The sequence below is a fragment of the Pleurodeles waltl genome, unplaced genomic scaffold, assembly GCF_031143425.1.
Source record: "Pleurodeles waltl isolate 20211129_DDA unplaced genomic scaffold, aPleWal1.hap1.20221129 scaffold_71, whole genome shotgun sequence".
In the NCBI taxonomy this organism is placed as follows: Eukaryota; Metazoa; Chordata; class Amphibia; order Caudata; family Salamandridae; genus Pleurodeles; species Pleurodeles waltl.
This window is the reverse complement of record NW_027150392.1, coordinates 1,905,389-2,977,690: the sequence shown is the minus strand read 5'-3', so window position 1 is coordinate 2,977,690 and position 1,072,302 is coordinate 1,905,389. Positions and strand designations below refer to the sequence as shown.

General features: G+C 48.4%; 1 protein-coding gene across 1 annotated transcript; it reads right to left on the bottom strand.

Moving 5' to 3' along the window:
- Positions 1-301,626: 301,626 nt before the first annotated feature.
- LOC138280279 (CD5 antigen-like) lies at positions 301,627-828,883 on the bottom strand. Its single transcript, XM_069219469.1, has 5 exons — positions 828,570-828,883; positions 710,495-710,809; positions 633,700-634,020; positions 628,494-628,526; positions 301,627-302,340 (listed from the first exon to the last, which is right to left on the bottom strand). The coding sequence occupies exons 1-5, from the start codon at positions 828,697-828,699 to the stop codon at positions 301,817-301,819; spliced, it is 1,323 nt and encodes a 440-aa protein (XP_069075570.1). The 5' UTR covers positions 828,700-828,883; the 3' UTR covers positions 301,627-301,816.
- Positions 828,884-1,072,302: the final 243,419 nt, after the last annotated feature.

The window sequence follows — 1,072,302 nt, the reverse complement described above, 5'->3', positions numbered from 1 at the left end:
CATTGTTTGCACTGTTTTCTAAGACTATACTGCATATTTTTGCTATTGTGTATATATATCTTGTGTATATTTCCTATCCTCTCACTGAGGGTACACTCTAAGATACTTTGGCATATTGTCATAAAAATAAAGTACCTTTATTTTTAGTATAACTGTGTATTTTGTTTTCTTATGATATTGTGCATATGACACTAAGTGGTACTGTAGTAGCTTCACACGTCTCCTAGTTCAGCCTGAGCTGCTCTGCTAAGCTACCATTATCTATCAGCCTAAGCTGCTAGACACCCTATACACTAATAAGGGATAACTGGGCCTGGTGCAAGGTGCAAGTACCCCTTGGTACTCACTACAAGCCAGTCCAGCCTCCTACATTGGTTGTGCAGTGGTGGGATAAGTGCTTGAGACTACTTACCACTCTTGTCATTGTACTTTTCATAAGAGAAAAATATACAAAACAAGGTCAGTGTATATACACATAGCCAAAAAGTTTTGCATTTCCTCTTTTCACTCTTTTCTAAGTGCTGAAAAGTACTTCTAAAACTTTCAAAAAGTTCTTAAAAGTTTAAAAAGTTTTTTTTCTGTCTTTCCAAAAAGTTCTGAAAACTTTCTTCACTTTTTCTATCACTTTAACTCTCTCTAAAAATGTCTGGCACAGGCGAAAATGTTGAACTGTCCAAACTTGCATATGATCACCTTAGCTGGAAAGGAGCAAGGAGTCTCTGCATAGAGAGAGATTTGAGTGTAGGGAAGAATCCTTCCTTAGAACTGTTAATTAACATGCTTAGAGTACAGGATAAGGCCATAAGTGCCCAATCTGGTGAAAAAGTAGCTAATGGTTCTCAATCTGATCCAGGGACTCCCCCAGGAAAAGATTCAGGAAAGAAACTTCTCAGCCTGCCCATTACTAGACAGTCTAGCATAGTTGGTACAGAGGTTGAATCACACCATACTGATGGTGTGCTCTCACATTATACTGTTAGCCAAGCTGTTAGGGTGCCTTCTGTAAGGGACAGGTCTCCTTCTGTTCATTCCCATCATACCTCTGTATCTAGAAATGTCCCTCCCACCCACCCTGATGACAGATTGTTAGAAAGGGAGCTCAATAGATTGAGAGTGGAACAAACCAGACTGAAGCTCAAGAAGCAACAGCTGGATTTGGATAGACAGTCTTTAGAATTAGAGAAGGAAAGACAGAAGTTGGGTTTAGATACCCATGGTGGCAGCAGCAGTATTCCCCATAGTCATCCTGCAAAAGAGCATGATTCCAGGAATCTGCACAAGATAGTTCCCCCTTATAAGGAGGGGGATGACATTAACAAGTGGTTTGCTGCACTTGAGAGGGCCTGTGTTGTACAGGATGTCCCTCAAAGGCAGTGGGCTGCTATCCTATGGCTATCATTTAGTGGAAAGGGTAGGGATAGACTCCTTACTGTGAAAGAAAGTGATGCCAATAATTTTACAGTTCTTAAGAATGCACTCCTGGATGGTTATGGCTTAACCACTGAACAGTACAGGATAAAGTTCAGAGAGACCAAAAAGGAGTCTTCACAAGACTGGGTTGATTTCATTGACCATTCTGTGAAGGCCTTGGAGGGGTGGTTACATGGCAGTAAAGTTACTGATTATGAAAGCCTGTATAACACAATCCTGAGAGAGCATATACTTAATAATTGTGTGTCTGATTTGTTGCACCAGTACTTGGTGGACTCTGATCTGACCTCTCCCCAAGAATTGGGAAAGAAGGCAGACAAATGGGTCAGAACAAGGGTGAACAGAAAAGTTCATACAGGGGGTGACAAAGATGGCAATAAGAAGAAAGATGGTGAAAAATCTCAAGATAAGCATGGGGATAAGGGTAAAACCAAAGATCCCACTTCAAATCTTAAACACTCTTCAGAGGGTGGGGATAAAACAAATTCTTCCTCTTCTTCCCAACCTGCACACATTAAAAAGCCTTGGAGCTTTGTGTGTAAAAACAGAGGCCATAGGCCAGGGGATAAGTCCTGTCCAGGTAAACCCCCTGAGCCTACCACCACTAATACATCAAGCTCTAGTGCCCCTAGCAGTAGTGGTATAGTGGTGGGACTGCTGGCAACAGTCAAGCAAAGGGTGTAGTTGGGTTCACTTATGGGTCCATAGTGGAAACTGATGTAATCAGTCCCAAGACAGTTCTGTCACACCTAGTGGCATTGGCCTTGCCACACTGGCTGCTTGTCCCCTTACAATGGATAAGTACAGGCAGACAGTTGCAATAAATGGTGTTGAGGCCTTGGCCTACAGGGACACAGGTGCCAGTTTCACTTTGGTGACTGAAAACCTAGTGCCTCCTGAACAACACATCATTGGACAACAGTATAAGATTATTGATGTCCATAACTCCACTAAGTTTCTTCCCTTAGCTATAATTCAGTTTAGTTGGGGTGGAGTTACTGGCCCTAAGCAGGTGGTGGTATCACCTAGCTTACCTGTAGACTGTCTCTTAGGTAATGACCTAGAGGCCTCAGGTTGGGCTGATGTAGAGTTTTATGCCCATGCAGCCATACTGGGCACCCCTGAGGAATTGTTCCCTCTCATTTCTACTGAAATGAAAAAGCAAAGGAGAGAAGGCCTGAAAACTCAGGATCCCTCTCCATCAACAGGTAAAAAGGGTATCACAGTATCCCCTAACCACCCTACCATTCAGGATACCATTCCTGTGGTGGGAGAAACCTCTCCTGGGGTGGCACCTGTTCCAAGGGAATCATCAGCTGGCATAGCTGGACTCCCTGAGGTAGAAGTACCTCTCTGTGGGATAACTAACATTGGTGACAAAAAGAGCACCATTTTAGTTAACATGGAGCATCCCTCCAACCCTCCCAGAGAAACTTTAGTGCAGAAACCCTGTACTGCCTCACAACACTTAGGACAGCATCCCTGCCCTAGTGTGAAGCTCATAGGACAGCATCCCTGCCCTGCTCCAACTCAAGAGAAACAGCATCCCTGTTCTCTCTTCCAGCCAAATGGACAAAGTTTTTGCCCAGCTATGGCTTTACTGAGACAGCATCCCTGTCTGGCATTTCCATCATTACAAATAGGTTCAGTGGATAATTCCCACTGCTCTAAACTAAAACTTACTGATAGAAACTCTGAAAATACATCTTCACATTGTTGGTTAGCTAAAAAACTTCAAACAGGGTGGTTTACATCCCCACAGGGAAGTAACCATATAGTGGATGATAAAGGGAGTAACCAGTCTATTGCAGAGCTACTCTCTACTTATCACCACTTAGACAATAAAGTCTCAACTGGCCAAGGTTAGCCTTATTGTCCTTCGTTTGGGGGGGGGTTGTGTGAGAAGGTAGCCTCTTTCTAGCCTTGTTACCCCCACTTTTGGCCTGTTTGTGAGTGTATGTCAGGGTGTTTGTCACTGTTTTCACTGTCTCACTGGGATCCTGATAGCCAGGCCCCAGTGCTCATAGTGAAAACACTATGTTTTCAGTATGGTTGTTATGTGTCACTGGGATCCTGCTGGTCAGGACCCCAGTGCTCATAGGTTTGTGGCCTATATGTATGTGTCACTGGGACCCTGTCAAACAGGGCCCCAGTGCTCATAGGTGTGCATGTATGTGTTCCCTGTGTGGTGCCTAACTGTCTCACTGAGGCTCTGCTAACCAGAACCTCAGTGGTTATGCTCTCTCATTACTTTCAAATTGTCACTAACAGGCTAGTGACCAATTTTACCAATTTACATTGGCTTACTGGAACACCCTTATAATTCCCTAGTATATGGTACTGAGGTACCCAGGGTATTGGGGTTCCAGGCGATCCCTATGGGCTGCAGCATTTCTTTTGCCAGCCATAGGGAGCTCTGACAATTCTTACACAGGCCTGCCACTGCAGCCTGAGTGAAATAACGTCCACGTTATTTCACAGCCATTTTACACTGAACTTAAGTAACTTATAAGTCACCTATATGTCTAACCTTTACCTGGTAAAGGTTAGGTGCAAAGTTACTTAGTGTGAGGGCACCCTGGCACTAGCCAAGGTGCCCCCACATTTTTCAGAGCCAATTCCCTGAACTTTGTGAGTGCAGGGACACCATTACACGCGTGCACTACATATAGGTCACTACCTATATGTAGCTTCACAATGGTAACTCCGAATATGGCCATGTAACATGTCTATGATCATGGAATTGCCCCCTCTATGCCATCCTGGCATAGTTGGCACAATCCCATGATCCAAGTGGTCTGTAGCACAGACCCTGGTACTGCCAAACTGCCCTTCCTGGGGTTTCACTGCAGCTGCTACTGCTGCCAACCCCTCAGACAGGCATCTGCCCTCCTGGGGTCCAGCCAGGCCTGGCCCAGGATGGCAGAACAAAGAACTTCCTCTGAGAGAGGGTGTGACACCCTCTCCCTTTGGAAAATGGTGTGAAGGCAGGGGAGGAGTAGCCTCCCCCAGCCTCTGGAAATGCTTTCTTGGGCACAGATGTGCCCAATTCTGCATAAGCCAGTCTACACCGGTTCAGGGACCCCTTAGCCCCTGCTCTGGCGCGAAACTGGACAAAGGAAAGGGGAGTGACCACTCCCCTGACCTGCACCTCCCCTGGGAGGTGTCCAGAGCTCCTCCAGTGTGCTCCAGACCTCTGCCATCTTGGAAACAGAGGTGCTGCTGGCACACTGGACTGCTCTGAGTGGCCAGTGCCACCAGGTGACGTCAGAGACTCCTGCTGATAGGCTTCTTCAGGTGTTAGTAGCCTATCCTCTCTCCTAAGTAGCCAAACCCTCTTTTCTGGCTATTTAGGGTCTCTGTCTCTGGGGAAACTTTAGATAACGAATGCATGAGCTCAGCCGAGTTCCTCTGCATCTCTCTCTTCACCTTCTGATAAGGAATCGACCGCTGACCGCGCTGGAAGCCTGCAAACCTGCAACATAGTAGCAAAGACGACTACTGCAACTCTGTAACGCTGATCCTGCCGCCTTCTCGACTGTTTTCCTGCTTGTGCATGCTGTGGGGGTAGCCTGCCTCCTCTCTGCACCAGAATCTCCGAAGAAATCTCCAGTGGGTCGACGGAATCTTCCCCCTTCAACCGCAGGCACCAAAAAGCTGCATCACCGGTCCCTTGGGTCTCCTCTCAGCACGACGAGCGAGGTCCCTCGAATCCAGCGACTCTGTCCAAGTGACCCCCACAGTCCAGTGACTCTTCAGCCCAAGTTTGGTGGAGGTAAGTCCTTGCCTCACCTCGCTGGTCTGCATTGCTGGGAACCGCGACTTTGCAGCTACTCCGGCCCCTGTGCACTTCCGGCGGAAATCCTTTGTGCACATCCAAGCCTGGGTCCACGGCACTCTAACCTGCATTGCACGACTTTCTAAGTTGGTCTCCGGCGACGTGGGACTCCTTTGTGCAACTTCGGCGAGCACCGTTTCATGCATCCTTGTAGTGCCTGTTTCTGGCACTTCTCTAGGTGCTACCTGCTTCAGCGAGGGTTCTTTGTCTTGCGCGACGTCCCCTCTCTCTTCAGGTCCAATTTGCGACCTCCTGGTCCCTCCTGGGCCCCAGCAGCGTCCAAAAACGCCAAACAAACGATTTGCGTGTAGCAAGTCTTGTTGGCGTCCTTCCGGCGGGAAAACACTTCTGTACGACTCTCCACGGCGACAGGGATCCGTCCACCAAAGGGGAAGTCTCTAGCCCTTTTCATTCCTGCAGAAACCTCAGCTTCTTCTGTCCAGTCGAAGCTTCTTTGCACCCGCAGCTGGCATTTCCTGGGCATCTGCCCATCTCCGACTTGCTTGTGACTTTTGGACTTGGTCCCCTTGTTCCACAGGTACCCTAGATTGGAAATCCACAGTTGTTGCATTGCTGGTTTGTGTCTTTCCTGCATTATTCCTCTAACACGACTTCTTTGTCCTTAGGGGAACTTTAGTGCACTTTGCACTCACTTTTCAGGGTCTTGGGGAGGGTTATTTTTCTAACTCTCACTATTTTCTAATAGTCCCAGCGACCCTCTACAAGGTCACATAGGTTTGGGGTCCATTCGTGGTTCGCATTCCACTTTTGGAGTATATGGTTTGTGTTGCCCCTATCCCTATGTTTCCCCATTGCATCCTATTGTAACTATACATTGTTTGCACTGTTTTCTAAGACTATACTGAATATTTTTGCTATTGTGTATATATATCTTGTGTATATTTCCTATCCTCTCACTGAGGGTACACTCTAAGATACTTTGGCATATTGTCATAAAAATAAAGTACCTTTATTTTTTGTATAACTGTGTATTGTGTTTTCTTATGATATTGTGCATATGACACTAAGTGGTACTGTAGTAGCTTCACACGTCTCCTAGTTCAGCCTGAGCTGCTCTGCTAAGCTACCATTATCTATCAGCCTAAGCTGCTAGACACCCTATACACTAATAAGGGATAACTGGGCCTGGTGCAAGGTGCAAGTACCCCTTGGTACTCACTACAAGCCAGTCCAGCCTCCTATATGAGGTCATTAAGAGGGGCTGCAATGGAGCCATAGTTCTTAATGAACCTCCTGTAATACCCAGTGAGGCCCAGGAAGGCTCTCACCTGAGTCTGAGTGGTAGGGGGAACCCAATCAATAATAGTTTGGATTTTCCCCTGAAGTGGTGCAATCTGTTCCCCACCAACAAGGTGTCCCAGATAAACCACCTTACCCTGCCCTATCTGGCACTTTGAAGCCTTGATAGTGAGGCCTGCCTTTTGCAGGGCCTCCAAAACTTTCCATAGGTGGACCAGGTGATCATCCCAGCTGGAGCTAAAGACAGCTATATCGTCCAAATATGCTGCACTGAAAGCTTCCAGCCCTTGCAGGACTGTGTTCACCAACCTTTGAAAAGTGGCAGGTGCATTTTTCAAACCAAAAGGCATTACAGTAAACTGGTAATGTCCTCCAATGGTAGAAAATGCAGTCTTAGGTTTAGCATCTTCTGATAATTTGATCTGCCAATACCCTGCAGTCAAATCAAAAGTGCTTAGATACTTGGCAGATGCCAGTGTATCTATGAGCTCATCTGCCCTGGGTATAGGGTGAGCATCAGTTTTGGTTACCAAGTTGAGACCGCTATAGGCTACACAAAACCTCATTTCCTTCTTTCCCTCTTTGGAATGGGGTTTTGGTACCAGTACCACAGGAGAAGCCCATGGACTGTCAGAGTGCTCAACCACTCCTAGTTCTAACATTTTCTGCACCACTTACTTTATGCAGTCCCTGACATGGTCAGGCTGCCTATAGATCTTACTTTTGACAGGTAAACTGTCTCCAGTATCTATAGTGTGCTCACACCAAGAAGTGGTACCTGGCACAGTAGAGAAGAGTTCAGAGAATTGATCTAGGAGATTTATGCAATTATCTTTCTGCTCAGCAGTAAGACAATCAGCCAAAACTACACCTTCCACAAGAGCATCTTGTTCTGTGGAAGAGAAGAGATCAGGTAGAGGATCACTGTCTTCTTCCTGTCCCTCATCAGTTGCCATGAGCAGGGTGAGATCAGCCCTGTCATAGTAGGGTTTCAGGCGGTTGACATGGAGCACCCTAAGGGGACTCCTGGCAGTGCCTAAGTCAACTAAATAGGTGACTTCTCCCTTCTTTTCAACAATTGTGTGGGGACCACTCCATTTATCTTGGAGTGCTCTTGGGGCCACAAGCTCCAAGACCCACACTTTCTGCCCTGGTTGGTACTGAACCAAAACAGCCTTCTGATCATGCCATTGCTTCTGGAGCTCTTGGCTGGCCTGAAGGTTTTTACTGGCCTTTTTCATGTACTCAGCTATCCTTGATCTGAGGCCAAGTACATAATCCACAATATCCTGCTTAGGAGCTTTTAAAGGTTGTTCCCAACCCTCCTTTACAAGTGTGAGTGGACCCCTAACAGGGTGTCCAAAAAGAAGTTCAAAGGTGCTGAAGCCCACTCCTTTCTGGGGTACCTCCCTGTAGGCAAAAAGGAGGCATGGTAGAAGAATATCCCATCTCCTGCGGAGTTTTTCAGGGAGACCCATAATCATGCCTTTGAGAGTTTTATTAAATCTCTCCACCAGTCCATTTGTTTGTGGATGATAGGGTGTTGTGAACTTGTACGTTACACCACACTCCTTCCACATGGCCTTTAAGTATGCAGACATGAAATTGCTTCCCCTGTCTGATACTACTTCCTTTGGGAAGCCCACCCTGGAAAATATTCCCAGGAGGGCCTTTGCCACTGCAGGTGCTGTAGTGGTCCTTAAAGGAATAGCTTCAGGATATCTTGTGGCATGGTCCACTACCACCAAGATAAATCTATTGCCTGAAGCAGTAGGAGGGTCAAGGGGGCCAACTATGTCAACCCCTACCCTTTCAAAGGGAACCCCAACCACAGGCAGTGGAATAAGGGGTGCCTTTGGGGTGCCACCTGTCTTGCCACTGGCTTGACAGGTTTCACAGGACTTACAAAATTCCTTTGTGTCCTCAGACATCCTAGGCCAATGAAACAATGGAACCAATCTGTCCCAAGTTTTCATTTGACCCAGGTGTCCAGCTAGGGGAATGTCATGTGCCAGGGTTAGGAGGAACTTTCTGTACTCCTGAGGAATCACTAATCTCCTGGCAGCTCCAGGTTTAGGATCCCTATGCTCAGTGTACAAGAGGTTGTCCTCCCAGTCCCAGTAAACTCTGTGAGAGTCACTGACATCCCCATTAGCCTGTTTGACAGCTTGCTGTCTGAGACCCTCTAATGTGGGACAGGTTTGCTGTGCCACACTCAGCTCCGCTCTGGCAGGCCCCCCTTCACCCAAAAGCTCAGCAGTGTCTGCTTCCAGCTCCTCTGGTGTAGGTTCTGCACAGGGAGGGAATTCTTCTTCCTCAGAAGTTGAATCCACTGTAGAGGGAGGGATAGTAGGAAGTGGTTTGCTTCTACTAGCCCTAGCTTTAGGGAGCACTTGGTCCATTGTTCCAGGATCCAAGCTTCGCTGTCCTTTTTGCTTTTTGGCCTGAGCCCTTGTCAAAGCAAAAATATGCACTGGGATGCCCAGCATTGCTGCATGAGCCTCCAACTCCACATCTGACCAAGCTGATGTCTCCAAATCATTCCCTAATAGACAGTCTACAGGTAAATCTGAAGCTACCACAACTTTCTTTGGACCAGTAACCCCCCCCCCAGTTGAGATTAACAACAGCCATGGGGTGGCTAAGTGTGTTGTTGTGAGCATCCGTTACTTGGTACTGGTGACCAAGTAGGTGTTGTTCAGGGTGGACCAGTTTTTCTATGACCATAGTCACACTGGCACCAGTGTCCCTGTAGGCCTGAACCTCAACACCATTTATTAGGGGTAGCTGCTTGTACTTATCCATATTAAGGGGACAAGCAACTAAGGTGGCTAAATCAATAGCCCCCTCAGAGACTAACACAGCCTCTGTGGCCTCCCTAACAAGGCCAACCCCAACTAAGTTACCAATAGTGAGCCCAGTTACTCCCTTGGATTGGCTATTAGTAGGTTTGCTCCCACCACCACTGCTATTAGTAGGGACACTAGGTGTAGCAGTAGGGGTTGTAGTGGTAGGAGGCTTGGTGCCTTTCTTTGGACAACTGGGATCTGTTGTCCAATGGCCTTTTATTTTACATAAATAGCACCATGGTTTCTTTTCCTTGTTCTGATTAAAAGAGGATTTGGGCCCACCACCCCCACCAGAGTGTTTTTGTGGGCCTGATGAAGACTCATTTTTAGATTTGTCCCCACCCTTGTCAGAAGACTTACCATCCTTCTTTTTGTTGCCATCTTTGTCACCCCCTGTATGAACTTTTCTGTTCACCCTTGTTCTGACCCATTTGTCTGCCTTCTTTCCCAATTCTTGGGGAGAGGTCAGATCAGAGTCCACCAAGTACTGGTGCAACAAATCAGACACACAATTATTAAGAATATGCTCTCTCAGGATCAAGTTATGCAGGCTGTCATAATCAGTAACTTTACTGCCATGTAACCACCCCTCCAAGGCCTTCACTGAATGGTCAATGAAATCAACCCAGTCTTGTGAAGATTCATTTTTGGTCTCTCTGAACTTTATCCTGTATTGTTCAGTGGTTAAGCCATAACCATCCAGGAGTGCATTCTTAAGAACTTGGAAATTATTAGCATCATTTTCTTTCACAGTAAGGAGCCTATCCCTACCTTTTCCACTAAATGATAGCCATAGGATAGCAGCCCACTGCCTTTGAGGGACATCCTGTACAACACAGGCCCTCTCAAGTGCAGCAAACCACTTGTTAATGTCATCCCCCTCCTTATAAGGGGGAACTATCTTGTGCAGATTCCTGGAATCATGCTCTTTTGCAGGATGACTATGGGGAATACTGCTGCTGCCACCATGGGTTTCTAAACCCAGTTTCTGTCTCTCCTTCTCTACTTCTAAAGTCTGTCTATCCAAATCCAGCTGTTGCTTCTTGAGCTTCAGTCTGGTTTGTTCCACTCTCAATCTATTGAGTTCCCTTTCTAACAATCTGTCATCAGGGTGGGTGGGAGGGACATGCCTTGAAACAGAAGTATGGTGAGAATGGACAGAAGGCGACCTGTCCCTTACAGAAGCCACCCTAACAGCTTGGCTAACAGAAACATCACTACCAGTATGGTGAGAATAAATGCTTTTGCTATGATGTGAGACAACACTATTTATATGGTGTGGCTCATCATCATTACCAACTATGCTAGACTGTCTAGTAATGGGCAGGCTAGGAAGTTTCTTTCCTGAATCTTTTCCTGGGGGAGTCCCTGGATCAGATTGAGAACCATTAGCTACTTTTTCTACAGATTGGGCACTTATGGCCTTATCCTGTACTCTAAGCATGTTAATTAACAGTTCTAAGGAAGGATTCTTCCCTACACTCAAACCTCTCTCTATGCAGAGATTCCTTGCTCCTTTCCAGCTAAGGTGATCATATGCAAGTTTGGACAGATCAACATTTTGGCCTGTGCCAGACATTTTTAGAGAGAGTTAAAGTGATAGTAAAAGAAAAAAAAGTTTGTCAGAGCTTTTAGAAAGACAGAGAAAAAAACTTTTAAAACTTTTTAGAACTTTTTTGAAAGTTAGAAGTACTTTTCAGCACTTAGAAAAGAGTGAAAAGAGGAAATGCAAAACTTTTTGGCTATGTGTATATACACTGACCTTGTTTTGTATATTTTTCTCTTATGAAAAGTACAATGACAAGAGTGGTAAGTAGTCTCAAAGCACTTATCCCACCGCTGCACAACAAATGTAGGAGGCTGGACCTGCTTTTAGTGAGTACCAAGGGGTACTTGCACCTTGCACCAGGCCCAGTTATCCCTTATTAGTGTATAGGGTGTCTAGCAGCTTAGGCTGATAGATAATGGTAGCTTAGCAGAGCAGCTTAGGCTGAACTAGGAGACGTGTGAAGCTACTACAGTACCACTTAGTGTCATATGCACAATATCATAAGAAAACACAATACACAGTTATACTAAAAATAAAGGTACTTTTTTTTATGACAATATGCCAAAGTATCTTAGAGTGTACCCTCAGTGAGAGGATAGGAAATATACACAAGATATATATACACAATAGCAAAAATATGCAGTATAGTCTTAGAAAACAGTGCAAACAATGTATAGTTACAATAGGATGCAATGGGGAAACATAGGGATAGGGGCAACACAAACCATATACTCCAAAAGTGGAATGCGAACCACGAATGGACCCCAAACCTATGTGACCTTGTAGAGGGTCGCTGGGACTATTAGAAAATAGTGGGAGTTAGAAAAATAACCCTCCCCAAGACCCTGAAAAGTGAGTGCAAAGTGCACTAAAGTTCCCCTAAGGACAAAGAAGTCGTGTTAGAGGAATAATGCAGGAAAGACACAAACCAGCAATGCAACAACTGTGGATTTCCAATCTAGGGTACCTGTGGAACAAGGGGACCAAGTCCAAAAGTCACAAGCAAGTCGGAGATGGGCACATGCCCAGGAAATGCCAGCTGCGTGTGCAAAGAAGCTTCTACTGGACAGAAGACGCTGAGGTTTCTGCAGGAACGAAAAGGGCTAGAGACTTCCCCTTTGGTGGAAGGATACCTCTCGCCGTGTACAGTCGTGCAGAAGTGTTTTCCCGCCAAAAGCACGCCAACAAGCCTTGCTAGCTGCAAATCGTGCGGTTAGCGTTTTTGGACGCTGCTGAGGCCCAGGAGGGACCAGAAGGTCGCAAATTGGACCAGCAGAGAGAGGGAACGTCGAGCAAGACAAGGAGTCCTCTCTGAAGCAGGTAGCACCCGGAGAAGTGCCAGAAATAGGCACTACGAGGATGCGTGAAACGGTGCTCGCCGAGGTTGCACAAAGGAGTCCCACGTCGCCGGAGACCAACTTAGAAAGTCGTGCAATGCAGGTTAGAGTGCCGTGGACCCAGGCTTGGCTGTGCACAAAGGATTTCCACCGGAAGTGCACAGGGGCCGGAGTAGCTGCAAAGTCGCGGTTCCCAGCAATGCAGACCAGCGAGGTGAGGCAAGGACTTACCTCCACCAAACTTGGACTGAAGAGTCACTGGACTGTGGGGGTCACTTGGATAGAGTTGCTGGATTCGTGGGACCTCGCTCGTCGTGCTGAGAGGAGACCCAAGGGACCGGTAATGCAGCTTTTTGGTGCCTGCGGTTGCAGGGGGAAGATTCCGTCGACCCACGGGAGATTTCTTCGGAGCTTCTGGTGCAGAGAGGAGGCAGACTACCCCCACAGCATGCACAAGCAGGAAAACAGTCGAGAAGGCGGCAGTGTAGGAGGCTGGACTGGCTTGTAGTGAGTACCAAGGGGTACTTGCACCTTGCACCAGGCCCAGTTATCCCTTATTAGTGTATAGGGTGTCTAGCAGCTTAGGCTGATAGATAATGGTAGCTTAGCAGAGCAGCTTAGGCTGAACTAGGAGACGTGTGAAGCTACTACAGTACCACTTAGTGTCATATGCACAATATCATAAGAAAACACAATACACAGTTATACTAAAAATAAAGGTACTTTATTTTTATGACAATATGCCAAAGTATCTTAGAGTGTACCCTCAGTGAGAGGATAGGAAATATACACAAGATATATATACACAATAGCAAAAATATGCAGTATAGTCTTAGAAAACAGTGCAAACAATGTATAGTTACAATAGGATGCAATGGGGAAACATAGGGATAGGGGCAACACAAACCATATACTCCAAAAGTGGAATGCGAACCACGAATGGACCCCAAACCTATGTGACCTTGTAGAGGGTCGCTGGGACTATTAGAAAATAGTGAGAGTTAGAAAAATAACCCTCCCCAAGACCCTGAAAAGTGAGTGCAAAGTGCACTAAAGTTCCCCTAAGGACAAAGAAGTCGTGTTAGAGGAATAATGCAGGAAAGACACAAACCAGCAATGCAACAACTGTGGATTTCCAATCTAGGGTACCTGTGGAACAAGGGGACCAAGTCCAAAAGTCACAAGCAAGTAGGAGATGGGCAGATGCCCAGGAAATGCCAGCTGCGGGTGCAAAGAAGCTTCTACTGGACAGAAGAAGCTGAGGTTTCTGCAGGAAGGAAAAGGGCTAGAGACTTCCCCTTTGGTGGACGGATTCCTCTCGCCGTGGAGAGTCGTGCAGAAGTGTTTTCCAGCCGGAAGGACGACAACAAGCCTTGCTACACGCAAATCGTGCGTTTGGCGTTTTTGGACGCTGCTGGGGCCCAGGAGGGACCAGGAGGTCGCAAATTGGACCTGAAGAGAGAGGAGACGTCGAGCAAGACAAAGAGCCCTCACTGAAGCAGGTAGCACCCGGAGAAGTGCCAGAAACAGGCACTATGAGGATGCGTGAAACGGTGCTCGCCGAAGTTGCACAAAGGAGTCCCACGTCGCCGGAGACCAACTTAGAAAGTCGTGCAATGCAGGTTAGAGTGCCGTGGACCCAGGCTTGGCTGTGCACAAAGGATTTCCGCCGGAAGTGCACAGGGGCCGGAGTAGCTGCAAAGTCGCGGTTCCCAGCAATGCAGCCCAGCGAGGTGAGGCAAGGACTTACCTCCACCAAACTTGGACTGAAGAGTCACTGGACTGTGGGGGTCACTTGGACAGAGTCGCTGGATTCAAGGGACCTCGCTCGTCGTGCTGAGAGGAGAACCAAGGGACCGGTAATGCAGCTTTTTGGTGCCTGCGGTTGCAGGGGGAAGATTCCGTCGACCCACAGGAGATTTCTTCGGAGCTTCTGGTGCAGAGAGGAGGCAGGCTACCCCCACAGCATGCACAAGCAGGAAAACAGTCGAGAAGGCGGCAGGATCAGCGTTACAGAGTTGCAGTAGTCGTCTTTGCTACTATGTTGCAGGTTTGCAGGCTTCCAGCGCGGTCAGCGGTCGTTTCCTTCTCAGAAGGTGAAGAGGGAGATGCAGAGGAACTCGGATGAGCTCTTGCATTCGTTATCTAAAGTTTCCCCAGAGACAGAGACCCTAAATAGCCAGAAAAGAGGGTTTGGCTACCTAGGAGAGAGGATAGGCTACTAACACCTGAAGGAGCCTATCAGCAGGAGTCTCTGACGTCACCTGGTGGCACTGGCCACTCAGAGCAGTCCAGTGTGCCAGCAGCACCTCTGTTTCCAAGATGGCAGAGGTCTGGAGCACACTGGAGGAGCTCTGGACACCTCCCAGGGGAGGTGCAGGTCAGGGGAGTGGTCACTCCCCTTTCCTTTGTCCAGTTTCGCGCCAGAGCAGGGGCTAAGGGGTCCCTGAACCGGTGTAGACTGGCTTATGCAGAATTGGGCACCTCTGTGCCCAACAAAGCATTTCCAGAGGCTGGGGGAGGCTACTCCTCCCCTGCCTTCACACCATTTTCCAAAGGGAGAGGGTGTCACACCCTCTCTCAGAGGAAGTTCTTTGTTCTGCCATCCTGGGCCAGGCCTGGCTGGACCCCAGGAGGGCAGCTGCCTGTCTGAGGGGTTGGCAGCAGCAGCAGCTGCAGTGAAACCCCAGGAAGGGCAGTCTGGCAGTACCAGGGTCTGTGCTACAGACCACTGGGATCATGGGATTGTGCCAACTATGCCAGGATGGCATAGAGGGGGCAATTCCATGATCATAGACATGTTACATGGCCATATTCGGAGTTACCATTGTGAAGCTACATATAGGTAGTGACCTATATGTAGTGCACGCGTGTAATGGTGTCCCCGCACTCACAAAGTTCAGGGAATTGGCTCTGAACAATGTGGGGGCACCTTGGCTAGTGCCAGGGTGCCCTCACACTAAGTAACTTTGCACCCAACCTTTACCAGGTAAAGGTTAGACATATAGGTGACTTATAAGTTACTTAAGTGCAGTGTAAAATGGCTGTGAAATAACGTGGACGTTATTTCACTCAGGCTGCAGTGGCAGGCCTGTGTAAGAATTGTCAGAGCTCCCTATGGGTGGCAAAAGAAATGCTGCAGCCCATAGGGATCTCCTGGAACCCCAATACCCTGGGTACCTCAGTACCATATACTAGGGAATTATAAGGGTGTTCCAGTAAGCCAATGTAAATTGGTAAAAATGGTCACTAGCCTGTTAGTGACAATTTGAAAGTAATGAGAGAGCATAACCACTGAGGTTCTGGTTAGCAGAGCCTCAGTGAGACAGTTAGGCACCACACAGGGAACACATACATGCACACCTATGAGCACTGGGGTCCTGTGTGACAGGGTCCCAGTGACACATACATACAGGCCACAACCTTATGAGCCCTGGGGTCCTGACTAGCAGGGCCCCAGTGACACATAACAAACATACTGAAAACATAGTGTTTTCACTATGAGCACTGGGGCCTAGCCATCAGGATCCCAGTGAGACAGTGAAAACAGTGACAAACATCCTGACATACACTCACAAACAGGCCAACAGTGGGGGTAACAAGGCTAGAAAGAGGCTACTTTCTCACACAACCCCCCCCCAAACGAAGGACAATAAGGCTAACCTTGGCCAGTTGAGACTTTATTGTCTAAGTGGTGATAAGTAGAGAGTAGCTCTGCAATAGACTGGTTACTCCCTTTATCATCCACTATATGGTTACTTCCCTGTGGGGATGTAATCCACCCTGTTTGAAGTTTTTTAGCTAAGCAATAATGTGAAGATGTATTTTCAGAGTTTCTATCAGTAAGTTTTAGTTTAGAGCAGTGGGAATTGTCCACTGAACCTATTTGTAGTGATGGAAATGCCAGACAGGGATGCTGTCTCAGAAAAGCCATAGCTGGGCAAAAACTTTGTCCATATGGCTGGAAGAGAGAACAGGGATGCTGTTTCTCTTGGGTTGGAGCAGGGCAGGGATGCTGTCCTATGAGCTCCACACTAGGGCAGGGATGCTGTCCTAAGTGTTGTGAGGTAGTGCAGGGTTTCTGCACTAAAGTTTCTCTGGGAGGGTTGGAGGGATGCTCCATGTTAACTAAAATGGTGCTCTTTTTCTCACCAATGTTAGTTATCCCACAGAGAGGTACTTCCACCTCAGGGAGTCCAGCTTTGCCAGCTGATGATTCCCTTGGAACAGGTGCCACCCCAGGAGAGGTTTCTCCCACCACAGGAATAGTATCCTGAATGGTTGGGTGGTTAGGGGATACTGTGATACCCTTTTTACCTGTTGATGGAGAGGGATCCTGAGTTTTCAGGCCTTCTCTCCTTTGCTTTTTCATTTCACTTGAAATGAGAGGGAACAATTCCTCAGGGATGCCCAGCATGGCTGCATGGGCATAAAACTCTACATCAGCCCAACCTGAGGCCTCTAGGTCATTACCTAAGAGACAGTCTACAGGTAAGCTAGGTGATACCACCACCTGCTTAGGGCCAGTAACTCCACCCCAACTAAACTGAATTATAGCTAAGGGAAGAAACTTAGTGGAGTTATGGACATCAATAATCTTATACTGTTGTCCAATGATGTGTTGTTCAGGAGGCACTAGGTTTTCAGTCACCAAAGTGAAACTGGCACCTGTGTCCCTGTAGGCCAAGGCCTCAACACCATTTATTGAAACTGTCTGCCTGTACTTATCCATTGTAAGGGGACAAGCAGCCAGTGTGGCAAGGCCAATGCCACTAGGTGTGACAGAAACTGTCTTGGGCTGATTACATCAGTTTCCACTATGGACCCATAAGTGAACCCAACTACACCCTTTGCTTGACTGTTGCCAGCAGTCCCACCACTAGTACCACTACTGCTAGGGGCACTAGAGCTTGATGTATTAGTGGTGGTAGGCTCAGGGGGTTTACCTGGACAGGACTTATCCCCTGGCCTATGGCCTCTGTTTTTACACACAAAGCACCAAGGCTTTTTAATGTGTGCAGGTTGGGAAGAAGAGGAAGAATTTGTTTTATCCCCACCCTCTGAAGAGTGTTTAAGATTTGAAGTGGGATCTTTGGTTTTACCCTTATCCCCATGCTTATCTTGAGATTTTTCACCATCTTTCTTCTTATTGCCATCTTTGTCACCCCCTGTATGAACTTTTCTGTTCACCCTTGTTCTGACCCATTTGTCTGCCTTCTTTCCCAATTCTTGGGGAGAGGTCAGATCAGAGTCTACCAGGTATTGGTGCAACAAATCAGACACACAATTATTAAGTATATGCTCTCTCAGGATTGTGTTATACAGGCTTTCATAATCAGTAACTTTACTGCCATGTAACCACCCCTCCAAGGCCTTCACTGAATGGTCAATGAAATCAACCCAGTCTTGTGAAGACTCCTTTTTGGTCTCTCTGAACTTTATCCTGTACTGTTCAGTGGTTAAGCCATAACCATCCAGGAGTGCATTCTTAAGAACTGTAAAATTATTGGCATCATTTTCTTTCACAGTAAGGAGCCTATCCCTACCTTTTCCACTAAATGATAGCCATAGGATAGCAGCCCACTGCCTTTGAGGGACATCCTGTACAACACAGGCCCTCTCAAGTGCAGCAAACCACTTGTTAATGTCATCCCCCTCCTTATAAGGGGGAACTATCTTGTGCAGATTCCTGGAATAATGCTCTTTTGCAGGATGACTATGGGGAATACTGCTGCTGCCACCATGGGTTTCTAAACCCAACTTCTGTCTTTCCTTCTCTAATTCAAAAGACTGTCTATCCAAATCCAGCTGTTGCTTTTTAAGCTTCAGTCTGGTTTGTTCCACCCTCAACTTATTGAGTTCCCTCTCTAACATTCTGTCATCAGGGTTGGTGGGAGGGACATTCCTAGAAACAGAGCTATGATGGGAATGAACAGAAGGAGACCTGTCCCTTACAGGAGCCACCCTAACAGCTTGGTTTACAGAAACATTACTACCAGTATGGTGAGAATATATGCTTTTACTATGATGTGAGACAACACTATTTCTATGGTGTGGCTCATCATCATTACCATCTATGCTAGACTGTCTAGTAATGGGCAGGCTAGGAAGTTTCTTTCCTGAATCTTTTCCTGGGGGAGTCCCTGAATCAGATTGGGAACTATTAGGTACTTTTTCAACAGATGGGGCACCTATGGCCTTATCCTGTTCTCTAAGCATGTTAAGTAACAGTTCCAAGGAAGGATTCTTCCCTACACTCAAACCTCTCTCTATACAGAGACTCCTTGCTCTTTTCCAGCTAAGGTTGTCATATGCAAGTTTGGACAGATCAACACTTTGGCCTGTGCCAGACATTTTTTAGAGAGAGTCAAAGTGATAGAAAAAGAGAAAAAAGTTTTCAGAACTTTTTGGAAAGACAGAAAAAAACTTTTTAAACTTTTAAGAACTTTTTGAAAGTTTAGAAGTACTTTTCAGCACTTAGAAAAGAGTGAAAAGAGGAAATGCAAAACTTTTTGGCTATGTGTATATACACTGACCTTGTTTTGTATATTTTTCTCTTATGAAAAGTACAATGACAAGAGTGGTAAGTAGTCTCAAGCACTTATCCCACCACTGCACAACCAATGTAGGAGGCTGGACTGGCTTGTAGTGAGTACCAAGGGGTACTTGCACCTTGCACCAGGCCCAGTTATCCCTTATTAGTGTATAGGGTGTCTAGCAGCTTAGGCTGATAGATAATGGTAGCTTAGCAGAGCAGCTTAGGCTGAACTAGGAGACGTGTGAAGCTACTACAGTACCACTTAGTGTCATATGCACAATATCATAAGAAAACACAATACACAGTTATACTAAAAATAAAGGTACTTTATTTTTATGACAATATGCCAAAGTATCTTAGAGTGTACCCTCAGTGAGAGGATAGGAAATATACACAAGATATATATACACAATAGCAAAAATATGCAGTATAGTCTTAGAAAACAGTGCAAACAATGTATAGTTACAATAGGATGCAATGGGGAAACATAGGGATAGGGGCAACACAAACCATATACTCCAAAAGTGGAATGCGAACCACGAATGGACCCCAAACCTATGTGACCTTGTAGAGGGTCGCTGGGACTATTAGAAAATAGTGAGAGTTAGAAAAATAACCCTCCCCAAGACCCTGAAAAGTGAGTGCAAAGTGCACTAAAGTTCCCCTAAGGACAAAGTAGTCGTGTTAGAGGAATAATGCAGGAAAGACACAAACCAGCAATGCAACAACTGTGGATTTCCAATCTAGGGTATCTGTGGAACAAGGGGACCAAGTCCAAAAGTCACAAGCAAGTCGGAGATGGGCAGATGCCCAGGAAATGCCAGCTGCGGGTGCAAAGAAGCTTCGACTGGACAGAAGAAGCTGAGTTTCTGCAGGAACGAAAAGGGCTAGAGACTTCCCCTTTGGTGGACGGATCCCACTCGCCTTGGAGAGTCGTGCAGAAGTGTTTTCCCGCCGGAAGGACGCCAACAAGCCTTGCTACACGCAAATCGTGCGTTTGGCGTTTTTGGACGCTGCTGGGGCCCAGGAGGGACCAGGAGGTCGCAAATTGGACCTGAAGAGAGAGGGGAGGTTAGGGGAGAGGTCACTCCCATTTCCTTTGTCCAGTTTCGCGCCAGAGCAGGGGCTAAGGGGTCCCTGAACCGGTGTAGACTGGCTTATGCAGAATTGGGCACCTCTGTGCCCAACAAAGCATTTCCAGAGGCTGGGGGAGGCTACTCCTCCCCTGCCTTCACACCATTTTCCAAAGGGAGAGGGTGTCACACCCTCTCTCAGAGGAAGTTCTTTGTTCTGCCATCCTGGGCCAGGCCTGGCTGGACCCCAGGAGGGCAGCTGCCTGTCTGAGGGGTTGGCAGCAGCAGCAGCTGCAGTGAAACCCCAGGAAGGGCAGTCTGGCAGTACCAGGGTCTGTGCTACAGACCACTGGGATCATGGGATTGTGCCAACTATGCCAGGATGGCATAGAGGGGGCAATTCCATGATCATAGACATGTTACATGGCCATATTCGGAGTTACCATTGTGAAGCTACATATAGGTAGTGACCTATAAGTAGTGCATGCGTGTAATGGTGTCCCCGCACTCACAAAGTTCAGGGAATTGGCTCTGAACAATGTGGGGGCACCTTGGCTAGTGCCAGGGTGCCCTCACACTAAGTAACTTTGCACCCAACCTTTACCAGGTAAAGGTTAGACATATAGGTGACTTATAAGTTACTTAAGTGCAGTGTAAAATGGCTGTGAAATAACGTGGACGTTATTTCACTCAGGCTGCAGTGGCAGGCCTGTGTAAGAATTGTCAGAGCTCCCTATGGGTGGCAAAAGAAATGCTGCAGCCCATAGGGATCTCCTGGAACCCCAATACCCTGGGTACCTCAGTACCATATACTAGGGAATTATAAGGGTGTTCCAGTAAGCCAATGTAAATTGGTAAAAATGGTCACTAGCCTGTTAGTGACAATTTGAAAGTAATGAGAGAGCATAACCACTGAGGTTCTGGTTAGCAGAGCCTCAGTGAGACAGTTAGGCACCACACAGGGAACACATACATGCACACCTATGAGCACTGGGGTCCTGTGTGACAGGGTCCCAGTGACACATACATACAGGCCACAACCTTATGAGCCCTGGGGTCCTGACTAGCAGGGCCCCAGTGACACATAACAAACATACTGAAAACATAGTGTTTTCACTATGAGCACTGGGGCCTAGCCATCAGGATCCCAGTGAGACAGTGAAAACAGTGACAAACATCCTGACATACACTCACAAACAGGCCAAAAGTGGGGGTAACAAGGCTAGAAAGAGGCTACTTTCTCACAGGCAGGATCAGCGTTACAGAGTTGAAGTAGTCGTCTTTGCTACTATGTTGCAGGTTTGCAGGCTTCCAGCGCGGTCAGCAGTCGATTCCTTATCAGAAGGTGAAGAGAGAGATGCAGAGGAACTCGGCTGAGCTCATGCATTCGTTATCTGAAGTTTCCCCAGAGACAGAGACCCTAAATAGCCAGAAAAGAGGGTTTGGCTACTTAGGAGAGAGGATAGGCTACTAACACCTGAAGGAGCCTATCAGAAGGAGTCTCTGACGTCACCTGGTGGCACTGGCCACTCAGAGCAGTCCAGTGTGCCAGCAGCACCTCTGTTTCCAAGATGGCAGAGGTCTGGAGCACACTGGAGGAGCTCTGGACACCTCCCAGGGGAGGTGCAGGTCAGGGGAGTGGTCACTCCCCTTTCCTTTGTCCAGTTTCGCGCCAGAGCAGGGCTAAGGGGTCCCCTGAACCGGTGTAGACTGGCTTATGCAGAATTGGGCACATCTGTGCCCAACAAAGCATTTCCAGAGGCTGGGGGAGGCTACTCCTCCCCTGCCTTCACACCATTTTCCAAAGGGAGAGGGTGTCACACCCTCTCTCAGAGGAAGTTCTTTGTTCTGCCATCCTGGGCCAGGCCTGGCTGGACCCCAGGAGGGCAGATGCCTGTCTGAGGGATTGGCAGCAGCAGCAGCTGCAGTGAAACCCCAGGAAGGGCAGTTTGGCAGTGCCAGGGTCTGTGCTACAGACCACTGGGATCATGGGATTGTGCCAACTATGCCAGGATGGCATAGAGGGGGCAATTCCATGATCATAGACATGTTACATGGCCATATTCGGAGTTACCATTGTGAAGCTACATATAGGTAGTGACCTATATGTAGTGCACGCGTGTAATGGTGTCCCCGCACTCACAAAGTTCAGGGAATTGGCTCTGAACAATGTGGGGGCACCTTGGCTAGTGCCAGGGTGCCCTCACACTAAGTAACTTTGCACCTAACCTTTACCAGGTAAAGGTTAGATATATAGGTGACTTATAAGTTACTTAAGTGCAGTGTAAAATGGCTGTGAAATAACTTGGACGTTATTTCACTCAGGATGCAGTGGCAGGCCTGTGTAAGAATTGTCAGAGCTCCCTATGGGTGGCAAAAGAAATGCTGCAGCCCATAGGGATCTCCTGGAACCCCAATACCCTGGGTACCTCAGTACCATATACTAGGGAATTATAAGGGTGTTACAGTAAGCCAATGTAAATTGGTAAAAATGGTCACTAGCCTGTTAGTGACAATTTGGAAAGAAATGAGAGAGCATAACCACTGAGGTTCTGATTAGCAGAGCCTCAGTGAAACAGTTAGTCACTACACAGGTAACACATTCAGGCACACTTATGAGCACTGGGGCCCTGGGTTACCAGGGTCCCAGTGACACATACAACTAAAATAACATATATACAGTGAAAAATGTGGGTAACATGCCAGGCAAGATGGTACTTTCCTACAACAATACACAGTTATACTAAAAATAAAGGTACTTTATTTTTATGACAATATGCCAAAGTATCTTAGAGTGTACCCTCAGTGAGAGGATAGGAAATATACACAAGATATATATACACAATAGCAAAAATATGCAGTATAGTCTTAGAAAACAGTGCAAACAATGTATAGTTACAATAGGATGCAATGGGGAAAAATAGGGATAAGGGCAACACAAACCATATACTCCAAAAGTGGAATGCGAACCACGAATGGACCCCAAACCTATGTGACCTTGTAGAGGGTCGCTGGGACTATTAGAAAATAGTGAGAGTTAGAAAAATAACCCTCCCCAAGACCCTGAAAAGTGAGTGCAAAGTGCACTAAAGTTCCCCTAAGGACAAAGAAGTCGTGTTAGAGGAATAATGCAGGAAAGACACAAACCAACAATGCAACAACTGTGGATTTCCAATCTGGGGTACCTGTGAAACAAGGGGACCAAGTCCAAAAGTCACAAGCAAGTCGGAGATGGGCAGATGCCCAGGAAATGCCAGCTGCGGGTGCAAAGAAGCTTCTACTGGACAGAAGAAGCTGCGGTTTCTGCAGGAACGCAAAGGGCTAGAGACTTCCCCTTTGGAGGACTGATCCCTCTTGCCTTGTAGAGTCGTGCAGAAGTGTTTTCCCGCCGAAAGAACGCCAACAAGCCTTGCTAGCTGCAAATCGTGCGGTTAGCGTTTTTGGATGCTGCTGTAGCCCAGGAGGGATCAGGAGGTCTCAAATTGGACCAGGAGGTAGAAGGGATATAGAGCAAGACAAGGAGCCCTCTTAGCAGCAGGTAGCACCCGGAGAAGTGCCAGAAACAGGCACTACGAGGATGCGTGAAACGGTGCTCACCCAAAGTCGCACAAAGAAGTCCCACGTCGCCGGAGAACAACTTAGGAGGTCGTGCAATGCAGGTTAGAGTGCCGTGGACCCAGGCTGGACTGTGCACAAAGGATTTCCGCTGGAAGTGCACGGAGGCCGGAGTAGCTGCAAAAGTCGCGGTTCCCAGCAATGCAGTCTAGCGAGGTGAGGCAAGGACTTACCTCCACCAAACTTGGACTGAAGAGTCACTGGACTGTGGGGGCCACTTGGACAGAGTTGCTGGATTCGAGGGACCTCGCTCGTCGTGCTGAGAGGAGACCCAAGGGACCGGTAATGCAGCTTTTTGGTGCCTGTGGTTGCAGGGGGAAGATTCCGTCGACCCATGTGAGAAAGTAGCCTCTTTCTAGCCTTGTTACCCCCACTTTTGGCCTGTTTGTGAGTGTATGTCAGGGTGTTTGTCACTGTTTTCACTGTCTCACTGGGATCCTGATAGCCAGGCCTCAGTGCTCATAGTGAAAACAGTATGTTTTCAGTATGTTTGTTATGTGTCACTGGGATCCTGCTGGTCAGGACCCCAGTGCTCATAGGTTTGTGGCCTATATGTATGTGTCACTGGGACCCTGTCACACAGGGCCCCAGTGCTCATAGGTGTGCATGTATATGTTCCCTGTGTGGTGCCTAACTGTCTCACTGAGGCTCTGCTAACCAGAACCTCAGTCGTTATGCTCTCTCATTACTTTCAAATTGTCACTAACAGGCTAGTGACCAATTTTACCAATTTACATTGGCTTACTGGAACACCCTTATAATTCCCTAGTATATGGTACTGAGGTACCCAGGGTATTGGGGTTCCAGGAGATCCCTATGGGCTGCAGCATTTCTTTTGCCTCCCATAGGGAGCTCTGACAATTCTTACACAGGCCTGCCACTGCAGCCTGAGTGAAATAACGTCCACGTTATTTCACAGCCATTTTACACTGCACTTAAGTAACTTATAAGTCACCTATATGTCTAACCTTTACCTGGTAAAGGTTAGGTGCAAAGTTACTTAGTGTGAGGGCACCCTGGCACTAGCCAAGGTGCCCCCACATTGTTCAGAGCCAATTCCCTGAACTTTGTGAGTGCGGGGACACCATTACACGCGTGCACTACATATAGATCACTACCTATATGTAGCTTCACAATAGTAACTCCGAATATGGCCATGTAACATGTCTATGATCATGGAATTGCCCCCTCTATGCCATCCTGGCATAGTTGGCACAATCCCATGATCCCAGTGGTCTGTAGCACAGACCCTGGTACTGCCAAACTGCCCTTCCTGGGGTTTCACTGCAGCTGCTGCTGCTGCCAACCCCTCAGACAGGCATCTGCCCTCCTGGGGTCCAGCCAGGCCTGGCCCAGGATGGCAGAACAAAGAACTTCCTCTGAGAGAGGGTGTGACACCCTCTCCCTTTGGAAAATGGTGTGAAGGCAGGGGAGGAGTAGCCTCCCCCAGCCTCTGGAAATGCTTTCTTGGGCACAGATGTGCCCAATTCTGCATAAGCCAGTCTACACCGGTTCAGGGACCCCTTAGCCCCTGCTCTGGCGCGAAACTGGACAAAAGAAAGGGGAGTGACCACTCCCCTGACCTGCACCTCCCCTGGGAGGTGTCCAGAGCTCCTCCAGTGTGCTCCAGACCTCTGCCATCTTGGAAACAGAGGTGCTGCTGGCACACTGGACTGCTCTGAGTGGCCAGTGCCACCAGGTGACGTCAGAGACTCCTGCTGATAGGCTCCTTCAGGTGTTAGTAGCTTATCCTCTCTCCTAGGTAGCCAAACCCTCTTTTCTGGCTATTTAGGGTCTCTGTCTCTGGGGAAACTTCAGATAACGAATGCAAGAGCTCATCCGAGTTCCTCTGCATCTCTCTCTTCACCTACTGATAAGGAAACGACTGCTGACCGCGCTGGAAGCCTGCAAACCTGCAACATAGTAGCAAAGACGACTACTGCAACTCTGTAACGCTGATCTTGCCGCCTTCTCAACTGTTTTCCTGCTTGTGCATGCTGTGGGGGTAGCCTGCCTCCTCTCTGCACCAGAAGCTCCGAAGAAATCTCCCGTGGGTCGACGGAATCTTCCCCCTGCAACCGCAGGCACCAAAAAGCTGCATTACCGGTCCCTCGGGTCTCCTCTCAGCAAGACGAGCGAGGTCCCTCGAATCCAGCGACTCTGTCCAAGTGACCCCCACAGTCCAGTGACTCTTCAGTCCAAGTTTGGTGGAGGTAAGTCCTTGCCTCACCTCGCTGGGCTGCATTGCTGGGAACCGCGACTTTGCAGCTACTCCGGCCCCTGTGCACTTCCGGCGGAAATCCTTTGTGCACAGCCAAGCCTGGGTCCACGGCACTCTAACCTGCATTGCACGACTTTCTAAGTTGGTCTCCGGCAACGTGGGACTCCTTTGTGCAACTTCGGCGAGCACCGTTTCACGCATCCTCGTAGTGCCTGTTTCTGGCACTTCTCCGGGTGCTACCTGCTTCAGTGAGGGCTCTTTGTCTTTCTCGACGTCCCCTCTCTCTTCAGGTCCAATTTGCGACCTCCTGGTCCCTCCTGGGCCCCAGCAGCGTCCAAAAACGCCAAACGCACGATTTGCGCCTTGCAAGGCTTGTTGGCGTCCTTTTGGCGGGAAACCACTTCTGCACGACTCTCCACCACGAGAGGGATCCGTCCACCAAAGGAGAAGTCTCTAGCCCTTTTTGTTCCTGAAAAAAACTCAGCTTTTTCTGTCCAGTAGAAGCTTCTTTGCACCCGCAGCTGGCATTTCCTGGGCATCTGCCCATCTCCGACTTGCTTGTGACTTTTGGACTTGGTCCCCTTGTTCCACAGGTACCCTAGATTGAAAATCCACAGTTGTTGCATTGCTGGTTTGTGTCTTTCCTGCATTATTCCTCTAACACGACTACTTTGTCCTTAGGGGAACTTTAGTGCACTTTGCACTCACTTTTCAGGGTCTTGGGGAGGGTTATTTTTCTAACTCTCACTATTTTCTAATAGTCCCAGCGACCCTCTACAAGGTCACATAGGTTTGGGGTCCATTCGTGGTTCGCATTCCACTTTTGGAGTATATGGTTTGTGTTGCCCCTATCCCTATGTTTCCCCATTGCATCCTATTATAACTATACATTGTTTGCACTGTTTTCTAAGACTATACTGCATATTTTTGCTATTGTGTATATATATCTTGTGTATATTTCCTATCCTCTCACTGAGGGTACACTCTAAAATACTTTGGCATATTGTCATAAAAATAAAGTACCTTTATTTTTAGTATAACTGTGTATTGTGTTTTCTTATGATATTGTGCATATGACACTAAGTGGTACTGTAGTAGCTTCACCCGTCTCCTAGTTCAGCCTAAGCTGCTCTGCTAAGCTACCATTATCTATCAGCCTAAGCTGCTAGACACCCTATACACTAATAAGGGATAACTGGGCCTGGTGCAAGGTGCAAGTACCCCTTGGTACTCACTACAAGCCAGTCCAGCCTCCTACATTGGTTGTGCAGTGGTGGGATAAGTGCTTGAGACTACTTACCACTCTTGTCATTGTACTTTTCATAAGAGAAAAATATACAAAACAAGGTCAGTGTATATACACATAGCCAAAAAGTTTTGCATTTCCTCTTTTCACTCTTTTCTAAGTGCTGAAAAGTACTTCTAAACTTTCAAAAAGTTCTTAAAAGTTTTAAAAGTTTTTTTCTGTCTTTCCAAAAAGTTCTGAAAACTTTTTTCTCTTTTTCTATCACTTTAACTCTCTCTAAAAAATGTCTGGCACAGGCCAAAATGTTGATCTGTCCAAACTTGCATATGACAACCTTAGCTGGAAAAGAGCAAGGAGTCTCTGTATAGAGAGAGGTTTGAGTGTAGGGAAGAATCCTTCCTTGGAACTGTTACTTAACATGCTTAGAGAACAGGATAAGGCCATAGGTGCCTCATCTGTTGAAAAAGTACCTAATAGTTCTCAATCTGATTCAGGGACTCCCCCAGGAAAAGATTCAGGAAAGAAACTTCCTAGCCTGCCCATTACTAGACAGTCTAGCATAGTTGGTAATGATGATGAGCCACACCATACAAATAGTGTTGTCTCACATCATAGCAAAAGCATTTATTCTCACCATACTGGTAGTAATGTTTCTGTTAACCAAGCTGTTAGGGTGGCTCCTGTAAGGGACAGGTCTCCTTCTGTTCATTCCCATCATACCTCTGTTTCTAGGAATGTCCCTCCCACCAACCCTGATGACAGAATGTTAGAGAGGGAACTCAATACGTTGAGGGTGGAACAAACCAGACTGAAGCTTAAAAAGCAACAGCTGGATTTGGATAGACAGTCTTTTGAATTAGAGAAGGAAAGACAGAAGTTGGGTTTAGATACCCATGGTGGCAGCAGCAGTATTCCCCATAGTCATCCTGCAAAAGAGCATGATTCCAGGAATCTGCACAAGATAGTTCCCCCTTACAAGGAGGGGGATGACATTAACAAGTGGTTTGCTGCACTTGAGAGGGCCTGTGTTGTACAGGATGTCCCTCAAAGGCAGTGGGCTGCTATCCTATGGCTATCATTTAGAGGAAAAGGTAGGGATAGGCTCCTTACTGTGAAAGAAAATGATGCTAATAATTTCCAAGTTCTTAAGAATGCACTCCTGGATGGTTATGGCTTAACCACTGAACAGTACAGGATAAAGTTCAGAGAGACCAAAAAGGAGTCTTCACAAGACTGGGTTGATTTCATTGACCATTCAGTGAAGGCCTTGGAGGGGTGGTTACATGGCAGTAAAGTTACTGATTATGAAAGCCTGTATAACACAATCCTGAGAGAGCATATACTTAATAATTGTGTGTCTGATTTGTTGCACCAGTACCTGGTAGACTCTGATCTGACCTCTCCCCAAGAATTGGGAAAGAAGGCAGACAAATGGGTCAGAACAAGGGTGAACAGAAAAGTTCATACAGGGGGTGACAAAGATGGCAATAAGAAGAAAGATGGTGAAAAATCTCAAGATAAGCATGGGGATAAAGGTAAAACCAAAGATCCCACTTCAAATCTTAAACACTCTTCAGAGGGTGGGGATAAAACAAATTCTTCCTCTTCTTCCCAACCTGCACACATTAAAAAGCCTTGGTGCTTTGTGTGTAAAAACAGAGGCCATAGGCCAGGGGATAAGTCCTGTCCAGGTAAACCCCCTGAGCCTACCACCACTAATACATCAAGCTCTAGTGCCCCTAGCAGTAGTGGTACTAGTGGTGGGACTGCTGGCAACAGTCAAGTTAAGGGTGTAGTTGGGTTCACTTTTGGGTCCATAGTAGAAACTGGGGTAGTCAGTCCCAAGACAGTTTCTGTCACACCTAGTGGCATTGGCCTTGCCACACTGGCTGCGTGTCCCCTTACAATGGATAAGTACAGGCAGACAGTTTCAATAAATGGTGTTGAGGCCTTGGCCTACAGGGACACAGGTGCCAGTTTCACTTTGGTGACTGAAAACCTTGTGGCTCCTGAACAACACATCATTGGACAACAGTATAAGATTATTGATGTCCATAACTCCACTAAGTTTCTTCCCTTAGCTATAATTCAGTTTAGTTGGGGTGGAGTTACTGGCCCTAAGCAGGTGGTGGTATCACCTAGCTTACCTGTAGACTGTCTCTTAGGTAATGACCTAGAGGCCTCAGGTTGGGCTGATGTAGAGTTTTATGCCCATGCAGCCATGCTGGGCATCCCTGAGGAATTGTTCCCTCTCATTTCTACTGAAATGAAAAAGCAAAGGAGAGAAGGCCTGAAAACTCAGGATCCCTCTCCATCAACAGGTAAAAAGGGTATCACAGTATCCCCTAACCACCCTACCATTCAGGATACCATTCCTGTGGTGGGAGAAACCTCTCCTGGGGTGGCACCTGTTCCAAAGGAATCATCAGCTGGCAAAGCTGGACTCCCTGAGGTAGAAGTACCTCTCTGTGGGATAACTAACATTGGTGACAAAAATAGCACCATTTTAGTAAACATGGAGCATCCCTCCAACCCTCCCAGGGAAACTTTAGTGCAGAAACCCTGCACTACCTCACAACACTTAGGACAGCATCCCTGCCTTAGTGTAGAGCTCATAAGACAGCATCCCTGCCCTGCTCCAACTCAAGAGAAACAGCATCCCTGTTCTCTCTTCCAGCCAGATTGTAGGAGGCTGGACTGGCTTGTAGTGAGTACCAAGGGGTACTTGCACCTTGCACCAGGCCCAGTTATCCCTTATTAGTGTATAGGGTGTCTAGCAGCTTAGGCTGATAGATAATGGTAGCTTAGCAGAGCAGCTTAGGCTGAACTAGGAGACGTGTGAAGCTAATACAGTACCACTTAGTGTCATATGCACAATATCATAAGAAAACACAATACACAGTTATACTAAAAATAAAGGTACTTTATTTTTATGACAATATGCCAAAGTATCTTAGAGTGTACCCTCAGTGAGAGGATAGGAAATATACACAAGATATATATACACAATAGCAAAAATATGCAGTATAGTCTTAGAAAACAGTGCAAACAATGTATAGTTACAATAGGATGCAATGGGGAAACATAGGGATAGGGGCAACACAAACCATATACTCCAAAAGTGGAATGCGAACCACAAATGGACCCCAAACCTATGTGACCTTGTAGAGGGTCGCTGGGACTATTAGAAAATAGTGAGAGTTAGAAAAATAACCCTCCCCAAGACCCTGAAAAGTGAGTGCAAAGTGCACTAAAGTTCCCCTAAGGACAAAGAAGTCGTGTTAGAGGAATAATGCAGGAAAGACACAAACCAGCAATGCAACAACTGTGGATTTCCAATCTAGGGTATCTGTGGAACAAGGGGACCAAGTCCAAAAGTCACAAGCAAGTCGGAGATGGGCAGATGCCCAGGAAATGCCAGCTGCGGGTGCAAAGAAGCTTCGACTGGACAGAAGAAGCTGAGGTTTCTGCAGGAACGAAAAGGGCTAGAGACTTCCCCTTTGGTGGATGGATCCCTCTCGCCTTGGAGAGTCGTGCAGAAGTGTTTTCCCGCCAGAAGGACGCCAACAAGCCTTTCTAGACGCAAATCGTGCGTTTGGCGTTTTTGGACGCTGCTGGGGCCCAGGAGGGACCAGGAGGTCGCAAATTGGACCTGAAGAGAGAGGGCACGTCGAGCAAGACAACGAGCCCTCACAGAAGCAGGTAGCACCCGGAGAAGTGCCAGAAACAGGCACTACGAGGATGCGTGAAACGGTGCTCGCCGAAGTTGCACAAAGGAGTCCCACGTCGCCGGAGACCAACTTAGAAAGTCGTGCAATGCAGGTTAGAGTGCCGTGGACCCAGGCTTGGCTGTGCACAAAGGATTTCCGCCGGAAGTGCACAGGGGCCGGAGTAGCTGCAAAGTCGCGGACCCAGCAATGCAGCCCAGCGAGGTGAGGCAAGGACTTACCTCCACCAAACTTGGACTGAAGAGTCACTGGACTATGGGGGTCACTTGGACAGAGTCGCTGGATTCGAGGGACCTCGCTCGTCGTGCTGAGAGGAGACCCAAGGGACCGGTAATACAGCTTTTTGGTGCCTGCGGTTGCAGGGGGAAGATTCCGTCGACCCACTGGAGATTTTTTCGGAGCTTCTGGTGCAGAGAGGAGGCAGGCTACCCCCACAGCATGCACAAGCAGGAAAACAGTCGAGAAGGCGGCAGGATCAGCGTTACAGAGTTGCAGTAGTCGTCTTTGCTTCTATGTTGCAGGTTTGCAGGCTTCCAGCGCGGTCAGCGGTCGTTTCCTCATCAGAAGGTGAAGAGAGAGATGCAGAGGAACTCGGATGAGCTCTTGCATTCGTTATCTAAAGTTTCCCCAGAAACAGAGACCCTAAATAGCCAGAAAAGAGGGTTTGGCTACTTAGGAGAGAGGATAGGCTACTAACACCTGAAGGAGCCTATCAGCAGGAGTCTCTGATGTCACCTGGTGGCACTGGCCACTCAGAGCAGTCCAGTGTGCCAGCAGCACCTCTGTTTCCAAGATGGCAGAGGTCTGGAGCACACTGGAGGAGCTCTGGACACCTCCCAGGGGAGGTGCAGGTCAGGGGAGTGGTCACTCCCCTTTCCTTTGTCCAGTTTTGCGCCAGAGCAGGGGCTAAGGGGTCCCTGAACCAGTGTAGACTGGCTTATGCAGAATTGGGCACATCTGTGCCCAAGAAAGCATTTCCAGAGGCTGGGGGAGGCTACTCCTCCCCTGCCTTCGCACCATTTTCCAAAGGGAGAGGGTGTCACACCCTCTCTCAGAGGAAGTTCTTTGTTCTGCCATCCTGGGCCAGGCCTGGCTGGACCCCAGGAGGGCAGATGCCTGTCTGAGGGGTTGGCAGCAGCAGCAGCTGCAGTGAAACCCCAGGAAGGGCAGTTTGGCAGTACCAGGGTCTGTGCTACAGACCACTGGGATCATGGGATTGTGCCAACTATGCTAGGATGGCATAGAGGGGGCAATTCCATGATCATAGACATGTTACATGGCCATATTCGGAGTTACCATTGTGAAGCTACATATAGGTAGTGACCTATATGTAGTGCACGCGTGTAATGGTGTCCCCGCACTCACAAAGTTCAGGGAATTGGCTCTGAACAATGTGGGGGCACCTTGGCTAGTGCCAGGGTGCCCTCACACTAAGTAACTTTGCACCTAACCTTTACCAGGTAAAGGTTAGACATATAGGTGACTTATAAGTTACTTAAGTGCAGTGTAAAATGGCTGTGAAATAACGTGGACGTTATTTCACTCAGGCTGCAGTGGCAGGCCTGTGTAAGAATTGTCAGAGCTCCCTATGGGTGGCAAAAGAAATGCTGCAGCCCATAGGGATCTCCTGGAACCCCAATACCCTGGGTACCTCAGTACCATATTGTAGGAAAGTACCATCTTGCCTGGCATGTTACCCCCATTTACTAGGGAATTATAAGGGTGTTCCAGTAAGCCAATGTAAATTGGTAAAATTGGTCACTAGCCTGTTAGTGACAATTTGAAAGTAATGAGAGAGCATAACCACTGAGGTTCTGGTTAGCAGAGCCTCAGTGAGACAGTTAGGCACCACACAGGGAACATATACATGCACACCTATGAGCACTGGGGCCCTGTGTGACAGGGTCCCAGTGACACATACATACAGGCCACAAACCTATGAGCACTGGGGTCCTGACCAGCAGGATCCCAGTGACACATAACAACCATACTGAAAACATAGTGTTTTCACTATGACCACTGAGGCCTGGCTATCAGGATCCCGGTGAGACAGTGAAAACAGTGACAAACACCCTGACATACACTCACAAACAGGCCAAAAGTGGGGGTAACAAGGCTAGAAAGAGGCTACCTTCTCACACAACCCCCCCCCAAACGAAGGACAATAAGGCTAACCTTGGCCAGTTGAGACTTTATTGTCTAAGTGGTGATAAGTAGAGAGTAGCTCTGCAATAGACTGGTTACTCCCTTTATCATCCACTATATGGTTACTTCCCTGTGGGGATGTAAACCACCCTGTTTGAAGTTTTTTGGCTAAGCAACAATGTGAAGATGTATTTTCAGAGTTTCTATCAGTAAGTTTTAGTTTAGAGCAGTGGGAATTGTCCACTGAACCTATTTGTAGTGATGGAAATGCCAGACAGGGATGCTGTCTCAGTAAAGCCATAGCTGGGCAAAAACTTTGTCCATTTGGCTGGAAGAGAGAACAGGGATGCTGTTTCTCTTGAGTTGGAGCAGGGCAGGGATGCTGTCCTATGAGCTCCACACTAGGGCAGGGATGCTGTCCTAAGTGTTGTGAGGCAGTACAGGGTTTCTGCACTAAAGTTTCTCTGGGAGGGTTGGAGGGATGCTCCATGTTAACTAAAATGGTGCTCTTTTTGTCACCAATGTTAGTTATCCCACAGAGAGGTACTTCTACCTCAGGAAGTCCAGCTATGCCAGCTGATGATTCCCTTGGAACAGGTGCCACCCCAGGAGAGGTTTCTCCCACCACAGGAATGGTATCCTGAATGGTAGGGTGGTTAGGGGATACTGTGATACCCTTTTTACCTGTTGATGGAGAGGGATCCTGAGTTTTCAGGCCTTCTCTCCTTTGCTTTTTCATTTCACTTGAAATGAGAGGGAACAATTCCTCAGGGATACCCAGCATGGCTGCATGGGCATAAAACTCTACATCAGCCCAACCTGAGGCCTCTAGGTCATTACCTAACAGACAATCTACAGGTAAGCTAGGTGATACCACCACCTGCTTAGGGCCAGTAACTCCACCCCAACTAAACTGAATTATAGCTAAGGGAAGAAACTTAGTGGAGTTATGGACATCAATAATCTTATACTGTTGTCCAATGATGTGTTGTTCAGGAGCCACTATGTTTTCAGTCACCAAAGTGAAACTGGCACCTGTGTCCCTGTAGGCCAAGGCCTCAACACCATTTATTGAAACTGTCTGCCTGTACTTATCCATTGTAAGGGGACAAGCAGCCAGTGTGGCAAGGCCAATGCCACTAGGTGTGACAGAAACTGTCTTGGGACTGATTACATCAGTTTCCACTATGGACCCATAAGTGAACCCAACTACACCCTTTGCTTGACTGTTGCCAGCAGTCCCACCACTAGTACCACTACTGCTAGGGGCACTAGAGCTTGATGTATTAGTGGTGGTAGGCTCAAGGGGTTTACCTGGACAGGACTTATCCCCTGGCCTATGGCCTCTGTTTTTACACACAAAGCACCAAGGCTTTTTAATGTGTGCAGGTTGGGAAGAAGAGGAAGAATTTGTTTTATCCCCACCCTCTGAAGAGTGTTTAAGATTTGAAGTGGGATCTTTGGTTTTACCCTTATCCCCATGCTTATCTTGAGATTTTTCACCATCTTTCTTCTTATTGCCATCTTTGTCACCCCCTGTATGAACTTTTCTGTTCACCCTTGTTCTGACCCATTTGTCTGCCTTCTTTCCCAATTCTTGGGGAGAGGTCAGATCAGAGTCTACCAGGTACTGGTGCAACAAATCAGACACACAATTATTAAGTATATGCTCTCTCAGGATTGTGTTATACAGGCTTTCATAATCAGTAACTTTACAGCCATGTAACCACCCCTCCAAGGCCTTCACTGAATGGTCAATGAAATCAACCCAGTCTTGTGAAGACTCCTTTTTGGTCTCTCTGAACTGTATCCTGTATTGTTCAGTGGTTAAGCCATAACCATCCAGGAGTGCATTCTTAAGAACTGTAAAATTATTGGCATCATTTTCTTTCACAGTAAGGAGTCTATCCCTTCCCTTTCCACTAAATGATAGCCATAGGATAGCAGCCCACTGCCTTTGAGGGACATCCTGTACAACACAGGCCCTCTCAAGTGCAGCAAACCACTTGTTAATGTCATCCCTCTCCTTATAAGGGGGAATTATCTTGTGCAGATTCCTGGAATCATGCTCTTTTGCAGGATGACTATGGGGAATACTGCTGCTGCCACCATGGGTATCTAAACCCAACTTCTGTCTTTCCTTCTCTAATTCAAAAGACTGTCTATCCAAATCCAGCTGTTGCTTATAAGCTTCAGTCTGGTTTGTTCCACCCTCAACTTACTGAGTTCCCTCTCTAACATTCTGTCATCAGGGTTGGTGGGAGGGACATTTCTAGAAACAGAGCTATGATGGGAATGAACAGAAGGAGACCTGTCCCTTACAGAAGCCACCCTAACAGCTTGGTTTACAGAAACATTACTACCAGTATGGTGAGAATAAATGCTTTTGCTATGATGTGAGACAACACTATTTGTATGGTGTGGCTCATCATCATTCCCAACTATGCTAGATTGTCTAGTAATGGGTAGGCTAGGAAGTTTCTTTCCTGAATCTTTTCCTGGGGGAGTCCCTGAATCAGATTGAGAACTATTAGGTACTTTTTCAACAGATGAGGCACCTATGGCCTTATCCTGTTCTCTAAGCATGTTAAGTAACAGTTCCAAGGAAGGATTCTTGCCTACACTCAAACCTCTCTCTATACAGAGACTCCTTGCTCTTTTCCAGCTAAGGTTGTCATATGCAAGTTTGGACAGATCAACACTTTGGCCTGTGCCAGACATTTTTTAGAGAGAGTTAAAGTGATAGAAAAAGAGAAAAAAGTTTTCAGAACTTTTTGGAAAGACAGAAAAAAACTTTTTAAACTTTTAAGAACTTTTTGAAAGTTTAGGAGTACTTTTCAGCACTTAGAAAAGAGTGAAAAGAGGAAATGCAAAACTTTTTGGCTATGTGTATATACACTGACCTTGTTTTGTATATTTTTCTCTTATGAAAAGTACAATGACAAGAGTGGTAAGTAGTCTCAAGCACTTATCCCACCACTGCACAACCAATGTAGGAGGCTGGACTGGCTTGTAGTGAGTACCAAGGGGTACTTGCACCTTGCACCAGCCCCAGTTATCCCTTATTAGTGTATAGGGTGTCTAGCAGCTTAGGCTGATAGATAATGGTAGCTTAGCAGAGCAGCTTAGGCTGAACTAGGAGACGTGTGAAGCTACTACAGTACCACTTAGTGTCATATGCACAATATCATAAGAAAACACAATACACAGTTATACTAAAAATAAAGGTACTTTATTTTTATGACAATATGCCAAAGTATCTTAGAGTGTACCCTCAGTGAGAGGATAGGAAATATACACAAGATATATATACACAATAGCAAAAATATGCAGTATAGTCTTAGAAAACAGTGCAAACAATGTATAGTTACAATAGGATGCAATGGGGAAACATAGGGATAGGGGCAACACAAACCATATACTCCAAAAGTGGAATGCGAACCACGAATGGACCCCAAACCTATGTGACCTTGTAGAGGGTCGCTGGGACTATTAGAAAATAGTGAGAGTTAGAAAAATAACCCTCCCCAAGACCCTGAAAAGTGAGTGCAAAGTGCACTAAAGTTCCCCTAAGGACAAAGAAGTCGTGTTAGAGGAATAATGCAGGAAAGACACAAACCAGCAATGCAACAACTGTGGATTTCCAATCTAGGGTACCTGTGGAACAAGGGGACCAAGTCCAAAAGTCACAAGCAAGTCGGAGATGGGCAGATGCCCAGGAAATGCCAGCTGCAGGTGCAAAGAAGCTTCGACTGGACAGAAGAAGCTGAGGTTTCTGCAGGAACGAAAAGGGCTAGAGACTTCTCCTTTGGTGGACGGATCCCTCGCCTTGGAGAGTCGTGCAGAAGTGTTTTCCCGCCAAAAGAACGCCAACAAGCCTTTATAGACGCAAATTGTGTGTTTGGCGTTTTTGGACGATGCAGGGGCCCAGGAGGGACCAGGAGGTCGCAAATTGGACCTGAAGAGAGAGGGGACGTCGAGCAAGACAACGAGCCCTCACTGAAGCAGGTAGCACCCGGAGAAGTGCCAGAAACAGGCACTACAAGGATGCGTGAAACGGTGTTCGCCGAAGTTGCACAAAGGAGTCCCACGTCGCCGGAGACCAACTTAGAAAGTCGTGCAATGCAGGTTAGAGTGCCGAGGACCCAGGCTTGGCTGTGCACAAAGGATTTCCGCCGGAAGTGCACAGGGGCCGGAGTAGCTTCAAAGTCGCGGTTCCCAGCAATGCAGCCCAGCGAGGTGAGGCAAGGACTTACCTCCACCAAACTTAGACTGAAGAGTCACTGGACTGTGGGGGTCACTTGGACAGAGTCGCTGGATTCGAGGGACCTCGCTCGTCGTGCTGAGAGGAGACCCAAGGGACCGGTAATGCAGCTTTTTGGTGCCTGCGGTTGCAGGGGGAAGATTCCGTCGACCCACGGGAGATTTCTTCGGAGCTTCTGGTGCAGAGAGGAGGCAGGCTACCCCCACAGCATGCACAAGCAGGAAAACAGTCGAGAAGGCGGCAGGATCAGCGTTACAGAGTTGCAGTAGTCGTCTTTGCTACTATGTTGCAGGTTTGCAGGCTTCCAGCACGGTCAGCGGTCGTTTCCTTATCAGAAGGTGAAGAGAGAGATGCAGAGGAACTCGGATGAGCTCTTGCATTCGTTATCTAAAGTTTCCCCAGAGACAGAGACCCTAAATAGCCAGAAAAGAGGGTTTGGCTACTTAGGAGAGAGGATAGGCTACTAACACCTGAAGGAGCCTATCAGCAGGAGTGTCTGACGTCACCTGGTGGCACTGGCCACTCAGAGCAGTCCAGTGTGCCAGCAGCACCTCTGTTTCCAAGATGGCAGAGGTCTGGAGCACACTGGAGGAGCTCTGGACACCTCCCAGGGGAGGTGCAGGTCAGGGGAGTGGTCACTCCCCTTTCCTTTGTCCAGTTTCGCGCCAGAGCAGGGGCTAAGGGGTCCCTGAACCGGTGTAGACTGGCTTATGCAGAATTGGGCACATCTGTGCCCAAGAAAGCATTTCCAGAGGCTGGGGGAGGCTACTCCTCCCCTGCCTTCACACCATTTTCCAAAGGGAGAGGGTGTCACACCCTCTCTCAGAGGAAGTTCTTTGTTCTGCCATCCTGGGCCAGGCCTGGCTGGACCCCAGGAGGGCAGCTGCCTGTCTGAGGGGTTGGCAGCAGCAGCAGCTGCAGTGAAACCCCAGGAAGGGCAGTTTGGCAGTACCAGGGTCTGTGCTACAGACCACTGGGATCATGGGATTGTGCCAACTATGCTAGGATGGCATAGAGGGGGCAATTCCATGATCATAGACATGTTACATGGCCATATTCGGAGTTACCATTGTGAAGCTACATATAGGTAGTGACCTATATGTAGTGCACACGTGTAATGGTGTCCCCGCACTCACAAAGTTCAGGGAATTGGCTCTGAACAATGTGGGGGCACCTTGGCTAGTGCCAGGGTGCCCTCACACTAAGTAACTTTGCACCTAACCTTTACCAGGTAAAGGTTAGACATATAAGTGACTTATAAGTTACTTAAGTGCAGTGTAAAATGGCTGTGCAATAACGTGGACGTTATTTCACTCAGGCTGCAGTGGCAGGCCTGTGTAAGAATTGTCAGAGCTCCCTATGGGTGGCAAAAGAAATGCTGCAGCCCATAGGGATCTCCTGGAACCCCAATACCCTGGGTACCTCAGTACCATATACTAGGGAATTATAAGGGTGTTCCAGTAAGCCAATGTAAATTGGTAAAATTGGTCACTAGCCTGTTAGTGACAATTTGAAAGTAATGAGAGAGCATAACCACTGAGGTTCTGGTTAGCAGAGCCTCAGTGAGACAGTTAGGCACCACACAGGGAACATATACTTGCACACCTATGAGCACTGGGGCCCTGTGTGACGGGGTCCCAGTGACACATACATATAGGCCACAAACCTATGAGCACTGGGGTCCTGACCAGCAGGATCCCAGTGACACATAACAACCATACTGAAAACATAGTGTTTTCACTATGAGCACTGAGGCCTGGCTATCAGGATCCCAGTGAGACAGTGAAAACAGTGACAAACACCCTGACATACACTCACAAACAGGCCAAAAGTGGGGGTAACAAGGCTAGAAAGAGGCTACCTTCTCACACAGATGGACAAAGTTTTTGCCCAGCTATGGCTTTTCTGAGACAGCATCCCTGTCTGGCATTTCCATCACTGCAAATAGGTTCAGTGGACAATTCCCACTGCTCTAAACTAAAACTTACTGATAGAAACTCTGAAAATACATCTTCACATTGTTGCTTAGCTAAAAAACTTCAAACAGGGTGGTTTACATCCCCACAGGGATGTAACCATATAGTGGATGATAAAGGGAGTAACATGTCTATTGCAGAGCTACTCTCTACTTATCACGACTTAGACAATAAAGTCTCAACTGGCCAAGGTTAGCCTTATTGTCCTTCGTTTGGGGGGGGGTTGTGTGAGAAAGTAGCCTCTTTCTAGCCTTGTTACCCCCACTTTTGGCCTGTTTGTGAGTGTATGTCAGGGTGTTTGTCACTGTTTTCACTGTCTCACTGGGATCCTGATAGCCATGCCTCAGTGCTCATAGTGAAAACACTATGTTTTCAGTATGTTTGTTATGTGTCACTGGGATCCTGCTGGTCAGGACCCCAGTGCTCATAGGTTTGTGGCCTATATGTATGTGTCACTGGGACCCTGTCACACAGGGCCCCAGTGCTCATAGGTGTGCATGTATATGTTCCCTGTGTGGTGCCTAACTGTCTCACTGAGGCTCTGCTAACCAGAACCTCAGTGGTTATGCTCTCTCATTACTTTCAAATTGTCACTAACAGGCTAGTGACCAATTTTACCAATTTACATTGGCTTACTGGAACACCCTTATAATTCCCTAGTATATGGTACTGAGGTACCCAGGGTATTGGGGTTCCAGGAGATCCCTATGGGCTGCAGCATTTCTTTTGCCACCCATAGGGAGCTCTGACAATTCTTACACAGGCCTGCCACTGCAGCCTGAGTGAAATAACGTCCACGTTATTTCACAGCCATTTTACACTGCACTTAAGTAACTTATAAGTCACCTATATGTCTAACCTTTACCTGGTAAAGGTTAGGTGCAAAGTTAGTTAGTGTGAGGGCACCCTGGCACTAGCCAAGGTGCCCCCACATTGTTCAGAGCCAATTCCCTGAACTTTGTGAGTGCGGGGACACCATTACACGCGTGCACTACATATAGGTCACTACCTATATGTAGCTTCACAATGGTAACTCCGAATATGGCCATGTAACATGTCTATGATCATGGAATTGCCCCCTCTATGCCATCCTGGCATAGTTGGCACAATCCCATGATCCCAGTGGTCTGTAGCACAGACCCTGGTACTGCCAAACTGCCCTTCCTGGGGTTTCACTGCAGCTGCTGCCAACCCCTCAGACAGGCATCTGCCCTCCTGGGGTCCAGCCAGGCCTGGCCCAGGATGGCAGAACAAAGAACTTCCTCTGAGAGAGGGTGTGACACCCTCTCTCTTTGGAAAATGGTGTGAAGGCAGGGGAGGAGTAGCCTCCCCCAGCCTCTGGAAATGCTTTCTTGGGCACAGATGTGCCCAATTCTGCATAAGCCAGTCTACACCGGTTCAGGGACCCCTTAGCCCCTGCTCTGGCGCGAAACTGGACAAAGGAAAGGGGAGTGACCACTCCCCTGACCTGCACCTCCCCTGGGAGGTGTCCAGAGCTCCTCCAGTGTGCTCCAGACCTCTGCCATCTTGGAAAAAGAGGTGCTGCTGGCACACTGGACTGCTCTGAGTGGCCAGTGCCACCAGGTGACGTCAGAGACTCCTGCTGATAGGCTCCTTCAGGTGTTAGTAGCCTATCCTCTCTCCTAGGTAGCCAAACCCTCTTTTCTGGCTATTTAGGGTCTCTGTCTCTGGGGAAACTTCAGATAACGAATGCAAGAGCTCATCCGAGTTCCTCTGCATCTCTCTCTTCACCTTCTGATAAGGAAATGATTGCTGACCGTGCTGGAAGCCTGCAAACCTGCAACATAGTAGCAAAGACGACTACTGCAACTCTGTAACGCTGTTCCTGCCGCCTTCTCGACTGTTTTCCTGCTTGTGCATGCTGTGGGGGTAGCCTGCCTCCTCTCTGCACCAGAAGCTCCGAAGAAATCTCCCGTGGGTCGACGGAATCTTCCCCCTGCAACCGCAGGCACCAAAAAGCTGCATTACCGGTCCCTTGGGTCTCCTCTCAGCACGACGAGCGAGGTCCCTCGAATCCAGCGACTCTGTCCAAGTGACCCCCACAGTCCAGTGACTCTTCAGTCCAAGTTTGGTGGAGGTAAGTCCTTGCCTCACCTCGCTGGGCTGCATTGCTGGGAACCGCGACTTTGAAACTACTCCGGCCCCTGTGCACTTCCGGCGGAAATCCTTTGTGCACAGCCAAGCCTGGATCCACGGCACTCTAACCTGCTTTGCACGACTTTCTAAGTTGGTCTCCGGCGACGTGGGACTCCTTTGTGCAACTTCGGCGAGCACCGTTTCACGCATCCTCGTAGTGCCTGTTTCTGGCACTTCTCCGGGTGCTACCTGCTTCAGTGAGGGCTCGATGTCTTGCTCGACGTCCCCTCTCTCTTCAGGTCCAATTTGCGACCTCCTGGTCCCTCCTGGGCCCCAGCAGCGTCCAAAAACGCCAAACGCACAATTTGCGTCTAGAAAGGCTTGTTGGCGTTCTTTTGGCGGGAAAACACATCTGCACGACTCTCCAAGGCGAGAGGGATCCGTCCACCAAAGGAGAAGTCTCTAGCCCTTTTCGTTCCTGCAGAAACCTCAGCTTCTTCTGTCCAGTCGAAGCTTCTTTGCACCCGCAGCTGGCATTTCCTGGGCATCTGCCCATCTCCGACTTGCTTGTGACTTTTGGACTTGGTCCCCTTGTTCCACAGGTACCCTAGATTGGAAATCCACAGTTGTTGCATTGCTGGTTTGTGTCTTTCCTGCATTATTCCTCTAACACGACTTCTTTGTCCTTAGGGGAACTTTAGTGCACTTTGCACTCACTTTTCAGGGTCTTGGGGAGGGTTATTTTTCTAACTCTCACTATTTTCTAATAGTCCCAGCGACCCTCTACAAGGTCACATAGGTTTGGGGTCCATTCGTGGTTCGCATTCCACTTTTGGAGTATATGGTTTGTGTTGCCCCTATCCCTATGTTTCCCCATTGCATCCTATTGTAACTATACATTGTTTGCACTGTTTTCTAAGACTATACTGCATATTTTTGCTATTGTGTATATATATCTTGTGTATATTTCCTATCCTCTCACTGAGGGTACACTCTAAGATACTTTGGCATATTGTCATAAAAATAAAGTACCTTTATTTTTAGTATAACTGTGTATTGTGTTTTCTTATGATATTGTGCATATGACACTAAGTGGTACTGTAGTAGCTTCACCCGTCTCCTAGTTCAGCCTAAGCTGCTCTGCTAAGCTACCATTATCTATCAACCTAAGCTGCTAGACACCCTATACACTAATAAGGGATAACTGGGCCTGGTGCAAGGTGCAAGTACCCCTTGGTACTCACTACAAGCCAGTCCAGCCTCCTACAACCCACGGGAGATTTCTTCGGAGCTTCTAGTGCAGAGAGGAGGCAGACTACCCCCACAGCATGCACCACCAGGAAAACAGTCGAGAAGGCGGCAGGATCAGCGTTACAGAGTTGCAGTAGTCGTCTTTGCTACTATGTTGCAGGTTTGCAGGCTTCCAGCGCGGTCAGCAGTCGATTCCTTGGCAGAAGGTGAAGAGAGAGATGCAGAGGAACTCGGATGAGCTCTTGCATTCGTTATCTAAAGTTTCCCCAGAGACAGAGACCTTAGATAGCCAGAAAAGAGGGTTTGGCTACTTAGGAGAGAGGATAGGCTAGCAACACCTGAAGGAGCCTATCACAAGGAGTCTCTGACGTCACCTGGTGGCACTGGCCACTCAGAGCAGTCCAGTGTGCCAGCAGCACCTCTGTTTCCAAGATGGCAGAGGTCTGGAGCACACTGGAGGAGCTCTGGACACCTCCCAGGGGAGGTGCAGGTCAGGGGAGTGGTCACTCCCCTTTCCTTTGTCCAGTTTCGCGCCAGAGCAGGGCTAAGGGGTCCCCAGAACCGGTGTAGACTGGCTTATGCAGAATTGGGCACATCTGTGCCCAAGAAAGCATTTCCAGAGGCTGGGGGAGGCTACTCCTCCCCTGCCTTCACACCATTTTCCAAAGGGAGAGGGTGTAACACCCTCTCTCAGAGGAAGTCCTTTGTTCTGCCATCCTGGGCCAGGCCTGGCTGGACCCCAGGAGGCGGGCTGCCTGTCTGAGGGGTTGGCAGCAGCAGCAGCTGCAGTGAAACCCCAGGAAGGGCAGTTTGGCAGTACCAGGGTCTGTGCTACAGACCACTGGGATCATGGGATTGTGCCAACTATGCCAGGATGGTATAGAGGGGGCAATTCCATGATCATAGACATGTTACATGGCCATATTCGGAGTTACCATTGTGAAGCTACATATAGGTAGTGACCTATATGTAGTGCACGCGTGTAATGGTGTCCCCGCACTCACAAAGTCTGGGGAATTGGCCCTGAACAATGTGGGGGCACCTTGGCTAGTGCCAGGGTGCCCTCACACTAAGTAACTTTGCACCTAACCTTTACCAGGTAAAGGTTAGACATATAGGTGACTTATAAGTTACTTAAGTGCAGTGTAAAATGGCTGTGAAATAACGTGGACGTTATTTCACTCAGGCTGCAGTGGCAGGCCTGTGTAAGAATTGTCAGAGCTCCCTATGGGTGGCAAAAGAAATGCTGCAGCCCATAGGGATCTCCTGGAACCCCAATTCCCTGGGTACCTCAGTACCATATACTAGGGAATTATAAGGGTGTTCTAGTAAGCCAATGTAAATTGGTAAAAATGGTCACTAGCCTGTTAGTGACAATTTGGAAAGAAATGAGAGAGCATAACCACTGAGGTTCTGATTAGCAGAGCCTCAGTGAGACAGTTAGTCACTACACAGGTAACACATTCAGGCACACTTATGAGCACTGGGGCCCTGGGTTACCAGGGTCCCAGTGACACATACAACTAAAACAACATATATACAGTGAAAAATGGGGGTAACATGCCAGGCAAGATGGTACTTTCCTACACAACCCCCCCCAAACGATGGACAATAAGACTAGCCATGACCTGATGAGTCTTCATTGTCTAAGTGGAAATATCTGGAGAGTCCATCTGCATTGGAGTGGCTACTCCCAGGTCTATGTTCCACTGTATAGTCCATTCCCTGTAGGGATATGGACCACCTCAACAATTTAGGATTTTCACCTTTCATTTGTTTTAGCCAAAGTAGAGGTTTGTGGTCTGTCTGAACAATGAAGTGAGTGCCAAACAGGTATGGCCTCAACTTCTTCAGAGCCCAGACCACAGCAAAGGCCTCCCTCTCTATGGCAGACCAACGCTTTTCTCTAGGGGTCAACCTCCTACTAATAAAAGCAACAGGTTGATCCTGGCCCTCAGAATTAAGTTGTGATAGGACTGCCCCTACTCCTAATTCAGATGCATCAGTTTGGACATAGAATTTTTTAGAGTAACAAGGGCTTTTCAGGACAGGTGCAGAGCACATGGCCTGCTTCAGCTCCTCAAAAGCTTTCTGACAGTTTGCTGTCCATGATACCTTTTTAGGCATTTTCTTGGATGTGAGGTCATTAAGAGGGGCTGCAATGGAGCCATAGTTCTTAATGAACCTCCTGTAATACCCAGTGAGGCCTAGGAAGGCTCTCACTTGAGTCTGAGTGGTAGGGGGAACCCAATCAATAATTGTTTGGATTTTCCCCTGAAGTGGTGCAATCTGTTCCCCACCAACAAGGTGTCCCAGATAAACCACCTTCCCCTGCCCTATCTGGCACTTTGAAGCCTTGATAGTGAGGCCTGCCTTCTGCAGGGCCTCCAAAACTTTCCATAGGTGGACCAGGTGATCATCCCAGCTGGAGCTAAAGACAGCTATATCGTCCAAATATGCTGCACTGAAAGCTTCCAGCCCTTGCAGGACTGTGTTCACCAACCTTTGAAAAGTGGCAGGTGCATTTTTCAAACCAAAAGGCATTACAGTAAACTGGTAATGTCCTCCAATGGTTGAAAATGCAGTTTTAGGTTTAGCATCTTCTGACAATTTGATCTGCCAATACCCTGCAGTCAAATCAAAAGTGCTTAGATACTTGGCAGATGCCAGTGTATCTATGAGCTCATCTGCCCTGGGTATAGGGTGAGCATCAGTTTTGGTTACCAAGTTGAGACCTCTATAGTCTACACAAAACCGCATTTCCTTCTTTCCATCTTTGGAATGGGGTTTTGGTACAAGTACCACAGGAGAAGCCCATGGACTTTCAGAGTGCTCAACCACTCCTAGTTCTAACATTTGCTGCACCTCTTGCTTTATGCAGTCCCTGACATGGTCAGGCTGCCTATAGGTCTTACTTTTGACAGGTAAACTGTCTCCAGTATCTATAGTGTGCTCACACCAAGAAGTGGTACCTGGCACAGTAGAGAAGAGTTCAGAGAACTGATCCAGGAGATTTATGTAATGGTCTTTCTGCTCAGCAGTAAGACAATCAGCCAAAACTACACCTTCCACAAGAGCATCTTGTTCTGTGGAAGAGAAGAGATCAGGTAGAGGATCACTGTCTTCTTCCTGTCCCTCATCAGTTGCCATGAGCAGGGTGAGATCAGCCCTGTCATAGTAGGGTTTCAGACGGTTGACATGGAGCACCCTAAGGGGACTCCTGGCAGTGCCTAAGTCAACTAAATAGGTGACTTCTCCCTTCTTTTCAACAATTGTGTGGGGTCCACTCCATTTATCTTGGAGTGCTCTTGGGGCCACAGGCTCCAAGACCCACACTTTCTGCCCTGGTTGGTACTGAACCAAAACAGCCTTCTGATCATGCCATTGCTTCTGGAGCTCTTGGCTGGCCTGAAGGTTTTTGCTGGCCTTTTTCATGTACTCAGCCATCCTTGATCTGAGGCCAAGTACATAATCCACAATATCCTGCTTAGGAGCTTTTAAAGGTTGTTCCCAAACCTCCTTTACAAGTGTGAGTGGACCCCTAACAGGGTGTCCAAAAAGAAGTTCAAAGGGGCTGAAGCCCACTCCTTTCTGGGGTACCTCCCTGTAGGCAAAAAGGAGGCATGGTAGAAGGATATCCCATCTCCTGCGGAGTTTTTCAGGGAGACCCATAATCATGCCTTTGAGAGTTTTATTAAATCTCTCCACCAGTCCATTTGTTTGTGGATGATAGGGTGTAGTGAACTTGTAAGTTACACCACACTCCTTCCACATGGCCTTTAAGTATGCAGACATGAAATTGCTTCCCCTGTCTGATACTACTTCCTTTGGGAAGCCCACCCTAGAAAATATTCCCAGGAGGGCCTTTGCCACTGCAGGTGCTGTAGTGGTCCTTAAAGGAATTGCTTCAGGGTATCTTGTGGCATGGTCCACTACCACCAAGATAAACCTATTGACTGAAGCAGTAGGAGGGTCAAGGGGGCCAACTATGTCAACCCCTACCCTTTCAAAGGGAACCCCAACCACAGGCAGTGGAATAAGGGGTGCCTTTGGGGTGCCACCTGTTTTGCCACTGGCTTGACAGGTTTCACAGGACTTACAAAAATCTTTTGTGTCCTCAGACATCCTAGGCCAATGAAACAATGGAACCAGTCTGTCCCAAGTTTTCATTTGACCCAGGTGCCCAGCTAGGGGAATGTCGTGTGCAAGAGTTAGGAGGAACTTTCTGTACTCCTGAGGAATCACTAGTCTCCTGGCGGCTCCAGGTTTAGGATCCCTGTGCTCAGTGTACAAGAGGTTGTCCTCCCAGTAAACTCTGTGAGAGTCACTGACATCCCCATTAGCCTGTTTCACAGCTTTCTGTCTGAGACCCTCTAATGTGGGACAGGTTTGCTGTGCCACACTCAGCTCCTCCCTGGCAGGCCCCCCTTCACCCAAAAGCTCAGCAGTGTCTGCTTGCAGCTCCTCTGGTGTAGGTTCTGCACAGGGAGGGAATTCTTCTTCCTCAGAAGTAGAATCCACTGTAGAGGGAGGGATAGTAGGAAGTGGTTTGCTTCTACTAGCCCTAGCTTTAGGGAGCACTTGGTCCATTGTTCCAGGATCCAAGCTTCCCTGTCCTTTTTGCTTTTTGGCCTGAGCCCTTGTCAAAGCAAAAATATGCCCTGGGATGCCCAGCATTGCTGCATGGGCCTCCAACTCCACATCTGACCAAGCTGATGTCTCCAAATAATTTCCTAGTAGACAGTCTACAGGTAAATCTGTGGCTACCACAACTTTCTTTGGACCAGTAACCCCCCCCCCCAGTTGAGATTAACAACAGCCATGGGGTGGCTAAGTGTGTTGTTGTGAGCATCGGTTACTTGGTACTGGTGACCAAGTAGGTGTTGTTCAGGGTGGACCAGTTTCTCTATGACCATAGTCACACTGGCTCCAGTGTCCCTGTAGGCCTGAACCTCAACACCATTTATTAGGGGTAGCTGCTTGTACTTATCCATATTAAGGGGACAAGCAACTAAGGTGGCTAAATCAATAGCCCCCTCAGAGACTAACACAGCCTCTGTGGCCTCCCTAACAAGGCCAACCCCAACTAAGTTACCAATAGTGAGCCCAGCTACTCCCTTGGATTGGCTATTAGTAGGTTTGCTCCCACCACCACTGCTATTAGTAGGGACACTAGGGGTAGCAGTAGGGGTTGTAGTGGTAGGAGGCTTGGTGCTTTTCTTTGGACAACTGGGATCTGTTGTCCAATGGCCTTTTACTTTACATAAATAGCACCATGGTTTCTTTTCTTTGTTTTGATTAAAGGAGGATTTGGGCCCACCACCCCCACCAGAGTGTTTTTGTGGGCCTGATGAAGACTCATTTTTAGATTTGTCCCCACCCTTATCAGAAGACTTACCATCCTTCTTTTTGTTGCCATCTTTGTCACCCCCTGTATGAACTTTTCTGTTCACCCTTGTTCTGACCCATTTGTCTGCCTTCTTTCCCAATTCTTGGGGAGAGGTCAGATCAGAGTCCACCAAGTACTGGTGCAACAAATCAGACACACAATTATTAAGAATATGCTCTCTCAGGATCAAGTTATACAGGCTGTCATAATCAGTAACTTTACTGCCATGTAACCACCCCTCCAAGGCCTTCACTGAATGGTCAATGAAATCAACCCAGTCTTGTGAAGACTCCTTTTTGGTGTCTCTGAACTTTATCCTGTATTGTTCAGTGGTTAAGCCATAACCATCCAGGAGTGCATTCTTAAGAACTGTAAAATGATTGGCATCACTTTCTTTCACAGTAAGGAGCCTATCCCTACCTTTTCCACTAAATGATAGCCATAGGATAGCAGCCCACTGCCTTTGAGGGACCTCCTGTACAACACAGGCCCTCTCAAGTGCAGCAAACCACTTGTTAATGTCATCCCCCTCTTTATAAGGGGGAACTATCTTGTGCAGATTCCTGGAATCATGCTCTTTTGCAGGATGATTATGGGGAATACTGCTGCTGCCACCATGGGTTTCTAAACCCAGTTTCTGTCTCTCCTTCTCTACTTCTAAAGTCTGTCTATCCAAATCTAGCTGTTACTTCTTGAGCTTCAGTCTGGTTTGTTCCACTCTATCTATTGAGCTCCCTTTCTAACAATCTGTCATCAGGGTGGGTGGGAGGGACATGCCTTGAAACAGAAGTATGGTGAGAATGGACAGAAGGAGACCTGTCACTTACAGAGGGCACCCTAACAGCTTGGCTCACAGAAACATCAGTACCACTGTGGTGAGAATAAATGCTTTTGCTATGATGTGAGACAACACTATTTGTATGGTGTGACCCTACATCATTACCAACTATGCTAGACTGTCTAGTAATGGGCAGGCTAGGAAGTTTCTTTCCTGAATCTTTTCCTGGGGGAGCCCTGGATCAGATTGGGAACCATTAGCTACTTTTTCAACAGATGGGGCACTTCTTGCCTTATCTTGTTCTCTAAGCATGTTAAGGAACAATTCCAAGGAAGGATACTTCCCTACACTCAAACCTCTCTCTATGCAGAGACTCATTGCTCCTTTCCAGCTAAGGTGATCATATGCAAGTTTGGACAGATCAACATTTTGGCCTGTGCCAGACATTTTTTAGAGAGAGTTAAAGTGATAGAAAAAGAGAAAAAAGTTTGACAGAGCTTTTAGAAAGACAGAGAAAAAAACTTTTAAAACTTTTTAGAACTTTTTAGAAAGTTAGAAGTACTTTTCAGCACTTAGAAAAGAGTGAAAAGAGGAAATGCAAAACTTTTTGGCTATGTGTATATACACTGACCTTGTTTTGTATATTTTTCTCTTATGAAAAGTACAATGACAAGAGTGGTAAGTAGTCTCAAAGCACTTATCCCACCGCTGCACAACCAATGTAGGAGGCTGGACTGGCTTGTAGTGAGTACCAAGGGGTACTTGCACCTTGCACCAGGCCCAGTTATCCCTTATTAGTGTATAGGGTGTCTAGCAGCTTAGGCTGATAGATAATGGTAGCTTAGCAGAGCAGCTTAGGCTGAACTAGGAGACGTGTGAAGCTACTACAGTACCACTTAGTGTCATATGCACAATATCATAAGAAAACACAATACACAGTTATACTAAAAATAAAGGTACTTTATTTTTATGACAATATGCCAAAGTATCTTAGAGTGTACCCTCAGTGAGAGGATAGGAAATATACACAAGATATATATACACACTAGCAAAAATATGCAGTATAGCCTTAGAAAACAGTGCAAACAATGTATAGTTACAATAGGATGCAATGGGGAAACATAGGGATAGGGGCAACACAAACCATATACTCCAAAAGTGGAATGCGAACCACGAATGGACCCCAAACCTATGTGACCTTGTAGAGGGTCGCTGGGACTATTAGAAAATAGTGAGAGTTAGAAAAATAACCCTCCCCAAGACCCTGAAAAGTGAGTACAAAGTGCACTAAAGTTCCCCTAAGGACAAAGAAGTCGTGTTAGAGGAATAATGCAGGAAAGACACAAACCAACAATGCAACAACTATGGATTTCCAATCTGGGGTACCTGTGAAACAAGGGGACCAAGTCCAAAAGTCACAAGCAAGTCAGAGATGGGCAGATGCCCAGGAAATGCCAGCTGCGGGTGCAAAGAAGCTTCTACTGGACAGAAGAAGCTGCGGTTTCTGCAGGAACGCAAAGGGCTAGAGACTTTCCCTTTGGAGGACGGATCCCACTCGCCTTGTAGAGTCGTGCAGAAGTGTTTTCCCGCCGAAAGCACGCCAACAAGCCTTGCTAGCTGCAAATCGTGCGGTTAGCGTTTTTGGATGCTGCTGTGGCCCAAGAGGGACCAGGAGGTCGCAAATTGGACAAGGAGGTAGAGGGGACATCTAGCAAGAAAAGGAGCTCTCTTAGCAGCAGGTAGCACCCGGAGAAGTGCCGGAAACAGGCACTACGAGGATGCGTGAAATGGTGCTCACCCGAAGTCACACAAAGAAGTCCCACGTCGCCGGAGAACAACTTAGGAGGTCGTGCAATGCAGGTTAGAGTGCTGTGGACCCAGGCTGGACTGTGCACAAAGGATTTCCACCGGAAGTGCACGGAGGCCGGAGTAGCTGCAAAAGTCGCGGTTCCCAGCAATGCAGTCTAGCGAGGTGAGGCAAGGACTTACCTCCACCAAACTTGGACTGAAGAGTCACTGGACTGTGGGGGCCACTTGGACAGAGTTGCTGGATTCGAGGGACCCCGCTCGTCGTGCTGAGAGGAGACCCAAGGGACCGGTAATGCAGCTTTTTGGTGCCTGCGGTTGCAGGGGGAAGATTCCGTTGACCCACGGGAGATTTCTTCAGAGCTTCTAGTGCAGAGAGGAGGCAGACTACCCCCACAGCATGCACTACCAGGAAAACAGTCGAGAAGGCGGCAGGATCAGCGTTACAGAGTTGCAGTAGTCGTCTTTGCTACTATGTTGCAGGTTTGCAGGCTTCCAGCGCGGTCAGCAGTCGATTCCTTGGCAGAAGGTGAAGAGAGAGATGCAGAGGAACTCGGATGAGCTCTTGCATTCGTTATCTAAAGTTTCCCCAGAGACAGAGACCCTAAATAGCCAGAAAAGAGGGTTTGGCTACTTAGGAGAGAGGATAGGCTAGCAACACCTGAAGCAGCCTATCACAAGGAGTCTCTGACGTCACCTGGTGGCACTGGCCACTCAGAGCAGTCCAGTGTGCCAGCAGCACCTCTGTTTCCAAGATGGCAGAGGTCTGGAGCACACTGGAGGAGCTCTGGACACCTCCCAGGGGAGGTGCAGGTCAGGGGAGTGGTCACTCCCCTTTCCTTTGTCCAGTTTCGCGCCAGAGCAGGGCTAAGGGGTCCCCTGAACCGGTGTAGACTGGCTTATGCAGAATTGGGCACATCTGTGCCCAAGAAAGCATTTCCGAGGCTGGGGGAGGCTACTCCTCCCCTGCCTTCACACCATTTTCCAAAGGGAGAGGGTGTAACACCCTCTCTCAGAGGAAGTCCTTTGTTCTGCCATCCTGGGCCAGGCCTGGCTGGACCCCAGGAGGGCAGCTGCCTGTCTGAGGGGTTGGCAGCAGCAGCAGCTGCAGTGAAACCCCAGGAAGGGCAGTTTGGCAGTACCAGGGTCTGTGCTACAGACCACTGGGATCATGGGATTGTGCCAACTATGCCAGGATGGTATAGAGGGGGCAATTCCATGATCATAGACATGTTACATGGCCATATTCGGAGTTACCATTGTGAAGCTACATATAGGTAGTGACCTATATGTAGTGCACGCGTGTAATGGTGTCCCCGCACTCACAAAGTCCGGGGAATTGGCCCTGAACAATGTGTGGGCACCTTGGCTAGTGCCAGGGTGCCCTCACACTAAGTAACTTTGCACCTAACCTTTACCAGGTAAAGGTTAGACATATAGGTGACTTATAAGTTACTTAAGTGCAGTGTAAAATGGCTGTGAAATAACGTGGACGTTATTTCACTCAGGCTGCAGTGGCAGGCCTGTGTAAGAATTGTCAGAGCTCCCTATGGGTGGCAAAAGAAATGCTGCAGCCCATAGGGATCTCCTGGAACCCCAATACCCTGGGTACCTCAGTACCATATACTAGGGAATTATAAGGATGTTCCAGTAAGCCAATGTAAATTGGTAAAAATGGTCACTAGCCTGTTAGTGACAATTTGAAAGAAATGAGAGAGCATAACCACTGAGGTTCTGATTAGCAGAGCCTCAGTGAGACAGTTAGTCACTACACAGGTAACACATTCAGGCACACTTATGAGCACTGGGGCCCTGGGTTACCAGGGTCCCAGTGACACATACAACTAAAACAACATATATACAGTGAAAAATGGGGGTAACATGCCAGGCAAGATGGTACTTTCCTACACACCTGCAGTGGCAAAGGCCCTCCTGGGAATATTTTCCAGGGTGGGCTTCCCAAAAGAGGTGGTATCAGACAGGGGAAGCAATTTCTTGTCTGCTTACTTAAAGGCCATGTGGAAGGAGTGTGGTGTGACATACAAGCTCACTACACCCTATCATCCACAAACAAATGGACTGGTGGAGAGATTTAACAAAACTCTCAAAGGCATGATTATGGGACTCCCTGAAAAACTCTGCAGGAGATGGGATATCCTTTTACCATGCCTCCTTTTTGCCTACAGGGAGGTACCCAGGAAAGGAGTGGGCTTCAGCCCCTTTGAACTCCTCTTTGGACACCCTGTGAGGGGTCCACTAACACTTGTCAAGGAGGGTTGGGAACAACCTTTAAAAGCTCCAAAGCAAGATATAGTGGATAATGTACTTGGCCTCAGATCAAGGATGGCTGAGTACATGAAAAAGGCTAGTAAAAACCTTTAGGCCAGCCAAGAGCTCCAAAAGCAATGGCATGATCAGAAGGCTGTTTTGGTTCAGTACCAACCAGGGCAGAAAGTGTGGGTCTTGGAGCCTGTGGCCCCAAGAGCACTCCAAGATAAATGGAGTGGACCCCACACAATTGTTGAAAAAAAGCGTGAAGTTACCTACTTAGTTGACTTAGGCACTGCCAATAGTCCCCTTAGGGTGCTCCATGTCAATCGCCTGAAACCCTACTATGACAGGGCTGATCTCACCCTGCTCATGGCAACTGATGAGGGACAGGAAGAAGAAAGTGACCGTCTCCCTGATCTCTTCTCTTCCACAGAACAAGATGCTCTAGTGGAAGGTGTAGTTTTGGCTGATTGTCTCACTGCTGAGCAGAGAGACCATTGCATAAATATCCTGGGTCAGTTTTCTGAACTCTTCTCTACTGTGCCAGGTACCACTTCTTGGTGTGAGCACACTATAGATACTGGAGACAGCTTGCCTGTCAAAAGTAAAATCTATAGGCAGCCTGACCATGTCAGAGACTGCATAAAGCAAGAGGTGCAGAAAATGTTAGAACTGGGAGTGGTTGAGCACTCTGAAAGCCCATGGGCTTCTCCTTTGGTACTTGTACCAAAACCTCATTCCAAGGATGGAAAGAAGGAAATGCGGTTTTGTGTTGACTACAGAGGTCTCAACCAGGTAACCAAAACTGATGCTCACCCTATACCCAGGGCAGATGAGCTCATAGATACACTGGCATCTGCCAAGTATCTAAGCACTTTTGACTTGACTGCAGGGTATTGGCAGATCAAATTATCAGAAGATGCAAAAGCAAAAACTGCATTTTCAATCATTGGAGGCCATTACCAATTCACAGTAATGCCTTTTGGATTGAAAAATGCACCTGCCACTTTTCAAAGGTTGGTGAATACAGTCCTGCAAGGGCTGGAAGCTTTTAGTGCAGCATATTTGGACGATATAGCTGTCTTTAGCTCCAGTTGGGATGATCACCTGGTCCACCTATGGAAAGTTTTGGAGGCCCTGCAAAAGGCAGGCCTCACTATCAAGGCTTCAAAGTGCCAGATAGGGCAGGGGAAGGTGGTTTATCTTGGACACCTGGTTGGTGGAGACCAGATTGCACCACTTCAGGGGAAAATCCAAGCTATTATAGATTGGGTTCCCCCTACTACTCATACCGAGGTGAGAGCCTTTTTAGGCCTCACTGGGTATTACAGGAGGTTCATTAAGAACTATGGCTCCATTGCAGCCCCTCTTAATGACCTCACATCCAAGAAAATGCCTAAGAAGGTATAATGGACAGCTAGCTGTCAGAAAGCTTTTGAGGAGCTGAAGCAGGCCATGTGCTCTGCACCTGTCCTGAAAAGCCCTTGTTACTCTAAAAAATTCTATGTTCAAACTGATGCATCTGAATTAGGAGTAGGGGCAGTCCTATCACAACTTAATTCTGAGGGCCAGGATCAACCTGTTGCTTTTATTAGTAGGAGGTTGAGCCCTAGAGAAAAGCGTTGGTCTGCCATTGAGAGGGAGGCCTTTGCTGTGGTCTGGGCACTGAAGAAGTTGAGGCCATACCTGTTTGGCACTCACTTCATTGTTCAAACAGACCACAAACCTCTACTTTGGCTAAAACAAATGAAAGGTGAAAATCCTAAATTATTGAGGTGGTCCATATCCCTACAGGGAATAGACTATACAGTGGAACATAGACCTGGGAGTAGCCACTCCAAAGCAGATGGACTCTCCAGATATTTCCACTTAGACAATGAAGTCTCATCAGATCATGGCTAGTCTTATTGTCCTTCGTTTGGGGGGGGGGGGGTTGTGTAGAAAAGTACCATCTTGCCTGGCATGTTACCCCCATTTTTCACTGTATATATGTTGTTTTAGTTGTATGTGTCACTGGGACCCTGCTAGTCAGGGCCCCAGTGCTCATAAGTGTGCCTGAATGTGTTACCTGTGACTAACTGTCTCACCGAGGCTCTGCTATCCAGAACCTCAGTGGTTATGCTCTCTCATTTCTTTCAAATTGTCACTAACAGGCTAGTGACCAATTTTACCAATTTACATTGGCTTACTGGAACACCCTTATAATTCCCTAGTATATGGTACTGAGGTACCCAGGGTATTGGGGTTCCAGGAGATCCCTATGGGCTGCAGCATTTCTTTTGCCACCCATAGGGAGCTCTGACAATTCTTACACAGGCCTGCCACTGCAGCCTGAGTGAAATAACGTCCACGTTATTTCACATCCATTTTACACTGCACTTAAGTAACTTATAAGTCACCTATATGTCTAACCTTTACCTGGTAAAGGTTGGGTGCTAAGTTACTTAGTGTGTGGGCACCCTGGCACTAGCCAAGGTGCCCCCACATTGTTCAGGGCCAATTCCCCGGACTTTGGGAGTGCGAGGACACCATTACACGCGTGCACTACATATAGGTCACTACCTATGTGTAGCTTCACAATGGTAACTCCGAATATGGCCATGTAACATGTCTAAGATCATGGAATTGCCCCCTCAATGCCATCAAATCAAATCAAATCATTAACATTTATAAAGCGCGCTACTCACCCGTGCGGGTCTCAAGGCGCTAGGGGAAAGGGGGGGTTAGTGCTGCTCGAATAGCCAGGTTTTTAGGAGTCTCCGGAAAGCGGGGTGGTCCTGGGTGGTCCTGAGGCTGGTGGGGAGGGAGTTCCAGGTCTTGGCCGCCAAGAAGGAAAAAGACCTCCCACCCGCCGTGGAGCGGCGGATGCGAGGGACGGCAGCGAGTGCGAGACCAGAGGAACGGAGGAGGCGGGTGGGGACGTAGAAGCTGAGGCGTTGGTTGAGGTATTCCGGTCCCTTGTTGCGGAGGGCTTTGTGTGCGTGGGTGAGAAGTCGAAAGGTGATCCTTTTGCTGACTGGGAGCCAATGCAGGTGTCTCAGGTGTGCGGAGATGTGGCTGTTGCGGGGTACGTCGAGGATGAGGCGTGCCGATGCGTTTTGAATGCGTTGCAGGCGATTTTGGAGTTTGGCTGTGGTCCCGGCGTAGAGGGTGTTGCCGTAGTCCAGGCGGCTCGTGACGAGGGCGTGGGTCACGGTTTTTCTAGTGTCGGCGGGGATCCAGCGGAAGATCTTGCGGAGCATGCGGAGGGTGAGGAAGCAGGCGGAGGACACGGCGTTGACTTGCTTGGTCATGGTGAGAAGAGGGTCCAAGATGAAGCCAAGGTTGTGGGCGTGGTCTGTGGGGGTCGGTGCGGTGCCGAGGGCCGTGGGCCACCAGGAGTCGTCCCAGGCGGACGGGGTGTTGCCGAGGATGAGGACTTCCGTTTTTTCAGAGTTCAGCTTTAGGCGGCTGAGCCTCATCCAATCTGCGACGTCCTTCATACCCTCTTGTAGGTTGGTCTTGGCGCTGGCGGGGTCCTTGGGGAGGGAGAGTATAAGTTGGGTGTCGTCGGCGTAGGAGGTGATGATGATGTCGTGCTTGCGAACGATGTTGGCGAGGGGGCTCATGTAGACATTGAAGAGTGTCGGGATGAGCGATGAGCCTTGAGGTACGCCGCAGATGATCTCGGTGGGTTCTGAGCGAAACGGAGGGAGGTAAACTCTTTGGGAACGGTTTGAGAGGAAGGAGGCGATCCAGTCCAGGGCCTGGCCTTGAATCCCGGTGGAGCGGAGGCGGGTGATTAGGGTGCGGTGACAGACGGTGTCGAAGGCAGCCGAGAGGTCGAGGAGAATGAGGGCGACTGTTTCACCGTTGTCCATCAGGGTTCTGATGTCGTCAGTGACTGAGATGAGGGCGGTTTCCGTGCTGTGGTTGGTTCGGAATCCGGTTTGTGAAGGGTCGAGTAGGTTGTTGTTTTCCAGGAAGGTGGTCAGCTGTTTGTTGACGGTCTTCTCTATTACCTTGGCTGGGAAAGGCAGAAGAGAGATGGGGCGGAAGTTTTTCAGGTCGCTCGGGTCAGCCGTAGGTTTCTTTAGTAGGGCGTTGACTTCGGCGTGTTTCCAGCATTCGGGGAAGGTAGCAGAAGAAAAAGAAGAGTTGATGACGGTCTGGAGGTGCGGGCGATGATGTCGTCGGCTTTGTTAAAGATGAAGTGAGGGCAGGGCTCCGAAGGGGCGCCGGAGTGGATAGAGTTCATGATGGATTTGGTTTCTTCAGTGTTGATGTGGGTCCAGTTGTTGAGGGTAATGGCCGGTGGTGCGGGTTCGGTGGTGTTATGTTGGGTCTGGTGTCCGAAGCTGTCGTGGAGGTCGCTGATCTTGCGATGGAAGAAAGTGGCGAGGGATTCGCACAAATCCTGTGAGGGCGTGACGGCGTTGGCGTTGGGGTTGGAGAACTCCTTGACGATGCTGAAGAGTTCTCTGCTGTTGTGGCTGTTTTTGTCCAGTCTGTCGGTGAAAAAGTTCTTTTTAGCAGCGCGGATCAGGCGGTGGTGTTCGCGGGTAGCGTTCTTGAGGGCGGTCATGTTGTCAGCGGTGTGGTCCTTGCGCCAGGCCTTCTCGAGGGCGCGACAAGTTTTCTTTGATTCTTTGAGGGTGTCAGAGAACCAGAGAGGTTTTTTGGTGTTGGTCTGTCGATGCGTGCGTTTGAGGTGAGCAAGGTTGTCTGCGCAATTGGAGATCCAGTTTGTGAGGCTGAGGGCTGCGTCGTTGGGGTCGGTGGTGAGGGTGGGTTGGTTGGCGGCGAGTGCTGAGAAGAGTTGCTCTTCGGGGATCTTGTTCCACTGTCGACGAGGGATGGGTTGAGTGCGGAGGTGGCGGGTCTCGCGTCAGAATGTGAAGTGGACACAGCTGTGGTCGGTCCAGTGTAGAGCGGAGGTGTGGCTGAAGAAGACGTGTTTGCTGGCGGAGAAGATAGGGTCAAGCGTGTGTCCGGCGATGTGGGTGACGGTGTTCACCAGTTGTTTGAGGCCGAGGTTGGCGAGGTTGTCGAGCAGGGTGGTAGTGTTGGGGTCGTTGTTTTGTTCCAGATAGAAGTTGAGGTCGCCTAGGAGGATGTAGTCCGGTGAGGCGAGGGCGTGCGGGGAGATGAAGTCGGCTATGGCGTCGCTGAAGGGGGCGCGCGGTCCGGGAGGACGGTAGATGAGGGATCCTCTGAGGGTGGTCCTCGGGTCCGTGCGAATCTGAAAATGCAGGTGTTCAGCGGCGAGAGGGGTGTCTTCAGTGGAGGTGGTGACGCTGATGGAGTCTTTGAAGGCGATGGCGATACCTCCTCCTACTTGGTTGGTGCGGTCTTTTCTGGAGATCTTGTAGCCTTCGGGGATGGCGGTGGCGATGTCTGGAGCAGAGGAGGCGTTCATCCAGGTCTCCGTGATGAAGGCGACGTCCGGTGCTGTGGAGTCCAGGAGGTCCCAGAGTTCAACGGAGTGCTTGTGGACGGATCGAGCGTTGACCAGGATGCACTTGAGGTGGTTGATGGCGCGTGGGCTTGTGGTCGTGGTAGTTGCGTGGTGGAAGATGCGTTTGCAGGAGTTGCAGGCGAAGGGTCCATGGGTGCGTTTGGGGTGAGCTTGGAAGCAGGTGTTGGAGCGTCCTGGGTTGAGGGCGAGGAGGGTGGTGGGGTCGTAGCGGATCAGCGGGGTTTAGGAGAGCTGGGGTCCAGGGGTCATGGCGCTGGGCGCGGGCCAGGTGCGGCCGGGCGCAGACGGGCTTGCCTCTGGCGCGCCCGCTGCCGCCATATGAGGTAGGAGGGGGGGGAGGGGTCAGCTGGGGGCGAATGGGAGCTGGGGGGGCGGGGGTGTGCAGGAGGTCGCGGCGGGAAAGCGCGAGGGAGGGGGGGGACAGGTAGAGTGAGAAGAGCTGGGGGAGGGGGGTTTAAGGGTGGAGGGGGGAGAGTGTTAGGAGGTTTGGGAGATTAGGAAGAGAGATAGGAGTAGGGTTGTGAAAATAGGGGAGGGGGGGTTGTAGAGGTGGGTGAGGGTGAGAGGTAGAGTGAGAGGATAGGAAGAATAGGTAATAGAGGGGGTGGTGGGAAGGGGGGGAGAGATAGAGAAATAGATAGAGAAAATGGATAGATAGAGAAATCGATAGATAGAGAAATAGATAGATAGAGAGATAGGTAGATAGGAGGAGGTGGAGAGTGAGGGAGTTAGATAGTGAGATGGAGAGATAGAGAGATAGGTGGATAGGAGGAGAGAGGGAGGTAGATATCGAATGGGTTAGATAGGGGTGATAGAGAGGGGGAGGCGAGTGAGGGAGGGGGATGAGGCAGGAGCAGGAGGGCAGGCGCGGGGAGAAGAAGACGGAGGGGGCAGAGGAGCCGAAGACAGAAGATAGAAGACAGAAGAACAGAAGACAGAAGAACAGAAGACAGAAGAACAGAAGACCGGAAGAACAGAAGAACAGAAGACCGGAAGAACAGAAGAACAGAAGACCGGAAGAACAGGAGAACAGAAGCACAGGAGTCCAGAAGAACTCAGAAGAGCAGAAGTTCACAGAAGAGCAGAAGATCACAGATGAAGATACGAAGAACAGAAGGCAGAAGACCTCAGAAGAAGATGAAGAAGAAGAGAGGCGACGGGAGAGACAGAGAAGCACACAGAAGAAGAGAGAAGACGGGGAGAAGAAGAGTACAGAAGAAGATTACAGGCTAGGAGCGAGGAGGAAGAACAGAGAAGAAGAAAAGAAGAAAACAAGCAGGAGCAGGAGAGAGGGTGAGTAGCGCGGGGCAGGGCGAGGGGCTGAGAGGTGGGGGGTACTTACTGTGAGGTGGGTCTCAGGAACTCAGGAACCTGGAGGAGCTGGAGGAGCTGCAGCGGCAGGGGGAGCGACCTACCCTTGGGTCGCGCAGTGGCCGCCATATGAGGTAGGAGGGGGGGGAGTGGTCAGCTGGGGGCGAATGGGAGCTGGGGGGCAGGGGCGTGCAGGAGGTCGCGGCAGGAAAGCGCAAGGGAGGGGGGGACAGGTAGAGTGAGAAGAGCTGGGGGAGGGGGGTTTAAGGGTCGAGGGGGGAGAGTGTTAGGAGGTTTGGGAGATTAGGAAGAGAGATAGGAGTAGGGTTGTGAAGATAGGGGAGGGGGGGTTGTAGAGGTGGGTGAGGGTGAGAGGTAGAGTGAGAGGATAGGAAGAATAGGTAATAGAGGGGGTGGCGGGAAGGGGGGAGAGATAGAGAAATAGATAGAGAAAATGGATAGATAGAGAAATCGATAGATAGAGAAATAGATAGCTTGAGAGATAGGTAGATAGGAGGAGGTGGAGAGTGAGGGAGTTAGATAGTGAGATGGAGAGATAGAGAGATAGGTGGATAGGAGGAGAGAGGGAGGTAGATAGCGAATCGGTTAGATAGGGGTGATAGAGAGGGGGAGGCGAGTGAGGGAGGGGGATGAGGTAGGAGCAGGAGGGCAGGCGCGGGGAGAAGAAGACGGAGGGGGCAGAGGAGCCGAAGACAGAAGATAGAAGACAGAGGAACAGAAGACAGAAGAACAGAAGACCGGAAGAACAGAAGAAAAGAAGACCGGAAGAACAGAAGAACAGAAGACCGGAAGAACAGAAGAACAGAAGAACAGAAGAACAGGAGAACAGAAGAACAGGAGTCCAGAAGAACTCAGAAGAGCAGAAGTTCACAGAAGAGCAGAAGATCACAGATGAAGATACGAAGAACAGAAGGCAGAAGACAGGCAGAAGACCTCAGAAGAAGATGAAGAAGAAGAGAGGCGACGGGAGAGGCAGAGAAGCACACAGAAGAAGAGAGAAGACGGGGAGAAGAAGAGTACAGAAGAAGATTACAGGCGAGGAGCGGGGAGGAAGAACAGAGAAGAAGAAAAGAAGCAGGAGAGAGGGTGAGTAGCGCGGGGCAGGGCGAGGGGCTGGGAGGTGGGGGGTACTTACTGTGAGGTGGGTCTCAGGAACCTTGTTGGTGCAATCCCATGATCCCACGGGTTTCTAGCACAGACCCTGGCACTGCCAAACTGCCTTTCCCGGGTTTTCTCTGCAGCTGCTGCTGCTGCCAACCCCTCAGACAGGTTTCTGCCCTCCTGGGGTCCAACCAGGCCCTTTGGAAAATGGTGTGAAGGCAGGGGAGGAGTAGCCTCCCCCAGCCTCTGGAAATGCTTTCATGGGCACACATGGTGCCCATTTCTGCATAAGCCAGTCTACACCGGTTCAGGGACCCCTCAGCCCTGCTCTGGCGCGAAACTGGACAAAGGGAAGGGGAGTGACCACTCCCCTTACCTGCACCTCCACTGGGAGGTGCCCAGAGCTCCTCCAGTGTGCTCCAGACCTCTGCCATCTTGGAAACAGAGGTGCTGCTGGCACACTGGACTGCTCTGAGTGGCCAGGGCCAGCAGGTGACGTCAGAGACTCCTTCTGATAGGCTCCTTCAGGTGTTTCTAGCCTATCTTCTCTCCTAAGTAGCCAAACACTCTTTTCTGGCTATTTAGGGTCTCTGCTTTGGGGATTTCCTTAGATAACGAATGCAAGAGCTCATCCGAGTTCCTCTGCATCTCTCTCTTCACCTTCTGCCAAGGAATCGACTGCTGACCGCGCTGGAAGCCTGCAAAACTGCAACAAAGTAGCGAAGACGACTACTGCAACTCTGTAACGCTGATCCTGCCGCCTTCTCGACTGCTTTCCTGGTGGTGCATGCTGTGGGGGTAGTCTGCCTCCTCTCTGCACTAGAAGCTCCGAAGAAATCTCCCGTGGGTCAACGGAATCGTCCCCCTGCAACCGCAGGCACCAAAGAACTGCATCACCGGTCCCCTGGGTCTCCTCTCAGCACGACGAACGAGGTCCCTTGAATCCAGCAACTCTGTCCAAGTGACTCCCACAGTCCAGTGACTCTTCAGTCCAAGTTTGGTGGAGGTAAGTCCTTGCCTCCCAAGCCAGACTGCATTGCTGGGAACCGCGACTTTTGCAGCTACTCCGGCCTCCGTGCACTTCCGGCAGAAATCCTTTGTGCACAGTCCAGCCTGGGTCCACGGCACTCTAACCTGCATTGCACAACCTCCTAAGTTGTCCTCCGGCGACGTGGGACTCCTTTGTGCAACTTCGGGTGAGCACCGTTTCACTCCACTTTGTAGTGCCTGTTTCCGGCACTTCTGCGGGTGCTGCCTGCTTCTGAGAGGGCTCCTTGTCTTGCTCGACGCCCTCTCTGTACCCAGACGCAATTGGCGACATCCTGGTCCCTCCTGGGCTACAGCAGCATCCAAAAACCATAACGGCACGATTTGCAGCTAGCAAGGCTTGTTGGCGGTCTTTCTTCAGGAAAACACTTCTGCACGACTCTCCACGGCGTGAGTGATCGTTCCTCCAAAGGGGAAGTTCCTAGCCCTTGTCGTTCCTGCAGAAACCTCAGCTTCTACTGTCCAGTAGTAGCTTCTTTGCACCCACAGCTGGCATTTCCTGGGCATCTGCCCATCTCCGACTTGCTTGTGACTTTTGGACTTGGTCCCCTTGTTCCACAGGTACCCTCGACTGGAAATCCATCATTGTTGCATTGCTGGTTTGTGTCTCTCCTGCAGAATTCCCCTATCACGACTTCTATGTCCTTTGGGGAACTTTAGTGCACTTTGCACTCACTTTTCAGGGTCTTGGGGTGGGCTATTTTTCTAACCCTTACTATTTTCTAATAGTCCCAGCGACCCTCTACAAGGTCACATAGGTTTGGGGTCCATTCGTGGTTCGCATTCCACTTTTGGAGTATATGGTTTGTGTTGCCCCTATCCCTATGTGTCCCCATTGCATCCTATTGTAACTATACATTGTTTGCACTGTTTTCTAATACTATTACTGCATATTTTGGTATTGTGTACATATATCTTGTGTATATTTGCTATCCTCATACTGAGGGTACTCACTGAGATACTTTTGGCATATTGTCATAAAAATAAAGTACCTTTATTTTTAGTATATCTGTGTATTGTGTTTTCTTATGATATTGTGCATATGACACTAAGTGGTACTGTAGGAGCTTCACCCGTCTCCTAGTTCAGCCTAAGCTGCTCTGCTAAGCTACCATTATCTATCAGCCTATGCTGCTAGACACCCTATACACTAATAAGGGATAACTGGGCCTGGTGCAAGTACCCCTTGGTACTCACTACAAGCCAGTCCAGCCTCCTACATTGGTTGTGCAGTGGTGGGATAAGTGCTTTGAGACTACTTACCACTCTTGTCATTGTACTTTTCATAAGAGAAAAATATACAAAACAAGTTCAGTGTGTGTACACATAACCAAACAATTTTGCATTTCCTCTTTTCACTCTTTTCTAAAGTGCTGAAAAGTACTTCTAAACTTTCTTAAAAGTTCTTAAAAGTTTAAAAAGTTTTTTTTCTATCTTTCTAAAAGTTCTGAAAACATTTTTCTCTTTTTCTATCACTTAAACTCTTTCTAAAAATGTCTGGCACAGGCCAAAATGTTGATCTGTCCAAACTTGCATATGACCTCCTTAGCTGGAAAGGAGCAAGGAGTCTCTGAGTAGAAAGAGGTTTGAGTGTAGGGAAGAATCCTTCCTTGGAATTATTGCTTAACATGCTTAGAGAACAAGATAAGGCCACAAGGGCCCCATCTGTTGAAAAAGTAGCTAATGGTTCCCAATCTGATCCAGGGACTCCCCTAGGAAAAGATTCAGGAAAAAAACTTCCTAGCCTGCCCAATACTAGACAGCCCAGCATAGTTGGTACTGAGGTTGAGTCACACCATACAGATAGTGTTGTCTCACATCATAGCAAGAGCATTCATTCTCACCTCAGTAGAACTGATGTTTCTGTTAACCAAGCTGTTAGGATGCCTTCTGTAAGGGACAGGTCTCCTTCTGTCCATTCTCATCACACTTCTGTGTCAAGGAATGTCCCTCCCACCCACCCTGATGACAGATTGTTAGAAAGGGAGCTCAATAGATTGAGAGTGGAACAAACCAGACTGAAGCTTAAGAAGCAACAGCTGGATTTGGATAGACAGTCCTTAGAAGTAGAGAAGGAAAGACAGACGTTGGGGTTTGAAACCCATGGTGGCAGCAGCAGTATTCCCAATAGTCATCCTGCAAAAGAGCATGATTCTAGGAATCTGCACAAGATAGTTCCCCCTTATAAGGAGGGGGATGACATTAACAAGTGGTTTGCTGCTCTTGAGAGGGCCTGTGTTCTACAGGATGTCCCTCAAAGGCAGTGGGCTGCTATCCTATGGCTATCATTTAGTGGAAAGGGTAGGGATAGGCTTCTTACTGTGAAAGAAAGTGATGCCAATAATTTTACAGTTCTTAAGAATGCACTCCTGGATGGTTATGGCTTAACCACTGAACAATACAGGATAAAGTTCAGAGAGACCAAAAACGAGTCTTCACAAGACTGGGTTGATTTCATTGACCATTCAGTGAAGGCCTTGGAGGGGTGGTTACATGGCAGTAAAGTTACTGATTATGACAGCCTGTATAACTTGATCCTGAGAGAGCATATTCTTAATAATTGTGTGTCTGATTTGTTGCACCAGTACTTGGTGGACTCTGATCTGACCTCTCCCCAAGAATTGGGAAAGAAGGCAGACAAATGGGTCAGAACAAGGGTGAACAGAAAAGTTCATACAGGGGGGGACAAAGATGGCAACAAGAAGAAGGATGGTAAGTCTTCTGACAAGGGTGGGGACAAATCTAAAAATGAGTCTTCATCAGGTCCACAAAAACACTCTGGTGGGGGTGGTGGGCCCAAATCCTCTTCAAATCAAAACAAAGAAAAGAAACCATGGTGCTATTTATGTAAAATAAAAGGCCATTGGACAACAGATCCCAGTTGTCCAAAGAAAAGCACCAAGCCTCCTACCACTACAACCCCTACTGCTACACCTAGTGTCCCTACTAATAGCAGTGGTGGTGGGAGCAAACCTACTAATAGCCAATCCAAGGGAGTAGCTGGGCTCACTTTTGGTAACTTAGTTGGGGTTGGTCTGATTAGGGAGACCACAGAGGCTGTGTTAGTCTCTAAGGGTGCTATTGATTTAGCCACCTTGGTTGCTTGTCCCCTTAACATGGATAAGTACAAGCAACTAACCCCTAATAAATGGTGTTGAGGTTCAGGCCTACAGGGACACTGGAGCCAGTGTAACTATGGTGATAGAGAAACTGGTCCACCCTGAACAACACCTACTTGGTCACCAGTACCAAGTAACCGTTGCTCACAACAACACACTTAGCTACCCCATGGCTGTTGTAAATCTCAACTGGGGGGGTTACTGGTCCAAAGAAAGTTGTGGTAGCTTCAGATTTACCTGTAGACTGTCTATTAGGGAATGATTTGGAGACATCAGCTTGGTCAGATGTGGAGTTGGAGGCCCATGCAGCAATGCTGGGCATCCCAGGGCATATTTTTGCTTTAACAAGGGCTCAGGCCAAACAGCAAAAAGGACAGGGAAACTTGGATCCTGGAACAATGGACCAAGTGCTCCCTAAAGCTAGGGCTAGTAGAAGTAAAGCACTTCCTACTATCCCTCCCTCTACAGTGGATTCGACTTCTGAGGAAGAAGAATTTCCACCCTGTGCAGAACCTACACCAGAGGAGCTGGAAGCAGACACTGCTGAGCTTTTGGGTGAAGGGGGGCCTGCCAGGGAGGAGCTGAGTGTGGCACATCATACCTGTCCCACATTAGAGGGTCTAAGACAGCAAGCTGTCAAACAGGCTAATGGGGATGTCAGTGACTCTCACAGAGTTTACTGGGAGGACAACCTCTTGTACACTGAAGCAAGGGATCCTAAACCTGGAACTGCCAGGAGGTTAGTAATTCCTCAGGAGTACAGGAAGTTCCTCCTAACTCTAGCCCACGACATTCCCCTAGCTGGACATCTGGGACAAATTAAAACTTGGGACAGGCTTGTACCCTTGTTTCATTGGCCTAGAATGTCTGAGGACACAAAAGAGTTTTGTAAGTCCTGTGAAACCTGTCAAGCCAGTGGCAAGACAGGTGGCACCCCAAAGGCACCCCTTATTCCACTGCCTGTGGTTGGGGTTCCCTTTGAAAGGGTAGGGGTTGACATAGTTGGCCCCCTTGACCCTCCTACTGCTTCAGGCAATAGGTTTATCTTGGTGGTAGTGGACCATGCCACAAGATATCCTGAAGCAATTCCTTTAAGGACCACTACAGCACCTGCAGTGGTGAAGGCCCTCCTGGGAATATTTTCTAGGGTGGGCTTCCCAAAGGAAGTAGTATCAGACAGAGGAAGCAATTTCATGTCTGCTTACTTAAAGGCCATGTGGAAGGAGTGTGGTGTGACATGCAAGTTCACTACACCCTATCATCCACAAACAAATGGACTGGTGGAGAGATTTAACAAAACTCTCAAAGGCATGATTATGGGACTCCCTGAAAAACTCCGCAGGAGATGGGATATCCTTTTACCATGCCTCCTTTTTGCCTACAGGGAGGTACCCCAAAAAGGAGTGGGCTTCAGCCCCTTTGAACTCCTCTTTGGACACCCTGTTAGGGGTCCACTAACACTTGTCAAGGAGGGTTGGAAGCAACCTTTAAAAGCTCCAAAACAAGATATTGTGGATTATGTACTTGGCCTCAGATCAAGGATGGTTGAGTATATGAAAAAGGCCAGTAAAAACCTTCAGGCCAGCCAAGAGCTCCAGAAGCAATGGCATGATCAGAAGGCTGTTTTGGTTCAGTACCAACCAGGGCAGAAAGTGTGGGTCTTGGAGCCTGTGGCCCCAAGAGCACTCCTAGATAAATGGAGTGGACCCCACATAATTGTTGAAAAGAAGGGTGAAGTCACCTACTTAGTTGACTTAGGCACTGCCAGGAGTCCCCTTAGGGTGCTCCATGTCAATCGCCTGAAACCCTACTATGACAGGGCTGATCTCACCCTGCTCATGGCAACTGATGAGGCACAGGAAGTGACAGTGATCCTCTACCTGATCTCTTCTCTTCCACAGAACAAGATGCTCTAGTGGAAGGTGTAGTTTTGGCTGATTGTCTTACTGCTGAGCAGAAAGACCATTGCATAAATCTCCTGGGTCAGTTTTCTGAACTCTTCTCTACTGTGCCAGGTACCACTTCTTGGTGTGAGCACACTATAGATACTGGAGACAGTTTGCCTGTCAAAAGTAAGATCTATAGGCAGCCTGACCATGTCTGAGACTGAATAAAGCAAGAGGTACAGAAAATGTTAGAACTGGGAGTGGTTGAGCACTCTGAAAGTCCATGGGCTTCTCCTGTGGTACTTGTACCAAAACCTCATTCCAAGGAGGGAAAGAAGGAAATGCGGTTTTGTGTAGATTATAGAGGTCTCAACCAGGTAACCAAAACTGACGCTCACCCTATACCCAGGGCAGATGAGCTCATAGATACACTGTCATCTGCCAAGTATCTAAGCACTTTTGATTTGTCTGCAGGGTATTGGCAGATCAAATTATCAGAAGATGCTAAACCTAAAACTGCATTTTCAACCATTGGAGGCCATTAGCAATTCACAGTAATGCCTTTTGGATTGAAAAATGCACCTGCCACTTTTCAGAGGTTGGTGAACACAGTCCTGCAAGGGCTGGAAGCTTTTAGTGCAGCATATTTGGACGATATAGCTGTCTTTAGCTCCAGTTGGGAGGATCACCTGGTCCACCTATGGAAAGTTTTAGAGGCCCTGCAAAAGGCAGGCCTCACTATCAAGGCTTCAAAGTGCCAGATAGGGCAGGGGAAGGTGGTTTATCTGGGACACCTTGTTGGTGGGGAACAGATTGCACCACTTCAGGGGAAAATCCAAGCTATTATAGATTGGGTTCCCCCTACTACTCAGACCCAGGTGAGAGCATTTTTAGGCCTCACTGGGTATTACAGGAGGTTCATTAAGAACTATGGCTCCATTGCAGCCCCTCTTAATGACCTCACATCCAAAAAGATGCCTAAAAAGGTATTATGGACAGCAAACTTTCAGAAAGCTTTTGAGGAGCTGAAGCAGGCCATGTGCTCTGCACCTGTCCTGAAAAGCCCTTGTTACTCTAAAGAATTCTATGTCCAAACTGATGCATCTGAATTAGGAGTAGGGGCAGTCCTATCACAACTTAATTCTGAGGGCCAGGATCAACCTGTTGCTTTTATTAGTAGGAGGTTGAACCCTAGAGAAAAGCGTTGGTCTGCCATTGAGAGGGAGGCCTTTGCTGTGGTCTGGGCACTGAAGAAGTTGAGGCCATACTTGTTTGGCACTCACTTCATTGTTCAGACAGACCACAAACCTCTACTTTGGCTAAAACAAATAAAAGGTGAAAATCCTAAATTATTGAGGTGGTCCATATACCTACAGCGAATGGACTATACAGGGGAACATAGACCTGGAAGTAGCCACTCCAATGCAGATTGACTCTCCAGATATTTCCACTTAGACAATGAAGACTCATCAGGTCATGGCTAGTCTTATTGTCCTTCGTTTGGGGGGGGGGGTTGTGTAGGAAAGTACCATCTTGCCTGGAATGTTACCCCCATTTTTCTCTGTATATATGTTGTTTTAGTTGTATGTGTCACTGGGACCCTGCTATTCAGGGCCCCAGTGCTCATAAGTGTGCCTGAATGTGTTACCTGTGTTATGACTAACTGTCTCACTGAGGCTCTGCTAATCAGAACCTCAGTGGTTATGCTCTCTCATTTCTTTCAAATTGTCACTAACAGGCTAGTGACCAATTTTACCAATTTACATTGGCTTACTGGAACACCCTTATAATTCCCTAGTATATGGTACTGAGGTACCCAGGGTATTGGGGTTCCAAGAGATCCCTATGGGCTGCAGCATTTCTTTTGCCACCCATAGGGAGCTCTGAGAATTCTTACACAGGCCTGCCACTGCAGCCTGAGTGAAATAACATCCACGTTATTTCACATCCATTTTACACTGCACTTAAGTAACTTATAAGTCACCTATATGTCTAACCTTTCCTGGTAAAGGTTGGGTGCTAAGTTACTTAGTGTGAGGGCACCCTGGCACTAGCCAAGGTGCCCCCACATTGTTCAGGGCCAATTCCCCGGACTTTGTGAGTGCGGGGACACCATTACACGCGTGCACTACATATAGGTCACTACCTATATGTAGCTTCACAATGGTAACTCCGAATATGGCCATGTAATATGTCTATGATCATGGAATTGCCCCCTCTATGCCATCCTGGCATAGTTGGCACAATCCCATGATCCCAGGGGTCTGTAGCACAGACCCTGGTACTGCCAAACTGCCTTTCCCGGGGTTTCACTGCAGCTGCTGCTGCTGCCAACCCCTCAGACAGGCTTCTGCCCTCCTGGGGTCCAGCCAGGCCTGGCCCAGGATTGCAGAACAAAGGACTTCCTCTGAGAGAGGGTGTTACACCCTCTCCCTTTGGAAAATGGTGTGAAGGCAGGGGAGGAGTAGCCTCCCCCAGCCTCTGGAAATGCTTTCATGGGCACACATGGTGCCCATTTCTGCATAAGCCAGTCTACACCGGATCAGGGACCCCTTAGCCCTGCTCTGGCACGAAACTTGACAAAGGAAAGGGGATTGACTATTCCCCTGACCTGTACCTCCCCTGGGAGGTGCCCAGAGCTCCTCCAGTGTGCTCCAGACCTCTGCTATCTTGGAAACAGAGGTGCTGCTGGCACACTGGACTGCTCTGAGTGGCCAGTGCCAGCAGGTGACGTCAAAGACTCCTTCTGATAGGCTCCTTCAGGTGTTGCTAGCCTATCTTCTCTCCTAAGTAGCCAAACCCTCTTTTCTGGCTATTTAGGGTCTCTGTCTTTGGGGATTCTTTAGATAACGAATGCAAGAGCTCATCCGAGTTCCTCTGCATCTCTCTCTTCACCTTCTGCCAAGGAATCGATTGCTGACCGCGCTGGAAGCCTGCAAAACTGCAACATAGTAGCAAGACGACTACTGCAACTCTGTAATGCTGATCCTGCCGCCTTCTCGACTGTTTTCCTGGTGCTGCATGCTGTGGGGGTAGTCTGCCTCCTCTCTGCAGTAGAAGCTCCAAAGAAATCTCCTGTGGGTCGACGGAATCGTCCCCCTGCAACCGCAGGCACCAAAGAACTGCATCACCGGTACCTTGGGTCTCCTCTCAGCACAACGAGCGAGGTCCCTTGAATCCAGCAACTCTGTCCAAATGACTACCACAGACCAGTGACTCTTCAGTCCAAGTTTGGTGGAGGTAAGTCCTTGCCTCCCCACGCCAGTCTGCATTGCTGGGAACCGTGACTTTTGCAGCTACTCCGGCCTCCGTGCACTTCCGGCGGAAATCCTTTGTGCACAGTCCAGCCTGGGTCCACGGCACTCTAACCTGCATTGCACGACCTCCTAAGTTGTTCTCCGGCGACGTGGGACTCCTTTGTGCGACTTCGCGTGAGCACCTTTCACGCATCCTTGTAGTGCCTGTTTCTGGCACTTCATCGGGTGCTGCCTGCTGCTTAGAGGGCTCCTTGTCTTGCTCGACGCCCTCTCTGTCTCCTGACGCAATTGGCGACATCCTGGTCCCTCCTGGGCCACAGCAGCATCCAAAAACACTAACTGCACAATTTGCAGCTAGCAAGGCTTGTTGGCGGTCTTTCGGCGGGAAAATACTTCTGCACGACTCTCCACTGCGTGGGAGATCAATCCTCCAAAGGAGACGTTGTAGGAGGCTGGACTGGCTTGTAGTGAGTACCAGGGGGTACTTGCACCTTGCACCAGGCCCAGTTATCCCTTATTAGTGTATAGGGTGTCTAGCATCTTAGGCTGATAGATAATGGTAGCTTAGCAGAGCAGCTTAGGCTGAACTAGGAGACGTGTGAAGCTACTACAGTACCACCTAGTGTCATATGCACAATATCATAAGAAAACACAATACACAGTTATACTAAAAATAAAGGTACTTTATTTTTATGACAATATGCCAAAGTATCTTAGAGTGTACCCTCAGTGAGAGGATAGGAAATATACACAAGATATATATACACAATAGCAAAAATATGCAGTATAGTCTTAGAAAACAGTGCAAACAATGTATAGTTACAATAGGATGCAATGGGGAAACATAGGGATAGGGGCAACACAAACCATATACTCCAAAAGTGGAATGCGAACCACGAATGGACCCCAAACCTATGTGACCTTGTAGAGGGTCGCTGGGACTATTAGAAAATAGTGAGAGTTAGAAAAATAACCCTCCCCAAGACCCTGAAAAGTGAGTGCAACGTGCACTAAAGTTCCCCTAAGGACAAAGTAGTCGTGTTAGAGGAATAATGCAGGAAAGACACAAACCAGCAATGCAACAACTGTGGATTTCCAATCTAGGGTACCTGTGGAACAAGGGGACCGAGTCCAAAAGTCACAAGCAAGTCGGAGATGGGCAGATGCCCAGGAAATGCCAGCTGCGGGTGCAAAGAAGCTTCGACTGGACAGAAGAAGCTGAGGTTTCTGCAGAAACAAAAAGGGCTAGAGACTTCCCCTTTAGTGGACGGATCCCTCTCGCCTTGGAGAGTCGTGCAGAAGTGTTTTCCCGCCAAAAGGACGCCAACAAGCCTTTCTAGACGCAAATCGTGCTTTGGGCGTTTTTGGACGCTGCTGGGGCCCAGGAGGGACCAGGAGGTCGCAAATTGGACCTGAAGAGAGAGGAGACGTCGAGCAAGACAAAGAGCTCTCACTGAAGCAGGTAGCTCCCGGAGAAGTGCCAGAAACAGGCACTACGAGGATGCGTGAAACGATGCTCGCCGAAGTTGCACAAAGGAGTCCCACGTCGCCGGAGACCAACTTAGAAAGTCGTGCAATGCAGGTTAGAGTGCCGTGGACCCAGGCTTGGCTGTGCACAAAGGATTTCCGCCGGAAATGCACAGGGGCCGGAGTAGCTGCAAAGTCGCGGTTCCCAGCAATGCAGCCCAGCGAGGTGAGGCAAGGACTTACCTCCACCAAACTTGGACTGAAGAGTCACTGGACTGTGGGGGTCACTTGGACAGAGTCGCTGGATTCAAGGGACCTCGCTCGTCGTGCTGAGAGGAGACCCAAGGGACCGGTAATGCAGCTTTTTGGTGCCTGCGGTTGCAGGGGGAAGATTCCGTCGACCCACGGGAGATTTCTTCGGAGCTTCTGGTGCAGAGAGGAGGCAGGCTACCCCCACAGCATGCACAAGCAGGAAAACAGTCGAGAAGGCGGCAGGATCAGCGTTACAGAGTTGCAGTAGTCGTCTTTGCTACTATGTTGCAGGTTTGCAGGCTTCCAGCGCGGTCAGCAGTCGTTTCCTTATCAGAAGGTGAAGAGGGAGATGCACAGGAACTCGGATGAGCTCTTGCATTCGTTATCTGCCGTTTCCCCAGAGACAGAGACCCTAAATAGCCAGAAAAGAGGGTTTGGCTACTTAGGAGAGAGGATAGGCTACTAACACCTGAAGGAGCCTATCAGCAGGAGTCTCTGACGTCACCTGGTGGCACTGGCCACTCAGAGCAGTCCAGTGTGCCAGCAGCACCTCTGTTTGCAAGATGGCAGAGGTCTGGAGCACACTGGAGGAGCTCTGGACACCTCCCAGGGGAGGTGCAGGTCAGGGGAGTGGTCACTCCCCTTTCCTTTGTCCAGTTTCGCGCCAGAGCAGGGCTAAGGGGTCCCCTGAACCGGTGTAGACTGGCTTATGCAGAATTGGGCACCTCTGTGCCCAGCAAAGCATTTCCAGAGGCTGGGGGAGGCTACTCCTCCACTGCCTTCACACCATTTTCCAAAGGGAGAGGGTGTCACACCCTCTCTCAGAGGAAGTTCTTTGTTCTGCCATCCTGGGCCAGGCCTGGCTGGACCCCAGGAGGGCAGCTGCCTGTCTGAGGGGTTGGCAGCAGCAGCAGCTGCAGTGAAAACCCAGGAAGGGCAGTTTGGCAGTACCAGGGTCTGTGCTACAGACCACTGGGATCATGGGATTGTGCCAACTATGCCAGGATGGCATAGAGGGGGCAATTCCATGATCATAGACATGTTACATGGCCATATTCGGAGTTACCATTGTGAAGCTACATATAGGTAGTGACCTATATGTAGTGCACGCGTGTAATGGTGTCCCCGCACTCACAAAGTTCAGGGAATTGGCTCTGAACAATGTGGGGGCACCTTGGCTAGTGCCAGGGTGCCCTCACACTAAGTAACTTTGCACCTAACCTTTACCAGGTAAAGGTTAGACATATAGGTGACTTATAAGTTACTTAAGTGCAGTGTAAAATGGCTGTGAAATAACGTGGACGTTATTTCACTCAGGCTGCAGTGGCAGGCCTGTGTAAGAATTGTCAGAGCTCCCTATGGGTGGCAAAAGAAATGCTGCAGCCCATAGGGATCTCCTGGAACCCCAATACCCTGGGTACCTCAGTACCATATACTAGGGAATTATAAGGGTGTTCCAGTAAGCCAATGTAAATTGGTAAAAATGGTCACTAGCCTGTCAGTGACAATTTGGAAAGAAATGAGAGAGCATAACCACTCAGGTTCTGATTAGCAGAGCCTCAGTGAGACAGTTAGTCACTACACAGGTAACACATTCAGGCACACTTATGAGCACTGGGGCCCTGGGTTACCAGGGTCCCAGTGACACATACAACTAAAACAACATATATACAGTGAAAAATGGGGGTAACATGCCAGGCAAGATGGTACTTTCCTACAGACGTCTCTAGCCCTTGTCGTTCTTGCAGAAACCTACGCTTCTACTGTCCAGCAGCAGCATCTTTGCACCCACAGCTGGCATTTCCTGGGCATCTGCCCATCTCCGACTTGCTTGTGACTTTTGGACTTGGTCCCCTTGTTCCACAGGTACCCTCGACTGGAAATCCATCGTTGTTGCATTGTTGGTTTGTGTCTTTCCTGCAGAATTCCCCTATAAGACTTCTATGTCCTTTGGGGAACTTTAGTGCACTTTTGTAGGAGGCTGGACTGGCTTGTAGGGTGTACCAAGGGGTACTTGCACCTTGCACCAGGCCCAGTTATCCCTTATTAGTGTATAGGGTGTCTAGCAGCATAGGCTGATAGATAATGGTAGCTTAGCAGAGCAGCTTAGGCTGAACTAGGAGACGAGTGAAGCTCCTACAGTACCACCTAGTGTCATATGCACAATATCATAAGAAAACACAATACACAGATATACTAAAAATAAAGGTACTTTATTTTTATGACAATATGCCAAAGTATCTCAGAGTGTACCCCCAGTATGAGGATAGCAAATATACACAAGATATATATACACAATACCAAAATATGCAGTAATAGTATTAGAAAACAGTGGAAACAATGTATAGTTACAATAGGATGCAATGGGGACACATAGGGATAGGGGCAACACAAACTATATACTCCAAAAGTGGAATGCGAACCACGAATGGACCCCAAACCTATGTGACCTTGTAGAGGGTCGCTGGGACTATTAGAAAATAGTAAGGGTTAGAAAAATAGCCCACCCCAAGACCCTGAAAAGTGAGTGCAAAGTGCACTAAAGTTCCCCAAAGGACATAGAAGTCGTGATAGGGGAATTCTGCAGGAAAAACACAAACCAGCAATGCAACAATGATGGATTTCCAGTCGAGGGTACCTGTGGAACAAGGGGACCAAGTCCAAAAGTCACAAGCCAGTCGGAGATGGGCAGATGCCCAGGAAATGCCAGCTGTGGGTGCAAAGATGCTGCTACTGGACAGTAGAAGAGTAGGTCTCTGCAAGAACGACAAGGGCTAGAGACTTCCCCTTTGGAGGACCGATCCCTCACGCCGTGTAGAGTTGTGCAGAAGTGTTTTCCCGCCGAAAGACCGCCAACAAGCCTTGCTAGCTGCAAATCGTGTGGTAAGGGTTTTTGGATGCTGCTGTGGCCCAGGAGGGACCAGGATGTTGCAAATTGCGTCAGGGGACAGAGGGGACGTGGATCAAGACAAGAAGCCCTCTCAGCAGCAGGCAGCTCCCGGAGAAGTGCCAGAAACAGGCACTACAAGGATGCGTGAAACGGTGCTCATCCGAAGTCGCACAAAGGAGTCCCACGTCGCCTGAGAACAACTTAGGAGGTCGTGCAATGCAGGTTAGATTGCCGTGGACCCAGGCTGGACTGTGCACAAAGGATTTCCGCCGGAAGTGCACGGAGGCCGGAGTAGCTGCAAAAGTCACGGTTTCCAACAATGCAGTCTGGCGTGGGGAGGCAAGGACTTACCTCCACTAAACTTGGACTGAAGAGTTACTGGACTGTGGGAGTCACTTGGACAGAGTTGCTGGATTCAAGGGACCTCGCTCGTTGTGCTGAGAGGAGACCCAAGGTACCGGTGATGCAGTTCTTTGGTGCCTGCGGTTGCAGGGGGACGATTCCGTCGACCCACGGGAGATTTCTTCGGAGCTTCTAGTGCAGAGAGGAGGCAGACTACCCCCACAGCATGCACCACCAGGAAAACAGTCGAGAAGGCGGCAGGATCAGCTTTACAGAGTTGCAGCAGTCGTCTTTGCAACTATGTTGCAGTTTTGCAGGCTTCCACTGCGGTCAGCAGTCGATTCCTTGGCAGAAGGTGAAGAGAGAGATGCAGAGGAACTCGGATGAGCTCTTGCATTCGTTATCTAAGGAATCCCAAGAGACAGAGACCCTAAATAGCCAGAAAAGAGGGTTTGGCTACCTAGGAGAGAGGATAGGCTAGCAACACCTGAAGGAGCCTATCACAAGGAGTCTCTGACGTCACCTGGTGGCACTGGCCACTCAGAGCAGTCCAGTGTGCCAGCAGCACCTCTGTTTCCAAGATGGCAGAGGTCTGGAGCACACTGGAGGAGCTCTGGGCACCTCCCAGGGGAGGTACAGGTCAGGGGAGTGGTCACTCCCCTTTCCTTTGTCCAGTTTTGCGCCAGAGCAGGGCTAAGGGGTCCCTGAACCGGTGTAGACTGGCTTATGCAGAAATGGGCACCAAATGTGCCCATGAAAGCATTTCCAGAGGCTGGGGGAGGCTACTCCTCCCCTGCCTTCACACCATTTTCCAAAGGGAGAGGGTGTAACACCCTCTCTCAGAGGAAGTCCTTTGTTCTGCTATCCTGGGCCAGGCCTGGCTGGACCCCAGGAGGGCAGATGCCTGTCTGAGGGGTTGGCAGCAGCAGCAGCTGCAGTGAAACCCCGGGAAAGGCAGTTTGGCAGTACCAGGGTCTGTGCTACAGACCACTGGGATCATGGGATTGTGCCAACTATGCCAGGATGGTATAGAGGGGGCAATTCCATGATCATAGACATATTACATGGCCATATTCGGAGTTACCATTGTGAAGCTACATATAGATAGTGACCTATATGTAGTGCACGCGTGTAATGGTGTCCCCGCACTCACAAAGTCCGGGGAATTGGCCCTGAACAATGTGGAGGCCCTGGGCTAGTGCCAGGGTGCCCTCACACTAAGTAACTTAGCACCCAACCTTTACCAGGTAAAGGTTAGACATATAGGTGACTTATAAGTTACTTAAGTGCAGTGTAAGATGGCTTTGAAATAACGTGGACGTTATTTCACTCAGGCTGCAGTGGCAGGCCTGTGTAAGAATTGTCAGAGCTCCCTATGGGTGGCAATAGAAATGCTACAGCCCATAGGGATCTCCTGGAACCCCAATACCCTGGGTACCTCAGTACCATATACTAGGGAATTATAAGGGTGTTCCAGTAAGCCAATGTAAATTGGTAAAATTGGTCACTAGCCTGTTAGTGACAATTTGTAAAGAGAGAGCATAACCACTGAGGTTCTGGTTAGCAGAGCCTCAGTGAGACAGTTAGGCATCACACAGGGAACACATACCTATAGGCCACAACCTTATGAGCACTGGGGTCCTGGCTAGCAGGGTCCCAGTGACACATAACAAACATACTGAAAACATAGGGTTTTCACTATGAGCACTGGGCCCTGGCAAGCAGGATACCATTGAGACAGTGAAAACACCCTGACATACACTCACAAACAGGCCCAAAGTGGGGGTAACAAGGCTAGAAAGAGGCTACTTTCTCACAACTTTGCACTCGCTTTTCAGGGTCTTGGGGTGGGCTATTTTTCTAACCCTTACTATTTTCTAATAGTCCCAGTGACCCTCTACAAGGTCACATAGGTTTGGGGTCCATTCGTGGTTCGCATTCCACTTTTGGAGTATATGGTTTGTGTTGCCCCTATCCCTCTGTGTCCCCATTGCATCCTATTGTAACTATACATTGTTTGCACTGTTTTCTAATACTATTACTGCATATTTTGGTATTGTGTACATATATCTTGTGTATATTTGCTATCCTCATACTGAGGGTACTCACTGAGATACTTTTGGCATATTGTCATAAAAATAAAGTACCTTTATTTTTAGTATATCTGTGTATTGTGTTTTCTTATGATATTGTGCATATGACACTAAGTGGTACTGTAGGAGCTTCACTCGTCTCCTAGTTCAGCCTAAGCTGCTCTGCTAAGCTACCATTATCTATCAGCCTATGCTGCTAGACACCCTATACACTAATAAGGGATAACTGGGCCTGGTGCAAGGTGCAAGTACCCCTAGGTACTCACTACAAGCCAGTCCAGCCTCCTACATTGGTTGTGCAGCGGTGGGATAAGTGCTTTGAGACTACTTACCACTCTTTTCATTGTACTTTTCATAAGAGAAAAATATACAAAACAAGTTCAGAGTGTACACATAACCAAAAATTTTTGCATTTCCTCTTTTCACTCTTTTCTAAAGTGCTGAAAAGTACTTCTAAACTTTCTTAAAAGTTCTTAAAAGTTTAAAAAGTTTTTTTTCTGTCTTTCTAAAAGTTCTGAAAACTTTTTTCTCTTTTTCTATCACTTAAACTCTTTCTAAAAATGTCTGGCACAGGCCAAAATGTTGATCTGTCCAAACTTGCATATGACCACCTTAGCTGGAAAGGAGCAAGGAGTCTCTGTGTAGAAAGAGGTTTGAGTGCAGGGAAGAATCCTTCCTTGGAATTATTGCTTAACATGCATAGAGAACAAGATAAGGCCACAAGGGCCCCATCTGTTGAAAAAGTAGCTAATGGTTCCCAATCTGATCCAGGGACTCCCCTAGGAAAAGATTCAGGAAAGAAACTTCCTAGCCTGCCCAATACTAGACAGCCCAGCATAGTTGGTACTGAGGTTGAGTCACACCATACAGATAGTGTTGTCTCACATCATAGCAAGAGCATTCATTCTCACCACAGTAGAACTGATGTTTCTGTTAACCAAGCTGTTAGGATACCTTCTGTAAGGGACAGGTCTCCTTCTGTCCATTCTCATCACACTTCTGTGTCAAGGAATGTCCCTCCCACCCACCCTGATGACAGATTGTTAGAAAGGGAGCTCAATAGATTGAGAGTGGAACAAACCAGACTGAAGCTCAAGAAGCAACAGCTGGATTTGGATAGACAGTCCTTAGAAGTAGAGAAGGAAAGACAGAAGTTGGGTTTTGAAACCCATGGTGGCAGCAGCAGTATTCCCAATAGTCATCCTGCAAAAGAGCATGATTCTAGGAATCTGCACAAGATAGTTCCCCCTTATAAGGAGGGGGATGACATTAACAAGTGGTTTGCTGCACTTGAGAGGGCCTGTGTTGTACAGGATGTCCCTCAAAGGCAGTGGGCTGCTATCCTATGGCTATCATTTACTGGAAAAGGTAGGGATAGGCTCCTTACTGTGAAAGAAAGTGATGCCAATAATTTCCATGTTCTTAAGAATGCACTCCTGGATGGTTATGGCTTAACCACTGAACAGTACAGGATAAAGTTCAGAGAGACCAAAAAGGAGTCTTCACAAGACTGGGTTGATTTCATTGACCATTCAGTGAAGGCCTTGGAGGGGTGGTTACATGGCAGTAAAGTTACTGATTATGACAGCCTGTATAACTTGATCCTGAGAGAGCATATTCTTAATCATTGTGTGTCTGATTTGTTGCACCAGTACTTGGTGGACTCTGATCTGACCTCTCCCCAAGAATTAGGAAAGAAGGCAGACAAATGGGTCAGAACAAGGGTGAACAGAAAAGTTCATACAGGGGGTGACAAAGATGGCAACAAGAGGAAGGATGGTAAGTCTTCTGACAAGGGTGGGGACAAATCTAAAAATGAGTCTTCATCAGGCCCACAAAAACACTCTGGTGGGGGTGGTGGGCCCAAATCCTCTTCAAATCAAAACAAAGAAAAGAAACCATGGTGCTATTTATGTAAAATAAAAGGCCATTGGACAACAGATCCCAGTTGTCCAAAGAAAAGCACCAAGCCTCCTACAACTCCAACCCCTACTGCTACACCTAGTGTCCCTACTAATAGCAGTGGTGGTGGGAGCAAACCTACTAATAGCCAATCCAAGGGAGTAGCTGGGCTCACTTTTGGTAACTTAGTTGGGGTTGGTCTGATTAAGGAGACCACAGAGGCTGTGTTAGTCTCTGAGGGGGCTGTTGATTTAGCCACCTTTGTTGCTTGTCCCCTTAACATGGATAAGTACAAGCAACTAACCCTAATAAATGGTGTTGAGGTTCAGGCCTACAGGGACACTGGAGCCAGTGTAACTATGGTGATAGAGAAACTGGTCCACCCTGAACAACACCTACTTGGTCACTAGTACCAAGTAACCGATGCTCACAACAACACACTTAACCACCATATGGCTGTTGTAAATCTCAACTGGGAGGAGGTTACTGGTCCAAAGAAAGTTGTGGTAGCTTCAGATTTACCTGTAGACTGTCTATTAGGGAATGATTTGGAGACATCAGCTTGGTCAGATGTGGAGTTGGAGGCCCATGCAGCAATGCTGGGCATCCCAGGGCATATTTTTGCTTTAACAAGGGCTCAGGCTAAAAAGCAAAAAGGACAGGGAAACTTGGCTCCTGGAACAATGGACCAAGTGCTCCCTAAAGCTAGGGCTAGTAGAAGTAAAGCACTTCCTACTATCCCTCTGTAGGAGGCTGGACTGGCTTGTAGTGAGTACCAAGGGGTACTTGCACCTTGCACCAGGCCCAGTTATCCCTTATTAGTGTATAGGGTGTCTAGCATCTTAGGCTGATAGATAATGGTAGCTTAGCAGAGCAGCTTAGGCTGAACTAGGAGACGTGTGAAGCTACTACAGTACCACCTAGTGTCATATGCACAATATCATAAGAAAACACAATACACAGTTATACTAAAAATAAAGGTACTTTATTTTTATGACAATATGCCAAAGTATCTTAGAGTGTACCCTCAGTGAGAGGATAGGAAATATACACAAGATATATATACACAATAGCAAAAATATGCAGTATAGTCTTAGAAAACAGTGCAAACAATGTATAGTTACAATAGGATGCAATGGGGAAACATAGGGATAGGGGCAACACAAACCATATACTCCAAAAGTGGAATGCGAACCACGAATGGACCCCAAACCTATGTGACCTTGTAGAGGGTCGCTGGGACTATTAGAAAATAGTGAGAGTTAGAAAAATAACCCTCCCCAAGACCCTGAAAAGTGAGTGCAAAGTGCACTAAAGTTCCCCTAAGGACAAAGTAGTCGTGTTAGAGGAATAATGCAGGAAAGACACAAACCAGCAATGCAACAACTGTGGATTTCCAATCTAGGGTACCTGTGGAACAAGGGGATCAAGTCCAAAAGTCACAAGCAAGTCGGAGATGGGCAGATGCCCAGGAAATGCCAGCTGCGGGTGCAAAGAAGCTTCGACGGGACAGAAGAAGCTGAGGTTTCTGCAGGAACGAAAAGGGCTAGAGACTTCCCCTTTGGTGGACGGATCCCGCTCGCCGTGGAGAGTCGTGTAGAAGTGTTTGCCCGCCAAAAAGACGCCAACAAGCCTTGCTACACGCAAATCGTGCGTTTGGCGTTTTTGGACGCTGCTGGGGCCCAGGAGGGACCAGGAGGTCGCAAATTGGACCTGAAGAGAGAGGGGACGTCGAGCAAGACAAAGAGCCCTCACTGAAGCAGGTAGCACCCAGAGAAGTGCCAGAAACAGGCACTACGAGGATGCGTGAAATGGTGCTCGCCGAAGTTACACAAAGGAGTCCCACGTCGCCGGAGACCAACTTAGAAAGTCGTGCAATGCAGGTTAGAGTGCCGTGGACCCAGGCTTGGCTGTGCACAAAGGATTTCCGTCGGAAGTGCACAGGGGCCGGAGTAGCTTGCAAAGTCGCGGTTCCCAGCAATGCAGCCCAGCGGTTGAGGCAAGGACTTACCTCCACCAAACTTGGACTGAAGAGTCACTGGATTCGAGGGACCTCGCTTGTCGTGCTGAGAGGAGACCCAAGGGACCGGTAATGCAGCTTTTTGGTGCCTGCGGTTGCAGGGGGAAGATTCCGTCGACCCACGGGAGATTTCTTCGGAGCTTCTGGTGCAGAGAGGAGGCAGGCTACCCCCACAGCATGCACAAGCAGGAAAACAGTCGAGAAGGCGGCAGGATCAGCGTTACAGAGTTGCAGTAGTCGTCTTTGCTACTATGTTGCAGGTTTGCAGGCTTCCAGCGCGGTCAGCGGTCGTTTCCTTATCAGAAGGTGAAGAGGGAGATGCAGAGGAACTCGGATGAGCTCTTGCATTCGTTATCTGAAGTTTCCCCAGAGACAGAGACCCTAAATAGCCAGAAAAGAGGGTTTGGCTACTTAGGAGAGAGGATAGGCTACTAACACCTGAAGGAGCCTATTAGCAGGAGTCTCTGACGTCACCTGGTGGCACTGGCCACTCAGAGCAGTCCAGTGTGCCAGCAGCACCTCTGTTTCCAAGATGGCAGAGGTCTGGAGCACACTGGAGGAGCTCTGGACACCTCCCAGGGGAGGTGCAGGTCAGGGGAGTGGTCACTCCCCTTTCCTTTGTCCAGTTTCGCGCCAGAGCAGGGGCTAAGGGGTCCCTGAACCGGTGTAGACTGGCTTATGCAGAATTGGGCACATCTGTGCCCAAGAAAGCATTTCCAGAGGCTGGGGGAGGCTACTCCTCCCCTGCCTTCACACCATTTTCCAAAGGGAGAGGGTGTCACACCCTCTCTCAGAGGAAGTTCTTTGTTCTGCCATCCTGGGCCAGGCCTGGCTGGACCCCAGGAGGGCAGATGCCTGTCTGAGGGGTTGGCAGCAGCAGCAGCTGCAGTGAAACCCCAGGAAGGGCAGTTTGGCAGTACCAGGGTCTGTGCTACAGACCACTGGGATCATGGAATTGTACCAACAATGCCAGGATGGCATAGAGGGGGCAATTCCATGATCATAGACATGTTACATGGCCATATTCGGAGTTACCATGGTGAAGCTACACATAGGTAGTGACCTATATGTAGTGCACGCGTGTAATGGTGTCCCCGCACTCACAAAGTTCAGGGAATTGGCTCTGAACAATGTGGGGGCACCTTGGCTAGTGCCAGGGTGCCCTCACACTAAATAACTTTGCACCTAACTTTTACCAGGTAAAGGTTAGACATATAGGTGACTTATAAGTTACTTAAGTGCAGTGTGAAATGGCTGTGAAATAACGTGGACGTTATTTCACTCAGGCTGCAGTGGCAGGCCTGTGTAAGAATTGTCAGAGCTCCCTATGGGTGGCAAAAGAAATGCTGCAGCCCATAGGGATCTCCTGGAACCCCAATACCCTGGGTACCTCAGTACCATATACTAGGGAATTATAAGGGTGTTCCAGTAAGCCAATGTAAATTGGTAAAATTGGTCACTAGCCTGTTAGTGACAATTTGGAAGTAATGAGAGAGCATAACCACTGAGGTTCTGGTTAGCAGAGCCTCAGTGAGACAGTTAGGCACCACACAGGGAACATATACATGCACACCTATGAGCACTGGGGCCCTGTGTGACAGGGTCCCAGTGACACATACATATAGGCCACAAACTTATGAGCACTGGGGTCCTGCCCAGCAGGATCCCAGTGACACATAACAAACATACTGAAAACATAGTGTTTTCACTATGAGCACTGAGGCCTGGCTATCAGGATCCCAGTGGGACAGTGAAAACAGTGACAAACACTCTGACATACACTCACAAACAGGCCAAAAGTGGGGGTAACAAGGCTAGAAAGAGGCTACCTTCTCACACAACCCCCCCCCCAAACGAAGGACAATAAGGCTAACCTTGGCCAGTTGAGACTTTATTGTCTAAGTGGTGATAAGTAGAGAGTAGCTCTGCAATAGACTGGTTACTCCCTTTATCATCCACTATATGGTTACTTCCCTGTGGGGATGTAAACCACCCTGTTTGAAGTTTTTTAGCTAACCAACAATGTGAAGATGTATTTTCAGAGTTTCTATCAGTAAGTTTTAGTTTAGAGCAGTGGGAATTATCCACTGAACCTATTTGTAATGATGGAAATGCCAGACAGGGATGCTGTCTCAGTAAAGCCATAGCTGGGCAAAAACTTTGTCCATTTGGCTGGAAGAGAGAACAGGGATGCTGTTTCTCTTGAGTTGGAGCAGGGCAGGGATGCTGTCCTATGAGCTCCACACTAGGGCAGGGATGCTGTCCAAAGTGTTGTGAGGCAGTACAGGGTTTCTGCACTAAAGTTTCTCTGGGAGGGTTGGAGGGATGCTCCATGTTAACTAAAATGGTGCTGTTTTTCTCACCAATGTTAGTTATCCCACAGAGAGGTACTTCCACCTCAGGGAGTCCAGCTTTGCCAGCTGATGATTCCCTTGGAACAGGTGCCACCCCAGGAGAGGTTTCTCCCACCACAGGAATGGTATCCTGAATGGTAGGGTGGTTAGGGGATACTGTGATACCCTTTTTACCTGTTGATGGAGAGGGATCCTGAGTTTTCAGGCCTTCTCTCCTTTGCTTTTTCATTTCACTTGAAATGAGAGGGAGCAATTCCTCAGGGATGCCCAGCATGGCTGCATGGGCATAAAACTCTACATCAGCCCAACCTGAGGCCTCTAGGTCATTACCTAAGAGACAGTCTACAGGTAAGCTAGGTGATACCACCACCTGCTTAGGGCCATTAACTCCACCCCAACTAAACTGAATTATAGCTAAGGGAAGAAACTTAGTGGAGTTATGGACATCAATAATCTTATACTGTTGTCCAATGATGTGTTGTTCAGGAGGCACTAGGTTTTCAGTCACCAAAGTGAAACTGGCACCTGTGTCCCTGTAGGCCAAGGCCTCAACACCATTTATTGAAACTGTCTGCCTGTACTTATCCATTGTAAGGGGACAAGCAGCCAGTGTGGCAAGGCCAATGCCACTAGGTGTGACAGAAACTGTCTTGGGACTGATTACATCAGTTTCCACTATGGACCCATAAGTGAACCCAACTACACCCTTTGCTTGACTGTTGCCAGCAGTCCCACCACTAGTACCACTACTGCTAGGGGCACTAGAGCTTGATGTATTAGTGGTGGTAGGCTCAGGGGGTTTACCTGGACAGGACTTATCCCCTGGCCTATGGCCTCTGTTTTTACACACAAAGCACCAAGGCTTTTTAATGTGTGCAGGTTGGGAAGAAGAGGAAGAATTTGTTTTATCCCCACCCTCTGAAGAGTGTTTAAGATTTGAAGTGGGATCTTTGGTTTTACCCTTATCCCCATGCTTATCTTGAGATTTTTCACCATCTTTCTTCTTATTGCCATCTTTGTCACCCCCTGTATGAACTTTTTTGTTCACCCTTGTTCTGACCCATTTGTCTGCCTTCTTTCCCAATTCTTGGGGAGAGGTCAGATCAGAGTCTACCAGGTACTGGTGCAACAATTCAGACACACAATTATTAAGTATATGCTCTCTCAGGATTGTGTTATACAGGCTTTCATAATCAGTAACTTTACTGCCATGTAACCACCCCTCCAAGGCCTTCACTGAATGGTCAATGAAATCAACCCAGTCTTGTGAAGACTCCTTTTTGGTCTCTCTGAACTTTATCCTGTACTGTTCAGTGGTTAAGCCATAACCATCCAGGAGTGCATTCTTAAGAACTGTAAAATTATTGGCATCATTTTCTTTCACAGTAAGGAGCCTATCCCTACCTTTTCCACTAAATGATAGCCATAGGATAGCAGCCCACTGCCTTTGAGGGACATCCTGTACAACACAGGCCCTCTCAAGTGCAGCAAACCACTTGTTAATGTCATCCCCCTCCTTATAAGGGGGAACTATCTTGTGCAGATTCCTGGAATCATGCTCTTTTGCAGGATGACTATGGGGAATACTGCTGCTGCCACCATGGGTATCTAAACCCAACTTCTGTCTTTCCTTCTCTAATTCAAAAGACTGTCTATCCAAATCCAGCTGTTGCTTTTTAAGCTTCAGTCTGGTTTGTTCCACCCTCAACTTATTGAGTTCCCTCTCTAACATTCTGTCATCAGGGTTGGTGGGAGGGACATTCCTAGAAGCAGAGCTATGATGGGAATGAACAGAAGGAGACCTGTCCCTTACAGAAGCCAACTTAACAGCTTGGTTTACAGAAACATTACTACCAGTATGGTGAGAATAAATGCTTTTGCTATGATGTGAGACAACACTATTTCTTTGGTGTGGCTCATCATCATTACCATCTATGCTAGATTGTCTAGTAATGGGCAGGCTAGGAAGTTTCTTTCCTGAATCTTTTCCTGGGGGAGTCCCTGAATCAGATTGGGAACTATTAGGTACTTTTTCAACAGATGGGGCACCTATGGCCTTATCCTGTTCTCTAAGCATGTTAAGTAACAGTTCCAAGGAAGGATTCTTCCCTACACTCAAACCTCTCTCTATACAGAGACTCCTTGCTCTTTTCCAGCTAAGGTTGTCATATGCAAGTTTGGACAGATCAACACTTTGGCCTGTGCCAGACATTTTTTAGAGAGAGTTAAAGTGATAGAAAAAGAGAAAAAAGTTTTCAGAACTTTTTGGAAAGACAGAAAAAAACTTTTTCAACTTTTAAGAACTTTTTGAAAGTTTTAGGAGTACTTTTCAGCACTTAGAAAAGAGTGAAAAGAGGAAATGCAAAACTTTTTGGCTATGTGTATATACACTGACCTTGTTTTGTATATTTTTCTCTTATGAAAAGTACAATGACAAGAGTGGTAAGTAGTCTCAAGCACTTATCCCACCACTGCACAACCAATGTAGGAGGCTGGAATGGCTTGTAGTGAGTACCAAGGGGTACTTGCACCTTGCACCAGGCCCAGTTATCCCTTATTAGTGTATAGGGTGTCTAGCAGCTTAGGCTGATAGATAATGGTAGCTTAGCAGAGCAGCTTAGGCTGAACTAGGAGACGTGTGAAGCTACTACAGTACCACCTAGTGTCATATGCACAATATCATAAGAAAACACAATACACAGTTATACTAAAAATAAAGGTACTTTATTTTTATGACAATATGCCAAAGTATCTTAGAGTGTACCCTCAGTGAGAGGATAGGAAATATACACAAGATATATATACACAATAGCAAAAATATGCAGTATAGTCTTAGAAAACAGTGCAAACAATGTATAGTTACAATAGGATGCAATGGGGAAACATAGGGATAGGGGCAACACAAACCATATACTCCAAAAGTGGAATGCGAACCACGAATGGACCCCAAACCTATCTGACCTTGTAGAGGGTCGCTGGGACTATTAGAAAATAGTGAGAGTTAGAAAAATAACCCTCCCCAAGACCCTGAAAAGTGAGTGCAAAGTGCACTAAAGTTCCCCTAAGGACAAAGTAGTCGTGTTAGAGGAATAATGCAGGAAAGACACAAACCAGCAATGCAACAACTGTGGATTTCCAATCTAGGGTACCTGTGGAACAAGGGGACCAAGTCCAAAAGTCACAAGCAAGTCGGAGATGGGCAGATGCCCAGGAAATGCCAGCTGCGGGTGCAAAGAAGCTTCGACTGGACAGAAGAAGCTGAGGTTTCTGCAGGAACGAAAAGGGCTAGAGACTTCCCCTTTGGTGGACGGATCCCACTCGCCGTGGAGATTCGTGCAGAAGTATTTTCCCGCCGAAAGGACGCCAACAAGCCTTGCTACACGCGAATAGTGCGTTTGCGTTTTTGGACGCTGCTGGGGCCCAGGAGGGACCAGGAGGTCGCAAATTGGACCTGAAGAGAGAGGGGACGTCGAGCAAGACAAAGAGCCCTCACTGAAGCAGGTAGCACCCGGAGAAGTGCCAGAAACAGGCACTACGAGGATGCGTGAAACGGTGCTCGCCGAAGTTGCACAAAGGAGTCCCACGTTGCCGGAGACCAACTTAGAAAGTCGTGCAATGCAGGTTAGAGTGCCGTGGACCCAGGCTTGGCTGTGCACAAAGGATTTCCGCCGGAAGTGCACAGGGGCCGGAGTAGTTTGCAAAGTCGCGGTTCCCAGCAATGCAGCCCAGCGAGGTGAGGCAAGGACTTACCTCCACCAAACTTGGACTGAAGAGTCACTGGATTCGAGGGACCTCGCTCGTCGTGCTGAGAGGAGACCCAAGGGACCGGTAATGCAGCTTTTTGGTGCCTGCGGTTGCAGGGGGAAGATTCCGTCGACCCACGGGAGATTTCTTCGGAGCTTCTGGTGCAGAGAGGAGGCAGGCTACCCCCACAGCATGCACAAGCAGGAAAACAGTCGAGAAGGCGGCAGGATCAGCGTTACAGAGTTGCAGTAGTCGTCTTTGCTACTATGTTGCAGGTTTGCAGGCTTCCAGCGCGGTCAGCGGTCGTTTCCTTATCAGAAGGTGAAGAGGGAGATGCAGAGGAACTCGGATGAGCTCTTGCATTCGTTATCTGAAGTTTCCCCAGAGACAGAGACCCTAAATAGCCAGAAAAGAGGGTTTGGCTACTTAGGAGAGAGGATAGGCTACTAACACCTGAAGGAGCCTATCAGCAGGAGTCTCTGACGTCACCTGGTGGCACTGGCCACTCAGAGCAGTCCAGTGTGCCAGCAGCACCTCTGTTTCCAAGATGGCAGAGGTCTGGAGCACACTGGAGGAGCTCTGGACACCTCCCAGGGGAGGTGCAGGTCAGGGGAGTGGTCACTCCCCTTTCCTTTGTCCAGTTTCGCGCCAGAGCAGGGGCTAAGGGGTCCCTGAACCGGTGTAGAATGGCTTATGCAGAATTGGGCACATCTGTGCCCAAGAAAGCATTTCCAGAGGCTGGGGGAGGCTACTCCTCCCCTGCCTTCACACCATTTTCCAAAGGGAGAGGGTGTCACACCCTCTCTCAGAGGAAGTTCTTTGTTCTGCCATCCTGGGCCAGGCCTGGCTGGACCCCAGGAGGGCAGATGCCTGTCTGAGGGGTTGGCAGCAGCAGCAGCTGCAGTGAAACCCCAGGAAGGGCAGTTTGGCAGTACCAGGGTCTGTGCTACAGACCACTGGGATCATGGAATTGTACCAACAATGCCAGGATGGCATAGAGGGGGCAATTCCATGATCATAGACATGTTACATGGCCATATTCGGAGTTACCATGGTGAAGCTACACATAGGTAGTGACCTATATGTAGTGCACGCGTGTAATGGTGTCCCCGCACTCACAAAGTTCAGGGAATTGGCTCTGAACAATGTGGGGGCACCTTGGCTAGTGCCAGGGTGCCCTCACACTAAGTAACTTTGCACCTAACCTTTACCAGGTAAAGGTTAGACATATAGGTGACTTATAAGTTACTTAAGTGCAGTGTGAAATGGCTGTGAAATAACGTGGACGTTATTTCACTCAGGCTGCAGTGGCAGGCCTGTGTAAGAATTGTCAGAGCTCCCTATTGGTGGCAAAAGAAATGCTGCAGCCCATAGGGATCTCCTGGAACCCCAATACCCTGGGTACCTCAGTACCATATACAAGGGAATTATAAGGGTGTTCCAGTAAGCCAATGTAAATTGGTAAAATTGGTCACTAGCCTGTTAGTGACAATTTGGAAGTAATGAGAGAGCATAACCACTGAGGTTCTGGTTAGCAGAGCCTCAGTGAGACAGTTAGGCACCACACAGGGAACATATACATGCACACCTATGAGCACTGGGGCCCTGTGTGACAGGGTCCCAGTGACACATACATATAGGCCACAAACTTATGAGCACTGGGGTCCTGCCCAGCAGGATCCCAGTGACACATAACAAACATACTGAAAACATAGTGTTTTCACTATGAGCACTGAGGCCTGGCTATCAGGATCCCAGTGGGACAGTGAAAACAGTGACAAACACCCTGACATACACTCACAAACAGGCCAAAAGTGGGGGTAACAAGGCTAGAAAGAGGCTACCTTCTCACACCCTCCCTCTACAGTGGATTCGACTTCTGAGGAAGAAGAATTTCCACCCTGTGCAGAACCTAAACCAGAGGAGCTGGAAGCAGACACTGCTGAGCTTTTGGGTGAAGGGGGGCCTGCCAGGGAGGAGCTGAGTGTGGCACAGCATACCTTTCCCACACTAGAGGGTCTAAGACAGCAAGCTGTCAAACAGGCTAATGGGGATGTCAGTGACTCTCACAGAGTTTACTGGGAGGACAACCTCTTGTACACTGAAGCAAGGGATCCTAAACCTGGAACTGCCAGGAGGTTAGTGATTCCTCAGGAGTACAGGAAGTTCCTCCTAACTTTAGCCCACGACATTCCCCTAGCTGGACATCTGGGACAAATGAAAACTTGGGACAGGCTTGTACCCTTGTTTCATTGGCCTAGAATGTCTGAGGACACAAAAGAGTTTTGTAAGTCCTGTGAAACCTGTCAAGCCAGTGGCAAGACAGGTGGCACCACAAAGGCACCCCTTATTCCACTGCCTGTGGTTGGGGTTCCCTTTGAAAGGGTAGGGGTTGACATAGTTGGCCCCCTTGACCCTCCTACTGCTTCAGGCAATAGGTTTATCTTGGTGGTAGTGGACCATGCCACAAGATATCCTGAAGCAATTCCTTTAAGGACCACTACAGCACCTGCAGTGGCAAAGGCCCTCCTGGGAATATTTTCTAGGGTGGGCTTCCCAAAGGAAGTAGTATCAGACAGAGGAAGCAATTTCATGTCTGCTTACTTAAAGGCCATGTGGAAGGAGTGTGGTGTGACTTACAAGTTCACTACACCCTATCATCCACAAACAAATGGACTGGTGGAGAGATTTAACAAAACTCTCAAAGGCATGATTATGGGACTCCCTGAAAAACTCCGCAAAAATCCTTTTACCATGCCTCCTTTTTGCCTAAAGGGAGGTACCCCAAAAAGGAGTGGGCTTCAGCCCCTTTGAACTCCTCTTTGGACACCCTGTTAGGGGTCCACTAACACTTGTCAAGGAGGGTTGGAAACAACCTTTAAAAGCTCCAAAACAAGATATTGTGGATTATGTACTTGGCCTCAGATCAAGGATGGCTGAGTATAAGAAAAATGCCAGTAAAAACCTTCAGGCCAGCCAAGAGCTCCTGAAGCAATGGCATGATCAGAAGGCTGTTTTGGTTCAGTACCAACCAGGGCAGAAAGTGTGGGTCTTGGAGCCTGTGGCCCCAAGAGCACTCCAAGATAAATGGAGTGGACCCCACATAATTGTTGAAAAGAAGGGTGAAGTCACCTACTTAGTTGACTTAGGCACTGCCAGGAGTCCCCTTAGGGTGCTCCATGTCAATCGCCTGAAACCCTACTATGACAGGGCTGATCTCACCCTGCTCATGGCAACTGATGAGGGACAGGAAGAAGACAGTGATCCTCTACCTGATCTCTTCTCTTCCACAGAACAAGATGTTCTAGTGGAAGGTGTAGTTTTGGCTGATTGTCTTACTGCTGAGCAGAAAGACCATTGCATAAATCTCCTGGGTCAGTTTTCTGAACTCTTCTCTACTGTGCCAGGTACCACTTCTTGGTGTGAGCACACTATAGATACTGGAGACAGTTTGCCTGTCAAAAGTACGATCTATAGGCAGCCTGACCATGTCAGAGACTGCATAAAGCAAGAGGTACAGAAAATGTTAGAACTGGGAGTGGTTGAGCACTCTGAAAGTCCATGGGCTTCTCCTGTGGTACTTGTACCAAAACCTCATTCCAAGGAGGGAAAGAAGGAAATGCGGTTTTGTGTAGATTATAGAGGTCTCAACCAGGTAACCAAAACTGACGCTCACCCTATACCCAGGGCAGATGACCTCATAGATACACTGGCATCTGCCAAGTATCTAAGCACTTTTGATTTGACTGCAGGGTATTGGCAGATCAAATTATCAGAAGATGCTAAACCTAAAACTGCATTTTCAACCATTGGAGGCCATTACCAATTCACAGTAATGCCTTTTGGATTGAAAAATGCACCTGCTACTTTTCAGAGGTTGGTGAACACAGTCCTGCATGGGCTGGAAGCTTTTAGTGCAGCATATTTGGACGATATAGCTGTCTTTAGCTCCAGTTGGGATGATCACCTGGTCCACCTATGGAAAGTTTTAGAGGCCCTGCAAAAGGCAGGCCTCACTATCAAGGCTTCAAAGTGCCAGATAGGGCAGGGGAAGGTGGTTTATCTGGGACACCTTGTTGGTGGGGAACAGATTGCACCACTTCAGGGGAAAATCCAAACTATTATAGATTGGGTTCCCCCTACTACTCAGACTCAGGTGAGAGCCTTCCTAGGCCTCACTGGGTATTACAGGAGGTTCATTAAGAACTATGGCTCCATTGCAGCCCCTCTTAATGACCTCACATCCAAAACGATGCCTAAAAAGGTATTATGGACAGCAAACTGTCAGAAAGCTTTTGAGGAGCTGAAGCAGGCCATGTGCTCTGCACCTGTCCTGAAAAGCCCTTGTTACTCTAAAAAATTCTATGTCCAAACTGATGCATCTGAATTAGGAGTAGGGGCAGTCCTATCACAACTTAATTCTGAGGGCCAGGATTAACCTGTTGCTTTTATTAGTAGGAGGTTGACCCCTAGAGAAAAGCGTTGGTCTGCCATTGAGAGGGAGGCCTTTGCTGTGGTCTGGGCTCTGAAGAAGTTGAGGCCATACCTGTTTGGCACTCACTTCATTGTTCAGACAGACCACAAACCTCTACTTTGGCTAAAACAAATGAAAGGTGAAAATCCTAAATTATTGAGGTGGTCCATATCCCTACAGGGAATGGACTATACAGTGGAACATAGACCTGGGAGTAGCCACTCCAATGCAGATGGACTCTCCAGATATTTCCACTTAGACAATGAAGACTCATCAGGTCATGGCTAGTCTTATTGTCCTTCGTTTGGGGGGGGGGGGTTGTGTAGGAAAGTACCATCTTGCCTGGCATGTTACCCCCATTTTTCACTGTATATATGTTGTTTTAGTTGTATGTGTCACTGGGACCCTGCTAGTCAGGGCCCCAGTGCTCATAAGTGTGCCTGAATGTGTTACCTGTGCTATGACTAACTGTCTCACTGAGGCTCTGCTAATCAGAACCTCAGTGGTTATGCTCTCTCATTTCTTTCAAATTGTCACTAACAGGCTACTGACCAATTTTACCAATTTACATTGGCTTACTGGAACACCCTTATAATTCCCTAGTATATGGTACTGAGGTACCCAGGGTATTTGGGTTCCAGGAGATCCCTATGGGCTGCAGCATTTCTTTTGCCACCCATAGGGAGCTCTGAGAATTCTTACACAGGCCTGCCACTGCAGCCTGAGTGAAATAACATCCACGTTATTTCACAGCCATTTTACACTGCACTTAAGTAACTTATAAGTCACCTATATGTCTTACCTTTACCTGGTAAAGGTTGGGTGCTAAGTTACTTAGTGTGAGGACACCCTGGCACTAGCCAAGGTGCCCCCACATTGTTCAGGGCCAATTTCCCGGACTTTGTGAGTGCGGGGACACCATTACACACGTGCACTACATATAGGTCACTACCTATATGTAGCTTCACAATGGTAACTCCGAATATGGCCATGTAAAATGTCTATGATCATGGAATTTCCCCCTCTATGCCATCCTGGCATAGTTGGCACAATCCCATGATCCCAGTGGTCTGTAGCACAGACCCTGGTACTGCCAAACTGCCTTTCCCGGGGTTTCACTGCAGCTGCTGCTGCTGCCAACCCCTCAGACAGGCTTCTGCCCTCCTGGGGTCCAGCCAGGCCTGGCCCAGGATGGCAGAACAAAGGACTTCCTCTAAGAGAGGGTGTTACACCCTCTCCCTTTGGAAAATGGTGTGAAGGCAGGGGAGGAGTAGCCTCACCCAGCCTCTGGAAATGCTTTCATGGGCACACATGCTGCCCAATTCTGCATAAGCCAGTCTACACCGGTTCAGGGACCCCTTAGCCCTGCTCTGGCGCGAAACTGGACAAAGGAAAGGGGAGTGACCACTCCCCTGACCTGTACCTCCCCTGGGAGGTGCCCAGAGCTCCTCCAGTGTGCTCCAGACCTCCGCCATCTTGGAAACAGAGGTGCTGCTGGCACACTGGACTGCTCTGAGTGGCCAGTGCCAGCAGGTGACATCAGAGACTCCTTCTGATAGGCTCCTTCAGGTGTTGCTAGCCTATCTTCTCTCCTAAGTAGCCAAACCCTCTTTTCTGGCTATTTAGGGTCTCTGTCTTTGGGGATTCTTTAGATAATGAATGCAAGAGCTCATCCGAGTTCCTCTGCATCTCTCTCTTCACCTTCTGCCAAGGAATCGACTGCTGACCGCGCTGGAAGCCTGCAAAACTGCAACATAGTAGCGAAGACGACTACTGCAACTCTGTAACGCTGATCCTGCCTGTAGGAAAGTACCATCTTGCCTGGCATGTTACCCCCATTTTTCACTGTATATATGTTGTTTTAGTTGTATGTGTCACTGGGACCCTGGTAACCCAGGGCCCCAGTGCTCATAAGTGTGCCTGTATGTGTTACCTGTGTAGTGACTAACTGTCTCACTGAGGCTCTGCTAATCAGAACCTCAGTGGTTATGCTCTCTCATTTCTTTCCAAATTGTCACTGACAGGCTAGTGACCATTTTTACCAATTTACATTGGCTTACTGGAACACCCTTATAATCCCCTAGTATATGGTACTGAGGTACCCAGGGTATTGGGGTTCCAGGAGATCCCTATGGGCTGCAGCATTTCTTTTGCCACCCATAGGGAGCTCTGACAATTCTTACACAGGCCTGCCACTGCAGCCTGAGTGAAATAACGTCCACGTTATTTCACAGCCATTTTACACTGCACTTAAGTAACTTATAAGTCACCTATATGTCTAACCTTTACCTGGTAAAGGTTAGGTGCAAAGTTACTTAGTGTGAGGGCACCCTGGCACTAGCCAAGGTGCCCCCACATTGTTCAGAGCCAATTCACTGAACTTTGTGAGTACGGGGACACCATTACACGCGTGCACTACATATAGGTCACTACCTATATGTAGCTTCACCATGGTAACTCCGAATATGGCCATGTAACATGTCTATGATCATGGAATTGCCCCCTCTATGCCATCCTGGCATTGTTGGTACAATTCCATAATCCCAGTGGTCTGTAGCACAGACCCTGGTACTGCCAGACTGCCCTTCCTGGGGTTTCTCTGCAGCTGCTGCTGCTGCCAACCCCTCAGACAGGCATCTGCCCTCCTGGGGTCCAGCCAGGCCTGGCCCAGGATGGCAGAACAAAGAACTTCCTCTGAGAGAGGGTGTGACACCCTCTCCCTTTGGAAAATGGTGTGAAGGCAGGGGAGGAGTAGCCTCCCCCAGCCTCTGGAAATGCTTTGTTGGGCACAGAGGTGCCCAATTCTGCATAAGCCAGTCTACACCGGTTCAGGGACCCCTTAGCCCCTGCTCTGGCGCGAAACTGGACAAAGGAAAGGGGAGTGACCACTCCCCTGACCTGCACCTCCCCTGGGAGGTGTCCAGAGCTCCTCCAGTGTGCTCCAGACCTCTGCCATCTTGGAAACAGAGGTGCTGCTGGCACACTGGACTGCTCTGAGTGGCCAGTGCCACCAGGTGACGTCAGAGACTCCTTGTGATAGGCTCCTTCAGGTGTTAGTAGCCTTTCCTCTCTCCTAGGTAGCCAAACCCTCTTTTCTGGCTATTTAGGGTCTCTGTCTCTGGGGAAACTTTAGATAACGAATGCATGAGCTCAGCCGAGTTCCTCTGCATCTCCCTCTTCACCTTCTGATAAGGAATCGACCGCTGACCGCGCTGGAAGCCTGCAAACCTGCAACATAGTAGCAAAGACGACTACTGCAACTCTGTAACGCTGATCCTGCCGCCTTCTCGACTGTTTTCCTGCTTGTGCATGCTGTGGGGGTAGTCTGCCTCCTCTCTGCACCAGAAGCTCCGAAGAAATCTCCCGTGGGTCGACGGAATCTTCCCCCTGCAACCGCAGGCACCAAAAAGCTGCATCTCCGGTCCCTTGGGTCTCCTCTCAGCACGACGAGCGAGGTCCCTCGAATCCAGCGACACCGTCCAAGTGACCCCCACAGTCCAGTGACTCTTCAGCCCAAGTTTGGTGGAGGTAAGTCCTTGCCTCACCTCGCTGGGCTGCATTGCTGGGAACCGCGACTTTGCAAGCTTCTCCGGCCCCTGTGCACTTCCGGCGGAAATCCTTCGTGCACAGCCAAGCCTGGGTCCACGGCACTCTAACCTGCATTGCACGACTTTCTAAGTTGGTCTCCGGCGACGTGGGACTCCTTTGTGCAACTTCGGCGAGCACCGTTTCACGCATCCTCGTAGTGCCTGTTTCTGGCACTTCTCCGGGTGCTACCTGCTTCAGTGAGGGCTCCTTGTCTTGCTCGACGTCCCCTCTCTCTGCAGGTCCAATTTGCGACCTCCTGGTCCCTCCTGGGCCCCAGCAGCGTCCAAAAACGCCAAACGCACGATTTGCGTGTAGCAAGGCTTGTTGGCGTCCATCCGGCGGGAAAACACTTCTGCACGACTCTCCAAGGCGTGGGGGATCCATCCTCCAAAGGGAAAGTCTGTAGCCCTTGTCGTTCCTGCAGTATTCACAGTTCTTCAGCCTAGTAAGAGCTTCTTTGCACCAACCGCTGGCATTTCTTGGGCATCTGCCCATCCCCGAGCTGCTTGTGACTTTTGGACTTGGTCCCCTTGTTCCACAGGTACCTTCAGACAGGAATCCATCGTTGTTGCATTGCTGATTTGTGTTTTCCTTGCATTCTCCCTCTAACACGACTATTTTGTCCTTAGGGGAACTTTGGTGCACTTTGCACTCACTTTTCAGGGTCTTGGGGAGGGTTATTTTTCTAACTCTCACTATTTTCTAATAGTCCCAGCGACCCTCTACAAGGTCACATAGGTTTGGGGTCCATTCGTGGTTCACATTCCACTTTTGGAGTATATGGTTTGTGTTGCCCCTATCCCTATGTTTCCCCATTGCATCCTATTGTAATTATACATTGTTTGCACTGTTTTCTAAGACTATACTGCATATTTTTGCTATTGTGTATATATATCTTGTGTATATTTCCTATCCTCTTACTGAGGGTACACTCTAAGATACTTTGGCATATTGTCATAAAAATAAAGTACCTTTATTTTTAGTATAACTGTGTATTGTGTTTTCTTATGATATTGTGCATATGACACTAAGTGGTACTGTAGTAGCTTCACACGTCTCCTAGTTCAGCCTGAGCTGCTTTGCTAAGCTACCATTATCTATCAGCCTAAGCTGCTAGACACCCTATACACTAATAAGGGATAACTGGGCCTGGTGCAAGGTGCAAGTACCCCTTGGTACTCACTACAAGCCAGTCCAGCCTCCTACATTGGTTGTGCAGTGGTGGGATAAGTGCTTTGAGACTACTTACCACTCTTGTCATTGTACTTTTCATAAGAGAAAAATATACAAAACAAGGTCAGTGTATATACACATAGCCAAAAAGTTTTGCATTTCCTCTTTTCACTCTTTTCTAAGTGCTGAAAAGTACTTCTAAACTTTCAAAAAGTTCTTAAAAGTTTAAAAAGTTTTTTTCTGTCTTTCCAAAAAGTTCTGAAAACTTTTTTCTCTTTGTCTATCACTTTAACTCTCTCTAAAAAAATGTCTGGCACAGGCCAAAAAGTTGAACTGTCCAAACTTGCATATGATCACCTTAGCTGGAAAGGAGCAAGGAGTCTCTGCATAGAGAGAGGTTTGAGTGTAGGGAAGAATCCTTCTTTAGAACTGTTAATTAATATGCTTAGAGTACAGGATAAGGCCATAAGTGCCCAATCTGTAGAAAAAGTAGCTAATGGTTCTCAATCTGATCCAGGGACTCCCCCAGGAAAAGGTTCAGGAAAGAAACTTCTCAGCCTGCCCATTACTAGACAGTCTAGCATAGTTGGTACAGAGGTTGAATCACATCATACTGATGATGTGCTCTCACATTATACTGGTAGCCAAGCTGTTAGGGTGCCCTCTGTAAGGGACAGGTCTCCTTCTGTTCATTCCCATCATACCTCTGTATCTAGAAATGTCCCTCCCACCCACCCTGATGACAGATTGTTGGAAAGGGAGCTCAATAGATTGAGAGTGGAGCAAACCAGACTGAAGCTCAAGAAGCAACAGCTGGATTTGGATAGACAGTCTTTAGAAATAGAGAGGGAAAGACAGAAAATGGGTTTAGATACCCATGGTGGCAGCAGCAGTATTCCCCATAGTCATCCTGCAAAAGAGCATGATTCCAGGAATCTGCATAAGATAGTTCCCCCTTACAAGGAGGGGGATGACATTAACAAGTGGTTTGCTGCACTTGAGAGGGCCTGTGCTGTACAGGATGTCCCTCAAAGGCAGTGGGCTGCTATCCTATGGCTATCATTTACTGGAAAAGGTAGGGATAGGCTCCTTACTGTAAAAGAAAATGATGCTAACAATTTCCAAGTTCTTAAGAATGCACTCCTGGATGGTTATGGCTTAACCACTGAACAGTACAGGATCAAGTTCAGAGATACCAAAAAGGAGTCTTCACAAGACTGGGTTGATTTCATTGACCAGGCAGTGAAGGCCTTGGAGGGGTGGTTACATGGCAGTAAAGTTACTGATTATGACAGCCTGTATAACTTAATCCTGAGAGAGCATATTCTTAATAATTGTGTGTCTGATTTGTTGCACCAGTACTTGGTGGACTCTGATCTGACCTCTCCCCAAGAATTGGGAAAGAAGGCAGACAAATGGGTCAGAACAAGAGTGAACAGAAAAGTTCATACAGGGGGTGACAAAGATGGCAACAAAAAGAAGGATGGTAAGTCTTCAGACAAGGGTGGGGACAAATCTAAAAATGAGTCTTCATCAGGCCCACAAAAACACTCTGGTGGGGGTGGTGGGCCCAAACCCTCCTCTAATCAGAACAAGGAAAAGAAACCATGGTGCTATTTATGTAAGATAAAAGGCCATTGGACAACAGATCCCAGTTGTCCAAAGAAAGGCACCACAGCTCCTACCACTACAACCCCTACTGCTACACCTAGTGTCCCTACTAATAGCAGTGGTGGTGGGAGCAAACCTACTAATAGCCAATCCAAGGGAGTAGCTGGGCTCACTTTTGGTAATTTAGTTGGGGTTGGTCTGATTAGGGAGACCACAGAGGCTACTTTAGTCTCTGAAGGGGCTATTGACTTAGCCACTTTGGTTGCTTGCCCCCATAACTTGGAGAAGTACAAGCAACTAACCCTAATAAATGGTGTTGAGGTCCAGGCCTACAGGGACACAGGTGCCAGTGTCACAATGGTGATTGAGAAACTGGTGCACCCTGAACAACACATACTTGGACACCAGTACCAAGTAACCGATGCTCACAACATAACACAAAGCCACCCCATGGCTGTTGTAAATCTCAACTGGGGGGGGGGTATCTGGTCCAAAGAAAGTTGTGGTAGCTTCAGATTTACCTGTAGACTGTCTATTAGGGAACGATTTGGAGACATCAGCTTGGTCAGATGTGGAGTTGGAGGCCCATGCAGCAATGCTGGGCATCCCAGGGCATATTTTTGCTTTGACAAGGGCTCAGGCCAAAAAGCAAAAAGGACAGGGAAGCTTGGATCCTGGAACAATGGACCAAGTGCTCCCTAAAGCTAGGGCTAGTAGAAGCAAACCACTTCCTACTATCCCTCCCTCTACAGTGGATTCTAATTCTGAGGAAGAAGAATTCCCTCCCTGTGCAGAACCTACACCAGAGGAGCTGGAAGCAGACACTGCTGAGCTTTTGGGTGAAGGGGGGCCTGCCAGAGAGGAGCTGAGTGTGGCACAGCAAACCTGTCCCACATTAGAGGGTCTCAGACAGCAAGCTGTCAAACAGGCTAATGGGGATGTCAGTGACTCACACAGAGTTTACTGGGAGGACAACCTCTTGTACACTGAGCATAGGGATCCTAAACCTGGAGCTGCCAGGAGATTAGTGATTCCTCAGGAGTACAGAAAGTTCCTCCTAACACTGGCACATGACATTCCCTTAGCTGGGCACCTGGGTCAAATGAAAACTTGGGACAGATTGGTACCACTGTTTCATTGGCCTAGGATGTCTGAGGACACAAAAGAATTTTGTAAGTCCTGTGAAACCTGTCAAGCCAGTGGCAAGACAGGTGGCACTCCAAAGGCACCCCTTATCCCACTGCCTGTGGTTGGGGTTCCCTTTGAAAGGGTAGGGGTTGACATAGTTGGCCCCCTTGACCCTCCTACTGCTTCAGGCAATAGGTTTATCTTAGTGGTAGTGGACCATGCCACAAGGTATCCTGAAGCAATTCCTTTAAGGACCACTACAGCTCCTGCAGTGGCAAAGGCCCTCCTGGGAATATTTTCCAGGGTGGGCTTCCCAAAGGAAGTAGTATCAGACAGAGGAAGCAATTTCATGTCTGCATACTTAAAGGCCATGTGGAAGGAGTGTGGTGTAACTTACAAGTTCACAACACCCTATCATCCACAAACAAATGGACTGGTGGAGAGATTTAATAAAACTCTCAAAGGCATGATTATGGGACTCCCTGAAAAACTCCGCAGGAGATGGGATATCCTTCTACCATGCCTCCTTTTTGCCTACAGGGAGGTACCCCAGAAAGGAGTGGGCTTCAGCCCCTTTGAACTTCTTTTTGGACACCCTGTTAGGGGTCCACTCACACTTGTAAAGGAGGGTTGGGAACAACCTTTAAAAGCTCCTAAGCAGGATATTGTGGACTATGTACTTGGCCTCAGATCAAGGATGGCTGAGTACATGAAAAAGGCCAGTAAAAACCTTCAGGCCAGCCAAGAGCTCCAGAAGCAATGGCATGATCAGAAGGCTGTTTTGGTTCAGTACCAACCAGGGCAGAAAGTGTGGGTCTTGGAGCCTGTGGCCCCAAGAGCACTCCAAGATAAATGGAGTGGTCCACACACAATTGTTGAAAAGAAGGGTGAAGTCACCTACTTGGTTGACTTAGGCACTGCCAGGAGTCCCCTTAGGGTGCTCCATGTCAACCGCCTGAAACCCTACTATGACAGGGCTGATCTCACCCTGCTCATGGCAACAGATGAGGGACAGGAAGAAGACAGTGATCCTCTACCTGATCTCTTCTCTTCCACAGAACAAGATGCTCTTGTGGAAGGGGTAGTTTTGGCTGATTGTCTTACTGCTGAGCAGAAAGATAATTGCATAAATCTCCTAGGACAATTTTCAGAACTCTTCTCCATTGTGCCAGGCACCACTTCTTGGTGTGAGCACACTATAGATACTGGAGACAGTTTACCTGTCAAAAGTAAGATCTATAGGCAGCCTGACCATGTCAGGGACTGCATAAAGCAAGAAGTTCAGAAGATGTTGGAACTAGGAGTGGTTGAGCACTCTGACAGTCCATGGGCTTCTCCTGTGGTACTGGTACCAAAACCCAATTCTAAAGATGGAAAGAAGGAAATGAGGTTTTGTGTAGACTATAGAGGTCTCAACTTGGTAACCAAAACAGATGCTCACCCTATACCCAGGGCAGATGAGCTAATAGATACACTGGCATCTGCCAAGTATCTAAGCACTTTTGATTTGACTGCAGGGTATTGGCAGATCAAAATGTCAGAAGATGCTAAACCTAAGACTGCATTTTCTACCATTGGAGGACATTACCAGTTTACTGTAATGCCTTTTGGTTTGAAAAATGCACCTGCCACTTTTCAGAGGTTGGTGAACACAGTCCTGCAAGGGCTGGAAGCTTTCAGTGCAGCATATTTGGATGATATAGCTGTCTTTAGCTCCAGCTGGGATGATCACCTGGTCCACCTTTGGAAAGTTTTGGAGGCCCTGCAAAAGGCAGGCCTCACTATCAAGGCTTCAAAGTGCCAGATAGGGCAGGGTAAGGTGGTTTATCTGGGACACCTTGTTGGTGGGGAACAGATTGCACCACTTCAGGGGAAAATCCAAACTATTATTGATTGGATTCCCCCTACCACTCAGACTCAGGTGAGAGCCTTCCTAGGCCTCACTGGGTATTACAGGAGGTTCATTAAGAACTATGGCTCCATTGCAGCCCCTCTTAATGACCTCACATCCAAGAAAATGCCTAAAAAGGTATTATGGACAGCAAACTGTCAGAAAGCTTTTGAGGAGCTGAAGCAGGCCATGTGCTCTGCACCTGTCCTGAAAAGCCCTTGTTACTCAAAAAAATTCTATGTCCAAACTGATGCATCTGAATTAGGAGTAGGGGCAGTCCTATCACAACTTAATTCTGAGGGCCAGGATCAACCTGTTGCTTTTATTAGTAGAAGGTTGACCCCTAGAGAAAAGCGTTGGTCTGCCATTGAGAGGGAGGCCTTTGCTGTGGTCTGGGCTCTGAAGAAGTTGAGGCCATACCTGTTTGGCACTCACTTCATTGTTCAGACAGACCACAAACCTCTACTTTGGCTAAAACAAATGAAAGGTGAAAATCCTAAATTGTTGAGGTGGTCCATATCCCTACAGGGAATGGACTATACAGTGGAACATAGACCTGGGAGTAGCCACTCCAATGCAGATGGACTCTCCAGATATTTCCACTTAGACAATGAAGACTCATCAGGTAATGGCTAGTCTTATTGTCCTTCGTTTGGGGGGGGGTTGTGTAGGAAAGTACCATCTTGCCTGGCATGTTACCCCCATTTTTCACTGTATATATGTTGTTTTAGTTGTATGTGTCACTGGGACCCTGGTAACCCAGGGCCCCAGTGCTCATAAGTGTGCCTGTATGTGTTACCTGTGTAGTGACTAACTGTCTCACTGAGGCTCTGCTAATCAGAACCTCAGTGGTTATGCTCTCTCATTTCTTTCCAAATTGTCACTGACAGGCTAGTGACCATTTTTACCAATTTACATTGGCTTACTGGAACACCCTTATAATCCCCTAGTATATGGTACTGAGGTACCCAGGGTATTGGGGTTCCAGGAGATCCCTATGGGCTGCAGCATTTCTTTTGCCACCCATAGGGAGCTCTGACAATTCTTACACAGGCCTGCCACTGCAGCCTGAGTGAAATAACGTCCACGTTATTTCACAGCCATTTTACACTGCACTTAAGTAACTTATAAGTCACCTATATGTCTAACCTTTACCTGGTAAAGGTTAGGTGCAAAGTTACTTAGTGTGAGGGCACCCTGGCACTAGCCAAGGTGCCCCCACATTGTTCAGAGCCAATTCACTGAACTTTGTGAGTACGGGGACACCATTACACGCGTGCACTACATATAGGTCACTACCTATATGTAGCTTCACCATGGTAACTCCGAATATGGCCATGTAACATGTCTATGATCATGGAATTGCCCCCTCTATGCCATCCTGGCATTGTTGGTACAATTCCATAATCCCAGTGGTCTGTAGCACAGACCCTGGTACTGCCAGACTGCCCTTCCTGGGGTTTCTCTGCAGCTGCTGCTGCTGCCAACCCCTCAGACAGGCATCTGCCCTCCTGGGGTCCAGCCAGGCCTGGCCCAGGATGGCAGAACAAAGAACTTCCTCTGAGAGAGGGTGTGACACCCTCTCCCTTTGGAAAATGGTGTGAAGGCAGGGGAGGAGTAGCCTCCCCCAGCCTCTGGAAATGCTTTGTTGGGCACAGAGGTGCCCAATTCTGCATAAGCCAGTCTACACCGGTTCAGGGACCCCTTAGCCCCTGCTCTGGCGCGAAACTGGACAAAGGAAAGGGGAGTGACCACTCCCCTGACCTGCACCTCCCCTGGGAGGTGTCCAGAGCTCCTCCAGTGTGCTCCAGACCTCTGCCATCTTGGAAACAGAGGTGCTGCTGGCACACTGGACTGCTCTGAGTGGCCAGTGCCACCAGGTGACGTCAGAGACTCCTTGTGATAGGCTCCTTCAGGTGTTAGTAGCCTTTCCTCTCTCCTAGGTAGCCAAACCCTCTTTTCTGGCTATTTAGGGTCTCTGTCTCTGGGGAAACTTTAGATAACGAATGCATGAGCTCAGCCGAGTTCCTCTGCATCTCCCTCTTCACCTTCTGATAAGGAATCGACCGCTGACCGCGCTGGAAGCCTGCAAACCTGCAACATAGTAGCAAAGACGACTACTGCAACTCTGTAACGCTGATCCTGCCGCCTTCTCGACTGTTTTCCTGCTTGTGCATGCTGTGGGGGTAGTCTGCCTCCTCTCTGCACCAGAAGCTCCGAAGAAATCTCCCGTGGGTCGACGGAATCTTCCCCCTGCAACCGCAGGCACCAAAAAGCTGCATCTCCGGTCCCTTGGGTCTCCTCTCAGCACGACGAGCGAGGTCCCTCGAATCCAGCGACACCGTCCAAGTGACCCCCACAGTCCAGTGACTCTTCAGCCCAAGTTTGGTGGAGGTAAGTCCTTGCCTCACCTCGCTGGGCTGCATTGCTGGGAACCGCGACTTTGCAAGCTTCTCCGGCCCCTGTGCACTTCCGGCGGAAATCCTTCGTGCACAGCCAAGCCTGGGTCCACGGCACTCTAACCTGCATTGCACGACTTTCTAAGTTGGTCTCCGGCGACGTGGGACTCCTTTGTGCAACTTCGGCGAGCACCGTTTCACGCATCCTCGTAGTGCCTGTTTCTGGCACTTCTCCGGGTGCTACCTGCTTCAGTGAGGGCTCCTTGTCTTGCTCGACGTCCCCTCTCTCTGCAGGTCCAATTTGCGACCTCCTGGTCCCTCCTGGGCCCCAGCAGCGTCCAAAAACGCCAAACGCACGATTTGCGTGTAGCAAGGCTTGTTGGCGTCCATCCGGCGGGAAAACACTTCTGCACGACTCTCCAAGGCGTGGGGGATCCATCCTCCAAAGGGGAAGTCTCTAGCCCTTGTCGTTCCTGCAGTATTCACAGTTCTTCAGCCTAGTAAGAGCTTCTTTGCACCAACCGCTGGCATTTCTTGGGCATCTGCCCATCCCCGAGCTGCTTGTGACTTTTGGACTTGGTCCCCTTGTTCCACAGGTACCTTCAGACAGGAATCCATCGTTGTTGCATTGCTGATTTGTGTTTTCCTTGCATTCTCCCTCTAACACGACTATTTTGTCCTTAGGGGAACTTTGGTGCACTTTGCACTCACTTTTCAGGGTCTTGGGGAGGGTTATTTTTCTAACTCTCACTATTTTCTAATAGTCCCAGCGACCCTCTACAAGGTCACATAGGTTTGGGGTCCATTCGTGGTTCACATTCCACTTTTGGAGTATATGGTTTGTGTTGCCCCTATCCCTATGTTTCCCCATTGCATCCTATTGTAATTATACATTGTTTGCACTGTTTTCTAAGACTATACTGCATATTTTTGCTATTGTGTATATATATCTTGTGTATATTTCCTATCCTCTTACTGAGGGTACACTCTAAGATACTTTGGCATATTGTCATAAAAATAAAGTACCTTTATTTTTAGTATAACTGTGTATTGTGTTTTCTTATGATATTGTGCATATGACACTAAGTGGTACTGTAGTAGCTTCACACGTCTCCTAGTTCAGCCTGAGCTGCTTTGCTAAGCTACCATTATCTATCAGCCTAAGCTGCTAGACACCCTATACACTAATAAGGGATAACTGGGCCTGGTGCAAGGTGCAAGTACCCCTTGGTACTCACTACAAGCCAGTCCAGCCTCCTACACTGCCGCCTTCTCGACTGTTTTCCTGGTGGTGCATGCTGTGGGGGTAGTCTGCCTCCTCTCTGCATTAGAAGCTCCGAAGAAATCTCCCGTGGGTCGACGGAATCGTCCCCCTGCAACTGCAGGCACCAAAGAACTGCATCACCGGTACCTTGGGTCTCCTCTCAGCACGACGAGCGAGGTCCCTTGAATTCAGCAACTCTGTCCAAGTGACTCCCACAGTCCAGTGACTCTTCAGTCCAAGTTTGGTGGAGGTAAGTCCTTGCCTCCCCACGCCAGACTGCATTGCTGGGAACCGTGACTTTTGCAGCTACTCCGGCCTCCGTGCACTTCCGGCAGAAATCCTTTGTGCACAGTCCAGCCTGGGTCCACGGCACTCTAACCTGCATTGCACGACCTCCTAAGTTGTTCTCCGGCGACGTGGGACTCCTTTGTGCGACTTTGGGTGAGCACCGTTTCACGCATTCTCATAGTGCCTGTTTCTGGCACTTCTGCGGGTGCTGCCTGCTGCTGAGAGGGCTCCCTGTCTTGCACGACGCCCCCTCTGTCCCCTGACGCAATTGGCGACATCCTGGTCCCTCCTGGGCCACAGCAGCATCCAAAAATACTAACCGCACGATTTGGAGCTAGCAAGGCTTGTTGGTAGTCTTTCGGCGGGAAAACACTTCTGCACGACTCTCCACGGCGTGAGGGATCCCTTTTCCAAAGTAGAAGTCTCTAGCCCTTGTCGTTCTTGCAGAAACCTACACTTCTACTGTCCAGTAGCAGCATCTTTGCACCCACAGCTGGCATTTCCTGGGCATCTGCCCATCTCCGACTTGCTTGTGACTTTTGGACTTGGTCCCCTTGTTCCACAGGTACCCTCGACTGGAAATCCATCATTGTTGCATTGTTGGTTTGTGTCTTTCCTGTAGAATTCCCCTATCACGACTTCTATGTCCTTTGGGGAACTTTAGTGCACTTTGCACTCACTTTTCAGGGTCTTGGGGTGGGCTATTTTTCTAACCCTTACTATTTTCTAATAGTCCCAGCGACCCTCTACTAGGTCACATAGGTTTGGGGTCCATTTGTGGTTCGCATTCCACTTTTGGAGTATATGGTTTGTGTTGCCCCTATCCCTATGTGTCCCCATTGCTTCCTATTGTAACTATACATTGTTTGCACTGTTTTCTAATACTATCACTGCATATTTTGGTATTGTGTACATATATCTTGTGTATATTTGCTATCCTCATACTGAGGGTACTCACTGAGATACTTTTGGCATATTGTCATAAAAATAAAGTACCTTTATTTTTAGTATATCTGTGTATTGTGCATATGACACTAAGTGGTACTGTAGGAGCTTCACTCGTCTCCTAGTTTAGCCTAAGGTGCTCTGCTAAGCTACCATTATCTATCAGCCTATGCTGCTAGACACCCTATACACTAATAAGGGATAACTGGGCCTGGTGCAAGGTGCAAGTACCCCTAGGTACTCACTACAAGCCAGTCCAGCCTCCTACACACAGGAGATTTCTTCAGAACTCCTGGTGCAAGAAGGAGGCAGGCTACCCCCAGAGCATGCACCACCTGGAAACAGTCGAGAAAGCCGGCAGGATGAAGCGATACAAGGTTGCTAGTAGTCGTTTGGCTACTTTGTTGCGGTTTTGCAGGCATCCTGAGCAGTCAGCGGTCGATCCTTTGGCAGAAGGTGAATAGGGAGATGCAGAGGAACTCTGGTGAGCTCTTGCATTCGGTATATGAAGAATTCCCCAAAGCAGAGACCCTAAATAGCCAGAAAAGGAGGTTTGGCTACCTAGGAAGGAGGATTGGCCACTAAGAGAGGTAAGAGCCTATCAGAAGGAATCTCTGACGTCACCTGCTGGCACTGGTCACTCAGAGCAGTCCAGTGTGCCAGAAACACCTCTGTTTCCAAGATGGCAGAGGTCTGAGGCACACTGGAGGAGCTCTGGGCACCTCCCCTGGGAGGTGCAGGTCAGGGGAGTGGTCACTCCTCTTTCCTTTGTCCAGTTTCGCGCCAGAGCAGGGCTGGGGGATCCCTGAACCAGTGTAGACTGGCTTATGCAGAGATGGGCACCATCTGTGCCCCTCAAAGCATTTCCAGAGGCTGGGGGAGGCTACTCCTCCCCAGCCTTCACACCTATTTCCAAAGGGAGAGGGTGTTACACCCACTCTCAGAGGAAATCCTTTGTTCTGTCTTCCTGGGCCAGGGCTGCCTGGACCCCAGGAGGGCAGAAACCTGTCTGAGGGGTTGGCAGCAGCTGCAGTGGAGAACCCGAAAAGGCAGTTTGGCAGTACCCGGGTTCTGTGCTAGAGACTCGGGGGGTCATGGAATTGTCTCCCCAATGCCTGAATGGCATTGGGGTGACAATTCCATGATCTTAGACATGTTACATGAACATGTTCGGAGTTACCATTGTGACGCTATACATAGGTAGTGACATATGTCTAGTGCACGCGTGTAATGGTGTCCCCGCACTCACAAAGTCCGGGGAATTTGCCCTGAACAATGTGGGGGCACCTTGGCTAGTGCCAGGGTGCCCTCACACTAAGTAACTTTGCACCCAACCTTCACCAGGTGAAGGATAGACATATAGGTGACTTATAAGTTACTTAAGTGCAGTGGTAAATGGCTGTGAAATAACCTGGACGTTATTTCACTCAGGCTGCACTGGCAGGCCTGTGTAAGAATTGTCAGATCTCCCAATGGGTGGCAAAAGAAATGCTGCAGCCCATAGGGATCTCCTGGAACCCCAATACCCTGGGTACCTCAGTACCATATACTAGGGAATTATATGGGTGTTCCAGTATGTCAATGTGAATTGATGAAATTGGTCACTAGCCTGTTAGTGACAATTTGGAAAGCAGAGAGAGCATAACCACTGAGGTTCTGGTTAGCAGAGCCTCAGTGATACAGTTAGTCATCACACAGGGACCACATACAGGGCACATACTTATGAGCACTGGGGCCCTGTCTGGCAGGGTCCCAGTGACACATAGACTAAAACAACATATATAAAATGAAATATGGAGGTAACATGCCAGGCAAGATGCTACTTTCCTACACACATGGTGTAGCTGGAACTGGCTAGGGGTCTCACACAAGTAGGGCACCATTCACACCTAGAGGCCAGGTCACTAGGGTTACACCAGTTAGGGAGAGATCTACTTCTGCCCATTCTCACATCACCTCAGTCTCTGAAGGGTGTCACATCTCCCACCCTGAGGATAACTCCCTAGGTAGGGAACTCAGAAAGCTGAGATTGGAAGAGGCTAAACTGAGGCTGAAAAAGCAACAGCTGGCCCTAGATAGGGAAGCCTTAGCTGTAGAAAGATATAGGCAGGGTTTGGGGTTAGTTCCCCATGGTGGCAGCAACAATGAAAGTCTCAGGACTCATGAGGTCAGGGAGGACAACATTAGCTCCAGAAACTTACATAAAATTGTTCCCCCATACAAGGTGGGGGATGATATTCAAAAGTGGTTTGCTGCACGTGAGAGGGCCAGTAAGGTTCAAAGGGTCCCTCAAAAGCAGTGGGCCACTATACTTTGGTTCTCCTTCTCTGACAAAGGGAGGGACAGACTCCTCACTGTTAGGGAGGAGGATGCAGACATTTACAACATTTTAAAGAGTGCACTCATTGATGGTTTTGGCCTAATCACAGAGCAATACAGAATCAAGTTTAGGGAAACCAAGATACAATCTTCACAAGATTGGGTTGACTTTGTGGACTGTTCTGTGAAAGCTTTAGAGGGTTGGTTAAATGCCAGTATAGTGTCTGATTACCAGCGCATAAATTGAATAGTTGTGTGTCTGATTTGTTGCACCAATATCTTGTGGACTCAGATCTGACCTCTCCCCAAGTAGAAGGGAGCACCCGCAGAAGCCTCTGAACACGGGTTCAAAGGAGCTGAACGCAGCAGTCGTCTCAACACTGCAGAAAGGAGTCCCACATCGCCGGAGGTCAACTCAGGGAGCTGGGCATCGCAGGACGGAGTGCTGAGGACCTAGTGTAGGAAAGTACCATCTTGCATGGCATGTTACCCCCATTTTTCACTTTATATATGTTGTTTTAGTTGTATGTGTCACTGGGACCCTGATAACCCAGGGCCCCAGTGCTCATAAGTGTGCCTGAATGTGTTACCTGTGTAGTGACTAACTGTCTCACTGAGGCTCTGCTAATCAGAACCTCAGTGGTTATGCTCTCTCATTTCTTTCCAAATTGTCACTAACAGGCTAGTGACCATTTTTACCAATTTACATTGGCTTACTGGAATACCCTTATAATTCCCTAGTATATGGTACTGAGGTACCCAGGGTATTGGGGTTCCAGGAGATCCCTATGGGCTGCAGCATTTCTTTTGCCACCCATAGGGAGCTCTGACAATTCTTACACAGGCCTACCACTGCAGCCTGAGTGAAATAACATCCACGTTATTTCACAGCCATTTTACATTGCACTTAAGTAACTTATAAGTCACCTATATGTCTAACCTTTACCTGGTAAAGGTTAGGTGCAAAGTTACTTAGTGTGAGGGCACCCTGGCACTAGCCAAGATGCCCCCACATTGTTCAGAGCCAATTCCCTGAACTTTGTGAGTGCGGGGACACCATTACACGCGTGCACTACATATAGGTCACTACCTATATGTAGCTTCACAATGGTAACTCTGAATATGGCCATGTAACATGTCTATGATCATGGAATTGCCTCCTCTATGCCATCCTGGCATAGTTGGCACAATCCCATGATCCCAGTGGTCTGTAGCACAGACCCTGGTACTGCCAAACTGCCCTTCCTGGGGTTTCACTGCAGCTGCTGCTGCTGCCAACCCCTCAGACAGGCATCTGCCCTCCTGGGGTCCAGCCAGGCCTGGTCCAGGATGGCAGAACAAAGAACTTCCTCTGAGAAAGGGTGTGACACCCTCTCCCTTTGGAAAATGGTGTGAAGGCAGGGGAGGAGTAGCCTCCCCCAGCCTCTGGAAATGCTTTGTTGGGCACAGATGTGCCCAATTCTGCATAAGCCAGTCTACACCGGTTCAGGGGACCCCTTAGCCCTGCTCTGGCGCGAAACTGGACAAAGGAAAGGGGAGTGACCACTCCCCTGACCTGCACCTCCCCTGGGAGGTGCCCAGAGCTCCTCCAGTGTGCTCCAGACCTCTGCCATCTTGGAAACAGAGGTGCTGCTGGCACACTGGACTGCTCTGAGTGGCCAGTGCCACCAGGTGACGTCAGAGACTCCTTGTGATAGGCTCCTTCAGGTGTTGCTAGCCTATCCTCTCTCCTAAGTAGCCAAACCCTCTTTTCTGGCTATTTAGGGTCTCTGTCTCTGGGGAAACTTTAGATAACGAATGCAAGAGCTCATCCGAGTTCCTCTGCATCTCTCTCTTCACCTTCTGCCAAGGAATCGACTGCTGACCGCGCTGGAAGCCTGCAACACTGCAACAAAGTAGCAAAGACGACTACTGCAACTCTGTAATGCTGATCCTGCCGCCTTCTCGACTGTTTTCCTGGTGGTGCATGCTGTGGGGGTAGTCTGCCTCCTCTCTGCACTAGAAGCTCCGAAGAAATCTCCCGTGGGTCGACGGAATCTTCCCCCTGCAACCGCAGGCACCAAAAAGCTGCATTACCGGTCCCTTGGGTCTCCTCTCAGCACGACGAGCGAGGTCCCTCGAATCCAGCAACTCTGTCCAAGTGGCCCCCACAGTCCAGTGACTCTTCAGTCCAAGTTTGGTGGAGGTAAGTCCTTGCCTCACCTCGCTAGACTGCATTGCTGGGAACTGCGACTTTTGCAGCTACTCCGGCCTCCGTGCACTTCCGGCGGAAATCCTTTGTGCACAGTCCAGCCTGGATCCACGGCACTCTAACCTGCATTGCACGACCTCCTAAGTTGTTCTCCGGCGACGTGGGACTTCTTTGTGCGACTTCGGGTTAGCACTGTTTCACGCATCCTTGTAGTGCCTGTTTCTGGCACTTCTCCGGGTGCTACCTGCTGCTAAGAGGGCTCCTTGTCTTGCTCGACGTCCCCTCTACCTCCTGGACCAATTTGCGACCTCCTGGTCCCTCCTGGGCCACAGCAGCATCCAAAAACGCTAACAGCACGATTTGCAGCTAGCAAGACTTGTTGGCATTCTTTCGGCGGGAAAACACTTCTGCACGACTCTACAAGGCGAGAGGGATCCGTCCTCCAAAGAGGAAGTCTCTAGCCCTTTGCGTTCCTGCAGAAACCGCAGCTTCTGCTGTCCAGTAGAAGCTTCTTTGCACCCGCAGCTGGCATTTCCTGGGCATCTGCCCGTCTCCGACTTGCTTGTGACTTTTGGACTTGGTCCCCTTGTTCCACAGGTACCCTAGATTGGAAATCCACAGTTGTTGCATTGTTGGTTTGTGTCTTTCCTGCATTATTCCTCTAACACGACTTCTTTATCCTTAGGGGAACTTTAGTGCACTTTGCACTCACTTTTCAGGGTCTTGGGGAGGGTTATTTTTCGAACTCTCACTATTTTCTAATAGTCCCAGCGACCCTCTACAAGGTCACATAGGTTTGGGGTCCATTCGTGGTTCGCATTCCACTTTTGGAGTATATGGTTTGTGTTGCCCCTATCCCTATGTTTGCCCATTGCATCCTATTGTAACTATACATTGTTTGCACTGTTTTCTAAGACTATACTGCATATTTTTGCTATTGTGTATATATATCTTGTGTATATTACCTATCCTTTCACTGAGGGTACACTCTAAGATACTTTGGCATATTGTCATAAAAATAAAGTACCTTTATTTTTAGTATAACTGTGTATTGTGTTTTCTTATGATATTGTGCATATAACACTAAGTGGTACTGTAGTAGCTTCACACGTCTCCTAGTTCAGCCTAAGCTGCTCCGCTAAGCTACCATTATCTATCAGCCAAAGCTGCTAGACACCCTATACACTAATAAGGGATAACTGGGCCTGGTGCAAGGTGCAAGTACCCCTTGGTACTCACTACAAGCCAATCCAGCCTCCTACATTGGTTGTGCAGCGGTGGGATAAGTGCTTTGAGACTACTTACCACTCTTGTCATTGTACTTTTCATAAGAGAAAAATATACAAAACAAGGTCAGTGTATATACACATAGCCAAAACGTTTTGCATTTCCTCTTTTCACTCTTTTCTAAGTGCTGAAAAGTACTTCTAACTTTCTAAAAAGTTCTAAAAAGTTTTAAAAGTTTTTTTTCTCTGTCTTTCTAAAAGCTCTGACAAACTTTTTTCTCTTTTTCTATCACTTTAACTCTCTCTAAAAATGTCTGGCACAGGCCAAAATGTTGATCTGTCCAAACTTGCATATGATCACCTTAGCTGGAAAGGAGCAAGGAGTCTCTGCATAGAGAGAGGTTTGAGTGTAGGGAAGAATCCTTCCTTGGAATTGTTACTTAACATGCTTAGAGAACAGGATAAGGCTAGAAGTGCCCCATCTGTTGAAAAAGTAGCTAATGGTTCCCAATCTGATCCAGGGACTCCCCCAGGAAAAGATTCAGGAAAGAAACTTCCTAGCCTGCCCATTACTAGACAGTCTAGCATAGTTGGTAATGATGGAGAGCCACACCATACAAATAGTGTTGTCTCACATCATAGCAAAAGCATTTATTCACACCACAGTGGTACTGATGTTTCTGTTAGCCAAGCTGTTAGGGTGCCCTCTGTAAGGGACATGTCTCCTTCTGTCCATTCTCACCATACTTCTGTTTCAAGGAATGTCCCTCCCACCCACCCTGATGACAGATTGTTAGAAAGGGAGCTCAATAGATTGAGAGTGGAACAAACCAGACTGAAGCTCAAGAAGCAACAGCTGGATTTGGATAGACAGACTTTAGAAGGAGAGAAGGAGAGACAGAAACTGGGTTTAGAAACCCATGGTGGCAGCAGCAGTATTCCCCATAGTCATCCTGCAAAAGAGCATGATTCCAGGAATCTGCATAAGATAGTTCCCCCTTATAAGGAGGGGGATGACATTAACAAGTGTTTTGCTGCACTTGAGAGGGCCTGTGCTGTACAGGATGTCCCTGAAAGGCAGTGGGCTGCTATCCTATGGCTATCATTTAGTGGAAAAGGTAGGGATAGGCTCCTTACTGTAAAAGAAAATGAAGCTAATGATTACAAAGTTCTTAAGAATGCACTACTGGATGGTTATGGCTTAACCACTGAACAATACAGGATAAAGTTCAGAGAGACCAAAAAGGAGTCTTCACAAGACTGGGTTGATTTCATTGACCATTCAGTGAAGGCCTTGGAGGGGTGGTTACATGGCAGTAAAGTTACTGATTATGACAGCCTGTATAACTTGATCCTGAGAGAGCATATTCTTAATAATTGTGTGTCTGATTTGTTGCACCAGTACTTGGTGGACTCTGATCTGACCTCTCCCCAAGAATTGGGAAAGAAGGTAGACAAATGGGTCAGAACAAGGGTGAACAGAAAAGTTCAAACAGGGGGTGACAAAGATGGCAACAAGAAGAAGGATGGTAAGTCTTCTGACAAGGGTGGGGACAAATCTAAAAATGAGTCTTCATCAGGCCCACAAAAACACTCTGGTGGGGGTGGTGGGCCCAAATCCTCCTTTAATCAAAACAAGGAAAAGAAACCATGGTGCTATTTATGTAAAATAAAAGGCCATTGGACAACAGATCCCAGTTGTCCAAAGAAAAGCACCAAGCCTCCTACCACTACAACCCCTACTGCTACACCTAGTGTCCCTACTAATAGCAGTGGTGGTGGGAGCAAACCTACTAATAGCCAATCCAAGGGAGTAGCTGGGCTCACTATTGGTAACTTAGTTGGGGTTGGCCTTGTTAGGGAGGCCACAGAGGCTGTGTTAGTCTCTGAGGGGGCTATTGATTTAGCCACCTTAGTTGCTTGTTGCCTTAATATGGATAAGTACAAGCAGCTACCCCTAATAAATGGTGTTGAGGTTCATGCCTACAGGGAAACTGGAGCCAGTGTGACTATGGTCATAGAGAAACTGGTTTACCCTGAACAACACCTACTTGGTCACCAGTACCAAGTAACCGATGCTCACAACAACACACTTAGCCACCCCATGGCTGTTGTTAATCTGAACTGGGGGGGGGGGGGTTACTGGTCCAAAGAAAGTTGTGGTAGCTTCAGATTTACCTGTAGACTGTCTATTAGGGAATGATTTGGAGACATCAGCTTGGTCAGATGTGGAGTTGGTGGCCCATGCAGCAATGCTGGGCATCCGAGGGCATATTTTTGCTTTGACAAGGGCTCAGGCCAAAAAGCAAAAAGGACAGGGAAGCTTGGATCCTGGAACAATGGACCAAGTGCTCCATAAAGCTAGGGCTAATAGAAGCAAACCACTTCCTACTATCCCTCCCTCTACAGTGGATTCAACTTCTGAGGAAGAAGAATTCCCTCCCTGTGCAGAACCTACACCAGAGGAGCTTCAAGCAGACACTGCTGAGCTTTTGGGTGAAGGGGGGCCTGCCAGGGAGGAGCTGAGTGTGGCACAGCAAACCTGTCCCACATTAGAGGGTCTCAGACAGCAAGCTGTCAAACAGGCTAATGGGGATGTCAGTGACTCTCACAGAGTTTACTGGGAGGACAACCTCTTGTACACTGAGCATAGGGATCCTAAACCTGGAGCTGCCAGGAGATTAGTGATTCCTCAGGAGTACAGAAAGTTCCTCCTAACTCTAGCCCACGACATTCCCCTACCTGGGCACCTGGGTCAAATGAAAACTTGGGACAGACTTGTTCCCTTGTTTCATTGGCCTAGGATGTCTGAGGACACAAAAGATTTTTGTAAGTCCTGTGAAACCTGTCAAGCCAGTGGCAAAACAGGTGGCACTCCAAAGGCACCCCTTATTCCACTGCCTGTGGTTGGGGTTCCCTTTGAAAGGGTAGGGGTTGACATAGTTGGCCCCCTTGACCCTCCTACTGCTTCAGGCAATAGGTTTATCTTGGTGGTAGTGGACCATGCCACAAGATACCCTGAAGCAATTCCTTTAAGGACCACTACAGCACCTGCAGTGGCAAAGGCCCTCCTGGGAATATTTTCTAGGGTGGGCTTCCCAAAGGAAGTAGTATCAGACAGGGGAAGCAATTTCATGTCTGCATACTTAAAGGCCATGTGGAAGGAGTGTGGTGTAACTTACAAGTTCACAACACCCTATCATCCACAAACAAATGGACTGGTGGAGAGATTTAATAAAACTCTCAAAGGCATGATTATGGGTCTCCCTGAAAAACTCCGCAGGAGATGGGATATCCTTCTACCATGCCTCCTTTTTGCCTACAGGGAGGTACCCCAGAAAGGAGTAGGCTTCAGCCCCTTTGAACTTCTTTTTGGACACCCTGTTAGGGGTCCACTCACACTTGTAAAGGAGGGTTGGGAACAACCTTTAAAAGCTCCTAAGCAGGATATTGTGGATTATGTACTTGGCCTCAGATCAAGGATGGCTGAGTATATGAAAATGGCCAGCAAAAACCTTCAGGCCAGCCAAGAGCTCCAGAAGCAATGGCATGATCAGAAGGCTGTTTTGGTTCAGTACCAACCAGGGCAGAAAGTGTGGGTCTTGGAGCCAGTGGCCCCAAGAGCACTCCAAGATAAATGGAGTGGACCCCACACAAATGTTGAAAAGAAGGGAGAAGTCACCTATTTAGTTGACATAGGCACTGCCAGGAGTCCCCTTAGGGTGCTCCATGTCAACCGCCTGAAACCCTACTATGACAGGGCTGATCTCACCCTGCTCATGGCAACTGATGAGGGACCGGAAGAAGACAGTGATCCTCTACCTGATCTCTTCTCTTCCACAGAACAAGATGCTCTTGTGGAAGGTGTAGTTTTGGCTGATTGTCTTACTGCTGAGCAGAAAGACCATTGCATAAATCTCCTAGATCAATTCTCTGAACTCTTCTCTACTGTGCCAGGTACCACTTCTTGGTGTGAGCACACTATAGATACTGGAGACAGTTTACCTGTCAAAAGTAAGATCTATAGGCAGCCTGAACATGTCAGAGACTGCATAAAGCAAGAGGTGCAGAAAATGTTAGAACTAGGAGTGGTTGAGCACTCTGAAAGTCCATGGGCTTCTCCTGTGGTACTTGTACCAAAACCCCATTCCAAAGATGGAAAGAAGGAAATACGGTTTTGTGTAGACTATAGAGGTCTCAACTTGGTAACCAAAACTGATGCTCACCCTATACCCAGGGCAGATGAGCTCATAGATACACTGGCATCTGCCAAGTATCTAAGCACTTTTGATTTGACTGCAGGGTATTGGCAGATCAAATTGTCAGAAGATGCTAAACCTTAGACTGCATTTTCTACCATTGGAGGCCATTACCAGTTTACTGTAATGCCTTTTGGTTTGAAAAATGCACCTGCCACTTTTCAAAGGTTGGTGAACACAGTCCTGCAAGGGCTGGAAGCTTTCAGTGCAGCATATTTGGACGATATAGCTGTCTTTAGCTCCAGCTGGGATGATCACCTGGTCCACCTATGGAAAGTTTTGGAGGCCCTGCAGAAGGCAGGCCTCACTATCAAGGCTTCAAAGTGCCAGATAGGGCAGGGGAAGGTGGTTTATCTGGGACACCTTGTTGGTGGGGAACAGTTTGCACCACTTCAGGGGAAAATCCAAACAATTATTGATTGGGTTCCCCCTACCACTCAGACTCAGGTGAGAGCCTTCCTAGGCCTCACTGGGTATTACAGGAGGTTCATTAAGAACTATGGCTCCATTGCAGCCCCTCTTAATGACCTCACATCCAAGAAAATGCCTAAAAAGGTATTATGGACAGCAAACTGTCAGAAAGCTTTTGAGGAGCTGAAGCAGGCCATGTGCTCTGCACCTGTCCTGAAAAGCCCTTGTTACTCTAAAAAAGTCTATGTCCAAACTGATGCATCTGAATTAGGAGTAGGGGCAGTCCTATCACAACTTAATTCTGAGGGCCAGGATCAACCTGTTGCTTTTATTAGTAGGAGGTTGACCCCTAGAGAAAAGCGTTGGTCTGCCATAGAGAGGGAGGCCTTTGCTGTGGTCTGGGCTCTGAAGAAGTTGAGGCCATACCTGTTTGGCACTCACTTCATTGTTCAGACAGACCACAAACCTCTACTTTGGCTAAAACAAATGAAAGGGGAAAATACTAAATTGTTGAGGTGGTCCATATCCCTACAGGGAATGGACTATACAGTGGAACATAGACCTGGGAGTAGCCACTCCAATGCAGATGGACTCTCCAGATATTTCCACTTAGACAATGAAGACTCATCTGGTCATGGCTAGTCTTATTGTCCTTCGTTTGGGGGGGGGGGGGGTGTAGGAAAGTACCATCTTGCCTGGCATGTTACCCCCATTTTTCACTGTATATATGTTGTTTTAGTTGTATGTGTCACTGGGACCCTGGTAACCCAGGGCCCCAGTGCTCATAAGTGTGCCTGAATGTGTTACCTGTGTAGTGACTAACTGTCTCACTGAGGCTCTGCTAATCAGAACCTCAGTGGTTATGCTCTCTCATTTCTTTCCAAATTGTCACTAACAGGCTAGTGACCATTTTTACCAATTTACATTGGCTTACTGGAACACCCTTATAATTCCCTAGTATATGGTACTGAGGTACCCAGGGTATTTAGGTTCCAGGAGATCCCTATGGGCTGCAGCATTTCTTTTGCCACCCATAGGGAGCTCTGACAATTCTTACACAGGCCTACCACTGCAGCCTGAGTGAAATAACGTCCACGTTATTTCACAGCCATTTTACACTACACTTAAGTAACTTATAAGTCACCTATATGTCTAACCTTTACCTGGTAAAGGTTAGGTGCAAAGTTACTTAGTGTGAGGGCACCCTGGCACTAGCCAAGGTGCCCCCACATTGTTCAGAGCCAATTCCCTGAACTTTGTGAGTGCGGGGACACCATTACACGCGTGCACTACATATAGGTCACTACCTATATGTGGCTTCACAATGGTAACTCCGAATATGGCCATGTAACATGTCTATGATCATGGAATTGCCCCCTCTATGCCATCCTGGCATAGTTGGCACAATCCCATGATCCCAGTGGTCTGTAGCACAGACCCTGGTAGTGCCAAACTGGCCTTCCTGGGGTTTCACTGCAGCTGCTGCTGCTGCCAACCCCTCAGACAGGCATCTGCCCTCCTGGGGTCCAGCCAGGCCTGGCCCAGGATGGCAGAACAAAGAACTTCCTCTGAGAGAGGGTGTGACACCCTCTCCCTTTGGAAAATGGTGTGAAGGCAGGGGAGGAGTAGCCTCCCCCAGCCTCTGGAAATGCTTTGTTGGGCACAGATGTGCCCAATTCTGCATAAGCCAGTCTACACCGGTTCAGGAGACCCCTTAGCCCTGCTCTGGCGCGAAACTGGACAAATGAAAGGGGAGTGACCACTCCCCTGACCTGCACCTCCCCTGGGAGGTGCCCAGAGCTCCTCCAGTGTGCTCCAGACCTCTGCCATCTTGGAAACAGAGGTGCTGCTGGCACACTGGACTGCTCTGAGTGGCCAGTGCCACCAGGTGACGTCAGAGACTCCTTGTGATAGGCTCCTTCAGGTGTTGCTAGCCTATCCTCTCTCGTAAGTAGCCAAACCCTCTTTTCTGGCTATTTAGGGTCTCTGTCTCTGGGGAAACTTTAGATAACGAATGCAAGAGCTCATCCGAGTTCCTCTGCATCTCTCTCTTCACCTTCTGCCAAGGAATCGACTGCTGACCGCGCTGGAAGCCTGCAACACTGCAACAAAGTAGCAAAGACGACTACTGCAACTCTGTAACGCTGATCCTGCCGCCTTCTCGACTGTTTTCCTGGTGGTGCATGCTGTGGAGGTAGTCTGCCTCCTCTCTGCACTAGAAGCTCCGAAGAAATCTCCTGTGGGTCGACGGAATCTTCCCCCTGCAACCGCAGGCACCAAAAAGCTGCATTACCGGTCCCTTGGGTCTCCTCTCAGCACGACGAGCGAGGTCCCTCGAATCCAGCAACTCTGTCCAAGTGGCCCCCACAGTCCAGTGACTCTTTAGTCCAAGTTTGGTGGAGGTAAGTCCTTGCCTCACCTCGCTAGACTGCATTGCTGGGAACCGCGACTTTTGCAGCTACTCCGGCCTCCGTGCACTTCCGGCAGAAATACTTTGTGCACAGTCCAGCCTGGGTCCACGGCACTCTAACCTGCATTGCACGACCTCCTAAGTTGTTCTCCGGCGACGTGGGACTTCTTTGTGCGACTTTGGGTGAGCACTGTTTCATGCATCCTCTTAGTGCCTGTTTCTGGCACTTCTCTGGGTGCTACCTGCTGCTAAGAGGGCTCCGTGTCTTGCTCGATGTCCCCTCTACCTCCTGGTCCAATTTGCGACCTCCTGGTCCCTCCTGGGCTACAGCAGCATCCAAAAATGCTAACCGTACGGTTTGCAGCTAGCAAGGCTTGTTGGCGTTCTTTCGGCGGGAAACCACTTCTGCACGACTCTACAAGGCGAGCGGAATCCGTCCTCTAAAGGGGAAGTCTCTAGCCCTTTGCGTTCCTGCAGAAACCACAGCTTCTTCTGTCCAGTAGAAGCTTCTTTGCACCCGCAGCTGGCATTTCCTGGGCATCTGCCCATCTCCGACTTGCTTGTGACTTTTGGACTTGGTCCCCTTGTTCCACAGGTACCCTAGATTGGAAATCCACAGTTGTTGCATTGTTGGTTTGTGTCTTTCCTGCATTATTCCTCTAACACGACTTCTTTATCCTTAGGGGAACTTTAGTGCACTTTGCACTCACTTTTCAGGGTCTTGGGGAGGGTTATTTTTCTAACTCTCACTATTTTCTAATAGTCCCAGCGACCCTCTACAAGGTCACATAGGTTTGGGGTCCATTCGTGGTTCGCATTCCATTTTTGGAGTATATGGTTTGTGTTGCCCCTATCCCTATGTTTCCCCATTGCATCCTATTGTAACTATACATTGTTTGCACTGTTTTCTAAGACTTTACTGCATATTTTTGCTATTGTGTATATATATCTTGTGTATATTTCCTATCCTTTCACTGAGGGTACACTCTAAGATACTTTGGCATATTGTCATAAAAATAAAGTACCTTTATTTTTAGTATAACTGTGTATTGTGTTTTCTTATGATATTGTGCATATGACACTAAGTGGTACTGTAGTAGCTTCACATGTCTCCTAGTTCAGCCTAAGCTGCTCTGCTAAGCTACCATTATCTATCAGCCTAAGCTGCTAGACACCATATACACTAATAAGGGATAACTGGGCCTGGTGCAAGGTGCAAGTACCCCTTGGTACTCACTACAAGCCAGTCCAGCCTCCTACACCTAGGTTCTGCTGTGCCTGCAGGGATTCCTGGAAGGATGCACAGAAGCCTTTTGTAGCTGCAGATCACAAGGCACACAGTGGCACTGACTGGTGAGGGGAGGCAGGGACTTACCTCCACCAATTTTGTGTAGCTGGACCTCTGGACAGTCGGGGTCACTGGGGTCCACCACTTGTGTTCCAGGGATGACTCTCGTCAAAGACAGAGAAGTCCCAGGGTACCAGTGATGCTGTAGTTTGTTGCCTGCTGGAGCAGGGGGAAGATTCCATCAAGCCACAGGAGATTTCTTCGTGGCTTCCAGTGCAGGGTGAAGGCAGACAGCCCTCAGACCATGCACCACCGGGAAACAGTCGAGAAAGCCGGCAGGATTAAGCGCTACAATGTCGCAGTAGTCTTCTTGCTACTTTGTTGCAGTTTTGCAGGCATCCTGGAGCAGTCAGCAGAAGGCGAAGAGAGAGGTGCAGTGGAGTCCTGGTGGATTCTTGCAGGTTGAAATCTGATGAGAAGCCCAAAGCAGAGACCCTAAACAGCCCTGAGACGAGGAATGGCTACCTACCCAGGTGTGGACCTATCAGGAGGGGTCTCTGACGTCACTTGCTGGCACTGGCCACTCAGAGGTGTCCAGATTTTCCCCACACCTCTAAAAACAAGATGGCAGAGGTCTGGGACACACTGGAGAAGTCCTGGGCACCACCCCTGTGGTGGTGATGGACAGGGGAGTAGTCACTCCCCTTTCCTTTGTCCAGTTTCACGCTGGAGCACGGATTGGGGTTCCCTAAACAGGTGTAACCTGGCTTATGCAAGGAGGGCACCATCTGTGCCCTTCAAAGCATTTCCAGAGGCTCTGGTAGGCTACCGCTCCCAAGTCTGTAACACCTATTTCCAAAGGGAGATGGTGTAACACCCTCCTCCCAAGGAAATACAGTGTTCTGCCTTCCTAGGACTGAGCTGCTCAGACCGCAGGAGGGCAGAACCCTGTCTGTGGGGTGGCAAAAACTGTAGCTGCAGAGAACACCCCAGAGTGCTGGTTTGGCAGTATTGGGGGTCCATAGTGGAGCTGTAGGAAAGTACCATCTTGCCTGGCATGTTACCCCCATTTTTACTGTATGCATGTTTGTTTTGCCTATGTGTCACTGGGATCCTGCTAGTCAGGACCCCAGTGCTCATAAAGTATGCCCTGTATGTGTTCCCTGTGTAGTGCCTAACTGTATCACTGAGGCTCTGCTAACCAGAACCTCAGTGTTTATGCTCTCTCTACTTTCACAATTGTCACTGCAGGCTAGTGAATATCTTCACCAATTCTCATTGGCACACTGGAACACCCTTATAATTCCCTTGTATATGGTACCTAGGTACCCAGGGTATTGGGGTTCCAGGAAATCCCTATGGGCTGCAGCATTTCTTTTGCCACCCATAGGGAGCTCAGACAATTATTACACAGGACTGCCACTGCAGCCTGAGTGGAAAAACGTCCACGTTATTTCACAGCCATTTTTCACTGTACATAAGTAACTTATAAGTCACCTATATGTCTAACCCTCACCTGGTGAAGGTTAGGTGCCAAGTTACTTAGTGTGTGGGCACCCTGGCACTAGCCAAGGTGCTCCATATTGTTCAGGGCACATTCCCCGAACTTTGTGAGTGCGGAGACACCGTTACACGCATGCACTACACATAGGACACAACTCCGAACATGGTCAAGTAACATGTCTAAGATCATGGAATTGTCACCTGTAGGAGGCTGGACTGGCTTGTAGTGAGTACCAAGGGGTACTTGCACCTTGCACCAGGCCCAGTTATCCCTTATTAGTGTATAGGGTGTCTAGCAGCTTAGGCTGATAGATAATGGTAGCTTAGCAGAGCAGCTTAGGCTGAACTAGGAGACGTGTGAAGCTACTACAGTACCACTTAGTGTCATATGCACAATATCATAAGAAAACACAATACACAGTTATACTAAAAATAAAGGTACTTTATTTTTATGACAATATGCCAAAGTATCTTAGAGTGTACCCTCAGTGAGAGGATAGGAAATATACACAAGATATATATACACAATAGCAAAAATATGCAGTATAGTCTTAGAAAACAGTGCAAACAATGTATAGTTACAATAGGATGCAATGGGGAAACATAGGGATAGGGGCAACACAAACCATATACTCCAAAAGTGGAATGCGAACCACGAATGGACCCCAAACCTATGTGACCTTGTAGAGGGTCGCTGGGACTATTAGAAAATAGTGAGAGTTAGAAAAATAACCCTCCCCAAGACCCTGAAAAGTGAGTGCAAAGTGCACTAAAGTTCCCCTAAGGACAAAAGAGTCGTGTTAGAGGAATAATGCAGGAAAGACACAAACCAGCAATGCAACAACTGTGGATTTCCAATCTGGGGTACCTGTGGAACAAGGGGACCAAGTCCAAAAGTCACAAGCAAGTCGGAGATGGGCAGATGCCCAGGAAATGCCAGCTGCGGGTGCAAAGAAGCTTCGACTGGACAGAAGAAGCTGAGGTTTCTGCAGGAACAAAAAGGGCTAGAGACTTCCCCTGTGGTGGACGGATCCCTCTCGCCTTGGAGAGTCGTGCAGAAGTGTTTTCCCGCCGGAAGGACGCCAACAAGCCTTGCTACACGCAAATCGTGCGTTTGGCGTTTTTGGACGCTGCTGGGGCCCAGGAGGGACCAGGAGGTCGCAAATTGGACCTGCAGAGAGAGGGGACGTCGAGCAAGACAAAGAGCCCTCACTGAAGCAGGTAGCACCCGGAAAAGTGCCAGAAACAGGCACTACGAGGATGCGTGAAACGGTGCTCGCCGAAGTTGCACAAAGGAGTCCCACGTCGCCGGAGACCAACTTAGAAAGTCGTGCAATGCAGGTTAGAGTGCCGTGGACCCAGGTTTGGCTGTGCACGAAGGATTTCCACCGGAAGTGCACAGGGGCCGGAGTAGCTGCAAAGTCGCGGTTCCCAGCAATGCAGCCCAGCGAGGTGAGGCAAGGACTTACCTCCACCAAACTTGGGCTGAAGAGTCACTGGACTGTGGGGGTCACTTGGACAGCGTCGCTGGATTCGAGGGACCTCGCTCGTTGTGCTGAGAGGAGACCCAAGGGACCAGTAATGCAGCTTTTTGGTGCCTGCGGTTGCAGGGGGAAGATTCCGTCAACCCACGGGAGATTTCTTCGGAGCTTCTGGTGCAGAGAGGAAAACAGTCGAGAAGGCGGCAGGATCAGCGTTACAGAGTTGCAGTAGTCGTCTTTGCTACTATGTTGCAGGTTTGCAGGCTTCCAGCGCGGTCAGCGGTCGTTTCCTTATCAGAAGGTGAAGAGGGAGATGCAGAGGAACTCGGATGAGCTCTTGCATTCGTTATCTAAAGTTTCCCCAGAGACAGAGACCCTAAATAGCCAGAAAAGAGGGTTTGGCTACCTAGGAGAGAGGAAAGGCTACTAACACCTGAAGGAGCCTATCAGCAGGAGTCTCTGACGTCACCTGGTGGCACTGGCCACTCAGAGCAGTCCAGTGTGCCAGCAGCACCTCTGTTTCCAAGATGGCAGAGGTCTGGAGCACACTGGAGGAGCTCTGGACACCTCCCAGGGGAGGTGCAGGTCAGGGGAGTGGTCACTCCCCTTTCCTTTGTCCAGTTTCGCGCCAGAGCAGGGGCTAAGGGGTCCCTGAACCGGTGTAGACTGGCTTATGCAGAATTGGGCACATCTGTGCCCAACAAAGCATTTCCAGAGGCTGGGGGAGGCTACTCCTCCCCTGCCTTCACACCATTTTCCAAAGGGAGAGGGTGTCACACCCTCTCTCAGAGGAAGTTCTTTGTTCTGCCATCCTGGGCCAGGCCTGGCTGGACCCCAGGAGGGCAGCTGCCTGTCTGAGGGGTTGGCAGCAGCAGCAGCTGCAGTGAAACCCCAGGAAGGGCAGTCTGGCAGTACCAGGGTCTGTGCTACAGACCACTGGGATCATGGAATTGTACCAACAATGCCAGGATGGCATAGAGGGGGCAATTCCATGATCATAGACATGTTACATGGCCATATTCGGAGTTACCATGGTGAAGCTACATATAGGTAGTGACCTATGTGTAGTGCACGCGTGTAATGGTGTCCCCGCACTCACAAAGTTCAGTGAATTGGCTCTGAACAATGTGGGGGCACCTTGGCTAGTGCCAGGGTGCCCTCACACTAAGTAACTTTGCACCTAACCTTTACCAGGTAAAGGTTAGACATATAGGTGACTTCTAAGTTACTTAAGTGCAGTGTAAAATGGCTGTGAAATAACGTGGACGTTACTTCACTCAGGCTGCAGTGGCAGGCCTGTGTAAGAATTGTCAGAGCTCCCTATGGGTGGCAAAAGAAATGCTGCAGCCGATAGGGATCTCCTGGAACCCCAATACCCTGGGTACCTCAGTACCATATACTAGGGAATTATAAGGGTGTTCCAGTAAGCCAATGTAAATTGGTAAAAATGGTCACTAGCCTGTCAGTGACAATTTGGAAAGAAATGAGAGAGCATAACCACTGAGGTTCTGATTAGCAGAGCCTCAGTGAGACAGTTAGTCACTACACAGGTAACACATTCAGGCACACTTATGAGCACTGGGGCCCTGGGTTACCAGGGTCCCAGTGACACATACAACTAAAACAACATATATACAGTGAAAAATGGGGGTAACATGCCAGGCAAGATGGTACTTTCCTACACAACCCCCCCCCAAACGAAGGACAATAAGACTAGCCATTACCTGATGAGTCTTCATTGTCTAAGTGGAAATATCTGGAGAGTCCATCTGCATTGGAGTGGCTACTCCCAGGTCTATGTTCCACTGTATAGTCCATTCCCTGTAGGGATATGGACCACCTCAACAATTTAGGATTTTCACCTTTCATTTGTTTTAGCCAAAGTAGAGGTTTGTGGTCTGTCTGAACAATGAAGTGAGTGCCAAACAGGTATGGCCTCAACTTCTTCAGAGCCCAGACCACAGCAAAGGCCTCCCTCTCAATGGCAGACCAACGCTTTTCTCTAGGGGTCAACCTTCTACTAATAAAAGCAACAGGTTGATCCTGGCCCTCAGAATTAAGTTGTGATAGGACTGCCCCTACTCCTAATTCAGATGCATCAGTTTTGACATAGAATTTTTTAGAGTAACAAGGGCTTTTCAGGACAGGTGCAGAGCACATGGCCTGCTTCAGCTCCTCAAAAGCTTTCTGACAGCTTGCTGTCCATAATACCTTTTTAGGCATTTTCTTGGAAGTGAGGTCATTAAGAGGGGCTGCAATGGAGCCATAGTTCTTAATGAACCTCCTGTAATACCCAGTGAGGCCTAGGAAGGCTCTCACCTGAGTCTGAGTGGTAGGGGGAACCCAATCAATAATAGTTTGGATTTTCCCCTGAAGTGGTGCAATCTGTTCCCCACCAACAAGGTGTCCCAGATAAACCACCTTACCCTGCCCTATATGGCACTTTGAAGCCTTGATAGTGAGGCCTGCCTTTTGCAGAGCCTCTAAAACTTTCCATAGGTGGACCAGGTGATCATCCCAGCTGGAGCTAAAGACAGCTATATCGTCCAAATATGCTGCACTGAAAGCTTCCAGCCCTTGCAGGACTGTGTTCACCAACCTCTGAAAAGTGGCAGGTGCATTTTTTAAACCAAAAGGCATTACAGTAAACTGGTAATGTCCTCCAATGGTAGAAAATGCAGTCTTAGGTTTAGCCTCTTCTGACAATTTGATCTGCCAATACCCTGCAGTCAAATCAAAAGTGCTTAGATACTTGGCAGATGCCAGCGTATCTATAAGCTCATCTGCCCTGGGTATAGGGTGAGCATCAGTTTTGGTTACCAAGTTGAGACCTCTATAGTCTACACAAAACCGCATTTCCTTCTTTCCATCTTTAGAATTGGGTTTTGGTACCAGTACCACAGGAGAAGCCCATGGACTGTCAGAGTGCTCAACCACTCCTAGTTCCAACATTTTCTGAACTTCTTGCTTTATGCAGTCCCTGACATGGTCAGGCTGCCTATAGATCTTACTTTTGACAGGTAAACTGTCTCCAGTATCTATAGTGTGCTCACACCAAGAAGTGGTGCCTGGCACAGTAGAGAAGAGTTCTGAAAATTGTCCTAGGAGATTTATGCAATTATCAGCCCTGTCATAGTAGGGTTTCAGGCGGTTGACATGGAGCACCCTAAGGGGACTCCTGGCAGTGCCTAAGTCAACCAAGTAGGTGACTTCACCCTTCTTTTCAACAATTGTGTGGGGACCACTCCATTTATCTTGGAGTGCTCTTGGGGCCACAGGCTCCAAGACCCACACTTTCTGCCCTGGTTGGTACTGAACCAAAACAGCCTTCTGATCATGCCATTGCTTCTGGAGCTCTTGGCTGGCCTGAAGGTTTTTACTGGCCTTTTTCATGTACTCAGCCATCCTTGATCTGAGGCCAAGTACATAATCCACAATATCCTGCTTAGGAGCTTTTACAGGTTGTTCCCAACCCTCCTTTACAAGTGTGAGTGGACCCCTAACAGGGTGTCCAAAAAGAAGTTCAAAGGGGCTGAAGCCCACTCCTTTCTGGGGTACCTCCCTGTAGGCAAAAAGGAGGCATGGTAGAAGGATATCCCATCTCCTGCGGAGTTTTTCAGGGAGACCCATAATCATGCCTTTGAGAGTTTTATTAAATCTCTCCACCAGTCCATTTGTTTGTGGATGATAGGGTGTTGTGAACTTGTACGTTACACCACACTCCTTCCACATGGCCTTTAAGTATGCAGACATGAAATTGCTTCCCCTGTCTGATACCACTTCCTTTGGGAAGCCCACCCTGGAAAATATTCCCAGGAGGGCCTTTGCCACTGCAGGAGCTGTAGTGGTCCTTAAAGGAATAGCTTCAGGATATCTTGTGGCATGGTCCACTACCACTAAGATAAACCTATTGCCTGAAGCAGTAGGAGGGTCAAGGGGGCCAACTATGTCAACCCCTACCCTTTCAAAGGGAACCCCAACCACAGGCAGTGGGATAAGGGGCGCCTTTGGGGTGCCACCTGTCTTGCCACTGGCTTGACAGGTTTCACAGGACTTACAAAATTCCTTTGTGTCCTCAGACATCCTAGGCCAATGAAACAGGGGAACAAGCCTGTCCCAAGTTTTCATTTGTCCTAGATGCCCAGCTAAGGGAATGTCATGTGCCAGTGTTAGGAGGAACTTTCTGTACTCCTGAGGAATCACTAATCTCCTGGCAGCTCCAGGTTTAGGATCCCTATGCTCAGTTTACAAGAGGTTGTCCTCCCAGTAAACTCTGTGAGAGTCACTGACATCCCCATTAGCCTGTTTGACAGCTTGCTGTCTGAGACCCTCTAATGTGGGACAGGTTTGCTGTGCCACACCCAGCTCCTCTCTGGCAGGCCCCCTTCACCCAAAAGCTCAGCAGTGTCTGCTTCCAGCTCCTCTGGTGTAGGTTCTGCACAGGGAGGGAATTCTTCTTCCTCAGAAGTAGAATCCACTGTAGAGGGAGGGATAGTAGGAAGTGGTTTGCTTCTACTAGCCCTAGCTTTAGGGAGCACTTGGTCCATTGTTCCAGGATCCAAGCTTCCCTGTCCGTTTTGCTTTTTGGCCTGAGCCCTTGTCAAAGCAAAAATATGCCCTGGGATGCCCAGCATTGCTGCATGGGCCTCCAACTCCACATCTGACCAAGCTGATGTCTCCAAATCATTCCCTAATAGACAGTCTACAGGTAAATCTGAAGCTACCACAACTTTCTTTGGACCAGTTACCCCCCCCCCCAGTTGAGATTTACAACAGCCATGGGGTGGCTTTGTGTTATGTTGTGAGCATCGGTTACTTGGTACTGGTGTCCAAGTATGTGTTGTTCAGGGTGTGTAGGAGGCTGGACTGGCTTGTAGTAAGTACCAAGGGGTACTTGCACCTTGCACCAGGCCCAGTTATCCCTTATTAGTGTATAGGGTGTCTAGCAGCTTAGGCTGATAGATAATGGTAGCTTAGCAGAGCAGCTTAGGCTGAACTAGGAGACGTGTGAAGCTACTACAGTACCACTTAGTGTCATATGCACAATATCATAAGAAAACACAATACACAGTTATACTAAAAATAAAGGTACTTTATTTTTATGACAATATGCCAAAGTATCTTAGAGTGTACCCTCAGTGAGAGGATAGGAAATATACACAAGATATATATACACAATAGCAAAAATATGCAGTATAGTCTTAGAAAACAGTGCAAACAATGTATAGTTACAATAGGATGCAATGGGGAAACATAGGGATAGGGGCAACACAAACCATATACTCCAGAAGTGGAATGCGAACCACGAATGGACCCCAAACCTATGTGACCTTGTAGAGGGTCGCTGGGACTATTAGAAAATAGTGAGAGTTAGCAAAATAACCCTCCCCAAGACCCTGAAAAGTGAGTGCAAAGTGCACTAAAGTTCCCCTAAGGACAAAATAGTCGTGTTAGAGGGAAAATGCAAGGAAAACACAAATCAGCAATGCAACAACGATGGATTCCTGACTGAGGGTACCTGTGGAACAAGGGGACCAAGTCCAAAAGTCACAAGCAGCTCGGAGATGGGCAGATGCCCAAGAAATGCCAGCGGTTGGTGCAAAGAAGCTCTTACTAGGCTAAATAACTGTGAATACTGCAGGAACGACAAGGGCTAGAGACTTCCCCTTTGGAGGATGGATCCCCCACGCCTTGGAGAGTCGTGCAGAAGTGTTTTTCCGCCGGATGGACGCCAACAAGCCTTGCTACACGCAAATCGTGCGTTTGGCGTTTTTGGACGCTGCTGGGGCCCAGGAGGGACCAGGAGGTCGCAAATTGAACCTGCAGAGAGAGGGGACGTCGAGCAAGACAAAGAGCCCTCACTGAAGCAGGTAGCATCCGGAGAAGTGCCAGAAACAGGCACTACGAGGATGCGTGAAACGGTGCTCGCCGAAGTTGCACAAAGGAGTCCCACGTCGCCGGAGACAAACTTAGAAAGTCGTGCAATGCAGGTTAGAGTGCCGTGGACCCAGGCTTGGCTGTGCACGAAGGATTTCCGCCGGAAGTGCACAGGGGCCGGAGTAGCTTGCAAAGTCGCGGTTCCAAGCAATGCAGCCCAGCGAGGTGAGGCAAGGACTTACCTCCACCAAACTTGGGCTGAAGAGTCACTGGACTGTGTCGGTCACTTGGACGGTGTCGCTGGATTCGAGGGACCTCGCTCGTCGTGCTGAGAGGAGACCCAAGGGACCGGTAATGCAGCTTTTTGGTGCCTGCGGTTGCAGGGGGAAGATTCCGTCGACCCACGGGAGATTTCTTCGGAGCTTCTGGTGCAGAGAGGAGGCAGACTACCCCCACAGCATGCACAAGCAGGAAAACAGTCGAGAAGGCGGCAGGATCAGCGTTACAGAGTTGCAGTAGTCGTCTTTGCTACTATGTTGCAGGTTTGCAGGCTTCCAGCGCGGTCAGCGGTCGATTCCTTATCAGAAGGTGAAGAGGGAGATGCAGAGGAACTCGGCTGAGCTCATGCATTCGTTATCTAAAGTTTCCCCAGAGACAGAGACCCTAAATAGCCAGAAAAGAGGGTTTGGCTACCTAGGAGAGAGGAAAGGCTACTAACACCTGAAGGAGCCTATCAGCAGGAGTCTCTGACGTCACCTGGTGGCACTGGCCACTCAGAGCAGTCCAGTGTGCCAGCAGCACCTCTGTTTCCAAGATGGCAGAGGTCTGGAGCACACTGGAGGAGCTCTGGACACCTCCCAGGGGAGGTGCAGGTCAGGGGAGTGGTCACTCCCCTTTCCTTTGTCCAGTTTCGCGCCAGAGCAGGGGCTAAGGGGTCCCTGAACCGGTGTAGACTGGCTTATGCAGAATTGGGCACATCTGTGCCCAACAAAGCATTTCCAGAGGCTGGGGGAGGCTACTCCTCCCCTGCCTTCACACCATTTTCCAAAGGGAGAGGGTGTCACACCCTCTCTCAGAGGAAGTTCTTTGTTCTGCCATCCTGGGCCAGGCCTGGCTGGACCCCAGGAGGGCAGCTGCCTGTCTGAGGGGTTGGCAGCAGCAGCAGCTGCAGTGAAACCCCAGGAAGGGCAGTCTGGCAGTACCAGGGTCTGTGCTACAGACCACTGGGATCATGGAATTCTACCAACAATGCCAGGATGGCATAGAGGGGGCAATTCCATGATCATAGACATGTTACATGGCCATATTCGGAGTTACCATGGTGAAGCTACATTTAGGTAGTGACCTATATGTAGTGCACGCGTGTAATGGTGTCCCCGCACTCACAAAGTTCAGTGAATTGGCTCTGAACAATGTGGGGGCACCTTGGCTAGTGCCAGGGTGCCCTCACACTAAGTAACTTTGCACATAACCTTTACCAGGTAAAGGTTAGACATATAGGTGACTTATAAGTTACTTAAGTGCAGTGTAAAATGGCTGTGAAATAACGTGGACGTTATTTCACTCAGGCTGCAGTGGCAGGCCTGTGTAAGAATTGTCAGAGCTCCCTATGGGTGGCAAAAGAAATGCTGCAGCCCATAGGGATCTCCTGGAACCCCAATACCCTGGGTACCTCAGTACCATATACTAGGGAATTATAAGGGTGTTCCAGTAAGCCAATGTAAATTGGTAAAATTGGTCACTAGCCTGTTAGTGACAATTTGAAAGTAATGAGAGAGCATAACCACTGAGGTTCTGGTTAGCAGAGCCTCAGTGAGACAGTTAGGCACCACACAGGGAACATATACATGCACACCTATGAGCACTGGGGCCCTGTGTGACAGGGTCCCAGTGACACATACATATAGGCCACAAACCTATGAGCACTGGGGTCCTGACCAGCAGGATCCCAGTGACACATAACAACCATACTGAAAACATAGTGTTTTCACTATGAGCACTGAGGCCTGGCTATCAGGATCCCAGTGAGACAGTGAAAACAGTGACAAACACCCTGACATACACTCAGAAACAGGCCAAAAGTGGGGGTAACAAGGCTAGAAAGAGGCTACCTTCTCACACAACCCCCCCCCAAACGAAGGACAATAAGGCTAACCTTGGCCAGTTGAGACTTTATTGTCTAAGTGGTGATAAGTAGAGAGTAGCTCTGCAATAGACTGGTTACTCCCTTTATCATCCACTATATGGTTACTTCCCTGTGGGGATGTAAACCACCCTGTTTGAAGTTTTTTAGCTAAGCAACAATGTGAAGATGTATTTTCAGAGTTTCTATCAGTAAGTTTTAGTTTAGAGCAGTGGGAATTGTCCACTGAACCTATTTGTAGTGATGGAAATGCCAGACAGGGATGCTGTCTCAGAAAAGCCATAGCTGGGCAAAAACTTTGTCCATCTGGCTGGAAGAGAGAACAGGGATGCTGTTTCTCTTGAGTTGGAGCAGGGCAGGGATGCTGTCCTATCAGCTCCACACTAGGGCAGGGATGCTGTCCTAAGTGTTGTGAGGCAGTGCAGAGTTTCTGCACTAAAGTTTCTCTGGGAGGGTTGGAGGGATGCTCCATGTTAACTAAAATGGTGCTCTTTTTCTCACCAATGTTAGTTATCCCACAGAGAGGTACTTCTACCTCAGGGAGTCCAGCTTTGCCAGCTGATGATTCCCTTGGAACAGGTGCCACCCTAGGAGAGGTTTCTCCCACCACAGGAATAGTATCCTGAATGGTAGGGTGGTTAGGGGATACTGTGATACCCTTTTTACCTGTTGATGGAGAGGGATCCTGAGTTTTCAGGCCTTCTCTCCTTTGCTTTTTCATTTCACTTGAAATGAGAGGGAACAATTCCTCAGGGATGCCCAGCATGGCTGCATGGGCATAAAACTCTACATCAGCCCAACCTGAGGCCTCTAGGTCATTACCTAAGAGACAGTCTACAGGTAAGCTAGGTGATACCACCACCTGCTTAGGGCCAGTAACTCCACCCCAACTAAACTGAATTATAGCTAAGGGAAGAAACTTAGTGGAGTTATGGACATCAATAATCTTATACTGTTGTCCAATGATGTGTTGTTCAGGAGGCACTAGGTTTTCAGTCACCAAAGTGAAACTGGCACCTGTGTCCCTGTAGGCCAAGGCCTCAACACCATTTATTGAAACTGTCTGCCTGTACTTATCCATTGTAAGGGGACAAGCAGCCAGTGTGGCAAGGCCAATGCCACTAGGTGTGACAGAAACTGTCTTGGGACTGATTACATCAGTTTCCACTATGGACCCATAAGTGAACCCAACTACACCCTTTGCTTGACTGTTGCCAGCAGTCCCACCACTAGTACCACTACTGCTAGGGGCACTAGAGCTTGATGTATTAGTGGTGGTAGGCTCAGGGGGTTTACCTGGACAGGACTTATCCCCTGGCCTATGGCCTCTGTTTTTACACACAAAGCACCAAGGCTTTTTAATGTGTGCAGGTTGGGAAGAAGAGGAAGAATTTGTTTTATCCCCACCCTCTGAAGAGTTTAAGATTTGAAGTGGGATCTTTGGTTTTACCCTTATCCCCATGCTTATCTTGAGATTTTTCACCATCTTTCTTCTTATTGCCATCTTTGTCACCCCCTGTATGAACTTTTCTGTTCACCCTTGTTCTGACCCATTTGTCTGCCTTCTTTCCCAATTCTTGGGGAGAGGTCAGATCAGAGTCTACCAGGTACTGGTGCAACAAATCAGACACACAATTATTAAGTATATGCTCTCTCAGGATTGTGTTATACAGGCTTTCATAATCAGTAACTTTACTGCCATGTAACCACCCCTCCAAGGCCTTCACTGCCTGGTCAATGAAATCAACCCAGTCTTGTGAAGACTCCTTTTTGGTCTCTCTGAACTTTATCCTGTACTGTTCAGTGGTTAAGCCATAACCATCCAGGAGTGCATTCTTAAGAACTTGGAAATTATTAGCATCATTTTCTTTTACAGTAAGGAGCCTATCCCTACCTTTTCCAGTGAATGATAGCCATAGGATAGCAGCCCACTGCCTTTGAGGGACATCCTGTACAGCACAGGCCCTCTCAAGTGCAGCAAACCACTTGTTAATGTCATCCCCCTCCTTGTAAGGGGGAACTATCTTGTGCAGATTCCTGGAATCATGCTCTTTTGCAGGATGACTATGGGGAATACTGCTGCTGCCACCATGGGTATCTAAACCCAACTTCTGTCTTTCCTTCTCTAATTCTAAAGACTGTCTATCCAAATCCAGCTGTTGCTTCTTGAGCTTCAGTCTGGTTTGTTCCACTCTCAATCTATTGAGCTCCCTTTCTAACAATCTGTCATCAGGGTGGGTGGGAGGGACATTTCTAGATACAGAGGTATGATGGGAATGAACAGAAGGAGACCTGTCCCTTACCAAGGGCACCCTAACAGCTTGGCTACCAGCATAATGTGAGAGCACATCATCAGTATGATGTGATTCAACCTCTGTACCAACTATGCTAGACTGTCTAGTAATGGGCAGGCTGAGAAGTTTCTTTCCTGAACCTTTTCCTGGGGGAGTCCCTGGATCAGATTGAGAACCATTAGCTACTTTTTCTACAGATTGGGCACTTATGGCCTTATCCTGTACTCTAAGCATATTAATTAACAGTTCTAAGGAAGGATTCTTCCCTACACTCAAACCTCTCTCTATGCAGAGACTCCTTGCTCCTTTCCAGCTAAGGTGATCATATGCAAGTTTGGACAGTTCAACTTTTTGGCCTGTGCCAGACATTTTTAGAGAGAGTTAAAGTGATAGACAAAGAGAAAAAAGTTTTCAGAACTTTTTGGAAAGACAGAAAAAACTTTGTAAACTTTTAAGAACTTTTTGAAAGTTTAGAAGTACTTTTCAGCACTTAGAAAAGAGAGAAAAGAGGAAATGCAAATCTTTTTGGCTATGTGTATATACACTGACCTTGTTTTGTATATTTTTCTCTTATGAAAAGTACAATGACAAGAGTGGTAAGTAGTCTCAAAGCACTTATCCCACCGCTGCACAACCAATGTAGGAGGCTGGACTGGCTTGTAGTGAGTACCAAGGGGTACTTGCACCTTGCACCAGGCCCAGTTATCCCTTATTAGTGTATAGGGTGTCTAGCAGCTTAGGCTGATAGATAATGGTAGCTTAGCAGAGCAGCTTAGGCTGAACTAGGAGACGTGTGAAGCTACTACAGTACCACTTAGTGTCATATGCACAATATCATAAGAAAACACAATACACAGTTATACTAAAAATAAAGGTACTTTATTTTTATGACAATATGCCAAAGTATCTTAGAGTGTACCCTCAGTGAGAGGATAGGAAATATACACAAGATATATATACACAATAGCAAAAATATGCAGTATAGTCTTAGAAAACAGTGCAAACAATGTATAGTTACAATAGGATGCAATGGGGAAACATAGGGATAGGGGCAACACAAACCATATACTCCAGAAGTGGAATGCGAACCACGAATGGACCCCAAACCTATGTGACCTTGTAGAGGGTCGCTGGGACTATTAGAAAATAGTGAGAGTTAGCAAAATAACCCTCCCCAAGACCCTGAAAAGTGAGTGCAAAGTGCACTAAAGTTCCCCTAAGGACAAAATAGTCGTGTTAGAGGGAAAATGCAAGGAAAACACAAATCAGCAATGCAACAACGATGGATTCCTGACTGAGGGTACCTGTGGAACAAGGGGACCAAGTCCAAAAGTCACAAGCAGCTCGGAGATGGGCAGATGCCCAAGAAATGCCAGCGGTTGGTGCAAAGAAGCTCTTACTAGGCTAAATAACTGTGAATACTGCAGGAACGACAAGGGCTAGAGACTTCCCCTTTGGAGGATGGATCCCCCACGCCTTGGAGAGTCGTGCAGAAGTGTTTTTCCGCCGGATGGACGCCAACAAGCCTTGCTACACGCAAATCGTGCGTTTGGCGTTTTTGGACGCTGCTGGGGCCCAGGAGGGACCAGGAGGTCGCAAATTGAACCTGCAGAGAGAGGGGACGTCGAGCAAGACAAAGAGCCCTCACTGAAGCAGGTAGCATCCGGAGAAGTGCCAGAAACAGGCACTACGAGGATGCGTGAAACGGTGCTCGCCGAAGTTGCACAAAGGAGTCCCACGTCGCCGGAGACAAACTTAGAAAGTCGTGCAATGCAGGTTAGAGTGCCGTGGACCCAGGCTTGGCTGTGCACAAAGGATTTCCGCCGGAAGTGCACAGGGGCCGGAGTAGCTTGCAAAGTCGCGGTTCCAAGCAATGCAGCCCAGCGAGGTGAGGCAAGGACTTACCTCCACCAAACTTGGGCTGAAGAGTCACTGGACTGTGGCGGTCACTTGGACGGTGTCGCTGGATTCGAGGGACCTCGCTCGTCGTGCTGAGAGGAGACCCAAGGGACCGGTAATGCAGCTTTTTGGTGCCTGCGGTTGCAGGGGGAAGATTCCGTCGACCCACGGGAGATTTCTTCGGAGCTTCTGGTGCAGAGAGGAGGCAGACTACCCCCACAGCATGCACAAGCAGGAAAACAGTCGAGAAGGCGGCAGGATCAGCGTTACAGAGTTGCAGTAGTCGTCTTTGCTACTATGTTGCAGGTTTGCAGGCTTCCAGCGCGGTCAGCGGTCGATTCCTTATCAGAAGGTGAAGAGGGAGATGCAGAGGAACTCGGCTGAGCTCATGCATTCGTTATCTAAAGTTTCCCCAGAGACAGAGACCCTAAATAGCCAGAAAAGAGGGTTTGGCTACCTAGGAGAGAGGAAAGGCTACTAACACCTGAAGGAGCCTATCAGCAGGAGTCTCTGACGTCACCTGGTGGCACTGGCCACTCAGAGCAGTCCAGTGTGCCAGCAGCACCTCTGTTTCCAAGATGGCAGAGGTCTGGAGCACACTGGAGGAGCTCTGGACACCTCCCAGGGGAGGTGCAGGTCAGGGGAGTGGTCACTCCCCTTTCCTTTGTCCAGTTTCACGCCAGAGCAGGGGCTAAGGGGTCCCTGAACCGGTGTAGACTGCCTTATGCAGAATTGGGCACATCTGTGCCCAACAAAGCATTTCCAGAGGCTGGGGGAGGCTACTCCTCCCCTGCCTTCACACCATTTTCCAAAGGGAGAGGGTGTCACACCCTCTCTCAGAGGAAGTTCTTTGTTCTGCCATCCTGGGCCAGGCCTGGCTGGACCCCAGGAGGGCAGCTGCCTGTCTGAGGGGTTGGCAGCAGCAGCAGCTGCAGTGAAACCCCAGGAAGGGCAGTCTGGCAGTACCAGGGTCTGTGCTACAGACCACTGGGATCATGGAATTCTACCAACAATGCCAGGATGGCATAGAGGGGGCAATTCCATGATCATAGACATGTTACATGGCCATATTCGGAGTTACCATGGTGAAGCTACATATAGGTAGTGACCTATATGTAGTGCACGCGTGTAATGGTGTCCCCGCACTCACAAAGTTCAGTGAATTGGCTCTGAACAATGTGGGGGCACCTTGGCTAGTGCCAGGGTGCCCTCACACTAAGTAACTTTGCACCTAACCTTTACCAGGTAAAGGTTAGACATATAGGTGACTTATAAGTTACTTAAGTGCAGTGTAAAATGGCTGTGAAATAACGTGGACGTTATTTCACTCAGGCTGCAGTGGCAGGCCTGTGTAAGAATTGTCAGAGCTCCCTATGGGTGGCAAAAGAAATGCTGCAGCCCATAGGGATCTCCTGGAACCCCAATACCCTGGGTACCTCAGTACCATATACTAGGGAATAATAAGGGTGTTCCAGTAAGCCAATGTAAATTGGTAAAATTGGTCACTAGCCTGTTAGTGACAATTTGAAAGTAATGAGCGAGCATAACCACTGAGGTTCTGGTTAGCAGAGCCTCAGTGAGACAGTTAGGCACCACACAGGGAACATATACATGCACACCTATGAGCACTGGGGCCCTGTGTGACAGGGTCCCAGTGACACATACATATAGGCCACAAACCTATGAGCACTGGGGTCCTGACCAGCAGGATCCCAGTGACACATAACAACCATACTGAAAACATAGTGTTTTCACTATGAGCACTGAGGCCTGGCTATCAGGATCCCAGTGAGACAGTGAAAACAGTGACAAACACCCTGACATACACTCACAAACAGGCCAAAAGTGGGGGTAACAAGGCTAGAAAGAGGCTACCTTCTCACAGGGTGCACCAGTTTCTCAATCACCATTGTGACACTGGCACCTGTGTCCCTGTAGGCCTGGACCTCAACACCATTTATTAGGGTTAGTTGCTTGTACTTCTCCAAGTTATGGGGGCAAGCAACCAAAGTGGCTAAATCAATAGCCCCTTCAGAGACTAAAGTAGCCTCTGTGGTCTCCCTAATCAGACCAACCCCAACTAAATTACCAAAAGTGAGCCCAGCTACTCCCTTGGATTGGCTATTAGTAGGTTTGCTCCCACCACCACTGCTATTAGTAGGGACACTAGGTGTAGCAGTAGGGGTTGTAGTGGTAGGAGCTGTGGTGCCTTTCTTTGGACAACTGGGATCTGTTGTCCAATGGCCTTTTATTTTACATAAATAGCACCATGGTTTCTTTTCCTTGTTCTGATTAAAGGAGGATTTGGGCCCACCACCCCCACCAGAGTGTTTTTGTGGGCCTGATGAAGACTAATTTTTAGATTTGTCCCCACCCTTGTCAGAAGACTTACCATCCTTCTTTTTGTTGCCATCTTTGTCACCCCCTGTATGAACTTTTCTGTTCACTCTTGTTCTGACCCATTTGTCTGCCTTCTTTCCCAATTCTTGGGGAGAGGTCAGATCAGAGTCCACCAAGTACTGGTGCAACAAATCAGACACACAATTATTAAGAATATGCTCTCTCTGGATTAGGTTATACAGGCTGTCATAATCAGTAACTTTACTGCCATGTAACCACCCCTCCAAGGCCTTCACTGAATGGTCAATAAAATCAACCCAGTCTTGTGAAGACTCCTTTTTGGTCTCTCTGAACTTTAACCTGTACTGTTCAGTGGTTAAGCCATAACCATCCAGGAGTGCATTCTTAAGAACTTGGAAATTATTAGCATCATTTTCTTTCACAGTAAGGAGCCTATCCCTACCTTTTCCACTAAATGATAGCCATAGGATAGCAGCCCACTGCCTTTGAGGGACATCCTGTACAACACAGGCCCTCTCAAGTGCAGCAAACCACTTGTTAATGTCATCCCCCTCCTTATAAGGGGGAACTATCTTGTGCAGATTCCTGGAATCATGCTCTTTTGCAGGATGACTATGGGGAATACTGCGGCTGCCACCATGGGTATCTAAACCCAACTTCTGTCTTTCCTTCTCTAATTCAAAAGACTGTCTATCCAAATCCAGCTGTTGCTTTTTAAGCTTCAGTCTGGTTTGTTCCACCCTCAACTTATTGAGTTCCCTCTCTAAAATTCTGTCATCAGGGTTGGTGGGAGGGACATTTCTAGAAACAGAGCTATGATGGGAATGAACAGAAGGAGACCTGTCCCTTACAGAAGCCACCCTAACAGCTTGGTTTACAGAAACATTACTACCAGTATGGTGAGAATAAATGCTTTTGCTATGATGTGAGACAACACTATTTATATGGTGTGTCTCATCATCATTACCATCTATGCTAGATTGTCTAGTAATGGGCAGGCTAGGAAGTTTCTTTCCTGAATCTTTTCCTGGGGGAGTCCCTGAATCAGATTGGGAACTATTAGGTACTTTTTCAACAGATGAGGCACCTATGGCCTTATCCTGTTCTCTAAGCATGTTAAGTAACAGTTCCAAGGAAGGATTCTTCCCTACACTCAAACCTCTCTCTATACAGAGACTCCTTGCTCTTTTCCAGCTAAGGTTGTCATATGCAAGTTTGGACAGATCAACACTTTGGCCTGTGCCAGACATTTTTAGAGAGAGTTAAAGTGATAGAAAAAGAGTAAAAAGTTTTCAGAACTTTTTTGGAAAGACAAAGAAAAACTTTTTAAACTTTTAAGAACTTTTTGAAAGTTTAGAGGTACTTTTCAGCACTTAGAAAAGAGTGAAAAGAGGAAATGCAAAACTTTTTGGCTATGTGTATATACACTGACCTTGTTTTGTATATTTTTCTCTTATGAAAAGTACAATGACAAGAGTGGTAAGTAGTCTCAAGCACTTATCCCACCACTGCGCAACCAATGTAGGAGGCTGGACTGGCTTGTAGTGAGTACCAAGGGGTACTTGCACCTTGCACCAGGCCCAGTTATCCCTTATTAGTGTATAGGGTGTCTAGCAGCTTAGGCTGATAGATAATGGTAGCTTAGCAGAGCAGCTTAGGCTGAACTAGGAGACGTGTGAAGCTACTACAGTACCACCTAGTGTCATATGCACAATATCATAAGAAAACACAATACACAGTTATACTAAAAATAAAGGTACTTTATTTTTATGACAATATGCCAAAGTATCTTAGAGTGTTCCCTCAGTGAGAGGATAGGAAATATACACAAGATATATATACACAATAGCAAAAATATGCAGTATAGTCTTAGAAAACAGTGCAAACAATGTATAGTTACAATAGGATGCAATGGGGAAACATAGGGATAGGGGCAACACAAACCATATACTCCAAAAGTGGAATGCGAACCACGAATGGACCCCAAACCTATGTAACCTTGTAGAGGGTCGCTGGGACTATTAGAAAATAGTGAGAGTTAGAAAAATAACCCTCCCCAAGACCCTGAAAAGTGAGTGCAAAGTGCACTAAAGTTCCCCTAAGGACAAAGAAGTCGTGTTAGAGGAATAATGCAGGAAAGACACAAACCAGCAATGCAACAACTGTGGATTTCCAATCTAGGGTACCTGTGGAACAAGGGGACCAAGTCCAAAAGTCACAAGCAAGTCGGAGATGGGCAGATGCCCAGGAAATGCCAGCTGCGGGTGCAAAGAAGCTTCTACTGGACAGAAGAAGCTGAGGTTTCTGCAGGAAAGAAAAGGGCTAGAGACTTTCCCTTTGGAGGACGGATCCCACTCGCCGTGGAGAGTCGTGCAGAAGTGTTTTCCCGCCGAAAGGACGCCAACATGCCTTGCTAGACGCAAATTGTGCGTTTGGCGTTTTTGGACGCTGCTGGGGCCCAGGAGGGACCAGGAGGTCGCAAATTGGACCTGAAGAGAGAAGGGACGTCGAGCAAGACAAAGAGCCCTCACTGAAGCAGGTAGCACCCGGAGAAGTGCCAGAAACAGGCACTACAAGGATGCGTGAAATGGTGCTCGCCGAAGTTGCACAAAAGAGTCCCACGTCGCCGGAGACCAACTTAGAAAGTCGTGCAATGCAGGTTAGAGTGCCGTGGACCCAGGCTTGGCTGTGCACAAAGGATTTCCGCCGGAAGTGCACAGGGGCCGGAGTAGCTGCAAAGTCGCGGTTCCCAGCAATGCAGCCCAGCGAGGTGAGGCAAGGACTTACCTCCACCAAACTTGGACTGAAGAGTCACTGGACTGTGGGGGTCACTTGGACAGAGTCGCTGGATTCGAGGGACCTCGCTCGTCGTGCTGAGAGGAGACCCAAGGGACCGGTAATGCAGCTTTTTGATGCCTGCGGTTGCAGGGGGAAGATTCCGTCGACCCACGGGAGATTTCTTCGGAGCTTCTGGTGCAGAGAGGAGGCAGACTACCCCCACAGCATGCACAAGCAGGAAAACAGTCGAGAAGGCGGCAGGATTAGCGTTACAGAGTTGCAGTAGTCGTCTTTGCTACTATGTTGCAGGTTTGCAGGCTTCCAGCGCGGTCAGCAGTCGTTTCCTTATCAGAAGGTGAAGAGAGAGATGCAGAGGAACTCGGATGAGCTCTTGCATTCGTTATCTAAAGTTTCCCCAGAGACAGAGACCCTAAATAGCCAGAAAAGAGGGTTTGGCTACCTAGGAGAGAGGATAGGCTACTAACACCTGAAGGAGCCTATCAGCAAGAGTCTCTGACGTCACCTGGTGCCACTGGCCACTCAGAGCAGTCCAGTGTGCCAGCAGCACCTCTGTTTCCAAGATGGCAGAGGTCTGGAGCACACTGGAGGAGCTCTGGACACCTCCCAGGGGAGGTGCAGGTCAGGGGAGTGGTCACTCCCCTTTCCTTTGTCCAGTTTCGCGCCAGAGCAGGGGCTAAGGGGTCCCTGAACCGGTGTAGACTGGCTTATGCAGAATTGGGCACATCTGTGCCCAACAAAGCATTTCCAGAGGCTGGGGGAGGCTACTCCTCCCCTGCCTTCACACCATTTTCCAAAGGGAGAGGGTGTCACACCCTCTCTCAGAGGAAGTTCTTTGTTCTGCCCTCCTGGGCCAGGCCTGGCTGGACCCCAGGAGGGCAGATGCCTGTCTGAGGGGTTGGCAGCAGCAGCAGCTGTAGTGAAACCCCAGGAAGGGCAGTTTGGCAGTACCAGGGTCTGTGCTACAGACCACTGGGATCATGGGATTGTGCCAACTATGCCAGGATGGCATAGAGGGGGCAATTCCATGATCATAGACATGTTACATGGCCATATTCGGAGTTACCATTGTGAAGCTACATATAGGTAGTGACCTATATGTAGTGCACGCGTGTAATGGTGTCCCCGCACTCACAAAGTTCAGGGAATTGGCTCTGAACGATGTGGGGGCACCTTGGCTAGTGCCAGGGTGCCCTCACACTAAGTAACTTTGCACCTAACCTTTACCAGGTAAAGGTTAGACATATAGGTGACTTATAAGTTACTTAAGTGCAGTGTAAAATGGCTGTGAAATAACGTGGACGTTATTTCACTCAGGCTTCAGTGGCAGGCCTGTGTAAGAATTGTCAGAGCTCCCTATGGGTGGCAAAAGAAATGCTGCAGCCCATAGGGATCTCCTGGAACCCCAATACCCTGGGTACCTCAGTACCATATACTAGGGAATTATAAGGGTGTTCCAGTAAGCCAATGTGAATTGGTAAAAAATGGTCACTAGCCTGTCAGTGACAATTTGGAAAGAAATGAGAGAGCATAACCACTGAGGTTCTGGTTAGCAAAGCCTCAGTGAGACAGTTAGTCACTACACAGGTAACACATTCAGGCACACTTATGAGCACTGGGGCCCTGGGTTACCAGGGTCCCAGTGACACATACAACTAAAACAACATATATACAGTGAAAAATGGGGGTAACATGCCAGGCAAGATGGTACTTTCCTACAAGTACCATATACTAGGGAATTATAAGGGTGTTCCAGTAAGCCAATGTGAATTGGTAAAAAATGGTCACTAGCCTGTCAGTGACAATTTGAAAGAAATGAGAGAGCATAACCACTGAGGTTCTGATTAGCAGAGCCTCAGTGAGACAGTTAGTCACTACACAGGTAACACATTCAGGCACACTTATGAGCACTGGGGCCCTGGAGAACAGGGTCCCAGTGACACATACAACTAAAACAACATATATACAGTGAACAATGGGGGTAACATGCCAGGCAAGATGGTACTTACCTACAGCAACTCCGCCGGCTCCATTCGGAGCCGGCTTCATCGTTGCTGGGTCTTTCCCGGTGGGCCGGCGGGCGGCCTTTTGGCGGTCACCCGCCGGCCCAGCGGGAAAGCCAGAATGGCCGCCGCGGTCTTTTGACCGCGGGGCGGTCATTCGGCGGGGGAACTTTGGCGGGCGGCCTCCACCGCCCGCTGAAGTTGGAATGACCCCCATAGTTCTTTATGAACCTCCTGTAATACCCAGTGAGGCCTAAAAAGGCTCTCACCTGAGTCTGAGTAGTAGGTGGAACCCAATCTAAAATAGTTTGGATTTTCCCCTGCAGTGCTGCAATCTGTTCCCCACCAACCAGGTGTCCCAGAAAAACCACCTTCCCCTGCCCTATCTGGCACTTTGAAGCCTTGATAGTGAGGCCTGCCTTTTGCAGGGCCTCTAAAACTTTCCATAGGTGGACCAGGTGATCATCCCAGCTGGAGATAAAGACAGCTATATCGTCCAAATATGCTGCACTAAAAGCTTCCAGCCCTTGCAGGACTGTATTCACCAACCTTTGAAAAGTGGCAGGTGCATTTTTCAATCCAAAAGGCATTACTGTGAATTGGTAATGGCCTCCAATGGTTGAAAATGCAGTTTTTGCTTTTGCATCTTCTGATAACTTGATCTGCCAATACCCTGCAGTCAAATCAAAAGTGCTTAGATACTTGGCAGATGCCAGTGTATCGATGAGCTCATCTGCCCTGGGTATAGGGTGAGCATCAGTTTTGGTTACCTGGTTGAGACCTCTGTAGTCTACACAAAACCGCATTTCCTTCTTTCCATCTTTGGAATGAGGTTTTGGTACAAGTACCACAGGAGAGGCCCATGGACTTTCAGAGTGCTCAACCACTCCCAGTTCTAACATTTTCTGCACCTCTTCCTTTATGCAGTCTCTGACATGGTCAGGCTGCCTATAGATTTTACTTTTGACAGGCAAGCTGTCTTCAGTATCTATAGTGTGCTCACACCAAGAAGTGGTACCAGGCACAGTAGAGAAGAGTTCAGAAAACTGACCCCGGAGATTTATGCAGTGGTCTTTCTGCTCAGCAGTAAGACAATCTGCCAGTACAACACCTTCCACCATCGCCTCTTGTTCTGTGGAAGAGAAGAGATCAAGGAGAGGGTCACTCTCTTCTTCCTGTCCCTCATCAGTTGCCATGAGCAGGGTGAGATCAGCCCTGTCATAGTAGGGTTTCAGGCGATTGACATGGAGCACCCTAAGGGGACTCCTGGCAGTGCCTAAGTCAACTAAGTAGGTGACTTCACCCTTTTTCTCAACAATTGTGTGGGGTCCACTCCATTTATCTTGGAGTGCTCTTGGGGCCACAGGCTCCAAGACCCACACTTTCTGCCCTGGTTGGTACTGAACCAAAACAGCCTTCTGGTCATGCCATTGCTTCTGGAGCTCTTGGCTGGCCTGAAGGTTTTTACTGGCCTTTTTCATGTACTCAGCCATCCTTGATCTGAGGCCAAGTACATAGTCCACTATGTCTTGCTTTGGAGCTTTTAAAGGTTGTTCCCAATCCTCCTTAACAAGTGTTAGAGGACCTCTCACAGGGTGTCCGAAGAGGAGTTCAAAGGGGCTGAAGCCCACTCCTTTTTGGGGTACCTCCCTGTAAGCAAAAAGGAGGCAAGGTAACAGGATATCCCATCTCCTGCGGAGTTTTTCAGGGAGTCCCATGATCATGCCTTTGAGAGTTTTGTTAAATCTCTCCACCAGTCCATTTGTTTGTGGATGATAGGGTGTAGTGAACTTGTATGTCACACCGCACTCCTTCCACATGGCTTTTAAGTAAGCAGACATGAAATTGCTTCCCCTGTCTGATACCACCACTTTTGGGAAGCCCACCCTGGAAAAGATTCCCAGGAGGGCCTTTGCCACTGCAGGAGCTGTAGTGGTCCTTAGAGGAATTGCTTCAGGATATCTGGTGGCATGGTCCACTACCACCAAGATAAACCTATTACCTGAAGCAGTAGGAGGGTCAAGGGGGCCAACTATGTCAACCCCACTAGCAATAGGCCACTAACCTCCACTAAGGTCCAGTTAGGCCCCAGTAAATTAACCCCAGCTCAACCCTTGGTAGCTTGGCAACGAGCGTCAATGCTTAACTTAGGAGACAGAGTGTAAAGCATTCAAATATCACAAAACGGTATTTAAATAAAACACAGGAAACAGTTTAAAAATCCAAAACCAATTTATAAAAATAGATTATATTTTATCTTTAAAATGACACCAAAACGAATAAAATCAGATAAGGGGAACCGGAGATATGAATTTGTAAAGAATTTTTTTTTTTGCGCCTAGAAACAAAAAGCGCCAATCGGGTCATCTGGTTGCACCTCGACCGGGGCAAAGTCAAAGTTTCAGGCTGACCGCGATGGAGCCCTGCTCGGCTATAGGCCTCGGTTAAAAGTTTACCTTCACACTTAGGGGGTCATTCCGACTGCGGCGGCCATTCTGGCTTTCCCGCTGGGCCGGCGGGCGACCGCCAAAAGGCCGCCCACCGGCCCAGCGGGAAACCCCCTGCAACAATGAAGCCGGCTCCGAATGGAGCCGGCGGAGTTGTAGGGGTGCGACGGGTGCAGTGGCACCCGTCGCGATTTTCACTGTCTGCATAGCAGACAGTGAAAATCTTTGTGGGGCCCTGTTAGGGGGCCCCTGCACTGCCCATGCCAGTGGCATGGGCAGTGCAGGGGCCCCCAGGGGCCCCACGACACCCGTTCCCGCCATCCTGTTCCTGGCGGTAAAAACCGCCAGGAACAGGGTGGCGGAAAGGGGGTCGGAATCCCCATGGCGGCGCTGCAAGCAGCGCCGCCATGGAGGATTCCCTGGGCCAGGGGAAAACAGGTGGGAAACCGCTGGTTCCCCTTTTCTGACCGCGGCTTTACCGCCGCGGTCAGAATGGCCCAGGAAGCACCGCCAGCCTGTTGGCGGTGCTTCCGTGGTCGTTGACCCTGGCGGTCGGTGACCGCCAGGGTCAGAATGACCGCCTTAGTCTCTTTTTCGAAGATTTTCTTCAGCGGGACGAACCTGCCAGTCCAATCCGACCTCCTGGAGCCCTTCTCCGGATACGCGATGTTGGAATCCTCGTGGAGATTTTTACCTTCAGACTTAGTCGTTTTTTCGAGGTGAAAATCCTTCGACCGGGGTAAACCTGGATCTTGATCCGACGTCCATGGAACCCTCCTCGGGTACGCTGGCTGGGAGGTCCCAGTCAACTTTTTACCTTCAGACTTAGGGGGTCATTCTGACCTTGGCAGTAAAAGGCACTTACCGCCGGTCAGAAGGCCGCCATAACACCGCCACGGCCGCGGTAAACCGCCACGGTCATTCTGACCCGCAACCTGCAAACCGCCAACAACCCGACAACCACAAAAGTCCGCCACACCAAAGGTCAGTGAAAAAATGGCGATGACCAAACCTCCACCGTCACGCCAACAGAAATACGCCCATACCATTCCGACCCACAAATCCACGCGGCGGTCTTTCAAACGCGGTATTCCATTGGCGGTACACACCGCCGCGGTCAAAATACACACACACATAGAAAAGTCAGCCACATTGGTCAGTTTGAAACACGCACACCTGATACACATACTAACACCACTCCCACACACCCAACACAATATAAAACACACACCCACATCACCCACAAACCCCTACGACCCGAAATTATTGACGAAGGCTAGAGAGAGAGCACAGAATAAACAATCCCACGACACAGAGGCACACAACACCATCACCCACACAGAATCCACGCACCAAACACCACACACCACCACACGCACCACACTCATCACCACAAACGCCACCCCACACCTCATCCACACCACCCCATGGCACCCCAAAGACACCCCAGGTTCACTGACGCCGAACTGAGGGTCATGGTGGAGGAAATAGTCCGTGTAGATCCCCAGCTCTTCGGGGTACAGGTGCAGCACATCACAATTGCCAGGAAGATGGAGCTATGGCAAAGGATAGTGGACAGGGTCAACGCGGTGGGACAGCATCCACGCAATCGGGATGACATAAGGAAGCGCTGGAACGACCTACGGGGGAAGGTGCGTTCCATGGTATCAAGGCACAACATTGCGGTGCAGAAGACTGGCGGCGGACCCTCACCTACTCCCCCAGAATTTACAGCATGGGAGGAGGAAGTCTTGCACATCCTGCATCCTGAGGGCCTCGCCGGAGTAGGCGGAGGAATGGACTCTGGTAAGTCAAATCTTCACTACTGCTTCCCACCCCCTCCCCACCTGCATGCCAAATCATACCCCCACCCTCACCCCCACCCCCATCACACCAACCCCTAGCAAAAGGCTCACCATCACAACCCACCCATCCCAACACCAAGCCCTGCATGCGACCACAAAGCATGGACAACCATCACCAAAGCATGCCCACTGCACACACACATCACCCCCACAAGCCACCCTCACAAAAGCCCCCACAAGGGAATGCCTGCACTTGGGTACACGGACACCCACCCATCACACGAAATGCCACACACAGAAGCAATAACCATACCTTTATACCCCTGCAGGACCCGAACGCCACCACACCGCCACGGAGGGTCCAGAGATGTCCATCCCACCCCCAGAAGAGGCCCCTAGCTATGACAGCAGCTCTGTCTCCCTGGACCCAGATGACCAGCCCGGCCCATCGGGGACCTCTGGACAGTCGGTTCCCCACAGACAGCCACAGGCTACACCAGACCCAACCCCCTCTGGGAACACCAGCACAGCTCCCACCCAGCGGGCCCATGCCTCTGTCTCCAGGACACGTAAATCAGCGGTGTGTCCACCACTACAGGGCACCCAGGTTGACCCACCACCCCAACAACAACAGGGACCTGGGGGCAGTGGTAGTGGGCACACCGTCCAGGGGACAGAGGCCCAGGAACACAGGGGAACTGGGAGGGCTGCTGTGCGACAGGGGGGGGACAGGCCCAGGGAACCGACTCTCCAAGAGGCCCGCTCCTCCATCATGGGAGCTTACCACCACTCCCAGGAGACGATGGCGACGGTACTGGCCCGGTTCCAGGAGATCCAGGCACTGCAGGAGGAACGGTACATGGGGTTCAGAGAGGAACTGAGGAACATCGGTTCTGCAATGGGGACCATCGTCGTGGCCCTTACCCAGATAGTCACCACATTGCGGGACCATGTGGCACCCCAAAGGGCTCCTGTCACTAGCCCAGGCCAGGAACAGCCTACCACCTCCACCGGCGCTAGTGGACAGGAGGCCCCCACACAACAACAGGCCACCAGAACCCCACCTCCTGCAGAAGAAGAACCACCCCGCAAGCGGAACCTGAGATCTCACAAGAAGACAGAGTAGGATTGCAAGACCCCCGCCAGCCTAAGATACCCCCTGATGTCATCCCACTGTCCCACATTGTCACCCTGTCCAACCTTTAACTGCCCCTGCTCCATCCTTCCACAGGCATATGGACAATGCACCTGTGCGACTGAGAACTGGACTCTGCCATGGACATTACTCCACCCCCACCCATCACCCTTTTACAATCATGTACCTATATGTAGCACTTAAAATAAATCACTTATTGCACTTAAAATAACAGGAGTCTGCTTGTATTCTTAACAAATGTATTACACATAACGGTGCAATAATGTCCAGTTACTTTGTGATGACAACATACCAATTTCAATAAGCTTTAGTCCATGGGCAAACAAAGCTGAAGTCAGGCAGTGGGTCATACAGCTCTGAAAAGGGAAGGGAAAGTCACAAATCAGTTAACAGGAACTGGGGGGAAACACAGACAGTGGAGACGCATGAGGCCTTCAGTAAATGTAAAATGGCGTGGGTGATTCTTACCTGTGTGCTACTGAAAATATTGTTGTATGACTGTATCCCTGTTGTCCGTGTCGTCCCCGTTGTCTTCCTCCTCTTCACTCTCCACAGGCTCCACAGCTGCTACAACACCACCATCTGGACCATCCTCCTGCAGAAAAGGCACCTGGCGTCGCAAAGCAAGATTGTGAAGCATACAGCAGGCCACGATGATATGGCACACCTTCTTTGGTGAGTACATTAGGGATCCACCTGTCATATGGAGGCACCTGAACCTGGCCTTCAGGACCCAGAAGGTCCTTTCTATGATCCTCCTAGTTCTCCCATGGGCCTCATTGTACCGTTCCTCTGCCCTGGTCCGGGGATTCCTCACTGGGGTCAGTAGCCACGACAGGTTGGGGTAACCAGAGTCACCAATTAGCCACACACGGTGTCTCTGTAGCTGTTCCATCACATAAGGGATGCTGCTATTCCGCATGACATACGCGTCATGCACTGACCCAGGGAACTTGGCATTTACATGGGAGATGTACTGGTCAGCCAAACAGACCACCTGGACATTCATCGAATGATAACTTTTTCTGTTTCTGTACACCTGCTCACTTTCTTTGGGGGGAACCAAAGCCACATGGGTCCCATCAATGGCACCAATGATGTTGGGGATATGTCCAAGGGCATAGAAATCACCCTTCACTGTAGCCAATTCGCCCACCTCAGGGAAAATAATGTAGCTCCGCATGTATTTCATCAGGGCAGACAACACTCTGGACAAAACCTTAGAAAACATAGGCTGAGACATCCCAGATGATATGGCCACTGTTGTCTGAAAAGACCCACTTGCCAAAAAATTGAGTACTGACAGAACCTGCACCAGAGGGGGAATCCCTGTGGGCTGGCGGATGGGGGACATCAGGTCTGGCTCCAGCTGGGCACATAGTTCATGTATAGTTGCTCTGTCAAGCCTGTATGTAAGTATGATATGTCGTTCTTCCATTGTCGACAGGTCCACCAGCGGTCTGTACACGGGAGGATTCATCCTTCTCCTCGCAAGTCCCAGCGGACGGTGCCTAGGAAGGACAACATGGAGCACAGAGTCAAGCAACCCACAAGTTCGTTCACACAGCTTGCACAGTACACGAATCGCTATGCATTGAAAGGCTTGTATGAGTGGCAATGCAAGGCCTAGGCCTGTGTGACGCAGTAGAAATTATGCCATGTGGGCCCTTGAAATGGCGGCTGCCTGACCCGTGAAGTGTGACAGTGGGATGTGAGGTCACTGCGCTGGCGTGGCACACCGTGGCGGTAGGCGGTCGAAGACCGCGGCGCAAAGCAGCATTGGTTAACATTGAACCCTATGGGTCTCAGGAGCCAATGACGATGTGCGCCGGCGGTCGCGGTACGCACCGCTGCGGTACGCACCGCTGCGGGCGTGACCGCCATTTTCTAACTGCTTAATCACTTGAGACCTGATCATTCACAGGAGACAACCTATACTGCAAGTGCTGCTGTGACCTCGGTCTGGGAGATACAATGGCTGCTGCGACTGGGGAAAGGGCCCCTGCCTTCACTTCCGAAGAATTGGAGAAACTTGTTGATGGGGTCCTCCCCCAGTATGCGCTACTCTACGGTCCTCCAGACCAACAGGTTAGTACACAGGGTGCACGTTGAATGGGCTATGCCTGTGTTGAGTGGGGTGTAGGTAAGATGGTGGGGAGGGGAGCGAATGAGGAGTGCAACGCACGAAAGATGAGAGCATGTGCCACATGGCAATGTTGGGGAGGGGGGGGGCCACTCACATTGACCAGGCAGAAAACTGATGCGATTTCCTTTACCACCCTGTACATGTCATATAGGTCAGCGCCCATCAGAAGATCGACATTTGGCGTGCCATCGCCAAGGACGTCCGGGCCCTGGGGGTCCACAACAGACGGGGCACCCACTGCCGAAAGAGGTGGGAGGACATCCGCCGCGGGACCAGAAAGACCGCAGAGTCTCTGCTGGGGATGGCCTCCCAACGTAGGAGGGGTGCCAGCTGCCAATTGACCCCCCTGATGTCCCGGATCCTGGCGGTGGCCTACCCCGATTTGGATGGGCGCGTGAGGACATCACAGCAGACACAAGGGGGTGAGTATCAGCACATTCTGCTATCTTTGCGCGCAGTGAAGGTGTCTGGGTGGGGGAGGAGGGCTGTGGCTATCTCTAGGCCAGGGCGCATTCTGTAGGCTAGGCCCCTCCGTTAGACACGGCCCTGTGCCCCCGCCCCCCACCTCTGTAGGGTGCCAAGTACAGCTATCCATGGTCCGGCCTCACCAATGTGTGCATTTGTCGTCCATAGACCTGTAGGCCTAGTCACAATAACTAAGTAGTGTACCCCGATTGCGCGGCCTAGTGCAGGGGGCTTCTGTGTCTGTCCTCTCCGACAACGGTGTTGCCAATGCATGCACTCAACCTGTCTTCATTTCTCCCCCCCCCATTTTCTTTGTCTTCCTGTTCATGTGTGCATTAGCATCATCAGGCGGAGGAGAAGTGGCATCGGCGCACGAGGGAGCTGCATCTCACATGGCCCCGGAGGGCCATACAACAGACTCCGAGTACACCAGTGAGACGGAGGGCGAGTGGAGCTCCACAACGGGGACCCGTGGAGACGTCAGCGACACCGACACGTCCTCGAAAGGGAGCTCCCTAGCGGTGGCGGCAACATCCGTGCCCACCGCCACAACAGGTACAGCCGCCACCCAGCGCACCAGCCCCGCCCTACCAGCAGCCCCTCAGCCTTCGCTCCGTGCCCGCTCGCCCAGGAAGACGGGCATCTCCTTCGCCCCAGGCACCTCAGGCCCTGCCCCAGTTACCCCTGCTGCCCTCAGTGAGGAGGTCATTGACCTCCTCAGGACACTCATTGTTGGGCAGTCTACCCTTTTGAATGCCATCCAGGGTGTAGAAAGGGAGGTGCATCGGAGCAATGCATACCTGGAGGGCATTCATTCGGGTCAGGCTGCCCATCAGCGATCGTTCAACGCTCAGGCCTCAGCACTGACGGCAGCCATTGTCCCTGTCTCCAGCCTCCCTCTTCTGACTCCCTCCACCCAGTCCCAGTCTCCTGTTCCTCTGCCTATCCCATCCACACCATCAGACCAGCCTGCACACACCTCTACACCCAAGGGCAGCTCATCCAGACATAAGCACCACAGATCCCACAAGCATTCACCCAAGCAACATCCAGATGCAGACATGCCAACAGTCACTACCACCTCTGTGTCCCCCACCTCCTCATCTCCCTCCTCCCTCCCTGTGACGTCTCCACTCACACCTGCATGCCCACCACCATCAGCCAGTACTTCCATCACCAGCACACCCTCCATTACAGTCCGCACACGTGCAGTCACCACCCCCACTGCCATTTACACGTCCCCTGTGTCCTCTCCCAGTGTGTCTGTCACCCGCTCTTCCAAAGCACACAAACGCAGGCAGCCACCCACCCAACAGCCATCCACCTCACGACAGCCTCCGTCACAAGCACCTGCACCCAAAGACAGCACACTTGACTCTCCTACAACCACATCCTCTTCCTCCACTCCCATACCCACTACACCTACCCGTCCCTGTCCTTCCCAAGTCCTTTTCCTTTCCAACCTTGAGCTCGTTCCAATCACTGACCCACCCCCTCCATCTGGTAAGAGTAAAAAAAGCACCTCAGCCACCACCAGTCCTGCATCTACTGTGACCATAGTGCAGGGCTATTGGAGTCCACCAGCTCCTAGGGCAGGAACATCGGCCAGCAGCAAGGGGACAGCCAGCCCACCCCCTGGGAAGAGGACAAAAAAAAAGAAGAGCCGGCGCGACAAGCCTGAGACGGCTGCCACCAAGGACAGTAGCCTTGCCCCGTCACCTGCCACATCATCAAAGGGAGGCAAGGGCCACAGAGCTTCAGCGAAGGAGGGCAAGGGCAGCAGGGCGGAGAAGTCAGGCAGCAGGCGAGCTGCCCAGGAGGGCCCCACCAGCCCCATTCCGGTTGTGACGGACGACACCCATGGACCCAGGACTCCATCACAGGAGGGCCCCGCGACCGCAAGGTCGGAAGGCGACTGAGCGGGAAGTCTTGGCCAGGTCTGGCACCCTAGAAACACAGGACAAGCACCGCTGAACAGGGCCCCGCCGGGAGATGCACCGCTGAACAGGGCCCCGCCGGGAGAAGCACCGCTGAACAGGGCCCCGCCGTGACAAGAACCGCTGAACAGGGCCCCGCCGGGAGAAGCACCGCTGAACAGGGCCCTGCCGTGACAAGAACCGCTGAACAGGGGCCCGCCGGGAGAAGCACCGCTGAACAGGGGCCCGCCGGGAGAAGCACCGCTGAACAGGGGCCCGCCGTGACAAGAACCGCTGAACAGGGCCCCGCCGTGACAAGAACCGCTGAACAGGGCCCCGCCGTGACAAGAACCGCTGAACAGGGGCCCGCCGTGACAAGAACCGCTGAACAGGGGCCCGCCGTGACAAGAACCGCTGAACAGGGGCCCGCCGTGACAAGAACTGCTAAACAGGGCCCCGCCGGGAGAAGCACCGCTGAACAGGGCCCCGCCGGGAGAAGCACCGCTGAACAGGGGCCCGCCGTGACAAGAACCGCTGAACAGGGGCCTGCCGTGACAAGAACCGCTCCGCTGGGCCCTTCATCTCAAGCACCGCTCCGCTGGGCCCTTCATCTCAAGCACCGCTCCGCTGGGCCCCGCCATCTCTGCACCGCTCCGCTGGGCCCTGCCGTCTCTGCACCGCTACGCTGGGCCCTTCCTGTCAAGCACCGCTCCACTGGGCCCTTCATCTCAAGCACCGCTCCGCTGGGCCATTCATCTCAAGCACCGCTCCGCTGGGCCATTCATCTCAAGCACCGCTCCGCTGGGCCCTTCATCTCAAGCACCGCTCCGCTGGGCCCCGCCGTCTCTGCACTGCTCCGCTGGGCCCTTCCTGTCAAGCACCGCTCCGCTGGGCCCTTCATCTCAAGCACTGCTCCGCTGGGCCCCGCCGTCTCTGCACCGCGCCGATGGGCCCTTCCTGTCAAGCACCGCTCTGCTGGGCCCTTCCTGTCAAGCACCGCTCCGCTGGGCCCTTCATCTCAAGCACCGCTCCGCTGGGCCCTTCATCTCAAGCACCGCTCCGCTGGGCCATTCATCTCAAGCACCGCTCCGCTGGGCCATTCATCTCAAGCACCGCTTCGCTGGGCCCTTCCTGTCAAGCACCGCTCCGCTGGGCCCTTCATCTCAAGCACCGCTCCGCTGGGCCATTCATCTCAAGCACCGCTCCGCTGGGCCATTCATCTCAAGCACCGCTCCGCTGGGCCCTTCATCTCAAGCACCGCTCCGCTGGGCCCCGCCGTCTCTGCACCGCTCCGCTGGGCCCTTCCTGTCAAGCACCGCTCCGCTGGGCCCTTCATCTCAAGCACCGCTCCGCTGGGCCCCGCCGTCTCTGCACCGCTCCGCTGGGCCCTTCATCTCAAGCACCGCTCCGCTGGGCCCTTCATTTCAAGCACCGCTCCGCTAGGCCCCGCCGTCTCTGCACCGCTCCGCTGGGCCCTTCATCTCAAGCACCGCTCCGCTGGGCCCTTCATCTCAAGCACCGCTCCGGTGGGCCCCGCCGTCTCTGCACTGCTCCGCTGGGCCCTTCCTGTCAAGCACCGCTCCGCTGGGCCCTTCATCTCAAGCACCGCTCCGCTGGGCCCCACTGTCTCTGCACCGCTCCGCTGGGCCCCGCCGTCTCTGCACCGCTCCGCTGGGCCATTCATCTCAAGCACCGCTCCGCTGGGCAACGCCATCTCAAGCACCGCTGGCCCATTGACAGTGCCGGTTCTGTGTCGAGCAGGGCTTCACGAAGCACTCTGGGCACCATGCCTCCTCCATTAACAGTGGAGTCGGTAATCCATCTGATGGACTGTGGCTTGGCACTTCCCAGGATGGAACAGTGGGCAAGCCACCCACTGTAGAGACTTGAGAGACTGTGGCTTTGCACTCCCCAGGATGGCACAGTGGGCAAGCCACCCACTGTAGAGACTTGTGAGACTGTGGCTTTGCACTCCCCAGGATGAGACAGTGGGCATGGAGGCCCCTCGTGGATCTGGCGTCGTGGACTCATGTGGCTGAGGTGCCCCCCCTTCCCTTCCCCCTGAGGTGCCTGTAGTTTTATCATCTGATGCCCCAGCAGTGTTCTCTCCAATGGTATCTGGTCTCCTGTGTGGGCTTTGCACATGTGTTTGTGCACATTGGCCCACGGACTATGGAACTTTGACAGAATGTGCAGGACTTATTGCCTATGTATATGTTTTTGACTATGTTCATTCCTTATTTTGTATCATTCATATAGCATATTTCCCATACCTTCAATGGAGCTATTTATACATATATTTTATAGATCATTTTAATTGTGTCTTTGCATTATTCCGGTGGGTTTGGGGGGTGTCACTCTGACTTGTTGCTCTGCATTGGGGTGTAGGTATTTGGGTTGGGGGGTGGGTGTATGGCGCATGTGTGTGCCCGTAAGCTTTCCTCCTCCCCCCTCCCCTGTGTCGTAGGTGCAGTACTCACCGTTGTCGTCTGCGCCGGCGTTCGTACTCCTGGTAGATGAGCAGGTAGACAATAGCTGGTAGGATGTTTAATTCGGGTTCCATGCTGTCCTCCTTCCTCGTGGAGTGTGTAGAGGTGAGCGTTTTCCCGTTCGTAGTCTGTTTCCGCCGTGTTTTTATCGGCGGGGCTCCCGCCCCGGAAAAGGTGGCGGATTGGTGAGTTGTGATAGGGTGGGGGGTACATTGTCTGCCGCCTGCCTGTTGGCGGTGACCGCCGCGCTGTTTGTCTGTCCAGCCGTGGCGGTCGGAGTGTTAAAGTGGCGGCCTCTGTTGGCGGTTCCCGCCAGGGTCAGAATACCTTTTTTTTTACCGCCTGCCTGTTGGCGGGTTGGCTGCCGCTTTATCACCGACCGCCAGGGTTGGAATGACCCCCTTAGTCTCTTGTTTTGGAGATTTTCTTTACCGGGACGAACCAGCAAATCAGGCCGGGTCGCGGTTGAGGCAAGCCGGCTAGATTTGCCGCGGCGAGTCAGTCCCTCTATGGAGCTTTTTTACAAAAGTTGTCCAAACTTCTCCAAACTTCTGGGGCTTCTCCCAAATGTCCTTTTAAGGTTCTTTTGGGGTCCACAGCTCACCCCAAGGGTCCAGAAGTTCTGAGATGGTCCTTGGGGGGTGCGGACTACAACCCCCAGAATGCACCTGGCGCAAAATCCTTTTTTGCCACTGGGCAGTGGTCAGCTGGTCGCTTTCTTCAGGAGTTGGTGCAGGGTACTCTGGATAGCAATTTTTCACCTGTAGCAAACAGGGAGTCCCTCCTTGAACCAGTTGAAGCCAGGCAAAGTCCTTCTTGTGGTGAAGCCCAAGTGTGCAGCTGGTGCAGTCCTTCTGAGTGCAGGTTCCAGGTGCAGGCCAGGGGTCCAGCAGGGCAGTCCTTCTTCTTCTGTTGTTCTTCCTTGTTGGATGTGGTAGGCAACTGAGGTGTGGGTGCAGGTCTGCCAGTTTTATCCTTGCTCCTGGGTGAAAAGCAGGGGGGTCCTGGTTCTCCAATCAGGTGCAGGGTCCTTCCCCCTGTGATAACCACTTCCTGGGAAGTGAGGCAAAAATCAATCCCAGGAGGCAACATTCTCTAAAAATCCATCATGGCTGAATCTGATTTTTGGAGGTTACATCTGGCTGAGCCCACCCACTGGTGTGGCTAAAAATCATAAACACACCCCTCTCCTGCCCTCTCCTAATCTAATCAAGGGGGCACCTAGTTGTCTGGGGTTGCAGGATGTGGGGGTGTTGCTGGTTGCTCCAAATGTCCTTCTCTGCCTTTGAAGACCAGTTTGGCAGCCCTCCCCCTTCCTGCCTCACCATCTGCTGAGGCGAGATTCCTTCCCACAGGCACATTCCTTTGTGTGAAGCCCGGCCACTTCACACCTAATCAAGGCAGCTTGGCCAAGCTGCTAAAGGCTGGCCAATCAGAGCACAGCAGCAAAAACAATGCAGGGCTGAAATTGGCAACTTTTTAGGTAAAGTTTAAAACTCTTTACCTGAACAAGTTATATTAAATCCCACAACTGGAAGTTGTGGGATTCATTACAACAATTAATTTGATACCAAACTCTTGGTATGCATCATTTAAGGAGACTTTAAAAATTAAAATAACGTCTCCCCATTCTAGCCTATGAAGGCCATTTACTACAATGAGGGAAAAATGAATTTGGCTGTTTTTACCTCACCAGGGCTTATAAAACTATTTTTATAAAGTCCCTGTTTATAGTTACATGGCACCTAGCCCTGGGGGCACATAGGGCACACCTTAGGGGTGACTTATATGTAAAAATAAGGTAGTTTAAGACTTTGGAACTACTTTTAATTCCAAAGTCGAATTTGCATATAACTTTAATTTAAAAGCAGCCAGCAAGGCAGGCCTGCCTTTAAAATGACACTGGGCACCTCTGCAGTGCACCTATGGGTGCACCACCTATGCTGTGGTCCCTAAACCTACATGCCCTACCATATACTAGGGACTTATAGGTACGTTAACTTAGCTAATTATAATTAGCCTAATTTGCATATCCATTTTACACAGAGCACAGGCCCTGGGACTGGTTAGCAGTACCCAGGGCACCATCAGAGTCAGGAAAACACCAGCAAAAAGTGGGAAATGGGGGCAAAAAGTTAGGGGGCCTCTGCAATCAGCCCTGTTTTCTCACATAAAGATAATACTAAACAGCAACCTGAGTGTACTAAGAAACCCTGGGAGAAAAAACAACAAACACCTGAAAAAGAAAGGGGAGAATCTCCACGAGTGGAGACCCCACAGAATAGATGTAATCTCAGGAATAGAGATAATATAAAAACACCTGATAGATATCAATATTCTGATACACGCCAATCTCGTTCCTTTCAGGACTCGTCGGAAAAGAGAAATGAAAGAGGTGGGCGATCAGAGCGGAGAACAGAGTACGTGAAACCGAGACAGGAATCACAATGCTCTTCGGAGGTTTCTGTCAAAAAGGAAGAGAAACCTGTACAGCAAAAACAACAATTTAAAAAGAAAAAGGTGGCAGCAGTCTCAGTTCGACATGCCACTCAGGAAGAGGGTTCTCTTGAAGAACAAGAACTGGGCTCTAGCACTGCTATACAGCGCGGTAGAGGTCACAATATTTCGCCGGATTCTTCTAGAGCATCTGGAGGTGAAAGCAACTGATGACTTTATACAAGTAGAAACAGCGGACATGCGTGTCTCCGAACCCGATAAGGTATATAAAGTAACATTACAATTGGAAGGAGACATTGAACGCACTATGCACGCAATCTTTTGGGACCGTGTCGTCAAAGAATATGACATCATGTTGGCCGAACAGGATTGGCGTCCTGATTTTGTCCGCACCTGCCCATGTGGAGAATAGGTTATTAAACCTTCTTTTTCTCCCCTTGTTCCAGAGGAACTCGCCAAATCCTATTTGTAGGAGGCTGGACTGGCTTGTAGTGAGTACCAAGGGGTACTTACACCTTGCACCAGGCCCAGGTATCCCTTATTAGTGTAGAGGAGTGTCTAGCAGCTGAGGCTGATAGAAAAGGTAGCTTAGCAGAGCAGCTTAGGCTGAACTAGGAGACGAGTGAAGCTCCTACAGTACCACTAGTGTCACTTGCACAATATCATAAGAAAACACAATACACAGATATACTAAAAATAAAGGTATTTTATTTGTATGACAATATGCCAAAGTATCTCAGTGAGGACCCTCAGTATGAGGATAGCAAATATACACAAGATATATGTACACAATACCAAAAATATGCAGTATAGCAATAGAAAACAGTGCAAACAATGTATAGTTACAATTGGATGCAATGGGGACACATAGGGATAGGGGCAACACAAACCATATACTCTAGAATTGGAATGCGAACCACGAGTGGACCCCAAACCTATGTGACCTTGTAGAGGGTCGCTGGGACTGTAAGTAAACAGTGAGGGTTAGAAAAATAGCCCACCCCAAGACCCTGAAAAGTGAGTGCAAAGTGCACTGAAGTTCCCCAAAGAGCACAGAAGTCGTGATAGGGGAATCCTGCAGGAAAGACCAACACCAGCAATGCAACAACGATGGACTTCCAGACGAGAGTACCTGTAGAACAAGTGGACCAAGTCCAAAAGTCACGATCAAGTCGAGAGTGGGCAGATGCCCAGGAAATGCCAGCTGTGGGTGCAAAGAAGCTGCCACTGGACAGTAGAAGCTGAGGATTCTGCAAGAACGACAAGGGCTAGAAACTTCCCCTTTGGAGGATGGATGTTCCACGTCCAGAAGAGTTGTGCAGAAGTATTTTCCTGAAGAAAGACTGCAAACAAGCCTTGCTAGATGCAAAGCTCACAGTTAGGGTTTTTGGATACTGCTGTGGCTCAGGAGGGACCAGGATGTCACCAATTGCGTGAGGGGACAGAGGGGCCGTCCAGCAAGACAAGGAGCCCTCTCAGAAGCATGCAGCACTCGGAGAAGTGCCGGAACAGGCACTACAAAGTGGAGTGAAACGGTGCTCACCCGAAGTTGCACAAGAGAGTCCCACGCCGCCGGAGGACAACTCAGGGGGTCGTGCAATGCAGGTTAGAGTGCCGTGGACCCAGGCTTGGATGTGCACAAAGGAAATTCTGGAAAAGTGCATAGGAGCCGGAGTAGTTGCAAAAGACGAGGTTCTCAGCAATGCAGTCTGGCGTGGGGAGGCAAGGACTTACCTCCACCAAACTTGGACTGAAGAGTCAATGGACTGTGGGAGCCACTTGGACAGAGTTGCTGAGTTCAAGGGACCTCGCTCGTTGTGCTGAGAGGAGACCCAGAGGACCGGTGATGCAGTTCTTTGGTGCCTGCGGTTGCAGGGGGAAGATTCCGTCGACCCACGGGAGATTTCTTCGGAGCTTCTAGTGCAGAGAGGAGGCAGACTACCTCCACAGCATGCACCACCAGGAAAACAGTCAAGAAGGCGGCAAGATCAGCGTTACAAGGTCGCAGTAGTCGTCTTTGCTACTTTGTTGCAGTTTTGCAGGCTTCCAGCGTGGTCAGCAGTCGATTCCTTGGCAGAAGGTGAACAGAGAGATGCAGAGGAACTCTGATGAGCTCTTGCATTCGTTATCTAAGGAATTACCCAAAGCAGAGACCCTAAACAGCCAGAAAAGAGGGTTTGGCTACTTAGGAGAGAGGATAGGCTAGCAACACCTGAAGGAGCCTATCAGAAGGAGTCTCTGACGTCACCTGCTGGCACTGGCCACTCAGAGCAGTCCAGTGTTGGAGGAAAGTACCATCTTGCCTGGCATGTTACCCCCATTTTTCACTGTATATATGTTGTTTTAGTTGCATGTGTCACTGGGACCCTGGTAACCCAGGGCCCCAGTGCTCATAAGTGTGCCTGAATGTGTTACCTGTGTAGTGACTAACTGTCTCACTGAGGCTCTGCTAACCAGAACCTCAGTGGTTATGCTCTCTCATTTCTTTCCAAATTGCCACTAACAGGCTAGTGACCATTTTTACCAATTTACATTGGCTTACTGGAACACCCTTATAATTCCCTAGTATATGGTACTGAGGTACCCAGGGTATTGGGGTTCCAGGAGATCCCTATGGGCTGCAGCATTTCTTTTGCCACCCATAGGGAGCTCTGACAATTCTTACACAGGCCTGCCACTGCAGCCTGAGTGAAATAACGTCCACGTTATTTCACAGCAATTTTACACTGCACTTAAGTAACTTATAAGTCACGTATATGTCTAACCTTTACCTGGTAAAGGTTAGGTGCAAAGTTACTTAGTGTGAGGGCACCCTGGCACTAGCCAAGGTGCCCCCACATTGTTCAGGGCCAATTCCCCGGACTTTGTGAGTGCGGGGACACCATTACACGCGTGCACTACATATAGGTCACTACCTATATGTAGCTTCACAATGGTAACTCCGAATATGGCCATGTAACATGTCTATGATCATGGAATTGCCCCCTCTATACCATCCTGGCATAGGTGGCACAATCCCATGATCCCAGTGGTCTGTAGCACAGACCCTGGTACTGCCAAACTGCCCTTCCTGGGGTTTCACTGCAGCTGCTGCTGCTGCCAACCCCTCAGACAGGCAGCTGCCCTCCTGGGGTCCAGCCAGGCCTGGCCCAGGATGGCAGAACAAAGGACTTCCTCTGAGAGAGGGTGTTACACCCTCTCCCTTTTGAAAATGGTGTGAAGGCAGGGGAGGAGTAGCCTCCCCCAGCCTCGGGAAATGCTTTCTTGTGCACAGATGTGCCCAATTCTGCATAAGCCAGTCTACACCGGTTCAGGGGACCCATTAGCCCTGCTCTGGCGCGAAACTGGACAAAGGAAAGGGGAGTGACCACTCCCCTGACCTGCACCTCCCCTGGGAGGTGTCCAGAGCTCCTCCAGTGTGCTCCAGACCTCTGCCATCTTAGAAACAGAGGTGCTGCTGGCACACTGGACTGCTCTGAGTGGCCAGTGCCACCAGGTGACGTCAGAGACTCCTTGTGATAGGCTCCTTCAGGTGTTGCTAGCCTATCCTCTCTCCTAAGTAGCCAAACCCTCTTTTCTGGCTATTTAGGGTCTCTGTCTCTGGGGAAACTTTAGATAACGAATGCAAGAGCTCATCCGAGTTCCTCTGCATCTCTCTCTTCACCTTCTGCCAAGGAATCGACTGCTGACCGCGCTGGAAGCCTGCAAACCTGCAACATAGTAGCAAAGACGACTACTGCAACTCTGTAACGCTGATCCTGCCGCCTTCTCGACTGTTTTCCTGGTGGTGCATGCTGTGGGGGTAGTCTGCCTCCTCTCTGCACTAGAAGCTCTGAAGAAATCTCCCGTGGGTCGACGGAATCTTCCCCCTGCAACCGCAGGCACCAAAAAGCTGCATTACCGGTCCCTTGGGTCTCCTCTCAGCACGACGAGCGAGGTCCCTCGAATCCAGCAACTCTGTCCAAGTGGCCCCCACAGTCCAGTGACTCTTCAGTCCAAGTTTGGTGGAGGTAAGTCCTTGCCTCATCTCGCTAGACTGCATTGCTGGGAACCGTGACTTTTGCAGCTACTCCGGCCTCCGAGCACTTCCAGCGGAAATCCTTTGTGCACAGTCCAGCCTGGGTCCACGGCACTCTAACCTGCATTGCACGCCCTCCTAAGTTGTTCTCCGGCGACGTGGGACTTCTTTATGCGACTTCAGGTGAGCACCGTTTCACGCACCATCGTAGTGCCTGTTTCTGGCACTTCTCCGGGTGCTACCTGCTGCTGAGAGGGCTCCTTGTCTTGCTCGACGTCCCCTCTACCTCCTGGTCCAATTTGCGACCTCCTGGGCCACAGCAGCGTCCAAAAACGCTAACCGCACGATTTGCAGCTAGCAAGGCTTGTTGGCGTTCTTTCGGCGGGAAAACACTTCTGCACGACTCTCCACTGCGAGATGGATCCGTCCACCAAAGGGGAAGACTCTAGCCCTTTTTGTTCCTGCAGAAACCTCAGCTTCTTCTGTCCAGTAGAAGCTTCTATGCATCCACAGCTGGCATTTCCTGGGCATATGCCCATTTCCGACTTGCTTGTGACTTTTGGACTTGGTCCCCTTGTTCCACAGGTACCCTAGATTGGAAATCCACAGTTGTTGCATTGTTGGTGTGTGTCTTTCCTGCATTATTCCTCTATCACGACTTCTTTGTCTTTGGGGGAACTTTAGTGCACTTTGCACTCACTTTTCAGGGTCTTGGGGAGGGTTATTTTTCTAACTCTCACTATTTTCTAATAGTCCCAGCGACCCTCTACAAGGTCACATAGGTTTGGGGTCCATTCGTGGTTCGCATTCCACTTTTGGAGTATATGGTTTGTGTTGCCCCTATCCCTATGTTTCCCCATTGCATCCTATTATAACTATACATTGTTTGCACTGTTTTCTAAGACTATACTGCATATTTTTGCTATTGTGTATATATATCTTGTGTATATTTCCTATCCTCTCACTGAGGGTACACTCTAAGATACTTTGGCATATTGTCATAAAAATAAAGTACCTTTATTTTTAGTATAACTGTGTATTGTGTTTTCTTATGATATTGTGCATATGACACTAAGTGGTACTGTAGTAGCTTCACACGTCTCCTAGTTCAGCCTAAGCTGCTCTGCTAAGCTACCATTATCTATCAGCCTAAGCTGCTAGACACCCTATACACTAATAAGGGATAACTGGGCCTGGTGCAAGGTGCAAGTACCCCTTGGTACTCACTACAAGCCAGTCCAGCCTCCTACATTGGTTGTGCAGCGGTGGGATAAGCGCTTTGAGACTACTTACCACTCTTGTCATTGTACTTTTCATAAGAGAAAAATATACAAAACAAGGTCAGTGTATATACACATAGCCAAAAAGTTTTGCATTTCCTCTTTTCACTCTTTTCTAAGTGCTGAAAAGTACTTCTAACTTTCTAAAAAGTTCTAAAAAGTTTTAAAAGTTTTTTTCTCTGTCTTTCTAAAAGTTCTGACAAACTTTTTTCTCTTTTTCTATCACTTTAACTCTCTCTAAAAATGTCTGGCACAGGCCAAAATGTTGATCTGTCCAAACTTGCATATGATCACCTTAGCTGGAAAGGAGCAAGGAGTCTCTGCATAGAGAGAGGTTTGAGTGTAGGGAAGAATCCTTCCTTGGAATTGTTACTTAACATGCTTAGAGAACAAGATAAGGCAAGAAGTGCCCCATCTGTTGAAAAGTAGCTAATGGTTCCCAATCTGATCCAGGGACTCCCCCAGGAAAAGATTCAGGAAAGAAACTTCATAGCCTGCCCATTACTAGACAGCCTAGCATAGTTGGTACTGATGTAGAGTCACACCATACAGATAGTGTTGTCTCACATCATAGCAAAAGTATTCCTTCTCACCACAGTAGAAGTGATGTTTCTGTTAACCAAGCTGTTAGGGTGCCTTCTGTAAGGGATAGGTCTCCTTCTGTCCATTCTCACCACACTTCTGTTTCAAGGCATGTCCCACCCACCCACCCTGATGACAGATTGTTAGAAAGGGAGCTCAATAGATTGAGAGTGGAACAAACCATACTGAAGCTCAAGAAGCAACAGCTGGATTTGGATAGACAGTCCTTGGAAGTAGAGAAGGAGAGACAGAAATTGGGTTTAGAAACCCATGGTGGCAGCAGCAGTATTCCCAATAGTCATCCTGCAAATGAGCATGATTCTAGTAATCTGCACAAGATAGTTCCCCCTTATAAGGAGGGGGATGACATTAACAAGTGGTTTGCGGCACTTGAGAGGGCCTGTGTTGTACAGGATGTCCCTCAAAGGCAGTGGGCTGCTATCCTATGGCTATCATTTAGTGGAAAAGGTAGGGATAGGCTCCTTACTGTGAAAGAAAGTGAAGCCAATGATTTCAAAATTCTTAAGAATGCACTCCTGGATGGTTATGGCTTAACCACTGACCAATACAGGATAAAGTTCAGAGAGACCAAAAAGGAGTCTTCACAAGACTGGGTTGATTTCATTGACCATTCAGTGAAGGCCTTGGAGGGGTGGTTACATGGCAGTAAAGTTACTGATTATGACAGCCTATATAACTTGATCCTGAGAGAGCATATTCTTAATAATTGTGTGTCTGATTTGTTGCACCAGTACTTGGTGGACTCTGATCTGACCTCTCCCCAAGAATTGGGAAAGAAGGCAGACAAATGGGTCAGAACAAGGATGAACAGAAAAGTTCATACAGGGGGTGACAAAGATGGCAACAAGAAGAAGGATGGTAAGTCTTCTGACAAGGGTGGGGACAAATCTAAAAATGAGTCTTCATCAGGCCCACAAAAACACTCTGGTGGGGGTGGTGGGTCCAAATCCTCTTCTAATCAAAACAAAGAAAAGAAATCATGGTGTTATTTATGTAAAATAAAAGGCCATTGGACAACAGATCCCAGTTGTCCAAAGAAAAGCACCAAGCCTCCTACCACTACAACCCCTACTGCTACACCTAGTGTCCCTACTAATAGCAGTGGTGGTGGGAGCAAACCTACTAATAGCCAATCCAAGGGAGTAGCTGGGCTCCCTTTTGGTGACTTAGTTGGGGTTGGTCTGATTAGGGAGACCACAGAGGCTGTGTTAGTCTCTGAGGGGGCTATTGATTTAGCCACCTTGGTTGCTTGTCCCCTTAACATGGATAAGTACGAGCAACTACCCCTAATAAATGGTGTTGAGGTTCAGGCCTACAGGGACACTGGTGCCAGTGTGACTATGGTCATAGAGAAACTGGTCCACCCTGAACAACACCTACTTGGTCACCAGTACCAAGTAACCAATGCTCACAACAACACCCTTAGCCACCCCATGACTGTTGTAAATCTCAACTGGGGGGGGGGGGGGGTTACTGGTCCAAAGAAAGTTGTGGTAGCTTCAGATTTACCTGTAGACTGTCTATTAGGGAATGATTTGGAGACATCAGCTTGGTCAGATGTGGAGTTGGAGGCCCATGCAGCAATGCTGGGCATCCCAGGGCATATTTTTGCTTTGACAAGGGCTCAGGCCAAAAAGCAAAAAGGACAGGGAAGCTTGGATCCTGGAACAATGGACCAAGTGCTCCCTAAAGCTAGGGCTAGTAGAAGCAAACCACTTCCTACTATCCCTCCCTCTACAGTGGATTCAACTTCTGAGGAAGAAGAATTCCCTCCCTGTGCAGAACCTACACCAGAGGAGCTGGAAGCAGACACTGCTGAGCTTTTGGGTGAAGGGGGGCCTGCCAGAGAGGAGCTGAGTGTGGCACAGCAAACCTGTCCCACATTAGAGGGTCTCAGACAGCAAGCTGTCAAACAAGCTAATGGGGATGTCAGTGACTCTCACAGAGTTTACTGGGAGGACAACCTCTTGTACACTGAAGAAAGGGATCCTAAGCCTGGAACTGCCAGGAGGTTAGTGATTCCTCAGGAGTACAGAAAGTTCCTCCTAACTCTAGCCCACGACATTCCCCTAGCTGGACATCTGGGACAAATGAAAACTTGGGACAGGCTTGTTCCCTTGTTTCATTGGCCTAGAATGTCTGAGGACACAAAAGAATTTTGTAAGTCCTGTGAAACCTGTCAAGCCAGTGGCAAAACAGGTGGCACCCCAAAGGCACCCCTTATTCCACTGCCTGTGGTTGGGGTTCCCTTTGAAAGGGTAGGGGTAGACATAGTTGGCCCCCTTGACCCTCCTACTGCTTCAGGCAATAGGTTTATCTTGGTGGTAGTGGGCCATGCCACAAGATATCCTGAAGCAATTCCTTTAAGGACCACTACAGCACCTGCAGTGGCAAAGGCCCTCCTGGATGTGAGGTCATTAAGAGCTCCAAAAGCAATGGCATGACCAGAAGGCTGTTTTGGTTCAGGCTGTTTTGGTTCAGTACCAACCAGGGCAGAAAGTGTGGGTCTTGGAGCCTGTGGCCCCAAGAGCACTCCAAGACAAATGGAATGGTCCCCACACAATTGTTGAAAAGAAGGGAGAAGTCACCTATTTAGTTGACTTAGGCACTGCCAGGAGTCCCCTTAGGGTGCTCCATGTCAACCGCCTGAAACCCTACTATGACAGGGCTGATCTCACCCTGCTCATGGCAACTGATGAGGGACAGGAAGAAGACAGTGATCCTCTACCTGATCTCTTCTCTTCCACAGAACAAGATGCTCTTGTGGAAGGTGTAGTTTTGGCTGATTGTCTTACTGCTGAGCAGAAAGACAATTGCATAAATCTCCTAGATCAATTCTCTGAACTCTTCTCTACTGTGCCAGGTACCACTTCTTGGTGTGAGCACACTATAGATACTGGAGACAGTTTACCTGTCAAAAGTAAGATCTATAGGCAGCCTGACCATGTCAGGGACTGCATAAAGGAAGAGGTCCAGAAAATGTTAGAACTAGGAGTGGTTGAGCACTCTGACAGTCCATGGGCTTCTCCTGTGGTACTGGTACCAAAACCCCATTCCAAAGATGGAAAGAAGGAAATGCGGTTTTGTGTAGACTATAGAGGTCTCAACTTGGTAACCAAAACTGATGCTCACCCTATACCCAGGGCAGATGAGCTCATAGATACACTGGCATCTGCCAAGTATCTAAGCAATTTTGACTTGACTGCAGGGTATTGGCAGATCAAATTGTCAGAAGATGCTAAACCTAAGACTGCATTTTCTACCATTGGAGGACATTACCAGTTTACTGTAATGCCTTTTGGTTTGAAAAATGCACCTGCCACTTTTCAGAGGTTGGTGAACACAGTCCTGCAAGGGCTGGAAGCTTTCAGTGCAGCATATTTGGACGATATAGCTGTCTTTAGCTCCAGCTGGGATGATCACCTGGTCCACCTATGGAAAGTTTTGGAGGCCCTGCAAAAGGCAGGCCTCACTATCAAGGCTTCAAAGTGCCAGATAGGGCAGGGTAAGGTGGTTTATCTGGGACACCTTGTTGATGGGGAACAAATTGCACCACTTCAGGTGAAAATCCAAACAATTATTGATTGGATTCCCCCTACCACTCAGACTCAGGTGAGAGCCTTCCTAGGCCTCACTGGGTATTACAGGAGGTTCATTAAGAACTATGGCTCCATTGCAGCCCCTCTTAATGACCTCACATCCAAGAAAATGCCTAAAAAGGTATTATGGACAGCAAACTGTCAGAAAGCTTTTGAGGAGCTGAAGCAGGCCATGTGCTCTGCACCTGTCCTGAAAAGCCCTTGTTACTCTAAAAAATTCTATGTCCAAACTGATGCATCTGAATTTGGAGTAGGGGCAGTCCTATCACAACTTAATTCTGAGGGCCAGGATCAACCTGTTGCTTTTATTAGTAGGAGGTTGACCCCTAGAGAAAAGCGTTGGTCTGCCATTGAGAGGGAGGCCTTTGCTGTAGTCTGGGCACTGAAGAAGTTGAGGCCATACCTGTTTGGCACTCACTTCATTGTTCAGACAGACCACAAACCTCTACTTTGGCTAAAACAAATGAAAGGTGAAAATCCTAAATTGTTGAGGTGGTCCATATGCCTACAGGGAATGGACTATACAGTGGAACATAGACCTGGGAGTAGCCACTCCAATGCAGATGGACTCTCCAGATATTTCCACTTAGACAATGAAGACTCATCAGGTCATGGCTAGTCTTATTGTCCTTCGTTTGGGGGGGGGTTGTGTAGGAAAGTACCATCTTGCCTGGCATGTTACCCCCATTTTTCACTGTATATATGTTGTTTTAGTTGTATGTGTCACTGGGACCCTGGTAACCCAGGGCCCCAGTGCTCATAAGTGTGCCTGAATGTGTTACCTGTGTAGTGACTAACTGTCTCACTGAGGCTCTGCTAATCAGAACCTCAGTGGTTATGCTCTCTCATTGCTTTCCAAATTGTCACTAACAGGCTAGTGACCATTTTTACCAATTTACATTGGCTTACTGGAACACCCTTATAATTCCCTAGTATATGGTACCGAGGTACCCAGGGTATTGGGGTTCCAGGAGATCCCTATGGGCTGCAGCATTTCTTTTGCCACCCATAGGGAGCTCTGACAATTCTTACACAGGCCTGCCACTGCAGCCTGAGTGAAATAACGTCCACGTTATTTCACAGCCATTTTACACTGCACTTAAGTAACTTATAAGTCACCTATATGTCTAACCTTTACCTGGTAAAGGTTAGGTGCAAAGTTACTTAGTGTGAGGGCACCCTGGCGCTAGCCAAGGTGCCCCCACATTGTTCAGAGCCAATTCCCTGAACTTTGTGAGTGCGGGGACACCATTACACGCGTGCACTACATACTGTATAGGTCACTACCTATATGTAGCTTCACCATGGTAACTCCGAATATGGCCATGTAACATGTCTATGATCATGGAATTGCCCCCTCTATGCCATCCTGGCATTGTTGGTACAATTCCATGATCCCAGTGGTCTGTAGCACAGACCCTGGTACTGCCAAACTGCCCTTCCTGGGGTTTCACTGCAGCTGCTGCTGCTGCCAACCCCTCAGACAGGCATCTGCCCTCCTGGGGTCCAGCCAGGCCTGGCCCAGGATGGCAGAACAAAGAACTTCCTCTGAGAGAGGGTGTGACACCCTCTCCCTTTGGAAAATGGTGTGAAGGCAGGGGAGGAGTAGCCTCCCCCAGCCTCTGGAAATGCGTTGTTGGGCACAGAGGTGCCCAATTCTGCATAAGCCAGTCTACACCGGTTCAGGGACCCCTTAGCCCCTGCTCTGGCGCGAAACTGGACAAAGGAAAGGGGAGTGACCACTCCCCTGACCTGCACCTCCCCTGGGAGGTGTCCAGAGCTCCTCCAGTGTGCTCCAGACCTCTGCCATCTTGGAAACAGAGGTGCTGCTGGCACACTGGACTGCTCTGAGTGGCCAGTGCCACCAGGTGACGTCAGAGACTCCTTGTGATAGGCTCCTTCAGGTGTTAGTAGCCTCTCCTCTCTCCTAGGTAGCCAAACCCTCTTTTTCTGGCTATTTAGGGTCTCTGTCTCTGGGGAAACTTTAGATAACGAATGCAAGAGCTCATCCGAGTTCCTCTGCATCTCCCTCTTCACCTTCTGATAAGGAAACGACCGCTGACCGCGCTGGAAGCCTGCAAACCTGCAACATAGTAGCAAAGACGACTACTGCAACTCTGTAACGCTGATCCTGCCGCCTTCTCGACTGTTTTCCTGCTTGCGCATGCTGTGGGGGTAGCCTGCCTCCTCTCTGCACTAGAAGCTCCGAAGAAATCTCCCGTGGGTCGACGGAATCTTCCCCCTGCAACCGCAGGCACCAAAAAGCTGCATTACCGGTCCCTTGGGTCTCCTCTCAGCACGACGAGCGAGGTCCCTCGAATCCAGCGACTCTGTCCAAGTGACCCCCACAGTCCAGTGACTCTTCAGCCCAAGTTTGGTGGAGGTAAGTCCTTGCCTCACCTCGCTGGGCTGCATTGCTGGGAACCGCGACTTTGCAAGCTACTCCGGCCCCTGTGCACTTCCGGCGGAAATCTTTTGTGCACAGCCAAGCCTGGGTCCACGGCACTCTAACCTGCATTGCACGACTTTCTAAGTTGGTCTCCGGCGACGTGGGACTCCTTTGTGCAACTTTGGCGAGCACCGTTTCACGCATCCTCGTAGTGCCTGTTTCTGGCACTTCTCCGGGTGCTACCTGCTTCACCGAGGGCTCTTTGTCTTGCTCGATGTCCCCTCTCTCTTCAAGTCCAATTTGCGACCTCCTGGTCCCTCCTGGGCCCCAGCAGCATCCAAAAACGCCGAACGCACGATTTGCGTGTAGCAAGGCTTGTTGGCGTCCTTCCGGCGGGAAAACACTTATGCACGACTCTCCATGGCGAGAGGGATCCGTCCACCAAAGGGGAAGTCTCTAGCCCTTTTCGTTCCTGCAGAAACCTCAGCTTCTTCTGTCCAGTCGAAGCTTCTTTGCACCCGCAGCTGGCATTTCCTGGGCATCTGCCCATCTCCGACTTGCTTGTGACTTTTGGACTTGGTCCCCTTGTTCCACAGGTACCCTAGATTGGAAATCCACATTTGTTGCATTGCTGGTTTGTGTCTTTCCTGCATTATTCCTCTAACACGACTACTTTGTCCTTAGGGGAACTTTAGTGCACTTTGCACTCACTTTTCAGGGTCTTGGGGAGGGTTATTTTTCTAACTCTCACTATTTTCTAATAGTCCCAGCGACCCTCTACAAGGTCACATAGGTTTGGGGTCCATTCGTGGTTCGCATTCCACTTCTGGAGTATATGGTTTGTGTTGCCCCTATCCCTATGTTTCCCCATTGCATCCTATTGTAACTATACATTGTTTGCACTGTTTTCTAAGACTATACTGCATATTTTTGCTATTGTGTATATATATCTTGTGTATATTTCCTATCCTCTCACTGAGGGTACACTCTAAGATACTTTGGCATATTGTCATAAAAATAAAGTACCTTTATTTTTAGTATAACTGTGTATTGTGTTTTCTTATGATATTGTGCATATGACACTAAGTGGTACTGTAGTAGCTTCACACGTCTCCTAGTTCAGCCTAAGCTGCTCTGCTAAGCTACCATTATCTATCAGCCTAAGCTGCTAGACACCCTATACACTAATAAGGGATAACTGGGCCTGGTGCAAGGTGCAAGTACCCCTTGGTACTCACTACAAGCCAGTCCAGCCTCCTACAGTAGGGTTTCAGGCGATTGACATGGAACACCCTAAGGACACTCCTGGCAGTGCCTAAGTCAACTAAGTAGGTGACTTCACCTTTCTTTTCAACAATTATGTGGGTTCCACTCCATTTATCTTGGAGTGCTCTTGGGGCCACAGGCTCCAAGACCCGCACTTTCTGCCCTGGTTGGTACTGAACCAAAACAGCCTTCTGATCATGCCATTGCTTCTGGAGCTCTTGGCTGGCCTGAAGGTTTTTACTGGCCTTTTTCATATACTCAGCCATCCTAGATCTGAGGCCAAGTACATAATCCACTATATCTTCCTTTGGAGCTTTTAAAGGTTGTTCCCAACCCTCCTTGACAAGTGTTAGTGGACCCCTAACAGGGTGTCCAAAGAGGAGTTCAAAGGGGCTGAAGCCCACTCCTTTCTGCGGTACCTCCCTGTAGGCAAAAAGGAGGCATGGTAAAAGGATATCCCATCTCCTGCGGAGTTTTTCAGGGAGTCCCATAATCATGCCTTTGAGAGTTTTGTTAAATCTCTCCACCAGTCCATTTTTTTGTGGATGATAGGGTGTAGTGAACTTGTAAGTTACACCACACTCCTTCCACATGGCCTTTAAGTAAGCAGACATGAAATTGCTTCCCCTGTCTGATACTACTTCCTTTGGGAAGCCCACCCTGGAAAATATTCTCAGGAGGGCCTTTGCCACTGCAGGTGCTGTAGTGGTCCTTAAAGGAATTGCTTCAGGATATCTTGTGGCATGGTCCACTACCACCAAGATAAACCTATTGCCTGAAGCAGTAGGAGGGTCAAGGGGGCCAACTATGTCAACCACTACCCTTTCAAAGGGAACCCCAACCACAGGCAGTGGAATAAGGGGTGCCTTTGGGGTGCCACATGTCTTGCCACTGGCTTGACAGGTTTCACAGGACTTACACAATTCTTTTGTGTCCTCAGACATTCTAGGCCAATGAAACAAGGGAACAAGCCTGTCCCAAGTTTTCATTTGTCCTAGATGCCCAGCTAGGGGAATGTCGTGGGCTAGAGTTAGGAGGAACTTTCTGTACTCCTGAGGAATCACTAACCTCCTGGCAGTTCCAGGTTTAGGATCCCTTGCTTCAGTGTACAAGAGGTTGTCCTCCCAGTAAACTCTGTGAGAGTCACTGGCATCCCCATTAGCTTGTTTGACAGCTTGCTGTCTTAGACCCTCTAGTGTGGGACAGGTATGCTGTGCCGCACTCAGCTCCTCCCTGGGAGGCCCCCCTTCACCCAAAAGCTCAGCAGTGTCTGCTTCCAGCTCCTCTGGTGTAGATTCTGCACAGGGTGGAAATTCTTCTTCCTCAGAAGTAGAATCCACTGTAGAGGGATGTAGGAGGCTGGACTGGCTTGTAGTGAGTACCTAGGGGTACTTGTACCTTGCACCAGGCCCAGTTATCCCTTATTAGTGTATAGGGTGTCTAGCAGCTTAGACTGATACATAATGGTAGATTAGCAGAGCAGCTTAGGCTGAACTAGGAGACGTGTGAAGCTACTACAGTTCCACAAGTGTCACTTGCACAATATCATAAGAAAACACAATACACAGTTATACTAAAAATAAAGGTACTTTATTTTTATGACAATATGCCAAAGTATCTTAGAGTGTACCCTCAGTGAGAGGATAGGAAATATACACAAGATATATATACACAATAGCAAAAATATGCAGTATAGTCTTAGAAAACAGTGCAAACAATGTATAGTTACAATAGGATACAATGGGGACACATAGGGATAGGGGCAACACAAACCATATACTCCAAAAGTGGAATGCGAACCACGAATGGACCCCAAACCTATGTGACCTTGTAGAGGGTCGCTGGGACTATTAGAAAATAGTGAGAGTTAGAAAAATAACCCTCCCCAAGACCCTGAAAAGTGAGTGCAAAGTGCACTAAAGTTCCCCAAAGGACATAGAAGTCGTGATAGGGGAATTCTGCAGGAAAGACACAAACCAGCAATGCAACAATGATGGATTTCCAGTCGAGGGTACCTGTGGAACAAGGGGACCAAGTCCAAAAGTCACAAGCAAGTCGGAGATGGGCAGATGCCCAGGAAATGCCAGCTGTGGGTGCAAAGAAGCTTATGCTGGACAGAAGAAGCTGAGGTTTCTGCAGGAACGAAAAGGGCTAGAGACTTCTCCTTTGGTGGACGGATCCCACTCGCCGTGGAGAGTTGTGCAGAACTATTTTCCTGCCGAAAGAACGCCAACAAGCCTTGCTAGCTGCAAATCGTGCGGTTAGCGTTTTTGGACGCTGCTGTGACCCAGGAGGGACCAGGAGGTCGCAAATTAGACCAGGAGGTAGAGGGGACGTCGAGCAAGACAAAGAGCCCTCTTAGCAGCAGGTAGCACCCGGAGAAGTGCCAGAAACAGGCACTACAAGGATGCGTGAAACGGTGCTCACCCGAAGTCGCACAAAGAAGTCCCACGTCGCCGGAGAACAACTTAGGAGGTCGTGCAATGCAGGTTAGAGTGCCGTGGACCCAGGCTGGACTGTGCACAAAGGATTTCCGCCGGAAGTGCACGGAGGCCGGAGTAGCTGCAAATGTTGCGGTTCCCAGCAATGCAGTCTAGCGAGGTGAGGCAAGGACTTACCTCCACCAAACTTGGACTGAAGAGTCACTGGACTGTGGGGGTCACTTGGACAGAGTTGCTGGATTCGAGGGACCTCGCTCGTCGTGCTGAGAGGAGACCCAAGGGACCGGTAATGCAGCTTTTTGGTGCCTGCGGTTGCAGGGGGAAGATTCCGTCGACCCACGGGAGATTTCTTCGGAGCTTCTAGTGCAGAGAGGAGGCAGACTACCCCCACAGCATGCACCACCAGGAAAACAGTTGAGAAGGCGGCAGGATCAGCGTTACAGAGTTGCAGTAGTCGTCTTTGCTACTATGTTGCAGTTTTGCAGGCTTCCAGCGCGGTCAGCAGTCGATTCCTTGGCAGAAGGTGAAGAGAGAGATGCAGAGGAACTCGGATGAGCTCTTGCATTCGTTATCTAAAGATTCCCCAGAGACAGAGACCCTAAATAGCCAGAAAAGAGGGTTTGGCTACCTAGGAGAGAGGATAGGCTAGCAACACCTGAAGGAGCCTATCAGAAGGAGTCTCTGACGTCTCCTGGTGGCACTGGCCACTCAGAGCAGTCCAGTGTGCCAGCAGCACCTCTGTTTCCAAGATGGCAGAGGTCTGGAGCACACTGGAGGAGCTCTGGGCACCTCCCAGGGGAGGTACAGGTCAGGGGAGTGGTCACTCCCCTTTCCGTTGTCCAGTTTCGCGCCAGAGCAGGGCTAAGGGGTCCCCTGAACCGGTGTAGACTGGCTTATGCAGAATTGGGCACATCTGTGCCCAAGAAAGCATTTCCAGAGGCTGGGGGAGGCTAATCCTCCCCTGCCTTCACACCATTTTCCAAAGGGAGAGGGTGTAACACCCTCTCTCAGAGGAAGTCCTTTGTTCTGCCATCCTGGGCCAGGCCTGGCTGGACCCCAGGAGGGCAGATGCCTGTCTGAGGGGTTGGCAGCAGCAGCAGCTGCAGTGAAACCCCAGGAAGGGCAGTTTGGCAGTACCAGGGTCTGTGCTACAGACCACTGGGATCATGGGATTGTGCCAACTATGCCAGGATGACATAGAGGGGGCAATTCCATGATCATAGACATGTTACATGGCCATATTCGGAGGTACCATTGTGAAGCTACATATAGGTAGTGACCTATATGTAGTGCACGCGTGTAATGGTGTCCCCGCACTCACAAAGTCCGGGGAATTGGCCCTGAACAATGTGGGGCCACCTTGGCTAGTGCCAGGGTGCCCACACACTAAGTAACTTTGCACCTAACCTTTACCAGGTAAAGGTTAGACATATAGGTGACTTATAAGTTACTTAAGTGCAGTGTAAAATGGCTGTGAAATAACGTGGACGTTATTTCACTCAGGCTGCAGTGGCAGGCCTGTGTAAGAATTGTCAGAGCTCCCTATGGGTGGCAAAAGAAATGCTGCAGCCCATAGGGATCTCCTGGAACCCCAATACCCTGGGTACCTCAGTACCATATACTAGGGAATTATAAGGGTGTTCCAGTAAGCCAATGTAAATTGGTAAAATTGGTCACTAGCCTGTTAGTGACAATTTGAAAGAAATGAGAGAGCATAACCACTGAGGTTCTTATTAGCAGAGCCTCAGTGAGACAGTTAGGCACTACACAGGGAACACATACATATAGGCCACAAACTTATGAGCACTGGGGTCCTGACTAGCAGGGTCCCAGTGACACATAACAAACATACTGAAAACATAGGGTTTTCACTATGAGCACTGGGCCCTGGCTAGCATGAGCCCAGTGAGACAGTGAAAACACCCTGACATACACTCACAAACAGGCCAAATGTGGGGGTAACAAGGCTAGAAAGAGGCTACTTTCTCACACAGCCCCCCCCCCCCAAACGAAGGACAATAAGGCTAACCTTGGCCAGTTGAGACTTTATTGTCTAAGTGGTGATAAGTAGAGAGTAGCTCTGCAATAGACTGGTTACTCCCTTTATCATCCACTATATGGTTACTTCCCTGTGGGGATGTAAACCACCCTGTTTGAAGTTTTTTAGCTAAGCAACAATGTGAAGATGTATTTTCAGAGTTTCTATCAGCAAGTTTTAGTTTAGAGCAGTGGGAATTGTCCACTGAACCTATTTGTAGTGATGGAAATGCCAGACAGGGATGCTGTCTCAGAAAAGCCATAGCTGGGCAAAAACTTTGTCCATATGGCTGGAAGAGAGAACAGGGATGCTGTTTCTCTTGTGTTGGAGCAGGGCAGGGATGCTGTCCTATGAGCTCCACACTAGGGCAGGGATGCTGTCCTAAGTGTTGTTAGGCAGTGCAGAGTTTCTGCACTAAAGTTTCTCTGGGAGGGTTGGAGGGATGCTCCATGTTAACTAAAATGGTGCTCTTTTTCTCACCAATGTTAGTTATCCCACAGAGAGGTACTTCCACCTCAGGGAGTACAGTTTTGCCAACTGATGATTCCATTGGAACAGGTGCCACCCCAGGAGAGGTTTCTCCCACCACAGGAATGGTATCCTGAATGGTAGGGTGGTTACGGGATACTGTGATACCCTTTTTACCTGTTGATGGAGAGGGATCCTGAGTTTTCAGGCCTTCTCTCCTTTGCTTTTTCATTTCAGTAGAAATGAGAGGGAACAATTCCTCTGGGATGCCCAGCATGGCTGCATGGGCATAAAACTCTACATCAGCCCAACCTGAGGCCTCTAGGTCATTACCTAAGAGACAGTCTACAGGTAAGCTAGGTGATACCACCACCTGCTTAGGGCCAGTAACTCCACCCCAACTAAACTGAATTATAGCTAAGGGAAGAAACTTAGTGGAGTTATGGACATCAATAATCTTATACTGTTGTCCAATGATGTGTTGATCAGGGTGCACTAGGTTTTCAGTCACCAAAGTGATACTGGCACCTGTGTCCCTGTAGGCCAAGGCCTCAACACCATTTATTGAAACTGTCTGCCTGTACTTATCCATTGTAAGGGGACAAGCAGCCAGTGTGGCAAGGCCAATGCCACTAGGTGTGACAGAAACTGTCTTCGGACTGACTACCCCAGTTTCTACTATGGACCCATAAGTGAACCCAACTACACCCTTAACTTGACTGTTAACAGCAGTCCCACCACTAGTACCACTACTGCTAGGGGCACTAGAGCTTGATGTATTAGTGGTGGTAGGCTCAGGGGGTTTACCTGGACAGGACTTATCCCCTGGCCTATGGCCTCTGTTTTTACACACAAAGCACCAAGGCTTTTTAAATTGTGTAGGTTGAGAAGAAGAGGAAGAATTTGTTTTATCCCCACCCCCTGAAGAGTGTTTAAGATTTGAAGTGGGATCTTTGGTTTTACCCTTATCCCCATGCTTATCTTGAGATTTTTCACCATCTTTCTTCTTGTTGTTCTCTTTGTCACCCCCTGTATGAACTTTTTTGTTCACCCTTGTTCTGACCCATTTGTCTGCCTTCTTTCCCAATTCTTGGGGAGAGGTCAGATCAGAGTCCACCAAGTACTGGTGCAACAAATCAGACACACAATTATTAAGAATATGCTCTCTCAGGATCAAGTTATACAGGCTGTCATAATCAGTAACTTTACTGCCATGTAACAACCCCTCCAAGGCCTTCACTGAATGGTCAATGAAATCAACCCAGTCTTGTGAAGACTCCTTTTTGGTCTCTCTGAACTTTATCCTGTATTGTTCAGTGGTTAAGCCATAACCATCCAGGAGTGCATTCTTAAGTACTGTAAAATTATTGGCATCATTTTCTTTCACAGTAAGGAGCCTATCCCTACCTTTTCCACTAAATGATAGCCATAGGATAGCAGCCCACTGCCTTTGAGGGACATCCTGTACAGCACAGGCCCTCTCAAGTGCAGCAAACCACTTGTTAATGTCATCCCCCTCCTTATAAGGGGGAACTATCTTGTGCAGATTCCTGGAATCATGCTCTTTTGCAGGATGACTATGGGGAATACTGCTGCTGCCACCATGGGTTTCTAAACCCAGTTTCAGTATCTCCTTCTCTACTTCTAAAGTCTGTCTATCCAAATCCAGCTGTTGCTTCTTGAGCTTCAGTCTGGTTTGCTCCACTCTCAATCTATTGAGCTCCCTTTCTAACAATCTGTCATCAGGGTGGGTGGGAGGGACATGCCTTGAAACAGAAGTATGGTGAGAATGGACAGAAGGAGACCTGTCCCTTACAGAGGGCACCCTAACAGCTTGGCTAACAGAAACATCAGTACCACTGTGGTGTGAATAAATGCTTTTGCTATTATGTGAGAAAACACTATTTGTATGGTGTGAATCAACATCATTACCAACTATGCTAGACTGTCTAGTAATGGGCAGGCTAGGAAGTTTCTTTCCTGAATCTTTTCCTGGGGGAGTCCCTGGATCAGATTGGGAACCATTAGCTACTTTTTCAACAGATGGGGCACTTCTTGCCTTATCTTGTTCTCTAAGCATGTTAAGGAACAATTCCAAGGAAGGTTTCTTCCCTACACTCAAACCTCTCTCTATGCAGAGACTCCTTGCTCCTTTCCAGCTAAGGTGATCATATGCAAGTTTGGACAGATCAACATTTTGGCCTGTGCCAGACATTTTTTTTAGAGAGAGTTAAAGTGATAGAAAAAGAGAAAAAAGTTTGTCAGAGCTTTTAGAAAGACAGAGAAAAAAAACTTTTAAAACTTTTTAGAACTTTTTAGAAAGTTAGAAGTACTTTTCAGCACTTAGAAAAGAGTGAAAAGAGGAAATGCAAAACTTTTTGGCAATGTGTATATACACTGAACTTGTTTTGTATATTTTTCTCTTATGAAAAGTACAATGACAAGAGTGGTAAGTAGTCTCAAAGCACTTATCCCACCGCTGCACAACCAATGTAGGAGGCTGGACTGGCTTGTAGTGAGTACCTAGGGGTACTTGCACCTGGCACCAGGCCCAGTTATCCCTTATTAGTGTATAGGGTGTCTAGCAGCTTAGGCTGATAGATAATGGTAGCTTAGCAGAGCAGCTTAGGCTGAACTAGGAGACGTGTGAAGCTACTACAGTACCACAAGTGTCACTTGCACAATATCATAAGAAAACACAATACACAGTTATACTAAAAATAAAGGTACTTTATTTTTATGACAATATGCCAAAGTATCTTAGAGTGTACCCACAGTGAGAGGATAGGAAATATACACAAGATATATATACACAATAGCAAAAATATGCAGTATAGTCTTAGAAAACAGTGCAAACAATGTATAGTTACAATAAGATGCAATGGGGACACATAGGGATAGGGGCAACACAAACCATATATTCCAAAAGTGGAATGTGAACCACGAATGGACCCCAAACCTATGTGACCTTGTAGAGGGTCGCTGGAACTATTAGAAAATAGTGAGAGTTAGAAAAATAACCCTCCCCAAGACCCTGAAAAGTGAGTGCAAAGTGCACTAAAGTTCCCCTAAGGACAAAGAAGTCGTGTTAGAGGAATAATGCAGGAAAGACACAAACCAACAATGCAACAACGATGGATTTCCAATCTTGGGCACCTGTGGAACAAGGGGACCAAGTCCAAAAGTCACAAGCAAGTCGGAGATGGGCAGATGCCCAGGAAATGCCAGCTGTGGGTGCAAAGAAGCTTCTACTGGACAGAAGAAGCTGAGGTTTCTGCAGGAACGAAAAGGGCTAGAGACAGCGTTTTTGGACGCTGCTGTGTCCCAGGAGGGACCAGGAGGTCGCAAATTGGACCAGGAGGTAGAGGGGAAGTCGCGCAAGACAAAGAGCCCTCTCAGCATCAGGTAGCACCCGGAGAAGTGCCAGAAACAGGCACTACGAGGATGCGTGAAACAGTGCTCACCCGAAGTCGCACAAAGAAGTCCCACGTCGCCGGAGAACAACTTAGGAGGTCGTGCAATGCAGGTTAGAGTGCCGTGGACCCAGTCTGGACTGTGCACAAAGGATTTCCGCCGGAAGTGCACGGAGGCCGGAGTAGCTGCAAAAGTCGCAGTTCCCAGCAATGCAGTCTAGCGAGGTGAGGCAAGGACTTACCTCCACCAAACTTGGACTGAAGAGTCACTGGACTGTGGGGGCCACTTGGACAGAGTTGCTGGATTCGAGGGACCTCGCTCGTTGTGCTGAGAGGAGACCCAAGGGACCGGTAATGCAGCTTTTTGGTGCCTGCGGTTGCAGGGGGAAGATTCCGTCGACCCACGGGAGATTTCTTCGGAGCTTCTAGTGCAGAGAGGAGGCAGACTACCCCCACAGCATGCACCACCAGGAAAACAGTCGAGAAGGCGGCAGTATCAGCGTTACAGAGTTGCAGTAGTCGTCTTTGCTACTTTGTTGCAGTGTTGCAGGCTTCCAGCGCGGTCAGCAGTCGATTCCTTGGCAGAAGGTGAAGTGAGAGATGCAGAGGAACTCGGATGAGCTCTCGCATTCGTTATCTAAAGTTTCCCCAGAGACAGAGACCCTAAATAGCCAGAAAAGAGGGTTTGGCTACCTAGGAGAGACGATAGGCTAGCAACACCTGAAGGAGCCTATCAGAAGGAGTCTCTGACGTCACCTGGTGGCACTGGCCACTCAGAGCAGTCCAGTGTGCCAGCAGCACCTCTGTTTCCAAGATGGCAGATGTCTGGAGCACACTGGAGGAGTGCCCTCACACTAAGTAACTTTGCACCTAACCTTTACCAGGTAAAGGTTAGATATATAGGTGACTTATAAGTTACTTAAGTGCAGTGTAAAATGGCTGTGAAATAACGTGGACGTTATTTCACTCAGGCTGCAGTGGCAGGCCTGTATAAGAATTGTCAGAGCTCCCTATGGGTGGCAAAAGAAATGCTGCAGCCCATAGGGATCTCCTGGAACCCCAATACCCTGGGTACCTCAGTACCATATACTAGGGAATTATAAGGGTGTTCCAGTAAGCCAATGTAAATTTGTAAAAATGGTCCCTAGCCTGTTAGTGACAATTTGGAAAGAAATGAGAGAGCATAACCACTGAGGTTCTGATTAGCAGAGCCTCAGTGAGACAGTTAGTCACTACACAGGTAACACATTCAGGCACACTTATGAGCACTGGGGCCCTGGGTTACCAGGGTCCCAGTGACACATACAACTAAAACAACATATATACAGTGAAAAATGGGGGTAACATGCCAGGCAAGATGGTACTTTCCTACACAACCCCCCCCCAAACGAAGGACAATAAGACTAGCCATGACCTGATGAGTCTTCATTGTCTAAGTGGAAATATCTAGAGAGTCCATCTGCATTGGAGTGGCTACTCCCAGGTCTATGTTCCACTGTATAGTCCATTCCCTGTAGGGATATGGACCACCTCAACAATTTAGGATTTTCACCTTTCATTTGTTTTAGCCAAAGTAGAGGTTTGTGGTCTGTCTGAACAATGAAGTGAGTGCCAAACAGGTATGGCCTCAACTTCTTCAGAGCCCAGACCACAGCAAAGGCCTCCCTCTCAATGGCAGACCAACGCTTTTCTCTATGGGTCAACCTTCTACTAATAAAAGCAACAGGTTGATCCTGACCCTCAGAATTAAGTTGTGATAGGACTGCCCCTACTCCTAATTCAGATGCATCAGTTTGGACATAGAATTTTTTAGAGTAACAAGGGCTTTTCAGGACAGGTGCAGAGCACATGGCCTGCTTCAGCTCCTCAAAAGCTTTCTGACAGTTTGTTGTCCATAATACCTTTTTAGGCATTTTCTTGGATGTGAGGTCATTAAGAGGGGCTGCAATGGAGCCATAGTTCTTAATGAACCTCCTGTAATACCCAGTGAGGCCTAGGAAGGCTCTCACCTGAGTCTGAGTGGTAGGGGGAACCCAATCAATAATTGTTTGGATTTTCCCCTGAAGTGGTGCAATCTGTTCCCCACCAACAAGGTGTCCCAGATAAACCACCTTACCCTGCCCTATCTGGCACTTTGAAGCCTTGATAGTGAGGCCTGCCTTTTGCAGGGCCTCCAAAACTTTCCATAGGTGGACCAGGTGATCATCCCAGCTGGAGCTAAAGACAGCTATATCGTCCAAATATGCTGCACTGAAAGCTTCCAGCCCTTGCAGGACTGTGTTCACCAACCTCTGAAAAGTGGCAGGTGCATTTTTCAAACCAAAAGGCATTACAGTAAACTGGTAATGTCCTCCAATGGTAGAAAATGCAGTCTTAGGTTTAGCATCTTCTGATAATTTGATCTGCCAATACCCTGCAGTCAAATCAAAAGTGCTTAGATACTTGGCAGATGCCAGTGTATCTATGAGCTCATCTGCCCTGGGTATAGGGGGAGCATCAGTTTTGGTTACCAAGTTGAGACCTCTATAGTCTACACAAAACCGCATTTCCTTCTTTCCATCTTTGGAATGGGGTTTTGGTACCAGTACCACAGGAGAAGCCCATGGACTGTCAGAGTGCTCAACTACTCCTAGTTCTAACATTTTCTGGACCTCTTGCTTTATGCAGTCCCTGACATGGTCAGGCTGCCTATAGATCTTACTTTTGACAGGTAAACTGTCTCCAGTATCTGTAGTGTGCTCACACCAAGAAGTGGTACCTGGCACAGTAGAGAAGAGTTCAGAGAATTGATCTAGGAGATTTATGCAATTATCTTTTTGCTCAGCAGTAAGACAATCAGCCAAAACTACACCTTCCACAAGAGCATCTTGTTCTGTGGAAGAGAAGAGATCAGGTAGAGGATCACTGTCTTCTTCCTGTCCCTCATCAGTTGCCATGAGCAGGGTGAGATCAGCCCTGTCATAGTAGGGTTTCAGGCGGTTGACATGGAACACCCTAAGGGGACTCCTGGCAGTGCCTAAGTCAACTAAATAGGTGACTTCTCCCTTCTTTTCAACAATTGTGTGGGGACCACTCCACTTATCTTGGAGTGCTCTTGGGGCCACAGGCTCCAAGACCCACACTTTCTGTCCTGGTTGGTACTGAACCAAAACAGCCTTCTGATCATGCCATTGCTTCTGGAGCTCTTGGCTGGCCTGAAGGTTTTTACTGGCCTTTTTCATGTACTCAGCCATCCTTGATCTGAGGCCAAGTACATAGTCCACAATATCCTGCTTAGGAGCTTTTAAAGGTTGTTCCCAACCCTCCTTTACAAGTGTGAGTGGACCCCTAACAGGGTGTCCAAAAAGAAGTTCAAAGGGGCTGAAGCCCACTCCTTTCTGGGGTACCTCCCTGTAGGCAAAAAGGAGGCATGGTAGAAGGATATCCCATCTCCTGCGGAGTTTTTCAGGGAGACCCATAATCACGCCTTTGAGAGTTTTATTAAATCTCTCCACCAGTCCATTTGTTTGTGGATGATAGGGTGTTGTGAACTTGTACGTTACACCACACTCCTTCCACATGGCCTTTAAGTATGCAGACATGAAATTGCTTCCTCTGTCTGATACTACTTCCTTTGGGAAGCCCACCCTGGAAAATATTCCCAGGAGGGCCTTTGCCACTGCAGGAGCTGTAGTGGTCCTTAAAGGAATAGCTTCAGGATATCTTGTGGCATGGTCCACTACCACCAAGATAAACCTATTGCCTGAAGCAGTAGGAGGGTCAAGGGGGCCAACTATGTCAACCCCTACCCTTTCAAAGGGAACCCCAACCACAGGCAGTGGGATAAGGGGTGCCTTTGGGGTGCCACCTGTCTTGCCACTGGCTTGACAGGTTTCACAGGACTTACAAAATTCCTTTGTGTCCTCAGACATTCTAGGCCAATGAAACAGGGGAACAAGCCTGTCCCAAGTTTTCATTTGTCCTAGATGCCCAGCTAAGGGAATGTCATGTGCCAGTGTTAGGAGGAACTTTCTGTACTCCTGAGGAATCACTAATCTCCTGGCAGCTCCAGGTTTAGGATCCCTATGCTCAGTGTACAAGAGGTTGTCCTCCCAGTAAACTCTGTGAGAGTCACTGACATCCCCATTAGCCTGTTTGACAGCTTGCTGTCTGAGACCCTCTAATGTGGGACAGGTTTGCTGTGCCACACTCAGCTCCTCTCTGGCAGGCCCCCCTTCACCCAAAAGCTCAGCAGTGTCTGCTTCCAGCTCCTCTGGTGTAGGTTCTGCACAGGGAGGGAATTCTTCTTCCTCAGAAGTAGAATCCACTGTAGAGGGAGGGATAGTAGGAAGTGGTTTGCTTCTACTAGCCCTAGCTTTAGGGAGCACTTGGTCCATTGTTCCAGGATCCAAGCTTCCCTGTCCTTTTTGCTTTTTGGCCTGAGCCCTTGTCAAAGCAAAAATATGCCCTGGGATGCCCAGCATTGCTGCATGGGCCTCCAACTCCACATCTGACCAAGCTGATGTCTCCAAATCATTCCCTAATAGACAGTCTACAGGTAAATCTGAAGCTACCACAACTTTCTTTAGACCAATAACCCCCCCCCCCAGTTGAGATTTACAACAGCCATGGGGTGGCTAAGTGTGTTGTTGTGAGCATCGGTTACTTGGTACTGGTGACCAAGTAGGTGTTGTTCAGGGTGGACCAGTTTCTCTATGACCATAGTCACACTGGCACCAGTGTCCCTGTAGGCCTGAACCTCAACACCATTTATTAGGGGTAGCTGCTTGTACTTATCCATATTAAGGGGACAAGCAACTAAGGTGGCTAAATCAATAGCCCCCTCAGAGACTAACACAGCCTCTGTGGCCTCCCTAACAAGGCCAACCCCAACTAAATTACCAAAAGTGAGCCCAGCTACTCCCTTGGATTGGCTATTAGTAGGTTTGCTCCCACCACCACTGCTATTAGTAGGGACACTAGGTTTAGCAGTAGGGGTTGTAGTGGTAGGAGCATTGGCGCCTTTCTTTGGACAACTGGGATCTGTTGTCCAATGGCCTTTTATTTTACATAAATAGCACCATGGTTTCTTTTCCTTGTTCTGATTAAAAGAGGATTTGGACCCACCACCCCCACCAGAGTGTTTTTGTGGGCCTGATGAAGACTCATTTTTAGATTTGTCCCCACCCTTGTCTGAAGACTTACCATCCTCCTTTTTGTTGCCATCTTTGTCACCCCCTGTATGTACTTTTCTGTTCACTCTTGTTCTGACCCATTTGTCTGCCTTCTTTCCCAATTCTTGGGGAGAGGTCAGATCCGAGTCCACCAAGTACTGGTGCAACAAATCAGACACACAATTATTAAGAATATGCTCTCTCAGGATTAAGTTATACAGGCTGTCATAATCAGTAACTTTACTGCCATGTAACCACCCCTCCAAGGCCTTCACTGAATGGTCAATGAAATCAACCCAGTCTTGTGAAGACTCCTTTTTGGTCTCTCTGAACTTTATCCTGTACTGTTCAGTGGTTAAGCCATAACCATCCAGGAGTGCATTCTTAAGAACTTGGAAATTATTAGCATCATTTTCTTTCACAGTGAGGAGCCTATCCCTACCTTTTCCACTAAATGATAGCCATAGGATAGCAGCCCACTGCCTTTGAGGGACATCCTGTACAACACAGGCCCTCTCAAGTGCAGCAAACCACTTGTTAATGTCATCCCCCTCCTTATAAGGGGGAACTATCTTGTGCAGATTCCTGGAATCATGCTCTTTTGCAGGATGACTATGGGGAATACTGCTGCTGCCACCATGGGTATCTAAACCCAACTTCTGTCTTTCCTTCTCTAATTCAAAAGACTGTCTATCCAAATCCAGCTGTTGCTTTTTAAGCTTCAGTCTGGTTTGTTCCACCCTCAACTTATTGAGTTCCCTCTCTAACATTCTGTCATCAGGGTTGGTGGGAGGGACATTCCTAGAAACAGAGGTATGATGGGAATGAACAGAAGGAGACCTGTCCCTTACAGAAGCCACCCTAACAGCTTGGTTAACAGAAACATTACTACCAGTATGGTGAGAATAATTGCTTTTGCTATGATGTGAGACAACACTATTTGTATGGTGTGGCTCATCATCATTACCAACTATGCTAGACTGTCTAGTAATGGGCAGGCTAGGAAGTTTCTTTCCTGAATCTTTTCCTGGGGGAGTCCCTGAATCAGATTGAGAACTATTAGGTACTTTTTCAACAGATGAGGCACCTATGGCCTTATCCTGTTCTCTAAGCATGTTAAGTAACAGTTCCAAGGAAGGATTCTTCCCTACACTCAAACCTCTCTCTATACAGAGACTCCTTGCTCTTTTCCAGCTAAGGTTGTCATATGCAAGTTTGGACAGATCAACATTTTGGCCTGTGCCAGACATTTTTAGAGAGAGTTAAAGTGATAGTAAAAGATAAAAAGTTTGTCAGAGCTTTTAGAAAGACAGAGAAAAAAAACTTTTTAAACTTTTTAGAAAGTTAGAAGTACTTTTCAGCACTTAGAAAAGAGTGAAAAGAGGAAATGCAAAACTTTTTGGCTATGTGTATATACACTGACCTTGTTTTGTATATTTTTCTCTTATGAAAAGTACAATGACAAGAGTGGTAAGTAGTCTCAAAGCACTTATCCCACCACTGCACAACCAATGTAGGAGGCTGGACTGGCTTGTAGTGAGTACCAAGGGGTACTTGCACCTTGCACCAGGCCCAGTTATCCCTTATTAGTGTATAGGGTAGTCTAGCAGCTTAGGCTGATAGATAATGATAGCTTAGCAGAGCAGCTTAGGCTGAACTAGGAGACGTGTGAAGCTACTACAGTACCACTTAGTGTCATATGCACAATATCATAAGAAAACACAATACACAGTTATACTAAAAATAAAGGTACTTTATTTTTATGACAATATGCCAAAGTATCTTAGAGTGTACCCTCAGTGAGAGGATAGGAAATATACACAAGATATATATACACAATAGCAAAAATATGCAGTACAGTCTTAGAAAACAGTGCAAACAATGTATAGTTACAATAGGATGCAATGGGGAAACATAGGGATAGGGGCAACACAAACCATATACTCCAAAAGTGGAATGCGAACCACGAATGGACCCCAAACCTATGTGACCTTGTAGAGGGTCGCTGGGACTATTAGAAAATAGTGAGAGTTAGAAAAATAACCCTCCCCAAGACCCTGAAAAGTGAGTGCAAAGTGCACTAAAGTTCCCCTAAGGACAAAGAAGTCGTGTTAGAGGAATAATGCAGGAAAGACACAAACCAGCAATGCAACAACTGTGGATTTCCAATCTAGGGTACCTGTGGAACAAGGGGACCAAGTCCAAAAGTCACAAGCAAGTCGGAGATGGGCAGATGCCCAGGAAATGCCAGCTGCGGGTGCAAAGAAGCTTCTACTGGACAGAAGAAGCTGAGGTTTCTGCAGGAACAAAAAGGGCTAGAGACTTCTCCTTTGATGGACGGATCCCTCTCGCCTTGCAGAGTCGTGCAGAAGTGTTTTCCCGCTGAAAGGACGCCAACAAGCCTTGCTCGTCACAAATCGTGCGTTTGGTGTTTTTGGATGCTGTTGGGGCCCAGGAGGGACCAGGAGGTGGCAAATTGGACCTGAAGAGAGAGGGGACGTCGAGCAAGACAAAGAGCCCTCACTGAAGCAGGTAGCACCCGGAGAAGTGCCAGAAACAGGCACTACAAAGATGTGTGAAACGGTGCTCACCGCAGGTGCACAAAGGAGTCCCACGTCGCCGGAGACCAACTTAGAAAGTCGTGCAATGCTGGTTAGAGTGCCGTGGACCCAGGCTTGGCTGTGCACAAAGGATTTCTGCCGGAAGTGCACAGGGGCCGGAGTAGCTGCAAAGTCGCGGTTCCCAGCAATACAGCCCAGCGAGGTGAGGCAAGGACTTACCTCCACCAAACTTGGACTGAAGAGTCACTGGACTGTGGGGGTCACTTGGACAGAGTCGCTGGATTCAAGGGACCTCGCTCGTCGTGCTGAGAGGAGACCCAAGGGACCGGTAATGCAGCTTTTTGGTGCCTGCGGTTGCAGGGGGAAGATTCCGTCGACCCACGGGAGATTTCTTCGGAGCTTCTGGTGCAGAGAGGAGGCAGACTACCCCCACAGCATGCACAAGGAGGAAAACAGTCGAGAAGGCGGCAGGATCAGCGTTACAGAGTTGCAGTAGTCGTCTTTGCTACTATGTTGCAGGTTTGCAGGCTTCCAGCGCGGTCAGCAGTCGATTCCTTATCAGAAGGTGAAGAGAGAGATGCAGAGGAACTCGGATGAGCTCTTGCATTCGTTATCTGAAGTTTCCCCAGAGACAGAGACCCTAAATAGCCAGAAAAGAGGGTTTGGCTACCTAGGAGAGAGGATAGGCTACTAACACCTGAAGGAGCCTATCAGCAGGAGTCTCTGACGTCACCTGGTGGCACTGGCCACTCAGAGCAGTCCAGTGTGCCAGCAGCACCTCTGTTTCCAAGATGGCAGAGGTCTGGAGCACACTGGAGGAGCTCTGGACACCTCCCAGGGGAGGTGCAGGTCAGGGGAGTGGTCACTCCCCTTTCCTTTGTCCAGTTTCGCGCCAGAGCAGGGGCTAAGGGGTCCCTGAACCGGTGTAGACTGGCTTATGCAGAATTGGGCACCTCTGTGCCCAACAAAGCATTTCCAGAGGCTGGGGGAGGCTACTCCTCCCCTGCCTTCACACCATTTTCCAAAGGGAGAGGGTGTCACACCCTCTCTCAGAGGAAGTTCTTTGTTCTGCCATCCTGGGCCAGGCCTGGCTGGACCCCAGGAGGGCAGATGCCTGTCTGAGGGGTTGGCAGCAGCAGCAGCTGCAGTGAAACCCCAGGAAGGGCAGTTTGGCAGTACCAGGGTCTGTGCTACAGACCACTGGGATCATGGAATTGTACCAACAATGCCAGGATGGCATAGAGGGGGCAATTCCATGATCATAGACATGTTACATGGCCATATTCGGAGTTACCATTGTGAAGCCACATATAGGTAGTGACCTATATGTAGTGCACGCGTGTAATGGTGTCCCCGCACTCACAAAGTTCAGGGAATTGGCTCTGAACAATGTGGGGGCACCTTGGCTAGTGCCAGGGTGCCCTCACACTAAGTAACTTTGCACCTAACCTTTACCAGGTAAAGGTTAGATATATAGGTGACTTATAAGTTACTTAAGTGCAGTGTAAAATGGCTGTGAAATAACGTGGACGTTATTTCACTCAGGCTGCAGTGGCAGGCCTGTGTAAGAATTGTCAGAGCTCCCTATGGGTGGCAAAAGAAATGCTGCAGCCCATAGGGATCTCCTGGAACCCCAATACCCTGGGTACCTCAGTACCATATACTAGGGAATTATAAGGGTGTTCCAGTAAGCCAATGTAAATTGGTAAAAATGGTCACTAGCCTGTTAGTGACAATTTGGAAAGAAATGAGAGAGCATAACCACTGAGGTTCTGATTAGCAGAGCCTCAGTGAGACAGTTAGTCACTACACAGGTAACACATTCAGGCACACTTATGAGCACTGGGGCCCTGGGTTACCAGGGTCCCAGTGACACATACAACTAAAACAACATATATACAGTGAAAAATGGGGGTAACATGCCAGGCAAGATGGTACTTTCCTACAGTGACCAAGTAGGTGTTGTTCAGGGTGGACCAGTTTCTCTATGACCATAGTCACACTGGCTCCAGTGTCCCTGTAGGCCTGAACCTCAACACCATTTATTAGGGGTAGCTGCTTGTACTTATCCATATTAAGGGGACAAGCAACTAAGGTGGCTAAATCAATAGCCCCCTCAGAGACTAACACAGCCTCTGTGGCCTCCCTAACAAGGCCAACCCCAACTAAGTTACCAATAGTGAGCCCAGCTACTCCCTTGGATTGGCTATTAGTAGGTTTGCTCCCACCACCACTGCTATTAGTAGGGACACTAGGGGTAGCAGTAGGGGTTGTAGTGGTAGGAGGCTTGGTGCTTTTCTTTGGACAACTGGGATCTGTTGTCCAATGGCCTTTTATTTTACATAAATAGCACCATGGTTTCTTTTCCTTGTTTTGATTAGAAGAGGATTTGGGCCCACCACCCCCACCAGAGTGTTTTTGTGGGCCTGATGAAGACTCATTTTTAGATTTGTCCCCACCCTTGTCAGAAGACTTACCATCCTTCTTCTTGTTGCCATCTTTGTCACCCCCTGTATGAACTTTTCTGTTCACCCTTGTTCTGACCCATTTGTCTGCCTTCTTTCCCAATTCTTGGGGAGAGGTCAGATCCGAGTCCACCAAGTACTGGTGCAACAAATCAGACACACAATTATTAAGAATATGCTCTCTCAGGATCAAGTTATACAGGCTGTCATAATCAGTAACTTTACTGCCATGTAACCACCCCTCCAAGGCCTTCACTGAATGGTCAATGAAATCAACCCAGTCTTGTGAAGACTCCTTTTTGGTCTCTCTGAACTTTATCCTGCATTGTTCAGTGGTTAAGCCATAACCATCCAGGAGTGCATTCTTAAGAACTTTGTAATCATTAGCTTCATTTTCTTTTACAGTAAGGAGCCTATCCCTACCTTTTCCACTAAATGATAGCCATAGGATAGCAGCCCACTGCCTTTGAGGGACATCCTGTACAGCACAGGCCCTCTCAAGTGCAGCAAACCACTTGTTAATGTCATCCCCCTTCTTATAAGGGGGAACTATCTTATGCAGATTCCTGGAATCATGCTCTTTTGCAGGATGACTATGGGGAATACTGCTGCTGCCACCATGGGTTTCTAAACCCAGTTTCTGTCTCTCCTTCTCTACTTCTAAAGTCTGTCTATCCAAATCCAGATGTTGCTTCTTGAGCTTCAGTCTGGTTTGTTCCACTCTCAATCTATTGAGCTCCCTTTCTAACAATCTGTCATCAGGGTGGGTGGGAGGGACATGCCTTGAAACAGAAGTATGGTGAGAATGGACAGAAGGAGACCTGTCCCTTACAGAGGGCACCCTAACAGCTTGGCTCACAGAAACATCAGTACCACTGTGGTGAGAATAAATGCTTTTGCTATGATGTGAGACAACACTATTTGTATGGTGTGACCCAACATCATTTCCAACTATGCTAGGCTGTCTAGTAATGGGCAGGGTAGGAAGTTTCTTTCCTGAATCTTTTCCTGGGGGAGTCCCTGGATCAGATTGGGAACCATTAGCTACTTTTTCAACAGATGGGGCACTTCTTGCCTTATCTTGTTCTCTAAGCATGTTAAGTAACAATTCCAAGGAAGGATTCTTCCCTACACTCAAACCTCTCTCTATGCAGAGACTCCTTGCTCCTTTCCAGCTAAGGTGATCATATGCAAGTTTGGACAGATCAACATTTTGGCCTGTGCCAGACATTTTTAGAGAGAGATAAAGTGATAGAAAAAGAGAAAAACGTTTGTCAGAGCTTTTAGAAAGACAGAGAAAAAAACTTTTTAAAGTTTTTAGAACTTTTTAGGAAGTTAGAAGTACTTTTCAGCACTTAGAAAAGAGTGAAAAGAGGAAATGCAAAACTTTTTGGCTATGTGTATATACACTGACCTTGTTTTGTATATTTTTCTCTTATGAAAAGTACAATGACAAGAGTGGTAAGTAGTCTCAAAGCACTTATCCCACCGCTGCACAACCAATGTAGGAGGCTGGACTGGCTTGTAGTGAGTACCTAGGGGTACTTACACCTTGCACCAGGCCCAGTTATCCCTTATTAGTGTATAGGGTGTCTAGCAGCTTAGGCTGATAGATAATGGTAGCTTAGCAGAGCAGCTTAGGCTGAACTAGGAGACGTGTGAAGCTACTACAGTACCACTTAGTGTCATATGCACAATATCATAAGAAAACACAATACACAGTTATACTAAAAATAAAGGTACTTTATTTTTATGACAATATGCCAAAGTATCTTAGAGTGTACCCTCAGTGAGAGGATAGGAAATATACACAAGATATATATACACAATAGCAAAAATATGCAGTATAGTCTTTGAAAACAGTGCAAACAATGTATAGTTACAATAGGATGCAATGGGGAAACATAGGGATAGGGGCAACACAAACCATATACTCCAAAAGTGGAATGCGAACCACGAATGGACCCCAAACCTATATGACCTTGTAGAGGGTCGCTGCGACTATTAGAAAATAGTGAGAGTTAGAAAAATAACCCTCCCCAAGACCCTGAAAAGTGAGTGCAAAGTGCACTAAAGTTCCCCTAAGGACAAAGAAGTCGTGTTAGAGGAATAATGCAGGAAAGACACAAACCAACAATGCAACAACCCTGGATTTCCAATCTGGGGTACCTGTGGAACAAGGGGACCAAGTCCAAAAGTCACAAGCAAGTCGGAGATGGGCAGATGCCCAGGAAATGCCAGCTGCGGGTGCAAAGAAGCTTCTACTGGACAGAAGAAGCTGCAGTTTCTGCAGGAACACAAAGCGCTAGAGACTTCTCCTTTGGAGGACGGATCCCTCTCGCCTCGTAGAGTCGTGCAGAAGTGTTTTCCCGCCAAAAGAGCGCCAACAAGCCTTGCTAGCTGCAAATCGTGGGGTTAGGGTTTTTGGATGCTGCTGTGGCCCAGGAGGGACCAGGAGGTCGCAAATTGGAACAGGTGGTAGAGGGGACATCGAGCAAGGCAAGGAGTCCTCTTAGCAGCAAGTAGCACCCAGAGAAGTGCCAGAAACAGGCACTACGAGGATGCGTGAAACGGTGCTCACCCGAAGTCGCACAAAGAAGTCCCACGTCGCCGGAGAACAACTTAGAATGTCGTGCAATGCAGGTTAGAGTGCCGTGGACCCAGGCTGGACTGTGCACAAAGGATTTCCACCGGAAGTGCACGGAGGCCGGAGTAGCTGCAAAAGTCGCGGTTCCCAGCAATGCAGTCTAGCGAGGTGAGGCAAGGACTTACCTCCACCAAACTTGGACTGAAGAGTCACTGGACTGTGGGGGCCACTTGGACAGAGTTGCTGGATTCGAGGGACCTCGCTCGTCGTGCTGAGAGGAGACCCAAGGGACCGGTAATGCAGCTTTTTGGTGCCTGCGGTTGCAGGGGGGAGATTCCGTCGACCCACGGGAGATTTCTTCGGAGCTTCTAGTGCAGAGAGGAGGCAGACTACCCCCACAGCATGCACCACCAGGAAAACAGTCGAGAAGGCGGCAGGATCAGCGTTACAGAGTTGCAGTAGTCGTCTTTGCTACTTTGTTGCAGTGTTGCAGGCTTCCAGCGCGGTCAGCAGTCGATTCCTTGGCAGAAGGTGAAGAGAGAGATGCAGAGGAGCTCGGATGAGCTCTTGCATTCGTTATCTAAAGTTTCCCCAGAGACAGAGACCCTAAATAGCCAGAAAAGAGGGTTTGGCTACTTAGGAGAGAGGATAGGTTAGCAACACCTGAAGGAGCCTATCACAAGGAGTCTCTGACGTCACCTGGTGGCACTGGCCACTCAGAGCAGTCCAGTGTGCCAGCTGCACCTCTGTTTCCAAGATGGCAGAGGTCTGGAGCACACTGGAGGAGCTCTGGACACCTCCCAGGGGAGGTGCAGGTCAGGGGAGTGGTCACTCCCCTTTCCTTTGTCCAGTTTCGCGCCAGAGCAGGGCTAAGGGGTCCCCTGAACCGGTGTAGACTGGCTTATGCAGAATTGGGCACATCTGTGCCTAAGAAAGCATTTCCAGAGGCTGGGGGATTCTACTCCTCCCCTGCCTTCACACCACTTTCCAAAGGGAGAGGGTGTCACACCCTCTCTCAGAGGAAGTTCTTTGTTCTGCCATCCTGGGCCAGGCCTGGCTGGACCCCAGGAGGGCAGATGCCTGTCTGAGGGGTTGGCAGCAGCAGCAGCTGCAGTGAAACCCCAGGAAGGGCAGTTTGGCAGTACCAGGGTCTGTGCTACAGACCACTGGGATCATGGGATTGTGCCAACTATGCCAGGATGGCATAGAGGGGGCAATTCCATGATCATAGACATGTTACATGGCCATATTCGGAGTTACCATTGTGAAGCTACATATAGGTAGTGACCTATATGTAGTGCACGCGTGTAATGGTGTCCCCGCACACACAAAGTCAGGGAAATTGGCCCTGAACAATGTGGGGGCACCTTGGCTAGTGCCAGGGTGCCCACACACTAAGTAACTTAGCACCCAACCTTTACCAGGTAAAGGTTAGACATATAGGTGACTTATAAGTTACTTAAGTGCAGTGTAAAATGGCTGTGAAATAACGTGGACGTTATTTCACTCAGGCTGCAGTGGCAGGCCTGTGTAAGAATTGTCAGAGCTCCCTATGGGTGGCAAAAGAAATGCTGCAGCCCATAGGGATCTCCTGGAACCCCAATACCCTGGGTACCTCAGTACCATATACTAGGGAATTATAAGGGTTTTCCAGTAAGCCAATGTAAATTGGTAAAAATGATCACTAGCCTGTTAGTGACAATTTTGAAAGAAATGAGAGAGCATAACCACTGAGGTTCTGATTAGCAGAGCCTCAGTGAGACAGTTAGTCACTACACAGGTAACACATTCAGGCACACTTATGAGCACTGGGGCCCTGGGTTACCAGGGTCCCAGTGACACATACAACTAAAACAACATATATACAGTGAAAAATGGGGGTAACATGCCAGGCAAGATGGTACTTACCTACAAACACCAGCAATGCAACAACAATGGATTTCCAGACGAGAGTACCAGTGGAACAAGGCGACCAAGTCCAAAAGTCACGATCAAGTCGAGAGTGGGCAGATGCCCAGGAAATGCCAGCTGTGGGTGCAAAGAAGCTGCCACTGGACAGTAGAAGTTCAGGATTCTGCAAGAACGACAAGGGCTAGAATCTTCCCCTTTGGAGGATGGATGTCCCACGTCGTGAAGAGTTGTGCAGAAGTATTTTCATGAAGAAAGACCGCAAACAAGCCTTGCTAGCTGCAAAGATCGCGGTTAGGGTTTTTGGATGCTACTGTGGCCCAGGAGGGACCAGGATATCATCAATTGCGTGAGGGGACAGAGGGGGCGGCCAGCAAGACAAGAAGCCCTCTCAGAAGCAAGCAGCACCCAGAGAAGTGCCGGAACAGTCACTACAAAGTGGAGTGAAACGGTGCTCACCCGAAGTTGCACGAGAGAGTCCCACGCCGCCGGAGGACAACTCAGGAGGTCGTGCAATGCAGGTTAGAGTGCCGTGGACCCAGGCTTGGCTGTGCACAAAGGAAATCCTGGAAAAGTGCACAGGAGCCGGAGTAGTTGCAAAAGACGCGGTTCTCAGCAATGCAGTCTGGCGTGGGGAGGCAAGGACTTACCTCCAACAAACTCGGACTGAAGAGTCACTGGACTGTGGGAGTCACTTGGACAGAGTTGCTGAGTTGAAGGGATCTCGCTCGTCGTGCTGAGAGGAGACCCAGAGGACCGGTGATGCAGTTCTTTGGTGCCTGCGGTTGGAGGGGGAAGATTCAGTCGACCCACTGGAGATTTCTCGGAGCTTCTAGTGCAGAGAGGAGGCAGACTACCCCCACAGCATGAACCACCAGGAAAACAGTCGAGAAGGCGGCAGAATCAGCGTTACAAGGTCGCAGTAGTCGTCTTTGCTACTTTGTTGCAGTTTTGCAGGCTTCCAGCGCGGTCAGCAGTCGATTCCTTGGCAGAAGGTGAAGAGAGAGATGCAGAGTGTGAGAAAGTAGCCTCTTTCTAGCCTTGTTACCCCCACTTTTGGCCTGTTTGTGAGTGTATGTCAGGGTGTTTTCACTGTCTCACTGGGATCCTGCTAGCCAGGGCCCAGTGCTCATAGTGAAAACCATATGTTTTCAGTATGTTTGTTATGTGTCACTGGGACCCTGCTAGTCAGGACCCCAGTGCTCATAAGTTTGTGGCCTATATGTATGTGTTCCCTGTGTGGTGCCTAACTGTCTCACTGAGGCTCTGCTAACCAGAACCTCAGTGGTTATGCTCTCTCATTTCTTTCAAATTGTCACTAACAGGCTAGTGACCAATTTTACCAATTTACATTGGCTTACTGGAACACCCTTATAATTCCCTAGTATATGGTACTGAGGTACCCAGGGTATTGGAGTTCCAGGAGATCCCTATGGGCTGCAGCATTTATTTTGCCACCCATAGGGAGCTCTGACAATTCTTACACAGGCCTGCCACTGCAGCCTGAGTGAAATAACGTCCACGTTATTTCACAGCCATTTTACACTGCACTTAAGTAACTTATAAGTCACCTATATGTCTAACCTTTACCTGGTAAAGGTTAGGTGCAAAGTTACTTAGTGTGAGGGCACCCTGGCACTAGCCAAGGTGCCCCCACATTGTTCAGAGCCAATTCCCTGAACTTTGTGAGTGCGGGGACACCATTACACGCGTGCACTACATATAGGTTACTACCTATATGTAGCTTCACAATGGTAACTCCGAATATGGCCATGTAACATGTCTATAATCATGGAATTGCCCCCTCTATACCATCCTGGCATAGTTGGCACAATCCCATGATCCCAGTGGTCTGTAGCACAGACCCTGGTACTGCCAAACTGCCCTTCCTGGGGTTTCACTGCAGCTGCTGCTGCTGCCAACCCCTCAGACAGGCATCTGCCCTCCTGGGGTCCAGCCAGGCCTGGCCCAGGATGGCAGAACAAAGAACTTCCTCTGTGAGAGGGTGTGACACCCTCTCCCTTTGGAAAATAGTGTGAAGGCAGGGGAGGAGTAGCCTCCCCCAGCCTCTGGAAATGCTTTGTTGGGCACAGATGTGCCCAATTCTGCATAAGCCAGTCTACACCGGTTCAGGGGACCCCTTAGCCCTGCTCTGGCGCGAAACTGGACAAAGGAAAGGGGAGTGACCACTCCCCTGACCTGCACCTCCCCTGGGAGGTGTCCAGAGCTCCTCCAGTGTGCTCCAGATCTCTGCCATCTTGGAAACAGAGGTGCTGCTGGCACACTGGACTGCTCTGAGTGGCCAGTGCCACCAGGTGATGTCAGAGACTCCTTCTGATAGGCTCCTTCAGGTGTTAGTAGCCTATCCTCTCTCCTAGGTAGCCAAACCCTCTTTTCTGGCTATTTAGGGTCTCTGTCTCTGGGGAAACTTTAGATAACGAATGCAAGAGCTCATCCGAGTTCCTCTGCATCTCTCTCTTCACCTTCTGCCAAGGAATCGACTGCTGACCGCGCTGGAAGCCTGCAAACCTGCAACATAGTAGCAAAGACGACTACTGCAACTCTGTAACGCTGATCCTGCCGCCTTCTCGACTGTTTTCCTGCTTGTGCATGCTGTGGGGGTAGTCTGCCTCCTCTCTGCACCAGAAGCTCCGAAGAAATCTCCCGTGGGTCGACGGAATCTTCCCCCTGCAACCGCAGGCACCAAAAAGCTGCATTACCGGTCCCTTGGGTCTCCTCTCAGCACGACGAGCGAGGTCCCTCGAATCTAGCGACTCTGTCCAAGTGACCCCCACAGTCCAGTGACTCTTCAGCCCAAGTTTGGTGGAGGTAAGTCCTTGCCTCACCTCGCTGGGCTGCATTGCTGGGAACCGCGACTTTTACAGCTACTCCAGCCCCTGTGCACTTCCGGCGGAAATCCTTTGTGCACAGCCAAGCCTGGGTCCACGGCACTCTAACCTGCATTGCACGACTTTCTAAGTTGGTCTCCGGCGACGTGGGACTCCTTTGTGCAACTTCGGCGAGCACCGTTTCATGCATCCTCGTAGTGCCTGTCTCTGGCACTTCTCCGGGTGCTACCGGCTTCAGAGAGAGCTCCTTGTCTTGCGCGACGTCCTCTCTCTCTGCTGGTCCAATTTGCAACCTCCTGGTCCCTCCTGGGCCTCAGCAGCGTCCAAAAACGCTAACCGCACGATTTGCAGCTAGCAAGGCTTGTTGGCGTTCTTTCGGCGGGAAAACACTTCGGCACGACTTTCCACGGCGAGGGGGATCCGTCCACCAAAGGAGAAGTCTCTAGCCCTTTTCGTTCCTGCAGAAACCTCAGCTTCTTCTGTCCAGTAGAAGCTTCTTTGCACCCGCAGCTGGCATTTCCTGGGCATTTGCCCATCTCCGACTTGCTTGTCACTTTTGGACTTGGTCCCCTTGTTCCACAGGTACCCTAGATTGGAAATCCACAGTTGTTGCATTGTTGGTTTGTGTCTTTCCTGCATTATTCCTCTAACACGACTTCTTTGTCCTTAGGGGAACTTTAGTGCACTTTGCACTCACTTTTCAGGGTCTTGGGGAGGGTTATTTTTCTAACTCTCACTATTTTCTAATAGTCCCAGCGACCCTCTACAAGGTCACATAGGTTTGGGGTCCATTCGTGGTTCGCATTCCACTTTTGGAGTATATGGTTTGTGTTGCCCTTATCCCTATGTTTCCCCATTGCATCCTATTGTAACTATACATTGTTTGCACTGTTTTCTAAGACTATACTGCATATTTTTGCTATTGTGTATATATATCTTGTGTATATTTCCTATCCTCTCACTGAGGGTACACTCTAAGATACTTTGGCATATTGTCATAAAAATAAAGTACCTTTATTTTTAGTATACTTGTGTATTGTGTTTTCTTATGATATTGTGCATATGACACTAAGTGGTACTGTAGTAGCTTCACACGTCTCCTAGTTCAGCCTAAGCTGCTCTGCTAAGCTACCATTATCTATCAGCCTAAGCTGCTAGACTTCCACCTTAGGGAGTACAGCTATGCCAGCTGATGATTCCCTTGGTACAGGTGCCACCCCAGGAGAGGTTTCTCCCTCCACAGGAATGGTATCCTGAATGGCAGGGTGGTTAGAGGATACTGTGATACCCTTTTTACCTGTTGTTGGAGAGGGATCCTGAGTTTTCAGGCCTTTTTCTCTCCTTTGCTTTTTCATTTCAGTAGAAATGAGAGGGAACAATTCCTCAGGGATACCCAGGATGGCTGCATGGGTATAAAACTCTACCTCAGCCCAACCTGAGGTCTCTAGGTCATTACCTAAGAGACAGTCTACAGGTAAGCTAGGTTATGGCTTAACCACTGAACAATACAGGATAAAGTTCAGAGAGACCAAAAAGGAGTCTTCACAAGACTGGGTTGATTTCATTGACCATTCAGTGAAGGTCTTGGAGGGGTGGTTACATGGAAGTAAAGTTACTGATTATGACAGCCTGTATAACTTGATCCTGAGAGAGCATATTCTTAATAATTGTGTGTCTGATTTGTTGCACCAGTACTTGGTGGACTCTGATCTGACCTCTCCCCAAGAATTGGGAAAGAAGGCAGACAAATGGGTCAGAACAAGGGTGAACAGAAAAGTTCATACAGGGGGTGACAAAGATGGCAACAAGAAGAAGGATGGTAAGTCTTCTGACAAGGGTGGGGAAAATCTAAAAATGAATCTTCATCAGGCCCACAAAAACACTCTGGTGGGGGTGGTGGGCCCAAATCCTCTTCTAATCAAAACAAGGAAAAGAAACCCTGGTGCTATTTATGTAAAATAAAAGGCCATTGGACAAAAGATCCCAGTTGTCCAAAGAAAAGCACCAAGCCTCCTACCACTACAACCCCTACTGCTACACCTAGTGTCCCTACTAATAGCAGTGGTGGTGGGAGCAAACCTACTAATAGCCAATCCAAGGGAGTAGCTGGGCTCACTATTGGTAACTTAGTTGGGGTTGGCCTTGTTAGGGAGACCACAGAGGCTATATTAGTCTCTGAGGGGGCTATTGATTTAGCCACCTTAGTTGCTTGTCCCCTTAATATGGATAAGTACAAGCAGCTACCCCTAATAAATGGTGTTGAGGTTCAGGCCTACAGGGACACTGGAGCCAGTGTGACTATGGTCATAGAGAAACTGGTCCACCCTGAACAACACCTGCTTGGTCACCAGTACCAAGTAACCGATGCTCACAACAACACACTTAGCCACCCCATGGCTATTGTAAATCTCAACTGGGGGGGGGGGGTTACTGGTCCAAAGAAAGTTGTGGTAGCTTCAGATTTACCTGTAGACTGTCTATTAGGGAATGATTTGGAGACATCAGCTTGGTCAGATGTGGAGTTGGAGGCCCATGCAGCAATGCTGGGCATCCCAGGGCATATTTTTGCTTTGACAAGGGCTCAGGCCAAAAAGCAAAAAGGACAGGGAAGCTTGGATCCTGGAACAATGGACCAAGTGCTCCCTAAAGCTAGGGCTAGTAGAAGCAAACCACTTTCTACTATCCCTCCCTCTACAGTGGATTCTACTTCTGAGGAAGAAGAATTCTCTCCCTGTGCAGAACCTACACCAGAGAAGCTTCAAGCAGACACTGCTGAGCTTTTGGGTGAAGGGGGGGCCTGCCAGGGAGGAGCTGAGTGTGGCACAGCAAACCTGTCCCACATTAGAGGGTCTAAGACAGCAAGCTGTCAAACAGGCCAATGGGGATGTCAGTGACTCTCACAGAGTTTACTGGGAGGACAACCTCTTGTACACTGAGGCAAGGGATCCTAAACCTGGAACTGCCAGGAGATTAGTGATCCCTCAGGAGTACAGAAAGTTCCTCCTAACTCTTGCACACGACATTCCCCTAGCTGGGCACCTGGTACAAATGAAAACTTGGGACAGACTGGTTCCCTTGTTTCATTGGCCTAGGATGTCTGAGGACACAAAAGATTTTTGTAAGTCCTGTGAAACCTGTCAAGCCAGTGGCAAGACAGGTGGCACTCCAAAGGCACCCCTTATTCCACTGCCTGTGGTTGGGGTACCCTTTGAAAGGGTAGGGGTTGACATAGTTTGCCCCCTTGACCCTCCTACTGCTTCAGGCAATAGGTTTATCTTGGTGGTAGTGGACCATGCCACAAGATATCCTGAAGCAATTCCTTTAAGGACCACTACAGCACCTGCAGTGGCAAAGGCCCTCCTGGGAATGTTTTCCAGAGTGGGTTTCCCAAAGGAAGTAGTATCAGACAGGGGAAGCAATTTCCTGTCTGCATACTTAAAGGCCATGTGGAAGGAGTGTGGCGTGACTTACAAGTTCACTACAGCCTATCATCCACAAACAAATGGACTGGTTGTAGGAGGCTGGACTGGCTTGTAGTGAGTACCAAGGGGTACTTGCACCTTGCACCAGGCCCAGTTATCCCTTATTAGTGTATAGGGTGTCTAGCAGCTTAGGCTGATAGATAATGGTAGCTTTGCAGAGCAGCTTAGGCTGAACTAGGAGACGTGTGAAGCTACTACAGTACCACTTAGTGTCATATGCACAATATCATAAGAAAACACAATACACAGTTATACTAAAAATAAAGGTACTTTATTTTTATGACAATATGCCAAAGTATCTTAGAGTGTACCCTCAGTGAGAGGATAGGAAATATACACAAGATATATATACACAATAGCAAAAATATGCAGTATAGTCTTAGAAAACAGTGCAAACAATGTATAGTTACAATAGGATGCAATGGGGAAACATAGGAATAGGGGCAACACAAACCATATACTCCAAAAGTGGAATGCGAACCACGAATGGACCCCAAACCCATGTGACCTTGTAGAGGGTCGCTGGGACTATTAGAAAATAGTGAGAGTTAGAAAAATAACCCTCCCCAAGACCCTGAAAAGTGAGTGCAAAGTGCACTAAAGTTCCCCTAAGGACAAAGAAGTCGTGTTAGAGGAATAATGCAGGAAAGACACAAACCAGCAATGCAACAACTGTGGATTTCCAATCTAGGGTACCTGTGGAACAAGGGGACCAAGTCCAAAAGTCACAAGCAAGTCGGAGATGGGCAGATGCCCAGGAAATGCCAGCTGCGGGTGCAAAGAAGCTTCGACTGGACAGAAGAAGCTGAGGTTTCTGCAGGAACAAAAAGGGCTAGAGACTTCCCCTTTGGTGGATGGATCCCTCTCGCCTTGGAGAGTCGTGCAGAAGTTTTTTCCCGCCGGAAGGATGCCAACAAGCCTTGCTACACGCAAATCGTGCGTTTGGCGTTTTTGGACGCTGCTGGGGCCCAGGAGGGACCAGGAGGTCGCAAATTGGACCTGCAGAGAGAGGGGACGTCGTGCAAGACAAAGAGCCCTCACTGAAGCAGGTAGCACCTGGAGAAGTGCCAGAAACAGGCACTACGAGGATGCGTGAAACAGTGCTCGCCGAAGTTCCACAAAGGAGTCCCACGTCGCCGGAGACCAACTTAGAAAGTCGTGCAATGCAGGTTAGAGTGCCGTGGACCCAGGCTTGGCTGTGCATGAAGGATTTCCACCGGAAGTGCACAGGGGCCGGAGTAGCTGCAAAGTCGCGGTTCCCAGCAATGCAGCCCAGCGAGGTGAGGCAAGGACTTACCTCCACCAAACTTGGGCTGAAGAGTCACTGGACTGTGGGGGTCACTTGGACAGCATCGCTGGATTCGAGGGACCTCGCTCGTCGTGCTGAGAGGAGACCCAAGGGACCGGTAATGCAGCTTTTTGGTGCCTGCGGTTGCAGGGGGAAGATTCCGTCGACCCACAGGAGATTTCTTCGGAGCTTCTGGTGCAGAGAGGAGGCAGACTACCCCCGCAGCATGCACAAGCAGGAAAACATTCGAGAAGGCGGCAGGATCAGCGTTACAGAGTTGCAGTAGTCGTCTTTGCTACTATGTTGCAGGTTTGCAGGCTTCCAGCACGGTCAGCGGTCGATTCCTTATCAGAAGGTGAAGAGAGAGATGCAGAGGAACTCGGCTGAACTTATGCATTCGTTATCTAAAGTTTCCCCAGAGACAGAGACCCTAAATAGCCAGAAAAGAGGGTTTGGCTACCTAGGAGAGAGGAAAGGCTACTAACACCTGAAGGAGCCTATCAGCAGGAGTCTCTGACGTCACCTGGTGGCACTGGCCACTCAGAGCAGTCCAGTGTGCCAGCAGCACCTCTGTTTCCAAGATGGCAGAGGTCTGGAGCACACTGGAGGAGCTCTGGACACCTCCCAGGGGAGGTGCAGGTCAGGGGAGTGGTCACTCCCCTTTCCTTTGTCCAGTTTCGCGCCAGAGCAGGGGCTAAGGGGTCCCTGAACCGGTGTAGACTGGCTTATGCAGAATTGGGCACATCTGTGCCCAACAAAGCATTTCCAGAGGCTGGGGGAGGCTACTCCTCCCCTGCCTTCACACCATTTTCCAAAGGGAGAGGGTGTCACACCCTCTCTCAGAGGAAGTTCTTTGTTCTGCCATCCTGGGCCAGGCCTGGCTGGACCCCAGGAGGGCAGCTGCCTGTCTGAGGGGTTGGCAGCAGCAGCAGCTGCAGTGAAACCCCAGGAAGGGCAGTCTGGCAGTACCAGGGTCTGTGCTACAGACCACTGGGATCATGGAATTGTACCAACAATGCCAGGATGGCATAGAGGGGGCAATTCCATGATCATAGACATGTTACATGGCCATATTCGGAGTTACCATGGTGAAGCTACATATAGGTAGTGACCTATATGTAGTGCACGCGTGTAATGGTGTCTCCGCACTCACAAAGTTCAGGGAATTGGCTCTGAACAATGTGGGGGCACCTTGGATAGTGCCAGGGTGCCCTCACACTAAGTAACTTTGCACCTAACCTTTACCAGGTAAAGGTTAGACATATAGGTGACTTATAAGTTACTTAAGTGCAGTGTAAAATGGCTGTGAAATAACGTGGACGTTATTTCACTCAGGCTGCAGTGGCAGGCCTGTGTAAGAATTGTCAGAGCTCCCTATGGGTGGCAAAAGAATTGCTGCAGCCCATAGGGATCTCCTGGAACCCCAATACCCTGGGTACCTCAGTACCATATACTAGGGAATTATAAGGGTGTTCCAGTAAGCCAATGTAAATTGGTAAAATTGGTCACTAGCCTGTTAGTGACAATTTGAAAGTAATGAGAGAGCATAACCACTGAGGTTCTGGTTAGCAGAGCCTCAGTGAGACAGTTAGGCACCACACAGGGAACATATACATGCACACCTATGAGCACTGGGGCCCTGTGTGACAGGGTCCCAGTGACACATACATATAGGCCACAAACCTATGAGCACTGAAGTCCTGACCAGCAGGATCCCAGTGACACATAACAAACATACTGAAAACATAGTGTTTTCACTATGAGCACTGAGGCCTGGCTATCAGGATCCCAGTGAGACAGTGAAAACAGTGACAAACACCCTGACATACACTCACAAACAGGCCAAAAGTGGGGGTAACAAGGCTAGAAAGAGGCTACCTTCTCACACAACCCCCCCCCAAACGAAGGACAATAAGGCTAACCTTGGCCAGTTGAGACTTTATTGTCTAAGTGGTGATAAGTAGAGAGTAGCTCTGCAATAGACTGGTTACTCCCTTTATCATCCACTATATGGTTACTTCCCTGTGGGGATGTAAACCACCCTGTTTGAAGTTTTTTAGCTAAGCAACAATGTGAAGATGTATTTTCAGAGTTTCTATCAGTAAGTTTTAGTTTAGAGCAGTGGGAATTGTCCACTGAACCTATTTGTAGTGATGGAAATGCCAGACAGGGATGCTGTCTCAATAAAGCCATAGCTGGGCAAATACTTTGTCCATTTGGCTGGAAGAGAGAACAGGGATGCTGTTTCTCTTGAGTTGGAGCAGGGCAGGGATGCTGTCCTATGAGCTCCACACTAGGGCAGGGATGCTGTCCTAAGTGTTGTGAGGCAGTGCAGGGTTTCTGCACTAAAGTTTCTCTGGGAGGGTTGGAGGGATGCTCCATGTTAACTAAAATGGTGCTCTTTTTGTCACCAATGTTAGTTATCCCACAGAGAGGTACTTCTAACTCAGGGAGTCCAGCTTTGCCAGCTGATGATTCCCTTGGAACAGGTGCCACCCCAGGAGAGGTTTCTCCCACCACAGGAATGGTATCCTGAATGGTAGGGTGGTTAGGGGATACTGTGATACCCTTTTTACCTGTTGATGGAGAGGGATCCTGAGTTTTCAGGCCTTCTCTCCTTTGCTTTTTCATTTCAGTAGAAATGAGAGGGAACAATTCCTCAGGGATGCCCAGCATGGCTGCATGGGCATAAAACTCTACATCAGCCCAACCTGAGGCCTCTAGGGCATTACCTAAGAGACAGTCTACAGGCAAGCTAGGTGATACCACCACCTGCTTAGGGCCAGTAACTCCACCCCAACTAAACTGAATTATAGCTAAGGGAAGAAACTTAGTGGAGTTATGGACATCAATAATCTTATACTGTTGTCCAATGATGTGTTGATCAGGGTGCACTAGGTTTTCAGTCACCAAAGTGAAACTGGCACCTGTGTCCCTGTAGGCCAAGGCCTCCACACCATTTATTGTAACTGTCTGCCTGTACTTATCCATTGTAAGGGGACAAGCAGCCAGTGTGGCAAGGCCAGTGCCACTAGGTGTGACAGAAACTGTCTTGGGACTGATGACATCAGTTTCCACTATGGACCCATAAGTGAACCCAACTACACCCTTTGCTTGACTGTTGCCAGCAGTCCCACCACTAGTACCACTACTGCTAGGGGCACTAGAGCTTGATGTATTAGTGGTGGTAGGCTCAGGGGGTTTACCTGGACAGGACTTATCCCCTGGCCTATGGCCTCTATTTTTACACACAAAGCACCAAGGCTTTTTAATGTGTGCAGGTTGGGAAGAAGAGGAAGAATTTGTTTTATCCCCACCCTCTGAAGAGTGTTTAAGATTTGAAGTGGGATCTTTGGTTTTACCCTTATCCCCATGCTTATCTTGAGATTTTTCACCATCTTTCTTCTTATTGCCATCTTTGTCACCCCCTGTATGAACTTTTCTGTTCACCCTTGTTCTGACCCATTTGTCTGCCTTCTTTCCCAATTCTTGGGGAGAGGTCAGATCAGAGTCTACCAGGTACTGGTGCAACAAATCAGACACACAATTATTAAGTATATGCTCTCTCAGGATTGTGTTATACAGGCTTTCATAATCAGTAACTTTACTGCCATGTAACCACCCCTCCAAGGCCTTCACTGAATGGTCAATGAAATCAACCCAGTCTTGTGAAGACTCCTTTTTGGTCTCTCTGAACTTTATCCTGTACTGTTCAGTGGTTAAGCCATAACCATCCAGGAGTGCATTCTTAAGAACTGTAAAATTATTGGCATCATTTTCTTTCACAGTAAGGAGCCTATCCCTACCTTTTCCACTAAATGATAGCCATAGGATAGCAGCCCACTGCTTTTGATGGACATCCTGTACAACACAGGCCCTCTCAAGTGCAGCAAACCACTTGTTAATGTCATCCCCCTCCTTGTAAGGGGGAACTATCTTGTGCAGATTCCTGGAATCATGCTCTTTTGCAGGATGACTATGGGGAATACTGCTGCTGCCACCATGGGTATCTAAACCGAACTTCTGTCTTTCCTTCTCTAATTCTAAAGACTGTCTATCCAAATCCAGCTGTTGCTTCTTGAGCTTCAGTCTGGTTTGTTCCACTCTCAATCTATTGAGCTCCCTTTCTAACAATCTGTCATCAGGGTGGGTGGGAGGGACATTTCTAGATACAGAGGTATGATGGGAATGAACAGAAGGAGACCTGTCCCTTACAGAGGGCACCCTAACAGCTTGGCTACCAGTATAATGTGAGAGCACACCATTAGTATGGTGTGATTCAACCTCTGTACCAACTATGCTAGACTGTCTAGTAATGGGCAGGCTGAGAAGTTTCTTTCCTGAACCTTTTCCTGGGGGAGTCCCTGGATCAGATTGAGAACCATTAGCTACTTTTTCTACAGATTGGGCACTTATGGCCTTATCCTGTACTCTAAGCATATTAATTAACAGTTCTAAAGAAGGATTCTTCCCTACACTCAAACCTCTCTCTATGCAGAGACTCCTTGCTCCTTTCCAGCTAAGGTGATCATATGCAAGTTTGGACAGATCAACATTTTGGCCTGTGCCAGACATTTTTTAGAGAGAGTTAAAGTGATAGAAAAAGAGAAAAAAGTTTTCAGAACTTTTTGGAAAGACAGAAAAAAACATTTTAAACTTTTAAGAACTTTTTGAAAGTTTAGAAGTACTTTTCAGCACTTAGAAAAGAGTGAAAAGAGGAAATGCAAAACTTTTTGGCTATGTGTATATACACTGACCTTGTTTTGTATATTTTTCTCTTATGAAAAGTACAATGACAAGAGTGGTAAGTAGTCTCAAGCACTTATCCCACCACTGCACAACCAATGTAGGAGGCTGGACTGGCTTGTAGTGAGTACCAAGGGGTACTTGCACCTTGCACCAGGCCCAGTTATCCCTTATTAGTGTATAGGGTGTCTAGCAGCTTAGGCTGATAGATAATGGTAGATTAGCAGAGCAGCTTAGGCTGAACTAGGAGACGTGTGAAGCTAATACAGTACCACTTAGTGTCATATGCACAATATCATAAGAAAACAGAATACACAGTTATACTAAAAATAAAGGTACTTTATTTTTATGACAATATGCCAAAGTATCTTAGAGTGTACCCTCAGTGAGAGGATAGGAAATATACACAAGATATATATACACAATAGCAAAAATATGCAGTATAGTCTTAGAAAACAGTGCAAACAATGTATAGTTACAATAGGATGCAATGGGGAAACATAGGGATAGGGGCAACACAAACCATATACTCCAAAAGTGGAATGCGAACCACGAATGGACCCCAAACCTATGTGACCTTGTAGAGGGTCGCTGGGACTATTAGAAAATAGTGAGAGTTAGAAAAATAACCCTCCCCAAGACCCTGAAAAGTGAGTGCAAAGTGCACTAAAGTTCCCCTAAGGACAAAGAAGTCGTGTTAGAGGAATAATGCAGGAAAGACACAAACCAGCAATGCAACAACTGTGGATTTCCAATCTAGGGTACCTGTGGAACAAGGGGACCAAGTCCAAAAGTCACAAGCAAGTCGGAGATGGGCAGATGCCCAGGAAATGCCAGCTGCGGGTGCAAAGAAGCTTCTACTGGACAGAAGAAGCTGAGGTTTCTGCAGGAACGAAAAGGGCTAGACACTTCCCCTTTGGTGGACGGATCCCTCTCGCCTTGGAAAGTTGTGCAGAAGTGTTTTCCCGCCGAAAGGATGCCAACAAGCCTTGCTAGACGCAAATTGTCCGTTTGGCGTTTTTGGACGCTGCTGGGGCACAGGAGGGACCAGGTGGTCGCAAATTGGACCTGAAGAGAGAGGGGACGTCGAGCAAGACAAAGAGCCCTCACTGAAGCAGGTAGCACCCGGAGAAGTGCCAGAAACAGGCACTACGAGGATGCGTGAAACAGTGCTCGCCGAAGTTGCACAAAGGAGTCCCACGTCGCCGGAGACCAACTTAGAAAGTCGTGCAATGCAGGTTAGAGTGCCGTGGACCCAGGCTTGGCTGTGAACAAAGGATTTCCGCCGAAAGAGCACAGGGGCCGGAGTAGCTGCAAAGTCGCGGTTCCCAGCAATGCAGTCCCAGCGAGGTGAGGCAAGGACTTACCTCCACCAAACTTGGACTGAAGAGTCACTGGACTGTGGGGGTCACTTGGACAGAGTTGCTGGATTCGAGGGACCTCGCTCGTCATGCTGAGAGGAGACCCAAGGGACCGGTAATGCAGCTTTTTGGTGCCTGCGGTTGCAGGGGGAAGATTCCGTCGACCCACGGGAGATTTCTTCGGAGCTTCTGGTGCAGAGAGGAGGCAGACTACCCCCACAGCATGCACAAGCAGGAAAACAGTCGAGAAGGCGGCAGGATCAGCGTTACAGAGTTGCAGTAGTCGTCTTTGCTACTATGTTGCAGGTTTGCAGGCTTCCAGCGCGGTCAGCGGTCGATTCCTTATCAGAAGGTGAAGAGAGAGATGCAGAGGAACTCGGCTGAGCTCATGCATTCGTTATCTGCCGTTTCCCCAGAGACAGAGACCCTAAATAGCCAGAAAAGAGGGTTTGGCTACCTAGGAGAGAGGATAGGCTACTAACACCTGAAGGAGCCTATCAGCAGGAGTCTCTGACGTCACCTGGTGGCACTGGCCACTCAGAGCAGTCCAGTGTGCCAGCAGCACCTCTGTTTCCAAGATGGCAGAGGTCTGGAGCACACTGGAGGAGCTCTGGACACCTCCCAGGGGAGGTGCAGGTCAGGGGAGTGGTCACTCCCCTTTCCTTTGTCCAGTTTCGCGCCAGAGCAGGGCTAAGGGGTCCCCTGAACCGGTGTAGACTGGCTTATGCAGAATTGTGCACCTCTGTGCCCAACAAAGCATTTCCAGAGGCTGGGGGAGGCTACTCCTCCCCTGCCTTCACACCATTTTCCAAAGGGAGAGGGTGTCACACCCTCTCTCAGAGGAAGTTCTTTGTTCTGCAATCCTGGGCGAGGCCTGGCTGGACCCCAGGAGGGCAGATGCCTGTCTGAGGGGTTGGCAGCAGCAGCAGCTGCAGTGAAATCCCAGGAAGGGCAGTTTGGCAGTACCAGGGTCTGTGCTACAGACCACTGGGATCATGGGATTGTGCCAACTATGCCAGGATGGCATAGAGGGGGCAATTCCATGATCATAGACATGTTACATGGCCATATTCGGAGTTACCATTGTGAAGCTACATATAGGTAGTGACCTATATGTAGTGCACGCGTGTAATGGTGTCCCCGCACTCACAAAGTTCAGGGAATTGGCTCTGAACAATGTGGGGGCACCTTGGCTAGTGCCAGGGTGCCCTCACACTAAGTAACTTTGCACCTAACCTTTACCAGGTAAAGGTTAGACATATAGGTGACTTATAAGTTACTTAAGTGCAGTGTAAAATGGCTGTGAAATAACGTGGACGTTATTTCACTCAGGCTGCAGTGGCAGGCCTGTGTAAGAATTGTCAGAGCTCCCTATGGGTGGCAAAAGAAATGCTGCAGCCCATACGGATCTCCTGGAACCCCAATACCCTGGGTACCTCAGTACCATATACTAGGGGATTATAAGGGTGTTCCAGTAAACCAATGTAAATTGGTAAAAATGGTCACTAGCCTGTCAGTGACAATTTGGAAAGAAATGAGAGAGCATAACCACTGAGGTTCTGATTAGCAGAGCCTCAGTGAGACAGTTAGTCACTACACAGGTAACACATTCAGGCACACTTATGAGCACTGGGGCCCTGGCTTACCAGGGTCCCAGTGACACATACAACTAAAACAACATATATACAGTGAAAAATGGGGGTAACATGCCAGGCAAGATGGTACTTTCCTACACTGCAGGTTAGAGTGTCGGGGACCCAGGCTTGGCTGTGCACGAAGGAAATCCTGGAAGAGTGCACAGGAGCCGGAGCAGCTGCAAATCACGAAGTACCCAGCAATGCAGTCTAGCGTGGGGAGGCAAGGACTTACCTCCACCAAACTTGGACTGAAGAGTCACTGGACTGTGGGAGTCACTTGGACAGAGTTGCTGAGTTCCAGGAACCACGCTCATCGTGCTGAGAGGGGACCCAGAGGACCGGTTGTGAGAAAGTAGCCTCTTTCAAGCCTTGTTACCCCAACTTTTGGCCTGTTTGTGAGTGTATGCCAGGGTGTTTTCACTGTCTCACTGGGATCCTGCTAGCCAGGGCCCAGTGCTCATAGTGAAAACCCTATGTTCTCAGAATGTTTGTTATGTGTCACTGGGACCCTGCTAGTCAGGACCCCAGTGCTCATAAGTTTGTGGCCTATATGTGTGTGTTCCCTGTGTAGTGCCTAACTGTCTCACTGAGGCTCTGCTAACCAGAACCTCAGTGGTTATGCTCTCTCATTTCTTTTAAATTGTCACTAACAGGCTAGTGACCAATTTTACCAATTTACATTGGCTTACTGGAACACCCTTATAATTCCCTAGTATATGGTACTGAGGTACCCAGGGTATTGGAGTTCCAGGAGATCCCTATGGGCTGCAGCATTTCTTTTGCCACCCATAGGAGCTCTGACAATTCTTACACAGGCCTGCCACTGCAGCCTGAGTGAAATAACGTCCACGTTTCACAGCCATTTTACACTGCACTTAAGTAACTTATAAGTCACCTATATGTCTAACCTTTACCTGGTAAAGGTTAGGTGCAAAGTTACTTAGTGTGAGGGCACCCTGGCACTAGCCAAGGTGCCCCCACATTGTTCAGGGCCAATTCCCCGGAATTTGTGAGTGCGGGGACACCATTACACGCGTGCACTACATATAGGTCACTACCTATATGTACCTTCACAATGGTAACTCCGAATATGGCCATGTAACATGTCTATGATCATGGAATTGCCCCCTCTATGCCATCCTGGCATAGTTGGCACAATCCCATGATCCCAGTGGTCTGTAGCACAGACCATGGTACTGCCAAACTACCTTTCCTGAGGTTTCACTGCAGCTGCTGCTGCTGCCAACCCCTCAGACAGGCATCTGCCCTCCTGGGGTCCAGCCAGGCCTGGCCCAGGATGGCAGAACAAAGAACTTCCTCTGAGAGAGGGTGTGACACCCTCTCCCTTTGGAAAATGGTGTGAAGGCAGGGGAGGAGTAGCCTCCCCCAGCCTCTGGAAATGCTTTGTTGGGCACAGAGGTGCCCAATTCTGCATAAGCCAGTCTACACCGGTTCAGGGGACCCCTTAGCCCTGCTCTGGCGCGAAACTGGACAAAGGAAAGGGGAGTGACCACTCCCCTAACCTGCACCTCCCCTGGGAGGTGTCCAGAGCTCCTCCAGTGTGCTCCAGACCTCTGCCATCTTGGAAACAGAGGTGCTGCTGGCACACTGGACTGCTCTGAGTGGCCAGTGCCACCAGGTGACGTCAGAGACTCCTTCTGATAGGCTCCTTCAGGTGTTAGTAGCCTATCCTCTCTCCTAGGTAGCCAAACCCTCTTTTCTGGCTATTTAGGGTCTCTGTCTCTGGGGAAACTTTAGATAACGAATGCAAGAGCTCATCCGAGTTCCTCTGCATCTCTCTCTTCACCTTCTGCCAAGGAATCAACTGCTGACCGCGCTGGAAGCCTGCAAACCTGCAACATAGTAGCAAAGACGACTACTGCAACTCTGTAACGCTGATCCTGCCGCCTTCTCGACTGTTTTCCTGCTTGTGCATGCTGTGGGGGTAGTCTGCCTCCTCTCTGCACCAGAAGCTCCGAAGAAATCTCCCGTGGGTCGACGGACTCTTCCCCCTGCAACCGCAGGCACCAAAAAGCTGCATTACCGGTCCCTTGTGTCTCCTCTCAGCACGACGAGCGAGGTCCCTCGAATCCAGCGATTCTGTCCAAGTGACCCACACAGTCCAGTGACTCTTCAGTCCAAGTTTGGTGGAGGTAAGTCCTTGCCTCACCTCGCTGGGCTGCATTGCTGGGAACTGCAACTTTTGCAGCTACTCCGGCCCCTGTGCACTTCCGGCGGAAATCCTTTGTGCACACCCAAGCCTGGGTCCACGGCACTCTAACCTGCATTGCACGACTTTCTAAGTTGGTCTCCGGCGACGTGGGATTCCTTTGTGCAACTTCGGCGAGCACCGTTTCACGCATCTTCGTAGTGCCTGTTTCTGGCACTTCTCCGGGTGCTACCTGCTTCAGAGAGGGCTCCTTGTCTTGCTCGACGTCCCCTCTCTCTGCTGGTCCAATTTGCGACCTCCTGGTCCCTCCAGGGCCACAGCAGCGTCCATAAACGCTAACCGCACGATTTGCAGCTAGCAAGACTTGTTGGCGTTCTTTCGGCGGGAAAACACTTCTGCACGACTCTCCACGGCGAGAAGGATCCGTCCACTAAAGGGGAAGTCTCTAGCCCCTTTTCGTTCCTGCAGAAACCTCAGCTTCTTCTGTCCAGTAGAAGCTTCTTTGCACCCGCAGCTGGCATTTCCTGGGCATCTGCCCATCTCCGACTTGCTTGTGACTTTTGGACTTGGTCCCCTTGTTCCACAGGTACCCTAGATTGGAAATCCACAGTTGTTGCATTGCTGGTTTGTGTCTTTCCTGCATTATTCCTCTAACACGACTTCTTTGTCCTTAGGGGAACTTTAGTGCACTTTGCACTCACTTTTCAGGGTCTTGGGGAGGGTTATTTTTCTAACTCTCACTATTTTCTAATAGTCCCAGCGACCCTCTACAAGGTCACATAGGTTTGGGGTCCATTCGTGGTTCGCATTCCACTTTTGGAGTATATGGTTTGTGTTGCCCCTATCCCTATGTTTCCCCATTGCATCCTATTGTAACTATACATTGTTTGCACTGTTTTCTAAGACTATACTGCATATTTTTGCTATTGTGTATATATATCTTGTGTATATTTCCTATACTCTCACTGAGGGTACACTCTAAGATACTTTGGCATATTGTCATAAAAATAAAGTACCTTTATTTTTAGTATAACTGTGTATTCTGTTTTCTTATGATATTGTGCATATGACACTAAGTGGTACTGTATTAGCTTCACACGTCTCCTAGTTCAGCCTAAGCTGCTCTGCTAATCTACCATTATCTATCAGCCTAAGCTGCTAGACACCCTATACACTAATAAGGGATAACTGGGCCTGGTGCAAGGTGCAAGTACCCCTTGGTACTCACTACAAGCCAGTCCAGCCTCCTACATTGGTTGTGCAGTGGTGGGATAAGTGCTTGAGACTACTTACCACTCTTGTCATTGTACTTTTCATAAGAGAAAAATATACAAAACAAGGTCAGTGTATATACACATAGCCAAAAAGTTTTGCATTTCCTCTTTTCACTCTTTTCTAAGTGCTGAAAAGTACTTCTAAACTTTCAAAAAGTTCTTAAAAGTTTAAAATGTTTTTTTCTGTCTTTCCAAAAAGTTCTGAAAACTTTTTTCTCTTTTTCTATCACTTTAACTCTCTCTAAAAATGTCTGGCACAGGCCAAAATGTTGATCTGTCCAAACTTGCATATGATCACCTTAGCTGGAAAGGAGCAAGGAATCTCTGCATAGAGAGAGGTTTGAGTGTAGGGAAGAATCCTTCCTTAGAACTGTTAATTAACATGCTTAGAGTACAGGATAAGGCCATAAGTGCCCAATCTGGTGAAAAAGTAGCTAATGGTTCTCAATCTGATCCAGGGACTCCCCCAGGAAAAGATTCAGGAAAGAAACTTCCTAGCCTGCCCATTACTAGACAGTCTAGCATAGTTGGTAATGATGATGAGCCACACCATATAAATAGTGTTGTCTCACATCATAGCAAAAGCATTTATTCTCACCATACTGGTAGTGATGTTTCTGTTAGCCAAGCTGTTAGGGTGGCTTCTGTAAGGGACAGGTCTCCTTCTGTCCATTCTCACCATACTTCTGTTTCAAGGCATGTCCCTCCCACCCACCCTGATGACAGATTGTTAGAAAGGGAGCTCAATAGATTGAGAGTGGAACAAACCAGACTGAAGCTCAAGAAGCAACAGCTGGATTTGGATAGACAGACTTTAGAAGTAGAGAAGGAGAGACAGAAACTGGGTTTAGAAACCCATGGTGGCAGCAGCAGTATTCCTCATAGTCATCCTGCAAAAGAGCATGATTCCAGGAATCTGCATAAGAGAGTTCCCCCTTATAAGGAGGGGGATGACATTAACAAGTGGTTTGCTGCACTTGAGAGGGCCTGTGTTGTACAGGATGTCCCTCAAAGGCAGTGGGCTGCTATCCTATGGCTATCATTTAGTGGAAAAGGTAGGGATAGGCTCCTTACTGTGAAAGAAAATGATGCTATTAATTTCCAAGTTCTTAAGAATGCACTCCTGGATGGTTATGGCTTAACCACTGAACAATACAGGATAAAGTTCAGAGAGACCAAAAAGGAGTCTTCACAAGACTGGGTTGATTTCATTGACCATTCAGTGAAGGCCTTGGAGGGGTGGTTACATGGCAGTAAAGTTACTGATTATGACAGCCTGTATAACTTGATCCTGAGAGAGCATATTCTTAATAATTGTGTGTCTGATTTGTTGCACCAGTACTTGGTGGACTCTGATCTGACCTCTCCCCAATAATTGGGAAAGAAGGCAGACAAATGGGTCAGAACAAGGGTGAACAGAAAAGTTCATACAGGGGGTGACAAAGATGGCAACAAAAAGAAGGATGGTAAGTCTTCTGACAAGGGTGGGGACAAATCTAAAAATGAGTCTTCATCAGGCCCACAAAAACACTCTGGTGGGGGTGGTGGGTCCAAATCCTCCTTTAATCAGAACAAGGAAAAGAAACCATGGTGCTATTTATGTAAGATAAAAGGCCATTGGACAACAGATCCCAGTTGTCCAAAGAAAGGCACCACTGCTCCTACCACTACAACCCCTACTGCTACACCTAGTGTCCCTACTAATAGCAGTGGTGGTGGGAGCAAACCTACTAATAGCCAATCCAAGGGAGTAGCTGGGCTCACTATTGGTAACTTAGTTGGGGTTGGTCTGATTAGGGAGACCACAGAGGCTACTTTAGTCTCTGAAGGGGCTATTGATTTAGCCACTTTGGTTGCTTTCCCCCATAACTTGGAGAAGTACAAGCAACTACCCCTAATAAATGGTGTTGAGGTCCAGGCCTACTGGGACACAGGTGCCAGTGTCCCAATGGTGATTGAGAAATTGGTGCACCCTGAACAACACATACTTGGACACCAGTACCAAGTAACCGATGCTCACAACATAACACAAAGCCACCCCATGGCTGTTGTAAATCTCAACTGGGGGGCGGGTAACTGGTCCAAAGAAAGTTGTGGTAGCTTCAGATTTATCTGTAGACTGTCTATTAGGGAATGATTTGGAGACATCAGCTTGGTCAGATGTGGAGTTGGAGGCCCATGCAGCAATGCTGGGCATCCCAGGGCATATTTTTGCTTTGACAAGGGCTCAGGCCAAAAAGCAAAAAGGACAGGGAAGCTTGGATCCTGGAACAATGGACCAAGTGCTCCCTAAAGCTAGGGCTAGTAGAAGCAAACCACTTCCTACTAGCCCTCCCTCTACAGTGGATTCAACTGCTGAGGAAGAAGAATTCCCTCCCTGTGCAGAACCTACACCAGAGGAGCTGGAAGCAGACACTGCTGAGCTTTTGGGTGAAGGGGGGCCTGCCAGAGAGGAGCTGAGTGTGGCACAGCAAACCTGTCCCACATTAGAGGGTCTCAGACAGCAAGCTGTCAAACAGGCTAATGGGGATGTCAGTGACTCTCACAGAGTTTACTGGGAGGACAACCTCTTGTACACTGAGCATAGGGATCCTAAACCTGGAGCTGCCAGGAGATTAGTGATTCCTCAGGAGTACAGAAAGTTCCTCCTAACACTGGCACATGACATTCCCCTAGCTGGGTATCTAGGACAAATGAAAACTTGGGACAGGCTTGTTCCCCTGTTTCATTGGCCTAGAATGTCTGAGGACACAAAGGAATTTTGTAAGTCCTGTGAAACCTGTCAAGCCAGTGGCAAGACAGGTGGCACCCCAAAGGCACCCCTTATTCCACTGCCTGTGGTTGGGGTTCCCTTTGAAAGGGTAGGGGTTGACATAGTTGGCCCCCTTGACCATCCTACTGCTTCAGGCAATAGGTTTATCTTGGTGGTAGTGGACCATGCCACAAGATATCCTGAAGCTATTCCTTTAAGGACCACTACAGCACCTGCAGTGGCAAAGGCCCTCCTGGGAATATTTATCAGGGTGGGCTTCCCAAAGGAAGTGGTATCAGACAGGGGAAGCAATTTCATGTCTGCATACTTAAAGGCCATGTGGAAGGAGTGTGGTGTAACGTACAAGTTCACAACACCCTATCATCCACAAACAAATGGACTGGTGGAGAGATTTAATAAAACTCTCAAAGGCATGATTATGGGTCTCTCTGAAAAACTCCGCAGGAGATGGGATATCCTTCTACCATGCCTCCTTTTTGCCTACAGGGAGGTACCCCAGAAAGGAGTGGGCTTCAGCCCGTTTGAACTTCTTTTTGGACACCCTGTTAGGGGTCCACTCACACTTGTAAAGGAGGGTTGGGAACAACCTTTAAAAGCTCCTAAGCAGGATATTGTGGATTATGTACTTGGCCTCAGATCAAGAATGGCTGAGTACATGAAAAAGGCCAGTAAAAACCTTCAGGCCAGCCAAGAGCTCCAGAAGCAATGGCATGATCAGAAGGCTGTTTTGGTTCAGTACCAACCAGGGCAGAAAGTGTGGGTCTTGGAGCCTGTGGCCCCAAAAGCACTCCAAGATAAATGGAGTGGACCCCACACAATTGTTGAAAAGAAGGGAGAAGTCACCTATTTAGTTGACTTAGGCACTGCCAGGAGTCCCCTTAGGGTGCTCCATGTCAACCGCCTGAAACCCTACTATGACAGGGCTGATCTCACCCTGCTCATGGCAACTGATGAGGGACAGGAAGAAGACAGTGATCCTCTACCTGATCTCTTCTCTTCCACAGAACAAGATGCTCTTGTGGAAGGTGTAGTTTTGGCTGATTGTCTTACTGCTGAGCAGAAAGATAATTGCATAAATCTCCTAGATCAATTCTCTGAACTCTTCTCTACTGTGCCAGGTACCACTTCTTGGTGTGAGCACACTATAGATACTGGAGACAGTTTACCTGTCAAAAGTAAGATCTATAGGCAGCCTGACCATGTCAGGGACTGCATAAAGCAAGAGGTCCAGAAAATGTTAGAACTAGGAGTGGTTGAGCACTCTGACAGTCCATGGGCTTCTCCTGTGGTACTGGTACCAAAACCCCATTCCAAAGATGGAAAGAAGGAAATGCGGTTTTGTGTAGACTATAGAGGTCTCAACTTGGTAACCAAAACTGATGCTCACCCTATACCCAGGGCAGATGAGCTCATAGATACACTGGCATCTGCCAAGTATCTAAGCACTTTTGATTTGACTGCAGGGTATTGGCAGATCAAATTATCAGAAGATGCTAAACCTAAGACTGCATTTTCTACCATTGGAGGACATTACCAGTTTACTGTAATGCCTTTTGGTTTGAAAAATGCACCTGCCACTTTTCAGAGGTTGGTGAACACAGTCCTGCAAGGGCTGGAAGCTTTCAGTGCAGCATATTTGGACGATATAGCTGTCTTTAGCTCCAGCTGGGATGATCACCTGGTCCACCTATGGAAAGTTTTGGAGGCCCTGCAAAAGGCACGCCTCACTATCAAGGCTTCAAAGTGCCAGATAGGGCAGGGTAAGGTGGTTTATCTGGGACACCTTGTTGGTGGGGAACAGATTGCACCACTTCAGGGGAAAATCCAAACAATTATTGATTGGGTTCCCCCTACCACTCAGACTCAGGTGAGAGCCTTCCTAGGCCTCACTGGGTATTACAGGAGGTTCATTAAGAACTATGGCTCCATTGCAGCCCCTCTTAATGACCTCACATCCAAGAAAATGCCTAAAAAGGTTTTATGGACAGCAAACTGTCAGAAAGCTTTTGAGGAGCTGAAGCAGGCCATGTGCTCTGCACCTGTCCTGAAAAGCCCTTGTTACTCTAAAAAATTCTATGTCCAGACTGATGCATCTGAATTAGGAGTAGGGGCAGTCCTATCACAACTTAATTCTGAGGGCCAGGATCAACCTGTTGCTTTTATTAGTAGAAGGTTGACCCCTAGAGAAAAGCGTTGGTCTGCCATTGAGAGGGAGGCCTTTGCTGTGGTCTGGGCTCTGAAGAAGTTGAGGCCATACCTGTTTGGCACTCACTTCATTGTTCAGACAGACCACAAACCTCTACTTTGGCTAAAACAAATTAAAGGTGAAAATCCTAAATTGTTGAGGTGGTCCATATCCCTACAGGGAATGGACTATACAGTGGAACATAGACCTGGGAGTAGCCACTCCAATGCAGATGGACTCTCCAGATATTTCCACTTAGACAATGAAGACTCATCAGGTCATGGCTAGTCTTATTGTCCTACGTTTGGGGGGGGTTGTGTAGGAAAGCACCATCTTGCCTGGCATGTTACCCCCATTTTTCACTGTATATATGTTGTTTTAGTTGTATGTGTCACTGGGACCCTGGTAACCCAGGGCCCCAGTGCTCATAAGTGTGCCTGAATGTGTTACCTGTGTAGTGACTAACTGTCTCACTGAGGCTCTGCTAATCAGAACCTCAGTGGTTATGCTCTCTCATTTCTTTCCAAATTGTCACTAACAGGCTAGTGACCATTTTTACTAATTTACATTGGCTTACTGGAACACCCTTATAATTCCCTAGTATATGGTACTGAGGTACCCAGGGTATTGGGGTTCCAGGAGATCCCTATGGGCTGCAGCATTTCTTTTGCCACCCATAGGGAGCTCTGACAAGTCTAACACAGGCCTGCCACTGCAGCCTGAGTGAAATAACGTCCACGTTATTTCACAGCCATTTTACACTGCACTTAAGTAACTTATAAGTCACCTATATGTCTAACCTTTACCTGGTAAAGGTTAGGTGCAAAGTTACTTAGTGTGTGGGCACCCTGGCACTAGCCAAGGTGCCCCCACATGGTTCAGAGCCAATTCCCTGAACTTTGTGAGTGCGGGGACACCATTACACGCGTGCACTACATATAGGTCACTACCTATATGTAGCTTCAAAATGGTAACTCCGAATATGGCCATGTAACATGTCTATGATCATGGAATTGCCCCCTCTATGCCATCCTGGCATAGTTGGCACAATCCCATGATCCCAGTGGTCTGTAGCACAGACCCTGGTACTGCCAAACTGCCCTTCCTGGGGTTTCACTGCAGCTGCTGCTGCTGCCAACCCCTCAGACAGGCATCTGCCCTCCTGGGGTCCTGCCAGGCCTGGCCCAGGATGGCAGAACAAAGAACTTCCTCTGAGAGAGGGTGTTACACCCTCTCCCTTTGGAAAATGGTGTGAAGGCAGGGGAGGAGTAGCCTCCCCCAGCCTCTGGAAATGCTTTGTTGGGCACAGAGGTGCCCAATTCTGCATAAGCCAGTCTACACCGGTTCAGGGGACCCCTTAGCCCTGCTCTGGTGCGAAACTGGACAAAGGAAAGGGGAGTGACCACTCCCCTGACCTGCACCTCCCCTGGGAGGTGTCCAGAGCTCCTCCAGTGTGCTCCAGACCTCTGCCATCTTGGAAACAGAGGTGCTGCTGGTACACTGGACTGCTCTGAGTGGCCAGTGCCACCAGGTGACGTCAGAGACTCCTTCTGATAGGCTCCTTCAGGTGTTAGTAGCCTATCCTCTCTCCTAGGTAGCCAAACCCTCTTTTCTGGCTATTTATGGTCTCTGTCTCTTGGGAAACTTTAGATAACGAATGCAAGAGCTCATCCGAGTTCCTCTGCATGTCTCTCTTCACCTTCTGCCAAGGAATCGACTGCTGACCGCGCTGGAAGCCTGCAAACCTGCAACATAGTAGCAAAGACGACTACTGCAACTCTGTAACGCTGATCCTGCCGCCTTCTCGACTGTTTTCCTGCTTGTGCATGCTGTGGGGGTAGTCTGCCTCCTCTCTGCACCAGAAGCTCCGAAGAAATCTCCCGTGGGTCGACGGAATCTTCCCCCTGCAACCGCAGGCACCAAAAAGCTGCATTACCGGTCCCTTGGGTCTCCTCTCAGCACGACGAGCGAGGTCCCTCGAATCCAGCGACTCTGTCCAAGTGACCCCCACAGTCCAGTGACTCTTCAGTCCAAGTTTGGTGGAGGTAAGTCCTTGCCTCACCTCGCTGGGCTGCATTGCTGGGAACTGCAACTTTTGCAGCTACTCCGGCCCCTGTGCACTTCCGGCGGAAATCCTTTGTGCACAGCCAAGCCTGGGTCCACGGCACTCTAACCTGCATGGCACGACTTTCTAAGTTGGTATCCGGCGACGTGGGATTCCTTTGTGCAACTTCGGCGAGCACCATTTCACGCATCCTCGTAGTGCCTGTTTCTGGCACTTCTTCGGGTGCTACCTGCTTCAGAGAGGACTCCTTGTCTTGCTCGATGTCCCCTCTCTCTGCTGGTCCAATTTGCGACCTCCTGGTCCTTCCAGGGCCACAGCAGCGTCCAAAAACTCTAACCGCACGATTTGCAGCTAGCAAGGCTTGTTGGCGTTCTTTCGGCGGGAAAATACTTCTGCACGACTCTCCACGGCGAGTGGGATCCGTCCCCCAAAGGGGACATCTCTAGCCCCTTTTCGTTCCTGCAGAAACCTCAGCTTCTTCTGTCCAGTAGAAGCTTCTTTGCACCCGCAGCTGGCATTTCCTGGGCATCTGCCCATCTCCGACTTGCTTGTGACTTTTGGACTTGGTCCCCTTGTTCCACAGGTACCCTAGATTGGAAATCCACAGTTGTTGCATTGCTGGTTTGTGTCTTTCCTGCATTATTCCTCTAACACGACTTCTTTGTCCTTAGGGGAACTTTAGTGCAATTTGCACTCACTTTTCAGGGTCTTGGGGAGGGTTATTTTTCTAACTCTCACTATTTTCTAATAGTCCCAGCGACACTCTACAAGGTCACATAGGTTTGGGGTCCATTCGTGGTTCGCATTCCACTTTTGGAGTATATGGTTTGTGTTGCCCCTATCCCTATGTTTCCCCATTGCATCCTATTGTAACTATACATTGTTTGCACTGTTTTCTAAGACTGTACTGCATATTTTTGCTATTGTGTATATATATCTTGTGTATATTTCCTATCCTCTCACTGAGGGTACACTCTAAGATACTTTGGCATATTGTCATAAAAATAAAGTACCTTTATTTTTAGTATAACTGTGTATTGTGTTTTCTTATGATATTGTGCATATGACACTAGGTGGTACTGTAGTAGCTTCACACGTCTCCTAGTTCAGCCTAAGCTGCTCTGCTAAGCTACCATTATCTATCAGCCTAAGCTGCTAGACACCCTATACACTAATAAGGGATAACTGGGCCTGGTGCAAGGTGCAAGTACCCCTTGGTACTCACTACAAGCCAGTCCAGCCTCCTACAGTCACTTCCCTGCTTCAGCAGGCACCTCTCTGCAGCAACAACCAGTACTCTGCGTTGCCTCTCCTGACAACTAGCTCAGATCCTGGAACACAGGTGGTGGACTCACGTGACCCAGACTGTCCAAAGGTCCAACTGCCCAAATTTGGTGGAGGTAAGAGGTTGCCTCCCTGAGCCAGACAGTAACCCTGTGCACCGCATGTTTTGCAGCTCCTAGGGCTTCTGTGCACTTCTACTAGGAATCCTTCATGCACACCATAGTCCAGGTCCCCAGCACTCTATCCTGTGACGCTCAGCTCCCTGGGTTGTTCCCCGGTGTCATGGAATCCCTTTGTGTAGTGCTGCAATGACTGTGATTTGCAACTTCTTTGTCCCTGTGTCCTGGGACTCCTGTGGGTGCTGCCTGGTCTTCTGAGGGTTCTCTGAAGTACGGAGGGTCCCCTCTGTCTCCTCAGTCCAAGTTGAGACCTCCAGGTTCCTCCTGGGTCCAGGTAGCGCCTTTTCCCACCAAACAAGTCTTTTGGGTGAGCCAAGGCTTGTTGGTGGAATCCAATGACGAAAACTAGCGTGCATTCTTCTACTCGACGTGGGACATCTCTTGCACCAAGCAGGAACCCGCAGCTGTCTTCTTTGGTGTATTTCTGACTTTTTCTTCTAACCAGAGAATCCACTTTTGCACCTTCATCCGAGTTAGCAGGGGCTCCTGTTCTTCTTGGACTCTTCAGCTGTTCTTGGACTTGGTCTCCTCTCTCCGCAGGTCTTCAGGTCTAGGAATCCATCATTGGTGTCTTGCAGTCTTGCTTGGTTTTTGCATAATTCTTTATCACGACTTCTAGTGAGTTATGTAGAACTCCTGCTTTCCTGGGCTCTGGGGTGGGGTACTTTACTTACCTTTGGTCTTTTCTTACACTCCCAGAGCCTCTCAACACATTACTCTTGCCTGGTTGGGAAACTGACATTCAAATTTCACTATTTTAGTATATGGTTTGTGTTCCCCTTAGGCCCATTATAACCTATGGTGATTTTCACTATTTTATGACTGTTTACTTACCTGATTTTGGTTACTAGTGTATCTTTTGTGTATAATACTTACCTCGTAAGGGAGTACAGCCTCTAAGATATTTTCTTGTGTGTAAGGTCTGTGTGACTACATTAGTATTGCAAAGGCTTTCCATGTCTCCTAGTTCAGCCTTGGCTGCTCTGCCTACAGCTACCTCTAGACAGCCTGGGGTCTAGACACTGCCTACATTTCACTAATAAGGGATAACTGGACCCGCTACAAACCAGGCCAGCCTCCTACACGTGGCAGCCGCAGTGGTGGATGTTCCTTCTCTCGCATCGCCGCTATGACTTGGAATGTACTTCTCCTCCACCTTGGAACAGCACCCTCCCTTGCAGAATTCAGAAAGGAACTCAAGATATGGCTTTTAGACGGAGGCATCACACCCCAGCACCCAGATACCCCTGGGGAAGACAGTGCTGCGCTCTATAAATACTAACTGAATGATTGATTGAATGCATGCATGCGGCCCTGTCCCTTACTACTCTAACAAGAAGCCTGTGTCTGCTTGTAGTTCTGTCCCTTGTTCATGAAGGGAAGTAAACGGAAGATGATTCTGCATGTAGCCTAATCCTGGCTTTCTGTATGGATGTCATACGCCACCAATGTCTGCAGAGAGCTGTTCCCCTTGATCCTACATGGACATAATAGGGACTGATGTCTGAAGGGCCCTGACTCTTGTTGCTGAGTGAGTGTATTAGGGAGCTGATGTAGCTCTGTTCCTTGCTTCTGCATTTCCTCTGTCCTTTGTTCTTATATGGATGTAAAGGGGGGCAGTGCCTCTATGCAATCATATTCGTTGGTTCTGCAATAGAAGGCTGGTGTCTCCATTTATCCCTGTCCCTTTTGCGTAGATGAATGTGATTGGGAGCCTGATTCTGATGCAAGCCTGCCCTTGGTTCAGCAGGGCTTGTGACGAGAAAAGTGGCTGAATTGATCTTTTACTCCTACAGGAACCAACAGATTCCTTTCAGTTATGGATTCACAAGGGTGTGTTTCTTTTAAGTCCAACCCATTATTTCCTATGGGATTTATATTTTGGCGGACGGCATATCCATCACCGTCGTGAGGAAGTAACTCGTCCGCTGAAATCTAAATCAGGCCCATATTCTCACTACCGCTTCTGCAGTCTTCTCTCCTAATCTCAATTTTTTAAGTCAGAGTAGATGATAATGACCTAGCTCAGGCCTGACAAGCCCAGAGATCTTGTGACAGCATTGTTAATATTGAAAGAGAGGGAGTTTGTATCTAATCAAAGAGATCAGCAGATTGGCGCATGTGATCACAGTAGAGAACTGAAGATAATTTGTCTTCTAGAACATGTCTGAAAGCAATTCTGGGTTTCAATGTCATCTTAAAGGTAGTAGTTCAGCATCCACATCCTTCAAATGCCTTGTGTTTATTTATACTGTATCAAGGGATAAAGGGACTCGGGAAGACAGGAGGATGCACAGATGGATGGGGAGATGGATGGATAGAAGGGTGGGTGACAGAAAGAAGCTGGTGGCTTAGAAGGGGGGAGATAGATGAGACAGGAGGGACTGACAGCTGGACAGACTGACTCACCTATACAAACCTTCTCTTTCTCCTCAGAATCTCTCTTCTGGGATCCGGACACAGCTCATCCTTCGCAAGACATCTCCACGGATGGGAAACAAGTCACAAGGCTTTTTGTTGTAAAAAATGTTACCGAGAATATGAAAAGATTTCGTTATCCTTCTTGTGTCTTCGGAACTGTGGGCTTCACCTCTGGGAAGCATTACTGGGAGCTGAAGGTGCCCACACGCAGTGTCATTAATTATTATTTTCTGTTGTGGTATGTAGGGGTAGCCAGGCAGTCTGTTGCTAGAAAAAGAATCGAACAGAAAGTTGAGCCTGACAATGGCTTCTGGGTTTTGTGGCGTCATATACTGAGTCCTAAGATTTACAGCAAGCCTGACTCACTTTCGGGGCAGCTACCATTAGTACCTCACATTGGAGTTTACCTGGACTTTGAGGGAGGGCTGGTGTCTTTCTTCAATGCTGAGACCCAGGAGCACCTCTTCACCTACACAGACACCTTCACAGAGAAGGTCTTCCCTCTGGTTTGTAGCTACTATTCTTCCACTATTGAGCTGAATTAATCTGTGGAGGAGGGGGCCTGTGAATGTATTTCTTTCATCATTTCTATTATTCACTTCCTTGGAGGAAGTTTTGTTGTAAATCACGTTCAGAACTGATTTAGCTATTTCAAGGAAGTCTTTTGCATTTATAAAGATACAGGAATTTAAATTGGCATTGTTCCTGGACATTGCTACAAACATGCATACAAAAGTGCAGACATTTGTTTCTGCCACTTGAATATTTAAAATAAACATTCCACCAGTTTACAGATCATGGCAACTCTGTTCTCATTATTCGCTCCGAAAAACTCATTATGAATCACTTCATTTTCTACTGGACATTGTGCCTTAATCTGGTGGACTAGCTGACTGGGCCAAGCACCTGCTGCAGAACTTACTTTGCAAACTGCAGGCCACAGCAGCCTTCATGTTGTGTGCAAGAAGAAACTTCCATTTAGTTCAGAAATACCATCTCCTTCTCATTTTGTCAGTAATACTAGGCCAAATACCAAGCCCTTATCCACTAGATAGTACCATTGTGGGATTGAACCATGTAAGCAGTAACATCTTCACACTATTCCAATACTTGTGACTTCCTATCCAGCTCATTCCGTTGACTCTGTGCTTGTCACAGTCTGGACCAGACACCTTTGAGCCCATTGTGGATGCTCCACATTCTTATCCTTAGCCTGAGACAACCATAACTGTTTGGAAGAGTTTACTCCATCAGTGCACAGAGATTAGAAAGAGGTCACCCCCATCAGCTATGGTGTTGCTGCTGCGCTGGTGCTTGGATGCAGTGGTGTCCAGTTCACGTAGTCGGGGATGATGCTTCTGTAAATAAGGTTCAAAGCAACATTTCAAAGTAGAGTAAATAAAGAAAAGACTGATCTAAAAAGAGAATTTGAGACCAGTAATTTAGAAAAAACTATGAAGGTTTATTAAAATATAAAGGTACAATAGAGAAGGGAAATATAGCTCAGGTCAATAAAGCATCAAACATCCTTTGCTATTGGGTCTCTATGCTTTAAACATGGATGCAGTGTGAGAAAGTAGCCTCTTTCTAGCCTTGTTACCCCAACTTTTGGCCTGTTTGTGAGATTATGTCAGGGTGTTTTCACTGTCTCACTGGGATCCTGCCAGCCAGGGCCCAGTGCTCATAGTGAAAACCCTATGTTTTCAGTATGTTTGTTATGTGTCACTGGGACCCTGCTAGCCAGGACCCCAGTGCTCATAAGTTTGTGACCTATATGTATGTGTTCCCTGTGTGATGCCTAACTGTCTCACTGAGGCTCTGCTATCCAGAACCTCAGTGGGTATGCTCTCTCATTTCTTTCCAAATTGTCACTAACAGGCTAGTGACCAATTTCACCAATTCACATTGGCATACTGGAACACCCTTATAATTCCCTAGTATATGGTACTGAGGTACCCAGGGTATTGGGGTTCCAGGAGATCCCTATGGGCTGCAGCATTTCTTTTGCCACTCATAGGGAGCTCTGACAATTCTTACACAGGCCTGCCATTGCAGCCTGAGTGAAATAACGTCCACATTATTTCACAGCCATTTACCACTGCACTTAAGTAACTTATAAGTCACCTATATGTCTAACCTTTACCTGGTAAAGGTTAGGTGCAAAGTTACTTAGTGTGTGGGCACCCTGGCACTAGCCAAGGTGCCCCCACATTGTTCAGGGCAAATTCCCCGGACTTTGTGAGTGCGGGGACACCATTACACGCGTGCACTACACATAGGTCACTACCTATGTGTAGCTTCACAATGGTAACTCCGAATATGGCCATGTAACATGTCTATGATCATGGAATTGCCCCTTCTATGCCATCCTGGCATAGTTGGCACAATCCCATGATCCCACTGGTCTGTAGCACAGACCCCAGTTCTGCCAAACTGCCTTTTCAGGGGTTTCACTGCAGTTGCTGCTGCTGCCGACCCCTCAGACAGGTTTCTGCCCTCCTGGGGTCCAGCCAGGCTTGGCCCAGGATGGCAGAACAAAGGACTTCCTCAGAGAGAGGGTGTTACACCCTCTCCCTTTGGAAAATGGTGTTAAGGCAGGGGAGGAGTAGCCTCCCCAGCCTCTAGAAATGCTTTCATGGGCACAGATGGTGCACATTTCTGCATAAGCCAGTCTACACCGGTTCAGGGACCCCTCAGCCCTGCTCTGGCGCGAAACTGGACAAAGGAAAGCGGAGTGACCACTCCCCTGACCTACACCTCCCCTGGGAGGTGCCCAGAGGTCCTCCAGTGTGCTCCAGACCTCTGCCATCTTGGAAACAGAGGTGCTGCTGGCACACTGGACTGCTCTGAGTGGCCAGGGCCAGCAGGTGACGTCAGAGACTCCTTCTGATAGGCTCCTTCAGGTGTTGCTAGCCTATCCTCTCTACTAAGAAGCCAAACCCTCTTTTCTGGCTATTTAGGGTCTCTGCTTTGGGGAATTGCTTAGATAACGAATGCAAGAGCTCATCAGAGTTCCTCTGCATCTCTCTCTTCACCTTCTGCCAAGGAATCGACTGCTGACCGCGCTGGAAGCCTGCAAAACTGCAACAAAGTAGCAAAGACGACTACTGCAACACTGTAATGCTGATCCTGCCGCCTTCTCGACTGTTTTCCTGGTGGTGCATGCTGTGGGGGTAGTCTGCCTCCTCTCTGCACTAGAAGCTCCGAAGAAATCTCCCGTGGGTCGACGGAATCTTCCCCCTGCAACCGCAGGCACCAAAGAACTGCATCACCGGTCCTCTGGGTCTCCTCTCAGCACGACGAGCGAGGTCCCTTGAACTCAGCAACTCTGTCCAAGTGACTCCCACAGTCCAGTGACTCTTCAGTCCAAGTTTGGTGGAGGTAAGTCCTTGCCTCCCCACGCCAGACTGCATTGCTGGGAACCGCATGTTTTGCAGCTACTTCGGCTCCTGTGCACTTTTCCAGGATTTCCTTTGTGCACAGCCAAGCCTGGGTCCACAGCACTCTAACCTGCATTGCATGACCTCCTGTGGGTGCAAAGAAGCTGCTACTGGACAGTAGAAGCTGAGGTTTCTGCAGGAACGAAAATGACTAGAGACTTCCCCTTTGGAGGATGGATCCCCCACGCCGTGGAGAGTCGTGCAGAAGTGTTTTCCCGCTGAAAGACCGCCAACAAGCCTTGCTAGCTGCAAATCGTGCGGTTTAGGGTTTTTGGATGCTGCTGTGGCCCAGGAGGGACCAGGATGTCGCCAATTGCGTCAGGGGACAGAGGGGGCGTCGAGCAAGACAAGGAGCCCTCTCAGAAGCAGGCAGCACCCGCAGAAGTGCCAGAACAGGCACTACGAAGAAGCGTGAAACGGTGCTCACCCGAAGTCGCAGAAAGGAGTCCCACGTCGCCGGAGGACAACTTAGAAAGTCGTGCAATGCAGGTTAGAGTGCCGTGGACCCAGGCTTGGCTGTGCACAAAGGATTTCCGCCGGAAGTGCACAGAGGCCGGAGTAGCTGCAAAAGTCGCGGTTCCCAGCAATGCAGTCTGGCGTGGGGAGGCAAGGACTTACCTCCACCAAACTTGGACTGAAGAGTCACTGGACTGTGGGAGTCACTTGGACAGAGTTGCTGGATTCAAGGGACCTCGCTCGTCATGCTGAGAGGAGACCCAGGGTACCGGTAATGCAGTTCTTTGGTGCCTGCGGTTGCAGGGGGACGATTCCGTCGGCCCACGGGAGATTTCTTCTGAGCTTCTGGTGCAGAGAGGAGGCAGACTACCCCCACAGCATGCACAAGCAGGAAAACAGTCGAGAAGGCGGCAGGATCAGCGTTACAGAGTTGCAGTAGTCGTCTTTGCTACTATGTTGCAGGTTTGCAGGCTTCCAGCGCGGTCAGCAGTCGATTCCTTATCAGAAGGTGAAGAGAGAGATGCAGAGGAACTCGGATGAGCTCTTGCATTCGTTATCTAAAGTTTCCCCAGAGACAGAGACCCTAAATAGCCAGAAAAGAGGGTTTGGCTACCTAGGAGAGAGGATAGGCTAGCAACACCTGAAGGAGCCTATCACAAGGAGTCTCTGACGTCACCTGGTGGCACTGGCCACTCAGAGCAGTCCAGTGTGCCAGCAGCACCTCTGTTTCCAAGATGGCAGAGGTCTGGAGCACACTGGAGGAGCTCTGGGCACCTCCCAGGGGAGGTACAGCTCAGGGGAGTGGTCACTCCCCTTTCCTTTGTCCAGTTTCGCGCCAGAGCAGGGCTAAGGGGTCCCTGAACCGGTGTAGACTGGCTTATGCAGAAATGGGCACCATGTGTGCCCATGAAAGCATTTCCAGAGGCTGGGGGAGGCTACTCCTCCCCTGCCTTCACACCATTTTCCAAAGGGAGAGGGTGTAACACCCTCTCTCAGAGGAAGTCCTTTGTTCTGCCATCCTGGGCCAGGCCTGGCTGGACCCCAGGAGGGCAGAAGCCTGTCTTTGGGGTTGGCAGCAGCAGCAGCTGCAGTGAAACCCCGGGAAAGGCAGTTTGGCAGTACCAGGGTCTGTGCTACAGACCACTGGGATCATGGGATTGTGCCAACTATGCCAGGATGGTATAGAGGGGGCAATTCCATGATCATAGACATGTTACATGGCCATATTCGGAGTTACCATTGTGAAGGTACATATAGGTAGTGACCTATATGTAGTGCACGCGTGTAATGGTGTCCCCGCACTCACAAAGTCCGGGGAATTGGCACTGAACAATAAGGGGGCACCTTGGCTAGTGCCAGGGTGCCCTCACACTAAGTAACTTTGCACCTAACCTTTACCAGGTAAAGGTTGGACATATAGGTGACATATTGTACGAAAGTACCATCTTGCCTGGCATGTTACCCCCATTTTTCACTGTATATATGTTGTTTTAGTTGTATGTGTCACTGGAACCCTGGTAACCCAGGGCCCCAGTGCTCATAAGTGTGCCTGAATGTGTTACCTCTGTAGTGACCAACTGTCTCACTGAGGCTCTGCTAACCAGAACCTCAGTGGTTATGCTCTCTCATTTCTTTCCAAATTGTCACTAACAGGCTAGTGACCATTTTTACCAATTTACATTGGCTTACTGGAACACCCTTATGAAGGAGGCTGGACTGGCTTGTAGTGAGTACCAAGGGGTACTTGCACCTTGCACCAGGCCCAGTTATCCCTTATTAGTGTATAGGGTGTCTAGCAGCTTAGGCTGATAGATAATGGTAGCTTAGCAGAGCAGCTTAGGCTGAACTAGGAGACGTGTGAAGCTACTCCAGTACCACTTAGTGTCATATGCACAATATCATAAGAAAACACAATACACAGTTATACTAAAAATAAAGGTACTTTATTTTTATGCTGTAGGAGGCTGGACTGGCTTGTAGTGAGTACCAAGGGTACTTGCACCTTGCACCAGGCCCAGTTATCCCTTATTAGTGTATAGGGTGTCTAGCAGCTTAGGCTGATAGATAATGGTAGCTTAGCAGAGCAGCTTAGGCTGAACTAGGAGGCGTGTGAAGCTACTACAGTACCACTTAGTGTCATATGCACAATATCATAAGAAAACACAATACACAGTTATACTAAAAATAAAGGCACTTTATTTTTATGACAATATGCCAAAGTATCTTAGAGTGTACCCTCAGTGAGAGGATAGGAAATATACACAAGATATATATACACAATAGCAAAAATATGCAGTATAGTCTTAGAAAACAGTGCAAACAATGTATAGTTACAATAGGATGCAATGGGGAAACATAGGGATAGGGGCAACACAAACCATATACTCCAAAAGTGGAATGTGAACCACGAATGGACCCCAAACCTATGTGACCTTGTAGAGGGTCACTGGGACTATTAGAAAATAGTGAGAGTTAGAAAAATAACCCTCCCCAAGACCCTGAAAAGTGAGTGCAAAGTGCACTAAAGTTCCCCTAAGGACAAAGAAGTCGTGTTAGAGGAATAATGCAGGAAAGACACAAACCAGCAATGCAACAACTGTGGATTTCCAATCTAGGGTACCTGTGGAACAAGGGGACCAAGTCCAAAAGTCACAAGCAAGTTGGAGATGGGCAGATGCCCAGGAAATGCCAGCTGCGGGTGCAAAGAAGCTTCTACTGGACAGAAGAAGCTGAGGTTTCTGCAGGAACGAAAAGGGCTAGAGACTTCCCCTTTGGTGGATGGATCCCTCTTGCAGTGGAGAGTCGTGCACAAGTGTTTTCTAGACGCAAATCGTGCGTTTTACGTTTTTGGACGCTGCTGGGGCCCAGGAGGGACCAGGAGGTCGCAAATTGGACCTGAAGAGAGAGGGGGCGTCGAGCAAGACAATGAGCCCTCACTGAAGCAGGTAGCAACCGGAGAAGTGCCAGAAACAGGCCCTACGAGGATGCGTGAAACGGTGCTCGCTGAAGTTGCACAAAGGAGTCCCACGTCGCCGGAGACCAACTTAGAAAGTCGTGCAATGCAGGTTAGAGTGCCGTGGACCCAGGCTTGGCTGTGCACAAAGGATTTCCGCCGGAAGTGCACAGGGGCCGGAGTAGCTGCAAAGTCGCGGTTCCCAGCAATGCAGCCCAGCGAGGTGAGGCAAGGACTTACCTCCACCAAACTTGGGCTGAAGAGTCACTGGACTGTGGTGGTCACTTGGACAGAGTCGCTGGATTCGAGGGACCTTGCTCGTCGTGCTGAGAGGAGACCCAAGGGACCGGTAATGCAGCTTTTTGGTGCCTGCGGTTGCAGGGTGAAGATTCCGTCGACCCACTGGAGATTTCTTCGGAGCTTCTGGTGCAGAGAGGAGGCAGGCTACCCCCACAGCATGCACAAGCAGGAAAACAGTCGAGAAGGCGGCAGGATCAGCGTTACAGAGTTGCAGTAGTCGTCTTTGCTACTATGTTGCAGGTTTGCAGGCTTCCAGCGCGGTCAGCGGTCGTTTCCTTATCAGAAGGTGAAGAGAGAGATGCAGAGGAACTCGGATGAGCTCTTGCATTCTTTATCTAAAGTTTCCCCAGAGACAGAGACCCTAAATAGCCAGAAAAGAGGGTTTGGCTACCTAGGAGAGAGGATAGGCTACTAACACCTGAAGGAGCCTATCAGCAGGAGTCTCTGACGTCACCTGGTGGCACTGGCCACTCAGAGCAGTCCAGTGTGCCAGCAGCACCTCTGTTTCCAAGATGGCAGAGGTCTGGAGCACACTGGAGGAGCTCTGGACACCTCCCAGGGGAGGTGCAGGTCAGGGGAGTGGTCACTCCCCTTTCCTTTGTCCAGTTTCACGCCAGAGCAGGGGCTAAGGGGTCCCTGAACCGGTGTAGACTGGCTTATGCAGAATTGGGCACATCTGTGCCCAAGAAAGCATTTCCAGAGGCTGGGGGAGGCTACTCCTCCCCTGCCTTCACCCCATTTTCCAAAGGGAGAGGGTGTAACACCCTCTCTCAGAGGAAGTCCTTTGTTCTGCCATCCTGGGACAAGCCTGGCTTGACCCCAGGAGGGCAGATGCCTGTCTGAGGGGTTGGCAGCAGCAGCAGCTGCAGTGAAACCCCAGGAAGGGCAGTTTGGCAGTACCAGGGTCTGTGCTACAGACCACTGGGATCATGGGATTGTGCCAACTATGCCAGGATGGCATAGAGGGGCAATTCCATGATCATAGACATGTTACATGGCCATATTCGGAGTTACCATTGTGAAGCTACATATAGGTAGTGACCTATATGTAGTGTACGCGTGTAATGGTGTCCCCGCACTCACAAAGTTCAGGGAATTGGCTCTGAACAATGTGGGGGCACCTTGGCTAGTGCCAGGGTGCCCTCACACTAAGTAACTTTGCACCTAACCTTTACCAGGTAAAGGTTAGACATATAGGTGACTTATAAGTTACTTAAGTGCAGTGTAAAATGGCTGTGAAATAACGTGGACGTTATTTCACTCAGGCTGCAGTGGCAGGCCTGTGTAAGAATTGTCAGAGCTCCCTATGGGTGGCAAAAGAAATGCTGCAGCCCATAGGGATCTCCTGGAACCCCAATACCCTGGGTACCTCAGTACCATATACTAGGGAATTATAAGGGTGTTCCAGTAAGCCAATGTAAATTGGTAAAAATGGTCACTAGCCTGTTAGTGACAATTTGGAAAGAAATGAGAGAGCATAACCACTGAAGTTCTGATTAGCAGAGCCTCAGTGAGACAGTTAGTCACTACACAGGTAACACATTCAGGCACACTTATGAGCACTGGGGCCCTGGCTTACCAGGGTCCCAGTGACACATACAACTAAAACAACATATATACAGTGAAAAATGGGGGTAACATGCCAGGCAAGATGGTGCTTTCCTACACAACCCCCCCCCAAACGAAGGACAATAAGACTAGCCATGACCTGATGAGTCTTCATTGTCTAAGTGGAAATATCTGGAGAGTCCATCTGCATTGGAGTGGCTACTCCCAGGTCTATGTTCCACTGTATAGTCCATTCCCTTTAGGGATATGGACCACCTCAACAATTTAGGATTTTCACCTTTCATTTGTTTTAGCCAAAGTAGAGGTTTGTGGTCTGTCTGAACAATGAAGTGAGTGCCAAACAGGTATGGCCTCAACTTCTTCAGAGCCCAGACCACAGCAAAGGCCTCCCTCTCAATGGCAGACCAACGCTTTTCTCTAGGGGTCAACCTTCTACTAATAAAAGCAACAGGTTGATCCTGGCCCTCAGAATTAAGTTGTGATAGGACTGCCCCTACTCCTAATTCAGATGCATCAGTTTGGACATAGAATTTTTTAGAGTAACAAGGGCTTTTCAGGACAGGTGCAGAGCACATGGCCTGCTTCAGCTCCTCAAAAGCTTTCTGACAGTTTGCTGTCCATAATACCTTTTTAGGCATTTTCTTGGACGTGAGGTCATTAAGAGGGGCTGCAATGGAGCCATAGTTCTTAATGAACCTCCTGTAATACCCAGTGAGGCCTAGGAAGGCTCTCACCTGAGTCTGAGTGGTAGGGGGAACCAAATCAATAATAGTTTGGATTTTCCCCTGAAGTGGTGCAATCTGTTCCCCACCAACAGGGTGTCCCAGATAAACCACCTTACCCTGCCCTATCTGGCACTTTGAAGCCTTGATAGTGAGGCCTGCCTTTTGCAGGGCCTCCAAAACTTTCCATAGGTGGACCAGGTGATCATCCCAGCTGGAGCTAAAGACAGCTATATCGTCCAAATATGCTGCACTGAAAGCTTCCAGCCCTTGCAGGACTGTGTTCACCAACCTCTGAAAAGTGGCAGGTGCATTTTTCAAACCAAAAGGCATTACAGTAAACTGGTAATGTCCTCCAATGGTAGAAAATGCAGTCTTAGGTTTAGCATCTTCTGATAATTTGATGTGCCAATACCCTGCAGTCAAATCAAAAGTGCTTAGATACTTGGCAGATGCCAGTGTATCTATAAGCTCATCTGCCCTGGGTATAGGGTGAGCATCAGTTTTGGTTACCAAGTTGAGACCTCTATAGTCTACACAAAACCGCATTTCCTTCTTTCCATCTTTAGAATTGGGTTTTGGTACCAGTACCACAGGAGAAGCCCATGGACTGTCAGAGTGCTCAACCACTCCTAGTTCCAACATTTTCTGAACTTCTTGCTTTATGCAGTCCCTGACATGGTCATGCTGCCTATAGATCTTATTTTTGACAGGTAAACTGTCTACAGTATCTATAGTGTGCTCACACCAAGAAGTGGTGCCTGGCACAGTAGAGAAGTGTGAGAAGGTAGCCTCTTTCTAGCCTTGTTACCCCCACTTTTGGCCTGTTTGTGAGTGTATGTCAGGGTGTTTGTCACTGTTTTCACTGTTTCACTGGGAGCCTGATAGCCAGGCCTCAGTGCTCATAGTGAAAACACTATGTTTTCAGTATGGTTGTTATGTGTCACTGGGATCCTGCTGGTCAGGACCCCAGTGCTCATAGGTTTGTGGCCTATATGTATGTGTCACTGGGACCCTGTCACACAGGGCCCCAGTGCTCATAGGTGTGCATGTATATGTTCCCTGTGTGGTGCCTAACTGTCTCACTGAGGCTCTGCTAACCAGAACCTCAGTGGTTATGCTCTCTCATTACTTTCAAATTGTCACTAACAGGCTAGTGACCAATTTTACCAATTTACATTGGCTTACTGGAACACCCTTATAATTCCCTAGTATATGGTACTGAGGTACCCAGGGTATTGGGGTTCCAGGAGATCCCTATGGGCTGCAGCATTTCTTTTGCCACCCATAGGGAGCTCTGACAATTCTTACACAGGCCTGCCACTGCAGCCTGAGTGAAATAACGTCCACGTTATTTCACAGCCATTTTACACTGCACTTAAGTAACTTATAAGTCACCTATATGTCTAACCTTTACCTGGTAAAGGTTGGGTGCAAAATTACTTAGTGTGAGGGCACCCTGGCACTAGCCAAGGTGCCCCCACATTGTTCAGAGCCAATTCCCTGAACTTTGTGAGTGCGGGGACACCATTACACGCGTGCACTACATATAGGTCACTACCTATATGTAGCGTCACCATGGTAACTCCGAATATGGCCATGTAACATGTCTATGATCATGGAATTGCCCCCTCTATACCATCCTGGCATAGTTGGCACAATTCCATGATCCCAGTGGTCTGTAGCACAGACCCTGGTACTGCCAGACTGCCCTTCCTGGGGTTTCTCTGCAGCTGCTGCTGCTGCCAACCCCTCAGACAGGCAGCTGCCCTCCTGGGGTCCAGCCAGGCCTGGCCCAGGATGGCAGAACAAAGAACTTCCTCTGAGAGAGGGTGTGACACCCTCTCCCTTTGGAAAATGGTGTGAAGGCAGGGGAGGAGTAGCCTCCCCCAGCCTCTGGAAATGCTTTGTTGGGCACAGATGTGCCCAATTCTGCATAAGCCAGTCTACACCGGTTCAGGGACCCCTTAGCCCCTGCTGTGGCGCGAAACTGGACAAAGGAAAGGGGAGTGACCACTCCCCTGACCTGCACCTCCCCTGGGAGGTGTCCAGAGCTCCTCCAGTGTGCTCCAGACCTCTGCCATCTTGGAAACAGAGGTGCTGCTGGCACACTGGACTGCTCTGAGTGGCCAGTGCCACCAGGTGACGTCAGAGACTCCTTGTGATAGGCTCCTTCAGGTGTTAGTAGCCTTTCCTCTCTCCTAGGTAGCCAAACCCTCTTTTCTGGCTATTTAGGGTCTCTGTCTCTGGGGAAACTTTAGATAACGAATGCATGAGCTCAGCCGAGTTCCTCTGCATCTCCCTCTTCACCTTCTGATAAGGAATCGACCGCTGACCGCGCTGGAAGCCTGCAAACCTGCAACATAGTAGCAAAGACGACTACTGCAACTCTGTAACGCTGATCCTGCCGCCTTCTCGACTGTTTTCCTGCTTGTGCATGCTGTGGGGGTAGTCTGCCTCCTCTCTGCACCAGAAGCTCCGAAGAAATCTCCCGTGGGTCGACGGAATCGTCCCCCTGCAACCGCAGGCACCAAAAAGCTGCATTACCGGTCCCTTGGGTCTCCTCTCAGCACGACGAGCGAGGTCCCTCGAATCCAGCGACACCGTCCAAGTGACCCCCACAGTCCAGTGACTCTTCAGCCCAAGTTTGGTGGAGGTAAGTCCTTGCCTCACCTCGCTGGGCTGCATTGCTGGGAACCGCGACTTTGCAAGCTACTCCGGCCCCTGTGCACTTCTGGCGGAAATCCTTCGTGCACAGCCAAGCCTGGGTCCACGGCACTCTAACCTGCATTGCACGACTTTCTAAGTTGGTCTCCGGCGACGTGGGACTCCTTTGTGCAACTTCGGCGAGCACCGTTTCACGCATCCTCGTAGTGCCTGTTTCTGGCACTTTTCCGGGTGCTACCTGCTTCAGTGAGGGCTCTTTGTCTTGCTCGACGTCCCCTCTCTCTGCAGGTCCAATTTGCGACCTCCTGGTCCCTCCTGGGCCCCAGCAGCGTCCAAAAACGCCAAACGCACGATTTGCGTGTAGCAAGGCTTGTTGGCGTCGATCCGGCGGGAAAGTAAGAGCTTCTTTGCACCAACCGCTGGCATTTCTTGGGCATCTGCCCATCTCCGAGCTGCTTGTGACTTTTGGACTTGGTCCCCTTGTTCCACAGGTACCCTCAGTCAGGAATCCATCGTTGTTGCATTGCTGATTTGTGTTTTCCTTGCATTTTCCCTCTAACACGACTATTTTGTCCTTAGGGGAACTTTGGTGCACTTTGCACTCACTTTTCAGGGTCTTGGGGAGGGTTATTTTTCTAACTCTCACTATTTTCTAATAGTCCCAGCGACCCTCTACAAGGTCACATAGGTTTGGGGTCCATTCGTGGTTCGCATTCCACTTCTGGAGTATATGGTTTGTGTTGCCCCTATCCCTATGTTTCCCCATTGCATCCTATTGTAACTATACATTGTTTGCACTGTTTTCTAAGACTATACTGCATATTTTTGCTATTGTGTATATATATCTTGTGTATATTTCCTATCCTCTCACTGAGGGTACACTCTAAGATACTTTGGCATATTGTCATAAAAATAAAGTACCTTTATTTTTAGTATAACTGTGTATTGTGTTTTCTTATGATATTGTGCATATGACACTAAGTGGTACTGTAGTAGCTTCACACGTCTCCTAGTTCAGCCTAAGTTGCTCTGCTAAGCTACCATTATCTATCAGCCTAAGCTGCTAGACACCCTATACACTAATAAGGGATAACTGGGCCTGGTGCAAGGTGCAAGTACCCCTTGGTACTCACTACAAGCCAGTCCAGCCTCCTACATTGGTTGTGCAGTGGTGGGATAAGTGCTTGAGACTACTTACCACTCTTGTCATTGTACTTTTCATAAGAGAAAAATATACAAAACAAGGTCAGTGTATATACACATAGCCAAAAAGTTTTGCATTTCCTCTTTTCACTCTTTTCTAAGTGCTGAAAAGTACTTCTAAACTTTCAAAAAGTTCTTAAAAGTTTAAAAAGTTTTTTTCTGTCTTTCCAAAAAGTTCTGAAAACTTTTTTCTCTTTGTCTATCACTTTAACTCTCTCTAAAAATGTCTGGCACAGGCCAAAATGTTGAACTGTCCAAACTTGCATATGATCACCTTAGCTGGAAAGGAGCAAGGAGTCTCTGCATAGAGAGAGGTTTGAGTGTAGGGAAGAATCCTTCTTTAGAACTGTTAATTAATATGCTTAGAGTACAGGATAAGGCCATTAGTGCCCAATCTGTAGAAAAAGTAGCTAATGGTTCTCAATCTGATCCAGGGACTCCCCCAGGAAAAGGTTCAGGAAAGAAACTTCTCAGCCTGCCCATTACTAGACAGTCTAGCATAGTTGGTACAGAGGTTGAATCACACCATACTAATGGTGTGCTCTCACATTATACTGGTAGCCAAGCTGTTAGGGTGCCCTCTGTAAGGGACAGGTCTCCTTCTGTTCATTCCCATCATACCTCTGTATCTAGAAATGTCCCTCCCACCCACCCTGATGACAGATTGTTAGAAAGGGAGCTCAATAGATTGAGAGTGGAGCAAACCAGACTGAAGCTCAAGAAGCAACAGCTGGATTTGGATAGACAGTCTTTAGAAATAGAGAGGGAAAGACAGAAGATGGGTTTAGATACCCATGGTGGCAGCAGCAGTATTCCCCATAGTCATCCTGCAAAAGAGCATGATTCCAGGAATCTGCACAAGATAGTTCCCCCTTATAAGGAGGGGGATGACATTAACAAGTGGTTTGCTGCACTTGAGAGGGCCTGTACTGTACAGGATGTCCCTCAAAAGCAGTGGGCTGCTATCCTATGGCTATCATTTACTGGAAAAGGTAGGGATAGGCTCCTTACTGTAAAAGAAAATGATGCTAACAATTTCCAAGTTCTTAAGAATGCACTCCTGGATGGTTATGGCTTAACCACTGAACAGTACAGGATAAAGTTCAGAGAGACCAAAAAGGAGTCTTCACAAGACTGGGTTGATTTCATTGACCATTCAGTGAAGGCCTTGGAGGGGTGGTTACATGGCAGTAAAGTTACTGATTATGAAAGCCTGTATAACACAATCCTGAGAGAGCATATACTTAATAATTGTGTGTCTGATTTGTTGCACCAGTACCTGGTAGACTCTGATCTGACCTCTCCCCAAGAATTGGGAAAGAAGGCAGACAAATGGGTCAGAACAAGGGTGAACAGAAAAGTTCATACAGGGGGTGACAAAGATGGCAATAAGAAGAAAGATGGTGAAAAATCTCAAGATAAGCATGGGGATAAGGGTAAAACCAAAGATCCCACTTCAAATCTTAAACACTCTTCAGAGGGTGGGGATAAAACAAATTCTTCCTCTTCTTCCCAACCTGCACACATTAAAAAGCCTTGGTGCTTTGTGTGTAAAAACAGAGGCCATAGGCCAGGGGATAAGTCCTGTCCAGGTAAACCCCCTGAGCCTACCACCACTAATACATCAAGCTCTAGTGCCCCTAGCAGTAGTGGTACTAGTGGTGGGACTGCTGGCAACAGTCAAGCAAAGGGTGTAGTTGGGTTCACTTATGGGTCCATAGTGGAAACTGATGTAATCAGTCCCAAGACAGTTTCTGTCACACCTAGTGGCATTGGCCTTGCCACACTGGCTGCTTGTCCCCTTACAATGGATAAGTACAGGCAGACAGTTTCAATAAATGGTGTTGAGGCCTTGGCCTACAGGGACACAGGTGCCAGTTTCACTTTGGTGACTGAAAATCTAGTGCCTCCTGAACAACACATCATTGGACAACAGTATAAGATTATTGATGTCCATAACTCCACTAAGTTTCTTCCCTTAGCTATAATTCAGTTTAGTTGGGGTGGAGTTACTGGCCCTAAGCAGGTGGTGGTATCACCTAGCTTACCTGTAGACTGTCTCTTAGGTAATGACCTAGAGGCCTCAGGTTGGGCTGATGTAGAGTTTTATGCCCATGCAGCCATGCTGGGCATCCCTGAGGAATTGTTCCCTCTCATTTCAAGTGAAATGAAAAAGCAAAGGAGAGAAGGCCTGAAAACTCAGGATCCCTCTCCATCAACAGGGAAAAAGGGTATCACAGTATCCCCTAACCACCCTACCATTCAGGATACTATTCCTGTGGTGGGAGAAACCTCTCCTGGGGTGGCACCTGTTCCAAGGGAATCATCAGCTGGCAAAGCTGGACTCCCTGAGGTGGAAGTACCTCTCTGTGGGATAACTAACATTGGTGAGAAAAACAGCACCATTTTAGTTAACATGGAGCATCCCTCCAACCCTCCCAGAGAAACTTTAGTGCAGAAACCCTGCACTACCTCACAACACTTAGGACAGCATCCCTGCCCTAGTGTGGAGCTCATAGGACAGCATCCCTGCCCTGCTCCAACTCAAGAGAAACAGCATCGCTGTTCTCTCTTCCAGCCAGATGGACAAAGTTTTTGCCCAGCTATGGCTTTTCTGAGACAGCATCCCTGTCTGGCATTTCCATCACTACAAATAGGTTCAGTGGACAATTCCCACTGCTCTAAACTAAAACTTACTGATAGAAACTCTGAAAATACATCTTCACATTGTTGCTTAGCTAAAAAATTTCAAACAGGGTGGTTTACATCCCCACAGGGAAGTAACCATATAGTGGATGATAAAGGGAGTAACCAGTCTATTGCAGAGCTACTCTCTACTTATCACCACTTAGACAATAAAGTCTCAACTGGCCAAGGTTAGCCTTATTGTCCTTCGTTTGGGGGGGGGTTGTGTGAGAAGGTAGCCTCTTTCTAGCCTTGTTACCCCCACTTTTGGCCTGTTTGTGAGTGTATGTCAGGGTGTTTGTCACTGTTTTCACTGTTTCACTGGGAGCCTGATAGCCAGGCCTCAGTGCTCATAGTGAAAACACTATGTTTTCAGTATGGTTGTTATGTGTCACTGGGATCCTGCTGGTCAGGACCCCAGTGCTCATAGGTTTGTGGCCTATATGTATGTGTCACTGGGACCCTGTCACACAGGGCCCCAGTGCTCATAGGTGTGCATGTATATGTTCCCTGTGTGGTGCCTAACTGTCTCACTGAGGCTCTGCTAACCAGAACCTCAGTGGTTATGCTCTCTCATTACTTTCAAATTGTCACTAACAGGCTAGTGACCAATTTTACCAATTTACATTGGCTTACTGGATCACCCTTATAATTCCCTAGTATATGGTACTGAGGTACCCAGGGTATTGGGGTTCCAGGAGATCCCTATGGGCTGCAGCATTTCTTTTGCCACCCATAGGGAGCTCTGACAATTCTTACACAGGCCTGCCACTGCAGCCTGAGTGAAATAACGTCCACGTTATTTCACAGCCATTTTACACTGCACTTAAGTAACTTATAAGTCACCTATATGTCTAACCTTTACCTGGTAAAGGTTGGGTGCAAAATTACTTAGTGTGAGGGCACCCTGGCACTAGCCAAGGTGCCCCCACATTGTTCAGAGCCAATTCCCTGAACTTTGTGAGTGCGGGGACACCATTACACGCGTGCACTACATATAGGTCACTACCTATATGTAGCGTCACCATGGTAACTCCGAATATGGCCATGTAACATGTCTATGATCATGGAATTGCCCCCTCTATACCATCCTGGCATAGTTGGCACAATTCCATGATCCCAGTGGTCTGTAGCACAGACCCTAGTACTGCCAGACTGCCCTTCCTGGGGGTTCTCTGCAGCTGCTGCTGCTGCCAACCCCTCAGACAGGCAGCTGCCCTCCTGGGGTCCAGCCAGGCCTGGCCCAGGATGGCAGAACAAAGAACTTCCTCTGAGAGAGGGTGTGACACCCTCTCCCTTTGGAAAATGGTGTGAAGGCAGGGGAGGAGTAGCCTCCCCCAGCCTCTGGAAATGCTTTGTTGGGCACAGATGTGCCCAATTCTGCATAAGCCAGTCTACACCGGTTCAGGGACCCCTTAGCCCCTGCTCTGGCGCGAAACTGGACAAAGGAAAGGGGAGTGACCACTCCCCTGACCTGCACCTCCCCTGGGAGGTGTCCAGAGCTCCTCCAGTGTGCTCCAGACCTCTGCCATCTTGGAAACAGAGGTGCTGCTGGCACACTGGACTGCTCTGAGTGGCCAGTGCCACCAGGTGACGTCAGAGACTCCTTGTGATAGGCTCCTTCAGGTGTTAGTAGCCTTTCCTCTCTCCTAGGTAGCCAAACCCTCTTTTCTGGCTATTTAGGGTCTCTGTCTCTGGGGAAACTTTAGATAACGAATGCATGAGCTCAGCCGAGTTCCTCTGCATCTCCCTCTTCACCTTCTGATAAGGAATCGACCGCTGACCGCGCTGGAAGCCTGCAAACCTGCAACATAGTAGCAAAGACGACTACTGCAACTCTGTAACGCTGATCCTGCCGCCTTCTCGACTGTTTTCCTGCTTGTGCATGCTGTGGGGGTAGTCTGCCTCCTCTCTGCACCAGAAGCTCCGAAGAAATCTCCCGTGGGTCGACGGAATCGTCCCCCTGCAACCGCAGGCACCAAAAAGCTGCATTACTGGTCCCTTGGGTCTCCTCTCAGCACGACGAGCGAGGTCCCTCGAATCCAGCGACACCGTCCAAGTGACCCCCACAGTCCAGTGACTCTTCAGCCCAAGTTTGGTGGAGGTAAGTCCTTGCCTCACCTCGCTGGGCTGCATTGCTTGGAACCGCGACTTTGCAAGCTACTCCGGCCCCTGTGCACTTCCGGCGGAAATCCTTCGTGCACAGCCAAGCCTGGGTCCACGGCACTCTAACCTGCATTGCACGACTTTCTAAGTTGGTCTCCGGCGACGTGGGACTCCTTTGTGCAACTTCGGCGAGCACCGTTTCACGCATCCTCATAGTGCCTGTTTCTGTCACTTCTCTGGGTGCTACCTGCTTCAGTGAGGGCTCTTTGTCTTGCTCGGCGTCCCCTCTCTCTGCAGGTCCAATTTGCGACCTCCTGGTCCCTCCTGGGCCCCAGCAGCGTCCAAAAACGCCAAACGTACGATTTGCGTGTAGCAAGGCTTGTTGGCGTCCTTCCGGCGGGAAAACACTTCTGTACGACTCACCAAGGCGTGAGGGATTTATCCTCCAAAGGGGAAGTCTCTAGCCCTTGTCGTTCCTGCAGTATTCACAGTTCTTCAGCCTAGTAAGAGCTTCTTTGCACCAACCGCTGGCATTTCTTGGGCATCTGCCCATCTCCGAGCTGCTTGTGACTTTTGGACTTGGTCCCCTTGTTCCACAGGTACCCTCAGTCAGGAATCCATCGTTGTTGCATTGCTGATTTGTGTTTTCCTTGCATTTTCCCTCTAACACGACTATTTTGTCCTTAGGGGAACTTTGGTGCACTTTGCACTCACTTTTCGTGGTCTTGGGGAGGGTTATTTTTCTAACTCTCACTATTTTCTAATAGTCCCAGCGACCCTCTACAAGGTCACATAGGTTTGGGGTCCATTCGTGGTTCGCATTCCACTTCTGGAGTATATGGTTTGTGTTGCCCCTATCCCTATGTTTCCCCATTGCATCCTATTGTAACTATACATTGTTTGCACTGTTTTCTAAGACTATACTGCATATTTTTGCTATTGTGTATATATATCTTGTGTATATTTCCTATCCTCTCACTGAGGGTACACTCTAAGATACTTTGGCATATTGTCATAAAAATAAAGTACCTTTATTTTTAGTATAACTGTGTATTGTGTTTTCTTATGATATTGTGCATATGACACTAAGTGGTACTGTAGTAGCTTCACACGTCTCCTAGTTCAGCCTAAGCTGCTCTGCTAAGCTACCATTATCTATCAGCCTAAGCTGCTAGACACCCTATACACTAATAAGGGATAACTGGGCCTGGTGCAAGGTGCAAGTACCCCTTGGTACTCACTACAAGCCAGTCCAGCCTCCTACAAGAAGAGTTCTGAAAATTGTCCTAGGAGATTTATGCAATTGTCTTTCTGCTCAGCAGTAAGACAATCAGCCAAAACTACACCTTCCACAAGAGCATCTTGATCTGTGGAAGAGAAGAGATCAGGTAGAGGATCACTGTCTTCTTCCTGTCCCTCATCAGTTGCCATGAGCAGGGTGAGATCAGCCCTGTCATAGTAGGGTTTCAGGCGGTTGACATGGAGCACCCTAAGGGGACTCCTGGCAGTGCCTAAGTCAACCAAGTAGGTGACTTCACCCTTCTTTTCAACAATTGTGTGGGGTCCACTCCATTTATTTTGGAGTGCTCTTGGGGCCACAGGCTCCAAGACCCACACTTTCTGCCCTGGTTGGTACTGAACCAGAACAGCCTTCTGATCATGCCATTTTTTCTGGAGCTCTTGGCTGGCCTGAAGGTTTTTACTGGCCTTTTTCATGTACTCAGCCATCCTTGATCTGAGGCCAAGTACATAATCCACAATATCCTGCTTAGGAGCTTTTAAAGGTTGTTCCCAACCCTCCTTTACAAGTGTGAGTGGACCCCTAACAGGGTGTCCAAAAAGAAGTTCAAAGGGGCTGAAGCCCACTCCTTTCTGGGGTACCTCCCTGTAAGCAAAAAGGAGGCATGGTAGAAGGATATCCCATCTCCTGCGGAGTTTTTCAGGGAGACCCATAATCATGCCTTTGAGAGTTTTATTAAATCTCTCCACCAGTCCATTTGTTTGTGGATGATAGGGTGTTGTGAACTTGTATGTTACACCACACTCCTTCCACATGGCCTTTAAGTATGCAGACATGAAATTGCTTCCTCTGTCTGATACTACTTCCTTTGGGAAGCCCACCCTGGAAAATATTCCCAGGAGGGCCTTTGCCACTGCAGGAGCTGTAGTGGTCCTTAAAGGAATAGCTTCAGGATATCTTGTGGCATGGTCCACTACCACCAAGATAAACCTATTGCCTGAAGCAGTAGGAGGGTCAAGGGGGCCAACTATGTCAACCCCTACCCTTTCAAAGGGAACCCCAACCACAGGCAGTGGGATAAGGGGTGCCTTTGGGGTGCCACCTGTCTTGCCACTGGCTTGACAGGTTTCACAGGACTTACAAAATTCCTTTGTGTCCTCAGACATCCTAGGCCAATGAAACAGGGGAACAAGTCTGTCCCAAGTTTTCATTTGTCCTAGGTGCCCAGCTAAGGGAATGTCATGTGCCAGTGTTAGGAGGAACATTCTGTACTCCTGAGGAATCACTAATCTCCTGGTAGCTCCAGGTTTAGGATCTCTATGCTCAGTGTACAAGAGGTTGTCCTCCCAGTAAACTCTGTGAGAGTCACTGACATCCCCATTAGCCTGTTTGACAGCTTGCTGTCTGAGACCCTCTAATGTGGGACAGGTTTGCTGTGCCACACTCAGCTCCTCTCTGGCAGGCCCCCCTTCACCCAAAAGCTCAGCAGTGTCTGCTTCCAGCTCCTCTGGTGTAGGTTCTGCACAGGAAGGGAATTCTTCTTCCTCAGAAGTAGAATCCACTGTAGAGGGAGGGATAGTAGGAAGTGTTTTGCTTCTACTAGCCCTAGCTTTAGGGAGCACTTGGTCCATTGTTCCAGGATCCAAGCTTCCCTGTCCTTTTTGCTTTTTGGCCTGAGCCCTTGTCAAAGCAAAAATATGCCCTGGGATGCCCAGCATTGCTGCATGGGCCTCCAACTCCACATCTGACCAAGCTGATGTCTCCAAATCATTCCCTAATAGACAGTCTACAGGTAAATCTGAAGCTACCACAACTTTCTTTGGACCAGTTACCCCCCCCCCAGTTGAGATTTACAACAGCCATGGGGTGGCTTTGTGTTATGTTGTGAGCATCGGTTACTTGGTACTGGTGTCCAAGTATGTGTTGTTCAGGGTGCACCAGTTTCTCAATCACCATTGTGACACTGGCACCTGTGTCCCTGTAGGCCTGGACCTCAACACCATTTATTAGGGTTAGTTGCTTGTACTTCTCCAAGTTATGGGGGCAAGCAACCAAAGTGGCTAAATCAATAGCCCCTTCAGAGACTAAAGTAGCCTCTGTGGTCTCCCTAATCAGACCAACCCCAACTAAATTACCAAAAGTGAGCCCAGCTACTCCCTTGGATTGGCTATTAGTAGGTTTGCTCCCACCACTACTGCTATTAGTAGGGACACTAGGTGTAGCAGTAGGGGTTGTAGTGGTAGGAGCTGTGGTGCCTTTCTTTGGACAACTGGGATCTGTTGTCCAATTGCCTTTTATTTTACATAAATAGCACCATGGTTTCTTTTCCTTGTTCTGATTAAAGGAGGATTTGGACCCACCACCCCCACCAGAGTGTTTTTGTGGGCCAGATGAAGACTCATTTTTAGATTTGTCCCCACCCTTGTCAGAAGACTTACCATCCTTCTTTTTGTTGCCATCTTTGTCACCCCCTGTATGAACTTTTCTGTTCACTCTTGTTCTGACCCATTTGTCTGCCTTCTTTCCCAATTCTTGGGGAGAGGTCAGATCAGAGTCCACCAAGTACTGGTGCAACAAATCAGACACACAATTATTAAGAATATGCTCTCTCAGGATCAAGTTATACAGGCTGTCATAATCAGTAACTTTACTGCCATGTAACCACCCCTCCAAGGCCTTCACTGAATGGTCAATAAAATCAACCCAGTCTTGTGAAGACTCCTTTTTGGTCTCTCTGAAATTTATCCTGTATTGTTCAGTGGTTAAGCCATAACCATCCAGGAGTGCATTCTTAAGAACTTGGAAATTATTAGCATCATTTTCTTTCACAGTAAGGAGCCTATCCCTACCTTTTCCACTACATGATAGCCATAGGATAGCAGCCCACTGCCTTTGAGGGACATCCTGTACAACACAGGCCCTCTCAAGTGCAGCAAACCACTTGTTAATGTCATCCCCCTCCTTATAAGGGGGAACTATCTTGTGCAGATTGCTGGAATCATGCTCTTTTGCAGGATGACTATGGGGAATACTGCTGCTGCCACCATGGGTATCTAAACCCAACTTCTGTCTTTCCTTCTCTAATTCAAAAGACTGTCTATCCAAATCCAGCTGTTGCTTTTTAAGCTTCAGTCTGGTTTGTTCCACCCTCAACTTATTGAGTTCCCTCTCTAACATTCTGTCATCAGGGTTGGTGGGAGGGACATTTCTAGAAACAGAGCTATGATGGGAATGAACAGAAGGGGACCTGTCCCTTACAGAAGCCAGCCTAACAGCTTGGTTTACAGAAACATTACTACCAGTATGGTGAGAATAAATGCTTTTGCTATGATGTGAGACAACACTATTTATTTGGTGTGGCTCATCATCATTACCATCTATGCTAGATTGTCTAGTAATGGGCAGGCTAGGAAGTTTCTTTCCTGAATCTTTTCCTGGGGGAGTCCCTGAATCAGATTGGGAACTATTAGGTACTTTTTCAACAGATGGGGCACCTATGGCCTTATCCTGTTCTGTAAGCATGTTAAGTTACAGTTCCAAGGAAGGATTCTTCCCTACACTCAAACCTCTCTCTATACAGAGACTCCTTGCTCTTTTCCAGCTAAGGTTGTCATATGCAAGTTTGGACAGATCAACAGTTTGGCCTGTGCCAGACATTTTTAGAGAGAGTTAAAGTGATAGAAAAAGAGAAAAAAGTTTTCAGAACTTTTTGGAAAGACAGAAAAAAACTTTTAAAACTTTTAAGAACTTTTTGAAAGCTTAGAAGTACTTTTCAGCACTTAGAAAAGAGTGAAAAGAGGAAATGCAAAACTTTTTGGCTATGTGTATCTACACTGACCTTGTTTTGTATATTTTTCTCTTACGAAAAGTACAATGACAAGAGTGGTAAGTAGTCTCAAGCACTTATCCCACCACTGCACAACCAATGTAGGAGGCTGGACTGGCTTGTAGTGAGTACCAAGGGTACTTGCACCTTGCACCAGGCCCAGTTATCCCTTATTAGTGTATAGGGTGTCTAGCAGCTTAGGCTGATAGATAATGGTAGCTTAGCAGAGCAGCTTAGGCTGAACTAGGAGACGTGTGAAGCTACTACAGTACCACTTAGTGTCATATGCACAATATCATAAGAAAACACAATACACAGTTATACTAAAAATAAAGGCACTTTATTTTTATGACAATATGCCAAAGTATCTTAGAGTGTACCCTCAGTGAGAGGATAGGAAATATACACAAGATATATATACACAATAGCAAAAATATGCAGTATAGTCTTAGAAAACAGTGCAAACAATGTATAGTTACAATAGGATGCAATGGGGAAACATAGGGATAGGGGCAACACAAACCATATACTCCAAAAGTGGAATGTGAACCACGAATGGACCCCAAACCTATGTGACCTTGTAGAGGGTCGCTGGGACTATTAGAAAATAGTGAGAGTTAGAAAAATAACCCTCCCCAAGACCCTGAAAAGTGAGTGCAAAGTGCACTAAAGTTCCCCTAAGGACAAAGAAGTCGTGTTAGAGGAATAATGCAGGAAAGACACAAACCAGCAATGCAACAACTGTGGATTTCCAATCTAGGGTACCTGTGGAACAAGGGGACCAAGTCCAAAAGTCACAAGCAAGTCGGAGATGGGCAGATGCCCAGGAAATGCCAGCTGCGGGTGCAAAGAAGCTTCTACAGGACAGAAGAAGCTGAGGTTTCTGCAGGAACGAAAAGGGCTAGAGACTTCCCCTTTGGTGGACGGACCCTCTTGCCTTGTAGAGTCGTGCAGAAGTGTTTTCCTGCCAAAAGGACGCCAACAAGCCTTTCTAGACGCAAATCGTGCGTTTGGCGTTTTTGGACGCTGCTGGGGCCCAGGAGGGACCAGGAGGTCGCAAATTGGACCTGAAGAGAGAGGGGACGTCGCGCAAGAAAAAGAGCCCTCACTGAAGCAGGTAGCACCCGGAGAAGTGCCAGAAACAGGCACTACGAGGATGCGTGAAATGGTGCTCGCCGAAGTTGCACAAAGGAGTCCCACGTTGCCGGAGACCAACTTAGAAAGTCGTGCAATGCAGGTTAGAGTGCCGTGGACCCAGGCTTGGCTGTGCACAAAGGATTTCCGCCGGAAGTGCACAGGGGCCGGAGTAGCTGCAAAGTCGCGGTTCCCAGCAATGCAGCCCAGCGAGGTGAGGCAAGGACTTACCTCCACCAAACTTGGGCTGAAGAGTCACTGGACTGTGGGGGTCACTTGGACAGAGTCGCTGGATTCGAGGGACCTCGCTCGTCTTGCTGAGAGGAGACCCAAGGGACCGGTAATGCAGCTTTTTGGTGCCTGCGGTTGCAGGGGGAAGATTCCGTCGACCCACGGGAGATTTCTTCGGAGCTTCTGGTGCAGAGAGGAGGCAGGCTACCCCCACAGCATGCACAAGCAGGAAAACAGTCGAGAAGGCGGCAGGATCAGCGTTACAGAGTTGCAGTAGTCATCTTTGCTACTATGTTGCAGGTTTGCAGGCTTCCAGCGCGGTCAGCGGTCGTTTCCTTATCAGAAGGTGAAGAGAGAGATGCAGAGGAACTCGGATGAGTTCTTTCATTCGTTATCTAAAGTTTCCCCAGAGACAGAGACCCTAAATAGCCAGAAAAGAGGGTTTGGCTACCTAGGAGAGAGGATAGGCTACTAACACCTGAAGGAGCCTATCAGCAGGAGTCTCTGACGTCACCTGGTGGCACTGGCCACTCAGAGCAGTCCAGTGTGCCAGCAGCACCTCTGTTTCCAAGATGGCAGAGGTCTGGAGCACACTGTAGGAGCTCTGGACACCTCCCAGGGGAGGTGCAGGTCAGGGGAGTGGTCACTCCCCTTTCCTTTGTCCAGTTTCGCGCCAGAGCAGGGGCTAAGGGGTCCCTGAACCGGTGTAGACTGGCTTATGCAGAATTGGGCACATCTGTGCCCAAGAAAGCATTTCCAGAGGCTGGGGGAGGCTACTCCTCCCCTGCCTTCACACCATTTTCCAAAGGGAGAGGGTGTAACACCCTCTCTCAGAGGAAGTCCTTTGTTCTGCCATCCTGGGACAAGCCTGGCTTGACCCCAGGAGGGCAGATGCCTGTCTGAGGGGTTGGCAGCAGCAGCAGCCGCAGTGAAACCCCAGGAAGGGCAGTTTGGCAGTACCAGGGTCTGTGCTACAGACCACTGGGATCATGGGATTGTGCCAACTATGCCAGGATGGCATAGAGGGGGCAATTCCATGATCATAGACATGTTACATGGCCATATTCGGAGTTACCATTGTGAAGCTACATATAGGTAGTGACCTATATGTAGTGCACGCGTGTAATGGTGTCCCCGCACTCACAAAGTTCAGGGAATTGGCTCTGAACAATGTGGGGGCACCTTGGCTAGTGCCAGGGTGCCCTCACACTAAGTAACTTTGCACCTAACCTTTACCAGGTAAAGGTTAGACATATAGGTGACTTATAAGTTACTTAAGTGCAGTGTAAAATGGCTGTGAAATAACGTGGACGTTATTTCACTCAGGCTGCAGTGGCAGGCCTGTGTAAGAATTGTCAGAGCTCCCTATGGGTGGCAAAAGAAATGCTGCAGCCCATAGGGATCTCCTGGAACCCCAATACCCTGGGTACCTCAGTACCATATACTAGGGAATTATAAGGGTGTTCCAGTAAGCCAATGTAAATTGGTAAAAATGGTCACTAGCCTGTCAGTGACAATTTGGAAAGAAATGAGAGAGCATAACCACTGAGGTTCTGGTTAGCAGAGCCTCAGTGAGACAGTTAGTCACTACACAGGTAACACATTCAGGCACACTTATGAGCACTGGGGCCCTGGGTTACCAGGGTCCCAGTTACACATACAACTAAAACAACATATACACAGTGAAAAATGGGGGTAACATGCCAGGCAAGATGGTACTTTCCTACATATGCCAATATGCCAAAGTATCTCAGAGTGTACCCTCAGTGAGAGGATAGGAAATATACACAAGATATATATACACAATAGCAAAAATATGCAGTATAGTCTTAGAAAACAGTGCAAACAATGTATAGTTGCAATAGGATGCAATGGGGAAACATAGGGATAGGGGCAACACAAACCATATACTCCAAAAGTGGAATGCGAACCACGAATGGACCCCAAACCTATGTGACCTTGTAGAGGGTCGCTGGGACTATTAGAAAATAGTGAGAGTTAGAAAAATAACCCTCCCCAAGACCCTGAAAAGTGAGTGCAAAGTGCACTAAAGTTCCCCTAAGGACAAAGAAGTCGTGTTAGAGGAATAATGCAGGAAAGACACAAACCAACAATGCAACGACTGTGGATTTCCAATCTAGGGTACCTGTGGAACAAGGGGACCAAGTCCAAAAGTCACAAGCAAGTCGGAGATCGGCAGATGCCCAGGAAATGCCAGCTGCGGGTGCAAAGAAGCTTCTACGGGACAGAAGAAGCTGCGGTTTCTGCAGGAACGAAAAGGGCTAGAGACTTCCCCTTTGGTGGACGGATCCCGCTCGCCGTGGAAAGTCGTGCAGAAGTGTTTTCCCGCCGAAAGAACGCCAACAAGCCTTGCTAGCTGCAAATTGTGCGGTTAGCGTTTTTGGACGCTGCTGTAGCCCTGGAGGGACCAGGAGGTGGCAAATTGGACCAGGAGAGAGAGGGGACGTCAAGCAAGACAAGGAGTCCTCTCAGCAGCAGGTAGCACCCGGAGAAGTGCCAGAAACAGGCACTACGACGATGCGTGAAACGGTGCTCACCCGAAGTTGCACAAAGGAGTCCCACGTCGCCGGAGACCAACTTAGAATGTCGTGCAATACAGGTTAGAGTGCCGTGGACCCAGGCTTGGCTGTGCACAAAGGATTTCTGCCGGAAGTGCACAGGGGCCGGAGTAGCTGCAAAAGTCGCGGTTCCCAGCAATGCAGCCCAGCGAGGTGAGGCAAGGACTTACCTCCACCAAACTTGGACTGAAGAGTCACTGGACTGTGGGGGTCACTTGGACAGAGTCGCTGGATTCAAGGGACCTCGCTCGTCGTGCTGAGAGGAGACCCAAGGGACCGGTAATGCAGCTTTTTGGTGCCTGCGGTTGCAGGGGGAAGATTCCGTCGACCCACGGGAGATTTCTTCGGAGCTTCTGGTGCAGAGAGGAGGCAGACTACCCCCACAGCATGCACAAACAGGAAAACAGTCAAGAAGGCGGCAGGATCAGCGTTACAGAGTTGCAGTAGTCGTCTTTGCTACTTTGTTGCAGTGTTGCAGGCTTCCAGCGCGGTCAGCAGTCCATTCCTTGGCAGAAGGTGAACAGAGAGATGCAGAGGAACTCGGCTGAGCTCTTGCATTCGTTATCTAAAGTTTCCCCAGAGACAGAGACCCTAAATAGCCAGAAAAGAGGGTTTGGCTACCTAGGAGAGAGGATTGGCTAGCAACACCTGAAGGAGCCTATCACAAGGAGTCTCTGACGTCACCTGGTGGCACTGGCCACTCAGAGCAGTCCAGTGTGCCAGCAGCACCTCTGTTTCCAAGATGGCAGAGGTCTGGAGCACACTGAAGGAGCTCTGGACACCTCCCAGGGGAGGTGCAGGTCAGGGGAGTGGTCACTCCCCTTTCCATTGTCCAGTTTCGCGCCAGAGCAGGGCTAAGGGGTCCCCTGAACCAGTGTAGACTGGCTTATGCAGAATTGGGCACATCTGTGCCCAACAAAGCATTTCCAGAGGCTGGGGGAGGCTACTCCTCCCCTGCCTTCACACCATTTTCCAAAGGGAGAGGGTGTCACACCCTCTCAGAGGAAGTTCTTTGTTCTGCCATCCTGGGCCAGGCCTGGCTGGACCCCAGGAGGGCAGATGCCTGTCTGAGGGGTTGACAGCAGCAGCAGCTGCAGTGAAATCCCAGGAAGGGCAGTTTGGCAGTACCAGGGTCTGTGCTACAGACCACTGGGATCATGGGATTGTGCCAACTATGCCAGGATGGCATAGAGGGGGAAATTCCATGATCATAGACATGTTTCATGGCCATATTCGGAGTTAACATGGTGAAGCTTCATATAGGTAGTGACCTATATGTAATGCACGCGTGTAATGGTGTCCCCGCACACACAAAGTTCAGGGAATTGGCTCTGAACAATGTGGGGGCACCTTGGCTAGTGCCAGGGTGCCCTCACACTAAGTAACTTTGCACCTAACCTTTACCAGGTAAAGGTTAGACATATAGGTGACTTATAAGTTACTTAAGTGCAGTGTAAAATGGCTGTGAAATAACGTGGACGTTATTTCACTCAGGCTGCAGTGGCAGGCCTGTGTAAGAATTGTCAGAGCTCCCTATGGGTGGCAAAATAAATGCTGCAGCCCATAGGGATCTCCTGGAACCCCAATACCCTGGGTACCTCAGTACCATATACTAGGGAATTATAAGGGTGTTCCAGTAAGCCAATGTAAATTGGTAAAAATGGTCACTAGCCTGTTAGTGACAATTTGGAAAGTAATGGGAGAGTATAATCACTGAGGTTCTGATTAGCAGAGCCTCAGTGAGACAGTTAGTCACTACACAGGTAACACATTCACGCACACTTATGAGCACTGGGGCCCTGGGTTACCAGGGTCCCAGTGACACATACAACTAAAACAACATATATACAGTGAAAAATGGGGGTAACATGCCAGGCAAGATGGTACTTTCCTACACAACCCCCCCCCAAACGAAGGACAATAAGACTAGCCATGACCTGATGAGTCTTCATTGTCTAAGTGGAAATATCTGGAGAGTCCATCTGCATTGGAGTGGCTACTCCAAGGTCTATGTTCCACTGTATAGTCCATTCCCTGTAGGGATATGGACCACCTCAACAATTTAGGATTTTCACCTTTCATTTGTTTTAGCCAAAGTAGAGGTTTGTGGTCTGTCTGAACAATGAAGTGAGTGCCAAACAGGTATGGCCTCAACTTCTTCAGAGCCCAGACCACAGCAAAGGCCTCCCTCTCAATGGCAGACCAACGCTTTTCTCTAGGGGTAACCTCCTACTAATAAAAGCAACAGGTTGATCCTGGCCCTCAGAATTAAGTTGTGATAGGACTGCCCCTACTCCTAATTCAGATGCATCAGTCTGGACATAGAATTTTTTAGAGTAACAAGGGCTTTTCAGGACAGGTGCAGAGCACATGGCCTGCTTCAGCTCCTCAAAAGCTTTCTGACAGTTTGCTGTCCATAATACCTTTTTAGGCATCTTTTTGGAAGTGAGGTCATTAAGAGGGGCTGCAATGGAGCCATAGTTCTTAATGAACCTCCTGTAATACCCAGTGAGGCCTAGGAAGGCTCTCACCTGAGTCTGTGTAGTAGGGGGTACCCAATCAATAATTGTTTGGATTTTCCCCTGTAGTGGTGCAATCTTTTCCCCCCCAACAAGGTGTCCCAGATAAACCACCTTACCCTGCCCTATCTGGCACTTTGAAGCCTTGATAGTGAGGCCTGCCTTTTGCAGGGCCTCCAAAACTTTCCATAGGTGGACCAGGTGATCATCCCAGCTGGAGCTAAAGACAGCTATATCGTCCAAATATGCTGCACTGAAAGCTTCCAGCCCTTGCAGGACTGTGTTCACCAACCTCTGAAAAGTGGCAGGTGCATTTTTCAAACCAAAAGGCATTACAGTAAACTGGTAATGTCCTCCAATGGTTGAAAATGCAGTCTTAGGTTTAGCATCTTCTGACAAATTGATCTGCCAATACCCTGCAGTCAAATCAAAAGTGCTTAGATACTTGGCAGATGCCAGTGTATCTATGAGCTCATCTGCCCTGGGTATAGGGTGAGCATCAGTTTTGGTTACCAAGTTGAGACCTCTATAGTCTACACAAAACCGCATTTCCTTTTTTCCATCTTTGGAATGGGGTTTTGGTACAAGTACCACAGGAGAAGCCCATGGACTTTCAGAGTGCTCAACCACTCCTAGTTCTAACATTTTCTGGACCTCTTGCTTTATGCAGTCCCTGACATGGTCAGGCTGCCTATAGATCTTACTTTTGACAGGTAAACTGTCTCCAGTATCTATAGTGTGCTCACACAAAGAAGTGGTACCTGGCACAGTAGAGAAGAGTTCAGAGAATTGATCTAGGAGATTTATGCAATGGTCTTTCTGCTCAGCAGTAAGACAATCAGCCAAAACTACACCTTCCACAAGAGCATCTTGTTCTGTGGAAGAGAAGAGTTCAGGTAGAGGATCACTGTCTTCTTCCTGTCCCTCATCTGTTGCCATGAGCAGGGTGAGATCAGCCCTGTCATAGTAGGGTTTCAGGAGGTTGACATGGAGCACCCTAAGGGGACTCCTGGCAGTGCCTAAGTCAACTAAATAGGTGACTTCTCCCTTCTTTTCAACAATTGTGTGGGGTCCACTCCATTTATCTTGGAGTGCTCTTGGGGCCACAGGCTCCAAGACCCACACTTTCTGCCCTGGTTGGTACTGAACCAAAAGAGCCTTCTGATCATGCCATTGCTTCTGGAGCTCTTGGCTGGCCTGAAGGTTTTTACTGGCCTTTTTCATGTACTCAGCCATTCTTGATCTGAGGCCAAGTACATAATCCACAATATCCTGCTTAGGAGCTTTTAAAGGTTGTTCCCAACCCTCCTTTACAAGTGTGAGTGGACCCCTAACAGGGTGTCCAAAAAGAAGTTCAAAGGGGCTGAAGCCCACTCCTTTCTGGGGTACCTCCCTGTAGGCAAAAAGGAGGCATGGTAGAAGGATATCCCATCTCCTGCGGAGTTTTTCAGGGAGACCCATAATCATGCCTTTCAGAGTTTTATTAAATCTCTCCACCAGTCCATTTGTTAGTGGATGATAGGGTGTTGTGAACTTGTACGTTACACCACACTCCTTCCACATGGCCTTTAAGTATGCAGACATGAAATTGCTTCCCCTGTCTGATACCACTTCCTTTGGGAAGCCCACCCTGGAAAATATTCCCAGGAGTGCCTTTGCCACTGCAGGTGCAGTAGTGGTCCTTAAAGGAATAGCTTCAGGATACCTTGTGGCATGGTCCACTACCACCAAGATAAACCTATTGCCTGAAGCAGTAGGAGGGTCAAGGGGGCCAACTATGTCAACCCCTACCCTTTCAAAGGGAACCCCAACCACAGGCAGTAGAATAAGGGGTGCCTATGGGGTGCCACCTGTCTTGCCACTGGCTTGACAGGTTTCACAGGACTTACAAAATTCCTTTGTGTCCTCAGACATTCTAGGCCAATGAAACAGGGGAACAAGCCTGTCCCAAGTTTTCATTTGTCCTAGATGCCCAGCTAGGGGAATGTCATGTGCCAGGGTTAGGAGGAACTTTCTGTACTCCTGAGGAATCACTAATCTCCTGGCAGCTCCAGGTTTAGGATCCCTATGCTCAGTGTACAAGAGGTTGTCCTCCCAGTAAACTCTGTGAGAGTCACTGACATCCCCATTAGCCTGTTTGACAGCTTGCTGTCTCAGACCCTCTAATGTGGGACAGGTTTGCTGTGCCACACTCAGCTCCTCCCTGGCAGGCCCCCCTTCACCCAAAAGCTCAGCAGTGTCTGCTTCCAGCTCCTCTGGTGTAGGTTCTGCACAGGGAGGGAATTCTTCTTCCTCAGAAGTTGAATTCAATGTAGAGGGAGGGATAGTAGGAAGTGGTTTGCTTCTACTAGCCCTAGCTTTAGGGACCACTTGGTCCATTGTTCCAGGATCCAAGCTTCCCTGTCCTTTTTGCTTTTTGGCCTGAGCCCTTGTCAAAGTAAAAATATGCCCTGGGATGCCCAGCATTGCTGCATGGGCCTCCAACTCCACATCTGACCAAGCTGATGTCTCCAAATCATTCCCTAATAGACAGTCTACAGGTAAATCTGAAGCTACCACAACTTTCTTTGGACCAGTAACCCCCCCCCCAGTTGAGATTAACAACAGCCATGGGGTGGCTATGTGTGTTGTTGTGAGCATCGGTTACTTGGTACTGGTGACCAAGTAGGTGTTGTTCAGGGTGGACCAGTTTCTCTATGACCATAGTCACACTGGCACCAGTGTCCCTGTAGGCCTGAACCTCAACACCATTTATTAGGGGTAGCTGCTTGTACTTATCCATATTAAGGGGACAAGCAACTAAGGTGGCTAAATCAATAGCCCCCTCAGAGACTAACACAGCCTCTGTGGCCTCCCTAACAAGGCCAACCCCAACTAAGTTACCAATAGTGAGCCCAGCTACTCCCTTGGATTGGCTATTAGTAGGTTTGCTCCCACCACCACTGCTATTAGTAGGGACACTAGGGGTAGCAGTAGGGGTTGTAGTGGTAGGAGCATTGGTGCTTTTCTTTGGACAACTGGGATCTGTTGTCCAATGGCCTTTTATTTTACATAAATAGCACCATGGTTTCTTTTCCTTGTTCTGATTAAAAGAGGATTTGGGCCCACCACCCCCACCAGAGTGTTTTTGTGGGCCTGATGAAGACTCATTTTTAGATTTGTCCCCACCCTTGTCAGAATACTTACCATCCTTCTTTTTGTTGCCATCTTTGTCACCCCCTCTATGAACTTTTCTGTTCACCCTTGTTCTGACCCATTTGTCTGCCTTCTTTCCCAATTCTTGGGGAGAGGTCAGATCAGAGTCCACCAAGTACTGGTGCAACAAATCAGACACACAATTATTAAGAATATGCTCTCTCAGGATCAAGTTATACAGGCTGTCATAATCAGTAACTTTACTGCCATGTAACAACCCCTCCAAGGCCTTCACTGAATGGTCAATGAAATCAACCCAGTCTTGTGAAGACTCCTTTTTGGTCTCTCTGAACTTTATCCTGTATTGTTCAGTGGTTAAGCCATAACCATCCAGGAGTGCATTCTTAAGAACTTGGAAATTATTAGCATCATTTTCTTTCACAGTAAGGAGCCTATCCCTACCTTTTCCACTAAATGATAGCCATAGGATAGCAGCCCACTGCCTTTGAGGGACATCCTGTACAACACAGGCCCTCTCAAGTGCAGCAAACCACTTGTTAATGTCATCCCCCTCCTTATAAGGGGGAACTATCTTATGCAGATTCCTGGAATCATGCTCTTTTGCAAGATGACTATGGGGAATACTGCTGCTGCCACCATGGGTATCTAAACCCAACTTCTGTCTTTCTTTCTCTAGTTCAAAAGACTGTCTATCCAAATCCAGCTGTTGCTTTTTAAGCTTCAGTCTGGTTTGTTCCACTCTCAACTTATTGAGTTCCCTCTCTAACATTCTGTCATCAGGGTTGGTGGGAGGGACATTCTTAGACACAGAAGAATGAACAGAAGGAGACCTGTCCCTTACAGAAGCCACCCTAACAGCTTGGCTAACAGAAACATCACTACCAGTATGGTGAGAATAAATGCTTTTGCTATGATGTGAGACAACACTATTTGTATAGTGAGGCTCTCCATCATTACCAACTATGCTAGACTGTCTAGTAATGGGCAGGCTAGGAAGTTTCTTTCCTGAATCTTTTCCTGGGGGAGTCCCTGGATCAGATTGGGAACCATTTGCTACTTTTTCAACAGATGTGGCCCCTATGGCCTTATCTTGTTCTCTAAGCATGTTAAGCAATAATTCCAAAGAAGGATTCTTCCCTACACTCAAACCTCTCTCTATGCAGAGACTCCTTGCTCCTTTCCAGCTAAGGTGATCATATGCAAGTTTGGACAGATCAACATTTTGGCCTGTGCCAGACATTTTTAGAGAGAGGTAAAGTGATAGAAAAAGAGAAAAAAGTTTTCAGAACTTTTTAGAAAGACAGAAAAAAACTTTTTAAACTTTTAAGAACTTTTTGAAAGTTTAGAAGTAATTTTCAGCACTTAGAAAAGAGTGAAAAGAGGAAATGCAAAACTTTTTGGCTATGTGTATATACACTGACCTTGTTTTTAATATTTTTCTCTTATGAAAAGTACAATGACAAGAGTGGTAAGTAGTCTCAAAGCACTTATCCCACCGCTGCACAACCAATGTAGGAGGCTGGACTGGCTTGTAGTGAGTACCAAGGGGTACTTGCACCTTGCACCAGGCCCAGTTATCCCTTATTAGTGTATAGGGTGTCTAGCAGCTTAGGCTGATAGATAATGGTAGCTTAGCAGAGCAGCTTAGGCTGAACTAGGAAACGTGTGAAGCTACTACAGTACCACTTAGTGTCATATGCACAATATCATAAGAAAACACAATACACAGTTATACTAAAAATAAAGGTACTTTATTTTTATGACAATATGCCAAAGTATCTCAGAGTGTACCCTCAGTGAGAGGATAGGAAATATACACAAGATATATATACACAATAGCAAAAATATGCAGTATAGTCTTAGAAAACAGTGCAAACAATGTATAGTTACAATAGGATGCAACGGGGAAACATAGGGATAGGGGCAACACAAACCATATACTCCAAAAGTGGAATGCGAACCACGAATGGACCCCAAACCTATGTGACCTTGTAGAGGGTCGCTGGGACTATTAGAAAATAGTGAGAGTTAGAAAAATAACCCTCCCCAAGACCCTGAAAAGTGAGTGCAAAGTGCACTAAAGTTCCCCTAAGGACCAAGAAGTCGTGTTAGAGGAATAATGCAGGAAAAACACAAACCAACAATGCAACAACTGTGGATTTCCAATCTAGGGTACCTGTGGAACAAGGGGACCAAGTCCAAAAGTCACAAGCAAGTCGGAGATGGGCAGATGCCCAGGAAATGCCAGCTGCGGGTGCAAAGAAGCTTCTACTGGACAGAAGAAGCTGCGGTTTCTGCAGGAACGAAAAGGGCTAGAGACTTCCCCTTTGGTGGAGGGATCCCACTCGCCGTGGAGAGTCGTGCAAAAGTGTTTTTCCGCCGAAAGAACGCCAACAAGCCTTGCTAGCTGCAAATCGTGCGGTTAACGTTTTTGGACGCTGCTGTGGCCCTGGAGGGACCAGGAGGTCGCAAATTGGACCAGGAGAGAGAGGGGACGTCGAGCAAGACAAGGAGAACTCTCAGCAGCAGGTAGCACCCACAAAAATGCCAGAAACAGGCACTACGAGGATGCGTGAAACGGTGCTCACCAGAAGTCGCACAAAGGAGTCCCACGTCGCCGGAGACCAACTTAGAACGTCGTGCAATGCAGGTTAGAGTGCCGTGGACCCAGGCTTGGCTGTGCACAAAGGATTTCCACCGGAAGTGCACAGGGGCCGGAGTAGCTGCAAAAGTCGCGGTTCCCAGCAATGCAGACCAGCGAGGTGAGGCAAGGACTTACCTCCACCAAACTTGGACTGAAGAGTTACTGTACTGTGGGGGTCACTTGGACAGAGTCGCTGGATTCGAGGGACCTCGCTCGTCGTGCTGAGAGGAGACCCAAGGGACTGGTAATGCAGCTTTTTGGTGCCTGCGGTTGCAGGGGGAAGATTCCGTCGACCCATGGGAGATTTCTTCGGAGCTTCTGGTGCAGAGAGGAGGCAGACTACCCCCACAGCATGCACAAACAGGAAAACAGTCGAGAAGGCGGCAGGATCAGCGTTACAGAGTTGCAGTAGTCGTCTTTGCTACTTTGTTGCAGTGTTGCAGGCTTCCAGCGCGGTCAGCAGTCGATTCCTTGGCAGAAGGTGAAGAGAGAGATGCAGAGGAACTCGGATGAGCTCTTGCATTCGTTATCTAAAGTTTCCCCAGAGACAGAGACCCTAAATAGCCAGAAAAGAGGGTTTGGCTACTTAGGAGAGAGGATAGGCTAGCAACACCTGAAGGAGCCTATCACAAGGAGTCTCTGACGTCACCTGGTGGCACTGGCCACTCAGAGCAGTCCAGTGTGCCAGCAGCACCTCTGTTTCCAAGATGGCAGAGGTCTGGAGCACACTGGAGGAGCTCTGGACACCTCCCAGGGGAGGTGCAGGTCAGGGGAGTGGTCACTCCCCTTTCCTTTGTCCAGTTTCGCGCCAGAGCAGGACTAAGGGGTCCCCTGAACCGGTGTAGACTGGTTTATGCAGAATTGGGCACATCTGTGCCCAAGAAAGCATTTCCAGAGGCTGGGGGAGGTTACTACTCCCCTGCCTTCACACCAGTTTCCAAAGGGAGAGGGTGTCACACCCTCTCTCAGAGGAAGTTCTTTGTTCTGCCATCCTGGGCCAGGCCTGGCTGGACCCCAGGAGGGCAGATGCCTGTCTGAGGGGTTGGCAGCAGCAGCAGCCGCAGTGAAACCCCAGGAAGGGCAGTTTGGCAGTACCAGGGTCTGTGCTACAGACCACTGGGATCATGGGATTGTGCCAACTATGCCAGGATGGTATAGAGGGGGCAATTCCATGACCATAGACATGTTACATGGCCATATTCGGAGTTACCATAGGGAAGCTACATATAGGTAGTGACCTATATGTAGTGCACGCGTGTAATGGTGTCCCCGCACTCACAAAGTTCAGGGAATTGGCTCTGAACAATGTGGGGGCACCTTGGCTAGTGCCAGGGTGCCCTCACACTAAGTAACTTTGCACCTAACCTTTACCAGGTAAAGGTTAGACATATAGGTGACTTATAAGTTACTTAAGTGCAGTGTAAAATGGCTGTGAAATAACGTGGATGTTATTTCACTCAGGCTGCAGTGGCAGGCCTGTGTAAGAATTGTCAGAGCTCCCTATGGGTGGCAAAATAAATGCTGCAGCCCATAGGGATCTCCTGGAACCCCAATACCCTGGGTACCTCAGTACCATATACTAGGGAATTATAAGGGTGTTCCAGTAAGCCAATGTAAGTTGGTAAAATTGGTCACTAGCCTGTTAGTGACAATTTGGAAAGAAATGAGAGAGCATAACCACTGAGGTTCTGATTAGCAGAGCCTCAGTGAGACAGTTAGTCACTACACAGGTAACACATTCAGGCACACTTATGAGCACTGGGGCCCTGGGTTACCAGGGTCCCAGTGACACATACAACTAAAACAACATATATACAGTGAAAAATGGGGGTAAGATGCCAGGCAAGATGGTACTTTCCTACAGTTATCTAAGGAATCCCAAGAAACAGAGACCCTAAATGGCCAGAAAAGAGGGGTTGGCTACCTAGGAGAGAGGATAGGCTAGCAACACCTGAAGGAGCCTATCAGCAAGAGTCTCTGACATCACCTGATGGCACTGGCCACTCAGAGCAGTCCAGTGTGCCAGCAGCACCTCTGTTTCCAAGATGGCATAGGTCTGGAGCACACTGGAGGAGCTCTGGACACCTCCCAGGGGAGGTGCAGGTCAGGGGAGTGGTCACTCCCCTTTCCTTTGTCCAGTTTCGCGGCAGAGCAGGGCTAAGGGGTCCCTGAACCGGTGTAGACTGGCTTATGCAGAAATGGGCACCATGTGTGCCCATGAAAGCATTTCCAGAGGCTGGGGGAGGCTACTCCTCCCCTGCCTTCACACCATTTTCCAAAGGGAGAGGGTGTAACACCCTCTCTCAGAGGAAGTCCTTTGTTCTGCCATCCTGGGCCAGGCCTGGCTGGACCCCAGGAGGGCAGATGCCTGTCTGAGGGGTTGGCAGCAGCAGCAGCTGCAGTGAAACCCCGGGAAAGGCAGTTTGGCAGTACCAGGGTCTGTGCTACAGACCACTGGGATCATGGGATTGTGCCAGCTATGCCAGGATGGTATAGAGGGGGCAATTCCATGATCATAGACATGTTACATGGCCATATTCGGAGTTACCATTGTGAAGCTACATATAGGTAGTGACCTATATGTAGTGCACGCGTGTAATGGTGTCCCCGCAGTCACAAAGTCCGGGGAATTGGCCCTGAACAATGTGGGGGCACCTTGGCTAGTGCCAGGGTGCCCACATACTAAGTAACTTAGCACCCAACCTTTACCAGGTAAAGGTTAGACATATAGGTGACTTATAAGTTACTTAAGTGCAGTGAAAAATGGCTGTGAAATAACGTGGACGTTATTTCACTCAGGCTGCAGTGGCAGGCCTGTGTAAGAATTGTCAGAGCTCCCTATGGGTGGCAAAAGAAATGCTGTAGCCCATAGGGATCTCCTGGAACCCCAATACCCTGGGTACCTCAGTACCATATACTAGGGAATTATAAGGGTGTTCCAGTAAGCCAATGTAAATTGGTAAAATTGGTCACTAGCCTGTTAGTGACAATTTGAAAGAAATGAGAGAGCATAACCACTGAGGTTCTGTTTAGCAGAGCCTCAGTGAGACAGTTAGTCACTACACAGGTAACACATTCAGGCACACTTATGAGCACTGGGGCCCTGGAGAACAGGGTCCCAGTGACACATACAACTAAAACAACATATATACAGTGAAAAATGGGGGTAACATGCCAGGCAAGATGGTACTTTCCTACAGTTAGGTGATACTGTGATACCCTTTTCACCTGTTGTTGGAGAGGGATCCTGAGTTTTCAGGCCTTCTCTCCTTTGCTTTTTCATTTCAGTAGAAATGAGACGGAACAATTCCTCAGGGATACCCAGCATGGCTGCATGGGTATAAAACTCTACATCAGCCCAACCTGAGGCCTCTTGGTCATTACCTAAGAGACAGTCTACAGGTAAGCTAGGTGATACCACCACCTGCTTAGGGCCAGTAACTCCACCCCAACTAAGCTGAACTATAGCTAAGGGAAGAAACTTAGTGGAGTTATGGACATCAATAATCTTATACTGTTGTCCAATTATGTGTTGTTCAGGAGCCACAAGGTGTTCAGTCACCAAAGTGATACTGGCACCTGTGTCCCTGTAGTCCTGGGCCTCAACACCATTTATTGAAACTGTCTGTCTGTACCTATCCATTGTAAGGGGACAATCAGCTAGTGTGGCAAGGCCAATGCCACTAGGTGTGACAGAAACTGTCTTGGGACTGACTGTAGGAGGCTGGACTGGCTTGTAGTGAGTACCAAGGGGTACTTACACCTTGCACCAGGCCCAGTTATCCCTTATTAGTGTATAGGGTGTCTAGCAGCTGACAGTGAAAAATGGGGGTAACATGCCAGGCAAGATGGTACATTCCTACACAACCCCCACCCCCCCCCCAAACGAAGGACAATGAGACTAGCCATGACCTGATGAGTCTTCATTGTCTAAGTGGAAATATCTGGAGAGTCCATCTGCATTGGAGTGGCTACTCCCAGGTCTATGTTCCACTGTATAGTCCATTCCCTGTAGGGATATGGACCACCTCAACAATTTAGGATTTTCACCTTTCATTTGTTTTAGCCAAAGTAGAGGTTTGTGGTCTGTCTGAACAATGAAGTGAGTGCCAAACAGGTATGGCCTCAACTTCTTCAGTGCCCAGACCACAGCAAAGGCCTCCCTCTCAATGGCAGACCAACGCTTTTCTCTAGGGGTCAACCTCCTACTAATAAAAGCAACAGGTTGATCCTGGCCCTCAGAATTAAGTTGTGATAGGGCTGCCCCTACTCCTAATTCAGATGCATCAGTCTGGACATAGAATCTTTTAGAGGAACAAGGGCTTTTCAGGACAGGTGCAGAGCACATGGCCTGCTTCAGCTCCTCAAAAGCTTTCTGACAGTTTGCTGTCCATAATACCTTTTTAGGCATTTTCTTGGATGTGAGGTCATTAAGAGGGGCTGCAATGGAGCCATAGTTCTTAATGAACCTCCAGTAATACCCAGTGAGGCCTAGGAAGGCTCTCACCTGAGTCTGTGTAGTAGGGGGAACCCAATCAATAATTGTTTGGATTTTCCCCTGAAGTGGTGCAATCTGTTCCCCACCAACAAGGTGTCCCAGATAAACCACCTTACCCTGCCCTATCTGGCACTTTGAAGCCTTGATAGTGAGGCCTGCCTTTAGCAGGGCCTCCAAAACTTTCCATAGGTGGACCAGGTGATCATCCCAGCTGGAGCTAAAGACAGCTATATCGTCCAAATATGCTGCACTGAAAGCTTCCAGCCCTTGCAGGACTGTGTTCACCAACCTCTGAAAAGTGGCAGGTGCATTTTTCAATCCAAAAGGCATTACAGTGAACTGGTAATGTCCTCCAATGGTTGAAAATGCAGTTTTAGGTTTAGCATCTTCTGACATTTTGATCTGCCAATACCCTGCAGTCAAGTCAAAAGTGCTTAGATACTTGGCAGATGCCAGTGTATCTATGAGCTCATCTGCCCTGGGTATAGGGTGAGCATCAGTTTTGGTTACCAAGTTGAGACCTCTGTAGTCTACACAAAACCGCATTTCCTTCTTTCCATCTTTGGAATGGGGTTTTGGTACAAGTACCACAGGAGAAGCCCATGGACTTTCAGAGTGCTCAACCACTCCCAGTTCTAACATTTTCTGCACCTCTTGCTTTATACAGTCTCTGACATGGTCAGGCCGCCTATAGATCTTACTTTTGACAGGCAAGCTGTCTCCAGTATCTATAGTGTGCTCACACCAAGAAGTGGTACCTGGCACAGTAGAGAAGAGTTCAGAGAATTGATCTAGGAGATTTATGCAATGGTCTTTCTGCTCAGCAGTAAGACAATCAGTCAAAACTACACCTTCCACAAGAGCATCTTTGTAGGAAAGTACCATCTTGCCTGGCATGTTACCCCCATTTTTCACTGTATATATGTTGTTTTAGTTGTATGTGTCACTGGGACCCTGGTAACCCAGGGCCCCAGTGCTCATAAGTGTGCCTGAATGTGTTACCTGTGTAGTGACTAACTGTCTCACTGAGGCTCTGCTAATCAGAACCTCAGTGGTTATGCTCTCTCATTTCTTTCCAAATTGTCACTGACAGGCTAGTGACCATTTTTACCAATTTACATTGGCTTACTGGAACACCCTTATAATTCCCTAGTATATGGTACTGAGGTACCCAGGGTATTGGGGTTCCAGGAGATCCCTATGGGCTGCAGCATTTCTTTTGCCACCCATGGGGAACTCTGACAAATCTTACACAGGCCTACCACTGCAGCCTGAGTGAAATAACGTCCACGTTATTTCACAGCCATTTTACACTGCACTTAAGTAACTTATAAGTCACCTATATGTCTAACCTTTACCTGGTAAAGGTTAGGTGCAAAGTTACTTAGTGTGAGGGCACCCTGGCACTAGCCAAGGTGCCCCCACATTGTTCAGAGCCAATTCACTGAACTTTGTGAGTGCGGGGACACCATTACACGCGTGCACTACATATAGGTCACTACCTATATGTAACTTCACCATGGTAACTCCGAATATGGCCATGTAACATGTCTATGATCATGGAATTGCCCCCTCTATGCCATCCTGGCATTGTTGGTACAATTCCATGATCCCAGTGGTCTGTAGCACAGACCCTGGTACTGCCAGACTGCCCTTCCTGGGGTTTCTCTGCAGCTGCTGCTGCTGCCAACCCCTCAGACAGGCAGCTGCCCTCCTGGGGTCCAGCCAGGCCTGGCCCAGGATGGCAGAACAAAGAACTTCCTCTGAGAGAGGGTGTGACACCCTCTCCCTTTGGAAAATGGTGTGAAGGCAGGGGAGGAGTAGCCTCCCCCAGCCTCTGGAAATGCTTTGTTGGGCACAGATGTGCCCAATTCTGCATAAGCCAGTCTACACCGGTTCAGGGACCCCTTAGCCCCTGCTCTGGCACGAAACTGGACAAAGGAAAGGGGAGTGACCACTCCCCTGACCTGCACCTCCCCTGGGAGGTGTCCAGAGCTCCTCCAGTGTGCTCCAGACCTCTGCCATCTTGGAAACAGAGGTGCTGCTGGCACACTGGACTGCTCTGAGTGGCCAGTGCCAACAGGTGACGTCAGAGACTCCTTGTGATAGGCTCCTTCAGGTGTTAGTAGCCTTTCCTCTCTCCTAGGTAGCCAAACCCTCTTTTCTGGCTATTTAGGGTCTCTGTCTCTGGGGAAACTTTAGATAACGAATGCATGAGCTCAGCCGAGTTCCTCTGCATCTCCCTCTTCGCCTTCTGATAAGGAATCGACCGCTGACCGCGCTGGAAGCCTGCAAACCTGCAACATAGTAGCAAAGACGACTACTGCAACTCTGTAACGCTGATCCTGCCGCCTTCTCGACTGTTTTCCTGCTTGTGCATGCTGTGGGGGTAGTCTGCCTCCTCTCTGCACCAGAAGCTCCGAAGAAATCTCCCGTGGGTCGACGGAATCTTCCCCCTGCAACCGCAGGCACCAAAAAGCTGCATCTCCGGTCCCTTGGGTCTCCTCTCAGCACGACGAGCGAGGTCCCTCGAATCCAGCGACACCGTCCAAGTGACCCCCACAGTCCAGTGACTCTTCAGCCCAAGTTTGGTGGAGGTAAGTCCTTGCCTCACCTCGCTGGGCTGCATTGCTGGGAACCGCGACTTTGCAAGCTTCTCCGGCCCCTGTGCACTTCCGGCGGAAATCCTTCGTGCACAGCCAAGCCTGGGTCCACGGCACTCTAACCTGCATTGCACGACTTTCTAAGTTGGTCTCCGGCGACGTGGGACTCCTTTGTGCAACTTCGGCGAGCACCGTTTCACGCATCCTCGTAGTGCCTGTTTCTGGCACTTCTCCGGGAGCTACCTGCTTCAGTGAGGGCTCTTTGTCTTGCTCGACGTCCCCTCTCTCTGCAGGTCCAATTTGCGACATCCTGGTCCCTCCTGGGCCCCAGCAGCGTCCAAAAACGCCAAACGCACGATTTGCGTGTAGCAAGGCTTGTTGGCGTCCATCCGGCGGGAAAACACTTCTGCACGACTCTCCAAGGCGTGGGGGATCCATCCTCCAAAGGGGAAGTCTCTAGCCCTTGTCGTTCCTGCAGTATTCACAGCTCTTCAGCCTAGAAAGAGCTTCTTTGCACCAACCGCTGGCATTTCTTGGGCATCTGCCCATCTCCGAGCTGCTTGTGACTTTTGGACTTGGTCCCCTTGTTCCACAGGTACCTTCAGACAGGAATCCATCGTTGTTGCATTGCTGATTTGTGTTTTCCTTGCATTCTCCCTCTAACACGACTATTTTGTCCTTAGGGGAACTTTAGTGCACTTTGCACTTACTTTTCAGGGTCTTGGGGAGGGTTATTTTTCTAACTCTCACTATTTTCTAATAGTCCCAGCGACCCTCTACAAGGTCACATAGGTTTGGGGTCCATTCGTGGTTCACATTCCACTTTTGGAGTATATGGTTTGTGTTGCCCCTATCCCTATGTTTCCCCATTGCATCCTATTGTAACTATACATTGTTTGCACTGTTTTCTAAGACTATACTGCATATTTTTGCTATTGTGTATATATATCTTGTGTATATTTCCTATCCTCTCACTGAGGGTACACTCTAAGATACTTTGGCATATTGTCATAAAAATAAAGTACCTTTATTTTTAGTATAACTGTGTATTGTGTTTTCTTATGATATTGGGCATATGACACTAAGTGGTACTGTAGTAGCTTCACACGTCTCCTAGTTCAGCCTGAGCTGCTTTGCTAAGCTACCATTATCTATCAGCCTAAGCTGCTAGACACCCTATACACTAATAAGGGATAACTGGGCCTGGTGCAAGGTGCAAGTACCCCTTGGTACTCACTACAAGCCAGTCCAGCCTCCTACATTGGTTGTGCAGCGGTGGGATAAGTGCTTTGAGACTGCTTACCACTCTTGTCATTGTACTTTTCATAAGAGAAAAATATACAAAACAAGGTCAGTGTATATACACATAGCCAAAAAGTTTTGCATTTCCTCTTTCCACTCTTTTCTAAGTGCTGAAAAGTACTTCTAAACTTTCAAAAAGTTCTTAAAAGTTTAAAAAGTTTTTTTTCTGTCTTTCCAAAAAGTTCTGAAAACTTTTTTCTCTTTGTCTATCACTTTAACTCTCTCTAAAAATGTCTGGCACAGGCCAAAAAGTTGAACTGTCCAAACTTGCATATGATCACCTTAGCTGGAAAGGAGCAAGGAGTCTCTGCATAGAGAGAGGTTTGAGTGTAGGGAAGAATCCTTCTTTAGAACTGTTAATTAATATGCTTAGAGTACAGGATAAGGCCATAAGTGCCCAATCTGTAGAAAAAGTAGCTAATGGTTCTCAATCTGATCCAGGGACTCCCCCAGGAAAAGGTTCAGGAAAGAAACTTCTCAGCCTGCCCATTACTAGACAGTCTAGCATAGTTGGTACAGAGGTTGAATCACACCATACTGATGGTGTGCTCTCACATTATACTGGTAGCCAAGCTGTTAGGGTGCCCTCTGTAAGGGACAGGTCTCCTTCTGTTCATTCCCATCATACCTCTGTATCTAGAAATGTCCCTCCCACCCACCCTGATGACAGATTGTTAGAAAGGGAGCTCAATAGATTGAGAGTGGAGCAAACCAGACTGAAGCTCAAGAAGCAACAGCTGGATTTGGATAGACAGTCTTTAGAAATAGAGAGGGAAAGACAGAAGATGGGTTTAGATACCCATGGTGGCAGCAGCAGTATTCCCCATAGTCATCCTGCAAAAGAGCATGATTCCAGGAATCTGCATAAGATAGTTCCCCCTTACAAGGAGGGGGATGACATTAACAAGTGGTTTGCTGCACTTGAGAGGGCCTGTGCTGTACAGGATGTCCCTCAAAAGCAGTGGGCTGCTATCCTATGGCTATCATTTACTGGAAAAGGTAGGGATAGGCTCCTTACTGTAAAAGAAAATGATGCTAACAATTTCCAAGTTCTTAAGAATGCACTCCTGGATGGTTATGGCTTAACCACTGAACAGTACAGGATAAAGTTCAGAGATACCAAAAAGGAGTCTTCACAAGACTGGGTTGATTTCATTGACCAGGCAGTGAAGGCCTTGGAGGGGTGGTTACATGGCAGTAAAGTTACTGATTATGACAGCCTGTATAACTTGATCCTGAGAGAGCATATTCTTAATAATTGTGTGTCTGATTTGTTGCACCAGTACTTGGTGGACTCTGATCTGACCTCTCCCCAAGAATTGGGAAAGAAGGCAGACAAATGGGTCAGAACAAGAGTGAACAGAAAAGTTCATACAGGGGGTGACAAAGATGGCAACAAAAAGAAGGATGGTAAGTCTTCTGACAAAGGTGGGGACAAATCTAAAAATGAGTCTTCATCAGGCCCACAAAAACACTCTGGTGGGGGTGGTGGGCCCAAATCCTCCTTTAATCAGAACAAGGAAAAGAAACCATGGTGCTATTTATGTAAGATAAAAGGCCATTGGACAACAGATCCCAGTTGTCCAAAGAAAGGCACCACAGCTCCTACCACTACAACCCCTACTGCTACACCTAGTGTCCCTACTAATAGCAGTGGTGGTGGGAGCAAACCTACTAATAGCCAATCCAAGGGAGTAGCTGGGCTCACTTTTGGTAATTTAGTTGGGGTTGGTCTGATTAGGGAGACCACAGAGGCTACTTTAGTCTCTGAAGGGGCTATTGACTTAGCCACTTTGGTTGCTTGCCCCCATAACTTGGAGAAGTACAAGCAACTAACCCTAATAAATGGTGTTGAGGTCCAGGCCTACAGGGACACAGGTGCCAGTGTCACAATGGTGATTGAGAAACTGGTGCACCCTGAACAACACATACTTGGACACCAGTACCAAGTAACCGATGCTCACAACATAACACAAAGCCACCCCATGGCTGTTGTAAATCTCAACTGGGGGGGGGTATCTGGTCCAAAGAAAGTTGTGGTAGCTTCAGATTTACCTGTAGACTGTCTATTAGGGAACGATTTGGAGACATCAGCTTGGTCAGATGTGGAGTTGGAGGCCCATGCAGCAATGCTGGGCATCCCAGGGCATATTTTTGCTTTGACAAGGGCTCAGGCCAAAAAGCAAAAAGGACAGGGAAGCTTGGATCCTGGAACAATGGACCAAGTGCTCCCTAAAGGTAGGGCTAGTAGAAGCAAACCACTTCCTACTATCCCTCCCTCTACAGTGGATTCTACTTCTGAGGAAGAAGAATTCCCTCCCTGTGCAGAACCTACACCAGAGGAGCTGGAAGCAGACACTGCTGAGCTTTTGGGTGAAGGGGGGCCTGCCAGAGAGGAGCTGAGTGTGGCACAGCAAACCTGTCCCACATTAGAGGGTCTCAGACAGCAAGCTGTCAAACAGGCTAATGGGGATGTCAGTGACTCACACAGAGTTTACTGGGAGGACAACCTCTTGTACACTGAGCATAGGGATCCTAAACCTGGAGCTGCCAGGAGATTAGTGATCCCTCAGGAGTACAGAAAGTTCCTCCTAACACTGGCACATGACATTCCCTTAGCTGGGCACCTGGGTCAAATGAAAACTTGGGACAGATTGGTACCACTGTTTCATTGGCCTAGGATGTCTGAGGACACAAAAGAATTTTGTAAGTCCTGTGAAACCTGTCAAGCCAGTGGCAAGACAGGTGGCACTCCAAAGGCACCCCTTATCCCACTGCCTGTGGTTGGGGTTCCCTTTGAAAGGGTAGGGGTTGACATAGTTGGCCCCCTTGACCCTCCTACTGCTTCAGGCAATAGGTTTATCTTGGTGGTAGTGGACCATGCCACAAGATATCCTGAAGCTATTCCTTTAAGGACCACTACAGCTCCTGCAGTGGCAAAGGCCCTCCTGGGAATATTTTCCAGGGTGGGCTTCCCAAAGGAAGTAGTATCAGACAGAGGAAGCAATTTCATGTCTGTATACTTAAAGGCCATGTGGAAGGAGTGTGGTGTAACTTACAAGTTCACAACACCCTATCATCCACAAACAAATGGACTGGTGGAGAGATTTAATAAAACTCTCAAAGGCATGATTATGGGACTCCCTGAAAAACTCCGCAGGAGATGGGATATCCTTCTACCATGCCTCCTTTTTGCCTACAGGGAGGTACCCCAGAAAGGAGTGGGCTTCAGCCCCTTTGAACTTCTTTTTGGACACCCTGTTAGGGGTCCACTCACACTTGTAAAGGAGGGTTGGGAACAACCTTTAAAAGCTCCTAAGCAGGATATTGTGGATTATGTACTTGGCCTCAGATCAAGGATGGCTGAGTACATGAAAAAGGCCAGTAAAAACCTTCAGGCCAGCCAAGAGCTCCAGAAGCAATGGCATGATCAGAAGGCTGTTTTGGTTCAGTACCAACCAGGGCAGAAAGTGTGGGTCTTGGAGCCTGTGGCCCCAAGAGCACTCCAAGATAAATGGAGTGGACCCCACACAATTGTTGAAAAGAAGGGTGAAGTCACCTACTTGGTTGACTTAGGCACTGCCAGGAGTCCCCTTAGGGTGCTCCATGTCAACCGCCAGAAACCCTACTATGACAGGGCTGATCTCACCCTGCTCATGGCAACAGATGAGGGACAGGAAGAAGACAGTGATCCTCTACCTGATCTCTTCTCTTCCACAGAACAAGATGCTCTTGTGGAAGGTGTAGTTTTGGCTGATTGTCTTACTGCTGAGCAGAAAGATAATTGCATAAATCTCCTAGGACAATTTTCAGAACTCTTCTCCATTGTGCCAGGCACCACTTCTTGGTGTGAGCACACTATAGATACTGGAGACAGTTTACCTGTCAAAAGTAAGATCTATAGGCAGCCTGACCATGTCAGGGACTGCATAAAGCAAGAAGTTCAGAAGATGTTGGAACTAGGAGTGGTTGAGCACTCTGACAGTCCATGGGCTTCTCCTGTGGTACTGGTACCAAAACCCAATTCTAAAGATGGAAAGAAGGAAATGAGGTTTTGTGTAGACTATAGAGGTCTCAACTTGGTAACCAAAACAGATGCTCACCCTATACCCAGGGCAGATGAGCTAATAGATACACTGGCATCTGCCATGTATCTAAGCACTTTTGATTTGACTGCAGGGTATTGGCAGATCAAAATGTCAGAAGATGCTAAACCTAAGACTGCATTTTCTACCATTGGAGGACATTACCAGTTTACTGTAATGCCTTTTGGTTTGAAAAATGCACCTGCCACTTTTCAGAGGTTGGTGAACACAGTCCTGCAAGGGCTGGAAGCTTTCAGTGCAGCATATTTGGACGATATAGCTGTCTTTAGCTCCAGCTGGGATGATCACCTGGTCCACCTTTGGAAAGTTTTGGAGGCCCTGCAAAAGGCAGGCCTCACTATCAAGGCTTCAAAGTGCCAGATAGGGCAGGGTAAGGTGGTTTATCTGGGACACCTTGTTGGTGGGGAACAGATTGCACCACTTCAGGGGAAAATCCAAACTATTATTGATTGGGTTCCCCCTACCACTCAGACTCAGGTGAGAGCCTTCCTAGGCCTCACTGGGTATTACAGGAGGTTCATTAAGAACTATGGCTCCATTGCAGCCCCTCTTAATGACCTCACATCCAAGAAAATGCCTAAAAAGGTATTATGGACAGCAAACTGTCAGAAAGCTTTTGAGGAGCTGAAGCAGGCCATGTGCTCTGCACCTGTCCTGAAAAGCCCTTGTTACTCTAAAAAATTCTATGTCCAAACTGATGCATCTGAATTAGGAGTAGGGGCAGTCCTATCACAACTTAATTCTGAGGGCCAGGATCAACCTGTTGCTTTTATTAGTAGAAGGTTGACCCCTAGAGAAAAGCGTTGGTCTGCCATTGAGAGGGAGGCCTTTGCTGTGGTCTGGGCTCTGAAGAAGTTGAGGCCATACCTGTTTGGCACTCACTTCATTGTTCAGACAGACCACAAACCTCTACTTTGGCTAAAACAAATGAAAGGTGAAAATCCTAAATTGTTGAGGTGGTCCATATCCCTACAGGGAATGGACTATACAGTGGAACATAGACCTGGGAGTAGCCACTCCAATGCAGATGGACTCTCCAGATATTTCCACTTAGACAATGAAGACTCATCAGGTAATGGCTAGTCTTATTGTCCTTCGTTTGGGGGGGGGTTGTGTAGGAAAGTACCATCTTGCCTGGCATGTTACCCCCATTTTTCACTGTATATATGTTGTTTTAGTTGTATGTGTCACTGGGACCCTGGTAACCCAGGGCCCCAGTGCTCATAAGTGTGCCTGAATGTGTTACCTGTGTAGTGACTAACTGTCTCACTGAGGCTCTGCTAATCAGAACCTCAGTGGTTATGCTCTCTCATTTCTTTCCAAATTGTCACTGACAGGCTAGTGACCATTTTTACCAATTTACATTGGCTTACTGGAACACCCTTATAATTCCCTAGTATATGGTACTGAGGTACCCAGGGTATTGGGGTTCCAGGAGATCCCTATGGGCTGCAGCATTTCTTTTGCCACCCATAGGGAACTCTGACAAATCTTACACAGGCCTACCACTGCAGCCTGAGTGAAATAACGTCCACGTTATTTCACAGCCATTTTACACTGCACTTAAGTAACTTATAAGTCACCTATATGTCTAACCTTTACCTGGTAAAGGTTAGGTGCAAAGTTACTTAGTGTGAGGGCACCCTGGCACTAGCCAAGGTGCCCCCACATTGTTCAGAGCCAATTCACTGAACTTTGTGAGTGCGGGGACACCATTACACGCGTGCACTACATATAGGTCACTACCTATATGTAACTTCACCATGGTAACTCCGAATATGGCCATGTAACATGTCTATGATCATGGAATTGCCCCCTCTATGCCATCCTGGCATTGTTGGTACAATTCCATGATCCCAGTGGTCTGTAGCACAGACCCTGGTACTGCCAGACTGCCCTTCCTGGGGTTTCTCTGCAGCTGCTGCTGCTGCCAACCCCTCAGACAGGCAGCTGCCCTCCTGGGGTCCAGCCAGGCCTGGCCCAGGATGGCAGAACAAAGAACTTCCTCTGAGAGAGGGTGTGACACCCTCTCCCTTTGGAAAATGGTGTGAAGGCAGGGGAGGAGTAGCCTCCCCCAGCCTCTGGAAATGCTTTGTTGGGCACAGATGTGCCCAATTCTGCATAAGCCAGTCTACACCGGTTCAGGGACCCCTTAGCCCCTGCTCTGGCGCGAAACTGGACAAAGGAAAGGGGAGTGACCACTCCCCTGACCTGCACCTCCCCTGGGAGGTGTCCAGAGCTCCTCCAGTGTGCTCCAGACCTCTGCCATCTTGGAAACAGAGGTGCTGCTGGCACACTGGACTGCTCTGAGTGGCCAGTGCCAACAGGTGACGTCAGAGACTCCTTGTGATAGGCTCCTTCAGGTGTTAGTAGCCTTTCCTCTCTCCTAGGTAGCCAAACCCTCTTTTCTGGCTATTTAGGGTCTCTGTCTCTGGGGAAACTTTAGATAACGAATGCATGAGCTCAGCCGAGTTCCTCTGCATCTCCCTCTTCGCCTTCTGATAAGGAATCGACCGCTGACCGCGCTGGAAGCCTGCAAACCTGCAACATAGTAGCAAAGACGACTACTTCAACTCTGTAACGCTGATCCTGCCGCCTTCTCGACTGTTTTCCTGCTTGTGCATGCTGTGGGGGTAGTCTGCCTCCTCTCTGCACCAGAAGCTCCGAAGAAATCTCCCGTGGGTCGACGGAATCTTCCCCCTGCAACCGCTGGCACCAAAAAGCTGCATCTCCGGTCCCTTGGGTCTCCTCTCAGCACGACGAGCGAGGTCCCTCGAATCCAGCGACACCGTCCAAGTGACCCCCACAGTCCAGTGACTCTTCAGCCCAAGTTTGGTGGAGGTAAGTCCTTGCCTCACCTCGCTGGGCTGCATTGCTGGGAACCGCGACTTTGCAAGCTTCTCCGGCCCCTGTGCACTTCCGGCGGAAATCCTTCGTGCACAGCCAAGCCTGGGTCCACGGCACTCTAACCTGCATTGCACGACTTTCTAAGTTGGGCTCCGGCGACGTGGGACTCCTTTGTGCAACTTCGGCGAGCACCTTTTCACGCATCCTCGTAGTGCCTGTTTCTGGCACTTCTCCGGGTGCTACCTGCTTCAGTGAGGGCTCTTTGTCTTGCTCGACGTCCCTTCTCTCTGCAGGTCCAATTTGCGACCTCCTGGTCCCTCCTGGGCCCCAGCAGCGTCCAAAAACGCCAAACGCACGATTTGCGTGTAGCAAGGCTTGTTGGCGTCCATCCGGCGGGAAAACACTTCTGCACGACTCTCCAAGGCGTGGGGGATCCATCCTCCAAAGGGGAAGTCTCTAGCCCTTGTCGTTCCTGCAGTATTCACAGCTCTTCAGCCTAGAAAGAGCTTCTTTGCACCAACCGCTGGCATTTCTTGGGCATCTGCCCATCTCCGAGCTGCTTGTGACTTTTGGACTTGGTCCCCTTGTTCCACAGGTACCTTCAGACAGGAATCCATCGTTGTTGCATTGCTGATTTGTGTTTTCCTTGCATTCTCCCTCTAACACGACTATTTTGTCCTTAGGGGAACTTTAGTGCACTTTGCACTTACTTTTCAGGGTCTTGGGGAGGGTTATTTTTCTAACTCTCACTATTTTCTAATAGTCCCAGCGACCCTCTACAAGGTCACATAGGTTTGGGGTCCATTCGTGGTTCACATTCCACTTTTGGAGTATATGGTTTGTGTTGCCCCTATCCTTATGTTTCCCCATTGCATCCTATTGTAACTATACATTGTTTGCACTGTTTTCTAAGACTATACTGCATATTTTTGCTATTGTGTATATATATCTTGTGTATATTTCCTATCCTCTCACTGAGGGTACACTCTAAGATACTTTGGCATATTGTCATAAAAATAAAGTACCTTTATTTTTAGTATAACTGTGTATTGTGTTTTCTTATGATATTGGGCATATGACACTAAGTGGTACTGTAGTAGCTTCACACGTCTCCTAGTTCAGCCTGAGCTGCTTTGCTAAGCTACCATTATCTATCAGCCTAAGCTGCTAGACACCCTATACACTAATAAGGGATAACTGGGCCTGGTGCAAGGTGCAAGTACCCCTTGGTACTCACTACAAGCCAGTCCAGCCTCCTACAATCTTGTTCTGTGGAAGAGAAGAGATCAGGTAGAGGATCACTGTCTTCTTCCTGTCCCTCATCAGTTGCCATGAGCAGGGTGAGATCAGCCCTGTCATAGTAGGGTTTTAGGCGGTTGACCTGGAGCACCCTAAGGGGACTCCTGGCAGTGCCTAAGTCAACCAAGTAGGTGACTTCACCCTTTTTCTCAACAATTGTGTGGGGTCCACTCCATTTATCTTGGAGTGCTCTTGGGGCCACAGGCTCCAAGACCCACACTTTCTGCCCTGGTTGGTACTGAACCAAAAGAGCCTTCTGATCATGCCATTGCTTCTGGAGCTCTTGGCTGGCCTGAAGGTTTTTACTGGCCTTTTTCATATACTCAGCCATCCTTGATCTGAGGCCAAGTACATAGTCCACAATATCTTGTTTTGGAGCTTTTAAAGGTTGTTCCCAACCCTCCTTGACAAGTGTGAGTGGACCCCTAACAGGGTGTCCAAAAAGAAGTTCAAAGGGGCTAAAGCCCACTCCTTTCTGGGGTACCTCCCTGTAGGCAAAAAGGAGGCATGGTAGAAGGATATCCCATCTCCTGCGGAGTTTTTCAGGGAGACCCATAATCATGCCTTTGAGAGTTTTGTTAAATCTCTCCACCAGTCCATTAGTTTGTGGATGATAGGGTGTAGTGAACTTATAAGTCACACCACACTCCTTCCACATGGCCTTTAAGTATGCAGACATGAAATTGCTTCCCCTGTCTGATACTACTTCCTTTGGGAAGCCCACCCTGGAAAATATTCCCAGGAGGGCCTTTGCCACTGCAGGTGCTGTAGTGGTTCTTAAAGGAATTGCTTCAGGGTATCTTGTGGCATGGTCCACTACCACCAAGATAAACCTATTGCCTGAAGCAGTAGGAGGGTCAAGGGGGCCAACTATGTCAACCCCTACCCTTTCAAAGGGAACCCCAACCACAGGCAGTGGAATAAGGGGTGCCTTTGGGGTGCCACCTGTCTTGCCACTGGCTTGACAGGTTTCACAGGACTTACAAAACTCTTTTGTGTCCTCAGACATTCTAGGCCAATGAAACAAGGGAACAAGCCTGTCACATGTTTTCATTTGTCCTAGATGCCCAGCTAGGGGAATGTCGTGGGCTAGAGTTAGGAGGAACTTTCTGTACTCCTGAGGAATCACTAATCTCCTGGCATCTCCAGGTTTAGAATCCCTTGCCTCAGTGTATAAGAGGTTGTCCTCCCAGTAAACTCTGTGAGAGTCACTGACATCCCCATTAGCCTGTTTGACAGCTTGCTGTCTTATACCCTCTAATGTGGGACAGGTTTGCTGTGCCACACTCAGCTCCTCTCTGGCAGGCTCCCCTTCACCCAAAAGCTCAGCAGTGTCTGCTTCAAGCTCCTCTGGTGTAGGTTCTGCACAGGGAGGGAATTCTTCTTCCTCAGAAGTTGAATCCACTGTAGAGGGAGGGATAGTAGGAAGTGCTTTACTTCTACTAGCCCTAGCTTTAGGGAGCACTTGGTCCATTGTTCCAGGATCCAAGCTTCCCTGTCCTTTTTGCTTTTTGGCCTGAGCCCTGGTTAAAGCAAAAATATGCCCTGGGATGCCCAGCATTGCTGCATGGGCCTCCAACTCCACATCTGACCAAGCTGATGTCTCCAAATCATTTCCTAGTAGACAGTCTACAGGTAAATCTGTGGGTACCACAACTTTCTTTGGACCAGTAACCCCCCCCAGTTGAGATTTACAACAGCCATGGAGTGGCTAAGTGTGTTGTTATGAGCATCGGTTACTTGGTATTGGTGACCAAGTAGGTGTTGTTCAGGGTGGACCAGTTTTTCAATCACCATTGTGACACTGGCACCAGTGTCCCTGTAGGCCTGAACCTCAACACCATTTATTAGGGGTAGCTGCTTGTACTTATCCATATTAAGGGGACAAGCAACTAAGGTGGCTAAATCAATAGCCCCCTCAGAGACTAACACAGCCTCTGTGGTCTCCCTAACAAGACCAACCCCAACTAAGTTACCAAAGGTGAGCCCAGCTACTCCCTTAGATTGGCTATTAGTAGGTTTGCTCCCACCACCACTGCTATTAGTAGGGACACTAGGTGTAGCAGTAGGGGTTGTAGTGGTAGGAGGCTTGGTGCTTTTCTTTGGACAACTGGGATCTGTTGTCCAATGGCCTTTTATTTTACATAAATAGCACCATGGTTTATTTTCCTTGTTTTGATTAGAAGAGGATTTGGGCCCACCACCCCCACCAGAGTTCTTTTGTGGGCCTGATGAAGACTCATTTTTAGATTTGTCTCCACCCTTCTCAGAAGACTTACCATCCTTCTTCTTGCCATCTTTGTCACCCCCTGTATGAACTTTTCTGTTCACCCTTGTTCTGACCCATTTGTCTGCCTTCTTTCCCAATTCTTGGGGAGAGGTCAGATCCGAGTCCACCAAGTACTGGTGCAACAAATCACACACACAATTATTAAGAATATGCTCTCTCAGGATCAAGTTATACAGGCTGTCATAATCAGTAACTTTACTGCCATGTAACCACCCCTCCAAGGCCTTCCCTGAATGGTCAACAAAATCAACCCAGTCTTGTGAAGATTCCTTTTTGGTCTCTCTGAACTTTATCCTGTATTGTTCAGTGGTTAAGCCATAACCATCCAGGAGTGCATTCTTAAGAACTGTGTAATCATTGGCTTCACTTTCTTTCACAGTAAGGAGCCTATCCCTACCTTTCCCACTAAATGATAGCCATAGGATAGCAGCCCACTGCCTTTGAGGGACATCCTGTACAACACAGGCCCTCTCAAATGCAGCAAACCACTTGTTAATGTCATCCCCCTCCTTATAAGGGGGAACTATCTTGTGCAGATTCCTTGAATCATGCTCTCTTGCAGGATGACTATGGGGAATACTGCTGCTGCCACCATGGGTTTCTAAACCCAATTTCTGTCTTTCCTTCTCTACTTCTAAGGTCTGTCTATCCAAATCCAGCTGTTGCTTCTTGAGCTTCAGTCTGGTTTGTTCCACTCTCAATCTATTGAGCTCCCTTTCTAACAATCTGTCTTCAGGGTGGGTGGGAGGGACATTCCTAGACACAGAAGTATGGTGAGAATGGACAGAAGGAGACCTGTCCCTTACAGAGGGCACCCTAGCAGCTTGGCTAACAGAAACATCACTTCTACTGTGGTGAGAATGAATGCTCTTGCTATGATGTGAGACAACACTCTCTGTATGGTGTGGCTCTTCATCATTACCAACTATGCTAGACTGTCTAGTAATGGGCAGACTAGGAAGTTTCTTTCCTGATTCTTTTCCTTGGGGAGTCCCAGGATCAGATTGGGAACCATTAGCTACTTTTTCAACAGATGGGGCACTTTTAGCCTTATCTTGTTCTCTAAGCATGTTAAGTAACAATTCCAAGGAAGGATTCTTCCCTACACTCAAACCTCTTTCTACACAGAGACTCCTTGCTCCTTTCCAGCTAAGGTGGTCATATGCAAGTTTGGACAGATCAACATTTTGGCCTGTGCCAGACATTTTTAGAAAGAGTTAAAGTGATAGAAAAAGAGAAAAAAGTTTGTCAGAGCTTTTTAGAAAGACAGAGAAAAAAAAACTTTTTAAACTTTTTAGAACTTTTTGAAAGTTTAGAAGTACTTTTCAGCACTTTAGAAAAGAGTGAAAAGAGGAAATGCAAAACTTTTTAGTTATGTGTACACACACTGAACTTGTTTTGTATATTTTTCTCTTATGAAAAGTACAATGACAAGAGTGGTAAGTAGTCTCAAAGCACTTATCCCACTGCTGCACAACCAATGTAGGAGGCTGGACTGGCTTGTAGTGAGTACCAAGGGGTACTTGCACCTTGCACCAGGCCCAGTTATCCCTTATTAGTGTATAGGGTGTCTAGCAGCTTAGGCTGATAGATAATGGTAGCTTAGCAGAGCAGCTTAGGCTGAACTAGGAGACGTGTGAAGCTACTACAGTACCACAAGTGTCACTTGCACAATATCATAAGAAAACACAATACACAGTTATACTAAAAATAAAGGTACTTTATTTTTATGACAATATGCCAAAGTATCTTAGAGTGTACCCTCAGTATGAGGATAGCAAATATACACAAGTTATGTGTACACAATACCAAAAATATGCAGTATAGTCTTAGAAAACAGTGCAAACAATGTATAGTTACAATAGGATGCAATGGGGACACATAGGGATAGGGGCAACACAAACCATATACTCCAAAAGTGGAATGCGAACCACGAATGAACCCCAAACCTATGTGACCTGGTAGAGGGTCGCTGGGACTATTAGAAAATAGTGAGAGTTAGGAAAATAGCCCTCCCCAAGACCCTGAAAAGTGAGTGCAAAGTGCACTGAAGTTCCCCAAAAGACAAAGAAGTCGTGATAGAGGAATAATGCAGGAAAGACACAAACCAACAATGCAACAACGGTGGATTTCCAATCTAGGGTACCTGTGGAACAAGGGGACCAAGTCCAAAAGTCACAAGCAAGTCGGAGATGGGCAAATGCCCAGGAAATGCCAGCTGTGGGTGCAAAGAAGCTTCTACTGGACAGAAGAAGCTGAGGTTTCTGCAGGAACGAAAAGGGCTAGAGACTTCCTCTTTTGTGGACGGATCCCTCTCGCCGTGGTGAGTCGTGCAAAAGTGTTTTCCTGGCAAAAGAACGCCAACAAGCCTTGCTAGCTGCAAATCGTGCCGTTAGCGTTTTTGGATGCTGCTGTGGCCCAGGAGGGACCAGGAGGTCGCAAATGAGACCAGGATATAGAGGGGACATCGAGCAAGACAAGGAGCCCTCTTAGCAGCAGGTAGCACCCAGAGAAGTGCCAGAAACTGGCACTACAAGGATGTGTGAAACGGTGCTTGCCGAAGTTGCACAAAGGAGTCCCACGTCGCCGGAGACCAACTTAGAAAGTCGTGCAATGCAGGTTAGAGTGCCGTGGACCCTGGCTTGGCTGTGCACAAAGGATTTCCGCCGGAAGTGCACGGAAGCCGGAGTATTTGCAAAAGACACAGTTTCCAACAATGCAGTCTGGCGTGGGGAGGCAAGGACTTACCTCCACCAAACTTGGACTGAAGAGTCACTGGACTGTTGTAGTCACTTGGACAGAGTTGCTGGATTCAAGGGACCTCGCTCGTCGTGCTGAGAGGAGACCCAAGGGACCGGTAATGCAGCTTTTTGGTGCCTGCGGTAGCAGGGGGAAGATTCCGTCGACCCACGGGAGATTTCTTCGGAGCTTCTAGTGCAGAGAGGAGGCAGACTACCCCCACAGCGTGCACCACCAGGAAAACAGTCGAGAAGGCGGCAGGATCAGCGTTACAGAGTTGCAGTAGTCGTCTTTGCTACTATGTTGCAGTTTTGCAGGCTTCCAGCGCGGTCAGCAGTCGATTCCTTGGCAGAAGGTGAAGAGAGAGATGCAGAGGAACTCTGATGAGCTCTTGCATTCGTTATCTAAAGTTTCCCCAGAGACAGAGACCCTAAATAGCCAGAAAAGAGGGTTTGGCTACCTAGGAGAGAGGATAGGCTACTAACACCTGAAGGAGCCTATCAGAAGGAGTCTCTGACGTCACCTGGTGGTACTGGCCACTCAGAGCAGTCCAGTGTGCAAGCAGCACCGCTGTTTCCAAGATGGCAGAGGTCTGGAGCACACTTGAGGAGCTCTGGACACCTCCAAGGGGAGGTGCAGGTCAGGGGAGTGGTCACTCCCCTTTTCTTTGTCCAGTTTCGCGCCAGAGCAGGGCTAAGGGGTCCCCTGAACCGGTGTAGACTGGCTTATGCAGAATTGGGCACATCTGTGCCCAAGAAAGCATTTCCAGAGGCTGGGGGAGGCTACTCCTCCCCTGCCTTCACACCATTTTCCAAAGGGAGAGGGTGTAACACCCTCTCTCAGAGGAAGTCCTTTGTTCTGCCATCCTGGGACAAGCCTGGCTTGACCCCAGGGGGGAAGAAACCTGTCTGAGGGGTTGGCAGCAGCAGCAGCTGCAGTGAAACCCCAGAAAAGGCAGTTTGGCAGTACCAGGGTCTATGCTACAGACCACTGGGATCATGCAATTGTGCCAACAATGCCAAGATGGCATAGAGGGGGCAATTCCATGATCTTAGACATGTTACATGGCCATATTCGGAGTTACCATTGTGAAGCTACATATAGGTAGTGACCTATATGTAGTGCACGCGTGTAATGGTGTCCCCGCACTCACAAAGTTCAGGGAATTGGCCCTGAACAATGTGGGGGCACCTTGGCTAGTGCCAGGGTGCCCTCACACTAAGTAACTTTGCACCTAACCTTTACCAGGTAAAGGTTAGACATATAGGTGACTTATAAGTTACTTAAGTGCAGTGGTAAATGGCTGTGAAGTAACGTGGACGTTATTTCACTCAGGCTGCAGTGGCAGGCCTGTGTAAGAATTGTCAGAGCTCCCTATGGGTGGCAAAAGAAATGCTGCAGCCCATAGGGATCTCCTGGAACCCCAATACCCTGGGTACCTCAGTACCATATACTAGGGAATTATAAGGGTGTTCCAGTATGCCAATGTGAATTGGTGAAATTGGTCACTAGCCTGTTAGTGACAATTTGGAAAGAAATAAGAGAGCATAACCACTGAGGTTCTGGATAGCAGAGCCTCAGTGAGACAGTTAGTCATAACACAGGTAACACTTTCAGGCACACTTATGAGCACTGGGGCCCTGGCTGTTAGGGTCCCAGTGACACATACAACTAAAACAACATATATACAGTGAAAAATGGGTGTAACATGCCAGGCAAGATTGTTACTTTCCTACACAACCCCCCCCCCCCAAACGAAGGACAATAAGACTAGTCATTACCTAATGGGTCTTCATTGTCTAAGTGGAAATATCTGGAGAGTCCATCTGCATTGGAGTGGGTACTCCCAGGTCTATGTTCCACTGTATAGTCCATTCCCTGTAGGGATATGGACCACCTCAACAATTTAGGATTTTCACCTTTCATTTGTTTTAGCCAAAGTAGAGGTTTGTGGTCTGTCTGAACAATGAAGTGAGTGCCAAACAGGTATGGCCTCAACTTCTTCAGTGCCCAGACCACAGCAAAGGCCTCCCTCTCAATGGCAGACCAACGCTTTTCTCTAGGGGTCAACCTTCTACTAATAAAAGCAACAGGTTGATCCTGGCCCTCAGAATTAAGTTGTGATAGGACTGCCCCTACTCCTTATTCAGATGCATCAGTTTGGACATAGAATTTTTTAGAGTAACAAGGGCTTTTCAGGACAGGTGCAGAGCACATGGCCTGCTTCAGCTCCTCAAAAGCTTTCTGACAGTTTGCTGTCCATAATACCTTCTTAGGCATTTTCTTTGAAGTGAGGTCATTAAGAGGGGCTGCTAGAGAGCCATAGTTCTTTATGAACCTCCTATAGTACCCAGTGAGGCCTAAAAAGGCTCTCACCTGAGTCTGAGTAGTAGGGGGAACCCAATCTTTAATTGTTTGGATTTTCCCCTGAAGTGGTGCAATCTGTTCTCCACCAACCAGGTGTCCCAGATAAACCACCTTCCCCTGCCCTATCTGGCACTTTGAAGCCTTGATAGTGAGGCCTGCCTTTTGCAGGTCCTCTAAAACTTTCCATAGGTGGACCAGGTGATCATCCCAGCTGGAGCTAAAGACAGCTATATCGTCCAAATATGCTGCACTGAAAGCTTCCAGCCCTTGCAGGACTGTGTTCACCAACCTCTGAAAAGTGGCAGGTGCATTTTTCAATCCAAAAGGCATTACTGTGAACTGATAATGGCCTCCAATGGTTGAAAATGCAGTTTTTGCTTTTGCATCTTCTGATAATTTGATCTGCCAATACCCTGCAGTCAAGTCAAAAGTGCTTAGATACTTGGCAGATGCCAGTGTATCTATGAGCTCATCTGCCCTGGGTATAGGGTGAGCGTCAGTTTTGGTTACCTGGTTGAGACCTCTGTAGTCTACACAAAACCGCATTTCCTTCTTTCCATCTTTGGAATGAGGTTTTGGTACAAGTACCACAGGAGAAGCCTATGGACTTTCAGAGTGCTCAACCACTCCTAGTTCTAACATTTTCTGCACCTCTTGCTTTATGCAGTCTCTGACATGGTCAGGCTGCCTATAGATCTTACTTTTGACAGGCAAGCTGTCTCCAGTAACTATAGTGTGCTCACACCAAGAAGTGGTACCTGGCACAGTAGAGAAGAGTTCAGAAAACTGACCCAGGAGATTTATGCAGTGGTCTTTCTGCTCAGCAGTAAGACAATCTGCAAGTACAACACCTTCCACCAGATCATCTTGTTCTGTGCAAGAGAAGAGATCAGGAAGAGGATCACTGTCTTCTTCCTGTCCCTCATCAGTTGCCATGAGTAGGGTGAGATCAGCCCTGTCATAGTAGGGTTTCAGGCGATTGACATGAAGCACTCTAAGGGGGCTCCTGGCAGTGCCTAAGTCAACTAAGTAGGTGACTTCACCCTTTTTCTCAACAATTGTGTGGGGTCCACTCCATTTATCTTGGAGTGCTCTTGGGGCCACAGGCTCCAAGACCCACACTTTCTGCCCTGGTTGGTACTGAACCAAAACAGCCTTCTGGTCATGCCATTGCTTTTGGAGCTCTTGGCTGGCCTGAAGGTTTTTACTGGCCTTTTTCATGTACTCAGCCATCCTTGATCTGATGCCAAGTACATAGTCCACTATGTCTCGCTTTGGAGCTTTTAAAGGTTGTTCCCAACCCTCCTTAACAAGTGTTAGGGGACCTCTCACAGGGTGTCCAAAAAGAAGTTCAAAGGGGCCGAAGCCCACTCCTTTCTGAGGTACCTCCCTGTAAGCAAAAAGGAGGCATGGTAAAAGGATATCCCATCTCCTGCGGAGTTTTTCAGGGAGTCCCATAATCATGCCTTTGAGAGTTTTGTTAAATCTCTTCACCAGTCCATTTGTTTGTGGATGATAGGGTGTGGTGAACTTGTATGTCACCCCACACTCCTTCCACATGGCCTTCAAGTAAGCAGACATGAAATTGCTTCCGCTGTCTGATACCACCTCTTTTGGGAAGCCCACCCTGGAAAAGATTCCCAGGAGGGCCTTTGCCACTGCAGGAGCTGTAGTGGTCCTTAGAGGAATTGCTTCAGGATATCTGGTGGCATGGTCCACTACCACCAAGATAAACCTATTGCCTGAAGCAGTAGGAGGGTCAAGGGGGCCAACTATGTCAACCCCTACCCTTTCAAAGGGAACCCCAACCACAGGCAGTGAAATAAGGGGTGCCTTTGGGGTGCCACCTGTCTTGCCACTAGCTTGACAGGTTTCACAGGACTTACAAAACTCTTTTGTGTCCTCAGACATTCTAGGCCAATGAAACAAGGGAACAAGCATGTCCCAAGTTTTCATTTGCCCCAAATGTCTAGCTAGGGGAATGTCGTGAGCAAGAGTTAGGAGGAACTTTCTGTACTCCTGAGGAATCACCAATCTCCTGGCAGCTCCAGGTTTTGGATCCCTTGCTTCAGTGTACAAGAGGTTGTCCTCCTAGTAAACTCTGTGCGAGTCACTGACATCCCCATTTGCTTGTTTGACAGCTTGCTGCCTTAGACCCTCTAGTGTGGGACAGGTCTGCTGTGCCACACTCAGCTCCTCCCTGTCAGGCCCCCCTTCACCCAAAAGCTCAGCAGTGTCTGCTTCCAGCTCCTCTGGTGTAGGTCCTGTACAGGGTGGAAATTCTTCTTCCTCAGAAGTAGAATCCACTGTAGAGGGAGGGATAGTAGGTAGTGCTTTACTTCTACTAGCCCTAGCTTTAGGGAGCACTTGGTCCATTCTTCCAGGATCCAAGTCACCCTGTCCTTTTTGCTTTTTGGCCTGAGCCCTGGTCAAAGCTAAAATATGCCCTGGAATGCCCAGCAGTGCTGCATGAGCCTCCAACTCCACTTCTGCCCAAGCTGATGTCTCTAAATCATTCCCTAATGGACAGTCTACAGGTAAATCTGAGGCAACCACAACTTTCTTCGGGCCAGTAACCCCCCCCCCCCCCAGTTGAGATTCACAACACCCATGGGGTGGCTAAGGGTGTTGTTATGAGCATCGGTTACTTGGTACTGGTGACCAAGTAGGTGTTGTTCAGGGTGGACCAGTTTCTCTATTACCATTGTAACACTGGCTCCAGTGTCCCTGTAGGCCTGAACCTCAACACCATTTATTAGGGGTAGTTGCTTGTACTTATCCATGTTAAGGGGACAAGAAACCAAGGTGGCTAAAACAATAGCCCCCTCAGAGACTAACACAGCCTCTGTGGTCTCCCTAATCAGACCAACCCCAACTAAGTTACCAGAGGTGAGCCCAGCTACTCTCTTATATTGGCTATTAGTAGGTTTGCTCCCACCACCACTGCTATTAGTAGGGACACTAGGTGTAGCAGCAGGGGTTGTAGTGGTAGGAGGCTTGGTGCTTTTCTTTGGACAACTGGGATCTGTTGTCCAATGGCCTTTTATTTTACATAAATAGCACCATGGTTTATTTTCTTTGTTTTGATTAGAAGAGGATTTGGGTCCACCACCCCCACCAGAGTGTTTTTGTGGACCTAATGAAGACTCATTTTTAGATTTGTCCCCACCCTTGTCAGAAGACTTACCATCCTTCTTCTTATTGCCATCTTTGTCACCCCCTGTATGAACTTTTCTGTTCACCCTTGTTCTGACCCATTTGTCTGCCTTCTTTCCCAATTCTTGGGGAGAGGTCAGATCAGAGTACACCAAGTACTGGTGCAACAAATCAGACACACAATTATTAAGAATATGCTCTCTCACCATCAAGTTATATAGGCTTTCACAATCAGTAACTTCACTGCCATGTAACTACCCCTCCAAGGCCTTCACTGAATGGTCAACAAAATCAACCCAGTCTTGTGAAGACTCCTTTTTGGTTTCTCTGATCTTCATCCTGTACTGTTCAGTGGTTAAGCCATAACCATCCAGGAGTGCATTCTTAAGAACTGTAAAATTATTGGCATCACTTTCTTTCACAGTAAGGAGCCTATCCCTACCCTTTCCACTAAATGATAGCCATAGGATAGCAGCCCACTGCCTTTGAGGGACATCCTGTACAACACAGGCCCTCTCAAGTGTAGCAAACCACTTGTTAATGTCATCCCCCTCCTTATAAGGGGGAACTATCTTGTGCAGATTCCTGGAATCATGCTCTTTTGCATGATGACTATGGGGAATACTGCTGCTGCCACCATGGGTTTCTAAACCCAATTTCTGTCTTTCCCTTTCCACTTCTAAGGACTGTCTATCCAAATCCAGCTGTTGCTTTTTGAGCTTCAGTCTGGTTTGTTCCACTCTCAATCTATTGAGCTCTCTTTCTAACAATCTGTCATCAGGGTGGGTGGGAGGGACATTCCTTGATACAGAAGTATGGTGAGAATGAACAGAAGGAGACCCGTTCCTTACAGAAGGCATCCTAACAGCTTGGTTAACAGAAACATCACTTCTACTATGGTGAGAAGGAATACTCTTGCTATGATGTGAGACAACACTATCAGTATGGTGTGACTCTACATCAGTACCAACTATGCTAGGCTGTCTAGTAATGGGCAGGCTAGGAAGTTTATTTCCTGAATCTTTTTCTAGGGGAGTCCCTGGATCAGATTGGGAACCATTAGCTACTTTTTCAACAGAAGGGGCACCTCTGGCCTTATCCTGTTCTATAAGCATGTTAACCAACAGTTCTCTGGGGGGATTCTTCCCTACACTCAAACCTCTCTCTATGCAGAGACTCCTTGCTCCTTTCCAGCTAAGGTAATCATATGCAAGTTTGGACAGATCAACAGTTTGGCCTGTGCCAGACATTTTAGAAAGTGTTTAAGTGACAGAAAAAGAGAGAAAAAGTTTTTCTGAACTTTTAGAAAGACAGAAAAAAATCTTTTAAAACTTTTTAAGAACTTTTTAGAAAGTTTAGAGGTACTTTTCAGCACTTAGAAAAGAGTGAAAAGAGGACATGCAAAACTTTTTGGTTAGGTGTACATACACTGAACTTGTTTTGTATATTTTTGTCTTATGAAAAGTACAATGACAAAAGTGGTAAGTAGTTACAAAGCACTTATCCCACCACTGCACAACCAATGTAGGAGGCTGGACTGGCTTGTAGTGAGTACCAAGGGGTACTTACACCTTGCACCAGGCCCAGGTATCCCTTATTAGTGTATAGGGTGTCTAGCAGCTTATGCTGATAGATAATGGTAGCTTAGCAGAGCAGCTTAGGCTGAACTAGGAGACGAGTGAAGCTCCTACAGTACCACTAGTGTCACTTGCACAATATCATAAGAAAACACAATACACAGATATACTAAAAAATAAAGGTACTTTATTTTTAAGACAATATGCCAAAGTATCTCAGAGTGTACCCTCAGTATGAGGATAACAAATATACACAAGATATATGTACACAATACCAAAAATATGCAGTATAGTCTTAGAAAACAGTGCAAACAATGTATAGTTACAATAGGATGCAATGGGGACACATAGGGATAGGGGCAACACAAACCATATACTCCAAAAGTGGAATGCGAACCATGAATGGACCCCAAACCTATGTGACCTTGTAGAGGGTCGCTGGGACTGTAAGAAAACAGTGAGGGTTAGAAAAATAGCCCATCCCAAGATCCTGAAAAGTGAGTGCAAAGTGCACTAAAGTTCCCCAAAGGACATAGAAGTCGTGATAGGGGAATTCTGCAGGAAAGACACAAACCAGCAATGCAACAACGATGGATTTCCAGTCGAGGGTACCTGTGGAACAAGGGGACCAAGTCCAAAAGTCACAAGCAAGTTGGAGATGGGCAGATGCCCAGGAAATGCCAACTGTGGGTGCAAAGAAGCTGCTACTGGACAGTAGAAGCTGAGGATTCTGCAGGGACGACAAGGGCTAGAAACTTCCCCTTTGGAGGATTGATCCCCCACGCCGTGAAGAGTCGTGCAGAAGTCTTTTCCTGAAGAAAGACCGCCAACAAGCCTTGCTAGCTGCAAATCATGCGGTTAGGGTTTTTGGATGCTGCTATGGCCCAGGAGGGACCAGGATGTCGCCAGTTGCATCTGGGAACAGAGAGGGTGTCGAGCAAGACAAGGAGCCCTCTCAGAAGCAGGCAGCACCCGCAGAAGTGCCGGAACAAGCACTATGAAGAGGAGTGAAATGGTGCTCACCCGAAGTTGCACAAAGGAGTCCCACGCCGTCGGAGGACAACTTAGAAAGTCGTGCAATGCAGGTTAGTGTGCCGTGGACCCAGGCTTGGCTGTGCACAAAGGATTTCTGCCGGAAGTGCACAGAGACCGGAGTAGCTGCAAAAGTCACGGTTCCCAGCAATGCAGTCTGGCGTGGGGAGGCAAGAACTTACCTCCACCAAACTTGGACTGAAGAGTCACTGGATTGTGGGAGTCCCTTGGACAGAGTTGCTGGATTCAAGGGACCTCGCTCGTTGTGCTGAGAGGGGACCCAGGGGACCAGTGATGCAGTTCTTTGGTGCCTGCGGTAGCAGGGGGAAGATTCCGTCGACCCACGGGAGATTTCTTCGGAGCTTCTAGTGCAGAGAGGAGGCAGACTACCCCCACAGCATGCACCACCAGGAAAACAGTTGAGAAGGCGGCAGGATCAGCGTTACAGAGTTGCAGTAGTCGTCTTTGCTACTTTGTTGCAGTTTTGCAGGCTTCCAGCGCTGTCAGCAGTCGATTCCTTGGCAGAAGGAAGAGAGAGATGCAGAGGAACTCTGATGAGCTCTTGTATTCGTTATCTAAGGAATTCCCCAAAGCAGAGACCCTAAATAGCCAGAAAAGAGGGTTTGGCTACTTAGGAGAGGAGATAGGCTAGCAACACCTGAAGGAGCCTATCAGAAGGAGTCTCTGACGTCACCTGCTGGCCCTGGCCACTCAGAGCAGTCCAGTGTGCCAGCAGCACCTCTGTTTCCAAGATGGCAGAGGTCTGGAGCACACTAGAGGAGCTCTGGGCACCTCCCAGGGGAGGTGCAGGTCAGGGGAGTGGTCACTCCCCTTTCCTTTGTCCAGTTTCGCGCCAGATCAGGGCTGAGGGGTCCCTGAACCGGTGTAGACTGGCTTATGCAGAAATGGGCACCATCTGTGCCCATGAAAGCATTTCCAGAGGCTGGGGGAGGCTACTCCTCCCCTGCCTTAACACCTTTTTCCAAAGGGAGAGGGTGTAACACCCTCTCTCTGAGGAAGTCCTTTGTTCTGCCATCCTGGTCCAAGCCTGGCTGGACCCCAGGAGGGCAGAAACCTGTCTGAGGGGTTGGCAGCAGCTACAGTGAAACCCCTGAAAAGGCACTTTGGCAGTACCAGGGTCTGAGCTACAGACCCGTGGGATCATGGGATTGTGCCAACTATGCCAGGATGACATAGAGGGGGCAATTCCATGATCATAGACATGTTACATGGCCATATTCGGAGTTACCATTGTGAAGCTACACATTGGTAGTGACCTATGTGTAGTGCATGCATGTAATGGTGTCCCCGCACTCACAAAGTCCGGGGAATTTGCCCTGAACAATGTGGGGGCACCTTGGCTAGTGCCAGGGTGCCCACACACTAAGTAACTTTGCACCTAACCGTTACCAGGTAAAGGTTAGACATATAGGTGACTTATAAGTTACTTAGGTGCAGTGGTAAATGGCTGTGAAGTAACGTGGACGTTATTTCACTCAGGCTGCAGTGGCAGGCCTGTGTAAGAATTGTCAGAGCTCCCTATGGGTGGCAAAAGAAATGCTGCAGCCCATAGGGATCTCCTGGAACCCCAATACCCTGGGTACCTCAGTACCATATACTAGGGAATTATAAGGGTGTTCCAGTATGCCAATGTGAATTGGTGAAATTGGTCACTAGCCTGTTAGTGACAATTTGGAAAGAAATGAGAGAGCATAACCACTGAGGTTCTGGATAGCAGAGCCTCAGTGAGACAGTTAGTCGTATCACAGGTAACACTTTCAGGCACACTTATGAGCACTCGGGCCCTGGCTGTTAGGGTCCCAGTGACACATACAACTAAAACAACATATATACAGTGAAAAATGGGGGTAACATGCCAGGCAAGATGGTACTTTCCTACAGTTAGGTGATACTGTGATACCCTTTTCACCTGTTGTTGGAGAGGGATCCTGAGTTTTCAGGCCTTCTCTCCTTTGCTTTTTCATTTCAGTAGAAATGAGAGGGAACAATTCCTCAGGGATACCCAGCATGGCTGCATGGGTATAAAACTCTACATCAGCCCAACCTGAGGCCTCTAGGTCATTACCTAAGAGACAGTCTACAGGTAAGCTAGGTGATACCACCACCTGCTTAGGGCCAGTAACTCCACCCCAACTAAGCTGAACTATAGCTAAGGGAAGAAACTTAGTGGAGTTATGGACATCAATAATCTTATACTGTTGTCCAATTATGTGTTGTTCAGGAGCCACAAGGTGTTCAGTCACCAAAGTGATACTGGCACCTGTGTCCCTGTAGGCCTGGGCCTCAACACCATTTATTGAAACTGTCTGTCTGTACCTATCCATTGTAAGGGGACAAGCAGCCAGTGTGGCAAGGCCAATGCAACTAGGTGTGACAGAAACTGTCTTGGGACTGACTGTAGGAGGCTGGACTGGCTTGTAGTGAGTACCAAGGGGTACTTACACCTTGCACCAGGCCCAGTTATCCCTTATTAGTGTATAGGGTGTCTAGCAGCTTAGGCTGATAGATAATGGTAGCTTAGCAGAGCAGCTTAGGCTGAACTAGGAGACGTGTGAAGCTACTACAGTACCACTTAGTGTCATATGCACAATATCATAAGAAAACACAATACACAGTTATACTAAAAATAAAGGTACTTTATTTTTATGACAATATGCCAAAGTATCTTAGAGTGTACCCTCAGTGAGAGGATAGGAAATATACACAAGGTATATATACACAATAGCAAAAATATGCAGTATAGTCTTAGAAAACAGTGCAAACAATGTATAGTTACAATAGGATGCAATGGGGAAACATAGGGATAGGGGCAACACAAACCATATACTCCAAAAGTGGAATGCGAACCACGAATGGACCCCAAACCTATGTGACCTTGTAGAGGGTCGCTGGGACTATTAGAAAATAGTGAGAGTTAGAAAAATAACCCTCCCCAAGACCCTGAAAAGTGAGTGCAAAGTGCACTAAAGTTCCCCTAAGGACAAAGAAGTCGTGTTAGAGGAATAATGCAGGAAAGACACAAACCAGCAATGCAACAACTGTGGATTTCCAATCTAGGGTACCTGTGGAACAAGGGGACCAAGTCCAAAAGTCACAAGCAAGTCGGAGATGGGCAAATGCCCAGGAAATGCCAGCTGCGGGTGCAAAGAAGCTTCTACTGGACAGAAGAAGCTGAGGTTTCTGCAGGAACGAAAAGGGCTAGAGACTTCCCCTTTGGTGGACGTATCCCTCTTGCCGTGGACAGTTGTGCAGAAGTGTTTTCCCGCCGAAAGAACGCCAACAAGCCTTGTTAGCTGCAAATTGTGCGGATAGCGTTTTTGGACGCTGCTGAGGCCCAGGAGGGACCAGGAGGTCGCAAATTAGACCAGCAGAGAGAGGGGTCGTCGAGCAAGACAAGGAGCCCTCTCTGAAGCCGGTAGCTCCCGGAGAAGTGCCAGAAACAGGCACTACGAGGATGCGTGAAACGGTGCTCACCGAAGTTGCACAAAGGAGTCCCACGTCGCCGGAGACCAACTTAGAAAGTCGTGCAATGCAGGTTAGAGTGCAGTGGACCCAGGCTTGGCTGTGCACAAAGGATTTCCGCCGGAAGTGCACAGGGGCCGGAGTAGCTGCAAAGTCGCGGTTCCCAGCAATGCAGCCCAGCGAGGTGAGGCAAGGACTTACCTCCACCAAACTTGGACTGAAGAGTCACTGGACTGTGGGGGTCACTTGGACAGAGTCGCTGGATTCGAGGGACCTCGCTCGTCGTGCTGAGAGGAGACCCAAGGGACCGGTAATGCAGCTTTTTGGTGCCTGCGGTTGCAGGGGGAAGATTCCGTCGACCCACGGGAGATTTCTTCTGAGCTTCTGGTGCAGAGAGGAGGCAGACTACCCCCACAGCATGCACAAGCAGGAAAACAGTCGAGAAGGCGGCAGGATCAGCGTTACAGAGTTGCAGTAGTCGTCTTTGCTACTATGTTGCAGGTTTGCATGCTTCCAGCGCGGTCAGCAGTCGATTCCTTATCAGAAGGTGAAGAGAGAGATGCAGAGGAGCTCGGATGAGCTCTTGCATTCGTTATCTGAAGTTTCCCCAGAGACAGAGACCCTAAATAGCCAGAAAAGAGGGTTTGGCTACCTAGGAGAGAGGATAGGCTACTAACACCTGAAGGAGCCTATCAGCAGGAGTCTCTGACGTCACCTGGTGGCACTGGCCACTCAGAGCAGTCCAGTGTGCCAGCAGCACCTCTGTTTCCAAGATGGCAGAGGTCTGGAGCACACTGGAGGAGCTCTGGACACCTCCCAGGGGAGGTGCAGGTCAGGGGAGTGGTCACTCCCCTTTCCTTTGTCCAGTTTCGCGCCAGAGCAGGGGCTAAGGGGTCCCTGAACCGGTGTAGACTGGCTTATGCAGAATTGGGCACCTCTGTGCCCAACAAAGCATTTCCAGAGGCTGGGGGAGGCTACTCCTCCCCTGCCTTCACACCATTTTCCGAAGGGAGAGGGTGTCACACCCTCTCTCAGAGGAAGTTCTTTGTTCTGCCATCCTGGGCCAGGCCTGGCTGGACCCCAGGAGGGCAGATGCCTGTCTGAGGGGTTGGCAGCAGCAGCAGCTGCAGTGAAACCCCAGGAAGGGCAGTTTGGCAGTACCAGGGTCTGTGCTACAGACCACTGGGATCATGGGATTGTGCCAACTATGCCAGGATGGTATAGAGGGGGCAATTCCATGATCATAGACATGTTACATGGCCATATTCGGAGTTACCATTGTGAAGCTACATATAGGTAGTGACCTATATGTAGCGCACGCGTGTAATGGTGTCCCCGCACTCACAAAGTTCAGGGAATTGGCTCTGAACAATGTGGGGGCACCTTGGCTAGTGCCAGGGTGCCCTCACACTAAGTAACTTTGCACCTAACCTTTACCAGGTAAAGGTTAGACATATAGGTGACTTATAAGTTACTTAAGTGCAGTGTAAAATGGCTGTGAAATAACGTGGACGTTATTTCACTCAGGCTGCAGTGGCAGGCCTGTGTAAGAATTGTCAGAGCTCCCTATGGGTGGCAAAAGAAATGCTGCAGCCCATAGGGATCTCCTGGAACCCCAATACCCTGGGTACCTCAGTACCATATGCTAGGGAATTATAAGGGTGTTCCAGTAAGCCAATGTAAATTGGTAAAATTGGTCACTAGCCTGTTAGTGACAATTTGTAAAGAAATGAGAGAGCATAACCACTGAGGTTCTGATTAGCAGAGCCTCAGTGAGACAGTTAGGCACTACACAGGGAACACACACATATAGGCCACAAACTTATGAGCACTGGGGTCCTGACTAGCAGGGTCCCAGTGACACATAACAAACATACTGAAAACATAGGGTTTTCACTATGAGCACTGGGCCCTGGCTGGCAGGATCCCAGTGAGACAGTGAAAACACCCTGACATACACTCACAAACAGGCCAAAAGTGGGGGTAACAAGGCTAGAAAGAGGCTACTTTCTCACACTGACTACCCCAGTTTCTATGATGGACCCATAAGTGAACCCAACTACACCCTTAGTTTGACTGTTGCCAGCAGTCCCACAACTAGTACCACTACTGCTAGGGGCACTAGAGCTTGATGTATTAGTGGTGGTAGGCTCAGGGGGTTTACCTGGACAGGACTTATCACCTGGCCTATGGCCTCTGTTTTTACACACAAAGCACCAAGGCTTTTTAATGTGTGCAGGTTGTGAAGAAGAGGAAGAATTTGTTTTATCCCCACCCCCTGAAGAGTGTTTAAGATTTGAAGAAGGATCTTTGGTTTTACCCTTATCCCCATGCTTATCTTGAGATTTCTCACCATCTTTCTTCTTGCCATCCTTGTCACCACCTGTATGAACTTTTCTGTTCACTCTTGTTCTGACCCATTTGTCTGCCTTCTTTCCCAATTCTTGGGGAGAGGTCGGATCTGAGTCCACTAGATATTGGTGAAACAAATCAGACACACAATTATTAAGAATATGCTCTCTCAGGATTAAGTTATACAGGCTTTCATAGTCAGAAACGTTACTGCCATGTAACCACCCCTCCAAGGCCTTCACTGAATGGTCAACAAAGTCTACCCAGTCTTGTGAAGACTCCTTTTTGGTTTCTCTGAACTTGATCCTGTACTGTTCAGTGGTTAAGCCATACCCATCTAGGAGTGCATTCTTAAGAACTGTAAAATTATTGGCATCACTTTCCTTAACAGTAAGGAGCTTATCCCTACCCTTTCCACTGAAAGATAGCCATAGGATAGCAGCCCACTGTCTTTGAGGGACACCCTGTACATTACAGGCCCTCTCAAGTGCAGCAAACCACTTGTTAATGTCATACCCCTCCTTGTAAGGGGGAACTATCTTGTGCAGATTTCAGAATCATGCTCTTTTACAGGATTACTATCTGTAATACTGCTGCTGCCACCATGGGGTCCAAACCCCAACCTCTGTCTTTCTTTTTCTAAGTCAAATGCTTGTCTATCTAAATCCAGCTGTTGCTTCTTGAGCTTTAGCCTGGATTCTTCCACTCTCAATCTATTGAGCTCCCTTTCTAACACTCTGTCTTCAGGGAGGGTGGGTTGGGCATGCCTTGACACAGAAGAATGGTGAGAATGAACAGAGGGAGTCCTGTCCCTAACAGATGGCACTCTAACAACCTGGCCTAAAGGAGTGACCTCTATACTATGATGAGAACTCACATCAGTACCAGCCCTGCTAGGTGGCCTGCTAAGGGGCAGGTTGGGAAGCTCCCCTTCTAACCCTTTCACTGGGGGTGCCCCAGAATCAGAGTGGGAACCACCAGCCAATCTCTCACCAGAGGTGCCAACTAAGGTCTTATCCTGTTCAATGAGCATATTAAATAACAGTTCTCTTCAGGGATTCTTCCCTACCCCTAAACCTCTTTCAATGCAGAGACTCCTTGCTCCTTTCCAGCTAAGGTGGTCATAAGCAAGTTTAGTCAGATCACCAGTTTGACCTGTACCAGACATTATAGAAAAGGTTTAAGGGACAGAAAAAGAAAGAAAAAGTTTCAGAACTTTTTAAAGGACAGAAAAAACACTTTAAAAACTTTTTAATAACTTTTTGAAAGTTTTAGAGGTACTTTTCAGCACTTCGCAAAGGAATAAGAGAAGAAAAGCAAAACTTTTTGGTTAGGTGTACATACACTGTACTTGTTTTGTATATTTTTCTCTTATGAAAAGTACAAAATGACAAAGTGGTAAGTAGTTGCAAGTACTTATCCCACCGCTGCACAACCAATGTAGGAGGCTAGCCTGGCTTGTACTGGGTACCAAGGGGTACTTACACCTTGCACCAGGTCCGGGTATCCCTTTTTTGTGTAGAGGGGTGTCTAGCAGCTTAGGCTGATAGAAAAGGTAGCTTAGCAGAGCAGCTTAGGCTGAACTAGGAGACGAGTGAAGCTCCTACAGTACCACTAGTGTCATATGCACAATATCATAAGAAAACAAAATACACAGATATATTAAAAATAAAGGTACTTTATTTTTATGAGAATATGCCAAAGTATCTCAGTGAGTACCCTCAGTATGAGGATAGCAAATATACACAAGATATATGTACACAATACCAAAATATGCAGTAATAGCAATAGAAAACAGTGGAAACAATGTATAGTCACAATAGAATGCAATGGGGGCACATAGGGATAGGGGCAACACAAACCATATACTTTAGAAGTGGAATGCGAACCATGAACGGACCCCAAACCTATGTGACCTTGTAGAGGGTTACCAAAATAGCCCACCCCAAGACCCTGAAAAGTGGGTGCAAAGTGCACCTAAGTTCCCCAGAGAGCACAGAAGTCGTGATAGGGATATTCTGCAAGGAAGACCAACACCAGCAATGCAACAACGATGGATTTCCTGACAAGAGTACCTGTGGAACAAGGGGACCAAGTCCAAGAGTCACGATCAAGTCGGGAGTGGGCAGATGCCCAGGAAATGCCAGCTGTGGTTGCAAAGAAGCTACCACCGGATGGTAGAAGCTGTGGATTCTGCAAGAACGACAAGGGCTAGAAACTTCTCCTTTGGAGGATGGATGTCCCACGTCGTCAAGAAGCTTGCAGAGGTGTTTCCGTGCAAAAAGACCACAAACAAGCCTTGCTAGCTGCAAGGGTCGCGGTTAGGGTTTTTGGATGCTGCTGTGGCCCAGGAGGGACCAGGATGTCGCCAATTGCGTGAGGAGACAGAGGGGGCACCCAGCAAGACAAGGAGCCCACTCAGAAGCAAGCAGCACCCGTAGAAGTTCTGGAACAGGCACTATCAAGTGGAGTGAACCGGAGCTCACCCAAAGTCACAAAGGAAGGTCCCACGACGCCAGAGGACAACTCAGGAGGTCGTGCACTGCAGGTTAGAGTGCCGGGGACACAGGCTTGGCTGTGCACACAGGAAATCCTGGAAGAGTACACAGGAGCCGGAGCAGCTGCAAATCACGCGGTTCCCAGCAATGCAGTCTAGCGTGGGGAGGCAAGGACTTACCTCCACCAAACTTGGACTGAAGAGTCACTGGACTGTGGGAGTCACTTGGACAGATTTGCTGAGTTCAAGGGACCTCGCTCGTCATGCTGAGAGGAGACCCAGAGGACCGGTGATGCAGTCTTTTGGTGCCTGCTGTTGCAGGGGGAAGATTCCGTCGACCCACGGGAGATTTCTTCTGAGCTTCTAGTGCAGAGAGGAGGCAGACTACCCCCACAGCATGCACCACCAGGAAAACAGTTGAGAAGGCGGCCGTATCAGCATTACAAGGTCGCAGTAGTCGTCTTTGCTACTTTGTTGCAGTTTTGCAGGCTTCCAGAGCAGTCAGCGGTCGATTCCTTGGCAGAAGGTGAAGAGAGAGATGCAGAGGAACTCTGATGATCTCTTGCATTCGTTATCTAAAGAATTCCCCAAAGCAGACACCCTAAATAGCCAGAAAAGGAGGTTTTGCTACTTAGGAGAGAGGATAGGCTAGCAACACCTGGAGGAGCCTATCAGAAGGAGTCTCTGACGTCACCTGATGGTACTGGCCACTCAGAGCAGTCCAGTGTGCCAGCAGCACCTCTGTTTCCAAGATGGCAGAGGTCTGGAGCACACTGGAGGAGCTCTGGGCACCTCCCAGGGGAGGTGCAGGTCAGGGGAGTGGTCACTCCCCTTTCCTTTGTCCAGTTTCGTGCCAGAGCAGGGCTGGGGGATCCCTGAACCGGTGTAGACTGGCTTATGCAGAAATGGGCACCATCTGTGCCCATGAAAGCATTTCCAGAGGCTGGGGGAGGCTACTCCTCCCCAGCCCTAACACCTTTTTCCAAAGGGAGAGGGTGTAACACCCTCTCTCTGAGGAAGTCCTTTGTTCTGCCTTCCTGGGCCAAGCCTGGCTGGGCCCCAGGAGGGCAGAAACCTGTCTGAGGGGTTGGCAGCAGCTGCAGTGAAACCCCGGGAAAGGTAGTTTGGCAGTACCCGGGTCTGAGCTAGAGACTCGGGGGATCATGGAATTGTCTCCCCAATGCCAGAATGGCATTGGGGTGACAATTCCATGATCTTAGACATGTTACATGGCCATGTTCGGAGTTACCATTGTGACGCTATACATATGTTGTGACATATGTATAGTGCACGCGTGTAATGGTGTCCCGCACTCACAAAGTCCGGGGAATTTGCCCTGAACAATGTGGGAGCACCTTGGCTAGTGCCAGGGTGCCCACACACTAAGTAACTTAGCACCCAACCTTTACCAGGTAAAGGTTAGACATATAGGTGACTTATAAGTTACTTAAGTGCAGTGGTAAATGGCTGTGAAATAACGTGGACGTTATTTCACTCAGGCTGCACTGGCAGGCCTGTGTAAGAATTGCCAGAGCTCCCTATGGGTGGCACAAGAAATGCTGCAGCCCATAGGGATCTCCTGGAACCCCAATACCCTGGGTACCTCAGTACCATATACTAGGGAATTATAAGGGTGTTCCAGTATGCCAATATGAATTGGTGAAATTGGTCTTCAGTCCACCACCCATGTTGCAGGATCCAGGCAGCTCTACTGGAGAGGGGTCCCACATCACTGCTCATAGATGCAGAGGGTGTCTGCTAAAGGAGGGGGGTGACTCCCTTCACCCCAAGGGAGATTCCTTCTCTCTTCCTGTGCAGGTTGAAGACAGGCTGTCCTCAGAGGGTGCACGGCCGGGAAACAGTTGCAGTTGCTGGCAGGAGCTGAAGTTACAAAGTGGCAGAAGTCATCTTGGCCTCTTTGTTGCAGTTTGTAGAGTTCCTGGAGGTTCCAGATGAAGTTCCTTCAGTCAGAAGTTGAAGCAGAGGATACAGAGGACTCCTGCTGGAGTCTTGCAATCCAAATCTGAGGAAACACCCAGCAGAGAGACTCTAGATAGCCCTGGGAGGGGGACTGGTCAGTGAAGTGAGTGTCCACCTATCAGGAGGGGGCTCTGACGTCACCTGCCTGGCCTGGCCACTCAGATGCTCCCTGCCCACCTGGAAATCAGGATAGCAGAACCCAGGGACACTCTGTAGGAGCTCTGGGACCACCCCTGGGGTGTTGATGGACAGGGGAGTGGTCACTCCCCTTTCCTTTGTCCAGTTTCATGCCAGAGCAGGGACTGGGGGTCCATGAACCAGTGTAGACTGGTTTATGCAAGGAGGGCTCTAAATATGCCCTTCAAAGCAAAGCCAGTGGCTTGGGGAGGCTACCCTTCCCAAGCCTCTAACACCTATTTCCAAAGGGAGAGGGTGTAACATCCCTCTCCCAAAGGAAATTCTTTGTTCTGCCTTACTGGGCTTGAGCAGATCAAGCAACAGGAGGGCAGAAACCTGTCTGTGAGGTGGCAGCAGCTGGGGCTGCCTGGAAAACCTCAAAAGGCTGAAATGGCAATACTGGGGGTCCTCTAAGGAGCCCCCAGAATGCATGGGATCATACAACCAATGCTTTCAAAAGCATTGGGGTATGATTCCAACATGTTTGATACCAAACATGACCATATTCGGAGTTAACATTATGTAGCTGGGCATAGGTATTGACCTATGTCCATTACACGCATAAAATGGCGTCCCCGCACTCACGAAGTCTGGAAAAATGGTCCTGGAGTTCGTGGGGGCACCTCTGCTAATGCAGGGGTGCCCTCACACACAGGTACTTTGCACCCTGCCCCCTGGGCTAGAAGGCCTGCCATAGGGGTGACTTATAAGTGACCTGGTGCAGTGTAAAATGGCTGTGAAAGGGTGCTTGCACTTTTTCATGCAGGACCCACTGGCAGGCCTGCAGACACTTTGCATAGGCGCCCTATGGGTGGCACAATATATGCTGCAGCCCATAGGGATCCCCTGGTATCTCAATGCCCTGGGTACTTAGGTACCATATACTAGGTACTTATAAGGGGGCTCCACTATGCCAAATGAGGAGTGAAATACAGAGTTTAGGGAGAGAGAGCATAATCACTGGGGTCCTGGTTAGCAGGATCTAAGTGAACACAGTCAAATATACTGACAAACAGTTAAACATACTGACAAACAGGCAGGCCTGCCATTGCAACCTTTGTATGCAGTTTTAAACTGCCATTTTGACCGGGCAGTATGAACCTTTTGACAGGCTCAAATATTTATTTTTAATACATAAAAGTCACCTCTAGAGTAGGTCCTAAACAGCCCAGTCCGAAGGGTGAAGTGTATTTAAAATGTTGTACATGTACTTTTACATTTTACGCATCCTATTAGTGAAATACTCTTCAATTTTTTTTTTTTCACAACTGACTACCTCTCCCACAGGATAACATTGGGTTGCCTTATTCCATTTAATAAGTGATAAGTTTTGACTGGGCGCAGGTAGAATTGTTGAGATTGATCTCTAATTTAAAACCCTCCTTAATGATAAAGGTGGATTTTTTAAAGTTGTAATTTTCTTGTTCTACCTATTTTGTGCCTGCTGCCTGTTTCTTGGGTCACATGACTACCTGTAGTTGGCAGAGGGCCTTTGTGTATTCCTACCAGACAGTATCACAAAGGGGGACTGGATGTGAGCCGATTGGGCCATCTCTAGCAGGATGGAAGGGTGGAGCTGTCACCTACAACACTTGCATTTCAGAAGGATTTCACATTAGTCCATAGGGACCCTAGACAATCTAGGTCAAGGGCAGCAAGGAAGGAAATTCCAAGCACATCTGTGGCGGGAAAACTCTAGTTTCTCCCATTCAAAGGCTGGCATCAAGTATAAATATTGGATGCTGTATAAATACTTTATACATTGCCCGTAAATTAATCCTCACTGCTTTCATGCCAAGCTACCAGAGACTTAAGCACAGGTTAAATTAGTGACTTTTGTGGTTCCCCCTGACAGGGATTGTGATTGTTACTTAAAAAGGGCTCACACACCCCTCAACCAATAAACACATTGCTCATAATCGGAACTTAGGGCCTGATTTAGATCCTGGTAGATGGAATGCTCTGTCACAAAAGTGACAGATATCTCATCCGCCGTGTTACGATCCGCTTAGCATATAATGGGATCGTAATACAGCGAATGGGCTACCCGTCACTTTTGGGATGGAGTATTCCCCTCCGCCAGGATCTAGATCAGGCCCTTAGTCTTTTTCTACATTTTCCATGTTGCTGCATCCATGTTTAAAGCATAGAGACCCAATGGCAAAGGATGTTTGATGCTTTATTGACCTGAGCTATATTTCCCTTCTCTATTGTACCTTTATATTTTAATAAACCTTCATCGTTTTTTCTAAATTACTGGTCTCAAATTCTCTTTTTAGATCAGTCTTTTCTTAATTTACTGTACTTTGAAATGTTGCTTTGAACCCTATTAACAGGAGCATCATCCCCGACTACGTGAACTGGACACCACTACATCTGAGCACCAGCGCAGCAACAACACCATAGCTGATGGGGGTGACCTCTTTCTAATCTCTGTGCACTGATGGAGTAAACTCTTCCAAACAGTTAAGGTTGTCTCAGGCTAAGGATAAGAATGTGGAGCATCCACAATGGGCTCAAAGGTGTCTAGTCCAGACGGAGACAAGCACAGAGTCAACGGAATGAGTTGGATAGGACGACACAAGTATTGGAATAGTGTGAAGATGTTGCTGCTCACATGGTTCAATCCCACAATGGTACTATATAGTGGATAAGAGTTTGGTATTTGGCCTAGTACTACTGACAAAATGAGAAGGAGATGGTAGTTCTGAAATAAATGGAAGTTTCTTCTTGCACACAACATGAAGGCTGCTGTGGCCTGCAGTTTGCAAAGTAAGTTCTGCAGCAGGTGCTTGGCCCAGTCAGCTAGTCCACCAGATTAAGGCACAATGTCCAGTAGAAAATGAAGTGATTCATAGTGAGTGTTTCGGTGCGAATAATGAGAACAGAGTTGCCATGATCTGTTAACTGGTAGAATGTTTATTTTAAATATTCAAGTGGCAGAAACAAATGTCTGCCCTTTTGTATCCATGTTTGTAGCAATGTCCAGGAACAATGCCAATTTAAATTCCTGAATCTTTATAAATGCGAATGACTTCCTTGAAATAGCTAAATCAGTTCTGAACGTGATTTACAACAAAACTTCCTCCAAGGAAGTGAATTATAGAAATGATGAAACAAATACATTCACAGGCCTGCTCCTCCACAGATTAATTAATAGTTGAGGAATAGTAGCTACAAACCAGAGGGAAGACCTTCTCTGTGAAGGTGTCTGTGTAGGTGAAGAGGTGCTCCTGGGTCTCAGCATTGAAGAAAGACACCAGCCCTCCCTCAAAGTCCAGGTAAACTCCAATGTGAGGTACTAATGGTAGCTTCCCTGAAAGTGACGTAGGTGAGCTGTAAATCTTAGAAAACACTGCATTACGCCCCAAAACCCAGAAGCCATTGTCAGGCTCAACTTTCTGTTCGATTCTTTTTCTAGCAACAGACTGCCTGGCTACCCCTACAAACCACAATACAAAATAATATTTTCTGACACTGTTTGTGGGCACCTTCAGCTCCCAGTAATGCTTCCCAGAGGTGAAGCCCACAGTTCCGAAGACACAAGCAGGATGACGAAATCTCTTCATATTCTCGGTAAAAAAAATTTCAACAGAAAGCCATGTGACTTGTTTCCCATCCGTGGAGATGTCTTGCGAAGGATGAGCTGTGTCCTGATCCCAGAAGAGAGATTCTGAGGAGAAAGAGAAGGTTTGTATAGGTGAGTCAGTCTGTCCAGCTGTCAGTCCCTCCTGTCTCATCTATCTTCACCCTTCTAAGCCACCAGCTTCTTTCTGTCACCCACCCTTCTATCCATCCATCGCCCAATCCATCTGTGCATCCTCCTGTCTGTCCAAGTCTCTTTATCCCTTGATACAGTATAAATAAACACAAGGCATTTGAAGGATGTGGGTGCTGAACTACTACCTTTAAGATGACATTGAAACCCAGAATTGCCTTCAGACATGTTCTAGAAGACAAATTATCTTCAGTTCTCTACTGTGCTCACATGCGCCAATCTACTGCTCTCTTTGTTTAGATGCAAACTCCCTCTCTTTCAATATTAACAATGCTGTCACAAGATCTCTGGGCTTGTCAGGCCTGAGCTAGGTCATTATCATCTGCACTGACTTAAAAAATTGAGATTAGGAGAAAAGACTGCAGAAGTGGTAGTGAGAATATGGGCCTGATTTAGATTTCCGCGGACAAGTTACTTCGTCACGATGGTGATGGATATGCCGTCCGCCAAAATATAAATCCCGTAGGAAATAATGGGCTGGACTTAAAAGAAACACACCCTTGTGAATCCATAACTGAAAGGAATCTGTTGGTTCCTGTAGGAGTAAAAGATCAATTCAGCCACTTTTCTCGTCACAAGCCCTGCTGAACCAAGGGCAGGCTTGCATCAGAATCAGGCTCCCAATCACATTCATCTACGCAAAAGGGACAGGGATAAATGGAGACACCAGCCTTTCTATTGCAGAACCAACAAATATGATTGCATAGAGGCACTGCCCCCCCCTTTACATCCATATAAGAACAAAGGACAGAGTAAATGCAAAAGCAAGGAACAGAGCTACATCAGCTCCCTAATACACCCACTCAGCAACAAGAGTAAGGGCCCTTAAGACATCAGCCCCTATTATGTCCATGTAGGATCAAGGGGAACAACTCTCTGCAGACACTGGCGGCGTATGACATTGTAGGAGGCTGGACTGGCTTGTAGTGAGTACCAAGGGGTACTTGCACCAGGCCCAGTTATCCCTTATTAGTGTATAGGGTGTCTAGCAGCATAGGCTGATAGATAATGGTAGCTTAGCAGAGCAGCTTAGGCTGAACTAGGAGACGAGTGAAGCTCCTACAGTACCACTAGTGTCACTTGCACAATACCATAAGAAAACACAATACACAGATATACTAAAAATAAAGGTACTTTATTTTTATGACAATATGCCAAAGTATCTCAGTGAGTACCCTCAGTATGAGGATAGCAATTATACACAAGTTATATGTACACAATACCAAAAATATGCAGTATAGTCTTAGAAAACAGTGCAAACAATGTATAGTTACAATAGGATGCAATGGGGAAACATAGGGATAGGGGCAACACAAACCATATACTCCAAAAGTGGAATGCGAACCACGAATGGACCCCAAACCTATGTGACCTTGTAGAGGGTCGCTGGGACTATTAGAAAATAGTGAGAGTTAGAAAAATAACCCTCCCAAGACCCTGAAAAGTGAGTGCAAAGTGCACTAAAGTTCCCCTAAGGACAAAGAAGTCGTGTTAGAGGAATCATGCAGGAAAGACACAAACCAGCAATGCAACAACTGTGGATTCCCAATCTAGGGTACCTGTGGAACAAGGGGACCAAGTCCAAAAGTCACAAGCAAGTCGGAGATGGGCAGATGCCCAGGAAATGCCAGCTGCGGGTGCAAAGAAGCTTCTACTGGACAGAAGAAGCTGAGGTTTCTGCAGGAACGAAAAGGGCTAGAGACTTCCCCTTTGGTGGACGGATCCCTCTCGCCGTGGGGAGTCGTGCAGAAGTGTTTTCCCGCCGAAAGAACGCCAACAAGCCTTGCTAGCTGCAAATCGTGCAGTTAGCGTTTTTGGACGCTGCTGAGGCCCAGGAGGGACCAGGAGGTCGCAAATTAGACCAGCAGAGAGAAGAGACGTCGAGCAAGACAAAGAGCCCTCTCTGAAGCCGGTAGCACCCGGAGAAGTGCCAGAAACAGGCACTACGAGGATGCGTGAAACGGTGCTCGCCGAAGTTGCACAAAGGAGTCCCACGTCGCCGGAGACCAACTTAGAAAGTCGTGCAATGCAGGTTAGAGTGCCGTGGACCCAGGCTTGGCTGTTCACAAAGGATTTCCGCCAGAAGTGCACAGGGGCCGGAGTAGCTGCAAAAGTCGCGGTTCCCAGCAATGCAGCCCAGCGAGGTGAGGCAAGGACTTACCTCCACCAAACTTGGACTGAAGAGTCACTGGACTGTGGGGGTCACTTGGACAGAGTCGCTGGATTCGAGGGCCCTCGCTCGTCGTGCTGAGAGGAGACCCAAGGGACCGGTAATGCAGGTGTTTGGTGCCTGCGGTTGCAGGGCGAAGATTCCGTCGACCCACGGGAGATTTCTTCGGAGCTTCTGGTGCAGAGAGGAGACAGACTACCCCCACAGCATGCACAAGCAGGAAAACAGTTGAGAAGGCGGCAGGATCAGCGTTACAGAGTTGCAGTAGTCGTCTTTGCTACTATGTTGCAGGTTTGCAGGCTTCCAGCGCGGTCAGCAGTCGATTCCTTGGCAGAAGGTGAAGAGAGAGATGCAGAGGAACTCGGATGAGCTCTTTCATTCGTTATCTAAAGTTTCCCAAGAGACAGAGACCCTAAATAGCCAGAAAAGAGGGTTTGGCTACTTAGGAGAGAGGATAGGCTACTAACACCTGAAGGAGCCTATCACAAGGAGTCTCTGACGTCACCTGGTGGCACTGGCCACTCAGAGCAGTCCAGTGTGCCAGCAGCACCTCTGTTTCCAAGATGGCAGAGGTCTGGAGCACACTGGAGGAGCTCTGGACACCTCCCAGGGGAGGTGCAGGTCAGGGGAGTGGTCACTCCCCTTTCCTTTGTCCAGTTTCGCGCCAGAGCAGGGCTAAGGGGTCCCCTGAACCGGTGTAGACTGGCTTATGCAGAATTGGGCACATCTGTGCCCAAGAAAGCATTTCCAGAGGCTGGGGGAGGCTACTCCTCCCCTGCCTTCACACCATTTTCCAAAGAGAGAGGGTGTCACACCCTCTCTCAGAGGAAGTTCTTTGTTCTGCCATCCTGGGCCAGGCCTGGCTGGACCCCAGGAGGGCAGATGCCTGTCTGAGGGGTTGGCAGCAGCAGCAGCTGCAGTGAAACCCCAGGAAGTGCAGTTTGGCAGTACCAGGGTCTGTGCTACAGACCACTGGGATCATGGAATTGTGCCAACAATGCCAGGATGGCATAGAGGGGGCAATTCCATGATCTTAGACACGTTACATGGCCATATTCGGAGTTACCATTGTGAAGCTACATATAGGTAGTGACCTATATGTAGTGCACGCGTGTAATGGTGTCCCCGCACTCACAAAGTCAGGGAAATTGGCCCTGAACAATGTGGGGGCACCTTGGCTAGTACCACGGTGCCCTCACACTAAGTAACTTTGCACCTAACATTTACCAGGTAAAGGTTAGACATATAGGTGACTTATAAGTTACTTAAGTGCAGTGTAAAATGGCTGTGAAATAACGTGGACGTTATTTCACTCAGGCTGCAGTGGCAGGCCTGTGTAAGAATTGTCAGAGCTCCCTATGGGTGGCAAAAGAAATGCTGCAGCCCATAGGGATCTCCTGGAACCCCAATACCCTGGGTACCTCAGTACCATATATTAGGGAATTATAAGGGTGTTCCAGTAAGCCAATGTAAATTGGTAAAAATGGTCACTAGCCTGTTAGTGACAATTTGGATGAAATGAGAGAGCATAACCACTGAGGTTCTGGTTAGCAGAACCTCAGTGAGACAGTTAGGCACCACACAGTGAACACATACATATAGGCCACAAACTTATGAGCACTGGGGTCCTGACTAGCAGGGTCCCAGTGACACATAACAAACATACTGAAAACATAGGGTTTTCACTATGAGCACTGGGCCCTGGCTGGCAGGATCCCAGTGAGACAGTGAAAACACCCTGACATACACTCACAAACAGGCCTAAAGTGGGGGTAACAAGGCTAGAAAGAGGCTACTTTCTCACACAACCCCCCCCAAACGAAGGACAATAAGGCTAACCTTGGCCAGTTGAGACTTTATTGTCTAAGTGGTGATAAGTAGAGAGTAGCTCTGCAATAGACTGGTTACTCCCTTTATCATCCACTATATGGTTACTTCCCTGTGGGGATGTTAATCACCCTGTTTGAAGTTTTTTAGCTAAGCAACAATGTGAAGATGTATTTTCAGAGTTTCTATCAGTGTAGGAGGCTGGACTGGCTTGTAGTGAGTACCAAGGGGTACTTGCACCTTGCACCAGGCCCAGATATCCCTTATTAGTGTATAGGGTGTCTAGCAGCTTAGGCTGATAGATAATGGTAGCTTAGCAGAGCAGCTTAGGCTGAACTAGGAGACGTGTGAAGCTACTACAGTACCACTTAGTGTCATATGCACAATATCATAAGAAAACACAATACACAGTTATACTAAAAATAAAGGTACTTTATTTTTATGACAATATGCCAAAGTATCTTAGAGTGTACCCTCAGTGAGAGGATAGGAAATATACACAAGATATATACACAATAGCAAAAATATGCAGTATAGTCTTAGAAAACAGTGCAAACAATGTATAGTTACAATAGGATGCAATGGGGAAACATAGGGGCAACACAAACCATATACTCCAGAAGTGGAATGCGAACCACGAATGGACCCCAAACCTATGTGACCTTGTAGAGGGTCGCTGGGACTATTAGAAAATAGAGAGAGTTAGAAAAATAACCCTCCCCAAGACCCTGAAAAGTGAGTGCAAAGTGCACTAAAGTTCCCCTAAGGACAAAAGAGTCGTGTTAGAGGAATAATGCAGGAAAGACACAAACCAGCAATGCAACAACTGTGGATTTCCAATCTAGGGTACCTGTGGAACAAGGGGACCAAGTCCAAAAGTCACAAGCAAGTCGGAGATGGGCAGATGCCCAGGAAATGCCAGCTGCGGGTGCAAAGAAGCTTCGACTGGACAGAAGAAGCTGAGGTTTCTGCAGGAACGAAAAGGGCTAGAGACTTCCCCTTTGGTGGACGGATCCATATCGCCTTGGAGAGTCGTGCAGAAGTGTTTTCCCGCCGGAAGGACGCCAACAAGCCTTGCTACACGCAAATCGTGCGTTTGGCGTTTTTGGACGCTGCTGGGGCCCAGGAGGGACCAGGAGGTCGCAAATTGGACCTGCTGAGAGAGGGGACGTCGTGCAAGACAGAGAGCCCTTACTGAAGCTTGTAGCACCCGGAAAAGTGCCAGAAACAGGCACTACGAGGATGCGTGAAACGGTGCTCGCCGAAGTTGCACAAAGGAGTCCCACGTCGCCGGAGACCAACTTAGAAAGTCGTGCAATGCAGGTTAGAGTGCCGTGGACCCAGGCTTGGCTGTGCACGAAGGATTTCCGCCGGAAGTGCACAGGGGCCGGAGTAGCTGCAAAGTCGCGGTTCCCAGCAATGCAGCCCAGCGAGGTGAGGCAAGGACTTACCTCCACCAAACTTGGGCTGACGAGTCACTGGACTGTGGGGGTCACTTGGACAGCGTCGCTGGATTCGAGGGACCTCGCTCGTCGTGCTGAGAGGAGACCCAAGGGACCGGTAATGCAACTTTTTGGTGCCTGTGGTTGCAGGGGGAAGATTCCGTCGACCCACAGGAGATTTCTTCGGAGCTTCTGGTGCAGAGAGGAGGCAGACTACCCCCACAGCATGCACAAGCAGGAAAACAGTCGAGAAGGCGGCAGGATCAGCGTTACAGAGTTGCAGTAGTCGTCTTTGCTACTATGTTGCAGATTTGCAGGCTTCCAGCGCGGTCAGCGGTCGATTCCTTATCAGAAGGTGAAGAGGGAGATGCAGAGGAACTCGGCTGAGCTCATGCATTCGTTATCTAAAGTTTCCCCAGAGACAGAGACCCTAAATAGCCAGAAAAGAGGGTTTGGCTACCTAGGAGAGAGGAAAGGCTACTAACACCTGAAGGAGCCTATCAGCAGGAGTCTCTGACGTCACCTGGTGGCACTGGCCACTCAGAGCAGTCCAGTGTGCCAGCAGCACCTCTGTTTCCAAGATGGCAGAGGTCTGGAGCACACTGGAGGAGCTCTGGACACCTCCCAGGGGAGGTGCAGGTCAGGGGAGTGGTCACTCCCCTTTCCTTTGTCCAGTTTCGCGCCAGAGCAGGGGCTAAGGGGTCCCTGAACCGGTGTAGACTGGCTTATGCAGAATTGGGCACATCTGTGCCCAACAAAGCATTTCCAGAGGCTGGGGGAGGCTACTCCTCCCCTGCCTTCACACCATTTTCCAAAGGGAGAGGGTGTCACACCCTCTCTCAGAGGAAGTTCTTTGTTCTGCCATCCTGGGCCAGGCCTGGCTGGACCCCAGGAGGGCAGCTGCCTGTCTGAGGGGTTGGCAGCAGCAGCAGCTGGAGTGAAACCCCAGGAAGGGCAGTCTGGCAGTACCAGGGTCTGTGCTACAGACCACTGGGATCATGGGATTGTGCCAACTATGCCAGGATGGTATAGAGGGGGCAATTCCATGATCATAGACATGTTACATGGCCATATTCGGGGTTACCATGGTGAAGCTACATATAGGTAGTGACCTATATGTAGTGCACGCGTGTAATGGTGTCCCCGCACTCACAAAGTTCAGGGAATTGGCTCTGAACAATATGGGGGCACCTTGGCTAGTGCCAGGGTGCCCTCACACTAAGTAACTTTGCACCTAACCTTTACCAGGTAAAGGTTAGACATATAGGTGACTTATAAGTTACTTAAGTGCAGTGTAAAATGGCTGTGAAATAACGTGGACGTTATTTCACTCAGGCTGCAGTGGCAGGCCTGTGTAAGAATTGTCAGAGCTCCCTATGGGTGGCAAAAGAAATGCTGCAGCCCATAGGGATCTCCTGGAACCCCAATACCCTGGGTACCTCAGTACCATATACTAGGGAATTATAAGGGTGTTCCAGTAAGCCAATGTAAATTGGTAAAAATGGTCACTAGCCTGTTAGTGACAATTTGAAAGTAATGAGAGAGCATAACCACTGAGGTTCTGGTTAGCAGAGCCTCAGTGAGACAGTTAGGCACCACACAGGGAACATATACATGCACACCTATGAGCACTGGGGCCCTGTGTGACAGGGTCCCAGTGACACATACATATAGGCCACAAACCTATGAGCACACGGGCGTCCTGACCAGCAGGATCCCAGTGACACATAACAAACATACTGAAAACATAGTGTTTTCACTATGAGCACTGAGGCCTGGTTATCAGGATCCCAGTGAGACAGTGAAAACAGTGACAAACACCCTGACATACACTCACAAACAGGCCAAAAGTGGGGGTAACAAGGCTAGAAAGAGGCTACTTTCTCACAATCAGTAAGTTTTAGTTTAGAGCAGTGGGAATTGTCCACTGAACCTATTTGTAGTGATGGAAATGCCAGACAGGGATGCTGTCTCAGAAAGGCCATAGCTGGGCAAAAACTTTGTCCATATGGCTGGAAGAGAGAACAGGGATGCTGTTTCTCTTGAGTTGGAGCAGGGCAGGGATGCTGTCCTATGAGCTCCACACTAGGGCAGGGATGCTGTCCTAAGTGTTGTGAGGCAGTGCAGAGTTTCTGCACTAAAGTTTCTCTGGGAGGGTTGGAGGGATGCTCCATGTTAACTAAAATGGTGCTCTTTTTGTCACCAATGTTAGTTATCCCACAGAGAGGTACTTCTACCTCAGGGAGTCCAGCTTTGCCAGCTGATGATTCCCTTAGAACAGGTGCCACCCCAGGAGAGGTTTCTCCCACCACAGGAATGGTATCCTGAATGGTAGGGTGGTTAGGGGATACTGTGATACCCTTTTTCCCTGTTGATGGAGAGGGATCCTGAGTTTTCAGGCCTTCTCTCCTTTGCTTTTTCATTTCAGTAGAAATGAGAGGGAACAATTCCTCAGGGATGCCCAGCATGGCTGCATGGGCATAAAACTCTACATCAGCCCAACCTGAGGCCTCTAGGTCATTACCTAAGAGACAGTCTACAGGTAAGCTAGGTGATACCACCACCTGCTTAGGGCCAGTAACTCCACCCCAACTAAACTGAATTATAGCTAAGGGAAGAAACTTAGTGGAGTTATGGACATCAATAATCTTATACTGTTGTCCGATGATGTGTTGATCAGGGTGCACTAGGTTTTCAGTCACCAAAGTGATACTGGCACCTGTGTCCCTGTAGGCCAAGGCCTCAACACCATTTATTGAAACTGTCTGCCTGTACTTATCCATTGTAAGGGGACAAGCAGCCAGTGTGGCAAGGCCAATGCCACTAGGTGTGACAGAAACTGTCTTGGGACTGACTACCCCAGTTTCTATGATGGACCCATAAGTGAACCCAACTACACCCTTAACTTGACTGTTGCCAGCAGTCCCACCACTAGTACCACTACTGCTAGGGGCACTAGAGCTTGATGTATTAGTGGTGGTAGGCTCAGGGGGTTTACCTGGACAGGACTTATCCCCTGGCCTATGGCCTCTGTTTTTACACACAAAGCACCAAGGCTTTTTAATGTGTGCAGGTTGGGAAGAAGAGGAAGAATTTGTTTTATCCCCACCCTCTGAAGAGTGTTTAAGATTTGAAGTGGGATCTTTGGTTTTACCCTTATCCCCATGCTTATCTTGAGATTTTTCACCATCTTTCTTCTTATTGCCATCTTTGTCACCCCCTGTATGAACTTTTCTGTTCACCCTTGTTCTGACCCATTTGTCTGCCTTCTTTCCCAATTCTTGGGGAGAGGTCAGATCAGAGTCTACCAGGTACTGGTGCAACAAATCAGACACACAATTATTAAGAATATCCTCTCTCAGGATCAAGTTATACAGGCTGTCATAATCAGTAACTTTACTGCCATGTAACCACCCCTCCAAGGCCTTCACTGAATGGTCAATGAAATCAACCCAGTCTTGTGAAGACTCCTTTTTGGTCTCTCTGAACTTTATCCTGTATTGTTCAGTGGTTAAGCCATAACCATCTAGGAGTGCATTCTTAAGAACTGTACAATTATTGGCATCACTTTCTTTCACAGTAAGGAGCCTATCCCTACCTTTTCCACTAAATGATAGCCATAGGATAGCAGCCCACTGCCTTTGAGGGACATCCTGTACAACACAGGCCCTCTCAAGTGCAGCAAACCACTTGTTAATGTCATCCCCCTCCTTATAAGGGGGAACTATCTTGTGCAGATTCCTGGAATCATGCTCTTTTGCAGGATGACTATGGGGAATACTGCTGCTGCCACCATGGGTTTCTAAACCCAACTTCTGTCTTTCCTTCTCTAATTCTAAAGACTGTCTATCCAAATCCAGCTGTTGCTTTTTAAGCTTCAGTCTGGTTTGTTCCACTCTCAATCTATTGAGTTCCCTTTCTAACAATCTGTCATCAGGGTGGGTGGGAGGGACATTTCTAGATACAGAGGTATGATGGGAATGAACAGAAGGAGATCTGTCCCTTACAGAGGGCACCCTAACAGCTTGGCTAACAGTATAATGTGAGAGCACATCATCAGTATGGTGTGATTCAACCTCTGTACCAACTATGCTAGACTGTCTAGTAATGGGCAGGCTGAGAAGTTTCTTTCCTGAATCTTTTCCTGGGGGAGTCCCTGGATCAGATTGAGAACCATTAGCTACTTTTTCAACAGATTGGGCACTTATGCCCTTATCCTGTACTCTAAGCATGTTAATTAACAGTTCTAAGGAAGGATTCTTCCCTACACTCAAACCTCTCTCTATGCAGAGACTCCTTGCTCCTTTCCAGCTAAGGTGATCATATGCAAGTTTGGACAGATCAACATTTTGGCCTGTGCCAGACATTTTTAGAGAGAGTTAAAGTGATAGAAAAAGAGAAAAAAGTTTTCAGAACTTTTTGGAAAGACAGAAAAAAACTTTTTAAACTTTTAAGAACTTTTTGAAAGTTTAGAAGTACTTTTCAGCACTTAGAAAAGAGTGAAAAGAGGAAATGCAAAACTTTTTGGCTATGTGTATATACACTGACCTTGTTTTGTATATTTTTCTCTTATGAAAAGTACAATGACAAGAGTGGTAAGCAGTCTCAAAGCACTTATCCCACCACTGCACAACCAATGTAGGAGGCTGGACTGGCTTGTAGTGAGTACCTAGGGGTACTTGCACCTTGCACCAGGCCCAGTTATCCCTTATTAGTGTATAGGGTGTCTAGCAGCTTAGACTGATAGATAATGGTAGCTTAGCAGAGCAGCTTAGGCTGAACTAGGAGACGTGTGAAGCTACTACAGTACCACCTAGTGTCATATGCACAATATCATAAGAAAACACAATACACAGTTATACTAAAAATAAAGGTACTTTATTTTTATGACAATATGCCAAAGTATCTTAGAGTGTACCCTCAGTGAGAGGATAGGAAATATACACAAGATATATATACACAATAGCAAAAATATGCAGTATAGTCTTAGAAAACAGTGCAAACAATGTATAGTTACAATAGGATGCAATGGGGAAACATAGGGATAGGGGCAACACAAACCATATACTCCAAAAGTGGAATGCGAACCACGAATGGACCCCAAACCTATGTGACCTTGTAGAGGGTCGCTGGGACTATTAGAAAATAGTGAGAGTTAGAAAAATAACCCTCCCCAAGACCCTGAAAAGTGAGTGCAAAGTGCACTAAAGTTCCCCTAAGGACAAAGAAGTTGTGTTAGAGGAATCATGCAGGAAAGACACAAACCAGCAATGCAACAACTGTGGCTTTCCAATCTAGGGTACCTGTGGAACAAGGGGACCAAGTCCAAAAGTCACAAGCAAGTCGGAGATGGGCAGATGCCCAGGAAATGCCAGCTGCGGGTGCAAAGAAGCTTCTACTGGACAGAAGAAGCTGAGGTTTCTGCAGGAACGAAAAGGGCTAGAGACTTCCCCTTTGGTGGACGGATCCATCTCGCCGTGGAGAGTCGTGCAGAAGTGTTTTCCCGCCGAAAGAACGCCAACAAGCCTTGCTAGCTGCAAATCGTGCAGTTAGCGTTTTTGGACGCTGCTGAGGCCCAGGAGGGACCAGGAGGTCGCAAATTGGACCAGCAGAGAGAGGAGACGTCGATCAAGACAAGGAGCCCTCTCTGAAGCCGGTAGCACCCGGAGAAGTGCCAGAAACAGGCACTACGAGGATGCGTGAAATGTGCTCGCCGAAGTTGCACAAAGGAGTCCCACGTCGCCGGAGACCAACTTAGAAAGTCGTGCAATGCAGGTTAGAGTGCCGTGGACCAGGCTTGGCTGTGCACAAAGGATTTCCGCCGGAAGTGCACAGGGGCCGGAGTAGCTGCAAAAGTCGCGGTTCCCAGCAATGCAGCCCAGCGAGGTGAGGCAAGGACTTACCTCCACCAAACTTGGACTGAAGAGTCACTGGACTGTGGGGGTCACTTGGACAGAGTCGCTGGATTCGAGGGACCTCGCTCATCGTGCTGAGAGGAGACCCAAGGGACCGGTAATGCAGGTTTTTGGTGCCTGCGGTTGCAGGGGGAAGATTCCGTCGACCCACGGGAGATTTCTTTGGAGCTTCTGGTGCCGAGAGGAGGCAAACTACCCCCACAGCATGCACAAGCAGGAAAACAGTCGAGAAGGCGGCAGGATCAGCGTTACAGAGTTGCAGTAGTCGTCTTTGCTACTATGTTGCAGGTTTGCAGGCTTCCAGCGCGGTCAGCAGTCGATTCCTTGGCAGAAGGTGAAGAGAGAGATGCAGAGGAACTCGGATGAGCTCTTGCATTCGTTATCTAAAGTTTCCCCAGAGACAGAGACCCTAAATAGCCGGAAAAGAGGGTTTGGCTACTTAGGAGAGAGGATAGGCTACTAACACCTGAAGGAGCCTATCAGAAGGAGTCTCTGACGTCACCTGGTGGCACTGGCCACTCAGAGCAGCCCAGTGTGCCAGCAGCACCTCTGTTTCCAAGATGGCAGAGGTCTGGAGCACACTGGAGGAGCTCTGGACACCTCCCAGGGGAGGTGCAGGTCAGGGGAGTGGTCACTCCCCTTTCCTTTGTCCAGTTTCGCGCCAGAGCAGGGCTAAGGGGTCCCCTGAACCGGTGTAGACTGGCTTATGCAGAATTGGGCACATCTGTGCCCAAGAAAGCATTTCCAGAGGCTGGGGGAGGCTACTCCTCCCCTGCCTTCACACCATTTTCCAAAGGGAGAGGGTGTCACACCCTCTCTCAGAGGAAGTTCTTTGTTCTGCCATCCTGGGCCAGGCCTGGCTGGACCCCAGGAGGGCAGATGCCTGTCTGAGGGGTTGGCAGCAGCAGCAGCTGCAGTGAAACCCCAGGAAGGGCAGTTTGGCAGTACCAGGGTCTGTGCTACAGACCACTGGGATCATGGAATTGTGCCAACAATGCCAGGATGGCATAGAGGGGGCAATTCCATGATCTTAGACATGGCCATATTCGGAGTTACCATTGTGAAGCTACATATAGGTAGTGACCTATATGTAGTGCACGCGTGTACTGGTGTCCCCGCACTCACAAAGTCAGGGAAATTGGCCCTGAACAATGTGGGGGCACCTTGGATAGTACCACGGTGCCCTCACACTAAGTAACTTTGCACCTAACATTTACCAGGTAAAGGTTAGACATATAGGTGACTTATAAGTTACTTAAGTGCAGTGTAAAATGGCTGTGAAATAACGTGGACGTTATTTCACTCAGGCTGCAGTGGCAGGCCTGTGTAAGAATTGTCAGAGCTCCCTATGGGTGGCAAAAGAAATGCTGCAGCCCATAGGGATCTCCTGGAACCCCAATACCCTGGGTACCTCAGTACCACATACTAGGGAATTATAAGGGTGTTCCAGTAAGCCAATGTAAATTGGTAAAAATGGTCACTAGCCTGTTAGTGACAATTTGGATGAAATGAGAGAGCATAACCACTGAGGTTCTGGTTAGCAGAGCCTCAGTGAGACAGTTAGGCACCACACAGGGAACACATACATATAGGCCACAAACTAATGAGCACTGGGGTCCTGACTAGCAGGGTCCCAGTGACACATAACAAACATACTGAAAACATAGGGTTTTCACTATGAGCACTGGGCCCTGGCTGGCAGGATCACAGTGAGACAGTGAAAACACCCTGACATACACTCACAAACAGGCCTAAAGTGGGGGTAACAAGGCTAGAAAGAGGCTACTTTCTCACAGCCATTCAATAAATACGGCGCCCGCATGGCGCTTCAGAATGGCGTTAGCCGGCGCTAATTTTTTTGACGCAAAACTGCGTTAGCGCAGTTTTGCGTCTCAGTGTTACCAAAAATAAAGGTACTTTATTTATGTGACACAAGGCCAAAAATATCTTATAGGCTATACTCCCTTAGGAGGTAAGTATTATTCACAAAAGATACACTAGTAACCAAAATCAGGTAAGTAAACAGTCATAAAATAGTGCAAATAGTGAAAATCACCATAGGTTACAATGGGCCTAAGGGGAACACAAACCATATACTAAAATAGTGGAATTTGAATGTCAGTTTCCCACCTAGGCAAGAGTAATGTGTAGAGGGGTGCTGGGAGTGTAAGAAAACACCAAAGGTAAGTAAAGTACCCCACCCCAGAGCCCAAGAAATCAGTAGGAAAGTACAGCAAGTTTCCTCAGAACACACTAGAAGTTGTGATAAAGAATTATACAAAAAACAAGAAAGATTGCAAGACACCAATGATGGATTCCTGGACCTGAAGACCCGCGGAGAGAAGAGACCAAGTCCAAGAACAGCTGAAGAGTCCAAGAAGAACAGGAGCCACTGCTAACTCGGATGAAGGTGCAAAAGTGGATTCTCTGGTTAGAAGAAAAAGTCTGAAATACACCAAAGAAGACAGCTGAGGGGTTCCTGCTTGGTGCAAGAGCTGTCCCACATCGAGTAGAAGAATGCAGGCTGGTTTTCGTCATTGGATTCCACCAACAAGCCTTGGCTCACCCAAGACTTGTTTGGTAGGAAAAGGCGCTACCTGGACCCAGGAGGGACCTGGGGGTCTCAACCTGGACTGAGGAGACAGAGGGGACCCTCAGAACTTCAGAGAACCCTCAGAAGACCAGGCAGCACCCACAGGAGTCCCAGGACACAGGGACAAAGAGTTGCAAATCATTGCAGCACTACACAAAGGGATTCCACACCACCGGGGAACAACCCAGGGAGCTGAGCTTCACAGTATAGATTGCTGGGGACCTGGACTATGGTGTGCATGAAGGATTCCTTGGAGAAGTGCACAGCCCTAGGAGCTGCAAAACATGCGGTGCACAGGGAGGCAAGCTCTTACCTACACCAAATGTGGGCAGTTGGACCTTTGGACAGTCTGTGTCACTTCAGTCCACCACCTGTGTTCCAGGATCTGAGCAAGTTGTCAGGAGAGGTGTAGGAAGTTGGCTCTGTATGCACTATTTCAAAGTAAGGAATAGTATGCACAGAGTCCAAGGGTTCCCCTTAGAGGTGAGATAGTGGCAAAAAGAGATCATTCTAATGCTCTATATTCGGTAGTGTGGTCGAGCAGTATGCTTATCAAAGGAGTAGTGTTAAGCATTTGTTGTACACACACAAGCAATAAATGACAAACACACACTCAGAGACAATTCCAGGCCAATAGGTTTTAGTATAGAAAAATATATTTTTTAGTTTATTTTAAGAACCACAGGTTCAAAATTTACAAGTAATACTTCAAATGAAAGGTATTTCAGGTAGGTACTTTAGGAACTTTGAATTAGCAAAATAGCATATACAGTTTTCACATAAATGACATATAGCTATTTTAAAACTAGACACACTGCAATTTTCAACAGTTCCTGGGGGAGGTAAGTGTTTGTTAGTTTTTGCAGGTAAGTAAACCACCTACGGGGTTCAAGTTTGGGTCCAAGGTAGCCCACCGTTGGGGGTTCAGAGCAACCCCAAAGTTACACCAGCAGCTCAGGGCCGGTCAGGTGCAGAGGTCAAAGTGGTGCCCAAAATGCATAGGCTTCAATGGAGAAGGGGGTGCCACGGTTCCAGTCTGCCAGCAGGTAGGTACCTGTGTCTTTGGAGGGCAGACCAGGGTGATTTTGTAGGGCACCGGGGTGGGGGGACACAAGTCCACACAGAAAGTACACCCTCAGCGGCACGGGGGCGGCCGGGTGCAGTGTGCAAACAAGCGTTGGGTTTTCAATAGAAAGCAATGGGAGACCAAGGGGTCTCTTCAGCGATGCAGGAGGCAAGGGGGGGGCTCCTCGGGGTAGCCACCACCTGGGCAAGGGAGAGGGCCACCTGGGGGTCGCTCCTGCACTGGAGGTCAGATCCTACAGGTCCTGGGGGCTGCGGATGCAGTGCCTTTACCAGGTGTTGGGTCTTTGAAGCAGGCAGTCGAGGTCAGGGGAAGCCTCGGGATTCCCTCTGCAGGCGTCGCTGTGGGGGCTCAGGGGGGTCAACTCTGGCTACTCACGGTCTCGCAGTCGCCGGGGACTCCTCCCTGTGGTGTTTGTTCTCCACAAGTCGAGCCGGGGGCGTCGGGTGCAGAGTGCCAAGTCTCACGCTTCCGGCGGGAAACGCGTGTTGTTTCAAAGTTGCTCCTTTGTTGCAAAGTTGCAGTCTTTGGTGAACAGAGCCGCTGTCCTCGGGAGTTCTTGGTCCTTCTAGATGCAGGGCAGACCTCTGAGGCTTCAGAGGTCGCTGGTCCCTGTGGAAAGCGTCGCTGGAGCAGTGTCTTTAGAAGTGGGGAGACAGGCCGGTAGGGCTGGGGCCAAAGCAGTTGGTGTCTCCGTCTTCTCTGCAGGGTTTTTCAGCTCAGCAGTCTTCTTCTTAGGTTGCCGGAATCTGAGTTCCTAGGTTCTGGGGAGTCCCTAAATACAGTATTTAGGGGGGTGTTTTAGGTCTGGGAGGGCAGTAGCCAATGGCTACTGTCCTGGAGGGTGGCTACACCCTCTTTGTGCCTCCTCCCTGAGGGGAGGGGGGCACATTCCTATACCTATTGGGGGAATCCTCCATCTGCAAGATGGAGGATTTCTAAAAGTCAGAGTCACCTCAGCTCAGGGCACCTTAGGGGCTGTCCTGACTGGCCAGTGACTCCTCCTTGTTTTTCTCATTATCTCCTCCGGCCTTGCCGCCAAAATTGGGGCCGTGGCCGGAGGGGACGGGCAACTCCACTAGTTGGAGTGCCCTGTGGTGCTGTAACAAAGGGGGCGAGCCTTTGAGGCTCACCGCCAGGTGTTACAGTTCCTGCAGGGGGAGGTGATAAGCATTTCCACCCAGTACAGGCTTTGTTACTAGCCACAGAGTGACAAAGGTACTCTCCCCATGTGGCCAGCAACATGTCTGGTGTGTGGCAGGCTGCTAAAACCAGTCAGCCTACACGGGTAGTCGGTTAAGGTTTCAGGGGGCACCTCTAAGGTGCCCTCTGAGGTGTATGTTACAATAAAATGTACACTGGCATCAGTGTGCATTTATTGTCCTGAGAAGTTTGATACCAAACTTCACAGTTTTCAGTGTAGCCATTATGGTGCTGTGGAGTTCGTGCATGACAGACTCCCAGACCATATACTCTTATGGTTACCCTGTGTAGGAAAGTACCATCTTGCCTGGCATGTTACCCCCATATTTCACTGTATATATGTTGTTTTAGTTGTATGTGTCACTGGGACCCTGCCAGCCAGGGCCCCAGTGCTCATAAGTGTGCCCTGTATGTGTTACCTGTGTTATGACTAACTGTCTCACTGAGGTTCTGCTATTCAGAACCTCAGTGGTTATGCTCTCTCATTTCTTTCCAAATTGTCACTAACAGGCTAGTGACCAATTTCACCAATTCACATTGGCATACTGGAACACCCTTATAATTCCCTAGTATATGGTACTGAGGTACCCAGGGTATTGGGGTTCCAGGAGATCCCTATGGCCTGCAGCATTTTCTTTTGCCACCCATAGGGAGCCCTGACAATTCTTACACAGGCCTGCCACTGCAGCCTGAGTGAAATAACGTCCACGTTATTTCACAGCCATTTTACACTGCACTTAAGTAACTTATAAGTCACCTATATGTCTAACCTTTACCTGGTAAAGGTTGGGTGCTAAGTTACTTAATGTGTGGGCACCCTGGCACTAGCCAAAGTGCTCCCACATTGTTCAGGGCAAATTCCCCGGACTTTGTGAGTGCGGGGACACCATTACACGCGTGCACTACACATAGGTCACTACCTATGTGTAGCTTCACAATGGTAACTCCGAATATGGCCATGTAACATGTCTAACATCATAGAATTGCCCCACCAATGCCATCCTGGTATTGGGGAGACAATCCCATGATTCCCCGGGTCTCTAGCACAGACCCGGGTACTGCCAAACTGCCTTTTCAGGGGTTTCACTGCAGCTGCTGCTGCTGCCAACCCCTCAGACAGGTTTCTGCCCTCCTGGGGTACAGCCAGGCTTGGCCCAGGAAGGCAGAACAAAGGACTTCCTCAGAGAGAGGGTGTTACACCCTCTCCCTTTGGAAAAACGTGTTAAGGCAGGGGAGGAGTAGCCTCCCCCAGCCTCTGGAAATGCTTTCATGGGCACAGATGGTGCCCATTTCTGCATAAGCCAGTCTGCACCGGTTCAGGGACCCCTCAGCCCTGCTCTGGTGTGAAACTGGACAAAGGAAAGGGGAGTGACCACTCCCCTGACCTGCACCTCCCCTGGGAGTTGCCCAGAGCTCCTCCAGTGTGCTCCAGACCTCTGCCATCTTGGAAACAGAGGTGCTGCTGGCACACTGGACTGCTCTGAGTGGCCAAGGCCAGCAGGTGACGTCAGAGACTCCTTCTGATAGGCTCCTTCAGATGTTGCTAGCCTATCCTCTCTCCTAAGTAGCCAAACCCTCTTTTCTGGCTATTTAGGGTCTCTGCTTTGGGGAATTCCTTAGATAACGAATGCAAGAGCTCCTCAGAGTTCCTCTGCATCTCTCTCTTCACCTTCTGCCAAGGAATCGACTGCTGACCGCGCTGGAAGCCTGCAAAACTGCAACAAAGTAGCAAAGACGACTAATGCGACACTGTAACGCTGATCCTGCCGCCTTCTCGACTGTTTTCCTGGTGTTGCATGCTGTGGGGGTAGTCTGCCTCCTCTCTGCACTAGAAGCTCCGAAGAAATCTCCCGTGGGTCGACAGAATCTTCCCCCTGCAACCACAGGCACCAAAGAACTGCATCACCAGTCCTCTGGGTCTCCTCTCAGCACGACGAGCGAGTTCCCTTGAACTCAGCAACTCTGTCCAAGTGACTCCCACAGTCCAGTGACTCTTCAGTCCAAGTTTGGTGGAGGTAAGTCCTTGCCTCCCCACGCCAGACTGCATTGCTGGGAACCGCGTGTTTTGCAGCTACTCCGGCTCCTGTGCACTTTTCCAGGATTTCCTTTGTGCACAGCCAAGCCTGGGTCCACGGCACTCTAACCTGCATTGCACGACCTCCTGAGTTGTCCTCCGGCGGCGTGGGACTCTCTTGTGCAACTTCGGGTGAGCACCGTTTCACTCCACTTTGTAGTGCCTGTTCCAGCACTTCTGCAGATGCTGCCTGCTTCTGAGAAAGCTTCTTGTCTTGCTGGACGCCCCCTCTGTTCCCTCACACAATTGGCGACATCCTGATCCCTCCTGGGCCACAGCAGCATCCAAAAACTCTAACCGCAAGCTTTGCAGCTAGCAAGGCTTGTTTGCAGTCTTTCTGCGGGAAAACACTTCTGCACGACTCTCCACGGCGTGGGACATCCATCCTCCAAAGGGGAAGTTTCTAGCCCTTGTCGTTCAAGCAAAATCCTCAGCTTCTACCATCCAGTGGCAGCTTCTTTGCACCCACAGCTGGCATTTCCTGGGCATTTGCCCACTCCCGACTTGATCGTGACTTTTGGACTTGGTCCCCTTGTTCCACAGGTACTCTCGTCTGGAAATCCATTGTTGTCGCATTGCTGGTGTTGGTCTTTCCTGCAGAATTCTCCTATCACGGCTTCTGTGCTCTTTGGGGAACTTAGGTGCACTTTGCACCCACTTTTCAGGGTCTTGGGTTGGGCTATTTTTCTAACCCTCACTGTTTTCTTACAGTCCCAGTGACCCTCTACAAGGTCACATAGGTTTGGGGTCCATTCGTGGTTCGCATTCCACTTCTAGAGTATATGGTTTGTGTTGCCACTATCCCTATGTGCCCCCATTGCATTCTATTGTGACTATACATTGTTTGCACTGTTTTCTATTGCTATTACTGCATATTTTTGTATTGTGTACATATATCTTGTGTATATTTGCTATCCTCGTACTGAGGGTACTCACTGAGATACTTAGGCATATTGTCATAAAAATAAAGTACCTTTATTTTTAGTACATCTGTGTATTGTGTTTTCTTATGATATTGTGCAAGTGACACTAGTGGTACTGTAGGAGCTTCACTCGTCTCCTAGTTCAGCCTAAGCTGCTCTGCTAAGCTACCATTTTCTATCAGCGTAAGCTGCTAGACACCCCTATACACTAATAAGGGATACCTGGGCCTGGTGCAAGGTGTAAGTACCCCTTGGTACTCACTACAAGCCAGTCCAGCCTCCTACATTGGTTGTGCAGCGGTGGGATAAGTACTTTGCAACTACTTACCACTTTTGTCATTGTACTTTTCATAAGAGAAAAATATACAAAACAAGTTCAGTGTATGTACACCTAACCAAAAAGTTTTGCTTTTCTTCTCTCACTTCTTTGCTAAGTGCTGAAAAGTGCCTCTAAACTTTCTAAAAAGTTCTTAAAAAGTTTTAAAAGTTTTTTTTTCTGTCTTTTAATAAGTTCTGAAAACTTTTTCTCACTTTTTCTATCCCTTAAACACTGTCTAAAATGTCTGGTACAGGCCAAACTCTTGATCTGTCCAACATAGCTTATGATAACCTTAGCTGGAAGCAAGCAAGGAGTCTCTGTGTAGATAGAGGTTTAGGGGTAGGGAAGAATCCCTCAAGACAACTGTTGGTTAATATGCTCATTGAACAAGATAAGACCTTAGTTGGCACTTCTGGTGAGAAATTAGCTGATGGTTCCCACTCTGATTCTGGGGCACCCCTAGCAAAAGATTTGGGAGGGAATCTTTCCAACCTGCCCCCTAGCAAGCCACCTAGCATAGCTGGCACTGATGTGATTTCACACCACAGTAATAGTGTTATCTCACATCACAGTAAAAGTGTTCCTTCTCATCATAGTAGGAGTGTTCATTCTGTTAGCCAGGTTGTTAGAGTGCCATCTGTTAGGGCCAGGTCTCCTTCTGTTCATTCTCAGCATACTTCTGTTTCAAGACATGCCTCACCCACCCACCCTGATGACAGAATGTTAGAAAGGGAGCTCAATAGATTGAGAGTGGAACAATCCAGGCTGAAGCTCAAGAAGCAACAGCTGGATTTAGATAGGCAGTTGTAGGAGGCTGGACTGGCTTGTAGTGAGTACTAAGGGGTACTTACACCTTGCACCAGGCCCAGGTATCCCTTATTAGTGTATAGGGTGTCTAGCAGCTTAGGCTGATAGATAATGGTAGCTTAGCAGAGCAGCTTAGGCTGAACTAGGAGACGAGTGAAGCTCCTACAGTACCACTAGTGTCACTTGCACAATATCATAAGAAATCACAATACACAGATATACTAAAAATAAAGGTACTTTATTTTTATGACAATATGCCAAAGTATCTCAGGGTGTACCCTCAGTATGAGGATAGCAAATATACACAAGATATATGTACACAATACCAAAAATATGCAGTATAGTCTTAGAAAACAGTGCAAACAATGTATAGTTACAATAGGATGCAATGGGGACACATAGGGATAGGGGCAACACAAACCATATACTCCAAAAGTGGAATGCGAACCACGAATGGACCCCAAACCTATGTGACCTTGTAGAGGGTCGCTGGGACTATTAGAAAATAGTAAGGGTTAGAAAAATGGCCCATCCCAAGACCCTGAAAAGTGAGTGCAAAGTGCACTAAAGTTCCCCAAAGGGCAAAGAAGTCGTGATAGGGGAATTCTGCAGGAAAGACACAAACCAGCAATGCAACAACGATGGATTTCCAGTCGAGGGTACCTGTGGAACAAGGGGACCAAGTCCAAAAGTCACAAGCAAGTCGGAGATGGGCAGATGCCCAGGAAATGCCAACAGTGGGTGCAAAGAAGCTGCTACTGGACAGTAGAAACTTAGGATTCTGCAGGAACGACAAAGGCTAGAATCTTCCCCTTTGGAAGAGGGATCCCACGGGCTGTGGAGAGTCGTGCAGAAGTGTTTGCCTGTGGAAATACAGCCAACAAGCCTTGCTAGCTGCAAATCGTGCGGTATGGGTTTTTGCATGCTGCTGTGGCCCAGGAGGGACCAGGATGTCGCCAATTGCATCTGGGGACAGAGGGGTCATCGAGCAAGACAAGGAGCCCTCTCAGGAGCAGGCAGCACACGCAAAAGTGCCGGAACAGGCACTTCAAAGAAGAGTGAAACGGTGCTCACCCGAAGTTGCACAAAGGAGTTTCACTCCGCCGGAGGACAACTTAGAAAGTCGTGCAATGCAGGTTAGAGTGCCATGGACCCAGGCTTGGCTGTGCACAAAGGATTTCCGCCGGAAGTGCACAGAGGCCGGAGTAGCTGCAAAAGACGGTGTTCCCAGCAATGCAGTCTGGCGTGGGGAGGCAAGGACTTACCTCCACCAAACTTGGACTGAAGAGTCACTGGACTGTGGGAGTCACTTGGACAGAGTTGCTGGAATCAAGGGACCTTGCTCGTCGTGCTGAGAGGAGACCCAGAGTACCGGTAATGCAGTTCTTTGGTGCCTGCGGTTGCAGGGGGAAGATTCCGTCGACCCACGGGAGATTTCTTCAGAGCTTCTAGTGCAGAGAGGAGGCAGACTACCCCCACAGCATGCACCACCAGAAAAACAGTTGAGAAGGCGGCAGGATCAGCGTTACAGAGTTGCAGTAGTCGTCTTTGCTACTTTGTTGCAGTTTTGCAGGCTTCCAGCGCGGTCAGCAGTCGATTCCTTGGCAGAAGGTGGAGAGAGAGATGCAGAGGAACTCTGATGAGCTCTTGCATTCGTTATCTAAGGAATTCCCAGAGACAGAGACCCTAAATAGCCAGAAAAGAGGGTTTGGCTACCTAGGAGAGAGGATAGGCTAGCAACACCTGAAGGAGCCTATCAGAAGGAGTCTCTGACGTCACCTGGTGGCACTGGCCACTCAGAGCAGTCCAGTGTGCCAGCAGCACCTCTGTTTCCAAGATGGCAGAGGTCTGGAGCACACTGGAGGAGCTCTGGACACCTCCCAGGGGAGGTGCAGGTCAGGGGAGTGGTCACTCCCCTTTCCTTTGTCCAGTTTCGCGCAGGAGCAGGGCTAAGGGGTCCCTGAACCGGTGTAGACTGGCTTATGCAGAAATGGGCACCAAATGTGCCCATGAAAGCATTTCCAGAGGCTGGGGGAGGCTACTCCTCCCCTGCCTTCACACCTTATTCCAAAGGGAGAGGGTGTAACACCCTCTCTCTGAGGAAGTCCTTTGTTCTGCCATCCTGGGCCAAGGCTGGCTGGACCCCGGGAGGGCAGAAACCTGTCTGAGGGGTTGGCAGCAGCTGCAGTGAAACCCCTGAAAAGGCAGTTTGGCAGTACCCGGGTCTGAGCTACAGACCCGTGGGATCATGGGATTGTGCCAACAATGCCAGGATGGCATAGAGGGGGCAATTCCATGATCTTAGACATGTTACATGGCCATATTCGGAGTTACCATTGTGAAGCTACACATAGGTAGTGACCTATGTGTAGTGCACGCGTGTAATGGTGTCCCCGCACTCACAAAGTCCGGGGAACTTGCCCTGAACGATGTGGGGGCACTCTGGTTAGTGCCAGGGTGCCCACACACTAAGTAACTTAGCACCCAACCTTTACTAAGTAAAGGTTAGACATATAGGTGACTTATAAGTTACATGAGTGCAGTGAAAAATGGCTGTGAAATAACGTGGACGTTATTTCACTCAGGCTGCAGTGGCAGGCCTGTGTAAGAATTGTCAGAGCTCCCTATGGGTGGCAAAAGAAATGCTGCAGCCCATAGGGATCTCCTGGAACCCCAATACCCTGGGTACCTCAGTACCATATACTAGGGAATTATAAGGGTGTTCCAGTATGCCAATGTGAATTGGTAAAATTGGTCACTAGCCTGTTAGTGACAATTTGGAAAGAAATGAGAGAGCATAACCACTGAGGTTCTGGATAGCAGAGCCTCAGTGAGACAGTTAGTCATATACACAGGTAACACAGTCAGGCACACTTATGAGCACTGGGGCCCTGGCTGGCAGGGTCCCAGTGACACATACAACTAAAACAACATATATACAGTGAAAAATGGGGGTAACATGCCAGGCAAGATGGTACTTTCCTACAGCAGTCCTTAGAGATAGACAGAGAAAGACAGAACTTGGGTTTTGAAACCCATGGTGGAAGCAGCAGTATTCCAAATAGTCATCCTGCAAAAGAGCATGATTCTAGGAATCTGCACAAGATAGTTCCCCCTTACAAGGAGGGGGATGACATTAACAAGTGGTTTGCTGCACTTGAGAGGGCCTGTGTTGTACAGGATGTCCCTCAAAGGCAGTGGGCTGCTATCCTATGGCTATCATTTAGTGGAAAGGGTAGGGATAGGCTCCTTACTGTGAAAGAAAGTGATGCCAATCATTTTACAGTTCTTAAGAATGCACTCCTAGATGGTTATGGCTTAACCACTGAACAGTACAGGATGACGTTCAGAGAAACCAAAAAGGAGTCTTCACAAGACTGGGTAGACTTTGTTGACCATTCAGTGAAGGCCTTGGAGGGGTGGTTACATGGCAGTAAAGTTACTGATTATGAAAGCCTGTATAACTTAATCCTGAGAGAGCATATTCTTAATAATTGTGTGTCTGATTTGTTACACCAGTACCTGCTGGACTCTGATCTGACCTCTCCCCAAGAACTGGGAAAGAAGGCAGACAAATGGGTCAGAACAAGGATGAACAGAAAAGTTCATACAGGGGGTGACAAAGATGGCAAGAAGAAGGATGGTAAGTCTTCTGACAAGGGTGGGGACAAATCTAAAAATGAGTCTTCATCAGGCCCACAAAAACACTCTGGTGGGGGTGGAGGGCCCAAATCCTCTTCTAATCAAAACAAGGAAAAGAAACCATGGTGCTATTTATGTAAAATAAAAGGCCATTGGACAACAGATCCCAGTTGTCCAAAGAAAAGCACCAAGCCTCCTACCACAGCAACCCCTGCTGCTACACCTAGTGCCCCTAGTAATAGCAGTGGTGGTGGGAGCAAACCTACTAATAGCCAATCCAAGGGAGTAGCTGGGCTCACTATTGGTAACTTAGTTGGGGTTGGTCTGATTAGGGAGACCACAGAGGCTGTGTTAGTCTCTGAGGGGGCTATTGATTTAGCCACCTTGGTTGCTTGTCCCCTTAACATGGATAAGTACAAGCAACTAACCCTAATAAATGGTGTTGAGGTTCAGGCCTACAGGGACACAGGAGCCAGTGTTACAATGGTAATAGAGAAACTGGTCCACCCTGAACAACACCTACTTAGTCACCAGTACCAAGTAACCGATGCTCATAACAACACTCTTAGTCACCCCATGGCTGTTGTGAATCTCAACTGGGGGGGGGTGTTACTGGTCCAAAGAAAGTTGTGGTTGCCTCAGATTTACCTGTAGGCTGTCTATTAGGAAATGATTTAGAGACATCAGCGTGGGCAGATGTGGAGTTGGAGGCTCATGCAGCAATGCTGGGCATTCCAGGGCATAATTTTGCTTTGACCAGGGCTCAGGTCAAAAAGCAAAAAGGACAGGGTGACTTGGATCCTGGAAGAATGGACCAAGTGCTCCCTAAAGCTAGGGTTAGTAAAGGTAAAACACTAGCTACTATCCCTCCCTCTACAGTGGATTCTACTTCTGAGGAAGAAGAATTTCCACCCTGTGCAGAACCTACACCAGAGGAGCTGGAAGCAGACACTGCTGAGCTTTTTGGTAAAGGGGGGCCTGCCAGGAGGAGCTGAGTGTGGCACAGCATACCTGTCCCACACTAGAGGGTCTAAGGCAGCAAGCTGTCAAACAAGCGAATGGGGATGTCAGTGACTCTCACAGAGTTTACTGGGAGGACAACCTCTTGTACACTGAAGCAAGGGATCCAAAACCTGGAGCTGCCAGGAGATTGGTGATTCCTCAGGAGTACAGAAAGTTCCTCCTAATTCTAGCCCACGACATTCCCTTAGCTGGACATTTGGGGCAAATGAAAACATGGGACAGGCTTGTTCCCTTGTTTCATTGGCCTAGAATGTCAGAGGACACAAAGGAATTTTGTAAGTCCTGTGAAACTGTCAAGCCAGTGGCAAGACAGGTGGCACTCCAAAGGCACCCCTTATTCCACTGCCTATGGTTGGGGTTCCCTTTAAAAGGGTAGGGGTTGACATAGTTGGCCCCCTTGACCCTCCTACTGCTTCAGGCAATAGATTTATCTTGGTGGCAGTGGACCATGCCACCAGATATCCTGAAGCAATTCCTCTAAGGACCACTACAGCTCCTGCAGTGGCAAAGGCCCTCCTGGGAATCTTTTCCAGGGTGGGCTTCCCAAAAGAGGTGGTATCAGACAGGGGAAGCAATTTCATGTCTGCTTACTTAAAGGCCATGTGGAAGGAATGTGGTGTGACGTACAAGTTCACCACTCCCTATCATCCACAAACAAATTAACTTCTGGATAGATTTAACAAAACTCTCAAAGGCATGATTATGGGACTCCCTGAAAAACTCCGCAGGAGATGGGATATCGTGTTACCTTGCCTCCTTTTTGCTTACAGGGAGGTACCCCAAAAAGGAGTGGGCTTCAGCCCCTTTGAACTCCTATTTGGACACCCTGTGAGAGGTCCTCTAACACTTGTTAAGGAGGGTTAGGAACAACCTTTAAAAGCTCCAAAGCAAGACATAGTGGACTATGTACTTGGCCTCAGATCTAGGATGGCTGAGTACATGAAAATGGCCAGTAAAAACCTTCAGGCCAGCCAAGAGCTCCAGAAGCAATGGCATGACCAGAAGGCTGTTTTGGTTCAGTACCAACCAGGGCAGAAAGTGTGGGTCTTGCAGCCTGTGGCGCCAAGAGCACTCCAAGACAAATGGAGTAGACCCCACATAATTGTTGAAAAGAAGGGTGAAGTCACCTACTTAGTTGACTTAGGCACTGCCAGGAGTCCCCTTAGGGTGCTCTATGTCAATCGCCTGAAACCCTACTATGACAGGGCTGATCTCACCCTGTTCATGGCAACAGATGAGGTACAGGAAGAAGAGAGTGAACCTCTCCCTGATCTCTTCTCTTCCATAGAACAAGATGCTCTAGCGGAAGGTGTAGTTTTGGCAGATTGTCTTACTGCTGAGCAGAAAGACCACTGCATAAATCTCATGGGTCAGTTTTCTGAACTCTTCTCTACTGTGCCAGGCACCACTTCTTGGTGTCAGCACACTATAGATACTGGAGACAGATTGCCTGTCAAAAGTAAGATCTATAGGCAGCCTGACCATGTCAGAGACTGCATAAAGCAAGAGGTGCAGAAAATGCTGGAACTAGGAGTGGTTGAGCACTCTGAAAGTCCATGGGCCTCTCCTGTGGTACTTGTACCAAAACCTCATTCCAAGGATGGAAAGAAGGAAATGCGGTTTTGTGTAGACTATAGGGGTCTCAACCAGGTAACCAAAACTGATGCTCACCCTATACCCAGGGCAGATGAGCTAATAGATACACTGGCATCTGCCAAGTATCTAAGCACTTTTGATTTGACTGCAGTGTATTGGCAGATCAAGTTATCAGAAGATGCAAGAGCAAAAACTGCATTTTCAACCATTGGAGGCCATTACCAATTCACAGTAATGCCTTTTGGATTGAAAAATGCACCTGCCACTTTTCAAAGGTTGGTGAACACAGTCCTGCAAGGGCTGGAAGCCTTTAGTGCAGCATATCTAGATGATATAGCTGTCTTTAGCTCCAGCTGGGATGAAAACCTGGTTCACCTATGGAAAGTTTTGGAGGCCCTGCAAAAGGCAGGGCTCACTATCAAGGCTTCAAAGTGCCAGATAGGGCAGGGGAAAGTGGTTTATCTGGGACACCTGGTAGGTGGAGAACAGATTGCACCACTGTAGGAGGCTGGACTGGCTTGTAGTGAGTACCAAGGGGTACTTGCACCTTGCACCAGGCCCAGTTATCCCTTATTAGTGTATAGGGTGTCTAGCAGCTTAGGCTGATAGATAATGGTAGCTTAGCAGAGCAGCTTAGGCTGAACTAGGAGACGTGTGAAGCTACTACAGTACCACGTAGTGTCATATGCACAATATCATAAGAAAACACAATACACAGTTATACTAAAAATAAAGGTACTTTATTTTTATGACAATATGCCAAAGTATCTTAGAGTGTACCCTCAGTGAGAGGATAGGAAATATACACAAGATATATATACACAATAGCAAAAATATGCAGTATAGTCTTAGAAAACAGTGCAAACAATGTATAGTTACAATAGGATGCAATGGGGAAACATAGGGATAGGGGCAACACAAACCATATACTCCAAAAGTGGAATGCGAACCACGAATGGACCCCAAACCTATGTGACCTTGTAGAGGGTCGCTGGGACTATTAGAAAATAGTGAGAGTTAGAAAAATAACCCTCCCCAAGACCCTGAAAAGTGAGTGCAAAGTGCACTAAAGTTCCCCTAAGGACAAAATAGTCGTGTTAGAGGGAAAATGCAAGGAAAACACAAATCAGCAATGCAACAACGATGGATTCCTGACTGAGGGTACCTGTGGAACAAGGGGACCAAGTCCAAAAGTCACAAGCAACTCGGAGATGGGCAGATGCCCAAGAAATGCCAGCGGTTGGTGCAAAGAAGCTCTTACTAGGCTGAAGAACTGTGAATACTGCAGGAACGACAAGGGCTAGAGACTTCCCCTTTGGAGGATGGATCCCCCACGCCTTGGAGAGTCGTGCAGAACTGTTTTGCCGCCGGATGGACGCCAACAAGCCTTGCTACACGCAAATCGTGCGTTTGGCGTTTTTGGACGCTGCTGGGGCCCAGGAGGGACCAGGAGGTCGCAAATTGGACCTGCAGAGAGAGGGGACGTCGTGCAAGACAAAGAGCCCTCACTGAAGCAGGTAGCACCCAGAGAAGTGCCAGAAACAGGCACTAAAAGGATGCGTGAAACAGTGCTCGCCGAAGTTGCACAAAGGAGTCCCACGTCGCCGGAGACCAACTTAGAAAGTCGTGCAATGCAGGTTAGAGTGCCGTGGACCCAGGCTTGGCTGTGCACGAAGGATTTCCGCCGGAAGTGCACAGGGGCCGGAGTAGCTTGCAAAGTCGCGGTTCCCAGCAATGCAGCCCAGCGAGGTGAGGCAAGGACTTACCTCCACCAAACTTGGGCTGAAGAGTCACTGGACTGTGGGGGTCACTTGGACGGTGTCGCTGGATTCGAGGGACCTCGCTCGTCGTGCTGAGAGGAGACCCAAGGGACCGGTAATGCAGCTTTTTGGTGCCTGCGGTTGCAGGGGGAAGATTCCGTCGACCCACGGGAGATTTCTTCGGAGCTTCTGGTGCAGAGAGGAGGCAGACTACCCCCACAGCATGCACAAGCAGGAAAACAGTCGAGAAGGCGGCAGGATCAGCGTTACAGAGTTGCAGTAGTCGTCTTTGCTACTATGTTGCAGGTTTGCAGGCTTCCAGCGCGGTCAGCGGTCGATTCCTTATCAGAAGGTGAAGAGGGAGATGCAGAGGAACTCGGCTGAGCTCATGCATTCGTTATCTAGAGTTTCCCCAGAGACAGAGACCCTAAATAGCCAGAAAAGAGGGTTTGGCTACCTAGGAGAGAGGAAAGGCTACTAACACCTGAAGGAGCCTATCACAAGGAGTCTCTGACGTCACCTGGTGGCACTGGCCACTCAGAGCAGTCCAGTGTGCCAGCAGCACCTCTGTTTCCAAGATGGCAGAGGTCTGGAGCACACTGGAGGAGCTCTGGACACCTCCCAGGGGAGGTGCAGGTCAGGGGAGTGGTCACTCCCCTTTCCTTTGTCCAGTTTCGCGCCAGAGCAGGGGCTAAGGGGTCCCTGAACCGGTGTAGACTGGCTTATGCAGAATTGGGCACATCTGTGCCCAACAAAGCATTTCCAGAGGCTGGGGGAGGCTACTCCTCCCCTGCCTTCACACCATTTTCCAAAGGGAGAGGGTGTCACACCCTCTCTCAGAGGAAGTTCTTTGTTCTGCCATTCTGGGCCGGGCCTGGCTGGACCCCAGGAGGGCAGCTGCCTGTCTGAGGGGTTGGCAGCAGCAGCAGCTGCAGAGAAACCCCAGGAAGGGCAGTCTGGCAGTACCAGGGTCTGTGCTACAGACCACTGGGATCATGGAATTGTACCAACAATGCCAGGATGGCATAGAGGGGGCAATTCCATGATGATAGACATGTTACATGGCCATATTCGGAGTTACCATGGTGAAGCTACATATAGGTAGTGACCTATATGTAGTGCACGCGTGTAATGGTGTCCCCGCACTCACAAAGTTCAGTGAATTGGCTCTGAACAATGTGGGGGCACCTTGGCTAGTGCCAGGGTGCCCTCACACTAAGTAACTTTGCACCTAACCTTTACCAGGTAAAGGTTAGACATATAGGTGACTTATAAGTTACTTAAGTGCAGTGTAAAAATGGCTGTGAAATAACGTGGACGTTATTTCACTCAGGCTGCAGTGGCAGGCCTGTGTAAGAATTGTCAGAGCTCCCTATGGGTGGCAAAAGAAATGCTGCAGCCCATAGGGATCTCCTGGAACCCCAATACCCTGGGTACCTCAGTACCATATACTAGGGAATTATAAGGGTGTTCCAGTAAGCCAATGTAAATTGGTAAAATTGGTCACTAGCCTGTTAGTGACAATTTAGAAAGAAATGAGAGAGCATAACCACTGAGGTTCTGATTAGCAGAGCCTCAGTGAGACAGTTAGTCACTACACAGGTAACACATTCAGGCACACTTATGAGCACTGGGGCCCTGGGTTACCAGGGTCCCAGTGACACATACAAGTAAAACAACATATATACAGTGAAAAATGGGGGTAACATGCCAGGCAAGATGGTACTTTCCTACACAACCCCCCCCCCCCAAACGAAGGACAATAAGACTAGCCATTACCTGATGAGTCTTCATTGTCTAAGTGGAAATATCTGGAGAGTCCATCTGCATTGGAGTGGCTACTCCCAGGTCTATGTTCCACTGTATAGTCCATTCCCTGTAGGGATATGGACCACCTCAACAATTTAGGATTTTCACCTTTCATTTGTTTTAGCCAAAGTAGAGGTTTGTGTTCTGTCTGAACAATGAAGTGAGTGCCAAACAGGTATGGCCTCAACTTCTTCAGAGCCCAGACCACAGCAAAGGCCTCCCTCTCAATGGCAGACCAACGCTTTTCTCTAGGGGTCAACCTTCTACTAATAAAAGCAACAGGTTGATCCTGGCCCTCAGAATTAAGTTGTGATAGGACTGCCCCTACTCCTAATTCAGATGCATCAGTTTGGACATAGAATTTTTTAGAGTAACAAGGGCTTTTCAGGACAGGTGCAGAGCACATGGCCTGCTTTAGCTCCTCAAAAGCTTTCTGACAGCTTGCTGTCCATAATACCTTCTTAGGCATTTTCTTGGAAGTGAGGTCATTAAGAGGGGCTGCAATGGAGCCATAGTTCTTAATGAACCTCCTGTAATACCCAGTGAGGCCTAGGAAGGCTCTCACCTGAGTCTGAGTGGTAGGGGGAACCCAATCAATAATTGTTTGGATTTTCCCCTGAAGTGGTGCAATCTGTTCCCCACCAACAAGGTGTCCCAGATAAACCACCTTACCCTGCCCTATCTGGCAGTTTGAAGCCTTGATAGTGAGGCCTGCCTTTTGCAGGGCCTCCAAAACTTTCCATAGGTGGACCAGGTGATCATCCCAGCTGGAGCTAAAGACAGCTATATCATCCAAATATGCTGCACTGAAAGTTTCCAGCCCTTGCAGGACTGTGTTCACCAACCTCTGAAAAGTGGCAGGTGCATTTTTCAAACCAAAAGGCATTACAGTAAACTGGTAATGTCCTCCAATGGTAGAAAATGCAGTCTTAGGTTTAGCATCTTCTGACAATTTGATCTGCCAATACCCTGCAGTCAAATCAAAAGTGCTTAGGTACTTGGCAGATGCCAGTGTATTTATAAGCTCATCTGCCCTGGGTATAGGGTGAGCATCAGTTTTGGTTACCAAGTTGAGACCTCTATAGTCTACACAAAACCTCATTTCCTTCTTTCCATCTTTAGAATTGGGTTTTGGTACCAGTACCACAGGAGAAGCCCATGGACTGTCAGAGTGCTCAACCACTCCTAGTTCCAACATTTTCTGAACTTCTTGCTTTACGCAGTCCCTGACATGGTCAGGCTGCCTATAGATCTTACTTTTGACAGGTAAACTGTCTCCAGTATCTATAGTGTGCTCACACCAAGAAGTGGTGCCTGGCACAATGGAGAAGAGTTCTGAAAATTGTCCTAGGAGATTTATGCAATTATCTTTCTGCTCAGCAGTAAGACAATCAGCCAAAACTACACCTTCCACAAGAGCATCTTGTTCTGTGGAAGAGAAGAGATCAGGTAGAGGATCACTGTCTTCTTCCTGTCCCTCATCAGTTGCCATGAGCAGGGTGAGATCAGCCCTGTCATAGTAGGGTTTCAGGCGGTTGACATGGAGCACCCTAAGGGGACACCTGGCAGTGCCTAAGTCAACCAAGTAGGTGACTTCACCCTTCTTTTCAACAATTGTGTGGGGTCCACTCTATTTATCTTGGAGTGCTCTTGGGGCCACAGGCTCCAAGACCCACACTTTCTGCCCTGGTTGGTACTGAACCAAAACAGCCTTCTGATCATGCCATTGCTTCTGGAGCTCTTGGCTGGCCTGAAGGTTTTTACTGGCCTTTTTCATGTACTCAGCCATCCTTGATCTGAGGCCAAGTACATAATCCACAATATCCTGCTTAGGAGCTTTTAAAGGTTGTTCCCAACCCTCCTTTACAAGTGTGAGTGGACCCCTAACAGGGTGTCCAAAAAGAAGTTCAAAGGGGCTGAAGCCCACTCCTTTCTGGGGTACCTCCCTGTAGGCAAAAAGGAGGCATGGTAGAAGGATATCCCATCTCCTGCGGAGTTTTTCAGGGAGTCCCATAATCATGCCTTTGAGAGTTTTATTAAATCTCTCTACCAGTCCATTTGTTTGTGGATGATAGGGTGTTGTGAACTTGTAAGTTACACCACACTCCTTCCACATGGCCTTTAAGTATGCAGACATGAAATTGCTTCCTCTGTCTGATACTACTTCCTTTGGGAAGCCCACCCTGGAAAATATTCCCAGGAGGGCCTTTGCCACTGCAGGAGCTGTAGTGGTCCTTAAAGGAATAGCTTCAGGATATCTTGTGGCATGGTCCACTACCACCAAGATAAACCTATTGCCTGAAGCAGTAGGAGGGTCAAGGGGGCCAACTATGTCAACCCCTACCCTTTCAAAGGGAACCCCAACCACAGGCAGTGGGATAAGGGGTGCCTTTGGAGTGCCACCTGTCTTGCCACTGGCTTGACAGGTTTCACAGGACTTACAAAATTCCTTTGTGTCCTCAGACATCCTAGGCCAATGAAACAGGGGAACAAGCCTGTCCCAAGTTTTCATTTGTCCTAGATGCCCATCTAAGGGAATGTCATGTGCCAGTGTTAGGAGGAACTTTCTGTACTCCTGAGGAATCACTAATCTCCTGGCAGCTCCAGGTTTAGGATCCCTATGCTCAGTGTACAAGAGGTTGTCCTCCCAGTAAACTCTGTGAGAGTCACTGACATCCCCATTAGCCTGTTTGACAGCTTGCTGTCTGAGACCCTCTAATGTGGGACAGGTTTGCTGTGCCACACTCAGCTCCTCCCTGGCAGGCCCCCCTTCACCCAAAAGCTCAGCAGTGTCTGCTTCCAGCTCCTCTGGTGTAGGTTCTGCACAGGGAGGGAATTCTTCTTCCTCAGAATTAGAATCCACTGTAGAGGGAGGGATAGTAGGAAGTGGTTTGCTTCTACTAGCCCTAGCTTTAGGGAGCACTTGGTCCATTGTTCCAGGATCCAAGCTTCCCTGTCCTTTTTGCTTTTTGGCCTGAGCCCTTGTCAAAGCAAAAATATGCCCTGGGATGCCCAGCATTGCTGCATGGGCCTCCAACTCCACATCTGACCAAGCTGATGTCTCCAAATCATTCCCTAATAGACAGTCTACAGGTAAATCTGAAGCTACCACAACTTTCTTTGGACCAGTTACCCCCCCCCAGTTGAGATTTACAACAGCCATGGGGTGGCTTTGTGTTATGTTGTGAGCATCGGTTACTTGGTACTGGTGTCCAAGTATGTGTTGTTCAGGGTGCACCAGTTTCTCAATCACCATTGTGACACTGGCACCTGTGTCCCTGTAGGCCTGGACCTCAACACCATTTATTAGGGTTAGTTGCTTGTACTTCTCCAAGTTATGGGGGCAAGCAACCAAAGTGGCTAAATCAATAGCCCCTTCAGAGACTAAAGTAGCCTCTGTGGTCTCCCTAATCAGACCAACCCCAACTAAATTACCAAAAGTGAGCCCAGCTACTCCCTTGGATTGGCTATTAGTAGGTTTGCTCCCACCACCACTGCTATTAGTAGGGATACTAGGTGTAGCAGTAGGGGTTGTAGTGGTAGGAGCTGTGGTGCCTTTCTTTGGACAACTGGGATCTGTTGTCCAATGGCCTTTTATCTTACATAAATAGCACCATGGTTTCTTTTCCTTGTTCTGATTAAAGGAGGATTTGGACCCACCACCCCCACCAGAGTGTTTTTGTGGGCCTGATGAAGACTCATTTTTAGATTTGTCCCCACCCTTGTCAGAAGACTTACCATCCTTCTTTTTGTTGCCATCTTTGTCACCCCCTGTATGAACTTTTCTGTTCACTCTTGTTCTGACCCATTTGTCTGCCTTCTTTCCCAATTCTTGGGGAGAGGTCAGATCAGAGTCCACCAAGTACTGGTGCAACAAATCAGACACACAATTATTAAGAATATGCTCTCTCAGGATCAAGTTATACAGGCTGTCATAATCAGTAACTTTACTGCCATGTAACCACCCCTCCAAGGCCTTCACTGCCTGGTCAATGAAATCAACCCAGTCTTGTGAAGACTCCTTTTTGGTCTCTCTGAACTTTATCCTGTACTGTTCAGTGGTTAAGCCATAACCATCCAGGAGTGCATTCTTAAGAACTTGGAAATTATTAGCATCATTTTCTTTTACAGTAAGGAGCCTATCCCTACCTTTTCCAGTAAATGATAGCCATAGGATAGCAGCCCACTGCTTTTGAGGGACATCCTGTACAGCACAGGCCCTCTCAAGTGCAGCAAACCACTTGTTAATGTCATCCCCCTCCTTATAAGGGGGAACTATCTTGTGCAGATTCCTGGAATCATGCTCTTTTGCAGGATGACTATGGGGAATACTGCTGCTGCCACCATGGGTTTCTAAACCCAACTTCTGTCTTTCCCTCTCTACTTCTAAAGACTGTCTATCCAAATCCAGCTGTTGCTTCTTGAGCTTCAGTCTGGTTTGTTCCACTCTCAATCTATTGAGCTCCCTTTCTAACAATCTGTCATCAGGGTGGGTGGGAGGGACATTTCTAGATACAGAGGTATGATGGGAATGAACAGAAGGAGACCTGTCCCTTACAGAGGGCACCCTAACAGCTTGGCTACCAGTATAATGTGAGAGCACACCATTAGTATGGTGTGATTCAACCTCTGTACCAACTATGCTAGACTGTCTAGTAATGGGCAGGCAGAGAAGTTTCTTTCCTGAACCTTTTCCTGGGGGAGTCCCTGGATCAGATTGAGAACCATTAGCTACTTTTTCTACAGATTGGGCACTTATGGCCTTATCCTGTACTCTAAGCATATTAATTAACAGTTCTAAAGAAGGATTCTTCCCTACACTCAAACCTCTCTCTATGCAGAGACTCCTTGCTCCTTTCCAGCTAAGGTGATCATATGCAAGTTTGGACAGTTCAACATTTTTTCCTGTGCCAGACATTTTTTAGAGAGAGTTAAAGTGATAGAAAAAGAGTAAAAAGTTTTCAGAACTTTTTGGAAAGACAGAAAAAAACTTTTTAAACTTTTAAGAACTTTTTGAAAGTTTAGAAGTACTTTTCAGCACTTAGAAAAGAGTGAAAAGAGGAAATGCAAAACTTTTTGGCTATGTGTATATACACTGACCTTGTTTTGTATATTTTTCTCTTATGAAAAGTACAATGACAAGAGTGGTAAGTAGTCTCAAGCACTTATCCCACCACTGCACAACCAATGTAGGAGGCTGGACTGGCTTGTAGTGAGTACCAAGGGGTACTTGCACCTTGCACCAGGCCCAGTTATCCCTTATTAGTGTATAGGGTGTCTAGCAGCTTAGGCTGATAGATAATGGTAGCTTAGCAGAGCAGCTTAGGCTGAACTAGGAGACGTGTGAAGCTACTACAGTACCACTTAGTGTCATATGCACAATATCATAAGAAAACACAATACACAGTTATACTAAAAATAAAGGTACTTTATTTTTATGACAATATGCCAAAGTATCTTAGAGTGTACCCTCAGTGAGAGGATAGGAAATATACACAAGATATATATACACAATAGCAAAAATATGCAGTATAGTCTTAGAAAACAGTGCAAACAATGTATAGTTACAATAGGATGCAATGGGGAAACATAGGGATAGGGGCAACACAAACCATATACTCCAAAAGTGGAATGCGAACCACGAATGGACCCCAAACCTATGTGACCTTGTAGAGGGTCGCTGTGACTATTAGAAAATAGTGAGAGTTCGAAAAATAACCCTCCCCAAGACCCTGAAAAGTGAGTGCAAAGTGCACTAAAGTTCCCCTAAGGACAAAATAGTCGTGTTAGAGGGAAAATGCAAGGAAAACACAAATCAGCAATGCAACAACGATGGATTCCTGACTGAGGGTACCTGTGGAACAAGGGGACCAAGTCCAAAAGTCACAAGCAACTCGGAGATGGGCAGATGCCCAAGAAATGCCAGCGGTTGGTGCAAAGAAGCTCTTACTAGGCTGAAGAACTGTGAATACTGCAGGAACGACAAGGGCTAGAGACTTCCCCTTTGGAGGATGGATCCCGTACGCCTTGGAGAGTCGTGCAGAAGTGTTTTCCCGCCGGATGGACGCCAACAAGCCTTGCTACACGCAAATCGTGCGTTTGGCGTTTTTGGACGCTGCTGGGGCCCAGGAGGGACCAGGAGGTCGCAAATTGGACCTGCTGAGAGAGGGGACGTCTAGCAAGACAAAGAGCCCTCACTGAAGCAGGTAGCACCCGGAGAAGTGCCAGAAACAGGCACTACGAGGATGCGTGAAATGGTGCTCGCCGAAGTTGCACAAAGGAGTCCCACGTCGCCGGAGACCAACTTAGAAAGTTGTGCAATGCAGGTTAGAGTGCCGTGGACCCAGGCTTGGCTGTGCACAAAGGATTTCCGCCGGAAGTGCACAGGGGCCGGAGTAGCTTGCAAAGTCGCGGTTCCCAGCAATGCAGCCCAGCGAGGTGAGGCAAGGACTTACCTCCACCAAACTTGGGCTGAAGAGTCACTGGACTGTGGGGGTCACTTGGACGGTGTCGCTGGATTCGAGGGACCTCGCTCGTCGTGCTGAGAGGAGACCCAAGGGACCGGTAATGCAGCTTTTTGGTGCCTGCGGTTGCAGGGGGAAGATTCCGTCGACTCACGGGAGATTTCTTCGGAGCTTCTGGTGCAGAGAGGAGGCAGACTACCCCCACAGCATGCACAAGCAGGAAAACAGTCGAGAAGGCGGCAGGATCAGCGTTACAGAGTTGCAGTAGTCGTCTTTGCTACTATGTTGCAGGTTTGCAGGCTTCCAGCGCGGTCAGCGGTCGATTCCTTATCAGAAGGTGAAGAGGGAGATGCAGAGGAACTCGGCTGAGCTCATGCATTCGTTATCTAGAGTTTCCCCAGAGACAGAGACCCTAAATAGCCAGAAAAGAGGGTTTGGCTACCTAGGAGAGAGGAAAGGCTACTAACACCTGAAGGAGCCTATCACAAGGAGTCTCTGACGTCACCTGGTGGCACTGGCCACTCAGAGCAGTCCAGTGTGCCAGCAGCACCTCTGTTTCCAAGATGGCAGAGGTCTGGAGCACACTGGAGGAGCTCTGGACACCTCCCAGGGGAGGTGCAGGTCAGGGGAGTGGTCACTCCCCTTTCCCTTGTCCAGTTTCGCGCCAGAGCAGGGGCTAAAGGGTCCCTGAACCGGTGTAGACTGGCTTATGCAGAATTGGGCACATCCCAACAAAGCATTTCCAGAGGCTGGGGGAGGCTACTCCTCCCCTGCCTTCACACCATTTTCCAAAGGGAGAGGGTGTCACACCCTCTCTCAGAGGAAGTTCTTTGTTCTGCCATCCTGGGCCAGGCCTGGCTGGACCCCAGGAGGGTAGCTGCCTGTCTGAGGGGTTGGCAGCAGCAGCAGCTGCAGAGAAACCCCAGGAAGGGCAGTCTGGCAGTACCAGGGTCTGTGCTACAGACCACTGGGATCATGGAATTGTACCAACAATGCCAGGATGGCATAGAGGGGGCAATTCCATGATGATAGACATGTTACATGGCCATATTCGGAGTTACCATGGTGAAGCTACATATAGGTAGTGACCTATATGTAGTGCACGCGTGTAATGGTGTCCCCGCACTCACAAAGTTCAGTGAATTGGCTCTGAACAATGTGGGGGCACCTTGGCTAGTGCCAGGGGGCCCTCACACTAAGTAACTTTGCACCTAACCTTTACCAGGTAAAGGTTAGACATATAGGTGACTTATAAGTTACTTAAGTGCAGTGTAAAAATGGCTGTGAAATAACGTGGACGTTATTTCACTCAGGCTGCAGTGGCAGGCCTGTGTAAGAATTGTCAGAGCTCCCTATGGGTGGCAAAAGAAATGCTGCAGCCCATAGGGATCTCCTGGAACCCCAATACCCTGGGTACCTCAGTACCATATAGTAGGGAATTATAAGGGTGTTCCAGTAAGCCAATGTAAATTGGTAAAATTGGTCACTAGCCTGTTAGTGACAATTTAGAAAGAAATGAGAGAGCATAACCACTGAGGTTCTGATTAGCAGAGCCTCAGTGAGACAGTTAGTCACTACACAGGTAACACATTCAGGCACACTTATGAGCACTGGGGCCCTGGGTTACCAGGGTCCCAGTGACACATACAAGTAAAACAACATATATACAGTGAAAAATGGGGGTAACATGCCAGGCAAGATGGTACTTTCCTACAACCACTTCAGGGGAAAATCCAAACTATTATAGATTGGGTTCCCCCTACAACTCAGACTCAGGTGAGAGCCTTTTTAGGCCTCACTGGTTACTACAGGAGGTTCATAAAGAACTATGGCTCCATTGCAGCCCCTCTTAATGACCTCACATCTAAAAAAATGCCTAAGAAGGTATTATGGACAGCAAACTGTCAGAAAGCTTTTGAGGAGCTGAAACAGGCCATGTGCTCTGCACCTGTCCTGAAAAGCCCCTGTTACTCCAAAAAATTAATTGTCCAAACTGATGCATCTGAATTAGGGGTAGGGGCAGTCTTATCACAACTTAATTCTGAGGGCCAGGATCAACCTGTTGCTTTTATCAGCAGGAGGTTGACCCCTAGAGAAAAGCGTTGGTCTGCCATAGAGAGGGAGGCCTTTGCTGTGGTCTGGGCACTGAAGAAGTTGAGGCCATACCTGTTTGGCACTCACTTCATTGTTCAGACAGACCACAAACCTCTACTTTGGCTAAAACAAATGAAAGGTGAAAACCCTAAATTGTTGAGGTGGTCCATATCCCTACAGGGAATGGAATATACAGTGGAACATAGACCTGGGAGTACCCACTCCAATGCAGATGGACTCTCCAGATATTTCCACTTAGACAATGAAGACTCATCAGGGCATGGCTAGTCTTATTGTCCTTTGATTGGGGGGGGTTGTGTAGGAAAGTACCATCTTGCCTGGCATGTTACCCCCATATTTCACTGTATATATGTTGTTTTAGTTGTATGTGTCTATGGGACCCTGCCAGCCAGGGCCCCAGTGCTCATAAGTGTGCCCTGTATGGGTTACCTGTGTTATGACTAACTGTCTCACTGAGGCTCTGCTAACCAGAACCTCAGTGGTTATGCTCTCTCATTTCTTTCCAAATTGTCACTAACAGGCTAGTGACCAATTTCACCAATTCACATTGGCATACTGGAACACCCTTATAATTCCCTAGTATATGGTACTGAGGTACCCAGGGTATTGGGGTTCCAGGAGATCCCTATGGGCTGCAGCATTTCTTTTGCCACCCATAGGGAGCTCTGACAATTCTTACACAGGCCTGCCACTGCAGCCTGAGTGAAATAACGTCCACGTTATTTCACAGCCATTTTACACTGCACTTAAGTAACTTATAAGTCACCTATATGTCTAACCTTTACCTGGTAAAGGTTGGGTGCTAAGTTACTTAGTGTGTGGGCACCCTGGCACTAGCCAAAGTGCTCCCACATTGTTCAGGGCAAATTCCCCGGACTTTGTGAGTGCGGGGACACCATTACACGCGTGCACTACACATAGGTCACTACCTATGTGTAGCTTCACAATGGTAACTCCGAATATGGCCATGTAACATGTCTAAGATCATGGGATTGCCCCACCAATGCCATCCTGGTATTGGGGAGACAATCCCATGATTCCCCAGGTCTCTAGCACAGACCCGGGTACTGCCAAACTGACTTTTCAGGGGTTTCACTGCAGCTGCTGCTGCTGCAAACCCCTCAGACAGGTTTCTGCCCTGCTGGGGTGCAGCCAGGTTTGGCCCAGGAAGGCAGAACAAAGGACTTCCTCAGAGAGAGGGTGTTACACCCTCTCCCTTTGGAATAAGGTGTTAAGGCAGGGGAGGAGTAGCCTCCCCCAGCCTCTGGAAATTCTTTCATGGGCACAGATGGTGCCCATTTCTGCATAAGCCAGTCTGCACCGGTTCAGGGACCCCTCAGCCCTGCTCTGGCGCGAAACTGGACAAAGGAAAGGGGAGTGACCACTCCCCTGACCTGCACCTCCCCTGGGAGGTGCCCAGAGCTCCTCCAGTGTGCTCCAGACCTCTGCCATCTTGGAAACAGAGGTGCTGCTGGCACACTGGACTGTTCTGAGTGGCCAGGGCCAGCAGGTGACGTCAGAGACTCCTTCTGATAGGCTCCTTCAGGTGTTGCTAGCCTATCCTCTCTCCTAAGTAGCCAAACCCTCTTTTCTGGCTATTTAGGGTCTCTGCTTTGGGGAATTCCTTGGATAACGAATGCAAGAGCTCATCAGAGTTCCTCTGCATCTCTCTCTTCACCTTCTGCCAAGGAATCGACTGCTGACCGCGCTGGAAGCCTGCAAAACTGCAACAAAGTAGCAAAGACGACTACTGCAGCTCTGTAACGCTGATCCTGCCGCCTTATCAACTGTTTTCCTGGTGGTGCATGCTGTGGGGGTAGTCTGCCTCCTCTCTGCACTAGAAGCTCTGAAGAAATCTCCCGTGGGTCGACGGAATCTTCCCCCTGCTACCGCAGGCACCAAAGAACTGCATTACCGGTACACTGGGTCTCCTCTCAGCACGACGAGCGAGGTCCCTTGATTCCAGCAACTCTGTCCAAGTGACTCCCACAGTCCAGTGCCTCTTCAGTCCAAGTTTGGTGAAGGTAAGTCCTTGCCTCCTCACGCTAGACTGCATTGCTGGCAACCGCATCTTTTGCAGCTACTCCGGCCTCTGTGCACTTCCGGCAGAAATCCTTTGTGCACAGCCAAGCCTGGGTCCACGGCACTCTAACCTGCATTGCACGACTTTCTAAGTTGCCCTCCGGCGGCGTCGGACTCCTTTGTGCAACTTCGGGTGAGCACCATTTCACTCTTCTTCAAAGTGCCTGTTCCGGCACTTCTGTGTGTGCTGCATGCTTCTCAGAGGGCTCCTTGTCTTGCTCGACGCCCCCTCTGTCTCCAGACACAATTGGCGACATCCTGGTCCCTCCTGGGCCACAGCAGCTTGCAAAAACCCTTACCGCATGATTTGCAGCTAGCAAGGCTTGTTGGCTGTATTTCCACAGGAAAACACTTCTGTACGACTCTCAATGGTGTGCGGGATCAATCCTCCAATGGGGAAGTTTCTGGCCCTTGTCGTTCCTGCAGAATCCTAAGCTTCTACTGTCCAGTAGCAGCTTCTTTGCACCCACCATTGGCATTTCTTGGGCATCTGCCCATCTCCGACTTGCTTGTGACTTTTGGACTTGGTCCCCTTGTTCCACAGGTACCCTCGTTTGGAAATCCATCATTGTTGCATTGCTGGTTTGTGTCTTTCCTGCAGAATTCCCCTATCACGACTTCTGTGCTCTTTGGGGGACTTCAGTACACTTTGCACTCACTTTTCAGGGTCTTGGGGTGGGCTATTTTTCTAACCCTTACTATTTTCTAATAGTCCCAGCGACCCTCTACAAGGTCACATAGGTTTGGGGTCCATTCGTGGTTCGCATTCCACTTCTGGAGTATATGGTTTGTGTTGCCCCTATCCCTATGTGTCCCCATTGCATCCTATTGTAACTATACATTGTTTGCACTGTTTTCTAAGACTATACTGTATATTTTTGGTATTGTGTACATATATCTTGTGTATATTTGCTATCCTCATACTGAGGGTACTCACTGAGATACTTTGGCATATTGTCATAAAAATAAAGTACCTTTATTTTTAGTATATCTGTGTATTGTGTTTTCTTATGATATTGTGCAATTGACACTAGTGGTACTGTAGGAGCTTCACTCGTCTCCTAGTTCAGCCTAAGCTGCTCTGCTAAGCTACCATTATCTATCAGCCTAAGCTGCTAGACACCCTATACACTAATAAGGGATACCTGGGCCTGGGGCAAGGTGTAAGTACCCCTTGGTACTCACTACAAGACAGTCCAGCCTCCTACATTGGTTGTGCAGCGGTGGGATAAGTGCTTTGAGACTACTTACCACTTTTGGCATTGTACTTTTCATAAGAGAAAAATATACAAAACAAGTTCACTGTGTGTACACATAGCTAAAAAGTTTTGCATTTCCTCTTTTCACTTCTTTCTAAAGTGCTGAAAAGTCCCTCTAAACTTTCTAAAAGTTCTTAAAAAGTTTTAAAAGTTTTTTTTCTGTCTTTCTAAAAAGTTCTGAAAAACGTTTTCTCTTTTTCTGTCACTTAAACTCTTTCTAAAATGTCTGGCACAGGCCAAATTGTTGATCTGTCCAAACTTGCATATGACCACCTTAGCTTGAAAGGAGCAAGGAGTCTCTGTGTAGAAAGAGGTTTGAGTGTAGGGAAGAATCCTTCTTTGGAATTGTTGCTTAACATGCTTAGAGAACAAGATAAGGCCAAAGTGGCCCCATCTGTTGAAAAAGTAGCTAATGGTTCCCAATCTGATCCAGGGACTCCCCTAGGAAAAGATTCAGGAAAGAAACTTCCTAGCCTGCCCATTACTAGACAGTCTAGCATAGTTGGTACTGAGGTAGAGTCAAACCATACAGATAGTGTTGTCTCACATCATAACAAGAGTATTCCTTCTCACCACAGTAGAAGTGATGTTTCTGTTAGCCAAGCTGTTAGGGTGCCTTCTGTAAGGGATAGGTCTCCTTCTGTCCATTCTCACCATACTTCTGTGTCTAGGAATGTCCCTCCCACCCACCCTGATGACAGAATGTTAGAAAGGGAGCTCAATAGATTGAGAGTGAAGCAATCCAGACTGAAGCTTAAACAGCAACAGCTGGATTTAGACAATCCTTAGAAGTAGAGAAGGAAAGACAGAAACTGGGTTTAGAAACCCATGGTGGCAGCAGCAGTATTCCCCATAGTCATCCTGCAAGAGAGCATGATTCAAGGAATCTGCATAAGATAGTTCCCCCTTATAAGGAGGGGGATGACATTAACAAGTGGTTTGCTGCAGTTGAGAGGGCCTGTGTTGTACAGGATGTCCCTCAAAGGCAGTGGGCTGCTATCCTATGGCTATCATTCAGTGGAAAAGGTAGGGATAGGCTCCTTACTGTGAAAGAAAGTGATGCCAATAATTTTACAGTTCTTAAGAATGCACTCCTGGGTGGTTATGGCTTAACCACTGAACAATACAGGATAAAGTTCAGAGAGACCAAAAAGGAGTCTTCACAAGACTGGGTTGATTTTGTTGACCATTCAGTGAAGGCCTTGGAGGGGTGGTTACATGGCAGTAAAGTTACTGATTATGACAGCCTGTATAACTTGATCCTGAGAGAGCATATTCTTAATAATTGTGTGTCTGATTTGTTGCACCAGTACTTGGTGTACTCTGATCTGACCTCTCCCCAATAATTGGGAAAGAAGGCAGACAAATGGGTCAGAACAAGGGTAAACAGAAAAGTTCATACAGGGGGTGACAAAGATGGCAATAAGAAGAAGGATGGTAAGTCTTCTGACAAGGGTGGGGACAAATCTAAAAATTAGTCTTCATCAGGCCCACAAAAACACTCTGGTGGGGGTGGTGGGCCCAAATCCTCTTCCAATCAAAACAAAGAAAAGAAACCATGGTGCTATTTATGTAAAATAAAAGGCCATTGGACAACAGATCCCAGTTGTCCAAAGAAAAGCACCAAGCCTCCTACCACTACAACCCCTACTGCTACACCTAGTGTCCCTACTAATAGCAGTGGTGGTGGGAGCAAACCTACTAATAGCCAATCCAAGGGAGTAGCTGGGCTCACTTTTGGTAATTTAGTTGGGGTTGGCCTTGTTAGGGAGGCCACAGAGGCTGTGTTAGTCTCTGAGGGGGCTATTGATTTAGCCACCTTAGTTGCTTGTCCCCTTAACATGGATACGTACAATCAACTACACCTAATAAATGGTGTTGAGGTTCAGGCCTACAGGGACACTGGTGCCAGTGTTACTATGGTAATTGAGAAACTGGTCCACCCTGAACAACACCTACTTGGTCACCAGTACCAAGTAACCGATGCTCACAACAACACACTTAGCACCCCATAGCTGTTGTAAATCTCAACTGGGGGGGGGGGGTTACTGGTCCAAAGAAAGTTGTGGTAGCCTCAGATTTACCTGTAGACTATCTACTAGGAAATGATTTGGAGACATCAGCTTGGTCAGATGTGGAGTTGGAGGCCCATGCAGCAATGCTGGGCATTTCAGGGCATATTTTTGCTTTAACCAGGGCTCAGGCCAAAAAGCAAAAAGGACAGGGTTACTTGGATCCTGGAACAATGGATCAAGTGGTCCCTAAAGCTAGGGCTAGTAGAAGTAAAACACTACCTACTATCCCTCCCTCTACAGTGGATTCTACTTCTGAGGAAGAAGAATTCCCTCCCTGTGCAGAACCTACACCAGAGGAGCTTGAAGCAGACACTGCTGAGCTTTTGGGTGAAGGGGGGCCTGCCAGGGAGGAGCTGAGTGTGGCACAGCACACCTGTCCCACATTAGAGGGTCTAAGACAGCAAGCTGTCAAACAGGCTAATGGGGATGTCAGTGACTCTCACAGAGTTTACTGGGAGGACAACCTCTTGTACACTGAGGCAAGGGATCCTAAACCTGGAGCTGCCAGGAGATTAGTGATTCCTCAGGAGTACAGAAGGTTCCTCCTAACACTGGCTCACGACATTCCCCTAGCTGGGCATCTAGGACAACTGAAAACATGGGACAGGCTTGTTCCCTTGTTTCATTGGCCTAGAATGTCTGAGGACACAAAAGAATTTTGTAAGTCCTGTGAAACCTGTCAAGCCAGTGGCAAGACAGGTGGCACCCCAAAGGCACCCCTTATTCCACTGCCTGTGGTTGGGGTTCCCTTTGAAAGGGTAGGGGTTGACATAGTTGGCCCCTTGACCCTCCTACTGCTTCAGGCAATAGGTTTATCTTGGTGGTAGTGGACCATGCCACAAGATACCCTGAAGCTATTCCTCTTAGGACCACTACAGCGACTGCAGTGGCAAAGGACCTCCTGGGAATATTTTCCAGGGTGGGCTTCCCAAAAGAGGTGGTATCAGACAGAGGAAGCAATTTCATGTCTGCTTACTTGAAGGCCATGTGGAAGGAGTGTGGTGTAACGTACAAGTTCACTACACCCTATCATCCACAAACAAATGGACTGGTGGAGAGATTTAATAAAACTCTCTAAGGCATGATTATGAGTCTCCCTGAAAAACTCCACAGAAGATGGGATATCCTATTACCATGCCTCCTTTTTGCCTAGAGGGAGCTACCCCAGAAAGGAGTGGGCTTCAGCCCCTTTGAACTTCTTTTTGGACACCCTGTGAGAGGTCCCCTAACACTTGTTAAGGAGGGTTGGGAACAACCTTTAAAAGCTCCAAAGCGAGAAATAGTGGACTATGTACTTGGCCTCAGATCAAGGATGGCTGAGTACATGAAAAAGGCCAGTAAAAACCTTCAGGCCAGCCAAGAGCTCCAAAAGCAATGGCATGACCAGAAGGCTGTTTTGGTTCAGTACCAACCGGGACAGAAAGTGTGGGTCTTGGAGCCTGTGGCCCCAAGAGCACTCCAAGATAAATGGAGTGGACCCCACACAATTGTTGAGAAAAAGGGTGAAGTCACCTACTTAGTTGACTTAGGCACTGCCAGGAGTCCCCTTAGGGTGCTCCATGTCAATCGCCTAAAACCCTACTATGACAGGGCTGATCTCACCCTGCTCATGGCAACTGATGAGGGACAGGAAGAAGACAGTGATCCTCTACCTGATCTCTTCTCTTCCACAGAACAAGATGCTCTAGTGGAAGGTGTTGTACTAGCAGATTGTCTTACTGCTGAGCAGAAAGACCACTGCATAAATCTCCTGGGTCAGTTCTCTGAACTGTTCTCTACTGTGCCAGGTACCACTTCTTGGTGTGAGCACACTATAGATACTGGAGACAGCTTGCCTGTCAAAAGTAAGATCTATAGGCAGCCTGACCATGTCAGAGACTGCATAAAGCAAGAGGTGCAGAAAATGTTAGAACTAGGAGTGGTTGAGCACTCTGAAAGTCCATGGGCTTCTCCTGTGGTACTTGTACCAAAACCCCATTCCAAAGATGGAAAGAAGGAAATGCGGTTTTGGTTAGATTACAGAGGTCTCAACCAGGTAACGAAAACTGACGCTCACCCTATACCCGGGGCAGATGAGCTCATAGATACACTGGCATCTGCCAAGTATCTAAGCACTTTTGATTTGACTGCAGGGTATTGGCAGATCAAATTATCAGAAGATGCTAAAGCTAAAACTGCATTTTCAACCATTGGAGGCCATTACCAATTTACAGTAATGCCTTTTGGATTGAAAAATGCACCTGCCACTTTTCAGAGGTTTGTGAACACAGTCCTGCAAGGGCAGGAAGCTTTTAGTGCAGCATATTTGGACGATATAGCTGTCTTTAGCTCCAGTTGGGATGATCACCTGGTCCACCTATGGAAAGTTTTGGAGGCCCTGCAAAAGGCAGGCCTCACTATCAAGGCTTCAAAGTGCCAGATAGGGCAGGGGAAGGTGGTTTATCTGGGACACCTGGTTGGTGGAGAACAGATTGCACCACTTCAGGGGAAAATCCAAACTATTATAGATTGGGTTCCCCCTACTACTCAGACTCAGGTGAGAGCCTTTTTAGGCCTCACAGGGTACTATAGGAGATTCATAAAGAATTATGGCTCCATTGCAGCCCCTCTTAATGATCTCACTATCAAGAATATGCCTAAGAAGGTATTATGGACAGCTAGCTGTCAAAAAGCTTTTGAGGAGCTGAAACAGGCCATGTGCTCTGCACCTGTCCTAAAAAGCCCTTGCTACTCCAAGAAATTCATTGTACAAACTGATGCATCTGAATTAGGGGTTGGGGCAGTGCTATCACAACTGAATACTGAGGGCTAGGATCAACCAGTTGCTTTTATCAGCAGAAGGTTGACCCCTAGAGAAAAGCGTTGGTCTGGCATAGAGAGTGAGGCCTTTGCTGTGCTCTGGGCACTGAAAAAGTTGAGACCATACCTGTTTGGTACTCACTTTATTGTTCATACAGACCACAAACCTCTACTTTGGCTAAAACAAATGAAAGGTGAAAACCCTAAATTGTTGAGATGGTCCATATCCCTACAGGGAATGGACTATATAGTGGAACATGGACCTGGGAGTACCCACTCCAATGCAGGTGGACTCTCCAGATATTTCCACTTAGACAATGAAGACTCATCAGGACAAGGCTAGTCTTATTGTCCTTAGTTTGGGGGGGGGTATGTTTGTTTTTGCCCTTGTGTCACTGGGATCCTGCTAGGCAGGACCCCAGTGCTTATAGTGTGTGCCCTGTATGTGTTCCCTGTGTGGTGCCTAACTGCATCACTGAGGCTCTGTTAACCAGAACCTCAGTGTTTATGCTCTCTCTGCTTTCTAAAATTGTCACTGCAGTCTAGTGACTAATTTTACCAATTCTCATTGGCACACTGGTACACCCATATAATTCCCTTGTATGTGGTACTTAGGTACTCAGGGTATTGGGGTTCCAGGAGATCCCTATGGGCTGCAGCATTTCTTTTGCCACCCATAGGGAGCTCTGACAATTCTTACACAGGCCTGCCACTGCAGCCTGAGTGAAATAATAACAGTGTGCCCTGTTCAGCGGTCTTTGCCCTGTTCAGCGGTGCTTGACTTTGCTGTCTCTGACCTGTGCAGCGGTGTGTGGCATGACGGTCCCTCAGTGCCCAGCAGGGCTGTGGCTGCCGGGGCCCTCCAGGGCACTGACGGTGGCGGTGGTCTCCGTACCTGTGACGATAGTGCTGCCCTCCAGGGCACTGACTCTGGCGGTGGTCTCAGGACCAGTGACGATAGTGCTGGCGGTGGCGTCCCGGCCGGCGGGGAGGATGGCGGCCTTCTCTGCCGTGCTGCTCTTACCAGACTTTGGAGACTTCTTCTGCCCCTTCACCACCTTGGGAGGAGTCACAGCTGACTCGGCACTCCCCCCGGGACCCTTGTGAGCTGTTTTGCCGGCAGGAGTCTTCACCCTCTCCCGTCAGGCACTTTCCAACTTAAGGTGGTTTACAGGGGGTGGACTGGCAGTGCTTTGGCTCCGTGTCACACTGGCTGCCCTGGTGGCCGGTGCACTCCACAGACCTCTAACACGCACCACTGGTACCAGACTTTTTTTGGCTGAGGTGCTACTACGGGACCTATGAATTGGAGGGGTGGGGGTGGTGGCACAGAGGTCAACGTTGCTCAGGAAAAGTTTCTGACGAACATTTGGATGGGTAGTTGTAGGGGGTCTGGGAGTGGAGGAAGAGGAGGTGGTTGTAGGAGGTGTAACTTTAGGTGATTTGGGTGCAGGTGCAGGTACTGGAGGCTGTCGTGAGGTGGATGGATGTTGAGTGTGTGGGTGCCCACGTTTGTGTACTTTGGGAGGGGGCGTCTGTAGGAGGCTGGCCTGGCTTGTAGTGGGTACCAGAGTGTGAGAAAGTAGCCTCTTTCTAGCCTTGTTACCCCCACTTTTGGCCTGTTTGTGAGTGTATGTCAGGGTGTTTTCACTGTCTCACTGGGATCCTGCTAGCCAGGGCCCAGTGCTCATAGTGAAAACCCTATGTTTTCAGTATGTTTGTTATGTGTCACTGGGACCCTGCTAGTCAGGACCCCAGTGCTCATAAGTTTGTGGCCTATATGTATGTGTTCCCTGTGTGGTGCCTAACTGTCTCACTGAGGCTCTGCTAACCAGAACCTCAGTGGTTATGCTCTCTCATTTCTTTCAAATTGTCACTAACAGGCTAGTGACCAATTTTACCAATTTACATTGGCTTACTGGAACACCCTTATAATTCCCTAGTATATGGTACTGAGGTACCCAGGGTATTGGGGTTCCAGGAGATCCCTATGGGCTGCAGCATTTCTTTTGCCACCCATAGGGAGCTCTGACAATTCTTACACAGGCCTGCCACTGCTGCCTGAGTGAAATAATGCACACATTATTTCACAGCCATTTTCACTGCACTTAAGTAACTTATAAGTCACCTATATGTCTAACCTTTACCTGGTAAAGGTTAGGTGCAAAGTCACTTAGTGTGAGGGCACCCTGGCACTAGCCAAGGTGCCCCCACATTGTTCAAGGCTAATTCCCCGGACTTTGTGAGTGCGGGGACACCATTACACGCGTGCACTACATATAGGTCACTACCTATATGTAGCTTCACAATGGTAACTCCGAATATGGCCATGTAACATGTCTATGATCATGGAATTGCCCCCTCTATGCCATCCTGGCATAGTTGGCACAATCCCATGATCCCAGTGGTCTGTAGCACTGAGCCTGGTACTGCCAAACTGCCTTTTCAGGGGTTTCACTGCAGCTGCTGCTGCTGCCAACCCCTCAGACAGGTTTCTGCCCCCCTGGGGTCAAGCCAGGCTTGTCCCAGGATGGCAGAACAAAGGACTTCCTCTGAGAGAGGGTGTTACACCCTCTCCCTTTGGAAAATGGTGTGAAGGCAGGGGAGGAGTAGCCTCCCCCAGCCTCTGGAAATGCTTTCTTGGGCACAGATGTGCCCAATTCTGCATAAGCCAGTCTACACCGGTTCAGGGACCCCTTAGCCCCTGCTCTGGCGCGAAACTGGACAAAGGAAAGGGGAGTGACCACTCCCCTGACCTGCACCTCCCCTGGGAGGTGTCCAGAGCTCCTCCACTGTGCTCCAGACCTCTGCCATCTTGGAAACAGAGGTGCTGCCAGCACACTGGACTGCTCTGAGTGGCCAGTGCCACCAGGTGACGTCAGAGACTCCTTCTGATAGGCTCCTTCAGGTGTTAGTAGCCTATCCTCTCTCCTAGGTAGCCAAACCCTCTTTTCTGGCTATTTAGGGTCTCTGTCTCTGGGGAAACTTTAGATAACGAATGCAAGAGCTCATCAGAGTTCCTCTGCATCTCTCTCTTCACCTTCTGATAAGGAATCAACTGCTGACCGCGCTGGAAGCCTGCAAAACTGCAACAAAGTAGCTAAGACGACTACTGCAACTCTGTAACGCTGATCCTGCCACCTTCTCGACTGTTTTCCTGCTTGTGCATGCTGTGGGGATAGTCTGCCTCCTCTCTGCACCAGAAGCTCCGAAGAAATCTCCCGTGGGTCGACGGAATCTTCCCCCTGCTACCGCAGGCACCAAAAATCTGCATGACCAGTCACTTGGGTCTCCTCTCAGCACGACGAGCGAGGTCCCTCGAATCCAGCAACTCTGTCCAAGTGACTCCAACAGTCCAGTGACTCTTCAGTCCAAGTTTGGTGGAGGTAAGTCTTTGCCTCACCTCGCTAAACTGCATTTTTGGGAACCGCGACTTTTGCAGCTACTCCCGCCCCTGTGCACTTCCGGCGGAAATCCTTCGTGCACAGCCAAGCCTGGGTCCTCGGCACTCTAACCTGCATTGCACGACTTTCTAAGTTGGTCTCCGGCGACGTGGGACTCCTTTGTGCAACTTCGGCGAGCACCGTTTCACGCATCCTTGTAGTGCCTGTTTTTGGCACTTCTCTGGGAGCTACCTGCTGCTAAGAGGGCTCCTTGTCTTGATCGACGTCATCTCTATCTCCTGGTCCAATTTGCAACCTCCTGGTCCCTCCTGGGCCACAGCAGCATCCACAATTGCTAACCGCACGATTTGCAGCTAGCAAGGCTTGTTGGCGTTCTTTTGGCGGGAAAACACTTTTGCACAACTCTTCACGGCGAGAGGGATCCGTCCACCAAAGGGGAAGTCTCTAGCCCTTTTCGTTCCTGCAGAAACCGCAGCTTCTTCTGTCCAGTAGAAGCTTCTTTGCACCCGCAGCTGGCATTTCCTGGGCATCTGCCCATCTCCGACTTGCTTGTGACTTTTGGACTTGGTCCCCTTGTTCCACAGGTACCCTAGATTGGAAATCCACAGTTGTTGCATTGTTGGTTGGTGTCTTTCCTGCATTATTCCTCTATCACGACTTCTTTGTCTTTTGGGGAACTTCAGTGCACTTTGCACTCACTTTTCAGGGTCTTGGGGAGGGCTATTTTCCTAACTCTCACTATTTTCTAATAGTCCCAGCGACCCTCTACAAGGTCACATAGGTTTGGGGTCCATTCGTGGTTCACATTCCACTTTTGGAGTATATGGTTTGTGTTGCCCCTATCCCTATGTGTCCCCATTGCATCCTATTGTAACTATACATTGTTTGCACTGTTTTCTAAGACTATACTGCATATTTTTGGTATTGTGTACATATAACTTGTGTATAATTGCTATCCTCATACTGAGGGTACTCACTGAGATACTTTGGCATATTGTCATAAAAATAAAGTACCTTTATTTTTAGTATAACTGTGTATTGTGTTTTCTTATGGTATTGTGCAAGTGACACTTGTGGTACTGTAGTAGCTTCACACGTCTCCTAGTTCAGCCTAAGCTGCTCTGCTAAGCTACCATTATCTATCAGCCTAAGCTGCTAGACACCCTATACACTAATAAGGGATAACTGGGCCTGGTGCAAGGTGCAAGTACCCCTTGGTACTCACTACAAGCCAGTCCAGCCTCCTACACAGAGGTACTTACACCTTGCGCCAGGTCCAGTTATCCCTTATTAGTGTTGAATATGGTGTCACATGCACAATATCATAAGAAAACACAATACACAGATATACCAAAAATAAAGTTACTTTATTTTTATGACAATATGCCAAAAGTATCTTAGTGAGTACCCTCAGTATGAGGATAGCAAATATACACAAGATATATGTACACAATACCAAAATTATGCAGTAATAGCAATAGAAAGCAATGCAAGCAATGTACAGTCACAATCAATTGCAATGAGAGCACATAGGTATAGGGGCAACACAAACCATATACTCTAGAAGTGGAATGCAAACCACGAATGGACCCCAAACCTATGTGAGCTTGTAGAGGGTCGCTGGGACTGTAAGAAAACAGTGATTGTTAGAAAAATAGCCCACCCCAAGACCCTGAAAAGTGGGTGCAAAGTGGACCTAAGTTCCCCAGAGAGCACAGAAGTCGTGATAGGGGAATTCTGCAAGGAAGACCAACACCAGCAATGCGACAACGATGGATTTCCAGACGAGAGTACCTGTGGAACAAGGGGACCAAGTCCAAGAGTCACACTCAAGTCGGGAGTGGGCAGATGCCCAGGAAATGCCAGCTGTGGGTGCAAAGAAGCTGCCACCGGATGGTAGAAGCTGTGGATTCTGCAAGAACGAAGAGGACTAGGAACTTCCTCTTTGGAGGATGGATGTCCCACTTCGTGAAGAAGCTTGCAGAGGTGCTTCTGTGCAGAAAGACCACAAACAAGCCTTGCTAGATGCAAGGGTCGCGGTTAGGGTTTTTGGATGCTGCTGTGGCCCAGGAGGGACCAGGATGTCCCCAATTGCGTGAGGAGACAGAGGGGGTGTCCAGCAAGACAAAGAGCCCTCTCAGAAGCAAGCAGCACCCGCAGAAGTGCCAGAACAGGCACTATGAAGAATAGTGAACCGGAGCTCACCCGAAGTCACAAAAGAAGGTCCCACGACACCTGAGGACAACTCAGGAGGTCGTGCACTGCAGGTTAGAGTGTCAGGGACCCAGGCTTGGCTGTGCACAAAGGAAATCCTGGAAGAGTGAACAGGAGCCGGAGCAGCTGCAAATCACGCGGTACCCAGCAATGCAGTCTAGCGTGGGGAGGCAAGGACTTACCTCCACCAAACTTGGACTGAAGAGTCACTGGACTGTGGGAGTCACTTGGACAGAGTAGCTGAGTTCCAGGGACCACGCTAGTTGTGCTGAGAGGGGACCCAGAGGAGCGGTGATGCAGTCTTTTGGTGCCTGCGGTTGCAGGGGGAAGATTCCGTCGACCCACGGGAGATTTCTTCTGAGCTTCTGGTGCAGAGAGGAGGCAGACTACCCCCACAGCATGCACCACCAGGAAAACAGTCGAGAAGGCCGCAGGATCAGCGATACAAGGTTGCAGGAGTCGTCTTTGTTACTTTGTTGCGGTTTTGCAGGCGTCCAGAGCAGTCAGCGGTCGATTCCTTGGCAGAAGGTGAAGAGAGAGATGCAGAGGAACTCTGATGAGCTCTTGCGTTCGTTATCTAAAGAATTCACCAAAGCAGAGACCCTAAATAGCCAGAAAAGTAGGTTTGGCTACTTAGGAAGGAGGATAGGCTAGCAACAGAGATAAGAGCCTATCAGAAGGAGTCTCTGACGTCACCTGCTGGCCCTGGCCACTCAGAGCAGTCCAGTGTGCCAGCAGCACCTCTGTTTCCAAGATGGCAGAGGTCTGGAGCACACTGAAGGAGATCTGGGCACCTCCCAGGGGAGGTGCAGGTTAGGGGAGTGGTCACTCCCCTTTCCTTTGTCCAGTTTTGCGCCAGAGCAGGGCTGGGGGATCCCTGAACCGGTGTAGACTGGCTTATGCAGAGATGGGCACCATCTGTGCCCATCAAAGCATTTCCAGAGGCTGGGGGAGGCTACTCCTCCCCAGCCCTGATACCTTTTTCCAAAGGGGGAGGGTGTAACACCCTCTCTCTGAGGAAGTCCTTTGTTCTGCCTTCCTGGGCAAAGCCTGGCTGGACCCCAGAAGGGCAGAAACCTGTCTGAGGGGTTGGCAGCAGCTGCAGTGAAACCCCGGGAAAGGTAGTTTGGCAGTACCCGGGTCTGTGCTAGAGACTCGGGGGATCATGGAATTGTCTCCCCAATGCCAGAATGGCATTGGGATGACAATCCCATGATCTTAGACATGTTACATGGCCATGTTCGGAGTTACCATTGTGACGCTATACATATGTATTGACATATGTATAGTGCACGTGTGTAATGGTGTCCCCGCACTCACAAAGTCAGGGGAAATTGCCCTGAACAATGTGGGAGCACCTTGGCTAGTGCCAGGGTGCCCACACACTAAGTAACTTAGCAACCAACCTTTACCAGGTAAAGGTTAGACATATAGGTGACTTATAAGTTACTTAGGTGCAGTGGTAAATGGCTGTGAAATAACGTGGACGTTATTTCACTCAGGCTGCAGTGGCAGGCCTGTGTAAGAATTGTCAGAGTTCCCTATGGGTGGCAAAAGAAATGCTGCAGCCCAAAGGGATCTCCTGGATACCCCAATACCCTGGGTACCTCAGTACCATATACTAGGGAATTATAAGGGTGTTCCAGTATGCCAATGTAAATTGGTGAAATTGGTCACTAGCCTGTTAGTGACAATTTGGAAAGAAATGAGAGAGCATAACCACTGAGGTTCTGGTTAGCAGAGCCTCAGTGAGACAGTTAGTCATAACACAGGTAACACATACAGGGCACACTTATGAGCACTGGGGCCCTGGCTGGCAGGGTCCCAGTGACACATACAACTAAAACAACATATATACAGTGAATTATGGGGGTAACATGCCAGGCAAGATGGTACTTTCCTACTCAACCCCCCCCCACAAACGAAGGACAATAAGACTAGCCATTACCTGATGAGTCTTCATTGTCTAAGTGGAAATATCTGGAGAGTCCATCTGCATTGGAGTCGGTACTCCCAGGTCTATGTTCCACTGTATAGTCCATTCCCTGTAGGGCTATGGACCACCTCAACAATTTTGGATTTTCACCTTTCATTTGTTTTAGCCAAAGTAGAGGTTTGTGGTCTGTCTGAACAATGAAGTGAGTGCCAAACAGGTATGGCCTCAATTTCTTCAGTGCCCAGACCACAGCAAAGGCCTCCCTCTCTATGGCAGACCAACACTTTTCTCTAGGGGTCAACCTCCTGCTGATAAAAGCAACAGGTTGATCCTGGCCCTTAGAATTAAGTTGTGATAAGACTGCCCCTGCCCCTAATTCAGATGCATCAGTTTGGACAATGAATTTTTTGGAGTAACAGGGGCTTTTTAGGACAGGTGCAGAGCACATGGCCTGTTTCAGCTCCTCAAAAGCTTTCTGACAGCTAGCTGTCCACAATTCCTTTTTAGGCATCTTCTTTGAAGTGAGGTCATTAAGAGGGGCTGCAATGGAGCCATAGTTCTTTATGAACCCCCTGTAGTACCCAGTGAGGCCTAAGAAGGATCTCACCTGAGTCTGAGTTTTAGGGGGAACCCAATCTATAATAGTTTGGATTTTCCCCTGAAGTGGTGCAATCTGTTCTCCACCTACAAGGTGTCCCACATAAACCACTTTCCCCTGCCCTATCTGACACTTTGAAGCCTTGATAGTGAGCCCTGCCTTCTGCAGGGCCTCCAAAACTTTCCATAGGTGGACCAGGTGATCATCCCAGCTGGAGCTAAAGACAGCTATGTCATCTAGATATGCTGCACTAAAAGCTTCCAGCCCTTGCAGGACTGTGTTCACCAACCTTTGAAAAGTGGCAGGTGCATTTTTCAATCCAAAAGGCATTACTGTGAATTGGTAGTGCCCTCCAATGGTTGAAAATGCAGTTTTTGCTTTAGCATCCTCTGATAACTTGATCTGCCAATACCCTGCAGTCAAATCAAAGGTGCTTAGATACTTGGCAGATGCCAGTGTATCTATTAGCTCATCTGCCCTGGGTATAGGGTGAGCATCAGTTTTAGTTACCTGGTTGAGACCTCTGTAGTCTACACAAAATCTCATTTCCCTTTTCCCATCTTTGGAATGAGGCTTTGGTACAAGTACCACAGGAGAGGCCCATGGACTTTCAGAGTGCTCAACCACTCCCAGTTCAAGCATTTTCTGCACCTCTTGTTTTATGCAGTCTCTGACATGGTCAGGCTGCCTATAGATCTTACTTTTGAAAGGCATGCTGTCTCCAGTATCTATAGTATACTCACACCAAGAAGTGGTGCCTGGCACAGTAGAAAAGAGTTCAGAAAACAGACCCAGGAGATTTATGCAGTGGTCTTTCTGCTCAGCAGTAAGACAATCTGCCAGAACTACTCCTTCCACTAGAGCATCTTGTTCTGTGGAAGAGAAGAGATCAGGGAGAGGGTCACTCTCTTCTTCCTGTCCTTCATCTGTTGCCATGAGCAGGGTGAGATCAGCCCTGTCATAGTAGGGTTTCAGGCGATTGACATGGAGCACCCTAAGGCGACTCCTGACAGTGCCTAAGTCAACCAAGTAGGTGACTTCTCCATTTTTCTCAACAATAATGTGGGGTCCACTCCATTTGTATTGGAGTGCTCTTGGGGCCACAGGCTCCAAGACCCACACCTTCTGTCTTGGTTGGTACTGAATCAGAACAGCCTTCTGGTCTTGCCATTGCTTTTGGAGCTCTTGGCTGTACTGAAGGTTTTTGCTGGCATTTTTCAGATACTCAGCCATTCTGGATCTTAGGCCAAGTACATAGTCCACTATGTCTTGCTTAGTAGCTTTTAATTGTTGTTCCCAACCCTCCTTCACAAGTGTTAGAGGACCTCTTTCAGGGTGTCCAAATAGGAGTTCAAAGGGGCTGAAGCCCACTCCTTTCTGGGGTACCTCCCTGTAAGCAAAAAGGAGGGAAGGTAACAAGACGTCCCATCTCCTCCGGAGTTTTTCAGGGACTCCCATTATCATTCCTTAGAGAGTTTTATTAAACCTCTCAACCAGTCCATTTGTTTGTGGATGATAGGGTGTGGGGAACTTGTATGTCACACCACATTCCTTCCACATGGCCTTTAAGTAAGCAGACATGAAATTTCTTCCCCTGTCTGATACCACCTCTTTTGGGAAGCCCACCCTGGAAAAGATTCCCAGGAGGGCCTTTGCCACTGCAGGAGCTGTAGTGGTCCTTAGAGGAATTGCTTCAGGATATCTGGTGGCATGGTCCACTACCACTAAAATAAACCTATTGCCTGAAGCAGTAGGAGGGTCAAGGGGGCCAACTATGTCAACCCCTACCCTTTCAAAGGGAACCCCAACCACAGGCAGTGGAATAAGGGGTGCCTTTGGGGTGCCACCTGTTTTGCCACTGGCTTGACAGGTGACACAGGACTGACAAAATTCCTTTGTGTCCTCTGACATTCTTGGCCAATGAAACGAGGGAACAAGCCAGTCCCAAGTTTTCATTTGTCCCAAATGTGAAGCCAAGAGAATGTTGTGGGCTAGAGTTAGGAGGAACTCTCTGTATTGTAAGGGAATGACCAATCTCCTGGCTGTTCCAGGTTTAGGGTCCTTTGCTTCAGTATACAAGAGCTTGTCCTCCCAGTAAACTCTGTGAGAGTCACTGACATCCCCATTTTGCTGTTTGACAGATTGCTGTGTTAGACCCTCTAGTGTGGGACAGGTCTGCTGTGCCACACTCAGGTCCTCCCTGGCAGGCCCCCCTCCACCCAAAAGCTCAGCAGTGTCGGCTTCCAGCTCCTCTTGTGTAGTTTCTGCACAGGGTAGAAATTCTTCTTCCTCAAAAGTTGAATCCACTGTAGAGGGAGGGATAGTAGGTAGTGTTTTACCTTTACTAACCCTAGGTTTAGGGAGCACTTGGTCCATTGTTCCAGGATCCAAGTCACCCTGTCCTTTTTGCTTTTTGGCCTGAGCCCTTGTCAAAGCAAAAATATGCCCTGGAATGCCCAGCATTGCTGCATGAGCCTCCAACTCCACTTCTGCCGAAGCTGATGTCTCTAAATCGTTCCCTAGTAGACAGTCTACAGGTAAATCTGAGGCAACCACAACTTTCTTTGGACCAGTAACCTCCCCCAGTTGAGATTCACAACAGCCATAGGGTGGCTAAGAGTGTTGTTATGAGCATCAGTCACTTGGTATTGGTGACCAAGTGTAGGAGACTGGAATGGCTTGTAGTGAGTACCAAGGGGTACTTGCACCTTGCACCAGGCCCAGTTATCCCTTATTAGTGTATAGGGTGTCTAGCAGCATATGCTGATAGATAATGGTAGCTTAGCAGAGCAGCTTAGGCTGAACTAGGAGACGAGTGAAGCTACTACAGTACCACTAGTGTCACTTGCACAATATCATAAGAAAACACAATACACAGATATACTAAAAACAAAGGTACTTTATTTTTATGACAATATGCCAAAGTATCTCAGTGAGTACCCTCAGTATGAGGATAGCAATTATACACAAGTTATATGTACACAATACCAAAAATATGCAGGATAGTCTTAGAAAACAGTGCAAACAATGTATAGTTACAATAGGATGCAATGGGGACACATAGGGATAGGGGCAACACAAACCATATACTCCAAAAGTGGAATGTGAACCACGAATGGACCCCAAACCTATGTGACCTTGTAGAGGGTCGCTGGGACTATTAGAAAATAGTAAGGGTTAGAAAAATAGCCCTCCCCAAGACCCTGAAAAGTGAGTGCAAAGTGCACTGAAGTTCCCCAAAGGACAAAGAAGTTGTGATAGGGGAATAATGCAGGAAAGACACAAACCAGCAATGCAACAACGGTGGATTTCCAATCTAGGGTACCTGTGGAACAAGGGGACCAAGTCCAAAAGTCACAAGCAAGTCGGAGATGGGCAGGTGCCCAGGAAATGCCAGCTGTGGGTGCAAAGAAGCTTCTACTGGACAGAAGAAGCAGAGGTTTCTGCAGGAACGCAAAGGGCTAGAGACTTCCCCTTTGGAGGACGGATCCACCTCGTCTTGAAAAATTGTGCAGAAGTATTTTCCCGCCGAAAGATTGCCAACAAACCTTGCTAGCTGCAAATCATGTGGTAAGACTTTTGGGTGCTGCTGTAGCCCAGGAGGGACCAGGATGGCGCAAATTGCGTCAGGAGAGAGAGGGGACGACGAGCAAGACAAGAAGCCCTCTCAGCAGCAGGTAGCACCCAGAGAAGTGCCAGAAACAGGCACTACCAGGATGCATGAAATGGTGCTTGCCGAAGTTGCACAAAGGAGTCCCACGTCGCCGGAGACCAACTTAGAAAGTCGTGCAATGCAGGTTAGAGTGCCGTGGACCCAGGCTTGGCTGTGCACAAAGGATTTCCGCCGGAAGTGCACGGAAGCCAGAGTAGTTGCAAAAGACATGGTTTCCCACAATGCAGTCTGGCGTGGGGAGGCAAGGACTTCCCTCCACCAAACTTGGACTGAAGAGTCACTGGACTGTGGGAGTCACTTGGACAAAGTTGCTGGATTCAAGAGACCTCGCTCATTGTGCTGAGAGGAGACCCAAGGGACCAGTAATGCAGCTTTTTGGTACCTGCGGTTGCAGGGGGAAGATTCCGTTGACCCACAGGAGATTTCTTCTGAGCTTCTAGTGCAGAGAGGAGGCAGACTACCCCCACAGCATGCACCACCAGGAAAACAGTCGAGAAGGCGGCAGGATCAGCGTTACAGTGTTGCAGTAGTCGTCTTTGCTACTATGTTGCAGTTTTGCAGGCTTCCAGCACGGTCAGCAGTCGATTCCTTGGCAGAAGGTGAAGAGAGAGATGCAGAGGAACTCTGATGAGCTCTTGCATTCGTTATCTAAAGTTTCCCCAGAGAGAGAGACCCTAAATAGCCAGAAAAGAGGGTTTGGCTACCTAGGAGAGAGGATAGGCTAGCAACACCTGAAGGAGCCTATCAGAAGGAGTCTCTGACGTCACCTGGTGGCACTGGCCACTCAGAGCAGTCCAGTGTGCCAGCAGCACCTCTGTTTCCAAGATGGCAGAGGTCTGGAGCACACTGGAGGAGCTCTGGACACCTCCCAGGGAAGGTGCAGGTCAGGGGAGTGGTCACTCCCCTTTCCTTTGTCCAGTTTCGCGCCAGAGCAGGGCTAAGGGGTCCCTGAACTGGTGTAGACTGGCTTATGCAGAATTGGGCACAAATGTGCCCAAGAAAGCATTTCCAGAGGCTGGGGGAGGCCTGGGTCCACGGCACTCTAACCTGAATTGCACGACCTCCTAAGTTGTCCTCCGGCGACGTGGGACTCCTTTGTGCAACTTCGGGTGAGCACCATTTCACTCCTCTTCGTAGTGCCTGTTGTGGCACTTCTGCGGGTGCTGCCTGCTTCTGAGAGGGCTCCTTGTTTGCTCGACGCCCCCTCTGTCCCCAGACGCAATTGGCGACATCCTGGTCCCTCCTGGGCCACAGCAGCATCCAAAAACCCTTACCACATGATTTGCAGCTAGCAAGGCTTGTTTGCGGTCTTTCTTCAGGAAAACACTTCTGCACGACTCTTCACGACGTGGGACATCCATCCTCCAAAGGGGAAGTTTCTAGCCCTTGTCGTTCTTGCAGAATCCTCAGCTTCTACTGCCTAGTAGCAGCTTCTTTGCACCCACAGCTGGCATTTCCTGGGCATCTGCCCATCTCTGGCTTGCTTGTGACTTTTGGACTTGGTCCCCTTGTTCCACAGGTCCTCTCGTCTCGAAATCCATTGTTGTTGCATTGCTGGTTTGTGTCTTTCCTGCAGAATTCCCCTATCACGACTTCTGTGCTCTTTGGGGAACTTTAGTGCACTTTGCACTCACTTTTCAGGGTCTTGGGGTGGGCTAGTTTTCTAACCCTAACTGTTTTCCTACAGTCCCAGCGACCCTCTACAAGGTCACATAGGTTTGGGGTCCATTCGTGGTTCGCATTCCACTTTTGGAGTATATGGTTTGTGTTGCTCCTATCCCTATGTGTCTCCATTGCATCCTGTTGTAACTATACATTGTTTGCCCTGTTTTCTAAGACTATACTGCATATTTTTGGTATTGTGTACATATATCTTGTGTATATTTGCTATCCTCATACTGAGGGTACTCACTGAGATACTTTGGCATATTGTCATAAAAATAAAGTACCTTTATTTTTAATATATCTGTGTATTGTGTTTTCTTATGATATTGTGCAAGTGACACTAGTGGTACTGTAGGAGCTTCACTTGTCTCCTAGTTCAGCCTAAGCTGCTCTGCTAAGCTACCATTATCTATCAGCCTAAGCTGCTAGACACCCTATACACTAATAAGGGATACCCGGGCCTGGTGCAAGGTGTAAGTACCCCTTGGTACTCACTACAAGCCAGTCCAGCCTCCTACATTGGTTGTGCAGCGGTGGGATCAGTACTTTGCAACTACTTACCACTTTTGTCACTGTACTTTTCATCAGAGAAAAATATACAAAACAAGTTCAGTGTATGTACACCTAACCAAAAAGTTTTGCTTTTCTTCTCTCACTTCTTTTCTAAAGTGCTGAAAAGTACCTCTAAACTTTCTAAAAGTTCTTAAAAAGTTTTAAAAGTTTTTTTCTGTCTTTCCAAAAGTTCTGAAAAAAAAAATTCTCACTTTTTCTATCACTTAAACACTTTCTAAAATGTCTGGCACAGGCCAAACTGTTGATCTGTCCAAACAGGCTTATGATCACCTTAGCTGGAAAGGAGCAAAGAGTCTCTGCATAGAAAGAGGTATAAGTGTAAGGAAGAATCCCTCCAGAGAACTGTTGGCGAATATGCTTGTTGAACAGGATAAGGCCAATGGTGGCACTTCTGTTAAAAAGTTAGCTGATGGTTCCCAATCTGATCCTGGGGCACCCCTAGCAAAAGATTTAGAAGGGAAACTTCCTAGCCTGCCCATTAGCAGACCACCTAGCATAGCTGGCACAGATGTAGAGTCACATCATACTGATAGTGTTGTCTCACATCACAGTAAGAGTATTCATTCCCATCATAGTAGAAGTGCTGTTTCTGTTAGCCAGGTTGTTAGGATGCCATCTGTTAGGGACAGGTCTCCTTCTGTTCATTCTCACCATACTTCTGTTTCTAGGCATGTCCCTCCCACCCACCCTGATGACAGAGTGTTAGAAAGGGAGCTCAATAGATTGAGAATGGAGGAATCCAGGCTGAAGCCCAAGAAGCAACAGCTGCATTTAGATAGGCAGTCTCTAGAGATAGAAAGAGAAAGACAGAAAATTAGGTTTGAAACCCATGGTGGCAGCAGCAGTATTCCCCATAGTCATCCTGCAAGAGAGCATGATTCAAGGAATCTGCACAAGATAGTTCCCCCTTATAAGGAGGGGGATGACATTAACAAGTGGTTTGCTGCACTTGAGAGGGCCTGTGTTGTACAGGGTGTCCCTCAAAGGCAGTGGGCTGCTATCCTATGGCTATCATTTAGTGGAAAGGGTAGGGATAGACTCCTTACTGTGAATGAAAGTGATGCCAATAATTTTACAGTTCTTAAGAATGCCCTCCTGGATGGTTATGGCTTAACCACTGAACAGTACAGGATGAAGTTCAGAGAGACCAAAAAGGACTCTTCACAATACTGGGTAGACTTTGTTGACCATTCAGTGAAGGCCTTGGAGGGGTGGTTACAGGGCAGTAAAGTTACTGATTATGAAAGCCTGTATAACTTAATCCTGAGAGAGCATATTCTTAATAATTGTGTGTCTGATTTGTTGCACCAGTACCTGGTAGACTCTGATCTGACCTCTCCCCAAGAATTGGGAAAGAAGGCAGACAAATGGGTCAGAACAAGGGTGAACAGAAAAGTTCATACAGGGGGTGACAAAGATGGCAAGAAGAAGGATGGTAAGTCTTCTGACAAGGGTGGGGACAAATCTAAAAATGAGTCTTCATCAGGCCCACAAAAACACTCTGGTGGGGGTGGTGGGCCCAAATCCTCTTCAAATCAAAACAAAGAAAAGAAACCATGCTGCTATTTATGTAAAATAAAAGGCCATTGGACAACAGATCCCAGTTGTCCAAAGAAAAGCACCAAGCCTCCTACCACTACAACCCCTACTGCTACACCTAGTGTCCCTACTAATAGCAGTGGTGGTGGGAGCAAACCTACTAATAGCCAATCCAAGGGAGTAGCTGGGCTCACTTTTGGTAACTTAGTTGGGGTTGGTCTGATTAGGGAGACCACAGAGGCTGTGTTAGTCTCTGAGGGGGCTATTGATGTAGCCACCTTGGTTGCTTGTCCCCTTAACATGTATAAGTACAGGCAACTACCCCTAATAAATGGTGTTGAGGTTCAGGCCTACAGGGACACAGGTGCCAGTGTTACAATTGTAATAGAGAAACTGGTCCACCCTGAACAACACCTACTTGGTCACCAGTACCAAGTAACCGATGCTCATAACAACACCCTTAGCCACCCCATGGCTGTTGTGAATCTCAACTGGGGGGGGTTACTGGCCCAAAGAAAGTTGTGGTTGCCTCAGATTTACCTGTAGACTGTCTATTAGGGAATGATTTAGAGACATCAGCTTGGGCAGAAGTGGAGTTGGAGGCTCATGCAGCAATGCTGGGCATTCCAGGGCATATTTTTGCTTTGACCAGGGCTCAGGCTAAAAAGCAAAAAGGACAGGGTGACTTGGATCCTGGAACAATGGACCAAGTGCTCCCTAAAGCTATGGGTAGCAAAGGTAAATCAGTACCTACTATCCCTCCCTCTACAGTGGATTCAACTTCTGAGGAAGAAGAATTCCCACCCTGTGCAGAACCTACACCAGAGGAGCTGGAAGCAGATACTGCTGAGCTTTTGGGTGAAGGGGGGCCTGCCAGGGAGGAGCTGAGTGTGGCACAGAAGACCTGTCCCACACTAGAGGGTCTAAGACAGCAAGCTGTCAAACAAGCAAATGGGGATGTCAGTGACTCTCACAGAGTTTACTGGGAGGACAACCTCTTGTACACGGAAGCAAGGGATCCAAAACCTGGAGCTGCCAGGAGATTGGTGATTCCTCAGGAGTACAGAAAGTTCCTCCTAACTCTTGCTCACGACATTCCCTTAGCTGGACATTTGGGGCAAATGAAAACTTCAGACAGGCTTGTTCCCCTGTTTCATTGGCCTAGAATGTCAGAGGACACAAAGGAATTTTGTAAGTCCTGTGAAACCTGTCAAGCCAGTGGCAAGACAGGTGGCACTCCAAAGGCACCCCTAATTCCACTGCATGTGGTTGGGGTTCCCTTTGAAAGGGTAGGGGTTGACATAGTTGGCCCCCTTGACCCTCCTACTGCTTCAGGCAATAGGTTTATTTTGGTGGTAGTGGACCATGCCACCAGATATCCTGAAGCAATTCCTCTTAGGACCACTACAGCACCTGCAGTGGCAAAGGCCCTCCTGGGAATTTTTTCCAGGGTGGGCATCCCAAAAGAGGTGGTATCAGACAGGGGAAGCAATTTCATGTCTGATTACTTACAGGCCATGTGGAAGGAGTGTGGTGTGACATACAAGTTCACTACACCCTATCATCCACAAACAAATGGACTGGTGGAGAGATTTAACAAAACTCTCAAAGGCATGATTATGGGACTCCCTGAAAAACTCTGCAGGAGATGGGATATCCTATTACCTTGCCTCCTTTTTGCTTACAGGGAGGTACCCCAGAAAGGAGTGGGCTTCAGCCCCTTTGAACTCCTCTTTGGACACAGTGTGAGAGGTCCTCTAACACTTGTTAAGGAGGGTTGGGAACAACCTATAAAAGCTTTAAAAGCAAGACATAGTGGACTATGTACTTGGCCTCAGATCAAGGATGGCTGAGTACATGAAAAAGGCCAATAAAAACCTTCAGGCCAGCCAAGAGCTCCAGAAGCAATGGCATGACCAGAAGGCTGTTTTGATTCAGTACCAACCAGGGCAGAAAGTGTGGGTCTTGGAGCCTGTGGCCCCAAGAGCACTCCAAGATAAATGGAGTGGACCCCACACAATTGTTGAGAAAAAGGGTGAAGTCACCTACTTAGTTGACTTAGGCACTGCCAGGAGTCGCCTTAGGGTGCTCCATGTCAATCGCCTGAAACCCTACTATGACAGGGCTGATCTCACCCTGCTCATGGCAACTAATGAGGGACAGGAAGAAGAGAGTGACCCTCTCCCTGATCTCTTCTCTTCCACAGAACAAGATGCTCTAGTGGAAGGTGTAGTACTAGCAGATTGTCTTACTGCTGAGCAGAAAGACCACTGCATAAATCTCCTGGGTCAGTTTTCTGAACTCTTCTCTACTGTGCCAGGTACCACTTCTTGGTGTGAGCACACTATAGATACTGGAGACAGCTTGCCTGTCAAAAGTAAGATCTATAGGCAGCCTGACCATTTCAGAGACTGCATAAAGCAAGAGGTGCAGAAAATGCTAGAACTGGGAGTGGTTGAGCACTCTGAAAGTCCATGGGCCTCTCCTGTGGTACTTGTACCAAAACCTCATTCCAAGGATGGAAAGAAGGAAATGCAGTTTTGTGTTGACTACAGAGGTCTCAACCAGGTAACCAAAACTGATGCTCACCCTATACCCAGGGCAGATGAGCTAATAGATACACTGGCATCTGCCAAGTATCTAAGCACTTTTGATTTGACTGCAGGGTATTGGCAGATCAAGTTATCAGTAGATGCAAAAGCAAAAACTGCATTTTCAACCATTGGAGGACATTACCAATTCACGGTAATGCCTTTTGGATTGGAAAATGCACCTGCCACTTTTCAGAGGTTGGTGAATACAGTCGTGCAAGGGCTGGAAGCTTTTAGTGCAGCATATCTGGACGATATAGCTGTCTTTAGCTCCAGTTGGGATGATCACCTGGTCCACCTATGGAAAGTTTTAGAGGCCCAGCAAAAAGCAGGCCTCACTATCAAGGCTTCAAAGTGCCAGATAGGGCAGGGGAAGGTGGTTTATCTGGGACACCTGGTTGGTGGAGAACAGATTGCACCACTTCAGGGGAAAATCCAAACTATTTTAGATTGGGTTCCCCCTACTACTCAGACTCAGGTGAGAGCCTTTTTAGGCCTCACTGGGTGTGAGAAGGTAGCCTCTTTCTAGCCTTATTACCCCCACTTTTGGCCTGTTTGTGAGTGTATGTCAGGGTGTTTGTCACTGTTTTCACTGTCTCACTGGGATCCTGATAGCCAGGCCCCGGTGCTCATAGTGAAAACACTATGTTTTCAGTATGTTTGTTATGTGTCACTGGGATCCTGCTGGTCAGGACCCCAGTGCTCATAGGTTTGTGGCCTATATGTATGTGTCACTGGGACCCTGTCACACAGGGCCCCAGTGCTCATAGGTGTGCATGTATATGTTCCCTGTGTGGTGCCTAACTGTCTCACTGAGGCTCTGCTAACCAGAACCTCAGTGGTTATGCTCTCTCATTACTTTCAAATTGTCACTAACAGGCTAGTGACCAATTTTACCAATTTACATTGGCTTACTGGAACACCCATATAATTCCCTAGTATATGGTACTGAGGTACCCAGGGTATTGGGGTTCCAGGAGATCCCTATGGGCTGCAGCATTTCTTTTGCCACCCATAGGGAGCTCTGACAATTCTTACACAGGCCTGCCACTGCAGCCTGAGTGAAATAACGTCCACGTTATTTCACAGCCATTTTACACTGCACTTAAGTAACTTATAAGTCACCTATATGTCTAACCTTTACCTGGTAAAGGTTAGGTGCAAAGTTACTTAGTGTGAGGGCACCCTGGCACTAGCCAAGGCGCCCCCACATTGTTCAGAGCCAATTCCCTGAACTTTGTGAGTGCGGGGACACCATTACACGCGTGCACTACATATAGGTCACTACCTATATGTAGCTTCACAATGGTAACTCCGAATATGGCCATGTAACATGTCTATGATCATGGAATTGCCCCCTCTATGCCATCCTGGCATAGTTGGCACAATCCCATGATCCCAGTGGTCTGTAGCACAGACCCTGGTACTGCCAAACTGCCCTTCCTGGAGTTTCACTGCAGCTGCTGCTGCTGCCAACCCCTCAGACAGGCAGCTGCCCTCCTGGGGTCCAGCCAGGCCTGGCCCAGGATGGCAGAACAAAGAACTTCCTCTGAGAGAGGGTGTGACACCCTCTCCCTTTGGAAAATGGTGTGAAGGCAGGGGAGGAGTAGCCTCCCCCAGCCTCTGGAAATGCTTTGTTGGGCACAGATGTGCCCAATTCTGCATAAGCCAGTCTACACCGGTTCAGGGACCCCTTAGCCCCTGCTCTGGCGCGAAACTGGACAAAGGAAAGGGGAGTGACCACTCCCCTGACCTGCACCTCCCCTGGGAGGTGTCCAGAGCTCCTCCAGTGTGCTCCAGACCTCTGCCATCTTGGAAACAGAGGTGCTGCTGGCACACTGGACTGCTCTGAGTGGCCAGCGCCACCAGGTGACGTCAGAGACTCCTTGTGATAGGCTCCTTCAGGTGTTAGTAGCCTTTCCTCTCTCCTAGGTAGCCAAACCCTCTTTTCTGGCTATTTAGGGTCTCTGTCTCTGGGGAAACTTTAGATAACGAATGCATGAGCTCAGCCGAGTTCCTCTGCATCTCCCTCTTCACATTCTGATAAGGAATCGACCGCTGACCGCGCTGGAAGCCTGCAAACCTGCAACATAGTAGCAAAGACGACTACTGCAACTCTGTAACGCTGATCCTGCCGCCTTCTCGACTGTTTTCCTGCTTGTGCATGCTGTGGGGGTAGTCTGCCTCCTCTCTGCACCAGAAGCTCCGAAGAAATCTCCCGTGGGTCGACGGAATCTTCCCCCTGCAACCGCAGGCACCAAAAAGCTGCATCTCCGGTCCCTTGGGTCTCCTCTCAGCACGACGAGCGAGGTCCCTCGAATCCAGCGACACCGTCCAAGTGACCCCCACAGTCCAGTGACTCTTCAGCCCAAGTTTGGTGGAGGTAAGTCCTTGCCTCACCTCGCTGGGCTGCATTGCTGGGAACCGCGACTTTGCAAGCTTCTCCGGCCCCTGTGCACTTCCGGCGGAAATCCTGTGTGCACAGCCAAGCCTGGGTCCACGGCACTCTAACCTGCATTGCACGACTTTCTAAGTTGGTCTCCGGCGACGTGGGACTCCTTTGTGCAACTTCGGCGAGCACCGTTTCACGCATCCTTGTAGTGCCTGTTTCTGGCACTTCTCCGGGTGCTACCTGCTTCAGTGAGGGCTCTTTGTCTTGCTCGACGTCCCCTCTCTGTGCAGGTCCAATTTGCGACCTCCTGGTCCCTCCTGGGCCCCAGCAGCGTCCAAAAACGCCAAACGCACGATTTGCGTGTAGCAAGGCTTGTTGGCGTCCATCCGGCGGGAAAACACTTCTGCACGACTCTCCAAGGCGTGGGGGATCCATCCTCCAAAGGGGAACTCTCTAGCCCTTGTCGTTCCTGCAGTATTCACAGTTCTTCAGCCTAGTAAGAGCTTCTTTGCACCAACCGCTGGCATTTCTTGGGCATCTGCCCATCTCCGAGCTGCTTGTGACTTTTGGACTTGGTCCCCTTGTTCCACAGGTACCCTCAGTCAGGAATCCATCGTTGTTGCATTGCTGATTTGTGTTTTCCTTGCATTTTCCCTCTAACACGACTATTTTGTCCTTAGGGGAACTTTGGTGCACTTTGCACTCACTTTTCAGGGTCTTGGGGAGGGTTATTTTTCTAACTCTCACTATTTTCTGATAGTCCCAGCGACCCTCTACAAGGTCACATAGGTTTGGGGTCCATTCGTGGTTCACATTCCACTTTTGGAGTATATGGTTTGTGTTGCCCCTATCCCTATGTTTCCCCATTGCATCCTATTGTAACTATACATTGTTTGCACTGTTTTCTAAGACTATACTGCATATTTTTGCTATTGTGTATATATATCTTGTGTATATTTCCTATCCTCTCACTGAGGGTACACTCTAAGATACCTTGGCATATTGTCATAAAAATAAAGTACCTTTATTTTTAGTATAACTGTGTATTGTGTTTTCTTATGATATTGTGCATATGACACTAAGTGGTACTGTAGTAGCTTCACACGTCTCCTAGTTCAGCCTAAGCTGCTCTGCTAAGCTACCATTATCTATCAGCCTAAGCTGCTAGACACCCTATACACTAATAAGGGATAACTGGGCCTGGTGCAAGGTGCAAGTACCCCTTGGTACTCACTACAAGCCAGTCCAGCCTCCTACACTGGGTATTACAGGAGGTTCATAAAGAACTATGGCTCCATTGCAGCCCCTCTTAATGACCTCACATCCAAGAAAATGCCTAAAAAGGTATTATGGACAGCAAACTGTCAGAAAGCTTTTGAGGAGCTGAAGCAGGCCATGTGCTCTGCACCTGTCCTGAAAAGCCCATGTTACTCTAAAAAATTCTATGTCCAAACTGATGCATCTGAATTAGGAGTAGGGGCAGTCCTATCACAACTTAATTCTGAGGGCCAGGATCAACCTGTTGCTTTTATCAGCAGGAGGTTGACCCATAGAGAAAAGCATTGGTCTGCCATTGAGAGGGAGGCCTTTCCTGTGGTCTGGGCACTGAAGAAGTTGAGGCCATACCTGTTTGGCACTCACTTCATTGTTCAGACAGACCACAAACCTCTACTTTGGCTCAAACAAATGAAAGGTGAAAATCCTAAATTGTTGAGGTGGTCCATATCCCTACAGGGAATGGACTATACAGTGGAACATAGACCTGGGAGTACCCACTCCAATGCAGATGGACTCTCCAGATATTTCCACTTAGACAATGAAGACCCATCAGGTAATGACTAGTCTTATTGTCCTTCGTTTGGGGGGGGGTTGTGTAGGAAAGTACCATCTTGCCTGGCATGTTACCCCCATTTGTCACTGTATATATGTTGTTTTAGTTGTATGTGTCACTGGGACCCTGCCAGCCAGGGCCCCAGTCACTGGGATCATGGGATTGTGCCAACAATGCCAGGATGGCATAGAGGGGGCAATTCCATGATCTTAGACATGTTACATGGCCATATTCGGAGTTACCATTGTGAAGCTACACATAGGTATTGACCTATGTGTAGTGCACGCGTGTAATGGTGTCCCCGCACTCACAAAGTCTGTGGAATTGGCCCTGAACAATGTGGGGGCACCTTGGCTAGTGCCAGGGTGCCCTCACACTAAGTAACTTTGCACCTAACCTTTACCAGGTAAAGGTTAGACATATAGGTGACTTATAAGTTACTTAAGTGCAGTGAAAATGGCTGTGAAATAATGTGTGCATTATTTCACTCAGGCTGCAGTGGCAGGCCTGTGTAAGAATTGTCAGAGCTCCCTATGGGTGGCAAAAGAAATGCTGCAGCCCATAGGGATCTCCTGGAACCCCAATATCCTGGGTACCTCAGTACCATATACTAGGGAATTATAAGGGTGTTCCAGTAAGCCAATGTAAATTGGTGAAATTGGTCACTAGCCTGTTAGTGACAATTTGAAAGAAATGAGAGAGCATAACCACTGAGGTTCTGGTTAGCAGAGCCTCAGTGAGACAGTTAGGCACTACACAGGGAACACATACATATAGGCCACAACTTATGAGCACTGGGGTCCTGACTAGCAGGGTCCCAGTGACACATAACAAACATACTGAAAACATAGTGTTTTCACTATGAGCACTGGGCCCTGGCTAGCAGGATCCCAGTGAGACAGTGAAAATACCCTGCCATACACTCACAAACAGGCCAAAAGTGGGGGTAACAAGGCTAGAAAGAGACTACTTTCTCACAAAGGCAGGGGAGGAGTAGCCTCCCCCAGCCTCTGGAAATGCTTTCATGGGCACATTTGGTGCCCATTTCTGCATAAGCCAGTCTACACCGGTTCAGGGACCCCTTAGCCCTGCTCCTGCGCGAAACTGGACAAAGGAAAGGGGAGTGACCACTCCCCTGACCTGCACCTCCCCTGGGAGGTGTCCAGAGCTCCTCCAGTGTGCTCCAGACCTCTGCCATCTTGGAAACAGAGGTGCTGCTGGCACACTGGACTGCTCTGAGTGGCCAGTGCCAGCAGGTGACATCAGAGACTCCTTCTGATAGGCTCCTTCAGGTGTTGCTAGCCTATCCTCTCTCCTAACTAGCCAAACCCTCTTTTCTGGCTATTTTGGGTCTCTGCTTTGGGGAATTCCTTAGATAACGAATGCAAGAGCTCATTAGAGTTCCTCTGCATCTCTCTCTTCACCTTCTGCCAAGTAATCGACTGCTGACCGCACTGGAAGTCTGCAAAATTGCACCAAAGTAGCAAAGACGACTACTGCAACTCTGTAACGCTGATCCTGCCGCCTTCTCGACTGTTTTCCTGGTGGTGCATGCTGTGAGGGTAGTCTGCCTCCTCTCTGCACTAGAAGCTCCGAAGAAATCTCCCGTGGGTCGACGGAATCTTCCCCCTGCAACCGCAGGCACCAAAGAACTGCATTACCGGTACTCTGGGTCTCCTCTCAGCACGACGAGCGAGGTCCCTTGAATCCAGCAACTCTGTCCCAGTGACTCCCACAGTCCAGTGACTCTTCAGTCCAAGTTTGGTGGAGGTAAGTCCTTGCCTCCCCACGTCAGACTGCATTGCTGGGAACCGCAACTTTTGCAGCTACTCCGGCTTCCGTTCACTTCCGGCGGAAATCCTTTGTGCACAGCCAAGACTGGGTCCACGGCACTCTAACCTGCATTGCACGACTTTCTAAGTTGGTCTCCGGCGACGTGGGACTCCTTTGTGCAACTTCGGGTGAGCACCGTTTCATGCATCCTTGTAGTGCCTGTTTCTGGCACTTCTGCGGGTGCTACCTGTAGGAAAGTACCATCTTGCCTGGCATTACCCCCATTTTTCACTGTATATATGTTGTTTTAGTTGTATGTGTCACTGGGACCCTGGTAACCCAGGGCCCCAGTGCTCATAAGTGTGCCTGAATGTGTTACCTGTGTAGTGACTAACTGTCTCACTGAGGCTCTGCTAATCAGAACCTCAGTGGTTATGCTCTCTCATTTCTTTCCAAATTGTCACTGACAGGCTAGTGACCATTTTTACCAATTTACATTGGCTTACTGGAACACCCTTATAATTCCCTAGTATATGGTACTGAGGTACCCAGGGTATTGGGGTTCCAGGAGATCCCTATGGGCTGCAGCATTTCTTTTGCCACCCATAGGGAGCTCTGACAATTCTTACACAGGCCTGCCACTGCAGCCTGAGTGAAATAACGTCCACGTTATTTCACAGCCATTTTACACTGCACTTAAGTAACTTATAAGTCACCTATATGTCTAACCTTTACCTGGTAAAGGTTAGGTGCAAAGTTACTTAGTGTGAGGGCACCCTGGCACTAGCCAAGGTGCCCCCACATTGTTCAGAGCCAATTCACTGAACTTTGTGAGTGCGGGGACACCATTACACGCGTGCACTACATATAGGTCACTACCTATATGTAGCTTCACCATGGTAACTCCGAATATGGCCATGTAACATGTCTATGATCATGGAATTGCCCCCTCTATGCCATCCTGGCATTGTTGGTATAATTCCATGATCCCAGTGGTCTGTAGCCCAGACCCTGGTACTGCCAGACTGCCCTTCCTGGGGTTTCACTGCAGCTGCTGCTGCTGCCAACCCCTCAGACAGGCAGCTGCCCTCCTGGGGTCCAGCCAGGCCTGGCCCAGGATGGCAGAACAAAGAACTTCCTCTGAGAGAGGGTGTGACACCCTCTCCCTTTGGAAAATGGTGTGAAGGCAGGGGAGGAGTAGCCTCCCCCAGCCTCTGGAAATGCTTTGTTGGGCACAGATGTGCCCAATTCTGCATAAGCCAGTCTACACCGGTTCAGGGACCCCTTAGCCCCTGCTCTGGCGCGAAACTGGACAAAGGAAAGGGGAGTGACCACTCCCCTGACCTGCACCTCCCCTGGGAGGTGTCCAGAGCTCCTCCAGTGTGCTCCAGACCTCTGCCATCTTGGAAACAGAGGTGCTGCTGGCACACTGGACTGCTCTGAGTGGCCAGTGCCACCAGGTGACGTCAGAGACTCCTGCTGATAGGCTCCTTCAGGTGTTAGTAGCCTTTCCTCTCTCCTAGGTAGCCAAACCCTCTTTTCTGGCTATTTAGGGTCTCTGTCTCTGGGGAAACTTTAGATAACGAATGCATGAGCTCAGCCGAGTTCCTCTGCATCTCTCTCTTCACCTTCTGATAAGGAATCGACCGCTGACCGCGCTGGAAGCCTGCAAACCTGCAACATAGTAGCAAAGACGACTACTGCAACTCTGTAACGCTGATCCTGCCGCCTTCTCGACTGTTTTCCTACTTGTGCATGCTGTGGGGGTAGCCTGCCTCCTCTCTGCACCAGAAGCTCCGAAGAAATCTCCCGTGGGTCGACGGAATCTTCCCCCTGCAACCGCAGGCACCAAAAAGCTGCATTACCGGTCCCTTGGGTCTCCTCTCAGCACGACGAGCGAGGTCCCTTGAATCCAGCAACTCTGTCCAAGTGACCCCCACAGTCCAGTGACTCTTCAGTCCAAGTTTGGTGGAGGTAAGTCCTTGCCTCACCTCGCTAGACTGCATTGCTGGGAACCGCAACATTTGCAGCTACTCCGGCCTCCGTGCACTTCCGGCGGAAATCCTTTGTGCACAGTCCAGCCTGGGTCCACGGCACTCTAACCTGCAACCGCAGGCACCAAAAAGCTGCATTACCGGTCCCTTGGGTCTCCTCTCAGCACGACGAGCGAGGTCCCTCGAATCCAGCGACGCTGTCCAAGTGACCCCCACAGTCCAGTGACTCTTCAGCCCAAGTTTGGTGGAGGTAAGTCCTTGCCTCACCTCGCTGGGCTGCATTGCTGGGAACCGCGACTTTGCAGCTACTCCGGCCCCTGTGCACTTCCGGCGGAAATCCTTCATGCACAGCCAAGCCTGGGTCCACGGCACTCTAACCTGCATTGCACGTCTTTCTAAGTTGGTCTCCGGCGACGTGGGACTCCTTTGTGCAACTTCGGCGAGTACCGTTTCACGCATCCTCGTAGTGCCTGTTTCTGGCACTTTTCTAGGAGCTACCTGCTTCAGTGAGGGCTCTTTGTCTTGCTCGACGTCCCGTCTCTCTGCAGGTCCAATTTGCGACCTCCTGGTCCCTCCTGGGCCCCAGCAGCGTCCAAAAACGCCAAACGCACGATTTGCGTGTAGCAAGGCTTGTTGGCGTCTTTCCGGCGGGAAAACACTTCTGCACGACTCTCCAAGGCGAGATAGATCCGTCCACCAAAGGGGAAGTCTCTAGCCCTTTTCGTTCCTGCAGAAACCTCAGCTTCTTCTGTCCAGTCGAAGCTTCTTTGCAACCGCAGCTGGCATTTCCTGGGCATCTGCCCATCTCCGACTTGCTTGTGACTTTTTGACTTGGTCCCCTTGTTCCACAGGTACCCTAGATTGGAAATCCACAGTTGTTGCATTGCTGGTTTGTGTCTTTCCTGCATTATTCCTCTAACACGACTATTTTGTCCTTAGGGGAACTTTAGTGCACTTTGCACTCACTTTTCAGGGTCTTGGGGAGGGTTATTTTTCTAACTCTCACTATTTTCTAATAGTCCCAGCGACCCTCTACAAGGTCACATAGGTTTGGGGTCCATTCGTGGTTCGCATTCCACTTTTGGAGTATATGGTTTGTGTTGCCCCTATCCCTATGTTTCCCCATTGCATCCTATTGTAACTATACATTGTTTGCACTGTTTTCTAAGACTATACTGCATATTTTTGCTATTGTGCATATATATCTTGTGTATATTTCCTATCCTCTCACTGAGGGTACACTCTAAGATACTTTGGCATATTGTCATAAAAATAAAGTACCTTTATTTTTAGTATAACTGTGTATTGTGTTTTCTTATGATATTGTGCATATGACACTAAGTGGTACTGTAGTAGCTTCACACGTCTCCTAGTTCAGCCTAAGCTGCTCAGCTAAGCTACCATTACCTATCAGCCTAAACTGCTAGACACCCTATACACTAATAAGGGATAACTGGGCCTGGTGCAAGGTGCAAGTACCCCTTGGTACTCACTACAAGCCAGTCCAGCCTCCTACACTACCTGCTGCTGAGAGGGCTCCTTGTCTTGCTCGACGCCCCCTCTGTCCCCAGACGAAAGTGGCGACATCCTTTGCCCTCCTGGGCCACAGCAGCGTCCAAAAACCCTTTTTGCATGATTTGCAGCTAGCAAGGCTTGTTGGCTGTATTTCCACAGGAAAAGACTTCTGCATGACTCTCCACGGCATGGGGGATCCATCCTCCAAAGGGGAAGTTTCTAGCCCTTGTCGTTTCTGCAGAATCCTAAGTTTCTACTGTCCAGTAGCAGCTTCTTTGCATCCACCATTGGCATTTCTTGGGCATCTGCCCATCTCCGACTTGCTTGTGACTTTTGGACTTGGTCCCCTTGTTCCACAGGTACCCTCGTTTGGAAATCCATCGTTGTTGCATTGCTGGTTAGTGTCTTTCCTGCAGAATTCCCCTATCACGACTTCTTTGTCCTTTGGGGAACTTTAGTGCACTTTGCACTCACTTTTCAGGGTCTTGGGGAGGGCTATTTTTCTAACCCTTACTATTTTCTAATAGTCCCATCGACCCTCTACAAGGTCACATAGGTTTGGGGTCCATTTGTGGTTCGCATTCCACTTTTGGAGTATATGGTTTGTGTTGCCCCTATCCCTATGTGTCCCCATTGCATCCTATTGTAACTATACATTGTTTGCCCTGTTTTCTAAGACTATACTGCATATTTTTGGTATTGTGTACATATATCTTGTGCATATTTGCTATCCTCATACTGAGGGTACTCACTGAGATACTTTGGCATATTGTCATAAAAATTAAGTACCTTTATTTTTAGCATATCTGTGTATTGTGTTTTCTTATGATATTGTGCAAGTGACACTAGTGGTACTGTAGGAGCTTCACTCGTCTCCTAGTTCAGCCTAAGCTGCTCTGCTAAGCTACCATTATCTATCAGCCTAAACTGCTAGACACCCTATACACTAATAAGGGATACCTGGGCCTGGTGCAAGGTGTAAGTACCCCTTGGTACTCACTACAAGCCAGTCCAGCCTCCTACAACAAGCAACTAAGGTGGCCAAATCAATGGCACCTTCAGAGACTAACACAGCCTCTGTGGTCTCCCTAACAAGACCAACCCCAACTAAATTACCAAAAGTGAGCCCAGCTACTCCCTTGGATTGGCTATTAGTAGGTTTGCTCCCACCACCACTGCTATTACTAGGGGCACCAGGTGTAGCAGTCGGGGTTGTGGTAGTGGGAGGCTTGGTGCTTTTCTTTGGACAACTGGCATCAGTTGTCCAATGGCCTTTTATTTTACATAAATAGCACCATGGTTTCTTTACTTGATTAGAAGAGGATTTGGACCCACCACCCCCACCAGACTGTTTTTGGGGGCCTGATGAAGACTAATTTTTAGATTTGTCCCCACCCTTGTCTGAAGACTTACCATCCTTCTTCTTGCCATCCTTGTCACCCCCTGTAGGAGGCTGGACTGGCTTGTAGTGAGTACCAAGGGGTACTTGCACCTTGCACCAGGCCCAGTTATCCCTTATTAGTGTATAGGGTGTCTAGCAGCTTAGGCTGATAGATAATGGTAGCTTAGCAGAGCAGCTTAGGCTGAACTAGGAGACGTGTGAAGCTACTACAGTACCACTTAGTGTCATATGCACAATATCACAAGAAAACACAATACACAGTTATACTAAAAATAAAGGTACTTTATTTTTATGACAATATGCCAAAGTATCTTAGAGTGTACCCTCAGTGAGAGGATAGGAAATATACACAAGATATATATACACAATAGCAAAAATATGCAGTATGGTCTTAGAAAACAGTGCAAACAATGTATAGTTACAATAGGATGCAATGGGGAAACATAGGGATAGGGGCAACACAAACCATATACTCCAAAAGTGGAATGCGAACCACGAATGGACCCCAAACCTATGTGACCTTGTAGAGGGTCGCTGGGACTATTAGAAAATAGTGAGAGTTATAAAAATAACCCTCCCCAAGACCCTGAAAAGTGAGTGCAAAGTGCACTAAAGTTCCCCTAAGGACAAAGAAGTCGTGTTAGAGGAATAATGCAGGAAAGACACAAACCAACAATGCAACAACTGTGGATTTCCAATCTAGGGTACCTGTGGAACAAGGGGACCAAGTCCAAAAGTCACAAGCAAGTCGGAGATGGGCAAATGCCCAGGAAATGCCAGCTGCGGGTGCAAAGAAGCTTCTACTGGACAGAAGAAGCTGAGGTTTCTGCAGGAACGAAAAGGGCTAGAGACTTCCCCCTTAGTGGACCGATCCCGCTCGCCGTGGAGAGTCGTGCAGATGTGTTTTCCCGCCGAAAGAACACCAACAAGCCTTGCTAGCTGCAAATCGTGCGGTTAGCGTTTTTGGACGCTGGTGAGGCCCAGGAGGGATCAGGAGGTCGCAAATTGGACCAGCAGAGAGAGGGGACATCGAGCAAGACAAGGAGCCCTCTCTGAAGCCGGTAGCACCCAGAGAAGTGCCAGAAACAGGCACTACGAGGATGCGTGAAATGGTGCTCGCCGAAGTTGCACAAAGGAGTCCCATGTCGCCGGAGACCAACTTAGAAAGTCGTGCAATGCATGTTAGAGTGCCATGGACCCAGGCTTGGCGGTGCACAAAGGATTTCCGCCGGAAGTGCACAGGGGCCGGAGTAGCTGCAAAGTCGCGGTTCCCAGCAATGCAGCCCAGCGAGGTGAGGCAAGGACTTACCTCCACCAAACTTGGACTGAAGAGTCACTGGACTGTGGGGGTCACTTGGACAGAGTCGCTGGATTCGAGAGACCTCGCTCGTCGTGCTGAGAGGAGACCCAAGGGACAGGTAATGCAGCTTTTTGGTGCCTGCGGTTGCAGGGGGAAGATTCCGTCGACCCACGGGAGATTTCTTTGGAGCTTCTGGTGCAGAGAGGAGGCAGACTACCCCCACAGCATGCACAAGCAGGAAAACAGTCGAGAAGGCGGCAGGATCAGCGTTACAGAGTTGCAGTAGTCGTCTTTGCTACTATGTTGCAGGTTTGCAGGCTTCCAGCGCGGTCAGCAGTCGATTCCTTATCAGAAGGTGAAGAGAGAGATGCAGAGGAACTCGGCTGAGCTCATGCATTCGTTATCTGAAGTTTCCCCAGAGACAGAGACCCTAAATAGCCAGAAAAGAGGGTTTGGCTACCTAGGAGAGAGGATAGGCTACTAACACCTGAAGGAGCCTATCAGCAGGAGTCTCTGACGTCACCTGGTGGCACTGGCCACTCAGAGCAGTCCAGTGTGCCAGCAGCACCTCTGTTTCCAAGATGGCAGAGGTCTGGAGCACACTGGAGGAGCTCTGGACACCTCCCAGGGGAGGTGCAGGTCAGGGGAGTGGTCACTCCCCTTTCCTTTGTCCAGTTTCGCGCCAGAGCAGGGGCTAAGGGGTCCCTGAACCGGTGTAGACTGGCTTATGCAGAATTGGGCACCTCTGTGCCCAACAAAGCATTTCCAGAGGCTGGGGGAGGCTACTCCTCCCCTGCCTTCACACCATTTTCCAAAGGGAGAGGGTGTCACACCCTCTCTCAGAGGAAGTTCTTTGTTCTGCCATCCTGGGCCAGGCCTGGCTGGACCCCAGGAGGGCAGATGCCTGTCTGAGGGGTTGGCAGCAGCAGCAGCTGCAGTGAAACCCCAGGAAGGGCAGTTTGGCAGTACCAGGGTCTGTGCTACAGACCACTGGGATCATGGAATTGTACCAACAATGCCAGGATGGCATAGAGGGGGCAATTCCATGATCATAGACATGTTACATGGCCATATTCGGAGTTACCATTGTGAAGCTACATATAGGTAGTGACCTATATGTAGTGCACACGTGTAATGGTGTCCCCGCACTCACAAAGTTCAGTGAATTTGCTCTGAACAATGTGGGGGCACCTTGGCTAGTGCCAGGGTGCCCTCACACTAAGTAACTTTGCACCTAACCTTTACCAGGTAAAGGTTAGACATATAGGTGACTTATAAGTTACTTTAGTGCAGTGAAAAATGGCTGTGAAATAACGTGGACGTTATTTCACTCAGGCTGCAGTGGCAGGCCTGTGTAAGAATTGTCAGAGCTCCCTATAGGTGGCAAAAGAAATGCTGCAGCCCATAGGGATCTCCTGGAACCCCAATACCCTGGGTACCTCAGTACCATATACTAGGGAATTATAAGGGTGTTCCAGTAAGCCAATGTAAATTGGTAAAAATGGTCACTAGCCTGTTAGTGACAATTTGGAAAGAAATGAGAGAGCATAACCACTGAGGTTCTGATTAGCAGAGCCTCAGTGAGACAGTTAGTCACTCCACAGGTAACACATTCAGGCAGACTTATGAGCACTGGGGCCCTGGGTTACCAGGGTCCCAGTGACACATACAACTAAAACAACATATATACAGTGAAAAATGGGGGTAACATGCCAGGCAAGATGGTACTTTCCTACACCCCCTGTATGAACTTTTCTGTTCACTCTTGTTCTGACCCATTTGTCTGCCTTCTTTCCCAATTCTTGGGGAGAGGTCAGATCTGAGTCCACTAGATACTGGTGCAACAAATAAGACACACAATTATTAAGAATATGCTCTCTCAGGATTAAGTTATACAGGCTTTCATAGTCAGAAACTTTACTGCCATGTAACCACCCCTCCAAGGCCTTCACTGAATGGTCAACAAAGTCTACCCAGTCTTGTGAAGACTCCTTTTTGGTTTCTGTGAACTTGATCCTGTACTGTTCAGTGGTTAAGCCATAACCATCTAGGAGTGCATTCTTAAGAACTGAAAAATTATTGCCATCATTTTCCTTCACAGTAAGGAGCCTATCCCTACCCTTTCCACTGAAAGATAGCCATAGGATAGCAGCCCACTGCCTTTGAGGGACCCCCTGTACAACACAGGCCCTCTCAAGTGCAGCAAACCACTTGTTAATGTCATCCCCCTCCTTGTAAGGGGGAACTATCTTGTGCAGATTCCTAGAACCATGCTCTTTTACAGGATTAATATCTGTAATACTGCTGCTGCCACCATGGGGTCCAAACCCCAACCTCTGTCTTTCTTTTTCTAAGTCAAATGCTTCCCTGTCTAGATCCAGCTGCTGCTTCTTGAGCTTCAGCCTGGACTCTTCCACTCTCAATCTATTGAGTTCCCTTTCTAACATTCTGTCTTCAGTGTGGGTGGGTTGGGCATGCCTTGACACAGAAGAATGGTGTGAATGAACAGAGGGAGACCTGTCCCTAACAGATGGCACTCTAACAACCTGGCCTAAAGGAGTAACCTCTATACTGTGATGAGAACTCAAATCAGTACCAGCCCTGCTAGGTGGCCTGCTAAGGGGCAGGTTGGGAAGGTTCCCTTCTAACACTTTTACTGGGGCTACCCCAGAATCAGAGTGTGAACCATCAGCTAATCTCTCACCAGATGCGCCAGCTATGGTCTTATCTTGTTCAATGAGCATATTAACTAACAATTCTCTGGAGGGATTCTTCCCTACCCCTAAACCTCTTTCAATGCAGCGACTCCTTGCTCCTTTCCAGCTAAGGTGGTCATAAGCAGTTCTGGTCAGATCCAGAGTTTGACCTGCACCAGACATGATAGAAAAGGTTTAAGGGACAGAAAAAGAAAGAAAAAGTTTCAGAACTTTTTAAAGAACAGAAAAAAAAAACGTTTTCAACTTTTAAGAAACTTTTTGAAAGTTTTAAAGGTACTCTTCAGCACTTAGCAATAGAGTAAGAGAAGAAAAGCAAAACTTTTTGGTTAGGTATACATACACTGAACTTGTTTTGTATATTTTTCTCTTATGAAAAGTACAAAATGACAAAGTGGTAAGTAGTTACAAGTACTTATCCCACCGTTGCACAACCAATGTAGGAGGCTGGCCTGGCTTGTAGTGGGTACCAAGGGGTACTTACACTCTGTACCAGGTCCAGTTATCCCTTATTAGTGTAGAAGAGGTGTTTCTAGCAGCTTAGGCTGATAGAAAAGGTAGCTTAGCAGAGCAGCTTAGGCTGAACTAGGAGACATGCAAAGCTCCTACTATACCACTGGTGTCATATGCACAATATCATAAGAAAACACAATACACAGATATACTAAAAATAAAGGTACTCTATTTTTATGACAATATGCCAAAAGTATCTCAGTGAGTACCCTCAGTATGAGGATAGCAAATATACACAAGATATATGTACACAATACCAAAATTATGCAGTAATAGCAATAGAAAGCAATGCAAGCAATGTACAGTCACAATAGATTGCAATGAGAGGACATAGGTATAGGGGCAACACAAACCATATACTCTAGAAGTGGAATGCGAACCACGAATGGACCCCAAACCTATGTGAGCTTGTAGAGGGTCGCTGGGACTGTAAGAAAACAGTAAGGGTTAGAAAAATAGCCCACCCCAAGACCCTGAAAAGTGGGTGCAAAGTGCACCTAAGTTCCCCAGAGAGCACAGAAGTCGTGATAGGGGAATTCTGCAAGGAAGACCAACACCAGCAATGCAACAACAATGGATTTCCAGACGAGAGTACCTGTGGAACAAGGGGACCAAGTCCAAGAGTCACACTCAAGTCGGGATTGGGCAGATGCCCAGGAAATGCCAGCTGTGGGTGCAAAGAAGCTGCTACCGGATGGTAGAAGCTGTGGATTCTGAAAGAACGAAGAGGACTAGGAACTTCCCCTTTGGAGGATGGATGTCCCACGTCGTGAAGAAGCTTGCAGACGTGTTTCCGTGCAGAAAGACCGCAAACAAGCCTTGATAGCTGCAAGGGTCGCGGTTAGGGATTTTGGATGCTGCTGTGGCCCAGGAGGGACCAGGATGTTGCCAATTGCGTGAGGAGACAGAGGGGGCGTCCAGCAAGACAAAGAGCCCATTCAGAAGCAAGCAGCTCCCGCAGAAGTGCCGGAACAGGCACTACGAAGAAGAGTGAACCGGAGCTCACCCAAAGTCACAAAAGAAGGTCCCACGACGCCGGAGGACAACTCAGGAGGTCCTGCACTGCAGGTTAGAGTGTTGGGGACCCAGGCTTGGCTGTGCACAAAGGAAATCCTGGAAGAGTGCACAGGAGCCGGAGCAGCTGCAAATCACGTGGTACCCAGCAATGCAGTCTAGCGTGGGGAGGCAAGGACTTACCTCCACCAAACTTGGACTGAAGAGTCACTGGACTGTGGGAGTCACTTGGACAGAGTTGCTGAGTTCCAGGGACCACGCTCGTCGTGCTGAGAGGGGACCCTGAGGACCGGTGATGCAGTCTTTTGGTGCCTGCGGTTGCAGGGGGAAAATTCCGTCGACCCACGGGAGATTTCTTCTGAGCTTCTAGTGCAGAGAGGAGGCAGACTACCCCCACAGCATGCACCACCAGGAAAACAGTCGAGAAGGCCGCAGGATCAGCGATACAAGGTTGCAGTAGTCGTTTTTGTTACTTTGTTGCGGTTTTGCAGGCGTCCAGAGCAGTCAGCGGTCGATTCCTTGGCAGAAGGTGAAGAGAGAGATGCAGAGGAACTCTGATGAGCTCTTGCATTCGTTATCTAAAGAATTCCCCAAAGCAGAGACCCTAAATAGCCAGAAAATGTGGTTTGGCTACTTAGGAAGGAGGATAGGCTAGCAACAGAGATAAGAGCCTATCAGAAGGAGTCTCTGATGCCACCTGCTGTCCCTGGCCACTCAGAGCAGTCCAGTGTGCCAGCAGCACCTCTGTTTCCAAGATGGCAGAGGTCTGGAGCACACTGGAGGAGCTCTGGGCACCTCCCAGGGGAGGTGCAGGTCAGGGGAGTGGTCACTCCCCTTTCCTTTGTCCAGTTTCGCTCCAGAGCAGGGCTGGGGGATCCCTGAACCGGTGTAGACTGGCTTATGCAGAGATGGGCACCATCTGTGCCCATCAAAGCATTTCCAGAGGCTGGGGGAGGCTACTCCTCCCCAGCCCTGACACCTTTTTCCAAAGGGGGATGTAGGAAAGTACCATCTTGCCTGCCATGTTACCCCCATTTTTCACTGTATATATGTTGTTTTAGTTGTATGTGTCACTGGGACCCTAACAGCCAGGGCCCCAGTGCTCATAAGTGTGCCTGACTGTGTTACCTGTGTATATGACTAACTGTCTCACTGAGACTCTGCTATCCAGAACCTCAGTGGTTATGCTCTCTCATTTCTTTCCAAATTGTCACTAACAGGCTAGTGACCAATTTTACCAATTCACATTGGCATACTGGAACACCCTTATAATTCCCTAGTATATGGTACTGAGGTACCCAGATCCCTATGGGCTGCAGCATTTCTTTTGCCACCCATAGGGAGCTCTGACAAATGTTACACAGGCCTGCCACTGCAGCCTGAGTGAAATAACGTCCACGTTATTTCACAGCCTTTTTCACTGCACTTATGTAACTTATAATTCACCTCTATGTCTAACCTTTACTTAGTAAAGGTTGGGTGCTAAGTTGCTTAGTGTGAGGGCACCCTGGCACTAGCCAGAGTGCCCCCACATCGTTCAGGGCAAATTCCCCGGACTTTGTGAGTGCGGGGACACCATTACACGCGTGCACCACACATAGGTCACTACCTATGTGTAGCTTCACAATGGTAACTCCGAATATGGCCATGTAACATGTCTAAGATCATGGAATTGCCCCCTCTATGCCATCCTGGCATTGCTGGTACAATCCCATGATCCCACGGGTCTGTAGCTCAGACCCGGGTACTGCCAAACTGCCTTTTCAGGGGTTTCACTGCAGCTGCTGCTGCTGTCAACCCCTCAGACAGGTTTCTGCCCTCCTGGGGTCCAGCCAGGCTTGTCCCAGGATGGCAGAACAAAGGACTTCCTCTGAGAGAGGGTGTTACACCCTCTCCCTTTGGAAAATGGTGTGCAGGCAGGGGAGGAGTAGCCTCCCCCAGCCTCTGGAAATGCTTTCATGGGCACATTTGGTGCCCATTTCTGCATAAGCCAGTCTACACCGGTTCAGGGACCCCTTAGCCCTGCTGTGGCGCGAAACTGGACAAAGGAAAGGGGAGTGACCACTCCCCTGACCTGCACCTCCCCTGGGAGGTGTCCAGAGCTCCTCCAGTGTGCTCCAGACCTCTGCCATCTTGGAAACAGAGGTGCTGCTGGCACACTGGACTGCTCTGAGTGGCCAGTGCCACCAGGTGACGTCAGAGACTCCTTCTGATAGGCTCCTTCAGGTGTTGCTAGCCTATCCTCTCTCCTAAGTAGCCAAACCCTCTTTTCAGGCTATTTAGGGTCTCTGTCTCTGGGGATTCCTTAGATAACGAATGCAAGAGCTCATCAGAGTTCCTCTGCATCTCTCTCTTCACCTTCTGCCAAGGAATCGACTGCTGACTGCGCTGGAAGCCTGCAAAACTGCAACAAAGTAGCAAAGACGACTACTGCAACTCTGTAACGCTGATCCTGCCGCCTTCACAACTGTTTTCCTGGTGGTGCATGCTGTGGGGGTAGTCTGCCTCCTCTCTGCACTAGAAGCTCCGAAGAAATCTCCTGTGGGTCGACGGAATCTTCCCCCTGCAACCGCAGGCACCAAAGAACTGCATTACCAGTACTCCAGGGTCTCCTCTCAGCACGACGAGCGATATCCCTTGATTCCAGCAACACTGTCCAAGTGACTCCCACAATCCAGTGACTCTTCAGTCCAAGTTTGGTGGAGGTAAGTCCTTGCCTCCCCACGCCAGACTGCATTGCTGGGAACCGCAACTTTTGCTGCTACTCCGGCTTCCGTGCACTTCCGGTGGAAATCCTTTGTGCACAGCCAAGCCTGGGTCCACGGCACTCTAACCTGCATTGCACGACTTTCTAAGTTGGTCTCCGGCGACGTGGGACTCCTTTGTGCAACTTCGGGTGAGCACCGTTTCACGCATCCTTGTAGTGCCTGTTTCTGGCACTTCTGCGGGTGTTACCTGCTGCTGAGATGGCTCCTTGTCTTGCTCGACGTCTCCTCTGTCTCCAGACGCAATTGGCGACATCCTGGTCCCTCCTGGGCCAAAGCAGCATCCAAAAACTCTTTTCGCACGATTTGCAGCTAGCAAGGCTTGTTGGCTGTATTTTCACAGGAAAACACTTCTGCACGACTCTCCACGGCGTGGGCAATCCATCCTCCAAAGGGGAAGTTTCTAGCCCTTGTCGTTCCTGCAGAATCCTAAGTTTCTACTGTCCAGTAGCAGCTTCTTTGCATCCACTGTTGGCATTTCTTGGGCATCTGCCCATCTCCGACTTGCTTGTGACTTTTGGACTTGGTCCCCTCGTTCCACAGGTACCCTCGTTTGGAAATCCACCATTGTTGCATTGCTGGTTTGTGTCTTTCCTGCAGAATTCCCCTATCACGACTTCTTTGTCCTTTGGGGAACTTTAGTGCACTTTGCACTCACTTTTCAGGGTCTTGGGGTGGGCTATTTTTCTAACCCTTACTATTTTCTAATAGTCACAGCGACCCTCTACAAGGTCACATAGGTTTGGGGTCCATTTGTGGTTCGCATTCCACTTCTGGAGTATATGGTTTGTGCTGCCCCTATCCCTATGTGTCCCCATTGCATCCTATTGTAACTATACATTGTTTGCACTCTTTTCTAAGACTATACTGCATATTTTTGGTATTGTGTACATATATCTTGTGTATATGTGCTATCCTCATACTGAGGGTACACTCTGAGATACTTTGGCATATTGTCATAAAAATAAAGTACCTTTATTTTTAGTATATCTGTGTATTGTGTTTTCTTATGATATTGTGCAAGTGACACTAGTGGTACTGTAGGAGCTTCACTCGTCTCCTAGTTCAGCCTAAGCTGCTCTGCTAAGCTACCATTATCTATCAGCCTAAGCTGCTAGACACCCTATACACTAATAAGGGATACCTGGGCCTGGTGCAAGGTGTAAGTACCCCTTGGTACTCACTACAAGCCAGTCCAGCCTCCTACAGGGGAGGGTGTAACACCCTCTCTCTGAGGAATTCCTTTGTTCTGCCTTCCTGGGCAAAGCCTGGCTGGACCCCAGGATGGCAGAAACCTGTCTGAGGAGTTGGCAGCAGCAGCAGCTGCAGTGAAACCCCGGGAAAGGTAGTTTGGCAGTACCCGGGTCTGTACTAGAGACTCGGGGGATCATGGAATTGTCTCCCCAATGCCATGACAATTCCATGATCTTAGACATGTTACATGGACATGTTCGGAGTTACCATTGTGACGCTATACATATGTAGTGACATATGTATAGTGCACGCGTGTAATGGTGTCCCCGCACTCACAAAGTCCGGGGAATTTGCCCTGAACAATGTGGGAGCACCTTGGCTAGTGCCAGGGTGCCCACACACTAAGTAACTTAGCACCCAACCTTTGCCAGGTAAAGGTTAGACACATAGGTGAGTTATAAGTTACTTAAGTGCAGTGGTAAATGGCTGTGAAATAACGTGGACGTTATTTCACTCAGGCTGCAATGGCAGGCCTGTGCAAGAATTGTCAGAGCTCCCTATGGGTGGCAAAAGAAATGCTGCAGCCCATAGGGATCTCCTGTAACCCCAATACCCTGTGTACCTCAGTACCATATACTAGGGAATTATAAGGGTGTTCCAGTATTGCAATGTAAATTGGTGAAATTGGTCACTAGCCTGTTAGTGACAATTTGGTAAGAAATGAGAGAGCATAACCACTGAGGTTCAGGTTAGCAGAGCATCAGTGAGACAGTTAGTCATAACACAGGTAACACATACTGGGCACACTTATGAGCACTGGGGCACTGGCTGGCAGGGTCCCAGTGACACATACAACTAAAACAACATATATACAGTGAATTATGGGGGTAACATGCCAGGCAAGATGGTACTTTCCTACAGCGTCACAGACACACTGGGAGTGGACACAGGGGACGTGTAAATGGTAGTGGGGGTGGTGAGTGCAGGTGAGCGGGGTGGGGTGCTGGGTGTTCTGGTGCAAGTCCTAGTGGCTGTAGATGTAGTGCATGCAGGTGAGAGTGTAGACGACACTGGGAGGGATGAGGGAGATGATCAGGAGGGGGACACAGTGGAGGCAGTGGATGTTGTTGTGTCTGTATGTGGGTGATGCTTGTGTGAGTGCCTGTGGGATGTGTGGTGCCTATGTTTGCCTGAGCTACTTTTGTGTGTTGAGGTGTGTGCATGCTTGTCTGATGGTGTAGATGGGATAGGCTGGGGTACAGGGGATTGGGTCTGGGTGGAGGAAGTTGGAGGGGGGAGGCTAGACACAGGGACAATGGCTTCCATCAGTGCTGAGGCCAGAGATTGCAGGGTTCGATGATGGGCAGCCTGACCAGAATGAATGCCCTCCAGGAATGCATTAGTGTGTTGCAACTCCCTTTCTACACCCTGGATGGCATTCACAATGGTAGACTGCCCAACAGTGAGTGACCTGAGGAGGATCAATGGCCTCCTCACTGAGGGCAGCAGGGGTGACAGGGGCAGGGGCTGAGGTGCCTGGGGCGAAGGTGATGCCCACCCTCCTGGGTGAGCGGGCACGGTGCAAACGCTGAGGGGCTGCTGGGAGGGCGGTGCTGGTAGGGGGGGTTGGCAGCTGTACCTGTAGAAGTGGGGGGTACAGATGGTGCCGCCACCACAAGGGAGCTCCCATCGGCGGACGAGTCCGTGTCGCTGTTTGCGGATCCGGTGACCGACGTGAAGCTCCCCTCGCCCTCCGTCCCACTGGTGTATTCAGAGTCCGTGGTGTGGCCCTCCATGGCCATGTGGGATGCAGCTCCCTCGTGCTCCGGTGCCACTGTACCTACGCCTGATGATGCTGATGCACAAAATAACAGGGAGAGCACAAAAAGGGGGGGGGGACGACAGAAGAAAGACAGGTTGAGTGCATGGCTTACCGCTACCGTTGGCGGACAATACAGACACAGCAGCCCCCTGCACTACGCCGTGTTCTTGGCCTCTACAGATGCAATTCCTGCGATATGGCCTACATTGCTATGAGTGTCATCTGTCCACATAGATGACACAGGGGAATGTCTACCTGTACTTGGCACTCTACAGAGGTGGGGTGGAGTGGCACAAGGCCTGCATTCTGGTGGGGGCCTAGGCTACGTAACTCGCCCTGGCCTAGGGAAACCCACAGCGCTCCTCCCCCACCCAGACCCCTCCACTGCACGCAAAGTCAGCAGAATGAGAGTGTACTCACCCCATTGTGTCTGCTGTGATGCCCTCAAGCGCCCATCCAACTCAGGGTAGGCCACCGCCAGGATCCGGAACATCAGGGGGGTCATGGTGCGACAGGCACCCCTCCCACGTTGGGAGGCCATCCCCAGCTGAGCCTCTGCCGTCTTCTTGCTCCAGCAGCGAATGTCCTCCCATCTTTTACACCAGTGGGTGCTCCGTCTCTGGTGGACCCCCAGGGTCCGGACGTCCTTGGTGATGGCACGCCAAATGTCCTTCTTCTGGTGGGCGCTGACCTACATGACATGTACAGGGGAAGAAGTGAAGTCATTACCAACTGCACCGTCGAAGTGAGTGGCCCCCATCCCTACCCTTGCCATGTGGCACATGCATTCACAGTCCTTCATGCTCGCAGAACTCTGCCCCCTTCCTACTGACATCCAGCCCTCTCCACCCAGGCATAACCCATACAATGTGCTCCCTGTGTACTTACCTGTTGGTCTGGAGGACCGTAGAGTAGCGTGTACTGGGGAAGGACCCCATCCACGAGCTTCTACAACTCCTGAGCAGTGAAGGCAGGGGCCCTTTCCCCAGACGCGGCAGCCATTGTCTCTTCCAGACCGAGGTCACAGCAGCACTTGCAGTGTAGGTCCTCTCCTGTCGAAGATCAGGTATCGAGTGATTGAACAGATAGAAAATGGCGGTCACGTCCGCGGCGGTGACATCCGCGGCGGTGCGTATCATCACCACTGGCACACTTCATTATTGGCTCCTGGGACCCATATGGTCCAATGTTAACCAATGCTGCATTGCGCCGCCGTCTTCGACCGCCTACCGCGACGGTGTACAACACCAGCGCAGTTACCTCACATCCCATTGTCCCACTTTAAAGGTCAGGCAGCCGCCATTTCAGGGGCCCACATGGCTTCATTTACTACTGCGTCACACATACCTAGGCCTATACTCAACACACATACAGGAAGAGTTTTGTATTTGGTGTCGTGTTCTGTGTAGCTGTGGGTACATACCTGAGTATTTGTTGACTCTGTGGTCGCTGTTGTCCTTCTTAGGCACCGTCAGCTGGGACATTTGAGGAGATGGTGGAATCCTCCGGTGTAGCGACCGCTGGTGGACCTGTTAACAATAGGTTACCTATGTGTAGCGTCACAATGGTAACTCCGAACATGACCATGTAACATGTCGAAGATCATGGAATTGTCACCCCAATACCATTCTGGTATTGGGGGGACAATTCCATGATCCCCCGGGTCTCTAGCACAGAACCCGGGTACTGCCAAACTGCCTTTCCGGGGTTTCTACTGTATCTGCTGCTGCTGCCAACCCCTAAGACAGGATTCTCCCCCCCTGGGTTCTGGGCAGCCCCAGCCCAGGAAGGCTGAACAGATGATCTTTGTGGGCCTGATGAAGACTCAGTATGTTTACTTTTGTCCCCACCCTTGTCAGAAGACTTACCATCCTTCTTCTTGCCATCCTTGTCACCCCCTATATGAACTTTTCTGTTCACCCTTGTTCTGACCCACTTGTCTGCCTTTTTCCCAATTCTTCGGGATATGTCAGATCCGAGTCCACTAGGTATTGGTGCAACAAGTCAGACACACAGTTGTTCAGAATATGCTTTCTCAGAATAAGATTATACAGGCTTTCATAGTCAGACACTTTATTGCCATGTAACCACCCCTTCAAGGCCTTCACTGAACAGTCTACAAAGTCTGTCCAGTCTTGTGAGGACTCTTTTCTGGTGTCTCTGAACTTAATCCTGTATTGTTCAGTGGTTAAGCCAAATCCATACAAGAGTGCATCCTTCAAAACTGCAAAATTGTTAGCATCACGTTCTTTAACAGTACGGAGCCTATCCCTACCCTTTCCATTGAAGGATAGGCACAATATAGCAGCCCACTGCCTTTGAGGGACCCCCTGTACCATACAGGCCCTCTCAAGTGCAGCAAACCACTTGTTTATGTCATCCCCCTCCTTGTAAGGGAGGACTATCGTGTGCAGATTCCTGGAATCATGCTCTCTAACAAGAGTACTATCAGGAATACTGCTGCTGCCACCATGGGGTCCTAACCCCAACCTCTGTCTCTCCTTCTCAATGTCTAGGGATTCCCTATCAAAGGCCAGCTGTTGCTGTTTAAGCTTCAGTCTGGTCTCTTCAACCCTGAACTTTTTGAGTTCTCTTTCTAACAAGTTACCCTCAGGGTGGGTGGGTTGGGAATGCTTGGACACAGAAGACAAGTTTGAAACAACAGAGGGGGATCTGTCCCTAACTGACTGGACCCTAGCAACTTGGCCTCTAGGAATAAAGACTTCCCTACTGTGATGGGAACCTCTATTACTACCATCATTACTGGGTGTCCTGCTAGGGGCAGATCCTGTTCAGAACCCTCCCCACCTCCCTCAAGGAGATACCCTGAGTCAGAAGGGGAACCTTCTATTAACCTCTCACATGATGTGCCTCCTTTGGACTCATCATTTACAATAAGCATGTTAAATAGAAACTCTTTTGTAGGGTTCTTTCCTATCACTAAACCTCTATCTAAGCAGAGACTCCTTAGGCTCTTATAATTTAAAATGTCATAAGTAGTATTGACCATTTTAAGAGTAGAATCTACCACAGCCATGACAACAGGAGGTTTAGAGATAAAGGGGGTTATTACAACTTTGGAGGAGGTGTTAATCCGTCCCAAAAGTGACGGTAAAGTGACGGATATACCACCAGCCGTATTATGAGTCCATTATATCCTATGGAACTCGTAATACGGCTGGTGGTATATCCGTCACTTTACCGTCACTTTTGGGACGGATTAACACCTCCTCCAAAGTTGTAATAACCCCCAAAGTACCTTTATTTTTTGATAACTCTGAGTATTGTGTTTTCTTATGATATTGTGCTATATGATATAAGTGGTATAGTAGGAGCTTTGCATGTCTCCTAGTTCAGCCTACGCTGCTTTGCCATAGTTACCTCTAACAGCCTAAGCTGCTAGAAACACCTCTATTCTACTAATAAGGGATAACTGGACCTGGCACAAGGTGTAAGTACCTCTGGTACCCACTACAAGCCAGGCCAGCCTCCTACAGGTTCTGATTAGCAGAGCCTCAGTGACACAGTAAAACACTACAGACTACACACACATAGGCCACAAACTATAAGCACTGGGTTCCTGGCTAGCAGGATCCCAGTGAGACAGGCAAAACGCACTGACAAATATGATTTCCACTTGAGCACTGTGTTCCTGGGTAGCAGGATCCCAGTGACACAGGACAACCCACTGACACACACCCACAAACAGGCCAAAGGTGGGGGTAACAATGCTAGAAAGAGGCTATCTTCTCACAAGGGTGTAGTTGGGTTCACCTTTGGGTCCATTAAAGAAACTGGGGTAGGTGTAGAAACCCCCAAGACAGATTCTGTCTCACCTGGTGGCATTGGCCTTGCCACCTTGGCTGCTTGTACCCTTAACATGGGTAAGTACAAGCAGTGAATTGTAATAAATGGTGTTGAGGCCCAGGCCTACAGGGTCACAGGTGCCAGTATCACTTAGGTGACTGATCACTTAGTGCCCCCTGCACAACAGCTCATTGGGCAGTAGTACCAAGTTACTGATGTCAATAACTCCACTCAGTGCCTCTCCTTAGCTGTAGTGTGTAGGAAAGTAGCATCATTTTTGGCATGCTACCCCTAAATTTGCCTGTATGTCAGTATGTTTTTGCCTGTCTCACTGGGATCCTGCTGGTCAGGACCCCAGTGCTCATAGTTTGTGGCCTATGTGTGTGTTGTCTGTAGTGCTTACTGTGTCACTGAGGCTCTGCTAATCAGAACCTCAGTGCTTATGCTCTCTCTGCTTTAAATTTGTCACTGTAGGCTAGTGACTAAATTTACCAATTCCAATTGGCACATTGGAACCCCCTTATAAATCCCTAGTATATGATACCTAGGTACCCAGGGCATTCAGGTTCCAGGAGATCCTTATGGGCTGCAGCATTACTTTTGCCACCCATAAGGAGGTCAGACAAAACATTCACAGGACTGCCACTGCAGCCTGCGTGAAATAGTGCCCGCACTATTTCACAGCCATTTTACACTGCACTTAAGTAACTTATAAGTCACCTATATGTCCAACTCTGGCCAGGTGCAAAGTTACTGAGTGTGAGGGCATCCTTGCACTAGCAAAGGTGCCCCCACATTGTTCATGGCCATTTCCCCAGACTTTGTGAGTGCAGGGACGCCATTTTACGCATGCACGACATATAGGTCACCACCTATATGTAGCTGCACAATGGCAACTCCGAATATGGCCATGTGAGGCGTCTAAGATCTTGGAATTGTCCCCCATTCAAGTTCTGGTACTGGGGGGCCAATTCCATGCATCCTGGGGGCTCCTGTAGGAGGCTGGCCTAGCTTATAGTGGGTACCTTGTGGTACTTACACCTTGTGCCAGGTCCAGTTTTCCCTTATTAGTAGAATAGAGGTGTTCTAGCAGCTTAGGCTGATAGAGGTAGCTATAGCAGAGCAGCTTAGGCTGAACTAGGAGACATGCAAAGCTCCTACTATAACACTTATATCATATAGCACTATGGGGGTCATTACAACATTGGCGGTAAAAGGCGCTTACCGCCGTGCAGAAGACCGCCAATACACCGCGGCGGCGGCGGTATACCGCCACAGCTATTATGACACACATCTCGGAATCCGCCGAAATTCAGACACCCACACAACACCGCCACACCAAAGGTCAGTGATAAACTGGCGGAAACAAATCCTCCACCTCCACGCCAACAGAAGCACGCCCATGCTATTACGACGCACAAATCCACGCGGCGGTCATTCAACCGCGGTATTCCATTGGCGGTACACACCGCCGCGCTCAAAATACACACACATCTCCAAAACACCGCCACATTGGACAATTCAAAATACACACACCTGACACACATACAAACACCACTCGCACACACCCAACACAATATAAAATACACACCCACATCACCCACAAACCCCTACGACCAGAAATTCTGAAAGAAGGCCAGAGAGACAGCACAGCAATTGACAACCCCATCACACAGAGGCACACAACACCATCACCCACACAACATCCACGCACAAAACACCACACACCACTACACTCACCACACTCATCACCACATACACCACCCCACACATCACCCACACCACCCCATGGCACGCCAAAGACAATCCCGCTTCTCCGAGGAGGAGCTCAGGGTCATGGTGGAGGAAATCGTCCGGGTAGAGCCACAGCTATTTGGCTCACAGGTACAGCACACATCAATAGCCAGGAAGATGGAGTTATGGCGCAGAATAGTGGACAGGGTGAACGCCGTGGGACAGCACCCAAGAAATAGGGAGGACATCAGGAAGAGGTGGAACGACCTACGGGGGACGGTGCGTTCAACAGTCTCCAGGCACAACATCGCAGTGCAGCGGACTGGCGGCGGACCCCCACCTCCTCCCCCACAACTAACAACATGGGAGGAGCAAGTCTTGACCATCTTGCATCGTGAGGGCCTCGGAGGAGTCGGTGGAGGATGGGACACTGGTAAGTCAAATCTTAACAATCATATCCCCCACCCTACCTGCATGCTCTCACACATCCCCTCCCTCACCTCCTCCCCTATCACTACAACTCCTCACTAATGTACCCATGACACCAACCACCCATCCCAACACCAAGCCCTGCATGACACAACTAAGCATGGACACCCCTCACTAAAGCATGCCCACTTCACATACCCAGAACACCCCCCCAACCATCATCACACAAACCCACACACAGGAATGCTTGCACTGGGGTACACAAACACCCACCCATTGCACACCATGACACACACAAATGCAATAATCATGCTCTTATGCCCCTGCAGGAACCCGAAGGACCGTCACCACACCAGAGGGTCCAGACAACACCACTCCACCCCCAGAAGAGGCCCACAGTGACGAGAGCAGCTCTGCCCTACTGGATCTTGATGACCAGCCCGGACCATCGTGGGCCTCAGAACAGTCGGTTCCCCTTGCACAGGCACAGCCCAACACCGACCTTCCACCCTCTGGTAACACCAGCACAGCACCCACCCAGCGGGCCCAAACCTCCCGACCCAGGACAGGTCAATCAGCGGTGTGTTCACCACTACAGGGCACCCAGGGTAATCCACCACCCCAACAACAACAGGGACCTGGGGGCAGTGGTAGTGGACACACGGTCCAGGGCACGGAGGCACAGGAACACAGGGGAACTGGGAGGGCTGCTGTGCGACAGAGGGAGGACAGGCCAAGGGAACCAACTCTCCACGAGGCCCTCTCCTCCATCATGGGAGCATACCACCACTCCCAGGAGACGATGGCTACGGTACTGGACAAGTTGCAGGAGACCCTGCGCCTGCAGGAGGAGCAGTATTTGGGGTTCAGTGAGGAGCTCAGGACCATCGGCTCCGTCCTGGGCACCATCGTAGGGGTGCTGAAGGACATACAGCAGACCTTGAGGGACACCGTGGCACTCCAAGGGGCCCCTGACACTAGCCAGGACGATGAACTGCCACCACCTCCGCCGGCGCTAGTGGACAGGACGCACCGCCACAGGACCACCACACTTGCACCCCACCCCCTGCAGACGGACAACCACGACACAAGCGGTCTCTGAGATCCAGGAACAGGACAGAGCAAGATGGCAAGACCCCGCCAGGAAATGAGACCACCCTGATTGTCCTCCCACTGTCCCACTTTGTTACCCTGTCCATATTCGAACTGCCCCAGCTCCACTTCCTATGCCCAGATGGGCAGTGCACCTATGAGACTAATAGACTGGACTCAGCCATGGACATTCCTCCACCATCCCCCATCACCATTTTACAACCCCCCTTAATTTTTGAGCACTTAAATAAACACCATTGAAACACAAAACAATCTGGAGTCAGTCTATGATTTGGTCATTTGTATTATCAATGACAGTGTCATAATGGCTTTACCATTGTAAGGCTAACATACCTATGTCACACATCACAAGCCCTTGAAGGATGCAAGCAGTTGACACGTAGGTAACCACACCTGTGAAACCATAATGGTAGGGTACAACTCAGTTAACAAATAGTGATTTAAATCGAGGAACAGGATAGAGGTAGACGTGTGAAAGTGAATGTAATGTTAAACCAGAAAATGTTCTCACCTGTGTCTCACTGGAAATATTGCTGTATGACTGACTCCCTGTTGTCGTTTTCTTCTTCCTCAGCTTCATCCTCATCACTGTCCACAGGCTCCACAGACTCCACAGCTGCTACAACACCGTCATCTGGATCATCCTCCTGCAGAAAAGGCACCTGGCGTCGCAAAGCCAAATTATGGAGCATGGAGCAGGCGATGATGATGTCGCACACCCTCCTTGGTGAGTAGAATAGGGATCCACCTGTCATATGGAGGCACCTGAACTTGGCCTTCAGGAGGCCGAAGGTGCATTCGATCACCCTCCTAGTCCGCCCATGGGCCTCACTGTACCGTTCCTCTGCCCTGGTCCTGGGATTCCTCACTGGGGTCAATAGCAAGGAAAGGTTGGGGTAACCAGAGTCCCCCAATAGCCATACACGGTGCCTCTGGAGTTGACCCATCATATCAGGGATGCTGCTATTCCGCAGGATTTGGCGTCATGCACTGAGCCAGGGAACATAGCATTTACCTGCGAGATGTACTGGTCTGCCAAACACACCATCTGGATATTCATGGAATGATAACTCTTCCTGTTCCTGTACACCTGTTCACTCCTGTGGGGGGGGGGACCAGAGGTACATGGGTCCCATCAATGGCACCTATGGCGTTGGGGATATGTCCAAGGGCATAGAAGTCACCTTTCACTGTAGGCAAATCCTCCACCTGAGGGAAAATGACGTATCTCCTTACGTGTTTCAGCAGGGCAGACAACACTCTGGACAAGCCGTTGGAAAACATAGGCTGGGACATCCCTGATGCCATGGCCAAGGTAGTCTGAAATGACCCACTTGCAAGGAAATGGAGCACTGACAGCACCTGCACGTCAGGGGGGATTCCAGTCGGATGGCGGATCGGTGACATCTGGTCTGGCTCCAACTGGGTACATAGTTCCTGGATTGTGGCACGGTCAAACAGGTAGGTGACGATGACATGTCTCTTCCATTGTCAACAGGTCCACCAGCGGTCGGTACACCGGAGGATTCCACCATCTTCCCATATATCCCAGCTGACGGTGCCTATGAAGGACAACAGCGAAGAACCAGTCATTATTCCTCCAGGTATGTACCCACAGTTACACACAAGACTACACCAGACACAAAACCCTTCCTGTATGTGTGTTGAGTGTAGGCCTAGCTATGTGTGACGCAGTAGTAAATTAAGCCATGTGGGCCCCTGAACTGGCGGCTGCCTGACCTCTAAACTGGGACAATGGGATTGTGGGGTAACTGCGCTGGCGTTGTACACCGTTGCGGTAGGCGGTTGTAGACCGCGGCGCAATGCTGCATTGGTAAACATTGGACCTTATGGGTCCCAGGAGCCAATGAACAGGTGCGCCGGCGGTGATGATGCGCACCGCCGCGGACGTCACCACCGCGGACGTGACTGCCATTTTCTATCTGTTCAATCACTAGATACCTGACCTTCGACAGGAGAGGACCTACACTGCAAGTGCTGCTGTGACCTCGGTCTGGAAGCGACGATGGCTGCTGCGTCTGGGGAAAGGCCCCTGCCTTCACTGCACAGGAGTTGGAGAAACTTGTGGATGGGGTCCTCCCCTAGTACATGCTACTCTACGGTCCTCCAGACCAACAGGTTAGTACACAGGGAGCACGTTGTATGGGCTAGGCCTGGGTGGAGAGGGCTGGTTGGAAGAGGGAAGGGGGCAGAGTACATAGAACATTAATGCATGGGAATGAATGGGCCACATGGCCAGAGTAGGGAGGGGGCCACTCACATTGACGGTGCAATTGGTAATGACTGTTCCTCTTCCCTCGTGCATGTCATGTAGGTCAGCATCCACCAGAAGAGGGACATCTGGCGTGCCATCGCCAAGGAGGTTCGGACCCTGGGGGCCCACCAGAGATGGGGCACCCACTGCCGGAAGAGATGGGAGGACATTCCCCGCTGCAGAAAGAAGACGGCGGAGGCTCAGCTAGGGATGGCCTCCCAACGTGGGAGGGGTGCCCGTCGCACCATGACCCCCCTGATGTTCCGGCTCCTGGCGGTGGCCTACCCGGAGTTGGATGGGCGCTTGAGGACATCACAGCAGACACAAGGGGGTGAGTACAACCTCATTCTGCGGACTTTGCGTGCAGTGGCGGGGTCTGGGTGGGGGAGGTGGGCTGTGGGTGTCCCTAGGCCAGGGCGAGTTAGGTAGGCAAGGCCCCTCCGTAATGTAGGCCATGTGGCACTCTACCCCACCTCAGCAGAGTGGCAAGTCGAGGTATAGTTGCCCCTGTGGCACCCATGTGCGCAGATGTCCACCATTGCCATGTAGGCCATATCTCAGAAATTGCGAAGGCGGAGGTACAGTGGCACCGGAGCACGAGGGAGCTGCATCCCACATGGCCATGGAGGGCCACACCACGGACTCAGAATGCACTAGTGGGACGGAGGGCGAGGGGAGCTTCACGTCGGCCACCGGATCACCAACCAGCGACACGGACTCGTCCGCCGATGGGAGCTCCCTTGTGGTGGCGGCACCATCTGTGCGCCCCACTTCTACAGGTACAACCGCCACCTCCCCTACCAGCACCGCCCTCCCAGCAGCCCCTCAGCGTTCGCCCCGTGCCCGCTCACCCAGGAGGGTGAGCATCACCTTCGCCCCAGGCACCTCAGGCCCTGCCCCAGTCACCCCTGCTGCCCTCAGTGAGGAGGCCATTGACCTCCTCAGGTCACTCACTGTTGGGCAGTCTACCATTGTGAATGCCATCCAGGGTGTAGTACGAGAGTTGCAACACGGTAATGCATTCCTGGAGGGCATTCATTCTGGTCAGGCTGTCCTTCAGCGAACCCTGCAATCTCTGGCCTCAGCACTGATGGCAGCCATTATCCCTGTGTCTAGCCTTCCCCCTCCAACTTCCTCCACCCAGACCCAATCCCCTGTACCCCAGCCCATCCCAAGCACACCTACAGACCAGCATGCACACAAGTCAACACACGAAAGTAGCTCAAGCAAACATAGGCACCACACATCCCACAGGCACTCACACAAGCATCACACCCATACAGACACAGCAACATCCACTGTCTCCACTGTGTCCCCCTCCTCCTCTTCTCCCTCCTCCCTCCCAGTCTCGTCTACACACACACCTGCATGTACCACATCTACAGGCACTAGGAATCGCACCAGGACACCCAGCACCACAAGCCGCTCACCTGCACTCACCACCTCCACTGCCATTTACACGTCCCCTGTGTCCTCTCCCAGTGTGTCTGTGACGCCCCCTCCCAAAGTACACAAACGCCGGCAATCACTCACCCAACATCCATCCACCTCACGACAGCCTCCAGTACCTGCACCCAAAACAGCTAAAGTGACACCTCCGACAACCACCTCCTCTTCCTCCTCTCCCAGACCCCCTCCAGCTACCCATCCCAGTGTTCGTCAGAAACTGTCCCTCTGTAAAATTGACCTTTTTGCCCCCCCCTCCAATTCATCAGTCCCGTCGTAGCGCCTCAGCCAAAAAGCCTCAAATACCAGTGGTGTGTGTTCGAGGATTGTGGAGTGCACCAGCCACTAGGGCAGGCAGTAGGACCCGGAGCCAAGGCACTGGCAGCCCACCCCCTGTAAAGGCTCTAAAATTGGAGAGTGGACAACGGGACCGTGTTAAGACTCCTGGTGGGACAACAACTGACATGGGTTCGAAGGGGATTGGAGAGTCAGCTGTGACTCCACCAAAGGTGGGGAAGGGCCATAGGAAGTCTGCCCAGCCTCTTGTGAGTGTCACGGCGGAGAAGTACTCCATCATTTCCGGAGGTCCAGACACAACCGCCAGCACCGTCGTCACTGGTCCAGAGACCACCGCCAGAGTCACAGCCCAGGAGGGCTCAAGTATCGTCACTGGTCAGGAGACCACCGCCGGAGTCACAGCCCAGGAGGGCCCAAGTATCGTCACTGGTCAGGAGCCCACCGCCGGAGTCACAGCCCAGGAGGGCCCAAGTATCGTCACTGGTCAGGAGCCCACCGCCAGAGTCACAGCCCAGGAGGGCCCAAGTATCGTCACTGGTCAGGAGACCACCGCCAGAGTCACAGCCCAGGAGGGCCCAAGTATCGTCACTGGTCAGGAGACCACCGCCAGAGTCACAGCCCAGGAGGGACCAAGTATCGTCACTGGTCAGGAGACCAGTGCCGAAGTCACAGCCCAGGAGGGCCCAAGTATCGTCACTGGTCCAGAGACCACCGCTGGAGTCACAGCCCAGGAGGGCCCAAGTATCGTCACTGGTCCAGAGACCACCGCCACCGCCGGAGTCAGTGCCCAGGAGGGCCCAGGATGCCACAGCCCCGCTGGGCAATGATGGAACGTCATGCCACACACCAATGCCCAGTGTAGAGAACGTCATGCCACACACCAATGCCCAGTGTAGAGAACGTCATGCCACACACCAATGTCTGTATCAGAACCGCCATGTCAAAGCACCGCTGAACAGTCCAGAACCGCCATGTCAAAGCACCGCTGAACAGGGCAAAGACCGCCATGGCAAAGCACTGCTGAACAGTCCAGAACCGCCATGTCAAAGCACCGCTGAACAGGGCAAAGACTGCCATGGCAAAGCACCGCTGAACAGGGCAAAGACCGCCATGGCAAAGCACTGCTGAACAGGGGAAAGACCGCCATGGCAAAGCACCGCTGAACAGGGCAAAGACCGCCATGGCAAAGCACCGCTGAACAGTCCAGAACCGCCATGTCAAAGCACCACTGAACAGGGCAAAGACCGCCATGGCAATGCACCGCTGAACAGGGCAAAGACCGCTATGGCAAAGCACCGCTGAACAGAGCAAAGACCGCCATGGCAAAGCACCGCTGAACAGTCCAGAACCGCCATGTCAAAGCAACGCTGAAAAGGGCAAAGACCGCCATGGCAAAGCACCGCTGAACAGGGCAAAGACCGTCATGGCAAAGCACCGCTGAACAGGGCAAAGACCGCCATGGAAAAGCACCGCTGAACAGTGCAAAACCGCCATGTCAAAGCACCGCTGAACAGGGCAAAGACTGCCATGGCAAAGCACCACTGAACAGGGCAAAGACCGCCATGGCAAAGCACGGCTGAACAGGGCAAAGACCACCATGGCAAAGCACAGCTGAACAGTCCAGAACCGCCATGTCAAAGCACCGCTGAACAGGGGAAAGACCGCCGTGGCAAAGCACCACTGAACAGTCCACAACCGCCATGTCAAAGCACCGCTGAACAGGGCAAAGACCGACATGGCAAAGCACCGCTGAACAGGGTAAAGACCGCCATGGCAAAGCACCGCTGAACAGGGCAAAGACCGCCATGGCAAAGCACTGCTGAACAGTCCAGAACCGCCATGTCAAAGCACCGCTGAACAGTCCAGAACCGCCATGGCAAAGCACCGCTGAACAGGGCAAAGACCGTCATGGCAAAGCACCACTGAACAGGGCAAAGACCTCCATGGCAAAGCACCGCTGAACAGTCTAGAACCGCCATGTCAAAACACCGCTGAACAGGGCAAAGACCGCCATGGCAAAGCACCGCTGAACAGGGCAAAGACCGCCATGGCAAAGCATCGCTGAACAGGGCCAAGACCGCCATGGTGAAGACCGCTGAACAGGGCAAGCACCGTGTAGGAATGAATAGCCCGCCACATCAGGCATCCTTATCCCATGTGCAGCTGGGACAGTGACAGGACAGGAACTTTCACGGGGAGACTCATCCAGTCTGGGCACCAGTCCCACCCAGTACCAGTAGAGACCTGCATCTACTTGAGAGACTGTGGCTTTGCACTCCCCAGGATGGCACAGTGGGCAATCCACCCACTGTAGAGACTTGTGAGACTGTGGCTTTGCACTCCCCAGGATGGCACAGTGGGAAACCCACCCACTGTAGAGACTTGTGAGACTGTGGCTTTGCACTCCCCAGGATGGCACAGTGGGCAATCCACCCACTGTAGAGACTTGTGAGACTGTGGCTTTGCACTCCCCAGGATGTAACAGTGGGCAACCCACCCACTGTAGAGACTTGAGAGACTGTGGCTTTGCACTCCCCAGGAAGGCACAGTGGGCAACCCACCCACTGTAGAGACTTGAGAGACTGTGGCTTTGCACTCCCCAGGATACATCAATGGGCATGGAGCCCCGTTGTGGATCTGGCTTTGCATTCATCCGGCTGAGGTGCTCCCCCTTCCCTTCCCCCTGAGGTGCCTGTGGTATTTCGATCTGATGCCCCGGCAGTGTTCTCTCCGATTGTGGTCAGGTATCGTTTGTGGGCCTCGCCCATGCATTTTTGGACTGTTGGTGCACGGACATTGTTGTGTACATATCTACACTACTTCTCGTATTGTATATATAATTATGACTGATTTTCTAATATATATATGTATATTTTTGTATGACATGTATATTGGCACATTACAATGTCTGACCGAATTTCGCATTGTCTTTGCATTCTTCCGGGGGATTGTGGGTTGTTACTGTGATTTTTGTGAATGCATTGGTGTGTATGTTGGAATATGCAAGGGTGGGCGTGGGGGTGTTTGGTGTGTGTACCCCTAACTTTTGCCTCCCCCCCGTGTCGTAGGTGCAGTACTCACTGGTGTCTTCGGCGCCTACGTAGCTGTTGGTCGTAGAGGAGCAGAAAGACAAGAGCAGGGAGTATTTGTAATTCCGGCTCCATGGTGTCCTCCTTCCTCATGGGATGTGTTCAGGTGAGCGTTTTCCCATAGCAAAAGCTGTTTCTGCCGTGTTTTTATCTACGGTGAATCCGCACCGGAAAAGGTGGCGGATTGGCGTATTGTAATACTATGGGCGGTACATTTGTCTCCCGCCTGTCTGTTGGCGGTGACCGCTGCGCTGCTTGTCTGTACCGCCGTGGCGGGCGGTGTGTTAAAGTGGCTGTCTTTGTTGGCGGTTTCCGCCAGGGTCATAATTCCCTTTTTTTGTCTGCCGGCCTGTTTGCAGTATTTCCGCAGCTTTAACACCGTCCGCCAGGGTTGTAATGACCACCTATATCACAAGAAAACACAATACTCAAAGTTACTAAAAATAAAGGTACTTTATTTTAGTGACAATATGCCAAAAGTATCTCAGAGGATACACTCCCTTAGGAGGTAAGTAATATACACAAATTATATGCACACAAACCAAAATCAGGTAAGTAACAGTTAGAAAAGTAGTGCAAACAATGTAGAATCACAATAGAATGCAAGAGGGAGAAATAGGCCTAGGAGCAACACAAACCATATACTCCAAAAGTGGAATGCGAACCACGAATGGACCCCAGGCCTAGTGTAGTGTGTAGAGTGTCACTAGGAGTGTAAGAAAACACTAAGGGTGTCCAAGATACCTGTAGGAAAGTACCATCTTGCCTGGCATGTTACCCCCATTTTTCACTGTATATATGTTGTTTTAGTTGTATGTGTCACTGGGACCCTGTTCTCCAGGGCCCCAGTGCTCATAAGTGTGCCTGAATGTGTTACCTGTGTAGTGACTAACTGTCTCACTGAGGCTCTGCTAATCAGAACCTCAGTGGTTATGCTCTCTCATTTCTTTCAAATTGTCACTAACAGGCTAGTGACCAATTTTACCAATTTACATTGGCTTACTGGAACACCCTTATAATTCCCTAGTATATGGTACTGAGGTACCCAGGGTATTGGGGTTCCAGGAGATCCCTATGGGCTGCAGCATTTCTTTTGCCACCCATAGGGAGCTCTGACAATTCTTACACAGGCCTGCCACTGCAGCCTGAGTGAAATAACGTCCACGTTATTTCACAGTCATTTTACACTGCACTTAAGTAACTTATAAGTCACCTATATGTCTAACCTTTACCTGGTAAAGGTTAGGTGCTAAGTTACTTAGTGTGAGGGCACCCTGGCACTAGCCAAGGTGCCCCCACATTGTTCAGAGCCAATTCCCTGAACTTTGTGAGTGCGGGGACACCATTACACGCGTGCACTACATATAGGTCAATACCTATATGTAGCTTCACAATGGTAACTCCGAATATGGCCATGTAACATGTCTAAGATCATGGAATTGCCCCCTCTATGCCATCCTGGCATTGTTGGCACAATTCGATGATCCCAGTGGTCTGTAGCACAGACCCTGGTACTGCCAAACTGCCTTTTCTTGGGTTTCACTGCAGCTGCTGCTCCTGCCAACCCCTCAGACAGGTTTCTGCCCCCCTGGGGTCAAGCCAGGATTGTCCCAGGATGGCAGAACAAAGGACTTCCTCTGAGAGAGGGTGTCACACCCTCTCCCTTTGGAAAATGGTGTGAAGGCAGGGGAGGAGTAGCCTCCCCCAGCCTCTGGAAATGCTTTCTTGGGCACAGATGTGCCCAATTCTGCATAAGCCAGTCTACACCAGTTCAGGGACCCCTTAGCCCCTGCTCTGGCGCGAAACTGGACAAAGGAAAGGGGAGTGACCACTCCCCTGACCTGCACCTCCCCTGGGAGGTGTCCAGAGCTCCTCCATTGTGCTCCAGACCTCTGCCATCTTGGAAACAGAGGTGCTGCTGGCACACTGGACTGCTCTGAGTGGCCAGTGCCACCAGGTGACGTCAGAGACTCCTTCTGATAGGCTCCTTCAGGTGTTAGTAGCCTATCCTCTCTCCTAAGTAGCCAAACCCTCTTTTCTGGCTATTTAGGGTCTCTGTCTCTGGGGAAACTTTAGATAACGAATGCAAGAGCTCATCAGAGTTCCTCTGCATCTCTCTCTTCACCTTCTGATAAGGAATCGACTGCTGACCGCGCTGGAAGCCTGCAAAACTGCAACAAAGTAGCTAAGACGACTACTGCAACTCTGTAACGCTGATCCTGCCGCCTTCTCGACTGTTTTCCTGTCTGTGCATGCTGTGGGGGTAGTCTGCCTCCTCTCTGCACCAGAAGCTCCGAAAAAAACTCCCGTGGGTCGACGGAATCTTCCCCCTGCAACCGCAGGCACCAAAAAGCTACTCCGGCCCCTGTGCACTTCCGGCGGAAATCCTTTGTGCACAGCCAAGCCTGGGTCCACGGCACTCTAACCTGCATTGCACGACTTTCTAAGTTGGTCTCCGGCGACGTGGGACTCCTTTGTGCAACTTCGGCGAGCACCGTTTCACGCATCCTCGTAGTGCCTGTTTCTGGCACTTCTCTGGGTGCTACCCACTTCAGAGAGGGCTCCTTGTCTTGCTCGACGTTTCTCTCTCTCCTGGTCCAATTTGAGACCTCCTGGTCCCTCCTGGGCCACAGCAGCGTCCAAAAACGCTAACCGCACAATTTGCAGCTACCAAGGCTTGTTGGCGTTCTTTTGGCGGGAAAACACTTTTGCACGACTCTCCAAGGCGACTGGGATCCGTCCACCAAAGGGGAAGTCTCTAGCCCTTTTTGTTCCTGCAGAAACCGCACCTTCTTCTGTCCAGTAGAAGCTTCTTTGCACCCGCAGCTGGCATTTCCTGGGCATTTGCCCATTTCCGACTTGCTTGTGACTTTTGGACTTGCCCCCCGGTTCCACAGGTACCCTAGATTGGAAATCCATAGTTGTTGCATTGTTGGTTGGTGTCTTTCCTGCATTATTCCTCTATCACGACTCTTTGTCTTTTGGGGAACTTCAGTGCACTTTGCACTCACTTTTCAGGGTCTTGGGGAGGGCTAATTTTCTAACTCTCACTATTTTCTAATAGTCCCAGCGACCCTCTACAAGGTCACATAGGTTTGGGGTCCATTCGTGGTTCGCATTCCACTTTTGGAGTATATGGTTTGTGTTGCCCCTATCCCTATGTGTCCCCATTGCATCCTATTGTAACTATACATTGTTTGCACTGTTTTCTAAGACTATACTGCATATTTTTGGTATTGTGTACATATAACTTGTGTATAATTGCTATCCTCATACTGAGGGTACTCACTGAGATACTTTGGCATATTGTCATAAAAATAAAGTACCTTTATTTTTAGTATAACTGTGTATTGTGTTTTCTTATGATATTGTGCAAGTGACACTTGTGGTACTGTAGTAGCTTCACACGTCTCCTAGTTCAGCCTAAGCTGCTCTGCTAAGCTACCATTATCTATCAGCCTAAAGCTGCTAGACACCCTATACACAAATAAGGGATACCTGGGCCTGGTGCAAGGTGTAAGTACCCCTTGGTACTCACTACAAGCCAGTCCAGCCTCCTACAATACCCCACCCCAAGACCCTGAAAAGTAGGAGTAAAGTTACCCTACTACCCCAGAAAGACAGTAAAGTCGAGATAGGGGATTCTGCAAGAACAACAACTGACTGCAAAACACTGAAGATGGATTCCTGGACCTGAGGACCTGTAAAGGAAGGGGACCAAGTCCAAGAGTCACGCAAGTGTCCGGGGGGGGCAGGAGCCCACTAAACCCCGGATGAAGGTGCAAAAGGGCTGTCTCTGGGTGGAAGAAGCCAAAGATTCTGCAACAACGGTAGGTGCCACGAACTTCTCCTTTGGTCAGAAGGATGCTGGAGGATGCAGAGTTTCCACGCAGAAATACCGCAAACAGGCCTTGCTAGCTGGAAGAGTCCCTTTTGAGGATTTTGGGTGCTGCTGGGGACCAGGAAGGACCAGGATTTCGCCCCTTGGAGGAGGAGACAGAGGGAGCATGCAGCAACTCAGAGAGCCCCCACAGAAGCAGGCAGCACCCGCAGAAGTACTGGAACAGGCACTTAGAAGATCTGAGGACAGCGGTCGTCTCAGAGTCACAAAGGAGGGTCCCACGACGTCAGAGTCCAACTCAGCGAGTTGAGCAATGCCGGACGGAGTGCTGGGGATCTGGGCTAGGCCGTGCAGAAAGGAAGTCTTGGAAAAGTGCACAGAAGACCAAGCAGCTGCAGATCACGCAGTACCCAGGATTACTGTCTGGCGTGGGGAGGCAAGGACTTACCTCCACCAAATTTGGACAGCAGGGCCACTAGACTGTGAGAGACACTTGGATCCAGCTCCTGTGTTCCAGGGACCACGCTCGTCAGGATGAGAGGGGATCCAAAGGAACGGTTTCAGAAGTTTGGTGCCTGCGTTGACAGGGGGAAGATTCCGTCGACCCACGGGGATTTCTTCTTGGCTTCAAGTGCAGGGTGAAGGCAGACAGCCCTCAGAGCATGTACCACCAGGAAACAGTTGAGAAAGCCGGCAGGATGAGGCGCTACAATGTTGCTGGTAGTCTTCTTGCTACTTTGTTTCAGTTTTGCAGGCGTCCTGGAGCAGTCAGCGGTCGATCCTTGGCAGAAGTCGAAGAGGGAAGTGCAGAGGAACTCTGGTGAGCTCTTGCATTCGTTATCTGAAGAATACCCCAGAAGAGAGACCCTAAATAGCCAGAAAAGGAGGTTTGGCTACCAAGAAAGGGGGATTGGCTACTAAGAAAGTTAAGAGCCTATCAGAGGGGGTCTCTGACGTCACCTGCGGGCACTGGCCACTTAGACCAGTCCAGTGTGCCCCCAACACCTCTCAATCCAAAATGGCAGAGGTCTGGGACACACTGGAGGAGTTCTGGGCACCTCCCCTGGGAGGTACTGGTCAGGGGAGTGGTCACTTCCCTTTCCTTTGTCCAGTTTCGTGCCAGAGCAGGGCTGGGGGATCCCTGAACCGTTGTAGACTGGCTTATGCAGAGAGGGCACCATCTGTGCCCATCAAAGCATTTCCAGAGGCTGGGGGAGGCTACTCCTCCCCAGCCCTTCACACCTATTTCCAAAGTGAGAGGGTCTAACACCCTCTCTCAGAGGAAATCCTTTGTTCTGCATTCCTGGGACCAGGCTGCCCAGGCCCCAGGGGGGGGCAAAAACCTGTCAGAGTGGTTGGCAGCAGCAGTAGCTGCAGTGGAGACCCCGGAAAGGCTGTTTGGCAGCACCCGGGTTCTGTGCTAGAGACCCGGGGGATCATGGAATTGTCCCCCCAATACCAGAATGGTCAGACTCAGAGGACTTCCCTGAAGAGATTGTGGAGGGTTCTTACAAAGACCTGCCATCTAGCAGGCAACCTAGTGACACTGGTACTCCTACTTTTCAGGGTCTTGGGGTGGGGTATTTTGGACACCCTGACTGTTTTCTTACAGTCCCACCGACCCTCTACAAGCTCCCAGAGGTCTGGGGTCCATTCGTGATTCGCATTCCACTTTTGGAGTATATGGTTTGTCTTGCCCCTAGACCTATGTTTGCCTATTGCATCCTATTGTAATTCTACACTGTTTGCATTACTTTTCTTACTCTTACTTACCTGTTTTGGGTTTGTGTACATATAACTTGTGTATATTACTTACCTTCTAACTGAGGGTACTCATTGAGATACATTTGGCATATTGTCATAAAAATAAAGTACCTTGATTTTTAGTAACTCTGAGTATTGTGTTTTCTTATGATATTGTGCTATATGATATAAGTGGTATAGTAGGAGCTTTGCATGTCTTCTAGTTCAGCCTAAGCTTTCCCATAGCTACCCTCTATCAGCCTAAACTGCTCGAAACACCTCTATTCTACTAATAAGGGATAACTGGACCTGGCACAGAGTGTAAGTACCACAAGGTACCCACTATAAGCCATGCCAGCCTCCTACATTGGTGGTGCAGCGGTGGGACAAGTACTTGCAACTGCTTTACCACTTTGTCAGTTGGTACTTTTCATAAGAGAATCATATACCAAATAGTTCAGTATATGTACGCTTAACCAAAGAAGTTTACTTTTCTACTCTAAAACTTTTAACAAAGTTTCTGAAAAGTTTTGAAAACTTCTAAAAGTTTTCACAAAGTTTGAACAAGTTTTTTCTGTGCTTTCTAAAGTTCTTAAACTTTTTCTTTCTCACTATCCTTAAACCTATACTATCATGTCTGTTGTAGAGTCCACTCTCAAAACTGCTAATGCAACATATGAGAGTTTAAACTATAAGAGTTTGAGGGGTCTCTGCCTGGATAGAGGTTTGAGTATAGGAAAGAACCCTACAAAAGAGTTTATCTTTAACATGCTTGTTGTAGATGACCAGAACCAGTATGGACCATTACATGAGAGGTTAGAAAAGGGAGAAGCTTCCCAGTCTGATTCAGAGGAGTCCCCTGGAGAAGCTGGGGAGGGTTCTTACAAGGGTCTGCCCCCTAGCAGGGCACCTAGTGATGCTGGTAGCGATAGAGGTTCCCATAACAGTAGGGCATCCTTTATCCCTAGAGGCCAAGTTACTAGGGTCCACACAGTTAGGGACAGGTCACCCTCTGTTAATTCCCACATTTCCTCTGTGTCAAAGCATTCCCAACCCACCCACCCTGAGGATGACCTGTTAGAAAGGGAACTCAAAAAGTTGAGGGTTGAAGAGACCAGACTGAAGCTTAAACAGCAGCAGCTGACCTTAGATAGGGAATCCCTAGACATAGAGAGGGAAAGACAGAGGTTGGGGTTAGTTTCCCATGGTGGCAGCAGCAGTATTCCTGATAGCAATCCTGTTAGAGAGCAAGATTCCAGGAATCTGAAGAAGATAGTCCCCCCTTACAAGGAGGGCGATGACATTAATAAGTGGTTTGCTGCACTTGAGAAGGTCTGTGTGGTACAGTTGGTCACCCTCAAAGGGAGTGGGCTGCTATTTTTGTGGCTATCTTTCACTGGAAAGGGTAGGGATAGGCTCCTTGTAGGAAAGTACCATCTTGCCTGGCATGTTACCCCCATTTTTCACTGTATATGTTGTTTTAGTTGTATGTGTCACTGGGACCCTGTGTGAGAAAGAAGCCTCTTTCTAGCCTTGTTACCCCCACTTTTGGCCTGTTTGTGAGTGTATGTCAGGGTGTTTTCACTGTCTCACTGGGATCCTGCTAGCCAGGGCCCAGTGCTCATAGTGAAAACCCTATGTTTTCAGTATGTTTGTTATGTGTCACTGGGACCCTGCTAGTCAGGACCCCAGTGCTCATAAGTTTGTGGCCTATATGTGTGTGTTCCCTGTGTGGTGCCTAACTGTCTCACTGAGGCTCTGCTAACCAGAACCTCAGTGGTTATGCTCTCTCATTTCTTTCAAATTGTCACTAACAGGCTAGTGACCAATTTTACCAATTTACATTGGCGTACTGGAACACCCTTATAATTCCCTAGTATATGGTACTGAGGTACCCAGGGTATTGGGTTCCAGGAGATCCTTATGGGCTGCAGCATTTCTTTTGCCACCCATAGGGAGCTCTGACAATTCTTACACAGGCCTGCCACTGCAGCCTGAGTGAAATAACGTCCATGTTATTTCACAGCCATTTTACACTGCACTTAAGTAACTTATAAGTCACCTATATGTCTAACCTTTACCTGGTAAAGGTTAGGTGCAAAGTTACTTAGTGTGAGGGTACCCTGGCACTAGCCAAGGTGCCCCCACATTGTTCAGGGCCAATTCCCTGAACTTTGTGAGTGCGGGGACACCATTACACGCGTGCACTACATATAGTTCACTACCTATATGTAGCTTCACAATGGTAACTCCGAATATGGCCATGTAACATGTCTAAGATCATGGAATTGTCCCCTCTCTGCCATCCTGTCATTGTTGGCACAATTCCATGATCCCAGTGGTCTGTAGCACAGACCCTGGTACTGCCAAACTGCCTTTTCAGGGGTTTCACTGCAGCTGCTGCCAACCCCTCAGACAGGTTTCTGCCCCCCTGGGGTCAAGCCAGGCTTGTCCCAGGATGGCAGAACAAAGGACTTCCTCTGAGAGAGGGTGTTACACCCTCTCCCTTTGGAAAATGGTGTGAAGGCAGGGGAGGAGTAGCCTCCCCCAGCCTCTGGAAATGCTTTCATGGGCACAGATGTGCCCAATTCTGCATAAGCCAGTCTACACCGGTTCAGGGGACCCCTTAGCCCTGCTATGGCGCGAAACTGGACAAAGGAAAGGGGAGTGACCACTCCCCTGACCTGCACCTCCCCTGGGAGGTGTCCAGAGCTCCTCCAGTGTGCTCCAGACCTCTGCCATCTTGGAAACAGAGGTGCTGCTGGCACACTGGACTGCTCTGAGTGGTCAGTGCCACCAGGTGACGTCAGAGACTCCTTCTGATAGGCTCCTTCAGGTGTTAGTAGCCTATCCTCTCTCCTAGGTAGCCAAACCCTCTTTTCTGGCTATTTAGGGTCTCTGTCTCTGGGGAAACTTTAGATAACGAATGCAAGAGCTCATCAGAGTTCCTCTGCATCTCTCTCTTCACCTTCTGCCAAGGAATCGACTGCTGACCGCGCTGGAAGCCTGAAAAACTGCAACATAGTAGCAAAGACGACTACTGCAACTCTGTAACGCTGATCCTGCCGCCTTCTCGACTGTTTTCCTGGTGGTGCATGCTGTGGGGGTAGTCTGCCTCCTCTCTGCACTAGAAGCTCCAAAGAAATCTCCCGTGGGTCGACGGAATCTACCGCAGGCACCAAAAAGCTGCATTACCGGTCCCTTGGGTCTCCTCTTAGCACGACGAGCGAGGTCCCTCGAATCCAGCAACTCTGTCCAAGTGACTCCCACAGTACAGTGACTCTTCAGTCCAAGTTTGGTGGAGGTAAGTCCTTGCCTCCCCACGCCAGACTGCATTGTTGGAAACCGCATCTTTTGCAAATACTCCGGCTTCCGTGCACTTCCGGTGGAAATCCTTTGTGCACAGCCAAGCCTGGGTCCACGGCACTCTAACCTGCATTGCACGACTTTCTAAGTTGGTCTCCGGCGACGTGGGACTCCTTTGTGCAACTTCGGCGAGCACCATTTCACGCATCCTTGTAGTGCCTGTTTCTGGCACTTCTCCGGGTGCTACCTGCTGCTGAGAGGGCTCCATGTCTTGCTCGACGTCCCCTCTCTCTCCTGGTCCAATTTGCAACCTCCTGGTCCCTCCTGGGCCACAGCAGCGTCCAAAAACGCTAACCGCACGATTTGCAGCTAGCAAGGCTTGTTGGCGTTCTTTCGGCGGGAAAACACTTTTGCACGACTCTCCACGGCAAGTGAGGTCCGTCCACCAAAGGGGAAGTCTCTAGCCCTTTTTGTTCTAGCAGAAACCTCAGCTTCTTCTGTCCAGTAGAAGCTTCTTTGCATCCACAGCTGGCATTTCCTGGGCATATGCCCATCTCCGACTTGCTTGTGACTTTAGGACTTGGTCCCCTTGTTCCACAGGTACCCTAGATTGGAAATCCACCGTTGTTGCATTGTTGGTTTGTGTCTTTCCTGCATTATTCCTCTATCACGACTTCTTTGTCTTTGGGGGAACTTCAGTGCACTTTGCACTCACTTTTCAGGGTCTTGGGGCTTGCTAATTGTCTAACTCTCACTATTTTCTAATAGTCCCAGCGACCCTCTACAAGGTCACATAGGTTTGGGGTCCATTCGTGGTTCACATTCCACTTTTGGAGTATATGGTTTGTGTTGCCCCTATCCCTATGTGTCCCCATTGCATCCTATTGTAACTATACATTGTTTGCACTGTTTTCTAAGACTATACTTCATATTTTTGGTATTGTGTACATATAACTTGTGTATATTTGCTATCCTCTTACTGAGGGTACACTCTAAGATACTTTGGCATATTGTCATAAAAATAAAGTACCTTTATTTTTAGTATAACTGTGTATTGTGTTTTCTTATGATATTGTGCAAGTGACACTTGTGGTACTGTAGTAGCTTCACACGTCTCCTAGTTCAGCCTAAGCTGCTCTGCTAAGCTACCATTATTTATCAGCCTAAGCTGCTAGACACCCTATACACTAATAAGGGATACCTGGGCCTGGTGCAAGGTGTAAGTACCCCTTGGTACTCACTACAAGCCAGTCCAGCCTCCTACATTGGTTGTGCAGCGGTGGGATAAGTGCTTTGAGACTACTTACCACTCTTGTCATTGTACTTTTCATAATAGAAAAATATACAAAACAAGTTCAGTGTGTGTACACATAACTAAAAAGTTTTGCATTTCCTCTTTTCACTCTTTTCTAAAGTGCTGAAAAGTACTTGTAAACTTTCTAAAAAGTTCTAAAAAGTTTTAAAAGTTTTTTTTTTCTGTCTTTCTAAAAAGTTCTGAAAACTTTTTTCTCTTTTTCTATCACTTTAACTCTCTCTAAAAATGTCTGGCACAGGCCAAAATGTTGATCTGTCCAAGATTGCATATGATCACCTTAGCTGGAAAGGAGCAAGGAGTCTCTGCATAGAGAGAGGTTTGAGTGTAGGGAAGAATCCTTCCTTGGAATTGTTACTTAACATGCTTAGAGAACAAGATAAGGCTAAAAGTGCCCCATCTGTTGAAAAAGTAGCTAATGGTTCCCAATCTGATCCAGGGCCTCCCCCAGGAAAAGGTTCAGGAAAGAAACTTCTTAGCCTGCCCATTACTAGACAGTCTAGCATAGTTGGTACTGAGGTGGAGTCACATCATACAGATGATGTGCTCTCACATTACAATGTCAGCCAAGCTGTTAGGGTGCCCTCTGTAAGGGACAGGTCTCCTTCTGTCCATTCTCATCATACTTCTGTATCTAGGAATGTCCCTCCCACCAACCCTGATGACAGATTGTTAGAAAGGGAACTCAATAAGTTGAGGGTGGAACAAACCAGACTGAAGCTTAAAAAGCAACAGCTGGATTTGGATAGACAGTCTTTAGAATTAGAGAAGGAAAGACAGAAGTTGGGTTTTGAAACCTATGGTGGCAGCAGCAGTATTCCCCATAGTCATCCTGCAAGAGAGCATGATTCAAGGAATCTGCACAAGATAGTTCCCCCTTATAAGGAGGGGGATGACATTAACAAGTGGTTTGCTGCACTTGAGAGGGCCTGTGTTGTACAGGATGTCCCTCAAAGGCAGTGGGCTGCTATCCTATGGCTATCGTTTAGTGGAAAAGGTAGGGATAGGCTCCTTACTGTGAAAGAAAGTGATGTCAATAATTTTACAGTTCTTAAGAATGCACTCCTGGATGGTTATGGCTTAACCACTGAACAATATAGGATAAAGTTCAGAGAGACCAAAAAGGAGTCTTCACAAGACTGGGTTGATTTCATTGACCATTCAGTGAAGGCCTTGGAGGGGTGGTTACATGGCAGTAAAGTTACTGATTATGACAGCCTGTATAACTTGATCCTGAGAGAGCATATTCTTAATAATTGTGTGTCTGATTTGTTGCACCAGTACCTGGTAGACTCTGATCTGACCTCTCCCCAAGAATTGGGAAAGAAGGCAGACAAATGGGTCAGAACAAGGGTGAACAGAAAAGTTCATACAGGGGGTGACAAAGATGGCAATAAGAAGAAAGATGGTGAAAAATCTCAAGATAAGCATGGGGATAAGGGTAAAACCAAAGATCCTTCTTCAAATCTTAAACACTCTTCAGAGGGTGGGGATAAAAAAATTCTTCCTCTTCTTCTCAACCCACACACATTAAAAAGCCTTGGTGCTTTGTGTGTAAAAACAAAGGCCATAGGCCAAGGGATAAGTCCTGGCCAGGTAAACCCCCTGAGCCTACCACCACTAATACATCAAGCTCTAGTGCCCCTAGCAGTAGTGGTACTAGTGGTGGGACTGCTGGCAACAGTCAAGTTAAGGGTGTAGTTGGGTTCACTTATGGGTCCATAGTAGAAACTGGGGTAGTCACTCCCAAGACAGTTTCTGTCACACCTAGGGGCATTGGCCTTGCCACACTGGTTGCTTGTCCCCTTACAATGGATAAGTACAGGCAGACAGTTTCAATAAATAGTGTTGAGGCTTTGGCCTACAGGGACACAGGTGCCAGTATCACTTTGGTGACTGAAAACCTAGTGCATCCTGAACAACACATCATTGGACAACAATATAAGATTATTGATGTCCATAACTCCACTAAGTTTCTTCCCTTAGCTATAATTCAGTTTAGTTGGGGTGGAGTTACTGGTCCTAAGCAGGTGGTGGTATCACCTAGCTTACCTGTAGACTGTCTCTTAGGTAATGACCTAGAGGCCTCTGGTTGGGCTGATGTAGAGTTTTATGCCCATGCAGCCATGTTGGGCATCCCTGAGGAATTGTTCCCTCTCATTTCTTCTGAAATGAAAAAGCAAAGGAGCGAAGGCCTGAAAACTCAGGATCCCTCTCCATCAACAGGTAACAAGGGTATCACAGTATCCCCTAACCACCCTATCATTCAGGATACCATTCCTGTGGTGGGAGAAACCTCTCCTGGGGTGGCACCTGTTCCAAGGGAATCATCAGCTAGCAAAGCTGGACTCCCTGAGGTGGAAGTACCTCTCTGTGGGATAACTAACATTGGTGACAAAAAGAGCACCATTTTAGTTAACATGGAGCATCCCTCCAACCCTCCCAGAGAAACTAGTGCAGAAACCCTGCACTGCCTCACAACACTTAGAACAGCATCCCTGCCCTAGTGTGGAGCTTATAGAACAGCATCCCTGCCCTGCTCCAACTCAAGAGAAACAGCATCCCTGTTCTCTCTTCCAGCCATATGGACAAAGTTTTTGCCCAGCTATGGCTTTACTGAGACAGCATCCCTGTCTGGCATTTCCATCACTACAAATAGGTTCAGTGGACAATTCCCACTGCTCTAAACTAAAACTTACTGATAGAAACTCTGAAAATACATCTTCACATTGTTGCTTAGCTAAAAAACTTCAAACAGGGTGGTTTACATCCCCACAGGGAAGTAACCATATAGTGGATGATAAAGGGAGTAACCAGTCTATTGCAGAGCTACTCTCTACTTATCACCACTTAGACAATAAAGTCTCAACTGGCCAAGGTTAGCCTTATTGTCCTTCGTTTGGGGGGGGGGGGGGTTTGTGTGAGAAAGTAGCCTCTTTCTAGCCTTGTTACCCCCACTTTTGGCCTGTTTGTGAGTGTATGTCAGGGTGTTTTTACTGTCTCACTGGGATCCTGCTAGCCAGGTCCCAGTGCTCATAGTGAAAACCCTATGTTTTCAGTATGTTTGTTATGTGTCACTGGGACCCTGCTAGTCAGGACCCCAGTGCTCATAAGTTTGTGGCCTATATGTGTGTGTTCCCTGTGTGGTGCCTAACTGTCTCACTGAGGCTCTGCTAACCAGAACCTCAGTGGTTATGCTCTCTCATTTCTTTCAAATTGTCACTAACAGGCTAGTGACCAATTTTACCAATTTACATTGGCGTACTGGAACACCCTTATAATTCCCTAGTATATGGTACTGAGGTACCCAGGGTATTGGGGTTCCAGGAGATCCCTATGGGCTGCAGCATTTCTTTTGCCACCCATAGGGAGCTCTGACAATTCTTACACAGGCCTGCCACTGCAGCCTGAGTGAAATAACGTCCACGTTATTTCACAGCCATTTTACACTGCACTTAAGTAACTTATAAGTCACCTATATGTCTAACCTTTACCTGGTAAAGGTTAGGTGCAAAGTTACTTAGTGTGAGGGCACCCTGGCACTAGCAAAGGTGCCCCCACATTGTTCAGGGCCAATTCCCTGAACTTTGTGAGTGTGGGGACACCATTACACGCGTGCACTACATATAGGTCACAACCTATATGTAGCTTCACAATGGTAACTCCGAATATGGCCATGTAACATGTCTAAGATCATGGAATTGCCCCCTCTATGCCATCCTGGCATTGTTGGCACAATTCCATGATCCCAGTGGTCTGTAGCACAGACCCTGGTACTGCCAAACTGCCTTTTCAGGGGTTTCACTGCAGCTGCTGCTGCTGCCAACCCCTCAGACAGGTTTCTGCCCCCCTGGGGTCAAGCCAGGCTTGTCCCAGGATGGCAGAACAAAGGACTTCCTCTGAGAGAGGGTGTTACACCCTCTCCCTTTGGAAAATGGTGTGAAGGCAGGGGAGGAGTAGCCTCCCCCAGCCTCTGGAAATGCTTTCATGGGCACAGATGTGCCCAATTCTGCATAAGCCAGTCTACACCGGTTCAGGGGACCCCTTAGCCCTGCTCTGGCGCGAAACTGGACAAAGGAAAGGAGAGTGACCACTCCCCTGACCTGCACCTCCCCTGGGAGGTGTCCAGAGCTCCTCCAGTGTGCTCCAGACCTCTGCCATCTTGGAAACAGAGGTGCTGCTGGCACACTGGACTGCTCTGAGTGGCCAGTGCCACCAGGTGACGTCAGAGACTCCTTCTGATAGGCTCCTTCAGGTGTTAGTAGCCTATCCTCTCTCCTAGGTAGCCAAACCCTCTTTTCTGGCTATTTAGGGTCTCTGTGTAGGAGGCTGGACTGGCTTGTAGTGAGTACCAAGGGGTACTTGCACCTTGCACCAGGCCCAGTTATCCCTTATTAGTGTATAGGGTGTCTAGCAGCTTAGGCTGATAGATAATGGTAGCTTAGCAGAGCAGCTTAGGCTGAACTAGGAGACGTGTGAAGCTACTACAGTACCACTTAGTGTCATATGCACAATATCATAAGAAAACACAATACACAGTTATACTAAAAATAAAGGTACTTTATTTGTATGACAATATGCCAAAGTATCTTAGAGTGTACCCTCAGTGAGAGGATAGGAAATATACACAAGATATATATACACAATAGCAAAAATATGCAGTATAGTCTTAGAAAACAGTGCAAACAATGTATAGTTACAATAGGATGCAATGGGGAAACATAGGGATAGGGGCAACACAAACCATATACTCCAAAAGTGGAATGCGAACCACGAATGGACCCCAAACCTATGTGACCTTGTAGACGGTCGCTGGGACTATTAGAAAATAGTGAGAGTTAGCAAAATAACCCTCCCCAAGACCCTGAAAAGTGAGTGCAAAGTGCACTAAAGTTCCCCTAAGGACAAAGAAGTCGTGTTAGAGGAATAATGCAGGAAAGACACAAACCCGCAATGCAACAACTGTGGATTCCCAATCTAGGGTACCTGTGGAACAAGGGGACCAAGTCCAAAAGTCACAAGCAAGTCGGAGATGGGCAAATGCCCAGGAAATGCCAGCTGCGGGTGCAAAGAAGCTTCTACTGGACAGAAGAAGCTGAGGTTTCTGCAGGAACGAAAAGGGCTAGAGACTTCCCCTTTGGTGGAAGGATCCCACTCGCCGTGGAGAGTCGTGCCGAAGTGTTTTGCCGCCGAAAGAACGCCAACAAGCCTTGCTAGCTGCAAATCATGCGGTTAGCGTTTTTGGACGCTGCTGAGGCCCAGGAGGGACCAGGAGGTCGCAAATTGGACCAGCAGAGAGAGGGGACGTCGTGCAAGACAAGGAGCCCTCTCTGAAGCCGGTAGCATCCGGAGAAGTGCCAGAAACAGGCACTACGAGGATGCGTGAAACGGTGCTCGCCGAAGTTGCACAAAGGAGTCCCACGTCGCCGGAGACCAACTTAGAAAGTCGTGCAATGCAGGTTAGAGTGCCGTGGACCCAGGCTTGGTTGTGCACAAAGGATTTCCACCGGAAATGCACAGGGGCCGGAGTAGCTGCAAAAGTTGCGGTTCCCAGCAATGCAGCCCAGCGAGGTGAGGCAAGGACTTACCTCCACCAAACTTGGACTGAAGAGTCACTGGATTGTGGGGGTCACTTGGACAGAGTCGCTGGATTCGAGGGACCTCGCTCGTTGTGCTGAGAGGAGAACCAAGGGACCGGTAATGCAGCTTTTTGGTGCCTGCGGTAGCAGGGGGAAGATTCCGTCGACCCACGGGAGATTTCTTCGGAGCTTCTAGTGCAGAGAGGAGGCAGACTACCCCCACAGCATGCACCACCAGGAAAACAGTCGAGAAGGCGGCAGGATCAGCGTTACAGAGTTGCAGTAGTCGTCTTTGCTCATTCAAATCATTCTTCTGTGTCAAAACATTCCCAACCCACCCACCCTGATGACAAAATGTTAGAAAGGGAACTCAATAAGTGGAGAGTGGAAGAGACCAGGCTGAAGCTTAAACAACAACAGCTGACTCTAGACAGGGAATCCCTAGACTTAGAAAAAGAGAGACATAGGTTGGGGTTTGGACCCCATGGTGGCAGCAGCAGTATTCCTGATAGCAATCCTGTGAAAGAGCATGATTCTAGGAATCTGCACAAGATAGTTCCCCCTTACAAGGAGGAGGATGACATTAACAAGTGGTTTGCTGCACTTGAGAGGGCCTGTATGGTACAGGGGGTCCCTCAAAGGCAGTGGGCTGCTATCCTATGGCTATCTATCTTTCAGTGGAAAGGGTAGGGACAGGCTCCTTACTGTGAAGGAAAGTGATGCCAATAATTTTACAGTTTTGAAGAATGCACTCTTGGATAGATTTGGCTTAACCACTGAACAATACAGGATTAAGTTCAGAGAAACCAGAAAAGAGTCCTCACAAGACTGGGTAGACTTTGTTGACTATTCAGTGAAGGACTTGGAGGGGTGGTTATATGGCAGTAAAGTTTCTGACTATGAAAGCCTGTACAATCTAATCCTGAGAGAGCATATTCTGAATAACTGTGTGTCTGATTTGTTACACCAATATCTAGTGGACTCAGATCTGACCTCTCCAAAAGAATTGGGAAAGAAGGCAGACAAATGGGTCAGAACAAGAGTGAACAGAAAAGTTCATACAGGGGGTGACAAGGATGGCAAGAAGAAGGATGATAAGTCTTCAGACAAGGGTGGGGACAATTCTAAAAATGAGTCTTCATCAGGCCCACAAAAACACTCCGCTGGGGGTGGTGGGTCCAAATCCTCTTCTAATGAAGTAAAAAAAAACATGGTGCTATTTATGTAAAGTAAAATGCCATTGGACAACTGATGCCAGTTGTTTAAAGAAAAGCACCAAGCCTCCCACTACCACAACCCCTACTGCAACCTCTAGTGCCCCTAGTAATAGCAGAGGTGGTGGGAGCAAACCTATTAATAGCCAATCCAAGGGAGTAGCTGGGCTCACTTTTGGTAATTTAGTTGAAGTTGGTCTTGTTAGGGAGACCACAGAGGCTGTGTTAGTTTCTGAAGGTGCCATTGATTTGGCCACCTTGGTTGCTTGTCCCCTTAATATGGATAAGTACAAGCAACTCTCCCTAATCAATGGTGTTGAGGTTCAGGCCAACAGGGACACAGGTGCCAGTTTTACCATGGTAATAGAGAAACTGGTACACCCTGAACAACACCTACTTGGTCACCAGTACCAAGTGACAGACGCTCATAACAACACTCTTAGCCACCCCATGGCTGTTGTGAATCTCAACTGGGGGGGGGTTACTGTTCCAAAGAAAGTTGTTGTTGCCTCAGATTTACCTGTAGACTGTCTACTAGGGAATGATTTAGAGACATCAGCTTGGGCAGAAGTGGAGTTGGAGGCTCATGCAGCAATTCTGGGCATTCCTGGGCATATTTTTGCTTTGACAAGGGCTCAGGCCAAAAAGCAAAAAGGACAGGGTGACTTGGATCCTGGAACAATGGACCAAGTGATCCCTAAAGCTAGGGTTAGTAAGGGTAAATCCCTACCCACTATCCCTCCCACTACAGATGATTCTACTACTGAGGAAGAAGAATTCCCCCTCTGTGCAGAAGCTTCACCAGAGGAGCTGGCAGCAGACACTGCTGAGCTTTTGGGTGGAGGGGGGCCTGCCAGGGTGGAGCTGAGTGTGGCACAGCAATCCTGTCCCACATTAGAGGGTCTAAGACAGCAAGCTGTCAAACAGCAAAATGGGGATGTCAGTGACTCACATAGAGTTTACTGGGAGGACAACCTTTTGTACACAGAGGCAAGGGACCCAAAACCTGGAGCAGCCAGGAGATTGGTCATTCCCCTGCAGTACAGAGAGTTCCTCCTAACTCTGGCACATGACATTCCTTTGGCTGGACATTTGGGTCAGATTAAAACATAGGAAAGGCTAGTCCCCCTGTTTCACTGGCCTAGGATGTCAGAGGACACAAAAGACTTTTGTAAATCTTGTATGACCTGCCAAGCCAGTGGCAAGACTGGTGGCACCCCAAAGGCTCCCCTTATTCCACTGCATGTGGTTGGGGTTTCCTTTGAAAGGGTAGGGGTTGACATACTTGGCCCCCTTGACCCTCCTACTGCTTCAGGCAATAGGTTTATCTTGGTGGTAGTGGACCATGCCACAAGATATCCTGAAGCTATTCCTCTAAGGACCACTACAGCTCCTGCAGTGGAAAAAGCCCTCTTGGGAATCTTTCCAGGGTGGGCTTCCCAAAAGAGGTTGTATCAGACAGGGGTAGCAACTTTATGTCTGCATACTTGAAGGCCATGTGGAAGGAAGGTGGTGTAACATACAAATTGACCACACATTATCATCCACAATCAAATGGACTGGTAGAGAGGTTTTATAAAACTCTCAAAGGAATGATAATGGGACTCCCTGAAAAACTCAGGAGGAGATGGGATGTCCTGTTACCTTGCCTCCTTTTTGCTTACAGGGAGGTACCCCAGAAAGGAGTGGGCTTCGGCCCCTTTGAACTCCTATTTGGACACCCTGTAGGAGTTCCCCTAACACTTGTGAAGGAGGGTTTGGAACAACCTTTAAAAGCTCCCAAGCAAGAAGTAGTGGTCTATGTACTCGGCCTAAGATCAGGAATGGCTGAGTACATGAAAAAGGCCAGTAAAAACCTTCAGGCCAGCCAAGAGCTCCAAAAGCAATGGCATGACCAGAAGGCTGTTCTGATTAAGTACCAACCAGGACAGAAGGTGTGGGTATTGGAGCCTGTGGCCCCAAGAGCACTCCAAGACAAATGGAGTGGACCCCATCTCATTGTTGAAAAGAAGGTCGAGGTCACCTACTTGGTTGACCTGGGCACTGCCAGGAGTCCCCTTAGGGTGCTCCATGTCAATCGCCTAAAACCCTACTATGACAGGGCTGATCTCACCCTGCTCATGGCAACAGATGAAGGACAGGAAGAAGAGAGTAACCTTCTCCCTGATCTCTTCTCTTCCACAGAACAGGATGCTCTAGTGGAAGGTATAGTTTTGGCAGACTGTCTTAATGCTGAGCAGAAAGACAACTGCATAAATCTCCTAGGTCAGTTTCCTGAACTCTTTTCTACTGTAACAGGCATCACTTCCTGGTGTGAGCACACTATAGATACTGGAGACAGCATGCCTGTCAAAAGTAAGATCTATAGGCAGCCTGACCATGTCAGGGACTGCATAAAACAAGAAGTTCAGAAAATGTTTGAACTAGGAGTGGTTGAACATTCTGAAACCCCATGGGCCTCTCCTGTGGTGCTTGTACCAAAGCCTCACTCAAAAGATAGGAAAGGAGAGATGAGGTTTTGTGTATATTACAGAGTTCTCAACCAGGTAACTTAAACTGATGCTCACCCTATACCCAGGACAGATGAGCTCATAGATACACTGGCATCTGCCAAGTACCTAAGCACCTTTGATTTGACTGCAGGGTATTGGCAGATCAAGTTATCAGAGGATGCTAAAGCAAAAACTGCATTTTCGACTATTGGAGGGCACTACCAATTCACAGTAATGCCCTTTGGTTTGACAATGCACCTGCCACTTTTCAGAGGTTGGTGAATACAGTCCTGCAGGGGTTGGAGGCTTTTAGTGCAGCATATCTGGACGATATAGCTGTCTTTAGCTCCACCTGGGATGATCACCTGGTCCACCTCTGGAAAGTTTTGGAGGGGCAACACAAACAATATACTCCAAAAGTGGAATGCGAACCACGAATGGACCCCAAACCTATGTGACCTTGTAGAAGATCGCTGGGACTGTAAGAAAACAGTGAGGGTTAGAATAATAGCCCACCCCAAGACCCCGAAAGGTAGGTGTAAAGTGCACCTACTACCCCTAGAGAGCACAGAAGTCGTGATAGGGGGATTCTGCAGGAAGAACAAACACCAGCAATGCAACAACAGTGGATTTCCGGACCTGAGTACCTGTAAGACAAGGGTGTTGTAGTTTAGCAGCGATTAGATTAAGTATTAGCAGAAGACATCTTGTATTTAGTAACTATTGTGAACATTTCGCGGAATCCATTTTGTATTCATGGCAGCCATTTTCTCTGTCACATGCTGCCATGTGCTCACCATGTGCTCTGCCCTACCTTTCTGTTAACTACTCTTGAAAATCTGCCTAGTGACAAGTTATATTTAGCATCTTCCACTTTCGCACATGCTCAGTAAGGTCTGCAGCTGTTAGCCCTTGAAAACTGTTAGCTCCTCCTACCTGTCGACTGTGCATTTCCACATGACCTTACATGTATGCAAGTCTTGCTTCTATAATTGTACCACCTCATTTTAGCCCCTGCATGGGTATAAAAGGACCATGCTCTCTCAGTTCAGTGTGCTTCTTCAAAATTACCGAAGGGTGCTGTTTGAACTGTGGTACCACCTCATGAGGTTTAATAAACTTTGTCTTTTATTTCAGTTTCTGTGCCAACTTCTTCCTACATGGTCTGAGGACTTTGTGCAGAGAAAGGTGAACCCCTTGCACTAGTAGGCCTTGCTGAGGCTTACTTCAACAAATTGGCGCCCGAACAGGGACTCATCGGCGACTCGGATGCTCAAAGGATTGGTCGCGACAAAGGATTGGGATCTCGCTGCGGACGATCAATGCCTGAGGAGACCCGAGTCTTGGCAACCACGGCGTTTTTTCCTTCTTTCTGATTTGACCATCCAGGTGGCGCCGGTCCTCGATTGAGATCCTTTTTGTTCATTCGTCATGCAGTGACCATTTGGTCGATTTTAGAACTAGGCAGTTGGAACCTGGACACCCTGTGATTGGTAAGAGACGTTTTACGCACTTGCTGTGGGTCTTGATGCCTTTGTTTGGTAATGTAGTTTAGCACTACTTACTGTGGCTCTCGTGTTTTGGGTGACTAGTCAATTTGTGTCCTTTGAATTGATATATAAATTGCAATTTATATAGGCAGGTAATGAGGAGAATTTTCTCCAATTTAATTTTGATTTGAACGACACCTTAAGTGCTACTTTGATTATAATATTGCCTATTCTGCACTATTTTTTGGCATGCCTGTTTTTAGCGCACTTCGTAGGATGTGTTGCTTTTGTAATGGTACCAATTTGAGACTGGAAGAATCGCAACCGGCAACCCCAGAGGAGACGCCCAATAGAGATATGTATGTTAAACATGGTCTTTCTTCTATAATGTACAGCACATTATGGAATAAATACACTCGTGCGGATCCTGAGTTACGTTGACCTATGCATGGGTCATTTGATTTGTGAAAGATTGAGTATGTGGAACAATGTATGTGTAAACGAAAGTCTAGGTAAGATATGTTTGACTGTGTGCGAATGTGGGAGAAAGAAGTGCATGGACGAGTGAAGCGTGAGCAAGCCTTGCTTGAGAAAGAGCAGCGGAAGTATGTATATGTGAAAGCATTGGAAATGAGAAAGAAAGAAATAAATGACTTAAAGGAGCTAGAAGAGAAAGAACGTAAATTACAGGTAACTGGCCAATACACCGTTAGGCAACCTCTCTATCCCTTCCTTAATAAACCACATGATGATTTTTTGTTACTAGATCGCCCTCCACCGCCGTATGTTGTTCCTTCTGCCCCTCATGAGTTAGCTAAGGTCTCCAGTTCGGAGCAACAGAAGATGAGAGACAGTCGCTCTATGTTGCCTGCTGACCGTGCGTCTGAGCTTAGATCTATTGCTCGTAAAACAATTCGTAGCATTGTCTCTGCTTCTGAACTTTTAGACAACATGAAAGGGTGGACGGAAAAGGAGCAGCTATATTTTACTGAGGCATTTGGCTCAGAAGTTATTGAACTATATCGGAAATATTCTGATGAATTAGAGCCCGATGATGTAGCAGCTGATCATAAGCAAATGCGTGATGGTCTTTTTGTTTTCTCCCAGGTGGCTGATGCAATCCGGCGTTTGGTGAAATTATGTGCTGCGGCAGTCCGTTTGCAGGAGGAGAAAAGGGCTGTGGATGTAGTTGCACGGACATCTCAGACCGGTGGGGTGCAAGCTTCCATCTTCGGAACAGATAAGACTATGATAGTTCACGCGAAACCAATGCGGGAGGCCGCGCCTTTGTATGTTCCTCCTAAAGGATTGGGTACAAGTGATGATAAAACTTCTGTTGATGCGAAGGGTTATTTTATTTATAATTGGGTGTATACTCCTTGGAATAGGGCAGATGTAATGGCACTTAAAACAGCATTACCTGACCTGCAGAAAAATCCAGCCGCCTTTTATGAGGAAGTTGTGGGAGCTATTAGTTCTTGTACTATGACTTTGGCTGACATTGATTTATTTTTCGGATTGATATTACCGCCAGATATGTGGAGAATTGTTCGTAAAATTGATGATCGTGCAGTTTTTGGGGCTTCATGGAAAGAATTAGAACAGATGGACGGGGATAGGGAACCTGCGAAAAAGCCATATCAGTTGATTCTAGAGCTTCCTGCAGCCATATTAGTTAAGTTAAAAACAATTATTCCCCCTAAAAAGATAGATTGGGCTGTTTTAGCGTCTTGTAAGCAAAAGGCAGATGAATCGGTCTCTGATTTCTTTACACGCTTTGAAGAAGCATTTCATGAATTTAGCGGCCAGTTATTGTCAGATTATACGGGCAGACATTTGTTTGTCGATAAATATGTCACAAATCTGTTACCAGGAATAGCTAGTCGTTTAAAAGCTAGTGAAAGTTCATGGACTACATCTACTCGGGTTTCTCTTTTGACTATGGCTCAGTATTATGAACGTCAGGAACTAGAGGCAAAAGGTAGCTAGGATAAAAAGATTAAAGAATTAAAGACGAAGGTTATGTTGGCTCAAGCTTATGGTCTGCCTTTTAGAGGTAGTGATAGAGGTGGACGTGGACCTTATGGTTCTTCTTACACTCGTTCGAATTTGTCTGTTGATCAGTGTGCTTATTGTAAGAAATTTGGGCATTGGGCTGCCGATTGTCCAGCACTACGTGTTCAGCAGTGTTCACGTGGTCGGGGACAAATGAGAAATCGCTCAGGATATTCAGGACCTAGAAGAAGCACGAATGATCATGCTAGGGTTGATGCTAATGTACTAGGGCAGGATGGGTTTAACACTTTTGATAGACGGAACCAGTACCAGATGTCTAGCCATGTGCAGCCTGATTTCCAAGATTCTGCTTATGCATAGGATTGCCTAGGATGGGGTAAGGAATCAGTTGAAGTTCCAGTAGATCAGCAGGGTCCCTATGTTACAGCACATGTTTTGGGTTCTACTGATCAGTTTCTGGTTGATACAGGAGCTACTCGTAGCGCCTTGTCTAAACAATTGATTCCAAGGGCTCCCCTGTCTGGCTTAACCATTACATCGATAGGTTTCGATGGAACACCTTCCCCTAGCCCATTGTCACAACCACTTGCATTCCATGTTGATAAATTTACTGGTCCATGTCCATTTTTGCTTTCTCCAAATACACCAGACAATACTGTGGGTCTTGATATGCTCAAGTATTTCAGGGCTACAATACGATGCTCTCCTGAAGGGGTGCGTGTTATTTTAAATGATAATCATCCTGTGATGGAAAGAGTTTGTCTTGTTAAAGAGGATATTGCATTAGCTTCATTTCCTAGTACTTTGTGGGCTACTTCAGATACTGATGTGGGACAAATGATTATTCCACCGGTACATATTAGTGTCAAGGAGGGAGCTGTATTGCAACGTTTGCCGCAATACAAAATTTCACCGGAGGGGGAAGAAGTACTCACACGAATTGTGCATGATCTTATTGCAGTTGGAGTTGTTGAAGAAGTTCTGTATAATGTTTGTAACAGTCCAATTCTTCCTATTCTGAAAAAGGATACTGATACCAGGATTTACCGATTCATTATTGATTTACGAGAAGTCAATAAGATTGTGATACCACAATATCCTGTGGTATCTGACATCACGACACTTCTTACTTTGGTTCCCCCGACAGCAACTACGTTCTCTGTGATAGACTTGAAGAATACTTTCTTTTCGATCCCTATTCATCCTGACAGCCGATATTTGTTTGTTTTTACTTTGAATAAACGATCATGTAGATTTTGCAGAGTTCCTCAAGGCTATACTGAGAGTCCAAGTATTTATAGTCAAGCGTTAAAAGTTTTGTTTTGCCTGAAGTTGTGCCTCTCATACAATATGTCGATGATATTTTGTTGGCGGTTGATACCCCTGAGCAATGTGAAAAGTGCACTTTGTCCTTACTTTCTTTTCTTGCTTCACACCATCATAAAGTGTCCCGAAAGAAATTGCAATATTGTAGACCAAAGGTAACCTATTTAGGTCACCTTTTGTCTAAGGAGGGCCGTGCACTTACATCAGATTGTATTCAAGCAATTTTAGACACACCAGTACCCTCTACTCAGAAAGATGTTCGTGCATTCCTTGGTCTTACTTCATTTTGTAGGCAATGGATATTAGGGTTTTCACACATTGTCAAACCTTTGCTAGCACTTTTGACTAAAGATACTCCAATGCCCCTCCCATGGACAGATGAATGTGAGACTGCTTTCCGGCAGCTACGACAAGCCCTTTGTTCAGCACCAGTGTTAGGTACTCCAGATTACATGAAGCCTTTTGCACTTTACGTACATGAGAAAGATGGATGTGCATTGTCAGTTTTAGTGCAGGCACATGGCGATAAGCAGCGTCCCTGTGCATATTTTTCAGCAGTACTTGATCCTGTCGCTCGAGCGTTGCCTGGGTGTTTTCGTTCAGTTGCCGCAACAGTTGTGTCAATACGTCAGAGTGAAGGGATAGTGTTGTCACATAAGCTGTTGGTGTTAGTACCCCATGCGGTTGATGCTCTTTTAAATCAGACAAAGACACAACATTTAACTAGCGCTCGCATAACAGGATATGAATTGACATTGCTGGCTCCTCACATTACACTGAAGATTTTGTGCAACACTAAATCCAGCCACTTTGTTGCCATATCCGGTGACTCAGCCTCAGTCACTAGAAACACATGATTGTATATTCCTTACCGAAGAACAGACAAAGGGTCGTATAGATTTACAAGATACGCCCCTTCTAGATGTAGACGGGGAACTGTGGGTTGATGGGTCTTGTTTGAAGTTACCAGATGGTACGACCTCAGCTGCATATGCAATCACCACAATACACACGGTAGTGGAGACAGCTTGCATACCACAGAAGTCAGCTAAACCAGCTGAACTAATAGCGTTGACACAAGCATGTGAGCTTAGTACTGACTTATGTGTGAACATTTATACAGACAGCCGGTATGCTTTTGAAGTGGCTCATGATTTTGGTTTGCGTTGGAAGGAGAGAGGCTTTCTCACATCCCACGGGTTGAAGATAATGCACAGAGAATTAGTGCATAACTTTGAGAAAGTAGCCTCTTTCTAGCCTTGTTACCCCCACTTTTGGCCTGTTTGTGAGTGTATGTCAGGGTGTTTTCACTGTCTCACTGGGATCCTGCTAGCCAGGGCCCAGTGCTCATAGTGAAAACCCTATGTTTTCAGTATGTTTGTTATGTGTCACTGGGACCCTGCTAGCCAGGACCCCAGTGCTCATAAGTTTATGACCTATATGTATGTGTTCCCTGTGTGGTGCCTAACTGTCTCACTGAGGCTCTGCTAACCAGAACCTCAGTGGTTATGCTCTCTCTGTTCAAATTGTCACTAACAGGCTAGTGACCAATTTCACCAATTTACATTGGCATACTGTGTAGGAAAGTACCATCTTGCCTGGCATGTTACCCCCATTTTTCACTGTATATATGTTGTTTTAGTTGTATGTGTCACTGGGACCCTGTTCTCCAGGGCCCCAGTGCTCATAAGTGTGCCCGAATGTGTTACCTGTGTAGTGACTAACTGTCTCACTGAGGCTCTGCTAATCAGAACCTCAGTGGTTATGCTCTCTCATTTCTTTCAAATTGTCACTAACAGGCTAGTGACCAATTTTACCAATTTACATTGGCTTACTGGAACACCCTTATAATTTCCTAGTATATGGTACTGAGGTACCCAGGGTATTGGGGTTCCAGGAGATCCCTATGGGCTGCAGCATTTCTTTTGCCACCCATAGGGAGCTCTGACAATTCTTACACAGGCCTGCCACTGCAGCCTGAGTGAAATAACGTCCACGTTATTTCACAGCCATTTTACACTGCACTTATGTAACTTATAAGTCACCTATATGTCTAACCTTTACCTGGTAAAGGTTAGGTGCAAAGTTACTTAGTGTGAGGGCACCCTGGCAACTAGCCAAGGTGCCCCCACATTGTTCAGAGCCAATTCCCTGAACTTTGTGAGTGCGGGGACACCATTACACGCGTGCACTACATATAGGTCACTACCTATATGTAGCTTCACAATGGTAACTCCGAATATGGCCATGTAACATGTCTAAGATCATGGAATTGCCCCCTCTATGCCATCCTGGCATTATTGGTACAATTCCATGATCCCAGTGGTCTGTAGCACAGACCCTGGTACTGCCAAACTGCCTTTTCTGGGGTTTCACTGCAGCTGCTGCTGCTGCCAACCCCTCAGACAGGTTTCTGCCCCCCTGGGGTCAAGCCAGGCTTGTCCCAGGATGGCAGAACAAAGGACTTCCTCTGAGAGAGGGTGTTACACCCTCTCCCTTTGGAAAATGGTGTGAAGGCAGGGGAGGAGTAGCCTCCCCCAGCCTCTGGAAATGCTTTCTTGGGCACAGATGTGCCCAATTCTGCATAAGCCAGTCTACACCAGTTCAGGGACCCCTTAGCCCCTGCTCTGGCGCGAAACTGGACAAAGGAAAGGGGAGTGACCACTCCCCTGACCTGCACCTCCCCTGGGAGGTGTCCAGAGCTCCTCCAGTGTGCTCCAGACCTCTGCCATCTTGGAAACAGAGGTGCTGCTGGCACACTGGACTGCTCTGAGTGGCCAGTGCCACCAGGTGACGTCAGAGACTCTTTCTGATAGGCTCCTTCAGGTGTTAGTAGCCTAGCCTCTCTCCTAGGTAGCCAAACCCTCTTTTCTGGCTATTTAGGGTCTCTGTCTCTGGGGAAACTTTAGATAACGAATGCAAGAGCTCATCAGAGTTCCTCTGCATCTCTCTCTTCACCTTCTGCCAAGGAATCGACTGCTGACCGCGCTGGAAGCCTGCAAAACTGCAACATAGTAGCAAAGACGACTACTGCAACTCTGTAACGCTGATCCTGCCGCCTTCTCGACTGCTTTCCTGGTAGTGCATGCTGTGGGGGTAGTCTGCCTCCTCTCTGCACTAGAAGCTCCGAAGAAATCTCCCGTGGGTCGACGGAATCTTCCCCCTGCTACCGCAGGCACCAAAAAGCTGCATGATCGGTCCCTTGGGTCTCTTCTCAGCATGACGAGCGAGGTTCCTCGAATCCAGCAACTCTGTCCAAGTGACTCCCACAGTCCAGTGACTCTTCAGTCCAAGTTTGGTGGAGGTAAGTCCTTGCCTCCCCACGCCAGACTGCATTGTTGGAAACCGCGTCTTTTGCAAATACTCCGGCTTCCGTGCACTTCCGGCAGAAATCCTTTGTGCACAGCCAAGCCTGGGTCCACGGCACTCTAACCTGCATTGCACGACTTTCTAAGTTGGTCTCCGGCGACGTGGGACTCCTTTGTGCAACTTCGGCGACCACTGTTTCACGCATCCTCTTAGTGCCTGTTGCTGGCACTTCTCTGGGAGCTACCTGCTGCTAAGAGGGCTCCTTGTCTTGCTCGACGTCCCCTCTATCTACTGGTCCAATTTGAGACCTCCTGGTCCCTCCTGGGCCACAGCAGCATCCAAAAACGCTAACCGCACGATTTGCAGCTAGCAAGGCTTGTTGCCATTCTTTTGGCGGGAAAACACTTCTGCACAACTCTCCACGGCAAGAGGGATCCGTCCACCAAAGGAGAAGTCTCTAGCCCCTTTCGTTTCTGCAGAAACCGCAGCTTCTTCTGTCCAGTAGAAGCTTCTTTGCACCCACAGCTGGCATTTCCTGGGCATTTGCCCATCTCCGACTTGCTTGTGACTTTTGGACTTGGTCCTCTTGTTCCACAGGTACCCTAGATTGGAAATCCACTGGTGTTGCATTGTTGGTTTGTGTCTTTCCTGCATTATTCCTCTATCACGACTTCTTTGTCTTTTGGGAAACTTCAGTGCACTTTGCACTCACTTTTCAGGGTCTTGGGGAGGGCTATTTTTCTAACTCTCACTATTTTCTAATAGTCCCAGCGACCCTCTACAAGGTCACATAGGTTTGGGGTCCATTCGTGGTTCACATTCCACTTTTGGAGTATATGGTTTGTGTTGCCCCTATCCCTATGTGTCCCCATTGCATCCTATTGTAACTATACATTGTTTGCACTGTTTTCTAAGACTATACTGCATATTTTTGGTATTGTGTACATATAACTTGTGTATATTTGCTATCCTCTTGCTGAGGGTACACTCTAAGATACTTTGGCATATTGTCATAAAAATAAAGTACCTTTATTTTTAGTATAACTGTGTATTGTGTTTTCTTATGATATTGTGCAAGTGACACTTGTGGTACTGTAGTAGCTTCACACGTCTCCTAGTTCAGCCTAAGCTGCTCTGCTAAGCTACCATTATCTATCAGCCTAAGCTGCTAGACACCCTATACACTAATAAGGGATAACTGGGCCTGGTGCAAGGTGCAAGTATCCCTTGGTACTCACTACAAGCCAGTCCAGCCTCCTACATTGGTTGTGCAGCGGTGGGATAAGTGCTTTGAGACTACTTACCACTCTTGTCATTGTACTTTTCATAAGAGAAAAATATACAAAACAAGTTCAGTGTGTGTACACATAGCTAAAAAGTTTTGCATTTCCTCTTTTCACTCTTTTCTAAAGTGCTGAAAAGTACTTCTAAACTTTCAAAAAGTTCTTAAAAGTTTAAAAAGTTTTTTTTCTGTCTTTCTAAAAAGTTCTGAAAACTTTTTTCTCTTTTTCTATCACTTTAACTCTCTCTAAAAATGTCTGGCACAGGCCAAAATGTTGATCTGTCCAAACTTGCATATGACCACCTTAGCTGGAAAGGAGCAAGGAGTCTCTGTGTAGAGAGAGGTTTGAGTGTAGGGAAGAATCCTTCCTTGGAATTGTTGCTTAATATGCGTAGAGAACAAGATAAGGCCATTGGGGCCACATCTGTTGAAAAAGTAGCAAATGGTTCCCAATCTGATCCAGGGACTCCCCCAGGAAAAGATTCAGGAAAGAAAGTTCCTAGCCTGCCCATTACTAGACAGTCTAGCATAGTTGGTAATGATGAAGAGCCACACCATACAAATAGTGTTGTCTCACATCATAGCAAAAGCATTTATTCTCACCACAGTGGTAGTGATGTTTCTGTTAGCCAAGCTGTTAGGGTGGCTTCTGTAAGGGACAGGTCTCCTTCTGTTCATTCTTCTGTGTCTAAGAATGACCCTCCCACCAACCCTGATGACAGAATGTTAGAAAGGGAACTCAACAAGTTGAGAGTGGAACAAAACAGACTGAAGCTTAAAAAGCAACAGCTGGATTTGGATAGACAGTCTTTTGAACTAGAGAAAGAAAGACAGAAGTTGGGTTGAGATACCCATGGTGGCAGCAGCAGTATTCCCCATAGTCATCCTGCAAAAGAGCATGATTCCAGGAATCTGCACAAGATAGTTCCCCCTTATAAGGAGGGGGATTGTAGGAAAGTACCATCTTGCCTGGCATGTTACCCCCATTTTTCACTGTATATATGTTGTTTTAGTTGTATGTGTCACTGGGACCCTGGTAACCCAGGGCCCCAGTGCTCATAAGTGTGCCTGTATGTGTTACCTGTGTAGTGACTAACTGTCTCACTGAGGCTCTGCTAATCAGAACCTCAGTGGTTATGCTCTCTCATTTCTTTCCAAATTGTCACTGACAGGCTAGTGACCATTTTTACCAATTTACATTGGCTTACTGGAACACCCTTATAATCCCCTAGTATATGGTACTAAGGTACCCAGGGTATTGGGGTTCCAGGAGATCCCTATGGGCTGCAGCATTTCTTTTGCCACCCATAGGGAGCTCTGACAATTCTTACACAGGCCTGCCACTGCAGCCTGAGTGAAATAACGTCCACGTTATTTCACAGCCATTTTACACTGCACTTAAGTAACTTATAAGTCACCTATATGTCTAACCTTTACCTGGTAAAGGTTAGGTGCAAAGTTACTTAGTGTGAGGGCACCCTGGCACTAGCCAAGGTGCCCCCACATTGTTCAGAGCCAATTCACTGAACTTTGTGAGTACGGGGACACCATTACACGCGTGCACTACATATAGGTCACTACCTATATGTAGCTTCACCATGGTAACTCCGAATATGGCCATGTAACATGTCTATGATCATGGAATTGCCCCCTCTATGCCATCCTGGCATTGTTGGTACAATTCCATAATCCCAGTGGTCTGTAGCACAGACCCTGGTACTGCCAGACTGCCCTTCCTGGGGTTTCTCTGCAGCTGCTGCTGCTGCCAACCCCTCAGACAGGCATCTGCCCTCCTGGGGTCCAGCCAGGCCTGGCCCAGGATGGCAGAACAAAGAACTTCCTCTGAGAGAGGGTGTGACACCCTCTCCCTTTGGAAAATGGTGTGAAGGCAGGGGAGGAGTAGCCTCCCCCAGCCTCTGGAAATGCTTTGTTGGGCACAGAGGTGCCCAATTCTGCATAAGCCAGTCTACACCGGTTCAGGGACCCCTTAGCCCCTGCTCTGGCGCGAAACTGGACAAAGGAAAGGGGAGTGACCACTCCCCTGACCTGCACCTCCCCTGGGAGGTGTCCAGAGCTCCCCCAGTGTGCTCCAGACCTCTGCCATCTTGGAAACAGAGGTGCTGCTGGCACACTGGACTGCTCTGAGTGGCCAGTGCCACCAGGTGACGTCAGAGACTCCTTGTGATAGGCTCCTTCAGGTGTTAGTAGCCTTTCCTCTCTCCTAGGTAGCCAAACCCTCTTTTCTGGCTATTTAGGGTCTCTGTCTCTGGGGAAACTTTAGATAACGAATGCATGAGCTCAGCCGAGTTCCTCTGCATCTCCCTCTTCACCTTCTGATAAGGAATCGACCGCTGACCGCGCTGGAAGCCTGCAAACCTGCAACATAGTAGCAAAGACGACTACTGCAACTCTGTAACGCTGATCCTGCCGCCTTCTCGACTGTTTTCCTGCTTGTGCATGCTGTGGGGGTAGTCTGCCTCCTCTCTGCACCAGAAGCTCCGAAGAAATCTCCCGTGGGTCGACGGAATCTTCCCCCTGCAACCGCAGGCACCAAAAAGCTGCATCTCCGGTCCCTTGGGTCTCCTCTCAGCACGACGAGCGAGGTCCCTCGAATCCAGCGACACCGTCCAAGTGACCCCCACAGTCCAGTGACTCTTCAGCCCAAGTTTGGTGGAGGTAAGTCCTTGCCTCACCTCGCTGGGCTGCATTGCTGGGAACCGCGACTTTGCAAGCTTCTCCGGCCCCTGTGCACTTCCGGCGGAAATCCTGTGTGCACAGCCAAGCCTGGGTCCACGGCACTCTAACCTGCATTGCACGACTTTCTAAGTTGGTCTCCGGCGACGTGGGACTCCTTTGTGCAACTTCGGCGAGCACCGTTTCACGCATCCTCGTAGTGCCGGTTTCTGGCACTTCTCCGGGTGCTACCTGCTTCAGTGAGGGCTCCTTGTCTTGCTCGACGTCCCCTCTCTCTGCAGGTCCAATTTGCGACCTCCTGGTCCCTCCTGGGCCCCAGCAGCGTCCAAAAACGCCAAACGTACGATTCGCGTGTAGCAAGGCTTGTTGGCGTCCATCCGGCGGGAAAACACTTCTGCACGACTCTCCAAGGCGTGGGGGATCCATCCTCCAAAGGGGAAGTCTCTAGCCCTTGTCGTTCCTGCAGTATTCACAGTTCTTCAGCCTAGTAAGAGCTTCTTTGCACCAACCGCTGGCATTTCTTGGGCATCTGCCCATCTCCGAGCTGCTTGTGACTTTTGGACTTGGTCCCCTTGTTCCACAGGTACCTTCAGACAGGAATCCACCGTTGTTGCACTGCTGATTTGTGTTTTCCTTGCATTCTCCCTCTAACACGACTATTTTGTCCTTAGGGGAACTTTGGTGCACTTTGCACTCACTTTTCAGGGTCTTGGGGTGGGTTATTTTGCTAACTCTCACTATTTTCTAATAGTCCCAGCGACCCTCTACAAGGTCACATAGGTTTGGGGTCCATTCGTGGTTCGCATTCCACTTCTGGAGTATATGGTTTGTGTTGCCCCTATCCCTATGTTTCCCCATTGCATCCTATTGTAACTATACATTGTTTGCACTGTTTTCTAAGACTATACTGCATATTTTTGCTATTGTGTATATATATCTTGTGTATATTTCCTATCCTCTCACTGAGGGTACACTCTAAGATACTTTGGCATATTGTCATAAAAATAAAGTACCTTTATTTTTAGTTTAACTGTGTATTGTGTTTTCTTATGATATTGTGCATATGACACTAAGTGGTACTGTAGTAGCTTCACACGTCTCCTAGTTCAGCCTGAGCTGCTTTGCTAAGCTACCATTATCTATCAGCCTAAGCTGCTAGACACCCTATACACTAATAAGGGATAACTGGGCCTGGTGCAAGGTGCAAGTACCCCTTGGTACTCACTACAAGCCAGTCCAGCCTCCTACATTGGTTGTGCAGTGGTGGGATAAGTGCTTTGAGACTACTTACCACTCTTGTCATTGTACTTTTCATAAGAGAAAAATATACAAAACAAGGTCAGTGTATATACACATAGCCAAAAAGTTTTGCATTTCCTCTTTTCACTCTTTTCTAAGTGCTGAAAAGTACTTCTAAACTTTCAAAAAGTTCTTAAAAGTTTAAAAAGTTTTTTCTGTCTTTCCAAAAAAATTCTGAAAACTTTTTTCTCTTTGTCTATCACTTTAACTCTCTCTAAAAATGTCTGGCACAGGCCAAAAAGTTGAACTGTCCAAACTTGCATATGATCACCTTAGCTGGTAAGGAGCAAGGAGTCTCTGCATAGAGAGAGGTTTGAGTGTAGGGAAGAATCCTTCTTTAGAACTGTTAATTAATATGCTTAGAGTACAGGATAAGGCCATAAGTGCCCAATCTGTAGAAAAAGTAGCTAATGGTTCTCAATCTGATCCAGGGACTCCCCCAGGAAAAGGTTCAGGAAAGAAACTTCTCAGCCTGCCCATTACTAGACAGTCTAGCATAGTTGGTACAGAGGTTGAATCACATCATACTGATGATGTGCTCTCACATTATACTGGTAGCCAAGCTGTTAGGGTGCCCTCTGTAAGGGACAGGTCTCCTTCTGTTCATTCCCATCATACCTCTGTATCTAGAAATGTCCCTCCCACCCACCCTGATGACAGATTGTTGGAAAGGGAGCTCAATAGATTGAGAGTGGAGCAAACCAGACTGAAGCTCAAGAAGCAATAGCTGGATTTGGATAGACAGTCTTTAGAAATAGAGAGGGAAAGACAGAAAATGGGTTTAGATACCCATGGTGGCAGCAGCAGTATTCCCCATAGTCATCCTGCAAAAGAGCATGATTCCAGGAATCTGCATAAGATAGTTCCCCCTTACAAGGAGGGGGATGACATTAACAAGTGGTTTGCTGCACTTGAGAGGGCCTGTGCTGTACAGGATGTCCCTCAAAGGCAGTGGGCTGCTATCCTATGGCTATCATTTACTGGAAAAGGTAGGGATAGGCTCCTTACTGTAAAAGAAAATGATGCGAACAATTTCCAAGTTCTTAAGAATGCACTCCTGGATGGTTATGGCTTAACCACTGAACAGTACAGGATCAAGTTCAGAGATACCAAAAAGGAGTCTTCACAAGACTGGGTTGATTTCATTGACCAGGCAGTGAAGGCCTTGGAGGGGTGGTTACATGGCAGTAAAGTTACTGATTATGACAGCCTGTATAACTTAATCCTGAGAGAGCATATTCTTAATAATTGTGTGTCTGATTTGTTGCACCAGTACTTGGTGGACTCTGATCTGACCTCTCCCCAAGAATTGGGAAAGAAGGCAGACAAATGGGTCAGAACAAGAGTGAACAGAAAAGTTCATACAGGGGGTGACAAAGATGGCAACAAAAAGAAGGATGGTAAGTCTTCTGACAAGGGTGGGGACAAATCTAAAAATGAGTCTTCATCAGGCCCACAAAAACACTCTGGTGGGGGTGGTGGGCCCAAACCCTCCTTTAATCAGAACAAGGAAAAGAAACCATGGTGCTATTTATGTAAGATAAAAGGCCATTGGACAACAGATCCCAGTTGTCCAAAGAAAGGCACCACAGCTCCTACCACTACAACCCCTACTGCTACACCTAGTGTCCCTACTAATAGCAGTGGTGGTGGGAGCAAACCTACTAATAGCCAATCCAAGGGAGTAGCTGGGCTCACTTTTGGTAATTTAGTTGGGGTTGGTCTGATTAGGGAGACCACAGAGGCTACTTTAGTCTCTGAAGGGGCTATTGACTTAGCCACTTTGGTTGCTTGCCCCCATAACTTGGAGAAGTACAAGCAACTAACCCTAATAAATGGTGTTGAGGTCCAGGCCTACAGGGACACAGGTGCCAGTGTCACAATGGTGATTGAGAAACTGGTGCACCCTGAACAACACATACTTGGACACCAGTACCAAGTAACCGATGCTCACAACATAACACAAAGCCACCCCATGGCTGTTGTAAATCTCAACTGGGGGGGGGTATCTGGTCCAAAGAAAGTTGTGGTAGCTTCAGATTTACCTGTAGACTGTCTATTAGGGAACGATTTGGAGACATCAGCTTGGTCAGATGTGGAGTTGGAGGCCCATGCAGCAATGCTGGGCATCCCAGGGCATATTTTTGCTTTGACAAGGGCTCAGGCCAAAAAGCAAAAAGGACAGGGAAGCTTGGATCCTGGAACAATGGACCAAGTGCTCCCTAAAGCTAGGGCTAGTAGAAGCAAACCACTTCCTACTATCCCTCCCTCTACAGTGGATTCTACTTCTGAGGAAGAAGAATTCCCTCCCTGTGCAGAACCTACACCAGAGGAGCTGGAAGCAGACACTGCTGAGCTTTTGGGTGAAGGGGGGCCTGCCAGAGAGGAGCTGAGTGTGGCACAGCAAACCTGTCCCACATTAGAGGGTCTCAGACAGCAAGCTGTCAAACAGGCTAATGGGGATGTCAGTGACTCACACAGAGTTTACTGGGAGGACAACCTCTTGTACACTGAGCAAAGGGATCCTAAACCTGGAGCTGCCAGGAGATTAGTGATTCCTCAGGAGTACAGAAAGTTCCTCCTAACACTGGCACATGACATTCCCTTAGCTGGGCACCTGGGTCAAATGAAAACTTGGGACAGATTGGTACCACTGTTTCATTGGCCTAGGATGTCTGAGGACACAAAAGAATTTTGTAAGTCCTGTGAAACCTGTCAAGCCAGTGGCAAGACAGGTGGCACTCCAAAGGCACCCCTTATCCCACTGCCTGTGGTTGGGGTTCCCTTTGAAAGGGTAGGGGTTGACATAGTTGGCCCCCTTGACCCTCCTACTGCTTCAGGCAATAGGTTTATCTTGGTGGTAGTGGACCATGCCACAAGATATCCTGAAGCTATTCCTTTAAGGACCACTACAGCTCCTGCAGTGGCAAAGGCCCTCCTGGGAATATTTTCCAGGGTGGGCTTCCCAAAGGAAGTAGTATCAGACAGAGGAAGCAATTTCATGTCTGCATACTTAAAGGCCATGTGGAAGGAGTGTGGTGTAACTTACAAGTTCACAACACCCTATCATCCACAAACAAATGGACTGGTGGAGAGATTTAATAAAACTCTCAAAGGCATGATTATGGGACTCCCTGAAAAACTCCGCAGGAGATGGGATATCCTTCTACCATGCCTCCTTTTTGCCTACAGGGAGGTACCCCAGAAAGGAGTGGGCTTCAGCCCCTTTGAACTTCTTTTTGGACACCCTGTTAGGGGTCCACTCACACTTGTAAAGGAGGGTTGGGAACAACCTTTAAAAGCTCCTAAGCAGGATATTGTGGATTATGTACTTGGCCTCAGATCAAGGATGGCTGAGTACATGAAAAAGGCCAGTAAAAACCTTCAGGCCAGCCAAGAGCTCCAGAAGCAATGGCATGATCAGAAGGCTGTTTTGGTTCAGTACCAACCAGGGCAGAAAGTGTGGGTCTTGGAGCCTGTGGCCCCAAGAGCACTCCAAGATAAATGGAGTGGTCCACACACAATTGTTGAAAAGAAGGGTGAAGTCACCTACTTGGTTGACTTAGGCACTGCCAGGAGTCCCCTTAGGGTGCTCCATGTCAACCGCCTGAAACCCTACTATGACAGGGCTGATCTCACCCTGCTCATGGCAACAGATGAGGGACAGGAAGAAGACAGTGATCCTCTACCTGATCTCTTCTCTTCCACAGAACAAGATGCTCTTGTGGAAGGGGTAGTTTTGGCTGATTGTCTTACTGCTGAGCAGAAAGATAATTGCATAAATCTCCTAGGACAATTTTCAGAACTCTTCTCCATTGTGCCAGGCACCACTTCTTGGTGTGAGCACACTATAGATACTGGAGACAGTTTACCTGTCAAAAGTAAGATCTATAGGCAGCCTGACCATGTCAGGGACTGCATAAAGCAAGAAGTTCAGAAGATGTTGGAACTAGGAGTGGTTGAGCACTCTGACAGTCCATGGGCTTCTCCTGTGGTACTGGTACCAAAACCCAATTCTAAAGATGGAAAGAAGGAAATGAGGTTTTGTGTAGACTATAGAGGTCTCAACTTGGTAACCAAAACAGATGCTCACCCTATACCCAGGGCAGATGAGCTTATAGATACACTGGCATCTGCCAAGTATCTAAGCACTTTTGATTTGACTGCAGGGTATTGGCAGATCAAAATGTCAGAAGATGCTAAACCTAAAACTGCATTTTCGACCATGGGAGGACATTACCAGTTTACTGTAATGCCTTTTGGTTTGAAAAATGCACCTGCCACTTTTCAGAGGTTGGTGAACACAGTCCTGCAAGGGCTGGAAGCTTTCAGTGCAGCATATTTAGATGATATAGCTGTCTTTAGCTCCAGCTGGGATGATCACCTGGTCCACCTATGGAAAGTTTTGGAGGCCCTGCAAAAGGCAGGCCTCACTATCAAGGCTTCAAAGTGCCAGATAGGGCAGGGTAAGGGGGTTTATCTGGGACACCTTGTTGGTGGGGAACAGATTGCACCACTTCAGGGGAAAATCCAAACTATTATTGATTGGGTTCCCCCTACCACTCAGACTCAGGTGAGAGCCTTCCTAGGCCTCACTGGGTATTACAGGAGGTTCATTAAGAACTATGGCTCCATTGCAGCCCCTCTTAATGACCTCACATCCAAGAAAATGCCTAAAAAGGTATTATGGACAGCAAACTGTCAGAAAGCTTTTGAGGAGCTGAAGCAGGCCATGTGCTCTGCACCTGTCCTGAAAAGCCCTTGTTACTCTAAAAAATTCTATGTCCAGACTGATGCATCTGAATTAGGAGTAGGGGCAGTCCTATCACAACTTAATTCTGAGGGCCAGGATCAACCTGTTGCTTTTATTAGTAGAAGGTTGACCCCTAGAGAAAAGCGTTGGTCTGCCATTGAGAGGGAGGCCTTTGCTGTGGTCTGGGCTCTGAAGAAGTTGAGGCCATACCTGTTTGGCACTCACTTCATTGTTCAGACAGACCACAAACCTCTACTTTGGCTAAAACAAATGAAAGGTGAAAATCCTAAATTGTTGAGGTGGTCCATATCCCTACAGGGAATGGACTATACAGTGGAACATAGACCTGGGAGTAGCCTCTCCAATGCAGATGGACTCTCCAGATATTTCCACTTAGACAATGAAGACTCATCAGGTAATGGCTAGTCTTATTGTCCTTCGTTTGGGGGGGGGGTTGTGTAGGAAAGTACCATCTTGCCTGGCATGTTACCCCCATTTTTCACTGTATATATGTTGTTTTAGTTGTATGTGTCACTGGGACCCTGGTAACCCAGGGCCCCAGTGCTCATAAGTGTGCCTGTATGTGTTACCTGTGTAGTGACTAACTGTCTCACTGAGGCTCTGCTAATCAGAACCTCAGTGGTTATGCTCTCTCATTTCTTTCCAAATTGTCACTGACAGGCTAGTGACCATTTTTACCAATTTACATTGGCTTACTGGAACACCCTTATAATCCCCTAGTATATGGTACTAAGGTACCCAGGGTATTGGGGTTCCAGGAGATCCCTATGGGCTGCAGCATTTCTTTTGCCACCCATAGGGAGCTCTGACAATTCTTACACAGGCCTGCCACTGCAGCCTGAGTGAAATAACGTCCACGTTATTTCACAGCCATTTTACACTGCACTTAAGTAACTTATAAGTCACCTATATGTCTAACCTTTACCTGGTAAAGGTTAGGTGCAAAGTTACTTAGTGTGAGGGCACCCTGGCACTAGCCAAGGTGCCCCCACATTGTTCAGAGCCAATTCACTGAACTTTGTGAGTACGGGGACACCATTACACGCGTGCACTACATATAGGTCACTACCTATATGTAGCTTCACCATGGTAACTCCGAATATGGCCATGTAACATGTCTATGATCATGGAATTGCCCCCTCTATGCCATCCTGGCATTGTTGGTACAATTCCATAATCCCAGTGGTCTGTAGCACAGACCCTGGTACTGCCAGACTGCCCTTCCTGGGGTTTCTCTGCAGCTGCTGCTGCTGCCAACCCCTCAGACAGGCATCTGCCCTCCTGGGGTCCAGCCAGGCCTGGCCCAGGATGGCAGAACAAAGAACTTCCTCTGAGAGAGGGTGTGACACCCTCTCCCTTTGGAAAATGGTGTGAAGGCAGGGGAGGAGTAGCCTCCCCCAGCCTCTGGAAATGCTTTGTTGGGCACAGAGGTGCCCAATTCTGCATAAGCCAGTCTACACCGGTTCAGGGACCCCTTAGCCCCTGCTCTGGCGCGAAACTGGACAAAGGAAAGGGGAGTGACCACTCCCCTGACCTGCACCTCCCCTGGGAGGTGTCCAGAGCTCCCCCAGTGTGCTCCAGACCTCTGCCATCTTGGAAACAGAGGTGCTGCTGGCACACTGGACTGCTCTGAGTGGCCAGTGCCACCAGGTGACGTCAGAGACTCCTTGTGATAGGCTCCTTCAGGTGTTAGTAGCCTTTCCTCTCTCCTAGGTAGCCAAACCCTCTTTTCTGGCTATTTAGGGTCTCTGTCTCTGGGGAAACTTTAGATAACGAATGCATGAGCTCAGCCGAGTTCCTCTGCATCTCCCTCTTCACCTTCTGATAAGGAATCGACCGCTGACCGCGCTGGAAGCCTGCAAACCTGCAACATAGTAGCAAAGACGACTACTGCAACTCTGTAACGCTGATCCTGCCGCCTTCTCGACTGTTTTCCTGCTTGTGCATGCTGTGGGGGTAGTCTGCCTCCTCTCTGCACCAGAAGCTCCGAAGAAATCTCCCGTGGGTCGACGGAATCTTCCCCCTGCAACCGCAGGCACCAAAAAGCTGCATCTCCGGTCCCTTGGGTCTCCTCTCAGCACGACGAGCGAGGTCCCTCGAATCCAGCGACACCGTCCAAGTGACCCCCACAGTCCAGTGACTCTTCAGCCCAAGTTTGGTGGAGGTAAGTCCTTGCCTCACCTCGCTGGGCTGCATTGCTGGGAACCGCGACTTTGCAAGCTTCTCCGGCCCCTGTGCACTTCCGGCGGAAATCCTGTGTGCACAGCCAAGCCTGGGTCCACGGCACTCTAACCTGCATTGCACGACTTTCTAAGTTGGTCTCCGGCGACGTGGGACTCCTTTGTGCAACTTCGGCGAGCACCGTTTCACGCATCCTCGTAGTGCCGGTTTCTGGCACTTCTCCGGGTGCTACCTGCTTCAATGAGGGCTCCTTGTCTTGCTCGACGTCCCCTCTCTCTGCAGGTCCAATTTGCGACCTCCTGGTCCCTCCTGGGCCCCAGCAGCGTCCAAAAACGCCAAACGCACGATTTGCGTGTAGCAAGGCTTGTTGGCGTCCATCCGGCGGGAAAACACTTCTGCACGACTCTCCAAGGCGTGGGGGATCCATCCTCCAAAGGGGAAGTCTCTAGCCCTTGTCGTTCCTGCAGTATTCACAGTTCTTCAGCCTAGTAAGAGCTTCTTTGCACCAACCGCTGGCATTTCTTGGGCATCTGCCCATCTCCGAGCTGCTTGTGACTTTTGGACTTGGTCCCCTTGTTCCACAGGTACCTTCAGACAGGAATCCACCGTTGTTGCACTGCTGATTTGTGTTTTCCTTGCATTCTCCCTCTAACACGACTATTTTGTCCTTAGGGGAACTTTGGTGCACTTTGCACTCACTTTTCAGGGTCTTGGGGTGGGTTATTTTGCTAACTCTCACTATTTTCTAATAGTCCCAGCGACCCTCTACAAGGTCACATAGGTTTGGGGTCCATTCGTGGTTCGCATTCCACTTCTGGAGTATATGGTTTGTGTTGCCCCTATCCCTATGTTTCCCCATTGCATCCTATTGTAACTATACATTGTTTGCACTGTTTTCTAAGACTATACTGCATATTTTTGCTATTGTGTATATATATCTTGTGTATATTTCCTATCCTCTCACTGAGGGTACACTCTAAGATACTTTGGCATATTGTCATAAAAATAAAGTACCTTTATTTTTAGTATAACTGTGTATTGTGTTTTCTTATGATATTGTGCATATGACACTAAGTGGTACTGTAGTAGCTTCACACGTCTCCTAGTTCAGCCTGAGCTGCTTTGCTAAGCTACCATTATCTATCAGCCTAAGCTGCTAGACACCCTATACACTAATAAGGGATAACTGGGCCTGGTGCAAGGTGCAAGTACCCCTTGGTACTCACTACAAGCCAGTCCAGCCTCCTACAGGGATGACATTAACAAGTGGTTTGCTGCACTTAAGAGGGCCTGTGTTGTACAGGATGTCCCTCAAAGGCAGTGGGCTGCTATCCTATGGCTATCATTTAGTGGAAAAGGTAGGGATAGGCTCCTTACTGTGAACGAAAGTGATGCCAATAATTTCCATGTTCTTAAGAATGCACTCCTGGATGGTTATGGCTTAACCACTGAACAATACAGGATAAAGTTCAGAGAGACCAAAAAGGAGTCTTCACAAGACTGGGTTGATTTTGTTGACCATTCAGTGAAGGCCTTGGAGGGGTGGTTACATGGCAGTAAAGTTACTGATTATGACAGCCTGTATAACTTGATCCTGAGAGAGCATATTCTTAATAATTGTTTGTCTGATTTGTTGCACCAGTACTTGGTGGACTCTGATCTGACCTCTCCCCAAGAATTGGGAAAGAAGGCAGACAAATGGGTCAGAACAAGGGTGAACAGAAAAGTTCATACAGGGGGTGACAAAGATGGCAAGAAGAAGGATGGTAAGTCTTCTGACAAGGGTGGGGACAAATCTAAAAATGAGTCTTCATCAGTGTGAGAAAGTAGCCTCTTTCTATCCTTGTTACCCCCACTTTTGGCCTGTTTGTGAGTGTATGTCAGGGTGTTTTCACTGTCTCACTGGGATCCTGCTAGCCAGGGCCCAGTGCTCATAGTGAAAACCCTATGTTTTCAGTATGTTTGTTATGTGTCACTGGGACCCTGCTAGTCAGGACCCCAGTGCTCATAAGTTTGAGGCCTATATGTGTGTGTTCCCTGTGTGGTGCCTAACTGTCTCACTGAGGCTCTGCTAACCAGAACCTCAGTGGTTATGCTCTCTCATTTCTTTCAAATTGTCACTAACAGGCTAGTGACCAATTTTACCAATTTACATTGGCTTACTGGAACACCCTTATAATTCCCTAGTATATGGTACTGAGGTACCCAGGGTATTGGGGTTCCAGGAGATCCCTATGGGCTGCAGCATTTCTTTTGCCACCCATAGGGAGCTCTGACAATTCTTACACAGGCCTGCCACTGCAGCCTGAGTGAAATAACATCCACGTTATTTCACAGCCATTTTACACTGCACTTAAGTAACTTATAAGTCACCTATATGTCTAACCTTTACCTGGTAAAGGTTAGGTGCAAAGTTACTTAGTGTGAAGGCACCCTGGCACTAGCCAAGGTGCCCCCACATTGTTCAGGGCAAATTCCCCGGACTTTGTGAGTGCGGGGACACCATTACACGCGTGCACTACATATAGGTCACTACCTATATGTAGCTTCACAATGGTAACTCCGAATATGGCCATGTAACATGTCTAAGATCATGGAATTGCCCCCTCTATGCCATCCTGGCATTGTTGGCACAATTCCATGATCCCAGTGGTCTGTAGCACAGACCCTGGTACTGCCAAACTGCCTTTCCTGGGGTTTCACTGCAGCTGCTGCCAACCCCTCAGACAGGTTTCTGCCCCCCTGGGGTCAAGCCAGGCTTGACCCAGGATGGCAGAACAAAGGACTTCCTCTGAGAGAGGGTGTTACACCCTCTCCCTTTGGAAAATGGTGTGAAGGCAGGGGAGGAGTAGCCTCCCCCAGCCTCTGGAAATGCTTTCTTGGGCACATTTGTGCCCAATTCTGCATAAGCCAGTCTACACCGGTTCAGGGACCCCTTAGCCCTGCTCTGGCGCGAAACTGGACAAAGGAAAGGGGAGTGACCACTCCCCTGACCTGCACCTCCCCTGGGAGGTGTCCAGAGCTCCTCCAGTGTGCTCCAGACCTCTGTCATCTTGGAAACAGAGGTGCTGCCAGCACACTGGACTGCTCTGAGTGGCCAGTGCCACCAGGTGACGTCAGAGACTCCTTCTGATAGGCTCCTTCAGGTGTTGCTAGCCTATCCTCTCTCCTAGGTAGCCAAACCCTCTTTTCTGGCTATTTAGGGTCTCTGTCTCTGGGGAAACTTTAGATAACGAATGCAAGAGCTCATCAGAGTTCCTCTGCATCTCTCTCTTCACCTTCTGCCAAGGAATCGACTGCTGACCGCGCTGGAAACCTGCAAAACTGCAACATAGTAGCAAAGACGACTACTGCAACTCTGTAACGCTGATCCTGCCGCCTTCTCGACAGTTTTCCTGGTGGTGCATGCTGTGGGGGTAGTCTGCCTCCTCTCTGCACTAGAAGCTCCAAAGAAATCTCCCGTGGGTCGACGGAATCTTCCCCCTGCTACCGCAGGCACCAAAAAGCTGCATTACCTGTCCCTTGGGTCTCCTCTCAGCACGACGAGCGAGGTCCCTTGAATCCAGCATCTCTGTCCAATTGACTCCCACAGTCCAGTGACTCTTCAGTCCAAGTTTGGTGGAGGTAAGTCCTTGCCTCCCCACGCCAGACTGCATTGTTGGAAACCGCGACTTTTGCAACTACTCCGGCTTCCGTGCACTTCCGGCGGAAATCCTTTGTGCACAGCCAAGCCTGGGTCCACGGCACTTTAACCTCCATTGCACGACTTTCTACGTTGGTCTCCGGCGACATGGGACTCCTTTGTGCAACTTCGGCAAGCACCGTTTCACGCATCCTTGTAGTGCCTGTTTCTGGCACTTCTTCGGGGGCTACCTGCTGCTGAGAGGACTCCTTGTCTTGCTCGACGTCCCCTCTCTCTCCTGGTCCAATTTTCGACCTCCTGGTCCCTCCTGGGCCGCAGCAGTGTCCAAAAACGCTAGCCGCACGATTTGCAGCTAGCAAGGCTTGTTGGCGTTCTTTTGGTGGGAAAACACTTGTGCACAACTTTCCACGGCGAGTGGGATCCGTCCACCAAAGGGAAAGTCTCTAGCCCTTTTCGTTCCTGCAGAAACTGCAGCTTCTTCTGTCCAGTAGAACCTTCTTTGCACCCACAGCTGGCATTTCCTGGGCATCTGCCCATCTCCGACTTGCTTGTGACTTTTGGACTTGGTCCCCTTGTTCCACAGGTACCCTAGATTGGAAATCCCCAGTTGTTGCATTGTTGGTTTGTGTCTTTCCTGCATTATTCCTCTATCACGACTTCTTTGTCTTTTGGGGAACTTCAGTGCACTTTGCACTCACTTTTCAGGGTCTTGGGGAGGGCTATTTTTCTAACTCTCACTATTTTCTAATAGTCCCAGCGACCCTCTACAAGGTCACATAGGTTTGGGTCCATTCGTGGTTCACATTCCACTTTTGGAGTATATGGTTTGTGTTGCCCCTATCCCTATGTGTCTCCATTGCATCCTATTGTAACTATACATTGTTTGCACTGTTTTCTAAGACTATACTGCATATTTTTGGTATTGTGTACATATAACTTGTGTATATTTGCTATCCTCTTGCTGAGGGTACACTCTAAGATACTTTGGCATATTGTCATAAAAATAAAGTACCTTTATTTTTAGTATAACTGTGTATTGTGTTTTCTTATGATATTGTGCAAGTGACACTTGTGGTACTGTAGTAGCTTCACACGTCTCCTAGTTCAGCCTAAGATGCTCTGTTAAGCTACCATTATCTATCAGCCTAAGCTGCTAGACACCCTATACACTAATAAGGGATAACTGGGCCTGGTGCAAAGTGCAAGTACCCCTTGGTACTCACTACAAGCCAGTCCAGCCTCCTACATACTGGAACACCCTTATAATTCCCTAGTATATGGTACTGAGGTACCCAGGGTATTGGGGTTCCAGGAGATCCCTATGGGCTGCAGCATTTCTTTTGCCACCTAAAGGGAGCTCTGACAATTCTTACACAGGCCTGCCACTGCAGCCTGAGTGAAATAACATCCACGTTATTTCACAGCCATTTACCACTGCACTTAAGTAACTTATAAGTCACCTATATGTCTAACCTTTACCTGGTAAAGGTTAGGTGCTAAGTTACTTAGTGTGTGGGCACCCTGGCACTAGCCAAGGTGCTCCCACATTGTTCATGGCAAATTCCCCGGACTTTGTGAGTGCGGGGACACCCTTACACGCGTGCACTACACATAGGTCACTACCTATGTGTAGCTTCACAATGGTAACTCCGAATATGGCCATGTAACATGTCTAAGATCATGGAATTGCCCCACCAATGCCATCCTGGTATTGGGGGGACAATCCCATGATTCCCCGGGTCTCTAGCACAGACCCGGGAACTGCCAAAGTGCCTTTTCAGGGGTTTCACTGCAGCTGCTGCTGCTGCCAACCCCTCAGACAGGTTTCTGCCCTCCTGGGGTCCAGCCAGGCTTGGCCCAGGAAGGCAGAACAAAGGACTTCCTCAGAGAGAGAATGTTACACCCTCTCCCTTTGGAAAAAGGTGTCAAGGCAGGGGAGGAGTAGCCTCCCCCAGCCTCTGGAAATGCTTTCATGGGCACAAATGGTGCCCATTTCTGCATAAGCCAGTCTACACCGGTTCAGGGACCCCTCAGCCCTGCTCTGGCGCGAAACTGGACAAAGGAAAGGGGAGTGACCACTCCCCTGACCTGCACCTCCCCTGGGAGGTGCCCAGAGCTCCTCCAGTGTGCTCCAGACCTCTGCCATCTTGGAAACAGAGGTGCTGCTGGCACACTGGACTGCTCTGAGTGGCCAGGGCCAGCAGGTGACGTCAGAGACTCCTTCTGATAGGCTCCTTCAGGTGTTGCTAGCCCATCCTGTCTCCTAATTAGCCAAACCCTCTTTTCTGGCTATTTAGGGTCTCTGGTCTGGGGAATTCCTTAGATAACGAATGCAAGAGCTCATCAGAGTTCCTCTGCATCTCTCTCTTCACCTTCTGCCAAGGAATCGACTGCTGACTGCGCTGGAAGCCTGCAAAACTGCAACAAAGTAGCAAAGACGACTACTGCGACACTGTAGCGCTGATCCTGCCGCCTTCTCGACTGTTTTCCTGGTGGTGCATGCTGTGGGGGTAGTCTGCCTCCTCTCTGCACTAGAAGCTCCAAAGAAATCTCCTGTGGGTCGACGGAATCTTCCCCCTGCTACCGCAGGCACCAAAGAACTGTATCACCGGTCCTCTGGGTCTCCTCTCAGCACGACGAGCGAGGTCCCTTAAACTCAGCAACTATGTCCAAGTGACTCCCACAGTACAGTGACTCTTCAGTCCATGTTTGGTGGGGGTAAGTACTTGCCTCCCACGCCAGACTGCATTGCTGGGAACCGCGTCTTTTGCAGCTACTCCGGCTCCTGTGCACTTTTCCAGGATTTCCTTTGTGCACAGCCAAGCCTGGGTCCACGGCACTCTAACCTGCATTGCACGACCTCCTGAGTTGTCCTCCGGCGGCGTGGGACTCTCTTGTGCAACTTCGGGTGAGCACCATTTCACTCCACTTTGTAGTGCCTGTTATGGCACTTCTACGGGTGCTGCCTGCTTCTGACAGGGCTCCTTGTCTTGCCTGGTCCCTCTTCTGTCCCCTCACGCAATTGGTGACATCCTGGTCCCTCCTGGGCCACAGCAGCATCCAAAAACCTTAACTGCAATCTTTGCAGCTAGCAAGGCTTGTTTGCTGTCTTTCGGTGGGAAAACACTTCTGCACGACTCTTCATGATGTGGGACATCCATCCTCCAAAGGGGAAGTTTCTAGCCCTTGTCGTTCCTGCAGAATCCTCAGCTTCTACTGTCCAGTAGCAGTTTCTTAGCACCCACAGCTGGCATTTCCTGGGCATCTGCCCACTCTCGACTTGATCGTGACTTTTGGACTTGGTCCCCTTGTTCCACAGGTACTTTAGTCTGGAAATCCATTGTTGTTGCATTGCTGGTGTTGGCCTTTCCTGCAGAATTCCCCTATCACGACTTCTGTGCTCTTTGGGGAACTTCAGTGCACTTTGCACTCACTTTTCAGGGTCTTGGGGTGGGCTATTTTTCTAACCCTCACTGTTTTCTTAGAGTCCCAGCGACCCTCTACAAGGTCACATAGGTTTGGGGTCCATTTGTGGTTCGCATTCCACTTTTGGAGTATATGGTTTGTGTTGCCCCTATCCCTATGTTGTCCCATTGCATCCTATTGTAACTATACATTGTTTGCACTGTTTTCTAAGACTATACTGCATATTTTTGGTATTGTGTACATATATCTTGTGTATATTTGCTATCCTCATACTGAGGGTACTCACTGAGATACTTTTGGCATATTGTCATAAAAATAAAGTACCTTTATTTTTAGTATATCTGTGTATTGTGTTTTCTTATGATATTGTGCAAGTGACACTAGTGGTACTGTAGGAGCTTCACTTGTTTCCTAGTTCAGCCTAAGCTGCTCTGCTAAGCTACCATTTTCTATCAGCCTAAGCTGCTAGACACCCCTATACACTAATAAGGGATACCTGGGCCTGGTGCAAGGTGTAAGTACTCCTTGGTACTCACTACAAGCCAGTCCAGCCTCCTACAATAACCTCTTGACTGCATTGACATATCCAAAGAAACTAGCTATTGTGAAATGTAGTGCCCACAAGAAAGTGACCGATAAGATAGGGCAAGGTAATGCTCTTGCAGACCGTGTAGCACGTGTGTAGGAGGCTGGCCTGGCTTGTAGTGGGTACCAAGGGGTACTTACACTCTGTACCAGGTCCAGTTATCCCTTATTAGTGTAGAAGAGGTGTTTCTAGCAGCTTAGGCTGATAGAAGGTAGCTATAGCAGAGCAGCTTAGGCTGAACTAGGAGACATGCAAAGCTCCTACTATACCACTGGTGTCATATGCACAATATCATAAGAATGCACAATACACAGATATACTAAAAGTAAAGGTACTTTAATTTTATGACAATATGCCAAAAGTATCTCAGTGAGAACCCTCAGTATGAGGATGCCAAATATACAGAAGATATATGTACACAATACCAAAAATATGCAGTAATAGCAAAAGGAAGTAATGCAAGCAATGTAAAGTTACAGTAGATTGCAATAGAAGCACATAGGTATAGGGGCAACACAAACCATATACTCCAAAAGTGGAATGCGAACCACGAATGGACCCCAAACCTATGTGAGCTTGTAGAGGGTCGCTGGGACTGTAAAAAAACAGTGAGGGTTAGAAAAATAGCCCAACCTAAGACACTGAAAAGTAGGTGTAAAGTGCACCTATATTCCCCAGAGAACACAGAAGTCGTGATAGGGGAATTCTGTAAGGAAGACCAACACCAGCAATGCAACCAAAGTGGATTTCCGGATGAGAGTACCTGTTGAGCAAGGGGACCAAGTCCAAGAGTCGCGACAAAGTCGAGATTGGGCAGATGCCCAGGAAATGCCAGCTGAGGGTGCAAAGAAGCTGCCATCGGATGGTAGAAGCTGTGGATTCTGAAAGAACGAAGAGGACTAGGAACTTCCCCTTTGGAGGATGGATGTCCCACTTCGTGAAGAAGCTTGCAGAGGTCTTCCCACGCAGAAAGGCTGCAAACAAGCCTTGCTAGCTGCAAGGGTCGCGGTTAGGGTTTTTGGATGCTGTTGTGGCCCAGGAGGGGCCAGGATGTCGCCACTTGGATGAGGAGACAGAGGGGGCGCCCAGCAAGTCAGGGAGCCCTCACGGGAGCAGGCAGCACCTGCAGAAGTGCCAGAACAGCCACTACCAAGAGGAGTGAACCGGAGCTCACCCAAAGACACAAAAGGGAGTCCCACGACGCCGGAGGACAACTCAGGAGGTTGTGCACTGCAGGTTAGAGTGTCGGGGACCCAGGCTTGGCTGTGCACGAAGGAAATCCTGGAAGAGTGCACAGGAGCCGGAGCAGCTGCAAATCATGCGGTACCCAGCAATGCAGTCTAGCGTGGGGAGGCAAGGACTTACCTCCACCAAACTTGTTGCTGAGTTCCAGGGACCTCGCTCGTCGTGCTGAGAGGGGACCCAGAGGACCAGTGAAGCAGTCTTTTGTTGCCTGCAGTTGCAGGGGGAAGATTCCGTCAACCCACGGGAGATTTATTCAGAGCTCCTAGTGCAGAGAGGAGGCAGATCTACCCCCAGAGCATGCACCACCAGGAAAACAGTCGAGAAGGCGGCAAGATCAGCGATACAAGGTTGCAGTAGTGGTCTTTGCTACTTTGTTGCGGTTTTGCAGGTGTCCTGAGCAGTCAGCGGTCGATCCTTTGGTAGAAGGTGAAGAGAGAGATGCAGAGGAACTCTGATGAGCTCTTGCATTCGTTATCTAAAGAATTCCCCAAAGCAGAGACCCTAAATAGCCAGAAAAGGAGGTTTGGCTACCTAGGAAGGAGGATAGGCTAGCAACACAGGTAAGAGCCTATCAGAAGGAGTCTCTGACGTCACCTGCTGGCACTAGCCCCTCAGAGCAGTCCAGTGTGCCAGCAGCACCTCTGTTTCCAAGATGGCAGAGGTCTGGAGCACACTGGAGGAGCTCTGGGCACCTCCCCTGGGAGGTGCAGGTCAGGGGAGTGGTCACTCCCCTTTCCTTTGTCCAGTTTCGTGCCAGAGCAGGGCTGGGGGATCCCTGAAACGGTGTAGACTGGCTTGTGCAGAGATGGGCACCATCTGTGCCCTTCAAAGCATTTCCAGAGGCTGGGGGAGGCTACTCCTCCCCAGCCCTGACACCTTTTTCCAAAGGCAGAGGGTGTAACACCCTCTCTCTGAGGAAGTCCTTTGTTCTGCCTTCCTGGGCCAAGCCTGGCTGGACCCCAGGAGGGCAGAAACCTGTCTGGGGGGTTGGCAGCAGCAGCAGCTGCAGTGAAACCCCGGGAAAGGCAGTTTGGCAGTACCCGGGTCTGTGCTAGAGACTCGGGAGATGGCATTGGGGTGACAATTCCATGATCCTAGACATGTTACATGGCGATGTTCGGAGTTACCATTGTGACGCTGTACATAGGTAGAGACCTATGTACAGTGCACGCGTGTAATGGTGTCCCCGCACTCACAAAGTCTGGGGAATTTGCCCTGAATGATGTGGGGGCACCTTGGCTAGTGCCAGGGTGCCCACACACTAAGTAACTTTGCACCCAACCTTCACCAGGTGAAGGTTAGACATATAGGTGACTTATAAGTTACTTAAGTGCAGTGGTAAATGGCTGTGAAATAACGTGGACGTTATTTCACTCAGGCTGCACTGGCAGGCCTGTGTAAGAATTGTCAGATCTCCCTATGGGTGGCAAAAGAAATGCTGCAGCCCATAGGGATCTCCTGGAACCTCAATACCCTGGGTACCTCAGTACCATATACTAGGGAATTATAAGGGTGTTCCAGTATGCCAATGTGAATTGGTGAAATTGGTTACTAGCCTGTTAGTGACAATTTGTAAAGAGAGAGCATAACCACTGAGGTTCTGGTTAGCAGATCCTCAGTGAGACAGTTAGGCATCACACAGGGAACACATACATATAGGCCACAAACTTATGAGCCCTGGGGTCCTGACTAGCAGGGTCCCAGTGACACATAACAAACATACTGAAAACATAGGGTTTTCACTATGAGCACTGGGCCCTGGCTAGCAGGATCCCAGTGAGACAGTGAAAACACCCTGACATATACTCACAAACAGGCCAAAAGTGGGGGTAATAAGGCTAGAAAGAGGCTACTTTCTCACAAAGTGAGACTGCGATGCAGCGAAGTACTACTTCTATGTATGTAGTGAAGTCACAATCTGAACACTGGCATAATGCTAGACAAGACGTATTAGATATACAGAAATCTGCTTCTGTGAAAGAACGTGAGCAATGGTCTCAAGATGGAGAATTGGATGATGAGGGCTGTTGGCGGAATAAGCAGATGGATAAATGGAAATTGTCTATAGCTTTTGTACAACCTATGGTGCAGATGGCACATGGGCTGGCACATGTTGGAGCTTCAACAATAACGAAGTTGCTTACGCAAGTTTGGGAACATCCAGAAATTTCCAGTACAGCTAAGAGAGTAGTACAGTCTTGTTTGATCTGTTTACAAAACAATCCTGGAAAAGGGACACGTACTCCTGCGGGAGGGTTTGCTACACCAACTGCACCTTTTGAAGTTCTAGAAATGGATTATATTCAGCTTGAACGCTGCAACAATTTAAAGTATGTCTTGGTGGTGGTATGTGCCTTCAGTAAATGGATATAGGCATACCCCACAAAGGATAATACTGCCATTACCACAGCGAAGGTGCTTTTGAAAGAATTTTTACCTAGTTTTGGTGTTTGCAGACTTTTATGGAATGATAACGGACCTCATTTTGTTGGGGAAGTTAATAACTATGTCTTGAAAGGATTAGGGATCAAACAGAAGTTCCATAAGGTTTTTCACCCACAATCAGCAGGGTTGGTGGAAGGGTATAATGCTACTTTGAAGCTGAAGTTAGCGAAGATACAGGCTTCCACATCCTTAACTTGGCCGGATGCATTACCGTTGGCATTAATGTCTATTAGGTCGGTGTCCCACTCTTGACTCGCCCTTAGCCCATACGAAGTGGTATTTGGAAGGCCAATGAACATTTGGGGAGTTCCTATGCCAAATTCTGTATATGATGTACCTTGTGTCCTGATGAATGATTATTTGGCACAGTTAACCTTGGAATCAAGGTGGCGAGGCCCAGAACTGGTGCTCCTTGCGACAAGGACAGCAGTTCGAGTGACGAACCGAAAGAATTGGGTCCATAGTACTCACTGCAAGAGAGCACTACCGAACTTGGTGGAACCTGCTGTGCTGACCGATCATCGAGAGATTTTGACTACGGAGAAAGGCGTGCTATATCACCTGACGAATCTGCAGAGTTCTTTCCGGACCATACGACTTCTGGAGTGTTGTGATATAATTTGAGACCGAGGAAAGAATCTGAATTTTTTTGGGAAAAAACTGGTTGAGCTACCGCCCTGGGTTAGTGAAATGGAGAGCCAATGTGGCAAGGGGGGGTGTGTTCAGCCATGCATTAGAGTAGTGACACCCGTCTTGGCCCGTGGTGAAGAAATCAGCGGCTGCCCAGGGATAAGAGCTCCAACGATTGTTTTTAATTCATTTCTAAAAGGGTCGATTATCACTGTTGCTAAAATGAATAACAAACTGATCATTAGTACTGTGGGGTTTGTTGTTGTTTTGGTGGTTATAGCAATAATCACCTGGTTTGTTGAAAAGAAGGCTCCTGCTCGTGAGTTTTTTGTTGCCACCACTCCAGTACCAAAGGATCACTATTACTTTACGCTTCCCTATCAGGAGCAGAAGCACTGTCAATCGTACTTCAATAATACTTTCATTCAGATGTTGCATCATACTCATAATGCTACAAATACTACTAACTGTTGGGTATGTGGAATGATACCTGCGCATCAAAAGAAAGGAGGAACACCTTTCATTCCTCTTCCTTTTTCACACAATGGTTCTTGTCAAGCTTGGTACACGCTTTTGTTTGCATCTGGAAAACGTACAGAGGGCGGACTTCTTTTTCGCCTTATTATAGTATGCTACCAAGACAAAGATGGGTATCCCCAAGCCAAAGGAACTAAATGGGAATGGGAAGAGTATCAACCGGACAATGTTTCAATACCATATGTCTTCACAAATATAAGAGACTCTGACAAGAAAGAACAATTTGTGATTTCTGTTACAAAAACTAAAGCTGATTTATGTATACGTAGCATTGGGCAAATTCCAGTAGGGATAAGCGATTGTACCTTGATTTTAACTATTGAGGGTGTATATAATAGTAGTTTTACAGCTTCACATGATACATATTTTGTTTGTGGTAACTATGGATATTACCAACTACCTGTTGGGTGGTCAGGTGTGTGTTATGTATCTTTTCTATTACCCCCTGTGTTTTTGGCCCCTGCATCATATCACCGAGATTTTAAACTGTTCAATGACATCGTTAAAAATAGATATAAAAGGGCAATAAGTACAAATGAGGTAGACCAAATGGATACTAGCCTGCAACAATATGTTGATTTTAATTTAGGGTTATTCCCCTTTGTGGGTGCTGTGTTAAACAGTAGGAAAGTGAGACGATTGACTAGGGCTGTGGAAGCTGTTACCAATCAGCAGCTCTGGCACTTGGGAATATTACTGAGGAGCTCCAAATTGCGAGGATTGTAGCGCTCCAAAATCGTATGGTACTAGATGTGATATTAGCTGACCGAGGTGGTGCATGTCGCATCATCGGTAATAGTTCCTGTGTTTTTATTCCTGATCACTCCACTTCAGTATATGATGCAATATCTAAATTGCATGAAATTGCTGCCGAAATCCACACAGAGACTGGTACTTGGACTTTTTCTGGATGGTTTTGGTCTCTTGTTTCCGCCTGGGGCTGGAAACTACTGACTATCCTGTGTGTAATGATTGCAATATTTTTCACATGCTGTATCTGTATTCAGTGTGGTCCAATGTTCTGCTCCATGTGTATTACTGCTTGTATGCCTACCAAAAGAAATATTACAGAAATGAAAGCACAACATATGTTAGATAAGGAAATAGCTGAAATGATGAGCATAAATATACAAGATGAATATTTAGATTATCCCAGAAAGACGAATGTCTTCAGCTAATGCTGAAAGGGTCATCTGTTGTAGTTTAGCAGCGATTAGATTAAGCATTAGCAGAAGACATCTTGTATTTAGTAACTATTGTGAACATTTCGCGGAATCCATTTTGTATTCATGGCAGCCATTTTCTCTGTCACATGCTGCCATGTGCTCACCATGTGCTCTGTCCTACCTTTCTGTTAACTCCTCTTGAAAATCTGCCTAGTGACAAGTTATATTTAGCATCTCTCACTTTCGCACATGCTCAGTAAGGTCTGCAGCTGTTAGTCCTTGAATACTGTTAGCTCCTCCTACCTGTCGACTGTGCATTTCCACATGACCTTACATGTATGCAAGTCTTGCCTTTTATAATTGTACCAACTCCTTTTAGCCCCTGCGTGGGTATAAGAGGACCATGCTCTCTCAGTTCAGTGTGCTACTTCAAATATTACTGAAGGGTGCTGTTTGAACTGTGGTACCACCTCATGAGGTTTAATAAACTTTGGGGGTCATTACAACATTGGCGGTATAAGGCGCTTACCGCCGTGCAGAAGACCGCCAATACACCGTCGCGGCCGCAGTAGATCTCCACAGCTATTATGACACACATCACGGAATCCGCCGAAATTCAGACACCCACACAATCCCGCCACACCAAAGGTCAGCGATAAACATGCAGAAACAAATCCTCCACCTCCACGCCAACAGAAACACGCCCATGCTATTACGACCCACGAATCCACGCAGCGGTCTTTCAACCGCGGTATTCCATTGGTGGTACACACCGCCGCGCTCAAAATACACACACATCTCCAAAACACTGCCACATTGGACAATTCCAAATACACACACCTGATACACACCACTCCCACACACCCATTGAAATATAAAACAGACACACACATCACCCACAAACCCCTACGACCCAAAATTAGAGAGAAGGCCAGAGAGAGACAGCACAGAATAGAGAACCCCATCACACAGAGGGACACTACACCATCACCCACACAACATCCACGCACAAAACACCACATACCACTACACTCACCACACTCATCACCACATACACCACCTCACACATCACACACACCACCCCATGGCACGCCAAAGACACCCCCGCTTTTCCGAAGAGGAGCTCAGGGTCATGGTGGAGGAAATCGTATGGGTAGAGCCACAGCTATTTGGCTCACAGGTACAGCACACATCCATAGCCAGGAAGATGGAGCTATGGCAAAGAATAGTCGACAGGGTCAACGCTGTGGGACAGCATCCAAGACATAGGGAGGACATCAGGAAGAGGTGGAACGACCTACGGGGGAAGGTGCGTTCCACGGTATCCAGGCACCACATTGTGGTTCAGCGGACTGGCGGCGGACCCCCACCTCCTCCCCCACAACTAACAACATGGGAGGCAGCAAGTCTTGTCCATCTTGCATCCTGAGGGCCTCGCAGGAGTCGTTGGAGGAACGGACACTGGTAAGTCAAATCTTAACTATCATATCCCCCACCTTACCTGCATGCTATCACACACCCTCACCCTCACACCCTCCCCTATCACCCTAACTCCTCACTAATGTACCCATAACACCAACCACCCATCCCAACACCAAGACCTGCATGACACAACTAAGCATGGATACCCATCACTAAAGCATGCCCACTGAACATACCCAGAACACCCCCCAACCATCAGCACACAAGCCCCGACACAGGAATGCCTGCACTGGTGTACACGCACACCCAACCATTGCACACCATTACACACACACATGCAATAATCATGTACTTATACCCCCGCAGGAACCCGAAGGAACGTCACCACACCAGAGGGTCCAGACAACACCACTCCACCCCAGAAGAGGCCCACAGTGATGACAGCAGCTCTGCGCTACTGGATCTTAATGACCAGCCCGGACCATCGTGGGCCTCAGGACAGTCGGTTCCCCTTGCCCAGCCACAGCCCAACACTGAACTTACACCTTCTGGCAACACCAGCACAGCACCCACCCAGCGGGCCCATACCTTCCTACCCAGGACAGGTCAATCAGCGGTGTGTCCACCACTACAGGGCACCCAGGCTAACCCAAAACCCCAACAACAACAGGGACCTGGGCGCAGTGGTAGTGGGCACACGGTCCAGGGGACGGAGGCACAGGAACACAGGGGAACTGGGAGGGCTGCTGTGCGACAGAGGGAGGACAGGCCAAGGGAACCTACTCTCAACGAGGCCCTCTCCTCCATCATGGGAGTATACCACCACTCCCAGGAGACGATGGCAACGGTCCTGGACAAGTTGCAGGAGACCCTGCGTCTGCAGGAGGAGCAGTATTTGGGGTTCAGGGAGGAGCTCAGGACCATCGGCTCCGCCCTGGGCACCATTGTAGGGGTGCTGACGGACATTCAAAAGACCTTGAGGGACACCGTGGCACTCCAAGGGGCCCCTGACACTAGCCACGACGATGAAATGCCCACCACCTCCGCCGGCGCTAGTGGACAGGACGCCCCGCCACAGGACCAACACACCAGCACCCCACCCCCTGCAGACGGACAACCACCACGCAAGCGGTCCCTGAGATCCAGGAACAGGACAGAGCAAGATGGCAAGACCTCCGCCAGGAAATAAGACCACCCTGATTGTCCCCCCCACTGTCCCACTTTGTCACCCTGTCCAAATCGAAACTGCCCCAGCTCCACTTCCAATGGCCAAATGTGCAATGTACCTGTGAGACTAATGGACTGGACTCTGCCATGGACATTCTTCCACCATAACCCATCCCCATTTCACAACCCCCCTTCATTGTTATGCACTTAAATAAACACCCTTGAAACACTAATAAAACTGGAGTCAGTCAATGATTTTGAACTTTGTATTGTCAATTACAGTGTCAAAAATGGTTACCTATTGGAAGTCCAACATACCAATGTCACACATCACAAGCCTTTCAAGGGTGCAAGCTGTTGACATGTAGGGATGCTGCTATTCCGCAGGATGTAGGTGTCATGCACTGAGCCAGGGAACATAGCATTTACCTGCGAGATGTACTGGTCTACCGAACAGACCATCTGGACATTCATGGAATGATAACTCTTCCAGTTCCTGTACACCTGTTCGGTCCTGCAGGGGGGACCAGAGCTACATGGGTCCCATCAATGGCACCTATGACGTTGGGGATATGTCCAAGGGCATAGAAATCACCTTTCACTGTAGGCAAATCCTCCACCTCAGGGAAAATGATGTATCTCCTTACGTGTTTCAGCAGGGCAGACAACACTCTGGACAACACGTTGGAAAACATAGGCTGGGACATCCCTGATGCCATGGCCACTGTTGTCTGAAATGACCCACTTGCAAGGAAATGGAACACTGACAGCACCTGCACGTCAGGGGGGATTCCAGTCGGATGGTGGATTGGTGACATCAGGTCTGGCTCCAACTGGGTACATAGTTCCTGGATTGTGGCACGGTCGAACCAGTAGGTCACAATCAAATGTCTCTCTTCCATTGTCAACAGGTCCACCAGCGGTCGGTACACCGGCGGATTCCGCCATCTTCCAATATGTCCCAACTGACGGTGCCTAAGAAGGACAAGAGCGAAGAAACTGTCACCATACCTCCAGGTATGTACCCACAGTCACACACAAGACTACAACAGACAATTAACCCATCCGGGAAATGTTTTGAGTGTAGGCCTCGGTATGTGTGACGCAGTAGTAAATGAAGCCATGTGGGCCCCTGAAATGGCGGCTGCCTGACCTCCAAACTGGGACAATGGAATTGTGGGGTAACTGCGCTGGCGTTGGACACCGTCGCGGTAGGCAGTCATAGAGCGCGGCGCAATGCTGCATTGGTTAACATTGGACCCTATGGGTCCCAGGAGCCAATGAACAGGTGCGCTGGCGGTGATGATGCGCCCCGCCGCGGACGTCACCTCCGCGGACTTCACCACCATTTTCTATCTGTTCAATCACTAGATACCTGACCTTCGACAGGAGAGGACCTACACTGCTAGTGCTGCTGTGACCTCGGTCTGGAAGCGACGATGGCTGCTGCGTCTGGGGAAAGGGCCCCTGCCTTCACTGCAAAGGAGTTGGAGAAACTTGTGGATGGGGTCCTCCCCCAGTACATGCTACTCTACGGTCCTCCAGACCAACAGGTTAGTACACAGGGAGCACGTTGGATGGGCTAGGCCTGGGTGGACAGGGCTGGGTGGGAGAGGGAAGGGGGCAGAGTTCTTACAACAGAAATGCATGGGGATGAATGGGCCACATGGACAGAGTTGGGAGGGGGCCACTCACATTGACGGTGCAGTAGGTAATGACTGTTCCTCTTTCCTTGTGCATGTCATGTAGGTCAGCGCCCACCAGAAGAGGGACATTTGGCGTGCCATCGCCAAGGAAGTCCGGACCCTGGGGACCCACCAGAGATGGGGCACCCACTGTCGGAAGAGATGGGAGGACATTCGCCGCTGCAGCAAGAAGACAGCGGAGGCTCAGCTGGGGATGGCCTCCCAACGTGGGAGGGGTGCCCGTCGCACCATGACCCCCCTGATGTTCCGGATCCTGCCGGTGGCCTACCCGGAGTTGGATGGGCGCTTAAGGACATCACAGCAGACACAAAGGGGTGAGTACAACCTCATTCTGTGGACTTTGCGTGCAGTGGTGGTGTCTGGGTGGGGGAGGTGGGCTGTGGGTGTCCCTAGGCCAGGGCGAGTTAGGTAGGCAAGGCCCTTCCGTAATGTAGGCCATGTGGGACTCTACCCCAGCTCAGAACAGAGGAAAGTTGATGTATAGTTGCCCCTTTGGCACCCATTTGGGCAGATTTCTACCATTGCCATGTAGGCCATATCCCAGTAATTGCATGTGCAGAGGGCAGGAGCACGGCGTAATGCATGGGCCTGCTGCGTCTGTCTTGTCCGCCAACGGTAGCGGTATGCCATGCACTAAAACTCTCTTTCTTCTGTCTCCCCCCCTTTTCCTGCTCTCCCTGTCCTTTTGTACATCAGCATCATCAGGCGGAGGTACAGTGGCACCGGAGCACGAGGGAGCTGCATCCCACATGGCCATGGAGGGCCACACCACAGACTCTGAATGCACCAGTGGGACGGAGGGCGAGGGGAGCTTCACGTCGGCCACAGGATCACCAACCAGCGACACGGACTTGTCCGCCGATGTGAGCTCCCCTTTGGTGGCGGCACCATCTGTGCGCCCCACTTCTGCAGGTACAGCCGTCACCTCCCCTACCAGCCCCGCCCTCCCAGCAGCCCCTCAGCGTTCGCCCCGTGCCCGCTCACCAAGGAGGGTGGGCATCACCTTCGCCCCAGGCACCTCAGGCCCTGCCCCAGTCACCCCTGCTGCCCTCAGTGAGGAGGCCATTGACCTCCTCAGGTCACTCACTGTTGGGCAGTCTACCATTGTGAATGCCATCCAGGGTGTAGAACGAGAGTTGCAACACTGTAATGCATTCCTGGAAGGCATTCATTCTGGTCATGCTGTCCTTCAGCGAACCCTGCAATCTCTGGCCTCAGCACTGATGGCAGCCATTGTCCCTGTGTCCAGCCTCCCCCCTCCAACTTCCTCCACCCAGACCCAATCCCCTGTACCCCAGCCCCTCCCAAGCACACCTACAGACCAGCAGGCACACAAGTCAACACCCAAATGTAGCTCAAGCAAACATAGGCACCACACACACCACAGGCACTCACACAAGCATCACACCCATACAGACACAGCAACATCCACTGTCTCCACTGTGTCTCCTCCTCTTCTCCCTCCTCCTTCCAGTCTCGTCTACACACACACCTGCATGCACCACATCTACAGGCACTAGGACTCGCACCAGGACACCCAGCACCACAAGCCGCTCCCCTGCAGTCACCACCTCCACTGCCATTTACACGTCCCCTGTGTCCTCTCCCAGTGTGTCTGTGACGCCCCCTCCCAAAGTACCCAAACGCCGGCAATCACTCACACAACATCCATCCACCTCACGACAGCCTCCAGTACCTGCACCCAAAACACCTAAAGTGACACCTCCTACAACCACCTCCTCTACCTCCATTCCCAGACCCCCTCCAGCTAACCATCCCAGTGTCCGTCAGAAACTGTCCCTATGTCAAATTGACCTTTTTGCCCACCCCTGTAAAGGCTCTGAAATTGGAGAGTGGACGACGGGACCGTGTCAAGACTGCTGGTGGGACAACAACTGAAATGGGATCAAGGGCGATTGGTGAGTCAGCTGTAACTCCAAAAAAGGTGGGGAAGGTCCCGAGGAAGTCTGCCCAGCCTGTTGTGAGTGTCACGGCGGAGAAGTGCGCCATCATTTCCGGCGGTCCAGACACAACCGCCAGCACCGTCGTTACTGGTCAGGAGACCATCGCCAGAGTCACAGCCCAGGAGGGCCCAAGTATCGTCACTGGTCAGGAGACCACCGCCGGAGTCACAGCCCAGGAGGGCCCAAGTATTGTCACTGGTCAGGAGACCACCGCCGGAGTCACAGCCCAGGAGGGCCCAAGTATCGTTACTGGTCAGGAGACCACTGCCAGAGTCACAGCCCAGGAGGGAAAAGGATGCCACAGCCCCGCTGGGCAATGATGGAACGTCAAGCCACACACCAATGTCCAGTGTGGAGATCGTCATGCCACACACCAATGTCCAGTGTGGAGATCGTCATGCCACACACCAATGTCAGTATCCGAACCGCAATGTCAGAGCACCGCTGAACAGGGCAAAGACTGCCATGGCTAAGCACCGCTGAACAGGGCAAAGACCGCCATGGTGAAGACCGCTGAACAGGGCAAAGACCGCCATGGTGAAGACCGCTGAACAGGGCAAAGACCGCCATGGCTAAGCACCTCTGAACAGGGCAAAGACTGCCATGGCTAAGTACCGCTGAACAGGGCAAAGACCGCCATGGTGAAGACCGCTGAACAGGGCAAAGACTGCCATGGCTAAGCACCGCTGAACAGGGCAAAGACCGCCATGGTGAAGACCGCTGAACAGGGCAAAGACCTCCATGGTGAAGACCGCTGAACAGGGCAAAGACTGCCATGGCTAAGCACCGCTGAACAGGGCAAAGACCGCCATGGTGAAGACCGCTGAACAGGGCAAAGACCGCCATGGCTAAGCACTGCTGAACAGGGCAAAGACTGCCATGGCTAAGCACCGCTGAACAGGGCAAAGACCACCATGGTGAAGACCACTGAACAGGGCAAAGACTGCCATGGCTAAGCACCGCTGAACAGGGCAAAGACTGCCATGGCTAAGCACCGCTGAACAGGGCAAAGACCGCCATGGTGAAGTCCGCTGAACACGGCAAACACCGTGTGGGTATGAATAGGCCGCCACATCAGGCATCCTTATCCCATGTGCAGCTGGGACAGTGACAGGACAGTAACTTTCATGGCGAGACTCATCCTGTCTGGGCACCAGTCCCACCCAGTACCAGTAGAGAACTGCAGATACTTGCGAAAATGTAGCTTTGCATTCCCCAGGATGGTCTAGTGGGCAACCCACCCACTGTAAAGACTTGTGAGACTGTGGCTTTGCACTTCCCAGGATTGAACAGTGGGCAAACAACCCACTGTAGAGACTTGAGAGACTGTGGCTTTTCACTCCCCAGGATGTAACAGTGGGCAACCCACCCACTGTAGAGACTTGTGAGACTGTGGTTTTGCACTCCTCAGGATGTAACAGTGGGCAACCCAGCCACTGTAGAGACTTGTGAGACTGTGGCTTTGCACTCCCCAGGATACATCAATGGGCATGGAGCCCCGTCGTGGATCTGGCTTTGCATTCATCTGGCTGAGGTGCCCCCCCCTTCCCTTCCCCCTGAGGTGCCTGTAGTGTTTCTATCTGATGCCCCGGCAGTGTTCTCTCGGATTTTGGTCAGGTATCTATTGTGGGCCTCGCCCATGCATTTTTGGACTGTTGGTGCACGGACATTGTTGTGTACATTTGTGCACTACTTCTTATATTATATATATAATTATGACAGATTTCGAGATATATATCAGTATATTTTTGTATGACATGTATATTGGCACATTACAATGTTTGACCGAAATTCGCTTTGTCTTTGCATTCTTCCGGGGGGATTGTGGGTTGTTCATGTGATTTTTGTAAATGCATTGGTGTGTATGTTGTAATATGCGAGGGTGGGGGTGTTTGGTGGGTGTCCCCCAACTTTTGCCTCCCCCGTGTCGTAGATGCAGTACTCACCGGCATCTTCTGTGCCTACGTCGCTGTTGGTCGTAGAGGAGCAGAAAGACAAAGGCAGGTAGGATTTGGAGTTCCGGCTCCATGGAGTCGTCGTTACATAGACCGCCACTTTAACACTCCGCCCGCCATGGCGGTACAGACAAGCTGCTGGCGGTCACCGCCAACAGACAGGCGGGAGACAATGTACCGCCCACAGTATCACAACCCGCCAATCCGCCACCTTTTCCGGGGCGGATTCACCGTTGATAAAAACACGGCAGAAACAGCTTTTGCAATGGGAAAACGCGCACCTTAACACACTCCACGAGGAACGAGGACACCATGGAGCCGGAATTACAAATACTCCCTGCCCTTGTCTTCCTGCTCATCTACGAACACCAGCAACGGCGGCGCCGACCCCCACCCTCGCACATTACAACACACACACCAATGCATTTCCAAACATCACAGTAACAACCCACAACACCCCCCGGAAGAATGCAAAGACAAAAGGAAATCAGTTCAAACACTGTAATGTATCAAAATACAGTTACCAAATATATACAGATATATATACACATTCAAAATTATATACATTACGAGAAGTAGTGCAGGTATGAGCATATCAATGTCCGTGCACCACTGGGCCAAAAATGCATGGGCGAGGCCCACACTAGATACCTGTCCACAAACGGAGAGAACACTGCAGGGGCATCAGATAGAAATACAACAGTACCTCAGGGGGAAGGGAAGGGGGGGCACCTCAGCCGGATTGCAGCACCACGCCAGATCCACGACGGGGCTTCATGCCCATTGATGTATCCTGGGGAGTGCAAAGCCACAGTCTCTCAAGTCTCCACAGTGGGTGGGTTGCCCACTGTACCATCCTGGGGAGTGCAAAGCCACAGTCTCTTAAGTCTCTCCATTGGGTGGGTTGCCCACTGTACCATCCTGGGGAGTGCAAAGCCACAGTCTCTCAAGTCTCTACAGTGGGTGGGTTGCCCACTGTACCATCCTGGGGAGTGCAAAGCCACAGTCTCTCAAGTGGATAACAGTCTCCACTGGTTCTGGAGGGGGACTGGTGCCCAGACTGCATCAGGCTCCCCGTGACGGTTCCTGTTCCGTCACTGTCCCAGCTGCACATGGGATAACGATGCTTGATGTGGCGGTGATTTGCCTGTCCAGTGGTGCTTTGCTATGGCGGTCTCTGACCTGTTCAGCGGTGCTTTGCCCTGTTCAGCGGTGCTTTGCCCTGTTCAGCGGTGCTCTGCCCTGTTCAGCGGTCTTCACCATGGCGGTGTTTTCCTTGTTCAGCGGTGCTTTGCCATGGTGGTCTCTGACCTGTTCAGCGGTGCTTTGCCCTGTTCAGCGGTGCTCTGCCCTGTTCAGCGGTGCTCTGCCCTGTTCAGCGGTGCTTTACCATGGCGGTCTCTGACCTGTTCAGCGGTGCTTTGCCCTGTTCAGCGGTGCTCCGCCCTGTTCAGCGGTGCTTTGCCCTGTTCAGCGGTCTTCACCATGGCGGTGTTTTGCTTGTTCAGCGGTGCTTTGCCATGGCGGTCTCTGACCTGTGCATTGGTGTGTGGCATGACGGTCCCTCATTGCCCAGCGGGGCAGTGGCTGCCGGGGCCCTCCTGGGCACTGACTTCGGCGGTGGTCTCCTGACCAGTGACAATACTGCTGCCCTCCTGGGCACTGACTCCGGCGGTGGTGTCCTGATCAGTGACGACGGTGCTGGCAGTGGCATCCCGGCCGCCGGGGAGGATGGCGCCCTTCTCCGCCGTGCTGCTCTTACCAGACTGTGCAGACTTCTTCTGGCCCTTCACCACCTTTGGAGGAGTCACAGCTGACTCTGCAATCCCCCTGGGAACCTTGTGAGCAGTTTTGCCACCAGGAGTCTTCACCCTGTCCCGTCGGCCACTTTCCAACTTGAGGTGCTTTACAGGGGGTGGACTGGCAGTGCTTTGGCTCCATGTCACACTGGCTGCCCTGGTTGCCGGTGCACTCCACACACCTTTAACACGCACCGCTGGTACTGGAGTTTTTTTGGCTGAGGTGCTAATACAGGACTTATGAATTGAAGGGGTGGGGGTGGGGGCAAAGACGTCAACGTTGCTGAGGAAGAGTTGCTGACGAAGACTGGGATGGGTAGCTGGAGGGGGTCTGGGAGTGGAGGAAGAGGAGGTGGTTGTAGGAGATGTAACTTTAGGTGTTTTGGGTGCAGGTACTGGAGGCAGTTGTGAGGTGGATGGATGTTGGGTGTGTGGGTGCCCGCGTTTGTGTACTTTGGTAGGGGGCGTCACAGACACACTGGGAGTGGACACAGGGGATGTGTAAATGGTAGTGGGGGTGGTGAGTGCAGGTGAGCAGGGTGTGGTTCTGGGTGTTCTGGTGCGAGTCCTAGTGGCTGTAGATGTAGTGCATGCAGGTGAGAGTGTAGACGACACTGGGAGGGAGGAGGGAGATGACGAGGAGGGGGACACAGTGGAGGAAGTGGATGTTGCTGTGTCTGTATGTGGATGATGGTTAGGGGGTTGTTCTGGGTATGTGCAGTGAGCATGCTTTGGTGAGGGGAGACCATACTTAGCTGTGTCATGCAGGGCTTGGTGTTGGGATGAGTGGTTTGTGTTATTAGTACATTAGTGAGGATTTGGAGTGATGGGGAGGGGGTGAGGGTGGGGGTGTGTGATAGCATGCAGGTAGGGTGGGGGATATGATAGCTAAGATTTGACTTACCAGTGTCCATTCCTCCACCGACTCCTCCGAGGCCCTCTGGATGCATGATGGTCAAGACTTGCTCCTCCCATGTTGTTAGTTGTGGGGAAGGAGGTGGGGGTTCGCCGCCAGTCTGCTGTACCGCGATGTTGTGCCTGGAGATCACTGAACGCACCTTCCCCCGTAGGTCATTCCACCTCTTCCTGATGTCCTCCCGATTTCTTGGATGCTGTCCCACAGCGTTGACCCTGTCCACGATTCTGCGCCATAGCTCCATCTTCCTGGCTATGGATGTGTGCTGCACCTGTGAGCCAAATAGCTGTGGCTCTACCCATAGGATTTCCTCCACCATGACCCTGAGCTCCTCCTCGGAAAACCGGGGGTGTCTTTTTTCGTGACATGGGGTGGTGTGGGTGATGTTTGGGGTGGTGTAAGTGTTGATGTGTGTGGTGATGTGTAGTGGTGTGTGGTGTTTTGTGCATGGAATGTTGTATGGGTGATGGTGTTGTGTGCCTTTGTGTGGTGGGGTTCTCAATTGCTGTGCTCTCTGTCTCTCTGGCCTTCGTTTGTGAATTGTGGTCGTAGGGGTTTGTGGGTGATGTGGGTGTGTGTTTTATATTGAATTGGGTGTGTGGGAGTGGTGTTTGTATGTGTATCAGGTGTGTGTATTTGGAATTGTCCAATGTGGTGGTGTTTTGGAGATGTGTGTGTATTTTGAGCGCGGCGGTGTGTACCACCAATGGAATACCGCGGTTGAAAGACCGCCGCGTGGATTCGTGGGTCGTGATAGCATGGGCGTGTTTCTGTTGGCGTGACGGTGGAGGAATTGTTTCCGCCAGTTTAACACTGACCTTTGGTGTGGCGGACTTGTGTGGGTGTCTGAATTTCGACGGATTCCGAAATGTGGGTCATAATAGTTGTGGCGGAATTCCGCGGCCACGGCGGTGTTTTGGCGGGCATCTGCACGGCGGTAAGGGGCTTTTACCGCCAATGTTGTAATGACCCCCTAAGTAACTTTGCACCCAACCTTCACCAGGTGAAGGTTAAACATATAGGTGACTTACAAGTTACTTAAGTGCAGTGGTAAATGGCTGTGAAATAACGTGGACGTTATTTCCCTCAGGCTGCACTGGCAGGCCTATGTAAGAATTGTCAGAGCTCCCTATGGATGGCAAAAGAAATGCTGCAGCCCATAGGGATCTCCTGGAACCCCAATACCTCAGTACCATATACTAGGGAATTATAAGGGTGTTCCAGTAAGCCTATGTAAATTGGTAAATTTAGTCACTAGCCTGTTAGTGACAAATTTGGAAAGCAGAGAGAGCATAACCACTGAGGTTCTGGTTAGGAGAGCCTCAGTGAGACAGTTAGGCAGCACACAGGAAACATATACAGGGCACATACTTATGAGCACTGGGGCCCAGTGACACACGGACTAAAACATCATATATACAGTGAAATATGGGAGTAACATGCCAGGCAAGATGGTACTTTCCTACACAACCCCCCCCCAAACGAAGGACAATAAGACTAGCCATGACCTGATGAGCCTTCATTGTCTAAGTGGAAATATCTGGAGAGTCCATCTGCATTGGAGTGGGTACTCCCAGGTCTATGTTCCACTGTATAGTCCGTTCCCTGTAGAGATATGGACCACCTCAACAATTTAGGGTTTTCACCTTTCATTTGTTTTAGCCAAAGTAGAGGTTTGTGGTCTGTCTGAACAATGAAGTGAGTGCCAAACAGGTATGGCCTCAACTTCTTCAGTGCCTAGACCACAGCAAAGGCCTCCCTCTCTTTGGCAGACCAACGCTTTTCTCTAGGGGTCAACCTCCTGCTGATAAAAGCAACAGGTTGATCCTGGCCCTCAGAATTGAGTTGTGATAAGACTGCCCCTACCCCTAATTCAGATGCATCAGTTTGAACAATGAATTTCTTGGAGTAACATGGGCTTTTAGGACAGGTGCAGTGCACATGGCCTGTTTGAGCTCCTCAAAAGCTTTCTGACAGCTAGCTGTCCACAATACCTATTTAGGCATCTTCTTGCTAGTGAGATCATTAAGGGGCTGCAATGGAGCCATAGTTTTTAATGAATCTCCTGTAATACCCATTGAGGCCTAGGAAGGCTCTCACCTGGGTCTGAGTTGTAGGGGGAACCCAATCCATGCTTGTCTGGATTTTCCCCTGTAGTGGTGGAATCTGTTCTCCACCAACCAGGTGTCCCAGATAAACCAATTCCCCCTGCCCTATCTGGCAATTTAAAGCCTTTATAGTGAGGCCTGCCTTTTGCAGGGCCTCCAAAACTTTCCACAGGTGGACCAGGTGATCATCCCAGGTGGAGCTAAAGACAGCTATATCGTCCAGATATGGTGCACTAAAAGCCTCCAACCCTTGCCGGACTGTATTCACCAACCTCTGAAAAGTGGCAGGTGCATTTTTCAAACCAAAGGGCATTACTGTGAATTGGTAGTGCCCTCCAATAGTCGAAAATGCAGTTTTTGCTTTAGCATCCTCTGCCAATTTGATCTGCCAATACCCTGCAGTCAAATCAAAGGTGCTTAGATACTTGGCAGATGCCAGTGTATCTATGAGCTCATCTGCCCTGGGTATAGGGTGAGCATCAGTTTTTGTTACCTGGTTGAGACCTCTGTAATCTACACAAAACCTCATCTCCCTTTTTCCATCTTTTGAGTGAGGCTTTGGTACAAGCTCCACAGGAGAGGCCCATGGGCTTTCAGAAGGTTCAACCACTCCTAAGTCAAGCATTTTCTGAACTTCTTGCTTTATGCAGTCCCTGACATGGTCAGACTGCCTATAGATTTTACTTTTGACAGGGATGCTGTCTCCAGTATCAATTGTGTGTTCACACCAAGATGTGGTGCCTGGCACAGCTGAAAAGAGTTTAGAAAACTGACCTAGGCGATGTATGCAGTTGTCTTTCTGCTCAGCAGTAAGACAGTCTGCCAAACCTACACCTTCCACTAAAGCATCAGCTTCAGTGGAAGAGAAGAGATCAGGGAGAGGGTCACTCTCTTCTTCCTGTCCCTCATTTGTTGCCATGAGCAAGGTGAGATCAGCTCTGTCATAGTAGGGTATCAGGCGATTGACATGGAGCACCCTAAGGGGACTCCTATCAGACCCAGGTCAACCAAGTAGGTGACCTCGCCCTTCTTTTCAACAATGAGATGGGGTCCACTCCATTTGTCTTGGAGTGCTCTTGGGGCCACAGGCTCTAATACTTACACCTTCTGTCCTGGTTGGTACTGAATCAGAACAGCCTTCTGGTCATGCTATTGCTTTTGGAGATCTTGGCTGGCCTGAAGGTTTTTACTGGCTTTTTTCATGTACTCCACCATTCTGGATCTTAGGCCAAGTACATAGTCCACTATATCTTGCTTAGGAGGTTTTAAAGGTTGGTCCCAACCCTCCTTCACAAGTGTTAGAGGACCTATTACAGGGTGTCCAAATAGGAGTTCAAAGGGGCTGAAGCCCACTCCTTTCTGGGGTACCTCCCTGTAAGCAAAAAGGAAGCAAGGTAACAGGACATCCCATCTCCTCCTGAGTTTTTCAGGGAGTCCCATTATCATACCTTTGAGAGTTTTGTTAAATCTCTCCACCAGTCCATTTGTTTGTGGATGATAGGGTGTGGTGAACTTGTATGTCACACCACATTCCTTCCACATGGCCTTTAAGTAAGCAGACATGAAATTGCTTCCCCTGTCTGATACCACCTCTTTTGGGAAGCCCACCCTGGAAAAGACTCCTAGGAGGGCCTTTGCCACTGCAGGAGCTGTAGTGGTCCTTAGAGGAATTGCTTCAGGATATCTGGTGGCATGGTCTACTACCACCAAGATAAACCTATTGCCTGAAGCAGTAGGAGGGTCCAGGGGGCCAACTATGTCAACCCCTACCCTTTCAAAGGGAACCCCAACCACAGGCAGTGGAATAAGGGGTGCCTTTGGAGTGCCACCTGTCTTGCCACTGGTTTGACAGGTTTCACAGGACATACAAAATGCCTTTGTGTCCTCTGACATTCTAGGCCAATGAAACAAGGGGACAAGCCTGTCCCAAGTTTTCATTTGCCCCAAATGTCCAGCTAAGGGAATGTCGTGGGCTAGAGTTAGGAGGAACTTTCTGTACTCCTGAGGAATCACCAGTCTCCTGGCAGCTCCAGGTTCTGGATCCCTTGCTTCAGTGTACAAGAGGTTGTCCTGAGAGTCACTGACATCCCCATTTGCTTGTTTGACAGCTTGCTGCCTTAGACCCTGTAGTGTGGGACAGGTATGCTGTGCCACACTCAGCTCCTCCATGGCAGGCCCACCTTCACCCAACAGCTCAGCAGTGTCTGCTTCCAGCTCCTCTGGTGTAGGTTCTGCACAGGGTGGAAATTCTTCTTCCTCAGAATTAGAATCCACTGTAGAGGGAGAGATAGTAGGTAGTGTTTTACCTTTACTAACCCTAGCTTGAGGGAGCACTTGGTCCATTCTTCCAGGATCCAAGTCACCCTGTCCTTTTTGCTTTTTGGCCTGAGCCCTTGTCAAAGCACAAATATGCCCTGGAATGCCCAGCATTCTGCCCAAGCTGATGTCTCTAAATCATTCCCTAATAGACAGTCTACAGGTAAATCTGTGGCAACCACAACTTTCTTTGGACCAGTAACCCCCCCTCAGTTGAGATTCACAACAGCCATGGGGTGGCTAAGAGTGTTGTTATGAGCATCGGTTACTTGGTACTGGTGACCAAGTAGGTGTTGTTCAGGGTGGACCAGTTTCTCTATTACCATTGTAACACTGGCCCCAGTGTCCCTGTAGGCCTGAACCTCAACACCATTTATTAGGGGTAGTTGCTTGTACTTATCCATGTTAAGGGGACAAGCAACCAAGGTGGCTAAATCAATAGCCCCCTCAGAGACTAACACAGCCTCTGTGGTCTCCCTAATCAGACCAACCCCAACTAAGTTACCAAAAGTGAGCGCAGCTACTCCCTTGGATTGGCTATTAGTAGGTTTGCTCCCACCACCACTGCTATTACTAGGGGCACTAGGTGTAGCAGCAGGGGTTGTATTGGTAGGAGGCTTGGTGCTTTTCTTTGGACAACTGGGATCTGTTGTCCAATGACCTTTTATTTTACATAAATAGCACCTTGGTTTCTTTTCTTTGTTTTGATTTGAAGAGGATTTGGGCCCGCCACCCCCACCAGAGTGTTTTGTGGGCCTGATGAAGACTAATTTTTAGATATGTCCCCACCATTGTCAGAAGACTTACCATCCTTCTTCTTGCCATCTTTGTCACCCCCTGTATGAACTTTTCTGTTCACCCTTGTTCTGACCCATTTGTTTGCCTTCTTTCCCAATTCTTGGGGAGAGGTCAGATCAGAGTCTACCAAGTACTGGTGTAACAAATCAGACACACAATTATTAAGAATATGCTCTCTCAGGATTAAGTTATACAGGCTTTCATAGTCAGAACTTTACTGCCATGTAAGCACCCCTCCAAGGCCTTCACTGAATGGTCAACAAAGTCTACCCAGTCTTGTGAAGACTGCACTTGAGAGGGCCTATGTTGTACAGGATGTCCCTCAAAGGCAGTGGGCTGCTATCCTATGGCTATCATTTAGTGGAAAGGGTAGGGATAGGCTCCTTACTGTGAAAGAAAGTGATGCCAATAATTTTACAGTTCTTAAGAGAGGCCAAAAAGGAGTCTTCACAAGACTGGGTAGACTTTGTTGACCATTCAGTGAAGGCCTTGGAGGGGTGCTTACATGGCAGTAAAGTTCTGACTATGAAAGCCTGTATAACTTAATCCTGAGAGAGCATATTCTTAATAATTGTGTGTCTGATTTGTTGCACCAGTACCTGGTAGACTCTGATCTGACCTCTCCCCAAGAATTGACAAATGGGTCAGAACAAGGGTGAACAGAAAAGTTCATACAGGGGGTGACAAAGATGGCAAGAAGAAAGATGGTGAGAAATCTCAAGATAAGCATGGGGATAAGGGTAAAACCAAAGATCCTTCTTCAAATCTTAAACACTCTTCAGAGGATGGGGATAAAACAAATTCTTCCTCTTCTTCTCAACCCACGCACATTAAAAAGCCTTGGTGCTTCGTGTGTAAAAACAGAGGCCATAGGCCAGGGGATAAGTCCTGTCCAGGTAAACCCCCTGAGCCTACCACCACTAATACATCAAGCTCTAGTGCCCCTAGCAGTAGTGGTACTAGTGGTGGGACTGCTGGCAACAGTCAAGCAAAGGGTGTAGTTGGGTTCACTTATGGGTCCATCATAGAAACTGGGGTAGTCAGTCCCAAGACAGTTTCTGTCACACCTAGTGGCATTGGCCTTGCCACACTGGCTGCTTGTCCCCTTACAATGGATAAGTACAGGCAGACAGTTTCAATAAATGGTGTTGAGGCCTTGGCCTACAGGGACACAGGTGCCAGTATCACTTTGGTGACTGAAAACCTAGTGCACCCTGAACAACACATCATTGGACAACAGTATAAGATTATTGATGTCCATAACTCCACTAAGTTTCTTCCCTTAGCTATAATTCAGTTTAGTTGGGGTGGAGTTACTGGCCCTAAGCAGGTGGTAGTATCACCTAGCTTACCTGTAGACTGTCTCTTAGGTAATGACCTAGAGGCCTCAGGATGGGCTGATGTAGAGTTTTATGCCCATGCAGCCATGCTGGGCATCCCAGAGGAATTGTTCCCTCTCATTTCCACTGAAATGAAAAAGCAAAGGAGAGAAGGCCTGAAAACTCAGGATCCCTCTCCAGCAACAGGTAAAAGGGGTATCACAGTATCCATTAACCACCCTACCATTCAGGATACCATTCCTGTGGTGGGAGAAACCTCTCCTGGGGTAGCACCTGTTCCAAGGGAATCATCAGTTGGCAAAACTGTACTCCCTGAGGTAGAAGTACCTCTCTGTGGGATAACTAACATTGGTGAGAAAAAGAGCACCATTTTACTTAACATGGAGCATCCCTCCAACCCTCCCAGAGAAACTTTAGTGCAGAAACCCTGCACTACCTCACAACACTTAGGACAGCATCCCTGCCCTAGTGTGGAGCTCATAGGACAGCATCCCTGCCCTGCTCCAAATAAAGAGAAACAGCATCCCTGTTCTCTCTTACAGCCATATGGACAAAGTTTTTGCCCAGCTATGGCTTTACTGAGACAGCATCCCTGTCTGGCATTTCCATCATTACAAATAGGTTCAGTGGATAATTCCCACTCCTCTAAACTAAAACTTACTGATAGAAACTCTGAAAATACATCTTCACATTGTTGTTTAGCTAAAAAACTTCAAACAGGGTGGTTTACATCCCCACAGGGAAGTAACCATATAGTGGATGATAAAGGGAGTAACCAGTCTAATGCAGAGCTACTCTCTACTTATCACCACTTAGACAATAAAGTCTCAACTGGCCAAGGTTAGCCTTATTGTCCTTCGTTTGGGGGGGGGGGGGGTTGTGTGAGAAAGTAGCCTCTTTCTAGCCTTGTTACCCCCACTATTGGCCTATTTGTGAGTGTATGTCAGGGTGTTTTTACTGTCTCACTGGGATCCTGCCAGCCAGGGCCCAGTGCTCATAGTGAAAACCCTATGTTTTCAGTATGGTTGTTATGTGTCACTGGGACCCTGCTAGTCAGGGCCACAGGGCTCATAAGTTTGTGACCTATATGTATGTGTTCCCTGTGTGATGCCTAACTGTCTCACTGAGGCTCTGCTAACCAGAACCTCAGTGGTTATGCTCTCTCTTTACAAATTGTCACTAACAGGCTAGTGACCAATTTCACCAATTTACATTGGCATATTGGAACACCCTTATAATTCCCTAGTATATGGTACTGAGGTACCCAGGGTATTGGGGTTCCAGGAGATCCCCATGGGCTGCAGCATTTCTTTTGCCACCCATAGGGAGATCTGACAATTCTTACACAGGCCTGCCACTGCAGCTTGAGTGAAATAATGCACACATTATTTCACAGCCATTTTCACTCCACTTAAGTAACTTATAAGTCACCTATATATCTAACCTTTACGTAGTAAAGGTTGGGTGCTAAGTTACTTAGGCCCTCATTCTGACCCTGGCGGTCGGTGATAAAGCGGCGGCCAAGCCGCCAACAGGCCGGCGGTCTAAAATATGCAATTCTGACCCTGGCGGGAACTGCCAACACAGCCCGCCAACTTAACACTCCGCCCGCCACAGCGGTACAAACAAACAGCGCGGCGGTTCCCGCCAACAGCCAGGCGGCAGACAATGTACCGCCCACCCTATTACGACCCACCAATCTGCCACCTTTTCCGGGGCGGGAGCACAGCCGATAAGAACACGGCGGAAACAGACTACGAACGGGAAAACGCTCACCTCTACGCACTCCACGCGAGATTCCGGCAGTATGGAACCAGAGTTGCAGGTCATCCCCGCACTCCTATTCCTGCTCATATACCAGGAGCACGCCCGGCGGCGCGGAAGACATCGGTGAGTACTGCACCTACGACACAGGGGAGGGAAAAGATTACCGGCACACACCCACCCACCCACACCCACTACAACACACACATCAATGCATTCCCACAGATCACTGTCACAACCCACAAACCACCCCCCTCCGAAATAATGCAAAGACCAAAAGAAGAGATCATAAACGGGCAGATATATTGAAATATGTACACCAGTAATCCCAATAAATAAATAAACTATGTACAAAATATATACAGCTACTAAATGTAGTCCAACCACTGTCCGTGGATCAAAGGGGTCCTGTGCAAAGGGGCAAGGCCCAGTCCCACGACAAGAACTCCACGGAGAGAACACTGCAGGGGCATCAGAAAGAAAATAGGACAGGCACCTCAGGGGGAAGGGAAGGGGGGGCACCTCAGCCACTTGAGTACACAACGCCAGATCCACGAGGGGACTCCATGACCACTGGGCCATCCTGGGGAGAGCAAAGCCACAGTCCAAACAGTCCATACAGTGGGTGGCCTGCCCACTGGGCCATCCTGGGGAGAGCAAAGCCACAGTCCAAACAGTCCATACAGTGGGTGGCCTGCCCACTGGGCCATCCTGGGGAGAGCAAAGCCACAGTCCAAACAGTCCATACAGTGGGTGGCCTGCCCACTGGGCCATCCTGGGGAGAGCAAAGCCACAGTCCATACAGTCCATAACAGACCCCACTGCCACTGGAGGAGGCAAGTTGGCCAGAGGACATCCTGCAGCCCTGCCCAAGATAGATCCTGCCCTGCCACGTCTGCCAAAGGGCCAGCGGTTCTTGCCTTGAAGGGCCCAGTTCAGCGGTTCCTGAGACGGCGGGGCCCAGTTCAGCGGTTCTTGAGACGGCGGGGCCCAGCGGAGCGGTGCGTGAGACGGCGGGGCCCAGCGGAGCGGTTCTTGAGACGGCGGGGCCCAGCGGAGCGGTGCTTGAGACGGCGGGGCCCAGTTCAGCGGTTCTTGAGACGGCGGGGCCCAGTTCAGCGCTCCTTGCCTTGAAGGGCCCAGTTCAGCGGTTCTTGAGACGGCGGGGCCCAGTTCAGCGCTCCTTGCCTTGAAGGGCCCAGTTCAGCGGTTCTTGAGACGGCGGGGCCCAGTTCAGCGGTTCTTGAGACGGCGGGGCCCAGCGGAGCGGTGCGTGAGACGGCGGGGCCCAGTTCAGCGGTTCTTGAGACGGCGGGGCCCAGTTCAGCGCTCCTTGCCTTGAAGGGCCCAGTTCAGCGGTTCTTGAGACGGCGGGGCCCAGCGGAGCGGTGCGTGAGACGGCGGGGCCCAGTTCAGCAGTTCTTGAGACGGCGGGGCCCAGTTCAGCGGTTCTTGAGACGGCTGGGCCCAGTTCAGCGGTTCTTGAGACGGCGGGGCCCAGTTCAGCGGTTCTTGAGACGGCGGGGCCCAGCGGAGCGGTGCGTGAGACGGCGGGGCCCAGTTCAGCGGTTCTTGAGACGGCGGGGCCCAGTTCAGCGCTCCTTGCCTTGAAGGGCCCAGTTCAGCGGTTCTTGAGACGGCGGGGCCCAGCGGAGCGGTGCGTGAGACGGCGGGGCCCAGTTCAGCGGTTCTTGAGACGGCGGGGCCCAGTTCAGCGGTTCTTGAGACGGCGGGGCCCAGTTCAGCGGTTCTTGAGACGGCGGGGCCCAGTTCAGCGGTTCTTGAGACGGTGGGGCCCAGCGGAGCGGTGCGTGAGACGGCGGGGCCCAGTTCAGCGGTTCTTGAGACGGCGGGGCCCAGTTCAGCGCTCCTTGCCTTGAAGGGCCCAGTTCAGCGGTTCTTGAGACGGCGGGGCCCAGCGGAGCGGTGCGTGAGACGGCGGGGCCCAGTTCAGCGGTTCTTGAGACGGCGGGGCCCAGTTCAGCGCTCCTTGCCTTGAAGGGCCCAGTTCAGCGGTTCTTGAGACGGCGGCCGGTCTATGGCCAACTGCTAATTGCCTGGTGGTGCCCTCCTGGGCAGCGGGGATGGTGCTCCTTCACTGCCCACCTGGGCTGTGGGTGGTGGGGCCCTCCTGGCCAGCTGGGCTGGGTCCTCCCTGGGCAGCGGCTATGGGGGTGGTGGGCTCTCCCGGGGCAGCTGTGCCGGTTCCTCCCGGGGCAGCGGCTATGGGGGTTGTGGGCTCCTCCTGGGCAGCAGGCCTGCTGCCTGACCTCTCCAACTTGCTGCCCTTGCCCTCCTTAGTCGTGGGCCTGTGGCCCTTTCCTCCGTTTGGAGCTGTGGCTGGTGACTGTCTCTGGGTGGTGTCCGGGGGGGATGTAGAAGGCGGGCTCCTGCGGCGCCCCTTCCGCCTTCTGCTCCTCTTCCCAGGGGGTGGGCTGGCTGTCCCCTTGCTGCTGGGCGAAGATCCAGACATGCGGGCTGGCGGGCTCCAATACCCCTGCACCCTTGTCAAGGGGGCTGCAGGGCTGGTGGTGGCTGAGGTGCTCTTCTTACCCCGACGAGAAGGAGGGGGGGGCTCAGGGTCAGGAAAGAAGTTAGTAGTGGCGAGGAAGAGCTTCTTGGGACAATGGAGAGTGGTAGGTACAGTGGGAATGGGAGTGGAGGGAGAGGATGTGGTTGTAGGTGAGTCACGTTTGCTGTCTTTGGGTGCAGGTGCAGGAGGGATAGGCTGTCGTGAGGTGGATGGCTGTTGGGTGGGTGGGTGGCTGCGTTTGTGTGGTGTGGAAGAGGGGGTGACAGACACAGTGGGAGAGGACACAGGGGACGTGTAAATGGCAGTGGGGGTGGTGACTGCAGTGGAGGGTGTGCTGGTGATGGAAACACTGGCTGATGGTGAGGTGAATGGAGGTGTGAGTGTAGACTTCACAGGGAGGGAGGAGGGAGACGAGGAGGTGGGGGTCACAGAGGTGGTAGTGACTGTTGGCATGTCTGCATCGGAATGTTGCGTGTGTGAATGTCTGCGTGATCTGTGGTGCTTATGTTTGGATGAGCTTCTCTTGGGTGTTGAGGTGTGTGCAGGCTGGTCTGATGGTGTGGGTGGGACAGGCAGAGGAACAGGAGACTGGGAGGAGGGAGTTAGTAGAGGCAGGCAGGAGACAGGGACAATGGCTGCCGTCAGTGCTGAGGCCAGAGCCTGGAACGATCGCTGATGGGCAGCCTGACCCGAATGAATGCCCTCCAGGTACGCATTGCTGCGATGAACCTCCCTCTCCACCCCCTGGATGGCATTCAAAAGGGTAGTCTGCCCAACAATGAGCGTTCGGAGGAGGTCAATGACCTCCTCACTGAGGGCAGCGGGGGTAACAGGGGCAGGGCCTGAGGTGCCTGGGGCGAAGGAGATGCCCGGCTTCCTGGCAGAGCGGGCACGGGGCGAACGCTGAGGGGCTGCTGGGAGGGCGGAGATGGTGCGCTGGGTGGCGGCTGTACCTGTAATGGCGGGGGGCACGGATGGTGCCAACTCCGCAAGGGAGCCCCCTTCCGAGGACGTGTCCGTGTCGCTGCAGGGTCCAGTCGTCCCCGTCGTGGAGCTCCCCTCGCCCTCCGTCTCACTGGTCCAGTCTGACTCTGTGGCATGGCCCTCCTGGGCCATGTGAGATGCAGCTCCCTCCTGCCCCGATGCCACTTCTCCTCCGCCTGATGATGCTGATGCACACAAGCACAGAAAGACAAACAAAAAGGGGGGGGGGGACAGAGAAATAAAGGGATATTGAGTACATGGATCTCCGGTACAGTTAGCGGACATGACAGACACAGATGCCCCCTGCACTAAGTTGCGCACTTGGGGTCCGCTACGCATTCCGTGGAACATGCCCTACACGCCTAGAGTTGACAACTGCACCCATGGATGACACGGCCCAGGGATGGCTGTACTGACAAACTACTGAGGGTGGTGGCTGGGGACACAGGGGCTTACGGGGGTGCCCAGCCTACAGATATCGCCCTGGCCTAGGGGGACCCCCAGCCCTCCTCCCCCAACCAGACACCTCCACTGCGCGACAACAGAGTAGATAATGCTTGTACTCACCCCCTTGTGTCTGCTGTGCTGCCCTCACGCGCCCATCCAATTCAGGGTAGGCCACCGCCAGGATCCGGAACATCAGGGGGCTCAGTTGACGGCAGGCACCCCGCCTACGTTGGGAGGCCATCCCCAGCAGAGACTCGGCGGTCTTCTTGGTCCCGCGGCGGATGTCCTCCCACCTCTTGCGGCAGTGGGTGCCCCGTCGATGGTGGACCCCCAGGGTCCGGACTTCCTTGGCGATGGCACGCCAAATCCCGATCTTCTCATGGGCGCGGACCTATGTGACACGTACAGGGAGGGAGAAATACCACGTTCAAGTTTGTCTGCATTTTCGTTGCCAGTGGCCCAACGCCCCCAATCCCCGCCAGGCCCCCCGCCATGCCCCCCGCCAGCCCCAACATGCCCCCCATCCCCGCCAGGCCCCCCGCCATGCCCCCCGCCAGCCCCAACATGCCCCCCATCCCCGCCAGGCCCCCCCGCCATGCCCCCGCCAGCCCCAACATGCCCCCCATCCCCGCCAGGCCCCCCGCCAGCCCCAACATGCCCCCCATCCCCGCCAGGCCCCCGCCAGGCCCCCCGCCAGGCCCAACATGCCCCCCATCCCCGCCAGGCCCCCCGCCATGCCCCCGCCAGCCCCAACATGCCCCCCATCCCCGCCAGGCCCCCCGCCAGGCCCCCCGCCAGGCCCAACATGCCCCCCATCCCCGCCAGGCCCCCCGCCATGCCCCCCGCCAGCCCCAACATGCCCCCCATCCCCGCCAGGCCCCCCGCCATGCCCCCGCCAGCCCCAACATGCCCCCCATCCCCGCCAGGCCCCCCGCCAGGCCCCCCGCCAGGCCCAACATGCCCCCCATCCCCGCCAGGCCCCCCGCCATGCCCCCCGCCAGCCCCAACATGCCCCCCATCCCCGCCAGGCCCCCCGCCAGGCCCCCCGCCAGGCCCAACATGCCCCCCATCCCCGCCAGGCCCCCCGCCATGCCCCCGCCAGCCCCAACATGCCCCCCATCCCCGCCAGGCCCCCCGCCATGCCCCCCGCCAGGCCCAACATGCCCCCCCATCCCCACCAGGCCCCCCGCCAGGCCCCCAAGCCAGCCAGTGGCCCCAAATCCATATTGAATTAAACTCACTTGTTGGTCTGGAGGACCGTAGAGTAGCACATACTGGGGGAGGACCCCATCCACAAGTTTCTCCAACTCCTCTCCAGTGAAGGCAGGGGCCCTTTCCCCAGGCGCAGCAGCCATTGTCCCTTCCAGACCGAGGTCACAGCAACACTTGCAGTATAGGTCCTCTCCTGTGAAAGTTCAAGTCGCAAGTGGATAAGTAGATAGAAAATGGCGGTGACGTCCGCGGCGGTGCGTACCGCGGCGGTGCGTCCCGCCACCGCCGGCGCCCTTCGCCATTGGCTCCTGAAACCCATAGGCTTCAATGTTAACCAATGCGGCTTTGCGCCGCGGTCTTCGCCCGCCGCCCGCCGCGGTGTGCCACTCCAGCGCATTGACCTCACATCCCATTGTCACACTTCACAGGTCAGGCAGCCGCCATTTCCAGGGCCCACATGGCTCAATTTCAACTGCGTCACACAGGCCTAGGCCTTGCATAGCCACTCAGACACGCCATTCACTGCATAGAGAATCGTATACTGTGCTAGCTGTGAGTACGTACCTGTGGGTTGCTTGACTGTGTGCTCCATGTTGTCCTTCCTAGGCACCGTCCGCTGGGTTGGGCGAGGAGACGGATGAATCCTCCCGTGTACCGACCGCTGGTGGACCTGTCGACAATGGAAGAACGCCACATTATCCTGACCTACCGTCTTAACCGTGCCACTATCCATGAACTGTGTGCCCAGCTGGAGCCCGACCTGATGTCCCCCATCCGCCAACCCACAGGGATTCCCCCTCTGGTGCAGGTCATGTCAGTACTCCATTTCTTGGCAAGTGGGTCATTTCAGACAACCGTGGGAATTGCTTCTGGGATGTCTCAGCCCATGTTTTCGAAGGTGTTATCCAGAGTGTTGTCTGCCCTGATGAAATCCGTGAGGAACTACATCATTTTCCCTGAGGTGGGCGAATTGGCTACAGTGAAGGGTGATTTCTACGCCCTTGGACATATTCCCAACGTAATTGGTGCCATTGATGGGACCCATGTGGCTTTGGTTCCCCCAAGAGACAGGGAGCAGGTGTACAGGAACAGAAAAAATTACCATTCAATGAACATCCAGGTGGTGTGTTTGGCTGACCAGTACATCTCGCATGTAAATGCCAAATTCCCAGGGTCAGTGCATGACGCCTACATCCTCAGGAATAGCAGCATCCCTTACGTGATGGAACAGCTACAGAGACACCGTGTATGGCTAGTGGGGGACTCTGGGTACCCCAACCTGTCGTGGCTACTGACCCCAGTAAGGAATCCCCGGACCAGGGCAGAGGAACGGTACAATGAGGCCCATGGGCGTACTAGGAGGGTGATCGAACGCACCTTTGGCCTCCTAAAGGCCAGGTTTCGGTGCCTGCATATGACAGGTGGATCCCTAATGTACTCACCTAAGAAGGTGTGTCACATCATCGTGGCCTGCTGCATGCTTCACAACCTGGCTTTGCGCCGCCAGGTGCCTTTCCTGCAGGAGGATGGTCGAGACGGTGGTGTTGTGGCAGCGGTGGAACCTGAGGAGAGTGACGAGGAGGAAGACGACAGGGCTGAAACAGACAACAGGGACAGAATCATTGAACAGTACTTCCAATAGGACACAGGTAACATTTCAAAGATAATTTAGTAAATGTTAACTACTCTCCAGCATCTCTGCTGCCTGTCTATTTGCCCCAGTGTATGATGACTGAGTTTTGGCTTTTCCCTCCCTATTTCAGATCTGGGGTCCCCACTACGAGTCCTGTGCTTCGTTTCCCCATGGACTACAGCTTTGTGGCAGCTGTTTGTTGACTTCACCATGTACAAGGACATATTTGCACTGTCATGTCCATTACAATATATTGAAATCACAGCCAGACTCCAGATATTTTGGTGCAAAATAGGTGTTTATTGAAGTGCTCAAAATGGGATGGGTGGTTTCAAGTGGGTGGGGGCTATGGTGAAGGAATGTCCATGGCAGAGTCCAGAGTAACAGTCACACAGGTGCATTGTTCAGAGGCCTGTGGAGAGATGGAGCATGGGCAGTTCAAGGATGGACAGGGTGACTATGTGGGACAGTGGGATGACATCAGGTGGTATCCATTGCTGGCGGGGGTCTTGACATCCTACTCTGTCTTCTTGCGAGATCTCAGGGCCCTCTTGCGGGGTGGTTCTTCTCCTGCAGGAGGTGGGGGTCTGGTGGGCTGCTGCTGTGCGGGGGCCTCCTGTCCACTAGCGCCGGCGGAGGTGGTTGGCTGTTCTTGGTCCAGGCTAGTGGCAGGGGCCCTTGGGTGTTGTTGAGTGTCCGCCCTGTTGTTGACGAGGTCCTGCAGCAGCCCTACCATGGTAACCAGGGTGGTGTTGATGGCTCTGATGTCCTCCCTGTACCCCCGATAGTGTTCCTCCTGCAGTACCTGGATCTCCTGGAACCGGGCCAGTACCGTCGCCATCGTCTCCTGGGAGCGGTTGTATGCTCCCATGATGGTGGTGAGGACCTCGTGGAGAGTGGGTTCCCTGGGCCTCTCCTCCCCCCCCTGTCGCACAGCTGCCCTCCGAGTTCCCCTGTTTCCCTGGGCCTCTGCCCCCTGGCCGGTGTGCCCACTACCACTGCCCCCAGGTCCCTGTTGTTGTTGGGGTGGTGGGTTATCCTGGGTGCCCTGTAGTGGTAGACACACCGCAGATTGACGCGCCCTGGAGACAGAGGCATGGGCCCGCTGGGTGGGAGCTGTGCTGGTGTTCCCAGAGGGGTTTGGGTCTGTAGTGGCCTGGGCCTGTGTGAGGGGAACCGACTGTCCAGAGGTCCCCGATGGTCCGGGCTGGTCATCGGTGTCCAGGTCGACAGAGCTGCTGTCATCGCTGACGGCCTCTTGGGTGGGGTGTGGGGAGAATTCTGGCCCCTCCGCCGCGGTGTGTTGACGGTCGGGTCCTGCAGGGGTATAGAGGTATGGTTATAGTTTCAATGTGTGGCATATGGGTGTATCTGTGGGTTCTCGTGTCCCCAAGTGCTGGCATTCGTGTGTGGGGGCTTTGGTGAGGGTGGCTTGTGGGGGGATGTGTATATGCATTGGGCATGCTTTGGTGATGGGTGTCCATGCTTAGTGGACGCATGCAGGCCTAGGTTTTGGGATGTGTGGGTTGTGATGGTGAGACATTGGCGGGGAATAGGTGTGCTGGGGGTGGGGGTGAGGATGGTGGTGGGGGTGAGGATGGTGGTGGGGGTGAGGATGGTGGTGGGGGTGAGGGTGGGGGTGAGGATGGGGGTGGGGGTGAGGGTGGGGTTCGAGGATGGGGGTAAGAGTTGGGGTCTGATTTGGCATGCAGGTGGGGGGGAAGCAGTATTGAAGCTTCAACTTACCAGTATCCATTCCTCCGCCGACTCCTGCGAGGCCGTCAGGATGCAGGATGTTCAAGACTTCCTCCTCCCATGATGTGAATTGTGGGGGTTGAGGTGGGGGTCCTCCGCCAGTCTTCTGCACGGCGATGTTGTGCCTGGATACCATGGAACGCACCTTCCCCCGTAGGTCGTTCCATCGCTTCCTGATGTCTTCCCGATTTCTGGGGTGCTGTCCCACTGCGTTCACCCTGTCGACAATCCTCTGCCATAGCTCCGTCCTCCGGGCAATGCTGGTGTATTGTATCTGTGTGCCGAACAGCTGGGGCTCTACCCGAACGATTTCCTCCACCATGACCCTGAGTTCTTCGTCTGTGAAGCGGGGTTGTCTTTGGGGTGCCATGGGGTGGTGTGTATGATGTGTGGGGTGGAGTATGTGTATTTAAGTGAGTTGAGTGTGGTGGTGTGTGTTGTTTTGTGTGTGGATAGTGTGTGGGTGATGGTGTTGAGTGGCTGTGGCTGTTATTTTATGGATGCTGGTGTCTCGCTCTTGCCTTCTTTACGAATTTTTTAGCGTAGGGGTTTGTGGGTGATGTGGGTGGGTGTTTTATATTGTATTGTGTGTGTGGGAGTGGTGTGTGTATGTGTATCAGGTGTGTGGGATTCAAATCGTCCAATGTGGCTGAGTTTTGTTCGTTTGTGTGTATTCTGACCGCGGCGGTGTGTCCCGCCAATGGAATACCGCGTTTGAATGACCGCCGCGTGGATTCGTGGGTCGTAATGGCATGGGCGTATTTCTGTTGGCGTGACGGTGGAGGTTTTGTCACCTCCACCTTTCCGCCGACCGCTGGTCTGGCGGTCTGTTGTGGCGGTCGGATTTTCGGAGGTTTGCCTTCTGCGGGTCAGAATGACCGTGGCGGGTTTCCGCGACCGCGGCGGGATTATGGAGGATTTCTGACCGGCGGTAGGCGCCTTTTACCGCCGAGGTCAGAATGACCACCTTAGTGTTTGGGCACCCTGGCACTAGCCAAGGTGCTCCCACAACGTTCAGGGCAAATTCCCCGGACTTTGTGAGTGCGGTGACACCATTACACGCGTGCACTACACATAGGTCACTACCTATGTGTAGCTTCACAATGGTAACTCCGAATATGGCCATGTAACATGTCTAAGATCATGGAATTGCACCCTCTATGCCATCATGGCATTGTTGGCACAATCCCATGATCCCACGAGTCTGTAGCACAGACCCGGGTACTGCCAAACTGCCTTTTCAGGGGTTTCACTGCAGCTGCTGCCAACCCCTCAGACAGGTTTCTGCCCTCCTGGGGTCCAGCCAGGCTTGGCCCAGGAAGGCAGAACAAAGGACTTCCTCAGAGAGAGGGTGTTACACCCTCTCCCTTTGGAAAAAGGTGTGAAGGCAGGGGAGGAGTAACCTCCCCCAGCCTCTGGAAATACTTTCATGGGCACAGATGGTGCCCATTTCTGCATAAGCCAGTCTACACCGGTTCAGGGACCCCTCAGCCCTGCTCTGGCGCGAAACTGGACAAAGGAAAGGGGAGTGACCACTCCCCTGACCTGCACCTCTCCTGGGAGGTGCCCAGAGCTCCTCCAGTGCCTCTGCCATCTTGGAAACAGAGTTGCTGCTGGCACACTGGACTGCTCTGAGTGGCCAGGGCCGGCAGGTGACATTAGAGACTCCTTCTGATAGGCTCCTTCAGGTGTTGCTAACCTATCCTCTCTCCTAAGTAGCCAAACCCTCTTTTCTGGCTATTTAGAGTCTCTGCTTTGGGGAATTCCTTAGATAACGAATGCAAGAGCTCATCAGAGTTCCTCTGCATCTCTCTCTTCACCTTCTGCCAAGGAATCGACTGCTGACCGCGTTGGAAGCCTGCAAAACTGCAACAAAGTAGCGAAGACGACTACTGCAACTCTGTAACGCTGATCCTGCCGCCTTCTCGACTGTTTTCCTGGTGGTGCATGCTGTGGGGGTAGTGTGCCTCCTCTCTGCACTAGCAGCTCCGAAGAAATCTCCTGTGGGTCGACGGAATCTTCCCCCTGCAACCGCAGGCACCAAAGAACTGCATTACCGGTACTCTGGGTCTCCTCTCAGCACGACGAGCGAGGTCCCTGGAATCCAGCAACTGTGTCCAAGTGACTCCCACAGTCCAGTGACTCTTCAGTCCAAGTTTGGTGGAGGTAAGTCCTTGCCTCCCCACGCCAGACTGCGTTGCTGGGAACCGTGTCTTTTGCAGCTACTCCGGCCTCTGTGCACTTCTGGCGGAAATCCTTTGTGCACAGCCAAGCCTGGGCCACGGCACTCCAACCTGCATTGCACAACCTCCTAAATTGTCCTCCGGCGGCGTGGGACTCCTTTGTGCAACTTCGGGTGAGCACTGTTTCACTCCTCTTTGTAGTGCCTTTTATGGCACTTCTGCGGGTGCTGCCTGCTTTTGAGAGGGCTCCTTGTCTTGCTCGGCGCTCCCTCTGTCCACAGACGCAATTGGGGACATCCTGGTCCCTCGTGTGCCACAGCAGCATCCAAAAACCCTTACCGCACGATTTGCAGCTAGCAAGGCTTGTTTGCAATCTTTCTTCAGGAAAACACTTCTGCACAACTCTTCACCATGTGGGACATCTATCCTCCAAAGGGGGAGTTTCTAGCCCTTGTCGTTCATGCAGAATCCTCAGCTTCTAATGCCTAGTAGCAGCTTCTTTGCACCCACAGCTGGCATTTCCTGGGCATCTGCCCATCTCCGACTTGCTTGTGACTTTTGGACTTGGTCCCCTTGTTCCACAGGTCCTCTCGTCTGGAAATCCATTGTTGTTGCATTGCTGGTGTTGGTCTTTCCTGCAGAATTCCCCTATCACGACTTCTGTGCTCTTTGGGGAACTTTAGTGCACTTTGCACTCACTTTTCAGGGTCTTGGGGTGGGCTATTATTCTAACCCCCACTGTTTTCTTACTGTCCCAGCGACCCTCTACAAGGTCACATAGGTTTGGGGTGCATTCGTGGTTCGCATTCCACTTTTGGAGTATATGGTTTGTGTTGCCCCTATCCCTATGTGTCCCCATTGCATCCTATTGTAACTATACATTGTTTGCACTGTTTTCTAAGACTGTACTGCATATTTGTGGTATTGTGTACATATATCTTGTGTATATTTGCTATCCTCATACTGAGGGTACTCACTGAGATACTTTGGCATATTGTCATAAAAATAAAGTACCTTTATTTTTAGTATATCTGTGTATTGTGTTTTCTTATGATATTGTGCAAGTGACACTAGTGGTACTGTAGGAGCTTCACTCGTCTCCTAGTTCAGCCTAAGCTGCTCTGCTAAGCTACCTTTATCTATCAGCCTAAGCTGCTAGACACCCTATACACCAATAAGGGATACCTGGGCCTGGTGCAAGGTGTAAGTACCCCTTGGTACTCACTACAAGCCAGTCCAGCCTCCTACAACTATCTTGTGCAGATTCCTAGAATCATGCTCTCTTGCAGGATGACTATTGGGAATACTGCTGCTGCCACCATGGGGTTCACACCCCAATTTCTGTCTTTCTCTTTCTATCTCCAAGGACTGCCTATCTAAATCCAGCTGTTGCTTCTTGAGCTTCAGCCTGGCTTGTTCCACTCTCAATCTATTGAGCTCCCTTTCTAACACTCTGTCATCAGGGTGGGTGGGTGAGGCATGTCTGGAAACAGAAGTATGGTGCGAATGAACAGAAGGAGACCTGGCCCTAACAGATGGCACTCTAACAACCTGGCTAACAGAAGTAACACTCCTACTATGGTGAGAAGGAACACTCTTACTGTGATGTGAAATCACATCAGTCCCAGTTATGCTAGGTGGTCTGCTAATGGGCAGGTTGAGAAGAGTCCCTCCCAAATCTTTTGCTAGGGGTGCCCCAGGATCAGATTGGGAACCATCAGCTAATTTCTCACCAGAAGTGCCACCTAAGGTCTTATCTTGTTAAATGAGCATATTAACTAACAGTTGTCTTGAGGGATTCTTCCCTACCCCTAAACCTCTATCTATGCAGAGACTCCTTGCTTCCTTCCAGCTAAGGTTGTCATAAGCTATGTTAGACAGTTCAAGAGTTTGGCCTGTACCAGACATTTTAGACAGTGTTTTAGGGATAGAAAAAGTGAGAAAAAAGTTTTTCAGCACTTTTTGAAAGACAGAACAAAAAACTTTTTAAACTTTTAAAGAACTTTTTAGAAAGTTTAGAGGTACTTTTCAGCACTTAGTAAAGAAGTGAGAGAAGAAAAGCAAAACTTTTTGGTTAGGTGTACATACACTGAACTTGTTTTGTATATTTTTCTCTTATGAAATGTACAATGACAAAAGTGGTAAGTAGTTGCAAAGTACTGATCCCACCGCTGCACAACCAATGTAGGAGGCTGGACTGGCTTGTAGTGAGTACCAAGGGGTACTTACACCTTGCACCAGGCCCAGGTAGCCCTTATTAGTGTAGAGGGGTGTCTAGCAGCTTAGGCTGATAGAAAAGGTAGCTTAGCAGAGCAGCTTAGGCTGAACTAGGAGACGAGCGAAGCTCCTACAGTACCACTAGTGTCATATGCACAATATCATAAGAAAACACAATACACAGATATACTAAAAATAAAGGTACTTTATTTTTATGACAATATGCCAAAAGTATCTCAGTGAGTACCCTCAGTATGAGGATAGCAAATATACACAAGATATATGTACACAATACCAAAATATGCAGTAATAGCAATAGAAAACAGTGCAAACAATGTATAGTCACAATAGAATGCAATGGGGGCACATAGGGATAGGGGCAACACAAACCATATACTCTAGAAGTGGAATGCAAACCACGAATGGACCCCAAACCTATGTGACCTTGTAGAGGGTCGCTGGGACTGTAAGAAAACAGTGAGGGTTAGAAAAATAGCCCACCCCAAGACCCTGAAAAGTGGGTGCAAAGTGCACCTAAGTTCCCCAAAGAGCACAGAAGTTGTGATAGGGGAATTCTGCAGGAAAGACCAACACCAGCAATGCAACAACGATGGATTTCCAGACGAGAGTACATCTGGAATAAGGGGACCAAGTCCAAAAGTCACGATCAAGTCGGGAGTGGGCAGATGCCCAGGAAATGCCAGCTGTGGGTGCAAAGAAGCTGCCACTGGATGGTAGAAGCTGAGGATTCTGCAAGAACGACAAGGGCTAGAAACTTCCCCTTTGGAGGATGGATGTCCAACGTCGTGAAGAGTCGTGCAGAAGTGTTTTCCCACAGAAAGACCGCAAACAAGCCTTGCTAGCTGCAAGGATCGCAGTTAGGGTTTTTGGATGCTGCTGTGGCCCAGGAGGGACCAGGATGTCGCCAATTGCGTGAGGAGACAGAGGGAGCGTCCAGCAAGAAAAAGAGCCCACTCAGAAGCAAGCAGCACCCGCAGAAGTGCCGGAACAGGCACTACGAAGTGGAGTGAATCAGTGCTCACCTGAAGTTGCACAAGAGAGTCCCACGACGCCGGAGGACAACTCAGGAGGTTGTGCAATGCATGTAGGAGGCTGGACTGGCTTGTAGTGAGTACCAAGGGGTACTTACACCTTGCACCAGGCCCAGGTATCCCTTATTAGTGTATAGGGTGTCTAGCAGCTTAGGCTGATAGATAATGGTAGCTTAGCAGAGCAGCTTAGGCTGAAATAGGAGACGAGTGAAGCTCCTACAGTACCACTAGTGTCACTTGCACAATATCATAAGAAAACACAATACACAGATATACTAAAAATAAAGGTACTTTATTTTTATGACAATATGCCAAAGTATATCAGTGAGTAACCTCAGTATGAGGATAGCAAATATACACAAGATATATGTACACAATACCAAAAATATGCAGTATAGTCTTAGAAAACAGTGCAAACAATGTATAGTTACAATAGGATGCAATGGGGACACATAGGGATAGGGGCAACACAAACCATATACTCCAAAAGTGGAATGCGAACCACGAATGCACCCCAAACCTATGTGACCTTGTAGAGGGTCGCTGGGACTGTAAGAAAACAGTGAGGGTTAGAAAAATAGCCCACCCCAAGACCCTGAAAAGTGAGTGCCAAGTGCACTAAAGTTCCCCAAAGGACATAGAAGTCGTGATAGGGGGATTCTGCAGGAAAGACACAAACCAGCAATGCAACAACGATGGATTTCCAAACAAGGGTACCTGTGGAACAAGGGGACCAAGTCCAAAAGTCACAAGCAAGTCGGACATGGGCAGATGCCCAGGAAATGCCAGCTGTGGGTGCAAAGAAGCTGCTACTGGACAGTAGAAGCTGAGGATTCTGCATGAACGACAAGGGCTAGAGACTTCCCCTTTAGAGGATGGATCCCACACACCGTGGAAAGTTGTGCAGAAGTGTTTTCCTGAAGAAAAAATGCCAACAAACCTTGCTAGATGCAAATCGTGTGGAAAGGGTTTTTGCGTGCTGCTGTGGTGCAGGAGGGACCAGGATGTTGCCAATTGCGTCTGTGGACAGAGGGCGTGTCGAGAAAAACAAGGAGCCCTCCCAAAAGCAAGCAGCACTCGCAGAAGTGTCGGAACAGGCACTACAAAGAGGAGTGAAATGGTGCTCACCTGAAGTTGCACAAAAGAGTCCCACGCCGCCGGAGGACAACTTAGAAAGTCGTGCAATGCAGGTCAGAGTGCCGTGGACCCAGGCTTGGCTGTGCACAAAGGATTTCCCCGGAAGTGCACAGAGGCCGGAGTAGCTGCAAAAGACGCGGTTCCCAGCAATGCAGTCTGGCGTGGCGAGGCAAGGACTTACCTCCACCAAACTTGGACTGAAGAGTCACTCGACTGTGGGAGTCACTTGGACAGAGTTGTTGGAATCAAGGGACCGCGCTTCGTTGTGCTGAGAGGAGACCCAGAGTACCGGTAATGCAGTTCTTTGGTGCCTGCGGTTGCAGGGGGAAGATTCCGTCGACCCACGGGAGATTTCTTCGGAGCTTCTAGTGCAGAGAGGAGGCAGACTACCCCCACAGCATGCACCACCAGGAAAACAATCGAGAAGGCGTCAGGATCAGCGTTACAGAGTTGCAGTAGTCGTCTTTGCTACTTTGTTGCAGTTTTGCAGGCTTCCAGCGCGGTCAGCAGTCGATTCCTTGGCAGAAGGTGAAGAGAGAGATGCAGAGGAACTCTGATGAGCTCTTGCATTCGTTATCTAAGGAATTCCCCAAAGCAGAGACCCTAAATAGCCAGAAAAGAGGGTTTGGCTACTTAGGAGAGAGGATAGGCTAGCAACACCTGAAGGAGCCTATCAGAAGGAGTCTCTGACGTCACCTGCTGGCACTGGCCACTCAGAGCAGTCCAGTGTGCCAGCAGCACCTCTGTTTCCAAGATGGCAGAGGTCTGGAGCACACTGGAGGAGCTCTGGGCACCTTCCAGGGGAGGTGCAGGTCAGGGGAGTGGTCACTCCCCTTTCCTTTGTCCAGTTTCACGCCAGAGCAGGGCTAAGGGATCCCTGAACCGGTGTAGACTGTCTTATGCAGAAATGGGCACCATCTGTGCCCATGAAAGCATTTCCAGAGGCTGGGGGAGGCTACTCCTCCCCTGCCTTCACACCTTTTTCCAAAGGGAGAGGGTGTAACACCCTCTCTCTGAGGAAGTCCTTTGTTCTGCCTTCCTGGGCCAAGCGTGGCTGGACCCCAGGAGGGCAGAAACCTGTCTGAAGGGTTGGCAGCAGCAGCAGCTGCAGTGAAACCCCTGAAAAGGCAGATTGGCAGTACCCGGGTCTGTGCTACAGACCCGTGGGATCATGGGATTGTGCCAACAATGCCAGGATGGCATAGAGGGGGCAATTCCATGATCTTAGACATGTTACATGGACATATTCGGAGTTACCATTGTGAAGCTACACATAGGTAGTGACCTATGTGTAGTGCACGCGTGTAATGGTGTCCCCGCACTCACAAAGTCCGGGGAATTTGCCCTGAACGATGTGGGAGCACCTTGGCTAGTGCCAGGGTGCCCACACACTAAGTAACTTAGCACCCAACCTTTACTAGTAAAGGTTAGGCATATAGGTGACTTATAAGTTACTTAAGTGCAGTGAAAATGGCTGTGAAATAATGTGTGCATTATTTCACTCAGGCTGCAGTGGCAGGCCTGTGTAAGAATTGTCAGAGCTCCCTATGGGTGGCAAAAGAAATGCTGCAGCCCATAGGGATCTCCTGGAACCCCAATACCCTGGGTACCTCAGTACCATATACTAGGGAATTATAAGGGTGTTCCAGTATGCCAATGTGAATTGGTGAAATTGGTCACTAGCCTGTTAGTGACAATTTGGAAAGAGAGAGCATAACCACTGAGGTTCTGGTTAGCAGAGCCTCAGTGAGACAGTTAGGCATCACATAGGGAACACATACATATAGGTCACAAACCTATGAGCACTGGGGTCCTGGCTAGCAGGGTCCCAGTGACACATAACAAACATACTGAAAACATAGGGTTTTCACTATGATCACTGGGTTTTGGCTGGCAGGATCCCAGTGAGACAGTGAAAACACCCTGACATACACTCACAAACAGGCCAAAAGTGGGGGTAATAAGGCTAGAAAGAGGCTACTTTCTCACAATGCAGGTTAGAGTGCCGGGGACCCAGGCTTGGCTGTGCACAAAGGAAATCCTCGAAGAGTGCACAGGAGCCGGAGTGGCTGCAAAACACGTGGTTCCCAGCAATGCAGTCTAGCGTGGGGAGGCAAGGACTTACCTCCACCAAACTTGGACTGAAGAGTCACTGGACTGTGGGAGTCACTTGGACAGAGTTGCTGAGTTCAAGGGACCTCGCTCGTCGTGCTGAGAGGAGACCCAGAGGACCGGTGATGCAGTTCTTTGGTGCCTGCGGCTGCAGGGGGGAAGATTCCGTCGACCCACGGGAGATTTCTTCAGAGCTTCTAGTGCAGAGAGGAGGCAGACTACCCCCACAGCATGCACCACCAGGAAAACAGTCGAGAAGGCAGCAGGATCAGCGTTACAAGGTCGCAGTAGTCGTCTTTGCTACTTTGTTGCAGTTTTGCAGGCTTCCAGCGCGGTCAGCAGTCGATTCCTTGGCAGAAGGTGAAGAGAGAGATGCAGAGGAACTCTGATGAGCTTTTGCATTCATTATCTAAGGAATTCCCCAAAGCAGAGACCCTAAATAGCCAGTAAAGGAGGTTTGGCTACTTAGGAGAGAGGATAGGCTAGCCACACCTGAAGGAGCCTATCAGAAGGAGTCTCTGACGTCACCTGCTGGCACTGGCCACTCAGAGCATTCCAGTGTGCCAGCAGCACCTCTGTTTCCAAGATGGCAGAGGTCTGGAGCACACTGGAGGAGCTCTGGGCACCTCCCAGGGGAGGTGCAGGTCAGGGGAGTGGTCACTCCTCTTTCCTTTGTCCAGATTCGCGCCAGAGAAGGGCTGAGGGATCCCTGAACCGGTGCAGACTGGCTTATGCAGAGATGGGCATCTTTGCCCATCAAAGCATTTCCAGAGGCTGGGGGAGGCTACTCCTCCCCCGCCCTGACACCTTTTACCAAAGAGAGAGGGTGTAACACCCTCTCTCTGAGGAAGTCCTTTGTTCTGCCTTCCTGGGCCAAGCCTGGCTGGACCCCAGGAGGGCAGAAACCTGTCTGAGGGGTTGGCAGCAGCTGCAGTGAAACCCCGGGAAAGGTAGTTTGGCAGTACCCGGGTCTGAGCTAGAGACTCGGGGGATCATGGAACTGTCTCCCCAATGCCAGAATGGCATTGGGGTGACAATTGCATGATCCTAGACATGTTACATGGCCATGTTCAGAGTTACCATTGTGACGCTATACATATGTCGTGACATATGTATAGTGCACGCGTGTAATGGTGTCCCGGCACTCACAAAGTCCGGGGAATTTTCCCTGAACAATGTGGGAGTACCTTGGCTAGTGCCAGGGTGCCCACACACTAAGTAACTTAGCACCCAACCTTTACTAGGTAAAGGTTAGACATATAGGTGACTTATAAGTTACTTAAGTGCAGTGGTAAATGGCTGTGAAATAACGTGGCCGTTATTTCACTCAGGCTGCACTGGCAGGCCTGTGTAAGAATTGTCAGATCTCCCTATGGGTGGCACAAGAAATGCTGCAGCCCATAGGGATCTCCTGGAACCCCAATACCCTGGGTACCTCAGTACCATATACTAGGGAATTATAAGGGTGTTCCAGTATGCGAATGTAAATTGGTGAGACTGGTCACTAGCCTGTTAGTGACAATTTGGAAAGAAATGCGAGAGCATTACCACTGAGGTTCTGAATAGCACAGCCTCAGTGAGACAGTTAGTCATAACACAGGTAACACATACAGGGCACACTTATGAGCACTAGGGCCCTGGCTGGCAGGGTTCCAGTGACACATACAACTAAAACAACATATATACAGTGAAATATGGGGGTAACATGCCAGGCAAGATGGTACTTTCCTACACAACCCCCCCCAAACGAAGGACAATAAGTCTAGCCATGACCTGATGAGTCTTCATTGTCTAAGTGGAAATATCTGGAGAGTCCATCTGCATTGGAGTGGGTACTCCCAGGTCTATGTTCCACTTTATAGTCCAATCCCTGTAGGGATATGGACCACCTCAACAATTTAGGGTTTTCACCTTTCATTTGTTTTAGCCAAAGTAGAGGTTTGTGGTCTGTCTGAACAATGAAGTGAGTGCCAAACAGGTATGGCCTCAACTTCTTCAGTGCCCAGACCACAGCAAAGGCCTCCCTCTCTATGGCAGACCAACGCTTTTCTCTAGGGGTCAACCTCCTGCTGATAAAAGCAACAGGTTGATCCTGGCTCTCAGAATTAAGTTGTGATCAGACTGCCCCTTCCCCTAATTCAGATGCATCAGTTTGAACAATTAATTTTTGGGAGTAACAGGGGCTTTTCAGGACAGGTCCAGAGCACATGGCCTGCTTCAGCTCCTCAAAAGCTTTCTGACAGTTTGCTGTCCATAATACCTTCTTAGGCATTTTTTTAGATGTGAGGTCATTAAGAGGGGCTGCAATGGAGCCATAGTTATTTATGAACCTCCTGTAGTACCCAGTGAGGCCTAAAAAGGCTCTCATCTGAGTCTGAGTTGTAGGGGGAACCCTATCTATAATAGTTTGGATTTTCCCCTGAAGTGGTGCAATCTGTTCTCCACCTACCAGGTGTCCCAGATAAACCACCTTCCCCTGCCCTATCTGGCACTTTGAAGTCTTGATAGTGAGGCCTGCCTTTTGTAGGGCCTCTAAAACTTTCCATAGGTGAACCAGGTGATCATCCCAGCTGGAGCTAAAGACAGCTATATCATCTAGATATGCTGCACTAAAAGCTTCCAGCCCTTGCAGGACTGTGTTCACCAACCTCTGAAAAGTGGCAGGTGCATTTTTCAATCCAAAAAGGCATTACTGTGAATTGGTAATGGCCTCCAATGGTTGAAAATGCAGTTGTAGCTTTAGCATCTTCTGATAACTTGATCTGCCAATACCCTGCAGTCAAATCAAAAGTGCTTAGATACTTGGCAGATGCCAGTGTATCTATTAGCTCATCTGCCCTGGGTATAGGGTGAGCATCAGTTTTGGTTACCTGGTTGAGACCTCTGTAGTCAACACAAAATCTCATTTCCCTTTTACCATCTTTGGAATGAGGTTTTGGTACAAGTACCACAGGAGAGGCCCATGGACTTTCAGAGTGCTCAACCACTCCCAGTTCAAGCATTTTCTGCACCTTTTGCTTTATGCAGTCTCTGACATGGTCAGGCTGCCTATAGATCTTACTTTTGACAGGCAAGCTGTCTCCAGTATCTATAGTGTGCTCACACCAAGAAGTGGTGCCTGGCACAGTAGATAATGGTTCAGAAAACTGACCCAGGAGATTTATGCAGTGGTCTTTCTGCTCAGCAGTAAGACAATCTGCCAGTACTACACCTTCCACTAGAGCATCTTGTTCTGTGGAAGAGAAGAGATCAGGGAGAGGGTCACTCTCTTCTTCCTGTCCCTCATCTGTTGCCATGAGCAGGGTGAGATCAGCCCTGTCATAGTAGGGTTTCAGGCGATTGACATGGAGCACCCTAAGGGGACTCCTGGCAGTGCCTAAGTCAACTAAGTAGGTGACTTCACCCTTCTTTTCAACAATTATGTGGGGTCCACTCCATTTGTCTTGGAGTGCTCTTGGGACCACAGGCTCCAAGACCCACACTTTCTGCCCTGGTTGGTACTGAACCAAAACAGCCTTCTGGTCATGCCATTGCTTTTGGAGCTCTTAGCTGGCCTGAAGGTTTTTACTGGCCTTTTTCATGTACTCAGCCATCCTAGATCTTAGGCCAAGTACATAGTCCACTATGTCTTGCTTAGGAGCATTTAAAGGTTGTTCCCAACCCTCCTTAACAAGTGTTAGGGGACCTCTCACAGGGTGACCAAATAGGAGTTCAAAGGGGCTGAAGCCCACTCCTTTCTGGGGTACCTCCCTGTAAGCAAAAAGGAGGCAAGGTAACAGGATATCCCATCTCCTGCAGAGTTTTTCAGGGAGTCCCATTATCATACCTTTGAGAGTTTTGTTAAATCTCTCCACCAGTCCATTTGTTTGTGGATGATAGGGTGTGGTGAACTTGTATGTCACACCACATTCCTTCCACATGGCCTTTAAGTAAGCAGACATGAAATTGCTTCCCCTGTCTGTAGGAGGCTGGACTGGTTTGTAGTGAGTACCAAGGGGTACTCACACCTTGCACCAGGCCCAGTTATCCCTTATTAGTGTATAGGGTGTCTAGCAGCTTAGGCTGATAGATAATGGTAGCTTAGCAGAGCAGCTTAGGCTGAACTAGGAGACGTGTGAAGCTACTACAGTACCACTTAGTGTCATATGCACAATATCATAAGAAAACACAATACACAGTAATACTAAAAATAAAGGTACTTTATTTTTATGACAATATGCCAAAGTATCTTAGAGTGTACCCTCAGTGAGAGGATAGGAAATATACACAAGATATATATACACAATAGCAAAAATATGCAGTATAGTCTTAGAAAACAGTGCAAACAATGTAAAGTTACAATAGGATGCAATGGGGAAACATAGGGATAGGGGCAACACAAACCATATACTCCAAAAGTGGAATGCGAACCACGAATGGACCCCAAACCTATGTGACCTTGTAGAGGGTCGCTGGGACTATTAGAAAATAGTGAGAGTTAGAAAAATAACCCTCCCCAAGACCCTGAAAAGTGAGTGCAAAGTGCACTAAAGTTCCCCTAAGGACAAAATAGTCGTGTTAGAGGAATAATGCAGGAAAGACACAAACCAGCAATGCAACAACTGTGGATTTCCAATCTAGGGTACCTGTGGAACAAGGGGACCAAGTCCAAAAGTCACAAGCAAGTCGGAGATGGGCAGATGCCCAGGAAATGCCACCTGCGGGTGCAAAGAAGCTTCGACTGGACAGAAGAAGCTGAGGTTTCTGCAGGAACGAAAAGGGCTAGAGACTGCCCCTTTGGGGGACGGATCCCATTCGCCTTGGAGAGTCGTGCAGAAGTGTTTTCCCGCCGAAAGGACGCCAACAAGCCTTGCTAGGCGCAAATCGTGCGTTTGGCATTTTTGGATGCTGCTGGGGCCCAGGAGGGACCAGGAGATCGCAAATTGGACCTGAAAAGAGAGGGGACGTCGAGCAAGACAACGAGCCCTCACTGAAGCAGGTAGCACCCGGAGAAGTGCCAGAAACAGGCACTACAAGGATGCGTGAAACGGTGCTCGCCGAAGTTGCACAAAGGAGTCCCACGTCGCCGGAGACCAACTTAGAAAGTCGTGCAATGCAGGTTAGAGTGCCGTGGACCCAGGCTTGGCTGTGCACAAAGGATTTCCGCCGGAAGTGCACAGGGGCCAGAGTAGCTGCAAAGTCGCGGTTCCCAGCAATGCAGCCCAGCGAGGTGAGGCAAGGACTTACCTCCACCAAACTTGGGCTGAAGAGTCACTGGACTGTGGGGGTCACTTGGACAGAGTCGCTGGATTCGAGGGACCTCGCTCGTCATGCTGAGAGGAGACCCAAGGGACCGGTGATGCAGCTTTTTGGTGCCTGCGGTTGCAGGGGGAAGATTCCGTCGACCCACGGGAGATTTCTTCGGAGCTTCTGGTGCAGAGAGGAGGCAGACTACCCCCACAGCATGCACAAGCAGGAAAACAGTCGAGAAGGCGGCAGGATCAGCGTTACAGAGTTGCAGTAGTCGTCTTTGCTACTATGTTGCAGGTTTGCAGGCTTCCAGCGCGGTCAGCGGTCGATTCCTTATCAGAAGGTGAAGAGAGAGATGCAGAGGAACTCGGCTGAGCTCATGCATTCGTTATCTAAAGTTTCCCCAGAGACAGAGACCCTAAATAGCCAGAAAAGAGGGTTTGGCTATTTAGGAGAGAGGATAGGCTACTAACACCTGAAGGAGCCTATCAGCAGGAGTCTCTGACGTCACCTGGTGGCACTGGCCACTCAGAGCAGTCCAGTGTGCCAGCAGCACCTCTGTTTCCAAGATGGCAGAGGTCTGGAGCACACTGGAGGAGCTCTGGACACCTCCCAGGGGAGGTGCAGGTCAGGGGAGTGGTCACTCCCCTTTCCTTTGTCCAGTTTCGCGCCAGAGCAGGGGCTAAGGGGTCCCTGAACCGGTGTAGACTGGCTTATGCAGAATTGGGCACCTCTGTGCCCAACAAAGCATTTCCAGAGGCTGGGGGAGGCTACTCCTTCCCTGCCTTCACACCATTTTCCAAAGGGAGAGGGTGTCACACCCTCTCTCCGAGGAAGTCCTTTGTTCTGCCATCCTGGGCCAGGCCTGGCTGGACCCCAGGAGGGCAGATGCCTGTCTGAGGGGTTGGCAGCAGCAGCAGCTGCAGTGAAACCCCAGGAAGGGCAGTTTGGCAGTACCAGGGTCTGTGCTACAGACCACTGGGATCATGGGATTGTGCCAACTATGCCAGGATGGTATAGAGGGGGCAATTCCATGATCATAGACATGTTACATGGCCATATTCGGAGTTACCATGGTGAAGCTACATATAGGTAGTGACCTATATGTAGTGCACGCGTGTAATGGTGTCCCCGCACTCACAAAGTTCAGGGAATTGGCTCTGAACGATGTGGGGGCACCTTGGCTAGTGCCAGGGTGCCCTCACACTAAGTAACTTTGCACCTAACCTTTACCAGGTAAAGGTTAGACATATAGGTGACTTATAAGTTACTTAAGTGCAGTGTAAAATGGCTGTGAAATAACGTGGACGTTATTTCACTCAGGCTGCAGTGGCAGGCCTGTGTAAGATTTGTCAGAGCTCCCTATGGGTGGCAAAAGAAATGCTGCAGCCCATAGGGATCTCCTGGAACCCCAATACCCTGGGTACCTCAGTACCATATACTAGGGAATTATAAGGGTGTTCCAGTAAGCCAATGTAAATTGGTAAAAATGGTCACTAGCCTGTCAGTGACAATTTGGAAAGAAATGAGAGAGCATAACCACTGAGGTTCTGATTAGCAGAGCCTCAGTGAGACAGTTAGTCACTACACAGGTAACACATTCAGGCACACTTATGAGCACTGGGGCCCTGGGTTACCAGGGTCCCAGTGACACATACAACTAAAACAACATATATACAGTGAAAAATGGGGGTAACATGCCAGGCAAGATGGTACTTTCCTACACTGTCTGATACCACCTCTTTTGGGAAGCCCACCCTGGAAAAGATTCCTAGGAGGGCCTTTGCCACTGCAGGAGCTGTAGTGGTCCTTAGAGGAATTGCTTCAGGATATCTGGTGGCATGGTCCACTACCACCAAGATAAACCTATTGCCTGAAGCAGTAGGAGGGTCAAGGGGGCCAACTATGTCAACCCCTACCCTTTCAAAGGGAACCCCAACCACAGGTAGTGGAATAAGGGGTGCCTTTGGAGTGCCACCTGTCTTGCCACTGGCTTGACATGTTTCACAGGACTTACAAAATTCCTTTGTGTCCTCTGACATTCTAGGCCAATGAAACAAGGGGACAAGCCTGTCCCAAGTTTTCATTTGCCCTAAATGTCCAGCTAAGGGAATGTCGTGGGCTAGAGTTAGGAGGAACTTTCTGTACTCCTGAGGAATCACCAATCTCCTGGCAGCTCCAGGCTTTGGATCCCTTGCTTCAGTGTACAAGAGGTTGTCCTCCCAGTAAACTCTGTGAGAGTCACTGACATCCCCATTTTCTTGTTTGACAGCTTGCTGCCTTTGACCCTGTAGTGTGGGACAGGTATGCTGTGCCACACTCAGCTCCTCCATGGCAGGCCCCCCTTCACCCAACAGCTCAGCAGTGTCTGCTTCCAGCTCCTCTGGTGTAGGTTCTGCACAGGGTGGAAATTCTTCTTCCTCAGAATTAGAATCCACTGTAGAGGGAGGGATAGTAGGTAGTGTTTTACCTTTACTAACCCTAGCTTTAGGGAGCACTTGGTCCATTCTTCCAGGATCCAAGTCACCCTGTCCTTTTTTCTTTTTGGCCTGAGCCCTTGTCAAAGCAAAAATATGCCCTGGAATGCCCAGCATTGCTGCATGAGCCTCCAACTCCACTTCTGCCCAAGCTGATGTCTCTAAATCATTCCCTAATAGACAGTCTACAGGTAAATCTGAGACAACCACAACTTTCTTTGGACCAGTAACCACCCCCAGTTGAGATTCACAACAGCCATGGGGTGGCTAAGAGTGTTGTTATGAGCATCGATTACTTGGTACTGGTGACCAAGTAGGTGTTGTTCAGGGTGGACCAGTTTCTCTATTACCATTGTAACACTGGCACCTGTGTCCCTGTAGGCCTGAACCTCAACACCATTTATTAGGGGTAGTTGCTTGTACTTATCCATGTTAAGGGGACAAGCAACCAAGGTGGCTAAATCAATAGCCCCCTCAGAGACCAACCCAGCCTCTGTGGTCTCCCTAATCAGACCAACCCCAACTAAGTTACCAAAAGTGAGCCCAGCTACTCCCTTGGATTGGCTATTAGTAGGTTTGCTCCCACCACCACTGCTATTACTAGAGGCACTAGGTGTAGCAGCAGGGGTTGTAGTGGTAGGAGGCTTGGTGCTTTTCTTTGGACAACTGGGATCTGTTGTCCAATGGCCTTTTATTTTACATAAATAGCACCATGGTTTCTTTTCTTTGTTTTGATTTGAAGAGGATTTGGGCCCTCCACCCCCACCAGAGTGTTTTTGTGGGCCTGATGAAGACTGATTTTTAGATCCCCACCCTTGTCAGAAGACTTACCATCCTTCTTCTTGCCATATTTGTCACCCCCTGTATGAAGTTTTCTGTTCACCCTTGTTCTGACCCATTTGTCTGCCTTCTTTCCCAATTCTTGGGGAGAGGTCAGATCAGAGTCTACCAGGTACTGATGTAACGAATCAGACACACAATTATTAAGAATATGCTCTCTCAGGATTAAGTTATACAGGCTTTCATAGTCAGAACTTTACTGCCATGTAAGTACCCCTCCAAGGCCTTCACTGAATGGTCAACAACGTCTACCCAGTCTTGTGAAGACTCCTTTTTGGTTTCTCTGAACTTCATCCTGTACTGTTCAGTGATTAAGCCATAACCATCTAGGAGTGCATTCTTAAGAACTGTGAAATTATTGGCATCACTTTCCTTTACAGTAAGGAGCCTATCCCTACCCTTTCCACTGAAAGATAGCCATAGGATAGCAGCCCACTGCCTTTCAGGGACCTCTTGTACAACACAGACCCTCTCAAGTGCAGCAAACCACTTGTTAATGGCATCCCCTCCTTGTAAGGGGGAACTATCTTGTGCAGATTCCTAGAATCATGCTCTCTTGCAGGATGACTATTGGGAATATTGCTGCTGCCACCATGGGGTTCACACCCCAATTTCTGTCTTTCTCTTTCTATCTCCAAGGACTGCCTATCTAAATCCAGCTGTTGCTTCTTGAGCTTCAGCCTGGATTGTTCCACTCTCAATCTATTGAGCTCCCTTTCTAACACTCTGTCATCAGGGTGGGTGGGTGAGGCATGTCTGGAAACAGAAGTATGGTGAGAATGAACAGAAGGAGACCTGGCCCTAACAGATTGCACTCTAACAACCTGGCTAACAGAAGTAACACTCCTACTATGGTGAGAAGGAACACTCTTACTGTGATGTGAAATCACATCAGTCCCAGTTATGCTAGGTGGTCTGCAAATGGGCAGGTTGAGACGAGTCCCTCCCAAATCTTTTGCTAGGGGTGCCCCAGGATCAGATTGGGAACCATCAGCTAATTTCTCACCAGAAGTGCCACCTAAGGTCTTATCTTGTTCAATGAGCATATTAACTAACAGTTGTCTTGAGGGATTCTTCCCTACCCCTAAACCTCTATCTATGCAGAGACTCCTTGCTTCCTTCCAGCTAAGGTTGTCATAAGCTATGTTGGACAGATCAAGAGTTTGGCCTCTACCAGACATTTTAGACAGTGTTTAAGGGATAGAAAAAGTGAGAAAAAAGATTTTCAGAACTTTTTGAACAACAGAAAAAAAACGTTTTAAACTTTTAAAGAACTTTTTAGAAAGTTTAGAGGTACTTTGCAGCACTTAGTAAAGAAGTGAGAGAAGAAAAGCAAAACTTTTTGGTTAGGTGTACATACACTGAACTTGTTTTGTATATTTTTCTCTTATGAAAAGTACAATGACAAAAGTGGTAAGTAGTTGCAAAGTACTGATCCCACCCCTGCACAACCAATGTAGGAGGCTGGACTGGCTTGTAGTGAGTACCAAGGGGTACTTACACCTTGCACCAGGCCCAGGTATCCCTTATTAGTGTAGAGGGGTGTCTAGCAGCTTAGGCTGATAGAAAAGGTAGCTTAGCAGAGCAGCTTAGGCTGAACTAGGAGACGAGCGAAGCTCCTACAGTACCACTAGTGTCATATGCACAATATCATAAGAAAACACAATACACAGATATACTAAAAATAAAGGTACTTTATTTTTATGACAATATGCCAAAAGTATCTCAGTGAGTACCCTCAGTATGAGGATAGCAAATATACACAAGATATATGTACACAATACCAAAATATGCAGTAATAGCAATAGAAAACAGTGCAAACAATGTATAGTCACAATAGAATGCAAAGGGGGCACATAGGGATAGGGGCAACACAAACCATATACTCTAGAAGTGGAATGCGAACCACGAATGGACCCCACACCTATGTGACCTTGTAGAGGGTCGCTGGGACTGTAAGAAAACAGTGAGGGTTAGAAAAATAGCCCACACCAAGACCCTGAAAAGTGGGTGCAAAGTGCACCTAAGTTCCCCAAAGAGCACAGAAGTCGTGATGGGGAATTCTGCAGGAAAGACCAACACCAGCAATGCAACAATGATGGATTTCCAGACAAGAGTACCTCCGGAATAAGGGGACCAAGTCCAAAAGTCACGATCAAGTCGGGAGTGGGCAGATGCCCAGGAAATGCCAGCTGTGGGTGCAAAGAAGCTGCCACCGGATGGTAGAAGCTGAGGATTCTGCAAGAACGACAAGGGCTAGAAACGTCCCCTTTAGAGGATGGATGTCCAATGTCGTGGAGAGTCGTGCAGAAGTGTTTTCCCTCAGAAAGACCGCAAACAAGCATTGCTAGCTGCAAGGGTCATGGTTAGGGTTTTTGGATGCTGCTGTGGCCCAGGAGGGACCAGGATGCGCCAATTGTGTGAGGAGACTGAGGGGACATCCAGCAAGACCAAGAGCCCACTCAGAAGCAAGCAGCACCCGCAGAAGTGCCGGAACAGGCACTACAAAGTGGAGTGAATCGGTGCTCACCTGAAGTTGCACAAGAGAGTCCCACGACGCCGGAGGACAACTCAGGAGGTTGTGCAATGCAGGTTAGAGTGCCGGGGACCCAGGCTTGGCTGTGCACAAAGGAAATCCTCGAAGAGTGCACAGGAGCCGGAGTGGCTGCAAAACACGCGGTTCCCAGCAATGCAGTCTAGCGTGGGGAGGCAAGGACTTACCTCCACCAAACTTGGACTGAAGAGTCACTGGACTGGGGGAGTCACTTGGACAGAGTTGCTGAGTTCAAGGGACCTCGCTCGTCGTGCTGAGAGGAGACCCAGAGGACCAGTCATGCAGTTCTTTGGTGCCTGCGGTTGCAGGGGGGAAGATTCCGTCGACCCACGGGAGATTTCTTCTGAGCTTCTAGTGCAGAGAGGAGGCAGACTACCCCCACAGCATGCACCACCAGGAAAACAGTCGAGAAGGCGGCAGGATCAGCGTTACAAGGTCGCAGTAGTCGTCTTTGCTACTTTGTTGCAGTTTTGCAGGCTTCCAGCACGGTCAGAAGTCGATTCCTTGGAAGAAGGTGAAGAGAGAGTTGCAGAGGAACTCTGATGAGCTCTTGCATTCGTTATCTAAGGAATTCCCCAAAGCAGAGACCCTAAATAGCCAGAAAAGGAGGTTTGGCTACTTAGGAGAGAGGATAGGCTAGCAACACCTGAAGGAGCCTATCAGAAGGAGTCTCTGATGTCACCTGCTGGCACTGGCCACACAGAGCAGTCCAGTGTGCCAGCAGCACCTTTGTTTCCAAGATGGCAGAGGCCTTTGGCACACTGGAGGAGCTCTGAGCACCTCCCCTGGGAGGTGCAGGTCAGGGGAGTGGTCACTCCCCTTTCCTTTGTCCAGTTTCGCGCCAGGGCAGGGCTGGGGGATCCCTAAACCGGTGTATACTGGCTTATGCAGAGATGGGCACCATCTGTGCCCATCAAAGCATTTCCAGAGGCTGGGGGAGGCTACTCCTCCCCAGCCATCACACCTGTTTCCAAAGGGAGAGGGTGTCACACACTCTCTCAGAGGAAATTCTTTGTTCTGCCTTCCTGGTCAGGGCTGCCTGGACCCCAGGAGGGCAGAAACCTGTCTGAGGGGTTGGCAGCAGCAGCAGCTGCAGTGGAGACCCTGGAAAGGCAGTTTGGCAGTACCCGGGTTCCGTGCTAGAGACCTGGGGGATCATGGAATTGTCTCCCCAATGCCAGAATGGCATTGGGGTGAAATTCCATGATCTTAGACATGTTACATGGCCATGTTTGGAGTTACCATTGTGACGCTATACATAGGTAGTGACCTATGTATAGTGCACGCGTGTAATGGTGTCCCCACACTCACAAAGTCCGGGGAATTTGCCCTGAACAATGTGGGGGCACCTTGGCTAGTGCCAGGGTGCCCACACACTAAGTAACTTTGCACCCAACCTTTACCAGGTGAAGGTCAGACATATAGGTAACTTATAAGTTACTTAAGTGCAGTGGTAAATGGCTGTGAAATAACGTGGACGTTATTTCACTCAGGCTGCACTGGCAGGCCTGTGTAAGAATAGTCAGATCTCCCTATGGGTGGCAAAAGAAATGCAGCAGCCCATAGGGATCTCCTGGAACCCCAATACCCTGGGTACCTCAGTACCATATACTAGGGAATTATAAGGGTGTTCCAGTATGCCAATGTGAATTGGTGAATTTGGTCACTAGCCTGTTAGGGACAATTTGGAAAGCAGAGAGAGCATAACCACTGAGGATCTGGTTAGGAGAGCCTCAGTGAGACAGTGAACACATACAGGGCACACTTATGAGCACTGGGGCCCTGCCTGGCAGGGTCCCAGTTGACACATAGACTAAAACAACATATATACAGTGAAATATGGGGGTAACATGCCAGGCAAGATGGTACTTTCTTACAATAACCTTCTATAGCCAACCGGTAAACAAAGGAATCCGAATAAATGAATTTCGTATCTGTCAATAATATATGTAAATTTTCCATTGGTGGCAATTTAAAATAATATGACTCAGCATTTTTAACATTGTGCCCAGAAAAATATGCAATCTTTTCAGAATATGTTTTAGAACTCTCTTGTCGTGGAGTTGGACAATGTTCCCATTGTGTATAATTATAAATAGTCTTTGGAGTACTTGCTCTGTGAATGAAATGGTGCCCATAATAATTATAGCAAAACATATCACCATAATTCTCTTTAGATTGATAAACATCTTCACTTTTGAATACAGTGAAGTACTGCAATTTAGTCATCATAGAATCAACTGTTTTCACCTTCCTGTCACGAGAAACAACTCCGGGCATTATTACATCATTCATTGAAAGTTTAAACACATATCGTATTTGAATGACCTCCGTAGGGGCGTATATATCAAATGTGACTTTATCCCAAAGAATCCCATCAGGAATTGGTATAGCGGAAATGTTCACGAAAGACAAGTCTCTACGGACCTTGCGAGAAGAAAAATTGGGTTTTAGGACCTCATCCACCAGTTCAACCGTTGATCTTTCGGCAAGAAAATGACCATGTATTAATAGAAAGAATGTTATGACAAAGCCAATCCAAAGGAGGAAAGCTAATACTGTCAAGGAATGCCACAGATAGTTCCATGGGAAAATAAAGTAATTTGTTTTAAGCCAGTTTATCAGCGTACGTTTTTTTTTGGCAGTGCAGATGTAGAAGAGGCAAATGAGTCAGAGATAGTGTTGTTGACGTCGGCAAAGTATCCAGAAGCAGTTTGTGCAAAAATTACAGCCGTATTTGTAGGAGGAGAACTGGTAGGGGTCTCCTGTGATGGTTCTTAGTAAATGACGCCATCTGTCTGTGTTGAAGTTGTGTCAAATCGATCAGTAATTTCTGTATCGTCTGTTGCAACAGATGTTAGTGGAACTAATGCAAGATCATTTTCAACCCTCCCCACGTTCGGAGAGGTGTCAGTGTTGCTGCTCAAAACTTGTAGAGGGACGTCTTGACTAGTAGTGAGAGGGATTAAGAACTCCTGGCTGCTCCTCTTGGTCTGCTGTGCAGGATCGGCCACATGGTGTAACTTGACATTTTCGATTGATACAAAACGATTTTCTTCAGCACCAGCCAACGGCTGTAGAATGACAGTTCTGGTACTGTGTATTCCCAAGACTGGGACCGGTGCACGATAAGAAGGACCGAACTCCTTTTTAACAGCGACCTTTTCAAGTACTAGATCCCCAACTTTTGGAATCCAGCCGGTAGGTGTTATTGGTACATCCTTAATTCCTGTTGAGGCAGCACTTTCAGAAGCATTGTCGTCACGGAACTGTTGTAATTCCTGCAAGACAGTGACACATTAATTTATGTCAAAAGGTGTTTCTGCCGCCTCCACGCCAGGACCATCAAGATCTGCAACATACATTTGAGTTCTGAACAGGCACTCGTATGAAGTACGACCCATCCTAGGGACCTTCTAGGCAGATTGTTAAGTGCTCTCTGAACTCCATACAGGTGATTAAGCCAACTACGACCCGTACCTAAGACTCTAGCTGTTAAGGACTGCTTTAAATCACAGTTTCGTCTCTCCACTATGCTGTTTCCCTCGGGATGAAATGGAGATGAGTAATGGAGTTGGACCCCTAACAAATCCAAGGTGTCCCTGAATGCCCTTGAGGCGAAAGCAGGGCCCTGTTCTGAGTGGAAAGCCGCAACTGCTTATGTACTGATAAAGACTTGCAAATCTTTAAACAGTCCGAGCGTCAGCCGAGTGTTGTGGCCACACCCATAGAAATCTGGAGCAGGAGTCAACAGCAACTAAAATGTATTTGTATGCACTGTCAGGTGTTAGGGGACCACAATGGTCCAAGTACACACATTGTAATGGTTTGTTGGAAATTAGGAGGGGTGTCTTCGGTGGGCGTTTGACGGTGGAACTTTTAATTTGTTGGCAGATGTCACAACAAAGGACATACTGCTTGGCCTGTTTGTATAGACCTGGCTACTAATAATGTGCTTGCAACAATGATATTGTAGCCGCCTCACCAGCATGGGCAGATGCTACCTGTCATGCGCTGCTTTAATCAACTCTGATCTTATATCTTTGTTGGGGATTACCCGAACCCCCACGCCTGGTATTTTTACTTCGGCTTCAAGGTAGCCTCCCATTCGGTAGGAATATTTAACAGGAAATGCTTTTGGATAGGGCGTGCCTTCAGCCATGTCTTTCACGGCAGCCCGTATGTCATCGTCCGGTTTCGTCCCAGAACAGGTTACTGCAGCAACAGCAGCCGTAGCTACTGCTGATTTGGCGGCTTCATCAGCCAGTGTATTTCCAGCATCGTGTTTTCCAATGCGCTGGTGTCCAAGTGCATGTACAACATGGACATTTGGTAGCGTTTCCTTCAGATCCGCTACTTTCCCCCACAGAAGTCTGTGTTTGATGGTGTTGCCTTTAGAATCTCTGAACCCATTCTGGCGCCAGTAATGCAGGCATTCATCAGAGCCTTTAGCTATGCTAATTGTGCTGTGCAATCCCCTAGGGTTTGCGTAAATGTATCTTGGGGACAGAATGCGCTGGTGTCCAAGTGTATGTACAACATGGACATTTGGTAGCGTTTCCTTCAGATCCGCTACTTTCCCTCACAGAAGTCTGTGTTTGATGGTGTTGCCTTTAGAATCTCTGAACCCATTCTGGCGCCAGTAATGCAGGCATTCATTGAAGGACTGGACACAGTAATAAGAATCACAAACAATCAGTGTTAGCTGTGCAGGATCCGTATGTTCCAGTGCCATCACCAGAGCCTTTAGCTAAGCTAATTGTGCTGTTCAATCCCCTAGGGTTTGCGTAAATGTATCTTGGGGACAGAATTTGTTATCCTTCATGTAGCCACTTCAGACTGCGCAAGCAGCGTAGTATTGATGTTTTGTGCCTATTGCAGGTTCTGCTGAGCCATCGGTGTACATGACTCTTTGATATTGATCAATAGGCAATGTATTTGCTGGAACTGGGTATTCTAGTTCATATTGCAAAAATTCTTGAGTTCGTAACTTTGGGTCAAAAATGTAGTCAACATCAGTGGCTGTCAAAGACGTTGACGATTGAATCCAGCGTGGATGGAATGCTTAAGCATTTGTAACGCTGGCTTCGGTAACAGCCTCAAGGGCTGGGATTGGAGAGACGACAATAATGCATTTGCCTTGGGCTAGTGGTCTTTCTTTAATGACAGCCATCTGAACAACAGTGAGAATTTTCTCAGTGGGAGCAAAGCGTTGTTCTGCTGCTGAATACAAATGTGATTCGTATGCAATCGGGACTGTCTCACCCACTCAAAGGAGCCTAGTGAGCTGAAACTTGTTAAGTCTCTACTCTCAGGTGCTATATTTTGGCAGAAGAAACCATTGGAAATGCCCAGTGTCGTTTTGTATGTTTTGCGCACTATGTTGTTCATGAGTTCTGTGCTATGTGAGTTTTGTATAGCATATGTGCGTGTATGATTGTTTAAATGTCTGGAGTCTAAGACTATTCTGTACGAATGGGCCGGTTTAGCTACTAGGAATAAGGGATTATTCATAGGTGAGACACAGGGTTCGATTACGCCCTGGTACTCCAGTTGTGGGAGGATTTCCCTCACGGGTGCTTTTGCATGTTATTGGATATTGGGGTTGTGGTTGAGTTTTAATAGGTATTACATGATAGGGGGAATCTTTATCCCATCCTATGTGGTTGCGATATAATGCGGGTGCCTGCGCCAATGCCCAATCGATGGCGTAGGATTCTGAAAGCTCCTCTGGAACAAGAAGCAAAAAAGAAGGTTTGATAGCATCGTCCCCATATGGATAGGTACATTACTTTATACACCCTATCAGGCGTGGAGACACGCATGTCTGCAGTCTCTACTTGTGGGAAGTCATTAGTTGTTTTTACCTCCAGATGCTCTGGAAGATTCCAGCGAACTATTGTGACCTCTGAGGTGCTGTTTAATAGCGCTAATGCCCACTTCTTGTTCTTCAATAGAGCCCTCTTCTTGAGTGGCAGGATGAACTGCAACCGCTGCCACCTTTTTCTTTTTGAATTGGGGTTTTTGTTGGGGAAGTTTCTCTTCTTTTTTAACAGAAACTTATGTTGAGTGTTGTGATTCCTGTCTTAGTTTCACGTACTCAGTTCTTCGCTCTGACAGCCCACCTCTCTCACTGCGTTTTTCCGGTGAGTCCTGAAAGGAACGAGATTGGCGTGTATCAGTATATTGATATCTGTCAGGCGTTTTTATATTATCTCTATTTCTGAGATTAAATCTATTCTGTGGGTTCTCCGTATGTGGAGATTCTCCCCTTTCTTTCTTAGGTGTTTGTTGTTTTGTGTCCGAGGGTTTCTTAGTACCCTCAGGAGCTTGCTTGGTAGAATCTTTATTAGATTTACCCTGTAGTTGTGGTTTTGAGGGTCTGGTCCGACAAATACTAGAGTAGGTCTCCGCGATAATCTTTGGCAGCTCACGTTCTTGATCCTGTGGAGGAACGTCCCGGAGCCGCATGCGCACCGCTAGTGCAACTGCTTCCCCTTTAAGGTTTCTTAATATAATTGAGGATACTGTGGTGAAATTGCCCATTAGTTGCATCCCCAGGTCCAGGGCCGAGGCAGCCCTGTATTCATCTTGAATTTGTTTTAACACTTCTGGTAAATTGGTAAGTGTCGGTGTACCGTGTGTGGTAGTATAGAGCGTGGCAAATACCGTGCCCCAAATATTGCAGTTATTTATTTTGGGGACCATTCCAAATTGCAAGCACATAGTTAATATTCTGCGTTTATCCTGCGGTCCCGTATGGGGAAATACTGCTTCCAGTGCGTTTATTTTTGGGGATAACCAAAATGGAATTTCTTCTCGTTTGGTGGGTACCTTACCCATGATTGAATGAACAGTTGCAGGATTAATGCCTGGCGTTACTGCATGTGGTTGCACCGGAGCAGCACATGCTGGGTTTGTATTTAATGTTTGCATTACAAACTGTACTAGTCGTCTATATATTGCCGTCAGCTCAGCATATAAGCAGCAGACTTCAGCAGCAGTTAAGTTCGCCGCAGCAGGGTAAGGTGTGTAAGTGGCCAATAAAGGCCAGGTAGGACCATCATTACTTAGAGGACCTAATCTAACATGCAGAATTGTGTGGGGTAGGGAGCCATCGAGCTAATTATTATGTTCTTGATAAGATAGAGGTATTTCTAGATATGCATATGCTATATATTGTGCAGGTATGTTGAGTAGCGGAATTCTAAATTGATGGGGATACGAGTAATAGATAAGACTAATAAAGTTTAGGAATATAAGATGAGCTTCAGTTCCATTAAGAAAAAGCAAGAGTAATTGAGATAGCGGAATAAGAATCACGATTACTTTCAGCATCACACACAGGAGAATTCACGATACAGGAAAGAGTATAATTAGTACTCAAATATCAGGCAACAGACTAATGCACTAGTCCGCTCTCTAAGTTTGGAGAGGGCGGGTATATAAATAAGGAAAGAGAGAATGGACTCTGTTAGGACATTTCCGGTGTACTCTCTGTTCTGAACTACACGGGAGAAAATGAAGGAGACTGCAGGTGTGCGGTAGAGTTTAAATATACACTTTGACTATTAAGGAGTTATTTTTAGGGGTAAACTCAGTTTGTAATAGTGAATACTAATTTATTTGCAGGATACGCTTCGTACCACAAATAGATTGAGGCATCTTAGGGAGAAAGAGATTAATATAAATAAGCAAATGGTCAGGTAAGCGGAATGGGGCAGGGATTGCTAAGAGAATACTCAGAAAGAGATGAAGGATTTAAGTGTAAGATACTTGATAAATATTGGTTTCACTATACAGATATTATAACTGGCACCACTAAAATAAACATAAGCAGCGATAATTGAGACGACAAATCCAGTAGAGGTCAAATTCAGGTATAATAACAAAAGACAGGTACAGATTTTTCTTGTCATATTATAAAGGGAACACAAATTAAATTATATAAATCCCTAAGTAGGGGGATGTTTTTTCACTGGTGTGAGCATGATAAGAAGAAAACACGGATAAGAATTATTCACTTTGATTATCAAATAATAGGTGTCAAATATAGGAATAGAACTCTCACGAGTGGTGATAAACACGTATGATGTTTATAAATATGCTTTCCACTCTTTGCATTTAAACTATTGTATTACACTGCACGAGAATGGGAGGTAGAATGTGTAGAAGGCTGCCCTGGCTTATAGTGGGTACCCTGTGGTACTTACACCCTGTGCCAGGTTCAGTTATCCCTTATTAGTAGAATAGAGGTGTTTCTAGCAGTTTAGGCTGATAGAAGGTAGCTATGGCAAAGCTTAGGCTGAACTAGGAGACATGCAAAGCTCCTACTATACCACTTATCATATGCACAATATCATAAGAAAACACAATACTCAGAGTTACTAAAAATAAAGGTACTTTATTTTTATGACAATATGCCACAAGTATCTCAGTGAGTACCCTCAGTATGAGGATAGCAATTATACACAAGTTATATGTACACAATACCAAAAATATGCAGTATAGTCTTAGAAAATCGTGCAAACAATGTATAGTTACAATAGGATGCAATGGGGACACATAGGGATAGGGGCAACACAAACCATGTACTCCAAAAGTGGAATGCGAACCACGAATGGACCCCAAACCTATGTGACCTTGTAGAGGGTCGCTGGGACTATTAGAAAATAGTGAGAGTTAGAAAAATAGCCCTCCCCAAGACCCTGAAAAGTGAGTGCAAAGTGCACTGAAGTTCCCCAAAAGACAAAGAAGTCGTGATAGAGGAATAATGCAGGAAAGACACAAACCAACAATGCAACAACGGTGGATTTCCAATCTAGGGTACCTGTGGAACAAGGGGACCAAGTCCAAAAGTCACAAGCAAGTCGGAGATGGGCAGATGCCCAGGAAATGCCAGCTGTGGGTACAAAGAAGCTTCTACTGGACAGAAGAAGCTGAGGTTTCTGCAGGAACGAAAAGGGCTAGAGACTTCCCCTTTGGTGGACAGATCCCACTCGCCGTGGAGAGTTGTCCAAAAGTGTTTTCCCGCCGAAAGAACGCCAACAAGCCTTGCTAGCTGCAAATCGTGCGGTTAGCGTTTTTGGATGCTGCTGTGGCCCAGGAGGAACCAGGATATCGCAAATTGCGTCAGGAGAGAGAGGGGACGTCGAGGAAGACAAGGAACCCTCTCAGCAGCAGGTAGCGCCCGGAGAAGTGCCAGAAACAGGCACTACGAGGATGCGTGAAATGGTGCTCGCCGAAGTTGCACAAAGGAGTCCCACGTCGCCAGAGACCAACTTAGAAAGTCGTGCAATGCAGGTTAGAGTGCCGTGGACCCAGGCTTGGCTGTGCACAAAGGATTTCTGCCGGAAGTGCACGGAAGTCGGAGTATTTGCAAAAGACGCGGTTTCCAACAATGCAGTCTGGCATAGGGAGGCAAGGACTTACCTCCACCAAACTTGGACTGAAGAGTCACTGGACTGTCGGAGTCACTTGGACAGAGTTGCTGGATTCAAGGGACCTCCCTCGTTGTGCTGAGAGGAGACCCAAGGGACAGGTAATGCAGTTCTTTGGTGTCTGCGGTAGCAGGGGGAAGATTCCGTCGACCCACAGGAGATTTCTTCAGAGCTTCTAGTGCAGAGAGGAGGCAGACTACCCCCAAAGCATGCACCACCAGGAAAAAAGTCGAGAAGGCGGCAGGATCAGAGTTACAGAGTTGCAGTAGTCGTCTTTGCTACTATGTTGCAGTTTTGCAGGCTTCCAGCGCGGTCAGCAGTCGATTCCTTGGCAGAAGGTGAAGAGAGTGTTGCAGAGGAACTCTGATGAGCTCTTGCACTCGTTATCTAAAGTTTCCCCAGAGACAGCGACCCTAAATAGCCAGAAAAGAGGGTTTGGCTACTTAGGAGAGACGATAGGCTAGCAACACCTGAAGGAGCCTATCAGAAGGAGTCTCTGACGTCACCTGGTGGCACTGGCCACTCAGAGCAGTCCAGTGTGCCAGCAGCACCTCTGTTTCCAAGATGGCAGAGGTCTGGAGCACACTGGAGGAGCTCTGGACACCTCCCAGGGGAGGTGCAGGTCAGGGGAGTGGTCACTCCCCTTTCCTTTGTCCAGTTTCACGCCAGAGCAGGGCTAAGGGGTCCCTGAACCGGTGTAGACTGGCTTATGCAGAATTGGGCACAAATGTGCCCAAGAAAGCATTTCCAGAGGCTGGGGGAGGCTACTCCTCCCCTGCCTTCACACCATTTTCGAAATGGAGAGGGTGTAACACCCTCTCTCAGAGGAAGTCCTTTGTTCTGCCATCCTGGAACAAGCCTGGCTTGACCCCAGGAGGGCAGAAACCTGTCTGAGGGGTTGGCAGCAGCAGCAGCTGCAGTGAAACCCCAGAAAAGGCAGTTTGGCAGTACCAGGGTCTGTGCTACAGACCACTGGGATCATGGAATTGTGCCAACAATGCCAGGATGGCATAGAGGGGGCAATTCCATGATCTTAGACATGTTACATGGCCATATTCGGAGTTACCATTGTGAAGCTACATATAGGTAGTGACCTATATGTAGTGTACGCGTGTAATGGTGTCCCCGCACTCACAAAGTTCAGGGAATTGGCCCTGAACAATGTGGGGGCACCTTGGCTAGTGCCAGGGTGCCCTCACACTAAGTAACTTTGCACCTAACCTTTACCAGGTAAAGGTTAGACATATAGGTGACTTATAAGTTACTTAAGTGCAGTGTAAAATGGCTGTGAAATAACGTGGACGTTATTTCAATCAGGCTGCAGTGGCAGGCCTGTGTAAGAATTGTCAGAGCTCCCTATGGGTGGCAAAAGAAATGCTGCAGCCCATAGGGATCTCCTGGAACCCCAATACCCTGGGTACCTAAGTACCATATACTAGGGAATTATAAGGGTGTTCCAGTAAGCCAATGTAAATTGGTAAAATTGGTCACTAGCCTGTTAGTGACAATTTGAAAGAAATGAGAGAGCATAACCACTGAGGTTCTGATTAGCAGAGCCTCAGTGAGACAGTTAGTCACTACACAGGTAACACATTCAGGCACACTTATGAGCACTGGGGCCCTGGATGACAGGGTCCCAGTGACACATACAACTAAAACAACATATATACAGTGAAAAATGGGGGTAACATGCCAGGCAAGATGGTACTTTCCTACACAACCCCCCCCCCAAACGAAGGACAATAAGACTAGCCATGACCTGATGAGTCTTCATTGTCTAAGTGGAAATATCTGGAGAGTCCATCTGCATTGGAGTGGCTACTCCCAGGTCTATGTTCCACTGTATAGTCAATTCCCTGTAGGGATATGGACCACCTCAACAATTTAGGATTTTCATCTTTCATTTGTTTTAGCCAAAGTAGAGGTTTGTGGTCTGTCTGAACAATGAAGTGAGTGCGAAACAAGTATGGCCTCAACTTCTTCAGTGCCCAGACCACAGCAAAGGCCTCCCTCTCAATGGCAGAGCAACGCTTTTCTCTAGGGGTCAACCTCCTACTAATAAAAGCAACAGGTTGATCCTGGCCCTCAGAATTAAGTTGTGATAGGACTGCCCCTACTGCTAATTCAGATGCATCAGTTTGGACATAGAATTTTTTAGAGCAACAAGGGCTTTTCAGGACAGGTGCAGAGCACATGGCCTGCTTCAGCTCCTCAAAAGCTTTTTGACAGTTAGCTGTCCATAATACCTTTTTAGGCCTTTTCTTGGATGTGAGGTCATTAAGAGGGGCTGCAATGGAGCCATAGTTCTTAATGAACCTCCTGTAATACCCAGTGAGGCCTAGGAAGGCTCTCACCTAAGTCTGTGTAGTAGGGGGAACCCAATCAATAATTGTTTGGATTTTCCCCTGAAGTGGTGCAATCTGTTCCCCACCAACAAGGTGTCCCAGATAAACCACCTTACCCTGCCCTATCTGGCACTTTGAAGCCTTGATAGTTAGGCCTGCCTTTTGCAGGGCCTCCAAAACTTTCCATAGGTGGACCAGGTGATCATCCCAGCTGGAGCTAAAGACAGCTATATCGTCCAAATATGCTGCACTGAAAGCTTCGAGCCCTTGCAGGACTGTGTTCACCAACCTCTGAAAAGTGGCAGGTGCATTTTTCAATCCAAAAGGCATTACAGTGAACTGGTAATGTCCTCCAATGGTTGAAAATGCAGTTTTCGGTTTAGCATCTTCTGACAATTTGATCTGCCAATACCCTGCAGTCAAGTCAAAAGTGCTTAGATACTTGGCAGATGCCAGTGTATCTATGAGCTCATCTGCCCTGGGTATAGGGTGAGCATCAGTTTTGGTTACCAAATTGAGACCTCTGTAGTCTACACAAAACCGCATTTCCTTCTTTCCATCTTTGGAATGGGGTTTTGGTACAAGTACCACAGGAGAAGCCCATGGACTTTCAGAGTGCTCAACCACTCCTAGTTCTAACATTTTCTGCACCTCTTGCTTTATGTAGTCCCTGACATGGTCAGGCTGCCTATAGATCTTACTTTTGACAGGCAAGCTGTCTCCAGTATCTATAGTGTGCTCACACCAAGAAGTGGTACCTGGCACAGTAGAGAAGAGTTCAGAGAATTGATCTAGGAGATTTATGCAATGGTCTTTCTGCTCAGCAGTAAGACACTCAGCCAAAACTACTCCTTCCACAAGAGCATCTTGTTCTGTGGAAGAGAAGAGATCAGGTAGAGGATCACTGTCTTCTTCCTGTCCCTCATCAGTTGCCATGAGCAGGGTGAGATCAGCCCTGTCATAGTAGGGTTTCAGGCGATTGACATGGAGCACCCTAAGGGGACTCCTGGCAGTGCCTAAGTCAACCAAGTAGGTGACTTCACCCTTTTTCTCAACAATTGTGTGGGGTCCACTCCATTTATCTTGGAGTGCTCTTGGGGCCACAGGCTCCAAGACCCACACTTTCTGCCCTGGTTGGTACTGAACCAAAACAGCCTTCTGATCATGCCATTGCTTCTGGAGCTCTTGGCTGGCCTGAAGGTTTTTACTGGCCTTTTTCATGTACTCAGCCATCCTTGATCTGAGGCCAAATACATTATCCACAATATCTTGCTTTGGAGCTTTTAAAGGTTGTTCCCAACCCTCCTTAACAAGTGTGAGTGGACCCCTAACAGGGTCTCCAAAAAGAAGTTCAAAGGGGCTAAAGCCCACTCCTTTCTGGGGTACCTCCCTGTAGGCAAAAAGGAGGCATGGTAGAAGGATATCCATTCTCCTGCGGAGTTTTTCAGGGAGACCCATAATCATGCCTTTGAGAGTTTTGTTAAATCTCTCCACCAGTCCATTTGTTTGTGGATGATAGGGTGTAGTGAACTTATAACTCACACCACACTCCTTACAAATGGCCTTTAAGTATGCAGACATGAAATTGCTTCCCCTGTCTGATACTACTTCCTTTGGGAAGCCCACCCTGGAAAATATTCCCAGGAGGGCCTTTGCCACTGCAGGAGCTGTAGTGGTCCTTAAAGGAATTGCTTCAGGATATCTGGTGGCATGGTCCACTACCACCAAGATAAACCTATTGCCTGAAGCAGTAGGAGGGTCAAGGGAGCCAACTATGTCAACCCCTACCCTTTCAAAGGGAACCCCAACCACATGCAGTGGGATAAGGGGTGCCTTTGGATTGCCACCTGTCTTGCCACTGGATTGACAGGTATCACAGGACTTACAAAACTCTTTTGTGTCCTCAGACATCCTAGGCCAATGAAACAAGGGAACAAGTCTGTCCCAAGTCTTCATTTGTCCCAGATGTCCTGCTAGGGGAATGTCGTGAGCAAGAGTTAGGAGGAACTTTCTGTACTCCTGAGGGATCACTAATCTCCTGGCAGCTCCAGGTTTAGGATCCCTTGCCTCAGTGTACAAGAGGTTGTCCTCCCAGTAAACTCTGTGAGAGTCACTGACATCCCCATTAGCCTGTTTGACAGCTTGCTGTCTTAGACCCTCTAATGTGGGACAGGTTTGCTGTGCCACACTCAGCTCCTCCCTGGCAGGCCCCCCTTCACCCAAAAGCTCAGCAGTGTCTGCTTCCAGCTCCTCTGGTGTAGGTTCTGCACAGGGTGGAAATTCTTCTTCCTCAGAAGTAGAATCCACTGTAGAGGGAGGGATAGTAGGAAGTGGTTTGCTTCTACTAGCCCTAGCTTTAGGGAGCACTTGGTCCATTGTTCCACGATCCAAGCTTCCCTGTCCTTTTTGCTTTTTGGCCTGAGCCCTGGTTAAAGCAAAAATATGCCCTGGGATGCCCAGCATTGCTGCATGGGCCTCCAACCCCACATCTGACCAAGCTGATGTCTCCAAATCATTTCCTAGTAGACAGTCTACAGGTTAATCTGTGGCTACCACAACTTTCTTTGGACCAGTAACCCCCCCCCCCCAGTTGAGATTTACAACAGCCATGGGGTGGCTAAGTGTGTTGTTGTGAGCATCGGTTACTTGGTACTGGTGACCAAGTAGGTATTGTTCAGGGTGCACCAGTTTCTCTATGACCATAGTCACACTGTCACCAGTGTCCATGTAGGCCTGAACCTCAACACCATTTATTAGGGGTAGCTGCTTGTACTTATCCTTATTAAGGGGACAAGCAACTAAGGTGGCTAAATCAATAGCCCCCTCAGAGACTAACACAGCCTCTGTGGTCTCCCTAACAAGACCAACCCCAACTAAGTTACTAAAAGTGAGCCCAGCTACTCCCTTGGATTGGCTATTAGTAGGTTTGCTCCCACCACCACTGCTATTAGTAGGGACACTAGGTGTAGCAGTAGGGGTTGTAGTGGTAGGAGGCTTGGTGCTTTTCTTTGGACAACTGGGATCTGTTGTACAATGGCCTTTTATTTTACATAAATAGCACCATGGTTTCTTTTCCTTGTTTTGATTAGAAGAGGATTTGGGCCCACCACCCCCACCAGAGTTCTTTTGTGGGCCTGATGAAGACTCATTTTTAGATTTGTCCCCACCCTTCTTAGAAGACTTACCATCCTTCTTCTTGCCATCTTTGTCACCCCCTGTATGAACTTTTCTGTTCACCCTTGTTCTGACCCATTTGTCTGCCTTCTTTCCCAATTCTTGGGGAGAGGTCAGATCAGAGTTCACCAAGTACTGGTGCAACAAATCAGACACACAATTATTAAGAATATGCTCTCTCAAGATCACGTTATACAGGCTGTCATAATCAGTAACTTTACTGCCATGTAACCACCCCTCCAAGGACTTCACTGAATGGTCAACAAAATCAACCCAGTCTTGTGAAGACTCCTTTTTGGTCTCTCTGAACTTTATCCTGTATTGTTCAGTGGTTAAGCCATAACCATCCAGGAGTGCATTCTTAAGAACTGTAAAATTATTGGCATCACTTTCTTTCACAGTAAGGAGCCTATCCCTACCTTTTCCACTAAATGATAGCCATAGGATAGCAGCCCACTGCCTTTGTGGGACATCCTGTACAACACAGGCCCTCTCAAGTGCAGCAAACCACGTGTTAATGTCACCCCCCTCCTTATAAGGGGGAACTATCTTGTGCATATTCCTGGAATCATGCTCTCTTGCAGGATGACTATGGGGAATACTGCTGCTGCCACCATGGGTTTCAAAACCCAACTTCTGTCTTTCCTTCTCTAATTCTAAAGACTGTCTATCCAAATCCAGCTGTTGCTTCTTAAGCTTCAGTCTGGTTTGTTCCACCCTCGACTTATTGAGTTCCCTTTCTAACAATCTGTCATCATGGTTGGTGGGAGGGACATTCCTAGATACAGAGGTATGATGGAATGAACAGAAGGAGACCTGTCCCTTACAGAAGCCACCCTAACAGCTTGGCTAACAGAAACATCAGTTCTACTGTGGTGAGAAACAATGCTCTTGCTATGATGTGAGACAACACTATCTGTATGGTGTGACTCTACATCAGTACCAACTATGCTAGACTGTCTAGTAATGGGCAGGCTGAGAAGTTTCTTTCCTGAACCTTTTCCTGGGGGAGTCCCTGGATCAGATTGGGAACCATTAGCTACTTCTTCAACAGATGGGGCACTTTTAGCCTTATCTTGTTCTCTAAGCATGTTAAGTAGCAATTCCAAGAAAGGATTCTTCCCTACACTCAAACCTCTCTCTATGCAGAGACTCCTTGCTCCTTTCCAGCTAAGGTGATCATATGCAATCTTAGACAGGTCAACATTTTGGCCTGTGCCAGACATTTTTAGAGAGAGTTAAAGTGATAGGAAAAGAGAAAAAAGTTTTCAGAACTTTTTAGAAAGACAGAAAAAAAACTTTTTAAACTTTTAAGAACTTTTTGAAAGTTTAGAAGTACTTTTCAGCACTTTAGAAAAGAGTGAAAAGAGGAAATGCAAAACGTTTTAGCTATGTGTACACACACTGAACTTGTTTTGTATATTTTTCTCTTATGAAAAGTACAATGACAAGAGTGGTAAGTAGTCTCAAAGCACTTATCCCACCGCTGCACAACCAATGTAGGAGGCTGGACTGGCTTGTAGTGAGTACCAAGGGGTACTTGCACCTTGCACCAGGCCCAGTTATCCCTTATTAGTGTATAGGGTGTCTAGCAGCATAGGCTGTTAGATAATGGTAGCTTAGCAGAGCAGCTTAGGCTGAACTAGGAGACGAGTGAAGCTCCTACAGTACCACTAGTGTCACTTGCACAATATCATAAGAAAACGCAATACACAGATATACTAAAAATAAAGGTACTTTTTTTTTATGACAATATGCCAAAGTATCTCAGTGAGTACCTTCAGTATGAGGATAGCAATTATACACAAGTTATATGTACACAATACCAAAAATATGCAGTATAGTCTTAGAAAACAGTGCAAACAATGTATAGTTACAATAGGATGCAATGGGGACACATAGGGATAGGGGCAACACAAACCATATACTCCAAAAGTGGAATGCGAACCACGATTGGACCCCAAACCTATGTGACCTTGGAGAGGGTCGCTGGGACTATTAGAAAATAGTGAGAGTTAGAAAAATAGCCCTCCCCAAGACCCTGAAAAGTGAGTGCAAAGTGCACTGAAGTTCCCCAAAAGACAAAGAAGTCGTGATAGAGGAATAATGCAGGAAAGACACAAACCAACAATGCAACAACGGTGGATTTCCAATCTAGGTTACCTGTGGAACAAGGGGACCAAGTCCAAAAGTCACAAGCAAGTCGGAGATGGGCAGATGCCCAGGAAATGCCAGCTGTGGGTGCAAAGAAGCTTATACTTGACAGAAGAAGCTGAGGTTTCTGCAGGAACGAAAAGGGCTAGAGACTTCCCCTTTGGTGGATGGATTCCCCTTGCCGTGGAGAGTTGTGCAGAAGTGTTTTCCCGCCGAAAGAACGCCAACAAGACTTGCTAGCTGCAAATCGTTTGGTTAGCGTTTTTGGATGCTGCTGTGGCCCAGGAGGGACCAGAATATCGCAAATTGCGTCAGGAGAGAGAGGAGACGTCAAGCAAGACAAGGAGCCCTCTCAGCAGCAGGTAGCACCCGGAGAAGTGCCAGAAACAGGCACTACGAGGATGCGTGAAACGGTGCTCGCCGAAGTTGCACAAAGGAGTCCCACGTCGCCGGAGACCAACTTAGAAAGTCGTGCAATGCAGGTTAGAGTTCTGTGGACCCAGGCTTGGCTATGCACAAAGGATTTCTGCCGGAAGTGCACGGAAGCTGGAGTATTTGCAAAAGACGCGGCTTCCAACAATGCAGTCTGGCGTGGGGAGGCAAGGACTTACCTCCACCAAACTTGGACTGAAGAGTCACTGGACTGTGGGAGTCACTTGGACAGAGTTGCTGGATTCAAGGGACCTCGCTCGTTGTGCTGAGTGGAGACCCAAGGGACAGGTAATGCAGTTCTTTGGTGCCTGCGGTAGCAGGGGGAAGATTCCGTCGACCCACAGGAGATTTCTTCGGAGCTTCTAGTGCAGAGAGGAGGCAGACTACCCCCACAGCATGCACCACCAGGAAAACAGTAGAGAAGGCGGCAGGATCAGCGTTACAGAGTTGCAGTAGTCGTCTTTGCTACTATGTTGCAGTTTTGCAGGCTTCCAGCGCGGTCAGCAGTCGATTCCTTGGCAGAAGGTGAAGAGAGAGATGCAGAGGAACTCTGATGAGCTCTTGCATTCGTTATCTAAAGTTTCCCCAGAGACAGAGACCCTAAATAGCCAGAAAAGAGGGTTTGGCTACTTAGGAGAGAGGATAGGCTAGCAACACCTGAAGGAGCCTATCAGAAGGAGTCTCTGACGTCACCTGGTGGCACTGGCCACTCAGAGCAGTCCAGTGTGCCAGCAGCACCTCTGTTTCCAAGATGGCAGAGGTCTGGAGCACACTGGAGGAGCTCTGGACACCTCCCAGGGGAGGTGCAGGTCAGGGGAGTGGTCACTCCCCTTTCCTTTGTCCAGTTTCGCGCCAGAGCAGGGCTAAGGGGTCCCTGAACCGGTGTAGACTGGCTTATGCAGAATTGGGCACAAATGTGCCCAAGAAAGCATTTCCAGAGGCTGGGGGAGGCTACTCCTCCCCTGCATTCACACCATTTTCCAAAAGGAGAGGGTGTAACACCCTCCCTCAGAGGAAGTCCTTTGTTCTGCCATCCTAGGACAAGCCTGGCTTGACCCCAGGAGGGCAGAAACCTGTCTGAGGGGTTGGCAGCAGCAGCAGCTGCAGTGAAACCCCAGAAAAGGCAGTTTGGCAGTACCAGGGTCTGTGCTACAGACCACTGGGATCATGGAATTGTGCCAACAATGCCAGGATGGCATAGAGGGGGCAATTCCATGATCTTAGACATGTTACATGGCCATATTCGGAGTTACCATTGTGAAGCTACATATAGGTAGTGACCTATATGTAGTGCACGCGTGTAATGGTGTCCCCGCACTCACAAAGTTCAGGGAATTGGCCCTGAACAATGTGGGGGCACCTTGGCTAGTGCCAGGGTGCCCTCACACTAAGTAACTTTGCACCTAACCTTTACCAGGTAAAGGTTATACATATAGGTGACTTATAAGTTACTTAAGTGCAGTGTAAAATGGCTGTGAAATAACGTGGACGTTATTTCACTCAGGCTGCAGTGGCAGGCCTGTGTAAGAATTGTCAGAGCTCCCTATGGGTGGCAAAAGAAATGCTGCAGCCCATAGGGATCTCCTGGAACCCCAATACCCTGGGTAGCTAAGTACCATATACTAGGGAATTATAAGTGTGTTCCAGTAAGCCAATGTAAATTGGTAAAATTGGTCACTAGCCTGTTAGTGACAATTTGAAAGAAATGAGAGAGTATAACCACTGAGGTTCTGATTAGCAGAGCCTCAGTGAGACAGTTAGTCACTACACAGGTAACACATTCAGGCACACTTATGAGCACTGGGGCCCTGGATGACAGGGTCCCAGTGACACATACAACTAAAACAACATATATACAGTGAAAAATGGGGGTAACATGCCAGGCAAGATGGTACTTCCCTACACAAACATACTGACAACATAGGGTTTTCACTATGAGCACTGGGCCCTGGCTAGCAGGATCCCAGTGAGACAGTAAAAACACCCTGACATATACTCACAAACAGGACAAAAGTGGAGGTAACAAGGCTAGAAAGAGGCTACCTTCCTACATAATGCTATATGAATGATGGGTGTATACTTAAAGAATGTATGTTATATATTGTTTGCTGTTATAGAGAGCCCTGAGGAAGTCGAGGGGTAATCCCCAGACGAAAGTGGAACGAAGTTCAATGAGAAGAATAGAGATGAACATGTGCCAAATGTTGGATTCTATCTGATTCATTCGAGGACTTTTGAATATGTATTGAGAGATTACCTACTACTTAATCAAGGAATGTGACAAGTGTTTATTGTGATTAGAGTTGAGGATAACATTCTTAGATGTTATCATTGCTAGGTTTGAGTTGGGGAGGTTTTTTCTTAGCTTAAGCACCGTTGGATTAGAACTAGTAGGTATTTGTTGAGATATTATAATACTAATAGAAAGTTGAGCACCGGATCCCGGAAAGAAAAAAACACCCCTTAGTATTATTAGTTACAACTGCACTTTTAGGCTGACTATTGCCAGTAGTCCCACCACTACTATTACTACAACTAGGGGAACTAGGAGTGGAAGTGGATGTTTTATGGATCAAATCTGTTAAGTTTTCAATTATAGAACATCGCACATATATATGTACTACATCACAGTATTGCGAACAGGCACATAGTTAGCTTATTCCATGCGAAACAATAAAAGAAAAAAGATTATGGGGGTTATTACAACTTTGGAGGAGGTGTTAATCCGTCCCAAAAGTGACAGATATACCACCAGCCGTATTACGAGTTCCATAGGCTATAATGGACTCGTAATACGGCTGGTGGTATATCCGTCACTTTACCGTCACTTTTGGGACGGATTAACACCTCCTCCAAAGTTGTAATAACCCCCTATATATTTAACACAACTATGTTTCCCCACTGCTGGTTGGAAATACATTAATCAAACGATCTCAGGCTCTATTACCATATAGTTCTAGTTCAGAATAAACATCCCCTCGTAGATAACCTCCCGGGCAATCAATTCAAGTTCAGAACCCTCAGATAGGTTGGGCATGCCAGCTCTGAAAACTCCCCAGATAGAATACGTAAAAACGGTTGCCAAAGTTCCCTAAAGTCCCCACTCTGCAACTGTGAAGTCAGGATAAGCTTTTCCATGGCGAGGATAAACCAAAGCTTGTGCAGCCAAGAGACTGTTGACGGGATCTGCTCTGTCCCCCACACTGATAGCAAATGCAGTACGGCAGCATTCAAGGCCAAGGCAATCCGCCGACCCTTCAAAGATCTTAGGGGAAAAGTGAGCGGGTTGGGAAGACCCAGCAAAATATACGCAGGAAATCTAGGGATCTGAGTGTCAAAAGCCCTGTCCACAGTGTCTATTATATCCTTCCAATACCGGTGTAATTTGGGACAATGCCATAGTAGGTGCACACGCGAGCCCCCACCCCCACACTCCCTCCAGCAGAGACTAGATTTGTCATGATTCCAAGCATGGATCCTGTTAGGGGTGTAATACCAGGAGGAGGCTACTTTACAAGCTGTCTCTGTACCTGCTGAGTTATAAGCTGCGTGGTGCGCCCTATAGAAAACACTCTCCCACTCATCCTCCGATGACTCCCTCTCTAGTTCCTTCTCACATACCAATTGACCCTTAGTCTTGGTTGAACGGGTCTCTCCCTGCAGGAGGGCATAGAGTTCAGAAACCACACTCTTATCATCCTTTTTCATTAGAATCCATTTTTCAAATGGGGTCAACGTCCTATCGATTAATATCCTATTGGCTAGAAGCAGGGCCCATTGTCTTATTTGGTAGTACATCATCCTATCGGCCTCGATTAGGCCATATTCCTCCCTCAGTTGGTCAAAGGGGATAACCCCCTGCTCATCAAATAAGTATCTCACCCTTTTACATCCCCTCTCATACCACCGACGCAGTGCTTCCGGCTGTAGGCCAGGACCAAAATCAGGGTTCGCGCCCAGTGGAGTCATTGGGGACGGGAATGCCGTCAAACCCGCCCTGCCGGCCACCCGATCCCACACTCTCATCGTAACCTCTGTAACCGGTGATATATACACCCCCTGCACCCTGTGGCAGTGCCTAAGCCAGGGTACCTTCCATTTGTGAGAGCCCGCCACTGCTTGGTCCATGAAGCACCAATGCTTCTCCGAAGATGGCCAGCTCCATTCCAAAAGGAAGCGCAACTGTGCTGCCTAAGAGTATCGAAGGAGGCAGGGGACTGCCAGCCCCCCTACCTCTTAGGACGGTACAGAACCTGCTGTGATATCCGCGCCGCCTTCCCTTCCCAAATAAATCTTAAGACCGCCGTTTGGAGGGACGCTATCGTTTGCGGGCGAGGTTCCAGTGGGAGCACCTGGAACAGATAAAGTATACGTGGTAGGATGGTCATTTTCACCGCCGCAACCCTGCCCAGCCAGGACAATTTAAGCCTCCCATGACTTCAAGTCGCGCTGCACTTCTTGCGTTAGTTTCAAATAATTCAACTTCACTGTACTGGCGACCGTAGAGGCCAGTTCAATCCCCAAATATGGGAGCCCCGAAGAGGTCCATGTAAAATAGAAACTGGCCTTCAGGTCCCTTTCATGCTCCGCAGTGATAAACTTGCCCAGAGCCTGCGATTTAAGCATGTTCATTCGGAACCCCGAAACCTGCCCAAATTCCTCTATAACACCCATTGGCGCCGGTAGTGAGGTCATGGGCCCTGCCAAAGTAAAAATTACGTTGTCCGCATATAGCGAATTTGATGCTCATCCCCCCCAAACCTCATACCCGTGATCTGAGGGTTGTCCCGGAGCCTCTGCGCCAATGGCTCCATGTAAAGCGCAAACAGGAGGGGCGAAAGCGGACACCACTGCCTGGTGCCTCTTTGGACTACGAATGGCAAAGAGAGCGTCCCATTAACCCGGACCGCTGCCCGAGGCTCTTAATAAATGCATCAAATCCATGTCATAAAGCCTGAACCCAGTCCAAAGCGTTTGAGCACCCTGAACAGGTATGGCCAGTCTCATTGTCAACAGACAGGAAGAGCGCCGCCCTACGGGAACGTTCAGTTTTATCCAAGAGATGGAGCAATCGCTTGGTATTATCGCTGCACTGTCTATGGAGTATAAATCCCGACTGGTCGGGGTCCACAAGCCATGGCATATAATAGTTGAGACGGTGTGCCAAAATGCCAGTAAACAGTTTGGCATTGATATTCAGGAGGGAGATCAGCTTATACGAGGCGCATTCCTCGGGGTCCTTCCCCGGTTTCGGGATAACAACGATAGTAGCGTCTAACATACTAGGCGAAAGCACACCCGTTTGACGAAAAGGGTTAAAAAGTCACACAAGAACGGGAACAAGTTCCGCACAGCAGGATTTATAAAAAAGCGCAGAAAAACCATTGGGCCAGGTGACTTCCCGGTCTGCAAGCAAGCAATTGCAGATGTAACCTCCTCAGCCCTTATAGGTTGGTCTAACAAGGCTGATTCTGTCACAGACAAAGGCGTGATTGCTATGTCCTCTGTAAGGAAATGCCTCCTTGGCATGATTACCCCCTGACTTTTTGCCTTTGCTGATGCCAAGTTATGATTTGAAAGTGTGCTGAGGCCTGCTAATCAGGCCCCAGCACCAGTGTTCTTTCCCTAACCTGTACTTTTGTTTCCACAATTGGCACACCCTGGCATTCAGGTTTGTCCCTTGTAACTGGTACCCCTGGTACCAAGGGCCCTGATGCCAGGGAAGGTCTCTAAGGGCTGCAGCATATCTTATGCCACCCTGGGGACCCCTCACTCAGCACAGACACACTGCTTGCCAGCTTGTGTGTGCTAGTGGGGATAAAAAGACTAAGTCGACATGGCACTCCCCTCAGGGTGCCATGCCAACCTCACACTGCCTACAGGTATAGATAAGTCACCCCTTGTAGGAGGCTGGACTGGCTCGTAGTGAGTACCAAGGGGTACTTACACCTTGCACCAGGCCCAGGTATCCCTTATTAGTGTAGAGGGGTGTCTAGCAGCTTAGGCTGATAGAAAAGGTAGCTTAGCAGAGCAGCTTAGGCTGAACTAGGAGACGAGTGAAGCTCCTACAGTACCACTAGTGTCATATGCACAATATCATAAGAAAACACAATACACAGATATACTAAAAATAAAGGTACTTTATTTTTATGACAATATGCCAAAGTATCTCAGTGAGTACCCTCAGTATGAGGATAGCAAATATACACAAGATATATGTACACAATACCAAAATACGCAGTAATAGCAATAGAAAACAGTGCAAACAATGTATAGTCACAATAGAATGCAATGGGGGCACATAGGGATAGGGGGAACACAAACCATATACTCTAGAAGTGCAATGCGAACCACAAATGGACCCCAAACCTATGTGACCTTGTAGAGGGTCGCTGGGACTGTAAGAAAACAGTGAGGGTTAGAAAAATAGCCCATCCCAAGACCCTGAAAAATGGGTGCAAAGTGCACCTAAGTTCCCCAGAGAGCACAGAAGTCGTGATAGGGGAATTCTGCAAGGAAGACCAACACCAGCAATGCAACAACGATGGATTTCCTGACGAGAGTACCTGTGGAACAAGGGGACCAAGTCCAAGAGTCACGATCAAGTCGGGAGAGGAAATGCGAGCTGTGGGTGCAAAGAAGCTGCCACCGGATGGTAGAAGCTGTGGATTCAGCACGAACGACAAGGGCTAGAAACTTCCCCTTTGGAGGATGGATGTCCCACATCGTGAAGAGTGGTGCAGAGGTGTTTCCGTGCAGAAAGACCGCAAACAAGCCTTGCTAGCTGAAAGGGTCGCGGTTAGGGTTTTTGGATGCTGCTGTGGCCCAGGAGGGACCAGGATGTCGCCAATTGCGTGAGGAGACAGAGGGGGCATCCAGCAAGACAAAGAGCCCACTCAGAAGCAAGCAGCACCCGCAGAAGTGCCGGAACAGGCACTACGACGTGGAGTGAACCGGAGCTCACCTGAAGTCACAAAGGAGGGTCCCACGACGGCGGAGGACAATTCAGGAGGTCGTGCACTGCAGGTTAGAGTGCCGGGGACCCAGGCTTGGCTGTGTACAAAGGAAATCCTGGAAGAGTGCACAGGAGCCGGAGTAGCTGCAAAACATGCGGTTCCCAGCAATGCAGTCTAGCGTGGGGAGGCAAGGACTTACCTCCGCCAAACTTGGACTGAAGAGTCACTGGATTGTGGGAGTCACTTGGACAGAGTTGCTGAGTTCAAGGGACCTCGCTCGTCGTGCTGAGAGGAGACCCAGAAGACCAGTGATGCAGTTCTTTGGTGCCTGCCCCATGGGAGATTTCTTCGGAGCTTCTAGTGCAGAGAGGAGGCAGACTACCCCCACAGCATGCACCACCAGGAAAACAGTCGAGAAGGCGGCAGGATCAGCGTTACAAGGTCGCAGTAGTCGTCTTTGCTACTTTGTTGCAGTTTTGCAGGCTTCCAGCACGGTCAGCAGTCGATTCCTTGGCAGAAGGTGAACAGAGAGATGCAGAGGAACTCTGATGAGCTCTTGCATTCGTTATTTAAGAATTCCCCAAAGCAGAGACCCTAAATAGCCAGAAAAGGAGGTTTGGCTACTTAGGAGAGAGGATAGGCTAGCAACACCTGGAGGAGCCTATCAGAAGGAGTCTCTGACGTCACCTGCTGGCACTGGCCACTCAGAGCAGTCCAGTGGGCCAGCAGCACCTCTGTTTCCAAGATGGCAGAGGTCTGGAGCACACTGGAGGAGCTCTGGGCACCTCCCAGGAGAGGTGCAGGTCAGGGGAGTGGTCACTCCCCTTTCCTTTGTCCAGTTTCGTGCCAGAGCAGGGCTGGGGGATCCCTGAACCGGTGTAGACTGGCTTATGCAGAGATGGGCACCATCTGTGCCCATCAAAGCATTTCCAGAGGCTGGGGGAGGCTACTCCTCCCCAGCCCTGACACCTTTTTCCAAAGGGAGAGGGTGTAACACCCTCTCTCTGAGGAAGTCCTTTGTTCTGCCTTCCTGGGCCAAGCCTGGCTGGACCCCAGGAGGGCAGAAACCTGTCTGAGGGGTTGGCAGCAGCAGCAGCTGCATTGAAACCCCGGGAAAGGTAGTTTGGCAGTACCCGGGTCTGAGCTAGAGACTCAGGGGATCATGGAATTGTCTCCCCAATGCCGGAATGGCATTGGGGTGACAATTCCATGATCTTAGACATGTTACATGGCCATGTTCGGAGTTACCATTGTGACGCTATACATATGTCGTGACATATGTATAGTGCACGCGTTCAATGGTGTCCCCGCACTCACAAAGTCCGAGGAATTCGCCCTGAACAATGTGGGAGCACCTTGGCTAGTGCCAGGGTGCCCACACACTAAGTAACTTAGCACCCAACCTTTACTAGGTAAAGGTTAGACATATAGGTGACTTATAAGTTACTTAAGTGCAGTGGTAAATGGCTGTGAAATAACGTGGACGTTATTTCACTCAGGTTGCAAGGGCAGGCCTGTGTAAGAATTTTCAGAGCTCCCTATGGGTGGCAAAAGAAATGCTGCAGCCCATAGGGATCTCCTGGAACCCCAATACCCTGGGTACCTCAGTACCATATACTTGGGAATTATAAGGGTGTTCCAGTATGCCAATGTAAATTGGTGAAATTGGTCACTAGCCTGTTAGTGAGGATTTGGAAAGAAATGAGAGAGCATAATCACTGAGGTTCTGAATAGCAGAGCCTCAGTGAGACAGTTAGTCATAACACAGGTAACACATACAGGGCACACTTATGAGCACTGGGGCCCTGGCTGGCAGGGTCCCAGTGACACATACAACTAAAACAACATATATACAGTGAAATATGGGGGTAACATGCCAGGCATGATGGTACTTTCCTACACCCCTCTAGTAGACCTTACAGCCCTAAGGCAGGGTGCACTATACCCTAGGTGAGGGCATAAGTGCATGAGCACTATGCCCCTACAGTGTCTAAACAAAACCTTAGACATTGTAAGTACAGGGTAGCCATAAGAGTATATGGTCTGGGAGTCTGTCATGCACAAACTCCACAGCACCATAATGGCTACACTGAAAACTGTGAAGTTTGGTATCAAACTTCTCAGCACAATAAATGCACACTGATGCCAGTGTACATTTTATTGTAGGATACACCCCAGAGGGCACCTTAGAGGTGTCCCCTGAAACTTTAACCGACTACCCGTGTTGGCTGACTGGTTTTAGCAGCCTGCCACACACCAGACATGTTGCTGGCCACATGGGAAGAGTGCCTTTGTCACTGTGGGGCCAGGAACAAAGCCTGTACTGGGTGGAGGTGCTTCTCACCTCCCCCTGCAGGAACTGTAACACCTGGCGGTGAGCCTCAAAGGCTCCCCCCCTTTGTTACAGCACCCCAGGGCATTCCAGCTAGTGGAGTTGCCCGCCCCCTCCGGCCACGGCCCCACTTTTGGCAGCAAGGCCGGAGGAAATAATGAGAAAAACAAGGAGGAGTCCCCTAAGGGATCCTGAGCTGAAGTGACTCTGACTTTTAGAAATCCTCCATCTTGCAGAGAGGATTCCCCCAATAGGGATAGGAATGTGCCCCCCTCCCCTCAGGGAGGAGGCACAAAGAGGGTGTAGCCACCCTCAGGGCTTGTAGCCATTGGCTACTAACCCCCCAGACCTAAACGCAACCCTAAATTCTGTATTTAGGGGCTCCCCAGAACCTAGGAACTCAGATTCCTGCAACCTAAGAAGAAGAGGACTGCTGAACTGAAAACCTGCAGAGAAGACGGAGACACAAACTGCTTTGGCCCCAGCTCTACCGGCCTGTCTCCCCACTTCTAAAGACACTGCTCCAGTGACGCGTTCCCAGGGTCCAGCAACCTCTGAAGCCTCAGAGGACTACCCTGCATCTAGAAGGACCGAGAACTGCCTAGGACAGCGGCTCTGTTCACCAAAGACTGCAACTTTGCAACAAAGAAGCAACTGTGAAACAACACACGTTTCCCGCCGGAAGCGTGAGACTTTGCACTCTGCACCCGACGCCCCCCGCTTGACTTGTGGAGAACAAACACCACAGGGAGGACTCCCCGGCGACTACGAGACCGTGAGTAGCCAGAGTTGGCCCCCCTGAGCCCCCACAGTGACGCCTGCAGAGGGAATCCCGAGGCTCCCCCTGACCACGACTGCCTGCTTCAAAGACCCGACACCTGGTAAAGGCACTGCATCCGCAGCCCCTAGGACCTGAAGGATCTGACCTCCAGTGCAGGAGCGACCCCCAGGTGGCCCTCTCCCTTGCCCAGGTGGTGGCTACCCCGAGGAGCCCCCCCTTGCCTGCCTGCATCGCTGAAGAGACCCCTTGGTCTCCCATTGATTTCTATTGCGAACCCGACGCTTGTTTGCACACTGCACCCGGCCGCCCCCGTGCCGCTGAGGGTGTACTTTCTGTGTGGACTTGTGTCCCCCCCGGTGCCCTACAAAACCCCCCTGGTCTGCCCTCCGAAGACGCGGGTACTTACCTGCTGGCAGACTGGAACCGGGGCACCCCCTTCTCCATTGAAGCCTATGCGTTTTGGGCACCACTTTGACCTCTGCACCTGACCGGCCTTGAGCAGCTGGTGTGGTAACTTTGGGGTTGCCCTGAACCCCCAATGGTGGGCTACCTGGGACCCAACTTTGAACCCTGTAGGTGGTTTACTTACCTGCAAAACTAACAAACACTTACCTCGCCCCAGGAACTGTTGAAAATTGCACTGTGTCTAGTTTTAAAATAGCTGATTGGCATTTGTGTGAAAACTGTATATGCTATTTTGCTAATTCAAAGTTCCTAAGTGAAATACCTTTCATTTAAAGTATTACTTGTAAATCTTGAACCTGTGGTTCTTAAAATAAACTAAGAAAATATATTTTTCTATATAAAAACCTATTGGCCTGGAATTGTCTTTGAGTGTGTGTTCCCCATTTATTGCCTGTGTGTGTACAACAAATGCTTAACACTACCCTCTGATAAGCCTACTGCTCGACCACACTACCACAAAATAGAGCATTAGAATTATCTCTTTTTGCCACTATCTTACCTCTAAGGGGAACCCCGTGGACTCTGTGCATGCTATTTCTTACTTTGAAATAGTACATACAGAGCCAACTTCCTACACCTCTCGCATGCGATCTAAGTGGTTTCCCAGGCAGTTCTGGTCCTTCCTGCCGTCAAAGCATGCAGGGGTGGCAATACTCTTATCACGCTCATTCCCGGGGGAATTCATATCCAAATTGCATGAAGTTCCGGGGAGGCTCTTGGCCTTGCGGATTCGATTGGTGGGTTTCCCTTTCACGATCGCTTCCCTATATGCACCCAATTCCCAACAGGAAGCCTTCTTGAGACAGTCTCTGACTCCGCTGCTGCAGTCCCCTGATGGTGCTGTATTGCTGGGGGGTGATTTTAATTTGGTGATGGATGGGGACCTGGATCGCTCAGGTCAACGGTGTGGTCAGACTGGGTATTTGTCGGATTCTGGGCGGCAGTGGCTTAGTGAGTGTGGTCTGGTGGATGTGTGGAGGAGTGCGCACCCCACGTTGAGGGACTACTCCTTCTACTCACCGGCAACCAAAACATACGCTAGATTGGACCTTTTTCTGGCATCCCAGGAGCTTCTCTCCAGGGTTAGAGACCCGGCAATTGAGCCGCGTGCTTTGTCGGATCATGCTCCGGTAACAGTTGAGATTCACCGCGGACATAGAGAGGGTTAGTTCATCGGGATGGCAATTTAGGGACTCAATGCTTCAGAACGGCGCAACGGTAGAGGCGATTCGAAGGGCAATAATAGATTACCTTAGCTTTAACGACAACGGGACGACAAGCTTTGCAACACTGTGGGAGTCACTGAAGGCTGTCTTGAGGGGTGCGGTGATGTCGCTTTCTTCTAGGGATAATAAGGCGGGGATTCGACTCCAGGGAGACCTGGAGCAGTGAGTGAGGGTGTTAGAGCGCTCACATAAACGCACCGGTGCTCCTAGAATATGGCGAGAGCTCAAGAAGGTCCGAAAGCAACTGAGGAGGTTGGACTGGGACAGGGCAGAGTATGCATTAGTCCGCCTCAAACAAAAGTATTATGTAGGAAGTAATAAGTGCGGCAAGCTACTGGCGCATAGGTTGAGAGCACAGCTCCAGGCGGAATGGATGGCCCCAAGAGTAGGACACATTGTGCACCCTCAAGTGATCCGTGATCGGCCTAAACTCTCTCCGTCTCTGTAAAGTCCGCACAGATAAATCATGAAAGAGCTGGAGTTAATGCCCTCGAAAGAGGACACTCTGGAGGTTGCAGGCCCGCTGTAGAATCTTTTCTTTAAGGACAAAATTGTGGAGACAGGCTAAAATGTCTGGGGGGCGGTCTCCAGGGGACCCAGCGCACCCAACTCGATGTACCTGGTCTAGGACTACCACCTGTGTTTCTTCCTGTGCCAAGCAAGGACCGAAACAAATCCACCACGTAGCCCTCAATGTCCCCTTTTTCAGCGCCTACCGGGGCCCCTTGTATACGAATATTTTGTCTCCTCGAGCAATTTTCCAAGTCCTCGACCGCCATCTGAAGAAGGTCCTGTTGCTCTCGGAGGCGGACTACCTCCTGTTGCAGGCCCGCGACCTCTTCACCGCGAGGGATCTCACTGTCCTCTAGCTGCGATACATGTTCACCCAAGGAGGTAACCTCTCTTCGTATCTCCTTCACCTCCCGTGAGTTGGATATCGCCCCGGAGTGACTCAAGCAGGGAGGTCAGAAAGCCCTTCGTAACGGAAGAACTCTCCTCTGGCTCCGTCTCAACTCAACTCTCCAAGGCCCTCGTCTCAGGTAAGATCTCCATCATAGACCCAGGTGCAGAGCGCGCCCCTGCCAACATATCCCTCACTGAGCGCTTGTGAGAAGGTAGCCTCTTTCTAGCCTTGTTACCCCCACTTTTGGCCTGTTTGTGAGTGTATGTCAGGGTGTTTGTCACTGTTTTCACTGTCTCACTGGGATCCTGATAGCCAGGCCTCAGTGCTCATAGTGAAAACACTATGTTTTCAGTATGTTTGTTATGTGTCACTGGGATCCTGCTGGTCAGGACCCCAGTGCTCATAGGTTTGTGGCCTATATGTATGTGTCACTGGGACCCTGTCACACAGGGCCCCAGTGCTCATAGGTGTGCATGTATATGTTCCCTGTGTGGTGCCTAACTGTCTCACTGAGGCTCTGCTAACCAGAACCTCAGTGGTTATGCTCTCTCATTACTTCCAAATTGTCACTGACAGGCTAGTGACCATTTTTACCAATTTACATTGGCTTACTGGAACACCCTTATAATTCCCTAGTATATGGTACTGAGGTACCCAGGGTATTGGGGTTCCAGGAGATCCCTATGGGCTGCAGCATTTCTTTTGCCACCCATAGGGAGCTCTGACAATTCTTACACAGGCCTGCCACTGCAGCCTGAGTGAAATAACGTCCACGTTATTTCACAGCCATTTTACACTGCACTTAAGTAACTTATAAGTCACCTATATGTCTAACCTTTACCTGGTAAAGGTTAGGTGCAAAGTTACTTAGTGTGAGGACACCCTGGCACTAGCCAAGGTGCCCCCACATTGTTCAGAGCCAATTCACTGAACTTTGTGAGTGCGGGGACACCATTACACGCGTGCACTACATATAGGTCACTACCTATATGTAGCTTCACCATGGTAACTCCGAATATGGCCATGTAACATGTCTATGATCATGGAATTGCCCCCTCTATGCCATCCTGGCATTGTTGGTACAATTCCATGATCCCAGTGGTCTGTAGCACAGACCCTAGTACTGCCAGACTGCCCTTCCTGGGGTTTCACTGCAGCTGCTGCTGCTGCCAACCCCTCAGACAGGCATCTGCCCTCCTGGGGTCCAGCCAGGCCTGGCCCAGGATGGCAGAACAAAGAACTTCCTCTGAGAGAGGGTGTGACACCCTCTCCCTTTGGAAAATGGTGTGAAGGCAGGGGAGGAGTAGCCTCCCCCAGCCTCTGGAAATGCTTTCTTGGGCACAGATGTGCCCAATTCTGCATAAGCCAGTCTACACCGGTTCAGGGACCCCTTAGCCCCTGCTCTGGCGCGAAACTGGACAAAGGAAAGGGGAGTGACCACTCCCCTGACCTGCACCTCCCCTGGGAGGTGTCCAGAGCTCCTCCAGTGTGCTCCAGACCTCTGCCATCTTGGAAACAGAGGTGCTGCTGGCACACTGGACTGCTCTGAGTGGCCAGTGCCACCAGGTGACGTCAGAGACTCCTGCTGATAGGCTCCTTCAGGTGTTAGTAGCCTTTCCTCTCTCCTAGGTAGCCAAACCCTCTTTTCTGGCTATTTAGGGTCTCTGTCTCTGGGGAAACTTCAGATAACGAATGCATGAGCTCAGCCGAGTTCCTCTGCATCTCCCTCTTCACCTTCTGATAAGGAATCGACCGCTGACCGTGCTGGAAGCCTGCAAACCTGCAACATAGTAGCAAAGACGACTACTGCAACTCTGTAACGCTGATCCTGCCGCCTTCTCGACTGTTTTCCTGCTTGTGCATGCTGTGGGGGTAGTCTGCCTCCTCTCTGCACCAGAAGCTCCGAAGAAATCTCCCGTGGGTCGACGGAATCTTCCCCCTGCAACCGCAGGCACCAAAAAGCTGCATTACCGGTCCCTTGGGTCTCCTCTCAGCACGACGAGCGAGGTCCCTCGAATCCAGCGACACCGTCCAAGTGACCCCCACAGTCCAGTGACTCTTCAGCCCAAGTTTGGTGGAGGTAAGTCCTTGCCTCACCTCGCTGGGCTGCATTGCTGGGAACTGCGACTTTGCAAGCTACTCCGGCCCCTGTGCACTTCCGGCGGAAATCCTTCGTGCACAGCCAAGCCTGGGTCCACGGCACTCTAACCTGCATTGCACGACTTTCTAAGTTGGTCTCCGGCGACGTGGGACTCCTTTGTGCAACTTCGGCGAGCACCGTTTCACGCATCCTTGTAGTGCCTGTTTCTGGCACTTCTCCGGGTGCTACCTGCTTCAGTGAGGGCTCTTTGTCTTGCTCGACGTCCCCTCTCTCTGCAGGTCCAATTTGCGACCTCCTGGTCCCTCCTGGGCCCCAGCAGCGTCCAAAAAAACGCCAAACGCACGATTTGCGTGTAGCAAGGCTTGTTGGCGTCCATCCGGCGGGAAAACACTTCTGCACGACTCTCCAAGGCGTGGGGGATCCATCCTCCAAAGGGGAAGTCTCTAGCCCTTGTCGTTCCTGCAGTATTCACAGTTCTTCAGCCTAGTAAGAGCTTCTTTGCACCAACCGCTGGCATTTCTTGGGCATCTGCCCATCTCCGAGCTGCTTGTGACTTTTGGACTTGGTCCCCTTGTTCCACAGGTACCCTCAGTCAGGAATCCATCGTTGTTGCATTGCTGAGTTGTGTTTTCCTTGCATTTTCCCTCTAACACGACTATTTTGTCCTTAGGGGAACTTTGGTGCACTTTGCACTCACTTTTCAGGGTCTTGGGGAGGGTTATTTTTCTAACTCTCACTATTTTCTAATAGTCCCAGCGACCCTCTACAAGGTCACATAGGTTTGGGGTCCATTCGTGGTTCGCATTCCACTTCTGGAGTATATGGTTTGTGTTGCCCCTATCCCTATGTTTCCCCATTGCATCCTATTGTAACTATACATTGTTTGCACTGTTTTCTAAGACTATACTGCATATTTTTGCTATTGTGTATATATATCTTGTGTATATTTCCTATCCTCTCACTGAGGGTACACTCTAAGATACTTTGGCATATTGTCATAAAAATAAAGTACCTTTATTTTTAGTATAACTGTGTATTGTGTTTTCTTATGATATTGTGCATATGACACTAAGTGGTACTGTAGTAGCTTCACACGTCTCCTAGTTCAGCCTAAGCTGCTCTGCTAAGCTACCATTATCTATCAGCCTAAGCTGCTAGACACCCTATACACTAATAAGGGATAACTGGGCCTGGTGCAAGGTGCAAGTACCCCTTGGTACTCACTACAAGCCAGTCCAGCCTCCTACATTGGTTGTGCAGCGGTGGGATAAGTGCTTTGAGACTACTTACCACTCTTGTCATTGTACTTTTCATAAGAGAAAAATATACAAAACAAGGTCAGTGTATATACACATAGCCAAAAAGTTTTGCATTTCCTCTTTTCACTCTTTTCTAAGTGCTGAAAAGTACTTCTAAACTTTCAAAAAGTTCTTAAAAGTTTAAAAAGTTTTTTTCTGTCTTTCCAAAAAGTTCTGAAAACTTTTTTCTCTTTGTCTATCACTTTAACTCTCTCTAAAAAATGTCTGGCACAGGCCAAAAAGTTGAACTGTCCAAACTTGCATATGATCACCTTAGCTGGAAAGGAGCAAGGAGTCTCTGCATAGAGAGAGGTTTGAGTATAGGGAAGAATCCTTCCTTAGAACTGTTAATTAATATGCTTAGAGTACAGGATAAGGCCATAAGTGCCCAATCTGTAGAAAAAGTAGCTAATGGTTCTCAATCTGATCCAGGGACTCCCCCAGGAAAAGGTTCAGGAAAGAAACTTCTCAGCCTGCCCATTACTAGACAGTCTAGCATAGTTGGTACAGAGGTTGAATCACATCATACTGATGATGTGCTCTCACATTATGCTGGTAGCCAAGCTGTTAGGGTGCCCTTGGTAAGGGACAGGTCTCCTTCTGTTCATTCCCATCATACCTCTGTATCTAGAAATGTCCCTCCCACCCACCCTGATGACAGATTGTTAGAAAGGGAGCTCAATAGATTGAGAGTGGAGCAAACCAGACTGAAGCTCAAGAAGCAACAGCTGGATTTGGATAGACAGTCTTTAGAAATAGAGAGGGAAAGACAGAAAATGGGTTTAGATACCCATGGTGGCAGCAGCAGTATTCCCCATAGTCATCCTGCAAAAGAGCATGATTCCAGGAATCTGCACAAGATAGTTCCCCCTTATAAGGAGGGGGATGACATTAACAAGTGGTTTGCTGCACTTGAGAGGGCCTGTGCTGTACAGGATGTCCCTCAAAGGCAGTGGGCTGCTATCCTATGGCTATCATTTAGTGGAAAAGGTAGGGATAGGCTCCTTACTGTGAAAGAAAGTGATGCCAATAATTTTACAGTTCTTAAGAATGCACTCCTGGATGGTTATGGCTTAACCACTGAACAGTACAGGATAAAGTTCAGAGAGACCAAAAAGGAGTCTTCACAAGACTGGGTTGATTTCATTGACCATTCAGTGAAGGCCTTGGAGGGGTGGTTACATGGCAGTAAAGTTACTGATTATGAAAGCCTGTATAACACAATCCTGAGAGAGCATATACTTAATAATTGTGTGTCTGATTTGTTGCACCAGTACTTGGTGGACTCTGATCTGACCTCTCCCCAAGAATTGGGAAAGAAGGCAGACAAATGGGTCAGAACAAGAGTGAACAGAAAAGTTCATACAGGGGGTGACAAAGATGGCAATAAGAAGAAAGATGGTGAAAAATCTCAAGATAAGCATGGGGATAAGGGTAAAACCAAAGATCCCACTTCAAATCTTAAACACTCTTCAGAGGGTGGGGATAAAACAAATTCTTCCTCTTCTTCCCAACCTGCACACATTAAAAAGCCTTGGTGCTTTGTGTGTAAAAACAGAGGCCTTAGGCCAGGGGATAAGTCCTGTCCAGGTAAACCCCCTGAGCCTACCACCACTAATGCATCAAGCTCTAGTGCCCCTAGCAGTAGTGGTACTAGTGGTGGGACTGCTGGCAACAGTCAAGCAAAGGGTGTAGTTGGGTTCACTTATGGGTCCATAGTGAAAACTGATGTCATCAGTCCCAAGACAGTTTCTGTCACACCTAGTGGCATTGGCCTTGCCACACTGGCTGCTTGTCCCCTTACAATGGATAAGTACAGGCAGACAGTTTCAATAAATGGTGTTGAGGCCTTGGCCTACAGGGACACAGGTGCCAGTTTCACTTTGGTGACTGAAAACCTAGTGCCTCCTGAACAACACATCATTGGACAACAGTATAAAATTATTGATGTCCATAACTCCACTAAGTTTCTTCCCTTAGCTATAATTCAGTTTAGTTGGGGTGGAGTTACTGGCCCTAAGCAGGTGGTGGTATCACCTAGCTTACCTGTAGACTGTCTCTTAGGTAATGACCTAGAGGCCTCAGGTTGGGCTGATGTAGAGTTTTATGCCCATGCAGCCATGCTGGGCATCCCTGAGGAATTGTTCCCTCTCATTTCAAGTGAAATGAAAAAGCAAAGGAGAGAAGGCCTGAAAACTCAGGATCCCTCTCCATCAACAGGTAAAAAGGGTATCACAGTATCCCCTAACCACCCTACCATTCAGGATACCATTCCTGTGGTGGGAGAAACCTCTCCTGGGGTGGCACCTGTTCCAAGGGAATCATCAGTTGGCAAAACTGTACTCCCTGAGGTGGAAGTACCTCTCTGTGGGATAACTAACATTGGTGAGAAAAACAGCACCATTTTAGTTAACATGGAACATCCCTCCAACCCTCCCAGAGAAACTTTAGTGCAGAAACCCTGCACTACCTCACAACACTTAGGACAGCATCCCTGCCCTAGTGTGGAGCTCATAGGACAGCATCCCTGCCCTGCTCCAACTCAAGAGAAACAGTATCCCTGTTCTCTCTTCCAGCCAAATGGACAAAGTTTTTGCCCAGCTATGGCTTTACTGAGACAGCATCCCTGTCTGGCATTTCCATCATTACAAATAGGTTCAGTGGATAATTCCCACTGCTCTAAACTAAAACTTACTGATAGAAACTCTGAAAATACATCTTCACATTGTTGGTTAGCTAAAAAACTTCAAACAGGGTGGTTTACATCCCCACAGGGAAGTAACCATATAGTGGATGATAAAGGGAGTAACCAGTCTATTGCAGAGCTACTCTCTACTTATCACCACTTAGACAATAAAGTCTCAACTGGCCAAGGTTAGCCTTATTGTCCTTCGTTTGGGGGGGGGGGTTGTGTGAGAAGGTAGCCTCTTTCTAGCCTTGTTACCCCCACTTTTGGCCTGTTTGTGAGTGTATGTCAGGGTGTTTGTCACTGTTTTCACTGTCTCACTGGGATCCTGATAGCCAGGCCTCAGTGCTCATAGTGAAAACACTATGTTTTCAGTATGTTTGTTATGTGTCACTGGGATCCTGCTGGTCAGGACCCCAGTGCTCATAGGTTTGTGGCCTATATGTATGTGTCACTGGGACCCTGTCACACAGGGCCCCAGTGCTCATAGGTGTGCATGTATATGTTCCCTGTGTGGTGCCTAACTGTCTCACTGAGGCTCTGCTAACCAGAACCTCAGTGGTTATGCTCTCTCATTACTTCCAAATTGTCACTGACAGGCTAGTGACCATTTTTACCAATTTACATTGGCTTACTGGAACACCCTTATAATTCCCTAGTATATGGTACTGAGGTACCCAGGGTATTGGGGTTCCAGGAGATCCCTATGGGCTGCAGCATTTCTTTTGCCACCCATAGGGAGCTCTGACAATTCTTACACAGGCCTGCCACTGCAGCCTGAGTGAAATAACGTCCACGTTATTTCACAGCCATTTTACACTGCACTTAAGTAACTTATGAGTCACCTATATGTCTAACCTTTACCTGGTAAAGGTTAGGTGCAAAGTTACTTAGTGTGAGGACACCCTGGCACTAGCCAAGGTGCCCCCACATTGTTCAGAGCCAATTCACTGAACTTTGTGAGTGCGGGGACACCATTACACGCGTGCACTACATATAGGTCACTACCTATATGTAGCTTCACCACAGTAACTCCGAATATGGCCATGTAACATGTCTATGATCATGGAATTGCCCCCTCTATGCCATCCTGGCATTGTTGGTACAATTCCATGATCCCAGTGGTCTGTAGCACAGACCCTGGTACTGCCAGACTGCCCTTCCTGGGGTTTCACTGCAGCTGCTGCTGCTGCCAACCCCTCAGACAGGCATCTGCCCTCCTGGGGTCCAGCCAGGCCTGGCCCAGGATGGCAGAACAAAGAACTTCCTCTGAGAGAGGGTGTGACACCCTCTCCCTTTGGAAAATGGTGTGAAGGCAGGGGAGGAGTAGCCTCCCCCAGCCTCTGGAAATGCTTTCTTGGGCACAGATGTGCCCAATTCTGCATAAGCCAGTCTACACCGGTTCAGGGACCCCTTAGCCCCTGCTCTGGCGCGAAACTGGACAAAGGAAAGGGGAGTGACCACTCCCCTGACCTGCACCTCCCCTGGGAGGTGTCCAGAGCTCCTCCAGTGTGCTCCAGACCTCTGCCATCTTGGAAACAGAGGTGCTGCTGGCACACTGGACTGCTCTGAGTGGCCAGTGCCACCAGGTGACGTCAGAGACTCCTGCTGATAGGCTCCTTCAGGTGTTAGTAGCCTTTCCTCTCTCCTAGGTAGCCAAACCCTCTTTTCTGGCTATTTAGGGTCTCTGTCTCTGGGGAAACTTCAGATAACGAATGCATGAGCTCAGCCGAGTTCCTCTGCATCTCCCTCTTCACCATCTGATAAGGAATCGACCGCTGACCGCGCTGGAAGCCTGCAAACCTGCAACATAGTAGCAAAGACGACTACTGCAACTCTGTAACGCTGATCCTGCCGCCTTCTCGACTGTTTTCCTGCTTGTGCATGCTGTGGGGGTATTCTGCCTCCTCTCTGCACCAGAAGCTCCAAAGAAATCTCCCGTGGGTCGACGGAATCTTCCCCCTGCAACCGCAGGCACCAAAAAGCTGCATTACCGGTCCCTTGGGTCTCCTCTCAGAACGACGAGCGAGGTCCCTCGAATCCAGCGACACCGTCCAAGTGACCCCCACAGTCCAGTGACTCTTCAGCCCAAGTTTGGTGGAGGTAAGTCCTTGCCTCACCTCACTGGGCTGCATTGCTGGGAACCGCGACTTTGCAAGCTACTCCGGCCCCTGTGCACTTCCGGCGGAAATCCTTCGTGCACAGCCAAGCCTGGGTCCACGGCACTCTAACCTGTATTGCACAACTTTCTAAGTTGGTCTCCGGCGACGTGGGACTCCTTTGTGCAACTTCGGCAAGCACCGTTTCACGCATCCTCGTAGTGCCTGTTTCTGGCACTTCTCCGGGTGCTACCTGCTTCAGTGAGGGCTCTTTGTCTTGCTCGACGTCCCCTCTCTCTGCAGGTCCAATTTGCGACCTCCTGGTCCCTCCTGGGCCCCAGCAGCGTCCAAAAACGCCAAACGCACGATTTGCGTGTAGCAAGGCTTGTTGGCGTCCATCCGGCGGGAAAACACTTCTGCACGACTCTCCAAGGCGTGTGGGATCCATCCTCCAAAGGGGAAGTCTCTAGCCCTTGTCGTTCCTGCAGTATTCACAGTTCTTCAGCCTAGTAAGAGCTTCTTTGCACCAACCGCTGGCATTTCTTGGGCATCTGCCCATCTCCGAGCTGCTTGTGACTTTTGGACTTGGTCCCCTTGTTCCACAGGTACCCTCAGTCAGGAATCCATCGTTGTTGCATTGCTGAGTTGTGTTTTCCTTGCATTTTCCCTCTAACACAACTATTTTGTCCTTAGGGGAACTTTGGTGCACTTTGCACTCACTTTTCAGGGTCTTGGGGAGGGTTATTTTTCTAACTCTCACTATTTTCTAATAGTCCCAGCGACCCTCTACAAGGTCACATAGGTTTGGGGTCCATTCGTGGTTCGCATTCCACTTCTGGAGTATATGGTTTGTGTTGCCCCTATCCCTATGTTTCCCCATTGCATCCTATTGTAACTATACATTGTTTGCACTGTTTTCTAAGACTATACTGCATATTTTTGCTATTGTGTATATATATCTTGTGTATATTTCCTATCCTCTCACTGAGGGTACATTCTAAGATACTTTGGCATATTGTCATAAAAATAAAGTACCTTTATTTTTAGTATAACTGTGTATTGTGTTTTCTTATGATATTGTGCATATGACACTAAGTGGTACTGTAGTAGCTTCACACGTCTCCTAGTTCAGCCTAAGCTGCTCTGCTAAGCTACCATTATCTATCAGCCTAAGCTGCTAGACACCCTATACACTAATAAGGGATAACTGGGCCTGGTGCAAGGTGCAAGTACCCCTTGGTACTCACTACAAGCCAGTCCAGCCTCCTACAGCGCTCGCGTTTGGACTTTGATGTCGCCATGGCGCGCCGGCCTGATCTCACCTCACTGGTTCAGCTCTGCAAGTCCTCCAAGATCACTTTCCAAGGCCGGTCAGCGTGCACCGGTCTGTCCGGAACCGCGCCAAGGTACAGCTCCCAGCCGCCACCACATACAACGGTCCGCTCCTTTTGAAGGACTGCAGGTCAGGCTACTTAAAGGTTCCAGTGCTGGCGTTGTGCCATCCGGAAGCCAGGTAACCAGACCCCCCTTCTCCACCGGGGCCCTGCGCCTCACCGACCTCGTTCCATGGCGCCAGGGCGAGGAAGTTCCGCCAGGCGCTGCCTATCCAACAGGGCACACAGGAGCACCACTCACCCCTCAGGCGCTCCAATCACCAGGCGCCGGGTCCCGTGGTGATCTCCAATTATTAAGGGGCCCCGGGTAGGCCCCTCTGCCCTCAATCCCCGGCGCCCTGTCTGCAAGGGCCGCCATGGGAAAGGCCCGTCCCACGGCCCAGGCCGCACCGCGGGCGCACCCCGACTGCTGGGCCTAGCCCTGCTCCTCCCGCGGGAGCGGCGCTGTTGAAGTAAGCCTCAGCAAGGCCTACTAGTGCAAGGGGTTCACCTTTCTCTGCACAAAGTCCTCAGACCAAGTAGGAAGAAGTTGGCACAGGAACTGAAATAAAAGACAAAGTTTATTAACCTCATGAGGTGGTACTACAGTTCAAACAGCACCCTTAGGTAATGTCTCAAGTAGCACCCTGAACTGAGAGAGCATGGTCCTTTTATACCCACGCAGGGGCTAAAAGGAGGTGATACAATTATAGAAGCAAGACTTGTATACATGTAAGGTCATGTGGAAAATGCACAGTCGACAGGTAGGAGGAGCTAACAGTTTTCAAGGACTAAAAGCTGCAGACCTTACTGAGCATGTGCGAAAGTGGGAGATGCTAAATATAACTTGTCACTAGGCAGATTTCAAGAGTAGTTAACAGAAAGGTAGGACAGAGCACATGGTGAGCACATGGCAGCATGTGGCAGAGAAAATGGCTGCCATGAATACAAAATGGATTCCGCGAAATGTTCACAATAGTTACAAATACAAGATGTCTTCTGCTAATGCTTAATCTAATCGCTGCTAAACTACAACAGATGACCCTTTCAGCATTAGCTGAAGACATTTGTCTTTCTGGGATAATCTAAATATTCATCTTGTATATTTATGCTCATCATTTCAGCTATTTCTTTATCTAACATATGTTGTGCTTTCATTTCTGTAATATTTCTTTTGGTAGGCATACATGCAGTAATACACATGGAGCAGAACATTGGACCACACTGAATACAGATACAGCATGTTAAAAATATTGCAATCATTACACACAGGATAGTCAGTAGTTTCCAGCCCCAGGCGGAAACAAGAGCCCAAAACCATCCAGAAAAAGTCCAAGTACCAGTCTCTGTGTGGATTTCTGCAGCAATTTTATGCAATTTAGATATTGCATCATATACTGAAGGTGAGTGATCGGGAATGAAAACACAGCAACTACTACCGATAATGCGACATGCACCACCTCGGTCAGCTAATATCACATCTAGTACCATACGATTTTGGAGCGCTACAATTCTCGCAATTTGGAGCTCCTCAGTAATATTCCCAAGTGCCAGAGCTGCCTGATTGGTAACAGCTTCCACAACCCTAGTCAATCGTCTCACTTTCCTACTGTTTAACGCAGCACCCACAAAGGGGAACAATCCTAAATTAAAATCAACATATTGTTGCAGGCTAGTATCCGTTTGTTCTACCTCATTTGTACTTATTTCCCTTTTATATCTATTGTTAATGATGTAATTGAACAGTTTTAAATCTTGTGATATGATGCAGGGGCCAAAAACACAGGGGGTAATAGAAAAGATACATAACACACACCTGACCACCCAACAGGTAGTTGGTAATATCCATAGTTACCACAAACAAAATATGTATTATGTGAAGCTGTAAAACTACTATTATTTACACCCTCAATAGTTAAAATCAAGGTACAATCGCTTATCCCTACTGGAATTCGCCCAATGCTACGTATACATAAATCTGCTTTAGTTTTTGTAACAGAAATCACAAATTGTTCTTTCTTGTCAGAGTCTCTTATATTTGTGAAACATTGTCCGGTTGATACTCTTCCCATTCCCATTTAATTCCTTTGGCTTGGGGATACCCATCTTTGTCTTGGTAGCATACTTTATTAAGGCAAAAAAGAAGTCCGCCCTCTGTACATTTTCCAGATGCAAACAAAAGCGTGTACCAAGCTTGACATGAACCATTGTGTGAAAAAGGAAGAGGAATGAAAGGTGTTCCTCCTTTCTTTTGATGCGCAGGTATCATTCCACATACCCAACAGTTAGTAGTATTTGTAGCATTATGAGTACGATGCAACATCTGAATGAAAGTATTATTAAAGTACGATTGACGGTGCTTCTGCTCCTGATAGGGAAGTGTAAAGTAATAGTGATCCTCTGGTACTGGAGTACTGGCAACAAAAAACTCACGAGCAGGAGCCTTCTTTTCAACAAACCAGGTGATTGTTGCTGTAACCACCAAAACAACAACAAACCCCATAGTACTAATGATCAGTTTGTTATTCATTTTAGCAACAGTGATAATCGACCCTTTCAGAAATGGATTAAAAACAATCGTTGGAGCTCTTATCCCTGGGCAGCCGCTGATTTCTTCACCACGGGCCAAGAAGGGTGTCACTACTCTAATGCATGGCTGATCCCCCCCCTTGCCACATTGCCTCTCCGTTTCACTAACCCAGGGCGGTAGCTCAACCAGTTTTTTCAAAACATTTTCAGATTCTTTCCTCGGTCTCAAATTATATTGCGACACTCCAGAAGTCGTATGGTCCGGGAAGACCTCTGCAGATTTGTCAGGTGATATAGCACGGCCTTTCTCCATAGTCAAAATCTCTCGATGATCGGTCAGCACAGCAGGTTCCACCAAGGTAGGTAGCACTCTCTTGCAGTGAGTACTATGGACCCAATTCTTTCGGTTTGTCACTCGAACTGCTGTCCTTGTCGCAAGGAGCACCTGTTCTGGGCCTCGCCACCTTGGTTCCAAGCTGCTTGATCTTTCAAAAGACTTAATCATCACCTGGTCACCAGGTCGGAGTTCATGGCCTTCACCTGTAGATCTGTCAGGAAGTGCTTCTCGAAAATGTTGATGAATAGAAACCAAATTGTCGGTTAACTGTGCCAAATAATCATTCATCAGGACACAAGGTACATCATATACGGATTTGGCATAGGAACTCCCCAAATATTCATTGCCCACTCAAATACTATTTCGTATGGGCTAAGGCCGAGTCGAGAGTGTGGCACTGACCTAATAGACAATAATGCCAACTGTAATGCATCTGGCCAAGTTAAGGATGTGGAAGCCTGTATCTTCACTAACTTCAGCTTCAAAGTAGCATTATACCTTTCCACCAACCCTGCTGATTGTGGGTGGAAAACCGCATGGAACTTCTGTTTGATCCCTAATCCTTTCAGGACATACTTAATAACTTCCCCAACAAAATGAGGTCCGTTATCACTCCATAAAAGTCTGCAAACACCAAACCTAGGGAAAAATTATTTCAAAAGCACCTTCGCTGTGGTAATGGCAGTATTATCCTTTGTGGGATACGCCTCTATCCATTTACTGAAGGCACATACCACCACCAAGACATACTTTAAATTGTTGCAGCGTTCAAGCTGAATATAATCCATTTGTAGAACTTAAAAAGGTGCAGTTGGTGTAGCAAACCCTCCCGCAGGAGTAAGTGTCCCTTTTCCAGGATTGTATTGTAAACAGATCAAACAAGACTGTACTTAGCTGTACTGGAAATTTCAGGATGCTCGCAAACTTGCATAAGCAACGTCGTTATTGTTGAAGCTCCAACATGTGCCAGCCCATGTGCCATCTGAACCATAGGTTGTACAAAAGCTATAGGCAATTTCCATTTATCCATCTGCTTATTCCGCCAACAGCCCTCATCATCCAATTCTCTATCTTCAGACCATTGCTCACGTTCTTTCACAGAAGCAGATTTCTGTATATCTAATACGTCTTGTCTAGCATTATGCCAACGTTCAGCTTGTTACTTCACTACATACATAGAAGTAGTACTTCGCTGCATCGCAGTCTCACGTGCTACGCGGTCTGCAAGAGCATTACCTTGCCCTATCTTATCGGTCACTTTCTTATGTGCACTACATTTCACAATAGCTAGTTTCTTTGGATATGTCAGTGCAGTCAAGAGGTTATGCACTAATTCTCCGTGCATTATCTGCATCCCGTGGGATGTGAGAAAGCCTCTCTCCTTCCAAAGCAAACCAAAATTATGAGCCACTCCAAAAGCATAGCGGCTGTCTGTATAAATGTTCACACTTAAGTCAGTACTAAGCTCACATGCTCGTGTCAAAGCTACGAGTTCAGCTGCTTGAGGTGACTTCTGTGGTATACGAGCTGTCTCCACTACCGTGTGTATTGTGGTGATTGCATATGCAGCTGAGGTCGTACCATCTGGCAACTTCAAACAAGACACATCAACCCACAATTCCCCGTCTACATCTAAAAGGGGCGTATCTTGTAAATCAATACGACCCTTTGTCTGTTCTTCGGTAAGGAATATACAATCATGTGTTTCTTGTGACTGAGGCTGAGTCACCGGATATGGCAACAAAGTGGCTGGATTTAATGTTGAACATCTCTTCAGTGTAATGTGAGGAGCCAACAATGTCAACTCATATCCCGTTATACGAGCGCTAGTTAAATGTTGTGTCTTTGTTTGATTTAAAAGAGCATCAACCGCATGGGGTACTAACACCAACAGCTTATGTGACAAATCTATCCCTTCACTCTGACGTATTGACACAGCTGTTGTGGCAACTGAACGAAAATACCCAGGCAACGCTTGAGCGACAGGATCAAGTACTGCTGAAAAATATGCACAGGGACGCTGCTTATCGCCATGTGTCGGTACTAAAACTGACAATGCACATCCATCTTTCTTATGTACGTAAAGTGCAAAAGGCTTCATGTAATCTGGAGTACCTAACACTGGTGCGGAACAAAGGGCTTGTCACAGCTGCCTGAAAGCAGTCTCACATTCATCTGTCCATGGGAGGGGCATTGGAGTATCTTTAGTCAAAAGTGCTAGCAAAGGTTTGACAATGTGTGAAAACCCTAATATCCATTGCCTACAAAAAGAAGTAAGACCAAGGAATGCCCGAACATCTTTCTGAGTAGAGGGTACTGGTGTGTCTAAAATTGCTTGAATATGATCTGATGTAAGTGCACGGCCCTCCTTAGACAAAGGGTGACCTAAATAGGTTACCTTTGGTCTACAATATTGCAATTTCTTTCGTGACACTTTATGATGGTGTAAAGCAAGAAAAGAAAGTAAAGACAAAGTGCACTTTTCACATTGCTCAGGGGTATCAGCCGCCAACAAAATATCATCGACATATTGTATGAGAGCCACACCTTCAGGCAAAACAAAAGAATCAAGTTGTTGTTTTAACGCTTGACTATAAATACTTGGACTCTCCGTATAGCCTTGAGGAACTCTGCAAAATCTACATGATCGTTTATTCAAAGTAAAACCAAACAAATATCGGCTGTCAGGATGAATAGGGATCGAAAAGAAAGCATTCTTCAAGTCCATCACAGAGAACGTATTTGCTGTCGGGGGAACCAAAGTGAGGAGTGTTGTGATGTCAGATAAAACAGGATATGTGGTATCACAATCTTATTGACTTCTCATAAATCAATAATGAATCAGTAAATCCTAGTATCAGTATCCTTTTTCAGAATAGGAAGAATCGGACTGTTACAAACATTATACAGAACTTCCTCGACAACTCCAACTGCAATTAGATCATGCACAATTCGCGTGAGTACTTCTTCGCCCTCCTGTGAAATTTTGTATTGAGGCAAACGTGGCAATACAGCTCCCTCCTTGACACTAATATGTACCGGTGGAATAATCATTTGTCCCACATTAGTATCTGAAGTAGCCTACAAAGTACTAGGGAGTGAAGCTAATGCAATATCCTCTTTAACAAGACAAACTCTTTCCATCACAGGATGATTATCATTTAAAATAACACGCACCCCTTCAGGAGAGCATCGTATTGTAGCCCTGAAATACTTGAGCATATCAAGACCCACAATATTGTCTGGTGTATTTGGAGAAAGCAAAAATTGACATGGAGCAGTAAATTTATCAACATGGAATGCAAGTGGTTGTGACAATGGGCTAGGGGAAGGTGTTCCATCGAAACCTATCGATGTAATGGTTAAGCCAGACAGGGGAGCCCTTGGAATCAATTGTTTAGACAAGGCGCTACGAGTAGCTCCTGTATCAACCAGAAACTGATCAGTAGAACCCAAAACATGTGCTGTAACATAGGGACCCCTCTGATCTACTGGAACTTCAACTGATTCCTTACCCCATCCTAGGCAATCCTATGCATAAGCAGAGTCTTGGAAATCAAGCTGCACATAGTTAGACATCTGGTATTGGTTCCGTCTATCAAAAGTGTTAAACCCATCCTGCCCTCGTACATTAGCATCAACCCTAGCATGATCATTTGTGCTTCTTCTAGGTCCTGAATATCCTGAGCGATTTCTCATTTGTCCCCGACCACGTGAACACTGCTGAACACGTAGTACTGGACAATTGGCAGCCCAATGCCCAAATTTCTTACAATACGCACACTGATCAACAGACAAATTCGAACGAGTGTAAGAAGAACCATGAGATCCACGTCCACCTCTATCACTACCTCTAAAAGGCGGACCATAAGCTTGAGCCAACATAACCTTAGTCTTTAATTTTTTTGTCCTCGCTGCCTTTTGCTTCTAATTCCTGACGTTCATAATACTGAGCCATAGTCAAAAGAGAAACCGGAGTAGAGGTAGTCCATGAACTTTCACAAGCTTTTAGATGACTAGCTATTCCTGGTAACAGATTTGCGACATATTTATCGACAAACAAATGTCTGCCCGTATCATCTGACAATAACTGACCACTAAAATCATGAAATGCTTCTTCAAAGCATGTAAAGAAATCAGAGACCGATTCATCTGCCTTTTGCTTACAAGACGCTAAAACAGTCCAATCTATCTTTTTAGGGGGAATAATAGTTTTTAACTTAACTAATCTGGCTGCAGGAAGATCTAGAATCAACTGATATGGCTTTTTTGTAGGTTCCCTATCTCCGTCCATCTGTTCTAATTCTTTCCATGACGCCCCAAAAACTGCACGATCATCAATTTTACGAATAGTTCTCCACATATCTGGCGGTAATATCAATCCGAAAAATAAATCAATGTCAGCCAAATTCATAGTACAAGAACTAATTGCTACCTCAACTTCCTCATAAAAGGCGACTGGATTTTTCCACGGGTCAGGTAATGCTGTTTTAAGTGCCATTACATCTGCCCTATTCCAAGGAGTATACACCCAATTATGAATAAAATAACCCTTAGCATCAACAGAAGTTTTATCATCACTTGTACCCAATCCTTTAGGAGGAACATACAAAGGTGCGGCCTCCCGCATTGGTTTCGCGTGAACTATCATAGTCTTATCTGTTCCGAAGATGGAAGCTTGCACCCCATCGGTCTGAGATGTCCGTGCAACTACGTCCACAGCCCTTTTCTCCTCTTGCAAACAGACTGCCGTAACACATAATTTCATTAAATGCCTGATTGCATCAGCCACCTGGGAGAAAACAAAAAGACCATCATGCATTTGCTTATGATCAGCTGCTACATCATCGGGCTCTAACTCATCAGAATATTTCCGATATAGTTCAATAACTTCTGAGCCAAATGCCTCAGTAAAATATAGCTGCTCCTTTTCCGTCCACCCTTTCATGTTGTCTAAAAGTTCAGAAGCAGAGACAACGCTACGAATTGTTTTACGAGCAATAGATCTAAGCTCAGACGCACGGTCAGCAGGCAACATAGAGCGACTGTCTCGCATCTTCTGTTGCTCCGAACTGGAGACCTTAGCTAACTCATGAGGACCAGAAGGGACGACATACGGAGGTGGAGGGCGATCTAGTAACAATAAATCATCATGTGGTTTATTAAGGATAGGATAGAGAGGTTGCCTAACGGTGTATTGGCCAGTTACCTGTAATTTACATTCTTTCTCTTCTAGCTCCTTTAAGTCATTTATTTCTTTCTTTCTCATTTCCAATGCTTTCACATATACATTCTTCCGCTGCTCTTTCTCAAGCAAGGCTTGCTCACACTTCACTCGTCCACGCACTTCTTTCTCCCACATTCGTAGACAGTCAAACATATCTTGCCTAGACTTTCGCTTACACATACAATGTTCCACATGCTCAATCTTTCGCAAATCAAATGACCCATGCATAGGCCAACGTAACTCAGGATCCGCACAAGTGTATTTATTCCATAATGTGCTGTACATTATAGAAGAAAAACCATGTTTAACATACCTATCTCTATTTGGCGTCCCCTCTGGGGGTGCCGGTTGCGATTCTTCCAGTTTCAAATTGGTACCATTACAAAAGCAACACATCCTACGAAGTGAGCTAAAAACAGGCATGCCAAAAATAGTGCAAAATATGCAATATTATAATCAAAGTAGCACTTAAGGTGCTGTTCAAATCAAAATTAAATTGGAGAAAATTCTCCTTATTACCTGCCTATATAAATTGCAATTTATATATCAATTCAAAAGACACAAATTGACTAGTCACCCAAAACACGAGAGCCACAGTAAGTAGTGCTACACTACATTACCAAACAAAGGCATCAAAACCCACAGCAAGTGCCGTAAAACGGCTCTTACCAATCACAGGGTGTCCTGGTTCCAACTGCCAAGTTCTAAAATCGACCAAATGGTCACTGCATGACGAATTAACAAAAAGGATCTCAGTCGAGGACCGGCGCCACCTGGATGGTCAAATCAGAAAGAAGGGAAAAACGCTGTGGTTGCCAAGACTCGGGTCTCCTCAGGCATTGATCGTCCGCAGCGAGATCCTAATCCTTCGTCGCGACCAATCCGTTGGGCATCCGAGTCACCGATGAGTCCCTGTTCGGGCGCCAATTTGTTGAAGTAAGCCTCAGCAAGGCCTACTAGTGCAAGGGGTTCACCTTTCTCTGCACAAAGTCCTCAGACCATGTAGGAAGACGTTGGCACAGGAACTGAAATAAAAGACAAAGTTTATTAACCTCATGAGGTGGTACTACAGTTCAAACAGCACCCTTAGCTAATGTCTGAAGTCGCACCCTGAACTGAGAGAGCATGGTCCTTTTATACCCACGCAGGGGCTAAAAGGAGGTGGTACAGTTATAGAAGCAAGACTTTTATACATGTAAGGTCATGTGGAAAATGCACAGTCGACAGGTAGGAGGAGCTAACAGTTTTCAAGGACTAACAGCTGCAGACCTTACTGAGCATGTGCGAAAGTGGGAGATGCTAAATATAACTTGGTGAGCACATAGCAGCATGTGGCAGAGAAAATGGCTTCCATGAATACAAAATGGATTCCGCGAAATGTTCACAATAGTTACAAATACAAGATGTCTTCTGCTAATGCTTAATCTAATCGCTGCTAAACTACAACAGCGCAACCTGGGCCCGACCCTGAGCCGCCGCGCCCGGAACACCCAGGGGGAGCTGCGCGATGTGGGGAAAGCCTCCAGGCTTCCCCCAAGCTGGCCGCAGGACGCTTTCTCGGGCTGAGGTGGCGGAACGCAAACAGGAACGTCTTAGCGCTCCACCATCCTGAACACGCCCCCGAAGTGGATGTTTTAGTGGTGGAAGGCACAGGGTCTTTGTCAGGACAGGAGCTGTCTCCTGGCCTATGGTCTTTATTTCTGCACACATTGCACCAGGGCTTTTTAATGTGTGCAGAGGAGGAAGAGGTTTTAGTCCCACCCCCAGAGGAGTTTTGTGGGCCTGATGGGGATGTTAGAGGCTGGCCCTCTATGCAGTGTGCAAAATCAAACACACTATGCAGAGGGTTCAGGCAACCACACGTTGGTTTCCAGAGGTGAAAATTAGATCACCTAATGCTACAATTTTTAAGGTAGCTGGTCGAGCAGTTAGGCTAATCCAGGAGATGTGCTTAGTATTTGCTGTACTCACAAATCCAATCATGCTCCACACACACAATGAATAACTCAAGACCAGAATTTATAAAAAATACTTCAGACTTTTATATACATTTTAAGACCAAAATCTTTAGAATACGTGAAGTACTTTTTTTGTTATGACTTTTTGAAGTTTTAATAAAGTTGGTCTTTCTGTGCGTAATTACGCACCATAGGTTTCAATAGGCAGTCACTTTTAAAAATGCATTAAAAATCACACAGTTGGGTTACCAGTCTCTTCTTTTGCAGGGTGGTCGCAGCAGTCAATGGGTACCTCGTCCCAGCTGGAGAGCCTCATGTGGCTCCCGGTTCCAGCGGGAGCAGTGTTGGAAAACCTCATGGCGCAGGCACAGGGACACCTGCATGGGCCACTTGGAAAAGGAGCTAGTTTGAAGATTTAAAGTTGGTGCCTGGGGGTCCCCTTGGGCTGTTGAGGTCGCAAGGGGTTGGGGACTGGGGCACACAACAGATCCCATGATGCAAGGTCCAGGGCGGCCAGGTGCAGGGCGAGTTGGAGGTCCAGGAGCTGTGCGCAACTGAGTCCTTTGGAGCTGGAGGTGAGTCACTTTGAGGGCTGCTTACAGGAGGTCCAGGGTGTTCCTGAAGTCCCTCGACTGGGGCTTCCGCCTGATCCTTTTTCAGCTCTGGGGGAGCTGGTTTTCTGCTGGTCCAACGTCAGCTGACCTGTACCCAGGGTATTGCTATATCTCGGCCACTAGAGGGTGCAGTACCACCAAACTTGGCACCGATGTGGGTCATAGCCTGGTGGTTGTTGGTGTGTTGTTGGGTCCAGCTGTGACTTTTGGTCGCAGAGATATTGCCAATTCAGTAAAGTGACCCTCACTGGTTTGTTGGTCCTTTGCAGGTCTCTTGATTTTCTTGAGTGGTGCCTCCACTCAGGAGGGAGATCTGGGGAGATCCTTGAAGCCTGGAGGTCCCCTGGGTTTATTTGGGTTGGTCCAGTGTCCAGCTTCTCCGAAGCGGCGATTTTCAGGTCCTGGGTGCAGCAGGCAGGGTTTGGTGCCTTTTGTTGTGCAGCAGGTCCTCAGTTCTCTTCCTGTGGACTTATTTTGGGGCTGGTCTTCCTTTCTTCTTGGAATCCTTTTCAAATCTAAATTCTTTGTCTAGGAGAGCCCACTAAATACTGAATTTTAGTGGGCATTTTAGGGGAAACCTGGTACTGCCCAATGGGTGGCTACACACACTACAGTGACCACTTCCTGTGGGAAGGGTCACTTCCCTAAACCTGATTGGCTATTTTGCTTCATTCCAAGATGGAGAAAAATGAAATGAAGGGTCCACTTCGCCTGCAAGCCCCTAGGGGTGGTGCATGCTCAGTGAGGTCACTCCTCCTACCCTTTGTGTGGTTTCCCGCCTTTGCTCCCTCCAAGAGTGCGGGTTTGCAAAGGGGGAGGCCATCTGCTGCTAGCAGCAGGCCTGGGGGTCGAGTTTTAAAGGCGGTAGCCCTTTGAAGCTCACTGCCAGGGTAGTGCACATTCCTGAGGGAGGGGGAGTTAGCTCCTCCACCATGGAAGGGCTTTGTTTCACAAACCAGAGAGACAGGGCTCTCCCCCAGGATGTGGGTATTGGCTATCTGGTTGTGGCAGGCTTGCTGGAACCAGTCAGCAACCATGCCAGGACAGTTAGCTTTTTTAGAGGGTACCTCTAAGGTGACCCCTGGGTACTTTTTTATAATAAATCCAGTACTGATACCAGTTTCGATTTATCATTCTGAGTTGTTAAATACCAAACAACCCAGGGTTCAGAGTAGCCATTATGGCCCTCATTATGACCGTGGCGGTCGGCGGTATGTTGGCGGTAGTACCTCCAACAAGCTGGCAGTACATACCGCCATATTAAGACTTTGGCGGTTTGGCCAAAACCCGCCAATGTACCACACCAACCGCCACGACGGTAACGACCGCCGGGCTGGAGACTACAGTCTCCAGCCCGGCCGCCGTCAGTAGGCCGCCCGCGGGATTATGAACCCGCCTACAGCCATGGTTTCTGTGCCTTTCATACCACCACGAAAACCATGGCGGTAGGCACTATCAGTGCCAGGGAATTCCTTCCCTGGCACTGATAGGGGTCTGACCCCACCCCGCCCCCTCTCCCCAGGGTCCTCCCCCACCCTCCCCCTCCAGAACCCCCGACATCCACACACCTTCATGCGCATACATACACACATACACACATGCATACCCACATCCACCCACGCATGCATACATTCATACACACACATCGCAACACACACTAACATACATAGACGCACACACACATTTACATGACACAACATACACATACACTCACACCCATTCATGCACACATGCCTCACACCCGCATGCACGCATACAGAAACAATCACACACACACACACAACACCCCCAACCCCCCTCCCCTGTTGGAGAACCACATTTACCTGCTTTCAGTGGGCCCTCCAGCATGAGACGGGACGCGACGCTGCTGACAGAAGCAGCGTCCGCCAGCGGAACACCGCCAGGACGTATCATGTGTCATGATACGGCCGGCGGCGCTCTTCTGGCGTGGTGCTACTGCTGGCAGCAGCGCCACCTTACCACAGTCCGCCGCCATGACCATAGACGGAATACTGCCATCCTTCTGGCGGTATTCCGCCTACGGTCATAATATGCCAGTCACCTGGTAGCCACGGCAACGGTCTTTTGGCGGCCGTCGCCGTGGCGGTAGGCGGCATTTACACCCGCAGTTAAAATGACCACCTATGTAGCTGGGAAACTAGTATTTATTAGTGTCCAGCACATATATTAAAATGGATCCTCTGTTCACTCACTATGTCCAAGGTTTGGCAAGGACACAGTGGGGGCATATTGCTCCTGCAATTATGCCCTCACATATAGTATGGTGCACCCTGCCTTAGGGCTGAAAGGCCTGCTAGAGGGGTACTTACCCATAACATATGCAGTGTAGGGTGGACAGGGCACACATGGAGTGTGCCATGTCGAGTTTGTATTTTAGGTTTGCACCAGGACAGTCAGCCTGTTATGGCAGTGCTGGGTGCTGTGAGAAAGTAGCCTCTTTCTAGCCTTGTTACCCCCACTTTTGGCCTGTTTGTGAGTGTATGTCAGGGTATTTTCAATGTCTCACTGGGATCCTGCTAGCCAGGGCCCAGTGCTCATAGTGAAAACCCTATGTTTTCAGTATGTTTGTTATGTGTCACTGGGACCCTGCTAGTCAGGACCCCAGTGCTCATAAGTTTGTGGCCTATATGTATGTGTTCCCTGTGTAGTGCCTAACTGTCTCACTGAGGCTCTGCTAACCAGAACCTCAGTGGTTATGCTCTCTCATTTCTTTCAAATTGTCACTAACAGGCTAGTGACCAATTTTACCAATTTACATTGGCTTACTGGAACACCCTTATAATTCCCTAGTATATGGTACTGAGGTACCCAGGGTATTGGGGTTCCAGGAGATCCCTATGGGCTGCAGCATTTCTTTTGCCACCCATAGGGAGCTCTGACAATTCTTACACAGGCCTGCCACTGCAGCCTGCGTGAAATAATGCACACATTATTTCACAGCCATTTTACACTGCACTTAAGTAACTTATAAGTCACCTATATGTCTAACCTTTACCTGGTAAAGTTTAGGTGCAAAGTTACTTAGTGTGAGGGCACCCTGGCACTAGCCAAGGTGCCCCCACATTGTTCAGGGCCAATTCCCAGGACTTTGTGAGTGCGGGGACACCATTACACGCGTGCACTGCACATAGGTCAATACCTATGTGTAGCTTCACAATGGTAACTCCGAATATGGCCATGTAACATGTCTAAGATCATGGAATTGCCCCCTCTATGCCATCCTGGCATAGTTGGCACAATCCCATGATCCCAGTGGTCTGTAGCACAGACCCTGGTACTGCCAAACTGCCTTTCCTGGGATTTCACTGCAGCTGCTGCTGCTGCCAACCCCTCAGACAGGTTTCTGCCCTCCTGGGGTCAAGCCCCCTTTCATTTCTGTAATATTTCTTTTGGTAGGCATACAAGCAGTAATACACATGGAGCAGAATATTGGACCACACTGAATACAGATACAGCATGTTAAAAATATTGCAATCATTACACACAGGATAGTCAGTAGTTTCCAGCCCCAGGCGGAAACAAGAGCCCAAAACCATCCAGAAAAAGTCCAAGTACCAGTCTCTGTGTGGATTTCTGCAGCAATTTTATGCAATTTAGATATTGCATCATATACTGAAGGTGAGTGATCGGGAATGAAAACACAGCAACTACTACCGATAATGCGACATGCACCACCTCGGTCAGCTAATATCACATCTAGTACCATACGATTTTGGAGCGCTACAATTCTCGCAATTTGGAGCGCCTCAGTAATATTCCCAAGTGCCAGAGCTGCCTGATTGGTAACAGCTTCCACAACCCTAGTCAATCGTCTCACTTTCCTACTGTTTAACGCAGCACCCACAAAGGGGAACAATCCTAAATTAAAATCAACATATTGTTGCAGGCTAGTATCCGTTTGTTCTACCTCATTTGTACTTATTTCCCTTTTATATCTATTGTTAATGATGTCATTGAACAGTTTTAAATCTTGTGATATGATGAAGGGGCCAAAAACACAGGGGGTAATAGAAAAGATACATAACACACACCTGACCACCCAACAGGTAGTTGGTAATATCCATAGTTACCACAAACAAAATATGTATTATGTGAAGCTATAAAACAACTATTATTTACACCCTCAATAGTTAAAATCAAGGTACAATCGCTTATCCCTACTGGAATTCGCCCAATGCTACGTATACATAAATCTGCTTTAGTTTTTGTAACAGAAATCACAAATTGTTCTTTCTTGTCAGAGTCTCTTATATTTGTGAAACATTGTCCGGTTGATACTCTTCCCATTCCCATTTAATTCCTTTGGCTTGGGGATACCTATCTTTGTCTTGGTAGCATACTTTATTAAGGCAAAAAAGACGTCCGCCCTCTGTACGTTTTCCAGATGCAAACAAATGCGTGTACCAAGCTTGACATGAACCATTGTGTGAAAAAGGAAGAGGAATGAAAGGTGTTCCTCCTTTCTTTTGATGCGCAGGTATCATTCCACATACCCAACAGTTAGTAGTATCTGTAGCATTATGAGTACGATGCAACATCTGAATGAAAGTATTATTAAAGTACGATTGACGGTGCTTCTGCTCCTGAAAGGGAAGTATAAAATAATAGTGATCCTCTGGTACTGGAGTACTGGCAACAAAAAACTCACGAGCAGGAGCCTTCTTTTCAACAAACCAGGTGATTGTTGCTGTAACCACCAAAACAACAACAAACCCCATAGTACTAATGATCAGTTTGTTATTCATTTTAGCAACAGTGATAATCGACCCTTTCAGAAATGGATTAAAAACAATCGTTGGAGCTCTTATCCCTGGGCAGCCGCTGATTTCTTCACCACGGGCCAAGAAGGGTGTCACTACTCTAATGCATGGCTGATCCCCCCCCTTGCCACATTGGCTCTCCGTTTCACTAACCCAGGGCGGTAGCTCAACCAGTTTTTTCAAAACATTTTCAGATTCTTTCCTCGGTCTCAAATTATATTGCGACACTCCAGAAGTCGTATGGTCCGGGAAGACCTCTGCAGATTTGTCAGGTGATATAGCACGGCCTTTCTCCATAGTCAAAATCTCTCGATGATCGGTCAGCACAGCAGGTTCCACCAGGGTAGGTAGCACTCTCTTGCAGTGAGTACTATGGACCCAATTCTTTCGGTTTGTCACTCGAACTGCTGTCCTTGTCGCAAGGAGCACCTGTTCTGGGCCTCGCCACCTTGGTTCCAAGCTGCTTGATCTTTCAAAGACTTAATCATCACCTGGTCACCAGGTCGGAGTTCATGGCCTTCACCTGTAGATCTGTCAGGAAGTGCTTCTCGAAAATGTTGATGAATAGAAACCAAATTGTCGGTTAACTGTGCCAAATAATCATTCATCAGGACACAAGGTACATCATATATGGATTTGGCATAGGAACTCCCCAAATATTCATTGCCCACTCAAATACTATTTCGTATGGGCTAAGGCCGAGTCGAGAGTGTGGCACTGACCTAATAGACAATAATGCCAACGGTAATGCATCTGGCCAAGTTAAGGATGTGGAAGCCTGTATCTTCGCTAACTTCAGCTTCAAAGTAGCATTATACCTTTCCACCAACCCTGCTGATTGTGGGTGGAAAACCGCATGGAACTTCTGTTTGATCCCTAATCCTTTCAGGACATACTTAATAACTTCCCCAACAAAATGAGGTCCGTTATCACTCTATAAAAGTCTGCAAACACCAAACCTAGGGAAAAATTCTTTCAAAAGCACCTTCGCTGTGGTAATGGCAGTATTATCCTTTGTGGGATACGCCTCTATCCATTTACTGAAGGCACATACCACCACCAAGACATACTTTAAATTGTTGCAGCGTTCAAGCTGAATATAATCCATTTGTAGAACTTAAAAAGGTGCAGTTGGTGTAGCAAACCCTCCCGCAGGAGTAAGTGTCCCTTTTCCAGGATTGTATTGTAAACAGATCAAACAAGACTGTACTTAGCTGTACTGGAAATTTCAGGATGCTCCCAAACTGCATAAGCAACGTCGTTATTGTTGAAGCTCCAACATGTGCCAGCCCATGTGCCATCTGAACCATAGGTTGTACAAAAGCTATAGGCAATTTCCATTTATCCATCTGCTTATTCCGCCAACAGCCCTCATCATCCAATTCTCTATCTTCAGACCATTGCTCACGTTCTTTCACAGAAGCAGATTTCTGTATATCTAATACGTCTTGTCTAGCATTATGCCAACGTTCAGCTTGTGACTTCACTACATACATAGAAGTAGTACTTCGCTGCATCGCAGTCTCACGTGCTACGCGGTCTGCAAGAGCATTACCTTGCCCTATCTTATCGGTCACTTTCTTATGTGCACTACATTTCACAATAGCTAGTTTCTTTGGATATGTCAGTGCAGTCAAGAGGTTATGCACTAATTCTCCGTGCATTATCTGCATCCCGTGGGATGTGAGAAAGCCTCTCTCCTTCCAAAGCAAACCAAAATTATGAGCCACTCCAAAAGCATAGCGGCTGTCTGTATAAATGTTCACACTTAAGTCAGTACTAAGCTCACATGCTCGTGTCAAAGCTATGAGTTCAGCTGCTTGAGGTGACTTCTGTGGTATACGAGCTGTCTCCACTACCGTGTGTATTGTGGTGATTGCATATGCAGCTGAGGTCGTACCATCTGGCAACTTCAAACAAGACACATCAACCCACAATTCCCCGTCTACATCTAAAAGGGGCGTATCTTGTAAATCAATACGACCCTTTGTCTGTTCTTCGGTAAGGAATATACAATCATGTGTTTCTTGTGACTGAGGCTGAGTCACCGGATATGGCAACAAAGTGGCTGGATTTAATGTTGCACATCTCTTCAGTGTAATGTGAGGAGCCAACAATGTCAACTCATATCCCGTTATACGAGCGCTAGTTAAATGTTGTGTCTTTGTTTGATTTAAAAGAGCATCAACCGCATGGGGTACTAACACCAACAGCTTATGTGACAAATCTATCCCTTCACTCTGACGTATTGACACAGCTGTTGTGGCAACTGAACGAAAACACCCAGGCAACGCTTGAGCGACAGGATCAAGTACTGCTGAAAAATATGCACAGGGACGCTGCTTATCGCCATGTGTCTGTACTAAAACTGACAATGCACATCCATCTTTCTCATGTACGTAAAGTGCAAAAGGCTTCATGTAATCTGGAGTACCTAACACTGGTGCGGAACAAAGGGCTTGTCACAGCTGCCTGAAAGCAGTCTCACATTCATCTGTCCATGGGAGGGGCATTGGAGTATCTTTAGTCAAAAGTGCTAGCAAAGGTTTGACAATGTGTGAAAACCCTAATATCCATTGCCTACAAAAAGAAGTAAGACCAAGGAATGCCCGAACATCTTTCTGAGTAGAGGGTACTGGTGTGTCTAAAATTGCTTGAATACGATCTGATGTAAGTGCACGGCCCTCCTTAGACAAAGGGTGACCTAAATAGGTTACCTTTGGTCTACAATATTGCAATTTCTTTCGTGACACTTTATGATGGTGTAAAGCAAGAAAAGAAAGTAAAGACAAAGTGCACTTTTCACATTGCTCAGGGGTATCAGCCGCCAACAAAATATCATCGACATATTGTATGAGAGCCACACCTTCAGGCAAAACAAAAGAATCAAGTTGTCGTTTTAACGCTTGACTATAAATACTTGGACTCTCCGTATAGCCTTGAGGAACTCTGCAAAATCTACATGATCGTTTATTCAAAGTAAAACCAAACAAATATCGGCTGTCAGGATGAATAGGGATCGAAAAGAAAGCATTCTTCAAGTCCATCACAGAGAACGTATTTGCTGTTGGGGGAACCAAAGTGAGGAGTGTTGTGATGTCAGATACCACAGGATATTGTGGTATCACAATCTTATTGACTTCTCATAAATCAATAATGAATCAGTAAATCCTAGTATCAGTATCCTTTTTCAGAATAGGAAGAATCGGACTGTTACAAACATTATACAGAACTTCCTCGACAACTCCAACTGCAATAAGATCATGCACAATTCGCGTGAGTACTTCTTCGCCCTCCTGTGAAATTTTGTATTGAGGCAAACGTGGCAATACAGCTCCCTCCTTGACACTAATATGTACCGGTGGAATAATCATTTGTCCCACATTAGTATCTGAAGTAGCCTACAAAGTACTAGGGAGTAAAGCTAATGCAATATCCTCTTTAACAAGACAAACTCTTTCCATCACAGGATGATTATCATTTAAAATAACACGCACCCCTTCAGGAGAGCATCGTATTGTAGCCCTGAAATACTTGAGCATATCAAGACCCACAATATTGTCTGGTGTATTTGGAGAAAGCAAAAATTGACATGGAGCAGTAAATTTATCAACATGGAATGCAAGTGGTTGTGACAATGGGCTAGGGGAAGGTGTTCCATCGAAACCTATCGATGTAATGGTTAAGCCAGACAGGGGAGCCCTTGGAATCAATTGTTTAGACAAGGCGCTACGAGTAGCTCCTGTATCAACCAGAAACTGATCAGTAGAACCCAAAACATGTGCTGTAACATAGGGACCCCTCTGATCTACTGGAACTTCAACTGATTCCTTACCCCATCCTAGGCAATCCTATGCATAAGCAGAGTCTTGGAAATCAAGCTGCACATAGTTAGACATCTGGTATTGGTTCCGTCTATCAAAAGTGTTAAACCCATCCTGCCCTCGTACATTAGCATCAACCCTAGCATGATCATTTGTGCTTCTTCTAGGTCCTGAATATCCTGAGCGATTTCTCATTTGTCCCCGACCACGTGAACACTGCTGAACACGTAGTACTGGACAATTGGCAGCCCAATGCCCAAATTTCTTACAATACGCACACTGATCAACAGACAAATTCGAACGAGTGTAAGAAGAACCATAAGATCCACGTCCACCTCTATCACTACCTCTAAAAGGCGGACCATAAGCTTGAGCCAACATAACCTTAGTCTTTAATTCTTTAATTTTTTTGTCCTCGCTGCCTTTTGCTTCTAATTCCTGACGTTCATAATACTGAGCCATAGTCAAAAGAGAAACCGGAGAAGAGGTAGTCCATGAACTTTCACAAGCTTTTAGATGACTAGCTATTCCTGGTAACAGATTTGCGACATATTTATCGACAAACAAATGTCTGCCCGTATCATCTGACAATAACTGACCACTAAAATCATGAAATGCTTCTTCAAAGCATGTAAAGAAATCAGAGACCGATTCATCTGCCTTTTGCTTACAAGACGCTAAAACAGTCCAATCTATCTTTTTAGGGGGAATAATAGTTTTTAACTTAACTAATCTGGCTGCAGGAAGATCTAGAATCAACTGATATGGCTTTTTTGTAGGTTCCCTATCTCCGTCCATCTGTTCTAATTCTTTCCATGACGCCCCAAAAACTGCACGATCATCAATTTTACGAATAGTTCTCCACATATCTGGCGGTAATATCAATCCGAAAAATAAATCAATGTCAGCCAAAGTCATAGTACAAGAACTAATTGCTACCTCAACTTCCTCATAAAAGGCGGCTGGATTTTTCCACGGGTCAGGTAATGCTGTTTTAAGTGCCATTACATCTGCCCTATTCCAAGGAGTATACACCCAATTATGAATAAAATAACCCTTAGCATCAACAGAAGTTTTATCATCACTTGTACCCAATCCTTTAGGAGGAACATACAAAGGCGCGGCCTCCCGCATTGGTTTCGCGTGAACTATCATAGTCTTATCTGTTCCGAAGATGGAAGCTTGCACCCCATCGGTCTGAGATGTCCGTGCAACTACGTCCACAGCCCTTTTCTCCTCTTGCAAACAGACTGCCGTAACACATAATTTCATTAAATGCCTGATTGCATCAGCCACCTGGGAGAAAACAAAAAGACCATCATGATTTGCTTATGATCAGCTGCTACATCATCGGGCTCTAACTCATCAGAATATTTCCGATATAGTTCAATAACTTCTGAGCCAAATGCCTCAGTAAAATATAGCTGCTCCTTTTCCGTCCACCCTTTCATGTTGTCTAAAAGTTCAGAAGCAGAGACAACGCTACGAATTGTTTTACGAGCAATAGATCTAAGCTCAGACGCACGGTCAGCAGGCAATATAGAGCGACTGTCTCGCATCTTCTGTTGCTCCGAACTGGAGACCTTAGCTAACTCATGAGGAACAGAAGGGACGACATACGGAGGTGGAGGGCGATCTAGTAACAATAAATCATCATGTGGTTTATTAAGGATAGGATAGAGAGGTTGCCTAACGGTTATTGGCCAGTTACCTGTAATTTACATTCTTTCTCTTCTAGCTCCTTTAAGTCATTTATTTCTTTCTTTCTCATTTCCAATGCTTTCACATATACATTCTTCCGCTGCTCTTTCTCAAGCAAGGCTTGCTCACACTTCACTCGTCCACGCACTTCTTTCTCCCACATTCGTAGACAGTCAAACATATCTTGCCTAGACTTTCGCTTACACATACAATGTTCCACATACTCAATCTTTCGCAAATCAAATGACCCATACATAGGCCAACGTAACTCAGGATCCGCACAAGTGTATTTATTCCATAATGTGCTGTACATTATAGAAGAAAAACCATGTTTAACATACCTATCTCTATTTGGCGTCCCCTCTGGGGGTGCCGGTTGCGATTCTTCCAGTTTCAAATTGGTACCATTACAAAAGCAACACATCCTACGAAGTGAGCTAAAAACAGGCATGCCAAAAATAGTGCAAAATATGCAATATTATAATCAAAGTAGCACTTAAGGTGCTGTTCAAATCAAAATTAAATTGGAGAAAATTCTCCTTATTACCTGCCTATATAAATTGCAATTTATATATCAATTCAAAAGACACAAATTGACTAGTCACCCAAAACACGAGAGCCACAATAAGTAGTGCTACACTACATTACCAAACAAAGGCATCAAAACCCACAGCAAGTGCCGTAAAACGGCTCTTACCAATCACAGGGTGTCCTGGTTCCAACTGCCAAGTTCTAAAATTGACCAAATGGTCACTGCATGACGAATTAACAAAAAGGATCTCAGTCGAAGACCGGCGCCACCTGGATGGTCAAATCAGAAAGAAGGGAAAAACGCCGTGGTTGCCAAGACTCGGGTCTCCTCAGGCATTGATCGTCCGCAGCGAGATCCCAATCCTTCGTCGCGACCAATCCGTTGGGCATCCGAGTCACCGATGAGTCCCTGTTCGGGCGCCAATTTGTTGAAGTAAGCCTCAGCAAGGCCTACTAGTGCAAGGGTTTCACCTTTCTCTGCACAAAGTCCTCAGACCATGTAGGAAGACGTTGGCACAGGAACTGAAATAAAAGACAAAGTTTATTAACCTCATGAGGTGGTACTACAGTTCAAACAGCACCCTTAGGTAATGTCTGAAGTCGCACCCTGAACTGAGAGAGCATGGTCCTTTTATACCCACGCAGGGGCTAAAAGGAGGTGGTACAGTTATAGAAGCAAGACTTTTATACATGTAAGGTCATGTGGAAAATGCACAGTCGACAGGTAGGAGGAGCTAACAGTTTTCAAGGACTAACAGCTGCAGACCTTACTGAGCATGTGCGAAAGTGGGAGATGCTAAATATAACTTGGTGAGCACATAGCAGCATGTGGCAGAGAAAATGGCTTCCATGAATACAAAATGGATTCCGCGAAATGTTCACAATAGTTACAAATACAAGATGTCTTCTGCTAATGCTTAATCTAATCGCTGCTAAACTACAACAGCGCAACCTGGCCCCGACCCTGAGCCGCCGCGCCCGGAACACCCGGGGGGAGCTGCGCGATGTGGGGAAAGCCTCCAGGCTTCCCCCAAGCTGGCCACAGGACGCTTTCTCAGGCTGAGGTGGCGGAACGCAAACAGGAACGTCTTAGCGCTCCACCATCCTGAACACGCCCCCGAAGTGGATGTTTTAGTGGTGGAAGGCACAGGGTCTTTGTCAGGACAGGAGCTGTCTCCTGGCCTATGGTCTTTATTTCTGCACACATTGCACCAGGGCTTTTTAATGTGTGCAGAGGAGGAAGAGGTTTTAGTCCCACCCCCAGAGGAGTTTTGTGGGCCTGATGGGGATGTTAGAGGCTGGCCCTCTATGCAGTGTGAAAAATCAAACACACTATGCATAGGGTTCAGGCAACCACACGTTGGTTTCCAGAGGTGAAAATTAGACCACCTTATGCTACAATTTTTAAGGTAGCTGGTCGAGCAGTTAGGCTAATCCAGGAGATGTGCTTAGTATTTGCTGTACTCACAAATCCAAATTATGCACCACACACACAATGAATAACTCAAGACCAGAATTTATAAAAAATAGTTCAGACTTTTATATACATTTTAAGACCAAAATCTTTAGAATACGTGAAGTACTTTTTTTGTTATGACTTTTTGAAGTTTTAATAAAGTTGGTCTTTCTGTGCGTAATTACGCACCATAGGTTTCAATAGGCAGTCACTTTTAAAAATGCATTAAAAATCACACAGTTGGGTTACCAGTCTCTTCTTTTGCAGGGTGGTCGCAGCAGTCGATGGGTACCTCGTCCCAGCTGGAGAGCCTCATGTGGCTCCCGGTTCCAGCGGGAGCAGTGTTGGAAAACCTCATGGCGCAGGCACAGGGCCACCTGCATGGGCCACTTGGAAAAGGAGCTAGTTTGTAGATTTAAAGTTGGTGCCTGGGGGTCCCCTTGGGCTGTTGAGGTCGTAAGGGGTTGGGGACTGGGGCACACAACAGATCCCATGATGCAAGGTCCAGGGCGGCCAGGTGCAGGGCGAGTTGGAGGTCCAGGAGCTGTGCGCAACTGAGTCCTTTTGAGCTGGAGGTGAGTCACTTTGAGGGCTGCTTACAGGAGGTCCAGGGTGTTCCTGAAGTCCCTCGACTGGGGCTTCCGCCTGATCCTTTTTCAGCTCTGGTGGAGCTGGTTTTCTGCTGGTCCAACGTCAGCTGACCTGTACCCAGGGTATTGCTATATCTCGGCCACTAGAGGGTGCAGTACCACCAAACTTGGCACCGATGTGGGTCATAGCCTGGTGGTTGTTGGTGTGTTGTTGGGTCCAGCTGTGACTTTTGGTCGCAGAGATATCGGCAATTCAGTAAAGTGACCCTCACTGGTTTGTTGGTCCTTTGCAGGTCTCTTGATTTTCTTGAGTGGTGCCTCCACTCAGGAGGGAGATCTGGGGAGATCCTTGAAGCCTGGAGGTCCCCTGGGTTTATTTGGGTTGGTCCAGTGTCCAGCTTCTCCGAAGCGGCGATTTTCAGGTCCTGGGTGCAGCAGGCAGGGTTTGGTGCCTTTTGTTGTGCAGCAGGTCCTCAGTTCTCTTCCTGTGGACTTATTTTGGGGCTGGTCTTCCTTTCTTCTTGGAATCCTTTTCAAATCTAAATTCTTTGTCTAGGGGAGCCCACTAAATACTGAATTTAGTGGGCATTTTAGGGGAAACCTGGTAGTGCCCAATGGGTGGCTACACACACTACAGTGACCACTTGCTGTGGGAAGGGTCACTTCCCTAAACCTGATTGGCTATTTTGCTTCATTCCAAGATGGAGAAAAATGAAATGAAGGGTCCACTTCGTCTGCAAGCCCCTAGGGGTGGTGCATGCTCAGTGAGGTCACTCCTCCTACCCTTTGTGTGGTTTCCCGCCTTTGCTCCCTCCAAGAGTGCGGGTTTGCAAAGGGGGAGGCCATCTGCTGCTAGCAGCAGGCCTGGGGGTCGATTTTTAAAGGCGGTAGCCCTTTGAAGCTCACTGCCAGGGTAGTGCACATTCCTGAGGGAGGGGGAGTTAGCTCCTCCACCACAGAAGGGCTTTGTTTCACAAACCAGAGAGACAGGGCTCTCCCCCAGGATGTGGGTATTGGCTATCTGGTTGTGGCAGGCTTGCTGGAACCAGTCAGCAACCATGCCAGGATAGTTAGCTTTTTTAGAGGGTACCTCTAAGGTGACCCCTGGGTACTTTTTTATAATAAATCCAGTACTGATACCAGTTTGGATTTATCATTCTGAGTTGTTAAATACTAAACAACCCAGGGTTCAGAGTAGCCATTATGGCCCTCATTATGACCATGGCGGTCGGCGGTATGTTGGCGGTAGTACCTCCAACAAGCTGGCAGTACATACCGCCATATTAAGACTTTGGCGGTTTGGCCAAAACCCGCCAATGTACCACACCAACCGCCACGACGGTAACGACCGCCGGGCTGGAGACTACAGTCTCCAGCCCGGCCGCCGTCAGTAGGCCGCCCGCGGGATTATGAACCCGCCTACAGCCATGGTTTCTGTGCCTTTCATACCACCACGAAAACCATGGCGGTAGGCACTATCAGTGCCAGGGAATTCCTTCCCTGGCACTGATAGGGGTCTCCCCCACCCCGCCCCCTCTCCCCAGGGTCCTCCCCCACCCTCCCCCTCCCGAACCCCCGACATCCACACACCTTCATGCGCATACATACACACATACACACATGCATACCCACATCCACCCACGCATGCATACATTCATATACACACATCGCAACACACACTAACATACATAGACGCACACACACATTCACATGACACAACATACACATACACTCACACCCATTCATGCACACATGCCTCACACCCGCATGCACGCATACATAAACAATCACACACACACACACACAACACCCCCAACCCCCCTCCCCTGTTGGAGAACCACATTTACCTGCTTTCAGGGGGCCCTCCAGCATGAGACGGGACGCGACGCTGCTGACAGAAGCAGCGTTCGCCAGCGGAACACTGCCAGGACGTATCATGTGTCATGATACGGCCGGCGGCGCTCTTCTGGCGTGGCACTACTGCTGGCAGCAGCGCCACCTTACCACAGTCCGCCGCCATGACCGTAGACGGAATACTGCCATCCTTCTGGCGGTATTCCGCCTACGGTCATAATATGCCGGTCACCTGGTAGCCACGGCAACGGTCTTTTGGCGGCCGTCGCCGTGGAGGTAGGCGGCATTTACAGCCGCAGTTAAAATGACCACCTATGTAGCTGGGAAACTAGTATTTATTAGTGTCCAGCACATATATTAAAATGGCTGCTCTGTTCACTCACTATGTCCAAGGTTTGGCAAGGACACAGTGGGGGCATATTGCTCATGCAATTATGCCCTCACATATAGAATGGTGCACCCTGCCTTAGGGCTGAAAGGCCTGCTAGAGGGGTACTTACCCATAACATATGCAGTGTAGGGTGGACAGGGCACACATGGAGTGTGCCATGTCGAGTTTGTATTTTAGGTTTGCACCAGGACAGTCAGCCTGTTATGGCAGTGCTGGGTGCTGTGAGAAAGTAGCCTCTTTCTAGCCTTGTTACCCCCACTTTTGGCCTGTTTGTGAGTGTATGTCAGGGTATTTTCAATGTCTCACTGGGATCCTGCTAGCCAGGGCCCAGTGCTCATAGTGAAAACCCTATGTTTTCAGTATGTTTGTTATGTGTCACTGGGACCCTGCTAGTCAGGACCCCAGTGCTCATAAGTTTGTGGCCTATATGTATGTGTTCCCTGTGTAGTGCCTAACTGTCTCACTGAGGCTCTGCTAACCAGAACCTCAGTGGTTATGCTCTCTCATTTCTTTCAAATTGTCACTAACAGGCTAGTGACCAATTTTACCAATTTACATTGGCTTACTGGAACACCCTTATAATTCCCTAGTATATGGTACTGAGGTACCCAGGGCATTGGGGTTCCAGGAGATCCCTATGGGCTGCAGCATTTCTTTTGCCACCCATAGGGAGCTCTTACACAGGCCTGCCACTGCAGCCTGAGTGAAATAATGCACACATTATTTCACAGCCATTTTACACTGCACTTAAGTAACTTATAAGTCACCTATATGTCTAACCTTTACCTGGCAAAGTTTAGGTGCAAAGTTACTTAGTGTGAGGGCACCCTGGCACTAGCCAAGGTGCCCCCACATTGTTCAGGGCCAATTCCCAGGACTTTGTGAGTGCGGGGACACCATTACACGCGTGCACTGCACATAGGTCAATACCTATGTGTAGCTTCACAATGGTAACTCCGAATATGGCCATGTAACATGTCTAAGATCATGGAATTGCCCCCTCTATGCCATCCTTAGTGCATAGTTGGCACAATCCCATGATCCCAGTGGTCTGTAGCACAGACCCTGGTACTGCCAAACTGCCTTTCCTGGGATTTCACTGCAGCTGCTGCTGCTGCCAACCCCTCAGACAGGTTTCTGCCCTCCTGGGGTTAAGCCAGGCTTGTCCCAGAAAGGCAGAACAAAGGACTTCCTCTGAGAGAGGGTGTTACACCCTCTCCCTTTGGAAAATGGTGTGAAGGCAGGGGAGGAGTAGCCTCCCCCAGCCTCTGGAAATGCTTTCATGGGCACAGATGTGCCCAATTCTGCCCAATTCTGCATAAGCCAGTCTACACCGGTTCAGGGGACCCCTTAGCCCTGCTCTGGCACGAAACTGGACAAAGGAAAGGGGAGTGACCACTCCCCTGATCTGCACCTCCCCTGGGAGGTGTCCAGAGCTCCTCCAGTGTGCTCCAGTTTGGAAACAGAGGTGCTGCTGGCACACTGGACTGCTCTGAGTGGCCAGTGCCACCAGGTGACGTCAGAGACTCCTTCTGATAGGCTCCTTCAGGTGTTGCTAGCCTATCCTCTCTCCTAGGTAGCCAAACCCTCTTTTCTGGCTCTTTAGGGTCTCTGTCTCTGGGGATTCCTTAGATAACGAATGCAAGAGCTCATCAGAGTTCCTCTGCATCTCTCTCTTCACCTTCTGCCAAGGAATCGACTGCTGACCACGCTGGAAGCCTGCAAAACTGCAACATAGTAGCAAAGACGATTACTGCAACTCTGTAACGCTGATCGTGCCGCCTTCTTGACTGTTGTCCTGGTGGTGCATGCTGTGGGGGTAGTCTGCCTCCTCGCTGCACTAGAAGCTCCGAAGAAATCTCCCGTGGGTCGACGGAATCTTCCCCCTGCTACCGCAGGCACCAAAGAACTGCATTACCGGTCCCTTGGGTCTCCTCTCAGCACAACGAGCGAGGTCCGTAGAATCCAGCAACTCTGTCCAAGTGACTCCGACAGTCCTGTGACTCTTCAGTCCAAGTTTGGTGGAGGTAAGTCCTTGCCTCCCCATGCCAGACTGCATTGTTGGAAACCGCGTCTTTTGCAACTACTCCAGCTTCCGTGCACTTCCGGCGGAAATCCTTTGTGCACAGCCAAGCCTGGGTCCACGGCACTCTAACCTGCATTGCACGACTTTCTAAGTTGGTCTCTGGCAATGTGGGACTCCTTTGTACAACTTCGGCAAGCACTGTTTCACGCATCCTTGTAGTGCCTGTTTCTGGCATTTTTCTGGGTGCTACCTGCTGCTGAGAGGGCTCCTTGTCTTGCTCGACGTCCCTTCTCTCTTCTGACAAAATTTGCGACATCCTGGTCCTCGCTGGGCCATAGCTGCACCCAAAAACGCTAACTGCACGATTTGCAGCTAGCAAGGCTTGTTGGCATTTTTTCGGCGGGAAAACACTTCTGCACGACTCTCCATAGCAAGCGGAATCCGTCCACCGAAGGGGAAGTCTCTAGCCCTTTTTGTTCCTGCAGAAACCTCAGCTTCTTCTGTCCAGTAGAAGCTTCTTTGCACCCACAGCTGGCATTTCCTGGGCATCTGCCCATCTCCGACTTGCTTGTGACTTTTGGACTTGGTCCCCTTGTTCCACAGGTATCCTAGATTGGAAATCCACAGTTGTTGCATTGTTGGTTTGTGTCTTTCCTGCATTATTCCTCTATCACGACTTCTTTGTCTCGTGGGGAACTTCAGTGCACTTTGCACTCACTTTTCAGGGTCTTGGGGTGGGCTATTTTTCTAACCCTCACTATTTTCTAATAGTCCCAGCGACCCTCTACAAGGTCACACAGGTTTGGGGTCCATTCGTGGTTCGCATTCCACTTTTGGAGTATATGGTTTGTGTTGCCCCTATCCCTATGTGTCCCCATTGCATCCTATTGTAACTATACATTGTTTGCACTGTTTTCTAAGACTATACTGCATATTTTTGGTATTGTGTACATATAACTTGTGTGTAATTGCTATCCTCATACTGAGGGTACTCACTGAGATACTTTGGCATATTGTCATAAAAATAAAGTACCTTTATTTTTAGTATAACTGTGTATTGTGTTTTCTTATGATATTGTGCAAGTGACACTTGTGGTACTGTAGGAGCTTCACTCGTCTCCTAGTTCAGCCTGAGCTGCTCTGCTAAGCTACCATTATCTATCAGCCTATGCTGCTAGACACCCTATACACTAATAAGGGATAACTGGGCCTGGTGCAAGGTGCAAGTACCCCTTGGTACTCACTACAAGCCAGTCCAGCCTCCTACAGGTGCACCTTGATGTATAGCTCTCGAGGGTGGCACAATCAGTGCTTCTGCACTCAGAGGCTTACCTATAGTACCCTAATGCCCTGGGTACCTAAGTACCTTTTACTAGGGGCTTATAGTGGTAGCTAAATGTGTATCCAATTACTTTTACCATGTTTTAGGGAAAGAACACTGGCACTGGGAACCTGGTTAGCAGGATCCCAGTACACTCCAGTCCAAGTTGCATTCAGAAACCAGGCAAAAAGTGTGGGGGGGGGGGGTCAGTTTGTTTGACTGTGTCTACTGGGATCCTGCTAATCAGGACCCCAGTAGTTATGCTCTCTCCCCTAAATTGTGGTTATTTGGATACTGTTAACTCAGTATTTCAGCCACAATTGGCATACTGGTGCCCCCTTATAAGTCCCTAGTATATGGTACTCAGGTACCCAGGGCATAGGTGTTCCAGGGGATCCATGTGGGCTGCAGCATTTCTTTTGCTACCCATGGGGAGCCCATGCAAAGGCTTCTACGGGACTGCCATTGCAGCCTGTGTGAAAAGGTGCATGCACCCTTTAACTGCCATTTACGCTGCACCAGGACACTTATAAGTTACCCATATACTAAACCATACAACCTTGAAGGCTGGTGTAGGAGGCTGGCCAGAGGTGCTTACACCTTGTGCCAGGTCCAGTTATCCCTTATTAGTGTAGAAGAGGTGTTTCTAGCAGCTTAGGGTGATAGAAGGTAGCTATGGCAAAGCAGCTTAGGCTGAACTAGGAGACATGTAAAACTCCTACTATACCACGGGTGTCATATGCATAATATCATAGGAGAACACAAAGCACAGAAGTGCTAAAAATAAAGGTACCGTACTTTATTTTTATGACAATATGCCAAAAGTATCTCAGTGAGTACCCTCAGTATGAGGATGTTATATACACAAGATATATGTACACAAACCAAAAGTATGCAGGTAATAGCAAGAAAAGTAATGCAAGCAGTGTAAAGTTACAGTAGATTGCAATAGGAGCACATAGGTATAGGGGCAACACAAACCATATATTCCAAAAGTGGAATGCGAACCACGAAAGGACCCCATACCTATGTGAGCTTGTAGAGGGTCGCTGGGACTGTAAGAAAAAAGTGAGGGTTAGAAAAATAGCCCACCCCAAAACCCTGAAAGGTAGGTGTATAGTGACCTACTACCCCCAGAGAGCACAGAAGTCGTGATAGGGGGATTCTGCAGGAAGAACAAACACCAGTGGGTTTCCGGACCTGAGTGCCTGTAAGACAAGGGGAGCAAGTCCAATAGTCACAACAGTGTCGAGAGTGGACAGGAGCCCAGGAAGTCCCAGCTGAGGATACAAGGAAGCTGCAACCGGTTGGAAGAAGGTTGGAATTCTGCAAGAAAGAAGAGAGCTAGGGACTTCTCCTTTGGAAGACGGATGTCCCACGTCGCGATGAAGCTTGCAGAGGTCTTCCCATGCAGAAAGACTGCAAACAAGCCTTGCTAGCTGCAAGGGTCGGGGAAAAGGTTTTTGGGTGCTACTGTGGCCCAGGAGGGACCAGGATGTCGCCACTTGGAGGAGGAGACATTGGGGGCACCCGGCAACTCAGGGTGCCTTCACAGAAGCAGGCAGCACCCGCAGAAGTACCTGAACAGGCACTTAGAAGAAAAGTGAACCGGAGTCCACCCGAAGTCACAAAGGGGAGTCCCACGACACCGGAGGACAACTCAGAAGTTGTGCACTGCAGGTTAGAGTGTCGGGGGCCCAGGCTTGGCTGTGCCAAAGAAAATCATGGAAGAGTGCACAGGAGCCGGAGCAGCTGCAAATCATGTGGTACCCAGCAATGCAGTCTAGAGTGGGGAGGCAAGGACTTACCTCCAGCAAACTTGGACGCAAGAGTCACTGGACTGTGGGAGTCATTTGGACAGAGAAGGGACCCAGAGGACCAGTGATGCAGTCTTTTGGTGCCTGCGGCTGCAGGGGGAAGATTCCGTCTACCCACAGGAGATTTCTTCAGAGCTCCTGGTGCAGAGAGGAGGCAGGCTACCCCCAGAGCATGCACCACCTGGAAACAGTCGAGAAAGCTGGCAGGATGAAGCGATACAAGGTTGCTAGTAGTTGTCTTGCTACTTTGTTGCAGTTTTGCAGGCGTCCTGAGCAGTCAGCCGTCGATCCTTTGGCAGAAGGTGAAGAGGGAGATGCAGAGGAACTCTGGTGAGCTCTTGCATTCGTTATCTGGTGAGATCCCCAAAGCAGAGACCCTAAGTAGAAAGAAAAGGAATTTGGCTACCCAGGAAGGAGGATTGGCTACCAAGAGAGGTAAGAGCCTATCAGAAGGAGCCTCTGACGTCACCTGCTGGCACTGGCCACTCAGAGCAGTTCAGTGTGCCACAAACACCTCTGTTTCCAAGATGGCAGAGGTCTGGGACACTGGAGGAGCTCTGGGCACCTCCCCTGGGAGGTGAATGTCAGGGGAGTAGTCACTCCCCTTTTCTTTGTCCAGTTTCACGCCAGAGCAGGGCTGGGGGATCCCTGAACCGGTGTAGACTGGCTTATGCAGAGATGGGCACCACCTGTGCCCATCAAAGCATTTCCAGAGGCTGGGGGAGGCTACTCCTCCCCAGCCCATCACACGTATTTCGAAAAGGAGAGGGTGTAACACCCTCTCTCAGAGGAAATCCTTTGTTCTGCCTTCCTGGGCCAGGGCTGCCTGGACCCCAGGGGGGCAGAAACCTGTCTGAGGGGTTGGCAGCAGCTGCAGTGCAAACCCTGAAAAGGCAGTTTGGCAGTACCCGGGTTCTGTGCTAGAGACACGGGGGATCATGGAATTGTCCCCCCAGTGCCAGAGTGGCATTGGGGTGACAATTCCATGATCTTAGACATGTTACATGGCCAGGTTCGGAGTTACCATTGTGACGCTGTACATAGGTAGTGACCTATGTACAGTGCACACGTGTAATGGTGTCCCCGCACTCACAAGGTCCGGGGAATTTGCACTGAACGATGTGGGGGCACCTTGGCTAGTGCCAAGGTGCCCTCACACTAAGTAACTTTGCACCCAACCTTCACCAGGTGAAGGTTAGACATATAGGTGACTTATAAGCTACTTAACTGCAGTGGTAAATGGCTGTGAAATAACATGGCCGTTATTTCACGCAGGCTGCAGTGGCAGGCCTGTGTAAGAATTGTCAGAGCTCCCTATGGGTGGCAAAAGAAATGCTGCAGCCCATAGGGATCTCCTGGAACCCCACTACCCTGGGTACCTCAGTACCATATACTAGGGAATTATATGGTTGTACCAGTATGCCAATGTGAATTGGTAAATTTAGTCACTAGACTGTTAGTGACAAATTTGGAAAGCAGAGAGAGCATAACCACTGAGGCTCTGGTTAGCAGAGCGTCAGTGAGACAGTTAGGCATCACACAGGGAACACACACATATAGGCCACAAACTTATGAGCACTGGGGTCCTGACTAGCAGGGTCCTAGTGACACATAACAAACATACTGACAACATATGGTTTTCACTATGAGCACTGAGCCCTGGCTAGCAGGATCCCAGTGAGACAGTGAAAACACCCTGACATATACTCACAAGCAGGCCAAAAGTGGGGGTAACAAGGCTAGAAAGAGGCTACTTTCTCACACCTGGTACAGAGTGTAAGTACCCCTTGGCACTCAGTTTTCAGGGTCTTGGGGAGGGCTATTTTTCTAACTCTCACTATTTTCTAATAGTCCCAGCGACCCTCTACAAGGTCACATAGGTTTGGGGTCCATTTGTGGTTCGCATTCCACTTTTGGAGTATATGGTTTGTGTTGCCCCTATCCCTATGTGTCCCCATTGCATCCTATTGTAACTATACATTGTTTGCACTGTTTTCTAAGACTATACTGCATATTTTTGGTATTTTGGAGCAGCTGCAAATCACGCGGTACCCAGCAATGCAGTCTAGCGTGGGGAGGCAAGGACTTGCCTCCACCAAACTTGGACTGAAGAGTCACTGGACTGTGGGAGTCACATGGACAGAGTTGCTGAGTTCCAGGGACCATGCTCGTCGTGCTGAGAGGGGACCCAGAGGACTGGTGATGCAGTCTTTTGGTGCCTGCGGTTGCAGGGGGAAAATTCCGTCGACCCACAGGAGATTTCTTTAGAGCTCCTGGTGTACGAAGGAGGCAGGCTACCCCCAGAGCATGCACCACCAGGAAACAGACGAGAAAGCCAGCAGGATGAAGCGATACAAGGTTGCAGTAGTCGTCTTTGCTACTTTGTTGCGGTTTTGCAGGCGTCCTGAGCAGTCAGCGGTCGATCCTTTGGCAGAAGGTGAAGAGGGAGATGCATAGGAACTCTGATGAGCTCATGCATTCGGTATCTGAAGAATTCCCCAAAGCAGAGACCCTAAATAGCCAGAAAAGGAGATTTGGCTATTCAGGAAGGAGGATAGGCTAGTAAGAAAGGTAAGAGCCTATCAGAAGGAGTCTCTGACGTCACCTGATGGCAGTGGCCACTCAGAGCAGTCCAGTGTGCCAGCAACACCTCTGTTTCCAAGATGGCAGAGGTCTGGAGCACACTGGAGGAGCTCTGGGCACCTCCCCTGGGAGGTGCAGGTCAGGGGAGTGGTCACTCCCCTTTCCTTTGTCCAGTTTCACGCCAGAGCAGGTCTGGGGGATCCCTGAACCGGTGCAGACTGGCTTATGCAGAGATGGGCACCATCTGTGCCCATCAAAGCATTTCCAGAGGCTGGGGGAGGCTACTCCTCCCCAGCCCTGACACCTTTTTCCAAAGGGAGAGGGTGTAACACCCTCTCTCTGAGGAAGTCCTTTGTTCGGCCTTCCTGGGCCAGGCCTGGCTGGACCCCAGGAGGGCAGAAACCTGTCTGAGTGGTTGGCAGCAGCAGCAGCTGCAGTGAAACCCCGGGAAAGGCAGTTTGGCACTACCCGGGTCTGTGCTAGAGACTCAGGGGATCATGGAATTGTCTCCCCAATGCCAGAATGGCATTGGGGTGACAATTCCATGATCTTAGACATGTTACATGGCCATGTTCGGAGTTACCATTGTGACGCTATACATAGGTAGTGACCTATGTATAGTGCACGCGTAAAATCGTGTCCCGTACTCACAAAGTCCGGGGAATTTGCCCTGAACGATGTGGGGGCACCTTGGCTAGTGCCAGGGTGCCCACACACTAAGTAACTTTGCACCCAACCTTCACCAGGTGAAGGTTAGACATATAGGTGACTTATAAGTTACTTAAGTGCAGTGGTAAATGGCTGTGAAATAACGTGGACGTTATTTCACTCAGGCTGCAGTGGCAGGCCTGTGTAAGAATTTTCAGAGCTCCCTATGGGTGGCAAAATAAATGCTGCAGCCCATAGGGCTCTCCTGGAACCCCAATACCTGGGTACCTCAGTACCATATACTAGGGAATTATAAGGGTGTTCCAGTATGCCAATGTGAATTTGTGAAATTGGCCACTAGCCTGTTAGTGACAATTTGGAAAGCAGAGAGAGCATAACCACTGAGGTTCTGGTTAGCAGAGCCTCAGTGAGACACTCATCACACAGGGAACACATACAGGGAACACTAGTGAGCACTGGGGCCCTGGCTGGCAGGGTCCCAGTGACACATACACTAAAACAACATATATATAGTGAAATATGGGGGTACCATGCCAGGCAAGATGGTACTTTCCTACACTGGGCATCCAGGAACTCTGCAAAGCCTGCAACAAAGAAGCAAGAAGCCTTCTGCAAGACTGTATCTCCAGCACCTGCCAGCAACTACAACTGTTTCCCAGTCGTGCACCCTCAGAGGACAGCCAGTCTTCAGCCTGCACAGGAAGAGAGAAGGATTCTCCCTTAGGGTAGAAGGAGTCACCCCCCTGCTTCAGCATGCACCCTCTGCATCGATGACCGGTTGCTTGGACCTCCTCTCCAGCGGAGCTGAGGGGATCCTGCAACACAGGTGGTGGATAGAAGTGTACTGGATGGTCCCCTTGTCCAGCAGTGCGAGTTTGGTGTAGGTAAGAGCTTGCCTCCCCACTCCACGTAGCACCCCTGTGCACCGCGTGGCTTGCAGCTACAAAGGCTTGTTTGCACCTTTGCACAAAGTTTCAAGTGCATATCCAAGCCTGAGCCCCCAGCACACTATGCTGCAATGCGCAGCTCCCTGAGTGGAGCCTTTGTTGGGTTGCAAATCCTGTGTCCCCTTCCTGTGGGACTCCCGAGTGGGCTGCCTGGTCCGTTGTGGGCTCTCTAGAACGCCTAGAGCCCCCTTCGACTCCCCCACATGGGTAGAGTCCACCTGGTCCTACCTGGGCCTAGGCAGTGCCATTTTGTTCTTACCGTGAGCTTCCTGTGTGACACAGGATGTGGGTTGACTTCAGCGACGCAAACAAGACTGCAATACTCCATCCATTGTGGGACATCACCTGCACCAGCCAGGAAGCTGAAGCCATCTTCTTTGGTGCAATCCTGACTGTTCTTCTGCACCGGTAGTTCCACTTTTGCACCTTCTTCCAGGAAATCCGAGGCTCCTGCCCTTCCTGGGGTCTTCTGTGTTTCTTGGACTTGGTCCCCTTGTTTTACAGGTCCTCAGGTCCAGGAATCCACTGTTGGTGTCTTGTAGTCCCTCTTAGTTTTTGCATAATCCTGATTGCCATTTTTGTGTGTCTAAGAGTAAAGTTCCATCACTTTACTCCTACGTTTCTGGGGTCTGGGGTTAGTGCTATTACTTACCTTTGGGGTTTTCTGGTACTATCAGCTCCCTTCTACACACCACACTTGCCTAGGTGGGAAGTCGACATTCGCATTCCACTTTCTTAGTATATGGTTTGTCTTCCCCCTAGGCCATTTCTACCTATTGTATTTGACAGCATTTTCACAGTTTTCTAAGTATTTCTGTGACTATTGTATAAAATAAGTATATTATTTACCTCCTAAGAGAGTATAGTCTCTGATAGTATATTTGGTATTTTTGTCACCAAAAATAAATACATTATGTTTGTAACACTGAGTATTCTCTTTCACTGAGTGACTTTGCATGGCTCCTAGTTTAGCCTTGGCTGCTCATCCACTCTACCACTAGAGAGCCTGGCTTCTAGAACACTGTCTACACTACACTAATGAGGGGATAACTGGACCTGGTATAAGGTGCAAGCACCTGTGGTACCCACTACAAATCAGGCCCGCTTCTCACATGAAGTATATTAAAGGCTTTTTTGATGTCATCAGTGATGTCATCAATGATGTCATCAGCAATGTCATTTCAGATGTCATCTGTGATGTCACGTACCATGTCATAAATAATGTAATATGTGAGTGCATTGTGGGGACTTACGTTATAGTTAGCTCAGGGAACTATAACTGCTGAATTTCTATGGTTTTGTGTTTGTAAAATCTGAACCTAACTATAACATCCCTGTAACCTTTAGTTTGTTCAATGAATTTCTAAGGCTTTGTTAACCCCTTCGCTGCCAGGCCTTTTCCCCTCCTGTGCCAAGCCTTTTTTTGGCTATTTGGGGTAGTTCGCGCTTAGGCCCTCAAACGTTTTGTCCACAGAAGCTATCCATGCCAAATTTGTGTCCTTTTTTCCCAGCATCCGACGGTTTCTAAAGGTTCCCAGAGTTTGTGGTTTCCCTTGGAGGGGACCAAGAAATTAGCCAAAATACAGCTAAAATGTGTTTTTTTGGGGAAAAATGCGAAAAAAGTGCTGCAGAAAAAAGCATGTGTTTTTTTCCCTGCAAATGGCATCAACAAAGGGTATGCTGTGCTAAAATCATCATCTTCTCAGCTTTCAGGAACAGGAAGTCTTGAATCAGAAAACCAAATATTTCAACACAGTTTTGGCATTTTCCTGGGACATACCCCATTTTTACTACTTTTTGTGCTTTCAACCTCCTTCCAGTTTGTGACAGAAATTGGAGTGAAAGCAATGGTGGATCCCGGAAAGCTAAACATTTCCGAAAAGTAGGCAAACTTCTGCACCCAGCAAGGGGTCATTTGTGTAGGTCCTTCAATGTTTTCCTACAGAAACTAACAGCTGAAATAAAAAAAATATTAAAATTGAATTGAAAAAAAACAGCCATTTCAGTCTACGTTTTCTTCTGTAACTTTTCCCATCTATGGCAGATTTTTGAAAGCAATATATTGTTACGTCTGCTGGAGTCTTCTGGTTGCGGGGATATATAGGGCTTGTAGGTTCATCAAAAACCCTAGGTGCCCAGGGCCAATAAATTAGCTGCACCTTGCAATGGGTTTTCATTGCATACCGGGTATACTGCAATTCATTTGGTAAAATATAGAGAGTGAAAAATAGGTATCAAGGAAACCTTTTGTAGGAAAGTACCATCTTTCTTGTTGTGTTACCCCCAAATTTGCCTGTATGTCAGTATGTTTTTGCCTGTCTCACTGGGATCCTGCTAGTCAGGACCCCAGTGCTCATAGTTTGTGGCCTATGTGTGCGTTGTCAGTACTGCTTACAGTGTCCCTGAGGCTCTGCTAATCAGAACCTCAGTGCTTATGCTCTCTCTGCTTTAAATTTGTCACTGCAGGCTAGTGACTAAATTTACCAATTCTAATTGGCACATTGGAAAACCCTTATAATTCCCTTGTATATGGTACCTAGGTACCCAGGGTATTGGGGTTCCAGGAGATCCCTATGGGCTGCAGCATTACTTTTGCCACCCATAAGGAGCTCAGACAAACCTTTCACAGGACTGCCACAGCAGCCTGGGTAAAATAGAGTCCACACTATTTTACAGCCATTTTACACTGCACTTAAGTAACTTATAAGTCACCTATATGTCCAGCTCTGGCTAGGTGCAAAGTTACTAAGTGTTAGGGCACCCTTGCAGTAGCAAAGGTGCCCCAACGTTGTCCAGGGCCATTACACGCGTGCACAACACATAGGTGCCCACCTATCTGTAGCTGCACAACGGCTGAACCGACTGTGGCCATGTAATGTGTCTTAGATTGTGGAATTTCACCCCAGTCCGATTCTGGTACTGGAGGGAGAATTCCATGTACCCTGGGGGCTCCACTGTGGACCCCCAGTACTGCCAAACCAGCTCTCTGGGGTTTTCTTTGTAGCTACAGTTGCTGCCACCCCACAGACAGGGTCCTGCCCTCCTGGGGTCTAAGCAGCTCAGTCCCCGGAAGGCAGAACAATGCATTTCCTATAGGAGCAGGGTGTTACACCCTCTCCCTTTGGAAATTGGTGTTACAGGCTTGGGAGGGGTAGCCTCCCAGAGCCTCTGGAAATGCTTTGAAGGGCACAGATGGTGCCCTCCTTGCATAAGCCAGTTTACACAGGTTCAGGGAACCCCAGTCCCTGCTTTGGCACAAAACTGGACAAAGGAAAAGGGAGTGATTACTCCCCTGACCTGCACCTCCCTAGGGGTGGTGCCCAGAGCTCCTCCAGTGTGTCCCAGACCTCTGCCATCTCTTTTTCAGAGGTGTGGGGGCACTCTGGACACCTCTGAATGGCCAGTGCCAGCAGGTGACGTCAGAGACCCCTCCTGATAGGTCCACACCTGGGTAGACAAGCCAATCCTCCTCCGAGGGCTATTTAGGGTCTCTCCTGTGGGGGTTTTCTCAGATTTAGACCTCTGCACTTTTCTCTTCAACTTCTGCCAAGGATCAACCGCCGACTGCTCCAGGACACCTGCAAAACTGCAACAAAGTAGCAAGAAGACTACTGCGACATTGTAGCACCTAATCCGACCAGCTTTCTCAACTGTTTCCCGATGGTGCATGCTCTGAGGGTTGTCTGCTTTCACCCTGCACTGGTAGCCATGAAGAAATCTCCTGTGGGTTGACGGAATCTTCCCCCTGCTCCAGCAGGCAACAAACTACAGCATCACCGGTACTCTGGGACTTCTCTGTCTTCGATGAGCGTTGTCCCTGGAACACAAGTGGTGGACCCCAATGACCCTGACTGTCCAGAGGTCCAGCTGCACGAAATTGGTGGAGATAAGTCCTTGCCTCCCCTCACCTGTTAGTGCCATTGTGTGTCCCGTGATCTGCAGCTACAAGGGCTTCTGTGCATCCTTCCAGGAATCCCTGAATGCACAGCTGAGCCTAGGTCCCCAGCACTCCGTCCTGCGACACCCAGCTCCCTGAGTTGACCTCCAGCGACGTGGGACTCTGTTCTTCAGTGTTGAGATGACCGCCACGTTCAGCTTCTTTGAACCCGTGTTCAGAGGCTCCTGCGGGTGCTCCTTTCTTCTAAGTCGGCTCTTTTCCTTTCTGAGGCCCCCTTCTGTCTCCTCATCCCGAGTGGTGACATCCTGGTCTTTCCTGGGCCCAGGCAGCACACTTTTACTCCAACCTCGACTCTTGCGTGTAGCAAGGCTTGTTTGTGGTACTTTTACAAAGTAACCACCCTGCATCTTCCAGCACGACGTGGGACACCTTCTGCCCAAAGCAGAACCTCCTAGTTCACTCCGTGCAGAACCAGCATTTGCTTCTAACCGGAGGCACCTTCATCCGGGGTTTAGTGGGCTCCTGCCCCCCTGGACACTTTAGCAACTCTTGGACTTGGTCCCCTTCTTTTGCAGGTCTACAGGTCCAGGAATCCGTCTTCAGTGCTTTGCAGTCTTGTGTGGTCTTTGCAACATCTTCTATCATGACTTTAGTGTGTTTTGGGAGAAATAGTAGTACTTTACTCCTACTTTCCTGGGTCCTGGGGGGGGGTCTCCTTTCAACCTTTCTCACACTCCCAGCGATTTCCTACACACTACTCTTGTCTAGGGTGCACACATGCTTCCATTCCACTTTCTTAGTATATGGTTTGTGTTGCCACTAGGCCCATTGCAGTCTATTGTGATTTACAGTAATTGCACTGTTTTCTGACTGTTTTACTTACCTGATTTCATTATCTGTGTATATGTTATGTATGTTACTTACCTCCTAAGGGAGTATATCCTCTGAGATATTTTCTAGCATATTGTCACTAAAATAAAGTACCTTTATTTTTAGTAACACTGAGTATTGTCTTTTCTTCTGATATCGTACTAAGTGATAAGTGGTATAGTAGGAGCTTTATATGTCTCCTAGTTCAGCCTAAGCTGCTCTGCTATAGCTACCGCTATCAGCCGCTAGAACACTACTACATACACTAATAAGGGGATAACTGGACCTGGTATAAGGTGTAAGTATCCATTGGTACCCACTACAAGCCAGGCCAGCTACTCACACCTTTGTATTTCCAAAATGGGCACAAGCTAAGGAGTTGAGAAGCAGTGGTTATGTGCACATCTCTGAATTATGAGGGCTCCATACTAGCAAGTGAATTACAGGGCGTTTCTCAAATAGACGTCTTTTTTACACATTGTCTTTCATTTGGAAGGAAAAAATGTAGAGAAAGACAATGGGCAATAACACTTGTTCTTCTGTTCCATATTCCCCCAAGTCTCCCGATAAAAATGGTTTTTCCTCACATTTCGGTGATGGAAAGTTCTGGAATCTGAGGGGAGCCACAAACGTCCTTCCACCCAGCATTCCCCCAAGTCTCCTGATAAAAATGGTTCCTGACTTGTGTGGGTAGGCCTAGTGCCTGTGACAGGAAATGCCCCTAAAGGCAACATGGACACATCACATTTTTACATTGAGAACGGATGGGTTTTTTGGAAAGTGCCTAGTTGTGGATTTTGGGCTGTAGCTCAGCCGGCACTTAGGGAAACCTACCCAACACACACATTTTTCAAAACTAGACACCTAGGGGAATGAAGGATGGAATGACTTGTGGGGTTCTTACCAGGTTCTTTTACCAAGAATCTTTAGCAAATCTCAAAATGTAGCAAAAAAACACTTTTTCCTCACATTTCGGTGATTGAAAGTTCTGGAATCTGAGGGGAGCCACAAACTTCCTCCTACCCAGCATTCCCCCAAGTCTCCCCATAAAAATGGTACCTCACTTGTGTGGGTAGGCCTAGTACCCCCAACAGGAAATGTCCCTAAACGCAACATGGACACATCACATTTTTACATTGAAAACTGACTGGGGTGTTGGAAAGTGCCTAGCTGTGGATTTTGGGCTGTAGCTCAGCCGGCACTCAAATTTAGCTACAAAAATCACATTTTACTCTCATTTCTGTGTGGGAACACCTCAATGTCACAAATTTCTTCCACTCAATGTTCCCCTCGGTCTACCGATAAAAAGGATACCTCGCTTGTGTGGTTGGTCCAGGTGCCTGCAACAGGGAAGGGCCAAAAACCTGCAGAGATTGAGGGGGGGAACACACAAGTGAGGTATCATTTTACATGGGAGACCAAGGGGAACGTTGGGTGGTAGGAAATTTGTGCCAGCATGGTGATCCTACAAAGAAAAGTGAGGAAAATGTGCTTTATTAAGCAAATTTTGAGGTTTGCAGAGGAGTCTGGGTAAGAAAAAGTTGGGAGATCCACTCAAGCCACACCTCCCTGGACTCCACCGGGTGTCTAGTTTTAAAAAATGTCTGGGTTTGGTAGGTTTCCCTAGCTGACCGCCGCACCTGGGACCAAAAACTCAGATGCCCCCCTTGAAAAAACAGGTAGTTTTGTAATAGATAATTTTGTTGTGTTCATACTGTGTTTTGGGCCCTTCCCTGTCGTGGGCACTAGGCCTACCCAAACAAGTGAGGTAGCATTTTTATCAGGAGATTGGTGGGAACAGTGGGTGGTATAAGTTTCTGGTTTATTTTTTTGTGTGGAAGAATATGGTACAGAAATGCAAGAAAATTGTGTGATTTTAGTCACATTCTAAAGTTTACAGGACATTCTGGCTAAGAAACTTGTTGGGATCCACAAGAGGCACACCACCCTGTACTCCACCGGGGGTCTAGTTTTTTAACTTATCTCGAGTTGGTACTTTTTCCTTGAGAAGAAGTAAGCACACTACCAAGACTCTTTCTTTTGTGATGTTTCAAAAACTCAAATTGTGAAAAGAAACACCCTTAGGTTATGTTAAAAAGACCCCTCACCCACCAACGTAGTTGGTGGCATGCTTCATCATTGGGATCCCACCAGAGACACCTAGCATGTCACAGGTGTGCTTCGACGCCTAATTACAGTGAAGCAGGTTTTTTCATTTTTTTATTTTACCACACATACTGGTTGGATTTGGCATGAGGGTGAGTGATGGTTCAATAGATCAAATTTTATTTACAAGAGATTTCACAAAAATGAAATGCACTGTTAATAACTGAAAGGCCAAAAAAACTGAACCAATGACAATGCACCAACCGCTTTACAGTCCATTCACATACCTTTCATATGTGACATGCACACGACCATTCATGCCGCCAGCCGCAGGCCCAGCACATTAAAACACTCACATCAACAGACAGCGCCATTCAATGGCCCATCACTTTCATACACCTACATGCCTGACACAGCAATCCCACCAGCTGACAGAGTCAGTGGACTGGCGTTTGGCTAGCAGTGTGATGTAGTGGCCAACAGCAAGTCACTATTTACACCGCCAGCCAAGCGCCACTCCACGCACACCACCAGCCAAGCTCCACTCTACGCACAACGCCATCACTTTTTTTGAACAAAAAAGAAAACACTAACTAATTATAAGTAAGTAAAAAACTGCAAATACAAGCCTTACAAACAGCAGTGTAAGGTTCCAACCTCTGATCTACTCTATCTTATTGTAGTCTAAAATGCACACAGGTTTGTGCACTTCAGCAACCTGAACCCAAACAGTCACAGGCAGTTTACATTTACGCTCACGGTAGTTCCCAATAATTCTTTTGGGTGTGATAACTTCTGAAACAGCCACCCACACACAGCCCAGGATTAGAAGGACAATTGGGGTAGTACATGCGAGTCTCTCTCTGGATACCTCTTCGGGTACAGACTCTAAGGGGGTCATTCCGACCCTGGCGGTCCATGACCGCCAGGGCCGGGGACCGCGGAAGCACCGCCAACAGGCTGGCGGTGCTTCCTGGCCAATTCTGACCGCGGTGGTAAAGCCGCGGTCAGAAAAGGGGAACCGGAGGTTTCCCGCCGGTTTTCCCCTGGCCAAAGGAATCCTCCATGGCGGATGGGGATTCCGACCCCCTTCCCGCCAGCCTGTTCCTGGCGGTTTACACTGCCAGGAAGAGGCTGGCGGGAACGGGTGTCGTGGGGCCCCCTAACAGGGCCCCATAAAGATTTTCAGTGTCTGCAGACACTGAAAATCGCGACGGGTGCCACTGCACCCGTTGCACCGCAGCAAATCCGCCGGCTCCATTCGGAGCCGGCTTCATCTTTGCTGGGGCTTTCCCGCTGGGCTGGCTGGCGATCTTTTCCCAGCGGGAATGTCCCCCGCTGTCATCTGACCTCGGGCGGTGTTTGGGCGGTTTCCGCCCGGTGGGCGCCACCCGCCAGGGTCGGAATGACCCCCTAAATTTCTTAGTGGGAAAGTCTTTTTTGGGTGTCGGAGGAATGTGATAAGGAAAGTGGAGATATTTCAATCTAGACACATCCTCCACCACTGCTTCTATAGGAACTCTTGCCTGTTCCACCACAACAAGGCTTTCTATCACTGACTCCTGAAAATTAACAAATTTAATCTTTGACTCAGGGGAACAATTCTTGGACACAATAAAGGCATTAAAAGTTGCTAAGTGGAAGATATGTATAGCCGATTTTTTATACCAAACATAAGCCTTATGAACAGCAGTGTAAGGTTCAAACCTCTGATCTACTCTATCTACACCACCCGTGTGCTTATTGTAGTCTAAAATGCACGCAGGTTTGTGCACTTCAGCAACCTGACCCCAAACAGTCACAGGGGAAGTACGCTCATCATGGATGGTAGTCAGTATGTAGACACATGCAACAGTGTCCACTTTGAACAATTCCCTGAACAATTGCACTCCAGAGTAGAAGTTATCTAGGTACAAATGGTGATTTTTGTTAAACAGTCGTCTACCAAGTTCCCACACAATTTTCTCACTAACTCCAAAAGTGGACGGACAACCAGAGGGGTCAATACTGGAATCCCTACCAGTGTAGACCCGGAAATTATAAACATATCCGGTACTACTTTCAGATAGCATATACATCTTAATTCCATAACGTGCCCTCTTGCAAGGAATGCACCGCCTAAGAAACAAACGTCCCTTGAACTCGTCCACAGCTATTTCTTTCCCTGGAACATAGACCTCTGAAAACCAATCTACAAAATGATCAAGGAGAGTCCTAATCTTAAAAAGATGGTCAGAATCAGGGTGATCTTGTGGCAAAGCTAAAGCATTATCAATAAAATGCAGCATCTGAAGAAGCAAATACCGATTATGACTCATGGTTGCAGGAAATATAGCCGTTGCCATCAAGAGACTAGTAGACAATAATGAAGACAGTGATGGCTTCCTTATCAACCCAATCAAAAAGGTTAAACTTTTTTAACTCTTCCAGAGTGTGGCCTAAGTCTGGCACTGTTGTCCATCAAATACTGTTCACCATACAAATTAGTCTGCTCAACAATCTCTTCCAAAATACATTGTCCATAAACAATTGAAATAAATTAATAGGAAAATAGTTTTCCGTATTCACTCTACACCCCAGGAGACCAGTAAAGGCAGGCAACTCCGGCTGCTCCATGTTTGGGGCAACCCAGAGTTCAGGGAGTCTTTCAGCCCTGGGCTGCTGTACTATTGGCACATCGATGTCTTCCTCTAAAACAGGGACTTTATCCGCACTGCGAGTGGCTTCATCATCAGATGATTCCTCTGACAGAAAATTCACTGCCAGAATCTTGCACTTCCTCCGCTGCCTCAGATGCAGAGTCAGTCTCATAATCATGGTCAGAAGACGACTCAAAAAGCACACCAACAACCTGCTGAGCGGTCACTCTGCAGGTAGCCATGATCCTTTCTACGAAAAGTAACTTGACAAATGCGCCACCAACAACCAGCACTGTGTAAAATAAGTAATAAACAAGGGCCCATATTTATGAAAAATGACGCACAACTGCAATAAGGCAGTTGTGCGTAATTATTTTTAGCGCGAGCTAACGCCATTTCCTAACGCCATCCATGTGCCATATTTATAAAATGATGTACAATGGCGCTAAGGACTGGCTAGCGTCAAAGAAAATAGCTGGCTAGCCGGTCCTGAATGGTGTTAGGGAAGATGGCGTTAGCGGGTAAAAATGACACTAGACTGGTTTGCAGCAAAAATATTGCCGAAAATCAATCTAGTGCATTTTTTGACACCGAAGCTGCTACATATACCCACTGGCCCAATGCTCACCCCAAAGGACCAGTGTCCCTAAGGCATGCCCAAATACCCAGTGACAGGCAGGGGGCTCCATGTAAGGGGCCCCCAGTGGCACAACCCCGGAAAAAAAAAACTTACCTGAAACTTACCTGGAATAGGCTCCCTCCTCCTGTGGTGTCCCTAGGATGTGGCTGGTGGTGTTGCTGGGGGTTGGGGTTGGCATCTTTGTACCCATTCCATGGTGTTTCACCCTGGAAATGGGCCTACCTGGACCTTAACACCTGGTCTGACCCAGGCGTTAAAAAATGGCGCTTAGGGTCATTATTTAGGTCCGCCTCCAACCTGTACGTTATTCCTTGTCCAAGGAGTCACTGCCCTAAAAATAAAATGATAAACAATCTGTGGTGTTTAGTGGGTTTCGACCCCCCGGCGGATGGGGGGAGCAGCTCTTTTGAAAAAACGGGCGATCTAATGCCCAGGGGGGGCCGAAACATGGATCTTGTATGGCCCCCAGGGGAGCAAACCTTGCCTAAGGGGTTGCTCCCCTAAATAAACAAAAAAAATCCCTGGTGTCTAGTAGGTGGATTGCTGCTCCATGATCGTGGGCCTCGCCTGCTATTGTAGGGCAGTAATCCATTCAAAACAACCACAGGGGGAAAGGAAAAACTCTTTCCTTTCCCCCTGTGTCTGTTTTCCCCCGACCAACCGCCCCAGGAGAAGGACTCACCTCTAAAGAGTCCTTTCTTTCGATGCGCTGGAAGCAAATGTTTCTAGCACGTCCCTGGCAGCATCTGATGACGTTGGCACGCTGTGAGCTCACTGATGTCATCAGATCACTGAGGAGGGGTGTTGGGGTGGCAGCGGAAGGTCTTAAACTGCCATTCCCGGTGAGGGTGGGTGACTCATGGGGGGACCGCTAGCGCTTCCCCCGTGGATCAATGCCAGGACATAACCATTATGTCCCTGGCATACAAGGGGTTCATTCTATTTCCCAACTATAACGTCCCTGTAACCTTTGGTTTTTCAGTGAATTTCTAAGATTCATCAAATTCTATTTGCTAATTACAACATCCCTGTAACCTTTGTTTTTTTCAGTGAATTTCTAAGGTTTTTTTAATACAAATTGTGGTACAATTTCACCAATACATTCAATTGAGTAATATATATTTTCACAAGTTTATAAATACATTTTATTAACACACCTATTCTTGTAATGTATTTTAAAAGTAACAATTAACAAAACAACGTAGGGTAACGTATGTAAACTGTATATAAATGCAATACAGCACGTTTTTGTTTTCATTTTATGGATCCATGGATCTTCTGCAATGCCACCACGAATCTGCCCCAATTCCAAGAATGGACCAAAAATTAACTTATCAGTTGATAAAATATGCAGCCGATTAGGATTTTGGCGGTCCGACAGTCAGACCACCAATAGGGCAGTTGGGAGGATGCCACCAAGCCGGAGGCTTCCCAACTTTCGTATTATGGTGTTTCTGTGGGGCTGGAAAGTGCAGATGGTGCTGCCAGCCCAGTCGGAATGCGCACTGTTGCCATTACAGACAGTGCGCATTCCGACTGTGCTGACAGGGGGGCCACTGCACTGTCCATGACATGGACAGTGCAGGGGCCCCCCAGTGGCCACTTGTCTGCCTTTTCCGTCAACCTTTTCTTGGCGGTATCCCTGCCATGAAAAGGTCAGTGGAAAGGCAAGACGTGATCAGCATGGCAGTGCCAACATCAGCACCTTGGTGATTGACCATGGCTTTCTACACCGCTGTAACTGCGGGATCTGTGATCTTGGCGGTTGCGTAGATCTTGTGGCAGTCTGACTGCCAGCTTCATAATCTGGCAGTTAGCCTGCCAAGGAAGCGGCTCTCGGACCGCCACCGCCCATCCACATTGCAAACGATACCCTACATCAGTTATTTGGGTTTCACATCTCTCTGGAGACAGACTCAAAACCACAGCACCATCTTTTTTCTGGCTTTCCTTCAAAAGAAGAGTTTCAAAGTTTGGATGTCTTCTGCTGAAGATAGAAGAGAAGGATAAGAGCAGGACAAAGAAGAAGAAGGTTTACCACCTCAAAGAATTCATCTAACTTTTGAAAATATTTCTCCATTCCTTCAGAAGAAAAGAAAGTTCTATCTAAAATTTGTCCAATGCAACATATGCAGCAAAAAACTGTCAAGAGGTATGGTGAAGAAGTATTCACATGGCACATCCTCTCTTTGGAAACACCTGAAAACCATACATAGAAGGACATATCACAACATGATATGAGAGAGGGAATGTGTGCGTCATCATGAACAGCTGGACCATCTGTGGAACGCTTACCTCTTAACCAGATGGTTACCACCCCCTTCGTTTCACCAAAACTGGAAGACATGGTCACACATTATAGCAGATGCCATATGCCAGCTGCACAAAATTTTTTATCTGTTCCCCAGTTTATGGATACTGTCAACAAGCGTAATGTTTATTTTATTTTCACCTCACTCTTCCATATTCAATTTATCTTTAAACACAAGTATATATCTGAAACACAAATATAGAATACATTTACCTTTATATTGCACACCATTACATTACATGCTATAAGCAAATGAGTAGCTACATAAGTGGTTATGTCAGTGTACAAAAGGCTATGTAAGTGTTCAAGTATAGGTATATAAATGTTATGTGAGTGGTTGTACAGGCTGGTGACTGGGTGTGTCAGTGGTTGAGTGGACATGTGGTAAGTGTATCAGTGCCTCTATGGTTGTGTCACTGGATGTGTAAGTAGCTGTGTGCCTGGGTGTGTTAGTTATTGCGTGAGTGATTATGTGAGTGGCAGTATGGATTGGTAACTAGCGGTGTTAGTGGCTGTTTGGGTGTGTAACTGTATGAGGAGGTGTCTCTGTTAGAGGTGGATATATAAGTGATGTATGGGTGTGTGAGTGGATGTATAAGTGTATCTGTTGCTGTCTGGGTGTATGAGTGGCTGTATGGTTTTGTAAATAGGTATGTGAGTGCCTGTTTCGCCGGGTTACTGGATGTATAACCGGTGTATGGGTGTATAAGTGCATGTGTTACTGACTGTCTGAGTGGTGGGTGCATGAATGGCTGTATAGGTATAGGCTGTATAGGTGTGAGAGTAGATGTGCATGGGTGTGTGAATGACTAAGTAAGTGAATGTATAGGTGAGTAAATGAGTGTGTGAATGGTTTTATGGGTGTGTGACTGAGTGTTTCAGTGACTATTTGTCTATATGACTGGTAGGTACATAACTGCTTTTGTAGGAGTGTAACTGGGTATGTAACTACCTGCCTGACTGTGTGAGTAGGTGCAAATTACATACTAATAAATGATATACCATAAGCAAGCACCCACATCCAATTTCAAACACATTCATTCATAATTCCTTAATAAAATAAGTATATTTTCAGAAAAGCAATTCCTTTTCCTCCTTTGCTGCTCACTATCTTTTTTTAATATTCTCATTTAACCTCCCTTCTATTTTGCTTTTTACTGCAGTGTCTAGAAGCTACACATTTTCTTCAATTTTGCTTTTTACTGTAGTGTCTAGAAGCTACACATTTTCTTTCAGATTATAAACACTCATAGATTATTTTTAAATATACGTTTTTATAGTACAACCTAATTCACATACCCGAAAAATCTCTTTGCTTTTGTCAAACTTTTCTTTTAATATCTGTTAATATCTCTTTTCCACTACAAATCGGAAGTCAGAAATATGTAAACCCTCCTCTACTCTCAGTAGAAAAGTACCAGTAATATCTACCCTTCCCACTTGGCTCTCACTCATGCTGCTGTACTTATCAAATCACAGACTTCCTTTCAACTTTTATTTTTGATTTACCACTTCTAAATGATCACTATTTTTTAACCCTTTCCATGTTTTCTGTAAAGAAGTACAATCCAGTAACTTTTTTGCAGATCCACAGCTCCACTGCGGCGCTCAGCATAGCCCCTGTGTGAATTTGTGGCAGATCTGCGGATCTACACGGAAAACCTTAAAAGCATTCAACAATATGCAGTCAATGATTTTTATTTTATGTTGTTATTTTGTAAAATATCGTCAATTGCAAGATGTACACTCCCTACTGAGCAATTTATGTACAGCAGTCTGCTTTTCAGTTTTGCACTGCAGCCTCTTTTGCGCCTTCCCCCACACTCTGTTAGCTCCGTTTCCATAGTAGCCATGCTTCCAATAGTCTCTGCCTAGCATTAGGTCAAAAGTTAACAAGAGTTTCTCTCAAAAGCATTCTAGCTTCACATTAACTGTAGCAGGTGTGGTTGGCTGTGCAATACCAAGCATATCCCTAACAACATAGCTTTTTTTTATTTTTCAAACGTCAATCACAGAGTAAGTTACTTTTTTTACCTAAAGTCACTTCCTAATTTTAGTTCCCTGCACATTTCCACCAACAATCAAATATGTTATTTTATATTTCACTTGCTGCCCTCAGTTTTAACTGCTTTTCTTCTTCAAAACTGCCTCATTCTGCTGCAGCTGTTTCCAGTGTGCTACTCTTGCCTGTCTCCAAAATGGTCAGAGTCTGTATTGTGGGACATAGTTTTGTTTTTCTGAGCCAGGGAGATTGCTAGAAAGAGTGGCACTGACAGGGGCTTAGGTTGAGCTATTGGTGACTTTACTTGGGTTGGTCAGAGAGGATTAAATTAACATCAATTGCTGCCTTTGGTTGAAAGCAATGCTGCTTGCCAACATCCAGACCTCATGATTGTGCACTGTGGTGGCAATGTCCTAGGCACAAATACTGGGGTTGTACTGGAAATCCTAATGAAGGATACCTTACATAAATTAATGTAACTTTTACCACATACTGCCTTGGAGGTCTCGAATATTTGCCAAAGACAGGGGTGGTAGTGGCCTACCAAATTTTTCCACAGTTAGAGAAATCCAGGAAACATGTCAATGAAGCTGTTTCTGCATTCCTCTGAGACCACAACATGGGCTTTGTACAGCATAACAACTTACGCTTCAATATGGATGGAATATATTGAAAAGACAGAGTCCATTTCACAGATGGAGGCAACAGGGTGTTCTTCAACAACTTAAAAGACTGCATCCTGTTCTATGTGTAATTATCATCTGCACAAAAAAACAGCTGCTTTTTTGAAAGCCAACCCTTTTCCCAAACCCTGGTTCTTTTTGTTTTCAAATCCTTTTTTTTCAATTTCTCACTCGGATCTGCACATCCATCGCAGATTCCTGGCCAAAAAAGGGGTCTGCCTCTCATATTGTGGGAGGATCTTCAACGCCTCTGCGGATCTGATTTCACAGTATTGGTGTATAAGTGGCTGTATGAGCGTGAGAGTGGGTGTGCAAGTGGCTGTGTGGGTCTGTGAGTGGGTGTGTATGTGCCTGTGTGCATCTGTGAGTGGGAGTGTGAGTGGTTCTCTGGGTCTCTGAGTGGATGTATCAGTAACTGTATAGGTGTGTGAGTGTGTGAATGAATGTGTGAGTGGGTTTGTGAGTGGCTGTGTTGGTCTGTGAGTGAGTGTGGTAGTGTTTTGTGGGTCTGTGAGTAGGTGTGTATGAATGTGTGAGTGGGTGTGTGAATGGGTGTGTGAGTGGGGTGGGACTATGAGTGGGTGTGGTAGTGGGTGGTTGTGTTAGTGGGTGTGGGAGTAGGTATGTGAGTAGGTATGTGAGTGTGTGAATGATTGTGTGAATGGGTATGTGAGTGGCTCTGTAGGTCTATCAGTGAGTATGGTAGTGGTTTTGTGGGTGTTTCAGTGAGTGTCTGAGTAGGTCTGTGAGTTGGTGTATTATTTTGTTGATTGGGTTCTGGATCTGCAAATCAGTTGTGGATTGACACGGGGCAGCATTGAGCACAGCAGTGGACCATGGCTCTTCATGCACCCAGCTTTCTTTTTACATTTTTTTTTTTAATCCTTTAAGTTTTTTACATTTGGGCCCATCTGGTAGCCCTCAACATGATCCTGAGTGTCAAGGTACAATTACTCTTACCCCTTACACCTATTTGTTTTTAATTCTTAAGGCAAGGGAATAAGCCCTGTGTACTGAAATGACATTTCTCTTCACTTTCTTCTCTTTCTCAACTTTTCAATTCATTTTGTGGCATGCCGATCAGAATGCAAGCTCCCACAGGACTCCGAGAGAGTAAGATGGCCAATGGGGAAAAGCCCTCTCGATCAATCAGATGGCTCTATTTTTATTATATGCGACTGAGGGACTCTCACAATCTTCTCCCTCTGCATATGCAAATATATTTTGACCTTAATTTCTCAAAAACTACTGAATGGATTTATACCAAATCACAAAAAGCACGCTTTCTGGACCAAGATCTAGCTTCTTTGCCAAATTTGGTGTAATTCTGTTTAGCAGTTTAGGCTGTAGCCCATTCCAAAAATACCTATGGAAATTGCATTGGCAAATATAGTTTGGGACTCCCTCTTTCTTTGCCCCCCACTTGACAGATCACCCTGAAACTTTCCAGGAATGAGCTGAGGAAAAAAGAGCACATTTTTGGAAAGTTTGATGAAGATTGTAGTAATCTTCCATAGAAGAATTGCTGAATAAATTAATTGGAATTGTAACCCTACTCTGTAATTGCAAAATTGATATGATATGATATATGATATGATAATACATGACATGACAACTTGGCATGATATGATATGATGTGATATGATTGATATGATATGATATGATATGATATGGATTTGTATGGGAGCACAAATGTCTGCATCAAGGTGCTAAAACATTAGTCCAGCTATACAGCTAGGCCGTAAGCTAGTTCCTGATTGCACAGATTAAGCTAACCTCTTTACTGGGAGAAAGGTCAGGTCTTTAAAGCCTTCCTGAAAGGAGTATGCACCTTCAAACAAGTAAGACTACCTGACGCAACTGAAAAAGCTCTTCCTCTCCATCTCTTTTTCTGAATTCTGGGTGTTGCAACCCAATCATGAACTGCTGAGCAAAACTTTTTTCATTGGGATTTACCACTAAAACATGGTTTTGATTCCATAGGGATTCACATTATACAGAGCTTTATGAACGATACAAAGTGCCTTAAAAATAATGCACTTTTTCACTGGAAGCCAGTGAAGTTTGAGTAGTACTTTGGAGACCGACTGTGTGATTGACCTTGAGGTCTAGTAATAACTCACTATCCAGGATTACTCTTAGATTTTTCATTGGACTCTTTTGGAGCGGGTAGAGTGCCCAGCATATTTGGCCACTAGTTGCTATTCCAAATAGTTGGTTGGCTCCTAAAAATCAGAACCTCCATCTTTTTTTTATTTTTATTTTTTTTTAATTTTTTTTATTGTAGATTTTGCAAAAGTGATACAAAATCCAAACGGGATCAAAGTCCCAGCATTTACCAACAATGATACAGAAAAAACAGGAAATCCAAGCGATGGATGAGACATTGGAACATTGTCAGTTGTTCTTCGAAAACGTATCCTAGGAATCACAATAGTATCATTAGTAAGAATAGAAATCAAAACGTCAAAAAGACAAAAAGAAAAAAGGAACCGAAGGGTGGAAAAGAAGGGAGAAAGATAGAAATCGGGGATGGGGATTGAATAAAGCATAGTGTTATAGGACATCTTTGCAAAGGGGGGGTGGGGGGGGGGAACAAAGGGGATAGATGGTTTAATTTAGCATAGGAGGGAGGGATGAAAGTAAGAATAGTGTTTCATCATCAGGTCCCTTGGGGGTGAGGAGGTCATTCCTCCCTGCATCTATGTCCGGGTAGTGAGGAAGTTGTGATGATTGTAGGTGGCGTGATATCGATTTAAGGACGGGTATCCCTGTGTTGGGTGGCAGGATATCAGTGAGGTAGTATACGCCCTGGCGGCGAGTTGTCAGATTTGCGGATCAGTCTGGATATCGGGGCCTGAATTCTTTAGCTTCACTCGACACAGTCCATGTTTGATACTTAGGGCCTGATTCTAACCCTGGCGGTCGGTGTTAAAGCGGCGGCCAACCCGCCAACAGGCTGGCGGTCCAAAAAATGGAATTCTGACCCTGGCGGGAACCGCCAACACAGCCCGCCAACTTAACACTCCGACCGCCGCGGCGGAACAGACAAACAGCGCGGCGGTCACCGCCAACAGGCAGGCGGCAGACAATGTACCGCCCACACTATCATAACTCACCAATCCGCCACCTTTTCCGGGGCGGGAGCACCGCCGATAAAAACACGGCGGAAACAGACTACGAACGGGAAAACGCTCACCAAAACACACTCCACGAGTACGGAGGACAGCATGGAACCCGAATTAAACATCCTACCTGCTCTCGTCTACCTTCTCATCTACCACGAGTACGAAGTCAGGCGCAGACGACAACGGTGAGTACTGCACCTACGACACACGGGAGGGGGAGGACGAAAGGTTACGGGCACACACATATGCGACCCCCCCCCCCCAATCATGTACTCACCAATGCAGAGCACCAAGTCACAGTGACACCACCCAAACACCCCTGAAAAATGCTAGGACATAATCATATTTGGAATAAATATTTATGTACCAAAAAGCTCCAGAAAATTAGCGTACAACCATGAAAGATATCCACAACAAAACAAATGACATACACATCAGTGTATAACTGAAGTACCAAGTCCTGCACATCCTACGAATTCAGCATGTCCGTGGGCCAAAGTCTTGAGAAACAAGGGCAAAGCCCACACAGGAGACCTGAGTCCTTTGGAGAGAACACTGCAGGGGCATCAGATGTAAAAACTACAGGCACCTCAGGGGGAAGGAAAGGGGGGGGCACCACAGCCACATGAGTCCACGACGCCAGATCCACGAGGAGCCACCATGCCCACTGGACCATCCTGGGGAGTGCAAAGCCACAGTCTCTCAATGTCTCTACAGTGGGTGGGCTGCCCACTGGGCCATCCTGGGGAGTGCAAAGCCACAGTCTCTCAAGTCTCTGCAGTGGGTGGATTGCCCACTGGACCATCCTGGGGAGTGCAAAGCCACAGTCTCTCAATGTCTCTACAGTGGGTGGGCTGCCCACTGGACCATCCTGGGGAGTGCAAAGCCACAGTCTCTCAATGTCTCTACAGTGGGTGGGCTGCCCACTGGGCCATCCTGGGGAGTGCAAAGCCACAGTCTCTCAAGTCTCTGCAGTGGGTGGATTGCCCACTGAACCATCCTGGGGAGTGCAAAGCCACAGTCTCTCAATGTCTCTACAGTGGGTGGGCTGCCCACTGGACCATCCTGGGGAGTGCAAAGCCACAGTCCATCAGGTGGATGACAGTCTCCACTGGTCAAGGAGGAGGCATGGTGGGCACAGTGAACCATCAACGGTGCTTGAGACGGCGGTGCCCTGTTCAGCGGTGCTTGAGACGGCGGGGCCCAGCGGAGCGGTGCTTGAGACGGCGGGGCCCAGCGGAGCGGTGCTTGAGAGGAAGGGCCCAGCGGAGCGGTGCTTGAGAGGAAGGGCCCAGCGGAGCGGTGCTTGAGATGAAGGGCCCAGCGGAGCGGTGCTTGAGAGGAAGGGCCCAGCGGAGCGGTGCTTGAGAAGAAGGGCCCAGCGGAGCGGTGCTTGAGAAGAAGGGCCCAGCGGAGCGGTGCGTGAGAGGAAGGGCCCAGCGGAGCGGTGCTTGAGACGGCGGGGCCCAGCGGAGCGGTGCTTGACAGGAAGGGCCCAGCGGAGCGGTGCTTGAGAGGAAGGGCCCAGCGGAGCGGTGCTTGAGAGGAAGGGCCCAGCGGAGCGGTGCTTGAGACGGCGGGGCCCTGTTCAGCGGTACTCTTCTGCACCGCGGGCCCTGTTCAGCGGTGCCTATCTCCACGGCGGGGCCCTGTTCAGCGGTACTCTTCTGCACCGCGGGCCCTGTTCAGCGGTGCCTATCTCCACGGCGGGGCCCTGTTCAGCGGTGCTCTTCTGCACCGCGGGCCCTGTTCAGCGGTGCCTATCTCCACGGCGGGGCCCTGTTCAGCGGTACTCTTCTGCACCGCGGGCCCTGTTCAGCGGTGCCTATCTCCACGGCGGGGCCCTGTTCAGCGGTACTCTTCTGCACCGCGGGCCATGTTCAGCGGTGCCTATCTCCACGGCGTGGCCCTGTTCAGCGGTGCTCTTCTGCACCGCGGGCCCTGTTCAGCGGTGCCTATCTCCACGGCGGGGCCCTGTTCAGCGGTACTCTTCTGCACCGCGGGCCCTGTTCAGCGGTGCCTATCTCCACGGCGGGGCCCTGTTCAGCGGTACTCTTCTGCACCGCGGGCCCTGTTCAGCGGTGCCTATCTCCACGGTGGGGCCCTGTTCAGCGGTACTCTTCTGCACCGCGGGCCCTGTTCAGCGGTGCTCATCCAGCAGGTCAAGGGAGCCAGACCTGGCCTGGACTCCCTGTTCAGTCGCCCTCGGACCGTGACGTTTCTGGACCCTTCGGGGACGGACTCCTGGCCTCCTTAGTGTCCTCCTTCCCAGCTGGGATGTGGCATGTGGGGTCCACCTTCTCCGCGCTCCTGCTGCCCTTCCGCTCCTTTGATGGGGCTCTTGGGCCCTTGCCTCCCCCAGATGGTGTGGGTGGTGAAGTGGCCGCACATTGCTCCTTGGGGGCAGCCCTGTCGGTCCTCGCACGGCGGTCCTTGGTTTTGCGGGTCCTCTTGCCGGGGGGGGGGGCTGGACGTGTCCTTGCTGCTGATCGATGTGTCACTGCTGGCAAAGGGTGGGCTCCAGAACCCAGGCACAACAGTGACACCCGAAGCTGGGCTGGTGGTGGCTGCGGTGCTCTTGGGACTCTTTGAAGATGGATGGGGGAGGTCATCGGGGGGAAAGAGGTTAAGGTTAGCCAGGAAAAGTTTTTTAGGGCCAAGGTAAAGGGTAGGAGAAGTGGAGATGGAAGTGGAGGTAGAGGAGGTGGTTGTAGGAGAGTCAGGTGTGCTGTCATTGGGTGAAGGTGCTGGTGCTGTAGGCTGTCGTGAGGTGGATGGCTGTTGGGTGGGTGGCTGCCTGCGTTTGTGTCTTGGAAGAGGGGGTGACAGACACAGTGGGAGAGGACACAGGGGACGTGTACATGGCAGTGGGGGTGGTGACTTCACGAGTGTGGACTGTACTGGAGGGTGAGGTGGTGATGGAAGCACTGGCTGATGTTGGGGTGCATGCAGGTGTGAGTGTAGACGTCACAGGGAGGGAGGAGGGAGACGAGGAGGAGGGGGACACAGGGGTGGCAGTGGCTGTTGGCATGTCTGCATCTGGGTGTTGCTCGGGTGAGTGTTTGCGGGATCTGTGGTGCTTGTGTTTGGATGAGCTGCTCTTGGGTGTTGAGGTGTGTGCAGGCTGGTCTGATGGTGTGGATGGGATAGGCTGAGGAACAGGAGACAGAGACAGGCTGGAGGCAGTCAGAAGAGGGAGGCTGGAAACAGGGACAATGGCTGCCGTCAGTGCTGAGGCCAGAGCAGTGAACGCTCGTTGATGGGCAGCCTGACCCGAATGAATGCCCTCCAGGTACGCATTGCTCTGTTGCACCTCCCTTTGCACACCCTGGATGGCATTCAGAAGGGTCGTCTGCCCAACAATGAGCGTCCTTACCAGGTCAATGAGCTCCGCACTGAGGGCAGCAGGGGCAACAGGGGCAGGGGCTGAGGTGCCTGGGGCGAAGGAGACGCGCGCCTTCCTGGGCGAACCGGCACGGAGCGAAGACTGAGGGGCTGCTGGGAGGGCGGGGCTGGTGCGCTGGGTGGCGGCTGTACCTGTAGAGGCGGGGGGCACGGATGTTGCCGCCACCCCTAGGGAGCTCCCATCCGAGGACGTGTCGCTTTCGCTGCTCTCACCAGCGGTCCCCGTCGTGGTGCTCCCCTCGCCCTCCGGATCACTGGTGCCCTCAGTGTCTGTTCCTGGGCCCACCGGGGCCTTGTGTCCTGCAGCTCCCTCGTGCTCCGATGCCATATCTCCTCCGCCTGATGATGCTAATGCACACATGCACAAGAAGATGAAAGGGTGGGGGAGAAAAAAGAAGACCAGGTTGAGTGCATGCAATGTCAACACCGTTGGCGGAGAGGACAGACACAGGTGCCTAATGCACTAAGCCGCGCATTCGGGGTACACTACTCAGTACTACTGACTAAGACAACAGGCCAAGAGACGTCAAACGCGCACATGGGAGATGCTGGACCTTCAATGGCTGTACTTGTCACCCTACAGAGGTGGGGGCCGGGGGCACAGGGCCATGCCTAAGGGAGAGGACTACACTACAGAAAGCGCCCTGGCCTAATGTCACCCACAGCCCTCCTCCCCCACCCAGACGCCTCCACTGCGCAGAAAGATAGGAGAATGTGCTGATACTCACCCCCTTGTGTCTGCTGTGATGTCTTAAAGCGCCCATCCAATTCAGGGTAGGCCACCGCCAGGATCCGGGACATCAGGGGGGTCATGGTGCGACTGGCACCCCTCCTAGGTTGGGAGGCCATCCCCAGCAGTGTTTCTGCGGTCTTCCTTGTTCCGCGGCGGATGTCCTCCCACCTCTTGCGGCAGTGGGTGCCCCGTCTGTTGTGGACCCCCAAGGTCCGGACTTCCTTGGCGATGGCACGCCAAATGTCGATCTTCTGATGGGCGCTGACCTATTAGACATGTACAGGGTGGAAAGGAGGAAATCATCAATGGCCTGCATGTTAGATGTAATTGGCCCCCCCCCACCCACTTTGCCATATGGCACATGCTCTCATCTGTCGGGCGTTGCACTCCTCATTCGCCCCCCACCCCACCAACTTACATCCACCCCAATCCACACAGGCATAGCCCATTCCATTAGCACCCGGTGTACTCACTTGTTGGTCTGGAGGACCGTAGAGTAGCGCATACTGGGGGAGGACCCCATCCACGAGCTTGTCCAATTCTTCAGACGTGAAGGCAGGGGCCCTTTCCCCAGTCGCAGCAGCCATTGTATCTTCCAGACCGAGGTCACAGCAGCACTTGCAGTATAGGTCCTCTCCTGTGGATGATCAGGTCTCGAGTGATTAAGCAGATAGAAAATGGCGGTCACGTCCGCGGCGGTGCGTACCGCGGCGGTGCGTACCGCGACCGCCGGCGCACTTCGTTATTGGCTCCTGAAACCCATAGGCTTCAATGTTAACCAATGCGGCTTTGCGCCGCGGTCTTCGACCGCCTACCGCCACGGTGTGCCCCGCCAGCGCAGTGACCTCACATCCCATTGTCCCACTTCACAGGTCAGGCAGCTGCCATTTCAAGGGCCCACATGGCTTAATTTTGACTGCGACACACAGGCCTAGGCCTTGCATTGCCACACATACACGCCTTTCAACCCATTGCCATTCTTTAACTGTGCAAGCTGTCTGTACGTACCTGTGGTTTGGCTGACTCTGTGCTCCATGTTGTCCTTCCTAGGCACCGTCCGCTGGGACTTGGGATGAGAAGGAGGAATCCTCGCGTGTACCGACCGCTGGTGGACCTGTCGACAATGGAAGAACGCCATATAATCCTTCGATACCGACTTGACCGTGCCACTATCCATGAACTGTGTGCCCAGCTGGAGCCAGCCCTGATGTCCCCCATCCGCCAACCCACAGGGATTCCCCCTCTGGTGCAGGTTTTGTCAGTCCTCCATTTTTTGGCCAGTGGGTCATTCCAGACCACAGTGGCCATGTCATCTGGAATGTCTCAGCCTATGTTTTCTAAGATTTTGAGCAGAGTGTTGTCTGCCCTGATGAAACTCATGCGGAGCTACATCATTTTCCCCGAGGAGGGTGACTTGCCCACAGTGAAGGGTGATTTCTATGCCCTTGGACATATCCCCAACATCATTGGTGCCATTGATGGGACCCATGTGGCTTTGGTACCCCCAAAAGACGATGAGCAGGTGTACCGAAACAGAAAAAATTATCATTCGATGAATGTCCAGGTGGTCTGTTTGGCTGACCAGTACATCTCCCATGTAAATGCCAAGTTCCCAGGGTCAGTGCATGACGCGTATGTGATGCGAAATAGCAGCATCCCCTATGTGATGGAGCAGCTACAGAGACAACGTGTGTGGCTAATAGGTGACACTGGTTACCCCAACCTGCCGTGGCTACTGACCCCAGTAAGGAATCTCCGGACAAGGGCAGAGGAACGCTACAATGAGGCCCATGGGCGTACAAGGAGGGTGATTGAGCGAACCTTTGGCCTCCTGAAGGCCAGGTTTAGGTGCCTGCATATGACTGGTGGATCCCTAATGTACTCACCAAAGAAGGTGTGCCATATCATCGTGGCGTGCTGTGTGCTTCACAACCTGGCTTTGCGACGCCAGGTGCCTTTCCTGCAGGAGGATGGTCCAGATGGTGGTGTTGTAGAAGCCGTGGAGCCTGTGGAGAGTGAAGAGGAGGAAGACTCTGAGGACGACACAGACAATAGGGACAGAGTGATACAACAGTATTTCCAGTAACACCCAGGTAAGAATCACCCACGCCATTTCACAATTGCTTCTAGCCTCCTGCATCGATACTTTCTGTAGTTCCCCACAGATGTTTTTTATTAATTTATGCCTTTCCCTTCCCTTCTCAGTGCTGTCTGACTCAGTACCTGACTTCTGCTTGGTTCGCCCATGAAATACAGCGTATTGACATTGGTATGTTGTCATGACTAATCGACAGAACAGAAATTGAACAGTAATATGTTATCCCTTTGTTAATAATACAGCATGACTCAAAACAGGTTTGTGTGCAAAATGTGATTTATTTACAGTGCTAGATACCGGTACATGTGATTCTAAGGGTGATGGGTGGGGGTGGAGGAATATCCATGGCAGAGTCCAGTTCTCAGTCTCACAGGTGCATTGTTCTTTTGCCTGTGGAAGGATGGAGCATAGGCAGTTCATGGTTGGACAGGGTGGCAATGTGGGACAGTGGGAAGACTTGAGGGGGTATGTCCTGCTGGCGGGGGTCTTGACATCCTACTCTGTCTTTTTCTTTGGTCTCAGGCTCCTCTTACGGGGTGGTTGTTCTTCAGCAGGAGGTGGGGTTCTGGGGGGCTGTCGAGGTGTTGGGACCTCCTGTCCACTAGCGCCGGCGGAGGTGGTAGGCTGTTCCTGGTCCGGCCTAGTGACAGGGGCCCTGTGTGGTGCACCATGGTCCCGCAACGCGTCCTCTATCCTGTGGAGGGCCAGGACGATGGTCCCCATTGCGGTCCCGATGATTCTCAGCTCCTCCCTGAACCCCATGTAGCGTTCCTCCTGCTGTGCCTGGATCTCAGTGAACCTGGCCAGTACCGTCGCCATCGTTTCTTGGGAGTGGTGGTAGGCCCCCATGAGGGTGGTGAGGGCCTCTTGGAGAGTGGGTTCCCTGGGCCTCTCCTCCCCCCCCTGTCGCACAGCAGCCCTCCGAGCTGCCCGGTTTCCCCCGGCCTCTGTCCCCTGGCCGGTGTGCCCGCTCCCACTGCCCCCAGGTCCCTGTTGTTGTTGGGGTGTCGGGTTAGCCTGGGTGCCCTGTAGTGGCAGACACACCGCTGATTGAGCTGTCCTAGAGACAGAGGCATGGGCCCGCTGGGTGGGAGCTGTGCTGGTGTCGGCAGAGGGGGTCGGGTCTGGTGTGGCCTGTGGCTGCCTGAGGGGAACCGACTGCCCAGAGGTCCCCGATGGTCCGGGCTGGTCATCAGGTTCACTGTCGACAGAGCTGCTATCCTCAGTGTGGGCCTGTTCCGGTGGTGGGATGGACACTTCTGGACCCTCCTGGCTGGTGTGTTGTCGTTCGGGTCCTGCATGGGGTAAGAGAGTTTGGTTATTGTTTCTGTGTGTGCAATAGCATGCGTGTTGTGGGTGCCCTTGTCCCCCAGTGCAGGCATTCCCTGGAGGGAGGTGTTGTGAGGGTATTTAGTGGGGGGGAGGGGTTAGTGCAGTGGTCATGCTTAGGTGATGGGTGCCCATGGTTTGTGTTGGCATGCAGGAGTTGGTGTTGGGATGGGTGGGTTGTGCTGGTGAGACATTGTCAGGAAGGATGTGTGCTGGGGGTGAGGGTGGGGGTGTGGGTTGGCATGCTGGTGGGGTGGGGGGGATATAGTAGTTGAGATGGGACTTACCAGAGTCCATTCCTCCGGCTACTCCTGCGAGGCCCTGAGGATGCAGGATGGTCAAGACCTCTTGCTCCCACGATGTAAATTCGGGAGGGGTGGGTGAGGGTCCGCCGCCAGTCTTCTGGACCGCGATGTTGTGCCTGGAGACCATCGACCGGACCTTCCCCCGTAGGTCGTTCTATCTTTTGCGGATGTCCTCCCTATTCCTGGGATGCTGTCCCACCGCGTTGACCCTGTCCACGATCCGCTGCCATAGCTCCGCGTTCCTGGCTATACTGGTGTGCTGCACCTGCGAGCCGAAGAGCTGGGGTTCCACTCTTAGGATTTCCTCCACCATGACCCGGAGTTCTTGGTCCGAAAATCGTGGATGCCTTTGGGGTGCCATGGGGTGGTGTGGGTGAGGTGTGGGGTGGTGTATGTGATGAGGAGTGTGTTGGTGAGTGGTGCTTTGTGCTACTATGTGGTGTGTGTGATGGTGTAGTGTGCCTCAGTGTGTCTTGCTTTGGATTGTCTGCTGTGTCTCTCTCTCCTTCTCTCAGTAATTGGGGTCGCAGGGGTTTGTGGGTGATGTGGGTGTGTGTTTTATAGTTGGTTGATTGTGTGGGAGTGGTGTGTGTATGTGTATCAGGTGTGTGTTTTTCAAATTGTCCAATGTGGCTGTGTTTTGGTGATGTGTGTGTATTCTGACCGCGGCGGTGTGTAGCGCCAATGGAATACCGCGTTTGAATGACCGCCGTGTGGATTCGTGGGTCGTAATGGCATGGGCGTATTTCTGTTGGCGTGACGGTGGAGGTTTGGTCATCTCCAGTTTATCGCTGCCCGCCGATGTGGCGGGCTGCAGTGGAGGACGGATTTTTGGAGGTTTGGCCGTTGTGGGTCAGAATGACCGTGGCGGTTGACCGCGGCGGTGTTATGGCGGTCTTCTGAACGGCGGTAAGGGCATTTTACTGCCGAGGTCAGAATCACCCCCTTAGTGTGCTCATGCTGCCTCGGGTGGATGGGTCTACGAGTGACGTTTGTTAATGAGAGTAGGAGAGACCCAGGTCATGTCCCCGGTGGAGTTGGGGAAAGGGGTGAAGGAAAGAGGGGTGAAGAGAGAACAGAAGGTAGGGGTGAAAAAGGAAGAGGGAGAAGAAAGGAAGGAAAGGAGAAAGAGGAGCTAAGGAACTGACAAGAGAGGGGAGGGTAGTCCATCAAGGGAGAGGAAAAAGGGGGGGGAAGTTGAGGGGGAGGGGGAGTGGTTTCAGGCAGGCTGCTGGTGTCCCCCAGTGAGGAAGGGGGCCCATACTTGGTTGAACAGTTGGGCTTGATCTTGTAGGTTATAAATGATTCTTGTGTGCATGGCGATACGGGTCATAGCCACAATCCATTCCTCCGGAGTTGGTGAGGTAGCCTATCTCCAGTGACGTAGGATGTAAATTTTTGCAGTGGCTAGCGCTGTGTGCAGCAACCTCTTATGTGGTCTGGTTAAGTCTGGGAGGGATGTCATGTCATGTAGACGTATAAGAGAAAGAGGGAGGGGTGCCGGAAGTATCATGGATTCAGCCAGGGTGGAGCCTACCGTGTCCCATAGCGATCTGGTCGTTGGACAGTCGGTTAGAATATGTTTGAGGTCACAGTATGTCTCTGAACATCGCCAGCATTTCGCATGCGGGAGAAGTCCCGTCCTGTTTAGCTTCACTGGGGACCAGTGCCAGTCGTGTAGGACCTTAAAGAGGCAGAACTTTAGACGTGCCTCCCGGGTGCCTCTGTCCAGAGCCTCTAGGATGTCTCCCCAGTCCTCTGGGTCTAGTGTCTGTTGTAGTCAGGTTTTCCATTTTAAGCGTTGAGAGCTGCCGGATGATTAGATCGTATAAGCCCGCCATAACACCCCTGTGTTGTCCCCACTGTTGTAGGTAGGTCACTACAGGTGAGGGCTGTAGGAGGCTGGACTGGCTTGTAGTGAGTACCAAGGGGTACTTGCACCTTGCACCAGGCCCAGTTATCCCTTATTAGTGTATAGGGTGTCTAGCAGCTTAGGCTGATAGATAATGGTAGCTTAGCAAAGCAGCTCAGGCTGAACTAGGAGACGTGTGAAGCTACTACAGTACCACTTAGTGTCATATGCACAATATCATAAGAAAACACAATACACAGTTATACTAAAAATAAAGGTACTTTATTTTTATGACAATATGCCAAAGTATCTTAGAGTGTACCCTCAGTAAGAGGATAGGAAATATACACAAGATATATATACACAATAGCAAAAATATGCAGTATAGTCTTAGAAAACAGTGCAAACAATGTATAATTACAATAGGATGCAATGGGGAAACATAGGGATAGGGGCAACACAAACCATATACTCCAAAAGTGGAATGTGAACCACGAATGGACCCCAAACCTATGTGACCTTGTAGAGGGTCGCTGGGACTATTAGAAAATAGTGAGAGTTAGAAAAATAACCCTCCCCAAGACCCTGAAAAGTGAGTGCAAAGTGCACCAAAGTTCCCCTAAGGACAAAATAGTCGTGTTAGAGGGAGAATGCAAGGAAAACACAAATCAGCAATGCAACAACGATGGATTCCTGTCTGAAGGTACCTGTGGAACAAGGGGACCAAGTCCAAAAGTCACAAGCAGCTCGGAGATGGGCAGATGCCCAAGAAATGCCAGCGGTTGGTGCAAAGAAGCTCTTACTAGGCTGAAGAACTGTGAATACTGCAGGAACGACAAGGGCTAGAGACTTCCCCTTTGGAGGATGGATCCCCCACGCCTTGGAGAGTCGTGCAGAAGTGTTTTCCCGCCGGATGGACGCCAACAAGCCTTGCTACACGCAAATCGTGCGTTTGGCGTTTTTGGACGCTGCTGGGGCCCAGGAGGGACCAGGAGGTCGCAAATTGGACCTGCAGAGAGAGGGGACGTCGAGCAAGACAAGGAGCCCTCACTGAAGCAGGTAGCACCCGGAGAAGTGCCAGAAACAGGCACTACGAGGATGCGTGAAACGGTGCTCGCCGAAGTTGCACAAAGGAGTCCCACGTCGCCGGAGACCAACTTAGAAAGTCGTGCAATGCAGGTTAGAGTGCCGTGGACCCAGGCTTGGCTGTGCACGAAGGATTTCCGCCGGAAGTGCACAGGGGCCGGAGAAGCTTGCAAAGTCGCGGTTCCCAGCAATGCAGCCCAGCGAGGTGAGGCAAGGACTTACCTCCACCAAACTTGGGCTGAAGAGTCACTGGACTGTGGGGGTCACTTGGACGGTGTCGCTGGATTCGAGGGACCTCGCTCGTCGTGCTGAGAGGAGACCCAAGGGACCGGAGATGCAGCTTTTTGGTGCCTGCGGTTGCAGGGGGAAGATTCCGTCGACCCACGGGAGATTTCTTCGGAGCTTCTGGTGCAGAGAGGAGGCAGACTACCCCCACAGCATGCACAAGCAGGAAAACAGTCGAGAAGGCGGCAGGATCAGCGTTACAGAGTTGCAGTAGTCGTCTTTGCTACTATGTTGCAGGTTTGCAGGCTTCCAGCGCGGTCAGCGGTCGATTCCTTATCAGAAGGTGAAGAGGGAGATGCAGAGGAACTCGGCTGAGCTCATGCATTCGTTATCTAAAGTTTCCCCAGAGACAGAGACCCTAAATAGCCAGAAAAGAGGGTTTGGCTACCTAGGAGAGAGGAAAGGCTACTAACACCTGAAGGAGCCTATCACAAGGAGTCTCTGACGTCACCTGGTGGCACTGGCCACTCAGAGCAGTCCAGTGTGCCAGCAGCACCTCTGTTTCCAAGATGGCAGAGGTCTGGAGCACACTGGAGGAGCTCTGGACACCTCCCAGGGGAGGTGCAGGTCAGGGGAGTGGTCACTCCCCTTTCCTTTGTCCAGTTTCGCGCCAGAGCCTGGGCTAAGGGGTCCCTGAACCGGTGTAGACTGGCTTATGCAGAATTGGGCACCTCTGTGCCCAACAAAGCATTTCCAGAGGCTGGGGGAGGCTACTCCTCCCCTGCCTTCACACCATTTTCCAAAGGGAGAGGGTGTCACACCCTCTCTCAGAGGAAGTTCTTTGTTCTGCCATCCTGGGCCAGGCCTGGCTGGACCCCAGGAGGGCAGATGCCTGTCTGAGGGGTTGGCAGCAGCAGCAGCTGCAGAGAAACCCCAGGAAGGGCAGTCTGGCAGTACCAGGGTCTGTGCTACAGACCACTGGGATTATGGAATTGTACCAACAATGCCAGGATGGCATAGAGGGGGCAATTCCATGATCATAGACATGTTACATGGCCATATTCGGAGTTACCATGGTGAAGCTACATATAGGTAGTGACCTATATGTAGTGCACGCGTGTAATGGTGTCCCCGTACTCACAAAGTTCAGTGAATTGGCTCTGAACAATGTGGGGGCACCTTGGCTAGTGCCAGGGTGCCCTCACACTAAGTAACTTTGCACCTAACCTTTACCAGGTAAAGGTTAGACATATAGGTGACTTATAAGTTACTTAAGTGCAGTGTAAAATGGCTGTGAAATAACATGGACGTTATTTCACTCAGGCTGCAGTGGCAGGCCTGTGTAAGAATTGTCAGAGCTCCCTATGGGTGGCAAAAGAAATGCTGCAGCCCATAGGGATCTCCTGGAACCCCAATACCCTGGGTACCTCAGTACCATATACTAGGGGATTATAAGGGTGTTCCAGTAAGCCAATGTAAATTGGTAAAAATGGTCACTAGCCTGTCAGTGACAATTTGGAAAGAAATGAGAGAGCATAACCACTGAGGTTCTGATTAGCAGAGCCTCAGTGAGACAGTTAGTCACTACACAGGTAACACATACAGGCACACTTATGAGCACTGGGGCCCTGGGTTACCAGGGTCCCAGTGACACATACAACTAAAACAACATATATACAGTGAAAAATGGGGGTAACATGCCAGGCAAGATGGTACTTTCCTACAAGGGCACAGATCCCTGTCGAATGTTTTGGTCCCCTGGGAGATGCAGTGTTTAAGTTGTGAGTATCTCCACTCTTGGTTCGGTTGGAGATTGAATTCTTCCCGCAGTCTGCGGAAGGACTTGAGCGTGCTATTTTCCAAGATCTGGGAGATTGTATGGATGCAAGCCCTCCTCCATGGTGGCCAGTCAAGCACTTTGCCTCCTATCCGGAGCCCGCTGTTACGCCACAGAGGTGCTTGGGCATGTAACGGGGGTGGATCCCAAATAGGCGGTGGACCGTTCGCCAGGCCGCTCGTGTCGCCTTCAAGATAGGATTCACTGAGCTGACGGATGGGAGGTCATCTCGATAGGGCCCTCCTAGCCCCTCCTTCACGGATAGTAGTTGCTTCTCCACGGCGATCCACTGGGGCGGATCCAGCGCTGTGGACAAGGTATGGGACAGCTGGGACAAGTGCAGTGCAGTGCAATTGAATAGTGCTCTACTGATGGAAGCCCCATGCCCCCGTGGGAGCGGCGGGCTAGGAGTTTGGCGAGCGATAAGCGTGGTCGCATTGTGCCCCATACAAATGATCTGATGAGTGCATCTACGTTTCGTAGCGTATGGAGGGGCACCTGTAGGGGGAGGAGTCCCAGCACGTAGGTGAAGCGAGGCACCGTGCCCATCCTTACCGCCTGTACTCGGCCCCACATGGAAACGCTCCGTTTTGCGAAGTCAAGTTTCGCCCGTGCAATGAGGAGGTTGATATTATCCGCCACCATATGCACTAGGCCCGGGTTGACTAGCACCCCCAAGTATTTGAGATGTCTCGGTGTCCAACTAAACGGGAAACCTAAGAGTGCTGCTCTTGTAGTCATCCGTGAAAGGGCAAGCGCCTCGCTCTTATACCAGTTGATACTGTAGCTGGAAAGGGTTGCAAATCCATTGATAATCTCCAGCAGGGCTGGTATGGACCTTTCCAGGTCCGTAAGAGTTAATAAAAAGTTGTCGGCATATAGATAGATTTTGGAGATACCTACAGGCAGCGTGAGACCCGTGATGGAGGGGGAGGAGCGGATCGCCGCAGCGAGGGGCTCCATTGCTAGTAGGAACAGGAGTGGTGAAAGGGGGCAGCCCTGCCTTGTACCTCTGCGGATAGGGAAGGGGTCCAAAAGGAAGCCTCCACAGTTGACTCTTGCCGCAGGCTGGTCGTAAAGTAGCCGCACCATTGAGATAAAGCTGTCCCCCAGGCCGAACCTCTCTAGTGTCGTGAACAAGTATGAACACTCTATGCGGTCGAATGCCTTTTCCGCGACCAAGGACAGGGCCAGCGCCTCCTCTTGTAGGTCCCTAGCGGCCCACATTGTATGGCATAAGGTGCGTAGGTGGTTCCTTGAGGTGCGACCTGGTACAAACCCCACTTGCGTGTGATTGATCAGAGACGGTATGACTTTATGCAGTCTGTTAGCCAGGATGCTTGCTAGGATTTTAATGTCACTGTTTAAGAGGGAACTAGGCCGATAGCTACCACACTGCAGGGGATCCCTTCCAGGTTTTGGTATGATGGCTATCATGGCATTATTAGATATAGCCCCCAGGGACTGAGTCGAGCAGGCTTCGTTCAGAGCCGCGTGTAGTATGTCAATTGCCACCCTCCTTGTCCATTTATAGAATTCCGCCGGGAATCCATCTTCCCCTGGTGTCTTGTGGTAGGGGAGGTCGGAGATAACTCTCTCTATTTCCTGTCTGCTTTTTTTCCCTTCTAGGAGGTTGCGTCCCTCCTCTGACAGGGAGGGTAGGTCAAGAACCGCCAGGAAGGCTGTGCATTGTGCTGGGCTGGATATAGTCTCTGATGTGTAGAGGCGTCTGTAGAAGGACGCAAATTAGTTGGCGATAGCTTCTGGGTGTGTTAACAGTTCTCCGGAAGAGGCGCGAATAGCTGGAATGGCAAGGGCAGCTGTCCTCTGTCTGAGCTGAGCTGCCAACAAGCGCCCTGCCTTCTCTCTTTGTTCATAGTGCCTACCTTGTAGTCTCTGTAGAGCATATTCTGCCTGGGAGGTATATAACTCGTTGAGGGCCATTTGGGCATGTTCTAAGTTTCGACGCCCTGGGAGTGAGGGGTGTGCGGTGTATTGTCTGGTGAGCCGTCGGATATCAGATTCTAGTGCTGCCTGTTTCTCTTTTCTGTCTCTGTTCGCCAGCGCCGCGTCCCTCATGAGTTGTCCCCGTACCGAGGCCTTGGCTGCGGCCCACATGAATCGACTAGAGCTCACATAGCCTAGATTGTTTTGAGCAAAGGTGGCAGCATGGTCCTGCAGCTGCAGCTTGCCCTGGGGGGAGTGGTAGCGGTGTGTCGCAAATCTCCAAGGTTTACGGCCCGGGGATACCAGATTCAAGTGGATAGCTATGGTAATCGGAGAGTGGTCCGAGAGGCCACCCACCAGTATGCGGTCTCGTGGACACGGGCTACGAGGTGGTGGGACAGGAGGAAGTAGTTAAGCCGAGATTGGGTGCCATGCACCGGTGAGAGAAAGGTGTATTCCCGTTCCATAGGATGGGTCAGTCTCCAGTGGTCCACTAGGCCGTTATCCGATAGTATATCGGTTTGCAGGGCTCTGTCTGCATTGTTACTGACATCTAAGGGGCCAGTTCTGTCGAGTACTGCGTCTCTGACTATGTTCCAGTCCCCTCCTATTACATAGCGAGATCCCCCAATCTCGGTCAAGAGTCAGTTGATTTGTAAGAAAAAGAGGCGTTTCGGGCCCGTTGGTGCGTAGACCGAGCCCACACTGTGAGAAAGTAGCCTCTTTCTAGCCTTGTTACCTCCACTTTTGGCCTGTTTGTGAGTGTATGTCAGGGTGTTTTCACTGTCTCACTGGGAACCTGCTAGCCACGGTCCAGTGCTCATAGTGAAAACCCTCTGTTTTCAGTATGTTTGTTATGTGTCACTGGGACCCTGCTAGTCAGGACCCCAGTGCTCATAAGTTTGTGGCCTATATGTATGTGTTCCCTGTGTGGTGCCTAACTGTCTCACTGAGGCTCTGCTAACCAGAACCTCAGTGGTTATGCTCTCTCTGTACAAATTGTCACTAACAGGCTAGTGACCAATTTTACCAATTTACATTGGCTTACTGGAACACCCTTATAATTCCCTAGTATATGGTACTGAGGTACCCAGGGTATTGGGGTTCCAGGAGATCCCTATGGGCTGCAGCATTTCTTTTGCCACCCATAGGGAGCTCTGACAATTCTTACACAGGCCTGCCACTGCAGCCTGAGTGAAATAATGCACACGTTATTTCACAGCCATTTTACACTGCACTTAAGTAACTTATAAGTCACCTATATGTCTAACCTTTACCTGGTAAAGGTTAGGGTCAAAGTTACTTAGTGTGAGGGCACCCTGGCACTAGCCAAGGTGCCCCCACATTGTTCAGGGCCAATTCCCTGGACTTTGTGAGTGCGGGGACACCATTACACAACTTCACTACATATAGGTCACTACCTATATGTAGCTTCACAATGGTAACTCTGAATATGGCCATGTAACATGTCTATGATCATGGAATTGCCCCCTCTATGCCATCCTGGCATAGTTGGCCCAATCCCATGATCCCAGTGGTCTATAGCACAGACCCTGGTACTGCCAAACTGCCTTTCCTGGGGTTTCACTGCAGCTGCTGCTGCTGCCAACCCCTCAGACAGGTTTCTGCCCCCCTGGGGTCAAGCCAGGCTTGTCCCAGGATGGCAGAACAAAGGACTTCCTCTGAGAGAGGGTGTTACACCCTCTCCCTTTGGAAAATGGTGTGAAGGCAGGGGAGGAGTAGCCTCCCCCAGCCTCTGGAAATGCTTTCATGGGCACATTTGTGCCCAATTCTGCATAAGCCAGTCTACACCGGTTCAGGGACTCCTTAGCCCTGCTCTGGCGCGAAACTGAACAAAGGAAAGTGGAGTGACCACTCCCCTGACCTGCACCTCCCCTGGGAGGTGTCCAGAGCTCCTCCAGTGTGCTCCAGACCTCTGCCATCTTGGAAACAGAGGTGCTGCTGGCACACTGGACTGCTCTGAGTGGCCAGTGCCACCAGGTGACGTCAGAGACTCCTTCTGATAGGCTCCTTCAGGTGTTGCTAGCCTATCCTCTCTCCTAGGTAGCCAAACCCTCTTTTCTGGCTATTTAGGGTCTCTGTCTCTGGGGAAACTTTAGATAACGAATGCAAGAGCTCATCAGAGTTCCTCTGCATCTCTCTCTTCACCTTTTGCCAAGGAATCGACTGCTGACCGCGCTGGAAGCCTGCAAAACTGCAACATAGTAGCTAAGACGACTACTGCAACTCTGTAACGCTGATCCTGCCGCCTTCTCGACTGTTTTCCTGGTGGTGCATGCTGTGGGGGTAGTCTGCCTCCTCTCTGCACTAGAAGCTCCGAAGAAATCTCCCGTGGGTCGACGGAATCTTCCCCCTGCTACCGCAGGCACCAAAAAGCTGCATTACCGGTCCCTTGGGTCTCCTCTCAGCACAACAAGCGAGGTCCCTTGAATCCAGCAACTCTGTCCAAGTGACTCCCACAGTCCAGTGACTCTTCAGTCCAAGTTTGGTGGAGGTAAGTCCTTGCCTCCCCACGCCAGACTGCATTGTTGGAAACCGCGTCTTTTGCAACTACTCCGGCTTCTGTGCACTTCTGGTGGAAATCCTTTGTGCACAGCCAAGCCTGGGTCCACGGCACTCTAACCTGCATTGCACGACTTTCTAAGTTGGTCTCCGGCGACGTGGGACTCCTTTGTGCAACTTTGGTGAGCACAGTTTCACGCATCAACGTAGTGCCTGTTTATGGCACTTTTGTGGGTGCTACCTGCTGTTGAGAGGGCTGCTTGTTTTGCTCGACGTCCCCTCTCTCTCCTGGTCCAATTTGCGACCTCCTGGTCCCTCTTGAGCCACAGCATCGTCCAAAAACGCTAACCGCACGATTTGCAGCTAGCAAGGCTTGTTGGCGTTCTTTTGGCGGGAAAATACTTCTGCACGACTATCCACGACAAGAGGAATCCGTCCACCAAAGGAGAAGTCTCTAGCCTTTTTCGTTCCTGCAGAAACCTTAGCTTCTTCTGTCCAGTAGAAGCTTCTTTGCACCCACAGCTGGCATTTCCTGGGCATCTGCCCATCTCCGACTTGCTTGTGACTTTTGGACTTGGTCCCCTTGTTCCACAGGTACCCTAGATTGGAAATCCACAGTTGTTGCATTGTTGGTTTGTGTCTTTCCTGCATTATTCCTCTATCACGACTTCTTTGTCTTTTGGGGAACTTCAGTGCACTTTGCACTCACTTTTCAGGGTCTTGGGGTGGGCTATTTTTCTAACCTTCACTATTTTCTAATAGTCCCAGCGACCCTCTACAAGGTCACATAGGTTTGGGGTCCATTCGTGGTTCACATTCCACTTTTGGAGTATATGGTTTGTGTTGCCCCTATCCCTATGTGTCCCCATTGCATCCTATTGTAACTATACATTGTTTGCACTGTTTTCTAAGACTATACTGCATATTTTTGGTATTGTGTACATATAACTTGTGTATATTTGCTATCCTCTTACTGAGGGTACACTCTAAGATACTTTGGCATATTGTCATAAAAATAAAGTACCTTTATTTTTAGTATAACTGTGTATTGTGTTTTCTTATGATATTGTGCAAGTGACACTTGTGGTACTGTAGTAGCTTCACACGTCTCCTAGTTCAGCCTAAGCTGCTCTGCTAAGCTACCATTATCTATCAGCCTATGCTGCTAGACACCCTATACACTAATAAGGGATAACTGGGCCTGGTGCAAGGTGCAAGTACCCCTTGGTACTCACTACAAGCCAGTCCAGCCTCCTACATTGGTTGTGCAGCGGTGGGATAAGTGCTTTGAGACTACTTACCACTCTTGTCATTGTACTTTTCATAAGAGAAAAATATACAAAACAAGTTCAGTGTGTGTACACATAGCTAAAAAGTTTTGCATTTCCTCTTTTCACTCTTTTCTAAAGTGCTGAAAAGTACTTCTAAACTTTCAAAAAGTTCTTAAAAGTTTAAAAAGTTTTTTTCTTCTGTCTTTCTAAAAAAGTTCTGAAAACTTTTTTCTCTTTTTCTATCACTTTAACTCTCTCTAAAAAATGTCTGGCACAGGCCAAAATGTTGACCTGTCTAAGATTGCATATGATCACCTTAGCTGGAAAGAAGCAAGGAGTCTCTGCATAGAGAGAGGTTTGAGTGTAGGGAAGAATCCTTCCTTGGAATTGTTACTTAACATGCTTAGAGAACAAGATAAGGCTAAAAATGCCCCATCTGTTGAAAAAGTAGCTAATGGTTCCCAATCTGATCCAGGGACTCCCCCAGGAAAAGATTCAGGAAAGAAACTTCCAAGCCTGCCCATTACTAGACAGTCTAGCATAGTTGGTACTGATGATGAGTCAAACCATACAGATAGTGTTGTCTCACATCATAGCAAGAGCATTCATTCTCATCACAGTAGAAATTATGTCTCTGTTAGCCAAGCTGTTAGGGTGGCTTCTGTAAGGGACAGGTCTCCTTCTGTCCATTCTCACCATACTTCTGTGTCTAGGAATGTCCCTCCCACCCACCCTGATGACAGAATGTTAGAAAGGCAGCTCAATAGATTGAGAGTGGAGCAATCCAGACTGAAGCTTAAACAGCAACAGCTGGATTTAGATAGACAATCCTTAGAAGTAGAGAAGGAAAGACAGAAATTGGGTTTAGAAACCCATGGTGGCAGCAGCAGTATTCCCCATAGTCATCCTGTAAAAGAGCATGATTCCAGGAATCTGCACAAGATAGTTCCCCCTTATAAGGAGGGGGATGACATTAACAAGTGGTTTGCTGCACTTGAGAGGGCCTGTGTTGTACAGGATGTCCCTCAAAGGCAGTGGGCTGCTATCCTATGGCTATCATTTAGTGGAAAAGGTAGGGATAGGCTCCTTACTGTGAAAGAAAGTGATGCCAATAATTTTACAGTTCTTAAGAATGCACTCCTGGATGGTTATGGCTTAACCACTGAACAATACAGGATAAAGTTCAGAGAGACCAAAAAGGAGTCTTCACAAGACTGGGTTGATTTCATTGACCATTCAGTGAAGGCCTTGGAGGGGTGGTTACATGGCAGTAAAGTTACTGATTATGACAGCCTGTATAACTTGATCCTGAGAGAGCATATTCTTAATAATTGTGTGTCTGATTTGTTGCACCAGTACTTGGTGGACTCTGATCCGACCTCTCCCCAAGAATTGGGAAAGAAGGCAGACAAATGGGTCAGAACAAGGGTGAACAGAAAAGTTCATACAGGTGGTGACAAAGAGAACAATAAGAAGAAAGAAGGTGAAAAATCTCAAGATAAGCATGGGGATAAGGGTAAAACCAAAGATTCCACTTCAAATCTTAAACACTCTTCAGGGGGTGGAGATAAAACAAATTATTCCTCTTCTTCTCAACCTACACAATTTGAAAAGCCTTGGTGCTTTGTGTGTAAAAATAGAGGCCATAGGCCAGGGGATAAGTCCTGTCCAGGTAAACCCCCTGAGCCTACCACCACTAATACATCAAGCTCTAGTGCCCCTAGCAGTAGTGGTACTAGTGGTGGGACTGCTGGCAACAGTCAAGTTAAGGGTGTAGTTGGGTTCACTTATGGGTCCATAGTAGAAACTGGGGTAGTCACTCCCAAGACAGTTTCTGTCACACCTAGTGGCATTGGCCTTGCCACACTGGCTGCTTGTCCCCTTACAATGGATAAGTACAGGCAGACAGTTTCAATAAATGGTGTTGAGGCCTTGGCCTACAGGGACACAGGTGCCAGTATCACTTTGGTGACTGAAAACCTAGAGCATCCTGAACAACACATCATTGGACAACAGTATAAGATTATTGATGTCCATAACTCCACTAAGTTTCTTCCCTTAGCTATAATTCAGTTTAGTTGGGGTGGAGTTACTGGCCCTAAGCAGGTGGTGGTATCACCTAGCTTACCTGTAGACTGTCTCTTAGGTAATGACCTAGAGGCCTCAGGTTGGGCTGATGTAGAGTTTTATGCCCATGCAGCCATGCTGGGCATCTCAGAGGAATTTTTCCCTCTCATTTCTACTGAAATGAAAAAGCAAAGGAGAGAAGGCCTGAAAACTCAGGAACCCTCTCCATCAACAGGCAAAAAGGGTATCACAGTATCCCCTAACCACCCTACCATTCAGGATATCATTCCTGTGGTGGGAGAAACCTCTCCTGGGGTGGCACCTGTTCCAAGGGAATCATCAGCTGGCAAAGCTGGACTCCCTGAGGTAGAAGTACCTCTCTGTGGGATAACTAACATTGGTGACAAAAAGAGCACCATTTTAGTTAACATGGAGCATCCCTCCAACCCTCCCAGAGAAACTTTAGTGCAGAAACCCTGCACTGCCTCACAACACTTAGGACAGCATCCCTGCCCTAGTGTGGAGCTCATAGGACAGCATCCCTGCCCTGCTCCAACTCAAGAGAAACAGCATCCCTGTTCTCTCTTCCAGCCATATGGACAAAATGTTTGCCCAGCTATGGCTTTTCTCAGACAGCATCCCTGTCTGGCATTTCCATCACTACAAATAGTTTCAGTGGACAATTCCCACTGCTCTAAACTAAAACTTACTGATAGAAACTCTGAAAATACATCTTCACATTGTTGCGTAGCTAAAAAACTTCAAACAGGGTGGTTTACATCCCCACAGGGAAGTAACCATATAGTGGATGATAAAGGGAGTAACCAGTCTATTGCAGAGCTACTCTCTACTTATCACCACTTAGACAATAAAGTCTCAACTGGCCAAGGTTAGCCTTATTGTCCTTCGTTTGGGGGGGGGTTGTGTGAGAAAGTAGCCTCTTTCTAGCCTTGTTACCCCCACTTTTGGCCTGTTTGTGAGTGTATGTCAGGGTGTTTTCACTGTCTCACTGGGAACCTGCTAGCCAGGGTCCAGTGCTCATAGTGAAAACCCTCTGTTTTCAGTATGTTTGTTATGTGTCACTGGGACCCTGCTAGTCAGGACCCCAGTGCTCATAAGTTTGTGGCCTATATGTATGTGTTCCCTGTGTGGTGCCTAACTGTCTCACTGAGGCTCTGCTAACCAGAACCTCAGTGGTTATGCTCTCTCTGTACAAATTGTCACTAACAGGCTAGTGACCAATTTTACCAATTTACATTGGCTTACTGGAACACCCTTATAATTCCCTAGTATATGGTACTGAGGTACCCAGGGTATTGGGGTTCCAGGAGATCCCTATGGGCTGCAGCATTTCTTTTGCCACCCATAGGGAGCTCTGACAATTCTTACACAGGCCTGCCACTGCAGCCTGAGTGAAATAATGCACACGTTATTTCACAGCCATTTTACACTGCACTTAAGTAACTTATAAGTCACCTATATGTCTAACCTTTACCTGGTAAAGGTTAGGGGCAAAGTTACTTAGTGTGAGGGCACCCTGGCACTAGCCAAGGTGCCCCCACATTGTTCAGGGCAAATTCCCCGGACTTTGTGAGTGCGGGGACACCATTACACGCGTGCACTACATATAGGTCACTACCTATATGTAGCTTCACAATGGTAACTCTGAATATGGCCATGTAACATGTCTATGATCATGGAATTGCCCCCTCTATGCCATCCTGGCATAGTTGGCACAATCCCATGATCCCAGTGGTCTATAGCACAGACCCTGGTACTGCCAAACTGCCTTTCCTGGGGTTTCACTGCAGCTGCTGCTGCTGCCAACCCCTCAGACAGGTTTCTGCCCCCCTGGGGTCAAGCCAGGCTTGTCCCAGGATGGCAGAACAAAGGACTTCCTCTGAGAGAGGGTGTTACACCCTCTCCCTTTGGAAAATGGTGTGAAGGCAGGGGAGGAGTAGCCTCCCCCAGCCTCTGGAAATGCTTTCATGGGCACATTTGTGCCCAATTCTGCATAAGCCAGTCTACACCGGTTCAGGGACCCCTTAGCCCTGCTCTGGCGCGAAACTGGACAAAGGAAAGGGGAGTGACCACTCCCCTGACCTGCACCTCCCCTGGGAGGTGTCCAGAGCTCCTCCAGTGTGCTCCAGACCTCTGCCATCTTGGAAACAGAGGTGCTGCTGGCACACTGGACTGCTCTGAGTGGCCAGTGCCACCAGGTGACGTCAGAGACTCCTTCTGATAGGCTCCTTCAGGTGTTGCTAGCCTATCCTCTCTCCTAGGTAGCCAAACCCTCTTTTCTGGCTATTTAGGGTCTCTGTCTCTGGGGAAACTTTAGATAACGAATGCAAGAGCTCATCAGAGTTCCTCTGCCTCTCTCTCTTCACCTTTTGCCAAGGAATCGACTGCTGACCGCGCTGGAAGCCTGCAAAACTGCAACATAGTAGCTAAGACGACTACTGCAACTCTGTAACGCTGATCCTGCCGCCTTCTCGACTGTTTTCCTGGTGGTGCATGCTGTGGGGGTAGTCTGCCTCCTCTCTGGACTAGAAGCTCCGAAGAAATCTCCCGTGGGTCGACGGAATCTTCCCCCTGCTACCGCAGGCACCAAAAAGCTGCATTACCGGTCCCTTGGGTCTCCTCTCAGCACGACGAACGAGGTCCCTTGAATCCAGCAACTCTGTCCAAGTGACTCCCACAGTCCAGTGACTCTTCAGTCCAAGTTTGGTGGAGGTAAGTCCTTGCCTCCCCACGCCAGACTGCATTGTTGGAAACCGCGTCTTTTGCAACTACTCCGGCTTCCGTGCACTTCCGGTGGAAATCCTTTGTGCACAGCCAAGCCTGGGTCCACGGCACTCTAACCTGCATTGCACGACTTTCTAAGTTGGTCTCCGGCGACATGGGACTCCTTTGTGCAACTTCGGCGAGCACCGTTTCACGCATCTACGTAGTGCCTGTTTATGGCACTTTTGTGGGTGCTACCTGCTGTTGAGAGGGCTGCTTGTTTTGCTCGACGTCCCCTCTCTCTCCTGGTCCAATTTGCGACCTCCTGGTCCCTCTTGAGCCACAGCATCGTCCAAAAACGCTAACCGCACTATTTGCAGCTAGCAAGGCTTGTTGGCGTTCTTTCGGTGGGAAAATACTTCTTCACGACTATCCACGACGAGAGGCATCCGTCCACCAAAGGGGAAGTCTCTAGCCTTTTTCGTTCCTGCAGAAACCTTAGCTTCTTCTGTCCAGTAGAAGGTTCTTTGCACCCACAGCTGGCATTTCCTGGGCATCTGCCCATCTCCGACTTGCTTGTGACTTTTGGACTTGGTCCCCTTGTTCCACAGGTACCCTAGATTGGAAATCCACAGTTGTTGCATTGTTGGTTTGTGTCTTTCCTGCATTATTCCTCTTTCACGACTTCTTTGTCTTTTGGGGAACTTCAGTGCACTTTGCACTCACTTTTCAGGGTCTTGGGGTGGGCTATTTTTCTAACCTTCACTATTTTCTAATAGTCCCAGCGACCCTCTACAAGGTCACATAGGTTTGGGGTCCATTTGTGGTTCACATTCCACTTTTGGAGTATATGGTTTGTGTTGCCCCTATCCCTATGAGTCCCCATTGCATCCTATTGTAACTATACATTGTTTGCACTGTTTTCTAAGACTATACTGCATATTTTTGGTATTGTGTACATATAACTTGTGTATATTTGCTATCCTCTTACTGAGGGTACACTCTAAGATACTTTGGCATATTGTCATAAAAATAAAGTACCTTTATTTTTAGTATAACTGTGTATTGTGTTTTCTTATGATATTGTGCAAGTGACACTTGTGGTACTGTAGTAGCTTCACACGTCTCCTAGTTCAGCCTAAGCTGCTCTGCTAAGCTACCATTATCTATCAGCCTATGCTGCTAGACACCCTATACACTAATAAGGGATAACTGGGCCTGGTGCAAGGTGCAAGTACCCCTTGGTACTCACTACAAGCCAGTCCAGCCTCCTACACACACACAGTGTAGAATCGCTCATCTTTAATTTAGCGAAGACATAGCGGCCCTCAGGGTCAACCCATGATTTGAGAACAGTATGGGGGAGGGTTTTACGCAGCATTAGTGCCACACCGCATTTTCTTGGGGTAGTCTCTGCGTTGGGGGAGTGGGGGTTGCAGCTAAACAGGACGGTACCCACCCAGTTGCGTCGCAGTTTATCAGATTCCGGACCATCTAAATGTGTCTCTTGTAAAAGGGCAATGTCCACTTGTTTGGAATTGAGATAGGATAGAACTTTTTTTCGCTTTATGAAATGATTAAGGCCATTTACATTCCAGGATATAATCCGAAGAGGTGCTGTTGGCACCCTGCTCGGATCGGACATTCCTGTGCCTTATTGAGACCTATCTAAGTATGGAAGCACTCAAAGCAGGGCAGGGAGGAGATGCGGGGGGGAGTCTGTGGGAGAGGGGCTTGGTGGGAACTGTGGAGGTGAGGGTATCGGGTAATAGGGGGGAGAAGGGGAGCTGAAGGCAGATAGGGCGGGGGAGGAAGGGGGAGGGGAGAAAGGGGAAAGAGAGAGAGGGCAGCTGCTAAAGGGTGAAAGGGGGAAGCAAGACTAAAGATGGGGAGGGAGATTAGCGGAAATAAAAGAGAAAAAGAGAGAGACAGGACAAAGGTCCCAATGTTCCAAGACTGTAGCCTGCAGGTCCAAAACCTAGGTCCCTCGAGCTCCAGTGCCCAACCAGCGGGCCCCCGACCGGGGGGGGAGGCGGCGCACGCATGGCGCCTCGGCCCCCCCAAGCCAGCTAGTTTCCCCACCCACGTGCAGATCCGTGTAACACCCGGGGGGTATACAAAAGGGAGGGAGACTATTAGCCGGGCATATATGGCCACTTTTCGAGAAAGTAGGAGGAAGACAAGTGTCAGTATTATTGCTTTGATCGAAGCAGGGCAGGGGGAGGGTGGGGGGGGTTTGGGGTACAAATGGGCTGCTGAGAAAAAAGGGGGGGGAGAGAAGCGGTTCCCTGCCGCTGTGGGTCGTTCAAATGCAATAATATATTGTCGAAATTAAGGCAGGTTAGTGAATGAAAACAATGTGTCAGTTCTAGGGAGCTGCTCGATTTCTGTTTTGGTAGGCAGCCAGGTGTCGCGTTATTTGAAAGAGAGCGAGTTACTAGGCCTCTGAAAAAGAGAGAGGAGTAGGAGGGGGTATACTGTCACGTGTAATAATGATAATGAACAAAAATATTCAAGAACACTATCAAGAACACTATCAAAAACAAACAGAGGCAAAGGTCCCTCATAATAGTATGTCTATAAGTTCACAAAAAAACGGTATTCATCTCTCCCTTTCGTCTTCTTCGCAGCGATTCCCCTTTGGGACGGTCGCGTCTGCCCGTGGCTGGTAGTAGGGAGAGTTCTGAGAATTCTGGGGGGCATGAAGTTGTCTTGTCATCAGGTGGGGTCCGTTGTGGGTTTCAAAGGGGAGCGGCATTTGTCTCTGTCCGACAGCTGCATGTGCATCGCCACTGCTTGAAGTACTTGTCCCCTGTCGTCGTAGCTTTTTGCGAGTCTCTCAAGATCTCTTCCCCTGGTTTGAGGGTCTGTGGTGGAGCGCGCTTCAAGTTCAGATGTGGGTGCCGAGCGGCTGGCTCCCGAGGGTGGGCCCCATACCGGCTGGGTGGTCTGGGAAGTTGTTTCCATGGATTGGGTTTGACCTTGCATTTGGTCCTGCAGATTTTCTAGGAAGGCTCGCAGGTCCTCTGGGTTGTAAAAGTTCTGTGATTCCCCATTTTTGGTGATCCACATCCTGGCCAGCTAGTATAAACCAAACTTCACATCCAGGCGTCGGAGCTGGGCGCGGAGGGACAGGAAGGCTCTCCTCCGGTCTGTTGTCTCCTTGGAAAAGTCTGCCGATATCCAGATCTCCAGACTACCCAACCGGAGCGGCCCTTGCGTTCGCACCACCTGTAATAGCTGACGGGCCTGCATGTGTCGTAACATGCTGGCAATAATTGGACGAGGGCGGTCGCTTCCAACTTGTCTCTTATGACCCAACCTGTGCGCCCTCTGGAACTCCAGAGGGGGGTCAAATGTTATGCTTGTTAGCTTGGGTAATATGTCCCGCAGGTAGGAGAGTATGTCTGCGCCTTCGGCACCCTCTGGAAACCCAAGAAGGCGGACATTGTTCCTGCGGCTCCTGTCCTCCAAGTCCGTCAGCTTACTACAAAGGTGCGAGAGTTCGAGGTCTCTATCGGTCCAGGAGGCCATTTGAGTTTCCACCGTTGCCACTCGTTGGTCGAGTCCGGATATCTGCGATTGGAAGCCGGCTATGTCCAAGCCCATGGATCTCGTCTCCACCGTCAACGTCGCAATGGCGTTGTCCATACCTTCCAATTTACGGACTACCGCCGATATCTCCTGCAGTATGCGGTCCATTGTTGGCGCGGGGGGGACTGAGGGACCTCTGTTGGGGGGTGTTTCTGCTGGTGAAGGGCTTCAGAGAATAGTAGCTGTCGAGCTGTTTTGCCCGATGGTTTTCCTGTTGCCTTGCCTCTGGGCTTTGCGGGCCTCCCCCATTCAGGTTGGGATCTAAGAGGTGTCTGGCTGCGACGTGGCTGACGTTTGCCGCAGTATATCAAGGATCAAGGTACCGGGTATCCAAGCATAGGTACAGGCACAAGCACTCCCCCACCTGTCCAGGGGAGGTAGGGAATCAGTGCGGTGGAGAAACCAGGTGGGCGTTAGCTGTAGATGTGGAGAGTTGTCCCTGTCTCCCCCGCACCGTCTAGGTTCTGTCACGGTGGCCGTTGAGAGAGGTATATCTCGTCGCCAACAGCGTGAGGAGGAATGGGGCTCCCCTCTTATGCCTGTGCTCCTGGATGCATGGGCTATGGTTGTCCCTTTTGTCGTCAGCCTCGGCGGCAGTGAGGGTGCGGATGAGAGCCCAGGTGTCCCGGTAGGAGGACAGCTGAGGAGCGTCACGCCACTGCTGTAGAGCCCATGCAGTGTAGTGTATCCTTCCCCTCTCCGTCCGTGCTTCCTGGACGGCGAGCGCCACCCGTCCCCCGTCTGTCTAGGGGTCTCACAAGTGGTTGGTGTGGGCTGGGTCTAGTTCTTTTCCTTTGTTTTCTTCCCCTTTACTTCCGTGGCCAAACAAGTGGAGGGAGCCTCCAGGTTTCCGCCTCTCCCGGAGGTCAGAGAAGGGAGATGTGGTCCCCGTTCCGGGCCCAGTCAGAATTTGAGGCCGCGGTTCGGCCTCCCGCCACAGGCCCTAGCGCTCCTCGTCACGTTCCCAATGTGTTCAGAGGAAGGGGGGGGCGCCACTCACCCAAACTGCGCGTCGCCCCCTCGCCATCGGTCCTTGGCGTTGGCTCGATGCTGGTTGGGGGCGCCGCCGCCCCGGTTCTGTCTGCAGTTCGAGGCCGTGGCTCAGCCCTCTTCCGCAGGCCTCGGCGCTATCCTCCTTGGTCACGTATAGGGAGGGGGGGTGGCGCGCCGTCCCCGCACCGCCAATCCTCGTCGCCTCTCCCGCTGTCGGTCTGTTGTTGGTCGGGGTGGGGCGGCTCTCTCCACGCTCTGAACGCCGTCGCCCCGGGCCAGCCGCAACTTGAGGCCGTGGCTTAACTTTTTGCCGCAGGCCTCAGCGCCATCTTTAGTGGTTGCGTTGTGGAGAGGGGGAGCGCGCTCTTTCCCCATAGGCAGCGCACCGCTCACACGCCTCCGATCTGCTGCGCCCCACCTGCCGCTAACCTGCTGCTGGTCGGGGGGCCCTCAGCGCACCCCCACCGCCGCCGCCCCGGTCCACGCCCCGCCGCCGGCAGAGCCCGGCTCCTAGGCGGCCATCTTCGCTCGTGGCCAGACCACGCCCCCTAGAACCTCCGTCTTATCACCGTTGAGCTTCAATCAATTCTTGCCCATCCACGTGGTCACTGCCTTCATGCAGTTATTGAAATTAACTGCAAGGGCATCGGAGTCTTTTGAGATAAACACAATTCTCTGAGTGTCATCAGCCTGCAGTCCAAAGAAGCATTTAAGCTTGGCCAAAGGGGAGACATAGAGGATAAATAGTGAGGGGCTCAAGGACGAACTGGGGTAACCGGGACAAAATTGGTTATGTTTGTTTCTCTACCGGTGCAATAATATAAAAAAAAGGGGCAACTGCCTAAATCCAGGTCTGATTGATGTCAAACAGGGTGTTAGGCAAAGAATGTTAGTTGCTTGCAAAAATCTTTTAGTAGAAATGAAAGTCTTCAGCATCCGGTTATCGGACAATATTTAATTTTGTGTGAAACACTTCTATTGAGCCAGTTACATATCATGGGCTGAGAATGGAGCCTAAAGGGTCCTTCTGTTTGGCCGGAGTGGTGGAAATGCACATGATTATCTATAATGTAGATGTTCAATGCTTATCACAATATTCACTGTGTGCCAACTATCACTTATGATAATGTAGTTATACTCCAGTTATGGAAAGCATTGTTGAATATGTTCGGTGGCAAATCCTTCATATGAAAAATCAAGCAACCATCCTGCCAGATCTTAGCCTACTATATTTCAGTCTTGTCTTTTGAATATATTTCTTGTAATCTGTCAGACAGATTTTTGGCTCTATAAGTGTTAGACCTGTGAGCCGTAGGGTGGTCACCCTCCAGCTTCGCTGCATTGTGTAACTTTGTCGGGAAGTCATTCCGTAAGTAGAGTGTGAGCATTCCCACACACCCACCCATGGGTTTTGGCGCAGTCCCAGATATACTAAGAATAGTAAACCTGGGAATGCGCCCAAATAGTACATCATCCCAAAAGCGGTGTAACAAGGACAAATATGTTTATTTATACTTGTTATTTCCTCTTTATATGTGTGCTGCATTCTGCAGCACATGTATAAAGAGGAAAACACCTCAGAGGATTGTTTTTGTGCAGGAAGGTGTTCTATCCTGCACAAAAACAATCCTGCCCGTAACGCAGGCACCGTGGCACAAGGGTGCCTGTGTTGGTGCTCGGCAGCACTTAGTGACCCAGGGTGCAGAGAAAGAGAGCAGGAAGGCGCCATATCTTAGTAAATATGCCACATTCCTGATCTCTCTATTTGTTGCAGCTCAGCAAGTTGTCTTGCTGTTGTGAGCTGCACCAACTGTTAGTAAATCTGGGCCCTGGTTCCTAACTGGTCTTAAGCAATCTGGTGGAGCTACAAAGCAGCTATTTGACATCTAGTGGAAGCACTTACACCACGGTTTACTCAGAATCATGGCTACGTGCTAAGGGCATGTGGGTAGCGACACAAGGTAAGCGCATAGCACAGTTTAGTACTGCACTAGTATGATCAAAAGTGTACTAAGATAAATAAGTAAAAAAATATACAACCATTAATTCAAATATATGCTATAACACTAACAACTGTAAAGGTCTGCATACATTGTTCAATATGCATTTACCTTTGTATCTCTGTGGATGCAGTTTCCGCTTCTCTATAAAGAGAAAAAAATGAAGATAAGATCATTAAATTTGTTATAAATAAAAATAGAAATCTGGATAATAAATGTGTACAAACGCAGACTAGATCAGAAACAGCCTCACAGTGTGGTGAGGTGTAGAGGATACAGGCATACAGTCTGTGCTGATACCTTCCCTGGATTGCACCACCAAGCGAGTATGTTTGAGGATCAAAAGGAGCTTGTTCCAGAGTCTAAGACTATGTACAGAGATATGTTGATATAGGTGTTCTCTCTAAGGCTTTGGGATTTCCTGTCCGGCCATGAATGTGCTCCTGTTAGTGCATACGAAACAGGAAAGGCAGAGTTAGAGGCAAGATAGCCAGGTTTATTTGGGTGGAGTGTCTTGTAGATCACACAACAGGCTGTGAAATGGATTCGATCAGGGAGTGGGACCCAATGCAGTTCTTCCATTGTAGTGGAGTTGTTCTCAAAGTCTATTTGTTAAACTGTATTTGAGATACTGACTGAGGAAAGTTTTTTTCTTGGACTCTGGAAGACTAACAAGTACTGTGTTACACCCGTCCATGTATGATAATGTGAGGACCTCGAATGTGGACTAGAACATTTGAGGAAGAGAAGAAAGGCTGGATTTTTCAGAGGAATGTGGGCTAGAATCATGCTCTTTGGCCTTTTCTTGATATGGTCTTTTAGGACAAAGCTCAATGACAAAGCCTTGAACTTTAGCATTATATTCAAAACAAGGAAAGGAGTCTTCTTAACTCTTATTGTTGAGCCACAACTTGCTATAGGCCTCAAGATCCCCTCCTTCTATAAGGACTAAATCATTCTTAGGTTGAGTTTAACATTACCTGTTTGCAGACTTGCAGATTATCTGTTACATTAATACAGAGTCTTAGCATTACCTATTTGCAGACTTACAGATTAGCTGCCACATTAATACAGAGTCTTAGCATGTGGTAGTTGTTAGTTGACATCATAGTAAGATATTATTGGTTAGTTTTTTGGCATATTAGTGGACAGAAATGTCATCTTGGCTCTTTAGTACTCCTAGTGTCTCTAGTACAGACTGAAAATCTTAGGGGGCTTTGTCAAGTAAGACCTGCAGTTCAAAAGCATTAAACGCTGCTGACAGGTCGGATCAGATGCTGAGATCAGGTGTGGTGCAATGAGTGTAAGCAGAAATAAATAAAAAAACGTGCTCCCATTGAACCAGAATTTAAAAGAATGAAAATAGATGAGAGGAGGCTAAGAGACAGAAGAGGTGTTTCCAATCTTGCCTGACCTGCGCAGAAAGGCAGAGAGCTGAGGTGTACAAGCAGATAGTCCTAGTAATGGAGAAGAGACTGTACAGAGTAAGTCATGTGAAAACTTGACCCGGAGTATTGGATGACCTCAGTACAGGTTTCTCAAGCCGGTTGTGCTTCAAACACCTTTAACACTTGACGTTATCTACCTAATGAATTGGGCATTTCAGATGATAGAGACAAGAGAATAGATAGTTAGATTAATTTAGCTGCACCTTGTATAATGAAGACTGAGAACACTGGGGTGGTAGTGGGGCAGGGGTTCCCTACATGTGTAATATGTATCTTAAAACCTGGGCTCCTCTCACTGGACTCAAAGGTTAAGGATGTTATAATCTAAAGGTCTGGGATAACTCCTTGAAGAACGTGCAGAAAACAGAGGCCTCTCAGGTCAATCTGCCCTGGCCTGGGATATTTTTGCAAATACTATTATAAAGGGATTCCATGGCCTGATTAAAGGTTGCAAAATGGTCTAAAAAAACTCATAATTAGAGGGCAGATCTTGAATATTTGTTTTGCAGGTTTGCTTAAGTGTTTGCTGCAGCCCATGTTCTCTGGCCCCAGGGAGTTACCTAGGGCTTCAGATTAATTGCTCACCACCAGAGTGTCTAAGAAGTCCCAAGGGGAGACCACAGGAAGGATGGGTTTGGCCTCCTTTAGGCTAACCAACATACAAAGTACATAAGTGATTAAACACGTTTCCTAAAGGATCACAAAATTTCAAGAAGCACTGAGGAAACCAAGGCAACACACGCAAGAAAAAGCAGTCCCCAGGCGCAGGGTCTGGTTGATGTCTCCAGGTTGAAGGGCCTGTGTTGGAAATGCTGAAGGTCTAATTACTCATAAGGAAGATGAACAAAGCTATCCAAAAATGTCACCCAGTCACAGGCCCTATAACAGCACTAGAATGGTTTTTTAAATAATGTGGCCAAAGAGGAACTAGGGGCATAAGAAAGATTATCTCAGTTTACATGGGTGGATTTAAGAGGTACACAGACTTTGGCTCTAGAATCTGCTAATACTGTTAGGATGAACAGAACATCTTCGCCAGTGGAATTCTTGACACTATTCCGGGTGACACTGGAGCGAGCCTGTCTAAGGGAGAGGAAATGAAGATATTCCAAGGACAATATTTGATCCAGGTCAATGAGGAGAAATTAGGGTTACAATCACACTTGAATTTAACTTAAATTAACCAAGACCAGGAGCAGTGTCTTCTGAGAGAGCACAGGCCACTGAGTAAATGTTAACTGTCTGTAGTCTCTTATGAGTTTTCAGAATCTTTTTTTGAGTCTTCGACGTCTCTTATGAGCATTTACAATGCTCTTTTGTTGCTCACGTTGCTTAGAGGTGGAGACTGAAAAGTTAGGGTGCACAGTACCTGTGTGTGAGGGCACCCCTGCACTAGCACAGGTGCCTCCACGAACTCCAGGTCCAATTTCCTGGACTTTGTGAGAGCGGGGATGCCATTTTATGCGTGTACTGGACATAGGTCAATACCTATGTCCAGCTAAATAATGGTAACTCCGAATATGGGCATATTTGGTATCAAACATGTTGGAATCATACCCCAATGTATTTGCAAGCATTGGTTGTGTGAATCCATGCACTCTGGGGGCTTTGTAGAGGACCCCCAGTGTTGCCATTGCAGCCTTCTGAGGTTTTCCAGGCAGCCCAAGCTGCTGCCACCTCCCAGACAGGTTTCTACCCTCCTGTTGCTTGATCAGCTCAAGCCCAGGAAGGCAGAAAAAAAGGATTTCCTTTGGAAGAGGGGTGTTACACCTTCTCCCTTTGGAAATAGGTGTTAGGTGTTACAGGCTTGGGAGCGGTAGCCTCCCCAAGCCACTGGTAGTGCTTTGAAGGGCATTGGCACATGGTGCCCTCCTAGCATAAACCAGTCTACACCAGTTCGGGCACCCCCAGTCCCTCCTCTGGCGCAAAACTGGACAAAGGAAAGGGGAGTGACAACTCCCCTGTCCATCGCCACCCCAGGGGTGCTGCAGAGAGCTCATCCAGAGGGTCCCTGGGTTTTGCCATCTTGGAAACAAGGTTGGCAGGGAACTCTGGGAGCATCTGAGTGGCCAGTGCAGGTAGGTGACGTCAGAGCCCCCTCCCGATAGGTGGTCACTCAGCTAGGTGCCCAATCCCCCTTTCAGGGCAATTTAGGGTCTCTCTTGGGTGGTTCCTCAGATTTGTCTTGCAAGACTCCAGCAGGACTCCTCTGCAACCTTTACTTTGACTTCTGGTGGAAGAAACTGTATCAAGACGCTCCAGGACCCTGCAAGCTGCAACAAAGAAGCAAGACTCTGCCTGCAACATTGTATCTTCAGCTCCTGCCTGCAACTGCAACAATTTCCTGGTCGTGCATCCTCTGAAGACAGCCTGTAGACATTCTGCACAAAAAACCTTGGGGTGAAGGAGTCACTCCCCTGCATCAGCAGGCACCATCTGTAACGACGACTGGCTACGTAGATACCCTCTCCTGACGAGCTACGTGGATTCTGCAACACGGGTGGTAGACTGAGGTGGTCCCGATGGTCCTCTCTTCCAACTGTCTAACTTTGGTGAAGGTGAGCCCTTGCCTTCCCACGCAGGACAGTATCCCCGTGTACATAGTCATATGCAGCTGCCAAGGCTTGTTGGCATCCTTTCCACTGGATCGTCAGGCATCTTGAAGCTCCAGCCCTCAGCACTCCTTCCTGTGTGCGCTGCTGCACAATGTGCTCCCTGGCGCCAACGCAGGCACTCTTGCCCCATGGTGCTAGGGTACCTGCGTTGTAAACAGGAAAGTGCACCTTCCTGCACAAAAACAGTCCCCTGAGGCATTTTCTTTTTTCTATGTGTGCTGCAAAATGTAGCACACATAAAAAGAGGAAAAGACCAAGAGAAATAAACATATTTCTCCTCATTACACGTCACCTGGGGAGTGGTAGCAGTTTTGTTGCATACCCAGGTCTACCACATATGGGAAATCTGGAAATGCGTCAAAATCCACAGGTTTGCATGGGAACACCCAAGCACCATCCATGGAATGCCTCTCTGGAGCAGAGTGGCACATCGCAGCAATTTGCACTGCGTTTCGTTACTCTTGATTTATCAAGCCGATCAGAACCACGCAAGGTGGACTTGCATCGCTTAAGGGCTGCGTCGCAAGTGCAACCTGTTGCATGGTGCAAAAGCGACACAACCTATTCATAAATAAGGCCCACAGACTCCAGAAGAAACACCCTAGTACTGGATTTGAGCAATTAACCAACAGTGGCTTACAAAGGCTCTCAACTTCAGCCATTATAAACTTTATTTTAAATAAAATAAATCAACACAATGGAATGAAAAGGCACCTACAATCTCTTAACCCGGCTTGATAAATTACCTTGACAACTCTCTCTGCCTTCTTCTATCTGCCTATTTGTTCTGTCTTTTATCCTCCGGTTCACCTTCTATGCATCTCTAACCATCACCGGCCCAACTCATAATCTCCTTTGCAAGACCTAGGTATTGAATTTCTTCAGAAATCGACTGAATCCTACTGAAGATACCTGCTTGTTGATTGACTGTGTAAGCTGTGCTGCCTCCTCTCATGAATGACCTAGCAGAGGCATTTCTATTATAGGGTAAATACTTCCCATGATGCTACAGTGCACAAAAGAGACACAGACACTATGATTGGCTGGTACTATCAGTTAGTCATCCTACATCACTCTATGGGGTACCCAAATTGTTGTGAATCACCAAGTGATAGACTTGCAGATGAGTCATCACCACACAGCCACCACATCCAAGCACTGCCCATTGCTTCAACAATCACATTACTGCATTTTCATATTTCATGATATTAGTTTTCATAAATTAATTGTTCCTGTAAGGCTTCTTTCTCTTACCTGTACATATCACTCCAGCATCTTTTCTGAACGAGCAGTCATTATATCCCCATTCACCATGAGCACAATCGAAGAAAGATGTCTCCGCTCCTGTGCATTGAACCTGACTCAGCCACACTGGGTGCCATCCTCTTCCAAACACTCCATTGACCAATAGCACTCTTAAAGCAGATCCGCATCCAAGGTGTCTACAGACCACCTCAGCATCCTTCTTATCCCAGTCAGTATCGCAGACTGTTCCCCATCGGTTTCCATGCCTGACCTCCATCCTCCCACTGCATTCATCACCAGCATTGACCAAGCGGATCTCATCAGCATCACCTGTGACCAGTGGGAGAGAAGGGAACAGATACTGAGTACACTGACCACTTCCAGAAGGGAGACATTCAAAGGTGAATAAAGAGATATATCACCAGCCAGCAGGTTCCTCCTTGAGCTCACACACCAGCAAACAAATCTAAAAAGCTGCACATTGTCCAGCGCTAAACCTCAAATTTATATATTTGGATACGATCTAAAAGGTCAGAGACACATCTTAAAACCTCATAAAGTCCATGAAGCTAATACAACCTTTAGACATTCTGAAATATTAGCACAAGCTCACCGTTAAATACATAAGTTTATTAATTGTGTTCAAATAAGCTGTTTTTGATTCCTGGTACAACATTAGTTACTAGCCTTAGCCATCATGTGCACTTGCAAAATAAAATCATTTTCTTGGGAGCTTTTTGATTGGATAACTTTAACGACATTAGAGTCACTCTCAGAAGAATGTTTTATTATTAGACTGTAGAATTCAGCAGTGAGTAGTTTCACACTTAGGGCCCAATTTAGAGTTTGGCAGATGGAGAAAAGGCAGTCAAGGTGGTGGCGGACTTTACGTCCACCACACTACTTTTACTCCACCCTCAAGATTCAGAGTTCACCACCAGCCCTGTGGGAACTCTATGTGTTTGTATGAACCACTATCACTGTGCTTCATTGTGAGAAAGTAGCCTCTTTCTAGCATTGTTACCCCTACTTTTGGCCTGTTTGTGAGTGTGTGTCAGTGTGTTTTACTGTGTCACTGGGATCCTGCTAGCCAGGAACCCAGTGCTCATAGTTTGTGGCCTATGTGTGTGTAGTCTGTAGTGCTTACTGTGTCACTGAAGCTCTGCTAATCAGAACCTCAGTGCTTATGCTCTCTCTGCTTTACATTTTTCACTGCAGGCAAGTGACTTATTTTTCCAATTCCAATTGGCACTTTGGAACACCCTTTTAATTGTATATGGTACTTAGGTACCCAGGGTATTGGGGTTCCAAGAGCACCTTATGGGCTGCAGCATTACTTTTGCTACCCATAAGGAGCTCTGACAATTCTTACACAGGCCTGCCACTGCAGCCTGAGTGAAATAACGTCCACGTTATTTCACAGCCATTTTACACTGCACTTAAGCAACCTATAAGTCACCTATATGTCCAGCTCTGGCTAGGTGTAAAGTTACTAAGTGTGAGGGCACCCTTTCAGTAGCAAAGGTGCTCCCACATTGTCCAGGGCCTTTTCCCAGGACTTTGTGAGTGCGGGGACGCCATTACACGCGTGCATGACATATAGGTCACCACCTATATGTAGCTGCACGATGGCTGAACCGAATATGGCCATGTGAGGTGTCTGGAATTGTGGAAATTCACCCCCAGTCTGAATCTGGTATTGGGGGGGCAATTCCATGTACCCTGGGGGCTCCATCGTGGACCCCCAGTACTGCCAAACCACTTCTCTGGGGTTTTCTCTGAAGCTACAGTTGCTGCCAACCTCCAGACAGGTTTCTGCCCTCCTGGGGTCTGAGCAGCTCAGTCCCAGGAAGGCAGAACAATGTATTTCCTTTGGCAGGGGGGGTGTCACACCCTCTGCCTTTGGAAATAGGTGTCACAGGCTTGGGAGGGGTAGCCTCCCAGAGCCTCTGGAAATGCTTTGAAGGGCACAGATGGTGCCCTCCTTGCATAAGCCAGTTTACACAGGTTCAGGGAACCCCAGTCCCTGCTTTGGCGCGAAACTGGACAAAGGAAAAGGGAGTGACCATTCCCCTGATCTGCACCTCCCTGGGGGAGGTGCCCAGAGCTCCTCCAGTGTGTCCCAGACCTCTGCCATCTTCAATTCAGAGGTGTGGGGGCACACTGGACACCTCTGAATGGCCAGTGCCAACAGGTGACGTCAGAGACCCCTCCTAATAGGCTCAGACCTGGGTGGTAGCCGTACCTCTTCTTTGGGCTATATAGGTGCTCTCCTGTGGGGGTTTCCTCAGATAACGACTTGCGAGAATCCACCAGGACTCCTCTGCATCTTCCTCTTCGACTTTCATCAAGGATCGACCGCTGACTGACCCAGGACGCCTGCAAAACTGCAACAAAGTATCCAGACAGCTACTGCGACATTGTAGCCCGTAATCCTGCTGGCTTTCTCAACTGTTTCCTGATTGTGCATCCTCTGTGGGTTGTCTGCACTCAAAGTCCAGAAGAAATCTCCTGTGGGTCAACGGAATCTTCCCCCTGCTCCAGCAGGCAACCAAAAGCAGCAACACTGACCCTCTGGGTCTTCTCCCTCTTCAAAGAGCGTCATCCCCGGTACACGAGTGGTGGACCCAAGTGACCCCGACTGTCCAGAGGTCCAACTGCACGAAATTGGTGGAGGTAAGTCCTTGCCTCCCCTCACCAGTCAGTGCCACCATGTGTCCAGTGTCCAGCAGCTCCTAGGGCTGTGAGTCCAATCCAGAATCCCTTTGTGCACAGCCAAGCCGAGGTCCCCAGCACTCAGTCCTGTGACGTACAACTTTGTGAGTTGATCTCCAGCGGCGTGGGACTCCTCACAGCAGTTTTGAGACAACCGTCATGTTTAGCTCCTTTGAAACCATGTTCAGAGGCTCTTGTGGATGCTACCTTTTTAGTTGTGGGCCTTCATCCTTGCTGAGGGCCCCCTCTGTCTACGCAGTCTGAGTTTCGACATCCTGGTCCTTCCTGGGCCCGGGCAGCATCTTTTTCACCTAACCGCGACCCTTGCGTGTAGCAAGGCTTGTTTGCCGTGTTTTTGCAAAGTTTATTCACTGCATCTTCCAGCATCACGTGGGACAGCTCCTGCACGAATTTAGACCTCTTTGGTCATTTCGTCAGTGCAAAACCAGCATCTGTTTCCAACCGGAGGCAGCCATTTTGCACCTTCATCCGGGGTTCAGTGGGCTCCTGCCCCCCCTGGACACTCCAGTGACTTTGGACTTGGTCCCCTTTCTTTGCAGGTGTTCAGCTTCCATAATCCGTCTTCTGTGTCTGGCAGAGTGGTGTAGTTCTTGCAATATCCTTTACTTCGACTTCTTTGTGTCTTCTGGGAAAGTAGTATCACTTTACTCCTACTTTCCAGTGTCCTGGGGTGGGGTATCCTTTACTCCTTTGGTGTTTTCTCATACTCCCAGCGATTCTCTACACACCAGTCCTACCTAGGGGACATTTCATTTCGCATTCCACATTTTGAAGTATATGGTTTGTGTTGCCCCTAGGCCTATTACAGTCTATTGCATTCTATGGTAATTGCACTGTTTTCCTGACTGTTTACTTACCTGATTTCAGTATCTGTGTATATTTTATGCTTGTTACTTACCTCCTGTTGGATGATATCGTCTAAGATATCTTTTGGCATATTGTCATAAAAATAAAGTGCCTTTATTTTTAGTAACACTGAGTATTGTCTTTACTTATGATATAGTACAAGTGATAAGTGGTATAGTAGGAGCTTTATATGTCTCCTAGTTCAGCCTAAGCTGCTCTGCTATAGCTACCTCTATCGGCCTAAGCTGCTAGAACACTACTACATACACTAATAAGGGGATAACTGGACCTGGTGGAAGGTGTAAGTACCTCTGGTACCCACTACAAGCCAGGCCAGCTTCTCACATTCATACAAAGCCATTTAAAGCAGGAGTTATTTAAGGAAAAGTAAAAACTAATGCTCCAACACCATGGCAGTTTTATCCTATGGTGTGGGGGTAATTTGTTCATTGTAACTGACCCTCTGTCATGACTCCATCTTGTGCTCTATGTGCGGTGGGGTTTAATCACCAGGCTCCTGTCACTGTTCCCTTGTGGTCGGTTCCCAGCCCTGAGTACTTCAAGTCATGCTTCCCTTTGGCGCCTTCCAGTCTTGAGCACTCCATGATTCCCCGCCCTGGACACTTGGTGCCCTCCTTGCATAAACCAGTGTACACCGGTTCAGGAACTCCCCTGTCCATCACCACCCCAGGGGTGGTGCTCAGAGTTCCTCCAGAGGGTCCCTGGGTTTTGCCATCTTGGATTCAAGGTTGGCAGGGAACTCTGGAAGCATCTGAGTGGCCAGTGCAGGCAGGTGATATCAGAGCCCCCTCTTTATAGGTGGTCACCCAGCTAGGTGACTAATCCCCCTTTTAGGGCTATTTAGGGTCTCTTGCTTGGGTGGTTCCTCAAATTCAGCTTGAAGACTCCAGCAGGATTCCTCTGCAACCTTCACTTCGACTTCTGGCGGAAGAAACTGTATCCAGACCCTCCAGGACCCTACAAGCTGCAACAAAGAAGCAAGACTCTGCCTGCAACACTGTCACCACAGCTTCTGCCTGCGACTGCAACAATTTCCGGGTCCTGCATCTCCCTAAGACAACCCATCAACAGTCTGCACAAGAAAGAAGAAGGAATCTCCCTTGGGGTGAAGGAGTCACTCCCCTGCATCAGCAGGCACCAACTGCAACAACAACTGGCTGTGTGGATCCCGTCTACTGCTGAGCTGCATGGATTCTGCAACACAGGTGGTGTACTGAAGTGGTCGGGAGGGTCCTCTCTTCCAACTGTCCAACTTTGGTGAAGGTGAGTCCTTGCCTTCCCACGCAGAACAGTACCCCTGTATCCATCGCCATTTGCAGCTGCCAAGGCTTGTTGGCATCCTTTCCATGGGATCTTCAGGCATCTTGAAGCTCCAGCCCCCAGCACTCCTCCCTGTGATGCACAGCTTCCTGAGTGGTTCTCCTGTGGCGTGGTATCCCTTTTCATAGTGCTGCATGGGCTTGTTCTTTGACTTTTGTGTCCCTGTCCTGTGGGACTCCTGTGGGTGCTGCCTCTGCTTCTGTGGGCTATCTGTGTTGCTGAGAGTCCCCTCTGACTCTCTCTCCTGGGTAGAGTCCTCCTGGCCCTTCCTGGTCCCCGGCAGCACCACTTTCCGCAAACTCCAAGTTTTGCTTGTAACAAGGCTTGTTGGTGGAATCCAAAGACGCAAACCCGGCTGCAATCCTTCTTCCGGCATGGGACATCACCTGCATCCTCCAGGAACTCGACTCCGTCTTCTGGGGTGCAGCACTGACTCTTCTTCTCCACCGTTGACTCACTCCTTGCACCTTTCTTCTGGTGGGTAGTGGCTCCTGCCCTTCCTGGACTCTGCTGTGCTTGTTGGACTTAGTCCCCTGCTTCCACATGACCTCTTGTCCGGGAATCTACTGTTGGTGTTTTGCCGTCTCTTCTGGGTTTTGCATTCTTCTTATTTTCTTCCAAGTGGGTGTTTTGGGTAAACTTCAGTAACTTACTCCTGCTTTCCTGGTCGCTGGGGGTTGTTGTGGTACTTACCTTCAGCTTTCCTAGTCGTCCCACCTCCCCTCTACACACTCCACTTACCCAGTGACTGTCGCATTCCATTATTTTAGTATGTGGTTTGTGCTCCCCCAGGCCCATTATTCTCTATGTGATTTTAACTATACTGCACTGTTTTCTAAATATGTTTATGCCTATTTCTGCATACTAGTGTACATCATTTGTGTATCACTTACCTCCTAAGGGTGTATGTAGGAAAGTACCATCTTGCCTGGCATGTTACCCCCATTTTTCACTGTATATATGTTGTTTTAGTTGTATGTGTCACTGGGACCCTGGTAACCCAGGGCCCCAGTGCTCATAAGTGTGCCTGAATGTGTTACCTGTGTAGTGACTAACTGTCAGACTGAGGCTCTGCTAATCAGAACCTCAGTGGTTATGCTCTCTCATTTCTTTCCAAATTGTCACTAACAGGCTAGTGACCATTTTTACCAATTTACATTGGCTTACTGGAACACCCTTATAATTCCCTAGTATATGGTACTGAGGTACCCAGGGTATTGGGGTTCCAGGAGATCCCTATGGGCTGCAGCATTTCTTTTGCCACCCATAGGGAGCTCTGACAATTCTTACACAGGCCTGCCACTGCAGCCTGAGTGAAATAACGTCCACATTATTTCACAGCCATTTTTCACTGCACTTAAGTAACTTATAAGTCACCTATATGTCTAATCTTTACCTGGTAAAGGTTAGGTGCAAAGGTACTTAGTGTGAGGGCACCCTGGCACTAGCCAACGTACCCCCACATTGTTCAGAGCCAATTCCCTGAACTTTGTGAGTGCGGGGACACCATTACACGCCTGCACTACATATAGGTCACTACCTATATGTAGCTTCACAATGGTAACTCCGAATATGGCCATGTAACATGTCTATGATCATGGAATTGCCCCCTCTATGCCATCCTGGCATTGTTGGTACAATTCCATGATCCCAGTGGTCTGTAGCACAGACCCTGGTACTGCCAAACTGCCCTTCCTGGGGTTTCACTGCAGCTGCTGCTGCTGCCAACCCCTCAGACAGGCATCTGCCCTCCTGGGGTCCAGCCAGGCCTGGCCCAGGATGGCAGAACAAAGAACTTCCTCTGAGAGAGGGTGTGACACCCTCTCCCTTTGGAAAATGGTGGGAAGGCAGGGGAGGAGTAGCCTCCCCCAGCCTCTGGAAATGCTTTGTTGGGCACAGAGGTGCCCAATTCTGCATAAGCCAGTCTACACTGGTTCAGGGACCCCTTAGCCCCTGCTCTGGCGCGAAACTGGACAAAGGAAAGGGGAGTGACCACTCCCCTGACCTGCACCTCCCCTGGGAGGTGTCCAGAGCTCCTCCAGTGTGCTCCAGACCTCTGCCATCTTGGAAACAGAGGTGCTGCTGGCACACTGGACTGCTCTGAGTGGCCAGTGCCACCAGGTGACGTCAGAGACTCCTGCTGATAGGCTCCTTCAGGTGTTAGTAGCCTATCCTCTCTCCTAGGTAGCCAAACCCTCTTTTCTGGCTATTTAGGGTCTCTGTCTCTGGGGAAACTTCAGATAACGAATGCATGAGCTCAGCCGAGTTCCTCTGCATCTCTCTCTTCACCTTCTGATAAGGAATCGACTGCTGACCGCGCTGGAAGCCTGCAAACCTGCAACATAGTAGCAAAGACGACTACTGCAACTCTGTAACGCTGATCCTGCCGCCTTCTCGACTGTTTTCCTGCTTGTGCATGCTGTGGGGGTAGTCTGCCTCCTCTCTGCACCAGAAGCTCCGAAGAAATCTCCCGTGGGTCGACGGAATCTTCCCCCTGCAACCGCAGGCACCAAAAAGCTGCATTACCGGTCCCTTGGGTCTCCTCTCAGCACGACGAGAGAGGTCCCTCGAATCCAGCAACTCTGTCCAAGTGACCCCCACAGTCCAGTGACTCTTCAGTCCAAGTTTGGTGGAGGTAAGTCCTTGCCTCACCTCGCTGGGCTGCATTGCTGGGAACCGAGACTTTGCAGCTACTCCGGCCCCTGTGCACTTCCGGCGGAAATCCTTTGTGCACAGCCAAGCCTGCGTCCACGGCACTCTAACCTGCATTGCACAACTTTCTAAGTTGGTCTCCGGCGACGTGGGACTCCTTTGTGCAACTTCGGCGAGCACCGTTTCACGCATCCTCGTAGTGCCTGTTTCTGGCACTTTCCCGGGTGCTACCGGATTCAGAGAGGGCTCCTTGTCTTGCTCGACGTCCCCTCTCTCTGCTGGTCCAATTTGCGACCTCCTGGTCCCTCCTGAGCCTCAGCAGCGTCCAAAAACGCTAACCGCACGATTTGCAGCTAGCAAGGCTTGTTGGCGTTCTTTCGGCGGGAAAACACTTTTGCACGACTCTCCACGGCGAGAGGGATCTGTCCACCAAAGGGGAAGTCTCTAGCCCTTTTCGTTCCTACAGAAACCTCAGCTTCTTCTGTCCAGTAGAAGCTTCTTTGCACCCACAGCTGGCATTTCCTGGGCATTTGCCCATCTCCGACTTGCTTGTGACTTTTGGACTTGGTCCCCTTGTTCCACAGGTACCCTAGATTGGAAATCCACAGTTGTTGCATTGCTGGTTTGTGTCTTTCCTGCATTATTCCTCTAACACGACTACTTTGTCCTTAGGGGAACTTTAGTGCACTTTGCACTCACTTTTCAGGGTCTTGGGGAGGGTTATTTTTCTAACTCTCACTATATTCTAATAGTCCCAGCGACCCTCTACAAGGTCACATAGGTTTGGGGTCCATTCGTGGTTCGCATTCCACTTTTGGAGTATATGGTTTGTGTTGCCCCTATCCCTATGTTTCCCCAATGCATCCTATTGTAACTATACATTGTTTGCACTGTTTTCTAAGACTATACTGCATATTTTTGCTATTGTGTATATATATCTTGTGTATATTTCCTATCCTCTCACTGAGGGTACACTCTAAGATACTTTGGCATATTGTCATAAAAATAAAGTACCTTTATTTTTAGTATAACTGTGTATTGTGTTTTCTTATGATATTGTGCATATGACACTAAGTGGTACTGTAGTAGCTTCACACGTCTCCTAGTTCAGCCTAAGCTGCTCTGCTAAGCTACCATTATCTATCAACCTAAGCTGCTAGACACCCTATACACTAATAAGGGATAACTGGGCCTGGTGCAAGGTGCAAGTACCCCTTGGTACTCACTACAAGCCAGTCCAGCCTCCTACATTGGTTGTGCAGCGGTGGGATAAGTGCTTTGAGACTACTTACAACTCTTGTCATTGTACTTTTCATAGGAGAAAAATATACAAAACAAGGTCAGTGTATATACACATAGCCCAAAAGTTTTGCATTTCCTCTTTTCACTCTTTTCTAAGTGCTGAAAAGTACTTCTAAACTTTCAAAAAGTTCTAAAAAGTTTTAAAAGTTTTTTTTCTCTGTCTTTCTAAAAGCTCTGACAAACTTTTTTCTCTTTTTCTATCACTTTAACTCTCTCTAAAAAATGTCTGGCACAGGCCAAAATGTTGATCTGTCCAAACTTGCATATGACAACCTTAGCTGGAAAAGAGCAAGGAGTCTCTGTATAGAGAGAGGTTTGAGTGTAGGGAAGAATCCTTCCTTGGAACTGTTACTTAACATGCTTAGAGAACAGGATAAGGCCATAGGGGCCTCATCTGTTGAAAAAGTACCTAATAGTTCCCAATCTGATTCAGGGACTCCCCCAGGAAAAGATTCAGGAAAGAAACTTCCTAGTTGCCCATTACTAGACAGTCTAGCATAGTTGGTAATGATGATGAGCCACACCATACAAATAGTGTTGTCTCACATCATAGCAAAAGCATTTATTCTCACCATACTGGTAGTAATGTTTCTGTTAGCCAATCTGTTAGGGTGGCTTCTGTAAGGGACAGGTCTCCTTCTGTTCATTCCCATCATACCTCTGTATCTAGGAATGTCCCTCCCACCAACCCTGATGACAGAATGTTAGAGAGGGAACTCAATAAGTTGAGGGTGGAACAAACCAGACTGAAGCTTAAAAAGCAACAGCTGGATTTGGATAGACAGTCTTTAGAACTAGAGAAGGAAAGACAGAAGTTGGGTTTAGAAACCCATGGTGGCAGCAGCAGTATTCCTCATAGTCATCCTGCAAAAGAGCATGATTCCAGGAATCTGCACAAGATAGTTCCCCCTTATAAGGAGGGGGATGACATTAACAAGTGGTTTGCTGCACTTGAGAGGGCCTGTGTTGTACAGGATGTCCCTCAAAGGCAGTGGGCTGCTATCCTATGGCTATCATTTAGTGGAAAAGGTAGGGATAGGCTCCTTACTGTGAAAGAAAATGATGCTAATAATTTCCAAGTTCTTAAGAATGCACTCCTGGATGGTTATGGCTTAACCACTGAACAGTACAGGATAAATTTCAGAGAGACCAAAAAGGAGTCTTCACAAGACTGGGTTGATTTCATTGACCATTCAGTGAAGGCCTTGGAGGGGTGGTTACATGGCAGTAAGGTTACTGACTTTGAAAGCCTGTATAACTTGATCCTGAGAGAGCATATTCTTAATAATTGTGTGTCTGATTTGTTGCACCAGTACTTGGTGGACTCTGATCTGACCTCTCCCCAAGAATTGGGAAAGAAGGCAGACAAATGGGTCAGAACAAGAGTGAACAGAAAAGTTCATACAGGGGGTGACAAAGATGGCAACAAAAAGAAGGATGGTAAGTCTTCAGACAAGGGTGGGGACAAATCTAAAAATGAGTCTTCATCAGGCCCACAAAAACACTCTGGTGGGGGTGGTGGGTCCAAATCCTCCTTTAATCAGAACAAGGAAAAGAAACCATGGTGCTATGTATGTAAAATAAAAGGCCATTGGACAACAGATCCCAGTTGTCCAAAGAAAGGCACCACTGCTCCTACCACTACAACCCCTACTGCTACACCTAGTGTCCCTACTAATAGCAGTGGTGGTGGGAGCAAACCTACTAATAGCCAATCCAAGGGAGTAGCTGGGCTCACTTTTGGTAATTTAGTTGGGGTTGGCCTTGTTAGGGAGGCCACAGAGGCTGTGTTAGTCTCTGAGGGGGCTATTGATTTAGCCACCTTAGTTGCTTGTCCCCTTAATATGGATAAGTACAAGCAGCTACCCCTAATAAATGGTGTTGAGGTTCAGGCCTACAGGGACACTGGTGCCAGTGTGACTATGGTCATAGAGAAACTGGTCCACCCTGAACAACACCTACTTGGTCACCAGTACCAAGTAACCGATGCTCACAACAACACACTTAGCCACCCCATGGCTGTTGTTAATCTCAACTGGGGGGGGGTTACTGGTCCAAAGAAAGTTGTGGTAGCTTCAGATTTACCTGTAGACTGTCTATTAGGGAATGATTTGGAGACATCAGCTTGGTCAGATGTGGAGTTGGAGGCCCATGCAGCAATGCTGGGCATCCCAGGGCATATTTTTGCTTTGACAAGGGCTCAGGCCAAAAAGCAAAAAGGACAGGGAATCTTGGATCCTGGAACAATGGACCAAGTGCTCCCTAAAGCTAGGGCTAGTAGAAGCAAACCACTTCCTACTATCCCTCCCTCTACAGTGGATTCTACTTCTGAGGAAGAAGAATTCCCTCCCTGTGCAGAACCTACACCAGAGGAGCTGGAAGCAGACACTGCTGAGCTTTTGGGTGAAGGGGGGCCTGCCAGAGAGGAGCTGAGTGTGGCACAGCAAACCTGTCCCACATTAGAGGGTCTCAGACAGCAAGCTGTCAAACAGGCTAATGGGGATGTCAGTGACTCTCACAGAGTTTACTGGGAGGACAACCTCTTGTACACTGAGCATAGGGATCCTAAACCTGGAGCTGCCAGGAGATTAGTGATTCCTCAGGAGTACAGAAAGTTCCTCCTAACCCTGGCACATGACATTCCCCTAGCTGGACACCTGGGTCAAATGAAAACTTGGGACAGATTGGTTCCATTGTTTCATTGGCCTAGGATGTCTGAGGACACAAAGGAATTTTGTAAGTCCTGTGAAACCTGTCAAGCCAGTGGCAAGACAGGTGGCACCCCAAAGGCACCCCTTATTCCACTGCCTGTGGTTGGGGTTCCCTTTGAAACGGTAGGGGTTGACATAGTTGGCCCCCTTGACCCTCCTACTGCTTCAGGCAATAGATTTATCTTGGTGGTAGTGGACCATGCCACAAGATATCCTGAAGCTATTCCTTTAAGGACCACTACAGCACCTGCAGTGGCAAAGGCCCTCCTGGGAATATTTTCCAGGGTGGGCTTCCCAAAGGAAGTAGTATCAGACAGGGGAAGCAATTTAATGTCTGCATACTTAAAGGCCATGTGGAAGGAGTGTGGTGTAACGTACAAGTTCACAACACCCTATCATACACAAACAAATGGACTGGTGGAGAGATTTAATAAAACTCTCAAAGGCATGATTATGGGTCTCCCTGAAAAACTCCGCAGGAGATGGGATATCCTTCTACCATGCCTCCTTTTTGCCTACAGGGAGGTACCCCAGAAAGGAGTGGGCTTCAGCCCCTTTGAACTTCTTTTTGGACACCCTGTTAGGGGTCCACTCACACTTGTAAAGGAGGGTTGGGAACAACCTTTAAAAGCTCCTAAGCAGGATATTGTGGATTATGTACTTGGCCTCAGATCAAGGATGGCTGAGTACATGAAAAAGGCCAGTAAAAACCTTCAGGCCAGCCAAGAGCTCCAGAAGCAATGGCATGATCAGAAGGCTGTTTTGGTTCAGTACCAACCAGGGCAGAAAGTGTGGGTCTTGGAGCCTGTGGCCCCAAGAGCACTCCAAGATAAATGGAGTGGTCCCCACACAATTGTTGAAAAGAAGGGAGAAGTCACCTATTTAGTTGACTTAGGCACTGCCAGGAGTCCCCTTAGGGTGCTCCATGTCAACCGCCTGAAACCCTACTATGACAGGGCTGATCTCACCCTGCTCATGGCAACTGATGAGGGACAGGAAGAAGACAGTGATCCTCTACCTGATCTCTTCTCTTCCACAGAACAAGATGCTCTTGTGGAAGGTGTAGTTTTGGGTGATTGTCTTACTGCTGAGCAGAAAGATAATTGCATAAATCTCCTAGATCAATTCTCTGAACTCTTCTCTACTGTGCCAGGAACCACTTCTTGGTGTGAGCACACTATAGACACTGGAGACAGTTTACCTGTCAAAAGTAAGATCTATAGGCAGCCTGACCATGTCAGGGACTGCATAAAGCAAGAGGTCCAGAAAATGTTAGAACTAGGAGTGGTTGAGCACTCTGACAGTCCATGGGCTTCTCCTGTGGTACTGGTACCAAAACCCCATTCCAAAGATGGAAAGAAGGAAAGGCGGTTTTGTGTAGACTATAGAGGTCTCAACTTGGTAACCAAAACTGATGCTCACCCTATACCCAGGGCAGATGAGCTCATAGATACACTGGCATCTGCCAAGTATCTAAGCACTTTTGATTTGGCTGCAGGGTATTGGCAGATCAAATTGTCAGAAGATGCTAAACCTAAGACTGCATTTTCTACCATTGGAGGACATTACCAGTTTACTGTAATGCCTTTTGGTTTGAAAAATGCACCTGCCACTTTTCAGAGGTTGGTGAACACAGTCCTGCAAGGGCTGGAAGCTTTCAGTGCAGCATATTTGGACGATATAGCTGTCTTTAGCTCCAGCTGGGATGATCACCTGGTCCACCTATGGAAAGTTTTGGAGGCCCTGCAAAAGGCAGGCCTCACTGTCAAGGCTTCAAAGTGCCAGATAGGGCAGGGTAAGGTGGTTTATCTGGGACACCTTGTTGGTGGGGAACAGATTGCACCACTTCAGGGGAAAATCCAAACAATTATTGATTGGGTTCCCCCTACCACTCAGACTCAGGTGAGAGCCTTCCTAGGCCTCACTGGGTATTACAGGAGGTTCATTAAGAACTATGGCTCCATTGCAGCCCCTCTTAATGACCTCACATCCAAGAAAATGCCTAAAAAGGTATTATGGACAGCAAACTGTCAGAAAGCTTTTGAGGAGCTGAAGCAGGCCATGTGCTCTGCACCTGTCCTGAAAAGCCCTTGTTACTCTAAAAAATTCTATGTCCAAACTGATGCATCTGAATTAGGAGTAGGGGCAGTCCTATCACAACTTAATTCTGAGGGCCAGGATCAACCTGTTGCTTTTATTAGTAGGAGGTTGACCCCTAGAGAAAAGCGTTGGTCTGCCATTGAGAGGGAGGCCTTTGCTGTGGTCTGGGCTCTGAAGAAGTTGAGGCCATACCTGTTTGGCACTCACTTCATTGTTCAGACAGACCACAAACCTCTACTTTGGCTAAAACAAATGAAAGGTGAAAATCCTAAATTATTGAGGTGGTCCAAATCCCTACAGGGAATGGACTATACAGTGGAACATAGACCTGGGAGTAGCCACTCCAATGCAGATGGACTCTCCAGATATTTCCACTTAGACAATGAAGACTCATCAGGTCATGGCTAGTCTTATTGTCCTTCGTTTGGGGGGGGGTTGTGTAGGAAAGTACCATCTTGCCTGGCATGTTACCCCCATTTTTCACTGTATATATGTTGTTTTAGTTGTATGTGTCACTGGGACCCTGGTAACCCAGGGCCCCAGTGCTCATAAGTGTGCCTGAATGTGTTACCTGTGTAGTGACTAACTGTCTCACTGAGGCTCTGCTAATCAGAACCTCAGTGGTTATGCTCTCTCATTTCTTTCCAAATTGTCACTAACAGGCTAGTGACCATTTTTACCAATTTACATTGGCTTACTGGAACACCCTTATAATTCCCTAGTATATGGTACTGAGGTACCCAGGGTATTGGGGTTCCAGGAGATCCCTATGGGCTGCAGCATTTCTTTTGCCACCCATAGGGAGCTCTGACAATTCTTACACAGGCCTGCCACTGCAGCCTGAGTGAAATAACGTCCACGTTATTTCACAGCCATTTTTCACTGCACTTAAGTAACTTATAAGTCACCTATATGTCTAACCTTTACCTGGTAAAGGTTAGGTGCAAAGTTACTTAGTGTGAGGGCACCCTGGCACTAGCCAAGGTACCCCCACATTGTTCAGAGCCAATACCCTGAACTTTGTGAGTGCGGGGACACCATTACACGTGTGCACTACATATAGGTCACTACCTATATGTAGCTTCACAATGGTAACTCCGAATATGGCCATGTAACATGTCTATGATCATGGAATTGCCCCCTCTATGCCATCCTGGCATTGTTGGTACAATTCCATGATCCCAGTGGTCTGTAGCACAGACCCTGGTACTGCCAAACTGCCCTTCCTGGGGTTTCACTGCAGCTGCTGCTGCTGCCAACCCCTCAGACAGGCATCTGCCCTCCTGGGGTCCAGCCAGGCCTGGCCCAGGATGGCAGAACAAAGAACTTCCTCTGAGAGAGGGTGTGACACCCTCTCCCTTTGGAAAATGGTGTGAAGGCAGGGGAGGAGTAGCCTCCCCCAGCCTCTGGAAATGCTTTGTTGGGCACAGAGGTGCCCAATTCTGCATAAGCCAGTCTACACCGGTTCAGGGACCCCTTAGCCCCTGCTCTGGCGCGAAACTGGACAAAGGAAAGGGGAGTGACCACTCCCCTGACCTGCACCTCCCCTGGGAGGTGTCCAGAGCTCCTCCAGTGTGCTCCAGACCTCTGCCATCTTGGAAACAGAGGTGCTGCTGGCACACTGGACTGCTCTGAGTGGCCAGTGCCACCAGGTGACGTCAGAGACTCCTGCTGATAGTCTCCTTCAGGTGTTAGTAGCCTATCCTCTCTCCTAGGTAGCCAAACCCTCTTTTCTGGCTATTTAGGGTCTCTGTCTCTGGGGAAACTTCAGATAACGAATGCATGAGCTCAGCCGAGTTCCTCTGCATCTCTCTCTTCACCTTCTGATAAGGAATCGACTGCTGACCGCGCTGGAAGCCTGCAAACCTGCAACATAGTAGCAAAGACGACTACTGCAACTCTGTAACGCTGATCCTGCCGCCTTCTCGACTGTTTTCCTGCTTGTGCATGCTGTGGGGGTAGTCTGCCTCCTCTCTGCACCAGAAGCTCCGAAGAAATCTCCTGTGGGTCGACAGAATCTTCCCCCTGCAACCGCAGGCACCAAAAAGCTGCATTACCGGTCCCTCGGTCTCCTCTCAGCACGACGAGCGAGGTCCCTCGAATCCAGCGACTCTGTCCAAGTGACCCTCACAGTCCAGTGACTCTTCAGTCCAAGTTTGGTGGAGGTAAGTCCTTGCCTCACCTCGCTGGGCTGCATTGCTGGGAACCGCGACTTTGCAGCTACTCCGGCCCCTGTGCACTTCCGGCGGAAATCCTTTGTGCACAGCCAAGCCTGGGTCCACGGCACTCTAACCTGCATTGCACGACTTTCTAAGTTGGTCTCCGGCGACGTGGGACTCCTTTGTGCAACTTCGGCGAGCACCGTTTCATGCATCCTGGTAGTGCCTGTTTCTGGCACTTACTCGGGTGCTACCGGCTTCAGAGAGGGCTCCTTGTCTTGCTCGACGTCCCCTCTCTCTGCTGGTCCAATTTGCGATCTCCTGGTCCATCCTGGGCCTCAGCAGCATCCAAAAATGCTAACCGCACGATTTGCAGCTAGCAAGGCTTGTTGGCGTTCTTTTGGCGGGAAAACACTTTTGCACAACTCTCCACGGCAAGAGGGATCTGTCCACCAAAGGGGAAGTCTCTAGCCTTTTTCGTTCCTGCAGAAACCTCAGCTTCTTCTGTCCAGTAGAAGCTTCTTTGCAGCCACAGCTGGCATTTCCTGGGCATTTGCCCATCTCCGACTTGCTTGTGACTTTTGGACTTGGTCCCCTTGTTCCACAGGTACCCTAGATTGGAAATCCACAGTTGTTGCATTGCTGGTTTATGTCTTTCCTGCATTATTCCTCTAACACGACTACTTTGTCCTTAGGGGAACTTTAGTGCACTTTGCACTCACTTTTCAGGGTCTTGGGGAGGGTTATTTTTCTAACTCTCACTATTTTCTAATAGTCCCAGCGACCCTCTACAAGGTCACATAGGTTTGGGGTCCATTCGTGGTTCGCATTCCACTTTTGGAGTATATGGTTTGTGTTGCCCCTATCCCTATGTTTCCCCATTGCATCCTATTGTAACTATACATTGTTTGCACTGTTTTCTAAGACTATACTGCATATTTTTGCTATTGTGTATATATATCTTGTGTATATTTCCTATCCTCTCACTGAGGGTACACTCTAAGATACTTTGGCATATTGTCATAAAAATAAAGTACCTTTATTTTTAGTATAACTGTGTATTGTGTTTTCTTATGATATTGTGCATATGACACTAAGTGGTACTGTAGTAGCTTCACACGTCTCCTAGTTCAGCCTAAGCTGCTCTGCTAAGCTACCATTATCTATCAGCCTAAGCTGCTAGACACCCTATACACTAATAAGGGATAACTGGGCCTGGTGCAAGGTGCAAGTACCCCTTGGTACTCACTACAAGCCAGTCCAGCCTCCTACAGTGTACAGTCTCTATTGTATTTTTGGTGTTGTGTCAACAAAATAAAGTACCTTTATTTTTGTAACACTGAGTATTTTCTTACATGTGTATGTAAGTACTGTGTGCGACTACAGTGGTATTGCATGAACTTTGCATGTCTCCTAGATAAGCTTTGGCTGCTCATCCACACTACCCCTAGATAGCCTGGCTTCTAGACACTGCCCACACTACACTAATAAGGGATACCATTACCTGGTAATCTGGAATTGCATTTCACTCTTACTGTCAGGTGCTAGCCGGCGCCTACAGGGCCGATCGGGAGATTGTAGTCATTAAGGACTACACTTCCCATGAAGCCCAGAGCGGTAGAGATCGCGTAAAAGTCGGCGCACCCTGGAGAGGGTGTGCGTTATTTGTGCTAATGAGGCAGGTCGGAGCCTCAACGAAGTTGGAGCGGACGGCGTTCCCCAGGGGGGAATTCATCGGCGGCCCGAAAAGAGGAATGCGATTCAGCAAGGCCCCCTCATGGAAACTGACCTTTTACCGGTAGAAGGAGTTCCGAGCTGCTCCTCCTTTTCGAATTCCAAGTACTAAGAAGGTGGTAGGCGGCAAGCTTGCTACTTGCCGGAGGCTATCGCCTTTCTTTATTTCTGCATTCCTTACGGACAGGTTGGGGGTGACTGTTATAAATTGGAGCACTTTACTTTTTGAAGTACCATAATAAAGGAACGGCGATCTTATGAGACATAATCTTTTGGCTTTTTGTTGGCTGCGATTCAGAATGAGATTTACTGTTTGCAGGATTCCAAACAGCCGGGACAAATAATTCTTGTCAACATTCACTGAGATATGAACGAAGTACTTCTTCAAATATACGTGACAGAATAACGCACCCACGAATAATACTCCTCCTGCTCGGTGTGATGCAAAGATGGCATCTATGGATGATGTATTACAGGCGTTAGTGTTAGTGCAGCAAGAGTTGGCAGATTCTAGGGTGGAGGCAGCGGCACTAAGGGACAAGGTAGAAAGGCTTACTAGGAATCCCTTCGATGCCTCAGCATCTACACCGCAGATAACCGTGAACGTCTCCCCTCCAATTCCTTTGGCCAGTCCGGAACGGTTTTCAGGGGACCCCAGGAAAGTTCAGGCTTTTTTAACGCAGTTATCTCTTCAATTCTCATGTAGACCGGCGTCTTTTCCCTCTAACCTTTCCAGGGTAATGTTCGCTATTTCTTATCTCTCGGGAGATGCAGCCAACTGGGCAGTGCCGTTAGTTAGAAACGATGACCCATTATTATCGGATTGGAATGCCTTTCGGTCGGCCTTTGAGAAGGTGTTTGATCACAGAACAACCACCTTTAGTGCTGATAGAGAACTGCTGGAACTGAGACAGGGGAGGTCTGACCTGGTTACTTATCTTACCACCTTCAATAGACTGGTAGCGGAATCAGAGTGGCCAGAGGAGAAGAGAATGTCTCTCTATTATCAAGGATTAAGAGACGACATGAAGGATATCCTAGCCCAAATAGATCCACAGCCTTCCACGTGTACTGAACTTGTGAATCTTACCTTGAGATTGAATCATCGGCTAGCAGAGAGAAGGGGAGAGCGTAGAGCGGGTGATAGGCGGCCGGTCATTCCAGAAAGAGAGGGGCGACCAGTTCCTAATTCCCCTGATTTATGCGGGGAACCTATGGAAGTGGGAGCCGTTAGGGCACCTCTGTCAAAGGCCGAAAAAGAGAGTAGGAGGGTACAGGGGTTGTGCATGTATTGCGGCAGGAAGGGTCATTATGTGAGAGAATGTCCCCAAAAACCAAGAAAAAGGTTCTCCTACTCCCCCACTCAAAAGGCCGCGGTGACGTCAGGGAAGATATCAGAGAAAGAGGATTTGCCCTTTATAGAACCCCTATCGGGGTTCCGGTTGACTTCTTTAACCCTCTTGCCACCAGAAGAAAAGGCGTCACACCGAGTCTGAGGAGTACCTACACCGTGACACTTACCTCCATTTGGGCCCACTAGGCCCTGTGATACTCAATGATAACAAGGCCTGTTTGTTGAACTGCTCATGACTGATATACAAATGAATAGTATTTACTGTTATTATGTAGCTTCACTTGGAGCGCATTATGTTGCAAGGCTTGCCAGTAAGACAGCGCTCATGAGATATCAATGCACGCTAAGCTGGAGCAATATGCATGATGAAATGTACCATCCTGTGTACCTGCTGCCTCTCTCAGATGGAAAGTTCCAACTTACAGTATGAAAAACGTAGACTATGTTCTGCAACTTCCCTCAAGTATTCTATCATACCTTATTTGGTATGGTACCTAGACATTAACGGTAACACCTACCTCAATGTTCAAGAAATTACCATATATTGGTAATGATAAGAATTGATGTAATGTATGAACACGACTTGTGGTTTGCACGAATAAAAGATCATGTATTACTTCCTGTATGTAAACTCAAGCCACTCAAGCCCCAGTCTCCGTGCATGTAATAAATCCTTCTGCTTGTATCTTAAGGCTACCTGGTCTTTGGTTTGTTCCTGAGCTAAAGGAAGCTTCAACATCTTGGTGGAGAATGCGGAGCTGCTTGGATTGACGGCCTCCCCTGCCTGGCTCCCAGCTGTTTGGGGGGCCATCCGGCTCCTGTGGTCTTTCCGCTCTGCTGCGTGGGCCCTTCGAGGAGGGGAGCCAGTGCTGTGGTGGGTATCTGTCAACTCCTGGTCACCTCTCCTTTATTACGCTATGCCTTGGTCTTGCCTGGCAGGGGATTGGAGATTTAAAGGGGAGAAGTGGAGCTATTGCCTGTATGGATTCTGTTTTTGTTCTGATCTTCACCACCTCCTTTCTCCTGAGCCTGTTTTTCTTTCTGGTTTGTTTGCTCCTTTGTCTTTGGTGCCATGCCTGTTGTGCCACCGCTGTTCAAGTGCCTGCTCCTTATTTTCCATTGGTGGCCGTCCACCACGCGTCCGATTCTGGGATTCTGTGCTAATGTGCTACTTTCCCTCTTCACAAATCGTTTCCTTACTCCTTTCTTTCTTAGCTAATACTGTTATTTGTTTCCTCGGCTCCGGGGATGTGAATGAGTGTCATATTTTGGGGATGTCCGTAGCCTGCGGGCTGCAGTCTGGTTTTCTGGACAGCATGAGGGCTTGTCCAGGGTGGCAGCCAGAGGGGGTGTAACAGTGGAGCTGTCAGCCAGTGGGTGTCAACATCAGGGCAGTGCGCGCTCTACGGGCGACCAGAATGCAAAAACCTAATGATTTCAAGCTAACATAATTTATGCATTGTGCTGATATAATGTTGTTTAACTTTTTACATTGCAGTGTTTCATCCTGAAGACTTATGTTCAGCTTGCATATAAATACTGTTTACATGTAATGTACTGTTGCAGGTATTCAGAGTGTGTCAGGGTGTGGTCCCCTTTCCAGGGCCTTCTAGAAGCTTCCCTGCAGTATGCCTAGGTGTGGTTAGTGGGCTGGGCTAAGACTCTGTAAAAGGGTGCCAGCCCAGCGCCACGTTGCTCACTATTCAGAGGTCCCGGTGCAGAGCCTGAGCTCCTGTTCCGGAGGCCTACTTGGATATTCCAGGCCTCGCCATTTCACTTCACTTGGTCATTCTTGATCAGGGCGGTAAGACGGAGGTCGGGCTGAGCCCCTGACCCCGTTTTCGAAGGATTTCGAGTTCTTGGGCATAATTACAATAATAAGATCTTTTGACTCTTGTGTGTGTGTGAAAGTGCGCTTGATGTTTATTGGGCATTTTCATGTTGGTATTCGAATCGGCTTGACGTACGATTCTTTCCGCGTGCTTTAACCCTTGATATTCATTGTGCGTTACCATTTCCAGGCATTCATATGGTGACATTCGAATAGGCAAGTTGCGCGATTCTTTCCTCGTGCTTTAACCCTTAATATTCATTGTGCGCTACCATTTCCTGGCATTTACATGGTGGCATTCGAATCGGCGAGAAGCGCGATTAATTTCTCGTGTGTAATTCATGTTATTCATTGTGCGCTACCATTTCCTGGCATTTACATGGTGGCATTCGAATCGGTGAGAAGCGCAATTCATTTCTCGTGTGTAGTTCATGTTGTTCATTGTGCGCTCCCATTTTCTGTCATTTTCATGGTGTCATTCGAATCGGCGAGAAGCGCGATTCATTTCTCATGTGTAATTCATGTTATTCATTGTGCGCTAACTGTTTTCTGGCATTTTCATGGTGATCTTCGAATCAGCAAGAAGCGCGATTCTTTTGCTTGTGTTTTAAAATCACAGTGTTCATAATGAGCTCCCTCTTCATGCCATTTACGAGGTAGCTTTCTAGTCAGCAAGACGCGTGATTTACTTCTCGAGTCTAACTTATGTTATTCATGGTACACAATCATCCTATGGTATTTACAACCTTGATGAAAGTATACAATGCGCACAATTCATGTTTTCTGACAGTTCTTGAAAGAATAAAATGCTAGAGTTCTAGATATGACATTCTAGAAATTATACAGAAGTTTTATCCTTGATCCTCAAGCAAAAGATAATGTTTTGAATCTGAACATTGCATTTAACCATTCCTTGATTTCCTCTCAGGTATCCAGTAATCTTGAAGCCTAATTGTTTAAGTCCATTCATTGGTTGTTTATGATTTTCAGAATGATAATGCTTAGAGTTATAATCTAGTACTGATTAATAAAATATAATCTTGATATTGTGTGTTTTAACCTTTTCCTTCCTACAGGTCTCCTTCCCAGCTGTTCCCTTTCTAATCCGTATTTCCCCACTTGGATTCTCTTAGACTCTGTGACATTCTAATCAGAGTATTGACGTTGTCCTTTGGTGGAAGTGTTGGGAACGTGCACAGACCCCGAGGATCTGGTGACTCGGACAGAATAGTGAGCCCACTAATTATTATCCTCCTGGTTTGTGTATGTTCTCAGCATGGCCACACTGGATGAGCTAGTCAAGGCTATCACTCAGCTCCAGGCAGAGGTGGTATCATCAAAAGATTTGGCATCTAGTCTAGCTGAGAGAGTAAGTCACTTACAGGATAAGGTAAAGAAGAAAGAACAACATCCCACAGGTGTGTCTTGGCCAGGTCCTTCTTCTCAAACTTCTGGAGGTAATCTGACAAACATTTCCCTCAATGTCCCTTCAGCCATTCCTTTAGCTCCCCTTGAACGTTTCTCAGACGACCCCTTGAAAGCGCAATCTTTCCTGGTTCAAGTGGAACTAAATTTTACCTGCAGACCACAGACTTTTCCTGATGTCCAGTCCAAAGAAGCTTTCTTGTTATCCTATCTGACTGGAGACGCAGCTACCTGGGCTATTCCTCTTGCGCGTAAAGGCAGTCCCTTGTTGTACAAATGGAGGAATTTTGTTCACAAGTTTGAACGAGTTTTTGATCGTAGAACAGTAACATTGTCGGCAGATCGTGAATTATAAGACTTGCGGCAAGGGAATCAGGACTTAGGTGGTCATTACAGCCCTGGCGGTCGGTGTTAAAGCGGCCGTAAGACCGCCAACAGGCCGGCAGTAATAATTTTGCAATTATGACTGTGGTGGAAAACGCCAACAAAGACAGCCACTTTGACACTTCGACCACCACGGCAGTACAGACAAACAGCTTGGCGGTCACCGCCAACAGACAGGCGGAGGACAAAGTACCGCCCACAGTATCACAACCTACCAATCCGCCACCTTTTCCGGGACGGATTCACCGCGGATAAAAACACGGCAGAAACAGGAATCCGAAGGGAAATCGCTCATCTCTACACACCCCACGAGGAACCAGGACACCATGGAGCCGGAACTCCAAATTCTCCCTGCAATAGTCTTCCTGCTCCTCTACCAGGGACACGCAACACGCAACACCCCCACCCTCACCCACTACAACACACACACACCAATAGAGCATGATACATTACAGTTACATCCCCCAACCCCCCGGAAGAATGCAAAGACAAAAGGAAATGAGTGTAACCATTGTAATATATTAAAAGCAACTATGCAAAAATATATATATATATATACACCAAGCATAGTAGTCCAGGTAGTGTTCCAATTAAGTCCGTGGAACACTGGGCCCACGCGGTATGGGCGAGGCCCACACAAGATCCCCGACCATGACGCAGAGAACACTGCAGGAGCATCAGAGAGCAAGAAAACAGGCACCTCAGGGGGAGGAAAAGGGGGGGCACCTCAGCCGGTTGAGTGCACAACGCCAAATCCACGAGAGGGCCACAGTCTCTAAAGTCACTACAGTGGGTGGGTTGCCCACTGTTCAATCCTGGGGAGTGCAAAGCCACAGTCTCTCAAGTCTCTACAGTGGGTGGATTGCCCACTGCTTTATCCTGGGGAGTGCAAAGCCACAGTCTCTCGAGTCTCTACAGTGGGTGGTTTGCCCACTGCTCTATCCTGGGGAGTGCAAAGCCACAGTCTTTCGAGTCTCTACAGTGGGAGGGTCGCCCACTGCTCTATCCTGGGGAGTGCAAAGCCACAGTCTCTCAAGTCTCTAAAGTGGGTGGTGTGTAGGAAAGTACCATCTTGCCTGGCATGTTACCCCCATATTTCACTGTATATATGTTGTTTTAGTTGTATGTGTCACTGGGACCCTGCCAGCCAGGGCCCCAGTGCTCATAAGTGTGCCCTGTTAGTGTTACCTGTGTTATGACTAACTGTCTCACTGAGGCTCTGCTATCCAGAACCTCAGTGGTTATGCTCTCTCATTTCTTTCCAAATTGCCACTAACAGGCTAGTGACCAATTTCACCAATTTACATTGGCATGCTGGAACACCCTTATAATTCCCTAGTATATGGTACTGAGGCACCCAGGGTATTGGGGTTCCAGGAGATCCCTATGGGCTGCAGCATTTCTTTTGCCACCCATAGGGAGCTCTGACAATTCTTACACAGGCCTACCCCTGCAGCCTGAGTGAAATAACGTCCACGTTATTTCACAGCCATTTACCACTGCACTTAAGTAACTTATAAGTCACCTATATCTCTAACCTTTACCTGGTTAAGGTTGGGTGCTAAGTTACTTAGTGTGTGGGCACCCTGGCACTAGCCAAGGTGCTCCCACATTGTTCAGGGCAAATTCCCCGGACTTTGTGAGTGCGGGGACACCATTACACGCGTGCACTATACATATTTCACGACATATGTATAGCGTCACAATGGTAACTCCGAACATGCCCATGTAACATGTCTAAGACCATGGAATTGTCACCCCAATGCCATTCTGGCATTGGGGAGACAATTCCATGATCCCCCGAGTCTCTAGCTCAGACCCGGGTACTGCCAAACTACCTTTCCCGGGGTTTCACTGCAGCTGCTGCTGCTGCCAACCCCTCAGACAGGTTTCTGCCCTCCTGGAGTCAAGCCAGGCTTGGCCCAGGAAGGCAGAACAAAGGATTTCCTCAGAGAGAGGGTGTTACACCCTCTCCCTTTGGAAAAAGGAGTAGCCTCCCCCAGCCTCTGGAAATGCTTTGATGGACACAGATGGTGCCCATCTCTGCATAAGACAGTCTACACCGGTTCAGGGATCCCCCAGCCCTGCTCTGACGTGAAACTGGACAAAGGAAAGGGGAGTGACCACTCCCCTGACCTGCACCTCCCCTGGGAGGTGCCCAGAGCTCCTACAGTGAGCTCCAGACCTCTGCCATCTTGGAAACAGAGGTGCTGCTGGCACACTGGACTGCTCTGAGGTGCCAGTGCCAGCAGGTGACGTCAGAGACTCCTTCTGATAGGCTCCTCCAGGTGTTGCTAGCCTATCCTCTCTCCTAAGTAGCCAAACCTCCTTTTCTGGCTATTTAGGGTCTCTGCTTTGGGGAATTCTTTAGATAACGAATGCAAGAGCTCATCAGAGTTCCTCTGCATCTCTCTCTTCACCTTCTGCCACGGAATCGACCGCTGACTGCTCTGGAAGCCTGCAAAACTGCAACAAAGTAGCAAAGACGACTACTGCGACCTTGTAACAATGATCCGGCCGCCTTCTCGACTGTTTTCCTGGTGGTGCATGCTGTGGGAGTAGTCTGCCTCCTCTCTGCACTAGAAGCTCCGAAGAAATCTCCCGTGGGTCAACGGAATCTTCCCCCTGAAACCGCAGGCACCAAAGAACTGCATCACCGGTCCTCTGGGTCTCCTCTCAGCACGACGACCGTGGTCCCTGGAACTCAGCAACTCTGTCCAAGTGACTCCCACAGTCCAGTGACTCTTCAGTCCAAGTTTGGTGGAGGTAAGTCCTACCTCCCCACGCTAGACTGCATTGCTGGGTACCGCGTGATTTGCAGCTGCTCCGGCTCCTGTGCACTCTTCCAGGATTTCCTTTGTGCACAGCCAAGCCTGGGTCCCCGGCACTCTAACCTGCAGTGCACGACCTCCTGATTTGTCCTCCGGCGTCGTGGGACCCTCCTTTGTGACTTCGGGTGAGCTCCGGTTCACTCCACTTTGTAGTGCCTGTTCCAACACTTCTGCGGGTGCTGCTTGCTTCTGAGTGGGCTCTTTGTCTTGCTGGACGCCCCCTCTGTCCCTCTAGGGCCACAGCAGCATCCAAAAACCCTAACCGTGACCCTTGCAGGTAGCAAGGCTTGTTTGCATTCTTTCTGCACGGAAACACCTCTGCAAGCTTCAACACGACGTGGGACATCCATCCTCCAAAGGGGAAGTTTCTAGCCCTTGTCGTTCTTCCAGAATCCACAGCTTCTACCATCCGGTGGCAGCTCCTTTGCACCCACAGCTGGCATTTCCTGGGCATCTGCCCACTCCCGACTTGATCGTGACTCTTGGACTTGGTCCCCTTGTTCCACAGGTACTCTCGTCAGGAAAATGCATCGTTGTTGCATTGCTGGTGTTGGTCTTCCTTGCAGAATTCCTCTATCACGACTTCTGTGCTCTCTGGGGAACTTAGGTGCACTTTGCACACACTTTTCAGGGTCTTGGGGTGGGCTATTTTTCTAACCCTCACTGTTTTCTTACAGTCCCAGCGACCCTCTATGAGCTCACATAGGTTTGGGGTCCATTCATGGTTCGCACTCCACTTCTAGAGTATATGGTTTGTGTTGCCCCTATACCTATGTGCTCCCATTGCATTCTATTGTGACTATACATTGTTTGCACTGTTTTCTATTGCTATTACTGAATATTTTGGTATTGTGTAAATATATCTTGTGTATATTTGCTATCCTCATACTGAGGGTACTCACTGAGATACTTTTGGCATATTGTCATAAAAATAAAGGGGGTTATTCTAACTTTGGAGGAGTGTTAATCCGTCCCAAAAGTGACGGTAAAGTGACGGATATACCACCAGCCGTATTACGAGTTCCATAGGATATAATGGACTCGTAATACGGCTGGTGGTAAATCCGTCACTTTTCCGTCACTTTTGGGACGGATTAACACCTCCTCCAAAGTTAGAATAACCCCCAAAGTACCTTTATTTTTAGTATATTTGTGTATTGTGTTTTCTTATGATATTGTGCATATGACACTAGTGGTACTGTAGGAGCTTCACTCGTCTCCAAGTTCAGCCTAAGCTGCTCTGCTAAGCTACCTTTTCTATCAGCCTAAGCTGCTAGACACCCCTCTACACTAATAAGGGATACCTGGGCCTGGTGCAAAGTGTAAGTACCCCTTGGTACCCACTATAAGCCAGTCCAGCCTCCTACAGTTGCCCACTGCCATATCCTGGGGAGTGCAAAGCCACAGTCTCTCAACTGGATAACAGTCTCCACTGGTTCTGGAGGGAGGTTGGTGCCCAGAGTGCTTCATCCTGCTAAGGACAGTGGTAGTGGATGGATCTCTCCACTGGTTCTGGAGGGGGCTTGGTGCCCAGAGTGTTTAGCCCAGAGTGCTTCATCCTGGTAAGGACAGAGGTAGTGGATGGATCTCTCCACTGGTTCTGGAGGGGGTTTGGTGCCCAGAGTGCTTCATCCTGCTAAGGACAGAGGTAGTGGATGGATCTCTCCACTGGTTCTGGAGGGGGCCTTGTGCCCAGAGTGCTTCATCCTGCTAAGGACAGAGGTAGTGGATGGATCTCTCCACTGGTTCAGGAGGGGGCCTTGTGCCCAGAGTGCTTCATCCTGCTAAGGACAGAGGTAGTGGATGTATCCCTCCACTGGTTCTGGAGGGGGCATTGTGCCCACAGTGCTTCATCCTGCTAAGGACAGAGGTAGTGGATGTATCTTTCCACTGGTTCTGGAGGGGGCATGGTGCCCAGAGTGCTTCATCCTGCTAAGGACAGAGGTAGTGGATGGATCTGTCCACTGGTTCTGGAGGGGGCATGGTGCCCAGAGTGCTTCATTCTGCCCGTGACGGACTCAGTAGCATCAGTGCCATTGGCGCTCATGGGCCAGCATTGCTTGAAGCGGCGGTGCCCTGTTCAGCGGTGCTTGAGACGACGGTGCCCTGTTCAGCGGTGCTTGAGACGGCGGTGCCCTGTTCAGCGGTGCTTGATACGGCGGTGCCCTGTTCAGCGGTGCTTGATACGGCGGTGCCCTGTTCAGCGGTGCTTGAGACGGCGGTGCCCTGTTCAGCGGGGCTTGATACGGCGGTGCCCTGTTCAGCAGTGCTTGAGACGGCTGTACCCTGTTCAGCGGTGCTTGGAGCGGCGGGCTCCTTTGCAGTGACTCAGCTGCTGGCGGTCCTTCATGGCCCAGCGGGGCTTGTGCTGGCGGTCCTCTCTGTCCCAGCATGGCTTGTGCTGGTGGTCCTCTCTAGCCCAGCGGGGCTTGTGCTGGCGGTCCTCTCTGTCCCAGCGGTTCTTGTGCTGTTGGTCCTCTCTAGCCCAGCAGGGCTTGTGCTGGCGGTCCTCTCTGTCCCAGCAGGGATAATGGCTGTGGCCTCCTGGTCAGCGGGGATGACAGCTGTGGCCTCCTGGGCAGCGGGGATGACGGCTGTGGCCTCCTGGGCAGCGGGGATGACGGCTGTGGCCTCCTGGGCAGCGGGGATGATGGCGGTGTCCTCCGCCGTGCTGCTCTTTCCAGACTTTCCTGGTTTCTTGTGGCCCTTCCCCACCTTGGAAGGTGTCGCAGCTGACTCCACACTCCCACCGGGACCCCTGGGAGAGGCTTTGGTGGCTGGAGTCTTCCCCCTCTCCCGCTGGGCAGTGGCCAACTTCTGATGCTTCACAGGTGGGGGACTGTCTGTTCTGTGGCTCTGTGCCACACTGGCTGCCCTGGTGGCCGGTGCACTCCAGATTCTGGTGACTACAGGCACCACTGGTCCCGGAGATGTTGTGGCTGAGGTGCTAGTTCGGGCCCTAGGAGACAGACGGGGTGGGGGAGGTGTGGGAAATAGATCAAGGTTGGACAGGAAAAGGTTTTTGGAGACACTGGGACGGATAGCTGGAGGGGGTTTGGGAGTGGAGGAAGAGGTTGTGGTTGTAGGAGGTGTTCGTTTGCTGACTTTGGGTGAAGGTGCATGGGTTGGAGGCTGTCGTGAGGTGGATGGCTGTTGGGTGGGTGTGTGCCTGCATTTGTGTATCTTGGGAGGTGGGCTCACAGACACACTGGGAGAGGACACAGGGGACGTGTGAATGGTAATGGGGGTGGTGACTGCACGTGAGCGGGGTGTGGTGGTGGGTGTGCTGGTGATGGCAGTAGTGGCTGTAGAGGTAGTGCATGCAGGTGTGAGTGTAGACGAGACTGGGAGGGAGGAGGGAGACGTGGAGGAGGGGGACACAGTGGAGGCAGTGGATGTTGGTGTGTCTGCATGTGTCTGATGCTTGCGTGAGTGCCTGTGGGATGTGCAGTGCTTATGTTTGCCTGAGCTTCCCTTGTGTGTTGACGTGTGTGCATGCTGGTCTAGAGGTGTGCTTTGGGTCTGGGTGGAGGAAGTTGGAGGGGGGAGGCTAGACACAGGGACAATGGCTGCCATCTGTGCTGAGGCCAGAGTCTGAAAAGCTTGCTGAAGGGCCGCCTGACCAGAATGAATGCCCACCAGGAATGCATTGGTTTGTTGCAACTGCCTCTCTTCACCCTGGATGGCATTCAAAATGGTAGACTGCCCAACATTGAGGGACCTGAGGAGGTCAATGGCCTCCTCACTGAGGGCAGCAGGGGTGACTGGGGCAGGGACTGAGGTGCCTGGGGCGAAGGTGATGCCCACCCTCCCGGGTGAGCAGGCACGGGGCAAAGGCTGAGGGGCTGCTGGGAGGGCGGTGCTGGAAGGGGGGGCGGCGGCTGTACCTGTAGATGGGGGGGCACAGATGTTGCCTCCACCACAAGGGAGCTCCCATCAGAGGATGAGTCCGTGTCGCTGGTCTCAGCTCCTGTCCCCGCCGTGGTGCTCCCCTCGCCCTGCGTCCCACTGGTGAAGTCCGATTCCATAGTGTGGCCCTCTGTAGGAGGCTGGACTGGCTTGTACTGAGTACCAAGGGGTACTTGCACCTTGCACCAGGCACAGTTATCCCTTATTAGTGTATAGGGTGTCTAGCAGCTTAGGCTGATAGATAATGGTAGCTTAGCAGAGCAGCTCAGGCTGAACTAGGAGACGTGTGAAGCTACCACAGTACCACTTAGTGTCATATGCACAATATCATAAGAAAACACAATACACAGTTATACTAAAAATAAAGGTACTTTATTTTTATGACAATATGCCAAAGTATCTTAGAGTGTACCCTCAGTGAGAGGATAGGAAATATACACAAGATATATATACACAATAGCAAAAATATGCAGTATAGTCTTAGAAAACAGTGCAAACAATGTATAGTTACAATAGGATGCAATGGGGAAACATAGGGATAGGGGCAACACAAACCATATACTCCAAAAGTGGAATGCGAACCACGAATGGACCCCAAACCTATGTGACCTTGTAGAGGGTCGCTGGGACTATTAGAAAATAGTGAGAGTTAGCAAAATAACCCTCCCCAAGACCCTGAAAAGTGAGTGCAAAGTGCACTAAAGTTCCCCTAAGGACAAAGAAGTTGTGTTAGAGGAATAATGCAGGAAAGACACAAACCAGCAATGCAACAACTGTGGATTTCCAATCTAGGGTACCTGTGGAACAAGGGGACCAAGTCCAAAAGTCACAAGCAAGTCGGAGATGGGCAGATGCCCAGGAAATGCCAGCTGCGGGTGCAAAGAAGCTTCTACTGGACAGAAGAAGCTGAGGTTTCTGCAGGAACGAAAAGGGCTAGAGACTTCCCCTTTGGTGGACAAATCCGTCTCGCCATGGAGAGTTGTGCAGAAGTGTTTTTCCGCTGAAAGGACGCCAACAAGCCTTGCTAGTTGCAAATCGTGCGATTGGCGTTTTTGGACGCTGCTGGGGCCCAGGAGGGACCAGGAGGTCGCACATTGGACCTGAAGAGAGAGGGGACGTCGAGCAAGATAAAGAGCCCTCACTGAAGCAGGTAGCACCCGGAGAAATGCCAGAAACAGGCACTACGAGGGTGCGTGAAACAGTGCTCGCCAAAGTTGCACAAAGGAGTCCCACGTCGCCGGAGACCAACTTAGAAAGTCGTGCAATGCAGGTTAGAGTGCCGTGGACCCAGGCTTGGCTGTGCACAAAGGATTTCCGCCGGAAGTGCACAGGGGCCGGAGTAGCTGCAAAGTCGCGGTTCCCAGCAATGCAGCCCAGCGAGGTGAGGCAAGGACTTACCTCCACCAAACTTGGACTGAAGAGTCACTGGACTGTGGGGGTCACTTGGACAGAGTTGCTGGATTCGAGGGACCTCTCTCGTCGTGCTGAGAGGAGACCCAAGGGACCGGTAATGCAGCTTTTTGGTGCCTGCGGTTGCAGGGGGAAGATTCCGTCGACCCACGGGAGATTTCTTCGGAGCTTCTGGTGCAGAGAGGAGGCAGACTACCCCCACAGCATGCACAAGCAGGAAAACAGTCGAGAAGGTGGCAGGATCAGCGTTACAGAGTTGCAGTAGTCGTCTTTGCTACTATGTTGCAGGTTTGCAGGCTTCCAGCGCGGTCAGCAGTCGATTCCTTATCAGATGGTGAAGAGAGAGATGCAGAGGAACTCGGCTGAGCTCATGCATTCGTTATCTGAAGTTTCCCCAGAGACAGAGACCCTAAATAGCCAGAAAAGAGGGTTTGGCTGCCTAGGAGAGAGGATAGGCTACTAACACCTGAAGGAGCCTATCAGCAGGAGTCTCTGACGTCACCTGGTGGCACTGGCTACTCAGAGCAGTCCAGTGTGCCAGCAGCACCTCTGTTTCCAAGATGGCAGAGGTCTGGAGCACACTGGAGGAGCTCTGGACACCTCCCAGGGGAGGTGCAGGTCAGGGGAGTGGTCACTCCCCTTTCCTTTGTCCAGTTTCGCGCCAGAGCAGGGGCTAAGGGGTCCCTGAACCGGTGTAGACTGGCTTATGCAGAATTGGGCACATCTGTGCCCAACAAAGCATTTCCAGAGGCTGGGGGAGGCTACTCCTCCCCTGCCTTCACACCATTTTCCAAAGGGAGAGGGTGTCACACCCTCTCTCAGAGGAAGTTCTTTGTTCTGCAATCCTGGGCCAGGCCTGGCTGGACCCCAGGAGGGCAGATGCCTGTATGAGGGGTTGGCAGCAGCAGCAGCTGCAGTGAAACCCCAGGAAGGGCAGTTTGGCAGTACCAGGGTCTGTGCTACAGACCACTGGGATCATGGGATTGTGCCAACTATGCCAGGATGGCATAGAGGGGGCAATTCCATGATCATAGACATGTTACGTGGCCATATTCGGAGTTACCATTGTGAAGCTACATATAGGTAGTGACCTATATGTAGTGCACGCGTGTAATGGTGTCCCCGCACTCACAAAGTTCAGGGAATTGGCTCTGAACAATGTGGGGGCACCTTGGCTAGTGCCAGGGTGCCCTCACACTAAGTAACTTTGCACCTAACCTTTACCAGGTAAAGGTTAGACATATAGGTGACTTATAAGTTACTTAAGTGCAGTGTAAAATGGCTGTGAAATAACGTGGACATTATTTCACTCAGGCTGCAGTGGCAGGCCTGTGTAAGAATTGTCAGAGCTCCCTATGGGTGGCAAAAGGAATGCTGCAGCCCATAGGGATCTCCTGGAACCCCAATACCCTGGGTACCTCAGTACCATATACTAGGGAATTATAAGGGTGTTCCAGTTAGCCAATGTAAATTGGCAAAAATTGTCACTAGCCTGTTAGTGACAATTTGGAAAGAAATGAGAGAGCATAACCACTGAGGTTCTGATTAGCAGAGCCTCAGTGAGACAGTTAGTCACTACACAGGTAACACATTCAGGCACACTTATGAGCACTGGGGCCCTGGGTTACCAGGGTCCCAGTGACACATACAACTAAAACAACATATATACAGTGAAAAATGGGGGTAACATGCCAGGCAAGATGGTACTTTCCTACACCCTCCATGGCCATGTGGGATGCAGCCCCCTCGTGCTCCGGTGCCACTGCTCCTCCGCCTGATGATGCTAATGCACACAAGAACAGGGAGATCACAAAAAGGGGGGTACGACAGAAGAAAGACATGTTGAGTGCATGCATTACCGCTACCGTTGGCGGACACAACAGACACACAAGCCACCTGCACTACGCCGCGCTCTTGGTTTTCACAGTTCAATTCATGGGAAATGGCCTACTAGGCTATGGGTGACATCTGCACACATAGATGACACAGGGTCATGACTAGGTGTACTTGGCACTCTACAGAGGTGCGGTGGGGTGCCACATGGCCTGCCTTACGGAGGGACCTTGCCTACGGAACTCGCCCTGGCCTAGGGAAACCCATAGCCCACCTCCCCCACCCAGACCCCTCCACTGCACGCAAAATCAGCAGGATGAGAGTGTACTCACCCCCTTGTGGCTGCTGTGATGCCCTCAAGCGCCCATCCAACTCCGGGTACGCCACTGCCAGGAACTGGAACATCAGGGGGGTCTTGGTGTGACGGGCACCCCTCCCACGTTGGGAGGCCATCCCCAGCTGAGCCTCTGCCGTCTTCTTGCTCCAGCAGCGAATGTCCTCCCATCTTTTCCGGCAGTGGGTGCTCCGTCTGTGGTAGACCCCCAGGGTCCGGACGTCCTTGGCGATGGCACGCCAAATATATTTTTTCTGGTGGGCGCTGACCTACATGATTTGTACAGGGGGAAGAGAAACTTATTAGCAACTGCACAGTCACAGTCATTGGACCCCATCCCTACCCTTGCCATGTGGCACATGCACTCACGTCGTTTCATGCACGCCGCACTCTCCCCCCTTCCTTCTTACACCCACCCCTCTCCACAAAGGCATAGCCCATACAGCAAGCTCCCAGTGTACTTACCTGTTTGTCTGGAGGACCGTAGAGTAACATGTACTGGGGGAGGACCCCATCCAAGAGTTTCTCCAACTCCTCTGATGTGAAGGCAGGGGCCCTTTCCCCAGTCACTCGAGCCTTTGTCTCTTCCAGACTGAGGTCACAGCAGCACTTGCAGTGTAGGTCCTCTCCTGTCGAAGATCAGGTATCGAGTGATTGAACAGATAGAAAATGGCAGTCACGTCCGCAGCGGTGCGTACCGTCACTGCCGGCGTACATCGTCATTGGCTCCTGGGACCCATGGGGTCCAAGGTTAACCAATGCAGCATTGCGCCGCGGTCTTCGACCGCCTACCGCAACGGTGTACAACGCCAGTGCAGTTACCTCACATCCAATTGTCCCAGGCAGCCGCCATTTCAGGGGCCCACATGGCTTCATTTTTAACTGTGTCACACATACCTAGGCCTAGACTCAACACACATACAGGCCACTTTTTAGATTATGATTGGTGTTCTGTGTAAGCTGTGGGTACGTACCTCTGAGTTGTTTGACTCTGTGCTCACTGTTGTCCTTCATAGGCACCGTCCGCTGGGACATGTGAGGAGATGGCAGCATCCTCCAGTGAACCGACCGTTGGTGGACCTGTTGACAATGGAGGAAAGACATGTGATCATCACATACAGGCTTGACTGTGCCACAATCCAGGAACTGCGTACCCAGTTGGAGCCAGACCTGATGTCAGCTATTCGCCATCCCACAAGAATCCCCCCTCATGTGCAGGTGCTGTCAGTGCTCCATTTCCTTGCAAGTGGGTCATTTCAAACAACAGTGGCCATAGCCACAAGGATGTCCCGGCCTATGTTTTCCAACGTGTTTTCCAGAGTGTTGTCTGCCCTGCTGAAACACATGCGGAGCTACATCGTTTTCCCTCAGGTGGAGGATTTGCCTACAGTGAAAGGTGATTTCTATGCCCTGGGACATATCCCCAACATCATAGGTGCCATTGATGGGACACATGTGGCTTTGATCCCCCCCCCACAGGAGTGAACAGGTGTACAGAAACCGGAAGAGTTACCATTCCATGAATGTACAGATGGTATGTTTGGCAGACCAGTACATCTCCCATGTGAATGCCATGTTCCCTGGCTCAGTGCATGACGCCTACATCCTGCGGAATAGCAGCATCCCTTATGTGATGGGTCAACTCCAGAGAAACTGTGTGTGGCTATTAGGTGAGCACCTGGAAGCAAGACAGTGGGAATGGTTGTCTGGGTCTGGGGAAATCCCTATAGGTTAGTGTGTGTCTAACAGTTGTCCCTGGCCATTAGCAGGTGACTCTGGTTACCCCAACCTGTCATGGCTACTGACCCCAGTGAGGAATCCCAGGACAAGGGCAGAGGAACACTACAATGAGGCCCATGGGCGAACTAGGAGGGTGATCTAGTGGACCTTCGGCCTCCTGAAGGCCAGGTTCAGGTGCCTCCATATGACAGGTGGATCCCTATTCTACTCACCAAAGAAGATGTGCCAGATCATCGTGGCCTGCTGTATGCTTCACAACTTGCCTTTGCGACGACAGGTGCCTTTTCTGCAGGAGGATGGTCCAGATGGCGGTGTTGTTGCATCTGTGGAGCCTGTGAACAGTGAAGACGAGGAAGCAGAAGAAGAAGACATGGACAACAGGGACTCAGTGATCCAGCAATATTTACAGGTAAGAATACAAACCTGCCTACTACATGTACTTAAACACTACTACCTCTCTACTGTCTGTCGTTTTCACCCAGTGTATGGTCACTGAGTTGTCATTTTCCCTTACGATTTCACAGATGTGGGTCCCAATGTGTGACTCCAGATTGTTTTGTGCTTTAAGGGTGTTTATTTAAGTGCTCAATATTTGAGGGGATAGCAAAATGGTGAGGGGTGATGGTGGAGGAATGTCCATGGCAGAGTCCAGTCTATTAGTCTCACCGGTGCATTGCCCTAATGGGCATAGGAAGTGGAGCCGGGGCAGTTTATTGATGGACAGGGTGACAAAGTGGGACAGTAGTATGACATTCAGGGTGGTCTAATTTCTTTGCGGGGGTCTTGGCATCGTTCTCTGTCTTTGGCCTGGATCTCAGGGACCGTTGGGAGGTGGTTCTCCCTCTGCAGGGGGTGGGGTGCTGGTGTGGTGGTTCTGTGGCGGTGCCTCCTGTCCACTAGCGCCGGCAGAGGTGGTGGGCAGTTCATCGTCTATGCTAGTGTCAGGGGCCCCTTGTAGTGCCACAGTGTCTCTCCTGGTGTTGAGTACTTCCTTCAGCACCCCTACTATGGTGCCCAGGGTGGAATTGATTGTTATGAGTTCCTCCCTGAAGCCCGAATACTGTTCCTCCTGCAGGCGCTGGGTCTCCTGAAACTTGGCCAGTACCGTTGCCATCGTCTCCTGGGAGTGGTGGTAGGCTCCCATGATGTTGGAGAGGGCCTCGTGGAGAGTGGGTTCCCTGTGCCTGTCCGCCCCCTTTTGCACAGCAGCCCCTGTGTTCCTGGGCCTCCGTCCCCTGGACCGTGTGCCCACTACCACTGCCCCCAGGTCCCTGTTGTTGTTGGGGTGGTGGGCTAGCCTGGGTTCCCTGTAGTGGTGGACACACTGCTGATTGACGTGTCCTGGGGACGGAGGTATGGGCCCGCTGGGTGGTGCTGTGCTGGTGTTTCCAGAGGGGGGAAGGTCTGTGGTGGCCTGTGACTGGGTGAGGGGAACTGACTGTCCAGAGGTCCCCGATGGGCCGGGCTGGTCATCTAGTTGGACAGAGGTGCTGTCATCACTGTGGGCCTCTTCTGTTGGTGGTGTGGACATGTGTGGACCCTCCTGTCCGGTGACGTTGGGTAGGGGCCCTGCAGGGGTATAAAAGGATGCTTATTACATCTGGGTGTGCCATGGTGTGCAATAGGTGGGTGACTGTGTACCCCAGTGCTTGCATTCCTGTGTGGGACCTTGTCTGATGATGGTTTAGGGGGGTGTATGGGTATGTGCAGTGGGCATGCTTTAGTGATGGGTGTCCATGCTTTGTTGTTGCATGCAGGGCTTGGTGTTAGGATGTGTGGTTTGTGATGTTGGGACATTTGTGAGGAGTTAGAGTGATGGGGGTAAGGGTGGGAGCATGTGCTGGCATGCAGGTAGGGTGGGGATGTAATAGTTAAGATTTGACTTACCAGAGTCCATTCCTCCACCTACTCCAGCGAGGCCCTCAGGATGCAGAATCGCCAAGACCTGCTCCTCCCATATTGTTAGTTGTGGGGGAGGAGGTGGGGGTCCGCCACCAGTCCGCTGAACCGCAAGGTGGTGTCTTGAGACCACGGAACACACCTTCCCCGTAGATCGTTCCACCTCTTCCTGATGTCCTCCCAATTTCTTGGGTGCTGTCCCACTGCGTTGACCCTGTCCACTATTCTTCGCCATAGCTCCATCTTCCTTGCAATTGAGGTGTGCTGCACCTGTGCTCCGAATAGCTGTGGCTCTACCCGGACGATTTCTTCCACCATGACCCTGAGCTCCTCCTCCGAGAACCTGGGGTGTGTTTGCCGTGCCATGGGGTAGTGTAGGTGATGTGTGGGGTGGTATGTGGGGTGCAATGTGTGCTGATATGTAGTGGTGTGTAGTGTGAGGTGTGTAGAAGTTATGTGAGTGATGGTGTTGTGTGCCTGTGGATGCTAGTATTGTTGATGGTGGTGTCTCTCTCTCTGGCTCTTCGAACAGTAGTAGTCCCCCCTCCCTAAGCGCCTTGGAACCCTAACGGGTAAGTAGCGCGCTCTACAAATGTCTGTGATTGATTGATTGATTGATTGATTGGCCTTCTCTCAGTAATTGTGGTCGTAAGGGTATGTGGGTGATGTGGGTGTGTGTTTTATATTGTAATGGGTGTGTGGGAGTGGTGTGCGTATGTGTATCAGGTGTGTGTATTTTGAATTGTCCAATGTGGCAGTGTTTTGTAAATGTGTGTGTATTTTGAGCGCAGCGGTGTGTACCGCCAATGGAATACCGTGGTTGAAAGACCGCCGCATAGATTTGTGGGTTGTGATAGTGTGGGCATATTTCTGTTGGCGTGACGGTGGAGGATTTGTTTTCGCCAGTTTATCATTGACCTTTGGATGGGGCGGACTTGTGTGGGTGTCTGAATTCTGGTGGATTTCGTGCTGTGGGTCATAATAGCTGTGGCGGATTTCCACTGCTGCAGCGGTGTGTTGGCAGTCTTCTGCACAGCAGTAAGCGGCTTTTACCGCCAATGTTGTAATGACCGCCTTTGTGTCATATTTGGCCTGCACATACAGAAGCTAGGGCACAACATAACACTACACCAACAACCGTCCCATGGGGGCATCCTGTTATGCCAACAATGGAGCAAAGGGAAAGCCTCAACAGGAGGGAAGGCCACTACGTCAAACTTACATCCTGGCACTCGTCAGCCAAATTATCTCCTACATTAACTAGGGCCCTATCAGCAATCCTCTAGCCAAAACAACAACTGCAATGTAACTGCAACAACAGTTGACACTACCACCTCTGATCTCTGTGCAGCTATAGTAGCCAATGGCAGTAAACTCCCCATGGAACATACATACCTAAATTAGGGGGTGAGGATGACATCTGCAACAATCCCCTGAAACAAGACAAAGGCCCCAGTACACTCAAATGTCAATGCCCATAGTTGTCACATACATCAGCCAAAGTAAACAGCAATAGAAGCGACACAGCACTAAGGACACACCCATGCTGCATATGTCAGGGTCCTTCCCGTGCCTGGCAAACAAGGCAACATCACAAATGTCATACTGCTCAGACAACAGCATTGAGGAGGGGACACATGGAACTGGTCACTGAAATACACCTGCTCAGTCAGAGGACGAAATAGGACACTGATACGATAATCAGGGCAATCCAATGTAACACACATTACCCAACATCAGCAAGACCAATTAACAATGTCAACATCCATCTCAGATCATAACATTGCCATGCATGGGATATGCCACATGTCAAATACATTTAAGTCAATGTGAACAATCAGGGATTGGGGCAGGTCCTGAGATGCAATTGTGCTGCCAGGACCATCAGAACACCCACAGCCAGTGAAAGGTCTCACCATGAGAATGGATATACACGGAGGGTTGATTAAGACAAAAATCTGGCTATTCTCTATTTGGTATAAAGCAACACCTAGAGGCAAGTAGGCAGACAAGTCTGATAACTCAATATCATACATGTGACACACAGGTGGGCCATAGGCCTATAACAATGCCCATATGAAGGACAGCAGATACAAATACCAAACAAGATCACACAGTGAATTCATCAAAAGGTAGGCATGTTACGTCAAAATTGTCACAACACAGACACACTAATTGTACCCTGTTTCATTGCAGAGGAAGATGGATCTCCTACCGATATGCCTGTCCCAGATTTCCCTGATGACATGGATGACGAGCCCATAAACATTCCCCAGGAGACCATCCAAAAGGTCCTTGAAACCCTCCAGACCCCACCTTCAGTCACAATGAGGAGCACAGAACAAGAAGCCAGCGCAGAGGAACCACCCATCACCCCAATTGCAAGACCTGCCAGCTCCAATACAGCTGAGGACTCTGACGACACTGGCACCAGCTTTGAAAGAACTGTAGTTGGAGTACAGCGGGAGCTGGCCAAGGAGGTGCAGGTGGGGATGCAAACTATGGCAGCCAGCCTTGAGGGGGTGCATTCGTGCATGATGTCATCTGCAGATCAGGCAGCAGCTATGCAAGCCCTAACATCCATACTGCAAGGACTACAAGAAACTGTCAAGGAATTCACCACTGCAGTAAGGGAGTTGCCACAACACCTCGCACCCCAAACATTCCACTGCATGCACAAATGCAATCATGACTCCCTCAGGGCCGACCTGGCTGCCTACCATCGTGATGTGGCTGCTATTCTCAAAAACCAGCAGACCCTCCTTGCTGCAGTACTGCCCTTAAGACCTTCACAGGCAGCAGCGACCGGGATGTCTGACTCCACGTCTTCTAACACTGAGGTGTGTGTTGCCCCTTCACAACCAACAACAACAAGGACGTGTAGGAGGCTGGGCTGGCTTGTAGTGAGTACCAAGGGGTACTTGCACCTTGCACCAGGCCCAGTTATCCCTTATTAGTGTATAGGGTGTCTAGCAGCATAGGCTGATAGATAATGGTAGCTTAGCAGAGCAGCTTAGGCTTGTGAGAAGGTAGCCTCTTTCTAGCCTTGTTACCCCCACTTTTGGCCTGTTTGTGAGTGTATGTCAGGGTGTTTGTCACTGTTTTCACTGTCTCACTGGGATCCTGATAGCCAGGCCTCAGTGCTCATAGTGAAAACACTATGTTTTCAGTATGTTTGTTATGTGTCACTGGGATCCTGCTGGTCAGGACCCCAGTTCTCATAGGTTTGTGGCCTATATGTATGTGTCACTGGGACCCTGTCACACAGGGCCCCAGTGCTCATAGGTGTGCATGTATATGTTCCCTGTGTGGTGCCTAACTGTCTCACTGAGGCTCTGCTAACCAGAACCTCAGTGGTTATGCTCTCTCATTACTTTCCAAATTGTCACTGACAGGCTAGTGACCATTTTTACCAATTTACATTGGCTTACTGGAACACCCTTATAATTCCCTAGTATATGGTACTGAGGTACCCAGGGTATTGGGGTTCCAGGAGATCCCTATGGGCTGCAGCATTTCTTTTGCCACCCATAGGGAGCTCTGACAATTCTTACACAGGCCTGCCACTGCAGCCTGAGTGAAATAACGTCCACGTTATTTCACAGCCATTTTACACTGCACTTAAGTAACTTATAAGTCACCTATATGTCTAACTTTTACCTGGTAAAGGTTAGGTGCCAAGTTACTTAGTGTGAGGGCACCCTGGCACTAGCCAAGGTGCCCCCACATTGTTCAGAGCCAATTCCCTGAACTTTGTGAGTGCGGGGACACCATTACACGCGTGCACTACATATAGGTCACTACCTATATGTAGCTTCACCATGGTAACTCCGAATATGGCCATGTAACATGTCTATGATCATGGAATTGCCCCCTCTATGCCATCCTGGCATTGTTGGTACAATTCCATGATCCCAGTGGTCTGTAGCACAGACCCTGGTACTGCCAGACTGCCCTTCCTGGGGTTTCACTGCAGCTGCTGCTGCTGCCAACCCCTCAGACAGGCAGCTGCCCTCCTGGGGTCCAGCCAGGCCTGGCCCAGGATGGCAGAACAAAGAACTTCCTCTGAGAGAGGGTGTGACACCCTCTCCCTTTAGAAAATGGTGTGAAGGCAGGGGAGGAGTAGCCTCCCCCAGCCTCTGGAAATGCTTTGTTGGGCACAGATGTGCCCAATTCTGCATAAGCCAGTCTACACCGGTTCAGGGACCCCTTAGCCCCTGCTCTGGCGCGAAACTGGACAAAGGAAAGGGGAGTGGCCACTCCCCTGACCTGCACCTCCCCTGGGAGGTGTCCAGAGCTCCTCCAGTGTGCTCCAGACCTCTGCCATCTTGGAAACAGAGGTGCTGCTGGCACACTGGACTGCTCTGAGTGGCCAGTGCCACCAGGTGACGTCAGAGACTCCTGCTGATAGGCTCCTTCAGGTGTTAGTAGCCTATCCTCTCTCCTAGGTAGCCAAACCCTCTTTTCTGGCTATTTAGGGTCTCTGTCTCTGGGGAAACTTTAGATAACGAATGCATGAGCTCAGCCGAGTTCCTCTGCATCTCTCTCTTCACCTTCTGATAAGGAAACGACCGCTGACCGCGCTGCAAACCTGCAACATAGTAGCAAAGACGACTACTGCAACTCTGTAACGCTGATCCTGCCGCCTTCTCGACTGTTTTCCTGCTTGTGCATGCTGTGGGGGTAGCCTGCCTCCTCTCTGCACCAGAAGCTCCGAAGAAATCTCCCGTGGGTCGACGGAATCTTCCCCCTGCAACCGCAGGCACCAAAAAGCTGCATTACCGGTCCCTTGGGTCTCCTCTCAGCACGACAAGCGAGGTCCCTCGAATCCAGCGACACCGTCCAAGTGACCCCCACAGTCCAGTGACTCTTCAGCCCAAGTTTGGTGGAGGTAAGTCCTTGCCTCACCTCGCTGGGCTGCATTGCTGGGAACAGCGACTTTGCAAGCTACTCCGGCCCCTGTGCACTTCCGGCGGAAATCTTTCGTGCACAGCCAAGCCTGGGTCCACGGCACTCTAACCTGCATTGCACGACTTTCTAAGTTGGTCTCCGGCGACGAGGGACTCCTTTGTGCAACTTCGGCGAGCACCGTTTCACGCATCCACGTAGTGCCTGTTTCTGGCACTTCTCTGGGTGCTACCTGCTTCAGTGAGGGCTCTTTGTCTTGCTCGACGTCCCTTCTCTCTGCAGGTCCAATTTGCGACCTCCTGGTCCCTCCTGGGCCCCAGCAGCGTCCAAAAACGCCAAAAGCACGATTTGCGTGTAGCAAGGCTTGTTGGCGTCCATCCGGCGGGAAAACACTTCTGCACGACTCTCCAAGGCGTGGGGGATCCATCCTCCAAAGGGGAAGTCTCTAGCCCTTGTCGTTCCTGCAGTATTCACAGTTCTTCAGCCTAGTAAGAGCTTCTTTGCACCAACCGCTGGCATTTCTTGGGCATCTGCCCATCTCCGAGTTGCTTGTGACTTTTGGACTTGGTCCCCTTGTTCCACAGGTACCCTCAGTCAGGAATCCATCGTTGTTGCATTGCTGATTTGTGTTTTCCTTGCATTTTCCCTCTAACACGACTATTTTGTCCTTAGGGGAACTTTAGTGCACTTTGCACTCACTTTTCAGGGTCTTGGGGAGGGTTATTTTTCTAACTCTCACTATTTTCTAATAGTCCCAGCGACCCTCTACAAGGTCACATAGGTTTGGGGTCCATTCGTGGTTCGCATTCCACTTTTGGAGTATATGGTTTGTGTTGCCCCTATCCCTATGTTTCCCCATTGCATCCTATTGTAATTATACATTGTTTGCACTGTTTTCTAAGACTATACTGCATATTTTTGCTATTGTGTATATATATCTTGTGTATATTTCCTATCCTCTCACTGAGGGTACACTCTAAGATACTTTGGCATATTGTCATAAAAATAAAGTACCTTTATTTTTAGTATAACTGTTTATTGTGTTTTCTTATGATATTGTGCATATGACACTAAGTGGTACTGTAGTAGCTTCACACGTCTCCTAGTTCAGCCTGAGCTGCTCTGCTAAGCTACCATTATCTATCAGCCTAAGCTGCTAGACACCCTATACACTAATAAGGGATAACTGGGCCTGGTGCAAGGTGCAAGTACACCTTGGTACTCACTACAAGCCAGTCCAGCCTCCTACATTGGTTGTGCAGTGGTGGGATAAGTGCTTGAGACTACTTACCACTCTTGTCATTGTACTTTTCATAAGAGAAAAATATACAAAACAAGGTCAGTATATATACACATAGCCAAAAAGTTTTGCATTTCCTCTTTTCACTCTTTTCTAAGTGCTGAAAAGTACTTCTAAAACTTTCAAAAAGTTCTTAAAAGTTTTTTTCTGTCTTTCCAAAAAGTTCTGAAAACTTTTTTCTCTTTTGCTATCACTTTAAACTCTCTCTAAAAAATGTCTGGCACAGGAAAAAATGTTGAACTGTCCAAACTTGCATATGATCACCTTAGCTGGAAAGGAGCAAGGAGTCTCTGCATAGAGAGAGGTTTGAGTGTAGGGAAGAATCCTTCCTTAGAACTGTTAATTAATATGCTTAGAGTACAGGATAAGGCCATAAGTGCCCAATCTGTAGAAAAAGTAGCTAATGGTTCACAATCTGATCCAGGGACTCCCCCAGGAAAAGGTTCAGGAAAGAAACTTCTCAGCCTGCCCATTACTAGACAGTCTAGCATAGTTGGTACAGAGGTTGAATCACACCATACTAATGGTGTGCTCTCACATTATACTGGTAGCCAAGCTGTTAGGGTGCCCTCTGTAAGGGACAGGTCTCCCTCTGTTCATTCCCATCATACCTCTGTATCTAGAAATGTCCCTCCCACCCACCCTGATGACAGATTGTTAGAAAGGGAGCTCAATAGATTGAGAGTGGAACAAACCAGACTGAAGCTCAAGAAGCAACAGCTGGATTTGGATAGACAGTCTTTAGAAGTAGAGAGGGAAAGACAGAAGTTGGGTTTAGAAACCCATGGTGGCAGCAGCAGTATTCCCCATAGTCATCCTGCAAAAGAGCATGATTCCAGGAATCTGCACAAGATAGTTCCCCCTTATAAGGAGGGGGATGACATTAACAAGTGGTTTGCTGCACTTGAGAGGGCCTGTGCTGTACAGGATGTCCCTCAAAAGCAGTGGGCTGCCATCCTATGGCTATCATTTAGTGGAAAGGGTAGGGATAGACTCCTTACTGTGAAAGAAAGTGATGCCAATAACTTTACAGTTCTTAAGAATGCACTCCTGGATGGTTATGGCTTAACCACTGAACAGTACAGGATAAAGTTCAGAGAGACCAAAAAGGAGTCTTCACAATACTGGGTTGATTTCATTGCCCATTCAGTGAAGGCCTTGGAGGGGTGGTTATATGGCAGTAAAGATACTGATTATGAAAGCCTGTATAACACAATCCTGAGAGAGCATATACTTAATAATTGTGTTTCTGATTTGTTGCACCAGTACCTGGTAGACTCTGATCTGGCCTCTCCCCAAGAATTGGGAAAGAAGGCAGACAAATGGGTCAGAACAAGTGTGAACAGAAAAGTTCATACAGGGGGTGACAAAGATGGCAATAAGAAGAAAGATGGTGAAAAATCTCAAGATAAGCATGGGGATAAGGGTAAAACCAAAGATCCCACTTCAAATCTTAAACAGTCTTCAGAGGGTGGGGATAAAACAAATTCTTCCTCTTCTTCCCAACCTGCACACATTAAAAAGCCTTGGTGCTTTGTGTGTAAAAACAGAGGCCATAGGCCAGGGGATAAGTCCTGTCCAGGTAAACCCCCTGAGCCTACCACCACTAATACATCAAGCTCTAGTGCCCCTAGCAGTAGTGGTACTAGTGGTGGGACTGCTGGCAACAGTCAAGCAAAGGGTGTAGTTGGGTTCACTTATGGGTCCATAGTGGAAACTGATGTAATCAGTCCCAAGACAGTTTCTGTCACACCTAGTGGCATTGGCCTTGCCACACTGGCTGCTTGTCCCCTTACAATGGATAAGTACAGGCAGACAGTTTCAATAAATGGTGTTGAGGCCTTGGCCTACAGGGACACAGGTGCCAGTTTCACTTTGGTGACTGAAAACCTAGTGCCTCCTGAACAACACATCATTGGACAACAGTATAAGATTATTGATGTCCATAACTCCACTAAGTTTCTTCCCTTAGCTATAATTCAGTTTAGTTGGGGTGGAGTTACTGGCCCTAAGCAGGTGGTGGTATCACCTAGCTTACCTGTAGACTGTCTCTTAGGTAATGACCTAGAGGCCTCAGGTTGGGCTGATGTAGAGTTTTATGCCCATGCAACCATGCTGGGCATCCCTGAGGAATTGTTCCCTCTCATTTCAAGTGAAATGAAAAAGCAAAGGAGAGAAGGCCTGAAAACTCAGGATCCCTCTCCATCAACAGGTAAAAAGGGTATCACAGTATCCCCTAACCACCCTACCATTCAGGATACTATTCCTGTGGTGGGAGAAACCTCTCCTAGGGTGGCACCTGTTCCAAGGGAATCATCAGCTGGCAAAGCTGGACTCCCTGAGGTGGAAGTACCTCTCTGTGGGATAACTAACATTGGTGAGAAAAACAGCACCATTTTAGTTAACATGGAGCATCCCTCCAACCCTCCCAGAGAAACTTTAGTGCAGAAACCCTGCACTACCTCACAACACTTAGGACAGCATCCCTGCCCTAGTGTGGAGCTCATAGGACAGCATCCCTGCCCTGCTCCAACTCAAGAGAAACAGCATCCCTGTTCTCTCTTCCAGCCAGATGGACAAAGTTTTTGCCCAGCTATGGCTTTTCTGAGACAGCATCCCTGTCTGGCATTTCCATCACTACAAATAGGTTCAGTGGACAATTCCCACTGCTCTAAACTAAAACTTACTGATAGAAACTCTGAAAATACATCTTCACATTGTTGCTTAGCTAAAAAACTTCAAACAGGGTGGTTTACATCCCCACAGGGAAGTAACCATATAGTGGATGATAAAGGGAGTAACCAGTCTATTGCAGAGCTACTCTCTACTTATCACCACTTAGACAATAAAGTCTCAACTGGCCAAGGTTAGCCTTATTGTCCTTCGTTTGGGGGGGGGGTTGTGTGAGAAGGTAGCCTCTTTCTAGCCTTGTTACCCCCACTTTTGGCCTGTTTGTGAGTGTATGTCAGGGTGTTTGTCACTGTTTTCACTGTCTCACTGGGATCCTGATAGCCAGGCCTCAGTGCTCATAGTGAAAACACTATGTTTTCAGTATGTTTGTTATGTGTCACTGGGATCCTGCTGGTCAGAACCCCAGTGCTCATAGGTTTGTGGCCTATATGTATGTGTCACTGGGACCCTGTCACACAGGGCCCCAGTGCTCATAGGTGTGCATGTATATGTTCCCTGTGTGGTGCCTAACTGTCTCACTGAGGCTCTGCTAACCAGAACCTCAGTGGTTATGCTCTCTCATTACTTTCCAAATTGTCACTGACAGGCTAGTGACCATTTTTACCAATTTACATTGGCTTACTGGAACACCCTTATAATTCCCTATTATATGGTACTGAGGTACCCAGGGTATTGGGGTTCCAGGAGATCCCTATGGGCTGCAGCATTTCTTTTGCCACCCATAGGGAGCTCTGACAATTCTTACACAGGCCTGCCACTGCAGCCTGAGTGAAATAACGTCCACGTTATTTCACAGCCATTTTACACTGCACTTAAGTAACTTATAAGTCACCTATATGTCTAACCTTTACCTGGTAAAGGTTAGGTGCCAAGTTACTTAGTGTGAGGGCACCCTGGCACTAGCCAAGGTGCCCCCACATTGTTCAGAGCCAATTCCCTGAACTTTGTGAGTGCGGGGACACCATTACACGCGTGCACTACATATAGGTCACTACCTATATGTAGCTTCACCATGGTAACTCCGAATATGGACATGTAACATGTCTATGATCATGGAATTGCCCCCTCTATGCCATCCTGGCATTGTTGGTACAATTCCATGATCCCAGTGGTCTGTAGCACAGACCCTGGTACTGCCAGACTGCCCTTCCTGGGGTTTCACTGCAGCTGCTGCTGCTGCCAACCCCTCAGACAGGCAGCTGCCCTCCTGGGGTCCAGCCAGGCCTGGCCCAGGATGGCAGAACAAAGAACTTCCTCTGAGAGAGGGTGTGACACCCTCTCCCTTTGGAAAATGGTGTGAAGGCAGGGGAGGAGTAGCCTCCCCCAGCCTCTGGAAATGCTTTGTTGGGCACAGATGTGCCCAATTTTGCATAAGCCAGTCTACACCGGTTCAGGGACCCCTTAGCCCCTGCTCTGGCGCGAAACTGGACAAAGGAAAGGGGAGTGACCACTCCCCTGACCTGCACCTCCCCTGGGAGGTGTCCAGAGCTCCTCCAGTGTGCTCCAGACCTCTGCCATCTTGGAAACAGAGGTGCTGCTGGCACACTGGACTGCTCTGAGTGGCCAGTGCCACCAGGTGACGTCAGAGACTCCTGCTGGTAGGCTCCTTCAGGTGTTAGTAGCCTATCCTCTCTCCTAGGGAGCCAAACCCTCTTTTCTGGCTATTTAGGGTCTCTGTCTCTGGGGAAACTTTAGATAACGAATGCATGAGCTCAGCCGAGTTCCTCTGCATCTCTCTCTTCACCTTCTGATAAGGAAACGACCGCTGACCGCGCTGCAAACCTGCAACATAGTAGCAAAGACGACTACTGCAACTCTGTAAAGCTGATCCTGCCGCCTTCTCGACTGTTTTCCTGCTTGTGCATGCTGTGGGGGTAGCCTGCCTCCTCTCTGCACCAGAAGCTCCGAAGAAATCTCCCGTGGGTCGACGGAATCTTCCCCCTGCAACCGCAGGCACCAAAAAGCTGCATTACCGGTCCCTTGGGTCTCCTCTCAGCACGACGAGCGAGGTCCCTCGAATCCAGCGACACCGTCCAAGTGACCCCCACAGTCCAGTGACTCTTCAGCCCAAGTTTGGTGGAGGTAAGTCCTTGCCTCACCTCGCTGGGCTGCATTGCTGGGAACCGCGACTTTGCAAGCTACTCCGGCCCCTGTGCACTTCCGGCGGAAATCCTTCATGCACAGCCAAGCCTGGGTCCACGGCACTCTAACCTGCATTGCACGACTTTCTAAGTTGGTCTCCGGCGACGTGGGACTCCTTTGTGCAACTTCGGCGAGCACCGTTTCACGCATCCTCGTAGTGCCTGTTTCTGGCACTTCTCCGGGTGCTACCTGCTTCAGTGAGGGCTCTTTGTCTTGCTCGACGTCCCCTCTCTCTGCAGTTCCAATTTGCGACCTCCTGGTTCCTCCTGGGCCCCAGCAGCGTCCAAAAACGCCAAACGCACGATTTGCGTGTAGCAAGGCTTGTTGGCGTCCATCCGGCGGGAAAATACTTTTGCACGACTCTCCAAGGCGTGCGGGATCCATCCTCCAAAGGGGAAGTCTCTAGCCGTTGTCGTTCCTGCAGTATTCACAGTTCTTCAGCCTAGTAAGAGCTTCTTTGCACCAACCGCTGGCATTTCTTGGGCATCTGCCCATCTCCGAGTTGCTTGTGACTTTTGGACTTGGTCCCCTTGTTCCACAGGTACCCTCAGTCAGGAATCCATCGTTGTTGCATTGCTGATTTGTGTTTTCCTTGCATTTTCCCTCTAACACGACTATTTTGTCCTTAGGGGAACTTTAGTGCACTTTGCACTCACTTTTCAGGGTCTTGGGGAGGGTTATTTTTCTAACTCTCACTATTTTCTAATAGTCCCAGCGACCCTCTACAAGGTCGCATAGGTTTGGGGTCCATTCGTGGTTCGCATTCCACTTTTGGAGTATATGGTTTGTGTTGCCCCTATCCCTATGTTTCCCCATTGCATCCTATTGTAATTATACATTGTTTGCACTGTTTTCTAAGACTATACTGCATATTTTTGCTATTGTGTATATATATCTTGTGTATATTTCCTATCCTCTCACTGAGGGTACACTCTAAGATACTTTGGCATATTGTCATAAAAATAAAGTACCTTTATTTTTAGTATAACTGTGTATTGTGTTTTCTTATGATATTGTGCATATGACACTAAGTGGTACTGTAGTAGCTTCACACGTCTCCTAGTTCAGCCTGAGCTGCTCTGCTAAGCTACCATTATCTATCAGCCTAAGCTGCTAGACACCCTATACACTAATAAGGAATAACTGGGCCTGGTGCAAGGTGCAAGTACCCCTTGGTACTCACTACAAGCCAGTCCAGCCTCCTACAAGGCTGAACTAGGAGACGTGTGAAACTACTACAGTACCACAAGTGTCACTTGCACAATACCATAAGAAAACACAATACACAGTTATACTAAAAATAAAGGTACTTTATTTTTATGACAATATGCCAAAGTATCTTAGAGTGTACCCTCAGCAAGAGGATAGCAAATATACACAAGTTATATGTACACAATACCAAAAATATGCAGTATAGTCTAAGAAAACAGTGCAAACAATGTATAGTTACAATAGGATGCAATGGGGACACATAGGGATAAGGGCAAAACAAACCATATACTCCAAAAGTGGAATGCGAACCACGAATGGACCCCAAACCTATGTGACCTTGTAGAGGGTCGCTGGGACTATTAGAAAATAGTGAGAGTTAGAAAAATAGCCCTCCCCAAGACCCTGAAAAGTGAGTGCAAAGTGCACTGAAGTTCCCCAAAAGACAAAGAAGTCGTGATAGAGGAATAATGCAGGAAAGACACAAACCAACAATGCAACACCGGTGGATTTCCAATCTAGGGTACCTGTGGAACAAGGGAACCAAGTCCAAAAGTCACAAGCAAGTCGGAGATGGGCAAATGCCCAGGAAATGCCAGCTGTGGGTGCAAAGAAGCTTCTACTGGACAGAAGAAGCTGCGGTTTCTGCAGGAACAAAAAGGGCTAGAGACTTCCCCTTTGGTGGACGGGTCCCTCTTGCCGTGGAGAGTCGTGCAGAAGTGTTTTCCTGCCGAAAGAACGCCAACAAGCCTTGCTAGCTGCAAATCGTGTGGTTAGCGTTTTTGGATGCTGCTGTGGCCCAGGAGGGACCAGGAGGTCACAAATTGAACCAGGAGATAGAGGAGACGTCGAGCAAGACAAGGAGCCCTCTTAGCAGCAGGTAGCACCCGGAGAAGTGCCAGAAACAGGCACTACAAGGATGCATGAAACGGTGCTCGCCGAAGTTGCACAAAGGAGTCCTACGTCGCCGGAGACCAACTTAGAAAGTCGTGCAATGCAGTGCACGGAAGCCAGAGTATTTGCAAAAGACCCGGTTTCCAACAATGCAGTCTGGCGTGGGAAGGCAAGGACTTACCTTAACCAAACTTGCACTGCAGAGTAACTGGACTGTGGGAGTCACTTGGACAGAGTTGCTGGATTCGAGGGACCTCGCTCGTCGTGCTGAGAGGAGACCCAAGGGACCGGTAATGCCGCTTTTTGGTGCCTGCGGTAGCAGGGGGAAGATTCCGTCGACCCACGGGAGATTTCTTCGGAGCTTCTAGTGCAGAGAGGAGGCAGACTACCCCCACAGAATGCACCACCAGGAAAACAGTCGAGAAGGCGGCAGGATCAGCGTTACAGAGTTGCAGTAGTCGTCTTTGCTACTATGTTGCAGTTTTGCAGGCTTCCAGCGCGGTCAGCAGTCGATTCCTTGGCAGAAGGTGAAGAGAGAGATGCAGAGGAACTCTGATGAGCTCTTGCATTCGTTATCTAAAGTTTCCCCAGAGACAGAGACCCTAAATAGCCAGAAAAGAGGGTTTGGCTACCTAGGAGAGAGGATAGGCTACTAACACCTGAAGGAGCCTATCAGAAGGAGTCTCTGACGTCACCTGGTGGCACTAGCCACTCAGAGCAGTCCAGTGTGCCAGCAGCACCTCTGTTTCCAAGATGGCAGAGGTCTGGAGCACACTGGAGGAGCTCTGGACACCTCCCAGGGGAGGTGCAGGTCAGGGGAGTGGTCACTCCCCTTTCCTTTGTCCAGTTTCGCGCCAGAGCAGGGCTAAGGGGTCCCCTGAACCGGTGTAGACTGGCTTATGCAGAATTGGGCACATCTGTGCCCATGAAAGCATTTCCAGAGGTTGGGGGAGGCTACTCCTCCCCTGCCTTCACACCATTTTCCAAAGGGAGAGGGTGTAACACCCTCTCTCAGAGAAAGTCCTTTGTTCTGCCATCCTGGGACAAGCCTGGCTTGACCCCAGGGGGGCTGAAACCTGTCTGAGGGGTTGGCAGCAGCAGCAGCTGCAGTGAAACCCCAGGAAAGGCAGTTTGGCAGTAACAGGGTCTGTGCTACAGACCACTGGGATCATGGGATTGTGCCAACTATGCCAGGATGGCATAGAGGGGGCAGTTCCATGATCATAGACATGTTACATGGCCATATTCGGAGTTACCTTTGTGAAGCTACATATAGGTAGTGACCTATATGTAGTGCACGCGTGTAATGGTGTCCCTGCACTCACAAAGTCCGGGGAATTGGCCCTGAACAATGTGGGGGCACCTTGGCTAGTGCCAGGGTGCCCTCACACTAAGTAACTTTGCACCTAACCTTTACCAGGTAAAGGTTAGACATATAGGTGACTTATAAGTTACTTAAGTGCAGTGTAAAATGGCTGTGAAATAACGTGGACGTTATTTCACTCAGGCTGCAGTGGCAGGCCTGTGTAAGAATTGTCAGAGCTCCCTATGGGTGGCAAAAGAAATGCTGCAGCCCATAGGGATCTCCTGGAACCCCAATACCCTGTATGATGTGACTCCACCTCAGTACCAACTATGCTAGACTGTCTAGTAATGGGCAGGCTAAGAAGTTTCTTTCCTGAACCTTTTCCTGGGGAAGTCCCTGGATCAGATTGGGAACCATTAGCTACTTTTTCAACAGATGGGGCACGTTTTGCCTTATCTTGTTCTTTAAGCATGTTAAGTAACAATTCCAAGGAAGGATTCTTCCCTACACTCAAACCTCTCTCTACACAGAGACTCCTTGCTCCTTTCCAGCTAAGGTGATCATATGCAATCTTGGACAGGTCAACATTTTGGCCTGTGCCAGACATTTTTAGAGAGAGTTAAAGTGATAGAAAAAGAGAAAAAAGTTTTCAGAACTTTTTAGAAAGACAGAAATTTTTTTTAAAAAACTTTTTAGAACTTTTTAGAAAGTTTAGAAGTACTTTTCAGCACTTACAAAAGAGTGAAATGAGGAGATGCAAAACTTTTTAGTTATGTGTACACACACTGAACTTGTTTTGTATATTTTTCTCTTATGAAAAGTACAATGACAAGAGTGGTAAGTAGTCTCAAAGCACTTATCCCACCGCTGCACAACCAATGTAGGAGGCTGAACTGGCTTGTAGTGAGTACCAAGGGGTACTTGCACCTCGCACCAGGCCCAGTTATCCCTTATTAGTGTATAGGGTGTCTAGCAGCATAGGCTGATAGATAATGGTAGCTTAGCAGAGCAGCTTAGGCTGAACTAGGAGACGAGTGAAGCTCCTACAGTACCACTAGTGTCACTTGCACAATATCATAAGAAAACACAATACACAGATATACTAAAAATAAAGGTACTTTATTTTTATGACAATATGCCAAAGTATCTCAGTGAGTACCCTCAGTATGAGGATAGCAATTATACACAAGTTATATGTACACAATACCAAAAATATGCAGTATAGTCTTAGAAAACAGTGCAAACAATGTATAGTTACAATAGGATGCAATGGGGACACATAGGGATAGGGGCAACACAAACCGTATACTCCAAAAGTGGAATGTGAACCATGAATGGACCCCAAACCTATGTGACCTTGTAGAGGGTCGCTGGGACTATTAGAAAATAGTAAGAGTTAGAAAAATAACCCTCCCCAAGACCCTGAAAAGTGAGTGCAAAGTGCACTGAAGTTCCCTAAAAGACAAAGAAGTCGTGATAGAGGAATAATGCAGGAAAGACACAAACCAACAATACAACACCAGTGGATTTCCAATCTAGGGTACCTGTGGAACAAGGGGACCAAGTCCAAAAGTCACAAGCAAGTCGGAGATGGGCAAATGCCCAGGAAATGCCAGCTGTGGGCGCAAAGAAGCTTCTACTCGACAGAAGAAGCTGAGGTTTCTGCAGGAACGAAAAGGGCTAGAGACTTCCCCTTTGGTGGACGGATAACGCTTGCAATGGAAAGGCGTGCAGAAGTGTTTTCCTGCCAAAAGAATGCCAAGAAGCCTTGCTAGCTGCAAATCGTGCGGTTAGCGTTTTTGGGTGCTGCTATGGCCAAGAAAGGACCAGGATGTCGCAAATTGCGTCAGGAGAGAGAGGAAATGTAGAGCAAGACAAAGAGTCCTCTCAACAGCAGATAGCACCCAAAGAAATGCCATAAACAGGCACTACAAAGGATGCGTGAAATGGTGCTCGCCGAAGTTGCACAAAGGAGTCCCACGTCGCCGGAGAACAACTTAGAAAGTCGTGCAATGCAGGTTAGAGTGCTGTGGACCCAGGCTTGGCTGTGCACAAAGGATTTCCGCCGGAAGTGCACGGAAGCCGGAGTATTTGCAAAAGACGCGGTTTCCAACAATGCAGTCTGGCGTGGGGAGGCAAGGACTTACCTCCACCAAACTTGGGCTGAAGAGTCACTGGACTGTGGGAGTCACTTGGTCAGAGTTGCTGGATTCAAGGGACCTCGCTCATTGTGCTGAGAGGAGACCCAAGGGACCGGTAATGCAGTTCTTTGGTGCCTGCGGTAGCAGGGGGAAGATTCCGTCGACCCACGGGAGATTTCTTCGGAGCTTCTAGTGCAGAGAGGAGGCAGATTACTCCCACAGCATGCACCACCAGGAAAACAGTCGAGAAGGCGGCAGGATCAGCGTTACAGAGTAAATGTTAGACATATAGGTGACTTATAAGTTACTTAAGTGCAGTGTAAAATGGCTGTGAAATAACGTGGACGTTATTTCACTCAGGCTGCAGTGGCTGGCCTGTGTAAGAATTGTCAGAGCTCCCTATGGGTGGCAAAAGAAATGCTGCAGCCCATAGGGATCTCCTGGAACCCCAATACCCTGGGTACCTCAGTACTATATACTAGGGAATTATAAGGGTGTTCCAGTAAGCCAATGTAAATTGGTAAAATTGGTCACTAGCCTGTTAGTGACAATTTGAAAGAAATGAGAGAGCATAACCACTGAGGTTCTGGTTAGCAGATCCTCAGTGAGACAGTTAGGCATCACACAGGGAACACATACCTATAGGTCACAAACTTATGAGCACTGGGGTCCTGACTAGCAGGGTCCCAGTGACACATAACAAACATACTGAAAACATAGGGTTTTCACTATGAGCACTGGGCCCTGGCTGGCAGGATCCCAGTGAGACAGTGTAAACACCCTGACATACACTCACTAACAGGCCCAAAGTGGGGGTAACAAGTCTAGAAAGAGGCTACTTTCTCACAGGGTGGAGTTACTGGCCCTAAGCAGGTGGTGGTATCACCTAGCTTACCTGTGGACTGTCTCTTAGGTAATGACCTAGATGCCTCAAGTTGGGCTGATGTAGAGTTTTATGCCCATGCAGCCATGCTGGGCATCCCCGAGGAATTGTTCCCTCTCATTTCTACTGAAATGAAAAAGCAAAGGAGAGAAGGCCTGAAAACTCAGGATCCCTCTCCATCAACAGGTAAAAAGGGTATCACAGTATCCCCTAACCACCCTACCATTCAGGATACCATTCCTGTGGTGGGAGAAACCTCTCCTGGGGTGGCACCTGTTCGAAGGGAATCATCAGCTGGCAAAGCTGGACTCCCTGAGGTAGAAGTACCTCTCTGTGGGATAACTAACATTGGTGAGAAAAAGAACACCATTTTAGTTAACATGGAGCATCCCTCCAACCCTCCCAGAGAAACTTTAGTGCAGAAACCCTGCACTGCCTCACAACACTTAGGACAGCATCCCTGCCCTAGTGTGGAGTTCATAGGACAGCATCCCTGCCCTGCTCCAACTCAAGAGAAACAGCATCCCTGTTCTCTCTTCCAGCCATATGGACAAAGTTTTTGCCCAGCTATGGCTTTTCTGAGACAGCATCCCTGTCTGGCATTTCCATCACTACAAATAGGTTCAGTGGACAGTTCCCACTGCTCTAAACTAAAACTTACTGATAGAAACTCTGAAAATACATCTTCACATTGTTGCTTAGCTAAAAAACTTCAAACAGGGTGGTTTACATCCCCACAGGGAAGTAACCATATAGTGGATGATAAAGGGAGTAACCAGTCTATTGCAGAGCTACTCTCTACTTATCACCACTTAGACAATAAAGTCTCAACTGGCCAAGGTTAGCCTTATTGTCCTTCGTTTGGGGGGGGGGGGGGGGGGGGATTGTGTGAGAAAGTAGCCCCTTTCTAGCCTTGTTACCCCCACGTTTGGCCTGTTTGTGAGTGAATGCCAGGGTGTTTTCACTGTCTCACTGGGATCCTGCTAGCCAGGGCCCAGTGCTCATAGTGAAAACCCTATGTTTTCAGTATGTTGGTTATGTGTCACTGGGACCCTGCTAGCCAGGACCCCAGTGCTCATAAGTTTGCGGCCTATATGTAAGTGTTCCCTGTGTGATGCCTAACTGTCTCACTGAGGCTCTGCTATCCAGAACCTCAGTGGTTATGCTCTCTCATTTCTTTCAAATTGTCACTAACAGGCTAGTGACCAATTTTACCAATTTACATTGGCTTACTGGAACACCCTTATAATTCCCTAGTATATGGTACTGAGGTACCCAGGGTATTGGGGTTCGAGGAGATCCCTATGGGCTGCAGCATTTCTTTTGCCACCCATGGGGAGCTCTGACAATTCTTACACAGGCCTGCCACTGCAGCCTGAGTGAAATAACGTCCATGTTATTTCACAGCCATTTTACACTGCACTTAAGTAACTTAAAAGTCACCTATATGTCTAACCTTTACCTGGTAAAGGTTAGGTGCAAAGTTACTTAGTGTGAGGGCACCCTGGCACTAGCCAAGGTGCCCCCACAATGTTCAGGGCCAAATCCTCGGACTTTGTGAGTGCGGGGACACCATTGCACGTGTGCACTACATATAGGTCACTACCTATATGTAGCTTCACAATGGTAACTCCGAATATGGCCATGTAACATGTCTATGATCATGGAACTGCCCCCTCTATGCCATCCTGGCATAGTTGGCACAATCCCATGATCCCAGTGGTCTGTAGCACAGACCCTGGTACTGCCAAACTGCCTTTCCTGGGGTTTCACTGCAGCTGCTGCTGCTGCCAACCCCTCAGACAGGTTTCTGCCCCCCTGGGGTCAAGCCAGGCTTGGCCCAGGATGGCAGAACAAAGGACTTCCTCTGAGAGAGGGTGTTCCACCCTCTCCCTTTGGAAAATGGTGTGAAGGCAGGGGAGGGGTAGCCTCCCCCAGCCTCTGGAAATGCTTTCATGGGCACAGATGTGCCCAATTCTGCATAAGCCAGTCTACACCGGTTCAGGGGACCCCTTAGCCCTGCTCTGGCGCGAAACTGGACAAAGGAAAGGGGAGTGACCACTCCCCTGACCTGCACCTCCCCTGGGAGGTGTCCAGAGCTCCTCCAGTGTGCTCCAGACCTCTGCCATCTTGGAAACAGAGGTGCTGCCAGCACACTGGACTGTTCTGAGTGGCCAGTGCCACCAGGTGACATCAGAGACTCCTTCTGATAGGCTCCTTCAGGTGTTGCTAGCCTATCCTCTCTCCTAGGTAGCCAAACCCTCTTTTCTGGCTATTTAGGGTCTCTGTCTCTGGGGAAACTTTAGATAACGAATGCAAGAGCTCATCAGAGTTCCTCTGCATCCCTCTCTTCACCTTCTGCCAAGGAATCGACTGCTGACCGCGCTGGAAGCCTGCAAAACTGCAACAAAGTAGCAAAGACGACTACTGCAACTCTGTAACGCTGATCCTGCCGCCTTCTCGACTGTTTTCCTGGTGGTGCATGCTGTGGGGGTAGTCTGCCTCCTCTCTGCACTTGAAGCTCCGAAGAAATCTCCCGTGGGTCGACGGAATCTTCCCCCTGCAACCGCAGGCACCAAAAAGCTGCATTACCGGTCCCTTGGGTCTCCTCTCAGCACAACAAGCGTGGTCCCTTGAATCCAGCAACTCTGTCCAAGTGACTCCCACAGTCCAGTGACTCTTCAGTCCAGGTTTGGTGGAGGTAAGTCCTTGCCTCCCCACGCCAGACTGCATTGTTGGAAACCGCGTCTTTTGCAACTACTCCGGCTTCCGTGCACTTCTGGCGGAAATCCTTTGTGCACAGCCAAGCCTGGGTCCACGGCACTCTAACCTGCATTGCACGACTTTCTAAGTTGGTCTCCGGCGACGTGGGACTCCTTTGTGCAACTTCGGTGAGCACCGTTTCACGCATCATTGTAGTGCCTGTTTCTGGCACTTCTCCGGGAGCTACCTGCTGCTGAGAGGGCTTCTTGTCTTGCTCGATGTCCCTTCTCTCTCCTGACGCAATTTGCGACATCCTGGTCCCTCCTGGGCCACAGCAGCATCCAAAAACACTTACCGCACGATTTACAGCTAGCAAGGCTTGTTGGCGGTCTTTTGGCAGGAAAATACTTTTGCACAACTCTCCACGGCAAGGGAGATTCGTCCATCAAAGGGGAAGTCTCTATCCCTTTTCGTTCCTGCAGAAACCTCAGCTTCTTCTGTCCAGTAGAAGCTTCTTTGCACCCACAGCTGGCATTTCCTGGGCATCTGCCCATCTCCGACTTGCTTGTGACTTTTGGACTTGGTCCCCTTGTTCCACAGGTACCCTAGATTGGAAATCCATCGTTGTTGCATTGCTGGTTTGTGTCTTTCCTGCATTATTCCCCTATCACGACTTCTTTGTCCTTTGGGGAACTTCAGTGCACTTTGCGCTCACTTTTCAGGGTCTTGGGGAGGGCTATTTTTCTAACCCTTACTATTTTCTTATAGTCCCAGCGACCCTCTACAAGGTCACATAGGTTTGGGGTCCATTCGTGGTTCACATTCCACTTTTGGAGTATATGGTTTGTGTTGCCCCTATCCCTATGTGTCCCCATTGCATCCTATTGTAACTATACATTGTTTGCACTGTTTTCTAAGACTATACTGCATATTTTTGGTATTGTGTACATATAACTTGTGTATAATTGCTATCCTCATGCTGAGGGTACTCACTGAGATACTTTGGCATATTGTCATAAAAATAAAGTACCTTTATTTTTAGTATATCTGTGTATTGTGTTTTCTTATGATATTGTGCAAGTGACACTAGTGGTACTGTAGGAGCTTCACTCGTCTCCTAGTTCAGCCTAAGCTGCTCTGCTAAGCTACCATTATCTATCAGCCTATGCTGCTAGACACCCTATACACTAATTAGGGATAACTGGGCCTGGTGCAAGGTGCAAGTACCCCTTGGTACTCACTACAAGCCAGTCCAGCCTCCTACACCTATTACTTCTTTGGAGAATTCTGACATACCATTTAGCATTGATTTAATAGCAAATTCTCAACGTTCCTAATGTCATGATAGCAAATAGGTTTTTGATGTATGTGGCCCTTTATGCATTACCTGGTTTAGTGGCATGTTTCAATCTTCCTGCTAGGTCACTACTGGGGCACTACTGTGATGGGCTGCTTGCAAACATTTTGTTGATTGGATGGTACATGTACATGTGTGTGGTCTAATGTTGATCCAGTATCAACTGTTAAGGTGTATGTTGTCACTGTAACGTCCAGGTCTTATCATGAGTTATTGGCAGCTAATCGTGTATCTAATGAGTATCGTTTGTAGCTAAATGTGAGTAAAGTCATTGAGGACATGGTAACCTACACGTGGATGGTCCCACCCTGTCACTGTGGATGGTGTAATGAGAGTTTCAACTGGGCAACCGTGGTGTGCTGAGAGAGAGAATGTCTCAGGTGTCTGGATCCGGCATGTGTTATTGCAACATTTGTACTCAAGTTGGCCTCTGTGGATGGAAATGCATCAGGAAACATCATAGCCTCTGTGCAGAAGTAAATGGCTGGTATTCACCACACATGAGCCATCTCTATTATTTGAACAATTTTACTCAGCGTGTGAACTGTCAGGGTCCTCATATGTGTCGACTTTTCATGGACATTATCTGAGGTTGCTGGTTCTGCTGGAGGCCACGTACACCATCAAAGGCTATGGCCCAGGTACACTGTCACACTTTGTAGTTTAGGCATTAATGAGGCCCAGACAACGGATGGGCCATGATTTAGCTATTCAAGGGCACTGCCACAAATATGATACAAAGAAAAGTCAGATGATGCAATACAATGTATTTGAGTATACATTGATGAGGCAAATGACAAATTAGCCTCTGAGGAAAGAGAGGTTTTGGACAGCAAGTGTGGTCCATAGGTGGCCACCAGGTATCTTTAGGGTGACCCACGGACAGGTGCCAGTAAGGCTGACAGGATGCTGGGTCAATCAGGAGCCAGCTCTTTCACAAATGACATGATCAGTGGTCTGACTAGGACTGGTCAGAGGGAGCAGTAGACAGTTGACATGTCACACTGTGTATGTCCTGTGTTGATTTGAAGGTGACACATGAACCCTGATAAAGTGTTACACGGCAACATTAGTAGCAACGCTTAGTGGTGTAATTGCCCAAATGTCAACATCTATGCTGTAGGAGGCATCAGCAGGGACGGGCATGTAAATTTGGGTGGTGTGCATGGAGGGGATCACTGGTGTGGCCTCCATCAGTGTCTCACAAGTCCTGTTGGATGAGATTTGCTTTAAAATGGCCTACAGTACCTTTCATACGAGAATCAATCTACAGGTGATACCAGGCCTTAAAAACTCCAAGCCAGTGTATTATTTGAGCTGACTTCCATGCAGTGAGATGGTACTATGACAATGGTAGGCATAGGAAAGGGTGTGGCACACTGGATGACTCTTGTGAGTGTGTGTGTGTAGATGAGGGAATCTCAAGGTACACATATCAGCATTCCAGGGACCTCTTCAGACAGGTGGGCTCTGACCAGGCGCATGGGTGTGTCAGGTTTTTAGAAAAGGGCTGACATGTAGATGGGATGTGATGTGCTGGATGCTTGTCATATGTGTGACACTTGTGCTGTGTATGTTCTGCTTATGTGTAACTCTAGTGACAGATAGTCATTGCAAAGATTGTATGTAGTTGGAATTACTGCTGCCAAGAGTCTGGTCATACATTCCTGTTCCTGAAGCAAAAGCATGTCAACTGCCTGATGTATGAGGCCTGTTTTCCCCTAGTTGAGTGATGATGTTTTAGTTGTGTGCCCTCTGCTGCGATGAACCATGTTTCCTACATGTATGTGTGTAATAGGTGTGGTCCTCACCTATTGCCCTTCAAAGGTGAACTGTACAGGATGTCAGTCATTTACATTGTGTGTGTATGTGACCGTTGTATGATAGGCATCACATTTGTAGTGTATTTTTCTGTGTCCTGATTGTTATATCATTAATGCTCCATGAGGCGACACTCTTCTTCTGATATTTAGAGCTAAAGGTGTGCAGAAATGAATAGCCAGACCATGATGTGGTGTTTGTTATCAGTGTTTATTTACAATAGTTCATTAAGTGGTGATGGTGATAATAATTTAAAAAAATTGTTCACAATGTGTTGGCGCCTACGCACTCCAGCAGCAGTGTTTGGTTGTTCCCCCTCCTGTTGCAGGGCAGCATCCTCCTCTTCCTCGTCTTCAGGCATGTATGGTTCTGGTTCCAGGAGGGGAATGTTCCTTTTGAGACAAATGTTGTGCAATATTGCACATGTGAGGATGATCCTACAGACCATCTCGGGGGAATATAGTAGGCTACCACCAGTGATGTCGAGGCAGCAGAACCTTGACTTGAGGATGCCGAAGGTCCAATCGACAATGCTGCGTGTCCTCTTATGAGCCTCGTTGAATGCACGGTCTGCAGCAGTACTCGGGTTGCCAAATGGTGTCATTATCCATGGCTGGATGCCATACCCCTGATCAGCTGAAAGAGAAAAAGAATGGGATCATGTTGATGTAGCTGGCACTATTTAAAAGAGCTTTCATGGCAGTAGTAGTCTTGTGTTGTCTTTGACTCTTTTGTGTACTGATGTGACATCCTATACTTGTAGGCTATACCATCTGCATTGTGTTGTTTCCTTGGCTGAGCAAGTGTTTGTCTGCTAACCGTTTGTCATCAGTATGTTTTGGGATTTTCAGTGCAGTGTGCCCTCCCTAGCATTGTGACTTGTGATATAGGTGTCCTTGTGCCTTCACTTGGGGTGAGTTGATAGTTCAATGTAGAGTTTAATTTATAAGTGTTTTTAACAAGTCCATAGCAAAGTACCCTGGACATCCCATACCTTTAGGCTTATGCAGTATATTAATGTACAGGTCATTGGGACACTTACAATTTGCAAGGTGACATTTCGGCAACCACACTCATTAATGTCTTCACATTAGACTGTACAGTAAATTCCGATGTGTGACAGGTTCAATGGTGACTTAAGAAACATGGCTAGTGATATAAGGACCTCAGTGTGTTCCTGTTGACATGTTGCTGTTGTGGTGGATGTGTTGTGTGTCCTAGAGGGTTGCTGTGCAGTGTGTATATAAGTAGGTTTTTGTACTTACCAACAAGTAGTCCATTGCCATACCGTCCATCCTGGAAGTGTTGGTTGATGGTGCAGTGACGGAAGATGAATGAGTCATGTACACTCCCAGGATATTTAGCCACGATGTTGGTGAACATTCCTTGGTGATCGACTATGGCCTGCACGTTGATTGAATGTGTGTGCTTCCTGTTGCGGTAGAGGTGTTCAGTTGCAGCAGGTGGCAGAAGGCGTACATGTGTGCAGTCGATTGCACCAAGGACGTGTGAGAAGCCACTGATTGCGTAGAACCCCTGTTTAGTTTCCTGCTGCTTCTGCAGTGTGTTAGGGAAGCAGATGTGACGGTGTGTCAGGCAAATGATGGCATCCAGTACTTTGGGCAGAAATGCGGAGAATGATGGTTGTGATATTCCGCCTACCAAGGCACCAGTTGTTTGAAAAGAGCCACTTGCCAGCATGTGGAGTACGGCAAGCAGCTTTGTTTCTGTTGGTATGGTGTGGGGTGTCACCAAAGTGGGGGCCAACTGCTGTTCAATGTTTTGCAGCAGCTGCTGAATGGCCTGCCAGTTCAACCGGTACCTCTGTATGATGTCGTGTTCCCTGAGGCCCTGCAGGGTGGTTCTTGGGCGGAATATCCTCTCCTGCCTTCTGTGCTGCCTTTGGGGTCCCTGCTGGTGTTGTTGTAGCTGCTGTTGTTGCTGCTGAGCTCTGCGTCTGCGTGTACGCTGGATTAGAATCACCTCCATGGCTCCCTGTTGCTGCTCTGCTGCTCTGCTGTTTGTTCTGTGTGTTCTGATTAAATACAGGTGTGTTTGCCCCATTTTAACGCCTACGCTGTCGCGCTGTGCGACATTTTCTTGCTCCGCCTCCCGGCTGTGCGTCATTTTTGCCCAAAAGCATAAATACGACGCACTGCCGTTTAAGTCATTTTTTGGACGGGAATGCCTACCTTGCATATCATTAACGCAGGGCGGGTTGCCGCATCCAAAAAATGACGCACACGGCGAAATTTTGTCGTCCGCGGGCTCGGGTGTCAAAGTTTAAATACAGGGCAACGTTTGCGCTGATTGTGCGTCAAAATCTTTGACGCACAATCGGCGCAAACGGAGTATAAATATGCCCCTTTGACTCTTGTGTGTGTGAAAGTGTGCTTGATGTTTATTGGGCATTTTCATGTTGGTATTCGAATTGGCTAGACGCGAGATTCTTTACTCGTGTTTAATTCATGATATTGATTGTGCGTTACCATTTCCAGGCGTTCAAATGGTGACAGTCGAATCGGCAAGATGCACAATTCTTTCCTCGTGCTTTAACCCTTGATATTCATTGTGCGTTACCATTTCCAGTCATTCATATGGTGACATTCGAATCGGCAAGTTGCGTGATTCTTTCCTCGTAATTTAACCCTTGATATTCATTGTGTGTTACCATTTCCAGGCATTCATATGGATACATTCGAATCGGCAAGTTGCGCGATTCTTTCCTCGTGCTTTAACCCTTGATATTCATTGTGGCATACCATTTCCTGGCATTTTCATGGTGGCATTCGAATCGGCGAGAAGCGCGATTCATTTCTCATGTGTAATTCATGTTATTCATTGTGCGCTAACTGTTTTCTGGCATTTTCATGGTGATCTTCAAATCGGCAAGAAACGCGATTCTCTTGCTTGTGTTTTAATATAACAGTGTTCATAATGAGCTCCCTCTTCATGGCATTTACGAGGTAGCTTTCTAGTCAGCAAGATGCGTGATTTATTTCTCGAGTCTAACTTATGTTATTCATGGTACACAATCATCCTATGGTATTTACAACCTTGGTGAAAGTATACAATGCGCACACAATTCATGTTTTCTGACAATTCTTGAAAGAACAAAATGCTAGAGTTCTAGATATGACGTTTTAGAAATTATAGGGATGTTTTATCCTTGATCCTCATGCAAATTATAATGTTTTTAATCTAAACATTGCATTTAACCATTCCTTGATTTCCTCTCAGGTAGCCAGTAATCTTGAAGCCTAATTGTTTAAGTCCATTTATAGGTTGTTTATGATTTTTAGAATGATAATGCTTAGAGTTATAATCTAGTACTGACTAATAAAATATAATCTTGATATTGTGTGTTTTAACCTTTTGCTTCCCACAGGTCTCCTTTCCAGTTGTTCCCTTCCTAATCCCCTTTTCCCAACTTGGACTCTGTTATAATTCTAATCAGAGTATTGGAGCTGTCTTGTGGTGGAAGTGTTGGGAACGTGCACAGACTCCGAGGATCTGGTGACTCTGACAGTGGGGCTAATGTGCTTGTTTTCCAGGACACCCAGTGAGGTGGTCTCTGGTCACAGCTGGAGGGGTTGTGACAGTCATGTACCCAGCTGGAGGGGCTTAAGTGGAAACATGGCCAGAGGGGCAGTAGAGGTCTTCCTCAGTACAGCAGGGAGGGGGTGCTCTGCTGGTTTGCCTGCCTACACCTCAGACTGGTTAATTTTGCTCCTTTCTTCTAGACGCTTATACCCCGGGGGCCTCTGGTTTGTCCACGAGAGCTCACTAGGGCACAGGGGAGGCGGGTGGTGGTTTTTGATTATTTTGTGTCTTAAAGAGGATTCTACTGTCTTGGTACCATTGTTTGCTGTATAGATATTTTGCTCTCTTTGAATGCTTTGTATGCAGGAGGTAATGTTGCATTGTGTGAAATATTAGCTTTTTGTGTGATGTTGAATGTCTGAGCACACGTCTGTAGGCCGAATGAGCGGATGATTATGGTAAGTACATTATCTTTGTCTAAAGGGGTATTCTGACATTCTACAGAAAATTACACTTCTAGGCTGCTACCCTTACCAGAACAGGGTTTCCTTTTAGGACTGTGACAGATATATTAAGATTACTGATGCCGTCAGATGACAAGGTATCCATCACTGAGACATTACTTCTCACTACCCTCTTCTGTGTAATGTTGTTCATGCTTGGGCTCCTACTCCACAGAAGGGGCTGGCAGAAAAACTGCAAAGGGTAGATCACACTGTACTAGTTGAGGGATAGTCCCCCGCTTCTTGTATTGTCTGTATGAATATCAGTGCCTCCAGTGTTCACCATCTACTGCTTTACCTGTGTGATGTCTCCTGTGGATTTGGTAGGCTTAACGCTCTTACAGCCGCACCTTGGCCTCTTTGGTCAAGAACGCAAGGGTGTGGGATTTTTACCTTCCATCGCTACTTTCTGTCATCTCTTCTGGCTGTGTAAGGACACCGGTAAAACTGCACCTTTGGCCTCTTCCTATTTCTAACTTGTGAATGCTTACGGTGAACTAGTACCAAGTGTAATGTGGCATAATTGAAATGCTCTCTCTGCTTGACTAATAATATTTGCGCTGCTGGCAGGTGAGTGCCTGATTGCTTGTGGTTTCCACTGTCTGCTCCCTCATGTTCCATTGGGCATAAGCAGCAGAAACAGCCTGTCGACACCCTTTGTTTCCCCACGCTAAGTACAGCTGGATTGTCTGTGTAGCACCACAAGGGAAGATTACATCCCAACTATGGGTAACCCTCAAAGTAAAAGGGATTTGGGTACCAATCGCCCCTCACCGCCTCGGGATTCCCCAGCGCACCAGGTCGCAGTTAAACAAGGCTTTAAGACACTGTTCTTCCTTGATAAGTGGAACAGGTTGATGGCCAAGAGACCAGACTTGCAGTACCCTAAAACAGGCACCTATGATATAAATAAATTGACCTTTTTGAGACAGATTTTGATTGTTAAAGAGTGGAAAGTTCGACCTCTTGAATGGGACGCATTCTGGATGTGCGATACTGTGTTGAGTGACTTGCGTGTGACTAGCGATGTGACAGAGAAAGTGCATAAGGAATTGTTGGAATTGAAATAGGGCTTCTATTCTGAGATAAAAAGACAAAGGGAAAATGGAGGAGTGGAGAGAAAGGGCACTAGAGGTAGTAGGGACATTCCTATCTCTTCCTGTGGTAGGTGCACAACCACAGGAACAAAGCATAGAAGGGGAAGAGGGAGAAGACCAACTGATGGAAGACATACTAATGGGGAGAATGAGAAATACAAATAACGTAGTTGCTCCAGTGAAGAAAGACACTCCGGAGCACTCAGTGACAGGGACTGAACCCTCTCCGCTGTCCACAGCTGAGAAGGCAGCTTTTTGTGCCTTGGCGCAGCACCTGGTAAAAGAGGAAGTACAGAGAATGGAACTTAAGAAAGTGACAGACACAGTGTTGCTGAAAGAAATTAGAGAGGAAGTAGCTCATGCTGCTGGAAAACTCAGCAACATTAGCACGTAGTTACAAAAAGAATGTGAGGGAAGGGGGGAGAAGATGCCCCTCCTGGTCAAAACAAACTGGGTACAATATTTTGATGATAACTCAGGGGACAGTGCTTTGGATGCCGATGGGATGCAGCAACGAATATGGGAAATATGCATAAATGCACATCACAAACAGCACAACATTAATATGCCTGCAGAGGCTTCACAGGGCACTACCACTATAACAGGCAGGAGGAGGGAAAGCATTTCACAGCCCGCGTCTTAAAGGTCCACCCCGACACCACCCCACGCGGCTCCCCTGCAGCACAAAATAAAATGTTGCTTAGAGCAGACAGTGCCAAATGCCGCACATTATTAACAGATCTAATAGACAAAAGGATAACGCTGGCAGACGTAAATGAAAATGATAAGAGATCACATAGGGAGGAAATTGGCGCCTGCTGACTTAATGATCCAACATCCCCAAGTTCACCCCAGCTACACTCAGCACACCAAGAGTGCATCCCCCCTACCACAAGCATACACCTGGGATGCATCCCAGCTCAGCTTCACAGACAGTGAACTGCACTCCTGGGACGATGCTCAATTAACACAGAAATTGCAGTTCTGCCAGGAAAAAGTACAGTATTTAGGCAATGAACTACCCCAGCGGACACGGAAGTTACTTCCAGACAGGATAGCAGTCAACACAATATCCCAGACCACAGACGCAGAAGGAAGCGAGGGCCTTTCTGGGAGTAGCAGGCTACTGCAAGCACTGAGTCCCAGATATTTCCCTTGTAGCGCCCACTCCAGAAACTCACACACAAAGAAGTGCCAGATGAAGACCCCTGGCCCCAAGACTGTGAGGAAGACTTTTAAAAGTTGAAAAGAGAACTGTGTGCAGCACTAGCACTAGGGCTCCCAGATTATACAAAAGACTTCCACTTATTCTGTCATGAGAAGGGAGGCTGCTCCTTGGGAGTGCTGGCCCGGAAACATGGCTCCTTCTACCACCCAGTGGCCTACTACTCTGCCACCCTAGAACCTGTTGCGGCAGCACTTCCACCATGTCTGAGGGCGGTGGCTGCCACTTCCCTGGCAGTGGAGCAGTCAGAAAATGTTGTGCTGGCACACAATGATTTTACACGTTCCACATGCCGTGGACACATTACTGATTACCACAAAAACACAGCACCTAACAAACGCTTGCCTCTCTCGATATGAGTTGACATTACTGGCACCAATTATCATCATTAAAAGATGCACCACACTGAAGACTTCCTGTCTCCTTCCAACAGAACGAGATCATGATGACCCCTCCATAGACAACTCCTTCCATGACTGCATCTTGGCAGTTGATAGTCACACAAAAGTAAGACCAGATATCAGAGATACCCCATTTCCAGATGCAGAGGGGGACATTGCAGGCTGCTTATGCCGTAGGTACAGCAAAGAGACTGCTGGAAGGAGGAAGGTTGGCAACAGTAAAAAGTGACCAGGCAGCAGAATTAATTGCACTGACGAGGGCCTGCAAACTGGCGGAGGGAAGGTCAGTAAATATCTACACAGACAGTCAATATGCTTTTGGAGTAACACATGACTTTGGCCAGCTGTGGGCAATGTGGGGATTCCTCACTTAAGCTAGCCAACACATACAACATGCATCATTGATTGCCGAGCTGTTGCAGGCATTGCTCTTACCAAAAAGGGTTGCCATTGTAAAGTGTGCAGCTCACACCTCTGCCAAGGATTATGCCTCCATCGGTAATGCATTCATTGACAGGGAAGCAAGGAGAATAGCCCTAAGTGGGTGCGAGTAAGAAATGGTGCAGGTGACATTTGCCCCACTGGTTAAAGAGGAATGCACATACTTTAATGCTAAATGTTTTCAGGAACAGGCTGGGGAACAGGAGTTAGAGGAATGGAAGAGGGGACGATCTATACAGAATGGGGGGGGGGTTTGGGTAGCCCCAAATGGTAAAATATGCCATCAGTGTTGCTCTCCTCCATGGCCCACCTCTTCCATGGTCCCTCGCATGTGGGGCGAGATGGAATGATCCGTTTGTTTTCCCAATGTTGGTTCAGCCCAAGATTTCGCCAGTATGCAGAACATTTATGCAAGCAATGCACTATTTGTGCTCAGCACAACACAGGCAAAGGCACACCCACTGCATCAGGCCACTTTCCATTGCCGTATGGACCCTTCAATAACCTACAAATGGACTTCATTGAAATGCCCCGACACACAAGTTTAGACATGTTTTGGTCATTGTGTGCATGTTTAGTAAATGGACAGAAGCCTATCCCACAAAGAATTGTGATTCACAGACAGTAGCTAAGTGCCTGTTGAAAGGACTTATCCCAGGTATGGGGTCCCAGCACTCCGGAGTTCTGACAACAGACCAGGGTTAATTACTCAGGTAATACAGGGACTCTGCACAAGGCTAGGGGTCACCCAGAAATTGCATTGTGCATACTATCCACCTGCAGCAGGAGCTGTTGAAAGAAAGAATGGTGTAACAAGATAGGGAAGATCTGTGCATCCACCCAACTCTCCTGGATTGATGCGCTACCATTGGCACTGATCATCATGAGAAGTACCCCCGACAGAGTGACAAAGCTGAGCCCGCATGAGATGCTGTTTGGCTGCCCCATGCACATCCCTGGCCACATGTCTGTGGCACCATTAGCAGTAACAGATGATCTATTGTTACAGTACTGCAAGAAAATAAAAGAGACCCTGTGTAATCTCCAATGCCTGGTGCTGCAGGCCTTACCAGAGGAGGAAACACCACCAGAACACGGACTGCAGTCTGGAAAATGCCATTGCCTACAGCCCCGGTGGAAGGGACCTTACCAGGTCCTTCTGACAACAGCTACTGCAGTCAAGTGTGAGGGGCTAACATCCTGGACACACAGCTCCCACACCAAAAAAGCAGCGGGACCAACGGAGTTGCAACAACCACCTGTGGTGCCAACAAGGGTTCAGCCACCACCGCCGGAATACAACCTTCGACCAAGGAACAAGACAAGGGGACACTGACAGGACTGCTCGTGCTGCATCCTCACCAAAGTGAAGGGGCGCAAGCGGGTAGTGTGGTGACTCTTCATAGGACTGCTCGTGCTGCACCCTCGCCAAAGTGAAGGGGCGCAAGCGGGTACTGTGGTGACTCTTCATAGGACTGCTCATGCTGCACCGCGCCAAAGTGAAGGGGCGCAAGCGGGTACTGTGGTAACTCTTCATAGGACTGCTTGTGCTGCATCCTCGCCAAAGTGAAGGGGCGCAAGCGGGTACTGTGGTGACTCTTCATAGGACTGCTCGGGCTGCACCCTCGCCAAAGTGAAGGGGTGCAAGCGGGCACTGTAGTGACTCTTCATAGGACTGCTCGGGCTGCACCCTCGCCAAAGTGAAGGGGCGCAAGCGGGTACCGTGGTGACTCTTCATAGGACTGCTCGGGCTGCACCCTCGCCAAAGTGAAGGGGTGCAAGCGGGCACTGTAGTGACTCTTCATAGGACTGCTGGTGCTGCATCCTCGCCAAAGTGAAGGGGCGCAAGCGGGTACTGTGGTGACTCTTCATAGGACTGCTCGTGCTGCACACCTTTGAAAATACAGGGAGCAAGCGGGTGCTGTCTGGATTCTGGATTTGCCTATAAATGTACCGGAATGGGCATTAAGTGCTGGATAACCTCTGATGCCACCTTCTAGAGTACCATAGATGAAATAACAACACACTTATTAGAGGACACTGGAAATAAATTAACTGTGGTGGGAAAAAAGGGAACATCTTCTGGTCACTGATACCAATGGCAAGAACAATGCCTAAAAAAAAGAATGACAAGAGGAAATGGCCTGCAGTGCTGAAAGCTATCTGCACCCCGGTCCCAGAAATATTATAGACAATTATATTAATACTGTTTGCAGACAAAACATACATACCATTTCTGGATGATAATAATTATGTTAATAAGAGTGGAGGACAGCATGTCAGTGTATCAGAGGGAATGGAGACAGGGATATTAGGAGACGAGAAAAAGGGGGGACAGGTACCATGGAGTGAGAACAAGGAGATATATACAACAGGTTTATGCAAACAGTCAAGTTGTACGTAGAAACGGCAAATGTATCAGACTGTTATGTATGTACCCATTTGCCCACGCACCTCCAAAGCGCCATGAATCATAGAGCCATTACACTTAGCAAGTATGTGGCGTGCAACGTGGTGAACATACTCATAGAGCAGCAGCTCCAGACACCTGTTAAGAGCAGCCAGAGAGTATACGGAAGGGACAGACCTTGAAATTCATCAGCATGTAGGGGGCTGACCCCTCAGCAGAGGATCATCTGATCCTGGCCCAACTTCAGGGTACTAGCAATTGGGCAGGGATACCAAAACGGTAGACGAGGAGGGGCAGGCGCCCAGTGACAGGACTGCAGGAAGTATGGGCACCCCATTCCTTAGGATAGATGGATATAAAAAGGCACCATGGTGCATTAAATACACAAAGGGTTCCGCACCAGTAGAAAAGAAAATAGCAGAGAATGATAGAAAGTACCTGTGCCCTATCTTGAAATTCTCTGCACGTAATCCCCAGGTTGACCCCCGTTGTCAGGAGGGTACCACTGATGCCAATGTCAACATACAAGTGGGCACCAGTGACTGCCTCAGCTATACCAACTTAGATAAGATAAGGGTGGGCCCCAAAAGGCTGTCCGTGGGTCTGTCAGGGCCCAGGGGTTTTTGCTTTGTGTGTGGCAATAACGCCTACTTCAGACTACTGGCTGGATGGCGAGGTACCTTCTACCCAGCACTGGTGTTGCCATGCATAATACATGTAACTAGCCTGTCCCAGATAACAGATCTAACACAAAGGAAGAAAAGCAAAAAGAGAACCCCTTCTTGGATAGACCAGGTATTAGCAGTAATGGGAGTGATGGTGCCACCACTAGAAGTTATGCATTCTGAAAATAAAAAACACAGACTGGCCGGGCTGGTTGAGACATTGGCAGATCTCCACAGCGACAGCTCTGGGAAATATCACAGAGGAGCTCACCGACTTAAGAGCTGTCCGACCAGAATGGCATTAGACATCATCCTCACAAAGGATGGTGGGGTATGTGCCGTGATCCATCAGTATTGCTGTTCATATACCGGACAATAGTGGCAACATCAATAAAGCAATAGGAAATATAAAGGAAGTAGATGAAGAGGCAAAGGAAGTATTTGCATCTACGGACCCCGGGGGGATTTGGGAACAATTAGGGTCATGGTTCAGCAATTGGGGTTCTTGGTTCATAGAGGCGCTAATAATAGGAGTAGTGGCTTTGATAACGATCTGTGGGCTAATACAGGTGTGTCCCACGTGTATAAAGATAAGGCTGCACCAAAGCTGTAAGAGGAATGATGCATATCACCAGCTGCACTATGGAGACGCTGCCCCTGAGGCGAAAGTTACCCCTGAGACTATTCTGCTCCAAAGGACAGTGTAGGTTATAATTGAGTATCAGAGGGCGGAATGTGGAAATGCATTTCACTCTTACCTCCATTTGGGCCTACTAGGCCCTGTGATACTCAATGATAACTAGGCCTGTTTGTTGAACTGCTCATGACTTATATACAAATAAATAGTATTTACTGTTATTATGTGTCTTCGCTTGGAGCTCATTATGTTGCAAGACTTGCCAGTAAGACAGCGCTCATGAAGTATCAATGCACGCTAAGCTGGAGCAATATGCATGATGAAATGTACCATCCTGTGCACTTGCTGTCTCTCTCGGATGGAAAGTTCCACCTTACAGTGTGAAATGCGTAGGCTATGTTCTACAACTTCCCTCAAGTATTCTATCATACCTTATTTGGTATGGTACCTAGACATTAACGGTAACACCTACCTCAATGTTCAAGAAATGACCATATATTGATGACAAGAATTGATGTAATGTATGAACACGACTTGTGGTTTGGACAAATAAAAGATCATGTATTACTTCCTGTATGTAGACTGTTGGACTTGGCCACTCAAGCCCCAGTCTCCGTTCATGTAATAAAGCCTTCTGCTTGTATCTTAAGGCTGCCTGGTCTTTGGTTTGTTCCTGAGCTAAAGGAAGCTTCAACACTATAAGGTGTAAGTACCATAGGTACCCACCACACATCAGGCCAGCCTCCTACACAGATCCTCCAAAGTTTCGGCGCAAGTATCATCCCTACACTCATCTCCTGAGTCGCCTGGAACTACCTGTGCTCTAGTCTTCCAAGCCATCCTGATGATTCCATGGTCCTGGCCTCTGAGACACTTCCAGTGTTTTCCTTCATGAGCTACAATTCCACCTCCTCTTGAGCTCCTGAGCCTCCTGCCATCTTCAGATTCCTGTTAAAGTAAGTACCTTCCCTTCAGGTTAGTGTGCACTAATGCTTTATAGTAGTAAGCAGGCCGGACATTCAGTTGCTCCAAGACTCTAGACTCCTCTCCAGTTCCTTCTCCGTGATTTTTTCTTCATCACTCCTTCTTTGTCTTTCCTCTAGATCATCTCTCCAACCCTGGCGCTTGATCTCTTGTTGCTCATGGACTAGAGACTTAGGCCCATATTTATACTTTTCTAGCAGCTCATTTGCATAATTTTTTGACGCAAAAGCGGCGCAAACTTAGAAAATTCAATTATATTTTGCAAGTTTGCACTGCTTTTGCATACAAAAATGACACAAACGTGGTGCTAAAAAAGTATAAATATGGGCCTTAGGGCCTAAGTGAGATCTTGACGGACCACAATGGTGATGGATATTCTGGCTGCTGAATATATAAGTTCCATAGGATATAATTGGATTTATATTTCGGAGAACAGGATATCCATCACTGTTGTGACAGAGTAAGTCATCCGCCAAGATCTCAATCAGGCCCTTAATTCTGTGTTTCTCTGTTGAACTCAAGTGTCAAGAAGAATGTTCTTTTAGATGTGTTTGATATTTTGTGAACCTCGTAACCTCAGTCTGTGTTTCTAGCATACATTGGGAGTGTCATTAACTCCAATCTATGTACCGAGAGTAACCTTTGGGGTGTCAGCAACTCCAGTCCCTATTCCAAGTACAACCCTGTAGGAAAGTACCCTCTTTCTTGGCATGGCTACCGACATTTTCTGTCTGTTTGTTATTATGTTTAATTGTTTGTCAGTATGTTTGAGTGTGTTAACTGGGATCCTGCTAACCATAACCCCATTAACTATGCTCTCTCTCCCAAAACGCTGTATTTCACTCCACATTTGACATACTGGTGCCCCTTTGTAAGTTTCTAGAATATAGTACCTAGGTACCCAGGGCATTGGACTACCGGGAGAAACCCTATGGGCTACAGCATATATTATGCTATCCGTAGGGAGCCCATGGAAACTGGTCTGCAGGCCTGCCATTGCAGCCTGCATGAAAAGGTGCAAGCACCCTTTCACTGCCATTTCACTGCACTCAGGTCACTATAAGTCACCCCTAGGCAGGCCCTCCTAGACCAGAGGGCAGGGTGCAAGTACCTGTGTGTAAGGGCACCCCTGCACTAGCAGAGGTGACCCTCCAAACTCCAGCCCCATTTCCCTGGACTTCATGAGTGCGGGGACGCCATTTTATGCGTGTACTGGACATACGTCACTACCTATGTCCAGCTACATAACGGTAACTACAAACATGGGCATGTTTGGTATCAGACATGTTGGAATCATACCCCAATACATTTGCAACTATTGGTTGTATAATACCATGCACTCTGGGGGCTCCTTAGAGGACCCCCCACTATTACCATTATAACCTTCTGAGGATGTCTAGGCAGCCCACCTCACAGACAGGTTTCTGCCCTCCTGTTGCTTGATCCTGTTGCTTGATCAGCTCAAGCCCAGGAAGGCAGAACAAAGGATTTCCTTTGGGAGAGGGGTTTTACACCCTCTCCCTTTGGAAATAGGTGTTACAGGCTTGGGAGGGGTAGCCTCTCCAAGCCACTTGTATGCTTTGAAGGGCTCATTTGATGCTCTCCTGGCATAAACTAGTCTACATCGGTTCAGGGACCTCCACTCCCTCCTCTGGCACAAAACTGGTCAAAGGAAAGGGGAGTGAGCACTCCCCTGTCCATCACCACCCCAGGGGTGGTGCCCACAGCTCCTCCAGAGGTTCCCTGGATTTTGCCATCTTGAATCCAAGGTTGGCAAGGAACTCTGGGAGCATCTGAGTAGCCAGTGCAGGCAGGTGACGTCAGAGTCCACTTCTGACATGTGGTCACCCAGCTGGTGACCAATCCCCCTTTCAGGGCTACTTAGGGTCTCCCTCTTGGGTGGTTCCTCATATTAAGCATGCAAGATTCCAGGAGGATTCCTCTGAAATCTCCACTTTGATTTCTGACCAAAGAAACTGTATCCAGACGCTCCTATTTCCAAAGGGAGAGGGTGTAACACCCCTCTCCCAAAGAAAATCCATTGTTCTGCCTTCCTGGGCTGGTATTGACCTATGTCCAGTACACGCATAAAATGGCATCCCCACACTCATGAAGTCTGGGAAAATGGGCCTGGGGTTCGTGGGGCCACCTCTGCTAGTGCAGGGGTGCCCTCACACACATGTACTTGTCTTCTGTCCTGGACTGGCTGTCATATCATCCTTTGCATTTCTTGCAGGGTTATGAGAGCAGGTATCCCTGAATGAGGGCACCTCACTCTCACTCTCCTTGCTGAGATCAGTTCCTTGTCCTCCGGTGAAGTAGATAAGACATGCGTTCCCTTTGTAAGTCTTTTACTCTTTGTACACACACATGACCAAGGAGGAAAAAATATGTAGGCTTAAATCCCCTTATGAGGCAGACGAGTAAGGAATTCATCCAATTATTTCAAAAGCCTCTGAAACCCTCAAAGCTAACACATTTGTATTACTTTGCCCCTCCAGGCTTTTACTTTCTGTTGATAGTGGCACTGCCTTCTGTCATCCCTGTAGCAGGTACTGGGGGGCGCTTCCCTTCGGCTTGGATGGTGGAGGCCCAGCCACACATGATCCTACCAAACCCTGTCATGGCCGCTATAGAGGGAGGGCCACCTTCCTGCAGAGCAGTGAGTTTAGACGCCTCCCGCTGTCCTTCTCCCCTGTCCCCCACCCCACAGACATCACAAACGGGATCCTCTTTCCACAGAGGGTCACTCCAACAACTACAAATACACGTCATGAGACCCCCTTCAGCAGCAGGTGTGGGTGTCTCTTGAGACAACGAGGAAGGGAAGGAGTGGTGGGGGGCATTTCTGCTAAAGGTTCTAGGGGTGTGGTGTATACAGAGGCAAGACTGCCTCATGTCATCATGAATTGAAGCAGGGGAGGGACTCTCCTCTCTAACCCCTTCCTACCCAGGATACTGTCAATGTGGCAATACTGCCACATGCAGGATGAGCAGAGGAAGGCAAATCCCAAAACACAGTGGGGATTTAGTTGATGGGTGTTCTCTAAGGGAATTATATTTATAGAAATGCCTTTGCATTGTTGATAAAAATAATTCACAATGATTTCCCAGAGTGTGTCTGGAACCAGAGACTGTTTCAGGTGTGACAGTAGGGGTCATTCTGACTCCTGCCGGCCGCGGTAACCGCAGGGCCGGCGGGAGCCGCCAGAATACCGCTGCGCGGTCAGAAGACCGCCGCGGTTATTCTGAGTTTCCCGCTGGGCGGGCGGGCGACCGCCAGAAGGCCGCCCGCCTGCCCGCCCAGCGGGAAACCCCGTTCCACGAGGATGCCGGCTCCGAATGGAGCCGGCGGAGTGGAAAGGGTGCGACGGGTGCAGTTGCACCCGTCTCGATTTTCAGTGTCTGCATGGCAGACACTGAAAATCTTGGTGGGGCCCTGTTAGGGGGCCCCTGCAGTGCCCATGCCATTGGCATAGGCACTGCAGGGGCCCCCAGGGGCCCCACGACACCCGTTACCGCCATCCTGTTCCTGGCGGCGAAAACCGCCAGGAACAGGATGGCGGTAAGGGGGTCGAAATCCCCATGGCGGCGCTGCAAGCAGCGCCGCCGTGGAGGATTCCCCAGGGCAGCGGGAAACCGGCGGGACACCGCCGGTTTCCCGTTTCTGACCGCGGCTGAACCGCCGCGGTCAGAATGCCCATGGATGCACCGCCAGCCTGTTGGCGGTGCATCCGCGGTCCCCGGCCCTGGCGGATTTTACCGCCAGGGTCGGAATGACCACCAGTGTCTTTTGTTGCTACATTATCCACAACACACAAACAGTTTCAAAATAGCCAACTTTTTTACTTTGAATATCCAATCTAGTTATGCAATTCACGGCTGACTCTAGAGTTTTTGCTGATGCTGGCTGAACCATCCACCTCATAACTCCTTCACATGCATGCACATGAACACACATACACACATGCACGCACACACACACACACACAAACGCCTATAAACGCACACAGGCACATGAGCAAATCACCAAACCATATTAATTACCATACAATTTAAGCTCTGGTGCCTTTTACAATAATCATAAATAGACACCGACCTGTTGAAAGAACATATATGTATAATTTTCAGCTATGCATTGCAACTGAGTCCTAAGCACTGTAGGAAAAATATACTGTTATAATCAAGGACCACGTAATGGGATTTATTGCTTAGTGCAGGCTAACACTCTGTAAATGTGTTTGGATCACTGCACCAGTATGCATGATTAGATGCAGTTTTCTCTGCTAATGCCTCCAGCACTTACAGAACTGTAGACAAACTGCTCTGGTGGATATAAGCATAATCTATAATCATGACATGTGGGCCTCTGTGAATATCTGCATGTAGGGTAATTACAGAGAGCAAACCTAGCTACAGGGCTATTGAGCACTGTGCATGAAGGCAGACAGTACAGGTTATCATGGGATTCAGGATAATGGGTCACTTGTAGAATCACATCCAGTGCTGGGACTGTAGGAGGTGTTCATACTGGAAATCAAGATGTTTCTTACAGAGGTGAAGGAGTGATGGCGTTACACAGGTCCAGGATTCATCTGTGTGTTCTTCCTCAGCCCTTCAGTGAATCTGGCAGCTATGTGGTGGATGCTCTTCAATGGTACCAGATCTGTCTGTGGGATACTGGCAAGTGGAGTACTGCCACCATCAGGGGTGGTGATCACCAACTGCCTGCATAGCTGTCCTAAAGACATGTTTTAATTCTTTGCAGAAGTGAGAGTTGTTGTGAGGATGCCTGTGTCAGGGTATCTGCTGTCTGTGAGTTGTGTGAAAATATGTGAGGTTTCTTAGAGGAGAGCAAGTCTAGAACATACATATCTGTAGTTATTGAATTCAGTTATTGTTTGTTGTAATTTTTCACTTTGCATCTTGCATCAAATATGTGTCTTCCACTGTTAGTTCCTTCCATTTCTTGAGCAAAGATATGTTTGTTGCATTTCCATTGCATATCTTACCTGTACAGGTCACCCCAGAATCCCGTCCTGTAGGACAGGTATTGTGCTCCCAGCCTTGCTGTGGGCACTCCCATGGAGCAGCCTCATCTCCTGTGCATTGAACATTACTCATTAAAACAGGCAGGGAGCTCTTTCCAAACGTTGGGTTGTACTCATGTTCTTGTACTGAAATACAGCCAAGCTGCCTGTAGACTACTGAAACATCCTTCAGATCCCAGGAGTCATCACACACGGTCTCCCAGACTCCATTGTGTTTTACCTCCACTCTCCCGGAGCAGATGGATGTGCCGTTCACCAACCGGACCTCATCAGGACCTGGAAACAGCAGGATGGGAAAGAGATGTCAAGCAACGACTGCAAAATCAGGCAAAGTCTCAACATTTTACTTTTGTCTGAGAGGTGCAAATCATCAGTTAAAACACTGCAGATACAGTGGGAATATAGCAATACAAACATCAAACTAAAGCAACACAGGTCTGGGCTTTTGGTGGTTCATTGTAGACTGATGGGTAAGGAAAGCAAGAGCAGCAGGAAAAGTGTCATAAAATGTCCATTCTAGTCAAGCTCAAGCGAACTGTAGCTAAATATTAAGGCCCATATCCATGGGAAAGTGGGGCAGAGCAGCCAGTCACCTTACTGTGCTGCACTGCGTCACTGGAAAAGGGCAGGAATGCAAGGTATTTAAGTCATAGTGTGCACTCCTGTCATTTCTCCCAGCATCGGTGCTTTTTGGCAGCCTAGCACCATTGCAGGCATCCTTGTACCATGGTGCAAGGGCGCCTGTGTTGCAGGCAGGATTGCAATCCTGAGAGGCATATTCCTCTATCTATGTGTGCTGCAGAATGCAGCACATGTAGAAAGAGGAAATAATGTGGAGAAATAAAGAGATTTATCCTCGTTACGCCTCTCCTGGGGAGACACATCGCTTTGGTGTACTCCATGGTTTACCAGGTTGTGTAAATCTCGAAATTCATCAAAAGCCATGTTTGCGTCACAATGTTTAAATATGGGCCTAAGTGCTCTTAGAGACCCTAGAAGATGTATAGAATGTACTGACAGCCTTTTATCTTGCAGGATGCTTTTGGCCTTGTGCAGGAAAGTACCATCTTGCCTGGCATGTTACCCCCATATTTCACTTTATATATGTTGTTTTAGTCTATGTGTTACTGGGACCCTGCCATGCAGGGCCCCAGTGCTCATAAGTATGTGCCCTGTATGTGTTCCCTGTGTGATGCCTAACTGTCTCACTGAGGCCCTGCTAACCAGAACCTCAGTGGTTATGCTCTCTCTGCTTTCCAAATTTTTCACTAACAGGCTAGAGACTAAATTTACCAATTCACAGTGGCATACCGGTACACCCATATAATTCCCTAGTATATGGTACTGAGGTACCCAGGGTATTGGGTTTCCAGGAGATCCCTATGGGCTGCAACATTTCTTTTACCGGCCATAGGGAGCTCTGACAATTCTTACACAGGCCTGCCATTGCAGTCTGCGTGAAATAACGTCCACGTTATTTCACAGCCATTTACCACTGCACTTAAGTAACTTATAAGTCACCTATATGTCTAACCTTTACCTGGTGAAGGTTGGGTGCAAAGTTACTTAGTGTGTGGGCACCCTGGCACTAGCCAAGGTGCCTCCACATCGGTCAGGGCATATTCCCCAGACTTTGTGAGTGCGGGGACACCATTACACGCGTGCACTGTACTTAGGTCACTACCTATGAACAGCGTCACAATGGTAACTCCGAACATGGCCATGTAACATGTCTATGATCATGGAATTGTCACCCCAATGCCATTCTGGCTATGGGGGGGACATTTCCGTGATCCCCCAGGTCTCTAGCATAGTTTGATGGGCACAGATGGTTCTCATCTCTGCATAAGCCAGTCTACCCAGGTTCAGGGATCCCCCAGCCCTGCTCTGGCATGAAACTGGACAAAGGAAAGGGGAGTGACCACTCCCCTGACCTGCACCTCCCAGGGGAGGTGCCCAGAGCTCCTCCAGTGTGTGCCAGACCTCTGCCATCTTGGAAACAGAGGTGTCTGTGGCACACTGGACTGCTCTGAGTGGCCAGTGCCAGCAGGTGACGTCAGAGGTTCCTTCTGATAGGCTCTTACCTCTCTTGGTAGCCAATCCTCCTTCCTAGGTAGCCAAACGTCCTTTTCTGGCTATTTAGGGTCTCTGCTTTGGAGAATTGTTTAGATACCGAATGCAAGAGCTCACCAGAGTTCCTCTACATCTCCCTCTTCACCTTCTGCCAAAGGATCGACCGCTGACTGCTCAGGAAGCCTGCAAAACCGCAACAAAGTAGCAAGACGACTACTAGCAACCTTGTATTGCTTCATCCTGCTGGCTTTCTCGACTGTTTCCAGGTGGTGCATGCTCTGGGGGTAGCCTGCCTCCTCTCTGCACCAGGAGCTCTGAAGAAATCTCCTGTGCGTCGACGGAATCTTCCCCCTGCAACCGGAGGCACCAAAAGACTGCATCACTGGTCCTCTGGGTCCCCTCTCAGCATGACGAGCGTGGTCCCTGGAACTCAGCAACTCTGTCCAAGTGACTCCTACAGTCCAGTGACTCTTCAGTCAGTCAGTCAGTCAGAACAAGAGTGAACAGAAAAGTTCATACAGGGGGTGACAAGGATGGCAAGAAGAAGGATGGTAAGTCTTCTGACAAGGGTGGGGACAAAAGTAAAACTGAGTCTTCATCAGGCCCAAAAAAAACCTCTGGTGGGGGTGGTGGCTCCAAATCCACTTCCAATAATCAACCTAAAAAGCCTTGGTGTTATTTGTGTAAAGTCAAAGGCCATTGGACAACTGATGCCAGTTGTCCAAAGAAAAACACCAAACCTCCCACTACCACAACCCCTACTGCAAATTCTAGTGCCCCTAGTAATGCCAGTGGTGGTGGGAGCAAACCTATTAATAGCTAATCCAAGCGAGTAGCTGGGCTCACTTTTGGTAATTTAGTTGGGGTTGGTCTTGTTAGGGAGACCACAGAGGCTGTGTTAGTCTCTGAAGGTGCCATTGATTTGGCCACCTTGATTGCTTGTCCCCTTAATATGGATAAGTACAAGCAACTTCCCCTAATAAATGGTGTTGAGGTTCAGGCCTACAGGGACTCAGGTGCCAGTGTTACCATGGTGATAGAGAAACTGGTGCACCCTGAACAACACCTAATTGGTCAGCAGTACCAAGTGACAGACGCTCATAACAACACTCTTAGCCACCCAATGGCTATTGGTCCAAAAAAGTTGTGGTTGCTTCGGATTTACCGGTAGGCTGTCTACTAGGGAATGATTTAGAGACATTAGCTTGGGCAGAATTGGAGTTGGAGGCTCATGCAGCAATGCTGGGCATTCCTTGGCATATTTTTGCCATGACAAGGACTCAGGCCAAATAGCAAAAAGGACAGGGTAACTTGGATCCTGGAACAATGGACCAAGTGCTCCCTAAAGCTAGGGGTAGCAAGGGTAAATCCCTACCCACTATCCCTCCCTCTACAGATGATTCTCCTTCTGAGGAAAAATAATTTCCTCCCTGTGCAGAACCTTCACCAGATGAGCTGGCAGCAGACACTGCTGAGCTTTTGGGTGGAGGGGGGCCTGCCAGTGAAGAGGTGAGTGTGGCACAGCAAATCTGTCCCACATTAGAGGGTCTCAAACAGCAAGCTGTCAAACAGCAAAATGGGGATTTCAGTGACTCACATAGAGTTTACTGGGAGGACAACCTCTTGCACACAGAGGCAAGGGACCCAAAACCTGGAGCAGACAGGAGATTGGTTATTCCCCTGCAGTACAGAAAGTTCCTCCTAACTCTTGCACATGACATTCCTTTGGCTGGGCATTTGGGCCATATCAAAACATGGGAAAGGCTTGTCCCCCTGTTTCGCTGGCCTAGGATGTCAGAGGACACAAAAGACTTTTGCAAGACTTGTGTGACCTGCCAAGCCAGTGGCAAGACTGGTGGCACACCAAAGGCTCCCCTTATTCCACTACCTGTGGTTGGGGTCCCCTTTAAAAGGGTTGGGGTTGACATAGTTGGCCCCCTTGACCCGCCTACTGCTTCAGGCAATAAGAATTATCTTGGTGGTTGTGGATCACAAGATATCCTGAAGCAATTCCTATAAGGACCACTACAGCTCCTGCAGTGGCAAAGGCCCTCCTGGGAATCTTTTCCAGGGTGGGTTTCCCAAAAGAGGTTGTATCAGACAGGGGTAGCAACGTTATGTCTGCATACTTGAAAGCTATATGGAAGGAATGTGGTGTAACCTACAAATTCACCACTCCTTATCATCCACAGACTAATGGACTATTAGAGAGATTTAATAAAACTCTCAAAGGTATGATAATGGGACTCCTTGAAAAACTCAGGAGGAGATGGGATGTCCTGTTACCTTGCCTCCTTTTTGCTTACAGGGAGGTACCCCAGAAAGGAGTGGGCTTCAGCCCCTTTGAACTCCTCATTGGACACCCTGTAAGAGGTCCACTAACACTTGTGAAGGAGGGTTGGGAACAACCATTAAAAGCTCCCAAACAGGACATAGTGGACTATGTACTTGGCCTAAGATCCAGAATGGCCGAGTACATGAAAAAGGCCAGTAAAAACCCTTAGGCCATCCAAGAGCTCCAGAAGCAATGGCATGACCAGAAGGCTGTTCTGATCCAGTACCAACCAGGACAGAAGGTGTGGGCATTGGAGCCTGTGGCCCCAAGAGCACTCCAGGACAAATGAAGTGGACCCCATCTAATTGTTGAGAAAAAGGGTGAGGTTACCTATCTGGTAGACCTGGGCACTGCCAGGAGTCTCCTTAGGGTGATTCATGTCAACCGCCTAAAACCCTACTATGACAGGGCTGATCTCACCCTGCTCATGGCAACAGATGAGGAACAGGAAGAAGAGAGTGACCCTCTCCCTGATCTCTTTTCCACCACTGAATCTGATGCTTTAGTTGAGGGAGTCGTTTTGACAGACTGTCTTACTGCAGAACAGAAAGACAACTGCATAAATCTCCTAGGACAGTTTTCTGACCTCTTTTCAATTGTGCCAGTAACAACTTCCTGGTGTGAACATACAATTGATACTGGAGACAGCTTGGCTGTCAAAAGTGAAATCTATAGGCAGCCTAACTATGTCAGGGACTGCACAAAACAAGAGGTGCAGAAAATGCTTGATCTAGGAGTGGTTGAACCTTCTGAAGCCCATGATCGAGTCCTGTGGTGCTTGTACCAAAGCCTCACTCAAAAGATGGAAAAAGGGAGATGAGGTTTTGTGTAGACTACAGAGGTCTCAATCAGGTAACAAAAACTGATGCTCACCCTATACCCAGGGCATATGAGCTCATAGATACACTGGCATCTGCCAAGTATCTAAGCACCTTTGATTTGACTGAAGGGTATTGGCAGATCAAATTGGCTGAGGATGCTAAACCTAAAAATGCATTTTCAACTATAGGAGGGCACTACCAATTTACAGTGATGCCCTTTGGTTTGAAGAATGCACCTGCCACTTTTCAGAGGTTGATGAACACAGTCCTGCAAGGGTTAGAGGCTTTTAGTGCAGCATATCTTTATGATATAGCTGTCTTTAGCTCCACCTATGATGAGCACCTGGTCCACCTTTGGAAAGTTTTGGAGGCCCTGCAAAAGGCAGGCCTCACTCTCAAGGCCTCAAAGTGCCAGATAGGGCAGGGAAAGGTGATTTATCTGAGACACCTGGTAGGTGGAGAACAGATTGCACCACTTCAGGGGAAAATCCAGACAATCATGGATTGGGTTCCCCCTACAACTCAGACCTAGGTGAGAGCCTTCCTAGGCCTCACTGGGTATTACAGGAGATTCATTAAAAACTATGGCTCCATAGCAGCCCCTCCTAATGATCTCACTAGTAAAAAGATGCCTAAAAAGGTATTATGGACAGCTAGCTGTCAGAAAGCTTTTGAGGAGCTCAAACAGGCCATGTGCCGTGCACCTGTCCTAAAAAGCCCATGTTACTCCAAGAAATTAATTGTTCAAACTGATACATCTGAATTAGGGGTAGGGGCAGTCTTATCACAACTGAACTCTGAGGGCCAGGATCAACCAGTTTATTTTATCAGCAGAAGGTTGACCCATAGAGAAAAGCGTTGGTCTGCCATTGAGAGGGAGGCCTTTGCTGTGGTCTGGGTACTGAAGAAGTTGAGGCCATACCTGTTTGGCACTCACTTTATTGTTTAGACAGACCACAAACCTCTACTTTGGCTAAAACAAATGAAAGGTGAAAACCCTCAATTGTTGAGGTGGTCCATATCTCTACAGGGAATGGACTATACAGTGGAACATAGACCTGGGAGTACCCACTCCAATGCAGATGGACTCTCCAGATATTTCCACTTAGACAATGAAGACTTATCAGGTCATGGCTAGTCTTATTGTCCTTTGTTTGGGGGGGGGGGGTTGTGTAGGAAAGTACCATCTTGCCTGGCAAGTTAACCCCATATTTCACTGTATATATGTTGTTTTAGTCTATGTGTCACTGGGACCCTGCAAGCCAGGGCCCCAATGCGCATAAGTATGTGTCCTGCATGTGTTCCCTGTGTGATGCCTAACTGTCTCACTGAGGCTCTGCTAACCAGAACCTCAGTGGTCTGCCATTGCAGCCTGCATGAAATAACGTCCACGTTATTTCACAGCCATTTACCACTGCACGTAAGTAACTTATAAGTCACCTATATGTCTAACCTTCACCTGGTGAAGGTTGGGTGCAAAGTTACTTAGTGTGTGGGCACCCTGGCACTAGCCAAGGTGCCTCCACATCGGTCAGGACATATTCCCCAGACTTTGTGAGTGCGGGGACACCATTACACGCGTGCACTGTACTTAGGTCACTACCTATGAACAGCGTCACAATGGTAACTCCGAACATGGCCATGTAACATGTCTAAGATCATGGAATTGTCACCCCAATGCCATTCTGGCTATGGGGGGACAATTCCGTGATCCCCCAGGTCTCTAGCATAGTTCCCGGGTACTGCCAAACTGCCTTTCCGGGGTCTCCACTGCAGCTGCTGCTGCCAACCCCACAGACAGGCAGCCCTGGCCCAGGAAGGCAGAACAACGGGCTTCCTCTGAGAGAGGGTGTAACATCCTCTCCCTTTGGAAATTGGTGTGAAGGCTGGGGAGGAGTAGCCTCCCCCAGCCTCTGGAAATGCTTTGATGGGCACAGATAGTGCCCATCTCTGCATAAGCCAGTCTCCACCGGTTCAGGGATCCCCCAGCCCTGCTCTGGCATGGAAGTGGACAAAGGAAAGGGGAGTGACCACTCCCCTGACCTGCACCTCCCAGGGGAGGTGCCCAGAGCTCCTCCAGTGTGTCCCAGACCTCTGCCATCTTGGAAACAGAGGTGTCTGTGGCACACTGGACTGCTCTGAGTGGCCAGTGCCAGCAGGTGACATCAGAGGCTCCTTCTGATAGGCTCTTACCTCTCTTGGTAGCCAATCCTCATTCCTAGGTAGCCAAACCTCCTTTTCTGGCTATTTAGGGTCTCTGCTTTGGGGATCTCACCAGATAACGAATGCAAGAGTTCCTCTGCATCTCTCTCTTTACCTTCTACCAAAGGATCGACCGCTGACTGCTCAGGAAGCCTGCAAAACCGCAACAAAGTAGCAAAGACGACTACTGCAACCTTGTATCGCTTCATCCTGCCAGCTTTCTCGACTGCTCTCAGGTGGTGCATGCTCTGGGGGTAGCCTGCCTCTTCTCTGCACCAGGAGCTCTGAAGAAATCTCCTGTGAGTCGACAGAATCTTCCCCCTGGAACCTCAAGCACCAAAAGACTGCATCACTGGTCCTCTGGGTCCCCTCTCAACACAACAAGCTTGGTGCCTGGAACTCAGGAACTCTGTCCAAGTGACTCCCACAGTCCATTGACTCTTCAGTCCAAGTTTGGTGGAGGTAAGTCCTTGCCTCCCCACGCTAGACTGCATTGCTGGGTACCGTGTGATTTGTAGCTGCTCCAGCTCCTGTGCACTCTTCCAGGATTTCCTTCATGCACAGCCAAGCCTGGGTTCCCGACACTCCTTCCTGGAGTGCACAAACTTCTGAGTTGTCCTCCGGCGTCGTGGGACTCCCTTTTGTGACTTCGGGTGGACTCCGGTTCACTTTTCTTCCAAGTGCCTCTTCAGGTACTTCTGCGGGTGCTGCCTGCTTCTGTGAGGGCTCCCTGACTTGCTGGACGCCTCCTCTGCCTCCTCCTCCAAGTGGCAACATCCTGGTCCCTCCTGGGCCACAGCAGTACCCAAAAACCTCTACCATGAACCTTGCTGCTAGCAAGGCTTGTTTATGGTCTTTCTGCATGGGAACACCTCTGCAGGCTTCATTGCAACGTGGGACATCCATCCTCCAAAGGAGAAGTTCCTAGTCTTCTTCTTTCTTGCAGAACTCCAAGCTTCTTCCAACAGGTGGCAGCTTCCCTGCACCCTCAGCTGGCATTTCCTGGGCTCCTGCCCCCTCTCGACACTGTCGCGACTATTGGACTTGGTCCCCTTGTCTTACAGGTACTCAGGTCCGGAAATTCACTGGTGTTGCATTGCTGATGTTTGTTCTTCCTGCAGAATCCCCCTATCACGACTTCTGTGCTCTCTGGGAGTAGTAGGTGTAGTTTACACCTACCTTTCAGGGTCTTGAGGTGGGCTGTTTTTCTAACCCTTACTGTTTTCTTACAGTCCCAGCGACCCTCTACAAGCTCACATAGTTTTGGGGTCCATTCGTGGTTCACATTCCACTTTTGGAGTATATGGTTTTATGTTGCCCCTAAACCTATGTGCTCCTATTGCAATCTACTATAATTTTACACTGTTTGCATTACTTTTCTTGCTATTACCTGCATAAGTTTTGTTTGTGTACATATGTCTTGTGTATATAACTTATCCTCGTACTGAGGGTACTCAATGAGCTACTTTTGGCATATTGTCATAAGAATAAAGTACCTTTATTCTTAGTACTTCTGTGTATTGTGTTTTCTTATGATATTGTGCATATGACACCAGTGGTATTGTAGGAGCTTTACATGTCTCCTAGTTCAGCCTAAGCTGCTTTGCCATAGCTACCTTCTATCAGCCTAAGCTGCTAGAAACACCTCTTCTACACTAATAAGGGATAATTGGACCTGGCACAAGGTGTAAGTACCTCTGGTACCCACTACAAGCCAGGCCAGCCTCCTACACCTTGGCTTCCCTTACTGACATTTTGGTCTGGTGTGGGTCAGGAAGGAGCGGGACATGAATGGAAGTGTCAAGTCCCTTAAAGGAAGAGTTTTCTGAGTTCAGTGGTTTATTAGTCTTCCCCTGGGCCCATTTCTACCTATTATATTTTACAGCATTTTCACTGTTTTCTAAGTATTTCTGTGACTATTTCTGTGTACTACTGTATATAATAAGTATATTACTTACCTCCTAAGTGAGTATAGTCTCTGATGGTATATTTGGTATTTGTGTCACCAAAAATAAATACTTTATTTTTGCAACACTGACTATTCTCTTTCATGTGTGTAAGTGCTGTGTGACTACAGTGATATGGTATGAGCTTTGCATGTCTCCTAGTTTAGCTTTGGCTGCTCATCCACTCTACCACTAGAGAGAGCGGCTTCTAGAACACTGTCTACACTACACTAATAAGGGGATAACTGGACTTGGTATTAGGTGCAAGTACCTGTGATACCCACTACAAACCAGGCCAGCTTCTTACAGAAACTAGCAGAATAAGGCAAAATAGAGTGCAGAAAAGGCAGAAATATGAACAGAAAAGGAAGAAAAACAAGAAGAAAAGGAGCAGAAGAGGCAGAAATATGAGCAAGAAAGTCAGAAAAACAATCAGGAAAGGAGCAGAAAAGGAGCAGAACAGGCAGGAAAATGAGAAGAAAAGGAGCAGAAGACATTGGCTTAACCATAGCTCCGCAGCCCCTGTGGTGCAGGTGTGCCCCCAGCTCCAGAGGGACTTTTCTGGAATTGTGCATGTTTTTTTGCAAGGGGACCCCCTCAAGTTTCATTACACCACTGGCAGAAGAGGCAGAAAAATGAGCAGAAAAAGTCGAAAAAGAGTGCAGATAAGGAGTAGAAAAGACAGAAAGAGCAAGAAAGGAGCAGAAAAGGCAGACAAAATGAGCAGAAAAGGAGAAGAAAATGTAGAAAAATGAGCAAATAACAAGCAGAAAACGAGCAGAAAAGGCAGAAAAAAACAGAAGAAAAGGAACAGAAGGGGCAGAAAAGGAGCAGAGAAAGCAGAAGAGGTAGAAATATGAGCAGAAAAGGAACAGAAAATGAGAAGATAGAAAAACAAGAGGAAAAGGAGAAGAAGAGGCATAAAAAGGCAAAATAGAGTGCAGAAGAAGAAAAGGGAGCAGAAAAGATAGTAAAAATAGTGGAAAAGGAGCAGAAAAGGAGCAGAAGTGGCAGAAACATGTGCAGAAAATGAGCAGAGGAGTCACAAACAGAAAGCAGCAGAGGGTAGCAGACTGCAGGCAAGATGTACAGGAGAACTGTTGCAGGGGGAGACGGCACCAGGACATTTGGAGCTGCACCGCAACAAGTGGCCCTTTCTGCCATTATTCAGTCCTCTGATGTAGGCCTTTGATGTCAGGCCCCTGATGTCAGGCCCCCATGTTCGTGACCCACTTCTCAGAAAGGCTGGGGTCCTGCACTCTGGGCTGAGCTAAGCAGGCAAGGTGATAGTGATCAGTGGTGTAACAAAGGCCCCCACAGGCTGCGCTGGAGCCCCTTCTCCACAGTACCCTGGCCTGAGTGCTCCTGAGTGAGTTTGCCAGTGATGTAGCAGACAGATGGAGTGTCTTAGGCCAGAGTGCTCCTGAGTGAGTTTGCCAGTGATGTAGCAGACAGATGGAGTGTCTTAGGCCAGAGTGCTCCTGAGTGAGTTTGCCAGTGATGTAGCAGACAGATGAAGTGTCTTTGGACACTCTGGGGCTTGGAGCTTGGTGATGCGCTTACTAGCAGTACCAGCAGCTAAAGACTGAAGGCAAGGCATAGTAGACCACTACCTGCCACCACAAGGTCTGGACAGTGCAGGGAGCAATGCAGATGCAAGCCACACCTGCTTCTAAGCCTGCATCTTCTGTGACCATGCAGTGCTCCACCCTACTCATCGAGTGCCTACTGCAGCACACTCACACCTGACTTGGGGCTGCCTGGTTACCCGGATGTCTCACAGAGGGTTTTCTAGCCCTCCTCCACTCCCCTGTACCTCTGTGAACTGCTGTACCTCCTGTACTCCTGTCACTCTTCTCTCCACTCTCCACTCACCGCTCTTCGCCTCCACACGCCCCTCTACCTCCTAGTGTAACCTCACACGGGCACTTTGTCTAAAAATATTTCAACCATTTCTTTGTTTTAGCAACATTTTACTAAATCCAGGCAAATTCATTGCTAAGACCCAAAGATCTTAATACAAATGAATGTATTGTTTCATATCTCACATCAAATCATTTATTAAATCTTGTTTTCAACATCTTGCAAAGAGTGTACAACTTTGTTGGGGAAATGCTGTTTTGTGTTATCTTGTGTTATTTCCATTTGTGATGGATATTGACCCTCAGTGAGGACTCTCTCAAAGTGAGAGAATAACCTGTGAAAACCAAGATTGTTAGATCAGTGAGGCCTTGGTGGTAAGAGGACATCACAGGTTGAACCTCAGCAGCTGCGGACAAGCTGCTCACTCTTGGAATGCTATAGTACAGATTGGACAAAACTTGAAGAAAGCAGACAGACAAGAGTGATCAGTTATATGACTCTGATGAAAAGGTACCATAAAATAAAATACAATTACTCAAGTGGACAGAGATGCAATAATTATTTGCCTCTTTCTCTTTAATCACATATCAGATATTCTGTGCATATGTTTGGAACATCCATTTAAACCAAGTCAAGTAGGTGAAGATTAAATGCAGGGTATGCGTGGGACTGGAAGGGAAGAAGTGCTGTAGATAAATATGTAATCACACAGGATGAAAAGGGAGTAAGTGCTGCAGGAGGTGTAATCATACTGGATGAAAAGGGAAGAAGTGTACTAGGAGGAGGATGAATCACACTGGAAGGAAATAGAAGAAGTGCTGTAGGAGGAGGTGTAGTCACACTGCATGCAAAGAGAAGAAGTGTTGTAGGGGGAAGTGTAATCACATTGGATGGAAAGAGAAGAAGTGCTGTAGGAGGAGGTCTAATAACAATGGATGAAAAGGGATGAAGTGCTGTAGAAGGAGGTGTAATAACACTGGAGGGAAATGAAAGAAGTGTTGTTGGAGGAAGTGTAATCACACTGGATGGAAAGGAAAGAACTACTGGAGGAGGTGTGACAGGGATGAAATGCTGCAGGAGTAGGTGTAATCACACAGGATGAAAGGGAAGAAGTGCTGTAGGAGGAGGTGCAACCACACTGGAAAGAAAGGGAAGAAGTGCTGCAGGAGGCGGTCTAATAACACTGGATGGAAAGGGAAGAAGTGCTGTAGGAGGAGATGTAATCACACCAGATGGAAACAGAAGAAGTGCTGTAGGAGGAGGTGTAATCACACTGGATGAAAGGGATGAACTGCTGGAGGAGGTGTAATCATACTGGATGAAAGGGAAGAAGTGCCGTAAGAAGTAGTGTAATCACACTGGATCAAAAGAGAAGCAGTGCTGCAGGAGGCAGTCTAATAACACTGGATGGAAAGGGAAGACGTGCTGTAGGAGGAGATGTAATCACACCAGATGGAAACAGAAGAAGTGCTGTAGGAGGAGGTGTAATCACACCGGATGGAAACAGAAGAAGTGCTGTAGGAGGAGATGTAATCACACCGGATGGAAACAGAAGAAGTGCTGTAGGAGGAGGTGTAATCACAGTGGATGAAAGGGAAGAACTGCTGGAGGAGGTGTAATCATACCGGATGAAAGTGAAGAAGTGCTGTAGGAAGTAGTGTAATCACATTGGATCGAAAGAGAAGCAGTGCTGCAGGAGGCGGTCAAATAACACTGGATGGAAAGAGAAGAAGTGCTGGAGGAGGAGATGTAATTACACTGGATGGAAACAGAAGACGTGCTGTAGGAGGAGGTGTAATCATACTGGATGACAGGGAAGAAGTGATGTAGGAAGCAGTGAAATCACACTGGATGGAAAGAGAAGAAGTGTTGAGGAGGAGATGTAATCACACTGGACAGAAAGGAAAGAAGTGCTGTAGGAGGAGGTGTTTTCTCTCTTGGTGAACGGGAAGAAGAGCTGTAGGTGGAGGTGTAATTACATTGGCTGGAAAGAGAAGAAGTGCTGTAGAAGGAGGTGTAATCACACTGGATGGAAAGTTAACACATGCTGTAGGAAGAGGTATAATCACACTGGATTGAGAGTGAAGAAGTGCTGTAAGGGAGGTGTGATCACACTGGAGGGAATGGGAAGAAGTGCTGTAGAAGGAGGTGTACTTCATATGAAATGGCATACAATAGGGAAATATATATATATATACATTAATCACTGGGAAATAATAATTACTTTTATCTAGAATTATTTCCACAATTTATTGCTATCTCACACAATCCTACCCTTCAACCTAAAATAGATTACACATACAAAGTACAATGCAAGCTATACATCAACATATAAGGGATACGATACAAAGTATACATATAAAAACATAGGTGTATATCGACAAAATACTATTGACGAAAAAGTCCAGAAAAACAATGTGGCAGAGTCACCACCGTGCTCCAATCTTCCTGCGTTATTTAAACACAAAGTGGTTGTAAAGCAGTTTTGTAAAGCACAGTCTACATGGTACTGAGGTAGTTGGAAAAAATAGTCTTCCTCCGTAGTTGTTTGTTGTGGTATGGGAAGAAGGAGGTGTATTCACCGTGGACGGAAAGGAAAGAAGTGCTGTGTAATCACACTGGATGGAAAAAGAAGTGCTATAAGAGGAGGTGTATTCACACTGGATGGAAAGGGAATAAATACTGTAGGAAGTGGTGTAACCACACTGGATGGAAAGAGAAGTGCTGAAGGGAGGCAGTGTAATCAGACTGGATGGAAAGGAAGAAGTGCTATAAAAAGTGGTGTAATCACACTAGAGGGAAAGGGAAGAAGTGCTGTAGGGGAAGTGTAATCACACTGGAAGGAAAGGAAAGAAGTGCTGTAGGGGACGTGTAATCACACTAAATAGAAGGGGACAAAGTATTGTAGGAGGAGGTGTAATCACACTGGAGGGAAAGAGAGGAAGTGCTGCGGAAGGAGGTGTAATAACATTGGACGGAAAGGGAAGAAGTGCTGTAGGGAAAGTGTAATCACACTGGATGGAAAGGAAAGGGAAGAAGTGCTATTGGAGGAGCTGTAATCACACTGGATGGAAAAGTAAGAAGTGCTTAATAGGGAGGTGTAATCACACTGGATGGAAAGGTAAGAAGTGCTGTAGGAAGCAGTGTAATCACACTGGATTGAGAGTGAAAAAGTGCTGTAGGAGAAGGTATAATAACACTGGAGGGAAAGGGAAGAAGTGCTGTAGGAGGATGTGTAATCACACTGGATGGAAAAGCAAGAAGTTCTGTAGGGGACGTGTGATCACTGGATGAAGGGTAAGAAGTGCTGTAGGAGGAGTTATAATTAAATTGGATAGAAAGAGAAGAAGTGCTTTAGAAGGAGGTGTAATCACACATGTAGGAAAGAGAAGTGGTGAAGGAGGAGGTGTAAAGGGAAGTAAGAGGAGGTGTATTCACACTGGATGGAAAGGGAATAAGTGCTGTAGGAAGTGGTGTAACCACACTGGATGGAAAGAGAAGAAGTGCTGAAGGAGGAAATGTAATCAGACTGGATGGAAAGGAAGAAGTGCTATAAAAAGCGGTGTAATCACACTAGAGGGCAAGGGAAGAAGTGCTGTAGGGGAAGTGTAATCACACTGGAAGGAAAGGAAAGAAGTGCTGTAGGGGACAGGTAATCACACTAAATGGAAGGTGACAAAGTATTGTAGGAGGAGGTGTAATCACACTGGAGGGAAAGAGTGGAAGTGCTGTAGAAGGAGGTGTAATAACATTGGACGGAAAGGGAAGAAGTGCTGTAGGGAAAGTGTAATCACATTGGATGGAAAGGAAAGGGAAGAAGTGCTATTGGAGGAGCTGTAATCACCCTGGATGTGTGGAATCGCATTTTACAGTTCTTAGGTATGCTATGCCTATTGGCCCCTGTGATACACAATGACAATCTCTGCACAGGCCTATCATTAAGTAAAGAGGCCTACAAATGTAATTCGCTACTGCTAGGAACGCATTATGTTGCAAGGCTTGCTCTCTGAACAGCCACCATGAAATATCATCGTCATTGCATGCTAACTGAAGCAATATCCCTTCTGGACAGTACCAGTCTGAGTACGTGATGTCAGCCATAATGGAGAAATAATCATACGTCAATCATACGTCAATGTTTGTGGTTTAATACTATAAAAGATCGTGTATTACTTCCTTTAATTAGGCTGTTTGTGTACAACTAGTACCGAGCATCCTCCATGTACATGTCTTTCTATCTCTAATAAATTCTTTATGTTTACCTAGAAGAGCTGGCTATCGGTCGTTTGTATCCTGAATGGGTGCTGAATAATTAGGCTTCTACATTTGGTGAAGAATTGCGGATAGCTCCCTTCAGCCCGGCTCCTGTTTCGGTTGGGGTGACAGCTGACCCATTGGACAGGGCCCCTCCTGTGACGGCGGCTGGAGCTGTCGTGAGTATCTATTGCTTCGTGGTCCTGCTCTCGCTGTTTGCTCTACTGTATTTTCTGTGTAAATATTGAGAAACAGGGAGGTAACTGGGGTGTTTTGTTAATATGTTTCCTGCATACAGTGGTATGCATTTATGGTTAATATTTCTATTTGCCGTACCCCTTAGCCTGCTCTTCTTTATAATGACATTTTTCTTTCTCTGTCTGCAGTGGCATGCCAAGGGCATTTCTTCCTCTGTTGTCCTCTGTTGCGGGCTCCGCTAATGCACCTTGGGAAAACATTCAGATGGTTACCTAAAACCATTCGTCGGCTGCTAGCATTCTGTGTTAATTCAGTCCTTCCATTGTATTACACCATTTCCTTCCTCCCTGCGCTGCAGCTGTACACTTAGAATAGCTTCCTGTATTTCATGTAGCTTGTTACTTTTAAAAACAAAGTCCGAGGAATAGAGGCAACTAGCGGTGTTGCTTCAGAACACAGCGCGAGTCGCTGTTTGCAGTCCCCAGCCGGAGGGGCTGGGGCGGATAACTCTGGACAGAGAGGGTGTTGTAGGCGCCAAGCCAACCCCAGGTTAAAAGGGCGTTGCCCAGATGTGGAATGGTAGTGGTCCATTCCAGAACAACTGGCAGGTGGTGCCAGGGTCTATGTGTCTATGTGTATGAGAATGGTAGTGGTCCATTTAAGAGGAACTGGCAGGTGTTGTCAGCGTCCGTGTGTATAGGAATGATATAGAAATGATAGTGGTTAATTCCAGTATCGGAATGATAGTGGTTCATTTCAGTGGAGCAGGCAGGTGGTGCCAGGCTCTGTTTGTCATATTATCCGTTTGTCATGTTATCTGTTTCCGGTGATATTGGAGCGCTGTGAACTATGCCTACTACATATTGAACTATCTGATTTTCCTGTCCAAATACTGAAAAAAGAGAGTGAAATATAGATGCTGATTGCGTGTGTGTGTGAAAGTGGTTTTGATTCCTGAGTGACGGGTTCACCACAAGGTGGTGTACTGTGATTTATTTTGACTGCATGCATTTGTGCTTTAGGATAAGAATGTTTAGAAAATTTAAGACTAGGTGGGTGGACTCCTGGGGGACCTAATACAGATTTTTATGACAATTGACTGATTTAATCTGCAAACATCATACAGTACAAACACCACCCTGCACTCACTACATATTTGATACAAGGGGTGGGAGTAGGATCACCCCACAGGGCAAGTTGTACTGTGTTGTACTGTGACCCTTGTCTATGGTTCTGCCATCACATGTGGTTGCCTGACTTGTTCACAGCTATTGCATTATCTGTGTGTCACTGGCCAAGGATCTGGTCCAGTTTCCAATATCATACAGCCGCACCCTGCCGCAGGGCAGGAAAGCAAGGGTGTGATATTCTTATCTTTCCCTCCTGACTATTCTGTCATCTCTTGATTCGCCCCAAAGGAAGCCAGTGTAGACGCCGTCACTAGCACCTTGGGTACTGTCTGATTTCAAACTTTGTGTGTGCTAAGGTGGACATGGCTGTGTGAGTTGTAGCATGAATGCAGACCGGCTTCCTGCTTTTACCAATAAATGATTGTTGTTGGCAGAGAGAAGCTCTGTGTGTGAATGCACACATTGTTATCCCTTCTGTGTCACGGGGTATGAGCAGTGTAAAGAATACACCGACATCCTACTGTTTTCTGGAGCGATTGTAATTGTCTTCGTGTTATGTAACAAAAGGCTAGGGTAAGACAGTCATGGGGAACCCTCTTAGTAAAGGCAAGCTAGAGACACATCAACCTAGCCCCCAAGGACAGTCCAGCATACCAAATAGCGGCGAAAGAAGGCCTACATCCACTACTGTACTTAGACTTTGACTTTGCAAGGAAACTGACAGTAGTGTTTCTGTGGCTTTGCGTACATGTGCTGTTCTTTACAATGCCGCCTACATACTAGTAGCATATGGGATGTCCCTTGAATGTGGGGCTGTCCTGTATGTGGAGGATAATCTAAAAATAAAAAATGCCTGAACTGAAGAATGGTTTCCTCCACATGGTGGGGGGGGGCTGACAAGAGCAGGGAAGATTGGAGGACATTGGTGCACAGTCACGGAACAAAACATCGATTTTGCTTGAGGACATTTGGGAAATACACTACAGCCTGAGGGCACCACAACAGGGACCAAACACTCTGAGCTGCCTCTACAACAGCAGGCAGAGACGGAACGTGAAAGCCGCACCCTGGCATGGCGTTTGATGGATGAGGAAGTGAAAAATAAAAAGCAAAACGTAAGAGACCTTGTGAAAGAATTAGACAGTTATTCCATAGCCAGGGTAAAGAGGAAGTGGCTAACGCCATTAGAAAACATGAACAGAAGTACGAACAGATAACAAATGAAAAGAAAGGTGTATTGGAAAGGGGCGTGAAGGATCACACAATTTACTATGGGATATGTCCACGTATGCACATCACACAATCCATAACATCAAGATGTGGAAGGAGGTGCTCAGCAATACAAACACACAGCTGTAGATCACAAGACACAGTCTCTCGACGTACATAAAAATGTACAGATACAGAGTTAAACAGAATAAAAGCCGTGGGAAGGGCTGCTTTGGAAGGATCTGGATACATTGTTTAGCATTATTGTACCATGAGATTTGTGGGAGGATTGTAAGAAAGTGTGAGAAGGTAGCCTCTTTCTAGCCTTGTTACCCCCACTTTTGGCCTGTTTGTGAGTGTATGTCAGGATGTTTGTCACTGTTTTCACTGTCTCACTGGGATCCTGATGGCTAGGCCCCAGTGCTCATAGTGAAAACACTATGTTTTCAGTATGTTTGTTATGTGTCACTGGGATCCTGCTGGTCAGGACCCCAGTGCTCATAGGTTTGTGGCCTATATGTATGTGTCACTGGGACCCTGTCACACAGGGCCCCAGTGCTCATAGGTGTGCATGTATATGTTCCCTGTGTGGTGCCTAACTGTCTCACTGAGGCTCTGCTAACCAGAACCTCAGTGGTTATGCTCTCTCATTACTTTCAAATTGTCACTAACAGGCTAGTGACCAATTTTACCAATTTACATTGGCTTACTGGAACACCCTTATAATTCCCTAGTATATGGTACTGAGGTACCCAGGGTATTGGGGTTCCAGGAGATCCCTATGGGCTGCAGCATTTCTTTTGCCACCCATAGGGAGCTCTGACAATTCTTACACAGGCCTGCCACTGCAGCCTGAGTGAAATAACGTCCACGTTATTTCACAGCCATTTTACACTGCACTTAAGTAACTTATAAGTCACCTATATGTCTAACCTTTACCTGGTAAAGGTTAGGTGCAAAGTTACTTAGTGTGAGGGCACCCTGGCACTAGCCAAGGTGCCCCCACATTGTTCAGAGCCAATTCACTGAACTTTGTGAGTGCGGGGACACCATTACACGCGTGCACTACATATAGGTCACTACCTATATGTAGCTTCACCATGGTAACTCCGAATATGGCCATGTAACATGTCTATGATCATGGAATTGCCCCCTCTATGCCATCCTGGCATTGTTGGTACAATTCCATGATCCCAGTGGTCTGTAGCACAGACCCTGGTACTGCCAGACTGCCCTTCCTGGGGTTTCACTGCAGCTGCTGCTGCTGCCAACCCCTCAGACAGGCAGCTGCCCTCCTGGGGTCCAGCCAGGCCTGGCCCAGGATGGCAGAACAAAGAACTTCCTCTGAGAGAGGGTGTGACACCCTCTCCCTTTGGAAAATGGTGTGAAGGCAGGGGAGGAGTAGCCTCCCCCAGCCTCTGGAAATGCTTTGTTGGGCACAGATGTGCCCAATTCTGCATAAGCCAGTCTACACCGGTTCAGGGACCCCTTAGCCCCTGCTCTGGCGCGAAACTGGACAAAGGAAAGGGGAGTGACCACTCCCCTGACCTGCACCTCCCCTGGGAGGTGTCCAGAGCTCCTCCAGTGTGCTCCAGACCTCTGCCATCTTGGAAACAGAGGTGCTGCTGGCACACTGGACTGCTCTGAGTGGCCAGTGCCACCAGGTGACGTCAGAGACTCCTGCTGATAGGCTCCTTCAGGTGTTAGTAGCCTTTCCTCTCTCCTAGAAAGCCAAACCCTCTTTTCTGGCTATTTAGGGTCTCTGTCTCTGGGGAAACTTTAGATAACGAATGCATGAGCTCAGCCGAGTTCCTCTGCATCTCTCTCTTCACCTTCTGATAAGGAAACGACCGCTGACCGCGCTGGAAGCCTGCAAACCTGCAACATAGTAGCAAAGACGACTACTGCAACTCTGTAACGCTGATCCTGCCGCCTTCTCAACTGTTTTCCTGCTTGTGCATGCTGTGGGGGTAGCCTGCCTCCTCTCTGCACCAGAAGCTCCGAAGAAATCTCCCGTGGGTCGACGGAATCTTCCCCCTGCAACCGCAGGCACCAAAAAGCTGCATTACCGGTCCCTTGGGTCTCCTCTCAGCACGACGAGCGAGGTCCCTCGAATCCAGCGACGCTGTCCAAGTGTCCCCCACAGTCCAGTGACTCTTCAGCCCAAGTTTGGTGGAGGTAAGTCCTTGCCTCACCTCGCTGGGCTGCATTGCTGGGAACCGCGACTTTGCAGCTACTCCGGCCCCTGTGCACTTCCGGCGGAAATCCTTTGTGCACAGCCAAGCCTGGGTCCACGGCACTCTAACCTGCATTGCACGACTTTCTAAGTTGGTCTCCGGCGACGTGGGACTCCTTTGTGCAACTTCGGCGAGCACCATTTCATGCATCCTCGTAGTGCCTGTTTCTGGCACTTCTCCGGGTGCTACTTGCTTCAGTGAGGGTTCTTTGTCTTGCACGACGTCCCCTCTCTCTGCAGGTCCAATTTGCGACCTCCTGGTCCCTCCTGGGCCCCAGCAGCGTCCAAAAACGCCAAACGCACGATTTGCGTGTAGCAAGGCTTGTTGGCGTCCTTCCGGCGGGAAAACACTTCTGCACGACTCTCCAAGGCAAGAGGGATCCGTCCACCAAAGGGGAAGTCTCTAGCCCTTTTCGTTCCTGCAGAAACCTCAGCTTCTTCTGTCCAGTCGTAGCTTCTTTGCACCCGCAGCTGGCATTTCCTGGGCATCTGCCCATCTCCGACTTGCTTGTGACTTTTGGACTTGGTCCCCTTGTTCCACAGGTACCCTAGATTGGAAATCCACAGTTGTTGCATTGCTGGTTTGTGTCTTTCCTGCATTATTCCTCTAACACAACTCTTTTGTCCTTAGGGGAACTTTAGTGCACTTTGCACTCACTTTTCAGGGTCTTGGGGAGGGTTATTTTTCTAACTCTCACTATTTTCTAATAGTCCCAGCGACCCTCTACAAGGTCACATAGGTTTGGGGTCCATTCGTGGTTCGCATTCCACTTTTGGAGTATATGGTTTGTGTTGCCCCTATCCCTATGTTTCCCCATTGCATCCTATTGTAACTATACATTGTTTGCACTGTTTTCTAAGACTATACTGCATATTTTTGCTATTGTGTATATATATCTTGTGTATATTTCCTATCCTCTCACTGAGGGTACACTCTAAGATACTTTGGCATATTGTAATAAAAATAAAGTACCTTTATTTTTAGTATAACTGTGTATTGTGTTTTCTTATGATATTGTGCATATGACACTAAGTGGTACTGTAGTAGCTTCACACGTCTCCTAGTTCAGCCTAAGCTGCTCTGCTAAGCTACCATTATCTATCAGCCTAAGCTGCTAGACACCCTATACACTAATAAGGGATAACTGGGCCTGGTGCAAGGTGCAAGTACCCCTTGGTACTCACTACAAGCCAGTCCAGCCTCCTACATTGGTTGTGCAGTGGTGGGATAAGTGCTTGAGACTACTTACCACTCTTGTCATTGTACTTTTCATAAGAGAAAAATATACAAAACAAGGTCAGTGTATATACACATAGCCAAAAAGTTTTGCATTTCCTCTTTTCACTCTTTTCTAAGTGCTGAAAAGTACTTCTAAAACTTTCAAAAAGTTCTTAAGAGTTTAAAAAGTTTTTTTCTGTCTTTCCAAAAAGTTCTGAAAACTTTTTTCTCTTTTTCTATCACTTTAACTCTCTCTAAAAATGTCTGGCACAGGCCAAAATGTTGAACTGTCCAAACTTGCATATGATCACCTTAGCTGGAAAGGAGCAAGGAGTCTCTGCATAGAGAGAGGTTTGAGTGTAGGGAAGAATCCTTCCTTAGAACTGTTAATTAACATGCTTAGAGTACAGGATAAGGCCATAAGTGCCCAATCTGGTGAAAAAGTAGCTAATGGTTCTCAATCTGATCCAGGGACTCCCCCAGGAAAAGATTCAGGAAAGAAACTTCTCAGCCTGCCCATTACTAGACAGTCTAGCATAGTTGGTACAGAGGTTGAATCACACCATACTGATGGTGTGCTCTCACATTATACTGTTAGCCAAGCTGTTAGGGTGCCCTCTGTAAGGGACAGGTCTCCTTCTGTTCATTCCCATCATACCTCTGTATCTAGAAATGTCCCTCCCACCCACCCTGATGACAGATTGTTAGAAAGGGAGCTCAATAGATTGAGAGTGGAACAAACCAGACTGAAGCTCAAGAAGCAACAGCTGGATTTGGATAGACAGTCTTTAGAAGTAGAGAAGGAAAGACAGAAGTTGGGTTTAGATACCCATGGTGGCAGCAGCAGTATTCCCCATAGTCATCCTGCAAAAGAGCATGATTCCAGGAATCTGCACAAGATAGTTCCCCCTTATAAGGAGGGGGATGACATTAACAAGTGGTTTGCTGCACTTGAGAGGGCCTGTGTTGTACAGGATGTCCCTCAAAGGCAGTGGGCTGCTATCCTATGGCTATCATTTAGTGGAAAAGGTAGGGATAGGCTCCTTACTGTGAAAGAAAATGATGCCAATAACTTTACAGTTCTTAAGAATGCACTCCTGGATGGTTATGGCTTAACCACTGAACAGTACAGGATAAAGTTCAGAGAGACCAAAAAGGAGTCTTCACAAGACTGGGTTGATTTCATTGACCATTCAGTGAAGGCCTTGGAGGGGTGGTTACATGGCAGTAAAGTTACTGATTATGAAAGCCTGTATAACACAATCCTGAGAGAGCATATACTTAATAATTGTGTGTCTGATTTGTTGCACCAGTACCTGGTAGACTCTGATCTGACCTCTCCCCAAGAATTGGGAAAGAAGGCAGACAAATGGGTCAGAACAAGGGTGAACAGAAAAGTTCATACAGGGGGTGACAAAGATGGCAATAAGAAGAAAGATGGTGAAAAATCTCAAGATAAGCATGGGGATAAGGGTAAAACCAAAGATCCCACTTCAAATCTTAAACACTCTTCAGAGGGTGGGGATAAAACAAATTCTTCCTCTTCTTCCCAACCTGCACACATTAAAAAGCCTTGGTGCTTTGTGTGTAAAAACAGAGGCCATAGGCCAGGGGATAAGTCCTGTCCAGGTAAACCCCCTGAGCCTACCACCACTAATACATCAAGCTCTAGTGCCCCTAGCAGTAGTGGTACTAGTGGTGGGACTGCTGGCAACAGTCAAGCAAAGGGTGTAGTTGGGTTCACTTATGGGTCCATAGTGGAAACTGATGTAATCAGTCCCAAGACAGTTTCTGTCACACCTAGTGGCATTGGCCTTGCCACACTGGCTGCTTGTCCCCTTACAATGGATAAGTACAGGCAGACAGTTTCAATAAATGGTGTTGAGGCCTTGGCCTACAGGGACACAGGTGCCAGTTTCACTTTGGTGACTGAAAACCTAGTGCCTCCTGAACAACACATCATTGGACAACAGTATAAGATTATTGATGTCCATAACTCCACTAAGTTTCTTCCCTTAGCTATAATTCAGTTTAGTTGGGGTGGAGTTACTGGCCCTAAGCAGGTGGTGGTATCACCTAGCTTACCTGTAGACTGTCTCTTAGGTAATGACCTAGAGGCCTCAGGTTGGGCTGATGTAGAGTTTTATGCCCATGCAGCCATGCTGGGCATCCCTGAGGAATTGTTCCCTCTCATTTCAAGTGAAATGAAAAAGCAAAGGAGAGAAGGCCTGAAAACTCAGGATCCCTCTCCATCAACAGGTAAAAAGGGTATTACAGTATCCCCTAACCACCCTACCAGTCGGGATACTATTCCTGTGGTGGGAGAAATCTCTCCTGGGGTGGCACCTGTTTCAAGGGAATCATCAGCTGGCAAAGCTGGACTCCCTGAGGTGGAAGTACCTCTCTGTGGGATAACTAACATTGGTGAGAAAAACAGCACCATTTTAGTTAACATGGAGCATCCCTCCAACCCTTCCAGAGAAACTTTAGTGCAGAAACCCTGCACTACCTCACAACACTTAGGACAGCATCCCTGCCCTAGTGTGGAGCTCATAGGACAGCATCCCTGCCCTGCTCCAACTCAAGAAAAACAGCATCCCTGTTCTCTCTTCCAGCCAGATGGACAAAGTTTTTGCCCAGCTATGGCTTTTCTGAGACAGCATCCCTGTCTGGCATTTCCATCACTACAAATAGGTTCAGTGGACAATTCCCACTGCTCTAAACTAAAACTTACTGATAGAAACTCTGAAAATACATCTTCACATTGTTGCTTAGCTAAAAAACTTCAAACAGGGTGGTTTACATCCCCACAGGGAAGTAACCATATAGTGGATGATAAAGGGAGTAACCAGTCTATTGCAGAGCTACTCTCTACTTATCACCACTTAGACAATAAAGTCTCAACTGGCCAAGGTTAGCCTTATTGTCCTTCGTTTGGGGGGGGGGTTGTGTGAGAAGGTAGCCTCTTTCTAGCCTTGTTACCCCCACTTTTGGCCTGTTTGTGAGTGTATGTCAGGATGTTTGTCACTGTTTTTACTGTCTCACTGGGATCCTGATGGCTAGGCCCCAGTGCTCATAGTGAAAACACTATGTTTTCAGTATGTTTGTTATGTGTCACTGGGATCCTGCTGGTCAGGACCCCAGTGCTCATAGGTTTGTGGCCTATATGTATGTGTCACTGGGACCCTGTCACACAGGGCCCCAGTGCTCATAGGTGTGCATGTATATGTTCCCTGTGTGGTGCCTAACTGTCTCACTGAGGCTCTGCTAACCAGAACCTCAGTGGTTATGCTCTCTCATTACTTTCAAATTGTCACTAACAGGCTAGTGACCAATTTTACCAATTTACATTGGCTTACTGGAACACCCTTATAATTCCCTAGTATATGGTACTGAGGTACCCAGGGTATTGGGGTTCCAGGAGATCCCTATGGGCTGCAGCATTTCTTTTGCCACCCATAGGGAGCTCTGACAATTCTTACACAGGCCTGCCACTGCAGCCTGAGTGAAATAACGTCCACGTTATTTCACAGCCATTTTACACTGCACTTAAGTAACTTATAAGTCACCTATTTGTCTAACCTTTACCTGGTAAAGGTTAGGTGCAAAGTTACTTAGTGTGAGGGCACCCTGGCACTAGCCAAGGTGCCCACACATTGTTCAGAGCCAATTCACTGAACTTTGTGAGTGCGGGGACACCATTACACGCGTGCACTACATATAGGTCACTACCTATATGTAGCTTCACCATGGTAACTCCGAATATGGCCATGTAACATGTCTATGATCATGGAATTGCCCCCTCTATGCCATCCTGGCATTGTTGGTACAATTCCATGATCCCAGTGGTCTGTAGCACAGACCCTGGTACTGCCAGACTGCCCTTCCTGGGGTTTCACTGCAGCTGCTGCTGCTGCCAACCCCTCAGACAGGCAGCTGCCCTCCTGGGGTCCAGCCAGGCCTGGCCCAGGATGGCAGAACAAAGAACTTCCTCTGAGAGAGGGTGTGACACCCTCTCCCTTTGGAAAATGGTGTGAAGGCAGGGGAGGAGTAGCCTCCCCCAGCCTCTGGAAATGCTTTGTTGGGCACAGATGTGCCCAATTCTGCATAAGCCAGTCTACACCGGTTCAGGGACCCCTTAGCCCCTGCTCTGGCGCGAAACTGGACAAAGGAAAGGGGAGTGACCACTCCCCTGACCTGCACCTCCCCTGGGAGGTGTCCAGAGCTCCTCCAGTGTGCTCCAGACCTCTGCCATCTTGGAAACAGAGGTGCTGCTGGCACACTGGACTGCTCTGAGTGGCCAGTGCCACCAGGTGACGTCAGAGACTCCTGCTGATAGGCTCCTTCAGGTGTTAGTAGCCTTTCCTCTCTCCTAGGTAGCCAAACCCTCTTTTCTGGCTATTTAGGGTCTCTGTCTCTGGGGAAACTTTAGATAACGAATGCATGAGCTCAGCCGAGTTCCTCTGCATCTCTCTCTTCACCTTCTGATAAGGAAACGACCGCTGACCGCGCTGGAAGCCTGCAAACCTGCAACATAGTAGCAAAGACGACTACTGCAACTCTGTAACGCTGATCCTGCCGCCTTCTCAACTGTTTTCCTGCTTGTGCATGCTGTGGGGGTAGCCTGCCTCCTCTCTGCACCAGAAGCTCCGAAGAAATCTCCCGTGGGTCGACGGAATCTTCCCCCTGCAACCGCAGGCACCAAAAAGCTGCATTACCGGTCCCTTGGGTCTCCTCTCAGCACGACGAGCGAGGTCCCTCGAATCCAGCGATGCTGTCCAAGTGTCCCCCACAGTCCAGTGACTCTTCAGTCCAAGTTTGGTGGAGGTAAGTCCTTGCCTCACCTCGCTGGGCTGCATTGCTGGGAACCGCGACTTTGCAGCTACTCCGGCCCCTGTGCACTTCCGGCGGAAATCCTTTGTGCACAGCCAAGCCTGGGTCCACGGCACTCTAACCTGCATTGCACGACTTTCTAAGTTGGTCTCCGGCGACGTGGGACTCATTTGTGCAACTTCGGCGAGCACCGTTTCACGCATCCTCGTAGTGCCTGTTTCTGGCACTTCTCCGGGTGCTACTTGCTTCAGTGAGGGCTCTTTGTTTTGCTCGACGTCCCCTCTCTCTGCAGGTCCAATTTGCGACCTCCTGGTCCCTCCTGGGCCCCAGCAGCGTCCAAAAACGCCAAACGCACGATTTGCGTGTTGCAAGGCTTGTTGGCGTCCTTCCGGCGGGAAAACACTTCTGCACGAGTCTCCAAGGCGAGAGGGATCCGTCCACCAAAGGGGAAGTCTCTAGCCCTTTTCGTTCCTGCAGAAACCTCAGCTTCTTCTGTCCAGTCGAAGCATCTTTGCACCCGCAGCTGGCATTTCCTGGGCATCTGCCCATCTCCGACTTGCTTGTGACTTTTGGACTTGGTCCCCTTGTTCCACAGGTACCCTAGATTGGAAATCCACAGTTGTTGCATTGCTGGTTTGTGTCTTTCCTGCATTATTCCTCTAACACAACTCTTTTGTCCTTAGGGGAACTTTAGTGCACTTTGCACTCACTTTTCAGGGTCTTGGGGAGGGTTATTTTTCTAACTCTCACTATTTTCTAATAGTCCCAGCGACCCTCTACAAGGTCACATAGGTTTGGGGTCCATTCGTGGTTCGCATTCCACTTTTGGAGTATATGGTTTGTGTTGCCCCTATCCCTATGTTTCCCCATTGCATCCTATTGTAACTATACATTGTTTGCACTGTTTTCTAAGACTGTACTGCATATTTTTGCTATTGTGTATATATATCTTGTGTATATTTCCTATCCTCTCACTGAGGGTACACTCTAAGATACTTTGGCATATTGTCATAAAAATAAAGTACCTTTATTTTTAGTATAACTGTGTATTGTGTTTTCTTATGATATTGTGCATATGACACTAAGTGGTACTGTAGTAGCTTCACACGTCTCCTAGTTCAGCCTAAGCTGCTCTGCTAAGCTACCATTATCTATCAGCCTAAGCTGCTAGACACCCTATACACTAATAAGGGATAACTGGGCCTGGTGCAAGGTGCAAGTACCCCTTGGTACTCACTACAAGCCAGTCCAGCCTCCTACAGAAAGCGATACACTGGCCTGAAATATGTGACCACTACTCCAATTACTACACTATCATTTGGCACTAGACTAAGTATGGGAAAGGTTTGCAAGTAGACAAGGGATGGCTGTAACATGCTTACACACGGTAGAAAAAGTAAGTTCAATTGTTAAGTTATCACACGTAATAAGACACAAGCTTCTGACTTTATTACTTGTTAGTGGCTTTAGGTTAAGATCATCAGGGGGGCATTTCACTGTACAGCTGTTGATAGTGTTCAACAGTGGTTCCCAACCTATAGTCCGTGGACCCACTGAGGTCTGTGGCACATTCCCAGGGGGTCCCCAGGCCTGGCTGGGAGGAAGTCACTTCTCTAGCTGGTGCCTCTACAGAAACATATGTGTGAGTGTTTTTATATTTATTACTTCTTTTCTTCAGCACGTTTAAAAGCACTGCAAAGATCATTGTACAGCGAAAATAAAAGCGTCAAGATAACTGCAGTGATTAATGTACCTGCTGGGGAGGAATGAGAGTTTTGAACAGTGGCAGTTTAGAACTGAAAGGTAGTGCAGATGGTTAATATGCCCGCTGCAAAGGATGTGTATCATGCAAAGAACAGTATTTTATGTGGATGGCACAGTAGGTAACTGCTTTTGTCACAAAGATTCTTTAGTTACTGTACAGTTCATAATCGTAATCTAGCACAGTGAGCTATGAACTGCAATTAGGGAGCTGCATGCCAACTGCATAGCACAAATTAGAAAGCTGTTTTTTCCCAGTCTTTCATTTTCCTTATGCTGCTCAAAAGAAAAAAAAAAAAAAAAAGGGGGTTTGCCTGTGTAGAAATACATTCTTATTATTAAAGACAACGCTAACGACTGTGTAGTGTTCTGAATGCTGAGTTTGTGCTTCTCCAGACCAAGCACTCTTAGCAAAATGCCTACCAGTGTGGATGCCAGGTGAATCCTACACCTTGTACTCCCCTGTAAAGTGCTCCAACACCTACTCTGGTATGAGAGATGCTATAATAAAAATTAATTACATGTGCCAAAAAGGATAGGGAGAGAAGAGAGGCACTTATGGTTTACTTCCTTTCCCCACCACATATTTATGTATAAAAGCTTTCTTAGATCTTATGTACCTAAAAATAATAACAGAAATAGCCCCGGAAATAATTAAAGAAATTGCCAGAAGGATTCACCTTTCCTAAATGAGACTAAAGATTGAAAAGTTAGTCGCTGAGATGCAGCACCAACATTCCCAATAAAATGTTTAGATTTTTGCATATTTTTTCAATATAAAAGAATTATGTCATGTTTGAAATTTAAATTGTGCAAACTGCTTGGGGGAACCTGGCTTGCAGTAATGTTTCACTGGTGGTCCCCAGGAGTAAAAAGGTTAGGTACCACAGGTGTACAAAAAATAATAACTTTCTTATGTAGGGATTACATTTAAAAATATTTGACCCATGCAAAGGTTGCCAAAATTCTTACAGTGAACAAATTTATTCTTGAGGGAACAGAGGATTCATTTGCAGCAGTTAACAATATGTTGTCAGGAGTGTGGAATTTTATAAAATGTCTACTTGTCCATGGGACAGTTTGTGTCATCAGTCTACTGGTAAAAACACATGCATATTTTCTCCTGCTGAAATGATGTTTACAAATATTGCGTAGGAGTCCGATTTTCGGGTCTGCCTCGTTAAATGCTAGCTCATGCATAAAAGCTGTAAATCTGCACTAATGCAGGAACAGATACCATGGGTGCACTTTGTGATTTTCTTTAAGAATTCTGCCACAAACTGGTTATCACAGACCTTTTGTTATTTGAATTCTGTCTCTCTGTTTATTGACTGGCTTCAGTGGTAGTGACACCATTCTACTCTTCCATACAAAGCATATTGGCACAAAGTACTTTTGGCACAAAGTAGTTTTGTTCATGCCAGGAACTACTGTGGCAATGTTTAACTTTGCTGAAAAGGTTACATTGATTTTTCCATTATGAATATAAATTTTGGAAATACCACCATGCATCCGCACATTTTACTAAATGACTCTTCAAAGAAATGACACCTAAAATATCATGGTAGTTTAGCAGAATGTTTCTTTCCTAGTTACTTTGTTTGTGAAGATATTTTGAAAGCAAAGAATAGCAAATTTTGCTTTCAAGCTTCTGCAGATAGTTGCATCTGATGAGAGAGCATTCTGGAAGAATTGTGCTGGGCATTTGTTTGCGGTAATTCCATACCCCTGGTTGTGTATTTCTTCATAGCTCTATAGAGTGCATACTAATAATTTAGTCATGTTCAGTGACAGAAGAGATATAGGGGGTCATTCTAACTTTGGCGGGCGGCGGAGGCCGCCCGCCAAAGTTCCCCCAACAGAATACCGCACCGCGGTCAGAAGACCACCGCGGTTATTCTGTGTTTCCCGCTGGGCTGGCGGGCGACCGCCAGAAGGCCGCCCGCCAGCCCAGCGGGAAACCCCTTCCCACGAGGAAGCCGGCTCCGAATGGAGCCGGCGGAGTGGGAAGAGTGCGACGGGTGCAGTTGCACTGGTCGCGAATTTCAGTGTCTGCTAAGCAGACACTGAAATTCTTTGTGGGGCCCTCTTACGGGGGCCCCTGCAGTGCCCATGCCATTGGCATGGGCACTGCAGGGTTCCCCAGGGGCCCCACGACACCCCATACCGCCATCCTGTTCCTGGCGGCCGAACCGCCAGGAACAGGATGGCGGTATGGGGTGTCGGAATCCCCATGGCGGCGCAGCAAACTGCGCCGCCATGGAGGATTCCTTTGGGCAGCGGAAAACCGGCGGGAGACCGCCGGTTTTCCCTTTCTGACCGCGGCCAAACCGCCGCGGTCAGAATGCCCTTGAGAGCACCGCCAGCCTGTTGGCGGTGCTCTCGCGGTCGTTGACCCTGGAGGTCAATGACCGCCAGGGTCAGAATGACCCCCATAGAAATTAACAGAAGAGTTACTATGTGCTGAATTGTAAATAATATAAGGAAATAATAGATATATAAAAATGTGGGTTCTTGTTGGGATGTAGAGTGAGTTAGTTATGTGATAACAAACTTCTACTAAGGTGTATTGATATTTAAAATAAACATATTAGTGCAGTAATAATAATGACACATGACGTGTTAGTGACTGATCGATTTCACTTAATAAGAGGCTAAAAGAAAATAACACAAGTGGATGTTTAAACATCTGCAGTACATGTAGTATGTTGAAGTCATGTGAGTGCAACCAAAGTATCAAAAGAGCAATGAATAAATAAAAATGCAACACATTTGTCACAAATGTATTTTATTTTATAGCAGTAACGGCAATACTGCTTATATTGTATCAGGACAGTAGATCTTGTGTAAATATTAATGGATTCTTTAATGGATCCACCTAATTAATGTGCATTGCAAATTAGTTGTGGAAGTTAAGATTACCTTCCCCATTTCTGAAAACCACAGACTCTGGGCATGGCTCCAAGGGCAAAGCCACGGATTGTTGCGATATGTCACCATGACGGACAAAGTAGAAGTGTGAAATAAATAATTGTACAGCTGAATGTTACAGTTAATTTTAAAGTTTAGAGGATTTTTTTTATATACACCCTGGACGCAGGATGTATGTATCTATGTATATATATGTGTATATAATTGGTGGCAGGAGGAGTGTTTTTCTATCTATGTTTTTTCCTAGGTTTCAGAACATGGACGAGGAGATGTGGTTTCTGTATCCGTCTGTCTATGTTACGTTTTATGTTTTCATAATTAATGGGAGTCTTCCGTGGTACATCTTAATGTGCACAGTGATATGAATTGCCTTCATGTGTTGGTAGATTGCAACTAAATATTCTCCAAACTGATTTTGGGTACTGAACATACCTATATTAGGATAGAGTTATTACTACCTTAGGATGTGCTATGTAGTACTGCAATACAGCTATGAGTAATATACTTCTGATGATGAGGGTGCCAAATATAAATAAATAAAATAAATATAATATCTCAAAGGAACATCTGCATTTCAGAACATCACACTTGTACGAGAAAGGGGAAGTGACTTCTGATGGTGGTGATGCCTGCAAAGTCCCAACCCTTCCAGCATTGATGCAGATATTCTGTGTGTTGAAATAGAATAATAGGATACAATGCTGTGTTCCAAAAATACTGGCTGTATACCAGTGTAACATGTGTTTTCTCCTGACCTCTGGATCACCATTTGTTTGGTGAAATAGTTTGTGTGAATATTCCACTGTTACTGAGTGTAATTGTTATTTATTTTTTGAGTGTTGATTTCCGTTTAAGAGTGTACTAGTTACCCCATAAACCAGTCAGATATGTCCCTTTATAAGATTTTGTGCATCTGCTGAGCGGTTCTAGATTGATGCACTACCGCTTGCTTCATTGGTCAAGAGAGGCACCCTTGACAAAGTTGTCAAACTGAGCACCAACTGAAATACTGTTTGACTGGCCTATGAACATGTCTGGTGCTGAGAAGTTATTATCTGATAAGGCATTTTGACAGACGTTTGCATTACCTTCAGCATTAGGTGCTGCAGGCCCTTCCTGGCTGGACAACACTACCTGGACATGATCTCCAACAGGGAGATTGGGCTTGGGTCACCTGAAAAGTAGGAGGGACTGATCTCCTGGATCCACAGCTATTACACCAAGAAGGTACACCACCGGAACACGACTGCATCCTGGAGACTGGGTGTGGGTAAAGGCCACACCAGATGTCACCCCCTTCAACCACGGTGGAAGGGACCACACCAAGTCCTGTTGACAACAGCCACAGCAGTCAAGTGTGAGGGCATCACATCCTGGGTCCATACCTCACACACCAAGAAAGCCGCTGGACCAAAGGACGACCAGCCGCCAACAAAGTTGCCGATGAGAGTAATGCCACCTTCACCACAGCGGTACAACCTTCGTTCAACAAGCGCCACCAGCCAACACTGACGGAACTGCTTGTGCTACACTCCCACAGGAGTCGGAGAGTGTAAGCGGGTTCCCCAGTACACAGGAACATTGTTTATGGACTGCTCGTGCTGCAACCCCACAGGAGTCGGAGGGTGCAAGCGGGTCCTTCAAGACACCAGGATACTCTTTCAGAACTGCTCGTGCTACTCTCCACAGAAGTCGGAGAGTCAAGTGAGCCCCCTTAAGTATTAAAGACATCAGGATATAAACGAACAGAATACTAAAAGTCCGCAAGAAAAATTTGCACCGAATGTTACAGATCCCAGTCCTACGGAAGCGGCCGGTCACTAGGATCGGTGCGGCTTGTAGCCCCATTGGGAGGTGCCTCTTCCAATTAGGAATATAGCAAAAATAGGACAAAAGGGCCATCCCTCGGGTCAGTGGACTATCGCACCCAACTCCCTTAGAACTGGACATTGAGATTCATCCCTTTATACTCTGCATAACTACAAGTGTCAAATAGCATTCAACGTCGCCCCGAAAATATACCGAAGGAATAGACTACTCGTGTGGCACTCCTACAGGAATAAGGAGGTACCAAAGGTTACATACCAATAGAACTGTTTTCAAGTGCTAGTCACATCCGACCACACCCTATAAGGCGACATGGATTTCAGATTACAACGTAAGAAAAAGGAGCAGAAGAAGTGGCCCGTGGTGGTCACAGCATTACTCACCCAGGTAGCAGCTATAATAATAACAACGTTCCTGATAGTATATAAAGACGACATACATATTCCATGGATCGACCAGGAACACTACATACCCAAAAATGGCCAAGGTGAAGGAGCAACCGGTGGTGAGAACAACAATAACTCAAAACAACATGAGAGGGTGGAGGATAAAACAAAATGGGTGAAATATACAAAATGGAAAGAAGATGGAGAAGATTATAAGGACAATACATTTGTGCAAATGGTATCAATGTACAAAGAACTAGCAAATGTGTCTGATTGTTATATCTGTACCCACCTACCGACCACTAGCCAGGAGAAAAGAAATTACACTCAGATGTCCCTCACAGAATTCGTGGCATGTAATATATTAGATAATATGTTAAGGGGAAATTTAAAAGAAATGAGAACAAGGAAAAGTGAAAAGGAGAGAATAAGAGAAAAAAAATAAACATAGGAGAAATAAAAACATGGGTGATGAGGAGAAAAAGGGATGACTATGGTTTGGACGATGAACCTTATCTAGGAGATATGGAAGAAAAATTGGTAGAAAGAGTGTAAAATAAATTGAAGGAAGAAGATAGAAGGAGAAGAAAGAAGTGTAGGAGATTAGATCCGAAGAAAGGAGAAGAGAATTTATTGAATGCATTTACAACAGAAAGAGGGAAGGGTTACACTGAAAGGGATCATGGCTCAGAACAACGAATACCATGCCTGGCCATAGATACAGAAATAAAGGCACCATGGTGTTTCAAATACTCAAGAGGTAACGCAGACACTAGCAAAAACGGAATTGATGTGGGACAGAGTATTTGCAATACAACATTGAGCCTGGACTACAAAAGAAATGACACAACAGGCTTGTCCATAGGCCTGATACCTCCGAAAGGAATATTTATTATATGTGGGACATCGGCATTTTTTTAAATTGCCAGTAGGAGGGCAAGGTACCTGCTACCTAGCATTCGTGCTACCAAAAATGGCACATAGAACAGAATTACAGAAGGGGGGAAAGAAAACACTTGGCGGAGTGCGCAGGAAGAGGACACCAACGTGGGTGGATGAGGTAATAGCAATAGAGGGGATCATAGTGATGCCATTAGGGATAGCACACTCACAATATGAAATTCACAGATTGGCCGAATTAGTGGAAGGGCTAGCCAGCAACACCGCAGCAGCCTTAGGGAACATCACTGAGGAACTCACAGACATGAGGGCACTTGTAATCCAGAATAGGCTTGCGCTAGACACCATCCTGGCAAAAGAGGGAGGGGTCGGTGCCGTGATCCATCAGGAATGCTGCGTGTATACACCGGATAACAATGGGAATGTAAGAAAGGAAATAGAGAACATAAAAAAGGTAGAAGAAGGAGCTGGGAAAGTGGCAGATGGGACAGACGTTGGAGGAATGCTGAATGGAATAGCAGCATGGTTCAGGGGTTGGGGTACCTGGTTGGTAGAGGTACTAGTGATAGGATTGTGGCACTGATAACACTATGTGTGCTCATACCAGTTTGTCCATCCTTCCTGGCCCTACTCTTGAAAAAAAAAAAAAAAACCTATCACCAGAAACAAACACATTATCAAAGAAAAAGATATAAGGATGACAACAGGGACGAGCAAGAGGTAGAAATGAGAGCAATACACCATGACCCTTAGATTTGTCATCGAGTATCAGAGGGCGGAATGGGGAATCGCATTTTACAGTTCTTAGGTATGCTATGCCTAGTGGCCCCTGTGATACACAATGACAATCTCTGCACAGGCCTATCATTAAGTAAAGAGGCCTACAAATGTAATTCGCTACTGCTAGGAACGCATTATGTTGCAAGGCTTGCTCTCCGAACAGCCACCATGAAATATCATCGTCATTGCATGCTAACTGAAGCAATATCCCTTCTGGAAAGTACCAGTCTGAGTACGTGATGTCAGCCATTATGGAGAAATAATCATACGTCAATCACACGTCAATGTTTGTGGTTTAATACTATAAAAGATTGTGTATTACTTCCTTTAATTAGGCTGTTCGTGTACAACTAGTACCGAGCATCCTCCATGTACATGTCTTTCTATCTCTAATAAATTCTTTATGTTTACCTAGAAGAGCTGGCTAACGGTCGTTTGTATCCTGAATGGGTGCTGAATAATTAGGCTTCTACAGATGGAAAGGTAAGAAGTGCTTTAGAGGGAGGTCTAATCACACTGGATGTAAAGGTAAGAAGTGCTACAGGAAGCAGTGTAATCACACTGGATTGAGAGTGAAAGAGTGCTGTAGGAGAAGGTATAATCACACTGGAGGGAAAGGGAAGAAGTGCTGTAGGAAGATGTGTAATCACACGGGATGGAAAAGTAAGAAGTGCTGTAGGGGACATGTGATCACTCTGGATGAAGGGTAAGAAGTGCTGTAGGAGGAGGTGTGATTGCTCTGGATGAAAGGGAAGAAGTGCTGTAGGAGGAGTTATAATTAAATTGGATAGAAAGAGAAGAAGTGCTTTAGAAGGAGGTGTAATCACACATGAAGGAAAGAGAAGTGGTGAAGGAGGAGATGTAAAGGGAAGTAAGAGGAGGTGTATTCACACTGGATGGAAAGGGAATAAGTGCTGTAGGAAGTGGTGTAACCACACTGGATGGAAAGAGAAGAAGTGCTGAAGGAGGAAGTGTAATCAGACTGGATGGAAAGGAAGAAGTGCTATAAAAAGCGGTGTAATCACACTAGAGGGAAAGGGAAGAAGTGCTGTAGGGGAAATGTAATCACACTGGAAGGAAAGGAAAGAAGTGCTGTAGGGGACGTGTAGTTACAGTAAAGGGAAGGGGACAAAGTATTGTAGGGGGAGGTGTAATCACACTAGAGGGAAAGAGAGGAAGTGCTGTAGAAGGAGGTGTAATAACATTTGACGGAAAGGGAAGAGGTGCTGTAGGGAAAGTGTGATCACACTGGATGGAAAGGAAAGGGAGGAAGTGCTATTGGAGGAGCTGTAATCACACCGGATGGAAAGGTAAGAAGTGCTTAAGAGGGAGGTGTAATCACACTGGATGGAAAGGTAAGAAGCGCTATAGGAAGCAGTGTAATCACACTGGATTGAGAGTGAAAGAGTGCTGCAGGAGAAGGTTTAATCACACTGGATGGAAAAGTAAGAAGTGCTGTAGGGGACTTGTGATCACTCTGGATGAAGGGTAAGAAGTGCTGTAGGAGGAGCTGTGATTACTGTGGATGAAGGGTAAGAAGTGCTGTAGGAAGAGTTATAATTAAATTGGATAGAAAGAGAAGAAGTGCTTTAGAAGGAGGTGTAATCACACATGGAGGAAAGAGAGGTGGTGAAGGAGGAGGTGTAATCGCACTGGATGTAAAGGGAAGAAGTGCTGTAGGAATCAGTGTAATCACACTTGTTTGAAATGGTGTCTCTAGTTGGCAGAGGTATACACCCTTTTATACAACTTTGAGGGAATGTGTAAAGTATCTGTGCAATAAATCATACAGTAACACAGTGAAAACACCACAGAAATACACCACACAGGTTTGAGAAAAATAGATAATATTTATCTGAATAGGATAAGGTAAAAACAACAAAGATCCAATGAATATAAGTTGAAATATCACTTTAAAAAGATTTGAATGAGTCTTATTCCTAAGAAATAAACAGTTGTCTTTTGGTTACACAAAGTATCTGGTTTGCGTCAAAAATAACACACAAGGAGACTACAGAGGAGAAGATGTGTGGAAAAATAAGGTGTGCGTCGTGTTTTCTGACGCGGCACAGACGTTGCATTGTTTCTTTCCAAGGGGTTTGCATTGTTTTTCGGCGCACAGACTTGGTTCCTCACCGGGATGCAGGGATCTTTTTGATGCCCAGAGACGATGCGGGAAAATCATTGATGCGCTGGAAGAAGGCACGCGCATTGCGTCGATCTGGTAGGTGATGTGTTGAATTTCCACTCTGGAAGTTGGGCTGCATCATTCCGGTTTGGCTGTGCGGTGATTTCTCGGTTGCAAGGCAGGCTATGCGTCGTTTCTGGCAGGCCTTGCATCTATTTTCAATGCACAAGAAGTTTCCTGAAGGGATGAAGTCTTTTTGGCCCTGAGACTTCAGAAAACAGAGGCAAGCTCAATCCAATCCCTTGCAGAGCACTTGTCAGCAAAGGGGCCAGCAGGGCAACAGCAAAGCAGTCCAGATTAGTCCTTTGGGCAACCAGGCAGTTCCTCTTGACAGGGTGCAGGTGTAGGTCCTGAAGTGTCTGAGTTGGTGGGGTCAGAGACCCAGTTTATATACCCAAAATGCCTTTCAAATGAGGGAGAAGTCAAAGAGTGGGTTTGAAGTGCACAAGTTCCCCTTTCAGTACAGTGCTGTCTGCCAGGGTCCCAGTAGGGGATTTGGAAGTCCATTGTGCGAGAGAAGGCCACTGGCCTTTGAAATGTAAGTTTCAGGCCCTCCACCCTTCCAGCCCAGGAAGAACCATTCAATATGCAGATGAGTGCAGGTGTAACTGAGTGTTTGGTGTTTGTGGTTGCCTGGCTGAAATGCACAAGGGAGCTGTCAACCAGCCCAGCCCAGACGTGGATTGGAGGCAGGCTGTAAGGCACAGATGGTTTTAAAGTGCAGAGTAATGCCCACTGTCTAAAAGTGGTACTTCTAAAATACTAATATGCAATCCAACCTCACCAATAAGCTGGATTTTCTATTACCATTCGGGTCATATTAAATATAACCTGGTTACCTCTTTCAGATCAGAATCTACCACTCAAAAAGTATTTGAGGGCAGTCCTAATGCTAGCCTATGAAAGGAGCAGGCCTCACAGTAGTGGACAACGAATTTAGGAGTTTTTCACTACCAGGAGATATAAAACACACATGTTTATGTCCTGCTTTTTACCTACACAGCACCCTGCCCTATGAGTTACCAAGGGCCTACCTTAGGGGTCACTTATATGTAGAAAAGGGGAGTTTAAGGATTGGCAAGAACTTTTAAATGTCAAGTAGAAGTGGCAGTGAAACTGCACACGCAGGCCTTGCAATGGCAGGCCTGAGACATGGTTAAGGGGCTACTCTTGTGGGTGGCACAATCAGTGCTGCAGGCCCTCTGGTAGCATTTAATTTACAGGCCCTGGACACATGTAGTGGACTGTACTAGGGACCTATAAGTAAATCAACTATACCGTTTGGGAATGAACCAATGATACCATGTTTAAGGGAGAGCATATGCACTTTAGCAGTGGTTAGCAGTGGTAAAGTGTGCAGAGTCCTAAAATCAGCAATAACAGTGTCAGAAAAGTGGAGGGAGGTAGGCAACACGTTGGGGGATGACCACCTAAAGGCTGTCAGGTCTAACATGTGCCCCCCCAACTGAAAGTGGGGAGAGCTACCCAACCCTCTGGGAGCTCTCATCACTAAGTGTGAGAAAGTAGCCTCTTTCTAGCCTTGTTACCCCCACTTTTGGCATGTTTGTGAGTATATGTCAGGGTTGTTTTCACTGTCTCACTGGGATCCTGCTAGCCAGGGCCCAGTGCTCATAGTGAAAACCCTATGTTTTCAGTATTGTTTGTTATGTGTCACTGGGACCCTGCTAGCCAGGACCCCAGTGCTCATAAGTTTGTGGCCTATATGTATGTGTTCCCTGTGTGATGCCTAACTGTCTCACTGAGGCTCTGCTAACCAGAACCTCAGTGGTTCTGCTCTCTCTGCTTTACAAATTGTCACTAACAGGCTGGTGACCAATTTTACCAATTCACATTGGCATACTGGAACACCCTTATAATTCCCTAGTATATGGTACTGAGGTACCCAGGGTATTGTGGTTCCAGGAGATCCCTATGGGATGCAGCATTTCTTTTGCCACCCATAGGGAGCTCTGACAATTCTTACACAGGCCTGGCACTGTAGCCTGAGTGAAATAACGTCCACGTTATTTCACAGCCATTTACCACTGCACTTAAGTAACTTATAAGTCACCTATATGTCTAACCTTCACCTGGTGAAGGTTGGGTGCAAAGTTACTTAGTGTGTGGGCACCCTGGCACTAGCCAAGGTGCCCCCACATCGTTCAGGGCAAATTCCCCGGACTTTGTGAGTGCGGGGACACCATTTCACGCGTGCACTATACATAGGTCACTACCTATGTATAGCGTCACAATGGTAAATCCGAACATGGCCATGTAACATGTCTAAGATCATGGAATTGTCACCCCAATGCCATTCTGGCATTCGGGAGACAATTCCATGATCCGCCAAGTCTCTAGCACAGACCCGGGTACTGCCAAACTGCCTTTCCCGCGGTTTCACTGCAGCTGCTGCCAACCCCCCAGACAGGTTTCTGCCCTCATGGGGTCCAGCCAGGCCTGGCCCAGAAAGGCAGAACAAAGAACTTCCTCAGAGAGAGGGTGTTACAACCTCTCCCTTTGGAAAAAGGTGTCAGGGCTGGGGAGGAGTAGCCTCCCCCAGCCTCTGGAAATGCTTTGATGCATAAGCCAGTCTACACCGGTTCAGAGATCCCCCAGCCCTGCTCTGGCGCGAAACTGGACAAAGGAAAGGGGAGTGACCACTCCCCCGACCTGCACCTCCCAGGGGAGGTGCCCAGAGCTCCTCCAGTGTGCTCCAGACCTCTGCCATCTTGGAAACAGAGGTGTTGCTGGCACACTGGACTGCTCTGAGTGGCCAGGGCCAGCAGGTGATGTCAGAGACTCCTTCTGATAGGCTCGTACCTGTGTTACTAGCCTATCCTCCTTCCTAGGTAGCCAAACCTCCTTTTCTGGCTATTTAGGGTCTCTGCTTTGGGGAATTCTTCAGATACCGAATGCAAGAGCTCATCAGAGTTCCTCTGCATCTCTCTCATCACCTTCTGCCAAAGGTGACCGCTGACTGCTCAGGACGCCTGCAAAACCGCAACAAAGTAGCAAAGACGACTACTGCAACCTTGTATCGCTGATCCTGCCGCCTTCTCGACTGTTTCCTGGTGGTGCATGCTCTGGGGGTAGTCTGCCTCCTTTCTGCACCAGGAGCTCTGAAGAAATCTCCCGTGGGATGACGGAATCTTCCCCCTGCAACCGCAGGCAACAAAAGACTGCATCACCGGTCCTTCGGGTCCCCTCTCAGCACGACGAGTGTGGTCCCTGGAACTCAGCAACTCTGTCCAAGTGACTCCCACAGTCTAGTGACTCTTCAGTCCAAGTTTGGTGGAGGTAAGTCCTTCCCTCCCCACGCTAGACTGCATTGCTGGGTACCGCATGATTTTCAGCTGCTCCGGCTCCTGTGCACTCTTCCAGGATTTCCTTTGTGCACAGCCAAGCCTGGGTCCCCGACACTCTAACCTGCAGTGCACAACCTTCTGAGTTGTCCTCCGGCGTCGTGGGACTCCCTTTTGTGTCTTCGGGTGGACTCCGATTCACTCCTCTTCCAAGTGCCTATTCCGGTACTTCTGCGGGTGCTGTCTGCTTCTGTGAGGGCTCCCTGACTTGCTGGGCGCCCCCTCTGTCTCCTCATCCAAGTGGCGACATCTTGGTTCCTCCTGGGCCACAGCAGCATCCAAAAACCCTAACCGCGACCCTTGCAGCTAGCAAGGCTTGTTTGCGGTCTTCCTGCGTGGGAACACCTCTGAAAGCTTCTTCACGACGTGGGACATCCATCCTCCAAAGGGGAAGTTTCTAGCCCTCTTCGTTCTTGCAGAATCCACAGCTTCTACCATCCGGTGGCAGCTTCTTTGCACCCTCAGCTGGTATTTCCTGGGCATCTGCCCACTCTCGACATTGTCGAGACTCTTGGACTTGGTCCCCTTGTTTCACAGGTACTCAGGTCCGGAAATCCACTGTTGTTGCTTTGCTGGTGTTGGTCTTCCTTGCAGAAACCCCCTATCACGACTTCTGTGCTGTTTGGGGGCTATAGGTGAACTTTACACCTACTTTTCAGGGTCTTGGGGTGGGCTATTTTTCTAACCCTCACTGTTTTCTTACAGTCCCAGTGACCCTCTACAAGCTCATATAGGTTTGGGGTCCATTTGTGGTTCGCATTCCACTTTTGGAGTATATGGTTTGTGTTGCCCCTATACCTATGTGCTCCTTTTGCAATCTACTGTAATTTTACATTGCTTGCATTACTTCCTTTTGCTATTACTGCATATTTTTGGTATTGTGTACATATATCTTGTGTTTATTTGGCATCCTCATACTGAGGGTACTCACTGAGATACTTTTGGCATATTGTCAAAAAAATAAAGTACCTTTATTTTTAGTATATCTGTGTATTGTGTTTTCTTATGATATTATGCATATGACACCAGTGGTATAGTAGGAGCTTTGCATGTCTCCTAGTTCAGCCTAAGCTGCTCTGCTATAGCTACCTTCTATCAGCCTAAGCTGCTAGAAACACCTCTTCTACACTAATAAGGGATAACTGGACCTGGTACAGAGTGTAAGTACCCCTTGGTACCCACTACAAGCCAGGCCAGCCTTCTACACTAAGGCAGAAGATTCTGGAGAGAACTTCAGCATTGGCGATGCTCCAGTGTAAAGTCCATCCCCTGTAGGGAAATGGACCAACTCAAGAGTTTAGGATTTTTGCCCCCCATATGCATGAGCCATTTGAGTGGCCTGAGGTCTGTCTGAACCCGGAAGTAAGTCCAAAACAGGTTTGGTCTCAGCTTCACCACATCTTCAACAAAGTAGACACGGCCATCACACCACACCTACAGAAAGCCATCAACATCTCCTTTGAAACTGCAAGATTCCCGGACAGCTGGAAACATGCCAAAATCAACGCCCTCCTCAAGAAACCAAAGGCGGACCCCAAGGACCTGAAAAACTTCCGGCCCATCTCTCTGCTCCCATTCCCGGCTAAGGTCATCGAGAAAATCGTCAACACTCAGCTCACTCGATACCTCGAAGACAACAGCATCCCCGGCCCCTCCCAGTCCAGCTTCAGACGCAACCACTGCACCAAAACCGCCCTCCTTGCCGTCACAGATGACATCAGAAGCCACCTCGACAATGGAGAAACATCAGCCCTCATCCTCCTAGACCTATCAGCCGCCTTTGACACCGTATGTCACCACACCCTAAAATCCTGCCTCCACACAGCAGGAATCCAGGACCAGGCCCTCGAATGGACCGCATCCTTCCTCACCGGCAGAACCCAAAGAGTCTGCCTCCCCCCCCATACCAATCTAAAGCCTCCAACATTATCTGCGGCGTACCACAGGGCTCATCCCTCAGCCCGACGCTGTTCAACATCTACATGGCCCCCCTCGCACAAGTGGCCCGGCAGCACAACCTCAACATCATCTCCTAAGCCGACGACACCCAACTCATCCTCTCCCTCACCAAGGACCCGCACACTGCCAAAACCAACCTCCACGAGGGACAAAAAGCCATCGCCGACTGGATGAGAGACAGTTGGCTAAAACTGAACTCTGACAAAACAGAGGTCCTCATCCTTGGGCGCACCCCCTCCGCCTGGGACAACTCACGGTGGCCGTCCACGCTGGGTCCCCCACCGAAGCCCACCGACAGCGCACGAAACCTAGGCTTCACCCTCGACTCCTCTCTCTCCATGTCAAAGCAGGTCAGCGCCATCTCCTCCTCCTGCTACACCACCCTCTGCATGCTTTGCAGAATTTACAAATGGATCCCAACAGAAACAAGAAAAACAGTAACCCAGGCCCTCGTCAGCAACAGACTTGACTACGGCAACGCCCTCTACACCGGTATCTCATCCAAACTCCTCCAACGCCTCCAACGCATCCAAAACGCCTCCGCCTGACTCATCCTCAGCATCCCTCACCACTGCCACATCACCCCCCACCTAAGAGACCTTCACTGGCTCCCCGTCAACAAGAGGATCACCTTCAAGCTCCTCACCCACGCACACAAGGCACTCCACAACACCAGACCATCATACCTGAACAACAGACTCAGCTTCTACACCCCCACCCGACATCTCCGCTCCGCTAACCTCGCCCTCGCCTCCGTCCCCAGCATCCGACGCAAATATTCCGGCGGCAGACCATTCCCGTACCTCACAGCCAAGACCTGGAACACCCTCCCACCAGTTCTTCGACAGACCCAGGACCTCCTTTCCTTCAGAAAACTCCTCAAGACTTGGCTCTTCGAGCAGTAGCAGCACCCCCCCCCAGTGCCTTGAAACCCTCACGGTATGTAGTGCGCTTTACAAATTAACTGATTGATTGATTGATTGAGCTTCTTCAGTGCCCAGACCACAGCGAATGCTTCTCTTTCAATGGCAGTCCACCTTTGTTCTCGTGATAAGAGCCTTCTGCTAATAAAGGCTACTCTTTGGTCTAGTCCCTCCTCATTCAGCTGTGCTAGAACCACCCCTATGCCATGCTCTGAATCGTCTGCCTGCACGATGAACTCCTTGGAGTAGTCAGGGGCCCTGAGCACGGGTGCCAGCGCCTTGAGAACCGCACAGGTGAGTGGCCATGATTTACAAAAACTGATTGATTGATTCATGGCTTCCTTTAGAGAGTCAAAGGCTTTCTGACAAGCCTATGTCCAATACACCAACCTAGGTTGCTTTTTGGAAGTAAGTTCTGTTAAGGGGGACACTATGGTGCCATAACCCTTAACAAACCTATGGTAGTATCCAGTGAGGCCTAGAAAGGCTCTCACTTCTGTTTGGGTTCTAGGTGGTTGTCAGGCCGTGATTGTCTCAAGCTTGGGCTGGAGCGGCTGCACCTTGCCACCACTTACTAGGTGTCCCAAGTACACCACAGAACCCTGTCCAATGTGGCGCTTACTGGCCTTGATTGTCAGGCCTGCTCCCCTGTCAGGGGAATGTCATGAGCCACGCCCAGTAGGAAGGCCTGGTAACACTGGGGGTCCACTAGCACACATGCTGCCACAGCCTCCAGTACCTTAGGCTCACTGTAAAGGAGATAATTCTCCCAATAGATAAGGTGATCACCAAAGGCTTTGCCTGCTGCTTGGGCTGAGGCCTGTTGCCTCAGACCCTCAAGAGTGGGGACCTCTTTCTGTGCATTGCAGAATTCTTCCCTGTTGGGCCCACCCTCAACTTGCCAGCCAGCAAGCTGAGGTAGGTCACCTAGGGCAGCAATATCCTCCCCGGTTGGCTCAAGGGCCTCCTCCTCAGGGACCCCGTCAACCACTGCTGGAACTTCTGGGAGTAGTTTCCTGTGCCTCTGGCCCCTCGCCTTGGCAGCTATCTGGGCCATTGTTCCAGGCTCCAGACTCCCTTGACTCCCCTCCCGGGCAGCCATGGACTCTGTGGTCATGCAGACCCACCCAGGCAATCCCAGCATCTCCAAGTGAGACCTTAGCTCAACTTTCCTCCAGGTAGTGTGCTCAAGGTTGTTGCCTAACAGACAACCTACATGATAGCAGGACTCAAAGCTACTTTCAGAGTACCAGAAACCCCCCCAACTCAAAGGGAACAGGAGCTACCAGTAGGTGGCTCTCACAATTGTCGGGGACAATGACTCAGGAATGTGTTCAATAGGATCTGCTCTGCTGACACCAGCTGACCCCTGACAGTAGTCATGCTGGCTCCTGTGTCACGCCGAGACTCCACCCGTTGTGCATTAATAGCGACCCACTGCCTACACTTGGAAATATTAGCTGGCATGTGGGCTTTTAGAACCATTTCTGCATCCCCCAGGGACACTAGGGTTACCTCGATCTGTTCTCCAAAACTAACTGTGACTACCTCCTCCCCGAGCGCTACACTAGCCAACCCAGGTGTCTTCCCCCCAGTGGGGGGCTGTGCCCTCTTGGGACATTTGGAGTCACCCTTAGAGTGACCATACTTAGTGCACTCTATGCATTGGTGTACAAACCTCCCTGTCTTACTGTCAAAGAACCCCTTTCTTTTAGACTCAGACTGGGACTGGTTACCACTATTCCCTTCGGAATTATTTCAGGGGCCTTTTGAGAACCCCCTATTTTCAAGTTTTTGTCTCCCCTCGTTCTTCTGTTGGGAACCCTGACCACCTTTGTGGGTGCCCCCCCCAGATACCTTTTTGCACACTCTCGTGCTACGCCAGAGGTCCGCCTCCTCAGCAAGCTTCCTATGATCAGTCAGCTTATTGTCAACTAGAAAAAAAAAAATAGCGGAGGACTCAAAAACTCTTTTTTAATTCATATTATAGTCATCATTGGGACCATCTGAGAGAATGGATTAAGTCAATGTATGATGAGAGAGAAAAAGACACATGAAGAGTTAAATACAAAAACAAATGGGTGTCAACATTCTCTTGATCGTTAACATCTTTAATGCTAATATATTTCTGTATATTAAAAAGCAGTATATTTTTCCAATTTGAAACTGCGAAAGGATTAATGTCCATTTATATAAAATTCCATTTGGCCGTGGAGCCCGGATTTTCAGTCTTTATAAATCCTCAACCAATGGAAGTAAGTTTGAGCCTGTACGATGTTTAGCCATGTCCATTCATATAAAATTCTGTTTGCCCGTGGAGCCCAGATGTTCAGTCTTTATAAATCCTCAATCAATGGAAGTAAATTTCAGCCTGTACGATATTTAGCTGACACGTGTTTCGTCCTATTCCTGGACTTTTCAAGGCTGATAAGATATCAATACCGAAAAAAGCAAAAAATATTCTGTCACCTATTACATATGCCCACGGACTCAAAGATACTTATTAAGAGCAACTAGTGTTTAATAGATTAACAACTATCAATGTCACCTTATACTCCAGTGTCCTATAATGTATCTTGTGTTCAAAATCACAGTACCAGACATATGTGAGAAAGACTTAAATGAAGAAACAATCCAACACCCATAAGTTCAATAAACAATTACAGAAAAGAGGAGATGCTCAGTGATCCTTTATAACATAGAATATACTTTGTTAATGTTGATGTGTAAAATTAGAGAATCAGAGTTGAGAAATAACCATAATGTCCCATAAGGTAGAATTTCTAAGTATACCTTATATTTTATTCATAATGAACTTCAAATTCCAAATCCACTAGAATCCAACTCTGTAAGATAGTGTCCAAAATTCGTAAAGTATCCCACATTTTACTGAAATTCTAAATATATGTCCACATATAGCACGTGAACCAACCTTGTCATTTTTTTTTTTTTTTTTTTTTACTCATTTACTTTTCAATATCCTGGTTTAGCTCGTTATTTATTGTTCAACCCTCATCAGGGATTCCAGACTCTATATAATGGTCCATATTAAGCGTGCATTATATTATGCATGTCTGAGCGAAATAAACAACACATATGATTTAATTAAATGTTGTGACAGAGGACCAAAAAATACGAATGCAGAATACAAAAAGGTTGATGATTAATTGTCAACATCAGGGCGTTGCGCGCTCTACGGGCGACTAGAATGCAAAAACCCAGCCTTTATACATGAGCGTAATTCATGCATTATGTTTATGTGCAGTTTATTAACCTTTTGCATTGCAGAGTTTAATCTTGAAGACTTCTATTACAGGTGCTTGCAAATACTGTTCATTTGCCAGGTATTGCTGCAGGCTTTCAGAGTGTGTCAGGGGTGGTCCCTTTCCAGGGCTTTCTAGAAGCTTTCCCAGCAGTATGACTCGGTGTGGTTTGTGGGCTGGGCTTGAATCTATATAAGGGAGCCAGCCCAGCTCCACGTGCTCACTATTCAGAGGTCCTGGTGCAGAGCAGCAGCAACTTCCTGAGCTCCTGTCCCGGAGGCCTACGTTGACTTTCCAGGCCTTGCCCTTCATTGTATTGGTGATCTTTGAACAGGGCGGTAAGATGGAGGTTGGGCTGGGACCCGGACCCCCCTTTCAACGGCATTCGAGTTTTGGGCCTAGTTCATAAAAATTCCTTGTGCGTGTGAATGTGCTCGTCTTGGCATTTGCATACTCGTGTTTTGAATCGGCAAGGTGCGCAATTCATTCTTGGCATTTAACCCTAGATATTCGGGTCGGCAATAGAATGCGCGACCATTTCTTGGCATTTGCATGTTGCCATATGAATCAGCAAGACGCGCGATTCATTCCTGGCTATTATCCCTTGATGTTCAGGTCAGTAACAGTGTGCGCAACAATTTCTTGGCATTTGCATGGTGGCATTCGAATCGGCAAGACACGTGATTCATTCCTGGAATTAATCCCTTGGTATTCAGATCGGCAGCATGCAAATAATTTTCATGGCATTTGCATCGTGTATTTTGAATCGGCAACAGTGTGCGCGATTCATTCCTGGCATTAAAACTTCTGACATTCAGTTCGGCAGTGTGTGCGATCATTCCTTGATTTTGTACCGTGTATTTTGAATCGGCAACAGCGAGCGCGATTCAGTCCTGGCATAAAACTCTTGGCTGTTTGATTGGCAGTGCGCATGATTATTTTGTGCCGTCTTTCCTGGTGTGTTTCAAAACGGCAGCAGATGCGCGATTCATTCCTGGTAGAGAATTCGAGTTTTCTAGATCGGCTGTGCGCCCGATCTTTTCTTGACGATGTGAATTTTGGTGCGCTGTGTTTTCAGAGGTGAACACATGTATTCCTGAACTTATGATTTCTTGATAACGCTTTATTTAAAGTGTGACATTTTCTTGCGCAGTCAAACTTTCAGTGTTGGTTCTGATGATTCAGGAATCCTACAGTCAGTCTGTGAATGTATGTGATAATGCAATGTTTATCCTGTAAAACTTATTTCAAGAAGGTTCTTGTATTATAAGCATAATATGATATTTTTCTAAGATGCTCATATGAACCTTTGTAATTATTCTATTCTTAATTTCCAGGTACCTAGATTCGTTGAGGCCTAGTCCTATTCATGTTCTAGGTTGTTCATGATTACAGTATAAGATTCTCTTAGAATCATAGGGGGTCATCACAACATTGGCGGTAAAAGGCGCTTACCACTGTGCAGAAGACCACCAACACACCGCCGCGGAAATCCGCCACAGCTATTATGACCCACATCTCGGAATACGACAAAATTCAGACACCCACACAAGTCCGCCACACCAAAGGTCAGTGATAAACTGGCGAAAACAAATCCTCCACCGTCACGCCAACAGAAACACGCCCATGCTATCACGACCCACGAATCCACGCGGCGGTCTTTCAACTGCGGTATTCCATTGGCGGTACACACCGCTGCGCTCAAAATACACACACATGTCCAAAACACCGCCACATTGGACAATTCCAAATACACACACATGATACACATACAAACACCACTCCCACACAATCAATACTATATAAAACACACACCCACATCACCCACAAACCCCAACGAACAAAAATGTTGACGAAGGCCAGAGAGACTGCACAGCATAGACAACGCCACCACACAGAGGCACACAACACCATCACCCACACAACATCCACGCACAAAACACCACACACCACTACACATCACCACACTCATCACCACATACACCACCCCACACATCATCTACACCACCCCATGGCACGGCAAAGACACCCCAGGTTCTCGGAGGAGGAGCTCAGGGTCATGGTGGAGGAAATCGTACGGGTAGAGCCACAGCTATTTGGAGCACAGGTGCAGCACACCTCCATAGCTAGGAAGATGGAGCTATGGCGAAGAATAGTCGACAGGGTCAACGCAGTGGGACAACACCCAAGAAATCGGGAGGACATCAGGAAGAGGTGGAACGACCTACGGGGGAAGGTGCGTTCCGTGGTCTCCAGGCACAACATCGTGGTACAGCGGACTAGCGGCGGACCCCCACCTCCTCCCCCACAACTAACGACATGGGAGGAGCAGGTCTTGACCATTATGCATCCTGAGGGCCCCGGAGGAGTCGGTGGAGGAATGGACTCTGGTAAGTCAAATCTTAACTATAATATCCCCCACCCTACCTGCATGCTATCACAGACCCCACCCTCACCCCCTCCCCTATCACTCCAACTCCTCACATATGTACTACTAACACAAACCACCCATCCCAACACCAAGCCCTGCATGACACAACAAAGCATGGGCACCCATCACTAAAGCATGTCCACTGCACATACCCATAACACCCCCCTCAACCATCATCACACAAGCCCCCACACAGGAATGCTAGCACCGGGGTACACAATCACCCACCCATTGCACACCATGACACACACACATGCAATAATCATGCTTTTACACCCCTGCAGGACCACTACCCAACGTCACCAGACAGGAGGGTCCAGACATCTCTACCCCACCCACAGAAGAGGCCCACAGTGATGACAGCAGCTCTGGTCAACTGGATCCAGATGACCAGCCCGGACCATCGTGGGCCTCGGGACAGTCAGTTCCCCTCGCACAGGCACAGCCCACCACAGACCTGCCACCCTCTGGTAACACCAGCACAGCACCCACCCAGCGGGCCCATACCTCCGTCCCCAGGACATGTCAATCAGCTGTGTGCCCACCACTACAGGGAACCCAGGATAACCCACCACCCCAACAACAACAGGGACCTGGGGGCAGTGGCAGTGGGCACACGGTCCAGGGGACGGAGGCACAGGAACACAGGGGAACTGGGAGGGCTGCTGTGCGACAGGGGGCAGACAGGCCAAGGGAACCCACTCTCCACGAGGCCCTCTCCTCCATCATGGGAGCCTACCACCACTCCCAGGAGACGATGGCTACGGTCCTGCCCAAGTTTCAGGAGACTCAGCGCCTGCAGGAGGAACAGTATTTGGGGTTCAGGGAGGAACTCAGAACCATCAGCTCCGCCCTGGGCACCATCGTAGGGGTGGTGAAGAAGATACTTAACACCAGGAGGGACACCGTGGCACTCCAAGGGGCCCCTGACACTAGCATGGACGATGGACTGCCCACCACCTCCGCCGGCGCTAGTGGACAGGAGGCACCGCCACAGGACCACCACACCAGCACCCCACCCCCTGCAGATGGAGAACCACCCCGCAAGCGGTCCCTGAGATCCAGGAACAGGACAGAGCACGATACCAAGACCCCCGCCAAAAAATGAGACCACCCTGATTGTCATCCCACTGTCCCACTTTGTAACCCTGTCCATAGTGGAACTGCCCCAACTCCACTATCTATGCCCATATGGGCAGTGCACCTGTGAGACTAATAGACTGGACTCTGCTATGGAAATTCCTCCACCATCACCTCTCCCCATTTTACAACCCCCCTCCAATATTTAGCATTTCAATAAACACCCTTGAACCACAAAACAATCTGGAGTCAGTCTGTGATTTTGAAAATGTGTATTAGCAATGACTGTGACAAAATGCGTTCTTAAATGTAATGTCAATGTCAACATACCTATGTCACACATCACAAGTCCATGAGGAATCTAAGCAGATGACACACGTTGGTAACCGCACCTGTGAACCTGTAAGGGAAATGTACAACTCAGTTACTTTATACTGGTTGAAATTGACAGACAGGATAGAGTTACAAGTGTGAAAGTACTTGTGGTAGGCAGGAATGTGTTCTCACCTGTGTGTCACTGGAAATATTGCTGGATAACTGAGTCCCTGTTGTCAATGTCTTCTTCCTCTGCTTCCTCCTCATCACTGTCCACAGGCTCCACAGCTGCCACAACACCGTCATTTGGACCATCCTCCTGCAGAAAAGGCACCTGGAGTGTGAAGCATACAGCAGGCGATGATGATCTGGCACACCTTCCTTGGTGAGTAGAATAGGGAACCACCTGTCATATGGAGGCACCTGAACCTGGCCTTCAGGAGGCCGAAGGTGCGTTCAATCACCCTCCTAGTCCATGGGCCTCATTGCAGCGTTCCTCTGCCCTGGTCCTGGGATTCCTCACTGGGGTCAGTAGCCATGACAGGTTGGGGTAACCAGAGTCCCCTAATAGCCACACACGGTGCCTCTGGAGTTGACCCATCACATAAGGGATGCTGCTATTCTGCAGGATTTATGCGTCATGCACTGAGCCAGGGAACATAGCATTTACCTGGGAGATGTACTGGTCTGCCAAACATACCATCTGTACATTCATCGAATGATAACTCTTCCGGTTCCTGTACACCGGTTCACTCCTGTGGGGGGGGACCAGAGCTACATGGGTCCCATCAATGGCACCTATGATGTTGGGATGTTATGATGTCCAAGGGCATAGAAGTCACCTTTAGCTGTAGCCAAATCCTCCACCTGAGGGAAAACGATGTAGCTCCTCATGTGTTTCAGCAGGGCAGACAACACTCTGGACAACACGTTGGAAAACATCTGTGTGCCATGGCCACTGTTGTTTGAAATGACCCCCTTGCAAGGAAAAGGAGCACTGATAGCACCTGCACTTGACGGGGGATCCCTGTGGGATGGCAAGTAGCTGACATCAGGTCAGGCTCCAACTGGGTACACAGCTCCTGGATTGTGGCACGGTCAAACCTGTAGGTGATGATGAAATGTCGCTCCTCCATTGTCAACAGGTCCACCAGCGGTCGGTACACTGGAGGATTCCGCCATCTCCTCACATGTCCCAGCTGACGGTGCCTAGGAAGGACAACAGCGACCACAGAGTCAAACAACTCAGAGGTATGTACCCACAGTGTACACAGAACACGAAACAAAATCCAAAAAGTTGTCTGTATTTGTGTTGAGTCCTGGCCTAGGTATGTGTGACGCAGTTGAAAATGAAGCCATGTGGGCCCCTGAAATGGCGGCTGCCTGACCTCTAAACTGGGACAATGGGATGTGAGGTAACTGCGCTGGCGTTGTACACCGTCGCGGTAGGCGGTCGAAGACCGCAGCGCAATGCTGCATTGGTTAACATTGGACCCTATGGGTCCCAGGAGCCAATGAGGAAGTGCGCCGGCGGTGATGATACGCACCGCCGCAGACGTGACAGTCGCGGACGTGACCGCCATTTGTGGTGGCGGTAAAATCTGTGCCCCCCACTTCTACAGGTACAGCTGCCACCCCCCCACCGGCATCGCCCTCCCAGCAGCCCCTCAGCCTTCGCCCCGTGCCCACTCACCCAGGAGGGTGTGCATCACCTTCGCCCCAGGCACCTCAGCCCCTGCCCCTGTCACCTCTGCTGCCCTCAGTGAGGAGGCCATTGACCTCCTCAGGTCCCTCACTGTTGGGCAGTCTACCATTTTTAATGCCATCCAGGGTGTAGAAAGAGAATTGCAACACACAAATGCATTCCTGGAGAGCATTCATTCTGGTCAGGCTGCCCTTCATCGAACCCTTCAATCTCTGGCCTCAGCACTGATGGCAGCCATTGTCCCTGTCTCTAGCCTCCCCCTCCAACTTCCTCCACCCAGACCCAATCCCCTGTAACCCAGCCTGTCCCAAGCACACCATCAGACCAGCCTGCACACACATCAACACACAAGGGAGCTCAGGCAAACATAAGCACCACACATCCCACAGGCACTCACACAAGCATCACACACATACAGACACAGCAACATCCACTGCCTCCACTGTGTCCCCCTCCTCGTCGTCTCCCTCCTCCCTCCCAGTCTCGTCTACACTCTCACCTGCATGCACTACCACAACAGCCACTAGGTCCCGCACAAGCACACTACCACCACACCCCGCTCACCTGCACTCACCACCCCCACTACCATTTACACGTCCCCTGTGTCCTCTCCCAGTGTGTCTGTGACGCCCCCTCCCATAGTACACAAAGGCAGGCACACACCCACCCAACAGCCATCCACCTCACGACAGCCTCCAGCGCATGCACCTGCACCCAAAGCCACAAATGTTACACCTCCTACAACCACCTCCTCTTCCTCCACTCCCAGACCCCCTCCAGCTACCCGTCCCAGTGTTCCTAAGAAACTTTTCCTGAGCAAGCTTGACCTTCTCCCCCCCCTCCAATTCATAGGTCCTGTACTAGCACCTCAGCCAAAAAATCGCCGGTACCAGTGGTGCCTGTTAGAGGTATGTGGAGTGCACCGGGCACCAGAGCATCCAGTGTGACACAGAGCCACAGCACAGCCAGTCCCCCCCCTGTGAACACCAGAAGTTGGACAGTGCCCGACGGGAGAGGGTGAAGACTCCAGCAGGCAAAGCCGCTCACAAGGGTCCCGGGGGGAGTGTCCACTCAGCTGTGACTCCTCCTAAGGCGGCTAAGGAGCAGAAGAAATCGCCAAAGTCTGGGAAGAGCAGCACGGCGGAGAAGACCGTCATCATCCCCGCTGCCCAGGAGGCCACCGGCAGCCACATCGTCAGTGGCCAAGAGGCCACTGCCAGAGTCAGTGCCCAGGAGCGCCCCGGCAGCCACAGCCCCGCTGGGCAATGAAGGACCACCATGGCAAGCACCGCTGAACAGGGCACAGACTGCCATGGCAAGCACCGCTGAACAGGCCAAGCACCGCTGAACAGGGCACAGACCGCCATGGCAAGCACCGCTGAACAGGGCACAGACCGCCATGGCAAGCACCGCTGAACAGGGCAAGCACCACTGAACAGGGCACAGACCGCCATGGCAAGCACCGCTGAACAGGGCAAGCACCGCCAACTCAAGCACCGCTAGCCCATGTGCGGCAGGGACAGTGACGGAACTGGGACCGTCACGGGAGAGTGATGCACTCTAGGCACCAGTCCCCCTCCAGAACCAGTGGAGAACAGCATCCACTCTGTCTGACCTTACCAGGATGAAGCACTCTGGGCACCAGTCCCCCTCCAGAACCAGTGGAGAACAGCATCCACTCCGTCTGACCTGCACAGGATGAATCACTCTGGGCACCATTCGCCCTCCAGAACCAGTGGAGACGGTTATCCACTTGAGAGACTGTGGCTTTGCACTCCCCAGGATTGAACAGTGGGCAAACCACCCACTGTAGAGACTTGAGAGACTGTGGCTTTGCACTCCCCAGGATATGGCAGTGGGCAAACCACCCACTGTAGAGACTTGAGAGACTGTGGCTTTGCACTCCCCAGGATTGAACAGTGGGCAAACCACCCACTGTAGAGACTTGAGAGACTGTGGCTTTGCACTTCCCAGGATATGCCAGTGGGCAAACCACCCACTGTAGAGACTTGAGAGACTGTGGCTTTGCACTCCCCAGGATATGGCAGTGGGCAAACCACCCACTGTAGAGACTTGAGAGACTGTGGCTTTGCGCTCCCCAGGATTGAACAGTGGGCAAACCACCCACTGTAGAGACTTGAGAGACTGTGGCTTTGCACTCCCCAGGATATGGCAGTGGGCAAACCACCCACCGTAGAGACTTGAGAGACTGTGGCTTTGCACTCCCCAGGATATGGCAGTGGGAAAACCACCCACTGTAGAGACTTGAGAGACTGTGGCTTTGCACTCCCCAGGATTGAACAGTGGGCAAACCACCCACTGTAGAGATTTGAGAGACTGTGGCTTTGCACTCCTCAGGATACATCAATGGGCATGGAGCCCCCTCGTGGATCTGCCGTTGTGCACTCATCCGGCTGAGGTGCCACCCCTTCCCTGCCCCCTGAGGTGCCTGTTGTATTTCTATCTGATGCCCCAGCAGTGTTCTCTCCGTTTTGATCAGGTGTCTGATGTGGGCCTCGCCCATGCATTTTGGGCCCAGTGGTCCACGGACATTGAATGGTGCATTGCCTGCACTACTAATCGTGATGTATATTTTGTTGAATGTGTCTATTGATCTGTATATATTTGGTTACTGTATTTTGATATATTACAATGGTTGCACTCATTTCCTTTTGTCTTTGCATTCTTCCAGGGGGTTTGGGAATTGTTACTGTAATGTTTGGATATGCATTGGTGTGAGTGTTGTAGTGGGTGAGGGTCGGGTGTTGCGTGTGTGTGTCCCTGACTTTTCCCTCCCCCTCCCCTATGTCGTAGGTGTAGTACTCACCGTTGTCTTCGGCGCCGATGTTGATGATGGTCGTACAGGTGCAGGAAGACTATTGCAGGGAGTATTTGGAGTTCCGGCTCCATGGTGTCCTGATTCCTCATGGGATGTGTAGAGGTGAGCGTTTTCCCTTTGAAATGTCTGTTTCTGCCGTGTTTTTATCCACAGTGAATCCGCCCCGGAAAAGGTGGCGGATTGGTAGGTTGTGATACTGTGGGCGGTACTTTGTCTTCCGCCTGTCTGTTGCTGGTGACCGCCGCGCTGTTTGTCTGTACCGCCGTGGCGGTCGGAGTGTTAAAGTGGCTGTCTTTGTTGCCGGTTTCCGCCACGGTCATAATTCCCAATTTTTTTCCACCGTCCTGTTTGCGGTCTTACCGCCGCTTTAACACCGTCCGCCAGGGTTGTAATGACCCCCATAGTCTTTTGATGTTCACTGTGATTTTATCTTGCCATTGTGTTTTGTTTAACTCTTGCTTCTTGCAGGTCTCCTTCCCAGCTGTTCCCTACCTAATCCCCGGTTACCCTACTAGGACTCTCTCAGACTCTGTGGCATTTTTGGATACTGAAGTTTGGAGCTGCCTAGGGGTGGACATGTTGGGAGCATGCGCAGGCCCTGAGGATCTGGTCTCCCTGACATTAATGCCGTATTTGGCTATATTATGATCAATCAAACCCTGCCCATACTATATCGCTTTATCCACTGTCTCTAATTTTATTTCAAAATTGTAAAGATACAAAATCATATCATTACACGTTCATCAATATCTAATACAGATTTTTACTATAGACAATGCCTATTATGTCACTTCCCATCGTGTGATAAAGCTCATATCAATTTAGCATGCCAATATCTATATATCACCTTTCATAATTTGTCCTTAGAAAGCCAGTCAACTTCAAATAATTCTATTGACTCACAAGTTAAAATGAAGTATGGTTACTTAATGGTGATGATCAAAGAAACGGGTAGACAATGGTTCGTCATATTTGTCTCATATTATTTGAAAAAATCTAACTAGACAATCTATTTATCCAAAAATGAACTCAACGTCCTGGCAATTAATTTGCATTGTTATCTCATTGTTCTTACCTCTAACTTGTCCGAGACCTCATAGACGGCGTTCAATATATGTGATCAAACCCAGATAGGTAAAGAGGAACAATTTTAAAAGACCCGCTGACCAATCCACACACAGTCTGTATAATACCATGTGGGTACAAAAAACGAACATTGTTTACATTATCACGGCTGCCATTTTGTAAAAGGCAAATTTTCATGTACAGATGTTTTATAACACGAAAACCTTTGCGGAACACAAAAATTATTCTTATATTGTCATCCGCACTCTTTTTCAAAATAGAATTATATGGCTACATCGATAATTATAATTTCAAATTACAAAGCGTTTTTTATGAGTTATCTTGGTTCCACAATTCCCTCGTAGTATATGAGAATCCAACCCCAGCATGACAACTACCAATCACAGTGAGACAAATGTACTTAGTTCCGATTTCTACCTATAATGTCGAAATCGCCATACAAACTCGTTTGCCACGGACTAGTCAGTCATAAAAACCATTGCAAACATTTGAATCATGAAACGTACGCCATCTTAGGTGAGGCCATCCTCTGTTAATATGCATATTTCAGCATTTTGTTACAAGCCAATTGATCCAATAATGTGTACATTTAGGGGCTCCATTTTAGAAAGCATATTATAAATCTCTCTCAGTTTTCATAAGTGTACATGTTATTTCCGCATATAACTTCCATTTTTGGAATCATTATGCTGTGTTATTTTTAACCCGCAAATATCTCGTATTATGCGACCATATAAACAAAAGCGAGACATCAGACAAAATACCATGACCCAATATTAATTTGCTTGAATTGTTATGTATATCCTAGATGTAAATTAAGACACATGCCGTTATTCCTCCCAAATGTAACCATTCCATCCAGTGTTCAGAAGATTGTATCCTATAGTCGAAAAGCACATTGGAAGAAGCGGTAGACTCATAGCAATCACAATGTGTGCATTTCATCCAGCATGTCACACAACCTATATCTTAACCCCATATACATGATCAATAGTTAAAATACAAACTCCTAAATCTATGTAGAATGTATTTAAAGAAAGAATAGGTGAGGAAGAAATATAATTTAATACTGGGTCATGGTATTTTGTCTGATGTCTCGCTTTTATTTATAAGGTTGCGTAATACGAGATATTTGTTGGTTAAAAATAACACAGCATTATGAGTCAAAAAATGGAGGTTATATGCTTATAAATAACATGTGCCCTTATGAAAACTGACAGAGATTTATAATATGCTTTTTAAAACAGAGCGCCTAAATGTACACATTATTATTGGATCAATTATCTTGTAACGAAATGCTGAAATATGCATATTAACAGAGGATGGCCTCACCTAAGATGGCGTACGTTTCACGATTCAAATGTTTCCAATGGTTTTTATGGCTGACTAGTCTGTGACAAACGAGTTTGTATGGCGATTTCGACATTATAGGGAGAAATCGGAACTAAGTACATTTGTCTCACTGTGATTGGTAGTTGTCATGCTGGGGTTGGATTCTCGTATACTACGAGGGAATTGTGGAACCAAGATAACTTAAAAAAAACACTTTGTAATTTGAAATTATAATTGTCGATATAGCCATATAATTCTATTTTGAAAAAGAGTGCGGATGACAATATAAGAATTATTTTTGTTGGGTTTTTGTGTTATAAAACATCTGTACATGAAAATTTGCCTCTTACAAAATGGCCGCCGTGATAATGTAAACAATGTTCGGTTTTTGTACCCATGTGGTATTATACAGATTGCATGTGGATTGGTCAGCAGGTCTTTTAAAATTGTTCGTCTTTGCCTATTTGGGTTTGATCACATATATTGAGCGCCGTCTATGATGTCTCAGACAAGTTAGAGGTAAGAACAATGAGATAACAATGCAAATGAATTGCTAGGAAGTTGAGTTCATTTTTGGATAAATAGATTGTTTTAGGAGGCTGGACTGGCTTGTAGTGGGTACCAAGGGGTACTTACACCTTGCACCAGGCCCAGGTATCCCTTAATAGTGTAGAGGGGTGTCTAGCAGCTTAGGCTGATAGAAAAGGCAGCATAGCAGAGCAGCTTAGGCAGAACTAGGAGACGAGTGAAGCTCCTACAGTACCACTAGTGTCATATGCACAGTATCATAAGAAAACACAATACACAGATATACTAAAAATAAAGGTACTTTATTTTTATGACAATATGCCAAAGTATCTCAGTGAGTAGCCTCAGTATGAGGATAGCAAATATACACAAGATATATGTACACAATACCAAAATATGCAGTAATAGCAATAGAAAACAGTGCAAACAATGTATAGTCACAATAGAATGCAATGGGGGCACATAGGGATAGGGGCAACACAAACCATATACTCTAGAAGTGGAATGCGAACCACGAATGGACCCCAAACCTATGTGACCTTGTAGAGGGTCGCTGGGACTGTAAGAAAACAGTGAGGGTTAGAAAAATAGACCACCCCAAGACCCTAAAAAGTGGGTTCAAAGTGCACCTAAGTTCCCCAAAGAGCACAGAAGTAGTGATAGGGGAATTCTGCAAGGAAGACCAACTCCAGCAATGCAACAACCATGGATTTCCTGACAAGAGTACCTGTGGAACAAGGGGACCAAGTCCAAGAGTCACGATCAAGTCGGGAGTGGGCAGATGCCCAGGAAATGCCAGCGGTGAGTGCAAAGAAGCTGCCACAGGATGGTAGAAGCTGTGGATTGTGCAAGAACGACAAGGGCTAGAAACTTCTCCTTTGGAGGATGGATGTGCCACATCGTGAAGAGTCGTGCAGAGGTGTTTCCGTGCAGAAAGACCGCAAACAAGCCTTGCTAGCTGCAAGGGCCGCCGATAGGGTTTTTGGATGCTGCTGTGGCCCAGGAGGGACCAGGATGTCGGCAATTGCGTGAGGAGACAGAAGGGGCATCCAGCAAGACAAAGAGCCCACTCAGAAGCAAGCAGCACCCGCAGAAGTGCTGAAACAGGCACTACGAAGTGGAATGAACCGGAGCTTACCCGAAGTCACAAAGGAGGGTCCCACGACGCCGGAGGAAAACTCAGGAGGTCGTGCACTGCAGGTTAGAGTGCCGGGCACCCAGGCTTGGCTGTGCACAAAGGGACTCCTGGAACAAAGCACAGGAGCCGGAGCAGCTGCAAAACATGCGGTTCCCAGCAATGCAGTCTAGCGTGGGGAGGAAAGGACTTACCTCCACCAAACTGGGACTGAAGAGTCACTGGACTGTGGGAGTCACTTGGACCGAGTTGCTGAGTTCAAGGGACCTCGCTCGTCGTGCTGAGAGGAGACCCAGAGGACCGGTGAAGCAGTTCTTTGGTGCCTGCAGTTGCAGGGGGAAGATTCCGTCGACCCACAGGAGATTTCTTCAGAGCTTCTAGTGCAGAGAGAAGGCAGACTACCCCCACAGCATGCACCACCAGGAAAACAGTCGAGAAGGCAGCAGGATCAGCGTTACAAGGTCGCAGTAGTCGTCTTTGCTACTTTGTTGCAGTTTTGCAGGCTTCCAGCGCGGTCAGCAGTCGATTCCTTGGCAGAAGGTGAAGAGAGAGATGCAGAGGAACTCTAATGAGCTCTTGCATTCGTTATCTAAGGAATTCCCCAAAGCAGAGACCCTAAATAGCCAGAAAAGGAGGTTTGGCTACCTAGGAGAGAGGATAGGCTAGCAACACCAGAAGGAGCCTATCAGAAGGAGTCTCTGATGTCACCTGCTGGCACTGGCCACTCAGAGCAGTCCAGTGTGCCAGCAGCACCTCTGTTTCCAAGGTGGCAGAGGTCTGGAGCACACTGGAGGAGCTCTGGGCACCTCCCAGGGGAGGTGCAGGTCAGGGGAGTGGTCACTCCCCTTTCCTTTGTCCAGTTTCGCGCCAGAGCAGGGCTGGGGGATCCCTGAACCGGTGTAGACTGGCTTATGCAGAGATGGGCACCATCTGGTCCCATCAAAGCATTTCCAGAGGCTGGGGGAGGCTACTCCTTCCCAGCCCTGACACCATTTTCCAAAGGGAGAGGGTGTAACACCCTCTCTCTGAGGAAGTCCTTTGTTCTGCCATCCTGGGACAAGCCTGGCTGGACCCTAGGAGGGCAGAAACCTGTCTGAGGGGTTGGCAGCAGCAGCAGCTGCAGTGAAACCCCTGAAAAGGCAGTTTGGCTGTACCCGGGTCTGAGCTACAGACACGTGGGATCATGGGATTGTACCAACAATGCCAGGATGGCATAGAGGGGGCAATTCCATGATCTTAGACATGTTACATGGCCATATTCGGAGTTACCATTGTGAAGGTACACATAGGTAGTGACCTATGTGTAGTGCACGCGTGTAATGGTGTCCCCGCACTCACAAAGTCCGAGGAATTTGCCCTGAACGATGTGGGGGCACTCTGGCTAGTGCCAGGGTGCCCTCACACTAAGTAACTTAGCACCCAACCTTTACTAAGTAAAGGTTAGACATATGGGTGACTTATAAGTTACATAAGTGCAGTGAAAATGGCTTTGAAATAACGTGGACGTTATTTCACTCAGGCTGCAGTGGCAGGCCTGTGTAAGAATTGTCAGAGCTCCCTATGGGTGGCAAAAGAAATGCTGCAGCCCATAGGGATCTCCTGGAACCCCAATACCCTGGGTACCTCAGTACCATATACTAGGGAATTATAAGGGTGTTCCAGTATGCCAATGTGAATTGGTAAAATGGTCACTAGCCTGTTAGTGACAATTTGTAAAGAGAGAGCATAACCACTGAGGTTCTGGTTAGCAGAGCCTCAGTGAGACAGTTAGGCATCACACAGGGAACACATACATATAGGTCACAAACTTATGAGCACTGGGGTCCTGGCTAGCAGGGTCCCAGTGACACATAACAAACATACTGAAAACATAGGGTTTTCACTATGAGCACTGGGCCCTGGCTGGCAGGATCCCAGTGAGACAGCGAAAACACCCTGACATACACTCACAAACAGGCCAAAAGTGGGGGTAATAAGGCTAGAAAGAGGCTACTTTCTCACACAACCCCCCCCCCCCCCCAAACGAAGGACAATAAGGCTAACCTTGGCCAGTTGAGACTTTATTGTCTAAGTGGTGATAAGTAGAGAGTAGCTCTGCAATAGACTGGTTACTCCCTGTATCATCCACTATATGGTTATTTCCCTGTGGGGATGTAAACCACCCTGTTTGAAGTTTTTTAGCTAAGCAACAATGTGAAGATGTATTTTCAGAGTTTCTATCAGTAAGTTTTAGTTTAGAACAGTGGGAATTGTCCACTGAACCTATTTGTAGTGATGGAAATGCCAGACAGGGATGCTGTCTCAGTAAAGCCATAGCTGGGCAAAAACTTTGTCCATATGGCTGGAAGAGGGAACATGGATGCTGTTTCTCTTTAGTTGGAGCAGGGCAGGGATGCTGTCCTATGAGCTCCACACTAGGGCAGGGATGCTGTCCTAAGTGTTGTGAGGTAGTGCAGGGTTTCTGCACTAAAGTTTCTCTGGGAGGGTTGGAGGGATGCTCCATGTTAACTAAAATGGTGTTCTTTTTCTCACCAATGTTAGTTATCCCACAGAGAGGTACTTCCACCTCAGGGAGTACAGTTTTGCCAACTGATGATTCCCTTGGAACAGGTGCCACCCCAGGAGAGGTTTCTCCCACCACAGGAATGGTATCCTGAATGGTAGGGTGGTTAGGGGATACTGTGATACCCCTTTTACCTGTTGTTGGAGAGGGATCCTGAGTTTTCAGGCCTTCTCTCCTTTGGTTTTTCATTTCAGTAGAAATGAGAGGGAACAATTCCTCTGGGATGCCCAGCATGGCTGCATGGGCATAAAACTCTACAACAGCCCAACCTGAGGCCTCTAGGTCATTACCTAAGAGACAGTCTACAGGTAAGCTAGGTGATACCACCACCTGCTTAGGGCCAGTAACTCCACCCCAACTAAACTGAATTATAGCTAAGGGAAGAAACTTAGTGGAGTTATGGACATCAATAATCCTATATTGTTGTCCAATGATGTGTTGATCAGGGTGCACTATGTTTTCAGTCACCAAAGTGATACTGGCACCTGTGTCCCTGTAGGCCAAGGCCTCAACACCATTTATTGAAACTGTCTGCCTGTACTTATCCATTGTAAGGGGACAAGCAGCCAGTGTGGCAAGGCCAATGCCACTAGGTGTGACAGAAACTGTCTTGGGTGTGACTACCCCAGTTTCTACTATGGACCCATAAGTGAACCTAACTACACCCTTAACTTGACTGTTGCCAGCAGTCCCACCACTAGTACCACCACTGCTAGGGGCACTAGAGCTTGATGTATTAGTGGTGGTAGGCTCAGGGGCTTTACCTGGACAGGACTTATCCCCTGGCGTATGGCATCTGTTTTTACACACAAAGCACCAAGGCTTTTTAATGTATGTGGGTTGAGAAGAAGAGGAAGAATTTGTTTTATCCCCACCCTCTGAAGAGTGTTTAAGATTTGAAGAAGGATCTTTGGTTTTACCCTTATCCCCATGCTTATCTTGAGATTTTTCACCATCTTTCTTCTTATTGCCATCTTTGTCACCCCCTGTATGAACTTTTCTGTTCACCCTTGTTCTGACCCATTTGTCTGCCTTCTTTCCCAATTCTTTGGGAGAGGTCAGATCAGAGTCCACCAAGTACTGGTGCAACAAATCAGACACACAATTATTAAGAATGTGCTCTTTCAGGATCACGTTATACAGGCTGTCATAATCAGTAACTTTACTGCCATGTAACCACCCCTCCAAGGCCTTCACTGAATGGTCAACAAAATCAACCCAGTCTTGTGAAGACTCCTTTTTGGTCTCTTTGAACTTTATCCTGTATTGTTCAGTGGTTAAGCCATAACCATCCAGGAGTGCATTCTTAAGAACTGTAAAATTATTGGCATCACTTTCTTTCACAGTAAGGAGCCTATCCCTACCTTTTCCACTAAATGATAGCCATAGGATAGCAGCCCACTGCCTTTGAGGGACATCCTGTACAACACAGGCCCTCTCAAGTGCAGCAAACCACTTGTTAAAGTCATCCCCCTCCTTATAAGGGGGAACTATCTTGTGCAGATTCCTTGAATCATGCTCTCTTGCAGGATGACTATGGGGAATACTGCTGCTGCCACCATGGGTTTCTAAACCCAGTTTCTGTCTTTCCTTCTCTACTTCTAAGGATTGTCTATCTAAATCCAGCTGTTGTTGTTTAAGCTTCAGTCTGGATTGCTCCACTCTCAATCTATTGAGCTCCCTTTCTAACATTCTTTCATCAGGGTGGGTGGGAGGGACATTCCTAGACGCAGAAGTATGGTGAGAATGGACAGAAGGAGACCTGTCCCTTACAGAAGGCACCCTAACAGCTTGGCTAACAGAAACATCACTTCTACTGTGGTGAGAAACAATGCTCTTGCTATGATGTGAGATAACACTATTTGTATGGTGTACCTCCACATCAGTACCAACTATGCTGGACTGTCTAGTAATGGGCAGGCTGGGAAGTTTCTTTCCTGAATCTTTTCCTGGGGGAGTCCCTGGATCAGATTGGGAACCATTAGCTACTTTTTCAACAGATGTGGCCCCTTTGGCCTTATCTTGTTCTCTAAGCATGTTAAGCAACAATTCCAAAGAAGGATTCTTCCCTACACTCAAACCTCTTTCTACACAGAGACTCCTTGCTCATTTCCAGCTAAGGTGGTCATATGCAAGTTTGGACAGATCAACAGCTTGGCCTGTGCCAGACTTTTTAAAAAGAGTTTAAGTGACAGAAAAAGTGAAGAAAAAGTTTTTCAGAACTTTTAGAAAGACAGAAAAAAAACTTTTAAAACTTTTTAAGAACTTTTTAGAAAGTTTAGATGTACTTTTCAGCACTTAGAAAAGAGTGAAAAGAGGAAATGCAAAACTTTTTAGTAATGTGTACACACACTGAACTTGTTTTGTATATTTTTCTCTTATGAAAAGTACAATGACAAGAGTGGTAAGTAGTCTCAAAGTACTTATCCCACCGCTGCACAACCAATGTAGGAGGCTGGACTGGCTTGTAGTGAGTACCGAGGGGTACTTGCACCTTGCACCAGGCCCAGTTATCCCTTATTAGTGTATAGGGTGTCTAGCAGCATAGGCTGATAGATAATGGTAGCTTAGCAGAGCAGCTTAGGCTGAACTAGGAGACGAGTGAAGCTCCTACAGTACCGCTAGTGTCACTTGCACAATTTCATAAAAAAACACAATACACAGATATACTAAAAATAAAGGTACTTTATTTTTATGACAATATGCCAAAGTATCTCAGAGTGTACCCTCAGTATGAGGATAGCAAATATACACAAAATATATGTACACAATACCAAAAATATGCAGTATAGTCTTAGAAAACAGTGCAAACAATGTATAGTTACAATAGGATGCAATGGGGACACATAGGGATAGGGGCAACACAAACCATATACTCCAGAAGTGGAATGCGAACCACGAATGGACCCCAAACCTATGTGACCTTGTAGAGGGTCGCTGGGACTATTAGAAAATAGTAAGGGTTAATAAAATAGCCCACCCCAAGACCCTGAAAAGTGAGTGCAAAGTGCACTAAAGTTCCCCAAAGGACAAAGAAGTCGTGATAGGGGAATTCTGCAGGAAAGGCACAAACCAGCAATGCAACAACGATGGATTTCCAAACGAGGGTACCTGTGGAACAAGGGGACCAAGTCCAAAAGTCACAAGCAAGTCGGAGATGGGCAGATGCCCAAGAAATGTCAACGGTGGGTGCAAAGAAGCTGCTACTGGACAGTAGGAGCTTAGGATTCTGCAGGAACGACAAGGACTAGAAACTTCCTCCTTGGAGGATGGATCCACCACGCCGTGGAGAGTCGTGCAGAAGTGTTTTCCTGTGGAAATACAGCCAACAAGCCTTGCTAGCTGCAAATCGTGCGGTAAGGGTTTTTGCGTGCTTCTGTGGCCCAGGAGGGACCAGGATATCGGCAATTGCGTCTGGGGACAGAGGGGGCGTCGAGCAAGACAAGGAGGCCTCTCAGAAGCAGGCAGCACATGCAGAAGTGCCAGAACAGGTACTTTGAAGAAGAGTGAAACGGTGCTCATCCGAAGTTGCAGAAAGGAGTCCCACGCCACCGGAGGACAACTTAGAAAGTCGTGCAATGCAGGTTAGAGTGCCGTGGACCCAGGCTTGGCTGTGTACAAAGGATTTCCACTGGAAGTGCACAGAGGCCGGAGTAGCTGCAAAAGACGCGGTTCCCAGCAATGCAGTCTGGCGTGGGGATGCAAGGACTTACCTCCACCAAACTTGGACTGAAGAGTCACTGGACTGTGGGAGTCACTTGGACAGAGTTGCTGGAATCAAGGGACCTCGCTCGTCGTGCTGAGAGGAGACCCAGAGTACCGGTAATGCAGTTCTTTGGTGCCTGCGGTTGCAGGGGGAAGATTCCGTCGACCCACAGGAGATTTCTTCGGAGCTTCTAGTGCAGAGAGGAGGCAGACTACCCCCACAGCATGCACCACCAGGAAAACAGTTGAGAAGGCGGCAGGATCAGCGTTACAGAGTTGCAGTAGTCGTCTTTGCTACTTTGTTGCAGTTTTGCAGGCTTCCAGCGCGGTCAGCAGTCGATTCCTTGGCAGAAGGTGAAGAGAGAGATGCAGAGGAACTCTGATGAGCTCTTGCATTCCTTATCTAAGGAATTCCCCAAAGCAGAGACCCTACATAACCAGAAAAGAGGGTTTGGCTACTTAGGAGAGAGGATAGGCTAGCAATACCTGAAGGAGCCTATCAGAAGGAGTCTCTGACGTCACCTGCTGGCACCGGCCACTCAGAGCAGTCCAGTGTGCCAGCAGCACCTCTGTTTCCAAGATGGCAGAGGTCTGGAGCACACTGGAGGAGCTCTGGACACCTCCCAGGGGAGGTGCAGGTCAGGGGAGTGGTCACTCCCCTTTTCTTTGTCCAGTTTTGCGCCAGAGCAGGGCTAAGGGGTCCCTGAACCGGTGTAGACTGGCTTATGCAGAAATGGGCACCAAATGTGCCCATGAAAGCATTTCCAGAGGCTGGGGGAGCCTACTCCTCCCCTGCCTTCACACCATTTTCCAAAGGGAGAGGCTGTAACACCCTCTCTCAGAGGACGTCCTTTGTTCTGCCATCCTGGGACAAGCCTGGCTGGACCCTAGGAGGGCAGAAACCTGTCTGAGAGGTTGGCAGCAGCAGCAGCTGCAGTGAAACCCCTGAAAAGGCAGTTTGGCAGTACCCGGGTCTGAGCTACAGACCCGTGGGGTCATGGGATTGTACCAACAATGCCAGGATGGCATAGAGGGGGCAATTCCATGATCTTAGACATGTTACATGGCCATATTCGGAGTTACCATTGTGAAGCTACACATAGGTAGTGACGTATGTGTAGTTCACGTGTGTAATGGTGTCCCCGCACTCACAAAGTCCGGGGAATTTGCCCTGAATGATGTGGGGGCACTCTGGCTAGTGCCAGGGTGCCCTCACACTAAGTAACTTAGCACCCAACCTTTACTAAGTAAAGGTTAGACATATAGGTGACTTATAAGTTACATAAGTGCAGTGAAAATGGCTGTGAAATAACGTGGACGTTATTTCACTCAGGCTGCAGTGGCAGGCCTGTGTAAGAATTGTCAGAGCTCCCTATGGGTGGCAAAAGAAATTCTGCAGCCCATAGGGATCTCCTGGAACCCCAATACCCTGGGTACCTCAGTACCATATACTAGGGAATTATAAGGGTGTTCCAGTATGCCAATGTGAATTGGTAAAATGGTCACTAGCCTGTTAGTGACAATTTGTAAAGAGAGAGCATAACCACTGAGGTTCTGGTTAGCAGAGCCTCAGTGAGACAGTTAGGCATCACACAGGGAACACATACATATAGGTCACAAACTTATGAGCACTGGGGTCCTGGCTAGCAGGGTCCCAGTGACACATAACAAACATACTGAAAACATAGGGTTTTCACTATGAGCACTGGGCCCTGGCTGGCAGGATCCCAGTGAGACAGCGAAAACACCCTGACATACACTCACAAACAAGCCAAAAGTGGGGGTAATAAGGCTAGAAAGAGGCTACTTTCTCACACTTTGCAACTACTTACCACTTTTGTCACTGTACTTTTCATAAGAGAAAAATATACAAAACAAGTTCAGTGTATGTACACCTAACCAAAAAGTTTTGCATTTCCTCTTCTCACTTCTTTTCTAAGTGCTGAAAAGTACCTCTAAACTTTCTAAAAGTTCTTAAAAAGTTGAAAAAGTTTTTTTTCTGTCTTTCAAAAAGTTCTGAAAACTTTTTCTCACTTTTTCTGTCACTTAAACATTTTCTAAAATGTCTGGCACAGGCCAAACTGTTGATCTGTCCAAACTTGCTTATGATCACCTTAGCTGGAAAGGAGCAAGGAGTCTCTGCATAGAAAGAGGTTTAAGTGTAGGTAAGAATCCCTCCAGAGAACTGTTGGTTAACATGCTTGTAGAACAGGATAAGGCAAAAGGTGCCCCTTCTGTGGAAAAAGTAGCTAATGGTTCCCAATCTGATCCAGGGACTCCCCTAGAAAAAGGTTCAGGAAAGAAACTTCCTAGCCTGCCCCTTATCAGACAGCCTAGCATAGTTGGTACTGATGTAGAGTCACACCATACTGATAGTGTGGTCTCACATCATAGCAAGAGTATTCCTACTCACCACAGTAGAAGTGATGTTTCTGTTAACCAAGCTGTTAGGGTGCCTTCTGTTAGGAACAGGTCTCCTTCTGTCCATTCTCACCATACTTCTGTGTCTAGGAATGTCCCTCCCACCCACCCTGATGAAAGAATGTTAGAAAGGGAGCTCAATAGATTGAGAGTGGAGCAATCCAGACTGAAGCTTAAACAACAACAGCTGGATTTAGATAGACAATCCTTAGAAGTAGAGAAGGAAAGACAGAAACTGGGTTTAGAAACCCATGGTGGCAGCAGCAGTATTCCCCATAGTCATCCTGCAAGAGAGCATGATTCCAGGAATCTGCACAAGATAGTTCCCCCTTATAAGGAGGGGGATGACATTAACAAGTGGTTTGCTGCACTTGAGAGGGCCTGTGTTGTACAGGATGTCCCTCAAAGGCAGTGGGCTGCTATCCTATGGCTATCATTTAGTGGAAAGGGTAGGGATAGGCTCCTTACTGTGAAAGAAAGTGATGCCAATAATTTTACAGTTCTTAAGAATGCACTCCTGGATGGTTATGGCTTAACCACTGAACAGTACAGGATGAAGTTCAGAGAGACCAAAAAGGAGTCTTCACAAGACTGGGTTGATTTTGTTGACCATTCAGTGAAGGCCTTGGAGGGGTGGTTACATGGCAGTAAAGTTACTGATTATGACAGCCTGTATAACTTGATCCTGAGAGAGCATATTCTTAATAATTGTGTGTCTGATTTGTTGCACCAGTACCTGGTAGACTCTGATCTGACCTCTCCCCAAGAATTGGGAAAGAAGGCAGACAAATGGGTCAAAACAAGGGTGAACAGAAACTTTCATACAGGGGGTGACAAAGATGGCAATGAGAAGAAAGATGGTGAAAAGTCTCAAGATAAGCATGGGGATAAGGGTAAAACCAAAGATCCTTCTTCAAATCTTAAACACTCTTCAGAGGGTGGGGATAAAACAAATTCTTCCTCTTCTTCTCAACCCACACACATTAAAAAGCCTTGGTGCTTTGTGTGTAAAAACAGAGGCCAAAGGCCAGGGGATAAGTCCTGTCCAGGTAAACCCCCTGAGCCTACCACCACTAATACATCAAGCTCTAGTGCCCCTAGCAGTAGTGGTACTAGGGGTGGGACTGCTGGCAACAGTCAAGTTAAGGGTGTAGTTGGGTTCACTTATGGGTCCATAGTAGAAACTGGGGTAGTCAGTCCCAAGACAGTTTCTGTCACACCTAGTGGCATTGGCCTTGCCACACTGGCTGCTTGTCCCCTTACAATGGATAAGTACAGGCAGACAGTTTCAATAAATGGTGTTGAGGCCTTGGCCTACAGGGACACAGGTGCCAGTATCACTTTGGTGACTGAAAACCTAGGGCATCCTGAACAACACATCATTGGACAACAGTATAAGATTATTGATGTCCATAACTCCACTAAGTTTCTTCCCTTAGCTATAATTCAGTTTAGTTGGGGTGGAGTTACTGGCCCTATGCAGGTGGTGGTATCACCTAGCTTACCTGTAGACTGTCTCTTAGGTAATGACCTAGAGGCCTCAAGTTGGGCTGATGTAGAGTTGTATGCCCATGCAGCCATGCTGGGCATCCCAGAGGAATTGTTCCCTCTCATTTTGTAGGAAAGTACCATCTTGCCTGGCATGTTACCCCCATTTTTCACTGTATATATGTTGTTTTAGTTGTATGTGTCACTGGGACCCTGGTAACCCAGGGCCCCAGTGCTCATAAGTGTGCCTGAATGTGTTACCTGTGTAGTGACTAACTGTCTCACTGAGGCTCTGCTAATCAGAACCTCAGTGGTTATGCTCTCTCATTTCTTTCCAAATTGTCACTGACAGGCTAGTGACCACTTTTACCAATTTACATTGGCTTACTGGAACACCCTTATAATTCCCTAGTATATGGTACTGAGGTACCCAGGGTATTGGGGTTCCAGGAGATCCCTATGGGCTGCAGCATTTCTTTTGCCACCCATAGGGAGCTCTGACAAATCTTACACAGGCCTGCCACTGCAGCCTGAGTGAAATAACGTCCACGTTATTTCACAGCCATTTTACACTGCACTTAAGTAACTTATAAGTCACCTATATGTCTAACCTTTACCTGGTAAAGGTTAGGTGCAAAGTTACTTAGTGTGAGGGCACCCTGGCACTAGCCAAGGTGCCCCCACATTGTTCAGAGCCAATTCACTGAACTTTGTGAGTGCGGGGACACCATTACACGCGTGCACTACATATAGGTCACTACCTATATGTAGCTTCACCATGGTAACTCCGAATATGGCCATGTAACATGTCTATGATCATGGAATTGCCCCCTCTATACCATCCTGGCATTGTTGGTACAATTCCATGATCCCAGTGGTCTGTAGCACAGACCCTGGTACTGCCATACTGCCCTTCCTGGGGTTTCTCTGCAGCTGCTGCTGCTGCCAACCCCTCAGACAGGCAGCTGCCCTCCTGGGGTCCAGCCAGGCCTGGCCCAGGATGGCAGAACAAAGAACTTCCTCTGAGAGAGGGTGTGACACCCTCTCCCTTTGGAAAATGGTGTGAAGGCAGGGGAGGAGTAGCCGCCCCCAGCCTCTGGAAATGCTTTGTTGGGCACAGATGTGCCCAATTCTGCATAAGCCAGTCTACACCGGTTCAGGGACCCCTTAGCCCCTGCTCTGGCGCGAAACTGGACAAAGGAAAGGGGAGTGACCACTCCCCTGACCTGCACCTCCCCTGGGAGGTGTCCAGAGCTCCTCCAGTGTGCTCCAGACCTCTGCCATCTTGGAAACAGAGGTGCTGCTGGCACACTGGACTGCTCTGAGTGGCCAGTGCCACCAGGTGACGTCAGAGACTCCTTGTGATAGGCTCCTTCAGGTGTTAGTAGCCTTTCCTCTCTCCTAGGTAGCCAAACCCTCTTTTCTGGCTATTTAGGGTCTCTGTCTCTGGGGAAACTTTAGATAACGAATGCACGAGCTCAGCCGAGTTCCTCTGCATCTCCCTCTTCACCTTCTGATAAGGAATCGACCGCTGACCGCGCTGGAAGCCTGCAAACCTGCAACATAGTAGCAAAGACGACTACTGCAACTCTGTAACGCTGATCCTGCCGCCTTCTCGACTGTTTTCCTGCTTGTGCATGCTGTGGGGGTAGTCTGCCTCCTCTCTGCACCAGAAGCTCCGAAGAAATCTCCCGTGGGTCGACGGAATCTTCCCCCTGCAACCGCAGGCACCAAAAAGCTGCATCTCCGGTCCCTTGGGTCTCCTCTCAGCACGACGAGCGAGGTCCCTCGAATCCAGCGACACCGTCCAAGTGACTCCCACAGTCCAGTGACTCTTCAGCCCGAGTTTGGTGGAGGTAAGTCCTTGCCTCACCTCGCTGGGCTGCATTGCTGGGAACCGTGACTTTGCAAGCTTCTCCGGCCCCTGTGCACTTCCGGCGGAAATCCTGTGTGCACAGCCAATCCTGGGTCCACGGCACTCTAACCTGCATTGCACGACTTTCTAAGTTGGTCTCCGGCGACGTGGGACTCCTTTGTGCAACTTCGGCGAGCACCGTTTCACGCATCCTCGTAGTGCCTGTTTCTGGCACTTCTCCGGGTGCTACCTGCTTCAGTGATAGCTCCTTGTCTTGCTCGACGTCCCCTCTCTCTGCAGGTCCAATTTGCGACCTTCTGGTCCCTCCTGGGCCCCAGCAGCGTCCAAAAACGCCAAATGCACGATTTGCGTGTAGCAAGGCTTGTTGGCGTCCATCCGGCGGGAAAACACTTCTGCAAGACTCTCCAAGGCGTGGGGGATCCATCCTCCAAAGGGGAAGTCTCTAGCCCTTGTCGTTCCTGCAGTATTCACAGTTCTTCAGCCTAGTAAGAGCTTCTTTGCACCAACCGCTGGCATTTCTTGGGCATCTGCCCATCTCCGAGCTGCCTGTGACTTTTGGACTTGGTCCCCTTGTTCCACAGGTACCCTCAGACAGGAATCCATTGTTGTTGCATTGCTGATTTGTGTTTTCCTTGCATTCTCCCTCTAACACGACTATTTTGTCCTTAGGGGAACTTTAGTGCACTTTGCACTCACTTTTCAGGGTCTTGGGGAGGGTTATTTTTCTAACTCTCACTATTTTCTAATAGTCCCAGCGACCCTCTACAAGGTCACATAGGTTTGGGGTCCATTCGTGGTTCGCATTCCACTTCTGGAGTATATGGTTTGTGTTGCCCCTATCCCTATGTTTCCCCATTGCATCCTATTGTAACTATACATTGTTTGCACTGTTTTCTAAGACTATACTGCATATTTTTGCTATTGTGTATATATATCTTGTGTATATTTCCTATCCTCTCACTGAGGGTACACTCTAAGATACTTTGGCATATTGTCATAAAAATAAAGTACCTTTATTTTTAGTATAACTGTGTATTGTGTTTTCTTATGATATTGTGCATATGACACTAAGTGGTACTGTAGTAGCTTCACACGTCTCCTAGTTCAGCCTAAGCTGCTCTGCTAAGCTACCATTATCTATCAGCCTAAGCTGCTAGACACCCTATACACTAATAAGGGATAACTGGGCCTGGTGCAAGGTGCAAGTACCCCTTGGTACTCACTACAAGCCAGTCCAGCCTCCTACACATTTCTACTGAAATGAAAAAGCAAAGGAGAGAAGGCCTGAAAACTCAGGATCCCTCTCCATCAACAGGTAAAAAGGGTAGCACAGTATCCCCTAACCACCCTACCATTCAGGATACCATTCCTGTGGTGGGAGAAACCTCTCCTGGGGTGGCACCTGTTCCAAGGGAATCATCAGCTGGCAAAGCTGTACTCCCTGAGGTGGAAGTACCTCTCTGTGGGATAACTAACATTGGTGAGAAAAAGAGCACCATTTTAGTTAACATGGAGCATCCCTCCAACCCTCCCAGAGAAACGTTAGTGCAGAAACCCTGCACTACCTCACAACACTTAGGACAGCATCCCTGCCCTAATGTGGAGCTCATAGGACAGCATCCCTGCCCTGCTCCAACTAAAGAGAAACAGCATCCCTGTTCTCTCTTCCAGCCATATGGACAAAGTTTTTGCCCAGCTATGGCTTTACTGAGACAGCATCCCTGTCTGGCATTTCCATCATTACAAATAGGTTCAGTGGATAATTCCCACTGTTCTAAACTAAAACTTACTGATAGAAACTCTGAAAATACATCTTCACATTGTTGTTTAGCTAAAAAACTTCAAACAGGGTGGTTTACATCCCCACAGGGAAGTAACCATATAGTGGATGATAAAGGGAGTAACCAGTCTATTGCAGAGCTACTCTCTACTTATCACCACTTAGACAATAAAGTCTCAACTGGCCAAGGTTGGCCTTATTGTCCTTCGTTTGGGGGGGGTTGTGTGAGAAAGTAGCCTCTTTCTAGCCTTCTTACCCCCACTTTTGGCCTGTTTGTGAGTGTATGTCAGGGTGTTTTCACTGTCTCACTGGGATCCTGCTAGCCAGGGCCCAGTGCTCATAGTGAAAACCCTATGTTTTCAGTATGTTTGTTATGTGTCACTGGGACCCTGCTAGCCAGGAACCCAGTGCTCATAAGTTTGTGACCTATATGTATGTGTTCCCTGTGTGATGCCTAACTGTCTCACTGAGGCTCTGCTAACCAGAACCTCAGTGGTGATTGTGAGAAAGTAGCCTCTTTCTAGTCTTGTTACCCCCACTTTTGGCCTGTTTGTGAGTGTATGTCAGGGTGTTTTCACTGTCTCACTGGGATCCTGCTAGCCAGGGCCCAGTGCTCATAGTGAAAACCCTATGTTTTCAGTATGTTTGTTATGTGTCACTGGGACCCTGCTAGTCAGGACCCCAGTGCTCATAAGTTTGTGGCCTATATGTATGTGTTCCCTGTGTGGTGCCTAACTGTCTCACTGAGGCTCTGCTAACCAGAACCTCAGTGGTTATGCTCTCTCATTTCTTTCAAATTGTCACAAACAGGCTAGTGACCAATTTTACCAATTTACATTGGCTTACTGGAACACCCTTATAATTCCCTAGTATATGGTACTGAGGTACCCAGGGTATTGGGGTTCCAGGAGATCCCTATGGGCTGCAGCATTTCTTTTGCCACCCATAGGGAGCTCTGACAATTCTTACACAGGCCTGCCACTGCAGCCTGAGTGAAATAACGTCCACGTTATTTCACAGCCATTTTTCACTGCACTTAAGTAACTTATAAGTCACCTATATGTCTAACCTTTACCTGGTAAAGGTTAGGTGCAAAGTTACTTAGTGTGAGGGCACCCTGGCACTAGCCAAGGTGCCCCCACATTGTTCAGGGCCAATTCCCTGAACTTTGTGAGTGTGGGGACACCATTACACGCGTGCACTACATATAGGTCACTACCTATATGTAGCTTCACAATGGTAACTCCGAATATGGCCATGTAACATGTCTAAGATCATGGAATTGCCCCCTCTATGCCATCCTGGCATTATTGGTACAATTCCATGATCCCAGTGGTCTGTAGCACAGACCCTGGTACTGCCAAACTGCCTTTGCTGGGGTTTCACTGCAGCTGCTGCTGCTGCCAACCCCTCAGACAGGTTTCTGCCCCCCTGGGGTCAAGCCAGGCTTGTCCCAGGATGGCAGAACAAAGGACTTCCTCTCAGAGAGGGTGTTACACCCTCTCCCTTTGGAAAATGGTGTGAAGGCAGGGGAGGGGTTGCCTCCCCCAGCCTCTGGAAATGCTTTCATGGGCACAGATGTGCCCAATTCTGCATAAGCCAGTCTACACCGGTTCAGGGGACCCCTTAGCCCTGCTCTGGCGCGAAACTGGACAAAGGAAAGGGGAGTGACCACTCCCCTGACCTGCACCTCCCCTGGGAGGTGTCCAGAGCTCCTCCAGTGTGCTCCAGACCTCTGCCATCTTGGAAACAGAGGTGCTGCCAGCACACTGGACTGCTCTGAGTGGCCAGTGCCACCAGGTGACGTCAGAGACTCCTTCTGATAGGTTCCTTCAGGTGTTAGTAGCCTATCCTCTCTCCTAAGTAGCCAAACCCTCTTTTCTGGCTATTTAGGGTCTCTGTCTCTGGGGAAACTTTAGATAACGAATGCAAGAGATCATCAGAGTTCCTCTGCATCTCTCTCTTCACCTTCTGCCAAGGAATCGACTGCTGACCGCGCTGGAAGCCTGCAAAACTGCAACATAGTAGCTAAGACGACTACTGCAACTCTGTAACGCTGATCCTGCCGCCTTCTCGACTGTTTTCCTGTTGGTGCATGCTGTGGGGGTAGTCTGCCTCCTCTCTGCACTCGAAGCTCCGAAGAAATCTCCCGTGGGTCGACGGAATCTTCCCCCTGCTACCGCAGGCACCAAAAAGCTGCATTACCGGTCCCTTGGGTCTACTCTCAGCACAACGAGCGAGGTCCCTCGAATCCAGCAACTCTGTCCAAGTGACTCCCACAGTCCAGTGACTCTTCAGTCCAAGTTTGGTGGAGGTAAGTCCTTGCCTCCCCACGCCAGACTGCATTGGTGGAAACTGCGTCTTTTGCAAATACTCCGGCTTCCTTGCACTTCCGGTGGAAATCCTTTGTGCACAGCCAAGCCTGGGTCCACGGCACTCTAACCTGCATTGCACGACTTTCTAAGTTGGTCTCCGGCGACGTGGGACTCCTTTGTGCAACTTCGGCGAGCACCATTTCATGCATCATCGTAGTGCCTGTTTCTGGCATTTCTCTGGGAGCTACCTGCTGCTGAGAGAGCTCCTTGTCTTGCTCGACGTCCCATCTCTCTCCTGGTCCGATTTGCGACCTCCTGGTCCCTCCTGGGCCGCAGCAGCATCCAAAAACGCTAACCGCACGATTTGCAGCTAGCAAGGCTTGTTGGCGTTTCTTCGGCGGGAAAACACTTCTGCACGACTCTCCACGGCGAGAGGGATCTGTCCACCAAAGGGGACGTGTCTAGCCCTTTTCGTTCCTGCAGAAACCGCAGCTTCTTCTGTCCAGTAGAAGCTTCTTTGCACCCACAGCTGGCATTTCCTGGGCATTTGCCCATCTCCGACTTGCTTGTGACTTTTGGACTTGGTCCCCTTGTTCCACAGGTACCCTAGATTGGAAATCCACGGTTGTGGCATTGTTGGTTTGTGTCTTTCCTGCATTATTCCTCTATCACGACTTCTTTGTCTTTTGGGGAACTTTAGTGCACTTTGCACTCACTTTTCAGGGTCTTGGGGAGGGCTATTTTTCTAACTCTCACTATTTTCTAATAGTCCCAGCGACCCTCTACAAGGTCACATAGGTTTGGGGTCCATTCGTGGTTCACATTCCACTTTTGGAGTATATGGTTTGTGTTGCCCCATCCCTATGTGTCCCCATTGCATCCTATTGTAACTATACATTGTTTGCACTGTTTTCTAAGACTATATTGCATATTTTTGGTATTGTGTACATATAACTTGTGTATAATTGTTATCCTCATACTGAGGGTACTCACTGAGATACGTTGGCATATTGTCATAAAAATAAAGTACCTTTATTTTTAGTAAATCTGTGTATTGTGTTTTCTTATGATATTGTGCAAATGACACTTGTGGTACTGTAGTAGCTTCACACGTCTCCTAGTTCAGCCTAAGCTGCTCTGCTAAGCTACCATTATCTATCAGCCTAAGCTGCTAGACACCCTATACACTAATAAGGGATAACTGGGCCTGGTGCAAGGTGCAAGTACCCCTTGGTACTCACTACAAGCCAGTCCAGCCTCCTACATTGGTTGTGCAGCGGTGGGATAAGTGCTTTGAGACTACTTACCACTCTTGTCATTGTACTTTTCATAAGAGAAAAATATACAAAACAAGTTCAGTGTGTGTACACATAGCTAAAAAGTTTTGCATTTCCTCTTTTCACTCTTTTCTAAAGTGCTGAAAAGTACTTCTAAACTTTCAAAAAGTTCATAAAAGTTTTAAAAGTTTTTTTTCTGTCTTTCTAAAAAGTTCTGAAAACTTTTTTCTCTTTTTCTATCAATTTAACTCTCTCTAAAAATGTCTGGCACAGGCCAAAATGTTGATCTGTCCAAACTTGCATATGACCACCTTAGGTGGAAAGGAGCAATGAGTCTCTGTGTAGAGAGAGGTTTGAGTGTAGGGAAGAATCCTTCCTTGGAATTATTGCTTAATATGCTTAGAGAACAAGATAAGGCCAAAGGGCACATCTGTTGAAAAAGTAGCAAATGGTTCCCAATCTGATCCAGGGACTCCCCCAGGAAAAGGTTCAGGAAAGAAACTTCTTAGCCTGCCCATTACAAGACAGTCTAGCATAGTTGGTACTGAGGTGGAGTCACATCATACAGATGATGTGCTCTCACATTACACTGTCAGCCAAGCTGTTAGGGTGCCCTCTGTAAGGGACAGGTCTCCTTCTGTTCATTCCCATCATACTTCTGTGTCAAGGAATGTCCCTCCCACCAACCCTGATGACAGATTGTTAGAAAGGGAACTCAATAAGTTGAGGGTGGAACAAACCAGACTGAAGCTTAAGAAGCAACAGCTGGATTTGGATAGACAGTCTTTAGAATTAGAGAAGGAAAGACAGAAGTTGGGTTTTGAAACCCATGGTGGCAGCAGCAGTATTCCCCATAGTCATCCTGCAAAAGAGCATGATTCCAGGAATCTGCATAAGATAGTTCCCCCTTATAAGGAGGGGGATGACATTAACAAGTGGTTTGCTGCACTTGAGAGGGCCTGTGTTGTACAGGATGTCCCTCAAAGGCAGTGGGCTGCTATCCTATGGCTATCATTTAGAGGAAAAGGTAGGGATAGGCTCCTTACTGTGAAAGAAAGTGAAGCCAATGATTACAAAGTTCTTAAGAATGCACTCCTGGATGGTTATGGCTTAACCACTGAACAATACAGGATAAAGTTCAGAGAGACCAAAAAGGAGTCTTCACAAGACTGGATTGATTTCATTGACCATTCAGTGAAGGCCTTGGAGGGGTGGTTACATGGCAGTAAAGTTACTGATTATGAAAGCCTGTATAACTTGATCCTGAGAGAGCATATTCTTAATAATTGTGTGTCTGATTTGTTGCACCAGTACTTGGTGGACTCTGATCTGACCTCTCCCCAAGAATTGGGAAAGAAGGCAGACAAATGGGTCAGAACAAGGGTGAACAGAAAAGTTCATACAGGTGGTGACAAAGAGAACAATAAGAAGAAAGATGGTGAAAAATCTCAAGATAAGCATGGGGATAAGGGTAAAACCAAAGATTCCACTTCAAATCTTAAACACTCTTCAGGGGGTGGAGATAAAACAAATTCTTCCTCTTCTTCCCAACCTACACAATTTAAAAAGCCTTGGTGCTTTGTGTGTAAAAATAGAGGCCATAGGCCAGGGGATAAGTCCTGTCCAGGTAAACCCCCTGAGCCTACCACCACTAATACATCAAGCTCTAGTGCCCCTAGCAGTAGTGGTACTAGTGGTGGGACTGCTGGCAACAGTCAAGTTAAGGGTGGAGTTGGGTTCACTTATGGGTCCGTAGTAGAAACTGGGGTAGTCAGTCCCAAGACAGTTTCTGTCACACCTAGTGGCATTGGCCTTGCCACACTGGCTGCTTGTCCCCTTACAATGGATAAGTACAGGCAGACAGTTTCAATAAATGGTGTTGAGGCCTTGGCCTACAGGGACACAGGTGCCAGTATCACTTTGGTGACTGAAAACCTAGTGCATCCTGAACAACACATCATTGGACAACAGTATAAGATTATTGATGTCCATAACTCCACTAAGTTTCTTCCCTTAGCTATAATTCAGTTTAGTTGGGGTGGAGTTACTGGCCCTAAGCAGGTGGTGGTATCACCTAGCTTACCTGTAGACTGTCTCTTAGGTAATGACCTAGAGGCCTCAGGTTGGGCTGATGTAGAGTTTTATGCCCATGCAGCCATGCTGGGCATCCCTGAGGAATTGTTCCCTCTCATTTCTACTGAAATGAAAAAGCAAAGGAGAGAAGGCCTGAAAACTCAGGATCCCTCTCCATCAACAGGTAAAAAGGGTATCACAGTATCCCCTAACCACCCTACTATTCAGGATAACATTCCTGTGGTGGGAGAAACCTCTCCTGGAGTGGCACCTGTTCCAAGGGAATCATCAGCTGGCAAAGCTGTACTCCCTGAGGTGGAAGTACCTCTCTGTGGGATAACTAACATTGGTGACAAAAAGAGCACCATTTTAGTTAACATGGAGCATCCCTCCAACCCTCCCAGAGAAACTTTAGTGCAGAAACCCTGCACTGCCTCAAAACACTTAGGACAGCATCCCTGCCCTAGTGTGGAGCTCATAGGACAGCATCCCTGCCCTGCTCCAAATCAAGAGAAACAGCATCCCTCTTCTCTCTTCCAGCCATATGGACAAAGTTTTTGCCCAGCTATGCCTTTTCTGAGACAGCATCCCTGTCTGGCATTTCCATCACTACAAATAGGTTCAGTGGACAATTCCCACTGCTCTAAACTACAAATTACTGATAGAAACTCTGAAAATACATCTTCACAATGTTGCTTAGCTAAAAAACTTCAAACAGGGTGGTTTACATCCCCAAAGGGAAGTAACCATATAGTGGATGATAAAGGGAGTAACCAGTCTATTGCAGAGCTACTCTCTACTTATCACCACTTAGACAATAAAGTCTCAACTGGCCAAGGTTAGCCTTATTGTCCTTCGTTTGGGGGGGGGTTGTGTGAGAAAGTAGCCTCTTTCTAGTCTTGTTACCCCCACTTTTGGCCTGTTTGTGAGTGTATGTCAGGGTGTTTTCACTGTCTCACTGGGATCCTGCTAGCCAGGGCTCAGTGCTCATAGTGAAAACACTATGTTTTCAGTATGTTTGGTATGTGTCACTGGGACCCTGCTAGTCAGTACCCCAGTGCTCATAAGTTTGTGGCCTATATGTATGTGTTCCCTGTGTGGTGCCTAACTGTCTCACTGAGGCTCTGCTAACCAGAACCTCAGTGGTTATGCTCTCTCATTTCTTTCAAATTGTCACTAACAGGCTGGTGACCAATTTTACCAATTTACATTGGCTTACTGGAACACCCTTATAATTCCCTAGTATATGGTACTGAGGTACCCAGGGTATTGGGGTTCCAGGAGATCCCTATGGGCTGCAGCATTTCTTTTGCCACCCATAGGGAGCTCTGACAATTCTTACACGGGCCTGCCACTGCAGCCTGAGTGAAATAACGTCCACGTTATTTCACAGCCATTTTTCACTGCACTTAAGTAACTTATAAGTCACCTATATGTCTAACCTTTACATGGTAAAGGTTAGGTGCAAAGTTACTTAGTGTGAGGGCACCCTGGCACTAGCCAAGGTGCCCCCACATTGTTCAGGGCCAATTCCCTGAACTTTGTGAGTGCGGGACACCATTACACGCGTGCACTACATATAGGTCAATACCTATATGTAGCTTCACAATGGTAACTCCGAATATGGCCATGTAACATGTGTAAGATCATGGAATTGCCCCCTCTATGCCATCCTGGCATTATTGGTACAATTCCATGATCCCAGTGGTCTGTAGCACAGACCCTGGTACAGCCAAACTGCCTTTCCAGGGGTTTCACTGCAGCTGCTGCTGCTGCCAACCCCTCAGACAGGTTTCTGCCCCCCTGGGGTCAAGCCAGGCTTGTCCCAGGATGGCAGAACAAAGGACTTCCTCTCAGAGAGGGTGTTACACCCTCTCCCTTTGGAAAATGGTGTGAAGGCAGGGGAGGGGTAGCCTCCCCCAGCCTCTGGAAATGCTTTCATGGGCACAGATGTGCCCAATTCTGCATAAGCCAGTCTACACCGGTTCAGGGGACCCCTTAGCCCTGCTCTGGCGCGAAACTGGATAAAGGAAAGGGGAGTGACCACTCCCCTGACCTGCACCTCCCCTGGGAGGTGTCCAGAGCTCCTCCAGTGTGCTCCAGACCTCTGCCATCTTGGAAACAGAGGTGCTGCCAGCACACTGGACTGCTCTGAGTGGCCAGTGCCACCAGGTGACGTCAGAGACTCCTTCTGATAGGCTCCTTCAGGTGTTAGTAGCCTATCCTCTCTCCTAAGTAGCCAAACCCTCTTTTCTGGCTATTTAGGGTCTCTGTCTCTGTGGAAACTTTAGATAACGAATGCAAGAGCTCATCAGAGTTCCTCTGCATCTCTCTCTTCACCTTCTGCCAAGGAATCGACTGCTGACCGCGCTGGAAGCCTGCAAAACTGCAACATAGTAGCTAAGACGACTACTGCAACTCTGTAACGCTGATCCTGCCGCCTTCTCGACTGTTTTCCTGGTGGTGCATGCTGTGGGGCTAGTCTGCCTCCTCTCTGCACTAGAAGCTCCGAAGAAATCTCCCGTGGGTCGACGGAATCTTCCCCCTGCTACCGCAGGCACCAAAAAGCTGCATTACTGGTCCCTTGGGTCTCCTCTCAGCACAACGAGCGAGGTCCCTCGAATCCAGCAACTCTGTCCAAGTGACTCCCACAGTCCAGTTACTCTTCAGTCCAAGCTTGGTGGAGGTAAGTCCTTGCCTCCCCACGCCAGACTGCATTGGTGGAAACCGCGTCTTTTGCAAATACTCCGGCTTCCGTGCACTTCCGGCGGAAATCCTTTGTGCACAGCCAAGCCGGGGTCCACGGCACTCTAACCTGCATTGCACGACTTTCTAAGTTGGTCTCCGGCGACGTGGGACTCCTTTGTGCAACTTCGGCAAGCACCGTTTCACGCATCCTTGTAGTGGCTGTTTCTGGCACTTCTCTGGGTGCTACCTGCTGCTGAGAGGGCTCCTTGTCTTGCTCGACGTCCCCTCTCTCTCCTGTTCCGATTTGCAACCTCCTGGTCCCTCCTGGGCCGCAGCAGCATCCAAAATTGCTAACCAAATGATTTGCAGCTAGCAAGGCTTGTTGGCGTTCTTTCGGCGGGAAAGCACTTCTGCACAACTCTTTACGGCAAGTGGGATCGGTTCACCAAAGGGGAAGTCTCTAGCCCTTTTTGTTCCTGCAGAAACCGCAGCTTCTTCTGTCCAGTAGAAGCTTCTTTGCACCCACAGCTGGCATTTCCTGGGCATTTGCCCATCTCCGACTTCCTTGTGACTTTTGAACTTGGTCCCCTTGTTCCACAGGTACCCTAGATTGGAAATCCACAGTTGTGGCATTGTTGGTTTGTGTCTTTCCTGCATTATTCCTCTATCACGACTTCTTTGTCTTTTGGGGAACTTTAGTGCACTTTGCACTCACTTTTCAGGATCTTGGGAGGGCTATTTTTCTAACTCTCACTATTTTCTAATAGTCCCAGCGACCCTCTACAAGGTCACATAGGTTTGGGGTCCATTCGTGGTTCACATTCCACTTTTGGAGTATATGGTTTGTGTTGCCCCTATCCCTATGTGTCCCCATTGCATCCTATTGTAACTATACATTGTTTGCACTGTTTTCTAAGACTATACTGCATATTTTTGGTATTGTGTACATATAACTTGTGTATAATTGTTATCCTCATACTGAGGGTACTCACTGAGATACGTTGGCATATTGTCATAAAAATAAAGTACCTTTATTTTTAGTATATCTGTGTATTGTGTTTTCTTATGATATTGTGCAAATGACACTTGTGGTACTGTAGTAGCTTCACACGTCTCCTAGTTCAGCCTAAGCTGCTCTGCTAAGCTACCATTATCTATCAGCCTAAGCTGCTAGACACCCTATACACTAATAAGGGATAACTGGGCCTGGTGCAAGGTGCAAGTACCCCTTGGTACTCACTACAAGCCAGTCCACCCTCCTACAGTTATGCTTTCTCTTTACAAATTGTCACTAACAGGCTAATGACCAATTTTACCAATTCACATTGGCATACTGGAAAACCCTTATAATTCCCTAGTATATGGTACTGAGGTACCCAGGGTATTGGGGTTCCAGGAGATCCCTATGGGCTGCAGCATTTCTTTTGCCACCCACAGGGAGCTCTGACAATTCTTACACAGGCCTGCCACTGCAGCCTGAGTGAAATAATGCACACATTATTTCACAGCCATTTTCACTGCACTTAAGTAACTTATAAGTCACCTATATGTCTAACCTTTACTTAGTAAAGGTTGGTGTGAGAAGGTAGCCTCTTTCTAGCCTTGTTACCCCCACTTTTGGCCTGTTTGTGAGTGTATGTCAGGGTGTTTGTCACTGTTTTCACTGTCTCACTGGGATCCTGATAGCCAGGCCTCAGTGCTCATAGTGAAAACACTATGTTTTCAGTATGTTTGTTATGTGTCACTGGGATCCTGCTGGTCAGGACCCCAGTGCTCATAGGTTTGTGGCCTATATGTATGTGTCACTGGGACCCTGTCACACAGGGCCCCAGTGCTCATAGGTGTGCATGTATATGTTCCCTGTGTGGTGCCTAACTGTCTCACTGAGGCTCTGCTAACCAGAACCTCAGTGGTTATGCTCTCTCATTTCTTTCCAAATTGTCACTGACAGGCTAGTGACCATTTTTACCAATTTACATTGGCTTACTGGAACACCCTTATAATTCCCTAGTATATGGTACTGAGGTACCCAGGGTATTGGGGTTCCAGGAGATCCCTATGGGCTGCAGCATTTCTTTTGCCACCCATAGGGAGCTCTGACAATTCTTACACAGGCCTGCCACTGCAGCCTGAGTGAAATAACGTCCACGTTATTTCACAGCCATTTTACACTGCACTTAAGTAACTTATAAGTCACCTATATGTCTAACCTTTACCTGGTAAAGGTTAGGTGCAAAGTTACTTAGTGTGAGGGCACCCTGGCACTAGCCAAGGTGCCCCCACATTGTTCAGAGCCAATTCACTGAGCTTTGTGAGTGCGGGGACACCATTACACGCGTGCTCTACATATAGGTCACTACCTATATGTGGCTTCACCATGGTAACTCCGAATATGGCCATGTAACATGTCTATGATCGTGGAATTGCCCCCTCTCTGCCATCCTGGCATTGTTGGTACAATTCCATGATCCCAGTGGTCTGTAGCACAGACCCTGGTACTGCCAGACTGCCCTTCCTGGGGTTTCACTGCAGCTGCTGCTGCTGCCAACCCCTCAGACAGGCAGCTGCCCTCCTGGGGTCCAGCCAGGCCTGGCCCAGGATGGCAGAACAAAGAACTTCCTCTGAGAGAGGGTGTGACACCCTCTCCCTTTGGAAAATGGTGTGAAGGCAGGGGAGGAGTAGCCTCCCCCAGCCTCTGGAAATGCTTTGTTGGGCACAGATGTGCCCAATTCTGCATAAGCCAGTTTACACCGGTTCAGGGACCCCTTAGCCCCTGCTCTGGCGCGAAACTGGACAAAGGAAAGGGGAGTGACTACTCCCCTGACCTGCACCTCCCCTGGGAGGTGTCCAGAGCTCCTCCAGTGTGCTCCAGACCTCTGCCATCTTGGAAACAGAGGTGCTGCTGGCACACTGGACTGCTCTGAGTGGCCAGTGCCACCAGGTGACGTCAGAGTCTCCTGCTGATAGGCTCCTTCAGGTATTAGTAGCCTTTCCTCTCTCCTAGGTAGCCAAACCCTCTTTTCTGGCTATTTAGGGTCTCTGTCTCTGGGGAAACTTTAGATAACGAATGCATGAGCTCAGCCGAGTTCCTCTGCATCTCTCTCTTCACCTTCTGATAAGGAAACGACCGCTGACCGCGCTGGAAGCCTGCAAACCTGCAACATAGTAGCAAAGACGACTACTGCAACTCTGTAACGCTGATCCTGCCGCCTTCTCGACTGTTTTCCTGCTTGTGCATGCTGTGGGGGTAGCCTGCCTCCTCTCTGCACCAGAAGCTCCGAAGAAATCTCCCGTGGGTCGACGGAATCTTCCCCCTGCAACCGCAGGCACCAAAAAGCTGCATTACTGGTCCCTTGGGTCTCCTCTCAGCATGACGAGCGAGGTCCCTCGAATCCAGCGACTCTATCCAAGTGACCCCCAAAGTCCAGTGACTCTTCAGCCCAAGTTTGGTGGAGGTAAGTCCTTGCCTCACCTCGCTGGGCTGCATTGCTGGGAACCGCGACTTTGCAGCTACTCCGGCCCCTGTGCACTTCCGGCGGAAATCCTTCGTGCACAGCCAAGCCTGGGTCCACGGCACTCTAACCTGCATTGCACGACTTTCTAAGTTGGTCTCCGGCGACGTGGGACTCCTTTGTGCAACTTCGGTGAGCACCGTTTCACGCATCCTTGTAGTGCCTGTTTCTGGAACTTCTCCGGGTGCTACCTGCTTCAGTGAGGGCTCTTTGTCTTGCTCGACGTCCCCTCTCTCTGCAGGTCCAATTTGCGACCGCCTGGTCCCTCCTGGGCCCCAGCAGCGTCCAAAAACGCCAAACGCACGATTTGCGTGTAGCAAGGCTTGTTGGCGTCCTTCCGGCGGGAAAACACTTCTGCACAACTCTCCAAGGCGAGGGGAATCCGTCCACTAAAGGGGAAGTCTCTAGCCCTTTTCGTTCTTGCAGAAACCTCAGCTTCTTCTGTCCAGTCGAAGCTTCTTTGCACCCGCAGCTGGTATTTCCTGGGCATCTGCCCATCTCCGACTTGCTTGTGACTTTTGGACTTGGTCCCCTTGTTCCACAGGTACCCTAGATTGGAAATCCACAGTTGTTGCATTGCTGGTTTGTGTCTTTCCTGCATTATTCCTCTAACACGACTATTTTGTCCTTAGGGGAACTTTGGTGCACTTTGCACTCACTTTTCAGGGTCTTGGGGAGGGTTATTTTGCTAACTCTCACTATTTTCTAATAGTCCCAGCGACCCTCTACAAGGTCACATAGGTTTGGGGTCCATTCGTGGTTCGCATTCCACTTTTGGAGTATATGGTTTGTGTGGCCCCTATCCCTATGTTTCCCCATTGCATCCTATTGTAACTATACATTGTTTGCACTGTTTTCTAAGACTATACTGCATATTTTTGCTATTGTGTATATATATCTTGTGTATATTTCCTATCCTCTCACTGAGGGTACACTCTAAGATACTTTGGCATATTGTCATAAAAATAAAGTACCTTTATTTTTAGTATAACTGTGTATTGTGTTTTCTTATGATATTGTGCATATGACACTAGGTGGTACTGTAGTAGCTTCACACGTCTCCTAGTTCAGCCTAAGCTGCTCTGCTAAGCTACCATTATCTATCAGCCTAAGCTGCTAGATACCCTATACACTAATAAGGGATAACTGGGCCTGGTGCAAGGTGCAAGTACCCCTTGGTACTCACTACAAGCCAGTGCAGCCTCCTACATTGGTTGTGCAGTGGTGGGATAAGTGCTTGAGACTACTTACCACTCTTGTCATTGTACTTTTCATAAGAGAAAAATATACAAAACAAGGTCAGTGTATATACACATAGCCAAAAAGTTTTGCATTTCCTCTTTTCACTCTTTTCTAAGTGCTGAAAAGTACTTCTAAAACTTTCAAAAAGTTCTTAAAAGTTAAAAAAGTTTTTTTCTGTCTTTCCAAAAAGTTCTGAAAACTTTTTCTCTTTTTCTATCACTTTAACTCTCTCTAAAAATGTCTGGCACAGGCCAAAATGTTGAACTGTCCAAACTTGCATATGATCACCTTAGCTGGAAAGGAGCAAGGAGTCTCTGCATAGAGAGAGGTTTGAGTGTAGGGAAGAATCCTTCCTTAGAACTGTTAATTAACATGCTTAGAGTACAGGATAAGGCCATAAGTGCCCAATCTGGTGAAAAAGTAGCTAATGGTTCTCAATCTGATCCAGGGACTCCCCCAGGAAAAGATTCAGGAAAGAAACTTCTCAGCCTGCCCATTACTAGACAGTCTAGCATAGTTGGTACAGAGGTTGAATCACACCATACTGATGGTGTGCTCTCACATTATACTGTTAGCCAAGCTGTTAGGGTGCCCTCTGTAAGGGACAGGTCTCCTTCTGTTCATTCCCATCATACCTCTGTATCTAGAAATGTCCCTCCCACCCACCCTGATGACAGATTGTTAGAAAGGGAGCTCAATAGATTGAGAGTGGAACAAACCAGACTGAAGCTCAAGAAGCAACAGCTGGATTTGGATAGACAGTCTTTAGAATTAGAGAAGGAAAGACTGAAACTGGGTTTAGAAACCCATGGTGGCAGCAGCAGTATTCCCCATAGTCATCCTGCAAAAGAGCATGATTCCAGGAATCTGCATAAGATAGTTCCCCCTTATAAGGAGGGGGATGACATTAACAAGTGGTTTGCAGCACTTGAGAGGGCCTGTGTTGTACAGGATGTCCCTCAAAGGCAGTGGGCTGCTATCCTATGGCTATCATTTAGTGGAAAGGGTAGGGATAGACTCCTTACTGTAAAAGAAAGTGATGCCAATAATTTTACAGTTCTTAAGAATGCACTCCTGGATGGTTATGGCTTAACCACTGAACAGTACAGGATAAAGTTCAGAGAGACCAAAAAGGAGTCTTCACAAGACTGGGTTGATTTCATTGACCATTCAGTGAAGGCCTTGGAGGGGTGGTTACATGGCAGTAAAGTTACTGATTATGAAAGCCTGTATAACACAATCCTGAGAGAGCATATACTTAATAATTGTGTGTCTGATTTGTTGCACCAGTACCTGGTAGACTCTGATCTGACCTCTCCCCAAGAATTGGGAAAGAAGGCAGACAAATGGGTCAGAACAAGGGTGAACAGAAAAGTTCATACAGGGGGTGACAAAGATGGCAATAAGAAGAAAGATGGTGAAAAATCTCAAGATAAGCATGGGGATAAGGGTAAAACCAAAGATCCCACTTCAAATCTTAAACACTCTTCAGAGGGTGGGGATAAAACAAATTCTTCCTCTTCTTCCCAACCTGCACACATTAAAAAGCCTTGGTGCTTTGTGTGTAAAAACAGAGGCCATAGGCCAGGGGATAAGTCCTGTCCAGGTAAACCCCCTGAGCCTACCACCACTAATACATCAAGCTCTAGTGCCCCTAGCAGTAGTGGTACTAGTGGTGGGACTGCTGGCAACAGTCAAGCAAAGGGTGTAGTTGGGTTCACTTTTGGGTCCATAGTAGAAACTGGGGTAGTCACTCCCAAGACAGTTTCTGTCACACCTAGTGGCACTGGCCTTGCCACACTGGCTGCTTGTCCCCTTACAATGGATAAGTACAGGCAGACAGTTTCAATAAATGGTGTTGAGGCCTTGGCCTACAGGGACACAGGTGCCAGTTTCACTATGGTGACTGAAAACCTAGTGCCTCCTGAACAACACATCATTGGACAACAGTATAAGATTATTGATGTCCATAATTCCACTAAGTTTCTTCCCTTAGCTATAATTCAGTTTAGTTGGGGAGGAGTTACTGGCCCTAAGCAGGTGGTGGTATCACCTAGCTTACCTGTAGACTGTCTCTTAGGTAATGACCTAGAGGCCTCAGGTTGGGCTGATGTAGAGTTTTATGCCCATGCAGCCATGCTGGGCATCCCTGAGGAATTGTTCCCTCTCATTTCTACTGAAATGAAAAAGCAAAGGAGAGAAGGCCTGAAAACTCAGGATCCCTCTCCATCAACAGGTAAAAAGGGTATCACAGTATCCCCTAACCACCCTACCATTCAGGATACCATTCCTGTGGTGGGAGAAACCTCTCCTGGGGTGGCACCTGTTCCAAGGGAATCATCAGCTGGCAAAGCTGGACTCCCTGAGGTGGAAGTACCTCTCTGTGGGATAACTAACATTGGTGACAAAAAGAGCACCATTTTAGTTAACATGGAGCATCCCTCCAACCCTCCCAGAGAAACTTTTATTGCAGAAACCCTGTACTGCCTCACAACACTTAGGACAGCATCCCTGCCCTAGTGTGGAGCTCATAGGACAGCATCCCTGCCCTGCTCCAACTCAAGAGAAACAGCATCCCTGTTCCCTCTTCCAGCCAAATGGACAAAGTTTTTGCCCAGCTATGGCTTTACTGAGACAGCATCCCTGTCTGGCATTTCCATCATTACAAATAGGTTCAGTGGATAATTCCCACTGCTCTAAACTAAAACTTACTGATAGAAACTCTGAAAATACATCTTCACATTGTTGGTTAGCTAAAAAACTTCAAACAGGGTGGTTTACATCCCCACAGGGAAGTAACCATATAGTGGATGATAAAGGGAGTAACCAGTCTATTGCAGAGCTACTCTCTACTTATCACCACTTAGACAATAAAGTCTCAACTGGCCAAGGTTAGCCTTATTGTCCTTCGTTTGGGGGGGGGTTGTGTGAGAAGGTAGCCTCTTTCTAGCCTTGTTACCCCCACTTTTGGCCTGTTTGTGAGTGTATGTCAGGGTGTTTGTCACTGTTTTCACTGTCTCACTGGGATCCTGATAGCCAGGCCTCAGTGCTCATAGTGAAAACACTATGTTTTCAGTATGTTTGTTATGTGTCACTGGGATCCTGCTGGTCAGGACCCCAGTGCTCATAGGTTTGTGGCCTATATGTATGTGTCACTGGGACCCTGTCACACAGGGCCCCAGTGCTCATAGGTGTGCATGTATATGTTCCCTGTGTGGTGCCTAACTGTCTCACTGAGGCTCTGCTAACCAGAACCTCAGTGGTTATGCTCTCTCATTTCTTTCCAAATTGTCACTGACAGGCTAGTGACCATGTTTACCAATTTACATTGGCTTACTGGAACACCCTTATAATTCCCTAGTATATGGTACTGAGGTACCCAGGGTATTGGGGTTCCAGGAGATCCCTATGGGCTGCAGCATTTCTTTTGCCACCCATAGGGAGCTCTGACAATTCTTACACAGGCCTGCCACTGCAGCCTGAGTGAAATAACGTCCACGTTATTTCACAGCCATTTTACACTGCACTTAAGTAACTTATAAGTCACCTATATGTCTAACCTTTACCTGGTAAAGGTTAGGTGCAACGTTACTTAGTGTGAGGGCACCCTGGCACTAGCCAAGGTGCCCCCACATTGTTCAGAGCCAATTCACTGAACTTTGTGAGTGCGGGGACACCATTACACGCGTGCACTACATATAGGTCACTACCTATATGTGGCTTCACCATGGTAACTCCGAATATGGCCATGTAACATGTCTATGATCATGGAATTGCCCCCTCTATGCCATCCTGGCATTGTTGGTACAATTCCATGATCCCAGTGGTCTGTAGCACAGACCCTGGTACTACCAGACTGCCCTTCCTGGGGTTTCACTGCAGCTGCTGCTGCTGCCAACCCCTCAGACAGGCAGCTGCCCTCCTGGGGTCCAGCCAGGCCTGGCCCAGGATGGCAGAACAAAGAACTTCCTCTGAGAGAGGGTGTGACACCCTCTCCCTTTGGAAAATGGTGTGAAGGCAGGGGAGGAGTAGCCTCCCCCAGCCTCTGGAAATGCTTTGTTGGGCACAGATGTGCCCAATTCTGCATAAGCCAGTCTACACCGGTTCAGGGACCCCTTAGCCCCTGCTCTGGCGCGAAACTGGACAAAGGAAAGGGGAGTGACCACTCCCCTGACCTGCACCTCCCCTGGGAGGTGTCCAGAGCTCCTCCAGTGTGCTCCAGACCTCTGCCATCTTGGAAACAGAGGTGCTGCTGGCACACTGGACTGCTCTGAGTGGCCAGTGCCACCAGGTGACGTCAGAGACTCCTGCTGATAGGCTCCTTCAGGTGTTAGTAGCCTTTCCTCTCTCCTAGGTAGCCAAACCCTCTTTTCTGGCTATTTAGGGTCTCTGTCTCTGGGGAAACTTTAGATAACGAATGCATGAGCTCAGCCGATTTCCTCTGCATCTCTCTCTTCACCTTCTGATAAGGAAATGACCGCTGACCGCGCTGGAAGCCTGCAAACCTGCAACATAGTAGCAAAGACGACTACTGCAACTCTGTAACGCTGATCCTGCCGCCTTCTCGACTGTTTTCCTGCTTGTGCATGCTGTGGGGGTAGCCTGCCTCCTCTCTGCACCAGAAGCTCCGAAGAAATCTCCCGTGGGTCGACGGAATCTTCCCCCTGCAACCGCAGGCACCAAAAAGCTGCATTACCGGTCCCTTGGGTCTCCTCTCAGCACGACGAGCGAGGTCCCTCGAATCCAGCGACTCTGTCCAAGTGACCCCCACAGTCCAGTGACTCTTCAGCCCAAGTTTGGTGGAGGTAAGTCCTTGCCTCACCTCGCTGGGCTGCATTGCTGGGAACCGCGACTTTGCAGCTACTCCGGCCCCTGTGCACTTCCGGCGGAAATCCTTCGTGCACAGCCAAGCCTGGGTCCACGGCACTCTAACCTGCATTGCACGACTTTCTAAGTTGGTCTCCGGCGACGTGGGACTCCTTTGTGCAACTTCGGCGAGCACCGTTTCACGCATCCTCGTAGTGCCTGTTTCTGGCACTTCTCCGGGTGCTTCCTGCTTCAGTGAGGGCTCTTTGTCTTGCTCGACGTCCCCTCTCTCTGCAGGTCCAATTTGCGACCTCCTGGTCCCTCCTGGGCCCCAGCAGCGTCCAAAAACGCCAAACGCACAATTTGCGTGTAGCAAGGCTTGTTGGCATCCTTCCGGCGGGAAAACACTTCTGCACAACTCTCCAAAGCGAGAGGGATCCGTCCACCAAAGGGGAAGTCTCTAGCCCTTTTCGTTCCTGCAGAAACCTCAGCTTCTTCTGTCCAGTCGAAGCTTCTTTGCACCCGCAGCTGGTATTTCCTGGGCATCTGCCCATCTCCGACTTGCTTGTGACTTTTGGACTTGGTCCCCTTGTTCCACAGGTACCCTAGATTGGAAATCCACAGTTGTTGCATTGCTGGTTTGTGTCTTTCCTGCATTATTCCTCTAACACGACTATTTTGTCCTTAGGGGAACTTTGGTGCACTTTGCACTCACTTTTCAGGGTCTTGGGGAGGGTTATTTTGCTAACTCTCACTATTTTCTAATAGTCCCAGCGACCCTCTACAAGGTCACATAGGTTTGGGGTCCATTCGTGGTTCGCATTCCACTTTTGAGTATATGGTTTGTGTTGCCCCTATCCCTATGTTTCCCCATTGCATCCTATTGTAACTATACATTGTTTGCACTGTTTTCTAAGAGTATACTGCATATTTTTGCTATTGTGTATATATATCTTGTGTATATTTCCTATCCTCTCACTGAGGGTACACTCTAAGATACTTTGGCATATTGTCATAAAAATAAAGTACCTTTATTTTTAGTATAACTGTGTATTGTGTTTTCTTATGATATTGTGCATATGACACTAGGTGGTACTGTAGTAGCTTCACACGTCTCCTAGTTCAGCCTAAGCTGCTCTGCTAAGCTACCATTATCTATCAGCCTAAGCTGCTAGACACCCTATACACTAATAAGGGATAACTGGGCCTGGTGCAAGGTGCAAGTACCCCTTGGTACTCACTACAAGCCAGTCCAGCCTCCTACAGTTGGGTGCTAAGTTACTTAGTGTGTGGGCACCCTGGCACTAGCCAGAGTGCTCCCACATCGTTCAGGGCAAATTCCCCGGACTTTGTGAGTGTGGGGACACCATTACACGCGTGCACTACACATAGGTCACTACCTAGGTGTAGCTTCACAATGGTAACTCCGAATATGGCCATGTAACATGTCTAAGATCATGGAATTGCCCCCTCTATGCCATCCTGGCATTGTTGGCACAATCCCATGATCCCACGGGTCTGTAGCTCAGACCCGGGTACTGCCAAACTGCCTTTTCAGGGGTTTCACTGCAGCTGCTGCTGCTGCCAACCCCTCAGACAGGTTTCTGCCCTCCTGGGGTCCAGCCAGGCTTGGCCCAGGAAGGCAGAACAAAGGACTTCCTCAGAGAGAGGGTGTTACACCCTCTCCCTTTGGAAAAAGGAGTGAAGGCAGGGGAGGAGTAGCCTCCCCCAGCCTCTGGAAATGATTTCATGGGCACAGATGGTGCCCATTTCTGCATAAGCCAGTCTACACCGGTTCAGGGACCCCTCAGCCCTGCTCTGGCGCGAAACTGGACAAAGGAAAGGGGAGTGACCACTCCCCTGACCTGCACCTCCCCTTGGAGGTGCCCAGAGCTCCTTCAGTGTGCTCCAGACCTCTGCCATCTTGGAAACAGAGGTGCTGCTGGCACACTGGACTGCTCTGAGTGGCCAGTGGTAGCAGCTGACGTCAGAGACTCCTTCTGATAGGCTCCTTCAGGTGTTGCTAGCCTATCCTCTCTCCTAAGTAGCCAAACCCTCTTTTCTGGCTATTTAGGGTGTCTGCTTTGGGGAATTCCTTAGATAACGAATGCAAGAGCTTATCAGAGTTCCTCTGCATCTCCCTCTTCACCTTCTGCCAAGGAATCGACTGCTGACCGCGGAAGCGTGCAAAACTGCAACAAAGTAGCAAAGACGACTACTGCAACTCTGTAACGCTGATCCTGCCGCCTTCTCGACTGTTTTCCTGGTGGTGCATGCTGTGGGGGTAGTCTGCCTCCTCTCTGCACTAGAAGCTCCGAAGAAATCTCCAGTGGGTCGACGGAATCTTCCCCCTGCAACCGCAGGCACCAAAGAACTGCATTACCGGTACTCTGGGTCTCCTCTCAGCACGACGAGCGAGGTCCCTTGATTCCAGCAACTCTGTCCTAGTGACTCCCACAGTCCAGTGACTCTTCAGTCCAAGTTTGGTGGAGGTAAGTCCTTGCCTCCCCACGCCAGACTGCATTGCTGGGAACCACGACTTTTGCAGCTACTCCGGCCTCTGTGCACTTCCGGCAGAAATCCTTTGTGCACAGCCAAGCCTGGGTCCACGGCACTCTAACCTGCATTGCACGACTTTTTAAGTTGTCCTCCGGCGGCGTGGGACTCCTTTGTGCAACTTCGGGTGAGCACCATTTCACTCTTCTTCGAAGTGCCTGTTCTGGCACTCCTGCGTGTGCTGCCTGCTTCTGATAGGGCTCCTTGTCTTGCTCGACGCCCCCTCTGTCCCCAGATGCAGATGGCGACATTCTGGTCCCCCCGGGGCCACAGCAGCATGCAAAAACCCTTACTGCTCAATTTGCAGCTAGCAAGGCTTGTTGGCTGTATTTCCACAGGAAAACACTTCTGCACGACTCTCCACGGCCTGGCGGATCCATCCTCCAAAGGGGAAGTTTCTAGCCCTTGTCGTTCCTGCAGAATCCTCAGCTTCTACTGTCCAGTAGCAGCTTCTTTGCACCCACCGTTGGCATTTCCTGGGCATCTGCCCATCTCCGACTTGCTTGTGACTTTTGGACTTGGTCACCTTGTTCCACAGGTACCCTCGTTTGGAAATCCATCGTTGTTGCATTGCTGGTTTGTGTCTTTCCTGCAGAATTCCCCTATCACGACTTCTTTGTCCTTTGGGGAACTTTAGTGCACTTTGCACTCACTTTTCAGGGTCTTGGGGTGGGCTATTTTTCTAACCCTTACTATTTTCTAATAGTTCCAGCGACCCTCTACAAGGTCACATAGGTTTGGGGTCAATTCGTGGTTCGCATTCCACTTTTGGAGTAAATGGTTTGTGTTGCCCCTATCCCTATGTGTCCCCATTGCATCCTATTGTAACTATACATTGTTTGCACTGTTTTCTAAGACTATACTGCATATTTTTGGTATTGTGTATATATATCTTGTGTATATTTGTTATCCTCATACTGAGGGTACTCACTGAGATACTTTGGCATATTGTCATAAAAATAAAGTACCTCTATTTTTAGTATATCTGTGTATTGTGTTTTCCTATGATATTGTGCAAGTGACACTAGTGGTACTGTAGGAGCTTCACTCGTCTCCTAGTTCAGCCTAAGCTGCTCTGCTAAGCTACCATTATCTATCAGCCTAAGCTGCTAGACTCCCTATACACTAATAAGGGATACCTGGGCCTGGTGCATGGTGTAAGTACCCCTTGGTACTCACTACAAGCCAGTCCAGCCTCCTACAGAAGGTCACTCTCTTCTTCCTGTCCTTCATCTGTTGCCATGAGCAGGGTGAGATCAGCCCTGGCATAGTAGGGTTTCAGGCGATTGACATGGAGCACCCTAAGGGGACTCCTGGCAGTGCCTAAGTCAACCAAGTAGGTGACTTCTCCCTTCTTTTCAACAATTATGTGGGGTCCACTCCATTTGTCTTGGAGTGCTCTTGGGACCACAGTCTCCAAGACCCACACTTTCTGCCCTGGTTGGTACTGAATCAGAACAGCCTTCTGCTCATGCCATTGCTTTTGGAGCTCTTGGCTGACCTGAAGGTTTTTATTGGCCTTTTTCATATACTCAGCCATCCTAGATCTTAGGCCAAGTACATAGTCCACTATGTCTTGCTTAGGAGCTTTTATAGGTTGTTCCCAACCCTCCTTCACAAGTGTTAGAGGACCTCTTACAGGGTGTCCAAATAGGAGTTCAAAGGGGCTGAAGCCCACTCCTTTCTGGGGTACCTCCCTGTAAGCAAAAAGGAGGCAAGGTAACAGGACATCCCATCTCCTGAGGAGTTTTTCAGGGAGTCCCATTATCATTCCTTTGAGAGTTTTATTAAACCTCTCAACCAGACCATTTTTTTGTGGATGATAGGGTGTGGTGAACTTGTATGTAACACCACATTCCTTCCACATGGCCTTTAAGTAAGCAGACATGAAATTGCTTCCCCTGTCTGATACCACCTCTTTTGGGAATCCCACCCTGGAAAAGATTCCCAGGAGGGCCTTTGCCACTGCAGGAGCTGTAGTGGTCCTTAGAGGAATCGCTTCAGGATATCTGGTGGCATGGTCCACTACCACCAAGATAAACCTATTGCCTGGAACAGTAGGAGGGTCAAGGGGGCCAACTATGTCAACCCCTACCCTTTCAAATGGAACCCCAACCACAGGCAGTGGAATAAGGGGTGCCTTTGGAGTGCCACCTGTCTTGCCACTGGCTTGACAGGTTTCACAGGACTTACAAAATTCCTTTGTGTCCTCTGACATTCTAGGCCAATGAAACAAGGGGACAAGCCTGTCCCAAGTTTTCATTTGCCCCAAATGTCCAGCTAAGGGAATGTAGTGGGCTAGAGTTATGAGGAACTTTCTGTATTCCTGAGGAATCACCAATCTACTGGCAGCTCCAGGTTTTGGATCCCTTGCTTCAGTATACAAAAGGTTATCCTCCCAGTAAACTCTGTGAGAGTCACTGACATCCCCATTTGCTTGTTTGACAGCTTGCTGCCTTATACCCTCTAGTGTGGGACAGGTATGCTGTGCCACACTCAGCTCCTCCCTGGCAGGCCCCCCTTCACCCAAAAGCTCCGCAGTGTCTGCTTCCAGCTCCTCTGGTGTAGGTTCTGCACAGGGTGGAAATTCTTCTTCCTCAGAAGTTGAATCCACTATAGAGGGAGGGATAGTAGGTAGTGTTTTACCTTTACTAACCCTAGCTTTAGGGATCACTTGGTCCATTCTTCCAGGATCCAAATCACCCTGTCCTTTTTGCTTTTTGGCCTGAGCCCTGGTTAAAGCAAGAATATGCCCTGGAATGCCCAGCATTGCTGCATGAGCCTCCACCTCCACTTCTGCCCAAGCTGATGTCTCTAAATCGTTCCCTAGTAGACAGTCTACAGGTAAATCTGAGGCAACCACAAGTTTCTTTGGACCAGTAACCCCCGCCCCCCACCACCCCCCCCCCAGTTCTGATTCACAACAGCCATGGGGTGGCTAAGAGTGTTGTTATGAGCATCAGTCACTTGGTACTGGTGACCAAGTAGGTGTTGTTCAGAGTGGACCAGTTTCTCTATTACCATGGTAACACTGGCACCTGTGTCCCTGTAGGCCTGAACCTCAACACCATTTATTAGGGGAAGTTGCTTGTACTTATCCATGTTAAGGGGACAAGCAACCAAGGTGGCCAAATCAATGGCCCCCTCAGAGACTAACACAGCCTCTGTGGTCTCCCTAACAAGACCAACCCCAACTAAGTTACCAAAAGTGAGCCCAGCTACTCCCTTGGATTGGCTATTAGTAGGTTTGCTCCCACCACAACTGCTATTACTAGGGGCACTAGGTGTAGCAGCAGGGGTTGTAGTGGTAGGAGGCTTGGTGCTTTTCTTTGGGCAACTGGGATCAGTTGTCCAATTGCCTTTTATTTTACATAAATAGCACCATGGTTTCTTTTCTTTGGTTTGATTTGAAGAGGATTTGGGCCCACCACCCCCACCAGAGTGTTTTTGTGGGCCTGATGAAGACTCATTTTTAGATTTGTCCCACCCTTGTCAGAAGACTTACCATCCTTCTTCTTGTCATCCTTGTCACCCCCTGTATGAACTTTTCTGTTCACCCTTGTTCTGACCCATTTGTCTGCCTTCTTTCCCAATTCTTGGGGAGAGGTCAGATCAGAGTCTATCAGGTACTGGTATAACAAATCAGACAAACAATTATTAAGAATATGCTCTCTCAGGATTAAGTTATACAGGCTTTCATAGTCAGAAACTTTACTGCCATATAACAACCCCTCCAAGGCCTTCACTGAATGGTCAACAAAGTCTACCCAGTCTTGTGAAGACTCCTTTTTGGTTTCTCTGAACTTGATCCTGTACTGTTCAGTGGTTAAGCCATAACCATCAAGGAGTGCATTCTTAAGAACTGTAAAATTATTGGCATCACTTTCCTTAACAGTAGGGGGCCTATTTCTACCCTTTCCACTGAAAGATAGCCATAGGATAGCAGCCCACTGCCTTTGAGGGACCTCCTGTACAACACAGGCCCTCTCAAGTGCAGCAAACCACTTGTTAATGTCATCCCCTTCCTTGTAAGGGGGAACTATATTGTACAGATTCCTAGAATCATGCTCTTTTGCAGGATGACTATTTGGAATACTGCTGCTGCCACCATGGGGTCCTAACCCCAACCTCTGTCTTTCTTTTTCTAAGTCAAATTCTTCCCTGTCTAGATCAAGCTGTTGCTTCTTGAGCTTCAGCCTGGATTCCTCCACTCTCAATCTATTGAGCTCCCTTTCTAACACTCTGTCATCAGGGTGGGTGGGTTGGGCATGCCTTGACACAGAAGAATGGTGAGAATGAACAGAGGGAGACCTGTCCCTAACAGATGGCACTCTAACAACCTGGCTAATAGAAGTAACACTCCTACTGTGGTGAGAACTCACATTAGTACCAGCAATGCTAGGTGGCCTGCTAATGGGCAGGTTGGGAAGGTTCCCTTCCAAATCTTTCACTGGGGGTGCCCCAGAATCAGAGTGGGAACCATCAGCTAATTTCTCACCAGAAGTGCCAACTAAGGTCTTATCTTGTTAAATGAGCATATTAACTAATAGTTGTCTTGAGGGATTCTTACCTACCCCTAAACCTCTATCTATGCAGAGACTCCTTGCTTCTTTCAAGCTAAGGTTGTCATAAGCTATGCTGGCCAGATCAAGAGTTTGGCCTGTACCAGACATGATAGACAAGAGTTTAAGGGACAGAAAAAGAAAGAAAAAGTTTCAGAACTTTTTAAAGGACAGAAAAAAACTTTTAAAACTTTTTAAGGACTTTTTGAAAGTTTTAGAGGTACTTTTCAGCACTTAGTAAAAGAGTAAGAGAAGAAAAGCAAAACTTTTTGGTTATGTGTACATACACTGAACTTGTTTTGTATATTTTTCTCTTATGAAAAGTACAATATGACAAAGTGGTAAGTAGTTGCAAAGTACTTATCCCACCGCTGCACAACCAATGTAGGAGGCTGGACTGGCTTGTAGTGGGTACCAAGGGGTACTTACACCTTGCACCAGGCCCAGGTATCCCTTATTAGTGTAGAGGGGTGTCTCGCAGCTTAGGCTGATAGAAAAGGTAGCTTAGCAGAGCAGCTTAGGCTGAACTAGGAGACGAGTGAAGCTCCTACAGTACCACTAGTGTCATATGCACAGTATCATAAGAAAACACAATACACAGATACACTAAAAATAAAGGTACTTTATTTTTATGACAATATGCCAAAGTATCTCAGTGAGTACCCTCAGTATGAGGATAGCAAATATACACAAGATATATGTACACAATACCAAAATATGCAGTAATAGCAATAGAAAACAGTGCAAACAATGTATAGTCACAATAGAATGCAATGGGGGCACATAGGGATAGGGGCAACACAAACCATATACTCTAGAAGTGGAATGCGAACCACGAATGGACCCCAAACCTATGTGACCTTGTAGAGGGTCGCTGGGACTGTAAGAAAACAGTGATGGTTAGAAAAATAGCCCAAGACCCTGAAACGTGGGTGCAAAGTGCACCTAAGTTCCCCAAAGAGCACAGAAGTAGTGATAGGGGAATTCTGCAAGGAAACCAACACCAGCAATGCAACAACAATGGATTTCCTGACGAGAGTACCAGTGGAACAAGGGGACCAAGTCCAAGAGTCACGATCAAGTCGGGAGTGGGCAGATGCCCAGGAAATGCCAGCTGTGGGTGCAAAGAAGCTGCCACTGGATGGTAGAAGCTGTGGATTCTGCAAGAACGATAAGGGCTAGAAACTTCTCCTTTGGAGGATGGATGTCCCACGTCGTGAAGAGTCGTGCAGAGGTGTTTCCGTGCAGAAAGACGGCAAACAAGCCTTGCTAGCTGCAAGGGTCGCGGTTAGGGTTTTTGGATGCTGCTGTGGCCCAGGAGGATGTCGCCAATTGCGTGAGGAGACAGAGGGGGCGTCCAGCAAGACAAAGATCCCACTCAGAAGCAAGCAGCACCCGCAGAAGTGCCGGAATAGGCACTACGAAGTGGAGTGAACCGGAGCTCACCCGAAGTCACAAAGGAGGGTCCCACGACGCCGGAGGACAACTCAGGAGGTTGTGCACTGCAGGTTAGAGGGCCGGGGACCCAGGCTTGGCTGTGCACAAAGGATATCCTGGAAGAGTGCACAGGAGCCGGAGTAGCTGCAAAACACGTGGTTCCCAGCAATGCAGTCTAGCGTGGGGAGGCAAGGACTTACCTCCACCAAACTGGGACTGAAGAGTCACTGGACTGTGGGAGTCACTTGGACCGAGTTGCTGAGTTCAAGGGACCTCGCTCGTCGTGCTGAGAGGAAACCCAGAGGACCAGTGATGCAGTTCTTTGGTGCCTGCGGTTGCAGGGGGAAGATTCCGTCGACCCATGGGAGATTTCTTCGGAGCTTCTAGTGCAGAGAGGAGGCAGACTACCCCCACAGCATGCACCACCAGGAAAACAGTCGAGAAGGCAGCAGGATCAGCGTTACAAGGTCGCAGTAGTCGTCTTTGTTACTTTGTTGCAGTTTTGCAGGCTTCCAGCGCGGTCAGCAGTCGATTCCTTGGCAGAAGGTGAAGAGAGAGATGCAGAGGAACTCTGATGAGCTCTCGCATTCGTTATCTAAGGAATTCCCCAAAGTAGAGACCCTAAATAGCCAGAAAAGGAGGTTTGGCTACCTAGGAGAGAGGATAGGCTAGCAACACCTGAAGGAACCTATCAGAAGGAGTCTCTGACGTCACCTGCTGGGACTGGCCACTCAGAGCAGTCCAGTGTACCAGCAGCACCTCTGTTTCCAAGATGGCAGAGGTCTGGAGCACACTGGAGGAGCTCTGGGCACCTCCCAGGGGAGGTGCAGGTCAGGGGAGTGGTTACTCCCCTTTCCTTTGTCCAGTTTTGCGCCAGAGCAGGGCTGGGGGATCCCTGAACCGGTGTAGACTGGCTTATGCAGAGATGGGCACCATCTGTGCCCATCAAAGCATTTCCAGAGGCTGGGGGAGGCTACTCCTCCCCAGCCCTGACACCTTTTTCCAAAGGGAGAGGGTGTAACACCCTCTCTTTGAGGAAGTCCTTTGTTCTGCCTTCCTGGGCCAAGCCTGGCTGGACCCCAGGAGGGCAGAAACCTGTCTGAGGGGTTGGCAGCAGCAGCAGCTGCAGTGAAACCCCGGGAAAGATAGTTTGGCAGTACCCGGGTCTGAGCTAGAGACTCGGGGGATCATGGAATTGTCTCCCCAATGCCAGAATGGCATTGGGGTGACAATTCCATGATCTTAGACATGTTACATGGCCATGTTCGGAGTTACCATTGTGACGCTACACATATGTTGTGACATATGTATAGTGCACACGTGTAATGGTGTCCCCGCACTCACAAAGTCCGGGGAATTTGCCCTGAACAATGTGGGAGCACCTTGGCTAGTGCCAAGGTGCCCACACACTAAGTAACTTAGCACCCAACCTTTACCAGGTAAAGGTTAGACATATAGGTGACTTATAAGTTACTTAAGTGCAGTGGTAAATGGCTGTGAAATAACGTGGACGTTATTTCACTCAGGCTGCACTGGCAGGCCTGTGTAAGAATTGTCAGATCTCCCTATGGGTTGCACAAGAAATGCTGCAGCCCATAGGGGTCTCCTGGAACCCCAATACCCTGGGTACCTCAGTACCATATACTAGGGAATTATAAGGGTGTTCCAGTATGCCAATGTAAATTGGTGAAATTGGTCACTAGCCTATTAGTGACAATTTGGAAAGAAATGAGAGAGCATAACCACTGAGGTTCTGGATAGCAGAGCCTCAGTGAGACAGTTAGTCATAACACAGGTAACACATACAGGGCACACTTATGAGCACTGGGGCCTTGGCTGGCAGGGTCCCAGTGACACATACAACTAAAACAACATATATACAGTGAAATATGGGGGTAACATGCCAGGCAAGATGGTACTTTCCTACAATTGTCCAGTTAGATTTTTTCAAATAATATGAGACAAATATGACAAACCATTGTGTAGCCGTTTCTGTGATCATTACTATTAAGTGACCATACTTCCTTTTGACTTGTGATTTGATAGAATTAATTGAAGTTGGCTGGCTTTCTAAGGACAAATTATGAAAGGTGATATATAAATATTGGGATGCTAAATTGATATGAGTTTTATCACAAGATGGGAAGTGGCATTGCCTATAGTAAACATCTACATTAGATATTGATGAACGTGCAATGATATGATTTACAATTTTTAAATAAAATTAGGTACAGTGGATAAAGCAATATAGTATGGGCAGGGTTTGATTGATCATAATATAGCCAACTACAGCATTAATCATTAACCTTTTTGGATTCTGCATTCGTATTTTTTGGTCCTCTGTCACAACATTCAATTAAATCATAAGCGTTGTTTATTTCGCTCAGACATGCATAAGATAATGCACGTTTAATATGGAACGTTATATAGAGTCTGGAAACCCTGATGAGGGTTGAACAATAAATAACAATGAGCCAAACCAGGATATTGAAAAGTAAGTGAGTTAAAAAAATAACAAGGTTGGTTCATGTGCTATATTTTGATTTTTAGTAAAATGTGGGATATTGTATACATTTTGGACATTATCTTACAGAGTTGGATTCTATTGGATTTGGAATTTGGAGTTCATTATGAATAAAATATAAGGTATGCTTTTTCTACCTTATAGGACATTATGGTTATTTCTCAACTCTGATTCTCTACTTTTACACATCAATATTAACAAAGCATGTTCTTTGTTACAAGGGATCACTGAGGGTCTACTCTTTTCTGTAATTGTTTTTTGAACTTATGGGTGTTAGATTGTTTCTTCATTTAAGTCTTTCTCACATATGTCTGGTACTGTGATTTTGAACATAAGATACATTATAGGGCACTGGAGTACAAGGTGATGTTGATAGTTGTTAATCTATTAAACACTAGTTGATCTTAATAACTATTTATGAACCAGTGGGCATATGTAATAGGTGACAGAATATTTTTTGCTTTTTTCAGTATTGATATCTTATAAGCCTTGATAAAGTCCTGAAATAGGACGAAACACATCGTACAGGCTGAAATTTACTTCCATTGGTTGAGGATTTATAAAGAGTGAACATCTAGGCTCCACGGCCAAACAGAATTTTATATGAATGAACATGGCACAACATCGTAGAGGATGAAACTTTCTTCCATTGGTTGAGGATTTATAAAGACTGAACATCTGGGCTCCACGGCCAAATGGAATTTTATATGAATGGACATTAATCCTTTCGCAGTTTCAAAGGGGTAAATATACTGCTTTTTTAATATACAGAAATATATTATTATTAAAGATGTGAACGATCAAGAGAATGTTGACACCCATTTGTTTTTGTATTTAACTCTTCATGGGTCTTTTTCTCTCTCATCATACTTTGACTTAATCAATTCTCCCAGATGGACCCAATGATTAATATAATAATATGATTCAAAAAAGAGTTTTTGAGTGCTCCACTATTTTTTGTTTTTGTTATTAACTGGTTCTTTGATTCCAGCTCACACATGGAGGCAACAGATGTGTTATAGTGTATTGAGCACAATTAAGTGATATATTAGGTTTTGAAGTAATTATAGGGATGTGCTACTATTTTGAAGTCATTGTTGCCATGTTATTACTGTCAACTAGATGCTGGTGCAACTCTGTAAAGCAAATACTGAGCATATGCTTTCTCAGGATCAAATTGTACAAAACCATGTAATCATTTACCGTACTGCCCCGCACCCAACCATTCACTGCCTTACTAGAAGAATCAAAACAATCTTCCCAGGTTTGGTTGGGGAGCTTGATGCTGTCCCTAAATCTTTGGCGATACTTTTCAGGGGTCAAAATGGCTTTCATAGGGTCATAATTGTCCTGGTCCCCAACCTCTAGTGTAAGAAGTGTGTCCCTCCCAAGTATTGACATGTGTTTCCACAAGCCCGTCCCCCATTGCTCTTCAGGAACCCCATGTGCCCTTAGTGCAATTTCATATGCAGCAAACCACTTATCAATGTCATATCCCACTACATAACTTGGCACCAAATCCTTGGGTATACAAACGTTCTTGTCTCCAGCAGGTCCAGTATGTGTGCTGCCAACATCACTGCTGGACTCAGACCGCCTAGATTTGGACTCCAGCTCTTTCAGACTCAGTTCATGAGCCAAGATTAGTTTCTTTTCTGCCAAGGCCCTCTCAGCCTCAGCTCTCCTCTCCTCTGCCTCTATTTCAATCTTGCCAACTGTAGTTGAAATTCTCTCTCCTCCCTCCTTTCCTCTGTGGTCAGGCTGTGACTTGAGACACTGCTCCCTGGTTTGGCAGGGGGCACAAATTCAGGGTTTTCACCCCCACTACTGTTGGCAAATCCTCGCTCTCCCAGCTCAACATTCTCTTGTGAACGGGCTTCTGCCCAGGCCCTCAGTGCCTGTTGGTGCTCCTTCTTCTTGGAGGCTCCCAGGGTAGGTACTCCCATTCCCTTGAAGAACCCTTTCAGCTGGTTGACAGTGTATGCCTCCAGCTTGGCTTGGTCAAACTATCCAGCCAGAGACAGGTTGTATAGGATACTGAATAAAGAATGTCAAGCAGGGAAATTGCAGCAAAAAGCATCGATCCGGTAGGTGATGCATTGAATTTTCCATCGCAAGGCAGGCACTGAGTCGAATTTCCACTCTGGAAGTCGGGCTGCGTCGTTCTGGTTCAGCTCTGTGGTGATTTCTCGGTTGCAAGGCAGGCAGTGCGTCGCTTCAGGCAGGCCGTGTGTCGATTTTCAATGCACAATGAGTTTCCTCAAGGGATGAAGTCTTCTTGGCCCTGAGACTTCAGAAAACAGGAGGCAAGCTTAATCCAAGCCCTTGGAGAGCACTTCTCAGAAACGTCAGAGACTAGCAGGGCAGCAGGGCAACAACAGGGCAGCAGTCCTTATCAGCAAATCAGTCCTGATGAGTCATTTGGGCAGCCAGGCAGTTCCTCTTGACAAGGTGCAGGTGTAGGTCCTGAAGTGTCTGAGTTGGTGGGGTCAGAGACCCAGTTTATATACCCAAAAATGCCTTTGAAGTGAGGGAGGCTTCAAAGAGTGTTTTTTGAAGTGAACAAGTTCCCCTTTCAGTACAATTCTTTCTACCAGGGTCCCAGTAGGGGGTTTGGCAGTCCATTGTGTGAGGGCAGGCCACTGGACTTTGAAATGTGTCGGCCATCCACCCTTCCGGCCCAGAAAGACCCATTCAATATGCAGATGAGTGCAGGTGTGACTGAGTGTACTGTGTCTGTGGTTGTCTGGGTGAAATGCACAAGGGAGATGTCAACCAGACCAGCCCAGACATGGATTGGAGACAGGCTGTAAGGCACAGCTAGTTTTAAAGTGCAGAGAAAAGCCCACTTTCTAAAAGTGGCAATTCTAAATTATTAGTAATATAAAATCCAACCTCGCTAATGTAGGAAAGTAGGCCTTTTCTAGACTGTCCCCTGTTTGTCAGTGTGTTTTACTGTTTGTCAGTGTGTTTGACTGTGTTCACTGAGATCCTGCTAACATGATCCCAGTGATTATGCTCTCTCTCCCCAAACTCTGTCTTTCACTCCACATTTGGCATACTGGTGCCCCTTTGTAAGTCCCTAGTATATGGTACCTAGGTACTCAGGGCATTGGGGTACCGGGGGATCCCTATGGGCTGCAGCAAATCTTTTGCCACCCATAGAGAGCCCATGCAAAATGTTTGCAGGACTGCCATTGCAGCCTGCATGAAAAGGTGCAAGCACCCTTTCACTGCCATTTTTCACTGCACCAGTCACCTACAAGTCACCCCTATGGCAGGCCTTCCAGGCCAGAGGACAGGGTGCAAAGTACCTGTGTGTGAGTGTGAGAAGGTAGCCTCTTTCTAGCCTTGTTACCCCCACTTTTGGCCTGTTTGTGAGTGTATGTCAGGGTGTTTTGTCACTGTTTTCACTGTCTCACTGGGATCCTGATAGCCAGGCCTCAGTGCTCATAGTGAAAACACTACGTTTTCAGTATGTTTGTTATGTGTCACTGGGATCCTGCTGGTCAGGACCCCAGTGCTCATAGGTTTGTGGCCTATATGTATGTGTCACTGGGACCCTGTCACACAGGGCCCCAGTGCTCATAGGTGTGCATGTATATGTTCCCTGTGTGGTGCCTAACTGTCTCACTGAGGCTCTGCTAACCAGAACCTCAGTGGTTATGCTCTCTCATTACTTTCAAATTGTCACTAACAGGCTAGTGACCAATTTTACCAATTTACATTGGCTTACTGGAACACCCTTATAATTCCCTAGTATATGGTACTGAGGTACCCAGGGTATTGGGGTTCCAGGAGATCCCTATGGGCTGCATCATTTCTTGTGCCACCCATAGGGAGCTCTGACAATTCTTACACAGGCCTGCCACTGCAGCCTGAGTGAAATAACGTCCACGTTATTTCACAGCCATTTTACACTGCACTTAAGTAACTTATAAGTCACCTATATGTCTAACCTTTACCTGGTAAAGGTTGGGTGCAAAGTTACTTAGTGTGAGGGCACCCTGGCACTAGCCAAGGTGCCCCCACATTGTTCAGAGCCAATTCCCTGAACTTTGTGAGTGCGGGGACACCATTACACGCGTGCACTACATATAGGTCACTACCTATATGTAGCTTCACAATGGTAACTCCGAATATGGCCATGTAACATGTCTATGATCATGGAATTGCCCCCTCTATGCCATCCTGGCATTGTTGGTACAATTCCATGATCCCAGTGGTCTGTAGCACAGACCCTGGTACTGCCAAACTGCCCTTCTTGGGGTTTCACTGCAGCTGCTGCTGCTGCCAACCCCTCAGACAGGCAGCTGCCCTCCTGGGGTCCAGCCAGGCCTGGCCCAGGATGGCAGAACAAAGAACTTCCTCTGAGAGAGGGTGTGACACCCTCTCCCTTTGGAAAATGGTGTGAAGGCAGGGGAGGAGTAGCCTCCCCCAGCCTCTGGAAATGCTTTGTTGGGCACGGAGGTGCCCAATTCTGCATAAGCCAGTCTACACCGGTTCAGGGACCCCTTAGCCCCTGCTCTGGCGCGAAACTGGACAAAGGAAAGGGGAGTGACCACTCCCCTGACCTGCACCTCCCCTGGGAGGTGTCCAGAGCTCCTCCAGTGTGCTCCAGACCTCTGCCATCTTGGAAACAGAGGTGCTGCTGGCACACTGGACTGCTCTGAGTGGCCAGTGCCACCAGGTGATGTCAGAGACTCCTGCTGATAGGCTCCTTCAGGTGTTAGTAGCCTTTCCTCTCTCCTAGGTAGCCAAACCCTCTTTTCTGGCTATTTAGGGTCTCTGTCTCTGGGGAAACTTTAGATAACGAATGCATGAGCTCAGCCGAGTTCCTCTGCATCTCCCTCTTCACCTTCTGATAAGGAATCGACCCCTGACCGCGCTGGAAGCCTGCAAACCTGCAACATAGTAGCAAAGACGACTACTGCAACTCTGTAACGCTGATCCTGCCGCCTTCTCGACTGTTTTCCTGCTTGTGCATGCTGTGGGGGTAGTCTGCCTCCTCTCTGCACCAGAAGCTCCGAAGAAATCTCCCGTGGGTCGACGGAATCTTCCCCCTGCAACCGCAGGCACCAAAAAGCTGCATTACCGGTCCCTTGGGTCTCCTCTCAGCACGACGAGCGAGGTCCCTCGAATCCAGCGACACCGTCCAAGTGACCCCCACAGTCCAGTGACTCTTCAGCCCGAGTTTGGTGGAGGTAAGTCCTTGCCTCACCTCGCTGGGCTGCATTGCTGGGAACCGCGACTTTGCAAGCTTCTCCGGCCCCTGTGCACTTCCGGCGGAAATCCTGTGTGCACAGCCAAGCCTGGGTCCACGGCACTCTAACCTGCATTGCACGACTTTCTAAGTTGGTCTCCGGCGACGTGGGACTCCTTTGTGCAACTTCGGCGAGCACTGTTTCACGCATCCTCGTAGTGCTTGTTTCTGGCACTTCTCCGGGTGCTACCTGCTTCAGTGAGGGCTCTTTGTCTTGCTCGACGTCCCCTCTCTCTGCAGGTCCAATTTGCGACCTCCTGGTCCCTCCTGGGCCCCAGCAGTGTCCAAAAACGCCAAACGCACGATTTGCGTGTAGCAAGGCTTGTTGGCGTCCATCCGGCGGGAAAACACTTCTGCACGACTCTCCAAGGCGTGGGGGATCCATCCTCCAAAGGGGAAGTCTCTAGCCCTTGTCGTTCCTGCAGTATTCACAGTTCTTCAGCCTAGTAAGAGCTTCTTTGCACCAACCGCTGGCATTTCTTGGGCATCTGCCCATCTCCGAGCTGCTTGTGACTTTTGGACTTGGTCCCCTTGTTCCACAGGTACCCTCAGTCAGGAATCCATCGTTGTTGCATTGCTGATTTGTGTTTTCCTTGCATTTTCCCTCTAACACGACTATTTTGTCCTTAGGGGAACTTTAGTGCACTTTGCACTCACTTTTCAGGGTCTTGGGGAGGGTTATTTTTCTAACTCTCACTATTTTCTAATAGTCCCAGCGACCCTCTACAAGGTCACATAGGTTTGGGGTCCATTCGTGGTTCGCATTCCACTTTTGGAGTATATGGTTTGTGTTGCCCCTATCCCTATGTTTCCCCATTGCATCCTATTGTAACTATACATTGTTTGCACTGTTTTCTAAGACTATACTGCATATTTTTGCTATTGTGTATATATATCTTGTGTATATTTCCTATCCTCTCACTGAGGGTACACTCTAAGATACTTTGGCATATTGTCATAAAAATAAAGTACCTTTATTTTTAGTATAACTGTGTATTGTGTTTTCTTATGATATTGTGCATATGACACTAAGTGGTACTGTAGTAGCTTCACACGTCTCCTAGTTCAGCCTAAGCTGCTCTGCTAAGCTACCATTATCTATCAGCCTAAGCTGCTAGACACCCTATACACTAATAAGGGATAACTGGGCCTGGTACAAGGTGCAAGTACCCCTTGGTACTCACTACAAGCCAGTCCAGCCTCCTACATTGGTTGTGCAGCGGTGGGATAAGTGCTTTGAGACTACTTACCACTCTTGTCATTGTACTTTTCATAAGAGAAAAATATACAAAACAAGGTCAGTGTATATACACATAGCCAAAAAGTTTTGCATTTCCTCTTTTCACTCTTTTCTAAGTGCTGAAAAGTACTTCTAAACTTTCAAAAAGTTCTTAAAAGTTTAAAAAGTTTTTTCTGTCTTTCCAAAAAGTTCTGAAAACATTTTTCTCTTTGTCTATCACTTTAACTCTCTCTAAAAATGTCTGGCACAGGCCAAAATGTTGAACTGTCCAAACTTGCATATGATCACCTTAGCTGGAAAGGAGCAAGGAGTCTCTGCATAGAGAGAGGTTTGAGTGTAGGGAAGAATCCTTCTTTAGAGCTGTTAATTAATATGCTTAGAGTACAGGATAAGGCCATAAGTGCCCAATCTGTAGAAAAAGTAGCTAATGGTTCTCAATCTGATCCAGGGACTCCCCCAGGAAAAGGTTCAGGAAAGAAACTTCTCAGCCTGCCCATTACTAGACAGTCTAGCATAGTTGGTACAGAGGTTGAATCACACCATACTAATGGTGTGCTCTCACATTATACTGGTAGCCAAGCTGTTAGGGTGCCCTCTGTAAGGGACAGGTCTCCTTCTGTTCATTCCCATCATACCTCTGTATCTGGAAATGTCCCTCCCACCCACCCTGATGACAGATTGTTAGAAAGGGAGCTCAATAGATTGAGAGTGGAACAAACCAGACTGAAGCTCAAGAAGCAACAGCTGGATTTGGATAGACAGTCTTTAGAAATAGAGAGGGAAAGACAGAAGTTGGGTTTAGAAACCCATGGTGGCAGCAGCAGTATTCCCCATAGTCATCCTGCAAAAGAGCATGATTCCAGGAATCTGCACAAGATAGTTCCCCCTTATAAGGAGGGGGATGACATTAACAAGTGGTTTGCTGCACTTGAGAGGGCCTGTGCTGTACAGGATGTCCCTCAAAAGCAGTGGGCTGCTATCCTATGGCTATCATTTAGTGGAAAAGGTAGGGATAGGCTCCTTACTGTGAAAGAAAATGATGCCAATAATTTTACAGTTCTTAAGAATGCACTCCTGGATGGTTATGGCTTAACCACTGAACAGTACAGGATAAAGTTCAGAGAGACCAAAAAGGAGTCTTCACAAGACTGGGTTGATTTCATTGACCAGGCAGTGAAGGCCTTGGAGGGGTGGTTACATGGCAGTAAAGTTACTGATTATGAAAGCCTGTATAACACAATCCTGAGAGAGCATATACTTAATAATTGTGTGTCTGATTTGTTGCACCAGTACCTGGTAGACTCTGATCTGACCTCTCCCCAAGAATTGGGAAAGAAGGCAGACAAATGGGTCAGAACAAGGGTGAACAGAAAAGTTCATACAGGGGGTGACAAAGATGGCAATAAGAAGAAAGATGGTGAAAAATCTCAAGATAAGCATGGGGATAAGGGTAAAACCAAAGATCTCACTTCAAATCTTAAACACTCTTCAGAGGGTGGGGATAAAACAAATTCTTCCTCTTCTTCCCAACCTGCACACATTAAAAAGCCTTGGTGCTTTGTGTGTAAAAACAGAGGCCATAGGCCAGGGGATAAGTCCTGTCCAGGTAAACCCCCTGAGCCTACCACCACTAATACATCAAGCTCTAGTGCCCCTAGCAGTAGTGGTACTAGTGGTGGGACTGCTGGCAACAGTCAAGCAAAGGGTGTAGTTGGGTTCACTTATGGGTCCATAGTGAAAACTGATGTCATCAGTCCCAAGACAGTTTCTGTCACACCTAGTGGCATTGGCCTTGCCACACTGGCTGCTTGTCCCCTTACAATGGATAAGTACAGGCAGACAGTTTCAATAAATGGTGTTGAGGCCTTGGCCTACAGGGACACAGGTGCCAGTTTCACTTTGGTGACTGAAAACCTAGTGCCTCCTGAACAACACATCATTGGACAACAGTATAAGATTATTGATGTCCATAACTCCACTAAGTTTCTTCCCTTAGCTATAATTCAGTTTAGTTGGGGTGGAGTTACTGGCCCTAAGCAGGTGGTGGTATCACCTAGCTTACCTGTAGACTGTCTCTTAGGTAATGACCTAGAGGCCTCAGGTTGGGCTGATGTAGAGTTTTATGCCCATGCAGCCATGCTGGGCATCCCTGAGGAATTGTTCCCTCTCATTTCAAGTGAAATGAAAAAGCAAAGGAGAGAAGGCCTGAAAACTCAGGATCCCTCTCCATCAACAGGTAAAAAGGGTATCACAGTATCCCCTAACCACCCTACCATTCAGGATACTATTCCTGTGGTGGGAGAAACCTCTCCTGGGGTGGCACCTGTTCCAAGGGAATCATCAGCTGGCAAAGCTGGACTCCCTGAGGTGGAAGTACCTCTCTGTGGGATAACTAACATTGGTGAGAAAAAGAGCACCATTTTAGTTAACATGGAGCATCCCTCCAACCCTCCCAGAGAAACTTTAGTGCAGAAACTCTGCACTGCCTCACAACACTTAGGACAGCATCCCTGCCCTAGTGTGGAGCTGATAGGACAGCATCCCTGCCCTGCTCCAACCCAAGAGAAACAGCATCCCTGTTCTCTCTTCCAGCCATATGGACAAAGTTTTTGCCCAGCTATGGCTTTTCTGAGACAGCATCCCTGTCTGGCATTTCCATCACTACAAATAGGTTCAGTGGACAATTCCCACTGCTCTAAACTAAAACTTACTGATAGAAACTCTGAAAATACATCTTCACATTGTTGCTTAGCTAAAAAACTTCAAACAGGGTGGTTTACATCCCCACAGGGAAGTAACCATATAGTGGATGATAAAGGGAGTAACCAGTCTATTGCAGAGCTACTCTCTACTTATCACCACTTAGACAATAAAGTCTCAACTGGCCAAGGTTAGCCTTATTGTCCTTCGTTTGGGGGGGGGTTGTGTGAGAAGGTAGCCTCTTTCTAGCCTTGTTACCCCCACTTTTGGCCTGTTTGTGAGTGTATGTCAGGGTGTTTTGTCACTGTTTTCACTGTCTCACTGGGATCCTGATAGCCAGGCCTCAGTGCTCATAGTGAAAACACTATGTTTTCAGTATGTTTGTTATGTGTCACTGGGATCCTGCTGGTCAGGACCCCAGTGCTCATAGGTTTGTGGCCTATATGTATGTGTCACTGGGACCCTGTCACACAGGGCCCCAGTGCTCATAGGTGTGCATGTATATGTTCCCTGTGTGGTGCCTAACTGTCTCACTGAGGCTCTGCTAACCAGAACCTCAGTGGTTATGCTCTCTCATTACTTTCAAATTGTCACTAACAGGCTAGTGACCAATTTTACCAATTTACATTGGCTTACTGGAACACCCTTATAATTCCCTAGTATATGGTACTGAGGTACCCAGGGTATTGGGGTTCCAGGAGATCCCTATGGGCTGCAGCATTTCTTGTGCCACCCATAGGGAGCTCTGACAATTCTTACACAGGCCTGCCACTGCAGCCTGAGTGAAATAACGTCCACGTTATTTCACAGCCATTTTACACTGCACTTAAGTAACTTATTAGTCACCTATATGTCTAACCTTTACCTGGTAAAGGTTGGGTGCAAAGTTACTTAGTGTGAGGGCACCCTGGCACTAGCCAAGGTGCCCCCACATTGTTCAGAGCCAATTCCCTGAACTTTGTGAGTGCGGGGACACCATTACACGCGTGCACTACATATAGGTCACTACCTATATGTAGCTTCACAATGGTAACTCCGAATATGGCCATGTAACATGTCTATGATCATGGAATTGCCCCCTCTATGCCATCCTGGCATTGTTGGTACAATTCCATGATCCCAGTGGTCTGTAGCACAGACCCTGGTACTGCCAAACTGCCCTTCTTGGGGTTTCACTGCAGCTGCTGCTGCTGCCAACCCCTCAGACAGGCAGCTGCCCTCCTGGGGTCCAGCCAGGCCTGGCCCAGGATGGCAGAACAAAGAACTTCCTCTGAGAGAGGGTGTGACACCCTCTCCCTTTGGAAAATGGTGTGAAGGCAGGGGAGGAGTAGCCTCCCCCAGCCTCTGGAAATGCTTTGTTGGGCACGGAGGTGCCCAATTCTGCATAAGCCAGTCTACACCGGTTCAGGGACCCCTTAGCCCCTGCTCTGGCGCGAAACTGGACAAAGGAAAGGGGAGTGACCACTCCCCTGACCTGCACCTCCCCTGGGAGGTGTCCAGAGCTCCTCCAGTGTGCTCCAGACCTCTGCCATCTTGGAAACAGAGGTGCTGCTGGCACACTGGACTGCTCTGAGTGGCCAGTGCCACCAGGTGATGTCAGAGACTCCTGCTGATAGGCTCCTTCAGGTGTTAGTAGCCTTTCCTCTCTCCTAGGTAGCCAAACCCTCTTTTCTGGCTATTTAGGGTCTCTGTCTCTGGGGAAACTTTAGATAACGAATGCATGAGCTCAGCCGAGTTCCTCTGCATCTCCCTCTTCACCTTCTGATAAGGAATCGACCGCTGACCGCGCTGGAAGCCTGCAAACCTGCAACATAGTAGCAAAGACGACTACTGCAACTCTGTAACGCTGATCCTGCCGCCTTCTCGACTGTTTTCCTGCTTGTGCATGCTGTGGGGGTAGTCTGCCTCCTCTCTGCACCAGAAGCTCCGAAGAAATCTCCCGTGGGTCGACGGAATCTTCCCCCTGCAACCGCAGGCACCAAAAAGCTGCATTACCGGTCCCTTGGGTCTCCTCTCAGCACGACGAGCGAGGTCCCTCGAATCCAGCGACACCGTCCAAGTGACCCCCACAGTCCAGTGACTCTTCAGCCCGAGTTTGGTGGAGGTAAGTCCTTGCCTCACCTCGCTGGGCTGCATTGCTGGGAACCGCGACTTTGCAAGCTTCTCCGGCCCCTGTGCACTTCCGGCAGAAATCCTGTGTGCACAGCCAAGCCTGGGTCCACGGCACTCTAACCTGCATTGCACGACTTTCTAAGTTGGTCTCCGGCGACGTGGGACTCCTTTGTGCAACTTCGGCGAGCACCGTTTCACGCATCCTCGTAGTGCCTGTTTCTGGCACTTCTCCGGGTGCTACCTGCTTCAGTGAGGGCTCTTTGTCTTGCTCGACGTCCCCTCTCTCTGCAGGTCCAATTTGCGACCTCCTGGTCCCTCCTGGGCCCCAGCAGCGTCCAAAAACGCCAAACGCACGATTTGCGTGTAGCAAGGCTTGTTGGCATCCATCCGGCGGGAAAACACTTCTGCACGACTCTCCAAAGCGTGGGGGATCCATCCTCCAAAGGGGAAGTCTCTAGCCCTTGTCGTTCCTGCAGTATTCACAGTTCTTCAGCCTAGTAAGAGCTTCTTTGCACCAACCGCTGGCATTTCTTGGGCATCTGCCCATCTCCGAGCTGCTTGTGACTTTTGGACTTGGTCCCCTTGTTCCACAGGTACCCTCAGTCAGGAATCCATCGTTGTTGCATTGCTGATTTGTGTTTTCCTTGCATTTTCCCTCTAACACGACTATTTTGTCCTTAGGGGAACTTTAGTGCACTTTGCACTCACTTTTCAGGGTCTTGGGGAGGGTTATTTTTCTAACTCTCACTATTTTCTAATAGTCCCAGCGACCCTCTACAAGGTCACATAGGTTTGGGGTCCATTCGTGGTTCGCATTCCACTTTTGGAGTATATGGTTTGTGTTGCCCCTATCCCTATGTTTCCCCATTGCATCCTATTGTAACTATACATTGTTTGCACTGTTTTCTAAGACTATACTGCATATTTTTGCTATTGTGTATATATATCTTGTGTATATTTCCTATCCTCTCACTGAGGGTACACTCTAAGATACTTTGGCATATTGTCATAAAAATAAAGTACCTTTATTTTTAGTATAACTGTGTATTGTGTTTTCTTATGATATTGTGCATATGACACTAAGTGGTACTGTAGTAGCTTCACACGTCTCCTAGTTCAGCCTAAGCTGCTCTGCTAAGCTACCATTATCTATCAGCCTAAGCTGCTAGACACCCTATACACTAATAAGGGATAACTGGGCCTGGTACAAGGTGCAAGTACCCCTTGATACTCACTACAAGCCAGTCCAGCCTCCTACAGTGAGGGCACCCCTGCACTAGCAGAGGTGCCCCCATGAACTCCAGGCCCATTTTCCCAGACTTCGTGAATGCGGGGAACTCATCATTTTACGCGTGTACTGGACATAGGTCAATACCTATGTCCAGCTACATAATGGTAACTCCGAATATGGTCATGTTTGTTATCAAACATGTTGGAATCATACCCCAAAGCTTTTGCAAGCGATGGTTGTATGATCCCATGCACTCTGGGGGCTACTTAGAGGACCCCCAGTATTGCCATTTCATCCTTCAGAGGTTTTGCAGGCAGCCACAGCTGCTGCCACCTCACAGACAGGTGTCTGCCCTCCTGTTGCTTGATCAGCTGAAGCCCAGGAAGGCAGAGCAAAGGATTTCCTTTGGGAGAGGGGTGTTACACCCTCTCCCTTTGGAAATAGGTGTTTGGGAGGGGTAGACTTCCCAAGCCACTGGTAATGCTTTGAAGGGCACATTTGGTGCTTTCCTTGCATAAACCAGTCTACACCAGTTCAGGGACCGCCAGTCCTCACTCTGGTGCAAAACTGGACAAAGGAAAGAGGCGTGACCACTCCCCTGCCCATGACGACCCCAGGGGTGGTGCTCAGAGCTCCTCCAGATGGTCCCTGGGTTTTGCCATCTTGGAAACAAGGTTGGCAGGGAACTCTGGGAGCATCTGAGTGGCCGGGCCAGGCAGGTGATGTCTGAGCCCCCCCTGATAGGAGCTTACCTTGTTAGGTGACCAATCCCCCTTTCAGGGCTATTTAGAGTCTCTCTCTTGGGTGGTTTCTCAGATTCATTTTGCAAGACTCCAGCAGGATTCCTCTGCAAACTTTACTTCAGCTTCTGGCTGAAGAAACTGTATCCAGACGCTCCAGGCACCTACAAGCTGCAACAAAGAAGCCAGACTCTGCCTGCAACAATGTATCTTCGACTCCTGCCCGCAACTGGAACAATTTTCCGGTCCTGCAACCTCTGAAGACAGCCCGACTTCAATCTGCACAGGAAGGACGAAGGAATCTCCCTTGGGGTGAAGGAGTCACTACCCTACATCAGCAGGCACCATCTACAACGATGACTGGTTGCATAGATCCCCTCTCCTGATGAGCTGCGTGGATCCTGCAACATGTTGGGTAGACTGCAGTGGTCCCGACGGTCCTCAAGTCCAGCTGTCCAAGTTTGGTGGAGGTAAGTCCTTGCCTTCCCACGCAGCACAGTACTTCCGTGTCCATCGCCATTTGCAGCTGCCAAGGCTTGTTGGCATCCTTTCACCGGATCTTCAGGCATCTGGAACCTCCAGCCACCATCACTCCTTCCTGTGACGCACAGCTTCCTGAGTAGTTCTCCTGCGGCATGGGATCCCTTTTCGTAGTGCTGCACGGGCCCCTTCCTCGACTTCTGTGTCCCCGTCCTGTGGGTCTCCTGTGAGGGCTGCCTCTGCTTCTGTGGGCTCTCTGAGTTGCTGAGAGCCCCCTCTGATTCCGCCTCTTGTGTAGAGTCATCCTGGGCCTTCTTGGTCCCCGGCAGCACCACTTTCCACCAACCGCGAGTTTTGCATGCACCAAGGCTTATTGGTGGAATCCAAAGACGCAAACCCAACTGCAATCCTTCTTCCGGTGTGGGACAGCACTTACATCCTTCAGGAACTCGACTCCGTCTTCCAGGGTGCAGCAGTGACTCTTCAGCCTCACTGTTGACACTCTTCTTGCACCTTCAGCCTGGTGGGTAGGGGCTCCTGACCTTTCTGAACTCTTCTGTGCTTCTTGGACTTGGTCCTCTCTTCCACATGTCTTCTGGTCCAGGAATCTACTGTTGGTGTCTTGCAGTCTCTTTGCAATGTTCCTCTTTTCTTCTAAGTGGGTGGTTTGGGGAAACTACAGTGTGTTACTCTGTTCCTGGACGCTGGGGGGTATTGTGGTACTTACCTTTGTGCTTTTCTAATACTCCCAGCTCCCCTCTACACACTCCACTTATCTAGGTGGGGGGCCGACTTTTGAATTCCATTTTTTTAGTATATGGTTTGTGCTCCCCTAGGCCTATTATTCTCTATGGGATTTTCACTATATTGCACTGTTTTCTAACTGTTTTATGACTATTTCTGCATGCTAGTGTATATATTTTGTGTATTAGTTACCTCCTAAGGGACTATGACCTCTTTGGTATTTTTGGTATTTGTGTCACCACAATAAAGTACCTTTATTTTTGTAATACTGAGTGTTTCTTTCATGTGTGTAAGTACTAAGAGTGACTACAGTGGTATTGCATGAGCTTTGCATGTCTCCTAGATAAGCCTTGGCTGCTCATCCACAGCTACCTTGAGAGAGCCTGGCTTCTATACAGTGACTACACTACACTGATAAGGGGATACCTGGACCTGATGCAAGGTGTAGGTTCTATAGGTACCCACCACACATCAGGCCAGCTTCCTACAGCAAGTAAGCAGGAGGTTCTATTATCATTCCGGCCATACTAAATATTACCTGGTTACCCATTTCAGATCAGAATCTACCACTCAAAAAGTATCTGAGGGCAGTCCTAATGCTAGCCTATGAAAGGAGCAGGCCTCACAGTAGTGGAAACAAATTTAGGAGTTTTTCACTACCAGGACATATAAAACACATATGTTCATGTCCTGCCTTTTCTTCATGTCCTGCCTTTTATCTTAAGAAGTGCTGTGGGGGAGGTGTAATCACACTGGATGGAAATAGAAGTGTTTTGGGAGGTGGTGTAATCACACTGGATAGAAAAGTACAAAATGCTGTAAGAGGAGGTGTAATCATACAGGAGGGTAAGAGAAGAAGTGCTATAGGAGGAGGTGTATTCACCGTGGATGTAAAGAGAATAAGTGCTGTAGGAGGAAGTGTAATCAGACTGGATGGAAAGGGAAGAAGTGCTGTAGAAGGCGGTGTAATCACACTGGATGGAAGGAGAAGAAGTGCTGTAGGAGGAGGTATAATCACTGTGGATGGAAAGAGAAGTGCTGTAGGAGGAAGTGTAATTAGACTGGATGGAAAGAGAAGAAGTGCTGTAGGAGGAAGTGTAATCACACTGGCTGGAAAGGGAAGAAGTGCTGTAGGAGGAGATGTAATCACACTGGATGGAAAGAGAAGAAGTGCGGTAGGAGGAGGTGTAATCACACTGGAGGTAAAGGGAAGAAGTGCTGTAGAAAGCGGTGTAATCACACTGGATGGAAAGGGAAGAAGTTCTGTAGAAAGCGGTGTAATCACAATGGATGGAAAGGGAAGAAGTGCTGTAGGAGGAAGTGTAATCACACTGGATGGAAAGAGAAGAAGGGCGGTGGGAGGAGGTGTAATCACACTGGATGGAAAGGGAAGAAGTGCTGTAAGAAGTGGTGTAATCACACTGGAGGTAAAGGGAAGAAGTGCTGTAGAAAGCAGTGTAATCACACTGGAGGTAAAGGGAAGAAGTGCTGTAGGAAGTGGTGTAATCACACTGGATGGAGAGAGAAGAAGTGCAGTAGGAGAAAGTGTGATTGCTCTGGATGAAAGGGAAGAAGTGCTGTAGAGGAGGTTTAATCACACTGGAGGTAAAGGGAAGAAGTGCTGTAGAAGGAGGAGAGGTGTGGTCCTTACCTGTGCAGTTCACAGCTGCAAACCTCCCGTCATAACAAAAACGCTGTATTGTGGTGCTGTAGGGACACTGCCACAGGCTGCCTTCATCTCCTCTGCACTGGACATCAGAAATCGCAACTGCGTCAGTCATTGCTGCCCTGAAGGCTGAGGCTGGAGGGACTGAATAGGGAACTCCACATCCCAGCTCCTGACACACCACAGCAGCGTCCTGCAGGTCCCATTGGCTGTCACAGACTCTTTTCCATATACCAAACACCTTCACCTGTACAACCCCAGCACAGGGGGCTTTGGAGCCTGTCAGTCGAACACGAGCGTTGTAGGCTTCAAAGAAACAGAATATATTTACAGTTACTCATTAATGTTATTTATTCCCTGTTTTCATTAATATTGTTCCACTGACTGGCAAGAATAGAGGAACACAGCGACAGAGACAGGAAAAGAAAGCGGTGTTAATCGCTCTTACACAGACTTTGATTTCTCCTGAGGTCAGAGGTCAGCTCCCATCATCCTGTTCTTTATTAATAAATGCCTCTAAAGTGTTCACACCTCAATCTCGTTACATATAATTGAGTAGAAAGCACATGATGGGAAACAACCACACAACAGATTAGTCTCGCAGGATTTGTTTCATAATCCTGCACTCAGTGGGACTTCAGTGGTGACAAGTAGATTTCATTCACACACTGACTTCCCATGCATTCTTGGGCAGGCAGTGGTCTGAGGCTGGCGGATGGATATTCTGGCTTCTCTCCAAGATTGTACCTTGTCCTTGTCAGTGGTTGAAAATCTGCCACATTTACACATTTGAGTTTTATTAACGCGTCAGCAGCTATTGTTCTGGGTCAAGTTGTCCTGGGCAGAGGATTTTACCTGATTCTTCCATTTCCAATCAACCATGTTCAGTGCATCAGACAAGACGATACAAGAATTATGCAAATAAAATATCAAAATGCGCAACACAGAACATTAAATTGTAGGAATTTCTGGCACAGAACTTTTAAAAACAAAACTTAACCAATGGAATGGGATGGATATGATAACCCCATCTTGAACTTGGCCCTTTCTGCAGGGTCATCTCCACATTTGGTGCCTTCACCCTCGTGTTTTCTGAACCCATTTTTGTTGGTTTTTAGGACCCTCCCTCTGCTAACCAGTGCTAAAGTGCTTCTGCTCTCTTCCTTTAACCATGGTGGAATTTGCTCACAATCAATTGGCATTTTTAATGTACTTATAGGTCCCTAGTAAAGTACCACTGCATGTACTCAGGGCCTGTAAATGAAATGCTGCTAGTGGGCCAGAAGCGCATGAGAGACTTTTTCCACATGATGTTGGGCTGCCCGGTCAATGATACTGGCTGAACATAATCAGGACCTTCTTGAAGGTGCTGGGCCTGACATTGAGGCCTCCCCAAAAATTGCCCTGCTTGGTCTCCTGGACAACCTGGCTAGCCAAAGGGGTGACAGACCTCCGGTAGGTCTGGGAACACTACTGGCAAAATGGGGCCTCACCAAGCATGAGAAGGTGCCAGATGCCCCCCACCCTTCCCCCCCAACCGAGGAAATGGAGAACAGGTATAGTCAGATGTGTGAAATTAGAAGAGCCCATCTACTTAGCACATAGATGCCCCAAGAAACATTCCAAAATTTGAGGGAAATGGTGGAAATACCACAGAGTCAGCTTGGGGAGCGCCTAAGATGAGGGAAGCTGTTCCACACAGAGGAGAGATTTACTGTAACTGGCCCCTGGGAGCCCCTTTTAGGGACTGCAAAGTGTGTTCGTTTTCTGTGCTGATGATACCAAAAGGAATAAAATGTAAAAAAAAAAGTCTGACTACTTTGTGCCAAACTACTAGAACGTTAAGCACAGGTTTATTTAGGATTTATTTGTGACTTCAACCTGACAAGAATTGTGGTAGCTGCTTGAGTAGGGTTTCACCCCCCACAACCAGTAACCCAATTTCCCACATCTGAGGAGATATATTATAGTGATGGAATGTGCCTATGTGTACCGTCCTTGCAAAGACAGATGGCGATTTGTGAGGGTACTTTGTAAGTTCTAGCTCACCAGCTCACTCTACTAAACAAGCAGACAATTCCTCCCCGAAGGTGATCGCTCAATAGCTGTGCAGCCTGTTTGTCAGTCTGTTTGACTGTGTCTACTGGGATCCTGCTACCCAGGCAGCCTGGCGGTGTAGACGGTTTGACCATGGCGGCTCCGCCACGGTCACAATGTCACAGTCGGATCGCCACTTTTTTGTCATAAAGACCCCCTTAGTCTCTAATGGTAGTTTTGGTATTGTGTCACTAAAATAAAGTACCTTTATTTTTCTAACACTGGGTATTTTCTTTCATGTGTGTGAGTACTGTGTGACTACAGTGGTATTGAATGAGCTTTGCATGTCTCCTAGTTAGGCCTTGGCTGCTCATCCACTCTACTACTAGAGAGCTTCTAGACACTGCCTACATTTCACTAATATGAGATAACTGGACCTGGTATAAGGTGTAAGTACCTTAGGTGCCCACTACAAACCAGGCCAGCCTCTTACATTGATGGCAGCGGTGGGATAAGTACTTGCAATTGCCTTATCACTCCGTCACCGGTGCTTTACACAGGAAAGATTACTCTGACACCTAGAGCTATACACTATACCTAGTGCAAAAACACAAAAATATTTTTTTCTCTCTTGTTAGGTAGAGTAGGTTACCTCACTTACACTACATTAACACTCATACCACACCATGTCGACAGCTGAACTTAACTCTGAGGTAGTAAACCCTCAATATGAGGACCTTACCTTTAAGAAGTTAAGGGAGATATGTTCAAAGAGGAAGCTAGTTGTGGGGAAGAACCCAAGCAGGGAGTTCCTATTGAACCTCCTTCTCCAGGCTGAACAGGACGAGACTGGTAGTCAGGAGGAGGAAGAGGAAACTTCTACAGCCATAGAGATAGAAACGGATCTTCCATCTCCAGGGGAGGGTACTTCCAATGATGGAGTACCTAGCAAACCCTCTAGTGTTTCTGGGAGTGGGAGGGGTAGTCACACAAGCAGGGCTCCCTTCACTTCCAAAAGGCAGGTAGTCAGGGTTACTAAGCCTAGGGAAAGATCTGCTTCTGCACATTCCCATATCACCTCAGTTTCTGAGGGATCCCATGGTTCCACTCTAGGTGAATGCTCCTTAGATAGAGAGCTCAGAAAGCTGAGGGTGGAGGAGGCCAGGCTGAGGCTGCAGCAGCAACAGCTAGCCCTAGATAGGAAGGCCTTAGCTGTGGAAAGGGAAAGGCAGGGTTGGGGTTAGCACCCCTTGGTGGCCGCAGCAGTTTCAGGAGTTATGGAGTTAGGGAGGACACCATTGACTCCAGAAACTTACACAAAATTATTCCCCCACACAAGGTGGAGGATGACATTCACAAGTGGTTTTCTGCACTTAAGAGGGCCTGCAAAGTTCAGAGGGTCCCTAATAGGCAGTGGGCTGCTATTCTGTGGTTGTCCTTTTCTGACAAGGGGAGGGATAGACTTCTCACTGTCAGAGAAGAAGACTCTCTGACTTCTCACTGTCAGAGAGGGCCTGCAAAGTTCAGAGGGTCCCTAATAGGCAGTGGGCTGCTATTCTGTGGTTGTCCCTTTCTGACAAGGGGAGGGATAGACTTCTCACTGTCAGAGAAGAAGACTCAGACAACTACAACATTCTTAAGAATGCATTCTTGGATGGGTTTGGCTTAACCACTGAAAAATACAGGATAAAGTTCAGAGACACCAGAAAAGAGTCTTCACAAGATTGGATAGACTTTGTGGAGTGTTCTGTGAAGGCGTTAGAAGGTTGGTTACATGGCAGCAAAGTGTCTGACTATGAGGGTCTATATAATCTAATTCTGAGAGAGCATATTTTGAATAGCTGTGTATCTGATTTGTTACACCAAAAATTGGTAGACTCAGATCTGACTTCTCCCCAAGAAAGGGGAAAGAAGGCTGACAAATGCATCAGAATACGGGTGAGCAGAAAAGCTCATACAGGGGGTGACAAAGAAAAGAAGAAGGATGGTAAGTCTGGTGAAAAGGCTGGGGAGAAAGAAAAAAGTAAGGATTCCCAGTCCGTTTCAAACAACACCTCTGGGGGTGGGACTAATACCTCTTCCTCTTCTTCACAAAATAAAAAGCCCTGGTGCTATGTGTGCAGAAATAAAGGCCATAGTCCAGGGGACACTACCACTACTACACCCGCTTCCACTTCTAGTGCCCCTAGTCGTAGTAGTAATAGTGGTGGGACTACTGGCAATAGTCAAATCAAAGGTGTGGTCGGGTTTACTTTTGGGGCAATCATAGAAACTGGGGTAGGTGTAGAAACCCCCAAGACAGTTTCTGTCTCACCTGGTGGCACTGGCCTTGCCATCTTGGCTGCTTGTCCCCTTAACATGGATAAGTACCAGCAGTCAATTGAAATAAATGGTGTTGAGGCCCAGGCCTACAGGGACAAAGGTGCCAGTATCACTTCAATGACTGAAAACCTGGTGTCACCTGCACAACAGCTCCTTGGACAGAAATACCACGTTACTGATGTCAACAACTCCACTCAGCATCTCCCCTTAGCTGTAGTGCAACTTAGTTGGGGTGGAGTTACTGGCCCTAAGCAGGTGGTAGCGTCACCTAGCTTACCTATAGACTGTCTAGGAAATGACCTAGAGGCCTTAGGTTAGGCTGAAGTAGAGTTTATGACCTATGCATCCATGCTGGGCAAACCCAAGGAATTGCTTCCTTTAATATCAAGTGAGATGAAAAAGCAAAGAAGAGAAGGACCCCTGAAGTCTCAGGATCCTCCTCGCCCCACACATAAAAAGGGTATCAAAGTATCCCTTCCCCACCCTACCACTAAGGATACCATTCCTGTGGTGGGAGACACCTCTCCTAGGGTGGGACCTGTACCAAAAGAGTCTACAGCTACCACAGCTGAACTCCCAGAGGTAAAAGTACCTCTCTGTGGAAACACTAAAACAGACAAGCATACCGGCCCTGTTTTAGTAACTTTGGAGAAACCCTCCAGCCCTCCCAGAAAAACTTTAGTGCAACACCCCTGCACTACCTCTACAAATATAGCACAGCAGTCCTGTCCTTGTGTAGGAAGGTAGCTTCTTCTAGCATGGTTACCCCATTTTTGGCCTGTTTGTCAGTGTGTTTGACTCTGTCTACCAGGACCCCAGTAGTTATGCTCACTCCCTTAAATTATGGTTATTTTGATACTGTTAACTCAGTTTCTCACCCACAATTGGCATATTGGTGCCCCCTTATAGATCCCTAGTATATTGTACCTACGTACCCAGGGCATTGGGGTTCCAGGGGATCCCTATGGGCTGCACCAATTCTTTTGCCACACATAGGGAGCCAATGCAAAGGCTTCTTCAGGACTGCCATTGCAGGCAGTGTGAAATGGTGCATGCACCCTTTCACTGCCATTTACACTGCACCAGGTCACCTATAAGTCACCCATATACTCGGCCTTCCAACCCTGAAGGCTGGGTGCAGAGTATCTGTGTGTAAGGACACCCCTGCACTAGCAGAGGTGCCCCCAAGTTGCCCAGTGCCATTTCCTCAGACCTCTTGACTGCGGGAACGCCATTACACGAGTGCACTGTACATAGGTCACTACCTATGTACAGCTTCACAATGGTAACTCCGAAAATGACCATGTTTGGTATCAACCATGTAGGAATCATACCCAATGCTAACCCAAGCATTGGTTTTATGATTCCATGCACTCTGGGGACTCCACAGTGGACCCCCAGTACTTCCATACCAGCCTTCTGGGGTTTTCAAGGCAGCCCCGCTGCTGCCACCCCACAGACAGGTTTCTGCCTTCCTGTTGCTTTGTCTGATCAAGCCCATGAAGGCAGAACAAAGGATTTCCTTTGAGAGAGAGGTGTTACACCCTATCCCCTTGGAAATAGGTGTTAAAGGCTTTGGAGAGGTAGCCTCCCCAAGCCACTGGCTTTGCTTTGAAAGGCACATTTGGTGCCCTCCTTGCATAAGCCAGTCTACACCAGTTTAGGGTCCCCCAGTCCCTGCTCTGGCGCGAAACTGGACAAAGGAAAGGGGAGTGACCACTCCCCTGTCCATCACCACCCAAGGGGTGGTGTTCAGAACTCCTCCAGAGTGTCCCTGGGTTCTACTATCTTGATTTCTAGATGGGCAGGGCACTCTGGGAGCATCTGAGTGGCCAGGCCAGACAGGTGATGTTAGAGCCCCCTCCTGATAGGTGGACACTCACTTCACTGACCAGTCCCCCTCTCAGGGTTATTTAGGGTCTCTCATCTGGATGTTTCTTTAGATGTGGATTGCAAGACTCCAGCAGAGATCCTCTGCATCCTCTACTTCAACTTCTGACCGAAGCAACTGCATCTGGCCTCTCCAGGAACTCTACAAACTGCAACAAAGAGGCCAAGACAACTGAACTTTGTAACTTCAGCTCCTGCCAGCAACTGCAACTGTTTCCTAGTTGTGTATTCTTCAAAGGACAGCCTGTCCTCAGCCTACACAGGAAGAGCGAAGAAATCTCCCTTGGGGTGAAGGAGTCACCCGCCTGCTTCAGCAGGCACCCTCTGCATCGACGATCAGTGGCGTGGATCTCCTCTCCAGTGGAGCAGCGTGGATCCTGCAACACGGGTGTGTAGGAGGCTGGACTGGCTTGTAGTGAGTACCAAGGGGTACTTGCACCTTGCACCAGGCCCAGTTATCCCTTATTAGTTTATAGGGTGTCTAGCAGCTTAGGCTGATAGATAATGGTAGCTTAGCAGAGCAGCTTAGGCTGAACTAGGAGACGTGTGAAGCTACTACAGTACCACAAGTGTCACTTGCACAATATCATAAGAAAACAATACACAGATATACTAAAAATAAAGGTACTTTATTTTTATGACAATATGCCAAAGTATCTCAGTGAGTACCCTCAGTATGAGGATAGCAATTATACACAAGTTATATGTACACAATACCAAAAATATGCAGTATAGTCTTAGAAAACAGTGCAAACAATGTATAGTTACAATAGGATGCAATGGGGACACATAGGGATAGGGGCAACACAAACCATATACTCCAAAAGTTGAATGTGAACCAAGAATGGACCCCAAACCTATGTGACCTTGTAGAGGGTCGCTGGGACTATTAGAAAATAGTGAGAGTTAGAAAATTAGCCCTCCCCAAGACCCTGAAAAGTGAGTGCAAAGTGCACTAAAGTTCCCCAAAAGACAAAGAAGTCGTGATAGAGGAATAATGCAGGAAAGACACCAACCAACAATGCAACAACTGTGGATTTCCAATCTAGGGTACCTGTGGAACAAGGGGACCAAGTCCAAAAGTCACAAGCAAGTCGGAGATGGGCAAATGCCCAGGAAATGCCAGCTGCGGGTGCAAGGAAGCTTCTACTGGACAGAAGAAGCTGTGATTTCTGCAGGAACGAAAAGGGCTAGAGACTTCCTCTTTGGTGGACGGATCCCACTCGCCGTGGAGAGTCGTGCAGAAGTGTTTTCCCGCCAAAAGAACGCCAACAAGCCTTGCTAGCTGCAAATAGTGCGGTTAGTGTTTTTGGATGCTGCTGAGGCCCAGGAGGGACCAGGAGGTCGCAAATTGGACCAGAAGAGAGAAGGGACGTCAAGCAAGACAAGGAGCCCTCTCTGAAGCAGGTAGCACCCTGAGAAACGCCAGAAACAGGCACTACAAGGATGCGTGAAACAGTGCTCGCCGAAGTTGCACAAAGGAGTCCCACGTCGCCAGAGACCAACTTAGAAAGTCGTGCAATGCAGGTTAGAGTACCGTGGACCCAGGCTTGGCTGTGCATGAAGGATTTCCGCTGGAAGTGCACAGGGGCCGGAGTAGCTGCAAAAGTCGCGGTTCCCAGCAATGCAGCCCAGCGAGGTGAGGCAAGGACTTACCTCCACCAAACTTGGACTGAAGAGTCACTGGACTGTGGGGGTCACTTGGACAGAGTTGCTGGATTCGAGGGACCTTGCTCGTTGTGCTGAGAGGAGACCCAAGGGACCGGTAATGCAGCTTTTTGGTGCCTGCGGTTGCAGGGGGAAGATTCCGTCGACCCACGGGAGATTTCTTCGGAGCTTCTGGTGCAGAGAGGAGGCAGACTACCCCCACAGCATGCACAAGCAGGAAAACAGTCGAGAAGGCGGCAGGATCAGCGTTACAGAGTTGCAGTAGTCGTCTTAGCTACTTTGTTGCAGTTTTGCAGGCTTCCAGCGCGGTCAGCAGTCGATTCCTTATCAGAAGGTGAAGAGAGAGATGCAGAGGAACTCTGATGAGCTCTTGCATTCGTTATCTAAAGTTTCCCCAGAGACAGAGACCCTAAATAGCCAGAAAAGAGGGTTTGGCTACCTAGGAGAGAGGATAGGCTACTAACACCTGAAGGAGCCTATCAGAAGGAGTCTCTGACGTCACCTGGTGGCACTGGCCACTCAGAGCAGTCCAGTGTGCTGGCAGCACCTCTGTTTCCAAGATGGCAGAGGTCTGGAGCACACTGGAGGAGCTCTGGACACCTCCCAGGGGTGGTGCAGGTCAGGGGAGTGGTCACTCCCCTTTCCTTTGTCCAGTTTCGCACCAGAGCAGGGGCTAAGGGGTCCCTGAACCGGTGTAGACTGGCTTATGTAGAATTGGGCACATCTGTGCCCAAGAAAGCATTTCCAGAGGCTGGGGGAGGCTACTCCTCCCCTGCCTTCAAACCATTTTCCAAAGAGAGAGGGTGTAACACCCTCTCTCAGAGGAGGTCCTTTGTTCTGCCATCCTGGGCCAAGCCTGGCTTGACCCCAGGGGGGCAGAAACCTGTCTGAGGGGTTGGCAGCAGCAGCAGCTGCAGTGAAACCCCAGGAAAGGCAGTTTGGCAGTACCAGGGTCTGTGCTACAGACCACTGGGATCATGGAATTGTCCCAATAATGCCAGGATGGCATAGAGGGGGCAATTCCATGATCTTAGACATGTTACATGGCCATATTCAGAGTTACCATTGTGAAGCTACATATAGGTAGTGACCTATATGTAGTGCATGCGTGTAATGGTGTCCCCGCACTCACAAAGTTCAGGGAATTGGCCCTGAACAATGTGGGGGCACCTTGGCTAGTGCCAGGGTGCCCTCACACTTAGTAACTTTGCACCTAACCTTTACCAGGTAAAGGTTAGACATATAGGTGACTTATAAGTTACTTAAGTGCAGTGTAAAATGGCTGTGAAATAACGTGGACGTTATTTCACTCAGGCTGCAGTGGCAGGCCTGTGTAAGAATTGTCAGAGCTCCCTATGGGTGGCAAAAGAAATGCTGCAGCCCATAGGGATCTCCTGGAACCCCAATACCCTGGGTACCTCAGTACCATATACTAGGGAATTATAAGGGTGTTCCAGTAAGCCAATGTAAATTGGTAAAATTGGTCACTAGCCTGTTAGTGACAATTTGAAAGAAATGAGAGAGCATAACCACTGAGGTTCTGATTAGCAGAGCCTCAGTGAGACAGTTAGTCACTACACAGGTAACACATTCAGGCACACTTATGAGCACTGGGGCCCTGGAGAACAGGGTCCCAGTGACACATACAACTAAAACAACATATATACAGTGAAAAATGGGGGTAACATGCCAGGCAAGATGGTACTTTCCTACTGGGTGGTGGACTGAAGTGATCGCAGCGGTCCCCTGGTCCAGCTGTGCAAGTTTGGTGGAGGTAAGAGCCTGCCTCCCTCTGCATATTTTGCAGCTACCAAGGCTTGGCTGCATACGTCCACGAAGTTTCACATGCATCATCAAGCCTGGGTCCCCAGCACTCTATCCTGAGTGAAACTCCAGCGCCGTGGAGGCCTCTGCTGTGGTGCTGTGTGGGCCTCTTCTGCAGCTTCTTTGTCCCCCTGTTGTGGGACTCCTGAGTGGGCTGTCTGGTCTGCTGTGGGGTCTCTAGGTTGCGGAAAGCCCCCTTCGACTCCCACACATGGGTAGAATCCACCTGGTCCTTCCTAGTCCCTGGCGGCGCCATTTTCTTCCAACCGCGAGCTTCCCGTGTCCCATGGCTCATGAGTTGACTTCTGTGACGCCACCCATACTGCAATCATCCATCCAATGTGGGATGTCAGCTGCACCAACCAGGAAGCCAAATCCATCTTCTTTGGTGCAATCCTGACTGTTTTGCTTCACTGGTGGTTCTTTTCTTGCCCATTCATCCTGGTTAGCAGGGGCTCCTGTTCTCCCTGGACTCTTCTTTGCTTCTTCGACTTGGTCCCTTTCTTAAACAGGTCTTCAGGTCCAGGAATCCACTAATGGTGTCTTGCAGTCTCTTATGGTTCTTGCATAATCCCGATTGTCGTTTTTGTGTGTACGTAGGAAATGTTACTATACTTTACTCCTACTTTTCTGGGGTTGGTTGTAGTACTTACCTTTGGGGTTTTCTAATACTCCCAGTGCCCCTCTACACACTACACTTGCCTAGGTGAGAAGCCGACTTTCACATTCCACTTTCTTAGTATATGGTTTGTGTTCCCCCTAGGCCCATTTCTACCTATTGTGTTCTATGGTAATTGCCCTGTTTTCTACGTATTTCTGTTACTATTTCTATGTACTAGTGTATATAATAAGTGTATTACTTACCTCCTAAGGAAGTATAGTCGCTAATGGTATTTTTGGTATTGTGTCACTAAAATAAAGTACCTTTATTTTTCTAACACTGAGTATTTTCTTTCACATGCGTGAGTACTGTGTGTCTACAGTGGTATTGCATGAGCTTTGCATGTCTCTAGTTAGGCCTGGGCTGCTCATCCACTCTGTAGGAAGGTAGCCTCTTTCTAGCCTTGTTACCCCCACTTTTAGCCTGTTTGTGAGTATATGTCAGGGTGTTTCTACTGTCTCACTGGGATCCTGCTAGCCAGGGCCCAGTGCTCATAGTGAAAACCCTATGTTGTCAGTGTGTTTGATATGTGTCACTGGGATCCTGCTAGCCAGGACCCCAGTGCTCATAAGTTGTGGCCTATATGTGTTCCCTGTGTGGTGCCTAACTGTATCACTGAGGCTCTGCTAACCAGAACCTCAGTGTTTATGCTCTCTCTGCTTTTAAAATTGTCACTACAGGCTAGTCACTAATTTGACCAATTCTGATTGGCACACTGGAACCCCCTTATAATTCCCTAGTATATGGTACCTAGGTACCCAGGGTATTGGGGTTCCAGGAGATCCCTATGGGCTGCAGCATTTCTTTTGCCACCCATAGGGAGCTCAGACAATTCTTACACAGGCCTGCCACTGCAGCCTGAGTGAAATAACGTCCACGTTATTTCACAGCCATTTATCACTGCACATAAGTAACTTATAAGTCACCTATATGTCTAACCCTCACTTGGTGAAGGTTAGGTGCAAAGTTACTTAGTGTGTGGGTACCCTGGCAAGAGCCAAGGTGCCCCCACATGGTTCAGGGCAAATTCCCCAGACTTTGTGAGTGCGGGGACACCATTACACGCGTGCACTACATATAGGTCACTACCTATATGTAGCGTCACAATGGTAACTCCAAACATGGCCATGTAACATGTTTAAGATCATGGAATTGTCCCCCCAATACCATTCTGGTATTGGGGGGACAATTCCATGATCCCCCGGGTTTCTAGCACAGAACCCGGGTACTGCCAAACTGCCTTTCCAGGGTTTCCACTGCAGCTGCTGCTACTGCCAACCCCTCAGACAGGTTTCTGCCCTCCTGGGGTCCAGGCAGCCCTGGCCCAGGAAGGCAGAACAAAGGATTTCCTCTGAGAGAGGGTGTTACACCCTCTCCCTTTGGAAATAGGTGTGAAGGGCTGGGGAGGAGTAGCCTCCCCCAGCCTCTGGAAATGCTTTGATGGGCACAGATGCTGCCTATCTCTGCATAAGCCAGTCTACACCGGTTCAGGGATCCCCCAGCCCTGCTCTGGGGCGAAACTGGACAAAGGAGAGTGACCACTCCCCTGACCAGTACCTCCCAGGGGAGGTGCCCAGAGCTCCTCCAGTGTGTCCCAGACCTCTTCTATCTTAGAAACAGAGGTGTTGGGGACACACTGGACTGCTCTGAGTGGCCAGTGCCAGCAGGTGACGTCAGAGACCCCCTCTGATAGGCTCTTACCTTTCTTACTAGCCTATCCTCCTTCCTAGGTAGCCAAACCTCCTTTTCTGGCTATTTAGGGTCTCTGCTTTGGGGATCTCACCAGATACCGAATGCAAGAGCTCACCAGAGTTCCTCTGCATCTCCCTCTTCACCATCTGCCAAAGGATCGACCGCTGACTGCTCAGGACGCCTGCAAAACCACAACAAAGTAGCAAAGACAACTACTACAATCTTGTATCGCTTCATCCTGCTGGCTTTCTTGCCTATTTCCTGGTGGTGCATGCTCTGGGGGTAGCCTGCCTCCTCCCTGAACCAGGAGCTCTGAAGAAATCTCCCGTGGGTCGATGGAATCTTCCCCCTGCAACCGCAGGCACCAAAAGACTGCATCACTGGTCCCCTCTCAGCATAACGAGTGTGGTCCCTGGAACTCAGCAACTCTGTCCAAGTGACTCCCACAGTACAGTGACTCTTCAGTCCAAGTTTGGTGGAGGTAAGTCCACGATAGACTGCATTGCTGGGCACCACATGATTTGCAGCTGCTCCGGATCCTGTGTACTTTTCAAGGATTTCCTTCATGCACAGCCAAGCCTGGGTCCCCGACACTCCTTCCTGCAGTGCACAACCTTCTGAGTTGTCCTCCGGCATCGTGGGACTCCCTTTTGTGACTTCGGGTGGACTCCGGTTCACTTTTCTTCCAAGTGCCTGTTCAGGTACTTCTGCGGGTGCTGCCTGCTTCTGTGAGGGCTCCCTGAGTTGCTGGGCACGCCATCTGTCTCCTCCTCCAAGTGGTGACATCCTGGTCCCTCCTGGGCCACAGCAGCACCCAAAAACCTCTACAGCAACCCTTGCAGCTAGCAAGGCTTGTTTGCGGTCTTTCTGTGTGGGAACACATCTGCATGCTTCATCGCGACGTAGGACATCCATCCTCCAAAGGGGAAGTTCCTAGTCCTCTTCTTTCTTGCACAACTCCAAGCTTCTTCCAACAGGTGGCAGCTTCCTTGCACCCTCAGCTGGTATTTCCTGGGCTCCTGCCCACTCTCGACACTGTCACGACTATTGGACTTGGTCCCCTTGTCTTACAGGTACTCAGGTCCAGAAATCCACTGTTGTTGCATTGCTGGTTTTTGTTCTTCCTGCAGAATCCCCCTATCACAACTTCTGTGCTCTCTGGGGGTAGTAGGTGCACTTTATACCTACTTTTCAGGGTCTTGGGGTGGGCTATTTTTCTAACCCTCACTGTTTTCTTACAGTCCCAGTGACCCTCTACAAGCTCACATAGGTTTGGGGTCCATTCGTGGTTCTCATTCCACTTTTGAATTTTATGGTTTGTGTTGCCCCTATACCTATGTGCTCCTATTGCAATCTACTGTAATTCTACACTGCTTGCATTACTTTTCTAGCTATTACCTGCATAATTTTGGTTTGTGTACATATATCTTGTGTACAGATCTTATCCTCATACTGAGGGTACTCACTGAGATACTTTTGGCATATTGTCATAAAAATAAAGTACCTTTATTTTTAGAACTTCTGTGTATTGTGTTTTCTTATGATATTGTGCATATGACACCAGTGTTTTAGTAGGAGCTTTACATGTCTCCTAGTTCAGCCTAAGCTGCTTGCCATAGCTACCTACTATCAGCCTAAGCTGCTAGAAACACCGCTTCTACACTAATAAGGGATAACTGGACCTGGTACAAGGTGTAAGTACCTCTGGTACCCACTACAAGCCTGGCCAGCCTCCTACATTGGTGGCAGCGGTGGGATAGTAGGAGCTTTACATGTCTCCTAGTTCAGCCTAAGATGCTTTGCCATAGCTACCTTCTATCAGCCTAAGCTGCTAGAAACACCTCTTCTACACTAATAAGGGATAACTGGACCTGGCACAAGGTGTAAGTACCTCTGGTATCCATTACAAGCCAGGCCATCCTCCTACAAAATGCTGCAGCCCATAGGGATCTCCTGGAACCCCAATACCCTGGGTACCTCAGTACCATATACTAGGGAATTATATATGGTGTACCAGTATGCCAATGTGAATTGGTAAATTTAGTCACTAGCCTGTTAGTGACAAATTTGGAAAGCAGAGAAAGCATAACCACTGAGGTTCTGGTTAGCAGAGCCTCAGTGAGACAGTTAGGCATCACACAGGGAATACATACAGGGCACATACTTATGAGCACTGGGGCCCTGCCTGGCAGGGTCCCAGTGATACACAGACTAAAACAACATATATACAGTGAAACATGGGGGTAACATGCCAGGCAAGATGGTACTTTCCTACATCTACCCCCTAGTAGGGCACCTAGTGATGCTGGTAGTGCTAGAGGCTCCCATAACAGTAGGGCATCCTTTATCGCTAGTGGCTAGGTTACTAGGGTCCACGCAGTTAGGGACAGGTCCCCCTCTGAAACTTCCTACATTTCCTCTGTGTCAAAGTGTAGGAGGCTGGACTGGCTTGTAGTGAGTACCAAGGGGTACTTGCACCTTGCACCAGGCCCAGTTATCCCTTATTAGTGTATAGGGTGTCTAGCAGCTTAGGCTGATAGATAATGGTAGCTTAGCAAAGCAGCTCAGGCTGAACTAGGAGACGTGTGAAGCTACTACAGTACCACTTAGTGTCATATGCACAATATCATAAGAAAACACAATACACAGTTATACTAAAAATAAAGGTACTTTATTTTTATGACAATATGCCAAAGTATCTTAGAGTGTACCCTCAGTGAGAGGATAGGAAATATACACAAGATATATATACACAATAGCAAAAATATGCAGTATAGTCTTAGAAAACAGTGCAAACAATGTATAGTTACAATAGGATGCAATGGGGAAACATAGGGATAGGGGCAACACAAACCATATACTCCAGAAGTGGAATGCGAACCACGAATGGACCCCAAACCTATGTGACCTTGTAGAGGGTCGCTGGGACTATTAGAAAATAGTGAGAGTTACCAAAATAACCCTCCCCAAGACCCTGAAAAGTGAGTGCAAAGTGCACTAAAGTTCCCCTAAGGACAAAATAGTCGTGTTAGAGGGAGAATGCAAGGAAAACACAAATCAGCAATGCAACAACGATGGATTCCTGTCTGAAGGTACCTGTGGAACAAGGGGACCAAGTCCAAAAGTCACAAGCAGCTCGGAGATGGGCAGATGCCCAAGAAATGCCAGCGGTTGGTGCAAAGAAGCTCTTACTAGGCTGAAGAACTGTGAATACTGCAGGAACGACAGGGGCTAGAGACTTCCCCTTTGGAGGATGGATCCCCCACGCCTTGGAGAGTCGTGCAGAAGTGTTTTCCCGCTGGATGGACGCCAACAAGCCTTGCTACACGCAAATCATGCGTTTGGCGTTTTTGGACGCTGCTGGGGCCCAGGAGGGACCAGGAGGTCGCAAATTGGACCTGCAGAGAGAGGGGACGTCGAGCAAGACAAAGAGCCCTCACTGAAGCAGGTAGCACCCGGAGAAGTGCCAGAAACAGGCACTACGAGGATGCGTGAAATGGTGCTCGCCGAAGTTGCACAAAGGAGTCCCACGTCGCCGGAGACCAACTTAGAAAGTCGTGCAATGCAGGTTAGAGTGCCGTGGACCCAGGCTTGGCTGTGCACACAGGATTTCCGCCGGAAGTGCACAGGGGCCGGAGAAGCTTGCAAAGTCGCGGTTCCCAGCAATGCAGCCCAGCGAGGTGAGGCAAGGACTTACCTCCACCAAACTTGGGCTGAAGAGTCACTGGACTGTGGGGGTCACTTGGACGGTGTCGCTGGATTCGAGGGACCTCGCTCGTCGTGCTGAGAGGAGACCCAAGGGACCGGTAATGCAGCTTTTTGGTGCCTGCGGTTGCAGGGGGAAGATTCCGTCGACCCAACGGGAGATTTCTTCGGAGCTTCTGGTGCAGAGAGGAGGCAGACTACCCCCACAGCATGCACAAGCAGGAAAACAGTCGAGAAGGCGGCAGGATCAGCGTTACAGAGTTGCAGTAGTCGTCTTTGCTACTATGTTGCAGGTTTGCAGGCTTCCAGCGTGGTCAGCGGTCGATTCCTTATCAGAAGGTGAAGAGGGAGATGCAGAGGAACTCGGCTGAGCTCATGCATTCGTTATCTGCCGTTTCCCCAGAGACAGAGACCCTAAATAGCCAGAAAAGAGGGTTTGGCTACCTAGGAGAGAGGAAAGGCTACTAACACCTGAAGGAGCCTATCACAAGGAGTCTCTGACGTCACCTGGTGGCACTGGCCACTCAGAGCAGTCCAGTGTGCCAGCAGCACCTCTGTTTCCAAGATGGCAGAGGTCTGGAGCACACTGGAGGAGCTCTGGACACCTCCCAGGGGAGGTGCAGGTCAGGGGAGTGGTCACTCCCCTTTCCTTTGTCCAGTTTCGCGCCAGAGCAGGGGCTAAGGGGTCCCTGAACCGGTGTAGACTGGCTTATGCAGAATTGGGCACCTCTGTGCCCAACAAAGCATTTCCAGAGGCTGGGGGAGGCTACTCCTCCCCTGCCTTCACACCATTTTCCAAAGGGAGAGGGTGTCACACCCTCTCTCAGAGGAAGTTCTTTGTTCTGCCATCCTGGGCCAGGCCTGGCTGGACCCCAGGAGGGCAGATGCCTGTCTGAGGGGTTGGCAGCAGCAGCAGCTGCAGTGAAACCCCAGGAAGGGCAGTTTGGCAGTACCAGGGTCTGTGCTACAGACCACTGGGATCATGGGATTGTGCCAACTATGCCAGGATGGCATAGAGGGGGCAATTCCATGATCATAGACATGTTACATGGCCATATTCGGAGTTACCATGGTGAAGCTACATATAGGTAGTGACCTATATGTAGTGCACGCGTGTACTGGTGTCCCCGCACTCACAGAGTTCAGGGAATTGGCTCTGAACAATGTGGGGGCACCTTGGCTAGTGCCAGGGTGCCCTCACACTAAGTAACTTTGCACCTAACCTTTACCAGGTAAAGGTTAGACATATAGGTGACTTATAAGTTACTTAAGTGCAGTGTAAAATGGCTGTGAAATAACGTGGACGTTATTTCACTCAGGCTGCAGTGGCAGGCCTGTGTAAGAATTGTCAGAGCTCCCTATGGGTGGCAAAAGAAATGCTGCAGCCCATAGGGATCTCCTGGAACCCCAATACCCTGGGTACCTCAGTACCATATACTAGGGGATTATAAGGGTGTTCCAGTAAGCCAATGTAAATTGGTAAAAATGGTCACTAGCCTGTCAGTGACAATTTGGAAAGAAATGAGAGAGCATAACCACTGAGGTTCTGATTAGCAGAGCCTCAGTGAGACAGTTAGTCACTACACATGTAACACATTCAGGCACACTTATGAGCACTGGGGCCCTGGGTTACCAGGGTCCCAGTGACACATACAACTAAAACAACATATATACAGTGAAAAATGGGGGTAACATGCCAGGCAAGATGGTACTTTCCTACACAACCCCCCCCCAAACGAAGGACAATAAGACTAGCCATTACCTGATGAGTCTTCATTGTCTAAGTGGAAATATCTGGAGAGTCCATCTGCATTGGAGTGGCTACTCCCAGGTCTATGTTCCACTGTATAGTCCATTCCCTGTAGGGATATGGACCACCTCAACAATTTAGGATTTTCACCTTTCATTTGTTTTAGCCAAAGTAGAGGTTTGTGGTCTGTCTGAACAATGAAGTGAGTGCCAAACAGGTATGGCCTCAACTTCTTCAGAGCCCAGACCACAGCAAAGGCCTCCCTCTCAATGGCAGACCAACGCTTTTCTCTAGGGGTCAACCTTCTACTAATAAAAGCAACAGGTTGATCCTGGCCCTCAAAATTAAGTTGTGATAGGACTGCCCCTACTCCTAATTCAGATGCATCAGTCTGGACATAGAATTTTTTAGAGTAACAAGGGCTTTTCAGGACAGGTGCAGAGCACATGGCCTGCTTCAGCTCCTCAAAAGCTTTCTGACAGTTTGCTGTCCATAATACCTTTTTAGGCATTTTCTTGGATGTGAGGTCATTAAGAGGGGCTGCAATGGAGCCATAGTTCTTAATGAACCTCCTGTAATACCCAGTGAGGCCTAGGAAGGCTCTCACCTGAGTCTGAGTGGTAGGGGGAATCCAATCAATAATAGTTTGGATTTTCCCCTGAAGTGGTGCAATCTGTTCCCCACCAACAAGGTGTCCCAGATAAACCACCTTACCCTGCCCTATCTGGCACTTTGAAGCCTTGATAGTGAGGCCTGCCTTTTGCAGGGCCTCCAAAACTTTCCAAAGGTGGACCAGGTGATCATCCCAGCTGGAGCTAAAGACAGCTATATCATCCAAATATGCTGCACTGAAAGCTTCCAGCCCTTGCAGGACTGTGTTCACCAACCTCTGAAAAGTGGCAGGTGCATTTTTCAAACCAAAAGGCATTACAGTAAACTGGTAATGTCCTCCAATGGTAGAAAATGCAGTCTTAGGTTTAGCATCTTCTGACATTTTGATCTGCCAATACCCTGCAGTCAAATCAAAAGTGCTTAGATACTTGGCAGATGCCAGTGTATCTATTAGCTCATCTGCCCTGGGTATAGGGTGAGCATCTGTTTTGGTTACCAAGTTGAGACCTCTATAGTCTACACAAAACCTCATTTCCTTCTTTCCATCTTTAGAATTGGGTTTTGGTACCAGTACCACAGGAGAAGCCCATGGACTGTCAGAGTGCTCAACCACTCCTAGTTCCAACATCTTCTGAACTTCTTGCTTTATGCAGTCCCTGACATGGTCAGGCTGCCTATAGATCTTACTTTTGACAGGTAAACTGTCTCCAGTATCTATAGTGTGCTCACACCAAGAAGTGGTGCCTGGCACAATGGAGAAGAGTTCTGAAAATTGTCCTAGGAGATTTATGCAATTATCTTTCTGCTCAGCAGTAAGACAATCAGCCAAAACTACACCTTCCACAAGAGCATCTTGTTCTGTGGAAGAGAAGAGATCAGGTAGAGGATCACTGTCTTCTTCCTGTCCCTCATCTGTTGCCATGAGCAGGGTGAGATCAGCCCTGTCATAGTAGGGTTTCAGGCGGTTGACATGGAGCACCCTAAGGGGACTCCTGGCAGTGCCTAAGTCAACCAAGTAGGTGACTTCACCCTTCTTTTCAACAATTGTGTGGGGTCCACTCCATTTATCTTGGAGTGCTCTTGGGGCCACAGGCTCCAAGACCCACACTTTCTGCCCTGGTTGGTACTGAACCAAAACAGCCTTCTGATCATGCCATTGCTTCTGGAGCTCTTGGCTGGCCTGAAGGTTTTTACTGGCCTTTTTCATGTACTCAGCCATCCTTGATCTGAGGCCAAGTACATAATCCACAATATCCTGCTTAGGAGCTTTTAAAGGTTGTTCCCAACCCTCCTTTACAAGTGTGAGTGGACCCCTAACAGGGTGTCCAAAAAGAAGGTTAAAGGGGCTGAAGCCCACTCCTTTCTGGGGTACCTCCCTGTAGGCAAAAAGGAGGCATGGTAGAAGGATATCCCATCTCCTGCGGAGTTTTTCAGGGAGTCCCATAATCATGCCTTTGAGAGTTTTATTAAATCTCTCCACCAGTCCATTTGTTTGTGGATGATAGGGTGTTGTGAACTTGTAAGTTACACCACACTCCTTCCACATGGCCTTTAAGTATGCAGACATGAAATTGCTTCCTCTGTCTGATACTACTTCCTTTGGGAAGCCCACCCTTGAAAATATTCCCAGGAGGGCCTTTGCCACTGCAGGAGCTGTAGTGGTCCTTAAAGGAATAGCTTCAGGATATCTTGTGGCATGGTCCACTACCACCAAGATAAACCTATTGCCTGAAGCAGTAGGAGGGTCAAGGGGGCCAACTATGTCAACCCCTACCCTTTCAAAGGGAACCCCAACCACAGGCAGTGGGATAAGGGGTGCCTTTGGAGTGCCACCTGTCTTGCCACTGGCTTGACAGGTTTCACAGGACTTACAAAATTCTTTTGTGTCCTCAGACATCCTAGGCCAATGAAACAGTGGTACCAATCTGTCCCAAGTTTTCATTTGACCCAGGTGCCCAGCTAAGGGAATGTCATGTGCCAGTGTTAGGAGGAACTTTCTGTACTCCTGAGGATTCACTAATCTCCTGGCAGCTCCAGGTTTAGGATCCCTATTCTCAGTGTACAAGAGGTTGTCCTCCCAGTAAACTCTGTGTGAGTCACTGACATCCCCATTAGCCTGTTTGACAGCTTGCTGTCTGAGACCCTCTAATGTGGGACAGGTTTGCTGTGCCACACTCAGCTCCTCTCTGGCAGGCCCCCCTTCACCCAAAAGCTCAGCAGTGTCTGCTTCCAGCTCCTCTGGTGTAGGTTCTGCACAGGGAGGGAATTCTTCTTCCTCAGAAGTAGAATCCACTGTAGAGGGAGGGATAGTAGGAAGTGGTTTGCTTCTACTAGCCCTAGCTTTAGGGAGCACTTGGTCCATTGTTCCAGGATCCAAGCTTCCCTGTCCTTTTTGCTTTTTGGCCTGAGCCCTTGTCAAAGCAAAAATATGCCCTGGGATGCCCAGCATTGCTGCATGGGCCTCCAACTCCACATCTGACCAAGCTGATGTCTCCAAATCGTTCCCTAATAGACAGTCTACAGGTAAATCTGAAGCTACCACAACTTTCTTTGGACCAGATACCCCCCCCCAGTTGAGATTTACAACAGCCATGGGGTGGCTTTGTGTTATGTTGTGAGCATCGGTTACTTGGTACTGGTGTCCAAGTATGTGTTGTTCAGGGTGCACCAGTTTCTCAATCACCATTGTGACACTGGCACCTGTGTCCCTGTAGGCCTGGACCTCAACACCATTTATTAGGGTTAGTTGCTTGTACTTCTCCAAGTTATGGGGGCAAGCAACTAAGGTGGCTAAGTCAATAGCCCCTTCAGAGACTAAAGTAGCCTCTGTGGTCTCCCTAATCAGACCAACCCCAACTAAATTACCAAAAGTGAGCCCAGCTACTCCCTTGGATTGGCTATTAGTAGGTTTGCTCCCACCACCACTGCTATTAGTAGGGACACTAGGTGTAGCAGTAGGGGTTGTAGTGGTAGGAGCTGTGGTGCCTTTCTTTGGACAACTGGGATCTGTTGTCCAATGGCCTTTTATTTTACATAAATAGCACCATGGTTTCTTTTCCTTGTTCTGATTAAAGGAGGATTTGGGCCCACCACCCCCACCAGAGTGTTTTTGTGGGCCTGATGAAGACTCATTTTTAGATTTGTCCCCACCCTTGTCAGAAGACTTACCATCCTTCTTTTTGTTGCCATCTTTGTCACCCCCTGTATGAACTTTTCTGTTCACTCTTGTTCTGACCCATTTGTCTGCCTTCTTTCCCAATTCTTGGGGAGAGGTCAGATCAGAGTCCACCAAGTACTGGTGCAACAAATCAGACACACAATTATTAAGAATATGCTCTCTCAGGATCAAGTTATACAGGCTGTCATAATCAGTAACTTTACTGCCATGTAACCACCCCTCCAAGGCCTTCACTGCCTGGTCAATGAAATCAACCCAGTCTTGTGAAGACTCCTTTTTGGTATCTCTGAACTTTATCCTGTACTGTTCAGTGGTTAAGCCATAACCATCCAGGAGTGCATTCTTAAGAACTTGGAAATTGTTAGCATCATTTTCTTTTACAGTAAGGAGCCTATCCCTACCTTTTCCAGTAAATGATAGCCATAGGATAGCAGCCCACTGCTTTTGAGGGACATCCTGTACAGCACAGGCCCTCTCAAGTGCAGCAAACCACTTGTTAATGTCATCCCCCTCCTTGTAAGGGGGAACTATCTTATGCAGATTCCTGGAATCATGCTCTTTTGCAGGATGACTATGGGGAATACTGCTGCTGCCACCATGGGTATCTAAACCCATTTTCTGTCTTTCCCTCTCTATTTCTAAAGACTGTCTATCCAAATCCAGCTGTTGCTTCTTGAGCTTCAGTCTGGTTTGCTCCACTCTCAATCTATTGAGCTCCCTTTCTAACAATCTGTCATCAGGGTGGGTGGGAGGGACATTTCTAGATACAGAGGTATGATGGGAATGAACAGAAGGAGACCTGTCCCTTACAGAGGGCACCCTAACAGCTTGGCTACCAGTATAATGTGAGAGCACATCATCAGTATGATGTGATTCAACCTCTGTACCAACTATGCTAGACTGTCTAGTAATGGGCAGGCTGAGAAGTTTCTTTCCTGAACCTTTTCCTGGGGGAGTCCCTGGATCAGATTGAGAACCATTAGCTACTTTTTCTACAGATTGGGCACTTATGGCCTTATCCTGTACTCTAAGCATATTAATTAACAGTTCTAAGGAAGGATTCTTCCCTACACTCAAACCTCTCTCTATGCAGAGACTCCTTGCTCCTTTCCAGCTAAGGTGATCATATGCAAGTTTGGACAGTTCAACTTTTTGGCCTGTGCCAGACATTTTTAGAGAGAGTTAAAGTGATAGACAAAGAGAAAAAAGTTTTCAGAACTTTTTGGAAAGACAGAAAAAAACTTTTTAAACTTTTAAGAACTTTTTGAAAGTTTAGAAGTACTTTTCAGCACTTAGAAAAGAGTGAAAAGAGGAAATGCAAAACTTTTTGGCTATGTGTATATACACTGACCTTGTTTTGTATATTTTTCTCTTATGAAAAGTACAATGACAAGAGTGGTAAGTAGTCTCAAAGCACTTATCCCACCGCTGCACAACCAATGTAGGAGGCTGGACTGGCTTGTAGTGAGTACCAAGGGGTACTTGCACCTTGCACCAGGCCCAGTTATCCCTTATTAGTGTATAGGGTGTCTAGCAGCTTAGGCTGATAGATAATGGTAGCTTAGCAAAGCAGCTCAGGCTGAACTAGGAGACGTGTGAAGCTACTACAGTACCACTTAGTGTCATATGCACAATATCATAAGAAAACACAATACACAGTTATACTAAAAATAAAGGTACTTTATTTTTATGACAATATGCCAAAGTATCTTAGAGTGTACCCTCAGTGAGAGGATAGGAAATATACACAAGATATATATACACAATAGCAAAAATATGCAGTATAGTCTTAGAAAACAGTGCAAACAATGTATAGTTACAATAGGATGCAATGGGGAAACATAGGGATAGGGGCAACACAAACCATATACTCCAGAAGTGGAATGCGAACCACGAATGGACCCCAAACCTATGTGACCTTGTAGAGGGTCGCTGGGACTATTAGAAAATAGTGAGAGTTACCAAAATAACCCTCCCCAAGACCCTGAAAAGTGAGTGCAAAGTGCACTAAAGTTCCCCTAAGGACAAAATAGTCGTGTTAGAGGGAGAATGCAAGGAAAACACAAATCAGCAATGCAACAACGATGGATTCCTGTCTGAAGGTACCTGTGGAACAAGGGGACCAAGTCCAAAAGTCACAAGCAGCTCGGAGATGGGCAGATGCCCAAGAAATGCCAGCGGTTGGTGCAAAGAAGCTCTTACTAGGCTGAAGAACTGTGAATACTGCAGGAACGACAGGGGCTAGAGACTTCCCCTTTGGAGGATGGATCCCCCACGCCTTGGAGAGTCGTGCAGAAGTGTTTTCCCGCCGGATGGACGCCAACAAGCCTTGCTACACGCAAATCGTGCGTTTGGCGTTTTTGGACGCTGCTGGGGCCCAGGAGGGACCAGGAGGTCGCAAATTGGACCTGCAGAGAGAGGGGACGTCGAGCAAGACAAAGAGCCCTAACTGAAGCAGGTAGCACCCGGAGAAGTGCCAGAAACAGGCACTACGAGGATGCGTGAAACGGTGCTCGCCGAAGTTGCACAAAGGAGTCCCACGTCGCCGGAGACCAACTTAGAAAGTCGTGCAATGCAGGTTAGAGTGCCGTGGACCCAGGCTTGGCTGTGCACACAGGATTTCCGCCGGAAGTGCACAGGGGCCGGAGAAGCTTGCAAAGTCGCGGTTCCCAGCAATGCAGCCCAGCGAGGTGAGGCAAGGACTTACCTCCACCAAACTTGGGCTGAAGAGTCACTGGACTGTGGGGGTCACTTGGACGGTATCGCTGGATTCGAGGGACCTCGCTCGTCGTGCTGAGAGGAGACCCAAGGGACCGGTAATGCAGCTTTTTGGTGCCTGCGGTTGCAGGGGGAAGATTCCGTCGACCCAACGGGAGATTTCTTCAGAGCTTCTGGTGCAGAGAGGAGGCAGACTACCCCCACAGCATGCACAAGCAGGAAAACAGTCGAGAAGGCGGCAGAATCAGCGTTACAGAGTTGCAGTAGTCGTCTTTGCTACTATGTTGCAGGTTTGCAGGCTTCCAGCGCGGTCAGCGGTCGATTCCTTATCAGAAGGTGAAGAGGGAGATGCAGAGGAACTCGGCTGAGCTCATGCATTCGTTATCTGCCGTTTCCCCAGAGACAGAGACCCTAAATAGCCAGAAAAGAGGGTTTGGCTACCTAGGAGAGAGGAAAGGCTACTAACACCTGAAGGAGCCTATCACAAGGAGTCTCTGACGTCACCTGGTGGCACTGGCCACTCAGAGCAGTCCAGTGTGCCAGCAGCACCTCTGTTTCCAAGATGGCAGAGGTCTGGAGCACACTGGAGGAGCTCTGGACACCTCCCAGGGGAGGTGCAGGTCAGGGGAGTGGTCACTCCCCTTTCCTTTGTCCAGTTTCGCGCCAGAGCAGGGGCTAAGGGGTCCCTGAACCGGTGTAGACTGGCTTATGCAGAATTGGGCACCTCTGTGCCCAACAAAGCATTTCCAGAGGCTGGGGGAGGCTACTCCTCCCCTGCCTTCACACCATTTTCCAAAGGGAGAGGGTGTCACACCCTCTCTCAGAGGAAGTTCTTTGTTCTGCCATCCTGGGCCAGGCCTGGCTGGACCCCAGGAGGGCAGATGCCTGTCTGAGGGGTTGGCAGCAGCAGCAGCTGCAGTGAAACCCCAGGAAGGGCAGTTTGGCAGTACCAGGGTCTGTGCTACAGACCACTGGGATCATGGGATTGTGCCAACTATGCCAGGATGGCATAGAGGGGGCAATTCCATGATCATAGACATGTTACATGGCCATATTCGGAGTTACCATGGTGAAGCTACATATAGGTAGTGACCTATATGTAGTGCACGCGTGTACTGGTGTCCCCGCACTCACAGAGTTCAGGGAATTGGCTCTGAACAATGTGGGGGCACCTTGGCTAGTGCCAGGGTGCCCTCACACTAAGTAACTTTGCACCTAACCTTTACCAGGTAAAGGTTAGACATATAGGTGACTTATAAGTTACTTAAGTGCAGTGTAAAATGGCCGTGAAATAACGTGGACGTTATTTCACTCAGGCTGCAGTGGCAGGCCTGTGTAAGAATTGTCAGAGCTCCCTATGGGTGGCAAAAGAAATGCTGCAGCCCATAGGGATCTCCTGGAACCGCAATACCCTGGGTACCTCAGTACCATATACTAGGGGATTATAAGGGTGTTCCAGTAAGCCAATGTAAATTGGTAAAAATGGTCACTAGCCTGTCAGTGACAATTTGGAAAGAAATGAGAGAGCATAACCACTGAGGTTCTGATTAGCAGAGCCTCAGTGAGACAGTTAGTCACTACACAGGTAACACATTCAGGCACACTTATGAGCACTGGGGCCCTGGGTTACCAGGGTTCCAGTGACACATACAACTAAAACAACATATATACAGTGAAAAATGGGGGTAACATGCCAGGCAAGATGGTACTTTCCTACACAAAGCATTCCCAACCCACCCACCCTGAAGATAACTGGTGTGAAGGCAGGGGAGGAGTAGCCTCCCCCAGCCTCTGGAAATGCTTTGTTGGGCACAGATGTGCCCAATTCTGCATAAGCCAGTCTACACCGGTTCAGGGACCCCTTAGCCCCTGCTCTGGCGCGAAACTGGACAAAGGAAAGGGGAGTGACCACTCCCCTGACCTGCACCTCCCCTGGGAGGTGTCCAGAGCTCCTCCAGTGTGCTCCAGACCTCTGCCATCTTGGAAACAGAGGTGCTGCTGGCACACTGGACTGCTCTGAGTGGCCAGTGCCACCAGGTGACGTCAGAGACTCCTTGTGATAGGCTCCTTCAGGTGTTGCTAGCCTATCCTCTCTCCTAGGTAGCCAAACCCTCTTTTCTGGCTATTTAGGGTCTCTGTCTCTGGGGAAATTTTAGATAACGAATGCATGAGCTCAGCCGAGTTCCTCTGCATCTCTCTCTTCACCTTCTGATAAGGAAACGACCGCTGACCGCGCTGGAAGCCTGCAAACCTGCAACATAGTAGCAAAGACGACTACTGCAACTCTGTAACGCTGATCCTGCCGCCTTCTCGACTGTTTTCCTGCTTATGCATGCTGTGGGGGTAGCCTGCCTCCTCTCTGCACCAGAAGCTCCGAAGAAATCTCCCGTGGGTAGACGGAATCTTCCCCCTGCAACCGCAGGCACCAAAAAGCTGCATCACCGGTCCCTTGGGTCTCCTCTCAGCACGACGAGCGAGGTCCCTCGAATCCAGCGACTCTGTCCAAGTGACCCCCACAGTCCAGTGACTCTTCAGCCCAAGTTTGGTGGAGGTAAGTCCTTGCCTCACCTCGCTGGGCTGCATTGCTGGGAACCGCGACTTTGCAGCTACTCCGGCCCCTGTGCACTTCCGGCGGAAATCCTTTGTGCACAGCCAAGCCTGGGTCCACGGCACTCTAACCTGCATTGCACGACTTTCTAAGTTGGTCTCCGGCGACGTGGGACTCCTTTGTGCAACTTTGGCGAGCACCGTTTCACGCATCCTCGTAGTGCCTGTTTCTGGCACTTCTCCGGGTGCTACCTGCTTCAGTGAGGGCTCTTTGTCTTGCTCGACGTCCCCTCTCTCTTCAGGTCCAATTTGCGACCTCCTGGTCCCTCTTGGGCCCCAGCAGCGTCCAAAAACGCCAAACGCACGATTTGCGAGTAGCAAGGCTTGTTAGAGTCCTTCCGGCGGGAAAATACTTCTGCACGACTCTGCAAGGCGAGAGGGATCCGTCCACCAAAGGGGAAGTCTCTAGCCCTTTTCGTTCCTGCAGAAAACTCAGCTTCTTCTGTCCAGTTGAAGCTTCTTTGCACCCGCAGCTGGCATTTCCTGGGCATCTGCCCATCTCCGACTTGCTTGTGACTTTTGGACTTGGTCCCCTTGTTCCACAGGTACCCTAGATTGGAAATCCACAGTTGTTGCTTTGCTGGTTTGTGTCTTTCCTGCATTATTCCTCTAACACGACTACTTTGTCCTTAGGGGAACTTTAGTGCACTTTGCACTCACTTTTCAGGGTCTTGGGGAGGGTTATTTTTCTAACTCTCACTATTTTCTAATAGTCCCAGCGACCCTCTACAAGGTCACATAGGTTTGGGGTCCATTCGTGGTTCGCATTCCACTTTTGGAGTATATGGTTTGATTGCCCCTATCCCTATGTTTCCCCATTGCATCCTATTGTAACTATACATTGTTTGCACTGTTTTCTAAGACTATACTGCATATTTTTGCTATTGTGTATATATATCTTGTGTATATTTCCTATCCTCTCACTGAGGGTACACTCTAAGATACTTTGACATATTGTCATAAAAATAAAGTACCTTTATTTTTAGTATAACTGTGTATTGTGTTTTCTTATGATATTGTGCATATGACACTAGGTGGTATTGTAGTAGCTTCACACGTCTCCTAGTTCAGCCTAAGCTGCTCTGCTAAGCTACCATTATCTATCAGCCTAAGCTGCTAGACACCCTATACACTAATAAGGGATAACTGGGCCTGGTGCAAGGTGCAAGTACCCCTTGGTACTCACTACAAGCCAGTCCAGCCTCCTACATTGGTTGTGCAGTGGTGGGATAAGTGCTTGAGACTACTTACCACTCTTGTCATTGTACTTTTCATAAGAGAAAAATATACAAAACAAGGTCAGTGTATATACACATAGCCAAAAAGTTTTGCATTTCCTCTTTTCACTCTTTTCTAAGTGCTGAAAAGTACTTCTAAACTTTCAAAAAGTTCTTAAAAGTTTAAAAAGTTTTTTTCTGTCTTTCCAAAAAGTTCTGAAAACTTTTTTCTCTTTTTCTATCACTTTAACTCTCTCTAAAAAATGTCTGGCACAGGCCAAAGTGTTGATCTGTCCAAACTTGCATATGACAACCTTAGCTGGAAAAGAGCAAGGAGTCTCTGTATAGAGAGAGGTTTGAGTGTAGGGAAGAATCCTGCCTTGGAACTGTTACTTAACATGCTTAGAGAACAGGATAAGGCCATAGGTGCCCCATCTGTTGAAAAAGTACCTAATAGTTCCCAATCTGATTCAGGGACTCCCCCAGGAAAAGATTCAGGGAAGAAACTTCCTAGCCTGCCCATTACTAGACAATCTAGCATAGATGGTAATGATGATGAGCCACACCAAATAAATAGTGTTGTCTCACATCATAGCAAAAGCATTTATTCTCACCATACTGGTAGTAATGTTTCTGTAAACCAAGCTGTTAAGTTGGCTTCTGTAAGGGACAGGTCTCCTTCTGTTCATTCCCATCATAGCTCTGTTTCTAGAAATATCCCTCCCACCAACCCTGATAACAGAATGTTAGAGAGGGAACTCAATAAGTTGAGGGTGGAACAAACCAGACTGAAGCTTAAAAAGCAACAGCTGGATTTGGATAGACAGTCTTTTGAATTAGAGAAGGAAAGACAGAAGTTGGGTTTAGATACCCATGGTGGCAGCAGCAGTATTCCCCATAGTCATCCTGCAAAAGAGCATGATTCCAGGAATCTGCACAAGATAGTTCCCCCTTATAAGGAGGGGGATGACATTAACAAGTGGTTTGCTGCACTTGAGAGGGCATGTGTTGTACAGAATGTCCCTCAAAGGCAGTGGGCTGCTATCCTATGGCTATCATTTAGTGGAAAAGGTAGGGATAGGCTCCTTACTGTGAAAGAAAATGATGCCAATAATTTCCAAGTTCTTAAGAATGCACTCCTGGATGGTTATGGCTTAACCACTGAACAGTACAGGATAAAGTTCAGAGAGACCAAAAAGGAGTCTTCACAAGACTGGGTTGATTTCATTGACCAGGCAGTGAAGGCCTTGGAGGGGTGGTTACATGGCAGTAAAGTTACTGATTATGACAGCCTGTATAACTTGATCCTGAGAGAGCATATTCTTAATAATTGTGTGTCTGATTTGTTGCACCAGTACTTGGTGGACTCTGATCTGACCTCTCCCCAAGAATTGGGAAAGAAGGCAGACAAATGGGTCAGAACAAGAGTGAACAGAAAAGTTCATACAGGGGGTGACAAAGATGGCAACAAAAAGAAGGATGGTAAGTCTTCTGACAAGGGTGGGGACAAATCTAAAAATGAGTCTTCATCAGGCCCACAAAAACACTCTGGTGGGGGTGGTGGGTCCAAATCCTCCTTTAATCAGAACAAGGAAAAGAAACCATGGTGCTATTTATGTAAAATAAAAGGCCATTGGACAACAGATCCCAGTTGTCCAAAGAAAGGCACCACAGCTCCTACAACTACAACCCCTACTGCTACACCTAGTGTCCCTACTAATAGCAGTGGTGGTGGGAGCAAACCTACTAATAGCCAATCCAAGGGAGTAGCTGGGCTCACTTTTGGTAATTTAGTTGGGGTTGGTCTGATTAGGGAGACCACAGAGGCTACTTAAGTCTCTGAAGGGGCTATTGATTTAGCCACTTTGGTTGCTTGCCCCCATAACTTGGAGAAGTACAAGCAACTAACCCTAATAAATGGTGTTGAGGTCCAGGCCTACAGGGACACAGGTGCCAGTGTCACAATGGTGATTGAGAAACTGGTGCACCCTGAACAACACATACTTGGACACCAGTACCAAGTAACCGATGCTCACAACATAACACAAAGCCACCCCATGGCTGTTGTAAATCTCAACTGGGGGGGGGGGTAACTGGTCCAAAGAAAGTTGTGGTAGCTTCAGATTTACCTGTAGACTGTCTATTAGGGAATGATTTGGAGACATCAGCTTGGTCAGATGTGGAGTTGGAGGCCCATGCAGCAATGCTGGGCATCCCAGGGCATATTTTTGCTTTGACAAGGGCTCAGGCCAAAAAGCAAAAAGGACAGGGAAGCTTGGATCCTGGAACAATGGACCAAGTGCTCCCTAAAGCTAGGGCAAGTAGAAGCAAACCACTTCCTACTATCCCTCCCTCTACAGTGGATTCTACTTCTGAGGAAGAAGAATTCCCTCCCTGTGCAGAACCTACACCAGAGGAGCTGGAAGCAGACACTGCTGAGCTTTTGGGTGAAGGGGGGCCTGCCAGAGAGGAGCTGAGTGTGGCACAGCAAACCTGTCCCACATTAGAGGGTCTCAGACAGCAAGCTGTCAAGCAGGCTAATGGGGATGTCAGTGACTCTCACAGAGTTTACTGGGAGGACAACCTCTTGTACACTGAGCATAGGGATCCTAAACCTGGAGCTGCCAGGAGATTAGTGATTCCTCAGGAGTACAGAAAGTTCCTCCTAACACTGGCACATGACATTCCCTTAGCTGGGCATCTAGGACAAATGAAAACTTGGGACAGGCTTGTTCCCCTGTTTCATTGGCCTAGGATGTCTGAGGACACAAAGGAATTTTGTAAGTCCTGTGAAACCTGTCAAGCCAGTGGCAAGACAGGTGGCACTCCAAAGGCACCCCTTATCCCACTGCCTGTGGTTGGGGTTCCCTTTGAAAGGGTAGGGGTTGACATAGTTGGCCCCCTTGACCCTCCTACTGCTTCAGGCAATAGGTTTATCTTGGTGGTAGTGGACCATGCCACAAGATATCCTGAAGCAATTCCTTTAAGGACCACTACAGCTCCTGCAGTGGCAAAAGCCCTCCTGGGAATATTTTCCAGGGTGGGCTTCCCAAAGGAAGTAGTATCAGACAGAGGAAGCAATTTCATGTCTGCATACTTAAAGGCCATGTGGAAGGAGTGTGGTGTAACGTACAAGTTCACAACACCCTATCATCCACAAACAAATGGACTGGTGGAGAGATTTAATAAAACTCTCAAAGGCATGATTATGGGTCTCCCTGAAAAACTCCGCAGGAGATGGGATATCCTTCTACCATGCCTCCTTTTTGCCTACAGGGAGGTACCCCAGAAAGGAGTGGGCTTCAGCCCCTTTGAACTTCTTTTTGGACACCCTGTTAGGGGTCCACTCACACTTGTAAAGGAGGGTTGGGAACAACCTTTAAAAGCTCCTAAACAGGATATTGTGGATTATGTACTTGGCCTCAGATCAAGGATGGCTGAGTACATGAAAAAGGCCAGTAAAAACCTTCAGGCCAGCCAAGAGCTCCAGAAGCAATGGCATGATCAGAAGGCTGTTTTGGTTCAGTACCAACCAGGGCAGAAAGTGTGGGTCTTGGAGCCTGTGGCCCCAAGAGCACTCCAAGATAATTGGAGTGGACCCCACACAATTGTTGAAAAGAAGGGTGAAGTCACCTACTTGGTTGACTTAGGCACTGCCAGGAGTCCCCTTAGGGTGCTCCATGTTAACCGCCTGAAACCCTACTATGACAGGGCTGATCTCACCCTGCTCATGGCAACAGATGAGGGACAGGAAGAAGACAGTGATCCTCTACCTGATCTCCTCTCTTCCACAGATCAAGATGCTCTTGTGGAAGGTGTAGTTTTGGCTGATTGTCTTACTGCTGAGCAGAAAGACAATTGCATAAATCTCCTAGGACAATTTTCAGAACTCTTCTCTACTGTGCCAGGCACCACTTCTTGGTGTGAGCACACTATAGATACTGGAGACAGTTTACCTGTCAAAAGTAAGATCTATAGGTAGCCTGACCATGTCAGGGACTGCATAAAGAATGAAGTTCAGAAAATGTTGGAACTAGGAGTGGTTGAGCACTCTGACAGTCCATGGGCTTCTCCTGTGGCACTGGTACCAAAACCCAATTCTAAAGATGGAAAGAAAGAAATGCGGTTTTGTGTAGATTATAGAGGTCTCAACTTGGTAACCAAAACTGATGCTCACCCTATACCCAGGGCAGATGAGCTTATAGATACACTGGCATCTGCCAAGTATCTAAGCACTTTTGATTTGACTGCAGGGTATTGGCAGATCAAATTATCAGAAGATGCTAAATCTAAGACTGCATTTTCTACCATTGGAGGACATTACCAGTTTACTGTAATGCCTTTTGGTTTGAAAAATGCACCTGCCACTTTTCAGAGGTTGGTGAACACAGTCCTGCAAGGGCTGGAAGCTTTCAGTGCAGCATATTTGGACGATATAGCTGTCTTTAGCTCCAGCTGGGATGATCACCTGGTCCACCTATGGAAAGTTTTGGAGGCCCTGCAAAAGGCAGGCCTCACTATCAAGGCTTCAAAGTGCCAGATAGGGCAGGGTAAGGTGGTTTATCTGGGACACCTTGTTGGTGGGGAACAGATTGCACCACTTCAGGGGAAAATCCAAACTATCATTGATTGGGTTCCCCCTACCACTCAGACTCAGGTGAGAGCCTTCCTAGGCCTCACTGGGTACTACAGGAGGTTCATTAAGAACTATGGCTCCATTGCAGCCCCTCTTAATGACCTCACATCCAAGAAAATGCCTAAAAAGGTATTATGGACAGCAAGCTGTCAGAAAGCTTTTGAGGAGCTCAAGCAGGCCATGTGCTCTGCACCTGTCCTGAAAAGCCCTTGTTACTCTAAAAAATTCTATGTCCAAACTGATGCATCTGAATTAGGAGTAGGGGCAGTCCTATCACAACTTAATTCTGAGGGCCAGGATCAACCTGTTGCTTTTATTAGTAGGAGGTTGACCCCTAGAGAAAAGCGTTGGTCTGCCATTGAGAGGGAGGCCTTTGCTGTGGTCTGGGCTCTGAAGAAGTTGAGGCCATACCTGTTTGGCACTCACTTCATTGTTCAGACAGACCACAAACCTCTACTTTGGCTAAAACAAATGAAAGGTGAAAATCCTAAATTGTTGAGGTGGTCCATATCCCTACAGGGAATGGACTATACAGTGGAACATAGACCTGGGAGTAGCCACTCCAATGCAGATGGACTCTCCAGATATTTCCACTTAGACAATGAAGACTCATCAGGTCATGGCTAGTCTTATTGTCCTTCATTTGGGGGGGGTTGTGTAGGAAAGTACCATCTTGCCTGGCATGTTACCCCCATTTTTCACTGTATATATGTTGTTTTAGTTGTATGTGTCACTGGGACCCTGGTAACCCAGGGCCCCAGTGCTAATAAGTGGGCCTGAATGTGTTACCTGTGTAGTGACTAACTGTCTCACTGAGGCTCTGCTAATCAGAACCTCAGTGGTTATGCTCTCTCATTTCTTTCCAAATTGTCACTGACAGGCTAGTGACCATTTTTACCAATTTACATTGGCTTACTGGAACACCCTTATAATTCCCTAGTATATGGTACTGAGGTACCCAGGGTATTGGGGTTCCAGGAGATCCCTATGGGCTGCAGCATTTCTTTTGCCACCCATAGGGAGCTCTGACAATTCTTACACAGGCCTGCCACTGCAGCCTGAGTGAAATAACGACCACATTATTTCACAGCCATTTTACACTGCACTTAAGTAACTTATAAGTCACCTATATGTCTAACCTTTACCTGGTAAAGGTTAGGTGCAAAGTTACTTAGTGTGAGGGCACCCTGGCACTAGCCAAGGTGCCCCCACATTGTTCAGAGCCAATTCCCTGAACTTTGTGAGTGCGGGGACACCATCACACGCGTGCACTACATATAGGTCACTACCTATATGTAGCTTCACCATGGTAACTCCGAATATGGCCATGTAACATGTCTATGATCATGGAATTGCCCCCTCTATACCATCCTGGCATAGTGGGCACAATCCCATGATCCCAGTGGTCTGTAGCACAGACCCTGGTACTGCCAAACTGCCCTTCCTGGGGTTTCACTGCAGCTGCTGCTGCTGCCAACCCCTCAGACAGGCAGCTGCCCTCCTGGGGTCCAGCCAGGCCTGGCCCAGGATGGCAGAACAAAGAACTTCCTCTGAGAGAGGGTGTGACACCCTCTCCCTTTGGAAAATGGTGTGAAGGCAGGGGAGGAGTAGCCTCCCCCAGCCTCTGGAAATGCTTTGTTGGGCACAGATGTGCCCAATTCTGCATAAGCCAGTCTACACTCGTTCACGGACCCCTTAGCCCCTGCTCTGGCGCGAAACTGGACAAAGGAAAGGGGAGTGACCACTCCCCTGACCTGCACCTCCCCTGGGAGGTGTCCAGAGCTCCTCCAGTGTGCTCCAGACCTCTGCCATCTTGGAAACAGAGGTGCTGCTGGCACACTGGACTGCTCTGAGTGGCCAGTGCCACCAGGTGACGTCAGAGACTCCTTGTGATAGGCTCCTTCAGGTGTTGCTAGCCTATCCTTTCTCCTAGGTAGCCAAACCCTCTTTTCTGGCTATTTAGGGTCTCTGTCTCTGGGGAAATTTTAGATAACGAATGCATGAGCTCAGCCGAGTTCCTCTGCATCTCTCTCTTCACCTTCTGATAAGGAAACGACCGCTGACCGCGCTGGAAGCCTGCAAACCTGCAACATAGTAGCAAAGACGACTACTGCAACTCTGTAACGCTGATCCTGCCGCCTTCTCGACTGTTTTCCTGCTTGTGCATGCTGTGGGGGTAGCCTGCCTCCTCTCTGCACCAGAAGCTCTGAAGAAATCTCCCGTGGGTCGACGGAATCTTCCCCCTGCAACCGCAGGCACCAAAAAGCTGCATCACCGGTCCCTTGGGTCTCCTCTCAGCACGACGAGCGAGGTCCCTCGAATCCAGCAACTCTGTCCAAGTGACCCCCACAGTCCAGTGACTCTTCAGCCCAAGTTTGGTGGAGGTAAGTCCTTGCCTCACCTCGCTGGGCTGCATTGCTGGGAACCGCGACTTTGCAGCTACTCCGGCCCCTGTGCACTTCCGGCGGAAATCCTTTGTGCACAGCCAAGCCTGGGTCCACGGCACTCTAACCTGCATTGCACGACTTTCTAAGTTGGTCTCCGGCGACGTGGGACTCCTTTGTGCAACTTCGGCGAGCACCGTTTCACGCATCCTCGTAGTGCCTGTTTCTGGCACTTCTGCGGGTGCTACCTGCTTTAGTGAGGGCTCTTTGTCTTGCTCGACGTCCCCTCTCTCTTCAGGTCCAATTTGCGACCTCCTGGTCCCTCCTGGGCCCCAGCAGCGTCCAAAAACGCTAAACGCACGATTTGCGTGTAGCAAGGCTTGTTGGCGTCCTTCCGGCGGGAAAACACTTCTGTACGACTCTCCAAGGCAAGAGGGATCCGTCCACCAAAAGGGAAGTCTCTAGCCCTTTTCGTTCCTGCAGAAACCTCAGCTTCTTCTGTCCAGTCGAAGCTTCTTTGCACCCGCAGCTGGCATTTCCTGGGCATCTGCCCATCTCCGACTTGCTTGTGACTTTTGGACTTGGTCCCCTTGTTCCACAGGTACCCTATTTTGGAAATCCACAGTTGTTGCATTGCTGGTTTGTGTCTTTCCTGCATAATTCCTCTAACACGACTACTTTGTCCTTAGGGGAACTTTAGTGCACTTTTCACTCACTTTTCAGGGTCTTGGGGAGGGTTATTTTTCTAACTCTCACTATTTTCTAATAGTCCCAGCGACCCTCTACAAGGTCACATAGGTTTGGGGTCCATTCGTGGTTCGCATTCCACTTTTGGAGTATATGGTTTGTGTTGCCCCTATCCCTATGTTTCCCCATTGCATCCTATTGTAACTATACATTGTTTGCACTGTTTTCTGACTATACTGCATATTTTTGCTATTGTGTATATATATCTTGTGTATATTTCCTATCCTCTCACTGAGGGTACACTCTAAGATACTTTGGCATATTGTCATAAAAATAAAGTACCTTTATTTTTAGTATAACTGTGTATTGTGTTTTCTTATGATATTGTGCATATGACACTAGGTGGTACTGTAGTAGCTTCACACGTCTCCTAGTTCAGCCTAAGCTGCTCTGCTAAGCTACCATTATCTATCAGCCTAAGCTGCTAGACACCCTATACACTAATAAGGGATAACTGGGCCTGGTGCAAGGTGCAAGTACCCCTTGGTACTCACTACAAGCCAGTCCAGCCTCCTACAAAAGGGAACTCAAAAAGGTGAGGGTTGAAGAGACCAGACTGAAGCTTAGATAGAAAATCCCTAGACATAGAGAGGGAAAGACAAAGGTTGGGGTTAGTTCCCCATGGGGGCAGCAGCAGTATTCCTGATAGCAATCCTGTTAGAGAGCAGGATTCCAGGAATCTGCACAAGATAGTCCCCCCTTACAAGGAGGGGGAGGACATTAATAAGGGGTTTGCTGCACTTGAGAGGGCCTGTATGGTACAGTTGGTCCCTCAAAGGCAGTGGGCTGCTATTTTGTGGCTATCCTTTACTGGAAAGGGTAGGGATAGGCTCCTTACTGTTAGAGAAAGTGAAGCCAATAACTACAAAGTTTTGAAAGATGCACTCTTGGATGGATTTGCCTTAATCACTGAACAATGCAGGATTAAGTTCAGAGACACCAAAAAAGAGTCTTCTCAAGACTGGACAGATTTTGTGGACTGTACAGTGAAGGCCTTGGAAGGGTGGTTGCATGGCAGTAAGGTATCTGACTATGAAAGCCTGTACAATCTTATTCTGAGAGAGCATATTCTTAACAATTGTGTGTCTGACTTGTTGCCCCAGTACCTAGTAGACTCTGATCTGACCTCTCCCAAGAATTGGGAAAGAAGGCAGACAAATGGGTCAGAACAAGGGTGAACTGAAAAGTTCATACAGGGGGTGACAAGGATGGCAAGAAGAAGGATGGTAAGTCTTCTGAGAAGGGTGGGGACAAAAGTAAGCATTCTGAGTCTTCATCAGGCCCACATAAATCCTCTGGGGGTGGTGGGTCCAAATCCTCTTCCAATAATCAACCTAAAAAACCTTGGTGTTATTTGTGTAAAGTCAAAGGCCATTGGGCAAGTGATTCCACTTGTCCAAAGAAAAACACCAAACCTCCCACCACCACAACCCCTGCTGCAAATTCTAGTGCCCCTAGTAATAGCAGTGGTGGTGGGAAATCTACTTCTAATAGCCAATCCAAGGGTGTAGCTGGGCTCACTATTGGCAATGTAGTTGGGGTTGGTCTTGTTAGGAAGACCACAGAGGCTGTTTTAGTCTCTGATGGTGGCATTGATTTTGCCACCTTGGTTGCTTGTCCCCTTAATATTGATAAGTACAAGCAACTTCCCCTAATCAACGGTGTTGAGGTTCAGGCCTACAGGGACACAGGAGCCAGTGTAACTATGGTGATAGAAAAACTGATCCACCCTGAACAACACCTACTTGGTCAGCAGTACCAAGTGACAGACGCTCATAACAACACTCTTAGCCACCCCATGGCTGTTGTAAATCTCAACTGGGGGGGGTTTACTGGTCCAAAGAAAGTTGTGGTTGCCTCAGATTTACCTGTAGACTGTCTGCTAGGGAACGATTTAGAGACATCAGCTTGGGCAGAAGTGGAGTTGGAGGCTAATGCAGCAATGCTGGGCATTCCTCTGCATATTTTTGCTTTGACAAGGGCTCAGGCCAAAAAGCAAAAATGACAGGGTAACTTGGATCCTGGAACAAAGGACCAAGTGCTCCCTAAAGCTAGGGGTAACAAGGGTAAATCCCTACCCATTATCCCTCCCTCGACAGATGATTCCCCTTCTGAGGAAGAGGAATTCCGTCCTTGTGCAGAACCTTCACCAGAGGAGCTGGCAGAAGACACTGCTGAGCTTTTGGGTGTAGGGGGGCCTGCCAGGGAGGAGCTGAGTGTGGCACAGCAAACCTGTCCCACATTAGAGGGTCTCAGACAGCAAGCTGTCAAACAGCAACATGGGGATGTCAGTGACAGTCATAGATTATACTGGGAAGACAACCTCTTGTACACAGAGTCAAGGGACCCAAAACCTGGAGCAGCCAGGAGATTGGTCATTCCCCTGCAGTACAGAGAGTTTCTTCTCCCTCTAGCACATGACATTCCTTTGGCTGGGCATTTGGGCCAGATGAAAACTTGGGAAAGACTTGTCCAGCTTGTTTGGCTGGCCACATATGTCAGAGGACACCATAGATTTTTGCAAGTCTTGTAAGACCTGCCAAGCCAGTGGCAAGACTGGTGGCACTCCAAAGCCCCCTTTAATTCCACTTCCAGTGGTGGGGGTGCCCTTTGAAAGGGTAGGGGTTTACATAGTTTGCCCCCTTGACCCTCCTACTGCTTCAAGCAATAGATTAATCTTATTGGTAGTGGACCATGCCACAAGATATCCTGAAGCCATGCCTTTAAGGACCACTACAGCTCCTGCAGTGGCAAAGGCCCTCCTAGGAATCTTTTCCAGGGTGGGTTTTTCTAAAGAGGTGATGTCAGACAGAGGAAGCAACTTCATGTCTGCATACCTAAAAGCAATGTGGAAGGAGTGTGGTGTTACCTACAAGTTCACCACCCCTTACCATCCACAAACAAATGGTCTGGTTGAGAGGTATATTAAAACTCTCAAAGGTATGATAATGGGACTCCCTGAAAAACTCAGGAGGAGATGGGATGTCCTATTACCTTGCCTCCTTTTTGCTTACAGGGAGGTACCCCAGAAAGGAGTGGGCTTCAGCCCCTTTGAACTCCTTTTTGGGCACCCTGTAAGAGGTCCACTTATTATTGTGAAGGAGGGTTGGGAACAACCTTTAAAAGCTCCCAAACAGGACATAGTGGACTATGTACTTGGCCTAAGATCCAGAATGGCTGAGTATATGAAAAAAGCCAGGAAAAACCTTCAGGCCAGCCAGGAGCTGCAAAAGCAATGGCATGACCAGAAGGCTGTCCTGAGCCAGTACCAACCAGAACAGAAGGTGTGGGTATTGGAGCCTGTCATCCCAAGAGCACTCCATGACAAATGGAGTGGACCCCATCTAATTGTTGAAAAGAAGGGTGAGGTTACCTATTTGGTAGACCTAGGCACTGCCAGGAGTCCCCTTAGGGTGATTCATGTCAACCGCCTGAAACCCTACTATAACAGGGCTGATCTCACCCTGCTCATGGCAACAGATGAGGGACAGGAAGAAGAGAGTGACCCTCTCCCTGATCTCTTCTCCACCACTGAAGCAGATGCCTTAGTGGAGGGAGTAGTTTTAGCAGATTGTCTGACTGCAGAACAAAAAGACAACTGCATCAATCTCCTAAGCCAATTTTCAGACCTCTTTTCACTTGTACCAGGTACAACATCCTGGTGTGAACATACAATTGACTCTGGAGACAGCCTGTCTGTCAAAGGTAAAATTTATAGGCAGTCTGACCATGTCAGGGACTGCATTAAACAAGAGGTGCAGAAAATGATGGACTTAGGGGTGATTGAACCTTCTGGGAGCCACTGTGCTAGCACAGTTGTGCTTGTACCAAAACCTCACACCAAAGATGGAAAGAGAGAGATGAGGTTTTGTGTAGATTACAGAGGGCTCAATCAGGTAACCAAAACTGATGCTCACCCTATACCCAGGGCAGATGAGCTCATTGATACACTGGCTTCTGCCAAGTATCTTAGCACTTTTGATCTAACTGCAGGGTATTGGCAGATTAGATTGGCAGAAGATGCTAAACCCAAGACTGCATTTTCTACCATTGGAGGGCACTACCAATTCACAGTAATGCCCTTTGGTTTGAAAAATGCACCGCCATTTCTTAGAGGTTGGTGAACACAGTCCTGCAAGGGTTGGAGGCTTTCAGTGCAGCATATCTAGATGATACTGCTGTCTTTAGCTCAACCTGGGATGCTCACCTGGTCCAGCTATGGAAAGTTTTGGAGGCCCTGCAAAAGGAGGGCCTCACTATCAAGGCCTCAAAGTGCCAGATAGGGCAGGGGAACGTGGTTTATCTGGGCCACCTGGTTGGTAGAGAACAGATTGTACCACTACAGGGGAAAATCCAGACTATCATGGGTTGGGTTCCCCCTACCACTCAGACCCAGGTGAGAGCCTTTTTAGGCCTCACATGGTACTACAGGAGATTCATCAAGAATTATGGCTCCATAGCAGCCCCTCTTAATGATCTCACTGGCAAGAAAATGCCTAAGAAGGTGTTATGGGCAGCTAGCTGTCAGAAAGCTTTTGAGGAGCTCAAAGAGGCCATGTACTCTCCACCTGCCCTAAAAAGTCCATGTTACTCCAAGAAATTCATTGTTCAAACTGATGCATTTGAATTAGGGGTAGGGGCAGTACTATCACAACTGAATTCTGAGGGCCAGGATCAACCAGTTGCTTTTATCAGCAGAAGGTTGACCCCTCGAGAAAACCGTTGGTCTGCCATAGAGAGGGAGGTCTCTGCTGTGGTCTGGGCACTGAAAAAGTTGAGACCATACCTGTTTGGTACTCACTTTATTGTTCAGACAGATCACAAACCTCTACTTTGGCTAAAACAAATGAAAGGTGAAAACCCTAAATTGTTGAGGTAGTCCATATCTCTACAGGGAATGGACTATACAGTACAGTGGAACATAGACCTGGGAGTACCCACTCCAATGCAGATGGAATCTCCAGATATTTCCACTTAGACAATGAAGACTCGTCAGGACAAGGCTAGTCTTATTGTCTGTCGTTTGGGGGGGGGGGGGGTTGTGTAGGAAAGTACCATCTTGCCTGACATGTTACCCCCATTTTCACTGTATGTATGTATGTTTTAGACAGTGTGTCACTGGGATCCTGCCAGGCAGGACCCCAGTGCTCATAGTATGTGCCCTGGATGTGTTCCCTTTGTGGTGCCAAACTGTATCACTGAGGCTCTGCTAACCAGAACCTCAATGTTTATGCCCTCTCTGCTTTCTAAATTTGTCACTGCAGACTAGTGACTAAATTTACCAATTCTCATTGGCACACTGGTACACCCATATAATTCCCTTATATATGGTACTGAGGTACCCAGGGTATTGGGGTTCCAGGAGAGCCCTATGGGCTGCAGAATTTCTTTTGCCACCCATAGGGAGCTCAGGCAATTCTTACACAGGCCTGCCATTGCAACCTGAGTGAAATAACGTCCACGTTATTTCACAGCCATTTTTCACTACACATAAGCAACTTATAAGTCACCTATGTGTCTAACCTTCACTTAGTGAAGGTTGGGTGCCAAGTTACTTAGTGTGTGGACACCCTGGCACTAGCCAAGGTGCCCCCACATTGTTCAGGGCAAATTCCCCAAACTTTGTGAGTGCGGGGACACCATTACACCCGTCCACTATACATAGGTCACTACCTATGTATAGCGTCACAATGGTAACTCTGAACATGGCCATGTAACATGTCTAAGATCATGGAATTGTCATCCCAATATCATTCTAGTATTGGGGGGACAATTCCATGATCCCCCGGGTCTCTAGCACAGAACCCGAGTACTGCCAAACTGCCTTTTCAGGGTTTGCACTGCAGCTGCTGCTGCTGCCAAACCCTCGAGACAGGTTTCTGCCCCCCTGGGGTCTGGGCAGCCCAGGAAGGCACAACAAAGGATTTCCTCTGAGAGAGGGTGTTACACCCTCTCCCTTTGGAAATAGGTGTGAAGGGTTGGGGAGGAGTAGCCTCCCTCACTTTCTGGAAATGCTTTTATGGGCACAGATGCTGCCCATCTCTGCATAAGCCAGTCTCCACCAGTTCAAGGATCTCCCAGCCCTGCACTGGCGCGAAACTGGACAAAGGAAAGGGGAGTGACCACCTCCCTGAGCAGTACCTCCCAGGGGAGGTGCCCAGAGCTCCTCCAGTGTGTCCCAGACCTCTGCCATCTTGGATTCAGAGGTGTTGGGGGCACACTGGACTGCTCTGAGTGGCCAGTGCCAGCAGGTGACGTCAGAGACCCCCTGTGATAGGCTCTTACCTTTTTTTGGTAGCCAATCCTCCTTTCTTGGTAGCCAAACCTCCTTTTCTGGCTATTTAGGGTCTCTCCTCTGGGGAATTCTTCAGATAACGAATGCAAGAGCTCACCAGAGTTCCTCTGCACTTCCCTCTTCGACTTCTGCCAAGGATCGACCGCTGACTGCTGCAGGACGCCTGCAAAACTGCAACAAAGTAGCAAGACGACTACCAGCAACATTGTAGCGCCTAATCCTGCCGGCTTTCTCGACTGCTTCCTGGTGGTGCATGCTCTGAGGGCTGTCTGCCTTTACCCTGCACTGGAAATCCGAAGAAATCTCCTGTGGGTTGACGGAGTCTTCCCCCTGCTAACGCAGGCACCAAACTTCTGCATCACCAGTCCTCTGGGCCCCCTCTCATCTTGACGAGCGTGGTCCCAGGAAGCAGTTTGCTATTTGGCCATAAAAAATAAACAGGTCAGAATAGTGACCCATCCTGAACAAATAGTTTAAGTTTTTGGGCAGTTTTCTGAGGGAAAGTATGATTTGGATGCAGCAGAAGAAATTGGACTGTTGATAATTCTTTAACTCTCCACAGCTACCCACATTGGGAGAGATGAGCAGAGACTTCTTGAGCAGATGCATCAACATAGAAAAGATCAAAGAGTCAATATTGGCACTACTGTGTGAAAATCCGCTGAGGGTTTCCCACAAAGTTCAGACAATCCCCCTACTACAGGAAGCCTTCAGAGAACAGGGTACTCTCGATTCCTACCACTAGACACCTTCAAAGGAGAATCAGAGGATTCAGGCTCCCTAGGGCATATAGCCAAGCATGCAATTTGTACATGACTGCCAAAAGCTGACAGGAACGTCTTAGAGAATGAAAGCTATGGACCCATCATACTTATAGATGCAGACATTTAAAACTGACCAGCGTGACTGAGCAGTCAGTAACATGACCGAGCAGTTTCAGAGCGACTATCATACACCCTTCCCAAGTGGAGTTGTGCTGGCCATGTCTTCAAGAAATCATTATCAAACATTATCCCACCTTCAGTAGAACTCCTGGGACGCTCATGAAGAAGAACTCACTCTATTCTTAGATGGAGAAAAACCTCTTGACCATGTAGAATGGGGGTGCCATTTCACAACACTTGAGATATTCAGCTTAGGAACAAACTTCATTTCAAGAGTAAAATTGTCCCACTAGATACTCACAGCATACATAAACTGCAGTTGGTTTTAATCCCGCACAGTAGAAAACAAACAGGGAAGTAGATAAGGGTGTCCGCTATCACCACTGGTCTGCCTCATAGCACTAGAGCCTTTCATCAATGTAAGGAGATCTAAGGTAGAGCACAAGGGGATACTTACACCCTCAGGTTCAGCCAAGTCACTCTCTGTGGCATTTTCTTGACTATTAAGCAGCCTGATGCTACCATCCCAACCCTGATGAAACCAATATACACATTTTCCCAGTAATCTGTGGAAGAGTGAGCCACTTCCCATTTCTCAAGCATGAGCTTAAGCCTAGAGGACTTCCTCATCAAATGAGTGTGACAGGGACCGAGATACTTCAGAATTTTCGGCAACTGAGGGATGGAGGGTAAACATGAAGGCAATCCGAGGCTACTGATGGAGAAAACAGGCAGGATTTTGAGAAGAGGTCCAATTTGCAGTTATTACTATTGGAAAGGGTGAAAGCAAAATGTTTGTTGCACCCCGATAAAATGATGTCCTTGGTTTGCTCCCCCCATTATAGGGAAAGCCCTAATGAACCAGATAGACACAGACATAAAGAACTTCATCTGGGGGGTGGAAACCAAGACTGAAGAGTGACAAACTGTAAATCGAAAGAGAAGCAGGGGGCTTATGCCTACCACACTTGAAGCTGTACATAGCTCATCACATCTCCCAACTAATATATATGGATCCCATCAGCCTGCACCCCCCCTCCACTATGGTTCTGGTTAGAAGAAGCAATACTGGGCTACAACAGAGGACTAAAGACAGATGAAAGGGCCTGCACTCCATGATCATATGGCACCAACTATTAATCCAGCAATGGCCTAGTTAGGTGGAAGTTAATCAACCCTGATAAAAGGAGGTCCACTTTGGATGCACTGACTGTGTACAGCACAGTCTAGAACTCTTGCAGAGCAGCACAGAAATCATAGAGAGCATTTGTCACACAAGCCATCTGCACAGTCCAGCTAGTTGAGCAGAATGTTGAAATGATGAGTACGAGAAAATGTAGTGATGATGTCAGGTATGGTAGTCCATACTTTAGGAGACACTTTCCTTTCAGCAGCTCAAAGTCAGCTAGAAGTCAAAGCTCGGCCCATGGCCTGATATGAACTCTCAAAGCTGTTCAAGAATTACTGACACGTCTCGCTCTGTCTGGGGGTTTTCAGTGTGAAACAGTTTATTCGTTTACTTGCAGATTAATATAGCTTGAGCCAGTATGATGTATACAATATATGAGGTGTACAATATACAATATATGAGCCGGCGGAGTGGGAAGGTGCGATGGGTGCAGTCGCGAATTTCAGTGTCTGCAAAGCAGACACTGAAATTCTTTTTGGGGCCCTCTTACGGGGGCCCCTGCAGTGCCCATGCCATTGGCATGGGCACTGCAGGGGCCCCCAGGAGCCCCACGACACCCCATACCGCCATCCTGTTCCTGGCGGGAGAACCGCCAGGAACAGGATGGCGGTATGGGGTGTCAGAATCCTCATGGCGGCGCAGCGAGCTGCGCCGCCATGGAGGATTCTAATGGGCAGCGGAAAACCGGCGGGAGACCGCCGGTTTTCCACTTCTGACCGCGGCCAAACCGCCGCGGTCAGAATGCCCTGCGGGGCACCGCCAGCCTGTCGGCGGTGCTCCTGCCAACCCTGGCCCCGGCAGTCTATGACCGCCGGGGTCAGAATGACTCCCTTTGTCTTCACCAACTTCAGGATGGATTCAGCCAAATACTGTTTTAGATGCAGTTCATCATTTCTTCTTGACTCGTCAAACCTTGGCCTCCCTTGCAGGATTCACCTCCATTGAGTGTAAATTGAGGGGTATCTGGCAGTCAATGTTAGTGTAATTGTATATTCCAATTATCCACTTCAGTAGAAAAGATAACATACACCACATGTTCTTGACAGAGCTTTAGGAGGGATCATCCCAAGAGGGGATGGAGATGAAGAACATGTGGGTATCCAGGTCCAGGTGCCTGCTGAGGAGAGCCCACTTCTAGGGGTTACTGGTTTTATGTAAAAACTCAGAATGATGTCAGAGTCTGAAGGGAGTGTTACTTACACCAAACCTGCCTCTCAGTAGGGAATGTGCAGAGTTGAAGGGACAGCTCAATAAATGCATTCCTTTTGCTCCTTGAGCACCTTGAGGGTCACAGGTGTGAATGGTGTTGGGGGTGTTTAGAAGTGGTTACTTGATGTACTTATATGGTCATTAAGTACATTAATTACTAGTACAAGTTGTCTGCCTTTCACTGTCTTGGAATCTCATCACCAGAGGAAGCAGCTCAGACAAATACATTGCAGTAGTCACTAATCTTATAGTTTATTTAAAAAAAATATTTTTCACTCGAATGGAACTTGGATCACAAGTGCTGTGTGATTAGAAGCACTTTAGAAGGTTTTTAAGTGAGCTTTCAGTTGTACACTCTACTTTTCTAGGTCACGTTAAGGTTAATTTCAGCAGCCTTTGGTCATCACTACATGATATTACTATCCCTTCCTCAGACTGAGTCCACACTCACCATAACCAGAATAAATGACCACAACACTCAGGACCTGAAGAAGGCAAGCAGTCTTCACCAGCGTGATGGAGGCTCTGAAAAAAGAATGAAAATATTAGTTTTCTCTAGACCGGGATTCTCCAATAGGTAGCTCTGAAGCTACCAGTAGCTCTCATGGTACCCATGAGTGGCTCTCCTGTGTGCAGCCCGGTCTCCAAACATGGAAGCTTTTCCTGGGTTGAATGAATATATATATATATGAAAATTCAAACGTGTGTATTCAAGACAAAAATGTAAACTTGTCTGATGCGGTCAGTATTAGAATTCTAGTAAAATAAGTAGCTCTTACTACAGAAAGGGTTGGAGACCCCCTGTTATAGACCGACCTCTTTCATTCTCTATCTCTCGGTAACCCAGGGCTCATATGAATACTATACCCTATTTAAAACATTTTAGTGATAGTGATAATAAACACCTCCCTTTTCTGTGTAGTATCCTGAAAGTTAAAGCAGCAATGCTCAAAAAAGAGAAGCATTTAAAAGGAGATGGGAAGGGTGAGTCCTCAAATCTCTGTAAAAAGTGCTTAATACAGAAAATTGTTTAGTAGTTGCGAAGGACATGAAGCCTTAACTATTAATAAGTCCACTAATGTTTCTTTACTGGGAGCCAAGTAACTCATAGCAGCATTTGACTCTCCCAGGGTAGCGAGGCAGAGCAGTCCAAGGCCTACTCAAGGGGAGTGGTGTGGGCTCGTAATCTAGAACTAAATATTTGTTCTCTGAACCAAGAAAATGCACATATCTCTTTCAGTCACAGAAGCAAAGATCACATCACTTACCTTGAAGTGTTAGTATTTCTAGTCAATCATTAAACAGAAACTAACATATATAGGAGAGGAATCCATCTCTTTACCATGTTTGTCATCCTGACAGTCTGTAAAGATATCTACAGTTTTCTCGATTCACTCAAATGAACAACTCAGAGCAATACAAGATCATGTTTAAAGGTTCAAAAGAAGAAGTTATCGAGAATATGCCTGGAAGGCGTCTGTGGTGTTCCACCACTTGGAATTCTGTGGAGTGAAGAAAAAACTCTGCGAACTCCGCCTAACTCTGCGTGAGGGCGCAAAGTTGTGATTGGCCACCTGTTCGCGGTGATTAGTGCAAGTCGCGCACACTGCCATCTTGTGTTTCCTATTCTGTACATGGTGCTGGGCCTACTTTTCACTCCATACTTTATCTTAGCCATCCTTACTTTATCCAAATTAGCATCCCCAGTTTTACATTTATTCCCTTTGTGTTGGTGTATTTTATCTTTTTGCCTCTTTTATTTATTTTCTGTTACTTTTTTGTCCCTTCCTTAGTTTTCCTGTAACTCCCCTAACTTAATTTCTCCCTCTCTATTCTTTCTTTTCCCACTGTCTTTTTTTATATTCCACCCAGCGCCATGGCAAAACGTGGGGGACAAGGAGGCACTAATGCAGGAGATGCAGCGAACAGCACACCCTGCTGTCACCCGCCCCGCCAAGAGGTGCAACCTCGCACCATTTTTAGTGAGGAGGAGGTGATGCCACTTGTTTTTCTTTGTGCAGCGCCTCCTCCCCTCCATGCTGGCAGCAGGTGGCAGGCCCCCGTGTAGGGACGGCATGAGGGAGCGTCGGCTGCTTGGGGGAGGTACACCATTGCGTCCACCGATATACTGGGTTCCGGTGCACCCAGCTGCAGCTGATGCACTGCTGGGCCAATATCCTTGACTCGGAGTGGGACCTCCTCAACCTGCTGGACGTCCAGGTTACGGGGCTTGGTGAGTATTTGTAATTAATTATTACTGGTTTTGTTGTGTCCTATACTACAATGCAATTTTTTTCAACTAACGTGATGCTTACACTCAGAGGTAAATTAAGATCATGCAATATAAGGTTACAAATATTATGTGATCCAATTTGATTGAGCCAGAAAATCAGTGCTACCTAGTTCTGCTCGTTGCTGTAGACGCGCGCTTGGTCTGACTATTTAAGAAGTTATACTGACTTCTCTGTCCGCCTGCCACTAAGATAGTGGTACTGTGGTAGTCGTAGGAAGTAACATATATCAGTGAGTTAGCGTTCTCTGTGTCTTTCTTTTTGTGTAGCTCATACTGTCTCAAGCAATCGTCCAGTGATGTGTCCATGCATCTATGCATTGAAAAGGGAAACTGACTGTATTGGCCCAGCAAAGGGAGTTGTGAATGCGCTTTGGGAAGCAAAGATCATTTGTTGCAATGCATCCGTTTTTCCAAATGTAGATTAGGAAATTTGAAATAGGCCTTAGGTAAGGTGTCAGAAATCAGGAATAGGCCAACTCGATCATGTAGGTAATCTGATTTTGAAAAGTAAAATGTCAATAGGTTACTGCGTCTGCCTTTGCCTGTCAAAATATTTTCTAGGAGATCAACTGTATCACTAATCAATTTTTGTTACCTTCTTTATTTCTTACATTAGCACCCAAGGGCAAGAAGAGGGCATCAGAGGCGGGGCCGAGGAGGGTGCCACAAGCAGTGCTGCGGCAGGTGGAAGATCCACCACCAGTGCCACGGCAGACGGCTCTGCTGGCCCCAGTAAGTTCTTCTTAATATTTATTTCTCTTTTAACCCTCCCCAATACATTAATTTTTTCAAATGCTCTTCATTCTATTTCATGTTTTTTCTTGTTATCTCACCCTGCATTATCTTTTTTTCTATATTTTGTGTTTCTGTAGCTGAGTTCCTCCTGTTTCTACACTAATCTGTAGCTGAAGCTTTCATCTGCTTGGTTATGCTGCCCCTAAGACTAAGACACGTGGGGCCAGATTTACAAGGCCCTATCGCCACCAGAGCGTCACTTTCAGTGACGCTCCGGTGGCGCTTTTCACTGCACCATATTTACAAGGAGGCGTTAAGTCACTTTTTTGTAGCGTAACACCTCCTTGTATATATGGCCCCCAATGCAGTTTTCTGCGTCAGAGGGGCATGCAATGAGTGTTGCTGTGAGCGTTCCACCACAACACCCACTGCTTTTGACGCTGCCCGAGTTTTACAAGAAGGTGTAAATCTGAGGCAGCACCAAAAACGAATGCCACCACAGTGGTGATGTTAGCATGGTGCAACGAGGAGGAATACTTTTACTCCTCCTCTGCAGTACACATAGAAGGAGCGAAACCCCATGAATGGTTGGTTATGTGCAGGAAGGTGTCTCTTCCTGCACATAAACAATCATTTCAAAATTACGCTTTGGTACTTCTATGAGTGTTGCATTTTGCCAAATCGCCATTGTAGATTGTTTATGAGCAGGAAGGGACACCTTCATGCACATAACCAATCTATCCCCTCAACACAGACACCCTTGCACTATGGTGCAAGGGTGCCTGTGTTGGTGCAGGCAACTTAATTCAGCGCCGGCGCAGGGGGAAGCTCAGGGCTGCGCCGTATTCCTGTAAATAAGGCGCATCCATGCGTTTCAAAAGTGGCGTAGCACAGCGCTGCTATTCTTGGTGCAGCACCGCGCTGCACCACTGTGTCGGAAATCTGGACCTAGATTAGGTAGTCTACTGTGAAGATTGCAGAGTATGCAGACCCAAGCAAGGTCTTCTATGCTTGTTTGTAGAGAAGGCTTTCTATTTCTTGTTCAAATGACTACAAAGTGGCCGAGGTTATGGTGACCCCCGTGCTGTGTTGTATTATCCCATCAGTTTTGATGGCAGTAAAGTAGATTGAAGACGGCCCCATTGCATTTAACAAAATTAGCAACTAAAACCAAACCATATGTCTTTCATTGACCAATTCATTCTACCCCTTCATTGCGCATCATATGACTCACAGTCATCATCCTATCTCTGCCCCTCCATTATGGTTGGCTCGACTACTGGCTTTTCTACATTGTCAACCAGGAAAATTCCCAAAGTAATATTTTAGATGGGAGAGGAGAAACTGCGAACTCTAGTGCCTGGATAACCTATTGGGTGATTAGCCACACTTTAAAAATCCTGATTGATTGATTGAACTGCAGTCATGGGTTGCATTTTATTTAAAAAAGGGGGGAGGTGTATATGGCATACAAAATGTGTAATGTTTTTTCTAGCTGCACAGATCACCAGGACGATGGGTGATGGTAAGTCACATTGCTTGTTTATTGACAATTTCTAGTGTACCCGCTGTATTTGTTATGTCAGGCAGATCCCACCTGTGGTGGGTCCATTTTAGTACCTTGCTTGCATGTGGGCTAGATGATCTGGCAGCTACAGAGTGGAGGCATCCATGGTCTGTGACAGAAAGAACCTTGGGCCCCCGGGCTGGAGACCCACACTCTGAGATGGCCATCCGAGGCCATTGACTGTTGGAGAGGTGCTGACCTGAACAATGAAGCAGCACAATGGCGAGTGGCTCAGTAGGAGACTATCAAGAATTGACCCTGTCGCCCCACAGATGGCAGAGCTGGCAGTAGCAATGAAGCAGGTGTAATGGGCCCAGAGTCAGCACGACGGGGGCTCTGATACTCACACTGGTATTGGCAACACGTAAATGGGACCACCTCCCCGGGGACTGTCCCAGGAATCAGTGCTGTGAGAGGGGGCTGGAGACCGCCCAGCACTGATTCCAGTGAGAGACAGCTGAAGTAAGTGGCAGCTGTGAAGCGGGAGAGATGACCCTGGCTCCGCTGTGAGGGGTAGAAAAACTTCTCAAAATCTGGCCTGACATGAGAGGAGAATTCCCTGGGGAAGAGACAGTCCAATAAAGGAGTCCACATCAGAAACTGTAACTTGAATTGCTATCTCTGCACAACAGGGGGCACCCTGGACAGGCAAACGAACGTCAGTTTATTTCCGCTCTGGGATTGGTCTGACTTGAGAAACTGCAGCACTCTGTGGGATATAAGGAGGAGATCACTGCAGTGAGGGCATTGCTGTACCCAGGGAATACGCTCTACGTAGGTGCAGGAAACTGCTGCCTTGCGGGGAACCTCTGGAGGCGTCGGCTTCAATACCACCGTTGGGGTAGTTGCTGTAGAAAAGTACTCTCTTATTGGGATGTTATCCCCATTTTCTGCCTGATGTCAGTGTGTTTGACTGTGTTCACTGGGATCCTGCTAACCAGGACCCCAGTGATTATGCTCTCTCTCCTCTAAATTTGGTCACTGCATACTGTTAACTCAGTATTTCATCCACAATTGGCATACTAGTGCCCCCTTATAAGTCCCTAGTATACGGTACCCAGGTACCAGGGCATTGGGGTTCCAGGGGATCCCTATGGCTGCAGCATTTCTTTTGCCACCCATAGGGAGCCCTGCAAAGGCTTTGGCAGGACTGCCATTGCAGACTGCGTGAAAAGGTGCAAGCACCTTTTCACTGCCATTTACACTGCACCAGGTCACTTATAAGTCAACCATATACTTTGCCTTTCATCCCTCAAGGCTGGGTGCAGAATAACTGAGTGTGAGGGCACCCCTGCACTAGCAGAGGTGCTCCCACATTGTCCAGGGCCAATTCCCCGGACTTCGTGAGTGTGGGGACGCCATTTTAAGTGTGCACTGGACATAGGTCAATACCTATGTACAGGTTCACAATGGTAAGTCTGAATATGACCATGTTTGGTATCAAACATGTAGGAATCATACCCCAATGCTAACCATGGCATTGGTTTTGTGATTCCATGCACTCTGGGGGCTCCACAGTGGACCCCCAGTACTGCCATACCAGCCTTCTGGGGATTTCAGAGGCAGCCCAGCTGCTGCCACCACACAGACAGGTTTCTGCCCTCCTGTTACTTGATTTCATTAAGTCCAGGAAGGCAGAACAAAGGACTTCCTTTGGGAAAGGGATGTTACACCCTCTCCCTTTGGAAAAGGTGTTAGAGGCTTGGGAGGGGTAGCCTCCCCAAGCCACTGGCTTTGCTTTGAAGAGCACATTTGGTGCCTTCCTTGCATAAACCAGTCTACACCGGCCCTGGGACCCCCAGTCCCTGCTCTGGCGTGAAACTGGACAAAGGAAAGTGGAGAGACCCCAGGGGTGGGGCTCAGAGCTCCTCCAAAGTTTTCCTGGGTTCTGCCATCTTGATTTACAGATGGGCCGGACACTCTGGGAGCATCTGAGTGGCCAGGCAAGACAGATGACGTCAGAGCCCTCTCCTGATAGGTGGACACTCACTTCATTGACCACTCCTCCTCTCAGGGCTACTTAGGGACTCTCTGCTGGCTGTTTGATCATATTCGGATTGCAAGACTCCAGCAGGAATCCTCTGCATCCTCACTTCAACTTCTGACCCGAAAAAACTGCATCTGGAACCTCCAGGAACTCTACAAACTGCAACAAAGAAGCAAGAAGCCTTCTGCAAAATTGTATCTCCAGCTCCTGCCAGCAACTGCAACAGTTTCCCAGTTGTGCATCCTCAGAGGACAGCCGCTCTTCAGCCTGCACAGGAAGAGCGAGGGAATCTCCCTTGGGGTGAAAGGAGTCGCCCCACTCATTCAGCAGGCACCCTCTGCATTGACAACCAGTAGATTGGACCCCTGCTCCAGTGGAGCTGAGTGGATCCTGCAACACAGGTGATGGACAGAAGTGTTCCAGACAGTCCCCTTATCCAGCAGTGTGAGTTTGGTGTAGGTAAGAGCTTGTCTTCCTACTCCATGCAGCTACCCCCTTGCACCACGTGTTTTGCAGCTCAAAAGGCTTGTTTGCACCTTTGCACAAAGTTTCAAGTGCATATGCAAGCCTGAGCCCCCAGCATACTATTCTGTGACTTACAGCTCCCTGAGTGGACTGATGGCGATGTGGAAATCTTTGTTGTATTGCTGCATGGGCTCCTTTTGCAAATCCTGTGTCCCCTTCCTGTGGGACTCCTGAGTTTGCTGCCTGGTCTATTGTGGGCTCTCTAGAATGCCTAGAGCCCCCTTTCACTCCCCCACATGGGTAGAGTCCACCTGGTCCTTTCTGGGCCCGAGCAGCGCCATTTTGTCTTAACCGCGAGCTTCCTGTGTGACGCAGGACATGGGTCAACTTCAGCAACGCAAACAAGACTTCAATACTCCATCCATCGTGTGACATCACCTGCACTAGCCAGGAACCCGAAGTCGTCTTCTTTGGTGCAATCCTTACTGTTCTTCTGCACCGGTGGTTCCACTTTTGCACCTTCTCCCAGGAAATCCGGGGCTCCTGCCCTTCCTGGGGTCTTCTGTGTTTCTTGGACTTGGTCCCCTTCTTTTACAGGTCCTCAGGTCCAGGAATCCACTGTTGGTGTCATGCAGTCCCTCTTAATTTTTGCACAATCCTGATTGTCGTTTTTATGTGTCTAAGAGTAAAGTTCCCTCACTTTACTCCTACTTTTCTGGGTTCTGGGGTTAGTTCTATTACTTACCCTTGGGGTTTTCTAGTGCTCCCAGCTCCCCTCTACACACTACACTTGCCTAGGTGGGAATTCGACATTCGCATTCCACTTTCTTAGTATATGGTTTGTCTTCCCCCTAGGCCCATTTCTACGTATTGTATTTTATGGCATTTTCACTGTTTTCTAAGTATTTCTGTTATTATTTCTGTGTACTATTGTATATAATAAGTATATTACTTACCTCCTAAGGGAGTATAGTCTCTGATGGTATATTTGGTATTTGTGTCACCAAAAATAAATACTTTATTTTTGCAACACTGAGTAATCTCTTTCAAGTGTATAAGTGCTGTGTGACTACAGTGTGTGTGAGCTTTGCATGTCTCCTAGTTTAGCCTTGGCTGCTCATCCACTCTACCACTAGAGAGCCTGGCTTCTAGAACACTGTCTACACTACACTAATAAGGGGAGAACTGGACCTGGTATAAGGCGCAAGTACCTGTGGTACCCACTACAAACCAGGCCAGCTTCAATACCACTGTTGGGGAAATTGCACACTGGACCCGGACTGATTCCTTCTCCACAGAGGGAGGTCCCTACATGGTGGAGTGGTTGAACAGTAACTGCGCAATACATGTAAGAAGCAGAGAAAGCAACCAGCCTCTGGAGGGAGCTTCCATGGAAGGGAGGGTGGCAGCTACACTAGGAGACAGGAGTCAGCCTAAAGCTTTGGGGCAAGAGCATGATTCTAGGCAGAAAGAGGGCTGGACGGATGTTGAAATGCGAATGAGGAATACTCCATGCTCAGATCTAGACTGGAGTAACACTTAGGGATCTTCAGCACATCACCTCATACAGGGATTGAGGTGGTGACTCCTGGGTAAGCGAGGGCCCTGTACTGCACCCATGCCCTGGGCTCGAACGTTAATGCAGACTGAGGATGAAGGGGTTCACTCGGTTGCAACAATGGGCAAGCCGCGCACTGTGAAAGGAGGACCCCCAGATGCAAGAGTGGAGACCACCGGGGAGGGCTGGCCCGAACAGACGGAGGAGCACACGTCCCTGGCTGCAAACACAGTGACTATTTTGGAGCCCATTAGAGACACAAAGACTTCCTTGGACATGCAGAGGTGAGTGAAGAGGGACTACTGAGGGATGATAACAAAAGTCTGGCTGACTGAGTTAAAGAGACAGAGACCAGCTGTGTATCACCATGCCAGATCTGAAGGAGTTTACACTGAAATGTACTGCCATGCAGAAAGAGGTAAAACTGCTGTCACACAGAGTGGAGGACTCAGAGGGCAGGTCCAGTCATCAAAGTGTCAGGCTAGTCAGGGTACCCGAAAAAAACGGAGGGACCAAACACAGAGCTAGTCGTGGAAGAGTAGTTAAAAAAGTGTTTTGGTGGAAAATCCGTCCAGCTTCTTCTCTGTAGAATGACCACATAGATTCATTTTAGTGCCTTTCTTTGGCATGTGTATTTTAGCTTAGCTTAGGCCAGATAATATGTTCTATTCTCATTTTTTCATTTTAGGATAGATTGCTGTTAGTGTGGATGATTTATTTTTCCTAATCAGCTGTTATTTTGCGAGAGCGTTGTTATTAATATTGCGCACAACATGTTCTCATCATGTTCCTGGCCCAAGGTTGACAGGGAACAGTACGGGACCAACACAAGATAATGTTTGGTGTTGCCACCACAAGACCACGCACACAGTCTAACACTTAGGCACATGCCCACATCATCCCTATTTCGCAGAACAAAACATGTTTTCCTATAAAAAACACCATGTGGCCCAAAAGGGGCTGAGATGGGTAATTCCTACCAGGATATCCAATTATGCTGCATGCCATTTTACAACTGACCTCAGCCTTGTCTCTGCCAGCCAGCTAAGGAGACGTTCATTCTAAGGTAATGGGGTGGGTGCTCCTCTCATGGACTATGTATGGATATATTGGCCTATCACCACTGTGGTCTCGCTAGAAGCTAGACGCTAGGCATTAGGTAAGAATTCTGCAGACATGTTTATTGCAATATGTTGGGATTGTTCATCTTTTTCTAATTAAGCGTCACAATAGTTAATTTTGTTATGCCTCATTATCCTAATAATTCCAACTCATATATTTTATCATAGATTACAGTCTATTCAATGGATGTATTGAAAACCATCCTCCATCTCTTCATTGCCTGTGTGTGTGTATGAGATCTTTGCTGTAAGATTTGTTGTAAGATCTGTCACCACCATTTCCCTGAAAGATCATTTGAGTGTCATGCGATAGGCTGCCACAAGTCCCCTTTCCTTTTTGGACTGAATGAGGTGCTACTAGCAAGCGAGAAGGGTTGGGTTAACAACCGCCAACTGCTGTGGGAATGACTCAGTCGCCCACAAGTGGTGGCGCTGCCGCCCTGAATCCAGCAGTCTCATTCAAACAAGAGCCCTACTACACCCCCATCCACCACCATCCATGACCTCCCCGCCCATGACACTTTGCGAGTCATGATGATGATGATGACCCCTCCCAGCTGCGACATGGTACAATCAGGTGCTGCAGTGTTGGCTGTGCAATGTGCGTCTCATTCTTTTAATGCAGCATTTACAAAGCTTTCAGCTTTCAGTGGATTGCAAACCAAAAAAAACAAGGTGTCTTTCTTTTCCCTCTCAGTGCCCACTCAGTCACCCCCCTTAGTACTGCACTCCTTTATACGTTCCTAAGTTCTGTCCACATTAAAGAAAACATTTTTGGCATGTATCAGATGTTACAGCCCAGGCAAGTGGTTCATACTGCACACTTCATATGGCTTCCATAATGGATTTACGCCTTTTCAAATGTGACATTCTTCAGCTTTCATTTTCAACCACATCGACTGATTAAGCCTAAGCTACATCATCAGTGAACCGCCCCTCCCAGTATTCTAGAGCAAAACCTCTATCGTACCTACTCAGACTTTCCCCTGTACCTCACACTGCTGCAGCAGACTAAGGGCCTGATTTCGAGTTTGGCAGAGAGGGTTACTCCACTATAAGTGTGACGGATATCCCATCGGCCCCATTATGAATTGTAATACGTTTGTGACGGAGTAGCCCCTCTGCCAAACTCTAGTCTAAAATCTAAATCAGTCCCTAAGTCAAGTTCTTTATCTTCCCTTACTGCCAAGCGAACGTATTTGATTTAAATAATTTGCGTGAGGGCGAGGCCAGGAAGTAAAGCGGGATTAAGTGTCTGTGATTTCCTGTTTTGCGTATGGGATACTCTGTGACGAATGTGACCAATACAATCTATATATCCCATTCCTTTCCCTATATTGCAGTGCATCATTTTCCCCACCATCTACTTACGTCAGACAAGATATCTATTATTCCCATGTTATACATGACATATGTGACATATAATCGTCATCTGCCTTTTTAGAGCCAGGGCAGAATTGAAAGGTTTTTGGAAAAGAGCAGGGCCATTGGAATCCAAAATAATTTTTTGTTCATTGCCGCTGCCCCATCTGCAGACTGCAGAGAGTAGCACATTTGTACCCGATGTGTTAGCTAGCACGCTTCCAGTCATTTAGCACAACAAGAATAGAATACTTGCACTCGATAGTGGATGATGTCTTACTCATTAAACAGAGTTCTTTTTAATTTTTCCACAAAAAGTGTCTGTGTGCTTTAATTTTTTAGAAAATCCTTTCCCAGAAAACAAATCACTCTTTTTTGGTTAATCTTAAACTGTCTCATTTTAGCCAGTCAATGGTTTTATGTGAGGCATGTGTTGTTAAAATCATGTCCTTCCCTGTGACTGACTTTCCTAATCATCACATCAAAAGTTCCAATGGCCCTAGGGGGCCAGCAGCAATGTACTTATATTGTGCCACTATGTAGTTTAGAAAACAAGCGTTTGCAATGAACATTCTTTACAATTTGTCTTTTTTCTTTCTTGATATACCTACTCCTGTTAGTTCATCACCACCACCGACCTGGCAGGAGATCGTGGCCTGGCTCTGCTGGCAGAGGGTGGAGGCCACCAGGGCACATTGCCAGTGGCTGGTGGACAAAGAGAAGAAGTAGAGTTCCTCCTTAAAGTCAGGTGGTTCACCCTGAAGTTGGTCAGCTAACACCCTTGGGGGCATATTTATACTTTTTCACGCAAAACTGCGCTAACGCAGTTTTGCGTGAGAAAGTATACCGCCGGCTAGCGTCATTCCTGGACGCCAGCCAGGCGACATATTTATGGAATGATGCTAGCCGGTGGTAAGGCCTGGTTAGCGTCAAAATAAATGCCGCTAACTGGGTGAGGGAGGCGTAGGGGAATCAGGAGGTTGTGCGTCAAAGAATGGTGCTAGTCAGGTTAGAGTCCGAAAATGACTGTAACCTGGCTAGCGTCATTCTTTGACACACAACACCCATGAACATGACTCCTGTCTAAGTAAAGACAGGAGTCATGCCCCACAGCCCAATGGTAATGCCCAGGGGACTTATGTCCCCTACGCAAGGCCATTGGGCCCAGTGCCTTGTAGGGGGGCCCAAGTTAGGCCCCCCATGGCACTTTAAAAAGAAATTGTAAATACTTACCTCTACTTCCCTGTGCTTACCTGGGATGGGGTCCCCCATCCCCTGGTGTCCTCCTGGTGTGGGTGGGGGTGTCCCTGGGGCTAGGAAGGGCTCCTGTGCGCTCTTTCCATGGTCTCTGACCATGGAAATAGGCCCACAGGTCCCCTAATGCCTGCCTTGACCCAGGCCTTAAATAATGGCGCTAAGCAAGCTTAGCACCATTATTAGTGCCCCCCCCCCCCCTGTGCATGATATTGGCACAAAGGGATAAATATGGCACTAAGGCCATAGCAGCATTTTTCGCCCGGGAACGCCTACCTTGTATCTCATTGACGCAAGGTAGTTTCCTGCAAACAAAAAATGTCCAGTTTGCTATGAATTAGCATAAAACAATTACGCTAATTTGCAAACCGAGAATAAATATGCCCCTTAATTCTGACCAATCATCTTCCGCTTCCTGTGCTGTTTCAGCAACGGTGTAATCAGGTGGTATGAAATCTTGGTTCATTTTCATCATGGTCAATCTCTACATGTTTTGAGGTGAGAGACTAGTCCTTCTCACTGTAACAACTGTGCCAGCTGCACTGAAAAAATGCTCAGCAGACACACTGGTGACAGGACAAGCCAGATACTTTATTGCCTGCCTGCTGATCTCTTCCCATACCAATACATCAAAGGGTTTGATCCACATAGACCTCTTGTGGGTTATCCAGATACACCTGAAACATCATCTGAATGGTCATTGGTGCTGCCAAAGTAGAGGCAAAGGGTCTGATTCTTCTGTTGCTGCCGGTGTTCTTGTTGCTGGTGTTGGCTGCTGTGAGACAAGACTGCCCTCTCTGGAAGTTGAAGATGGCACCCCAGAACTGGTGAGTGGGACTCTAAGGGCCTGATTATGAGTTTAGCACTCCCAACTTGCGGGGAGGACACCACCACCATGGTGGTGGCGTCCCCCGCTCTATTTCCATTGGTCTGACTGGCGGAAACATTGAAATAGAGCGTTCCCGCTGGTCTGACTGGTGGGAACTGTGCTACGGGATAGCACTCGGCTCCCTTAAAGAAGCCAAGTGCTATCTTGTAGCACAGAGGGGGCCGTCCAGCACCCTCGGAATGCGCACTGTCTGAAAAGCAGACAGTGCATATTCCGGGGGTGCTGGCGGAGGGCCCCTGCACTGCACATGCCATGGGCATGGGCAGTGCAGAGGCCCCCCTATGGCCTCCTGCTTTTGTTCATCACCAGCCTTTTCAGGGTGAGGAAACCTCCATGAAAAGGCTGGCAAAGAACAAGGTTGTAGTCAGCAGGGTGGTGCTGAGTTCAGCGCTGCCCTGGCTGATTACAACCAAGATCAACATCAGCCCGTCAGGATCTTGGATCCTGGTGGAGATGGAGGTCTGTTGGCAGGTCAGCTTCCGTGGTCCAACCGTTGCAGCGGGTTTGGCAGTCTTGTGACCGCCAGACTCATAATCAGGCCTCAAGTTCTAACTGTTCTTATTGTATTTTGAAACATCCAGTTCAGAAAAAGGAATGAAAGTGTGCAGCATTTTTTTTATACTATGGATCAAGTAGTACGGCACAGATGTACTCTTTGGATGAAACAATGTCATTTTGCAACCTTGCATTACAAGCCAAGCGAAAGATTAATCTCTCAACCAAGGCATGCGCTTCTGGGTTTTCGTTCACACCTGCGAGTGTGAACCTTGGAGACACCTTCTTTAGCTAATCCTGTAGCAGATGCACCAACAGGATTGCTTGGCCCATTGTACTGTTCTTCTTGCTAACTTCTCATGTGAAAATCTCAAAAGGGATTAGCATCTGCGTCAGGCATTTGACTAGGCCTCATTGGTCCGCAATCCATGGTCATAGCTTTCCCAATTGCATTACCTCCTCTCTGAATTACATAGTCATTGATCTGTCTATACTGCTCAAATAGACGTTGCAACATGTAATAGGTCGACTTCCAATGTGTTGGCACCTCCTGTATCATGGCTCTAACTGGTACTCTCTTAGCATGCTGAATAATCCACAACTGCTTCCGGGCTTTAAAAGAATGGCTGAAACTAGTGCGCATTCGTCTGTATGTGGTCATTATGTTGCTGACTATGTCTTCTTTTTTTAGAGAGTCTTCCACAACCAGGTTGATGCAATGCACAAAACACAGGACCCTGAAATAGTCACAGTCTGCCATGGCCTTGACTATGTTACTGGCATTGTCTGTAGCAACAAATCCAATTCGGAGACCCCTGGGTTGCAGCCATTCAGGCACCTTGCTGTTAAATTCATCCATGATATTTGCAGCTGTATGTGAGTTCTCCATGGTGAACATGGCTACTGTTGCATGCCTCCTAATGCTCCTAAAATTAAAACTTTTGTCAGGGTCAGGGTTTGCTATACCCCCAGAAAAGAGATCCATTGTGCAGTGATGCACATTTGATCAGTCGCCTGACAACTGGTTCACATTTCTGTTGTCAGGTGGATAGTGCGGAAAACACTTCGCTGAAAAGCTTGTCCAACAAATAGCAGCACATCACAATGCAGTGCTGGAACAGATACTCTGGCAAAATAGGTCTGACTTGAAACCTTCCATTTCAGGCAGAGGGCTGCCACAAACTCTAAGAATCCCACTCTTTCCACAAAAGAGGTCGTAGGGCCCCTCCTGCCTAAACATGCTTGTAATAGTAGCCTGGATTTTCTTCTTTTCTGGGACCACTGATGCAAGCCACTTTCAAGACGTAGGTGGTGGTAGACTCAATATGCGTCATGGGGCAATCGCCATATGCTGTGGTGTCCCCATCTGACTTTGAGTCTTCCTGTGCCATTGTGAGGTAGCTGAGGCAGGTGATTCTGATGCACTGCTGGGAACAGGGCTGCTTAGCATTAGGATGTCACCCTCTTCTTTCTCATCATCACCTCCCTCTGTGAACAGACTTGTAGCTGATGTTTCCCGGCTCACCTACCCAGGCTTACCTCGACGAACACCTGTCTGGCAAATGAAGCATATTGTAGTGTTCTCCTCTGGTTTGCTAGTCATAAAAAAGTCTCAAACTGGAGAGAAGTAGTTTCTTAGTGGGCCACTGCCAATGCCTGAAGAAGAACTGGAACTAGGTATTTGTGTCGTCGGTTGCCTCTCTGTAGTGAATACTTCTACTGAGGTAGGATTTGATGCAGGTCTCTGCTGGGGCCTTACAAATATGGGAGCTGGCGGTGCTGCCTGTGCCACATCCCTAGGAACAGTTTGGATAGTACTGTCGGGCTCCTCTGTGCCAGCTTTCACAGTGACTGGCTCGTCATCATATTCCTCCTCATCATCCCCTTTTATTATTGTAAGGCTTTCAGGAACTTTTCTTTTCCCTTGTCTCTCCTGGTTTTTCCCAGACTCTGCCGGGGTCCACTCCATGTCCCTATCAGCATCATCAGAAGTGGTGCTTGGAAAAGATGGTGGAGTAGTACCCTTCCTTTTCCTTGCTGGAGATCTTGGAGCCAATGATTCTAAAAGAGGAGGATCTAGCTCGGCAGGAAACTTGACCTCCTGTTCTGCTCCAACATCAGGAAGATCTACTGTTGCTGGCTGAAGCTGCTGTCCACTTTGCTCAGATTCCTGAAACAATTGGGTGCTACTTTGTGAAAGGGACAAATCCAATTCAACGTCACTGCTCGTGGGCGTCGCCATTATTTCAGTGGCTGCATCACTGACAGACATGGTCTTGGGCTCAGGCTGGGGAGGTGTTGTTGATAGGGGAGTGCTGCTCCCAGGTTCCTCTGCGGAAGCCAATGTGGCAGGCACACGTCTTCTGAAAAAGGTTGTGGTTGGCACGCCACTGTTGGAAAGCTGCTTCTTCTCACTGTCTTGGAAGCAACTTTCTTGGGGGCCATCTTAAAGCCTTCAGTTGGCAGTGACACTACGCTGCACAAGCGGAAGAGAGTGGAGGACTGAAGTAACTGTACAGGCCTTTTGTTTGGTAGTACTGCTTGTGATGTCTCTTCTTCTCTTGTACACATCAAAGCACCAAGGTAAAAAAACATGTAGTTAGTGAAACATGCTATTGTTGTAGGTTGAAATAGTATAGACAAAGACAATATTAGTGTGGTTGGTTCCTTACATCATAAATAACAATTTATCCAAACATTGTCAAGTCAAACCACCCCACCATACCATGAAATTTCACTTCAAATCAGGCAACACAACATATAGATATAGCTCTTTGCTCTATGTCCATCTATTCTAAATAAGACACCTGTGGTAGTCAGAGAGGTGCATGGGTAAATGGAATAATCATTACAAAAAAGAATGATGTTGATGTGTCTGCAGTGCACCACAGCCAGGGTGTCCAGGAGGAAATTGAATTATACCTGTGCGCCTATGGTGGGTGAATCGATCCAGGCGAAATGTGAAAAAATAAATGAATAAATATGTTAAAAAAATATAAAAATGTAATCAAATTTAAAAAAAATCTAAAATAAAAATTTAAGAAAATTTAAATAACAAATAAAAAAATAAACAAATAAAAAATAAAAATGTAAAAATGAATTTAAAATTAAAATAAAATATTAAATTGAAAAAGGATCAATAATTGCCGATGTTTGTATGGAAGGATGGGAAGAAAGAAACCTATTGTGAGGAAAGGTGGTGCAAAATAAAAAATGCAAAAACAACATATTATATTATAAGCACTGTTGATCAAAATCATATTCTTAATATTCAAATACTACAATGATCCTCAATACTTATTCAACTGATATCACATCCATCCTTGCAAGCCTACGGCAAAGGCACACTGGCTGGATGCACAAAATGCCTGCCACATGGTCAAACAAAGAGAACAAGGAGGCATGGAGAACAAAGAACACCTGCAAGCCTATGGAAAAACTCACTGACTGGACACTCAAAATAGCTGCCAGCCACATAGTCAAACAACAACAACAAGCTAGGAGGCATATGGAACAAAGAACACATGCAAGCCTATGGCACAGGCACACTGGCTGGATGCACAAAATGCCCGTCAACCATGTGGTGAAACAACAACAGTAAGCAAAGAGGCATAGAGAGCAAAGAACACAAGCAAGCCCATGGCAAAAGCACACTGGATGGATGCGCAAAATGGCTGCCTGCCGTGTGGTCAAACAACAACAATGAGCAGGGAGGCATGGAGAACAAAAAACACATGTACGCCTATGGCAAAAAAACACACTGACTGGATTCACAAAAGGGCTACCGGCCACATGGTCAAACAACAGCAAGTAAGGAGGCATGGGAAACAAAGAACACATGCATGCCTATGGCAAAAACATGCTGGCTGGATGCACAAAATGGTTGCCAGCCACATGGTCAAACAACAACAGCGAGCAATGAGGCATGAGGAACAAAGAACACATCCAGGTCTATGGCAAAAACACACTGGCTGTAAGCAAAAAATGGCTGCCAGACACATTGTCAAGCAACAATAGCGAGCAAGGAGGCATGGAGGACAAAGAAAACATGCAAGCCTATGGCAAAAAAAACACTGGCTGCATGCACACATTGGCTGCCAGCCACATTGTCAAACAATAACAGCGAGCAAGGCAGCATGGGGACCAAGGAACACATTTAGGCCTTTGGACTTAGACTACCCATAATGGCCCCTGGCCACATGGCATGGAGAACAAACAAAGGGTGACTGATGACAAACACACACACACGCACACACAATGACCAGAAAAAGGAGGCAGGGAGGAAACACTGAAGAAAATCAACTGAGCTACAACATTTTTACAGCAAACAAATCCTCCTATGCCTTCAAATATTACCCCACATATACACTTTTTGCAGAAATAAATGAATTTCAAACAATAGCCAACGTTTTTAATTTAATCCAATGACATCCCTGACCTAAATGAATTTTTAAAACCGTATTCCACTGAAACATTTGTTTCATACACTGATGATTAGTACTGGGCGTACTAGCTAGATGGCCTGTTGGAAGTCTAGACCACATAGTAAAATAAATGAATATTGCAAATGTAACAAACATGGTCAAAAGGTACAGACTGAGTTGTGTAACAATTTTCCTTTACAAAAGATGAAAAATCAACGAAATGCAAAAAAAAAAAAAAAAAAAAAAAAAACTAGGCTACTACTTTAAGTCAGGGCCACCCATTAAAATGAAATGTAATTATCAAATTAAAGTACAAAGAAATACTCTTATACAATAGTTTTCAAAGTACTTGTGTGATAGCACAAAAGCAAAGTCTTTAAATCCAAACATATATATCCAGGAGTCAAAGAGAGTGATCCTCCCACCTCGAAATCCAAATGAAAAGTGACCAGGAAATGGAAAAAGCACTGAAAGGAGCATGCTGGGAGTAGGCTGCTGTGGGACACTTCCTTCCTGTTGGAAAAAAAGTTTACAAAAAGCCTTCTCACACTAATAAAATAACATAAATGGTCATTTGGAGAAGAAAATCCACTCAAAAATCTATTTTTGAGTATTTTTAGCTGCTTCGTGAGTAGAAAATATACTTGAGGTGCATTCGCACTTGCAAATCATGTGTGAGCTCGCGAGCAGCCTGAGAATATATTAGCACGAGCGAGCGCCAAAAACAAATCTTTTGCGTATGAACAAAAAAAATATATCTCTGCCTCGCACCGGAATTCGGAAAGTCTGTGCAACTTCTCGTAGTGCGAAGTCCCCGAATTCCACAAACTCCGCCAGCAGAGAGGAGTTTTGCTCCCAGGCATATAAATAATCACAAAAAGCACACTTTCTGGACCGAGAGCTAGTTGTTTGCTAAATTTGGTGTAATTCCATCCAGCGGTTCGGGCTGTAGTCGTGTCTAAAATCTTTATAGGAATAATTTGTTATTATTATTATTATTATCCAATATTTTCACTGTCACCCACGTCTTGCTGTAAAGGCTCTTAATGGCTCTCATAGGATGTTCCAGGATGTCCCAGTTATGCAGCTTCTGCCACAGTCTCAATCCATTCACTTTATTGAATGCAGTCTCCCTTAATAAATAATACAACAAGTGGAGTATCTCTTGACCTAATACCTTATGGAACCTCCCACCAGTAATGGGCCACTTTCCTTGTGGCCAATGTGCAGTGTGCCCACTTAAGAAACATTCCAAGACTCTAGACCTGGGCCTCCCCACCCCATGGGAACAGCGTACGCACACAAGCTGCAATTCTGAAAATGTGGTCTACCTGATTGAATGTCTGTGCAACCTAAGGTACATAGGTCTGATGACATGAAAAGTGAAAATCAGGATTGGAGAGCACAGGAGCATTATCTGCTCTTCAAAGGTCTCTACTAGACTTACAGCCCATTTCTTGGAGAAGATGCACACCAATAATGAAATGTCTTGGACGATCATAGAGAAAATTTCATACCTGTAAGGGAACATAAAGCCCCTCTTGGAAAAAGAACAAAGTTGAATTTATACAAAATATATGCACAGTTTCGGCCTCAATGAGGAGATCCCATGGAACTACCTCAATTCCTCGCATTAAACACTGTAACAGCTTTACCATGACCTTATTCTTCCCACCTGATACCTAAGACTCGCATCATTAGCTCCCCGTGTATGGTTTATTCAAGCGCTGAGTGAACTAATACGCTAGTTTTTCAAGGACAATAGGTTTCGCCTTCAAGATATTTTTATAGTCATCCCTCAAGAGATCCCTTCTGAGGACCAAAATCCAGCATAATATAGACCAGAAATAATAACTTCTGTGTCTGTAAATTACACAATTTGTTGTAAACACGACATCACCTGTCTTTCTGATGAAACATGGTCATGCTTCAAGCAATTACTCATGACCCGTATTGCATCAGTGTTGAGATTTGTAGTATCAAACCAGTTTGTTCTTTCTTTTTGTTTTCCCCCTTTATGTCCTTCTTCCTCAAAACTTTTTTTCTTGTTATGAAATATTTTTTGTTATTTTTCAATTCTGAATTTCCAGCACAGTTTAATATACTGATGCATTTATGTCGCATATTTTTTGTGTGAAAGGCATGCTATCCTTGAGGACGTGGCCAGGGGATCTTGTCTCCAAGGATTTCATCAATAACTCGCCAATGTCAGCTTTGTTTTTAGTATTACCCATCTGTCTGTAAGGAAAACCTTTTTTCTTTAATTTTAATTTTATGAGGGTGTTTATTAAATCCCTTGGCAGTGTGTGACTACAGGGACAGGGTCCCCCGCTCTCGAGTAGCAGGACCACTATCCCAACTGGGGTAAGTGAGAGTGTGAATGCTGACGCTTTTTCCTCTTTTGTGTGTTTACTCCACTTGTCAGTACAGTACCTAAGCATGGATTGTATTTAATGCATAACTATGTATGACCACGAAATACTTGTGTAATCTAGAATATGCAATGCACAGTGTGAAATACCAGCTGCTATTCTTTCATCGTAATACTGCTGAGTACAGCATTACACATCTTTGTGAATTGCTCATGTCTTGGCACCACACATGTGATGACAAATTTCATCAAACAGTGCCCTTAGAGCAGACAATGTCTACATTATGTTTTCCTTTTCCACACGGTGATTTCCACATAATATGAAAGCTGTATATGAAAGTTATTTGATGCTTTGTTATTTCTGTTACAGGAACAATGATGCCATATTGAGGCGAGTGGTTTAAACTTACCTTGCATGTGATTTTAGGACTGCATGCTTTATGTACAGGCCACTAATTACTGAATGTACACTACACCGGGCATTGAATATCCTTACGTCCCGAAGAAAGCCCTGGACCTGATAGGCCATAGTATAGGGTATGAAGCATGTCAGCAATCGTTTTAGGGTTATAGGATGGATCATTATATCCTAAGTACCCCATTTATTGATTTTTTAAACCATATACTCTCAGACCACAAATAAGGGGATACTTTGGTCTGTTTGAGATATTTTTATTGTTTTCCCAGTAGAACTAGTATCGAAAGCGCTCCTTGGAATATGGTTGAGCCTATCCTGGCTTTTAGGGGCCTACGAGGACCCGATGAAGAAGCATGAGACTATTAGAGTGTGTGAGGGTCATATTAAAAGAAGGAAGAGTCTCCACTGCTTCATTAAACACTGACCGCGTTCCCATGTGGGCTAGGATCTTTCTCATAGATCCAGACCTCAACCTAACACACCACACCACCAAATTGACAAGAGCATCCTCCATTAAACAACACCTTCTGAAAAAGCTAATCCCCATATTGACATCAAACCTCTTTACATTCCTGCCTCAATGTCTCATGTCTAGATGCCAAGAATGCAGCAGGCTCCATAGGGTGTGTCTCAATGATGTGACTCCTGCCCATGGCCGTATCTGTAGTAGTTTTACTCTTTTAACTATGCTTCAAGCACAATCCTACAAGTTGTCTACTTGGACCTACTGTAGAACTTGTTCGGAGACTTGGTGGTTCTCTCCACCGTCACTTCCTCTGTGGGGGATGTTTCTTCTCAATCCCATCCCTTGAGTGGTAACAGCCAGCCACCTTGTTGCCTGTTTTCCAATGGGCACCATCCCTTTAATCATTCCAAAGACTCTTCAGGTGTGCAGAAGGGTCAGCATTTTCCTTCTGACAGAACTTTAAGTTTGGGGGGGATCATCATATACTGTAGGGTGGGCTTTACCTTACCAGAGGATCTTCCTGCACTTCCTGAGTATAATCCAGAAAGTTCATAATGGAATGGTTCTCGAACTGTAATAGATCACATAGGCAAGCCAACCCTATGTTTGCGCCCTGACTCGGAAATTCATGATACATGCTATAATAGGCCTTGATCCCATCTCATGTCTTAGAGTGGCACTTGGCACTCAGTGAGCTCATTTTGAAGTGTGAGGATAGGTCTTCTGGTTTCAGTATAGTTTGTACAATGTTCTAGACAGAGTTTGGTGCTGTTGTTGCCCCATCTTTTCTGTAAAGCCCACAATCAGTATGTTGTTGTGGTGGAATCACTCCTTCACATCTTCCACCCTGGCATGGAGGTGACGGGTGGTCTTCTGAAGTATTTGTACTAACTTCAGCACCATTCTGATGGATTCAGCGTGACCCCATTGAGCAGATCCCTGACCCAGCTCTTCCCATGCTGCTGCATCGCTCCCACTCCTGTCTTCTCTTTGTTTCTTCAGCGCCTTGAGACTCTCATGGGTGATTTGCCGAGCTTTATAAATCCTTGATTGATTGCTTTCTCCTTGCTTTCCTCACAGTTTCTTGTGTGCCTCCTTCTTGCTTTTTCCTTGTTTTCACTGCTTTCTCCTTGCCTTTCCCCCCATTTTTGTGTGCCTTGCCCTATTTTTGCCCTGTTTTTGTGTGCCTTCATCTTGCTTTTTCAACTGTTTTTTGTGTGCCTTCCCCTTGCTTGGCCCTCATTTTCACTGCTTTCTCCTTGCTTTATTCCTCATTTTTTGCTTGCCATCTCCTTGCTTTTTACCTAATGTTTTGGGTGTCTTCTGTTTGCTTCTTCCACCATTTTCTGTGTCTTCTTGCTTTCACCTCATTTTCACTGTTTTCTTATTGCTTTTTCCTTGCCGCTTCTGCATGCCACCTGTTATTTCCCACCTCCTGCCTAGCCCCACCCACTGCCTCCCAGCACCTCTCTTCCCCCCATGACCAACTTAATGGAGGCCTCAGCACAACCCCATTGAGCAGGTCCCAAGCCCATCTCTCTCCATGCTGCTGCTTCGCTCTTGCTCCTATCTTATCCTTGCTATTTCAGTGCCGTGAGACCCTCATGGGTAATTTGTTGTGCTTTATTGATTGATTGATTTAGTGTGATTGTTGATTGCGCTCACCTTGTAGAATCTAGCTGTAATTTTCCCGACATCTATCCGGAGCAAGAAGAAGCCCAACATCACCTTGCAAATTTTATTCACCAGGGCTGATCTGGTTCCCATAATCCCCACCAGCAATTCCTTGAGTGAGGATCTTGTTCCTAACTGTCCACTTGTTTGGAGAGCCCTCCCATTTCTGCATCTTGCATGTTTCTCCACCCCAGAATGCATTATTTTCCAATTTGTTGCTTTGTTCGGTTGTTTGACCCTTGTTGGATAATCATGAGTGTTCTCTCACCGGAGGTGGGAGGGTCTGCATACATCTCACTCTGGAACTGCTGTGATGGTGGCATGGTTACTGCTCCTTATGATATAAATGTCTGAGAAAGTGAGGAGGTGTACAGAGAGACCCACCTGGGACCGCCTGAGTGCTGGGTCCCTCCTTGATCTTTACCAATTTCTCTGTCTTTGCCTCACTATGTGTGCTAATGGTATTTTCAACAGCTTTCCAGAAGTTCCCTTTTGGAATGATATACTTTCACCTGGTTTTTGTTTCAACAGACTTCACAGGAGGCTTTCAGGATTAGGTACTGCCTCTGTGTTCCTTCACTCCCAAATGGGAACTGAAGGGCCCGTGAGAGGGCTGCTGTTATCAGTTGTGGCGTATTGGGCTCAGTTTGTTTAGTGCATCCAGTGGCCAGGAGGATCTCAGTCTGTTTCCTTTGGGGCTGTCTCAGCAATCCCACTCATCACAGCCCGGCATGCAATCTTTGTCATCGACTGTTGCTGAATGTGCTCCAAGCAACATGCCAGCAGCAGAATATTACTTTTTTCCCAAGGTGATTCCAGCAGTCCCGGTGACTCCTTTTACCTGCTGCTACCTGATCCTGCCTGTTACGCTGGAGAAACTATGGAAAAGTGCTGGTTCCAATCTTCATCACCTGGAAAATACTCGCTGTGCACCATCTTCCTTCAATGTTGTAACCATGCCCCCATACTTGTCAACCTTTTAACTTAACATTTTAGGTAATATGAAGCCTTTAAGAGGTTGTAGGAAGGTAGCCTCTTTCTAGCCTTGTTACTCCCACTTTTGGCCTGTTTGTGAGTACATGTCAGGGTGTTTTCACTGTCTCACTGGGATCCTGCTAGCCAGGGCCCAGTGCTCATAGTGAAAACCCTATGTTGTCAGTGTGTTTGTTATGTGTCACTGGGATCCTGCTAGCCAGGACCCCAGTGCTCATAAGTTTGTGGCCTATATGTGTTCCCTGTGTGGTGCCTAACTGTCTCCCTGAGGCTCTGCTAACCAGAACCTCAGTGTTTATGCTCTCTCTGCTTTCTAAATTTGTCACTGCAGGCTAGTTACTAAATTTACCAATTCTCATTGGCACACTGGTACACCCATATAATCCCCTTGTATATGGTATTTAGGTACCCAGGGTATTGGGGTTCCAGGAGATCCCTATGGGCTGCAGCATTTCTTTTGCCCCCATAGGGAGCTCAGACAATTCTTACACAGGCCTGCCACTGCAGCCTGCGTGAAATAACGTCCACGTTATTTCACAGCCATTTACCACTGCACATAAGTAACTTATAAGTCAACTATATATCTCACCTTCACCTGGTGAAGGTTGGGTGCCAAGTTACTTAGTGTGTGGGCACCCTGGCACTAGCCAAGGTGCCCCCACATCGTTCAGGGCAAATTCCCCGGACTTTGTGAGTGCGGGGACACCATTACGCATGTGCACTATACATAGGTCACTACCTATATATAGCGTCAAAATGGTAACTCAGAACATGGCCATGTAACATGTCTAAGATCATGGGATTGTCACCCCTGTACCATTCTGGTATTGGGGGGATAATTCCATGATCCCCCGGGTCTCTAGCACAGAACCTGGGTGCTGCCAAACTGCCTTTCCAGGGTTTCCACTGCAGCTGCTGCTGCTGCCAACCCCTCACACAGGTATCTGCCCCCCTGGGGTCCAGGCAGCCCTGGCCCAGGAAGACAGAACAAAGGATTTCCTCTGAGAGAGGGTGTTACACCCTCTCCCTTTGGAAATAGGTGTGAAGGGCTGGGGAGGAGTAGCCTCCCCCAGCCTCTGGAAATGCTTTGATGGGCACAGATGGTGCCCATCTCTGCGTAAGCCAGTCTACATGGGTTCAGGGATCCCCCAGTCCTGCTCTGGCACGAAACTGGACAAAGGAAAGGGGAGTGACCACTCCCCTGACCAGTACCTCCCACCGGAGGTGCCCAGAGCTCCTCCAGTGTGTCCCAGACCTCTGCCATCTTGGAAACAGAGGTGTTGGGGGCACAGTGGACTGCTCTGAGTGGCAAGTGACACCAGGTGACGTCAGAGACTCTCTAGGTAGCCAATCCTCCTTCCTTGGTAGCCAAACATCCTTTTCTGGCTATTTACGGTCTCTGCTTTGTGGAATTCTTCAGATAACGAATGCAAGAGCTCACCAGAGTTCCTCTGCATCTCCCTCTTCGACTTCTACCAAGGATCGATCGCTGACTGCTCCAGGACACCTGCAAAACCACAACAAAGTAGCAAGACGACTACCAGCAACATTGTAGCGCCTCATCCTGCCGGCTTTCTCGACTGTTTCCAGGTGGTGCATGCTCTGGGGGTAGCCTGCCTTTACCCTGCACCAGAAGCTCCGAAGAAATCTCCCAGGGGTCGACGGAATCTTCCCCCTGCTAACGCAGGCACCAAAAGACTGCATCACTGGTCCTCTGGGTCCCCTCTCATCCTGACGAGCGTGGTCCCTGGAACACAGCAACTCTGTCCAAGTGACTCCCACAGTCCAGTGACTCTTCAGTCCAAGTTTGGTGGAGGTAAGTCCTTGCCTCCCCACGCTAGACTGCAAAGCTGTGTACCGCGTGATCTGCAGCTGCTCCGGCTCCTGGATTTCCTTCATGCACATCTTAGCCTGGGTCCCTAGAACTCCGTCCTGCAGTGCACAACCTTCTGAGTTGTCCTCCAACGTCATGGGACTCCCTTTTGTAACTTTGCATGGACTCTGGTTCACTCTTCTTCCAAACCAAAAATAGGTGAGTAAGAGCAAGAAAAGTAATGCAAGCAGTGTAGAATTACAGTAGATTGCAATAGGAGCACATAGGTATAGGGGCAACACAAACCATATACTCCAAAAGTGGAATGCGATCCACGAATGGACCCCAAACCTATGTGAGCTTGTAGAGGGTCACTGGGACTGTAAGAAAACAGTGAGGGTTAGAAAAATAGCCCACCCCAAGACCCTGAAAAGTAGGTGTAAAGTGCACCTATAACCCCCAGAGAGCACAGAAGTCGTAATAGGGGGTTTCTGCAAGGAAGACCAACACCAGCAAAGCAACCAAAGTGGATTTCCGGACCTGAGTACCTGTGGAACAAGGGGACCAAGTCCAAGAGTCGCGACAATGTCGAGAGTGGGCAGATGCCCAGGAAATGCCAGCTGAGGGTGCAAAGAAGCTGCCACCGGATGGTAGAAGCTGTGGATTCTGCAAGAACGAAGAGGGCTAGAAACTTCCCCTTTGGAGGATGGATGTCCCATGTCATGAAGAAGCTTGCAGAGGTGTTCCCACGCAGAAAGACCGCAAACAAGCCTTGCTAGCTGAGGAGGGACCAGGATGTCGCCACTTGGATGAGGAGACAGAGGGGGCGTCCAGCAAGGCAGGGAGCCCTCACAGAAGCAGGCAGCACCCGCAGAAGTACCGGAACAGGCACTTGGAAGAGGAGTGAACCGGAGTCCACCCAAAGACACAAAAGGGAGTCCCACGACGCCGGAGGACAACTCAGAAGGTTGTGCACTGCAGGTTAGAGTGTCGGGGGCCCAGGCTTGGCTGTGCACGAAGGAAATCCTGGAAGAGTGCACAAGAGCCGGAGCAGCTGCAAATCACGTGGTACCCAGCAATGCAGTCTAGCGTGGGGAGGCAAGGACTTACCTCCACCAAACTTGGACTGAAGAGTCACTGGACTGTGGGAGTTACTTGGACAGAGTTGCTGAGTTCCAGGGACCACACTCGTCGTGCTGAGAGGGGACCCAGAGGACCGATGATGCAGTCTTTGTTGCCTGCGGTTGCAGGGGGAAGATTCCGTCGACCCACGGGAGATTTCTTCAGAGCTCCTGGTGCAAGAAGGAGGCAGGCTACCCCCAGAGCATGCACCACCAGGAAACAGACGAGAAAGCGGCAGGATCAGCGATACAAGGTTGCAGTAGTTGTCTTTGCTACTTTGTTGCGGTTTTGCAGGCGTCCTGAGCAGTCAGCGGTCGATCCTTTGGCAGAAGGTGAAGAGAGAGATGCAGAGGAACTCTGATGAGCTCTTGCATTCGGTATCTGAAGAATTCCCCAAAGCAGAGACCCTAAATAGCCAGAAAAGGAGGTTTGGCTACCTAGGAAGGAGGATAGGCTAGTAACACAGCTAAGAGCCTATCAGAAGGAGTCTCTGACGTCACCTGATGGCACTGGCCACTCAGAGCAGTCCAGTGTGCCAGCAACACCTCTGTTTCCAAGATGGCAGAGGTCTGGAGCACACTGGAGGAGCTCTGGGCACCTCCCCTGGGAGGTGCAGGTCAGGGGAGTGGTCACTCCCCTTTCCTTTGTCCAGTTTTGCACCAGAGCAGGGCTGGGGGATCCCTGAACCGGTGTAGACTGGGTTATGCAGAGATGGGCACCATCTGTGCCCATCAAAGCATTTCCAGATGCTGGGGGAGGCTACTCCTCCCCAGCCCTGACACCTTTTTCCAAAGGGAGAGGGTGTAACACCCTCTCTCTGAGGAAGTCCTTTGTTCTGTCTTCCTGGGCCAGGCCTGGCTGGACCCCAGGAAGGCAGAAACCTGTCTGAGGGGTTGGCAGCAGCAGCAGCTGCAGTGAAACCCCGGGAAAGGCAGTTTGGCAGTACCCGGGTCTGTGCTAGAGACTCGGGGGATCATGGAATTGTCTCCCCAATGCCAGAATGGAATTGGGGTGACAATTCCATGATCTTAGACATGTTACATGGCCATGTTCGGAGTTACCATTGTGACGCTATACATAGGTAGTGACCTATGGCTAGTGCACGCGTGAAATGGTGTCCCCGCACTCACAAAGTCCGGGGAATTTGCCTTGAACCATGTGGGGGCACCTTGGCTAGTGCCAGGGTGCCCACAAACTAAGTAACTTAGCACCCAACCTTCACCAGGTGAAGGTTAGACATATAGGTGACTTATAAGTTACTTAAGTGCAGTGGTAAATGGCTGAGAAATAACATGGACGTTATTTCACTCAGGCTGCAGTGGCAGGCCTGTGTAAGAATTGTCAGAGCTCCCTGTGGGTGGCAAAAGAAATGCTGCAGCCCATAGGGATCTCCTGGAACCCCAATACCCTGGGTACCTCAGTACCATATACTAGGGAATTATAAGGGTGTTCCAGTATGCCAATGTGAATTGGTGAAATTGGTCACTAGCCTGTTAGTGACAATTGAGAAAGCAGAGAGAGCATAACCACTGAGGTTCTGGTTAGCAGAGCCTCAGTGAGACAGTTAGTCATCACACAGGGAACACATACAGGGCACACTTATGAGCACTGGGGCCCTGGCTGGCAGGGTCCCAGTGACACATACTCTAAAACAACATATATACAGTGAAATATGGGGGTAACATGCCAGGCAAGATGGTACTTTCCAACAGTGAACAACAGGAGTTACTTGTTTTCTAAATGTTAGTTCTCATCTGATTTCAACTCCTGTCTATAACGTAACTTTAACCTTTCATTTTTTCAGAGATTTACTGTTTTTATATATGTTAAGATTTAATTCACATACCTAATTATACTAATTATAAATCTATATTAACACTTGTTTTTTAGTGCATAAACGTGCTTATTTATCATAATCAAAGTCAGCCATGTGCCCAACCCTCTTGTTCAAACTGTGCCCAACCTCGATGGGTTCCCAACCACCTTCTATGCACATCCTTTTGCCATGCACAGTGGAAGGTTGGATGCAGGACCTGTCCTCTGGCCAAGCCCTGTGCCTGTCTTTCTGTGGGCACCCAACCTGTGGGGGGCAGCAAATCCCTACAGTGTATTGCGTTTGGCTTTGGGCAGTGGCGGTTGGCTGCAAAGCCCAGGATGTACCCTGTAACCCACCCTATATTGGTGGCCAAGCCTATTGTGTAAAGTTAAGGTCTTTGCTTGGCCACGTGGTTTGGCCTCAGGCCAGGCTCTGCACTCCACACTCCACACAACCTGTCTTCCGGCACAAGGGGTTGGCTGTAGAGTTTGATGTCTGGCCAGAGCAGCTTTTAACAGTTCAGGGACAGCCAACCCCCAATGCTCACAGCCACAATCTTGTTACAACATAAGTTGACCATTGAACATGCCCTGTTGCCAGACCCAGTATCCCAAATTGCAAAGGTGGCCATCCCCCACTGTGCATGGGATTTGGCAATGCACAGAAGGGATCGGCTGTAGGGACTGGCCTTCTCCCAACCAACCATGTGTGGCCAGTGCCCATGTGGGGCTGTTGGCCAAGCACTTCAACAGCACCCTAAATACTTGTTTCTACTTTTTTTATCCACAATTCATAAAACCTGCCAACTCTCTGGGTTCTACCAGCCGGTATAGGATCTGCAAATGTAGCAACACAAGTATATTATTAATCATTACTTTTTTGCTGACACAGTCCCTTGGGGGACCCTAGAAGGCCTGGGGATCGAGGTAGGTTAGCCCCGTCCCTTTTGCTTTTTGCTTTTGGCTCTGGGAGCAAAAAGAAGGTACTGCAGGGCCCTTCTTCGGGGACTTTGGGTGTTAAGAAAGAGGGAACCACTCTCCCTTAGTAATCTGTCACATTAAAAAAAGTATCCCATACCTTTTCCCATTTCTTAAGAAAACCAGTGTGCCCTCTGGCTATCACCCTGCTATGAAAGAAATAGTTTTCTTTGTTAGACCCTCGACCACTCTAGTATTTTTATTATGACTTTTTCATTTTTCTCCGGCTTTCTGCTTGTCCACCGAGTTGACTAATAGCAGCTGCAACATGAAACCTGCTATGAAAATCTCAAAGTGGATGCACATTTTTGGAATACGAAAAACAGTACCAACGTTATTAAGAAAACAAACAAAAATGCCTTTTGGATGTAACCTCTGAGCTAACTATAACATTCACAACAAATAAAGTAAATAACTTAGATTCTGTGTTTGATTGCCTAGCACAACAGCGGCGCCTTAGGATCACAAACATACTGCAGATGTCCTTCATGTAATCTTCCACCTATGTAGTCCCACGAGAAAAACAAATGTTACAAAAACATGTGAAATAAACTCATCATTTCAAGGTCTGATTCAGAACATAGTCCGCAGAGTGGACAATCTTAGGGAGTTTGTGATTGAGGAGGACTAGGACTTTTGACCTCACCTCTATTTCTTGAGTAAATCAATAACCAGCAGTGACTGTCCTCCCCAAAACAAGAAACTCACTATTTTGAATTTCTCGTCTAATCACTGTCACAGATTCCCCACTAAAGGATGAAATACACAAACTGCCTGGAGTTAACAGTCTTTAACTCAGCTGTCTCCTCAGGTAGTGAAATAAAGTTTACTTACCGTCTGGATTCACAGACACGTCCAGGAAAGAGCTGTGTTTCTTGTCTGCTGGCGTAGATCAAGTAGAATATTTATCCAGTTAGAATTGTGATGAACAAAACACTTCTAATCATTAACTTGTAGCTCTGAAGAGAGAAAAACAAGGCAACTGATTATGTATAGTCTGGTTTGCAGTAGACTCCACTTACTCGCCACCCACTCTCCACCCACCTTTTACCACCTCTTCTACCTGAGAAAATGCAAGTTACATGCTTTCTGACTGTACATAAACCTAAATATAAACAGAAGCAAACCCAAACAGAAATACAGGCAGATGCAGCAACCAGAAGCAATACTGACACATAAATATAGAGTGAAATACTGACACAAGTAGACTCACAGAAGCAAGCACACACAGACCCAGTCACACAGGATCACACTTGTACTCACACATAAATATAGATTGAAATACTGACCGTAGATTCACAGACGCAAGCACACAGACACCTGTGCACACAGGCTCACACTCGTGCACACACATAAATTTAGAGTGAAATACTGACAATAGATTCGCAGGAGCAAGCACACACAGACCCAGGCACATAGGCTGACACTCGGGCTCACACATAAATATAGACTGAAATGTTGACACAAGTAGATTCACAGAAGCAAGCACACACAGACCTGGGCACACAGGCTCACACTCTTGCTCACACATAAATATAGAGTGAACTACTGACAGTAGATTCACAGGAGCAAGCACACAGAGACCCGGGCACATAGGCTCACACTCCTGCTCACACATAAATGTAGATTGAAATACTGACCCTAGATTCACAGAAGCAAGCACACACCGATCCGGGCACACAGGCTCACACTCGTGCTCACACATAAATGTAGATTGAAATACTGACCCTAGATTCACAGAAGCAAGCACACACAGACCTGGGCACACAGGCTCACACTCATGCTCACACATAAATATACAATAGAGTGAAATACTGGCACAGTAGATTCACAGGAGCAAGCACACGCAGACCTGGGAACTCAGGCTCACACTCGTGCTTCCACATAAATATAGATTGAAATACTGACACAAGTAGATTCACAGAAGCAAGCACACGCACACCCGGTCACACAGGCTCACACTCGTGCACACACATAAATATAGAGTGAAATACTGACACAAGTAGATTCACAGAAGCGAGCACACGCAGACACGGGCACACAGGCTCATAATCATGGTCACACATAAATATAGATTGAAATACTGACAGTAGATTCACAGAAGCAAGCACACACAGACCTGGGCACACAGGCTCACACTCGTGCACACACATAAATTTAGATTGAAATACTGACAATAGATTCGCAGGAGCAAGCACACACAGACCCAGGCACATAGGCTGACACTCGGGCTCACACATAAATATAGACTGAAATGTTGACACAAGTAGATTCACAGAAGCAAGCACACACAGACCTGGGCACACAGGCTCACACTCATGCTCACACATAAATATAGAGTGAACTACTGACAGTAGATTCACAGGAGCAAGCACACAGAGACCCGGGCACATAGGCTCACACTCCTGCTCACACATAAATGTAGATTGAAATACTGACCCTAGATTCACAGAAGCAAGCACACACCGATCCGGGCACACAGGCTCACACTCGTGCTCACACATAAATGTAGATTGAAATACTGACCCTAGATTCACAGAAGCAAGCACACACAGACCTGGGCACACAGGCTCACACTCATGCTCACACATAAATATACAATAGAGTGAAATACTGGCACAGTAGATTCACAGGAGCAAGCACACGCAGACCTGGGAACTCGGGCTCACACTCGTGCTTCCACATAAATATAGATTGAAATACTGACACAAGTAGATTCACAGAAGCAAGCACACGCACACCCGGTCACACAGGCTCACACTCGTGCACACACATAAATATAGAGTGAAATACTGACACAAGTAGATTCACAGAAGCGAGCACACGCAGACACGGGCACACAGGCTCATAATCATGGTCACACATAAATATAGATTGAAATACTGACAGTAGATTCACAGAAGCAAGCACACACAGACCTGGGCACACAGGCTCACACTTGTGCTTTCACATAAATATAGAGTGAAATACTGACACAAGTAGATTCACAGAAGCAAGCACACACAGACCTGGGCACACAGGCTCACCCTCGTGCTCACACATAAATATAGAGTGAAATACTGACACAAGTAGATTCACAGAAGCAAGCACACACAGACCTGGGCACACAGGCTCAAACTCGTGCTCACACATAAATATAGAGTGAAATACTGTTCACACGCAGACCTGGGCACTCAGGCTCACACTTGTGCACACACATAAATATAGAGTGAAATACTGACACAAATAGATTCACAGAAGCAAGCACACGCAGACCTGGGCACACAGGCTCACACTCGTGCTCACACATAAATATAGAGTGAAATACTGACACAAGTAGATTCACAGAAGCAAGCACACGCAGACCTTGGCACACAGGCTCACACTCGTGCTCACACATAAATATAGAGTGAAATACTGACACAAGTAGATTCACAGAAGCAAGCACACACAGACCTGGGCACCCCGGCTCACACTCATGCTCACACACAGGTATGCATTGGCACACATTAACATTAACACTGACAAAAATAGTCACAAACAGAGTAAGATAAAAAGAGACCCACACATACTCAATAGAGCATGGATAATTATTTACATACTTATAGAAACACACACTAATAGGCATGAACATACTAACAGAAGCAAACACACACAAATACATGTAGAACAAACAAACTCTGTTCCCATACTGGTCCTCTTTCACTTGAAGCAGCCTGTAGGTTTATTCATTGGTGTTCAGGAGACTTGTATTTGGTGTTCAGAACTATTCATTCAACGAGATTCTTATTTAGCATAGCCCTTCTTACCTTTTATTGAGACTTCACAAAACAACGATGCAGACCACTTCAGGCATGCTCAGCCAGCTGTAATTGTAGTAGGACCATGTAGGATTTCTATTGCAACACATACAAAGTTCTACCTCCAGGCGTCAAGGTGCCTAAGTGGAACATCAGACCCTGTCCCCTTCCTTACACTTAGATTCGGCCTCCAATAGCTTCTGTCAAAGCAGCTCCGTTCTTGCTGAGGCATTGGCACTGCGGGGGAAGCCTCAAGGCTTCCCCCGCAGAGCCAGGTAGCCCGTAAGGGCTTCGTATTAAAAAACAAAAATAAAAAGTAGGGACCACGGGGGGAGCTCTTGAGGGCTCCCTCGTGGTCCTACATAGCCCGTAAAGGGCTTTATAATAAAATGTTTAAAAAAAAATTTCAATAAAAAAAATAATTAGGGGCTGTGGGAGATCCCTTAAGGGCTCCACCCGCTGTCCCTACTTTTAATATATATTTTTTCACTACAAAGCCCACAAAGGGCTAAAAAAAAAATCTAACACCCCCATAGCTCAGTGTTAGGGTCAGAGACTTTCACAATAAACTATGGGGGTTTGAGTCCAGCGGGACTCCTTTTCCTTTTTTTTTTTATAAATGAAAAAAAAAAAAAATTATATTAAATACTTTATGTTCCTAAATCTAACAAAAATATCTCATTCTAAGTATATGAGATTAAAGCCTAAAAAAAACCTCTTCCTCTCTCACTTTCTCTCTTTCTCTCTTTCAATCAATTTCTCACACACCCACTTAAACACTTACGCACCCACTCACAGACCCACTCAGACACTCACGCAACAACTCACAGACCAACTGAGACCCTCTTGCAGCCACTCAGAGACCAGCGCACAGGCTGACACACCCACTAAAACAATGATGTACGCACTCTCACACCCAGACAGACAATCTGACAGCCACTCTCACCCCCAGATACACCCTCTCACATCTATTCTCACACCCACAGAAGATGCAGCTAAATCCTGCCGCCACAGTGAAAGGGCTGTGCACAGCATGAGTTTAGGTGGTTGGGGAGTGATTGCCGCAGGGTCTGGCTGCAGGCCAGGTCCTGTGGGCAACCTCCTCTGCGCATGGGTGAAGGACATGCACGGTTGGAAGCTTATAGGGGGTTGGCCTCAGGGCCTGGCCTAACCGCAGCCACACATGGCCAAAGGCCGTGCGCTGTGGTGGTTGAATTAACGTATAGTAATTAAAATTACTATTCGTTAAAAAAAACATAGAAATTCACTGAAAAAAACAAAGGTTACAGTGAGGAGATAGAATTAAAAAAACACAGAAATGCACTGAAAAAACTAAAGGTTACAGGGAGGTTATAGTAAGAAAATAGAATTTAAACAACCTTAGAAATTCACTGAAAAAAACAAAGGTTACATGAATGTTATAGTTAGGTTCTGCATTTACTCGTACAAAACCGTAGAAATTCACAACAAGCACTGGCAAGAAACTATAGAAAATAGTTAGGGCCCTGGGGAGGGCAAAACCATATACTAAAATAGTGGAATGTGAAGTGAAGTCCGCCACCCAAGGCTATAGAGTCATTAGAGAGGAGCTTGGAGAACTCGGGACCCCAAGAGGTGAGTACCTATGTGACACCCAGCGACCAAGAGAGCAGCGGTAAGTACCTGTTCTTTCCAAGGAGTAACAAGAGGGCTTAGAAAAGGAACTTTGCAAGAACAGGACCAGATCAAAGGAACCCAAAGGTGGATTTTAGAAGAAGAGGACATGTAAAAGAAGAGTACGGAGTCCAGTCCATGATGGAGTGTCCAGACAGGGCAGGAGCCACTACCCACCCTTCTGTGGATGAAGCTTCGGGTTGACAGGGGAGGAAGAAGAACAGCTGTGGAGCCCAGGAGCTGCAGAGAAGTCCTTGGGGCCATGCAGGTGATGTCCCACGTCAGTTGCCAGGTTGCCGTTGGTCAGTGGTCAGGAAGACCACCAACAAGCCTTGGCAAATGCAAGTCAGAGCAAAAGAAGAGTTGCATGGGTGAAGAGGACCAGCAAGGTCCAAGGAACTTGACCCTTGGAGAGGAGTCTGGGCTGCCCTCAGCAGTTGGGAGAGTCAGAAGAAGCAGTTGCAGCCCCCACAGGCAACCCACTGGCAGCAGGCACATTAAGTTGCGGTGAAGCCCAATCAGCACACCTAGAGAGGAGTCCCACACCACTGGAGCAGCAGAGAGGAGACTGTACTGTGTTAGAAATGGGGTTTCTGGTTGGCTAGGGTATGCACCTAAGCCAGGCAGAACTCACCCACTCTAGTCAGGGTGAGGGGGTCACACACCCAGGATAACCCCTGCTCACCCCCTTGGTAGCTTGGCACAAGCAGTCAGGCCTAACCCGGAGACAATGTGTAGAGCAATTGCACAAAACACACAACACACGTGATGCACTATCCCCACCACAAAGGAAACACAACATCATGTTATATAAAAATAAACTGTATTGCACAAAACATAATTAGATCAAACACAACATGTATCAGTAGTGCTACTCAAGCAGAACATCCCTCAGGTTACTAGTACTTTGCAGAAGTAAGCAGTAGTCATAATAAAACACATAGGTCAGGTAGGCATATAGGTTACTGGTTGTCCTACAACATAAATTGTAAGCAGGTTGTCATTATCATAAGAATGCACATATCAGGGTAAAACATATGATCAGAATGGCCACTACATTATCATGGAGGAGTATAACATGACAGACCCCCCAAGAATGCACATGGCGCGATAGGCGTATAATCATAGGCCAAGATAGTATCATAAGAACTGTAGGAAGCTGGCCAGATGTGTGGTGGGTACCTATTTTACTTACACCTTATATCAGGTCCAGGTATCCCCTTATTAGTGTAGTGTAGTGAGTGGCTAGAAGCCAGGCTCTCTAGAGGTAGCTGTGGATGAGCAGCCAAGGCTTATCTAGGAGAGATGCTTAGGCTCATATTTATACTTTTTGACGCACAACTGCGCCAACGCAGTTGTGCGTCAAAAAATTTACCGCCGGCTAACGCCATTCCAACGCACCATGCGGGCGCCTTATTTATGGAATGACGTTAGCTGGCGCTGCGGACTGGTGTGCGACTCACACCAGGCAGCGCCTTCGTATGGGAAAATGGGGGTTGTGCGTCAAAAAATGGGGCAAGTCAGGTCTGAGGCAAAAATCAGGCCTCAAACCGGATTTGCGCCATTTATTTTGATGCCCAACCTCCATTGACATGACTCCTGTCTTAGCAAAGACAGGAGTCATGTCCCCTTGCCCAATGGCCATGCCCAGGGGACTTATGTCCCTTGGGCATGGTCATTGGGCATAATGGCATGTAGGGGGGCCCAAATCAGGCCCCCCTATGCCACAAAACAAATCGGAAAAAAATAGTTACCCGAACTTACCTTTACTTCCCTGGGATGGGTCCCTCCATCCTTGGGTGTCCTCCTGGGGTGGGCAAGGGTGGCGGGGGTGTCCCTGGGGGCAGGGGAGGGCACCTCTGGGCTCCTTCCAAGCCCACAGGTCCCTTAACACCTGCCCTGACCCAGGCGTTAAAAAACGGCACCCATCGGGCTGTGCGCCGTTTTTCAAGGCCCACCCCCTCCTGTGCATCAAAATAACGTCAGAGTATAAATATGGGGCACAGGCCTTAAAGTCATTTTTATGGAAGGGAACGCCTACCTTGCATATAATTAACGCAAGACTGGTTCCCCCTTCCAAAAAATGACGCACATGGTGTAATTTTGACGCCCGAGGGGTCGGACGTCAAAGTATAAATATGGGGCAGGGTTTGCGCCGATTGTGCGTCAAAATCTTTGACGCACATTCGGCGCAAACAGAGTATAAATATGCCCCTTAGTACTTACACACATCAAAGAATACACTCAGTGTTACAAAAATAAAGGTACTTAATTTTGGTGGAACAAATACCAAAAATGCTATAGAGGCTACACTTCCTTAGGAGGTAAGTAATACACAAAATATAGGGCTGCGTTGATTCCTCTCAGGAAGTCGGGCTGTGTCGTTCTGGGTCGGCTTGCGTCAATCAGTAGGGCCGTGCGTCGATGTTCCGGTTGCGTCGCTGGCGCTGCGTCGATCCTCCGTCGCGAAGTCGGCCTGCATTGATCCGGTCTCGGTGTGTGGTGAATTTTTCACCGTAAGCAGGCTGTGCGTCGTTTTTGGCAGGTGGTGCATCGAATTTTCACCGAACAGGGATTTCAGTTGCAGGAGAGAAGTCTTTTTGGTCCTGAAACTTCAGGGAACAGGAGGCAAGCTCTATCCAAGCCCTTGGAGAGCACTCCTTCAGCACAGCAAGAGAGCAGCAAGGCAGCAGGGCAACAGCAAGACAGCAGTCCTTCATAGAAAGCAGTCAGGTGAGTCCTTTGGGCAGCCAGGCAGTTCTTCTTGGCAGGTTGCAGGTTCTGGTCCAGTGGTTCCTTCCCAGGTAGTGTCTGATTTGGTAGGGCAGAGGCCCTGTTTAAATACCCAATTGTGACTTGGGGGGAGACTTCAAAGAGTGGCTTAGAAGTGCACAAGTTCCCCTTTCAGTTCCATCCTGTCTGCCAGTGGTCCCAGTAGGGGATGTGGCAGTCCTTTGTGTGAGGGCAGGCTACTGTCCTTTGACATGTAAGTGTCAGGCCCTCCACCCTCCCATCCCAGGAAGACCCATTCAAAATGCAGATGTGTGCAAGTGTGACTGAGCATCCTGTGTTTGGTTTTTTTTCTGAGTGAATGCACAAAGGATCTGTCAACTAAACCTAGCCAGACGTGGATTGTATGGCACAAAAGGATGTAAGTGCAGAAAAAATGCTCACTTTCTAAAAGTGGCATTTCTAAAATTAAATCCAACTTCACCAGTCAGCAGGATTTTGTATTACCATTCTGGCCATACTAAATATGACCTGTCTACTCCTTTCAGATCAGAATCTACCACTAAAACAGTATATGAGGGTAGCCCTAAGGTTAGCCTATGAAAGGAGCAGGCCTCACAGCAGTGTAAAAACAAATTTAGGGGTTTTACACTACCAGGACATGTAAACTATACCGGTACATGTCCTGCCTTTTGCCTACACACCACCCTGCCCTAGGGGTTACCTAGGGCCCAACTTAGGGGTGACATATGTAGAAAAAAGGGTGTTTTAGGCTTGGCAAGTACTTTTAAATGCCAAGTCGAATTGGCAGTGAAACTGCACACACAGGCCCTGCAATGGCAGGCCTGAGACATGGTTAGGGGGCTACTTATGTGGGTGGCACAACCACTGCTGCAGCCCACTAGTAGCATTTAATTTACAGGCCCTGGCACATGTAGTGCACTAGACTAGGGACTTACAAGTAAATTAAATAAGCCAATTGGGTATGAACCAATGTTACCATGTTTGAAGGAAGAGAGCATATGCACTTTAGCACTGGTTAGCAGTGGTAAAGTGGGCAGAGTCCTAAAACCAGCAAAAACAGTGTCCAAAAAGTGGGGGGAGGCAAGCAAAAAGTTAGGGGTGACCACCCTAAGGCTGTCAGGTCTAACATGTGTCCCCTCCAGTTGAAAGTGGGGAGACCTACCCAATCTCCTGGGAGCTCTCATCGCTAAGGCGGAAGTATCTGGAGAGTCCATCAGCGTTTGCATGGTCAATCCCCGGACGATGCTCCACCGTAAATTCCATCCCCTGTAGGGAAATCCACCTCAAGAGTTTAGGATTTTTTCCCCTCATCTGCATGAGCCATCTGCGGGGCCTGTGGTCTGTCTGAACCCGAAAGTGAGTCTCAAACAGGTATGGTCTCAGCTTCTTCAGTGCCCAGACCACAGCAAATACTTCTCTTTCAATAGCACTCCACCTCTGTTCCAGTGGTAATAGTCTTCTGCTAATAAAGACTACTGGTTGGTCTAGGCCCTCCTCATTTAGCTGTGCTAGGACCGCCCCTATGCCATGCTCTGAAGCGTCTGTCTGCATGATAAATTCCTTGGAATAGTCAGGGGCCCTGAGCACGGGGGCCGTGCACATGGCTTCCTTGAGAGAATCAAAGGCGTTCTGACAAACCTCTGTCCAATTCACCAACCTAGGTTGCTTTTTGGATGGCAGCTGTCAAGGGTGTCACAATGGTTCCATAGCCCTTGACAAATCTGCGGTAGTAACTAGTGAGGCCCAAGAAGGCCCTCACCTCGGTTTGGGTTTTAGGTGGTTGCCAGGCCTCGATAGTTTCAATCTTGGCCTGGAGGGGCTGCACCTTGCCAAAATCTACTAGGTGTCCCAAGTACACCACGGAACCCTACCCAATCTGGCACTTACTAGCCTTGATGGTCAGGCCTGCCTGTTGCAGGGCCTGAAGCACCTCCTGGAGGTGGAGCAGGTGTTCCTCCCAGCTGGAACTGTAGATGGAAATGTCGTCCAAGTAGGCTGCACAGAAGGCATCCTTGCCAGCTAGGACCCCGTTCACCAACCTTTGGAAGGTAGCGGGGGCATTCTGCAGCCCAAAGGGCATCACCCGGAATTGGTAATGGCCCTCTGGTGTGGAGAATGCAGATCTCTCTTTAGCCCCCTCAGTCAAGGCGATCTGCCAGTACCCTGATCTGAGATCAAAGGTACTGAGGAACTTGGCAGCGCCTAGCCTGTCTACGAGATCATCAGCTCGGGGGATGGGGTGAGCGTCAGTCCGTGTGACTGAGTTGAGACCCCGGTAGTCCACGCAGAACCAGAGTTTTGGCTTGGCACCGGGTGCAACAGACTTGGGTACCAGCACTAGGGGCTGGACCAGGGACTACTGGACTACTCAATAACCCCTAGAGTCAGCATCTTGGAGACTTCCTCCTTGATGCTGGCCTTCACCTTATCTGACAACCTGTAAATTTTGTTCTTTACAGGGGGACTGTCTCCTGTGTCAATGTCATGGACACACAGATGTGTGAGTCCAGGGGTGAGGGAAAACAGGGAGGAGTACTGTTCCAGTAACTGGTAGCAGTCCCCTCTCTAGTCCAGGGTCAGGGAGTCAGAGAGAATGACACCCTCCACTGACTCATCACCTTCCTTAGCAGAGTGGAGGTCGGGGAGAGGTTCACTCTCCTCCTCCACAACCTCATCTGTCACCAGAAGCATGAAGACTTCAGTCCTCTCAAAGGGAAGCTTCAGTCTCTTGACACGGAGCACCCTTAGGGGGTTCCTAGGGGATTGGAGGTCCACTAAGTAAGTGGCCTCCCCTTTCTGCTCCTTAATCTCGAATGGGCCAGACCAGCGGTCCTGGAGAGCTCTAGGCTCTACTGGCTCCATTACCCACACTTTGTCTCCAGGTTGAATCTTCACCAGAGCGGCCTATTGGTCATACCAGTGTTTCATTACCTCTTGACTGGCCTCAAGGTTACTTTTGGCCGTTTTCCAGAAGCGGTGCATCTGGTTGCCGAGGGCCAGCATGTAGCTGACCACGTCCTGAGGGGGTGCCTTGGGAGCTTTCTCCCACCCGTCCTTGACAATGCTTAAGGGTCCCCTGACAGGGTACCCATAGAGGAGCTCAAAGGGGCTGAACCCCACCCCTTTCTGGGGTACTTCTCTGTAAGCAAAGAGAAGGCATGGTAAGAGGACGTTCCACTGATGCCTCAAGGCCTCAGGGAGGCCTGTAATCATGCCTTTCAAGGTTTTGTTGAATCTCTCCACAAGACCATTAGATTGGGGATGATAGGGTGTGGTGAACTTGTAGATTACACCACACGCATCCCACATGGACTTCATGTACTCAGACATGAAGTTTGTGCCTTTGTCAGACATAGGTGGTCATTACAACCCTGGCGGACGGTGTTAAAGCGGCGGTAATACCGCAAACAGGCCGGCGGACAAAAAAAGGGAATCATGACCCTGGCGGAAACCGCCAACAAAGACAGCCACTTTAACACAACGCCCGCCACGGCGGTACAGACAAGCATCGCGGCGGCCACCGCCAACAGACAGCCAGAAGACAATGTACCGCCCATAGTATCACAACCCGCCAATCCGCCACCTTTTCCGGGGCGGTTTCACCGTGGATAAAAACACAGCGGAAACAGTTTCTACAATGGGAAAACGCTCACCTGAACACATCCCACGAGGAAGGAGGACACCATGGAGCCGGAATTACAAATCCTCCCGGCCCTTGTATTCCTACTCATCTACGAAGACCAACGCCAGCGCCGGCAAAGACAACAGTGAGTATTGCACCTATGACATAGGGGAGGGGGGAGGCAAAAGTCAGGGGGACACACATGCAACACCCCCACCCCCACCCTCGCACATTACAACACACACACCAATGCATTTACAAACATCACAGTGACAACCCACAACCCCCCCAGAAGAATGCAAAGACAAAACGAAATCAGTTCAAACATTGTAATGTATTAATATACATGTTTCAAATATATACAGATATATCATAAAATCATTCAAAAATAAATACATAACGAGAAGTAGTGCAGATATGCACATATCAATGTCCGTGCACCACTAGTCCAAAAATGCATGGGTGAGGCCCACACAAGATACCTGTCCACAAACAGAGAGAACACTGCCAGGGCATCAGAGAGAAATACAACAGGCACCTCAGGGGGAAGGGAACCGGGGGGCACCTCACCCAGATGAGTGCAAAGCCAGATCCACGACGGGGCTCCATGCCCATTGATGTATCCTGGGGAGTGCAAAGCCACAGTCTCTCAAGTCTCTACAGTGGGTGGTTTGCCCACTGTACCATCCTGGGGTGTGCAAAGCCACAGTCTCTCAAGTCTCGACAGTGGATGGGTTGCCCACTGTACCATCCTGGGGAGTGCAAAGCCACAGTCTCTCAAGTGTATGCAGGTCTCCACTGGTTCTGGAGGGGGAATTGTGCCCAGAGTGCATCACGCTCCCCGTGGCGGTCCCAGTTCCGTCACTGTCCCAGCTGCACATGGGCTAACAATGCTTGATTTGGAGGTCTTTGCCCTGTTCAGCGGTGCTTTGCCATGGCGGTCTTTGGCCTGTTCAGCGGTGCTTGCCTTTGCTGTCTGTGACCTGTTCAGCGGTGCTTTGCCATGGAGGTCTTTGCCCTGTTCAGCGGTGCTTTGCCCTGTTCAGCGGTCTTCACCATGCCGGTCTTTGGCCTGTTCAGCAGTGCTTTGCCATGGCGGTCTTTGCCCTGTTCAGCGGTGCTTTGCCCTGTTCAGTGGTCTTCACCATGGTGGTCTTTGCCCTGTTCAGCTTTCTTCACCATGGCGGTCTTTGCCCTGTTCAGCGGTGCTTGCCTTTGCTGTCTCTGACCTGTGCAGCGGTGTGTGGCATTACGGTCCCTCAGTGCCCAGCGGGGCTGTGGCTGCCGGGGCCCTCCAGGTCACTGACGCTGGCGGTGGTCTCCGGACCAGTGACGATACTGCTGCCCTCCAGGGCACTGACTCTGGCAGTGGTTTCCTGACCAGTGACGATACTGCTGCCCTCCAGGGCACTGACTCTGGTGGAGGTCTCCGGACCAGTGATGACAGTGCTGGCAGTGGCGTCCCGGCCGCCGGGGAGGATGGTGCCCTTCTCCGCCGTGCTGCTCTTACCAGACTTTGGAGACTTCTTCTGCCCCTTCACCACCTTGGGAGGAGTCACAGCTGACTCGGCACTCCCCCCGGGACCCTTGTGAGCAGTTTTGCCGGCAAGAGTCTTCACCCTCTCCCGTCGGCCACTTTCCAACTTAAGGTGCTTTACAGGGGGTGGACTGGCAGAGCTTTGGCTCCGTGTCACACTGGCTGCCCTGATGGCCGGTGCACTCCACACACCTGTAACACGCACCACTGGTACTGGACTTTTTTGGGCTGAGGTGCTACTACGAGACCTATGAATTGGAGGGGTGGGGGTGGTGGCAAAGAGGTCAACGTTGCTGAGGAAGAGTTTGTGACGAAGACTGGGATGGGTAGACGGAGGGGGTCTGGGAGTGGAGGAAGAGGAGGTGGTTGTAGGAGGTGTAACTTTAGGTGATTTGGGTGCAGGTACTGGAGGCTGTTGTGAGGTGGATGGATGTTGGGTGTGTGGGTGCCCACGTTTGTGTACTTTGGGAGGGGGCGTCACAGACACACTGGGAGTGGACACAGGGGACGTGTAAATGGTAGTGGGGGTGGTGAGTGCAGGTGAGCGGGGTGTGGTGCTGGGTGTTCTGGTGCGAGTCCTAGTGTCTGTAGATGTAGTGCATGCAGGTGAGAGTGTAGACGACACTGGGAGGGAGGAGGGAGACGAGGGGGACACAGTGGAGGCAGTGGATGTTGTTGTGTCTGTATGTGGGTGATGCTTGTTTGAGTGCCTGGGGGTTGTGTGGTGCTTATGTTTGCCTGAGCTACTTTTGTGTGTTGAGGTGTGTGCATGCTTGTCTGATGGTGTGCTTGGGATAGGCTGGGGTACAGGGGACTGGGTCTGGGTGGAGGAAGTTGGAGGGGGGAGGCTAGACACAGGGACAATGGCTGCCATCAGTGCTGAGGCCAGAGATTGCAGGGTTCGATGAAGGGCAGCCTGACCAGAATAAATGCCCTCCAGGAATGCATTACCGTGTTGCAACTCCCTTTCTACACCCTGGATGGCATTCACAATGGTAGACTGCCCAACAGTGAGTGACCTGAGGAGGTCAATGGCCTCCTCAGTGAGGGCAGCAGGGGTGACTGGGGCAGGGGCTAAGGTGCCTGGGGTGAAGGTGATGCCCACCCTCCTGGGTGAGCGGGCAAGGATCGAAGGCTGAGGGGCTGCTGGGAGGACGGTGCTGGTAGGGGAGGTAACGGCTGTACCTGTAGAAGTGGGGGGCACAGATGGTGCCGCCACCACAAGGGAGCTCCCATCGGGGGACGAGTCTGTGTCGCTGTTTGGTGATCCGGTGACCGACGTGAAGCTCCCCTCGCCCTCCGTCCCACTGGTGTATTCAGAGTCTGTGGTGTGGCCCTCCATGGCCATGTGGGATGCAGCTCCCTCGTGCTCCGGTGCCACTGTACCTCCGCCTGATGATGCTGATGCACACAAGAACAGGGAGAGCACAAAAAGGGGGGGGAGAACAGAAGAAAGACAGGTTGAGTGCATGGCTTACCACTACCGTTGGCGGACAATACAGACACAGCAGCCCCCTGCACTACGCCGTGCTCTTGGCCTCTACAGATGCAATTTCTGGGATCTGGGCTACATGGCTATGGTGGACATCTGCACACATAGATAACACAGGGACATGTATACCTGTACTTGTCACTCTACAGAGGTGGGGTGGAGTGCCACATGGCCTGCATTCGGGAGGGGCCTAGCCTACGTAACTCGCCCTGGCCTAGAGAATCCTACAGCCCTCCTCCCCCACCCAGACCCCTCCACTGCGCGCAAAGTCCTCAGAATGAGAGTGTACTCACCCCATTGTGTCTGTTGTGATGCCCTCAAGCGCCCATCCAACTCCGGGTAGGCCACCACCAGGATCCAGAAAATCAGGGGGTCATGGTGCGACAGGCACCCCTCCCACTTTGGGAGCCCATCCCCAGCTGAGCCTCCGCCGTCTTCTTGCTCCAGCGGCAAATGTCCTCCCATCTTTTATGGCAGATGGTGCCCCGTCTCTGGTGGACCCCCAGGGTCTGGACGTCCTTGGCGATGGCACGCCAAATGTCTTTCTTCTGGTGGGCGCTGACCTACATGACATGTACAGGGGAATAAGAGAAGTCATTACCAACTGCACCGTCGAAGTGAGTGGCCCCCATCCCTACCCTTGCCATGTGGCACATGCATTCACAGTCCTTCATGTTCGCTGAACTCTGCCCCCTTCCTACTAACATCCAGCCTTCTCCACCCAGCATAGCCCATACAATGTGCTCCCTGTGTACTTACCTGTTGGTCTGGAGGACCGTAGAGTAGCGTATACTGGGGGAGGACCCCGTCCACGAGCTTCTCCAACTCCTGAGCAGTGAAAGCAGGGGCCCTTTCCCCAGATGCAGCAGTCATTGTCTCTTCCAGACCGAGGTCACAGCAGCACTTGCAGTGTAGGTCCTCTCCTGTCGAAGATTGAACAGATAGAAAATGTCGGTCACGTCCGCGGCGGTGATGTCACCGCCGGCGCACTTCATCATTGGCTCCTGGGACCCATAGGGTCCAATGTTACCCAATGCAGCATTACGCCGTGGTCTACGACCGCCTACCGTGACGGTGTACAACGCCAGCGCAGATACCTCACATCCTATTGTCCCACTTTAGAGGTCAGGCAGCCGCCATTTCAGGGGCCCACATGGCTTCATTTAGTACTGCGTCACACATACCTAGGCCTACACTCAACACACATACAGGAAGAGTTTTGTATTTGGTGTTGTGTTCTGTGTAGCTGTGGGTACATACCTGGGAATTTGTTGACTCTGTGGTCGCTGTTGTCCTTCTTAGGCACCGTCAGCTGGGTCATTTGAGGAGATGGCGGGATCCTCCGATGTACCGACTGCTGGTGGACCTGTTAACAATGGAGGAGCGACATTTGATCATCACCTACTGGTTTGACCGTGCCACAATCCAGGAACTGTGTACCCAGTTGGAGCCAGACCTGATCTCACCAATCCGCCATCCCACAGGAATACCCCCTGAAGTGCAGGTGCTATCTGTGCTCCATTTCCTTGCAAGTGGATCATTTCAAACAACTGTGGCCATGGCATCAGGGATGTCCCAGCCTATGTTTTCCAACGTGTTGTCTAGAGTGTTGTCTGCCCTGCTGAAACACGTAAGGAGCTACATCGTTTTCCCTCAGGTGCAGGATTTGGCTACAGTGAAAGGTGACTTCTATGCCCTTGTACATACACCTAACATCATAGGTGCTATTGATGGCACCCATGTAGCTCTGGTCCCCCCCACAGGAGTGAACAGGTGTACAGGAACCGGAAGAGTTATAATTCCATGAATGTACAGATGGTGTGTTTGGCAGACCAGTGCATCTCCCAGGTAAATGCAATGTTCCCTGGCTCAGTGCATGACGCCTACATCCTGCGGAATAGCAGCATCCTGTATGTGATGGGTGTAGGAAAGTACCATCTTGCCTGGCATGTTACCCCCATTTTTCACTGTATATATGTTGTTTTAGTTGTATGTGTCACTGGGACCCTGCCAGCCAGGGCCCCAGTGCTCATACGTGTGCCTGACTGTGTTACCTGTGTAGTGACTAACTGTCTCACTGAGGCTCTGCTATCCAGAACCTCAGTGGTTATGCTCTCTCATTTCTTTCAAATTGTCACTAACAGGCTAGTGAACAATTTTACCAATTTACATTGGCTTACTGGAACACCCTTATAATTCCCTAGTATATGGTACTGAGGTACCCAGGGTATTGGGGTTCCAAGAGATCCCTATGGGCTGCAGCATTTCTTTTGCCACCCATAGGGAGCTCTGACAATTCTTACACAGGCCTGCCACTGCAGCCTGAGTGAAATAATGCACACATTATTTCACAGCCATTTTCACTGCACTTATGTAACTTATAAGTCACCTATATGTCTAACCTTTACCTGGTAAAGGTTAGGTGCAAAGTTACTTAGTGTGAGGGCACCCTGGCACTAGCCAAGGTGCCCCCACATTGTTCAGGGCCAATTCCCCTGACTTTGTGAGTGCGGGGACACCATTACATGCGTGCACTACACATAGGTCACTACCTATGTGTAGCTTCACAATGGTAACTCCGAATATGGCCATGTAACATGTCTGAGATCATGGAATTGCCCCCTCTATGCCATCCTGGCATTGTTGGTACAATCCCATGATCCGACGGGTCTGTAGCTCAGACCCGGGTACTGCCAAATACCTTTTCAGGGGTTTCACTGCAGCTGCTGCTGCTGCCAACCCCTCACACAGGTTTCTGCCCCCCTGGGGTCAAGCCAGGCTTGTCCCAGGATGGCAGAACAAAGGACTTCCTCTGAGAGAGGGTGTTACACCCTCTCCCTTTGGAAAATGGTGTGAAGGCAGGGGAGGAGTAGCCTCCCCCAGCCTCTGGAAATGCTTTCATGGGCACAGATGTGCCCATTTCTGCATAAGCCAGTCTACACCGGTTCAGGGACCCCTTAGCCCTGCTCTGGCGCGAAACTGGACAAAGGAAAGGGGAGTGACCACTCCCCTGACCTGCACCTCCCCTGGGAGGTGTCCAGAGCTCCTCCAGTGTGCTCCAGACCTCTGCCATCTTGGAAACAGAGGTGCTGCTAGCACACTAGACTGCTCTGAGTGGCCAGTGCCACCAGGTGACGTCAGAGACTCCTTCTGATAGGCTCCTTCAGGTGTTGCTAGCCTATCCTCTCTCCTAGGTAGCCAAACCCTCTTTTCTGGCTATTTAGGGTCTCTGTCTCTTGGGATTCCTCAGATAACGAATGCAAGAGCTCATCAGAGTTCCTCTGCATCTCTCTCTTCACCTTCAGCCAAGGAATAGACTGCTGACCGCGCTGGAAGCCTGCAAAACTGCAACAAAGTAGCAAAGACGACTACTGCAACTCTGTAACGCTGATCCTGCCGCCTTCTCGACTGTTTTCCTGGTGGTGCATGCTGTAGGGGTAGTCTGCCTCCTCTCTGCACTAGAAGCTCCGAGGAAATCTCCCGTGGGTCGACGGAATCTTCCCCCTGCAACCGCAGGCACCAAAGAACTGCATTACCGGTCTCCTGGGTTTCCTCTCAGCACGACGAGCGAGGTCCCTTGAATCCAGCAACTCTGTCCAAGTGACTCCCACAGTCCAGTGACTCTTCAGTCCAAGTTTGGTGGAGGTAAGTCCTTGCCTCCCCACGCCAGACTGCATTGCTGGGAACCGCAACTTTTGCAGCTATTCCGGCTTCCGTGCACTTCCGGTGGAAATCCTTTGTGCACAGCCAAGCCTGGGTCCACAGCACTCTAACCTGCATTGCACGACGTTCTAAGTTGGTCTCCGGTGACGTGGGACTCCTTTGTGCAACTTCGGCGAGCACCATTTCAAGCATCCTCGTAGTGCCTGATTCTGGCACTTCTGTGGGTGCTACCTGCTGCTGAGAGGGCTCTTTGTCTTGATCGACGTCCCCTCTGTCCCCAGACGCAATTAGCGACATCCTGGTCCCTTCTGGGCCACAGCAGCGTCCAAAAACCCTTTTCAAATGATTTGCAGCTAGCAAGGCTTGTTGGCTGTATTTCCACAGGAAAATACTTCTGCACAACTCTCCACGGGGTGGGGGATCCATCCTCCAAAGGGGAAGTTTCTAGCCCTTGTCGTTCCTGCACAATCCTAAGTTTATACTGTCCAGTAACAACTTCTTTGCATCCACCATTGGCATTTCTTGGGCATCTGCCCATCTTCGACTTGCTTGTGACTTTTGGACTTGGTCCCCTTGTTCCACAGGTACCCTCATTTGGAAATCCATCGTTGTTGCATTGCTGGTTTGTGTCTTTCCTGCATAATTCCCCTAGCACGACTTCTTTGTCCTTTGGGGAACTTTAGTGCACTTTGCACTCACTTTTCAGGGTCTTGGGGAGGGCTATTTTTCTAACCCTTACTATTTTCTAATAGTCCCAGCGACCCTCTACAAGGTCACATAGGTTTGGGGTCCATTCGTGGTTCGCATTCCACTTTTGGAGTATATGGTTTGTGTTGCCCCTATCCCTACGTGTCCCCATTGCATCCTATTGTAACTATACATTGTTTGCACTGTTTTCTAAGACTATACTGCATATTTTTGGTATTGTGTACATATAACTTGTGTATAATTACTATCCTCATACTGAGGGTACTCACTGAGATACTTTGGCATATTGTCATAAAAATAAAGTACCTTTATTTTTAGTATATCTGTGTATTGTGTTTTCTTATGATATTGTGCAAGTGACACTAGTGGTACTGTAGGAGCTTCACTCTTCTCCTAGTTTAGCCTAAGCTGCTCTGCTAAGCTACCATTATCTATCAGCCTAAGCTGCTAGACACCCTATACACTAATAAGGGATAACTGGGCCTGGTGCAAGGTGCAAGTACCCCTTGGTACTCACTACAAGCCAGTCCAGCCTCCTACATTGGTTGTGCAGCGGTGGGATAAGTGCTTTGAGACTACTTACCACTCTTGTCATTGTACTTTTCATAAGAGAAAAATATACAAAACAAGTTCAGTCAGTGTGTGTACACATTGCTAAAAAGTTTTGCATTTCCTCTTTTCACTCTTTTCTAAGTGCTGAAAAGTACTTCTAAACTTTCTAAAAGTTCTTAAAAAGTTTTAAAAGTTTTTTTTCTGTCTTTCTAAAAGTTCAGAAAAACTTTTTCTTCACTTTTTCTGTCACTTAAACTCTTTCTAAAATGTCTGGCACAGGCCAAAATGTTGATCTGTCCAAAATTGCATATGACCACCTTAGCTGGAAAGGAGCAAGGAGTCTCTGTGTAGAAAGAGGTTTGAGTGTAGTGAAGAATCCTTCTTTGGAATTGTTGCTTAACATGCTTAGAGAACACGATAAGGCCAAAGTGGCCACATCTGTTGAAAAAGTAGCTAATGGTTCCCAATCTGATCCAGGGACTCCCCCAGGAAAAGATTCAGGAAAGAAACTTCTCAGCCTGCCCATTACTAGACAGTCTAGCATAGTTGGTACTGAAGTTGAGTTACACCATACAGATAGTGTTGTCTCACATCATAACAAGAGTATTCCTTCTCACTACAGTAGAAGTAATGTTTCTGTTAGCCAAGCTGTTAGGGTGCCTTCTGTAAGGGACAGGTCTCCTTCTGTCCATTCTCACCATACCTCTGTGTCTAGGAATGTCCCTCCCATCCACCCTGATGACAGAATGTTAGAAAGGGAGCTCAATAGATTGAGAGTGGAGCAATCCAGACTGAAGCTCAAACAGCAACAGCTGGATTTAGATAGACAATCCTTAGAAGTAGAGAAGGAAAGACAGAAACTGGGTTTAGAAACCCATGGTGGCAGCAGCAGTATTCCCCATAGTCATCCTGCAAGAGAGCATGATTCAAGGAATCTGCACAAGATAGTTCCCCCTTATAAGGAGGGGGATGACATTAACAAGTGGTTTGCTGCACTTGAGAGGGCCTGTGTTGTACAGGATGTCCCTCAAAGGCAGTGGGCTGCTATCCTATGGCTATCATTTAGTGGAAAAGGGAGGGATAGGCTCCTTACTGTGAAAGAAAGTGATGCCAATAATTTTACAGTTCTTAAGAATGCACTCCTGGATGGTTATGGCTTAACCACTGAACAATACAGGATAAAGTTCAGAGAGACCAAAAAGGAGTCTTCACAAGACTGGGTTGATTTTGTTGACCATTCAGTGAAGGCCTTGGAAGGGTGGTTACATGGCAGTAAAGTTACTGATTATGACAGCCTGTATAACTTGATCCTGAGAGAGCATATTCTTAATAATTGTGTGTCTGATTTGTTGCACCAGTACTTGGTGGACTCTGATCTGACCTCTCCCCAAGAATTGGGAAAGAAGGCAGACAAATGGGTCAGAACAAGGGTGAACAGAAAAGTTCATACAGGGGGTGACAAAGATGGCAATAAGAAGAAGGATGGTAAGTCTTCTGACAAGGGTGGGGACAAATCTAAAAATGAGTCTTCATCAGGCCCACAAAAGAACTCTGGTGGGGGTGGTGGGCCCAAATCCTGTTCAAATCAAAACAAAGAAAAGAAACCATGGTGCTATTTATGGAAAATAAAAGGCCATTGTACAACAGATCCCAGTTGTCCAAAGAAAAGCACCAAGCCTCCTACCACTACAACCCCTACTGCTACACCTAGTGTCCCCACTAATAGCAGTGGTGGTGGGAGCAAACCTACTAATAGCCAATCCAAGGGAGTAGCTGGGCTCACTATTGGTAACTTAGTTGGGGTTGGTCTGATTAGGGAGACCACAGAGGCTGTGTTAGTCTCTGAGGGGGCTATTGATTTAGCCACCTTGGTTGCTTCTCCCCTTAACATGGATAAGTACAAGCAACTACCCCTAATAAATGGTGTTGAGGTTCAGGCCTACAGGGACACTGGTGCCAGTGTTAATATGGTAATTGAGAAACTGGTCCACCCTGAACAACACCTACTTGGTCACCAGTACTAAGTAACCGATGCTCACAACAACACACTTAGCCACCCCATGGCTGTTGTAAATCTCAACTGGGGGGGGGGTTACTGGTCCAAAGAAAGTTGTGGTAGCCACAGATTTACCTGTAGACTGTCTACTAGGAAATGATTTGGAGACATCAGCTTGGTCAGATGTGGAGTTGGAGGCCCATGCAGCAATGCTGGGCATCCCAGGGCATATTTTTGCTTTAACCAGGGCTCAGGCCAAAAAGCAAAAAGGACAGGGAAGCTTGGATCCTGGAACAATGGACAAAGTGCTCCCTAAAGCTAGGGCTAGTAGAAGTAAAGCACTACCTACTATCCCTCCCTCTACAGCGGATTCTACTTCTGAGGAAGAAGAATTCCCTCCCTGTGCAGAACCTACACCAGAGGAGCTTGAAGCAGACACTGCTGAGCTTAGGGGTGAAGGGGGGCCTGCCAGGGAGGAGCTGAGTGTGGCACAGCAAACCTGTCCCACATTAGAGGGTCTGAGACAGCAAGCTGTCAAACAGGCTAATGGGGATGTCAGTGACTCTCACAGAGTTTACTGGGAGGACAACCTCTTGTACACTGAGGCAAGGGATCCTAAACCTGGAGCTGCCAGGAGATTAGTGATTCCTCAGGAGTACAGAAAGTTCCTCCTAACACTGGCTCATGACATTCCCCTAGCTGGGCATCTAGGACAAATGAAAACATGGGACAGGCTTGTTCCCTTGTTTCATTGGCCTAGAATGTCTGAGGACACAAAAGATTTTTGTAAGTCCTGTGAAACCTGTCAAGCCAGTGGCAAGACAGGTGGCGCTCCAAAGGCACCCCTTATTCCACTGCCTGTGGTTGGGGTTCCCTTTGAAAGGGTAGGGGTTGACATAGTTGGCCGCCTTGACCCTCCTGCTGCTTCAGGCAATAGGTTTATCTTGGTGGTAGTGGACCATGCCACAAGATACCCTGAAGCTATTCCTCTTAGGACCACTACAGCTCCTGCAGTGGCAAAGGCCCTCCTGGGAATATTTTCCAGGGTGGGCTTCCCAAAAATTGGTGGTATCAGACAGAGGAAGCAATTTCATGTCTGCTTACTTAAAGGCCATGTGGAAGGAGTGTGGTGTGACTTACAAGTTCACTACACCCTATCATCCACAAACAAATGGACTGGTGGAGACATTTAATAAAACTCTCAAAGGCATGATTATGGGTCTCCCTGAAAAACTCCGCAGGAGATGGGATATCCTGTTGCCATTCCTCCTTTTTGCCTACAGGGAGGTACCCCAGAAAGGAGTGGGCTTCAGCCCCTTTGAACTTCTTTTTGGACACCCTGTTAGGGGTCCACTCACACTTGTCAAGGAGGGTTGGGAACAACCATTAGATCAAGGATGGCTGAGTATATGAAAAAGGCCAGTAAAAACCTTCAGGCCAGCCAAGAGCTCCAGAAGCAATGGCATGATCAAAAGGCTGTTTTGGTTCAGTACCAACCAGGGCAGAAAGTGTTGGTCTTGGAGCCTGTGGCCCCAAGAGCACTCCAAGATAAATGGAGTGGTCCCCACACAATTGTTGAAAAAAAGGGTGAAGTCACCTACTTAGTTGACTTAGGCACTGCAAGGAGTCCCCTTAGGGTACTCCATGTAAACCGCCTGAAACCCTACTATGACAGGGCTGATCTCACCCTGCTCATGGCAACTGATGAGGGACAGGAAGAAGACAGTGATCCTCTACCTGATCTCTTCTCTTCCACAGAACAAGATGCTCTTGTGGAAGGTGTAGTTTTGGCAGATTGTCTTACTGCTGAGCAGAAAGACCACTGCATAAATCTCCTAGATCAATTCTCCGAACTCTTCTCTACTGTGCCAGGTACCACTTCTTGGTGTGAGCACACTATATATACTGGAGACAGCTTGCCTGTCAAAAGTAAGATCTATAGGCAGCCTGACCATGTCAGAGAATGCATAAAGCAAGAGGTGCAGAAAATGTTAGAACTGGGAGTGGTTGAGCACTCTGAAAGTCCATGGGCTTCTCCTGTGGTACTTGTACCAAAACCTCATTCCAAAGATGGAAAGAAGGAAATGCGGTTTTGTGTAGATTACAGAGGTCTCAACCAGGTAACCAAAACTGACGCTCACCCTATACCCAGGGCAGATGAGCTCATAGATACACTGGCATCTGCCAAGTATCTAAGCACTTTTGATTTGACTGCAGGGTATTGGCAGATCAAATTATCAGAAGATGCTAAAGCTAAAACTGCATTTTCAACCATTAGAGGACATTACCAATTTACAGTAATGCCTTTTGGATTGAAAAATGCACCTGCCACTTTTCAAAGGTTGGTGAACACAGTCCTGCAAAGGCTGGAAGCTTTCAGTGCAGCATATTTGGACAATATAGCTGTCTTTAGCTCCAGTTCGGATGATCACCTGGTCCACCTATGGAAAGTTTTGGAGGCCCTGCAAAAGGCAGCCCTCACTATCAAGGCTTCAAAGTGCCAGATAGGGCAGGGAAAGGTTGTTTATCTGGGACACCTTGTTGGTGGGGAACAGATTGCACCACTTCAGTGGAAAATCCAAACAATTATTGATTGGGTTTCCCCTACTACTCAGACTCAGGTGAGAGCCTTCCTAGGCCTCACTGGGTATTACAGGAGGTTCATTAAGAACTATGGCTCCATTGCAGCACCTCTTAATGACCTCACATCCAAGAAAATGCCTAAAAAGGTATTATGGACAGCAAACTGTCAGAAAGCTTTTGAGGAGCTGAAGCAGGCCATGTGCTCTGCACCTGTCCTGAAAAGCCCTTGTTACTCTAAAAAATTCTATGTCCAAACTGATGCATCTGAATTAGGAGTAGGGGCAGTCCTATCACAACTTAATTCTGAGGGCCAGGATCAACCTGTTGCTTTTGTTAGTAGGAGGTTGACCCCTAGAGAAAAGCGTTGGTCTGCCATTGAGAGGGAGGCCTTTGCTGTGGTCTGGGCACTGAAAAAGTTGAGGCCATACCTGTTTGGCACTCACTTCATTGTTCAGACAGACCACAAACCTCTACTTTGGCTAAAACAAATGAAAGGTGAAAATCCTAAATTGTTGAGGTGGTCCATATCCCTACAGGGAATGGACTATACAGTGGAACATAGACCTGGGAGTACCCACTCCAATGCAGATGGACTCTCCAGATATTTCCACTTAGACAATGAAGACCCATCTGGTAATGATTAGTCTTATTGTCCTTAGTTTGGGGGGGGGGGGTTGTGTAGGAAAGTACCATCTTGCCTGGCATGTTACCCCCATTTTTCACTGTATATATGTTGTTTTAGTTGTATGTGTCACTGGGACCCTGCCAGCCAGGGCCCCAGTGCTCATAAGTGTGCCTGACTGTGTTCCCTGTGTGGTGCCTAACTGTCTCACTGAGGCTCTGCTATCCAGAACCTCAGTGGTTATGCTCTCTCATTTCTTTCAAATTGTCACTAACAGGCCAGTGAACAATTTTACCAATTTACATTGGCTTACTGGAACACCCTTATAATTCCCTAGTATATGGTACTGAGGTACCCAGGGTATTGGGGTTCCAAGAGATCCCTATGGGCTGCAGCATTTCTTTTGCCACCCATAGGGAGCTCTGACAATTCTTACACAGGCCTGCCACTGCAGCCTGAGTGAAATAATGCACACATTATTTCACAGCCATTTTCACTGCACTTATGTAACTTATAAGTCACCTATATGTCTAACCTTTACCTGGTAAAGGTTAGGTGCAAAGTTACTTAGTGTGAGGGCACCCTGGCACTAGCCAAGGTGCCCCCACATTGTTTAGGGCCAATTCCCCTGACTTTGTGAGTGCGGGGACACCATTACATGCGTGCACTACACATAGGTCACTACCTATGTGTAGCTTCACAATGGTAACTCCGAATATGGCCATGTAACATGTCTAAGATCATGGAATTGCCCCCTCTATGCCATCCTGGCATTGTTGGTACAATCCCATGATCCCACGGGTCTGTAGCTCAGACCCGGGTACTGCCAAACTGCCTTTTCAGGGGTTTCACTGCAGCTGCTGCTGCTGCCAACCCCTCACACAGGTTTCTGCCCCCCTGGGGTCAAGCCAGGCTTGTCCCAGGATGGCAGAACAAAGGACTTCCTCTGAGAGAGGGTGTTACATCCTCTCCCTTTGGAACATGGTGTGAAGGCAGGGGAGGAGTAGCCTCCCCCAGCCTCTGGAAATGCTTTCATGGGCACAGATGTGCCCATTTCTGCATAAGCCAGTCTACACCGGTTCAGGGACCCCTTAGCCCTGCTCTGGACAAAGGGGAGTGACCACTCCCCTGACCTGCACCTCCCCTGGGAGGTGTCCAGAGCTCCTCCAGTGTGCTCCAGACCTCTGCCATCTTGGAAACAGAGGTGCTGCTAGCACACTGGACTGCTCTGAGTGGCCAGTGCCACCAGGTGACGTCAGAGACTCCTTCTGATAGGCTCCTTCAGGTGTTGCTAGCCTATCCTCTCTCCTAGGTAGCCAAACCCTCTTTTCTGGCTATTTAGGGTCTCTGTCTCTTGGGATTCCTCAGATAACGAATGCAAGAGCTCCTCAGAGTTCCTCTGCATCTCTCTCTTCACCTTCTGCCAAGGAATCGACTTCTGACCGCGCTGGAAGCCTGCAAAACTGCAACAAAGTAGCAAAGACGACTACTGCAACTCTGTAACGCTGATCCTGCCGCCTTCTCGACTGTTTTCCTGGTGGTGCATGCTGTGGGGGTAGTCTGCCTCCTCTCTGCACTAGAAGCTCCAAAGAAATCTCCCGTGGGTCGACGGAATCTTCCCCCTGCAACCGCAGGCACCAAAGAACTGCATTACCGGTCTCCTGGGTCTCCTCTCAGCACGGCGAGCGAGGTCCCTTGAATCCAGCAACTCTGTCCAAGTGACTCCCACAGTCCAGTGACTCTTCAGTCCAAGTTTGGTGGAGGTAAGTCCTTGCCTCCCCACGCCAGACTGCATTGCTGGGAACCGCGACTTTTGCAGCTACTCCGGCTTCCGTGCACTTCCGGCGGAAATCCTTTGTGCACAGCCAAGCCTGGGTCCACGGCACTCTAACCTGCATTGCACGACGTTCTAAGTTGGTCTCCGGCGACGTGGGTCTCCTTTGTGCAACTTCGGCGAGCACCGTTTCACGCATCCTCATAGTGCCTGTTTCTGGCACTTCTGCGGGTGCTACCTGCTGCTGAGAGGGCTTCTTGTCTTGCTCGACGTCCTCTCTGTCCCCAGACGCAATTGGCGACATCCTGGTCCCTCCTGAGCCACAGCAGCGTCCAAAAACCCTTTTCTCACAATTTGCAGCTAGCAAGGCTTGTTGGATGTATTTCCACGGGAAAGCACTTCTGCACGACTCTCCACGGTGTGGGGGATCCATCCACCAAAGGGGAAGTTTCTATCCCCTGTCGTTCCTGCAGAATCCTAAGTTTCTACTGTCCAGTAGCAACTTCTTTGCATCCACCGTTGGCATTTCTTGGGCATCTGCCCATCTCCGACTTGCTTGTGACTTTTGGACTTGGTCCCCTTGTTCCACAGGTACCCTCGTTTGGAAATCCATCATTGTTGCATTGCTGGTTTGTGTCTTTCCTGCATAATTCCCCTAGCACGACTTCTTTGTCCTTTGGGGAACTTTAGTGCACTTTGCACTCACTTTTCAGGGTCTTGGGGAGGGCTATTTTTCTAACTCTCACTATTTTCTAATAGTCCCAGCGACCCTCTACAAGGTCACATAGGTTTGGGGTCCATTCGTGGTTCGCATTCCACTTTTGGAGTATATGGTTTGTGTTGCCCCTATCCCCATGTGTCCCCATTGCATCCTATTGTAACTATACATTGTTTGCACTGTTTTCTAAGACTATACTGCATATTTTTGGTATTGTGTACATATAACGTGTGTATAATTACTATCCTCATACTGAGGGTACTCACTGAGATACTTTGGCATATTGTCATAAAAATAAAGTACCTTTATTTCTAGTATATCTGTGTATTGTGTTTTCTTAAGATATTGTGCAAGTGACACTAGTGGTACTTTAGGAGCTTCACTTGTCTCCTAGTTCAGCCTAAGCTGCTCTGCTAAGCTACCATTATCTATCAGCCTAAGCTGCTAGACACCCTATACACTAATAAGGGATAACTGGGCCTGGTGCAAGGTGCAAGTACCCATTGGTACTCACTACAAGCCAGTCCAGCCTCCTAGAATGGGTCAACTCCAGAGGCACCTGGTGTGGCTATTAGGGGACTCTGGTTACCCCAACCTGTCATGGCTATTGACCCCACTGAGGAATTCCAGGACCAGGGCAGAGGAACGCTACAATGAGGCTCATGGGCGGACTAGGAGGGTGATCGAACGCACCTTCGGCCTCCTGAAGGCCAGGTTCAGGTGCCTGCATATGACAGGTGGTTCCCTATTCTACTCACCAAGGAAGGTGTGCCAGATCATCATCGCCTGCTCGATGCTTCACAATCTTGCTTTGCGACGCCAGGTGCCTTTGCTGCAGGAGGATGGTCCAGAAAACGGTGTTGTGGCAGCTGTGCAGCCTGTGGACAGTGATGAGGAGGAAGCTGACGAAGAAGACATAGACAACAGGGAGTCAGTCATACAGCAATATTTCCAGTGACACACAGGTGAGAACAATTTTTTTACTATTACATTCACTTTCACACTTCTACCTCTATCCTGTCTGTCAATTAGTAGCAGTATTTGGTAACTGAGTTGTACCTTTCTATTACGGTTTCACAGGTGTGGTTACCAACGTGTGTCATCTGCTTGCATCCTTCATGGACTTGTGATGTGTGACATAGGTATGTTGGCATTACATTTGAAAACGCATTTTGTCATTGTCATAGCTAAAACACTTTTTCAAAATCACAGACTGACTCCAGATTGTTTTGTGGTTCAAGGGTGTTTATTGAAGTGCTAATTATTGGAGGGGGTGGCAAAATGGTGATGGGTGATGGTGGAGGAATGTCCATGGCAGAGTCCAGTCTGTTGGTCACACAGGTGCACTGCCCATATGGGCATAGGAAGTGGAGCAGGGGAAGTTCCAATCTGGACAGGGTAACAAAGTGGGACAGTGGGAGGACAATCAGGGTGGTCTCATTTCCTGGCGGGGGTCTTGCCATCTTGCTCTGTCCTGTTCCTGGATCTCAGGGACCTCTTGCGTGGTGGTTGTCAGTCTGCAGGGGGTGGGGTGCTGGTGTGGTGGCCCTGTGGCGGGGCGTCCTGTCCACTAGCGCCAGCAGAGGTGGTGGGCAATTCATCGTCCATGATAGTGTCAGGGGCCCCATGGAGTGCCCCAGTGTCCCTCATGGTCTTTTGTATGTTCTTCAGCACCCCTACGATGGTGCCCAGGGTGGAGCTGATGGTTCAGAGCTCCTCCCTGAACCCCAAATACTGTTCCTCCTGCATGCGCTGGGTCTCCTGAAACTTCCCCAGGACCGTAGCCATCGTCTCCTGGGAGTGGTGGTATGCTCCCATGATGGAGGAGAGGGCCTCATGGAGGGTGGGTTCCCTTGGCCTGTCCGCCCCCTGTCGCACAGCAGCCCTCCCAGTTCCTCTGTGTTCCTGTGCCTTCGTCCCCTGGACCGTGTGCCCACTACCACTGCCCCCAGGTCCCTGTTGTTGTTGGGGTGGTGGGTTACCCTGGGTTCCCTGTAGTGGTGGACACACCGCTGATTGACGTGTCCTGGGTACGGAGGTATGGTCCCGCTGGGTGGGTGTTGTGCTGGTGTTACCAGAGGGTGGAAGGTCAGTGTCGGGCTGTGCCTGTTCAAGGGGAAACGACTGTCCCAAGGCCCACGATGGTCCGGGCTGGTCATCTGGATCCAGTTGGCCAGAGCTGCTGTCATCGCTGTGGGCCTCTTCTGTGGGTGGAGTGGAGATGTCTGGACCCTCCTGTGTGGTGACGTTACGTAGTGGTCCTGCAGGGGTATAAGAGCATGATTATTGCATGTGTGTGTGTCATGGTATGCAATGGGTGGGTGTTTGTGAACCCCTGTGCAAGCATTCCTGTGTGGGGGCTTGTGTGATGCTTAGTTGTGTCATGCAGGGCTTGGTGTTGGGATGGGTGGTTTGTGTTATTAGTACATTAGTGAGGAGTTGGAGTGATAGGGGACGGGGCGAGGGTGGGGGTCTGTGATAGCATGCAGGTAGGGTGGGGGATATGATAGTTAAGATTTGACTTACCAGTGTCCATTCCTCCACCGGCTCCTCCGAGGCCCTCTGGATGCATGATGGTCAAGACTTGCTCCTCCCTTGTTATTAGTTGTGGGGGAGGAGGTGGGGGTCCGCTGCCAGTCCGCTGAATCGCGATGTTGTGCCTGGAGACCACAGAACGCACCTTCCCCCGTAGGTCGTTCCACCTCTTCCTGATGTACTCCTGATTTCTTGGATGCTGTCCCACAGCGTTGACCCTGTCCACAATTCTGCGCCATAGCTCCATCTTCCTGGCTATGGAGGTTTGCTGCACCTGTGCTCCAAATAGCTGTGGCTCTACCCGGATTATTTCCTCCACCATAACCCTGAGCTCCTCCTCGGAAAACCTGGGGTGTCTTTGGCGTGACATGGGGTGGTGTGGGTGATGTGTGGTGGTGTATGTGTTGATGAGTGTGGTGATGTGTAGTGTTGTGTGGTGCTTTGTGCGTGGAATATTGTATGGGTGATGGTGTTGTGTGCCTCTGTGTGGTGGGGTTCTCTAATGCTGTGCTCTCTGTCGCCTTCGTCTCTGATTTTGGGTCGTAGGGGTTTGTGGGTGATGTGGGTGTGTGTTTTATATTGTGATGGGTGTATGGGAGTGGTGTTTGTATGTGTATCAGGTGTGTGTATTTTGAATTGTCCAATGTGGCGGTGTTTTGGAGATGTGTATGTATTTTGAGCGCAGCAGTGTGTACTGCCAATGGAATACCGCGGTTGAAAGACCGTCGCGTGGATTCGTGGGTCGTGACAGCAAGGGCGTGTTTCAGTTGCCGTGACGTTGGAGGTTTTGTTTTCGGCAGTTTAACACTGACCTTTGGTGTGGCGGACTTGTGTGGGTGTCTGAATTTCGGCGGTTTCCGGATTGTGTGTCATAATAGCTGTGACGGTATCCTGGCAGATTGAAGTGCCACCCTAATTTTAGGGAAATCAGATTTCCTCCTGAGCAGAATGGCAGAGGGAATTGATGTAAAAGCATTAGCTACTATTTTGGAAGGTCTGCAGAAACAATTAAGTAGCACCATAGAAGAAACAGTCCAAATAAAACAGCGAATAAATGAATGAGGAAACACATCCAAATCCAGTGATTCTGCGTTTTCACAAACCCCTAGCCCTTCACAGTCCGCAGGTATATCCACTCAAGTCATTCATGCAATTTCCCCTATTATTCCTTTGGCCCAACCTGAGCGCTTTGGTGGAGATCTGAATAAGGCGCAGATTTTTCTAACTCAATGCTCATTGCATTTTTTTTATGTAGACCAGTAATTTTTTCCGAAGACCAGTCCAAAGTGGCATTTATATTGTCTTATCTGACAGGTGATGCGGCTGCATGGTCCATGCCAATAGTTTCCAGAAATGATCCCGTATATAATTTTCAACCTTTCAAAGTTTCTTGAGAACATTTGATCGTTGAACTGCAGCTCAAGCCACTGACAATGACTTATTGGAAATCGAGCAGGGTAATAAAGATCTAGTAGCCTAAATGGCTCATTTCAATAAACTCATAGTAGAAACTACTTTGCCGGAATCAAAAAGGGCTGCCATATTTTATCGTGGGTTGAAGGATGAATTGAAAGATGCTTTTGCGCAAATTCCAAATAGACCCACCAAAATCTCAGAGCTAATTGATCTTGTGCTGCAGATTGACCATCGGTTAACCGAACGAAAAGCAGAAAAGAGAAGAGATTATCGACCTCGTCCTCTGAGATTTGATCGTGTAAGAAATGATCATCTGAGAGCCGGAGAATGGATAACAATAGAAGAGCCAATGCAAATTAGCTCCATTCGAGGTCGGTTATCTAAGGAAGAGAAAGAGAAAAGAAGAATGAATCAACTGTGTTTGTATTGTGGCACATCCGGACATTTTGTTAAAAACTGTCCCAAGAAACCCAAGACTATTCAGTCGGGAAAAGGCCAGCTTCATCAGTATGGGGAGTTGCCCTGATGAAAGCAGAATCCAAGATAACTCCCTCAGAACAACGAGTGGCAAATACCTTGCAAACAGCAGCGCCACATTTGGTACAAACAGTATCAGTCAAGACACCTGAGAAGGAAATTCAAGGAATGTCAGTTATGATTGATTCTAGAGCTACAGGCAATTTCTGTGGCATCAAATACGCTCGTAAAATGGGTATTCGATTTATTATGAAATCTATTCTGGAAATGGTAAGAGCTGTGGATGGTACCAGTCTTTCTTCAGGTCCCATTACTCATGAGACCGAACCAATTCAATTGCGAGGCTTTGGTAGACATCAGGAACAGATAATTCTCAATTTAATAGATGCTTCACAATTTCAACTAATTTTGGGTCTACCCTAATTTTGGGTCTACCCTGGCTTACAGAACATAATCCACAAATTGATTGGAGCAAGAGAACAATCAAAATAAATTCCTCTTACTGCAAAGAGAATTGCTTTCATGGTGAAGAGGAAGTGTTCACTAAGTCCCAAGCGGCCTGTTTATCATCACATTCTCCAATGATTTGTGCACTTGAAATAATAGGAATCCCAAAAGAATATGAAGATTTAGTTGCAGTTTTTGACGAAAAGGAAGCTGAGAAATTGCCGGCACATCCACCCTATGACTGCAAAATTGAACTGGAGCCAGGTGCGATATTGCCATGTAGCCAAATATATGCGTTGACCGAAGCAGAGAACCGACATTTGAAGGAGTATTTGGATCAATATCTTGCTAATGGGTTTATTCCACCTTCTAAATCCCCGGTTTCATCCACACTATTTTTCATACTGAAGAAGGATGGGGGACTTCGAGCTTGCATAGATTATCGAGCCCTCAACCAGGTTACTATCAAAAATCGATACCCACTGTCCTTGGTGTCAGTTTTATTAGACCAAGTAAAGAATGCTAAAATCTACACCACATTGGATTTGCGAGGAGCATATCATTTGATACGAGTGGCATCTGGAGATGAATGGAAAACCGCTTTTCGAACTCAGTACAGATTATTTGAATATCAAGTAATGCCTTATGGGTTATGCAATGCTCCCGCTGCTTTCCAGCATTTCGTTAATGATATATTACGAGAATTCCTCGACAGGATTGCTGTGGTATATATAGATGACATTTTGATCTTTTCTGACAATCTGCAGGAACATGTTTCCCATGTACGATCCATCCTCACAAGGCTGCAAGAGTACCATCTCTATGTGAAATTGGAGAAGTGTGCATTTCATGTGGAATGAGTAGAGTTCTTAGGATTCATTTTGTCACCGGAAAGAGTTAGTATGGACCCAACCAAGATAAAGGAAGTACAACATTGGCCTTCTTCTTGTAATGTCAAAGAAATACAGAGTTTCTTGGGGTTTGCCAATTTTTATCGAAGCTTCATATCAAATTTTTCTCAAACAGTTACACCCATTACACAATTGTTGAAGAAAGGAGTGAAGTTTGAGTGGACAAAAGAAGCAGAAGATGCTTTTAATTTTTTGAAAAACTCCTTCATCACAGCTCCATTATTGCTCCACCCCAATCCAGATGAGCCATATTATGTGGAGGCAGATGCTTCAGATGTTGGAATAGGAGGTATCTTTTCCCAGCGCCATAAAGATACAGGTCAGTTACATCCAGTTGCCCATTTCTCTAGAAAATTGACTTCACCAGAGATAAATTATTCAATTGCGGATAAGGAGCTGTTGGTGGTCAAAGAAACTTTTCGTGAGTGGAGACATTATATTCTGGGAGCTAAGCATAAAGTGACCGTCTACACGGACCACCGAAATCTACAATTCTTAAAATCAGCTCGAACTTTGACCGCAAGGCAACTGCATTTGTCTCTTTATTTTGCAGACTTCGATTTTGTTATCACCTTTAGACCAGGAAAAGTAAATGGTAAAGCAGATGCTCTGTCTCGAATTGATACCGGTGCATCTAATGAGCCTCCAGAAAGAGATCCAATTATTCCACAAGAGAAGTTCATATTCACCATATTGTATGAAGACTTGATCAGAGAAATCCAAGAAAACTTAACCTTTGATGGAATGCTGAAGTGGTCCAAAGAAGACCGAGGAAGAGAAATAAAAAATGCCTTACCATATTACAAAGGTGCTCTGTATGTGCTGACTGTGGAGCTGCAAGAAAAGATTCTTCAGGCCTATCATGATGATCAGTTGGCTGGACATAAAGGAATTAAAAAACTCAGAAATTGATTCAACGAGAATTTTGGTGGCCACAAATGACAACTCAGATAAGATAATATGGTGGTCATTACAACATTGGCGGTAAATCCCGCTTACCGCCATGCAGAAGACCGCCAACACACCGCTGTTGCCGTGGAATTCCGCCACAGCAATTATGACCCACAGTCCTGAATCCGCCAAAATCTAGACACCCGCACAAGTCCCCCACGCCAAAGGTCAGTGATAAACGGGCAAAAACAAAACCTCCACCGTCACGCCAACAGAAATACGCCCACATTATCATGACCCACGAATCCACACACTCTTACAAAGCACTACCTCATTGGACTATTCAAAATACACACACCTGATACACATACACACACCACTCCCACACACCCAATACAATATAAAACACACACCCACATCACCCACAAACCCTTACGACAACAATTCATGAACGAAAGCCAGAGAGAGACAGCACCAGCAAGAACAACAGCATCCACAGGCATACAACACCATCACCCACAACCAGAAGGAAGTGTTTGCAACGCAAAGTGGAACAAGACTGACTGACTTATATACTGAGAAAAGGGAAGTGACATCACAGGAAAAGGAAAGAACACCATCTTGAATTGGGAAGAGCCCATAGACCAGTATAGGAAAACGTAAGTAGTATGAAAGAAAAACAGAGCATGTTGGGACAAAAACACGAAGAAGACAAGATGGACACAACATGTACAGAGACAGGGAAAAAAACCAGACAAACCCACTACCAACAACAAAAAGAAGAAAAAAGGGCTACAGGTAAGTGTAGCGTGACCGGGAGCGAAATATATGCTTCCCAGAATGTGTAGTCAAAAAACACAGGGAACGGGCGCTCCGTGTATCAGTAGCGCGTTCCATCCGTGAGGACAGAAAGAGATGCCATGTCTTAGCGTGGTGTTACAGTAGGTCCCCTCCCCGAGGCACCAGGTTTGTCAGGATGGCGGTCAAAAAACAGGCGGACCAAATGGGGAGCATGGATGGAGGAAGCATCCTCCCAAGAACAGTCACTGAGAGGGTATCCTTTCCAATGGACCAAAAAATGTAGTTTGTGTCGAAAAATTCTGGAATCACAGATTTCCTGGACTTCATACTCAGGCTGTCCGTTAATAGAAAGAGGAGGTGGACGCTGGAACTGACGATGGTATGGATCAGGAACAAAGAGTTTTAACTGGGACACATGGAAAACAGGATGAACCCTCCAGGTATGAGGTAAGCGGAGACGCACAACTACAGGATTTAGGACTTGCGAAATCCGAAAGGGTCCATAAAAATGTGGCTTGAACTTATTAGTGGAAAACCGGGAAGGTGGAAATCTGGAAGAAAGCCATACCTTTTAGCCCACTTGATACAAAGGTGCGGCTTGTCAATAGCGATCCGCCTTTCGTTTCATTGCTTGTTTAGAAGTTAGGAGAGTTGTGTGAAGTAGGCCCTGGATTCGACAGATCTGTCGTGAAAAAGAAATGACAGCAGGCACAGAAGAGGAGGTTCAGGAAACAGTAGTGAAAGTCCTCGGATGAAATCCATAGGTACAATAAAAGGGTGTGGTCTTGGTCGCACTATGTATTGTGTTGTTATAGGAGAACTCGGCAAGAGCAAGATACTCCGACCAATTGCTTTGTGTGGCATTACAGTAACATCTCAGATACTGCTGAAGTTCTTGATTCACTCCTTCAGTTTGCCCATTAGTTTGTGGATGGAAACCAGAGGATAAAGAAATCTCAATGTTAAATAAGGCACAAAAAGCTCTCCAGAAACGTGATACATATTGAGGCCCTCTGTCCGAAATGACCTCTTGCTGAAGACCATGGAGGTGAAAAATATCCCCAAGAAAAATGTGACTCATTTCTGGGGCCGTCGGTAATTTCTTCAAGGCTGAGAAATGGGCCATCTTGGTGAATGAATCTACGGTCACCATGATTACTTGGTTACCAGAGGAGGTAGGTAGAAAGCAAATGAAATCCGTGGATAGAGTACACCAAGGGGCGGTAAGGAACCGGTAAAGGTCTTAATAAACCTGCCACCTTAGTTAGGGGTGTCTTAGTCTGAGCACAGACTGGGCATGCTGACACATAGGTTTCAGTGTCTATCTTAAGCAAAGGCCACCAAAAAGATTGTTGAAGCAGCTCCTGGGTCTTCCTGATCCCTCGATGAACGGCTATAGGAGAATGATGGCACATTTGTAGAGCTTCTGTCTGCACTTTCTAGGTAGGTAGGAAAAGAGCATGTTGACGATAGAAGTAATTGTCCTTCTTCTGCAAAAAAGGAGTCACTCTATCCCATTCTGAAGCAGACAGAAACTCGTACTCGGATTGAACGCGTTCTTGAAAAGATTGAGTAGCTCCCATGATTCTGCTAGACTCAATAAGATGTGGAGAGGAGTTCTGGGCTATGTCAGGATATCTGCGGGATAAGGCATCTGCCACTGAATTCTGGGAACCAGGTATGTACGTGCTCACGAAATCGTACAGGCTAAAGAAGAAAACCCATCGAGCCTGATGACTATTGCGACACTAAAAACTCCGAAGACATTGGAGATTACGATGATCAGTCCTGGCTTCAAAAGGCTCTCTGGAACCCATAAAGAAATTCCTCCATTCTTTACAAGCTACATTGAGAGCGAGTAGTTCTCGTTCCAGTACAGAATAATTGCGTTCAGCCTCTGATAGGATATGAGACAGATAAAAGATAGGATGTTCCAATCCATTGTTGTCTTGTTTCTGTAGCAGAACTGCCCCAATAGCTCTGTCTGAGGCATCAGTCACAACGATAAATTTCTTGGTATTGTCAGGATGACGCAGCACGGGAGCTTGGGTAAAGGCTGTCTTCAATTCTTGAAACGCGCGTTCAGCATCCTTGGTCCAAACAAAACCCTTCTTCAGGTTCTCTTTCTTAATTGTTTGTGTTATGAAACTTTGTAGGTGTAGGAAAGTACCATCTTGCCTGGCATGTTACCCCCATATTTCACTGAATATATGTTGTTTTAGTGTATGTGTCACTGGGACCCTGCCAGGCAGGGCCCCAGTGCTCATATGTATGCCCTGTATGTGTTCCCTGTGTGATGACTAACTGTCTCACTGAGGCTCTGCTAACCAGAACCTCAGTGGTTATGCTCTCTCTGCTTTTCAAATTGTCACAAACAGGCTAGTGACCAATTTCACCAATTCACATTGGCATACTGGAACACACTTATAATTCCCTAGTATATGGTACTGAGGTACCCAGGGTATTGGGGTTCCAGGAGATCCCTATGGGCTGCAGCATTTCTTTTGCCACCCATAGAGAGCTCTGACAATTCTTACAACGTCCACGTTATTTCACAGCCATTTACTACTGCACTTAAGTAACTTATAAGTCACCTATATGTCTAACCTTCACCTGGGGAAGGTTGGGTTCAAAGTTACTTAGTGTGTGGGCACCCTGGCACTAGCCAAGGTGCCCCCACATCGTTCAGGGCAAATTCCCTGGACTTTGTGAATGCGGGGACACCATTTCACGTGTGCACTATACATAGGTCACTACCTATGTATAGCGTCAAATGGTAACTCCGAACATGGCCATGTAACATGTCTAAGATCATGGAATTGTCACCCCAATGCCATTCTGGCATTGGGGAGACAATTCCATGATCCCCCGAGTCTCTAGCACAGACCCGGGTACTGCCAAACTACCTTTCCCGGGGTTTCACTGCAGCTGATGCTGCTGCCAAACCCTCAGACAGGTTTCTGCCCTCCTGGGGTCCAGCCAGGCCTGGCCCAGGAAGGCAGAACAAAGGACTACCTCAGAGAGAGGGTGTTACACCCTCTGCCTTTGGAAAAAGGTGTCAGGGCTGGGGAGGAGTAGCCTCTCCCAGCCTCTGGAAATGCTTTGATGGGCACAGATAGTGCCCATCTCTGCATAAGCCAGTCTACACCGGTTGAGGGATCCCCCAGCCCTGCTCTGGCGCGAAACTGGACAAAGGAAAGGGGAGTGACAACTCCCCTGACCTGCACCTCCCAAGGGAGGTGCCCAGAGCTCCTCCAGCATGCCCCAGACCTCTGCCATCTTGGATTCAGAGGTGTGCTAGCACACTGGACTGCTCTGAGTGGCCAGGGCCAGCATGTGATGTCAGAGCTTCCTTCTGATTGGCTCTTACCTTTCTTACTAGCCTATCCTCCTTCCTGGTTAGCCAAACCTCCTTTTCTGCCTATTTAGGGTCTCTGCTTTGGGGAATTCTTCAGATACTGAATGCACGAGCTCACAAGAGTTCCTCTGCATCTCCCTCTTCACCTTCTGCCAAAGGATCGACCGCTGACTGCTCCGGACGCCTGCAAAACCGCAACAAAGTAGCAAAGACGACTACTGCAACCTTGTATTGCTTCATCCTGCTGGCTTTCTCGCCTGTTTCCTGGTGGTGCATGCTCTGGGGGTAGCCTGCCTCCTTCTTGCACCAGGAGCTCTGAAGAAATCTCCTGTGGGTCGACGGAATTTTCCCCCTGTAACCGCAGGCAACAAAGGACTGCATCACCGGTCCTCTGGGTCCCCTCTCAGCACGACGAGCGTGGTCCCTGGAACTCAGCAACTCTGTCCAAGTGACTCCCACAGTCCAGTGACTCTTCAGTCCAAGTTTGGTGGAGGTAAGTCCTTGCCTCCCCACGGTAGACTGCATTGCTGGGTACCGCGTGATTTGCAGCTGCTCCGGCTCCTGTGGACTCTTCCAGGATTTGCTTTGTGCACAGCCAAGCCTGGGTCCCCGACACTCTAACCTGCAGTGCACAACCTTCTGAGTTGTCCTCCGGTGTCATGGGACTCCCTTTTGTGTCTTCGAGTGGACTCCGGTTCACTCCTCTTCCAAGTGCCTGTTCCGGTACTTCTGCGGGTGCTGCCTGTTTCTGTGAGGGCTCCCTGACTTGCTGGGCGCCCCCTCTGTCTCCTCATCCAAGTGGCAACATCCTGGTCCCTCCTGGGCCACAGCAGCATCCAAAAACCCTAACGGCGACCCTTGCAGCTAGCAAGGATTGTTTGCAGTCTTTCTGCATGGGAACACCTCTGCAAGCTTCTTCACGACGTGGGACATCCATCTTCCAAAGGGGAAGTTCCTAGTCCTCTTCGTTCTTGCAGAATCCACAGCTTCTACCATCCGGTGGCAGCTCCTTTGCACCCTCAGCTGGCATTTCCTGGGCATCTGCCCACTCTTGACACTGTCGTGACTCTTGGACTTGGTCCCCTTGTTTTACAGGTACTCAGGTCCGGAAATCCACTGTTGTTGCTTTGCTGGTGTTGGTCTTCCTTGCAGAATCCCCCTATCACGCATTCTGTGCTCTCTGGGGGTTATAGGTGCACTTAACACCTACTTTTCAGGGTCTTGGGGTGGGCTATTTTTCTAACCCTCGCTGTTTTCTTACAGCCCCAGCGACCCTCTACAAGCTCACATAGGTTTGGGGTCCATTCGTGGTTCGCATTACACTTTTGGAGTATATAGTTTGTGTTGCCCCTATACCTATGTGCTCCTATTGCAATCTACTGTAACTTTACATTGCTTGCATTACTTCCTTTTGCTATTACTGCATATTTTTTCTATTGTGTACATATATCTTGTGTATATTTGGGATCCTCATACTGAGGGTACTCACTGAGATACTTTTGGCATATTGTCATAAAAATAAAGTACCTTTATTTTTAGTATATCTGTGTATTGTGTTTTCTTATGATATTGTGCATATGACACCAGTGGTATAGTAGGAGCTTTGCATGTCTCCTAGTTCAGCCTAAGCTGCTTTGCTATAGCTACCTTCTATCAGCCTAAGCTGCTAGAAACACCTCTTCTACACTAATAAGGGATAACTGGACCTGGTACAGAGTGTAAGTACCCCTTGGTACCCACTACAAGCCAGGCCAGCCTCCTACATTGGTTGTGCAGCGGTGGGATAAGTACTTGTAACTACTTACCACATTGTGTACTTTTCATAAGAGAATAATATACAAAACAAGTTCAGTGTATGTACACCTAACCAAAAAGTTTTGCTTTTCTTCTCTTACACTATCTGTTAAGTGTTGAAAAGTACTCCTAAACTTTCAAAAAGTTTCTAAAAAGTTGAAAAAGTTTTTTTTCTGTTTCCTTAAAAAGTCCTGAAACGTTTTCTCTCTTTTTTCTGTCCCTAAACCTTTTCTATCATGTCTGATGTAGGAACTCCTCTTAATGTGGTCAATACAGCTTATGACCACCTTAACATTAAGGGCCTAAAGAGTCTCTGCATTGATAGAGGTTTAGTGGTAGGAAAGAGCCCCTCTAGAGAATTATTGTCTAACATGCTTATTGAAAATGATAAGACCTTAGCTGGCACTTCAATTGATAAGTTAGGAGATAGCTCACACTCTGACTCAGGGGAGCCCCCAGTAAGAGTGTTAGAGGGTGCCCTTCCTAACCTGCCCCTTAGCAGACCACCTAGCATAGCTCGTAGAAATGGAAGCTCCCATCACAGTAGGGATGTTTTTGTTCCTGGAGGCCAGGTTGTTAGAGTGCCAACTGTTAGGGACAAGTCTCCCTCTGCTCATTCACATCATTCTTCTGTGTCAAAGCATTCCCAACCCACCCACCCTGATGACAGAATGTTAGAAAGGGAACTCAATAGATTGAGAGTGGAAGAGTCCAGGCTGAAGCTTAAACAGCAACAGCTGGCTCTAGACAGGGAATCCCTAGACTTAGAAAAAGAGAGACAGAGGTTGCGGTTAGGGCCCCATGGTGGCAGCAGCATTATTCCTGATAGTAATCCTGTGAAAGAGCATGATTCTAGGAATCTGCATAAGATAGTTCCCCCTTACAAGGAGGGGGATGACATTAACAAGTGGTTTGCTGCACTTGAGAGGGCCTGTATGGTACAGGGGGTCCCTCAAAGGCAGTGGGCTGCTATCCTATGGCTATCTGTAGGAAAGTACCATCTTGCCTGGCATGTTACCCCCATTTTTCACTGTATATATGTTGTTTTAGTTGTATGTGTCACTGGGACCCTGGTAACCCAGGGCCCCAGTGCTCATAAGTGTGCCTGAATGTGTTACCTGTGTAGTGACTAACTGTCTCACTGAGGCTCTGCTAATCAGAACCTCAGTGGTTATGCTCTCTCATTTCTTTCCAAATTGTCACTGACAGGCTAGTGACCAATTTTTACCAATTTACATTGGCTTACTGGAACACCCTTATAATTCCCTAGTATATGGTACTGAGGTACCCAGGGTATTGGGGTTCCAGGAGATCCCTATGGGCTGCAGCATTTCTTTTGCCACCCATAGGGAGCTCTGACAATTCTTACACAGGCCTGCCACTGCAGCCTGAGTGAAATAACGTCCACGTTATTTCACAGCCATTTTACACTGCACTTAAGTAACTTATAAGTCACCTATATGTCTAACCTTTACCTGGTAAAGGTTAGGTGCAAAGTTACTTAGTGTGAGGGCACCCTGGCACTAGCCAAGGTGCCCCCACATTGTTCAGAGCCAATTCACTGAACTTTGTGAGTGCGGGGACACCATTACACGCGTGCACTACATATAGGTCACTACCTATATGTAGCTTCACCATGGTAACTCCGAATATGGCCATGTAACATGTCTATGATCATGGAATTGCCCCCTCTATGCCATCCTGGCATTGTTGGTACAATTCCATGATCCCAGTGGTCTGTAGCACAGACCCTGGTACTGCCAGACTGCCCTTCCTGGGGTTTCACTGCAGCTGCTGCCAACCCCTCAGACAGGCAGCTGCCCTCCTGGGGTCCAGCCAGGCCTGGCCCAGGATGGCAGAACAAAGAACTTCCTCTGAGAGAGGGTGTGACACCCTCTCCCTTTGGAAAATGGTGTGAAGGCAGGGGAGGAGTAGCCTCCCCCAGCCTCTGGAAATGCTTTGTTGGGCACAGATGTGCCCAATTCTGCATAAGCCAGTCTACACCGGTTCAGGGACCCCTTAGCCCCTGCTCTGGCGCGAAACTGGACAAAGGAAAGGGGAGTGACCACTCCCCTGACCTGCACCTCCCCTGGGAGGTGTCCAGAGCTCCTCCAGTGTGCTCCAGACCTCTGCCATCTTGGAAACAGAGGTGCTGCTGGCACACTGGACTGCTCTGAGTGGCCAGTGCCACCAGGTGACGTCAGAGACTCCTGCTGATAGGCTCCTTCAGGTGTTAGTAGCCTTTCCTCTCTCCTAGGTAGCCAAACCCTCTTTTCTGGCTATTTAGGGTCTCTGTCTCTGGGGAAACTTTAGATAACGAATGCATGAGCTCAGCCGAGTTCCTCTGCATCTCTCTCTTCACCTTCTGATAAGGAAACGACCGCTGACCGCGCTGGAAGCCTGCAAACCTGCAACATAGTAGCAAAGACGACTACTGCAACTCTGTAACGCTGATCCTGCCGCCTTCTCGACTGTTTTCCTGCTTGTGCATGCTGTGGGGGTAGCCTGCCTCCTCTCTGCACCAGAAGCTCCGAAGAAATCTCCCGTGGGTCGACGGAATCTTCCCCCTGCAACCGCAGGCACCAAAAAGCTGCATTACCGGTCCCTTGGGTCTCCTCTCAGCACGACGAGCGAGGTCCCTCGAATCCAGCAACTCTGTCCTAGTGACCCCCACAGTCCAGTGACTCTTCAGCCCAAGTTTGGTGGAGGTAAGTCCTTGCCTCACCTCGCTGGGCTGCATTGCTGGGAACCGCGACTTTGCAGCTACTCCGGCCCCTGTGCACTTCCGGTGGAAATCCTTCGTGCACAGCCAAGCCTGGGTCCACGGCACTCTAACCTGCATTGCACGACTTTCTAAGTTGGTCTCCGGCGACGTGGGACTCCTTTGTGCAACTTCGGCAAGCACCGTTTCACGCATCCTCGTAGTGCCTATTTCTGGCATTTCTCTGGGTACTACCTGCTTCAGTGAGGGCTCTTTGTCTTGCTCGACGTCCCCTCTCTCCGCAGGTCCAAATTGGGACCTCCTGGTCCCTCCTGGGCCCCAGCAGCGTCCAAAAACGCCAAACGCACAATTTGCGTGTAGCAAGGCTTGTTGGCGTCTTTCCGGCGGGAAAACACATCTGCACGACTCTCCAAGGCGAGGTGGATCCGTCCACCAAAGGGGAAGTCTCTAGCCCTTTTCGTTCCTGCAGAAACCTCAGCTTCTTCTGTCCAGTCGAAGCTTCTTTGCACCCGCAGCTGGCATTTCCTGGGCATCTGCCCACCTCCGACTTGCTTGTGACTTTTGGACTTGGTCCCCTTGTTCCACAGGTATCCTATATTGGAAATCCACAGTTGTTGCATTGCTGGTTTGTGTCTTTCCTGCATTATTCCTCTAACACGACTCTTTTGTCCTTAGGGGAACTTTTGTGCACTTTGCACTCACTTTTCAGGGTCTTGGGGAGGGTTATTTTTCTAACTCTCACTATTTTCTAATAGTCCCAGCGACCCTCTACAAGGTCACATAGGTTTGGGGTCCATTCGTGGTTCGCATTCCAATTTTGGAGTATATGGTTTGTGTTGCCCCTATCCCTATGTTTCCCCATTGCATCCTATTGTAACTATACATTGTTTGCACTGTTTTCTAAGACTATACTGCATATTTTTGCTATTGTGTATATATATCTTGTGTATATTTCCTATCCTCTCACTGAGGGTACACTCTAAGATACTTTGGCATATTGTCATAAAAATAAAGTACCTTTATTTTTAGTATAACTGTGTATTGTGTTTTCTTATGATATTGTGCATATGACACTAAGTGGTACTGTAGTAGCTTCACACGTCTCCTAGTTCAGCCTGAGCTGCTCTGCTAAGCTACCATTATCTACCAGCCTAAGCTGCTAGACACCCTATACACTAATAAGGGATAACTGGGCCTGGTGCAAGGTGCAAGTACCCCTTGGTACTCACTACAAGCCAGTCCAGCCTCCTACATTGGTTGTGCAGTGGTGGGATAAGTGCTTGAGACTACTTACCACTCTTGTCATTGTACTTTTCATAAGAGAAAAATATACAAAACAAGGTCAGTGTATATACACATAGCCAAAAAGTTTTGCATTTCCTCTTTTCACTCTTTTCTAAGTGCTGAAAAGTACTTCTAAAACTTTCAAAAAGTTCTTAAAAGTTTTAAAAAAGTTTTTTCTGTCTTTCCAAAAAGTTCTGAAAACTTTTTACTCTTTTTCTATCACTTTAACTCTCTCTAAAAAATGTCTGGCACAGAAAAAAATGTTGAACTGTCCAAACTTGCATATGATCACCTTAGCTGGAAAGGAGCAAGGAGTCCCTGCATAGAGAGAGGTTTGAGTGTAGGGAAGAATCCTTCCTTAGAACTGTTAATTAATATGCTTAGAGTACAGGATAAGGCCATAAGTGCCCAATCTGTAGAAAAAGTAGCTAATGGTTCTCAATCTGATCCAGGGACTCCCCCAGGAAAAGGTTCAGGAAAGAAACTTCTCAGCCTGCCCATTACTAGACAGTCTAGCATAGTTGGTACAGAGGTTGAATCACACCATACTGATGGTGTGCTCTCACATTATGCTGGTAGCCAAGCTGTTAGGGTGCCCTCTGTAAGGGACAGGTCTCCTTCTGTTCATTCCCATCATACCTCTGTATCTAGAAATGTCCCTCCCACCCACCCTGATGACATATTGTTGGAAAGGGAGCTCAATAGATTGAGAGTGGAACAAACCAGACTGAAGCTCAAGAAGCAACAGCTGGATTTGGATAGACAGTCTTTAGAAATAGAGAGGGAAAGACAGAAGTTGGGTTTAGATACCCATGGTGGCAGCAGCAGTATTCCCCATAGTCATCCTGCAAAAGAGCATGATTCCAGGAATCTGCACAAGATAGTTCCCCCTTATAAGGAGGGGGATGACATTAACAAGTGGTTTGCTGCACTTGAGAGGGCCTGTGCTGTACAGGATGTCCCTCAAAAGCAGTGGGCTGCTATCCTATGGCTATCATTTACTGGAAAAGGTAGGGATAGGCTCCTTACTGTAAAAGAAAATGATGCTAATAATTTCCAAGTTCTTAAGAATGCACTCCTGGATGGTTATGGCTTAACCACTGAACAGTACAGGATAAAGTTCAGAGAGACCAAAAAGGAGTCTTCACAAGACTGGGTTGATTTCATTGACCAGGCAGTGAAGGCCTTGGAGGGGTGGTTACATGGCAGTAAAGTTACTGATTATGACAGCCTGTATAACTTAATCCTGAGAGAGCATATTCTTAATAATTGTGTGTCTGATTTGTTGCACCAGTACTTGGTGGACTCTGATCTGACCTCTCCCCAAGAATTGGGAAAGAAGGCAGACAAATGGGTCAGAACAAGAGAGAACAGAAAAGTTCATACAGGGGGTGATAAAGATGGCAACAAAAAGAAGGATGGTAAGTCTTCAGACAAGGGTGGGGACAAATCTAAAAATGAGTCTTCATCAGGCCCACAAAAACACTCTGGTGGGGGTGGTGGGTCCAAATCCTCCTTTAATCAGAACAAGGAAAAGAAACCATGGTGCTATTTATGTAAAATAAAAGGCCATTGGACAACAGATCCCAGTTGTCCAAAGAAAGGCACCACAGCTCCTACCACTACAACCCCTACTGCTACACCTAGTGTCCCTACTAATAGCAGTGGTGGTGGGAGCAAACCTACTAATAGCCAATCCAAGGGAGTAGCTGGGCTCACTTTTGGTAATTTAGTTGGGGTTGGTCTGATTAGGGAGACCACAGAGGCTACTTTAGTCTCTGAAGGGGCTATTGATTTAGCCACTTTGGTTGCTTGCCCCCATAACTTGGAGAAGTACAAGCAACTAACCCTAATAAATGGTGTTGAGGTCCAGGCCTACAGGGACACAGGTGCCAGTGTCACAATGGTGATTGAGAAACTGGTGCACCCTGAACAACACATACTTGGACACCAGTACCAAGTAACCGATGCTCACAACATAACACAAAGCCACCCCATGGCTGTTGTAAATCTCAACTGGGGGGGGGTAACTGGTCCAAAGAAAGTTGTGGTAGCTTCAGATTTACCTGTAGACTGTCTATTAGGGAATGATTTCGAGACATCAGCTTGGTCAGATGTGGAGTTGGAGGCCCATGCAGCAATGCTGGGCATCCCAGGGCATATTTTTGCTTTGACAAGGGCTCAGGCCAAAAAGCAAAAAGGACAGGGAAGCTTGGATCCTGGAACAATGGACCAAGTGCTCCCTAAAGCTAGGGCTAGTAGAAGCAAACCACTTCCTACTATCCCTCCCTCTACAGTGGATTCTAATTCTGAGGAAGAAGAATTCCCTCCCTGTGCAGAACCTACACCAGAGGAGCTGGAAGCAGACACTGCTGAGCTTTTGGGTGAAGGGGGGCCTGCCAGGGAGGAGCTGAGTGTGGCACAGCAAACCTGTCCCACATTAGAGGGTCTCAGACAGCAAGCTGTCAAACAGGCTAATGGGGATGTCAGTGACTCTCACAGAGTTTACTGGGAGGACAACCTCTTGTACACTGAGCATAGGGATCCTAAACCTGGAGCTGCCAGGAGATTAGTGATTCCTCAGGAGTACAGAAAGTTCCTCCTAACACTGGCACATGACATTCCCTTAGCTGGGCATCTAGGACAAATGAAAACTTGGGACAGGCTTGTTCCCCTGTTTCATTGGCCTAGGATGTCTGAGGACACAAAAGAATTTTGCAAGTCCTGTGAAACCTGTCAAGCCAGTGGGAAGACAGGTGGCACCCCAAAGGCACCCCTTATCCCACTGCCTGTGGTTGGGGTTCCCTTTGAAAGGGTAGGGGTTGACATAGTTGGCCCCCTTGACCCTCCTACTGCTTCAGGCAATAGGTTTATCTTGGTGGTAGTGGACCATGCCACAAGATATCCTGAAGCTATTCCTTTAAGGACCACTGCAGCTCCTGCAGTGGCAAAGGCCCTCCTGGGAATATTTTCCAGGGTGGGCTTCCCAAAGGAAGTAGTATCAGACAGAGGAAGCAATTTCATGTCTGCATACTTAAAGGCCATGTGGAAGGAGTGTGGTGTAACTTACAAGTTCACAACACCCTATCATCCACAAACAAATGGACTGGTGGAGAGATTTAATAAAACTCTCAAAGGCATGATTATGGGACTCCCTGAAAAACTCCGCAGGAGATGGGATATCCTTCTACCATGCCTCCTTTTTGCCTACAGGGAGGTACCCCAGAAAGGAGTGGGCTTCAGCCCCTTTGAACTTCTTTTTGGACACCCTGTTAGGGGTCCACTCACACTTGTAAAGGAGGGTTGGGAACAACCTTTAAAAGCTCCTAAGCAGGATATTGTGGATTATGTACTTGGCCTCAGATCAAGGATGGCTGAGTACATGAAAAAGGCCAGTAAAAACCTTCAGGCCAGCCAAGAGCTCCAGAAGCAATGGCATGATCAGAAGGCTGTTTTGGTTCAGTACCAACCAGGGCAGAAAGTGTGGGTCTTGGAGCCTGTGGCCCCAAGAGCACTCCAAGATAAATGGAGTGGACCCCACACAATTGTTGAAAAGAAGGGTGAAGTCACCTACTTGGTTGACTTAGGCACTGCCAGGAGTCCCCTTAGGGTGCTCCATGTCAACCGCCTGAAACCCTACTATGACAGGGCTGATCTCACCCTGCTCATGGCAACTGATGAGGGACAGGAAGAAGACAGTGATCCTCTACCTGATATCTTCTCTTCCACAGAAAAAGATGCTCTTGTGGAAGGTGTAGTTTTGGCTGATTGTCTTACTGCTGAGCAGAAAGATAATTGCATAAATCTCCTAGGACAATTTTCAGAACTCTTCTCTATTGTGCCAGGCACCACTTCTTGGTGTGAGCACACTATAGATACTGGAGACAGTTTACCTGTCAAAAGTAAGATCTATAGGCAGCCTGACCATGTCAGGGACTGCATAAAGCAAGAAGTTCAGAAAATGTTGGAACTAGGAGTGGTTGAGCACTCTGACAGTCCATGGGCTTCTCCTGTGGTACTGGTACCAAAACCCAATTCTAAAGATGGAAAGAAGGAAATGAGGTTTTGTGTAGACTATAGAGGTCTCAACTTGGTAACCAAAACTGATGCTCACCCTATACCCAGGGCAGATGAGCTCATAGATACACTGGCATCTGCCAAGTATCTAAGCACTTTTGATTTGACTGCAGGGTATTGGCAGATCAAATTGTCAGAAGATGCTAAACCTAAGACTGCATTTTCTACCATTGGAGGACATTACCAGTTTACTGTAATGCCTTTTGGTTTGAAGAATGCACCTGCCACTTTTCAGAGGTTGGTGAACACAGTCCTGCAAGGGCTGGAAGCTTTCAGTGCAGCATATTTGGATGATATAGCTGTCATTAGCTCCAGCTGGGATGATCACCTGGTCCACCTTTGGAAAGTTTTGGAGGCTCTGCAAAAGGCAGGCCTCACTATCAAGGCTTCAAAGTGCCAGATAGGGCAGGGTAAGGTGGTTTATCTGGGACACCTTGTTGGTGGGGAACAGATTGCACCACTTCAGGGGAAAATCCAAACTATTATTGATTGGGTTCCCCCTACCACTCAGACTCAGGTGAGAGCCTTCCTAGGCCTCACTGGGTATTACAGGAGGTTCATTAAGAACTATGGCTCCATTGCAGCCCCTCTTAATGACCTCACATCCAAGAAAATGCCTAAAAAGGTATTGTGGACAGCAAGCTGTCAGAAAGCTTTAGAGGAGCTGAAGCAGGCCATGTGCTCTGCACCTGTCCTGAAAAGCCCTTGTTACTCTAAAAAATTCTATGTCCAAACTGATGCATCTGAATTAGGAGTAGGGGCAGTCCTATCACAACTTAATTCTGAGGGCCAGGATCAACCTGTTGCTTTTATTAGTAGGAGGTTGACCCCTAGAGAAAAGCGTTGGTCTGCCATTGAGAGGGAGGCCTTTGCTGTGGTCTGGGCTCTGAAGAAGTTGAGGCCATACCTGTTTGGCACTCACTTCATTGTTCAGACAGACCACAAACCTCTACTTTGGCTAAAACAAATGAAAGGTGAAAATCCTAAATTGTTGAGGTGGTCCATATCCCTACAGGGAATGGACTATACAGTGGAACATAGACCTGGGAGTAGCCACTCCAATGCAGATGGACTCTCCAGATATTTCCACTTAGACAATGAAGACTCATCAGGTAATGGCTAGTCTTATTGTCCTTCGTTTGGGGGGGGGGTTGTGTAGGAAAGTACCATCTTGCCTGGCATGTTACCCCCATTTTTCACTGTATATATGTTGTTTTAGTTGTATGTGTCACTGGGACCCTGGTAACCCAGGGCCCCAGTGCTCATAAGTGTGCCTGAATGTGTTACCTGTGTAGTGACTAACTGTCTCACTGAGGCTCTGCTAATCAGAACCTCAGTGGTTATGCTCTCTCATTTCTTTCCAAATTGTCACTGACAGGCTAGTGACCATTTTTACCAATTTACATTGGCTTACTGGAACACCCTTATAATTCCCTAGTATATGGTACTGAGGTACCCAGGGTATTGGGGTTCCAGGAGATCCCTATGGGCTGAAGCATTTCTTTTGCCACCCATAGGGAGCTCTGACAATTCTTACACAGGCCTGCCACTGCAGCCTGAGTGAAATAACGTCCACGTTATTTCACAGCCATTTTACACTGCACTTAAGTAACTTATAAGTCACCTATATGTCTAACCTTTATCTGGTAAAGGTTAGGTGCAAAGTTACTTAGTGTGAGGGCACCCTGGCACTAGCCAAGGTGCCCCCACATTGTTCAGAGCCAATTCACTGAACTTTGTGAGTGCGGGGACACCATTACACGCGTGCACTACATATAGGTCACTACCTATATGTAGCTTCACCATGGTAACTCCGAATATGGCCATGTAACATGTCTATGATCATGGAATTGCCCCCTCTATGCCATCCTGGCATTGTTGGTACAATTCCATGATCCCAGTGGTCTGTAGCACAGACCCTGGTACTGCCAGACTGCCCTTCCTGGGGTTTCACTGCAGCTGCTGCTGCTGCCAACCCCTCAGACAGGCAGCTGCCCTCCTGGGGTCCAGCCAGGCCTGGCCCAGGATGGCAGAACAAAGAACTTCCTCTGAGAGAGGGTGTGACACCCTCTCCCTTTGGAAAATGGTGTGAAGGCAGGGGAGGAGTAGCCTCCCCCAGCCTCTGGAAATGCTTTGTTGGGCACAGATGTGCCCAATTCTGCATAAGCCAGTCTACACCGGTTCAGGGACCCCTTAGCCCCTGCTCTGGCGCGAAAGTGGACAAAGGAAAGGGGAGTGACCACTCCCCTGACCTGCACCTCCCCTGGGAGGTGTCCAGAGCTCCTCCAGTGTGCTCCAGACCTCTGCCATCTTGGAAACAGAGGTGCTGCTGGCACACTGGACTGCTCTGAGTGGCCAGTGCCACCAGGTGACGTCAGAGACTCCTGCTGATAGGCTCCTTCAGGTGTTAGTAGCCTTTCCTCTCTCCTAGGTAGCCAAACCCTCTTTTCTGGCTATTTAGGGTCTCTGTCTCTGGGGAAACTTTAGATAACGAATGCATGAGCTCAGCCGAGTTCCTCTGCATCTCTCTCTTCACCTTCTGATAAGGAAACGACCGCTGACCGCGCTGGAAGCCTGCAAACCTGCAACATAGTAGCAAAGACGACTACTGCAACTCTGTAACGCTGATCCTGCCGCCTTCTCGACTGTTTTCCTGCTTGTGCATGCTGTGGGGGTAGCCTGCCTCCTCTCTGCACCAGAAGCTCCGAAGAAATCTCCCGTGGGTCGACGGAATCTTCCCCCTGCAACCGCAGGCACCAAAAAGCTGCATTACCGGTCCCTTGGGTCTCCTCTCAGCACGACGAGCGAGGTCCCTCGAATCCAGCGACTCTGTCCTAGTGACCCCCACAGTCCAGTGACTCTTCAGCCCAAGTTTGGTGGAGGTAAGTCCTTGCCTCACCTCGCTGGGCTGCATTGCTGGGAACCGCGACTTTGCAGCTACTCCGGCCCCTGTGCACTTCCGGCGGAAATCCTACGTGCACAGCCAAGCCTGGGTCCACGGCACTCTAACCTGCATTGCACGACTTTCTAAGTTGGTCTCTGGCGACGTGGGACTCCTTTGTGCAACTTCGGCGAGCACCGTTTCATGCATCCTCGTAGTGCCTGTTTCTGGCACTTCTCCGGGTGCTACCTGCTTCAGTGAGAGCTCTTTGTCTTGCTCGACGTCCCCTCTCTCTGCAGGTCCAACTTGCGATCTCCTGGTCCCTTCTGGGCCCCAGCAGCGTCCAAAAACGCCAAACGGACGATTTGCGTGTAGCAAGGCTTGTTGGCGTCTTTCCGGCGGGAAAACACTTCTGCACGACTCTCCAAGGCAAGAGAAATCCGTCCACCAAAGGGAAAGTCTCTAGCCCTTTTCGTTCCTGCAGAAACCTCAGCTTCTTCTGTCCAGTCGAAGCTTCTTTGCACCCGCAGCTGGCATTTCCTGGGCATCTGCCCATCTCCGACTTGCTTGTGACTTTTGGACTTGGTCCCCTTGTTCCACAGGTATCCTAGATTGGAAATCCACAGTTGTTGCATTGCTGGTTTGTGTCTTTCCTGCATTATTCCTCTAACACGACTCTTTTGTCCTTAGGGGAACTTTTGTGCACTTTGCACTCACTTTTCAGGGTCTTGGGGAGGGTTATTTTTCTAACTCTCACTATTTTCTAATAGTCCCAGCGACCCTCTACAAGGTCACATAGGTTTGGGGTCCATTCGTGGTTCGCATTCCACTTTTGGAGTATATGGTTTGTGTTGCCCCTATCCCTATGTTTCCCCATTGCATCCTATTGTAACTATACATTGTTTGCACTGTTTTCTAAGACTATACTGCATATTTTTGCTATTGTGTATATATATCTTGTGTATATTTCCTATCCTCTCACTGAGGGTACACTCTAAGATACTTTGGCATATTGTCATAAAAATAAAGTACCTTTATTTTTAGTATAACTGTGTATTGTGTTTTCTTATGATATTGTGCATATGACACTAAGTGGTACTGTAGTAGCTTCACACGTCTCCTAGTTCAGCCTGAGCTGCTCTGCTAAGCTACCATTATCTACCAGCCTAAGCTGCTAGACACCCTATACACTAATAAGGGATAACTGGGCCTGGTGCAAGGTGCAAGTACCCCTTGGTACTCACTACAAGCCAGTCCAGCCTCCTACACTATCTTTTAGTGGAAAGGTTAGGGATGGGCTCCTTACTGTAAAGGAAAGTGAAATATTGTAGACCAAAGGTAACCTATTTAGGTCACCTTTTGTCTAAGGAGGGCCGTGCACTTACATCAGATCATATTCAAGCAATTTTAGACACACCAGTAACCTCTACTCAGAAAGATGTTCGTGCATTCCTTGGTCTTACTTCTTTTTGTAGGCAATGGATGTAGGAGGCTGGACTGGCTTGTAGTGAGTACCAAGGGGTACTTGCACCTTGCACCAGGCCCAGTTATCCCTTATTAGTTTATAGGGTGTCTAGCAGCATAGGCTGATAGATAATGGTAGCTTAGCAGAGCAGCTTAGGCTGAACTAGGAGACGAGTGAAGCTCCTACAGTACCACTAGTGTCACTTTCACAATATCATAAGAAAACACAATACACAGATATACTAAAAATAAAGGTACTTTATTTTTATGACAATATGCCAAAGTATCTCAGTGAGTACCCTCAGTATGAGGATAGCAATTATACACAAGTTATATGTACACAATACCAAAAATATGCAATATAGTCTTAGAAAACAGTGCAAACAATGTATAGTTACAATAGGATGCAATGGGGACACATAGGGATAGGGGCAACACAAACCATATACTCCAAAAGTGGAATGTGAACCACGAATGGACCCCAAACCTATGTGACCTTGTAGAGGGTCGCTGGGACTATTAGATAATAGTGAGGGTTAGAAAAATAGCCCACCCCAAGACCCTGAAAAGTGAGTGCAAAGTGCACTAAAGTTCCCCAAAGGACAAAGAAGTCGTGATAGGGGAATTCTGCAGGAAAGACACAAACCAACAATGCAACAACGATGGATTTCCAAACGAGAGTACCTGTGGAACAAGGGGACCAAGTCCAAAAGTCACAAGGAAGTCGGAGATGGGCAGATGCCCAAGAAATGCCAACGGTGGATGCAAAGAAGCTGCTACTGGACAGTAGAAACTTAGGATTCTGCAGGAACGACAAAGGCTAGAAACTTCCCCTTTGGAGGATATATCCCCCACGCCATGCAGAGTTGTGCAGAAGTGTTTTCCTGTGGAAATACAGCCAACAAGCCTTGCTAGCTGCAAATTGTGCGAAAAGGGTTTTTGGACGCTGCTGTGGCCCAAGAGGGACCAGGATGTCGCCAATTGCGTCTGGGGACAGAGGGGACGTCGAGCAAGACAAGGAGCCCTCTCAGCAGCAGGTAGCACCCGCAAAAGTGCCAGAAACAGGCACTAAGAGGATGCGTGAAATGGTGCTCGCCAAAGTTGCACAAAGGAGTCCCACGTCGCCGGAGACCAACTTAGAAAGTTGTGCAATGTAGGTTAGAGTGCCGTGGACCCAGGCTTGGCTGTGCACAAAGGATTTCCGCCGGAAGTGCACGGAAGCCGGAGTAGCTGCAAAAGTCGCGGTTCCCAGCAATGCAGTCTGGCGTGGGGAGGCAAGGACTTACCTCCACCAAACTTGGACTGAAGAGTCACTGGACTGTGGGAGTCACTTGGACAGAGTTGCTGGATTCAAGGGACCTCGCTCGTTGTGCTGAGAGGAGACCCAGGGGACCGGTAATGCAGTTCTTTGGTGCCTGCGGTTGCAGGGGAAAGATTCCGTCAACCCACGGGAGATTTCTTCAGAGCTTCTAGTGCAGAGAGGAGGCAGACTACCCCCACAGCATGCACCACCAGGAAAACAGTCGAGAAGGCGGCAGGATCAGCGTTACAGAGTTGCAGTAGTCGCCTTTGCTACTTTGTTGCAGTTTTGCAGGCTTCCAGCGCGGTCAGCAGTCGATTCCTTGGCAGAAGGTGAAGAGAGAGATGCAGAGGAACTCTGATGAGCTCTTGCATTCGTTATCTGAGGAATCCCTAGAGACAGAGACCCTAAATAGCCAGAAAAGAGGGTTTGGCAACCTAGGAGAGAAGATAGGCTAGCAACACCTGAAGGAGCCTATCAGAAGGAGTCTCTGACGTCACCTGGTGGCACTGACCACTCAGAGCAGTCCAGTGTGCCAGCAGCACCTCTGTTTCCAAGATGGCAGAGGTCTGGAGCACACTAGAGGAGCTCTGGACACCTCACAGGGGAGGTGCAGGTCAGGGAGTGGTCACTCCTCTTTCCTTTGTCCAGTTTCACGCCAGAGCAGGGCTAAGGGGTCCCTGAACCGGTGTAGACTGGCTTATGCAGAAATGGGCACCAAATGTGCCCATGAAAGCATTTCCAGAGGCTGGGGGAGGCTACTCCTCCCCTGCCTTCACACCTTATTCCAAAGGGAGAGGGTGTAACACCCTCTCTCTGAGGAAGTCCTTTGTTCTGCTTCCTGGGCCATGCCTGGCTGGACCCCAGGAGGGCAGAAACCTGTCTGAGGGGTTGGCAGCAGCAGCAGCTGCTGTGAAACCCCAGGAAAGGCAGTTTGGCAGTACCAGGGTCTGTGCTACAGATAACTGGGATCATCGAATTGTGCCAACAATGCCAGGATGGCATAGATGGGGCAATTCCATGATCTTAGACATGTTACATGGCCATATTCGGAGTTACCATTGTGAAGCTACATATAGGTATTGACCTATATGTAGTGCACGCGTGTAATGGTGTCCCCGCACTCACATAGTTCAGGGAATTGGCTCTGAACGATGTGGGGGCACCTTGGCTAGTGCCAGGGTGCCCTCACACTAAGTAACTTTGCACCTAACCTTTACCAGGTAAAGGTTAGACATATAGGTGACTTATAAGTTACTTAAGTGCAGTGTAAAATGGCTGTGAAATAACGTGGACGTTATTTCACTCAGGCTGCAGTGGCAGGCCTGTGTAAGAATTGTCAGAGCTCCCTATGGGTGGCAAAAGAAATGCTGCAGCCCATATGGATCTCCTGGAACCCCAATACCCTGGGTACCTCAGTACCATATACTAGGGAATTATAAGGGTGTTCCAGTAAGCCAATGTTAATTGGTAAAATTGGTCACTAGCCTGTTAGTGACAATTTGAAAGATATGAGAGAGCATAACCACTGAGGTTCTGGTTAGCAGAGCCTCAGTGAGACAGTTAGGCACCACACAGGGAACACATACATATAGGCCACAAACTTATGACCACTGGGGTCCTGACTAGCAGGGTCCCAGTGACACATAACAAACATACTGAAAACATAGGGTTTTCACTCTGAGCACTGGGCCCTGGCTAGCAGGATCCCAGTGAGACAGTGAAAACACCCTGACATACACTCACAAACAGGCCAAAAGTGTGGGTAACAAGGCTAGAGAGAGGCTACTTTCTCACACAACCCCCCCCCAAACGAAGGACAATAAGGCTAACCTTGGCCAGTTGAGACTTTATTGTCTAAGTGGTGATAAGTAGAGAGTAGCTCTGCAATAGACTGGTTACTCCCTTTATCATCCACTATATGGTTACTTCCCTGTGGGGATGTAAACCACCCTGTTTGAAGTTTTTTAGCTAAGCAACAATGTGAATATGTATTTTCAGAGTTTCTATCAGTAAGTTTTAGTTTAGAGCAGTGGGAATTGTCCACTGAACCTATTTGTAGTGATGGAAATGCCAGACAGGGATGCTGTCTCAGAAAAGCCCTAGCTGGGCAAAAACTTTGTCCATATTGTTGGAAGAGAGAACAGGGATGCTGTTTCTCTTGAGTTGGAGCAGGGCAGGGATGCTGTCCTATGAGCTCCACACTAGGACAGGGATGCTGTCCTAAGTGTTGTGAGGCAGTGCAGGGTTTATGCACTAAAGTTTCTCTGGGAGGGTTGGAGGGATGCTCCATGTTAACTAAAATGGTGCTCTTTTTCTCACCAATGTTAGTTATCCCACAGAGAGGTACTTCCACCTCAGGGAGTACAGTTTTGCCAACTGATGATTCCCTTGGAACAGGTGCCACCCCAGGAGAGGTTTCTCCTACCACAGGAATGATATCCTGAATGGTAGGGTGGTTAGGGGATACTGTGATACCCCTTTTACCTGTTGTTGGAGAGGGATCCTGAGTTTTCAGGCCTTCTCTCCTTTGCTTTTTCATTTCAATTGAAATGAGAGGGAACAATTCCTCAGGGATGCCCAACATGGCTGCATGGGCATAAAACTCTACATCAGCCCAACCTGAGGCCTCTAGGTCATTACCTAAGAGACAGTCTACAGGTAAGCTAGGTGATACCACCACCTGCTTAGGGCCAGTAACTCCACCCCAACTAAACTGAATTATAGCTAAGGGAAGAAACTTAGTGGAGTTATGGACATCAATAATTTTATACTTTTGTCCAATGATGTGTTGTTCAGGATGCACTAGGTTTTCAGTCACCAAAGTGATACTGGCACCTGTGTCCCTGTAGGCCAAGGCCTCAACACCATTTATTGAAACTGTCTGCCTGTACTTATCCATTGTAAGGGGACAAGCAGCCAGTGTGGCAAGGCCAATGCCGCTAGGTGTGACAGAAACTGTCTTGGGACTGACTACCCCAGTTTCTACTATGGACCCATAAGTGAACCCAACTACACCCTTAACTTGACTGTTGCCAGCAGTCCCACCACTAGTACCACTACTGCTAGGGGCACTAGAGCTTGATGTATTAGTGGTGGTAGGCTCCGGGGGTTTACCTGGACAGGACTTATCCCCTGGCCTATGGCCTCTGCTTTTACACACAAAGCACCAAGGCTTTTTAAATTGTGTAGGTTGAGAAGAAGAGGAAGAATTTGTTTTATCCCCACCCCCTGAAGAGTGTTTAAGATTTGAAGTGGGATCTTTGGTTTTACCCTTATCCCCATGCTTATCTTGAGATTTTTCACCATCTTTCTTCTTATTGTTCTCTTTGTCACCACCTGTATGAACTTTTCTGTTCACCCTTGTTCTGACCCATTTGTCTGCCTTCTTTCCCAATTCTTGGGGAGAGGTCAGATCAGAGTCCACCAAGTACTGGTGCAACAAATCAGACACACAATTATTAAGAATATGCTCTCTCAGGATCAAGTTATACAGGCTGTCATAATCAGTAACTTTACTGCCATGTAACCACCCCTCCAAGGCCTTCACTGAATGGTCAATGAAATCAACCCAGTCTTGTGAAGACTCCTTTTTGGTCTCTCTGAACTTTATCCTGTATTGTTCAGTGGTTAAGCCATAACCATCCAGGAGTGCATTCTTAAGAACTGTAAAATTATTGGCATCACTTTCTTTTACAGTAAGGAGCCTATCCCTACCTTTTTCACTAAATGATAGCCATAGGATAGCAGCCCACTGCCTTTGAGGGACATCCTGTACAACACAGGCCCTCTCAAGTGCAGCAAACCACTTGTTAATGTCATCCCCCTCCTTATAAGGGGGAACTATCTTGTGCAGATTCCTGAAATCATGCTCTTTTGCAGGATGACTATGGGGAATACTGCTGCTGCCACCATAGGTTTCTAAACGCAACTTCTGTCTTTCCTTCTCTAGTTCTAAAGACTGTCTATCCAAATCCAGCTGTTGCTTTTTAAGCTTCATTCTGGTTTGTTCCACCCTCAACTTATTGAGTTCCCTTTCTAACATTCTGTCATCAGGGTTGGTGGGAGGGACATTCTTAGACACAGAAGAATGAACAGAAGGAGACCTGTCCCTTACAGAAGCCACCCTAACAGCTTGGCTAACAGAAACATCACTACCAGTGTGGTGAGAATAAATGCTTTTGCTATGATGTGAGACAATACTATTTGTATGGTGTGGCTCTTCATCATTACCAACTATGCAAGACTGTCTAGTAATGGGCAGGCTAGGGAGTTTCTTTCCTGAATCTTTTCCTGGGGTAGTCCCTGGATCAGATTGGGAACCATTTGCTACTTTTTCAACAGATGTGGCCCCTATGGCCTTATCTTGTTCTCTAAGCATATTAAGCAACAATTCCAAGGAAGGATTCTTCCCTACACTCAAACCTCTCTCTATGCAGAGACTCCTTGCTCCTTTCCAGCTAAGGTGATCATATGCAATCTTAGACAGGTCCACATTTTGGCCTGTGCCAGACATTTTTAGAGAGAGTTAAAGTGATAGAAAAAGAGAAAAAAGTTTTTAGAACTTTTTAGAAAGACAGAAAAAAAACTTTTTAAACTTTTAAGAACTTTTTGAAAGTTTAGAAGTACTTTTCAGCACTTTAGAAAAGAGTGAAAAGAGGAAATGCAAAACTTTTTAGCAATGTGTACACACACTGAACTTGTTTTGTATATTTTTCTCTTATGAAAAGTACAATGACAAGAGTGGTAAGTAGTCTCAAAGCACTTATCCCACCGCTGCACAACCAATGTAGGAGGCTGGACTGGTTTGTAGTGAGTACCAAGGGGTACTTGCACCTTGCACCAGGCCCAGTTATCCCTTATTAGTGTATAGAGTGTCTAGCAGCTTAGGCTGATAGATAATGGTAGCTTAGCAGAGCAGCTTAGGCTGAACTAGGAGACGTGTGAAGCTACTACAGTACCACAAGTGTCACTTGAACAATATCAGAAGAAAACACAATACACAGTTATACTAAAAATAAAGGTACTTTATTTTTATGACAATATGCCAAAGTATCTTAGAGTGTACCCTCAGTATGAGGATAGCAAATATACACAAGTTATATGTACACAATACCAAAAATATGCAGTATAGTCTTAGAAAACAGTGCAAACAATGTATAGTTACAATAGAATGCAATGGGGACATATAGGGATAGGGGCAACACAAACCATATACTCCAAAAGTGGAATGCGAAACACGAATGGACCCCAAACCTATGTGACCTTGTAGAGGGTCGCTGGGACTATTAGAAAATAGTGAGAGTTAGAAAATTAGCCCTCCCCAAGACCCTGAAAAGTGAGTGCAAAGTGCACTAAAGTTCCCCAAAAGACAAAGGAGTCGTGATAGAGGAATAATGCAGGAAAGACACAAACCAACAATGCAACAACTGTGGATTTCCAATCTAGGGTACCTGTGGAACAAGGGGACCAAGTCCAAAAGTCACAAGCAAGTCGGAGATGGGCATATGCCCAGGAAATGCCAGCTGTGGATGCAAAGAAGCTTCTACTGGACAGAAGAAGCTCAGGTTTCTGCAGGAACAAAAAGGGCTAGAGACTTCCCCTTTGGTGGACGGATCCCTCTCGCCGAGGAAAATTGTGCAGATGTGTTTTTCCGCCGAAAGAACGCCAACAAGCCTTGCTAGCTGCAAATTGTGCAGTTAGCGTTTTTGGACGCTGCTGAGGCCCAAGAGAGACCAGGAGGTCGCAAATTGGACCAGGAGAGAGAGGGGACGTCGAGCAAGACAAGAAGCCCTCTCTGAAGCAGGTAGCACCCAGAAAAATGCCAGAAACAAGCACTACAAGGATGCGTGAAACGGTGCTCGCCGAAGTTGCACAAAGGAGTCCCACGTCGCCGGAGACCAACTTAGAAAGTCGTGCAATGCAGGTTAGAGTGCCGTGGACCCAGGCTTGGCTGTGCACAAAGGATTTCCACCGGAAGTGCACAGGAGCCAGAGTAGTTGCAAAAGACGCGGTTTCCAACAATGCAGTCTGGCGTGGGGAGGCAAGGACTTACCTCCACCAAACTTGGACTGAAGAGTCACTGGGCTGTGCAAGTGACTTGGACAGAGTTGCTGGATTTGAGGGACCTCGCTCGTTGTGCTGAGAGGAGACCCAAGGGACCGGTAATGCAGCTTTTTGGCGCCTGCGGTAGCAGGGGGAAGATTCCGTCGACCCATGGGAGATTTCTTCGCAGCTTCTAGTGCAGAGAGGAGGCAGTCTACCCCCACAGCATGCACCACCAGGAAAACAGTCGAGAAGGCGGCAGGATCAGCGTTACAGAGTTGCAGTAGTCGTCTTTGCTACTTTGTTGCAGTGTTGCAGGCTTCCAGCGCGGTCAGCAGTCGATTCCTTGGCAGAAGGTGAAGAGAGAGATGCAGAGGAACTCTGATGAGCTCTTGCATTCGTTATCTAAAGTTTCCCCAGAGACAGAGACCCTAAATAGCCAGAAAAGAGGGTTTGGCTACCTAGGAGAGAGGATAGGCTACTAACACCTGAAGGAGCCTATCAGAAGGAGTCTCTGACGTCACCTGGTGGCACTGGCCACTCAGAGCAGTCCAGTGTGCCAGCAGCACCTCTGTTTCCAAGATGGCAGAGGTCTGGAGCACACTGGAGGAGCTCTGGACACCTCCCAGGGGAGGTGCAGGTCAGGGGAGTGGTCACTCCCCTTTCCTTTGTCCAGTTTCGCGCCAGAGCAGGGGCTAAGGGGTCCCTGAACCGGTGTAGACTGGCTTATGCAGAATTGGGCACATCTGTGCCCAAGAAAGCATTTCCAGAGGCTGGGGGAGGCTACTCCTCCCCTGCCTTCACACCATTTTCCAAAGGGAGAGGGTGTGACACCCTCTCTCAGAGGAAGTCCTTTGTTCTGCCATCCTGGGACAAGCCTGGCTTGACCCCAGGGGGGCAGAAACCTGTCTGAGGGGTTGGCAGCAGCAGCAGCTGCAGTGAAACCCCAGGAAAGGCAGTTTGGCAGTACCAGGGTCTGTGCTACAGACCACTGGGATCATCGAATTGTGCCAACAATGCCAGGATGGCATAGATGGGGCAATTCCATGATCTTAGACATGTTACATGGCCATATTCGGAGTTACCATTGTGAAGCTACATATAGGTATTGACCACAAAGTTCAGGGAATTGGCTCTGAACAATGTGGGGGCACCTTGGCTAGTGCCAGGGTGCCCTCACACTAAGTAACTTTGCACCTAACCTTTACCAGGTAAAGGTTAGACATATAGGTGACTTATAAGTTACTTAAGTGCAGTGTAAAATGGCTGTGAAATAACGTGGACGTTATTTCACTCAGGCTGCAGTGGCAGGCCTGTGTAAGAATTGTCAGAGCTCCCTATGGGTGGCAAAAGAAATGCTGCAGCCCATATGGATCTCCTGGAACCCCAATACCCTGGGTACCTCAGTACCATATACTAGGGAATTATAAGTGTGTTCCAGTAAGCCAATGTTAATTGGTAAAATTGGTCACTAGCCTGTTAGTGACAATTTGAAAGATATGAGAGAGCATAACCACTGAGGTTCTGGTTAGCAGAGCCTCAGTGAGACAGTTAGGCACCACACAGTGAACACATACATATAGGCCACAAACTTATGAGCACTGGGGTCCTGACTAGCAGGGTCCCAGTGACACATAACAAACATACTGAAAACATAGGGTTTTCACTATGAGCACTGGGCCCTGGCTAGCAGGATCCCAGTGAGACAGTGAAAACACCCTGACATACACTCACAAACAGGCCAAAAGTGGGGGTAACAAGGCTAGAAAGAGGCTACTTTCTCACAAGGGGAAATTCCAGACAATCATGGATTGGGTTCCCCCTACAACCCAGACCCAGGTGAGAGCCTTCCTAGGCCTCACAGCGTATTACAGGAGATTCATTAAAAACTATGGCTCCATTGCAGCCTCATTTAATAATCTCACTAGTAAGAAGATGCCTAAAAAGGTATTATGGACAGGTAGCTGTCAGAAAGCTTTTGAGGAGCTCAAACAGGCCATGTGCACTGCACCTGTCCTAAAAAGCCCATGTTATTCCAAGAAATTCATTGTTCGAACTGATGCATGAATTAGGGGTAGGGGCAGTCTTATCACAAGTCAATTCTGAGGGCCAGGATCAACCTGTTGCTTTTATCAGCAGGATGTTGACCCCTAGAGAAAAGCGCTGCTCTGCCATAGAGAGGGAGGCCTTTGCTGTGGTCTGGGCACTGAAGAAGTTGAGGCCATACCTGTTTGGCACTCACTTCATTTTTCAGACAGACCACAAACCTCTACTTTGGCTAAAACAAATGAAAGGTGAAAACCCTAAATTGTTAAGGTGGTCCATATCTCTACAGGGAATGGACTATACAGTGGAACATAGACCCTGGAGTACCCACTCCAGTGCAGATGGACTCTCCAGATATTTCCACTTAGACAATGAAGACTCATCAGGTCATGGCTAGTCTTATTGTCCTTCGTTTGGGGAGGGGGTTATGTAGGAAAGTACCATCTTGCCTGGCATGTTACCCCCATATTTCAAAGTATATATGTGGTTTTAGTTGTATGTGTCACTGGGACCCTGCCAGCCAGGGCCCCAGTGCTCCTAAGTGTGCCCTGTATGTGTTCCCTGTGTGATGACTAACTGTCTCACTGAGGCTCTGCTAACCAGAACCTCAGTGGTTATGCTCTCTCTGCTTTCTCAATTGTCACTAACAGGCTAGTGACCAATTTCACTAATTCACATTGGCATACTGGAACACCCTTATAATTCCCTAGTATATGGTACTGAGGTACCCAGGATATTGGGGTTCCAGGAGATCCCTATGGGCTGCAGCATTTCTTTTGCCACCCATAGGGAGATCTGACTATTCTCACACAGGCCTGCCAGTGCAGCCTGAGTGAAATAACGTCCACGTTATTTCACAGCCATTTACCACTGCACATAAGTAACTTATAAGTCACCTATATGTCTAACCTTCACCTGGTAAAGGTTGGGTGCAAAGTTACTTAGTGTGTGGGCACCCTGGCACTAGCCAAGGTGCCCCCACATTGTTCAGGGCAAATTCCCCGGACATTGTGAGTGCGGAACACCATTTCACGCGTGCACTATACATAGGTCACTACCTATGTATAGCGTCACAATGGTATCTCCGAACATGGCCATGTAACATGTCTAAGATCATGGAATTGTCACCCCAATGCCATTCTGGCATTGGGGAGACAATTCCATGATCCCCCGGGTCTCTACCACAGAACCCGGGTACTGCCAAACTGCCTTTCCCGGGGTTTCACTGCAGCTGCTGCTGCTGCCAACCCCTCAGACAGATTTCTGACCTCCTGGGGTCCAGCCAGGCCTGGCCCAGGAAGGCAGAACAAAGGACTTCCTCAGAGAGAGGCTGTTACACCCTCTCCCTTTGGAAATAGGTGTCAGGCCAGGGTAGGAGTAGCCTCCCCCAGCCTCTGGAAATGCTTTGATGGGCACAGATGGTGCCCATCTCTGCATAAGCCAGTCTACACCGGTTCAGGGATCCCCCAGCCCTGCTCTGGCGCGAAACTGGACAAAGGAAAGGGGAGTGACCACTCCCCTGACCTGCACCTCCCAGGAGAGGTGTCCAGAGCTCCTCCAGCACGCCCCAGACCTTTGCCATCTTGGATTCAGAGGTGTGCTGGCACACTGGACTGCTCTGAGTGGCCAGGGCCAGCAGGTGACGTCAGAGACTCCTTGGTACCCACTACAATCAGGCCAGCCTCCTACACTCCTGTTCCCTAAAGTCTCAGGATCAAAAAGACTTCTCTCCTGCAGCTGAAATCCCTGTGCGGAAAAAATTCTACGCACCGCCTGCCAAAAACGATGCACAGCCTGCTCGTGGTGAAAAATTCACTGCACGCCGAGACCAGAACGACGCAGCCCGACTTTGCGACAGAAGATCGATGCAGCGCCAGCGACATGACCGGAACTTCGGCGCGCGGCCCTACTGGATCGACGCAAGCTGACCCAGAACGACGCAGCCCGACTTCCTGAGAGAAATCGACGCAGCGGCTGCCGTGTGGGAGACATTTCCACGCATCGGCGACCGGAATCGACGCAGCACCTGTGACTTCGTTCCGTGAGCCCAGGATTCAACGTATCGTCCCCGGGGCGTCCAAAAACCCTGCAAACCGAAGAGGATCCAAGTCCGCGTGCCAGAAATCGACGTAACTTCTTCCCCGCGTCGAAAATATTGACGCAAGTCCGTGTGCAAAGGTACAAAACTGACGCACACCTGCCTTTTTTCCACGCATCTCCTGCTCTGCGGTCCCTTGCGATGATTTTTCAATGCAAACCAGGTACTTTGCCCTGCAAGCGACACTTGTTGTTTCTTGGAGAACTTAGGACACTTGTTATTGCTTTTACAGTGAAAATTAAACTCTATAGACACTTTATATTGCTTTTACAGTAATATCTCAGTGTATACTCATTGCATTTTAATCGTTTTGACCTGCAAATATTCAGATAAATATTCTATATTTTTACAAACACTGTGTGGTGTATTTTTGTGGTGTTATTGTATGATTATTGCACAAATACTTTAAACATTGCCTTCTAAGGTAAACCTGACTGCTCGGTGCTAAGCTAGCAGATGGAGGGCAAAGGATCATTTGGATTGTGTGTGACTTACCCTGACTAGAAAGAGGGTCCTTGCTTGGACAGGGGGTAGCCTGACTGCCCACCAAAGACCCTATTTCTAACATTGGTGATCAGCGGTGAGGATAGGACTTGTATTTATGCAGTGACATACAGTAGCTACGTGTACACTACCTACCCACAGTTGAAGGTCAACTTGATTTTTATCCTTTTTTTCTGCAATTTCGTTTTTCTGCTTGAGTTTAACTAAATGCTCATTTTCAACATGTCTCTGGCTGGGTCTCAAACAGGATCTAAAGATTTTGATCTAGCCAGGCTGGAGATATATACTGTTAAACAGCTGAAGGGGTTCTGCAAGGATATGGGTGCACACACCCAAGGTGCCTCCAGAAAGGGGGAAATTCAAAAGGTGCTCAGGGCCTGTGCAGAAGCCCATTCTGAAGAGAATGTTGAGGAGGAGGGTCCAGAGGATGGCCCCTCATAGGATTTTTCGCCATTAGTGGCGGAAGTTACCACTGTGATTGTGTCCCATGCCAAACCAGGGAGCAGTGTCTCTAGCCACGGTCTGACCGCAGAGGAAAGGAGGGAAGAAAGAGAGTTTCAATTACAAATGGCAAAGTTAAACCTGGAAGCAGAGGAAAGGAAAGCTCAAAGAGCAGCAGAAGAGAGGAGAGCTGAGGCTGCTGCTGAGAGAGCCTTGGCAGAAAAAAAACGTTTGTTGGCTTATGAACTGAGTCTCAAGGAACTGGATCTGAAGGCGAAGCAGTCTGAATCCAGCAGTAATGGTGGTAGCATACATGCAGGACCTGCTGGAGAGAAGAAGGTTTGTATACCCAAAAGCGTGGTGCCCAGTTTTGTGGTGGGAGATGACATTGATAAATGGCTAGCTGCTTATGAAGTTGCACTAAGGGCTCATGGGGTTCCTGAAGAGCAATGGGGTACAGCTATGTAGGGGTATGTACCAGCAATTGGGAGGGACACACTCCTTACATTGGACCCAAAGGATCAAAACACATACCCACTCATGAGAGCCATTTTACTTGCCAAGTTTGGACTGACCCCTGAGAAATACCGTCAGAGGTTCAGGGACAGTACCAAACAGTCCACACAAACATGGGTAGATTTCTTTGACTTTTCCAATAAGGCACTGAATGGATGGGTGCAGGGTTGCAAAGTAAATGATTACACAGGATTGTATAATTTGAGAGAGCATAGTACTTGTTTTACAGAGTTGCACCAGCACCTAATAGACAGTAAGCTGACTGACCCCAGGAAGCTTGCTGAGGAGGCGGACCTCTGGACTAGCACCAGAGTGTCCAGAAAGGTATCAGGGGGGGCACCCACAAAGGTGGTCAGGGTTCCCATCAGAAGAAAGAGGGGGGAGAAAAACTTAAAAACAAGGAGTTCTCAAAAGACCCCCAAAATAATTCCCAAGGAAATAGTGGTAACCAGTCCTGGTCTGACTCTAAGAAGAGAGGGTTCACTGACCATAAGACAGGGAGGTTTGTACCCCAATGTGCAAAGTGCAATAAGTATGGGCACTCTGAGGGCGACTCCAAGTGCCCCAAGAAGGCAAAGCCCCCTAAAGGAGGGCAGACACCTGGGTTGGCTAGTGTAGCGCTCGGGGAGGAGGTAGTCCCAGATAGTTTCGGGGAGCAGACAGAGGTAACCCTAGTGTCCCTGGGGGATGCAGAGATGGTGCCAAAAGCCCACATGCCTGCCAATACTTCTAAGTATAGGCAGTGGGTCACCATCAATGGGCAACGGGTGGAGGCTCTGTGTGACACAGGAGCCAGCATGACTACTGTCAGGGGTCAGCTGGTGTCAGCAGAGCAGGTCATCCCAAATACATTCCACCAAGTCATAGTTGCCGACAATCGAGAGAGCCACCTACCGGTAGCTCTGGTTCCCTTTGAGGGGGGGGGGGGTCTCTGGTACTCTGAAAGTAGCTGTGAGTCCTGCCATGCCTGTAGATTGTCTGTTAGGCAATGACCTTGAGCACACTACCTGGAAGGAGGTGGAGTTAAGGTCTCACTTGGAGATGTTAGGGTTGCCTGAATGGGTCTGCATGACCACACGGTCCATGGCTGCCCAGGAGGGAAGTCAAGGGCGTCTAGAGCCTGGAACAATGGCCCAGACAGCTGCCAAGAAGAGGGCAAGGGCCATGGGAAACCGGTCCCAGAAGTTCCAGGGGTGGTTGACGGGGTTCCCGAGGAGGAGGCTCCCGACCCAACTGGGGAAGACATTGCCACCCTACGTGACCTACCTGAGCTTGCTGGCTGGCAAGTTGAGGGTGTGCCCACAAGGGAGGAATTCTGCAAGGCGCAGAAAGAGTGCCCTACTCTAGAGGGATTGAGGCGACAGGCCTCAGCCCAGGCAGCAGGTGAAGCCTCTGGCGATCACCATATCTATTGGGAGAATGATCTCCTTTACAGTGAGCCTAAGGTTCCGTCCATTGGGGCAGCGCATGCGCTGGTGGTCCCCCAGTGTTACCGAGCCTTCCTACTGGGTTTGGCCCACAACATTTCCCTGGCAGGACATCTGGGGCAAGACAAGACCTTTGCCAGGCTTGTCACCCACTTTTATTCTCCCCAGATGAGGAATAACTCAGATGCGTTCTGTAGGTCCTGCCCTAACTGCCAGGCCAGTAGGAAAACAGGTAAAAAGCTAAAAGCTCCCCTGATCCCAGTCCCTGTCGTTGGCACCCCCTTTGAAAGGGTAGGCATCGACGTGGTTGGTCCCTTGGACCAAAACACTGCCCTACGCAACAGGTTCATCCTGGTTTTGGTGGACCATGCCACCCATTACCCAGAGGCAATCCCTCTGAGAACCGTAACTGCACCGGTGGTGACAAGAACTCTAATGGGAATATTTATCCGTGTGGGATTCCCAAAGGAGATTATGGGGGTCATTATAACATTGGCGGTAAAAGGCGCTTACCGCCGTGCAGAAGACCGCCAATACACCGCCGGCGCCGTGGAACTCTGCCACAGCTATTATGACCCACATCTCGGAATCCGCCGAAATTCAGACACCCACACAAGTCCGCCACACCAAAGGTCAGTGGTAAAGTGTCGAAAACAAAACCTCCACGCCAACAGAAACACGCCCATGCTATTACAACCCACAAATCCACTCAGCGGTGTTTCAACCGCGGTATTCCATTGGCGGTACACACCGCCGTGCTCAAAATACACACACATCTCCAAAACACCGCCACATTGGACAATTCAAAATACACACACCTGTACAAAACCACTCCCACACATCCAGCACTATATAAAACACACTCCCACATCACCCACAAACACCTACGACCAAAAATTTGTCACGAAGGCCAGAGAGACAGCACAGAATAGACAACCCCACCACACAGAGGCACACAACACCATCACCCACACAACATCCACGCACAAAACACCACTACACATCACCACACATATCAACACTGACACCGCCCCACACATCACCGCTTTTCCGAGGAGCAGCTCTGGGTCATGGTGGAGGAAATCCTACGGGTAGAGCCACAGCTATTTGGCTCACAGGTGCAGCACACATCCATAGCCAGGAAGATGGAGCTATGGCGCAGAATAGTCGACAGGGTCAACGCTGTGGGACAGCATCCAAGAAATCGGGAGGACATCAGGAAGAGGTGGAACGACCTACGGGGGGAAGGTGCGTTCAGCGGTCTCCAGGCACAACATTGGGGTTCAGTGGACTGGCGGCAGACCCCCACCTCCTCCCCCACAACTAACAACATGGGAGGAGCAAGTCTTGAACATCATGCATCCAGAGGGCCTCAGAGGAGTCGGTGGAGGAATGGACACTGGTAAGCCAATTCTTAACTATTATATCCCCCACCCTACCTGCATGCTAATGCACACCCCCACCAACACCACCTCCCCTATCACTCCAACTCCTCACTAATGTACTCATAATACAAACCACCCATCCCAACACCAAGCCCTGCATTACACAACTAAGCATGGACACTCATCACTAAAGCATGGCCACTGCACATACCCATGCACCCACCCTAAACCATCATCACACAAGCCTCAACACAGGAATGCTTGCACTAGGGTACACAGTGAGCCACCAATTGCACACCATGACACACACACATGCAATAATCATGCACTTATGCACCTGCAGGAACACGAAGGACCGTCACCACCCCGGAGGGTCCAGACAACTCCACTCCACCCACAGAAGGGGCCCACAGTGACAATAGCAGCTCTGCCCTACTGGATCCTGATGACCAGCCCGGACCATCGTGGGCCTCGGGGCAGTCGGTTCCCCTTGCACAGGCACAGCCCAACACTGACCTTCAAACCTCTGGTAACACCAGCACAGCACCCACCCAGCGGGCCCAAACCTCCCTACCCAGGACAGGTCAATCAGCGGTGTGTCCACCACTTCAGGGAACCCAGGATAATCCACCACCCCAACAACAACAGGGACCTGGGGGCAGTGGTAGTGGGCACACGGTCCAGGGGACGGAGGCACAGGAACACAGGGGAACTGAGAGGGCTGCTGTGCGACAGGGGGTGGACAGGCCAAGGGAACCCACTCTCCACGAGGCCCTCTCCTCCATCATGGGAGCATATCACCACTCCCAGAAGACGATGGCGACGGTCCTGGTCAAGTTTCAGGAGACCCAGCGCCTGCAGGAGGAATAGTTTTTGGGGTTCAGGGAGGAGCTCAGGGCCATCAGCTCCGCCTTGGGCACCATCGTAGGGGTGCTGAAGGACATACAGCAGACCTTGAGGGACTCCGTGCAGACTGACAACCACCACACAAGCAGGCCCTGAGATCCAGGAACAGGACAGAGCAAGATGGCAAGACCCCCACCAGGAAATGAGACCACCCTGATGTTCTCCCACTGTCCCACTTTGTTACCCTGTCCATACTTAAACTGCCCCAGCTCCACTTCCTATGCCCATATGGGCAGTGCACCTGTGTGACCAATAGACTGGACTCTGCCATGGACATTCCTCCACCGTCCATTTTACAACCCCCTTCCATTTTTGAGCACTTAAATAAACACCCTTGAAACACAAAACAATCTGGAGTCAGTCTATGATTTGATAAAATGTATTATCAATGACAGTGTGAAAATGCGTTTCTAGTTGTAAAGGCAACATACCTATGTCACACATCACAAGTCCTTGAAGGATGCATGCAGATGACACACGTTGGTAACCACACCTGTGAAACCGTAATGGAAAGGTACAACTCAGTTACCAAATAATGCTATGAAATTACACACAGGATAGAGGAAGACGTGTGACAGTGAATGTAATGGTAAAAATGGAAATGTTCTCACCTGTTTGTCACTGGAAATATTGCTGTATGGCTGACTCCCTGTTGTCATTGTCTTCTACCTCAGCTTCCTCCTCATCACTGTCCACAGGCTCCACAGGCTCCACAGCTGCCACAACACCACCATCTGGACCATCCTCCTGCAGAAAAGGCACCTGGCGTCGCAATGCAAGATTGTGAAGCATCGAGCAGGCGATGATGATCTGGCACACCTTCTTCGGTGAGTAGAATAGGGAACCACCTGTCATATGGAGGCACCTGAACCTGGCCTTCAGGAGGCCGAAGGTGCGTTCGATCACCCTCCTAGTTCGCCCATGGGCCTCATTGTAGCGTTCCTCTGCCCTGGTCTTGGGATTCCTCACTGGGGTCAATAGCCAGGACAGGTTGTGTAGGAAAGTACCATCTTGCCTGGCATGTTACCCCCATTTTTCACTGTATATATGTTGTTTTAGTTGTATGTGTCACTGGGACCCTGGTAACCCAGGGCCCCAGTGCTCATAAGTGTGCCTGAATGTGTTACCTGTGTAGTGACTAACTGTCTCACTGAGGCTCTGCTAATCAGAACCTCAGTGGTTATGCTCTCTCATTTCTTTCTAAATTGTCACTAACAGGCTAGTGACCATTTTTACCAATTTACATTGGCTTACTGGAACACCCTTATAATTCCCTAGTATATGGTACTGAGGTACCCAGGGTATTGGGGTTCCAGGAGATCCCTATGGGTTGCAGCATTTCTTTTGCCACCCATAGGGAGCTCTGACAATTCTTACACAGGCCTGCCACTGCAGCCTGAGTGAAATAACGTCCACGTTATTTCACAGCCATTTTACACTGCACTTAAGTAACTTATAAGTCACCTATATGTCTAACCTTTACCTGGTAAAGGTTAGGTGCAAAGTTACTTAGTGTGAGGGCACCCTGGCACTAGCCAAGGTGCCCCCACATTGTTCAGAGGCAATTCACTGAACTTTGTGAGTGCGGGGACACCATTACACGCGTGCACTACATATAGGTCACTACCTATATGTAGCTTCACCATGGTAACTCCGAATATGGCCATGTAACATGTCTATGATCATGGAATTGCCCCCTCTATGCCATCCTGGCATTGTTGGTACAATTCCATGATCCCAGTGGTCTGTAGCACAGACCCTGGTACTGCCAGACTGCCCTTCCTGGGGTTTCTCTGCAGCTGCTGCTGCTGCCAACCCCTCAGACAGGCAGCTGCCCTCCTGGGGTCCAGCCAGGCCTGGCCCAGGATGGCAGAACAAAGAACTTCCTCTGAGAGAGGGTGTGACACCCTCTCCCTTTGGAAAATGGTGTGAAGGCAGGGGAGGAGTAGCCTCCCCCAGCCTCTGGAAATGCTTTGTTGGGCACAGATGTGCCCAATTCTGCATAAGCCAGTCTACACCGGTTCAGGGACCCCTTAGCCCCTGCTCTGGCGCGAAACTGGACAAAGGAAAGGGGAGTGACCACTCCCCTGACCTGCACCTCCCCTGGGAGGTGTCCAGAGCTCCTCCAGTGTGCTCCAGACCTCTGCCATCTTGGAAACAGAGGTGCTGCTGGCACACTGGACTGCTCTGAGTGGCCAGTGCCACCAGGTGACGTCAGAGACTCCTTGTGATAGGCTCCTTCAGGTGTTAGTAGCCTTTCCTCTCTCCTAGGTAGCCAAACCCTCTTTTCTGGCTATTTAGGGTCTCTGTCTCTGGGGAAACTTTAGATAACGAATGCATGAGCTCAGCCGAGTTCCTCTGCATCTCCCTTTCACCTTCTGATAAGGAATCGACCGCTGACCGCGCTGGAAGCCTGCAAACCTGCAACATAGTAGCAAAGACGACTACTGCAACTCTGTAACGCTGATCCTGCCGCCTTCTCGACTGTTTTCCTGCTTGTGCATGCTGTGGGGGTAGTCTGCCTCCTCTCTGCACCAGAAGCTCCGAAGAAATCTCCCGTGGGTCGACGGAATCTTCCCCCTGCAACCGCAGGCACCAAAAAGCTGCATTACCGGTCCCTTGTGTCTCCTCTCAGCACGACGAGCGAGGTCCCTCGAATCCAGCGACACCGTCCCAGTGACTCCCACAGTCCAGTGACTCTTCAGCCCAAGTTTGGTGGAGGTAAGTCCTTGCCTCACCTCGCTGGGCTGCATTGCTGGGAACCGCGACTTTGCAAGCTACTCCGGCCCCTGTGCACTTCCGGCGGAAATCCTTCGTGCACAGCCAAGCCTGGGTCCACGGCACTCTAACCTGCATTGCACGACTTTCTAAGTTGGTCTCCGGCGACGTGGGACTCCTTTGTGCAACTTCGGCGAGCACCGTTTCACGCATCCTCGTAGTGCCTGTTTCTGGCACTTCTCCGGGTGCTACCTGCTTCAGTGAGGGCTCTTTGTCTTGCTCGACGTCCCCTCTCTCTGCAGGTCCAATTTGCGACCTCCTGGTCCCTCCTGGGCCCCAGCAGCGTCCAAAAACGCCAAACGCACGATTTGCATGTAGCAAGGCTTGTTGGCGTCCATCCGGCGGGAAAACACTTCTGCACGACTCTCCAAGGCGTGGGGGATCCATCCTCCAAAGGGGAAGTCTCTAGCCCTTGTCGTTCCTGCAGTATTCACAGTTCTTCAGCCTAGTAAGAGCTTCTTTGCACCAACCGCTGGCATTTCTTGGGCATCTGCCCATCTCCGAGCTGCTTGTGACTTTTGGACTTGGTCCCCTTGTTCCACAGGTACCCTCAGTCAGGAATCCATCGTTGTTGCATTGCTGATTTGTGTTTTCCTTGCATTTTCCCTCTAACACGACTATTTTGTCCTTAGGGGAACTTTGGTGCACTTTGCACTCACTTTTCAGGGTCTTGGGGAGGGTTATTTTGCTAACTCTCACTATTTTCTAATAGTCCCAGCGACCCTCTACAAGGTCACATAGGTTTGAGGTCCATTCGTGGTTCGCATTCCACTTCTGGAGTATATGGTTTGTGTTGCCCCTATCCCTATGTTTCCCCATTGCATCCTATTGTAACTATACATTGTTTGCACTGTTTTCTAAGACTATACTGCATATTTTTGCTATTGTGTATATATATCTTGTGTATATTTCCTATCCTCTCACTGAGGGTACACTCTAAGATACTTTGGCATATTGTCATAAAAATAAAGTACCTTTATTTTTAGTATAACTGTGTATTGTGTTTTCTTATGATATTGTGCATATGACACTAGGTGGTACTGTAGTAGCTTCACACGTCTCCTAGTTCAGCCTAAGCTGCTCTGCTAAGCTACCATTATCTATCAGCCTAAGCTGCTAGACACCCTATACACTAATAAGGGATAACTGGGCCTGGTGCAAGGTGCAAGTACCCCTTGGTACTCACTGCAAGCCAGTCCAGCCTCCTACAGGTTGGGGTAACCAGAGTCTCCTAATAGCCACACACGGTGCCTCTGGAGTTGACCCATCATATCAGGGATGCTGCTATTGCGCAGGATGTAGGAGTCATGCACTGAGCCAGGAAACATTGCATTTACCTGAGAGATGTACTGGTCTGCCAAACTTACCATCTGTACATTCATAGAATGATAACTCTTCCGGTTCCTGTACACCTGTTCACTCCTGTGGGGGGGGACCAGAGCTACATGAGTCCCATCAATAGCACCTATGATGTTGGGGATATGTCCAAGGCTATAGAAGTCACCTTGAACTGTAGCCAAATCTTCCACTTGAGGGAAAATGATGTATCTCCTAACGTGTTTCAGCAGGGCAGCCAACACTCTGGACAGCACGTTAGAAAACATAGGCTGGGACATCCCTGATGCCAGGGCCACTGTTGTCTGAAAAGACCCACTTGCAAGGAAATGGAGCACTGACAGCACCTGCACGTCAGGGGGGATTCCTGTGGGATGGCGGATTGGTGACATCAGGTCTGGCTCCAACTGGGTACACAGTTCCTGGATAGTGGCACGGTCAAACCTGTAGGTGATGATTAAATGTCGCTCCTCCATTGTCAACAGGTCCACCAGCGGTCGGTACACCGGAGGATTCCGCCATCTTCTCAATTGTCCCAAATGACGGTGCCTAGGAAGGACAACAGCGACCACAGAGTCAACTGTTTTCCAGGTATGTACCCACAATTACACAGAACACGCCACCAAACACAAAACCCTTCCTGTATGTGTGTTGAGTGTAGGCCTAGCTATGTGTGACGCAGAAGTAAATGAAGCCATGTGGGTACCTGAAATGGCGGTTGTCTGACCTCTAAACTGGGACAATGGGATTGTGGGGTAACTGCGTTGGCGTTGCACACCATCGCGGTAGGCGGTCGTAGACCACGGCGCAATGCTGCATTGGTTAATATTGGACTTGTAGGAGGCTGGACTGGCTTGTAGTGAGTACCAAGGGGTACTTACACCTTGCGCCAGGCCCAGGTATCCCTTATTAGTGTATAGACTGTCTAGCAGCTTACGCTGATAGATAATGGTAGCTTACCAGAGCAGCTTAGGCTGAACTAGGAGACGAGTGAAGCTCCTACAGTACCACTAGTGTCACTTGCACAATATCATAAGAAAACACAATACACAGATATACTAAAAATAAAGGTACTTTATTTTTATGACAATATGCCAAAGTATCTCAGAGTGTACCCTCAGTATGAGGATAGCAAATATACACAAGATATATGTACACAATACCAACAATATGCAGTATAGTCTTACAAAACAGTGCAAACAATGTATAGTTACAATAGGATGCAATGGGGACACATAGGGATAGGGGCAACACAAACCATACATTCCAAAAGTGGAATGCGAAACACGAATGGACCCCAAACCTATGTGACCTTGTAGAGGGTCACTGGGGCTATTAGAAAATAGTGAGGGTTAGAAAAATAGCCCACCCCAAGACCCTGAAAAGTGAGTGCAAAGTGCACTAAAGTTCCCCAAAGGACATAGAAGTCGTGATAGGGGAATTCTGCAGGAAAGACACAAACCAGCAATGCAACAACGATGGATTTCCAGTCGAGGGTACCTGTGGAACAAGGGGACCAAGTCCAAAAGTCACAAGCAAGTCGGAGATGGGCAGATGCCCAGGAAATGCCAGCTGTGGGTGCAAAGAAGCTGCTACTGGACAGTAGAAGCTGAGGATTCTGCAAGAATGACAAGGGCTAGAGACTTCCCCTTTGGAGGATGGATTCCCCACGACGTGGAGAGTCGTACAGAAGTGTTTTCCCGCCAAAAGACTGCCAACAAGCCTTGCTAGCTGCAAATCGTGCAGTTAGGGTTTTTGGATGCTGCTGTGGCCCAGGAGGGACCAGGATGTCGCCAATTGCGTCTGGAAACAGAGGGGGCATCGAGCAAGACAAGGAGCCCTATCAGAAGCAGGCAGCACCCGCAGAAGTGCCAGAACAAGCACTACAAATAAGAGTGAAACGGTGCTCACCCGAAGTTGCACAAAGGAGTCCCACGTCGCCGGAGGACTACTTAGAAAGTCGTGCAATGCAGGTTAGAGTGCCGTGGACCCAGGCTTGGCTGTGCACAAAGGATTTCCACCGGAAGTGCACAGAGGCCGGAGTAGCTGCAAAAGTCGCGGTTCCCAGCAATGCAGTCTGGCGTGGGGAGGCAAGGACTTACCTCCACCAAACTTGGACTGAAGAGTCACTGGACTGTGGGAGTCACTTGGACACAGTTGCTGGATTCAAGGGACCTCGCTCATTGTGCTGAGAGGAGACCCAGGGGACCGGTGATGCAGTTCTTTGGTGCCTGCGGTAGCAGGGGGAAGATTCCGTCGACCCACCGGAGATTTCTTCAGAGCTTCTAGTGCAGAGAGGGGGCAGACTACCCCCACAGCATGCACCACCAGGAAAACAGTCGAGAAGGCGGCAGGATCAGCGTTACAGAGTTGCAGTAGTCATCTTCGTTACTTTGTTGCAGTTTTGCAGGCTTCCAGCGCGGTCAGCAGTTGATTCCTTGGTAGAAGGTAAAGAGAGAGATGCAGAGGAACTCTGATGAGCTCTTGCATTCGTTATCTAAGGAAATCCCCAAAGCAGAGACCCTAAATAGCCAGAAAAGAGGGTTTGGCTACTTAGGAGAGAGGATAGGCTAGCAACACCTGAAGGAGCCTATCAGAAGGAGTCTCTGACGTCACCTGCTGGCACTGGCCACTCAGAGCAGTCCAGTGTGCCAGCAGCACCTCTATTTCCAAGATGGCAGAGGTCTGGAGCACACTGGAGGAGCTCTGGGCACCTCCCAGGGGAGGTGCAGGTCAGGGGAGTGGTCACTCCCCTTTCCTTTGTCCAGTTTCGCGCCAGAGCAGGGCTGAGGGGTCCCTGAACCGGTGTAGACTGGCTTATGCAGAAATGGGCACCATCTGTGCCCATGAAAGCATTTCCAGAGGCTGGGGAAGGCTACTCCTCCCCTGCCTTCACACCATTTTCCAAAGGGAGAGGGTGTAACACCCTCTCTCTGAGGAAGTCCTTTGTTCTGCCATCCTGGGCCAGGCCTGGCTGGACCCCAGGAGGGCAGAAACCTGTCTGAGGGGTTGGCAGCAGCAGCAGGTGCAGTGAAACCCCTGAAAAGGCAGTTTGGCAGTACCAGGGTCTGTGCTACAGACCTGTGGGATCATGGGATTGTACCAATAATGCCGGGATGGCATAGAGGGGCCAATTCCATGATCTTAGACATGTTACATGGCCATATTCGGAGTTACCATTGTGAAGCTACACATAGGTAGTGACCTATGTGTAGTGCACGCGTGTAATGGTGTCCCCGCACTCACAAAGTCCGGGGAATTTGCCCTGAACAATGTGGGGGCACCTTGGCTAGTGCCAGAGTGCCCTCACACTAAGAAACTTTGCACCCAACCTTTACCAGGTAAAGGTTAGACATATAGGTGACTTATAAGTTACTTAAGTGCAGTGAAAATGGCTGTGAAATAATGTGTGCATTATTTCACTCAGGCTGCAGTGGCAGGCCTGTGTAAGAATTGTCAGAGCTCCCTATGAGTGGCAAAAGAAATGCTGCAGCCCATAGGGATCTCCTGGAACCCCAATACCCTGGGTACCTCAGTACCATATACTAGGGAATTATAAGGGTGTTCCAGTATGCCAATGTGAATTGTTGAAATTGGTCACTAGCCTGTTAGTGACAATTTGGAAAGAAATGAGAGAGCATAACCACTGAGGTTCTGGTTAGCAGAGCCTCAGTGAGACAGTTAGGCACCACACAGGGAACACATACATATAGGTCACAAACTTATGAGCACTGGGGTGCTGGCTAGCAGGGTACCACTGTGTAGGAAAGTACCATCTTGCCTGGCATGTTACCCCCATTTTTCACTGTATACATGTTGTTTTAGTTGTATGTGTCACTGGGACCCTGGTAACCCAGGGCCCCAGTGCTCATAAGTGTGCCTGAATGTGTTACCTGTGTAGTGACTAACTGTCTCACTGAGGCTCTGCTAATCAGAACCTCAGTGGTTATGCTCTCTCATTTCTTTCCAAATTGTCACTAACAGGCTAGTGACCCTTTTTACCAATTTACATTGGCTTACTGGAACACCCTTATAATTCCCTAGTATATGGTACTGAGGTACCCAGGGTATTGGGGTTCCAGGAGATCCCTATGGGCTGCAGCATTTCTTTTGCCACCCATAGGGAGCTCTGACAATTCTTACACAGGCCTGCCACTGCAGCCTGAGTGAAATAACGTCCACGTTATTTCACAGCCATTTTACACTGCATTTAAGTAACTTATAAGTCACCTATATGTCTAACCTTTACCTGGTAAAGGTTAGGTGCAAAGTTACTTAGTGTGAGGGCACCCTGGCACTAGCCAAGGTGCCCCCACATTGTTCAGAGCCAATTCCCTGAACTTTGTGAGTGCGGGGACACCATTACACGCGTGCACTACATATAGGTCACTACCTATATGTAGCTTCACAATGGTAACTCCGAATATGGCCATGTAACATGTCTATGATCATGGAATTGCCCCCTCTATGCCATCCTGGCATTGTTGGTACAATTCCATGATCCCAGTGGTCTGTAGCACAGACCCTGGTACTGCCAAACTGCCCTTCCTTGGGTTTCACTGCAGCTGCTGCTGCTGCCAACCCCTCAGACAGGCATCTGCCCTCCTGGGGTCCAGCCAGGCCTGGCCCAGGATGGCAGAACAAAGAACTTCCTCTGAGAGAGGGTGTGACACCCTCTCCCTTTGGAAAATGGTGTGAAGGCAGGGGAGGAGTAGCCTCCCCCAGCCTCTGGAAATGCTTTGTTGGGCACAGAGGTGCCCAATTCTGCATAAGCCAGTCTACACCGGTTCAGGGACACCTTAGCCCCTGCTCTGGCGCGAAACTGGACAAAGGAAAGGGGAGTGACCACTCCCCTGACCTGCACCTCCCCTGGGAGGTGTCCAGAGCTTCTCCAGTGTGCTCCAGACCTCTGCCATCTTGGAAACAGAGGTGCTGCTGGCACACTGGACTGCTCTGAGTGGCCAGTGCCACCAGGTGACGCCAGAGACTCCTGCTGATAGGCTCCTTCAGGTGTTAGTAGCCTATCCTCTCTCCTAGGTAGCCAAACCCTCTTTTCTGGCTATTTAGGGTCTCTGTCTCTGGGGAATCTTCAGATAACGAATGCATGAGCTCAGCCGAGTTCCTCTGCATCTCTCTCTTCACCTTCTGATAAGGAATCGACTGCTGACCGCGCTGGAAGCCTGCAAACCTGCAACATAGTAGCAAAGACGACTACTGCAACTCTGTAACGCTGATCCTGCCGCCTTCTCGACTGTTTTCCTGCTTGTGCATGCTGTGGGGGTAGTCTGCCTCCTCTCTGCACCAGAAGCTCAGAAGAAATCTCCCGTGGGTCGACGGAATCTTCCCCCTGCAACCACAGGCACCAAAAAGCTGCATTACCGGTCCCTTGGGTCTCCTCTCAGCACGACGAGCGAGGTCCCTCGAATCCAGCGACTCTGTCCAAGTGACCCCCACAGTCCAGTGACTCTTCAGTCCAAGTTTGGTGGAGGTAAGTCCTTGCCTCACCTCGCTGGGCTGCATTGCTGGGAACCGCGACTTTGCAGCTACTCCGGCCCCTGTGCACTTTCGGCGGAAATCCTTTGTGCACCGCCAAGCCTGGGTCCACGGCACTCTAACCTGCATTGCACGACTTTCTAAGTTGGTCTCCGGCGACGTGGGACTCCTTTGTGCAACTTCGGCGAGCACCGTTTCACGCATCCTTGTAGTGCCTGTTTCTTGCACTTCTTTGGGAGCTACCTGCTTCAGAGAGGGCTCCTTGTCTTGCTCGACGTCCCCTCTCTCTGCTGGTCCAATTTGCGACCTCCTGGTCCCTCCTGGACCTCAGCAGCGTCCAAAAACGCTAAAACCAAGATTTGCAGCTAGCAAGGCTTGTTGGCGTTCTTTCGGCGGAAAAAGACTTCTGCACAACTCTCCATGGCGAGTTGGATCCGTCCACCAAAGGGGAAGTCTCTAGCCCTCTTCGTTCCTGCAGAAACCTCAGCTTCTTCTGTCCAGTAAAAGCTTCTTTGCACCCGCAGCTGGCATTTCCTCGGCATTTGCCCATCTCCGACTTGCTTGTGACTTTTGGACTTGGTCCCCTTATTCCACAGGTACCCTAGATTGGAAATCCACAGTTGTTGCATTGCTGGTTTGTGTCTTTCCTGCATTATTCCTCTAACACGACTTCTTTGTCCTTAGGGGAACTTTAGTGCACTTTGCACTCACTTTTCAGGGTCTTGGGGAGGGTTATTTTTCTAACTCTCACTATTTTCTAATAGTCCCAGCGACCCTCTACAAGGTCACATAGGTTTGGGGTCCATTCGTGGTTCGCATTCCACTTTTGGAGTATATGGTTTGTGTTGCCCCTATCCCTATGTTTCCCCATTGCATCCTATTGTAACTATACATTGTTTGCACTGTTTTCTAAGACTATACTGCATATTTTTGCTATTGTGTATATATATCTTGTGTATATTTCCTATCCTCTCACTGAGGGTACACTCTAAGATACTTTGGCATATTGTCATAAAAATAAAGTACCTTTATTTTTAGTATAACTGTGTATTGTGTTTTCTTATGATATTGTGCATATGACACTAAGTGGTACTGTAGTAGCTTCACACGTCTCCTAGTTCAGCCTAAGCTGCTCTGCTAAGCTACCATTATCTATCAGCCTAAGCTGCTAGACACCCTATACACTAATAAGGGATAACTGGGCCTGGTGCAAGGTGCAAGTACCCCGTGGTACTCACTACAAGTCAGTCCAGCCTCCTACACAGTGACACATAACAAACATACTGAAAACATAGGGTTTTCACTATGAGCACTGGGCCCTGGCTAGCAGGATCACAGTGAGACAGTGAAAACACCCTGACATACACTCACAAACAGGCCAAAAGTGGGGGTAACAAGGCTAGAAAGAGGCTACTTTCTCACAGGACTCCCAGGAGCCAATGAACAAGTGCGCCACCGGTGATGATACGCACCGCCGCGGACGTCACCGAGCAGATGTCACCGCCATTTTCTAGCTGTTCAATCACTAGATACCTGATCTTTGACAGGAGAGGACCTACACTGCAAGTGCTGCTGTGACCTCGGTCTGGAAGCGACGATGGCTGCTGCGTCTGGGGAAAGGGCCCCTGCCTTCACTGCTCAGGAGTTGGAAAAACTAGTAGACGGGGTCCTCCCCCAGTACACGCTACTCTACGGTCCTCCAGACCAACAGGTGAGTACACAGGGAGCACGTTGTATGGGTTAGGCCTGGGTGGAGGGGGCTGTTTGTAAGAGGGAAGGGGGCAGAGTTCAGGGAACATGAATGCATGTGAATGAATGTGCCACATGGCTAGGGTAGGGAGGGGAGACACTCACATCAACGGTGCAGTTGATAATGACTTCTCTTCTTCCCTTGTGCATGTCATGTAGGTCAGCGCCCACCAGAAGAAGAACATTTAGCGTGCCATCGCCAAGGACGTCTGGACCCTGGGGTCCACCAGAGACGGGGCACCCACTGCCGGAAAAGATGCTTCGCTGCTGGAGCAAGAAGACGGCGGAGGCTCAGCTGGGGATGGCCTCCCAACGTGGGAGGGGTGCCCGTCGCCCCATGACCCCCCTGATGTTCCGGATTCTGGTGGTGGCCTACCCAGAGTTGGATGGGCGCTTGAGGGCATCACAGCAGACACAAGGAGGTGAGTACAACCTCATTCTGGGGACTTTGGGCGCAGTGGAGGGTCTGGCTGAGGGAGGAGGGCTATGGGTGTACTTAGGCCAGGCAGAAATACGTAGGCTAGGCCCCTCCGTAATGCAGGCCATGTGGCACTCTACCCCATCGCAGTATAGTGCCAAGTACAGGTATACATGCCCCTGTGGCATCCATGTGTGCAGATGTCCACCATGGCCATGTAGGCCAGATCCCAGAAATTGCATATGTGGAGGCCAGGAGCACGGCGTAGTGCAGGGAGCTGCTGTGTCTGTATTGTCCGCCAACAGTAGCGGTATGCCATGCACTCAACCTGTCTTTCTTCTGTCTTCCCCCACTGCTTTTTTTGCTCTCCCTGTTCTTTTGTGCATCAGCATCATCAGGCGGAGGTACAGTGGCACCGGAGCACGAGTGAGCTGCATCCCACATGGCCATGGAGGGCCACACCACGGACTCAGAATGCACCAGTGGGACGAGGGCGAGGGGAGCATCACGTCGGCCACCAGATCACCAGCCAGCGACACAGACTCGTCTGCCGATGGGAGCTCCCTTGTGGTGGTGGCACCATCTGTGCACCCCACTTCTACAGGTACAGCCGCCACCACCCCTACCAGCACCGCCCTCCCTGCAGCCCCCCTGCGTTCGCCCCGTGCCCGCTCACCCAGGAGGATGGGCATCACCTTCGCCCCGGGCACCTCAGGCCCTGCCCCAGTCACCCCTGCTGCCCTCAGTGAGGAGGCCATTGACCTCCTCAGGTCACTCACTGTTGGGCAGCCTACCATTGTGAATGCCATCCAGGGTGTAGAAAGGGAGTTGCAACACGGTAATGCATTCCTGGAGGGCATTCATTCTGGTAAGGCTGTCCTTTAGCGAACCCTGCAATCTCTGGCCTCAGCACTGATGGCAGCCATTGTCCCTGTCTCTAGCCTCCCCCTCCAACTTCCTCCACCCAGACCCAGTCCCCTGTACCCCAGCCTATCCGAAGCAGACCATCAGACCAGCATGAACACACCTCAACACACAAAAGTAGCTCAGGCAAACATAAGCACCACACAACCCACAGGAACTCACACAAGCATCACCCACATGCAAACACTGCAACATCCACTGCCTCCACTGTGTCCCCCTCCTCGTCATCTGCCTCCTCCCTCCCAGTGTCGTCTACACTCTCACCTGCATACACTACATCTACAGGCACCAGGGCTCGCACCAGAACACCCAGCACCACACCCCGCTCACCTGCACTCACCACCCCCACTACCATTTACACGTCCCCTGTGTCCTCTCCCAGTGTGTGTGTGACGCCCCCTCCCAAAGTACACAAACGCGGGCACCCACACACCCCACATCCATCCACCTCACGACAGCCTCCAGTACCTGCACCTGCACCCAAAACACCTAAAGTGACACCTCCTACAACCACCTACTCTTCCTCCACTCCCAGACCCCCTCCAGCTACCCATCCCAGTGTTCGTCAGAAACTGTCCCTCTGTAAAGTTGACCTTTTTGCACCCACCCCTCCAATTCATCAGTCCCGTCGTAGCGCCTCAGCCAAAAAGCCTCCAGTACCAGTGGTGCGTGTTACAGGTGTGTGGAGTGCACCGGCCACCAGGGCAGGCAGTGTGACACGGAGCCAAGGCACTGCCAGTCCACCCCCTGTAAAGGCTCTGAAGTTGGAAAGTGGCCGACAGGACCGTGTGAAGACTCCTGGAGGCAAAACAACTCACAGGGGTCCCAGGGGGATTGCAGAGTCAGCTGTGACTCCTCCAAAGGTGGGAAAGGGCCAGAAGAAGTTTGCACAGCCTGGTGTGAGCATCACAGCGGAGAAGGGCGGCATCCTTCCCGGCGGCCGGGACGCCAGCACCGTCGTCACTGGTCAGGAGACCACCGCCGGAGTCATTGCCCAGGAGGGCCTAAGTATCATCACTGAACAGGAGACCACCGCCGGAGTCGTTGCCCAGGAGGGCACAAGTATCGTCACTGGTCAGGAGACCACCGCCGGAGTCAGTGCCCAGGAGGGCCCAGGTATCATCACTGGTCAGGAGACCACCGCCGGAGTCAGTGCCTAGGAGGGCACAAGTATCGTCACTGGTCAGGAGACCACCGCCGGAGTCAGTGCCCAGGAGGGCCCAAGTATCGTCACTGGTCAGGAGACCACCGCCGGAGTCAGTGCCCAGGAGGCCACAAGTATCGTCACTGGTCAGGAGACCACCGCCACCGCCGGAGTCAGTGCCCAGGAGGGCCCCGGCAGCCACAGCCCCGCTAGGCAATGAGGGACCGTCATGCCACACACCAATGCCCAGTCCAGAGAACGTCATGCCACACACCAATGCCCAGTCCAGAACCGCCATGGCAAAGCACCGCTGAACTGTCCAGCACCGCCATGGCAATGCACAGCTGAACATGGCAAAGCACCGCTAAACAGTCCAGAACCGCCATGGCAAAGCACCGCTGAACAGGGCAAGCACCGCTGAACAGTCCAGAACCGCCATGGCAAAGCACCGCTGAACATGGCAAAGCACCGCTGAACAGGGAAAGCACCGCTGAACAGGGCATGCACCACTGAACAGGGCAAGCACTGCTGAAGAAAGAAAAGACCGCCACATCAAGCATCGTTATCCCATGTGCAGCTGGGACAGTGACGGGACAGGAACTGTCACGGGGAGAGTATTCCAGTCTGGGCACCAGTCCCCCTCCAGAACCAGTGGAGACATGCATCCACTCTGTCTGTCCTGCGCAGGATGAAGCACTCTGGGCACCAGACCCCCTGCAGAACCAGTGGAGACATGCATCCACTCTGTCTGTCCTGCACAGGATGAAGCACTCTGGGCACCAGTCCCCCTCCAGAACCAGTGGAGGCTGTTATCTACTTGAGAGACTGTGGCTTTGCACTCCCCAGGATGGTCCAGTGGGCAACCCACCCACTGTAGAGACTTGAGAGACTGTGGCTTTGCACTCCCCAGGATGGTACAGTGGGCAACCCACCCACTGTAGAGACTTGAGAGACTGTGGCTTTGCACTCCCCAGGAGCAAGCAGTGGGCAACCCACGCACTGTAGAGACTTGAGAGGCTGTGGCTTTGCACTCCCCAGGATGGTACAGTGGGCAAACCACCCACTGTAGAGACTTGAGAGACTGTGGCTTTGCACTCCCCAGGATGGTCCAGTGGGCAACCCACCCACTGTAGAGACTTGAGAGACTGTGGCTTTGCACTCCCCAGGATGGTACAGTGGGCAACCCACCCACTTGTGAGACTTGAGAGACTGTGGCTTTGCACTCCCCAGGATGGTACAGTGGGCAAACCACCCACTGTAGAGACTTGAAAGACTGTGGCTTTTCACTCCCCAGGATACATCAATGGGCATGGAGCCCCATCGTGGATCTGGCTTTGCACTCATCCGGCTGAGGTGCCCCCCGTTCCCTTCCCCCTGAGGTGCCTGTTGTATTTCTCTCTGATGCCCCGGCAGTGTTCTCTCCGTTTGTGGACAGGTATCTTGTGTGGGCCTCTGCCATGCATTTTTGGACTAGTGGTGCACGGACATTGATATGTGCATATCTGCACTACTTCTCGTTATGTTTATATTTTTGAATGATTTTATGATATATCTGTATATATTTGAAAAATGTATATTGATACATTACAATGTTTGAACTGATTTCGTTTTGTCTTTGCATTCTTCCGGGGGGGTTGTGGGTTGTTACTGTGATGTTTGTAAATGCATTGGTGTGTGTGTTGTAATGTGCGAGGGTGGGGGTGGGGGTGTTGCGTGTGTGTCCCCCTGACTTTTGCCTCCCCCCTCCCCTATGTCGTAGGTGCAGTACTCACCGTTGTCTTCGCCGGCGCCGGCGTTGGTCTTCGTAGATGAGTAGGAATACAAGGGCCGGTAGGATTTGGCATTCCGGCTCCATGGTGTCCTCCTTCCTCGTGGGATGTGTTCAGGTGAGCGTTTTCCCATTGCAGAAACTGTTTCCGCCGTGTTTTTATCCCCGGTGAAACCGCCCCGGAAAAGGTGGCGGATTGGCGGGTTGTGATACTATGGGCGGTACATTGTCTTCCGCCTGTCTGTTGGCGGTGACCGCCCGATGCTTGTCTGTACCACTGTGGCAGACGGTGTGTTAAAGTGGCTGTCTTTGTTTGAGGTTTCCGCCAGGGTCATGATTCCCTTTTTTTGTCCGCCGGCCTGTTTGCGGTATTACCGACGCTTTAACACCGTCCGCCAGGGTTGTAATGACCACCTATGTCTGACAAAGGCACAAACTTCATGTCTGCGTACATGAATTCCATGTGGGATGCGTGTGGTGTAAGCTACAAGTTCACCGCACCCTATCATCCCCAATCTAATGGTCTGGTGGAGAGATTCAACAAAACCTTGAAAGGCATGATTACAGGCCTCCCTGAGGCCTTGAGGCATCAGTGGAACGTCCTCTTACCATGCCTTCTCTTTGCTTACAGAGAAGTACCCCAGAAAGGGGTGGGGTTCAGCCCCTTTGAGCTCCTCTATGGGTACCCTGTCAGGGGACCCTTAAGCATTGTCAAGGACGGGTGGGAGAAAGCTCCCAAGGCACCCCCTCAGGACGTGGTCAGCTACATGCTGGCCCTCGGCAACCAGATGCACCGCTTCTAAGGGTGCTCCATGTCAACAGACTGAAGCTTCACTTTGAGAGGACTGAAGTCAACATGCTTCTGGTGACAGATGAGGGTGTGGAGGAGGACAGTGAACCTCTCCCCGACCTCCACTCTGCTAAGGAAGGTGATGGGTCAGTGGAGTGTGTCATTTTCTCTGACTCCCTGACCAAAGACTAGAGAGGGGACTGCTACCAGTTACTGGAACTGTACTCCTCCCTGTTTTCCCTCACCCCTGGACTCACACATCTGTGTGTCCATGACATTGACACGGGAGACAGTCCCCCTGTAAAGAACAACATTTACAGGTTGTCAGATAAGGTGAAGGCCAGCATCAAGGAGGAAGTCTCCAAGATGCTGACTCTAGGGGTTATTGAGAAGTCCAGTAGTCCCTGGTCCAGCCCTCTAGTGCTGGTACCCAAGTCTGCTGCACCCGGTGCCAAGCCAAAACTCCGGTTCTGCGTGGACTACAGGGGTCTCAACTCAGTCACACGGACTGACGCTCACCCCATCCCTGAGTTGATGATCTCGTAGACAGGCTAGGCGCTGCCAAGTTCCTCAGTACCTTTGATCTCACATCAGGGTACTGGCAGATCGCCTTGACTGAGGGGGCTAAAGAGAGATCTGCATTCTCCACACCAGAGGGCCATTACCAATTCCGGGTGATGCCCTTTGGGCTGCAGAATGCCCGTGCTACCTTCCAAATTTTGGTGAACGGGGTCCTAGCTGGCAAGGATGCCTTCTGTGCAGCCTACTTGGACGACATTTCCATCTACAGTTCCAGCTGGGAGGAACACCTGCTCCACCTCCAGGAGGTGCTTCAGGCCCTGCAACAGGCAGGCCTGACCATCAAGGCTAGTAAGTGCCAGATTGGGTAGGGTTCCATGGTGTACTTGTGACACCTAGTAGATTTTGGCAAGGTGCAGCCCCTCCAGGCCAAGATTGAAACTATCGAGGCCTGGCAACCACCTAAAACCCAAACCGAGGTGAGGGCCTTCTTGGGCCTCACTAGTTACTACCGCAGATTTGTCAAGGGCTGTGGAACCATTGTGACACCCTTGACAGCTGCCATCCAAAAAGCAACCTAGGTTGGTGAATTGGACAGAGGCTTGTCAGAACGCCTTTGATTCTCTCGAGGAAGCCATGTGCACGGCCCCCGTGCTCAGGGCCCCTGACTACTCCAAGGAATTTATCATGCAGACAGACGCTTCAGAGCGTAGCATAGGGGCGGTCCTAGCACAGCTAAATGAGGAGGGCCTAGACCAACCAGTAGTCTTTATTAGCAGAAGACTATTACCACTGGAACAGAGGTGGAGTGCTATTGAAAGAGAAGCATTTGCTGTGGTCTGGGCACTGAAGAAGCTGAGACCATTCCTGTTTGGGACTCACTTTCGGGTTCAGACAGACCACAGGCCCCGCAGATGGCTCATGCAGATGAGGGGCAAAAATCCTAAACTCTTGAGGTGGATTTCCCTACAGGGGATGGACTTTACGGTGGAGCATAGTCCGGGGACTGACCACGCCAACGCTGATGGTCTCTCCAGATACTTCCTTAGCGGTGAGAGCTCCCAGGAGGTTGGGTAGCTCTCCCCACTTTCAACTGGAGGGGACACATGTTAGACCTGACAGCCTTAGGGTGGTCACCCCTAACTTTTTGCTTGCCCCCCCCACTTTTTGGACACTGTTTTTGCTGGTTTTAGGACTGTGCTAAAGTGCACATGCTCTCTTCCTTCAAACATGGTAACATTGGTTCATACCCAATTGGCTTATTTAATTTACTTGTAAGTCCCTAGTCTAGTGCACTACATGTGCCAGGGCCTGTAAATTAAATGCTACTAGTGGGCTGCAGCAGTGGTTGTGCCACCCACATAAGTAGCCCCCTAACCATGTCTCAGGCCTGCCATTGCAGGGCATGTGTGTGCAGTTTCACTGCCAATTCGACTTGGCATTTAAAAGTACTTGCCAAGCCTAAAACACCCCTTTTTCTACATATAAGTCACCCCTAAGTTGGGCCCTAGGTAACCCCTAGGGCCGGGTGCTGTGTAGGCAAAAGGCAGGACATGTGCCGGTATAGTTTACATGTCCTGGTAGTGTAAAACCCCTAAATTTGTTTTTACACTGCTGTGAGGCCTGCTCCTTTCATAGGCTAACATTAGGGCTACCCTCATATACTGTTTTAGTGGTAAATTCTGATCTGAAAGGAGTAGACAGGTCATATTTAGTATGGCCAGAATGGCAATGCAAAATCCTGCTGACGGGTGAAGTTGGGTTTAATTTTAGAAATGCCACTTTTAGAAAGTGAGCATTTCTCTGCACTTACATCCTTTTGTGCCGTACAATCCACGTCTGGCTAGGTTTAGTTGACAGATCCTTTGTGCATTCACTCAGACAAACCCCAAACACAGGATGCTCAGTCACACTTGCACACATCTGCATTTTGAATGGGTCTTCCTGGGATGGGAGGGTGGAGGGCCTGACACTTACATGTCAAAGGACAGTAGCCTTCCTTCACACAAAGGACTGCCACACCCCCTACTGGGACCACTGGCAGACAGGATGGAACTGAAAGGGGAACTTGTGCACTTTTAAGCCACTCTTTGAAGTCTCCCCCCAAGTCACATTTGGGTATTTAAACAGGGCCTCTGCCCTACCAAATCAGACACTACCTGGGAAGGAAACTCTGGACCAGAACCTGCAACCTGCGAAGAAGAACTGCCTGGCTGCCCAAAGGACTCACCTGACTGCTTTCTATAAAGGACTGCTGCCTTGCTGTTGCCCTGCTGCCTTGCTGCTCTCTTGCTGTGCTGAAGGAGTTCACTCCAAGGGCTTGGATAGAGCTTGCCTCCTGTTCCCTGAAGTTTCAGGACCAAAAAGACTTCTCTCCTGCAGCTAAAATCCCTGTGCGGTGAAAATTCGATGCACCGCCTGCCAAAAATGACGCACAGCCTGCTCGCAGTGAAAAATTCACCGCACGCCGAGACTGGAACAATGCAGCCCGACTTTGTGACGGAGGATCGACGCAGTGCCAGCGACGCGACCAGAACATCGACGTACGGCCCTACTGATTGATGCAAGCCGACCCAGAACGACACAGCCCGACTTCCTGAGAAGAATCGACGCAGCCCTATATTTTCTGTATTACTTACCTCCTAAGGAAGTGTAGCCTCTACAGCATTTTTGTATTTGTTTCACCAAAATAAAGTACCTTTATTTTTGTAACACTGAGTGTATTCTTTGATGTGTGTAAGTACTAAGCATCTCTCCTAGATAAGCCTTGGCTGCTCATCCACAGCTACCTCTAGAGAGCCTGGCTTCTAGACACTCACTACACTACACTAATAAGGGGATACCTGGACCTGATATAAGGTGTAAGTAACATAGGTACCCACCACACATCTGGCCAGCTTCCTACAGTTCTTATGATTCTATCTTGGCCTATAATTATACGCCTATCGCGTCATGTGTATTCTTGGGGGGTCTGTCATGTTATACTCGTCCATGATAATGTAGTGGCCATTATGATCATATGTTTTACCCTGATATGTGCATTCTTATGATAATGACAACCTGCTTACCATTTATGTTGTAGGACAACCAGTAACCTATATGCCTACCTGACCTATGTGTTTTATTATGACTACTGCTTACTTCTGCAAAGTACTAGTAACCTGAGGGATGTTCTGCTTGAGTAGCAGGGTACTACTGATACATGTTGTGTTTGATCTAATGATGTTTTGTGCAATACAGTTTATCTTTATATAACATGATGTTGTGTTTCCTTTGTGGTGGGGATAGTCCATCACGTGTGTTGTGTGTGTTGTGCAATTGCTCTACACATTGTCTCCGGGTTAGGCCTGACTGCTCGTGCCAAGCTACCAAGGGGGTAAGCAGGGGTTATCCTGGGTGTGTGACTGTAGGAAAGTACCATCTTGCCTGGCATGTTACCCCCATTTTTCACTGTATATATGTTGTTTTAGTTGTATGTTGTGAGAAAGTAGCCTCTTTCTAGCCTTGTTACCCCCACTTTTGGCCTATTTGTGAGTGTATGTCAGGGTGTTTTCACTGTCTCACTGGGATCCTGCTAGCCAGGACCCAGTGCTCATAGTGAAAACCCTATGTTTTCAGTATGTTTGTTATGTGTCACTGGGACTCTGCTAGCCAGGACCGCAGTGCTCATAAGTTTGTGACCTATATGTATGTGTTCCCTGTGTGATGCCTAACTGTCTCACTGAGGCTCTGCTAAACAGAACCTCAGTGGTTATGCTCTCTCATTTCTTTCCAAATTGATACTAACAGGCTAGTGACTAATTTTACCAATTCACATTGGCATACTGGAACACCCTTATAATTCCCTAGTATATGGTACTGAGGTACCCAGGGTATTGGGGTTCCAGGAGATCCCTATGGGCTGCAGCATTTCTTTTGCCACCCATAGGGAGCTCTGACAATTCTTACACAGGCCTGCCACTTCAGCCTGAGTGAAATAATGCACACATTATTTCACAGCCATTTTTCACTGCACTTATGTAACTTATAAGTCACCTATATGTCTAACCTTTACCTAGTAAAGGTTGGGTGCTAAGTTACTTAGTGTGTGGGCACCCTGGCACTAGCCAGAGTGCTCCCACATAGTTCAGGGCAAATTCCCCTGACTTTGTGAGTGCGGGGACACCATTACACGTGTGCACTACACATAGGTCACTACCTATGTGTGGCTTCACAATGGTAACTCCGAATATGGCCATGTAACATGTCTAAGATCATGGAATTGCCCCCTCTATGCCATCCTGGCATTGTTGGTACAATCCCATGATCCCACGGGTCTGTAGCTCAGACCCGGGTACTGCCAAACTGCCTTTTCAGGGGTTTCACGGCAGCTGCTGCTGCTGCCAACCCCTCAGACAGGTTTCTGCCCTCCTGGGGTCCAGCCAGGCTTGTCCCAGGATGGCAGAACAAAGGACTTCCTCTGAGAGAGGGTGTTACACCCTCCCCCTTTGGAAAATGGTGTGAAGGCAGGGGAGGAGTAGCCTCCCCCAGCCTCTGGAAATGCTTTCATGGGCACATTTGGTGCCCATTTCTGCATAAGCCAGTCTACACCGGTTCAGGGACCCCTTAGCCCTGCTCTGGCACGAAACTGGACAAAGGAAAGGGGAGTGACCACTCCCCTGACCTGCACCTCCCCTGGGAGGTGTCCAGAGCTCCTCCAGTGTGCTTCAGACCTCTGCCATCTTGGAAACAGAGGTGCTACTGGCACACTGGACTGCTCTGAGTGGCCACTGCCACCAGGTGACGTCAGAGACTCCTTCTGATAGGCTCCTTCAGGTGTTGCTAGCCTATCCTCTCTCCTAGGTAGCCAAACCCTCTTTTCTGGCTATTTAGGGTCTCTGTCTCTTGGGATTCCTTAGATAACGAATGCAAGAGCTCATCAGAGTTCCTCTGCATCTCTCTCTTCACCTTCTGCCAAGGAATCGACTGCTGACCGCGCTGGAAGCCTGCAAAACTGCAACAAAGTAGCAATGACGACTACTGCAACTCTGTAACGCTGATCCTGCCGCCTTCTCGACTGTTTTCCTGGTGGTGCATGCTGTGGGGGTAGTCCGCCTCCTCTCTGAACTAGAAGCTCCGAAGAAATCTCCCGTGGGTCGACGGAATCTTCCCCCTGCAACCGCAGGCACCAAAGAACTGCATTACCGGTACTCTGGGTCTCCTCTCAGCACGACGAGCGAGGTCCATTGATTCCAGCAACTCTGTCCAAGTGACTCCCACAGTCCAGTGACTCTTCAGTCCAAGTTTGGTGGAGGTAAGTCCTAGCCTCCCCACGCCAGACTGCATTGCTGGGAACCGTGACTTTTGCAGCTACTCCGGCTTCCGTGCACTTCCGGCAGAAATCCTTCGTGCACAGCCAAGCCTGGGTCCACGGCACTCTAACCTGTATTGCACGACTTCCTAAGTTGGTCTCCGGCGACGTTAGACTCCTTTGTGCAACTTCAGGTGAGCACCGTTTCACGCATCCTTGTAGTGCCTGTTTCTGGCACTTTTGCGGGTGCTACCTGCTGCTGAGAGTTCTCCTTGTCTTGCTCGATGTCCCCTCTGTCCCCAGACGCAATTGGCGACATCCTGGTCCCTCCTGGGCCACAGCAGCGTACAAAAACCCTTACAGCACGATTTTCAGCTAGCAAGGCTTGTTGGCTGTATTTCCATGGGAAAACACTTCTGCACAACTCTCCACGGCGTGGGGGATCTATCCTCCAAAGGGGAAGTTTCTAGCCCTTGTTGTTCCTGCAGAATCCTAAGTTCTACTGTCCAGTAGCAGCTTCTTTGCATCCACCGTTGGCATTTCTTGGGCATCTGCCCATCTCCGACTTGCTTGTGACTTTTGGACTTGGTCCCCTTGTTCCACAGGTACCCTCGTTTGGAAATCCATCATTGTTGCATTGCTGGTTTGTGTCTTTCCTGCAGTATTCCCTTATCACGACTTCTTTGTCCTTTGGGGAACTTTAGTGCACGTTGCACTCACTTTTCAGGGTCTTGGGGAGGGCTATTTTTCTAACCCTTACTATTTTCTAATAGTCCCAGCGACCCTTCACAAGGTCACATAGGTTTGGGGTCCATTTGTGGTTCGCACTCCACTTTTGGAGTATATGGTTTGTGTTGCCCCTATCCCTATGTGTCCCCATTGCATCCTATTGTAACTATACATTGTTTGCACTGTTTTCTAAGACTATACTGCATATTTTTGGTATTGTGTACATATAACTTGTGTATAATTGCTAGCCTCTTACTGAGGGTACTCACTGAGATACTTTGGCATATTGTCATAAAAATAAAGTACCTTTATTTTTAGTATATCTGTGTATTGTGTTTTCTTATGATATTGTGCAAGTGACACTAAGTGGTACTGTAGGAGCTTCACTCGTCTCCTAGTTCAGCCTAAGCTGCTCTGTTAAGCTACCATTATCTATCAGCCTATGCTGCTAGACACCCTATACACTAATAAGGGATAACTGGGCCTGGTGCAAGGTGCAAGTACCCCTTGGTACTCACTACAAGCCAGTCCAGCCTCCTACATTGGTTGTGCAGCAGTGGGGTAAGTGCTTTGAGACTACTTACCACTCTTGTCATTGTACTTTTCATAAGAGAAAAATATACAAAACAAGTTCAGTGTGTGTACACATTGCTAAAAAGTTTTGCATTTCCTCTTTTCACTCTTTTCTCAGTGCTGAAAAGTACTTCTAATTTTCTAAAAAATTCTTAAAAAGTTTTAAAAGTTTTTTTCTCTTTCTAAAAGTTCTGAAAACATTTTTCTTCACTTTTTCTGTCACTTAAACTCTTTCTAAAATGTCTGGCACAGGCCAAAATGTTGATCTGTCCAAACTTGCATATGACCACCTTAGCTGGAAAGGAGCAAGGAGTCTCTGTATAGAAAGAGGTTTGAGTGTAGGGAAGAATCCTTCTTTGGAATTGTTGCTTAATATGCTTAGAGAACAAGATAAGGCCTTAGGGGCCACATCTGTTGAAAAAGCAGCAAATGGTTCCCAATCTGATCCAGGGACTCCCCCAGGAAAAGATTCAGGAAAGAAACTTCTCAGCCTGCCCATTACTAGACAGTCTAGCATAGTTGGTACAGAGGTTGAATCACAGCATACAGATGGTGTGCTCTCACATTACACTGTTAGCAAAGCTGTTAGGGTGCCTTCTGTAAGGGACAGGTCTCCTTCTGTCCATTCTCACCATACGTCTGTGTCTAGGAATGTCCCTCCCACCCACCCTGATGACAGATTGTTAGAAAGGGAGCTCAATAGATTGAGAGTGGAACAAACCAGACTGAAGCTCAAGAAGCAACAGCTGGATTTGGATAGACAGACCTTAGAAGTAGAGAAGGAGAGACAAAGGTTGGGTTTAGAAACCCATGGTGGCAGCAGCAGTATTCCCCATAGTCATCCTGCAAGAGAGCATGATTCAAGGAATCTGCATAAGATAGTTCCCCCTTATAAGGAGGGGGATGACATTAACAAGTGGTTTGCTGCACTTGAGAGGGCCTGTGTTGTACAGGATGTCCCTCAAAGGCAGTGGGCTGCTATCCTATGGCTATCATTTAGTGGAAAAGGTAGGGATAGGCTCCTTACTGTGAAAGAAAGTGATGCCAATAATTTTACAGTTCTTAAGAATGCACTCCTGGATGGTTATGGCTTGACCACTGAACAATACAGGATAAAGTTCAGAGAGACCAAAAATGAGTCTTCACAAGACTCGGTTGATTTTGTGGACCATTCAGTGAAGGCCTTGGAGGGGTGGTTACATGGCAGTAAATTTACTGATTATGACAGCCTGTATAACTTGATCCTGAGAGAGCATATTCTTAATAATTGTGTGTCTGATTTGTTGCACCAGTACTTGGTGGACTCTGATCTGACCTCTCCCCAAGAATTGGGAAAGAAGGCAGACAAATGGGTCAGAACAAGGGTGAACAGAAAAGTTCATACAGGGGGTGACAAAGATGGCAATAAGAAGAAAGATGGTGAAAAATCTCAAGATAAGCATGGGGATAAGGGTAAAACCAAAGATCCTTCTTCAAATCTTAAACACTCTTCAGGGGGTGGAGATAAAACAAATTCTTCCTCTTCTTCTCAACCTACACAAGTTAAAAAGCCTTGGTGCTTTGTGTGTAAAAACAGAGGCCATAGGCCAGGGGATAAGTCCTGTCCAGGTAAACCCCCTGAGCCTACCACCACTAATACATCAAGCTCTAGTGCCCCTAGCAGTAGTGGTACTAGTGGTGGGACTGCTGGCAACAGTCAAGTTAAGGGTGTAGTTGGGTTCACTTATGGGTCCATAGTAGAAATTGGGGTAGGCAGTCCCAAGACAGTTTCTGTCACACCTAGTGGCATTGGCCTTGCCACACTGGCTGCTTGTCCCCTTACAATGGATAAGTACAGGCAGACAGTTTCAATAAATGGTGTTGAGGCCTTGGCCTACAGGGGCACAGGTGCCAGTATCAATTTGGTGACTGAAAACCTAGTGCACCCTGATCAACACATCATTGGACAACAGTATAAGATTATTGATGTCCATAACTCCACTAAGTTTCTGCCCTTAGCTATAATTCAGTTTAGTTGGGGTGGAGTTACTGGCCCTAAGCAGGTGGTAGTATCACCTAGCTTACCTGTAGACTGTCTCTTAGGTAATGACCTAGAGGCCTCAGGTTGGGCTGATGTAGAGTTTTATGCCCATGCAGCCATGCTGGGCATCCCAGAGGAATTGTTCCCTCTCATTTCTACTGAAATGAAAAAGCAAAGGAGAGAAGGCCTGAAAACTCAGGTTCCCTCTCCATCAACAGGTAAAAGGGGTATCCCAGTATCCCCTAACCACCCTACCATTCAGGATACCATTCCTGTGGTGGGAGAAACCTCTCCTGGGGTGGCACCTGTTCCAAGGGAATCATCAGTTGGCAAAACTGGACTCCCTGAGGTGGAAGTACCTCTCTGTGGGATAACTAACATTGGTGAGAAAAAGAGCACCATTTTAGTTAACATGGAGCATCCCTCCAACCCTCCCAGAGAAACTTTAGTGCAGAAACCCTGCACTACCTCACAACACTTAGGTCAGCATCCCTGCCCTAGTGTGGAGCTCATAGGACATCATCCCTGCCCTGCTCCAACTAAAGAGAAACAGCATCCCTGTTCTCTCTTCCAGCCAAAATGACAAAGTTTTTGCCCAGCTATGGCTTTACTGAGACAGCATCCTTGTCTGGCATTTCCATCACTACAAATAGGTTCAGTAGACAATTCCCACTGCTCTAAACTAAAACTTACTGATGAAAACTCTGAAAATACATCTTCACATTGTTGCTTAGCTAAAAATCTTCAAACAGGGTGGTTTACATCCCCACAGGGAAGTAACCATATAGTGGATGATAAAGGGAGTAACCAGTCTATTGCAGAGCTACTCTTTACTTATCACCACTTAGACAATAAAGTCTCAACTGGCCAAGGTTAGCCTTATTGTCCTTCGTTTGGGGGGGGGGGGGGTTGTGTGAGAAAGTAGCCTCTTTCTAGCCTTGTTACCCCCACTTTTGGCCTATTTGTGAGTGTATGTCAGGGTGTTTTCACTGTCTCACTGGGATCCTGCTAGCCAGGACCCAGTGCTCATAGTGAAAACCCTATGTTTTCAGTATGTTTGTTATGTGTCACTGGGACCCTGCTAGCCAGGACCCCAGTGGTCATAAGTTAGTGACCTATATGTATGTGTTCCCTATGTGATGCCTAACTGTCTCACTGAGGCTCTGCTAACCAGAACCTTAGTGGTTATGCTCTCTCATTTCTTTCCAAATTGTCACTAACAGGCTAGTGACTAATTTTACCAATTTACATTGGCATACTGGAACACCCTTATAATTCCCTAGTATATGGTACTGAGGTACCCAGGGTATTGGGGTTCCAGGAGATCCCTATGGGCTGCAGCATTTCTTTTGCCACCCATAGGGAGCTCTGACAATTCTTACACAGGCCTGCCACTGCAGCCTGAGTGAAATAATGCACACATTATTTCACAGCCATTTTTCACTGCACTTATGTAACTTATAAATCACCTATATGTCAAACCTTTACCTAGTAAAGGTTGGGTGTTAAGTTACTTAGTGTGTGGGCACCCTGGCACTAGCCAGAGTGCTCCCACATAGTTCAGGGCAAATTCCCCTGACTTTGTGTGTGCGGGACACCATTACACGCGTGCACTACACATAGGTCACTACCTATGTGTAGCTTCACAATGGTAACTCCGAATATGGCTATGTAACATGTCTAAGATCATGGAATTGCCCCCTCTATGCCATCCTGGCATTGTTGGTACAATCCCATGATCCCACGGGTCTGTAGCTCAGACCCGGGTGCTGCCAAACTGCCTTTGCAGGGGTTTCACTGCAGCTGCTGCTGCTGCCAACCCCTCAGACAGGTTTCTGCCCTCCTGGGGTCCAGCCAGGCTTGTCCCAGGATGGCAGAACAAAGGACTTCCTCTGAGAGAGGGTGTTACACCCTCCCCCTTTGGAAAATGGTGTGAAGGCAGGGGAGGAGTAGCCTCCCCCAGCCTCTGGAAATGCTTTCATGGGCACATTTGGTGCCCATTTCTGCATAAGCCAGTCTACACCGGTTCAGGGACCCCTTAGCCCTGCTCTGGCGCGAAACTGGACAAAGGAAAGGGGAGTGACCACTCCCCTGACCTGCACCTCCCCTGGGAGGTGTCCAGAGCTTCTCCAGTGTGCTTCAGACCTCTGCCATCTTGGAAACAGAGGTGCTGCTGGCACACTGGACTGCTCTGAGTGGCCAGTGCCACCAGGTGACGTCAGAGACTCCTTCTGATAGGCTCCTTCAGGTGTTGCTAGCCTATCCTCTCTCCTAGGTAGCCAAACCCTCTTTTCTGGCTATTTAGGGTCTCTGTCTCTTGGGATTCCTTAGATAACGAATGCAAGAGCTCATCAGAGTTCCTCTGCATCTCTCTCTTCACCTTCTGCCAAGGAATCGACTGCTGACCGCGCTGGAAGCCTGCAAAACTGCAACAAAGTAGCAATGACGACTACTGCAACTCTGTAACGCTGATCCTGCCGCCTTCTCGACTGTTTTCCTGGTGGTGCATGCTGTGGGGGTAGTCCGCCTCCTCTCTGCACTAGAAGCTCCGAAGAAATCTCCCGTGGGTCGATGGAATCTTCCCCCTGCAACCGCAGGCACCAAAGAACTGCATTACCGGTACTCTGGGTCTCCTCTCAGCACGACGAGCTGGGTCCCTTGATTCCAGCAACTCTGTCCAAGGGACTCCCACAGTCCAGTGACTCTTCAGTCCAAGTTTGGTGGAGGTAAGTCCTAGCCTCCCCACGCCAGACTGCATTGCTGGGAACCGCGACTTTTGCAGCTACTCCGGCCTCTGTGTACTTCCAGCAGAAATCCCACGTGCACAGCCAAGCCTGGGTCCACGGCACTCTTACCTGTATTGCACGACTTCCTAAGTTGGTCTCCGGCGACGTGGGACTCCTTTGTGCAACTTCAGGTGAGCACCGTTTCATGCATCCTTGTAGTGCCTGTTTCTGGCACTTTTGCGGGTGCTACCTGCTGCTGAGAGGGCTCCTTGTCTTGCTCGATGTCCCCTCTGTCCCCAGACGCAATTGGGGACATCCTGGTCCCTCCTGGGCCACAGCAGCGTCCAAAAACGCTTACCGCACGATTTGCAGCTAGCAAGGCTTGTTGGCTGTATTTCCACGAGAAAACACTTCTGCACAACTCTCCACGGAGTGGGGGATCCATCATCCAAAGGGGAATTTTGTAGCCCTTGTCGTTCCTGCAGAATCCTAAGTTTCTACTGTCCAGTAGCAGCTTCTTTGCATCCACCGTTGGCATTTCTTGGGCATCTGCCCATCTCCGACTTGCTTGTGACTTTTGGACTTGGTCCCCTTGTTCCACAGGTACCCTCGTTTGGAAATCCATCGTTGTTGCATTGCTGGTTTGTGTCTTTCCTGCAGAATTCCCCTATCACAACTTCTTTGTCCTTTGGGGAACTTTAGTGCACTTTGCACTCACTTTTCAGGGTCTTGGGGAGGGCTATTTTTCTAACCCTTACTATTTTCTAATAGTCCCAGCGACCCTCTACAAGGTCACATAGGTTTGGGGTCCATTCGTGGTTCGCATTCCACTTTTGGAGTATATGGTTTGTGTTGCCCCTATCCCTATGTGTCCCCATTGCATCCTATTGTAACTATACATTGTTTGCACTGTTTTCTAAGACTATACTGCATATTTTTGGTATTGTGTACATATAACTTGTGTATAATTGCTAGCCTCATACTGAGGGTACTCACTGAGATACTTTGGCATATTGTCATAAAAATAAAGTACCTTTATTTTTAGTATATCTGTGTATTGTGTTTTCTTATGATATTGTGCAAGTGACACTAAGTGGTACTGTAGGAGCTTCACTCGTCTCCTAGTTCAGCCTAAGCTGCTCTGCTAAGCTACCATTATCTATCAGCCTATGCTGCTAGACACCCTATACACTAATAAGGGATAATTGGGCCTGGTGCAAGGTGCAAGTACCCCTTGGTACTCACTACAAGCCAGTCCAGCCTCCTACATATGTGCCACTGGGACCCTGCCAGCCAGGGCCCCAGTGCTCATATGTGTGCCTGACTGTGTTACCTGTGTATATGACTAACTGTCTCACTGAGGCTCTGCTATCCAGAACCTCAGTGGTTATGTTCTCTCATTTCTTTCAAAATTGTCACTAACAGGCTAGTGACCAATTTTACCAATTCACACTGGCATACTGGAACACCCTTATAATTCCCTAGTATATGGTACTGAGGTACCCAGGGTATTGGAGTTCCAGGAGATCCCTCTGGGCTGCAGCATTTCTTTTGCCACCCATAGGGAGCTCGGACAATTCTTACACAGGCCTGCCACTGCAGCCTGAGTGAAATAATGCACACATTATTTCACAGCCATTTTCACTGCACTTATGTAACTTATAAGTCACCTATATGTCTAACCTTTACCTAGTAAAGGTGGGGTGCTAAGTTACTTAGTGTGTGGGCACCCTGGTACTAGCCAGAGTGCTGCCACATCAGTCAGGGCAAATTCCCCAGACTTTGTGAGTGCGGGGACACCATTACACGCGTGCACTACACATAGGTCACTACCTATGTGTAGCTTCACAATGGTAACTCCGAATATGGCCATGTAACATGTCTAAGATCATGGAATTGCCCCCTCTATGCCATCCTGGCATTGTTGGTACAACCCCATGATCCCACGGGTCTGTAGCTCAGACCCGGGTACTGCCAAACTGCCTTTTCAGGGGTTTCACTGCAGCTGCTGCTGCTGCTGCTGCCAACCCCTCAGACAGGTTTCTGCCCTCCTGGGGTCCAGCCAGGCTTGTCCCAGGATGGCAGAACAAAGGACTTCCTCTGAGAGAGGGTGTTACACCTTCTCCCTTTGGAAAATGGTGTGATGGCAAGGGAGGATTAGCCTCCCCCACCCTCTGGAAATGCTTTCATGGGCACATTTGGTGCCCATTTCTGCATAAGCCAGTCTACACCGGTTCAGGGACCCCTTAGCCCTGCTCTGGCACGAAACTGGACAAAGGAAAGGGGAGTGACCACTCCCCTGACCTGCACCTCCCCTGGGAGGTGTCCAGAGCTCCTCCAGTGTGCTCCAGACCTCTGCCATCTTGGAAACAGAGGTGCTGCTGGCACACTGGACTGCTCTGAGTGGCCAGTGCCACCAGGTGACGTCAGAGACTCCTTCTGATAGGCTCCTTCAGGTGTTGCTAGCCTATCCTCTCTCCTATGTAGCCAAAAACTCTTTTCTGGCTATTTAGGGTCTCTGTCTCTAGGGATTCCTCAGATAACGAATGCAAGAGCTCATCAGAGTTCCTCTGCATCTCTCTCTTCACCTTCTGCCAAGGAATCGACTGCTGACCGCGCTGGAAGCCTGCAAAACTGCAACAAAGTAGCAAAGACGACTACTGCAACTCTGTAACGCTGATCCTGCCGCCTTCTCGACTGTTTTCCTGGTGGTGCATGCTGTGGGGGTAGTCTGCCTCCTCTCTGCACTAGAAGCTCCGAAGAAATCTCCCGTGGGTCGACGGAATCTTCCCCCTGCTACCGCAGGCACCAAAGAACTGCATTACGGGTACTCTGGGTCTCCTCTCAGCACGACGAGCGAGGTCCCTTGATTCCAGCAACTCTGTCCAAGTGACTCCCACAGTCCAGTGACTCGTCAGTCCAAGTTTGGTGGAGGTAAGTCCTTGCCTCCCCACGCCAGAGTGCTATGCTGGGAGATGCGTCTTTTGCAGCTACTCCGGCCTCTGTGCACTTCTGGCGGAAATCCTTTGTGCACAGCCACGCCAGGGTCCACGGCACTCTAACTTGCATTGCACGACTTTCTAAGTTGGTCTCCGGCGACGTGGGACTCCTTTGTGCAACTTTGGGTGAGCACTGTTTCACTCTTCTTCGAAGTGCCTGTTCCGGCACTTCTGCATGTGCTGCCTGCTTCTGATAGGGCTCCTTGTCTTGCTCGACGCCCCCTCTGTCCCCAGACGCAATTGGCGACATCCTGGTCCTTCCTGGGCCACAGCAGCATGCAGAAACCCTTACCGCACGATTTGCAGCTAGCAAGGCTTGTTGGCTGCATTTCCACAGGAAAACACTTCTGCACAACTCTCCACAGCGTGGGGGATCCATCTTCCAAAGGAAAAGTTTCTAGCCCTTGTCATTCCTGCAGAATCCTAAGCTTCTACTGACCAGTCGCAGCTTCTTTGCACCCACCGTTGGCATTTCTTGGGCATCTGCCCATCTCCTACTTACTTGTGACTTTTGGACTTGGTCCCCTTGTTCCACAGGTACCCTCGTTTGGAAATCCATTGTTGTTGCATTGCTGGTTTGTGTCTTTCCTTCAGAATTCCCCTATCACGACTTCTTTGTCCTTTGGGGAACTTTAGTGCATTTTGCACCCACTTTTCAGGGTCTTGGGGTGGGCTATTTTTCTAACCCTTACTATTTTCTAATAGTCCCAGCGACCCTCTACAAGGTCACATAGGTTTGGGGTCGAGTCGTGGTTCGCATTCCACTTTTGGAGTATATGGTTTGTGTTGCCCCTATCCCTATGGGTCCCCATTGCATCCTATTGTAACTATACATTGTTTGCACTGTTTTCTAAGACTATACTGCATACTTTTGGTATTGTGTACATATATCTTGTGTATATTTGCTATCCTCATACTGAGGGTACTCACTGAGATACTTTGGCATATTGTCATAAAAATAAAGTACCTTTATTTTTAGTACATCTGTGTATTGTGTTTACTTATGATATTGTGCAAGTGACACTAGTGGTACTGTAGGAGCTTCACTCGTCTCCTAGTTCAGCCTAAGCTGCTCTGCTAAGCTACCATTATCTATCAGCCTATGCTGCTAGACACCCTATACACTAATAAGGGATAACTGGGCCTGGTGCAAGGTGCAAGTACCCCTTGGTACTCACTACAAGCCAGTCCAGCCTCCTACATTGGTTGTGCAGTGGTGGGATAAGTGCTTTGAGACTACTTACCACTTTTGTCATTGTACTTTTCATAAGAGAAAAATATACAAAACAAGTTCAGTGTGTGTACACAGTGCTAAAAAGTTTTGCATTTCCTCTTTTCACTCTTTTCTAAGTGCTGAAAAGTACTTCTAAACTTTCTAAAAGTTCTTAAAAAGTTTTTAAAAAGTTTTTTTCTGTCTTTTTAAAAAGTTCTGAAAAACTTTTTCTTCACTTTTTCTATCACTTTAACTCTTTCTAAAATGTCTGGCACAGGCCAAAATGTTGATCTGTCCAAACTTGCATATGATCATCTTAGCTGGAAAGGAGCAAGGAGTCTCTGTGTAGAAAGAGGTTTGAGTGTAGGGAAGAATCATTCTTTGGAATTGTTGCTTAACATGCTTAGAGAACAAGATGAGGCCAAAGGGGCCACATCTGTTGAAAAAGTAGCTAATGGTTCCCAATCTGATCCAGGGACTCCCCCAGGAAAAGATTCAGGAAAGAAACTTCCCAGCCTGCCCATTACTAGACAGTCTAGCATAGTTGGTACTGATGTGGAGGTACACCATACAAATAGTGTTATCTCACATCATAGCAAGAACATTGTTTCTCACCACAGTAGAAGTGATGTTTCTGTAAGCCAAGCTGTTAGGGTGCCTTCTGTAAGGGACAGGTCTCCTTCTGTCCATTCTCACCATACTTCTGTGTCTAGGAATGTCCCTCCCACCCACCCTGATGACAGAATGTTGGAAAGGGAGCTCAATAGATTGAGAGTGGAGCAATCCAGACTGAAGCTTAAACAGCAACAGCTGGATTTAGATAGACAATCCTTAGAAGTAGAGAAGGAAAGACAGAAACTGGGTTTAGAAACCCATGGTGGCAGCAGCAGTATTCCCCATAGTCATCCTGCAAGAGAGCATGATTCAATGAATCTGCACAAGATAGTTCCCCCTTATAAGGAGGGGGATGACATTAACAAGTGGTTTGCTGCACTTGAGAGGGACTGTGTTGTACAGGATGTCCCTCAAAGGCAGTGGGCTGCTATCCTATGGCTATCATTTAGTGGAAAAGGTAGGGATAGGCTCCTTACTGTGAAAGAAAGTGATGCCAATAATTTTACAGTTCTTAAGAATGCACTCCTGGATGGTTATGGCTTAACCACTGAAACAGGCTAATGGGGATGTCAGTGACTCTCACAGAGTTTACTGGGAGGACAACCTCTTGTACACTGAGGCAAGGGATCCTAAACCTGGAGCTGCCAGGAGATTAGTGATTCCTCAGGAGTACAGAAAGTTCCTCCTAACACTGTCTCACGACATTCCCCTAGCTGGGCATCTAGGACAAATGAAAACATGGGACAGGCTTGTTCCCTTGCTTCATTGGCCTAGAATGTCTGAGGACACAAAAGATTTTTGTAAGTCCTGTGAAACCTGTCAAGCCAGTGGCAAGACAGGTGGCACCCCAAAGGCACCCCATATTCCACTGCCTGTGGTTGGGGTTCCCTTTGAAAGGGTAGGGGTTGACATAGTTGGCCCCCTTGACCCTCCTACTGCTTCAGGCAATAGGTTTATCTTGGTGGTAGTGGACCATGCCACAAGATACCCTGAAGCTATTCCTCTTAGGACCACTACATCTCCTGCAGTGGCAAAGGCCCTCCTAGGAATCTTTTCCAGAGTGGGCTTACCAAAAGAGGTGGTATCAGACAGAGGAAGCAATTTCATGTCTGCTTACTTGAAGGCCATGTGGAAGGAGTGTGGTGTGACTTACAAGTTCACTACACCCTATCATCCACAAACAAATGGATTCGTAGAGAGATTTAATAAAACTCTCAAAGGCATGATTATGGGTCTCCCTGAAAAACTCCGCAGGAATTGGGATACCCTGTTACCATGCCTCCTTTTTGCCTACAGGGAGGTACCCCAGAAAGGAGTGGGCTTCAGCCCCTTTGAACTTCTTTTTGGACACCCTATTAGGAGTCCACTCACACTTGTCAAGGAGGGTTGGGAACAACCTTTAAAAGCTCCAAAACAAGATATTGTGGATTATGTACTTGGCCTCAGATCAAGGATGGCTGAGTACATGAAAAAGGCCAGTAAAAACCTTCAGGCCAGCCAAGAGCTCCAGAAGCAATGGCATGACCAGAAGGCTGTTTTAGTTCAGTACCAACGAGGACAGAAAGTGTGGGTCTTGGAGCCTGTGGCCCCAAGAGCACTCCAAGATAAATGGAGTGGACCCCACACAATTGTTGAGAAAAAGGGTGAAGTCACCTACTTAGTTGACTTAGGCACTGCCAGGAGTCCCCTTAGGGTGCTCCATGTCAATCGCCTGAAACCCTACTATGACAGGGCGGATCTCACCCTGCTCATGGCACCTGATGAGGGACAGGAAGAAGACAGTGATCCTCTACCTGATCTCTTCTCTTCCACAGAACAAGATGCTCTAGTGGAAGGTGTTGTACTGGCAGATTGTCTTACTGCTGAGCAGAAAGACCACTGCATAAATCTCCTAGGTCAGTTCTCTGAACTCTTCTCTACTGTGCCAGGTACCACTCCTTGGTGTGAGCACACTATAGATACTGGAGACAGCTTGCCTGTCAAAAGTAAGATCTATAGGCAGCTTGACCATGTCAGGGACTGCATAAAGCAAGAAGTGCAGAAAATGTTAGAACTGGGAGTGGTTGAGCACTCTGAAAGTCCATGGGCTTCTCCTGTGGTACTTGTACCAAAACCCCATTCCAAAGATGGAAAGAAGGAAATGTTGTTTTCTGTAGATTACAGAGGTCTCAACCAGGTAACCAAAACTGACGCTCACCCTATACCCAGGGCAGATGAGCTCATAGATACACTGGCATCTGCCAAGTATCTAAGCACTTTTGATTTGACTGCAGGGTATTGGCAGATCAAATTATCAGAAGATGCTAAAGCTAAAACTGCATTTTCAACCATTGGAGGACATTACCAATTTACAGTAATGCCTTTTGGATTGAAAAATGCAGCTGCCACTTTTCAGAGGTTGGTGAACACAGTCCTGCAAGGGCTGGAAGCTTCTAGTGCAGCATATTTGGACGATATAGCTGTCTTTAGCTCTAGTTGGGATGATAACCTGGTCCACCTATGGAAAGTTTTAGAGGCCCTGCAAAAGGCAGGCCTCACTATCAAGGCTTCAAAGTGCCAGATAGGGCAGGGGAAGGTGGTTTATCTGGGACACCTTGTTGGTGGGGAACAGATTGCACCACTTCAGGGGAAAATCCAAACAATTATTGATTGGGTTCCCCCTACTACTCAGACTCAGGTGAGAGCCTTCCTAGGCCTCACTGGGTATTACAGGAGGTTCATTAAGAACTATGGCTCCATTGCAGCCCCTCTTAATGACCTCACATCCAAGAAAATGCCTAAAAAGGTATTATGGACAGCAAACTGTCAGAAAGCTTTTGAGGAGCTGAAGCAGGCCATGTGCTCTGCACCTGTCCTGAAAAGCCCTTGTTACTCAAAAAAATTATATGTCCAAGCTGATGCATCTGAATTAGGAGTAGGGGCAGTCCTATCACAACTTAATTCTGAGGGCCAGGATCAACCTGTTGCTTTCATTAGTAGGAGGTTGACCCCTAGAGAAAAGCGTTGGTCTGCCATTGAGACGGAGGCCTTTGCTGTGGTCTGGGCACTGAAGAAGTTGAGGCCATACCTGTTTGGCACTCACTTCATTGTTCAGACAGACCACAAACCTCTACTTTGGCTAAAACAAATGAAAGGTGAAAATCCTAAATTGTTGAGGTGGTCCATATCCCTACAGGGAATGGACTATACAGTGGAACATAGACCTGGGAGTACCCACTCCAATGCAGATGGACTCTCCAGATATTTCCACTAACACAATGAAGACCCATCTGGTAATGATTAGTCTTATTGTCCTTCGTTTGGGGGGGGGGTTGTGTAGGAAAGTACCATCTTGCCTGGCATGTTACCCCCATTTTTCACTGTATATATGTTGTTTTAGTTGTATGTGCCACTGGGACCCTGCCAGCCAGGGCCTCAGTGCTCATAAGTGTGCCTGACTGTGTTACCTGTGTATATGACTAACTGTCTCACTGAGGCTCTGCTATCCAGAACCTCAGTGGTTATGTTGAGGAAATTCGATTTTTAATACGATCGTATCGACCCGCCATTTTGTGGCCCGCCGCCATTTTATGTTGCCTTCACTCAGGCAGCACAGCGAACGAAGTCCATTCTGCCTTTTCTGCTTATTCTGCAACATGGTGTTCAAAACAGCCTTCTGCCTCTATCTTTACAAGGCTGGTATTAAGGTCTGACCGAGTACACTAATCCCTGTCTGGTTTTCTAATCCTTGTTTCAACTATCTGTAGGCTCACACTATTCTACGCCGATCTTATCTTATCGTCTGGCCTTCGCTGTCCTTTGCTAGTATTCTCTCATTTCACAACTGTCCTCCAAACGCACACAAACTTATCACACCACATGCAACTTCGTTGTGGATCGGTTAATGAATTAGTTCAAGGGAGGGGTGACAAACACAGCTGGAGGGGAGGCAACCTTAAGTCACTTGATACTTTGTTTTCCAATTCCTTCTATTGGTGCTGTCTTGTTTTCCGACATTTCTATTGGCTCTGTTCTATCTTTACATTATTCTTACTGGCTCCTTTCTATGTGTTCTGGGAGTGTATGTAGTTAATAAATGGTTTTTATACAGTATATAAGATTGTGCGCCACAAAGTAAAGTGGCAGTCTCCTGAGAACATACCTTGTGTACTTCTTGGACAACTGTACTAGCTGCAGCTAATAAAATCTGATCTTTTACGCCTGACAGAGTGTCCCGTGTCTCTGTTAGTTGAGGCAGGTGAATCCAAGGAGATTTTAGGCGTACCCTGCGCCGCCAGGCCCAAAAGGTTCTGGTTCTTCAACTGGCGCCCAACGTGGGGCGGCTTCAGCGGTACCGGTTCTGCCTGAAGGTCGTGAGGAACCCCGCAAGAAAATTCTGGAGGAATCGCGAGCCACGTCAAGCGACCCCTGTATGTCGAAGTGGTCCGAAGGTCTTTTTCAGCGCGGTTACTCCTTCCTGACGGCTACTGACGACTGCTGCCCTGACTGCCGCCCTGCCTTGGCCCTTTCTTTGATGATGTATGGTAAAGCGAGACGATAGACGGGCCTCTGTTGGTGTAAGAAGACATCCTTAGTTAAGTATTTGGTGGGTCGCGCCCACAAATTTTGGTCTTTGTTTTGTCCTTAGGTCCTTAGATTTGGCCATTGCAGTGGCCAAAGCCGAGGGGTAAGTGCATTTGTGCTGTGTAAACTGAAAGTTTTACCCCCTTGATGTTTGTGAACAGCCAGTAAAAATCGTGAGATGTCTGGTCTGACTAAGTTTGGAAAACTTTGTTGCTTTGGTTGTAATAGGGACTCCCAGCTTGAGGACTCCTGTCCGATTCCTTCGGTTGGAACTCCCACATATGAGCTCTATTCTAAACATGGTGTTGGTCCTATTGCCTTTAATAAGACATGGACCCGATATACAAAGAAAGATGGTGTTTTAAAATGGCCAGAAAATGGTAGTTTCGAAACTGATGTGCTAAATCATTTAGAAGCAACGTTATTTAAAAGAAAAGCCCGGCCGGCAATGTTTGACTCTTTTCGCCTTTGGCGTAAGGAAGCCAAACAGAGAGAAATTAAACAAGCGAAACGAGATAGGAAAACACAGGGAATGACGATTATACAGGCTGCTCAGCAATTCAAAGATGATGAAATAGATAATGCAATGGAAATTTCAGACAGACAGCATCGAATGGCAATAGATAAATGCTATCCGACGTTGCCTATCTCTTCCCTTGATAAGAGAAAAGATTTTGAGGAAGATTCCTTAATGTCCCACTTATTGAAATTGCCTCCGCCCTATGTACAAGGTGCTAATGCACCCCCGATGTTACAGCCTGTTCAGCCGCCAGTTGTGCTTCCGCCTGCTCCAGCTTTTCCACATTTGCCTCCTCAAGTATTGCCTATGCCAGCTTTGCCTTTAACTCCTTTGCCTTCTGCTCCTTTGGCAATTCCTAATGCTCCTTTAGTTAATTCACCTAATACCTTGTCCCCTATCCTTATGTCAAATTCTCCATCTATGCGTAAGCGATTTACCGATACTGTCTCTGGTCTCTTATCACCTTTCTTTGAAGCTTTAAACGTGTCTCCAGCTTTTTCTCGAAGACAGTCTCGTAGTCAATTCCCAGACTCCGAAGAGCGAGAAAAATTGGACTCACTTGCTTGTAGATGGATCAAGAAGGGTCCCCAATATAGTACGTCTGATATTATGTCCACCTTTCTGCAATGGAATGCACCTACGCAGAGATATGTTTTTAAAGTTATGTGCGATACTCTCGCTAAAGAATGGGAGGATATGAATTTGGGTTCGGTCCCACAGGATCTGTTAGATGTTCAGGCTGACTTTGACAAAGGACTTATTGTGGGTCCTATGGTTGAAAACGCTGTCAGAACACTTATTTCTTTCAGATCCCTATTGTTCTCACAGACTTTTCCTGATTCTGATCCTTCAGTTAGGACAACACTGAAAAACTATCCCATGAGAGAGGTTTCTCCAATATGGAAGGAAGAAGTTGCAGCAGCAGGTGCTAATCCAGCTATTCCTGCGCATTTTCAGCGCATATGGATACATGTCCCCTGGAAAAGGTCTGAAGTTTTAGCACTTAAACAGTCACTACCAGATCCACGCAAAAATCCTGCTGGTTACTATAAAGAGTTGTCGCAAACAGTTGATGCATGTACTATGAATCTAGCAGATATTGACATGTTGATGGGAAATGTAGTTCCACAGACAATATGGGCTAAAATTCGTAGAGAGGATCACGCTCAAGAATTAGGCGGCGATTGGAACGCTATTATTGCCGCAGATAGAGGTCAAGTAGGTGGTGCAAAGCCCGACGCTTTGATCTCAGAACTCCCTGGTAGGATTATTACATTAATGAAAACAATGATGCCTGCTTTGAGAGTTAATTGGGATAAGCTAGCAGTATGTAAACAAAAGAAAGATGAAAGTGTTTCCGATTTCTTTACCCGATTCGAGGAGACATTCATTGATCACAGTGGTCAAGATATGGCTACAGAAGGGGGACAGCGATTATTTGTGGATAAGTTCGTATATAACTTGCTTCCTGAACTATCACACAAGCTAAAAGACTCCGAGAGTTCATGGGCAGTTTCTTCTTCCGCCCAGATATTGGCTACTGCACAATATTATGAAAATAGAGACAAAGAAGAAAGGGAAAAACAAGAGAAAAAGACGAAAGAATTAAAAACTAAAGTTCTCTTGCAACAGGCTTATCCTCCTCGTTATGTTCAGCCTCAGTTTCAACAGCCTCCGCAGTTTCAGAGGTTGTATCAAAAGCCTGAACCATTCATTCCAAGACCTTTGCTAGGTCCCAATCAATGTGCTTATTGTAGGGAGGAAGGTCATTTTAAGAACAATTGTCCGGCATTGTTGCAGCGTAATGGAGCAACATCTGCTTCACGAGGTCGTGGTGGTCTTCAGTCAGCAAATAGAGGTAGAGGTCGAGGTGTGTTAACCCAAGAGCAGCGTTCTTTTGTTCCTCCAAATTCCGGAAATTACTTTGACCAGCAAAATGTTAGGTCTACACAGTATTACAGTGAGGATCAGTATATTGAAGGAGGGAATGAAAGTCTTCATTTTGAATAGGACAGCCATGGACAAAGTAAGGGGGTTACGTCAATTCCAGTGGATCAGAATGGACCTTATGTTAATGTCACTACAATGGGTGTTTCAGAGCCATTTCTTTTAGATACTGGTGCCATGAGAAGCTCTATCATTCATTCTAAACTCCCTGGCGCACCTTTGTCTGGCTTAACAAATGTATCTGTAGGATTTTCTGGCGCCCCTGTTCGCAATCCAGTTTCTTGCCCTTTGCCTGTTTCAATAGGCCCTTATGATTTAGAAGCTCCGCTTCTTCTGACGAATGGTTGTGGTGAAAATCTGTTGGGTTTAGATCTATTAAAAAGAATGCATGCTACGATATATTGTTCACCTTCTGGTGTATACCTCACTCTAGGACAGAAAATGACTAGTCCAATGTACTTATCAAAAGATCAATTCCCACCTGAATTGCTTTCTCTTCCCGAAACGCTTTGGGCTACGGGTCCGAATGACGTTGGTTGTCTTGAGATCCCACCTTATGTTGTTACTCTTAAGCCCAATGCTGAAATGCCACGTATTCCGCAATACAGAATCTCTACTGAAGGTGAGAAAGCACTTCTGGAAATTGTCCATGATTTGATTCAGAAGGGTGTGGTTGAGGAAACGAGAGGAAATACATGTAACAGTCCTGTTCTTCCGGTTCTTAAACGCACTGATCCTTCTCAGCCTCCTGTTTATCGTTTTATAATTGATCTTCGGGAGGTAAACAAGATTGTCGTACCGCAGTTTCCTGTAGTCCCAGATATCACTGCTCTGTTGACGATGATACCTTCTACAGCGACTTGGTTTTCAGTTATTGATCTAAAGAATGCTTTCTTTAGTATTCCCATCGCCGAAGAGAGTAGAGATATTTTTGGTTTTTCCCTCGGAGGCCGAAGCTTCCGGTTTAAACGCGCACCTCAAGGTTATTGTGAAAGTCCCTCTATTTACAGTCAAGCTCTAAAATGTCATCTTGATGCCTTTTCCTTACCGTCCGGTGCCGCTCTCATTCAGTACATGGATGACTTATTAGTTGCCGCTGATTCAGAGGAGATTTGCAAAAACGTGACCGTTGCACTGTTGCGTCATTTGTTTGATCTAAATCACAAGGTTTCTCCTTCTAAATTACAATATGTCTGTCGCGAGGTGACTTATTTGGGTCATCTCTTGTCAAAGGAGGGACGACGATTGACCCCCGAACGAATTCAGGCAATTGCACAAATGTCAGTGCCATCCACACAAAGAGAGGTACGTGCTTTTTTGGGCATTACTTCTTATTGTAGACAGTGGATTCCGAGTTTCTCTTTATTGGCTAAACCGCTGTTGGCGCTAACTTTAAAAGATACGCCTCAGCCTCTTCCGTGGACTGACGAATGTCAGAAGAGTTTTACTGATTTGCGTATTGCTTTGTGTTCTGCTCCTGTATTGGGTACTCCTGATTACAGTAAGCCCTTTACGCTCTATGTCCACGAAAGAGAGGGTTGTGCATTGTCAGTCTTAACGCAGCGTTTTGGAGATCAACAGCGACCATGCGCATATTTCTCAGCTACGTTAGATCCAGTAGCTAAAGCATTGCCTAGTTGTCTTAAGGCGACAGCGGCAGCAGCAATTTCTATTCGACAGTCTGCTGGAGTAGTGCTAGATAATACTCTCATTGTTATGGTGCCACATGCAGTGGATACTTTACTAAATAGGACAAAAACGCAGCATCTTACGAGTGCTCGGTTGTCCGGATATGAGCTGACGCTTTTGGCTAGTCACATACACATCAAACGATGTAATACCCTGAATCCAGCTACTTTGTTGCCTCTTCCAGAAGAGAGAGATGTCTCTGAACAGCATGATTGTTTTCTCCGTACTGAAGAAGAGACTAAGGGTAGAATTGACCTAAAAGACACGCCATTAGTGAATCCAGATGGAACACTATGGGTAGATGGTTCTTGTTTCAAGCTCCCGAATGGAGATACAGTTTCAGCCTACGCTATTACTACTTTGCATACGATTGTGGAGACAGCACGCATTAGACATAATTCAGCTCAGGCAGCTGAATTGATAGCCTTAACTAGAGCGTGTGTGTTATCCAAAGGAAAAAGAGTAAACGTGTACACTGATAGCCAATACGCTTTTGGTGTAGCGTTTAACTTTGGGCGTTTATGGAAGGAAAGAGGATTCTTTACTTCCCATGGTACTAAGATACAACATGGTCAATTAGTGACTGAACTTCTTGAGTCACTTACAATGCCTACTCAGATAGCGATCGTGAAGTGTAGTGCACACAAAAAGATTGTGGACGATGTTGGTCGAGGAAATGCATTTGCAGATGAGGTAGCGAAAAAGACAGCCAGAGACAACACAAGTCGAATGTATGTTGCAGGTCCCGCAAACTGCGTAAGAGAAAAGGGAATGTGTGAAGATACAGTAGAGAGTGTGAAATCAATTCAAGGAGAGGCTACGGAGAATGAGTTGAGAAAGTGGAAGGAAAGTACAGGAATGTTAGATGAGATGGGATGTTGGGTTGAATTATCAGAACATCAACGTTGGCTGTTACCAGATGCTTATGTACTACCTGTAGTTACTATGGCACATGGTCCAGCTCACCTAAGTGCAAAAGGAATATGTAAACTTCTGGCTCCAGTGTGGCAAAATGAGGGGATCCCAAAGTGTGCAAATAATGTAGTAAAACATTGTATTGTTTGCTTGATGTACAATCCGGGAAAGGGAACCCCAACTCCAGCAGGTCATTTTGCTCCTCCAACATATCCATTTGAGGTGTTGCAGATCGATTATATTCACATGGAACGATGCAACAACCTCAAATATGTTCTGGTGGTAGTATGTGCTTTTTCTAGATGGGTAGAAGCCTACCCTCTGAAGGACAATACTGCTTTATCAACTGCCAAAATACTTTTGAAAGAATTCTTCCCTAGGTTTGGTTTGCCGCGCATTGTCTGGAGTGACAATGGGAGCGAATTTGTGGGTCAAGTCATGCAAAAAGTTTGTGCAGGTCTTGGCATAAAACAGAAGTTCCACGCGGCGAATCACCCACAGTCGGCTGGTTTAGTAGAATGCTACAATGGAACCTTGAAGCTTAAAATTGCTAAGGTGCAAGCTAGCACAGGACTTAATTGGCCTGATGCTTTACCATTGGCTCTTCTGTCCACCAGAACAGCAGTACACTCTCGTTTGGGGCTTAGCCCTTACGAAGTGATATTTGGTCGCCCAGCTAATGTATGGGGAGTTCCTCGCCCTAAGAAATACTCAGACTTGCCATACCCGATGTTGATTGACTACTTGCATGACCTTACAACTAAATTGCGTGTTCTTCATCAACAGGTTCAGAGTGCTCTACCAGAGGCTTCCACAGACCCAGGTCATTCCATCCGACCAGGTGACTGGGTCTGCACGAAAAATTTCCAACGACAGAGAAATTTGGAGCCCAGATGGAGAGAGCCACGCCTGGTTCTTTTGACCACAAGAACAGCAGTTAAAGTCGAAGGAAAGAAAAACTGGGTGCATGCCGTGCACTGCAAGAAAGTGCCTTTGCCCTTGCCTTTCGATCAGTGGGTCCGTAGAGGCATCAGTGACTCTGAAAGTGAGAAAGTTCCGCAATTTGTACCATTCAGTGATGCGCGTCTAATTGGAACACTTTCTGAGAAAGAGGACGACGACATCCTTCAAGAAGCAATACCATCGCATCGTCGCTTGAACACGACAAATCCAGGAACATTGTTTCAAAACCAGACTGCCTCTGGACAGGAACGCTATAATTTGAGACCAAGACCAAAGAATTTGTAAATTTCTCTTCTATGTAGTACTCTATCCCGGTTGCAGGGTCACGGTAGGAGTCTTAGTTACGACCTGAGTAAGTGGCAATAGGCCTGCAGGACCTCACAGTGTCATAGGACGGTAGATAATCGTGACTACAGTGATTGAGGAAGATTGCCGTGAGCATCCACTTAGAAAGATGGAGGCTACATTAGATAAAAGAGAAAGTAAAAATGTAAAGAATAATTGTAAAGAAATATATAGTCGTTGTAGTATTGCTCTATGCGTCATTATATTGTCGTGTATTCTTTTGGCATCTGTAAACTGGATCATTATTACTCTGCAGCAAAAAGTTGTCTCTTCTCCTACCTCTACATCTTCTTCTACTATCTCTCCGCACCTATTTCACACTCTTCCCCAGCATGAACTCATCAGAAGAACTGAATACTTTAACAATTCCTTCGTCCAGTTGTTACATCAACATCAGTTAGTGATCAATACAACTGACTGTTGGGTGTGTGGACTCATACCACATACGGTAGAAAAAGGAATGCCATATTTAGTTCTTCCATTCTCCTATGAAGGTTCCGCTTGGGCTTATTTTGTCATTTTCAATAATGCATATCAAAGTAAAATTAAACAACCTGTCAGTTCACATAGTGTTGGTTCAGATTTCAGTCATAGTTTATTGATAAAGGGAATGGTAGCTATGGCTAAAATCATGGAAAAAAGTGAAGCTTCCATAGATGAAAGAAAAGCATATACCAATTGGAACATAACTAATTACATTTCCAGCCTCAATGATAAGGTTAAGCAAGGAAAATCTCCTCCGATACGGGTCATACCCCAACAAGGAAATTTCTGTCTGCAAATAAATGGTAGAACTCCAAACACCGGACAAAGAGAAAGTTTATGTTCCCATACATATGTTTATTCAGCCCTGAATTCACTGCCGTTAGTACCATCTCAAAGTACATACTTCGTTTGCCACGATAGGGCTTATACATGGTTGCCAGCTGATTTCTCTGGTACTTGTTATATAGCCTTTCTTCTTCCCCCTACATACACCGCTCCTGCGAACCATCATAAAAATAGATATGGCAGAGGGATTGTGGATTTGAAAGACACAGCAGGACAAGAGGGAGGAGATTTCCTCAAAGGATTTCTTCCCTTCTGGGGTCCAATGGCCAACAGCAGAAATATAAGGCAATTGGTTCGTGTCGTAGAAACCACCATAGACATCACTGTAGGAGCTTTAAGTAACATTACAGCTGAACTACAGGCTGATCGTCTTATGACCTTGCAGAACCGTGTTGCCTTAGACTTTGTTCTTGCGGACCGTGGTGGAGTATGCAAATTGATCGGATCAAGTTGCTGTATTTTCATACCTAATGACGCTCCGACAGTATACCAAGCTATCTCTAAGTTACACATAATCTCCGAGTCGATTCATCAGGACGAAGGAGATTGGTCCTTTTCAGAGTGGTTTTGGGGATTACTGTCCAAATGGGGTTGGAAGGTATTGACATTCTTTGGAGTAATTTTAGCTTTTATATTCTCTTGTTGTCTTTGTATGCACTGCGGTCCTGCCATCTGTAACCTATGTGCTACTGCATGTATTCCCAAACCCAAGTCACAAAGAGCAGAGAATATCAAAATGATGGTACAGCAACAGCTTGATGACCTCATGGCCATAGACATCGACTCAGATTAACATGAGTTTGTGTATCTTGCCTGAGTTCTGGCAAAAGGAGGGTCTGAGGAAATTCGATTTTTAATACGATCGTATCGACCCGCCATTTTGTGGCCCGCCGCCATTTTATGTTGCCTTCACTCAGGCAGCACAGCGAACGAAGTCCATTCTGCCTTTTCTGCTTATTCTGCAACATGGTGTTCAAAACAGCCTTCTGCCTCTATCTTTACAAGGCTGGTATTAAGGTCTGACCGAGTACACTAATCCCTGTCTGGTTTTCTAATCCTTGTTTCAACTATCTGTAGGCTCACACTATTCTCCGCCGATCTTATCTTATCGTCTGGCCTTCGCTGTCCTTTGCTAGTATTCTCTCATTTCACAACTGTCCTCCAAACGCACACAAACTTATCACACCACATGCAACTTCGTTGTGGATCGGTTAATGAATTAGTTCAAGGGAGGGGTGACAAACACAGCTGGAGGGGAGGCAACCTTAAGTCACTTGATACTTTGTTTTCCAATTCCTTCTATTGGTGCTGTCTTGTTTTCCGACATTTCTATTGGCTCTGTTCTATCTTTACATTATTCTTACTGGCTCCTTTCTATGTGTTCTGGGAGTGTATGTAGTTAATAAATGGTTTTTATACGGTATATAAGATTGTGCGCCACAAAGTAAAGTAAAGTGGCAGTCTCCTGAGAACATACCTTGTGTACTTCTTGGACAACTGTACTAGCTGCAGCTAATAAAATCTGATCTTTTACGCCTGACAGAGTGTCCCGTGTCTCTGTTAGTTGAGGCAGGTGAATCCAAGGAGATTTTAGGCGTACCCTGCGCCGCCAGGCCCAAAAGGTTCTGGTTCTTCAACGTTCTCTCATTTCTTTAAAAATTGTCACTAACAGGCTAGTGACCAATTTTACCAATTCACATTGGCATAATGGAACACCCTTATAATTCCCTAGTATATGGTACTGAGGTACCCAGGGTATTGGGGTTCCAGGAGATCCCTATGGGCTGCAGCATTTCTTTTGCCACCCATAGGGAGCTCTGACAATTCTTACACAGGCCTGCCACTGCAGCCTGAGTGAAATAATGCACACATTATTTCACAGCCATTTTCACTGCACTTATGTAACTTATAATTCACCTATATGTCTAACCTTTACCTAGTAAAGGTGGGGTGCTAAGTTACTTAGTGTGTGGGCACCCTGGCACTAGCCAGGGTGCTCCCACATCGTTCAGGGCAAATTCCCCGGACTTTGTGAGTGCGGGGACACCATTACACGCGTGCACTACACATAGGTCACTACCTATGTGTAGCTTCACAATGGTAACTCTGAATATGGCCATGTAACATGTCTAAGATCATGGAATTGCCCCCTCTATGCCATCCTGGCATTGTTGGTACAATCCCATGATCTCACGGGTCTGTAGCTCAGACCCGGGTACTGCCAAAGTGCCTTTTCAGGGGTTTCACTGCAGCTGCTGCTGCTGCCAACCCCTCAGACAGGTTTCTGCCCTCCTGGGGTTCAGCCAGGCTTGTCCCAGGATGGCAGAACAAAGGACTTCCTCTGAGAGAGGGTGTTACACCCTCTCCCTTTGGAAAATGGTGTGAAGGCAGGGGAGGAGTAGCCTTCCCGAGCCTCTGGAAATGTTTCATGGGCACATTTGTTGCCCATTTCTGCATAAGCCAGTCTACACCGGTTCAGGGACCCCTTAGCCCTGCTCTGGCGCGAAACTGGACAAAGGAAAGGGGAGTGAACACTCCCCTGACCTGCACCTCCCCTGGGAGGTGCCCAGAGCTCCTCCAGTGTGCTCCAGACCTATGCCATCTTGGAAACAGAGGTGCTGCTGGCACACTGGACTGCTCTGAGTGGCCAGTGCCAGCAGGTGACGTCAGAGACTCCTTCTGATAGGCTCCTTCAGGTGTTGCTAGCCTATCCTCTCTCCTAAGTAACCAAACCCTCTTTTCTGGCTATTTAGGGTCTCTGCTTTGGGGAATTCCTTAGATAACGAATGCAAGAGCTCATCAGAGTTCCTCTGCATCTCTCTCTTCACCTTCTGCCAAGGAATCGACTGCTGACCGCGCTGGAAGCCTGCAAAACTACAACAAAGTAGCAAAGACGACTACTGCAACTCTGTAACGCTGATCCTGCTGCCTTCTCGACTGTTTTCCTGGTGGTGCATGCTGTGGGGGTAGTCTGCCTCCTCTCTGCACTAGAAGCTCCGAAGAAATCTCCCGTGGGTAGACGGAATCTTCCCCCTGCTACCGCAGGCACCAAAGAACTGCATTACCGGTACTCTGGGTCTCCTCTCAGCACGACGAGCGAGGTCCCTTGATTCCAGCAACTCTGTCCAAGTGACTCCCACTGTCCATTGACTCGTCAGTCCAAGTTTGGTGGAGGTAAGTCCTTGCCTCCCCATGCCAGACTGCATTGCTGGGAACCACGTCTTTTGCAGCTACTCCGGCCTCTGTGCACTTCCGGTGGAAATCCTTTGTGTACAGCCAAGCCTGGGTCCACAGCACTCTAACCTGCATTGCACGACTTTCTAAGTTGGTCTCCGGCGACGTGGGACTCCTTTGTGCAACTTCGGGTGAGCACCATTTCACTCTTCTTCGAAGTGCCTGTTCTGGCACTTCTGCATGTGCTGCCTGCTTCTGAGATGGCTCCTTGTCTTGCTCGACGCACTCTCTGTCCCCAGACGCAATTGGCGACATCCTGGTCCTTCCTGGGCCACAGCAGCATGCAGAAACCCTTAACGCACTATTTGCAGCTAGCAAGGCTTGTTGGCTGTATTTCCATAGGAAAACACTTCTGCACAACTCTCCACGGCGTGTGAGATCCATCCTCCAAAGGGGAAGTTTCTAGCCCTTGTCGTTCCTGCAGAATCCTAAGCTTCTACTGACCAGTAGCAGCTTCTTTGCACCCACCGTTGGCATTTCTTGGGCATCTGCCCATCTCCGACTTACTTGTGACTTTTGGACTTGGTACCCTTGTTCCACAGGTACCCTCGTTTGGAAATCCATCGTTGTTGCATTGCTGGTTTGTGTCTTTCCTGCAGAATTCCCCTATCACGACTTCTTTGTCCTTTGGGGAACTTTAGTGCACTTTACACCCACTTTTCAGGGTCTTGGGGTGGGCTATTTTTCTAACCCTTACTATTTTCTAATAGTCCCAGCGACCCTCTACAAGGTCACATAGGTTTGGGGTCCAGTCATGGTTCGCATTCCACTTTTGGAGTATATGGTTTGTGTTGCCCCTATCCCTATGTTTCCCCATTGCATCCTATTGTAACTATACATTGTTTGCACTGTTTTCTAAGACTATACTGCATACTTTTGGTATTGTGTACATATATCTTGTGTATATTTGCTATCCTCATACTGAGGGTACTCACTGAGATACTTTGGCATATTGTCATAAAAATAAAGTACCTTTATTTTTAGTATATCTGTGTATTGTGTTTTCTTATGATATTATGCAAGTGACACTAGTGGTACTGTAGGAGCTTCACTCGTCTCCTAGTTCAGCCTAAGCTGCTCTGCTAAGCTACCATTATCTATCAGCCTATGCTGCTAGACACCCTATACACTAATAAGGGAACTGGGCCTGGTGCAAGGTGCAAGTACCCGTTGGTACTCACTACAAGCCAGTCCAGCCTCCTACAGTGACCCCCTCACCCTGACTAGAGTGGGTGAGTTCTGCCTGGCTTAGGTGCATACGCTAGCCAACCAGAAACCACATAATTCACACAGTACAGTCTCCTCTCTGCTGCTCCAGTGGCGTGGGACTCCTCTCTAGGTGTGCTGATTGGGCTTCACCGCAACTTAATGTGCCTGCTGCCAGTGGGTTGCCTGTGGGGGCTGCAACTGCTTCTTCTGACTCTCCCAACTGCTGAGGGCAGCCCAGACTCCTCTCCAAGGGTCAAGTTCCTTGGACCTTGCTGGTCCTCTTCACCCATGCAACTCTTCTTTTGCTCTGACTTGCATTTGCCAAGGCTTGTTGGTGGTCTTCCTGACCACTGACCAATGGCAACCTGGCAACTGACGTGGGACATCACCTGCATGGCCCCAAGGACTTCTCTGCAGCTCCTGGGCTCCACAGCTGTTCTTCTTCCTCCCCTGTTAACCTGAATCTTCATCCACAGAAGGGTGGGTAGTGGCTCCTGCCCCGTCTGGACACTCCATCATGGACTGGACTCCGTCCTCTTCTTTTACAGGTCCTCTTCTTCTAGAATCCACCTTTGGGTTCCTTTGATCTGGTCCTCTTCTTGCAAAGTTCCTTTTCTAAGCCCTCTTGTTACTCCTTGGAAAGAACAGGTACTTACTGCTGCTCTCTTGGTCGCTGGGGGTCACATAGGCACTCACCTCTTGGGGTACCGAGTTCTCCAAGCTCCCCTCTAATGACTCTATAGCCTTGGGTAGGGGACTTCACTTCACATTCCACTATTTTAGTATATAGTTTGGCCCTCCCCAGGGCCCTAACTATTTTCTATAGTTTCTTGCTAGTGCTTGTTGTGAATTTCTACGTTTTGTACGAGTAAATGCAGAACCTAACTATAACATTCATGTAACCTTTGTTTTTTTCAGTGAATTTCTAAGGTTGTTTAAATTCTATTTCCTAACTATAACGTCCCTGTAGCCTTTAAATTTTTCAGTGAATTTCTACATTTTTTTTATTCTATCTCCTCACTGTAACCTTTGTTTTTTTCAGTGAATTTCTATGTTTTTTTTAACGAATAGTAATTTTAATTACTATACGTTAATTCAACCACCACAGTGCACGGCCTTGGCCATGTGCGGCTGCGGTCAAGCCAGGCCCTGAGGCCAACCCCCTATAAGCTTCCAACGGTGCATGTCCTTCACCCATGCGCAGAGGAGGTTGCCCACAGGACCTGGCCTGCAGCCAGACCCTGCGGCAATCACTCCGCAACCACCTAAACTCATGCTGTGCACAGCCCATTTGCTGTGGTGGCAGGAGTTAGCTGCATCTTCTGTGGGTGTGAGAATAGATGTGAGAGGGTGTATCTGGGGGTGAGAGTGGCTGTCAGATTGTCTGTCTGGGTGTGAGAGTGCGTACATCATTGTTTTAATGGGTGTGTCAGTCTGTGCGCTGGTCTCTGAGTGGCTGCAAGAGGGTCTCAGTTGGTCTGTGAGTTGTTGCGTGAGTGTCTGAGTGGGTCTGTGAGTGGGTGTGTAAGTGTCTAAGTGGGTGTGTGAGAAATTGATTGAAAGAGAGAAAGAGAGAAAGTGAAGGAGGAAGAGGTTTTTTTTAGGCTTTAATCTCATATACTTAGAATGAGATATTTTTGTTAGATTTAGGAACAAAAAGTATTTAATATATTTTTTATTTTTTTCATTTATAAAAAAAAAAGGAAAATGAGTCCCGCTGGACTCAAACCCCCATAGTTTAGTGTGAAAGTCTCTGACCCTAACACTGAGCTATGGGTGTGTTAGAATTTTTTTTTAGCCCTTTGTGGGCTTTGTAGTGAAAAAATATATATTAAAAGTAGGGACTGCGGGTGGAGCCCTTAAGGGATCTTCCACGGCCCCTAATTATTTTTTTTATTGAAAAAAAAAAAATGTTAACATTTTATTATAAAGCCCTTTACGGGCTATGTGGGACCGCGAGGGAGCCCTCAAGGGCTCCCCCCGTGGTCCCTACTTTTTATTATTTTTTTGTTTTTTAATACAAAGCCCTTACGGGCTACCTGGCTCTGCGGGGGAAGCCTTGAAGCTTCCCCCGCAGTGCCAATGCCTCAGCAAGAACGGAGCTGCTTTGACAGAAGCTATTGGAGGCCGAATCTAAGTGTAAGGAAGGGGACAGGGTCTGATGTTCCACTTAGGCACCTTGACGCCTGGAGGTAGAACTTTGTATGTGTTGCAATAGAAATCCTACATGGTCCTATTACAATTACAGCTGGCTGAGCATGCCTGAAGTGGTCTGCATCGTTGTTTTGTGAAGTCTCAATAATAGGTAAGAAGGGCTATGCTAAATAAGAATCTCATTGAATGAATAGTTCTGAACACCAAATACGAGTCTCCTGAACACCAGTGAATAAACCTACAGGCTGCTTCAAGTGAAAGAGGACCAGTATGGGAACAGAGTTTGTTTGTTCTACATGTATTTGCGTGTGTTTGCTTCTGTTAGTCTGTTCATGCCTATTAGTGTGTGTTTCTATAAGCATGTCAATAATTATCTATGCTCTGTTGAGTATGTGTGGGTCTCTTTGTATCTTACTCTGTGACTATTTTTGTCAGTGTTAATGTTAATGTGCGCCAATGCATACCTATGTGTGAGCATGAGTGTGAGCCGGGGTGCCCAGGTCTGTGTGTGCTTGCTTCTGTGAATCTACTTGTGTCAGTATTTCACTCTATATTTATGTGTGAGCACAAGTGTGAGCCTGTGTGCCCAGGTCTGTGTGTGCTTGCTTCTGTGAATCTATTTGTGTCAGTATTTCACTCTATATTTATGTGTGAGCATGAGTTTGAGCCCGTGTGTAGGAAAGTACCATCTTGCCTGGCATGTTACCCCCATGTTTCACTGTATATATGTTGTTTTAGTTGTATGTGTCACTGGGACCCTGCCAGCCAGGGCCCCAGTGCTCATAAGTGTGCCCTGTATGTGTTACCTGTGTTATGACTAACTGTCTCACTGAGGCTCTGCTATCCAGAACCTCAGTGGTTATGCTCTCTCATTTCTTTTCAAATTGTCACTAACAGGCTAGTGACCAATTTCACCAATTTACATTGGCATACTGGAACACCCTTATAATTCCCTAGTATGTGGTACTGAGGTACCCAGGGTATTGGGGTTCCAGGAGATCCCTATGGGCTGCAGCATTTCTTTCGCCACCCATAGGGAGCTCTGACAATTCTTACACAGGCCTGCCACTGCAGCCTGAGTGAAATAACGTCCACGTTATTTCACAGCCATTTACCACTGCACTTAAGTAACTTATAAGTCTCCTATATGCCTAACCTTTACCTGGTAAAGGTTGGGTGCTAAGTTACTTAGTGTGTGGGCACCCTGGCACTAGCCAAGAAGCTCCCACATTGTTCAGGGCAAATTCCCCGGACTTTGTGAGTGCGGGGACACCATTACACGCGTGCACTACATATAGGTCACTACCTATATGTAGCTTCACAATGGTAACTCCGAATATGGCCATGTAATATGTCTATGATCATGGAATTGCCCCCTCAATGCCATCCTGGCATTGTTGGCACAATCCCATGATCCCAGGGGTCTCTAGCACAGACCCGGGTACTGCCAAACTGCCTTTTCAGGGGTTTCACTGCAGCTGCTGCTGCTGCCAACCCCTCAGACAGGTTTCTGCCCTCCTGGGGTCCAGCCAGGCTTGGCCCAGGAAGGCAGAACATAGGACTTCCTCAGAGAGAGGGTTTTACACCCTCTCCCTTTGGAAAAAGGTGTTAAGGCAGGGGAGGAGTAGCCTCCCCCAGCCTCTGGAAATGCTTTCATGGGCACAGATGGTGCCCATTTCTGCATAAGCCAGTCTACACCGGTTCAGGGACCCCTCAGCCCTGCTCTGGCGTGAAACTGGACAAAGGAAAGGGGAGTGACCACTCCCCTGACCTGCCCCTCCCCTGGGAGGTGCCCAGAGCTCCTCCAGCGTGCTCCAGACCTCTGCCATCTTGGAAACAGAGGTGCTGCTGGCACACTGGACTGCTCGGAGTGGCCAGTGCCAGCAGGTGACGTCAGAGACTCCTTCTGATAGGCTCCTTCAGGTGTTGCTAGCCTATCCTCTCTCCTAAGTAGCCAAACCCTCTTTTCTGGCTATTTAGGGTCTCTGCTTTGGGGAATTCCTTAGATAACGAATGCAAGAGCTCATCAGAGTTCCTCTGCATCTCTCTCTTCACCTTCTGCCAAGGAATCGACTGCTGACCGCGCTGGAAGCCTGCAAAACTGCAACAAAGTAGCAAAGACGACTACTGCGACCTTGTAACGCTGATCCTGCGGCCTTCTCGACTGTTTTCCTGATGGTGCATGCTGTGGGGGTAGTCTGCCTCCTCTCTGCACCAGAAGCTCCGAAGAAATCTCCCGTGGGTCGACGGAATCTTCCCCCTGCAACCGCATTCACCAAAGAACTGCATCATGGGTCCTCTGGGTCTCCTCTCAGCACGACGAGCGAGGTCCCTTGAACTCAGCAACTCTGTCCAAGTGACTCCCACAGTCCAGTGACTCTTCAGTCCAAGTTTGGTGGAGGTAAGTCCTTGCCTCCCCACGCTAGACTGCATTGCTGGGAACCGCGTGTTTTGCAGCTACTCCAGCGCCTGTGCACTCCTCGAGGATTTCCTTTGTGCACAGCCAAGCCTGGGTCCACGGCACTCTAACCTGCATTGCACAACCTCCTGAGTTGTCATCCGGCGGCGTGGGACTCTCTTGTGTAACTTCGGGTGAGCACCGTTTCACTCCACTTCGTAGTGCCTGTTCCGGCACTTCTCCGGGTGCTGCTTGCTTCTGAGTGGGCTCCTTGTCTTGCTGGACGCCCCCTCTGTCCCCTCACGCAATTGGTGACATCCTGGTCCCTCCTGGGCCACAGCAGCATCCAAAAACCCTAACTGTGAGCTTTGCAGCTAGCAAGGCTTGTTTGCGGTCTTTCTGCATGAAAGCACTTCTGCACGACTCTTCACGACGTGGGACATCCATCCTCCAAAGGGGGAAGTTTCTAGCCCACTCCCGACTTGATCGTGACTTTTGGACTTGGTCCCCTTGATCCACAGGTACTCTCGTCTGGAAATCCATCGTTGTTGCATTGCTGGTGTTGGTCTTTCCTGCAGAATTCGCCTATCACGACTTCTGTGCTCTTTGGGGAACTTCAAGTGCACTTTGCACTCACTTTTCAGGGTCTTGGGGTGGGCTATTTTTCTAACTCTCACTATTTTCTAATAATCCCAGCGACCCTCTACAAGGTCACATAGGTTTGGGGTCAATTCGTGGTTCGCATTCCACTTTTGGAGTATATGGTTTGTGTTGCCCCTATCCCTATGTGTCCCCATTGCATCCTATTGTAACTATACATTGTTTGCACTGTTTTCTAAGACTATACTGCATATTTTTGGTATTGTGTACATATAACTTGTGTATAATTGCTATCCTCATACTGAGGGTACTCACTGAGATACTTTGGCATATTGTCATAAAAATAAAGTACCTTTATTTTTAGTATATCTGTGTATTGTGTTTTCTTATCATATTGTGCAAGTGACACTAGTGGTACTGTAGGAGCTTCACTCGTCTCCTAGTTCAGCCTAAGCTGCTCTGCTAAGCTACCATTATCTATCAGCCTATGCTGCTAGACACCCTATACACTAATAAGGGATAACTGGGCCTGGTGCAAGGTGCAAGTACCCCTTGGTACTCACTACAAGCCAGTCCAGCCTCCTACATTGGTTGTGCAGCGGTGGGATAAGTGCTTTGAGACTACTTACCACTCTTGTCATTGTACTTTTCATAAGAGAAAAATATACAAAACAAGTTCAGTGTATGTACACATAACTAAAAAGTTTTGCATTTCCTCTTTTCACTCTTTTCTAAGTGCTGAAAAGTACTTCTAAACTTTCTAAAAAGTTCTAAAAAGTTTAAAAAGTTTTTTTTTCTGTCTTTCTAAAAAGTTTTGAAAACTTTTTTCTCTTTTTCTATCACTTTAACTGTCTCTAAAAAAATGTCTGGCACAGGCCAAAATGTTGATCTGTCCAGAATTGCATATGATCACCTTAGCTGGAAAGGAGCAAGGAGTCTCTGCAGAGAGAGAGGTTTGAGTGTAGGGAAGAATCCTTCCTTGGAATTGTTACTTAACATGCTTAGAGAACAAGATAAGGCTAAAAGTGCCCCATCTGTTGAAAAAGTAGCTAATGGTTCCCAATCTGATCCAGGGACTCCCCCAGGAAATGATTCTGGAAATAAACTTCTTAGCCTGCCTATTACTAGACAGTCTAGCATAGTTGGTACTGAGGTTGAGTCACACCATACAGATAGTGTTGTCTCACATCATAGCAAGAGCATTCATCCTCATCACAGTAGAACTGATGTTTCTGTTAGCCAAGCTGTTAGGGTGCCCTCTGTAAGGGACAGGTCTCCTTCTGTCCATTCTCAACATACTTCTGTATCTAGGAATGTCCCTCCCACCCACCCTGAAGACAGATTGTTAGAAAGGGAGCTGAATAGATTTAGAGTGGAACAAACCAGACTGAAGCTCAAGAAGCAACAGCTGGATTTGGAAAGACAGACCTTAGAAGTAGAGAAGGAAAGACAGAAATTGGGTTTAGAAACCCATGGTGGCAGCAGCAGTATTCCCCATCGTCATCCTGCAAAAGAGCATGATTCCAGGAATCTGCATAAGATAGTTCCCCCTTATAAGGAGGGGGATGACATTAACAAGTGGTTTGCTGCACTTGAGAGGGCCTGTGTTGTACAGGATGTCCCTCAAAGGCAGTGGGCTGCCATCCTATGGCTATCATTTAGTGGAAAAGGTAGGGATAGGCTCCTTACTGTGAAAGAAAGTGAAGCCAATGATTACAAAGTTCTTAAGAATGCACTCCTGGGTGGAAATGGCTTAACCACTGAACAATACAGGATAAAGTTCAGAGAGACCAAAAAGGAGTCTTCACAAGACTGGGTTGATTTCATTGACCATTCAGTGAAGGCCTTGGAGGGGTAGTTACATGGCAGTAAAGTTACTGATTATGACAGCCTGTATAACTTGATCCTGAGAGAGCATATTCTTAATAATTGTGTGTCTGATTTGTTGCACCAGTACTTGGTGGACTCTGATCTGACCTCTCCCCAAGAATTGGGAAAGAAGGCAGACAAATGGGTCAGAACAAGGGTGAACAGAAAAGTTCATACAGGGGGTGACAAAGAGAACAATAAGAAGAAAGATGGTGAAAAATCTCAAGATAAGCATGGGGATAAGGGTAAAACCAAAGATCCTACTTCTAATCTTAAACACTCTTCAGGGGGTGGGGATAAAACAAATTCTTCCTCTTCTTCTCAACCTACACAATTTAAAAAGCCTTGGTGCTTTGTGTGTAAAAATAGAGGCCATAGGCCAGGGGATAAGTCCTGTCCAGGTAAACCCCCTGAGCCTACCACCACTAATACATCAAGCTCTAGTGCCCCTAGCAGTAGTGGTACTAGTGGTGGGACTGCTGACAACAGTCAAGTTAAGGGTGTAGTTGGGTTCACTTATGGGTCCATAGTAGAAACTGGGGTACTCAGTCCCAAGACAGTTTCTGTCACACCTAGTGGCATTGGCCTTGCCACACTGGCTGCTTGTCCCCTTACAATGGATAAGTACAGGCAGACCGTTTCAATAAATGGTGTTGAGGCCTTGGCCTACAGGGACACAGGTGCCAGTATCACTTTGGTGACTGAAAACCTAGTGCATCCTGATCAACACATCATTGGACAACAGTATAAGATTATTGATGTCCATAACTCCACTAAGTTTCTTCCCTTAGCTATAATTCAGTTTAGTTGGGGTGGAGTTACTGGCCCTAAGCAGGTGGTAGTATCACCTAGCTTACCTGTAGACTGTCTCTTAGGTAATGACCTAGAGGCCTCAGGTTGGGCTGATATAGAGTTTTATGCCCATGCAGCCATGCTGGGCATCCCTGAGGAATTGTTCCCTCTCATTTCAACTGAAATGAAAAAGCAAAGGAAAGAAGACCTGAAAACTCAGGATCCCTCTCCATCAACAGGTAAAAAGGGTATCACAGTATCCCCTAACCACCCTACCATTCAGGAGACCATTCCTGTGGTGGGAGAAACCTCTCCTGGGGTAGCACCTGTTCCAAGGGAATCATCAGTTGGCAAAACTGTACTCCCTGAGGTGTGTGAGAAAGTAGCCTCTTTCTAGCCTTGTTACCCCCACTTTTGGCCTATTTGTGAGTGTATGTCAGGGTGTTTTCACTGTCTCACTGGGATCCTGCTAGCCAGGGCCCAGTGCTCATAGTGAAAACCCTATGTTTTCAGTATGTTTGTTATGTGTCACTGGGACCCTGCTAGTCAGGACCCCAGTGCTCATAAGTTTGTGGCCTATATGTATGTGTTCCCTGTGTGGTGCCTAACTGTCTCACTGAGGCTCTGCTAACCAGAACCTCAGTGGTTATGCTCTCTCATTTCTTTCAAATTGTCACTAACAGGCTAGTGACCAATTTTACCAATTTACATTGGCTTACTGGAACACCCTTATAATTCCCTAGTATATGGTACTGAGGTACCCAGGGTATTGGGGTTCCAGGAGATCCCTATGGGCTGCAGCATTTCTTTTGCCACCCATAGGGAGCTCTGACAATTCTTACACAGGCCTGCCACTGCAGCCTGAGTGAAATAACGTCCACGTTATTTCACAGCCATTTTACACTGCACTTAAGTAACTTATAAGTCACCTATATGTCTAACCTTTACCTGGTAAAGGTTAGGTGCAAAGTTACTTAGTGTGAGGGAACCCTGGCACTAGCCAAGGTGCCCCCACATCGTTCAGGGCCAATTCCCCTGACTTTGTGAGTGCGGGGACACCATTACACGCGTGCACTACATATAGGTCACTACCTATATGTAGCTTCACAATAGTAACTCCGAATATGGCCATGTAACATGTCTATGATCATGGAATTGCCCCCTCTATGCCATCCTGGCATAGTTGGCACAATCCCATGATCCCAGTGGTCTGTAGCACAGACCCTGGTACTGCCAAACTGCCTTTCCTGGGGTTTCACTGCAGCTGCTGCTGCTGCCAACCCCTCAGACAGGTTCTGCCCCCCTGGGGTCAAGCCAGGCTTGTCCCAGGATGGCAGAACAAAGGACTTCCTCTGAGAGAGGGTGTTACACCCTCTCCCTTTGGAAAATGGTGTGAAGGCAGGGGAGGAGTAGCCTCCCCCAGCCTCTGGAAATGCTTTCATGGGTACATTTAGTGCCCATTTCTGCATAAGCCAGTCTACAACGGTTCAGGGACCGCTTAGCCCTGCTCTGGCGCAAAACTGGACAAAGGAAAGGGGAGTGACCACTCCCCTGACCTGCACCTCCCCTGGGAGGTGTCCAGAGCTCCTCCAGTGTGCTCCAGACCTCTGCCATCTTGGAAACAGAGGTGCTGCTGGCACACTGGACTGCTCTGAGTGGCCAGTGCCACCAGGTGACGTCAGAGACTCCTTCTGATAGGCTCCTTCAGGTGTTGCTAGCCTATCCTCTCTCCGAGGTAGCCAAACCCTCTTTTCTGGCTATTTAGGGTCTCTGTCTCTGGGGAAACTTTAGATAACGAATGCAAGAGCTCATCAGAGTTCCTCTGCATCTCTCTCTTCACCTTCTGCCAAGGAATCGACTGCTGACCGCGCTGGAAGCCTGCAAAACTGCAACAAAGTAGCTAAGACGACTACTGCAACTCTGTAACGCTGATCCTGCCACCTTCTCGACTATTTTCCTGGTGGTGCATGCTGTGGGGGTAGTCTGCCTCCTCTCTGCACTAGAAGCTCCGAAGAAATCTCCCGTGGGTCGACGGAATCTTCCCCCCTGCTACCGCAGGCACCAAAAAGCTGCATTACTGGTCCCTTGGGTCTCCTCTCAGCACGACGAGCGAGGTCCCTTGAATCCAGAAACTGTGTCCAAGTGACTCACACAGTCCTGTGACTCTTCAGTCCAAGTTTGGTGGAGGTAAGTCCTTGCCTCCCCACACCAGACTGCATTGTTAGAAACCGCATCTTTTGCAAATACTCTGGATTCCGTGCACTTCCGGCGGAAATCCTTTGTGCACAGCCAAGCCTGGGTCCACTGCACTCTAACCTGCATTGAACGACTGTGAGAAGGTAGCCTCTTTCTAGCCTTGTTACCCCCACTTTTGGCCTGTTTGTGAGTGTATGTCAGGGTGTTTGTCACTGTTTTCACAGTCTCACTGGGATCCTGATAGCCAGGCCTCAGTGCTCATAGTGAAAACACTATGTTTTCAGTATGGTTGTTATGTGTCACTGGGATCCTGCTGGTCAGGACCCCAGTGCTCATAGGTTTGTGGCCTATATGTGTGTGTCACTGGGACCCTGTCACACAGGGCCCCAGTGCTCATAGGTGTGCATGTGTATGTTCCCTGTGTGGTGCCTAACTGTCTCACTGAGGCTCTGCTAACCAGAACCTCAGTGGTTATGCTCTCTCATTACTTTCAAATTGTCACTAACAGGCTAGTGACCAATTTTACCAATTTACATTGGCTTACTGGAACACCCTTATAATTCCCTAGTATATGGTACTGAGGTACCCAGGGTATTGGGGTTCCAGGAGATCCCTATGGGCTGCAGCATTTCTTTTGCCACCCATAGGGAGCTCTGACAATTCTTACACAGGCCTGCCACTGCAGCCTGAGTGAAATAACGTCCACGTTATTTCACAGCCATTTTACACTGCACTTAAGTAACTTATAAGTCACCTATATGTCTAACCTTTACGTGGTAAAGGTTAGGTGCAAAGTTACTTAGTGTGAGGGCACCCTGGCACTAGCCAAGGTGCCCCCACATTGTTCAGAGCCAATTCCCTGAACTTTGTGAGTGCGGGGACACCATTACACTAGTGCACTACATATATGTCACTACCTATATGTAGCTTCACCATGGTAACTCCGAATATGGCCATGTAACATGTCTATGATCATGGAATTGCCCCCTCTATGCCATCCTGGCATTGTTGGTACAATTCCATGATCCCAGTGGTCTGTAGCACAGACCCTGGTACTGCCAGACTGCCCTTCCTGGGGTTTCACTGCAGCTGCTGCTGCTGCCAACCCCTCAGACAGGCAGCTGCCCTCCTGGGGTCCAGCCAGGCCTGGCCCAGGATGGCAGAACAAATAACTTCCTCTGAGAGAGGGTGTGACACCCTCTCCCTTTGGAAAATGGTGTGAAGGCAGGGGAGGAGTAGCCTCCCCCAGCCTCTGGAAATGCTTTGTTGGGCACAGATGTGCCCAATTCTGCATAAGCCAGTCTACACCGGTTCAGGGACCCCTTAGCCCCTGCTCTGGCGCGAAACTGGACAAAGGAAAGGGGAGTGACCACTCCCCTGACCTGCACCTCCCCTGGGAGGTGTCCAGAGCTCCTCCAGTGTGCTCCAGACCTCTGCCATCTTGGAAACAGAGGTGCTGCTGGCACACTGGACTGCTCTGAGTGGCCAGTGCCACCAGGTGACGTCAGAGACTCCTGCTGATAGGCTCCTTCAGGTGTTAGTAGCCTATCCTCTCTCCTAGGTAGCCAAACCCTCTTTTCTGGCTATTTAGGGTCTCTGTCTCTGGGGAAACTTTAGATAACAAATGCATGAGCTCAGCCGAGTTCCTCTGCATCTCTCTCTTCACCTTCTGATAAGGAATCGACCGCTGACCGCGCTGGAAGCCTGCAAACCTGCAACATAGTAGCAAAGACGACTACTGCAACTCTGTAACGCTGATCCTGCCGCCTTCTCGACTGTTTTCCTGCTTGTGCATGCTGTGGGGGTAGTCTGCCTCCTCTCTGCACCAGAAGCTCCGAAGAAATCTCCCGTGGGTCGACGGAATCTTCCCCCTGCAACCGCAGGCACCAAAAAGCTGCATTACCGGTCCCTTGGGTCTCCTCTCAGCACGACGAGCGAGGTCCCTCGAATCCAGCGACACTGTCCAAGTGACCCCCACAGTCCAGTGACTCTTCAGCCCAAGTTTGGTGGAGGTAAGTCCTTGCCTCACCTCGCTGGGCTGCATTGCTGGGAACCGCGACTTTGCAGCTGCTCCGGCCCCTGTGCACTTCCGGCGGAAATCCTTTGTGCACAGCCAAGCCTGGGTCCACGGCACTCTAACCTGCATTGCACGACTTTCTAAGTTGGTCTCCGGCGACGTGGGACTCCTTTGTGCAACTTCGGCGAGCACCGTTTCACGCATCCTTGTAGTGCCTGTTTCTGGCACTTCTCCGGGTGCTACCTGCTTCAGTGAGGGCTCTTTGTCTTGCTCGACGTCCCCTCTCTCGGCAGGTCCAATTTTAGAACTCCTGGTCCCCCCTGGGCCCCAGCAGCGTCCAAAAACGCCAAACAAACGATTTGCGTGTAGCAAGGCTTGTTGGCGTCCTTCCGGCGGAAAAACACTTCTGTACGACTCTCCAAGGCAAGAGGGATCCGTCCACCAAAGGGGAAGTCTCTAGCCCTTTTCGTTCCTGCAGAAACCTCAGCTTCTTCTGTCCAGTCGAAGCTTCTTTGCACCCGCAGCTGGCATTTCCTGGGCATCTGCCCATCTCCGACTTGCTTGTGACTTTTGGACTTGGTCCCCTTGTTCCACAGGTACCCTAGATTGGAAATCCCCAGTTGTTGCATTGCTGGTTTGTGTCTTTCCTGCATTATTCCTCTAACACGACTCTTTTGTCCTTAGGGGAACTTTAGTGCACTTTGCACTCACTTTTCAGGGTCTTGGGGAGGGTTATTTTGCTAACTCTCACTATTGTCTAATAGTCCCAGCGACCCTCTACAAGGTCACATAGGTTTGGGGTCCATTCGTGGTTCGCATTCCACTTTTGGAGTATATGGTTTGTGTTGCCCCTATCCCTATGTTTCCCCATTGCATCCTATTGTAACTATACATTGTTTGCACTGTTTTCTAAGACTATACTGCATATTTTTGCTATTGTGTATATATATCTTGTGTATATTTCCTATCCTCTCACAGAGGGTACACTCTAAGATACTTTGGCATATTGTCATAAAAATAAAGTACCTTTATTTTTAGTATAACTGTGTATTGTGTTTTCTTATGATATTGTGCATATGACACTAAGTGGTACTGTAGTAGCTTCACACGTCTCCTAGTTCAGCCTAAGCTGCTCTGCTAAGCTACCATTATCTATCAGCCTAAGCTGCTAGACACCCTATACACTAATAAGGGATAACTGGGCCTGGTGCAAGGTGCAAGTACCCCTTGGTACTCACTACAAGCCAGCCTAACCTCCTACATTGGTTGTGCAGTGGTGGGATAAGTGCTTGAGACTACTTACCACTCTTGTCATTTTACTTTTCATAAGAGAAAAATATACAAAACAAGGTCAGTGTATATACACATAGCCAAAAAAGTTTTGCATTTCCTCTTTTCACTCTTTTCTAAGTGCTGAAAAGTACTTCTAAAACTTTCAAAAAGTTCTTAAAAGTTTAAAAAGTTTTTTCTGTCTTTCCAAAAAGTTCTGAAAACTTTTTTCTTTTTTTTCTATCACTTTAACTCTCTCTAAAAATGTCTGGCACAGGCCAAAATGTTGAACTGTCCAAACTTGCATATGATCACCTTAGCTGGAAAGGAGCAAGGAGTCTCTGCATAGAGAGAGGTTTGAGTGTAGGGAAGAATCCTTCCTTAGAACTGTTAATTAACATGCTTAGAGTACAGGATAAGGCCATAAGTGCCCAATCTGGTGAAAAAGCAGCTAATGGTTCTCAATCTGATCCAGGGACTCCCCCAGGAAAAGGTTCAGGAAAGAAACTTCTCAGCCTGCCCATTACTAGACAGTCTAGCATAGTTGGTACAGAGGTTGAATCACACCATACTGGTGGTGTGCTCTCACATTATACTGTTAGCCAAGCTGTTAGGGTGCCCTCTGTAAGGGACAGGTCTTCTTCTGTTCATTCCCATCATACCTCTGTATCTAGAAATGTCCCTCCCACACACCCTGATGACAGATTGTTAGAAAGGGAGCTCAATAGATTGAGAGTGGAACAAACCAGACTGAAGCTCAAGAAGCAACAGCTGGATTTGGATAGACAGTCTCTAGAATTAGAGAAGGAAAGACAGAAGTTGGGTTTAGAAACCCATGGTGGCAGCAGCAGTATTCCCCATAGTCATCCTGCAAAAGAGCATGATTCCAGGAATCTGCACAAGATAGTTCCCCCTTACAAGGAGGGGGATGACATTAACAAGTGGTTTGCTGCACTTGAGAGGGCCTGTGCTGTACAGGATGTCCCTCAAAGGCAGTGGGCTGCTATCCTATGGCTATCATTTAGTGGAAAGGGTAGGGATAGACTCCTTACTGTGAAAGAAAATGATGCCAATAATTTTACAGTTCTTAAGAATGCACTCCTGGATGGTTATGGCTTAACCACTGAACAGTACAGGATAAAGTTCAGAGAGACCAAAAAGGAGTCTTCACAAGACTGGGTTGATTTCATTGACCATTCAGTGAAGGCCTTGGAGGGGTGGTTACATGGCAGTAAAGTTACTGATTATGAAAGCCTGTATAACACAATCCTGAGAGAGCATATACTTAATAATTGTGTGTCTGATTTGTTGCACCAGTACCTGGTAGACTCTGATCTGACCTCTCCCCAAGAATTGGGAAAGAAGGCAGACAAATGGGTCAGAACAAGGGTGAACAGAAAAGTTCATACAGGGGGTGACAAAGATGGCAATAAGAAGAAAGATGGTGAAAAATCCCAAGATAAGCATGGGGATAAGGGTAAAACCAAAGATCCCACTTCAAATCTTAAACACTCTTCAGAGGGTGGGGATAAAACAAATTCTTCCTCTTCTTCCCAACCTGCACACATTAAAAAGCCTTGGTGCTTTGTGTGTAAAAACAGAGGCCATAGGCCAGGGGATAAGTCCTGTCCAGGTAAACCCCCTGAGCCTACCACCACTAATACATCAAGCTCTAGTGCCCCTAGCAGTAGTGGTACTAGTGGAGGGACTGCTGGCAACAGTCAAGCAAAGGGTGTAGTTGGGTTCACTTATGGGTCCATAGTGGAAACTGATGTAATCAGTCCCAAGACAGTTTCTGTCACACCTAGTGGCATTGGCCTTGCCACACTGGCTGCTTGTCCCCTTACAATGGATAAGTACAGGCAGACAGTTTCAATAAATGGTGTTGAGGCCTTGGCCTACAGGGACACAGGTGCCAGTTTCACTTTGGTGACTGAAAACCTAGTGCACCCTGATCAACACATCATTGGACAACAGTATAAGATTATTGATGTCCATAACTCCACTAAGTTCCTTCCCTTAGCTATAATTCAGTTTAGTTGGGGTGGAGTTACTGGCCCTAAGCAGGTGGTGGTATCACCTCGCTTACCTGTAGACTGTCTCTTAGGTAATGACCTAGAGGCCTCAGGTTGGGCTGATGTAGAGTTTTATGCCCATGCAGCCATGCTGGGCATCCCTGAGGAATTGTTCCCTCTCATTTCAAGTGAAATGAAAAAGCAAAGGAGAGAAGGCCTGAAAACTCAGGATCCCTCTCCATCAACAGGTAAAAAGGGTATCACAGTATCCCCTAACCACCCTACCATTCAGGATACTATTCCTGTGGTGGGAGAAACCTCTCCTGGGGTGGCACCTGTTCCAAGGGAATCATCAGCTGGCAAAGCTGGACTCCCTGAGGTGGAAGTACCTCTCTGTGGGATAACTAACATTGGTGAGAAAAACAGCACCATTTTAGTTAACATGGAGCATCCCTCCAACCCTCCCAGAGAAACTTTAGTGCAGAAACCCTGCACTACCTCACAACACTTAGGACAGCATCCCTGCCCTAGTGTGGAGCTCATAAGACAGCATCCCTACCCTGCTCCAACTCAAGAGAAACAGCATCCCTGTTCTCTCTTCCAGCCAAATGGACAAAGTTTTTGTCCAGCTATGGCTTTACTGAGACAGCATCCCTGTCTGGCACTTCCATCATTACAAATAGGTTCAGTGGATAATTCCCACTGCTCTAAACTAAAACTTACTGATAGAAACTCTGAAAATACATCTTCACATTGTTGGTTAGCTAAAAAACTTCAAACAGGGTGGTTTACATCCCCACAGGGAAGTAACCATATAGTGGATGATAAAGGGAGTAACCAGTCTATTGCAGAGCTACTCTCTACTTATCACCACTTAGACAATAAAGTCTCAACTGACCAAGGTTAGCCTTATTGTCCTTCGTTTGGGGGGGGGTTGTGTGAGAAGGTAGCCTCTTTCTAGCCTTGTTACCCCCACTTTTGGCCTGTTTGTGAGTGTATGTCAGGGTGTTTGTCACTGTTTTCACTGTCTCACTGGGATCCTGATAGCCAGGCCTCAGTGCTCGTAGTGAAAACACTATGTTTTCAGTATGGTTGTTATGTGTCACTGGGATCCTGCTGGTCAGGACCCCAGTGCTCATAGGTTTGTGGCCTATATGTATGTGTCACTGGGACCCTGTCACACAGGGCCCCAGTGCTCATAGGTGTGCATGTGTATGTTCCCTGTGTGGTGCCTAACTGTCTCACTGAGGCTCTGCTAACCAGAACCTCAGTGGTTATGCTCTCTCATTACTTTCAAATTGTCACTAACAGGCTAGTGACCAATTTTACCAATTTACATTGGCTTACTGGAACACCCTTATAATTCCCTAGTATATGGTACTGAGGTACCCAGGGCATTGGGGTTCCAGGAGATCCCTATGGGCTGCAGCATTTCTTTTGCCACCCATAGGGAGCTCTGACAATTCTTACACAGGCCTGCCACTGCAGCCTGAGTGAAATAACGTCCACGTTATTTCACAGCCATTTTACACTGCACTTAAGTAACTTATAAGTCACCTATATGTCTAACCTTTACCTGGTAAAGGTTAGGTGCAAAGTTACTTAGTGTGAGGGCACCCTGGCACTAGCCAAGGTGCCCCCACATTGTTCAGAGCCAATTCCCTGAACTTTGTGAGTGCGGGGACACCATTACACGCGTGCACTACATATAGGTCACTATCTATATGTAGCTTCACCATGGTAACTCCGAATATGGCCATGTAACATGTCTATGATCATGGAATTGCCCCCTCTATGCCATCCTGGCATTGTTGGTACAATTCCATGATCCCAGTGGTCTGTAGCACAGACCCTGGTACTGCCAGACTGCCCTTCCTGGGGTTTCACTGCAGCTGCTGCTGCTGCCAACCCCTCAGACAGGCAGCTGCCCTCCTGGGGTCCAGCCAGGCCTGGCCCAGGATGGCAGAACAAAGAACTTCCTCTGAGAGAGGGTGTGACACCCTCTCCCTTTGGAAAATGGTGTGAAGGCAGGGGAGGAGTAGCCTCCCCCAGCCTCTGGAAATGCTTTGTTGGGCACAGATGTGCCCAATTCTGCATAAGCCAGTCTACACCGGTTCAGGGACCCCTTAGCCCCTGCTCTGGCGCGAAACTGGACAAAGGAAAGGGGAGTGACCACTCCCCTGACCTGCACCTCCCCTGGGAGGTGTCCAGAGCTCCTCCAGTGTGCTCCAGACCTCTGCCATCTTGGAAACAGAGGTGCTGCTGGCACACTGGACTGCTCTGAGTGGCCAGTGCCACCAGGTGACGTCAGAGACTCCTGCTGATAGGCTCCTTCAGGTGTTAGTAGCCTATCCTCTCTCCTAGGTAGCCAAACCCTCTTTTCTGGCTATTTAGGGTCTCTGTCTCTGGGGAAACTTTAGATAACGAATGCATGAGCTCAGCCGAGTTCCTCTGCATCTCTCTCTTCACCTTCTGATAAGGAATCGACCGCTGACCGCGCTGGAAGCCTGCAACATAGTAGCAAAGACGACTACTGCAACTCTGTAACGCTGATCCTGCCGCCTTCTCGACTGTTTTCCTGCTTGTGCATGCTGTGGGGGTAGTCTGCCTCCTCTCTGCACCAGAAGCTCCGAAGAAATCTCCCGTGGGTCGACGGAATCTTCCCCCTGCAACCGCAGGCACCAAAAAGCTGCATTACCGGTCCCTTGGGTCTCCTCTCAGCACGACGAGCGAGGTCCCTCGAATCCAGCGACACTGTCCAAGTGACCCCCACAGTCCAGTGACTCTTCAGCCCAAGTTTGGTGGAGGTAAGTCCTTGCCTCACCTCGCTGGGCTGCATTGCTGGGAACCGCGACTTTGCAGCTGCTCCGGCCCCTGTGCACTTCCGGCGGAAATCCTTCGCGCACAGCCAAGCCTGGGTCCACGGCACTCTAACCTGCATTGCACGACTTTCTAAGTTGGTCTCCGGCGACGTGGGACTCCTTTGTGCAACTTCGGCGAGCACCATTTCACGCATCCTCATAGTGCCTGTTTCTGGCACTTCTCCGGGAGCTACCTGCTTTAGTGAGGGCTCTTTGTCTTGCTCGACGTCACCTCTCTCTGCAGGTCCAATTTGCGACCTCCTGGTCCCCCCTGGGCCCCAGCAGCGTCCAAAAACGCCAAACGCACGATTTGCGTGTAGCAAGGCTTGTTGGCGTCCTTCCGGCGGGAAAACACTTCTGCACGACTCTCCCAGGCGAGAGGGATCCGTCCAACAAAGGGGAAGTCTCTAGCCCCTTTCGTTCCTGCAGAAACCTCAGCTTCTTCTGTCCAGTCGAAGCTTCTTTGCACCCGCAGCTGGCATTTCCTGGGCATCTGCCCATCTCCGACTTGCTTGTGACTTTTGGACTTGGTCCCCTTGTTCCACAGGTACCCTAGATTGGAAATCCCCAGTTGTTGCATTGCTGGTTTGTGTCTTTCCTGCATTATTCCTCTAACACGACTCTTTTGTCCTTAGGGGAACTTTAGTGCACTTTGCACTCACTTTTCAGGGTCTTGGGGAGGGTTATTTTGCTAACTCTCACTATTGTCTAATAGTCCCAGCGACCCTCTACAAGGTCACATAGGTTTGGGGTCCATTCGTGGTTCCCATTCCACTTTTGGAGTATATGGTTTGTGTTGCCCCTATCCCTATGTTTCCCCATTGCATCCTATTGTAACTATACATTGTTTGCACTGTTTTCTAAGACTATACTGCATATTTTTGCTATTGTGTATATATATCTTGTGTATATTTCCTATCCTCTCACAGAGGGTACACTCTAAGATACTTTGGCATATTGTCATAAAAATAAAGTACCTTTATTTTTAGTATAACTGTGTATTGTGTTTTCTTATGATATTGTGCATATGACACTAAGTGGTACTGTAGTAGCTTCACACGTCTCCTAGTTCAGCCTAAGCTGCTCTGCTAAGCTACCATTATCTATCAGCCTAAGCTGCTAGACACCCTATACACTAATAAGGGATAACTGGGCCTGGTGCAAGGTGCAAGTACCCCTTGGTACTCACTACAAGCCAGCCCAGCCTCCTACAACGACTTTCTAAGTTGGTCTCCGGCGACGTGGGACTCCTTTGTGCAACTTCGGTGAGCACCGTTTCACACATTCTCGTAGTGCCTGTTTCTGGCACTTCTCCGGGTGCTACCTGCTGCTGAGAGGGCTCCTTGTCTTGCTCGACGTCCCCTCTCTCTCCTGACACAATTTGCGACATCCTGGTCATTGCTGGGTCATAGCAGCATCCAAAAATGCTAACTGCACGATTTGCAGCTAGCAAGGCTTGTTGGTGTTCTTTTGGCGGGAAAATACTTCTGCACGACTCTTCACTGCGAGCAGGATCCGTCCAGCAAAGGGAAAGTCTCTATCCCTTTTCGTTCCTTCAGAAACCTCAGCTTCTTCTGTCCAGTAGAAGCTTCTTTGCACCCACAGCTGGCATTTCCTGGGCATTTGCCCATCTCCGACTTGCTTGTGACTTTTGGACTTGGTCCCCTTGTTCCACAGGTACCCTAGATTGGAAATCCACCGGTGTTGCATTGTTGGTTTGTGTCTTTCCTGCATTATTCCTCTATCACGACTTCTTTGTTTTTTGGGGAACTTCAGTGCACTTTGCACTCACTTTTCAGGGTCTTGGGGTGGGCTATTTTTCTAACCCTCACTATTTTCTAATAGTCCCAGCGACCCTCTACGAGGTCACATAGGTTTGGGGTCCATTCGTGGTTCACATTCCACTTTTGGAGTATATGGTTTTTGTTGCCCCTATCCCTATGTGTCCCCATTGCATCCTATTGTAACTATACATTGTTTGCACTGTTTTCTAAGACTATACTGCATATTTTTGGTATTGTGTACATGTAACTTGTGTATAATTGTTATCCTCATACTGAGGGTACACACTGAGATACTTTGGCATATTGTCATAAAAATAAAGTACCTTTATTTTTAGTATATCTGTGTATTGTGTTTTCTTATGATATTGTGCAAGTGACATTAGTGGTACTGTAGGAGCTTCACTCGTCTCCTAGTTCAGCCTAAGCTGCTCTGCTAAGCTACCATTATCTATCAGCCTATGCTGCTAGACACCCTATACACTAATAAGGGATAACTGGGCCTGGTGCAAGGTGCAAGTACCCCTTGGTACTCACTACAAGCCAGTCCAGCCTCCTACAAGGTGGAAGTACCTCTCTGTGGGATAACTAACATTGGTGAGAAAAAGAACACCATTTTAGTTAACATGGAGCATCCCTCGAACCCTCCCAGAGAAACTTTAGTGCAGAAACTCTGCACTGCCTCACAACACTTAGAACAGCATCCCTGCCCGAGTGTGGAGCTCATAGCACAGCATCCCTGCCCTGCTCCAACTCAAGAGAAACAGCATCCCTGTTCTCTCTTTCAGCCATATGGACAAAGTTTTTGCCCAGCTATGGCTTTTCTGAGACAGCATCTGTAGGAGGCTGGACTGGCTTGTAGTGAGTGCCAAGGGGTACTTGCACCTTGCACCAGGCCCAGTTATCCCTTATTAGTGTATAGGGTGTCTAGCAGCTTAGGCTGATAGATAATGGTAGCTTAGCAGAGCAGCTTAGGCTGAACTAGGAGACGTGTGAAGCTACTACAGTACCACAAATGTCACTTGCACAATATCATAAGAAAACACAATACACAGATATACTAAAAATAAAGGTACTTTATTTTCATGACAATATGCCAAAGTATCTCAGTGAGTACCCTCAGTATGAGGATAGCAATTATACACAAGTTATATGTACACAATACCAAAAATATGCAGTATAGTCTTAGAAAACAGTGCAAACAATGTATAGTTACAATAGGATGCAATGGGGACACATAGGGATAGGGGCAACACAAACCATATACTCCAAAAGAGGAATGTGAACCACGAATGGACCCCAAACCTATGTGACCTTGTAGAGGGTCGCTGGGACTATTAGAAAATAGTGAGAGTTAGAAAATTAGCCCTCCCCAAGACCCTGAAAAGTGAGTGCAAAGTGCACTGAAGTTCCCCAAAAGACAAAGAGTCGTGATAGAGGAATAATGCAGGAAAGACACCAACCAACAATGCAACAACTGTGGATTTCCAATCTAGGGTACCTGTGGAACAAGGGGACCAAGTCCAAAAGTCACAAGCAAGTCGGAGATGGGCAAATGCCCTTGAAATGACAGCTGCGGGTGCAAAGAAGCTTCTACTGGACAGAAGAAGCTGCGGTTTCTGCAAAAACGAAAAAGGCTAGAGACTTTCCCTTTGGCGGATGGATCCCACTCGCCTTGGAGAGTCGTGCAAAAGTGTTTTCCCGCCGAAAGAACGCCAACAAGCCTTGCTAGCTGCAAATCGTGCGGTTAGCGTTTTCGGATGCTGCTGCAGCCCAGGAGGGACCAGGAGGTCGCAAATTGGACCAGCAGAGAGAATGCACGTAGAGCGAGAAAAGGAGCCCTCTTTGAAGCAGGTAGCACCCGGAAAAGTGCCAGAAACAGGCACTACAAGGATGCGTGAAACGGTGCTTACCGAAGTTGCACAAAGGAGTCCCACGTCGCCGAGGACCAACTTAGAAAGTCGTGCAATGCAGGTTAGAGTGCCGTGGACCCAGGCTTGGCTGTGCACGAAGGATTTCCGCCGGAAGTGCACAGGGGCCGGAGTAGCTGCAAAAGTCGCGGTTCGCAGCAATGCAGCCCAGCGAGGTGAGGCAAGGACTTACCTCCACCAAACTTGGACTGAAGAGTCACTGGACTGTGGGGGTCACTTGGACAGAGTTGCTGGATTCGAGGGACCTCGCTCGTCGTGCTGAGAGGAGACCCAAGGGACTGGTAATGCAGCTTTTTGGTGCCTGCGGTTGCAGGGGGAAGATTCCGTCGACCCACGGGAGATTTCTTCGGAGCTTCTGGTGCAGAGAGGAGGCAGACTACCCCCACAGCATGCACAAGCAGGAAAACAGTCGAGAAGGCGGCAGGATCAGTGTTACAGAGTTGCAGTAGTCGTCTTAGCTACTTTGTTGCAGTTTTGCAGGCTTCCAGCGCGGTCAGCAGTCGATTCCTTATCAGAAGGTGAAGAGAGAGATGCAGAGGAACTCTGATGAGCTCTTGCATTCGTTATCTAAAGTTTCCCCAGAGACAGAGACCCTAAATAGCCAGAAAAGAGGGTTTGGCTACCTAGGAGAGAGGATAGGCTACTAACACCTGAAGGAGCCTATCAGAAGGAGTCTCTGACGTCACCTGGTGGCACTGGCCACTCAGAGCAGTCCAGTGTGCCAGCAGCACCTCTGTTTCCAAGATGGCAGAGGTCTGGAGCACACTGGAGGAGCTCTGGACACCTCCCAGGGGAGGTGCAGGTCAGGGGAGTGGTCACTCCCCTTTCCTTTGTCCAGTTTCGCGCCAGAGCAGGGGCTAAGGGGTCCCTGAACCGGTGTAGACTGGCTTATGCAGAATTGGGCACATCTGTGCCCAAGAAAGCATTTCCAGAGGCTGGGGGAGGCTACTCCTCCCCTGCCTTCACACCATTTTCCAAAGGGAGAGGGTGTAACACCCTCTCTCAGAGGAAGTCCTTTGTTCTGCCATCCTGGGACAAGCCTGGCTTGACCCCAGGGGGGCAGAAACCTGTCTGAGGGGTTGGCAGCAGCAGCAGCTGCAGTGAAACCCCAGGAAAGGCAGTTTGGCAGTACCAGGGTCTGAGCTACAGACCACTGGGATCATCGAATTGTGCCAACAATGCCAGGATGGCATAGAGGGGGCAATTCCATGAGCTTAGACATGTTACATGGCCATATTCGGAGTTACCATTGTGAAGCTACATATAGGTATTGACCTATATGTAGTGCACGCGTGTAATGGTGTCCCCGCACTCACAAAGTTCAGGGAATTGGCTCTGAACAATGTGGGGGCACCTTGGCTAGTGCCAGGGTGCCCTCACACTAAGTAATTTTGCACCTAACCTTTACCAGGTAAAGGTTAGATATATAGGTGACTTATAAGTTACTTAAGTGCAGTGTAAAATGGCTGTGAAATAACGTGGACGTTATTTCACTCAGGCTGCAGTGGCAGGCCTGTGTAAGAATTGTCAGAGCTCCCTATGGGTGGCAAAAGAAATGCTGCAGCCCATAGGGATCTCCTGGAACCCCAATACCCTGGGTACCTCAGTACCATATACTAGGGAATTATAAGGGTGTTCCAGTAAGCCAATGTAAATTGGTAAAATTGGTCACTAGCCTGTTAATGACAATTTAGAAAGAAATGAGAGAGCATAACTGTGAGAAGGTAGCCTCTTTTTAGCCTTGTTACCCCCACTTTTGGACTGTTTGTGAGTGTATGTCAGGGTGTTTGTCACTGTTTTCACTGTCTCACTGAGATCCTGATAGCCAGGCCTCAGTGCTCATAGTGAAAACACTATGTTTTCAGTATGTTTGTTATGTGTCACTGGGATCCTGCTGGTCAGGACCCCAGTGCTCATAGGTTTGTGGCCTATATGTATGTGTCACTGGGACCCTGTCACACAGGGCCCCAGTGCTCATAGGTGTGCATGTATATGTTCCCTGTGTGGTGCCTAACTGTCTCACTGAGGCTCTGCTAACCAGAACCTCAGTGGTTATGCTCTCTCATTTCTTTCCAAATTGTCACTAACAGGCTAGTGACCATTTTTACCAATTTACATTGGCTTACTGGAACACCCTTATAATTCCCTAGTATATGGTACTGAGGTACCCAGGGTATTGGGGTTCCAGGAGATCCCTATGGGCTGCAGCATTTCTTTTGCCACCCATAGGGAGCTCTGACAATTCTTACACAGGCCTGCCACTGCAGCCTGAGTGAAATAACGTCCACGTTATTTCACAGCCATTTTACACTGCACTTAAGTAACTTATAAGTCACCTATATGTCTAACCTTTACCTGGTAAAGGTTAGGTGCAAAGTTACTTAGTGTGAGGGCACCCTGGCACTAGCCAAGGTGCCCCCACATTGTTCAGAGCCAATTCCCTGAACTTTGTGAGTGCGGGGACACCATTACACGCGTGCACTACATATAGGTCACTACCTATATGTAGCTTCACAATGGTAACTCCGAATATGTCCATGTAACATGTCTATGATCATGGAATTGCCCCTCTATGCCATCCTGGCATAGTTGGCACAATCCCATGATCCCAGTGGTCTGTAGCACAGACCCTGGTACTGCCAAACTGCCCTTCCTGGGGTTTCACTGCAGCTGCTGCTGCTGCCAACCCCTCAGACAGGCAGCTGCCCTCCTGGGGTCCAGCCAGGCCTGGCCCAGGATGGCAGAACAAAGAACTTCCTCTGAGAGAGGGTGTGACACCCTCTCCCTTTGGAAAATGGTGTGAAGGCAGGGGAGGAGTAGCCTCCCCCAGCCTCTGGAAATGCTTTGTTGGGCACAGAGGTGCCCAATTCTGCATAAGCCAGTCTACACCGGTTCAGGGACCCCTTAGCCCCTGCTCTGGCGCGAAACTGGACAAAGGAAAGGGGAGTGACCACTCCCCTGACCTGCACCTCCCCTGGGAGGTGTCCAGAGCTCCTCCAGTGTGCTCCAGACCTCTGCCATCTTGGAAACAGAGGTGCTGCTGGCACACTGGACTGCTCTGAGTGGCCAGTGCCACCAGGTGACGTCAGAGACTCCTTGTGATAGGCTCCTTCAGGTGTTGCTAGCCTATCCTCTCTCCTAGGTAGCCAAACCCTCTTTTCTGGCTATTTAGGGTCTCTGTCTCTGGGGAAACTTTAGATAACGAATGCAAGAGCTCATCCGAGTTCCTCTGCATCTCCCTCTTCACCTTCTGATAAGGAAACGACCGCTGACCGCGCTGGAAGCCTGCAAACCTGCAACATAGTAGCAAAGACGACTACTGCAACTCTGTAACGCTGATCCTGCCGCCTTCTCGACTGTTTTCCTGCTTGTGCATGCTGTGGGGGTAGTCTGCCTCCTCTCTGCACCAGAAGCTCCGAAGAAATCTCCCGTGGGTCGACGGAATCTTCCCCCTGCAACCGCAGGCACCAAAAAGCTGCATTACCGGTCCCTTGGGTCTCCTCTCAGCACGACGAGCGAGGTCCCTCGAATCCAGCGACTCTGTCCTAGTGACCCCCACAGTCCAGTGACTCTTCAGTCCAAGTTTGGTGGAGGTAAGTCCTTGCCTCACCTCGCTGGGCTGCATTGCTGGGAACCGCGACTTTGCAGCTACTCCGGCCCCTGTGCACTTCCGGCGTAAATCCTTTGTGCACAGCCAAGCCTGGGTCCACGGCACTCTAACCTGCATTGCACGACTTTCTAAGTTGGTCTCCGGCGACGTGGGACTCCTTTGTGCAACTCCAGCAAGCACCGTTTCACGCATCATTGTAGTGCCTGTTTCTGTCACTTCTCTGGGTGCTACCTGCTTCAGTGAGGGCTCTTTGCCTTGCTCGACGTCCCCTCTCTCTGCTGGTCAATTTGCGACCTCCTGGTCCCTCCTGGGCCCCAGCAGCGTCCAAAAATGTCAAACGCATGATTTGCAGCTAGCAAGGCTTGTTGGCATTCTTTCAGCGGGAAAACACTTCTGCACGACTCTCCTCGGCGAGAGGGATCAGTCCACCAAAGGGAAAGTCTCTAGCCCTTTTCGTTCCTGCAGAAACCTCAGCTTCTTCTGTCCAGTCGAAGCTTCTTTGCACCCACAGCTGGCATTTCCTGGGCATCTGCCCATCTCCGACTTGCTTGTGACTTTTGGACTTGGTCCCCTTGTTCCACAGGTACCCTAGATTGGAAATCCACAGTTGTTGCATTGCTGGTTTGTGTCTTTCCTGCATTATTCCTCTAACACGACTACTTTGTCCTTAGGGGAACTTTAGTGCACTTTGCACTCACTTTTCAGGGTCTTGGGGAGGGTTATTTTTCTAACTCTTACTATTTTCTAATAGTCCCAGCGACCCTCTACAAGGTCACATAGGTTTGGGGTCCATTCGTGGTTCGCATTCCACTTTTGGAGTATATGGTTTGTGTTGCCCCTATCCCTATGTTTCCCCATTGCATCCTATTGTAACTATACATTGTTTGCACTGTTTTCTAAGACTATCCTGCATATTTTTTCTATTGTGTATATATATCTTGTGTATATTTCCTATCCTCTCACTGAGGGTACACTCTAAGATACTTTGGCATATTGTCATAAAAATAAAGTACCTTTATTTTTAGTATAACTGTGTATTGTGTTTTCTTATGATATTGTGCATATGACACTAAGTGGTACTGTAGTAGCTTCACACATCTCCTAGTTCAGCCTAAGCTGCTCTGCTAAGCTACCATTATCTATCAGCCTAAGCTGCTAGACACCCTATACACTAATAAGGGATAACTGGGCCTGGTGCAAGGTGCAAGTACCCCCTTGGTACTCACCACAAGCCAGTCCAGCCTCCTACATTGGTTGTGCAGTGGTGGGATAAGTGCTTGAGACTACTTACCACTCTTGTCATTGTACTTTTCATAAGAGAAAAATATACAAAACAAGGTCAGTGTATATACACATAGCCAAAAAGTTTTGCATTTCCTCTTTTCACTCTTTTCTAAGTGCTGAAAAGTACCTCTAAACTTTCAAAAAGTTCTTAAAAGTTTAAAAAGTTTTTTTCTGTCTTTCCAAAAAGTTCTGAAAACTTTTTTCTCTTTTTCTATCACTTTAACTCTCTCTAAAAAATGTCTGGCACAGGCCAAAGTGTTGATCTGTCCAAACTTGCATATGACAACCTTAGCTGGAAAAGAGCAAGGAGTCTCTGTATAGAGAGAGGTTTGAGTGTAGGGAAGAATCCTTCCTTGGAACTGTTACTTAACATGCTTAGAGAACAGGATAAGGCCATAGGTGCCCCATCTGTTGAAAAAGTACCTAATAGTTCTCAATCTGATTCAGGGACTCCCCCAGGAAAAGATTCAGGAAAGAAACTTCCTAGCCTGCCCATTACTAGACAATCTAGCATAGATGGTAATGATGATGAGCCACACCAAATAAATAGTGTTGTCTCACATCATAGCAAAAGCATTTATTCTCACCATACTGGTAGTAATGTTTCTGTAAACCAAGCTGTTAGGGTGGCTTCTGTAAGGGACAGGTCTCCTTCTGTTCATTCCCATCATAGCTCTGTTTCTAGAAATGTCCCTCCCACCAACCCTGATGACAGAATGTTAGAGAGGGAACTCAATAAGTTGAGGGTGGAACAAACCAGACTGAAGCTCAAAAAGCAACAGCTGGATTTGGATAGACAGTCTTTTGAATTAGAGAAGGAAAGACAGAAGTTGGGTTTAGATACCCATGGTGGCAGCAGCAGTATTCCCCATAGTCATCCTGCAAAAGAGCATGATTCCAGGAATCTGCACAAGATAGTTCCCCCTTATAAGGAGGGGGATGACATTAACAAGTGGTTTGCTGCACTTGAGAGGGCCTGTGTTGTACAGGATGTCCCTCAAAGGCAGTGGGCTGCTATCCTATGGCTATCATTTAGTGGAAAAGGTAGGGATAGGCTCCTTACTGTGAAATACAATTATGCTAATAATTTCCAAGTTCTTAAGAATGCACTCCTGGATGGTTATGGCTTAACCACTGAACAGTACAGGATAAAGTTCAGAGAGACCAAAAAGGAGTCTTCACAAGACTGGGTTGATTTTATTGACCATTCAGTGAAGGCCTTGGAGGGGTGGTTACATGGCAGTAAAGTTACTGATTATGACAGCCTGTATAACTTGATCCTGAGAGAGCATATTCTTAATAATTGTGTGTCTGATTTGTTGCACCAGTACTTGGTAGACTCTGATCTGACCTCTCCCCAAGAATTGGGAAAGAAGGCAGACAAATGGGTCAGAACAAGGGTGAACAGAAAAGTTCATACAGGGGGTGACAAAGATGGCAATAAGAAGAAAGATGGTGAAAAATCTCAAGATAAGCATGGGGATAAGGGTAAAACCAAAGATCCCACTTCAAATCTTAAACACTCTTCAGAGGGTGGGGATAAAACAAATTCTTCCTCTTCTTCCCAACCTGCACACATTACAAAGCCTTGGTGCTTTTTGTGTAAAAACAGAGGCCATAGGCCAGGGGATAAGTCCTGTCCAGGTAAACCCCCTGAGCCTACCAACACTAATACATCAAGCTCTAGTGCCCCTAGCAGTAGTGGTACTAGTGGTGGGACTGCTGGCAACAGTCAAGTTAAGGGTGTAGTTGGGTTCACTTTTGGGTCCATAGTAGAAACTGGGGTAGTCAGCCCCAAGACAGTTTCTGTCACACCTAGTGGCATTGGCCTTGCCACACTGGCTGCTTGTCCCCTTACAATGGATAAGTACAGGCAGACAGTTTCAATAAATGGTGTTGATGCCTTGGCCTACAGGGACACAGGTGCCAGTTTCACTTTGGTGACTGAAACCCTAGTGCACCCTGATCAACACATCATTGGACAACAGTATAAGATTATTGATGTCCATAACTCCACTAAGTTTCTTCCCTTAGCTATAATTCAGTTTAGTTGGGGTGGAGTTACTGGCCCTAAGCAGGTGGTGGTATCACCTAGCTTACCTGTAGACTGTCTCTTAGGTAATGACCTAGAGGCCTCAGGTTGGGCTGATGTAGAGTTTTATGCCCATGCAGCCATGCTGGGCATCCCTGCGGAATTGTTCCCTCTCATTTCTACTGAAATGAAAAAGCAAAGGAGAGAAGGCCTGAAAACTCAGGAACCCTCTCCATCAACAGGTAAAAAGGGTATCACAGTATCCCCTAACCACCCTACCATTCAGGATACCATTCCTGTGGTGGGAGAAACCTCTCCTGGGGTGGCACCTGTTCCAAGGGAATCATCAGTTGGCAAAACTGTACTCCCTGAGGTGGAAGTACCTCTCTGTGGGATAACTAACATTGGTGAGAAAAAGAGCACCATTTTAGTTAACATGGAGCATCCCTCCAACCCTCCCAGAGAAACTTTAGTGCAGAAACTCTGCACTGCCTCACAACACTTAGGACAGCATCCCTGCCCTAGTGTGGAGCTGATAGGACAGCATCCCTGCCCTGCTCCAACCCAAGAGAAACAGCATCCCTGTTCTCTCTTCCAGCCATATGGACAAAGTTTTTGCCCAGCTATGGCTTTTCTGAGACAGCATCCCTGTCTGGCATTTCCATCACTACAAATAGGTTCAGTGGACAATTCCCACTGCTCTAAACTAAAACTTACTGATAGAAACTCTGAAAATACATCTTCACATTGTTGCTTAGCTAAAAAACTTCAAACAGGGTGGTTTACATCCCCACAGGGAAGTAACCATATAGTGGATGATAAAGGGAGTAACCAGTCTATTGCAGAGCTACTCTCTACTTATCACCACTTAGACAATAAAGTCTCAACTGGCCAAGGTTAGCCTTATTGTCCTTCGTTTGGGGGGGGGTTGTGTGAGAAGGTAGCCTCTTTTTAGCCTTGTTACCCCCACGTTTGGCCTGTTTGTGAGTGTATGTCAGGGTGTTTGTCACTGTTTTCACTGTCTCACTGAGATCCTGATAGCCAGGCCTCAGTGCTCATAGTGAAAACACTATGTTTTCAGTATGTTTGTTATGTGTCACTGGGATCCTGCTGGTCAGGACCCCAGTGCTCATAGGTTTGTGGCCTATATGTATGTGTCACTGGGACCCTGTCACACAGGGCCCCAGTGCTCATAGGTGTGCATGTATATGTTCCCTGTGTGGTGCCTAACTGTCTCACTGAGGCTCTGCTAACCAGAACCTCAGTGGTTATGCTCTCTCATTACTTTCAAATTGTCACTAACAGGCTAGTGACCAATTTTACCAATTTACATTGGCTTACTGGAACACCCTTATAATTCCCTAGTATATGGTACTGAGGTACCCAGGGTATTGGGGTTCCAGGAGATCCCTATGGGCTGCAGCATTTCTTTTGCCACCCATAGGGAGCTCTGACAATTCTTACACAGGCCTGCCACTGCAGCCTGAGTGAAATAACGTCCACGTTATTTCACAGCCATTTTACACTGCACTTAAGTAACTTATAAGTCACCTATATGTCTAACCTTTACCTGGTAACGGTTAGGTGCAAAGTTACTTAGTGTGAGGGCACCCTGGCACTAGCCAAGGTGCCCCCACATTGTTCAGAGCCAATTCCCTGAACTTTGTGAGTGCGGGGACACCATTACACGCGTGCACTACATATAGGTCACTACCTATATGTAGCTTCACAATGGTAACTCCGAATATGGCCATGTAACATGTCTATGATCATGGAATTGCCCCCTCTATGCCATTCTGGCATAGTTGGCACAATCCCATGATCCCAGTGGTCTGTAGCACAGACCCTGGTACTGCCAAACTGCCCTTCCTGGGGTTTCACTGCAGCTGCTGCTGCTGCCAACCCCTCAGACAGGCAGCTGCCCTCCTGGGGTCCAGCCAGGCCTGGCCCAGGATGGCAGAACAAAGAACTTCCTCTGAGAGAGGGTGTGACACCCTCTCCCTTTGGAAAATGGTGTGAAGGCAGGGGAGGAGTAGCCTCCCCCAGCCTCTGGAAATGCTTTGTTGGGCACAGAGGTGCCCAATTCTGCATAAGCCAGTCTACACCGGTTCAGGGACCCCTTAGCCCCTGCTCTGGCGCGAAACTGGACAAAGGAAAGGGGAGTGACCACTCCCCTGACCTGCACCTCCCCTGGGAGGTGTCCAGAGCTCCTCCAGTGTGCTCCAGACCTCTGCCATCTTGGAAACAGAGGTGCTGCTGGCACACTGGACTGCTCTGAGTGGCCAGTGCCACCAGGTGACGTCAGAGACTCCTGCTGATAGGCTCCTTCAGGTGTTAGTAGCCTATCCTCTCTCCTAGGTAGCCAAACCCTCTTTTCTGGCTATTTAGGGTCTCTGTCTCTGGGGAAATTTTAGATAACGAATGCAAGAGCTCATCCGAGTTCCTCTGCATCTCCCTCTTCACCTTCTGATAAGGAATCTACTGCTGACCGCGCTGGAAGCCTGCAAACCTGCAACATAGTAGCAAAGACGACTACTGCAACTCTGTAACGCTGATCCTGCCGCCTTCTCGACTGTTTTCCTGCTTGTGCATGCTGTGGGGGTAGTCTGCCTCCTCTCTGCACCAGAAGCTCCGAAGAAATCTCCCGTGGGTCGACGGAATCTTCCCCCTGCAACCGCAGGCACCAAAAAGCTGCATTACCGGTCCCTTGGGTCTCCTCTCAGCACGACGAGCGAGGTCCCTCGAATCCAGCAACTCTGTCCAAGTGACCCCCACAGTCCAGTGACTTTTCAGTCCAAGTTTGGTGGAGGTAAGTCCTTGCCTCACCTCGCTGGGCTGCATTGCTGGGAACCGTGACTTTGCAGCTACTCCGGCCCCTGTGCACTTCCGGCGGAAATCCTTTGTGCACAGCCAAGCCTGGGTCCACGGCACTCTAACCTGCATTGCACGACTTTCTAAGTTGGTCTCCGGCGACGTGGGACTCCTTTGTGCAACTCCGGCGAGCACTGTTTCATGCATCATTGTAGTGCCTGTTTCTGGCACTTCTTCGGGTGCTACCTGCTTTAGTGAGGGCTCTTTGTCTTGCTCGACGTCCCTTCTCTCTTCAGGTCCAATTTGCGACCTCCTGGTCCCTCCTGGGCCCCAGCAGCGTCCAAAAACGCCAAACGCACGATTTGCAGCTAGCAAGGCTTGTTGGAGTTCTTTCAGCGGAAAATCACTTCTGCACGACTCTCCACGGCGAGGGGGGTGCGTCCACCAAAGGGGAAGTCTCTAGCCCTTTTCGTTCCTGCAGAAACCTCAGCTTCTTCTGTCCAGTCGAAGCTTCTTTGCACCCACAGCTGGCATTTCCTGGGCATCTGCCCATCTCCGACTTGCTTGTGACTTTTGGACTTGGTCCCCTTGTTCCACAGGTACCCTAGATTGGAAATCCACAGTTGTTGCATTGCTGGTTTGTGTCTTTCCTGCATTATTCCTCTAACACGACTACTTTGTCCTTAGGGGAACTTTAGTGCACTTTGCACTCACTTTTCAGGGTCTTGGGGAGGGTTACTTTTCTAACTCTTACTATTTTCTAATAGTCCCAGCGACCCTCTACAAGGTCACATAGGTTTGGGGTCCATTCGTGGTTCGCATTCCACTTTTGGAGTATATGGTTTGTGTTGCCCCTATCCCTATGTTTCCCCATTGCATCCTATAGTAACTATACATTGTTTGCACTGTTTTCTAAGACTATCCTGCATATTTTTGCTATTGTGTATATATATCTTGTGTATATTTCCTATCCTCTCACTCAGGGTACACTCTAAGATACTTTGGCATATTGTCATAAAAATAAAGTACCTTTATTTTTAGTATAACTGTGTATTGTGTTTTCTTATGATATTGTGCATATGACACTAAGTGGTACTGTAGTAGCTTCACACGTCTCCTAGTTCAGCCTAAGCTGCTCTGCTAAGCTACCATTATCTATCAGCCTAAGCTGCTAGACACCCTATACACTAATAAGGGATAACTGGGCCTGGTGCAAGGTGCAAGTACCCCCTTGGTACTCACTACAAGCCAGTCCAGCCTCCTACAATAACCACTGAGGTTCTGATTAGCAGAGCCTCAGTGAGACAGTTAGTCACTACACAGGTAACACATTCAGGCACACTTATGAGCACTGGGGCCCTGGTGAACAGGATCCCAGTGACACATACAACTAAAACAACATATATACAGTGAAAAATGGGGGTAACATGCCAGGCAAGATGGTACTTTCCTACACAACCCCCCCCCAAACGAAGGACAATAAGACTAGCCATGACCTGATGAGTCTTCATTGTCTAAGTGGAAATATCTGGAGAGTCCATCTGCATTGGAGTGGCTACTCAGAGGTCTATGTTCCACTGTATAGTCCATTCCCTGTAGGGATATGGACCACCTCAACAATTTAGGATTTTCACCTTTCATTTGTTTTAGCCAAAGTAGAGGTTTGTGGTCTGACTGAACAATGAAGTGAGTGCCAAACAGGTATGGCCTCAACTTCTTCAGTGCCCAGACCACAGCAAAGGCCTCCGTCTCAATGGCAGACCAACGCTTTTCTCTAGGGGTCAACCTCCTACTAATAAAAGCAACAGGTTGATCCTGGCCCTCAGAATTAAGTTGTGATAGGACTGCCCCTACTCCTAATTCAGATGCATCAGCTTGGACATAGAATTTTTTAGAGTAACAAGGGCTTTTCAGGACAGGTGCAGAGCACATGGCCTGCTTCAGCTCCTCAAAAGCTTTCTGACAGTTTGCTGTCCATAATACCTTTTTAGGCATTTTCTTGGATGTGAGGTCATTAAGAGGGGCTGCAATGGAGCCATAGTTCTTAATGAACCTCCTGTAATACCCAGTGAGGCCTAGGAAGGCTCTCACCTGAGTCTGAGTAGTAGGGGGAACCCAATCAATAATTGTTTGGATTTTTCCCTGAAGTGGTGCAATCTGTTCCCCACCAACAAGGTGTCCCAGATAAACCACCTTCCCCTGCCCTATCTGGCACTTTGAAGCCTTGATAGTGAGGCCTGCCTTTTGCAGGGCCTCTAAAACTTTCCATAGGTGGACCAGGTTGAAGACTATATCGTCCAAATATGCTGCACTAGAAGCTTCCAGCCCTTGCAGGACTGTGTTCACCAACCTCTGAAAAGTGGCAGCTGCATTTTTCAATCCAAAAGGCATTACTGTAAATTGGTAATGTCCTCCAATGGTTGAAAATGCAGTTTTAGCTTTAGCATCTTCTGATAATTTGATCTGCCAATACCCTGCAGTCAAATCAAAAGTGCTTAGATACTTGGCAGATGCCAGTGTATCTATGAGCTCATCTGCCCTAGGTATAGGGTGAGCATCAGTTTTGGTTACCTCTATAGTCTACACAAAACCGCATTTCCTTCTTTCCATCTTTGGAATAGGGTTTTGGTACAAGTACCACAGGAGAAGCCCATGGACTTTCAGAGTGCTCAACCACTCCTAGTTCTAACATTTTCTGGACTTCTTGCTTTATGCAGTCCCTGACATGGTCAGGCTGCCTATAGATCTTACTTTTGACAGGTAAACTGTCTCCAGTATCTATAGTGTGCTCACACCAAGAAGTGGTACCTGGCACAGTAGAGAAGAGTTCAGAGAATTGATCTAGGAGATTTATGCAATTATCTTTCTGCTCAGCAGTAAGACAATCAGCCAAAACTACACCTTCCACAAGAGCATCTTGTTCTGTGGAAGAGAAGAGATCAGGTAGAGGATCACTGTCTTCTTCCTGTCCCTCATCAGTTGCCATGAGCAGGGTGAGATCAGCCCTGTCATAGTAGGGTTTCAGGTGGTTTACATGGAGTACCCTAAGGGGACTCCTTGCAGTGCCTAAGTCAACTAAGTAGGTGACTTCACCCTTTTTTTCAACAATTGTGTGGGGACCACTCCATTTATCTTGGAGTGCTCTTGGGGCCACAGGCTCCAAGACCCACACTTTCTGCCCTGGTTGGTACTGAACCAAAACAGCCTTTTGATCATGCCATTGCTTCTGGAGCTCTTGGCTGGCCTGAAGGTTTTTACTGGCCTTTTTCATATACTCAGCCATCCTTGATCTGAGGCCAAGTACATAGTCCACAATATCCTGCTTAGGAGCTTTTAAAGGTTGTTCCCAACCCTCCTTTACAAGTGTGAGTGGACCCCTAACAGGGTGTCCAAAAAGAAGTTCAAAGGGGCTGAAGCCCACTCCTTTCTGGGGTACCTCCCTGTAGGCAAAAAGGAGGCATGGTAGGAGGATATCCCATCTCCTGCGGAGTTTTTCAGGGAGACCCATAATCATGCCTTTGAGAGTTTTGTTAAATCTCTCCACCAGTCCATTTGTTTGTGGATGATAGGGTGTTGTGAACTTATAAGTTACACCACACTCCTTCCACATGGCCTTTAAGTATGCAGACATAAAATTGCTTCCCCTGTCTGATACTACTTCCGTTGGGAAGCCCACCCTGGAAAATATTCCCAGGAGGGCCTTTGCCACTGCAGGAACTGTAGTGGTCCTTAAAGGAATAGCTTCAGGGTATCTTGTGGCATGGTCCACTACCACCAAGATGAATCTATTGCCTGAAGCAGTAGGAGGGTCAAGGGGTCCAACTATGTCAACCCCTACCCTTTCAAAGGGTACCCCAACCACAGGCAGTGGAATAAGGGGTGCCTTTGGAGTTCCACCTGTCTTGCCACTGGCTTGACAGGTTTTACAGGACTTACAAAAATCTTTTGTGTCCTCAGACATCCTAGGCCAATGAAACAAGGGAACAAGCCTGTCCCAAGCTTTCATTTGTCCTAGATGCCCAGCTAGGGGAATGTCGTGTGCCAGAGTTAGGAGGAACTTTCTGTACTCCTGAGGAATCACCAATCTCCTGGCAGCTCCAGGTTTAGGATCCCTTGCCTCAGTGTACAAGAGGTTGTCCTCCCAGTAAACTCTGTGAGAGTCACTGACATCCCCATTAGCCTGTTTGACAGCTTGCTGTCTCAGACCCTCTAATGTGGGACAGGTTTGCTGTGCCACATTCAGCTCCTCTCTGGCAGGCCCCCCTTCACCCAAAAGCTCAGCAGTGTCTGCTTCAAGCTCCTCTGGTGTAGGTTCGGCACAGGGAGGGAATTCTTCTTCCTCAGAAGTAGAATCCACTGTAGAGGGAGGGATAGTAGGAAGTGGTTTGCTTCTACTAGCCCTAGCTTTAGGGAGCACTTGGTCCATTGTTCCAGGATCCAAGCTTCCCTGTCCTTTTTGCTTTTTGGCCTGAGCCCTGGTTAAAGCAAAAATATGCCCTGGAATGCCCAGCATTGCTGCATGGGCCTCCAACTCCACATCTGACCAAGCTGATGTCTCCAAATCATTTCCTAGTAGACAGTCTACAGGTACATCTGTGGCTACCACAACTTTCTTTGGACCAGTAACCCCCCCCCCCCAGTTGAGATTAACAACAGCCATGGGGTGGCTAAGTGTGTTGTTGTGAGCATCGGTTACTTGGTACTGGTGACCAAGTAGGTGTTGTTCAGGGTGGACCAGCTTCTCTATGACCATAGTCACACTGGCACCAGTGTCCCTGTAGGCCTGAACCTCAACACCATTTATTAGGGGTAGCTGCCTGTACTTATCCATATTAAGGGGACAAGCAGCTAAGGTGGCTAAATCAATAGCCCCCTCAGAGACTAACACAGCCTCTGTGGCCTCCCTAACAAGGCCAACCCCAACTAAATTACCAAAAGTGAGCCCAGCTACTCCCTTGGATTGGCTATTAGTAGGTTTGCTCCCACCACCACTGCTATTAGTAGGGACACTAGGTGTAGCAGTAGGGGTTGTAGTGGTAGGAGGCTTGGTGCTTTTTTTGGGACAACTGGAATCTGTTGCCCAATGGCCTTTTATTTTACAAAAATAGCACCATGGTTTCTTTTCCTTGTTCTGATTAAAGGAGGATTTGGACCCACCACCCCCACCAGAGTGTTTTTGTGGGCCTGATGAAGACTCATTTTTAGATTTGTCCCCACCCTTGTCTGAAGACTTACCATCCTTCTTTTTGTTGCCATCTTTGTCACCCCCTGTATGAACTTTTCTGTTCACTCTTGTTCTGACCCATTTGTCTGCCTTCTTTCCCAATTCTTGGGGAGAGGTCAGATCAGAGTCCACCAAGTACTGGTGCAACAAATCAGACACACAATTATTAAGAATATGCTCTCTCAGGATCAAGTTATACAGGCTTTCAAAGTCAGTCACTTTACTGCCATTTAACCACCCCTCCAAGGCCTTCACTGAATGGTCAATGAAATCAACCCAGTCTTGTGAAGACTCCTTTTTGGTCTCTCTGAACTTTATCCTGTATTGTTCAGTGGTTAAGCCATAACCATCCAGGAGTGCATTCTTAAGAACTTGGAAATTATTGGCATCATTTTCTTTTACTGTAAAGAGCCTATCCCTACCTTTTCCACTAAATGATAGCCATAGGATAGCAGCCCACTGCCTTTGAGGGACATCCTGTACAACACAGGCCCTCTCAAGTGCAGCAAACCACTTGTTAATGTCATCCCCCTCCTTATAAGGGGGAACTATCTTGTGCAGATTCCTTGAATCATGCTCTCTTGCAGGATGACTATGGGGAATACTGCTGCTGCCACCATGGGTTTCTAAACCCAATTTCTGTCTTTCCTTCTCTACTTCTAAGGTCTGTGTTTCCAAATCCAGCTGTTGCTTCTTGAGCTTCAGTCTGGTTTGTTGCACTCTCAATCTATTGAGCTCCCTTTCTAACAATCTGTCTTCAGGGTGGGTGGGAGGGACATTCCTAGATACAGAAGTTTGTTGAGAATGGACAGAAGGAGACCTGTCCCTTACAGAGGCCACCCTAACAGCTTGGCTAAAAGAAACATAATTTCTACTGTGATGAGAATGAATGCTCTTGCTATGATGTGAGACAACACTATCTGTATGGTGTGACTCAACCTCAGTACCAACTATGCTAGACTGTCTAGTAATGGGCAGGCTAAGAAGTTTCTTTCCTGAATCTTTTCCTGGGGGAGTCCCTGGATCAGATTGGGAACCATTAGCTACTTTTTCTACAGATGGGGCACTTTTAGCCTTCTCTTGTTCTCTAAGCATGTTAAGTAACAATTCCAAGGAAGGATTCTTCCCTACACTCAAACCTCTCTCTATGCAGAGACTCCTTGCTCCTTTCCAGCTAAGGTGATCATATGCAATCTTGGACAGATCAACATTTTGGCCTGTGCCAGACATTTTTTAGAGAGAGTTAAAGTGATAGAAAAAGAGAAAAAAGTTTTCAGAACTTTTTAGAAAGACAGAAAAAAAACTTTTAAAACTTTTTAGAACTTTTTAGAAAGTTTAGAAGTACTTTTCAGCACTTAGAAAAGAGTGAAAAGAGGAAATGCAAAACTTTTTATTTATGTGTACACACACTGAACTTGTTTTGTATATTTTTCTCTTATGAAAAGTACAATGACAAGAGTGGTAAGTAGTCTCAAAGCACTTATCCCACCGCTGCACAACCAATGTAGGAGGCTGGACTGGCTTGTAGTGAGTACCAAGGGGTACTTGCACCTTGCACCAGGCCCAGTTATCCCTTATTAGTGTATAGGGTGTCTAGCAGCATAGGCTGATAGATAATGGTAGCTTAGCAGAGCAGCTTAGGCTGAACTAGGAGACGAGTGAAGCTCCTACAGTACCACTAGTGTCACTTGCACAATATCATAAGAAAACACAATACACAGATATACTAAAAATAAAGATACTTTATTTTTATGACAATATGCCACAGTATCTCAGTGAGTACCCTCAGTATGAGGATAGCAATTATACACAAGTTATATGTACACAATACCAAAAATATGCAGTATAGTCTTAGAAAACAGTGCAAACAATGTATAGTTACAATAGGATGCAATGGGGACACATAGAGATAGGGGCAACACAAACCATATACTCCAAAAGTGGAATGTGAACCACGAATGGACCCCAAACCTATGTGACCTTGTAAAGGGTCGCTGGGACTATTAGAAAATAGTAAGGGTTAGAAAAATAGCCCTCCCCAAGACCCTGAAAAGTGAGTGCAAAGTGCACTGAAGTTCCCCAAAGGACAAAGAAGTCGTGATAGGGGAATAATGCAGGAAAGACACAAACCAGCAATGCAACAACGATGGATTTCCAATCTAGGGTACCTGTGGAACAAGGGGACCAAGTCCAAAAGTCACAAGCAAGTCGGAGATGGGCAGTTGCCCAGGAAATGCCAGCTGTGGGTGCAAAGAAGCTTCTACTGGACAGAAGAAGCTGAGGTTTCTGCAGGAACGAAAAGGGCTAGAGACTTTCCCTTTGGTGGGCGGATTCCACTTGCCGTCGGGAGTCGTGCAGAAGTGTTTTCCCGCCGAGAGACTGCCAACAAGCCTTGCTAGTTGCAAATCAAGCAGAAAGCGTTTTTGGATGCTGCTATGGCCCAGGAGGGACCAGGATGTTGCAAATTGCGTCAGGAGAGAGAGAGTTTGTCGAGCAAGACAAAGAGCCCTCTCAGCAGCAGGTAGCACCCAGATAAGTACCAGAAACAGGCACTACAAGGATGCGTGAAATGGTGCTTGCTGAAGTTGCACAAAGGAGTCCCACGTCGCCGGAGACCAACTTAGAAAGTCGTGCAATGCAGGTTAGAGTGCCGTGGACACAGGCTTGGCTGTGCATGAAGGATTTCCACCAGAAGTGCACGAAAGTTGGAGTAGTTGCAAAATACGCGGTTTCCAACAATGCAGTCTGGCGTGGGGAGGCAAGGACTTACCTCCACCAACCTTGGACTGAAAAGTCAGTGGACTGTGGGAGTCACTTGGACAGAGTTGCTGGAGTCAAGGGACCTCGCTCGTCATGCTGAGAGGAGACCCAAGGGACCGGTAATGCAGCTTTTTGGTGCCTGCGGTTGCAGGGGGAAGATTCCGTCGACCCACGGGAGATTTCTTCGGAGCTTCTAGTGCAGAGAGGAGGCAGACTACCCCCACAGCATGCACCACCAGGAAAACAGTCGAGAAGGCTGCAGGATCAGCGTTACAGAGTTGCAGTAGTCGTCTTTGCTACTATGTTGCAGTTTTGCAGGCTTCCAGCGCGGTCAGCAGTCGATTCCTTGGCAGAAGGTGAAGAGAGAGATGCAGAGGAACTCTTATGAGCTCTTGCATTCGTTATCTAAAGTTTCCCCAGAGACAGAGACCCTAAATAGCCAGAAAAGAGGGTTTGGCTACCTAGGAGAGAGGATAGGCTAGCAACACCTGGAGGAGCCTATCAGAAGGAGTCTCTGACGTCACCTGGTGGCACTGGCCACTCAGAGCAGTCCAGTGTGCTGGCAGCACCTCTGTTTCCAAGATGGCAGAGGTCTGGAGCACACTGGAGGAGCTCTGGACACCTCCTATGGGAGGTGCAGGTCAGGGGAGTGATCACTCCCCTTTCCTTTGTCCAGTTTCGCGCCAGAGCAGGGCTAAGGGGTCCCCTGAACCGGTGTAGACTGGCTTATGCAGAATTGGGCACAAATGTGCCCAAGAAAGCATTTCCAGAGGCTGGGGGAGGCTACTCCTCCCCTGCCTTCACACCATTTTCCAAAGGGAGAGGGTGTAACACCCTCTCTCAGAGGAAGTCCTTTGTTCTGCCATCCTGGGACAAGCCTGGCTTGACCCCAGGGGGGCAGAAACCTGTCTGAGGGGTTGGCAGCAGCAGCAGCTGCAGTGAAACCCCAGGAAAGGCAGTTTGGCAGTACCAGGGTCTGTGCTACAGACCACTGGGATCATGGGACTGTGCCAACTATGCCAGGATGGCATAGAGGGGGCAATTCCATGATCATAGACATGTTACATGGCCATATTCAGAGTTACCATTGTGAAGCTACATATAGGTAGTGATCTATATGTAGTGCACATGTGTAATGGTGTCCCCGCACTCACAAAGTCCAGGAAATTGGCCCTGAACAATGTGGGGGCACCTTGGCTAGTGCCAGGGTGCCCTCACACTAAGTAACTTTGCACCTAACCTTTACCAGGTAAAGGTTAGACATATAGGTGACTTATAAGTTACTTAAGTGCAGTGCAAAATGGCTGTGAAATAACATGGACGTTATTTCACTCAGGCTGCATTGGCAGGCCTGTGTAAGAATTGCTAGAGCTCCCTATTGGTGGCAAAAGAATTGCTGCAGCCCATAGGGATCTCCTGGAACCCCAATACCCTGGGTACCTCAGTATCATATACTAGGGAATTATAAGGGTGTTCCAGTAAGCCAATGTAAATTGGTAAAATTGGTCACTAGCCTGTTAGTGACAATTTGAAAGAAATGAGAGAGCATAACCACTGAGGTTCTGGTTAGCAGAGCCTCAGTGAGACAGTTAGGCACCACACAGGGAACACATACATATAGGCCACAAACTTATGAGCACTGGGATCCTGACTAGCAGGGTCCCAGTGACACATAACAAACATACTGAAAACATAGGGTTTTCACTATGAGCACTGGGCCCTGGCTCGCAGGATCCCAGTGAGACAGTGAAAACACCCTGACATACACTCACAAACAGGCCAAAAGTGGGGGTAACAAGGCTAGAAAGAGGCTACCTTCTCACACAACTACTTACCACTTTTGTCATTGTACTTTTCATAAGAGAAAAATATACAAAACAAGTTCAGTGTATGTACACCTAACCAAAAAGTTTTGCTTTTCTTCTCTCACTTCTTTACTAAAGTGCTGAAAAGTACCTCTAAACTTTCTAAAAGTTCTTGAAAAGTTTAAAAAGTTTTTTTCTGTTCTTTAAAAAGTTCTGAAAACTTTTTTCTCACTTTTTCTGTCCCTTAAATACTTTCCATCATGTCTGGTACAGGCCAAACTCTTGAACTGTCCAACATAGCTTATGACAACCTTAGCTGGAAGGAAGCAAGGAGTCTCTGCATAGATAGAGGTTTAGGGGTAGGGAAGAATCCATCAAGACAACTGTTGGTTAATATGCTCATTGAACAAGATAAGACCTTAGTTGGCACTTCAGGTGAGAAATTAGCTGATGGTTCCCAATCTGATCCTGGGGCACCCCTAGCAAAAGATTTGGGAGGGAATCTTTCCAACCTGCCCCCTAGCAAGCCACCTAGCATAGCTGGCACTGATGTGATTTCACACCACAGTAATAGTGTTATCTCACATCACAGTAAAAGTGTTCATTCTCATCATAGTAGGAGTGTTCTTTCTGTTAGCCAGGTTGTTAGAGTGCCATCTGTTAGGGCCAGGTCTCCTTCTGTTCAGTCTCAGCATACGTCTGTTTCTAGACATGCCTCACCCACCCACCCTGATGACAGAATGTTAGAAAGGGAGCTCAATAGATTGAGAGTGGAACAATCCAGACTGAAGCTCAAGAAGCAACAGCTGGATTTAGATAGGCAGTCATTGGAGATAGAAAGAGAAAGACAGAAATTGGGATTTGAATCCCATGGTGGCAGCAGCAGTATTCCAAATAGTCATCCTGCAAAAGAGCATGATTCTAGGAATCTGCATAAGATAGTTCCCCCTTACAAGGAGGGGGATGACATTGTGTGTTGTACAGGATGTCCCTCAAAGGCAGTGGGCTGCTATCCTATGGCTATCATTTAGTGGAAAGGGTAGGGATAGGCTCCTTACTGTGAAAGAAAGTGATGCCAATAATTTTGCAGTTCTTAAGAATGCACTCCTTGATGGTTATGGCTTAACCACTGAACAGTACAGGATGATGTTCAGAGAGACCAAAAAGGAGTCTTCACAAGACTGGGTAGACTTTGTTGACCATTCAGTGAAGGCCTTGGAGGGGTGGTTACATGGCAGTAAAGTTACTGATTATGAAAGCCTGTATAACTTAATCCTGAGAGAGCATATTCTTAATAATTGTGTGTCTGATTTGTTACACCAGTACCTGGTAGACTCTGATCTGACCTCTCCCCAAGAATTGGGAAAGAAGGCAGACAAATGGGTCAGAACAAGGGTGAACAGAAAAGTTCATACAGGGGGTGACAAGGATGGCAAGAAGAAGGATGGTAAGTCTTCTGACAGGGGTGGGGACAAATCTAAAAATGAGTCTTCATCAGGCCCACAAAAACACTCTGGTGGGGTGGTGGGCCCAACTCCTCTTCAAATCAAAACAAAGAAAAGAAACCATGGTGCTATTTATGTAAAATAAAAGGCCATTGGACAACTGATCCCAGTTGCCCAAAGAAAAGCACCAAGCCTCCTACCACTACAACCCCTGCTGCTACACCTAATGCCCCTAGTAATAGCAGTGGTGGTGGGAGCAAACCTACTAATAGCCAATCCAAGGGAGTAGCTGGGCTCACTTTTGGTAACTTAGTTGGGGCTGGTCTGATTAGGGAGACCACAGAGGCTGTGTTAGTCTCTGAAGGGGCTATTGATTTAGCCACCTTGGTTGCTTGTCCCCTTAACATGGATAAGTACAAGCAACTACCCCTAATAAATGGTGTTGAGGTTCAGGCCTACAGGGAAACAGGTGCCAGTGGTACAATGGTAATAGAGAAACTGGTCCACCCTGAACAGCACCTACTTGGTCACCAGTACCAAGTAACCGATGCTCATAACAACACCCTTAGCCACCCCATGGCTGTTGTGAATCTCAACTGGGGGGGGTTACTGGCCCAAAGAAAGTTGTGGTTGCCTCAGATTTACCTGTAGACTGTCTATTAGGGAATGATTTAGAGACATCAGCTTGGGCAGAAGTAGAGTTGGAGGCTCATGCAGCAATGCTGGGCATTCCAGGGCATATTTTTGCTTTGACAAGGGCTCAGGCCAAAAAGCAAAAAGGACAGGGTGACTTGGATCCTGGAAGAATGGACCAAGTGCTCCCTAAAGCTAGGGTTAGTAAAGGTAAAACACTACCTACTATCCCTCCCTCTACAGTGGATTCTAATTCTGAGGAAGAAGAATTTCCACCCTGTGCAGAACCTACACCAGAGGAGCTGGAATCAGACACTGCTGAGCTTTTGGGTGAAGAGGGGCCTGCCAGGGAGGAGCTGAGTGTGGCACAGCAGACCTGTCCCACACTAGAGGGTCTAAGGCAGCAAGCTGTCAAACAAGCAAATGGGGATGTCAGTGACCCTCACAGAGTTTACTGGGAGGACACCCTTTTGTACACTGAAGCAAGGGATCCAAAACATGGAGCTGCCAGGAGATTGGTGATTCCTCAGGAGTACAGAAAGTTCCTCCTAACTCTAGCCCACGACATTCCCTTAGCTGGAAATTGGGGCAAATGAAAACTTGGGACAGGCTTGTTCCCCTGTTTCATTGGCCTAGAATGTCAGAGGACACAAAGGAATTTTGTAAGTCCTGTGAAACCTGTCAAGCCAGTGGCAAGACAGGTGGCACCCCAAAGGCACCCCTTATTCCTCTAAGGACTACTACAGCTCCTGCAGTGGCAAAGGCCCTCCTGGGAATCTTTTCCAGGGTGGGCTTCACAAAAGAGGTGGTATCAGACAGGGGAAGCAATTTCATGTCTACTTACTTAAAGGCCATGTGGAAGGAGTGTGGTGTGACATACAAGTTCACCACACCCTATCATCCATAAACAAATGGACTGGTGGAGAGATTTAACAAAACTCTCAAAGGTATGATAATGGGACTCCCTGAAAAACTCCGCAGGAGATGGGATATCCTGTTACCTTGCCTCCTTTTTGCTTACAGGGAGGTACCCCAAAAACGAGTGGGCTTCAGCCCCTTTGAACTCCTATTTGGACACCCTGTGAGAGGTCCTCTAACACTTGTTAAGGAGGGTTGGGAACAACCTTTAAAAGCTCCAAAGCAAAACATAGTGGACTATGTACTTGGCCTAAGATCTAGAATGGCTGAGTACATGAAAAAAGCCAGTAAAGAGCTCCAAAGGCAATGGCATGACCAGAAGGCTATTTTGGTTCAGTACCAACCAGGGCAGAAAGTGTGGGTCTTGGAGCCTGTGGCCCCAAGAGCACTCCAAGAGAAATGGAGTGGACCCCACACAATTGTTGAAAAGAAGGGTGAAGTCACCTACTTAGTTGACTTAGGCACTGCCAGGAGTCCCCTTAGGGTGCTCCATGTCAATCGCCTGAAACCCTACTATGACAGGGATGATCTCACCCTGCTCATGGCAACAGATGAAGGACAGGAAGAAGAGAGTGACCCTCTCCCTGATCTCTTCTCTTCCACAGAACAAGATGCTCTAGTGGAAGGTGTAGTTTTGGCAGATTGTCTTACTGCTGAGCAGAAAGACCACTGAATAAATCTCCTGGGTCAGTTTTCTGAACTCTTCTCTACTGTGCCAGGGACCACTTCTTGGTGTGAGCACACTATAGATACTGGAGACAGTTTGCCTGTCAAAAGTAAGATCTATAGGCAGCCTGACCATGTCAGAGACTGCATAAAGCAAGAGGTGCAGAAAATGCTTGAACTTGGAGTGGTTGAGCACTCTGAAAGTCCATGGGCCTCTCCTGTGGTACTTGTACCAAAACCTCATTCCAAAGATGGTAAAAGGGAAATGAGATTTTGTGTTGACTACAGAGGTCTCAACCAGGTAACCAAAACTGATCCTCACCCTATACCCAGGGCAGATGAGCAAATAGATACACTGGCATCTACCAAGTATCTAAGTACTTTTGATTTGACTGCAGGGTATTTGCAGATCAAATTATCAGAAGATGCAAAAGCAAAAACGGCATTTTCAACCATTGGAGGCCATTACCAATTCACAGTAATCCCTTTTGGATTGAAAAATGCACCTGCCACTTATCAAAGGTTGGTGAATACAGTCCTGCAAGGGCTGGAAGCTTTTAGTGCAGCATATCTAGATGATATAGCTGTCTTTAGCTCCTGCTGGGATGATCACCTGGTCTACCTATGGAAAGTTTTGGAGGCCCTGCAAAAGGCAGGCCTCACTATCAAGGCTTCAAAGTGCCAGATAGGGCAGGGGAAGGTGGTTTATCTGGGACACCTGGTAGTTGGAGAACAGATTGCACCACTTCAGGGGAAAATCCAAACTATTATAGATTGGGTTCCCCCTACTACTCAAACTCAGGTGAGAGCCTTTTTAGGCCTCACTGGGTACTATAGGAGGTTCATAAAGAACTATGACTCCATTGCAGCCCCTCTTAATGACCTCACATCTAAAAAATGCCTAAGAAGGTATTATGGACCGCAAACTGTCAGAAAGCTTTTGAGGAGCTGAAGCAGGCCATGTGCTCTGCACCTGTCCTGAAAAGCCCCTGTTACTCCAAAAAATTAATTGTCCAAACTGATGCATCTGAATTAGGGGTAGGGGCAGTCTTATCCCAACTTAATTCTGAGGGCCAGGATCAACCTGTTGCTTCCTATCAGCAGGAGGTTGACCCCTAGAGAAAAGCGTTGGTCTGCCATAGAGAGGGAGGCCTTTGCTGTGGTCTGGGCACTGAAGAAGTTGAGGCCATACCTGTTTGGCACTCACTTCATTGTTCAGACAGACCACAAACCTCTACTGTGGCTAAAACAAATGAAAGGTGAAAATCCTAAATTGTTGAGGTGGTCCATATCCCTACAGGGAATGGACTATACAGTGGAACATAGACCTGGGAGTACCCACTCCAATGCAGATGGACTCTCCAGATATTTCCACTAAGACAATGAAGACTCATCAGGTCATGGCTAGTCTTATTGTCCTTCGTTTGTGGGGGGGGGGGGGGTGGTTGTGTAGGAAAGTACCATCTTTCCTGGCATGTTACCCCCATATTTCACTGTATATATGTTGTTTTAGATGTATGTGTCACTGGGACCCTGCCAGCCAGGGCCCCAGTGCTCATAAGTGTGCCCTGTATGTGTTACCTGTGTTATGACTAACTGTCTCACTGAGGCTCTGCTATCCAGAACCTCAGTGGTTATGCTCTCTCATTTCTTTCCAAATTGTCACTAACAGGCTAGTGACCAATTTCACCAATTTACATTGGCATACTGGAACACCCTTATAATTCCCTAGTATATGGTACTGAGGTACCCAGGGTATTGGGGTTCCAGGAGATCCCTATGGGCTGCAGCATTTCTTTTGCCACCCATAGGGAGCTCTGACAATTCTTACACAGGCCTGCCACTGCAGCCTGAGTGAAATAACGTCCACGTTATTTCACAGCCATTTTCACTGCACTTATGTAACTTATAAGTCACCTATATGTCTAACCTTTACTTAGTAAAGGTTGGGTGCTAAGTTACTTAGTGTGTGAGCACCCTGGCACTAGCCAGAGTGCCCCCACATCGTTCAGGGCAAATTCCCCGGACTTTGTGAGTGCGGGGACACCATTAAACGCGTGCACTACACATAGGTCACTACCTATGTGTAGCTTCACAATGGTAACTCCGAATATGGCCATGTAACATGTCTAAGATCATGGAATTGCCCCCTCTATGCCATCCTGGCATTGTTGGTACAATCCCATGATCCCACGGGTCTGTAGCTCAGACCCGGGTACTGCCAAACTGCCTTTTCAGGGGTTTCACTGCAGCTGCTGCTGCTGCCAACCCCTCAGACAGGTTTCTGCCCTCCTGGGGTCCAGCCAGGCTTGGCCCAGGAAGGCAGAACAAAGGACTTCCTCAGAGAGAGGGTGTTACACCCTCTCCCTTTGGAATAAGGTGTGAAGGCAGGGGAGGAGTAGCCTCCCCCAGCCTCTGGAAATGCTTTCATGGGCACATTTGGTGCCCATTTCTGCATAAGCCAGTCTACACTGGTTCAGGGACCCCTCAGCCCTGCTCTGGCGTGAAACTCGACAAAGCAAAGGGGAGTGACCACTCCCCTGACCTGCACCTCCCCTGGGAGGTGCCCAGAGCTCCTCCAGTGTGCTCCAGACCTCTGCCATCTTGGAAACAGAGGTGCTGCTGGCACACTGGACTGCTCTGAGTGGCCAGTGCCAGCAGGTGACGTCAGAGACTCCTTCTGATAGGCTCCTTCAGGTGTTGTTAGCCTATCCTCCCTCCTGAGTAGCCAAACCCTCTTTTCTGGCTATTTAGGGTCTCTGCTTTGGGGAATTCCTTAGATAACAAATGCAAGAGCTCATCAGAGTTCCTCTGCATCTCTCTCTTCACCTTCTGCCAAGGAATCGACTGCTGACCGTGCTGGAAGCCTGCAAAACTGCAACAAAGTAGCAAAGACGACTACTGCGACCTTGTAACACTGATCCGTCCGCCTTCTCGACTGTTTTCCTGGTGGTGCATGCTGTGGGGGTAGTCTGCCTCCTCTCTGCACTAGAAGCTCCGAAGAAATCTCCCGTGGGTCGACGGAATCTTCCCCCTGCAACCGCAGCCACCAAAGAACTGCATCACCGGTCCTTTGGGTCTCCTCTCAGCATGATGAGCGAGGTCACTTGAACTCAGCAACTCTGTCCAAGTGACTCCCACAGTCCAGTGACTCTTCAGTCCAAGTTTGGTGGAGGTAAGTCCTTGCCTCCCCACGCTAGACTGCATTGCTGGGAACCGCGTGTTTTGCAGCTACTCCGGCTCCTGTGCACTCCTCGAGGATTTCCTTTGTGAACAGCCAAGCCTGGGTCCACGGCACTCTAACCAGCATTGCACAACCTCCTGAGTTGTCCTCCGGCGGCGTGGGACTCTGTTGTGTAGCTTCGGGTGAGCACCATTTCACTCCACTTTGTAGTGCCTGTTCCGGCACTTTTCCGGGTGCTGCTTGCTTCTGAGTGGGCTCCTTGTCTTGCTGGACGCCCCCTCTGTCCCTTCACGCAATTGGTGACATCCTGGTCCCTCCTGGGCCACAGCAGCATCCAAAAACCCTAACCGCGAGCTTTGCAGCTAGCAAGGCTTGTTTGCAGTCTTTCTACAGGAAAACACTTCTGCACAACTCTTCACGACGTGCGACGTCCATCCTCCAAAGGGAAAGTTTCTAGCCCTTGTCGTTCTTGCAGAATCCTCAGCTTCTACTGTCCAGTGGCAGCTTCTTTGCACCCACAGCTGGCATTTCCTGGGCATCTGCCCACTCCTGACTTGATCGTGACTTTTGGACTTGGTCCCCTTGATCCACAGGTACTCTCGTCTGGAAATCCATTGTTGTTGCATTGCTGGTGTTGGTCTTTCCTGCAGAATTCCCCTATCACGACTTCTGTGCTCTTTGGGGAACTTCAGTGCACTTTGCACTCACTTTTCAGGGTCTTGGGGTGGGCTATTTTTCTAACCCTCACTGTTTTCCTACAGTCCCAGCGACCCTCTACAAGGTCACATAGGTTTGGGGTCCATTCGTGGTTCGCATTCCACTTCTAGAGTATATGGTTTGTGTTGCCCCTATCCCTATGTGCCCCCATTGCATTCTATTGTAACTATACATTGTTTGCACTGTTTTCTATTGCTATTATTGCATATTTTGGTATTGTGTACATATATCTTGTGTATATTTGCTATCCTCATACTGAGGGTACTCACTGAGATACTTTGGCATATTGTCATAAAAATAAAGTACCTTTATTTTTAGTATATCTGTGTATTGTGTTTTCTTATGATATTGTGCAAGTGACACTAGTGGTACTGTAGGAGCTTCACTCGTCTCCTAGTTCAGCCTAAGCTGCTCTGCTAAGCTACCTTTTCTATCAGCCTAAGCTGCTAGACACATCTCTACACTAATAAGGGATACCTGGGCCTGGTGCAAGGTGTAAGTACCCCTTGGTACTCACTACAAGCCAGTCCAGCCTCCTAAACCGTGTGCCCAGGTCTGCGTGTGCTTGCTTCTGTGAATCTACTTGCGTCAGTATTTCACTCTATATTTATGTGTGAGCACGAGTGTGAGCCTGTGAGCCCGTGTGCCCAGGTCTGTGTGTGCTTGCTTCTGTGAATCTACTTGTGTCAGTATTTCACTCTGTATTTATGTGTGTGCACAAGTGTGAGCCCGTGTGCCTAGGTCTGTGTGTGCTTGCTTCTGTGAATCTACTTGTGTCAGTATTTCACTCTATATTTATGTGTGAGCACGAGGGTGAGCCCGTGTGTCCAGGTTTGTGTGTGCTTGCTTCTGTGAATCTACTTGTGTCAGTATTTCACTCTATATTTATGTGTGAGCACGAGGGTGAGCCCGTGTGCCCAGGTCTGTGTGTGCTTGCTTCTGTGAATCTACGTGTGTCAGTATTTCACTCTATATTTATGTGAAAGTACGAGTGTGAGCCTGTGTGCCCAGGTCTGTGTGTGCTTGCTTCTGTGAATCTACTGTCAGTATTTCAATCTATATTTATGTGTGACCATGAGTGTGAGCCAGTGTGCCCGTGTCTGCGTGTGCTTGCTTCTGTGAATCTACTTGTGTCAGTATTTCACTCTATATTTATGTGTGAGCACGAGTGTGAGCCCGGGTTCCCAGGTCTGCGTGTGCTTACTCCTGTGAATCTACTGTGTCAGTATTTCACTCTATATTT

Coding starts and splice junctions, on each gene's coding strand:
- LOC138280279 (XM_069219469.1), bottom strand. CDS start 828,699: ATGACTGACGCAGTTGCGATTTCTGATGTCCAGTGCAGAGGAGATGAA. Junction 710,810..828,569: donor TGCAGCTGTGAACTGCACAG/GTAAGGACCACA, acceptor TGCTGTTTCCAG/GTCCTGATGAGGTCCGGTTG. Junction 634,021..710,494: donor TTCTGGGGTGACCTGTACAG/GTAAGATATGCA, acceptor CACTGGTCACAG/GTGATGCTGATGAGATCCGC.